Here is a 934,636-nt window from a genome sequence, read left to right as displayed (position 1 = left end):
TGTACCCCTGGGGATAAAAATATATGTTTATAAAAAATTAAAAAAAAAATTCTTCCACTATTCTAGTCCTCCAAACAAGATGATAAAGATGTGCTGTATTTTCTTTATTTGTATAGTTTTTAATAAAATGATTATCACATTGTTAAAAAAAAAAAAATAAAGATTCATGTCCCACAAAACCTAGTCCTGCCCGTGTTTAGAGGCCTGCACCCCCTTGCTCAGATGGTACACGAGGACACTTTCACTGTCTCCCACCCCCAGAAGCCGCTCGTGCCAGGACTGAGACCAGAAGGAGAATTCATGGTTTAACCTTTTTTTTTTTTAAGCTTCTGGGATATCTGGGTGACTCAGTTGGTTAAGCATCTGACTTGACTTTGACTCAGGTCATGATCTCAGGGTTGTGAAATTGAGCTCCTTGTCTGCCTCTGTGCCCATCATGGAACCTGCTTAAGATTCTCTCTCTCCCTTTGCACCCCCCATTAAAAAGAATTAGCTTTTTTTTTTCAGCTTCTCAGGCTAAGTTGAATTATTTCTTATTTATGCAATAGATGGTAAGCTATCTAAATTTTCTATTCTAGAACTTAAGGGTGATGGGAAGAAGAGATGAGGGAGAAAGAGTAATTGAATCTCTGTGAGTATAAGGTGACTGGGACACCAAAACAACAAAAAGTGTTTGCCAGTTACCATTGTCATATAATGAATCATCCCAAAATTCAGTGGCTTAGAATTACAACAGTCACTTTATCTTTCACAGCTGGAGTCAGAGAGAGGCTGGAGCTTGAGGAGGCAGGGGCAGGCCAGGTGTCTCTCCCTGTCCACACAGCCTCGTAGTCTCGGGGGCTCCCAGCATGGCTGCCTTCAAACCGTCAGCCTGCTTACGTGGCAGGTCAGGGTCTAGCATGGGTGTTCCAGCAAGCACGATGGAGGTTGTGTGGCCTTGTCTGACTTAGCCTCGGAAGACACAACTGCACTTCTGTCCCCTTCTGTTGATTACAAAGAAGATGTAAACTCACACAGCTTCAAGGGGTAGGTCAGGAGGCTCATCTCTTGATAAGGGGGTGACAAAGGTGGAACAAAGATTTTTATTAATTTATTTGACACACAGAGAGAGGGAATACAAGCAAGGAGAGGGGAAGAAAGAGAAGCAGGCTTCCAGCTAAGTAGGGAGCCTGATATGGGGCTCCATCCCAGGGGTCATGACCTCACCTAAAGGCAGATGCTTAACGACTGAGCCACCCAGGCACCCTATGGCACAGATATTTTTGTGGCCATCTTTGGAAAATACAGTTTGCCCCTGGATGGCTAGAAATGTTTATTACAAAAAGAGAATATTGGATCTGAAATCACTTGTTGCAGGCCTGTCCTACCTTAGTACTCAGCCCTGGATACTCTTTGGATGGATCCAACTGCAAACTTGGCTGGATTAAAACCAGGGAGTCCTTGACAGGAGCTCCTCTTCTAGGGCCAGCTTTGAAGTTCTCATCCTCATTTGGAAAATGGGCCCGATGGGTAAGACGCTGCCAAGAGTCAAATCACAAACCAGAAATCTCTGGAAATAGACACAGGGTGGTGCCATGTAAAAAGGCCCAGGGAAATTCTGGATCCTGGATTTTCTCTCTGATAAGTTTTAAAGCCATGATAATATGTTCAGAAACATCAGGTCAGACTTACCATTGTTTCCATTATTCTAAGACGTACATTTAAAAATCTCTGAAATCAGGACACTCTGACAGCTGATTCCAGGTAGTGGTCTTGACCTAGCTGTCATTTGCTGCACATGGCCTGAACATTTTTGGAAGGAATGTCCACAGTTGGGAGGAAACCCCAGAGATGACTGTAGGCAACTTTTTTTTTTTATTGTTTTCTCTATGTTTTTATTTTTTAATTTAATTTAATTTAATTTGTTTTTTTAAATAAACATATAATGTATTTTTATCCCCAGGGGTACAGGTCTTTGAATCGCCAGGTTTACACACTTCACAGCACTCACCATAGCACATACCCTCCCCAATGTCCATAACCCCACCCCCCTTCTCCCAAACCCCCTCCCCCCAGCAACCCTCAGTTTGTTTTGTGAGATTAAGAGTCACTTATGGTTTGTCTCCCTCCCAATCCCATCTTGCTTCATTTATTCTTCTCCTATCCCCTTAACCCCCCCATGTTGCATCATCATTTCCTCATATCAGGGAGATCATAGGATAGTTGTCTTTCTCCAATTGACTTATTTCGTAAGCATGATACCCTCTAGTTCCATCCACGTTGTCGCAAATGGCAAGATTTCATTTCTTTTGATGGCTGCATAGTATTCCATTGTGTATATGTACCACGTCTTCTTGATCCATTCATCTGTTGATGGACATCTAGGTTCTTTCCATAGTTTGGCTATTGTAGACATTGCTGCTATAAACATCTGGGTGCACATGCCCCTTCGGATCTCTAAGTTTGTATCTTTAGGGTAAATACAGTAGTGAAATTGCTGGGTCATAGGGTAGTTCTATTTTCAACATTTTGAGGAACCTCCATGCTGTTTTCCAGAGTGGTTGCACCAGCTTGCATTCCCACCAACAGTGTAGGAGGGTTCCCCTTTCTCCGCATCCTCGCCAGCATCTGTCATTTCCTGACTTGTTAATTTTAGCCATTCTGACTGGTGTGAGGTGATATCTCATTGTGGTTTTGATTTGTATTTCCCTGATGCTGAGTGATATGGAGCACTTTTTCATGTGTCTGTTGGCCATCTGGATGTCTTCTTTGCAGAAATGTCTGTTCATGTCTTCTGCCCATTTCTTGATTGGATTATTTGTTCTTTGGGTGTTGAGTTTGCTAAGTTCTTTACAGATTTTGGACACTAGTCCTTTATCTGATATGTCGTTTGCAAATATCTTCTCCCATTCTGTCAGTTGTCTTTTAATTTTGTTAACTGTTTCCTTTGCTGTGCAAAAGCTTTTGATCTTGATGAAATCCCAATAGTTCATTTTTGCCCTTGCTTCCCTTGCCTTTGGCAGTGTTCCTAGGAAGAAGTTGTTGCGGATGAGGTCAAAGAGGTTGCTGCCTGTGTTCTCCTCAAGGATTCTGATGGATTCCTTTCTCACACTGAGGTCCTTCATCCATTTTGAATCTATTTTCGTGTGTGGTGTAAGGAAATGGCCCAATTTCATTTTTCTGCATGTGGCTGTCCAATTTTCCCAACACGATTTATTGAAGAGGCTGTCTTTTTTCCATTGGACATTCTTTCCTGCTTTGTCGAAGATTAGTTGACCATAGAGTTGAGGGTCTATTTCTGGGCTCTCTATTCTGTTCCATTGATCTATGTGTCTGTTTTTGTGCCAGAACCGTGCTGTCTTGATGATGACAGCTTTGTAATAGAGCTTGAAGTGACTGTGGACAACTCTTAAGAAATGTTACAACACCATGGCTCTCGATGACACAGAAGTCAACGTTCCATAAAAAAACACAACCATCTAAGACCCCAAGTTGAAAAATGATTTAAAAGAGCTGGACACTGTGCAGAATTGTGAGAACTATTTGAATCAATTTATTTCAATGTTGTTTCCTTTCTGTGTATGCATAAGAGTAATCTATGATGAAAACTCATCTATAAAAATGTCCAAAAATTTTTAAAAAATAAAAATTAAAAATTAAATTGTCCAAAAAATATTTTTCAATATTTAGAACATTAAAAAAAAAGTTCTAAGGGATAAGAAAACATTGTGTTATGGCTTAATGACAGCCACTTTTTTCCTGAGAGGTACGGAAAATAGCACAGTGTCCTGCCATCAGTGAGCTCTTAGAGTGAGGGAAAGGCAGGGTGGGAGAAGCCTCACTCTCCACTTTGGAGTCATCTGAAGTCATACATGACTTCTAAGAAACAGCCTGTGGTGTGCAGGGGGTCTGAGAAACAAGGAGTCAGAAATGCCAGCAATGTGGGTTCTCTGGCTCATCCACTACCCGAGGCAGCAGACAGAGGCCTGGACAGGGCAGCAGTGAGCATGGGAATGAAGAGGAGGGCTGATGGAGACCAGACACTGTGTCTTGAAGCGGCTTTGGAGCCAGTGAGGGAGAATGCTGGGTGAGAAGTTCTGAGATAGCAGGCCGGGAGGGGGAGGGCCTTCTGACTGCCTGTGCTATCAGGGACCAGGCCAGCCCGAGGTATCCTGTAAACGGGACTCATGGGACCCAGCCAAGCAGGGCAGAAGATCCCAGGTAGACACGGAATGGTCTCAAGAACTGCCTGGCTGAGGCGGGCACGGGTGGAAGCCAAACCTTTGGGTCAGTTGCTGATGGAAGGAGTTACAGTTACATCCAGGGTTGCGGTTGGGACGGATGTTTTAGGTAGAATAAGTTACACTTGTCCTCTAAGATCCGTTCAAACAGTGGCTTCAGGACCCCATTTCCCAAAGTAGGATCTGTCGTCAGTTGAGGAAGCTCCAATTTTGGGGGACAGAAGAGCTGAATGCTTGAAATGGGACACGTGGTCTCCACTGGCATCAGGCACCTGCTCTCGGGCACTGCTGGGAAAATGCCAATCCTCTTTTTAGTAACATGGTAATTACATTAAACACTGTCCAATCCTGGCAGGTCCCCCTTGTGCCAAGCCTCTCCAAAGCCTGCTTCTCCTTCAAAGCTCATCACCCCTGCAGGGCAGCTTTCTCCCTTTAAGTCTGGATTGCTATGGCAACCAGAGCCTGCCGCCACAACAGCAACCATCCCACTGGCCAGGCTTCTTCCTTTAAATTGTTTTTGGCCTTACTGGAACACGCCTTTATTTCCCCAGCATCTGGTATGTTGCTAATAAAGTAGACTGGGCAAGCAGTCAGTAAAATGCTTATTGAATGCATGCTTCTTAAAAAGTCATTTCTCTTAGGGAAGTTAAATAAGACTGTGGAAGCCCATTTTGAATATTAATTCGTATTAATTCTTTTTCAACAAGTTTTTTCACATTGTGGCAAATAGCATTGGACTAGAATTCAAGCTTTTTTAGAAGTCCCGCGATTGTGTGACTCTGGGCCATCTCCCTAACTTCTCTGGGTTTTGGTTTTCCCATCTCCTGTGAAAATCTCAAGGGTGCCCTGTATCTTCCATTATTAACACAGTGCCTAGCATGTAGTATGTGCTCAACAAATATTTGAATAAATTAATCTGTAAAATGAGTGAAAGGATTGGATAAATGATCTCAAAGGGCCCCCTTTGACTTCCTAACAATGCAAAGAAATACCTCCCTTCACTCTTTCCAAACAAATCCAAATCAAAGTTAAAAATTCATCAATATGAATTTTTAACTCATACAATATAGTTTCACAAGGAGCTTACTTACAAAGCTGCTTGGAAGTATCCCAGCAACTTATTACCATGGCAACATCATACTTCCTGGTCATCAAATGATGGGCACAGTATAGATGAGCCTACCTAATATACGTATTAAGATTTATCAGCCTTACTATTATGTGATATTAGTGGTCCCTAGAGACATGCCTCAGATCCTCTTCCACTTGTTAGGTGGTAACTAAAATTCCGTCATTCATCTCCTTAGTGTGAAGGGCTCTATGTCCTTTACAGAACAACCATATCATGCCCCATATTACAGTAAATATCTTTATGTATTACCGGCATGTAACTTTTAAAAATAACCCTGGTGAGTTGAGAGGATCATATTGTTTCAGTTTCATAATATGTTAAGGGCATTAAATTCATAGATCATTGCTTCAAGTCTGCTAGCACCTGGTGGGGGAAGACTGGCTGGCTCAGTCTGGAGAGCCTGCAACTCTTGATCTCGGGGTCATGAGTCTGAGCCCCACACTGAGTGTAGAGATTAAGCAAATAATAAAAATTTAAAAAATACTGGTAGCCGTGGGTAGATTAGGCCTGCAAGTCTGTGTACATTATAGCTAATTATAATTACCTTAAGATGTAGACTATTGGGGTGCCTGGGTGGCTCAGTGGGTTCAGGCCTCTGCCTTCGGCTCAGGTCATGACCTCAGGGTCCTGGGATTGAGCCCCGCATCGGGCTCTCTGCTCAGCCAGAGAGCCTGCTTCCTCCTCTCTCTTTCTCTGCCTACCTCTCTGCTTACTTGTGATCTCTGCTAAATAAATAAATAAAATCTTAAAAAAAATGTAGATTATTTATAGCAAGTGTTATTTCCATACTTTTTCATGGAAAAACAAAGTCCATTGGGTGAATTGTGTATTTTCCAGGTATCATTAAATATGGCTGAAAATCTCCCAACTCAGCCTATAGTTTGCCACCTTGTCATTCTCAGGGCATTCTGGGTTTTCTAAGAACAGACCTTTAAAAGCCACTAGAATGATCCATGTGGCACCTGGGTGGCTCAGTGCGTTAAGTGTCTGCCTTTGGTTCAAGTCATGATCCCAGGGTCCTAGGATCAAGCCCCACTTTGGGCTCCCTGATCAGTGGGTATCCTGCTTCTTCCTCTCCCTCTGCTCCTGTATGTGCTCACTTTCTCACTCAGTCTTTCTCCCAAATAAATAAATAAAATTGTTAAAAAAAATAAAAGCTACCAGAATGATCCAACGGTCCCTGCCTTTATATTTATTTTAATTGAGATTTGGGCACCTATGTGGTTCTGAATGAATTTCTTACCAGGAGAACAAAATATACTTCATAGCTTTATTTGTAATTAAGTGCTGCTTACTAATTGTGTGAAACCAAACGAGATGTACAGGTAGAGAAGGTTAGGTAATTCACTGGTAAACTTCATCTTTTAACAAACCCCTCTACTGTTTGTTGACGACAATCAAGAAAGAGAAGCCTTCTCTGTAGAGGCTGGGCCCTGAACTGTCGGGGACCCATTCATGGGCTAACTGATGTTAAAGATGCTCTCCTGGTCTGCCTCATTGGTGTTGGATTCACCAGCAGGTACCCTGTCCAACTCTTGTTCTGCATGACTTTCTGAACCTTCACTACACCATCATTATTCACAGAGGGAGTCAGAAGGTGCAGTGCCCACGGACAAACAGGTCGCAAATTCCGGATTCAGATTCTACTTCAGATGTGAAGGAAAATCATTTTGCTTAAGCGAGATCACCCGCCTTGGTGAGGCACGCTACTGCGGGGAGGTGAGCAGAGCCCCCGTCATGAAATGCCCTAAGCCAGTGTGATTTTGGAAATGTAAACACATTTCCACATTCTGGTGGGCCTCTATTATTTATGACATTTTTTGTTGTGACTAACAGATTGTCCAACTTAAGACCTTTTAGCTTCTATACCTGGGAATCAGAGAAGTACGTTGATTTCAGGAATATTTGATCCAAAGGCGCATGACTTAGTTTTATTCTCTCACTATGCTCTATTGTAGAGTGAAGCTCCGTCTGGTGGTGTTTTCCTTATTTGCATCCAAGGGAGGAGTCTAGTTTTGCCATGATTGGGCCAGCGCTGGCCAGTCCCTGTGGCTAAAGGAAGGCCATGAGCTCATTGGCTTAGGTCTGAGAGAGATCTGAGTCGGTGACTCTGCCCCTGGCGATAGGATTGATTGAGAGTCCGTTCTATCCAGATTTCATAGCTGCTACTTAGTAAGAGAGGGAAGAAAACCACAACGTCCACACTGGCAATAATGGTGCCACAGAAGGCAGAACATTACCACTGAATTAAGTACATGATTATTTTTTATCAATCACGGTGTGAAGGGGGCACAAACGAAAAGTAATGTTCTGCCTGATTTCAAACAATTCCTTGTCATTGAGGGATTTGTGTAAAAGCACTGTCTCTCCCTGGCAGCTTGCCCACTCCCACCCCATATCCAAGAAGAGAATGAAATCAGAAACGGATTTTGTAGTTTATATACCACGTTAACTAGATACCGTGGCTAATCCTGCGTCCCTAGCTTTTGTCGTTGGGAACGCTTGGGCAGAGACAGTCAAAAGGCCTCTCCTGGAGCTGGCACAACCCTTCTGCCTCCGTCAGAGCTGGACATTCAAGCCTCAGCAGCAGCATCTCAAATCGCCAATTAAAAAAAAAAAAAATCACAAATTAGGCTGTTCTCCAAAGGGTTTTCGAAACATTTATTTGCTTAAGTGACTATAAAATTAGTAATATGGTTAGGACTCAAATTAATGGGCTGGTGTAGCCTTGTGAGTTTATTTCATAGGCTCTACTTAGCCAGAACATTCTGCATCAATTTTTGTCAACCTAAAAGCCAACGGGCTATCAAGCCTCTTACAAAAAAGCACCACATGACTTCCTCCTAAGGACCTGCAGGTTTGCTTTAAACACTGCCACCCTGGACTCCCTTGAGATTGTGTGAGTATGTGTGTGTGTGTGTGTGTGTGTGCACATATCTATCATATCCTCCTTTATAAACAGAATTGACTGTCTACTATGTACTAGCTACTTAACCTAAATCATTTTATTTAATCTGTGGTCATCTAATTAAATATGAACTCCATTGCACAGATAAGGAAAGAGGCTTGGAGACATGAAATGATTACCCAACAGTCACAAAGTAGACGGAGGCAAGCTTCAGCTGAACTCAGGTCTGCATGTGGTTACAGCTTATGATCTGACCCCCTGAGCTTCACTCCCTCGCTGCCTCTATGGGACTAGAATTAAGTTCTATTTTTCATTTTGCTTTCAGCTTTGCCTCCTTTCCTGTTTACCACTTCCCTGCCAAACTCTATACTCGTTGACTCAGGAAACGTTTTTTGAGCATCTCTTATATGCCAGACGTTTTAAATTCTAGAAACACAGCAGTGAGCAAAATAGGCAAAAATACGCCCTTAGTAGTTTACATTTTAGTTAAGACTAGTTCAGTTGTCTGTATCTTAATATCCTAGGTTTCCACCCTAAATATTCTTTTCAAGCATTTAATAAATTCAGCACCTTTTTCATAAATGCTCCTGGCCCTGAAATGTAACTCAACACCTCAAATTCATAAGAGCAGTAGGAATTTGCTTGTATTCTTCTGGTCCAAGACACCTTTTGTTACTCTGTTGTGTCAACTTCAGAGAATGTACAGGGGCCCTGGCCCCAGTACCGGCCCAAGCAGCCATGCTTGCCCAGTGTCACATGAGTATACAGGCATCAGGATGTCCCGTGGGTCAACAGAGGGTTGCTTGGACTTAAGGGTATCACAGGTCCAGCTTCCAGGGGAAGAGGTTTCTGAGCCAGAGATTTGCAGGCAAAAAGTTCATTGAGAAGAGCTCTCAGGCACCAAAGGGGCAGAGGGAAATGCTGAACTACTCTGCAGTCACAACAGAGGCCAGTCCTGCGGGGAGTTCTGGAGCTGGAATGGCCTTCAGAGCCATCTCTAGTTGGGGCAAGCTAACTAGGCCTTTGAACCCCCACACCAACCGGTCAAGGGAGGCGGCTGCCCCTAGGAAGACTATGAATTTGGGCGAGGCGTCTCTCTGCAGCCGTGGCAATTCCCAGATGGGGTTTCAGTTGAGTGGCACCTGCCAGCACCCCCAGAAGCCTGTAAGCACAGTCCAGCCTCCCCTGCAAGGAGCTGACTCACAGGTAAGCTGAGAGCGACTCTTTCTCCCTGATAGAACATTCCCTTGGACTCCTCACCTCCAGGTGTTGCTTCAACGAGGTTTTAGAGATACTCAAAGGCCTCACTAGCTTTAGACTCACCAAAAAGACACTGCAGGAAAATGCACAGGAAGCCTCAAAGGCAAAACTTTAAGTTTGAGCCACCGAACTTAAGTAAGGAAGCTACTTAACCCCAAACGAGGTTCCCCATTTTGGTGATACAAGAAACATTGATGTGACTGACTTCCTTCTGTTCTTAAGGACTATAATACAGTTTTGTTTGGTTGTGGTTGACATTTATTGGGCCAAATGAAGTACCGGACTTCAAGTTACATAGATTATCTCATTTAATCCTTAAAACAACCCAATGAGACAAGCATCACTCTGTCTCCACTTAACAAAGGGGCGTACTGAGGCACAATAAAGTTGGGGAACTTCCACGTCCTTGCACTACTAAGCGACAGAGCTGTTATCTGAAGCCAAGTCTACTTGACACTGGAACCCGAGCCCTTACCATGCCTTTGCCCCATTTACAGAATGGGCCTGATCTTCTTTAGGTTAGTGGTTAAGATTATACGCTTGGATCTTCTATGTATCATTAATTTAGTTATCAGATCATTCAACAAACATACCATATGCTGTGGTGTCCAAGGCCCTGGAGCTATGAGATATAAGACAGACACCTTTATGGCCCTCACAACTTCGCAGTGGTTAAGGGGCTTCAGAGAAACAAATAGGCATTTACAGGACAGAGGAATAAGTGTTAAGATATGGCAATCTCTGTGTACTACAGGTGCACATGGGGGAGGCTCCCTCCAGTCATTGGGGGTGGGACAGGATGGTCAGGGGAAGCTTCATGGAAGGGACATCTAAGCAGAAGCCTAAAGCAATTATCCAGGTAAGTGTGTGTGTGTGTGTGTGTGTGTGTGTGTGTGTGTAGGAGTGGAGCATGGGAGAACATTCCAAGAAGCAAAGGATGCAAATGCTTGGAGTGGACCCAAGAACTGGAAGAACTTCAGGATGACTGGGGTCCCTGTTTGAGAGGCTGGACATGATAAGGTTTGCACCAAGACTGAGCCAGGCATCCCATCGTCAAGCCTACCAAGCCAGCATTAGAGAGACTGGATTTCACCCAAAAAGAATGGGAAAACCACTGAAGCATTGGATAGGGCACATCATATTTGCTTTTTATTTCACCATTAAGTTTTTATTCAGTTTTCATTTTAATAGCTTCATTGAGACATAATTGGCAGGCAGTAAACTGCATGTATTTAAAGTAAACGTTCTTTCTCTCTTTTTTTTTTAAGATTTAATTTATTTGAGAGAGAGAGAGAGAAAGAGAGCATGAGCCGGGAGGAGGGACAGAGGGAGAAGCAGACTCCCCGCTGAGCAGGAAACCGGACGTGGGACTGGATCCCAGGACCTGGAGATCATGACCTCAGCCCAGGCAGACACTAACTGACTGAGCCACCCAGGGGCCCTTAAAGTACAGGTTTTGATAAGTTTCCATCTACGCGCTATGCTACTGACAACATAAACACTAACAAGAGAGATATCCCTCACCCCTAAATGTTTTCTCCTGCCCCTTTCCTGTCCTCCCATTCTCCTCAGCTGCTATCCCTGGGCAGCCACTAATCTGCTTCCCTTCAGTAGAGATGAACTTTCTCTATTCTAGAGCTTCATATAAATGGAATCATGATTTATATGTATGAATTATTTTAGCGAGATCATGGCAACTGCCTAGAGAGGAGTGGCTAAGACAGGGGAAAGACTGGAAGCATCTGTCAGTGAATTATCAGTGAGGAAGAGGGCTCGACGCGTCCCTTGCAGACGCACTTCGGCCCTACAGAGGCGGCAGTGTGCCTCTGACAAGCCCTTCTCTCTTAGGAGCCACAGGCAGCCCAGGACAAGCAAACGGGGTCAAGGACCAGAACTTTTAAAGGGAGAAGAAAAATATTACATTTTAGCCCTCTATTTTCTCCTCAAATTAAACCCCAGTTAAATCTTCTTTTAGGTAATGACTCAGAAAGTCTACAAAGGGTTTACTAAGAGCTCTTGATGATTCGTAGGAACGTTTGACTCTGGAGTTGCTTGTCTTTGAGGAATGTCGATGTGAAACTTTTGCTCCTGGGAAATACAGCGAAGGTCTCCATCCTTACCGCTTTGTGAAGTGGTTATGATAACAGTAATTAATAATTGTATTTCTCCGCGCTCTGCCAAGGCAGTTGCGCACGGCAAAAACACTTTAGAATAAAGCAATAAATAGATAAGTAGCTAAAGACTTTAATTAAGCTGCTTAAAGTACCATTTCATTTTTTGTTGTTGTTGTTTTTGCCCCCAGTGTCTACAAACTTTAAAAATGCAGTGTTTGAATTAATTGCTTGGGTAATACCGAAGATTATCATTTGCAGAAGTATATTATCAGATAGAAACAAAACTCCAAGATTCTGAAAAGCATTTGCTCGCAATGCTTCAGGCAAACACCCTTCCCAAATGATAGACCCTAGAAGGTCCTGAGTGCTAGGCCTGGCTTGCTCCCACCTAGTTGTGTGACCTGGGGGCAAGTCATGTCTTCTCCGGGCCTGTTTTCCCACCTGTTACATGAGGTCACTGGACTCAATCTCTTAAAACTCTTTGCTGCTCTGGGATTCATTAGCAGCTATGAATGCACAAGAAGGGTCCTTACCCTAAACACATAACTAATTTTATGAATGGCCCACACTACTAGGATTTTACTGATGTCTTCTCTATCATGCTGTTATAAAAACTTCGGGATATACAGAGAAGTTGGATGAACGGCACAGGGACCAGCCGCCTACATTCTGTACACCCACCACCTGGTTCTACCATTAATATACTTTTTTACCCGCTCTGCCACATTTTTATTCGTCTATCTGTTCCTTTGTCTGTCCCTCATTCCGTCACATTTTTTGACGTTACTTAAAGTAAGTGGCAGATGCCTGTGTACTTCTCCCCTGAGCATGTCAGCTTGCCTAGTATTAACTAGCATTTCAACATTTACGTATTTATCTTTACACGAAAGCTTATGTACTTGAGAAGAAATCATCTTAAATGGCAGATGCACACACCAGATAGAGGTGCAACCCAACCTCTATCAAGAGAAAGAACAGAACTGCGATGCCTGGGGGGCTCAGTCAGTTAAGCGTCTGCCTTTGGCTCAAGTCATGACCCCAGGGTCCTGGGACTGAGTCCCACATTGTGCTCCCTGCTCCATGGGGAGCCTGCTTCTCCCTCTGTCTGCTGCTCCCCCTGCTAGGCCTCTCTCTCTCCCTCCTTCTGACAAATAAATAAAATCTTTAAAAACAAAATAAAGAACAGGACCACCACCCCCAGAAAGTTGCTTTGTGTCCCTTCTAGCAAATCCCTACCCCCACTCCCCCACAGATACATTTTGGATGTTCTAAAATGTCACATATACATGAATGTATAAAACGTCATATAAATGCAATATCACAAGCATGTTCTCTTTCGTGTCTGGCTCTCACTCAGCATATTTTGAACTTTCATCCATGTGGCTGTGTGGAATCCATAGTCTTTCCTTCTTCGAAGTAAAATATACAGTCTGAATACACTGCAGTTTGTTCAGCCACTCCTCCGTGGATGCCGTTCTACTGCTCCGTCATCTCATGAGATCCACACTTTTCAACAGACCCATCCCAGGAAAACTGTGTGTGGAGAGCTTTGGTCTATCAGACCCAGTTTGCCTACTGGCTTCGGCCAGAGCTTGTCGCGGAGAGTTTCACACACGGGTGAGCCATAAATGGGATGCGGACGGTGGCCTTGTTGGTGCCTCATTCCTCAGGGCAGCGGGGCTAGGACTGGGGGAGCCGCAGCTGGAGCCGTTGGACCACCACCTCAGGATCCAAAATAACCTCATGTGCTGCACAGATACCATTTTCCTGAGTGCCTTGTTGTGAAAATCTCTGGGAATTCCCAAATTAATCTTGTAAAATAAGACCTACATCCTCCACCAAGAAAGAAATTGATATGCCATGGAATCCCACTCAAGGTCTCAGCAACACTTAAGACACGTGAGCCTACACCATACATCCGAAGAAAATCTTTCAAATGAAATGGAAATCAGCCTAAAACTGTATCATAGTAATAGAGAAAGAAAGCTTGAAAGAAGCCTAGCAGCTTTCACAGTGGGAAACAGCAGAAGCAACAAGAGCTTTCTTCCCCTTACTTCCAAGTGGGGCTATAACAGAATCAGCCAGCAAGTCCCAAAGGACTTATAGAAGCGGAGTCTGTCTTTTCCCACCTCATGGCAACTTTGCCTCTCCTGTTTACAAACAGCCTGGTCCATTTCAGGCTTTGGGATCTAGAGACTGAAGGTCTCCCCCTCAATCCTGCCAATAACCAACAGTGTCGCTTTCACAAATTATTTTAAAGAGAGGAACAAAAATGCCTATAAAAATGTTTACCCTGCCCATTTCCAAAAATTGACATTGAAGCAGTTTTGGATAAAACCCTTTTTTTCTCCCCCAACATAATCAGGAGAACTTCTTGATGTTCTTTGTTTTTAAATCAAGCCAGCCACAGAAATGACCAGAGAATGTGACATTTCACAGCTGCCAACCCCCAGACACCAATCTGACACTTTTATTTCACAGATATGAAAACCACCACGATCCAGACCAAAACAGATACCTCTGAAATTTGCAAAGCTACTTGGGGATAATGAGTCCAGAACACAGTTGTTCTTGGCAATTCTATGTTTGTTGCCCTCTCTCCCTGAGCTTGCCCTAATTTAAATAGCATCTGTCATGGATTTTCTGTCTTCGTGTTTGGCTGCCTAGCTCATGAAGTCCTTCTTACTTTAGGGGAGCCTCCTGTCTTATGGCCACCTGCCCGAGAGAAGCCAAGAGTGCCGAGCAGAAGACTTGCTTTCCCAGACTTCCTTGCAGCGATGGCCCATGTATGGGCTCTGGGCTCTTCCAGTCTCCTATACCTGGGTGGGACTTCCACTTGGGAACAGAATGAAACAATTGCTCCCGGACAACATATGTTGGCATCAGTAGCTTCTCTATCAGGACCAGTAGTGACACGTTATTTAGGGCCTTCTGTCTTAGCCTTCAACCTGGTCACCCACATATCTCAACATTTTTGTGAACCCATGAGTATCTAGTAGATTCCGTAGCCAGTGTTTTCTACCACCTACAGTGAAGACCCCTGACAAGTTCAACTGATAATACCAAACACTGCGTGCCAGGAACTGTCCTAAGTACTTTACATGGATAAACTTACTTAAGTTTCACAATAACCCCATGAGGCAGGTATCATGACCAATCCCATCCTACGGGCCAGGTGACTGAGATACAATGAAGAAAATAATTTGGGGTTAAGTAATGTGCCCCAAATTATTCGCAATGAGTAGCAAGGCTAGGATTTGAACCAGGTTGTCTGGATCTAAATCTGAGCTCCTAATCACTGCACATACTGCTTCTCTATGGGTCTTTGTTGGTTGGCTTCTTTGTTTACCGATTACATAAATAACTGTTCCTCATAGAAACATTCAAACATTACAGAAGAGTAGAAGAGAACAAATACAAATAAACTACTACTCTACCACTTATAGAAAATCATTGTCTGTAGCTTCACTATTTAAAATTAATTAAAATTTATGTGGAACATAAGGACCAGCATGGAGGACCACAGGGGAAGGGAGGGAAAACTGAATGGGAAGAAATCCGAGAGGGAGACAAACCATGAGAGACTCTGGACTCCGGGAACCAAACCGAGGGTTACAGAAGGGAAGGGGGTTGGAGTAACTGGGTATTAAGGAGGGCACGTGTGGTGATGAGCACTGGGTGTTATACACAACTGATCAATCATTGAACACTACATCAAAAACTAATGATGTACTGTATTCTGGCTAACTGAAGATAATAAAGAAAATTTTAAAGAATAAATTAAAAAAATAAATAAGATGAACGATTTCGTTTCTCAGTCACACTAACCACATTTCAAGGGCTCAATGGCCACATGCGTCTACTGGCTCCTATTTTGGATAGCCCAGGTATAAAACATTTCCATCATTGTCGGAGGTTCTAGTGGACAGTGCTAAGGAATTTGGGTGCCTACTTCCACAGTCTCCTGGGACAATGAACAAGAACATGCGATGTTATATAAGAAAATATTTTGCATGTTGCTTTTTATGGGGGCACTCTTCTGTTATTCCCTTACCTACAGCATACTTTTTCTTGCTCTGGCTCTTCACCTCTTTTCTCCTGATAAGTGAGAGGTGTGCGCATCCTTCTATGTCTTTCTCTTGGCTATTAGAATCATAACATTAAATAATCACGTGAGGACCGCCTTGTTGGTGGCGAACAATTTTGGCCTTCTTGCATTTTTCAGTTAATAAAACATCATGGAGACCTTTCTGAATCAACCAGTACAGACGAGCTTGTTAGTGGCCATGTGGACATTCCATGGTCTGGATAGGGGACAACATTTTGATGTGCATTCAGCCTCTTTCCATTTTTTTTTTCTTCCATCAACAATGCCCAACAAATGTTGCCACCCATAGCTCCTTATGAATTAGGACTTTGTTTTCCACAGAATTGATTCCTACAGAACTGATTCCTGGAGGTAGGATTATTGAATTGAAAGGTATATTTATGCTTAATTTTCATAACCATTAGCAGAGATCCCCATTTCCTCCAGCAATGTGTGAGTATATTCTGCTTCTGCTTCACCTTCTGTCTCCCTCCTACCTCCAGACACCCCAAAACCTGTCCGGCATTAGATACTGTCACACCTCTGGATTCTTTCAGAATTATGGTTGAAACCAACATCCCTCTACAGCAGCATAACAAGAGTAGAGGTGAGAGCAGTTGCCTAAGGTAAAGTGATTAAAAGGTTCCATTTTATGAAGATATAAAAATAATAAACTAAAAGTTAATTTTCTTTTTACTGTCACCACATACAGGTCATTCTAACAACACTGCTCCCCTCAAAAATCTTTTTTTTTTTTTTAAAGATTTTATTTATTTATTTGACAGACAGAGATCACAAGGAGGCAGAGAAGCAGGCAGATAGAGAGGAAGGGAAGCAGGCCCCCTGCTGAGCAGAGAGCCCGATGTGGGACTCGATCCCAGGACCCTGAGATCATGACCTGAGCCGAAGGCAGCGGCTTAACCCACTGAGCCACCCAGGCGCCCCTCAAAAATCTTTTATTGGCCAAAATTCTAAGCTGTTGCCATCCGTGACTGAGTCTTAATAATGTGTAAACTTCAAATCCCAGTTACATGACTGGCCTCAAATGGCCTCAGCCACACATTGGCTTCTAAAGTAAATTATAATGGTTCTCAGTAATTCTAGCTCACTTCAGATGCTGCTTGTGTCTCCAACCTCTGAGGTACACTCCTGTGCTTCCACGGGAAAGCCAGAATGAGCCAGGTTAGCTGGATGCAATTTTTCTTTTTTGAAATTAAAAAGACACCAACATCTTTTCAAACAGAATCAGCTTTGAACAATGTATTCTGAAGCACCAACCTTTAAAAAGGCTCCTTGTGGAGAAACACATGTACACGGTTAACAGCTACCAAAAATGTAAAGAAAAAGAATTCCACAGAAAATATAGTCAAATTTTGAAGAAGCATCCAGGAAAAATGACAAGAGTCGCTGCCAGAAGAAACTGAAGGACAATCTTTGATTCTAGAACAAATCCCATGTACTCTGAGCCTCAATTTTCTCATCCATAGAATAGGGACAATCGTACTTAACCCCCTGGGATTCATGTGGGGATTAAGTGAGTTAATGTTTAACATACAAGGCTTGAAGTTGCAAAATTAAGGCAGGGTTTGACCTATGGATCTTATTCCCCCCCTCCCCACCATTTTTAAATTTAAGTCTGAATTATTCCATCCAATAATAAAAGAAGTTTGAATTAGTTCTAATGTTTGAATGTTGAGAGGTCTCATGCTTAAAAAAAAAAATCCACATTTCTGCCATCTCTTAGAAAACCAGAAGCTTTAGCAATATTGTACCCACTCTGTCCTGCGCTAGCCAGGGGCTGGTCTGGAGAAGGATTGAACCCCAGGGGCCCCCAGTTGGCAGGTGCTCATTGTTCTTTGCTTCCGACGTTGCCTGGCAACAGCGTGGGCCGCTGGGAGTCCTCTGACCACAGGGCTCTGCTCCCTCACTTTACCTGCCGGCCCAGGTAGGCTTGCTCTGACATTTAGCTTCAACCTGGTTCTCCTTGGCTTCTCATTGGGGTCAGGTCTTGTCGCGTTATTCGCACAGTGGTGGGAAGGCTCCGTCTGGACTGAGGTGATGGCTATCTTTCTCCCGGAGATTCACCTTCTGATGGGATTTAGGGAAAGGCTTGTCCTAATCCTGTCACTCTGACTGTGAACAACCCCAGTAAGGAAGTGAGGACTTTTTTGCCATCTGGGCAAGGGATCAATCGTGAGTGGCAGAAGCTTTTCCCTCCAGACATTTCACAGTTCTGTTTCTCTCCCTCCCCATAGAGCAGCCCTCCTTCAGGCCACCACCATTGCCCAGATTCTCATGCGACCAGAAAAGGGAATTAAGACATACTTTGTCTTTCTTAATTTTCTCTCTTTTTAAAATTTTTACATCTAGTAATTTATTCCAATCACCCTTTTTTTTTAATTGAGGTATAAACTGCCTAACATTTTATCAGTTTCGTTATAGCATAATAACAGTTTCTATGGATAGTGTCTGTTTTTTTTTTTTTTAGATTTTATTTATTTATTTGACAGAGAGAGATCACAAATAGGCAGAGAGGCAGGCAGAAAGAGAGAGGAGGAAGCAGGTTCCCTGCTGAGCAGAGAGCCCGATGCGGGACTCGATCCCAGGACCCTGAGATCATGACCTGAGCCGAAGGCAGCAGCTTAACCCACTGAGCCACCCAGGCGTCCCGGATAGTGTCCGGTTTTTAATTAATTCTCCAAATTTTAATGGTAAGGAATTAACATTTTTTGGCTTTTTAACGTTTTCATTATTATTATCTATGAGAACATCTTTTCAAAAAACAGCTTTTATTATTTTCCAAGTTTGAATGATAAACCATCCCCTAAACCCACTGCTAAAGGAGTCTTATTATTTTTCTTCTAAGGCCATAGTCCCCCTAAAAGTACTTGATTAATTTAATAAATACAAAACATTTTGCAGTAAGATTTCATCATTTATATTTATTGATTGACTTCAAGTCTGCCCTTTCTCTCAAATACTTTTCTTCATAAATATTCAAACTTGGGGCTTTTTTGTGTGTGTGTGTGCTTTCATGGTTTTTTACTTATGACAATCGTTTTGGTTTACTTTTAATCCATCTTTCCTTCTTCTCTGAAAACTAGGAAGTGACCGGAGAGAACAAGAGCCATTAGTAATCTTGTGATTATTTCTTCCTCTTTTTGTTTCTCACTCTACATCAATAGTTTCTTCTTGCCTCTCCTCTGGTTTGGAGTTTTCAGTGTTGTAAACTTCTGTTTCTTAGTTTATATACTCTAAACTTCTGAAAGAAAAAAAAATGTTGCTATCCAACTGTATCTCCATCCATTTTCTACAGCTTAAGCTGTTATATTTAGCTGCTGAGTCATGTTCTGGATAGCAGGAGAATGGCTTCTTCTCATGGCCTTTTCTCTGGCCTAGGTAGGGGACGAATGCATTGCTAGTTATAGTAGCTCTGTTGAGAGTTCCATAGGATATTCAACAAAGACGATCACGTTTCATGCAAGTAAAATGACTTTCTTTTCTATTTGGATTCCTTTTATTTCCTTTGCTTCCCATATTGTACTGTCTTAGATCTCTTTAAGGAGTAGCGTTCAGACTTGCTGACAAAGCAAAATCCAGCCGCACATCTCATGAAGAGTCATGCAGTTCTGGAAGTATCTGGAAACCGAGATAAGGGTCCTAACATGGCTGGGTGCTGGTGAGGGCCATCCACTAGGTTGCATACTGCAGACTTCTCGTTGTATCCTCACATGGCAAAGAGCAGAGAGGGCCACAGTTGTTCCTTGTTGTCTCTGTGGGCTTTTTTCAGTAAAATTCAAGGGTCATGCAGACAAATGATCGTGTGGAAGATTAGGGGCTGAGGAGGCTGCTTTTAGGCAACAGGCCTGAAAATGGAAATTCAAATAAGGTAAAAGGGCCTACAGACCACCATGCTGAATGCAAAAAGGCTGATTAGGTGACCCACTTCAAAATACCCATATGCCCTAGCTAACCAGTGGGTTACTCAAATCTGGCACAGTTACACCCCACCCCCACCCCCCCGCCCCACCAAAAAATCCGCAAGTTCCTGTACTATCTCACTCCACCCTACACCTATAAACCCTCACTACCAGCTCCTGGCAGACAGTCTCTCCTTTGCGGTCCTGCCTGCTGATCCCTTGCAGTGTTTTAGATAAAATTGTAGCTCCTTTGTTCTGCCTTGAGTGAATTCTTTCACTACCAGCTGACCAGTGGCCTCTGCCTGGTTGGTTTACTCCACAGGGTTTAGGCTGAGCTACAGTGATAATGGTACACCAGTTAGCAAGCTGAAGACAAAATATCACAGGCAATGACTTCTTAGCACCAAGGAAGTTTGAGAAGCAACTCAGACAGAGATTGACCAGAGTTTGGAGCTGATGCTCTCCGAAGACTTGCCTTCCCCTCTGCTGGGCTTCCAGGATGAGCAGGGAATCATGAACATGCCATTTTATTTTGTTTTGTTTGAAAGATTTTATTTATTTATTGGACACAGACAGAGAGAGAGATCACAAGTAGGCAGAGTGGCAGGCAGAGGGAGAGGGGAAAGCAGGCTCCCCACTGAGCAGAAAGCCCGATGTGGTCTCGATCCCAGGACCCCAAGATCATGACCTGAGCCGAAGGTAGACGCTTAAAGACTGAGCCACCCGGGCACGCCGAACATGCCATTTTGAAATCTGACTACTGAAAAGCCAGTCCGGGGTCAGCCCCCAAGAATAAAAAAGAACAGTGCAAGGCCTGGCTGTCTCAGGGGCACATTACAGGGTTTCCCAGACTGACAGAGTTCCCTGTCTTCTGTCCATGCAAAATAGCACGTTCCTCTGTGCATTTTTGTTCTATTTTAATCAAACCATCTGGCCTTCATAAAACCCTACTGTTACCTTTCCTGAGACAAATTTCTGCAATGCCCAAGTCTTGTTAGTGTCATGGGATGCTTAGCAACCCTTTGAAGAATCAGAAAGTCCCAGTGCTCCTTTAAATAAGGGTTTGCGGACTATTTGCATGTGTCACCATCCTCTGGGGCTCTTGCTAATAACGCAGATTACCTTGGTCTCAACTCAAACCTCCTATATCAGAAACTTTAGGGTGGGTTCTAGGTACATGTATTTTAAAGCACTCTGATCTTGTACTCCCCACACTTAAATTCCTCCAATAATCACTGGAATCATTCCTTCTAGGAAAAAAACAAACTCTGTTTCCATGGCCTCTAAGGTCCTGCCTAGACTGGACCTTGCCTGCTTAGCTCCCATGAGGTGGTCCTTCCATCTCTTAGTCCATCCCCCAATAGCCCGATCCCCTCCTCTCACAGAACCACATGCTCTTCTCCTGCCAGGAATGATTGTCCCTCCTCCCACTTCACCCAGCTAACCACAACTCCTAATTTAGGTCTCCTACTGGATCACATTCCCTTATTGCTTGTTCTCATACTACTTGACCCCTTATTCACTTGCATGAATAATTGATTATTATCTGAATCCCTAACAGACCATATAGTTCTAAACACGGGGCCAGTATCTTGTGTTTTCTCCTACTAAATCTTCAAAGCTGCCTTAATGCCTGACACATAGTAGATGCTCAATACATACTTAATTGAAACGAACCATCCTTTTCCCAGTGTGATCGCATCTAGTCTCATGATTTTAAGCCCCATCTACGCTCTAGTGACCTCCAAATTCATACCCTTGACTATAATAGGCATCTCCAAGTTCAATTCTTTCCTCTCTCTCTCTCTCTCTCTCTCTCTCTCAGAGAGCATGGGTGCATGCACAAACAGGGGTGGGGTAGGGGGGCAGAGGGAAAGGGAGAGAGAATTTTTTTTTTAAGATTTTATTTATTTAATACAGAGATAGGACAAGTAGGCAGAGCAGAAGGCAGAGGGAGAGAGAGAGAAGCAGACTCTCCACCAAGCAGGGAGCCTGATACGGGGCTCAATCCCAGGACCCTGGGATCATGACCTGAGCCAAAGGCAGCTGCTTAACTGACTGAGCCATCCAGGTGCCCTGAGAGAGAGAATCTAAAGCAAGCTCCAGGCCCAGCACAGAGCCCTATATTGGGCTTGCTTGCACAACCCTGAAATCATAACCTGAGCCAAAATCAAGACTCAGACACTTAACCACTGAGCCACCCAGGCTTTCCCAAACTCAATACTTGATTCCCATCTTTGTCATCTCAGAGGCTGGTGTCATCATTCATCCTATTGCTTAGGGTCATCTTTAACCATCTTTGTCCTTCACGCATATTTGATCCATCATCACCATCCCAATGGCTTCCTTTCAAAATATTTTCAGAAACCTCCATTCACCTGCTCCAGTGCTACCACGTTAGCCCATGCCACCATCATTTCTTGATGAGACCAACTTCTGTAGTATCCTTCTGGGGGAGACCCCTGGGTTTGTGGAAATAACCAAAGACCACCTAAAGGAGAATGCTATTTACTCAGCATTTGTTGTAGCAGGGGAAACAGCCACCATTATGCATGTGTCAGAGGCCCAAAGACAGGCAGGGGAGTGGGAAAGATTTATAGTAAATTAAAGGCACTGAGTGTGTGTGATTGTTGGCTTTAGCTTGGGGAAGCAGGATGTGGCATAACTAGAAGCAGAGTATCTTACGTGATTGATCTGAGGACCATATCTGGCTTTCTTTGGTTGGTCCTGAGTTGGAAGTGGCTGCACTATTAGGGAAACTGGTAGTCACTGACCAAGTCCTGACCACGTGGGGCCAGTTGCTGCAGAGGGTGTGGTTTGAACCCTGCACTGGTTATTGCATGGCCTGTGGATCAGAGTTCTATTTCCACATAGTGTGGCCATTGTCTGCTGATATATTCAGTCTCTTGGGTAGATGTGGACTTCTGTGACCACTTGGGTATCTCTCTTCAATGGGCATCAGATGAGCTTTGCCATAAGTTTCAGGGCATAGAAGAGTGGACATGTAGGTCTGTACAGAAGCATCTGGGTATCCAGTAAGGCTGATAATGTAGTACCCTTTCGAATAGACAGTCTCAAGATACACATTCACCTGAATCTGGGGGATTGAGAGAGGTCAATAAAGCCCCACTCTGCCTGAGGCTGTCCAGCCTCCTGTGAGGAGTGTGGCTCCTGACTTGGCCCTGGGCACTTCAATTTGGCTTCCTCTTGGGAAGGGAGCTTCCTTGGGAAGGGAGGGCCCTGTCTACTTCTCAGGCTCTATCTCCATCAATCTCTGTGTGAGGGAGAGGAATCTGTGGTCATCTAAAGCATGTCTACAAATTCTTTGACACTCCTTCCTGTAAGAGGTGGGGTCTCATTTCTCACCCTTTTCAAATAGGCCTCCCTTAGCGACTCACTTCTAATAAAGAGAATGTGGTAAAAGTGATGTTTGTGATTTCCAAGTCTAGGTCATGAAATTAATAGAGCCTCCATCTGGATCTCTTTCAGGGACATACACCTTCGGCACCCCAAGCCTCCATGTGAGAAGTATGGCTGCCCTGAAGCCATTGTACCAGAGAGATGGACAGACAGAAAGGTATGTCTGAGGAGCCCAGCTGTTGAGTCTTCTCAGCCTAGGCACCAAGTCATATAGAAGAAGAAACTTTTGGGATGACTCCTGTCCCGGCTATTCTCTGAGTAAAAATGAATGAGAGACCCCAAAAAAGAACCACCCGACTGAGCCTTATCATCTCCCATAACTGTGAAATATTATAATATTAAATTGTGATCGCCCTTTACACCACTAAATCTGGGCTGGTTTGTTACACAGCAGTCGATAACAGTTACAGACCTCCTGAGTGTAGCTGAGATGGAGAGCAAGCCAGAGGAGCTGTGGGGAATGGCCGCCACCCATGTGGGACCTCACTGTCACGCTATCTGCCACCTTGCTGAAGGGCAGGTCACTCCCCAGGCCCTGGCCAGAGAAGGCCAGCCTGGGATTCTTCAAAGGTAAATGTCATCAAAACGTTGAACTCCCATAATGAATACAAATCGGCCCTGCTAACCACATACCCTGCCGTGGGAGAAATTCCCATGCCACTGGATCACGTGCTTAAAATTCTAATTCAGGCAGAAATGCTAGGTCTAGAGATGAGGTTATTTCCCCTCCCCTATGGAATCCGTTTTATCTTGCCCTCCCTTGAATATAAGATCCCTTTGCTAGTTAGAAAAGTAAGCCACGGCTAGCTACGCAAGATGTCCAGTCCAAATTCCATACTAAAGACAAGGAAACAGAGACTCAGAGAGCTGAGGGAATAACTCTCAGTTAACAGACGGCTGAGCAGAGTTTAAAGGTCAGGATTTTCGACTCCCAGTGTCCAGTGTGCTGCTCAAGGAACAAATGTTTAATTGAGATAATAAACCCTTATAAACCATTTATGGGCCAAGACTAAGTGCTACATAGCTATTAACATTAATTCTTATGATGGTTCTAGGGCTATTTTAACTGTCATTTTTCGGTGAAAAGAGACAACTGAGGCCCACAGAGCTTAGAGGTCCTTGCCCAGGTGCTGCTTTAGAGATCCCCACACTGGCCTTTTCTTGCCTTCTCCTCCTCTGTGAGCTGAGGAATCCATGGGTCCAAGGTGCTGTCTCCCTGGAGGTTCTGCCATATCCTCTAGACCACAGCCAGTTACCTGGAACTCCAGCATTCCCTGCCCAAACAGCCCTCAGGATGTTTCCAGGTCCCATGCAGGCTTTTCCCCAGGGCCATCCCACTGAGAGTGGACTTCCCCCAGCAATGTGCATACTTAGGGCGGAAGGGAGGCTGAAGAGCAGCCTTTATGGTTTGGGGGCTTGCGGGGAGCTTGAATGTCCAGGCTGGGGGGTCCTCACATGGAGTGGGGTGGATCTGGGGACAGAGTGGGAAGGGAAGACTGGTCAGGGCTGGCTCACCCCCTACTGCCACCCAACAGGGAACTCGGAAGAGCATCGGAATTCTAAATTTGAACCTAGATTTCCAGTCATCATGAAGGTCTGCCTGCAAGGGTTGGAGGTTAGAGCTATTCTATGTAACAGTGCATTAATGTGATTTATAATTTTTCAATGTTTGAACGTATCTGTATCTGCGTATATACTCTTACTCGGGTCCCATAACATTACCAGTGAGCAGTGGTTTGCTGGTGTTTAGGGCTGGATAGTGTGGAGGAAGCCCTGATTTGTAGCTGAACTTTTTCCACGCATGACTATGTCCACCACCATGGGTTCCTTGGGACGGGTGACAGGCTGCCACCCAGTGGGGAATGGGAAAGGCTGTGCACAGTGGGCTCTCCGGAGCCAGACAGCCTCCAGCCCATTGCTTGGGGCAGGACTGATGAGGTTACCCAGCTAGCAAGCAAGCCACAGAGACAGAGTTTTCATGGGGCAGTCTGGCTCCAGAAATCTTCCTAATTCCTCTGCTGCTCCCAGGCCTCTCTTTCCCAGGTTCATCCTCAGACCTTGCAAAGTGTGGAGGGTCATTGCGCCCAGCTTTGCTTTGGGTCCTGGGCCCCAGAGGGCTAAGTCTTACTTCAGAAGACATTGTTTTGACCGCAGGCGTAGAGAAGACTTTCTGGCTGAAGCGAGGTAGCCATGTCTCCCTCAGAGGCAAAACTTCGTGCCTATGTTGTAGCTTTCTTAACTTTCCAGTTTATTCCAGCTCTCAGAACTCCTAGAGCTTCCTGGCTCCTGCTTGCTTGCTTTGCCTTTCCTGTCTCAGCTTCGTGGCTTTTACTTACTTTTACTTTTACTTTTTCCCTGTGGCTCATCTGACCGCGGTCCACCAGGCAGACGTTCCTTGCTGTGGACACTGGGTGCTTGTGTGGTCTAAGGGGCCAGCTGTTTTCCTATTAAATGGATATTCCCATGGGGATGAGTGTGTATAAAATACTTTGACCTTATAAAGAGATTCTGTTCTTGAAAAATTTGGGAACTTCTTTTCTAGACATTTCAGCGTTTACAGACCATTTTAGGGGAAAAATTCTAGTGCCTAAAGCATCCAGTGTGTATAATAAATTAACTTCTTTTCTGTGCATCTACAATGGTACCATCCTTGGGAAAACCGAAGAAATAGTGTTTCTTATACTTCAGTGGGTGCATGGATCACCAAAAGATCTTGCCAAAACGGACCCTCTAAACCAGTAGTAGGTCGGGGATGCAGTGGTTCTCCGAGTGTGATGGTTGATCCAGCCATTTCAGCAGTGCCTGGAAACTTCCTAATGCTGTAAATTCACCCCAGACCTACTGAATCAGAGAGTCTAGAGGTGGGACCCAACAACTGTATTTTTAATAAACCTCCGGGTGATTTTGATGCAGCTAAAGTTTAAGAAACACCGTTCACAAGTATTACTGCAAATCTGAACGTGCTCTAAGAACCCAGGAACCCGGGGAGGTAAGGCACTTCCTGAAAATGGGAAGGAGAGGCAGAGAGATGTGGTAGTGGCCCGGCAGTGTGGTGAATAAGTTCACAAGTTACACCTCTCCAAGGATAATTACCCAAGCTGAACTGAGAGTCAGCCTTGTTCTGACTGTATCACATCCCAATGGTGGTTGTGTTTTGCCACCAATTAAAACTTCTCATGGCCCAATGGGTTCCCAAAGCTATGTTCCATTCCAGCCCCCATTCCAGAGATAACCAGATAGCTTCCCATGATTGCTTTTCTTTTCTTTTTTTTTTTTTTTAAAGATTTTATTTATTTATTTGACAGAGAGAGATCACAAGCAGGCAGAGAGGCAGGCAGAGAGAGAGGAGGAAGCAGGCTCCCCGCTGAGCAGAGAGCCCGATGCGGTGCTCGATCCCAGGACCCTGAGATCATGACCTGAGCCAAAGGCAGAGGCTTTCACCCACTGAGCCACCCAGGTGCCCCCCATGATTGCTTTTCAAGCGCCTCCCCCAGAGAGATAGGAACCTCCTGTTGGCCTTCCCCCTTTGTATGTAGAATATCTTTTTAAAAAGGATGATTCTGATTTCCAGTGCTTGGTCTCCCGGCTTCCCCTCTGCTTCCCCACACTGTGACCTGCATGCAAAACAGAGCCCAGAGGGAGCACATTAAATGCATGGAGAAGTAATGCCGCAAAGGTCAGCAGGATTCCCAGCCAATCTCATTACACAATCTTTTTTTAAAATTGAAGTATGATTGACACGCAATATCCTATTAGTTTCGGGTGTGATTCGATATTTTTACACCTTATGAAATGATCCCCATGATAAGTCTAGTTACCATCTGTCACCGTACCAAGTTATTACAATATTATTGACTATATTCCCTATGCTGCACTTTATATCCCCACCACTTATTTATTTTATACCTGGAAATTTGTACCTCTTAATCTCATTCACCTATTTTGCCTGCCCTTCCAACTTCCCCTACCTCCGGTTGCCAATAGTTTGTTTCTTGTATCTGTGAATCTGTTTCTGTTTTCTTTGTTCATTTTTTTTATTTTTTAGATTCTACACATAAGTGAAATCATATAGTATTTGTTTTTCTCTGTCTGACTTATTTCACTTACCATTATACCCTCTCTGTCCATCCATGCTTTCACAAAAAGCAAGATTCTGTTCTTTTTTTTTTAATGAATTAGTAATATTCCACTGTATTTAATGTGTAATATTCCACATCTTCTCTATCCATTCATGTAACAATGGACACTTGGGTTGCTTCCTAACTTAGCTGTTGTAAATAATGCTGCAATGTACATAAGGGTGCATATATCTCTTTGAATTAATGTTTTCATTTTGAGGGGATAAATACTCAAAAGAGAAATTGCTGGATTATATTATATGGTAGCTCTCTTTCTGATTTTTTAAGGACCCTCCATACCGTTTTCCATAGTGGCTGCACCAATTTACATTCCCACCAGAAGTGCACAAGAGTTCGTTTTTCCTACATATCCTCACCAATACTTACGAATTCTTGTCTTTTTTATACTGACCATTATGAGTGGGGTGAGGAAATAACTCACTGTGGTTTCAATTTGCATTTCTCTGATAATGAGTGGTGCAGAGCATCTTCTCATGGAGTTTGTCTTATAATCTGGAGGAAATGCCTGGAGTTAACTTGGCTGGAAGCTTCTCCAGTGCGGTAGCCCAGGCCTGAAGGCTGTGTATTGTGAAGATCTCTGGCTTTCTGGGTGAGGGGTTTTGTCTGGCTGGGAGAACATGCTTACACTGTCAAAAGATAAAGTCCCTAGAAGCAACACTCAGCCAATGACAGGTGGGCAACTAGAAGATAAATACCCTCTGTGTCCTCACTTCTTGGTTGGAACATCTCTGAGGAGGCTCCTGCTCTATCTCTAAGGCACCCCAGTAGAACTGCCTTCAGTCACCTACTGTGAGTCCTGGCTTCATAACACCCTTTATCACTTTCTTTCTCTAACCGGGCTACTTTCTTACTCCTTTGCTGGTGCTTTCTCAGATCACCTCTCAAATAAATAATTTGTGCTTGAATCTTTGTCTTGGAGTCTGCCTCTGGGAACAGCCAAACTAAGACAAGGATAAACAAATAGTTTAAGTGGAATGCCCAGTAAGGAAAAGGGAGAGCTTTCATTCTTAGCAACAAAAACAAAGCACTACCTTCAGGAAAGTAGTATCAGTGAGTTCATTCATCCATTTGTTACCATGCGTTACTGGGCACCTACTCTTTACCTGGAGCTCTAGGTAGGTCTGGAGAGGTTGGAGCATGATTGTAAAAGGCCTGGAATACAAATATATTGTACTTGAACCTTTCTGTATCCAGAGGAGCAAGGGGGTGATACCGTCAGAACTGGACAACGGGAAGCTAAATCTGGTTCTACAGAATGAACCGCAGGGTAAAACTGGGCTAAGGAGGCTCATTACAAAGTTTCTGGAACATGCTTAGTACATGTGCTGAAGAACACTTTCCCAAAGGTTAAATACAGGACCTACAAATATCAAACATGTCAAAGATTTTATTCCACTCACTGGGAATCATAATATGATAAAACTTGAATTCAAATGAGAATTTGAAGAATGGAATTTTACAACAGGCAGACCAAAAAAACCCTAAAAAGACAAAATGAATTAATTCATTCATGTGAAATTGGCTAATATCTTACAAGCAAAGATTTTGGGGATTATCACTTTTGCCAATGGAAATCCATTGTCACTATCAGATGAAATCTGCATTTGTCGGGCGTCATCTGCTCTGCTGCTAGTTTTTTACAAGTTGGCCTCTAGCCTCTGCAGGGCTGTAAAATAGTCTGGTCAATAGAAAACAAGGGGTGTCCGGGTGGCTTAGTCATTAAGTATCTGCCTTTGGCTCAAGTCATGATTTCTGGGTCCTGGGATCAAGCCCCACATTGGGCTCCCTGCTCAGTGGGGAGTCTGTATCTTTCTTTCTCTCCCTCTGCCCCTTCTCACCCCTTATTCTCTCTCTCTCAAATAAATAAATAAAATCTTAAAAAAAAAAAGAAAGAAATCAAAGTTGTCCTCCCAAGATATTCTGAAAGAATACCTAATAATCTCTCTCTTTTATTTGTTTGTTTGTTTGTTTACTTGCTGGAGAGAGAGAGTGGGATATGGAGCTTGATCCCAGGATCCTGGGATCATGACCTGAGATGAAGGCAGATGCTTAACTGACTGAGCCATCCGGGCACCTCCTCCTTCCCCAACCCCATACACTCTTGCTTATTTTCAAATTTAGGATGATTTTTCTAGACAGTCTCCCCCTTTGTGAGCATAAATAATCATGCAGATTATTCTCGATCACAGCAAGGCTTCTCTCATTAGGTTTGGCCTGATAATTTAGGGGCTGCAGTCAGACTGTTCAATAGCCACACAGGTTGCCTTGGGCTTGCTTTGCAAACCTGGAGCTGGGCGGTTTCGGTGACTATACTGAGTAGGAGTCGCAACTGGACTTTGAAAAGTATGATTTTCTTTCCTATCTTGAGGCTTGGGACCCACCCACCACATTTAACCCAGAGAACCCGTAACTTTGGTAAATTCTTTTCTTCTCGAGGTCCTCAATGGTTTCGACGCCTTGGCCTGCCCTGATGTGAGAGCTTCATTACCCCGGGAGCCTGGGGCCCCATCAACCAGGCAGCAGGCCAATCTTCCTAGGAGAACTTGGTGGGCGCTGGCTCATGTATAAAGACAGATTCTTGGCGGAAGGTCTGGGTATAGAAATGGATTCTAGGTATACTGATGTGATAATTCTTTCAGATTGTGCAGGAAAATGTGATATGCCTCGAAATCTTCCAGTTTTCAAAACTCAAGGGGCGCATTCAGCTTCAAGCAGCTCCTGTTTTCTCCTTTGTCTGCAATAATCCCCGAGGCGAGGAAACACTGAGGGTCCAGACACTGTTTACTGTAAGTGGGTGACATTTACATAAATTACATGGTACTGTAAGTCACGTCTTGGGTGGAGGGGAAGGGGGGACAAATCCAGTTAGTGTTGTACCGACCCAGCTGTTGCTCACACGAGACATTCTGTGTCATTGCTCTTCAGAGAGCCAGAGGAAGCACCAGGAACCCCAACGAAGTCTGGGATCAAGCCCCCATGTTGCTGAGTGCTTCCAGATGGCAACAGAAAGAGCAATGAAAAAGGAGCGTTCAAATGAGAGATCTGAGAACTGAGAATTGGAAGAGACAAGGCAAAGGTCTTCCACCATTTTCTAGCAACTTTGCACCCACCATGTTGAGAAGTCAGCATGACATTTGCAACCTGGTGTGTAGTAGGAAAAAAAAAATAGTAACTTGCCATCAGAGGATCTGTGGTTGGAATTCCCTCTGTACATTTATTTTCTTTATCCCAGCTGCACATGTACCCACCTTGCTGTGGAACTGGGTTTCAGAGAGAGGTGATAATTTTCAGTGTATTCTCAGCTCTTTACCAGTCAAATTATTATCATTTTAGCCTGAAAAGGGTTTCCCTTCTCACTGTGCCAGCAACTCTCAGAAATGGATTTTGCTGGAAGCCATCTATTTTCATCACTCTGATTGCTTTATTTGTGTTGCAGATCACTGATTTGGTGTTTGGGAAATGGCCATGTTTGGGCAGCAATGCTTTTACTTAATGGATTGATGGGTTTCAAACTTATTTATAAACTGTATTTTTTTTTTTAAAGATCCTTAGAGTTCCAAGTGGTTCAGGATAGCGATATATACAGGATAGTAATAAACAGTGACCTCTTTTATCATTTACTTCAACTCTTGGTGTTAAATTGAAACTGAAGACCATATTTAACTGATGGCCCCTCAGGAACATCTAGGTTCTTGCCTTAATAACCAAGCTGGATAAACCAGTCTTCTCTCTAGATCAAAATCTGAACACCTTCTTCCCTGAATACCTGATCTTCTTGAATGGGATGCAATGAGATAGAAATCAAAGTTGAGTGCTGATTTTGGTTCTGCCCTGACTTAGCTATAAACACCACATCCAGACCTTCTGTGGTTCCGTTACTTACCAATGGATAAAGAAGTCTGATTTGATGATGACTTTATAAACGTTCTTGTTTTCTGTTGTTTTATCTTAAGCCATAGAATTTTTCAAACGAAATTTTACTTGGAATTGTACTATGTGAAACAGTGTATTGGTTTTCTAGGGCTGTGTAACAGATCACCCTGAAACTTAGTGGCTTAAAGCAACAGTAATAACTTTATTGTTGAGAGAATTTGGAGGCAAATTGGCTAAGGGGTTCTGCTTTGGTTTACTGAAATCTTGACTGGGGCAGCAAGATACAAGGATTCCATCCTAAAGGGCCTTACTCCTGCCCCTGGTGGGGTGAGCTCGCTGCTGGCCAAGGGCCTCAGTTTTTGTTTTTGTTTATCCCCCACAACAGGAACATCTCCACAGGGCTGTTGGAGTGTTTACACAGCATGGCAGCTACATGCCGCCCAGGACTGTGTCAGCCCTACTACCTTCTTCCAGCCTTCCCCCAGATACAACTGGTCTCCCTGCCTCGCAGGCAGCAAGCTTGCAGGCCCACCCCCAGCTGGCTGAGGCAGGGGCCAGGGCTTGGGGATGGACAGCTGGGCTCCTTGTTGGGATCTCCCACATGTTTGCTGTTTTGTTTCAGGAAAGACCTCAGCCCCTGTTAGATTCTTTAGAGACATTTGCAAATATTTCTCTTCCTTGACATCATATCATGGGCCTCCTGTTTCCCTTTCTAGTTGACTTCCCACAAGAGCCTATTGTGGGGAAGGACTCTAGTTGACTTTCCTCTCAGATCAAATGGAAACTGCCATCTGCTGAGCACAGGCTCTGTCCCAAGCAAGCCCTACTCACAGTCTCCACCCCTCCCTTCTTTAGGACTTTCCTGTAAGTGCAGGGCTGCCGTCCTTGTCTTGCTGAGGAGGAAATGGGCCGCTGCTTCTTGCAGATGCCAGGGGCAGGCTTTGAATCCAAGGCTGTCTCGTCCTTCCACTCTAGCTTCTGCCTCAGACCCAGGGCACAGGGAGGGGGGGTTGGGGGGGTACAAGAATGCCTAGCTCCAAGGGCCCCCAACAGACCAGGTTCAACCACTCGCCGCTGACAAAATCCAAAGGCAGAGAAATGAGTGGCAGTGAAACAAGAAAGGAATTTATTTCAATAAAGCCCACACCAGGAAGACAGGGCCTAACATTCCAGAGACGGTCTCCAAGGTGCCTGGTGCCTTCCAGTTTCTAGAAGGAAAGGGTGGGGCAAGGCGGGTGGCTGCCTGCAGGTGGGCAGTGAAGGTCCAGTCGATCATTGTCTTGGAGTCAGTCATGGGTGAGTTGGGCTGCAGCAGGCTCAGGGCTATCTGTGCTGCTTGAGAGGGTAGTTTTGGTTCCCATGGGGGGGCGGTGCGTGCTTTATCCTCAGAGTCTTCTCTCTGAGCCAAGATAACAAACTAGAAAGTTGGAGGTCAAAATGGAGGCAAAGTCCTCTTCACGTCCTGCACCTTGGAAGACAACATTCAGATGGGGGACTAGGTTGGTGTTCGCTGGGAGAAGTGGGATGTGAACACACAGGAGGGACTCTGTGACAGCGGTGTTTCTTCCCTCTGGCTTCTGTCACCGTGCATTGGAAAGAGGCAGGGAGGGAGGAGTGCTGTTTGGATGGAAGGTGTCCCAAGGTGGTCAGACCCTCGCCACTGCCCTCTTGCCCTCGACGGCACAGAAAAACTAAGAAGTTTCACTTCCAGCCATAGGATGCAAGGCTCTCCCTGCCTGGCCAGCAAGGCCTTTGGGGGGAACATGGTCTTGCTGCTTGAGGGTTAATAAGTCCCCATGTTTTTCTCCCTCCAGGGGGCTGCTCTGCAGAGTTTTTCATTAGTATGCAAGGCCTGGTCCCATTAAGTATTGATGTCAGGAGCATTTATTTTTACTGTTGTTGTCTGAGGAGGGAAAAGGTTAGGTCCTTGCAGAGTCCATTCATATGCATGATTTCCCCCAGCAACCCCCCCCTCCGCGTTCCCTCCCCCCCATCCCCCACCACCACAGGGTGGGGGCAACCCACCCTGTGGTTCTCCCACCTCAGCTCTCCAAGGTCTTCAGCAGGGAGGAAAGTAGAAGCAGGCCCATTCCTGGAGGATTTTCCCTGCCCATGCTCAGAGGCACACAGACACACAGGCACACAGGCACATGAGCTCCCAGGTGACCTGGGGTGAGGGGGGGTCTCTCCCTCCTGGAGGATTCTTTAAGGGACTTGGTTGGAGGAGGCCCAGGCTCTGCTTGTCCTGGGTCCTGGCTCTCCTAGTGCAGGGACAGAGCACCGAGGGGGAGGCCACCAGCCACTTTCCAGTCAGGCTGAACCAGCATGGCCTGGAAGACTCAAGTCTTCCCAAATCCTGACTTCCTCCATACTTCGTGAGAATTTTCGATGCACGTGTTTCTCCTGGTTATCGCTTGCTGTGATTTTCTACTTCTGCTGATTTCTGGATCCCATTTGGGGTCTTGTGGCCATTGCCTTCTCTCTGCCTTGCCTATCCGCCCCAAACATCGGACCCGGCTTCCTCTCTCTGCTTTCCTCAGCACTATTCACTCACACTGGGTGAAATCTTGGCTACTAAAGATTTGCGGGTGACCACAAATCGGTTGGGGGACCCTTGGACCAGCATAGCAGGTCAGTTAATGCCAGATACTGGGCAGCCCTGTTCTTCAAAGTCCCTTCAGCCACATCTGTCCCCTCTCCCTTGCCTCTTACTGTCTTGTTTAGTTTCTGATCAGCTCGTCCAGTTTCTCTGGTTCTGTTCCCTTCCCTTCCTTCCACTGGGCCTCTCTCAGAAGCTCAAAGTCCTTCCAGCTTTACATGCAGAACAATATCATTCTTCAGTCGTGCCCTAGTTTGGTCTCGAGTATGTACTGAGGGTAATCTTTCCACAATGAAAACAAATTTTAAAATATATAAGTAAATATTTAAATCCATGTTCTCCCTGAGACCTCCTCATGCTAATATTAAACTGAAAATCATTACTTTAGCTCTTGCTGCTTTAAGAAGGGATTGAAGGCAGAGGAGGAGCCACAGGACAGAAGGTTGTGCCCCAGGGTAGTTAAACATCTGGCTTCCTGCCCAGGAGAAGCACAGGCCTGGGTCTGCCCTTTACGACTCACAGAGATCACTTGACTTTTAACACTTCTGGCCACCACACCTGGGAGGTTCCCCCCCGCACCAACCAATTCTCTGCAACACCTGCTGGGTGTCCTACAATTCAATTTCATCCTGAGACTAAGTGGAGTTAGTGCTGACCCCACAGGCTAAAGAACTCAGTCCCACGAGGCAGCCCTCATTTCAGGCGGGAGTAGCACGCAAGGAGTGGCTCCCAGGTTACCCACAATTCCTGTCTAACTTTCCTACATATTGGAAGTTCCCAGGATCCCCTTCTGGGATTCCATCATTTGGCAGAGCAGCTCACAAAACTCAGGGAAACATGTGTGCTAGTTTGTTATAGAATAAAAGATATGATGAAAGATACAGATGAACGGCCAGTTACGTAGGTGGAGGTCTGAAAGAGTCCTGAGAATAGGGGGGTGGCATTAAAGTTCCAAGCTTCTAATCACGGCTTGTGATAACACATCTTTCTGGTGACCAGCACCCTCATCCAGGAGCCCACCACAAGTCACTTCATTAGAATGAAAGATGCTCCTATCACCCGGGAAATTCTGAGCATTGTGTTGGGGATGGGGGTCAAAGACTAAATATTAGAACAAAAGATTTCCCTAGCACCCCTATTTATAAGGGCTTTAGGAGTCTGTGTCAGGAACCAAGGCAGAGACTAATACATATATCTCTTATTATGTCACACTTCTCGATACAGAGAAATCCAAATTTGCATCTTGGCTCCACTACTTGCTGTGTAACCTTGGGCAAGTTACTTAATCTGTCTGAGCCTCAACTTCCTCAGTTGTAACAAGAGATATTAATAATAACCACCTTGTAGGGTTCCCATGAAGATTAAAAGGGGTAAGGCACATAAATCCTACTGACTGCTGTTTAATGAACACTCAATATGTAACTCTATTATACGAATCACTGTGTGAAGCTGAATGGACAATGAGATTTTGCCAAAAGAAGTTATAATAATACCATTAGCATATGCCATTACAAATCTCAGACGCTTTCCATGCATTAGCTCACTGAATCCACACAGTGACTGTCCAAAGGAGAGACGGTTATCTGCCTCTCCGAAGATGTAAAAATTCAAGTAGTTTCCTAAATACCACACAGTGGGGAAGCAGGTGGATTCAGACTGTGAAGTGGTGTTTATCAGCTTAAGGTTGGCTAAAGCCGGATGGGATTGGGGAAGAAGGAGATCTGTCCTGTCTGACTGATAAAGCCACAGCCAGCCTGGTCCCCAGGAGCTCTGAAGCACGTATGACTCAGCAGGGTTGTTTCTGGGCAACAGATACTTTTTAGCAGAGCAATATTGAACCAATGTTACCCAAGATGGAGGTCAGTATTAAGAGAGTTGTATCAGTTAGGTACTGTATTCTCTAAGTATTGGAGATCACTCTTACCCACCCACCCCCAAATCAAATTAGAGTCTGGATTTTTCTCTCCCATGAAAGAGACCTGAAGATCAGGAGTATCTGTTTCTATGCTCTACTGCACAACTGAATCAAGATACTTTCCTCCTTCCTAGCTCCTGATCTCCAGCCTCAGAATCCCTTCAGGTTCTAAAATGGTTGCTGAAGCTCCAGACATTGCACCCATGTTTCAGAAAGGAAGTAAAGGTAGAAGAGAGGGGTTAAAAAAAAAGGTGTGTCCCCTACAGTTCCCCCCCCTTTTAAAAGATTTTATTTGACAGACAGGAATATCTCAAGCAGGCAGAGAAGCAGGCAGAGAGAGGGTGGCGGGGGGGGGAGCAGGCTCCCCGCTGAGCAGGGAGCCTGATGCGGGGCTTGATCCCAGGACCCTGAGATCATGACCTGGGGCGAAGGCAGAGGCTTAACCCACTGAGCCACCCAGCCCCCCCGCTACAGTCCCTCTTAAAGGGTTTTCTCAGGACTACCACCAGACAGTTCCTAAAAACATGAAACATACAATTATCATATGATCAAGCAATTCCACCTCTAGGTATATACCCAAAAGAACCAAAAGCAGGGACTTGAAGAGATATTTGTGCACCACTGTTCATAAGACCATATTCACGATGATTAAAAGGTGGAGTTAGTACAGACCCCATGAGGTAAGGGCTCAGGCCCACAAGACTGACCCCACCTCAGATGACACCTGAAGTCCTGGAAGGCCAGCTGTAGTTCTCACAGGCTGCATATCATGAGTTCCCACCTCCTCTTCAGACTCAATCATTTGCTAGAACTAACGTTTACTTACGTTTATCGTTTACTGGTTTCCGATAGCGAATACAACCCAGGAACAACCAAATGAGAGAGATGCATAAAGCAAGGTGTGGGGTTTCCATGTGCTCTCTGGGCCTCCCAGTACCTTGAGATGATTACCAGGATGGAAGCTCTTGGAATCTCCTTGTTCAAGAGTTTTTATGGAGCTCAGTCTCCATCCCCTTCCCGTTCTTGGAGGTGGGGCTGGAGCTGAGAGTCCCTGATCACTTGGTCATGCAGCTCACTCTATCCTCAGACCATCTAGGGACCTCCCCACTAAGTCCCTGTGTTCACAGGAACTCAGGTGTGACCCAAAGAGGCTCATTATGAACAACAAAGGACACTCCCATCTCTCAGAAAACTTCAGAGATTTCAGGAGCTCTGTTCCAGGAAGGACCACATACATGTTTTATTGTACCACACACAGTGTGTCCTGGTAGGGGATTGTCTGGTGTCACTTCTCTGTCGCTGAATAACTTTCTTTTGCTTGCCTGAGATTTTAAAAAGGTAGCACGGTTCTGACGCTAAAGAGAATGGATTCTGGAACCTGACAGCCGGGGTTTGAATCAGACTCCACCAGCATCTGTGGGGGTGGGGGGAGAAGCAATAGGCTCTTCCTGGTGAGGTAGATTAAGCAGTCCGTGGGGACACAGTCCCACCCTTAAGGTGTGCAAAAGGTGGGGGCAAATTAGGGAAAGAGCCTGTAAGGGCCTATTTAGCCAGAGCGATCCCATCCAGTTAAACAGTGATTTTGTTGTTTATGCAGTAAAACTTAAACTGACCGTGCCCCCATTCCCACCCTCCCAGGGGAACTTACTTAAAAGCAAGTCTGGGAAACCAGTCCCAGGTAACAGAGCCCAAATACAAGGGCAGGTCAGGCCAGGTGGAGACATCCAATCAGTGGGGCACACATACTGTCTCCCTAGCTACCAAGGAGTGTGGGCCCCGCCTTTTGGGCACCTTTTGGGTGCCAATTCTGACCAAGGTGATAGGCTAGTTCAAGTATCTACTATGGGGTAAATCGTAATTCAATTGGCCACCCGCCTGTGACCTAGCCTGACTGTGCAGCTTTCTCTCTGTGTTACAATCTCATTGGCCACCTGTGCGTGGCCAGGCCCAACCACATGGCCTTTGCCCTTTAAAAGTTAGTCTGTAAGGCAGGGAGGGGTCACCCTCTCTGTAAGAGGCGGCCCGGCCAGGACCGGTCGGTTTGGTTCTCCATACCTGGCGCAAAATAAAGCTTTGCTTGACCTTCGCTTTGTATCAGTCTCGTTCCTTTGACAATCGACCTAACAAGCTTTTTGCATTTCATTTGCTCTTTAAAGCAGCCAGAATTTAGTGTTCAAACGTGTGTATCTCTCTTTCTCAAAATATTTGCAATAGTATCTCAAATGTGTATATTTGGTGTGACACCAACCAAATAACATTTTCCTTCCTTGATTCTGCATGTTCATAAACAGCACTCTTTGAAGCGGAATGACATCATACGAATTCTTCTGTATATGAAAATTGTAAAAAAAGGAAAAAAAAGGAAAGAAAGAAAACAAAGCATAACGCTATTATTTATATTCTGTTGTTTCATGCCCATGACTGGTGGGTATACATAGAGACCGGGGACATATTGCTTCTATACAAAAAATTTTATATTATCAACCATGAGCTTTATAATTGCCTACCTTGTAGGTCCTCCCTCTGTGGAAGGACGGCCATGTCAGTGTGATGTGGAAGAGTATATAGTAATTTATTAAGTGATAATTTAATAATCTATTTAACAACTATCCTTGTAGCTATTTCATGGTACTATCAATAAAGATACCTTTATTTCTCTTTTCTTTTTAAGTGATCTCTACACCCAATGTGGGCCTTGAACCATAAGCCTGAGATCGAGATGCCGGCTTGACCAACTGAGCCAGCTAGGCACCTCAGTAAAGATCCCTGTAACTACCTCAAAAGAAAAAACAAACAAACAAAAAAGCCCCAGGTACTTTACATACATGGTCTTATTTAACCTTTGCAACGAGTGGAGGGAGAAGGTCTCCCCAGGATAAGGACGGCACAGAGGCACAGAGAAGTTAAGTTACTTACTCAGGATCTCACAGCAGGCAAGCAGGAAACTGGGATTGAAACGCAGGCCAATCCGATGGTCAAGCCCCATGTCCAGGCTACTCTACCACACCATTCCTGATTCCTTCCAGGCCTTGTCCTGCCTTCCTTGCCCTCACTCTGCCTCTGTGGCTTCTCTCAACATCCTTGATGTTGCCTTGGGTTTTATTTTTGACGTGGGTTGAGTATGAGGGACAGATGGAGAAGCATTATGGGTAGACAATGCTTGGAAACCAGGCTTTGATTTGTATTTTTCAGAGGAAACTGCGTATTAATTATATTTCCTATAGGTTCAACAACTTATAGGCAGAAGAAAAACAATTAAGATCCGACGGTTCAAAGAAAAGAGAATATACAGAATCTCCCCATCGTCCAATTAATGCATCGCACACATACATGTGACAGGCCCTCTTCTAGGTCCTGGGCACGGTCTGGGGGGTGGGTGTGGGACAGAGTCCCCAGGGAGCCAAAGGGAAGACCCTTTCAGTAGATAAGGAGGTGAGAATCACACGTGGACTTTTAGATAGCGAAGAAGGCGATGAGAAACATAAAAGCAGCAGGGCAAACTGACCAAGGTCAGGACAAGCCCTTGGGGGAGCTGGTGGTGCAGAGCTGTTTTGCTCTGACTGCAGCTTTCTGAAACCAAGGGAAAACCACATGAAGAAAGAAATACCCTGAAATCCTAACAATGGGTGGGTTCATAGAAGAGATTATGATTTATTTTACAAAGTTTTTATAAAATGCTTATGTATTTTAACTATGAAGAACGACTATTCAAAAGAGAAAGAACAGGGCATCTGGGTCGTTTAGTCGGTTAAATGTCTGCCTTCAGTTCAGATCATGATCCCAGAGGTCCTGAGATCAAGTCCTGCATCAGGCTCCCTGCTTGGCCAGGAGTCTGCTTCTCCCTCTGCCCCTCCCCTCTGCTTGTGCACTCACACTCTCTCTCTATCACAAATAAATAAATAAAATCTTTAAAAAAAAGAGAGGGAGAGAGAAAGAACAGTTGGTTGAAGGGATCCCAGACTCCTCCTGCGCACAGCATGGCTCACACGCTGGGAGGGACGTTTTTTGTTGTTCACACTGGGCCAGAGGATGGGGAAGGTCACAGAGGCATGAAGCGTTTTTGTTCTGTTGCAAGTTTTGGTTCCTGAACAGCTGACAACATTGAAGATAGGTGAACTCAGGGATTGTCTAAGAAAAGGAAAGGAGTTTTTGCAGAAGGCTTCAGGTCCCGGTGCTTCCAGCCCCTTCTAATATCTGCTTACCCTGGGCCAACCCCGGACAAGTTTTCCCCTGGGGCCTTCCTCTCCTGCCAGCCCCAGGCGCCATGTTTGCCTAACTGAACACTGGAAGTTTGCATAGGCCATAACATTTCAAGAAAGGTCAAGAAATGCCTTCCCTGAAGGCATTCCCTGAAAATGTCTTCTACTCCAAAAATGGTCCCCCCACCCCTGCCACGAAATGCTAGTTTGGAGCTGAGGGCTTCTGGGTTCATGTGAAGCCACGAACTTACTGGCTCCCATTTGGTAGGGACCCACGTCACCCCAGGACAGGCTAGAATCCTCCTGGCTGTTCCACACTCATTTGTCTTTCTGTGTCTCGCCCCCATTCATGTGCTCCCTGGTGGGCTGCTCACCACCTCCCTTAGCTCTGTGACCCAACAGGAAAGACGGAGGGAAGTCAGTTTCTTAACTCCACACTGTACTTCTGGTGGAAGCCACAGCCAGGGGAGAGAGGGTGCCCCCACCTTCTGCATCAGTGTCCCAGGGCTGCCATATCAAGATACCACCAACCTGGGGTGCATTCTTTCACAGTTGTGGGGCAACCCTCTGACTTGAGGTGATGGCAGGGCTATGCTCCCTCAGGAGGCTCTAGGGGAGAATCCGTTCCTTGCCTCTTCCAGATCCTGGTGGCTCTTGGTGTTCCTTGCCTTGTGGCTGCATCACTCGGTGGTCACACTCCTTCTCCTCCTCGGCCTCCCTCTTCCAGGTATGCACGTGATGCATTTAGGATTCACCCAGACAATTCAGGAGAATCCCCTCATCTTCAGATCCTCATTGTAATCACATCTGCAAAGCCCTTTTTGGCTATGTAAGGTAGATTAGGACCCTTGTATCTTTTTTTGTTTTGTTTTAAGGTTTCATTTATTTGAGAGAGAGAGAGAGAGAGAGGGAAGGGGTTAGGGGTAAGGGGAGAGGGAGAAGCAGACTTCTGACTGAGCAGGGAGCCAAACATGGGCTGGATCCTAGGACCCTGGGATCATGACCTGAGCTGAAGGCAGATGCCCAACTGACTGAGCAGGCCCCAGATCCCCAGCAGCCCTGTATCTTTGAGGTGCTGTTTTTTAGCCTACCACACTCCCCAAGAAAGAACGCCTCCCTGCTGCTGTGTGGGGGCATTACCACCAGCTGCTTTGAGGCTCTGCCTTGGGCAGAAAGTCTTCCTTTATAATGGGGTGCCTGGGTGGCTCAGTGGGTTAAAGCCTCTGCTTTCGGCTCAGGTCATGATCTCAGGGTCCTGGGATTGAGCCCCGCATCAGGCTCTCTCCTCAGCAAGGAGCCTGCTTCCCCCTCTCTCTCTGCCTACCTCTCTGCCTACTTGTGATCTCTCTCTGTCAAATAAATAAAATCTTTTAAAAAAGAAAAGAAAAGAAAAGAAATTCTTCCTTTATTAACACTGAAGGTGTATTTAGGGAAGAGGCAGATTCCATGCCTGCCCATGGTCTGGGCAACAGTGAGGCAGGCAGGACTCTGCAGAGACTAGGCCACTCTGAGACTCCCTCCCGTTTTGTGCAAACAGCAGCACTAAGCTAGTTAGTTGGTGGCACTGTAAGGTTTTACAGGCGAGATAAACACAACAACAGGAAGGGTAGGCACAGGGCAAGATTCATTAAAGGCACTCTCCGGCAAAGTTTCAGGGCTCAGGAGAAGGGGAGCCAGGAAAGTCACGCTGGGAGGAGGTGGGCACCCTCAGGCGCGGTTCTGCAACTCTGGAAAGGGGAGTTGGGGAAGTTGCGATGGGAGGGGGGTCGAGTGGGTCTTTAATCTGGGTTAAGAGAGGGAATAGGCTCACAGCCATATAAGGTATGGTATTCGGGGATTGGAGGGTTGGGGGAGTCCTGATGTTCTGGTTTCTTGCATAGGTATCAGGCTACTTGTAGAGACATGACCTGGGCATACATCCTTATGGCGGGAGAGTCAATGGTTAGGAAAGGGGGGGCCTGGAAGATGGCAGACCGGCGGTCATTTCTATTGTTTCTCCTGTATTCCTGGAGCCGCCAACCCAACAGGCACTTTTTTGTTAAATGAACCTCCTAAAATAAGATAAAAGGGCTTATAAACAGGATGACTCAGATCTTGGGGGATGGGTGATAAAGGTCATGCTCTCAATGGGAATTTGTTCCTTTCTGTTCCAGAGATATTCAAAATGCCACTTTCTTCCTCTAGAAGCCAGTGCTTCTGAAGATGACACCCCCATTCCTGATTCTCCTTTGCTCCTTGTTTTCTCCCTCAGACCTCTCAGTTCTACCTTAAACTCCTCTTCCGCTCCCTAGATTTTAGCATTGCTCAGTATCACCACCAGAAAGACCACGATCTATATCCCATCACCTGAAACCATGTGTGGGCAGTCCGCCATCATCCACGTTCATGAACTTCAGGGGAAGCAGTCAACCCAGTGCTGTGATTTCGTCCAGCAGTCTTCAGCTGCTGAGGCTGGGCCTGGAAGACATCTGCTTCAGCAAGATGGATGCCTCTGAAATAAGACATCTGTGCTAGAAGAGGAAGTCGTGGTCAGAGAGGAAGGGATCTGAAGTCAGGAATGTGGAAGTCTATATAACCATTATATCTTTTTTTTCTTTTTTTCAAGATTTATTTGACAGACAGAGATCACAAGTAGGCAGGGAGGCAGGCAGAGAGGTGGGGAAGCAGCCTCCCTACTGAGCTAGGAGCCAGATGTGGGGCTGTAACCCAGGACCTTGGGATCATGACCTGAGCTGAAGGCAGAGGCTTTAGCTCACTGAGCCACCCAGGTGCCCCTCAACCATTGTATCTTAAGAGGCTATTCCATGCTAGGAGGATTCTGTGATCCGGTGCCTTAATAAATCTTATCTGGAAGGAGGGAGGAAGAGACCAAGGTTAATGGTGGACTTGACAAAGAAGTTATGGTCACTCCTCTTAGTCAGGATTGTGGTCATCTTTGTGGTGCGGACGGTGTTCACGTGTTGTGTGTGTTCAGACACGTTTGTAGGGTGCCCTCATTTTTGTCTCTATCCCTCAAGTTTGCAGAGAGGTCCCGTCCTGCTGCAGAAGCTCTGGGCACGGATTATGTTCAGCAGGAGGGCACACCAAGCCAGCCTTTGGGGGTCAAGGACTGAGTTTCTCTCTTTCGCCCCACACAACTGACCAAATATTAAGAAAAAGAAAATTTCAGCTTTCAGTAAACTGGTTCTGTAATTCTGACATTCTGGAGAAGGGTTAACAAATTTCCCAAGCTCCCAGCAGCAGACATACGATGACTTTTAAAGACAAATTAAAATTTCATGTCAAAACCATTTAAATGCAAGAGCAGTAAAACATTTGAGTTTCACTTATTATAGGTACTGTCTAGAGACACGTAGTCCCAGAAGCTGACCTACTTTAAAACTGTGATAATCTTTGGGGGGATTATCTCCTGGATACTAAATAATTTACTTTTAAATTCTACTGCAGTTGCTGTTTTTTTTTTTTTTTTTAATTAACAACACATTTCCTATTCTCATAAGCTTGTCTATATAGTGACCTCCCAACATTGCAGTTATTTTAGCAAACGAATACATCTGGAATAAATATGTGATTCTCAAATTCATGCTATTTAGGGTAAAAGCAAATAATATAGTGTTGATGCCGAAGGAAGAGATTAGGGCCCTAATCACCAAGATCACCAGGCTAGAGTGGAACAGAAAACACAGGTCCTCGGTCTCCAAACTAAACTCCCAGCCCAGCCACCTGGGATACTTCCCTCCCAGTCTCTAGAAAGTCAGCTCTGGGTGGGCAGAGACATGTTCTGTCTGCCTCACCGCTGGATCCCCAGTGCCTAGCATGGTGCTTAATGAATTATATGTGCTCAATAAATGAATAAATAAATTACTTAAAAAGATAGAGAAACAAAGCACGTTTCTGGAACATCAGCAATAAGGGACTTTAGGCCTTGTTATTCAGAATATGGTCCTTGGAACAGCAACATCAGCATCTCCTGGGATCTGGTTAGAAATGCAGAATCTCAAATTCCACTGCAGATTACTGACTCAAAATCTGCATTTTAACAAGATTTCTCAGGAGATCAATTAACATGTTAAAGTTTGAAATGTGCTAACATTTCTCAATTTTGGCTGGCTATCACGGTGGGGAGATTTTAATGCATATGAATACTTGGGTCCCCGTGTCCAGAGGTTGTGATATACGGGTAGGACTGAAGATCAGTGATTATTGTTCTGTCATCTGTGTGACTTTGAATGAGTTATTTAGCCTCTCTGTGCCTCCGTTGTCTTATCTGTTAAACGGGCTTGCCAATGCCGGCTAGCTAGGACCATTAGGAATACAGTGTTGGGGAGTAAGTTTGATTTAGTGGATTGCAGCAAGGAGGGAATAGCCCTCTGCAAAGGGCCAGGAGGCCTCTCAGAAAGAAGGTATTAGGAGGGTGTCGTTGCTGGATTTGAATTCTGGTTAGGTGATTTGGGGGAGAATTCATAGAAGTGTGGGTTTTGCTGCTGCCTGTGGTTTGGTGGGAGAGAGAGCAGGAGACCATGGCTGGAGGCAAAGCTGGAAAGGACAAGGGCGATCCCAAGGCTAAGGTAGTGTTGCCGAGAGAGCTGGGCTGCAGGGTCCTGTGGGTCACACCCTGGCCACTGCCGCTGTATACCACATAGCCCAGATGGAGGGCTCCCTGCCCACCGGTCAGTGGATGGCTGATGCTTGCATCACATCAGAGTAAAGTCGGTCACCCCTGGTGATGAGGGCTCTGTCTCTTACTAAAGCCACCGTAGCTGGAGTGGTGTGAACCTTCCCAAATCTCTGATTGCAGAGAAGGGACAGCAGAAAACTTCTTCAAGAGTTGTTTTAACCAATCCTCTTCCTCCCAGTCATTGTACCATAACTGGGACAGAGGAAGTGATGGGGATATGTGAATTTTTTAAACAGTTAAATAGGAAAGCATCAACGGTTAGTTCAGACGTGATAAAAGGAACATTTGCAGGTTCTTGGACCTGAAGTTAGATGAAAGTAACTTCCTCTGTGGCAGCGGTGTTGTGCGTTGATTGGCTGGGTTTCTCTGCTATGTTTCATGCAAAAGGTGGAAGGGATAAACCATGTCTTTAAAAAAAAAAAAAAGTGTGGTTTGGTTCTATTGGGTGTTAGCTGAGAGCAGGAGTGATTCTATCATGCTTTATAATTTTTATCACTCAGACGGGAGAGGAACAAAAATTGGTAAAGCAGAAGTCACTTCTTTGAGTTGGACGAGGTGAACACTTGGTTATGTTTAGGTTTCTTTGTGCTCAGAGGCAGTTTCCAGTTTCCGAGTGATGTTCCATGATAGTTACAGAGTAGCCTTGTCTGTTGCAGGGCAGATGAAGTTGTCTGTGTCCAAAATGTAATACACATAAAAATTATTAATGATTGGCTTTTTTTTGACACTAAGTTTTAGAATTCCAGTGTGCATTTTATGTTTACACCACATCTTAATTCAGACCAGTCAATTTCAACCATTCAAGAGTCACATGGGGCTAGTAGCTCACATTTTGCAAAGTACAACATTTGAGAGTTGTTTTGAAGATTAAATTAGTTAACAAGGTAGTTAGTCCTTGGTGTGGCTCAGTAAGTTTTAGCCATTATTATTGTCATTGATGCAAGAAAGGCGGAAATGACAGGAGCCTCCTCTAGACTAGAGTTGGAATGAATTTCCTGGAAGAGAGCAAAATATTAATTAACACCAAGAGGAGTCCAGAAAAGGAGATTTGGGCTGTGGGAAAGTAATGAATCTATAAATGTTCATTAGATTAGACTTGTTCATTGTGTTGTTCAAATCTCCTATGTGCTTACTGATTTTTATTTGCTTCTATTAGTTTAACATATCTGATAGAAATATGCTCAAATTTTGTTCTTGTGTATTACAATCACAGATTTGTGATTTTTCCCTTGCAATTCTATTTGTATGCACTTTACATATTTTGAGTTAAATTGTGAGGAGCGTAACATGTCATGATGGAGCAATCCATTCTTATTTCCCTTCTGTCCGTTTTTATTTTGTTATTTTTTACTATGTTGAATAGAATATAAATTTTAGTCATCTCTTTGAGCATCCTAAGTGCATTAATTTTCATATTTTTGTTGTACTGTTTATAACTTTAATTTCACGTGGGAGGGATTCATTCTGCTCGTTGATTATATTGGCTTTTTCTTAGCATTTGATTTCTTCTTGTGTTTTTAGAATTTTGGTTTTGAAAGGGAGACATTTCATTCATTTCCTCTTAAAAAGGTGTTTTCTCTTTCTATTTTTACTTCATTGTGCATCTGTCCTCATCTGATGGCTTTGTAGTTGCTTCTACTTTACTTCTGGGCCCTTAGTCCAAAATGATTTCAGAAGATCCTAATCTCTGGTGCTAATGGAGATGTTGCAATCCAGGTGTATTTGGTGTATCTCTTGGTTATAAAACTCAGACTAGAATCTCTGACACAGCAAATGTCACAGACAATAATAGTTTTGTTTGTGTTTCTTTTCCCTTGTCCTGATTAGATGAGGATATTGGAATGGGAAAGCCCTTCCCCTGGCTCCACGTAAAAAGTTCACTTTGGTCTACCTTCTTGGGGCAAGCATTTTGATTCCTTTAACCTCACGCTCTCTTTTTCTTTCTTAATCATTTCTTAAGAGGTGTTTGCTTCAGCTCGTTTTCTGTTCTATGTTGTTGGTTCCCCTCACCCTGCCTTTTCTGGTTTATTTGTGGTGAACCCGGCTATACCGATTTACATATTTTGACTATCACTGCTGTGTTTTGGAGCAGAGGGAGTGAGAAAAATGTGATCTCATTTAACTCTGCAGATGCGAGGCCCCAACTTGCCCTTTGTAATATGCCTCTTTGTTATAAAAACTCTTCGAGGGCCCAGGCTGGGAGCCGCACACTTGGTGTCCCCAGACTTAGCCCTATTCTGAGGACATGGGGAGGCTCCTTCATGAATGTGGATTTAATGATGCACGCTAACCTGGGTAGTAGTGCTGGCCTTCCCTTGTAGCCCTTGATTCTTGAGACTCTGTCACCATAGTCTTTTTTAAAAACTTCTTCTCAGAGACGTAATAGATGCTCGTTGATTTCTTCATCCCATAGGTATGGCTTTCTTCAGTTCTGTATTCGTGCATTAAAAAAGAAGGCCAAACCAGTTTCAGATCAGTCTCACAGAGGTAAAATCTTACATAAGTGGTCAAACAAGGGAAATTAGGAAGACAGATACTGTACACTTTTCTCCCTCTCCAATTTCTACATTTCCAGCCAAACCTCGGTGCAAGTTCCCTGGAGATTTTCCTAAGCAACATCCCTGCCCATCCTTCTCCAACGGGAATTCCTTCAGCAGTGGTGGGTAAGTAACTTCATCCTGTTGCACATGGTTTTATGGTTCTCTAGGAGAGTTGTGTTGTTTCCTGTGTGAAAGTTCTGAGGCAGATTTTCAAGTAGGTATTTCCCGGTATCATGCCACCTTCTTCACCACACCCTTCACTTTCTATTCCTACCCTCTCATAAAGGTGACTTGCTCTCGAAGATTATTTGACCATAGAGTTGAGGTTCCATATCTGGGCTCTCTACTCTGTTCCACTGGTCTATGTGTCTGTTTTTATGCCAGTACCATGCTGTCTTGGTGATCACAGCTTTGTAATAAAGCTTGAAATCAGGTAACGTGATGCCCCCAGTTTTATTTTTGTTTTTCAACATTTCCTTAGCGATTCGGGGTCTCTTCTGATTCCATACAAATTTTTAGATTATTTGCTCCAGCTCTTTGAAAAATACCGGTGGAATTTTGATCGGAATGGCATTAAAAGTATAGATTGCTCTAGGCAGTATAGACATTTTAACAATGTTTATTCTTCCAATCCAAGAGCATGGAATGGTCTTCCATCTTTTTGTGTCTTCTTCAATTTCTTTCATGAGTGTTCTGTAGTTTCTCGAGTACAGATCCTTTACCTCTTTGGTTAGGTTTATTCCCAGGTATCTTATGGTTCTTGGTGCTATCGTAAATGGAATCGATTCTCTAATTTCCCTTTCTGTATTTTCATTGTTAGTGTATAAGAAAGCCACTGATTTCTGTACATTGACTTTGTATCCTGCCACGTTGCTGAATTGCTGTATGAGTTCTAGTAGTTTGGGGGTGGAGTCTTTTGGGTTTTCCATATAAAGAATCATGTCGTCTGCGAAGAGAGAGAGTTTGACTTCTTCATTGCCAATTTGGATACTTTCTTTTCTCTTTGTTGTCTGATTGCTGTTGCTAGGACTTCTAATACTATGTTGAACAAGAGTGGTGAGAGTGGGCATCCTTGTCGTGTTCCTGATCTCAACGGGAAGGCTGCAGGCTTTTTCCCATTGAGGATGATATTTGCTGTGGGTCTTTAATAGATAGATTTTATGACGTTCAGGAATGTTCCCTCTATCTTTATACTTTGAAGCATTTTAATCAGGAACAGATGCTGGATTTTGTCAAATGCTTCTTCTGCATCAATTGAGAGGACCATGTCGTTCTTCTCTCTTCTCTTATTAATTTCTCAAGCAGAGAGAGTCAATTATCAGATGGTTTCACTTATTTGTGGAGCATAACAAATAGCATGGAGGACAAGGGGAGATAGAGAGGAGAAGGGAGTTGAGGGAAATTGGAAGGGGAGGTGAACCATGAGAGATTATGGACTCTGAAAAACAATCTGAGGGCTTTGAAGGGGCGAGGGGTTGGAGGTTGGGGGAACAAGGTGGGGGGTATTGGAAAGGACACGGATTGCATAGAGCACTGGGTGTGGTGCAAAAACAATAAATACTGTTACGCTGAAAATAAATTACAAAAAAACTGGAAATGTGAACCTGACTTGACATGAATAATATACCAATTTTTAAGGCAAAAAAAAAATTGACTTGCTCTCAACTTCCCATTAAATTTTTTAAAATTTTAATTTATAATTGAAGCATAATGTGTATAAGTACACACATTTTCAGTCAACAACTCATGATATTCTTACATATAAACATAGGCTCTCACGTAGCCATTACTGAGCTCAAGCTGTGAGATGTTTCCAACACCACGGGTGGCTCCTGGGAGTTCCTCCCCTGTCGGTAGCCTCACCCCTTTCTGCAGAGGTAACCTCCAGTTACTATGCTGATCGTTTACTAGTTTCGCTTATTCTTGAACCTCACATAAAAGGAACCATACTGTGTGTACTCTTAAAAGAAACCTTTTTATTTGGAAATAATTTCAAACGTATGGGGGTAGTTAGAATAACATACAAAGAACATCCACATGCTTTTTTACCCAGATTCAGCTACTGCTAACTGTTTCCCCCCATTTGCTGTATCCATCGATCTATCTATCATCTCCTGTCTAGATGTCATCCAGCTGTCATCTCCTACATAAACATTTTCTCCTGGACCTTTTCCTGAACATTTGAGAGTAAGTTGTATACCTCATGGCTCTTTACCTTAAGATACTTCAGTGTGCATTTCCTAGAAACAAAGAAAAAAGAAGAGGGGGAAGAAAAGATGAGAAAGGATTAAAAAAAAAAAGAATTTCTCTTACATAACCACAGCAAGGTGATCGATTAGAGTAAGTCTGACATTGACATGGTACCTTAAAATTCATATTCCAGTTTTCCAGGCTCAGTATTTCTTCTCTCTGTTATAGGATCAGACTAGCAGCAGGTATTACATTTGTTTGTTGTGGTCTCTTAATCTCTTTTACTGTGATAGCTATACTAGTTGTTTTTTTTTTCCTTTTTCCTTTTATAAAATTAGACACTTTTTTGAAGAATTCAGTCCTTTTTTTCTTTTGGAGGCAACTGCCTGACATTCTTTAATGATTAGATTCAAGTTATGCCTTCTCAGCCGGGCTATTACACAAGTGACGTTGTGTCCTTCTCAGTGTCTTGGAGCTGGAGACACACGATGTTCACCTGTCCCTCACTGGGATGTTAATTTTGAGCAGCTGGCCATCACTCTGTAGTTGGTATTTCCCCTTTCAACTAATAAGCAATCTCTGGGGAGCCACTTTAAGGCCATGCGAATATCTTGCTCCCCATCAAAATCTATCCTCTTTTCTCTTGACTTAGTGTCTATTGATGATTCTTGTCTGAATCAGTCTCTATCCTGTTGGTTGTGAAATGACGATCTTCCACCTCTGGCAGCCCCGCCCCACTTACTGAATGTTGCCATTCGATTCTCTATTGCAAGTAACTGTTGCTCTTCTCTTACTTTCTGGTATTTATTATTGGTATGGACTCATAGATTCCTCTGTTTTTCAGATGGTTTAAAATTAAGAGGCTGACTTTCCAAAAATATCTTTCTATACTTGTTATAATTTTTAAAATCTGTTTATATCTTATGCCAAAATCATAAGAGCCTTGTTCAAACTTATTTCTCTAAAATCAATCAATCAATCTTTAAAAAAAAAAAGATTTATTTATTTATCTATTTGGCAGAGAGAGAGAGAGAGAGATTGAGATCACAAGTAGGCAAAGAGGCAGGCATAGAGAGAGGGAGAAGCAGGCTCCTCACTGAGCAGAGAGCCTGATGTGGGGTTTGATTCCAGGACCCTGAGATCATGACCTGAGCCAAAGGCAGAGGCTTAACCCACTGAGACACCCAGGTGGCCCTAAAATTTATTTTAGAGAGAAAGAGTGTGTGTGAGTGCTGGGGAAGAGGCAGAGGGAGAGAATCTTTCAAGCAGACTCCCCACTGGGCACAGAGCCTGATGCGGGGCTTGATCTCATGACCCCTGAGATCACAGCCTGAGCTGAATCTCAAGAGTCAGACACTTAACTTGACTGAGCCACCCAGGCACCTCAGGGCTTTGTCCATTCCTAAAGCAGTGTCTGTGGTTTAGAGTCTCAAAAGATAAATCTTTTTCCCATTATTCATTATGTAGATTTTTTTTTTATTTCCTCCAGTTTCTTACTCTAGATGAATTTTAGAGCCTTTCTTAAAAATTTTTACTCCCTGTGCATTTTCTCCTCACTGCTTTCCCTCAGCTCTGGTGGCCTTATGATGGAACTGTGTTGGACCTACAAACCAATTTAGAAATAACGGGCAATTTTGTGATATGAAGTTCTTTCATCATGAGCAACTCTGTTCTCCATTAATTCAAGTTTTAATCTGACCAACAATGTTTATCATGAACACATGTTTTATAAGCATGGGGTACATAGATGTGCTATTGCTTGTGTTTTCTCCAATGATTTCAGACTTTTACAGATATGTCATTTTGTCACTATGGTGCTATAGTCAAACGAGAAAAAAGAAAGAAGTAACCAAGGACATGTAAAGACAGACAGAGGGAGAGAGAGAGGGGAGACTCTGGACTCTTCAATATGCTAATTTTATTTGCTTACCAAATCAGCCTTCTGGAGGTTCTACTTGTCACTTGCCAGGCCCTGTGCTAGACATGGGTACCCCGAGGGGAAGCCAGACCAGAGAGAAGCACATAAAGTCAAATGGATAGAAGGAAAAACAAAGTCTTTGATATGCTCATTTCATTCCCTTTTTGTACGGGGCCTTTTGGAGGCCCCCATGTCACCTGTGAGATGCTGCCAGCCATGGGGACCCAGAAATGAACAAACCACAGGCCTTGCCTCGGGGAGTCCACAGGAGACTAAGGGGCGACAGGGCCGACTCCTACTGAAGTGGGGATGGAACGATCATGAACTTCTCTCGCAGACTTCAAAAACCTTGACTATACAGTGAGGCTTCCTAGTGCTCGAAGACAGCGGTCTTAGGCAGGTAATAGGAAATGCTGCGTAACACAGCGGGTGGTAAAGTGATGGCTGGGAATTATTAATGTAATCTGATGATGAGTTTCAGTGAAACGTAACATGACTAATTCATAGTGTGCTGGTCTGCAGCCTGGGCAGCTGCACATGTACCGAGTAAGAGCACCTGGGGCAGGAAAAAGCAAGAAGACTATGTATAGCTGACAGTTTTGGGGGGGTGGTTTTGGACATTTTCTTGAAAAATCTATAACTTAAAATCTGGAAACTTTCCCTGAAATCTTCAGTCTCTACATCCTGCCCCCAGGGACAAAACTGTCTGGGGAAGGGCAGGGATGTCCAGGGGCATTATCTGAAAGCACTCAGACCTCTGCTGTGCCAGCGACGCACAGCTAAGATCCTCGGAGACCACCACCGGCCGTTACAGTGAAGGGTCTGAAAGGTGATCAGCAAAATTCTTTAGGCTTAATTACCTCCTCAGCACCTTTTAGGAGGCTCTCAACACCTGGGCTGTGGCCTAGATCTTTTGTGACTCTGCCAGACTAGGCCTGAGTCTCTAGACGGAAGCATTATGCACTCGGTGGGGAGAAAGCACCCTGGGTCACCTTGCAGTGGTCCTTCTGGTTGTAGAAGCCATCTGTGGTTTAAAGTGATGTCCCCAGGCCATAACTGACTTCTCCCTCCTTCCTTTCTTCTTCTCTCCTCCTTCCTTCCAGTTCCCTCCCTCCTACAGGTATTTGGGAAACACACTAGTGTTTTCCTAACTCCTGCACTTAAGTCTTCAGTAAACAAGAACTTGATGAACATTTATTTTGTCCATCTAGGTCTGGATAAATGGAAGGGAGTAAATGCTTCCCCGTATATAAGTAAATCAGAATGGAACTTGAGACTCAGAGTTCAGTTTCAAATTAGCCTCTCAGGAAATCCTCCAGCTTAATTTTTCTTCTTTCCTTCCTTTGAAAACGTGGTATATGACTCACCCTAAGAGATATATACAGAGTAGGACTGTATAGACCTGGAAGTATCCACCTGAAATATTTGTTGCATACAACATGGCTACGAAGGAGGGGATACAGAGAAATAATTGTCCCAGAAATTGGGCCAAGAATAGTCAGTTCACTTTTACTATTTTGGGGGAGTCAAGGTAGAGGCACATGAAGGATAAAACCTTCCTTTACCCGATTCAAGGAATCATACTCGTTTGACAGGAGAGAAACAGATCTTTCTAACATTACTCCCTGATAGCACCTGGCACTGGGAGAGGAAAAGATAAAAGCAGCAGCCCTAGCTGGAACCAAGGGAGAAATATTAGGGCTCCTGCTTGAGGAGGTTGCCCTCATGTCAGGAAGTAAGGGACCCACCATTTTTGTCTTAAGTAAATAAAGGTTTTGAAAATATTTAACTTGGAACAATGTTTCTAAGGGGTGTGTCCTTTGAACCAGTGATTTTTGCTTCTAGTAATTTATTTAAGGAATTAATTAATGATGTCCACAAAGGTTTAGCTCTGAAGATGTCCATCATGAAATTGTTTCCAATTGTAAAAAAATAAAAAATAAAAAATAAAAAACAACAAAAAACCCCAAACTTTAATAACATGAAAAGATCCATTATGAACTAAAAAACAAAACACTTATGAAACAGCATGCACAGTATAATCCTATTTATAATACAAACATATACATATATAGGCTTGAAAGTTCTGAAAGAACTTAGTAACTGCAAGATGGGGTCATTAAATGTTTTTCTCATTTTCTAAATCCGCATAATAAGTAATACTTTTATAATGCAAAATAAACAGTTTGTTTCTAAGTTTTAAAAATCTTATTACTCATTTTCTTTGATGTCTTCATAGAATCAAACTAGGTAATTGATCCATAATGACCTTTCCCCAATCTTTATTTCTCATTCAGTGGGTTCTCTGAATGTCTCTTTATCATTTCAGTGGATACAGGAAACTAACCCCAGTTCAACATAGACTCAACAACCCAAGAGCCCAGGAAGTAACAAAGAGGACCCCTACCCTGGCCAAACAAATAATTCCACACAGACACCAGCAAAGAGGAAACAGTGCAATTTCCATGCTGGGTGGAGCACGGAGATCCTGAAAGTTCAGATGCTTTCCTGCCTACTGGTGAAAGAAAAAGATCACTAGAACATTTTTTTAAAATCTGCCAGATCCTCCACCTTCCGTGTTGGATAAATTAGGTCAACACAACTTACCAAATAAAAATGACTTCCACAGACATTCTTCCTATGCCTGCCCACCCATGAAGAGGGGTGCAAAGTCCCTTACCACCTGTGAGATGGAGAGAAAATTGGGATATGGTCCATAAAAAGCTGTTTCGGTTCTCTATGCAATTAAATTTTTTTTTTTTTTTAAATCAATGCTTCCGTTTTAAAAAGTTGGTTCAGCAGTTTTAGTTGGTATGACCACTTTGACATTCTGGAAACTCAGGATTTTTTTTTTTGTTTTTTTTTTAAGGTTTCATACAGTTTTGTTGCCTGAAGCTATTTGCAGATCTAATCAATATCAGTTAGTCAGGCTTAAGACCCTTGCTCAATTCAAAATAATCATTTTGGAGATGGCTGAGAGAGTAATAAGATTGTCTTGACCTGTGCTGGGAGTGAAAGGGCAGAAGCTCTCATGCCCCCAGCCCATCGACCCTCTCGCCCTCTGAGGATGGCGGAGATAGCCTGCCAGGAGAGCAGCTTCACCCGGTTGTAAGCAGGAGGGGCCTCCAGCGAAGGTCCCTGGTTTGGAGGGAAGAGACCCCACAGTCACTCCCCGTTCTTCCTCTCACACTGAATTCTACCCTACGTGGGAGAACCTACCCCTCAGGGAAGTTGTTCAACATGCCTACAGGTGCAGCGAGGAGGCACGGGGCTCCTTTCTCCTCACAGTGGAAGAGTGGGCGAACTCAGTGGTGTCCACCAGCGTGGTTAGGAAACTCAGGTGCCTGGAAGCTGGGCCTCTGCCCAGAACGCAGGACTTGGAGAGTCCAGAGGTGACCTTCAGTTCCTGTCCCAGCTCAGCCATTCCCTGGGTACTGGACGAGACAATGTACGTCATCTCTGGGTCTCGGTTTCCTCATATGTAAAGTAGAGGAGAGTACAAACACCTGCCAGGGTGGCTGAGACTGAACGAGAGGCTACATGTGATAATGTCTCACAGACTGCTAACCTTCAGGTCATAAGGAGGAGGGGCCCCGATGCAGCCTGAGGGGCAGGATTCCCTGAGCAATACCTCAACACTTAGGAATGGGCTGGCATAGCCTCCCCCTATGCCCAACGCCCTATCTCCACGTCAGCTTCTCCCGAGTTGTTCTAAAGCATTCAGCCACGAAAAGAAAAGAACAGTCTTGATCTATGCCAATTTGCAGAAAAAGAAACTAAGTTTGTGCATGTAATTCTCTCCGTTTTCAAGATTTCCTCTCAGTAATTTTTCCGGAACCTTGGAGGTACAGGACAAGGGAAATAAATGAAGTAGTGAACATTGACAACAATAACTAACTGAAACATTCAGACATGCTAGGTTGACAGCTTGTTTCACTTGTGATTTTTTTTTATCATTGAGGTGACATACTAAAGTAACACATTTCCAAAGCAAGCTGAAACAATTTTTAGTTTTCTAAGATTTTATTTGAGAGAGAGAGAGAGAGATCAGGAAGAGGGAGAGGTAAAGGGAGAAGCAGACTCCCTGCTGAGCAGGGAGCTGGATGTGGGGCTCGACCCCAGGATTGGGATCATGACCTGAACCGAAGGCAGATGCTTAACTGACTGAACCACCCAGGCGCCTGAAAAAATTTAATACATACTTGTGTATGAAGATAAATCACAGTTCATAATGGAGGAAACCAAACATTAATATTTTAGGTTCTCCTTAAAGACGGTCATGAATCTCAGCTGTGTAGAGAGATATGGGGAAATCAGGAGCCCTGATTTCAGTACCAGCTCTGCCAGTCACTTGCTTAATGAGGACCTATTCAAGTCCTAGATTTCCCATTCTGCTTGTTTTCTCATTATACGAGATTGATGGTATTTAACCTTTGTATTAAATTTTACAAGATGTTAAGCATTTTCCCAGGTCAGTACTCTCAGAAGAACATAGAAACACCTTAAAATATAAAGTGCTATACACATATAAAACATTACTATTATTACATTTTTATAAACATTTCTCCAACGTGAATGGCTTTAAGAAGGCTCCCCAATAAGGGGCCTGGGTACCACAAATGATTTGCCTGTCCACACACCATGTTGTTTTCGGCCAGTGGTTCTGAACCTTGATTGTGCATTGGTATCACCTGGGAGCTTTAAAAAATACTGATGTCTGGGGCCGAGCCCCAGAGATTCCAAGAGTACTGGACTGGGGTTCTCAAAGTCCCCTACGTGGTTTCCATGTGCAGCCAGGGTTGGGGAACACTGCGCTCGGCAAAGGTATGCCATGCTTTTGTAAACCACTGTGAGGATGACCTGTGCCTGAGGAGCTCCCTTTCAGGGTCCTGTGCTGTGGCTGGACCTCGTCACCACCCTGCACTCAAGGGCTCCCAGGCCACAGCACTTTGAGCCTCTTTATGGGAAACTGTGTCTAACAAAGGGCTTTGGATCATTAAAACACAACCTTCTCCTCAGGGCACAGGTGTAGCTGGGGAATGCGGCCCTGTAGGCGGGAAGAGATCCTCCCTGTTCTAATTTTACAGGTAGAAAAAGGTTTGAGTTTTTACAGATCTTTTCCTGTTTACTTGTTTTTTTTTTTTTTTTTAGATTTTTTATTTATTCATTCGCTGGAGAGTGAGAGAGAGAGCACAAGCAAGGGGAGGGGCACAGGAAGAGGAAGAAGTAGGCTCCCCGCTGAGCAAGGAGCCCTATATGGGGCTCTATCCCAGGACCTGGAGATGATGACCTGAGCTGAAGGCAGATGCTTAAGACTGAGCCACCCAGATGCCCCTGTTTACTTTCTTTTTATCAGTTTTTTTCCTTTGCTTATTTCATCCGCTTTATGTTTTCTCAAATATCCATTTTTCTCTGTGGATACTGTCGCCTTGGTTCTCATTCATAGATATTTTGGCAGCAGGCTGGCTGTTCCCAGCAGCTCGTGAAACTGAGGAGGGGAAGGGCGCCCTCTTTACAGGCACCAGTACTCCTGCGTGAGGGAAAGCATCGCTTCAGTGTTTCTGCAGTTGGCAGAGGAATATGGACTGTCAGCCAACAACACTACGGCCATCTTTGCTCCATCACTGAAACACATCATTGTAGATGAGGAAATTTATGCGGGATGCCTGAGAAAGCCATTTTTAAAAAATAATTTATTTTTATTTTTTTATAAACATATAATGTATTATTAGCCCCAAGGGTGCAGGTCTGTGAATCGCAGGTTTACCCACTTCACAGCACTCACCATAGCACATACCCTCCCCAATGTCCATAACCCAACCACCCTCTCCCGACCCCCTCCCCCCAGCAACCCTCAGTTTGTTTTGTGAGATTAAGAGTCTCTTACGGTTTGTCTCCCTCCCAATCCCATCTTATTTCATTTATTCTTTTCCTACCCTCCAAACCCCCCACATTGCATCTCCACTTTCTCATATGATCAGGGAGATCATATGATAGTTGTCTTTCTCTGATTGACTTATTTCGCTAAGCATAATACCCTCTAGTTCCATCCATGTCGGTTGCAAATGGCAAGATTTCATTTCTTTTGATGGCTGCATAGTATTCCATTGTGTATATATACCACATCTTCTTTATCCATTCATCTGTTGATGGACATCTAGGTTCTTTCCATAGTTTGGCTATTGTGGACATTGCTGCTATAAACATTCGGGTGCACGTGCCCCTTCGGATCACTACGTTTGTATCTTTAGGCTAAATACACAGTAGTGCTATTGCTGGGTCATAGGGTAGTTCTATTTTCAACTTTTTGAGGAACCTCCATGCTGTTTTCCAGAGTGGTTGCACCAGCGAGAAAGCCATTTTTTATGGTTCATTCTGACATAGTTCTTTTATACAGTCCTCCATATCTCTTTGTCACAATGTTTGTGATCAAGTATTTAATTAATTCCTTCTCAAATAAACCAAACTTTATGCACTGTCAGAACTTGATATCTTATCCTGTTTCTTTTAAAACAATGGACTTTTCTCCAACACATACCTGGTGAACTTATAAAGTCCTTTAGGAGGATCAAGGTCACAAATGTCCCTTTCACTCCTCACATCAAAGCCAGGAAAGCACAACAATGAGCCTCCCACCTCAAAAAGATGCTTTGGCCCTCAAGTTAGTCACTGATTTGCTTTTATGAGGTTACAGGTTGCATTCGTTGAGATTAACTTGGCTTGTCTAATTTGCATGGGCCACCTCGTTAGTCTAAAAAGAATGAAAAGCGAGGCATGAGGTGGACTCCTATAAATTCTACGGAACATTTAAAAGCAGAAAACCAAATGACAAAATGAAGGCTGGCAACCTGCACACTCAGGACTCTGGCTGTTTTTTGGAGGGGGTGAGGATACCCTAATCCGATCCTTTTCTTTCAGGGACTCCTAGGCAATTGCTGGAGGCAGGACCTGGATGGCAGGCACATTTGTCTTGTAAGGCATGCTCTAAGAGACTGTGACCATTTCCAGCTCCCACCTGGAACCAGGAATTATTACCAGAAGCTGGCAGATAAGGTCTTAAAGCAAACACAGCAGTAAAACTGGAAACTGGAGAAATATGTTGTTAGAGTCGACTTGATAGAAAATTCCTGAAATCCATCATTAGTCAAGTATATAATGCGGAGAACTGCTTCTTATGTACAAAACAGGTAGCCATGGAGGGACACATAGGATTCTAAAGCTCCTGAAGATGTTTGCCCAAGGTGGCCTCAGGGCATCGTGACCTACCTTTGACTGTATTTAAAAACATTAAAAAAAAAAAAAAAGATTTTATTTATTTATTTGACAGACAGTAGGCAGAGAGGCAGGCAGAGAGAGAGGGGGGAGCAGGCTCCCCGCTGAGCAGAGAGCCCGATGTGGGCCTCGATCCCAGGATCCTGGGATCATGACCTGAGCTAAAGGCAGAGGCTTTAACGCACTGAGCCACCCAGGTGCCCTCTCGGACTGTATTTAAATGCTCTTTTTTGATTCAGCAAAACTGAAATCAGCAAAATGCCCTTCCTCATCTCTAACGTGCTCCACTGCAGAACTAGTTAAAAAGACAAGGGTCGAAGTCCACTCTCCTGCCATGCTTCCTTCAAGAGTTGGTGAGAACTTCCAAAGTACTGGCCTCAGGCAACACGGGCTAGAACAGGCATTGTTAAGAGTACTAACAAGAGAAAGAAATCCACCATGGAAAAGCAAACAGCAAAATAGCTGATGCAGGCTAGACCGCGTTGCACGGTGGGACGGCCGGAGAAGCCATGGCAGGGTATTTCCACTGGGCTGGGAATGAGGAGTGAGGCAGACACACAAAGGCATTCGAGGGAGCATCTGTCCTGGAGAGCTGAACAGCAGATCCCGTGTCACTGGTCTGAATGCTGCTCTCCCCACAGGCCGATGGGACTTCCCCTGCAATAGCAGGAACCCTGAATAGCTACTTTAGCTAGTGTGTGTCGTAACACTTCACATTAAAAAAAAAAAAAAAAAAAAAAAACTTCCCCCAAACCCCAACCCCATAGTGCTGTACGTATCTCATCGTATCACCTCAGATGCACTCGGGTTCCATTCACAGATTTCTCTTCGGAAATAAGCTGTAAAATTCATCCTCATAGTCCATCCCTTGTGAAAAGCTGAAAAGCAGGTCTGTATTTCAGCATTAAAGGTTACAGATTGCACTATTTATTGACTTTGAGAAACTTCATCTCCTTGCAAATTATATCCTCACATCTGCAGGTGGGTAAGAAATGCCTTCATTGACATTTTAGTGTTTGTTAGTTAGTGTTTAGTGTTTAGTGTTTGTGGTCTGTCACTGTCCAGTTGTCCCCCCATGCCAGGGCCCACTGTGGAGAAAGGATTAAGCAGCATTAGCATCACAGCGACAGCTGCTCTAATGTTAGGGTCCTGGAAAGGAAGCAGGACAACCAAAACTTAGCGTAACTCTTAAAGCAGATGGGCCTTAACCAATGGGCCTTCCCGAGGCCCATACAAATTATACAAGGTTTAGCACTTGCCCATTTTAGAACTAATAGCTAGGACCAACTAAGGCTGGAACAAATGTCTAATTTAAATGTTTAGTTATAACAAGGTTCCCAATTCAAAACAAATGTGAATTAGTAAGTCAGGTTCCAGCCCAAATCAGGACTGGAATGGGCTCCAGCGCTGAGAATGAAACTGCCTCCACACCTGTGCAGTAGCCAGGAGTACTCAGGAGCAGGCCCTCATGGCCTGGACTCCACCGAGGGAGGTGAGCAGCCTATCCTATCCATAGTAGGCCGAGTTCTATTTTCCTCAAGCTGAACGTTGGACGACCGGCACTGTATTCACAAGGAGTGACCCACGGTTCTTAGCAAATCACCTGTCTTTCTTAGTGATGGACCAGGCAGACTCTGGCTTAACTGCCCCTAACTATTGAGGCTTCTTCCTTTTCCACTTGGGTCGGCAGAATACAATTCGGGTTACCTCTTCTGGGCTACTGAAGAAGTTTGCAGGAACGGGGCCCAAATTCTCTTCAATAGGTATTGGTACAGGGCCCCAGCAGTGGAGAGTAAGTGGATGAAAGAGGGGAGTGGAAGCAGATGCTTTGCTCCCCGACTTAGAAGACAGGGTTCCTGCTCATTATTCTAAATGATCAAAAATTTTCTCCTTAAAACTCAAATGCAGATTGAAAGACCACTTGAAGACTCTACAGACAAATGGTGATGGTTCTAGGGCCGGCTCTGCAGCGGAGAGGGTTCCCTGCCTTCTTCAAAACACTGCATGTCCTGGGCAAACAATTGCTGAACGGCTCCTTCCTCTCCCTGTATGTCATCTGGTTACCTTCAGGAGCTAGGATTCCTTTCTCTCCATCTCCACAAACACTTTATACCGAAACAAGATTTTATGTTCTCCCAGCAATGACTGTTCCATTTGCCTTGCAAGGGGACAGCTGTTTTGCTTTGGTTTATCAGCAAATGTCACACATTTCTAAGTTCATTAAAGCCTTTTGATCAGATGCAACTGAAGTAGTAGAATCAAGACATTCAGTATTCTGAATATCAAAGTTAAATAAAAGTGTAAGTCCCTGAGTGTAGTATGGGGCATACCAAACTAATGGTTATGTTTTGACTGCTCTTGAATTTTCACGTTCACATGCATTTTCAAGTCAGTTTGAACAGTCCAATTGAATGTCCTGTTGAGATTTTAAAAATAGGATTGACTTCTTTACAATATTAAGTCTCCCATTCATAATCATGATATTCTTCTCTACTATATTTTCTTTTATACCCTTCAATAAAATTTTATCTTCTACAATAAGACCCCAGCATGTTAAGCTTTTTTTCTAGGTAAAGTTTTAAAAAACTGGTATTGTGAATGATATCCATTCCCTCCCACCCCATAAAATTTTTCAATTCAATATTGCTGTTTATACATAAATCTGATTTTCAGTCACCTTTCTGAACTGCCTTCATTGGTTCTGAAGTCTTGTCAGTTGATTGTCTTTATCTTTATCTTCTCAGTAAGTATTTCTTACAAATATTGTTCTCACTTTGCACTATATCATTACTTTTTTCTTGTCTTAGTAATTGCACTGACAAGGACCACAAACCTTGCTGAATAGCAGTGGTAAAGGGTATAGTTGTTTGATCTCTGACAAGAATGTCAAATACCTTAAGCCTGGGGCACCTGGGTGGCTCAGTAAGCATTTGCCTTTGGTTCAGGTCATGATCCCAGGGTCCTGGGATTGAGCCCTACATTGGGCTCCCTGCTCAGTGGGAAGCCTGCTTCTCCCTCTCCCACTCCCATTGCTTGTGTTCCCTCTCTCACTGTCTCTCTGTCAAATAAATAAATAAAGTCTTTTTTTTTTGTAAGTTATTCTCGTTTTTAATAAAAAATGGTATAGTGACCAAGACTTAGTCCAGTTTAAAACAGTTCCTCTTGAGGAGCTCATGACTGAAGAGAAATATGCCAAAGATCAATGTTGTTCCACTTTGGTACCCAGGCAGCTCAGAGTCAAACTGAGTGTAACTTTGCATATCATAGTATGATCATCTATATCATCACTATTCTTTCCCAACTCCCCACCTATTTTTTTAAAAAGATTTATTTATTTTAGAGAGCACACCCAGAGCAAGTTGGTGAGGGGGCTGCTGGGCAAAGGGAGGGCAAGCAGACACTGCGCTGAGCAGAGAGCCCAGTGTGGGCTCCATCAATCTGACGAACCTGAGATCACCTCAGCCGAAACCAAGAGTCCGATACTCACCTGACTGAACCAATCAGGTGCTCCTTCCCACCTATTCTGATTTATATTATCCTTGGTGTTTCCTCTTTTTTATTGTATGGATTTCCTATCATTTGCAATAAATCTTAATGGAATTAGGTGAACAACAAATGAAAACTTAAAACAAGATGTGGCTGCATTTGGATTTGAAATCGAGAATGAGAGAAATGTAATCTAAGCAAAAAAAAAAAAATATATATATATATATACTATTGGATCCTTCAAGAACAAATCCATTAGTTATCATGAAATTATATGGAGATCTAACAGTATGATTAGTAAGTCTCTTGGGTGACCATATGAATCAAATCTCAGAAAACATCTGGAGTTAAGTTGGATGCTGTGAATCCTCAGGAATCTGGTACAAAGGAAATCCAGTTCAATGATGCCTGCTTATACTTGCATTGTTAAGCTTGATTATTTGGCTTAAAGTAACTATTAAGGAACAAATTTTTATTTCATATAGTGAAGGAAAACCCAGGGGCCATAGCATTTTCAGAAATAGGTGATTCACAAGTTTGTTGAATGTACAATCCCAGGCCATTTCAAATCCTCTGGGAAGGTATCAGGAAAAATGATTAAACCTATCTACAGCTGAGAGATCAAACTAAAAAACATTACTCCCAACAGAAGTATAAATAGGATCCAAAATTTATCATTTTATTGTTTTTCCTTCATTAGGCCTTTATGACATACATATTTCTGCAATTTAAATAACAATCTATTTTAAGGGCTCTGAAAGTGTAAGAATGATAACAATGAATTTTAGGAAATGGTTTCTTTTTCTGAACAGGATACACCATAACTTCCAAATGGTTTGCCACTGTTCCATAACCACTCCTTCACAAAGACAGACAAATCTTTAGTAAAACAAGTTTAATTTAGAGGTATCTTAAGATAACCTGAAATATGCAGTAAAAAAAAGAAAAGAAACGAACCTCACAAATCACAAAGATTTTGCTCATATGCAAACTGCCAATCCACTTAAATTTGGCGTATTCAATTACTTACTGATCTGTTTAACGTGGTAACTTTTTAAAACATAATTTAGTTTGGGGCGATGAATGATGATGTATTTATGCCCTTGACAAATATGACAAATTTGGTATTGTGAGAAAGGAAACCATATTTCCTGGTTATATTACTGTTCTGGCTCATTAAAACTCATAAAATATGTTAAGGTTCTGCCACATCCAATGAGGTTAGGTAAATGTAATAGAAGGTGCATTGGGCTGACACACATTTTCATCATACAAATCTTCTGGTAGTTCTTCCTCATCTCCATCAGGAAAATATGTAGGAAATGGTAGATTTTTACAGAAGTCCTTATATGCAGGCAGATTGGAATCTCTGATCTGTGGGGGAGGAGACAAAGATCTTATTATTACATATTATCAATTAAGTTAAAGATATTAAGGTAAAGGAAAAGGTCTGTTTAATTATTAAGAATTAGAGAATATCTGCTCCTACATTTTCTAATGTGAATAACACAACTGTTATATGAAGTAAAAGGAACTATTACATGAAGTTTGGATATAATTGATATCTAAGTAGTAATTATAAAATATAATTTATCCTGGGCAATTCTAGAGATTTAAAAGTTATGGATAAGATGTAAATTAATAATCAGTAATTTTATTATGAGTAGATGATTAACTTGAAGAAGGCTGTATTTCTGTCATTGGATTAATTAAATTTATTGGAATAAAAAGAATACATTTGAGTTCCTTTTACATGAGTAAGTTATTACTACCTATTTCTTGATTTTATTATCTACTCTTATTACATATTTTTATTTTTTAATTTTCTATCATAGATTCTTTGAGTCAAGGTTAAAAAATAACTTTTATCTAGTATTTTTGTTAGTCTTAAGTCAAAGGGCACATAACCAAAAATACCAAGTTTTATTAAGGAAATAAGTTTACATTTAACAAGCACCATAATCATTGACACGATAAGGACAAATTAGAATTTAGCAAAAACAATAAAAATTAATCCACAAGTCTTTATATTAACTCTTTATATTCTAAAAATATGCTAATTATATCTGTGAATTCACAAACCAAGCAACAGTTCAGATATTGATATGACCTGAAATGTTGGGCTTTATTTTTGGAAAACATTATTGGATTCTTTAAAGCTTCTGACTCATTCTACAGCTTTCATTCAGAGAGAAATAAAAAAAATTACATGTAATTAGACACAAGAGTAAAATAAGGTATAATCATTTTGGCAATAAGAAATGAATAATCTGGTTGAAATAAGTACACAGCTGCTAGGAACAGCTAAGTACAGAAAAACATCTATTTTAATCTCTCTCATTAAAATTGTTCCAAGAAATTTGCAGTAAGTTGCCCAGAAGAAAATAAACTCATTTAATTTTTTTTCCAATTCACTAATCTCGGGTTAAACTTTAACTTGAGGGGAAAAAAAGTCCTATTCTTTCACCAATTTAAACTTTTTTCCCAAAATCTAGGGATGCCTGGGTGGCTCAGTTGGTTAAACGGCTGCCACTGGCTCAAATCATGATCCCAAGGTCTTAGGACTGAGTCCCACATCTGGCTCCTTGCTCAGAGGGGAGCCTGCTTCTTCCTCTGTCTGCTGCTCCCCCTGCTTGTGTTCTCTGTGTCTCTCTGACAAATAAATAAATAAAATCTTAAAAAAATAAACTGTCTCAGAATTTAGAACGAAGATAAAACCCAAGCAAATGAACAAACAGCAAAACTGCGTGCTAATTTGAGAAATGTGAAAATTCAGTCATAAATGATCTATGTAGCAAATTCTCAGTTGCTTTTACATTTTGATAGACCTATCCTTCCTGAGAACACTTCGGATACAAGCACTGCTTATATATATTTTAATTGTAAAATGTTATAGTACTATACGTTCATTGATTTGAAATATATATGATGACATTTTATTTAAATCTCTTGTTTTGGTGCCTCTAAGGCTAAAAGCCAAAAGCTTGCAACCCATCTTTAACAAATGTGTAAGACTTGATAGTACGTATTTTTGTGCACTTAATCTAACCTCTGGCTTATTTCCCTGCCTTCACCAAAACTCCCTCAACTCTCCAGCTCATTTTTTAAAAAAATTATTTCTGTATATTGGCAAACCAGTTCAAATCATCTGAGGAAAGGTGAGGGGTACTACACACACACACACAAAAAAAAAACTCCAGAAAATCTGGAATAAACTTAAATTTTAAATTAGGGGATAGGAATAAGCATACACAAATAATAATAACATATACTATGTAATGTTGAAAACAAGTTCTTTAGGCTCTCCTAATATATTTGGTGAATCGAAACAACAAAAATGCTTACATTGATTAAACAGGTTGGTCATCCTTAAGACTGTCTTTACTAACTTCTAATAAAAAAAGGCATTGGTAGCCCCATACTCCGTGGGGTGGTGGGGGAGGGGTGCTAAAGCTCTTATGGGATGAGAGAATGTTAAAGACGCTGCCTGTCCACTAGGATATGCCTCAATCCCCATGGCCAAGGGGGCTTTTTTAATTGCTATAGAATCACCTAGAATAGAAAAGGTGGGGTAAATATTTTCAAAAAGTGCATCACACTTCTGACATTTAAAACACAAGCCTACAAAACATCCACCAAACCCATACCTTAATGTTTGGGACAGACATTTGTGTAAGGTTACAGAAGATACTTACTTAGACATTATATGTCAAAGATTTTTTTCAAAATGAGTTTTTTTTAAATCAAAATACGTTTCTTGCAAATACATTCATTAGTGGTTAACAGTTCAAAATGGACTAGACATTCTTTGATGCTAGTTTTTTTTTGTTTTTTTTTTTTTTTAAGATTTTATTTATTTGAGAGAGTGAGCAAGCACACGTCCACATGCACAAGGGTGCACAAGGAATGGGAGGGGAGAGAGAGAAGCAGGCACGCCGATGCGGGGCTCCATCCCTGGGTCCTGGGATCATTACCTGAGCTGAGGGCAGACGCTTAACCAACTGAGCTACCCAGGCGCCGCTATGCTAGCTTCTTGAAATATATTTGGACTCCTCTTATGGGATTGCCTTTTGATGTATCTTCTGAATGTCTTCAGTACTGGTAAGTCATCATCCTTTCAGAGAGCTGAGTTTTTGGAGGCAATTTTTGGTTGATGTAGGTGGAAGAGTACTAAATGTTGTTGACTATAAACTCTTTCTAACAAACCAGTCAGAATATCACTGCACATATTATGGTTTTTCAAGACAACTGACTAGCATCTATACTGGCATCCAAGAAAATGCTGAGGTGTATCTGAGAAGTCATAGTAGCAGTAAGGTGCAGCTGGAATGCCAGCCTGAAACGTGGTATGCGGTAAAATGGGGAGAGAAGGGAGACAGACCAACAACCTTTTGTCAAAATTTACAAACTGATCTGCTATACAGTATAATTTTATTATGGAAAGAATAATTTTCCTCTTTTTAATTAATTAGGTCATTAAATCTACATAACAATTTATTTACAATATATATTGTGTATATATACACTATACACACACACACACACACACATACACATACAATAAACCTGGAATGTGGAGGGATACATTTAATTGTAAAGCAAAAATGTTCTAAGTAGTATGATGACAACCTGCCAATCTTGACAACCTAACATTGTGTTTCTGACTATGTCACTTTGGAGACTGGAAACCTAATTAAATCTAAACACATGCAAAGTTTAAAAAAAAAAAAAAAAAAGCTGTAAGAATTCAAAAGAACTATTTTTTCCCTAAAAAGAATGAGAATAATCCAGTCAAAAAGTTAATTGCAGAAAGGGAATTTTAATTACTGTAAGATTAAAACAAGTATCATACTTTATGCTACTAATGGAATCTAATTTAAGAAATGAAAAGAATACATAAAGACCCAATCTAAAAATCCGAGGTTAAGTTTTAGCCTATTTTTGTTCTTGGTGTTGGAAAATTAATAAAGAATATATTTCTGGGACTAGCTGGCATCATTTCTACTATAAATTTATTTTCAGAATGGAAGATTCAAAATTCAAAAGTGATTTCTAATGTTGTATTATGTTGGCCATAATCCCAGGCAGAATATTTATTTATTTATTTATTTATTTTTTAATTTTCTATTCTGTTTGACAGATATATGTCTGTGAGAGTGCAAGAGCTTTTTCCTTCAAATTTTTCCTGTACATCTGTTTTCTTCTTTTACCTAATTTTGAACATAAAACATATATATTTTTAAAACACTAAAAAGTATAATCAGAGAAATGTTAGTTACAATAATAATAATAATAATACTGATAAATTTCTCCTTAAAATGTCTTTTACCACTTTCCTTTTAAAAAAAAAAAAGTTTCATTTTACATTTTCTTTTAGTAATCTCTATACCCAATGTGGGGCTCAATCTCAAAAATCAAGAGTCACCTACTCTTTCAACTGAGCCAGCCAGGTGCCTTTTATCATCTGTCTTGTTGACTCTCTCACTGAATTTCCATTTCATGTACATCCAGTGCTTGTGTCAAAGTATTTTGTAAAAAAGTAAAAGTTCTCTTTTGGAAGGATACTGATATTTTGACAACAGTTATCCTAATATCCTTTTTGTATTTCTAAAGAGCCTCTATTTATTGGTCCTACCCTTTGTGCAGGTTTGTGATTTTATAAACCTAGGTTTTGGCTATTTTGTACAATTTTTTCACTTAGGTGCTACTGAAAAGTGGAAAAAAAATTCAACTTAGCAGATAATGTGTTGAAACAGCCACCTATTTTCAAGCCATATTTATGGGTCAAAGGAGAATTTATGGCATACATTCATGTATCCAAACAATGAAAAATAAAGATGGTTTACATACATACCTTTACTAAGCAATTTTTATGTCCAGGTACAGAGCCATTTACATAGATTATATTGTGCTTTGTGTTTATTCTCCATACCTAAAGTAAGAAATGTAATAAAATTTTAAGAGTTAAAAACCTGAGAATATACTTGTATTAAAACAAGTGATATGCTACTAAAAGCCGAGGCTGTAAGTAGCCTATGAAGTAATCATTATACTAGCACTTCAAAATGTTGAATGTACAAAATATTGTAATATAGGATTATAACAGATATGTCTTATGGAAGTGGTAGCAAATACTCATTTTAAAGATTTATTTATTCGAGAGAGAGAGAATGAGAGAGAGAGCTGGCACAAGCAAGGAGAGGGAGAGGGAGAGAGAAATCTCAAGGAGACTCCATGCTGAGCACAGAGCTGGATGTGGGGCTTGACCCAGGATCCCGAGATCATGACCTGAGCTGAAATTAAGAGTCAGATGCTTAACTGCACCACCACCCTGGCACCCCACAAACTCTCATTTTAAATATAAATGTGACTGAACAATCAAGATTGCTTGGCTTTTTAAATGGACACTGCTGGCACCATTAACAAGTGGAAATTCCATTTTATTTTATTTTTATTTAATACTAGCTTGCTCCAACTTGAAAATGGGGAAGCCACAACCTTTCTAGGTCTAATTTTCAAAATAAGTCTGCTGAGCAGATGGCCCTCATTTGGGTGGCCTTTCATGTGAAGAAAAAGCTTATATAAATGGGGGAGAATGGTCAAGATATGGTAAAGAACTCATGTGGAGGGAAAATCAAGTCTGACCACGCTCACAGCTACTAATGGCTAAATGTTAAATACTATGGAAACTGAAATATTGCACATGTACGCACATAAAACACACACACATGCACAGAAAATACACACAAACAGATAAAATGGTGATCGCTCATGGATATATTTAGAAGGGAAAAAAAATCTTAGATTTAATTATGTAAAATTTTAAAAACCTTGCTGGTCAAAATTTATAAATAAAATGTATATAGAATATAGAATCTGGAAGAACATGCACCAAAATGTTAACTGTGTTTATCTTTGGGTATTGTTTTTATGAGAAGATATTTTCTTTGTACTTTTTATACTTTGAAACATATACGTGTATATATAAATATAAGTTGTCAAATTAGTAGGGACTGAATTTAACCCCCCCCCTTAAATATATATAGTTATTGTAGAAGATGGGTATATACTACAACCCTTCAGTACTACCTTTTCTCTCCTATTTTGATGGTCTCCCTCTCTTTCCCTCCTCCACATCTACTTCTATCCACCCACATTCGACATATAAAGCAAAATACTCTGGCATGGAATTCCACTTTTCTCTGTGCTTATATAACAGCACAGTAACATATACATGGAGGGAGCTTTTGTTCATTCTTTTATAAAAGGACAGTATTACACACAATGCTCTAAAATCCAACTTTTCTCACGCATCATCATCTTATGCAAATCTTCCAGATCAAACAGTAGATGACTAACTTTTTCAATGACCACACATTCCACAGCTTGGGTGTTAAATAAACACACTACCATGATTATGGGTACAAGACAGACACACAGACACACACACACCCTCTCTCAGGTATTAGAATGATCCTATGCAGAAAAAGACGTGGTACATCCTCTGGTGCCTTGACATTCAGGTATTGGAGTATTCCTACTGCAGAGCCACTTCAGAAACTTACTTTCAGTCCAAATGCTGTCCTATCTTTGTTTCCCATTTGTCCAGGCATTTTCGTTCCAGGCCATACTCTGGCAACATCCTACATAAGAAAACCAAAATTAGTACTTTTAAGTACTCTCAATTTCCAACAGCACTGATCAAACTGAAATGCAAAGTGAGAGAGGAATTATTAAAATGTTTTACTTTGTCCTCATTCTGCTAGGCCCCAGTAAGGAACTAAATGAGGACTTAGACACAATTACCCCAGAGGATTTCCTTTCTAAATTAGATTAGAGTAACAAAATAAATACAGGCTAAGAAATGGATGTAGGAGAAAAACTCAGTTAACAAAAGAGTAGCAACTTCACTAATACTGGTTGAGAAGTAGAAAAGAAAAATTACAGAACGTAAACACATGTCATGCCACCACTCAAAGAACAAACTTGACAGCCTGGTCTGTTTTCACTAATCTGCATTAACTGACTTAACTGACTCCATCTACACCCCTGCTGGTGGGACAGGCCTACTCTTCCACCCTTGCTTTTGTGGCTTTCCTTCCCCAGAATGATTAAAGGACAGTTAGTTATTAGAATATTAAGTCTGTTTGTTCAGCTCTGGTTGTCTCTGATTCACATAAATCGAACAGCTCCACATTGTCTCTCTGATTTTGGCTTTGATAATAGATAACACTGTATTTAAAGAAGCAAATTTGAATTACATCTACAATGGGAAAGCTTCTCATGATACATCAATTCCTGGAATATAAACCCTTCTTTATCACTGCTCTGATATCAACAGGCAAAACGCCCAATGCAAGTAGCTTGCCACAGTATGAGAGTTGTTAACCAACTCAGATTAAAAGACAGTTCTGTGTGTTATAGACTAAGTATCACTCTTACTCATTCCACAAATGCACTCTGGATTGGTACACCTTGCTTAACATTACATTACTAAAAAAGGACTCTGTCCTCCCCCATTAAATTTACATTCTCACTAACAGTACATCCTTGGGGTGCCTGAGTGGCTTAGTCCTATTCTGCCTTAGGCTCAGGTTGTGAACTCAGGGTCCTGGGACTGAGTCCCGCACTGGGCTCTCTGATCAGCAGGGAGCCTGCTTCTCATTTTAAATATAAATGTGACTGACCAACTAAGAGTGCTTGGCAATTTCAATGGGCTCTGCCGGCACTATTAACAAGTGGAAATTGAATTTTATTTTATTTTCATTTAATATTAGCTTGCTGCAACTGGAACCTGGGGAAGATTTGGATTTGGAACAGAAATTCCAAATCCATTAGTAGTCACTCCCTCCAAACCCCCAGCTCTGTGCAGCCACTCATCTACTTTCATCTTCACAGATTTGGCTAGGATGGCTAGCCATCCTGTATGTAAACGGAATCATACAATATATATTCTGTGACTGTTTTCAAGGTTCATCCATGTTGCAGCACATATCAATACTCCACTCTACTTTATTGCTAAATATTATTGTCTGAATTTGCCATATTTTAATTATCTATTCATCAGTTTATGAACATCTGGGTTGCTTCTATTTTTTTGGCAACTTTGAATAATACTGCTATGCATGCACAAGTGTTTTGTGCATGTTTTCACTTCTTCTGGGCATATACCTAGGAGTGGAATTGCTAACTGGTATGGTAACTTTACACGTAACATCTTTAGCAACTGTCAAACTTTTCCAAAGCAGCTGTTATTTCCACATTCCTATCAACAATGTATGAGGATTCCAATTTTTCCACATCCTTACAAACATGTTACTATCCATCTATCTTTTTATTTCTAACCATCCCAGTATGTGTTGAAGTGCTATCTTACTGTGGTTTTGATTTGCTTTTCCCTAATGGCTAAAGATGGTAAGCATTTCTTCATATGCTAATTGGCCATTTATATATCTTCTATGGAAAAACAACTATTCAAATCCTTTGGAATAAATTGGGTTATCTTTTTCTTTTTTTTTTTTTTTTAAAGATTTTATTTATTTATTTGACAGACAGAGATCACAAGCAGGCAGAGAGGCAGGCAGAGAGAGAGAGGAGGAAGCAGGCTCCCTGCTGAGCAGAGAGTCCGATGCGGGACTCGATCCCAGGACCCTGAGATCATGACCCGAGCCGAAGGCAGTGGCTCAACCCACTGAGCCACCCAGGTGCCCCTCTTTTTCTTTTTTTAAAGACTTATTTGAGAGAGAGATGAGAAAGAGGGGGAGAGCGCATATGCCTATGTGTAGGAGCAGGGGGAGGGGAAGGGAGAGAGAGAGAATCTTTAGCAGACTCTTCACTTGAGTGTGGAGGCCAATGTGGAGCTCAGTCTCAGGACCTTGAGATCATGACCTGAGCCAAAATCAAGAGTTGGTTGCTTAACCAACTCAGCCACCCAGGCGCCCTGAATTGGGTTATATTTTCATATTTTGGATTATAAATTTTAGCAGATATATGATTTACAAATATTTCCATCCTGTAAGCTGTCTTTTCATTTTCTTTTTTTAAAAGATTTTATTTATTTATTTGACAGACAGAGATCACAAGTAGGCAGAGAGGCAGGCAGAGAAAGACAGAGAAGCAGGCTCCCTGCTGAGCAGAGAGCCTGACGTGGGACTCCATCCCAGGACCTGGGATCATGACCTGAGAAGAAGGTAGAGGCTTTAACCCACTGAGCCACACAGGCACCCTGTCTTTTCATTTTCTTGATTGTACTGTTTGCAACAGAAAAGTTTAAATTTTGATGAAGCCTGAGCTATCTGTATTTTCTTTTGTTACTTGTATTTTTGGCGTCCTATCTCAGGCTATCATAGGTCATAGAGTTACTCCTGCATCTTCTTAAAAGACTTTTATAGTTTAGCTCTTAAATTTACATCTATGATCTAATTTTTATAACAATTTATTTTCATATAATTTATAACTGCATAATTTCACATTCATCAAGTTGTAAAATACAAAAAAACTCTCAAACTTTTTACCCAAACTCACCAAGTGTTTAAATCTTGCTCCGTTTGCTCTACCATTCCCTCTACTTCTTTGTATGCACACCCTCCCCTTATGATCTAAAGTCCGATGGCAGACATGATGCTCCTTTACCTGCAAGTATTTCAGTGTCTATTTCTTAAGAATAAGAAAATTCTCTCATATAATCACAGTGCAGTTATAAAACTAAAAAATAATTGTTATTTAATCTGTAGTCCACGTTCAAAATTTTACCCCAATAATGCTCCCAAGTCCAGGATCCACTTCAGAACTCTATCTACACTGTAATTTGTTGTCATGTCTGTTTAGTCTCCTCAAATCTGGAGCAGGTCCTCAGCCTTTGTCCTTCATGATCTTGACATTTCTGAAGCTGACTATTTTGTAGCCAATTACTTTATAGATTATCATTCACTTTGGGTCTAATGTTTTCCCATAATCTACTTCAGGTGATGCATTTCTGGCTGGAATCACCACAGAAATGATGATTTGTTCTTTTTTGTTCTTTTTGTATTCACTAGGTTAATCCACTCTAAGCCTTTTTCCTTTCCCCTTAGTAACTAATTGAGAGTTGTTTTAGGGACTCTGTAAATAACTTCTCTCCATCAAGTTTTCACCACTTGTTTCAGCATCCACTGATAATTCCTGGCTGAATCAATTATTCCTACAATGGCTGTCAAAAGTGAAATTCTAACTCCATCCTTCCTTCTACATTTATTTGTTAATACTATACTGCAAAGAAGAGCAGTCCCTTTTCTCCCATTTATTAACCTAACCATTCACTTTATTCATCTATACCAATGTGAGATCATCAATTCTAATTTTATTCCATTTTCCGTTATTTTTTACATTTTCAGATCAAACTGTTCCAAGCTTTTTAAGTGGGAGCTCATTTTAGATGACTGCTGTGTCCTTTTCATGTGCCATCATTTTTAAAGCAGTTCCTTTCTTTCTTCCTTATTATTTTAATTTCTAAAGGAAGTATTTTTTTTACTGAGGTCTGACTGATCTACAGCATTATATTAGGTTATGATGTACAAAGTAATGATTCAATATTTGCATATGTTGTGAAATGGTCACAGTAAGTCTAGTTAATGCCCAATATCGTACATACTTACAAAAAACCTTTCTTGTGATGAGAACTTTTAAGATCCACCCTCTTAGCAACCTTTAAATACATACTACAGCATTATTAACTATAATTACCAAGTTGTAAATCAGATTCCTCACCTTCTTGAACAAGCTATTTTGGGTTCATCTTATACTCCTGCCCCATACATGAAACTGGCCATTTCACCAATGAGTCCAAGTTCCTTTCGGTGGGCAATGATATTTAGAAACCAAGATCTAGGCTCTAGATGTGACTTGCTGCTATAGAATACTTTCGCTTTTAGGTTCTTTCAATAGGGTGAGCTAAGGAATAAATATATACACACGTACCTATCTATATCTATTTCTCTTTCTTTATATACACATACAGTAAATGTACATGGATACATTCAATCTGAATTCAACACTTTAGGGTTTCTTCTAATTTCCCTCCTTTTCATACCTGAATATCCTTTCCTAGTAGAGAGAAACTTGCCCCCATTATCAATATACTTACTTTTCTATTTTTTTTTTTTTTTGCGTGTGATCTATTAATGTTTTTTTTAAATTTTTTTATTTTTTATAAACATGTATTTTTATCCCCAGGGGTACAGGTCTGTGAATCACCAGGTTTACACACTTCACAGCACTCACCAAAGCACATACCCTCCCCAATGTCCATAACCCCACCCCCCTTCTCCCAACCCCCCTCCCCCCAGCAACCCTCAGTTTGTTTTGTGAGATTAAGAGTCACTTATGGTTTGTCTCCCTCCCAATCCCATCTTCTTTCATTGATTCATCTCCTACCCACTTAAGCCCCCATGTTGCATCACCACTTCCTCATATCAGGGAGATCATGATAGTTGTCTTTCTCCGCTTGACTTATTTTGCTGAGCATGATACGCTCTAGTTCCATCCATGTTGTCGCAAATGGCAAGATTTCATTTCTTTTGATGGCTGCATAGTATTCCATTGTGCATATATACCACATCTTCTTGATCCATTCATCTGTTGATGGACATCTAGGTTCTTTCCATAGTTTGGCTATTGTGGACATTGCTGCTATAAACATTCGGGTGCACGTGCCCCTTTGGATAACTACGTTTGTATCTTTAGGGTAAATTCCCAGTAGTGCAATTGCTGGGTCATAGGGCAGTTCTATTTTCAACATTTTGAGGAACCTCCATGCTGTTTTCCAGAGTGGTTGCACCAGCTTGCATTCCCACCAACAGTGTAGGAGGGTTCCCCTTTCTCCGCATCCTCGCCAGCATCTGTCATTTCCTCACCTGTTGATTTTAGCCATTCTGACTGGTGTGAGGTGATATCTCATTGTGGTTTTGATTTGTATTTCCCTGATGCCGAGTGATATGGAGCACTTTTTCATGTGTCTGTTGGCCATCTGGATGTCTTCTTTGCAGAAATGTCTGTTCATGTCTTCTGCCCATTTCTTGATTGGATTATTTGTTCTTTGGGTGTTGAGTTTGATGAGTTCTTTACAGATTTTGGACACTAGTCCTTTATCTGATATGTCGTTTGCAAATATCTTCTCCCATTCTGTCAGTTGTCTTTTAATTTTGTTAACTGTTTCCTTTGCTGTGCAAAAGCTTTTGATTTTGATGAAATCCCAAAAGTTCATTTTTGCCCTTGCTTCCCTTGCCTTTGGCGATGTTCCTAGGAAGATGTTGCTGCGGCTGAGGTCGAAGAGGTTGCTGCCTGTGTTCTCCTCAAGGATTTTGATGGATTCCTTTCTCACATTGAGCTCCTTCATCCATTTTGAGTCTATTTTCGTGTGTGGTGTAAGGAAATGGTCCAATTTCAATTTTCTGCATGTGGCTGTCCAATTTTCCCAACACGATTTATTGAAGAGGCTGTCTTTTTTCCATTGGACATTCTTTCCTGCTTTGTCGAAGATTAGTTGACCATAGAGTTGAGGGTCTATTTCTGGGCTCTCTATTCTGTTCCATTGATCTATGTGTCTGTTTTTGTGCCAATACCATGCTGTCTTGATGATGACAGCTTTGTAATAGAGCTTGAAGTCCGGAATTGTGATGCCACCAACTTTGGCTTTCTTTTTCAATATTCCTTTGGCTATTCGAGGTCTTTTCTGGATCCATATAAATTTCAGGATTATTTGTTCCATTTCTTTGAAAAAGATGGATGGTACTTTGATAGGAATTGCATTAAATGTGTAGATTGCTTTAGGTAGCATAGACATTTTCACAATATTTATTCTTCCTATCCAGAAGCATGGAACATTTTTCCATTTCTTTGTGTCTTCCTCAATTTCTTTCATGAGTACTTTATAGTTTTCTGAGTATAGATTCTTAGCCTCTTTGGTTAGGTTTATTCCTAGGTATCTTATGGTTTGGGGTGCAATTGTAAATGGGATAGACTCCTTAATTTCTCTTTCTTCTGTCTTGTTGTTGGTGTAGAGAAATGCAACTGATTTCTGTGCATTGATTTTATATCCTGACTCTTTACTGAATTCCTGTACAAGTTCTAGCAGTTTTGGAGTGGAGTCTTTTGGATTTTCCACATAGAGTATCATATCATCTGCGAAGAGTGATAGTTTGACTTCTTCTTTGCCGATTTGGATGCCTTTAATTTCCTTTTGTTGTCTGATTGCTGAGGCTAGGACTTCTAGTACTATGTTGAATAGCAGTGGTGATAATGGACATCCCTGCCGTGTTCCTCACCTTAGCAGAAAAGCTTTCAGTTTTTCTCCATTGAGAATGATATTTGCGGTGGGTTTTTCAGGGGTGGCTTTGATGATATTGAGGTATGCGCCCTCTATCCCTACACTTTGAAGAATTTTGATCAGGAAGGGATGCTGTACTTTGTCAAATGCTTTTTCAGCATCTATTGAGAGTATCATATGGTTCTTGTTCTTTCTTTTATTGATGTGTTGAATCACATTGACTGATTTGCGGATGTTGAACCAACCTTGCAGCCCTGGGATAAATCCCACTTGGTCGTGGTGAATAATCCTTTTAATGTACTGTTGAATCCTATTGGCTAGTATTTTGGTGAGAATTTTCGCATCTGTGTTCATCCAGGATATTGGTCTATAGCTCTCTTTTTTGATGGGATCCTTGTCTGGTTTTGGGATCAAGGTGATGTTGGCCTCTAAAATGAGTTTGGAAGTTTTCCTTCCATTTATATTCTTTGGAACAGTTTCAGGAGAATAGGAATTAGTTCTTCTTTAAATTTTGGTAGAATTCCCCCGGGAAGCCGTCTGGCCCTGGGCTTTTGTTTTGGAGATTTTTAATGACTGTTTCAATCTCTTTACTGGTTATGGGTCTGTTCAGGCTTTCTATTTCTTCCTGGTTCAGTTGTGGTAGTTTATATGTTTCTAGGAATGCATCCATTTCTTCCAAATTGTCAAATTTGTTGGCGTAGAGTTGCTCATAGTATGTTCTTATAATTGTTTGTATTTCTTTGGTGTTAGTTGTGATCTCTCCTCTTTCATTCATGATTTTATTTATTTGGGTCCTTTCTCTTTTCTTTTTGATAAGTCTGGCCAGGGGTTTATCAATTTTGTTAATTCTTTCAAAGAACCAGCTCCTAGTTTCGTTGATTTGTTCTATTGTTTTTTCGGTTTCTATTTCATTGATTTCTGCTCTGATCTTTATGATTTCTCTTCCCTTGCTAGGCTTAGGGTTTCTTTCTTGTTTTTTCTCCAGCTCCTTTAGGTGTAGGGTTAGGTTGTGTACCTGAGACCTTTCTTGTTTCTTGAGAAAGGCTTGTACCGCTCTGTATTTTCCTCTCAGGACTGCCTTTGTTGTGTCCCACAGATTTTGAACCGTTGTATTTTCATTATCATTTGTTTTCATGATTTTTTTCAATTCTTCTTTAATTTCCCGGTTGACCCATTCATTCTTTAGAAGGATGCTGTTTAGTCTCCATGTATTTGGGTTCTTTCCAAACTTCCACTTGTGGTTGAGTTCTAGCTTCAGAGCATTGTGGTCTGAAAATATGCAGGGAATGATCCCAATCTTTTGATACCGGTTGAGTCCTGATTTAGGACTGAGGATGTGATCTATTCTGGAGAATGTTCCATGTGCACTAGAGAAGAATGTATATTCTGTTGCTTTGGGATGAAATGTTCTGAATATATCTGTGATGTCCATCGGGTCCAGTGTGTCGTTTAAGGCCTTTATTTCCTTGTTGATCTTTTGCTTGGATGATCTGTCCATTTCAGTGAGGGGAGTGTTAAAGTCCCCTACTATTTATTGTTGATGTGTTTCTTTGATTTTGTTATTAATTGGTTTATATAGTTGGCTGCTCCCACGTTGGGGGCATAGATATTTAAAATTGTTAGATCTTCTTGTTGGACAGATCCTTTGAGTATGATATAGTGTCCTTCCTCATCTCTTATTATAGTCTTTGGCTTAAAATCTAATTGATCTGATATAAGGATTGCCACTCCTGCTTTCTTCTGATGTCCATTAGCATGGTAAATTCTTTTCCACCCCCTCACTTTAAATGTGGAGGTGTCTTCGGGCTTAAAATGAGTTTCTTGGAGGCAACATATAGATGGGTTTTGTTTTTTTATCCATTCTGATACCCTGTGTCTTTTGATTGGGGCATTTAGCCCATTAACATTCAGGGTAACTATTGAGAGATATGAATTTAGTGCCATTGTATTGCCTGTAAGGTGTCTGTTACTGTGTATTATTTCTGTTCCTTTCTGATCTACCACTTGTAGGCTCTCTCTTTGCTTGGAGGACCCCTTTCAATATTTCCTGTAGAGCTGGTTTGGTGTTTGCAAATTCTTTCAGTTTTTGTTTGTCCTGGAAGCTTTTAATCTCTCCTTCTATTTTCAATGATAGCCTAGCTGGATATAGTATTCTTGGCTGCATGTTTTTCTCGTTTAGTGCTCTGAAAATATCATGCCAGCTCTTTCTGGCCTGCCAGGTCTCTGTGGATAAGTCAGTTGCCAATCTAATATTTTTACCATTGTATGTTACAGACTTCTTTTCCCGGGCTGCTTTCAGGATTTTCTCTTTTGTCACTAAGACTTGTAAATTTTACTATTAGGTGACGGGGTGTGGGCCTATTCTTATAGATTTTGAGGGGCGTTCTCTGAACCTCCTGAATTTTGATGCTCGCTCCCTTTGCCATATTGGGGAAATTCTCCCCAATAATTCTCTCCAGTATACCTTCTGCTTCCCTCTCTCTTTCTTCTTCTTCTGGAATCCCAATTACTTTAATGTTGTTTCGTCTTATGGTGTCACTTATCTCTCGAATTCTGCCCTCATGGTCCAGTAGCTGTTTGTCCCTCTTTTGCTCAGCTTCTTTATTCTCTGTCATTTCTTTCTTCTGCCCATTTATCCTAGCAGTGAGAGCCTCCATTTTTGATTGCACCTCATTAATAGCTTTTTTGATTTCAACTTGGTTAGATTTTAGTTCTTTTATTTCTCCAGAAAGGGCTTTTATATCTCCCGAGAGGGTTTCTCTAGTATCTTCCATGCCTTTTTCGAGCCAGGCTAGAACCTTGAGAATTGTCATTCTGAATTCTAGATCTGACATATTACAAATGTCTGTATTGATTAGGTCCCTAGCCTTCGGTACTGCCTCTTGTTCTTTTTTTTTTTTTTGTGGTGAATATTTCCGCCTTGTCATTTTGTCCAGATAAGAGTATATGAAGGAGCAAGTAAAATACTAAAAGGGTGGCAACAACCCCAGGAAAATATGCTTTAACGAAATCAGAAGAGATCCCAAATCGTGAGGGGGGAGAAAGGGGATTTAAAAAAGGTTCAAAAAAAAGAAAGGGGAAAAAAAAAAGGAATTAAAAAAAGAAAATGAATGAAGAAAAGTATGAAAAAGAAAATATATATATATTAGATAAACTATTTAAAAAACGTTAAAAATGAAAGGGGTAAAAGTTAAAAAAAAATTTAAAAAAATTTTTTTAAAAATTAAAAAATTTAGCAAAAGAAGAGAAAAAAAATGAAAAAGAAAAAAAATTACTTTAACTGCAAGACTAAAAAATCACAGGGAGAAAACCATGAGTTCTGTGCTTTGCTTTCCCCTCCTCTGGAATTCTGCTGCTCTCCTTGGTATTGAAACCGCACTCCTTGGTAGGTGAACTTGCTCTTGGCTGGATTTCTTGTTGATCTTCTGGGGGAGTGGCCTGGTGTAGTGATTCTCAAGTGTCTTTGCCCCAGTGGAATTTCACCACCCTTACCAGGGGCCGGGCTGAATAATCTGCTCGGGTTGGCTTTCAGGAGCTTTTGTTCCCTGAGCGTTTTCCGTTTTCCGTAGAGTTCTGGAGGGCGGGAATACAAATGGTGGCCTCCTGGTCTCCGGCCCGGAGGAGCCAAGAGCCCGGGGCCCCACTCCTCAGTGCGCCCTCAGAGAACAGCCCCCAGTAACTCCCGTCTGCCTGACCTCCGGCCACGCTCCGAGCTCACTGAGCCTGAGACCGGTTCAAGGTAACCCTTGTACCATGATACTGTCCTTGACAATCCTTCCCAACTGTATTGACACATAAATGAATTTGTGAAAGAACTGGCATTCTAATCCCTGACTTCGAAGGGTAGGACGGGAGGCAGAGATGGAAGTGAGAAAGTATGCAGGAAAGTACTGGTTTTAAGTATGGGGGTTGTTACTAAATGATTCAAGTCTGGTTCTGGAAAGTAAGTGAGGCCAGGACCCATAAAAATGTGACAAGTACCATGACCCACCTGGAGTCAGATTAAAATAATGTTACCTGACCCCAAGGACAGACTAAAGCACTCTATGCATAGAAGCTGAATATTCAGCATTAAAAAGGGGAACACTAAGTTATACTTACACCAGTTGAAATAGCTCCAGGTCTCCTGTGAGTTTTTGTTTGACCATGAGTAGCAGGCTGTCCTTTAAATCCCCATCTTTTCATGACACCTTGAAAACCTTTACCAATGCTGAACAAGATAAACATTAGAATTTATATAATAAACAGAGTATAGAATATTCCTAATTGTGCATTTCCTTAATAGTACCTTAGAATTTTAACAATGCTGCTTATCTAAATACCTATGAAAAGCTATGCAAGAAAAACTGCAAATGAACATTTATCCATGCCCTAGTTTGTACCCCTTCCTGGAGCCTCACTCCATATAAGATGATTAATTCAAGACGATGAGACAAGAACAAGTTAAGCAAAGGGAGTTCTTTCTGAACAGGGAGTTTTAGCATCACAATCCTGTGAAACAACACAGTAAAAGTGGTAAATTTTCAGAAATTCCCAAGTACTCATAAGCTCTGGGGTAGGAAATCACTAAGAGCTCCATCTCCTGGTATTCATGCCCTTGTGTAATCACCTCTTGTGGAGTCTGCGTGGACCTAGGAACTCATGTCTAAGGAATAAACTATGGCAAATGATAAGACGTCACTTCTGACACTAGGTTAGAAAGAGACCATGGCTTCAAACTTGGCACAGCCTTCCTCGAGACTGTGAAGGAAGTCAGCTGTCATTTCCCACGGAGAGTCATTGGTAAAGAGGTCTCCAGTCAACGACTGTGGTCCTGAGGCTTGCCAAAGGCCACATTAGTGAGCTTGGAGTCAGTGCTCCCCAAGCTGAACCGGGATGACTGCAGCCTTGACTGATGGCCTGACTGTAACCCCTGTGGGAGACGAGGTGCCACAGGTACTCAGCTAAGTTGTACTGGGACTCCTGACCACGGAAAATAACCGTTCATTATTTTAAGCTGTTATGTTTTAGGGTCATGTGTTAAGTGGCAGTAAATAATATAACAATAAATAAAACAATAATAATGCCCTAATGCTGGACAAATTTTACTTTTACAGATAATAGAAACATCTTGGTCTCAAGGTTGGAATAGGAAGCTCACAGAGAAACAGAATCAGAGACCAGCAATTTCTTAAAGATCAATTTTTAAATGAAAAAACTCTATTTTCAAATTCCAGATTTGAAATCTGGAGAATTTGAAATTGCAGAGAATTGCAGATTTGAAATTGCAGAGAAGCATTCTGTGATGCAGGTAGAAAGCTGAAAATTTAAGTCAGGAATTATTAAAGTTTGTCTCTGTCAAATATATCAATATGAAGATACAACAAAATGACTAGAATGAATTGCAATACTATACCGGGACATATTTTCATACTCTTTAACACCTTCTTCACATTTCATTAGATAATATGTCAACCTATGTTTATTTCTTTAAGATTTTATTTATTTATCTGACAGAGAGAGACACTGAGAGAAGTAACACAAGCAGAGGGAGTGGAAAAGGGAGAAGCAGCCCCCCCAGCCCCCGAATAAGAGCTCGATGCAGGACTCATTTCCAGGATTCTGGGATCATGATCTGAGCAAAAGGCAAATGCTTCACAACTGAGCCACCCAGGTGCCCTGATGTCAACCTATATTTAATGTCATGTTCCCTAACTCTAACAAAGCTATTTTAAGACACTGCATGTGCAGGTCACTAGCAAAAAGGACCCAAAGCATAAAATAAAAACCATGTTATTTCCATAAGGACTTTGCTAAGCATTTAATAAATTACCAGACAGTAATGATTAAAGTAAGCCCACACAAATAACTGTTTTAAATAAATTAGGAATTCAGCATAAAAACAATGGAAACAGCAGATTACCAAACTGCATGTCAAAAGTAACTTATATATGGATAATTTAAACATAGTTTACATCATTTTCTTCACATTACTCAACTGAACTCATCACTTATGATGTGCACATAATTCTGCTTTGCCTCAAAAAATCAAAATAATGTTTATTCCTAGTCAAAGAGCTAAAACAGCACTTAAAATATATTAAATGAAAAACCCACTATAAAGTGTGCCAGGACATTAACATCTAAAAACAGAAACTATGATAACAAATATTTTACTGAAAGTTTGCTTTAGAAACTTAAATATTTCTAGTTAATGCTGAATTTTAGAACATATTTGAAAAATAAAAAGCTTGGCAATTTAAAAATAAAGAAGAAATACCTACAAAGTCATTTTAGCCTACAGATACTGTCTGGCAAATTAACACTTTAAAGATAGAAAGAGGGGACTGGTAACACTAACCTAAACTGACCATGTTTTTTAAAATACCATATTCTATCACTGGCCATTCTTGGTAGAAAGTTTGCGGGTACCTTCTGAGTTCTCAAACTGATTCATCGATTCACTTAAAAAGAAAGAGTGCTAGTATGAGCACCAATAAAACAAATGCCAGGTAAATTACAGAAGATATTTTAGCTCATTTTAAGAGTAAATGCTTGTAAGAAGAAAGTGGCATCCTGAAAGTGCTAATTATCTGAGCTAATTACAGACTGTTTTTCAATCGAGCTTTAGAATGCATCATGTTGTTATACTGTGTACAATGGGAACTTCTTCAATAAATAACATTTAAACGAAAGGATGAATGCAAATGACATGACAAATTACTGGCTTAATTCAGATTATGGAGAATAGAGTGCACCTGTTGATCCATGGGTGGTTCAGGTATCTATTCTACTAGTTCTCTCGGTTGTCACCCAACTTAAGAACAAAACAAAACAAAACAAAAGCCAAGAAGAGAACTGATCTATACTTAGCCTACCCAGGCACATTTCAAATACAAGGTTTCATAGGTCACATAAAAGAAAACCTTTGTAGAACAATGATACACAGCACGTAGCACACATGCTTTATTTCCTCTATCCCTTTTATGCTGCAGTTTTTAGTTAGCAGAAAAAAAATCAAATAAAGGAAAATTCAAGTCAGAAGGAACACAGTGTGAGAAGTTCCATATTTAGTGAGACAGATCAGAAAATTAAGAAAACACAGAAATATATTTAGAGCATTTATACTTGATAAACCAAAAATTCATTAAAAACTCAAAGATCCTATTTAAATTTAGGAGACTACTGTCCTTGTTTCTCAGTCCATTTTCCCTTAGTACACTTTAAGCTTAGAAAGGGTTTTTTGTTTAACCCTTGTGCCTAATCTAGAAAAGTCAGAGTTATTTTGTTATTGGCTATAGCTGTGTCTTAGGAAGAAAGATAATTAGTTTCCTTTATTTTGTCCTATAGTTTCAAATGTTGTGAATGGGCATGCCTTTTGTAAAGTTTAAGATGGTATTAAGAAAAGGGGAGGAGGGGCTCAGAGGTACGATAGTCCTAAGTATCTCACAGAAGAAAATGCATAATTTAATGTTTCCCACTGCATTCTAGAAATCTCTAGAAATTATTCCTATGTGAGTTTCATTCCCTTGGTATACTACGTCAAAAGCACAAATGTCTACCAGCAGATACACAGGTTTTAATACAAACCCATCATGTATTTCCCCACTTTGTGGGAAAGTGCCCTTGACTCCATGATTCTAGATGTACTTCTATAGAGCGTAAAACAAAATGTCCAAAGGTGAAGAGTGCTCTCAACTTGATTCATTCTGAGTTGTTGGAGCACTTCCCCCCAAATTCTCATCATTGAGGCTTTCCCTCAACATGGGCTTCTTTTATCTCCCTCTCTTTGGTATCCCTCTTTCTCCACTTTGGGAAGCAAACTGTACCCCTTAATTCCCAAATCCAAAGAGTTTTATTAAAATATTGTTTTATTATAGAAAATTTTAAAACATACTGAAAAGCAGAGAGACTAGTACAGTGAATCCCTATGTACCCCATTACCCAGGGTCAAACATTATCAACTCAAGGCCTATTCTGTTTCATCTATTCCCCTCCTCTGCAACTCCAATGGATTATTTTTTTTTTAAAGATTTTATTTATTTATTTGACAGAGAGAGATCACAAGTAGGCAGAGAGGCAGGGAGAGAGAAAGAGAAGGGAAGCAGGCTCCCCGCAGAGCAGAGAGCCCCATGTGGGGCTCGTTCCCAGGACCCTAAGACTATGACCTGAGCCGAAGGCGGAGGCTTAACCCACTGAGCCACCCAGGCGCCCCCCAATGGATTATTTTTTTTTTTTTTTAAGATTTTATTTATTTATTTGACAGAGAGAAATCACAAGTAGATGGAGAGGCAGGCAGAGAGAGAGAGAGAGAGAAGCAGGCTCCCTTCTGAGCAAAGAGCCCGATGCGGGACTTGATCCCAGGACCCTGAGATCATGACCTGAGCCGAAGGCAGCAGCTTAACCCACTGAGCCACCCAGGCGCCCCCAATGGATTATTTTTAAACAAATCCCAGATACAGCATTTCATTCAAAAATATTTTAACATAGATCTCTTTTAAGGATCCTTTTTATTTTTTTAAAGATTATTTATTTATTTATTTGACAGAGATCACAAGTAGGCAGAGAAGCAGGCAGAGAGAGAGGGGGAAGCAGGCTCCCTGCTGAGCAGAGAGCCCGACTCGGGGCTCGATCCCAGGACCCTGGGATCATGACCTGAGCCAAAGGCAGAGGCTTTAACCCACTGAGCCACCCAGGCGCCCCAAGGATCCTTTTTAAAAACAAAACCACAATACCATTATCATAATCTAAAAATAGTAATTTTTTAATATCAAACACCTAGTCAGTATTCAAATTTCTATGGCCTTTTTTAGAAGAGAAAGAGTAGTCCTCTATTCTCCCTGTTTACCACCCTCTCCCAATACTCTCAATCATCATTTCCTCCCTATTTTCCTGCTTCCCTAATGCTCCTTGAGACATTCCTTTCCCTTTGCTGTGACATGAAAAGATGGTTATAGAAACCTGTTGCTGACTCTCTTTTCAATAGGGTTTACATCAGGGGTTGACCTGCAGTGGCCACTTGTTTTGTAAATAAAAAGTTTTACTGGAACACAGACTTGTACTTTTATTACTTATTGTCTACAGCTGCTATGGAGCTATAATGGCAAAGCTGAGTAGTTTTAACAGAGAACATAATGCTTGTAACTCTAATATTTAATATCTGGCTCTTTGAAAAAAGTCAGCTGATTCTTGAGTCTATTACTAACAAGCCAGAGTTCAACAAATCTTGCCCTCTGGCAAGAATTCTGCTACTATCTCATTCGACAGATGTACTGATCAGATCCAACCAGAAGTACCCCAGCCATTCAATTTTAATGTTTCAGACACAGAAAGTTAACATCTCTCTCTCTTCAAGCTCTCCTCCTTCACAGTCACTAGAGTGACATTCCCAAGACAACAGTCTTTTCACATAAACTGTCCCCTGCTTTAAAAAGCAAAACAGCAACAAAAAATAAAAGCAAACTAAACCATAACCTTAAGTGGTTCACAGTAACTTCTTGAGCTTGGGGCATATAAGGCCTTTTATAACTGGGTCCAGTCAACCTTTCAGACACTGCTCATCACGAATCCTCATGGTAGCAGATTACTCTGTGAATTCTAAGTACATCACTCTCTTTCCTGTCTTGCTCATTCTGTTCCCTCAGCTTTACACGCCCATCTCACTGCACTGTCCTTCTACTTTTAACCATGAAAAGAGAGCCAAAAGTGTTTGTTATCAAGTGTCGCATGGGCTACAAAATACTTTATTTTCTTTATTAAAAGGAATCAAAACCCATACTGTAAGTAGAGGTTTTTATATCAGAACCACTTCTAAATTAAGCTTTCATGTTCTCTCTTTAGCTAATTTAAAGCTATAAAAAGTTTAACTCACTTGTACATAATCCCTCAGAGAACCGGTAACTGAATAGTACTAAATGGAAGAGAAGACTCTTGACTTCTCTAAGGATGCCCCAAGATCAGGCCATATTTTTATGGAGGTGAGGGTGGAAGATGAAGAAACCATTGGTTTAAAACCAGGTTCTCTATGGTTAAACATTACATACGAATACAGGGACATGGAGATTCATATCAGGTTGGTCAAAATCATTCATAACTGAGATGCTTCTTTATGGAGCTGAATGACCGAGAACTGATTAGAGTAAGATGGTATCTCTCCTTGTGAAAAAGTAATGTGGAATATAAAGGCATAAAGTACAAAAATCAATAATCAAAAGAATTTCTTATTGGATATAATTTAACATTACTTTGCTATGTTTTAGATTCAAACACCCAAAAGCTTCCAATTAAAAAATATTTTTTAGTAAACAAAAAAGGACAATTTTTACTAAAATAAATTACATGCATATAAAAGGCCCTATGAGCTAATTCACTATCTCCATCAGGATTAGCTTTTAATTTATGATAAACTACTAAGGCACAAACATTTTAATCTTTAATTACAGCTTCTCATTTCAACAAACTCATGGATAGAGATTATCTACCTACTTTCATCTCCACACATTCCAAGGATAAAGTATTTCTGAAGACCCCTGTAAACTCTGGGAGTCAATTTCTACCAATTCAGTGTGTCTAAACCTATTTAATAGTGATGTACGGCTCCTGAGCCCACAAGTAAGGCATGGGAAATTTTTCAGTTGCTTTGTGCTCTATCACATTTCGTTAAAATCTGGCATGAAATAGCTATATAGCTGTTGCTTTCTAGGGTGAGTTTGTGACAGCATGACCTGAAATGTACAATGCATTGTTTCTGTCTGAAAACCATAAACCTCCCATCAATATCTGGGAACATTTTTATCAACAAGTGAATGCTAAGAGTGCATTGCTTATAGCCTCCCAACTTCAAATCTAACTTATTTAACAGTACAAAGAGCCAAATGTGCAGTGATTCCTCTGAGTCCTCTTAAAAAAAGAAGCATTTCCTGGCTGTCCTAAATAAACCCAGAAAACCATACTTGATGTCCTAAGTTTAATGTGAATTTCTCAAAAAAAGAAATCTCAAATAACTAAATAATTTCATAACGGAAGGACGTAACAATCTTCTGCAGGTCATTAGCCATACTATTTTCTTCAATGACCAGAAGACCATATTGCTGTGTATTGTTGAATCTACTATTATGTCTTACTTCTTCATGAATATAGATAAGTTATACCACTTGGAAAACTGAGGGATAATTTTTCATAAATAATTTTTTGGAACAAAAGGAATCTTAGAAACCACATGCTCCCATGCATGTCCCATGGTAAAGACAATGAAATCTACACTCAGACATGTTAAGCCACTTACCCAAGGACAGATCCCTGGTAAATGGAAGCATCTGGCCATGCTTTCAACCCAGGTCATATTGCCTCTTCGGAAACAGAATAGAGCAACAATAGGAAAAACATCCAGCACATCGGAATGGCATGAAGCTATTTCAAAGGCATTCTTGTTACTCAGTAAATTCTAGATGTAGCAGGTAGTATGCAATCTTAAAATTACCTAGAGTGCTTGTAAAGCTACAACTTTGCTATACAAGTCAGTCTTAAGAACATTATAGCTAGACATATTAGAAAATCCCACAATATAATTCCTAATGACTTCATGTTTTTTCTTCATTTTAAAAGATATTTCCTATTACAAAAAGATTTTTCCTTTTAAAATCTGAAACAAATTAATAAGTAATAATATCAACAACAGTGATACTAGCTAATACTCCTGAGCATTTAATACATGCCAGGCCCTGACCTAATAGCTTTCTGTGCATCATCTCACTCAGTCCTTACAACATGGCTACGAGGTAGATGCTATAATTATTCTTATGTTAAAAATGAGACAATAGAGAGTTGATAAATCTACCTAGGTCACACAGCTATTGAGAAGCAAAACCCATGCTTTCAGCCATTCCCTGCCTCAAATTAGGCCTTAACTTTGCTGATTTTTAGGGAAAAAAAAAAAGTTATTTCCTAGAGTTAAAAGGCTATTATAAATGATTACTATACAAATCTTTAAAACAAAAAAACAACAAAATATAACCCTAAAACACCACCCTTCAAACTCTCCTTTATCTTGAAACAGACATTCACTTTTGACTGATTTGAAAAGGATTTTTTTTATAGAGATGATTTCCTTCTACAGTTTAGTCACTCATTTTAAAAACTGTTTCATTACTATGCTTAAAAAATGTACTGCTTTCAATAACAGTAAATAAAGTAACTTATTAAAAAAGACATAAAATTGGAATGTATAGGGCCAAACAGCAACTGTATCCTCAACGCTGCACATGCCTTGTTTTCCCCTCCTAGAGTTTGAGCAAACATCTGCTGCTAAACAGAATGAAAGTCGGCTAGTGGGGAAGGTTTCTGACAGAGTGAAGGACTGGGCACAGAGCTCAAAGAGTTTTTGCTCTTTAAAAATCCACCTGGTGTTTTAATCACTTTAAGACTTTTGATGGGGGCGCCTGGGTGGCTCACTGGGTTAAAGCCTTTGCCTTTGGCTCAGGTCATAATCCCAGGGTCCTGGGATCGAGCCCCGCATCGGGCTCTCTGCACTGTGGGGAGCCTGCTTCCTCTTCTCTCTCTCTCTCTGCCTGCCTCTCTGCCTGCTTGTGATCTCTGTCTGTCAAATAAATAAATAAAATCTTTAAAAAAAAAAAGAAACTTTGATGGGCAACCATATTTCTGTACATAATGTGGTATTTTAACGAAAGAACCCAAATTAACCAAATCTCAGTGAAAGTGCAAAGGTGCTCTACCAGTCATCTGATCTCCCTCGCTCCTTTCATTTCTACTACCAGGGATAACATTATCAAGGTAAGCACCTATTTTTCTATTTTGAGGCCAAAGGGCAGTAAGAATTGAAAGAGCACTGACAACTTTAACGTAGTAAGAGTACATCTGAAAATATATGGTTGTTCTTTCTTTTTTTTAAAAAGATTTTATTTATTTGACAGAGAGAGAGAGAGATAACAAGTAGGCAGAGCAGCAGGCAAAGAGAGGGGTAAACAGGCTCCCCGCTGAACAGAGAGCCCGACTCGGGGCTCAATCCCAGGACCCTGGGATCATGGCCTGAGCCAAAGGCAGAGGCTTATCCCACTGAGCCACCCAGGTGCCCCTATATGGGTTGTTCTAATTGGCCCAGACTTAGAGACAAGACTGTTAGATTATACTTTATCCAGAAAGGAAAGAATCTTTTGAAAATAGTTGAATGAACTTTTTCTGACTTCAATGTGGGCTTTAGAATTTAAATAAATAAGGGAGTAAAAAAAATAAATTCCAGACTTCCAGAAAAAAACACCCTTCAGGCATGCCACTGTCCCAACTCAAAGCTTAATAAAACACCTGGCAGGAAAGTGCACCACACATGCCCACTGTTATGGAGATATCACCACCATCAGTGTCCTTCAAGTCCTTTCAGACAAGAACCTAACTGTTTTCCCCTAATAAAGCAGAGTGCATTTTTACTGTTTTTTGTTTACTCTTTCTTTCATTCTTTCCTGACTTCTTTCCTTTTTTAAGAAAATCTACAAAAAGCACCATTAAGATCCACCACAAAACAATGGGCTATGTTGAGGACAGAATCAACAGTCACACCCCATCTCACACACTATTTACATATTATCCTTAGCTATTTCTTCCTCAAAACAAAGAGTGAAAGAAAGGGAGAATGTCAGACCCTGAACCATTATCTATTAGAAGTTGCTGGAACGTAAATTACAGAACAAGAATAGAAACTTTTAAAAGGTGCTAGGGCAGGGTGTGAGGGACACATCATGATACACACTAGTCTTAAAATCGTATTTAGAATGAATTACACAAAACTGTGATATTTCGAAGATAGGGCTTTATTAGCTGTTAACAGCATAAAGCAACTAAAAAGTTATTCTGCTAGAATGGTTTTATATATTAGACGTAAACATTTTCCCCATTAATCTAAATTGAGTTTAGATTCTCAAACACTGCACAAAAAACTATTTCCAAAATAAAAGTAAAAATTAGGGGCGCCTGGGTGGCTCAGTGTTGGTTAAGCCTCTGCCTTCCGCTCAGGTCATGATCTCAGGGTCCTGGGAACGAGCCCTGAATCAGGCTCTCTGCTCTGTGGGGAGCCTGCTTCCCCCACCCCCTCTGCCTGCCTCTCATCTCTCTCTGTCAAACAAATAAATAATTTAAAAATAAAATAAGATAAATGTAAAAATTAAAATGAACTCTGGTAAATATGTATTTACCTCACATTCCAAAGAAACACTGGTAAATACTTATTTGTGTAATGAATTATAACCAATGTGGAACAGGTAAATACAATGTATCTTTCAATGCAAGCAGATTTCCCAATGCAATTAATAACAGAGAAACATTTAAACATTTTAGGGAAGACCTCAAGAAGCTGCTACTGTTGGTCACTGGTGACTCTAAGAAAATGCAGGTAATTTCACCCTCAAAGCAGATATTCTATTAAGAGTTTATTTTCTTAAATTATACAGTATTTTTAAGTTTTCTTAGCTATTTCAAAAATATGTTTAGTTAAGCAATTAAAATTGAAGGTATAAGGTTAAAAAAAAAAAAAAACTTGAAATACCCCAAATAAAAGTGTAGATTTAACAAATATAATTATTACAGTATGAGGAAAAATGAAGATTTTCACTTAGAGATTTGAGATTTTTCTTTTCTAATGGAAAGATGATGATGAAGCCAACTGATTACTAAAGAGACCAATTTTCAGTTTTTATGCTAACTAAAATTTGAGTACTAAATAGGCCTACTTCTACTGACACTGTTATTTGAAACTGGGCTGATTAAATTTACTTGCTTTAAAACAGATGTTTCAATATAATAATTTGAGTACAGGTTTAGGGAAAGGACGGGATTAGGATTCCAAGCTGGGTAAAGGAGTAGGCAAGGAAAGGCGGTTCCACTGGTGAGCCCTTGACCAGGCCAGGGTTTCTCAAAGTGTGGTCCATGGACTAGCAGCATCTGCATCACCTAGGCACTTGTTAGAAATGCAAATTATCAGGTACTGCCCCTGATCTACTGGGGGAAAAAAAAAGATCTCTGTGTGTGTGCACATGTGTGTGCATGTGTGGCTGTGTGTGTGTGTGGGGGGTGGTTCAGAAAGATATTCAAGTGTGACAACCACTGCTCCTGCCTGTAAATCCATGTCCCTCATCATCTGACCTATCCATGTCACTGCACAACTTTTCCTAGCAGGATTAATAATCAAGAAGATGGGACTCATACATTTCAAAACATTTGAAACAGGGGCTGGAAATGGAGGACAAAGTAGTAAATCGTTGGCTGTAAGTGAGCCACAGTAAGGGACGGAGAGTGAGTACTTGGAATCTATTCCCAAAAGATGATGGTTCCATTTACAGTCAATAAGGAAAAGAACATTCTCACTGGCTGTGAAGAAGTTTAACTCTCTAAAATGGGAAGCATCAGGAAAAGGAGACAATTTAAAAAGAAAAAAAGAAAAGCAAGCAGGTACATATGTATGCTCCCCACAACCTGTCAGTGGCAAAGAGAAGAGGTAGCAGCAACTAGGACTGGATGGAACTGAAGAGCCAATGCTGCCCTGGGAAGGAATTCAAAACAGATCCTCATGAGGAGGACAAAGACTCCTACATATTTACAAACATGGACATCTTGAGGCCATAACACCATGTCAGCTATAAGAGTCACTGGAAACATTCATCTTTTAAAAAATCAAAGTCATCTGACCTCAGGCAATAACACATATAGGCACACCCAAAACAGTAAAGTGCAGCCATGTGTGGGTCAACTCTCTCCCCTGACTTCACACGGTGGAAGTCAAACAGAACACTATTGCAGCCCACACAACAGTGAGATATTCTCAAATGAAGGTCCTCCCTTCTCCAGAATTGAATGGCAACTTCTTTAAGTTCCAGAAGTTATTCTTCCAGCTCTTATCAGCTACCTAGTCCCGAGGCTGGCACCAGGCTTGACAGACTTGGTTTCTAGGTACACGATCTTAAAACAAAACTAAAAAACTTTCCTTTCCACTTTAAACTCTCAAGAAGAATGCTGAAGCTTTAAAAATAACTTTTAAGAAGCCAGAAACCCAATAGTAGTATCTGAAATGAAACATCTACTGAACACAGGCATCTGAAAAGCTTGGCTCTAATGCAAGCTGGTCACAAATCCCACCACAAAGCATCTGCTAACGAAGGTCTCTGACTTTGCAGGAATTCTCAGAATAGCTCATATAATCTGTAAAGTATGTAATGGAAGTCACACATGATTAACTCTGTAAATTAATGGAATTACTAAGGTACTTTACTATATGTAATGATCAATCCAGAAATTAAAAAGTAAAATCATCTGATTCACAACACTACACATCTCCCCGGCTAACCAAACCAAAGCTTTCCGGCTCTAATATTCTGAGTTCTTGCCAAGGGAAGGCAGAACAAGGAAAGTGACCAAGTGATTTTAGAGGCCCCGATCAGTAGGAATGAGTCTGCAACAATCAGGAAGCAGAAAAAAAAAGGGGGGGGGTGTGAAGTCCATAATCTCTCTCAAAGGAAGACACACTGTACTGTTAATCTATCTGACTCCATTTCTAAACAGCTAATCAAAGGTAAGGGCTGTTTGCAATAGCTCATATTGGAAAGCAGGCAATAATGGTGTGGAAATAAAGTACAGCTCACTGACTCCATTAAGGAAATGAATGCTGGCTCTGGTTTTCTTGGATAAAAGCTCTTTGGCTCAGTTACTGTGATTGGAAGACTATCGCAGAGCACATGTGGGCCACTGTCAGAATTACACAGGCCACAGACCCTGTCGAATGACAAAAAAGGAGGAAATCAAGGCACACAAGAGAAGTAAAATTATCATCTGTGTTGACAGAACCAGAAACAGGAATAGCCGATAGCTGATATTTAGAGTTTAGTTCAGCCTAGTCATGCAGATTCTACTAACATATACTGAGCAACTGCTACATAAACAAATGTAAGGGCTCGATTATTTCATTCTATAGTGAAGTAACCCTAACCAAATTTTGAAAAACTGCTTCTTCTCCCGGTCTGAATATGACTCAAAATCAGCACTTCTATTTGTGTGACAACTGTGTTGATTTCTCCCAAATTAAACCCTGTTTCAGGAGAAAAAATATTTTGTTTTTATGAAGTCTCACTGTCTCACTTGTCTAGTACTGAGACATAACACCATGCTACCAGAGGCTTAAGGTGTAACACTACTTCCTCCTGCTTCTCATAGGCATAACTCTTGACACAGTTAATAAAATGTTTTATAGTTACCCTAGGGGGACCTTAAAAACAACCATCACAAACAGTATGTTTCTAACTTAACTGTTTCCTAGAGTTGGAAAGAACCAGCATTTATAGATCACACAATCTCAAAAGAACGCCACAGCATTGTTCATTTTTATTTCACCATCAAACTGTACATAGCCTTTGGTCTTAAAAACAGAAGTGGGCCCAACCCACAAAGAACCTGAGTAATGTGACCTTTTTGTAGTCCCATTTCAAGAAGCATGCATCTCAGTTTCAAACCTGTAACTTGATGTTCACATACAACTAATTCAGTGCAATTTAAAATCTAGTAGAGTCAGTAACATTACAGAATTACAAAGGAGAATAATGGTTACTTAATCTTTAGTCACAGACTTGAAGGACTATACTTTCACTTACTCTTACGTTTTAATATATAAAGAAAACAAAAGGAAAAGAACCTGTTATGTGGACCTACGTTTTGGCTGTGACATCCACATACTGTCCCGGGCGAAAATGAGCAGCATAAAGAGGGGTGCCTTTATGAAAAGAAAACAATCAATATGAAATTTGTCAGCCTGGGAACAACTTCACTAAACATAAACTACATCTAGGAAGACTAAAAAATTTCAAAAAAAGTAGAAGATTCTCTTCACAATTACAATTATTATAAACATCAACAATAAAATAATAAAACTGTTCATCAATCATGCCTTAATCGTCTATACATGAGGTAGAGAACAATATGTCCCAGGACGAGGCACATGATGCAAGAGTCAGGCTAACAGACCACAGATGGCTGATGGGTTTGTGCCTGCACAGAGGCCAATGTGGTACTGGCTGAAATAGGCAATTCACATGACAAACACAATGTTCTTATGGTAAATAAACGAGTCTGATGATTCTTTATTATTTTGGTGAATAATAATATACTGACATTTAAGATACCTTTCCTTTTTTGTATAATGAAATAAAAACAAGAGTGACTCAAAAAATGCTGTGGCTGGATCAGATCTTTTTTAACCATTAGAGATAAGTTACCCAAAAATAGGAACTGTCTGAACCCAGGTCCACCGTACATTGGGCAGTAATTACCATATGGGTGATATCCATATAAAGCCCCTAAATATCAGATTTTTGGCAGATTGGTCACTGTACCAATAAAATATAGTTATTTCAGCACATGCTCAGATAATTTCGAATTCTGAAGAACTGTCATCATTGATACCCCAAGTTTTATATATTGACATTTCTAAAACTAGTTGTATGTAAACAGAATTTTAGTTAAAATGCACCAGAAAAAATGTTATTTAGAGGATTTTTTTAAGTGAAAGCCCTTCACAACATTGTTTGTATCAATTTGGAATTAACACTATGAGAATTATTTGACAATTAATCTGCAAATATTTCTAGGGCACTTGCCATATGTACTGTTAGAATTATAAAAGGGGTAAGACATGGCTCCTAACCTCAAGAATTTATTATCTAGGTGAAGAATCAACATTAACATCATCAAGTAAGAGGCTTTTATTAAAAAAAAAAAAAAAAAAAAAAAAAAAAAAAGCGATAGTCAATGTAGTAGAGAATGCAACTGAATGGTAATTATGGCTTGTTTTACAACAGGGAATAAGGTACAATGGGATTTCAGAAGGTAGTATCCTTTAATGTAGGACCTAACCTAGATTTGTACAGGCAAAGAAAAACCCTGAATTAAGAAAAAACAGGGGAGATTAAAACTGACTGAATTTCTAGGAGGCTGAATGACTTTTAACTGCTGATACCTGACCACTTTTCATCCACAAAAACAATTCCACATGGTTTGAGCTACAACAAAAGTTAACAGGGACTTAATTTTTACACTTGTTACCTTAATTCCATTCACTTTAGCTTCAAACAACAAAACCTGCACTTCAAAAAACACTTTTAATTCTAGCTTATATCAAGGCTGATTCTCCGTCACTCCTTAATAAGGCTTATTGTAATTATAATTTACTTTGTGAAATTCAGTTCAGATATTAAAATACCGAATCTTATAAAACCCTTCTACTATCTGTTAGAACTCAAGTTGAAGAGATCAGGAAACTTTTCTTAAGTTCAAAGATGTCAAAATGCTGTTAACTACATAAAATGATAAAACCATGCTGCCAATCGTACTTTTTGACATTTCAGGGAGTAGGTAAAATACTTCAGAATTTTTAAGATAGAACCTTTACATCAAGGTGCTATGGTTAGTCACTTTGCTGTTCCATGAAAATTCTACCTCGGTGAGAATCTAGCTAATCTTCACCTATTAAAATGACAGCCTACACAGAGTGAACTTCACATTTTAAAGGCCAGTATATTTTGAAAAATAAAAAAGTTAAAAAAAATGAAAGTTGGTCTATTTATCTGGAGTGGCTTTTCCAAATGTGAAACTCTCTGTACACTAAAAACAAAAGCGCTCCTCCCTCTTTAATGCAAACAAAGAGTTCTCTACAGTTCTTTCTAGTCAAAAAAGGAAAAAGACTTGTTTGTCCCTAGTGATTAAATCAGATACCACTTTGTATTTAAAAATAAACGTTTAGGACTTTGTACTGTGGATTCAACTTTACTGAAAGGCCTAATATTAAATAAATCACATACTTGGGTATTTTTGCCTCCCTCCCTTCCCCAGCCTCAGATTACCTGGCTTAATCACAGCATTATCTGTTACATGAAAGATTTTAACTTTCTGTTTTGGCGGCAATCCAAGTTCTTGGTAAAATTCCAATACAGATGTAGATTTCTAGAGGAAAAGCAGCACATATAAGTAACCCATGATACTGAAGGTGGAGTTCTGTGCAAAGAGATATAAACCAAGGCCTTAACAACCCAGAGAACAAATCATTAAGAGCATTCTGTTCCCCTAATGAACAAAAACCACCACATTCTATTTAAGGGAGGTGAGATTTTGATCTATAACCCAATACATCCAGGATCCAACCAGATGCATGGCGTAGCTCATATATATTATTACATGGTGAAAGACCTTTATCTGTAGGAAAAGAAACAGCATTGTGCTCATATTTGAATTCTGACTGGAGGCTGTAAGTATCAAGAACCCCAATCTGGGGAAATTCCACTCTGTCTACTCTGCACCTGCTCCAAGCAGCTGGAAGAAAATATACTAGTCACATTCAAATGTATGACCACAAACTTCAAAGTGAGTCCCAAATGTGGTCTGGCCAACCTACCTTTCCCTACTTAAATTCCTCTCACACTCTCCAAAGCCCCTTCCTTTTCACAACCCCTTTTAAAACCTCCAGTATGTTTCCCTCCTTCTCCCCTTTTTGAGCTAACCACGTTGCTTGAGATTTCACTAAAAAAAAAAAAAAAAAAAAAAACCAACCAAACAAACAAAAAAAAACAGAAAAACTGGAGCATTTCCCCAAAGTCTTATCACCCAACCAAATAGCCCACACAAGCACTTACCCTCCCATCCTCACACCCCATGCTAGATTGCACGAGATGCGCAGTTTTAGCAAATGCCAATGTTAAGGCCCTTCTGTTTGGAGACTGTCGTTTCACTGATCTAAGGTGTCATCCAGGTGTCAGTGCTTTTTAAGCACTCCCTATGATTCTGATGTGAAACTGGGGCTGGCAATCACTATGACAAGTGAACTGTCCATGCTCTTACTAGAAGTCAGATCCCTCCCTGTGTACTCATCCGACCCCTCTCTTACCTGTTCAACCACTTTATCTTGAAATTGTTCCCACTGCCTTCTGAATCACCAATTTCCCCCTTTCTACTGGAACTATCCTATCCAAAGATGTCACAGTAACTCACATTAAAACAACACTTACCCTTGACTACATTTTCCTTTCCATTACCCCTTAAGACAATGCTCCTTGAAAAAACTTCTGCTCAATCTACTTTCTATCTTCCCATTCTCTCAAACCCACTTTAATCAGGTGCCTGCAGCCCCTGAATACTCAATGCAAAGTGCTTATCAAGGTCACCAACCATCTCTATGTGGTCAAATACACTGGTCAATACTTATCTCACTGGCTCTGCCAGCAAAGCTTGGCACAGTGACCACTCATCCTTGAGACTTGCACGCTCTCAGTTCTTTCATATACTAACAATACCACATTTCTAACTTCAATTGCAAATTCTACTCTGAACTACAAATTCATTCGTACAACCACTAACTCAGTATTTCACTTTGGTATCATACAGCAACTCAAGTTTGATATGTCTAAAATTGAACTCAACTCCCCCCCCACACACCCCCACACCCCAGAAACCTGCTTTCCTCTGGTTTTCCAAACTTCAATAAATACCAACTCCATAACTCAGCTGCTTGGACCCAAAATCTTATGGATACCTTTGAATCTTTTCTTTGTCATATCCCATGTCTCACACACCAGCAGTTCCTACAGATTCTATTAAAAATAAAGCCCACATCAATTACTTCTCACCAGCCCTCAAACCACTGTCTTTTGCCTGGATTATATTAATAGCCTCCTAATTGGTTCCCAAATTTCCACACTGCTGACACCATTGTCTATTCTCCAGTCAAGGGCTGGCATGATCCTTTTGAAACTCAAGCTAAATCATGTCTCCACAATGGTGACCATCTTATGCAGAATCAATCCTAAATCCTTAACCTGGTCTACAAGGTTCTGTACAATCTGACCTCATCTATTACTCTCCTCCTGGCTCACCCTGCTTCAGGTACAATGCATTCCTCACATTTCAAGAAGACATTAGACAATAACCTTGGATCCTTTGCACATACTACTCCCCCTGCCTGGAATGCTTTTCAGATTTTTGCGGAACTTGTTCCCACGCTTTACTTGGGGCTCTATCTAAACATTAACTTACCTTTCCTGATTATTCTACCTAAAATAGCACCACTTTGTCACTTGCAAACCCCTCAGCCTTAGTCTACAAAGCACTTCTCTTTGTCATGATACACATTTTTTATTGTGTATCTTCTAAGCCATGGCCTCCCTTTATCATCCCCAATCTCACCAAAATCTAAGCTTCTTGAGAAAAGAAACTTTAGTTGTTGCTACATCCCCAGCTCCTGGTAGGTCCTGCCACCTGTTTTTCCCTCCACCATGCCCTTTTTTCTGTACTGTAAACACCCTTGAATAAAAAATATCTTTGAATATTTTTTGAATATTTTGAATATTCATAAAGAAAACTTTATGAATATCTCATTTCCTTAAAATAATGTCCAGGGGCTTTTTCCTTTTCTTAGTTCTTAAGGCTCTTGATACAGATTGCTAAAAAACTTGACAAAAAAGTTGTACCACTTTCTATTTCCTGATGGGAAGAGTGCCTTTTTCCTGGGACTATAACTAACACAGGTGTATCTATCTTCCTGATGCTCTTTCCCCCTCAACTTCTCCTCTCATCACAAGAGAAACACCTGCAGGTCAAGGAACCACAGTACTCTATGTATGCTTACCTGTGCCTGCCTAAGCCAGTCTCTTGGAGATAATTCTTCCCCAACCCTGTACCTCCAAAGCTCATTAAAAATTTGTTAAATGTATGTCCAGTCTCAGCGCCAGTAATATTTCCTGTCCTGATTCCTGAGTGGGCAGCCCTGCCAGAGCAGACTACTCCTTGGTCTATGCGATCTTTAGACCTTGCCTATATCTCAAATATTGTCCACATTACCTTACACTTATCAACTTACGTGAATATTTGCCTGCCTGCTGGAGCACCTGGATGGCAAGCTGTTTTATTCACCTATGTTTGTAACTTTAGAGCTAAGCACAGTTACAAGTCATATACTGCAGAAGTGAGCTAAATGAATGGTGAAGACACAAAAGATGGAGGACAGACATCCATCTGTGTGTGAAGTTCTGATTTGCCTCACCAAGTCACTCACCATGACATGCCTCACCATGTCCACTCTCGCTGCTGCATCAGTTCTTGGCACACAACATCACTGTGTTTACAATGTTATCTTCAAGTCTGGTTATTAAAAATTATAGGCCTTAAATAAAGATCATGACTTATTCTGAACATGAACAGATCTTTAAGAAACAAAACTACGAAACCAAACCAAGAGTAATTTGTAGTAAAAAAAAAAAAAAAAGGCAAGAACAGCAGCAACTGAAAGACCCGAAACAACTCAAGATGATGCCAATGATGTACTAAAAACCGAGCATCACTGTCCCCAATCCAATGGAGTATGTGCACAGCCAATCTTAATTACAGAATATATGAATATGCAGAAATCTTCAGTTACTTGATGATTTCAGTTTAAAATGTAAGCTGTTGGTGCCACTTTGTAACCTACTGAGAAAACTGCATTTGGTAGACATGAAATTGGGTGGCACTGGCCTGTAATGTTAATTTGTGATCAACCCACAAGCCCTAGGAAGTCCCTGGGGACCTCTAGTGGAACCATACAACAGACCCTGAGAAGCCCTGCTCTGGATGCCCACGAAAGGTTGTTTTGTACCTTACAGTATTCCCTCAAGAAGCTATCCTTTCCACCTTTCCTCCAAGAGTGATGACATAAGTTCATCCCAGTCATTCCCTATACATTTGCCTACCACATGCTGAAATCTAACACTGATATTCAACACCACCCTTATTAAGGCCCCTACTTTTCTTTTCTTTTTTAAAGATTTTATTTGTCAGAGGAGAGAGAGAGAGAGCACAAGAAGAGTGAGGGACAGAGGGAGAAGCAGACCCCACTGAGCAAGGAGGCCAACACAGGACTTGATCCCAGGACCCTGGGATCTTGATCTGAGGTGAAGGCAGATGCTTAACTGACTAAGTCATCCAGGAGTCTCTAGCTCCCTACTTTTTAACTCCAATCATGCACACTTCCTCCATATCAAAGCAAACACATAAATTCTCATTTAAAAATGAGATTACATTTGCAACTGCAAATTGCAATTATTTTCCTGATGTATCAGATTTAAATTCATTATATTGTAGAAAGGAGTTTAAATTTATTCTTGACATTCGCATATTCTATCTTATGATTTTTAAAAACATATTCTTTTATTAATATCAGTTTCTAAGTATGTGAGGAAGCTTCTAAGAAAAAAACTTCTACTTTTTCAGAAACACTAAATGGTAAGATAAACATCTTGACCTAAGTACCTACAGACTGAGACATAAAAGGTAATACATACTTCGTGATTATATCCCAATTTCATTAAAATTAAATAAAATTTTCTTTTAAAAATAAAAATATCATAAACCTAATTAGTTATCAGTTGTGAGAAAATCCAGAAGCTCAAGTTGAGTTGAAAGCAGCAGCAGTGTAACAGAAGTTTTTTTTTTTAACTTCCAAATAAATGATTTCAGAAGGCAATTTAAAAGACTGACAGCAGTGTCACACTTGGATAATCCCATCTACGAGGCTGCATTTTTTTCTCCCTCTTTCGAGTTCTCTGCAATTATCCTTCTCACAATGAAAATGCTTCTCTACTCCTAAGATAAATTGATTTAATCAACTTTTGAGGCTACTTAACTTCCTATGTTTTTATTTATAATAAGTTACGAAAATAGCAAAAGCAAAACAGTCTAATTTCTTGGAGGCCTAAGTTCTTTATAGAGTAAAAGACACAAAACAAAACAGATCTACCCCTATTATAAATAAAATTGATGCAGTCAATTCATTTTAGAATACTTAACTATTTGATATTTTATATTCATAGGTCTATGTTTTTAAAACCTTCTATAACCAATTTACTTGCAGTTTCTCTAAAGGTTACACTATACAAGAGAAAGCTCGTATATTTTTAGTTTTGAAAATCTTTTTACTTTCTGAACCAAAATTCTTATGAAGAATTCCAAAACTTCATTTTCACATCTTATTTGAAGAAAGGTCATTCAAAGACCAATCTTTTTCTTAATATTGTTAATACATGTCCTCTGGACCTAGAAAATTTATTATCTTCTTTTTTCCTTTTCTTCTTGAAGATTTATTTATTTTAGAAAGAGAAAGAAAGCATGCATGAGCAGGGGAGAGGGACAGGGAGAAGCTTAAACAGACTCCGCATGGAGAGCAGAGCCTGACGGGGGGCTTGGTCCCACAACCCTGAGATCATGACCTAGGCTGGAACCAAGAGTCAGTTGCTTAACCAACTGTGCCATCCAGATGCCCCTAGAAAATGTTTACCTTGGAAAACAAGAAAGACCCTTGTAGCACTTTCCATACAAGAGAACTAAATTAAAAAATCTGTGTAAGGTAAGTGGCTGGAAATCCACCACAACATAATCAAGCGTCCAAATCACCTAGCTGTGTGGTATATTCACTAAAGAGAATAAAGCTTAACATATGTAGACCACAGTCTCAGGTATGAAAGTACTATCATTTCTGCAATTTTTTTTTAAAGATTTATTTGATAGAGAGAGAGAGACGACGAGCACACAAGAGGGAGAAGCAGGCTCACCACTATGCAAGGAGCCAGAGTCAGGGCTACATCCCAGAACTCTGGGATCAGGGGCGCCTGGGTGGCTCAGATGCTAAGTGTCTGCCTTCGGCTCAGGTCATGATTCCAGGGTCCTGGGACTGAGCCATGATCAGGCTCCCTGCTTGGCAGGAAGCCTGCTTCTCCCTTTCCCACTCTGCAAGCTTGTGTTCCCTCTCTCGCTGTCTCTCTCTCTGTCAAATAAATAAAATCTTAAAAAAAACAAAAACCCAGGGATCATGACCTGAGCCAAAAGCAGACGCTTAAACAACTGAGCCACCCAGGCTCCCCATTTCTAAAATATTTTAATTATTAGTATTAATAAAATCTGTAGGACATCTTCCTAACTAAGTAATAAAATAGAATAAACTGAGCTGCCAAATACGTTTGGTGGGGGGGGGGCTTTTGTTTTCTCTTGTGAACTAAGACATTAGAGAACCAATGTAGACTTTTAGAACTAAAAGGATTTAGCAACCTTCAAGGCCAATTCCCTGTTTTCTTGTGTAAGAAAATACATACTCAATATAAGTGAAGTGAAGGGAGCTAATTGGAGGAGTCAGAATTAGAACTCAGCTCTTCTGACCCCACATCCACTTGTTTTTCCACTACCTCATAGTTCTGGAAATAATAATTACAGATCTGTTGGAGCAGAACGGATTATCCCAACATCTTGTTTGACTCACAAATATCAAGGCAATAAAGTCATGAATTTACAAAATTGGCAATGAAAATAGTGGTGCTAAAACATTAACAAAAACACAGAAGTACAATTAATGAGAAAACAGGCATCTATCAAAGCAAAGAATCATTTACATGAAGATTAGCATGTATTTACATATTTAAAAATTCAAACATCTGAAAAAACCTGACATTTTTAAAAAAGTTTTCATAAATACTTCACTGTGCTTTTCAATACTGTGAAACTACTTAAACTCCAAAATTATTAGCCAATAAACTGTCAAGAATTAATTGCAAACTAAAATATATATAAACTATACAATACCCTAATACGCAAAAGTAGTTAACTTCTCTAACACTTAGGAGATAGGCCTCAATGGCCTCTAGTCCTATCAAACTATAGGACTCCAACAATTTTAATCACCTTAAACTCACCGATCAGTATATCCCACTATTTATAGGACAACTCCTCCTGAATTTTCTATAAACACTTCACACACTTCTCTCCTCTTCCAAAACTTCCCTTTCCCTGTCACTATCCGAGGTTACAGAATCCGCACTGAACTAGGTACGTAGGAATTGCTCTAAGCCAGTGTCCCCTTACCACGTACTCAGCCAGTCTTGTACAATTCCCTGCCCTCTCCAAGCCCAATTCAACTACTTTGGGTCAAAAGCCTTTTAGCAACTCTCCCCAGTGCTTAAAACAACTTCCTAAATGTTCTCCCTATATCCAGATTCTTCTAATTTAATTAACTAAGACTATGATTTGACAATATCACTGCCCCAGTTGAAGAATTCAGAAAGCTCCTGGGAGTCTACACGATGAAGTCTAAACTCTTCAGCACTCTACCCTGACAGGTACATCTTTGCACCTTTACCATCTTCCCCCACTGGCCCGCACACTCACACACTTAAGAGTTCATATACCACACTTCTCTTTCCAAGCACACATACTCTCTTCCATGTGTCTCTGCAGAAGCTAACTGAAACTAGTAACTCCAAGCTGCAGTATTTGCCCATCTGCAAAATGGGGATAAAAATACTACTTACCTAAGAGGTTTGTTGCCAGGATGAAATGAGTTTTTTGAAATGTGTTAAATATGTTAAAACAGGTATTCCTGCTGACATGCCTTTTCTTTTCTGGTTTCCACTCTGTGAAACCTTCTGGGATTTTCCCAAGCAGAACTGATCGTCCCCCATTCCATGCTTCCTGCATGTGTAATCCTATACAGGGATGGCGGATTTATTTGCTCGTCTTTCCCATTAGCCTATAAGCACCCAGAGGGTGAATGTTAAGATACAATTAAGAAAGTAAGATCTGAAGTCTGACTGTCACCCTATCTTTTAACAATGGGTGGCCCTGAAGGAGTTCCTCAACCTCTTTAGCCTCAGATGCTAAGGAAATTAAATAACAGGCTTAATGGTTATGTATCCACATGTAATATGTGCTCAACAAAGTTAACTATGACAACCAAATAGGAGTTTGGTTGTCCAATACTTGCTAGTTTTCCTATTCACCATACAAGTTCATTTCATAAACAATTTACAGTGGAAAAAATGTTTATCTTAGGTATAAGCACAATGTTTTAGTAAACTTGAGGATGTTTCATTACTTACTAGTGAAAACCATCACCATTTCTAGAAATTCTCTGCTTTTAGTCATTCAACAGAGGATACTAACTGCACAGACTTCTCAAATATAAGTTATATGGGGCACCTGGGTGGCTCAGTGGGTTAAGCCGCTGCCTTCGGCTCAGGTCATGATCTCAGAGTCCTGGGATCGAGTCCCGCATCGGGCTCTCTGCTCAGCAGGGAGCCTGCTTCCCTCTCTCTCTCTCTGCCTGCCTCTCTGCCTACTTGTGATTTCTCTCTGTCAAATAAATAAATAAAATCTTAAAAAAAAAAATATATATATATATATATGTTATATACTTAGCGTTCTAATGGTATTCTACTTGGGGGAAAAATGCTTTATTTCTAAAAACCTGATGTAGGTTTTAATATAGCTCTATCCCAAGTATTGAAAGTTCCTTCTAGGGAGGGTCTAAACTGAGTGCTTCCTATGCTCTAGGGACTTAAAAATTTTTTTCAGATCTTAGGATTGTCACATCACCATTTCTACCCACATCGGAAATGTTATCGGTTCTCTTCACACTGCAGAGAATCATGCCTAGGGAGTATACATCATGGGATGGTTCTGGAGGCTTACAGACTCAAAACAATGCTGTTTGTATGTGATGCCAGTGCTGTTAAAGTTCTTGTTAACATGATGAATATAGTTTATTCATTCTCATGGATGCGACAAGAAAGGGCTGTGTTTTGCATCTTCTTAGGAAATACAGTGTTTGCGAAAGTATTTGAATTGGTATAAAGTTGTGGGGTTTTTAGTTTATGTGAAATCTGAATAGACTCTACCTTTTAGTTTTACATGTATGTTTTAAGAAAATTACAAATTTTGATGATGAAAGATACTTAGAGAAATATACACAGCAGTGAAAATAAAAACAATTTCTTGATTATATGATATATTGTACTGTATTCTCATATTGATGGTGACAATGTCAGATTAAAAAATGCACAAAAAAATGTTCCACAAATTAGTCCCCACATGTTGCTGGTGTCATGTATCAAAACTTAGAAAAAAATGAGAAATTAAACATAAATGACAAAATAGCTACTATCTATTGAGTATCTGTGACATGCTAAGAACATATGAGAAATCTCATTAATCCTGTTAACAAACCTCCTAAGTAAGTAGTATTTTTATCTCCATTGAGTAGATGGGCATATACTTCAGCTCAGAGGGTAAAGCTACTTGTTTCAAATACTGAGGAGAGATACTGGAACAAACTCAAATTCTCTCAGAATCCTGGGCTCCATGGCTTCACTAGCCCGCCTTCCCTCAAACCCACAATTTACTACATGGATAAACACAAATTTGACTATGGAATTGCCTCAAAACTTAAAGAATTCAGATCTGAAATTAATGAAATGTACTCTTCTAAAGAATGAAAACATATCCTTACATGGAAACGTGATACAGTTTTTCCTCCTACAGTTAGGGCCGCCCGTTTTCCATTATGGTTTTCCTTTGGTGTGTATTTTAGAACGTGACAGTCTTGTACCTAAGGAAACAAATATAAAAAACAAAACAAAACTAAGTATGTGCTAAGATACATTTTAGCATATCATACCAGCCACACTAAAAGCCATAGAACAATTAGGGATTCCCTAACGTTAATTTATCCATCATTCCTCTAACACCAACCACAATCTTAAAATACAGAAATAACTTTAGAAAAAAAAAAAAAATCAAGTACAGAGCACACAGACAACACATACAGAAGAGAGTCTAAAATACAACATAACATTCTACACAACAGAATGAGTATTTATGAAGAAAATACGATTTACCGCCACCCACGTCGAGTAGTAGAATCTACAACGCCTCTGTGTGTCTCTTCCTAGTAATCTCCCACCCCACCTTTTTTTTTTTTTTTTTAAACCCCTAGAGCAGTGGTTCTCAAAAGTGTGGTCCTCAAACAAGCATCATCAACATCACCTAGGAACCTGGTGAAAATGCTGGTCCTCATGCCCTAGCACAGACCAACTGAATCAGAATCTCCTTCTTTTATAACCCTTTTAGGTGATTAAGGCTCACTGAAGTTTGAGAAGCACTGCCCTGGAAATAAATACTATTCTTTTTTTTTTTTTTTTTTTAAAGATTTTATTTATTTATTTGACAGAGAGAGATTACAAGTAGGCAGAGAAGCAGGCAGAGAGAGAGAGAGGAGGAAGCAGGCCCCCTGCTGAGCAGAGAGCCCGATGCGGGACTCAATCCCAGGACCCTGAGATCATGACCTGAGCCGAAGGCAGCGGCTTAACCCACTGAGCCACCCAGGATACATGGTAATCATTTACTTACTTTTCCTTACAGTTGCTACCTTTGAAAGCATGTAGTTTATTGTTGCCTGCCTCAGACTTTGTAAAAACAGAATCAGGTTGTACTTTTCTATGTCTTACTTCTTTCATTTGTTTATATTACTAAGTTTCATCCACAATGCTGTGTGTAACTCTCTTCTGTTCATTTTCATTGCTATCCTGCATTCTGTTACATGAATACCATGACTTATTCCATTCTGCTACTGGACATTTAGGTTATTTCCAGTTTTGGAGTACTAAGAACAACACTGCTGTGAACATCGTTGTAAAGTAATAAAGTTCAAGTTTTCTACTAACACTCAGGATTGGAACTGCTATACTACAAGATTCACCTGTCTCAACTTTAACCACATAATTATGCTGTTTTCTGAAGTGGTTGTACCAATGTACAATTCCACCAGTCTTTCCTGAAAGCTCCCTAAGTTCCCTAGAGTTTTAGGAACTATAATCTTCCCTTTGATCAGTCAGAGTCAATAAAGCCATCCTAAGACTTGTAGGCCCTCTGGGCCTCTGTGCATGAGCTCTCATTTTAATCACCAACATCTGTCTAATCACTTGTCTAAGACAAGACCCCAAAGATGAACTCAGGTGTCCAAACTGATTTGGGGAATGATGGCCTCCTAACACAATCAGTAATTTCTCTAATAATAATCATAAAGACAACAGCAGCCAATGTATACTGGACATTTAACACTGTTTTAAGTGCTTGATATTTATTACCTTGTGCAACCCTCACAAAAACCTTTGAGGTAGGTAATAACTATTTCTTTTACCAAATACAATTATCTTTTGCAGAGGAGGCAGAATGTTCCAAGGAACATAGCCAGAAAGTGGCAGAAACAAGATCTAAAGTCAGATATTCGGGCACCTGAGTAACTCAGCGGGTTAAGCCTCTGCCTTCGGCTCAGGTCATGATCTCAGGGTCCTGGGATCAAGCCCCACAGCAGGCTCTCTGCTCGGCAGGGAGCCTGCCTCTCTGCCTACTTGTACTCTCTCTCTGTCAAATAAATAAATAAAGTTTAAAAAAATAAAAAAAATAAAGTCAGATATTCTGGTCTCAGGGACCACATTGTTAACCATTAGAGTTTGTTTTATCTCAGAGAACAAAATACTGCCTCTCCAGACAAGAATGTTACATTCTAAGTTAGCAAAGAGATCAAAATTTTAATTTCCAGTTGAAAGAATGAAAACAAGATGGGACTGAGCCATTTTTCCAATTATGAATTCAACCGGCATACCTGTGAGAAGCTAAGTTACAAACATTTTTTTTTTTATTCATGCTCGTAGTTAACCTTATGACAGCATTGAGAAAACCACCACTCAAGCAAGAGTGAAACATTCACTGAAACAGAAGTAAAGTTCTTTAATTGTATTTATGCCTGACATTAGCCCATTCTTCATCACACAGTCACATGTTTCAGGATACAAATACTTCTTTCAGGTTTGCACAAATAGATTTTGGCACACATACAGATCTGTTACATCCTCTCTTTCTTTCTCACCTGAAGTAATGTAACCACATGCTTTTGACCATCTTTGGTCCATAAAGGCATCATACCCAGCTTCAGTGCAATAAGGCCTACTCTAGAGGAACCTGGTAATTAAAAGCAAATCAGTGTTATTACAAACTTTTTCAACATTGACTAACATGAAGTAAATAGTATTTCCTACACCGTGATGTCAATACGAGCATCAGTTAAGAAACATGCTAACATATTCAAAGAGTAAAACACTCCTGTTCTTAGAAATGTAAGAGATTTCAACCATGGCTGGGTAGCAAACTGTTACTTAATAAATCTCTGTATAATGAATAAATATATGAGAACTGTGCTAAATAAGGAAAATAGGTAAACTGAGAGTCTGATTTTAAAAACAATGCTATTCATAGAGGACATGATAAATCCATCATTATGCTTTGCTTTTCTAGTATCAATTCATATCTAACCCCATTAACTAGAAAACATCTATTCAAATTCTAAGAACTTAGCTGGTGTTAAAGGATGACACAAGTGGTCAAGTTGCTAAAATATGTCAGCCTCCACCATGCCACTTAGATTTCTTGCCTAAGTTAGTAAAGTTGCTCCACTAAGAATTTTTTGAACATTTTATTTATTTGTGTGTGTGTGTGAGAGAGAGCATGCATGCACAAGCAGGGGGATGGCAGGCAGGGGGAGAAGCAGGCTCCCTGCAGAGCAAGGAGCTTGATACAGCACTAGTTTCCAGGACCCAGGGATCATGACCTGAGCTGAAGGCAGATGCTCAACCAACTGAGCCACCCAAGCATCCCTAGAACTTCTGATCACTACATAATCCAACTGTCACAATAAGCCCCAACCAAAGACCACACTCTCAACAGGACAGGTCTTATTCTTGGTATGGCTACAGATGGGGTTAGGACTCTACTATGAAAAACGAGCTGATTCTAGGGTTATGCTTCACAAACCTAGAGTGCTAGACCACTCCAACTGAAAACATCTGCATGACCCAGTGTAGTTTAGATCCTACTCCTCCAGATTTTCTTCCCTATTTATTTTATACACACACACACACACTCACACACACATACACACATATACATATATATTTATCTGAAGGAAATAAGAAAACACATGCAGAACAATTTTCCTTTCACCTACAAAACAGCTTCTTCAGGAAGTCTTGATTACCATCAGACATTTTACTAATAGTAGACCAGTATGCTAGAAATAATCTTGCAAACCAAACCACAATGAAATAGACACACTTAAGACACGAAAAGTAAATTCAAGAGATGATAAATTCATCCAGCAGTCACCATGATTTTGAATGCTCCAGCCACACAGTAACTAGGAAATGAGAAACCATCAAAAATAAAATAACTACCTGGTTCCCAGGGATGTAGGGGCCATGGTTCATCTTTCAAAGGGCACAGTTTACTTGCTAACTGGGCTTTATTTTCATCAGAGACCAACTGCTTAACAAATGGGACATTTTCTTCAGAGAGATGCTCATCCCACCAAGTACCACTCTTGCCATGGAGACTTCTAGCCAAAAGCCAGATGTCTGTTCTGTAAAAATAAAAATTAGAAAAGAAATCAAAATATAGAAAGCTCCCCCATTTAATGTGGGGAAAGGAAGCCATATGAGTTGTAAAGGTAGTCTGGGCCTTAGGAAAGGATTTGGAATCTGTGCAAGTTTTTTTTCCCCCTGACATTCATTATGATAGTAATGGGGCTTACACTTTAACTATTAATGATTACCCTAGTGTAAAAGGTCTTCATCTCCTCTGGTATAAACCAATTTCTAACAGAGCTGTCCTACCTAGACATTGGAGAAGCCACTGACCCATCTGTATGTGTACTTTAACAGTTTACATCCAATGAAGGTGGCAGACTGTGGGACGCTGGTCTCTGATGAGCTCACCTCTTTCCAGCAAGGGCAGGCCTAGGCTCAGAAGATCCATTAAAGACATTATCTCTGAGCACGTGAACACACCAAGGAAGGCCTTGTATCGGGAAGGAGGTGTGTAATTCTTGCACGGAGGCTCAGAAAAGAAGTAAGGCTTTCTGTCACCTATCCACCTTTCCTAGTTGGGTGCTAGACTCGAACTCCAGGTTAGAGTCCCAGTTTTGCACTAATTAGTTGAGTGATCTTGGGTAAGTTACTTCCCCAAGCTTCCGTTTTATCTGCAAACTGCAATCCTGAGAGTACGGAATAATGACAGTGTCTGTGAAACCAGTAACAATAGCAATCCTATCTCGGGAGGCACACACGCTAAGGCACCTAATATACCGAACAAAGCATTCAGTACACAGAAAACGCCCAGTAATTGGTAGATAATATTATTGCTGTTGGTAATAGTCTCCACTAGTCGCTGGCTCATAAACATTAAAAACAAACAAAAACAAATCACCCCTTTCGCTCCTTTAATGCACACTTCCTTGGAGTAAGGCTCCTTACTCCTCTGTGCCTGCGGTCTGGTAGAGACCCTCCCTCCCCCACCCAGGGCAGACCCCTCCGCACCGGGCCACGGCTCTGCTCCAGGTCTGTGCTTTGCAGGGACTAAACCCCACACCCTGTCTCTAGCCCACCCACCTGTTTGCCGAGGCCCGGGCAGCACCCAGGCCGCCCGCGCTGCAGCCCAGCACCTGGCCGCTGGCCTGAGCCAGCAGCCTCCAACCAGGCATGGAGTGGCCGGGGAGGGCTTGCCCCGTTCCTCTTCCCGGCTCCCCGCGGCTCTGCTTTCAAGGCGTCCCACGCTGCAGCCGCGAGCCCGGCCACAAGCCTCCCGGGAACGTCCCGCCCGGTGCCTGCCGCTTCCCTCCGTGATCGGAAAAGAGTTGCGGACTCACTTCCGGTCCGTTTCCCAATGCATTCCGGGCACCAGAGCCGTCCCTGGAACTAGAGTTCCGCCTTCGGATAGTCCTTCTTGGGATCCCGGTTAGGGTAGGACGGGCAGGGAGTGACTCTCCGCGGGTTGAAAAAAAGGGATGTTTGGAGTTCAAACTTGGCAAGAATGAGGCTAACTAGAGACAGGATCCTTGAGAAAGCGAAATCACTTCTAAGTAATGTGCATTGTGGAGCAGCTCATCGTACTAAGCTAACTTTGATATTGTTATACTGGTTTATGTTGAAAACAACCCCAAAAGGAAATTGTTATTTTTATATTATAAACGAGGGAACAGAGACTCGGAATTTTGGTGCTGGCCCAAAGTAGTACATCTGGCAGGTGGTCAGAGCTGGCACTGAAACCGGACGGGCGTCTATTAACTATAGAATACGGCCAAGGTGATGATGTGTGGCTTGCAGGGTGGATCATAGAGAGCATTGCTACTCCTGTCTTGGTCTCTTGGATTCCTCCTTATGAGGAAAGACAGTGGACATGTCCTGCAGGCATTTGAACAGCCGTGTAGAGAGACTCCTCACCAGCCAGAAGTGAGCCACGTAGAAGTGGATTCTCCAGTCCCAGGCAACCCTTTAGATGACCGCATCTCATGAAAGACCTTGATCCTGAATTGCCGAGCAGAGGAGTTCACAGGTTCCTGACCAGAAGAAATTGCCAAAGAAACTAAATGATGATTCTTATTTTGACTAAGTTTTAGAATGAGTTGCAATGCAGCAGTAAGGAGCTAATATACATTCTTTACAAGTAAACCCTTTTCCTGTGTTCCAGACCCAGACTAATCAGCATGTGTGTGCCTTGGACCATCATTCTACTTCTCCAAAGATCAATTTCCTTATTTTTTAAATGGGTGTTTACAGAAATTTGGAAATAAGAATTTAAGAATTTAGCTATTTCAACAGTCTTTTTTTATTAGTGATCTGGCTAGCCTGACTTAAAATCTCCAGGCAATGGTAAATTCTTGGTTACTATTCGGAATTCGGTAGGCTGGAAATCTTTGCTTTGTTTGCTCTTCCATTCAACCTGTTGCTATTGTGGTTACCTCGGACACTTCCAAATAATATTTTGGGCATTGGAGGAAAAATTACATCTTTTAATTCTAGACCAGCTACCTGGCGCCCCAGTTACATAAACAATTATCATATGATCTCTCTGATATGAGGAATCTGAGAGGCAGAGCAGAGGGTCATGGGGTGAAGGGAGGGAAAAATGAAACAAGGTGGGACCAGAGAGGGAGACAAACCATGAGACTCTTAATCTCAAGGAACAAACTGAGGCTTGCTGCAAGGGAGGGGGGGTGGGAAGGATGGGGTCACTGGGTGATGGACGTTGGGGAGGGTATGTGCCATGGTGAATGTTGTGAACTCTGTAAGACTGATGATTCACAGACCTGTACCTCTGAAACAGATAATACATTATGTGTTAATTTTAAAAAAAAGAAAGACTCTTCATTGAATAAGCATACCCTGAGGTGTGCTACATGGAAAAAGCTGGAAGAAAAAAGACTTTCTTATCACTGCCAATAGCTAGCATTTCTTGTGTACATGGTACATGCTCAGTGTTGTGGAAATCCATCAAAGACCACTGGGAGCACACCTAATCTCATAAAACGTTAAGTTTAATTAGCTTGTGACAACAAGAGAAAGCATACACAAGATGCTGTCTTGATGAGTTGGGAGGGACTTAAGCCAGGTGATTTTAAGTTGGCACCAGGGAAGCTGGGACTTATTTTGGAATGCTATCAAGAAGCAAGGACAGTTCAGTAATTGGGCATCTCGAAAATTTTATCCTGGAGGCAAGAAAAACAAAATGAGACCCGGGATGATGTTGGTATGAAGGCAGAATTCAGAAGATGGAACTGTTAGTCAGTTTGTAACAGTGGTGTGGCCTCAGGTATGGTCTGTTAGAAATCTTGTGTTGATGTTCCATTATAAACACTGTAGTTTGATTACTAACAGAATTCATTTTCACTCTTTCAGTTTCCCACTTAATCTTTCTAACAGCCCTATATGCTAATACTATAATTATCTCCATTTTACAGTCAAGAAAAAAAAAAAAACAAACCTCAGAGAGATTACATAACTTAAATAAGGTCACTCAGTAAGTGGTAGAGCCAAGATTTAAATCTCAGGAGTATGAGCACAATGCTTGAGCTCTGAACAATTTTATTTGGCTCTCTGTTGCAAATATTGCATTAGAAACTCTCTAGGGCTCTAAGGGAAAGTTAGTGAGTAAACATAGCATACACGGTGGTCTGAGGATTAAGGAGTCAGCCATTCAGTCTAGCTTTTGCCCCTGGTGCCAAGTCTCCCCAGGTCCATAGTAGAGACCTTGAGTCAATGAAACCCTTAGCAGGCACCACCACTTCACTGAATCTAAGGAAAACGTGCCTTGTCCCCTGTTACTCATGACCTGAATCCTGGCTGGGCCTGGAGATGGCATCATGTTTGATTCTGTCACGGTGGTAAGCTGCTCATCGACAATGACCAGGTCCAGTTCTCAAAGAAATCAGCCCGGACTCCTTTAGGGCACTCAAGCACTATGTTCAAGAGTCTTACACTTTCTGATGCCGTCCTTCAGATGCTGCCCCCTCTCGGACTTCACTTTGCCTCTCTGGGGGTTCAGTTCCTTGTTGGAACAAAGATAACCTTCACAATCTCTTTTTAGTACTACAATTAAAATTCAAAAAGCTGATTTAACAAATGTTCCCCTTTTTAAGTAAAACATGAAGTAGATTCGCTTCTGAATTTCTTTTTTTTTTTTTAAGATTTTATTTATTTATTTGTCAGAGAGAGAGATCACAAGTAGGCAGAGAGACAGGCAGAGAGAGGGAAGCAGGCTCCCCGCTGAGCAGAGAGCCCGAGGCAGGGCCCGATTCCAGGACCCTGAGATCATGACCTGAGCTGAAGGCAGAAGCTTTAACCCACTGAGCCACCCAGGTGCCCCTCACTTCTGAATTTCTAAAACCACATCTAACAAAAGAGAATCATCACAGATTATCTATTCTACATGTTTCTGCCTTTAGGCTCTTTAGTTAGTTCTTATAATGTTAGTGATATATCTTGTATGGTTGGCTTATTGCAGACTAACTAATTATTCATTGTTGGCTAATTTACATTTTATATTCATTTATGCTGTCTCTTAGTTCACAAACATGCCTTGTATTTGAAATTAAAAATCTTTTTGAGGTGGGTTTAGACTTTCCATTAAATTACCCTTGGCTTTCTTCCATTTTTCTATAAGTTGTGAGAATTTAGCATGTTCTAAAATCAAGAGAGATGTCATGAAGGTAATCTGAGCATTGGATGGAGGAATAGGTAAAATGAAGCTTTGAACTTTGAGATTCCATTGCTAGCTGAACAGAAAACTTAAAAGGCCATATTGCAAAATCCACAGATGCACATTCAGTAAGATGATGAATTCTGTTTCAGTGTCCTTCAGTAATGCCAAGTTAACAATTTCCAACTTTGATATAATGCTTTTGAAAACACAATTTTTATTTATAAATTCTTAAGTCAGCCCAGAGATTTTAGGGATCCAAGAGATGACCATACTGGAAAGTCCAAAAAGAAAAAAGAAGAAGAAGCCAGAGAAGGAGTAAGAGTATGAGCAGGAGAAGAGAAGAGGAGGAGAAGGAGGAAAAAGAGGAGTGTGGCTATGTAGTGATGTGAATTTGAAGTTTCTCAGCATCCTTCCTGCTTCTGTTGTATTCAGAATGGTTCTGAAACTTAATGTAATTAAACCCATCTATGTTGCTTTAAAATTCTTTGGTGACTGAACAGAAGTGTTAGCTATAGACAGTGCAGCGTCACATGCCTGGGGACCAAATGCTTTAAACCAAAGGAAGTTCCTTTTTCCTGGCCTTTCTCCTGATGCCAGTGTGGTTCTGATGGCTAGAGTGCAGTTCTAGACCAGCGAGTGTTCTTGTCACCTGGAACCATGGCCAGGGTGTCTCCTCTGAGCCCAGAAGATACAGAGTCTTGAGAAATTCCTAGAGACTGAGTTCATTTGGGATTTCGATTATTCTTGGAAGGGGTCCCAGAAGAATGAGAAAGAGCTAACACACCACTCTTGCCGAGTGGCAAGCACTGTTCTAAATGATTTACATATGTTAAGTCCCTACTCACCTATCATGTAGGTACTCATCCTCATTTGCAGATGTGGAAATTGAGGCAGAGAGAAAACCAGCAGCTCAGCCAAGATCACAGAGCTTAACTTTGTTAAGTAAGTAGGAGTTTTAGGAGTTGAGTCCAGGCAACATGACCCCAGAGTCCAAGGGTCTAACTGCTCTGTTGACTGCCTGTTTCCCAAGAGGTAAAGGCTGTACAGCATGATATTGGAATACTGAAGTTGGAATTCAGAGGTTGCCCCAGACAAACAAGGACTGGGGATGCTCGTGTTCAGTCTGCATCTTTAGAGATTTGATCAACCTGGGTCAAAATCAGTTGGGCTCAGGAGGAAGCGATGAGGCCCCACTGCTTGAGATACTTACCCATTGATCGTGTACAACTTTCTTGTCAGGAAAGAAACAGGAGGCTCTGTGATGTTCTAGATCAGTGCTTTTCAAAACTAAAGGTACTTAAAAATTACCAGGGATCTTGATAAAATGCAGACACTGATTTCATGGGTTTGAGATGGGACCTGAGAGTCTGCATTTCTAACAAGCTCAAGGTCACATAGCTGCTGGTGAGCAGACCAACTCTGAGTAGCAGAAAGAATGCTGAGACTTGGGATCCAACCTCAGCTCTAAATTGAACTAGCAGTGTGACCCCAAGTCACTTGCCTCTCTGTTTCTTACTCTGTGAGGTGGTAGAGGAGCAGAGTTTGTTCGGCTGAGGCTCCTTCCAGGTTTTTTTAAGTGAAATTCTTTGTAGGAGGCAGAATGATGGTCCCCAAAGTTATCCACATCTGAATCCCTGGAACCTGCGAATGTGTTCTGTTACATGGCAAATAGGATGTTGTAGATGTGATTACGGTTAAGGGCTTCAAGATGTAGAAATAATCCTGGGTTATCTAGGTGGGTCCTAAATTTAATCACATGAGTCTCTCAATTTCAATTTTGGGAGCCTTCCTGGCTGCAAGAATAAAATAATGTAAGACAGATGTAATTTGGAAAGGCTACAGCCTGCTTCTGCTGGTTTGGAAGGTGAAGAAAGGAGTCCACAAGGCAAGGAATGTGAGTGGCCTCTGGAAGTTAGAAAAGGCAAGGAGTGAGTGTTCCCATCCACAAATGAATGCAGTCTTGCCAACACCTTCAAGTTAGCTCGATAACACTTGTGTTGGACTTCTGACTTCTAAAACCGTAAGATGATAAATCTGTGTTATTTTATGCCACTATGTTTGTGGTAATTTTTTATGGCAGCAATAGAAAACAAATATAAACTTTTAAGCCCAAAGTCCTAAGTGCTGGTAATTCATGGAATAAACAGACCTTGATTTTGGACCACTTTGAGATGTGACAAAAAGATAAAAATCCCTGTTGTATTTTCAAGCTTACTTTTGAGTCTGAGAAAGAGAATTCTTGGTAAGAAGCCCTGTATCCATTGCCAATTACATTATTTTGTACATACATATGTTAGAAATACTTATTGAATCTCAACTATGAAATGTATAGTGCTTGGCACATAGTAGGTGCTCAGCAAATATTGGCTGAATGGTCAAATTCAATTTGAATCACCCTGCGCTTAATGCGGGGGGTAATAAAATAATAATGATAATACATGCTGTTTAGGGAGCATTTTACATGCCAAACACTGGGCTTGGAACAGATACCATCAAGATTGATCCTGACAAAAATGATAGATGTGGTTACCATTTTACACAGGTGATTGCATATGAGACTACTCCGAGAGTAGGTAACTTGCCCAATTAGTACGTAGTCCAGCTGGAATTCAAAACTTTGTTCTTTTTGACTCCAAAATCTCTGGTCACTCTACTCTTCAGCTTCTAATTCAAACAAGCAAAACAGAATAAGCTCAGTCCTTGAGGAGATGACAGTGCAGCAGACAAGGCAGAGGAGGGCAGGAGCCAAAATGGTAAGTGCCTGATGGGACCTGAAGTGCCTGAGGGGACCCTATGGACCATATACCATAAAGGTATATGGACAGAGTTCCCCAGGTAGGATACTCATAAGGGAGCTAATGTCTGAATTACTCCTTGAGGGGAGAATAAGAGCGCTCAGGGACAGAGTAGGGAAAGGACCTTCCGAGTAAAGGGGACATGGTTCCAGCTACTATGGCTGGGTAAAAGACCAGCTCAAAGTTTTTGGCTTAGAACTACCACCATTTTTTTTTTTTTTTTTATTAGTGTGGCTTCTGTTGGTTAGGAATTCAGAAAAGGCACAGAGGGAATGGTTTGTTTCTGCTTCCCAGTGTTTGGGAGCTCCGCTGGGGTGACTCAAAGACTGGAGGTGATGTCAGTTGAGGGACTGAAATTATTTGAAGGCTCATTCATTCCACGTCTGGTGCTCGACGCTGCCCTCAGTCAGGACCTCAACTAGATTGTTCTCCGGAACATCTCTATATGGTCTTTCCATGGGGCTGCTTGGGCTTCTCACAACATGGTGGCTGGGTTCCAAGAGCAAGCCTCTTGAGAGAGGCAGATGTAAGTTGTGCCACCTTTTATGACCTATCTTCATAAAGGATGTGGTATGACTTCACTTCAGATACAAGCCGGCTCAGACTCAGGGGGAGAGTACATCCACCCACCCCTCAGTGTGAGCACTGCACAATTGCCTTGGTAAGAAGAGCAGGTGGGATGGGAGTCATTGTGACAGCCTTTAGACAATATAATCTGCCACAAACACTGTGTGTATTTCCACATAAAAGAAAGGAAGGCATCTAGGTAGTTGCAGGAATTGACCACGGCTGACGCATTTACTATAATAGATTTACCCTGTAAGGAAGTTCCATAGTATGTCTGGCTCGTGTACAGGAGAGAAAATAAGATTTATTCCAGATTTTCCTCTGCTCCCTAGTACGGCTTCCAGGTAAGTGCCTAGTACATCCTCTGAGAGACAAAGGCCAGGATCGTAGGACAGTGTGTGCCCAAGAGGACTTGAGTACTACGCACGTGAAGAACACACTTTGGAGCAGGAGGGGAGACTGACCATGGAACAGGATGGGCCACGGACCCTGAGGGCCCTTGTAGCTGTGCCTGTGCCCCCTGGTGACAAGGACTGGACAGCGAGGTGCCTCCAAGGGGAGGAGCGGCAAACTGCGAGGGGAAGGGAGGGCAAGGCCAGACTTGCTCCAGAGTCAGGAAGGGACAGTGATTCCTCTATCCATGGTATTTAGACTCCAACCAGGCCTGGCAGGGTCGTCATGGCAACTCGGCTGTCTGCGCGGCTGAGCTGAGACAGGATTCCCTTAGTAACCGAGGAGCCCGGGAGATGATGCTTAAAATAATCTTTTATGCCCAGGCAGAAATGCCTTTGCAGTTTTATTAGCCACGAAGCATCACGGGGCATGGCTTTCACTCCCACTTTATTTCAAAATGGAACAAAATGGCTTTTTAAAGCAGGAATTTCCAACGCAGGGCCAAATGCTGTCTTCACTCCAGGGAGCACACATCCCGCTGCAAGCAATGAGCCTCACCGCTGAGTTTCTGAGAGGAGCTGCTGGTCACTATTATATAAATTACCTTCAAATAGACCAGGCGGTCTCTGGCTGAAATCACCGGGCTCCATCTAATCTCTTTTCTATTTCCTATTGAAGTCTCACCCAGTTTCTCAGGAGGGCAAATAGTTACGCTTGGTGAGACTTGAACGCAGGGGCCATTTAGCCTGACAGCCTTTACCTTCGCCACCCTTCCGGCTCATATCGCCTGTTCGATTTTCCCTCATCTGCAAGGTCTGCTTTCCGCCTGCCTCCTCCATGACGATCGCCTTGTAATGGCAGCCCCGGCTGTGAATTCCTCTCCTCTCGTAGCACTGACCCTAGGTCCACCTGTTCTTACATGGTCCTATTCTCCTTATTGTAAGGAGTGAGAAGCCTCAAGTTTAGAACCGCAGCCTTTGCGACAAGACTGCAAACTCTTTAAAGGCAGGGTAGTACCTAGTTCTTCAGGTACTTTCTCTCCCAGAAAGCCTGCATTTATAATAAGAGCTCCAGAAACAGTTGGAAATTCTAGTGGTGAACATTGCAAAACTATGTGACTATGCCAAAGGCCACTGAAGTGTACACTTTGAAAGGGAGAATTCTCTGGGATATGCATTATATCTCATTAACCAGAAAACGGAAACTCTGGAAATCTGGAAAAAAAAATGTGAAATCCTGGAAGTGGCCAGAATTCCCACACTAACCAGGGTACAGGCAACACCAGAGCCATTATTTTGTACATCGTGGGGTGTATACCTGGGTGAAAGGGCTTGAACTTGAGTCACCAAATGTCTAACGGAAGGAAAAAGGCCCTGTCCTGCCTACGGACATGTTCCTTCCTCCTCCTCCTCCTCTACCGGCAAGAGGAGAAGCAGAGGACTTGATACATCCACATAATGGCTAGCAGGAAGCAGTCTTTTTTTTTTTTTTTTTTTTTTTTTTAGAAGTGGGGAGGTCTGGGTTCAGATCTTATCACTGCTGTTATTTCCATGCACCCATGTGAATCGCTTAGTTTCTCTGAGGTTCTTCATTGGTTAAATACGATAAAAGAAAAAAAAGTGCCCCTTCCCCAGGCAACAGTGCAGATTAAACAAAATGATGCACGCAACGAACTTAACACAGTACTTGGCACATAATACCAACAAAACAAGTGCTGACTACTTTTATTGTTAAAAATATTTATATTCACTTTCTGCTAGATATTATGATGATCACAAAAAATCTCAACTCCTCTTTTTTTGGACTTTCCTATTAGTATTTTCTCCATGAACCATTTCATCTTGACACAATCATGCCAGATTCCTAACAAGATGTTAGAGGATCTCTGCATCATTCTTTAGCCTCAGTTTCCTTTATCTCCATGTCTGTGGATTGCCTCTTAAGACTACAGAGATGTAACATGTACAAGAATTTTGTTACATTATGTAAAGACACCATAGTCATCCTCGGGAATCAGGGCTCTTTTCTGGACAAGGTGTTCATGCCAAGCCCACTCCTCTCTCTTCCTTCCATCTCCTTCCATCCTTTTCTATCTCTTTGGAATTCACAATCCCCAGTCCAGGAGCACTACGGAGAATGCCGGATAAGGGTCTGCAAACTTTGCCTTAAAGGAAAACGCGCTTCTTGAAGGGAGTTGATCATGATGGGGATAGTCATTTGTTTGAGAGAGTATGTGTTCTCCAGAAACGAAACTACTGTTGTACCGTAACAGTAGTAATACTAGAAATGAAAATGCTTATAACAAACTTAATTGTAAGGCCATTTATTAGTGTCTGGTGTGACCTAAATGTTTTGCAAATATTATTTCATTTAATTCCCAGAGTACTCTGAGGAAAGCACTGTGGCCAGAGAGGTTAGGTAAATTGTCCAAGACCACATATCCAGTAAACATCCCTAATAAAGCCACAGACCTGTTTCAGTCTGGTTTAGAATCTGGGTCTCCCAATTCCCATTCCGTTTTTCCAGTCTACATGATGCCAGGCCTTTGGTTTGCTGTTTTGGATGAGTGAAAGGAGAAGTTTTTTTTGTCAAATGTCTCCTTGCTTAAGCTGTGGCCAGCAGGAGAGGGGAAAAATGATCTTTAAAGCAAAATATCAACAGATTGGAAGTGTCTAATGGAAAATGTCATTTTGAGTGTGCAAGTCCTTCTGCAAAAGGGAGTTTGGGACTTGGTCAGGCAACCAAATAGAATATATTAGAAATGGATTCCTGGAGGAGTTGATTTTGTCACCTAAACTTGGTGTAAAAGGGGGCACTCCTGGGCAGTGGGAAGGCTTCAAGCAGAATAGTTTCTGGTCATGTCAGATGCTCTCTTGGAATCAAAAGCAGAATGGCTTTTCTCAAGGAGAAAAAAGTCAAGGACAAGGAACCATTCTCCCTCAATGTTCCCTCAGTTTCTCCCACCTCAAACTTCCAGCAAATTTAGAGAACACCTTCATCACCATTTCCCTCCCACTTCTAAGAATGTGAGAGAGGTTTGATCTTAATCTCTCCATTGTTCCATGCGTATAAATCTGAGTACTCTTATTCCTTGTCGTGAAATGGAAGTACAGTGGCTCATGATCTAATGAGTGTCAAAGGGCAATCGTAAGAAGTGGTTAGATATAGAATAGCAGGAAGGGACACAGTGGGCCTCCCAGAAGTGGAGGAGAGGCGGATACTAAAACTTCCTGTCCTTTTGTCCTTTCCCTGCAGTGGCAACTCAAATAATTTTATCAATCCAGGAACAAATGATCTGAATCTCCTGTTTCTTCTCCATCTCAAGTAAGAAGAGAAGTAGAGGCTGGTTGAATATTCATTTCATTCAACAAATATCCAAGAACTTTCCTTGTTCCAAATCCTGTATTCCGTCTGCTATCTGTGTGCTAAATCCTACAGGGAAATCAAAGATGAACCTCTTCTCCAAGGCCTTAAGTCAGAATACTTACAATAAAATATTAATTGATAAGTAATATCATATTAATCTAGATACCTCTCTTCCCTACAAGAGTTCAGCGACCAGAAAGGCATCAAAGAACTGAGCTGTCTTTGTGGCTGGTAGGAATAGAAAACAACACCTGGGCAGCACTGCCTCACCTGTCTGCTGCCCTGCCATCTTCCCTGTCTGCCCAAGGTCAAGCTACATTAGAAATCTTTGGTTGCAAGCAACAGAAATCTCACCTCAAATGGACTAAATGAAAAGGAAATTTATGGGCTTTGGTGGTTGAAAATTCCGGCGACAAGGCGAGATTCAGGGGCTGACAGACGTCATCAAGTGGGGATCATACTTTTTGCTATTTTACCTCTTTAAATTTCCTCTGTTTTGGCCTCATTCCCACTCGGTGGGAGGATGCCTTCCTGCCCATGAAGCTTCCTATTTTCGAAGCGCAGCCACATCAAAGGAAAGTTACCCTATGCCGAGAACTCCAGCAAGTCCTGGGTTTGGATTTTTTCGCTGGGCTTGGGTTTCATGTTTATCCCTGAGCCTGTCACTATGATGAGGACTATTCAATGCTGCAGGGTTTTGCATTTTTTTAGGCTACCTTTATTATTATCATGATTATTAGTATTATCATGCCTTTGTCTTCTAGGCTACCCAGCTTTCCTGGTATGCTATAAATAATGACTTGGAGACCACTTTCTCGCACTATTGAACCCAACATTGTAAAGATATTATCTCCTTAAGTCCTCACAAGAACTCTAAAAGGTAGAGGGTATTGCTTCCATTTACAAGGGAGGAATCTGAGCCTCAGAGAAGGTAACTCAATTTAATATTCCCTGGGAAACCTATTTCTGCTTGACACCAAAGCTCTCGCTCATAACCAGCATGATTCTCCTTCATTAGAAGGGTCGGGCCAGCTTGTTAATTACCCTTGCTAGAATGGATCAACGTGCATCCTAGGATGGACTGAGACTTGCAGAATGGCAGCTCAGCTAAGCATGTTCTGATCCTGTGGATATTAAATAAGGAGACATAGAATGTGGTGGTAATTTCGGGGCTGTGGCTATATTTAATGATATTTTTAGTCACTTTCAATCCATTTGATTCCTATTAAACTCTAAATAAATTAGTTTCAATTATGAAATTATTTTCTCAGCCTAATCCAGTCTCTCTGGGTGTACGTATTTTTAATATCCCACACTCCGGTCCACCTGGGTTTGACATTTGGTGCTGATTGCTTTCCTTGATGCAAGGATTTCAGTCCCAGTGGATCCCGGCTTGTTGCCAAGGATTTACCTTTGGATTGTTAATGAATGCAGGAGGTACTTCCTTCAGTACGTGAGAAAGAAGAAAAGATCTTCCTTTTGAAAAACCCCATACCTTTTAATCATCTATGAAAGAACCTCCTTTCTTAGAAATCTCACCCCGGCCTTCAGGTTGGGAGCAACACAGGGGAAATTGTGTTTGTGCATTTTGGAGCGAGCCTGCCAACCTTGGATTCTGTTTTCAATTTTACAAAAGTGAAAATTAATGAATATATGTACACTTATGCATAAAGGGAAAGGGCACTCCGTAGAGATGAGAAATCAGTTTATGGCTGAAGCTATTTTTTTTCTTTCCGAAATTCTTGGGTAAGACTAGAGATATTATTCATCAGGCCAGAACTTGAAGTTGTATTTACTTTCTGGGGAAAAGTATTTTTGTGTTCTGTCAACAAGGCTGCAGTTTTTGGATCTTCTTATGCTCCCAGGAATCAGAAACACAGACAGGAGTAGAATGGCGGCCTGGTGCTCCTTTGTGAATCCACACTGGGCTTTTAAAATAGAAACCGCTGTAAGTTTAATCAAATAGGAAAGGCACACAAAACCGCAGTGTTCTTGGGTAAACTTCAGAGTTAGATTACTCACCCTGAAGACCCAAAAAGGTCAGGGTCCCAAGCAGAGTTACAAATCCCAACATTTCTTTGTGGGGCTCTGAGTAACTGCAAATGGCAGAAGAACCTTTAATGCCACAGTATGAAGAAGGCTTAGATGTACTCTGACACCAAAGAAGAAAGGAGAATAGGATTGTGGGGATAAATGCGTGTTATTGTTGGTGAATATGAAATTTCTGTAAATATTTAATGAAGTATTTCTTGTCCTCCAATGACTTTTTAAATTAATGATGCATTTTATAATCCATGAGTTCTCAGCACAAACAAGGTATCCGGTTTTTTGTTTTTTTTTTTTGGAAATTGCTCTCTTTTATTTTCCCCAGTTCAGTAAATAAGGTATCCAGTTTTAAGTATATCTTTTTCACATTAAAATTTCCTTTGTTCCGTTCAAGTGTTCAGGAACGCTTCCCTGAAGTAACTGGAATGTGTTCTTGGCTTGACTTCATGGGGTTCAGCATGGGAACTGTGTCTGTGGTGGGGCTGTGGGGAGTGGGGGGTGTGGTATGATTTAAAGAAAAATTCAGCAGCCCAGAAATGTGTTAATGAGATTCAAGTCACAGGAGGTGATTAGTAGAAGAACCCGGGGCCGGGTCCAAGGGGAGAAGTGAGGCTACGTTTTGGAGGGCAGACCTGGTGAGTGGCTGGACTGCAGGCTCATCTCCTCAGCTGGGGTATTAGAACGTTTGTTTTGTTTTGTTTTGCTTTACATTGAGGTGAAATGCACATAACGTAACATGTACGACAGAAAATCATTCATTCTAGACTAGAAAATTGAGGGACCTTCATGCATTCACTCTGTGGGGCACCACCGTCTCTAAGACATTTCCATCACCCTGTTCTATTGGGGGTTTTAATGAAAGGCTGGAGAGGTCTGGAAGACATCTGGATTATGTAACTGCATTATGTAAACCTTAAGGCACTGGCTACATTCTCTCGTGTGTTAAGTGTGTTGTCCTTAATGGTGTTTGCTTGAAAATCTGTGTTAAACTGAGGATCTCGCTGTAATGCAAGTTGACTCACCGGAATCGAATTTGTGCTCAGCAGCTGCCTCTCTCAGAGAACCGCAGTGAGGTTCCACCATATACCTTGTTGCTTCCCATCAGAACGTACCCCCTTTTCTGGTTTATCCCTGCACGTTCGTGTCATGAATTGAGCGTCCATAACAGGATGCCAGGAGTGCAAAGGTGTGTGAGACAAAGCTGGGCTCAGTGGGAGAGACTCAGTTCTAGTTGGAGAGAGAGGTTCTGAAGGAGGTATGTAGGGGCGAAAGGAGGGAAGGGGCAGGAGGAATACTTGGCCAAATCCCAGCGCTTTTGAGGGGAGCTGGTGCCTGAGCTGAGAGTTCAAAGTTGAGTAGAAATCAACTGAGTGAAGGATGGCGGGGGACGCTTCAGCAAATGCAATGAGAAGAGGTCGCCAGATCACAGTATGAGGTGGGGTGGCCGACGTGGACAAGGATCGGACAGCGGAAGGCAGATGCGTGCTCTGTTCGCAGATGCGTGCTCTGTTCACAGATGGGAAAACTGAGACCCGAGAGATTATCCAACTCTTTCGTAGCAAGGGCTGAACTTGGCTCCACTTACCATGGCTTGAAAACACTGGGTATTTCCACTGAACCACACTCAAGAGGAGGACGCAGAGTATAGAGATACTTAGAAAGTAGAATTGTTTAGGACCAGTTTGAAGGTCTATTTCATGTGTGGGGCAGAGCGGAGGATGACACTGCAAATGGCTGACTGGTTTGCTGTTTCTTTTCCCATGTGTCCCTACCTCTCCCCCTCTATTCTTCTACTTCTAGTGTTGAAGAACATCTTCATGAGGAAGTCTTTAGACACTGTAGGTCTTAAATGCTAAGGCATTAATATGTGCAATGAGATTCCAAAGTTCTAGAATCAGAAGGCAGCTCTAGGTTGTGAGCAGAGCGGATGGACACCATCTATTTTCCCTCATGGTTCTTTCAAGTCTGACCCCCGCCAAGCCCCACCCACTCATCATCCTCATCCTCAAGCTAAGGGCAGGGCTGGTATTTACCAAAGCTGGAAAGACCGAAAAAAGGAAGTATTCAAAGAGATTTAGAATGAGCTCTCTGAGGCAAAGATTTGGAATCAGCTAGTATTTTAACTACCACTCCTTGACCTCGTCTATATTCTCCTTCTGTCCCCGTGGCCAGCTCTCATTTACAGTTCTTGAACACACCCCATTTCCTTTTAGAATCATCTGGCAATATCCTGCATTCTCTCTGTGGCAGGCACAATGGCCTCTCAAACTCCTAATCCCTGGAACCTGTAAACATTGTCTATTTCATGACACCAGGGGCTTAGCAGATGTAACTAAAGGTACAGGTCTCAGGATAGTGAATCCTGGGTTACCCGGGTGGTCCCGTCTAATCGCATGAATGCTTAAAATCGGAGAACTTTCTCTGACTGGAGTCAGAGGGATGCCACAGAAGTCAGAGAGATTCAATGCTTGAAAGTTGCTTGGCGCACTGGTGCTGGAGGGGCCATATGGAAAGCGTGGGAGGGATGTGGAAAGCCTCTAGAGGTCAAAACCACTCCCCCTCCCCTAACTGACGGCCAGTAAGGAAATGGGATCTCAGTTCTACAATGGCACCCAACCTCCTGAATACACCTGGAAACAGATTCTCTCCCAGAGCATCCAGTACGATATACAACTCCGCGGACATCTTGATTTCAGCTTTATGAGGCCTTAGCAAAGGACTTAGCTATCTTCCTGGACTTTGACCTACAGAAACTTTGACCTAGAGATAATATATGTTATATATGTTGTTTTAAGCCACTAAATTCATGGTGATCCATAATGCAGGAATAACAAACAAATATACACTTTGTCAAGTGGTCTAGAGCAAGCAGTTCTCAAAGTGTCTTTCCCTGAGGTGTTTCCCTGAGACCCTTCCAGGGAGTCTGTAAGGTCAAAATGATTTTCATAATAATCCTAATATGTAATATGTCTTTTTCACTGGGCTGACATTTGCACCAATGGTGCAAAAACCATTGGCAGGCAAATTGTTGGAATCTTAGCTCCCATCAAGAAGATGGTACTACACTTGACCAGTGGCCATTTTATTTGTCGTTGTCACACCTTGCAGGAAAGAATGTATGATTTCATTTAAGGATGTTCTTGATGGAGCAGAAAAATTAGTAGTTTTATTGCGTCTTGACACTTGAGTCCATGTCTTCTTCATATGTGGGGTGACAAAAGGCAAAGTGTGCATATGGAAGAGCTATGGCAGTCCAGCCAAGACGGTTTCCTCAAACAAAGGCACATGTGCCTTCGTGTTGTGACCTGAACCTGCTGCTTCTTTTTTTTTTTTTCCCCCCACGGAACGCCATTTTTCCCTGGGGGGAAAGAAAAGACTGATATAAACTAGAGTTACTCAGATGTGGGCATTTGGGAGATCCTTTCTTGAAATTGAATGAAATGCATCTGTCACTTCAACAAAAACAACTGACAGTATTTGTTGCCAGTGAAAACATTTGAGCTTTCCAGCAAAAGATTAGAATTTTGGAAAACCCGAATCTGCCACTATAATTTGACAGATTCTCAATACTTAGTCTGTCTGATGAGACAGGCAGAGATATAATACAGCAAAACCATGTGAGTTTTTGGTATTGTAAACTATGTAAGCATTGAGAACATCTAAATAAGCGAGTGGATCAATATTTCCCAAGGGACTAATGCACACTGCTAAGAAGTCATGCATGGGTAAAAACATTAAAAATGCCAGGAAGGGTTTATTGATATGATTTCGTATTCCACATTGCAACTAACCTTTACGAAGCGTGTTGAGATTTGGTGCAGCGAAAAGAGCACTGTTATCTGAGAAGCCTGAAAATACTCTTCCCCTTACCAGCTACATAGCCATGCAAGACTAAATTTTCTTTGTTGTGCCTCAACCCAAACATCATTTCACAGCAGGGTGAATGCAGAAGGGGAGCTGGCTTTTATTAAGCAAGATGTACAATGTTGTTGGCCTCACTATTTTTGGTTGTTAAAATTTGTTTATTCTTTTATTCATTCATTCATTTTTTTTGTAATCTCTACACCCAACGTGACGTCGAACTCACAACCCTTGAGATCAAGAGTTGCATGCTCTTCTGACTGAGACGCCTGGGTGCCCCGGAAATACAGTTGTTGTTGTTGTTGTTGTTTTACTTTATTTTGAAATATAGCTTTTTAAATAAAAATATTGTATTTATGTTAGGGTATCATGGGTTTGTTATTGTTATGGAAATGAATTAATAAATATTTTGAAAATAGCAAATATCGATAGATATAAACCACAGAAATAAAATCTCTTTGGGGTCCCCAAGAATTTTAGAGTGTATGTTATCTACTGAGGCCCTGTGGAGGGCAGACCACACATGGGCATAGCTCAGTGATTGTGTATTTGCCCTCCAAGCCAATTTAAGCCCAGAGGGGTTTTTCCTTTGACTCCTACAGTTTGGCCCTTGTAATATTTAAAACAATTGTTGAATTCTGAATGAAGTTACCATATTTACAAATTGTGAGGTTTTATGTGAAATACCACATTTTCCAATTCTCTTGGGAAACTGATGGGCTGGTTGCATTTGGTCCATGGTTGTGCAGGAACAACACCCCCCACCCCGGCCCCGCCCCGCCCAGAGCTGGATCCTCTTTGGGACACATGTTTCCCAGTTTCTCTCCATCCTCACCACACTCTACTCTTGATGCCCCTTGTTTAAACCTGTTCCTCCTCAGTTGCTGACATTGGTTGCTCAGCTCCTGGGAGCATTTGTGTTTGTAATATCAGATCCACATGGTCTCCTTCATGGCAGGAAGTTGGGAAGACGTGGTTGAATCCTGGGTCTCCTCCACTGATTCCAGGGGTATGTTAGTTACATCACAACAGACCAAGAGCTCACATCAAGAAGCTAAGATCACCAGATGAGACAGAAATTTCTGAAATGGAGGCAAAGGTCATGTTTTAAGCCTCATTCTTGCAAATGTCCCAATTACGTACTGCTTAATAGGGCAAGTAGATAGGTATAGTACCTGGAGGGCAGCTGAAATTGGGATCAGGAAATGGGCTCAGGAGCCAGGGTGTCTGTGTTCAAATTCTGGCTCGGTCTTTTGATAGCTGTGTGACCTTGGGTTAGTTACCTAACCTCTGTAGGTCTGTTTTCTCATCAGCAAAATGAGACTGGTAACACCATCTACCTCATAGGGCTGGTGGGAGAATTAAATGAGATGGTATACAGGAACCACTTGGAACATTACCTAGCACCAGTAAGCCTTCAATAATTGTTAGTGGCTGTTCCTATTGTTCTTCTGAGAAGGGCTTCAGTCTGGCTGTGAAAAGGGAAGGAAGCTGCCAGACATTCTGGCCAAGCAAACTGGACTCTGTCCATGTCACCCTATCTCACAGGTCCAAGGAATCCTGACATGAATGTAATAGATCCCAACAGATAACTGAGAATGACACAGTGCATCATTTTGATTAACAGCCATAGCCACTTAATTCACCTGTTAAATCGACAATAGATTTGAGATCAATCATGAGGCACATTAACAAGTTCATTCATTCATTCACTCGATTAGTCATCTTTTTATTCATTAAATATCTACTGAGTGCTTATTATGTTCTAGGCCCATCAACATGGAAGCTCATGTCCTGGTTTGGGGTTGGAAACCACCATCAGATAATTCTGTACAATAGGGTCTACGTATTTTAGTCCCTTGTTGTTAAAAACAATATCCTTTTGTTTCTATGGGACTGTGAAAGAACTAGTCCTAATCTGAGGGCATGAAATAATCCACTGTTAGAGAATTGCTTTGAAAAGAGAAACAAGGGTGCCTGGGTGGCTCAGTGGGTTAAGCCGCTGCCTTCGGCTCAGGTCATGATCTCAGGGTACTGGGATCAAGTCCCGCATCGGGCTCTCTGCTCAGCAGAGAGCCTGCTTCCCTCTCTCTCTCTGCCTGCCTCTCTGTCTACTTGTGATCTCTCTCTGTAAAATAAGTAAGTAAAATCTTTTAAAAAAAAAGAAAAGAGAAATAAGACTATCACTCTCAGAAAAAATTCTGTAAGTACCCAATTTATTCATAAAACAATACAGTTTAAATATTTATAATTTTTTTTCAGTTGTACTTTTTTTTAACCATCATTCCCAAAATGTTGTGCATTTGGCTGACATGTATTTGCAAGGTTAAGATCTATAATTATAACACTTGAAATCATACAAGTCATTTGATTTGCTTATTAATATTTCCTCCCGCAACAAACAACAAACAGATCTATTTTGCCTTGTGATTTACTTCCCTATCTCTCTGACCAAAATTAAGTTCCTTCTTGTGCCTTTCGTACCTGCAAAACACTTGTCCATTTCTCCAAGAGAACAACACACAAGTGAAACATTCTTTCTTCTGGTTCAAGACTGGCCAGTTCATATTCACGCAAAACAATGACCCTAGGCATTTCCGCTGATAGATTTTGCTCTCAGGAGTGATAAAAAGAGGCAACAAGATGCCCCACACTAAACTTAAAGGTCAACTTGGTGGCCGGGTTTCTGGGGAGCCATACCGCACAGCCATTTGCCATGGACGAGTTTCCATGGTTGTGGTCCCACCAAAGACTCTTTGAAGTCATTCCTCGGGATTGACATAAAAAGGGAACCATTCCCTTTGGGATTGTGTGATGTCCCCTTTGAGAGGGGAGAGGCTGGCAAGGAGGAACACTCCCTAGTCTGTTTAAGGAAGAGTTGTGACTAGAAAGCAGTGAGACTGATGTGGGGTATGCAGCTTCTGGAGTCAGTCTCACTACTTTCTAGTCCCACCTCGGAGACAGGCGGGACTTTGTGCTACTGGCAGGGGAGAAGTGCCCTTCTCAAGCAGACTAGGTGCTTCCCTGTGTCAGATGGTCTCTGGGACAACACCATAGAGTCTAGAACCTCAGAACTCTTAAGTGTGGACTGCAATGGTTATCACTTGGGACCTTGTTAGAGATGCAGAATCTCGGGCCCACACACCCCTGTTGCACCAGTCTGATTTGTAACAAGATCCTCAGGTATCTGGGTGCACAGAAAAGTCTGAGAGGTGCTGGGCTTGGTGCCCCAGACCCACTTCTAGAAGACTATGTCTAGGTGAGTAAACCTCTTCTTCAATAAAGAGACCATTCATAGCAGGGAGGGATTATAGATAACAATTGCAAAAACAGTGTGTGTGTGTGTGTGTGTGTGTGTGTGTGTTTATTTTAAACATGCAAAATACAGTCCATGCATCTGCCATTTTGAAAAGTCTCTCATCCTATAGCAGATAAAACCAAATTATGTTTTGGCTATCGACTTTCCATAAATGTGTCAAAATGCTTTACAGTGTAAAGATAATAAGAAATTTAGCAAAATTTCAACAAACCTGTATAAAAAATGGATACAGATAACATTTTATTTCAAGGCGACATGCTGTAATGTAAAGAGTAAGTTGTAATTATTCGTGTTTCTTTGTAAAAAGTCTTTAACAATACAAGAGCTTAACAGATCCAGGCCTCAGGGCTACACATGCAAAAAAAATTGTCAGTTAGTTAAAAATCACCAAAACGTGCTATTTTTTAAATGTGTACGTGTGTGTGTGTGTCTTTTTAAATACAGTAGTAGAAGTATTAAATATTAGCAGGAATAGTATTTCAGAACTCTGTAAAAGTATGTGTAGTTCACGGCGCTAGCGTCCTGGAAGACTCATACATTTCCGATGAACATTTTGGCTTAATCCCTTTGCCATTGTAATAGTCCACAACTTGATTTGGGACTTCAGCCAACACGCTCTTTGCCAGGGCAGCTGGAGATGCCTGGAAGGAAGAAGAAAGCACCGTGACTTTGGCACCTGGCCCAAGGAATCTGATCCAGAATCAGCTTAAAGGCTGCAGTCTTACTCTGAGCAGCTAGTCTCTCTCTCTCTCTCTCTCTCATTCATTCATTCAGTTGGTACTTGTTGAGCATCTACTCCAAGCAAGAGTTGTTAGATTGTTGGAAAATGAACCTTTTATTTCCTAGTTATATTTTCCCATGCTTGTCTCAAAACACAAAACTATTCACATCTGAAGATGGGTGAAAGTTGGGCGGTGGAATGGATTCTTTTTGAGTTTAGTTTCCAATCTGCATTCAATTCCAGGCACTGTGCTAGAGTTTATGGGTCTGTGGTTCTTGCCATTAAGTGAGTTCTAAACATGAGAGGGGAGCCTGGTGTGGTCAAAATGAACACCGCCGTGAGACTGAACACAATACATGCTACAGACCAGCAGCATCACCTCACACAGGAGCTCAACAGAAATACACAACGCTAGACCCATCCCAGAGTTATTGAATCATAATCTGCATTTTAACTTCATGCCCTAGGGTGATTCCTATGCATACTGAAATTTGAGAAGCACTGCTCTAGAGTTACAAACACCCTGGGACCAGAGCGCAGACAAGGAAGATTAAGTCATCTTAGAGGAAATCACACCAAGCTTCCAAGGGGTGGTGGTGTTTCAGTTGGGCATGTTTTAATATGTAGAGAAGGGGAATGACATTTGATCATTCTAGGTACAGTGAGTCATCTGATGGGGCTAAAGAAAGTGTGTGTGTGTGTCTGTGTGTGTGTGCGCGCGCACGCTGGGCATGCAGGATTTTGGGGGTATTCAGCTGGACAATAGGCTTGAGCCCAGGTGACAGAGTGTTTTAAATACCACTAATTAATGTAGCCTTTATTCTATTAGCATTATGATCCCACTGCACGATTTGGGGCAGAGGAAGGTGGAGGCTGGTATTCTGCATGGACTCTGGAGTCAGGCAGAGCTGGATCTGACTTCTGGCTCTGGCCTCATTATTAGCTATTATTGAAGTTGAAAACTTGAAGCAGAAACACCAGTTAATGAGTGTTGGAGATTCCTCAGCAAAGGAAAGAAAGGGCTAGACAAAATGCCCAATGGCCTGGTTTCTTGCTCTTTCCTTCCTTTTGTGGCTTGCCACTCAGCCATTCGACTCGGTTAAGCCCCAGTGTTCTTAAAGACACAACAGCAAGAAATAGGGATTTGGTTTTATCCTGCCCAGCTTTTAGGAGTTTCAAAAGAGAGAAATTTGTCTTAAAAACAATCTGAAAACATGGTGAGGGGTTTTCCTAAAGTGACCCCTCACATTTTGAAGATGTCCTAGCATGTTGGGCACTCGGCATTCATGAACGCTCTTTTAGTTTATAAATGTCTGCTCAGAGTTTGGGTTAGATCGTGGTCCACACGTACACCGGGGTAGCTATGAAAGTACCATCTTCTCTCTGATCACATCTCATATAAAGGCTGGAAAGCCAAATACTTCACTTCCCAGCCTTCTTTGCACCTAGGGATGGCCATATGACCCATTTTCTTTCTTTCTTCTTTAAATTTTTATTTTTTTAATTTTTATTTATTTTTTAAAGATTTTATTTATTTATCATAGAGAGAGAGGGAGAGAGAGCGAGCACAGGCAGACAGAATGGCAGGCAGAGGCAGAGGGAGAAGCAGGCTCCCCGCTGAGCAAGGAGCCCGATGTGGGACTCCATCCCAGGACGCTGGGATCATGACCCGAGCCGAAGGCAGCTGCTTAGCCAACTGAGCCACCCAGGCGTCCCTAAATTTTTATTTTAAGAAGGCCCCACACTCAACATGGGGCTTGAACTCACAACTCTGAGACCAAGAGTCACTCACTCTACTGACAGAGCCAGCCAGGCATCCCAGTATGACCCAATTTCATCCTTTGAGACATAAGGATGCTTCTTGGAAAGCTTTTCTTTCTTGGTTAGAGGGGACAGACATGGTTGGTTCTGTTTGCCTTTCCTCTTCCTTTTTTACTTTGAACTAGAATGTAATTCCTGGAGCAACTGTTTTATCATCGGGGCAGACAGCAAAGGAATCACCACGTGCTTGCCCTGATACTATCAAATCACTGAAAAAAAGATGTGGGCAGCTACCAGTCCCTAGCTTCTAGTTACATAAGAACAACGTATTTGTCTTTATACAATCTAGGGTTTCTCAATTTTGGCACTATTGCCATTTTGGGCCAGATAATTCTTTGGGTGGGGAACTGTCCTGAACATCGTAGGATGTTTACCAGCACTCCTGGCCTCTACCCACTACATGCAAACAGCACTCCAAAGCTGTCACCATCATAAATGTCTCCAGATGTTGCCAAAGTTGTCCCTGGTTAAGAACCACCTGTGCAGGGGCCACCTGGTGGCTCGGTTGGTTAAGTGTCTGCCTTTGGCTCAGGTCATGACCCCTGGGTCCTGGGATCAAGTCCTGCATCAGGCTCTCTGCTCAGCGGGGAGCCTGCTTCTCCCTCTGCCTGCTGCTCTCCTGGCTTGTGCTCTCTCTCTCTCCCTCTTTGTGTCAAAAAAATTTAAATAAAATCTTAAAAAAGAACAACTTGTGCAATCCACTGTAGGACGGGTTTACTGTTATATGAAGCCAGTGATATCCCTAAACAGTGCTGTCAAACAAAACTTGGTCCAGTGATGGAAATATTTGATATCTGCCCTGTCCAATGTGGTAGTCACTAGACACTAGATTATTGAGCCCTGAAAAACTGAATTTTATTTTTTAAGATTTTAAAATTTAATCTTAAAAAATTATCTTAAAAATGAAAATCTTAAAAAATTTATTTATTTGACAGAGAGAGAGAGAGGGAGAGAGAAAGCACAAGCAGGGGGAGTAGCAGGCAGAGGGAGAAACAGGCTCCCAGCTTAGCATGGAGCCTGATGTGAGACTCGATTCCAGGACCCTGGGGTCATGACCTGAGCCAAAGGCAGACGCTTAAACAACTGAGCCACTGAGGTGGCCCTGAAAAACTGAATCTTAAATTTTGTTTCATTTTAGTGAATTTAATTTTAAATAGCCCTATCTAGCTATCTGTCACTGTATTTAGACAGTACAGTTTTTGAATGACTCTCCCACTCCTTTGCATATCTGGGCTGGTGGGTCTGGTAAGCAATGAAGGCTTGGGGGCATTATCTGGTTGGGAAAGGCCAAAAACATGAAAGCAGCTGGCACTAGCAGCTTATTTATTAGCCACCTGCGAGGACCAGGTGCTGTGCTAAGCCTTACATAGGCACCACTTTTACTCTTCCAACGTGTGTGTCATTTGCCTCATTTTAAAGATGAAAGTCTATGGCACAGACTTAAATAACCTGCCCAGAGCACACAGCTCGAAGTCTGTGCCCTGTCCACTTCAAAGTTGAGTTATCATGCAAAGGGAGGCAATTCATGCGTTACTGGCTTAATGGAAAGGATGTTAGCTCACCTTCCATTTTATTTACTGTGTATTGAATTCAGAGTAGATAAGTTCAGATAATATGGTTTTCAAACCTAAGCTGAAGTCCATGCAGGTAAGGGGTGTGACATGCTCCTGGTGTTGCTTTTATCACCCACAGAGCAGCTTGAGACTGTGTGGCAGACACAGGAGAGCGGGACCCCATTCCCTTGCCCTGGTCAGGGTGCTTCCCTTGTTGCTGAGCGCCCCACCCCAACTCCCTGCCCACCATCGGTCTGTCCTTCCTCTGGCCAGCGCAAGCCTTGAGGCTTTCCTCACCGCAGCTCCTCTCTGCTCTCAAGTGCTGTGGCAACAGTAGGTCCCCTTTCAACCCCCCACAGGTTGCTTTAGCATAGGAGTTTTCTGGCGACATCTACATCCCAACCATGTCATTCTCTGGTGTGTTCCTTGAGGCCCGGACCCATGGCTTTATAATCTCGCTGTGGTCCCAGGCTAGCATGTGCTGCACCCACGGCAGGCGGTCCAGGAGTGTTTGAGGAACAGGAGGAGGCTGTGGGGGAGAGGCAGGAATATGCATGGCACAGGTGAACAGAAAGATGGTGGTTTGGGGAAGTGCATGAATACCCTAGGGAGGGAGCTCTTTGACCCCTCTGCACTCATGCGGAGTTATGGGTGGTGGTCAGTGATGTGGCTACTCTTGCCTGGCTGGGAGGAAATGGGGCAGGACCTGAAAGTCTGGAAGAACTACCCCCTATCCCCACTTTGGGCATTATGCAAGTAAGTCACTTCACTGATGAGCACAAACTGTGGTAAATTTCACCCATTCTAGCCCATCCCTCCCCATACCCTTCCTTGCTGTCTACTTGCAAACAGCCAGAGGGCTTGGTGAGCCTCTTTTATTTAGCAAGTGGTTTCATTTGGTAACAGACCCCTTGTGCAGATTGAAGGGGGGCTATGGTAGCGCGGCTAAGCCCCTCACCCACGCTATTGCCCCTGTGCTTGCTGGGGGCTTGGGTGTTCTTGAACTCCCTTTGCATTCAACACTGTAGCCAGGGGTTGATTTCAGGCTTCTCTAACGATGCTCATGACGCATAGTCCTCCTTAGAAGGAGAATCGCAATTGTGCGGCAGTACCCTTAGGAGCAATGCCTTATTGTTCTGGGAGCCCTGGCGTGTCCAGGGATCTCGCTAAGCGGTCCCGGCAGGCCAACAGATGTAGGGGTCACTGGAGGCTTCTGGGCTCATTATTTAACTGAAAGTTTGCTTTAAGGCATGTCTCAAGAAGGTGGCAAACAACAGTTTATGAAAGGCATATGCCAAATATTCTGACGCCAGCACTGGGACTTGTCGATAATCAACAATGATCCAGCCATCTTCCCACTAGCCTTACCCACCGCGGCTGGTGTGCTGTTGTGAGCCCAAATTGGGATTCAGATATTTCTGGATATATCTGATAAAATGGCTAGGAGAACAAAAAGGATTCCTTTGAATGAGGGCTCTTGGCTTGAGGAGAAAGGCTTTTCCAGAAAATATCAGGAGGGGAAGCTCAGAGTGGATGTCACACCGCCTGTCCCTTCCTCACCCTGACTCTAAATAAGTGACTCAAGGCCTGAGCTCAGAGGGGCTGGAGAGGAAGCGAAGGACATTTGCGGCAGGGGTCCTGGAGGCATAGGGACGCAGACTTCACTGCATTAAGGGTCCAGATAACAGAAGGATCTCCAAAGGAGGGATACTTGTCCCTTCCCAGAGGACTGCAGGGTCTCTCAGGGCACCTAGAGCTCTGGGGATTCCCTCCCACTGGGGCAGTCCCAGTTCAGTTACCAGCCCTGGGAGCAGCCTCCCTGGCACCCCACGCAGAGCAGAGGTCCAAGCCTCGGTGGACAGAGTGGCTTCCATGAGGGGCACAGGACAGAAGAACACAGAGGACTGCCTGTGAGGACCTACATGACTCCCAGACACAGCTGGCGGAGGCTCTGAAGGTTCTTCAGGGCCTCTACCGGCACAGAGGGATCCCTTGTGAAAACCAGAGAAGGGGTTACCCTGGGCCATTGTAGCCCTACGGGTGCAGAGTTCTGTGTAAATTTTAAAGGTGCCTCTTCTTCTCTGGAGTTGACAATTATCCCAGATTCAGAAATGCTGAAAAATTGTGCCATGCTAGAGCATTGTCTCATGGGCCTGCTTCAGGGTCATCTGGGGACTGCGACACTGCTTGAGTTACTCTTCGTTACTGATGGGAACCCAAGACTGTAAAGCTCAATGTTACCTTGCAGAAAACTGATAAGATTTCTGCCCAGTAGAGAAGGTAATCTAAAGATGATGAGGATGATTTTATAACCCTTTTGGTCATTAACCAGTTTTGAAGCTGCCTTAAGAAACCTGTTCCCGTATTCTCCCCACCCCCACCATAATCTGCTATTTTATAACCTCCCTTGAACTAGCTTTGCCATCTTTCTGGTTCCCTCATTAGTCAGTTAAATCAATCTTTGATGCTGCCTATGGTATATTTGCAGAGGATTTAGATTACTATCATTTCAAGAATATATTTTTCCAAGGCAAACACAGGCTTCTCTCAGGGTACATGGCTTGACAAAAAGAAGCCATGCTGAAGTTCAGGTTCTCTTTGCTACTTCAGCCAGGCACCCTTGGGCAGCAAGCAACCTGGCCAACAGTACATGGCAGCCCTGCGTGCACTAGAGAGCCTAAATGACATGGAGGAGGGGAAGTGCCAGTGAAACGCTGGCTGCCACATTTAGCGTGACTCCTCAGCTATTACTTGAGTTACATGCCTTTCTCCAAATAGCGAAACTACATATCCTGGGTGTGAGACAGCGTGGCTGGGCAGGGATAGCTGACATTGCTTCACCCCAAACACTGGCAGGAAACTGTGGGAGCAAGCTTGCTTTGGTTCTCCTCTCCCATGGGAAGCCCCAGACATATGCGTACGTGTTTGAAGTTCCTGAAGGGCACGAACTGGACGATGTCTCGAAGGACAGGCTCTCCCTTGGGTGATCTCAGAATGCCGTCGTCCCCATCTAGCATCTGCATGTCACTGAAGTCCGCGTTGCCTACGCCGACGATGATGACCGACATGGGAAGGTGGGAGGCATGGACAATGGCCTCCCGGGTGTCAGCCATGTCCGTGATGACACCGTCGGTGAGGATCAGCAGGATGAAGTATTGCTGGGATTGACCGATGGCCAGGCGAGCATGGGGACGAGGAGGTGGGGGAGACAAGGACAACAACAGTTATGCACCCACCAGGGTGGCTTCTATGCATACTGACCACAGTGACAGTGCTGATAGTCTTTAATGAGTCCTGTGTTGGCAGCCCTAAAGACTTAAGGCTATGGTGAATGGAGCTTCACTGTAGGCAGAGTAATCATGGGGTAATTCTAAGAATCACGTCAGTGACAGTTACACGGCACAGTGTGGTGGACAGAACAGCAGGGGGAGTCAGGAAAGGCTGGCCTCAAAGCCTCTACTATCTGAGCTCCTGGGAAAATACCTCCCCTGGGTCTACGTCTCTTCATCTCCTGAGGAGTGGGACTAGACCATTTATCCTACCCTCTTCAGCTGGGGGAATTTTCAGAGTCCACAGCTTACTGCCCAGTACAATAGCCTCTAGCTCCTTGTGCCTCATGAGCCCTTGAGATGTGGCTAGAGTAACGGAGGCACTGAAATTCTAATTTTATTTCATTTTAATGAATTTAAATTTAACCTTCAAAACAGAGACTTGATTCATTTATTAGAAACCTTTTAAATACATTTGGAACAACTCAGGTATGTGACTAGTTTCTCAACTGTTAATACATAAAACCTAAATAAAGATCAAGCATTTGCAGTGATAATTTAGTATCCAAACTAAGGTGACTTAAGTACAAAATACACATGGGCTTTGAAGACTGAGTACAAAAGAAAGAATGCAAAATATTTTATTAATAATTTTTTTAGATGGAAGATAAGTTAAGATGAGAATATTTTGGTTATATTGGGTTAGATAAAATATATGATTAAAATTAACTCCCTTAATTCTTTTAGCTTTTAAACATGTGGCTACTAGAGAATTTACAATTGCACATACAACTCCATTATATTTCTAGTGGACAGCACTAGCCTAAAACCTTGCTAGCAGGGGGCAGGGGGTGTGGGTTGTTGCCTCTTCCTCTGAGGGCCACACACCAGGGTCTGGTCTAGTTTGAGTGTGCTTGTGGGTGCTGAGTTCCTGTGGCTTCTTGCTCCAAATCCCAACTGTCCCCTGCAGACTGCCTGGGCTCTTTCCACCTGGACAGGCTCTCAGGTGGCTCTGAGAGTGAGACTGGAAAAGACATTCTCTATCCATCAGCACAGGGGGTCTCAGGACTTGCTCTGGGGTCTAGAGGAGGGAAGGCATCAGAGACCATCACTGTTGTCAATGTTAAGTGACATCATGATGGCATCTACTGAGAGATTAGAGGGAAGCAGGGCACCGGGATGCCAGTTCATGCCAATCTAATGTAATTTTTGCAAAATGCCCAACATCTGTAGTAAATGTGGGATTTTTAAGGCATTTCAAGTTGCCATATTTCAAAGAGGAAAGGCTGGATAGAATAGCTACACTCTGAAAACACCTGGTTTTGAGAATTATACTTAAAAGGTTCCACACAAGCTGTTAATATTAAAGCCTCCCTCTTCTTTCTGTAAGTTGGAAAGATATTTGAAACAAAATAACATGTCAAAAGTACACCTGGAGGGAATAGAAATTCACACTATTATGAGACATCTGTATGTTCTAAATACTTTATAGTTTAACGTAAAGACTAATTTTGTTCCATGTCCCTAGCTGCCCAATCATAGTTCTAGCTAACCAGCCAATTTTCAAATGCATCTGAGTTGTACATTTACATCCATATCCATGCTTCGAGTCATATAGAGTCACAAAAAGGTGGCTTGGGAGTTTGGAGGAAGGTTTCAGTAGCATGACTTGATGGTACAGCTAGGAAGGAGAAGAGAAAAAGCGGAAGGAGGCAACTTGGTGGTTGGGAATAGAGGAAAGGAGTGTAGAATACACCAGAATCATACATCACTCTTCCAGGGTACACCTTGGATGCCTCACCTGGAGGAAAACCACTTCTGACCCATGAGCAGATGGAGTCCTTGCGTGAGTCACACTTCTATGTCCTCTCCCTCCTTTTTCCACATCCCCCAACTCCCATTTGATATGATCTTTGTGGTCTAAGGGGATGGATCACCCCTAACTGCTCAGTGCCTCTAGGAATAAAACACCTGATAGCCACACTACTACATCAAGAAACTTTAGAGTTGAAATGGTCTAGAGACAGTGTTGGGAAAATATTTTCTGTAAAGGACAATCATCAGTATTTTTGGCTTTGCAGGCCATAGTGATCTCTGTCCAACAACCTGACCTTGCTGGTGTAGTATGAGAATAGCTGTATTTATCACTTAATATGAATAGCAAGGCTGTGTTCTGATAAAAATTTATTGATGGACACTGAAGTTTGACTATCATGTGATTTCCACGTGGCATGAAACTATTACTCTTCTTTGGATTTTTTTCCCAACCATTTAAAAATGTAAAAGCTGTTCTCAGCCTACAAGCCATTGAAAAACACACTATAGAATGCAGTTTGTTGGTTTTTCATCTAGAGCAGGGATTTCATTTCATTTTATTTTTTAAAGATTTTATTTTTAAATAATCTCTACACCCAACAGGGGGCTCAAATTTACAACTCTGAGATCAAGAGGCACTTGCTCTACCAACTGAGCCAGCCAGGAGCCCCTAGAGCAGGGATTCTTGACCTGGGCTGGTGGACTACTGAAAGATTTCAGACAGTATGTGAACTTGGGGTAAATTACATTTTAGTTTCACTAACCTCTAACTAAAATTTATAATTTTTTTCAATTATAATCAACAAATAAAATTGGCTTTAACTGCGCTTGTGACTTAGTCACCAATAGAAATCACAGGTATTTTCCTGTTATAGTGACTGCAAATATCTTTCTATATCATTTATATCAACACTACTTAGAAATTACAGAATTGTTAGACTAGTTACTGGTTCTCATAATTTAATGTCACAAAAGAAGCGTTTTATGGCTCTTTTGTGACATACATGGTATCAACATATATGGTTTATTTATAGCATATATTTTATTTTGTGCATTTAAAAGCATTTCTGAGAAGGGGTCCATGGGCTTCACCAGTTATTAATGGTGTTCATGGAACAAGAAGTGTCCAAATCCTCTGATCTGAAGAGACTGTCAGGATTCTATAATCTGATTTTTCAAGGTTCAATCTAGCTAAAGGTAATATGCTGCAGACTGCTGGAATGACATCTTGATGGAAATTTCCAATAAAGTGAGCAGTAGTAGTTGTTTCTAAAGTCAGGCTAGGAAATGCTCACAGATGAAATACTACAGTCTTTGAATGAACTTGAGGTCCCATTTAGATAAGGGGGGGATTTTTGTTTTGTTTTTAATTTGTACACGAGTTCCACAAAAATTGAAAAGAAAATCTGACAGCCATAGACTCCTTGCACGCCCTACCAAGGAGGTTCAAGGTTAGGACCCTTAGCAATCAGTAATAACAAGGGTCCCTGGACCACACACTACTCAAAGAACAGGGAATACCTTGGGGAAAAACATCAGTGTTTCTGGCCTCTAGGGTAAATTATCTGGGGCTGTGTGGATTATATGCTTCCTCCACCAATTCCTGACCTGGCCTTTCAGAGCAGACCCACCTGACCTTGGCAGAGGGAGTCATGATCAAAAACTCAAGCTGGCTTATATCAGGCCAGGATCCAGACCTATGTCAGCCATGTTCTCTTTTTTATTCTTGTGGGTCCCAGTACTCTAGAAGGGCTGGGATCAATCAGTTTTCAAACTGGGTTCTGGGGATCGCTGGGGATACCTTGGATGCTCTTGGGGATAAAGGAGGTAAAAGAGAACAGCCAAGTTGGAGCCCTATCCCCTGTCCAGATTTAGCAAGAGAAGTCTATTTTCTTAAAATCTACTTTATATATTGGGTTTCTGAGTCAAGTTATCATTTGGAGAATTTGAATTTGATGTTCTGGTGATGAAAAAAAGTAAAATAAAATAAAATAAACTGAAATACTGATCTTGTCCAACCCTTATTTCTAAATCATGCATCTGTGAGGATTCAAATTTGCTCCATGGCCTCTGTGTGTTTGGCAAGATGGAGGTGCCACTGACTCTGAGAAGTATAATTTTCAGATAAATGTTGGGGAGGAAACTCTGACTGGTATGGGAGGATGGAGACAGTGAGGAAGACTTTCCTTGTGTTTTGAAGGAGAGTAAAGCAAGGGACAGTAGCTAAAGGGTAAAGTAGTATCAAGGGAGAGAGTTTAATTCAAATAGATATTATAGCCTGTTCCATTTGCTAATGGGAATGAGTCTTCAGTAGAAAGGGGAAACAGATGATAAGGAGAGAAGGGGAACATAACTGCTGGGTCAAGGTCCTTGGATAACTGAGAGGGGATGTGTCCCAGTACATAAGAGATTGATATCAGATATGAACTTGGTCCTCCATCCATTCTAATATGAGGATGGCTGAGAACCTGGTTACAGTGCAAATAGCTTGGACGAGTTCATGTCAGCAGATGAGGGAGAAGCAGATAATCTTCTTCATGCAAATAAAGTATCTTGGAACCCAGGATAAAAATTAGAGCAAGTTCCAGACATCACTAATATTCTCTTAAATCTGAAAAAAAAAATTAAGAAAGCTAGAAAAGAAACATACTGGTATCATTAAAGATGATATGTAGAAAAGTTATTATGGTAATATTTAATTCTAAAATTTTAAGGTTAAACAAACAAACAAACAAACTCTGTTTGGCCTTGCTGCCTTGGTTTGAATTTTTCTTAAGAAAACCATGAACAGAATGGGAAACAAGTCTTTGCCATGATGGATTGTGTTGTGCATTTGACCACAAGGGGACAGATGCACCCATTCTTTTAATTCAGTTTTGCTTTGCTTTCATCAGTAGTATGGATACATTGGAAAGGAAGCTGATTTTGGACAGTTCCCACCACCCCTGACCCCCGTAAGTTTGCAGACATTTGAGATGTGTCATCTCTAAGCCTCACAGTAACCCAGCAGTCTTAGGTAGGATTATCTCCATTTTTCAGATGAGGAGACTGAGGATAGGGGAAGGGTAAGGCATTTATCCAAACTCACACAGGTAGGAATGTTTGGATTTATTGTCAGAGTGGGTTGGGTGCTATGGCCCAAATCCAGGTAAATGCCTGTTAGCAGGAGGAACAGCCCTCTCCTTACCGATGCCTCCTTGGTGTTAGTCTCCTCTGATGCTGACTTGGCGACCTTCTGAATGATGGGGGCGATGTTGGTAGGACCGTAAAGCTGGAGCTTAGGAAGGCAGCTCTGATAGGCCTCCACAACTCCTTGAATTCCTAAGGTGAAATTAACAAAGATCAGTAGTACAGTAGTCCCCTCAAATATAAGTATAATCAAGCATACACAGAAATAAAGCATTCAGTTGCCTCCCAACAGTCCTTCTCAACATCACACTTATATCCTTAAGGCACAAAGAAAATACCACATCCCTGGTGTTGCCTATACTCCCGCTGATACTCTCTTTAAAAGTGCAAGTCAAAAGCAACCATTTCCACAAACTTTTCCCTAATGTCCCACTTTACACACATGATTTTGTTAGATCCTCGTAGCACAAAGAAATAGATGTTACACCCCTTTTATAGGTGAAGAAGCTGAGGCTCAGAGAGGTTAAATGATCTGCCTCAGGTCACACAGCCAGGGAGTTGAAATCTCAAGATTCAAGCCCAGGTCTTGTCTGGCTCTGTCTATCTAAAGGCTATGTTCTCAGCCATCCAGCAAGTCAGCTCTAATGTTTCTCTCATTTTCACACCACCTCCTGAGTCTGCTCTAGTAGGTACCACCCCAGGTCGCCCGTAGAAGTCACGTGTACATCGCTTCATCATCATTATTTAATGGAAACAATGTTGAGGAATTTCTACCTGGAAATAATGCAATACCGACCAAAGCCTTTGAGAAGGCTCTTCTTTCCGGCACAAAACCATGAAGCTACTTGTTTGACGTCATATCCTTTGCCAGCACACTGAAAGTGTCAAATGCTTTCCATGTTTCCCCCCTCCTTATTCCTTCATAGAGAGGAAGTTGTGATAAATGAATACCTAATGAAAACTTAGAAAGCAGTAAGAGGCATAGCTTATCACTGCCCATTGAGTAGTTTTTCTCCCTCAAGTTTTTCTGGTCAGAGAAACCCAGAATTGTTATCAATATTCTTGCTGTAAGCTCAAGACCTCTTCTGCATTATGCCTCTTCTAGCTATTTTTCTGCTCTGTTATTACAGCTTTCCATTGTCTTTGGAGTAGCATGGTTTCTCTGGATCCAGGAAGCCTGCATCAGAGCAGAGAGATTAAAATGGGAAAGGTACCTACAGAAGGGCTGTGAGCCCTCAGCTTGCTTTCATGTGTGATTTACCTGCACATTCTGGGTTGTCTTCATTAAAGTTGATTGCGAAGTCGTGAGAGACCTAGACACCAATTAAAATTTAAAAAAGGAAGAAAGGAGAATTATAACTTTAATCCAGTAAGGAGGCACTGGGGTTTAGAGTTTGCAAACAAATGCCCATTACATTCATTATGTGTTAAGCAGCAGGAACCATTTTAAGCCTTTACACAATCAATCTGAGATGGAGGGTGAATTCCAAGCTCCCTGTGGAGTTGAGGTGACAGGAAGACTTTCTAGAATCAGATAAATGCCGGCAGGAGAGAAGAATAAGGCAAATAAAAAAGAAATCGAAGAAAAATGTAACTTCAAATAGCTTCCAGATAGAACTGGCCACAGCCTGGAGGCTTAGATCTGGCCGAGCTCTATTTGGACGCAGTGATAAAAACAATGATCGCTCAATAACGCAAGCTGCCTGTCCAACATGGTGATGGTTATGAAGGTGCCAGCTAAGCCGCTGACATTTAAGAATCATTCTAACATGATATGTAGAAATATAGGACAGAAGGATTTTCCCATATACACAGGTTAAAATAAACTCTACTCTTGGAAAAGTAATAAATACAGTTTTTCCTCTTCCAACACAATTTCCTCTATCTGGCAGGAGCTATGCATAAGGTCAAAAAAGATATTGTTTACTTTTTGGTTTCTAAAACCTGATAAAACAAGAGGGATGTTTTTGGCATCTGGACATGTTTATTGGATTATTTGGAATTATACAGAGACTTCTTCCATTTCAAAGGCTATTTCCAAGCACTAACTTTTTTGGAGGCTAGAAGACAGGTCATTGCATTACAAGACCCCTCTTTTCTTAGTGTTGGTGCCCTACCCCACATTTCCTTGTCCTGAGCACTTCCAGGCAAGTCAGTTGACTTCCAATCATCTTACCTGCTTTATTTGCCTTAAGTTTTTCTCGGGCCTGCCTAGCTGAAAGTATTGGAAAACCAACATCCCTGGGGAGTTGTCGTTAATCACTCACTGGATGACAGGATATGGTGTATCAGTACCCTAGCTGTCTTATCTCTTGGGGTCTGTGCATGCTCTGCATTATCTCCCTGGGGGCCCCAGCAGAATTAAGTTCTAACTGCCCACAGAGGTGACTGACTTGTCAGTGTACCCTGTGTTGACTTGCCCCCATTTCTCCACTCTCTGTTGAGGTTTCCTCCACCTCTCAAATAAACAACTTGCCTCCAAATCCTTGCCTCAAGGTCTGTTCCCAAGAGAGTGCAAACTAAGACGGAGATGCTTGTGGCTCAGTTTCAAGGCAAACTCTGAGATTTCATCCTACAGAAGGCAATTGTGACAAACTCTCTGGGGGCACCTGACAGGATGAGACCATCAGTACCTGTCATGGTGTAGGGGAAATTAGGCGTGGGAAAAGGGGCATTTGCATGACTTTTTGAGAAGAGCAATGAGGATATGGGAGGAGGGATGTCTGTTAAGACAGAAGGAAGAATAAGTTAGCTGGCAGGTAGCATGGAGTCAAGGGATCAGGTGAGCATGAGGATTTCAGAAAATATCAAAAAGGATGAGTTACACCAGAAGGGGGCCAGGTAGATGTCATAGATGAGAAGAGGAGGGGCTGAAACAAGTGCACTGCACACCTCTGAGACCAGAAAACTACCTGGTGGGAATGTGGTGGAGAATGTTCTACCATCTCTGGGTAGTTGGACTGGTGGTTGCTTTTATGCTTTTTAAATTTTTTTAAAGATTTATTTATTTATTTGAGAGAGAGAGAGAGAGAGAGAGAGAGAGAGAGAGACAGGGGGAGGGGTGGGTAGAGGGAGAGGGAGAGACTCCCAAGCAGCCTCCCTGCTGAGTGCAGAGCCCAATACAGGGATCGATCTCATGACCTGAGCTGAAATCAAGAGGTAGATGCTTAACCAACTGAAACACCAGGTTCCCCATGGACCGGTGGTTTTTGATTGGTCGTTCTCAAAGCTCAGCAGCTCTGGGAAGAAGGCTGGCACCCATTTGTCCAGATTCTGGATTTGATACCTCATCTAAAGGTGACTGCATCTCCTCAGTTCTGGCTAATTCTTATATGTATATTCTTTGAATCTTAGTGTTGCCAGGTCTTCCAGTTTTTCTGGAGAAGCAAGAAATCTAACATTGTAAATGAAATTGCATAATTCTTTTAAAAAAGTTGTGTCAGATATAATACATTTGTGGTCTGAATAATGCCTACAGGCCACCAGTCAGCAGCTCCTGTTCTTGTTCTTCTGCATGTGCTCAATTTCCAACAAATGCTTCTAGAATTCTGTAGCCATGCCCGGGAGGGAAAACAGTGTGGGTTTTGAGGCCAACAAGAAAGAGGACAGGTCAGAGAGACACTCCAGTCCATCCACTGTTCACCCCAGTAGTAACAGGGATTTGGATTCCCTTTTTTCAAAAAGGACACAGGAGGGGAAGGCCATTGGTCTGAGAGGTCTGGTGTGGGAGCAAACGTCAGCATTTTTCTCCTGCTCGGCAACTCTATCAGTAAAAGAGAAACTGATGACTGAGCAGTATTGCTTCCACTTAGCATGTACCTCACAGGAATTGGTGAGTCTGGGGTAGGGACATTGCTTTCTCTCCAAGGCCCTTCTACCTGTGGGAGCAGAATTCTCTGTGGAGAGTGTCCCACAGGAACATCTGGTATACCACAGCATACTGTTTCAGCTCCCCTGCAGTGCAAATCTCTCTTCACAATCTTTGCCTTCCTTGTTCATGAGAAATCAGTACCAACTAGGATGCCAGTGTTTTCACAGAACCTTCCAGCTTCCCAGACTTGAAGCCAAAATGGTTCTCCTTCAGGACTTCACTGTTTCTCTCCCCCACATAGGCCAGCTCAGGGACTTGGAATGAGGGAGTCTATAGACATCCTTGTCATGATCTTTCACTGTTGGCATTGTCAGTAGGACCTTTCTCTGGGGCAGACCTAAATAGATAGGTTCTGAGCCAGTGGAGATCAGCTTCCTGAGTATTTTCTCAGTCTCTGATCATATCTATTAAAGAAACTCAACAGTGGAACCTTTCATTCGGACCTCTGAGAAGACCCATCTGGAATACAGGAGATTGGGTTTCATCAAAAGATAGGTACCAGTGAGCTAATCCCACAGGTTCTGAAGACCATTTCTGAGTTTTGGGGCTCTACTTACATAATTTTATCAGGGGCCAAAAGAGTGAACGCCTATGAAGGAATCCCAAGTCATCCTTAAGCAACAGCAAAGGATCTCTACTCACTTACCGTGTACTCTGGGGGTATTCTGGCACCAAACCCAAAGGCTGGGAACATTTTGTCACTGGAAAAAAAAGAAGTTGCTTCATTTGTTCATCTAATCAGGAAGAAAAACATGAACCTGCATTACCTCACAAGGACATGTTCCTATGCCAAATGCTGACTCATGCTTCTTGATTATCTGTGGTAATGGGATAGCAGTAGCATGGGTAATTAAAATCAAGAAGGAAACCCTAAAGTTCTTTATAGTCATTAGTCTGCAATTTCTTCCCATAATTTTTGCTAGATTTGATACTAAGGAACAAAATGGCCCAGGATTGCCTCCCCTCCCCTCCCCATTTTCTGTCTTTGAAAAGTGATCATGAATTAGGTAACCTCAGTGGTTGATAATTAGGGTTTTTCATATATGTTATCTTTTAAAATCTTTGTAGAGAGAGACCATTATTCCCATTTCCCAGGTGGCAAAATGCCTTGGGAGGTAAAGTGACTTATCCAAGATCAGGCTGCTAGTTAAAGCCAGGGTTCAAATCCAGACAAGTCTAAATCCAAAGAGATATTAAAAGTCAATGGGCAGTTTGGAAGGCTGGCTAACTGTCAGGGCTTGGTACCATTAACAGGACTCATTGTATCCATTACTTTAACTCATACAAACAATATAAACTGTTTACATATCTTTTCTTATCTCCTGAATGCAAAGGGATGCTGCTTTTTTTTTTTTGCATTAATAACTTTACATCTACACTGCCTCTCTGTCCCAAACTGCCCCTTGCCCCTCTCTTCAGCATACTTGCCATAGTGTATGTGCACAATAAATAATTTTTTTAAAAGATTTTATTTATTTATTTGACAGAGAGAAATCACAAGTAGATGGAGAGGCAGGCAGAGAGAGAGAGAGGGAAGCAGGCTCCCTGCTGAGCAGAGAGCCCGATGCGGGACTTGATCCCAGGACCCTGAGATCATGACCTGAGCTGAAGGCAGCGGCTTAACCCACTGAGCCACCCAGGCGCCCCCACGATAAATATTTAACAACTAGATAACCCATGAACTGAATCATGGCTTGGTTTCTCTTATGCATACTGAAATGTCTCTTAATTTATTCATTCACATATGTTATATTAACTCCAAGTTTACTGTACTATAGGTGAGATGATGGGGCAAAGAATTAAAATTAATTGGCACATACAATGTGCCAGGTATGATGCTATGCAATGTGCATTTTTATTTAATTCTCATGCAACCCTTGAAGTTCCACCTCTTTACTAGTCCTGTTTACAGATAAACTGAGTCTCAGAAAGGCTAAGAAGATGGCCAAAGGTGTTTACCAGGGAGGACCGTGTGATTCTAAAGCCCATGCCTTTCCTGTTGTCCCATTATAATTTAATGATTGTATATAGCATTACATGTGATTTCCTTCTGGAACGTGCAGTAACAGGGCCCCCTGACCAGACAAGTAAGACTCTCTTTAGGCAAACCTTTGTTGCAGTGGGGCTCTGGAATATTGTTCTTGGCAGAGGAATATCCTTTTCATGCCATCTACCTTTTACATTCTCTCCCATGAAAAATACAACTGAGATTTGTTCTTGGAACAATTCCTACATTTCTCAGCTCTTTGCAGAGTTAGTAAAGGAGGAAAGGAAATTCAGATTAGGGTTCACTGTCTCTGAATGGCTCTGTCAACCAAATGGGACCCCACCTCCCAAGGCTGACAGAGTAGTCAAAGTACCAAAGCCAGATTTTTACCCATCACTATCTGACAGATGTAGAGGTCATTAGTAGCCAAAGATGACTTTGATAACATGTCACTAAAATACGGCAAAGTCAAGCAAATTTGGTGTAGGGGTTGGGAGATACAAAGAAGCTAGCATTCTTTGGAATTAGTCAAATTCTCCAGAAAACCACCAGCTCTCCATTTTCCTCACTATTGGGCAGGAACAGACTTTGTGCTGCCTTGCATCTGGCATTTAGTAGAAAAGGTATTAATAGTGGTAAATAGAAAAACACAACATCTTATAAAAGATTAGTCACAGCTCTGAGAAAAAAAGATACTTCAGGTCTTTGGAATACTGAAATACATCGCCTCAGTAATTCCTCCTTAACCAAAACAAGGGCGAGCAGGTATGAAGAGGAATCTGTGAGGGAGAGTTCAGAGGTACTCTGGGGGCCAGGCTGGAAAAACATTTTCCAGGGTGGAGACTGGGTCCTGGCTCTTCCAACCTGGAGATGGCTCAGAAGTCCAAACAGGAACCTAGGGGGCTCCATACCTTTTATTTTTTAATTTGATGAGTCTAGGAAGGGTGAGATCTAATATTCCATCCATTGCTAATCACTAAACCAATGTTCCAGCCTTAATGATATTCTTTTTATACCTTCTAAGCCACCCTTGGGGATTTGAAGTTTGCTGAGCATGATGCACTGTTATGTAATTGAATTTCAAGAGCAGGGAGGTAGAGAAAATGCCTCACCCTACAAGAGGAATAATTAATGACCCAGGAGGGCATCAATTCTCTGAAGTTAGCCACCACAAGGTCTCTAACTAACAAACATACTGAAGAAAAAGTTTCAAGCCTAAGCACAATAGATTTAAACATCCATGCTTCCTGATTAAAAATAAAACTAGGCAGAGAGAAGTCGTACGCAAGAGGCAAGAGAAGGCAGGTTGAGCACACAAGGAAGCATTGGGAACACCAGCACATCAAAGAACTTGAGATTGAATCCACTCAGCCCCGAGAAAGGGGCCACTCGGCAGCTACTGGGAAAAGGATGGGTGGAACTTGCCCACTTGGAAAATTCAATGTTACCACACTGCTAAAGACAATCTTTTATTCTCACTATTGGAATAACATAGTAAAAAATACAGGAAAAGAGCCCATCATCTTCAACAGTAAATGAACATGCCGTTCTGAACTTGTTAGGGAATGACCTTGTTCTGATGATCTCCAGATGGAAGATTTATTTTCAAACACCATTTTTATCCTTCTGCTCAGGAAGACTTTGAGATGAAGAAAGAGGGCAATAAAAATAAAGACAACTTACTTCATCCATAAGGAAACAGAGGCTGACTCAGAGCAAAATGGCATTTCAGAACACCTAGACATTTAATTAAGACTGTTCTTTAAGACAATGGTTTTAGCACTGGGGTACATGGAAATAAATGCAAAGCCCTTCTGGGGACAGGAGAGCATTTTTTTTTTTTTTTAAAGGAAATCAGTATTCAGTTTCTCTACTTTCATAGCTATTCTCTGTTGAAATTGATCTTCTGGGAACACCTATAATAGAAAGACCAGCTCTCCATTCACACCTTCCCTTTCACAATTGCCCTTCTCTTTACCCATTCTGAATCTTAACCACAATGATGCATTGTTCCAGAGTGTATAAACTCTGCAGTAGAAAATAAGGGAACTAGGAAACAAATCCTTTTGCAAGTCAGGTAGTTGCCAATTTTTGCTTTAAAAAATTGTAGGAAGTGCTGATATCAGCTGGTAGATCATTAAAAATACATTTTGGTGATAAGCCATTATGTGATTTTTTTTGATATATAACAGAATGGAAATAGATAAGTAATACTGCTCATCAAACTCTTTTCATTACCATGTGCTTATTTATAAGGACAAGTTTTCTTAGTATTTATATTGATAAAAACAAAAAATTGGATTAGAATTGATCTTAGACTGTTCTAGTACTAGGTAGCATTCATCTATAGGTATGTAAACTACTTGGGAAAGAACCCCATTATTTGTTTCATTAAAAGTTTTTATTTTTTTTATAGGCAATAATTAGACATTGACATTTCCAATATATTTATGTTCTTTTGATCAATTATGCACTAATAATAATTGTAATAAAGGCTGCAACAGAAGATTTTAAAAAATATTTTGAATCTTTACAACAGAGAACATTTTAGGCATTAGAAATTTTAAAAATTTATATTCATATTTTTATTGTAGAAACTCAATAAAAGGATTTTGAATCCAAATCTTAAAGATACATTAGGATGAAATTCTTTGGGGGAGGGGAAATATAGTTTCATGGAAAAAAAGAAATAATTAAAATTCTCAACTCCAGTTAAAGAACTTGTTCATACATTTTTTAAATGGATGATGGTGAGTACCACAGAGCTATGGCATTTAGATCCTACTAAATGCATTCAAAAGAGTTATGTAAGAGTTTTATTTTTAAATGTTCCTATTTACAATACACCAGGATTTTTGGTCTTTGTCATTGTTTAACCTCATGATGGAAAACATTAGATTTCAATATAAAAATATGTGACATTACATTTTTATCAAATTCTTTTTTGGGGGGGGCGCCTGGGTGGCTCAGTGGGTTAAGCCTCTGTTTTCGGCTCAGGTCATGATCTCAGGGTCCTGGGTCCCCACATCGGGCTCTCTGCTCAGCAGGGAGCCTCCTTCCCCATCTCTCTGTCTCTGCCTGCCTCTCTGCCTACTTGTGATCTCTGCCTGTCAAATAAATAAAATCTTTAAAAAAAATTCTTTTTAGGGATATATGCTCAAAACCAAAAATTAAAGGTCATTGGTTCAAAATGTCCTTTAGATCTGACACTGTAATCCCTTTTTCCTATTGTGTTCAGTTTATTTTTAAGAGTATCGAAAATAATAGCCTCTATCATTTACTGAGTATCACAGGCAGAACATGTGCTAGCTAGCCACTTTCTAGCTTATCCTTACAACTGCTCTGCAAGGAAAGTTTGATAAATCTTCCATTTGAAATCAAGGACGCCAAGGCTCATGGAATGGAAGGAAACCTCAGAACAGAGGCAGCAGAGCGAGGGTCTGAACCCAGGTCTACCTGTCCATAGGACCCTGTGCTCTTTCCATCACCCCTGTTGACTCTGCCCTTTGTCGGAGGCTGGTCTGGTCTAAAGATTCAGAATAATGAAGAAAAGTCCATCCATGTTCTAATAACAACAAAGGATAGAATCAGCATTCCAAAGGATCAGAATTACCATTCTGAACATCCCAGAATTTGCTATTCACAGAAGGTCCTCCTTGACTGCCTTGGAAACTAACCTGGGAAACTTACTCCTTCTCTCTTGATGCAGTCCCCATCCTTACACAGGGCAAAGTCGCCCTGACTGTGCCGGGCTGTGATTTATTTACGTGCCTTTTTCTCTCTGAAACTGTGAAGTGGCTGGGGGAAATCATGCTCTATTAATTTATCTCTGTTTTTATGGTACCACGTGAGGTGCCCGGCAGCCAACAGGTGCTGCATAGCTCCTTAGCCATCGCATCTGACCCATCCAATCGATTTAACTCTGGAGCTCAACTTGCGATGCCCATTAGGAAAATGCCCATGAAAAATCCTGACTCCTCAGGATGTACACCGGACTAATTAAAGCAGGATCTGGGGTGGGGCCCAGGCATCACCATATTTTATGACATGCTGAATGATTCCAGTGTGCTGCCAAGGCTGAGAACCCCTGACTGGTGTTGGTGGAGTGGAAGGGGGGGCACTGTGTTACAAACCTATCTTCTGATTCTAAACCCAATACCCGTCAGAAGGGGCATCAGCCCTAACTTTGCCTCCTAACGCACCATGCAGGAAGACTCCTGCCTCAGCAGCTGAAACTTCTGTCTCCTTCTGGGGTGGCCACATCCATGACATGGCAGTCTATGCTTGCAAGCAATGTATTCAGTATTTATACTCTCTTGATAGCAGATAGACCAGCCTTTTGTTGGAGAACACAACAGGGGGTCAGAGACCTATATCTCTGCTGGGCCCAAGGCAGGGATGTCACCTTGATCTTGAGCAACCTGACCGGTATGTTCACAGGAGCCGGGCAAATGCTACAATGCAAATGGAATATATGTGCGCGCGCACATGTATGTGTGTGTGTGTGTGTGTGTGTGTGTGAGCAGATACGTGTGCAGGGTTGGGGAGTCCAAGGGGAAAGTATGGGCAGTGTTCTCTCTTTCCCAGGCATAGACCCAGAGAGACAGAGCAGGCAGACAGGACTGTCTTCTGGGCTTAGGACCAGATATTTGTGGAAAAGTTTCCCCTTCCAGGGCACCCCGAGAAGGGTCCAGCATCTCGCAAGCTGTTCTACTTCATGGATCACCTCGTACTGACCCCTCAGCAATGACTGTACAAGGCAAGAAGAAAAACCCCTGGTTGTCAGAGGCTGGGAGCAATTTCTAAGGCTCATGGGGATTAAAAACCTCTCTGTTGCTGCAGGAGGGGGAACGACGCCTTCTGTCAGTTTTTATTCAAGTGTTTCTTTTGAACATCAACCTCAGTGACTTTGATGTGAGAATAAATTAATTCCAAAGCCCCAACTTGAAATTTCCTGACTCTGCCTGTCTATTGTCTACCCACCCACGCAAAGGAGAAACTGCGGAACCTTGTCAGTTCTTAAGGCAGCAGCTTGCATTACACATTTTTCCAGGGAGTCTTTTAAAAGAACGCCTAGGCTTTTCAGTGCTTTTCCTCCTTTGGTATTTGCCCTTTTTAATGCTGAGCTGCCTTCTTTATACATATACGTATACGTATAATCAAGCTCCACTGAGCTGCAGAAGCCTGATTTTCCTGGACAGTTGGGCCAGTAATTTCCGTATTATAATATTAAAATGTTAAAAAGAATAATTTACAATAATTTTTCATGTAGCCCCTAAGGTATCCCATCTTAGTTTTATACTGAATCTGTATTTTCACATGAATACAAAATGCTCTCTGGGCTTTGCCTTTGCCTGGCTTTTATATTTTAAGGGGATAATAGCTCTAAAAGATATACGGGTCCCTGGGATCATAGTATCTGAATCTTGCATGTGAGGTAACCAGGAAATAGGAAGTTCAGCACCTTGTTCCAGATCATTCCATAAATCTGCTGCAGAACCACAGCCAAGGCTCTGGGCATTGGCAGCTTAGTTCCTGGTCAACCCACCAAACTTCCCTTTGGAATGCATGCGTACTCTGCCTTCTTTCCCGAAAAGAGCCAACATTATTGTTAAGCATCTATTTATTGTATTGTATGGAGCACTTTACCTACTCCTTTTCTTTCATGAGCATTTCAAGATTTAAAAGTTATTAAGAATCCTGTAGCTATCCACTCCCTCCTTCTTTCTGGCCCCTTATGTATACACTAGAACACTAAATCATTTCTGTGCAAGAGATGACTGCTTTGGTGTCTTGGGGATGGCTGGAGAAGTTTCTGGCAATGGAGATGCACTTTGTCAGTTTTTTCTTTCCTTGGTGGAACTCTCCATATGATATATACCCTCTCTAGGAATACTCCCTGTATTTGGGCCAAAACAAATCAGAGCTGAAATTCAAGATGTTTTCATAGTTAATATCTCAAGGTTAAGTATGAGAAGTATTACTTCAACAAGGTAATTTAAAATGCTATTGCCTTCTGTTCTAAATGTACAAGAGGGCAAACGTCAGCAAGCGCTTGAGTGTTTCAAGCTGTTTGATTTTACCCGACCTGTTTGTTCAGTCCCCAACTGCCCTCAAACCCAGTTGAGTTACTGGTAATGACCAAGTCAAATCCAGAAAATCACTGGCAGGAAGAATAATGACGAGACCCTCCTCTTCCCCTGTCCTGTTTGTTTCTCTGCACATTGTGATCACTAGATTGTCTCATTCCCTATGTGCCTGGGGCAACAGGTTTATAATATTACTACCACTAATTATGAGACTAGAAAGAACAGAAGTCATACTATCTGAAACTGGAAGACAGAGTCACTTATTGTCCTAATTTAAAGGGTTAGTTTGTTGCTTCTTATTACTAACTGGCCTTGTTTTATAATCATACTAAGGACACAACTGAGATTTACCTGTATTTATATTTATATCGGTTCTTCCTTAAAGAACCTTTTGAACATGTGAACAACTTCACCTCAACCTGGAAATACTGAAAAGGCAAAATGCATTCAGTTTCATGTAATTTATGTGAATTACAATTCTTTTGATGAGAAAGGTCAATATTTACCAGCGAGGGAAAATAAACATAATACCGATCTGATCCCCAAAATCAAGTTTTCTAGATACACACATATCGACACACACAAACACTCCCATGGGCACACACACATGCACATGGGCGGATGCACACCCTCTGCTGATGTTACCAGTAGCTCTGAAATCAGTGAAACACTGTGGTTATGAGCTTCAGTGGTGGAATGAATTAGATCTGTGTTCAAATCCTGCTTCAGGCTGAGTGAGTGCACAGATTGCTTAACCTCCCCACACAGTTCTCTCCTGCTAAATAGTGCCTCCTACACAAGACGGAATGTGACGGTTAGATGCAATAAAGCCCAATAAACTGGTGCTTCTCAAAGTCCGCCGTGCATGCAAATCATCTGGGAATCTTATTAATGTGCCAGTTGAACTTCAATAGGTCTAAAGTGGGGCTTGAGAGAATATTCTAAGTTTCTGGGTGGTGCTATGCTGTAGTCCGCAGACCAAGTTTTGAGTAGCAAGACACCTTCTGAAACTTCACAAAAAGGAAAGTGGTTTTGCAAGCCAAATAAGAAAGCTGAGAAAGGATTGTGGGGTGTGTGTGTGTGTGTGTGTGTGTGTGTATGTGTGTCTGTGTGTGACCAAGTTGAGCATGGCATGAGCTCAGTTTCTCTAGGTGTGGAGAGGATAAAAGGTTTGGGCAAGCTTTTATCCCGTTTCTTCATGAGCCTCAGTACGGGTAGCGGTTGGACCTGATTTCCACTTTTCTGCCCAGGATCAGTGAGGGACCATCAGAACCCACAGAAAGGTAAGGCGTGAGCCAACTGGGAGTCTTGTACCTGTCATAGTCTTGGCAGATCTCCCCCACAGCCACCAAGGCCTTCAGGTACTCGTTGGGTTGGTAAGGGTGGATGTAGTGCAGGGAACAGCTGTTCCTGGGGTCCCCATTTGAGGCTGTGAAATCTATAGCTACCTGGAAGAGAAAAAAGGAGAATGGGTAGATTAAAGTGAACGTATCTCACAGGCATTGTGATCAGCCGCACAAAGGACATGGCTCAAGATGGAAAAAGCAGCACATCACATATGCTGCCAAAAAGGAAAGTGAGAGGAGTTATTAATTTGGTTGAGACCATTTCTGTAGTCTTCGATTGTCCCCTCCCCCAGTGCCAAAACAGAACTTGAGATGGACATGTCGGTCAGAAAGCCCAGCCATTGCTGATCCCCGTTACCAGGCAGCATGAGTACAGGTAGAATATCTGGTCCCGTCTACGGCCATACCACCCTGAACGCGCCCGATCTCGTCTGATCTCGGAAGCTAAGCAGGGTCGGGCCTGGTTAGTACTTGGATGGGAGAATATCTGGTCCCCAGTTCCTGGTTCACTAAGAAAAGACTTCTCTGCTGTCCAGGCAGGACAATTTCATCTCAGAGGCAGAGGTAAATTACCTTAAAACTAAATTCTGTGTTTCTGGTGTGATCTATCTCAAAAGCCATACTCATATGTTCATGTGTGGTGAGTTGCAGAGACGTGTTGACATGGTTATAATAAATTTTCTGCAAGAAGCAGCTTCGAGTGAGGCATTAACTTTTGGTTTTCCCTCATGTGAGAGAGGTCCTGCCTGTAACAGAGAAGAAGCCTGGATGCTCTGGCACCGTGACTGGGAGGTAAAGAAGAAAAACCTCTGTCTTGCCACCAAGTAGATACTATCCTTGAACTTCTTAAAGTTTTTCTGACCCTTACCATCATTATCTAATTCAGAGTTGACTCACTTAACCCTCTTAACAACAGCAAACAACCACTAAAGGCTCAAGCCTGGAAGTGCTAAAATGGGAACGATCATTTCTTCTGATTTCCAACATCATTACCAATTAAATAAAAGTTAACCCAGCAAACACCTCTCAAAAAAGAAAAAACAAAAAAGCTTCAGCTTGGGAGTGGGGAGTATGGGGAGTGGTAGGGAAAAGATGGGGGCGATTAAAACAATTAAAACAAAAGGAGTTGTTTGAAAAGCAAGAAATGTTCGCGTTACATCTCTTTTTCTTCAGGGTCTGTCAGGATCCATTCACAAGCTTACTAATGACAGAAAGGCTTTATTTTCTCTTATGATCCTGTGAGTGTGAAATGTATATTATTTAACAAAATTCCATTATGACACATAATTGGAATGTCCCATTGGATTTACTTAGGGGGGAATGTCACTTCTGGAAGGACAGAGAAAAGGCGCTATGTCTTTCATTTCTGTTCCTGAAAGATGACCCCATAAGAGCAAGGATGATAGGTGAAAATAGCCCCCATGTCTTATATTGTAATGTTACAATAGAATCCAAGTGACTAGAAAAGAAAAAGCGATAGGCTAACAATTCACTTACAACCTTTCTTTTTTCTTTCATGTGAGGCTATTTCTTCATTACCAGTTTTGCGTCCCCTTTCTTTCTCACCCCTCCCCAGGACTGTGTTGAAAAGAAATTTAAGCAGGATTCAAAATCTATTTTCAGAACACCCTGATGTTTTCAACAAAGGGAGTACCAGCTGATAAAATGCTAGTACTAACAGTGTTTCAAAAGGAAAGGTCGGGTGGAGAAAAATCACACAGTACTTCCCCAACCCTGAGATGCCCTTGCTCAGATAACAAAGGGACGGAGAGAGGAGCAACCTTTGTTAAAACCCTACTCTGTGTCAGACACAGTACTATCTGCTTTCCAGGTTTTGCATTATTTCATTTTCATGAAAACACTCTGGGAGGCAGAGATTGCTATTCCTTTTTCTCGATGAAAATCCTCCCGATTCCCAGCCCAAAGGTGATGAAGTTTTCTGGGGGTAGAGCTGGGTTAAAACCTAAGTCTCAGGGCGCCTGGGTGGCTCAGTGGGTTAAAGCCTCTGCCTTCGGCTCGGGTCATGATCCCAGGGTTCTGGGATCGAGACCCGCATCGGGCTCTCTGCTCAGCGGGGAGCCTGCTTCCTCCTCTCTCTCTGCCTGCCTCTTTGCCTACTTGTGATCTCTGTCTAATAAATAAATAAAATCTTTAAAAAACAAAAAAATAAAAAAAAAAAAACCTGAGTCTCTATAGCTCTGAAGACTATAGAGACTTCTATATTCAGACTTCTTTATTCAGACTTCTCTGAATATGCCATTATACACCTAAGGGAACATATATGGTTGTGGCTAGCATGCCAAGATGGTACTTGGCTATGTTTATTCCTATAAAGAATGGAGGGGATTTAGCCTGGAAGTAAGGAGACAAGCTTAGCAGCAACTAGAGTAATTTAGGAGAGTCAAATGGCCTTGAATAAACAGCTGTTTGTAATCAGATCAGTTGTAAAAGGTAGGAAAAGAGTCAGTAAAGTGTGTGTGTGTGTGTGTGTGTGTGTGTATGTCTGTCTGTGCAATAAGGAGAATGTGTTATTGAGGATGGCTGGGGTGATTAAAGAGGACCAGCAAAATTCAGCATCTTCTGAGATAGATTCCAGCCAGAAGGTAGAAGTCAACCCACTGGAAAAAAAAGAGGAAGACAATAGGTGAAGGTCCTTTGAATCAAGGACTATGATGAAAAGTTCATGTGTTGGGGGCCTCCATGTATTTTGTGAATAAGAATGAGATGTAAAGCACTCCAGGACCCACCCATGGGGCCTCAAGCACACAGAGGTCCAAATATATGCAGATTATTTCTGGAAAACTTCTCTAAGAGGGAAACATGGGAGGTGCTGGAGAGACGGGGTCTGAAGAAACCACACACCTAGAGTCCTCCTGGTTTATGGATCGCAAGCACGCAGAGCCACCATGCTAAGTCTTTGGGTTCTGATGAGACACACTTAAGGGGTGCCAGTGCCTCCCACACATGTCCATGGCCTTTACAAGGTAAAAATTGTGCCAGGAAGGCTAGGTGGAAAGCCACCTCTTTCCTACTGAAGAAAACATTGTAGGACTCTAGAGAATTCTAGAGAATGTGCGAAAGTTGTTATGGAGATAACCTTGATTCTGTTCCAACTTATCTAAAATGCAAATCACTGGCAGGTGTCGAGATGTTGTTATTAATAACCAGCACCTACGGCTCACAACTGCTCTGTTTATGGTGCTCTTCATCATGGATCGTCACAATCCTCTGCCTGTGCTGCTTGATGCTGCAGTTTAAAATTGTCCCATGTGCTGATTACCTGAGGATCAAGGGTATTCCATGGTAACAAAAGCGTGCTGGCATCTTGATGTAAAACCGGAGGATGAAACCAGGTAGGAGAAAGACCAGAAGGGAAAAACCTCCATAAAGAAAAATGACAACCCAAGAGACCTAAATGTTCCTCTTCTCCTTCCTAGTCATGGGTAAGAGCCTCCAGGTACGCAGGCACCAAATGGCAGCATCCAAGACCAGGTGTCTCACCTGAATGAAGATGTTGTGTTACGGGGAGAGGAGTGTATAACGTCTGGATGAACACACGCAGATTCTGGCAACAGTAGATTTTAAAGTAGAGCACATATCAAAGGAGGCTGGGACTAGGGGAAGGCAAGAGGGATGACGAGGGCACACATTCAAGAAGGCTTTCATTCCCAGCTGACCCTACACTTGCATGATCTTGACAGTGAAGGCCTCCTTTTAAACCTAGGACCCTAGGTGCCTCTCTTGCTTTTGCCTCATTCCGGCCTTGTTGGTCATTTCATTTTCTAACAACTCTTTATCCTCAGGCTTGGAATAATTTCCTTATGCTTAACAAATTAGTTTGTGGCGGAGGTGACAGTGAGAAGGGGATTGTGACCAGAGAGGTTTAGGATAGAAAAGGAAGAGGATTTGGTGGCTGAGGGATGGCAATTAGGGAAAAGGAGTGGCCACATTTCTTTGGAAATGGAAGAGACGGCATCTTGAAGATAGTAGCAGCATCTGAAGATCAGCGTTAGAAGCTTGTCGTTGGGACACCTGCTCTTGGTAGTGTTGTGTATACATATGGAAGGCCTGAGGGAAGTTTTACTTTCTTTCTGCAGGCAGGCCCCTGGGGACTAAGGGGGTAGGTTTCCACTTCATTTTATCATTGACTAGACAACCATGGACAGTCTTAAGGGTCTTAAGACAGTCTTTTTCCTGGCAAGTGATGGTTTCTTAAATCTCCCTGATGAAGCTGGAGATAAAGAATCTATCTTCAGAAGGTGGCCTTCTACCAAGAATTCTCTGTGCTCTTTAAGTTAGCATTAGTGGAAAGAGAACAGAGCGAAAGGTTAGGTTTATTTTAAAAAGCAACAGGGAGGCAGTGAAAGACGGGATTAAGTTGAGAAATAAAAGCAAGAAAATGACTGAAAAGTGCCAGCTTGTGGAGGTGGCCACCGACGCCTGGCTTCCTGAATGCTGGTGGGCTCCCGGGGTGGCCACGTTTTCATTGTCGGATAGGAAGCATTTATGAAAGCCTGTGGTTCTGGTGTGTGCTCCAATCTTCTCAGCAGGCAGCCCGGGAACAGGCGCTGCCCGTGGCTCTCCCCTTCTGCCCAGGAGGCCTCGCTCATCATTAAGCAGAGCCGTGGAACAGCTTTGCAAAACCTTATAGAGTCAGAATGCGAAATGCTCCCTCCACTGCCACCAAGCCCTGGGTGCGGAGCCGCTTCGGGAAAGAGGCTGGAAGCCAAGGACAAGCATCTATCCTTGGATATGTTAAGCTTCTTCTGTGAAAGGAGACCACTTCTCAGATCCCCTTGTCTGTCTGTGACACACGAGTCATTTGAAACCTCCCCCGTATTTTCTAAGGCAAGCTGCTGGGAACCAAACTCTGGTTTGTGGCCTAATCTCTCTGTAATCAACCTGCAGCCAACCTTTCTCATATCATCTGCTGGGGCAGCTGTTTTCTTTGTTTGTTTGTTTTATATTTAAATACAGCTTGGACCCATACAATAAGCCTTGTAGGTGGAGACACTGTTCAGTCTGGACCATTTCTTAAAGGACAGGTTAAACTCTTGTGCTTTTCTATTTCCTCAAAACTCCACTGGGGAAGCAAAGAAATAGGAACTAGACTTGATGGGAGAGCCCCCCAAGATTGCCTGGTTAATTTCCCACAAACTGCAAAGCAGCTCTTCAACCCGGGGCTCCTTCTTATTTCTTGGAGGTCTACACCTCTACCACAGTCCACCAGTGTTTAGTCTGGGATATACTGTAAAGATTTAAAACTTGAACTGAGACACAGTGTAGATAAAGGATGTCCAGAACATGTTAGGTTCGGGAAGATTTCCTGAGAGAATTTGTCTTAGGTGGTCCTTTTCTTTAGGCTGGAAAGTTAGTCTGAGACGAGCCACATTCATATTAGAGTACCAAAATGTAGACTGTAAAATCAGAGATAAGGGAAATACCATTCTTAATGGTAGAAAATTACCAATACCATTACCAAAAATGGCCATCTGAAAATATGAAAAAAAAACCAAAAAAAACCCCAAAAAAACAACCAACCACTTGTTGGGGGTCTCTGGGACTACTTGAGAATCTGACACAAGATTTATATCCTCTTACCAGAAAATGCACACACTTAATTCTGCACACAATTTTGGGAGGTCAAGGCTGCCCTTGAGGTCAATTCTCATTCCTTAAGGATTTCACTAGCCTAACAGGTCATGTTTTCTTTTTCGTTTCTAGCTAGATTTTCTCTCTCCTCCTCTCTCTCATGTCTTAAGACAAATGTTTTACGTGGTTGTAATCATAGGGTAGCTCTGCTTTACATTCTGTTTTATTTCCTTTAACATTATGTCATAAACGTGTCCCATTATCATCAATCATTGTAATTCTCATTTAAAATGACTTTACCATAATCCACCTAAATGAGGTACTGTAATTTACATAGCCATTATCTTATTGTTGGACATTTAGGTTGCTTACAGCTTGTCTCTGAAAATCTGCTTTACAAAGAACATTTTTAAATATCTGGAAAAGCAGTAACTTTCAAAGGAAACAGTGAACTCTTCTACCATTTTCTTTCCAAATACCTTATGGTGTCTGTCTCTTTTATGCTGTCTATAATTTTGTGTTTTGTGTGTGAAATTCTAGTATCTATTTTATTTTTGGCTGCTGTGCCATGTGTCAAACACAGTGAACTCCATCTCCCCCTCTCTAGTCTGTTTCTCATCTGCCCACCTCCTCCCACCTCTTCCTAGACTGCCACGTGACAATTGCCCTCAAGTTCTTATGATTTGAGGATTCGAATGAGGAGATGGAATGTCCTCAGGGGCGCCCTTGACCTCCCGAAATTGCATACAGAATCAGGTGTGTGCATTTTCCAGTGAGAGGATATAGATTGTGTATCAGATTCTCAAGTGAGGCCATGGACCAAAAAAGAATCATTGACTAGGGCTCTTTTTAGCATCTTAATCTCTTTCCCTCCACTGGGGCTTCTCCTCTGTTCATGGTCAGATTCTAGCCTGAAACCTCCCCTCTTTTAATCTTCAAGTTGCTCTCCTCCTTTTCCCCTCTTGTCTCCTCTTCCCTGCCAGCTTTTCTTGAATGAATAGTTACACCTGCTGTGTTCACTTCCTTACTTCTGTCTACACCCTAACTCCTGGCTCTCCCCGTCTCACATTGCTGAAATTGCTCTTACATAAGATGATATGTGCCTCTTTATCACATGACACAGTGTTTTATTCTTCACCTTCTGACTTCTTTCTCGCATATGGGACTATTGCCCTTGATCTCTTAACATCTTCTTCCGGGTCATTTGAGGTACTGCCTTGTCCCGGACCTTCTCCTTGGCATTTCTTCTCCTACTGGTTGCCCCTCTTCCCCCTGCTGCCCAATGGAGGTCTTCTACTGTTGGAGGCAGGCCCCTAGCCAGGGCGGCCTCCGCCATTAAAAGATGGCGCCTGGCTAGTTGCCAGGTTAGGATTGCCTCGTGAGACTAAGCGGAATGCCCAAAGAGGAAGTAAACAGCATTGGTTGCTAGTGAAGTTGTTCGTTTAGGTGCACAGCCTGATTCACTCCCTCCTGTACCCTGCTCACTGATTGGTTATGTAAACGTATATAAGTGTGTAGACTTGCGGAAATAGAGGGAGAGAAGATACACCTGAACTGGGGCTTCTTGTCGTCCTTGCGGGTGGAGGGCGATATTCTACAATATCCGGAGACATCTTTTCTCTCTGTATTCTTCTCTCTGGACATCCCACCCAGACCCATTTACGTGCAGCTTCTACCTCTCTCCTGAAACCTAGGACTGTATTTATGAGTGCTGTTTTTACTGGGAGGCCTGGAAATACATCAATCAGGTCCAAAAGCAAATCATCATCTCATTGGCAGTTCCTTTGGATTTCCATGTTGCCTTGAATAGGATCGCCATGTGTTGTCAATCAGGCACAAAAGATCTGAGTCCTCTGGACTCCTCTTTCTCCCTGGTCTTCCATCTCCTCACTGGATCATGGGCCAAGGCTTATTGGACTCTCTTGCCACAGTGTTCCTTCCTACTGCTGCCCTGCTAGCTTAGTCTCTTCTTACTTGTCACCAGGACTATTAATCTCTTCTTGCTTTCCCTTCTGGGCTTCCCACCTTTGATGCCTACCACCAAACACTCCCAGTTTAGTTCCCTAAAGCATGTGCCCAATTGCTTTAATGTCCTGCTCAAGATTCTTCTGACCATTCACTTACCCACCACATTACTTCAAAATTAAAAGCCCTTCAAATTCTTAATCCAAACCACTTCTCTAACACTCCTCTGAATATATCCTATTTTGGCATACTGACCCAAATATGGTTTTGATATTTATCATTAGAATATATGAATGCATAAACATTTCAGTTCATAGGGATGCCTTTTTTTTTCTTTAGAGAGGTGGAGGTGGGAGGGTCAGAGTGAGAGGGAGAGAGAGAATTTTAAGAAGGCACCTGTCTAGCACAGAGCCTGATGTGGGGATCAATCTCACAATTCTGAGATCATGACCTGAGTCAGAATCAGGTGTTGGACTCTTAATGGACTGAGCCACCCAGGCACCCCTGTAGGAATGCTTTTAAAGGAAAAACCTAGTATCCTATTTATTCATCTCATTTCTTGTTTTTTCCTTGTTTTTACCTCTCCTTTAAGGTTGAGGGTTCAATCCATTATAATTCAATTAAAGTCCCTAATATACCTCAGCCTGGTACCTAAAAGGAAAGATGCTCCACTTCTGACATTCTTAAGGCTAAGTCAGAAGCACCACGTATCTGTGGAAAGTGTAAAAGCTTTCTCTGAGCTCCTGCTTGTAAAGTGTACTGGTCAGAGTCTTGACAGGAAACAAATGGTCCCCTCACAGGGGACGATCCAGGAGACCTTAATAAAAAGACTATTCAAAAAGTCTGAGGAGCACTAAGTCAATAAGGTGAGGGAGGAGGGGCTGGAACTGGGGAGGTGCTGGTGAAAGTCATTAAGATGGTGCCTCCCAGCTGGGGAGGATCATCAGGAGTGACGAAGGAGGGAAGGGCCATCCTTCTCTGTCAGGTAGGCCCATGGACGTGGAGCTGGGGACGCTCTAGGGTGAAATTTCTGGTGTGCATGGGGGCTGGTTCTTTGTGGCATAACTCCAAGGGCAGAGTAAGTCCCTGAAGGTTGAATAAAGCATTGTTTAAGAGCATGGAATCTATAAACTCTAAAGCAGATCCAAATCAATAGAGCTTTCCTTTGAAAACCTATAAATAGTTTCCTGAATGGCCCCTTTGCCCAAGATTGTGAGACACTATTTCCAGTAGCTCTCCTATATGACATTGCTGGCTTCTCTATTCCCATTTTTGTACATCCAACATGACAGGGAGCCCATAGGACAGCTAGTGTTAGATGTGGTGCTTACGATGAACATGTCTGCTACTCTCTGTGTGCACCCACATGCAGTGCACATGGAAGGGCTGGATAGGGGCATCTTCAGAGAGCCTTAGACTTCAAAGAAATGACCAAATTGTATAACTAACTTGTAACCATTGAGGAGTAGATGTACAATGCTCAAAGTCTAGGGGGGACAAATGCAGACCCATTTGAGATTAGAGTAGAGGACACGCTTCTAGTTAAGGAGAGGTTAGCCTATCAAACAACCCCTTAACTCATCCTCTTGGGACTTCCCTTTTAGTCCTTTGAATACCACCATCCAATTCCCAGAAATACAGTGGTCCTGTCTACCCTCTTGGGCTTAAACCTGGACAAAAAAATTAAACCATCTGCCTTGCTTTCTTCATATGACTGAGCCAGTTGAGGGAGCTAAACAGGGCTGAAATTCATTATTATACGTCTATAAGATGAGGAACAAAAGCTTTTCAGATTGTGTTTCTCTTGTTTGACATGTGGGTTTCCCATAGGTTTTAGCAGATCTATCTCTGGCCACCTGGGGATGTTCTTTCTGGAGGTCACATCAGCCCAAACCTAGGAGGGTTTCAAATATTAAGTAAGTTATTCTAGGGCAGATGTACTCATAAGCTTTGTCTACCAGGCATCTTAAAAAAACCCAGGCTACCCACCCAAATACACACTTGGAGTATATAAATCCCAGGTGCTCACAAGTTATATGTAGGAAATGATCCCCAGTCCACCCAGTGAGTCTAGATACTCCATTTCTCAACTCTGAAAGACTAGTTCTCCAATATTTTGGAATGTACCTCTTTCTTGTCTGACAAACCATTTGGATGGCTTCCTCTTGGCACTGACCATCTAGCGTTGGTGCTTGTGTTTGGGCTGCATCTGCCTTGGCTCAGTGAGACTTACCAGCATGGTGTACTTCTTTGCCATCCAGCTCATCAGATTATGGGATCTGGCAATATGCCTACTGGCCCATGCCTCAAATAGTTACTGGAAGAATGGGAAGCATAAGGAGTTCCCAAACCACTTGAGGATAAGTGGCATGAATTTCCTTATATGACTTCCTGACAACCATACTCACTGGAGAAAACAGAAGTATGATGTCACTTTAAAAACATGATACTGGGGGTGGCTGGGTGGTTCAGTCAGTTAAGTGTCTGCTTTTGGCTCAGGTCATGACCCCAGGGTCCTGTAATGGAGCCCCGTGTTGGATTCCCTGCTCAGTGGGGAGCCTACTTCTCCCTCTCTTCCCCACTCGCTCTTAACCTCTGTTGCTATCTCTCTCTCTCTATCTCTCTCTCAAATGAGTAAATAAAAAATCTTTAAAAACAACATCAACAACAACAGCAAAAGCAAAAACATGATACCATACTAGCAATGAGATCTGAACAAAGCTGACCCAGGGTTTAATAAACTTGTGTCTTCTCATGCCCCCATCCCAGTGCCATTCCCCACACCTTGGTCCCTGAATATGAACAAATATGGAAGCAACTTACTGTAAACTGGATTTGACAGCCACCCATAATGTAGTCCAAGAAAGAATGCATCTTGTGGATCTGTGTGGGAGGATGAAAGGAAACTGTTTTAGTAACAGCACGATCTATTTCCTTACCGAGTGGAAGCTTAGTCTTTGGGGTTAGGCTGATAACCTAGAAGAAAGAGTAGGAAGGGATCTGTGAGGAAAGGAGGGGTCCATTGATTTTGGTATTTTAAAGGAGAGAAAAAGCAATGGTTAATTCCAATAACCCTGTGAGGGCTGCAGCTACCTATGCCCCATGCCCCCCTTTCTTGGGTTATTGGAGCCTCTGGTGAGATACTACACTTGGCATCAATGTTGGTCCCCATGTCTAAGTCCCAGTCTTGGTAACATTCTTAATACCAAAAGTAATCTAGATTGGTGGCCACAGGTTTGGCAATGATCTGCGAAGGCCTTTACCGACAGTTTCCCATTCATTAGACTCCTGCCATGCCATGAACAATGAATTTATGAGCACTAACTCTAAGCCAGGGACTTCACATCCATAATTTCATTTAATTCTAAGAACCACCCTATGAAAATGGTATTATCATTATGACTGTGCCATTTTGTGGAAGAGGGAGCTAAGACTGAGATCACCTACCCAGTCGATGGTGGAGGTGGGACTCTAATGATGGCCATCTGGACTGGCATAGTCCATCTTCTGGACCTCTGTGCTGGAAGTCAGTATGCTCCCTGCTTTCTGCCCAGCCACAGTCATCTGTGTTCTTGTGTGTCTTACCGATTTCTGCTTCTTTCTGCTTCCTTATAATTCCGCTGCTTGACTCTGGGGGATGTTCATCCACTTATTTATTGAACAAGGATTTATGGAGCCCCCACCATGCACTAGATGCTAGGGATACGGTGATGAAAAACCAACACGGTCCCTGCAGTCCTGGAGTTGGCAGACTTGCCCCTTGTACTTGGGCAGGCAGTACCTGTGATTTTTGACCCTCAGTCCTTGGATTCCATCTGATGTTCTGGGCAGCTTCTGAGACTGACCCATGAAATCCCACGTTGGTATCTCTAGGTACCACCTCCAGGTGGCACATATCTCTTGGCAGACTTTTCTCAGGCCTGATGTTTACCTGGCCCCTGGAAAAATGCCTGTTCCTGCCTTTTTTTTTAATGCAAGTGAAAGTGAAAGCATGACCAGGGGGCGGGGGGGGGGAGGGTCAGAGGGAGATGGAAAAGCAGGCTTCCCACTGATCAGGGACCCCAATATGGGGCTCAATACCAGGACTCCAGGATCATGACCTGAGCTGAAGGCAGATCATTAACTGACCGAGCCACCCAGACACATGCTCCTGGTTTCCTCATGGCAATGCTTTGCTTGATGATTGGAACACCCTACTATTGTTTGTATATCAAGGAAATAAGAACTTGGGAATGAGCTGAAATAGCCCCTGAGCACTAAACTGTAAGATGAATCCATGGAGGATCAAAACAGACTTGCACACAGCCACCTAAAGGAGATAGACAACTACTGAAGTGGTTCATCTAGATCTTTTTTCCTGCTTCCCTGGGCACAAGGATGTTTTGAATGTAACTGGGATTTGATCTATGAGGTAAGATGACCAGAGACATCTGTCTTTGGAAGAAGAGTTTATTTATTTCTTTTTTAATATGGAATTTTTTTTCCTTTAAGATTTTATCTATTTATTTGTCAGAGAGAGAACGAGCACAAGCAGGGAGAGCAGCAGGCAGAGGGAGAAGCAGGCTTCCCACAGAGCAAGAAGTCTGATGCCAGGGCTCCATCCCAGCTTGAGCCAAAGGCAGACGCTTAACTGACTGAGCCACCCAGGTGTCCCCGGAAGAAGAGTTTATTACTCACAGCTCCCTGAAGGATAGGAGGTATGTCATGCCTCCCAAGGGTCACATGGGGAAGCACCAGTGTCAGTCAGAAGGCAGAAAGATCGAAAAGCAAGTGTTGGCTGAAGTCTTTATTGTGTTTGTGTGTGGGGGCCGGGTAAGGAATGAGTGGGGCAGGGAAAGCAGTTAAATTGGTTTAGGATTGGAGAGTGAATAATTTTGGTGGCTCTGGGCTATAGAGGCGGTCTCTAATTATCTGAAGCCTGGACCCAGGGTGCTATAGGGCCATAGGAATATTAGCTCCATATGTGAGTGCTCCATAAATGAGATGGTTGGGGGTACAGGCTCTGGATTGGTTGGTCTGCATATCAAAGGTAGGCTCACAAGCAAGCTCACAAGTTGTTTGCTATCTCCAGGAATTAGCTAACCCTGGGAGGCGCAGACCCTACACCCATCCACAAGGCTCCAAGATGTTAAAGTATCAAAAACTGTAGAAAATAAAATTAACAATTAATACAATGATCCCAATGGCTAATTCCAATACACTGTTCCCTACTCCCACTGACTGATTCAAGAGGTGGTCACATCCGTCTTTCCTTTCCTCTCACTCTTGCTATGAGAGGATATGCAGAGCCTGGCAGGAGAGAAGGAACCTGATATACATAGAGAGAAGCTAGATGGCATTTAAGTCTTGTATGGTGGAGTCAGACAGGCATAGGTTAAAATCTCAGCTCTTAAACTTACCATGTGTGTGACTAGTTACATGGTCTCAGTTGACAGCAGATATCTCAGGGTTCAGATACAAGTTAGACAGAATTCATCATTGTTACTCTCACATAGTAAATACTCAGCTGGAGCCAGGGTTATTCTCTCTCTCTCTCTCTCTCTCTCTCTCTCTTTTTTTTTTAGATTTTATTTATTTCTTTGACAGAGAGAGAGAGATCACAAGTAGGCAGAGAGACAGGCAGAGGGAGAGGGGGAATCAGGCTTCCTGCTGAGCAGAGAGCCCGATGTGGGGCTCGATCCCAGAACCCTGAGATCATGACCTGAGCCGAAGGCAGAGGCTTAACCCACTGAGCCACCCAGGCGCCCCAAGGGCCAGGTTATTCTCAAATGTGATTTCAGAGGTTTGATTATTAGCATGTAGAATTTTCTGTAAGCTAGAGCCCTTCTGGGAGGAGTTTCCAGGCCCCTATGATCCTTCACCACAGCTTTATGTTCATGGACCCTTGCATCATGGGTGAAGTGTCACTTAGAAAACACTGAACACTGTGATGAGCATAAGGTAGGGGCTTTGGAAATGCTGGTTTACCCTTGGGGGATCTCCCTCTGATGCTGTTCTGGATACAGAAGAGCCTGACATGTGACCAGGACTCCCCATCTTTGGGGGTATGACTGTCTTTGTGGAAGGGATGGTGGGCCACCACTTCTCCAAGACCACCTATGCCTACATTTCTCATTGCACATCCATTAATACATTGACTTTCTGATTTCTATTTTAAAAAACACACTTCCTTGATATTCTCTCCCACTGACCATACAACCTAAGCTCTTCCTCCCAGACAGCCCTAGCTTCACACTTCTTCTTTTTTCTTTTTTAAGATTTTATTTATTTATTTGAGAGAGAGACAGTGAGAGAGAGCATGAGCGAGGAGAAGGTCAGAGGGAGAAGCAGACTCCCCATGGAGCTGGGAGCCCAATGCGGGACTCCATCCCGGGACTCCAGGATCATGACCTGAGCTGAAGGCAGTCGTCCAACCAACTGAGCCACCCAGGCACCCCTAGCTTCACACTTCTTGAGAGAAACTACATACATACCTTGCACTGATTCAAAATCACAACGCCTGAGTTCTTATAATTCTTCTTCTTGGCTTTGTACTTGGGATTGATGCACTCCCACTGCACCTGCAACAGGAAGAAGGGGAGTCATTTGATTAGGCCAAGCTCCCAGATGCTGTAGCAGATGGGTCTGAAGGCTAATAAATGGTCTCTCTGTGATAACGTTTGCATCATGAGGGATGGTTCAGAGGCGTGGATGAGTGAGACTGATATTGGATGGCATGGTTTGAATCCTGGTCCCATCAATTTCCAGCCAGGCAACCCTTAGCCAATTACTTGATTCCTTTATGCCTTGGATATCTCCTCTGTAAAATGGAGCTGATAATTGTATCTCTCAGGATTATTGTGAAGCCTTAATAACTAATCCATGTAATACATTTAAAACAGTGCCTGGCACTTGGGAATGCTTTCTATTAATAGGGTTGAATCGAGCAACAGAGGGAAGGAGACATATGTAGACACATTCCTAACACGAGTATTGAGTCTTAGTGTCTAGGAATTGGCTTATAATGTCAGAACATTGAGAGACATTGAATGCTGGCTACAGGAAGTTAGTGGGAATAATGATGAGTTTGCCCAGAACCTCACTGAGAACTAAAATAATGGAGTGATACGTAACACAATGGTGACACAGTAGATCTCCAAAGGGGATAGTATCAGAGCTATAGGAGTGGCTGGGAACTGAGAAGGTAGCTGGGAAGTAGAGGAGTGTCTAGGGGAAGAGATATCAATCTTTCTGTCCTACAAGACTTCAAGTGACAAAATCAACTACAAGTCAAACATCCAAGAGTCACTGAATGCTCCTGCCCACCATTCCATGGGAGCTGGATCCCCAAATTTCCACTCAGGAGACAAATTTTCACTCTCTCTGACAATTAGGATTATCTGAAAATAAAGCAATTTATGAGGCAGATGTGAGTGGTGTAGACTGATACGGCTTTGACTTCCACTGATCCATTTCTCTCAGTGTTCATGCATTTGTGTAGGGGCCTCCCTCAATGACAGTGAGCTTAGTCATGTGACTTCTTTTGGCCAATGGGACATTAGCAAAAGTGAAGTGTGCACAGGATTAAAAATGCCTGTGCATTGGGGTTTGCCTTCTTCCTGCTGCTGGTGTGTTATTACCACCATGTAGAAAAGCTTAGGCTGATCTCCTGGAAAACAAAAGCGTACATGGAGAAATGTCCCAGCTGTCCCAGTTGCCAAGGCACAAATGCATGAGTGAGTTCAGTTGGCATCACGGAGAGAATAGAGAGGAGCTGCCCCAGGTGAACTCAGCCTAAATTGCCAACCCAAGGAACTGTGAGTGAATAACGATTGTTCTTTTTTTTTTTTTTCCAATTTATTTATTTTCAGAAAAACATTATTCATTATTTTTTCACCACACCCAGTGCTCCATGCAAGCCGTGCCCTCTATAATACCCACCACCTGGTACCCCAACCTCCCACCCCCCCCCCGCCACTTCAAACCCCTCAGATTGTTTTTCAGAGTCCATAGTCTCTCATGGTTCACCTCCCCTTCCAATTTACCCAAATTCCCTTCTCCTCTCTAACGCCCCTTGTCCTCCATGCTATTTGTTATGCTCCACAAATAAGTGAAACCATATGATAATTGACTCTTTTTGGCCAGGAACTTTTGGGGTAATTTGTTCCTCAGCAACAGATAACTGAAAACAGCAGTTTCTCAATACTAGGGAAGTTCCACTAGGGGCGGCAACCACCTAAGGTTTGGGAAGAAAGGAATCCTGTACTGGCCAAAGGTCCTCTAGAACTCTTTCTATAAGAGGAAGGAATGAAAAAGAGGAAGGAAGGAAGTTAGGAAGGGAGAAAGGGAGGAAAGGAAGGAGGAAAGGAATGTGGGAGGAGAGGACAGGAAGAAAGAAGAGTCAAATTGAATCTGAAATCAAGACATCTCAAACCCTGTTTGTTTGTTTGCTTGTTTTTTAAGGTCTCATCTTTCCATCGTGGTCATGGTTGTCTTTCTTCCCTCTCTTAGGTTCTCTTCTCATTTGCTCTCCAAGCTCTCATAGTGCTTGATAAACAAGAGTTCTAGCTTTTCTCAAAGTAGGTCTAGTATTTTCAGACAAAACTCTCCAAGTTCCTCTCAAATCCATCAAAACTGAAATTGCCTTTCCCCCAAAACTTCCTCTAATGTCACAGTATGAACAACAAATAGTGTAGGGATTTCCCTTACAATTGGAAAGAAAAGATCCAAAATTAGCTGTGATGATTCCTTTGTCATTTTCAATAATTTCTATTAACCTCAATTTCTTCAGTCAAGAAGGACATAACTGATGAAACTTTGAGTTAGATTTCAAGTTATCTTAAGAATTATAATGATAATTAATGGAAAGTCTACTCATTTCCATCTTAGGCTAAGGCAGACCTGTAGTGGAGGATGGGATGGTGCAGCCAGGCAAGGGCTCCAAGGAAGCTGAATCAGAACCTGCAGGTACTTGGGGGCTTTTACGGCTGTTGGGCAGGCAGGGGTGCTGATGAACCAGGTCTAAGTATTTTCTATCTGTCTTGGGATGAAGTTTTCATGTTATTATAAGCTATTTGCTTTACATCTACAATCACATTTAACTCTCCCACTACTCCCTCTTAGAGATGAAAGATAAGGCTCAAGTCTTATGGTGGCAACTGGTGGAGTTGGGATTCACCACAACAGTCTCACTCCAAGGCCTGGTCTATTAGCATAGTGCTTGCTCTAGAAAGTTCTTGGAGGGGCTCTCCTATTTGTTCTTGCAAATTTCCTTTTTGGCCACCTGAGAGTAAGGCTGTTCATGAAAGCCTCCTGAGAATTAACCCAAGTTAATCAAGAATTTATCCTACAGAACTATGACTCTCACAGGAAGGTGCTTAAAAGAGGACGGCTCCTCTTTTCATCTTTGTTTCTTCTTACAGAGGTTCCTCCATTCCAGCCTCTATCCTCTCTCTCTATCCTCCATTCTCTTGACATTAACTACTTGTTTGTTGATGGCTCCAAAATACATCTACAGGCAGGCCTCCCCTCCAGTTTTCCAAACCCCATTCTTGAACTTTCCTCACAAACTGGACCTCCCCAGAATAAGACTTCCTTACTCAGAAATGGCACCAATGTTTACTCATCTATCCCCCTCATATACAAACCCTCAACACATATTGTAGCTCCTGTCTCTAAAACCCATCTTAAAACACTCTATTTCTCTCCACCTCCATCATCACTTTTTGAGCCTAAATCATTATCACCTCTTGTCTTGCCTTCAGTAGCAGCCTCCTGACAGATCTGCTTTCACCGTCTTCTCTCTCTATAACAAATTATCTACACAGTGGCCAGAGTCATTTTTAAAAGTTAAAACCAGTCATGTCATTCTCTAGCTTGGACCTCTCTGGACCACTGTCCAGTAGAACTTTCTGCAATGATAGAAATATTCTACATCTGTACCAACCAAATTGAAGCCACAAGCCACATGAGTTTATGGAGTACTTAGAGTGTGGCTAGTGTGGCTGAGGAAATGAAATTGAAACTTAATTTTAATTAATTAAAAGTAAGACTAAAACACTCACATGTAGCTAGTGGTCCCTGTCCTGGTGAGCACAAAGCTGTATAGTTCTTACCACATTTAGAAGAAAATCCAAACTCCTTTGTCCAAGCTATTAGAATGTGCTTTTCCTTGCCCCTGCTTCTGTCTTGGATCACATCTCCTCCACCCTCTCTGCTCCAGATTGACTAGGCTCTTCCACATCCTTAATCACACCAAGTTCTTTCCTCACTCAGGACTTGGTAATGCTATTCCCTCAGCCTGCATGCTTTTCCCTTGCTTGTTACATGGCTGGCTTCTTTTTGTCTTTAAGGGGTTTCAACTTAAGTGCTACCGTTTCAGATTATCCTTCCAGTACCACACCTTTATACTGCATACACTTGTTCGGTTTTCTATAGCATTTGTCACAAACTACAATTACATTTTTGTTTTTTGTCTATTTGATTCATGTTTGTATTTTACTCTGATGTGCAGTCATGACACACGTAGAGCTTGGCATTAGTAGGTGTTCTGTAATAAGTACTAGTAGAATCAATACATAAGAGAATATTTCCTACAGTGCAAATGTGCCCAAATGGGGCTGAGTGATTGAACTAAATAAAATCTTTCTGGTATCTCGATGATATAGAAAAGTATATAGCATGTGATTAATTTACTCAATGGGACTTGAAGATTCATTTTTGCTTGTTTGGAAGGAGTAGACTTCGGTTTCTTCAACTATTATATATGCTATAATTTTACTTATTCTACCCTCTTAAGAACCTAAAGATGAAATGTTTCCTACATTTATTGATTTGGTTATTTTTACTTGTAGAAGAGAACAGACACAACTTCATGAAACTTTTTAGAACTCTAATACATAGTATTGATAATTCATTGATTTATTAGTTCAGTTGGGCCTGGCTCAACAGAGCAACAACTTCTCTGGCTATCTTGTTATCCTGGGTGTGACTTCATTTATAATTTAGTGTTGGTTTTTTGTTTTGTTTTTAAAAAGATTTTATTTATTTAGTTGAGAGAGAGAACAGAAGAGAGTGGCAGGGAGTCTGACTCAGGTCTCAATCCCAGGACCACGTGAGATGTGGTCAAATTCCTGGGATCATGACCTGAATGGAAGGCAGACACTTAACTGACAGAGATACCCAACCCCTCAATTTAGTGCTGGTTTTGACTGTGGCCCTGAACCTTTGCATGCCTGCTGGTGGCAAAGGTCTACATGTTTCAGAAGTTGCTTGGAATCCTGGATGTTAAACAGAGCATATACAACAGGTTTTGTGGGAGCTATGTGGAAAGTTGCCCTTGATTTTCTAGACCAAATGTAAGTACTTGACAAATGGTCTGGTTCAGATTAAGTTTTAAAGAATATTAATTTATTCCTATCCATTCTAGGTATATCTTTTAAAAAAAAATATTTTTATTTATTTATTTATTCATTTATTTCACAGAGAGAGAGAAAGAGATATCACAGGCAGAGAGGCAGGCGGGGGGCGGGTGGCAGAAGCAGGCCCCCTGCTGAGCAGAGAGCCCAATGTGGGGCTCGATCCCAGGACCCTGAGATCATTACCTGAGCTGAAGGCAGAGGCTTAACCCACTGAGCTACCGAGTTGTCCCCCCATTCTAGGTATATCTTGACCTTATATCTGAAAGAAGAGACATTGAAAATGAGTTGTGATATCCTCTATAATCAGCACTTCTGACCGGGCCGGGTATAGGATCTTATCTCTAAGGGAAAGACCTTTCCAAAGCCATTGAACACTCAGCTGTCACTCTTTTCTGTTCCATGGGGACAGTGGACCCCAGAGTAAGAAGGTCAGGTATTTTGGTTTTGAGATCCCCTGAGACAAGGAGTTAAGTGTAAGTAGTTCATTTGGGAAGTAATATCAGGAAGCACCAATTGAGGAGTAGGGAATTGAGAATCAGAGACTGCCAAAGAAGTCTGCAGTCAGTTACCACTGTGGGCAACCAGGGCCGATTCCTGCTGGGGAACTCTAGCAACTGCATAGAACACACACTCAGAGTTCTGTCCCCTGTGGGGCAAGACATCTGGGGTATTTAGACTCCATCCCCCCTCCCCCATTAGTTATGTGTTTAGGGCTGCTCCCTGGAAGGAGCTACACCTTCCCTCATACTTCACCTGGCTGTGGGCAGAGGCAGAATAGGGGCTCCAGTTACCAGAGAAATCCCACAGGCAAAGAGATACAGGTTTCATGACTAGGAATTGGGCAGATGAACAATGAATAGGTAAGAACAGCAGTTACCTGGTTAGGGTCCAGAGGACAACAAATGACTGATCAGTTTATAGATACATGAATGTATGTGTGCCTGAGAGAAATGAAGAAGACATTTAGGTTGCTGTGTGGCATGATGAAATCCCTATATGCCTCTGTTATGTGCTGGGGTTTGGGTCCATGTCTCAGTATCCAGTGTGTGAGTGAAATGGTGGAGCCAAAAGAAAATCCCGTGGCCGTAATGAATATCTGGAGGAATCTGATAATTTTTCCAAAGCAGTAAATATGTAATTAATGCCACCAAGTCATGGAAAGAAAATATTACCATAAACAGATATTTGGGAAGCACTAGCTACATGCTAGGCACGCCTCTCAGTGCATATCATGAATTATCTCATTTAATCTTCACAAAGTTCTATTAGGTAGGTACGCTAATCACCTTCATTTTTAAGTGAGAAAACTGAGGCACAGAGAGGTTAAGTCACTTGTCCAAGGCTACACAGCTAAAGGAAATCAGAGATATTCTCATCTGACCTCTCTGTTTTACTGATGGAGAAATTGTACCACACTGGGGCAGTGTCCTCTCCAAGCTCACACTAGTTGCTTTGGTTGGGTTAATAGTAGAATCTAGGTACGCAAATCCCATCATGCTTCCAACTTGTCACATTTAATCAAATATTGATATCTCTTCTCTAGGTATTCCATGTGTAGTGGTACTAAGGATATATCAAGAGAGAAGTGTCTGGGGGAAATACCATGTGTGATTTACCACCTACCTGTTTCCCTTCCATTGCTCCTCTCATCTCCTTGAATGTCGAGGTGAATTCTCCAATGAAGTCATGTTTGCCATTGGAGTCCCAGTCCCATACTATGCACTGCAAGAGGAGAGGAAGTATCTCTTAAAAAAAAAAAAAATCAAGAATGAACGCACAGTAGCTGAAGGCAGTGTGAGGAAGACCTGATGAGAGATGTGTAGTCTGGAACAAAAACCCAACACTCCAGAATTGTGGCATGTGGGATATATGATGCCTTTGGTTTCTATAGTTGCTTTTTTTTTAAATTAAGTTTTTAATTTAATTTTTAAAAAATTTATTTATTTATTGGAGAGAGAGAGTGAGAGAGCACAAGCATGAGCAGTGGGGAGGGGCAGAGGGAAAGGGAGAAGCAGACTCCCCATTAGGGAGTGAGCCCAACAGGGGTGGGGCTCGATCCCAGGACCCTGAGATCATGACCTGAGCCTAAGGCAGACACTTAATGAACTGAGCCACTCAGGTGCCTCTTTTTGATGGCATCTTTTTTATTTATTTATTTTTTTTTTATTTTTTCAGTGTTCCAACATTCGTTGCCTATGCACCACAGCCAGTGCTCCATGCAATACGTGCCCTCCTTAATACCCATCACCAGGCTCACCCATCTCCCCACAACCCCTCCCTTCCAAAACCCTTAGTTTGTTTCTCAGAGCCTATAGTCTCTCATGGTTCATCTCCCCCTTGGATTTATCCCAATTTACTTGAAGAAAAACAAATTTCTCAACTTTTGCTTTCTCTTCCAGTGTGAAGGTTATGGTAGATAATTATTCTTCTTGGAAAACATATTAATAAGCCCTTCGGTTATGAAGGAGATTGTATTAGAATAAATCAAAATAGAAGAGGTTAAGACAAAAGGAGCTCAACTGCTTTGCTGAATAAAATAATATCAAGCTGAGTTTTCCCTTTGCAACTACAGACATGAACATAGGACCCAGGAGTGTGAGTTGAGAAGTTTGGCAGGGATTCATCAGAGGGCTGAAGATGGGCCTGACGTTGGAGTAGGAGGAGGTAAGAGACAGGTAGGGAACTTCAGAAACTGTGAGGTCTAAATTTCAAGGTCAAGTCATTTAGATAGCTCTCCTCTCAGACGCTTTCTCTACTTCCTCCTTTCCTGTTATCCCTGTGACTCTAGTAAATCTGCCACCCATAACAACATTATGCTAGTGGTGACTTGGAGAATAAAGGCGAGGGGCTATGTCCATGCTTTGGGACAAAGAGACCAGAGAGCAGTGTGATACGGCCTGTAGGGATTGAAAACTGAGGGAGCAGGGTTGCGGAGGGAGAGCTAGACAGATGACTCCTAGGAGTGGGGAACCCCACAGAAACACTGGGGAGGGTGTCAACTTCTGCAGTACATGGACGTAGAACTCAAGATATCTTATTCAGATTTTGAAATGAATCTTTGACCCCAGGGAGTTGGAGAATTACAATTAACATTCAGTTGAAACCATTTAATGTACACTAACTTTTTGGTCACTACATATTGACTCAATTGGTAGATGCTACAAGGAAACTACTAATAGGATCTGTTATGTCAGTCTGATTCTCTAAGTGAGGGAGATGCACAGCAGAGTCTCCAGGTGACCCGGGATGGCCATTTGTATCTACAAGAAATAAATCACTGCTGTTCTCAGCCACTGAGATTGCGACCACATAACCCAGTCTGAGAACTATTTAAGTACTTAAATGTCTTAGGAAAAGGTATTTCAATTTACCTTGTCTGATTCCAAAAGCGGGAAAATAAATTTTGTGAGGAAGTTACAAAGAAATAACAACAACAAAAAAAAGTGTCTCTCGGAATTACACCTGTCTGGACATAAAGTTATCTGTTTGTGTAAGAGTGTGTGTTTCATTGCTAGAAATGTTTAAGAAGAAACGGCAGGACTATGCTCCAAAAATGTGGTAGAGAAAGTCAAGTAGAGAATGTTATGGAGGGTTTAGTGGGATGGTCTTTGAGTTTTCTCTAGCTCAGAGATGCTAAGATTAGTTGGAGTTGTATAGGTTGCAAAATAACATCAATGAAAGGCAAAGCTCTTTCTGGTTGAAATGCTAAGCATACCAATGTTTGGTAGGAGGGCTGAGAACCCCCTTCTTAATTCGAAGCTGGAAGAAGTTCTTCCTCATTTATTCCTTTGGATGGTGGAACCAATCAATGATTTAGCCATTTGGAAAAATGTCTTAGAATGTGCATTGTAAATATTATGTCGTTGAACACTATCCATTGATCTGCAGTCACTTACAACCAGGGGCTTTTCTCTTTCTTTGCCAGTCCCTCCTTACTGCCTCTCCCTCCTTGGACATGTATGACCTGGGCCAGGACACAGAAAGAAAGAAGGCTGGTTCTTGGGACTCTGTTTTTAAGGATCCTAACTTTGCCCAGTAATAAATACAGCCACGGCACACCTGAGACTGATGCTCAGGTACTCTTCTACCTTGAGGAGCAGATTAAAGAGACAAAGGGAGCAGAAGCACAGGAGAGAAAAGAAGTGGAAGCAGCCTTTTAAACACTCCTCTAGAGGCACGTGGGTGGCTCAGTGGGTGAAAGCCTCTGCCTTTGGCTCAGGTCATGATCTAAGGGTCCTGGGATCAAGCCCCACATCACGCTCTCTGCTCAGCAAGGAGCCTGCTTCCTCCTCTCTCTCTGCCTGCCTCTCCACCTACTGGTGATCTCTGCCTGTCAAATAAATAAATAAAATCTTTTAAAAAATAAAAAATAAACACTCTTCTGCATTGAGGAAGAGGTTGAATCTCCTTCCTCCTGTCTCCCTAGTCATAGCTGAATATAGAAAAAGAAAGAAGGGATGTACAGAATACTTCAGCTTGTAACAGAATCTTAGGCAAAAACCACCTGTCACTCCTTTTTTGCCCTCTGTTAGATGTCCTGTCATGCTTTAGTTACTTTCCCCCCTTCCATCTGGCATGCACAACATTCAGGACGTTTGTAATCCGCTATAACTCGGACAGAGAAGGAATGACCAATGACCCTCCACGGGCTGGAGGAGGAGTCAGGCTTGATGGGACTCTAGTCCTGGCCTCCCGGGGGCAGGCCCTGTCGCTTACATGGGCCCTGCTTCTTTGGTTGGCTAGCATTTCCCACTGCGGCAGATGCAGAATTCTGTTTTGACCTTTCTCAGAAGGGACCCTAAAGGATGGAAGACACAGTGAAGCAGAAAAACAAAAACATTCTTTCCGTCTCTCCCTGCCACGAAGCTGGTTTCTGACAGCTCTGATGCGGTTGAGAGAGGAACACATCTTGGTGAAAAGTAAACAGATCAGCTGCCCTGTAGAAAAACTGAGACTGAGGCAGGGTTCCTGGTGTGAATCAGTAAGGAAGACTTGACAGATCTGTGAGAGATTAGCAGCTGGAACTCTCTATGAGCCAGAAGTCTTCTCAAGTCCCTGCATTTCACAGTGGAGTTCAGTATGCAGTCTTGCCATGTCTGAGCTCCACAGAGGGTCCGATCAACTCCCTCATTTTACAGAGACGGACGTGATGGCAGAGAAGTGAAATGGCTTCTGTGACTTTACCCAATGCAGGGTTGGGACTCAAATCCAGGTTTCCCACCTCCCTGATTTCATAGCTCCCACACAGATAGCAAATCATCATAATTAAACAATATATATATTGCTTACTATGTACCAGACTTTTTCTGAGAACTTATTTTATATATATTTCATTTATATATGAAATATATATGTGTGTATATATACACACACATGCATATATATATATATATATAGACTCATTTAATCCCCAGAACAATTTATTGTTACACTTATTTTATGGATGAGGAAATGGAGGCACAAAGAAGTAAAGTAAGTTTCCCAAGACCACTCAGCTAACACTAGATAATCTTTGAACCAAAAGTAGTTCATAGTTTGTCTTAACTGATCATCTTTTATGAACCCATGCCACTTGGTTTATGGTCTTTAATCCTTTATGGGAACCTTGAAATGACAATACTATTATTACCATTCATAGGTAATTGCCAATCTCTCTTAGAGAGATTAAGTGACTTGACTGGACACCTAGAAAGTGACAAAGATGGATTTGAATGCAGGTGTTTGTTGCCATAGCTGAAATGTTTTCTAATATACCACATTGTCTCTTAATAGAAGAGATTCAGAATTGAGTTCTTCTAAATTTGCTTTGTGTAAAAAAATCCCGTTCTGTGATTGAAACTATAAAGTATTAGGATTTTCTGAAGCTCAATGAACACACCAAGCAACAGAGAGGACCTGTTCACTGTTCCCAAGCAATAGGCTGCATAGACAGTACGTGTATGGCCTTTGGGGTCTTAAGCATTGTCTATGAAATGCATGGATAGGTGCATCTTGAGGGTGCACTACTCCATCCTGTTTTTATTTTACATTTGCATGGAACCCATTATAAGAAAGATATGCCAACTTATTGTTCACTAGCCTTTTGTGATGGTCAGTTTTATGTGCCAACTTGGCTAAGTTATAGTCCCATTAGTTAATCAAACACTAATTTAGGTATTGCAGTGAAATTATTTTATAGACACAGTTGATCAGTTCATAATCAGTTGATGTTAAAATAAAGAAGATTTTGTGGTTCCATATGAATTTTAGGATTGTATTTCTATTTCTGTAAAAAAAAATTGCATTGGGATTTTGATGGAGATAACACTGAATCTGTAGGCCATTTGAAGGAGTATGGATATTTGGAATGACATTCCAGTATATGAACATGGAACATCTTTCCATTTACTTGTGTCTCCTTTAATTTCATCAATGTTTTGTAATTTCCAATGTGAAATCTTTCACCTCCTTGGTTAAGTTTATTCCTAAATATATTATTTTTGATGCTATTGTAAGTGGGACTGTTTTCTTAACTTCCTTTTTTGATGGTTCATTATTAGTGTATAGAAACACAACTGACTTTTGTATGTTGATTTTGTATCATGCAAGTTTACTAAATTTGTGTATTAGTTCCAACAGTTCCTTTTAACAGTTCCTTTTGGTGGAATCTATCGGGCTTTCTACATATAGGAATTATGTCACCTGCAAACAGAGAACTTTAATTCTTCTTTTCCTATTTCTTTTTCTTTTCTTTTCTTTTCTTTCCTAATTGTTCTAAGATTTTTCAGTACTGTGTTGAATAGAAGTGGCAAAAATGGGCATCCTTATCTTGTTCCTGATCTTAAAGGAAAAGCTTTCAATTTTTCACCATTGAATAGGATTTTAGTTGTGGGTTTGTCACATATGGCTTTTATCATTTTAGAGGTTACCTTCCTTTATATCTAGTTTATTGAGCATTTTATCATGAAACAGTGTTGAATTATGTCAACCCAGAATAGCCAAAGCAACCTTAAGAAAAAAGAACAAAGTGGTCCACACCTCACTTCTAATTACAAAATATATCACAAAGCTACAGTGATTAAAACAGCATGGCACTGGCATAAAGACAAACCTATAGGCCAAAGGGACAGAACAGAAAGACCAGAAATAAACTCACATATATATGGTCAACCGATTTTTGACAAAGATGTTGAGAATGCAAAATGAAGAATAGTCTTGTCAACAAGTGATGTTGGTGAAATCCCAACAGTTCATTTTTGCCTTTGCTTCCCTTGCCTTTGGCGATGTTCCTAGGACGATGTTGCTGCGGCTGAGGTCGAAGAGGTTGCTGCCTGTGTTCTCCTCAAGGATTTTGATGGATTCCTTTCTCACATAGAGGTCCTTAATCCATTTTGAGTCTATTTTTGTGTGTGGTGTAAGGAAATGGTCTGATTTCATTTTTCTGCACGTGGCTGTCCAATTTTCCCAACACCATTTATTAAAGAGGCTGTCTTTTTTCCATTGGACATTCTTTCCTGCTTTGTCGAAGATTAGTTGACCATAGAGTTGAGGGTCTATTTCTGGGCTCTCTATTCTGTTCCATTGATCTATGTGTCTGTTTTTGTGCCAATACCATGCTGTCTTGATGATGACTGCTTTGTAACAGAGCTTGAAGTCTGGAATTGTGATGCCACCAACTTTGGCTTTCTTTTTCAATATTCCATTGGCTATTCGAGGTCTTTTCTGGTTCCATATAAATTTTAGGATTATTTGTTCCATTTCTTTGAAAAAGATGGATGGTACTTTGATAGGAATTGCATTAAATGTGTAGATTGCTTTAGGTAGCATAGACATTTTCACAATATTTATTCTTCCAATCCAGGAGCATGGAACATTTTTCCATTTCTTTGTGTCTTCCTCAATTTCTTTCATGAGTACTTCATAGTTTTCTGAGTATAGATTCTTAGCCTCTTTGGTTACGTTTATTCCTGGGTATCTTATGGTTTGGGGTGCAATTGTAAATGGGATTGACTCCTTAATTTCTCTTTCTTCTGTCTTGTTGTTGGTGTAGAGAAATGCAACTGATTTCTGTGCATTGATCTTATATCCTGACACTTTACTGAATTCCTGTACAAGTTCTAGCAGTTTTGGAGTGGAGTCTTTTGGGTTTTCCACATAGAGTATCATATCATCTGCGAAGAGTGATAATTTGACTTCTTCTTTGCCGATTTGGATGCCTTTAATTTCCTTTTGTTGTCTGATCAAAAGCTTTTGCACAGCAAAGGAAACAGTTAACAAAATCAAAAGACAACTGACAGAATGGGAGAAGATATTTGCAAAAGACATATCAGATAAAGGACTAGTGTCCAAAATCTATAAAGAACTTAACAAACTCAACACCCAAAGAACAAATAATCCAATCAAGAAATGGGCAGAGGACATGAACAGATATTTCTGCAAAGAAGACATCCAGATGGCCAACAGACACATGAAAAAGTGCTCCATATCACTCGGCATCAGGGAAATACAAATCAAAACCACAATGAGATATCACCTCACACCAGTCAGAATGGCTAAAATTAACAAGTCAGGAAATGACAGATGCTGGCGAGGATGCGGAGAAAGGGGAACCCTCCTACACTGTTGGTGGGAATGCAAGCTGGTGCAACCACTCTGGAAAACAGCATGGAGGTTCCTCATAGTGCCCTATGACCCAGCAATTGCACTACTGGGTATTTACCCTAAAGATACAAACATAGTGATCCAAAGGGGCATGTGCACCCGAATGTTTATAGCAGCAATGTCCACAATAGCCAAACTATGGAAAGAACCTAGATGTCCATCAACAGATGAATGGATAAAGAAGATGTGGTATATATACACAATGGAATACTATGCAGCCATCAAAAGAAACAAAATCTTGCCATTTGCGACAACATGGATGGAACTAGAGTGTATCATGCTTAGCGAAATAAGTCAAGCGGAGAAAGACAACTATCATATGATCTCCCTGATATGAGGAAGTGGTGATGCAACATGGGGGCTTAAGTGGGTAGGAGAAGAATCCATGAAACAAGAGGGGATAGGGAGGGAGACAAACCATAAGTGACTCTTAATCTCACAAAACAAACTGTGGGTTGCTGGGGGGAGGGGGGTTGGGAGAAGGGGAGTAGGGTTATGGACATTGGGGAGGGTATGTGCTTTTGGGTAAATTGGAAGGGGAGGTGGACCATGAGAGACTATGGACTCTGAAAAACAATCTGAGGGGTTTGAAGTGGCGGGGGGGTGGGAGGTTGGGGTACCAGGTGGTGGGTATTATAGAGGGCACGGCTTGCATGGAGCACTGGGTGTGGTGAAAAAATAATGAATACTGTTTTTCTGAAAATAAATAAATTGGAAAAAAAAAGAGAGAAGCAAATTAAAAAAATAAATAAATAAAAATAAAATAAAATAAGAGGTGAGCATATTAAAAACAAAACAAAACAAGTGATGTTGGGAAAACTGGATATCCAAATACAAAGAAAGGAAGGAAGGAAGGAAGGAAGGAAGGAAGGAAGGAAAGAAGAGAGAGAGAGAAAGGAATTCAGTCCTACCTTTTCCATACACAAAAATCAACTCAAAATGGATTAAGGATTTCATCATAAGACCTGGAACTATTAAAACTGTTGTAAGAAAATATGGGAGAAAGCTACTTGACATTGGTCTTGGTAATGATTTCTTGGATATGTCACCAAAAGCATAGGCAATGAAACCAAAAGTAGGCAAGTGGGATTATGTCAAACTAAAAAGTTCCTATCCAGAAAAGGAATCAACAAAATGAAAGGTATCTTATGAAATGGGAAAAAATATTTGCAAACTGTTTATCTGATAAGGGGTCAACTTCCAAAATATAGAAGGAACTCCCACAATTCAAGAGCAAAAACCCCAATAGCCCAATTTTTAAAAAATGGGCAAACGTCTTGAATAGACCTTCCTCCAAAGAAGATATAAAAATGGTCAACAGGTATATGAAATCATGTTCAACATCATTAATTATTAGGGAAGTGCAAATCAGAACTATAACAAGATAGCACCTCACATCTGTTAGAATGGCTATTGTTAAAAAAAAAATAATAGTTGTTGCCAAAGATGTGAATAACTGGTAGCACTGTACACTGTTGGCTGGCATACCTTTCTTATAATAGGTTCCATGCAAATGTAAAGTAGGAACAGAATGGAGTATTGCAAACTCTCAAGACACACCTATCTATGCATTTCACAGACAGAGCTAAAGACCCCAGAAACCATGCACACACTGTTTTCTATGCAGCCTCTTGCTTGAGAACAGTGAAGAGGTTCTCTCTGTTGCTTATACTGTTTCCCATGTTACTCATTTAACCTTTACAGCAACCCTGCTAGTGGAGAGCGTTTGTAATTGTCTCCATTTTACAGATGAGGAAACTGAGAAATAGAGAGGTTAGTGACCTAGTATTCATATTGAATATTCAGTGTTTAAAGTATGGCTGACTTTGACATCAGAGTTCTCAGGGTCAGAATCTGATGCAGTTCCGGGTGGGGAGTAATGAACTCTCTAAACTGTGATCAGGAACTGTATAACTGCCACAAATCACTAAAGAATTCTCATAGATAAAGGAAATGTCTTCTTCTTCTGACCTCTCAAATTTTCATTTATTTATTTTTAATCACTGTACACTTGTCATTTGTTCAGGTGAAGCAGAATTTGCTGTCAAGTTTCTCTCGCTCCTTAGTCACATCATCACCTTAAACTTCCATTGAAATCTGTTTATATCCGCTCTAACGTCTCCACCTACGTGGTCATCACTGGCCCATATCCATGACTTGAAGGGAACCTCTGAGCACTCAGATTTTTATCAGGGTTTAGCACAATTCTTGGGCACAAGTAAGAACTCAGATAAATATCTGATAAGTGAATAAAAAAGGTCTCTCTTCCTGAGTCAAGTTGATGACAGTTCTCTGAGTGTTTGGTCTTATCTACACTGCAAAGGGAAAGGAAGATATTGCAATCATCTTGTTGATTTTTATTAAAGGAGACAGTTGAACCAGATAATAAGCTTTGGTGGTTGTAGACATGGGTGTAGGGAGGCAGAAATGGGATTATGGACATAATTTTATGATTATAGTCACAGGTGCTAGGGTCTGGGAAGCAGGAGAGCTAAGTTTTAGTCTGAGCTCTGCAGGTAGTGCCATGAGACCTCAGGAAGGCTTCATAAACTCTGTGCCTTGGTTTCCTTCTGTATAAATGGGTGTCTGGGGAAGGAGAATTGGAAGGAATGTTCTATGAGGTCCCTTTCCAATCCAGAATTCCCTAGTTACATGACACTACATCTTTATTCCTTTTTCAACCTTCTGTTCCAAAGTCTGAGACTTACATATTAAAGTAATTTAAGTAATACAGTTCTTAATTAACTATTAATACCTGGTAATGTAACAATACTCTCCTTGTTCTCTTTTGTTAGGTATGTACCTATACATACATATCTATACACCTTGGAGAGCTTAAAGTACATTGTTCATAGTCTCATGGTGATCCTCCCAAAAGCCACCCCACCCCCAGGAGAAAATGGGTCCATTTTTACAGATGATGATCCTAAAATATAATAAAGTCACTGAAGGTGACTTATTCCCAAGTGCAGAACTACCAAGAGCTGAATGAGGACCTGATCCTGGCTTCATCGCTCTACATCCAGGGCCCTTGTCCTTATACCACATAGCTTCGCAATAAACTTCCGCCAGGTGCCTTTCCAGTGGAAACCTTTTTCCCCTTCTTTTCTTTTTTAAATAATCAACTAATTCACAATATCTGACCTCTCTCAGGAAGAATACATTTATATACAATTTTAATGTTCTCTTTGATAATAAGAACTCTTCAGAATTGCCCAGAATGATTAATCCAGAAGGGGAGTCTTACTGAGTTCATTTAAAGGTAGAATTTTAAATTGAGAGCATCAAAATTAAATGCTAACAATGTAGGGACCAAACTGTGTTTCATATCACTCAATCTAGACCAGTTTTCTAATTGCAGCTTTTAGAAAATCAGGCAGTATTCTATCATTTTAGGGAGGTTTTAGGCAAATATATAGTCATACTTCAGAGCAGCCAAGATTAGGGATTTGCGAGAATTTCACCCATAACTTAGTATTTGGGATGACTTCTTTTTTGTAAAAATGCAATGAGAACCCTTAACACAAAATTGGCTTAGTGGCTTAAATAGCACTCGAAATATCTACAAAAAGAATATCAAATATATATATTTGTTTATTTGATGGTTGTGACTTGGGCCCTGTCAGACCTTGGCTGGGTATGTCCATGGGGAGAGGATCCAAGTTCCTTTGATTATCTTCTAATCACTTTATTGTGATTGCTCACTGCAGAGTCAGCAATGACTATTTAAATTGACCCAGCCCTTAGGGTAAGAGTGAAAAGCAGTTCCTCCATTGTGACATGAATACTCTGATTAGGCTTCTGAGTCTGGCAGGGCAGAGGGCTACGTGGAGTAAAACAGAGAGCTTCATAGTAGAGCAGAGACTGAAACTGGATCCAGTTAGATGGTTACAGGTAGGATGGGTAGGATAGATGGAGGGGGAAGTTTCTCAAATAAACATTATTGTAGGTACAGCTCCAGAGGTGGCAGGCAGGGCTGAGGCTTTGACTATGTCCATCTCCAGGAGCCACCTTTGCTGGAATGGTGAGCAGGACTAGTGGAAACTTGTCTGTATGAGAGTATCTTCTGAGGGACTCATTGGGAGATGAGGAAAGAGTAGGCTCACAAGATGGGTCCAGCAGCAGAGAACTGGACTTTACAGGAGTGGGGCAAGGCTGAGCAGAGTCTGGTGACAATCACCCAGGTTTTTCCATGAGCTTTGCCCCGGTGAATTCACGTTTGAGTTCTAGGGAGGAGGCTTTTAGCAAAAAGGCAACCTAAAACAGCACAAAATACCAGGGTCTTATGTACACCAAGAGAACAGAGAGAGTAGCTTTGATGCACTGAGAGCATCAGAATGTAGTCCCAGGGACTCAGGTGCATGGAGCATGCAGTGGAGGTGTTGCTTGGGAGCTGGGTAAGGAGGGAGGATGGGGATGGCAGCAGCAGCAGCAGGAATGTCTGGACGCCTTAGAGGGCACTGCGTTGGCATTCACATGCTAAGGCATCCACGCACCAAGTGGCAACAGCAGCAGCAGCAGCAGCAGGGAGAAAACGGTGTTAGAATCTTTGGGACCCATGGAATATGAGCTTTCTTGGCTTGGGGTTAGTCCTTCTGATACAATGGAAGTGGGGAAGGGCCCTTAGCTGGCCTCAGGGGTAGCAGAAGCGGGAGACAATGCACAAATTGAGGGTGGGGGACGTGGCCCATGCCAGAAGGTAGCTGAAATGACTTGTGGGTGAGTGTATGCAAAATCCTGCTTGCAATTTTCAAAGAAATAATTGAAGGGTGAACTTTAAAGGAGCGGAGAGAGGCCAGAGGTCTTGCCTTAGTTGCCGAAGCAAGATCTTATGAAATGTAGGTTCTATCACCAGTCTTTAAAATAAAACCTATATTAAATATTGGGAATGCCAGCATTTTAATTCCAGTGTGGACCCTGTAAATAAGGCTGTGCATAGTCATCCACCATCTGTTTTCCCTGCCCGGCCTGCCCTCACTCACTGATCCCCGCCTCAAGAGGAAACACAGAGCATCTGGGACAAGAAGTCTAGAGGCAGTGGGGGAGTGCTCTGTGTTCCTTTTCAGTACTGTATGTCCAGAATGATGCAGCTTCCTCTAATCCTGAAACTCATATCAGGTGCTTCGTGGGAGGAAGATCCCAAAGCACGAGTTCCCCTTGTAGACTCGGGTCAGTGCCATTTAACTCAATCTGCTTTTTTGGTCTCTCGCCGTCAACTGCTGTTTTTTCTTCCAAATTTGCTCTCAATTTACACTTTGCATTTGTCTCACCACATTTCTAGTAATCAGGCCAATCTGCCTTTTCCACAATTAGAGAGTTGGTGGAAGATGTAGTTACCTCCAGGAGAGGGATTATCTTGACCTTGGAGGTAACATGTTAGTGGTTTGATAAGGGGGAGAAATGGCAGCACTTTTGGAGTCATTCATAATTTGAATTAAATCTCTTCCCTTTCACTGGGAAACTGTGTAATCATCCCCAAATCACTTTGCCCTTTTCTACCCAGTTTATTAATCTGTAAGGTAGGGGTGGTAAGTCTTCTCTACTCACTAGGTTGTTGCAAGAATTTATTTGACACACATATATTATTTATTTATCATTTATCATGGACTAGAAATCGTGATGGCAATGGGTATAAAGAGATGAAAGCTGTATTTCCTGCCTTCAAGATGCTGACAGTTTAGTGCAGGAGATGCAGTTGCAAATAAATAGAATGGACATGGCAAAACTGGAGGGTTGTGCCAAAGGTAGTCACATGGACAGTCAGGAAGGCTTACAAGAGCAAAGAAAGAAAAGAGCACCTCCTAAGCGGCATGTGCAAATAAATACAAGAGCTCTTCAGTTTATTTGCACAGAAGGATAAATGGCTAAAACTGGATCCTTTTCTGAGCATATAGTAAGGACAGATAGAGCAGAAGAACACTCTGGGTGCCTGCAGGGACACCTGGAGGACACAGAGCTACTTTCTCCTTCCTCTTGCTTACCCTGGAGCCTGCATGGAACTGGAATGTAATCTGCCCAGTTAAGTCTCTTGTCTCCTGCTTGTTACATGCTCCAGAGACACTGAAAGCATCTCAGAGCACTTCCCTGTAGGAACCTGTGCTATGCAATGAGGAATGCTCCAGGGTTTGATGATGGAGATGTGGTGCTGAAAAAGGACAGATCTGGGAAGGCACAGGTGTGGGTCCTCACCTGGCCTCTGATGTTTACCAGCAATGAGACATTAAACAGGTCAATCCACCTCTCTGGGACTCAGTCCTCTTTTGTAAAATGACTGGCTTGAATTAAAGGAACAGTGATAAGACAATGTTATGCCTAGGGATTTAGTATGCCTAAGAGAGCTTGTTAAATTTCAGATTCCCAGGCCCTATCAGAGATTCTGATTCAGTTGTCTGGGAGGGTCCCAAGAATCTGCCTTCGAAACAAGAGTCTTGCCAGTTTGCATGCATGTGGCCTCTGGACACTTTGAGAAGCAATCGACAGAAAATCTAGGCGTCTGGGACAACAGTGGCAATAATTTATATTTACATCCTGTTTCACTCTGTCTTCTTCAATCCAGTAAGAAATCTGACCACAAACAGAAAACAACATTCAAGGGCCATCCTGAATCCTTACTGATTCATGCAATGCAGCACCGCTCTAAGCAGGCAAGCAACATCCTCAAAGGTTACACACATGAGAGTTGGACTAAGAGATTCCCGGAAGGGAAGGGTGATGTGATGTTGGTTTTATCTTGCAATTCACACATCTCTTCTTTCTGGACTGCAGCCAATCCCTGAGACATCCCATAACGAAGTATATCACTCTTTGAAGCTTTCGTTGGAGATTTATGGCTTTGGGAGGCTTGGTTAGTTCAGATAAGCTTCAGAGGCTCCCAAATGCTTGTCCAAACCTCTTTAACTTCACACCTCACTACTCTCTAGGAAGATTGAAACTCCTGTGGTTGTGTGGGCAGAGTGAAGAGGCAGGCTTTGACAGTGACTTTTGTCTCAAGCTTTCAACAAGAGCTCTCTATCTGCATGATCAAAGTCAGTCTGAATTGCTTCAACCTGTACCACTCTTTTCTACCAAATTCACAGGTATAAGATCTATCTGAGAAGCTGATATTCAATCAGGGGCTGATGGGTGTTGGACTCAGGAAACTTCCTTATGTGAATTGCAAATAAGAACACAATCTCCACCCAATGCACAGATGTTCAATAACTTAAGTCAGTCTAGCAGGCTGTTGGGGTATGATGCATACTATTTTTAACATGTAATGAAGTATGATTCCCCTTGAGGAGTTCTGAAATTAAAAGGACCTCTTCCATACCCTCGCGGCTCCCGGTCTCTCTCTTTTTTATATATTTACCTCCTCTATATTTCCTGAAACATATTGCAGATGGACATGATACATACAAAAATAGGAGATTGAAAAAGTGACTACAGATTTTGCTTTTCCTATTTTATTTTATTTTCTGATTCATTATCTCACCTTTGTTGAGTATCTACGCTGTCAGGAAATGAACTAGGTGCAGTAATACATATTATATCTTTAGTGGTAAAGATAGATGAATTAATTTTTACTCACATAAAGCTTACAGTCTAAAACAGACATTAACCCCATATAGAAAAGTGTAAAACTAAGGACTTAGTTAGTTGGGTAACTCAAACAAACATGTGAATGGCATCTTTCATACAAGAATCTTGGAGTACTTTTCACAAATGGTAAGTGACAATTCCCTTTTAATGTTTTGGAGGATCTTTAGGAACTTACATAGAATTTAGATTCTAGATTAGGAATATAATCTATTTCATTTAGAATTTGTATTAGTTATATAACTTGTAACTTCATAACTTTATAACCTCAGAGTTGTAAGACAGAACGGCCACTCCAGGGTTCAAGAGTCTGAGAGAGTGTATCCACAATATGTGCCATGAGAAGAAATAGAAGTCTATCTACATCTCATGTTGGAGAGAAACTAAGGAGAGAGGCACTTTGGAGGAGGGGGCAGATCTCAACATTTTGAATAAAGATTTGTCTTTCACTGAGTCACAAAAACAAATGCTCTGCACAGCATTCAGTGGGAGGAGTACTGGACAGAGTCAGGAGCTTTGGGCTCTTGGTCTCAGAATAGCCATTCCCTTTTTAGGCAGGATACTCTATTTCTCAGGGGCTCAAGGCTATCACCTGGAGAAAGAAAGGATTAGACTCGATGGTCCTTAAGTTCCTGTCCTTCTCTTAAAATGATTGAAAAATTAAGTGATTTCTTTCTCCTTCACGATGTCATTCCCACCCCTCAGTGGGATCATACTTGATCAGCTCTGCGAAGAATGATTAGTATCACACTTCCTGTGTCATTGCATCCATTCTAGATAGTAATGACTCACTGAAGTTGGAAGGCAAATTCTAAAATCTTCCATTTGGTTTTTACCTAATACAGATCTAACTCCAGCAGGTATTGATATTATCAAACTAAACTTTTAAAACTACAAAATCCTTATTTGACATTGGGGTATCCCCATGTTAAATTCCCTGTTAGATTCCCATGTTAGATTTTTGGAAAGTTTTAAAATTCTAGTTCAGTGATGAGCCCGGGGTAAATGTTCTTTGACTGACTGAACCGGGGAGAGATATGCAATGTAGGCTTTAAGTTCTGGAGGTCAGAGGTCACAAATCCTCAATTTTCCTTATAAAGTACCCTGTATAGGTGGTGCCTAATAGTTACATATTTTTGTTCTGTCAATTTACTTGTTTTTAATACAATTAGCATTTGAGTTAATTTTGTTTGCCAAGTACTCATTGACCAAGTTCTCTAAGCACATCTCACTTAATCCTCACAAGAAACTTGCTAGGTAGGTACTGATAACAACATTTTGAAAGAAATTGAAGCCAGGGATGTTAGGTGAATTTCCTGAGGTAACTCAGTTAAAAAGTGGTAAAGTGGGGATTTGAACCTTGGTCTCTTGGGGGAGTCTGTGCTTTCCTGTATACCATACTGCTTATTTACTCATCACTGAATGAGTATTTACTGAGTATCTACTATGTTTCATGTGCAGATACTCTGGGCACTGATAACATGACAGTTTGGACAGGATGTTATTTCACTGTTTTTATGAAGTCATTCTACCCCAGCATTTATCAAGTGGCAGAACATCTATAGAATTCCTTGGTTGGATTAGTCCTCTGCAGGCAATGTAGAGAGATCACTCTGGCTGCCAAGGGGAGAATGAACAAAAGGGAGAAACAGAAGTCCAATGTGTTTAGTGTGAAATTGGGAAGATTATGAAGATAGTAAAGAAATGGCAACTACAGGTCTCAATCTTTAAGTAGATGTTGAGGTTGAGGGAGAAGAAAAGGGGGAAAGAAAAAATTAGAACTGTCCCCAAGCTTTTGGCTTGCGTATTTTGGTTGACGATTCACCAGGCGAGAATCATAGAAAGAACAAGTTTGAGGGCCAAGGGACAGTTTAGTATTTGGCCATTTTGAATCCCACATTTTTGACTTCTAATAAACACCATGGTTCTCTGGACCTGTGGTAAGTAATCACTGTTTCTCCCAGCAAAATGCCTGTGTCTGTTTCTAAATGAGCCATGCTGCTTGTGGTTTATTGACTGCTATAATCTGATGCCTACAGACAACCTCCTGCTGGGTCCCTGAGGAGGAAAATTTGCTTGAAGACCAGAAAAGAACAGATGACTCCATTTGTGTGGCTTAATGGGTCTGGAAACCACAAGCTGGCAATGGCGGACTGACTGACAGCCAGGAGGAAGTCTTGGCATGGCCAGGCAACCTGATTACTGTGTATTCCCAACTTAAGTTCATTTACTTGCTACTCTTTATTTAATTACTGCCAATGCAACCATCATGGGTGTTCAAGACTTGGAAGTTTTAAAACAAGGGAACAAAACAGTTCCCAAAAGCATGCAGATATGAGCCACTCCTCATCAATCTCACGAAATGACCATCCGAAAACAGTTTTGCTGCTGACATGTCCAAACGAATTCTGGGTATTTAGATTGGATTTACCATCTATCCATAAGACAATAAAAAATAAATGCAGGCATTCCAGTCGGATACATAAAAATTGTTCTGGATTCTCTTGCCTCAACATTACCATTGATTTTGTCCTTGCTCTGTTCTATTGTTTGTAATGTTTCTTTGACTTGATTGGTTGTCTAGCTTATCCTTTGAATACAACCTTTGACGCTCAGGACTCTTGACTCTGTTGGGCAACCATCACATCTGACCCAGGTCTGGATCTTGGGTCATCACTTAGAAATTAGCTTCTGATTGGAGCCTTGTGTGGACATACACCAACCAAGTTTAGGTTAATTCAATACTTATATTTTTGAAATCTCATCTTTTGTGTGTATGTATGTTTGAAAAGGTCTCTACATCACTTAGACTTCCTACATAGACTTGTCCATTCATGGTCAATCTGTGCCTCACTGAGTTATGATGTTTACTTACATAGTGTGAAAAAAAAAGAGCTTGGAATTTCCTAGATAAATGAAAAAACCAAGAGTTTGGACTACGTTGTTTGCCTAAAATTGCTGCTGGTGAAACTCTATTTGTCAAAGAGACTCATTTCTCCTCTTGTAAACAATAATTATTATAGAGAGACTTTTGAATAGAACATTTTCCTGAGAGATAGAACTTGGTTGTATGAGTTTGCCAGGAAAACACCCTATTCTTTTCATCTGGATGGAGCCAGGCACATATTTGCAAGATGGAGAGCAGAGAACTGAGATTTTGACAGTGGTAAGCAGGGCCACTGACCTATCTTATCAGCCTTATTGCCCAAATAATTGAACCTTTCTTCTCATTTCATTTCTATCACTGGACAGAGCAATAGCTATATTTGTCTCTGGGAAGATGAAACAGAACTTCTTTACCTGGAGGTACAAACCCATCCATTCACTGATGGGAATGGCCCTTCCAGTAACAGCTTCATCAATAACTACTTTGGGAGACCAGAAAAAGTAGTGGAAACTAATTAGAAATTCTTCTGGCTAATCTAGCATTCATTATATTTTCAAAGGTAGTTTTTGATAAACAGTATTCAACTAAACAAGTATTCAACTAAATTCCACATGAAGGCAGGCTAACATTTGAAAGAGCAGAAATAAAAATTTATGAATTTATCTACATGGTAGCAAAGTGTTTTAAAAGTTTGTTTTCACAGAGAGACAGTTGCGTGGGAGGTTAATAGGTATAGTGAAAATTAAAAAAGGGCTGATCCTGAAATAAGTTTGGGTTACCCTGGGATAAAAGAAGTTAAACATCCTTCTTCTATCAGGACATTGGCACATGCTGCTCCCTCTAACCCAAATGTTTTTCTCTCCAACTTCTTCTAGACAAATCTGTTTAAAATTCAGGTGTCAGCTTAAATATTTGCTTGTCAGTCATTCAAACTAGATCTAGCTGGTTTTTTTTTTAATTTATTTATTTTCAGAAAAACATTATTCATTATTTTTTCACCACACCCAGTGCTCCATGCAATCCGTGCCCTCTATAATACCCACCACCTGGTACCCCAACCTCCCACCCCCCCGCCACTTCAAACCCCTCAGATTGTTTTTCAGAGTCCATAGTCTCTCATGGTTCACCTCCCCTTCCAATTTACCGAAATTCCCCACTCCTCTCTAATGCCCCTTGTCCTCCATGCTATTTGTTATGCTCCACAAATAAGTGAAACCATATGATAATTGACTCTCTCTGCTTGACTTATTTCACTCAGCATAATCTCTTCCAGTCCCGTCCATATTGCTACAAAAGTTGGGTATTCATCCTTTCTGATAGAGGCATAATACTCCATAGTGTATATGGACCACATCTTCCTTATCCATTCATCTGTTGAAGGGCATCTTGTTCTTTCCATAGTTTGGCGACTGTGGCCATTGCTGCTATAAACATTGGGGTACAGATGGCCCTTCTTTTCATGACATCTGTGTCTTTGGGGTAAATACCCAGGAGTGCAATTGCAGGGTCATAGGGAAGCTCTATTTTTAATTTCTTGAGGAATCTCCACACTGTTCTCCAAAGAGGCTGCTGGTTTTAAACTTTCTTCTGTCCCTGTACTTTTTCTTCACTGCACATTTGGGAGTACGTGTCTTTATGATTACCTGATTAATTCTATCTTTCCGATGAACTGTAAATTAGTTCCAGGGGCGGCAACCATTCCTGTTTTGTTTACGATTTTGTTCCCAACAGTGAACACAGAACTTTGCATACTTTAGGTGCTTAATAACTATTTATTGAATGACTGTGTGGCAGAGGAGGTTAGCTACACAGCCCAGTGTAGAGCCGTTGCTGGATGGGTTACATTTCCCAGCCAGTGACTGGTCACCAGCAAGGAGATGTGATGTGTTTCACCTCTGGGCTGAAGGTTAAGTAGGGGTGTGCTTTCTCACTTTCTGTTCTTTTCCACTGGCTAATAGAAAAGGACTTTAAGGTTTCAGAGGATGGTGAAACCACAAGGTGAATGGAACTTGGATCTCTGAATCACTGTATGAAGCTGCCCATGGAACACCAATTGATTTTCCTTGACTGAGAAATAAACTTCTGTCTTATTAAGTCAATAAATTTTAGAAGTCAGGTTTTAAAGAATACATGTAAATAATACATGGGAAAGAATGAATGAAAGCTTAAAAAGCAATCCAGATGTGATCAGAAAAAAGCTGGATCTCTGGTCCATATTACCTAAGGATTTCCAACATTTAGTGAAAAGGAGCTAGGAATTAATAGAAACCCTACTGTTGTCATATTTATGTTTGTTCAGATTGACTGTGTGGTAAAAGGACCACAGCCTGCATTTCAGAGCATTGATCTGATTATTTTCCCCTCATCCACTGAAGAGCCCCTCCAGGACTATTACAAATGAACTCCTGGCTGGATGGACAATATCTGACTTTTAGAACCAAGATTCTCATGCTCAGAATGCGTGAAGCTCCATCAGCACAACCCTTGTAAGAATGCTGTTTTACAAGATTTGTCTTTGCTTGTATGTGTGATACCTTATCCCAGGGTAATCCTTCCATTGAACCAACTTTGCTCCTGCCTTCCCTTTCTTCTCTCCTTTCACAAATATCATTTGTGAACTAACTGTGGGCCAGCTGCTGTGCTAGTCACTGGGGATAAAATGAGGAACAAGGCAGTCATGGCTTCTGCCATCACAGAGCTTACAAGCTAGCAGGTAAGACAGATAATTAACTGAACAGTTACTATGCAGCATGATACATGCTATCTTACAGAATGCACAGTGGGCTATGGAAACACTGCTCAAGGCCACTATAACAGACACTATCAGTGTGTTCTGCCCATGTCACATTGGATCCCTTTACCATTTGGGGGCACACCAACTCTTGAGATCCTTTCTCTCCTAACACCAGCACTTACGTCTTTGTTAGAGGATTGTCCTCAAGCTGCCAGACTGGTTTTCCTATTTGTGTAGTACTCAAAGTTCTCAGGGTAGCCCTTGACCAGTGACTGATACATGCAGAGATTTAAGTGCTATCCATGATTGAGACAACTCTATATTTCATTCATTCATTCATTCATTCCTGGCAGGATTGAGCCAAAACCCTCCTCTCCGAGACTTTGCTTAATATTTTATCCTTACTTTGCCTCCTTTCCTTCTCTGGTCCATTTGCCCACTACCAGCTAATCCTGGGAACACATTTACATGAACCCTTGTCTCAGAGTCAACTTCTAGATGCCCCAAACTATGATGGGCATCTAATCCAGTTCAGAAAGTCAGAGAGGACTTCTTGGATAATGTGCCACTTAAGATGCTCTCTGATGGATGCCTAGAGTCAACCATATATATGGGGAGTGGATGGAAAAGAAGGATGTTCTAGTCAGGGTGGACAGCACATTCAAGACTCCCCATGGAGAGGCTGTGTTTGTGTACAAATGGTTCCTCCTGAATCCGTCTGACTTCCCCATTTTGGCAAGTTTTATGGTGAGCTCACATTTCCCTAAGCTCTATGTCAGTGATACAAAGTCCCCGTTTCCTCACAATCAGTATTTATCAGGGTGTTTTTTTTTAAACCCCAAAAAACAAAATAATATTTGTTCCTCCTTTATTGATGGATTCATTGCTCGTATCAGTGTGAATAATGTCTCTGCAAAACTGGGAGTGGGTTAGCCCATTATGTTCAGTGATATAAATTATCCTTGATGGAGAAGGTCCTTGTTCATCCATACTGATGTGGCTGTGTCATCAATTTAATAGCTGAATGCTAAGGACCATTAAATCTAGCACAGTTTGCCATACCATTATTTATAATAGTGCCCCAGAGTAACATGTAATTAACTCCGTGACTGATTGACAAAGTAAATTGCAGGATAATCAATCATATTGCATAAACACTTGTCACTGGGCCACATATGGGATGTGAAGGTTGACTTGTGATGTTTTGGTGCTTCCCTGTCTAAATAGTTGTTCTGGGCTAGTGTGAGGTTTAATGCTGATAGGGACTTTTTTTTTTTCTCCCCCACCCCCAGATCCAGATTTAAAGCTGGTTACTGCACCTTTGTATTTAGTCCAATCCTGCTGCTTAGCTTGATTTTAACAGCTGCCTTCTGGAAGGGTAACCAGTATCGAGAATCCTTCAGTTCTTCTTTATCTGGAGTGGCTTTCTCTTTTTAGGTCTCTCCCATTCATGAGTTATTCCTTTCCCTTAGCTTTCCTTCTGCCATTTGCCTTTAAAAGAAGCAATTTATACTCTTCCTCAGTAGCCTCCCCTTATAAGGTCATTTAATAACTTGTTCTCTTTTTTGAGCTGACAAAGAATGAAAAATGTCTATTAAATTCACCATGAGCATGGGTAGATGAGACCAAGTCAGAGTTTTCCTCTCACTTATGGACCATTTTTAAAATTTTAGTTATTCGGAAGGGTCAGACTCTCTGCCTGTGATAGCTACTTGTAACTTCAGAAACTCCAGGTTCTGTGTGGCCAAAAGGAAACTGGAGACAACTGTTGAGATTCTTTCCAGAAAGAAAAATGGTAAATGGAGAAATATCTCCCGCATTAGTGTGAGTTTCTTCTATGTGAATATTGAGGCTAATTAGACCTTGTGGTTAGGGGCACCCAGGTGGTTCGGTGGGTTGGGCGTCTGCCTTCTGCTCAGTTCATGATCCTGGGGTCCTGGATGGAGCCCTATGTTGGACTCCCTGCTCAGCAAGGGGCCTGCTTCTCCCTCTCCTCCCCACTCATGCTTTCTCTTGCTATCTCTGTCTCTCTCTCTCTCAAAAAACAAAAAAAACAAAAAAACAAACAAAAAAAACCCCTCATGGTCAGGGGGTCTTCCCTGAAGTGGGAAGGCATTATTTCAAGTATCAGCCATGGAAGAAGAGTCAGGTCCTTAGAGCAGTCAAAGATAGAAAATTCTGTACCTGTCTCTTGGAATCACCCTCTTAGGTCTGCACCATGCTGGCAAATACCCAGCATAGGCATTATCATCCATCCCTCCCATAGTCCCTGCCTATCCTCTTATCCCCATCCATTGCAGATATCACCAGTCATTATACTTTCCTCATGAAATTGGGATAAAATCTTGGAACCCCCTCAATCCGGCATCCTAGATGGTCACTGTCCATAGAGCAGGAGTACAATATAGTCAAGATTCAAACCTATTTCCTATTGTTTTCAAGTCTGATGTGCAGGATACACATATCTCTAGTACATACTGATGGGTGGGTGCTAGGAGGGAAACAACTACCGGCCGATCATCACCGTATCCATTGGAGTAGGACTCTGAGCCCTGGAGAATGAGTCATATCTTGTAAACCAGATAATTTCCATGTAATAGTACGTCTCGGGTTTATTTTCTTTGTTTTCAACTTTCTTTCAGTGACAGTTGATTTGAATGGTGTGGCCTTGTCATAGCTGGGCCACCACCTCACCAAAAGAGAACCAGGTGTCCATGATAGGGTCAGCGTTAAATCAGAAGCTGGGTTATCTGGAGGCCAGAGCACATCTGAGACTACTAATCAGTGAATGCTCGTAGGAAGTGTAGGTTTTTAATTCAGCTGCTTTTCCTTAGCCTGAGATTCTCCCTCCTACTGACAGCCTTAGTGATTCTGAGTGTTGTTTTATTAAAAAAAGGTATCTTTATTAAAAAAAGGTATCTTTAAAAAAAGGTATCTTTTTTTTTTTTTTTGCCACCTTGAAAAGACTATCAGGATCTCACAATGAGATCACAAGAAATTACTTCATTCACAGAAATTATCATTCTCTCTCTCTTCCTCCCACCTATCCTTTTTAGAAAGCCATGTGTTTTCCCATGATAAGTCTTTCTAGTTTGGTATGTCTCTAAAGCCACATGATCAGGTAGCAAATATCAAAGTCTCCTGATGACTGAAGAGCCCAATACCCTATGGTTAAAATGATGAGGTTGATGATTTCCCCAGCATGAGTTTTTAAGAGAGCTACAGGAACCTTGCCTTCTTCTCATTCTGTCCTTACTTAGAAGCTTAGCTTTTAAGGGACTCTCTGGAGCTTTGATCTACGAAAAGGTGAACAAATTAGCAAACATGGACCTTCTAATATATTATTATTCAAATTTGCAAACAATCACCTTGGCAAGCAGGTATGTGCTTTATAGACCTAAATATTGCTTTGACATGTGAGTCAAAGAGAATTTGAAAGCAATAGACAGCTGCTCTTAGAGAACTCAGCTTGGCTTGTAATCTAGTTCTATTGAAAGATTTGGATACATAATCACTGCTAAACAGACCACTGCTCTCCTCTGTGTCTCTCTGGTCATGTACGAATCATTCATTTGGCAAGTTCTTTTGCAATTTTACTAACTAATGGCATCCAATTGGTCCTTCTGGCCCTGAGTCAGGATTCTACAACTTTTTTTTTTTTTTCAAAGCCCATCTGAAAGTAAGGGGAAAATAAGGCACAATATTTAAGATTTATTTTTAAACTTAATGAAGAGTTCTGTGGATTGGCATTTGACCTGGTAGTTGGCCTAACACTTGTTTAGATTTCTTTCCAGTCCAGTATAGAGAAACATGAACATACTTTTTTTCAAATGAGTTGCCATTAAGATTGTATTGGTTTTCTTTTTTTTAAAGATTCTATTCATTTATTTGACAGACAGAGATCACAAGTAGGCAGAGCAGCAGGCAGAGAGAGAGGGGGAAGCAGGCTCCCCCGCTGAGCAGAGAGCCCGATGCGGGGCTCGATCCCAGGACTCTGGGATCATGACCTGAGCCGAAGGCAGAGGCTTAACCCACTGAGCCACCCAGGCGCCCCAGGATTGTATTGGTTTTATATCCTAGGTTGGTGGGTAAGGATGGATCAAAGGGCAGAGGAAGAAAATACAGATAGAAACTTGCTATGAAATTATAGATTCCATTCTGTACTTATCTATTGTTTCATTCATAATCTTATTCATTCAACCCAATAGCATGCCTCCAACATGTACTCTGTAGGCTGCCAGGAAACATGCCGTACACAATGTGAGTTTAAAACATGGGTCACACAATGTGAGTTTAAAACATGGGTCACTGCCCTCCAGAAGCTTGCCATCTAGTAGGGAAGATCCACATACACTGAAAGTAACCTAAAACCAAAGTGAATTTGGGTGATGATTTCTTGATAAGAAAGGTCTGAGTAAAAGCAAAGGAGAAGAGCGATCTGTTGTGTGCTCTCCTGGCACATGAGAACAAGGATGGGGTCTTATTTGCCTTTGTAACTTGTTCCAGGAAAAAATTAAGTGCTAGATAAATACCTGATGAAAGTAACTAAGAGGGAATATGGAATTTGGAAGGAAATAATGGAGCTTGGGTTGACAGAAAGGAAGTAGGAGGAAATTCCATGCAGGAAATTGAAGGAGCTTAGAAACAGCAGGCAGCAGCAGCCTGCTGAAACAGAAGGGAACAGAGAATAGTTAAACAGGTCCAGTGTCCATTGATGGCATTCATTCTTACTTTGGGCTTCCTCTCAGATTTAACCCCCACTTAAGTAACTAGGAATATAATATAGCCTCTTGTTCCTAACCAAGTCATGAGGATACAGCATTATTCTCATGGGAAATGGAGTTCCTGGGGTTTCTGAAGCTCAAAGAAGTACTTTAGTTGGCACAAGAAGCTCCCAGAAGTCTTGTTAAAACAAATATTTCCGGGCATCATCTGCAAAGTTCCTGATTCAGTGGATTTGGAGTAAGGCTTCAGGGTTTGTACTTGTAACAAATTCTCTGTCCATGGCAGTGTGCTAGTTCTGTGACCATAGTTTGAAAACCACTGTCTGAGATAAATGTACAATTCCTTTTCCCTCATATTTACACCACTTCCTAAGACATGGAAAGAATAAAACTGTCATAAGATGGCTGTGATAAACAGAGCTCTTTTAAAAATATTTGCTGGGGTGCCTGGGTGGCTCAGTTGTTAAGCGTCTGCCTTCAGCCCAGGTCCTGATCCCAGGGTCCTGGGATCCAGCCCTTCATCAGACTCCCTGCTCTGCGGGAAGCCTGCTTCTCCTCCTCCCATGGCCTCTGCTTGTGTTCCCTCTCTCACTGTGTCTCTCTCTGTCAAATAAACAAGTAATATCTTTAGAAAAAGATATTTGCTGCAAGTGGCTGCTTCTAAGATTTCTGGAATAAAACTGCATTAATTTCCAATTTAGAAATGATTATACTCTGGGAGTTCCTACTATCAGTTGAATGTTTAGAACTCAGAACATTATTTTCCTGCAACAAAGATGTAAATAGTTGAGATCTCCAGCTCATCACAAAAGCCCAGGTCACCTGGAATAAATCTAATGCACTCTGCTCTGCAACAGTTAATCATAGAAAATAACACCATGGCAATACTTCTAGTTAAACATAACACAATCTTGAACATGTGTGTTTCATTTTGTTCAATTAATGATCCTTAGAATTTACATGACCACTAAATTTTGATAAATTAAAGTTGTATTTTAGCACATTAAGAACCTCACTAATTGAATGATCTTTAATCAAAGAAGAGAGTGGTATGGAATGAATTTTAAAATAATGAAATGGTACATAAAGGAATTCTCAAAATCTTTGCTTTTTAAATTGGAGTTTTTTTTAATATATAAATCATAGTTACTTCTAGGAAAGAAAATTTGGTTTATATAGGCATCTCAGCCTCTGTTACAGCACTTTGAACCCTTTACTGAACAGGCTAGCTTCAGAACATCTATTCCCATGTTCCTCTTCTGAGGTTTTGTCTTCATATAACTTGCCATAATGGTGCCTCATGCCCATCCTCCCCTGAAATGGGCACCTTGTCTAAAGATGGCCAGTCTGTAGGTTGGTTAGGTCTCTATGGATGACCTGGTTTGGAGTTTTTGCTTATCACGGACAAAGGGACAAACTGAGAACGTGAGACAGAACTTGAGACAGACGAAAAGAAAGAAGGAGTTGGTTTTGAGAATAGTAGCTGATGGGCACAGGAAGAATAGCTGAGTTACCATAATTGTAGTGCATAAGAATCAATATTTATGAATCCTTACTGCTTTGGAGATGGACCAGATGACCCAGTCACTAGTACTGCTCTCAATTCTGAATGATTTATTGAGTATTGAGCTACCTAATAAGCTCTGTGAGAAGTGGCAGTTCAGCTATTCCTGGAATCCTGGGTCTCTAGCAAAATAATAATAATAATAATAATAATAATCATCTTCCTTTATTAAGGTGAATTCTTACACAACTCACTTAAGCTAAAGGTCAACAAAATTTCTTTTAATAAAAATAGCCTAACCCACGTAACCTCCTATGGAAATCCTCTGGTGACAGATTTGGCACAGAGCTGATGCTTACTCTCCAATCTTGATTTTTGATCTCTGGGCTCAGGATTCCTATTTGCAGAATTGGGATAGCTTTCTCTCCTTTCCCTCCTGATTGCTCCCAACTGATGAATTAGTTAAGTTAAAATCTTCACAGCTTTGAATTAATCAGAGCTGAAGGCACATAAAAATGCAAGGAATTAAGGAACGGACAATACATAAAAGAGAAAGGAAGAGTGAGAGTCAGGGAAATCAGTCTTTAGCACAAAGGAAGGTGCACAGCCTTTGATGAGCTACATCTATAAATAATTAGCTCTATCAATCTCTGTAAGGTTTTGGCCAATTGGTCCAGGTCCCCTGGAGATAATAAGGACTAGGACATATTGCCAACAAGCTCAGCTGTAAGAGGACAGTGTGCTTCAGATACTCACCTTGCACTTCTGTGATGTAGATTTATAGGGTCAGAGCACTGTTTTGATGAGTGCTGGTATCATTAAATGGGAACTTATTCACCATGCCTTGACTCTAGTTGGTCATAGAAATCTTAGTATCTTAGATTCACTGGCAATTTGGGGATCATTTCACTCTGACTCTCTAATTTTAAGGATAAGAAAACAGGTTGTAGGAGGATGAATGGCACAAAATTTACTTACGGTAGTGTTGCTTTTAAAGCCTTGCTCTACTTGCTTTTAGCTCAGAGTCAGTAAAACTTTATCTTACCAACGTATTGAATCACTTATTTTGTGGGACTATTTATAATAGCCTTCCTGCTATCACATACAGAGTCTCATTTGAGCCTCCCAACAACCCTCTGAAATGGGCAGAGGTATCATTTTCATTTTACAGATGAAGAAGCTAAAACTCAGTGAGGCTAGACCTCTTTTTGGAAACCCAGATTCTCTGACTTCTAATACCTATGCCTTCTTCATAGATAATATACTTAACAACACAACTTGTAAATTAAAATTTGAAATAGAAATGCTGGTCTTTATTATAATCCTCACCTTTATCCCAACGCCACATTCCCTGGACAGTGTCTTCTTTGTATCTTTGGTTCTTTGTGCAACACTTTGCAATTGCAGGAATTATCCACAAATTAAGCCAGAATCTCTACTGGATTGTAAGCAGGATCTCTTTGAACAGTGGTAAATTTATTTGATTCCCAACAAACCATTCTGAGCCTTTGCTTAATCACTGTGACCATCTTCTTCAAAGGCTTCTGTGAGATACCAACATTAACCTACTACCACTGAAGCCATTCATTCATTCACTCATTCACTATTTCCTGGGCAACTACTATGTATCAGACACTCTGTTAAAGATTAAAGATACAAAGATAAAAAGGCATGGTACCTGTTTTCCCAGAGGCTTATAATTTAGTGTATGTAGGGAGTTGAGGTGTTAGGCAGAGGAGTGGTAAATAGGAAAGACAGGCAAATGCACCAACAGTTATGAAAGAATTGAGCACTTGCTATGATAAAGATGAGGACAGAGAGTAGTAGGGAATTTGGGTAAATTGGAAGGGGAGGTGAACCATGAGAGACTATGGACTCTGAAAAACAGTCTGAGGGGTTTGAAGTGGCGGGGGGGTGGGAGGTTGGGGTACCAGGTGGTGGGTATTATAGAGGGCACAGCTTGCATGGAGCACTGGGTGTGGTGAAAAAATAATGAATACTGTTTTTCTGAAAATAAATAAATTGGGAAAAAAAAAACGATTGGGAGAAATAAAGATAAAAAATGTAAAAAAAAAAAAAAAAAAAAAAGATGAGGACAGAATGCTGTGGAAACAGAGAAGGTTCTAAGTCAGAATGAGGAGTTAGAGAAGGCATTTTGGAAGGAAGGAAGGATGGGAGGAAGAAAGAAAGGGAGGGATGAGGAGAGAAAGAAGGAAAGAAAAGGTAAGAAAGGCCTATTCATTTTTATAACATAAGAAAGATTGACAAGGGAAATCCACTGAACATTTTATGGAGCCATTGATTTCTGCCTACGACGTCTATAAGACTAGTCTTTCCTTCTAAGTGGTGACAAAACTCTGGCCAGCAGGGACCATTGACTAAGGTCCACTCATAACCTCAGCCTGCTGAGAAGGAAATTTGTCATGCTTCTTTTTCCTGTAGAATAAAAGTCAAGCTTTTCCTGGAGGCACTTCCTACGACTATGGTTGACACAGCTGTGAGAAAGATTAACAATCTTTGTGCAGCTGGGTAAAGAAAGGGGAACCTTTGTGGACATTTTCCTCATAAATGAAGGAAGCCCTATGGCAGGGAGAGCTCTGAAAACCCATTTAATTAAATGATGAAGTTAATGACTGGGTGGTCAGGGGAGTGGAGGTCCTTGTAGAGAGATTAACCAAGTGTTGTTGGTTGTCATTCTATGACATTTGCAGAGTTAGTCAACATCCCCCAGCTGTGAAAACCAAAACACAGCAGGTACTGAAGGGAGAGGCATGAAATTCAAAGAAATAGGATAATTCACAATTATTGAACCCTGGGGCTCTGAATACAGTGAAATGCACACAAAATCCTATTCAATTCTCCAAACAACCTATGTACTCTTCATTGCACAGGTTCAGAGAAGCTAAGTATATTGCACAAGTTCACCAGCTTGAAAAGTATTCAAACAAAGGTGTGTTTGATTTCCAAGCCCAGCTTGTTTCATCATTTCATCATGTCAGTCTTGCCCATCCTTGTCTGAGAATAAAAATCACATCATGGCGGGACCGGGGGGCGGGGAGGGGGTGTTTGTTATACACGTAGATTCCAAGGCCTCTGCCAAGGCTTCAAATCAGAATTTCCAAGTGAGGTGCCAGGGAATCTGCATGTTTAATATGCACCTTAGGTGGTTGTTAGGATCAGATCATTTCAGGGGAATCTCTGCAGTGTATTGTGTTGCCTTGACAAGTGGCATGAGGTTGAAGGGGAAGGGGAAAGTGGAGAAAGATTAAGGAGGTAGTATTTACAGGACTTGACTGATTACAGGAAAGCAAAGTCTTCAATCCCAGAAGAATGTCCAATGTTCCGTGGGTTGTAAACTTCAGCCTCACAGTGAAATCCTCCTTCAAGTAGGGCAAAGGCAGCAAATGGCCATTCTGCTATGTTCCCTTGGGTGTGAGCATCCCAGGAGAGATCCAGCCAGAGCTCCAGTGTGAGCTCTGGCCAGTGCATAGCAGCATGCAGGTGCACTGCTCTGGCTGCATAATGTGTTGGAGATGATTTCATAATACTCATAGGTGAAAAGGAATATAAAAGGCTTTCTGGGAGAGCAGCCAACTATCTATTGTGCCCCTGTTTTCAGAACACAAAAATTACAGTAATTGGTTGATTTAAAAAATAATGATGATGCTATATTGCAACGAAATGATTTAAAGAGTTTCTTGGAGCAAGAAATTATGTTTGTAAAGAAGTTTGTAAAGGTTTTAAGTTGACAACATTGTGCTACTGTAAATCTTTTTTCTTTCTTTCTTTTTTTTTAAATTTTTATTTATTTATTTATTTTCAGAAAAACAGTATTCATTATTTTTTCACCACACCCAGTGCTCCATGCAAGCTGTGCCCTTTATAATACCCACCACCTGGTACCCCAACCTCCCACCCCCCCGCCACTTCAAACCCCTCAGATTGTTTTTCAGAGTCCATAGTCTCTCATGGTTCACCTCCCCTTCCAATTTACCCAAATTCCCTACTACTCTCTAACGCCCCTTGTCCTCCATGCTATTTGTTATGCTCCACAAATAAGTGAAACCATATGATAATTGACTCTCTCTGCTTGACTTATTTCACTCAGCATAATCTCTTCCAGTCCCGTCCATGTTGCTACAAAAGTTGGGTATTCATCCTTTCTGATGGAGGCATAATACTCCATAGTGTATATGGACCACATCTTCCTTATCCATTCATCCGTTGAAGGGCATCTTGGTTCTTCCCATAGTTGGCGACTGTGGCCATTGCTGCTATAAACATTGGGGTACAGATGGTCCTTCTTTTCATGACATCTGTGTCTTTGGGGTAAATACCCAGGAGTGCAATTGCAGGGTCATAGGGAAGCTCTATTTTTAATTTCTTTTTTTTTTTTAAAGCACAGTGGGTCATTTTTTTCCTGAGCCCCTTGTGTCCAGAGTTGCCTGCCACTTCTAGGCCACATAAATGCTATTTTTTTTTTTTTGGCCTTCACTAAAGATACTACCTATGGTAGGCAGAACAATCTTCTTCAAAGAGGTCCACATCCTAATTCCTATAACCTGTGAGTATGTTACTTTACATGGCAATAAGGACTTTGCAGATATGGTTAAATCTTGAGATAGGAAGATTAACCTGGATTATCAGGTGGAGCTGATGTAATCACAAAGGTCTTTATAAGAGGGAGGCAGATGTCAAAGAAGGAGATATGATGAGAGAGGCAGAGGTCAGAGTGAAAGAAAGGGGTCATAAGTTAAGGAATGCAGGCAGCCTATAGAAGCTGGAAAAGGCAAGGAAATTGATTCTCCCCCTCAGACCTCCAGAAGGAATGCAGCTCTGCTTATATTTTATTTTAGACTAAAGAGATTCATTTTGGAATTCTGACCTCCAGAACTGTAAGATAATAAATTGTGACATATTAAGCCATCAAGTTTGTGTTACTTCCATGTTGAGGAAGGTTTTTGTGGCCAAGTGGGATCCTTAGGAAAAGCCAGCATAGGGGTCAAGTTAAGACCCAAGTTCAAAGTCTATGGTATTGATGCTGGCTTAGAACTGTCAGGTGACAGAATAAGCCTTAATTCCCTCCTATGACTATGAGATCCTTGTAATTGCCAGTGACAGTGCTCCATCTCAATGCCTTTGCTAGGGGCATCTGCTCTCACCTCTGGTATTATCACCTCAGGCGTCCTGTTGGCCATTATCCTATAGAAACTGCAGCTCTCATGGCCAGCTTCAGAGAATCTTCCCCATTGACCCTTGTAGTCTATAAATCTCATTCTGAGGAAACTAGGATAATGTTTGCTAGAAATTTGGCCATTAAATGGCATGTGTCTGGGAGTCACATTTCAATGTGTTCTTTCCCCAGAGATAATCAACTGGCTTCCTAAGCCAAGCCCCATGCATTATGACTTTTTGTACCTCAGAGAAAGTTTCTTATTTGTAGGCATCAGCCCTAGGTCTGGTTGCTGTCTACTATCTGGTTTCACCCCTGTCAGGAACCTCTTGTAATTTCACTTTCTTACTCCCAAGTTTGGTCTCAGGGATTGCAGTTGATCTGCTCCTATGAAGGGAGTTTGACTTGCTATACTATAATAAGGAAGAGTGGCAGCTTGATTTTGCTCAGCTTGTCAATAAATTAGAGTAGCTGATCACCACCCATGGCCATAAGTTCACATCAATTCTTGTCCTAAAGCATGCCTCATTTAAAAGACTTGAAGGCCACCTCCTACTCCTTCAGACATGATATGAGAGATGATTCTTGAATATGCATCTCGATGCATCTTCAGTAACTTGTTTGATATACAGGTGCCAAATTCCAGGAATATATATGGCAGCACCTGCCTATGGGAAAAGGAATGTGGTGTCCTGTACACACACATTAGGAAACAGTTCTATAGCATAAGGAAAGGGGGCATAATTAGCAGGAAAAGTGGGCACTTGATAGGGCAGGTGAGGAATGACTCTTGTGCACAATGGTGAGGTGGAGATTATCTGAAAGGCCACAGTGAAGTCAGTACGTCTCCACAGGTTTGCCGCTGTCCATGGTGCTGACAGTGCTGGTGATGGTCCTCCAACACAATCTCCTCACCCTCAACTTGGGGTTGATTCTGCATCACTATCTTGGCCTGTTACTTGGTGGCTACACCTAGGGGCACCTAGAGGAGACGAAAGTATGCTCAAATCCACAAGTATGCTTTAAGTCCAGACCACATGCTACACAGAAGATAATAGGTACAAGGATAGAGGAAGGGCTGAGTAGTTAATGGAGACTATGATTTAATACGATAATTCTGTCTACGGAGTTCCCATTTCTATATTTTTGCCACATCATCAACTCTATTTTTATTCAGCTTTCTGTATCACTAAACTCTACTGTAGTAATATAGTCAAACTAAAAAAAAAAACCTTGAACTTTTATTTTTATGCATCAAGACAGATGGAGTGTGCTGAAATAAAGTCCATTATTGGGTAATGATTTTTATTCAGGTTATTAAAAATTATGACGGCTCTTATGGAAAACCATTTTACAAACTGCCAAATTACTATCATCCCCAAATCTGCATGTACAATTCTAGGCCATCACAGTTTTCTCCTGCTGGCCATGGGACTGTCAGCAGCTTCTGTCCTAGGAAAGTTGCCTAAATCACTCCTCTCAAGAACTGGCATTCTTGCCCAAACTTCACCTCCTTACTCCTAAAAGAGGTGTTCCTTATTTCTTCTTGCAGTCCTCCCTCTTGGAATTGATTTCTGCCTTAATCAAAAGCTGTTACAAGCTGCTGAGTCTGGGCCCTTGTTACTCAAATTGTGGTGTGAATCAGTGTATCTATGGATCGACAGCATTGTGATCACTAGTGTGTTAGAAATGCAAACCCTCAGCCCCCACCCGACACCTACTGAACCAAAACCTATGTTTAAGAAAGATCCTCTGGTGATTTATGTGCATATTAAAGCTTGAGAAGTGCTAGTTTAGGCTATCAGTTGGTTGAATTAGAAAGTCCAGTTTCTAGTATCCTAAATCTGTCTAACGGGCTTCCGCATTCATTCAATAGTTAATGGGCATCTACTAGGTATTAGACAGTGCCCTCAGTTTTGTGGATAAAAGACAAAGAGGGTATAACTCCTTTTCTTTCTATTTGTAATAACATTTGTTCACCACCTTGTCTTGCCCTTTAGTTCTGGCAGGACTGCCCCTTTCTCACCATCCTCTCTAATTTGGGGTGTCTGCCTTTGCTCTATTCTGTGTCTTTCTGAATTTTTCATGTCAGTTTGTTGTCTTCTGTGTCATCATGATCCATCTGGAATTTCTCATTTTTTCTTGAGACATATTTCTGGCCACTACTTTCCATCTGGTTTATCAAGTTTTCAGAGACTCTCTGCCCCATGACCATGTCCCATTGTTACATCTGACTTTGGAAGATAGCTCTCTCATTTTAACCATGGGGTACAATCCTAGTTGCTGCTGAGACCTGAGCCCAAATTTCTGGGAACTGTTGCTGCCCCTAGACATTTCCAAGGTCACACCTTGGAGAGAAGTATTTTGCTCTTGCATAGGAAAATAAAAGGTCTCCCTTCCTCTAGAACTTCTTGTCTCTTCCTCAGTTTAAGTGTAATAGTAGAGTAAGGAGACAAAACTGGAATAACAAATGGGTATATTTTTTAGAAAGTCTATTAACTTTACATATTCTTTCCATTCTCTTTTATCACCAAGAGAGCTTACTCTATTTTCAGTTCAACACCAAATCCAAGTAGATTCAATTAAGTTGAAAGATATACACTGGAATGTAGAGCTCTTAATTTGGGGTAATTTTTAGAAACTGGACATCATTTGTGCTTTCTTCTTTCTTCAATGGGATAATGTCTTGCCTTTGATTGGCCCTATTAAAAGAATATTCATCCCCCTACAGTCCTGTAACACTTTACTAGGTTCCTATTCTCTCACTTGATAACACAAAAACTCTTTGAGGTCAGAGAGTATATCATATCCTATTTTCAGGCAAGGACACTGCTTGACAGGTGAAGTGAATTCACCAAGGTGGTGAATCCTTGCCAGAACTGACTGAAACCCAAGGTTTCTCATCCAAAGCCAGGGTACTCTGTTTACAATGCCAAATACCCCTCTCATTTTTGTTGACCAATAATCCAGAGGCCAAAAATGGACTATGCACAATCCCAGCTTTATATCTTGGGTCCAATAGATTTATGGCTTTCCAGAAATTAACAGCTTTTATTTACATCTTCTGGATAAAATCTGTATGGATAAGATGAAAAGGGATATTTATAGTTATTTTCCTCTGTAATTTAAGTTTCAGTTTTGGGAAGACCTAACTCAATTTCTTCATTTCTGCCCCGCCCCACGATGATCTGAATATCCCAGTTCTTACAGTTCTTACTCTTCAATTGAAGTGATGTCCCACAAATACTATTACTAAAATGTTGCTAGAGCTGAACTCCACAAATTCAAGCAGAAATGATTGGTCATTTGCAGATTTCCAGAGGTGATCCAGATAAAGATCACCTTTATAACCCAAGTATCTTAGAGAGTCTCTGATTGTACTCAGAAACCAGCCTTTCCAGTTTCATCACCATGGGGCACAGTCACTCTTCTTAGCCCCTTCTTAGTCACTTAAAGATGCTCATGACTGGAGCTGTCATTGGTGTCCAGAATGACAGCTGCACTGAGGAAAGTGGCCTTTAAAGTTCTCAAAGCCACAAGACATAGGGTCCAGAGCAGGGATAAGTTTTGAAGAAGTAAAGAGAAGGATTTTCTGCTCATGTCCTGCATTGTTACTTGAACCTCAAAGCTGCACTAGCACGCAGAAGCTCATAAAAATGTTCATGAAACAGTGTCTTTAGCTTCTCATCTCACCTATACAACAGGGATCTAGCTCAGTTCAATAAGCCAGACCAAAGGAGATGCCATTCCATTCCTCTATGGCTTGCCACCTCTTTTCTGCCAGGACTCTGACCAATACACTAATTTCTTTCTCCCTGTACCCTACCAGGGTCTCATATGTATATTTCCTCTCCAATTCCTTTCTTCTTCCATTCAAACAAAATTGCATGTATTTAACCACCACCTCCTTGAAACCTTGAAACATCTAAGAGGTCATAGGACCATTATTTTAAAAAACACTCAAACTGTATGGCCCTATTTGGCTTTCCCTCCCTTCTCTCTCTTTAAACATTTATTAAACTTCTACTACCCATCAGAAATTACGTCACCACCATATCACTTGGCATCAGGGAAATACAAATCAAAACCACAATGAGATATCACCTCACACCAGTCAGAATGGCTAAAATCAACAAATCAGGAAAGGACAGATGCTGGTGAGGATGCGGAGAAAGGGGAACCCTCCTACACTGTTGGTGAGAATGCAATCTGGTGCAACCACTCTGGAAAACAGCATGGAGGTTCCTCAAAATGTTGAAAACAGAACTGCCCTATGACCCACCAATTGCACTACTGGGTATTTACCCTAAAGATACAAACGTAGTGATTCAAAGGGGCACATGCACCCAAATGTTTATAGCAGCAATGTCCACAATAGCCAAACTATGGAAAGAACCTAGATGTCCATCAACAGATGAATGGATAAAGAAGATGTGGTATATATACAAATGGAATACTATGCAGCCATCAAAAGAAACAAAATCTTGCCATTTGCGACAACATGGATGGAACTAGAGCGTATCATGCTTAGCGAAATAAGTCAAGCAGAGAAAGACAACTATCATATGATCTCCCTGATATGAGGAAGTGGTGATGCAACATGGGGGCTTAAGTGGGTAGGAGAAGAATCAATGAAACAAGATGGGATAGGGAGGGAGACAAACCATAAGTGACTCTTAATCTCACAAAACAAACTGAGGGTTGCTGGGGGGAGGGGGGTTGGGAGAAGAGGGGTGGGGTTATGGACATTGGGGAGGGTATGTGCTTTGGTGAGTGCTGTGAAGTGTGTAAACTTGGCGATTCGCAGACCTGTACCCCTGGGGATAAAAATATATGTTTATAAAAAATAAAAAAAAATTATTAAAAAAAAGAAATTACATCACCATATTTTATTGGCTCTAAGTTATTACTGATTGAAGGAAGCATAATTATTTTAGCTTTTTATATGAAAATAAAAAAAGTCAAGATGAAGAGTTTAATAGGAGACCTCTGTATAATGCTGGGACTCTCTAGGGTTACCCTTGAGGGTAAGAGCAAATGAGGGGAAAAAAAAAAAAACCCATCATGCAGAAATGGACAGGAGTAACATTCACATATCTCAGTCTTGCCGCTGGTTGAAAGGAAAACCTCTTCTGAGAAACTGAGCCAAAGTTGGTATTCACTCTGGTCTATAGTCTGACATCATACTACCAGAACATCCAAAAAAGCCTTAAGCAAATAATTCAATTTAAGGGAGTCTAAAGTTGGTCGTTCTTCAGGTGAGTGGAAAAAACAAACATAAATCCTTTCTGGAAGAATTCAACTTGTGCCTGTGTTGTCCAATGTGGTAGCACTAGCCACATATGGCTATGTAAATTTAGAACCGTGAAAATTAAATAAAAAGAAGTTCACTTATTTGGTTGTATGAGCCACATTTCAAGTGCACAAGAGCCATGTGGCTGGAGAATGCCTGTATTGGGCAGAACAGATACAGAATATTTCCATCATCATAAAGTATTCTTCTAAAAATTTTTTTAAACTTTAATTCCATTTAATTAACATATACTCTATTATTAGTTTCAGAAGTAGCACTTAGTGATTCGTCAGCTGCATGCAACTCCCAGTGCACATTACAACAAGTGTTCTCCTTAATGCCCATCACCCAGCTACCCCTTCTCCCCACCTATCTCCCCTCCAGCAATCTTCAGTTTGTTTTCTATAGTTAAGAGTCTTTTATGGTTTGTCTCCCTCTCTGTTTTCCTCTTATTTTATTTTTCCTTCCCTTCTCCTATGTTCATTTATTTTGTTTCTTAAATTCTACATATGAGTGAAATCATAGGGTGTTTATCTTTCTCTAACTTATTTCACTTAACAAATATCCTCTAGTTCCATCCACACTGTTGCAAATGGCAAGATTTCATTTTTTTGATGGCTGTGTAATATTCTGTTGTATATACATAACACATCTTTATCCATTCATCTGTTGATGGACATCTGGGCTCTTATATTTTGACTATATAAGACATTGGACATTGCTGCTATAAACATTGGGGTGCATGTGCCCCTTTGAATCACTATTTTGTATCATTAGGATAAATACCTAGTAATGCAATTGCTGGGTCATAGGGTAGCTTTATTTTTAACTTTTTAAAAAAAATTTATTTATTTATTTGAGAGAGAGAGAGAGCATGAGCTGGGGGAGGGATGGAGGAAGAATTGGGCTTCCTGCTGAGCAGGGAGCCCAATGTGGGGCTTGATCTCAGGACCTTGAGCCAAAGGCAGATGCTTAACTAACTGAGCCACCCAGACACCCCTATTTTTAACTTTTTGAGGAACCTCCAAACTGTTTTCCAGAGTGGCTGCACCAGTTTGCATTTCCACCAACAGTATAAGAGGGTTCCCCTTTCTCAGCATCCTTACCAACATCTGTTGTTTCCTGAGTTGTTAATTTTAGCTGTTCCAAACTGGACCACTGTCTTATACCATACAAAAAAATAAACTCAGAATGGATGAAAGACTTAAATGTGAGATAGGAATTCATCAAAATCCTAGAGGAGAACACAGGAATCAACCTCTGTGACCTTGGCCACAAGCAACTTCTTACTAGACATGTCTCCAAAGGGAAGGAAAACAAAAGCAAAAATGAACTATTGGGACTCCCTCAAGATAAAAAGATTTTGCACAGCAAAAGAAACAGTCAACAAAACTAGAAGGCAACCTCCCGAATGGGAGGAGATATTTGCAAATGTCTTATTAGGTAAAGGGCTAGTATCCAAAAATCTATAAGAACTTACCAAACTCAATGCCCACAGAACAAATAATCCAATCAAGAAATGGGCAGAAGAGGGATGCCTGGGTGGCTCAGTTGGTTAAGCAGCTGCTTTCGGCTCAGGTCATGATCCCAGCGCCCTGGGTTCGAGTCCCACATTGGGCTCCTTGCTCGGCAGGGAGCCTGCTTCTCCCTCTGCCTCTGCCTGCCATTCTGTCTGCCTGTGCTCACTCTCACTCTCTCTCTGACAAATAAATAAAATCTTAAAAAAAAAAAAAAAAGAAATGGGCAGAAGACATGATCAGACATTTCTCCAAAGAAGACATCCAGTGGCCAAGAGGCACAGGAAAAAATGCTCAACATCGGCCGGCATCAGGGAAAGATGAAACAAAGTATTCTTTTAGGTAGCACTGACCAATAGCTATAGCAACATGCCACTGACTGTATGATATGTGACCTGATCTCTGAGACATTAGAATTTAAGCAAAATGCATTTCTTAGACTCACTGAAATCCAGGAGATGCAGAGGTAGGGTAACAAATTAAACCCCTCTTTGAGGACTTGGCAGATGTGAGAATCGGGTTGCCTGAGAATCACTTGGGACTGAGTCAGGACATCTAGAAGTTCTATATCATGGAGAATTCCGCTTTGGCTTTCTGAACATTCAGAGCAATCAGGAGCCACTTGGACCAAGAGCTCGCTGTGTGTGACTAACTGAGCAATTAGTACAAAATCTCATTACTTGGATGAACTTCTACGACCCCTAGTTCTACGGAAATTAGAATTGAATGCAGAATGACATGTTTTCAGATAGCTTTTTTCCCACAATTTGGTTACCTTTGATCTTTTGAAATTAAATTCGTTTTTATAAAGTTACTATGCAATCATTAGGATAATATATAATCATTTTCCTGAGTCCCCAAAGAATATAGTATGAGTGGGAGATTCTAGAATAAAAGGTTTTAAAGAGTCAATTTCCACCTGTCTAGATTTCCAACCATCTCCATCCTTTGACATGTCTCTCTGAGGACTTTGGCTTTAACTGAGAGTTTGGAATATAACAATTTAATATGGGGAAAATATTCAGAACAGTAATAAACCTAGCAAACGGAGCTACTGTTTTAGATTTGTACCATTCTAAAACTGTAGAAAAACTTAATACATAATGCAACCTAATATATTTAACTTCATGAGAAATAATGATTCTGTATATTTTCAAATTGTTACTATTTCTCTCCCAGTTCAGTCTATCACCTAATCAGAAAAACTCAAATTATTAACACATTTTTTTTCAGTTCATAATAAGGGATAACTGAGATATGGTACCCAACATGAAGTGCGTTTTAACAAGAGAGTTGCCTCGTATACTACTAAATAGTACCTAGAGTATGATAAAGCATTGAAGCAGTAATTTTGTGTTTGGCAGGAGGGGTATAGGAGAAGAGAAGTTGGAAATGAATGGAACAGTTGTGGAAGGAGACCTTACATTATATGAGTGCCTACTATGTATCAGTTCTCTGCTAGGTGTTTTACACACATTATTTACATTATCTCATTCAACTCCATCAAGTAGATTATTATCTTCATCTTATGAGTGAAGAAACTAAACTCAGAGACACCGAGTGCCTTGCCGAAGACCACTCAGTGGCCTTTGCCAACACCACTCTGCTAAAACTGTTCTTGTCAGTGTGAGGGTCTTGACAATGACCCCACAAGGCAAATTCCAATGATTGAGTCCTATCTTTCTTGATCTATCAGCAGCATTTGGCATTAATTTTCTCCTCCTCCACAGATTTTCCATACTTGGCTTCTTAGTATATGATACTCTCTTGGTTTCCTTCCAGTATCACTAGACATACATCCTCAGATTCATTTGATTATTTCTCCTCATCTCCTGGAACACCTAGTAAAGAGTGCCCCAAGGCTAAGTCCTTGAGCACATTCTCTTCTCTAGCTATCCTGGTGTCCTAGGTCAAGTTTTATCAGTCTTAACACTACTGACATTTTAAACCAGGTAATTCTTTGTTGTGATGGGCCAATCTTGTGCATTAGAGGATGTTTAGCAGCATCTGTGCTCTCTACCTACTAGGTGCCAGTAGCATCTACTCCAGTCAGCCTGAGATAAGAACTATTGTTTTAGTGAGCTCATCAATTTTTTATGGCTTTAAAAACCACCAATAAGCCCCCAATTCCCAAGTTTAATCCCAAGTTTATGTCATCAGTTCAGACCTTTCCCCTGTTTGCTCTAACTCTACAATTGGGTGTCTAACACATATCTCCATTCCAGTCTCCTATCCCAAATTTGCTCCACCTGTGGTCCTCCCCCACTTAGTTAATGAAATCCCTCTCTTCCAATGACTCAGGCAATTCTTCTCTCACACTCCACATTCAATCCTTTAGGAAATCATGTGGTTTTACTTTAAAAATATATCCATAATCCAACTCGACCTCATTGCGTTCACAACTATCTCCCTGGCCCATGCCACCATCTCTTACCTAAACTAATAGCCTCCTAAATGGTGTCTTTGTTTTCACCCTTGCTCCTCTATAGTAATTCCATTCACCTCCCCACTGCCAACCTACTTAGGAAACACATTTTTCTTAGTGCATATGAAGTCTTAATGAAAACTGACCCGTAGCTAAGACTAGGTCCTAAACTGAGCCTCAGAAAAGTAAAAAAATCAGTATAAGAGAGATCATGTTCTATGACTACTACTAAGTTAAAAATTGATTTTTAAAAAACAACTACAGGAGCACTTTGGTGGTACAGTTTGTTAAGTGTCTGACTCTTGGTTTCAGTTCAGCTTGTGATCTCATGGGCCTGAGATTGAGCCCCGCATCAGGCTCTGCACTCAGCAGGGAGTCTGCTTGAGATTCTCTCTCCCTCTCCCTCTGCCCCTCTCACTCATGCTTTCTCTCTCTCAAATAAAGAAATACGTCTTTTAAAAAAAAAAACCTACATCTCCATATATCTAATTTTTAAAATTTCACTAGGGGCACCTGGGTGGCTCAGTCATTAAGCATCTTCCTTTGGCTCAGATTGTGATCCCAGGGTCCTGGGATTGAGCTCCACATTGGGATTCCTGCTCAGTGGGACGCCTGATTCTCCCTCTCCCACTGCCCCTGCTTGTGTTCCCTCTCTCAGTGTCTCTCACTCTGTCAAATAAATAAATAAATATTTAAAAAATTAGAAATTTCACTAATCTAAATCACTTATAAAAAGAGATAACAATAGGGGCGCCTGGGTGGCTCAGTGGGTTAAGCCACTGCCTTCGGCCCAGGTCATGATCCCAGGGTCCTGGGATCGAGCCCCGCGTCAGGCTCTCTGCTCAGCAGGGAGCCTGCTTCCCTCTCTCTCTCTCTGCCTGCCTCTCTGCCTACTTGTGATCTCTGTCTGTCAAATAAATAAAATATAAAAAAAAAGAGAGATAACAATAGAAATTGAACATAAGTTGGAACTAGATAACAATGAAGATACTAAATAACAGAATTTGTATGATGTAATTAAAATGGTCCTTCAATTAAGAGCTAAAGGTTTAAATGTTTATATTAGTAATGAAGAAATGCTAAAACTCTATGGACTTATTGTATCATTATATTGTATACCTGAAACTAATATAACATTGGATGTTAATTATACTTGAATTAAAAAAATAAAAAATTTAAAATCTGACAAGCCTAATGTTCAAATTTAATAATAATAATAATAAAAGATAGAATAAACCAAGAGAAAGTAGAAGGAAGGAAAAAAAATTGTAGATGATTTTGGTTCAGCCTTTACCCTTCCCTTTTCACCCCTTCACCATGCATACCCTTTCTAGGAACTCTATTTTGCAACATTATTTTTAAAGGGTGAAGAGGATTCCATTGCATATATTGTTATATTATTGTTCATATTGCCTTCATCTATGTTAAACATTTCACCTATAAATATAAAATACATGATGATTTATATATAATAACTTTTTTAAAAAATAGAACTGTAAGGCTAAAAAATGTGCACATGTTTAAGGTCTTAGATATATTTGGGGATTTTTATGGTTAGCCACACTGACCTCAATTAATATTGCAGATTATACCACAACTCTTGATAAATTTAATAACAATATACTCCTCCTATCCTTTTTTTTTTTAAAGATTTTATTTATTTATTTGACAGACAGAGATCACAAGTAGGCAGAGAAGCAGGCAGAGAGAGGGGAAGGGAAGCAGGCTCCCTGCTGAGCAGATAGCCGGATGCGGGGCTTGATCCCAGGACTCTAGAATCATAACCTGAGCCGAAGGCAGAGGCTTAACCCACTGAGCCACCCAGGCGCTCCTACTCCTCCTATTCTTTTTTTTTTTTAATTTATTTATTTGAGAAAGAGACAATGAGAGAGAGCACAAGTGAGGAGAAGGTCAGAGAGAGAAGCAGACTCCCTGTGGAGCTGGGAGCCAGATGCAGGACTCGATCCTGGGACTCCAGGATCATGACCCGAGCCGAAGGCAGTCGTCCAACCAACTGAGCCACCCAGGTGTCCCTACTCCTCCTATTCTTGATCTTGCTCTTTGAGGTATCACAGTGTATCCTCCCTATCAACAGGCATATTCATCCCTCAGATACTGGGAACACATTTAATAATCTCCTGACTTTGCATACACTGAGCATTCATTAACTGAATTAACAAGTTTAGAAGATATGAATGCTGTGATTGGCAAACATTTTGCCAAGGCTTTATCCATAGGAAATCCAGATTAGAAAGGATGCTTCACTTTGGATCATTTCCCTTGGTAGAGCTGTCAGAACCAATGGAGGAAGGAAGTAATCAAACTCACTTATCCCAAACAAATTTGGCTGAACTTCAGCTAGTAAAGCAATTCGAGGGATAATTAAACCTGGGTCTCTAGTTAAGGGGCTAGTAATATTCAATAATTTCATAGTCCTTATTTGCTTATCTCCATTCTTGAGGTGAATATATTAGATTGGGTAAATGTGATTACTTCTACCTTAAACCTACTCTGACCTTCGTTATTAGTCTTAAGCCTGACAATGCCTTATAACTGGAAGGGAGACTAAAGAATAGGAAGGTAATGCTGAATCATGCTATTCCTTATGTTCCACAAATAAGTGAAACCACCTGATAATTTTCTTTCTCTGCTTGACTTATTTCACTTAGGATAATCTCCTCCAATTCCATCCATGTTGATGCAAATGTTGGTTATTCATCCTTTCTGATGGCTGAGTAATATTCCACTGGACCACATCTTCTCTATTCATTTGTCTGTTGAAGGGCATCTTGGCTCCTTCCACCGTTTGGCTATTGTGGACATTGCTGCTATGAACATTGGGGTGCATGTGGCCCTTCTTTTCACTACATCTGTATCTTTGGGGTAAATACCCAGTAGTGCAATTGCTGGATCATAGGAAGTTCTATTTTTAACTTTTTGAGGAACCTCTGCACTGTTTCCCAAAGTGGCTGCACCAACTTGTATTCCCACCAACAGTGTAAGAGAGTTACCCTTTCTCCACAACCTCTCCAACATATGTTGTTTCTTATCTTGTTAATTTTTGCCATTCTAATTGGTGTAAGGAAGGGAAAAATGAAGGGGGGTTAGAATCTGAGGGGGAGATGAACCATGAAAGACTATGGACTCTAGGAATCAAACTGAGGGTTTTAAAGGGGAGGAGGATGGGAGGATGGGTAATGGTATTAAGGAGGTCATGGATTGCATGAAGCTCTGGGTGTTATATGTAAACAATGAATCATGGAACACTACATCAAAATCAAATGATGTACAGTATGGACTAACATAACATAATAAAAAATTATAAAGTTAAAAAAAGAAGATAACACTGTTCTTTCTGAATTCAAGTGAGAGTAAGGTTTTAAAAATTTCTAACTATGGTTTAAGAAAGACTACTCCTTGGTTTTGTATCATTACTTCATAAATTGAAATCATCCTAAGCAGAAAATCAAAGGAGTGGGTGTTGTTTCTCTTGGGAGAGGTAATTAGCAAACACTTAAAAGTCTCTGGAAACATGAACTTGACAATACATCAAATAGTATTCAAACACAGTCACATATGAACTTTTAAACTTCAAAATTTTAAAATGATATATAACTTTTGTAAAACATGATAATGATAGCTCTTTAATGGGTGACATTTCTCAGGATCAAAAATGAATTTAGATTTTTAAAACACTTTTGTATGATTTCTGTTGAAGAAATGTCATTTGCACATTCTATGATTTCTTTCAAACTTGAATCTGGCAACATTTTCCCATTTAAAATAGATTATCAAAGGACTGAATTTATAAAAATTCTCAGAAAACTTGGTGGTTCTTAAATAATTTAGTCCCTATCATGAATGAAAGGCTCCTAACTTTATCAAACTGTCTTAACAAATGATTTAGACATAATCACTTTTGAACTGACCCTAGAGTAGTCCACCAATTTTTATTTTTATTTTATTTTTAAAATTAAATTTAATTTAAATTTTTTATATGTGTTCCAAAATTCATTGTTTATGCACCACACCAGTGCTCCATATAATATGTGCCCTCCTTAATACCCACCACTAGGCTAACCCAACCCTCCACACCCCTCTTCCAAAACCTCTGTTTGTTTCTCAGAGTCTGCAGTCTCTCATGGTTTGTCTCCCCCTCTGATTTCCTCCAACTCACTTCTCTCCATCTCCCAATGTCCTTCGTGTTATTCCTTATGCTCCACAAGTAAGTGAAACCATATGATGACTGACTCTCTCTGCTTGACTTATTTCACTCAGCATAATCTCCTCCAGTTCTGTCCATGTTGATACAAAAGTTGGGTATTTATCCTTTCCGATGGAGGCATAATACTCCATAGTATATATGGACCATATCTTTATTATTTGTCTGCTGAAGTGCATCTTGATTCTTTCCAGTTTGGTGACTGTGGCCATTGCTACTATATGAACATTGGGGTGCATGTGACCCTTCTTTTCACTACATCTGTATCTTTGGGGTAAATACTCAGTAGTGCAATTGTAGGGTCCTAGGGCAGCTCCATTTTTATTTCTTAATCTCCCTGATGGTTAGTGATGATGAACATTTTTTCATGTGTCTGTTGGCCATTTATATGTCTTCTTTGGAGAAGTGTCTGATCATGTCTTGGGCCAACTTTTTAATGTGATTATCTGCTTTGTGTGTGTTGAGTTTGAGGAGTTCTTTATAGATCTTGGATATCAGCCCTTTGTCTGTAGTGTCATTTATAAACATATTCTCCCATTCCATGGGTTGCCTTTTTGTTTTGTTGACTGTTTCCTTTGCACCAATTTTTAAAAAGGGTATTGTAGATGATCAATTTGTAAGCTTTCTTTTTTTGTTGCTTTTTTTCCTTTCCATGTTTAAATTTATTTATTTATTTACATTTATTTTTAAATTTCTTAAATTTCTTTTCAGTGTTCCAGAATTCATTCTTTAGAAAGCATAGTGAAGCTTTCTAAATGGTCTTGAAAAGTATATAATCACTTTTCTATTTAATCAATTATTTTGTGTGATATTAGATTGACATATATAGACTTACACTGTCTAGTAGGTTAGCTACTAGTTACATGTGGTGATTTAAGTGTAAATTTTTAAAAAGATTTATTTATTTATTTGAGAGAGAAAGAGAGAGCATGAGTGGGAGGGGCAGAGGGAGAGGAAGAGAGAATCTCAAGCAGACTCTGTACTGAGCATGGAGCCCAACACAGGGCTTGATCCCAGGACCCTGACATCAATGACCTGAGCCCAAACTAGTAGTTGGAGGCTTAACTGACTCTGCCACTCAGGTGCTCCTAAGTATAAATTAATTACAATTCACTAAAATTAAAAAATTCAGTTCCTCTATTGCCCCAAATCACATTTTAAGTGCTTAATAGCTATACATGGCTAGTGGGTACTCTATTAGACAGCAGTGATATTGAACATTCTATTGAACTCAGAATAGAACATCACAGAAAGTTCTACTTGTCAGTGCTAGCTGACACATTTGTCTAATATCTTGCATACAAAGTAAATAAGGTTTGGTGGCAAATTCAAACATACATGAGGTACCAGCCCCTCCTATAAAGTATGTCAGAGACTAGGAAGGTAACATAGATCATTAAAGTAACATAATGTAAGACTAAAGAGAGATTTAATGTCTCTGTTGAATTGAACAGTACAGTGCATACGTTCCATCCAGAGTATCTCTCTGCCACCCTGAATCTTGCTTTTTTTTTTTTCAGGTAGGTTTGTGATCCCATAGGGCCCTGAGAACACTTCTGCTAGTTTCAACAGAATGTGTTAAACGTATTAGGTTACCTTGTCTTCCAGGTTAAATAGCGGACTTGACATCTGAACCTACTTGTGAAATCCAAACATGATTTCATGCATCAGTGGCTATTTCATGGCCATATGTGATCAAAGTATATGATTTTGGTATAGACTATACCATAGGTTCTCAAACTTGAGCACACATTAGAATCCCCTGTGGGACTTGAATTTCTGCTTCAGAAGGTCTTGGGTAAAGTCTGAGATATTGTCTTTCTAACAAGTTCCTGGTGCTACTGGAGCTACTGGTTAGAGGACCAAAGTTTGAGAACACTAGTTGAAGTACTTGCTAGTAGTTCTTTGCAGTTTGGGCCATTTTTCATGTCCACATGGAAATGTGAATCCCATTTCTGTTTATGGGGGAAGAGGCCATCTGCAGAGGAAGTGAAAATATCCCAAAATAAAGAGTCAGAAGACCTAGTTTCTTGTCTTAGCTCACCGCTTGAATATCTGCAGCCTCAAGCAAGTGATACCTCCCTCTGAGCCTTAGGAAAATGAGAAAGGTCCAAGGTTGCTAAGAACTCCAGATAAAATTAGCAGGAACATAGGAGGGGCATAATCAAGGAAAGTGAAGAAAAACTGGGCACAATTTAAAGTTTCAGTGGTTTTCCAGTAATGGACAGAAGCAAAGAAATAACAGGCAATCACTCTAGCTTTAGGTAATTCAGCAGCAGCTCAATAGCAAACAGTTTTCAGATAAGGAGGCAGAGACTGAGAGTGATGTTGTCCTAAGAAGAAGCCTCTGATGAACTGGGACCGGGAATCAATTGTCAAGAGAGATCGTGGGAGTACCAAACCATCACTGCCTAGAGGAGGAAACAGGAAAAAGCCAGAAGACTGAAACCGTGTTGGGGAGAAGTTCTCCAAACTTAATGGACATGGGATTGCTTAAATTACATTACTGTTATGGCCATCCATCCACTGTCCATCTGCAATGTCCACACTAACTTTGCGCCTCCCCTGAAATGAGACCAGGCCTTCAGCACCAAGAGCCAGATTTATTACAAATGCTAAAGGCCTCTTGGTTACTAATTAAAGTTAGAATCGCCACATCTGTCAGCTTTAGCCATTTTTTCTTGGAAACCCTGACACTCTTTATAGGAGTGGCTGGTACCTTGTGTACATTTAATTTTACTGGGTTCCTGGCCAATAAAACATCTGAATGAAAGATCTATCATAGCATCTAATACAGGTAACTTCGCGCATGCTTCTTGACCACTTATTCCATGCACTCCCTTCTTTAATTCTTACTGCAGAGCCGTGAGGCAGGTACTATTTTGTGCCAGAGGTCCAAAGAAGTATCTTACCCAGTAGTATAAATTAAACACGACCCAAACTTTCAAATATAGAGTCTTGATCAAGTAAGCAATAAGTGGATTTTTCCTTCTTTGAAGTCTCAACCTTCAGAGACTTTGAGGCATAATTCTGGTTGCCCTGTATGGCCCTGACAGCTAGGAAGGCATCTCTAAAAGAGCAGGTCCCTGAGAGCAACCCAAAGTGCTTTTCCGACTTCCTCACTGACACAAAATAATGTCACTGAGAAGTGAGTGGGGGCAGGCATTACCGTCTTTATTTTGTAGATAATGCAGTTTAAGTACAAGAAGGTTATTTATCCAAAGTCACAAAGAAGAATTTCAGAATTGTGAGTAGAACTCAGACCTTGACCTTGGAGAAAGACTCAGGAAGCCAAAGAACCTGCCCATTGAAAGCCTTTCTTTATAACAGCTGCAGAGTATCCAATTTCGAATGCAGGGGTTACTTTGTACGCCTCTGAAATCTCACTCTTTGTGAGTCACTAAGGACACAGACTTTGCTGAAAAAAGGTAACAAACTATACAAAAATAGAAGGAAAATAATAGAAAACTCTTCATTGCCCAATCAGGCAGGATACTGAAGGGTCCCGTTACATTTCTCTCAAAACATAAAATGCCTCAGGAATTGAGTCAGACCAAAGGGCTCCCTGACCCATATGTGTCTTGTTACAAAATGTAATTAAGAGGAAAATAAAATTTGCTTTGGGTAATTTTATTGGCTTAACTAGAAACCACCTATGCTATGAAAAAATTTTCCCCTACATATTATGACAGCAGCAAAACTCATGAAGTTAAATGATGTCCTCGGGAAACTTCCTTATAAAACCTCTCTTAATGTCTGCAGGGTTCAACAGCTGTCACAGGGCTAAATTCACAGAGTGAGTCCTGTTGAGGACAGTCACAGTGTATCCTGTGCTAGAAAACCATCTCAACTCTGGGCCATTAGATTCTTGAAAATTTTCTTTGGGAATGTGGAGCAGCAGTAGAGGGGGAAGTTGAAGAAAAAGAGATATGCAAGCACGTCAGGATGAGGAAAGGCCGGGAAGCCAGCAAGGGCAGGTGGGTAGCATCTCTGGGCTCTGCGGCTGCTGGAGAACATACCTCGAAATCACTGATAATGCAGAGCTTTCATCCACAGGTGGCATCGTTCTGTCATCTGAACCACCAGCTGAAGTTGGAGCAGTCTCAGAAAAGATAGGGAAAAAAGGGTTTTCTACTTTACCCCCAGCTGTCTCATAACTGTTGTGCAAATCCAGAGGAAACTCTGAGGGGGTAAAATAGCTCCCTCCCACTGTCTAGATACTGTCTTGGCCAGATAGAGAAGTTCTCCCCTGCCAATGACGGTGGAATGAAGGAGCTTGAGAACACTGGCAAACAAACAGCAAACTGGAGTTCCCAGACTCTCATCTCTTAGGCAATTCCCTTTGGAGCACATTTGATACCTCCCCAAACCTGGAAATGTCATGAGCAATCACAGCAAATCTGCCTGCCAGCAATCTCTGCAGGCACTGCCTGTGCTGATTCCTACAGACAGGACCACGTTACCTGGTGAAACCTCAGAACCATGCACCTGCTGGTGGAGAAGAACCATAGGAAAGGGAAGCTGATGCCAGAAGGAAGGGATGTCTGGTCATCCCTTTACCTGCCTTCCACCATCTCCAGTCCTGCCATGTCCCTTCTCGTCCCTTCTCCCATCTAGTGGTTCAGAGAGTGGGTTTTGGATCTAAGACAAGGGCCCTGTGGTCAGAACACATATGAAGATCCTGGAGGAGGCTTGGTTTATAATAGAAAATCATGGGCTTTTAGTCAGGCTGGCCTGGTTTTGAATCTTGGCTCAGACCTTACTCGATACTTGACCTTGAGGCTCGAGTGAAATACCTGAGTGAAATGGCAGTAACAATACATACTCTGCAAGGTTGATGAGAGGAATTAACAAGATAACTCAAGCTAGACATTGGAGAAGACTCTTAATTCCTCCATTTCCCTTCTCCCCTTCCCCAACACGTGTCTAGGCAGCCAGCAATTCCTGCCCAATTTGTTGCCTAAATGGGTCTCCAGATGACTCCTTTGCTCTCTTACCCTCAATATCACTGTACTTCAAGGCCTTATCATCTCTTGTCTGGACACCACAGTAGCACCCTAATTGCTTCTCTACTTCGTTCAAGACCATGGAGCCAGATTAACTATTAAAGTTAGTTAATCAAGTCTGTTAGTCAAGTTAGTTAGTCAAGTCTGATCATATCTTTCTTCTCTCATACCCCAGAATGGGTGCCCTATGAATTTTTCTTTCCTTAGTGTTTCTACACTTGAAAAAACATCTCTCTGCTTATGCATTGACCTCAGGCTCCCCTCTTACACTCTGAGTGTTCTGATGGTGGAAGATGTTCATTTTTGTGCCTCCAGAACCTAGAATGATGCTTCATAGAGAAAGATCTTAAATAGACATTTCTACATAACTGAATGAATGATTACACATTTAATGTAGTTAAGGGAGCTGCTTCTTAAAAGATATTCAGCAAATAGTTATCACTTGTAAGGGATAAGTGGTTTAAATAATTGAAATTGAGATGGTTCTGAAGGTTCTGGTTTTTCTCCTTGATGACATTTTCAGTGTGGATTCTTAAGGTGGTTTTGGCACATAGAAGGCAATTTAAGATTCGTTGAACGAAGGAGTGAATGAATAAATAAATGAATCAATTCTACGGAATCAGGGCAGGTACTAATCTCTTTCCTTGACTACTGAAAAAAGTGAAGCTCAGAGAGGTTGGAACTAAGCTCTGGGACATATCCAATGAGGTCCAATCACCTGTAAGCCAGTGGAAGAGCCAGAAGCAAGTGCTGGTTGTCTATCTGCCTTTCCAGTTTGCAGAAGTCCTTTCTCACTAGAATGAAATGACAACTAGCCAGCAAGCGTGGAAACCAAAAACTGTTGTACTTTACTCTATGCTCCTGGGTTTGATTGGTGATGGATTTGCAAGGCCTATAACTTGGAAACAAGGGACAACAGCTGATAGGACGGCTGTGCCCAGGGGAAAAGTTGATTTGTATAAAGCAGCAGTTTTCGGCATGCTGTTACAGTTTAGCACATCACAGTAGAATGAAAAGGGAGGTCATATCAGACGCCTCCCAGAACTCCAAGCGCAATCAATACTGAATCACTCAATGGTTTGAAGTCTCCCATCCAGTATCCTTATGGTCCTGGTAGATAGCTCTTATACAGACTCTTTTTCATGATTAAGAAAGAACCACACCCAGAACCCACTGTTGTCACAAAAGACACACACAGGCCATATGAAGCATCAGTGCTGAAGTAAGAGCATTCAAGAGACTATGAATGGCATGAATGGAAATCTAGTAGAACTGCCTACTGAAGAGCTGACTTCCTACTAGGAGAGGCACCAGCAGGAGGGCAAATACCTCAGGGTATTTACGACTGCTGCTTCCCTGCCACACTGAAGCTTTGGCTGTTACTTGTGTTCCTTCCACAGCCACAGCTCCTTTTGTGGGGGAGGGAAGGGAAGTGAGTTCTCTGGTAACCAATTCCCTCTCCTTGTCTTTTGGACCTGGAATGAAAAAAGCTTCCTGCTATTGTTAGTTGCTGGGCACTTTACCATCTCTTGTTTGACATCTGTGATAGTCCTTTACTAAATGCCCTGCCAGAATCCTGATTGATACAAAGGAGAAAATAATTTCTCAGCTTTTCTTCTGTGACATCCTGTGCAAATGACTTAATCTATGTCTTAGTTTCTTCATCTGCAAAATGGAAAAAATAATTCCTGCCCTGTTGACCTTCTAGACAAAGTTCTGAGGAGAAAATGTTGGAAAGCATTTGGAAATAGATGAAGTACATACAAAAGAGACAGAAAAGCAATAGAGAGTTTTTATCATCTCTGATTTTGAACAAGACAACTATTCATGCTACCATCTCCTTTCTGCCGACATGGGTCCTCCCAAGAGATATGAAGTATTATGGAACTCTCTGGATTTTATAACAAGCTTACAAAAATCCCTGAGGTTCTTGTTTCCTGACCGATGGGTGATAATAAGTCGTAGGAATGTCCTCGGCATTCTTCCTCTTCCCTCATCTTTTAGTCATGGGGAATGATGGATAAATAAATCTTCCATTTTGTTTTTCTTCTACCTTGAGAATAAGGATGGAACCTGATCCCCCCAGGGGATCATCATCACTTTGCCCAAACATCATGATAGTGAATCTCTGGAAAATAGTGTGACCTGAGGGCTTTAGGAAACCCTCAAACCTGGGTTTCAAGTTCTGTCCTTAGAAAGTCTGTGAATTTTTAGAAGCTTATTCAACTCATTGAGCTTCAGTTTCCTTCTTTGTTAATCTTACAATTTTGTTGTACGGATTACAGTAGATGGAATGTGGGAAAGTACCCAGCATAGCTCCCAGCACACAGTAGGTACCCAATATTGGCTTACTGTCTTATATTGTCTTATAATGTCTTATAAGTGTTGTAACTGAAGAATGAACAATGCAGAAATGCGATACATGATACTCATTTTAGAAAGCCAATAAAAGTATACAGAAGAACAGCAGCCTTCTCTGATTGTTTGACTTTGTCTCACAAAGTTATTGCTTTATTGACAGGTTATTTTACCCTTAGGAAGACACTGGACTTTAAGGGGAGATGAGCCAAATTGATCCATAATCTATTTCCTAATTTCATATCATGTTACTATACAAAATTAAGATGTGCTTGCCTGTCATCAGAAAAACCCTCTGGGACTTTGAAAAATAATTTTAATTCTGACTTTTAAAATAGAAACTATAAAGGCCTAAGTAAAAGCAGAAAATTGGTGTTGATGTTAGAAATTGTGTGTATTTATTTATTTATTTTTAAATTGTGTATTTTAAACTAGTGTTTTCTTTTTCCTTGTGGCAAAAGTAACACATGGCTTGAGGCAGAAAAATTTCAAAATCAGAATTAAAATTAAGAAAAAAAAAGAGCTTATTTATTTAGCCACTAAGAAATGTACACTATTAATAGTTATCATTTTGGTGTTTCCTTCTAATCACATATACATGTGCACTTGCATGTTCAAACACACACATGCATACACACACACACACACCATCCATTTATTGACAACTCTTACATTTATGCCCAGCCCAGCTCTCTCTTCTGAGAATCAGACTCTAAGAGGCAATTGCCATATTGTTCAACTGTCCTGGTCTGCTCAAGACTGATGGTTTCCTAGGACACAGAACTTCCAGTGCTAAAACTGACACAATCCTGGGCCAATAGCCCACTTGATGGCCTATATACACCTTAAACTTAGTAAGTACAAAAATGAACTCATCATTCCCACTCCAAAACTCCTGCTCCTTCAATGGTCTGATCTTAAGGAATAGTGACATTTTCTATCCATGTGGCCAAGAGAGGTATTAGGGATGAATTCTCGAGGCATTCCTCTTCTCTTTCTATCCAATAGCCACTCTGGTCCAAGTTCTGGTCATCTTAATTGGAGTACTCCTATGACTTCTCAACAGATCTTCTGCTTCTAGCCACACCCTCATTCAATCCAAATTCCACAAAAAAAGCAGAATACTAATCCGAAGAATTCAAACATGACCAAATCACTCTACTACATAGAACCCTCAAACCTCCTATTGCTCTCAGGATAAAAATCTAAACTCCTTAGCATGACCAACAAGGTGCTGTTTACTTCAGTAGCTTTGCCTCTCTCTTTTTAAAATTTTACTATGTTATGTTCGTCACCATACAGTACTTCATTAGTTTTTGGTGTCATGCTCCATGATTCGTTGTTTACGTATAATACCCAGTGCTCCATGCAATATGTGCCTCCTTAACATCCATCACTCGGTTACCCCACTCCCTATCCCCTTCCGTCTGAAACCCTCAGTTTGTTTCCCATAGTCTTTCATGGCTCATCTTCCCCTCTGATTCCTCCACCCTTCACTTTCCCTTTCCTTCTTCCAATGTCCTCCATGCTATTCCTTGTGTTCCACAAATAAGTGAAACCATATGGTAATTGTCTTTCTCTGCCTGACTTATTTGACTTAGCAGAATCCCCTCCAGTTCCATCCATGTTGATGCAAATGGTGGGTATTCATCCTTTCTAATGGCTGAGTCATATTCCACTGTATATATGAACCACATCTTCTTTATCCTGGTGTGCTCATCTGTTGAAGGGAATCTTGGCTCCTTCCACAGTTTGACTATTGTGGACATACTTTTACCATCTCTTATCCTGCCCTGGGGCCTCTGTCCCAACATGTTAAAATGTGGCAGCACTGAGTCTATTAATCACACACTCCTGGGCCTTCTTACATACCTTCAAGGTCTAGGATTAGATGCTATGTTCTCCCAGGAAGCCTACTCTGAAGCCTATAAATATTTTGTATTCTTTCTAGTAAATTTATATAATGCACATGTCAGCAGAATTTTGAAGACTAATTGGGTCTTAAGAAATTTGCTGGGAGTTCTTGCATCAGGCTGTTGTCTCCTTAGTACCCATCAGAGAAATCCAACAAGGGGCTCCATCTTCACAGTCTATTGAGTTGACCAGTGGCTCTCCACTGTGTGTGCACATTAGAATCATTCTGGCTGCCTATCAAAATTGCTGATGGCTTGGCCTCATGCCTAGAAATATTTAATCCATCTGAGCTAGGTCTAGGAATCAATAATTTTTAAAGCTCCCCAGGTGATTCCCGTGTGTGTCCAGGGTTGAGAACCCCTGCCATAGCTATGCTACTGCACCTGGCGCTGACACAGTTGTTTTCTGCCCATCTTAAGATTAACTGTGGGCTTCCTCAGCTATTGTTAGTCACAACTCAAACCTCACCCAGAGGAAGCATTTGTTGAATTCCATCTTTATTTCTCAACTGGACCAAACTCAGGAAGGGATGCCATGAATTTTCACTCTTAAACCCCAACAGAGAGAAAGTGATTAGGAATACATTTGATTGGAGTGGTTCTCCACTGCGGGCAATCTTGCCCCCAGGGGGAAATTTGGCAATATCGAGATAGTTTTGGTTGTCACAACTTGGATTTTTTAAAAAAGATTTTATTTATTTATTTGACACAGAGAGATCACAAGTAGCAGAGCAAGAGGGGGAAGCAGGCTCCCTGCTGAGCAGAGAGCATGACGTGGGGCTCAATCCCAGGACCCTGAGATCATGACCTGAGCTGAAGGCAGAGGCTTTAACCCACTGAGCCACCCAGGCGCCCTGGTTGTCACAACTTGGGGTATGGGTGTGTGTTACTGCCATCTAGTTAGTGCAGGCCAGGGATGCTGCTAAATATTCTCCAAAGCATGGGACAGCACCCTGAGGCAAAGAATGATCTGGCTCAAATGTCAGTAGTGTTGAAGCTGAGGAATCCTGACTGAGAGACTACAGGATCTCAACACTTCCTCCTGGCTTTGTATCAGTGACCACCTGTGGAAGAGCCTTTGAGTATTGCAAGGAACTAAAGTGTGCAGAGGAATAAGCCAGTTTTGGAAAGAAGGAAACAATGAATGCAGATATTGAGCAGTTTTTAAGGTGGAGATGGTGACTTGAGGATGGTGAGTTTGTCTCTTGACTATTTCTTCAATATTACTGATTCTCCACATGTGAACTCTGGACCGGCAGCATCAACACCCCGTAGGAAGTTGTGAGAAATGCAAATTCTCAGGACTTACCCCAGACCTACTGAAACAAAAACTCTGGGGTTGGGGCCCAGAATTCTGTTTTAACAAGCCCTCCATGAGATTCTGATGCATGCTTAAGTTTGACAACATTGTTCTAAATCATAGGTTGTCCTGTCATAATGTCTTCTGCAGTTTGATACATTGTATGCTTTCAAGAGTAGGTCTCATTACTGGGAGTGGCAGGGGTGAGTGATTTGCAAGAGTGCTTATGAAGAGGGCCAGCTAGTCTGCAGGGGAGATGAGCTGGAGGTAATGCTTCCTGACAAGTCCATTTAGTGATTTTACTTTCATGGGATAGCTGTCATAAAATGTTTTAAATACAGTGCAACCAGGCATGCAGGTGGTCAACAACAATAATATTTGGATAGATGTTTAATTGCCAGGGAAAAGGAAAGGAGAAGAAAAAAAGATAAGTAAATTACAGAAAAGGTTCTGAGAATTAGAACAGAGAATGGCCCTTTCTTTTCTCAGCCACTCCAGCACTTAATTGAATCCTGCTTGTCTCACTCATCCCACCATTCTCCCACCTCCCCTTCAAATCTCATGGCTTAAAGGTAAGCCAACATTCATCATTCCTAATATAAGACTCAGTCCCTGCTATTTCAGAGACGGTTTGAAGTAATGTACCTGACCATGAACTATGCCAGTGAAAAGAAAGAGACCTGGTTTTTGGAAAATCTACCAGGCTGCTTTCCTTCCCATTCCTTTTCTAAGAATTTAGGCTCCCTTATCCTCCAAGAGCTCCCTTATCCTCCAAGAAAGCCAGGTGAGACCAAGACACTGTTTCTTTTTTCTGTTACTTTCATTCCAGCCCCCCCCCTCCCCAAGTCTTTCCCTGTTGGTTTCCTCCTCATCCAGACTCTTCCCATCTTTTTTTTTTTTTTTTTTTTTTAAACTTTGCAACTCTAAGACTGGTAGAGGGAAAATGTGTTTACTTTGATAGAAAAACTTACGGGGGGGATATAATGATAAATGGATTGCATTTGGGGATTTTCTAAGACATTGACAATAAGGAAAGAAAGCTTCCACAATGACTTTTCCTAGAGCCTTTAAAAGGGCAGACCAAATAGCACAAACTTGGCAGAATGTCTTCCATAGTATCTAGTTAATATATATACAGGCATGTATATATACATGTACATCCATCCATGCTTCTGTCCCTTAAGCAGATATTTATTAAGCACCAACTGTACGCAAGCCCTCTTTTAGGGGCTGAGGAGATAGAGGTGAATTAGATAGGCCACTTCCTTTCCTTCAGACCTTGGTATCTGCACAACAGTAACCACATAAACATATAAACATGATTAGGATGATGGTAGGTGCCACTAGGAAGACTGATAAGGTGGATTAGAAGTGGAGGAATGCTTGCATGAACAGTGGAGCCTGGAAGGCTTCTCTGAGTGGTTGAGTTAGGAGTCAACACTTGAAGGTTAAGAATGCACCAGTCATTCGGAGGTGGAGAAGAGGCAAAGGGGAACACTTAGGGATTTCATGCATGTATCAGCTCTAGAAATGTGAACTCAGGGGCTATCTGAGCCTAAGAAAAAATATCCATAACCTATCCAAAAGTGTGACTGAGTCCTTTCGATGGCATGCTGAAACTTTAACAGGCCCACCCAAGGATGATTTATTTTCCTATATGAATATACCATTGCTTGATTTTCCTACTTATTACCTATGAACTAAGAGCTGAGACTCTGCGAAGTTATATATGGCAAACTTATATATGATACAGTGATTTCTGTCTGGTAGCAAAGATGACCCTGAAGTTTATGATTTATTGCTGTGAAGGACATTAACCAATTTTATCCCTAGAATTCTTAGTCTTGCTTAAAGAAAAAGACTATGTAAACCCGATTGTTCAAAATGCTCGTGGAGAACAGTTTGATCATCTTATTGGTTTCCTCATTAATGAATGAGGTGAATAAAATCTTTGACATCTGTTCATTTGATCATTGGATGAGAGTCATGCTTTTCAGTTTTCGAAAATTATACTTTGACAAGACTCACCATGGCTCAGTTCAGAGGTTTGGAGTCCAGAGATCAGCTTTAATGAATTCACATAGCCCTAGAATTGTATGCATTTTAAAAGCAAGAATCTTATTAACTTAATCAGACTCTCTAGAGGGTCTTTGTGTCAAACAGCTAACCAAAGTAGAATCTCTCAAGACTCCTTACACACCCTTGCCTTGATTTTTTCCATCTTTTCACCAAGCAACTTCTTGATTGATAATTTTGCCTCATAAGTGTTCAGATATCAGAGAAAGAGAAACTTGTGTGGAGCACAAGGATTATAGTTCTTGTTAAATTAATTTATTAAAATTGTATTGAGGGGCACCTGGGTGACTCAGTCGGTTAGACGTGTGCCTTTGGCTAGGGTCATGATCCCAGGGTCTTGGGATCGAGCCCCACATGGGTCTCCCTGCTCAGTGGGGAGCCTGCTTCTCCCTCTCCCTCTCCAGCTCCCCCTGCTCATGCTCACTCACTAGCTCTCTCTCCCTCAAATAAATAAGTAAAATCTTAAAAAAAATAAAATTGAATTGGAAGTTTTGTAATTTAATATATTGGCTTCTTGACTTATGCAGCTACCTCTATCATGACTCAATTTTACCAGGTCTCATCAAGTCAGAGTGATTGGACAAAGCTGAGTTCCTATACAAGCAAAGAAGCTGCAGACCACAACAGGTGAAATGGAACTCTGGCTGGAGCAGGCCAGCCTTAGCAGCCTCTGGAGGCATCATGAAGAGGTGTCTCCATCATGTTTCTTTCTAAGTCTATAGGATGGAGGAAGAATGAGATGATCATTCTAGCTTTCTTCTCCTTATTGGTGTGGCACAAGAGCATTCTCGTCCTTTCTGCAATGGGTCAAAGGACACAAGAAGAAAGGTAATTTATAAGCTCTCAGTGAATAAATAATTCATTTCTTATGAAGTCAGCCTACCTGTTGCCCCCTGATGTTAATTTTATGTACTCCCCACAGAAAAAACCTTGGTTTTCCCCAAGACTTTTCTGGAAATCCAAGCATTTTGCAGACAGCTGGGATCTCACAGACAACATCTCCATAAAGAGATGCTGATACCTCTTCCAGATCCTGAGAAAGAGGGACTGTGGCATCCTGGCAAGTACCTAAAAATGGGTCATTTCTTTTGGCCTCAAGGGCTCTCTCTTTATAAAAGCTATCCTTCCTAAGGGCTAGCTCTCTTACTGTTTTGTTCAGTAATTCTATTCAAAAGACTTACTGGAGAGAAATGCCCAGGATGGCTGCAGATTGCAATACTTTAAAAAAAATTTCTTGTTTAATATTTAAAATGTGGCAGAGTAGCTGAATGTCCCACAGAAACTGACTCAGTGCAATGGCCTCTTGGGATGTCAACTCCGTTTGTGGAAGCCTTCCTATCGACAAGGGTAGTTTTAAAAAAACATTTCCAAAAGTGCAAAAATAAAAATTGAGCTCTTAAGGCAAGTTTTTCAGCTTCAATTTTAACCAAGTGGTGCAATGAATGATGACGTGGTTCACATTAATAAACAAATAAGTAAACAAGTGAATACATGCAGCAACCAAGAATAAACTAGCAGAAATGAATGTCTGGGTCACTAGCACAGAGCGTCATTTGGACAGAACAGGGACCCCACCAATTTGAATTATGCCACAAAGTTGCATCAAGGGATTCTCAAACTTTCTGCTTAGAATATTCCTTCTGCTTCATCATTCAGGAACTTTGTCTAGCTTCCTAGTTTTATTCAAGCATCCTTCCAGTAGCTGGCTAGCTATCTTAAGTTTTAGTACAGAAGTGGACATAGATGGGTTAAATAATGTGGAGAAACCTCTTCCCCGCCACAGCAATTGTGACTTATTGAGATGGAAGTTCTCTGTAGCGGAGAACTGTCCACTTTGGACAACAACAGGGCTCCCTCTCACTTTAAACGATCTCACCAGGGCACTGATTTATTTGGTGCTCTTAGTTCAGAATGTCAAAGTGTCTTCCAAAGGTGATTTCTTCAAAAGCATATTTGGAGTTAGTCAATGACAGAGCAATTGTTGGGACAAATGTCCCAACAAAATAGTCTGACCAGGTTACGTCACCTCTTTTATGTTCTTTGTTCATAACGGTGGTGAAAGGAAGGAGCATCCCTCCCGCCTTAGAAGGGTTTCTGACACGGAGGGATCTGGGGGTGAGAGGGCTCTTAGAAGCTGTCATGCCCTCATCCCAGATTGCTGAGACAAGAGCCATCATCAGGTTAAGTATGCCCAGTATAGGCAGATGTCAAGCATTCCTAGTGCAATAATATCTAGTAGTTGTTTCAAAAGGGGAAGTTCGAAGTGATGGTAACAGGAAGAAGGTTCTTTAGGTAATAAATTGTTTTTATTCGGATAAAAGATATGTAACATAAAGTCGACCATGTTAATCATTTTAAGTATAGAGCTCTGCGGTACTAAGTGCGCTCAGATTGTTGTGCAACCATCACCACTGTCTGTCTCCAGCACTTTTCCATCTTCCCACTGAAACTCTATATCCATTAAACACTAACTCCCAAGATTCTTTAAAAAAAAATTTAAGACCAGATTGTATGGTTTCCTGGTTTAAAACAAACAAACAAACCCCAAACCCATAATATTTGTTTTAGCAAGGTGTGGTCTCTTCCCAGATATTAAGGAAATCAGACCTGATTCTCCCTGATGAAAAATTATCTCAGCACGGAAGAACCTACTGTTGACCCCGTTTGTAGGAGACCCATTCCTTCTGCTTTGGAATCATTAAAGCCTCGGCAGAAGAGGGCTCCCATTCACAGCAGAAGCCTGACACATGAAGAGGTAGAATTTTCTCCATGGATGGTGTTGATTGGAAAAAAAAAGGGGGGGGGTGTGGGATCCTAACATGAGGGGACCAAATAGAAAGAAGGCCCAAAGGAAAAGGGAGAAGAGAGGTTGGAGAGAATTGCTCTGGCTGTATGTGGATAGCGGCTACTTTTTTAGACAGCACAAATAAGGAATATTTCTATTATCAGGAAGATTTATTGAGCATTGCTGCTACAGAGTATAGTTTCTAGAGTTAGATGGACTTGATCCTGCCTATGTTGCATGTAAGTTCTGTGAATTTAAGCAAGTCATTTCATCTTTCTAAGCCTCAGTTTTCTCATCTGAAAAATGGGGACAGTAACAATATCTTCCAGTGGAAGAGCCAGCTAGTTGGGCACCAAATAATTGTTTTCTGTTCTATGACCCAATGAGATCACATTTCATAGCCTCCCTTGCAGTTCAGGGTGGTCATATGACCAAGTTCTAGTCACTAGAATATACGCAAGCAACGCCAAGTGCTCTTTTCTGCTAAAACTTCTGGAGATAGCCCTCTCCACATCTTTTCTCTTCTGTGTGCTAAACTCAAATAGCAATGAGGCCTTAAGTTCATGAATGCTATAGAAGATAGAAGCAACTGGGTTTTCAAATCACTGTATGAAGGAGAGACAACACTGATTAGGAAGATTTCTCTTTGACTGTTATGAGAGCTAAAAATAAATTTCTACTTCATGGGCGTTCTTAGTTACTGCAGTATCATTCCACCTAGGGTAAGTATAGGGTTGAATAAGATAATCTAAGCAAAGTGTCCAGTGTCGTACCGGGTGGCTGGTGAATGCTCAGTAAATGTTAGCTCTCTTTCTGTAGCAAAGAGCAAAGACCACAGAGCAAGAGAGACCTGGGTTTAAATGAGGCTACACTACTTAAGCAATGCTCAAACATAGTCTTGAATTCCCAGTCTGTTAAAAAAGGGGGAATATTAATGACAAATGAAAGAATTATTAAAGTTGAGAGAGTATGGGGCGCCTGGGTGGTTCAGTGGGCTAAAGCCTCTGCCTTCAGCTCAGGCCATGATCCCAGGGTCCTGGGATCGAGCCCCGCATTGGGCTCTCTGCTCAGTGGGGAACCTGCTTCCCTTCCTCTCTCTCTGCCTGCCTCTCTGCCTACCTGTGATCTGTCAAATAAATAAATAAATAAATAAAACAAAAACCAATACCAATTTGTTTAAAAAAAAGAAAAGTTGAGAGAGTATGTAGCTTTACTCTCATTTAGAAGCCCCTTTTATTCCTGCATGATTTCACACTGTTTAAGCTGGTTATTGCTTTCCCATGCTGCTGTATTGATTACAGATCTCAGTAGAGGCAGCCTGCTGAGTCCGGGATGCCATTTACTTAAGTGGAGTTAAGAATTCCTGTGCCATGGCTGATCCAATATAGAGACACCTAGATGAGTCTGAAATCCTCTGGTAATTGTGGGACATTTAGGCTGAGTAAACCATCCATAGGCACAAACCCAGAAGCCCTTGAGCCCAGACAAAACCCTTGAGCCCAGAAGGCCATTAAAAAAAGCACTTAAATTTTAACACATCTCAAGAGAACATAACAGGTCCATGGATCATTCAAGCTCTTTCCCCCCTTTTAGTTGTAAGGGAGATAGAGAGGGAAGTGAACTTGCTCTCAACTGCCTGAAACTGTCTTTATTGCAGGGGTTTCCAACAATGCCAAATAGAGTTACTGACGGACCCCTTAAATCCACCTTCTTGTGTTTATTTTTTTTTTAAGATTTTTAAAATTTATTTATTTGACAGACAGATCAAAAGTAGGCAGAAAGGCAGGCAGAGGGAGAGAGGAGGAAGCAGGCTCTCTGCTGAGCAGAGAGCCCGATGTGGGGCTCGATCCCAGGACCCTGGGATCATGACCTGAGCTGAAGGCAGAGGGTTTGACCCACTGAGCCACCCAGGTGTCCCCACCTTCTCGTGTTTTATTCCAAGAATCAGAAAATGTTGGTGCAATCTATGGGGTACCTTATAATCAAATCTTTGGGTTTCAGGGAATTATAGGGCTGAATTGGGGTCACTGTCAAGGACTGAGATGTGGGGGTTAGAACTCAGATTTTTGTTTTGTTTTGTTTTGTTATTTTCTTTTCAAGCAGTAAGAGTCAGAAGGTTTGTTAGAGAAAAACAGGATGAAGCAGAAAGACAAGTTGGGCAACTAAGCCTAAAGGATCTGAAGAAAAATAAGAGGCACTTAAGAATCCAGGAGTAGGGGGGACAAGATGGCGGGGTACTAGGAAGAGGCGTCTTTTCAGCTGGTACCCCAAAGTGAGCTGATTACCTACCAAAGAACTCTGATCACCCATGAAATCAGCCTGAGATCAGAATTATACACGTCTGGATCTCTACAGGGGCAGAAGACGCCAGTGAGCAGGTAAAGCGGAATGGGAACAGCGGACTGAGATCGGAAGATAAACAAAAGGGGGAGGGAGACACCAGAGGCGACCGGTGGGAAAGTAATACCCCGATACGAGCGAGAGTGCCCTGCGTCTGGGGACCAGCATTAACTCGGAGACTGGTTGAAAGCACTCCAAAAGAGCAAAGGATCGCGGGGGCAAACTGTGGGAATCGGGGCAGCTAGGGACAGGGGCTTGAGTCCCCGGTCCCAGACGGCCTCCCCGGCGCGGAGGCAGAGAGAGTGCGGCGGAGAAACCGGCTCCTGGTCCCTAAGCCGCCAGCGTGCCCCAGAGCGCGGGGTTCCGGCTCCTGTGAGGGGATGGGAGCCGGTCTGCAGAACGCGCGCTAGCCCTACCACAAAGCTTGAGATGCGTGTGAACGTCGCTCCAGCTCTCCTGGGTTTCTAAGGCCCTGGGGCGCTTCTAGACCCGGGCCATTGTTTCAAAGTCTAAGCCTCGCGCCCGCGAAACTCTTCCCCGGACAGAGGCGCGCAAAAGCCCAGCCTGAGGCTTACGGACCAGCGCCCCGTTCTCAGTGCCCCAGACGCGCGCCCGACCCACAGCCGCCTCTGAAAAGAGGTGCGCGCAAGCCGGGCACTCCCAGCCCCCGCCAGCGGCAAAATCTCAGTGTGCGATTGCTGCTTGGAACCTCTCTGGCGGTCAGGAGCTCCCAGACAGCCGTCACTGCCTTGGCTTTGGGGACGAGCAAAAGATCCTGCGCCCCCAGGGTCTTTAACTTGGAACCTGCACTGCCAGCATCCAAGGGGGAATTTATTCAGCTTCTGCACCCAGACTGAGGCTTCTGAGACGGAGATCAGGAAGTGTTCCAGGGTGCACCTTGACTGCACCAGAGTTGATACATCCAGCTACATCTGTTCAGTCTTCTCCCACCAAAATGACTAGGAGGAGGAATGCCCAACAGAAGAAAAATACAGAGGATGGACCTTCCGCAACAGAGCTAACGGCTATCAACATAGACAATATGTCGGAAAGAGAATTCAGGCTAACAATTATCCAGGCAATAGCTAGGTTGGAGAAAGCCATGGATGACCAAACAGAATTGATTAGAGCCGAACTGAAAGCGACCAGACAGGATGTTCACAATGTTAGGGCGGAGCTTAAAGCTACCAGGGAGGAGGTCCACAATGCTCTCAATGAGTTCCAATCCAATCTAAACTCTCTCAAAGCTAGGGTAACTGAGACAGAAGATAGAATTAGTGATCTGGAAGACAAACAGATAGAGAGAAAGGATCAGGAGGAAGCCTGGAACAAACAGCTTAGATCCCACGAAAGCAGAATTAGGGAAATAAGTGATGCCATGAAGCGTTCCAACGTCAGAATTATTGGAATTCCTGAAGGGGAGGAGAAAGAAAGAAGTCTAGAAGATGTCGTGGAACAAGTCCTTCATGAAAACTTTCCGAATCTCGCGAATGAAACCAGCGTTCATGTACTAGAGGCTGAACGGTCTCCACCCAAGATTATACACTCTAAAAAAACATCACGACACCTGATAGTCAAGTTGAGAAATTATAATTGTAGGTATAATCTCTTGAAAGCTGCCAGGGCAAAGAGGCTCCTTACTTACAGAGGGAAGCCCATCAGAATAACGTCAGACCTGTCCACAGAGACCTGGCAAGCCAGAAGAGGCTGGCAAGATATATTCAGGGCACTAAATGAGAAGAACATGCAGCCAAGAATACTTTATCCAGCAAGACTGACATTCAAAATGGATGGAGAGATAAAGAGTTTCCAAGACCGGCAAGACTTAAAAGACTATGCAACCACCAAGCCGATACTGCAGGAAATATTAAGGGGGGTTCTATAAAAGAGGAAAAATCCCAAGAATAGCATTGAACAGAAATATAGAGACAGTCTACAGAAAGAAAGACTTCAAAGGTAACTCGATGTCAATAAAAACGTATCTATCAATAATCACTCTCAATGTGAATGGCCTCAATGCACCCATAAAACGGCACAGGGTTGCAGATTGGATAAAACGACAGGACCCATCCATATGCTGTCTACAAGAGACCCATTTTGAACCTAAAGATACACGCAGACTGAAAGTGAAGGGGTGGAGAAGCATCTTTCATGCCAATGGGACTCAAAAGAAGGCTGGGGTAGCGATTCTCATATCAGATAAATTAGACTTCAAACTAAAGACTGTAGTCAGAGATACAGAAGGACACTACATAATCCTTAAAGGGACTATCCACCAAGATGATCTAACAATTGTAAATATCTATGCTCCCAATATGGGAGCAGCCAATTACTTAAGAAAACTGTTAATCAAGATAAAGAGTCATATTGATATGAATACACTAATCGTAGGTGATCTTAACACGCCTCTTTCAGAATTAGACAGATCATCGAAGCAGAAAATCAATAAAGAAACAAGAGCATTGAACGACACATTGGACCAGATGGACCTCATAGATATATACAGAACATTCCACCCTAAAACAGCAGAATACACATTCTTCTCAAGTGCACACGGAACCTTCTCCAGAATAGACCACATACTGGGTCACAAATCAGGACTCAGCCGATACCAAAAGACTGAGATTATTCCCTGCATATTCTCAGATCACAATGCTTTGAAACTGGAGCTCAATCACAAGGAAAAGTTCCGAAGGAACTCAAACACCTGGAAGCTAAAGACCACCTTGCTTAAGAATGCTTGGATCAACCAGGAGATCAAAGAAGAACTGAAACAATTCATGGAAACCAATGAGAATGAAGACACTTCGGTCCAAAACCTATGGGATACAGCAAAGGCGGTCCTAAGGGGAAAATATATAGCCATCCAAGCCTTGCTCAAAAAAATTGAAAAATCCAGAACACACCAGCTGTCTCTACACCTTAAAGAACTGGAGGATCAACAACAAATCAAACCAACTCCACACATAAGAAGGGAAATCATCAAGATTAGAGCTGAGATCAATGAGGGAGAAACCAGAGATACAGTAGAACGTATCAATGAAACTAGAAGCTGGTTTTTTGAAAGAATCAATAAGATCGATAAGCCACTGGCTACACTAATCCAAAAGAAAAGAGAGAAATCCCAAATTCATAAAATTATGAATGAAAGGGGAGAGATCACAACTAACACCAAGGAAGTAGAAACAATCATCAGAAGTTACTACGAACAGTTATATGCCAATAAGCTTAGCAACCTTGATGAAATGGATGCATTCCTGGAAAAATATAAACTACCAAAATTGAACCAGGAAGAAATCAACAACCTGAATAGACCGATATCTAATAACGAGATTGAAGCAGTGATCAAAAATCTCCCAAAAAACAAGAGCCCAGGACCTGACGGATTCCCTGGGGAATTCTACCAAACCTTCCAAGAAGAAATAACACCTATTCTCCTGAAGCTGTTTCAAAAAATTGAAGCAGAAGGAAAACTTCCAGACTCTTTCTATGAAGCCAGCATTACCCTGATCCCCAAACCAGGCAAGGACCATACCAAAAAGGAGAATTTCAGACCAATATCACTGATGAATATGGATGCTAAGATTCTCAACAAGATCCTAGCCAACAGGATCCAACAACACATTAAAAAGATTATCCACCATGATCAGGTGGGATTCATCCCTGGGCTACAAGGATGGTTCAACATTCGTAAATCAATCAATGTGATACAACAAATTAATAGGAGAAGAGAGAAGAACCACATGGTCCTCTCAATTGATGCAGAAAAAGCATTGGACAAAATCCAACATCCGTTCCTGATTAAAACGCTTCAAAGTATAGGGATAGAGGGAACATTCCTGAACCTCATCAAATCTATCTATGAAAGACCCACAGCAAATATCATCCTCAATGGGAAAAAGCTTGCAGCCTTCCCGTTGAGATCAGGAACAAGACAAGGATGCCCACTTTCACCACTCTTGTTCAACATAGTATTAGAAGTCCTAGCAACAGCAATCAGACAACAGAGAGAAATAAAAGGTATCCAAATTGGTAATGAAGAAGTCAAACTCTCTCTCTTCGCAGATGACATGATTCTTTATATGGAAAACCCAAAAGACTCCACCCCCAAACTACTAGAACTCATACAGCAATTCAGCAGCGTGGCAGGATACAAAGTCAATGTGCAGAAATCAGTGGCTTTCTTATACACTAACAAGGAAAATACAGAAAGGGAAATTAGAGAATCGATTCCATTTACTATAGCACCAAGAACCATAAGATACCTGGGAATAAACCTAACTAAAGAGGTAAAGGATCTATACTTGAGGAACTATAGAACACTCATGAAAGAAATTGAAGAAGACACAAAAAGATGGAAGACCATTCCATGCTCTTGGATCGGAAGAATAAACATCGTTAAAATGTCTATACTGCCTAGAGCAATCTATACTTTTAATGCCATTCCGATCAAAATTCCACCGGCATTCTTCAAAGAGCTGGAGCAAATAATCCAAAAATTTGTATGGAATCAGAAGAGACCCCGAATCGCTAAGGAAACGTTGAAAAACAAAAATAAAGCTGGCGGCATCACCTTACCTGATTTCAAGCTTTATTACAAAGCTGTGATCACCAAGACAGCATGGTACTGGCATAAAAACAGACACATAGACCAGTGGAACAGAGTAGAGAGCCCTGATATGGACCCTCAACTCTATGGTCAATTAATCTTCGACAAAACAGGAAAAAATATACAGTGGAAAAAAGACAGTCTCTTCAATAAATGGTGCTGGGAAAACTGGACAGCTATATGTAGAAGAATGAAACTCGACCATTCTCTTACACCGTACACAAAGATCAACTCAAAATGGATAAAAGACCTCAACGTGAGACAGGAATCTATCAGAATCTTAGAGGAGAACATAGGCAGTAATCTCTTCGATATCAGCCACAGCAACTTCTTTCAAGATACGTCTCCAAAGGCAAAGGAAACAAAAGCGAAAATAGACTTCTGGGACTTCATCAAAATCAAAAGCTTCTGCACAGCAAAGGAAACAGTCAAAAAAACAAAGAGGCAACCCACGGAATGGGAGAAGATATTTGCAAATGACAGTACAGACAAAAGGTTGATATCCAGGATCTATAATGAACTCCTCAAACTCAACCCACACGAAACAGACAAACACATCAAAAAATGGGCAGAAGATATGAACAGACACTTCTCCAATCAAGAAATACAAATGGCTATCAGACACATGAAAAAATGCTCATCATCATTAGCCCTCAGGGAGATTCAAATTAAAACCACATTGAGATATCACCTTACACCAGTTAGAATAGCCAAAATTAACAAAACAGGAAACAACATGTGTTGGAGAGGATGTGGAGAAAGGGGAACCCTCTTACACTGTTGGTGGGAATGCAAGTTGGTGCAGCCTCTTTGGAGAACAGTGTGGAGATTCCTCAAGAAATTAAAAATAGAGCTTCCCTACGACCCTGCAATTGCACTCCTGGGTATTTACCCCAAAGATACAGATGTCGTGAAAAGAAGGGCCATCTGTACCCCAATGTTTATAGCAGCAATGGCCACAGTCGCCAAACTATGGAAAGAACCAAGATGCCCTTCAACGGATGAATGGATAAGGAAGATGTGGTCCATATACACTGTGGAGTATTATGCCTCCATCAGAAAGGACGAATATCCAACTTTTGTAGCAACATGGACGGGACTGGAAGAGATTATGCTGAGTGAAATCAGTCAAGCAGAGAGAGTCAATTATCATATGGTTTCACTCATTTGTGGAGCATAACCAATAGCATGGAGGACAAGGGGCGTTAGAGAGTAGTAGGGAATTTGGGTAAATTGGAAGGGGAGGTGAACCATGAGAGACTATGGACTCTGAAAAACAGTCTGAGGGGTTTGAAGTGGCGGGGGGGTGGGAGGTTGGGGTACCAGGTGGTGGGTATTATAGAGGGCACAGCTTGCATGGAGCACTGGGTGTGGTGAAAAAATAATGAATACTGTTTTTCTGAAAATAAATAAATTGGGGAAAAAAAAAAAAAAAAAAAAAAAAAAAGAATCCAGGAGTAAGGAGTCACATGGTATTGGGAATAAAGGGGGAAGGTCCAAGGCAAACTCCAAAAGCAGACTCCTGGACTCAGTCAAGTCCATTTGGCACTTGAGTCAGTCTGGCTCAGAGAGTCCAAAGCAAAGACAATGAATTTGTGGTGAAAATACAATTTCAATTCAAGATGGCCTGGTCACACTTGAGGAGGAAGAGATACCATTAGTTCTCTGTAGCCAAAGGACAAATGGTAAGGATTTCATTCAGAAAGATGAGCAGAATGCATACATATATATACACTTAGCTTTGTGATAGAAATACTGACCGACCTAAGAGAAGTACCAGCAAGTCACCTAGGTTTGGAGAATCAGTAGGAAGACAGTGTTTCTCAATGTGTGCTTGGCAAATGGCTTGCACCAATATCATTTAGGAAAGCTGCTTAAATGAAGATTCCAGGACCACTGGGGTCTAGGATCCTGTTTCAGTAGAGTACCTTTCTGATTGGCTAGAAATCCAACTTTGGGGGCGTCACATGGGGGCTCATGAACATGGCTATTCTAAATCAATCATTCATGGCTACAGAAAAGAGAGGGCATAAAGGGTGAGTAAGATGAGTCATGGATGAAAATGTCATTTGTTGGTTGCTTTGGACTTTGGCCCTCCTCTCATGCTGTCATGGGGCCTTGAGTCCTATAACCTCTGCTTTGACTTTGGGGACCTTTTCTCCTTTTTTTTCTGTGACTTCCTTCTGTCTGGTTCTCTTGCTTGTGCCCAATGCACCATGACTTCAGTGAAAAACTGGGCCTCTCTCTTGCATAGGCATGGGGACAGGTTGATACAGAGATCACCCTAGATAACCTCTCCAAGGCAACCCTACTCAGAAAATACCTGATGAACTCTGCATGGAGAAAGTGTCCAAGTTACCTGTGTGGTTTGAGAATTAGAGAAGGACACTGGGCGTGGCGCATAAACAATGAATCTTGGAACACTGAAAAAAATAAAATAAAATAAAATTTAAAAAATTTAAAAGAGAAGGAGATAGGAAATGGCCTTGAGGTGCTTATATGGTGCCTTTCTTTCTTTTTCTTTCCTTTCTTTCCTTCCTTTCTTTCTCTCTCTCTTTCTCTCTCACTCTTTCTTTCTTTCCCTCATTCTTTCTTTCTTTTTAAGGATTTTATTTGTTTATTTGAGAGACAGACAGACAGAGAAAGAGCACGATGGGGGTGCAGAGAGAGAGAGGGGAACTGCAGACACCCCACTGAGCAGGGAGCCTGAGGCAGGGCTCAGGATCTCAGGACCCTGGGATCATGCATGACCTGAACTAAGGCAGACAGTTAACCTACTCAGCCACACAGGTGCCCCTATATGGTGGTTTTCCAGACTTTTATATCATGGCATCTTCCTATAGTCTGAAGTACAGTTAGGGTGTTAAGAATGTGTTAAGAATGCCTGCTGATAGTGCCTTCTCACCCTCTTCTCTAAGAGCCCTGTTTGGTAGAATCTATTCTGAATACTGGCATTGCCTTCTGAAGAATATATACTAGATATTAATAATGTATTTATGAAATCAAAAGAATTGATTAGTATCACATTTCATGGAATAGAACTTAATAAAAGCACAGTTTAAGAAAAGAAACAAAATTCAGAGGACCTGGGTGGCTCAATTGGTTAAGCATCTACCTTTGGCTCAGGTTTTGATCCTAGGGTCCTGGATTGGAGCCTGGCACTGGGCTCCCTGCTCAGTGGGGAGCCTGCTTCTCCCTCTCCCTCTGCCCCTCCCCTTGCTTATGCTCTCTCTCTCTCTTACTTACTTACGCTCTCTCAAATAAATAAAATCTTTTCAAAACAAACAAACAAAATTCAATAAACTTTATATTGACAAATGATAGTTAGAAGGCATAATGGAAGATTCCATTTATAAGAGTTAAAGAAACAAAAACTAGGCATAAATCGAAATATAAATGTTAGAAACCTGTAAGAGAAAAACATTAATCACCCCTACAGACATTATAGGAGACCTGAACAAATGGGAAGACATGCCATATTCTAGGATAGGAAGGTTCAATATTGAAGAGGTTTTCTTTACAATATAAATAAAAATACCATCACATTTTTTTCCCTTGGTACTAGCTCTTTGTAAAGCTAAATGGACAGGAAAAACAAACAAACAAAAACAAGCAAAATGTCCAGGAAAACCTTTAAAAAGACAAGGAATACAGAAGTGGGAAGATCTAGCTAGCTCTGCCAAGTATTAAAGTGTACTACAAAATGATTATCGGTAAGAGAAGTCGGTAAAAAGTGGTATAGAGAGGGGCACCTGGGTGGCTCAGTGGGTTAAAGCCTCTGCCTTCAGCTTGGGTCGTGATCCCAGGGTCCTGGGATCAAGCCCCGCATCTGCATCATCGCATCATCGCATCATCGCATCATCGCATCATCGGGCTCTCTGCTCCGCAGGGAGCCTGCTTCCTCCTCTCTCTGCCTGCCTCTCTGCCTACTTGTGATCTCTCTCTCTGTCAAATAAATAAGTAAAATCTTTTTAAAAAAAAGTGGTATAGAGACAGGAAAGGAAGCTACATTTTTCTGAATATACTTATTCTGTAGTTTTAACTTTAGGATCATGTAAACATTTTACAGAGTTATAGAGCAAAATTAAATTTGTAAAAAAAAAAATCCTAGAAACTAAAAGAAAAATTGAACAAACAAAATAAGAGATCTATGGGGTAGAGGTTTGGCTATGGAGAAAAACTATTTCAAAAGAGTTTTAAAAGTTCAAAATTCATGAATTTTAAAGTGTGTACCAGGAAGCAAGGAAACTATTACATACTATTAAGTTCATGTCAAAAGAACTCAAGAGTTAACTTAAAGCAGTTTTCATTGGTTAAGCGTGCAGCAATTCAAGATTTCAAAGGAATACTAGTAACTGAAATAGATAGAAACTCTCAGATATATTAAAAAATCTATAAATTCTTTTTTTTAAAAAAGATTGTATTTATTTGAGAGAGAGAGAGTATGAGAAAGAGAGAGAGCATGAGCAGTGGTGGAGAGAGAGAAGCACACTCCCTGCTGAGCAGGGAGCCCATCATGGGGCTTGATCCCATGACTCTGGGACCATGACCTGAGCTGAAAACAGGTACTTAACCAACTGAGCCACCCAGGTGCCCTCAAACTCATAATAATACTGGGGGCTTCACTAGCCACCTATGGAGGATACAAGAAAAATAGTTTGTTATTCTGAAAAGTGGTTTGAAAAGAAGGAAAGATAAAGCATTTTTCTTGTCTTTACCATATGAATCATTCCTCAGGAAATGAAATCGTTATTAAAGGAAAAGTTTTTCTTTACAGAAGACATTAAACAATAGTTAAGAAGCAATGCTAGAATTGGAAAGTTACCATTTTGGAAACCTTAACAAACTAAAGAATGTAGGCAGTGTTCCTCAATGACTGTTCACACCCTAAGAAAGACGCATCACTTATAAAGCATTCTTGCTAGAAAACAGATCCCAAATCTGATTAAGCCCAACTACTCAGTTATAGGGAACACAGAATATGAGAAATGTCACAGGATAAACCAGTATGGTTTCTTCAATAAGTAAATTGCAAGGAAAAAAAAAAAAAAAAGAAGGAACTAACAGGTTAAAGGAGATTTCAGAGTTATTTTGGTCTACGCAACGCTTGGACTTCATTTAGACCCCAATTCGGGGAAAAAAAAAAAAAAGGCAACTTTTTTAAAAAAATAAATGAGGCAGGCCATCAGTCAAACATGAACAGTGGCGGAATATTTGGTGATATTAAGGAGGCTTAGTTAATATTCTTAGACATATAGCATAATTAGATATTATATAATGGTTTTATGGTTATACTTATAGAATGATTCCTTACTTTTTAGAGACACATACTGAAGCATTTTGGGGTGAAATGATATCTGGAACAGGGCCACACCATGACCTTCATTGGCCCTCAGCATTTTTGCCTTCATGGGCCCCCTCCCACCATAGTAAATTTTCAGAATCTTAAAAATGTCAGTGCTTTCTGAGGTGAGAAAAAATTAAAACATTTTACTCAATCTTACAAGTTCATTTTTTCCTTTCTAATCTTAAAAGAAATGAAAACAGCTTCATGGACTCCTGAGAGTCTGCTGGGCCTTGGCACTGTTCTTAAAGGATGTGTTTTGCCCTAGTCTGGGATTTGCTTCAAAGCAATCCAGTGGGGAGAGGAAAGGGAAAATCGGTATTAGGGGTGTGTGTGTGAAGGAAAACTGGCCACGAGACAGTAATTGTCGAAGTTGTGTGCTGGGCGTGGGGAATTACCATATCAGCTTTTTACTTTTAGGTATGTTTGAACATTTCCATAATAAGTTAAAGCATCGGTTTCTGAAAAGGCTTCTTTGAATGCTTTTATTTTTTATACAAAGGAGCAGTACAGAATAAATAAAAAGCAAAAAATAAATAAAAAGCAAAATAAAAAGCTGGTTATTTGAACCTGGTGTTCATGTAGGTCCTGAATAAATGAGAATCAAAGATAACAAGCCTCATTTGAGACAAAGACCTAATTGTTTAAAATTTTGCTGAGATTTAAAATCTAACCCAACAGAGTGCTCTAAAAACTAAAAAAATTTTAATTCACTTTCTAATTTTTTTGGTGGTAAGAAAAATGACACCCATATGGACGGAAATGCTGCCTGCCAATATGGTACCATTTTATTTTGGGGCAAGCTGGCTAGGGACAGCATCATGAGAATTTCACAATGGCCTTTGTGACAAAGTAATGAATACAAATAAAGGGCAATACAGGAAGTCTCTCCCGCCTTTCAGAAAAGCTGCATTTGGAAACTGTGAGCAAGTGAGTGCAATATAGGTTTTGTGACCGAGTAAACAGTATACCAAATACTGGTGCGGGCAATTCTCCACCTCAACCCAACCCCTACCCCCAGTAAGGTTAGACACCCCTGCTGACCTCTCAGTACATCCCTCTCTCCTCTATCCCTTCACTCTGCAAAAAGGCACTGGGTATCTCCTCTGTGCCAAGCACTGTGCTCGACACCTGTACACACAGTGAACAAAACATGGTCCTCATCCTAAAGGAGCAAACTGGAAAGAACAAGTCAGCCACTGAGGAGACAGAGATGTAAATAGAAATTTTCAAAGCAAGTTGCGAGGTATTTTATTTTAAGATTTTTTTATTTGTCAGAGAGAGAGAGAGCACGCACATGAGAATAAGTGGGGGGCACAGGGAGGGGACAGGGAGAAGTAGGCTCCCTGCTAAGTAGGGAGCCTGATTTAAGACTTAATCCCAGGACCCTGGGATCATGACCTGAGCTGAAGGCAGACACTTAACTGACTGAATCACCCAGGCATCCCACAGCTTGAGAGGTATTTTAAAGGGGTAGGTAGAGAAGGCTGGAAGGCATCTCATAGAAGAGAAAGAGGAATGTTTTCTGGAAGTGGAGGGATATTTAAGAGACCCAAAGGGAAGTAGCATGTTTTGAGAAAAGCAGACTGAAAAAGGCATCCTGGGCAGAAGGTGTAGCAAAGCCAAGAAGCCTGGGATAGTGCAGATAGGTATGAATGCTGGGCAGAAAAGTGGTGGTAAAGCAGAGACTGGGTGCTGCAAAATGCTGTCAGAGACACTAAGTTATGGGAAAGTGGTCATGAAGAAGCAAATGTCAGGGCACCTGGGTGGCACAGTTGGTTGAATGTCCAACTCTTGGTTTCAGCTCAGGTCATGATCTCAGGGTCATGAGATCAAGCCCTATGTCAGGGTCCATGCTCAGTACAGAGTCTGCTAGAGAGTCTCTCTTCCCTTCTCTCTGTCCCTCTCACTCATGCTCTCCCTCTGTCTTTCTCTCTCTCAAAAACAGTAAAGTCTCAAAGACTTTAAATAAGTCTTTAAAAAAAAAAAAGAAAGAGAGAGAGAGAGAAGCAAATGTCTACATCAGGGTCCTTATTTAAAGTGTGGGCTGAAACCAGTAGCAGGATCACCCAGGAACTTTTTAGGATGTAAAAGTCTCAGGCCTACTGCAGACCTCCTGTATCAGAAATTCTGAGGAAAGTTTTCAGCAGTCTGCATTTCATCAAGTTTTCTACGTGATTTTGATGCATGCTAAGTTTGAAGCCATTGGTTCTCAATCGGGAGTAGTTTTGTCCTCCAGGAAACACTTAGCAATGTCTGAACAGACTTTTGGCTGTAAGACTGATGGGGGTGGAGTCTTGCTGGTGTTTAGTAGCCAGGGATGCTGCTAAACATCATAGAATGCATAGGACAAGCCTCCACAACAAAATCCAAAAGCCAACAATGCAGCTGTTGAGAAGCCCTATTCCTTCTCTCTTCCCTTACTCTCTCTACCTCTCCAACCCCCTACATCTTTCCTTCTCATCTATCACCCATCATCTATCTCTTTTATTTCCGTTTGTTCTTCTAAAGACCCCAGAATACAGAACACTCACAAGGCCATAAAGGGTTCCTTTTCTGCATTTTAATTTACACCATTGCAGACAACCCTCTCCTTTTATTTGATTAATAGTTCCTATGACAATGCTGATCTATGGCTAACGGACATATTATTTGATTTCTGCCCCACATAGGACCAGTTATCCTGCTGGGAATGGAATGGGGGCTTCTCAGAATACAGGCAACAATCACCACTCTAGGCCCGAAGCTGAAGCTCTTGGCATTCTGTATATGAGCTGACACATGAAGTCCCAAACAGCCAGGAGCCCTGACTTTGACATGAAAGACAGTCCCAATGGCAAGTGAGGCTTGAAATATCTTAGCCCTTATAAGAGACAAGGTGTTTGGGACAACTCAGCTATTCCTTGAGAGCATGGAGGCAAGTGTGTCTGCTGAGAGTTCAAGTACAAAGTCCACACAGAACAGCATGAAGCAAAGACACACAAGGTTACATTAAAGAAGCCAGGACTAACGGACTGGACAGCATTCTAACCCAACAACACTGTCAAATCAAAAGAATTCTATCTGAAGAATGTTTGTGGGACCAAAAGGGTGAAAACAATGTAAAGTTACAAAGATGAACATTGGCAATGTCCATCTAACAGTTTCCAGGGGATTGGGTGCCCTAAAAGAGCAACGTGAATGGTTAGTCTGCCTCATGGACCTATCTTCCCATAGTGGAGGTAGAGGCCCCAGGTTTCAGAGTCTGAAGCCATTCACCATCCCTGTTATCCAGCAAGGGTGGCTCTGCTCTTGGACTATTACAGTTGCCTTCTGATAGCTGCCTTTCCTACGGCTGGCCCACATAGAGAAAGGGCCCTGATTAAGCTGATGTGAATGCTGAGGTTGCCCAATGGGCATATTTCTCACTGAACATGAATTGATTGGCCTTTCAGTTTATAGGTACCAGTCTCTAGGTCTCTACTGAATTTACTCGGTTAGCCTGAATTGGTAGAATCAACTCTGGGGCATGGATAACATGGAGCTTCTGGACTCCTAAAGCAGAAGGAGGGTCAGAACTCAAACTGTAAAAAATGCTTCCTGGAATCTGCTCCTGGCATTCTACTTCTTGTTTTCCTTTGGCCATCCTCACAATGTGTCTTTTCTTTCAACGTATATATTCCCATGATTCCCAAAAAGCATTTGTGGTAGATTGAAAAAATTGGCCATCATACTTCGCAGCTCTTCTCACCAAGAGGCAGTCTATTTCCTCACTCCTTGCATCTGGGATAACCATATGACGTGCTCTGGCCGATAGAATATGGAGGAAATGACCTCATAGGAGTTCCATGACTAGACCTTAAGAGACTTTGTTTGCAGCTTCTGTTCTTGCTCTTTCATAACTCTAAGTTCACTGTGTATAAGTCTCCAAGCTAGCCTTCTGGATGAGGAAAGATACATGGCTCAAATACCCAGTCCTTGTAGATGATAGCCAGTCAACCCCAGAAGGAGAGTCACCTTGTAAGTACACAGGAGTCCAAGCAAGACCAAGAGAAGAACCCCCTAGATTAACTCAACTTGCTCTTGCATAGGCACATAGGCCAAATACATGGTTATTGTTTTAAGCTACCAAATTTTGGATTGTCTGTCATGAAACAGCAGATAATTGATATAGCAGTGTTTGTATTTTTAATACCTCCCAACTGCACCATGAGCTATTGCCACAGTTTGTCTCTGGGAAGCCATGGCATTTGCCTCTTTACAGAACACAATCAGGATTTATCTTGGACTATCTCCTAGCTCCAGAGTCTCCTGCAGAAGAAATAGCCCCTGCATCTTTCATCAAGGTACTAAGAGATTTGGGTAAGTGATACAGAAAATGTTGGGTTTGTCAACATTCTCATGAAGAGAAAGAGGACAGTTAAATACATAAACAATTGCATTTCTCAGACATAGATTCTGACCTTCAGCCGGCGGTCTGGATCTCCACTGCATAGAGAATTGACTGACACTTTGAATGATTTCCAGGCTGGACTTAAGTTATTCATAACAACCTGAGGAAAGAAAGAGAGGGAGTGGAGGGATGAGTTGGGGAGGAAATGCTTGACATTTTCACATTTCAACATAAAAACTGATTGAGAAGCATTGTAGTGCTTATGAAAAGGACAATTGCCTGGAATAGATGTCGGGGTGTCTGGGACCCCACAAGGCAGGCCGGACGGGATGGCGGCTGGCAATGAGCCAGTGCGGTCGGGCTTTAGAATGAACAAGCTTCATCCGAATGAGAAAGCAATCCTCATTGGACCGGGCGCCTGCATGCTCTCTGCGTGATCTCTGCATGCCCTGTATGCTTTAGTGCAGTGTCCACGTGCCTAACTCATGTACCCTGCTGTGATTGGCTGACCATGAACATATAACTGGGAGGGGCCGGGAGGACGTGTGTGTGTGTGTGTGTGTGTGCGCGCGCGCGCGTGTGTGTGCGTGTGAGCGGCGGCCGCAGCTGCAGCAGGACGGCGGGCGGCTCCGGCTCGGGGCCGCGTGCGGGGAACCTAGCCGGGCAGGTGGGCGCAGCACCCCCTGCCTGGCCGCCTGCTCCTGGGGGGAAGGCGGCCCACGCGCGACGGGACCAGCAGCATGAGCAGCGGCTACGGCAGCCTGGAGAAAGGAAAGCGCGAGGAGCCGCCGCCAGCGCCAACGTGCAGGAGCCGAGGGGACCCCGGCCGCCGCCTCGCCGTGCCTCCTGCTCGCCGCGCCTCCTGCTCGCCGCTGGCTCCCTGTCCTTGGAGAGCGCCCCAGGGCAAGCCCCGCGCCGGCCAGCAGGGAAGAAGCATCCTCCGGAGTGTAAGAAGCTAGCATGCATAAATAAAAGAGCTCTCCTTAACTACGTGTCGTGTCTCTCTGCGGGCGGAGTGAACGCGATAAATAGATGTCTTAATGAAAACTGGGAGTAGAAAAACTTTCAAGGGTTCCCATTAAGTGGGTCATTATGGGCAGAACTCCTGTAGTCACTGGCCTGGACTTTGTGTCATAAATAATGACAGTAATGCAGTCCAGCATGTGGATGCTGGGGATGACCCCTTCTACATCAATTGGAGCTAGGATTGAGGAGGCAGGCCTGCCTCTGGATCTCCAGTTCTATAGGACTGTCATTCCTATGACAGTGTAAGTAAAGACTATTGGTTGGTGTAGAGAGTGTTAGCAGATCATTTCTACTGTTAAAAAATTGAGTGGTTTTGATAACTCGTGACCTTGAGTCAGAGCAGATTGCAAGTCAGAGGAGAAGTTTCTAAAAGAAAAATCCCAGGAGCATACTTATACCAGCTATCCTAGGAAGATATAATAGTATAGATCTTCAGATCTTCAGTGTCACAAACTAAGTCTGTAATAGTGGAATCCTTTTGGAAGCAGCTTACAAGAATCCAAACAAGTCATCTTAGTCTGTCATCAATATGATTCAAATAAGTCAGCTGGGCTTCGAATGTATTGAAGTACTAATGTACTTGCTCTGTGCCTAGGATTGTACTGTATGCTTCAGGAAAGGGGTTCCAAAGTGTGGTCCTTAGAACAGCAGGAGAATCAGGGTCACCTAGGAACTTGTCAAAAGTGCAGATTTTTAGATTGCACCCAGACCTACTAACACAAAGTTTGGAGGAGGGCCCCTTTATGATTCTGATGCATGGAATTCGAGAACTACTGCTCTAGGGTACATACAAATGAAGTCAAATAGAATTCTGTCATATCGATTTTTCTTCCTATGAAATTTTTAGTTAGCAGAAGTCTTAGCATTATAAAAAAATTAATTCTCTATCCAAATAACATAATTATTTTATAAGTGATTTTCTCTTCTACTGGATTCCTTAATATACCTATGAATTATTTATTGTATCATGGACTCATTATTAAGTTTCTTTTAATGCATTAAAGTACAAAAATAATTTTCCTGTGGGTCTTTGTTTTGTACTCTGATACCCTGGGGATGATCAAAGTGATAGTGAGAAGAAAAGTTAGATAAAAGTGTTTGGGTTAATTTAAAGTTCTCTCCTTTATATAAAAACACTAAGAAGTGATGATATTTCATTGCAACAGTTTTGAAAAACTCAATAGCAGATCAAAGTTTCAACTAGAAATTTCCTATGAAATTAGAATCCGTGTGTGTGTGTGTGTGTGTGTATGTACTTGCCCCAAGAGAACGGTAGTGTCTAGTATTTATTTCATATCTATTAAATAAGAAAGAGGAAAAAAATCGATGTCATGTTGCTGACTCATTGGTAAACCTTACAATCACATTTCTTGTGAGACTTCAGAAACCCCTCAGCAATGAGGTATGGGTGTAGTTCTAGAGATTCTTGGGAATAGGAGAATTTACCAATACCAATAATGAGAAAAGGACTGCTGTCAGGAACAGAGGAGAGAGGAATCCTATGAGAGAAATCTAATAATTCAACCCCCATCTCCTTTCTGTTTGCACATTAAAGTCCTCACTCACTGCCTGGAGCAAAAGCACGAATGGACACACCACTTCTAATTCTCACCAAAGTTTATTTACTTTTCCTGGAAGAAGTCTGTCTCACCAAAGGAATCTGTATGTGTGAAAAAACCTCTGGTGGTAGCAATTAGGTGCCACTCAGGGAAACTACTGTACCTCAATCTACTCCCCAGAGATTGAATTCCAGATAATCACATTGTACTATAACATACAGTAGACATACTACCTATACTCAACTCCATTCATTATCCATTATTTTATTAATACATTTTATTAAATGCCAACTACCTACCAGATGATATCCACAGATGTTGCCCATTCAAGACTATTTAATTCTTGTTTATCTTAAATATGACACAAAAAGTTCCCCTAATGCTACTTGCAACTCTATTACTTCAGGAAAATGGAAATGGATTTCTAATGTGAGGTAGTGGGAACATGGCACCCCCACTATCACCCTATGAAAATCATGATGGTTTCTTCTTCCTTTACTCCACCATTGTGTGTGTGTATGTGTATGTGTGTATACACAACAGTCTTCTCTCAGCTCTGTCATTCATCACAATCACCCCACATCTCCTTACCAATGTGCTTCTCATGGACTCTCTTTGACTAACTTGTAAATAAAATAAGAAGTGGAGATTGGGGTTGGTTGTTGAATGGGTGTGTGGTACTGGGTGGTGGTGGGAGTAATAAGGAATAAAGTTTGGAGCACCAGGGAGAAAAAGGAAGGGGCTCGAGAAAGAGATGCAACTAGATCAAGTGGCAGCTGAGACAGGTCAGCTGTTCATTTGATAGGCCTGATATCAGCCTAGTGTACAAACTTTTACTGGGGAGGCAGATCGGCTTCCCAAATTATAGTGAAGCTCAGGACAAACAAACTCGGTTCAAACCTCTGCTCTACCCCCTGATAACTATAAGAACTTAGAAAGTCATTTGAGTTCCCAAAGGTTCAGTTAATCAACTATAAAATGGGAGTAATAATAAACATGTCAAGGAATTATTATGAGAAGTAAATAAAATAATATATATAAATCACTTAGCACAATGCTTGGTGCCTAATCACTCCCATTAAATGTTAGTTAACATTCATATTCTTATTATTAATTGCTGACTGTCTGTATTGAAGGTCAACAATGGAAAATTGGGGTGAGAAAGGGTGTTCTAATATCTAAATTGAGAATTAAAAAAGCTACAGGAGGCAGAGAGTCCTCTTAAAGACAGCGAAGACTTCAGGTCTGAGTGCATAGCTACAGACATCAAGAAATGTTAAGGGGCTTCTAAAAACAGGTCAATTTATTATCTTAGGACATGAGATGGCATAGCTGAAGATGACTCTTCTCACCTCAGTTCGATGTACAAGCTGCTGGGTTGCATCATCATTCATACGAAATATTTCCAGAAATGGGTCAGATTTACTGAAGAAATCCTAAAATAGATAAACAAAAATCAGTTATTCCCCACCTACACATATTTGATCTTGCCTTGAATCAAATGCCACTGAATTTGACCTTCCCTGCTTTGTTCTTGGCTAGAATGAGCTGCATCTGAAATTCAATTCTTGGAAAAGTACATTCTTGGTTAAGTAAAGTCTAAAGTATTCTGCAAAGATCAATTCCAATAATCTTGTTTGAAAAGCAACATATCTGTTGTCTTAAAATATTAATTATAGTTATTGTTAAAGGCTCTGTCTGATGATGGCAATATCTGGGTCACCTGTGGATCTGTTTTTATTTTGTTTCTTGGTTCTGCCCCTTGGTATACCAGACACTGTGTAAGAAAGATTATAGACACTTCAGATGAGTCTTTAGCTTCTGACAAGCCATTAGAAAGGGGGCAGTTACCTAAATTTGATTAAGATTGAGCTATTTCAAGATTGGTTTCTCCAAAAATCTTTAAAGTCACGATATGTTTTTGATTCATCTATTCTTTGAATATTGTCTTTACAGGGCTTTAACTGAAAGGCCTTGTGTTCCTAAGGGCTGTTGTTCCTTGACATGCTCTCAACCTTAATTTTTGTGAGACCCTCAAAGGCTTTGTTTATCTCCCTAATCTCTTGGCCCAGGTTTTTTGTTCAGTTTCTCTTTGTGCTGCTATTTGCTAATTAGTGATTGCCTCAGGAGGAAAAGACACTGAGACTGTTTTTCTGGTTCATGAATCTTGAACAATAGCTCTCTCGTATCCGTGAACTTCAGTTTTGCTTCTCTAGGCGCATGAAATGACAAAGGCCTCTTCTTGGTTTATTTCTTGGTAACTATTTTCTGCTAGGCTTCTTAGCCTCTCTACCCATGGTGTTCTATGAATCAGCCTTGAGGAATTTCCCTGAGTGTAAAATCTGGATAGAATGTCTGAATCACTTCAGTGGATTTCTCTCCTATTTTGGCCGCTCAAAACTTGACTGCCTTAGTACCCCTAAACAGATGTCTCTTGTACCTTACCCAGTGTTTCTAGCCACTTTAAGTGGAAGAATAATATAAAACAAGCAGGTACTTCATTACTGGAAATAATCATAACCATATCTTTCTTTAAACTTATTTTTTTATTCCAATGTATTATAAACTCTCAGAAAGGAGGAATTATGTCTGATTTTCTTTTATATCTCTACCATTTCCTCATCTTCCATAAGGTCTAGGCTTTAGTGGTACATAGTGTTTACTGAGTGTATGAAGGGGTACATTTCTAAATGAAAGAATGACATGAATACCTGGTATAGAATAGGAGGCTATCTGAATGGCAGCCTTCGTTACCACACTCTTATTATGTATTTCATCAGGTGATTTTTTTCTCCCCAGAATTCTAGCCTGCAGCTGAGCAAAATGAAGCCCATAGTCATCCTAGTCTTTAGCTCAACAAAATACTCTTAGGAAATATGCTGATCATAACAGTCTTGTGCTTGATGTTACTATATAAGGAAGGATAAAATTTGGTCTCAACCCTCCAAAGGTACCATCTGGTTTGGTGGTAAGACAAGTACACAAAAAAATATAACCCAAGGCTAAGAATGAATGAATGAATGAACAACAGACAAGAGAGAGAGATGGATTTGCACTGGAAAATATGGTTGTGAGGAGGGTATTTCTAGTAGGAAACACTGTGTGAAAGTGTGAAAGAGTAAACAGAGGGGCACCCGAGGCAGGTTAATTCCACTGCAACCTAAGGATGTGTAGGGGAGGGGTTTGAGACTGTTCTGGCAAAGTCAGCTCCATGATATGAAGGCCCTTATATGCTTAACCAAAGGCTTTGCACATGCCTTGGGAAGCAGCTGGCAACCAATGATGGATTTTGAGCAGAAAAAAATAAAACTGGCTCTCTATATAGAGTAAAGAATATCAGCCAGGGGTGCCTGACTGGCTTAGTCAGCAGAGCATGTGACTCCTGGGTGTAAAGATTACTTAAAAATAATATATTATATACATAAAAAAAGAATATCAGCCTAGAAACTTCGTAGGGTACCTTAGAAAGAAAAAAAGATGGGAGGTAGATCTATCTATCCCCCTCTGTGTTCCTTCCACCCTACCCAGAGCTAAACACCACGAGCCACAATACCCAGAGTCTGGAATACGTCTTTCCACTCTTATGTTTGAAGGTACCAAGTTACCACAGCCTTCATCTTGTCAAAAACCCACAGTGACTGCTTTTATCAATAAGTCTGTCCTGCAAACCTTGTCCATCCACCAAAAAGGCCCTTTTCCTTCCCAGACATAATGCTAGAGGATTCCTACCTCTAACATATTTACTCAAGGCATACACACCCACCCCCCCTTATTTCTGCTTCAACACTTGTCTTAAAAAATTGGAACCCCCCTCTTAGCTCCCTTTGTTAAAAGATTTGAGCCGCATTAGCTTACTCCTAGATGCCCTTGGACTCCTCCCCAGGTGCATCAGGCTTTGTTTCCTTAAATAGATGATTGCTCCCTTAGGGAACATGTTGGTGAATTGCACTTAAAATTGCTGACCACATTGGAGAAATCTACCATTATTTTTCTTTTTCCTTTCATTGATAATTTTGAACTTTTGTTATTATTTTTACTTAAAAATAGAATATATAGAAAAAGAGAAGGGAAAAAAAACAGCCCATATTCTTACCCATAATTCCACAACTATCAATATTATTCTGGTAGATACTTTTCTAGAATCGAGACATAATTTTCTTTTCTTTCTTTTTTTTTTTTTTTAAAGATTTTATTTATTTATTTGGCAAAGATCACAAGTAGGCACAGAGGAAGGCAGAGAGAAAGGGGGAAGCAGGCTCTCTGCTAAGCAGAGAGCCCGAGGTGGGGCTCGATCCCAGGACCCTGAGATCATGACCTGAACTGAAGGCAGAGGTTTTAACCCACTGAGGCACTCAGGTGCCCCATCTTTTCTTTCTTTTAAAAATATATTTGTAATCATACTTTACATACACTTTAATACTTTTTTTCCTCCTGGTAGTATGTTGTAGGGCTTCTTCTATTTTATTTTATATTCATTTTAAATACTAGTTAGGCTTAGCACAGAGATGTTGTCAGGAGGACATAAGAGGGAAGATCAGATACGAACTCTGCCCTCAAGTAACTGAAAATCTAACATGGGCACACTGCCTTTAGAACTGCTTTCAAATCCCGACTCTGTATGCAACCTGTATGATCTGGGGCAAGATATTTAATTTCTTCAAGTTTCAGTTTCCTGGTTGGTATTTGGAGAGAATGTCACCTTTTGCCTCCTGGCATTGTGGAAGAATTAAAGGAGGTGAGTCTAGTACCTGGCAATGATAAGCAACACTCAGAAAGTGTTGCTGCCACGATTATTATCAATAGAAGAGACAATGTATGAGGACGCTTTGTAAAGCTATCAGGGAAGATTATGACTAAGAAGGCATCTGATTGTTGGAAATAAAACAATTCATAAGCAGCTCAAAAATATCTTACATGTACACTCAGAAATTTGTAGTTTAAAAACACAACTCTGGTCTGATTGTATGGCTATGTGACACAAACTGGAATTTTTGGCTGTTTTTGGTTGACTCTCAGCATTAAGATGGCCCTTTGGACAGCTCAGTACCAGCAAGGTTAATGACACAGGCATTTTACTGAAGGTCTGCTATGGTGAAATTTTTAATCAGTTGGAGGCCGTATCATGATACGAAGGAAATTTAGTCATGCAAGAGGGCAATAAGGAATCAGCTGAGGTTTGGAATAGAAAAGGAAGCAGCGCATTTCTATGGCAGTGATCTTAAAAATGAAATACTGAATAAGAAAAGATTATCTGAAAGATTCGGGGTCCAAACCCTGTAGCTTCCTACTCTTGTGACTTTGGGCAAACTGTTTATTTAAACTTAATGATGCTTCATCTATAAAATGCAAATAATAATTTCCACCTTTGGGAATATGGTTTTGAATTTTGGGGATAATGCAGGTTAGACACCTGACACCTTGTACACTACAGATGTTCATTAATTGTAACTTGCTATCATCAACTCAGGTTAGATTAGTTTTTAGGCAGGCATACTTGAACATAGTAAAATCATAGCCTAGCAGGTAGGGATTTAATGTTGCTTTGGAACCGGGGTTGGAAACTATGGTGTGTGGCCTAAATCCTGCTCACTGCTTGTTTTTGTGAATAAAGTTTTATTGGAACACTGCCACACTCCATCATTTATGTATTGCCTATGGTTGTTTTCATGCTCCAAAGACAGAGCTGAGTAGCTGGGACAGAGACTATATGGCCTGCTAAGTCTAAAATATTTACCATTTGGCCATTTATAGAAAAAGTTTGCTGACCTCGGCTTTGGAGTCTTATTTGCTTGTTTATACAGCACCCCATCAATCTAGCATTGTGGGAACACTAAAAATGTACTTTATAATGATACTACTATACAGATGTGGTGACCACCAGTGTGAGAATCCCTCCAGCATACCAACATGAATACTTTCTCAGGAAAGAGAGGACAAAGAATACTCTGTTAGCTTGAATGTTCTAAAGTGATTACAGTCATATCTCTACTTACTTATTAGATTAATTGCCAACTAGCTGCTAATGTAACAAATGTGCTTTTAGGATTTAGAAAGTCCACCTCTCCACTAAGTGAATTGCGTTAACATTAGATAAGTAAGTTATTTCTTGCAAACCTAATCTATTTTATTTGTGCCTGCCACTGAAGTCCTTGAAGATTTCAAGGACTCTGGATTTCCATCTTAGGTGGAAGGCTGTTGGTCTGCTGACAACATTTTTACCTTTAAAAGTGACTATTTCTATCAAGAGAAAGGGGGTATTTCTCTCTCACTGTAGTTTTCAAGGTACTAAGTGCCCCCCGGTATAGCCTACCACAGTAGTTCTCAAACTCTTATGTCTTAAAACTCCTTTGTGCTCTTAAACATTATTGAGGAGAACAGGGAATTTTTTTTTTAAAAGATTTTATTTATTTATTTGACAGAGAGAGATCACAAGTAGGCAGAGAGACAGGCAGAGAGAGAGGAAGGGAAGCAGGCTCCCCGCTGAGCAGAGAGCCCAATGCGGGACTCGATCCCAAGACCCTGAGATCATGATCTGAGCCGAAGGCAGTGGCTTAACCCACTGAGCCACCCAGGCGCCTGGGAATTTTTGTTTATGTAGATTTTATCTATCAGTATTTACTCTATTATAAACTAAAAATGAAATTTAAAAAAACATTTGTTGGGGTGCCTGGGTGGCTCAGTGGGTTAAGCCGCTGCCTTCGGCTCAGGTCATGATCCCAGGGTCTTGGGATCGAGTGCTGCATCGGGCTCTCTGCCAAGCGGAGAGCCTGCTTTCCTCTCTCTCTCTCTGCCTGCCTCTCTGCCTACTTGTGATCTCTCTCTGTCAAATAAATAAAATCTTAAAAAACAAACAAACAAACACTTGTTATATCATTTAAAAAATATAAAAACAAACCCAGTACACATCATAATAAAAATAGCATTTTAATGGAAGACAACTGTCTTTTCCAAATTTAAAAAAGTGTTCAGAAAAATGACATTCCTTTACATTTTTGCAAATCAGTTTAATAACTTAATGGCTTAATAGAAGGCAACAGGATTCTCATATCTGCTTCTGCATTTAATCTGCTGTGATATTAGGCATCATGCCAGTTTCAGAAAACCATTTTACACATGTGAGAAAATGAGAGTGAAAAAAGAAAATAATATCTTGGTATTATTATGAAAAGACTTTTGACCTCATGTAGTCCCTTGAAAGGGTCTTGGGACCTTGGACAACTCTTGGAGGACTGCTACCTAGGGCCAACCTTTACCTCCTTCCTCCCTGGCTTCCTATTTCCCTGAAATCCATGGAAACATTACCAAGTCCTCAATATCTAGAGACCCATTCAACATGTATTCATTAACCCCTTGCCCTGAAGAAAAATCTAGATTTTGGTTAGGCAACCTGGTTAAGTCCCCTTCTGTCACTGATTGTGTGTGTGTGTGTGTGTGTGTGTCCTTGGGTAAGTCATTTCATATCTCTGAAGCTCAGTGTTCTCATCTGTTAAAGTAGGCAATTGCATTAGACCAGAGGCTTTCTACCTGACATATTTGGATATCTAAAGAATATCAGAATGATAACAAGGTGACTGGGGATCCTGATGTCCTATAACCATGGTCTGAACTGGATATGATGTATTTACACTGAAAGTTTTCCAATGTATACAGAAATTAATCTCATGACACTAATGAAAAAAAATTTTTTAAATTAAGACCTTTGTCTCAGTCACTTTTAGTCATGATATATTTTCTCAATTAATAGATATAAGTTCAATTGCTAACAAGTAGGTAGCTACAATATCATTGAATGCTCAAAGCTAAAAAGGGTCCTCTTACTAAACTATTTTTCCAGCTGTGACATGAAATAATTATACTATCTTATTCTGATTCTGCACCTATCACAAAAAAATATGGCAAATTGCATTTTCCAAAGATGGCCACCACCATGTCCACTGTCCACATGCTTTTCTAAAATATGACTTTGCCACTCCCCCATCAAAGTGTGGAATCTAACTCTTCTCTCCTTGACTCTGGGCTGGCCCTATGACTTAACATGTAACTAACACAATACAACAGAATTGATGCTCCGTGACTTCCAAGGCTAGGTCAGAAGAGGCCACACAGCTTCTCTTTTCTTTTGGGTTGCTTTCTCTGGGAAAATCCAGCCACTGTGTGGGAAATGGGACTAACCCAAGACCACTATGTAGGTACTCTGGTTGACCACCCCAGCTGACCCCAGCCTTTCAGCCATCCTATGTGCCAGGAATGTGAACAAAGCTAGACTGCACTCTCCAGACAAGGTCCTCCCTAGCTAAGTATCACTGATTGACTTCTGTCAACATCATAAGAAGCAGAAGAATTGCCCCATTGAAACTTGTTTCCATTTCTGACCCTCAAAAACATGACATGTAATAGAGTAAGTTAAGTCACTAGGTGTTGAGATGGTTTCCTGTGTAGCAATGGATAACCAGTACTATCTATTAACAAGTATTATCAGCAGTAGTAGTATCTGAGTAAATCATCAGACCTTGGTGAGCCTTGGTTTCCTCAAGACGTTGTTTGAGGTGATCTCCATGGTATCATTTTGCTCCTTAATGCTACTCTTCCCTTTTTTCACTTGAGACCAATTCACCTTTTGGTCCAAAGAGGAACAATAGCCTCTGCTTTGTGCTGAACAGGACCTGCTCTTCTCTGGATTACTAAGGAGATTGGGCAAGATGCCCACATTATGAATGACCTGTAGTCTACAGCTTTGGAGTGGGGATCTCAGCACTGACAAGGTCCTTGGATAATCTAGGTGGGAATGGCCACCTAGAACCATATTAAGTGCTGCATGATGCTTTTTCAGCTTTTTGAGCAAGTACTCATTGGAATGAAGGGAAATTGTTCAAACACATCAGAGCTAATGGGCCCTCTAACAAACCCCCAAGTCCTCTTGCACTGTAACAGAAGTCAGTTAGAGGGCGGATTAGAAGTGCTTAAGAGACTGTTAAGTAGAAAGAAGCCATTATAAGCCATTAGCTAAGCATCTTAAAACTGCCCCACACTGACCCAATGGCTTATAATGGCACCAGGAAAGATAATACAAAGGAGCTTTTTGAGTTATTCTAAAACTTGGAGGGATGATGGGGGAGAAAAACCATAGCAGCCATCAGGAAGTGAGGAGTAAAAGCTAACATCCGACTGACACAGTGCACACCACACTTCCCAGCACCTAGCTCACACTAATGTTCATGAAAGTTTCACATAATCTACTCAGGACACCAAAAAATCCAAACTCATTCATAAGGATAAAGTCTATCCTGATGTCCCCAGGCAGGATGAATTAACCTTCTCCAGACAGCAGTTATACACCAATTATCACATCCCATCATGGTTATAACATTGTATCTCTTATAGTTTAAATTTATATTTCATTTAATTAGGCAATGGATTACAGGTTGCAGCTGTGAGAATGGTTTAAAGCATGTCTTTACCCCACCACCTCATGCATAACAAGCATGCGACAAAGGTTTGGTAAATGAATGGTGGATGAAGAAAGAACGGACAAATTAATTAATGAACATAGAAATGATCTAAGTACTGTTCATAGGTGAAAATGAAGGTGATATGTCAGGCGATAAACAGCTGCCTAAAACTTTAGGGAACTGCCTGATACATTGCTTTACCTTTTTCAGCCTAATTCCTGTCTGCAATTTAAAAAGTGGTACCACCTCCCCAAATCCCAGGTTCTCTAGTTGTCCTCTAGGAAATGAGTTCTTTGTGAATACATTTATTAAAGTGATATGTTTTTGACTTAAGGATATGGTTGGAGGGAAATCGTAAATATATGGTGAGGTTGGAAAGGACACTCCTTCCCTTTTTTAATGGGTGGAGACTGAGGAACTTCTGTATAGGTAAGACTGACATGGCCTGTGATGGGTGGAAGTTGTCAGATATAAGAGAGAACACAGATGGGAGTCAGATTCCCCTGGAATGGACTTAGAAATGAATCCTCAGTTTTAACCACTTATTAGCAGGGTATGGTAGCCAAGAAAACTGCCTTAGAAACCTCCTACTACAGGGAGTATAACTGACCAAAGGCCTCAGCTGCTGTGCCCTGAAATACATCTCTTATTTTCCATACTTGCACTGAGGCCAGGCTTCTGGTGGGCTGCTTCCAGCAGGTGCCTGCATGTATAGGGGACATTAAGGCAGGCACGGGGGACGTGAAACTTCCCTGCTGGTCAGTATTGGCCCTAGGACTCTCTGATGGCCTTGTTTAAGCTTCCCTAGACTGGACATTCCAGGACACTGCCGCCCACCCCTTTTTCTCTCTCTTTCCTTTACTCATGGTCAGACTTGCATTGCAATCTGCAGATTTCCTCCCCATGTTTCTAACAAAATCCTTGCAGATTTCCTCCCCATGTTTCTAACAAAATCCTTGCATATTTAATCCTGTTTCTGGGATTATCTGGACTAACACATGGAGTGACCTTACACAAGTTACTTCATCTTTGAATTTGTTTCCTTACCTGCAAAACAAAGTTAATAATGCCTGCTACGTGGGAGTTATAAGAATGATTAAATGTGATAATGCATGAGAAGCTCTTAATCTTGTGCTTGGAAAATATAGGTGCTTCATAAATGTCACTTCTCCTCTCTTTCATGTCATCTGTTTTCTTATGAAATGCCCTAGCAATAGGGTTAAACTATATTTACCTGTGTACATTGACCTGGGCATATGGGAACAAATGAAGCCTTGGTGTAATAAAATTGTCTTCTTTTAATTATAGTCCCTCCCCCTTCTCATCAACTGGTTCTTAACTTGGGGAAAGTCTTACTTTGGAGACCTCTCTGAAATCTTTGATCTGTTTAATAATGTGGATTGAAAGGGAAAAAACAGCTGCAGGGTGAAATCTGATTAAACTTTGTTTGCAAGCTTTATTACTTCCTTCAGTAAGATTAATGCCAAACACTTTACCTTGTCATCCAATTTCCGTGCATTGAATGCAAGTTCAACGTAGTCATCATTGCCAGATAATTCTTCTGCAATCACCTAAAGGAAAAGATTTTCACATATTTTGAAGTGTTTTCCAGAAGATTTTGAAGTCATTTTCTGATCTAAGGACCCAAGATTAAGAGAAATATTTAAATATTTAAAATGAAGAAGGTGATTAAATTTTTCTGGGATATGTAGAGGAGCAAAATCTCCAAGATGTCTTAGAGGAAAGGTGACAAGATGACATATTGTTCTTCTGGGAAAGAACAAGGGCCAAAGGCAAATCTCAAACTGGGGTTCACCATCCCACAGCTTCTCTGGGTTTGTGTGCTTTGGGAGTAAGCCTGTGGATCCATGGCTTTTTAGAGCACCAACAGAGTCTTCAAAGACTCTTTGAACTATCTGTATGGACTGAACACGGAAGTAAAAAAACAAATAGCTTGATAGGAATGCATCATTTAAAATACCCAAGCAATAAACTCAGGTAAGTGCTTGTGAAAGTGGTCATAACTTACACCACAGGGATTCTTTTTGCATTTTTCCCTTAAAAATGACCTTAACTTAAAAAAAAAAAAAATCAGTCACTTTCAAGTTAAGAAGGAATGTTCAAAGGATCTCAGGAGGTTTGTTGCCCCCCCATCCCACCTAAGCAATTCAGATTTTCCTGGTATATTTTTCTACTTTTAAAAAAATTTTGTCTAGGCAATGATCAGACCACTTTCACTACCTTTCTCAAGGCTCTAAAACGAGATGCCAAAGTTTTAAATACTGGAGTTTTATTCAAAATTTTAAGGTTTTATTTAGAAATACTTTCAGTATTGTCCAACAACATTATGTGATGACAGAACTGTTCTGTAATCTGCACTGTCCAATACAGTGACTGCTAGCTACATGTAATTACTTTTTCATGAATTTTTAAAAAAAATTCCAGTTAGTGGAAATACCATACAGTATTGTATCAGTTTCAGGTATACAATATAGTAATACAACTCTATACATTACTAAGTGCTCATCATTGTTTAACTGTACTCCTTAATCTCCATGTGCCATTTCAGCACCCCCCCAACCCCCAACTAATCATCAGTTTGTTTCCTATAGTAAAGAGTCTATACTTGGTTTGTCTCTCACTCTACTTTTTAAAAATCTTTTCCTTAGTTTTGTTTCTTGAATTCCACATATGAGAGAGATCATATGGTATTTGTCTTTCTCTGACTGGCTTATTTTACTTAGCATAATACTTTGTAGCTCCATCCATGTCGTTGGCAAGATTTCATTGTTCTTTATAGCTGAATAATAGTCCAGGCATATATGTGTGTGTGTGTGTGTGTGTGTGTGTGTGTGTGTATAGTCACTTCTTCTTTATCTAGCCATGGACCCTTGGGCTACTTCCATAATTTTGCTATTGTATATAATGCTGCAATAAATATGGGGGTTCATGTATCCCTTCAAATTAGTGTTTTTGTATTCTTTGGGTAAATACCCGATAGTGCAATTACTGGATCATAGAGTAGTTCTATCTTTAACTTTTTGACGAACCTGCACATTGTTTTGCACAGTGGCTGCACTAGTTTGCATTTATACCAACAGCGTAACAGGGTTCCTTTTTCTCCACATCCTCTCCATCACTTGTTGTTTCATATGTTTTTGGGGTTAGCCATTCTGACAGGTGAGGTGATGTCTCATTGAAGCTTTGATTTGTATTTCCTTGATGAGTGACATTGAGCATCTTTTCCTATGTCTGTTGGCCATCTGGATGTCTTCTTCAGAGAAGTGTTTTCTGCCCATTTTTCATTGGATTATTTATTATTGGGATGTGGAGTTGTGTAAGTTCTTTATATATTTTGGACACCAACCCTTCATCAGAAATATCATTTGCAAATATCTTCCCCCATGCAGTAGGTATCTTTTAGTTTTGTTGATCATTTACTTTGCTGTGCAGAAACTTTTTATTTTGATGAAGCCCCCAGTTTATTTTTGCTTTTGTTCCCCTTGCCTCAGGAGACATATCTAGAAAAAAGTTGCTATTGTCCAATGCCAGAAATTTCTATGTTCCAATGCCAGAGCATACATCCTATGCTCTCTTCTAGGATTTTTATAGGTTTAGGTCTCACATTTAGGTTCTTAATCCATTTCGAGTTTATCTTTGTGCAGAGTGTAAGCCAGTGGTCCAGTTTCATTCTTTTACATTTAGCCATCCAGTTTTCCCAACACCGTTTGTTGGAGAGGCTGTCTTTTTCCCCCTTGCATATTCTTACCTCCTTTGTCAAATGAGTTGACCATATATATAAAAGTGGGTTTACTTCTGGGCTTTCTATTCTATTCCATTGATCTGTGTGTCTATTTTTGTGCCAGTCCCATACTGTTTTGATTATTACAACTTCATTGTACAAATTGAAATCTGGAATTGTGATACCTCCAGCTTTGTTTTTCTTTTTCAAGATTGATTTGGTTATTTGGAGTCCTCTGTAGTTCCATACAAATTTTAGGATTGTCTATTCTAGTTCTGTGAAAAATGTTATTGGTTTTTTTTTAAAAGATTTTATTTATCCATTTGACACAGATCACAGGTAGGCAGAGAGGCAGGCCGAGAGAGAGGAAAGGAAGCAGGTTCCCTGCTGAACAGAGAGCCCGATGCGGGGCTCGATCTCAGGACCCTGGGATCATGACCTGAGCTGAAGGCAGAAGCTCTAACCCACTGAGCCACCCAGGTGCCCCTGTTATTGGTATTTTGATAGGAAGTGTGTTGAATGTGCAGATTACTTTAGGTAGTATGGACACTTTCACAGTATTTGTTCTTCCAAACCATGAGCATGAAGTATCTTTCCACTTGTTTGTGTCATCTTTAATATCTTTCATGATTTTCAGAGTATAGGACTTTCACTTCCTTGGTTAAATTTTTCCTAGGTATTTAATTTTCTTTGGTGCAATAGTAAATGAGATTGCTTTCTTAATTTCTCTTTCTGTTGTTTCATTTTTAGTATATAAAAATGCCATGGATTTTTGTATGTTGATTTTGTATCTTGCAACCTTACTAAATTCATTTATCAGTTCTAGTAAGTTTTTTTTTTAAAGATTTTTATTTATGTATTTGACAGAGAGAGAGAGCACACATGCACAAGCAGGGGGAATGGCAGGTAGAGGCAGAGGGAGAAGCAGGCTCCCCAGTGAGCAAGAGCATGATGTGGAGCTCAATCCCAGCACTCTGGGATCATGACCTGAGCCAAACGCAGATGCTTTATTAACTGAGCCATTCAGGAGCTTCGGTTCTAGTATTTTTTTTGGTGGAGTGTTTAGGGTTTTCTTTATGTAAAAAAATCTGTCATCTGCAAATAGGGAAAGTTACTTCTTCCCTACCAATTTGGATGACTTTCTTTCATTCCTTTTGTTTGATGATATGGCTAGGAAGTCCAGCACTATGTCAAATAATAGTGGTGAGAATGGACATCTCCATCTTGTTCCTGATCTTAGAGAAAATGCTCTCAATTTTTCACCATTGAGTATAATGTTAGCTGTGGGTTTTTCATTTATTATGTGAAGTGTGTTTCCTCTGATACTATTTTTTGAGGGATTTTATCATGAATGGATTTATACTTTGTCAAGTGCTTTTTCGGCATCTATTAATATGATCATATGATTTTTATCACTTCTTTTATTGATGTGATATATCACATTGATTTGCAAATACTGACTCACGCTTGCATCTCAGGAATAAATCCCGCCTGATCATGGTGAATGATTCTTTAAATGTATTGTTAGATTCTGTTTGCTAGTATTTTGTTGAGGATTTTTGGTACCTACATTCATCAGAGAAACTGGCCTGTAGTTCTCTGTTTTTGCAGTGTCTTTATCTGGTTTTGGTATCAGTGTAATAATGGCTTTATAGAATGAATTAGGAAGTTTTCCTTCTATTTTTTGGAATAGTTTGAGAAGAATAGGTATTAACTCTTCTTTAAATATTTGGTAGAATTCACCTGTGAAGTCGTCTGGCCCTGGACTTTTGTTTGCTGGGAGTTCTTTCATTGCTGATTCAATTTCATTGCTGGTATTTGCTCTGTTCAAATTTTCTCTTTCTTCCTGATTCAATTTTGGGAGGTTATATGTTTCTAGGAATTTATCCATTTCTACTAGGTTTCCCAGTTTGCTGGATAGAATTTTTCATAATATTCTGTTACAATTGTGTATTTCTATAATCTCAGTTGTTATTTCTCCCCTTTCTTGTTTTATTTATAAGTCTAAAGTCTGGCTAAAATATTATCAGTTTTACTGATTTTACAAAGAACCAGCTCCTGGTTTCATTGATCTGTTCTTTTTTTTTTTTTTTTTTTTTAGTTTCTATCTTGTTTGTTTCTGCTCTAATCTTTAAGATTTCCTTCCTTTTACTGGTTTTGGGTTTTGTTTGTTATCATTTTTCTAGTTCCTTTAGCTATAAGGTAGGTTGTTTATTTGGGACTTTTCTTATTTCTTAAGGTGGGCCTGTATGGCTATAAACTTCCCTCTTAAAACAGCCTTTGCTGTATCCCACAAATTTTAGACCATTTTATTTTCAACTTCATTTATCTCCATGTATTTTTTAATTTTGTCTTTGATTTCTTGGTTGGCATATTCATTGTTTAGTAGCATATTATTTAACCTCTGTGTATTTGTGTGCTTTCCATGTTTTTCTTATGGTTGATTACTAGTTTCAGAAAAGATGGTATGATGCCCATCTTTTTGAACATGTTGAGACTTGTCTTGTGGCCTAATATGTCATCTATTCTGAAGTATGGTCTGTATGTACCTGACAGGAATGCATATTCTGCTATTTTAGGATGAAACATTCTGAATATGTCTGTTAAATCCATTTTGTCCAGTGTGTCATTCAAGCCACTGTTTCTTTAATTTTCTGTTTGGATGATCTATCCACTGAAGTAAGTAGGATGTTAAAATCCCCTACTATTATATTGTATTACTATTGATTAGTTCCTTTATGTTTGTTATTAACTGCTTTATGTATTTGGGTGTTCCCATGTTAGGTGCATACATATTTACAATTTTTATATCTTCCTGTTGGATTGTATTGTTTATGACTATATAGTGTCCTTCTTTGTCCCTTGTTACAGCCTTTGTTATAATGTCTGTTTTGCCCAATATAAGCACTGCAACTTTGGCTTTCATTTTACTTCCATTTGAATGATAGTTTCTCTATCCCTTCACTTTCAGTGTGTATGTGTCCTTAGATCTGAAATAAATTTCTTACAGTCAGCCTATTATGAATCTTTTTTTTTTTTTAATCTACTCCATCATCTTATGTGTTTTGACTGGAGCATTTAGTCCATTTACATTCAAAGTAAGTACTGATAAGTGTGTATTTATTGCCATTTTGTTACTTATTTTATGGTTGCTTTTGTAGTTCTTCTCTGTTCCTTTCTTTCCTTGTTTTCTCTCATAATTAGTTAACTTTCTTTAGTAAACTACTTGGATTCTTTATTCTTCATTTTATGCCCATCTATTACTGTTTTTTGATTTGTGGTTACCATTCAGTTTATATATATATTTTTTTAATTTTTTATTTTTTATAAACATATATTTTTATCCCCAGGGGTACAGGTCTGTGAATCGTCAGTTTTACACACTTCATAGCACTCACCAAAGCACATACCCTCCCTAATGTCCATAACCCCACCCCCTTCTCTCAACCCCCCCTCCCCCCAGCAACCCTCAGTTTGTTTTGTGAGATTAAGAGTCACTTATGGTTTGTCTCCCTCCCAGTCCCATCTTGCTTCATTTATTCTTCTCCTACCCATTTAAGCCCCCATGTTGCATTCAGTTTATATTTAATGTCTTCTGCTTATAGAGGTCTATGTTAAGTAGATGGTTACCTTAATTCTGAACTCATTCTTTACTCTTCTCCCCTTTATGTTTCAGATACTTGGTATCATATCTTACAGCCTTTTACTTCGTGCTTCTCTTGACTAATATTTATAGATAAACTTAATTTTGTTTGTTTTTGTGCTTCCTATTTTTCTTACTCTTACTTGTGGTATTTGTTTTCTACTCACAAGGTCCCCCTTAAGGTTCTTTATAAGGCTGGTTTAGTGGTCATGAATTCTTTTAATTTTTGTTTGTCTGGGAAACTCTTTGTTTTCCTATTCTGAAAGATAGCCTTACTGGAATAGAGTATTCTTGACTGTAAATTTTTCACTTTTAGCACTTTGAATGTTTTGTGCCACTCTCTACTGGCCTGCAAAGTTTCTGCTGGAAAATCAGCTGATAGCCTCCTGGAGTTTCCTTTGTAGGTAACTGCCCAGCTTTCTCTTGCAAACTTTAAAATTCTTTATCACTGTGTTTGCCATCTTAATCACAGGGTATCTTGGTGTGGACTTCAGTGGGTTGAGTTGTTGGGGGATTTCTGCACCTCCTGAATCTGATTCTGTTTCCCTCCCCACATTCATAGCCACATATAACTCCTGAACACTTGATATATGGCTAGTATAAGGTGTGGGTATTTTCTTTTATTTAATTTTGAATAATTTTATTTAAGTTTAAATAATCACATGTGGGTAGTGGCTATTAAATACAATGACATAACTCCAAACTAATATATTAAAGAGGAGACTTAAAATGCTAAGTTCTCTGGTCCTGAGGAAACAAACCTAACCTTGGACTAATTGCTATTAGAGCAGATTTTTAATTCTCAAAAAAATGAGAGGCAGGAATAGGTAGTTTGATTATTTGAAAATGCCAGAAAATTCCATATTCTTAATGTTCTCTACAACTCCATCTTTGCCCTCCACCAAAACCTACATATTAACTGCAGAAGTGCTTAGTAGAAGTGAGTGGCCTCGGGGCGCCTGGGTGGCTCAGTGGGTTAAAGCCTCTGCCTTTGGCTCAGGTCATGATCCCAGGGTCCTGGGATCAAGCCCCATATCGGGCTCTTTGCCGAGCAGGGAGCCTGCTTCCGCCCCCCACCCTCCCACCTCTGCCTGCCTCTCTGCCTACTTGCGATCTCTGTCAAATAAATAAAATCTTAAAAAAAAAAAAAAAAAGAAGTGAATGGCCTCACTTTCAAATAACTTTTCTATCTCTTTCTCCTAGGGATAGAAATGTCAAAATTGTATTGGCAAAAAGGAAAAAGAAGGAAAAAGGTACAAGAAGGAAAGGAATAATCTGGATAACTAAGCAGTTGTGGTGTCAACTCCCAATACTCAGAGAGTCTGCTTCCTACTGCCAGGTTTGGACCAGATGCTCCATCTGGGCACCTGAACAGAGGGCTGCTAAGGAAGGGCTTACCGTGATGGAGGATTTCCCTGCTGTGTTCCCATGCTTCAACAAGGATTTAGACAGTTTTCTCTGGGAAACAATCTGCACAAAAGGAAACAAAATGTAGAAATACTAGTTATATGATTGTAGGTCTACTTTTTAATTTTTTTCTTTACAAAATTCTGTATTTAGAATTCTACTTGAAATTATAACACTATGTCTGTTTATTTCTAGGCTTTTTTTCCATGAAACGCCTAAATACAGGTTATTCCCTTCTTTCTTTTTATAACATATTATGTAAGAGAGTAAGGGCATGAGAAATTATAGACAAGTCAGTCAACAGGAGGTGACTTAATCTGAAGCATTTACAACAAAATTAGATGGAAAATGTTGGATATGTATATTATGATAAAACAGAAAGTTTCAGAATGATCTCAAATTAGCACTAAAACCTCTGTATAAAGTAGGGTGGGCTACAGGGAGGAAAGAAAACCCAAGGTCTAAATATACACCTTCTGTATCTATAATCTCTAGAGTTCTGTTTTTAATATATTCATTAGGAAGCTATAAAGTCAGTCATTAGGATACTGATGCCCAGACAAGCGAAAAGGAGTAATTGGGGTCCTCTTCATGATTCAGTGCTAATGCACAACGTGCAATGACAACTAAAGTTGCTATTATATTGGGAGCTATTCTTAGCAGAACTTGCCCCACCTGCCTCTGCCTTCCCATTTTTGAAAGAAATGTATGAAGGATATATTAAGAGGCCCTGAAGGATATGCAATTCATGATTCTCAAAGGAGAAAAGACTTAAAACAATCAATGACAACTGTGCTCTTGCTGAGAGAGAACAAAGTCATACCTTGCAGTAGACAGCTTCTATCTAAGATGGCTCCCAATGGTCCTATTCATGCCATTGTGCAGTTCTCTCTCCTTGAGTGTAGGATGGATCTAATAACTGGCTTCTAATGAACAGAATACTACAAAAGTGGTGGAGTATCCCTTCTGAGATTAGGTCACAAAATGAATGTGACGTCCTTCTTGATCATCATCTTATTCTTCTCTCTCAGAGCCCTTGTGCTGAAGGAAGCAAGTTGCAATGCTGTGAGTAGCCCTATAGAACAGCTCAGGTGGCAGGGAATTGATGTCTCCAGCCAGCAGCCAGTGAGAACCAGAAGACTGTCAACAGATCCATGATGAGCTTGGAATCAGGTCCTCCTCCAAGCTAAGTCTTGAAATAACTGTACCTTCAGAGCAGCCTTGTGAGAGACCCTGATCCAGAGGACACAGCCACACTCTCCCCCAATTTGGTGAGATCATAAATGCTGTCTTTTTTTTTTTTTAAGATTTTATTTATTTATTTGACAGAGGGACAGTGACAGCAGAAACACAAGCAGGGGGAATTGGAGAGGGAAAAGCAGCCTCCCTGCTGAGAAGGGAGCCAGATGCAGGGCTTGATCGCAGTACCCTGGGATCACAACCTGAGCTGAAGGAAGATGCTTAATGACTGAGCCACTGAGGCACTCCATAAATGCTTTTTTTTTTTTAGCTGTCAAGTTTTAGAGTAATTTTTTATGTAGCAATAGGTAACAAGGTACATTTGATTTACAGAACAGGAAAGGACATCACTATGAAAAGCAGGGAGACAAACCCTTTTTCTGACATCCTTATCTTTTTGTCTCTGTGTTAGAGCAATGAAAATACCATGACTATGTTGTGTCAAATACAAAAAGTTCATAGAACCTTCCTAGTGCAAGCAGTTTTAAAGAACTTGATTCTCAACTGGCTACGATCTGAAGAGAAGAGTATTTTTGTAAGAAATCACCTGGTGATGGATGATGAAAATGATGACAATGAAGATGATGATGATAATGACAGCAATGGAATCTCCCATTTAGGAGTACACATTCCTAAAATATTACTTAGCCTTCATTATTCTAGCCTCATTGTTAGCCAGTAAGAATAGAGTGGTAAGCAAAGTCAGTTACAATATCTGACCTCATGGAACTTACATTCTGCAGCAGAGATAGGCATTAACCAAATGGTCAAATAAATCAAAATAACGCATCACAAAAGAGAGATACATTGGCTGTGGTGAGAACAATAAATGGATAAGTGGTGGGGTGGATGAGAGTAGACCACTTCAGAATCTTCTGCAACAGTCTCAGTAAGAGATGGTGGTGGTGCTGGAAATGGAGAGAAGAGGGAAGGATTTGGAAATGGACTAAAAATGAAGAGAGAGGGAGGTAAGATAAGTGGTAAATGCATTATTGAATTAGATGGTTGTGCGATTCACTGAGATAAGGGACACTGGAAGAGGACATTAATTTGGGAGAGCAAAGAACATGTATTCAGATTTGGGACAGAAAGCAAATTGGAGCAGATTGAAGAAGAGAGAAAGAGGGAAGGAAACCGAGCAAACACATGAAGACAATTATTTCAATAAGTTTGGCTATAAAATGAGGTAGAGAGAATAGAATCTGAAGGAAATGAGAAATGAAGTTGTTATTTTAGTGGTCATTTTATTTCTAATTTTATTTCCCCACAAATTTGGTATTGTTAATTTCCTTTTATAGACGATAAAAATAGGGCACAGAGGTTAAAAACTCTTCCAAAGCCACAAGGCTAAGAGGAAGTGGCATAGATTTGAACACGGGTCTGACCCCAGAAACTGATCTCTAGCTACATTTGACTGGTATGTGAACTCAAAAAAGAGATTCAGAAAATTTTCACTGCTGGATTTTCACTCTATGTGTTTGCTTTTAAACCCTGTGTTTAACCCTCAATATGTAAACATGAAGAAGACTGAAAAGAAATGATCATGTTAAACCTCAAGAATGGAGTAATCTGAAAACACTGGCTTTGGTTAAGGGCAGTGTAGCATAATGATTAAGAACATGGTTGTTTTGTTTTTGTTTTTTTCACAGCTGGTTATCAATAAAATGACAGGAAAAAATTTCAGATGGTAAAAGAATTAGCATTCTTTCCTATAGTTATGTCTGAATCTAAATTACTCATATTTCCTACAAATCAAAACTGCAGTGGGATACCACCAGTCAGTCACATCAGTCAGAATAGCTAAAATTAACAAGTCAGAAAATGACAGATGTTGGCAAGGATGTGGAGAAAGGGGAACCCTTCTACACTGTTGGTGGGATGCAAGCTGGTGCAGCCACTCTGGAAAACAGTATGGAGGTTCCTCAAAAAGTTGAAAATAGAGCTACCCTATAACCCAGGAATTGCAGTCTGGGTATTTACCCCAAAGATATAAATGTAGTGATTTAAAAGGGCATGTACACCCCAATGTCTATAGCAGCAACGTCCATAATAGCCTAACTATGGAAAGAGCCTAGATGTCCATTAACAGATGAATGGATAAAGAAGATGTGATGTGTGTGTACACACACACACACACACACACACAATGGAATACTATGCAGCCATCACCCCCCCCCCCCACCGAAATCTTGCCATTTGCAATGACATGGATAGAACTAGAGGGTATTATGCTAAGTGAAAGAAGTCAATCAGAGAAAGACAATTATCATATGATCTCACTGAAATGAGGAATTTGAGATGAGGATCATAGAGGAAGGGAGGGAAAAATGAAACAAGATGAAACCAGAGAGGGAGACAAACCGTAAGAGACTCTTAATGATTTTTTTTATAGATTTTTTATTTATATATTTGATAGAGAGAGATCACAAGTAGGCAGAGAGGCAGGCAGAGAGAGAGAAGGGGGAAGCAGGCTCCCTGCTGAGCAGAGAGCCTGACGTGGGGCTCGATCCCAGGACCCTGAGATCATGACCTGAGCTGAAGGCAGAGGCTTAAACCACTGAGCCACCCAGGCGCCCCCGTAAGAGACTCTTAAACTCAGTGAACAAACTGAGGGTTGCTGGAATGGAGTGAGGTGGGAGAGATAGGATGCCTGGGTGATGGACATTAGTGAGGGTATGTGCTATGGTGAGTGCTGTACCCCTGAAACAAATAATACATTATATGATAATAAAAAAATAAATTTCCAAATAAATAAATAAATAAGTTGCTTATATTTCCCACCCTACTCATTAAGAAGGTTCAAGTGGTTCTTCTTCTGTAGTCAGAATCATTATCCCCTCTCCCTCCGCATTCACAGATTATCAAAAGTTTTAGAAAAGCTACTATTTCCTAGAAAAATACAGACGTCATTCTTGAACTTGAGATGAACGAAAACATAGAGGAAATAAAGGAAACAGACAGCAAAGACATAAGGCAGATTTTATAGTTTCTCTCCAAGGCATTTTCAGCAAGGAGGAATAGGGAAAACACATGAATAAAAGACAAAACAAGGGTCACTGGTAAGCAGCATCCAGGCCAAAATCTAACTAAAGAAAAGCAACATATCTTGTTTCCCAAGTAAATCTGGCCTCAGAGATACTATTGTTCATTGTCATTGTTTCATCCACATTGGTGTCCTAACTCTATGGCTCCAAATGACCCCAACCATCCTCTCAGTGTTGTAAAAACCCACTCACTGGAATACCAGGTGTGGGTATGGGTACACTGTCTTTACAGACTGTGTCTTCCAACATCCACATATTCATTCTTCAAGCAAGACCAAGGGAGACTTAACTTACAAGATATTAATTTACAAGAATGGATGACATTCTCTTTCCTCACTTTTATATAGAAATGCCAACATTCACATTTGTGGGGTGTGAAGAGAATGCTATTATGTTTCAAGCTCCTGCCTTTTACTAATGCTAGGAAGATAAGCAATCTCCCCAGAAATAGTCCTGCTTAACTAGTGGGCATTTGGGTATACAAATGGCTAATCAAGCAGGCAATCAAACAAACTTATTCTACAGCCCTGCAGGTCTCCATCTCAGCTCCAAAGAGTGAGTAATAATTAGAGTTTGAAGTAACAATTAGAGTTTAATTGTAATAAAGATCAATAAACAATGATGTTGCCATTCTTAGGACTGTTGGGCAAAAGTGGCAGGGTTGGCCAGCAGGGTCAGTGATCTATAGAGAAAAGGCTATTTGCTGCAAATCTCACTTCTCATGTAGGCTTTCTTGGAGCTAAAGCAACTGTATCAGGCTCAAAAAGGCCTTATGTTTTGCCAGAGAACATTTGAGGGAAAAACAAAACAAAACAAAACCACCACCATAACCACCACCACCAACAACAAAAACTCAGTCAGCTCTATCTTGCAAGAGGATACACTTGTTAGAAGTCCTCTAACTTAAGTAATATGCCCAATAGAGAATTTAAAGCAATGATCATAAGGATTACTTGCTGGACTTGATAAAAGAGTGGAAGACATGAGTGAGATGCTTAACACAGAGGTAAGGAATAACATAGCAAAGATAAAGGGCTCAATAAAAGAAATGAGAAACATGCTTGATGGAATGAAGAGCAGGATGGAAGAATCAGAAGAATGAATTAGTGACCTAGAAGACAGAGTAATGGAAAGTAATCAGACTAAAGAAAAGAGAGAGAAAAGAATTATACAAAAGGAGAACAGATTTAGAGAACTCAGTGATTCCATCAAATGTAATCACATTCATATTCTAGGAGTCCCAGAAGGGGAAGATAGAGAAAAGGGGCCAGAAAATTTATTTGGAGAAACAATAGTTGAAAATGTCCCTAATCTGGGGAAGGAAACAGAAATCCAGATTCAAGAGGCACAGAGAACTCCTACCAAGAAATACAAAAACAAAAACAAAACAACAACAAAAACAAAAAAACAAAAGCATAACCCCACCAAGACATATTGTAATTAAATTTACAAAAGGTAGTGATAAAGAAAAAAATTTAAAAGCAGCAACACCAAAGCAATCCGTAACTTATAAGGAAAACCTATAGGGTTAGTGGGATATTTTTCAACAGAAACTTTGCAAGCCAGAAGAGAGTGGCATATTCAAAGTGCTGAATGGGAAAATCTGCAGCCAAGAATACTCTATCCAATAAAGACTGTCATTCAGAATAGAAGGAAAGATAGAGTTTCCCAGAAAAACAAAAACTAAAGAATTCATGAACACTAAATCAGCCCTGTAAGAAACACTGAAGGGGACACTTTGAGTGGAAAGGAGAAAAAAAAAAAACTGTCAGTATAAAGGTAGGAAACAAAAAAGCAGTAAAATGAATATTTCTGTAAAACGAATCAGTCAAGGAACTCACAAAAAAAGGACACAAAACATAATAACATGTATAAATAAACATAACATAAAATGTGGGAGGACAGGAGAAAGAATGGGTTCAAACTTAAATAACCATCAACCTAATATAGACTGCTATTTGCAGAAGAGATTAGACACAAACATAATGGTAGCCATATATCAAAAACCACTAATAAATATTCAAAGAACAAAGAAAGAAATTCAAGTATATCACTAAAGAAAATCAGCAAAACATGAAAGAGAGAAAGACAAGAAAGGATTAGAGTAAATCTTCAAACAACCACAAAACAAGTAATAAAATGGCAATAAGTACATATCTATCAATAATTACTTTGAATGTAAATGAACTAAAGACACCAGTCAAAAGACATATGGTGACAGAATGGATAAAAAACAAGACCCATCTATATGTCGCCTACCAGAGACTCATTTTAGACCATAAGATAGAAGTCCTCTAATTGGATTCTTTTCTATCCTATAGTGGGGTCATAACTGCAATCCTTACCATTCAAAAAATGGTGAAGTATAGGGGGAGGAAAAAAGAAGTTGAACCACTCTTTTTTAGCAAAGTTGGACCATAAGGACATCAACGCCATGCATGATCTGTATTTATAGATGGATCAGGGGAAGAAGCACTTCTTTCCTTTGAAGTGGATATTCTAACAGTATGGGTCCTCATCTATCAGGAAAGTCCACTGTTTCATTTGAATGAAGGCAAAGAAGTCAGGAGAATAAAAATTGTTTTGGCAAATATTTCAGCAAGTATACATTTAGCTAAACTTTCTTTCAAAGTCTTGCAAAACAGTTATTCTGGAGACCAGATAGTCATTTTTCGTGAGACTGCTTCACAGAAAATGTCTTCAGATTATTTTCTGAAATTTTGTAAGACTTTGTTGTAACAAAAACCATTGATTGAACAACTTCTCTGTGCTAGGCACTGTTCTGAGGCTATCGTGGTAAGCAGATGAGAAACTTCTTTACAATATTTGACAGTCACATCTCTGGTCTGAATCAGAATTGATTACCCCCAAAGCATGTATCAGAGAGTTTTTATTTCTTAAAAGGTAAATCCACAGTGCATGAAAAAAACCTGTGAAAATAAGTCTGGAAATCAAAGGATCAGAAAAAGTCTCATAGCTCAACGGCAGGACATCAACAGAGCTTTATTTGTGAGCTTCCCTGAGTACAACCATGTAAGAAGCATTCCTTACACTTGTTTGGCCCCAGAACCTTTTGTCAAGGAGCATCTCTAGTTTTGCAAACCAGCAATTACTGTGACCACCACTACAGAGAACAAACAAGGTTTCCTGATGGCTCACTGTAGCAGAGAAAGGAACACATGCCCAGATCTCCTCAGGCTTTACCACTGCAGAGCTGGCAGGGCTTGCAGTCATTGGCCTTGGCATCTCATTACCTAAAGATTTTTTTCTGGTATGCCTGCCTATTGTCTACAGGTGCAGCAGGCTGAAAGTGAGGATTAATACCCACGGCAGTGAACATCAACCAATGACAGATGGACTTTGGTACAGAAATCCCCCACTTTTTTGCCCCAGGGATGGGGGTGACTCTGTGGTATTTGGTCTACATAGGCACCCAAGTTTCCTCAGTGGGATGAAGCTCTAGTTGTTCTAGTGGTGATTTATTAGACAATGCACCCTTTACTTTATTGGCTACTTTCCTTTCACCATCTCCCTTCTCCACTCCCCTTTTGGTTTTTCCTTCATCTCTCAAATTCTCTACTTGCTCTCCAGGCTTTGCTTCTGGGAAAAACACCTAAACCTTTTCCTCTGCACCAGATAATGTGTTGAGTGCTTCACATAGCTCATTTCTTTGCTGTCATTTAATGATCAGCACTCTTTCTTCCCCCCAAGCAACTGGAATGAGAGAGTCAAGGCTTGGAGAAAATATGGAGTTTATCTAAGGTCACATAACATTATGGACTAAACTGTGTCCTCCCTAAATTCATATGTTCAAGCCCTACACCACAAAGTGCTTGTATTTGGAGGTAGGGACTTTACAGAGATAATTAAGGTTAAAGGAGGGTGGAGGCCCCCTTCATTTAGGGGGTTTGCCCCAATCCTATATCACTAGTGTCCTTATAAGTAGAGGAAGAAAAAAATCAGAGAGTTTTCTATCTCTGCGTATGTACTCAGAAGAAAGGCTATGTGAGGACATAGTGAGCACAGCTGTCCGCAAGTCAGCAAATCAGCAGAAGAGGCTTCACCACACACCAACCCGGCTGTCACCTTGATATTGGAATTCCAGTCCCCAGAATTATGATAAAATAAATATCTGTTGTTTAAGCCACCAGCCTGTGGTATTCTTTTATGGTAGCCCTAACAAGCTAATACACATACCTTATAAGAATTGGAGGCAGGATTCATTACTTCATTGAATACATATGTATTGAATATTATGTGCTGGGCATTGACAATACAGTGAAGACACAAGGCAGGCAGGGGCACTGCCCTCCCAGAAATTGCCACAATATACACATGCCAAATTCCAGCTCTGCAAGGAGAAGCAAAATCATGCCATGAAGGAAGACTGGCCTGGGCCAGGAGGTCAGGGAAGGCATTTCTGAAGAAACTGCTTCCAACCTAAAAGCTTTTGGAAGAGAACTGAATAGTCAAAGGGGGAGGGATAATCCTCAAAGGGGAGAGCACTATAGGTCAGAAGGACATAAATGAGTATGAGGAGCAGGGTGAGTATGAAGGCAGAAAGAAGATCTTTAATTTAGAGAGACTAGGCCCTTGGGGGGCTTTGCACTCTGACACTAGGTGCTTTGGCAATGTTGGCTTATGGTAGGCTAAAAAATGACCCCCCCCATAGATATTCATATCTTTTAAAAAAATATTATTTATTTATTTGAAAGAGAGAAGAGAATGAGAGCAAGCACAAGCAGGTAGAAGAGCAGAGGGAGAGGGAGAAGCAGACTCCCTGCTGAGCAGAGAGCCCAACGTGGGCTTGATCCCAGGACCCTGGGATCATGACCCGAGCTGAAGGCAGACACCTAAAACCGACTGAGCCACCCAGGCATCCCAAGATATTCATATCTTAATGCCTAAAACCTCTGTATATTGCCTTATATGGGAAAAAATGTCTTTGCAGTTGTAACTAAGTTAAAGATCTTTAAAATGAGGAGATTATCCTGGATTATTTGGATGAACCCTAAATGCAATCCCCGTGTCCTTATGAGAGAGAATCTGGGGGGTAGGGAATATGACAATACACACTCAGAAGAGAAGAAAACATGAAGATGGAGCAGAGCAATTTGAAGGCACTGGACAGTTGGAGTGATGTGGCCACAAGCTAAGAGATGCTGGCAGTCCCCAGAGGTTAAGAGAGGCAAAGGATGGATTTTCCCCTCCCTTCAGAAAGAGCATGGCCCTGCTGACACCTTGATTTCAGACTTCTGCCCCCTAAAACTGTGAGAGAATAAATATGTGTTATTTTAAGCTACAATGTTTGTGATAATTTGTAACTGTAAACACAGGGAACTAACAGACTGAATTAGACCATGATCAGGTTCAAAGTCCAGGAAAGGATGTAATGATGCCTCCGTGATAACTCATTTTAGGGAAATCCTTACCTTTCCGCTTCCCTCCCAGGACTTCTGGGCAATACTGCTACCCCTGGTAGAAATCAGACCTGCTCAAGATATAGATTATGCTAGAAGAGCTTTCTCTTGTTGCTTTCCCTCCACTTCCTCCATTTCCTTGTTGCCTCGCTCCCACTGCTGACCTAAAGGACCCACAATCTTGTCCGAACACAGAGTAACTCCTGAGATCTTTGGCCTCTCCTGTGCACTGAAAAATAAAGGGAAGCTTTAAAAATATTTTAAAGAGTATTTTAAAAATCACGCTTTAAGAAGTATGCTTTTCCTTACACTATTCCCTCTGCCCAGGATGACTCACACCTTCTCTCTCCAGTTGGCAAAATTTATTCACTTTTCAAGATCCACATTAGAAGTTTTCAATAATTGCTGTGTAGGAGGAAAGTGTTCACCTGTGGGACATAGAAGAACTTTTCTTTGCTCCTCAAGGGTGTCCTCCCTAAATTATCCTATCTGGCTCCCTCCAGCAGCACCAACAGCAGCATGGCCTGAGAACTTGTTAGAAATGCAGAATTTCAGGGCTCACCCAGGCCTACTGAATCAGAATCAGAATTTCAACAAGATCGTCATGTGATTTGCATGCACATTAAAGTTGAGAAGCACTGAGCTAGAAAGTGAGAATTGAATGTAGGCAATTATAGTACAATATGATCAGATTTTAACGATTTATGGATAAGGGCTTTTAAATTAATCTAAGTAAGTCTAAGTCTAATCCTGCTGATTAGACTTTCATTAATGGGTTAAGTTGTAGGAACTAAGAAAAGTATATGCTGAAGCTTTCTCAGCCTTTCAGGGGAGAGGACATGGGACATGTGTTTGTGCACACATTTTATGTAAATTCAGTACAGTCCTTGCTTCCCTGGTGGAGATCTACAAAAGGAGCCCTCTGGGGAGAATGATTCAGAATGACAGGAGCAATGGGCGATCTATCAGTCTGGGCTTCCTGTCTTTAAGCTTTCTATTAAGCAGGGTTCTAATTACTTCAAGTGTAATTATAGGCTTTATCCTTTCTCTGACTTCATTAGCAAGGGATGGATTGGAGAGTGTTTCAGAGAGGGATTTGACGACTGCTTGAGTATTAATTATCCACCTTTGCCTCTGATGACAGTGGTTAGGCCTCCTCCTCATCACAAATGACTTGGCTCAGAGGCCACCCCCCAGCCCCCAACCCCATAACATGGCAATCAGGAGAAAGAGGAAAAGCTGCCTTCTCCAAGCAGCCCAGTGCCCCGGGTAGAGCATTTTGTCAGGCCAAGGATACAAGGCACCTTTTCAACCACTACCTTTTGGCAGTCTGTGACTTCTCTTCTGTGAGGCTCATAATCAAATTAGTAGTTCATAGGACAGAGGAGGGTCAGAGAAATTCTTTGACCATTTCTAAGATAAAGAAGCAAACTCCAACTTTGAGGGTGATAGAGTATGTTTATTACCATTCAACAGGTGAAGGAACCAGAGGATCAAAGATAGCTAAGGTCACACAACCATTAAAGAGTCATAATAAATACTACTTCAAGAGTACTTAATATGTGTCAGCTACTGCTCTAAATTGCCTTACGTGTATTGACTTAATTCTCATGACAGCCTTATGAAGTATTATCATATGCCTACATATGCATGAGAACACTGAGTATAGAGAGTATTAGTTTGCTAGTGCTGCTATAACAAATTATCACAACCTTGGTGGTGAAAAACAACAAATGTATTATCTCCTGATTCTGGAGGGCAGAAGTTTGAAATCAAGCTGTCTACAGGGTCATACTCCCTCTGATGGCTGTAAGGGAGATTTCCAAAGCTTGTCTCCTCCAGCTTCTGGTACCTGCCATTGTTCCTTAACTTGTGGCTATAACACTCCATTCCTTCACATGGTGCTCTCCTTTGCCATCTACGTCTCTCCTTTGGAGATCTTTTATAAGGACACTTGTTATTGGATTTAGGGCCCACCTGGATAATCCGCAACGATCTCCTCACCTTGAGATCCTTCACTTAATTAGATCTGCAAAGACTCTTTGTCTAAATAAGGTCACACTCACAGGTTATGGCATTAGGATGTAGACAAATCTACATCCTACATTAGGGTGTAGACAGAGAGGCTAGGTAACTTGCTCAAGGTCCCAGAGCCAGGAAGCTGCAGAGCTAGAATTTGAATCTAGGCAGTCCAGTTCCATTACCTTAACTGCTGCACTTTTCTGCCTCCCATAAATGACAGAAGTAGGCCCTGTGCTAAACCTCACCAGATATGCAAAATGACTCATACTCACTTCTTACCCTCAAGGAGCTTACCATGGAGGGAATTTCCTTTCAACCACTGCGAAAGCCACTCAACTGTCCCCTACATATAATCACACATGAATCTCTGAATGTGTGGGGACCAGATATGTTAACCTCTCTGAGCCTCAGTTTCCCTTTCTGTAAAGTGGTGATATTGTCTACTCCACTGGTTTACCATGTACATCATGAGTATTAACAACCTGTCAGCATCATGCTAGTACTGATGCTTAGGAAATGTTTCTTCCTCCTCTTTTCTCTCCTATCCTATCAGTCCTCACATTGAGATAATTATTGTCATTGATTGGCTTAGACAGGGGTCCCAGCAAGAGACAGAAGAGAGTGGATAATAAAGATATTTAACACATTGAATTGATGGGGCTTTGTGATTGACTGATGGGAAGGCTGCGGGGCATAGAGAGTGAGTGGCACAAGGGAAGGCTTCCAGGTTTGGGGCCTCCCCATCTGGGAGATTGGATGTGCCATTCCCTGAGTGGAGCACAGTGGAGGAGGGGCAAGCAGAGGGGATAGGCAGGGAGAGCAGGAGGAGTTGGTGAGCTTGGTTGGAGCCGTGGAGTCTGAGACATTTGTGAGTCATCTGAGTGAAATTAGGATCTAGATATGGTTGAGTACGTGAGTCTGGGGCTCAGAGGAGACGCCTGAGCTGGGAGTCTTCTATGTGTGGATGAGAAATGGGAGGGCAGGAGCTGCTTGGGGATCTATGAAGGAGAGAAAGGATGTAGTCTGAGAGTGAGGCAACCTTCCCAGGCTGAGACTCAGGGCAATGTCTTCTTTCCTCACTCTACCTGTACTCTCTGGACAAACCCTGCAGGGGCCCCACCTCCAGGACGATGAGGGAGCTGAGGGGTCACACTGCTCTGTGTCCTCCTTGCAAGGGATGGGGCTATGAAGCCTCTACAGGGAGTGACATCCAGTTTAAGGCAGTGGCCTTCTTTTCCCTGTGCTGTTAGAAGCTTCAAAAGGAACAAGATTAAAAGTGGGAGGTGTTACAAAGGGTACAAGGAAAAGGAATACTTTTGTGGGCTATATGGGACAGCGGCAGTAGCTATCATGTTTCTACACACATAGGTGGTGGTTTGTATTAAGGACCTTAAAATGTGTGCCTGAATATTTCACTGTTATTAATTTATTCTTAAAAAAACAGTATCAGAGGGCATGAAGATATATATAAAACAATGCTCACTCAAGTGTTGTTTTTAATTGTAGAAAACCAGAAACAGTCTTAATGCTCACCATATGGGACACCTTACATGATTTTTGCTATCATAGAATACTGTGCAGCTCTTAAAATAGATAATGTAGAAGTACATACATTAACATGGAAAGATGTCCATGATATATTTTTATGAGGAAAGAAAAAGTAACAAAAGCAGGTATAAATGACCAAATGGTCATTTAAAAAAAGAACTGTATGTTTGTGCAGACATAGAAAAAAAATCTGGAAGAATATGCACCAGAATGTTTACTAGTTATCTTTGAATGTTGCAATGAAGGATGATTTTATTATTTTTGCATATTTCTGAATAGTTTTTAAAATGGCTTGTAATTCCTTAGGTATAATAAAGTCATTCCCTACAAACAATGGGTGGAGGATGAAAAATCTTGCTTTTTTAAAAAAATTTATTTATTTGGGAGAGAGAGAGATCATGAACAAGATGAAAGGATAGAAGGGAGAGGCCAATTCCCTGCTGAGCAGGGACCCTGATGCAGAACTTGAACCCAGAACCCTGGCATCATGACTTGAGCCAAAGGCAGACGCTTAACTGGCTGAACCACTCAGTCACCCCCTTACTTGGTTTACAAGGATATCGCATGGAAAAAGTTGTTGCATGTCTGGAGGAGGAGCCAGAGATGTGGACCCTGCAACAGAGCTGAGGGAGGGTCTTAGAAGCAAAAGCCTCTAGAAGTTGTCATAGTTCAATATCTGTGCTCCTGAGGACATAAATATTTAAACTCGTGTGGACCCATGGGTATCCTTAACTTGCTGGTTAGTAGTTTGCCAAACGCTCTCGGGTCTCCTCTGTAATCAGAACCATTACAAAGGACCAGAACCAGCCTGTTTCTCCCTCTCCGCTCCCCCTGCTTGTGTTCCCTCTCTCACTGTGTCTCTCTGTGTCAAATAAATAAATAAAGTCTTAAAAAAAAAAATCAGAGGGATGCCGCAGGCTTTGCAGGTGTTTCTTTTGGATCTGTCATTCTCTCAATCTTGCATTAAAAATGCAGACAAGGGCACCCAGGTGGCTCAGTCGGTTGAGTTCAACTCTTGGGCTCAGCTTAGGTCTCAATCTCAGGGTCATGAGTTCAAGCCCTGTGCTGGGCTCCTCACTGGGAATGGCGCCTACTAAAAAGAAAAAAAGTGCAGGCAAGTATTGCAGGCTGGCCAAGGCACACAACTGCTCAGCAGTTGCAGTGGATATGTTGTCTAGCTGTCAGGAAGCCTGGGTTCAACTTGTGGCTCCCGCACTTAAAGACGGTGTGCACTTGAGCAAGTTATTTCAAGCTTCAGGGCGTTCACAGAAAATGAGGAAATAATGACACTTCCCCCTCAGGGCTTTTTGAGGATTAAATGAGATAATGCGTGCAAAGTTGTCAGCATAAGGTCTGGGAGTACTATGTAAGAACAGTTGGTCAGCTCTCTGCCTGAAACAATTTTCTGGATTTCTTGACATGGCCTGCACCCAGCCATCATTCTGGTCTCTGCTCAGAAAGCACATTCTCTGACTCTCCTATCTAAATTAGCACTCACCCCCTTACTACCATTCTCTATTCCTTATCCTACTGGGTTTTCCTTCATAGCATTATCATTGTCTGTTATTATATTATGTAGGAATAGATAAGCTCCACAAGAATCGGGCTTTGTCCCCTTTGTTCACAAGTGATGCCCTAGTGTCTAGAAGAGTATCTGGCATGTCGTGAGTGCCCAGGAAATGAAAGAATAAATTCATACATAATTATTTGGATGAGGGAATAAGTGTGTATAAGCTTTTAAATGATCACTGCTAGTATTAAGTGCATTATTCATTGAATGAATAAATGAATGAATGAATGAATGGATGAACGAGCACATGAATGAATACAAACCATATATTTAAATCTGGTATATGAACAATAGGTCTATGCCATGGGAACAATGAGGCCTAAACACTACAAGTTGCTCAGACCCTTTGGTCCAGGAGTATTTCAGATAAATACTCATGAGTGCAGTATCTATTTGCAAATGGATGTCACAGGTCTTCCTGAGCTGGGAGAAAAAGATGGGTTGGAGTCAATTCATCTACCTGTGAAGAAGGATTCTTCCTTCTTGAACTTGGTTAGCTGTCTTATGGTGATAGCATTTAGGGAGAATTGCTACTCCACATTTTCCAATCTGCAAAGGGTTGTAGAAATTGAATGCAGTGTGTTAGGCAATGTAGTATAATGGGAAAGCAAGTACTAAATCAGATAAACTCAGGTGTGAATCTTAGCTCTACAACGTGCTGTCAGCATGATTCTGGATGAATTAGTTGAGCTCTTCTAGCCTTGTTCTTGATCTATCAAGTGGGGAAAATCCTGGCCTCACATAACATGATACCAGGGATATAACAAGGTCCCCAGAATATCAGTCTCCTCCTTGCAAACTGACCACTTATGAGAAAGCCAGCAAGAAGATACGGGAGATCTGTAAAGGGATATGGATCTTCTTCCTGAGTTTGCCAAATGGAAGCCCAGAGGAAGTGTAGCTTAGGGGTCTGGGAGAAACTGCTGAGCAGTCTGAATGTGAAACCAAATGCCTGTTGTTTGCATCTTGACTTTGCCTCTCAGGATGTGAAAGTAATCTTGGCCCGTGATGATAGCAGCACTGATGATGGCACTAATGTCAACAGCACCAAGCTTGGAAATGCCTGCCTCCATGATTGGCAGTTAGTAAATGTTAGCTACGAAAGTGATTTATTATCACAAAGGGATGAAAAACTCTATTGCCTAAACAGGCACACTTTTGAAAAATGAAAGGGGACAATGTTAATATTTAAATCATGACACTAGATTAAAAACTGGAATGGCCTGGGGCAAATGCAGTCATAGGTTACCCTATGGTTATCAGGATACCTAGACGGAAGGAGGCATTCCCTTCCTCCAAAGTAGTTAGGCAGAGGCTAGGAGCACGAGACTCAACACTAGGTTTGTTTTCCTCCCCATTTCACGCTTTTCTGATTCTACCTGAGTTCCGTCTGCAAATTTATTTTAATACTAGTTCGGTTTTTGTTTTGTTTTGTTTTGGTTTGGTTTGGTTTGATTCTCACTGGGAAGAGAGAGGTTTGGAGGAATTCTGCTCCCTTGTTTCTAATAACTGGTTTGGAATTTTGTGCTGACCTCAGCCTCCTGTGGGCAGACACCAAGGAAGGGTGGGTGAAGAAGCATAGGAATGCACACTCACAGCCTCACCTGCCCTGCCCTTGCATATGGAGAAGCCCAAAGGCTCATATTCCATCCAAAACAAAGTTAATGAATTCCTACCAGCCTCATTTTGTCCTTGAATCTGAAACCAAGACTCCTGGGAATGCTTCTGTATGGCAAGCAGTTACTGTTTCTTTTCCCCCTAAATTTTACCAGGTTAATTCAAAATAAAAATATTCTCTTTCCCAAATTAGACTTGAACTGGAGATTCTAGGCTTTGGCAGAGTCTCAGAACCTCTTGGCAGTTCCAAAGATGCATCCTTAGCTTACTCCTTATTAGTGCTCCAAGCCCTCCATGGTCTCTTCTATAATCAGAAATGGTATTACAAAACATCAGAATCAGATTACCTAAGCCAACCTTCCTCCCTGGGCAAAGGAGTGGGAGTGCGAACAAAGGTTTTACCTGCAGCATCTACAGGATGCTCTCTCAAAAACCTGACAGAGAGCACAGCCGTAGCAAATTCCTTGCCCCCAAACCTTGCCCTCATGCTTCCCGAAGTAGAATTCCTTATACATCCTAAAGTTCTTCAGAAGCCGATCTGTATTTTACTTATGGGTCATATTCCCCTACATGAAAGTGAGTCCTCTGGAGTCAGTAAATAGACCTTATTCTGATGTTTTTACTAACATTTATTGCAATTTTTTTTCTGTATAGAGGTGATATATATATTCCTTTTAGAAAATATAGAAAAATGTGAAGGTGACACTAAAAATCACTCATAATCCCATCTCCCTGTCATCATTACTGTCATTTAAAGATATATTTTCCTAGTGTTTTGGCCTGGGAGGAAATGGGTACTTTAAGAGCTAGTACCATATTTTTTCCTCACCTTTGGCAGAGAAGACAAGAGAGAATTTGGTCTTCTTAAGGTCACATTTGATATTCAGAAAAGTTTGTGATAACCAGTAACTAAATTTCATAAGCAGCTTAAGTGGGAAAAAAAAAAAGCAGAAATCCTCACAAGTTTTAAAATAATTGTAGCACACTTTATAACTACTTTAGGGCGCCTGGGTGGCTCAGCGGGTTGGGACTCTGTCTTCAGCTCAGGTCATGATCTCACGGTCTTGGGATTGAGTCCCGCATCAGGCTCTCTGCTTGGCAGGGAGCCTGCTTCCTATTCTCTCTCTGCCTGCCTCTCTGCCTACTTGTGCTCTCTGTCAAATAAATAAATAAAATCTTTAAAAAAAATAACTACTTTGAAGACCACAGTTTCAGTAAATAAAAATATTTACTGAAAAATTTGGGGGCTGTGTATTGTTCGGTGAATCAGATTTTTGGTAAGTTGACTTCAGCAAATTGGCTGTTTGGTGTATTGATGCAGTTCATGTGCTACAGTGTCTCATGCTTTAGGGCTGAGACAAGTACAGGACATTTTTATTTAAGGCACTTAAAGTGCTGGTAAGGAAGACAGTACAGCAAGATAACTTTTACAGGGGAAAGGCAGGGGCCAGGTGGTAGGGAAGAGCACTGTAAACACCATGGAGAGAGGGTTCAGCTTGGATTTTTTAGGTCAGTAGTTCTGAACTGGGAGCAAAAAGGACTGGAAAGAAAGCTGGCTGGAAACAAGCGAGAGAGGGTGCTGTGGTAGAGGCCCCAGGGGGCTGTCTTCAACAGGGAACGTGGCTCCCTATATGGGGAAACGGGCCCAGGGGAAACTGGTGGGGTGGGCTGGGGGCTGAGCACCTCACACTGACCTGGCTTAAAGAGTTGGGACCAGGACAAACACCTAGAATTGCTTCCAGCAGCGACACACCAGTTCTTAAAAACTCTCAGTCGGTTCCAGATCTCTTGTTCTTTCCCCCTTACTCATTTGGAGCCAGTAGAGTTATCAGATTACTGTCGATATGTGGAATAGGATTCATAAACACAGGACAACTTTAATTACCACTAGCTATATCTTTTAAAAAGTATCTCTGAAATTAAGTAGACATGAGGAGGTGCTTTCCTGCGGGGCACCTGGGTAAAAACACAATCTGTGGCTGAATGATATCTCTGATTTAGCATGAGGGGAACACTTCAGGCTAACAGATGATGTGAGAAGGGACTGGGGACAGGGAGGAAGGGGACAAAGACTCCTGAAGAGAGAGGAGAATGCAGGAAGGAATGGTTAGTTTCAGAGACAAGGGGAGGAAAGAGATGGATAAGAATCACTGACTGTTAGAACTGGAAGGAATTTAGAGATCAATCAATACAAAACCTTCCTTTTATAGATGAGGCCACTGCATCACCAAGAGGCTAAGCAATCTGCCCAATATGACACAAGGAGTTGGTGGCAGATCCAGGATGGAAAATTAAAGGTACAAAAGGAAGACTCCAGAAAAACCAGAAGGGTTTTCCTAGGATCTGAATTTAAGGAGATTACTTGCCTGACAAAGACAGCAATGAAAAACACAATAATTAATTTTATTTTCCTTGGAGAACTGAGGGCTTGCTCACCCACAATCACCCTATATGAATCCCACCTGCCTATGTAGAACAGACCACCAGCATTGAGAGACCACTTCCAGGGACTTCTCAGCCAGTCCATAGTAGCTGAAGTGATGGTATTTATTTATGACCTCATTTATCACTCATGGGGCTTCTGCTTGCAGTAATTCTGCAAAGTTAGGGAAAGCTTTTCATGTGAGAAGAAGAAGGGAAATGAGTTGCCTGCTGTAATGTGTAAATTTGACTTCCCTGGGCCATCAATTTTATGCCATGAGGATATTAGATGTTATGCAACTAAACAACAAACTGTGGAATCTCAATGTGAGCATTAAATTGAGTTTGGAGAGCGCCCTGGGCATTGTCATACCCCTAGTGTCAACCAATTGGGTTCAACCCACCTGAGACCAAATTACCATTGACCACTGACAGCTTGTGGTCTGCCAATCCTTTCAGGGGCCACTGTGGTTGATGTAATTCTAACATTCACCTGTGTCAGGAATGGACCCAACAACCTGGCTAATAAGTCCATTAAATTATACTCAGTGGAGGGGAGTCAAGATCTTCTTCATCAAGAATGTAAATTCCAAATTCCTATACACGGTCCTTTGTGGGACTGTAAATTTCATGAAGCAACTTTTTTTCCTGTTCTCTAGTTGTTTTCTTTGTCTTTAATTTCTCCAGACAACTGCCCCGAATGTTCTTTCATAATTAAAACTAGTGATTCAGTGCCCAAGACTTATTAGCATTCCTCCCCTGAGATTCTGGGGGAGTAGTTCTCAAACTGTGGCCCCAGACCAGCAGGATCCTCATCACCTGGGACCTTAGAAATGCAAATGATTAGGTCTTTTGCTAAATCCACTAAATCAGAAACTCTGCAGGGTCCAGCATGCTGGGTTTTAATAAGCCTCCAGAGATTTTGATTAGAGCTCAAGTTTGAGAATTGTTGCTCTGTGGGAAGGCAGTGCATGGTTCCTTTCTCATGAATGAGGTTGAGAGCCCCCCAGATAGCCTAGGCCTCCGTGAAGGGACCTCAGACTTCCCTGCCCCTCTCTTAATGACAGAAAGCAGGACGTTCTTGGTTTTAACGGATGACCTCTGAACTTTGGGGAAAGAACTAGACTGAAGTACAGCCACGTGGCAATTAAGAGAGAAGGGCAGTTATAACTGCATTCTTAGCTCTGGAGAAGAGGAAATGCCCACAAGGAAAGCAATGATGAGACCTAGGGGCAACAGCTGAATTTGGCTAATGGGGTGCTCAACACAGTTGAGGGTGAAAAGACCAGCAGGAGGTACCCTCTGGGTGCTGACTTATAAGGTTCTGGTTTTGGGAGGTTGAGACAGTGATACTATTTAAGAAACCATACTGTATTTAGGTAAATTCAGAACACAGACCTGGAGGAAAAATGACCAAGGTGGTTTTTCTTTTTTGCAAGAGTATTCTTAATCAATTTCATATAAGACAAACAAACTTAAAAATAACCCAAATAAAACAAAATCTTAGCAAGATCAACTCTGACTTGGCTTTGCATTAATAGATGCTACCTTCCAATTTATACTAGTTAGTGACAAGTTATCAGCGGCTTTGGAGCCAAACAGATCTGCATTTGAGGTCCAACTCCATCATTTACTAGCTGTGTGGCCTTAAATAAGTTCCCCAGTTTTTTACAGCATGTTTCCTCAAATGTAAATGAGGATAATGGTAGTGCTTACTTCCCAGGGATGTCCAGCTGATTAACATAAGTGTAATATGGCAAATGCCTAGCCCAGGGACTGGTAAATACAAGTGCCTAGAGAAAGTTAACTGGTTTTGGTTACATTTACTGTTCTCATTATTTCTGACGCAGCGTCCCCACTATATCTGGTGCACAAAGAAGTGGAAGGCTTCAAGGATGACTTGACTAGTTGGTAAGCAGTGAAAGAAAGCGAAGGCACCTCATTAAAGAAGGTCTGCTTGCTATTCTAGATAGTGAAGGATCCTCACAGCTCTCCTTGGCATGCCCTCTGTTGGGTGCAGCAGGAGAGGGGCTTAGCTTCTGGTCTCCTCTCTGCCAACAGAAATCCAAGGACGGTCTCCAGGCTCACCCAGAAGGAGTACACAGCCTTCTGGACACCCTGCATCTCCGTGATTTGCCCCCCTCATCCATCTGCTGAGAACACACAGTTCTGCCTGGAGTGCTCTTGGAGGACATCATCCTTCATTTGGCACTATTGCTCAGTGCTAAGTCACTGGCTGTGCTTATCCTCAACGTTATGGCCAATGCCAGCTTCTAGCATGCTGAGGGCTGCTAGTTCCCTATCCTAAAAGCCACGAGTCCTGCTGTTTCATGGGACTGAAACAGAGTGAGAACGTGGCCAACTCACATGGACAGGGCAAATACCTGCAGATGACCTTGAGGAGACAGCTCTGAATGTGTGACTTCCAGCATGGGTTTTGGGATGTCACTTTCTCTCTCCTTCTGGGCCTTAGTTGTGTTAAGACAGGAAGTGGAACACCTACCCCCGATTATTTCAGAATCTGAGTTGAAACCAATTTTATTTAAAAATAGTCTGAATAAAGTAAATATTACACACAAACACACATACATGCACTGACCCCTTTGACTAAGTTTTTCAATGAACTTGAGGCAAAGTCCTAAGTTCAGTTTTACTAATTGCCCAGAACATGTTCTGTTTCAATGTTTTCACCCTTTTAGCTTCCAACTTCACTCCTGAAACAAAGCTGGCCCCCTAGAGACGTTGATTCTTCCCCACCATTTCCTAGATTCTCACGTCCTGAATCATAGCTTCCATATCCTGAATGTTCTTTCTGCACTGGTGACACTGCTAAGCACCTTATATGTGTTTTCTCACTTGATCCCCACAATATTTCTTGAGGCTAGCTCTATTATTATCTCTACTTTGCATATGAAGAGGCTGAGGCTTAAGTGGCTGCAAGAATTTGCCTTCGGACATATAACTTGAGAGCGGCTGAGCTTGGATTTGACTGTAGACTAGGAGGCCCCACAGCAGGTACACTTAAGCATTATGAAACAGTGCTTCAGAACCTGAATGTGCCATTCCTCCAGCTGCTCAACAGCTCCTGGAGCCAGCCATGCCCTGCCGAGCTAAGCAGGACAAGGGAAAAGAAATCTTGAGCCACTGAAGGGATGAAGAAGGAAAGCACTGATTTTTTTTTTTTTTTGGTCTTTTTGTGTTTTGTGGTAGGTTTGTTTGTTTTTTTGCTGGATCATACTAGAGAGAACAATTTAGGAAAAAGGGAAAGCTCCCATTCATACCAAAATTTAACGTCGAGCTCATACTTTTTTCGGAATGTGGAGAGATGTTATCGCATACTCAACAGTTTTTTAAAAAAATCCCTTATGATTCATTAGTTGCATATAACACCTAGGGCTCATCACAACACATCCACTCCTTAATACCCATCACCCACTTACCCCGTCCTCCCACCCCCCTCCCTTCTGGAACCCTCAGTTTGGTTCCCAGAGTCCAGAGTGTCTCATGGTTTGTCTCTGTCTCTGATTTCTTCCCATTCAGTTTTCCCTTCCTTCCCCTATGGTCGTCTGCACTAATGATGTACTATATGTTGGCTAACTAAATATAATAATAAAAAAAAACCTTCAGGATTTGTTCATATATGAAATGTTCAATGGATTTCCTTCTAGAAATAAAAACAAAAGTGTCTTTTTGAAGGAATCTCACCCACTTTCAGGCTCTGGGTACCATAGGGAGTCCCCTCGCAAATCTGTATCTGTTCCAGATCCATGTGATCAGGTGCCAAATGGCAACCTCCTCTGGATTCTCCATAAACATCATGGGCTAAACATGCCAACACATTCTACTCCCCATTCAACTCCTCAATCTGATTCTCTTGAAAGATAGGCAAGTCACTCCTCCAGGGACCGGAGCCAGCTATCTGCAAGCTCCTCCTCCCTTTACCCATTTCCCAAGGCTTGCTGATACAGCTCTTGGCCAAACTCTTCCCCTAGCCTCCTCAACTTCCACCACCATTGCCTTCTCATCTCTTTCCTGTTATGGCATGAGCTTCCTAATTGGTTTCCCTGTCTCCACATCCACTCTCTCCCACCCAGATTCACAGGAACACTGAAGGGACATTTCTATTACACACATCCAATCGTGGTGTCTCCCTAGTCAAAACCCTTCAGGACCTCCAGGGAAGCACATCCAAGCTCTTCAATCTTTAGAGAAAGCACTTAAATCTTCCTAGTTAGGCTCCTCTTCTCCTGTCCAGCCTCCCCTATCCATTTTCTACCCCTACTTGACCATCTAGCCATGTTCAGTCACTTAGAGTTCTTTGCTATTTTTATGCTGCCATGCCTTTGTGTGTCCCGGTCATTTTCCCCAGAGAGTTCTTATTTCACTCCTCTGCTGGTGAATTCCTCCTCATCCTTTGAGATTCAGGTCCAGAGTCATCTTTCTCTCCCTCCTTCCTTCCCTCCTTCTTTCCTGCCTGTCTGACTGCCTTCCTTCCTTCCTTTCCTCCTTCTCTCCCTCCCTCCTTCTTTTCCTTTCCTTTCCTCCCCTTCCTTCCTTCCTTTATTTTTCTTCCTTCTTATTTATTTATTCGAGAGAGAGTGAGAGCTGGGTTGGGGGGGTGGACATAGAGGGAGAGGGAGAGAGAGAAGCAGTCTTTGCACTTAGCAGACCAATGTGGGGCTCGATTTCAGGACCCTGGGATCATGACCTGAGCTGAAGGCAAACACTTAAGTGACTGAGCCACCCAGGTGCCCCCAGAGTCATCTTTCTTATGAGACCTCCCTGATTCCCTCTAGGTAGAGGTAAGCCTTTCTCCTGTAGCCCCTGGAACACATTTCTGTTGTAGCAGAAAATTAATAGGCATTTTAATTATTTATTTACCAGTCTGTCTCCCAGCTAATGATAAGCTCTTCTGGGGCCAGACTTTTTTCTTTTTCATTTGTGTGTCTCTTGCACCTACCAGGGTATTTGGTATAACTGGGACACTTTCTTGATGAAACACAAATATGTGATTGAATAGAACTTACCATGTTAAAACGATCTAAAATACTGATCTAAATTTTTACTGATCTAAAATTTTCAAAATGAACTCCTCAACAAATGTGGCTTGAGCATGTGTGATATAAAAGCATGGTGTTGCGTTAGACATGAAAAAGTACTGATTATGGCCTCTGCCTTAAGAAACTTGTAATCTAGCCAGGGTCAGATGATATATATAAAAGTAAATGTTAATTAAGAGAGAAATTATATTAATGAACTGAGAAAAAGGAACTTCTCAAGGCATTTACTAAATGAGTGAAGTAGAGATGAGTTATAGGATCTTGGGAGTCTGAGGAGGTCACTATGGCCTAGAGAAGGGGTTCTACAGAATATGGCTTGATTAGTTGGAACTCCATGGTGCAAGTGGCAAAAAGAATTAGCCCATAATGATTTAAATATTAAAGGGAAACTATTGGCCAAAATTCCTAGGAATGACTGTCTTCATATTACTGGCATCTAGCGTGCAAGTAATATGACCTGATTTCTCTCTAGTTCTCTGTTCTTCCCTTTGAGGTGCCAGTCTCTTTCGTTTTCACCCACACTTTGTGATATTATCACTCTTCCCTTTCCTCTACCAGCAGTACCATGCTCTCCCCTTCAAGGGTATCATTTCCAGACCTCACAGCCTCACCCTATTTTTCTCAAAAGGCTCTAGCAAATATATATTTACATTTCACTATCTCAGATTGTTGTATACCATCACTGAACTAATAACTATGGCTATAAAAACTGGCTGATTCACAGACTGAAAGTGAAGGGATGGAGCAGCATCTTTCATGCCAATGGGCCTCAAAAGAAGGCTGGGGTAGCGATTCTCATATCAGATAAATTGGACTTCAAACTAAAGACTGTAGTCAGAGATACAGAAGGACACTACATAATCCTTAAAGGGACTATCCACCAAGATGATCTAACAATTGTAAATATCTATGCTCCCAATATGGGAGCAGCCAATTACTTAAGAAAACTGTTAATCAAGATAAAGAGTCATATTGATATGAATACACTAATCATAGGAGATCTTAACACGCCTCTTTCAGAATTAGACAGATCATCGAAGCAGAAAATCAATAAAGAAACAAGAGCATTGAATGACACATTGGACCAGATGGACCTCATAGATATATACAGAACATTCCACCCTAAAACAACAGAATACTCATTCTTCTCAAGTGCACACGGAACCTTCTCCAGAATAGACCACATACTGCATCACAAATCAGGACTCAACCGATACCAAAAGACTGAGATGATTCCCTGCATATTCTCAGATCACAATGCTTTGAAACTGGAGCTCAATCACAAGGAAAAGTTCAGAAGGAACTCAAACACCTGGAAGCTAAAGACCACCTTGCTTAAGAATGCTTGGATCAACCAGGAGATCAAAGAAGAACTGAAACAATTCATGGAAACCAATGAGAATGAAGACACTTCAGTCCAAAACCTATGGGGATACAGCAAAGGCGGTCCTAAGGGGAAAATACATAGCCATCCAAGCCTCCCTCAAAAAAATGGAAAAATCTAGAACACATCAGCTGTCTCTACACCTTAAAGAACTGGAGAATCAACAACAAATCAAACCAACTCCACACATAAGAAGGAAAATCATCAAGATTAGAGCTGAGATCAATGAGGTAGAAACCAGAGATACAGTAGAACGTATCAATGAAACTAGAAGCTGGTTTTTTGAAAGAATCAATAAGATCAATAAGCCACTGGCCACACTAATCCAAAAGAAAAGAGAGAAAGCCCAAATTCATAAAATTATGAATGAAAAGGGAGAGATCACAACTAACACCAAGGAAGTAGAAACAATCATCAGAAGTTATTATCAACAGTTATATGCCAATAAGCTTAGCAACCTAGACGAAATGGAAGCATTCCTGGAAAAATATAAACTACCAACATTGAGCCAGGAAGAAATCGACAACCTGAATAGACCGATATCTAATAACGAGATTGAATCAGTGATCAAAAACCTCCCAAAAAACAAGAGCCCAGGACCTGACGGATTCCCTGGGGAATTCTACCAAACCTTCAAAGAAGAAATAACACCTATTCTCCTGAAGCTGTTTCAAAAAATTGAAGCAGAAGGAAAACTTCCAGACTCTTTTTATGAAGCCAGCATTACCCTGATCCCCAAACCAGGCAAGGACCCTACCAAAAAGGAGAATTTTAGACCAATATCACTGATGAATATGGATGCTAAGATTCTCAACAAGATTCTAGCCAACAGGATCCAACAGCACATTAAAAAGATTATCCACCATGATCAGGTGGGATTCATCCCTGGGCTACAAGGATGGTTCAACATTCACAAATCAATCAATGTGATACAACAAATTAATATGAGAAGAGAGAAGAACCACATGGTCCTCTCAATTGATGCAGAAAAAGCATTGGACAAAACCAGCATCCGTTCCTGATTAAAACGCTTCAAAGTATAGGGATAGAGGGAACATTCCTGAACCTCATCAAATCTATCTATGAAAGACCCACAGCAAATATCATCCTCAATGGGAAAAAGCTTGCAGCCTTCCCATTGAGATCAGGAACAAGACAAGGATGCCCACTTTCACCATAGTATTAGAAGTCCTAGCAACAGCAATCAGACAACAGAGAGAAATAAAAGGTATCCAAATTGGTAATGAAGAAGTCAAACTCTCTCTCTTCGCAGATGACATGATTCTTTATATGGAAAACCCAAAAGACTCCACCCCCAAACTACTAGAACTCATACAGCAATTCAGCAACGTGGCAGGATACAAAGTCAATGTGCAGAAATCAGTGGCTTTCTTATACACTAACAATGAAAATACAGAAAGGGAAATTAGAGAATCGATTCCATTTACTATAGCACCAAGAACCATAAAATACCTGGGAATAAACCTAACCAAAGAGGTAAAGGATTTGTACTCAAGGAACTACAGAACACTCATGAAAGAAATTGAAGAAGACACAAATAGATGGAAGACCATTCCATGCTCTTGGATCGGAAGAATAAACATTGTTAAAATGTCTATACTGCCTAGAGAAATCTATACTTTTAATGCCATTCCGATCAAAATTCCACTGGCATTCTTCAAAGAGCTGGAGCAAATAATCCTAAAATTTGTATGGAATCAGAAGAGACCCCAAATCGCTAAGGAAATGTTGAAAAACAAAAATAAAGCTGGGGGCATCACGTTACCTGATTTCAAGCTTTATTACAAAGCTGTGATCACCAAGACAGCATGGTACTGGCATAAAAACAGACACATAGACCAGTGGAACAGAGTAGAGAGCCCAGATATGGACCCTGTATTCTATGGTCAATTAATCTTCGACAAAACAGGAAAAAATATACAGTGGAAAAAAAGACAGTCTCTTCAATAAATGGTGCTGGGAAAACTGGACAGCTATATGTAGAAGAATGAAACTCGACCATTCTCTTACACCGTACACAAAGATAAACTCAAAATGGATAAAAGACCTCCACGTGAGACAGGAATCCATCAGAATCCTAGAGGAGAACATAGGCAGTAATCTCTTCGATACCAGCCACAGCAACTTCTTTCAAGATACGTCTCCAAAGGCAAAGGAAACAAAAGCGAAAATAAACTTTTGGGACTTCATCAAAATCAAAAGCTTCTGCACAGCAAAGGAAACAGTCAAAAAAAACAAAGAGGCAACCCACAGAATGGGAGAAGATATTTGCAAATGACAGTACAGACAAAAGGTTGATATCCAGGATCTATAATGAACTCCTCAAACTCAACACCCACAAAACAGGCAAACACATTAAAAAATGGGCAGAAGATATGAACAGACACTTCTCCAATCAAGACATACAAATGGCTATCAGACATATGAAAAAATGTTCATCATCATTAGCCCTCAGGGAGATTCAAATTAAAACCACATTGAGATATCACCTTACACCAGTTACAATGGCCAAAATTAACAAAACAGGAAACAACATGTGTTGGAGAGGATGTGGAGAAAGGGGAACCCTCTTCCACTGTTGGTGGGAATGCAGGTTGGTGCAGCCTCTTTGGAGAACAGTGTGGAGATTCCTCAAGAAATTAAAAATAGAGCTTCCCTATGACCCTGCAATTGCACTCCTGGGTATTTACCCCAAAGACACAGATGTCGTGAAAAGAAGGGCCATCTGTACCCCAATGTTTAGCAGCAATGGCCACGGTCGCCAAACTATGGAAAGAACCAAGATGCCCTTCAACGGATGAATGGATAAGGAAGATGTGGTCCATATACACTATGGAGTATTATGCCTCCATCAGAAAGGATGAATACCCAACTTTTGTAGCAACATGGACGGGACTGGAAGAGATTATGCTGAGTGAAATAAGTCAAGCAGAGAGAGTCAATTATCATATGGTTTCACTTATTTGTGGAGCATAACAAATAGCATGGAGGACAAGGTACGTTAGAGAGGACAAGGGAATTTGGGTAAATTGGAAGGGGAGGTGAACCATGAGAGACTATGGACTCTGAAAAACAATCTGAGGGGTTTGAAGTGGCGGGGGGTGGGAGGTTGGGGTACCAGGTGGTGGGTATTATAGAGGGCATGGCTTGCATGGAGCACTGGGTGTGGTAAAAAAATAATGAATACTGTTTTTCTGAAAATAAATAAATTGGAAAAAAAAACTGGCTGATTGATTTCAGCCAATTAGTGCCCACCCTCAAAGTATGGAAAGGTCACTTATACCCATCACATGGCTTATAATGTAAAAGGGTGATTGCCCATGAATATACAAGATACCAGACAGGCCAGTGTGTCACCACCTGGAGTGGGAGGGAAAGCAGTGTGGCTTGGGAAACATGGCTTAGGACGACACTCCACAATTTTGACTTGCTGCTCATTTGCTTCATCTAAGCCAGATGTTAAAAGAGATCTCAGAACATGTGGCCTCTCCCCATAATCCTTCTTTAAATCATGGCAGAAGAAAGAATTTTGGATTAGGGACCAAAAGCTCTTGACTTCTGGTCTTCGCTCTGTCAGGACACTAAAGATCCTCAGTCTTCTCAGCTATAAAATGCAGATGATGACCCCTGTCTTCTCTGCATGTCAAGAGAATCAAATGAAATGGTCAGTTTGGAAGCTCTTTCAAAAGTATCAAGATACATTTAGAAAGTACAATTTGTAATCTTACCCTCAGTGCTCACTTCCATATATTCCTCCTCTTGAGGACTTAAAAAAAAAATCAAGCCAATGCACTCCCCAGCTTCCCTTTGTTTACCCACCTCCAGACAGTCTGTCAATATTTCATTGATATGCTTTCATTGGTATACTCTATATCAGTCACGGTACGTTTGGGCACCTGCGTGGCTCAGTCGATTAAGTGTCTGCCTTTGGTTCAGGTCATGATCCCAGGGTCCTGGGATGGAGCCCTGCATTGGGCTTTCTGCTCAGCAAGGAGCCTGCTTCTCCCTCTCCCTCTGTCCTGCCCCCCAATCATGTTCTCTCCTTCTCCGATAAATAAATAAAACCTTCAAAAAAAAAAAAATCATGGTGCTTTTAGCTCAAGGGACAGAAAACCGGAACCCAAGCAACTGTAACAATAGGACACTTTATTATCTCATGATAAGGAGTCCACAGATACGGCGGGACCCAGGGACAGTATGTCAGCCAGTGTCTCCACCTCCTGCAACTCTTCTGGCTCTGACTTCACCTTCGGGTTGCTCTCAATCTCACCCTTGCTACAAAGTGGCTACAGTGGTTCCAGGAATCACAAGCAGACAACATTTGTTTGTATGCCTCTCTCTCTCTCTCTCTCTCTGTCTTTTAAGCTAGAACAGCTTTCCAAGAAAAAACGTTCATGTCTTATTGATTAGAACTGGCCAAAGGCCACTCTTAAACCAATCTCTGGCAAAAGGGAACAGGATCCATATGATTGGCTGCAATTACTCAGGATTCACCCTTGAGCTGGAGACAGGGCTATTTTCTATACAGCCAGATGATGGAAAACGATCTGAAAATGATCAGGGCCTAACAGCTGAAAAATTGGAGTGATTGGCTATCGAGTAGGTAGCTGATAGCATCTGTGTCCCACATGCCATAAATGCCCTGCTCATCTCCAGGGGCTTATGACTTCATTGCAAACTACTGACTTCTGACCATTAGCACCTGTATTTCTTTGCTTGTAAGCAATTTGGTCTACTGGGAGCCTGTACTGCTGCCCACGCAATAAGCCAGAAATACTGGGGGATTGATATTCCCACCCTGGGAACAGCCCCCAATGACTGATGAACTATATTCCCCAAGCACATAAATACCCAAGTTCCCTCATCTCTGGGGTAAGATAACTCTGTGCTCTTTGCTCTGTTCTGGCTTCCAGAATTTCCCCAGCAAAATTAAACTCCTGTTGGCCACAGTGGTTGCTGGCATGACAACACTTTTACAGGCTGCCTTCCTTTTCCTGTCTTACCTTCTCATTCTGCTATGGCTTCTCCTTCACCTCCTTTGACTTCCTGTCTCAGAGTTAGATTTTTGGGAAACCCAAATGAAGATGCTATGTACCATATGCCAAACTTCTTCCTGAATTCAGAGTCTTTGTATATAATTTTCTCATCTGCATGGAAAATGTTTCCTCTTTCTTCTCACCTGATGCACTCATTCTCCCTTCCAGTCTGGGTGTAAATGTCACTTCTTTTCAGAATTCTTCTTTGTTCGCCTCTCCTCCTGACGCTACTCCCGCAATCTTTGCGCTCCTATTCCTTAACAATAATTACAATGGTTGTAATTTAACTTTTTGTGTAATTTGATTAATTATTTACTTCCCATCTTTCTCCACAACTAGACTGTGCATAGCTTGAGGGTAGGGATGAGGTTTTTGGCTCAACACTGCACCACTGGCCTCCAACACAATGTCTGGCACAAAGTAGAGGGTCAAGGACTTACTGGCTACTGGAAAGATGAGGGTTGTGAGAACTAAAGATGCAAATTTGAGAGTCATTCACATGGACAAAATGATCAAATCTTTCCATCAAATCTTTTCCATGAAAATGACCTTTGATTCACATGACTTCTACCTGAATCTACATTTGTTTCTTAGGGCAGAATATAACTTTTATACATGAGGAGATATCCACAACTACAAGAGTATCTTGGAGTGGCTCATTTATAAGAGATGCCACTCTGATCACCTTGTTTTATTTATATATGACAGATCTCTTTTTTTTTATGTATATTACAGATTTCTACCTAAAATCTACCATTCATTCATTCATTCATTCATTCATTTGTTGAATGCCTACTACTTATTAGGCATTGTACCTAGCAAGACCCTGGCACTATCTGGCTTCAACTGTTTTCAAAAGTCATGACAGAGATTATACTGGTGGAGATTCCTTCTCTGCCTTCCCTCACAGTCCTTCTACATTGAGCTTTTGGCTTTCATTAAAAGAACAAGGAACAATCTAATGAAAGTAATCACTATATCTGCTAAAAAAAAAAAGTATCTGAGGGCATTGTCTGTTGTGTCACTCAGTGCTCACATGGGAGAAGTTAGTGATAAGTGACATGAGGCACAGTAAAAGCAGACATGCATGCTTGTCATCTCTTTGCCAGGCAGCCTCTTTCTTAACTAATCCCTAAACCAGATCGTTGCCTTCGCATGTGACTGATGCAGGTTTTATGGGGCTTGAGGTTTATATAATTGGGAATCCTTTGAGAAAAAAGTGCAAGACTACGAATAAAAATGTCACATAGAGCCTTGGAAATAGTATACCCAAGTGAGGGGTTCTGAAGTTCAAGCTTCACTGGTTTTGCAGCAAATCAGCATCTGAACTTGATTCACTGAACCTGCTCTCCTCTACCCCTTACCCCTGCCATGGTCATGCTGACCTCTATGCCTTGTTTATATTGATTTCTTACTTGAAAGTTCCTCCTCCTCCTTCAATCTGTGGGCCATTTTTTTTTTCATAGTTGAAATCCCCAATGCCTTCTTTGATTCTACTTAGCAGAAAGCTCTCCCTTCCCAAAGGCCCACACCCTGTGAATATAGTCCAGGATATTTCGTCTCTTTTTGGCTTAAACTGCATCATAAATTGCTCTATTTAAGTACATATAGTGTGCCTTCTCCAATTAGTGTCCACTTTTTGGGGTATAGGGACTATTTCTTCACTTAGATCTCTCCTCAGTACCTACTAAAGTTCTGGGTACAGCAGTAAGGAAAAGAGAAAGGAAAGGTGTCATAAAGCAGAATTATGGGGTTTGGAGTGAAGCCAAATTAGTTTGAGTTCTAGTTCTGCCACTTATTGTTGTGGGGCTTTAGGCTTAACCACACTGAGTTCAGTTTTCTCACTGATAAATCAATATAATCATGATGTTTATTTCACATCACTGTGAGGATTAAATAAAAGCATTTATTCATTCACCAAATATCTATTTAGCCCTTCTCTTGGGTTATTTCTGGTACCAGAAACTTGAACACATGTAACTGAGCAATAGTCTCTGTATGGGGTTTCTCATAGTTGAGTTGGGAGATGGAAATTTATAATATAACAGAATAAAACTATAGCACACACAATCAGAGCATAGTAAGCGCTTAATAAACAATTGTGCAGTAACTGAGAGAATGAAGGAATTCAGAAGAGAAAATGGTTAATTTTGCAAAGTAAGTAGGTCTTCCCATATTTGCCACATCATCCCTATCTAAACACACCGTTAAGTATAATGGATATGACAGTGTATGGAAACTTATAAAATGCTACATGTAAAGGAAAAATAAAACCAGAGGACAAAGAATGCAAGGAGAGAGGGAAAAGGGGAGGAAGAGAGGCCTCAAGGAGGCAAGGGGTGGGGAGGGACCTCTGTGGACCCACCTGGCCGAGTGTGCACTCCATGCCTCCCAGGAAGTCGGCCTCCTTCAGCCCATTGTGGTTGCTGCTGATGTCATGGACTTCAAACCGCAGACGCTGCACCTCTTCAAAGTAAAAGTCCACAGTGAACAGTTTTGAATACACTGGGTTTATGCAGGTGCGAATCACCTCTGTTCTGTCAACCTGCAAGGAGAGAAGAAGAGAAAACACCACCATGGATTAGGGCTTTTTCTTACTACCCTATAGGTGAAATAATGTTATGGTGCTTCCCCTTCTTCCAAACCATAAATGCCCTCCATTGAGCCACCAGCATAAGCAGTTTGAAAGTCTATAAGGAAGCACCCTTAGAGAATGAGACACGTTTCAAGGAAGGAAATCTTATTAGACAGAATAATTTGAAGCTTCGTATTTAAAGACTTAGAGCATGTTGGATTGTTAAGGAATAGGGCAACAAGACGGATTAATGATTAGTGACTGCCTGAAGCCCTAGCATGAAAAAGAGTCTGACAGCACATCTGGGCTCAGGAGGAAAAAAGTCTACAATAGACTAGTGATGTCTGATGGGCACAGTAATGGCAAAAAAGACCATATAGCCACCCCATTTTAGCCAATCCTACTCTAACCTGAGTTTTGTAACTCCTAATTCCTAGCACAGTGAGGTGGAAAGGCCAAGAGAGTAGGAATGAAGATGACTGCCTTTGGTCTCAACTATGCCTTTTATTGAGTTTATAATGGTTGCTCAGTCATTTCAATTCCCTGAGCGCCAGTTTCCTCATCAACAAAATGAGAATTCGAGGATTGGAAGGTGAAAAGCCCCTTCCTGCTCTAAGAGTCCACGAGTTATGACTCCCTTTGCTTTCTATGATAATAACTCTCCATTAGCCTCTCTCTCTCAGATCCATATCTGCCACTCTCCATCCTACTCTTGCCTTTGGAGGCTGACTTCTATGGATGGAATTTCCTGGACTTCCTTGCCTCTAGGTTCTGGTTTGACTCAGCCAAAGGGAGGACTTAGCAGGAGATCAGACAGTGGGAAGGCAGAGAGGTGATGACAGCAGCACCATACCTCTGCACACATCGAGTCTGCTAGTAGACTCCATTCCACAGAGGGAGCTTTTGTGGGTTCTCGTAACACAATGCCCCCTCCCTCTCTTGATTCTTCAGACCACTACCATTATTATCCCTAGTGAGCCTCACCATCCTTTGTTGGCTTCCTTCTCCCTGCCCAGCCCCCCCAAACTGTCCCTCTATAAAGAGTTTAAACCTTTAGATGAAACTCTTTGGGTATGCCACCTCTTTTTGCTGGTACCACTAAGGTTCTTTTCTTCTGTGTCTTTCACATGTCAAAACACCATTTACAACACCACTGCTATCCTGGGAAACTAACCCAAGATGTTAATGACAGTTATTCCAAATTATAGCTAAACCATAATCTTATGGTATCTCTGAACTGGAGATATCCCTTACTCAAATTTTATGAATCAACTGGAGCCTACATGGACTTTTGGCTTTCAGATAGAAACATGGTCTCTTGGATACTTCCTGAGTGTTGTTCATTAGCACAAACTGGGAAAACCATTTCCTGTATTTTCATTAGAGTACAGAGAAACAGCTCTCAAAAGACTGAAGGGAAGACTGTCTTTAACCATATCATGTGCGTACAGGTTATCCAGCAAAGAAAGAATTCTTGCTATAGCATCCCCTACATTCTTGCGCTCAGTGTTTTGTCCCTGGCCCAACCATCCCTCTGAGCCCCGTGTGAGAGTGAGTTGTCCTGTAGGGAACGTCACCTGCTATTCCTGAGGGGATGGCCTATACATGTTGTGAGGAGAAGGAGAATATGATTCTGGTCATGTCCCTGTACAACAGACAGAAAACCAAGTCCCAAACTACTATTGACGAGCATTTTACAATAAGCAATTGTTCAGACCAATGGTTCTTTGATTCTGGGGCTTCTTCTGAAGGATCAGCTTCTATCTGAACTGAGTTTTCCATTTTGTAAATTGAAATTCAAGTTAGTTAACATATAGTGTAGTATTTGTTTTAGGAGTAGAATTTAATGATTTATCACTTACATAAAACACCCAGTGCTCATCCCCATATGTGCTTTCCTTAATGACCATTATTCATTTACCATTTACCAAAGACATTCATTCATTTACCATCATTCATGCCCTCCACCTGGCTCCACTCCAGCAACCCTCAATTTGTTCTCAATAGCTAAAAAAGTCTCTTATGGTCTGGGGTTCAGCCAGCTAAGCATCTGACTCTTAGTTTCAGCTCAGGGCATGATCTCAGGGTTCATGAGATCGAACCCCACAAAAGGTTCTGTGTTCAGCAGTGAGTCTGCTTGAGAGTCTCTCTCTCCCTCTCTCTCTTCCCCATCTGCCCCATGCTCACTCTCTCACTCTCTCAAAATAAATAAATAAATCCTTTTTTTCCCTAAAGTCTTTTATGGTTTGCCTAAATGTATATTTTATATAATATTCATTCAGTGGCATAGGACTGAATATGTCATTGGCTGTTTGTATAGGTGTAAGGATTTACTATATTGACATATTTATTTTCAGTCGTTAAAAGATCACAGTTTTGAATAATAGCATAAGTCAGAAATCACAAACCAGCAGTCTGCAAGTTCAAGCTCACCTGGAGATGTTTTATTGGCCCCATTTAAAAGTACTTTCCCCTTTAATTTCCCAACATAAAAGGCAACAATTAAAACAAAAAACAAAAAACAAACCAACCCAGGGCGCCTGAGTGGCTCAGTGGGTTAAAGCCTCTGCCTTCAGCTCAGGTCATGATCTCAGAATCCTGGGGTCGAGCCCCGCATCAGGCTCTCTGATCAGTGGGGAGCCTGCTTCCCCCCTCTGTCTGCCTGCCTCTGTCCCTACTTGTGATTTCTCTCTCTGTCAAATAAATAAATGAAATCTTAAAAAAAAAACACCCTTTTATAGGATTATTTTAAAATATTTTAAATATTTAAAAATATTTTTAAAAAATTTAAAAGGGACTATTTCTTTTTTTATTTTTTAAAGATTTTATTTATTTATTTGACAGACGAAGATCACAAGCAGGCAGAGAGGCAGGCAGAGAGAGAGGGGAGGGGAAGCAGGCTCCTGGCTGGGCAGAGAGCCTGACATGGGGCTCAATCCCAGGACCGTGGATCACAGCCTGAGCTGAAGACAGAGGCTTTAACCCACTGAGCCACCCTGGTGCCCCAAAAGGGACAATTTCTATTGTCCATCCCACCTTAGGAAAAAAAATCAGAATACCTAGCAATGTGAGGCCACACTAAAAAATGACAACAATTGGGGACTGCCCCATTCAGATGGGGCATTCACTCTTCAAGCTTTTCTTGGAATTCCAAGCTTGGAACTTCCCTGTCTGACCCCTAGAAGCATTTTTGCAACATCTGGTCCAAATTCACAGACTAATGAGCCATATAAGAAAATTATATTCATGCGGTGCCTTTTGATAGAGGATTTTGAAATAACCCCCAAGAACATAGAGATGGATTTGACATCCTCAAGACACAGAAAAGGAATCTTCTCTCCTTATGGGTAGAACAATAGAGTCCTAGGCAGGTTGAGACAAGAGATAGGAGGTGGAAATGCCATCAAATCCCAGTCTTTGTTCCTCTGCTTTAACCACCCCAGATGGCACAAGGGGCTGATGTGCATTGATCCTGCTGCTTTTCTTCTCAATTCTTGATTTTCTGATGACAATTCCACATAGATAGAAATTCATGTTGGCATCAAGACACACACCTCATACAGTCTATCCAAGGCAAGCTGCCAACATGCAACATGAAATGATTTGTTTTTGAGGGAAAAGACTGGTTGGAAAGAAATTAAGAAATACACATCTGCATTACCAAGATAGATAATTTCCAAAAATCATCTCAGAGTTAGTAAGAATCCTAAGAGCATAAAGGAGCTCAGAGAAAGAAGAACGTTCGTAGAGGAAGTGCTTGCAATACTAAATGCCTATTTAGAAGATATTTCAAAACTTTCTGCATTCCTAGCCATTACAGGAGATGCATTATCTTTTCTGGAGACTGAAGCCAGGTTTAATAGGAGCAATGGAGCCTAGGATAACTCGTGTTTCTCACTGAGAGGCATGAAAATCAAGGTGATTCTTTCCAAAAGACCATCCACTGACAGTGCTCCCAGCTGCATCAGAATTCATCAGGGAGCTTTTTTTTTTTTTTTTTGTAAAACAACAACAAGAAGAAGTCATTCCTCTTTTTTATCACCAGTGAGTCTGACTAAGCAAGTATAATGTAGGACCCAGAAGTCTGCTTTTTTAAAGAGTGTCCCAGTCAATTCTGATGTGGGAATATCAACATAAGGGAATTTTGGAGATGGAGGGTCTATCTCTTGCTCTTTTGTGAGGTGTGTTGGTCAAAGTTTATTTTAATCTTGGTGGTCTTCTGTTACTCAGTCTTCAAAAAGTCCACTTATCTCTTTTCCTCCCTAGTTGTAACAGCTGATATATTCATGTTGCTTTATAATTTGCAGAACATGCTTAGGTCCAGTTTTTTATTTGATTCTTATAGCAATTATGTGATGTGACTTTGTAGTATTCTGTATATGAGAGAAATCAAGGACAAATATCAGCACAAGGCCCAGGATGATAGAATAAGCACTTGAACTCAAGGCCTTGTGACCTCACAGCCTGGACTATTTTCCTTAATTCAAGTTTATTTGTAAGAATTCCTTGAAAGAAATGGAAAATGCAGCTAGGCATAGTATGATAGTGATATAATCCATTATTGAGTACTACTTTTGATGAGATGCCCCTTTAAAAATTTCATCTAAAACATTTTTGAGTATAATACTAAAGTGTATAATAGTCAATACATATAAAAAGCCTGCTCTGTCTTAGGCTCTTACTTTAAAAATGTGTTATCCAGGTATGATTGACATATAATAAATCACATCTACTTAAATTATGCAATTCAATAAGTTCTGACATATGTACATAACGTGTGAAACCACAACCACAATCAAGATAGTGAACATAGCCACTGCCCCTCCAAGTTTCTTCATGACCCTCTGTAACTCTTTCCTCTCACCCCTCTCTCCCCACCCCATTTCCAAGAAACCACTGATCCACTTTGTCATAATAGATCAGTCTGTATTCTCTACAAGTTTATAGCATACAGTATATAGTCTTTTTGTCTTTATTCTTTCATTCAGTAGAATTATTCTGATATTTATTCATTGTTATGTGCATCAGTGGTTCATCTTTTTCATTGCTCAGTAATATTCCATGGATGGCTTCCACTGCATTGTTTCCAGTTTGGCTATTATACACAAAACAGCCATAAGTACTCATGTACAAGCATTTGTATGGACACATATTTCTTCTTTTGGGTAAATACTTAAGATTGAAATACGTGTTATGTTTAACTTTCAATATTCGAATAGGTGGGTAGTGGTATCTCATTGTGATGTTAATTTGCATTTTCTTAATAACTAATGATGTTCAATATCTTTTTATATGCTTATCTGCCATCTCTATATCTTCTTTGATGATTTATTCATTCAAATAATTTGACAAGAATTCTCTTTTCATCCTTTTGACAACATTACAAAGTGAGTACTATTATTAGCCCCTCTTACCGGGAGGTAGAAAGACCCTATAACTTTCCTAATTTCACACAGCTTGCAAGAAAGAGGTAGATTTAAACTTAGGTAGTCAAGCACCTACGTTTGTGTATCACATTCATGCTATATATTCATGCAAATTTCAAGCTTTTCTACCTAAACTCTGTTGCTCAGAGTAATGTGTAAGCCAGATGACAAATGTAAATTGTAAAAGTGGGGGCAATCAGTGCGTGATATTGTGGTTGTGCCTTTGCAGATCTGGTTTGTCCACTGGGCGTATTAGAGATAGGAAAGGGCCCTGAACAACGACCACAGAGACTGGATTGTGCAGAGGACAAAGTCAGTATGTCATCAAGAAACAGCTCAAGGGGTCCTGGGCATGGAGCCTGCTTAAGATTCTTTCTCTCCCGTTGCCCCTCCTCCCTCTCCCTCTCTCTCTCTCTCTCTCTCTCTCTCTCTCTCTCAAATAAACAAATAAATCTTTAAAAATAAAACAGTTCAAGACTATGCACAGAATGGCTGCCTGTCTCCTTGGGCTTCCAAGGATTGGAAAAGAGGTGAGGGATGTGAAGATTAAACAATGTGATGTTATTCGTGGGGAAAGGTCAAGGCAGGAGCCCAAACAGATGCCAGTCACTGAGGGGTCTACAGTTTCTGGAGAAGTACAGGACCTTATCCCAAAGATAACATCTACTGGAGAAGAAAGACATCATGGGCCCAAGAGCGGTGCAAGGATTCCCCCCACCCTAACTTAACAAATAGAGAAAATTTTCTATCTGGTTCTCAGAACCATCCACATGAATGTACTTATTAGCCAACATAGGGATACAGAGTGGGGTCCTACAGAGAAACTCTGGAAGGTACTGCCTATTTGAACCAATCATAAAAATTTCTTGTAAGTAGCATACTTCATAAAAGCCATCTCCTTAGGGAATTCTTTTGACCCTGCCCAGTAAATTATCTCATCCCTTCTTAAAAGGGATGGCAAGTTGGGTAGTGACCAATGGTGATGACAACTTTTCTGCTCAGGCAAAGGGAGGGGTGTGAATAAGAGATGATGCACCTAATTGTACACCTTCTTACCTTTCCATAGGAGGCACTTTTTTGTCATCTTCAGTCTTTACCTCCACTGATTTTATTTTGTTTTTATTTTATTTTACTGAAAGAGAAAGAGAGGGGATGGAGAGGGGCAGAGGGAGAGAGAGAATCTTAAGGAGGCACCACACCCAGTTCTACCAGCACTGAGTCTGATGCAGGGCTCTATCTCATGACCCTGAGATCATGACCTCAGTCGTTATCACAAGTCAGACGTTTAACTGACTGAGCCACTCAGGAGACCCTACCTTCACTGATTTTTTAAATTAACATATAATGTATTATTTGTTTCGGGGTACAGGTCTAGTGAATCATCAGTCTTAACTAATAATCAGTCGCAATTCACAGTGCTCACCATAGCACATACCCTCCCCCATGCCCATCACTCAGTCACCCCATCCCTTCCACCCTCCTCCCCTCCAGCAGCCCTCAGTTTGTTTCCTGAGATTAAGAGCCTCTTAAGGTTTGTCTACCTCTCTGGTTTCACCTTGTTTAATTTTTCCCTCCCTTAACCTATGATCCTCTGTCTTGTTTCTCAAACCCCTCATATCAGTGAGATCATATGATAACTGTTTTTCTCTGATCGACGTATTTCACTTAGCATAATACCCTCTAGTTCTATTCACACTGCAAATGGCAAGATTTTTGTGTTTTTGAAGGCTGCATTATATTCATATATATATATATATCACATCTTCTTTATCCATTCATCTGTTAATGGACATCTAGGCTTGTTCCACAGTAGTTTGGCTATTGTGGGCATTGCTGTTATAAACATTGGGGTGCACGTATCCCTTAGATCACTACATTTGTATCTTTGGGGTAAATACCAGTAGTGCAATTGCTGGGTCATAGGGTAGCTCTATTTTCAACTTTTTGAGGAACCTCCATACTGTTTTCCAGAGTGGCCACACCAGCTTGCAGTCCCACCAACAATGTAGGAGGCTTCTGCTTTCTCCTCATCCTCACCAAAACCTGTCATTTCCTGACTTGTTATAAAATGTACTTTCATTTCACAATGTAATGTATTTAAACTTGGAATGCATGTTATAATTGATGATATGGCATTGTTTAATTGGAAGCATTTTTTCTCAATGGATGATACATGAAAGTACTTCATTTTACCACTGATTTATTACTTTACAAATGATTCTATTAAGTATATCATCCTCATTTTGCAGATAATAAAATCAAACTACATCAGAAAAGCAGTAGCAGAAGCAAAGCTCAAACCCAATCTGTCTGACTCCAAAATATATGTTCTTTCTACTACATAATTTGTTATTGATTGAATAATATCCCTCAAAATTCATATATTGAAGTCTTAATCCCCAGTACCTCAGAATGTGACTTTATTTGGAATAGAGTCGTTACAGAAGTAATTTGTTAAGTATGGATGAAGTCATACCAGAGTAGGGTCAACCCTGATCTAATATGACTGGTTGTTTATAAAAGAAGAAATCTGGACACAGGTACACATGCATGGAGATGCCATTTGAACACGAAGAAAGAGATGAGAGTGATGTGCTTACAATCGGTGGAACACCAACAGTTACCAGGAAATCACCAGCAGCCAGGAGATGGGCATGGAACAGAGTCTCCCTAGTGCCTTCCGGGGAACTAACTATGGCAACACTTTGATCTTGGACTTGTAGCCTCAGAGTCTTAGAGAATAAATTTCTGTTCTTTAATCCCGTTTGTGGGACTTTGTTACACCACTTCTTATAAACTAAGACATCATTCTACTCTCTCAAGAAACATCCAGCCTAGCTTCTCTCACAGATTAATCTCTGAAAAGGCACTCTTCACCCACCACAGTAAAACCTCCAAATGCTCTAGATGAAACCGAGTAAGTAGTTCAAGATTACAAATGTCTCTCTCACTACTGATTGAAGCCTCCTTCATCTTCCTGCTATACACTTAACCTGGCTCTCAAGTAACGAGCTCTTGTGTCAGCTAGGTTCTATTTGTGGTGCCCTGGAGATGAAACTACCTCCTTATACCACCTGACATGGCTCCAGGCTTGTGTCATTCAGAGTGGACAGTAAAAATCACATCACCTTGCCCAGGAGTATGGCTCAGAAATAAATAAGATGAGCATGACCTTAAAAGCACCTTCGGAGTGGTCTCAAGTGTCACAGTGATGGGTTCTGGGTCTTCCTCTTCCTGTGTTGCCCTCCCTGGTCCCTCTGGGCTGCCGGCTCCATCCAGACAGAGCCCGAGCCAACTGTGACTCAATGAGCGTACAGACGGGGGTCTCAAATATGTCTCCCTGTGCTGAACACCGCTTTGTCCTCCACACCTGTTCCTTTTCCCCAACGTGAGGACCCAGTTAGTGTGATGTAGTTTTCTGATTTCTACTGCACATCTCATTGCCTTGAGGCCCAGCCACTTAGCTTTGGGGTTTTGTCACGGTACCAGTGCTCTATAATAGAAATCTCCCTTGTGATGGGAGTGGTTTATATCTGCACTGCCCAGTATGGTAGCTACTAGCCAGATGTTGCTATTGGGTACTTGAAATGTGTAGTGGACCCAAGGAAGTAAATTTTTAATTCAATGAGAGTGAAGCCCTCGTGAAGAGGATTAGTGCCCTTATGAAAGAGATCCCGGAAAGCTCCCTTGCCCCTTCCACCACGTGAGGACACAGTGAGAAGCTGGCAGTCTATGAATCAGAAAGAGGAATCTCAGCAGGCAGTGAATTTGCCAGCGCCTTGATCTTAGACTTCCTAGCCTCCAGAACTATAAGAATAAATTTATACCCATTCCATGGTACTTCCCAGTAGTCGAAAAATCCCAGTAGTCAAAAAATCTTCCCAGTAGTCGAAAAAAGTTTGAAAACCAATAATATTATATGACCAACTGTTATGGCTCAGCTCCAAGGTACACAGAGACCAGGAAAAACAAACTAATAAACAAACATTGTGGGATTTACTCTGTATGTCACACCCCAGTCCCTGGATCGGATTTTGTGTACTGGTCCATTTCCACTTTTTTGGAGACTGCCATTTTGACTCTTGCTCATTTTTCTATAGGACATCAAGACTTAGTGAAATCACCACATTATGGGTTGGTTTATTTGGATGTCTTATCCAAATGAGCACTCCATTAATGGTGTGCTCCCCAATTTGTGAAACAAGAATTGGTGATGTGGTGCCTATTCCCCTTTGCAACTCCAGATCTCTCTGCTCTGCTCTGTGTCCCAAGAAACTGGTCTGCCTGCACTGCTTTGTTTGGGTTTTTCTGCTGGCTTGCCTCCTTTATCCAATGGGAAGCACCAGTAGGAGATCATAAGGTGGGAGGAATGAGAGGCTGGTATATTTTTCTTACCCCATGTTGCAATTTTGGCAGTGACTATGCCACTCCCACTACAGATCTCCTAGAATCCCTCCCTGCACGCTCTAGCTCTCCCTGGATTCTGATAACAGTTACCTCTGCTTGCCCAGTAACTCAGGTAGTTTTTACTACTGCTAGTCCCAGAGTATCTCATCATTCCTTGCTGATCCCTCCAACTTTGTCCATGCAACTATAAGCTGGTCCCTTTATTAACATCTCTTTTTTGGTCTGGAACTCTGATTCAGATATGCTCTTAAAAATGGGCCAAGAGGGGCGCCTGGGTGGCTCAGTGGGTTAAGCCGCTGCCTTCGGCTCAGGTCATGATCTCAGGGTCCTAGGATCGAGCCCCGCATCGGGCTCTCTGCTCAGCAGGGAGCCTGCTTCCCCCTCTCTCTCTCTCTGCCTGCCTCTCCATCTACTCGTGATTTCTCTCTGTCAAATAAATAAATAAAATCTTAAAAAAAAATGGGCCAAGACATTGCAAAAACATGGAAGAGCCTTCTGTATCCTAAGGGGAGATGAAACAGTGTCCAGGCTGGTGGCTCATGATGAGTGAATTCTATGATATTTTAGGACTTTGAAAAGTGATAATCCATATAGGATTCATGTGGTAACTTCCTCTTAGCCACAATATCCTATTCCCCAACTGTGTTCAAATAATTGGTCATAAGGAACAATTACTGAGTACTTAGTATGTACCAGGCATTGTCCTAACCACTTCACATATACTACTCCACCTAGTCACCCCAACAACCACAGATTACCACCACCACTATTTTACATATGAAGAAATTTAGGGTTAAAGAGGTTAACTTGCCCAAAGTCACCAGCTATTAAGTGATGGAGCCACTTGGGATTTCCCCAAACCTTTCTTGGGATCTCTCTTGAAGGGAACAAATCTATTTAGGTACCCTCTGACCACAGTGGTTTTAAGAAGTGCCCTTCCCAAACTCAATACTCCAAAAGCTCTTTGAGAGGAAAACAAGCTTTAACACCCTCAGCCGGGTGACAGACCCTAAAATCTTTTCAGTGTGACTGTTGAGTGTCCAGTGCACCTCTCCTAGTCTTCCAACTTTCTCTCTCTCTCCCCTTTTGTATCTTGCTCTTCAAATTTCCTCCATTTAGCCAGAAACCCTTTAGAATGGGTACGGAGAAATTTGGATGCTCTAAGCAAGAGGACATAAGAAGATTCTATAACATAAATGGTGTTTTTCAGTCCTAAATCAATTGCCTTCTACCTCCCACTCCAGCTGTAAGCTGGCACGTAAATATCAAGCAATCAGAAACTGCCTCACAAAATTCACGCCTGCCTGCTAAAAGCAGGCAGAGGCTGCCAGGATCGGGAGTGGGAAGGTGTTGGATTGCAGGTCACCCCAAGTTGCAGCTACTGTCAGATCCTCCTCATACAGGAGCTTGGAGGCTAATCCCACACAAGTGTAAAGCAATTTGCACTTCACTCAGATGTTGGTTATTAACAGGATGTTCCCACCATCTCATCTCTCTGTCGCAGCTGTGGAGTCCTCTGGAAAGGTCGTCCAAGACTGGAGAGCCTTAGTTTTCTTATTAATTGATGTCTGAAATAGTGAACTGAAACTCATCTGCAGGGTGTCGCTTACATATCCCAAGTCCAACACACTCACCAGCCCACACACTGTGCAGGTGGACTCACCGAGGCCTGCCTCCACCCTCCTCATAATAGGTGTCCATGTGCAGGGAAGAAGCGAGAAGAGGTGATCCCTAGCTTGGGGCCAGCCCCCTGGGTTCCAATTTCCTCCCCCGCCCAACTCCTTTAGAATTACCAATATCCATTCTGCTTGTAAGTCAATTTCCAAATGTCCAAGTTGTGAATCAGTCACATGATCCCAGTGACTCTTCTCCACTTGCCACTGGGTTGGGAAGAGCACATCAGCCTTCTGCCCCCGGCACTCCCTCCTTAATCCAGGGGTGCTTACCTCTCCTTGACACTTTTCTTTTCTCATGAAGTGTATGTTGCTGATAGCAAAAACCTCAGATCTCCGATCCTTAGTTAATCAAGTACGAAATGGCAGCTGCTTTCATCTTGCTCCCAGTTCAGAGTGATTGGTGGGAATGCGGTATTGCAAAGGTACCCGAGGCTACCTCTGTATTTAGTTAGAAGATTGATCACTTAGCAGTATCTGCCCTGGGTACAAGAGGAGGTAGGAGTGGCTAATGTGTCACATGTATGTCATTCCTCCTCCACTCCAGGGATTCAACATTTAGCAGAGGAAGCGGAGGCACATAGATATTAAAATGACATTCTTAGATTCATGAAGCTAAAGCTAGCAGTTGAGATATCGGTCTAGCTAGATTTTCTGACTCCTAGTGCAGTGCTGCATCTCACCACGTCAAACTTATTCCATGACTTCCTACGCAGCTATACAACTTCCAGGATCCAGGGCCCAGCGTTTTAGCAACAAAGTTTTTAACACACACAAAAAGAACTCGTATACATTCAGTCTTTGTTTATTTGTTTGTTTTTGGAGGCATTTTTGTGTGTTTGGGTAGGGGAGGTTGTGTTTTTTTGTCAGAGAGAGAGAGAGAGAGAGAGAAAGAGAGTGTGTGCACATATAGGGATGTGGGTGGGGTAGGGGAGGGGCAGAGGCAAAGGGAAAGAGAAAATCTTAAGCAGGCAGAGCCCAACATGGGGCTTGATCTCACAACCCTGAGATCATGACATGAGCTGAAATCATGAGTCATACACTTAAACGACAGCCTCCCAGGGGCCCCCAGCCTTTTTCGGGGGGCGGTGGTTTCATCAATGAGAACTAACCTCCCACAACATCTAAGACAAAATTCTAAAAAACAAATCCTCTGAGTGGGGGGGGGCAACCCTATCGAACTAGGCCACACCAAAAAATGGGCTAGCCCCTCCCTATACCAGCATCAGTCAAAGAGGTCCTTGAAACAAGCCAGACATGAGTGGTCAGCTAAGAGAATGGCACATGATCAGATATCACTCGATGTCTCTTGAATGAGAATACTTCAAAGCGGCTTTCCTGAAGCATGTGCTATAGTATGTCAGAAGCAGCTCCTGGAAATAAAGCATTCTGAAATCAAGTGAGTTTTGAAAGCCCTGTCTGCTATACCCTTTTCTTAGAAAGTCATCATGCAGGATTATATTACAGGCTCTTGAGTTCTGCAGCAAAGAAATGTGCTAAATTTCTAGTATTTCCAAACTTTAAAACCCTCCTTTTCTTCTCAGAAATACACATATTAGTATCCAACAAAACATATTTAAGGAATTTGCATTAAAGTTTTATGAAAATAGGTACAGTAGTAGAGAGAGATGAGTTTCTTCTCAACCTGGGGTAGATTCCAATATGTGCCCTGACCTTCTTTCCACCATCAATTTAGACCAAACAGCTTTCTTTAGCCCTATGTCACGGGTCCTGCTGGGTGACAAATCTGGGGTGTTGCCCAACTAAAGGTCAGTAGTTACACCCCTGGGTAACTCTTTCACTGCAACCCAACAGTCAGTACCCACTCCTTTTGCCCCATTTCTCTCTCTGTCTCTCGATAGATAGATAGATATAGATCAGTCTACAGATATCTCTACCTATATATCTATATTTATCTATCTCTATATATCATGTTTTGCTTCACTACTTTCCAAAAGATTTCTTCTTAAAGCCAAGGAATTTCCAACATTTTACGATATTGGTTATCTAAAAGTTGAAGCTGCTCACACAGGGTTGAGAGAAAGCATAGCAGGATAGACAGCCCGAATTTTGGAAGCACATTCTCTTTGTTTAATCCTGATCATCTGGGTCCTGAGTCTACCCTTCGGTAGGCGGAATACTAGAATGTTCTAGACAACTATAGACAATGACCACTCCCCCTTCACCCCAGAAGATTCAAGCTACATCGCATTCCACAAAGCTCTCCAAATGTATATCCCCCACGATTCCTCTTTTTTTCCTTGCAAACATCAGAGAGAAAGATTTTGATACATGAAAAGGATGGGTAATCAGAAAATCAATCTTAACGGATTTTCAATTCACTGCCAACCACTCAGATAGACTGATTCTGGATGGCAAGTATTCTAAGGCTGTCACAAGATAATGTCTTTATTAGAAGAGGAAAAAATCCTTCTCTTTCTTTTTTCTCCTTTCATTCCTTAACTTCCACTTCCCCTGTCTTTACACACACATGTACATACAGCACACAATGCTTTTTTTTCCAGATCATATGTCTCTTTTAGAAACTTCTTCCCCTGGTGCTACAGCATCACTCACACATTTGTCAGTAATTCTGTCACACAGAAGAGCCTACATTTTGGGGTGTTTCGCTAGGTACACGCGCTCTTAGTGAATGGAGCCAAGTCTGTAAGTGATGAACTTTCCCATCACACTGTCATCACCATCAGCATCATTAAAATGAGCACCAAAAATCAATATTTATTGCAGGTCTACATTTTACAAGCATGGGGTTGGGTACTCTCATGATCATAAAGAAGGAGCAAATCAATAATATCTGGAGTGTGCTGACAGCTTACCATGGGCTCTGTGCTAAGTTCCTGATGCTCAGTCTCTCCCTGAAGCTACACAGAAGCCCTCTGTAGGCTCTTTGCTCAACAGGTGAGAGGGCTCAGGAAATGTAATCCAAAATATTGCTTTCTTGAGCAACATCAGTGATTTCAGTGCCTAACCTCCGCCCCCTGGAGGACTGTGTTTTCATTTCAAACCTTTTCTTATGTCTTATGTATTCAACTAAAGTGAATTCTGCACAAATGCTTTTGATTAGCAATTTGTACTCATTTCCATGCATTCTTTTATTCACTGAGTGAAGATTTAATGAGTGCATGTCATTTTTTCCAGCACTGAGCTAGGTCCTAGGGATTCAGCCTTAAACTAGATACATTACCATTCAGCCCAAAGCATGGAGTCAAATTTATAATATAATGTCCTACTCAAGGTTCCATTTATTCTGTGGGAAGCCTTGAGTGCACAGAAGGACATTCTGCATAGTGGGGACTATCAGCAACACTGTAGTGCCCTGCAATGGAGCCATTCCTGCTCAGAGAAAGCAAGACGGAAAACAAATTCTCCTAAGCAACATCTTTAGATGTACAATATGTGTGGCAAATACAAGTGGCTCTTCATCAGTTCCAAAAGCCCATTATGCACATTTTATCTGATCCGGCAGCTGTTTTGCGAGCTGGGCTAAATGTTTTTTGTATTTGTACAACAAGACATCAGACTTTCAGGAATTAATAGGCTGAGGACAAAATGAAGCAGATTTTGGTTTCATACAGAGAAAACCTTCTTACAATCAGAAAAACCTGAAAAAGGAACAAGGTACAGTTTGGCAGGAATGAAGAAGAAGAGATTTAAATAAGAGATGCAGGGAGGGGTGAGGAATGGACTAATTCTTAAGGTTTCTTCTAACTCTGGGATTCCAATTCTGTGCCTGAATCCAAATATGGATTTTATTTTTTTAAGCTGGCTTTGATGGGAGTGCCTGGGTGGCTCAGTGGGTTAAGCCTCTGCCTTTGGCTCAGGTCATGATCTCAGTGTTCTGGGATAGAGCCCAGCATCAGGCTCTCTGCTCAGCAGGGAGCCTGCTTCCACCCCCGACTCCGCCTGCCTCTCTACCTAATTGTGATCTCTCTCTCTCTGTCGAATAAATAAACAAAGTCTTAAAAAAAAAAAAAACTGGCTTTGACGGCCAGAGAATGGATGGTTTTTAATTACCTGGAGAATAAGTTTAGTGCTTATGAATTATCCACGGTTCATTTCCAGCTCCCTGGTTTTACTTGACCCAATGTGAGGTCTATTTTCTTGGTCTAGTACATATATACAAACATAAACAAAACAGAATGAATGTATTAATCGTGACTTTTTATTTTCTATATTTTTTATGCTTTGACATCTTGGGGCCTTGTTGACTGTGGAGGGACTGTCCCTGTCAGGGCTGGCTAATTCTTAGAGATAGTAAAGAAGCCTGGATTGTGCCCTTCAAAAGCAAATCAGCCAATCCAGGGATCATACCCCCAGCAACCTCTTTTGTCCCGCTCTTACGCTCTGAGCCATGATTCCCCATCCCGATCAGCCCAGGGACAGGTCTTAGACAATTAGGATTAGCCCCTGTTCTCTGGAGCTCACTGAAATTATTTAAACTAGAGAATCCTAACCCTCTTTACCCTGTTTTGCCCATTCTTCTCCATGAAAAGCACAGTAAAGCCTCTAGCCCATGCTTCCCGTCATCCCCTCTGCCTCCTGACTGACCCTAGTACTTTCGCATGTGGCCTGGTATGGTACAAAGCATGTCTTCTGTTTCTAGGGAAATAGGAGTACATATCTCTTCCTTTGTGACAGTTACTTCTGTGTCTATGTGTCTCACCACGCCTGATTAAAATACATCCAGGTACCCTTGAAACAATGGGACTATAAGCAGGTAAACAGTTTGATAGAAAAGAAAGAACTAAAATGGAAATTTAGGGATAATTCTGTGGATTTATTTATTTTAAAAGATTTTATTTATTTATTTGAGAGAGAGAGCGAGCAAGAGAGCACAATCAGGGGGAGGGGCAGAGGGAGAGGAAGAAGCAGATTCCCCACTGAGCAGGGAGCCATATGTGGGTGGGGGTCCATTCCAGGACTCTGGGATCATGACTTGGGCAGAAGACAGATGCTTAACTGACTGAGCCACCCATGGACCTCTGTGGATTTAATAGCTTTTTCCTGGATTCTATGATTAGCAGAGGAAAGAAGCTGCCATTTTTTGAGCATCTACTTCATACAACTGTAATCACATTATATTACTTAAGTCTCAGAAAACACTAGCATTTCAAGGTAGATATAATCAAATGCCTTCACTCTAGAGGCCAGGACACTAAGCCTGAGGAAGTTAAATAACGTCCAAGGTCACACGTTCAGCTCCTGGCAGTGCTGAAGCTAAAGCCAGGCTTTCTGTTCCAGGTTTTATTAATTTTTTAAAAATAATATTTTAATTTTTTAAATAAACATATAATGTATTATTAGCCCCAGGGGTACAGATCTGTGAATCACTAGATTTACACACGTCACAGCACTCACCATAGCACATACCCTCCCCAATGTCCATATTGATTTTTTACACCACACCCCAGTTACCACTTTCTACACCAAATATGAATGTCAGAGCAGCCTGCTTTGATTCAGCTTCAAGGTGGCAAACAGAATGGGAATGGATTCTGTTCATTTCCTACCCGTAGAGCCAGTTGGATCCTTGAGACAACAGCATATGCTAAACTTGATGGATGAAAAAAGCATGTTTATAAGCAAGTAATATGGGTACGGGATGAGGCATATGAGGTACCGAAACTCAATCTGTCTAGTCTGGCTTCTGATGGGACTGGCCTGTGGCTGATGGAGCCAAGTGTTTCCTGGCCCTAGCCTCAGGCAGAGCTCTTCTAATCACAGCTAAATGCCTTAGCTCAGCTCTCTAGGTTGGGATGATCCAAGGCTTAATTCTTGGACTGCTTTTATTTTATCTCTACATTGGCTGCAATCCTACGGTTTTAAATAAAACTGATAGACCAATGACTTCCAAAGTAACATCCCAAGCCCAGATATCCACCCTGAACATCAGACACACAAATTAATCTGCACTGTCCCCACCCCAACCTTGGTGCAGTGACACAGAGCTTCTGCCCAAGGAGAGAAGAAAACCTTCAAGAGGAGTGCTCTGTCAAAGAGGGCTGGTTTTACTTTGAACAAAGCCTGGAGAAGTTCTCCTAAACACCTTGATGTTGAAAACCTCAGAGATTTTGGTGATGAGCAATGAAGAGAGGGCTAGAAAGCCCATGATCCTAGTAGCAACAAGCTACCTCGCAGACCAGCCAGAAACTTAACAGAGAGAACCAGGGAAAGGGAAAGCCAGGAAGAGTCCTTGGTGGAGAGGAGGTGCATGGGTTAGGAAGGCTGAGGCATGTTCTAAGTTGCCCCCATTCAGGAACAATCAAAGCAGAACATGGGGCAGGGCAGACACCAAAACATCTCCTAAACCATGCAGAGATCCATCAGCCAAAGATGGAGGCCTTATAAGCTCAAGGGGATTAAGCACAGATTCAGACCAACAGCAGATGAATAAGCTACTCTACTCAGAGATGACTCTTAGGAAGCCAGGTTTTAAAAGTAAGATCATACACATTCCTGATGGTCTGGGAGACTGCGCACATATTCAAGGTTCACCCTTTCAGGGAAAACTGGAGAAAGAACTCAGAACTACATTAAATAGGAGGCAAAATTGAAGCTCCTTGAACTCTAAAAACAGGCTCCAAGATCCCCACCCGTTCCCCCTGGTCTGATGCCCCACATGCAATAGTAAAGCATGAAAATATAACTGGACAAGGGGGTATAAGCACAGACTCAGCTGCCTGCTCTGTCCCTCCAGTTAACATTTCTCAGGTATCTCAAACTTGACATGCCAAAACAGAACTCCTGATAACCAGGCCTGATTTTTCCAAGGAAAATTAGAAGGAAAAAATTCCAAACTAATGAGGAGACAGGAATAGCAATTTTATAATTTGAGCAGAAGTAAGGAAAATGAACAAAAGAAAATAGCAATGTAAAATAAATAATAAACATAAAATATGATGGAAGAAACAAAATGAATAAAACAGGCAGTACATTGATGTAGAAGGACTGAATTCTCCCATTAAAATACAAAGACTGTCTTTATTGGCTTAAAAAACTGGTTAATACAGTTTATAAGAAGCCTAGTTAGAGAAAATAATAAAGATTAAACATAAAGGGATGAATTCAGTAAAATACAAATTTAACAGAGGCAGGACTGGTGATAGTGCTAATAAACAAGATGGAATTTGAGGTTAAAGTACTTACCAGAGTAAACAGAGGTGCCATGAATTTATAAGTTGCACAGTTTATGAAAAAGATATGTAAATCTGAATTCATGCATACATAAAGATCATCTGTACATATGTGAAACAAAACTTAGGCAAGAAAATGCTATAAACATACAATTACTATGGGAGATTTCAATACACCTGTCTCGAAATGGACAGATTTAATAAATAAACAATATAATATATAAATAAACAATAAGCAATAAATAATAAACAATAAATAAAAATTCCAGAGGAAGTGGCTAGTACAAAAAAAGTGTGTATACAAACACATAATATACATGCATATAACACATATGTGAATTAAAACACATATGCATACATGTATATACACACATGTATACTCACATATACACCTATCTTATTCTCATTAAATAGGAGACTTTCTTTTTATGTCTATGGAACAATTATGTAAATTGGCTTTATAATTAGCCATCAAGTTAAACTTAATACAGTTTAAACAGGAGAGGTTTTATATGACAATGAATCCAGTAAAAATAGAAATAAGAATTAAAAAGTGCCAAAACCCTTCTTTACTTATTTACTGTGAAATTTAAAAACAAAATTCATAGATAATCTTTGTGTTAAAGGGAGAGTAAAAAGAAATTTCAAACAACCTAGAAAGCAACTAATAAAACGCTTATCAAAACCTATGGGATAAAAGTATAGTCTTAAATGTTTTTATTAGTAAAGAATAAAAATATAAATATAGAAACTTGGTATTCATCTTAAGAAACTAGAAGAGCAATATAATAAATCATAAGAAACTAGGAGGAGGAACAAATACAGATAGAAACTTATCTTGGGGTGCCTGGATGGCTCTGTTGGTTAAGCATGTGGGACACTTCCTTGGTTTTGGCTCAGGTCATGTTCTCAGGGTTGTGAGATGGAGCCCTGCAGCAGACTCCATAAACAGACTCCACGCTGAGTATGGAGTCTGCTTGAGAGTCTTTCCCTCTCCCTCTGCCACTCCCCCCACTCAACCACTCATGCACCTGTTCTCTCTCTCTCTCTTTCTAAAATAAGTAGATAAAAAATCTTAAAAAAAAAAAAAACAACTTATTTCTACAAAACAGTAAACAAAGAATACAAATATTAGAAAGGATAAGTAAATTTGAGAGGTGATTCTTTGAAAATTAGTATAAAATAAAATAGACTAACACCTAGCAGTTGGAATATAGATAAAAGAAAAAGAACAATCACAGATGTAGAAAAGATTAAAAGAATGTTACATGCAAATTATTTCCCAAAAGGAAATGATTGCTTTGGCAAAATATAAATTACTCAAACCTCTTTAAGAAGTTGGGGCACCTGGGTGGCTCAGTGGGTTAAGGCCTCTGCCTTCGGCTCAGGTCATGATCCCAGGGTCCTGGGATCGAGCCCCACATCGGGCTCTCTGCTCGGCGGGGAACCTGTTTCCCTTCCTCTCTCTGCCTGTCTCTCTGTCTACTTGTAATCTCTGTCTGTCCAATAAATAAATAAAATCTTAAAAAAAAAATAAGTGGAGAAGTTGAACAGACCAACAACTGTAGACAAGCTGGAAGCTGGTGAAGGTGATTCTAGAACCATCATTGAAAAGGGCACTAGGACCATAGGGTTAACAGCTGAGATTTATCTAACCTTTATAAAATAGATAATTATCATGTTACTTCAACTATTGCAGGCCATAGAAAAAGCTAGACAGCTCCCTAATTAATTTTATGGAACAGCCATAAATTCATACCAAAATCTGATAAAGAGTAGTAGAAAAATAGAGAAGCATACCCAACCTCATTTAGGAATATAGATATGAAAATTCTAAATAAAATTGGCAAAAGAATCCAGCAGTGTATACAAAAATACAGCAAGACCAAATAGAGTTTACTCCAGTGATACAAATGGAATTAAGTATTAGGACACTTACCAAAATAATTATATCAATACATTAAAGGAAAGAAACCATGTGATCATATCTACAGATACAGAAAAACAATATTAAGTAAAATATAAATGGCTGGAAACTGCTTAAAAAACTAGAAGGAAACCAAATCTAAATAGAATAAATAAAATAATAAAATAATAATTTCACTTAAAATCAGTAATTAGACCAGAATTTCCATTATTATTATTTTTTAATATTGTTTGAAATTGTTTGGGGAAAAAAAATTAACTGGTAGATACATTGAAAATTATAGTTGAAATGACCTCTTTTTGGCCAATTCCATGATTGTATATCTACAAAGAATCAAGACACTCTAATAAAATCTACCATTATTAATATGAGAATTTGGTAATGTGCCTAAAGATAAAATATAAGAATGCAGAAGTTTGAAAAGCTATTGACTTTTCTCTACCTAACAGCAGTACGCAGAAATGGAACTAGAGGAAATAGTCCACTTACAACAGTGATAAAAGATTTTTTTTTTAAAAGAAAGGTGGGGGGTCAGTACAGAAGGAGAGGGAGAGAGAGAATCTCAAATAGACTCCTAGCTGAGTGTAAAGCCCGACCCAGAGCTCGATCCACAAATCTGAGATCATGACCTGAGCCGAAATCAAGAGTCGGATGCCCAACTATAAAGCCACTCAGGTGCCCCAACAGAGAGAAAAGATTTTTTTAAATCTTGCAACTAAATTTATTTTTATTTATTTTATTTTTTAAAAGACTTATTTATTTTAGAAAAAGAGAGAGACAAAGTGTGGGGGTAGGGGCAGAGAGAGAGAGAGAGAGGAGGAGAGAGAAGCAGATTCCTCAATGATCATGGAGCCCATGACCCTGAGATCATGACCTGTGCTGAAATCAAGAGTTAGATGCTCATTGACTGAGCTACCCAGGTGCCCTGGAACTAAATTTATTTTTAAATTAAACTTTTTTCTTAATTTGGAACTAACTGTAGTTTCATATGAAATTGTAAGATATAGTACAAGGAGTTCCTTTGTACCCTTTACTCAGTCCCCCGTCAATGGTAGCATCTTACAAAACTATAGTACAATATAACCAGGATATTGACATTGATACAATCAATATACAGAACATTTTTAAAAGATTTATTTATTTATTTGAGAGGGCGAGAGAGAGAGAGAGAGAAAGAGAAAGAGAGAGAGAGAGGAGGGGCAGAGGGACAGAGAGAGAGAGATTATCAAACAAACTTCACACTGAGCATGGATCCCCATGTGGGGCTCAATCTCACAACCCTGAGATTATGACCTGAGCCATTATCAAGAGTCAGATGCTTAATTGACTGAGCCACTCCGGAGTCCTAAGACCTAAAAAAAAAAAAAAAAACTTTTTTAGAAATTTTATTTATTTATTTGATAGAGATAGAGAGAGGACACATGCGGGTGGAAGGTAGAAGGGCAGAGCGAGGGAGAGAAGCAGAAGACTCTCTGCTGAGCAGGTAGCCTCGGATCTCTGGGATCACAACCTGAGCTGAAGGCAGATGCTTAACTGACTGAACCACCCAGGCACCCCTAAAAAATTTTTTTAAGTAGGTTCTATGCCCAGTATGAAGCCCAAAGCAGGGCTTGAACTTACGACCTGAGCTGAGATCAAGAGTTGGACACTTAATTGACTGAGCCACCCAAGTGCCCTGACAGAACATTTTCCATCACCATGGGGATCCCTCACATTGCCCTTTAAAGCCACATCTGCTTCCCTCACTGCTCCCCCTACCTAATCTGCTTTCCATTTCTAATACTGCATCAATTCAGGAATGTTATTTAAATGAACTCAAATGGTATGTAAACTTTGGGGATTGACTTCTTTCCCTTAACACAATCCTATGGAGGAAATCAATCCAAGTTGTTGTGTGTATCAGCAGTTTGCTCCCCTATATCGTTAAGTAGAATTCCACGGTATGGAGGCACACAGTTCAACTATTCCACTTACGAAGAAGCATCTAGGTTGTTTCTTGTTTTCAGCAATTACAGATAAAGCTGCTATAAACATCTGTGAAGAGACATTTTTGTGAACATAAATCTCAGTTTCTCTGAGCAAATGCCCAGGAGGGTGATTACTAGGTTGGGTTGCTAGTTGCATGTTGATTTCTAAAGAAATTAGAAATTGTTTTCCAGAATGTGGCATCTCTCATTCCCCTTAGCAGTGTATAAGTGATCCAGCTTTTCCAAATCCTCCACAGCATTTGCTGTCTTTATTTTTTATCTTAACCATTACGATAGGTATGTAGTGATATCTTACTGTGGTCTTAATTTGCAATTTCCTAATAGCCAGCGATGCCAAACATTTTTTTCATAGGCTTGTTTGCCATCTATATATCATCTTCAGTGAAATGTCTCTTTAAGTCTTTTAATTATTTTCTAATTGGATTTTGTGTTTTTTACTGTAGTGTTTTAAGATTTTTAAATATATTGAAGTATTAGTGCTTTGTTAGATATGTGGTTTGCAAATATTTTCTGACAGTCTGCAACTTGTCCTCTCATTCTCTTAAAAGAGTCTTTTGTACATCAAAGTTTTTAATTTTGATATTCAAGTGGGCATATTTCTATAAATACATTTCTAGGTTCTCTGTTCTGTTCCATGGGACTATGTGTCTACCCTACTGTCAATGCCATGCAGTCTTAATTTCTGTAGCTATAGAATAATTTTGAAATTGAGTAGATTTATTCCTCCCATTTTGGTCTTCTCTCTCTCTCTCTCTTTTTTTTTTTTTTCAAAAGAAAATTTTTTTTTTTATTCTAGTTCTTTTGCCATTAGAATAATCTTGTTTTGTATCTACAAAAAAATCTTGCTGGTGTTTTGACAGAAATTGTGTTAAGGTTATTTATTAGTTTGGGGGAAATTAATACCTTTACTATGTTGAATCTTCTAATCCATGAACATGGCATGTACCTTCATTTATTTAGATCTTTGGTTTTTTTTATTCACATTGTGTAGTTTTTAGCATACAAGTCCTATAGTATTTTGCTAGATTTACACCTAAGTATTTCAGGGTCTTTTTTTTTTTTTCTGAACAATTATAAGTGGTATTGTATTTTAAATTTTAGTTTCCCACCAAAATTGTCTGTAACAGAGAATTTACAGAATGATAATCTAAATGGCCAACTTATTTTAGAATGTTCAAATTCATTACCATTCAAGAAGATGTAAATTGGAATAACAATAAGATATCATTGAATTCCCATCAGCTGGCTAAAATTCAGGAGTGATAATACCTATTCTACTTGAGAGTATCACCTGCAAAATATAGATATAATATCTTTCAGTAAGTCTAAAACAACTAACTTTTCTTCCTATGTTGGAAAATATTCTGATTCTTTGTATGAGAGTGAGTTGAATTTGTTGATTTACATGTAAGGACCATGTTGGTGAAAAATATGTAACTTTGAATGCAAGAATAGTTTCTAGTGGCAAAATGGTAGAGTTGAATTTGTATAAGTTTGGTGCCTCTGTGACCTGAAACTACAAATCCTTGCTCTAATCTGAGCACCAAGGGACTCCAGGTCAGTGCAGTGAACTCATAGGTGACATGGATATGTTCAAGAGAAATACAGGGATATTTGATCTCTATCGCCTATCCTGCAACCTACTAACTCGAAGTAGTTTGCATTTCAACATTAGATCACACTACTACATTTCTTTCAATGTCATGATATCCTTATGAAACTAGATTTTTGGCAGTTGCTCAAATGTGGAACAGGAAATGAGAGTGGCGTGATCCACATATGATTTCGAGGTTTGAGAAGTTGTGCAGTGCCCAACAGGCATACACATTTCATCATCAATGGAATATATGATTATACTGGAATACAATGATTAAAGAGTAAAATTTAAAGGATTCATTTTTTAAAAATTTGTTTTATTAGTTTTTCAAAGGACTCATTCAGTTGTTTGGACCTAACCACTTAATAAACGGAATGGAAAGTTATTTCTTTTAGCCTAGATCCACTGTAAATTACTGAGCAACTAAAGTTGCTGTGAGTGCATCATTTGCTACAGGATGACACACACTAAGTTAAGGTTAAACTTGTGGGGAGGGAGGCAATGGTTGCAACTACTATGAAAATAGCTACATGGGCCTGTGACAGATGACCATCACAATAAACTCTTTCCTCCCTTTGTAAATTTGTAAAATAATTAAGAATAATTATAATTATTATAATTATAATAATCCCAAAAGTGCTACCACTGACTTTACTTTTATTTACCCCAAGGAGTTAACTAATATTCCATCCATTGCCTCCACTACAACCTGCAGGGATGAAAGAATACAAAGCAATTATAAATCAATTGCTGTTATACTGGGTTTTCAGGAGCCATAAATCTGAGAGCTGCCTTGCTAAGAGACACAATAAGTTTGACAAGTTTCTTAATATTCAGAAGCTGGGCATCAGATCTATTCAGAATTTGCAAGTTTTTAGTGTTGATTACTTCCTTTGTGTGTTTTATAATGAGATTTGTTAAATACAAAGGCCACATGTCTACTTTATTATATCATTATTAAATAAATCATATTAGGATCATTTGTCCCATCACATTAGGCATTCTTATTCTGGAGACTGTCAGGGTTGCTAGCATAGTAAAATATTTTCCAGAGAGACTCTCCAGCTGAATTTCAAAATGCAAAACTTCCCCGACACGTCCAAGAAAAATTCTTGATGGTATGCTTGCATAAAATTTCCATTCCCTCTTGAGAAATCGCCAATAAACTCATCTAAGTCTGCTTGATGCAATAATTATCGTACCATGAAGAGCAACGTGAGTGTTACACAGGGACTTTATGGGTGCTTATTACAGACAGTGGATTTAAAAAAATGTCAAAAACCTTTGATTTTTAAAACACTTTGGCATCTCTTTTGTCAAACACAAGAGACATTAATATTGTCTTGGTAATTAGTCCTTCCTCCAAGTATTCATTAGCACTAAAGCAAAAATGACCTCATAAAACTAAGAGTCATATATTTCACTTGCTTAGTCCTCCCATATCACATTCTGAGAAAAGGGTATGTTTTTCTTAATGTTTGTTCTTAGCTCAGGCTTCCATTTTCACCTCAATAATTCCTAAGCTTCAATGTCCACCATACTCACACTGGAGTCTACCTGGATGTAGTTCTCACTATTCACAGCCAGGATCTGGGCATACCATTATAAGGCAGAGTTTCACCTACTTTATTGCTACCACTTTGTTCCAAAGTACCTTCACCTAGAAAGGTAAATTCCATTATTATCCATCCATGCTCTCAGTTGGAATGGGAAGGATAAATGGAGGAAGGTGGCTGGTCAGCTTCAGTTTGGCCCAGAGGATGGCAGGAAAGAGTCACTGTAGTGGAGCTAGCAGACCCTTAAAAAGTCCCATTTGGGACAAGGTCATCAGTGACAATTCTTGGGGATTTAGCAATTCAATAGTGAGAGGCTAAATTGGAGGCCCAGACTGGGAGCTGAAGCACGCCTAACTCAAAGCAAGAATGAAGCAGTTTGGGATATCAGTGGAGGCTAGATAGTCCTACTTAGACAATGGGAATGGCAGAAAATGGAAGGAGCCAAGCAAGAAGGAAGGAACAAATCAGGAGTCATAGTCAGCAAAGGCTACTGGGCAGCAAGGAACAAGTCAGATGGATGCTAAAAATCCACTGAGCTTGGCAGGCAACAAATTGGTTTTGGAGCCACAGGTTAAAGATTCCATTTATAGATAGGGTAGGTTAATATCTCATGTTCCTCTGCCAAGGTAGGCTCTCATCAGAATCTTCACCAACAGCCTAGCCGACTTAAAAGAATTATCACTAGAAGTTAAGAAATTTGAGTTCTTGAAACCTTCTTCCATTCTCTTATTTATTGTGGCCTAGCAATAGTTACTGATTTCTTTTTCTCTGAAGCTCAACTTCGAGTTTATAAAGTGGGGGTCCTAATATTTAATGGTCGTACCAAATGACCTTCTCCCTGCCATTTAAATGAGCAAATGAACAAGGAACTATTGGACCAAGCAAAAAAGATGTTGGGTCAGATTCCAAATAAAAGTGAGGAATGGAACTACAATCAAAAATATGGAACTATATGAGGGCACGGCTTGCATGGAGCACTGGGTGTGGTGAAAAAATAATGAATACTGTTTTTCTGAAAATAAATAAATTGGAAAAAAAATATGGAACTACAATCAAGTACCAACACTGTTTTATTTATCACGCTAGGTCAACTGCTTCATCATTGCTAGGATAACAAATAGAAAATTGCATAAGGGCTTAAGGAAAATTTATAGATTCTTTAAAGCATATCTGCAGGGACAGTCTTTAAGGAAGTGACTAACATTAATGAGAAATGAGGAAACTTCGGCACCATTCCCCCTACAGACGTAAATCAATCTAGGAGGCACTTCACTAGCTATTCCAAAGACTGTACTCTAATGTACCTTAAGTGCTGTGGAGGGCAGAAGGCTGTCAATATTATGGCTTTATGGGGTGTCCATTTTACAGAATCAACCTTAGAAAATTTTACTTCTTCTGAAATAGTACTTCCTCTATTACAAAGAGAATGGCCTGGTCGTTGTGACCTGCTATGAAAGCCAAATAAGCATCTTACTAGCAACCCTGAGTCATCTTGGTCAGAGTGAAAGTAGTGTGGATTGAAGTAATTCCATCAATACTGTAACTTGCCACCACAGCTATTAATTCCAGAACAATCTTACAGAAATGAAATGCATGACAGTGAAGGCTGTCTAAGTTATAACTCTAGGATTTTACCTGATTTATGGGAGGAAATTATGAGACTGACATTTTTTGAGACCTTCTTATATGTTTATATATAACTTAATTCTCACAACATCCCTGTGAAGTGGGCAGCCTTCTTCCTATTTTGCTCTTGAGGGAAAAGAGGTTCAGGGGTTTATAACTGGCCTAAGGATGCTTAACTATTAAGTTGCAGATTTGGTATCCGAATCTGATGCTTTTCTTAAAGTAAACTCTTTGTAAAAACAAAACTTTCGGCAGTTCCTCATTCACTAATCAAACCAGGTTCCCATGCATGTGTCTAAAGCTTCACTTTAGGTGATCTAAATCTTAGTCCCACAGGTAGCAGAAAGCCTGGACCGTTCTCCACTTTTGCTCTCCAGATCACCTCAGTCACCTTCAAGGTGAAGGGTGCACGCCCATTTGTATATTTCATGGGATGGGATGAATAATTTTGCTCTTGAGTATGATTTGCCAGCCAAGATTTGGAAATTCTCATTTACACTCCATGAGCAACAGGATATTTCATTCTGAGGAAAACTTAAATACATGACAATTTTTATTTTCAAAAGGGCAGTTTGGAAGTTGGGGATAATAGCCTTTTTTCCTATAATGAGATTACCAGTTCTGTCCGTTCTCATGAGGTTGTGATTTCAGGTGATGATCGGCCCGAAGGGATGGTAAATCAGATGGGGGATATGAGCTTGGTCAAAGCAAGAGAAGGAGATTCAGGGAGTGTACAAGAACTCCCTAAAGGAAGAGACACATCTTCCTCAATGAGAAGATGCCTAGGTAAGTCCATTTGGGGGTAGAATCTGAGCTTTCAGGGCCTGAATGAGGACAGAACTCTCAAGCCTGAGACTTGCTTTTTTTCTCCAAAGAGGGAGGAAACAGGGAGAGGAAGACAGGGAAGAGTGTCTAGCAGAGGAAATGAGCAAAAGTCTCTTGACATATGGAGTGATTCCACTTCAAAACCACCCTTACTTCTAATCAGATTACCTAAGTCATGAAACACTTGAGAAAAATTGAATTTCTAAATAAAAATTCATGAACAGCCTGGGTATATTGTTTGAATAATGCAATGGTATAGGGAAAAGATTGGGAGTCTCAGAGGCAGCACTCCACAAGAAAGGAGGCCTCTGAGCACTTTTCTCAATTGGCAGTGGGCAGGGGGTTGCCCTAGAACCACAGGCCATGGAATGGTTTGGGTCAAGCCGAACCAGATACCTGAGGCAGCTGACACCTGCACTTGGGAACTTTGCAGTTCTGTGCTCTTGCTGTTTCTCTTTCCATTTGCCCCTCTTATGACCCCAGGACTTTTACTACCCACAGTGATGTCTTGGGCTAACTCTCAACAGCTCTGCAAAGAGGAAGAAACAAAGAGAGATATAGAAATGGAAGCAGGTAGGATATCTGGATGTTTCCTACAAAAAAAAAAAAAATTCACGGTTCTCCAGCTGAGAGGAGATGAAAATCTGCATTAGCATTGCTTTAATGCTCAAATGAACAAATTAGGAGGCCTTTTGAGAGGAAATAAATGACTGGATTACTATTTATAGTCAATCAATTAAGGAGCAAATGATAGCACTCAAATGAGGTTTCCCTGCTTGGTGAAATATAAATAGTGACCCCTCATGATGCTCATTTTTATTAAGGATCTTTCTAGCAACTTTGATGTTCACTTCAAAAGGAAACTCATTTTTAAAATAAATGACTCCTGCCCCTTGCATCAAATCTTCACTCTCCCTTTGTGGTTCAACTCAATTATCCTGGTGAGTGAAGCCTTCGTTTGTTTGAAGTTGTCCAGCTCATCCATATGTCAGAATGCTAAGGGGTACCCAGGAAGACAGTGTCTGAATCTATTTTATGATCTTTCTGAAACCCATTTAAGTGAACCTAGTGGTCACTCAAATTAATAGTTACTAAGTATTTGCCAGATTCTCTATTAAATATTTTATATAACTGATCTCATTCAATTCCCACAAGGAGCTTAGAATGAATGTAGTATTATTCTCATTTTGCAGATGAGAAAACTGAGGGCTTCACTTACTCTCACTTAACCCAGTTCTTCCTTTCTTCCTTCCCTCTGTCCTTCCTTTCAATAACTATTTATTGAGTGCCTACAATGTGTCACCCACTATTCTAATTGCTGAGGACACAGCAGTGAACAAAGCAGAAAAATAAGGCAAGATTAAGGATAGGAAACTTGAGGGGTGGGTTGGAGTTTTAAATAGGATTGATTGGGAAGACCTTATTGAATCATGCAACAGGTTAATGAGGGCTCAAGTTCTTTGCCACTTTTCCTATTAAAAAGGGGGGGGGGTCGATTTATACCTTTCCCCTAGAACTGGGCTATTTGGTGTACTCTAACCCTAACCCTAACCCACAGTGTTTGGCAGAGGCTATGCTATGCCTAGTTGTTGGCCTAGCTTCAAAAGGGCTGTCAGCTTCCACTTCAGCCTCCTGGAGCTGAGAAATGTCATGAAAGGATTTTTACTACTTTGAGGGTGCAGTGCTGAGAGGGAGCCAGAGCCACGTACCGGGAGAAGCATGCGAAGGGAGGGAAACGTCCAGCTATCCCCTCCCTGTTTCCATCTCCATCTACTCAAGTCATCCAGCGGGGCCCCAGACACTGGGGTGCGGAAATAAGCTTTCCTCTCCATACCATGGCTGAGGTCCTGATGCACAGAATCATAAGATACGACAATAACCAACTGTTGTTATTTAAGCTATTAATTTTGGAAACAGATTATTACATAGGAATAGAGAGCAAAAAGATGGTGACTTTTGAGTATAGATAGAAGGAGTTTTAGGGAGTGAGCTGTTTCAAGGAAGAGGATTCTAGGCAGAGAGAATGCCACTTTAAAAGGCCCTAAATGGGCCTGGAAGGCTCAACAAATGGGTGGGACATCGGTGTAGATGGAGCAGGCTGAGTGAGGGGAGGGTAGAATGTAGAGGAGGCTGGAGAGATAAAGAGGGAAGCAGATCATGAGCGACTTTGTGGGTCACTAGAATGATAATGCTTAACTATTATTCTTTAAGGATCTGTAAACCAACAGTGCCTATATACTGTTGAACAAAACCAATTAGACTCTGCCCTCGTTAAATTTAAAGAACCCAGCAGTTAAGGGACATAGTCAGATATGTGTTAGGGTTGCCTGTCCCAACCAAAAGTGATGCTTTTAATCACTGCCCCATGCCTGCTGAAATCACGGATTGATAAACCTCTCCAGGAAATCTTATTTCTCAACAAAGGTTCAGTATCTTGTGTTTTGATTTGGGGTTTTTTTATTTGTCCTTATTAGGACAAATAAGGAACTACTTGTTTTTGTTACTCAAGTTGAGAATTAATATTGAATAATATACAGGAAAAAAGAAAAAAAACTAGAAGAGAAAATATTTATCAGCTAGAGTTCAACTTTTTATTCCTTTCTTTTTTTTTTTTTTTTAACCACCTAGGAGGCTTCGTGTTAAACAAATGTTATGACTGCTGAAGGTGAAGATCTGTTCTGAGTGGGTTGAACTGAAAAAAGACAGCCTAGGGCTGAACACCAATTCTCTGTATGAGCTTGAAATAGTCATTAGCCTCTCTGTGTCTCCAATATCTCACTAGTACAATGAAGGGTATTTTTAAAACCCTTCATCTTACGAAACATTAATTGTTAAGATACTCTGTTAAAAAAAAATAAGTATGCCTGTTTGTATGTGTATTATATGCATGTGGAAGAGGCAGTGGGGACCTGTGCCAAATAAGCTGTGCAATTCTGTATATGATGTCCTCTTCTTGAAGAACCACAATGCTAATTAACAAATTAAAGACCCTGATAAGTTCTGTAACGTACTTGGTGACTGCTGAAGACTTAAACACCAATGGTCTTTGTTGACTTCAATGATGCAATTTCTGTCTGCCAAGCCAGGATATATATTATCTCACGGTTGTGAGGTGAGTTTAAGTCATTTATCATGTATTAGCATATTTAGTCTATAGTTGATGCTTAATGTATGGTCAGTTTCAGTGCCTTGTCTTCCCTTCTCTTCTTCTAGGTCTTTGTTTCTTGAATAATACATTAGAGTGAATAATACGCTGTAAATGACAGATGAACTTATTGTTGTGCTGCCACATTATAAACACTCACCTTCCCATCTGTGTGGTTTTGGGGAGGAAGAGTACCAGGGATAGAGGTTAGCCCATCACCTCATTTGGGCCAAGAGATTCAAACTCTGTTCTCAAACTTTCTTTCCAGAGCAACTTAAGAGAGTTAGTATGATCAGGAGGCTGAATGAGTTAGTATGAGTTAGTATGATGACACTCATATTCTAACTCTTTTTTCCTCAGGAATTAACACATTAGTAGTTGGGCACATGACCTGAAGCAGGTAACTGTAAAGGCTGGAAGCTGACATCTGAACAATATTAAACAAGAACTAGATAACCATTTCTTAAAATAAAAGCTTCGATAAGTATGGTTTCATTCCTTTCAGCGGGAAAGCTCAGGTAATAACAAAAATATCAACTTTTCCCCCTTTACTTTATTTCTTTTAAGGTTTTATTTATTTATTTGACAGACAGAGATCACAAGTAGGCAGAGAGGCAGGCAGAGAGAGAGGGGGAAGCAGGATCCCTGCTAAGCAGAGAGCCCGATTCAGGGCTTGATCCCAGAACCCTGAGATCATGACCTAAGCCTAAGGCAGAGGCCTAACCCACTGAGCCACCCAGGCGCCCCCCCACCTTTACTTTAGATATGCCTTATTTTTTTCCTTGACCAAGTGACAAGTCTTTTCAATATTACAATTAAACTTGTACCGGCCAAGGCAGGGAAAAAGGCACATACACATACACACACAGAAGTGACTAGATCAACCGCACTTAGACTCCTGTGGGGAAGGGAGGTGAGGCGGGAAAGAATATATACCACAAAATGGTTTCTTTTAGGAAATAAAACTTTTTTTCTAGCCAGGACATAACCATAGCATCTCCTCCAGATACAGTAATGTATGTTTCTCCAAGAAATCCATGTTGTTGCATGTGTCCTTAATTATGATAAAGAAGCCAGTATTGGACTCTCTTGCACAATGAAATTTTCCTCTTTCAATTGGACATGTAATAAAGCATCATGATAAATGTGGCTTAGCAATGGACTTAATAACTGAGATAACATGGACCACAGCTGCCACGTTCACACGGCCTTCTTTGGATGCAGCTGATCTCAAGCATACTCTTTTGAAGTACCTGTCATGATAAGCCTGTCCAGTGCTCATTGCATTCATGTGGAGTTATAATAAATTAGGTTGTTATTCCTCCAAACCTTCCATTTATTTCTGGGGATGTCTCATTGTAATTTAGCTCAAGTTAACGATAACCCCAAATGCAATATTACCAGTTATTATTTTTCACTTTAAAATAGTGCCTAAGTGGCTAATGTTCTCTGGCGTAGACAAAGTCCTGGGCCCACTAATGAGGACATTATGATGGACAGAACAAAGAGGCCACAGGAAATTGTGCCTCTGGCTCTCTGCTCAGATCATGTCTACTTCCCAGGCTTCACCTGCCTCAGGAAGGCAAAGAAGCTATAACAAATCAGTTGCTAACATCAAGGGAGTTGCCTCCTATAATGCTTATAGCATATGCTTTTTGGAGGAAAATTTTGCAGCATGTAACAAAAGCCTTAAATATGTATGTGTTCTTCAACCAAACAATTTAATACTTAGGAATATATCTCAAGAAATGTTCATCAAAACAGTTTTTATAACAGAAGTAAAAATGAAGCAACTGACATGTCTAATAATATGGGTTTAATTAATTATGGCACAGTTAGTATTATTTCCAGCAAATACTTCACATGGTATGCTAGACTCTTAAAGTATTACAAGTTTTCATTTATTTTGTCTCCAAAACAACCCTAGGAGGCAGTGTTATTATGATCGCTATTTTACAAATCAGTAAACTAAATCATAGGGATATAAATAACTTGCCCCAAGTCACATGGCTACTAACTGGCTTACCTGACATTTGAACCAAGCAGTTGGGCACCATAGTCCACATTCTTTTTCGTTTTGTTCTGATTAAAGTATAGTTGACACACAATGCTGCATTAGTTTTTCATGTATACTGTAGTGATTCAACATCTCTCTATGCTATGCTGGGCTCACCGCAGGTGTTGCTACCATCTGTCACCATGATATGTTATTACAGTATCATTCACTATACCCTCTATGCTGTACCTGTCATCCCCATGACTTATACTATTTATGCTGCCTTATAACAATGGACTAATGTTCTGTCAGCACAATGGTATTAGAAATAGATATTATTTCAGGGAAAATTTTTCAAAATATGCGGGTGTGTGACAAAAAGCAGGTTAAAAACTAGGTCAAACAATGTGACCCCATTTTTAGAGAAAAAAGGGAAGAATGTATTCATAGGCAGAAAGAAACCTAAAGATCTTTCAAGATATAGCCAACTATACAAGAAATGGTTATTTGGTGTTGGGCGGGGGCACCTCTAGTGCTTCCAAAATCTTGTTTTGGTTTATTTTTTAGTTCCAATCATTATTACAAAGATGTGACGAATGTTACAATGCTAAGCCTCCTCAGAAATCACAGAAACGTAAGTGTAAATATGAGAGATAACATTATAATTAGAGTATATAGGTTTTGAATCATGAAACCTAATGTTAGCCTCTCTGTGAGATGGCACACTCGTGCATTGCCGCAGGCAGTAAAAATGGTTACGACCCTCTACAGAAGGGAACCGGCACTATAAATCAGGTCAAGAGCCATGAAAACATTCATTTTCTGTTACTCTGTGTTTCTACTTTTAGAAATCATCCTATGCTCATGACTCAAAAGAAGAAAACTGCTTCACGCATTTAGGAAGAAATATGTAAGTGAAATCCTTAATTTGGGCATCCACGGGTAGAAGAAGCTGGGCCAGCTACCAGCATTCCTGTTTGTACATCTTCTTCTAAGGCTGGTTGGGAAGACGATGACCAGAAACACTGAAGAACTCTGAGGGTGTTTAGCAAAGGCCTCCTGTCAGCATCCTGGGTGTCACAGAAGCCAGGATGCATATGAAGAAAAAATATAAAAGAGACCTAAATCCAGAAACACCGGTGGCTATGGGAGGGCAGGCCTGTGCACACGGCTCTGTGCAGGCACCAGTGCTGTCTTCAAGGACTGGTTTCTGGCTTCTGCCCCAGGCCCTGTGAGAAATGGCCCCAGGCCTCGTCGTTGGCAACTTATAAGCATTGGTGCAGAAAGGGCCTCTTCCCTCTGAGAACTGAAAATATCACACTTTTCTCTTCTGTATAAACAATACTGGGAGCAAGCCCTTTTCCCCTCTGTGCTGCACATTACTGGGAAGAAACAAAAGTGATTTAGATAATCACTTTAGAGAATAGTTACACCGGGAAGATGAGACCATGACCCAACATAATCGCTTACTTATGAAGACTAATGGTTTGCTTATTAAGAGTTGCTTGAGGTGCCTCAGCTGACTGTGTCCACCAATCATAAGCTCACACAGTCGCCCCAACCCTAACCACTTTCCTGCCTTGAAAGACCTGCCTTAACTTACCCAGTCTGGACCCTAAAGTCTTTTAAATATCCTCAGAGACACTACCACGAAGACTCTGGGTGCCATTCTGTCTCACTGCAGTAAGGCGAATACAATTTGCTTTCTTGACCAAGAGGCTTTCTGGTGGTCTTTTGCACAGGGCACAGGTGACTGACTGCTCTCAGGCTTAGGAACAGGAGACATTAAAAGAGAGAGGGACTGAGGAGTTGACGGAAGTGACATTGTTGAGGGCGAGGCGAGCCCTGGACCCTGTGAAGGCTAGCCCCATCCCTAGGAAGGCCAGAAGACAAGGGGAACTGTGAGGAAGAAGTGCTGAAGACTCTGGGCACAGAGAAGCTACAGCAACTCACTGACGGTTGGAACCAAATGGTGCCCAGAGGGGAAGAGGCACCCTGAGCCGACCTGGCACCAGCAGCTTTGGGGCGGCCAGGCTTCAGGTGGCCAGGGAGGATATGTGACTCCTCCTGGGCTTGTGACAGGGAAGAGAGGGGATTGAAAGGCTAAAGTTTCAGAGAGTCCACGTGTCGGGGCTCCACGCTGGAGCTCGGGAATGCTGCTGACTGTACGGCGGTTCAGGGGATGACCTTTGGCACCAGACAGCCGCTATTCAGAACCTGGCCCTGCCACTCACTAGCTGTGTGATTTTTGGGAAGCCTCTCAAGAAGTGTTAGCCTTCACTTATTATCAATTCATCATCGTTGTTCCATTTGTGGGATTCTTCCACCTACCAGAAGGGGAAAAATTGGGGGAGGGGTGCTAGGTCAAAGAGACTCGTTATGGTATTAGGTAGATTGGTAAAAATGGTAGAAATAAGTAATAGGGTGCTGGTAAATTTGTGAGGTTTGCCAATTTCATGGGAGTAAAGACTCCCCCGGGGACAATTTTAAGCTATGAATTTGAACCCAGAATACAGAAGAGATGTGCACAAAGGGCTCCCACAAACTGGTACCAGCCAGCTCAAGCACACCCCTGGGAAGAGGCTTATATATGTGCCAAAGCACAACGGTCAGTAGAATGTCCCTTGATAATCTAATAGGATGCTATAAAAATTAGAATTATGAAGACTAGATATGCCCTAAAAAATGCTTATGATAATACAAAAAGCCAATATTCAAAATCATGTCTATAATGAGATGGTAACTCAAGGGTTTCCTTGATTCTCAGATGCAGTTTTCAGTTTTGCTGATTTTTTGTGCTCAGGATGCATTTAATGTTCTTTAAATTTTTCGTTCTGAAAAGTGGTTAATAAATCAATGACGCCCCTCATAAGCAATGCTTATTGCCTATGCTACTCTAGAATCAACACTAAATGCAGATAAATTGATGACAAAATCAGGCTGGGGACAGGAAGAGAATACAGCAAAGTGAGAACAGTTTGATTTGTTGTTGAAGCAATGCTGTAAGTGATTTTTTCCTTTCTTTTGGATATCTTTTAATGTTATACACACAATACATCATAACAAAACTTTAGAGTCTACGTATGTGTGCAAGGAAGAGAAAAAGGTTTTCTTTCCCTCTTCTTCCCTCCTCCCTATCTGCCTGACTTCCTTCCTCTCTCCCTATCTTCTTCATTTTCTTGTTTTCTTTCTTTTTTTCCTTCTCTTCTTTCTTTCCTTCCTTCCTTCTTCTTTCTTCTTGTTTCTCTCTCTCTTCCTTCCTTCCTTCCTTCCCTGCTGTGTCTTCAACAAAGGTAGCTTATGTATAATAACTGATTATGTGGTAGTAAAAGAACTTTGTGGAAAGTGCTCAGTGTGTGTGTGTGTGTGTGGTGTTCACATATATTTAGATATTTAATAAAAGACCTCCATCACTTCTCAGCTTGGTTTACTCTCTATCCAGCAATGATAAACCATACTGAGACATATATTTAGAGCTGGCCCTTTAAGGAAAGCTGGAGAAAAACAGTTCAGACTGGTTAAAAAGTAAGCAGGACTCTATAATGAAGGGCTACACCTGTCTGAATCCAGTGAGTGATTTTTTTTTCTCATACTAACAGCTCAGTTGGCTCCTTTCAGCATAGTTGTGGCACTGAAAGGGGGCTTGGGGAAACAACCATGAGCCCTTTCACCTTTAGGCAAGGAGAGAACATTGTTCATAATGTGTCAGAATTGAAAGGGAAAAAAATCAGTCACAATTTTTCCTTGCTTCCCGAGTGTATAACTGTAAACTAGAATTTCTTTCCAATTCACCAAATCCCCTCTCCCCAAACACCCACACTCAGATTTCACAAGTTTTTAGGAGAAACACATTTTGAGCGTCTGTTTCCAGAAAGTCAAGCACCGTTTTCAAATAGAGCTTACACCTTATTTTATTTGGAAAACCAAGTCTCCAATTTGTGGGTTGTTTGGGTTTTAGGATTTTTCTGCTCCCTTGTTTTGTTTCGTTTCTCAAGTCTGTGAAGGGAAAATAGGGAAAGAAAAGTAACTTACTGTAGGTATGCCCAGCATATCTGGAATCTCCAAGCTTGGTAAAAAAGGAGGCTAAGGCTTATGATTGTCATCAGGCTGAGGTCATTTTGCAAGTACTGGAAGTTTCCTGTTTTCCTGCTCCCATCAATTCTGCAGAAAAACAGGAGCTGGGTTTGAGGACCATTTGTACCCACTTATTCTAGGACCTAATTCTGATTTCTGCTGGCTTGTCCAGGTCACTAAGGATGCCAGGAAAGAGGGATTCTGTCAGAGTCCAGGAATGCCAATTTCTCACTTTGCAAGGAGAGGTGGAAATAAAAATGGACCACTAGACAGGCTAAACTGGATATGGGAGAGACTTGAAAAAAATCCTATCATAAATGTAATATCCTGAGCCCAGAATGAGTCTATCCATGGGGACAGAAATTGAATCAGAAATCCTCCTTTGTGTAAATGCCCTTCATGATGATCTTTTCTTTCCAGCCAGTGCTGTTTTGGTATCAAATAGAATCTCTCAATTTTAAGAAATTGTAGCACTTAAAAGACCTTGAACTAACTGAGACTCGGCCAACACTGCCGGCAAAAACGGCTTTAATCAGAATGGTCCAGAGGGATGTTTGCAGAACAGCTTCATCATAAGCAAGATGGGGAATGGCTCCCTCTGATCAGCTGAAGAAAGTCCTGGGAAAAACAGAATTGATTTCCTTCGGCTGTCGAGGATGATTTTGCCTTGTTTTTTATCTGCTGCACCATGAATTAATGCCATACTTTCCCACAGTGCAACCAGATTGTGCATGAATACTGAATGAGTCCCCTGGAAAGAAACTCAAGCCCCAAACTAGTCCAGTTAGAAAAAAAGGCTACCTCCATCCTTCTCAAGGCAATTTGCTTACACAAGGGAAATTCTAAGTTCTTTATATCTTACATAGGCAAGAAAAAGACATTCTGAATATTTCATAGCCCTAATGACTGGGCAGAGTAAATTGTTATGATAAGTTATATTTTTAAGGTCTACATTAGCATGTGTGTGTTGCTTTTGATCAAGTATCTATACTTGAGCTTGTATATATATTGAGCTTATATATATTGAGCTTGTCCAGGCTTGAGTTCATCCATTAGTGCTGTGAGAAATACCCACATCCTGTTGCCCATGGAATTTTCCAGTGCTTATGGATGCCCTAGTGAGTCCCTTCTTGAATATTTATCATCAGAAGGCAAGCTCAGGGACTGGGTTTGGGGACCTCTAAAATTAATTTGCTATACAAGTAAAAACAGAGAAACGCTATTTGTAGGTCTCTCTCTCTCAGAGTTATGGAAAGATATGAAGAAAACTCAACTGCCAGTTTCCCTTCATCTGACAAACCATGAGACAAGGCCATCTCTAAATGAGGGTATATGCTAGTGATGAACATAAGTGCATTCAATTTAATAGTTAAACTTTCGTAGACAAGATAGCTGATTGGTCTGCCCTGAAAAGGAAAATTAAGCTTTTTCTTATGATGAGTTTTTGAGGAGCCTTGATGTGAGTTATGCTCAGAAAGGAATGGTTACCAAACCACCATCATGATAACCTGTCTTGTCAAGGAGCAGAGGATAAAATCCTGCTGTCAGCAAGTGGTCACGTGATAGTGGGAAAGAAACACAGGGCACACAAGACTGTCCAAGGAGGCTCTTTCCATATTCTTACCTGTTCAGTTCCTCCCGTCCCGCCTTCCTGGATGACCTGTCTTGCTGATCTGAGAATTTACCTGGCAGCAGGGGCAGTCCATTTGGTTACTCCTAATGGGTGGTGAGGGGAGCAGATTCTTTCCATCCTCTCTTTTGAGTTGGACTGTGAATAATTATTTGTGTGTCCTATCTTTTAAACAGCACTCTGAAGTCAAATAATTAGAATTACATTATGAGATGAGCTTTGAGCTTTGCATATTTCCTCTTAGGTTTTTTTTTTTTTTTTTTTTTGCCAAATTGGGCCAGAGATAAACCTTCAATTTATTCTCAGAGCTAAACTACTCTTGGTCAGAGCCACAAAACACTTAAGATGAATTTGCATAGTTCATGATGCATTCACTCCAACAACAAAGCAGGGACCTTAAGCTTTGACCGACATTGACTTATTCAGTTTCTATATGTATATAATGTTTTGCTTATTTTCACAGCATAAAATGTTTTGTGTACTGATTGGCCACCATGTAGATTTACAAGTAATTTTTGTGTTCTATGATTGTGTTAGTGTATTACAAATGTGAAAGGAAAGGGACCTTTCCTGTTGCCTTGGAATTACCTCAAGCTGAGAATACACATACTAAGTACCCCATATTTTAAAGATAAGAGTAAACTGCGGCCAGACACCCAAATCCCTAACCAGCACTGCCTCTGACAGAAACTTAGAATTGGCAAAGAAGGAGGGGAATTTTGCAAAGCACTGGAGTTGCTCTGATTGGCTGATAGGGAAGGTTGTGACTTTCCTCTCCCCTCTGAAATGGATAAAGCTTCATTCTGTAAATTCAGTGAAGCAGAGTCACTGCAGGAGAGCTCTCCTGGAGACTGGTGGGGCTGGCAAGAAGAGACAGATACGATTGCTAGTTAGGCACTTGCTTGTGCAGTGGGCTTACTAATATTTCCTTGGTGTCCACTTGCACAGTAAAGGAAGAGAATTGAAGGGGAGAATGGGAGCATTACGGATGCTCACTATTTGGTGTGGCCAAGAGGGGGGACTTTGCTATTGGTCAAATGGCTATCCTGGAAGGCAGACAGCATTGAGCTATCTTGCATGTGTGCCATTCTTGAGAGATGACACCTGGAGGAGTCCCAGGAAAGTATGGAGTAGTTATCTAGTGGCAGGAATGAAGGTATAGCTTAAAGAGGGCGGGGGTCCTCTGCCCAGTGCTTTTGACCACCTGTTAGGATATAAGGCAAGAAGAGTAATTTCTAAAGCTGATATCCTGAGATTTCTGCCACCTTAGGACCAGCATAAGTTGTGTCTTTGCCATCAACAGTTCTCATCTTGGAAAACCTTCCTGACCTAGCTACCTAAGTTAAATATTATGAGCTGGAATCCTGAGTCTGAACTTCTGAACTGCTGAGGATTTCTCATCATTCACAAGTCACATACTTCAGTTGTCTGCCTGGGAGATCATGTATCTTTTCAGAAGTTAGATGTTCCATTTTATTGACCTAACCAGAACACATGAAAATTTATTTTTTCATTGGTTTTCTATTTTTTAAATATTTATTTATCTATTTGACAGAGAGAGTCACAGTGAGAGAGGGAACACAAGCAGGGGAAGTAGAAATGGGAGAAGCAGGCTCTCTATGGAGCAGGGAGCCCGATGTGGGGCTCGAACCCAGGACCCCGGGATCATGACCTGAACTGGAGGCAGACACTTAACTAACTGAGCCACCCAGACATCCCAAAAATTTATTTATGAAACTAATGGCTAAAAGTAATGGCTGGAACCATCATAGCCTTTATCTTGATTATAATTCCTTATTTCTATATGCTGATTTGTTAAAGTTTCGCCTCCACCAAGTTTTAATCTCCTTGAAAATAAGAAGCATATGCAACTTCTTCAGTGCTACAGCCTCATGGTCTAGCCCAGAGGGTGCCACATAATAGATACTCAGTAAGTATTTAGGAAACAACAAATCTTTAAAATGTCACATATGAACTTACGTGAATTCATTCCATATAAATGTATGGGATAAATTTTATAATTTATAAATTTTGTAATTTTTAATTGGTACTAACAAGAGTGAGATCTCAAGACTTGCCAACGTTAATGTGGTTGTAGCAACTCCACTGGACAGTGTCTGCAGAGTATGTGAGCTAAGAGTAGCATTACCATGGTATTTGGGGGCACAGAAATTCCACTTAGAGCTCTCAACAGCATCAGAATCACTGGATGTATCTCCTTCCCTTGTAGACTCATCAGAGAGTCATAAATGTAAGAAGCCATAATTTTTCCCTGAAATTGAAATTATTGATGTAAAGTTACCTGGTCCTTTCACACAGATTTGTGAAACACAGATGGCTTGGTAATACCCTGTCAATTAAAAGGAATGAGTGCAGTGGGAAGGGATGTTTATCTACCCCAGATCTTACTGGTATGATTTACTATTAGCACATTCCTTCCATTTTGTTCTTTTGAGAACTAATGATCTGTAGGTCTGTATCATGGATGTGCATGGGAAAAGCCTGAACTTTGAGCTGCCCAGTGAGCATTGCCTACTGACAGCTGAGCTGCCCGTGGCCTGATGTGCTGCCTATAAATACCATTAATAAAAGCTAGTGGTGTGTCTGGCAATGAGGTGCATTGGTTGATCTCTGAGAAATACATTTCAACAGCTTTAGGATATGCCCCCAAATTCTATCATAGGGTTCCTTAAGAACTAAAAAATGATCAATTATGCAAATATTTATTGGAACCTTTTTAGACTATACTGAATTTTTTGGACTGAACTAACTCATGGGTAAATTACAAAAGGATAAAGTTAGTTAATACCCTATTGGGTATCTAGTACTTATTAGGCACTGCAGAATGTCATAAAATCCAGTGTAAGCAAAATCACTTGCCACTCAATTTGGGACCTCACAGTCTGCTAAATGAGGCAGTCTGATGGAGGACGACTGGCTGTATGGTTTGTAAAGCCAGGATTTTAATCTGTAGGGAGAAATGTATAGAATCTTAGGGAAGATTCTCTAGCTAGCTTCAGCAAGGACACACTTATTCTTTCAATAAGTATATAAATTAATGTTCTTAAAATGATAAAATAATACATGATGATTGATGAAGGTTGGGAAAAGGCTGAAATGTAAAGGAAAAAACAATCCAATCCTGCACACACAGTCACTGTAGCATTTTGACATATTTCATGTCGTCTATCTTGTAAAATTCCCTATCAAAGAATCGTGTTTGGTTCTTGACTTTTAATAATTATAAAATCTGGCATTCTGTTTTTCTAATTCATGTTCTAGTGTTAACATTTTAACTTGTTATGAGAACTCCTGACAAATATTTTTAAATAGCTATGTAATATTCTATTAAGTGCCTAAATCAAAATGTACCTAACGATTTTCTATTGTTGGACATTTCAAGGACCTCCAAATGTCTGCCCTTAAAATAACAGGGCAATGAATAGATATGTAACCAACATTTCTCATATTTGGGGGTTATTTCATTGAAAATGATGTCCTGAAGCATAATTACAGGCTTATAAAAATATGGCCAAACTACTTCCCAAATAGTTGTATGGGTGAACACGTTTATATCTCAATGCGCAAAATGTGTGTCAAGTGTTTCAGCTTTCTATAGTTGCACAGAAAGTGAAAGCTTTCTCTAAGTATTAACTAGTTAAGCTACTGTGGATATTTTACACCCAAATATGTTTTCAGAAATTTCAATACTTTTAACTGAGATATCATGGGCGCGGGGTGGAATGGAGAAGGTAAAAAAAATCCTTGCTTTAAAAAAGATGGCATCCAGTAGGGCAACTACTCTACACATAATAATTTATCCTGAATATTTCTTGAACTTTTTTTTCAGTGACACGAGAAATATTGGTAGAATATGTAACACAATGTTACTGTGGCTTTGTATTTCTAACTTTTCAGGAAAATTCTTTGTTTTTTTTTTTTTTTTTCCTGTGGGGGGAGGGGCACAGGGAGAGGCAGAGAGAGAATCTTAAACAGGCTCCATGCATGGAGGCTGACATAGGGCTTCATCCATCTCACAACCCTGAGATCATAACCTGAATGAAAATCAAGAGTCAGATGCTTAACTGACTGAACCACCCAAGTGGCCCTTTTAAGGACAATCCTTATTGAATGGAACTTTTAGTTCTTTCAATGAAATTTTTCAAATTTTTAACTAAAGAGGACTAAAAAGCATTTCTAGGAGTGGTCCTATAAATTTAGGAAACTGAAAAACATAATGCCTCTCAAGATAAGTCTCTTAATGCATAACATCTGGAAGACGAACAGACAGATGAACAGACTGATCTTAAAATCAGAATATGTGGTTTAAAAGCAGCATTATGCACATGTCAGATGAAAATTACTTCTTCACGGGTTGAACTGTGTCCCTCAGAACAAGTAGGCCAACTTTCAGGGTTTTTGCTGAACAAGCAATTCACTATGGTTATAACTGAACTAGACTTAATACACTGGTTTCTTGGGAAGTCACACTTGAATCCATTATTTTGAAGAGATGGGTAAGAGGCTTCATTAGAGTTTTGATGGCAACATCTCCTGTATCTTACCAGAAGGAGACAACCAAATTCCATGTTGCAAAGACACAAGTCTTTAATCTTCCAGCCAATTCAGAACTTTACAAGGAAGATAACACCTAAATATCTTTTCTGAGTTTCTTGCTAGTTTCACCTTTTGTTGATCTTCATAACAATCTTGTCAAATATGTTTTGTTTTCCCTACTTGTCAGTTTTAAGGGAACAGGTTCAAGATCATCAGATACTCAATCGCCTGCCCAGTAGTCACTCATCCTTTCATGCTGGCTAAAAGAACTCCAGTTTTACCCAGTAGGCAGAGTCCTCATGGGAAGAAAAAGAGCTCCTTTTCTTTCTGTGGACACAGAAATGGGGGGAGGGGGATGTGTCCTGAGTTGCGGCCCCCATGTTACCAGAATGCAGAACCAGCCTGAATGTGAAAGCCAACATGCTTTGGATGGAGATGCAGAGGGATGAAAGAGCCTGGCTTTGGAGGAACATTAATAATAATAATTAATAAATAGTTGAGTGTTCTATTACTTTTCGTCAAAATGTTCTAGCTGGTAGGATGATTGAGATGAGATTTAATCCCAGGCCTGACTGACCACAAAGCCCACAATATTACCAAGGTGATGTGATCTGGCAGCCTCTGGGAATCCTCCTCTTTGGCTGCTACCACAAATGAGGGGAAGCTAAGCTAGAGAGACCCCATGGTGCCCCCCACCACCTACCCTATACTCCCCACCTCACTTCCTAACACACAGAGGCTCAGAGTTAGATATTGGTCTTAAAAATTTTTTCCTGACTATAATAAAAAGCCATAGCACCACACTATGCAGCCTCCTTCGAAGGTGGGTTTTTTCCTTCAAGCCAACACTTAAACTAGCAGTTGTCTCTTGCTTCTTAAGACGACCTTTCTTAAAACGTTGGCCTAAAGCTTGCTTCAGTTATTTTGGCTGATAAGGGATGAAGCAGAAAGGAAGAAAAGATGAAATCCAAAGGCAATTCAGAAACCATCCTTTAACTGAACTGGTCTAATTTCTTCTTTCTTATCTAGATCTCTTTTCCCTTGGGCGATTAAAAAGCTAAGTCAATTTGTTTTCAACTTAGCTTTTTTCTTCTTCTTTTTTTCTTTTTTCTTTTGTCTCTTTCATTTTTCAATTCTAGGGAAGATTCTGATGAGGAATGGCCACGCACCCTACTGAGGAGAAAGGGGTGGGGAGACACTGAGGGGTGGGGGCAGTAAAATCTGTACTGTGGCGAACAGTTCAGAGCAAAGTTCTTCAAAATCTTTGATTCTTCTCAAGACAGATTTCCATGATCATTTTCTTTTATTGTAGAAAAGTTAACCATCTTTGGTGGGGTAAAATTTTAGTTCACATATCATAGTGTCTAAAAGATGCTAGAGAAAAAGAATGGAGAGGAGGAAGTGGGGATCAGAGAGGAAGTATTCTAACTTCTTCTCCTGCAAGTTTAAATGTCACTGAATGCACACCTCTTTGGAAAGATCTAACCTGAGTTCTCTAGGTTTGTGGTACAGGATACAAGTAAAAAATGAGAAATGGGAACAGCCTGAGAGCCCTGAATCTTTGGGTTCTATTTTCTGTGGATCAGAGTTCCTCCTGTCAACTTGCACAGAGCCAGAGAATAAGTTAAGGAGGAAAAATGTGGAAATTTTCTAGCTGGATAAGAAAGAGATTTCAGGGCCCCTTGTTTCCCTTTTCTTCTTTATTTGTCTCAATCCATAGTCTCGGACTTCAGAACAAAAAGGTGAAGGAAACAGTGCAAATGTCATGGCTTCTCTGTGTCTGGGAGAAGATCAGAATAGGGTGATAGGAGAGCCCTTTATGAGCAAAGCACATCATGGAAACAAATACCCAGTACACGCACCAGCCTAAGGAGGCTGCAGTGCTCCCTAGGCTGTCTTGCACAAATGTGATCCAGAGGCAGGTAACTGGGAGGGGGCAGACAAATAGTTACCCACACTTGCAGGCTCAGGCCCTGATTTTTTCCTCCATAGTTGGGCATCCTTTTTTGATGCTTGCCTCTTCTCTCCCCTCTCTCTTAATCTGGGGCATCTTTTTGACCTGTCACTGCCTCACTCCATCACAATTTCTCACTAGTTTTCCAATAGACTTCCCCCAAACAACCATGCATCTTAGTTGTGTGATCACACATCAGCCTCTTCATGTATTTGTCATGGACCTGGTATCAGTGGAGGTGATCCTACCTCCTTCAAAAAAATTGTCTCCCTTCTCGTAGGTCAGGAAGCCAAGACCCAAACATTTTAAGGAGCATTTCTGAGTTTCACTCTTGGCATGTGGCAGACCAGGTTTCTAACTGCAGGAGTCTGTGTTCTTTCTACTGCCTTAGGACCTTCCAGAGCCCTGACTGGAGGCTTCAAGAAGCCAGAGACTGCAACCAGAGAGGAAGGAGGCTGAGGGCTTCTTGGCTGAACATTTGTCACTTTGGCATCCTATTGCCACCCACAAGGGATAAGGAGAGACTGTGATGATGGGAACTTTCTTTCAGACAAAACCATTCCAGTCAGCTTCAAATTGATGCACTAAAGCCAAGTGAGAGAGATACCCCTGGAGATAAAGCAGATGTCAATTTTGGAAAAGCGCTGCACAAAAGCACTTAGTCTGGAAGCAATCAGCATCTCTGAAAGCCAACGTATTTTACACAAACCACTGAAAATGGGGCCACTTCACCTAATACACTATCTCTATCACATCTTGTTGGACAATGACCTATTGCGCGTCAGGAGCTGACAACTGATTAAAGACCTTTCTTCAGGGAAAAAGCAACTCCCCTCCTCATCCTCCACCTGCCACACACATATTTAGGGAGATCTGTCAAACAGTAAGAAGTACACTGAAGCAAGCATATAGATCGAATTAAAGAGTGACAGCATATTTCATTGAGCTTTATTTATTTACTGCTACTCCTGTCCCCTAGTAGGGCAGAGAGGTACTAGAGGCAGCTGTACTTTCTTATTTTCTAACTGGACGTGCCATGTTCCTCTTATCCTCAGAGCACAACCATTGGACTATACCCTACCTACAGACTGTCTCATCTAACATATATTCTAAAACACACACATCAATCTTCTCGAAGCAGGGGTTCACTTTACAGTAAAGGTGCATCTTTAATGTGGAAGTCCTTTTTTCTCTTGCAAGGTTGTGTGGGGAGGTAATACTAGAATAATTCATGTGTCTTTACCCTACAAGAACTTCCTAACTTCTTCCAGAACTCACAAAGCAGGAAGAGCTTTCAACATACCCTGCCCACAGGTAGATCTATAACTGTAGAAACAAAGGAGAAATATGAAATGTCTTCAACTTTAAGTTTTTAAGTAAACTCTGGACCAGCAACAATAGCATGTGGGGGAAATTTTTTTCAATTTCAAGAGCCTAGCAATTTCAAATAACAAAAGCAAACCTTAATATAAACAGTAGAATTGGGGAGAATGAGCTAAAGAGCAAGAAGACCTCCCTGGAGGGTAGATAAGGGTTGTCCCACTGGGCGATGGATCACATTGGATATACAGGTTGAAAGGGACCTAGGAGCAGATTCAATGCCATTCTAGGGATCACTGTTCCTCAAGAGGTATGGCGGCTACCCTCCCTGAGAATGATGTCTTATCAAGAGCAGCTACTGAGACTCAATATGGACCCCAGGATTTGTGCAATTCCATTGGTTTCACTCTTTATGGGCAACATGCTTTCCACATTTCCAGGAGAATCCTGCACCCCCCAAGACCAAGAGTGGTCCCTAGGCACATAGAGGGATGATGAGGATGTGGAATGAAAAGCACCTGGCATGAGCCTTGGGTAAGAAACTACATGGAGAATTCCTGAGTAGGCCTTGGATGTGAAATACACCCCTTTACTGAAGCTGTTATTTAACAATGGTGTGTTTAGGGAATTTCATAGGTTTGTCTTCAGAAAGGGGATTCACAGCGATTCTGTATGATTCTGCAGATGCAGTAGTCAAAACGGAGTCCCACAACAGGACTGAGTGTTGTTCTCCAGTGGCTTTCCCCACCTTGCGTAAGGAGCCTGCCTTCATCTTGCCCTTGTCCCCTGGATTAGAATCTGGCTGACCTCCAACATCAGGACTGTTTCCTGCAGACCTATGATAGGTCCCTGACAGGCACCCTTGTCCACCAGAACTCCTCATGTCACCCACTCCTACCTTCTGCCTTTAGGTAGGTTGCATTGCTTTCACCAGCCCTCCTTAAGGCCAGCTTCTTGCATGATGTCCTTCATGCACACCTACTGCCCCACTCACCAGTGTGGGACCCTCAGAGAAATGCATTTTGAGTTCAGGTTTTGTGACACACAGCCTATTCTAGACAGAGTATGAATTTGGAGGAAGGTTCAAATCCTGGCACTTAAAATGACGTGGCATCAGGCAAGTCCTTTAACTTCCCTAAACCCAAGTTTCCCCATTTAGAAAATGGAGACTATAATCCCTATTAGACAGGAAGTACATGTAAAGTACAGTTCCTGACATAGAGTAGAATACATATAAATGGTAGATGTTATCTGCTCCCTCTACAGACAACCTTCTTGTTCCAATTGTATTGTGTGATAGATCAGAAAATCTGTTTCTTTTGTAGAGCACTGTAACACAGGAAGCTGGGGAAATTCCTAGGATATGTAGACACTATGGATAGCAAGCTATCTTTTCCCCTACTTGTCTTAACCTTCCACTCAGAACGGGGTGGAATGGGACAGCAGCCTATTTAGTTGAAGGTCATATAAAACCTGGGTTTTATATGGGTTTTATGGGTGGAATGGGACAGGAGCCTATTGAGTTGAAGGTCATATAAAATCAGTGCCCAGGGAGGAACACTGTTGGGCAAATGAAAGGAGTTAAACCTGTTTTAAGGTCCCAGGGGAGAAGTGTGGAACCAGGACTCCAAGGCACAGCCTGAGGTCAAATGGATTGATGAGAAGCCAGAGGAGGGTTGGAAAGGGTAGTAAGGACATGAACCTTGGCCATGGTGGAAACCAGTTTTCTCAGGGTCCTCAGAAAGTTGTATGAGTGAGCCTGGTGGGACGTTTGTCTAAGTTAAAGAGAAAGAAGGAGCACAATTCCTTCTGAGTCGGTTTATCCCTGCCTGCTGGTAAACCTAGGTATGGATAAAATGAAATGAAAAGAACATTTTCCCCAGTTTTTACATAAATTGCCTCAAAATGGCTAGAAAAGGATAACTTTCAGGAACAAATACGCTAAAAGAGGAGAAAACCTTTTGGAAGAGACATTTCTGTCCTGCCTTCCATAAGGAAGACAATGTCATAAATCTGTATCCCATCTTGGGTTTAGCAGAGTTAAAGTTTCAAAATTTACCCCAGTCATTTGAATATCTATAATGAAGAAACCAATGAATAATAGACATGCAAAGGCCATTCAGAATCTTAATGGAAGAGCAAAGTACACAGTGTTCTAAATAAAAGACCAAAAAATTAAATCTCAAGTGTTTGCAACTAAGTAGGATATGCAGAAGAGTCCAAACTCATGTTGAACTAAAAGGAAATCACTCACTGAGATGAGAACACATAAGTGAAAATTTTTGCATGTTCCTTCTAAAATTTCTCCTCTGGGTCATGTCTGGCTCAAAAACATTCTAGGTCCACATGCCAAATGAAACCCTCATTAAAAGCACTATTTTTAAAACAGCTGGGCTTTTCACATAAGCCAGGAGACATGGTCAAAATTTTAGCTCTTTCAAACACTGATGATTGTTCCCTTATAGAAATGACTTAATTTTAAGTCTCACTTTTCTTTGTTCAGAGCACACAGAAGGACCTTACCACCAATGTCATAACCCTGTTGCCAGAGTTTCTTGAGGCAGAGACAAGTTTTGGAAACCTCCACCTCCGAGAGCCTGCCAGGGATCCTGGCCCAGAGACGATGCCAGTAGTTGTCTGGTAAATGAGTGAGGGAGGATAGGAGATAACTGACATGGAAATACTTTGAAATGGTTAAAGGACTTTAAAACACCACTCTTTCTGCCATTTCATTTCTTCCCTTCAGTATGCTCTTAAGCATCTTCAAAATCTTAAGTAAATGAGTACTTCAAACAAAGGAAGTCATACTTTGTAGTATGTACGGGGGACTCCCGATTTGATCAATTCTGAAGATGACAGTTTCTAAAGTTCCTAATAAAATTACATAATATCTTAATGAAAAGATTATAATATACTATGACCATCTCCTCTTTACTCAAACAGATTAAGTATACACTGACACATCCTATCTTCCAAAAACCTTCTAATTATATAGAAACATTTAATGTTAGTCTATACCCTCCCAATATTCAGTGCACTTTGAACACATTTGAATAAATTCAATCTGGTTTATCTCATTTAGTTAAAATCTCTCTCTCTCTCTCTCACACACACACACACACACACACACAATTTCATTGCTCCTATTTTTTTTTTTTCTTTTCAGAGGGGAGGGGAAGGGCAGAGAGAGAGGGAGAGAGAGAATCCCAAGCAGATTCTCTGCTTAGCATGGAGCCCAAAGCAGGGCTCCAGCTCACAATCCCAAGATCATGACCTGAACCGAGTTTAAGAGCTGGACGCTTAACTCATTGAGCCACAAGGTGCCCCTGTTCCTAGTTATTTTGAAGGATTAATTTTATTCCAAAAAGGACATTCACGGTTTTGAGAATTAAGCAACTATATGTAAACAATTCCAAAAGGGAATATAATACACTATATAATACACTATGAAAGGGGTGGCAGCTGGAGAGCCAGAGATTCTAAGCCCCCTTGCTGGGGAGTGATAAATGGAAATACAGATCTCTCAGTACTGCGTGCACTGCTGAAGTTTCCTCTAGAATGAAAAGGTAATGGCTCTGTACTTTTTCTGGAGCCTTGGTAGCCCTTGGGGAAGGCAGCCTGGAGGTGTGGTGAATTATCGCCCCCGAGGATACCCCTACCATGAGAGTCAGGAAGTGATGGGTGAATGTCCTACCAGCCCCGTCTGTGTAAGGCCCATGCTGAGGTGCTCTGCACACAATTCCCCAGACATCTTCAGTAGGACTGGGCCCTGGGTGCCGACAGTACTAAGAATCTCTGCTGTCCTCCTCTTCCTCCCTGTCTCACTCTCCCATTCCTGCTTTTCTGCTTTCTGGCATTACCTCTCAAATAAAATACCTACCTTCAAATCTTTGCCTGAGGCTCTGGTTTGGGGGGGAACTCAAACTAAGAATCAACTGCTGATGTATGTGGTTCAGGGTAAGAAAAAAAATGAAACTACTGCTGTTAAGTACCTACTGTACACCCATCACTGTCCTTGGCCATTCCACATGAAGATGATGGAAAGAACTTGGGCTTTAGAGACAAACGGGGCTATGTTTAAACCCCAGCTGTACCTCTCACTGTCTTTGTGGTCAAGGTATTTGACTTCTTGAGGCTTCAGTGTTCTCATGTGTAAAATGGATATAACAAGACCTACCTCAGAAGCTTCCTGTGAGGATTCCACAGCAAACATAATGGATAATTCTATAAATATGTCTTTTTGATGAATTATTTAATCTTCCCAGCTCTGTGAAGTAGGTATTCCCCATTTTACAGCTGAGTAAACAGAGACTCGGGGAGATTAGATAACTTAACTCTCCCCCTTATTGCCTTCCAACTAAACTGGCCTCTTCACTGTCCTCAAACATGCCAGCCATGGTCCTGTCTCAAAGGACTTTCTTTGTTCTCAACACCCAGAACTCTCTTCTCTCTGATACCTGCTGGACTAACTCCCTCACTTCCTTTATTTCTAAGCTTGTTTTCACCTTCCCCAGGAGGCCTCCCTGATCTCCTTACTCATTACCATTCTTCTTCTCTTGACTTCCCCCAATCTCCAAAGCTTTTGTTTATATTCTTATGTTTACTTCATGACTTCCCTCCTTTTAGCTCCCTGCATATTTTTAAAATGCTTCTTTTAAAGTTTCTTTCAGACTGTGCTATGATCTCTGATTCTTTAGATTAAAAAAACAGCAGTTTGTTTTATCTGCAAACTCTCTCCCATGATAGCTTATTTCTCTATGCATTTTGTAATTTTTATTGTGAAGTAACCTTCAGCAGCAGTCATGTTCCTTGAGAGTCTGGGTACTCTGGGTTTAGTCATCCCTAAGGGGATAGGTTTTATGTTCGACTCTGCCAAGACCCTAAGAGAACCACAAGTTCTAGACTATCCAGTCTGTGCATTAGTTTCTCAACTGGGGTTTTTATATATTCAGATAGTATAAATCAGGACTATGCTAACTACTCCCAGGTGACTATTTCTATTTGTGCCTTCAGGTAAATGACCAGCTCCCTTGATGCTTCTTCATGTTTCTTTTTTAATTCTCTAATCAGAGTAACTCCCATGGCTATGTGGGAGCCTAGCTGTGACGCCCAAAGGCCTCTTCTCTTGTCCTGTATGGGAGTTTTAACACCAGCTCTCTAGGATTTGGATCCTGCAGCCTTATGAGCAGCCATCAACAGCTTTTGCCAAATACTCCAGGTTTGTCCCTCTTCTTCATTTTTGACAGCTGTGATTGCCTTGTCTTACTTTCAAGTCCAGCTTTGTATTTATTGAACACTATTGTAGGTTTCACCTAGACTTTCTTTGTGTTTGGAGAAGCACCAAGTTCTATGTCAGATTCATTTGCCAGGGTGACTAGAAGATTCTTATATATAATGAAGCATACTTCAAACACCGTGGAAATTCATGTTAGAAACCTAGAAAATAACAACACTGATAATAACAACTGACGTGTGAAGAGTTTTGTCTGTGGCAGATAAAATTTAGAGGCTTTATATTGTACTGTCTAATTTAGTCTTCCAAACAACTCTATGAGATGGGCACCAACCAGTGTGCCAGTTTTAGAGAAGTAGCTGAGGTTAAAGGAAATTTCCAAGGTCACGCCATTGGTTACTTGCCAACACACCCAGAATGAAGTAATATTTACACTGCTGAGGCACATATCCTGAGTTTACCACTTACCATATGTACAATTTTGGGCAAGTTACCTAAACTTTCTAAGGAAAACGGGGATGGAATTAATAATACAGATTAAGTAGGAATATCCTTCGAAAGTGCTTAACACAGTGCCTGGCACATAGTATACTCTGCAAATGTTATTATACAGCACCCATTTAGAAATCATATTTGTACTGTGCAGGGAAAACGAAATCCCTCTCTGGACAAGAAGGGATGATGCTATGCTTCTTTCTTCATATCCTCAGGAGTTAGCACCAGCACATACCCTGACTGCCAGGCGGTTCCCTTGTACACCTTCTGTGAACACATCAGTTATTACCAACTTGAACTTCTGCCTCTCTATTTGTAACTTCACACATTTAAAAATTCATATTACTTGCTAACTGATACACTCATCATGTTCAAACTCACTTCCTACTGTGCCAAAGTCGTTTGTATGATTTCCCCTAAGTCACCAAAATTACGTTTCTGTAGACACCTTCAAAGGACGGATTTGACCCCTCAGTTTAGTCTAATACATGGGAGAAAGAGAAGGAGGGTGTCTCAGGTTAGCTTCTCCAGAGGCAGATGTTGAAGTGGTTTTGCAGGTACAAGCTGTTTATGGGGATTAGCACCTGTGAGAGGAAAGGGAAGAAGCAGAGGGAGATGATAAACTGCAAAGCAGGGCTGATAAAGTCTTGGCAAACTCATGGGCACATACTGCTATCAGAATTATCCTGCATTAAAAACTGGACAACCACAGGCAGAAAAATGAAACTGGACCATTTTCTTACACCACACACAAAAATAGACTCAAAATGGATGAACGATCTCAATGTGAGATAGGAACCTATCAAAATCCTTGAGGAGAACACAGGCAGCAACTTCTTTGACCTCAGCTGCAGCAAATTCTTCCTAGAAACATCGCCAGAGGCAAGAGAAGCAAGAGCAAAAATGAACTACTGGGATTTCATCAAGATCAAAAGCTTTTGTACAGCAAAGGAAACAGTCAACAAAACCAAAAGACAACTGACAGAATGGGAGAAGATATTTGTAAATGACATATCAGATAAAGAGCTAGTATCCAAAATCTATAAAGAACATAACAAACTCAACACCCAAAGAACAAATAATCCAATCAAGAAACAGGGCTAAGACATGAACAGATATTTCTGCAAAGAAGACATCCAAATGGCTAACAGACACATGAAAAAGGTGCTCAACATCACTTGGCATCAGGGAAACAAATCAAAACCGCAGTGAGATACCACCTCACACCAGTCAGAATGGCTAAAATTAACAAGTCAGGAAACGACAGGAGTTGGCAAGGATGTGGAGAGAGGGGAACCCTCCTACACTGTTGGTGGGAATGCAAGCTTGTGCAACCACTCTGGAAAACGTATGGAGGTTCCTCAAAAAGTTAAAAATAGAGCTGCCCTATGACCCAACAATTGCACTACTGGGTATTTACCCCAAAGATACAAATGTAGTGATCTGAAGATGCACCTGTACACCAATGTTCATAGTAGCAGTGTCCACAATAGCCATGGAAAGAGCCTAGATGTTCATGGACAGGTGAATGGATAAAGAAGATGTGGTATATATGCACAATGGGATACTATGCAGCCATCAAAAAAACCCCAAATCTTGCCATCTGCAACCATGTAGATGGAACTAGAGGGAATTATGCTAAGTGAAATAAGTTAATCAGAGAAAGACAATTATATGATCTCTCTGATATGAGGAATTTGTGGGGCTTCATGGGGGGAAGGGAGGGTAAAATGAAAAAAGATGGGACTGGGGAGGGAGACAAACCATAAGAGACTCTTAATCTCAAGAAACAAACTGAGGGTTGCTGGAAGGGAGGGGGGTTGGAGGAATGGGGTGGCTGGGTGATGGACATTGGCAAGGGTATGTGCTATGGGGAGTGCTGTGAATTGTATAAGACTGATGAATCACAGACCTGTACACTTGAAACAAATAGTACTTTATATGTTAATAAAAAATGAAAATTAAAAAAAAATTAAAAATCAAAACAAAACAAAACATAACAAAAAACAAAGAATTACACTGCATTCAGCCCAAATAACTAGGTTTTTAAGCCCTGGCCTTGCTTAGTTACCAGATGCCCCTGAAAGGGTATGTCCTTGGGTGAAGTGTTCTTCTGCAACCCAGCAAGACCTCAAAGGGTCTACTAGCTGGGGGTTCTCTGTCAACTGTGGGACAGTGTGGAGGACCCCACTACTAGGTATCAACCTTCCTTGAAGTGGAATCTGGATGATGTATCTCTGCATATTCCCCAGGGGAGATTAAAACTAGATATGAGATTTCATTAACATTCTAATGGACCTTGAGGCGATCACCAAAATGACTCCTTCTTTCTTCCTTCCACCTTGTGTGAGAGTTCTTTGAGTAAGTTGACTTTCCTATACTTGGTTATAAGTTCCTGGAGGGAAATGTTCATAGCAGCATTATCTCCAATAGTCAAATTATGGAAACAGCCCAACTGTCCATCCACTGATGAATGGATAAAGAAGATGTGGTACATAATACAATGGAATATTACTTGGCCACAAAAAGGATGAAATCTTGCCATTTGTAACAACATGGATAGAACTAGAGAGTATAATGCTAAGTAAAACAAGTCAGAGAAAAATACCATATGATTTCACTCATATGAAGAATTTAAGAAATAAAACAAACAAACAAGGAAAAAAGAGAGAGAGGAGAGAGAGAGAGAGGCAAATCAAGAAACACTCTTAACTATAGAGAACAAACTGATGGTTACCAGGGGACAGATGGGTGGGGAGGATGGGTGAAGTAGATGATGGGGATTAAGAAGCGCATTTGTGGTGATGAGTACCAGGTGTTGTATGGAAGTGTTAAATCACTGTATTGTACACCTGAAAATCATATTACACTGTATGTTAACTAACTGGAATTTAAATAAAAACTGAGGGGAAAAAAAGTTCTGAAAGACAGAAGCTGGGAATTATGGATCTGAAGACATTTCACAATCCTTACCACATACCCTTTATAGAGGGTAGAGCAGATGTTTATTAAATAAAAAACTAGAAGAAAATTGTACCAAGGACTATAGGGGAAAGGATCATTCAATATATCACTCTTGAACAATTGTTTGTGAAAAATAGACTAATTAGCACCTACATTTTCTCATGGACCTAGATGAATGGCAAGTGTATTAAATCTTTAAAAAATATTTATTTATTTATTTGAGACAGAGCGAGCAAGAAAGAGAGAGAAAGCCTGGGAGCACAAGATGTGGGGAGAGGCAGAGGGAGAAGTAGACTCCCCACTGAGCAGGGAGCCCCACGTGGGGCTTGATCCCAGGATCCTGGCATCGTGACCCAAGCCAAAGGCAGACACTTAACTGACTGAGCCACACACACCTCCCTTAAAGTGTCTACAATAAAAATTGAAATCATCCATTCAGGTGCATATGCCCCTAATATGAGGAATTTGAGAGGCAGGACAGAGGCTCATGGAGGGAAGAAAGGGAAAAAATGAAACAAGTTGGGACCAGGGAGGGGGACAAACCATAAGAGACTCTTAATCTCAGGAAACAAACAGGGTGGCTGGGGGGTGAGATGAGAAGGATAGTGCAGCTGGGTGATGGACACTGGGGAGGGTATGTGCTATGGTGAGTGCTGTGAAGTGTGTAAGACTGATGATTCACAGACCTGTACCCCTGAGGCAAATAATATAGTAAATGTTAATAAAAAAATTGAAATCATAAGTCTAAGAAAACAGAGATTAATATGACTCTGATCTTAGATATTTGAACTTTGGAAGCAAGGAAGGGAACCACAAAATAAATTCATAGTTTACTCATATAATTTTTAAACTTCCTTATGTAGGGAAAAAAAAACAACATTTAAAGATAAATGAAAAATTTGGAAAATATTTGTAAGTGATTAAGTCACCTTTTCATAAATAAAGACATCAGAGATTTTAACTAAGGTAATAAAAAATGCCCTAATGGGAAAAAAGCAAATGATAGGAAACTACAATTCCAAAAAAGAAGAAATCCAACTGACCAAGAAATATATTGAAAAGGTCTTGCACTTTAAGAATCAGAAGACTACACTTTTAAAACAGATAAGACTGTTTTTTGTCTACCTACCTGACAACTTTGGAAAAGATAATACCATAAACAAAGATTGGGAAGATGAGATTTACGTATAGATTTGGTGGCAGAATAAATCTATATCATTTTTCTTGAGGATATATTCACCATTTGCATAAAGCGTCTATGATCCAGCTATTCTACTTTAAAGAGTTTTCTGTAAAGAAATTATCTGAGATAATAAATACTGATAAAGATCCAACAACAGAAAAGTTATAAACTATAAAATAAATTATCGTTTATCCGCTTACTGTGAAGCTATTAAAAAATCACATCATGCAAGAATATTTAATGAACCTGGAAAATGCTTAGGTTATAATGCTAAGTGGAAAAAAGTCACACACAGCAATGTTAAGTCTGAATTCACTTATAAATATATTTATACATACATATATAAACACACATACTAAATGAATAGAAATTTGTAATGATGATATCAGGAGGGTATAATGATGATAATTATGGCATTTCCTTATTTATTCTTTTTTGTTTTTAACCTTTTTACACTGTGCATATATGAATTTTATATTCAGAGAAATCAACCACACACACACACACACACACACACACACTTATTTATTTTTACATACTTACTGATTATTTCCTTAAATAATCTCTACACCTAATGTGGGACTGGAATCAGGACCCTGAGGTCAAGAGTCGAATGCTCTATGGATGGAGCCAGCTGGGTGCTCTGACAGAATTTTAAATAAGGGGCAAATAACAGAGAAAAGTTCGTCTGCTCCTGCCCTTCTACCAGCCACCCACCTTCTGCTACTCTCCTTGCATTCGTGAAGGATCCTTGAATCCTTCAGCTTCCTCAGTCAAATACTTGAGATGATTGCTGCAGTTCTGAGAGTGTGTAAATTGCTGTGAAGTGTGAATTCTGAGTTGCACATGTCTGAGTCTGAATCTTGGGCCATGCAGTGACTCACTGTGTGTCTTGGGCAGCCCCCTCGTATGCTTGGAGACTTACTTCCGCCTTTCTTTATTTCTTTGCAAAACAAGGTTCTAAGGTTAATAGTGTTGTGGCAAGAACAGTAGGGTACAACAATTCAAAGCAGACTTTAGTGTCCTTCTGCCCCAGTGAAGATCCCAGCCCCACTATCAACCGGCTGTGAGACCAAGGCCAAGTTATCTAACTCCAATGGGATGCTGCGACACCCTATATAATGGGAGATAATGATAGTGCCCATGCTACAGAAGCATAGGGTTCATAAGCACTTAGGACAGTCCTGAGTAGACACTATGCCAGTGTTTGTTATGATTATGCAAGGAGGTATCTAACATAAAACACCACTGCAGATATGCAATTCAGTTAATGAAGAATTTAGGGCCTACTATGTACCAAGTCCTTGTTAGGGATCCAGAATATTAAAATACAATTCCTCTGATTTTGAGAAAGTCATGACTTTGAGAAAGAGGTATGCACTTTTAGGAAAAAAAAAACAAAAACAAAAAACAAAAAACAACCCTAACAGAATAGAATAAACCAACTTGGAGTTCTGTACAGGGCACTGGAGGGGCACAGAGAAGGAGCCCCTCATAATGGAGTCCATGATCTCAACAGAGGAGAGGATACTGAGCTGAAGCTTAAAGCACACAGTACACACTCAATCCATGTACGTTTCCTTCCTCTGTTCCACGATCCTTCTACGAACCTCCCTTTGTCAAGTCCTTAAGGGGAGACTGGGTGACAAGAAATAGGAGAGGGAATAAGGGAGAATCATGCTCATTCTCCCAGTTCCACTTACCCACTCCCATTTCAGGCAGGCTGGCAGTGAAATACCAACTTGCACTCCATATATGACATACTTTTGACATTTCAAGGTCCTTTCTTCTGTTCCTGCCAGCCAGATATGGGAGTTATATACTTCTCCTCCATGGGTTGGTTTGACCTTTCATGAAAGGCTATGCTCACTCCTGCCTCACAAAGGAGTAAATACCCAGGCTTGCTGTCACAGAGTTTTAAGACCACAGGGACATTTGAAAATTAACTAAGCTGCTTAGCCAAAACCCACCCTCCCCAGGGGTGCTTCTTTGTTCTGCAGGCTAAATGGGACCTATCTGGATACCCCCCACCCCAACATAGCTGATTTGGTTTGCCAGTCACTCCGTGCCTGGCTCTAATTGGCACCTTCCTTAGGAGTCTAATTTAGAAGTTTAAATCTCTCCAGTACAGATCAAGAATGGGCCAAGCCTACTGAGGGCTATTTCGGAAGGCCAGTGGTGCCCTCTGGCTAGAAATCCTGCCTTTCTTTTCTTCACCTGGCTGACTCCTGCTTGTCTTCTGAGACTCAGCTGAGACATCACTCCTTCTGAAACTCTTTCTGTGACTCTGCCTCTTGGCTCAGTGAGGTACTTCTTAGCACCAGCACCAGCACTTACCCTACTGGTAACATTTAGAGTACTTCTCTTTTTTTTTTTTTTTTTTTAATTTTTTTTTTTTTAAGATTTTATTTATTTATTTGACAGAGAGAAATCACAAGTAGGCAGAGAGGCAGGCAGAGAGAGAGAGGGAAGCAGGCTCCCTGCTGAGCAGAAAGCCCGATGCGGGACTCGATCCCAGGACCCTGAGATCATGACCCGAGCCGAAGGCAGCGGCCTAACCCACTGAGCCACCCAGGCGCCTCTCTTTCCCACACTCAACCCTGAGGTTTTCTTTTTCTCTGGAAGTGGTTATTTAGGCGCTTGGGTGGCTCAGTCAGTTAAGCATCTGCCTTCAGCTCAGGTAATGATCCCAGGGTCCTGGGATCAAGCCGCATGTTGCGCCCCCCAGCTCCGTGGGGAATCTGCTTCTCCTTCTCCCTCACCCTCTCCCCCCACTTGTGCTCTGTCTCTCTCTCAAATGAATAAACGTCTTTAAAAAAGTGGTTATTTACCTTTTACTTGTAACCTAGTGCTAGCATGATGCAGTAGGTGTCCTTAATGTTTGATGAATGAATGACGGATGGGTAAATGAGCAAATGAACCTCTCAGACAGGTTAGGTATATAACTTCATGTAAACAGAACAGTGGAAATTCTAGATAGAAAAACGTCCTCACAGATTTCCTTCTAGACTGTGTCTCCCCGGGCTGCAAAGAGGGCCACCCTTAATCATTTAGAGCTGAACAGAGAGCTCACCTCCCTTAGTAAAAGGCATCCAAACTTCCCTTGTTTAATTTTTTGCTACATAAGGAATACAGGATTGTCACGGGTTTTTTCATGCAGATAAATAAAACAAAGAGCCCAACCACTGCTAACATTTTCTAAATCAAATTCTTTCCAAAGCCTGCATGCTAGGAGGTATTTCTCACATGGGACTTAAAATGGCAGCATAGAGTAAACAAAACTCTCTATCAAAGTTATGCAGAAAATACAGTAAAATTTCCATGTATCTGGTTTTCTCTTGGCAAAGATCCACCAGTTGCAACTTACTAATGATAAATATTTTAGGAACTAAGTAGTTTTTTTTTTAATAGATATTGCCATGGTAGTGATGGATGCACAACTTAAATGTACTTAATGCCAAAGAACAGCATACTTGAAAGTGGTTAAAATGATAAATTTCATGTTATGCATATTTTACATATATAATCCCCCCCCCCACAGTGGTCACTTTTGAAATTATCCTGAACTAAGACTGCAACAGAAAGGCTCAGTAGTCCGAGAGCGGTCCTTCAGAATTAAGATTTTTGTCCTTAGCCTAAGAAAAACCTCTGTGGCCCATAACAAGACCCACCACGTGCTCTGAGTGAGTCATCTTCCAGCTTCGTGGCTTATCTGCTCCCTAAAAAGAATTTTGAAAAGCTATGAATCCACTTAAACACTTGTAAGCTGGTACCCAAAATATTTCATCACAGGCATCAATAGCTGCAAAGAATATAATATGCAGCGTATTTTAATCCCGCCATCTTGCAACTGTTTGAAATCTAAAGAGGGGCAATGAGATGCCGTCATGATTAAAAGCTATCATCTATTGAAAAACTTACATGAACAAGCTCTTTTTAAACAAATTTTTTAAACTTTCTTTCTCCCTTCCAATTGTATTTCCATTGTATTTTCCTCATAAAGTTTTACCCTAATGAAATAGAATTTTATGCTTTAAATTACTTTGTTAATCAGTCTCCCCTACCTCTTTGTGACAAAAGTAAGTCCGTAAGTGTAAATCTTGACAGAAAGTTTTCTGTAACCCTAATTGTAAAGGACTTCAATCTGGATTGAGTTATCATTATAATTATGAGTAAAAAAAAAATGGATCAAAACAATAAGATGCTGTCTAATTCTGATAAAAAATTACTAAAGTTAAAATTATAATTCAAAATAGCTCTCTTAATGAGATGAATGGCCACTCCTTCTATAATTACTTCATGTATTCAGGGATAAATAAAAGCAATCACTAGAATAAATGGGATTCAGCCTTAACTGCTTTCCTATTTTTCATTTTTATAAATGCTTAGAACTGAGAAACTTCTACTCATAAATAAATAGACATGAATGGAAGTTTTCTAATAGTAGTGCCACTCTATTTTTGGTAACTCTTCCAAGTTTTATGACAATATCACATGGTCATTTATCATAAAAATTTATTGTTAATGATCCAGCACTGACAAGCCAATTAGGTCCACCTTCAGCTATGTAGAAAGCGAAGAGCTGGAAGACCTGATTTACAGAAAGATTTGTTGATTGCCGAGTCAGGAAGGCCACCCATTTTTTTCTTCTTTTTCTTCTTCTTCTTTTTCCTCTTCTTCTTCTTCTTCTTCTTCTTAATCATCATCATCTTCTTCTTCTTCTTAATCATCTTCTTCTTCTTCTTCTTTTTAAGATTTTATTTATTTAAAAGAGAGACAGAGAGAGCACAAGTGGAGAGAGGGGCAGAGGGACAAGCAGACTCCCCATTGAGTGAAGGGCCCTACCCTAGCAGGACTCAGGGCTCGATCCTAGGACCCTAAGATGCTTAGGGTCTGAGCAGAACTCAGATGCTTAACTGATAGAGCCACCCAGGTCCCCCATGGCTGTTGTCCATTCTCTCAGCACCTACATTAGTATTTCAAATGGCCTTTTGTCTAGCACATAGAAGGTTTTGCAAAACACAGAGCAATGTGTCATAAACATCACAGTGGCACCAAGTTTCTTTCCTTAGATAAAATAGAAGAGGGAGTTCCTAGGCAGCTCAATTTTAGGAAATAGTGCAGGTGATACTTGATCTGTGAATTAAGCCCTGTATACTCTTCAGAAAACCTTCCTGTCTTCCTAGAGCTGTGTCTTTCCAGGTCTGAAGAGTGCTGCCCTAAGTCAATGAATCAACTGACCATATAGAATTGGGGAAAGAAGCAAATGACTGGCATGTTTCTGGGATAGAGAAATCTATCAAACTTCCCTGGAAAAGTACCCATTTGGTGCCCTAGGGCCATCTTGGTGGCTGACTTCACCTCTCCTCAGCCATCTGCAGCCATGCCTGTGTCCACTATGACTTCAGTCATTCTCTATCAACACGACATTTTCACCATTAAGTCTGGCATTAGACATTTTCATCTTTAAGTCTGGTATTAAGACATCATAAAGTTATTTACCATATTGGATTGTAATTATTCAGTCACAAAGCTGGCAGTTTTCTGTTGTAACAGAATTAAAGGAAACCAGGACCTAAAAGTACCTACTTCTTTTCTGGCAGAGAGAACCAACCTGGGATGAGGAGCAGGATCAGAATAGATGTGCCTTTGGCTACCATAGTACAAAAGAATCTACACTACTATCACTGAAAAATTTATTCTTGCCCCCACCCTCATACCATCTCACACCTGTTTCTACCCAATTTCTTTCTCAAGAGAAAAATCAATCAACCATTTGTTATATATTAATTGTATAGAAATGTATATAACATATACATAAATTTACATAATATACACTATTGTATATATAACAATCTCTTTACTTCCTTTTTCTTCCACTTCCAACACTTTTTCTTCTTCAGGGAAAAGGTATTTTGATTCCAGTGTAAGGGTGTTTGCATAGAGACATTATTCCCTTTAATTCACCCAAAAAAACTCCCACTTACCTTAGATATCCCAGTAATTTGTCCACATTCAGTCTCAAGAAAGTCTCAAAATATGGCTTGAAATACCATCAATATACTATATAAACTGACAATTTTCTGTGCAAAGCCTTATCTCTCTTCTAAATTCCTATTGTGTATATCCAACTACCAACTAGATGTCTAAACTTGGAAAGCCAATATGTAGCCCCAAGATAACATGGCAAGACACTTTTTTTTTTTTTTATTCTACTCCCTTACCCTCCAAAAAACTTGCTTTCCCTCAGGGTCCTCTGTTTCTATAAGTAGCACCACAATATACCAAGTTGTTCTAGAGAAAAATCCATTGCTCATTCATCATTTCCCATTCCCCCAAATCCTAATCCATCAGCAAATAAACATTTTAGAAAATGTGAAGGACTCCACTTTCACGTTTCTCTTATCTCTCCACTTCTCTCTCTCTCCACTAGAGTAAGCTTCCATGAAGATGTGCCATGGTCTCCTAATAGTTTCCCTCATTTTTGCCCTTTTTTGCCCTTGCAATCAATTCTCTACACAAGACTAAGAATGACATTTTAAGCATAGAAATCATACCATGTCACTTTGCTGCTTAAAGTCCTTTGTGGTTTTCTATTCTTCTTTTTTTTTTTAAGATGTTTTTTTATTATTTATTTAATTTATTATCAGAGCAAGAGAGAGCACAAACAGGGGGAGCAGCAGGCAGAGGGAGATGCAGACTCCTCACTGAGCAAAGAGCACAATGCGGAACTCGATCCCAAGACCCTGGGATCATAACCTGAGCCAAAGGTAGCCACTTACCTGACCGAGCCACCGATGTGTCCCTGGTTTTCTATTGTTCTTAAAATAAGATTCAAACTTCTTTAAGAGTTTTTCTTAACTTAAACTTCTTTTAAGAGCCTTCTATAAGGCTTTATATCAGTACATTTTCACCTGCAATTAAAACTCCCTGGAGAACCTAAAATAACAACAAGAGTGGCAACAGCTACAACAAAAATCAAATACCAGCACCCCGTCCCAGATTACCTGAATCTAGGACACCTGCAGTTTTGATACATGGTGAGAGTTGATCACCGCTGCCCAACATGATATGACTTCTCTCCACTGTTATGTCCATTTCTCAAATCACTACTGCTCTCACTCACTAAAATCCCAAACACATCAATCCATTTCTTTTTTCAAACACACCACATTTGTGCCTGCCCCCAGGACCTTTGTATTAACCATTTCCTCTTTCTGGAATGCTTTACACCCAAATGGTCAAAGTGGCTGGCTCCCTTCATCATTGACTTCCCTGTGCAAATATCACTTCTTCAATGAGGAGAGAGTCTCACAGAATTGGGCAGCAGACTTGCAAACCTCCTTGTCTGTGTGCTTGAGATTAGACTCCTCCCGTTAGAAGTTCCCACCATGAATTCTCCAGTTACTCACAGATAATGTGTCCTCTTTCTATGAGCTTTTTGTCAGTGGCTGCCCTTCTGTTACTCTGCCTACAGTGTGCAGCCATCCTAAGAAGCGCGCTTGGCTAAGGGGGTGTGTGAGGGACAAAACCCAGCCCCTCACCCAGTAGGTCCCTGGCAGGGGCCAGTCTAGAGGAAAGGGTGTATTTCTCAAATTCAACCACCAGAGGGGGCATTTTTTCTCTTTTCTGCAAAGGTGCCACATGTGGTGGACCATAGCCCTGGCAATGCTATTATTTTTGTTTGTTGTACATTTATTGTCTTATTTTGCAGATGACAGCTCCATTATTCAGAGGTTAAGCACCCTATCCGAGTAGAAGCTATTTCCATGAGTCAAATATCTGCTAGTGAATTAATAAGATACCTAGAGCTCTTTCCATGATCAGTATTTTTTTTAATTAACATATAAAATATTATTAGCCCCAGGGGTACAGGTCTGTGAATCGCTAGATTTACACACTTCACAGCACTCACCATAGCACATACCCTCCCCAATGTCCATAACTCAACCACCCTATCCCTACCTGCTTCCCCCCAGCAACCCTCAGTTTGTTTTGTGAGATTAAGAGTCTCCTGTGGTTTGTCTCTAACCTCCCGATCCCCTCTTGTTTCATTTATTCTTTTCCTACCCCTCAAAACCCCCATGTTGCATCTCACTTCCTCATATCAGGGAGATCATATGATAGTTGTCTTTCTCCAATTGACACATTTCGCCTAGCATGATACCCTCTAGTTCCATCCATGTCGTCACAAATGGCAAGATTTCATTTCTTTTGATGGCTGCATAGTATTCCATTGTGTACATATACCACATCTTCTTTATCCATTCATCTGTTGATGGACATCTAGGTTCTTTCTATAGTTTGGCTATTGTGGACATTGCTGCTACAAACATTCGGGTGCACGTGCCCCTTCGGATCACTACGTTTGTCATGATCAGTATTCTTACTGTTACTTTGGGTTATCCCTGGTTTGTAACCAAGGCTTACAGGACAACAGCTGGCTGCAAGATTCCAGAGCAAGAGGCATAATCATTACAGCACAGAGAACTACATTAATGATAGCCTCCAATTCCATGGGAGTCATTTAAATTCTCAGGGTTCATTTTTCCTTCCTTGGAAATTGACAGGGTGGACTCAGCACCAATCCATCAACTTCAATAGAGGGATCTCATATCTTTGGCTTGAGATAGCAACAGAGCTTTTCATAAACAGAGAACTTTCTTCACTTTTTCATCACAGCTGGCCCAAGGTTACTTGAATCAAAACCATCCTTTGAGACAACTTCTGCCACATTAAGCTATTATGGAATTATCTTCAGCCTCATTAGCTACTTCAGGGGGTTAGTTTGGTTACTACCAACCTTCCTTTTCATCAAACTTGCTGTCGAATTGAATCCTTACCTTGGATGAGTCAGATGTCCTGTCTCCAGGAGCTTAATTACAGGCATGTTCATTTATTCTGGACCTGCCTCCTCAAGTCAAGAACACACAACCACCCTATAGCTTTCTGCTAAGGTTTTCCAAGCCTTGTCCTGCAGTCTTTGGAGGAAACGGTGAAGGTTGGAGGAAGGATGTGAACAAATACATTTTCTCTAAGTCAGTTCATTGCCAGGCATCCGTGTGCCCCTTCCTCTCACTGGCTCCTGCTTCCCCCTAGACTCTCCAACAGTAAATGGATTTAACCTCATTTGCTACTCTCAAGGGAGAATGCATTCAACCACAAGCTTCCCAAGGCAATTCCCTTCCTGGTACAAAAAGCTGAAAATGTCATCGCATTTGCAAATGAACAGAAACCTCCCACTCAAAGAGCATCAATGCCACTGTAGCTCACAGAAGCAAACGGCAGGAGCCTTCCTCTCACTGCCACTGCTTTGTTGTTAGAATAATACACGTATATTCTTTTCATCTAATGATGTTGGGCAAGTCTAACTTTCTTTGCAAAGGTAACAACTCTGCCTCCAAACAGAAGACTAAAGTCCTTCATTGGAAAAGGACAGAACGGCTCCAATTCACTCCAGATGGTATTAGTCACCTCCAGCCTCTAGACACGTATTTACTTAAGCTTTCCTCCATACTGTAGGTCACAGTGGCTTTGGTATTCTTAAGCTAAGGAAGTTGGAACTCTGGATTGAAATGCTGACCACATCAGGACCATCTTTCTTGACATTGTCAGTTTGTCAAAGAGAAATGAGCTGAAAGCAGAACACACCATACCCTCATAATCTGTAACGATCTTGGGCTTCCGTCTGTTTTCTTGGATTTAACATTTCCCAAGTAAGATCCCCAAACTGGCAAGGGGGCTGGTTCTGGATAAGATAGTACAGAATATATCCAATTTACTAGGCAGCTCTGTATGACTAAACCATGATGGTGACTGGCTTCAAGCCACTCACTAATCACGATGGACTGGTTTATCCTTTCACAGAGACCGCTACCAGAATGCAGACAAAGGGGACAAGATATTCCATTAGAAACTTTCAACTGGACTGTGTTACAAGCTTATGAAATGAACTTTCTAGCATGTTCCAACACTCAGGATACCTATTATATGTTTTTGTCCTCTTCTGCCTGAACCTGGGACATAGAAATGAGGGAGCTCTAGTTATAAACCTTGCTAATACTTTAGAGTCCATAGCTATAGAAAATGGCTTAAGCGTTATACTCCAGTTAGGAATGGCAAGGTGATTGGTCACTATTACTAAAACTGAAGTAAATGTTTTAAGATAGACTGATTGTCCTGCTCAGACATAACACATCAATGCCTTTTAATGAAGGAGCTGTGTTAAGGCCTACTAAGTGCACTGGGTGAATGAAATTGTCCAGTAAATGAACATGTGACCTTAGATGCTCTACCACTGAAACTCTGCCATAATCAGAAGAAGAACATTCCTCAAAGGCCTCAGTCATACACTTTGTCCAACCAAGATGATCTGTGGAAATACAGACAATAACTCATTCAATGACCGATTCTGTTCAACACCCCATGCAAGACAATGGGAAGATAAATAGGGCATGGTTTCCACCCTCAGGGATATTATAATACAGCAGTACCCTGCCCCCCCCATCCATGGGGAATGTGTTCCAAGACCTCCAGTGGATGCCTGAAACTGCAGATAGTACTGAACCCTATATGTACTATGTTTTTTCCTATGCATACATACCTAGGATAAATCTTAACTTATAAGCAAGGCATGGTAAGAGATTTAACAAAATAATAACAAAAGAGAACAATTACAATAATATACTATAATAAAAGTTGTGGGAATATAGTCTCACTCACTCTCTCTCAAAATATCTTCTTGTAGAATATTCAAACTTCTTCTTTTGTTGATGTGACATGATAAAATGGCCAATGATGAGATGACATGAGGTGAATGAGGTGGGCCCTGGGCTGGAGGAGGAGGCTACTACTGACCCTCCGGAAACATCAGAAGGAGAAGCGTCTGCTTCCAGACTGCCATGGACTGCAGGTAACTAAAACCACAAGATGTGAAACTGTGGGTGGGATGGGGTTGGGAGAGGGAACTACTGTACAAAAGAGACCCATAAACAGATACTCAGAAACACAAAAAAATAAAGTAGTCTGATGTTGAAGCTATGCATAGAGTGATACGAAAACTGACACCTAGGAACATCATCTAACCTAGCCTAGTAAGGGGTAATAAAAAAATACTTTCTGGGGCACCTGGGTGGCTTAGTTGGGTTTGGTCATGATCTCAGGGTCCTGAGATGGAGCGCTACATGACGGCTTCCTGCTGGGCAGGGAGTCTGCTTCTCCCTCTGCCTCTGTCTCTCCCTCTGCTTGTGCTCTCTCTCTCTCTTTCAAGTGAATAAATAAAATCTTTTTGTAAAAAAAAAAAAAAAAAAAGATACTTCCTGGAACAGGTGATTCTTCTTCTTCTTTTTTTTTTTAAAGATTTATTCATTTATTTTAGAGAGAGGGACAGCGAATGAGCCTGCTGTGGGGAGGGGCAGAGGGAGAGGGAGAGAGAGAGAATCTCAAGCAGACTCCAAGCTGTGTGCAGAGCTCAATCCTAAGACTGTAAGATCACGATCTGAGCTGAAACCAAGAGTTGGACACTTAACCAACTATGCCACCCAGGTCCCCCTAGACCAGGTGACTCTTAAATTGCGTGTGATGTGATAGTTTTAGGAGTAGTTGGGAGTTCAAGGAAACACTTTTGCAACCTTCCATGTTTCTTTCAACTATGCAAGAGTTTGTAAGAAAGAAAGTAGTTCTCTCTTATTCTCTTTTCAGCCTGACGACATAATTAGCTGAATCGGGACACTTAAATTGGCATTAGGTGATGTTTACATGGCATTAATTAGTTGGTGTTAATATGGCATGAATGTTACTGGCATCATAGCTTGATTTTCACAAAGAAAACTGATTGCTTGGAAGTTTTTCTTATTCCTTCTTCATTCTTTTAACTCAAACCCAAGAAGAAAATCAATAAGATAAAATTGTGGAAGGTTTAACTCCATTACACTTTGGAATTTAAATTGAACTTGTGTGCCCCGTAGTCAATTAAAAACACTTTTCTCCAAACTCTACTGACAAGATATTTCCAAAGAGCTTAAGATGTATTCATTCACTTTGTGGAATTTTGAAAACTGGCTCAGAAAGAAAAAAAAATGTCATGAATACTGCTGTGGATATGTTTTTAACTGGGTAAGTTATCCCATGAGAGACTAGATATAATTGAGTTAGAAAAGACAGGCAGCTGGGCCAGGACTTGCTCCTGAGGTAAAAATAAACTCATTAAAGGTTAAACTCTGTGCAGTGTCTTTAAGACCAAGGTAAGGAACAGAGCTGCAATACTAAATGGAACCATCATAATAATGTCATCCAAGAGACAGGACCCAAGGAGTCGGGTTAAGCTCAGAATTCTCCCATGTGAGCCTGCAAGGGTGTATTTAGTCCCAACTCACTGAATCTACCCTATAGAAAAGAGGGATTCATAGAATTATCATATATGCTGAAAAGAGATCATTATTTTTCACCTGCTTATTTTGTTTGCATTTTTGTTTTCTTATCTTTTGCTGTTACCCCAGTCCCCAAATTCAGTTATAAAATAAACTGAATTGTGAAAGAAGATTTTTCTTCCACAATCGTCTTCCTTTCTCCCTTCCCTCAGCTCCCATGAATCACTATCTATCACTATCCCCTCTATCACTACCATTAGGTCTACCTGCAATCTTGGTTTTCAATGGCACCCTGGACTCCCTTTACCTAGTGCAATCACTGGTCAAACATACCCGGAAGGATAACTCAGTGGCCTGCAGGTTATCTCAGGGTTAGTAAAGAAGTGGTTGGCATAAGCATCCAAAATTACTGCCTCCTTCCTATTGAGGAAGAACAAAAGCAAGTTCTGGAAGTGGAGCAGGCTTTAGTCTCTGAGAGCCCTAACCATCAGATCTCAATCTTCATGAGGACCGTTTATTGCTGGTGTGTGAGAATTTCATGTTTCCTCCCTGGAACCTTTCCTGACCACCCCAGGAAAGTCTGTACTCCCCACATAACCATTATAATTGATACACTGCAGCTCTCCTAACACAAAATGACAGCTCTGGGTGCAGGTCTCTACCACCAACACGTGGCAAGCTGCTTGAAGACAAGGCCTATTGATCTTAAAAACCTATATATTCTTCCTGACACTGCCTAGCATATAGTGGTTGCTCAAAACATACTTACTGATGACTGGAAGAGTGGATAAATGGTAGAACAGGTGTCGCATTGGGGTTGTAGCCTTGGGAAAGATGGCAGAAGAAATGGTTTTGCACAAATCTGACTACCTTGCTCATTTGGTCAGATTTTATCAATCTGCTACTGGCAAAAAAGGAAATAATACTCAGGATTTTGCCCCTAAATGTACTAATATTTCAATTTTATAGACACTTAAAATGTCAGAGAGAAAGCAGATCTGAGACATCACTTGCCAAAATAGTTGATGGGTGAGAAGAGTAGGGCCTCTTCCAATTCTGTTTAATGCAGTGAGCTTTTGGGAGCTATTAACACTGTGTGAGGCCCTCCTGCTGTGTCCAGCCCACTAATGCTGCCCATGTGCAGGCTGGGGAGGCCTGGCTGAAGATAATCTGAGAAAGAAACACTGGGGTCACAACTGGGGAGGCTCTGAATGTCAGCCTTAGGCTGTGGCCTTAATTTCATGATGAAGGTTTTCAAACACATGGGAGAGATGATTGGATCTATGCTTGGGATAAGCAACACAGTTTGATCTATTTTGGGGAAACCAGACTGGTAACAATGGGAGAGGGCCAAGGACAAAGGCAGATGGGTAGAGAGAAACAAAGATCTCAAAAAGGGTGAGAAGAAAAAAGAACTTGGGATTCAGGGCCATTTTAGGAGTGAACGCATCATATTGTCACAGAACGGCATCATCTAGAAAGATTTCCAAGAGATTCTGTGTGGGTTTAATTCTACTTTTGATTCTGTTTAGGGTCACAAGGCAACTTTGTGCCTTCATCTCATAGATTCAACTCTTCTGCATAGAGTTGAAGAAATAGAGATAAGAAAAGAAGAAAATAGAGATAAGAAAAAGGACCGGGTTCAAAATACCAGCAGGAGCTTACCCCAACTAGAGTAAGTATCCAGAGCCCTGTAATGGGGTCATGAACATACATTTCTTCAAATTGTGTTTGTAGGCAGCCTCCATCATTGATTCAAGGGGCCTGGGAGAAATGACCTGCCTCTGTTAGCAATGCCTACAGCAGGCCAATCAGTCACTATTCAGGTAGTGCCTGAAATTTTCTAAAAATCTCATGCTGCTTTCGTGATTGAAATGGGGTCAGGTTTATTTTTGCACTTGACTGCATTTCACAAGAGCTTCCTGTTTAATCACTCCAGACCACGTATACCGATGCAGAAGAGTTGAATCTATGAGATGAAGGCACAAAGTTACCTTGTGACCCTAAACAGAAACAGAAGTAGAATTAAACCCAGGTGTTCCATCTGCTCGGGTCTCTACCAAAGTTACATGTCAGCAGAAGAGAAACTGGGGAGTCTTGAAAGCTATGGGCCATTACTTCTTACCAAAGACAGGACTCAGCCCTGGGTTAACTCTTTCCAAAATGGTATCACAGTGTAAAAGAATTCTGGAATATAAAATGTAGTACAGTTTATTGCTATTTTCTCAGACTTGTGAATGTTGATACGTATTTAGTAAATTCTCTGTGTCAGAATTTAGAATGGGAAAATTGACTAGTGCCTTAAGCCTAAACCATGCTAGGATTCAAAGGAAACTAAGCCAGAAGCCAAAAGAAATGGAGAGAGAGAGAGAGAGAGCATAGCATCGCTAGGATCCCTAGATGAGATGGCAATAAACTGATGAGCCTATCTTCCACGCTGAGGAAACAGGGTGGGGGGAAGTTCAAGGAAAAGATAAAAGGAGGGTCATTTCCATACAAAATCAGGCTATGCGTCCAGAGTGAGAGAGGAAAAGAATAACCTAGAAAATGTCTCAGGACTGTGGGAAGAATCAGGATTGAGCCACCTGGCCAAAGCAGAGCACAAGGCTTCCCTTTCAATGGGTAACACAGACATCAGGTCCCCAAAGCAGAAAACACCAAGAATATTAAGGAATATCATTCAAATGCCTCAACCTCTGGTCTCAGGTGTAGAACAGTAGACTATTACAAACTTTTCTGGTTTGCACAGCAAAAAATACTGACAAATTACCCAGCTGCTCCCTCTGGGTTCCAAAACTGAGGAGGAGTAAGGTAGTCAGCAAATGGGGGCTATGCCTTGAATATAGTTGGGATGGGGCCAGGACAGTATGGACAGGCACTATTAAATGGAAAGACTTAAGTCACACTGCACTGATCTCACAACAAGTCTGTGGCTGTAAATGATGTCAATGAACAGATGTTGAAACAGAGCCCCTTAGCAGCATCCCCAACCACAAAGTGTTCATGGAGGGAAACCCTGGAATCCCCCCAAATCTGTTAATATATTTGGAAACTCAGAACTGAATCAAACAGTGAAAACAGAATACTCAGCTTTATAGATATAGAAAAAGATGCTGCTTTTCCCCTTTCTGCAAAGAGAGACCAGGTTATGATAACACAAAGCAAAAATTATAATCGAACAAGTCAGCAACCCACAAGGATAATTGTCTCTAAATGGGTACTTGGAGCCTGGGATTTTAACACCTTGGTCTCAGATTGAAAACTTTGATGAACAGAAGACTGGAATTAAAGTTTGGGGGTTGGCGTATTAGAGTATTTTCTAAGTTTTATATCCGATTTGGTTTCCAGGCAGGCAGTGAGAGGTAACAAAACAAAACAAAAATAAAACAAAACAAAAGCAAAACAAACTCCCCTAAAAAAACAGAAGTGTTTTGAAATTAGACAAACCTGAATTCAAATCCTGGCTCTACCATCAGCCAGCCGGTGCCCTTGGGATCTGGCAAGTTGTATATCTCCCAGCACTTGGCTATGGGCATGATTTCTGCCACATCTTGGGTGTTGTAAAGGTGACATGAGATCATGCAAACATCATGCCTAGCACAGGTCTTGGCACATAGCAGGTGATGAGATGAGCCCATTCTCTTCCTCTTCTCTGTACAGCCAGTCCCATTCCAGTTCAGTTCCTTATATCTTGCCAGAGAACAAAAGTAAAGAGTCTAGCTGATCATTGTCTCTGTCAAGTTTTTCACAGGGAAGAAAACAGTGCAAGTGACAAGTTTTTTGCCTTAAAGGAACTATTTGGGTAAGAACACTTTCAAAGGCATAGGCATCTGGGAATCTTCCCTAGAAAAGAATTTAAAACGTGGGGAGAGATACTGAAAAACATTGTTAGTCACCTGCTCTGTGCTAGGCACTGTGCTTGGCACCAGAGACATATAAGAGGGACAGCTCTCTGCCCTCCTGATGCTTATTTACAAGTTGGGGAGAACATATTCTGCTCAGAAATGTTTACTGCAGCACTGTTTGTAATGATGAGAAACAAGACACAATATAAATATTTAACAATGGGGAAACAGTTAAATAAATTATGTGCTTCTAATTGCTGGAACATCATGCAGTAGTCAAAATGATAGCTATAAAAAGAATGGACAACCATAAATAAAAACTAGCCTCTTACCAAATAAGAAATTATGGTTCTTATTAAGGTTGACTGCATTTCTGAACATCTGAGTTTGTTAGATATGGTTCCTGGCACAATGAATATTCTGTTTTCTTACCTTGTTTTATTTCGTATGCCTCACAGTACCTAGAAATAAATCTGTGTCTGTCTCTCTCTCTCTCACACACACAACATTGTTAATTAATCTATTCCATCAGAGCTGATGTGGTTGGTTGAAATTCCCTGCTAGCACCAGACGTCTGAGATTCTTTGATTCTATTACCAGGTAGAAATTATAAGAGTTGATATCCCTTTTGCCTCTCCAGTCCATTCACATTGGGTTTTATCAGTAGCAGCATTTATATCTCTGTGGAAGTCGGTTGTCAGCCTCAAAAAGAATCCACATGATTTAGGCAAAGCAAATCAGGGTACTGGGGAGGAAATGCTAGTATCAGGGAGTGGGCAAGTATTACAAAAATACAAATGGTGGGTGCCTGGGTGGCTCAGTGGGTTAAAGCCTCTGCCTTCGGCTCAGGTCATGATCCCAGGGACCTGGGATCAAGCCCCGCATAGGGCTCTCTGCTCCGCAGGAAGCCTGCTTCCCTTCCTCTCTCTGTCAGCCTCTCTGCCTACGGTCTGTCAAGTAAATAAATAAAATCTTTAAAAAAAAATACAAATGGTAAATATCTACAGAATATATGCTTACAAATGGAGGCATGTCTTCCAAGTACGATTTCTGCCTTGTGAATAAATGCCTGTATCTAGCTAGATTACCCTCCAGATCCAGATCCACAGAATTAGCAGAAAGGTTTGTACTACTGGTCAACCAAGACAAGTTATTGCTAGACTGGATTTTTTTTAACCTTTCCCTGTGCCAGCATCCTTTATAATGTGACTTTTCAACTCACCACATCAAAAGATATGATGTATTTCCCCATTCCTTACATTTGGGCACACCCTGCTTTAGCTAATGGAATGAGGTAGAAGCGACAGGTGTGCCAGGTCTAAGCCAAGGTTATCAGATGCTCGCATGCTTGTCCTTTCTCTTGGAAGGGTGCCACTGCCATGTGACTAATCCCAGGCTAACCTACCAGAGAACAAGGGACACATTGCCCAGTCATCCCCATTGCCATTGTCATTACCCAGGCCTCACTGAAGTGGAGCACAGACACCTGAGAAAGTTCATCTGAGACCAGAAGAATTGCTCAACTAAGCACAGCATAAGTTGCTGCCTACATGACAGTGAATTAAATACATGGTTGTTTTTTAAGCCACTACAGATGGGCTGCTTTGTTATTAAAGGGAAATAGTCAGTAACTGATTAGATTCTAAAATGAACGCTAATCTAAATCTAAATCTGACGACTGCCTGGATTCATCTGCCTGGAGTCTGGCCAGGAAAATTCTAGTTGCCCATTCTGTGAGTTTTCTATCCTCATCCCCATCTAGTCAGCTCATGACTCAATCACACCATACCTATAAAGCACAGAGGTGCGTTCTCCTGGGAAGGCCATTTCTTACTTTACTCAGTATCCTGAGGAGATACATTATTCTGGATAGCTAGTCTGAAGAATAATTTTGCAGAGCTGTATGTGACAGGAAGTTCTCATGCTTTCCAAGTATTTATGGCAAGATAGAGAGGTGGATGAAAAAAAATTAGCATCTGGAGCTACAGTAAAACCACAAGCAGGTGATTCCAACAACTTTGACACCTCCAGTTCAGGGCTGTTTTCATCCCTGTTCCGTTCCAGTTTTCTGTCTGTCTTTAAAAACCACCCTAAATTTAAACATATAAAAAAACACCCCAACCACCACTTATTATCTCCCACAGTTGTGGGCATGGAGTAGGCTCAACTACATGATTCTCATTCCAGGTCTCTCATGAAGTTGCAGCCAGACAGTTAGTGGAGTTAGAGTTATCTTGAAGACTTCCTTCCCCACTTCTCTGAGATTAATGCTGCCTGTCAGCTCAAACACTGCTCTCTTCACATGGCCCAGAATTCTTCAAAGCATGATGACTGTGTACCCCCCTACAAAAAAAAAAAAAAAAAAGCATTCCAAGAGAAAGCTAGGCAGAGGTTGTACCTCCTTCAGTGTCTCCGAAGTCACACAGTGTCACTTACATTGTAAAATAGATTGCACTGTCTATTCTACTCTGTTCAGTCGAAAGGTATGCCTAAACACAAGATAAGGGGAAACTAGCTCTCATACTCATGGGTATAGAAAGGTCCCATTGAAAGAAGAACATGTGGGGTGGAAGATACTAGCATAGGCTCCACTAGAAAATAAAATTCTCCAAATGTGTGTATAACAAGTGAGAAATGAGAAATTCTAGAGTCGCTTTACTTTTAGTAACATACAGCTAGAATCACACTAGCTAATGACTTAGACATTAACTACTGTATGGCCATAGTCAGCCAGGTCTTGGATATATTCAGAACTTGAAATTTTCCCTGAGTCTTCCTAAAAAGCATCTTTGATGTTAATGAGAATGTTTCTGTTGGCTGGATGCCATCTTTCCATATTCAGCTAAATGATATTTAATTTAAAATATACACTTCACCTTAAAATATTAATCAGAACATAGTAATTCTGCAGTTTTCAGCCTCTGCCAGGAGCAGAAACCCACAGCCAGCTGGTGGTCAGCTGATGTTAAGTCCTAGGTGCAGGGAAAAGGTGAATATTCACAAAAATCGCTGAGACACTTTTAGAAGCCATAAGCTACAACAAACCCATTCCCTTATTTTCTTGCTTTTGTTACCTATAGGTGGTCAACTCCGTATACCTTGCCTCTAAAGGAGGGTGTAGTACAGTTGAGGAAGAATGAATGGCTTGCAAGAAACAAGACATGCTTCCAAAAACCTAACATCCATTCAGGAAGATGGAGAAGGAAGGAGAAAGTTTGAAGCTTTCACAAAAATTCTTAAATTGAACCAGGAGGTTAAGAGGCTCTTCTTATTCACAACTATAGAGTTTTCCCAGTTAGGAAGAAGAAGAAATATGTGTAGGAAGAAATAGGCATAACTCTAGAGAAAGGGGATACATTCCTGCCATTCCATGGATTGCCAACAAATTCAGAGAGGTGTGGGGCAAATTAGAGACCTAGAACCAATGTTCTGAGTAGCCAGTGTGTTGAAGCCTTGGAGAAAAGGGGTCACAGCATATCTGTACAGAGAAATAGACATGGCAGGCATAGGCAGGGGGCAGATGACACCTTGAACAAAAATTTTCTTGCCCTAAGCCAGACACTGAAGCCTCATGAAGTCAGAAGCCTTCACAGCCATAAGGCAAAGGATTATCTTTGATCCTTTGGGATCAAAGGTATGTCAGGGATCATCTTTGTTGTCCTTGCCTAACTCTGATACCATCTAGACAGGAAACGAGGAGGGTCTGGAGAGCCACAAAAAAGACAGATGTTAAAGTTTCCTATTTTTTTTTTGTGGGAACAGAGTTGTTAATTTTAAATTGTATTACAGAAAATAGAGCAAGCTATATTTCTTATTCATGAAATTCATCACCTGTGCATTGTTTTCAGAGAAATGATATTTTGGTAGTCTTTATTTTCTTAAGTTCAATAAAATCAATTCCACAGTATTGGATAGAAAATTAAGGAAAAAAGGAGAAAATACCTTTCATCATAGCTTTGTGGAAAGAACATACTGAGACAGATTGTCTGGGGTTCAAATCTTGATAACATCATGGATTGGGTATGAAATTATAAAATTTTCATTTGTTCTCAGTATAGAACAAATTATGCTTATGTACAGGATTCTTGACTAGCATAAATATGACAACATATGTAAAACCTGCTGTAAAACAGTGGCCTTATAACTCCAGATATGTTAGTCTTCCTCTCTTATCCTCTGCATATTGTATGCAATTATGACTAGTCAATTTAAATATAATTAATTTGAAAGGAAAATAATGGAAAAAGCCAATTTTTATTTATTGAATATGTCATAAAAAGCTATAGAAGTCATTCTTATCATCTAATGTAGTCTCTCCATTGCTTTATTTAGTAATGTGACTAAACTACGATGGGTTGGAAAATAACCCTGTGATGGTCAGTCTCCAAAATAATTTCCAAACAGTTTCTGGTAACCTCTTTGCTGTGTACTTCCCTCACACACTGAATAGTTAGCCTGTTCAATGGACAAGGTGTTGTGGAAATGAAGAGGTGTGCCTTCAGAGCCTACATCATAAAAGATGGTGCAGATTGTGCCTTGCTCTCTCTCAGACCATTTACTCTAGAGGAAACCGGATGCCATGTGCTGGTGGCACTCACATATTCCTACAGGAAGGTCCACAGGATGAGGAACTGAGGACTCCCATCAACAGCCAACAGCAACTCACTATCCACGTAAGTTGGCCATCTAAGAAGCAAACCCTCCAACTTCAGTCAAGCTTTCAGATGACTACAACCCTGGCCAATATGACTATAATCTCATGAGAGACCTTGAGCCAGAATCACCCAGCATCACCTCTCAAATGCCTGACCCACAGAAATAGCATGAAACAAAAACCATTTTATTGTTTTAAGTCACTAAATTTCAGGGTAAGTTGTTACAGAGTACTAGATGTTATAAGGCTCCATGAAATCATTCGAAGACCTCAGAGCCAGGGTGCCTGGGTGGCTCAATGGGTTAAAGCCTCTGCCTTCAGCTCAGGTCATGATCTCAAGGTCCTGGGATCCAGCCCCCGCATTGGGCTCCCTGCTTGCCTCTCTGCCTACTTGTGATCTCTGTCTGTCAAAATCTTAACAAAAAAAAAAAAAAAAAAAAAAAAAAAAAGACCCCAGAGCCCATTTTACACTTTTCTCAGTCAGTCAGTTCTCTTTAGCTATAACATTCCCTGCTAGAACTTAAGTTGTCCTCATGTATTAGGGCTAAGTGGCACCTTTGCTCACTTGAATATTAAAAAGATTAGAAATACAAGCTCAAGTTTACTTTTGCTTTTGACTTTTTTTTTTTAAGATTTTATTTATTTATTTGACAGAGAGAGATCACAAATAGGTAGAGAGGCAGGCAGAGAGAGAGGGAAGCAGGCTCCCGCTGAGCAGAGAGACCAATGTGGGACTGGATCCCAGGACTCTGGGATCATGACCTGAGCCGAAGGCAGAGGCTTAACCCATTGAGCCACCCAGGAGGCTTTTGACTTTTACTAGTCTCATACAATGTCAGAGCTGCAAGAGACCTTCAAGTTAGCTCATGTAATTATCTACTTGCTCAACTCAAGAACATGCATGGTTATACAGTTTATTAGTGAATATCTGAGTAGTGGGTTTAAGAGAAAATGTTTCTCCTCCCCCAGCATTATTCAAATCTGTCTGTTATGTCTCTAAGTAGTTATTTCAACTATTCATCATTTAAAATTGTTTTCAGATCACAAACTATCTAAATTTCTGTTTAGTATGTTCTTCTATTTATCACTTATTTTTTGATATCTATCTTACTAACAAAATTTTGTAGACATTTGACATTGAGTGATTAAGAGAGAACACTTTCTCTCTCTCTCTCCCTGCACACATATATTTGTGCATAATTTCTTTTCCATTCATACGATGTTCTTGGCTTTTACTGATCTCACAGTTGACAAACTCCTGGGTTAAATTTCAGTTGAGTCAGGTCTCCTAATTCCCATATCCTTGCATATTTGATTCTTGGAACATAAGGGTGAGCCTTCATCTTCACTGCTAATCAATTTCATCTTATTGATTCCATCTCACTCTTGTGTTCTGAAGTGACCTGTTCTTGTGTTCTGAAGTGAAGTGTTCTGATTTTGGATTATATTAGTAATCCCTACCATTCTTCAAAGCCTTGGATCTTTTGAAATTCCAATGAAACTACCTTTACAATTACAATCAAATCATATTTCTCAGTTTTGTATTTTTTTCCAGATCTTTTCTAATGAAGAGACATGTACATATCTGTACCTATAGAAATAAAAAATTACAGTTTGGTGTTTTTATAAGCTATTTCTTAAAAGATATCAGGTTACATATACCATTTCACACCTTAAAAAAAAAAACAAAACATTTTGTCTTAGAATACTTAGGTCACTGCATATAGATTTACTCTGCTATATCCGTTGCATATCATTTCATAGTATGGACAAAGTAGAATATATTTTCCCATTTATAGATATTTATTTTCTTCCCTAATTTTCTTCTGAAACAATGTGACAATGAATGTTCTTGTAACAGTCTCTTTGTGAACATTTTCATGTATCACTTTGGGATGAAAAAAAGAGAAATTTCTGGGTCACAGAAGATGCATTTTTAAAACATATATTTTCAGTCTTGTCTTATTTCCTCTGAAGTGGGTATGGCAATGAATATCTTAATCTGCAAAATATGAAATAATTTGTTTCTATACATTCTCATTTATACATATATTGTTTTACAAATATGTCTTAAAATTTTTGATGCATTTTAGCAGCAAAGGAATGAGTAGAAACACTGCCTGCTGCAAATCATATATCTGATAAGAGGTTTATATCCAAAATATATAAAGAACTCATAAAACTCTGTAGCAAATAAATAAATAAATCTGATTTTAAAAAGTGCTCAGAGGATCTGAATATACATTTTTTCCAAAGAAGACATACAGATGGCTAACAGGTACATGAAAAAATGTTCAACATCACTAATCATCAGGAAAATTCAAATCAAAACCACAATGAGATTTCACTTCATACCTCTTAGAATGGCTATTATCAAAAACCAAAAAATAACAAGTATTTGTAAGGATGTGGATAAAAGGGAACCCTTGTGCACTGCTGGTGGGAATGTAAATTGGTACAATCACTATGGAAAACAGTTTAAAGTTTCCTCAAAAAATTAGATAACAGAACTAAAATATGATCTAGCAATTCAACTTCTGGATATTTTTCCAAAGAAAATAAAAGCATCAATTAAAAAATATATATGCACCCTCATGTTCAATGTGGCATTATTTATAATAGTCAAGATATGGAAATAATCTGAGCCCATCAAAGGATGAATGAATATAGAAGATGGGGCATGTGTGTGTGTGTGTGTGTGTGTGTGTGTGTGTTTATGATGGAATACTCTTCAGCCGTAAAAAAGAATAAAATCTTGCCATTTGTCACACCATGAATAAACCTTGAGGGCATTACATTATGTGATGTAAGCCACACAGAGAGACAAATACTGTATGGTCTTACTTACATGTGGAATCTAGAAACAAAACAGAACAAAACAAAACAAAAAAAGCTTTAAAATAGAGAAAACAGGTGGTTGCCAGAGATAGGGAGTAGGTGATGGGCAAAATGGGTGAAAAGGGTCAAAAGGTGGAAAATTTCAGTTATAAAATAAATCATGTAATGTACAGCATGGGGACTATAATTAATAATATTGTATTGTGGGGTGCCTGGGTATCACAGTCAGTTAAGCACCTGACTCTTAATTTTGGTTCAGTTCACAATCTCAAGGTTATGAGATCGAGTCCCACATCAGGCTCTCTGCTGGGCATGAAACCTGCTTAATATAACATTATATGTCATATATACTCCAATAAAGTAAATTTAGCTAAAATTTTTAATGAATTGCCAAAGCTAAGTGTGGACTTGGTCTAAAGTGAGTATATAGAACTCCACAAGCCACAGACACAGGGAGAGTTCATATCCATTTACAGATTTTTCTCCATGACCTCACTGGCCCCATGAGAACAACTAGATGCAGGCAGGATACTGGAGGAAGCTTCCTTCAGTGGTGCAAGCCTGGAGGGAAAGACTCACCACTGTGAGAAAAGCAAGGGTCTCCACCAGACACTTCTCACTTTAAGAAATAAAAGAATTAAATGTTTGAGGAAGGGTAGCAAACCCTGTCACCTCCAGGGCACAGGAAAAACCTTTAGAAAAAGGAAAAAAAATCCTCTATCTTTGAAAAAGCAACTGGAAAGTATCCTGAGACAGAACCATTAGCAGTCTCTTACCACTGAGGAAGAGGTATGATTAATGAGAAAATCCCAAACCTAAGAATCAGGAGTCGAGGATCTCCCTGAGACTGAGATTGGAGTTGGTCAATGAGAACACTCTCTCCCACAAACAGACTAGCAAACACTGAGTCATACAGAAAAGCAATCTTCTACTGGGAGAGGCAAGAGCATGAAGAGACCTTCTATAAATTATAAAAAGAAAACAAAAGCCTAAAGGTGGGAATAGAACAGACATTGAGAAAAACCCTCTGGCAAAACAACCCCCAAACTAAGCATGAGGTAATGCTACAGGAATTTTAAGCCAGTGGTGAACTAAAAGTAACCATAGCAATAACAACACTGAAAATGAGTTCAACTCCTGGCTAGTTTGATTCAACTTTCCAGACTAACAGCATAGCAATATATGAGGAGTGTTCATTCTCTGGCATAATTACTCCTTACCTCAGAGTTTGTTGTTCCACACACGAAATCCACCATTTGATCAGAAATCATGAAACACACAAAAAAAGTAAAAACAAAAAAAAGAAAGAAAAAAGAGAAAAAGAGACTAATCTACTATCAAGAGAAAAACTAATCAACATAACCAGACTGAGAGATGATCCAATGTTAGAACTATCAGAACAGAAAACCTAAGATAACAATGATTAACTGATATATAAAAACTAAAGTGGAAAGATGGACAATATGCAAGATAAAGTGGGAAATTTCAGTGGAGAGAAGGAAACTATTAAAAGGAGTCAAGCAGAAATGTTATAAATAAAAACCAGTTACAGAGATGAGGAATGACTTTGATAAGGCCATTAGTGGACTTGACACAGTGAACATGAATACAGACAGGTCAACACAAACTACTAAAACTGAAACAAAAAGAGAGAAAAAAATCTTAATTGAAGAATGGTCACTAAAATGTGGTAATAAGCTTAATTTACTATAAATAATTTGAACTTTAAAAATAAGAGCCCATTTGTATAATCTTTAAAATATTTTAAATAGAATTATTCCATATAGTATTTGTGAAATTGGAAAACTTAAAATAGTAAAGACAACTTCTGTGAGAAAATCTATTTAATAAATTTAGTTTTGAGATTCCTAACATCCAGAACAAAAAGGGAACATGACAGCTTTCCAGTTTCTATTCTGATATTGAAGAGAATAAACTTCTTTGCCAGTGTTTTCAGAAGAATATGTTGTAAGGGATTTTGTAAAAGGGGAACGAGGCACTGTAATAAAAGTAATTTTTTCCAGAATGAAGGCAATTCTCCCAAAAGTATGATCTCTATAGCTACCGAATGAACAGAACTTACATCTTTGGTAATAGTAGCCTGTGCTTTTCCCAATAATACAGGGCGCATACATGCATATGTGTGTGTGTGTGTGTGTGCATGTGTGTGTGTGTGTGTGTTTGTGTGCGTACATGCATTCTGTCTATATGTGTGTTTGTGAATGTGTGAACCTATTATGATAAAAGGGAACTAAGGTTGCAGATGGAATTTGGGTTGCTAACCTGCTGACCTTAAAATAGGCAGATTATTCTACATTTTTCTGGTGGACCCAATATAATCACAAGGGTCCTTAAAAGTAGAACTGGGAGGCCAAAGAGTAGATCAGAATAATTTGATATGAAAAGGACTCAACTTATCATTATGGTTTGAAGATGGAGGAAGGGGGCCCCAAGCCAAGGAATATAAGTGGCCTCAAAAAGAAAAGAAATGGATTCTCTCTTAGATATTACAGCTTTGTCAAAACTTTGATTTTAGTTTTTGAGACTCATGTTGTACTTATACAGAATGTAAGATAATAAATGTGTTGTTTCAAGCTATTATATTTGTGGTAATTTGTTACAACAGCAATAGAAAATGAATATACACTCTCCCCTCATCCACAAAGTTTCAGTGGATACTTGATAGTGAAAGAGCAGAATATGAGGGGTCAAACCCAACTGCATGGAATAAAAAAAACAGATAAGATTGGCAAAAAAATACATCAGGACTAATGAGAAATCAATAGAACATGTGCTAAAAGGAAATATAATTTGGACAAACAGATCACAAGCCACCATATTCACTTATAAGAGTGTAAACAGGTCATGATTGTCTGATAGATTAGTGTAGAACTTTGCAAATATAACACAAAAGGAAATAAATAATTGCAAGTAGACTATTAAAAGGCAGACAGTGTTTCTTAAGGGTCAAAAATTATTATCTTAGGTTAGTCTAATAGGTTACATTCCTGCATTGGCAAAAATCTTGTGAGACACACACCATACACAATTTTTTTTAAGTCAAATGAGGAGGAGGAAGAGTGGGAGAGGAAGAAGGAGGAAGAGGAGAAGAAAAGAACAGGAGAAGAAATAGAAGAGGAAGAAGAGGAGGATGAAGAAAAGAAGATAGGGATGTAAGAGACATCAATGTATAAAGAGGTTAATACCTAGAAATAAGCTAAATATGTTGGTTTGGAACACTAGGACATGGATAGAGAAATGACAGAAAGACAGTTCAGTGAATGGTTTTACAGCCAAGTGACACAGTCATCTGATAGAAACTGGTTTCTACTATATATTTAAAGCTTATCTTTCAAACCCTTCCATATTTTCCTTCTGTCCCAACCTAGCCTGTAATTCTTTCTCTGAGAACGTTATTCAGTTAGCCCTTACATAAAAGTTCTCAGTCTGCTGAGTGGCTCAGAGGGACGGTGTTCCCTAGATCTTCTCAAGTTAACAATCAGTATAGTGAACCAAGATGAGCTCAATCCAAAATAAAGATGATGTCAATACTTATGAATAGCACATGTCATGCCAGGCACCATATTAAGGGGTTTAAATATTAAATGCATCATCTCATTTAACTCTCTCTTCTTTATTTGGTAGCTATAATTATCTTGATCAGGAAACGGAGTCTGAAAGGGGTAAATAAAGTGCTTCCCAAGGTCACACAGCTAACAATTAGCAAAATTAGGAACGTGACTTGGGATTCAAGTATAGGAAAATCAGCTGTCCATAAGGCGGTGCTCAGAAGTCAGCAGTCCTTGCTAGGAATTCCAGTGTGCTCCCTGTCTGTGTCTTTAGGTCTATGAAAAACAAGTTAGACAATTTTGTTCCTAGGTCCTGATGGTCTAAATCACACAGAACCATAATTTGGTTCCAGTGTTTGTGGTTACCCAAGAGGGAAAAAAGAAGATGGAAATTATACTGGCCAAATTGGGAAAAAGAAAAACAACCCACAAAGTCTGGAAAGCACAATTTTACTCAAAGAATCAATAAAGCTGGAGACATTAAAATGAGAATCAAACAAAGAGATTTAGCTTGGTAAAGGGAGGAAAGGTGCAAAAAGAATGCTTAGGAAAGGGAAAAAGGCAAAGACAAATATTTAGCAGAGTATGAGGCAAAGCAAGGTGAAGGTCCAGTCAAGGTAGCAACTAGGCTCAGGGATAAAAACAAAGATATAGGAGCCTGCTGTTCTGTCATTAGCCCAAACACAATTCCCATTTATTTAAACAAAAACAAAAGAATCTGAGCTTCTCTGAACCTTGTCTTGCGACCAACAGCCCTGGCAATAAATATCAAACACATAGAAATGTTATATTCCTGAGAGTGTGTTCAACCTTTTATTTATTCCATTCCACAAACATCATGTTGAGCACTTACTGGGTCCCAAGCACTGTTGACAATACTGGTGATGTAGAGGAAAATAAAATACAGCCTCTGCCCTACAGCAGCTCAAAGGCCAGTGAAAGCAGAATGGTAGACCAAAATTTTCAAGATATATAGAACAGTTAGTGCTTTAAAATATGAACAGTGTTGAAGGGGGACCCTAGGAGTGTACTGGATGTCTTCCCAAATAGGGGACCATCTCAGCTGGATCTTAAAGTATACACAGGCGTTCACCAGAGAGGAATAAAGGGAAGAATAAACATTTTAGGGAATAATCCCATAGCTGGGAATGTACGCTAAGAAAACAGATTTCTAAATTAATGCATAAATATACATAAAAAAGGTTTATTTTGAGGTTCAAACCTGGAAACAATCAGCATATTGAACTACTGAAGAATAGGTTTAAAAAAATTGTTATGTTGACTCATAGTCTATTTGGCTATTTTCGACCTATAAATGGCACTTTCCCATCTTTTAACCCAGTGGAATTTCAATCTAATGAAAGTTACTCAGATGAAAATGAGAGAAAATCTGTGAAGACTATATAGAAATAGAGAAAGGAATTCATGAAATAATGGCAGGTAAAATACAAAGAACAAAAATTCCACATGTATTATAAATTCCAGTCTGCGAAATACTGATGAACATTAAAAATAAGACAGAAACAAGAGTTGTTTTAACAGAATAGCAGAAGCATGGGAATATTGGAAATCCATTCATGTTGTTGTAATACGTGTGTGTGTAACGAATGTCGGTAAACAAACACACATATATATAAATTAAAAGTGTGGTGAACTCAAGTGATATCAAACTCATTGGAATCTTATAAAAGCAGGTTAGTAGGTTACCTAAAATATTCCATTTTATCTACATATGAAAGAAACAAGTTAGCCTATTTCTTGGGGGTGGGGGGAGTTCACTGATTTTCATTCTTAAATAGAAATACCAAACAGCAACCAGCTGAAGAGGTAGTGATTTGCATGCTATGAAACAGTGGGTTCTAGGAGGGAAAGTCCCAGAACACATATTTATTCCTGTCACTGTCACAGTATCTGAATCCAAGACGTGATGTGCTTAATTACACCTGACACAGCTTTGAAATTTTTCTGTCAGAGATGTGGAGAATACTTAATTTTTCTGTATCCTGGGTCTTTGGCAAAAGGTTCCAAATGTGTCATCTCTTCTGGACCTGATTTCTGTACAACTGATAAATGACAAAAGTCTGGATGTAGGCATCATTAATATAGTATTGTATCCAAGAGAGGTTTGCTGTGTTCACATACTCAACAACTAAAACAGGCTGCTGGGTATAACATAGACACCTTAGACATGGGAGCCTCAAATGGTATCTGTTAGAGTTGTATTGGTCAGGATAGGCTGGATTATTCCACAGTAACAAACAGCTCTCTAATCTCAGAGGCTTAAAGCAACAAAACTATATTTTTTGTTCTTTTTACATGGACATCATAGCTTGGCAGAAGGGTTTCAGCTCATTATAGTAACTCAAGGAATCAGGCTAACAGAGCAGCCAATATCTTGAACACTGGCAGTCACTGTTGAGACAGAAAACAACACTCTGGAAGGTCTTTCACTGGTCTGGAAGTGACTCATTCCTCCCATTTTCACTTGCCAGAATTAGTCCCAAGTCTCTACCAATGATAAGAGCTCAGGAAGTGCAATCCCACTGTGTGTTCAGATAGCAGAGGACTGGAAACGCTTGACAAACATTGCCAAGGACAACCACAAGAATCCTTCTTTCTGCATTATTTTTAACAGACGAGGCACTGAGATGTGATGCTAGCAGCCTTCAAATACCATCTCAAAGTGACAGTCTGCAGGGATACAGGGCACCAACAATCAGGAGAAGGTCTAAAGAAGAGCAACACAATTTTAAGAAACTGGTGAGTCTGGTGGATAAGGAAGATTAGAAGAAATAAATATGTATAGTTTGGCTGAGCAAACCCAGTAGGGAGCAACAGTGGGTGGTAGAGGTGGACACAGTAGCAATCTAAAAATATTCATAAGATGTAGAGGATCAGAAGGGAGAATTATTTAGCATGAAAAACAGAAAAGTAGCACTAGATATTGTAGAGATAGATATGAGGAAATAGGCTCTGATATCACAAAATTAGACAAACTGCTGACAGTATAAAGTGAAAGAGCTAGAAGCATTATGGAATATTTTTTATTTGAGAAGATAGGAAAAAGAAAATTCAATAGATAAGAAATGGAGATGTCCAGGGATGCCTGGGTGGCTCAGGGGTTAAGCCACTGCCTTCGGCTCAGGTCATGACCCCAGAGTCCTGGGATGGAGTCCCGCATCAGGCTCCCTGTTCAGCAGGGAGCCTGCTTCTCTCTCTGCCTCTGCCTGCCACTCTGCCTGCTTGCCTGCTTGTGCTCTCTCTCTGACAAATAAATAAGTAAAATCATAAAAAAAAAAAAAAAAAGAAATGGAGATGTCCAGGGATAGAAATGAAGAGCATGTGGGGCAAACCTGACCTCCTTTATTCATGCTAGAGATTTCTGGTTGCTAGACAGATTCCAACCTCAGGGAACAGGGTAGAAGCAGTATATCCTCCTGATAACACTTCTGAGAACTGAAGTTTATTTTTCTTTTTTTTCTGTCTTTTTAAAATTATTATTGTGTTATGTTAGTCATCGTACAGTACATCTTAGTTTTGGATGCAGTGAGAACTGAAGTTGAACTAAACCATGGAACACTTCACAACAAGCCCTCCCTCTATTCCAGTATGGGAACATTCCAGAACCTAGCTATAAATAATACATGGATTACATTTGGGAAAAATTCCTAACATCCACTATAATATAGCTATTTAAGGTACATCTACAAAGATTTTAATATTTTTTCCAAGTCTGGAACCATAGGTTTTAATATGTCCAGGACTAACACTGATACTGAGATACTAATAGGTCTTCTCAAACTTTCCACGCTGTCATGGTTCAGAGATGGTGGTAGTGAAATTTAGATGTATGTCTTCCCTTCACTCCTTTGCATCCTCACATTAGACGTTTGCCTCTTTTATTTCAAAAAGTTTAAAAATGGAATTGGGGAAAGTGGGAGTGGACACCTTTAGGTGCCTGAGTATGCACATGGAGGAGCTTCTTAACTGGTTTCTCTTACTAGTCATTTCTGGTATTAATATGAGAAGAGATCAATTATTTACTTTTTTCTAGCTTGTTTTCAAACAGAAAGGATGGGGAGGGTTATTTGTTTGTTTCTGTTTTTGTTTTCTAGGTGAAAACTGCATGTCTTCAGAGTTAAGAGATTCTAATCCACACCTCCTCAAAGGAGTGAAACAGGGGTCAACTCACTTCAGAACAACACAAAACTCAACTGACCTGAAAATTTCTAATCTTTGGGTTTCTTTTTTTTAGGATTTTTATTTGTTTATCTGACAGAGATAGAGATCACAAGCAGGGGGAGCAGCTGGCAGAGGGAGAGGGAGAAGCAGACCCCTTGCAGAGCAGGAAGTCCAATGCAGGGCTAGATCCTGGGATCCTGGGATGGTGTCCTGAGTCTAAGGCAGAGACTTAAGCCACTGAGACACCCATGCACCTCTAATCTTTGGGTTTTTTAAGAGTAACTCTGCAAATAAGAAAAGAACCAGCAAGGACAACACAGATGTGTTAACACTAAGGAATTTCTTCTAGTTATTCAAAGCCTCAGTGATTTGCACAATATCAGTTTGTAATTTCTTCATCCATACAACTTAGGAAGAAGAAATTTATCTTCCTAAATGTCAACTTCTACTTCTACCCTATAATACCTGCCCACCTCATACCTACTCCATGTCCCGAGATGGACAATTATATCCCCTTTTCTAAAATCAACTTTATTGGGTGCCTGGGTGGCTCAGTTGGTTAAGCAACAGCCTTTGGCTCAGGTCATCGTCCCAGAGTCCTGGGATCAAGTCCTATATAGGGCTCCCAGCTCTATGGGGAGGCTGCTTCTCCCCTCTGACCTCCCCTCTCACTCTGTCTCTCTCTCTCTCTCAAAATAAATAAATAAAAATCTTTAAAAAAAAAATAAATAAATAAAATCAACTTTACTGAGGTATAATCCATATTTAGTAAACTATACCCATTTAAAGTGTATATTTTGATGAATTTGACAAGTGTGTATACCTGTGTAGCCACCAGCAAAATCAAGATAAATAAGTCTTGACTTTCCTTTATGAAACAAACTATTTCTGCTGTTTCTGAAGACTTAGTTTTGCCTAATGTGGGGAAAGGGAATTTTCAGTCCAAACGGTAATGTTCAGAGGGAGTGAGGAGGTAAGGAGTGATTCCTATAGCAACTGTAGTTCACTGCATAGGAAGAGAAGGTTATTAGCCCCATGGAAATATGAAAAAGTTAAGTTGGGGGAGGGGTCCGGAATGTGGGAGTGGGAGTGGCCTTGATTCACAATTTGTAGTATTAAAGAAGTAGTCTGGCTAGCCTCCCTTGAGAGGGTAAGACTTGGAAGGAAGGGAGTTAGCCAAGCTGCTCTCAGAGGGCAAAGAGTTCCAGACAAAGGGGACAGACGTTAAGTCCTAATGTAATGAAGTATCTGATATATTCAAGAAGAACCAAGAGACCAATGTGGTTGGAATGTGGTAAATGGGAAGCAAATAGTAAGATAGAAGGTCAGAGAGCTTCTGGAGGAACCAACTGATTTAGCCACTGGAGGACTTTGACTATTATTATTTAACCATTCATAAGGGAGCATGGAAGGAGAGCCTGGGGCCGGCAAGGTCATTAGCCAGGAAAAAGTGGCAGGTATGTATTAGCTGTGGTCCAAGATCTAAAAGGATGGAGCAGCAAAGGCTTGCTGAAGGTATGAATGATTAAAGAAGGCAGGCCAGGGTGCCTGGGTGGGTCAGTGGGTTAGGAGTTTGCCTTCAGCTCAGGTCATGATCCCAAGGTCCTGGGATGGAACTCTGGGTTCATCCCGGCTCCTTGCTCAGAGGAGAGTCTTTCTCCCTCTCCTTCTGCCCCTCCCCCCACTTCTGAGTGTGTGCTTTCTCTCTCTCTCTCTCTCAAATAAATAATTTTTTTTTTTTTTTTTTAAAGAGAGAGAAGAAGAAAGCAAGCCAGAAGAACACAGAAGTTCCAGGAAAGAAGCCAGGAGGCCCAGGAGACATGAAATTGTGTTGCTGATGCTCGTGGCGGAAGTTAAATAAGTACTCTCTTGATCCACTGATAAAGGAATGCTGAAAAGTCCTTTCCCAACCTTCTCAGAGAAGCAGCATTTTACCACCTCCCCTAAATGAAGAGTATAAATAAAAGAAACACCGCCTACCCACATCTGAAAAGTTGCCAAATCCTGTTTTGTAAGAATCCCAGGATCTTTTCAGCAAGGGGCTGCATTCTAATCTCAAAAGGCACCGTGCTGTTTTGCACAATTTCAACCATTTGGGTCCCCTAAGCTTTTTTTTTTTTTTTTTAAATTTTATTTATTTATTTGACAGAGAGAGATGACAAGCAGGCAGAGAGGCAGGCAGAGAGAGAGGAGGAAGCAGACTCCCCGCTGAGCAGAGAGCCCAATGCGGGGCTCGATCCCAGGACCTTGAGATCATGACCTGAGCCGAAGGCAGCGGTTTAACCCACTGAACCACCCAGGTGCCCCGGGTCCCCTAAGCTTTTGAACCACAATTCCATTTTCAAATGAACACCTCAAATTCAATTAAAAAAAAAAAGTCATCTAATAAGTCCATCAAAAAGAGTAAATTCCTCAATGTCTTACTGCCAGTGTAAAAAAAAAAAAAATTTGGTTTCTTGTCAGTAAAACAGAGAACTGTTTTATTAGTTGAATACATAAAAATGCCACAACATTTATGTTCTTTCTTCAGGACATGCCTGGGTAATTCCCATTAATGGCAAGACTTGCAACAGCGTCCATCAGAGAAAAACAGATGCTTCTCAGGGGTAAAGTAACAAGCAGCACAGATACCTAGTGGTCATCTTGTTGATTCTGAAAGATCTGCTTACCCATCTGGCTAATGGGTATGAATTTTGTGCTCTTCTGCCTAAAACAGATAGGATAATTAATGAACGGTTCCTACTAATAGCTACAAATGCATTGACCTCATACTATGAATACAGATTTATCTAAGTTCTTACTGCTCAAAATGTAGTTCATATGCCAACAGGATCTTCATCAATTAGGAGCCTATTAGATATGCAGAACCTTGGGCCAAATACCTAATCTGCATTTTAACAAGATCTCCATTTTGCACATTAAAGTCTGAGAAGCACAGTGCCAAGTTTGTTTCAAATCTAATTGAATCCAGGAGGTAGACAAAATCATCCCCATTTTCTTGCTGAAGGAGTTGAGGTTCATTCCTGACATGACTTGCTCCAAGTCAATTAAAAGGATTCAGACTCAGGTATGTATCTTGTTCCAAAAGATACATGCTATTTCAAACAATATTTTATCTTATGATACTAGTGGCCATGAGAACAAGACTGAGAGAGGAAATAAGGGGAAATCGTATTTTCCTCATCACTATATTTAAAATAAAAGGAAAAGGCCACCATGACCACGTAAAAAAAGCCGTTTGGGTGTGTAAGAGAAAAACATGATTATTAATATGGGCCAGACTTCGTAGGAGAAACTGTAATTAAGGAAGAAAGAGAAGTCTTGCAGAAGAAACCAAGACTCTTCCTCCATCCCATGTATCTTGTAGAGTAAAAAGACACACACACACACACACACACACACACACATACAGACACACAAGCACACACACTTTCCTTAAGAAAACCAAATCCTGCTCAGCATGAATATGTATAATTAGATGTTCCCTGGGAGTGAGAAGTAGTAATTAATTCAGTGTTAAACATCACAATCTATTACTTGAACTCCATAGCAACCGTGGTTGCCAATAGAGGGAAAACAAAATTTTGGAGCCTATTTTTAAAGGATTACATTGAAATTTTTGAAAATGTGTAAAAGCTGACACTTGCTATTTTTAGGCTAAAACAATAGCCATGAACTCAAGGAGTAAAGTAGGATGCTAATGAATAAAGGCAAAAGGAAGGGAATCTCTTCCGAATCAACCAAAACCGTTATGTGGACAGAATGATTCTGACCCTGTCCAAAGCATGAGACCAGCTGCTCACTCTGGGAGAGAAAATCGTTCTTTCAGGCCAAGAAGAGATAACATTAATAATTTCTTGAAACACAGTCTTTGTAATCAAACTGAGCTAGATTTGAATCTTAGCTCGTTATGCAATGTGTTTCCTTAGACAAGCTGCTTACTTCGCTGAGCTTTAATTCCTTCAACTGTTACGATGGGGAAAATAATAGGTATTTCATAAGGTCCCTCAAAGAATTCAGTGTAAAATGCCCAACACAGGGTGTTTTTAGGAGCCTATTAGATATGCAGCCTATTAGATTGGGTTTCCCTGGAAGCAGATTCTGAATTTAGTACTCAGCATATTTTATTAAAGAAGGTCGCTGGCATCAACATCTGTGGAAGGGAAGGGAAGAAAGCAAGAGAGGGACAAATGACGGCCCAACAACAGACTCGGCTGACCTCCACAGGAAGCTCTGGAGCTAACGTGACTTTACAGAGTTGATTGACGTGGACTGATATAGCCAGGACATTCATACTACCTCCATCAGTCAGTCAACTGACAGGCTGTGCAGGGAAGGCTGTGACCTTGGGTAAGGGGGTTTCTTTGAAGCTAAGTCAGTCCCTGAAGGGACGGCCAGCATTAACAGCAGCTAGACAACAAATCCTCCTAAGTGGGATCTGGGTGTCACATCTCTATATCCAAATACACATTACACAACTAATGTAGGTGTGACTTCCTTTGCATGTGTAATCCTTATGAACACCTCTTACTGATAGAGATGCTAGTGTCCAGAAGAACCCTCTCTGATGAACATTCTAAAAATTTCATTCTTAAAAATAACTTTTTAGTACTTTCTTATATCCTGAGCTCTGGGACTCCGAAACCCATACTTATTTAAACCTCTCAATAATTCTGTGAGGTAATGTTCATCTCAATTTTTACAGCTGAAGAAACAAGAGAAGAGAGTGAAGTACAAACAGCTCCAACAAGCAGTTGGCAATGAGAGGACACTATATTGAACGGGTCTGTAAAGGCGTTCCTTGCCATACCATTGCTGTGCCTGCTCAGTTTTAACTCGGTCCGTCAACAATTGAACAAAGTGTCAAGGGAGCTGTGCTCCCTTTCCTCCCATTTGTTGAGATAGGTGACTCATGTATCTTGCCAATTCACTTAACCTTTATGCTACAATGTTCCCACATTTCAAGCATAATCAACCTATGTCTCACCCCACATTCCCCCTAAGAACTGCAAAAGAAGAGGTGGTTAGATTAGAGGACCTCTAAAGCCCCTTTCAGTTTGAGAGTTCTCCACCCATAATCCCACCTATTAGTTGAGAGTTTATAATACAATTTGAGATGAGCCTAGGATAAAGGACTAGGTCAGTTACAGCTTCTAGGTTGCAAGCAATAGAAGCTAGCTTGGCTAATGCATAAAAAAAAGAACATTTGTTGGAGAACACTAGGATTTTAGGGAATTAGTGGAAGGCTGGAGGACCAAGCTTGGAAGCTGTCAGAACTACATAGCCTTGTGGGGCTAGCAACCCAGAAGCAAGCTGTCTCATTGTAAGAAGACTGGACAGATGCTGTCCATTCTGCTAGGGTAACCATGTGATGAATGACTCTCAAATACTCCTTCCACCCTCTGTCACTTACTCAAGATGAAAGTCTGGAGAGAAATCATTTGTTGGATGCCCCATGGCTATACCGGGTAGAGGACAGAGAGGGCATGATCGCTTTGGTTTCCACTATCAATGAAGGCACATGGAATATTTCTCCCACCAAGGCTACATAGACTGGGGGAGATTTCATTTCACAAAAGAAAACAGGTATATTTGGAAGGGGCATGTAGCTGTGCACTACAATGCAAACTCCCACTTACTACTGCAGCCTGCTCACTCAGTCTTATGTCCGCGAACTAAATTAACTTTTTCTTGGTATTCTTATGCTATTCAATTCCTTTCAGGATCCTGCTTCTCAGATCCCTAGGTTGCTCCAGGGGTTCTTATACCTCCCATTTATGGCTGATAGATTCCTTTGGAAAATAGCAAAACTTGATAATCAACCCTGAGCATTTCTTCAAGGGAATACCTATTCCCTCATTACTAAAAGAAATGTAATGTTAAATTACATTTTCAGAAAGTAAAGAGGACTTGGTAAATAGTCCCATAATCTGGGGAAATTGCTATTTTACACATACTCTTAATAACCAGGGCAGGAAAAGCTGATTAATTCTCAAACCCTAAAAAATCAGAGAAACTAGATTTACAAAACAAAGTAGAAGTTAATAGAGCTGATACATAAGTCAGTTATGCAAAATAGTCTTTTTTTTTTTTTTCAGGTTCTAAAGTAAACTACTTAGATTTTTAACCTCCATTCAGGTTAAAACACAATTATTTTCTCATGCCTCTATAGGAATCCTATCAGAGTTCTTTTACAGGATTTGGAATTTTGGGTTATGTGTCAAGAAACCCCAAAAACTATGGAAAGAACCTAGATGTCCATCAACAGATGAATGGATCAAGAAGATGTGGTATATATACACAATGGAATACTATGCAGCCATCAAAAGAAATGAAATCTTGCCATTTGCGACAACATGGATGGAACTAGAGCGTATCATGCTTAGCGAAATAAGTCAAGCGGAGAAAGACAACTATCATATGATCTCCCTGATATGAGGAAGTAGTGATGCAACATGGGGGCTTAAGTGGGTAGGAGAAGAATCCATGAAACAAGATGGGATAGGGAGGGAGACAAACCATAAGTGACTCTTAATCTCACGAAACAAACTGTGGGTTGCTGGGGGGAGGGGGGTTGGGAGAAGGGGGGTAAGGTTATGGACATTGGGGAGGGTATGTGCTTTTGGGTAAATTGGAAGGGGAGATGAACCATGAGAGACTATGGACTCTGAAAAACAATCTGAGGGGTTTGAAGTGGCGGGGGGTGGGAGGTTGGGGTACCAGGTGGTGGGTATTATAGAGGGCACAGCTTGCATGGAACACTGGGTGTGGTGAAAAAATAATGAATACTGTTTTTCTGAAAATAAATAAATTGGAAAAAAAAAAGAAAAAAAAAGTTTTTATTTATTTATTTGACACACAGAGAGAGAGCACATGCAGGGAAAGTGGCAGAGGGAGAAGTAGGCTCCCTGTTGAGCAAAGAGCCAAATGGTGGCTCTATCCTGGGACCCTGGGATCATGACCTGAGCCAAAGGCAGATGATTAACTGACCGAGCCATCCAGGCATCCTCGAAAGTGGGATTTTTATGTGTTCCCTATGCTGGTTGTCCTGATCTTTAGATCAGCACACACCAATGACTAAGTCTAGCCATAGCTCAAATGGATTATTTTCCAATGTGATAAATTAACAAGGGTTAGAAAATAATCAATTTATTCTTCTTCTCCTTGAATATCTATCCTATTCCCAATTTCCCACATAATTCAGAATTCACTAATTTAACAGGGTGGAGAGAATCTGACCTTGAGTTTGCTGTTCAGTTATCAAGGACAGTGTCTTTGTCTGCCTTGAGGACAGACTCTTGACTGGCTCTTCTCACAGCACAGAGAACCAAATTCATGCCCAGACACAATTTTAGAATAAGCAGGTACCTTGTTCGCATACATGTAACACACATCAAGGTCACTGCCTCACTTTTGCAGTTCCAGAAAAATCCAGCTACCTAAAAGATCATTTGGGAAGTATTGCTGTTTCATATGCTTAAACTTTTTATTTTCATCCAGTATTGGATCTCCAACATAATTTCCCCATTTCTCAGCAAGGAGGCAGTAATACGTGGCTACTTACACATCACAAGTTTCTTTATGCAGGAAAATAGAAGGAAACTAACATTTATTAAAAACCTACTATGTGCCAAACATCATGCTGGATACTCTGCATACCATTCCATCCTCATTGCAACCCTGCAGGATGCTGTGTTATTTTCACTGAATGGGTATTTTGAGATGTTAGTATTTCGTTCCAGATCCCACAGCCTATAATTGGCAGAGCTGTATTTGACCCGAACTCTGTCACTCTTGAGCCTTCCACTATAGCATAGCAAACAAACGACAAGTTTGACAGCACCACAGTTCAGAAATCGGCCTCTTGGAGACTGTCACATCAATACAAACACCACCACTGTGAGTTCTTGCGATTAAAATGGGGCATATGTTCTGAATACAGACAGGGTCAAGACTTTCATTTTCACTGAGCACATGGCAATTAAATACCTTCCTGAAAGCACATGATAAAGAATGAGCTTTGGCGCATCATTGAGGCACTTTCTAATGAATGCAAAAATGACTGGAGTTGTAAAATCGTGTTGCAATCACACCCTCTCTAAAAGTTAGGCATGAAGGCCAAGTTGCTTTCATCAGCCACATTGCAAAATATTTAAGGATAAGCACATGTTGCGGGGTTTCAATAAGACCAACATCAAAACTATATTCTGTTTCCAGTCTGGTATCACATGTAGCAAGCCAGATATTTCTTTTCTTTATTTATTTAAATGAAAAGAAAGAAAGAAAGAAAGAAATAGAGGCATTGAAGTGCACGTTGGAACTTGTAACTAGATTGTAAGGTCTGGATACAGGAGTTACGTCATGATTTTTTAGAGCTCTTTTATCAGCACAGAAAAGATATACAACCAATTCTTACTGAATGAATGAATGGATGAGATCCTGTTTCCATATTCAGAGGCCAGAGGACAGAATCCAACAGTGACTAAGAATCTTTAATTTGCTAAGCTCTCAGACTAAACATGAGTCTACAAGACAGAAAACCTGACTTCTACAGCTAACTAGCTGGGTAAATAATTTAAATTCTCTGGTCTTTTCTACTTTATCATATGAGAGATTTGAAAGGTCCCATTTAATACCATGACTCTGTGATTCTATGGAATAGAATCAGTTATTCAGACCATACTTACACTCTGATATCTTTCTTGTTATCCAATAACATAGGAGTTTGACAAAAATGTGGTTTAGAAAGAAATGCAGAACTCAAAGTTTAAAAAAATTAGAAAAAGAATCGGGGCACCTCAGTCAGTTAAGCGTCTGCCTCTTGGTTTTTGCTCAGGTCATGATCTCAGGGTCATGAGATGGAGCCCCATGTGGGGCTCCACACTCAGTGTGGAGTCTGCTTAAGATTCTTTCCGTCCCTCTGCACCCCCCACCCCCGACTCACACATGCATACACATGCTCCTTCTTTCTCTCACTCTTAAAAAAAAGGTAGGGGGCGAGGGCACTACCTAGCTCAAAAGACAGCATGAGGACTCTTGAGTAAGTGGACAAGGGATGGAAGTCAAACCTTTAGTGGCTACCAGTGACCTTTGCACCTGTGATGTGACCTGGGACCTAGTCTTATCCTTTAGTAGGTTATGGTGGGAAGGAGGGTAAAATTGCTGAAGTTAACTCCAGTCAGGGGTCTAATCAGGTCTTTTAACGTGTCTGGGTCTCAGTTTTATCCATATTTAAGTAGGTAAGTCCATGTAATTTTCTCTCACAGGAAAGAAAATAGTATGTTGTACAAGTGAAAGCAGATTAAGCATAGGAACATCTTCAGAAGAAAAGCTTTCCCCAGTTATTTGGTGTTTCCACTTCCTTCTTGTATGGGGGATTAGAGAAGAGAGAAAAACTAGAGAAGGACAGAGTATCCTTCCTCTCTTTTCTAGGGTACCTTGGATTTGAAGAGCATCTTTGGTTAAGGTTCTGGAGTAGACAGCAAATTAGGGAACAGGCAGTAAGATAGATCTGATATTCCTGCAAATTCTTCATAACAGTGAATTTCAAAGTCTTGGTGGGACCACTCAAGTGGAGCCTCTAGTCCTATTCTCATGGAATGTGACACTTGAACTTCTACAGTCAGTGGAGTATAAATGAACCAACTGGCTTCGCTGAAGCAGGACCTGGTGAGGGACTCAGGAGCTTCTGAGAACTGTGAGTAAGCTATGCTGAGACTCCTTCGTAGATTTTGGTGTCTTGGTAACAAATTATCCCAAATGTTATGCAGAATGAGAAATAGGGGCTGTGTGAGTGATTCTTACAGCATGTTCTTTTTTTTTTTTTAAGATTTTATTTATTTATTTGACAGAGATCACGAGCAGGTGGAGAGGTAGGCAGAGAGAGAGGAAGAAGCAGGCTTCCTGCTGAGCAGAGAGCCTGACGCGGGGCTCGATCCCAGGACCCCAGGATCATGACCTCAGCAGAAGGCAGAAGCTTTAACCCACTGAGCCACCCAGGCGCCCCCTTCCTTACAGCTTATTCTTAAAAATGATCCTCAGAAACGGCAGCTAAAAATTGGCAAAACCATTTTCACTGTTTTGAAGTCTGATCAACAAATAAAGTGGTAATTTCTGTGAGTAGTAATTTCTAAGGTAGAACTTAGTTGCAAGAAAAATGTGAGAACAAATAAATATGTAAGACATTCTTTTCCTACCAATGTCAGCTGCTTCTTGGTCATGTCCTGATTAGCCTTGAATACAGTAATTTGAGTAGCAGCACAAAGTTCAAGGCAGGCTAGGATGCCTCTATTCTGCGGAGGCTTATGTTGAAAGTGGTCATAAAATTCTTCCCCAGGCTGATGACTGTGATTCAGGTCATCAGAGATAGGCCCAGCCAAGGTCCTTGGGCTTCATAAAAGCTATAAAACACAATGAATGCTCAGTCATTTCAATAGATATTTCCCAGTCTACAATAGTAGACCCAAAGGCACAGGCCATCTGTTCTTAGCATTGCAGTTGATAACCAAAGCATGACCTAGAGCCCAGACCCTCTGCCCTGGGTCTTTGATGCATATTGTGTGAAGCTAAAAATAATTAAAAAAAAATGCAAGGGGACCAGAGAAGTTTATAAGAGCAGAGAATGCCATGCTGCAAAAGCTCTGGAGGAATCTATGTTTAAGTATTTTCACTGCTGAAGAAAACAAAATGCCTGAGCTAATATTCCTGTAGATGCTAGGAACAACCCAAATCCCCAGGATAGAGACAAGCACATAATAGGTGCTTAGTACAAGTTCTGGATTTGCATGAATAAATAAGTAAAATGAGTATTTTAGGGAGTTGAAGTAAGATAGAGAGGTGATCATGGGCCCTGGGGCCTAATTCTGACTCATACAAGCCATATCCTGGGTTAAGTTGCTCCATTTCCTCCCCTGAAACCCCCTGAAAATTGGGAAAATAATACCTATTTTATGGGGTTGTAGATTATGATGAAATAAAACTATGTGCCTGTGTGTGTATGTACGTGCACATATATGTGTCTAACAGAATGTTTACCTTACAGCAGATAGTCAAAAACTGTGTTTGTTTGGTTCTTCAGGGCCTAAGGGAGCTCTAGAGAATCTGGGATCTTTCAGTTAAGAGTAATACAAATGGGGGTGCCTGGGTGGCTCAGTGGGTTAGGCCGCTGCCTTCAGCTCAGGTCATGATCTCAGGGTCCTGGGATCGAGTCCCGCATCGGGCTCTCTGCTCAACAGGGAGCCTGCTTCCTCCTCTCTCTCTCTGCCTGCCTCTCTGCCCACTTGTAATCTCTCTGTCAAATAAATAAATAAAATCTTTAAAAAAAAAAGAGTAATACAAATGATTAAAGGATACCAACAGGTGATGGATATTAAGGAGGGCACGTGTGGTAAAGAGCGCTGTTGGTGTTATATACAACTAATGAATCATTGAATACTACATCAAAAACTAATGATGTACTATATGCTGACTAACTGGACATAATAAAAAATAATTAAATACATAAATAAATAAAAATAAATAAAGGATACAAACATGAAGACAGCTGGGTAGACTAGAAAAAAAGGTTTATGGATTATTTCAAAACTGAGAAAGGTTCAAGTCAGAGTCGCAGAAAGTCAGCGTGGGTTGAAAGGAAATTTAGAGAAGCCTTACTTGTGCTTTTATAGATTAAGGCTCAGGGGACAAAGATGTATTTGCCTACATGAGGCAGGACTAACCCCAGATCTTCTGCGTTCAGTTACTTCTACCACCAGGTTGCAACCCCATTTTAGAACTTTAAGTAGGCAACTTTTCATCCAGTCTCTTACATCATGAAGTTCAGAGTCAAGGGAAAACTACAAGATGAACCTGGGAGAAAACAATACTTTCTCAGGAAAAATTCTCAAGTAGCTTTTAGGTTCAATGTGTTCTTTGGTCTCCCTAGCTTCCCTGTGGAATGAGTCCCTTGTACCACTAACTCACTCAGAATTGAGAAAGTTGAAGCAAATGGAAGAAATTCATGTCACCTGTTCTTTAAGCTAACATCCTTCCCTAAACCTTATCCTAAACATTGTTTTTATTGAACAGGGCTATCCATTGAGATCTTAACATCCAACCCCACCCTGGAAATGTAAACACACACAGAGGTACTGAGTATTCCACCACATTAGGACTTCTGGGGTTCTCTTTCATAGACGTCAAAATCCGTTAAGCTCTGTGTCTCCACAAACAGCCCGAGATTTTTTCTTTCTTACTGTTCTTGGGTTTTGCTATTCTTTAAAGATTGTTCCATGCAATTTGAAGTTATAATATATGCTATATTTCACTTGGAAAGGAAATAATTTGATTATTTATAATTGCCAAGATATAGAATATGGAAGCAGCCTAAGTATTCATTGATACATGAATGGATAAAGAAGATGGGGTATATCCATATGTCGTGGCCTATCACTCAGCCATATAAAAGGAGGAGGACTTACCGTTTGTGACAAGGTGGGTGGACCTGAGGGTATTATGCTAAGTGAAATAGGTCAGAAAAAGACAAATAACATAAGATTTCACTTATATGTGGAATCTAAAAAACAAAACAAACAAACAAGAAGCATAAACAGACCCATAAATACAGAGAACAAACTGAAGATTGTCAGAGGGGAGGTAGTGGCAGGGTGGGAAAAAATGAGTGAAGGGCAATGGGAGGTATCTCAAGTCATGGAATGAATAAGTCATGGGGGGGGGCACAGCACAGGGAATATAGTCAGTGATACTGTCATAGCGATGTGTGGTGCCAGATGGTGACTACACTTGTGGCGAGCATAGCACAATGTATAGACTTGTTCAATTCCTATGTTGTACACCTAAATCTAATTTAACATGGTGTGCTAACTGTATTTCATTTTTTTAAAAGAAAATAAAGAATTTGAGTTATGTTGAGAATTCTCCTATGGGATTCAAAAAAGATACAGCTAAAACTTTAGTGTCAGAGATACATATTTGAAAGAAGAAGAACATGTCTCAGGATGACCACTTTAGAAAAAATACCATCAAGCCTGATCAGCCCAGTTCCTAACAGCTTTTGTGCCCAACCACAGACATTGAATTACCTAAAATGTATTCTAAGAAGAAACCAGACTTTGCATTATAAAAATGATCTATTTATTCCAAAGCTTTCTGGTTTTGCCAGAAGTGGAAACCTGCTTTACTACACATATGACTTTAATGTGCATATTATATGTGTGGGTTAATGTGCTTTATATATATAAAACAAGACACATTAAACCAAGTGGAAAAAACACTCAGTGGCTGTTATGACAGCCTCATGGGCTCATCTACAATAGCAGATTCTAGCCTTATTTCATTTGTATTTTTAGAAAACAGCAGCAATGGACAAATAGGATATAGCCAGTAGCAAAGCAAGACATAAAACATTTTATGATTTAAACACAGTAGCCATAATCCCCCCTCAAAAAGGCAAAATAGAGGAGTGAATCAAATCTAGTGAATTCCCATATTTTTGCCATAGTGACTATTATGTTTTAGAGTATTTAATTTTAGTTTTTAGACTTATTTCATGATCTCATAAGGAAGAATGTTGAGTTGGAACTGAAATGTTGAAAAGAGGTGGCTCTTCAAGTTGGATTTATAATGGAAACAACTGGGAAGTTAATAGGATAAAATAAGATTAAACAGGATGCTGGCCCTGATGGAGCATGGCTTAGCATACAGCCATCCCACAACAAATCTCCCAGGAGCCGGATGGTACTTTGATGGTTTTCTGAGGCCAGGGACACAGTAGACTGCAAGAAAATACTTCTTGATGTGCACCATGCTTTCAACCAAGATGAATTAGAAACTAATGAGCTCAATGAGGGAGAATGAAGTAGAACGAAGTAGAAGCAATGATTAAAAATGGCCCAATATAGTAAATCATATATATGGTGATAGCATCCTGATAAGGCTAGGGCAATCTGTATTGCTCAGATTCTAAATCTGCTTGCAATAATTTTCTGATTGCTTTGATCCTCAAATATTATCCCTTCCAACTCTTTTTTATTATTGAGGTATGATTTTTTTTATTGAGGTAAAATTTTATTGAGGTATAAAATGCACAGATTTTAAGAGTACTGTTCAATGAGTTTTGGCAAATGCATATACTAATATAACCAATACCATAACCAGATACAGAACATTTCTATAATCCAAGCAAGCTTCTCCCTGTACTGATTTCTATCACCCCAACTTAGATTTGCTTATTTTTATTTTATACAAATAGAACAGTACAGTATGTGCTTTTTTATATTTGGCTTCCTTCAGTAAAATGAAGTTTATGATTATTGTATACATTCATAGTTTGTTCTTATTGCTAAGTAGTGCTCCATTGCATGAATATACCAAAATTTACTTATTCTTACACTGAAGGATATTTGGATTGTTTGCAGTTTGGGCTATTATAAATCTGATAGGAACATTCTTGTGTAAGTCCTAGTGTGGATATATATTTTCTTCATGGATGAATATAAAGGAGGAAAACTGTTGAGGTCACACATTTTTTTCTTGAACTTTTGTTCTGATTAACCTCTTGGTCTTCTGGATCATATTTGAATGCTTTTTGCTGAAAAGTTTGATAGGTGATATGTTTCTCAGAAATGGTTTATTTCTTGAGGACTTAAACAAATATGTTTTTGTTTTTATGTACATATATAATACACTTTTGAATTCCATCTCCTCTCTTATCTACTATAATGTCATTGCTCTACATCAAGCCTTATCACCATTCACCTCAAATACTGTACCTTGAAGTATCTTGACAGTATCTCTTCATTATGACCTGCCTGGCACATGGCCAGAGGTTAGCTATTTTGGGTGAAGTGAAATGTGTGCTTCTGCTGAGTCACCCAAACTTATATTTCATTGGTATGTTTAGTTACTCCCTCTTATCCACAACCTAACCTCATCAATATAAGGTAAAAAGTTATGAACCAGAAATTAACATTCAAATCCCACATGGAGCTGATATGGCAACAACTTTAAAAAAAAAAAAAAAGAAAAAGGATGCCCAGAACATTAACTACACAATCCTATAAAATGATGCTGTAACTATACTATAAAAACAACAAATTAGGGAGGAAAGAGCCCAATAGGACACTGTTTGACAAATGTTGAAGATACTAAGCTAGAATAAATCATAAGTTACACCCCTTCACAAGAGGATGGGGAGAAATTGGTTGGATTTATGTGTCATCTGTTGTTGAAATAACTTCATACACATCACTGCCATTGGGACTGTTAAGCAGCAGAATGTGATGATGCATTTCAATGAAGCCCCAGATGATTGCTTTTAGAGGTTGAAATTAGCAGATACTATGTACATGCAAACACACACACTCCAAAATTCAACCCTATAGAAGATTCTCATAAGAAGTATTGGTCATCATTTAGATTTACTTCACTATACAGGCGAAAAAACAAGTATCTTTTAGGTCTTTTCTCTTGGATCAAGGATGTGTTTAGAGCTTAGAGTATTCCATTAAAATACGGCTACCTCAGGACCATATCCTTCTCTGGATTTACGTCTTTGCTACAGTGATTCCTTTCCAGGTATTTCATCCTATGCTGCCCTCTTGTTGACAAGTTTTTTACACTCTACATCCAGTTCATTAAGAAATCCATCTACCTTCAAAATATATCCCGTGCGAGAAATATTTGAATTTTCTCTACCTCTGCACTAGTGCAAGTTACCATCATCTCTCACCTGTATTACTCGAACACCCTTCCTTCAGGTGTCCCTGCTTTCATCCCTGTTCCTTTACAGCTTGTTCTCAACCTGGCTGACAGCATGATTCTTCTGAAAGATAAGCTAGATCACTCGTACTCTATTGTTGGGGACTGCCTGTGGCCAAGGAAGTTCCCACCATTGCAAGATGGTGCCTGGCCAGGTGCCAAAACAGACCTCCACGTAAACAAGTCAATATCAGCGGCAGCCCATGTGGGGGAGGAAAAGCAGACCCTGGATAGACTAACTAGGGGAAGCCTAGCAGCAGGTCTGTGATTGGATGTCTTGAGAATATCTGTCTTCTGATAGGGTGCCCTACTGCATATAAGCAAGTGTGGTATGAGAATAATAAAAAAAAGCAACATTAACAAGAGACCAGGCTACATGTCGTTCTTGCGGGTCGAGAGCGACACTCTATTTCTCACCAAACACTTTGCCTCCTACCATTTCACTTCTCTACACCCTCTGCTCCTGCAACTCAGGACTCCCGGATATTCCGTGAACATCCCAGGGATACTCCTGTATACCACTTTCAAGTCTTTTCTCAAACGTCATCTTTCCGATAAAGCCTGCTCAGACCACCTTAATCAAATCCCAGCACCAGCCTGCCCTCCCAATCCTCCTTCTATCACAGAGCGTATCACATTCTCTCTGTACTTATTTATGATAGATGTTATCTGTTGTCTCTCTTCCCTAGCCAGCTCCCTTGCCTCTTCCCAAAGGCCAGCTCCACAAATTCTCATCTATTTTATCCAAAGATGATACCCCCAAGTGTGCATGTATGAGGTACTCAATAAGCATTTGAGGAACAAATGAATAACCTTGCATTAGATACTTCTGAAAATGAAGGTCTCCCTTGAGGTTAACTTTGGCATGGGAAATTTAGAAAACATATTGAAAGATACTCTTGGAAGCACTGTTGTATGTCAAATTTTAAATTGTATGTAGAACTCTAGGTAAAAGTTATCTTACCTGGAAGTAGAGGACGGCTTTTAAAAGAAAAAAAATCGAGTTTTTCTAGCAGTTGCTCTAGTATATAACATTGTTAGAAATCCCTCAAAAGTGAGAATAAGTTTTTTTTTTTACCCTGCAAGAAAAATGTTATCATGTTCTCGCACTGATATTTCTCAAATTCAGTGGCCCATGCCACATGGGCTTAATGTTGTGAGCCCTAGAGGAAGGGATTATACATCATATTGTTCAAGCATTGACAATGTTCTAAGAACTTATAGCATCATATTTAAAACAAAATGAGTGCTTCCCACATATTCATCTTTTATATATTACTATTACTTGTGTCTAGAATATTATTTTTTCTTTAAATTGACATATTACAAAATTTAGTAAAAATTTTAGTAAAAAATTTAGTAAAAATTTTCAGGTTTCTAAAAACCTGAAGCTTAATATCACTATCACAAATGGGGAATTACTACCACTTGCCATAAATAGAAGAGACAAACATACATATAATGAAAATTTAAAAGTTGTCAGATTGCAGTTAGATGCTATTGCTGGGCCAATGCTTTGAGTTTGTTGTTGTTATTTTTTTTTTTAATCATTGTTGAAAATGGAGAACATAGAATGTTAAAAAGGACATGAAAATATGTAATACCAAAACAAAAGTTTATTTTTGACATTATCAGTAGAAAGAGAATTTTAAGATACATTTCGATGTATGATTCAGTATTACTCAAGAATGTGCCCAGATTTCCCCTTTAATATTCTTGGGTCCCTTGTGCCATATGGTGGTTGGTGAAGTGAAGTGAAACTTCCAGATTCAAATGCTGGCCCCATCATCTACCAACTCCACAGGCTTTGAGCTAGACACATAAACTCTCTAAATTTCATTTTCCCTCATCTGTGAAATGGGGCATATAGTGCCTGTTTTGCATGCGACTAATGTGTCAGTTACATGATAGAACATGTGAAACCTCCAGCCAGATGCTTTAAAGCATTAGTTCCCTTCTGGGTCAAACAAGATTCCTGGCCTTTAATTTCAAATCCTCCCTGTTCAGGGCACCATGAGTCCACATGGCCAAGGGTTCTAAGTTCTCTTTAATGGATTTATGGCTTATATTTTATAGTTGACATTTATATCAATTTGTCATTAAAGTTTGGGGGAGGGAGCACTTGTTACAGATATTCTTATACAGCAAGCCCAGCCAGTTTTGAATGGAGACTGGCAGTAAATGATAGGTCAATTGAGGTTGCTTTGGGAACAAGGATGATCTTTCAGCTAAAAATGCCATCTGTACCAGAGGAGGGCTGACCCAGTGTATCAAGATAAGAAATTCACTTGGGCTGACTAGCTAAAGAATAATTCATCAAAATTGGGGAAATTTGCAAAGGTCACCACTGACTCATCAAGAACATCCAACATTTCCAATTCTCTCCTTTACCCCACATTCCATCCCGATTCCTTCTTCCACTGTGAGAGTCTCAGACATTCCAGCAAGAGAAAATTAGCATTTGGTGTATATTTGCCCCATCTTTCCCAAAAGTAGGGGTAATTGGGGGCTGATGTATATCTTTAAATTTATATAGCTATTAAAATAGCCAATTAGAATTATTTGAATAATTCAAAGGATTTAAGCAGAAAAACAAGAAATATCTGCAAATCAAGAAAGATAAAATTATTTTATTTCTCATGAAACACTAAGTTTAATTCTACATTTTGGAGAGATAAGATGACAATAAATACTCATATGTTTTGTATTTTTTAACAGACAAGAGCTAGTAAGAAAAATGTAAACTATAGTTGATAGCCTGTGGTTTAAATTCCCTCTTTAGATTTTATAATAACCTTTACTTCTTGCATTTTCTCCATTTATTAGTATCATGGGACAGCTAGATTTCATTATCTCCTTTTAAATTATGTTTCTTATTTCTTTATTGGGCTCATTTACTTATTTATTCCTTTAGATGTGGATTGATGAGGGAGGGGTAGAAAATGAAGACAAAGAGAGTCTTTCTATGTCAGCTTTTATAAGAAAAGTTAGATTTTATTTTCTTATTTAGATTCCAAAAGAGGATTCATTAGGCTTGAAGGTGTGGGTAGCAAAGAAAATTTTCTTTGAAGAGAAAGGGACTTATTCATCCAATAATTTTATCTGTGAGTAGAAGAGGAAAGGATCACTAAATAAACAAAAATGCTGAAACAATTAACTATTTGGAGGAAAAAAAAAAAAGTAAAATCTCTTCTTACCATAGAATAAAAATAAATTCAAGAGGGACTACGATTTAAATGTGAAAAACAAATAAATGAAACCCTAGAAAATATAACTGATTGTTTATCTGACCAGAGGATATAAAAAGAAGAAATCACAATAGAAAAAAATAATTATAGATTTGTAAAAATAAAGATAAAAAACAAAAGGAGAACTTATGTGATAGCAAATAAAATTATTACAAACATGTAATACATATAAAGTGTTCCTATTAAATAATAAGAGAAATATTTAAATCTCCTTTGAAATTGGCCAGAGGACATAAACAAGAAAATTCAATGAGGAAATGAGAATAATGAATATAGAAAATAAATTGTATCTCACTAGTAATGAAAACAAAATGCTGGCTATGGTTCTGGTGAAGGTGGCTTAAGCAGGGTCCACCCTTCTTCTGCTGGGACTAATTACAAATAAACCCTGGACCCACACAGAGCAACTATCAGAAGACGCTGAAGGGTGGCAACAGGAAGATGGTTGGGCTACTAAAGGAAGAGTTGACGATGAGTTCTTGGGGTTTGTTTCTCATGTATGTCTTGGTCCGGGTGCTGACCTGCCTGCAACACAGAATCCCAAAGGGTATAGTAAAAAAATAATGTCCCAAGAAAAGTCCACTTGCTTTGTCCAGAGGACGGAAAAGAGAGAAGCCCTCCTAACCAAACAAAAGAAACAGTTGCCTTCTCAGCTGCACAGCTGTAACATACAGGCAGTATCCCTTTCTTTGCCTCACCCGGATGAGTTCATCCACTGGAGTCTTGGTACGGGGGCCCAATCAACTCACTCCTTATGCTGAGCAAAGGCCAGTAAGAGGTGATGACTCACCATACCCCCTGGTGTGACAGCTGCAGCTACGGTGGAGTGGAGCTCTACAAGGCTATCTACAGCCTTCACTAAGCAAATGTAAGCAGAGGCACCATCTCCTTCCTTCCTCGTCCCAATCAGAGACTGGGGAGAGGATGCTGAGAAGAGGAAGCTAGAAAGGAATCATTTATATCTGTGTGTCAAGTCCCAGGTTATCCTGAAGTGGCCCATGCATGAAACCAACCGGAATAAACACGGCAAATGCTCTGAGAACTGAATTATGGTATCAAATATCACCCAGGTTTCAAGTTGTCCTCCAGGTAGTGCGCTCAAGTGGGGCCGACCAGAATCGCACTTCCAGAATGGAGGTGGGTGGGGCATGGGAGAAATAGGTGAAGGGGATTGAGGAGTGCTCTTGTGTTGAGCTCTGGGTGTTATAGTGTCAAATCACTATATTATACACCTGAAACTAATACTACACTGTATGTTAACCAACTGGAATTTAAAACCTTAAAAAAAATAAAGGCTTTAAAATGAAATTAGCATTTGAACCACAGCCTTCAGGATCACAGATACAAAAACTTAACAAAACATTAGTAAATACATAAAAGAATAATGCACCATGACCAAGTGGGGTTTATTTCAGGATACAATGTTGGTTCAACGCTCAAAAATGAATTAATGCAACCTGCCTTATTTATAGTCTAAAAGAGAAAATCTATATGGTCATATTGAGTTAGGCAGAAAAAAAAATCTTATGAAATTTAACTCCCATTCCTACTTAAAACATTCAGCCAAATAAAAATTGAAAGAAACTTCCTCAACATGATAAAAAGCACCTACAGAACGATGTAGAGCTCACATCATTTCAATGTGACAGACTGCTTGCCCCCTAAGATCAAGAATAAGGCAAGTATGTGTACTTTCGCCATCCTTTTCAACATAAGGGTATTCTACTTTGTGTGATAGGGAAAACAAAATAAATACAGTTTGGAAAAAAGGAAATAAAAATTTTCCCTTAATGACTGGTGGCTAAGCAAAGAGTTTTTATTTATTTATTTATTTATTTATTTATTTATTTATTTAAGAGTTTTTAAATATAAGATCAAAAGGGTGATTCATAATAGAATTGATAAATTAGACTTTATCAAATGAAACACTTTTGTACTGCTGAAGGCACTGTTAAAAGAAAAGACAAGCTACAAATTGGGAGAAAATATTTGTAAATCAAAATGGAGGGGTTTTTTTTCCACAATGGAATTTCTAAGGTAGTCTTTAAAGATCATATATAGAGAGATAATATAATACCATGGGAAGATGCTTATTATATAAAATGAGTTTAAAAATCAGGGCACAAAATTATACACATACATGTATAACATAGGAGTATATTCATATTTTATTTAGTTTATCCAATTTAATGTATATTTCATTATTAAAATTTGACAAACATATTTATTTACGTTTACATATAAGTTATATATTCTCCTACATATTTTAACTTATATGTCAATATATTAAAAGTCTCTTTTAGACATTTATATATTTAAACATACCTACATTAGTATAATGTTGATAGTAATAATTCTGAGTAGTGGGTTTATAGGTTGCTTTTATTTTATGCTTTATATTGTTGTCATATCTGGGAGTATCTTCATGTGTAACATATGTAAACATGTAATAATATCATAATCAGAAAAATGCAAGAGACCTGGTGGCTAGTTGCTGTACTGACACTAACCAGGTAATTCTAGGCAAACTGTCAAAACCTCCTTCTCAGTTCCCTTACCTGTTAAAAGAGGAGTTACGTAACATTGCTTCAGGATTCCCAGCTCTGTTATTTTACAGTTCAATTAGCAAGCATGAATGAGGCACTATTCGAGGCAATATAAGATAGAAAAGATGGACCCTAATCTACAAGACCTGCATGTCTAGTCAGGAAGAAACAATGGTCTACACATATCAATACATCTAGCATGAGGCAGAATCTGGTTAGTGCCATGAGGGGTTAGTGGAGGAGAAGCCACATCTGGCAGGGTGAGCAGAAACATTTTCATGAAGGAGTTAACATAATCAGCCTTATCTCTTCCACTCCCAGTTCAGCTGATTTTCTCCTCTATAATTTTCTCAATTGGCTTCCAATTTTATTCCATTAGTCGTTTGGATCATTATTAGTTTTTATTTCAATTTCCTCTGCAGTGAGCCCTGTCAGCAGCCAAAGAGTGACATAAAACCACTGAACTGGAATCCAAAAGAACAAATCGTGGCTCAGTTAACAAATATGTTGGCTAAATGCCGGCCTCAGTAGGAAACAGTCAGCCAAAATATTTATCAACAGGATTTTAATTCTACAGTTTGATTTAAATTTCTGCTCAACTGAGTGTGGGGTATATCTAGCCGGTTAACTCCAGAATTCTAATCAAAGGACCTTCAAAGTAGCAAGACAAATATTTGCGTTAATATTTCGATTGCCAACCTTAGACGGTGTGGCTCGGCTCTTGAACGGCTTCAGACACCACCCTGAGTCCTCCGCAGCCCTTTAAGAAGTCCCACACATGTTTATTATCTAGCTTTTTGCATTATGCTATTTCAATGCCCTCACATCCTTCGAGTGGGCTTCTAGAACACAAATTCTGGCTTGTTAATGACCTGGGCTTGGTAGGAAATGCACTTGGAGCTGTTTTCCTAGTGTAATGATACAAATAGGCATTCATACTCTCTCAGGAGGGCCTCTGGTATAACCATTTATCTGGATATGGGGCCACTGATTGTGTCATCTCCTTGGGGAAACTTCTACTTCTCAAGATATAGGGTAGCCTCCTTTCAACCTTTTCTGCTGTCTCCCTCCTGCCTGCACCTGTATCTACATATCTTTAAAAGTGACATGAAACACATGATTCCACTAGACACACATCAGAAAAATGTTTCATGACGGGAAGAACAAGAGATGGTGCACAACATTTATGCATTGGGGAAATAAGGCATGTAAGAAAAAAGCACAGTTCAATGAGCTAAGTCCCACATGGTTGCTTTTTTTTTTTTTTTTAAATGCAGGGCTTGACCTCACAACCCTGTAATCAAGACCTGAGCTGAACCGAGTCAGACACTTTTTTTTTTTTTTAAGAGTCAGACACTTACCAAACTGAAACACCCAGGTGCCCCCCTCACACATGGTTGCTTGTAGTCCCAATCTCACCCCTTCTTCCAATATGCAACACTACCTTGGTCTGCCTTTAACCGTCGCTGCATCTCAATTTGCCAGCCAGTAAAAATAAGTAAAACCCAATAATATTAATCATAAAATATTTTAAAAACCGAAATGACAATAATTAGATTCAGAGAAAAACAAATCTTATCTCTACCACCCCTATCTCCATATATGATGCCCAATATGATTCTGGGACTAGGGGGGTTGGCAGTTGCTGACAGAAATCCAGAAAATCTGCAAATTATTTATGCAGAGACTGAGTGGGACAGGGCTGGCTTTTTGAATTATGCATGCTTCTGTTTTATCACATCTATTCCTCCCTACACATATTATAGGAGTTGTCATCTCTTATTTACACAGCACAGGCTACACTGCTCAAATAAAAAGGGCAAAGCGATATGGTGCACAGAAAAGAGTATTTACATTGAAAATATAAGTATTTATTAATCAATTCTACACACTTTAAATAAAATTTTTTAAAGATGATGTAATGTGTGTTGACAATCTCCACGTTTAAAAAAAAAAAAAAGTCATTTCCTCCCCCGCTATTCAGTAGGCTACTTAGACAAACAGCACATTATTTCTAAACCGTAGTTTCAAGTTTTACACTACTTTCAGTTTTTGATCATTCTGAGCCTCGTTTTTCTCCGGTGCAAAATGGGGATAACAAGACCTTCCTCGAAGATCACTGTGAAGATGAAATGATAGGCTGTACATACAGGAAATAGGGTGAGTCTAACGTGGTAAGGAACTTCGTCCCTTTATCCCTGAGTCACCAATGTGATCCCCTGCCCTGACTGCCCTAACCTTGTATTGTTAAAGGAGATGAGGGGGACTTATTGCCATGAAGCCTTTTAAATAGCATGGATTCTTTTTCCCTGACTTGGTCTGAGTATGGCCCCAAAACCACACCGATGAATATATTTTTTAAAGATTGTATTTATTTATTTGACAGGCAGAGATCACAAGTAGGCAGAGCAACAGGTGGGGTAGGTGGGGGGAAGCAGGCTCCCTGCTGAGCAGAGAGCCAGATGTGGGGCTCGATCGCAGGACCCTGATATCATGACCTGAGCCGAAGGCAGAGGCTTAACCCACTGAACCACCCAGGCGCCCCTTCCAATGAATATTTCTTAAACACAGCAGTATGAAGACATGGAAAATGACAGCAGTATGGAAACAACAAAAAGATGAAGGGGAAAAATTAATTAACAGAACATTTTTTCCCTCCATTTCCTTATCTTTGGTACCACCTCTGCACGCACACCTCCCATACCTATCCCCTGTGTTGGCCCCAGTCTGTGTTCTAATTACAGCATATACAAATGTCTGCTCATTCTCCAAGGTCTCTGTGACATTTTCTTTAAGTCCTCCAGAAAGACAAAAGCAACTTTTTCCTATAAATGATCCTAAGGATTTCTATGTTCTATATATAAGCCATGTTCTAACTTATTTCAAACTCATTCTATCCACCAAACTGTGGCTCCTTGAAATTGATATTGTAGCAAAACACAAAATAAAACAAAACAAAAAACTGTTAACATGTTATTACTGTTACTGTTAACTATATGCCAAGCAACGTCTTTTAATAGATACCTTATAAAATATTCACAAATCATTGTTTTAGATACTATTATCATCCTCTTTCTACAGATAAGTGGATGGTTGCTCAGAGAGGATAATGGACAAAAGATCAGAGATCCATGAAAGAAAAGAATAGGTATTTGGGTCCAGGTTGTCAGCTCAGTAGCCTAAGCATTAAGGAACCAGGCTGTGATGTCCCTACCTCATGGTTCTTTCCATACAAGAGTCCCTCATGAGGCTGGGAGAGTGTAGATACCCAATTCATGCCTGTTGTCTGATTTCAACCTTGGAAGTATGGAGAATATAAATCAAGGAAAATATAATCACTTTCTCATTTTTGATTTTTCAAGTGCAGTCCCAATATGTGTATGTATATATACATATATAATAGCATATATATATAATTTTATATATCCTATAAAACACATATAAATATTACATATTTACTGTATATTACATATACAATGTAACATTATATATGTTATATCTTTCCCAACCTCAGCTTTCCTCTTTTTCAAAGTGCTTCAGAATGGCTCCCACATGACACTGAAGCACATTCTGTACACTATACAAGTCAATACTCTTAGAAAAGTGCAATTACTATGAGCTATGAGTTCTATCCCATCTGCTACTTCTAGTTTATACATTCACTATTTAGTAATAATCACATTTCTTGCTAGTTCTTTAAGATAGTTCAACTTCAGGTGAGATGAAATGGGGAAATGTCTAACAGAAAAAAAGAAAAATAGACTCAATATTTTGATTTCACTTGTGTATTTTCACTGGATTTAAGACTTGCTGAGAAGTTTTAGCAAATTGATTTAAAATACTGACACCTACTGTATATGACTATAGCATCATCCCAACCACTACCATCATCACTACCTTACACATATTTATTCTATGCCTGGTACCATGCTAAACAATTTAAACATATTGCCCCATTTAATCTTCACCGCAACCCTATGACATAGGGTTAACTCCATTTTACGATGAAGAAACTGAACTAAAAGGGAAAAATTATCTTACCAAAGTCACATCCAAGTAGCTGACCCAAGACTTAAACCCAGTTCTCTGATATCATTTTTGCTCTTTACCACGTAGTTCTGCTTTCCAAAGTTTACACTGCCCACCCATTTAATTGTAGTCAAACCTGAAGGCTAAAGTTAACTGTAACATAATTCTATTAGTCTACCTAACTTCATCAGAAGAAAAATGTCATACTTTTAAGAACCCATTACAAGGTCTAGAAATACAGAGATGGAACATGGCTCCAAGGCACCAAAATATATCTGAGGATATTTTTCTGCTACTTTCATATACTTCCTTTAACATAATGGGCACTTAATAAGCATATTAATTGAATGAATGAACAAACAGTTGATGAAATTGCAACTTGACTAGGCATGAAACTATCTATCGGTCCATAACCCTTCTTACTCAAAGACTATGTATATAATTCAGTTTCCTCTGGCATTTAATGTGGCAGAAATTGGACACAAGGGTATTTTTAAAACACCTGGATCTTTACAGGCCTTGTATTTTTGCTTTGCATCAAAACTTTAGCTGCACCTAATTGAGGACTGAGTCTTTCTCAATGATTTTTTAAAAATACTTTATTTATTTATTTGACAGAGAGAGAAAGAGAGAGAGAGAGTACAAGCTGGGGGAGCAGAAGAGAGAGAGGGAGAAGCCCCTAGCATATATAGTACAATTTTCAGGATCCAAGAGACATAAATTTAGCACAGATGCTCTGGAATGAGCCAACAATGTCTTTTTGACAGAATCAATTGCAGAAATCACTATCTCCCCATCACATCCTGCTACATGCATTCTTCTTTTACCCTTCACTTACTGTGTTTTATTGTCAGAACTCTTTCTTTAAAAATCCTCTGCATTACCCCAGTTACCTGCACACAGCCTGCTTCCTCTTACTCTCATTGTTGACAGGGAAAAAAATGTGTCAGGATAGATGTAGTAAGAGAGGTACTAAGGGCTTAGCCTTATGCAGGAGGTAGATAAAAGTAGTGAATCAGCTGAGAATTTACTAGGAACATTTATAGAAGGCATGGCAAGGATGGAATAAGCTGACTGCTTCATGAACTCATATCCACACAGTAAAAGGATCTTCAGTTTTCTGCCTGGTTCAGACCCCAGTAGGGAAGTGAGAAAGTATTTCCTTACTTCTTTCACACTGATGAATGGCTTCAGATGGCAGGCTGCCTTCTGAGAGTCTCAATTCAGCTTCATGAGATTTAAAGTGTGTGAAAACTCCTCTAGACGGAGTCTTTCTCCATGTTTGGAGGAGTTGTGGATTTTCTTCTCCTGTGCTTTTGGTGACACAGCAGCATGGAATTACTACTAGCTAAATGCCACTTTTACATCAGTTGATTTGCTTTGTTTTTACCCTTCTTTTGCAAACAACTTGATTCTAGCCTTTGGGATCCACCTTTCTCTACACCAAATTCCCAGATTTTGATGATATATGTCCACATCTTCTCTACTCCAATTTCCATGCTGTGTACCAAACATCCCAAACTTAGTGGTGTAACCTGCTCATGGATTCCGTGAGTTCCTCACAGCATGATAGCTGAGTTTCAAAAGCAAATGTCCCTCCAGCCCAAACCAGGCAGAAGCTCTATTTCCATCTATGATCTAGCCTCAGAAGTCATAGAACATCACATTCACTATGGTCACAAGTCACAGCATGGGAAGGAGGGATCAAAGTCCTACGGTCAAAGTCCTATTATAGAAAGAGCATGAGGGATGGTCAGTTACTGTGGCCATCTTTGGAACATAGGGTCTGCTACACTCTCACTCAGACTCTAACTAACTGGGTCTCATGTTCTCTCTCAAGCATAATATCTCATCACGGGCTCCTCACAGGCTGTGTCCCTGCCATTCCTCTTCCAGATGCTGGTATCTTACAGCTTTCCTCTCATTTTCCTCCATGCCTCTGTCCTGGATCCAGGTGCCACCTGTGCCTCCTTTTGCTCATCACCACTGTTTCTCCTCACTGTCAGTTTTTTCTGATAAAACTTTTTTTACACATGCCCTTCACCTTACTGCCTCTTCACCAGTAAAGAAGCACATCCCATTCATTCCATCATTAGTCATAACTAGTATTCCTATTCCCAGAAACTAATGTTCTTAATGATTTATTTCCCTGCACTCCTGGGCATATATGATTAAGTATAACTGAATGCATTGCTGACCCTGTCTATTCAGAGAATAAATCTGGTTCTTTTCTGACTTGAGGCAAAACTGGAAAGAGAATCATGAATCAGTAGCAGTTGAATTCAAGGCTACTGCTAATCAGGTGTTAAGGTGTCAAAATAATAGGGTTTCCCTCAAATCCCACACACTGGGGTTTGTCCAGATGGGCACAACGAACATTAAGAACCAACTCAGGAACATGGAGATTACCATCTACTTTAGAAACCCAATTGTTTAAAAAAGAAATCCCACTATTTCAATATAGTACTAAAAAATTCAAATGAAGAGAGAAAATGGATACTAACTGCAGCAGATAGACTATTGTCAGATAAAGAAGAGAAAATGATGACCATGGATTTAAAAAAATAATTTAATTATTAAAGACTACCTGGTAACAACCACAATAAAGAAGAAAATTAAAGCATCCGATTTGCTCACAATACACAGATAAATAGTATATACATTTTAGTGAGACTTTTTTTCTGATAACTTTGTGTATATAATACCATATTTTTCATAATTTTAATAGAATGGGAAGTTACCCCTCCATTTAGATATCCTTTTTATATAGCTTTCATGACCTGTATCATTAAATATTGTTTGAAAATCTCATTTTTAATGACTGAACACTAGTGAATTGTAAGAACACAATTTATGTAATCATTTTCCTATTGTTGTACATGTAGGCTGTTTTCATATTTTCACTATTATAATAACATTGTGAGGAGTACCTTTCTTTGTACATAAAGTTTACATATTCATTAGATTCTATTTCCACCAGCAATCATAATGGGTTTAGAGCATCCCTCCCCCACACCCTCAATAATCCTGGATATTATCATTTTTAAAAAGCTAAGTAATTATGATGATTGAAAAATTGTACCTTATTTTAATCCACACTTATTTGATTATTAATAGAATGTTTTAATGTGATTGTTAGCCATTTAAAAGTCTGTTTTAGGAACTATCTGTCCATAGTCTGTGCCCATGTATCCACTGGGGTACGATAATATTTGTCAGAGTTCTTAATTGCAAGGGAAGAAAGAGAGTGAAGGAGGAGGGAGGGAGGAGAGAAGAAAGAGGGAGGAGGGAGAAAGAGAAAAAGAAAGAAAAAGAGAGTGAGGGAGAGAGAGTACTACATTTATAGGATTTGAGGTCCTTCACAGGAGTCTGTAGGAAGGCTTGAAAACCAGCCTCGAGGCTAAGCAGCAGGAAACATGACTAATGCTTCCCTTTTCAATTGTTTCTGGTCAAGAAACTACTGCCTCTATGGCAACAGCCACCACAAAGAAAGAACTCCTGTCCATTGTGTCTCCTTCCCCTGGCTTTGGAGTCAAGATCCAGCAACAGCATCGCCAAGTTACAATGCCTGAGATTTTAAGGGCAGAGGAGGTTTCTGTATCCAAACTCATAAGATGGAGATTTCCCAAATATAGAAATAGGTGTGGTGGCTGAACCCACTGGGAAGCACCTACTCTGCTTTGTAGTATAGACCTCTTTATCTCTTTGCCCTTGGCCTGACCCAAGGCCCCACAGCCCGTGGGCCAGTCTCAGTGAGTCAGCAATAACCCAGATTTGCACAGCCGGGAGCATACTTTCATGCACTTGACACAGCCATTTGTTCTTGCCATTTATTTTACCTAATGGGGCAGGAGAGCCCCTGGAAATAAAAACCTACTGCATAGACAATCCACCATACCGTTTTCTTGCTCCCTCTTCCTTCAGTTACCTCTAGCATGCAGAAGCCTCTCTGCTATTATGCCAATGGCTTTTCAGGCTTCTATCACCTTAAATTAAGCTTTTCATAACTCTGATATTAATTTAATTGACATTTCCTGGGCACCTACCATGCATATGTCCACTCAAGCTACTCTAAGGGTTTCAAAATCTAGGTTATTGCTGAACATGTTGCATTCTACCTAACATTTATGCTACATAGGTGCTCCAAATGCTTCCAACTAGAAAACTCAAAATTGAGTGCTTTCATTCTCCCCCGCTGATCCATTCTACTTTTTACCATCCTGCCCTCTGCTCCAAAGGCTGACCTTGCCCCATGACTTCTGGCTGGGTCTGGATGAGTGGAGTAGAGCAGGAAAGTGGAAGAAGAGGGAAGCTCCCTCCTGCATTTCTCCCGTCAAACAGCCCTCTCCACACATCTCCATCTCTGGTGCTAGTGAGTACTCTCTGCTCTTGCCCCATATTTGCCCAAGTGATGTTGGTGCCTCAGTGTCCCTGGGCGCAGGACCATTTCCATCTTAGTGAACGGTCCTCAAGTTGCCCAACTTGATATGCCCCTTTCCTGACATGACCTTCAGACGCATCAACTGATAATACAAGAGAATTTTGCTGCTAAAGAAATAATAATTTTGATCATTAAAAAATCTTATCACTATTGCATTGGAGCACTGGGTGTGGTGCATAAACAATGAATTCTGGAACACTGAAAAGAAATAAAATAAAATAAAATGAAAAAATCTTATTATTATGTCTGCAATGTACTTTGGAGTCCATTTTTTTTTAAGATGAATTGATGGATAGAAATGTGATAAAACAAATATAGTAAAATTTTAATGGTAGAATTTTGGTGGTGGGTATATAAAACCTTTTCAACATTTCTGTATGTTTGAAAAATTTCATGATAAAATGCTGGGGAAAATCTATCACCACAAATGTGGACGAGATTTAAGAAACCACAAAGCAATATGAAGTCTGATGAAATGGACTATTGGTGAAAAAACAGGAAGTAACAAAAGTGACACAAGAAAAAGCAGACAATCAGAATTGTCTAATAACCATTAAAGAAATTGGAAAAGTTCTCTAAGTATTGTACCCAAAAGCATGTTAAATTGTATAGTCTTACAGGTAAGTTATTTAAAGAATTGAAGGAATTAATAGACTTCATACTATGTAATCAGTATAATTTCTGTCTGCATTTTTCAGTTTTTCTTTAGGAAGTATCCCCCAAAGTGAAATGACAGGTTCAAAGAGGAGAAAAATGATTGTGCATCTTTGATCTATGACTGACTTAGAGTAGGAATAAGTAGCACTGTCTTATCCCTTGTACATCTTACCACTGTCCTGTGGACAATCTGATATTTATATCTTAGGTACCCTCTGGATTTGTAGGCAGCACCAATGACATCTCTTCTCAATGTGCTCTTGCAAAGCAAATCACCCTACGTTTGACATTAGTTGTGATATCCGTTGCTAATTTAAGAGTAAAGTAAACAGTAAATGAGGGTAACTCATGAAGAATTAGAGTGCGGATAGCAGTATGACCCTGCAAAGCAGGGTAGTAGTACAGAACCGCTTTGAAGATCTGCTTCCTGAAATAAACAGGTTATGAGAGACAGACGCACACACACATACACAGTCTCTAGATTTTTCTACTCCTCTTTAACATTTTTGATTTTATAGACTGAGTAAGCCGCATTTTCCAGTTCTTCCAGGTCTCCTCCCTCTAGGAGGCTTCCTAATAACTATACATAATATTTTACCCAATCATTGAATTCTCAGATTTTAATCCCGTGAGAGTTTCCCACAATAAAAGTGGGACAAGGAAAAGTATCTTCTGGGAATAAGTAACACAGTAAGAGGGAGTGTTCTACAGCTTTCATGTAATAGCAGGACCATCAGGCCATGCCATAATAAAGAGCAGCAACAGTCCAGAGGGGACTGGGAACTTTCAGCACTTAGAGAGAACACACTTGTACTAAATGTCACATGTTATCAAAGTTGGTATCTGCTAATAGGAAGGGGCACTGTGCCCACTGCCATTTCCCAGGATGTAAACAGGAGGCTTAAGTTCCTGTAATAATCAAAGGAGCTAGGCCACACTTTGGGTCTCTGGGGATGCTGTGCATGAACACTGGAACCCCTGTGCTGCTCCCCTACAATGGCTGAGGACCAGCAAGAAAGCCCAGTGATCCCACAGGAGTCAACCTATAGAGCACAGATGGCCGCAAAGAACAGACAGGCTGATTTCTCCATCAGCCTGGAGAGAAATAGTCACTAAGCCATTATTTGAAGAGAAAGCAAAGCAAAGCAAAATAGAAATGGAGGGCCAACAAGGAGGAGGAATGGAGAAGGGAAATGCATGCCATTACGCAGACTCTTAAAATGAAAATATAAATTTTGGGGACACTATCAAAAAAGAAAGTGAAAGCACATCAACTTTGGAGTTAAGTCTATATAAGAATCCCAGTGCTACTGCTTACTAGCCATGTCACACTGGCTAAGTTACTTGCAAGTAAGCCCTGAAATCCACCACCCAAATCACAGGCTTTTCTGTAAAAGCGATTTTGAATAATATGTTAAATATCAATATAATGCACATTAAAGATGCTCAAGTTCTTGAAACCTGCTGTCACCCAGATATCAGCTGGGGTCTCCATGCCCATCAAGTTTAAGGGTTCCAAGTTCATACACTATGGAACTCTAAAGACCCCTCTATATTTTTTATTCTCAGGAATATGTATGTGTGTGTGTGTTGGGGTGAATGGGCAAGGAGATTAAACTCAATAAATCAAATTACAAAAATGTAGTTTCTCTTATTTTCTATTAAATATCTCATCTTTTTCTCAATTTTTGAAGAAAACATGCATGTGCCAATTAAAAGTGACATTCCTCACATTAAAATATTCTTTCCAGTTATTTCCACCCCTTTGGGTAAATATTCTGTCAATTTGTCAAATTCCCCCATCAAGATTATTTTCCTCTTTTCTTAAAAGATCTCTCTGTAACTGTCCCTCAGAATAATATACTGCTCAAAATATAACTTTAACTAATGAGGAGTTGTATTGGGAAAAGTTGACCTTGAAAAAAACATGTACTAGAAGTAGGCCTCTGGTGGAGAGGATACGCGTCCTTGAAGCCGAGCAGCTGGGGCTGCCGGGCTCGCTCAGGGCAGGACACTGCCTGCTTCCCTTTTTTCGCTGTCTCTCCTTCCTCAGAGAAAGCCTCCTGTTAAGGTAATCCCTTTAAGTGCACTTGCTCAACTACAAGTCCCCGCTGCTGGACCAGACACCCCTTACTCCTCTTCTTGTTTACCTCCAAGACTTGTGACCAACATATGACTCACATTCCTTCTTGTTCACTTACTGGACCTATGGCTACTGTATAACCTTTTCTTCTCAGTTGCTATCTTGTATCTAATAAACACGGAACTGAGGAGTTTTTCGGGGTAACAGTCCTTCCAGCTGTCATCCCCTGCTCCTTCTCTCATAACAGCTGACCTGTTCATGCCTTCTTCTCCTATGCGTCATTAGAAAAGCGACATCTCTCCACCTCTCCATCTTTCTACAGGAAGTCTGGGAGCAGGGGGAAGAGATGTCTGTCTGGTCCTCTGTCATCCTTCCTTGTGGTCCCTGATGAACTCAAGGCTGAGTTCACCTCACCCAGGATTTAGGCAGTGGATCTCTCTCCTCAGTGCAACACTGCCCCACAGCTGGAGTCACCTGTGGTTGAGGCCTGGATTCTCCTTGCTGACTCTGCCATCAGCTTTTGTAGGCGCAGTTGATCTTCTGAGCTCTGACTGTGAATCCAACTGAAAAGTAGATTGGCCAGTCCTCCTTGAAGCCCTTAGTCCCAGGGTCATTTTGGCCAGACTGCCAAAGAATGCCCTTTCAGATATCTACATATTTTCACTAAACACTGAGGTAAAATGTGGTTCTTTCCTAATTATCCCCAGGCTGTGGGAACAGTGGGTGGGTGTTAGTGGGAAAATAATATCAAGTTCTTCATTCTACATTCTACAACGCCATTCAATCTTACTGTGGTCGCCACATGTTGCCATGAGGCAGCTCTGCCATGTCCCTTCCCAGAGTTTCAAACAGGAAGTCCTCTCTGCTTTTGGCTTCTTCCTCCACCTATCTAGGGTTTCTTCTCAGTTCCCTCCAGCTAAAGCCCATGGAATGGAGAAATTAACAGGGAAAATATATTAACATATTCTAAAACATTCTCATCAATAACAGCATCTCTTTGGTTGTTTCTTACCCCAATTTCCAATTCCAACAGGTCAGTTCAGGTCCTGAATCATGTTGCCTTGCTGTACCTGCTATCTCCATTATTTCCCTCCTAGACTCAGATGTGAAACTCAGATCATCCTGGGATTTACACACACATGCAGAAGGAGAAAGCAGACACCACCAGAAGCCTTTATGATATACAGAACAAATTTATTAAAGGGTAGGGGGGACACAGATGAGGGTTTGTATTTCTGGAAAGCAAACTGCCAAAGTTGATCGTTACACAATTTTGTTCTAAAGTCCACTGACCTGCCCATGACTGGTGATTTTTCACAGGCAGCTTCCCACTCCATAGCCCAAACCATCTCCTTCCTAATCTCCCTTTCTCCCCATCTTTACTCCTCCTTTCTCCATCCTAACTATTCTGAAGAAGTTCTTTTCCAGCTCCAGTGTACATGTGAATCATCTGGGGATCTTGCTACAATGTGGATTCTAATCTAACAGGTCTAGGTAGGGCCCAAGCTCTCAGCTGTTGCCCATGCTACTGGTCCAAAGACAATACTTAGAGAGGGCTCTTGGGAATTCCATATTTATCCTTTATGCAGATCAGTTCTGGTCTTCTAGGCCAAGCTACATTTCCAAACTCACCCTCTGGCCTTTCCAAACCCACTGTTCTGCTTAATAAATGGAACATGTATTTCACACAATCTACCTCCTTGGAAGGCAGCTTCACTTAAAAAAATCAAGTGTTGGGGCGCCTGGGTGGCTCAGTGGGTTAAGCCGCTGCCTTCGGCTCAGGTCATGATCTCAGGGTCCTGGGATCGAGGCCCACATCGGGCTCTCTGCTCAGCAGGGAGCCTGCTTCCCCCTCTCTCTCTGCCTGCCTCTCTGCCTACTTGTGATTTCTCTCTGTCAAATAAATAAATAAAATCTTTAAAAAAAAAAAATCAAGTGTTTTTGTTTTCTTTGCCTCAAGATCAGCAACTCTCAGTTATCTGTGCATCCCTAACAGAAGGCAGGTATTACCAGTGGCCGGTCTTGTTTTCTGACATCATTCCCCTACTCTTCTCTTCTCCCTACTTCATCTCATCCTCATCTCATGGTATGGCTCATTTAAGAGAGCATCCGTTTTAAGCTGACTTCCTTCAAACCTGCACCATATAAGCAAAAATGACAAATACATACGCAAAGACTTCTTGTTGTTAAAAATAAGAAAGGAAAGGGGAAAAAAATACCAACCCAATGAGCTGGAGTTTGCCAGGGAGGCTTCTAAATTTGTTCTGTTGTGAATTCAAACTGGGACACTGGGAGCTTCATATCTTCACTATTTTATTGGGTGATTAGTAATTAAAAATGTCTCAAAGAAAAAAAAAAGTATGGAAGAAGATTTGCACCCAACCCCTATTTTGGCTCATCTGAACACAGAAGCACTTGAGAGATGTAGAATTCTTTAATCACTCCAAATTGCCCAAGCACAAACCAGGCCAAGAGCGTCAATTGCTTCTAAAATAAGACACAGGTGTTCTGAAAATTCTAAAGCAGCCTGCTCATTTTAAATTACTCTTCACTCCATGTGCCCACAGGGGAGGGAGGACTGAAGAAGGCATTTTCCATCACAGCCTCACTAGTAAAATGACAGAGCTAATTCCAAGAAAGAGAAAAAACAGAAACAAAACAAACAAACAAACAAAAAAATAGAGACACCATCCATCTTCTCTTTCTGTTTTAGCCACCCAGTTGACGTTGGAGGAGCAGACAGACATACATCCTCAGAGGAATTCTCACTAAAATCCTAATGGTAGATTGCATCATTGGTCCCAGTTTTTTACCCTACCTGATTCCATGCCCTTTGCCAGTAGTTTTTCTTCACCCTAAGTGTACAGAGTGTATTTCTTCACACTTTGACTCTAGGTTTGTCCATGTTACTTTCTTTAACAATAGAATGAAGCAGAAGGGACAATGTGTTAGCTCTGAACTCAGGCCTTAAGATGCCTTGTGTGATGCTTCTTGCTTTTTGGGACTTTCACCAGTACCATGATAGAACATGTCCTGGATAGCCCTCTGGTCTGAGGAAAAGGCTTAGAAATTCAAGGAAAAGAGCTGTCCCAACCAAAAAGCACATGAAGGAGCCCAGCCTAAACCATCTGGACCTCAGCTAATCCACAGACACCTGAACCAGATAAAGTCTTATTTCTGGTGCCACTGAGTTTCTATGGTTATTTGTTCCACACCATCATTGCAGCAATAGCAAACTGATATAGTACTAACCCAGGCATTGAGAGCCAAGAGTAAGTACTCTGTCCTTGGTCTGTTGCTATAAACATATCTTTCAGGGTACAAATGCTATATTCCATTGTGTATAAAATTTGGAGTATTCTGATTAATTCTGATTAATTCTCCTTAATATTTGGAATATCAATTTGGTTGATTGATACACTCTGCACAATTCTTCACTTCTGTTTTTTGTTTTGTTTTTTTTTTTCTGAATTTTATGGTACTTTTTAATTTTTTGGCCTGCTTGGCCTCAGAAGACCTGGTTTCTATTCCTGGCCTCCCCTCACTGGGCTGCACCCTAGACACATGGAATTTTAAAGCTAGAAGAGTTCTTAAAGACCACAGACCCTTCTTACTCTATAGATGAGGAAATGGAGACACAGGCAAAAGTGGGTTGCTCAAGATCTCCTGGTAGCAGCACAGCCCAGACTAGCTTCCCATCCAGAATATTTTCCTGATTACTAGAGTCTCATGGAGGAGCCTCCATTCCTGAGAGAGAATGGAGCCATCGAGATACCTATCCACACCACGGGCAGCTGTAATGGCAGACAGCTATATAAAACACTCTAACCAATGCAGAGAAGATCTTAAGCCCAAGCTTCTTATTAAGCAAAGCCTACTCTGGGAAGAGACACAGGAAAACCAAAGCACATACATTTGTTTATTCATGAATTCTTCTGTTCTTAAAATAAAATAATTTCTATGTATTTATTGGACACCATGAGTATAATACAGTGATGAGTATTTTCAGAGATTAGAAATAAATTGCTTTCTCAAGAATTAAATCCAATGACAGAGTATGTGACTGTGTGACCCCTGAAATATTAGCTATATATAAGTCATGGATAAATAGCAAAAATATATAAGAAGGATAATACATCATGACCAAATGGGGTTCATCTCAGAAATAATACAAAGTTGGTTTAACATTTGAAAGCGAATCAATATAATTTATAACATAATTTAACATAATAAAGGAAGAAAAACAGATCATCATCACATGAGGTACAGAAAAAGTATTTGACAAAATTAAAAAACCTATTCATGTTAAAACCTCTCAGGATACTGGAAACAGAAGGGAGCTTCCTAAGTGCAATAAAGGACATCTATGACAGGCCCAAAGCTAACATATTTGATGGTGAAGCACTGAACACTTTTACCCAGTATCAGGAATGACGCAAAGATTTCCATTCTTACTACCTCTATTTAATAGTGTACTGGAAGTCCTAGACAGTGCAAGAGGGAGGAAAAAGAGTGGAAAGGAGAATTATCATTACTCATGCACAATGCCATTGTATAAGGTGAGAAAGTCCTGTGGAATATAAAAAATTGATAAAATTAATAAATGAATTGCAAAATCATAGGATACAATTTCTATATATAAAAATAAATTGTATTTCCATATACTAGTAATAAATTAGAAAGATATATTTAAAACAACATAAAAATAAAATACTTAGAAATAAATGTAGCAAAACATGTATAAACAGCAAAAACCATACAAAATCATTAAAATTTAAAAAAAAATTAAGAGACGTTGTAAGTTGTTAATTTTCCCCAAATTGATACAGATTCAAAACAATCCTAAAGTACTAGCAGAATTTTTAAAAATTGCCAAATTGATCATAAATTTTTGTCAAATGTACATGAGCCAGAATAATCAAAATGATCTTGAAAAATACGAATGAAGACTCACATCTGAATTCAAGATATACTATGAAGATATAGAAACAAGAAAATATGATACTGCTGTAAGGCTAAACAAGTAATGTTTAAAAAAAAAAAGATAAATGGAAGAGAATAGAGTCTACAAATAAACCTAAACAAACATTTTTAATTGCTTTTCAACAAAGGCACCAAAGCAATCTAATATGGAACAAAAAAAAGTTAAAACAAAATTTTTAACAAGTGGCACTGAAAAAACTAGATATCTGTGTAAAAAATAATTTCAAATCCTACCTCACTATAAAATTCATTTGACATCGATCATAAGCTGAAATATAAGATGTAACCTTTATAAAGCTTCTAGAAGAAAACAGGGAAGTATTTCTGTGGCTTTGGAAAAAGTATTTCTTAGAAAAGACACAAAACGCAATAGACATAAAAGAAAATATATATATATTGAATTTAATCAAAGTTTAAAACAACTTTTTTTTCTTCTAAATATACTACTAGGAAATAAAAATTCAGGCCATAGAGGATAATATTTGTAACGTGAACATTCAGAGTACACAAAAAACTCCTACAAATCAATTATAAGAATAGAAACAATCCAACTTAAAAAGATATGAGCAAAGATGTGAAAGACACTTCATAAGGAAGATAACAGTGGCCAATATGCCTATGAAAAGAATCACAGTCCACTAAATGGACTGATCTATCAGTCCACTAAAGCATCGTGTAAGACCCTTCATAGCAGCTTTATTCATAATCGCTGAAAACTGAAAGCAGTCCTAATGTCCACAAAGAGGGGAATCAATAAAAATATTTTGGCATATCCAAATAAGTGATAAACTACTGATACATAAACAATAGAGGGGAATCTCCAAAACATGATGGTGAAAGGGAGAAGCCAGACACAAAGGAATACATTTATATGAAGTTCAAGAATGTATAAGATGAACATATGGAAAAACATATCTGAATGGTGGTTTTCTTCTTGGAAGGCCAGAGATTGGAAGGAGGAGAAGAATGTGAGAGGATTTTTCTGGGGTCATGAAACCCTGCTACATACTGTTACAGTTGTTAAGTAAGTGTATTTGATTATCAAAATAATATGTATTGACATCAAACTGAATAGATCTGTGTATTTAATATGCAAATTTACTTCTATTTTTTAAAAAGGGTAAAAAATAGCTCTGAAAGTCTCAGTGAAGATTTTTACATTCCATTTCAAGATGAAGAACTAATCTTTGCATTCCCATCCATAGTAAAACATAAACATTTTCCATTCCAATACCAAAATAAGAAGTATTCAACATTATTAAGCAGGGACTGTGTTTCTTTTCTCTCACTTTCTTTCCTCTCCTCCCTATCTTGCTCTCTCTCTTTCTTCTTCTGCTTCTTTGGAAGACTCCTAGAAAGCTGGAAGAGCTTTATTTGAAGAATGCAATCCCACTCAAAGCAAAAATTTAAATTCTGTATGACCGAAGTGTAACAAACACATCCAAATGCTTATCTATCAAATTTTTCTCCTTGGGCCTAGACTATCCCACAGGCATTCCTATAGCTCCTTTTGATCAGCAATCCAATGAAAAGGTAGGGTTAGGAGAAACTAGCTAGCTTTGGTTTCATGTCAGTGCATTTCTTATTAGCCTCTTTCTGGGTTTTAGTTTCCAATATTTAAGAGGGTCTCAGTAGTTCCAATCTCAATTGATCTACTTCACAGTTGTTGGATTTTTCTTCTCTGGTCCCCAAGATACACACTGCTCTATTGATTAACAAGGTCTCATGATTTCCTAGTTGGACAAAGGTTGGCTTATGTGACAGCTAGGACGCTTGGTCCTGGAACTAGTTCTTTATCACCACAGCAGTACTAGGCTTGTGCCCACTGAGGTTGGATCCATTGAGCTAATATAGAAAGGACAAATACCTAAGACCGCCTATCTAGGCACCAGCACATATTTTTGGCCCTTAACTTGCCGATAACTGCACCATCTTTCACAGCACTCTGATCGTAAAGTTGACTCTGCCTTGGTTTCAAGAAGGTGCTAGAGGTGTTTGGAAAGGATGATTTCCCTCCTGTAGTTCGTCCTTCTTTTTCAAGACTTGGGTTGCTTTCAAAATCATTGTTTTTATTGTCCAGTTAATACTAGTTAGTTGCACAATTAGGTAAAGCAGGAGTTTCTGAATTTCTGTTTTGAATAGGCATTTATTTTCCCAGTTGTGCCTTGTGAGGGTGTGTGTGTGGCGGGGGGAGAGATAGAGAGAAGGAGGGAGGGAGGGAGAATATTGCAACCACTTAATCTTGAAGAATTTGTTTGGGCCTCTTTTGATGAGGCCTCTACTTCCAAACTCTGCTTAGTTAGATCTATCATCAAATATCTAGCAATATTTGTCATCATTATCCTTACAGTCAAGCCTGATCTTTTCTAATGAACAGATATTGAGTTCATATAAAATAAAATTTATTATGTTTCTTCCTACCCTTGGTCTCATATATTTGCTTTTCTCTGAATCCTCCTCTGACTGAAACTAGTAATATATTTGAGATTCGAGCCAATAGGTGATTTGTTTAGACTAGTCCCAATTTGCCAAGATATTATGCTTTCCTCCAACACAGGCCAGGAACTTTTGATAGCATAATCTGGTGCAGATAAAAGGAAAACAACCAACCATGTGGCTCTGTCTATAAAGTCTACTCAATTCAGCAAACATCTCTGGGGGTACCCAGAACATGCAGCATCTAAGACAGACATAAACATTTACATCATGTCTATATAATTGTTTTTCATAATGATCATGTACTCATTCCATCCAAGTTAAGATGTTTTATAAAAGACAAAGTATTCCAAAATACCAGGGTGAATGAGCCAGGAAGTCACAGACAATCAATATACATTCTAAATATTCTCTAGATTTCTTCTAGCTCAAACATTCTATGGTGGACAGCATATGATGACTCCAGGCAACAGCAAGATGGGACTGTAAGGGCCTATTCAGCCAGAGCGATTCCATCCGGTTAAATAGTGCTTTTGTTGTTTATACAGTAAAACTTAAACTGTCCCTGCCTCCCTTACCCCCAGGGGACTTACTTAAAAACAAGTCCTGGAAACCAGTCCCAGGTAACAAAGCCCAAATACAAGGGTGGGTCAGGCCAGGTGGAGGTATCCAATCAGTGGGGGCACATACTGTCTCCCTAGCTAGCAAGGAGTATGGGCCCCGTCTTTGGGTGCCTTTTGGGCGCCAATTTTGACCAAGGTGATAGGCTAGTTCAAATATCTACTACGGTAAGCTGTAATTCAATTGGCCACCCGTGTGTAACCTAGTATGACTGTGCAGCTTTCTCTGTGTGTTACAATCTCATTGGCCACCTGTGTGTGACCAGGCCCAGCCCAGCCCTGGCCGGTCAGTTTGATTCTCGATGCTTGGCACAAAATAAAGCTCTGCTTGACCTTCGCTTTGTATCAGTCTTGTTCCTTTGACCATGGACCCAACAGGGACCTTTACATGCTGTTTCTACACTAAGGTATTGGAAGGAGTGGGGAAACCCATAGACATGAATGAGAAACATAGGAGGTGAAAGAAAAATCTACTGAGAAATGATGGAACTCTGGAGAAGATGATCATACAAGGACTTTCTAGGCATTATCTTTCGTGGCTGATAGCAAACGTTAATATTTATCGAATGCTTGCATCTGCCACGTGCTGTTCTAAAGTTTTGTATATCTTAAAACATTACATCTTGGGCGCCTGGGTGGCTCAGTGGGTTAAGCCGCTGCCTTCGGCTCAGGTCATGATCTCGGGGTCCTGGGATCGAGTCCCGCATCGGGCTCTCTGCTCAGCAGGGAGCCTGCTTCCCTCTCTCTCTCTCTCTCTGCCTGCCTCTCCATCTACTTGTGATTTCTCTCTGTCAGATAAATAAATAAAATCTTTAAAAAAAAAAAAAAAAACATTACATCTTCCCATAAGTTGGTTGTTATTGTGCCCATTTTACAGATGAGCAAAATAAAGCACAGGAAACTTAATTTCACACAGTGAACATACAGCAAAGTTTGGATCTGAACTCAGTTTCCAGAGCCCATGCTCTTCCCCATGATGGTATATGATTTCTTCACTCAGAGGAATAAGGGGGAAGGGTTTTTGTCAATATTTCTGTTTATAAGACATGGTAGCTTCCCCTGATTTAGATCATGTGGATAGTCTATCTCAAGTCTATTGTCAAATCTGTGCCTGAAAGGATTACACAAGGAGAGAAACAAAGATCCTAATTTCATTCATGTGTTCTTTCCCCTACCCTTTTTTTTTTTAAAGATTTTATTTATTTATTTGACAGAGATCACAAGTAGGCAGAGAGGCAGGCAGAGAGAGAGAGGAGGAAGCAGGCTCCCCGCTGAGCAGAGAGCCCGACGCGGGACTCGATCCCAGGACCCTGAGATCATGACCTGAGCCGAAGGCAGTGGCTTAACCCACTGAGCCACCCAGGCGCCCCCTACTCTTTAAACAAGATATGAGAGATACTTTGTTCTAGTGCCAGGCCAGATTCTAGGGTTTCAAAGCTGTGTTCAGCAACTTACCCTTTGGGCCAAGGGGTTCTTTATATTTTTGGTAGCAAACTGATTGCGATTTCTTTCCCTACTCTAAAAATCTTATGTAGAACTCTGATACACAAATTAGGTAAAAGTGAAGAGTGGGTCTTCTTTTTTTTTTTTTATGATTTTATTTATTTATTTGACTGAGATCACAAGTAGGCAGAGAGGCAGGCAGAAAAAGAGGAAGGGGAAGCGGGCTCCCTGCTGAGCAGAGAGCCCTATTTGGGGCTCCATCCCAGGACCCTGGGATCATGACCTGAGCTGAAGGCAGAGGCTTTAACCCACTGAGCCACCCAGGCCCCAAGAGTGGGTCTTCTAATAGCAGCTCACTCACTCACTGACAAGAACACTTCCTTGTTCGGAGAATTCCCAAACAAGTCAGTGGAGCCCTGAAGTTGGTCAATACCCAGCTAGACAGTGTGATACAGTGAAAAGAACAATGAAGGAGGAACTAAAAAAAATTGAATTAGCTTGCTGTGGGAACATTTCCGGCATCCTGGGCCTTACTTTCTTCATTTTACAGAAAAGAGGTGTGGAAGACTAGACATTCTCTAATGCCTTAAATAGGACATCCCTCAATAGAATGTAATCAGTGCTGGTTGCTTTCAGTGCGGTATGTTCTTTTGGGTCCCTTCTTCCTGGGGAAGAGTCAATGCAAGAAATCTTGTGTGGCATGGCAAAGGGAAAACCTGTTATAGCCCTCACTCACTGCCTTTCCTTCTCTCAACCTCTCTGCTTCTCAGTTACACTCCTGGACTAATTATGTTGTAGAATCCACTGAGGAATCCAATACAACTCTAATTTCTCCTAACAACACAGCAATTTCAAGCAGGTGCTCGGTGGTTAAAAAAAAGAAAGAGCACAGAAACTCACACCAGATGTAGCCCATATAAATACTACCACACAGGTGTTGGGAGGGGAATAAGTTCTCCAAATTATGCAAATAAGTCTCTTTTCTTGACAACTCAACTTTTTAGAACAGCTATACACATTTCTTCAGGGATTTTTATTAATTTTAAAATATGAATTTGTCATGTGTGTGAGTTAATTCATGCAATTATATGGTCAAACTTTTCTTAAATTCTGAAAGCCAAGAGAATTAACGATTTGATCATGATTTGTTCTCTCAAAACATAGAATGAAAAAAGATGTCTGTATCACACAGACGATGTAAAACCACCACTTCAACCCCAGCTTCATATTCTCCTCCCATTCAATCCTATCACCACACCCATTAATGAAAATAACATTTGAGTCCAGTTTCTCCTTCTTTATGAGGTTCCCTTCTTTGATGGACTCTAATGAGCTTCGTCCCAAAGAACAAGCAGCCCCAGGGTAAGATATAAGAGAACAGAGAAGCACTGATTATTTACACAGAGCCTTGGACTTTTAAGTTTGGCTATTTGACAAAAAGGCAGTGGTTAATGTTTACTGAAAACACAAAGGGAGATGCTTTTCTTGTCCTCCGTGGAGAACCTTTCACACCTGGGCATCTGAGGGTAGTATTAGGGACTTCTAAGTTTTATCAAAGGGGTTTTAGACATTTTCTCCTTTGCATACCATCATATCAGTGAAGCATTTAAAAATAATACTGCCAAAGTGTTCACAAACCTATAGCACTTAAGGACAAGTCCCCAACCATCACATAATGTTTACATAATTCTAACAGCAAATGAATAAAGCACATCTAGGAATTGTGGCCATAAAACAAAACCAATTAGACAAACCACTGCAACCCACCTTTATAATACTGCCACTTGGCATGAGCCCTCCAAAGGAAATGCAAACATTTTGAGCTTGAGCAAACCCAGTGGCAACCACGGCAGCAAATTAGAATCACTTAGAAAACTTCAAAAGAATTTTCTGAGGATGGGGATCAAGTATTATCATTTGTTTTCAGAAGTTCTAGATGATGCTATTGTGCAGCTAAGGTTGAGAACCATTGTTTAAAGGGGCTGGTAAAGCTGTGGCTATGATACTATCAGAGACCAAAAACATTAACCGCTTTCTACTTAATAAAGGATATGTTTACACTACCCAAATGATCGTAGCATCAGAAATGATGAATGAGACTCATATTAATGTAACCATACATCCCAGTCTGTCCAAGATAATCTTGGTTAATGCCTATTGTTTCAGTGTAATTACTAACAGCACTCCTTTTCATTTTCAAAAATGTGTGATTTAGACAATAATTAGTGTATCAAGCTATCTATGAAATACTCCAAGAAAACTGGTCACAAAACCGAGTGTGGCTCCTGATTTTGGTTCCCCCTCACCTGCTGGCATCTCAGTAGTCCTCAAGATGTTCTTCTCTACCCAATACCCAAAATTGGAAACCACCAGCAGTTGACCTCCTTTTAGCTACTTTTGTAACTCAAGCCAGTCTTTGCTTTTGACCCTCTTCTATACTATCTTCCCCCAAATTTAGCATCTATCTCAGTGATTTTCAACCTTTATCAGAGTGGTTCTTAAGCTACACATTAGAAACTCCTGGCGGAGGGGTTAAATATTCAAACATCCAGGCCAGTAATAGTGGAGTCTCTGGGAGTAAAAGTCAGGCATCAGTACTTTTTAAAGGTGATTTGAGTGTATAGTCAAATTTGAGAACCAATACTGTTCATGTGATTCCAAAAAGCAGCTACTGTTGCCAACCACTGAACCCTATACAGTTTAGACTGCAGTCTATGAATCTGCTGATGTCCAAACCTCTTATGTTCTCAAGAACCTTACAATCAAAAGGCAAAAATTGTGTGAGATGCTGATGGGAAAAGATGCACAGAGAAGCACTGACACTGCCTAAAGAACTGTAATGATTTCAATCCAGTAGAACCTAGTCCAGAAACTAATTAAAACAGAAAACATCAATGTAAATCCACCCACAGAATGACCCATTATCCCCTAGTCTACCCTTCCTCACTCAGCCCTTATCTCCTTATTCCTTCCCTTTGTCTCAAGCAGGTAACCTTCTCCTGGATTCCATCATTCATGTACACAGAATTATGACATACACAAAGTCATCATTTAGACAAGTGAAGGCACTTGGGTCTTTAAATTCAGCCCTTCTGTGTCTATACAGCTATGTTTACATATCACATAACAAAGCATGGTATCAAATGCCTCAGAAGTTATGTCTGGGAAATAAAGATGGTCACAATAAAGAACCAATCCACTAGACTTCGCAGTTTCTAAGGCTACAGACTTACAAAAGTAAAAGAGTTACTAAGTAACAGTGATAATTTTTTAGAAACAGTTTAGATATTAACTGAGGATTCCAGAACCCAACAAGAAAAGGACCAAGATATAAAGAGTCAAAAACTAATTGAGCTAATTTTAATTATAGCTATAAAACAAAGAAATGGCAGGATCTGAAAAGGGAAACAGTTGAAATGAAGTCAGCATATTCCCCAGCATTTCCTATCCTAGGGATGGATGATACATTAAGAGAATTAAGGCAGCTGAAAATTGTATTTACTTCCCTTTATTGAAAGTTTGAGGGCCTGCACACATATTTAATTAAAGGTTTAATGGAAACAGTGTGGACATGTTTTGAAGAGTAAAGAACTTTTGACCTAAGTTTGAATCTGAGATCTAGGTTATGTAACTAAGTAATCAAACTCAGAGTCTTGATTTCTTCATTTGTAAATGGGAGTTATATTTCTTATGACACAGGAGATGCTGGAAAGATAACTCATATCTTCTGTGTGCCAAACAATGCAAAGCAGTAACAATAACAAATAAATGATAATGATTAGTCCACCCAAGAGGCTCACAAATGATGGTTGAGTATTTTTGAATGAATAACACCTGTTTTGTGAGTTTGCCTTAATACCTAAGGGGATAAAACCTTGTAGAATTTCTGGATATCAGTGCATGAAACTCTATTAAGCTATTAGTTTCAATATACAAATCCCATATTTGGTATGTTTTGCTGCCTCTGTCACCACTGACTTGAAGCATTTCTATTCACTGCTATGGAATGAATATGTGTCCCCTCAAATTCTTATGCTGAAATATAATCCCCAGTGTGATGGTGCTAGGAGATGTGGCTTTTTGGAGGTTTTTAGGTCATGAGCGTGGAGACCTCATGAATGGGATTAGTGCCTTTATAAAGGAGACATCAAAAACCCTTTCCCCCGGGCACCTGGGTGGCTCAGTGCGTTAAAGTCTCTGCCTTCAGCTCAGGTCATGATCCCAGGGTCCTGGGATTGAGCCCCACATCGGGCTCTCTGCTCAGTGGGGAGCCTGCTTCCTCCTCTCTCTCTGCCTAACCTCTCCAACTACTTGTGATCTCTTTCTCTCTCTCTGTCAAATAAATAAATAAAATCTTTAAAACAAACAAACAAAAACCCTTGCCCCTTCTGTCATTTGGGCACATAGCAATAAGACAGCTGTCTATGAACCACAAAGCAGGTCTTCACCAAAACCAAATCCACTGGCACCTTAATCTTAGACTTCCCAGCCTCATGACTGTGAGAAGTAAGTTTCTGTTATTTATAAGCCACCTAGCCTACAGTGTTCGTAAAAGCAGTCTGAATGTACTAGATTATACCATCTCACATAAAAGTGAGTTTGGGTTTCACTCTTGACTACAATCAGAACTATACGAACATTTACCTCAATTTCAGTATTTCTGAATCTAGATATTTTTGCCCATCTTTGCAGAAGACCCCACATTTGGAGTCAAGTAATGATTGTAAAGCATCACTAACTAGAGAGATTCTTATAGGCCTCGTTCAGATCCATTTGATTCAGTTTAACACAAAGTTATTAAGTGTTTACTCCTCACCAAATCTCTCAAAGACAAATAAAAGAGCTCTTGCTTTCAAATAATTTATAGAATAAGTGCTTCTATTGCAGAAAACTCTCCTGATTCAAGGGTTCAGGATTTATGGTGGCTTTCTGTGAAAGCCAGTCACATTCTTATGTCTGAGTTTGGGCCACCTTACCTTGTTAAACGGGAATCAAATGTTAGAACTGAGGAGAACCTAACTTCCCTTTTTAGTAGGATAGAGTTCAAGGGCACAGAAGATCGGCAAGCTTTGGCCAGTGAATACACAAAGGGGTAAAGCCTGGAGTTTTCTAGAATCCCCAAAGGGAAAGTTACAGTGCATGTTAATGAAGAAAGTAGGGACAGAAATATTTCGTCATTGTCACTCTGCTCAGGATTCAACAGTATTTATTTAAGTCCCACTAGACATGACAGCTGTTTCCCTGGGGGGCAGTCCTTTGCCACTTTTTTCTTACATTCTACATCCTCTCTTTGAACAATATCCCTCAAATGGATAGTTTCAAGGAACACAGACACCTCAGTGTATTAGAACCCTACATCTGCAGCCCAGAGGTGGCTCTGTGTGCTAGAAATTTATTTCAAGTTGTGCTCTAAATGTCTTTGATACCCCAAATCTCTCACCATTCTTATTCCAGCTCTTGAGAGCACCATGACCATATCTCATTAGCCAAAATTCTCAGTTGTCTTTGATTCCCTCCTCTTCCTTACCACTCACATCCATCTAGACTCTGAGCCCTGTTAACTCTCCCAGCAAAATTTCCTACATCCCATTCCATCCTCTCTGCACCCGCAATGCCTGCTCTAGTTCAGTCTGCCATCATAGGTTGTCTAGATACCTGGACCAGGCCCCTTCCTGGTTTGCTTCTCTCTGATTTCTCCCTACTTAACTTCCTGTTACATGGCCACTAATCAGTTTTTCATCAACTCTCAAATTTTCATATAACCATCACTCTGATTAAAAAAAAAAAAAAATACCAGTGGTTTCCCAAAGGTTTATGTGTTTTCCACAATCTGGCTTCAATTCACCTATCTCCCTTCCTTCCAGAAAATCATTTGTCTTTTTCCAACAAGTCCTGCCCTTTCAAGCTCTTACATTTTTCAACATAAACTCTTCCCTTTTTTATGCCCTTCACTTCCTACTCTTTATGGTAAACACCTCCACATTTGAGACTCCTCTAAAAGCTTACATTCTCTGTGAGGACTTCTCTGGCTCTCTCAGGCAATTTTTCAATCTGTCCCATATAATCACCACTAAAATCACACTCACCACATCAAATGAAAAGTTTAGTTTAACCTCTCTTAAGACTAGGGCTACTTCTAAATAAGGTCTGTGTTTTATTCAACTTTGTGCTGTCAACCTGTCCTCCACCCCGCCCCCCACACCAACCACCAATCAAGGCATGGCATAGAGCCTGGTACTGGCTAGCATATCAATACACATCTGTGGACTGGAAAACAACATAGCAGGTATCACAGGTTGGGATCTCTGAGCAATAGACCCAGACAGAGTCTAGTGCAGAGGTATGCTTTTAGAGAGTGCTCTTGGGACTCGAACCTGTGGGAGGGAAGGGAGGAAATCAGGGGTAGACAGAGGGACAGGTCAAGCTGCTATGTAGTTCAATGACAGCCACAGCCACTCCCACAACAGCTCTAAATGGCCCTCCAGAATTGTCCCAAGTTGGATCAACATGGCCAGGTCTTTATACATCCAACTGATGATTTATTGATGCGGGCTACTCCAGAAAGGGGAGTAACCTTGAGGGAAGAGGTTCTTTGAGACTAAGATAAATCCCAAAGGGGCCAGCAGCTGAGGATCACCTGCTGACAGCAAGGTCAATGACCAAGGCAATGAGTTCTTCCTTGTCTGGACCTAGTGGCACTTTGCAGTGTGCATCAGACAGACTCAACCCGTTTAGTTACAAATGAATCACTTAGGAACTGCAGTTAGCTAAAAGTAGCAGAGTTGCCCAGAGCAGTTATACACACCCATTAGCGGCTTTACTTTTCTCCATACAAGAATTCTGCAGGTTAGAGATTACCGATGTTAGTTCAGGGGCTCAGAGTACTAGGACATTCCTCTGGCCCTTGATCTCATGGTCACGGGAATGGCTGTGGCAGCTTTATGTATTGGGTCCACTTTCCAGTAAACAGAAATGAGAACGAACAAAGAAGAAAGAGCTGGTATGTATAAGGAAAGAAACTTTTGAGAAATCCTCAGCTCAGACTTCTATCTTATATCTCAGTGGTGGGAGCACTATCACGTAGCCACCCCTGGATAAAAGGGAGACTGGAAATCATAATTTTTCATCATAGTTACATTTACTAATCTTTATGAGTTTTTACTACTATATGGGTCATAGCACAGTGGTCATTATGTATAAGACATTATACTAAGATTAGAAATCTATACTACTAATTTATACTACTATTAGAAATTTATACATACTTCCATCCAGAGTTTAGAGTCTTGATAAGGAAACAAAACTCACACATAAAAATGACAATTTCAGAGCAACAGAAGTATGAACTAATCTAAGTTTTGTCTCTTATTGTGGTAAAAAATATGTAACATGGAAATTATAATTCTTATAGATGGGAGCAACTGTCCCTCTCACTACCCCCAAAGCAGAGTTCTGTTGGTGAAAGGGAAGAATGGCTATTAGGTGAGTGGGGATTTCTGCCATATGAATCCAGGTGTAAAAACCTATGTTTAAAGAGAAACAACAGGGTGCCTGGGTGGCTCAGTGGGTTAAAGCCCCTGCCCTCAGCTCAGGTCATGATCCAGGGTCCTGGGATAGAGCCCTGCGTCGGACTCTCTGCTCAGGCCACTCCCCCCCACCCCACCCCACCCCCCTCTCAGACTGCCTCTCTGCCTACTTGTGGTGATCTCTGTCAAATAAATAAAATCTTAAAAAAAAAAAAAAGGAGAAACAAGTGACATGTAATAAAGACTGGATAGCATAGAGACACGGTCATAAGGTAACTGCTGTTTTGTAAAGTGATGGTTTCCCACTTAACAGAGCAAAATTATATGAATTAATGAAGCTTGCCAGAGGAGATTAAGGAGAGAGAGAGAAAGGCATATAGTGCCTGACACGGCAGAAAACAAATTGCTGGGACAGAGAATCAAAGTCACCTTAAAGAGGACAAAAAAGAGAATAACAAAGAAATGGGCAAAACAGGAATAAGACACCACCGAGCATTAAAACGGAACTGCAAGCAGAGGACACAAAGCACAAGGATCTCAGCAGCTAGTCAGCAACCCTCCTTAGCAATTCAAGTGAGAAGTCAGAAAGGCAGCTGGTGCTGCTGGGAGTGTGTTAAGAGCTTGTTGCCAATGTTCATAAAAGAAGCTAAAGGTCACATTTTGAAGACAGAAATAGGTTTCTCTGATGCAAGGGAAGAGATGGAAAGGGGGTTGTGACACTCAGTAGGAACAGACTCCCACCTCCCTTGGGGCACAGCTGTTAATAGGAGTTACAGGAGTGGGTAAGAAAAGCTACCAGGGCAAAAAGCACCAGGAGCTGATAAACTAAGAATCCTTGAATTCAGAAGGCAGCACTGGGAGAAAAACTAAATGCTAACCAGATTTCAAGAATAAGATAAGAATGGAACCACAGTATAACCACAGGGCGTCCAATATCAACTGGTGACTGAGAAACAAAAGGACACAAACAACTTGAATGAGCCACTGTGAATTCTAACTCTAGTCTTAGGGAAAGCCTGGGGCTAAGGTCACCATAAAAGGTCAACTCATCCCAGCCATCTGTGTTAATACCCACTTTCTTCCACTTTCAGAAAATGCCAGCAACTTCTGTACAACTTCCTTTCATAGTTAAATCACTCTTCTTTTTCGTTTTTTTATTTTATTTTTTAAAAGATTTTATTTATTTATTTATTATTTATTTACTTATTTATTTATTGGAGAGAGAACACAAGTGAGGGTAGGGGCAGAAGGACAAGCAGAGTCCTTGCTGAGTGGGAAGCCCAACACGGAACTCATGAGATCATGACCTTATTAAGCCAAAGGTGGACATTTAACCAACTGAGCTACACAGGCTCCCCATCACCCTTCGTTTTACAGCTGATTTTCATTTTGCAGAGGTAAGGTTGTGCAAAGGACAGGATACTGAATATTCTACCAGGGACCTTGAGTTTTAATTCTGGCTCTGCTGCTAACTAGCTTTAGGATCTTGGAAAAATACCCCCTCTTTGAGCCTCATCTGCAAAATGAAAGAGATGGATCATCTTTCAGTTTCCTTCATCCTCTGCGTAGATGGATAATGAATGATAAGTGTTTTCCTCATAATAATCCTTCATAAAACAGAGCTCATCAGTAACTCTCCCCAAAATGAAACTTCACCTAACAATTGCCCTTTCAGAAAAGGACAACTCTAATTCCTTTGTCTTTATCTTCTGAATTCCCACCCATAAGAATAGTACTACTGTTATTTTAAAAATAAAATCTGTCAAGGATACAGATTGACAAGTTTATGAAACACCTTTGTATTGTTACAGGTGAGGGAAGGTGGCAGCAAATACTTAAAATGGTTCCCCAATACCATTCTTCTTCTCTGCAGAGGAATAGGCCCCTCATTTTTATTGTGGTCCATGACTATCTAAAATAAAGGCTGCCTTTCCAGCCTCCACCCATGCACCCCACGCTTCCCACCCTGTAGAAAGGCATAACACCTCTCCTAAGTTCTGGCCGAAACTACTGATATTTCTATCATGTGTCCTAAAAAAAAAAGGTGGTCATGCACTTCTTTTAACCATCCCCCTTCCTGTGGGCTCAAGGGCAAACTGACAGGCAGAGCTCAAGCAACATCTTGGACCATGGGGTAGCAACTCCATATGGAGGACGGCAACACAACAGGAAAGAGCGCCTTGATTCCTAATGAATCCATGAATTTCTGCCTTAGCAGGTTCTGGACATCTTTAATGTATGAGAAAAATAAGCTTCTGTTTTGTTTAAATAACTAATGTTTTTATTTGCCTCACTTGCAGCCCACATAAGTCCTGGCTGTTACACATATAGGAGTTATTAGTTTTATTTTACAGATTTAACAACTTGCTGAAGACTTAAATAGGGCTAACATTTGAATACAGGACAATTTTGATACATAGTCCGATGCACTCCCTACTGCTCTCCAAAGAGACAAAAGCAACCCATTGCTGGTGTAAGACAAACCCTCTGAGAGACTTCATTGGAGTCCAGAACATCTCTGAGGCAGCTCATGTTGCCCTCCACGTGGAAAAACATCCCTGTGACAAGTTAAAGGTGACAATCACCTCTGTAGAATCAAGCAGGGATATTAGACACCACCTTTACGAAGGACTCTTAACTCTTCTCAAAAGACCTAAGCAAAGACTAGGAAAAATGAAAACATGGTATCAGAAATATCAGGTAAATTAAAAACAAAAACAAAAACCCAAAACTTGCTAAGTTGCTGTGAGGTGCATTTCAAAAGCTTCGGAGAACTAAGCCAAGGCTTCAAAAGGAATTTTTCAGGAAAGACACAAAGAGGTCTTTACCTTTCCTCCCCACCTAGCCTCTCTACACCGTAGCCCCAGTCCTAAATCACTTGGATTAGTCTTATCAATTGCAGAAAGCCAAGGGGTGGGAAGGTCCTTTTTGCTTTTCCCTGTGCTCAGGGAGATCCAAATTCCACATTGTCTCCCTCACAGAACTGTTCTGTTCTCACTGCCCAGAGATGCTAAAGTATAAAGAATTAGGACCTATTATTCCGGAACAGATTATATTAGAACTATTAATTTCTTTTGTTGTTTTTATGTAGAACTGCTCAGCATTTCTCACAGTAAACACATACTCCTCTAAGAAGCAGACAGATGGCACCTATGATGCTCCAAACAGCTGGGATAGCCCCTTCCCAAAGTATAGCAGAGGCAGCCAAAGCCCATTAGTCAGCCCAGTTTTTCAATGAAAGGAAAGTTTGTGGGCCATGTATCTTCCACTTCTGCATATTTTATAGTAACAGAATATTTTTGGACAAAAGCATAAATAAAAGATGTTGCCAGATTTTTATACAATGCATTTTATTTGTTATATTTTATTTTTTCACAGCACAATCATCACTATATAGATGGTTATGGTTCTACCTTGGGGAAAGACAGGGAAAGAGAAAACTATTCTAAGACCCATAGGAAAAATTCTGTTTTTATTAATCATTCTTACATACTTGTATTTTTATTTACTGGGAATCTACAGTATACCAGGCATTCTGTTTGGCATTTGGGAATATAATGAAAGGAAGATATATATGGACCTTTCTCTTGTGAGGCCTACAATTCAAAGGTAAATATAGATAATAAGCAAACAGTAAAATATGGTATTTCCTGTGACATGAGAAGTATAAAGAAGCATATATAGGAGTCCTTAATTTGGTAAAGAAGGGAGAGCGAAGTTTGGTGGGAGTTAGGGAAGGTTTCTCAAGGAAATGACAGCTAAGCTAAGACTTATCTATGATGAGCAGAAGATGACCTGGAAGAATGTCTACAGCAGAATGAACAGCATGGGCAGTTGTCCAGGAACATCTCAGCGGGATCATGACAGGATATATCCTGGGTCCCACTTGGCTACCTTAGCCAAAATAGTCAAAATAACACTTCTTATTAATAATTTGTTCATTCAGTTATTAAATATTCACTGAGCACCAACTAGGCACTACATACTTTGCTATTATTAAAAAGAAAACCACAGGCCCAAGGTGGAGTCACTTGCAGCAAAACATGACCTAATTGCAGTTTCAACCTCTCCAGCAATGAAATCTTAAAACGAGCAATCTGGAATTTTCTGAGTGATACCAAATAATCTGAGTGATACCACTCCTGACCCTTCCCCTAAGGGAGAGTGACCTCGCCTGAAACAATTCTTTTTCTTTTCTAATTACTTCTTGTCCAACCATCCTTCCCACAAAAATCTTCCATTTTAGAGGACTCCTTGGAGCTCCCCTCTACTTGCTAGACGGGAAGCTGACCATATTGTGAATTGTTTAATAAAGCCAATTACATCTTCAAATTGACTAGGTTGAATTATTCTTTAACATTATAATTTGGAGCTTAAAGAGATAAAATAAGACACGGTCCTTACCCTCAAGGAGCAGCCAGATTTGCCAACAGAGGCAGTCCTCGAATAAACTGGTGGCATGAGCACTTCAGCAGCTGAGAGTCAGGCATGAACTGGACACAGTGTGGTCATTAAAAGACAACTAGTTATCATTCTGAGGGGAGAGGATTAGGAGGCAGTGGGTGAGAGATCAAGGGACAGCAATGGAAAGGCAAAAAGAAGAGAGAGAAGTTCGATAAACTGCCTGAACAGTTAATCAGCAAGGGCTGCATTTACTTATTATTGTTGAAGAAACCAACTTCCAAACTTCATTAGCTTTGTTGGGAGCACATTGTTCTCCCAACTAGCTTCTTTTAGATGTTCTGAGAAAGGATGCTAATTAACGATGGTGCTAGCAGAAGTTTTCTATTTAGAAATCATTTGACTCAGGACATCACACACAATGGCGTTGGAGGAAGCACAGGGAGCCACCCTCCAGGGAAGTGAGATCATTCAGCCTGAAGAAGAGAAGGTGGAAAGGTAATTCTGTAACCTCCTTCTAGGAAAATCCAGGCATTTGTTGAACATCCTCTGTGAAGAGGGCCTAGTGATATCTTAGGTCAAGTGCGGATGGGAAAAGGTAATAGTTTAGGAGATCAATCATTAAGTGACCTCAGGAAGAATGTTCTAAGAGTCTAAAGATGGGGCAAGGGAAACATAAAGGAATGAAAGAATTGCAAAGATAGAAACCGTTCCCTGGATAAAGTAGAGGGTATAGGTGAAAGAATCAGCAACATAAGTATGTATAAGTGGCACTTCTAAGGTGACAGTGGTCAACTTCTACACAACTTCAAGGAGTAAGAACAGAACAAGAAGATGTGTTCCCTTTGCTCTAGGAGGTAATCATAGTTAGAAAATAAGAAACAGTTGGGATTTTTCCTGATTAGAGTTAAGGGGATTGAAATAATATATACCAATGAAGGTTGAAGAATCTTCCTAGGGATCTTAAAAATAAGATTGTATTCATTGGTGTCAGCACTGAGGAAGTTTTTTCAGAAATCAGCAGGAACACAATCACCTTTACAGAAAAAAAATTTTTGATCACCTCCTACCCTAACTACAGGCTGAGTTAGATCCTGTGACAGATTACATTTTTTTTTTTCAGATTACATTTTCCAAAGACGGCTGCACCAACACATATCCTGTGCCACATCCTCTTGTATCATGACATTGACATTTCTCCATGAAGAGGTGAGATCTTTGTCCCCATACCTTGACCTGGGTAGATCTTTTAACTGGCTCAGACAATACATTGTGATAGAAGTGCATGATTTCTGACACTAGGTCATGAAAGGTGTTATGGCTTCTGTCTGGCTCTTTCTTGAGATAACTGCCTTAAGAAGCCAGCCACCATGTTGTGAGAAAGCTCAGACCATATGAAGAGGCCATATGCAGATGTCCTGACCTCCAGCCAAAACATCAAAACTCACTCATGTGAGTGAATGAGCCCTTGGATGATTTCAGCCCTTAGCCTTCAAAATTTCTAGCAAAGACCACAGACATTGTGCAGAGACAAACTAACCCAGATATGCCCTGTCTTAATCATCGACTCACAGAAAATGAGAGATAATGATTTTTGTTGCTTTAAGGTTTAAGGTAAAGTTTTGCACAGCAGTAGGAAATTAATAGAGATACCATCTTACATGGCCCTACAGTACCCATTTTAATGAAATCATAGCTTTTATCACACAAAGTAATTCATAGTATAATTCATTTACTTTATCTAACACAAGATCGGGAACTCTCAGATGGCTGAAACCACATCTTTTCACTTGTATGTCTCCAAGACCTAGCATAGAGCAATAATAAATATTTGTTGGCCAGATGAATTTTAGACCCATCTCATTTTGCTCTATCCATCTCTGACACTTCTGCCCTGTATGACCCAAGGTCAACATAAATCATAAGAAGTTATATTCATTGAGCCCCTACTAATACAAGCAGCTGCTCTAAGGGTTTTATGGATATAAATTTATTTAATATCCACACCAGCCCTAGCCCAATGAAGGGGGTTCTCTTACTGAAGAAACTGAAAGAACTGAGGCATAAAGAGGCAATGACTCTTGCCCAAATAGTACTAGAAAAGTTAAGATTCAAACTTTAGGCAAAATTCAAACTTCCACAACCTGGAATAGCTTGAAGCTTAACCACTTCTCAAGATTAAAGATCACAGGGTGAGAACTCAGACAAGAATGGAAAATCTACTCTCACCTACCCAGGTCGGCTGGTACAGAGGATGAAATCTAACTATTTAAGTATGAGCAATAGTAAATGTAGGAGCTTGGGTGTCTTGTGGAATAACTGAAGACAACTCATGCTCTGTGAATGACAGCTTTGGGAAGGTAGGGGGGTATACCAGTTATTAAATTCTCATCTCTCAATTTCTAACCTATATTTCTATGTGACTTTGTGAAGCTAGGGCTGGGAACTCTGAAACTGCTTTCTGCTTTGGCAACTGGATCCCTGCTAGGCTGTACCAAGAGGGGTCCCCAGAGCTAACCACAAGCCTGGAAAAGAAAGAAAAGACCTGCCCCTCCATGTTCCAGTTTTGCTTCTTGTCTCCATGATCATCAGCAACATTTCCCAAGCAAGGTTCTTCTCAGCCTGGCAATGTCACTCCATTCCCTTGGAAGCTGCTGAATCCACTCTGCAGTTTTTCCAACACTCAAAGAACCAGCCTTGTTGTCCCCTTCAGACACATGGCACAGGCTCCTCCTCCTTTAGTCAACTTTTTGACCTTGTTCTTCCAGCCCCAAGGGCAAAACTTACTTTCTGCAGTTGCTGTCATTTTGATACTTTCATGTCTCCTACTTGCCTTTCCACAGCTTTAATTCCTAGTAAACAATTCCTTATATTAAATTATATCTCTTAAAATAACTTGTAGTTTCCTTCTTTTGACTAGACCCTGACTGACACAGTGGGGGATGAAAATTATTACTCTGGCAAAGCCAGCTTCTGAGATTCAGCCAGAGAAACCTGCCTTTAGGAATCCTGTTAATGCTTTCTCCTCCTTTTGTAATATCCTGATCTTTTAGATCAAGCTCTACCTCCCTAGCTCTGGGAGTCAACCCTGAGACCACTCTGAGGCATCTGGTATGCATGGAACTTCACTTACAGAAGATACAAATCTTTTGCATGGGAAACATTTTGTTTAGTACATCAGTGTGCCCCATTCATGTTCACAAATACCTACTTAACACTGAATTTCAACACATCATGTTGTAAAACCCACATATAAAAAGTATATCAACTTCAATTTGTTAACCATACCTTAGTTAAACGTGGGGAGGGTGGGCTGGGAAACACCCATTTCCATGCTAAATGCTAGGAATTCAGCAATGGCAAATGCCCAGTCTCTGTCCTTAAGGAGCCCATACTCTAAAAGTGTGGATAACCAGAAATGAATCATGTCAGTTCAGTCCAATGAGAGCTATGGGCAAGGTGTACATTGCTCACTGGAGAGAGCTGGAAAAGCAGAAGTGACCTCTGTACTTTCTCTGACTCATTGGCTTCCTTCTATACTACCTGCCCCTTTTTCCCACACAGGCCACTCCTGAGGACACAGCTGGCCCACAGACTTGTAAAGACTGAGAGATTACTAGATGTTTCCCCCAATCACTTCTGTCTACCTAGGCTTTGACATCCACAGTAAAGTGACTGCCCAGTGTAGAATGAACCATCTGACCACTTAATCTCAGTATAAAACTACTTTAGTTTTAAAGCTGTTTATTCATCTGGTTGCTCATTTGTTAAGTGTTGGTTGAGCACCTACAGCACTCCAGGCACTGGGCCAAACACTGAGGATAAAACAGTCCCAGCCCTCAAGATGCTATGGTGCATTATAATGGATTATCTTGAGAAATTACCACTTTTTTCTTACTTTCTTAAACTCCTGAAGTGCTCCCAGGTTGCTGCAGAGTTGAAGGTAAGAAGACCCCCTTTTTGGTTTTGTGACTTTGCTTTCCTCAGTCACAAATAAAGCTAATACCAGTGATTTGGGAGAGTCATTTTAAATATTAAGTGAATTTATGTATATGAAGGCATTACATACATATTGGATTCAATCTAAAACAAAACGATGCTACTTCATTTTTCTTGTTATATTTAATATGGTCATTTCATTTATAAAGTTGTTTTATTGAACACTATTAATTTCAACTATATAGTAAAGAAATGAATTTATAATTTAACATCTGGAGTTCCTTGTAACAATGGGAGAGGTTGGAAAGATTCTGGCTTAAAGCTAAACAAGGCAGAAGAAAATTACATGTGAGTTATTGATGGGTATTTCTCAGACATCAATATTGATGGGTATATCTTACCTCCATTGTCAGACTCAAACATTCTCTCTTTTTTTTTTTCTTTAGGTTTTATTTGCTAATTTATTGGAGAGAGAGCAAGCACACAAGCAGGGGGAGCAGCAGGCAGAGGGAGAAACAGGCTCCCTGCTGAGCAAAGAACCTGATGCAAGACTTGAGCCCAGGACCACAGGACCACGACCAGAGCCCAAAGCAGATGCTCAACCCATTGAGCCATCCAGGTGTCCCAGACCCAGACTTTCTACAGAATAGAAGATCTTCAGACTGAGATCTAAGGCCTTTGCTGGTCTTGACTAAGGAGATGTGCCAACATCGTATTATTTGTCACAGCAAACCTATGAGATAGGTATTATTCCTATCATACAAACAAGGGAACTAAATAAAGGCTAAGACGCTGGCTAACTTGTTCAGGCTTATTCAACAAGTATGAAGATGATTTCGGATTCCATCTTTACACTGTTAACCTCTAAAAGTCATTGACTGACTTCGTAACACATGACTTTATGGAAGGCACTAAATAAATCCTGGATCTCTCTCTCTCTCTCTCTCTCACACACACACACACACACACACACACACAGGCTAAATACAACAAAGTGTCTCCATGGGTCCTGAAAAACATAAGCTAGTTAAGAAACCATTTTGTTTGAGTTCTCTTTTTTTTCCCCCCCTTGGGTAGTCTAGATAAAAGTTTATAAATTTTGTTTATTTTTTCAAAAAAACCAATCCTTGGTTTTGTTGATCTTTTCTATTGTCATTCTAGTCTCTATTTCACTTACTTCTGCTCTGTTCTTTATTTCCTCCACTCTGATAACTTTGGGCTTGGTTTGTTCTTTTCATAGTTCCTCGAGCCTTAAGGTTAGGTTGTTTTCCTTCTTTTAAAATGCAAGCACTAAAAGTTTCGGTATGTTGTGTTTCCTTTTTCATTTGTCTCATTTGTTTCATTTGTGTTTCCTTTTTCATTTGTCTCAGGATACTTTTGGACCTCCTTTTTTAAAAGATTAATTAATTAATTTTAGAGAGAGAGTTGTTTTATTGAACACTATTAATTTCAACTATATAGTAAAGAAATGAATTTATAATTTAACATCTGGAGTTCCTTGTAACAATGGGAGAGGTTGGAAAGATTCTGGCTTAAAGCTAAACAAGGCAGAAGAAAATTACATGTGAGTTATTGATGGGTATTTCTCAGACATCAATATTGATGGGTATATCTTACCTCCATTGTCAGACTCAAACATGAGTTGGGGAAATGGCAGAGGGAGGGACAATCAGACTTTCCACTGAGCAGGGAGCCTGACGCAGGGCTCTATCTATCCTAGGACCTGAGCTGAAGACAGACACTCAACCAACTGAGCCACAAGGACACCCCACTGATCTCTTTTTTTAAGTTTCTTCTTTGACCCCCTCGTTGTTCAGAGCATGTTGTTCACTTCTCACGTATTTGTGAATTTTCCAGTTTTCCTCCTGTTACTGATTTCTAGTTTCATATCACTGTGATTGGAAAATACACTTGATATGACTTCAATTTTGTGTTTCTATAACTAACAACAGACTGCCTAAGAAGGAAATTAAGAAAAAAAATCCCATTTACAATAACATCAACAAACAACAATAACAACAACAACTTGGAAATAAATTTAACCAAGGACTTAAGAGATCTATACATTGAAGACATTCATGAAAAACATTGAAGAAGATACAAATAAATGGAAAAATATTCTGTGTTCATAGATTGGAGGAATTAATGTTGTTTAAATAGATGCAATGCAATCCCTATCAAAACTCAAATGACATTTTTCACAAAAACAGAAAAGATAATCCTAAGTTTGTATGGAATCACAAAAGTCCCTGATTAACCAAACCTATTGTGAGAAAGCTATATTGTGAGAAAGAAGAACAAAGGTGGAGGCATTACATTTCCTGATATCAAACTATATCACAAACCTGTTATAATCAAAATGGTATGGTACTGGCATTAAAAACAGACACATAGATAAATGAAACAGAATAGAGAACCTAGAAATAGACACAACCACATGCAGCAAACTAATCTTCGATGTGTTCCAAGAATATACAAAGGGAAAGGATAGTCTTTTCAATGAATGATGTTGGGAAAACTACATATTCATAAGAGAAAAGAGAGAGAGAGAGAGGAAAAGAAAAAAATAAATAAATAAAAGAGAAGTAGGAAACCAGACTTAAATATAAGACCTGAAACCATAAAACTCCTAAAGAAAACATAAAGGTCCTTGACACTGGTCTTGGCAACCATTTTTTGGATATGACACCAAAAGCATAAGCAATAAAAGCAAAAATGAGTAAGTGGGACTACATTAAACTAAAAGCTTCTGCACAGCAAAGGAAACAAATAATGACACGAAAAGGCAACCTATGGAATGAGGGAAAATACTTGCAAACCATTTATCAGATAATAGATAAATATCTAAATTAATATCTAAATATCTAGAAAAAATTAATACAACTCAATAGTAAAACAATAATCCAATTTAAAAATGAGTAAAGAATCTGAATAAACATTTTTCCAAAGAAAACATGCAAATGGCCAACAAGTATATGAAAAAATGTTCAATGTCACTAATCATCAGTGTAATGCAAATCAAAACTACAATGAGATATCACTTCACACCTGTTAGGATGGCTGTCATCAAAAAGACAAGATAATGAGCATTGGCAAAGTGTAGGGAAAAGGGAATCATACCCACACTATTGATGGGAGTGTAAGCACAACCACTATAAAAAACAGTACGGAGGTTCCTCAAAATATTAAAAATAGAGCTACTAACATAGTCATGCAGTCCCACATTTAGGTATACATCCAAAGGAAATGAAATCATTATCTTGAAGAAATTTCTGTATTCCTGTGTTCACTGCAGCATTATTCACAACAACCACGATATGAAAACAACCCAACTGTATGTCAGTGGATGAATGGATACATAAAATGTAATTATGTGTATATTCATATAAATATATGTAAGAATACACAAATAAACACATACACACATACATAATTTGTTTGCAAATGCCTGACTTCAGGTGTGCTTGAAGAGACACCCACTTTAAGGATGGCTATCTTGAATGAATATATTGCCAGCCACGTGACTAGATAAAGAATCAGGCCACCCTCCTAACATTGAGGAGCTTTGCTTTTAGAGAACTCAGTTGATTTCAGTAACTATTTGGGCTACTTGTTTTCTTTCTCTTCCTGCACTTTAAGCTCCAACTCTTATGTTTTAAATTCACCAATATAGAGTGAGCCCATGAAGCCCTTGGCTCCTACCCTTGACCTCCAATAAAAGCAGAACCTAGGCCCTTGTGCCTCCTCTCCCTCTCCCCAAGACCTCCCTGTGTGGCTCCAGGTATGTCATTTGCTTCTCAGAATCTGTGAGTAATAAACTTTTTTTTTTCCCTTCAGATTTTCCTGATGGTTATTGCTAAAGGGCACCTTGCAGGCACCTTGAAGAACTGCCAGCGCTGGCCCAGCCACAACACTGGTTATCAATAGGCTGAGACTGGCACACCAAACATCCATAAGGGGGCACCTGGGTGGCTCAGTGGGTTAAACATCTGCCTTCAGCCCAGGTCCTAGTCCTGGAGTCCCAGGATTGAGCCCCACATCAGGGTCCCTGCTCAGTGGGAAGCCTGCTTCTCCCTCTGCCCCTCACACTGCTAGTACTCTCTCTTGCTCTCTCTTTCTCAAATAAATAAATAAAATCTAAGAAAGAAAGAAAGAAAGAAAGAAAGAATACCAGCCATAAGAAGAGGAAGAAATCATGCCATCTGTGACAACATGTATGAACCCAGAGGATACTAACTAAATGAAATAAGCCAGACACACAAAAATGAATACTGTATGACCTCACTTATGTATGGAAACTGAAAGAGTTGAAATCATAGAACTGGAGAGTAGAACAGTGGAGAATGGGGGGAATGGGCAGATGTTGGTCAAAGGGTAGACACTTTCAGTAATAAGATGTGTAATTTCTGGGAATCTAATGCACAACATAGTGACTATACTTAAAAATACTGTATTGTATAGTTGAAACTTCCTAAGAGAATAGATCTTAGATGCTCTTACCAGGAAAAAAAGGTAACTATGTGAGGTGACACTGTTAACTGATTGTAGTAATCATATCACAATGTGTATATGTATTTAATCATCACACTGTATATCCTTTTTTTAAAAAAGATTTTATTTATTTATTTGACAGACAGAGATCACAAGTAGGCAGAGAGGCAGGCAGAGAGAGAGAGGGAGAAGCAGGCTTCCCATCCAGCAGAGCGCCGATGCGGGGCTCGATCCCAGGATCCCGGGACCATGACCAGAGTCGAAGGCAGAGGCTTCAACCCATCGAGCCACCCAGGCACTCCCACACTATATATCTTAAAAAAACATGCTGTGGCGCCTGGGTGGCTCGGTGGGTTGAAGCCTCTGCCTTCGACTCTGGTCGTGATCCCGGGGTCCTGGGATCGAGCCCCGCATCGGGCTCTCTGCTCAGCGGGGAGCCTGTTTCCTCCTCTCTCTCTCTCTGCCTGCTTCTCTGCCTACTTGTGATCTCTGTCAAATAAATAAATAAAATCTTAAAACAACAACAACAGCAACATGCTGAACATTATAAATGTATACAATTTGTAAGTTGATAATCATTCTTTGGTAAATCTGGAATAAATGTTTTTTAATGTTTTATTTATTTATTTATTTGAGACAGCATGGGGGGGGTGAGGGGGAAGCAGGCTCCCCACTGAGCAGGAAGCCTGCCGTGGGGCTCAATCCCAGGACCCTGGGATCACGACCTGAGCCCAAGGCAGATGCTTAATGGACTGAGCCACACAGGAGCCCTGGATAAAATGTTTAAAAAGAAACCATTTTGCCTTTTGCCATTAAGTTTTCCTGGAATTTTGAAAACTTGAACAGGTTGTTTGGGTTTTTTGTTAGTTGGTATTTTCACTCTATTGCACTCTAAGTAGTGCAGTTAAAAAAAGAAATGAATTACTTTACTGGAGGCAAACAAGGTCCCATATTTATCAAAAAAAGCCAAAGCAAATAATATTTATCTATTTATACATAATTCTAACCATAACCAAACAGAAATCCTGCCCTTCATTGATTCTGAGAGCTATTTATTGCTATGAGACATTCTTTTCCCCCTTTTCATTGAGTGTGTGTGTGTATATATGTGTGTATTATCATCAATTTCAGTAAAGGTTAATCTGTGTGGTAACTGACAAAAGGTGGCAGAGCCTAATGAAGCATGTTTGTAGTATCACTAATCAGAAGCAACAGCTAGGGACAAGATGGCAAATGCTCCTTAAATCATACTCTAAGCACCAGGTCTAAGGTGCACTAGCATCAACAAAGGACATTTTCTATATTTCAAAAAGCCATCCTAGTGCTACTTTCTTCAATGCTAAAGAGGAGATGGTATTGTGCCACCTATGGCTTCTTTTCTTTAACAGTCCATAGCAGACCTTGTATGTTTGTTTCCTTGACACCAAACCTTTTTATGTCTGGTAGTTAATGGTATTTATGCTTTGCCATAAGCAGTTTTGCTGCAAGCACTTTTGTTGCATAACTAATTGGCCATAAGTCAATTTTGCCATAAGATAAAAACACAAAAAAATAAGAGAGATATATTTATTTTAAAAGACATAATAAAAAAAGAAAAATGAGTAACAAAGTTAGACTTTATTGCAAAATACAAAATATTTGAATAGATTTACAATGTGTATAGATTCATAGAAATACTGCACAAATAAATGATTCTATTTTGTGGGTTGTACCTAAGCACTTGTCTTCAAAGTCTATTGGTCATAGAATTATATTTTCTTTTTCTTTCTTTCTTTTTATTGCTGTTGATTCATCTCCTCATTTGGCATGACACTTCTTTTTTGCTAAAATATTTTTCTCCATAACAAAATGTGTCAGTTTTCAAATACCAGAATTCATATTTGTAACTGAGCTTTGTATTGCATTGTGAAAGCCTTCTATACCATTGCTTGTTTTTGGCATATCGTCATATGTCTGTTGATAGATGTTCCAAAGATCTATGGGAAATGTGGGTTCAAAACTCTGTACCACTCTCTAGACCATTATGAGGGCTAAGATTTATTTAACATAAAGACCGGAGTACTGAGATGCTTGGGTGGTTCAGTTGGTTAAGCATCTCTCATCAGCTCAAGTCATGATCCCAGGATCCTAGGATAGAGCCCCGCAACTGGGCTCCCTGCTTAGCAGGGAATCTGTTTATTCCTCTCCCTCTGCCCCTTCCCTCTGCTTATTTTCAATCAACCAACCAATAAAATCAATCTCTTTTTAAAAATGGGAGTACTGTCTCAACAGAGAAATGAAACCAAACTCTCAACCAGCTGGTAAACCCAACAAGCTGTCAAATCAAATTGTCAACCTGCCATTTTTTTAACTTTTATGGCAAAATTGCCTTATAGCCAATTAGTTATATGGCTAAAATGCTTGCCACAAAATTGCTTGCAACAAAAATGCTTACTGTGAAACCACCTAGAACAGATACAACACTCTCCTTCCTTGCCTTCTTCTGCTTTAGGAACTACAAAACCAACCACTTATTTCCTAGGGTCCCTTACAGCTAGTAGTAACCATTGACACAATCATCATTAAATAACCATTGAAATGGAGCACATCACGCTTCTAGGAACACAGGGCACATGGATGGCTCAGTAAGTAAAGCATCTACCTGAGACTCAGGTCATGATCCCAGGGACCAGGGATTGAGCCCCACACAGGGCTCCCTGTTCAGTGGGGAGTCTGCTTCTCCCTCTGCCCTTCCCCCTGCTCATGTTCTTGTGCTCTCTCTCTCAAATAAATAAGTTAAATCTTAAAAAAAAAAAAAAAAAGATTCTAGGGGTGGCGCCTACTGGCTCAGTGAGTTAAAGCCTCTGCCTTTTGCTCAGGTCATGATCTCAGGGTCCTGGGATCGAGTCTTGCATTGGGCTCTCTGCTCAGTGGGGAGCCTGCTTCCCCCTCTCTCTGCCTGACTCTCTGCCTACTTGTGATCTGTCTGTCAAATAAATAAATAAAATCTTAAAAAAAAAAAAGATTCTAAGAACAAAAATTGTCCATTAAAGAAGGGTTTCAGGCATGGGTAGCACAAGCTTCCTGCTCAACCTCATTTTTTCTGTCTAGAACATATATATTATATTTGGCAATTCAACAACCATCATGTGTCCAGGAGGCAACAACTACAGGGGGGAAAGCCAATAAACTTGCTAAGAATGGCACAAAGAAAATGCAAAAAGAATCTGAGCTCCAAATGGTTATCAGATGACCTCACACCAGAAACTTCTTATTATATGAGGAAATTAACCCCTATTTGTTTAAGACTCTCTAGCCTCATTCTGTCACAGGTGAAAGCATTCTTAGCTGGTACAGAGATTTACTATGGTTTATATATAAAGCCTCTGATATAATATGGATAATGATTATAACAATTGTGAGTCAAGAATAACATTTTGAGGGGTTCCTGGGTGGCTCAGTGGGTTAAAGCCTCTGCCTTCGGCTCAGGTCATGATCTCAGGGTCCTGGGATCAAGTCCCACGTCTGGCGCTCTGCACAGCAGGGAGCCTGCTTCCTTCTCTCTCTCTCTGCCTGCCTCTCTGCCTACTTGTGATCTCTGCCTGTCAAATAAATAAATTTAAAATAATAAAATTAAATTAAATTTTAAAAAATAACATTTTGAATTGAATGATATTAATAATATAAATATTAATCAGTAATAAAGGTAATTAAGAGTGTAAACTTCAACAATAGCAAAAAAAGAGTAAAGGCAAAAATGACTGTAATAGCTAAGAATTACCCTAGTGATTACTGTAATAACTATAGCAGGAGTGAATTAGGAAAAGGCTGAAAAGAAAGCAACTGTTGGGTTTGGGAACATATATGCAGAATAGAAATAACTAATTAAAATGTTTATCAGCAGAGGTATTTCACAAAATAGGATATCCAAATGCCCAACAAATATATGCAAGTCTTCCTATTTTTATTCATCAGGGATATGCAGATTAAAATGCCAGTGGGGATACTACCACATATCTACCACATGACTAAGGTGATAAATATAGACAATATCAAATATTGAAGAAGATGTGGCATAATCAGAACTCTCATACACTATTGATGGGAGTGTACTTTAGTAGAACCATCTTGGAAAACTTTTGGAAGTACCTACTAAAGCTAAATATATGCTCACTCTATGACCCAGCAATTGTACTCTTGCGTATTTATATAAAGCAAAATAAACATATGCTTACCAAAAATAATGTACAAGAATGTTCTTGGCAGCATTATTCATTGTGGGCCTAAACTGGAAATAACGTGAATGTTTTTCAGCAGATGAAAAGATAAATCAATGGTGGTATATCCATACAATGGAGTAGTATACAGCAATGAAAATGAATGAACAAGACCCTATGCGATCCCAGGAATCTCACAAATACAATAGTCAATAAAAGAAGCCCACCTCTAAAGAATACATAATGCATATTTTATTTCTATGAAATTTAAAAAGGCAAAACCAACCTATGCTGTTAGAAGTCAGTATGGTGGTTACTTCTGGCACATTTTGAGAAGTAGTGAACAGAAGGAGGCACAAAATGTGCATCAAGGTAAAACTGATGTTCTGTTTCTCAGTCTGCTTGCTGGGGTTATAGATAGGCTCATTTTCTGAAAATTTCTTGGGCTGTAACCTTATGATTTAAAAAATAAAAAGTTTACCTAAAATGATTATCAGAGGACATTCTTCCAAAGGCAGACTTGAACAGAATTTCACTCCAATTAAATTTTTTGGATAACAAGAAGACATATCCTTGACCCCCATTTGCCATCAAGAAATAAGATATTCCATTAAGAACAAGTGTGCTACAATGAAATAGCATGCACTCATCTCTACAGAAGAACTTCCAAATCACCAAATTCAGCACTGATAAAACACCAACAACCTCTATAAGCAGGAGAAAACCTCATTCATCTAAACTTTCAAGTATTTGTTTTGCACCTACCAAGTACCAGACACTGTCCTAGGTACTAGAGAGTCAAAGATGAGTAAGATAGATAGAAGTATTGCCCCTGTACCTTAGCAAAATATTTATAGATATGTCTCCTCAGGCAAGGAAAACTAAAGCCAAACTAAACTACTGGGAGTACATGAAAATAAAAAACTTTTCCACAACAAAGGAAACCATCAACAAAGCAAAAAAGCAACTCACTGAATGGGAGAAGATATTTGCAAATGATTTAGCTAATAAATCATTTTTAATGATTTTCACCTAATAAAGGTTTAATATCCAAATATCATATTTTTTCCAAAATATATATCCAAAATACATAAAGAACTTAAGCAACTCAACACCAAAAAATAACTATCTGATTAAAAATGAGTAGAGGACCTGAATAGACATTTTCCAAAACAGACATTGATTTCCAACAGATACATAAAAAGGTGTTAACATCACTAATCATCAGGGAAATACAAATCAAAACCATAGTGATATATCACTTTATACCTGTCAACACGGCTGGGTCAAAAAGATAATAGCAAGTGTTGGTGAGGAAGTGGAGAAAAGGGAGCCTTCATGCACCGTTGGCAGGAATGTAAATTGGTGCAACCACTGTGAAAAATAGTGTTGAGCTTCCTCAAAAAAATTAGAAATACCATATAATCTAGTAATTCCAGTACTGGGTATTTGTCAAACAAACAAACAAAAAACAGTAATTCAAAAAGGTACACGCACCACTATGTTTAGTGCAACATTATTTACAATAGCCAAAATACAGAAGCAATTTAAGTGTTCAATGATAAAGTGTCCAATGATACACAGACCCACATGTATACTGTACAGCCATAAAAAAGAATGAGCTCACACCATTTACAACAACATGGATGGACCTAGAAGGTATTAGGCTAAGTGAAACAGCTCAAACAGAAAAAGACAAATATCATATAACTTTAGTTACATGTGGAATTGAAAACACAAAACAAACAAAACCAGAAACTGACTCACAAATACAGAGAACAAACTCATGGTTACCAAAGTGGAAGGGGTTGGGAAGATAAAATGAAATAGATGAAGGGGATTAAGAGCTACAAAATTTCAGTTATAAAACAAGTAAGTCACAGGAATGAAAAGTACAGTCTAGGGAATACAGTCAATAACATGGCAATGACCCTTGTATGGTAACAGAGGGTAACTACAGTTACGGTGATAAGCACTAAGTACTGTATAGAATTGTCAAATCCCTATGTTGTACACCCGAAACCAATAAAACACTGTGTATCAGTCATACTTAAATAATAATTTTTTTACAATTCTTGCCCTTATAGATCTCATCTTGCCCCACCTCAAGCTCCTGAATAAAGAACACCTAGGAAATTCATTTGTTTATTCTGGAAGATTATATCAAAAGTATGATTGAGACTATCTCCTACTATTTAACTAATTCCTGTAATCAGTTTCATTTGGTAAGTCCACTAAGCAGAATTAACTACAAAGTGAATCTAAAAGTGTATAAAGGTGTGTGTTATTTGTAAAAACAGACAGCCTCAGACTATTTCCTAGAGTTTGTCAGTGAGGGCAGACCACACAGTGTGTGAGATTATTTAAGAGCCAAAAATATGATTACACGAAGTGAATGATGTGAGTGTGGAGCACTCTAGGAGTGTGTATGAGTAAGGGTGTGTGTAAGGCAGACGCCTTATGACTAACATAGACCTTTTCCCATTAATGAATCTTTCTTAAGCTTCCTCATCGTTCCCCAAGATCCTGTGATATGAAAGAAGTCTGTTGTTTCATGTGACATTACCAAAACCAGTCTCCTGTGGTATGTTCTCAGGAAAAGGCTGGCACAGAAGCAATCTAATTCAAGCTCAAGGCTGCATCAGAATTATTCTCTGTTCAAGGATTAAATCCTCAAAACTGGTCCTGATCCTTCCTGAAGCATCCCTTCCTCTCCGCACTGAGAACCACTGAACACCATCTGTGCCGGTAGGCTCTGTGACTCAAAACCCATCTACCTCCTAGGTTGACTGTGGACTCCTGTTCTCAAAGGGTCTTTAAAAATAGAAGAGATACTATTCTCTTCTGGGGGTATGGTTTAGGCAGAGCTCTAGTCAAAAAGATGGTGGTTCTTTTATAAGGTCCTACCAAGAACCATTTATCATCAGAATTATTGAGTTTGGAATTAGGAGGTGTTGTTGCCTCCTGTTAAAGTCCATCCTTTGCATATAGCATAATTTTCCCTTTTAAACAATGTTATTCCCTATCTTGTCTACCTGCCAGAACCAGCCTCTGAGATCTAGCTTAAATAGCATCTTCCCAGTCTAGAGTTGAATATACTTTCCTCCGACCCCTCCAAGCTTATAAAGCTCAGATATTTTTCTGTCCCTTAAGGAATATGAGGTTTTGAACACAGAGACCATAACCCCCCATCCTCATGTCCAGTGGCAAGGAGGGTGCATGGTGTGCAGTAGGGATTCAATAGCCATTTACTGAATAAATTCCAGGACCAGGTAATACTTACAAAATGGAAATTTGGGGAAATAATTTCCCCCCAAACACAACTTAGGAGCTGCCTTAATAAATGGGACCGAAATTAAGTCATCTACCTCATCTTAAAAAAAAAAAAAAAGGAAGAAAAGAAAAAGAAAAAGAAAAAAAAACGAAAAAACAAAACAAAAAACACCTCGCCCGTCCAGCTCTCTTGTGAAAACTAACTCATACCCTATGTGATAGACTGAGAGTATTTCTTTCTTTCTTTCTTTCTTTTTTTTTTTTTGACAGACAGAGATCACAAGTAAGCAGGGAGGCAGGCGGGGGGTGGGGGAGGCGGGGAGAGACAGGCTTCCTGCCAAAAAGAGAGCCCGATGCAGGGCCCGATCCCAGGACCCGATCCCAGGACCCTGGGATCATGACCTGAGCGGAAAGCAGAGGCTTAACCCACTGAGCCAGCCAGGCACCCCTAGACTGAGAGTATTTCTTAAAGAGCTTGCAATAGGAGAGATGAACAGGAACTTGAATTTCTTTACACACTCGGGAATCTTCCCTCCAATGGATCAGGGAGATAGAGAAAGAGTAGAAGGGAGACAGAGGGTTAAATTGAAGGAGAAAAAAATAACTTCAAGAATCCAGGTGCACTGAATATAATTACCATTCTTTGGATAATAAGGAGAGCTGAGAAATAAAAAGGTGATTTGTTTGGATTCAAGACTTGTTATGATTGATATTTTGCTTAGCGAACAAGTTGGTCCCTTATTAAGATGTTTTTGAAATAGAACAGCCTAACTTCGAGGTTTTGCTCTGAGCAAGAGGAAAGCAGCCCCACACATCTGGGAAATGGCTTGCTGGACTGACTTAGTGCCATCAGCTAGGCTCTGGTGTTGCCAGGAGCTGGCCTGGCACGCATAGCCAAGTTTTAGTGTTTCATTGAAAAAAACATATCTCACAGAACACCATTATAACACATGGCCACTATGTACCCATAACGGAGCAAGACAACAACTGGACTGCTTCATAATCACACTTTAAACCAGACAAAAACGTAAAGATTGTCCAAGCCACAAAAATGAGCCAACATCACCCATGCCAGTTAAAATGAGTGGCTGCTGCGTCTTTACCGATTATAGCTTCAGCTTTGGTCTATACTTCCCTCCAGAGAAGATCTGTTCATATACTCAGTTATAAGATTGCTCTGGCTCCCAGAAACCACCCAAACCAGGAAGCTGTCATTCCTTAAATTCTCCTGAAAACACCTAGCAAACACCCGAATTCTAGAAGTCCTTTCTTACACTGTCTTACTAAGATACCTCACAGCTCCCCAAGGAGAGTGTTCTCCCTTGTGGCAATAAGCAATAACAAACCAACTCGTTCAGCTACAGATGTCTTACTAGGGGTGGAGGTTATTTTTCCTTAACAGTATTTGTTCACTAAAGTACAAACTGACTTCTCCAGGACACCTGAGTTTAACACTAAGATATTAAACACTCATGACTAAATTTTACAATTCTATCATATTATTATCATAATTTATTGTTATTAATCCCACCTCAGTTAAATAGAGTATTTTAGAAACTGCCAGAAGAAATTATGATGGAATAAATTATTTTATTCCACAGAGAATGAACAACTGGAGTTTCTCTTTTCTTGTTCTCCTTGTATAAGAAAGAGAAACGGTCTTCTAGAACACAGAGTTCTGTGATACAGTGGTCAAATTTATTCCATGGAAGCCATGCATTTTTCCTAAGATCCTCAGCTTATCACCGTAATTTCTACTAGTTCTCTCTGCACAGAGATTTCTCCACAGAACTGTCACAATATTTTTCTTCCCACTTAGAATACCAGAGCATTTTCTCTTCCCAAGTTCTTCTTGTGTTGTATAATGTGACAGGCTATTAAATCAATTTCTCTTCCTCTCCTTAAATAAAGCACAGAATCAAATGTGGTGATCATTCAGAATTAAAGGTGACAACCTGGAGATGTTTGGATTCATTCTGCAGTTCCAATACCCACACCTATGCAATCCACATCTCTCTCATGCACCTTCCCACTCTCTTGCAAACTCACACATACACACTGTACAGTAATAAAAACAGGTTAGTAATGAGTTGTTTTAATTATGTTAGTGTTTTAGTATCATATCAGTCATGTTATATTATAGTAATAACTGCAATGCATATTAATATAAAGATAATTTTGGAAGGAGGACAGAAATGTGATTAGAATCACTTAAGTGAGCTCGAATGATGCCAAACCAAGGGAATACTCATTCTGTGACTGGGGCAAGAGAGGATGACAAAGGTCTGGGAAGTCTTTATATTAAATTTTAAATATTTAAAAAAAATTTTAAAGAATTGCCTCCTTTGCCTCTCTCAGTTTGCTGGTCAGGACACACTAGTATGATTATTCCAGATAAGCAGTCGGGCAAGCTTCAAATATGGGTAGATTCTTCGACCTATCACTTCCCCTAAGAAAACAATCATCAGTGTTCATGGAATTAAATTAATAACACTGACGGTTGACAGGAATTCTAAGTGCTAGGCACTACTGTGTGTTAAATCGCCAAACAACCCCACAAAGTGGGTGTTTTTACTGTTCCCATTATACAGATGGGAAAATGGAGGAAATTGATTTGTAGATGTTATAACTGGTAAATGGAGCTGGGATTAAAATACAGACAGTCTGTAACCAGGATCACACCATATCAGTACCAGTATACTACACTGTCTCCCACCGTTAGAAACATGTTCGTTGCAGAATTATTGACACAACCTGCTCATCCCCCAATGTTGTCCATCATAAGTGACCCAGTTGCTCAGACCTTTCGAGTAATTCTTGATTTCTCTTTTCTCATACCCTATATCCAATTCATCAGCAAATTTAGAGAGTCTACTTTTTAAACACATCTCATTTCCAATCACTTCTCATCTTCTCCATGGTTACCACCTGATCCAAATTATTACATCTCTCACTTGGACAAATACAGTAGCTCCTGAGTCGTCTCCAGCATCTGTTCTCATCTCTGTACACTGTCTGGCACAGCAAACAGTGTTATCTCTTAAGATGCAAATCATTTCCCCATTCCAAGCCTTCCAATTCTTCCCCCTTCACCACATTTGGAATAAAAATCCAGAATCCCTACCATGGCTTATCAGGCCCTACATATTCTGGTCCCTAGCTGCCTATCCCACATCATTCCCTCTCTCCTGTCTTCATAATCCCTCTGCTCTCTCCTTCTTGCTTCCCTGGCATTCCTTAAATAGGCCAAGAAATGTCTGTGTCATGGCCTCTGCTCATGTTTCTGTTAGAACAATCCTTCCCTACATCCAGATGGCTCACTCCTTTCCCTGTTCAAGTTTCTGTGCAATACTGCTTAGAGATAAGCCCTCTCTAACCATGATTTTTAAACTAGTACCCCCATCATTCCCTATTCTCATCCCTACTTCATTTTCCTTCACAGTAATTTCTACGACCCATCATAGATTATATGCCCATAGGATGAGCTTCTTTCTTGCCAGTAAATTATTATGGAAATGTGGGGCACCTAGGTGGCTCGGTCAGTTGAGTGTCTGCCTTCAGCCCGGGTAGTGATCTCGGGGTCCTGGGATCAAGCTCTTTGTCGAGTTCCCTACTCGGCAGAGAGCCTGCTTCTCCCTCTCCCTATGACCCTTCCTCTGCTTGTGCTCTCTCCCTCTCAAATCAATGAATGAAATCCTTAAAAAATTATTGTGGAAATATGTATTCATATTTGGAAAATGAGGTTGGGCAAATTTCAAGGTAGTAGGTAGTGAGCAGGCAAGAGAGGGATGGAGTAGTAAGAAGATGAAGGTGATTGTGTTTGGACTTTGGTGGCTCCCACAGCCATGGGTGGGTGCCCTGGCTTCTACAAATGGGGCAGGACTTGGAATAATAGGCACCAATGGGAGAGGGCTCATGGTACAACCAAAGGATTTGAAAATTTGAAGTCAGAGGATTTTAAAGGGCAGGTTACACACATACTGATCATATAATCTTGGAAACATTGATACGACATCCCTGACTTCCAGTTCACTCATCTGAAATTGGCAATAAAAATACTAGCCCTGAATTTAATAGACTGTTGCAAGGAATCAATGAAAGAAAACATGGAAGGGCTATGTAGATATCAGTGACTCTTGTGTGTTCTTCCTCTGTGTTACATCTAGTGGTGGTAGCATATATACATTATTCTTTAAATTGGTGTTCAAAATCAAGAGAGAGATTTCAACTTATACTTTCTCTCTGTTGTACTTGTTGAGGTTATGCATTTCCTAAGTTTAACACTCAGAATAAAAAGTTGTTCCTTTTACGATTCTGTATTTGCATCTTTCAGACTTCTAAGACAGTACCCTAAATGGGAATTAAGATTATAAATATGCCTATATTCCTTCTATCTACACCCGTTAGGGTAGTCATAGGACCATGTAATAATGAGATGGGGCTTCTTAGTTAATCAACATATCCAGATATAGATTTTTTTTTAACTGTGTGGCAAACATTCAACATAATTCCTATGAAAAGGATGGGTTTCTGTCCTTGGCCTGAGACTGCCTCTTCATGGAAGGCCACATGTAGATGCTCTAATCAGAAGTTCTAGCCTTTCTGAGAGTGAAGTCAGCTTCAGATGATTTGAAACCCCAGATTTAAATCACTGCCAGCCTTCCGGGCTTCCCTGCTGAGATTCTGAACTTTGTGGAACAGGAATAAGCCATCCTCACTGTGCCCGGTCTGGGGTCTCAACGCACAGAATACAGGATCTAAGGAAATCACTGTTTTAAGATATTAAATTTGGGGCTAATTGTTATGCAAGAATAGTCATTGGAACAAAATGGCTGAAGGAAATCTCCAATAGGGACAAGCTTAAAATAGATTCCTCTGCCATAAATCCATTTCTCAGAAGCGGTTTTGAAAATGGTAGAACTGACCAAAGGAAGATTAAAAAGTCATCAGAATTTCTTGCTTCAACACACAGTTCCAAAGCTGTAATCTTTCAACAAGAAGAACCAGTCTTCACATTCAAGAAGAAAATATCTAAGACTAAATTCTCAGATGAGCGGAAGCTCTTGAAATATCAAGTGTTTGAAAACAGACTAGCCAAGATAGAAAGTTGAACATTTCAGAGCTTGAATCAAGATAAAATATTTAATTAGCCTATAAACTGACCCTGAGAACATCTGGAGTTTCCAGAAGGGAACATTTTTCTTGTCACTTCTTCCCTGAGACGGCCAAAAAGCAGGGACTAGTGTTGGCACAGAAGTAAAGATGGAAAGGTAAGGTTATCAGCATGGCCCCTCTGATTCCCGTCCACAGATTAGAGAGCGTGGACAAGTGGAATGAGTCTATCCATCTTCTTTGAAATGCAGGAAATGCAGGGGATAAAGGAAGCTCAGATAATTCCTGACCAGGGGAGCCGAAAACCAATCGATCAAAGTGGCTAGTCAGAGATTTGGCAGAAACTTAAAGACCCCAGTGAACTTTTTCACTGAAAGTTCTCATATTTTATACAGACATAGGGGACCAAGAATTCTTGTTGGGCTGGATGGCAGGCGAAAAGCTTACCCCTGGCATTAAACACACCTTGAAGTAGGCATTACCTGATAATATCTTCCATAGACTGAGCACTAAGTGATGTGCTAACCACATTAGTTTTGCATAGATTATCTCCTTTAAACATTATGGCATTTAATATTTATTAAGTATTCACTATGACCCAGGTACTATGTTAAGCAATTCTTATGCATCATCTCATTTCATCCTTGTAATAAACCCACAGAATGGGGTTTTGTCGTTGCTGTCTCTGTGTCACAGATGTTGAAAACACAGGCCCAGGGGAGCAGAGGCATTTGCATAAGGTTACGTGGATAACCCAAGTGGTCTGATTTCAGGGTGGATAGAGTCAGCCACTTCACTGTCCTGCCAGCCAATTGTGTAATCCCGACAACAACCTTTTAGACAGACACAGGGCAGTAGGAGAGGCTCAGAGATGTTAGGTGACTTTCTAAGGTCACACAGTTAACCTGTGCTGGACCTCACAGTCCTGTTTCCAAACTGACTTCGGATCAAGCCTGGCTGCTATGGCAGCTTCCTAAGTTGTCAGCCATAGGGATTTCATGTTGATGGGAAGCCTGGTGAATCGCAGCATTAATAATTTAGTTTGATTCTGAGCTAAGCCAGCTTCGGGCCTATTTTTCTTCTTATAGGACCCTTTCTCTGACTTTTTAAATGCTTTTTAGTTATAGAACCATATTTTCCTCTTTCAGAAATCTAACATAGAACCCCAATATACTTAAAAGTTGTAAGTGATATTTTTATTTATATAATATTTTCTAAGTGGCCGTCTCTGTCACTTACTGCTGTGTCAGTCAGTTGGAACACAATCTGAGAGTTAGTGGTTGCTGATGTGTTGAAATTTAACTATGTTGTTTCCCTCATATATTTTGTTTTATTTTAAGATTTTATTTATTTATTTGAGAGAGAGAGTGAGTGAGAGAGAACATGAAAGGGAGGAGGGTGAGAGGGAGAAGCAGACTTCCCACTGAGTAGGGAACCTGAAGTGGGGCTCAGTTTCAGGACTCTGGGATCATGATCTGAGCCGAAGGCAGATGCTTAACTGACTGAGTCACCCAGGTGCTCCTTGTTATATATTTTAAATATTAACACATATTCTAGGAAACGTTCTATATCTTGATTGGGAAGGTGGTTTCCCAAGGGTGTATCTATTTGTCAAAACTCATCCAACTACACATCCAAAATGGATGCCTCTGGTTGCATTTTATACACAAATTGCCTCATCAAAGTTGAGAAGCAAAAAGTTACATTTATATTTATATTTCAAACAAATGTTTGCAGTACCTCCAAAATAGCGAGCCCCACCTCTCCTGAACATTATTTATAAGTCTTCAAAACAAACAGTGCAGTGACTCAGAAAGGGGAAGTTCAGAATTATTTGTGTCCTAAGGCTCAAATAAAGGTACTGAAGAACTTCAATCTCATTCCAGGAATTTCTATGGCTTTAAAAACAAACAAACAAACAAACAAACAAAACAAACATTTAGGGTGCCTGGGTGGCTCAGTCGTGAAGCATCTGCCTTTGGCTCAGGTCATGATCCCAGTGTCCTGGGATTGAGACCCACATCGGACTCTCTGCTCAGCGGGAAGCCTGCTTCTCCGTCTCTGGCTTCCCCTGCTTGTGTTCCCTCTCTTACTGTCTCTCGCTCTCTCTGTCAGATACATAAATAAAAACCTTAAAAAAAAAAATTAATCCCTGGAAGCCAACAAGAAAAACCTGCTACCTCATCTATACTCAGATTTTGAAGCACACAGAGAAGAAAACGAGATGGAAGGAAGCTGTGTTTTCACATAATTTACTGGTTCCCATATTGTTCAGGAGGAGGATAAATCTAGAGGGAGCCTGGAGTGGAGGAGAGAAGACAAAGGGAGACCCCCTTCTCCAACACTAATCACAAATACAGTTCTCCTTGGTCCTCTCCACTTCACTCTACTCAGAGGAAGAAAAGGGGAGAAGAGAAAAGAAGAGGAACAGAAAGAAGTTTACAACCAAAAAGATGTGAGGAAGGAAACAGATTAACAGAGCCTGGAAATAAACTACTCCATTGTCCTCATCCCTGAATGGCTGGAAATGTCCTTCAGGCATCATCTTAAGACTCCATTCAACACTGTCACAACACTGCCTGTACAGTTGACATACAAACACATAAAGAAAATGCTTTTAAATCAAACTTCTTTCCTCAGGCACCAATAATCCCACTTCCATGTGAAAAGAATAAGCCTAATGGTATAGGTGAGTTCTAACAAGCTGAGTTCTTACTCTCCTGAATAAGAACTCAATGGTCCTCAAAAATCCAAGGGTCTTTGGAGGTGAACATGGGGAAAAGGAGCATGGAAATGAAATCCCTCTATTTACTGAATGACAAGCATCTATTGTGTCAGAAATTGTGGTAGATACTAGGGATAAAAAATAATAAAGTGGTCGCAGCTTTTGTGTCCCAGTATTTACTTCTCCAGTGACCTCCAGATATGTCTCTACTGCTCTGCCTCTAGTCCCATTCTCTTTTAATTGCCTCAGTCCTCAGAAAATTTGAGGACCAAATAACACATCTTTATTTAGAAACTAATTCTCGAAAAATGACTAATGGTCCATAATCACAGCACTTATTGAGCACTAACTCTATTGCATCAGGTGCTATTGTAAGCATTCTATAAGCACTGAATCATGTAATCACTCTAATGGCAGATAGGTACCATTAGGATACCCATTTTATAGGTGAGGAAACTGAGGCACAAAATGGTTTGAGTAATTTGCCCTTGCCATAGCTAACGATGGCTGGACTAGGACTTCAATCTAGATAGTCTGGCTCAAGAGCCTGAGCTTAGGACCCCTATGCCATGCACCACTGGGAACCTTTAGGAAGTCAGGCTAAAATCATATAACTTGGGGGATGAGGAGGATGTTTCAAGTATTTACCAAAACAAACTTAATTTGTTTTTTTTAAAAAAAATGCAAACAGTTTTAAATGAATTATTGGATTCTCTGAGAAGAGGAAAACATGTTCATCTTATTTTTAAAAGATTTTATTTATTTATTTGTTTGTTTGTTCATTCATTCATTCATTTATTTAGAGTGCACATGAGTGGGGAGGAAGGGCCTAGGAAGAGGGAGAGGGAGAATCTCAAGCAGACTCCACACTGAGCAAGGAGCCTGAGGCAGGGTTCAATTTCTGGACTCTGAGACCATGACCTGAGCTGAAATCAAGAGTCACTCAACAGACTAAGCCACGAGGTGCCCCAAACATGTTCATTTTGAATGATCAGTAGCATTATATGGGGTTACTCCACCTCCATAGAGGCCAGGATGAGAGAGGCACAGAGTCATGGCATGGGCACTGGAGATACAAAGACCTAGGGTTCAAATCCTATCACCACTTCATCCTCTTCTTGTGAACTTGGACATATACTTTCCTACATGTCAGTTTCCTTACCTGTAAAATGGGTAAGCACAGCCTCCATCTTCTAACACTGTCATGAGGATTATATGAATATTCATGTAAAGACATGGCACATGGTAGACACTTGGAGAATGGTACTCATTCTCGGAAAAGGGTAGTGAAGGACAGTAGTGGCACAATTTCTGGAGTCAGTCAGTCTGGGTTCAATTTGTTATGGCTCTTCCACTTACCACTTGAGTGACCCAAATTACTTAATTCTTCTGTGCCTCTCTATAAAATACACATGGAGTCCAAACTGTAAGGTTGTCTTGGTAATTATATACAATGACACACATAAAGTCCTTCGGAGATTATGTGATACAGCATATAAATACTCTCAACATATTTTAAGGTATCATCATTAATAAACCACCATTACAGTTAAGAAAAAAGAGTAAATGGATTGAAATTACAAAGGAAATATGATTTTCTTAAGGAGACGATTATCAGCAGTGAGTCTAGTTAATCATTAAAATAGGAACCCAGGAACCATGTTGAAAACATCTCCTTGGAGATGCTGAAGGTGGTTTAAGCTAGAGGCAGAGGGCTCTAAATCAGAAATGTCTCCTGAAGCTCTTTCCTTGAACTGCAATTTCATCTTCCAAATACTTATCATGAGACTCAAGATACCTTATAAAAACCACGTTGACCAAAGTTCCATCTGAATGTCCAGAGTGTGGCTTACCACTTCCTCAAGCTAAGGAGGCAATGAAGCCCATGTCATGGCACTTTCCTCTCTTCGGGAGGCCAGTCATTATCCTTCCAGCTGATAAATCATCTCCAAACACTTAAAGGAATATAATAGTCAACATAAGATTTCAGTTCAAATTGTTCTTTCCTCATTGGCAGCCCCAATTTCCCATCTTATGCGATTCCACTCTCAGACATCATGGCATTGACAATTTTGAGATGTCACTGATAAGAAAGCCACTTAGCATCTTATGAAATGCAGTTTCCTTCTTTTGCTTTACTCAAGGGCATCACTTACAGAGCGCACGTCAGGCAACTGCAGTCTCTGGTCAAAGGGATGGGACCTTGGGTAGCAGGGGGGAAATATTTTTTGAGTCTACTGTTTCATTTTGTTTTCTATACAGTGCTTCAAGTAAGGTTCCTAATATCACCTTTTTAAAGGAAAAAAATTATTCTTATTAAGGACTTGTTAAGGGGGAGGTAGAAAGCAGCATCAAAGTTTTCCCAAATGGGAGTTTGATGCGAAACCACAGGGAAAACGTTGTGAACAACTGAAGAAAACTGTTGTTTTTTATCATCTGTCATGCTAGGTGTTAGCCACTGAAACGCTGCAAGTCAGCGAAGTGTGAACAGAAAATCTTTCGAGAAAGGAGGTTGTTTGTGATATCCAGAAGGAATGCTTTAATTGACTTAATTTTTCATTTCTCAGCTCTTGTCTGTGTCCATAGTTGAGCGGTTAAATATGTTTCAAAGACCAAGCCCAGGGAAGTGCAGGAGGCTCTAAATCAGAAATGTCTCCTGAAGCTCTTTCCTTGAACTGCAATTTCATCTTCCAAATACTTATCATGAGACTCAAGATACCTTATAAAAACCACGTTGACCAAAGTTCCATCTGAATGTCCAGAGTGTGGCCTAAACTCAAATACCCCCAGGGGCCACGCTAGTAGGCCAAGTGTGTGGGTCAGGCCAGTCAGCAGGAAGCACGAGGACAAACTCATGGTCTGGATACGGGTAGGGGCTACCCACGTCCAGCTCGCTGCTATACAAAGTGTAAAGATTCCATGTTGCCAGGTTTTCTGATTACTCACAGAAACCAGAAATCTGGAGTTTTATGAAAAAATATCCTGAGCTTTAGGTTTTGTCAAATGGTACCGACTTGCTTGAACACCATAAAGGCCAAACAAAATATGTATGGGTCTAGACAGAAGACTTCAGGTTCAAGTTTGTAACCTCTGGTAAGATGAAGAAAATATAGATTGATTCAACCAGATTCCAGCTTTACAATTTACTAGCTGTATGGCCTGGGGTGATTCATTAATTCTGCTCAGTCTCAGTTTCCTTACCTGGTTATTAAAGTCTCCCTTCCAGGGTGACTGTGAGGATTAGAAAGAATATATGTAAAATGGCACATTTCCTAGCTGGTATCAACATATATAAATGGCTACTTTATTTTGTCATCACCCAAATGTTTGTATTTGACCCATTTTCATAAAATTCTAGCATTCTGGAGCAATGGAAAATTGATCATCTCTCTTACAGGTTACAGGTAAAACTACTATTTGGGGCTTCATCTTCCTGGTTCCTACACAAAAGAGTGATGGCTCATTACTGTCCCAAGCATGAAAGAGACTTACTCCACAGAATTCTTCTGTGAGCCCTCCAGCCAAAAGTGAACTTCTAAAAAAGTTCACATCCCATTCATTTGGGAGTGGGCAAGCTCACCACCGTGGACTCATAGTTCCCCTTGTATGCTGTTAGCAGGGACGTCAGATCATATGACAACCATACCCAACATCTGGGTGGGCTGGGAGTGGGCAGAAAGGATGGAAAATAAGGAGAGATGAAAGAGCAATTTATTTTTACCCCCACTCCACATAAAAGTAGCCTATGCACCCTTGAGATGATCTGCTGTAAAATAAATCCTGATGGTTGTTTTGCTTTGCTTTGTTTTTGTTTTTTGGCAAAACAGGTGCCTGATTTAAGCTTCCATTGTTGAGGCTTTCAGAAAACTTTGTTTTTTAATGACACAGAGGGAGAGAGAGAGAGAAAGCAAAAGCAGGGGAAGCTACAGGCAGAGGGAGAGAGAGAAGCAGGCTTCCAACCAAACAGGGAGCCAGACATGGGCTCGATCTGGGGACCCTGGGATCATGACCTGAGTGGAAGGCAGACACTTAACTGGCTAAGACACCCAGGTGCCCCTTGTTGAGGCTTTCAAAGAGGCATCTATCTCAAAGAGGACTATCTCAAATACACACATAGCCAGCCACAGGACTTCATAAAAAGCCAGGCTACCTTCCTATACAGATGTTCTTTTGTTTCAGAAATTCTGAATTGATTTTGAAAACTGACCATTTGCGCCCTTGCTTTATCCTCCCTGCACTTTAAATTCCCGTTCTTACATTTTAAATTCATCAGTAAAAAGTGAGCCTACCAAACTCTAGGTCCCTACCCTCCACCCCAATAAAATCAGAAACCTAGGCCTATTTGCACACTCCCTCCCTTTCATTCTACCCAAGACCTCACTTTGTGGTCCCAGGTGTGCTAGTTAATTTCCAGGTCCTGTAAATAATAAACTTTTGTTTTTTCAAAGTTTGATGTTATTGCTAAAAGACATCTTACAGTCATCATAAGAACCGTTAAGTGTGGGTCCACACAAGATTGGTTATAGATAGGCTGAGATGCCATAAACCATCTGCCCACCACACGTCCAGGGAAAGGAAGAGTTAGTTCATTTCTTTTGAGCCCTCTTTCTCAAGGTCATATGACCATCTGAACCTGTAAGACAGACTGAGTTCCTCCACGAGACTCTGAGGTCTTTGAGGGTACAAACCATGTTCTTTCATGACACCCAATAAGTGTTGGAATTAATTTCAATGTCTGTAACACGTTTTCATGAAACTATTATAAGAAGCAAATGAAATAATATAGGTAGATGGCCTTTGTGAATACAAACATATGGCTATATTAGTGTAAGTAATAATAGATTGCATCAGAGTCCACTAATAACTCTCAGATATAACCACACTAATTACGACTACCAATTGCTATTATTACTAACAATCTACCAAAGCACATGAATCATATAACATGTTTTCATATGGAATTGATCCAATAGTAATTAGCTCTCAGAATTACTTAGAGCTTCCTATGGAGGAACTCAAGAACTGTGTATTAAAATTAAATGTAGTGAGTTTCCTTAACAAGGCTTTTAAGATAATAAGATTTCCATTATGGAGAATTGAAACAACAACAACAACAAAAACCCAAACCCTAAATGTAAAAATGGAATTAAAGGTGATTGGAGCAACATCTTAAGAGTGTGGGAATAATTCAGCTTTTTCCAATGAAGATAAGTACATGCCATTTATAGGATTTCTGCCAAGGGCCATGGCATTGTGGGCTTAGCTCTGCCTCATGGAGGACACCCAATGTACCCAGGGGATACAGCATATGCTCTAGGAAACTGAACAAAAGTCTTTAGTTCACAAGGGACCTTGTCTTTTGAATCCCTGAGAAGTGTTAATTTTTCCCACTTGGCTATGATGTTTAGTTCCAAAAGTTAATGAACACATCAGTATTCACCAGAAGGTAGGAGGAAATTATTTCCACTCTTCATTGGAAAATGAAATGTGGTCTATATGCCATTACACTCTGCTGTACCATATACTATTGCTGTCATGTGGCCAGGAGATGGTGTGGGGAGGATTTTTTTAAAAGGGGTATGATTCCAAATTAGGGAAATTAAATGTTAAGTCTGAAACTCTCAGTTTCTAATGCATTTCCAACCTACAAGTATCCTTTCCTTCCTTTCTGACAGTGAAAATCATGACCACTAAAGAAATACTGAAAGTTTCACCCAATGAGAACACCATCCCATCTCCATATTTTGGGAGGAGACAAAAGGATCCTCTCCATCTTCTCACTCATCAGATATTCATCTCAAACTCTGCTGGTCCGAGAAGAGCAACAGTCTCTTGTGCATTACAGACCAATTGATTTCCAATATGTCGAAAACATAGATTTATCCTCACTGGCGCTTAATACTACTAGGAACACAGAAAGTCAGAATTACAAATCTTTTTGAGTCTAAAAATCAGGTTTATAGTTTCATGCTCACTTTATAGAGGCCAATGTTCTCTTCCAGGGCTAACAGGCTAGAGCCAACTAAAAAGCCAACAGTCCTCTCCATATGAGAAGGCCATCTAAAGGCAGTTCTAACTAACCAGTAATAACCTGAGCTGTAAACCAGGGCAAAATGGGACCCTCTCCTTGCTGCAAGTCCATTACAAAAGCACAGGCCAGCAATCACAAGTAATAAAAAGGAAATGTCAATCGGTATTTACATCTCCCCAAAAACCATTTGAGTTGTAAAATTAAGAGCCTACTTAACATTTTTACAGATTACCTTTCTTCTTCTTTCCAACCCAGCCAAATTCTCTAGCACACTAGAGACTCTGGAACCAGGCTGGCTATTTACATTTCAATTAACTTCAACTAACTGAAATTAATTATCTTAAAAATTTTTGTTCCTCAGTTACACTAGCTCCCTTTCAGGGGTTAGTGACTACCTCCCTGGACAGCACAGATGAAGAACATTTCTATTATTCCAGGGTGTTCTATCGGACAGTGCTGATCTAGAGGCTCTTCGCCAAACTTTTAAAATTCCCTCTGAAAGATAAGCTCACCCTGCTTTTCCCTCTCACCTCGACATAGCACCCACCCCCGAACAATCTCTGCATTATCCAAATAGTTTCGTCTCGCTCTTTCTTTTTTCTTCACGTAGGCAATTACCAGATTTCCCCACCGAGAAGACATGGACAGAGCCAACATGAATTTTCTTCTGCAAGGCTTTCTCTCAATTCTGTAGCAGTGTACATAGGAATCTCTCTGTAAATCCAGACATGTTGTAAGGGGTAGATGCAGGAAAATGCATGCATCAATAAATGTCATGCCAGTGCACTGTCCATGTTTGCCAGCCTTCACTGAACATAGATAGTAGTAGCCACATGCTTTAAAAGACTGTCGGATGTTTTTAACTTGTGACACAGGTGTGTTTCTAACTCCTAGCACAAGATCACTTGATGAATTTGTATTGAAAAGAAGGTGTTAGCAGTAAATAAATATGCTTTACTTGCTGAGAGGGAGAATGATTATCCAAGCCACTGTGAGTTGTCAAAAGTTTCCGTGCTGGTCATTCGCTTCTTCGCTCTCAAGAGCATTTTATACTCTTTCCCTGCAAACCTTGTCAATGGACTTCCATCAAGGTTCGATCAGTGGAAGACACAAATGGGATACACGAGAGCAAGAGGCAGGCAGATGCTAGGGTATCCTCGCCTCCCTTTCAGGCAGCATTTCTAGGCCCATCCTCATCTCCATCTTTCACTCCTACCGGACAGGCATCCCCTTCCATGGATCCAGCTTGTGCTAGAGGGCTGTTTGGTTCTGGTACTACCGTCTCCTTCTTTGGCCCTTCTCACCCCGTGGTCTGTTGATACATATGTAACAGTGGCTTTGGGTGGGAGGTAAGCCCTGATTTGAAATGTCAGCCAATGTATGTGGTAGGGATACCCACATCAAAACTGCCTGCAGAGTCCATAGTCTCTCATGGTTCTCTGAAAAACAGTCTGAGGGGTTTGAAGTGGCGGGGGGGTGGGAGGTTGGGGTACCAGGTGGTGGGTATTATAGAGGGCACGGCTTGCATGGAGCACTGGGTGTGGTGAAAAAATAATGAATACTGTTTTTCTGAAAATAAATAAATTGGAAAAAAAAATAAAAAAAATAAAAATTAAAAAAAAAACAAAAAAACAAAAAACCTGCCTGCAAAGTTCCCGAATACTTAAGAGTCAGCTTTCCCAAGCCTATCCAAGCTGGCCTCAGCTCTCTACTACCACACTCGGAGCAAAGTAACAGACTCCTGTCATTGATGCCTGGGTTCCCACACGGTCGCTATTTAATCCCTCAGCATTTCCAACTCCTTCATTACTAATTCCCTGAATTAAATCCTTCATTAGCTACCTGACAGGGGCTGTGTTTCTCTAACTGTATCCTGAATATACATTGTTAAAAAAGAGTGTAAAGTATATTATGGAAGTGTTTCTCAAAATGCCAGATTATAAATCAGCCTATATCACTTCATATGTTGGACGTTTAACTTTTTTAAAGAGTAAGACTTTTTGAATGAAGGAAGCAGTGAATCAATTTACATCGGGGGCACCAGTTTCTTATCTGTGCACCGGTAACAAAGAGTTTATGAGCTGGTAGTTATACGCAAACCACACTTTGAGTAACACTTAATAGAGCACTCTCGAAAAACAACAAGACAATATGTACCAAAAGCCCCCAGAGCTTCCTATCCTTTGTATCTGTTCTTCTACTTTGACAATGTTTCCTAGGAACTCATTCAAATAGTAGGGAGAAGTCTTATGCACAAAGACGTCCACTGCAGTTTAAAATAGGGTATTTTTGGAAGCAACTTCCACTTGAAAAAGCAGGAAAATTATAAATAAATTCATGTGGTGGCATACTATGCAACTTTAAAAATTATAATCATGAATAGCACAGCAATATAGAAAAATGTACTACTAGGTCATAAAATGAGGGAATAAAATTTTATATGCATGATAAGAATCAGGTAAAAATATGAACTCCAGAAGGAAAAGACCTATATACAAATAATAGTTGACTTAGGTGAAGGGGGCATTAGGAGATGAATTCTAATTTCTTTCCTCTTATTTTCAAGGAGTGATTTTCTTCTAATGCGAGCTGCCTTTTCACTCTGATAAATAAAGAATAAAAAACAATAAAACACACCTCAACAAAGTCAGTGAGACTATTTGGAAGGAAAAAAATATATTACACATTAAGATACCTGTGAATGCTGTTTAATGTTTACAGTTTAAGCCCTAAATAAGTCTGAAGTTAAAGACCTATGATGACGCATTACCCCCATGCAAGTTGCCTCGACCTGAATTTCATCTACTCACCCACCAAACACACTGCCTCTCAGGCCTCTGGAGCCTCCTTTCTTCTATGGTATGGAAGAGTTGACCCCCTAGAACAGCATCTTCCAGCCATTTGCAAACAGGTGGGAGAAGTATTGAAGACTTGAGGAGTTTGCTGTCAGGGACGCAAAGCAGGTGGCTCTCTATTACTGCTCTGCTCAGCATGGCTTCAAATCCCTTCTCCAAATTCCAGTACCTCATTCCCTTTGAGATGATAATACTTCTCCGTCAGCTGCTCCTGCTCCTCCTAATCCCACCATCCACCTCAGAACAGAGCTTTGCTCACTCAGAGGAGATACCCAAAAGCAAACAAAAAACGAAAAAAACAAAAACAAAACAGAAAAAACCTAGTCCTCATCTGATCTGTTTTGACGTTTAAATCAATGTGCAAAAGCCAAGGGCAGAATTCAACCTGCAATATCTCCACACAAACCACCAAGAGCACACACAGTGGCACTCACGATAAGGATAAAATAGCAATTCAGAGTTCAAGCTCTGGAGCCCAAAAGCCTGTGCATAAATGTTAGGTTTTCCGTTCACAAGCTGAACGATCTTGGGCAAATCCTTTACCTTTCAGTGTTTCCTCATCTGTCTCTGTTCCTCAGAGGATTATCGTGAAGACCAACTTAGTTATTTTACATACAGTACTTAAAACGGTGCCAGACCCTTGGTGAGCCCCCAGGAGAATGTAGTTAATATTAAGTTTTCATTTCCAAAAATAAATGTTGTAAGATGTGGCCTCTATAAGGCAATCCTCATCACACCCTTCCCAGGGTTACTACACCCACAGTAAGCACACAGAGTAGGGGTAAATGTCAAAATACCCAGGGCTTTAAAACCACCGCATCCAAACATCACGAGACAAGCAGAAATGTGATCGTAATCATTTCAAGAATATTCTGTCTCATCAAAACATACCATATGAAGACAGGAAATGCAAAAACATTTCTGAATCGATGCCCCCAGCCATGCTTCTGTCCATTTCCTTGGACATGCCTACCTCAAACCACTGCCCATGGGACTGCATCTTGAGGATGACACAGGGGTCTGGTTTGGAAAGAGCATCTCTGTCAGAAATGCCTTTGCAGGCCACACGCAGCTCAACTTTGGTCAGGCAGGGGCTGTTAAAGATTCCCAGTGTATTGGCAGCAGACTCGTAAATGTTGCTCATCTTCTTCATTCTGTGTCAGGCAAGAAAGAGGAAAAAAGACACATCAGTCACCATGGTATTTGTCAAAGGAGAAAGCCTTCTGATCACCTTTCAGGATATTGTTCAACAAACAACTTCAAATCCTGAATTACTTATTATTTCACTTTCTACCCCAGTGGCACAGTTCCAGTGAAACAAATAAAACCAAAGAAACAAGGAGAAACCCCAACAGGTGCTGCTGTGCTTGGCTAAGAAGGCAATTTTTCTATACGACTTGCATACATTTGCATAGTAAAATTCTTAGTTTGTGAAATAAAACTAATCAATTAGCGCAAACTGTAATCCAGCTCTATATTAAGTGCATGACTTGTGTGAAATCTTACAGATTTGTTGGCTAGCCAATATAATCACATTCTAAGTTTCTAAGACTCCCTAAAAATCCAGTTCTCCTCTTCCTTTTCTCTGATGGCACAGAGAAGAATGTTGTCCTGCCTGAAGACATCTTCTCAGCTTCCCTTTATTTTTTATCTTTAAGATTTTATTTATTTATTTGACAGGCAGAGATCACAAGTAGGCAGAGAGGCAGGCAGAGAGAGAGAGAGGAAAAAGCAGGCTCCCCGCAGAGCAGAGAGCCCGATGTGGGGCTCAATCCCAGGACACTGGGATCATGACCTGAACCAAAGGCAGAGGCTTTAAGCCACTAAGCCACCCAGGTGCCTCCCAGCTTCCCTTTCTTAATCCTGGCCCACCATCTCAAGATGCCAACAGCCAGCAAGCTCCAGGAAAGAGGCCCAGAATCAGATTTTCTGCCCCAAGTGTGGAAGCCCATCCTCAGCTTTCCTCCCTCTTACCTGCCACATCAGGATTCAGAATCAAAAAGGGGAAAGAATGGGGGAGACTCTGTAGGAGGAAAGACACAGCCTCTGATTCTGAACTCTCGGAAACAGCAGTCACAATAAGCACTGCAGTCCCCCTTCCCATCTCCACATGATAATACTTTGAATCATGCCAGCCCCGGCTATGGGCATCCCCCTCAAGGCCACCGACACTCTTCTCCTTCTTTTAGGAGGACTGGACCTGTGAGAACACTGGAAGATTCTCCCAGGCGTGAAATTCAATATCCTTCTCATGGAAATCTGTTTCCTTGTAGATTTCTTAGAAAAATGGCAATGGCTTCCTCAACCTCACACAGCATCAGGGCTGTGGAATTTCTTCATCTATAAAGTGAGGGTAGTCCCTCTCCTCCTTCCCTTCTCCACAAATATTCAGTAGGTTTCCCCTTGGTACTCAGCACCATACTAGGGTCAAGCACACTTCTCTCACAAGGTGATGGATGTTCCTCAGCATTACACACCCACTCCCCAACTGGTCTCTCCAAACTTAGCTGCCAGCTCCAAGCCTTTTCCAATCTGACAATGCCCCTCACTCATGGCAGATGGCACCCAACCTTCTCTCCCAGTGGTCTTTCACAAAGCTCTCCACTCTTGCTCTGCATTTTTCTTCCACTTTCCTTCCTTCCTTCCTTCCTTCCTTCCTTATTTTCTCTCTCTTCTCCTCCCTTCCTCCCACTACTTCCTTTCCTTCCTCCCTCTTTCTTTTCCATTCCAACTCTCCAACATCTTATTTAATTATTGTGAACATAAGTTTTTCCCTATATATACTGAAGGGAAATTGCACTGACTGCCACAAAGTTATGTCCTTGAAGAGGAATGGATAAGCTAAGTCCTCTGTGCCATATCTGGCTCACCACTTATTTGGGTAAATAAAGTTTCATTGGAACACAATATTCATTCATTTATGTATTGTGTATGGTTGCTCTCACTGCAACTGTAGAACTGAAGAGTTGCAACAGAGACTGCATGACCTGCAAAGTCTAAAATATTTACCATCTGTCCCTCTTTAGAAAATGTTTTCCAAGCTCTTCTCTTAAATATCAGGTAACGGGGATTTGCAGTCAGGGAAGAGTTGTGATTCTATTTTAGTATCTGTTATGGAGTCAGTTTGAGGATGAGACTTGTTCTATGTTCAACCATACAGAACATTAACAGGGATTCGAGGACATTCTTTTCAACATATGAGAAAATTCAAGCTCAGAAAGAACAGATAATTTACCCATACCATAATTATTCTCATTGCAGAGCCGGGGCCAGAATGCCAGTTTTCAAGCCCCTAGCCCAAAGCTATTCTTATTATATGTAATACCTTTAGCCACAGAAGTGAGTGACTCTACCAAGGAACAAGAGATACAATATCCCTGATTTATTTCAACCTCCATACAGAATCATATTTTCCTTATATTTTAGAGTAAATTTTATTCACATATAGAAAATAGGCAAATTGTAAATACACAGCTTAACAAATGACTGTCCCTCTATTTTTACAGGTTGTGAGCAGACCAATTATTAGAGCAACACAGAAGGCAGAGCATGTATGAAATGCAATTTATAAGAACAGTGAACAGAGAAGGAATAGACTAGTGGAACAAAGCTTTGTGTTCAGGCAGTGTTGGAAATGTTGTCAACTTTTTGATAAAGATGGCTTATTCTTCAATCAATGTCTTCCTGAATTCTGCTTTTCCCAACACATTAACTGGCTCGTTGGAATCCACATTTCTCTTGTGCAGTTCTGAGTGGTCTCTCCTATCTCTAGAGGCATTATCTTTTCTAACTGCCCCATCCTTATAGACTCGTGCCTGAATCCATCTCCTTTCTTTTCCCTTTTTGTCTTAAAGAATCTATTTTTAGAACAATTGTGTATTCACAGAAAATTGAGAGGAAGATGCAGAGATTTCCCATATGCCCCCCTTTCCCCACACCTGTATATCCTCTCCATCATCAAAGTACCTCACCAGAGTACCTCTGTTATAACTGATGAACCTAAACTGTTCATCCAAACTCCAGAGTTTACATTGGGGTTCACTCTTGGTATACATTCTATGGTTTAGACGAATATATAATGGCAAGTATCTACCATTACAGTATCATACAGAGTAGTTTCATTGCCCTAAAAATCCTCTTTGCTCTGCCTATTCATCCCTCCTTCCCCATACGCCCTGGCAACCAGTGATCTTTTTGCTATCTCCATAGTTTTGGCTTTTCCCATAATGTCATATAGGAATTATGCAGTATATAGCCTTTTCAGATTGGCTCCTTTCACCTATCCACTTTCTTGACGCACTGACTCTTTCTAGAGAACACAGGGTTTTCTACAGAATGATACATTTCTCTAATGTCTAGTCTTAATTATGAGGCATAATGGAAGAAAGATTTCATTAAGGAGAACCTTCCAGGTTTAAATTCTGGCTTCTCCATTCGCTAAACGTGTGAGCATGAGCAGGGTACTTCACTTCTCTCATAGTTATACCTATTCCGAAGAGTTGCTATGGTAAATAGATGAAATAATATATGTAAAGTGATTAGCATAATGTCAGGTATATAGCAGGAGCTCCAAAAGTGGAGCTATTATTATTGTAATCTGATGGCTCAGTATTTAAAAATTCATTTTTCCCACTGCCCACTGGAACTCTTTTAAAAGTCCCACTAATACTTTAAGATCAAAGTTCTACTAGACCTCTTAAATGCCTTCCATCTTTGTAGCCCATACCTGCAATAAACAAATGAACTGGGACACATGTTCAGAGTTTTTTTTTTTAAACCAATGGGACAGATGGCCAGGAATTGTATGGATTATTCCTTTAGACAACGGGAAGCCCTTGGAGGATTTAAAAGTGGGAAGATGGATATGGTGAAATACACACTTGATAAAGATCAATCTGGTGTCAATATGATGGCTGGACTGAAGGAGAGAAAAAAGTCTGTGATTGTCTAAATGCTGCTATGCAGGTCATTATCCCTTCCCCATTGATTCTTCTCTATTCTTCTGTTTAGGGAGCTAAGAGGCTGACCTCTACTGACTGCCAGCTCATTGTTAGTTACTTTCCTGTTGTTATGGTCTGAACATTTGTGTCCCGCCCTAAATTCATTCATTGAAATCCTAACCCCCAAAGGTGACAGTGTTAGTCATGAGGGTGGAACTCTTATGAATGAGATTAGTTCTCTTATAAATAAGATTCCATGGAGCTCCCTAGGGGTTTCCATCATGTGAGGATACAATGAGAAGTCTGTGACCCAGATGCGGGCCCTCATCTGACCATGCTGATCTTGAAGGCCATCCTGATATTGAACTTCCAGATTCCAGAACTGTGAAAAATAAATTTCTATTGTTTTTCAGCCACTAAGTCTATGGTGCTTTGTTATAGCAGGTCAGACAGACGAAGACACCTGTTGTGTTGAAGTGATGCAGACCCAGGGAAGGGAGGAGAGAGAAAAGAGTATATTTCTTTCTAACTCCTACCCTGCTCCTTAGCAGTGGCAAGTGCCTACATGACCCTGGTCCTGTTAGGCAACTCTGTCTCCAAGGTTCTAACTATCACTGTGCTTTGGTGATACTGTTTCCTCCTGCAGGGCTCTCCAGCATGGATTTTACCATGGGTTTGTCCACCTTAAGGAATGAGTTCGGGCCTCTTACAAACCCATGTCAGTCAGTCATGCTAGGGTAGAGAAAGCATAAAGTCTTAGTTTTGTTCCCTACCCCCACTGACTGAGGGCAGTCAATTCTCCAGAAATGGGATAGCTACGAGCCATTAAAAACCAACACTCAACACTAAGTTGATAGAGGGGTCTAGGGCAGGGTGTCAACAGGGTCTATTTCACTGCAGTAGTTAATCGCTGGTTATATATATATGAACTCCTCTAGGTCAGAGCTTACCCTTATATTTCGTTGCATCCAAAATGTGTTCATCTTGATAGTATTTGCAGAGTGGTGATGAAACCAACATAAGCCTTCAGTTTGGATGGGGGTGGGGGATAGAGTATAGGAAAGAAATGTGGAAATAGTGAAGATAAATCTCCTAACTTTTCACAATTATTCCTAGGTCCTGGCTTACCTTCATGTGCATGCACAAATGAAAGCCCTGACCAGATACACTGGAGTTCATGAGTTCTTTGTGGGTGCGAAGAACAGTGGTCCTGACCTTGACTTTGGAGGTAGTACATAGGCCGGTGAAGTCACTGGCTTTGTTTGGATTTGGTCCAGCTGAAGCTCACCACTGAAAGGTGATCACAAAATATGGCTCTGTCAGCGAATGATCAGCTACCTCCAGCTGCAGATAAGTGAAGTAAACAACTAATTTCACACTCTGTTAGAGAACAGGATTAATATGACCAGATTATCAATACATTTTCCGAGGCCTATTTAAATCCTCTTTGTTGCCTTTCATACAATACCTGTTTTTACAGAGACTAATGTCTGCTGAGAATTATTTTGATGAAAGCTGACTTTTGGCCAATTTTAGAAGCAAATTATAATTGTCATTTCACTCAGGTAATTTAAGTTACATATTTAAAAAAAAAAAAACAAAAACAAAAAACTTCAACATATCCACACTCTCTTAACAGGAAAAACTGATCCTGAAACTTAATTAGGTTCTGAATGAGCTGCAAACAGCGCCAAGACAATAGAGAGCTCAAGAGAGAAGAGAATCAGTTTGAGTTCACAGGGGAACCAATTGAGCAGAGCTTGTCTTAAAACTGTGTTAAGAATAAGTGCATAATCACTGTTCTGCTTGCTTTGGCATTATTTGGCCTTTTTAAATGTCACAGCACATCCAGGGAAGGCTGGTGTGCTGGAGGTCTCTATCACACTATCACACAACATTTCCGTCTCAATTCTAGAACTATGTATGGAGTATCTGCCATGTGCCTTGCACTGTGCTGGAAGCTGGAGGTACGGAGCATTCATTCACTCCACTGAAGATAAACCAGCTGTTATTCCATGAGGACTCATCAATTTATTTCCTATTCAACATTCTGATTTACTGGATTTAGTGGAGAATAATACTCAGGGAGCTTGGCTGGCTCAGCCAGTAGAGTGTGAGACTCTTGATCTCAGGGTTTTAAGTTCAAGGTCCACTTTCAGTGTAGAGATTACTTAAAAATAAAATCTTAAAAAAAAAAAAAAAAGAAGAAGAAGTCTACTCTTGAGTGGCAAGCATTGTGCTGAGCACTGTAAAGGATGGAGACATAAATAAGACAGTCCATCTTCCCAAAGTTTCATACTCTAGAGCAGTGCTTTTCACTGTAGCTTCTGTTTCAAGGGTCTGGGGTGGGGCCTCAGATGCTGTTCCTTGGGTGTCCCTGTTGTAATGGCCTTTGACCACACTTTGGGTGGGTAGGTTGTTGCATATAAACTAAGCATTTATAAAATAAGAAAAACTGTTCCACAGGTTAACTTAAGATCAGGTACTCATGTAAGAGATGCAGAAAGGCATAGAGGGCAAGTGTGTAGATGAAGCATTAGAGTATTTGAGACTAACCCAAGTACTACCCACTTGCAGGACTATGGGCAAGTTACTTGAATCCTCTATGCCTCAGTGTCCTCATGTCTAAAATGAGATAATAAAAGTCCCTATCCTGTAAAGTCGTCTTCAGAATTAAATGAACTAATCCGCATAAACTCCTCAAAAGAATCCTGATCTATAGTGAGCATTCAACAAATGCAAAATGTTATTGTCCTTTTTAGAAATCGTACCAGTAAGCTCAGGTAACATTTATCCGGCTCTTCTGTATCTGCCAAGCACTCAACAGTTTGTCATCCAATCTTTAGAAGAATCCTTCACCTGATCCCCCAGGAGAATCCCATGTCAGGATGCCCCGTTCCCCGGAGAGGGACCAGAGCCTTGAGACATGAAATAGTTGTACATGGCTATCCAGGAACAGAGTAGGGAGGACAAGGATTTGAAGCCAGAGCCCCAGCTCCAGAATTTGGACCCTTACCCACTCTGCTACACTTCCCTCCCTGTGGGTCAGCTACTTAAGACTCTCAAGAAAGCATAGGACACTTCCCCAAATTTCTTGACCCCCCTGGTTCCCCTGAATATCAGACTGCAGCTGCCCCTCTCTCCTTTTTGTCTATCCCACAAAGCCCACAGCACCCTTCTCTCTTGTCTCCAAGGCTTTTAGATCCTTTATTATTTTTTTTCTTTCACAGCTAGTCTTTTATTTTGTAAATTAATCTGCCCTCTAGGTTTCTCTCCTCTCACAACTTTAATCATTACTTACCCTGTCAGCTCCTCCTTTGGCAGTACACACACTGAATCTTCCCCAGAGGGTGGGAAAGGGAGAAAAGCTGTGGATATTTATACTTTGTACCCTCATCAAGCATATCATTCTCTATAAATCTCTTTTTAAAGTAACTTGCTTTTCAAGGCACTAATGCTAACTACGCTGATAACCAACTACACATATAATATTTCATTTCATCCTTTAGACAATCTCTTGAGATAGGAATTATCAGCCTCATGCCACAGACATAAAAAATGAGGTTTATGGTGGTTAAGTAACCTGCCCCAAAGTCATAGCTGGTAAGTGAGAGAGAGAGGGATAAAGCCTGGGTCTAACGGACTCCCCGACCTGCATATTTGAACATTTCTTATAAAATGATTTACATTCTTAATTTGCTTAACAATTACTTTCTTCTAGGTGATGCAAAGGCAAACTTCAACCCTGTTCCAATCTTAACAAATCTCTAAGGTGCAGCACATGCATTAATGAGCTTGCACTTTAGCAGTCTTTAAAAAATCACTTTTCGGGAGGTTGGGGTACCAGGTGGTGGGTATTATAGAGGGCACGGCTTGCATGGAGCACTGGGTGTGGTGAAAAAATAATGAATAATGTTTTTCTGAAAATAAATAAATTGGAAAAAAAAATCACTTTTCCTCTTTCCCTTACTCTCAGGAGGTCCAAGTCATTTTTGCAATTCTGTGACAGTAGCCTAATCCTGCAAGCCGGGGAACTATGTCTGGGAACCCAGTGTCTGTTCTCTGACGTTTTCAAACATGGAGCATTTGCTGGGTTACAGATGTACCCAGCAAACTCAGAACTAAAACCATGAGAACCACAAAGGGACATGGTTCTAATGAATAAGATTCAAAATTGATAGTACGTGTACATGAATGTTTTTCTAGAATATACTATGCCAAATCACTAAAGTGCAGTAAATTATTACTTCAGTCATTTCCTGAGTTTCTAATTTGAGATAACAGAGGGAATGAAAGAAAAAATCAGCAGAGATGCTATTTCCTGAAAAACAGTTTTCCTGGGAAAATGTGCATAAGGAATCAGATATATTGATGCTCTAGGAACTTACAGGCTCACATTTTTTTCCTCTAACAGTGAGTCATAAAGATGAGATTTTTTCTAGAAAGCAATTATGTCCATTCCATCACATTTGTATTAATTTTATAGCACTCAAATGTCACCCACTTTTAGAAGAAGAACTGGATGTATAAAATTTACCTGGATAATTATAAAGGCTGATAGAAATTTTTAGACATAAAACTTGAATAAAATATCAAAAGAAATCGTATGAAGGACTATCTCTTCCATGTTACAGTCCTCCTTTTCCTATCATACCAACTCTAGCTCCTAAAGGAGAGAGAAAGAACAAATTCAGTGATGTTCTTTATATTTTGGCACTGAAATAATTTCCTCCTGTTTCTCAGGCAACTAAATTTACCCAGTAGAAACATCAAATCCCAGTCTTACTTTGTTTGGTTATTTTCACTTTCTAATATAATCATAGGTTTGAATCTTCCATTAATGTTATGTTAACAGGAAGTTGGGGACTCACAAAATGGATTTTGGGCTTCTGGTCTCATACATGGAGCTAAATTTAAAAGGAAGAAGAGGCAAGATCATTTTTATATTCAACAGGAAAAACTAAGACAGCATATGAAGCCAGAAGCCAATTTCCTCGAGAAAGCGTGATAACTGGTCACTTATGATCCCTTATCTGCTCCTACACCTTCTCGTTTAAGACTTGCTTCTGCTTTCAATGATAGCCTAGCATTTAACTGTTTTTGCTTCATTGGTAAAGGACGACATGATGTGTTTTGGAAAAGAAGAAGGGGTTGAGTAGATGACCAAGTGTAATAAGAAATACCTGTTAGGATACAGAATACAACCTGTAGTTCAGCCCTGCTCAACAGAAATATATGTGATTATAGAAATGTTATATATCTATGTTGTCCAATATGACATAACTACTGAGCACTTCAACTGTGGTTAGTGCAACTGAGGAAGTGAGTTTTTAATTTTATTTCAACTTAATTTAAATTTTAAAAGCCTCCTCTGGCTAGTCGCTATCATAACTGCATGATCTATACACACGGTATTAGATTACGGTTCATAGCTTTCTTTTCTTTTCTTTTTGTTCGTTTGTTTCTCCTAAAGACTAAAACTAAATGGGGTTCCTCAAGAACACTTCCCAGTATAAATGCAGTGTCTGGGACCTCACCTCAAAGTGATTCATTAAACAGGACTCTTTTACAAGAGAAATCTAGCTGCCCACTATTTGGTGGAGACTGGATGCAGAAGTGTTGAGAGGACTTAACAGGTCCAGTTTAGCTCAGAGGCTTTCTCCGCTGTGCCTCCTCCGCTGGCAGGGACTGCCTGTGATACTGCATGGAAAGAGTGCATGATTAATGATGGCAGCCGCCCACATGCATGGCAGGGGAAAGTGGCAGCCTGGTGGCTCTTCTGCTGGTACTAGGACAGACCTTAAGGAAAATACTGGGGGTGAGAATCTCTTTAGGACTTTTTGCTATCTTTTTGAGTCTTCATCAATTTCTTTCATGAGTGTTCTATAGTTTCTAGAGTATAGATCCTTTACCTCTTTGGTTAAATTTATTCCTAGGCATCTTATGGTTTTTGTTACTATTGTAAATGGAATCAATTCCTTAATTTCTCTTTCCACAGTTACATTGTTAGTGTATAGAAAAGCACCTGATTCCTGTGCATTGATTTTGTATCCTGCCACATTGCTGAATTGCTGTATGAGTTCTAGTAATTTGGGGTAGAGTCTTTCAGCTTTTCCACGTAAAGTATTATGTCATCTGCGAAGAGAGAGAGTTTGACTTCTTTGCCAACTTGAATGCCTTTTATTTCTTTTTGTTGTCTGACTACTGATGCTAAGGACTTTTGTCCTATGTTGAACAATAGTGGTGAGAGTGGGCATCCCTGTCGTGTTCCTCACTTTAATAGAAAAGCTCTCAGCTTTTCCCCATTGATAATGATATTCACTATGGGCTTTTCACAGATGGTCACTTATGAAAGAAATTGAGGAAGACACAAAAAGATGGAAAAACATCCTGTGCTTATAAATTAGAAGAATAAACATTGTTAAAATGTCTACACTGCCCAGAGCAATCTACGTTTTCAATGCCGTCCTTATTAAAATACCATTAGCATTTTTTAAGGAGTTGGAAGAAACAATCCTAAAATTTGTTTGGAACCAGTAAAGACCCTGAATCACCAAGGGAATGTTGAAAAAGAAAAACAAAGCCAGCGGCATCATGTTGCCTGATTTCAAGGTATACTACAAAGCTGTGATTACCAGGACAGCATGGTACTGGCACAAAAACAGACATATAGATCAATGAAACAGAATAGAGACTCCGGAAATGGACTCTCAATTTTATGGCCAACTAATCTTTGACAAATCAGTAAAAAATATCCAATGGAAGAAAAATCTCTTCAATAAGTGATGCTGGGAAAACAGGACAGCTACATATAAAAGAATAAAACTGGACCATTTTCTTACACCAGACAGAAAGATAAACTCAAAATGGATGAAAGACCTCAATATGGGACAGGAATCCAGCAAAATCCTGGAGAAGAACATAGGCAGTAACCTCTTTGACATTAGCCACAACAACTTCTTTCAAGACATGTCTCCAAAGGCAAGGAAACAAAAGCAAAAATAAAGTTTTGAGACTTCATCAAGATAAAAAGCTTCTGCACAGCAAAGGAAACAGTCAACAAAACTAAGAGACAACCCACAGAATGGGAGAAGGTATTTGTAAATAACCTTACAGATAAAGGGCTGGTACCCAAGATCTATAAAGAACTTATCAAACTCAACACTCAAAAAACAAATTAATCCAGTCAAAAAATGGGCAGAAGACATGAACAGACACTTCTCCAAAAAAGAAATACAAATGTCTAACAGACACATGAAAAAATGCTCAACATCACTAGCCATCAGGAAAATACAAATCAAAACCACAATGAGATACCAACTTATACCACAGAGAATGGCAAAAATTAACAAAACAGGAAATAATAAATGTTGGCTAGGATGTGGAAAAAGGGGAACCCTCTTACACTGTTGGTGGGAATGCAAGCTAGTACAGCCACTCTGGAAAACAGTATGGAGTTTCCTCAAGATGTTAAAAATAGAGCTATCGTACAACCCAGCAATTACACTACTATGTATTTTCCCCATGATACAGATTAAGTGAAAAGAAGGGGAACATACCCCCCAGTGTTCATAGCAGCAATGTCCATAATAGCCAAGCTGTGGAAGGAGCTGAGATGCCTTTTAACAGACAAATGGATAAAGAAGATGTAGTACATATATGAAATGAAATATTACTCAGCCATCAGAAAGGATGAATACCTACCATTTGCAATGACATGGATAGAACTGGAGGGGATTATGCTAAGTGAAATAAGTCAAGTAGAGAAAGATAATTATCATATGGCTTCATTCATAGGTGGAACATAAGTAATAGCACAGAGGACCGTATGAGAAAGGAGGGAAAACTGAAGGGGGAGAAATCAGAGAGGGAGATGAACCACAAGAGACTATGGACTCCAAGAAACAAACTGAGGGTTTCAAAGGGGAGCAGGGTGGGGGGATAGGGTAGCTGGGTGATGGGTATTAAGGAGGTCACATGTTGTGATAAGTACTAATGAGTGTTTTATGCAACTAATGAATCACTGAACACTGTATCAGAAACCAATGATGGCTAACGATTATTAATCGTGTTAACTGAACATAATAATAAGAAAAAAAGAAATTCTTTCTAATGTGGCATTACCTTTAAGTCTGATGTGTAATAATGTTTCTAGTAAACATTTCAAAATGGCAGAACATAAGCTTTGTGGCAAATGACCTTGTTAGTGTAGCTATGGATAAAAAAGGAGAGACAAGAGTTCAGATAGTAGTAGCATGTGAACTGGGTATGTTTTTTGGGAGTGGAGAAGAACTGCTTGACAGGGAGGACATTTTGAAAAATAGTATCATGTCTGTCTCAGAGATAGGTCATATGACCAGCCCTCAAGGACACATGGGTGTTACTTAGGGGAAGAGGAAAACCACAGCACATATGGAAGGAGTGGTATCTGTGTCAACATTCACACATGGAAACACACACACATATTCTCTTTCTCTCTGTTTCTCAAACTTCCAGAAGACCAGATGGCAAGGTGGGATAGCTTTTGTATAACGATATGAAAAATGTATATTCATTGGAATTATTTGAGAAGGAGAAAAATCTCCCTGCTAGCAGAGAAATTTTAGGGGACCTCTGGCAGCAGGAGGGGACAGTCAAATTGATCAAGTCTATGTACCTGGGCAAGGCTTTTGGGGAGACATTATTAGATGAGGAAGAAACTTGACAGATGCCATGTGTGTGGCTGCTGAGAGTTCTGTGGATTTCCAATTCTCACCAAATGTGAGAAGAATTTAGCACAGGAAAATCTGCAGGCTCCAGTGTGGGCAGAGACAGACCAGAGAAACAAGTGCCACACATAAAATAATAACAGCCACAGTGATACCAATTATAGCAACTGCTCTTGAATACTTATGTGTCCAGCACTGTGCTCAATGCTTCTAGTTACACTATCACATTTCAGGTTATTCAATTATGGTTTCAATGGTTATAAAAGGGAACTTGATATTATTTTTACAGTTGAAAAAACTTAGATTCAGAAAATCTAAGTAAATTGCTAGATCACATTACCAAAAAATGGAAGCAGGATTCAATCAGGTTTTTCAAATCCCAACTCCAAAGTTCAGCACTTTTCTTCTGTAATTGTTGTTCTGCCCCCTGTACACCTTAAGATCTTGGTTTAGATTCTAGTTCTATTTGTGTCCCTCCATGCTAGCAGTCCCAGAGTGTTATATCTCATTCATTCATTCATTCATAAAATATTTATTGAACACTTCAAGTATGTGCTGGAAACTGTGCTGGGTACTGGGAGATACAAAGATGAAAAGACGAGCTCACTACATTCAAGAATTTCACAGGTAAATAGGGAAATAGATAAGCAGAGATTTATAATGGATTATTTTGCCTGTTATGCCTTCTGCCACATTTCCATTAAGATAGCCATGGAGAAACTCAGAGGGTCACAATAGTGCTAGAAAGAAAAAAACATCCAGATGAAATTTCCTCTGGTTCTTTTCTACAGAGCACTATGTTATGGAAATATTGTTCTAACTTTATGAGGTAGTAAAAAAAAAATATTCACAAAAGAAGCAAATGGAAGATTTTATAACATAAAGCAAGTTTCATTACAGCAGTAAGTTTCAGTCATTAGTATGTGAATGTGCCCTGTGAATCTCCAAAAAGGATGTAGGTATGGTGTATAATATTCTAAACTTATTTAGTCCCAGAAAATTTTTCATGAAATACATTCAAAGATAAATTATTAGCAAAAAAGAAAAACAAAAAAACTTTGGAAAAATGAGGTTAAAGGGCAATATAGAGACATATTGCATTTAGTGATATTTTGTTTCCTATAGAAAGTACTATAATTGGGGGCTGAGAAAGGAAAGGAATCAGTGCAGTGTGGGAGGCACTGTCTTTCATGTACCACACTACACAGGAAAATGGCCACAGTCTGGCCAACCTATTCCAGATAAATACCAACTGAATTCACCAACTTAGGTCAGTACTAGATATCAAGGTGACCTTCAAATGACAGGTAGAAGTTGGCACTGACTGAATAGTAAGGAGGATTACAACACTCCACTTAGCCTGCCTACTAGTAAATGCCAGGATGGGAAGATTTTTTTTTTTTCCCCAACCAACCCTGAATGAGTAAATAGAAAATAAAATGTGACCTAAGAAAAGGGTGGGAATAACTAAACTGTGGTCCATTCATATGACAGAATGTCACTGTAGGGGCCAAGGGCAGAATGCCCCAAAAGGGCAAAAGAGGCTGTCCTGTTCTAAGTTGAAGGTAACTGACACTCTGCAGATGCAAGAGAAACTTTTGCTCCTTAACCACACGGAAGAATCTAAATTAGGGGTCTCTTCCAGAACAAAGGTTGTTAGCAGAGGCAACTTTAATCTGAATGACCCATCTGTATGGCAAGGCAAACATATGCTCCTCTTAGTGCCCCAAGAATTTCTTTCTACCCTCTGAAGTCCCACACCCCTAACCCTTCCCACACCCCTAACTCTTCCCTCCTTAGTTCAGGATGACATATATACCTCATTTGCCTGTCTTTGGAATTTCCCTGTCTGTATGGATTCCCTCTATGTACAAAGTTATTTTTTACTTTCTCCTGTTAATCTGTCTCATGTCAATTTGATCCTCAATCCAGCTAGAAGGACCCTTGAAGGGGACAGGAAATTCTTGCTCCCCAATACCACATAGTAACAAAAATAAAGGACCTCTTTTGATACATACCAGCATGGATGAATCTCCTAGAAACAATGTTGAAAAAAATGTGCCAGATACAAAAGAGTACATGCTGTCTGGTCCCAATTATATCAAGTTCAAAAACAGGCCCAAATTCATTGTAATGACTGAAATCAGAACAATGGTTACCTTTTGTGGGAGTCAATGATGAGAGGGATACAAAAGAAGCTTCTAGGGTACAGAAATATTCTATATCTTGATTTGGGAGTGTATGCTTTGTAGAAATTCATGGAGCTGTATACTTATGATGTGAACTCTCTTTATGCTTATTGCACTTGGATAAAATTTTACTTAAAAGATAATAGATGGTATACATAAGATTAACATATTTAATATGTTAGTAGTCATAAAGAAGTTAAATGACCCTTACTAAAGGACTGAGAGTCTTAGATTATCTCTAAAATCTAACTAGGTAGTACTTACAAAGCAAACTATACCAAGTAAATGTATAGATAAATAAGGGAATGAGTGAATGTATAGATAATGAAGAAAAATAGATAAACTCCAATTTTTAAAAAGTGGGGATATAACATGAGACAAAATAGGATCTCGTGAGTATTATGAAATAAAATAGAATCTAAGGAATCAAACCTTAAGTGAGACAAAAAGAATCATTTCTCTCCTCTCCCCTAATTTAGATTCATTATAATTTATTCCTCATTGCAATCAGCAACTACTAGGTTTTCAAGGGTGTTTGCCAAATTGTTCAACCCAAATTTGGTCACTCCTCTGCCCAAATTCCTTCTGTGGCATATAAATTCTGCAGGCCAAAGTCCACATTTCTCATCTTAGAATTACTAACTGACTTTTCCTACCTTTTCCAGTCAGGCATACTATTTACTCTCCAGGCACTTTTTTTTTTTTAATTTAAACTCAATTAGACAACATATAATGTATCATTAGTTTTCGATGTAATGTTCAGTGATTCGTTAATTGCATATAACACCAACTGTTCATCACATCACGTGCCCTCCTTAATGCCCATCACCCAGTTACCCCCATCCTCCCACCCACCTCCCTTTCCACAACCCTCAGTTTGTTTCCAGGAATCAAGAGTCTGTCATGGTTTGTTTCCCTCTCTGATTTCTTCCCATTCAGTTTTCCCTCCCTTCCCCTATTGTCCTCTGCAGTATTCCTTAAACTCCAGACACTTCTCCAAAGACATAAAAATGGCTAACAGACACATGAAAAATGCTCCAATATCACTTACCACTGGGGAAATACAAATCAAAACCACAATGAGATATCACCTCACACCAGTTAGAAAGGCTAAAATTAACAAGACAGGGAACAACAAATGTTGGCAAGGATGTGGAGAAAGGGGAACCTTCTTACACTGTTGGTGGGAATGCAAGCTAGTACAGCCACTCTGGAAAACAGCATGGAGGTTTCTACAGTCGCTTTAAACTACTCTAGTCTCACTACTCTTTATCACTCATTTAAGTCTTTTTGTCCCTTTACTGAAATGCCCATGGAATTATATTATTTTTATCACACCAAAAAGTCCTGCTCACTTAGGCCTCCTTCTTGGCCCCATTTTAATCCCCTGATAAAGTTTTCATGACTACCACCATACCCATTAGTTACTTCTTAATTTGTGTTCCTATCTTTCCCTCACATAAATTATCACACACACATTACAACTCTAAGCTGTCATGGTCCTGGTGGGTAGGGACCAAGGACTGTTCAACAAAAGTTGAAAGCAGGATCAATTGGGAGTGAAGTCTCCTACTCTGGCTGAAGACAGGCTGAAGTTCTTGGTTATTTAAAATGTGTGGCTCCACCAGCTGATAAAGGGATCACTAGAATCAGAAATAGAGATTGAGGTAGCCTGCCAGACCCTCAAAACAACAGGTGACTTAGAAGTGTAACAGGTATGATCTACTCTGTTATCTTAGAACCAAATATTACATCAACATGAGACTCCAAAGCATCCTATCCAAGAGGACACTTCACTTCCATTCTCCTTCTTTCTTTCTCTCTGCTTTAAGCTTCTCACTAACACTGCCTGAAACACAAATTTACACAGTACAAGGCTAAAAAAAAGAAGAGCATGGAGGGTCTGAAATGCATAGGTTCAGTCAGATTGGATAACTGTGAGTAACCCAACAGTCACGACAAAGGTTTCTTGCTCATGCCTGAGGTAGTGACATCCCTGTGCCCATGCAGTTGACACTCACGGGCAGCACCAAAGGGCAATAATTTCAATACTGACACTTTTGTTCTGCATCTCAGAAATCCAATTCTCTGAGAAGAAATGATGTTACTTCTGGGTAGAATTCAATTTATTCCTACCCAATTCATTTCTACTTCCACCACCAACTGGACTAGAACAATTGAACACATCCCTTAACCTTCAGATCTCTCAGGCTCTAGTCTTTGTGTCAGTCTTATATCACTGGAGCAAAAAGCCTAGGAAGCAAGCAAGGCAAATTCTTACGATCTTAGACCACTGGGAAGAGATGCTCATAATCAGAGGTACTCTCCTCTCACCCCCGAGATCCCTAAAATTCAATCTGACAAATAATTATTGTGCTTAATACTATATTACATTCTATGAGGGGCACTGAAATACTAAGATGTGGTCACTGCCTTTGAAGAACTGTCAGTGTGACTAAGTAGATGAAATATTTTCTCATGGAAGGCACTATAGCATATTTAAATACATACACTTTTTAGCCAGACAGCCTGGCCTGAATCCTGGATCCACAATTTACTAACTCTATAACTGTAGACAAGATGTGTTTTGGTTTCCTCATCTGCAAAATGGAACTAATAGGAGAATCTACCTTAGCATTGTCGTGAGGATTCAGGGAGTAATGATATAGATATGGAGCACAGATTAAGTGCTTAATGATTGTTATGGTACCAATGTTACTGTGAAAAATATTTCTGCAAGTACCATATGATGAATTGCTAAAGTAATTAACAAGGACAAAGACAAGTGATGATAAAACTCAGAAAAGATAGAGAGACATTTTGTTCCAAGGTACAGCAAAGAAAGATGAAAAGCAATATTTATCAAATAGCTTTCTTTATGCCAACATGCACTGAACCATCAATATCTCACTGATAAAATGGAAGAGACAAGTCTAAAGCTAAACCAAAAGCCTGGTCTGAATTCAGAGAGGCTTAGAAAAGAAGAAGGGAAATGCCAATTTATATGTCCAGTCATCAAAAAATGGCAAAAACAGGGGTGCCTGGGTGGCTCAGTGGGTTAAAGTCTCTGCCTTCGGCTCAGGTCATGATCCCAGAGTCCTGGGATTGAGCCCCGCATCAGGCTCTTTGCTTAGCAGGGAGTCTGCTTCCACCTCTCTCTCTCTCTCTGCCTGCCTCTCTGCCTACTTGTGATCTCTGTCTGTCAAATAAATAAATAAATAAATCTTTTTTTAAAAATGGCAAAAACACAAAAGTAGCATGCCGTGTCTGGAGGTCATGAGATGCTCAAACGGATCAGAATATCATCTGTGTGGTGCATGACAGAAGGGGAAATGTTAGGAACCCAAGGACTTGAATCTGTGTCTTGGCTCTGACATTTCCTAGTTGTGACAAAACTTTTCTGACCCTAGCATTCTTGTTCTAAGAAAGAATATAAATATAGCTACCTCCCAGGGCTATCATGAAGATAAGAGCAGATCATAGACATAAAAGAACCAAACATAATAACCAACACAGTAAACTCCATAAAAGTGTTGTTTCCGGTTCCATTTCTCTTGGTTCAGAATATAGCAAATATCCAAATGCTCTCCATACTCAGTGTCAGATCTTTGAAGAGAGCTATGATTTGAAAACCAATCATTATTATAAATCAAGACTCCAAACTAAAAGCTTCATGTTAAGTCATTCATACATTTTGGTTTGGGTCAAAAACTTGGAACAAACCAGTTCAATTGTAATTTACACTTGTTCATCAGACATGTGAAACTTTTTGGCAAGTTCTGTAAAATAATTAGCTTTAGGGGAGGGTTAAAATTAGCTAACTTCATTCTTTTTTTTTTTTTTAAGCTAACTTCATTCTTATTTGAAAGTCTAAGTTTAGCTTAATTAAAAGCTTGCGGAAGTAACCTTGCTATTTCGTAGCCCTCTTTCATGCTAAGTAAGAGTAGGACTAAAAAAAACAAACAAAGGTAAAAATGGTGTGTATGTGTGTGTGTGTGTGTGTGTGTGTTGGAGGGGGTGGTATAAAAATCTTCTCATCCAACATTCCATGTGTTCCTTTAGAACTATGGCAATTACGCAGAGCCATGTGACTAATTCTGAGTAGTACTGTGCTTTAGGAAGAAGTGTAGAAGAGTCAGGGCATGTCCTTTAGTTGTCCTGCTCCCTGCCCTATTGATCACAAAGCCTTTTAGTGAGATACTAGTGTGACAATATCAAAACATCTGGAGTCACTGACTCAACACTGTAAGAAAGTAGCCGTAGAGAAGTACCTGGACCTAAAAAGGACTTTATGTAAGTGAAAAACAAACCTTTGGTGTGTTAGGCATTGACATTTGGGCTTCTTACTGTAACATAAACCTAATCTATCCTGATCAATGAAATATCCATATCAATTTCTTTTCTTGACTCAAACAAAATTTATGTGTATAGTGGGGTAGAAATAAAAGAAAAAGAAAGAAAAAGAATATGAGAATGTGTGCACTATCAGAGAAAAGCATCACTCTGTAAGAATGTAAGACATGATTTACTGACTCTGATTGCCAGACCCATCTCCTAAACTCAGTTAAGGGTCTTCTGGAGTAAGTCATCTATAATGACAATCTATAATGACAACCAAACATTCTATCAGTGGCTATTCCTAGAATGGCTTTAAGGTAGAAGAGTCTCTTGAAATTCAATTCTTACTTTTCATTAATCCATCCCTCAAATTCCTCTTTCATCACTCATGGTTTTCTTTATAACTAGCCACTAAGTACCTGCCATTCTAGCATTTCAGGGACACTGTCCATTATTTATGACTTCTCCAGGAAGAATTAATTTTTTGTCCATGGGTTTTATCTCGTGTGCCTTACAAAAATTGTCAAACATTTCTTAAAATACAATTTACAGCTCTTCCTCGGCGCTGCCTGCGGAGGTGGCGGCCATTTGTTACTGGGCATCATGGCTACCCTCAGACCTTTGGTGAAGCCCAAGATCGTTAAAAAGAGGACCAAGAAGTTCATCCGGCACCAGTCAGACCGATATGTCAAAATTAAGCGCAACTGGCGGAAGCCGAGAGGCATTGACAATAGGGTGCACAGAAGATTCAAGGGCCAGATCTTGATGCCCAACATTGGTTACGGGAGCAACAAGAAGACAAAGCACATGTTGCCCAGTGGCTTCAGGAAGTTCCTAGTGCACAACGTCAAGGAGCTTGAAGTGCTGCTGATGTGCAACAAATCTTACTGTGCAGAGATTGCTCACAACGTCTCCTCCAAGAACCGCAAAGCTATTGTGGAAAGAGCAGCCCAGCTGGCAATCAGAGTCACCAATCCCAACGCCAGGCTGCGCAGCGAAGAAAATGAATAGACAGCTTGTTGTGCACGTCATATTTGTGTTAATAAAACCATAAAACTAAAAAAAAAAAATACAATTTACAGTTTTCTTTTATAAAACATTCTTCAGAAATTAAAGAAATACAAGTTCATGGTTTAAAAATGGGAACTACTAAGAAAACATAAAGAAACAAAACACATTCGTAATTTCACCACCCAGATTTTAAAAACTACTATTATTTTGGCATATTTTATTATCGGCTTTTTATGTTTATCAATTTTAAACAGAATCAGAATCTGTACTAGTTTTTGTACTGCTTTTTTAAAAATATAGTGATTCAGTAATTCCACATATCACGCTGTGCTCATCACAAGAAGTACCCTCCTTAATCCCCATCATCTATTTAGCCTATTCCCCCCATGCCCTCCCCTCTGGTAATTTTTTATACTGCTTTTTAACCTAAAGATACATTAAAGAGTATATCCTGCTGTCATAAGTTTTTATAAACTTTAGTTTTAAGAACTAATATTCCATTACACTGATGTGTTAAATTTATTTAAAAACTTCAGAACAAATAGGTTCAATTATAATTTAGACTGGTTCATTGGACATGTGGGATTTTGCTCCCAAAGTGTCATTCTTTAAAGGTACTCTAATAGACTTACATACATATATATGTAAGTCTATTAGATTATAGTCTATATATGTTTGTGTGTGTGTGTATATATATATATATGTGTGTGTGTATAGATATATATATATATATATATATTTATGTAAGTCTATTAGAGTAACTTTAAAGAGGTACTTAAAGAGTACCTTTAAAGAATGACACTTTGGGAGCAAAATCCCACATGTACAGAATTAGAAAGAAAATCTTGGAGAAAAATGAGAGTCATTTTCCTTAGGGCCTGAGGCTTTGGGACACAGATAGATATCTATAGATATAGATATCTATAGCTATAGATATCTATCTGTGTCCCAAAGCCTAGGTTTACTCCAGACATTAGCTTCATAAAATTATATGGTACCATTCCTTAAAGCAATCTGATACTTTTGCTTTTTGATCACCAAAGTGAAATCAGGGTCATCTGGCTTGTGAGAAACAGGGAAATGCAGACAGCCCATTAAGACCAGAGAGGGGTCTACTAAAAAGATGTCTTAAGTAGATAAGTGGCTTGTGCCAGCTAAGCCTCAGGCCCTAAGGAAAATGACTCTCATTTTTCTCCAAGATTTTCTTTCTAATTCTGTACACCAAGAGTAAGACCCAGAGGCAGAAGACAAAAGCACCAAGGGGCCAGATGGCTGCTTCTATTCTTCTCTCAATCTAAATAATAACCAAAGGGACCCTCCTGACTCTCACATGATCCAGCTCAATTCAACAGAGTAGGAGACTAGATAGAGATTTGGTCAATGGTCCACCTGGTGATAGGATTGATTTGCAATGTCCTCCACATATTACATGTTCCCTGGGGACTGGCCAAGTACACTGAAAAAACAAAGGTCCTGAACCCATCTCATCAGAGCACAATTAATAAAAATAGCCACATGACATGTCCTATTTCCCTTTCATCTGTTAAATCCTCATTTGTACTCCCCCTTGAATAGCCACTCATCTCCACCCTCCACTCCAACTTCCAATCACCCCCCCCCCATAACTTGGCAAATTCCTTTTACTTGGAATGTCCTCCCACTCTCCCAACACACACATCACAATTTCAGCTGAAAAATCACCAACTACAGGAAGTCAACCAGAGAGAGCACTAGGCTAAGTTGGTTGCCCCTCCTCACCACACCCATAATACCTTGGGTTCATCACTGCACCAGCAATTGGCTTGTTTGATCAAAGTCAGTGATTAATTTGCCTGCTTTCTGCACAAAACTATAAACTCCATGAGGACATAGACCTTCCATCTTTCCATCTGTGAATCCCCATCAATTGGCACATGACATTAAAAAAAAAATTTACTATTATACACAAAGAAGGTTCTGCTTGAGAATTTAAAAAAAAAAAAAAAAGTTTTTTTTACCCTTCTACTTGAATGGGAAAATACATCTTTAGGAATTGGGGATGGAGGAGAAAAAAATTCTTATAATGTGACTTCTTATAATTAAAAATTCTTATAATGTGCCCAATGCTATTCTAAAGTACATATATATGTAAGCGGGGCTCTTTTATCAACCATCTGAAAGATGTACCAAGACATTCTTAATGTACAGAATGTAAAGTGTCGGACTAGTTGGGCAATTTCCCCAGGGTTATACAACTAATGAGCACTTGAGCGAAAAGACAAGCTTAGGCATTCTGACTTTGGGTGATTAATCACCATGTTATCCTGCATTTTATTCATAATTTCAGGGAATCTAGGGACTTTTGACATGTTTTCTACCTGCCTGCTCAGGAAAGTAAGGAAGTCCGAAATAGGATTGATCCTTTTATATCTGCAGATGGAATGAAGACGGGACTAGTAGAAGTAATAGTCTCTAGATTGTGGGATATTTTATCTCTAAGTGGCATCCCAGTGCTAAGGAGATTTGCTCAGTTCTGATGGGTTTCAACAGCAAGTAAGCTACTTAATGAAAGAGAGAAAATAATTAGATATCATAGCAGTTAATGATTAGTAGAAAAAATTCTGTGATCTATCTAATTGAATTTTTAAAAATACACACACATTTACAACTTACTGTATTTAAATTAAAATTTTTGTATGCAATTTTTTAAAAGGGAAATAAGAAGATGGCTAACTAGCCTGAATTGTAGGTTGTCTCCACTAGAATCTAGAATCAGCCATGGAGAATCTATAGAAATAAGAGGCAGGTATGGATTAGAGGCATTAATTTTAAAAATTGCGAGAAACCCCAAGAGAGGTTGGAGGCAGGATGGAGAAAAATTACTAAGTGTTTTGTCTGTTTCTCCCCCAAGTTAGCATGTGACAATCACTGCAAAGAAAATTAGTTAATAAACATTTGTTGATTTGAAGCAGAACTACTAGAATAGGTGTACCAAGATTTTAAATGAGTAATAATGATACTCATAACAAACATATTTTAAAAGATATGAAAAATTATTTTTAAAAAGAATTATAATGAGAAGAAACAAGTGTGGTTTGTTGGAAGATAATAGAAAACAAAACCATGACTAAAACAGGAGAGGGTTTTTGAGGAGGGGTCTGAAGAGGAGAAGGAAGCTATTATTTCTGGGTCCCGGACCCAGGGACCTTCCCTTGGAAAAGCACACTCTGACTGTAGGTGTAGCTATTTTAAGTAAGAAAAACCTATTTTAAAGTTTGTATCTATAAATCTCACTAGACAAAATACCAGAGACTGTTAATCCCATTCCTTTAAACTCAGCCTCCCTATTTTGAATGGGCAATTGTCTATTTCTTTCCTGTTGTCTAAAATTCCTTTACTGCTTTAGAGAAGGATGATTACTTAAGTTAGGACTTGAAGGCTGTGCCTGAAATCACATGAGAAAGAAGAAAAGCACACCAGGAAAACGGAGCAGGTTGGGCAAAGGAGTGGAGGTCTGAGTTGAGATGGTAGGAAGCAAGGGTACAGCACTGAGTGATCCACGTGATTAGACGTGGTGGAGAGGAGAGCACGGCATCGAGAGGAGGCTGAACTGTAGGACCGGGCGAGCCTTGCAACTAACAAGATATAGGGTTATTTACTGAACATTTATTAGGTTTCAGCGATTTTGCCTTGCAATTTACTTTCTGCCTCATTTAAATCTTTTTTTTTCTCATTTAAACCTCACAACAACCATACAAGCAGTTATTATTATTATTTTAGAGATGGGGAAACCAAAGCTCAGAGAATCTTGTTTATTTGCTTGTTTGTTTTTAGTTGTTTTATTTACTTTGCTTCCAATTGTGTTCAAATACAAAATACAAAAGTGATCATTTAATTTCCCTTTCTATATTCCTTTAGTGGACTCCAGCACTTTCAGGATTAAGAGTAAGCTCCACAGAGTCCTTCTCCCACCATATCACCACAGTGCCTTTTCCTCCAATCACAGCAAATGAGTTGTTATTTACCATGTATTCGTGGGGCTCAATCAGAACTCAAGACATCTCACTGTCATTGTGAATTATTCATCTCATTCCCACCCCAGAGTGGGTGCACTCTGAGGTCAAGGGTGTGTTGTATTTATATTTTTATCCCATTGTCAAGTACAATGCCTAATTCAAAATGAGGGCTCAATCAATGTTTGTTGAATGGATGAATGAATGAATGAATCAATCAATCAATCAATCAAATCATCTTTGTGCTCCTCTATGCAAAGCAATCCTCCAAAAATATTCAGCAGGACAGTTTACCCTCTGATCTGGATATTAACCAGAGTTTCATTTTTTTCCACCTGTCCTCACTCCCCCAACATGTTTTCCTGACTTTGTCTTTGTAGCAGGAGGTAGAGGGAGGTAGGTAGGTTATATGTGAGAGAACACTCATTCAAGAACAACCTTGCAAACAGGCAAGAAAAGTAATTTCCTTTTCTTTTCTATTTGCATTCTTGACACCATTTAGCTTTATGTAAAAATATGTAACAACCACTCAAACACATATTAGACATATGCATAGGATAAAAGCCTGGAAGAAAATATACCACTATGTTAATATTAATTTCTTTCAGAGTCATGGGATTACAGGTAATCTTCAGTGTTGTGCATTTTGGAATTTTCTAAATTGTATATAACAAACATGCACATATTACTTTGGTAACAAAAGCACAATAAGGTTTATGTTTCAAAGCATTAAGCAAACTCTGTAGACAGGAGTTCCCATGGTATAATACTGATGTTCAAAAATCTACAATAAGCATGTATTAATTATACATACCATATGAATGAATTAAAACATAGATAATTTAAAACCTAGTCTGCTTTTGTAAAAAGAAAAAAAATCATTGCTTGCAGATAAAATATGGATTGTATTTAACACAAAAGTTCAGTGATTCATACTTTAAATATGAAACCTAAGGGCATTTCATCATGAAAGCAGTCCAAACCTATTCAAAGGAACAAGCCTTTCAAGCCAGTGACGTCCACAGCCCTGTTTCCTTTGCCATTCAACAATCCGAGTTGCCCATCTGTTACAGACAGGGTCTTAAAGGGCAACAGCATCTTAGCTGCGACTGTCCACAGCAAGCATTCCAAAGCCCACCTCAAGACCTGAAGCTGTGTCTGAGCAGGTGTGCCTGAGGTGTGATCACCAAGAGGACGCAAAAGCTGTGCCCTGTCCATGCCTACATTTGGCCATGCTTGTTAAGGCAAACATCCTGAAGTGATTACTTGGCTGTCCACACTCACTCCAGGCCAGATGGAAGAGCCAGAGGAAGCTGTCATTTGAGAAGCTTTTGTTTCCCTGACACCCATGTCAGGATGTGGAAAATGAAGAGAATGAGCAGCAGCTGGCTGCTCCAGCATCGAAGCCTGGCTTCGGGTATTGACAGTGAGTAATGAGGCTCTGGAAGCAGTCCAGTGGAGACAGCCAATCCTAACATTAGCTGAGGGAAAGCAGAGCTAGAGAGCCTTCCGAGTGATGGCTGCAAAGAAAGTCATTCTGATTTCTAGTGTCCATTAAACGAGACTTGAGGAGACAGAAGACTCCCCCGGCCTCCGGGATGGTTAAGATTTTTAAGTTCAGCCTGATTTATATATCATACATCTTGCCACCCTCTCATTTCTTTACAATCACCAAAACCCAACTTGTCCTCACACCCTATAAAAAGATTTGCTATGTTCTGGAAGACACCAGTGAGTTGATGGTTGCATTTACTCACTCTTCATTCATTTGTGCCTGATAAGAAACATAGATACCACCTTAGTACAAGCACCAGGGACCAGCAATCCTAGTACAGACAAAGATTTGAAGGACTTTTTGTACCATCTAGATCTCTGTATTCCTTTACATCATTGTTGCGTCAGTCCACAGGTGTTGACTGGGAATTAAGTAAAAGAGATAAATTCTCTGACCTCATGGAGTCTTAGAGCACTGACCTCAATTAGTAAAATAACTGATCTTGAGTCTGTTGTTCATTATCATTGGTCATCACCCACAGGAAGCCAACCCTGACAGAATTCCAAACCAACTTAAATTTCCCATCTCCCTTCTCCTCTCATCCTTCTCCATAGACAATGAACATGTTGGCTCTGTCCTTGATATAGCGCATGCTCTCTTGTACTGTAACTATCTGTTCACCAACCTGTCTCCTCCACTCTCAGGTAAACTCAGCCAGAGATTATGACTGTGCTCTATCAAAGATCCAACACCTCTTTCAGCAGTTTGCATGTTGTAGATACTCAAAATATACTTGTTTCATGGGTGAATGAATGACAAAGGGGACCCAAAAATGTGCTTCTGAGTTACACAATCTGGATCCGTTCCAGCAAAACTTGAGTGGGTAAGGTTTTTCTGGTAACCTCTCACCAACTGTTAATAATATTCCTTCTTTCTCTTTCTGCATACTAGCAACAATAACCACGAGGACTAACAAAGAGTGAGTCCTTAATGTGTGCCTGGACTTTACTTGAATTAATTTAATTCTCAGAGCACACCTTGAGGAATGTATCATCACCACCATCATCACTTTAATTATAGATGAAGCAAATGAAACTCAATCAGGTAATGCAATTTAGCCAAAGTCGCATGATTACTAAATATCAGAGTTGATATCAGAGCTTGTTCCTAACCACTGGCCTTCCTTTCATGGCCCTTTCTACTCCACTGCACAACACCTCTCTCCTTCTATTCCATCTAAGGTATTCCTAGTGAAACCAAGGCTGTGGGAGGGTGGGTCTTACAAAGCATCCAGTAGTTTCTTGGTAGCTCCTACCACAACCCTGGGCCTAATTTAAGGGGTAAACAACTAAAGAATGGGTGTGCCTCCTCCAAAAGCTTGCCAATCTCCTGTTCCTATGATCTCTTTCATGGAAATCCCTTCCGGTTTGTGGACTCATGATAATCTGTTTTGAATTTCTCTTCAGATGGAAAATAAATAGGGAATCAGAATGACTCTTTATGATGAGGTGGAAGGACTAAACTCTAAGCCAGAGAGATGCTTTGCCAGAAATCTACAATGACATCATCCAAGACCTGCAAGAGAAAAACCTATAAGGTAGGTAGGTATTTTAGCCTCACCCTATGTCCCATTTCTATCCCTTCTTGGTGTCCTCACATCTCCTGTTAGGTAGTGCCCTTGGCCTCCCAGAATTTCCTCACAGTACCAAACCACCCATATACACCTTGCCACCTTGGCAAAGCTCCAAAAGCTGTTCTACACATTCTCCCCCCTTTATCAAAACTGACCCTTTTTGTGTCCCATTCTCTTCTGCCTAGGTATCTTGTTGGAAAGTTCTTAAACTAATTAGCCAGTCTGTCAAAAATGTGTACTACTGATAGGATTTTTGTTATGTTTTAATCTTAAACTGAACTTCTAGAGATATTAAACCTTAGTGTTACTGAATGAATCTGCATTAATGGCACTGGCTACCTGACAAGCTCCTGGGAACAAAAAGACCCTTTTCATAGGAAGTACTATTCTAGTGTCTCTTAATCAACAATCACTTGAGTACCAGCAATAAGATGTTCATGCAGGGCAGGTTCTCTTGGCTATAAAGTGCTATTGTAAATGTGCTATGGAGATTTTGCACCACCTTGGATGTTCTTGCAAGTGACTCCACTTAATAGATAGTCATGTTAAAGTATTGGTACTTTTCAATGGGTATCAACAAGAGGCATTGGAAAGGACCTTAACTTTCCAGTTAGACTTATCTTGAAATCTAACCTGTATTAGCCAGGATCCCTACAAGAAACAACTGCACACTCAAATAAGGGACCCAGCCAGCCCAGAGAGACCTTGCGGGAAGGAACCAAGGAATGCATACCCTGACCTCCTTCTTTCTTCTGATCCCCTGCTGGGGCTCCCTTTAAAAAAAAAAAAAAAAAGAAGCCAAAGGATTTATTTATTGATGTGATTACTTACCAGGCAGCTGTAGTAATCGTGATAATAGACCTGAGGATATCTCATCACACAACTTTCGGTGGTTACAATTTATAGTGTGCAATGTGAATGGCGTCCCCTAGTATCAAGTAATATGGCAGCCCTATTGAACACAGTTCAATGCCTGGCAGGTACTAAGTACTCAACGAATATTAACTCCTTTATTGCTTTCCATTGAGACAAACTAAATTAAAGGTTACCCATTATATGTAGATCTCTTTCAGTCCTGACTTATCAGAACTTAAGGAGCAGAGCTGCCACCTTCAGTTCACCTCTTTCCTTTAGTTATCAAAGAACTTACTTTCAAACCTGTCTCCTGTAATCATAAAATTTTCAGAAACAGGTTTTCAAACTTCCTGCTTCCTCTCTTGTGCCTCTGCCTTTCTCACAAGGTGAGGTAAGACAGATGAACAGATGCGAGGTGAGAAAGAATGAGCTCACACACAGGAAACTAAGGGTGTTGATTAGAAATATTTCCAATCAACGCATAGGCCAATACTTCATACAGGAAATATCACTACCTGATATTTTAGCAAAGGCGACTTATACTTACTCATTCCTCATAAATTTCACAGCAGTTTCAGTTATGGCAGAAAGTATAGCCAATGAAACTTGCTCTACCAAACAGACTGATAGGATCTTTTGCGATATGCTCCTGAAACCCACACACCACTGAACAAAATCCTCAGCATATGAGTAGTGAAAAATTGTATCAGGAGAGGAAATGAAAATCATTTCAGTAAAGAAGAAATTTAAACGTCAGGGAGGAACTAAAGTTGCCTCCTGTAGAAGAGTAAACTTATCTTGACCAACAGCACTTTTTTGCAAAGGAAAAGGGGTCAGGGAGTCAGAGTTGCAGGGTCAGAGAGTATACTCTGTCCCTAATTACCTCGAGGTTGCATATTATACCCATGGGTATGATAGTTCCTTTGCAAAAGTAGTGATGGATGAGTAAGAATCAGCTAAGGAAAGAGTTGATAATGGAAGAGTCCAGTATATTCAAAGACTCCAAGCTTTGTATCTGAAGTTAGTCAATGTGACTGAGGCACTGACAACAGGAGGAAAATGACACTCAATCAAGGGTCAGAACACACCTTGTAGACCACAGTGAAGATTTGGAATTTGAAATGTAGTCATAAGTGACATGACCTATGTAATTTCATAAAGGATCACTCAGACGCAGTGTGAAGAATGGATTGGGGAAGAGCAAAAGTAGAAGTAACAATATAGCATGGAGGACAAGGGGCGTTAGAGAGGAGTAGGGAATTTGGGTAAATTGGAAGGGGAGGTGAACCATGAGAGACTATGGACTCTGAAAAACAGTCTGAGGGGTTTGAAGTGGTGGGGGGGTTGGGAGGTTGGGGTACCAGGTGGTGGGTATTATAGAGGGCACGGCTTGCATGGAGCACTGGGTGTGGTGAAAAAATAATGAATAATGTTTTTCTGAAAATAAATAAATTGAAAAAAAAAAAAAAGTAGAAGTAAGGGGAACAGCTAGATGATCATTATAGTTGTGAAGTCAGAAAATGCCAGAAGCTTGACCTGAAGCAGTGGCAGAGAAGGGGGAGAGATGACAGGTTTTAGAATTATCTTGGGAGAAAAACTGATACATCCTATGCAAACTGGAATATGTGAATAGAAGATTAAGAAGATTATGAAAAGACACCTGCCTATATTCATGGTATGACCAACAACATATTTGGAAGTACACATAGTTTCTGAAAAGGGAGACACCAGGAAAGGAAGAAATATGGAAACCAGAGATGGAAATCAAGAGTTATGTTTTGATAGAACTACGTTATTTTTTTTTCTTATTGAGGCAACATCTTTATTTATTTATAATTTTTTTTGTTTTTTTAAGCCTTTATTTTAATTCCAGTTAGTTAATATACAGTATTACATTAGCTTCAGGTGTACAATATGGTGATTCAGTAATTCCATACATCACCTAGTGCTCATCATAAGAAGTACACTCCTTAATATCCAGTGATAAATTAGGTTAAATGCTTCTATGAAGCCACTGAAGATAAGGACTAAAAGTGGCCATTTAGATTTAGGAAAACCACTGTTGACTTTAACAAGATCCGTGTAGGCAGAGTAACAGCGGCAAATCTAGATTGAGATAAATCAAAAAGTGGATGGGAAGTAAGGAAATGGAAGAAGCAGGATGTATACCAAGGTATTTTGGGAAGTCTGTTGTAAAATGTCATGGAGAGATATAATATTAAGGGAAAGTATTTTAAAGATAAAGTACACCAATGTCATGGATGCAGGCTTCTAAGGAAAACCCCGTTAGAGAATAGAGGTTAAAGAAGGGTTGATGCCTGGAGAATGGGCAGAAGCACCGGCTGCTGATTAGAAGAGGGATGCTTCTTCCCTTGAGCAGAAAGGAAGGAAATGCAGGTAGTCTGTGGACCTGATGGTAGGAAGAAGGAAAGTTCTCACTTGATGGATTCTATTCTGTGAACAGAAACATCATTTAGCAAAGGCTGGGGAGGAAGAAATTTAGAGATTTTAGGAGAATGAAAGAGATATGAAATAAGTTTAGTGATGAAGAAAAAGGTCAGTAAGTTAATCTAAGTAAGATATTTTGGCAATGTTAAGGACCCAGATGAGGGTGGATTCTCATGAACTGACATTAATACCATCCCTCCTCAATGTACAATTTTTTTCCAGAGGCCACCAGATAGCTCTTTGGATGGGAGCATATGGTTTGGTGCAGTTGGGCTGAGTTCAGTTGCAATGATGGAGAGCAGGACAAGGAAGTTGAAAGATGTCAAGTTTTCTAGGACAATAGCAGAAGTTATGGAGCTGAGGAAGACTGAGCCAGGTCTCCAATGGTTGAAAAGTATGACCAGGATTAAGGAAAGAAGACAGCATGGCTTGATAGTGTGCCTTTGAAAAATATACTCTGCTTGAGAAGGCTACAGGGAAAGTGGCAGCTTAGGGGTTCAACCCAATATCAACCTAGGTAAAATGAAGGATGAAATGTTTTCAATGGAAGTAAAAAGATTTAGAGAAGTGCATGGTTTGGAGAATTCCCGGAAACACCAACTGGAATGGGTTTTTGGAGGGAGGAAACAGTGTTTGAGGTCTGTGAGGAATATGCATGGATCAATGGAGGACTATGAATTTCCCTTTATGCATTAAGAAAACTCAGGAGTGATTTTAAGGCTGGGACAGTGAGTGCTCAGTCCATGAATGTGAGCCTCCTATTTTGTTTTGCTTTGTTTTATTTTGTTTTTGTTTTCTGTGTGTGTGTGTGTGTGCACGATTCTTTTGTTTTTGCACAAATTGCATTAGAACTTCTGATATGATAAGGGCTGCATAAGTCAGAACTTTTACTCTTTTCCAAATAAAAATCATATAAAAGTAATAAAAAGAATATAAAGAAAACTTTCAAATGCCATTTTTAGTGAGAACAAGAAACATATTTAATCCACAGAGCCTCAAAACACATAAAAGAGCTGCCAAAAGCATCTGAGCAGAAGAAGCTGCTGCCTTGGAGGGGAATATATGAATAAACAGATAAGAGAACTCAACACTGACAGATTCCAGAAAGGATCAGCAACACTCACTTAAAGGTAAGGGCTTTACCTGCAGTCCAAAAAGTGTATTTCTGTTTTGCCAAGATAGGCATGGGTTGGGTAAGCATGACTGGTAGCAGAAGCCCTGCTATACTAAGTCTCGTTCAGAGAAGATGAGAGCAGATTACACAAAAACAGTAGGTTGAATCTCGTGTGTGTAGCAGCAAAAAAAGAAGAGAATCTTTGGGCTAAGATGCTTTTAAGTTTACTCTAGACCCTTACCAACTGAGAGGGAAACTTACTACTACTATTAGATCCTAGTCCCTAGTTGAGGGAAATTCAACTTGCTCACTTAAGAGCAATAAAAGTGAATTGGCAAAGACCTGATACAAAGAAAATATAAGAAAAATGTGCAAAAGAGGAGGAAAAAACTTACATATAGACAAAAAACAGATATTAGAAAATTTCATGTGCACATGAAAACTGTGATAAAAAGATTTTACCACAAATTTTTAAAATTTAATGAAACAATTCCATCCATTAAGGCACACAATAGAGCAGTAATATAAGAACTTAGAAAAGAGAGAGAAAAATAACAGAAGAAGAAAGCAGAACCTAGGAAACAAGTGAAAAGAAAAAAATCAGGTAAAAACATGAAACTTCAAATAATATTAGAAGAGTAAACATCAAAGATAGTAAAATAAGGGACATGTAGACTACAAGTAAGAAAACAATAAACCAAAAACAGGCACATAAATGATTAGGGATTAGACAATGAAACATATGAGAAAAGCAGGGACCTGGATGCCTCAGTCACTTAAGCATCTGACCCTTGATTTTGGCTCAGTTTATGAACTCAGAGTCCTGAGATCAAGCCCTGTGTCATCAAACTTCATACTGGACCTGGAGCCCACTGGGGATTCTCTTTCTCCTTCTCCTTCTGCCTCTCCCTCTACCCCCACTCACTTGCGCACTCTCTCTTAAAAAACAAAAAGAAAAACATGAGAAAAGCAAAGATCCAACCTATGAATAATCAGAGTTCCCCTTAACAAAAACTATACAACAAAACAGAATAACTAATTAAACTATAATCAAGAAAATTTACCTGTAATAAAAGCTTTGAATTTATTTATTGAAAAGGTGCTATATGCACCAGGAAATTTATATAAAAATAGTCAATATAGAGATAGAGCCCAAATTAGCACATTTTATTTTTATTTGTTTTTTAGAATTCAATTTATTTAAACTAAAAAAAATAGTTCATCCCTTTCTCCCATCCCCCACTCTCCTGCCTCTAGCAACCACCAAACTGTTCTCTGTACTATGAGCTTGATTTTTATTTATTTTTGGATTACATATATAAAAGATATCACACACTGTTCAACTTTCTCTGACTTATTTCCCTTAGCATAATGCCCTTGAGGTCCACCCATTTTGTTGCAAACAATAAGACTTCATTTTTTTGTATGCCTCAATAAAATTCTATTGTATGTATATATTGCAATTTCTTTATTCATCTATCAATGGACACAATATTATTTCTATATCTCAGCTATTATACATAATGCTTCAATGAACAAGGGTTGCATTTATCTTTTCAAGTTAGTGTTTTTATTTTCTTTGGATAAATACCCAGAAGTATAATTGCTGGATGATATGGCAGTTTTATTTTTAATTTTTTGAGGAACATCCATACTGTTTCCATAGTGGCTGCACCAATTTACATTCCCAACAACAGTACATGAAGGTTCCCCTTTTCACATCCTTACCAACACTTGTTATTTCTTATCTTTTTGATAATGGCCATTCTAACAGGCCATTCTAAGGTCCTGGCTTCCCCAGCTGCTGTCTTAAGGTCAGGCTTCCAATTAGTGTGTACCACAAAGCTGAAGGGTCAGGCAATTAGCAGTCTTCTCAGAACCTGAACAGGCATATGATCATTCCCCATACCTCTGTGACACTGATCGTCTTGGCACACCATCATCTACTGGGAACCACTAAGACAAAGACAGCAACTTAGACCATTATAGACCATTATAAAGGTTTGTAAGGCAGCTCAGGCTGGGCTGATTGATTTGGTTCATGTCCTATAGAGGCCAGTTTGTAAGGCAGCCAGGAGCTCAGGCTGGGCTGATTGATTTGGTTCATGTCCTATAGAGGCCAGTTTATCAAGATTGTGAGAGACGGCTGTTTTATCTAATGAATAGAAACCAACTCAGAGAGTCAAAGAAAATGAAGAAACAAGGGAAAAAGTTCCAAATAAAAGAAGATAAATCTCCAAAAATCAACATTAATGAAACGGAGGTAAGGGATTTATTCAATAAAAAGTTGAAAATAAAGTCACAAAGAATCTCACTAAGTTCAGGAGAGCAACACATGAACAAAGCTGAAAATTTCAACAAACAGAGAAAAAATATTTAAAAGTATCAAACAGAAATCATAATGCTAAGGAGTACAATAACTGAACTGAAAATTCAATACAGGGGGATTCAACATCAGACATGATCCGGCAGAAGAAAGAATCAGAGAACTCAAAGACAGAGCAGTAGAAATCATCCAATCAGAGGAGCAAAAAGGGAAAGAAAAATAATGAAGATATTTTAAGGACTTGTGGGACATCATCAAAGGAAAGTGTATATAAATATATGCATTATATTCTTTTCCCAGAAGGGGATGAGAGACAGAAAGGGGCAGAAAGTTTATTCAAATAAATAATGGCTGAAAACTTCCCTAACCTAGAAAGACAGACATATCCAAAAAGTGTAGAGAAAATAATACCAAATAAAATGGAATCCAAAAAGACTACACTGAAACATATCATAATCAGGTTATCAAAAGTTAAAGACAAAGAGTCTTAAAAGCAGTAAGAGAAAAACAACTTGTTATGTATAAGGGAGCCCTTATAATACAATTGGGAGATTTTTCAGCAGAAATCTTACAAGACAAAAAGGAGTGGGATGATATAGTCCAAGTGCTGGGAGGAAAGAAACACAATAAAACCAACTACCAACCTAGAATACACTACCCAGCAAAACTTTCTTTCAGAATGAAAAGAGAGTTAAAAAATTTCCAAGACAAAAGCTGAGGAATTTCACCAGTAGGCTGGCCTTAGGAGAAACCTAAAGGGAGTTCTTCAAGCTGAAATGAAAGGACACTAATTAGTAACAGGAAAATGTATGAAAGTATAAAACTCACTAGTAAAGGTAAATGTATAGTTTATTTCATAATACTCTAATATGGCAATGGTAGTGGGTAAATCACTTATAACTAGTATTAAGGTTAAAAGACAAAAGTATTAAAAAATAATTACTACTACAATAATTTGTCAGTGGCTACAGAATAGAAAAAGATGTAAAACTGTGATATCAGAAACATAAAAGAGAAGGATTATAAAAATGTTGAGCTCTTGTATGTATTTGAAGTTAAGTTGTCATTAGCTTAAAATAGACTGTAAGCTTTTGTAAGCTTCAAGGTAACTAAAAACAGAAACCTATAGTAGATAAAATATAAAAAGAAAGAAATCAAATCATACCAACATAGAAAATCATCAATCATCAAAGGGAGAAAAAAAAAGGAACCGCAAAACAGCCAGAAAACAATTAACAAAATGGCAATAGTAGATCCATACCTATCAATAATTACTTGAAATATAAGTGGACTAAACTGCCCAATCAAAAGACACAGAATGGTTGAATGGATTAAAAAACAAACAAGCAAACAAACAAAAAACAAACCCTATATGCTGCCTACAAGTGACTTGCTTCAGCTTTAACAACACATATAGTCTATAAGTAAAGGGATGGAAAAACATATTCCAATATGAGTAGAAACCAAAAGAAAGTTGGGGCCAAGTAGACTTTAAGCCAAAAACCTATAATAAGAGACAAAGAAGGTAAGTATATGACAAGGGGTCAATTCACTAAGAGGATTTAATAATTCTACATATGTACACATCCAATACCAGGACAATTAAATATATAAAGCTAATATTAACAGATCTGAAGACAGAAAGACTATAATAGTGGTGGACTTCAATATCCTACTTTCATAATGGATAAATCACGCAGACAGAAAACTGATTTAAAAAATGAACTTAAAACTACATGCTAGACCAGATGGATTTAACAGACATTTATAGAACATTCCATCCAACAGCAGAAAAATATATTCTCATGCATACATGAAACAGTCTCAAGGATAGATCATATGTTAGGTCACAAGGCAAGCTTTAACAAAAGTAAGAAGATCGAAATAATATTAAGCATATATATTTTTTTAATCACAGTGGTATGAAACTAGAAATCAACTACAAGAGGAAAACTAGAAAATTCACAAACATGTGGAAATTAAGCAACATGATCTTGAACAAGCAATGGATCAAAAAGAGAAACCAAAAGGGAAATCAGATAACATCTTCAGACAATGAAAATGGAAACACAACATACCAAAACTTATGGGATGCAACAAAAGCAGTTCTAAGATAGAAGTTTACAGTGATTAATGCCTACACAGAGGAGAGGAAAACTAAACAAGTCTAAAGTTAGTAGGAGGAAGGAAGTAAAGATCACAGTGAAAATGAATCAAGTGAGAGAAGACTCAAGTAAATATAATCAGAAATGAAAAAGAAGACATTACAACCGATAACACAGACATACAAAGGATCATAAGAAACTATGATGACAATTATAAGCCAACAAATTAGATAACCTAGAAGAAATGGGTAAATTCCTGGAAATCTATAACTTATCAAGACTGAATCATGGAAAAAAAGAAAATAGAAAATCTTCACTGTTAAATTTTACCAAACATTTAAAGAAGACTTAAAAACAAACTCTTCTCCAACTCTTCCAAAAAACTAAAGAGGAATCACTTCCAAATTCATTTTATAAGGACAACATTACACTAACACCAAAATCAGACCAAAAAAAAATTACAGGCTAATATCCCTGATAAATATCGATGTAAAAATCCTCAACAAAATACAAGCAAACTGTGATAAACAATACATTAAAAGGAACATATACCATGATCAAGTAAGATTTATTCCTGGGATGCAAGGAAGGTTTGACATCTACAAATCAAAAAATGTGACATACTACATTAACAAAATTAAGGACAGAAATCAGATGATCATGTCAATAGATGCAGAAAGAGTACTTGACAAAAGTAAACATCCCTTCATGATAAAAATTCTCAACACCTTTGATGTAGAAGGAATGTACTTCAACATAATATAAATTGTGTACGAAAAGCCCACAGTTAGCATTATAAACAATTAAAAGCCGAAAACTTTTCCTCTAAGATCAGAAACAAGACAAGGATGCCCAATCTCACCACCTCTATTCCAGATAGTACTGGAATGCCTAGCCAGAGCAATTAGTCAAAAAGTAAAAATTAAAATTAAAAAATCAGACAGGAACATGTAAAATTATTTTTGTTTGCAGGTGACATGCTCTTACATATAGAAAGTCCTAAAGACTCTAGCAAAATACTTTTAGAACTAATAAACAAATTCAGTAAAGTTGCATGATATAAAATCAAAACACAAGAATCAGTTGTTTCTATATACTAAGAATGAGCAGTCAAAAAAGAAATTAAGAAAACCATCTACAATAGCATCAAAAAAGAAAATATCTGGGGAAAAAATTTAACCAAGAAAGTTAAAACCCTGTATACTGAAAACTGTAAGACAGTGATGAAAGAAACTGAACACACAAATAAAATGAAAAGTATTCAGTGTTCATGGGATGAAAAAAATAATTTTGTTAAAATGCTCATACTACTGAATGTACTCAACAGATCCAATGAGAGCCATATAAAAATTCTAATGACATTTTTCACAAAAATAGAAAAAAAAATTATTAAAATTGGCATGGTACCAGAAAAGACTGCAGAAAACCAAATCAATCTTGAGAAAGAAGAGCAAAACTAGAAGCATCATCCGTCCTGCTTTCAAATGATATAACGAAACTACTGTAATCAAAAAGTATGGTGTTGGTCTAAAGATAGACACAGAAACCAACGGAATGGAATAAAGAGGCCATATATAAACCCATGAATAAATGGTTGATTAATTTTCAACTAAGGTGCCAAGAATAAACAATTAGGTAAAAATAGTCTCTTCAATAAATGATGATGGGAAAACTGGATATTCACATGTAAAAGAGTAAAACTGGATGATTACCTTATACCATACACAAAAGTCAACTCAATATGGATTAAACACTTGAACCTAAGACTTAAAACCATACACTTCTAGAAAACATGTACTGGTCTTAGCAATGATTCTCTTGGAATTGACATTAATAGCAGAGGCAACAAATGAAAAAAATTAAAAAGTGAGACTATATCAAAGTAAGGAAAACATCAACAAAGTGAAAAAGCAACATATGGAATGGGAGAAAATATTTGCAAACCACATATCCAATAAAGTGTCTCATTCTTATCCTGGTTTAATCCTGGCAGGGCTGGGACAGTCAGTAATGAAAGTAACAGCAGCAATCTTTCATAGAGCACTTAACCATACCCTAAAAACTTTATCTCTAATATATAACAATATATAATATTCACCCAATAAAGAATGAGCTTATATGTGTTTATTTATATATACATAATATTAATATAAATTTATAATATATATATTTGTAAGGGTGAATTTACATGCATTCTATCATCATCTAATCTGGTTAACAGCCTTTCCAGACAGGTACTGACACCATTCTCATTATATATGTGATGAAACTTGAGGCCACAAAGAGTCGAAGTAACTTGCCCAGAGTTACACAGCCAGGCAATAATATAGGTGGAGTTTGTACCCAGATTTACCTGTGTGCAAAACTTGTGTGTGTGTGTGTGTGTGTGTGTGTGTGCGCACTTGTATGTATGTGTTCAAACCTCATCCCTGAAGCTTTATATAAGTAATAACATTGTTTGGAAGTAGAAAGTTTAATTCCTTATAACTCAATCATGAAATTAAGGCATTATGATAGTTTGCAGAGGAAAGGAAAACAGGTAAGTTTATGCTCTTGATGAAACTTTGTTTCCAACAATCCTCATCCATAATGTGTGAATATTCTAGATTCATCATGGCGTTTGGTATCCATGCTGAATACTAAGTTTCATATGTAGTATGATCCCAATTAGGTAATTCACACAAACAGGAAAAAATAAGAAATTCCCCAAGAAATAACAATAGCTCTAAGTTGCAGAATTGTGAGTAATTTTTTCATCTTTATATTTTCATGTTTTCTTATATTGAGTATGTTTTATCTATTATATATATTTTGAAAAGTGTAATCTATATATAAAGAAAAATATATAGGCTCTAATACACACAGACTTCTAATCATGTGGCTTATGGTCAAAGATAAATAAAATAAAATAAAATTTTAAATGAGTACATCAAAATTAATGAAGAGCATATTTTTCCAATATATGGAGGTAAACATCTCCCAGGACTCTCATTCAAAGCTGAATAAAGCCACAGGTTTAATTCTCTAATAAGATCACTCTTTTTGATTGGTTCTGGGGTAAAGGAAAATGAGTAACTATTGATCCAGGAAACAGGGGGCAGCGAATTCCAGACAGGCAGATTTTGTGAATAGGAACAAGCATTTACAGGGAGACATAAGAATGTCAATGCCTTTCTCCCTCATATCTAACCTCTCAGAGGACTGAGAAAAAGTGAATCGTGCTAAATTTTCCTAAATATTCTGAATAATGCATCAATCTAATTTGTCTTTAGAAATGGTATTAAAACTAGAGATGTTGTCAGAGACTCCAAAGAGGTAGATGGGGCTTAATAAAGCACAAAGTAAGAGAGGGGAAAATTAAGATTTATGGAGGACCTAAGATGTTTCAAGGCACAATTAGGCAGTTTTAAAATTAATGATTTCCTTTTAATCTTCCTAACACCTAGTGAGTGAGTGATATGCTGGAGCTGGCTTGCACTGGCTCCAAGAGCCAACTGTTAAATTTTCAGCAGTTTTGCATGCTGGTTGTTAAACACAGCCATTATTAAAAATTAAATTGTATCAACTTTAAATTATATTTACAACAAAGGTAATAGTCAAAACAAATTCCTTCCTAATTTTTTAAATATATTTCTATATTTTATAATTATCTATATTCTCAAGGTTATTTACATCTACTACATACGTAGTAAGGTAGGAAATATTGTATAATGATACTTTGATGATACCACAGTAGCTTGAAATCAGCAACAGTGGGAATATTCACAGCACAGAAGTTAGGAAACACTACAAATCGTATCTCTTCTTCCCCTTTTCTTCCTCCTTTTTTGAAGACTGTTTGTTAAATATTTGCCAGCATGTCACTAGTCAGACCTCTATAAAATAGCTTATAACTACATATAAGAAAACCAAAGAGGGGGTATATATGAAAAAAAATCATACAGTATACCTGATGCTATTTACTGTTCCCTTAAGGGAAAATATGATAAAGATGATTTGATGAAAGGTTAAATAAGGTTCAAACTTCTGGTTAGAAGATACATACTTTAAAACCCAAGATTAGGCCTGCCACTTCATTAGATTCCCCTGATAATCTTGGCACAAATCAGGTGCTAAATGAAAAAATTGTTTACTCTTAATATGTATAAATGTCGTAATAATATCTTTGACACAAGAAAGCTTTTGCTCTCTTACTAAAACCTAAATATTTATATTAGGTTATATAGGTTATATTAGGTTATATTTATATTAGGTTATAATATAAAAATAAATATAAATATAAATATTTAGGTTTTAGTAAGCTTTAAAAGACTGCCTAAATTCTCTAATGTTATTAGAAGTTCATTAAATTAAGTATTGTTTTTTGAGATTTATTTATTTGAGAGAGAGAGCACATGCACATATATATACAGGTGGTGGGGAGAGACAGAGGAAAAGGCACTTTAAGCTCCCTGCTGAGCTTGGAGCCTGACTTGGGGCTAGATCTCAAGACCCCTGAGATCATGACCTGAGTGGAAACCAAGAGTCAGTTGCTTAACCAGCTGAGCCATCCAGGCACTCCAAGTATTGCTTTATTTTTACAAACAATTCATTATAACCTAGAAATCTTTTAATTCCTTTTAAATTTGTTATTGCAATAAAATGGACCAGTATAGCTTTAAAACATCGAAAAACACTTAAAAACATGAAATAATCCCAAGTAGCTAATAAAAAATTCTACTTTTAAGTTTTCCAGTATTCATGGGCCATTAGCAAGTGGAATAAGAAAGTAATCTGTCAATTGAACACATGAAGTATTTACTGAAAGTAATACTTATTTACAAAGCACTTCCTGCTTTCTTGCTCCCAATATACATCATTTGTAACAAAAAAAAATTAAAAGCATATTTCTAATTATATAATTTAAATGTGACAATTGTGAAAAATCTGGAGAGCTTTAATTATCAAAACCAAACTCAAACATAATCTTGCCACCCAAAGTTTACCACTGTTAACATTTTGGCAGGGTTCTTCCAATTTGCTTGTGTTTATCCTGTGTGTGTATGTGCATGTGAGCATATGTGTGTGTGTGTGTACGTACATGCATGTGTACATGTGCACACCATCATTTTATTTTGGTGAATTAAAAAGTGAGGATCAGGACCTTATCCCAAGACCTTTCATCTGGAGCTCCACAACCTTAGGCAACTTTTATCTTTACCTGAGAAATCTTCCCAAACTAACAACTAACCTCTATCCCTAGGAACTTCCTCCATCATCCTAAGGGTTTTTTTGTTTTTTTGTTTTTTTTTTTCTGGCCAAAGGATTTAATTTGAGTAGCTTTGGTAAAGAAACACTTCCGCTCTTCCGATGCCTATAAAGCAAGGTATTATCATGCACAGAAGCTAGTTTATTTTTAATTTTTTTAAAGATTTATCCATTCATTTTAGAGGAAGAGAGAGTACCAGCAGGGGGAAGGGCAGAGAGAGGGAGACAAAGCAGACTCCCCACTGAGTGGGGAGCCCAACAAGGGGCTCGATCATAGGACCCTGAGATCATGACCTGAGCAGAAACCAAGAGTCGGATGCTTAACTGACTGGACCACTCAGGCCCCCTTCACAGAAGGTAGTTTAAAAGAAACACATCAGTTCCTCATCCATAAAATGTTCTCTAAGATCAAAAGTGAAAATGAACTTTTGGAACTTCATCACGATCAAAAGCTTCTGCAGAGCAAAGGAAACAGTCAACAAAACAAAGAGGCAACCCACAGAATGGGAGAAGATATTCGCAAATGACAGTACAGACAAAAGGCTGATATCCAGGATCTATAAAGAACTTCTCAAACTCAACACACACAAAACAGATAATCATATCAAAAAATGGGCAGAAGACATGAAGAGACACTTCTCCAATGAAGACATACAAATGGCTATCACACACATGAAAAAATGTTCATCATCACTAGCCATCAGGGAGATTCAAATTAAAACCACATTGAGATATCACCTTATACCAGTTAGAATGGCCAAAATTAACAAGACAGGAAACAACGTGTGTTGGAGAGGATGTGGCGAAAGGGAAACCCTCTTACACTGTTGGGGGGAATGCAAGTTGGTACAGCCACTTTGGAAAACAGTATGGAGATTACTTAGGAAATTAAAAATAGATGGGGCGCCTGGGTGGCTCAGTGGGTTAAGGCCTCTGCCTTCGGCTCAGGTCATGATCCCAGGGTCCTGGGATCGAGCCCCGCATCGGGCTCTCTGCTCGGCAGGGAGCCTGCTTTCCCCTCTCTCTCTGCCTGCCTCTCTGCTACTTGTAATCTCTGTCAAATAAATAAATAAAATCTTAAAAAAAAAAAAAATAGAGCTTCCCTATGACCCTGCAATTGCACTACTGGGTATTTACCCCAAAGATAGAGATGTAGTGAAAAGAAGAGCCATCTGTACCCTAATGTTCATAGCAGCAATGGCCATGGTTGCTAAACTGTGGAAAGAACCGAGATGCCCTTCAACGGACGAATGGATAAGGAAGATGTGGTCCATATACACTATGGAGTATTATGCCTCCATCAGAAAGGATGAATACCCAACTTTTGTAGCAACATGGACGGGACTGGGAGAGATTATGCTGAGTGAAATAAGTCAAGCAGAGAGAGTCAATTATCATACGGTTTCACTTATTTGTGGAGCATAAGGAGCAACACGGAGGACATGGGGAGATGGAGAAGAGAAGGGAGTTGAGGGAAATTGGAGGGAGAGATGAACCATGAGAGACTGTGGACTCTGAAAAACAAGCTGAGGGTTTTGAAGGGGTGGGGGGGTGGGAAGTTGAGCCAGCCTGGTGGTGGGTATTATGGAGGGCACGTACTGCATGGAGCACTGGGTGTGGTACATAAACAATGAATTCTAGTACACTGAAAAGTAATTTAAAAAAAAAAAAGATTTCTTTCTGTCCACCTAAGAAGACAGAAACAGAGTTCAGAGTGCAGACTCTGCACTCCAAAAAGGTTAGGTCTCCATCCCAACTCTGTCATTACCTAGTTGTATACTTTTGAACAAATTACTTCACCTCTCTGTGCCTCCATGTCCACAGCTGTAAGTGGTGACTATTGGTCCAAAATCCCTTATCTGAAATCCTTGGAGTCAGATGTGTTATGGAAATCAGTAAGCTTTGGAATTTACAAAGGTAATAAAGTGGATATCAAGTATAATTTGCAGTACCCACAGAGGGCATTACATCATCAACCGTATATTTGGTAACATCCCCAGAAAAGTGTAGGGCAGCACTCTGTAATCAAACACATTTATATTCCTGTGGCAGAACATGAGGCACATGTTCTAGGTAACATGTAAAACCTATATAGGTAACAAGTAAAACCTATATGTCGCCACTTACTATTTCATGTCAGACTTTTCCAAGTGAGTTCAAAAGTCTAGCCAAGTTTTACTGCCAATGAGTTTGGAAAAAATTTTTGTTTAGGACACTTTAGAAATTTTAGAATCATGGGTAAGAATTTGGAGCCCTTGAATAGCTCATAGCATTAGTGTAAATATAAAGAGGACTTACCTATCATGGGGCCCAGTGGAGATACAAGGACTCAAAAAATGTTACTACAGCAACAACTTATTCTCACCATTACTGTTATTATTTCTTACTCAAAAACTTTCATGTTTGCCCCCTTCTCTCCACTGCCACTCTCACTGGCATTAATTCTGATCTTCATCTTTTCTCACATGGACTCCTGTACCAGCTCCTGACTCTGTCTCCCACCCTCCAGTCTCTGCCCACACACCCATCTTCCCCTCTAAGCACAGGCTCATTCTAATGTGACACACATCTCCCCTACATACTAGACTCACTGGTGTCCTGTCACTGACTCCAGTAAGTCTAAGTCATTTAGTGTGACCTACCCCATCAATTCTTGCACTGGTTCCTGCTTCTTCTTTTACTACACCTGGTTGAGACTACACGAGTCTGAGGTTCTTCCTACCCAATCCTCCTACCTTTTTGCTCTCCCTTCGCAAGTATCAGACCTACATGGTGACCTGGAAGCTCCTCTCACCTACTCTGTTCTCTTTCTCCTTTATTCTTTTCAGTTAGTTACCTAAAATGAAGCTTTTACATGTCTAATTCCAGTTGGACATTTGCTTTTTGAAGGACGAAAACTGACACACATAGTGAATTTGGCCCACTGAGTCAGGTCCTGAGAAGGTTAAATAAGGACAGGAATGGGATACTGAAATAGGGGTTGTGAGAGTTCCCAAGACACTGCTGGCATGGAGGCCAACAGTTCACAGTCCTTGGTACAGATCTGAATCTCCTGGGCTATCTTTTCAAAATGGACATAATCAGTACCCATCTCAGAACTACTAGAAATTCTGGTGGTTGGTCATAAAATTATTTAAGTAATTTATTGGAGTGAAATTCCCATTACATAGAATTAACCATTCTAAGGAAAATAAGTCAGTGTCATTTAATATCTTCACACTATTCACCTCTATCTAGTTTTCAAACATTTCTATCACTTATAAGTAAAATCCATTATCCATGAAACATTTCTCCCTATTCCTCATTCCTCCTATCCCTAACAGTTGCTAACCTGAACTTTACCTCTATGGACTTCTAAATTTTGAATATTTCATATTAATGGAATCATACAAGATTTGTCATTTTCTGTCTGGCTGCTTGCACTTAGCATCATGTCTTGGAGATTTATCTATATTGTAGCATGTATCAAGACTTCATTCCTCCTTATGACTGAATGTTGTTCCATTCCAAAACTGGTTATCCATTCATCTGTTGATAGACATTAAGGCTGTTTCTGCCATATTACTACTATAAATAGTACAGTTGTGAACAAGTATGTACATGTACTTCTTTGAGTGACTATTTCAATTTTGGGGGTATTACTTAAGAATAGAAATGCACGGTCTTTACAATAATACAATGTTTAACTTTTTTAGGACTTGCCAAATTGTTTCTGTATACTGGATGAACCATTTTACATTCCTAACAACAATGCATAAGGGCTCCAATTTCTCCGTATCTTCAGTGTAGCCACTTTGGAAAACAGTATGGAGGGTCCTAAAAAGCTAAAAATAGAACTACCTATAATCCAGCAATTGTACTACCAGGTATTTATCCAAAGGATACAAAAACACTGATTCAAAGAGATACATGCACCCTGATGTTTACAGCAGTATTAACAACAGCCAATTACAGAAAGAGCCCAGATGTCCATTGACTGATGAATGCATGAAGAAGATGTGATACACACACACACACACACACACACACACACACACACACAGAGGAATATTACTCAGCCACAAAAAATTAAATCTTTTTGCATTTGCAACGATGCAAACAATGTGGATGCAATGATGTGGACGAACCTAGAGTATATTTTGCTAAGCAAAATAAGTCAGTCAGAGAAATACCATTTGATTTCACTCATGTGAAGAATTTAAGAAACAGATGAACATGGGGTGGGGGAGAGAAAGGCAACGATCAACAGACTCTTAACTATAGAGAACAAACTGAGGGCTGCTGGAGGGGAGGTGGGCAAGGCAACGGGTTAAACAGGTGATGGGTATTAAGGAGGACATTTGTTGTGATGAGCACTGGTTGTTGTATGGAAGTGATGGATCACTAAATTCTACTCCCGAAACCAATAGTACAATGTATGTTAACCAACTAGAATTTAAATAAATATTTGAAACTACAAAAAAGGTATTTTTTCTATATCCTCGCTGAAATTTATTATCCATTTTTTAAAAATTATAGCCATCTTAGTAGGTATGAAGTGGTACTTCATTGTAGATTTGATTTACATTTCCTTAACCACTAATAAGGTTGAGCATACCTACATGCACTTCTTGGCCATTTGCATATAATCTTTGGAGAAATGTCTATTCAAGTCCATTGTAAATGTTAAAATTTGGTGGTTTATCTTTGTCGTTGAGTTGTAAGAGTTCTTTAAATATTCTGACCTTTATCAGATAAATATTTGGCAAATATTTTCTCCTATTCTGCAGGCTTTTCCCACTTTTTTGTTAATGTCCTACGATAAAAGTTTTTGATTTTGATAAAGTCTAATTTTTTAAGTTGATCAGATTTTTGGTGTCATATCTACAAATTCATTGCCAAAATCATGAAGATTTATCTTTACATTTTCTCGTAAGAGTTTTATGGTTTTAGCTTTTATAATTAGGTTTTTGAGTAAATTTTTGTGTATGGTATAAGGTAAGGGTCCAACTTCATTCTTTTGCATATAAATATCCACTTGTCTTAGTACCATCTGTTTCCCCTATTGAAAAATCTTGGCACCTTTGTCAAAAATCAATTGGCCATAAATGTATGGGTTTATATCTGGACTCTCAGTTCTGTTCCACTGATCTATATTCATCCTTGTGCCAGTACCACACTGTTTTGATTAATGCAGCTTTGTAGTAAATTTTGAGATCAAGTAGTTGTTTATCTTTTTAAAGATTGCTTTGCCTATTTAGAGGACTTTGCAGTTCCATGTGAATTTGAGAATCAGCTTTTCCGTTTCTACCAAAAAAAAAAAAGAAAAATGACCATCGATAGGGTTGCAGTTGAATATGTAGTATTCTGTGGAGAGGACCGACATCTTAACAATATTAAGTCTTCCAGTCCATAAACACAGGATGTTTTTCCATTTATTTCTGTTTCTTTAATTTCTTTTGGCAATTTTAGTAGTTTTTCATGAAAAGTCTCATGCTTTTGGTTAAATTTATTCCTAGGCATTTTACTTTTTTGGATGCTATTGTAAATGGAATTGTTTTCTTCATTTCCTCAGAATGCTTATTATTAGCATATAAAAAACACAACTAATTTTCCTGTGTTGATCTTGTATGCTACAATTTTGCTGAGTTTTTCTATTAGCCCTATAATTTTTGTGTGTGTTCCTTGGTATTATCTATACATAGATCATGTCATCTGCGAATAGAAATAATTTTATTTCTTCCTTTACAATTTCAATGCCTTTTACTTTTCTTTTTTTTTCTTTTTTTTTCCAATTTATTTATTTTCAGAAAAACAGTATTCATTATTTTTTCACCACACCCAGTGCTCCATGCAAGCCGTGCCCTCTATAATTACTTTTCTTTTTCTCATTTAATTGCTCTAGCTAGAACTTCCAGTACAATGTTGAATATCACTGGCAAAAGTAGGTTGAATATCAGTGATAAAAGCAAGCATCCTTGCCTTGTTTCTGATTGTATGAGGAAAACTTTTTGATCTTTCATCACTGAATGTAAAGTTACTTGTGTTTTTTTCATAGATGTCTTTTATCATACTGAGTATCTCATATCTTCTTGTAAAGCACTGAAAACAACTGATGTAGGTTGGGAAGATAGTGATGGAGTAGGAGGGCCCTAGGTTTTCTTCATCCCATGAATACCAGGTAACTATCAAATCATCTTAAATACCCCAGAAATTGACCTAAAGAAGTTTGGCAGAACAAACTCCACAACTAAAGGCAGGGAAGAGACCATACAGAAGAGGGACTATATATTATCACAAGGGTTGGAGACAAGCTATGCTCCAAGCAAGCTAGAAAAAAAAAGGCCAAACCTTTAAAAGCAAACCCTGGAAACACGGTACATCAGAAACTTGGCAATGAATTAATGCAGTTTCTGAAACTGTAAATGAACTACACCTATTCTGTTAGAAATAGTCCAGGTTGCAGCTTCTGAAGGAAACTTATCCTCTCTAGCCATCATGAAATCTCTGTGAAGCGGATCAGAATCAGAAATTGGCAAGGATGGGGGCGCCTGGGTGTCTCAGTGGGTGAAAGCCTCTGCCTTCGGCTCAGGTCATGATTCCAGGGTCCTGGGATCGAGCCCCGCATCAGGCTCTCTGCTCAGCAGGGAGCCTGCTTCCCTTCCTCTCTCTCTCTCTCTGCCTGCCTCTCTGCCTACTTGTGATCTCTGTCTAATAAATAAATTAAAAAAAAGAAAGAAAGAAATTGGCAAGGATGATCTTTTTTCACTAGTTTCATTGAAATCAGAGTTGACTGCATTTCCAGCCTACAATGATTGTACTTGGTTGAGACCACGCAACTGGATTCTAATCATTGAAATATGAGAAAAATGTGTACTATTTTCATACCTAGCTCATGAAAACCTCCCTCTGGAGATCCAACATGTTTCTTTGCCCTTCTGGATAACTGGAATGGAAATAGATCCTAGGAACCTTGGACAACACATATTGCAGATAGCAGAACAACAAGATAGAAGGAAGGGGACTGAATCTTGAATCAGTGCTTGGAGAAAAAACATCTGACAATCAGGATCACCCATTTTGCAATTTATAAGAATAAGAAACAAACTCTATAAATGTTGGGTCATTAAAAAAAGAAAAAAGAACAAAACTGATGTAGGAGCTCACTAACTATTTTTATTAAACTCTATAAATGTTGGGTCATTAAAAAAAGAAAAAAGAACAAAACTGATGTAGGAGCTCACTAACTATTTTTATTAAATTGGAAACAGTACGTGGTTTCCCTTCCCCTACCTGCTGATATGTTTTGGCATATAGATGCTGAGTATAAAATGCAACATAAACAAAAGTAAACAAAAATAAATAGGTGGTTCCCAACACACTGATTGTGACCATGGGAACCAGTATCATTATGTGAAGAAAAGAACATGGGTTTTGGTGTCAGGCCAACTGGGTTGGAATGCCAGCTCTGCTCTGATTCAGGTTGTATAACATTGAGAGATTTGCATAACCTCTTTGAAATGGTTTTCTTTTCTGTAAAGTAAAGATGATAACAACCTTGCAGGGTTCTATTATGATTTCATGTAAATGACTACATTCTGTCCCTACAACATAACAGTTGCTGAACAAACACTAGCTAAGCCCATTCCTACCATATGCAAAGCTTAGGGCAACAGAACAACAACAACAACAACAATTCCTAGTTGCCAAATATCTGCTTATTTGAAAATTACAAATCAAAGTAAAAATAGTATTTCCTTCAATCTCTCAAATTAAAAAATTATTGAGCATTAATTCATGCCAGGTACAATGCTTTAAATTAAAATGTTAAAACTCTGTATAAGAATAAAAGAAAGCCAGGATATCTAAAATATTCCTTCTAATCTTCCAATTAAAAGACTCAATAAGACACACACAAAATGTAGAATTACTGGACAATAGCCAAAATCATCTTTAAAGATGAAACATCAGAGACATTCATTTTGTAAACATTTATCCATCATCTACTATTTGATTAAAATAAGAACATCTGCTATTATGATTACTATTTAATACATACTAGAAGCTCTACCTTATGAGTAGAAAGAGAAGATCAAATTATTATTATTTGCACATTTGCAGAAAGGCATTCCCTAGCCACCCTATTTAAAATTTCACACACTCCACACACGAAGACTTACTATCTACCGTTTCTTCCTAATTTTCCTCCATAGCATTTGCTACCTTTTAACAAAGTATATACTTTACATAGTTTTCTTTTTTATTCCATGTCTTTCCACTAAATGCTAGCACCACAAGTATTCCATCGTATGAATAAAACAATATATTCATCCATTCCTTGCATGAAACATTAGGATTGTACCTCCATTTTCACTATCATAAGCAAATAATATTCATATAGGTCTTCTTGTGCATGTGTGAGTTTCTCTATGATATACACAGTTGATTCTTATAACTTAGAGTAGCTGTGTTCTATAAAGTCATTGCAAACACTGAATTAGCAGATACTGAACCATTGCTCCTAGAGAAAATACAGAGTTAGGTCCGTGGAAGTCTCTGGTCACAACATTTTTGTTAACTTATCAGTAAATAACCTTGTTTAATGTTAGTTTTAAAACACCTTATTTAATATACATTGTTGATTAATTAACCATTAACTCACAGCCAATAGCACTTATTATAACTCATACCTGAATGAAGTTTACCTAATGCATGCTTTTTTTTGTAAAGCACATCACATCTTTCTTGAATTTAGGAACACCAGACAGCATTTCAGCACTATACTTGGGGGACATTTTAAGCAGTGAAATCACCAACAAAAAGCACAAAACTGCAAAAGACATGGCACTAAATAGACCAAGAAATGGACACCTGCTTGCAGTATGAGAACTAAAACAAGAAGGCATCATCTTGTTCAATCTTAGCTGGGTCTGTGCCCATTGTGACTCAAATTTTTTTGCTCTTCTGCAAAAAATAGGTCTGCAAATGACTATGAAAACACAGTACTGAATACTGATTTGAGGGTTACAAATAAATTTTAGCAAACAGACAAATTTGCAAGTATAGAATCTATGAGTAATGAAGACTGGCTAGAAGTGATATTCCTAGATATTAAAGTACAGCCATATTTATATTTATTAGATGTTGGCACATTCTTGCACAAAATATGTCTACTTATTTCATTTTATCCTATTTAACTTCATCCAAGTGTCCCCACATCATTTCTAAACCTTGGCATTTTTACTATTTTTAACTTTTGTCAATGCAAGGCACGTAAAATGATATCCTGTATTTGATTTTTTAAATTTGAATTTATCACAAAACTACAATGAGATATCAATTCACACCTGTCAGAATGGCTAAAATAAAAAACATAAGAAACAACCAGTATTGGATAGGATGTGGCGAAGAAAGAACCCTAATGCGCTGTTGGTGGGAATGCAAACTAGTGCAGTTACTATGGAAAACAGTATGGAGGTTCCTCAGAAAATTAAATATAGAATTACCATATGATCTAGTAATTGTACTACTGGGTATTTACCCAAAGAGTATAAAAACACTAATTCAAAAAGATATATGTACCCCCATGTTTATTGCAGCATTAATTACAATAGTCAAATTACGGAAGCAGCCCAAGTGTCCAGTGATAGGTGAATGGATAAAGAAGTGGCATAATTATACAATGGAATATTACTCAGCCATAAAAAGAATGACGTCTTGCCATTTGCAACAACATGGATGGACCTAGGGAGTATAACATTAAGTGAAATAAGTCAGTCAGAGAAAGATAAATACCATATGATTTCACCAATATGTGGATTTTGAGAAACAAACAAATGAACAAACAAAAACAAAGGAAAAATAGACAAATCAAAAAACAGACTTTTAACTATACAGAACAAACAGATGGTTACCAGAGGGGAAGGAAGGTAGGGAGATGGGTTAAATAGGTGGTGGGGATTAAGAGTACACTTATTTTGATGAAAACTGAATAATTTATAGAATTATTGATCACTATATTGTACACCTGAAACTAATATAACACTGTATGTTAATTATACCAAAATTAAAATAAAATAAAAAATAATTTGGATTTATCAGATTACTAGTAAGATTGAGAATATCTTTTATATGTTTAGTCCTTTATGAATTTCCTGTTAATGCTTTTTGCCCTCTTTTTTTTTTTTTTTTTAGATTTTATTTATTTATTTGACAGACAGAGATCCCAAGTAGGCAGAGAGGCAGGCAGAGAGAGAGAGGAAGGGAAGCAGGCTCCCTGCTCAGCAGAGAGTCCGATGCGGGGCCCAATCCCAGGACCCTGGGATCATGACCTGAGCCAAAGGCAGAGGCTTAACCCACTGAGCCACCCAGGTGCCCCACTCTTTGCCCACTTTCTATTCGTTGACTGGTTTGTCTTGGCTATCCTTAGACATCTATCTCAGCTATAAGTTTTATGATAAATTTCCCCAGTTTTATGGAATATATGTTGGGAAACTAGAACTGCATCAACTTTATAGGTTAATTTGAAGATAACTAACATTATTAAAAGATCTATTACTATCTTTTATGTATTTCAGAGATGGTTTGTGATTTTCTCTATATGAACACTGAACCTTTAGAGATTATATTTATTCTTAGGCATTATGAAGTTTGAATGTTATTATAATTTGTATCTTTACCCATAACATTTTCTAATTGATTACAGTAGGTATAGGGCTTACTACGGAAATTTATCCCGTCTATTGAGATAAAATTGACATAATCATTGTTTTAAGGTATGCAACATAATACTTTGATACATAGATATAAATATTATAAAATGATAACCACAATAAGTTTAGTTAAAATTACTACACACAGTTACAAATTCTTTTTTTCTTGTGATGAGAACTTTTAAGATCCATTCTCTTAGCACCGTCCAAATATACCATGCAATATTGTTAACTAGAGTCATCATGCTATATGTTGTATGCTCAGAACTTACTTATCTTACAATAGGAAGTCTGTACCTTTTGACCACCTTCATTCATTTTCCCTGCCCCCACACCCTGCCTCTGGCAACCACTAATCTGTTCTCTGTTTCTAGGAGTTTGGTTTGTTAAGATTCAATATACATGTAATAATAGAATATGATTCAGTCATAATAAAAAAGAAGGAAATCTGTATTTGTGACAAAATAATGGACCTTGAGGACATTATACCTAATGAAAATATAAATACATAGTAAATATATATATATATATATACATATATATCATTTTCTTCATCCTTTCATTTGTTGATAGACACTTTAGTTGTCTGCAAATAGTCTTGGCTATTATAAATAATGCCGCAATGAACATAGGGATCCAGATACCTCTTCAACACAGTGATTTCATTTTCTTTGGATATATACCCAGAAGTGAAATTGCTGAGTCATATGGTAGTTCTATTATATCATTTTTTGAGGAACCCTCATACTGTTTTCCATAGTGGCTGCACCAATTTACATTACCACCCTACTGAAATTTTTACATAGTGTTTTCTCTGGAAACACTACCTCTCATTAGCTTTAATTATTTTCTACAGATTCTGTTGCGGTTTTTGCATACACATGTGGCAGAAATTACTAACTATAGTCCAGCATCCATTCACCATATTTTCATTTTGGTAAAGAACCTACTTCCCAACACACATACCAGTTTTAGAAAAGCACATGGCCACCCACTAGAAGTTGTATATCTTACTCTCCCTTGTAATCATGTGGTTAATTTTTGAGGTTTTGTGGAGGTTTTGGGGGGGGCGGAGGATTATTTTTTTTTCAAGTGGTAAAGGCTAGGATTTCCAGTACAAGCTGAAATAGGTAGTAGTGAAAGTGGGCATCCTGTCTCATATGATTTAATAGAATTATCCTAAACTTTTATCAATATGAAAATTGCCATAGCTTTTAGATAGGTATAGTTGACTATGTTACATAATTTCCTTTTACTTTATAGGTAAAGGGCTTTTTTGTTGTATTTTTTTATCATAAATGTTACATCACATCTAATGCTTTTCCTTAATTGTATTGGACATAAGTTCTTTTGTATGCCTTTTATGTTTTCCTCAGCTGCCTCCTTCTTTTCTCTCTTGGTTGGCACACCAACCTGTTGACTCTCCTTTCTGCCTCCAGATTTGGATGAAATGCCACAAAACAGGGTTTAGAATCTGGCTCCTTTAGCAGCTGCTCTGTTGCCCAGTATATGGGAGTGCTAGGTTTCTATAGGAAGAAACTTGACCAATGGGAAACAAGAGTCAGGAGGAAACCAGACTGATAAATGTCCCCTCCTTTTGCTCCTCTCTGACTGCTCCATGGTGCACTTCCTTCTTGCAAACCTTTTGGAAAAGCTCCCATGAGCTGAGGAAATATGCCTTGATGTCTTTGCAAGGTGTTTGGCAACTGTGGCCAGTATAGAAAAACAATGGCTTCACATCTTTCCTTGCCTAACATTACCTATCTTCCTCACTGTCACTGGTGAAACTTGTACTTCCTGAAGTGTCAACCTTGTAATCTGTACCCTAGGCTCTGCTTTCCAGCAGATCTAGCCTAGGGTACTCAGGTAAAAACGTACTGCATATATTGAGCAATGTTAACATTTCTTTCTCTTAATTTCTTTCAGATATGAATATGGTGAAATATTGATATAAAAATTGATACAGATCCATCCTTTACTCCCAAAATAAATTATTCTTGGTTATGATGTACTTTAAAAATACTGGATTCTATATGCTAGTATTTTATTAGGAATTACTCATTTATGATCCTAATTGAAATTAGTCTATTCTTTTACTGTCTGTAGCTAATTTTAGTCTCAAAGTAATATTTACCTATAAAATGGGTTTGGTAGCTTTTTGTTGGTTTGTTTTTTTTTTTCTTTTTGTGTTCTCTGAATTATGCATATAGTGGAGATTAACAGTTTGTTGAGGTTTGATGAAACTTGTGTTCAATTTTTCCTGGCTTGATGTAGTTCTTAGAGTTGAGAGATATAGGATTGATGGGGCACATTTTTCATCACCAAGACTATTTTTTAGTGGATATTAGCTCACTGAGGATTTCTATGTCTATGTCTCTATCAGTCAATAGTATTAAAATGGTTTGCATAAAAAATGTAATTTGAAATTTCTGGAACAGCAAAGCAGGCCTATGCCCTATGATCCAGTAAAATTCCACTTTTATGTAGTTCTTTTGCTGAAATTATCAAAAATGTACATAAAATCTTTAATTAGGGATGGGAGTTCAATATAGCATTTATTATTACCAATAATTTTGGAAACAATACAAATGTCAAAAAAATTGAGAATGCTTTAAATAATGTGTTAAATCCACCCAATTGAATATCATATAGCTATTAAGTTAGATTCTTGAAGAGCATTTAGAGATTATGAAAAAACACTTCGAACTGACAAGTGAGAAAAAAGCTGTATGTTATTATTTAATTTTGTTTGCAAACTGTGAGAGAGAAAGCGAGACAGAGAGAAAGAGAATAAAAGATTAGTAGGCTATATCCCGAAGTTTAACCCTGCTGTGTATAGTCTTCCTTAAAATTTTAAATATTTTATTTATTATTTTATTTTATTTTTATATATTTTATATATTAATATATTTATATAATTTCATAAAATTTTATATATTTTATCATGACCATGATTACTCTTTTGCCATCAGGAAGAAAACATGTTATAAAATATTTTTAAAAGTCACTCTTCCTTCCTAGTCGCACTGATGCAGGATGGGATGTTCGATCATTCTGGATGTGAGGCATTCTCTTCCTAGCTCCATGCCATGTCCTACTTAGACTGAGTTGGGATGCAACATCACCCCACAACGGAACTCAGTGAGAAATTGCTGACATCTATAACGCCTATCAGAGCATGCGCCCACTAGAGCCTTACCCTTGTCAGAATACATCTAGGGCATCCTCAAACTAAAAAAGAATGCAATCCATACCAAGCAAAAATAATGTCTCCATGCCTGTCAGCCTGATCCTGCACAAATATAATAGCTTCTTGAAGTGAGTCATGGAGATTTTGAAAAAGACAAGTTTCCATAGTGTACACTAGCCCTCCCTGTGTTCCATTCAGCACCTAGAAACATCGAAGGAGACCCTTATTCTTAAACAAGCTGAAGAATGACACCCAGAGAGCTTTTGGTTATCAGCATTGTTATCAAAATGCTGAAAAAGAAATCAACTGACCTGAAGGGTATGCAGATGTAGCAGAAAAGATGTGTATTCCAAAAAACTTTTAATTCAAATTCAAGGCTTTCATTGAGGAAACAAAACCTGTATCAGGGAAGGAATCTGCCCCCGGTGACAAAATTCTTTCTAATTTCAGGCCTTCCAGCTCCCTCACTTAGTCACTCACGAGATATTTGTTAGGGTCCTGCTAACTGTGGGAGTCACTGCAGAGGATCAAAGATTTGTTGCACACAGTCCCTGTCTTCAAGGAGATTATTCTGGAAGGAGAGATCCGAAATTAAATGATTCTACTGCATCTTCGTGCCAGGAGGTAGAGGAAGCAGAGAAGAGCTGGAAATGAAGTTAGGTGGAAAAATTGCAAAGCCAGAGGGCTGCAAACTTTATCCTATCCACATGGATGTGGAAGCTAAAGGGAAAGATGTGAGCTAAAGGCAATACTTGTTGAAGGTGGAGACAAAGAATGCCTTGGAATTTGATAGAAAACAACATGGATGTGATAAACAAATAATGGGATTCAAAGACAAAACATATGATGTCTCAGAGCACAAGACTTACTAGCAGAGTCCTGGCAGTGTGATTTAGTAAGAATGAGAACAACAGGTAACCTTATAGAATGACTTCTGGATTCCAGATAATCTATGAAGATTTTGAAATGCTTTACTTCAGGTAATGCTCATTGCATGTCTATGAGGCAGGTACAGATGAACAATAAGTAACTGAGACCAAGTGATTTTCCCCAATTCTTGCCCTTAGTAATGGAGCCAGTATTTGAATACTAGCAGACTGACTCTAGAAATCCATTTCCAACCACTACACCAGTGGTTCTCAGTGCAGTCCTTGGACCAGCTGCAGCAGCATCACATGGGAACTTGCCAGAAATGCAAATTTCTAGGTCCCCTTCTCTAATCCTCTAATCCTCATCTGTACCAGACTCTTTGCAATCCGAGATTTGACGTGAAATTCCCACTCTCCTACAGACTAGCTGCGTGATCTTCTGCAATCTATGTGCTTTTCTAAGCTTCAGTTCTCCCATTTTTAAATTGGTGTTAGTAATAAGTACTTCTGCATTCTCCAATCCTGGAGAGTTTTACAATGAATAAAGTGAGATAAACACAAGCAAAGTGTTTAGAGCAATGAAGTCTCCATAAATGACACCTGCAGGTCAAATTCCTGGCTGCAAACTAGCCACAGGCTGTGAATCAGGCAAGAGTCCTCTAAACAAAACCAAAAGACCAATAAATTAGAAAAGAAGATTGGAGACTGGAAGTAATGAGCACAGAGGTCCAGAGGAACTGGCCATTACTGGGCAGTGAAAACATAAAAAAACATTGAATAATAGGGAAAAAAACCCAATGAAATATTGCAAGATCTAAGCAGCCAGGGGACTGGAAGGGCAGGAGAGAAAGGACAGGCTGTTTCTAATCAAAACCCATGAGACAAAAATCACAAACTCAAACACTGTTCTTTCAGAAGAAATTATTAATCTCTGAGACTGATATGCCTGAGCAAAACAGACTCTTAGAGGTGGCACCAGGGCACAGACACTAGCTTCCTGGACACTCATCCCAAGACCACTGCGTAACTGTTGAACACACCATCGGACTATAGAAAGGTGAACTGAAACACCCAATTAAAAAAAAAAAAATCTCCCTGACTCAGTCTAGCTTACTTCTATAACTGCCTTTAACACTGAAGCATGATGGTGTCCCTCTGAAAAATAACGGAAACTCGTGAAGAATGTTTTCTATTCCCAGGTGCAATTTAGGGTGATCTCATTTGCTCCCCTTTACCACACACTTCCACCCACTCACCTGCACAGCCACCTAAATTACACCCTCATATAGTGTCCTGAATTACAATGACAGTGACCTATGAATTTGAATGCCTAACAGAAGCTTCTTTCTTTTGAATGACTAACCCCATTATTTTAAGAAACATATCTTCTGAATATACTAAAGTCCAATAGCAAATTCAAGCAATATGTCATAGTATGTGCTTCTAAAGATTCGGGTCATTAAGATGACTCAAAAACAGCCTTGAAAAGAAAACAATTGTGAGCCTGACAATTCACTGTGTGAAGCATATGAGAGAGACACAGAGAGAGAGCCGTTCATGCTGAATAGCATAAGATATAATCATATTACTTCAGAAACCCTTATGGCTTTGAAAATGCTGATAATATCTTCTGACAGTATTTATTTTCATGTGATATTTGATTTGCCTTCCAACCTAGAGCTGATTTCAAACTGTTTAGTCTTATTACTATAATTTATATCAGAACAAGCAACATAGCTTATATCTAATCAAAACTTTAGGGATGATAAGACTACCACAGGAAACGGGTCCAGAACTGTTCAAGGTACCGCTCTAAGGCCACAGAGGTAGCTAGTTAGCAGCATAACTAGGACTAAAATCTTGATCACCGAAATCTCTGTCCAGGGTACTTTCTTCCATGCTTTTGTAGAGAGAGAATAACAACACAAAAACCTCTTAGGAATAACTATGACTCAGGGTGCCTGGGTGGCTCAGTCATTAAACCTCTGCCTTCGGCTCAGGTCATGATCCTGGGACCAAGTCCCAATTGGAGTTCCCTGCTCATTGGGAAGCCTGCTTCTCCCTCTTCCACTCTCCCTGCTTGTGTTCCCTCTCTTGCTGTGTCTCTCTGTCAAATAAATAAATAACATCTTAAAAAAAAAATTAACTATGCCTCATAGACTGATTTCTTTTTTTTTTCTTAAGCACTCATGTCAGAGCTTTGTATTAGAATTTAAACTTCCTTGCATCCTAAAGGATTGAGTTTCAGTATACTGTTCTGCGACCCAAAGCCAGTAACTTAATCACTCTGAGCCTCAGCTTTATCACTGGTTAAACAATGGGAATTCTAGTTAACTCTCAGTATTGCTCTGAGGAACAAACCTGTGTGGTACAGCCTGACATAAGAACCCACCCGAAGTAGTACAAATATGTATTATCCCAAGGCCAAAGGAAATGAAATCAGGCTACTTACACAGTGAGTATGCTAAAATATAGCCTTTTCAAAGACACAGCAGAAAGAAAACTGCCATTAAATTATGCATTTGGTATACTAACCTATTAAAAGCAAATGGGCCATGTTTCTCCAAAAGTATTCTCCTCTTTCCCTGTTGCCTATTTCTGATCTCAAGACTGAGACCTAGAAGACTAAAGACAGAATATATGAATTGAAGGGGGCTTATGGTCCCTTATTACTGTCCTTAAACCATGCCCTTAAAGAAAGACCATAAGGTCAAAGAGTAGAGGCCACGGGAACAACACCACCAAGAATCATACAAACTAGATAACATAAAGCAACTTCATTTCACTCTCGCTCTCTCCCTTCTGCCTGCGGAGACCCAGGCCCGCCACTGTATACACTTCACCAAGTCCTGCCCATTCCACTTCCAAAATGTTTTTCATTCATTAACTTATCTCCATTCCAGCTGGCCAAATCTAGATGTGTCATTCATTCATCATTCATTCATTCACCCAGCAAATTCATCTCCTACATTCTAGGCTTTGTAAGGAGTATTCATTGAAGAATATCCTTGGCCCCTGGGGAGATACTCACTTTGATTACTACCTAACAGGTCTCCTGGCTTCCTGTCTTTCTTTTTCTTTTTTTTTTTTAAGTTTGTTTGTTCATTTAATCTCTACAACCAATGTAGGGCTTGAACTCACGACCCCAAGATCAATAGTCAGATGCCAACCAGGCCATCTCATTTCTTATCACTATAATCCATCCTGTATGAAAGGCCATTATCATCTTCATAACCAATCCCCCAAAAGCACTGGATTCCTTGAACTTCTCAGAATTCCATGCATATACAAATGTCCATGCCTTTGCTGTCCCCTTTGATTAGACTCCCCTTTTAATCTGGCAAATTTCTTGTGACTTATGAATATGAATATATATATATTCATATATATTTCTCCACTTCCTGGCTCACACTTCTTAAAACCTTTGGAATTTTCCTAGTCTTGAGAGTGATAAGCGTGTCTTTTTTTATGTTAATGAAGTGACTTTCTGAAACCACCTAAGGATGGGGACTGGTTGCCAGTGGAGACAACCATGTGATTGGAGGGTTGAAACTTTCATTCCTACCCCTTGACCTGGGGGAGCGGACAGGGGCTGGAGATGGAGTTGATCACTAACGGTCAGCAATTTAATCGATTATGCCTATGTAATGAAGCCTCCATAAAGTCCAAAGGGACAGGGTTAGGAGAGCTTTCAGGCTGGTGAACACACGATCTGGGGAAGAGTGACATGCCTGAGTAGGGCATGGAATCTCTGTCCCATTCACCATACCTTGCCTTATACATCTTCATTTAGCTGTTCCTGAGTTATATCATTTTATAATTAACTGGTGATCTCTTAAGTAAAATGTTTCTCTGAGTTCTGTGAGCCACTTTAGCAAATTAATCAAACCCAAGGAAGGAGAAGGTCACAGAGGACCCCTGATTTATTTCATCAGAAATACAGATAATAACCTGGACTTTCAACTGGTGTCTGAGGTGGGAGAGTAGGCAGTCTTCTGGGACTGAGACCCAACCTGTGTAATCTGATGCTATCTCCGGGTAGATAGTGTCAGAGTTGAGTTGAATTCTCAGACATCCTACCTGAGAATGGCTTGTTGCTGTGGAGAAGCAGCCTGCCCTTTCCCCTAACCCTACACAAACGCATGTTAGAATTGAGCCCAGAAACACCCTTTACTTCTGGTCAGTGTTTAAGGCCCTGCCTTTTTTCTTAGCTCCTACAGCAAGCTGCTCATGCTTCCATAATGACTATTCTCAAAGTGCATTATGGGTGGCTGTTTCCTTCTGTTCGATCCATTAGACCAAGGTCTTCCCAAGATCAGAATTTTCTCTTTAATTTCTTTTTCCCTAGTATCCACCCAATAAGGGCTGGGTGCTTAACAGGTGCTCAGTCAAGGATGAATGATGAGACATCTTTCTCTTTCCCTTCAAATTTGTTACACGTTTCAACAACTACTCTGAGGGCCAACTCTGACAGTTATAATCAGTGCACTGCTTTATTTTCATCCAGTGTTCATCTCCTAGTTCCTCTGGGCCCAATTCTAGTGCTATGAACAACAACACTAAAAAAATGTGCTCAGATGCCCCAAAGCAAAATACAGACCATTCCTTTGAGTGATAGCCATAAAAAAAAAAACAAAAGAAAAAAAAAAAAAAAACACCCTACATATTATAGTCACATGTCAAAGCAAATGGATGGAGTCTTAAGCAAATGGATGAGTTTCTGGTAAGGAATTGCATCTATGGAGCCCCTAAAACTAAAAGAATTTTCAAATGTGTAAATACATTTTCCTAGGAGAGAGAATAGCTCTCAGCAGATACTCAAAAAAGTCCCTGATTCAAAAAATTTAAGAATCATTTTCTAAACTCTGCTTAGAACAACATACATTCATACCTGAACAAGTTCCAAGACTTTGCTATTTGTATATAAAAGGAACACTTATTCTTTTATAAAGTGCCCTGTTCAAGCTTCAAGAGATGCAGCATGTATTAATTTACAACTGGGCCCTTTTTAAATGTCCATAGCCTTTTTTAAAAGGATGTCTCTTTTTCCTGTAGTATAACGAACTCTGCAAGGATACTGGAGGTTCTGCCTTGATTTTTTTCATTTTCCTTGCAGACCAAGAACAGTACTCTGAACTCAGGACTTTGTAACTTGAAAACATAACTCTAAAAGGGAGCACAGTGCCTTATTACGATGAAAGTGGCCCCAAAATACAAATACAACTATTAAATTTTCCCCACTTCCCTTTGTCCTTTCTAGTTCTTAAATAATATGAATATGCATGAAAAGCATCATGTCAAGACAACAACAACAACAAAAAACATGACCTTTGGAAACAGATCTAAGGACCTGGGTTCCAGGCTCTCCTCTCCCACTACTAGCCAGGACCATGGGCAAGTTGTTTGACTTCCATATGCCTGTTTTCTACTTATAAAATAAAATTTTGTTAGAATTCAGTGAGACATGCCTAGTAAAGTATCTGCTTCATAACAGACACTGATGGACATAAATGTTGCTGATCACCAAGCGTTTCTGATTCTTCCTTTTTTCCCAGGCACACCTCCCTGCCCTCTTCAAGCTGAGTGGAGTCACGTGACTTCCTTTGGTCAGTGAAATGGGAATGAAAGTTACCTGTTGCACTCTGAACAAAGTTTTAAGAATCAGTGTGTGAGGGGCGCCAGGTGGCTCAGTGGGTTAAGCCTCTGCCTCTGGCTCAGGTCATGATCTCAGGGTCCTGGGATTGAGCCCTGCATTGGGCTCTCTGCTCAGTGGGGAGCCTACTCCCCCCCCACCCACTCTCTGCCCACCTCTCTGCCTACTTGTGCTCTCTCTCTCTGTCAAATAAATCAATAAAATCTTAAAAAAAAAAAAAAATCAGTGTGTGACTGTCAGTTCCCTTTCCAATGCTCTGGAGATGGTAAAAGCACAAGTTGAGATGATACCTTAGTTATCGTGTGTCCCTGAATAACAACATATTTTTATACCTGAACAAGTTCTAAGACTTTGCTATTTGTATATAAAAGGAATCCTTATTCTTTTATAAAATACCTTGTTCAAGGTTCAAGACATGCAGCATGCATTAATTTACAAGTGGGCCCTTTAAGTGTCCACAAACAATTTTTTAAAGGATATCTCTTTTCTAAGATTCCATGGCTTAGATAAAATATTCAGTTATAAATGTTTGAGTTCCTAGGTAGCACTTTCCAATATTAGGTGATCATTAAATGCTGTTGAGTGAGTGAATAGAGAGAAGGAAGGAATATTTGACATGTAGCTCTAAAACATAGTCTTTTTTTCTGTGGCTGTCATTCAGAAGGATGGTCTATATTTTGCTCTGGGGCATCTGAGCACATGTTTTTGTTGTGGTTCATAGCATGAATACAAGCACACACCAACCTGACTTGGACCAATAGTATGAGTAGGAAATAAACCTCTCTTATATAAAGTCACTGAGAGTTGGGCCGTGTTATGGTGGCATGATCCAGTATATTCTGACCAATATTGTGCTTCATAAATACTAGTTCTTTTCCCTGATTTTCATTAGCTGCACATTTCCCTGTTGCATTTTGTTCTTAGAAACTAGTCTAGAAGGAGTCCAAAATGGCAGAGGAGTAGGAGACCTTAGTTTTGTCTGGCCCCAGGAATTCAGCTAGATAGCTATTAAATTAATCTGAACACCTGTGAAGTCAACCGGAATTGTAAGAAAAGAGTAGCTGCCACTCTACAAATGGTAAAGCGACCACTTTCTGTAAGAAAAAGAGGACAGAAACCTTCAGCTCAGGTCATGATCTCAGGATCCTGGGATCGAGCCCCGCATCAGGCTCTCTGCTCAGCAAGAAGCCTGCTTCTCCCTCTCTCTCTGACTGCCTCTCTGTCTACTTGTGATCTCTCTCTCTGTAAAATAAATAAATAAAATATTTCTAAATAAATCAATAAACAAGAGAAGAAGAGGCAGTACTGACTGCCAGGGACCTAATCAGTATCGATATAAGTAAGATGTCAGAACTAGAGTTAGGAATAACAATTCCAAAGATAGTAGTTGGGCTTGAAAAAAGCACAGAAGACACTAAAGAATCCCTTTCTGGAGAAATAAATGAACCAAAATCTAATCAAGTAGAAATCAATAAAACTATTAATAAGATGCAGTAAAAAATGGAGGTTCTAACTTTAGGACAAATGAGACAGAAGAGAGAATTAGTGATACAGAAGACAAAATGTGTAATTTTGAGAAAAATTAATTCTGAGAAAGAGATGAGCAGCTACTGGATCATGAAGGGAGAATTCAAGAGAAAAACAATATTAGAATAATTGGGGTCCCATAAGAAGAAAGCGGGGGGTGGGCAGAAGGTATATTGGAGGAAACTGTGGTGCAAAACATCCCTAATCTGGGGAAGGAAACAAGCATCACAATTCAGGAGGCAGAAACCACCCCCTCAAAATTAATAAAAATAGGTCAACACCTTGACATACAATAGTGAAAGTTGCAAATCTCAGAGACAAAGAGAAAATCCTGGGACAAGGGACAAGAGGTCCATAACCTACAAGGGTGGAAGCATAAGATTGCTAGCAGATCTATCCACAGAGACTGGCAGGCCAGAAAGGACTGGCATGATATATTCAGAGTGCTAAGTGAGAAAAATATGCAGTCAAGAATACTTTAGCCAGCAGGGATGTCATTCAAAATAGAAGGAGAGATAAAAAGCTTCCAGGACAAACAGAAACTAAAAGAATTTGGACCAGCCCTATGAAAAATATTAAAGGGGATCCTTTAAGTGAAGTGAGAGCCCAAAAGTAACATAGACAGAAAAGAAAAGAGACAATATACAGTAACAGTCACTTTACAAGTAATACAATGGCATTAAATACATACCTTTTGATAGTTACTCTGAATGTAAATGGGCTAAATGCCCCCAACAAAAGACACACGGTATCAGATTGGATAAAAAAGCAAGACCTATTGATATACTGGCTGCGAGAGACTCATTTTATACCCAAAGACACATTTGGATTCAAAGTGAGTGGGTGGAAAACCACTTATCATGCTAATAGACATCAAAAGAAAGCTGGGGTGCTAAGCCTTATATCAGACAAATTATATTTTAAGCAAAAGACGGTAATAAAAGATAAGAAAGGACACTCTAGCATAATTAAAGGGTCTATCCAACAAAAAGATCTAATAACATGGGAGCAACCAATTATATAAGCCAATTAATAACCAAATTAAAGAAAAACACTCATAATAATACAATAATGGTAGGAGATTTTAACACCCCACACATTGTAATGGACAGATTATCTAAGAAGATCAACAAGGAAACAAGAGCTTTGAATGACACACTGGACTAGATGGGATGTCACAGACATATTCAGAGCATTCCATCCTAAAGCAACAGAATACATATTCTTCTTGAGTGCACATGGAACATTCTTCAGAATAGATCATATACGGGGTCACAAACCACTACCAACAGATTGGGATCATTCCCTGCATAGTTTCAGACAACAATGCTTTGAAACTTGAACTCAAACACAAGACGAAAGTTGGAAAGAACTCAAATACATGGAGGCTAAAGAGAATTCTACTACAGAATGAATGGGTCAACCTGGAAATTAAAGAAGAATTGAAAAAAAATCATGTAAACAAATGGAAATGAAAACACAATTGTCCAAAACCTTTGGGATGTAGCCAAGGTGGTCCTAAAAGGGAAGTATATAGTAATACAAGCCTTTCTCAAGAAATAAGAAAGATCTCAAATATACAACCTAAACTCGAACCTAAAGGAGTTGGAGAAAGAACAGGAGATAAAACCTAATCCCAGCAGGAGAAGAGAAATAATAAATATTAGAGCAGAAATCAATGAACTAGAAACCGAAAGAACAGTAACACAGATCAACAAAACTAGGAGCTGGCTCTTTGAGAATTAATAAAATTGATAAACCCCTGGCCAGACTTATCAAAAAGAAAAGAGAAACAAAGACAAAAAAGAACTATTGGGACTTCATCAAGATCAAAAGCTTCTGCACAGCAAAGGAAACAGTCAACAAAACCAAAAGGCAAATGACAGAATGGGAGACGATATTTGCAAATGTCGTGTCAGATAAAGGGCTAGCATCCAAAATCTATAAAGAACTTATCAAACTCAATACCGAAAGAACAAATAATCCAATCAGGAAATAGGCAGAAACTTGAACAGACATTTCTCCAAAGAACACATATAAATGGCCAACAGACACATGAAAAAATCCTCAACATCACTCAGCATCATGGAAATACAAATCAAAACTATAATGAGATGCCACCTCACACTGGTCAGAATGGCTAAAATTAACATGTCAGGAAACAACAGATGTTGGTGAGAATGTGGAGAAAGGGGAAACCTCTTACACTGTTGGTGGGAATGCAAGCTGGCCCAGCCTGTCTGAAAAACAGTATGAAGTTTCCTTGTAAAGTTGAAAATAGAGCAACCCTACAACCCAGCAATTGCACTATTGGATATCTATCCCCAAAGATACAAATGTAGTGATCTGAAAAGGCACCTGCACTGCAATGTTTATAGCAGCAATGTCTACAATAGCCAAAGTATGGAAAGAGTCTAGATGTCCATCAACAGATGAATGGATAAAGAAGATATGATATATATATATACAATGGACTAAGTCAACAACAACAAAACGAAATCTTGCCATTTGCATTGACACGGACGGAACTAGAAGATATTGTGCTAACCAAAATAAGTCAGCCAGAGAAAGACAATTATCATATGGTTTTACCCATATGTGGAATCTAAGAAACAAAACAGGATCATAGGGGAAAAGAGGGAAAAATAAAACAAGATGAAATCAGAGAGGGAGACAAACCATAAGAGACTCTTAATCATAGGAAACAAACTGAGGGTTGCTGAAGGGAAGTGTGAGTTGGGGGGATGGAATAACTGGGTGATAGGTATTAAGGAAGGCATGTGATGTAATGAGCATTGGGTATGATATAAGACTGAGGAATCACTGAACACTACATCTGAAACAAATAATACATTATATGTTAATTATTTGAATTTACACAAAAAATTAATTGATTTTTTAAAAAAAGATTGTGGGTAATGATCTCAGGGTTGTGAGATCAGGCCCTTTGTCAGGCTCTGGACTCAGCACCAAACCTGTTTGAGATTCTCTCCATTGTCTTCTGCCCTTCCCTACCACTCATGCACATTCTCTCTTTCAAATAAATAAACAATTTTTTTAAATTAGTCTAATGAAAAAGTTCCCTCTGACATGAATAAAATGTGTAAGTTTGTTTCCTCAATGGGACCTACAGGCAAGAAGCATATAATTTACTATGGTTTCTTAAAATTAAACTTCTATTTAAAGACAACTCAAGGTGATGAGAGTGATCACCTTTCCCATACTGCACTTTCTAGGATATCTAGTGGTGCCGCTCTTTACTGCTTTCTCCATTTCAGAAACGGAAATCTATCCAGAATTCAACAGCTTCACATTAGAATCAATGACCTTGCTAGACCTCTTATCACAGAACGATAAAGCTGTATGAGCTAGCATATGTGTGTATAGGAGTTAATAGAGGATGACTATTATCTCTCAATACTAATGTGAAATAGAATTAATTAAAATCATCAATTTGAGAGGTTTCCTGATTATCTTTACCCCAAAACTTAGAGGGTTAGAACAACAACTATTTTATTGTATCTCACAGGTTTTGTAGGTCAAGAATTTGGGAAGGGTTCTGCTGGGTGATTCTTCTGTTCCATGTGGTATAGATGAGGCCACTCTGTGGTGTTTATCTGGTGGTGAGGCGGGTCTAGAGAGTCCAAGATGGCTTCGCTCGAATACCTGGAACCTTGGTGGGATAACTACAAGGTAGAGGCTCATCTGGGTAGGTTAATGGGGGTGCCTGCTCCAAGATGGTAGACTCAAGTTAAATGCATTTCTTACATGGCAAATCCGGGTGTACAGAAAGTGTTTCAAGGCAGAATCTGCAAGGCTTCTTAGTATCTAGCCACCAGAAAAAACTTCTGCTGAAATATATTGGCCAAAAAAGACCAATTGGGCTATACGCAGCTCATAGGGAGGGGACTAGATTCCATCTCAGTGGGATGGCTAACAAAACATCTGTAAACATCTTTCTTATACAGTGAAAAAGAACCTCTTAACTGCTTCTCTGATTCCCTAAGAAATCTCTGATCCCAAAACCCCAGTGACTATAATAAACTTTAATGAGTAAAAAGTAATTCTCTTTCAAATTTAAATGTCTTCCTTTTGGCCCTAGAGGATTTACTTGGATTCATTTGCAAAAACTCTACTTTTCTAGATATTTTCTTGTTCCTCCACCAGATGCACTCTCCACCATTATTCCCTTGCTATATTCCCTAGAAATGTGACCTGCACTGGCCAAATCAGTGACTCCCTAACCCTCTAGTTTCTCATTGGATGCAGTTAATGGGAGGTGCTGGCAGGAGAGCATAGGGCAAAAGGAGAGTGAGCAAGGGCATTATTACCCAGCTTCCTCCCTTCTGGAGTATTTTGGTTGGTCATGTTCCTCTAGCTTGGCTGAGGTCATAGTTCCTATCAGGCATCACCTCCTAGAGATAGTTCTTTTCTCTGTTCTCAATAACCCTTCCCACTCCTGTCCCTTCAGGTCTAGGATAGCAGCTTTAGGAGAAAAAAAATAATAAAATGCATTCAAGTTTCATTAAAACATTTAAAAATTAAATCTATTTGAGGATCCTCTGAGAGCAGTGTTGAGTAACAAGTATAATCTTAGAATTTTGTGTGTGTTCATATAAAAATATTTCTTAATGTGAAACCAATGAGGAGATTACTATTGAATTCATTTCAGAAGCTGACCTTATGTCAAAAAGCAACAACAACAAACATATCTACAAAAAGTTGATCATCAACAGACTAAAAGATATAAAATAGTCTCTCAGACTACAGACCTGAAATACCTTACCAAATAATCTCCAAATTTCAATTTGACTACTTGATTCTCTTGAATTTTCCAAACATTTGTGAAACATTATCTGCTACTGAGCACACAATGGAACCACTTACTTACCTCTCTCCTGCTAACCTGTTGACTTTTCATGGTCCAGGGTGGGCTCTCGGTTGCCTTAGTGCCCATTCATTTAGCTCTGTGCATGGCACTTGGTAGACGTTTAATGAATGTTTGTAGAATGAATGGATAGATGAAGGATGAATGAGAGACTGCCAACACACATATACTTAAGAGAAGAAAATGCACAGGACAGCCAAAAGTCAGAACTGGGATTAATGAGACTTTATCATCCTATCCTAGAAAGAATAAAAGGAAAACACAAACCAAAATGAAATATCTATTGTCTCAGAAGGAAACAAACGCTATTCTCTCAGCATCTTTGAAGTCAATGAAAAGTCTGAGGGTTACATGTCAATACTCCCTTGACACACAAAGGTCTCACTGCCACCATTAAGTACACATTCCAGTATGACCCCCCCCCAAAAAAAAAGTTTATAGCTCTCTGACTCTCTGATGGGTGAATTCCCCAAGTTAAGTTGGCCAACTCCAAACCATATCATAGCATTTAAAATCAGAGTTTCCTTGTCTGAGGTAAAGTAAGTACACAGAACCAGAACAAATGCCAATCCCCAGTGACTTCTGGTTCCTTTTTAAATACATAGATGACATTACTGGTCATCAAGACCATTGCTGGTCTTTTCTGTCAGAACACCACAGGAGGAACACGATATCCCACAGGCAGCTTCTCGTGGGACAAAGGCTCTCATAGGACAAAGGCTGTCCCTCACCCTTGCAAAGAATCCTCTACTGTCAAAATATCATACCTATACCCCAGACTAGGACCTGGAAGAATATGACAATAGGGAGAAGGCCAAATGCTCCAAGAGAACTCAAACTGTGAATATCTTTACTTCTGAAAGTTAGCTCTAACTGAACCTTGGTTTTCATCCTATTCCTGTCCTCCCACCATCCAGGTTACTGTGAACAAGACACTCACATTTCTAGTCTTCTGCTTCTTCCTCCCATAAATGGTAGGGTTGGACAGGATGTTCCTAATGGACTTACCCCAGATCTACCATTCTAAGATTGCAGGTTTCAAGGAAAGCCTAGCAACAAAGGTCTAACATATAAAAAGAGAATTAAAGCATAACAAAGTCTGCAATTTATGTCGTGTCTCAACTTTTCCCCCATCATGTGTGCACACTCCTAACTCATCTCCTGGCTCCAAAACTCCAGCTGGCTGTAAAACCAGAGTGTGGTTTAGCACAAACTCCAAGTGCATCTGGTTACTTGGAGAAAAGTCATTTCATACAACTCATTAGTGGTATCAGAGCTACCTTAAAAGCTACCAAAACCTGAGTTTATGAGAAAGGTTGGAAATTTTCAAATGTGTTCAAAGAGATTTTCAGGTGATCTTGAAAGAATGCCTGTCATTTTAAGTTCTACCCAGCCTCTCTTCTATGGACTTTATTGTTTTCTTCATCTCCCTAGAGCGTAGTGTAGAATGGGGAAAAAAAATATGTCAGTTTTCCTCACCAAGAAATCAATGAAATAATAACAGATAAAAGTAATGAGGAGGAAGGGGTGGAGGAGGAAGAGATCTCACATTTATATAGCCCCTAGTATGGAACAGGCATGGATTCTAAGTGCTTCATATATAGTAATTTATTCTTGAGTACAAGCCTGAATGATAAAGAATATATCATCCCACTGGCAGACAAGAAAACTGAAGTTCAGAAAATTTAAGTAATTTTCTCAAGGTCTCCCACCTAGTAAGCAGCAGACCTGGGACTCAAACCCAGGCGACTTGATTCCAGATTCAATGCTTTCAACCCATTATATTGAACAACTTCTCCCCACATGGGAATCTATTCCAAAGAAATCTGGAAGGAGTGTTTTGAATAGTTACAATGGTGGAGAAGTAAGTGTGAATATTTATCTCTAAGTCAGCTTAATCTGTATATTTATTTAACAATTACTTGCAAAGAGTAAAGATGTCAAAGCACTTATCTTGTCAAAAGAAATTGGTTTACCAAGCATAGCATTGTTTTTTTTTACCCTAAAAATTCAGGACAGATTAGCAAGGTACCAACCCACAAAATGTGCATTGCATTCTTTATCCGGACTATTTGAAATATGTTATCCCAAACTACACGGCCAAACCAGTTGCTTTAAATCACCATAGCAACAAGAGTCAGTGGAGATGCCCCCATGTAAACAGAAAGGAGAAGGGCTGTCATTAAAATCCTGTTTGTGGTAGAAAGTGGGTATTTGGAGAGAATCTGTCCTGCAGGAGATCTTTCACTTTAGGAAGAAAAACACCCTTGCTTTTGTCAGAACTTCCTGTTCTCAGATTTTCTTAATATAGTTGTTTGTTCTTTTTCTCCCTGGAAGAGGTTTAAGAGAGATTCCCTTTTACTTCCCTTTGCAGCCATACATTGTAAAATCTATTGTGTGTGTGTATATATATGTGCCTATGCCCACATTTATACATAAATATATATATGTCCATGTATGTATGTATATACACATACAGTAAGTGTGCATTATATACACACATAATACGCACACTCATACGTATCCAACACCTACATACACACATATACTGACTTCCCAACTTGTCCTCACCATAGCACTCTCAGCTCATGATTCTGACAGATGACCTATTCACCTGGAAGCAGACTCAGCTGAGAAAGAACACCAAGCAGCATCTTCTCTCCCCTGCCTCTAATGAGAAAAGGGCCAAGGTGGATGTCATCTGACTCAGTAAGGTTGCCGCTGGCAGAAAAAAGTCTCTGTTTGCTTGCTCTTCCCCTCCTCCATGCTGTGTGAACAGCACCAGGCCTGTCTGGCCATGGTTTCCCCTGTCACCTCAGCCTGTTCAAAAGTGAAGAAAACCATCCTTTTTTTTTTTTCCCCAAGTTATATCATTAATGTCTAGCAGTAGTTTTGAAATCACCATCAACTTGAGATTGGGGCTCAGAGAAGTTGGCAAATGTCAAATTTTAACTAAGTCCTGGAGGTTGAATGAAATGGTGTCTAAATGCCCCTTTCAACTCTAAATTAAGTCAAGAGATCCCAGTCAAGGTCATGAGGAGAAATAAGAAAGAGCAGAAGACTCAGTCTGCAGGAAGTACAGGGACAAAAGTCCAGGATTCCTTATACTAGAAAAGCGCAGAGTGACAAGATAGGAGGCTCTGCTCCTCACCAGAGTAGGTGACTCAGGCACGATACTGACTTTCCCTAGATGCCCAGTCCCTTCAGCTTGAGAATGAGGGGCTGGATTTGATTTCCTTGTCATCTCTCCCATTGCTCTCAGCCTAGGCTTCTGAGTTATGACAAGCTTGGGTACTGCTGGCTCCAACCTCTTCAGCCTTGTTCATCTCCTGTCCAGGGAAATCTGTTCATGCTTCTTCTGCATGCCCTGATTGCCTACACTGCAGAAATAAACACCCTGACATCTACATCTATGGAGGAGGAATGCAGGGTGAGCCCAAAAAGAATGAGGTGGCTCTATACATGTTGACATGCCAAGGTACTGCATAAAGTAAGGAAATCAGGATGCAAACTCCAGGTTCTAAGTGTTTCTGTTTGTGTATAAAGTAGCTATAAACATATACTTGAATGCATAGACATTTTTGTCTAGTATGCATGTAATTTACTCAACAAATACATACATCAAATTATGAAGAAATGATGTACAAATAAATATAATCATTACAGCATAGCTTGTAACAGCTAAAATGAATGAATAAATGAATGAGTGAGTGAGTGAATGAATGAATGAATGGGATAATGGAAATGGCCACTGAAAAAACACAGGTAAAAGAGATTATAACTTTTCCGCATATGCAGCTGTGACAAAGAATGAAATAGAGTTGAGAATATTAATATAAAAAGACTTCTAAAGATATACTTTGTAGAAAGAAACCCTAATAAGCTGTCACTGGTGAGAATGCTCCCTCATCCTTACTCTTTCCCCTGTCTTTTCTCCTATATAACATTAAATACTTGGAATATAGAAATACTCTAATTTATAGCAGAAAAGCTCCTTAAAATTCAAAATATCCAGTAAATTCTTAGAATTCCAAAGTCTTCCACCAGACATTTACCCAGTTATAACTTAACCAGTAATTCAAAACCAATACCATATATACAAGTGAAACTGGATTTAGAAAGTGGGAGGTGGAGCGCCTGGGTGGCTCAGTGGGTTAAAGACTCTGCCTTCGGCTCAGGTCAGGATCCCAGGATCCTGGGATCGAGCCCCGCATCAGGCTCTCTGCTTAGCAGGGAGCCTGCTTCCTCCTCTCTCTATCTGCCTGCCTCTCTGCCTACTTGTGATCTCTCTCTGTCAAATAAATAAGATCTTTAAAAAAAAAAAAAAAAAAAAAAAAGAAAGAAAGAAAAGAAAAAGTGGGAGGCATTTGTGAAGGCAGAGACACTTTCTGGACCACCACATCTGACACCGTCGTTGTCTGGATGTAAGAAACAGGAGGAATTAAGTTATTCAGGCACTTGGCATGAATTATTTCCTTTCATGTCTGAGGAGACCAGGAAAAGTTCCAGAATCTCAGAGACACGGATCTCAACACCGTCTTCCAGGAGACACTCAGCAAGGCAGGTGCAGCCACACAGTCTACTGAAGACAAGAGCTGCTCGGAATCCTTAGAGCCACAGCTGATATACATCCATGTGTCTCACGTGCCTTGTGAGAATCACTGTGCCTTCAGGCCAAAAATTATCTTATTTAGAAAATTACTGAATTTGGAAAATTCGTGATTTGCAAAACAAAAATGATGAGGCAGTAAAAGATACTAGGAAGTAACTGTCTTATCATTTTCTCCTTTAAGAAGGTTTTGTTTGTTCAAATCAACATTATCTATCATTTCAGCAAGAGCACCTGGGAAAGATGACTGGGGTCAGAAGGCTGGGATGGGAGGGAGATTATCTTTATAAGGTTTAAAATCTTTTTATACTATGGCCATTGCTTACATTCCTAATCAAAAAAGCTTGGTTCATTTAAAAAAACAAAAACAAAAACAAAAAAACAAGCAAATAAGTGAAAACTCAATAATGAGAACAAAAAACTTTAATAAAGTTTGCCTAAGCTATTTTTCCTTTACAAGATCAGCCAGTGTGTGGCAATCTGGGTCTGCGATGCTGTAAGATAAAGGTTTATTGGTTGGGTTTTTAAAAATTTGTTTTTCTTTTTTGTTTTCTAAAGAAAGGGCCGGAGGAAAAGTAGGGTAGGAGAAGAAGAGAAGGAGTGAAGAGAAAAAAGTCTTCCCCTGACGTACGTAGTCTCTTAAAATGAATGTCAGAAAATTATATCTAGGGGCACCTGGGTGGCTCACTTGGTTAAGCTTCTGCCATAGGCTCAAGTCATGATCTCAAGGTCCTGGGAGGGAGCCCCATGTCAGGCTCTCCACTCAGTGAAGAAACTGCTTCTCCCTCTCCTCCTGCTCCTCCCCCTGCATATGTGTGCACTCTCCCTCTCTCAAATAAATAAATAAAATCTTTGAAGGGAAAGAAAGAAAGGAAGGAAGGAAGGAAGGAAGGAAGGAGAGGAGAGGAGAGGGAAGGTAATAAAATTACCTCTATCATTAAAATACCCAAGAGGAAAAATAATTAAAGGAGGGTGGTGGGGGTAGGGGATAGGAATCATACAAATGATCAAGGAAATTACTTCTGAGTTAGAGCCAAAGCAAATGATTTGTTTGTGGAATGGCTGGTGAAGGATTTGGTAACTAGATTCTAAATATCTGAAAGGAATAAACATCCAACATTAAAAAATGAGTGAGTGATAAAGGAAAAACAGTACCATTCTTGATAAACTCACTTTAAGTGAACCTACTTTACTCTTTTACCCAACAATCTTTGTAAAGGTGCAAATGAAGTATAACTAATTCTGTGCAGCACCAATGTTCAGGTATCCTGGAATTAAAGTGGTAAAGTGAAGGAGACACAGCAAGAGAGGGACAAAGACCAGTCTCCTGATACACACAAGAAACTGACAGCAGCAGAGACAGGTGAAAAGTGTGAGCTTTCCCCCACATTGCATTTCAATTGTTTAATATGTAAACCAAATCACTGGAAAAAAAATTTTTACTACATGGGTGATGATCAGTTCAAGCAAGATAGCATTTTGTTGTTACAGTAATAAACAAGATATAGTAATAATTAGCCATCACAACACCTTCTTTCATGGCTGTGAAAAGTAGCACAGGATAAGAAAAACTCACACTTCAACCAGGACCTGCAACTGAAGTGGCATCCTATGGAAGAAATCCAATAAATTCATATTAGGCAATAAATCACCTGAGGAAGAAACTGCCTCCCCCAAATCTGCCACATCTCTCTCTCTCTCTCTCTTTCTCTCTCTCTCTCTCTCTCACACACACACTACTGCTATGCTATTAGTTTTAGGCATCTCCTCCAAAATGATTCTTAAAAATGTCCATTGTATGATCACTGAAACCTCTAGAAACTTGTTACATCTATATCCCTTAGCTTCACTTACCAATGTAATCTACGAGATAAATTCTCTTACCACTAAGACTTTATCCATTCAGATCTCTTAACAGATGAACCATCTGAAGTGAGTGATAAGTCTTAAGTAGATAACGTTATTTAGCAAAAACAGCTGCAAAAACATCAGTAAATTTTCATGGAGATAAGTTAAAAAAAAAATACCAGAATTCCTAAGAGTCCATCAATCTGTAGTTATTTGTGGCACATGTATGCACACAGTGCAAACATATGCAGGTCCTTCAACTTGCAAAAACAAAGTGCTAGATTGAGAAACTGAAGTCACATAAAAGGAGTAACTGATTTTTCAGACATAATTATTATACTTCGATTTATTGTAAACAACCTATCCTTTTTACCATGATTAGAATTTATGGTTCAAGGAAGATCGTAACTTCCAGTTTATTTGTGTGTTCTATTGCCAGGATCGCTGATAGTATATGATTAGGTACATGCTTATAAGAGATTTAGAGATTTGTTTGTTTACATACTAAAAAATTCACACTGATAGAAAAAGGAGGCAAAGATTTATTTTCATATATATGTATGCATATATATGTAATATTCAGCAAACTTTGATGTGGCTTATAATGAAACTAACTAAAAATATTTTGTGCACATTATCTTTATGGATGCCCTAAAATTGATACTTATGTTGAAATGATAGATAGTACTGACTTCAGCAAACAAAAGCTTCTTAAAGGAGAAAAAGATGAGATAATTATTTGCTAGTAACTTTGTCTCATCATTTTTATTTTCCAAATCACTTCACCAAAATTTTTTCCAAAACTTGAAGTTAGAAAATACTAACTACACTAATATTGAATAATACTTTTGGTCAGTTTTAGATTTTCTGATTAAAAAACACTAATCTATAAATACTTAAATTTTCAGATACTTGAGATCAGGGTCTTAGGAATTCACTCTAGTCAACTCTTGTTAATTCCATAGTTGGCTAAATTTATTTTTTTAAAAGAGATATCTAGAGTTATTTTTCTCTAACACTAGGTTCATCTTCAAAATGTATATAATTTTGCACTGCAATTTAAAACACAGAAGCTGACAGGACTAATTTACATTTATATCATACTGAGATTGTTTAATTGCTAGAATGCCACATTGCATCTTTAAAATATGTACATATTATAAATTCCTGCTTCTGTGTGGAGCAGCAAGAAAAGACTTATATTGGATAACCTAATTTATAGAAAAAGAGCTCTTTAAAATTAAAATAATGCAATAAATTCTTAGACTTTCAAAGTCTTTCACCTAAATATTTACCCAGTTATAATTTGTTCAGTAATTCAAAAGCAATACCATATATACAAGTGGAAATGGATTTAGAAAGTGGGAGGCATTGGTGAGGGCAGAGACACCTTTCCAACCACCACATCTGACATGGTCATTTCCTGGATATGAAACAGGAGGATAGAAACAGGAGGAATGAAGTTATTCAGGCACTTGGCATGGATTCTTTTCCTTCATGTCTGAGAAGACCAGGAAAAGTTCCAGAATCTCAGAGACACTGATATCAACACTGTCTTCCAGGATACACTCAGCAAAGCAGGTGTAACCACATAGTCTACTAAAGACAAGAGTTGCTTGGAATCCCTGGAGCCACAGCCGATCCATGTGTCTTAATGTGCCTTGCGAAAGTCGCTATGTCTTTAAGACAAACATTACTGCAATGCTATGGATACAGGAGAAGCTTGAGGTAATCACCAAGCCCTAAAGGGAATTCAGGAGTCTTACCAAAAGCAATCAGAAGCACCTTGCTTTGGTGGCTGTTGGAAAACTTTTACATAGACCTACTCCTACATAGGCTACTTCTACATAGACCTTTGCATCTGAGACAACCCCTTTTTAAAGAACTATTCCACGGGCTCCTCACCAAAACAAATTGACAACACAGGTAATTTTTTCCCTTTCATGTAGACTTGGGGAGATTTTGCTCCTTTCAAAACCCACACAGATGGTAAGTGACTCAGCCAAGCTTCCACAAAGTTCTCCTAACTCCCCATTCTGTGGTCCTTCCACTGAGTCACATTGTCTCTAGGCAAATGTATGTTTTATCATAGTAGCATTAAAGGCTGCAACTGTACCATTCCTCATCACCATAGGATGAAAAGTAAAACCGCATAAGGGTGTGTGTGGTGTGTGTGTGTGTGTGTGTGTGTGTGGTTTTAATCCAATAGCAGTAATGTTTGTGCATACACAAAGAAACGTGCCATGAGACATTTGTGAAAATTGGAGATGCAACAAGCCTTAGGGGATGAACTAATGCTCCTTTGACCATACTATCCTGCCTCTCTCACAGTAATTGATCAGTAAGCAAACTTCTGGTATGAGAAAATCACCCATATATAGCAACTACTAATGAGTGTTTATGGAACTACCATAGAGGTAAGCACATGTGAGTCTCGCCCTTTTGACCCTGAACTATTTCTATGTGTGTCAGTGCAACTTCCAACTGCCACTATCTACATCTCTGCTTAAGGGCTTTCTCTGGTCCCTGGATCCTGCTCTGCTCATACACATGGCAGGAATTCAGAATCAACGAATGATGGGGAGTTAATGGAGTCATGCAACAACTTCCTCTATCATCAGAGTTCCCCAGTAAGATTAAATTCCAATTGCTCACCATGCAAATATGCTCAATAATGTATCCTTTATTCTCTTTCATCTCCTCCTGTTTCACTTCCCCAAGCCCCACCAGTATTTCCTGAGATCATCTTCCAAATCTGTCATGATCATTCCTTGGATTTGAGAACAATGAAGAATGAGTTTCACCGTATTGGGTTTGAATCTTAGTGCACTGTCTGCTTTATCTTAATTAATCCTCACAACAATCCAACAGAGTGTTTTTTTTTAATACTCTTCTTATAGGTGAGAAACATGAAACTTATACTAATTTGCCTAGGGTCACCCAGCTAGAGAAGAGCCACGATTCAAATGCAGATCTGTCTGATTCCAAAGTTTTGTTCTTGACCAAGAATCAACAGTCCTTTGTCATTGTAGCCCCACAGGCTGACATGCCAGAAGTCTGCAGGATATCTTGAATCACTTTATAATCAGTGGCACTCAATGATCAATGGAGATCAAATAAGTCATACAGCCATTAATTCCAAAAGAACAACAGATTCAATAGAACAAATCTTAAGGGGAGATGCAGTAATGAATGTTATCAATTTCTGCTATGTTGTCCATATATTGAGCAGAACAATGTGTATAATAACCTAAGTTAAGACCAGACCGTAGTGATTACTAGAAGCATGATTCCAAGGACTTCCAACCAAGCTGGATGGAAAAACCATAATACTCATGCTCATCTTTTTATATGTTCAAAGAAGTGGACACATTGCCAACATTACTTAATATAAACATATTAATTGCCAAACAATAAGTCAAGTTTGGCCAAAAGTGAAAGCTTGAGCAGACAACTGGAACAACCCCTTTACAACTACTTTAGCTAGATTAAGCCCACCTCCTTAGTAGTATTTAGCAATAGGGAAGTGTGTGGTAGCAAACCAGGTCTCCAGGAGATGGGCGAAGAACCAGAGCCTGATTGGTAGTGTTTACCGATTTCTGTGGTGTAAATACTCCCACCATGGCCAATTTCAAGCTACCAATGTGTTGTCATTGAATGCATAATTGGAAAGAGAAGCACAAAATCTGCCTTCACAAGCAGTGTGAGCCAGCTCCAGCATGCCCACCGCTCCCGTGGGATGATGATAACAGAAACCAAAGGCTTAAATATGTCTTCTTTAGGTTCTAGAAAAGATGGGGGAAGAGAAAAGCAGTAAACTGAGAAAGCAGGCAAAATCTGCTCTAGGCAAGTAGGCAAGCTCTGCTTCATTCTGAGAGGTAGTGACTGTTCTTTTCCAGCATAGATCAGAGAGACAGGAGGAGATGTGCAATATAGGCCTTAGAAGATACAGAACAGTGGTGTTCGACGTTGACTGCCTATCAGAATTCCCAGAGGTCCGTGTAAAAACCCTACTGCCTAGGTCTCCCCCAAGGCCAATTATGCTAGACCCCCTGGGAGCGGCACCAGCCATCAACAGTTAGTGATGACAGGCAGGGGTAAGCATGGCTGCTCCAGGACAACACTTCTCAAACTTGAATGTGCATAACACTCACCTGGGTATTTTGTGAAAACGCAAGTTCTGAAAACATTAAGTAAAAAATCATGGCTCTTTATACGTTCAGGAGCAGGAAAAGCCAACAAGCTAATTAATAGTGACAGAAGTAAGACTCTGAGAAAGCACTGACTTGAAAGAGAAAGAAGGAAACATTTTGGGAGCTGGTAATGTTCTACATTTGGTCTGAAAAGTGGAACTCAGGGAATGCATTAAATTGTACCCTTAAGTTGACTACATTTTATTGTATATATGGTATATCTCAACAATAAAAGAGTGGTGCTAAGGGGGGGGAGGAATGCAGAATCTGAGTTAGTAGGTCTGGATGGGTCCTGAGATTCTTGATTTTTAACAAGTTCCCAAGCAATGCTGATGCCATTGGTCTGACCACACTTTGAGTCTCAAGGCTCTAGACTAGAGTCAGGGGTTACTTAGAAGTCAACTTGCTGTAAATGTTTCCTGGTGCTACAATGTGCCAGGCACAGGGCTAGGCCCAGTTGGTGCAGAATATGAAGCCCATGAATAAACCTCAGGCACGTACCCTGAGGAAGTCCATCTGCTGAGGTCAAACAATTAGTGTAACAAATTCATTCACTGATTCAAAATATCTCTGTGAATCTCTGCTGTGTGCCAGAAGCAAGTGACATAGATGTACACCCATCAGGCAAGGTGCCTGTATCCCATCCTCCAGAGTTTGTAGATGACAGACCAGAAAGTACACAAATATTTACTCATCCCAATTGAGAAAAGTGCTATAAAAGCAGGGTGAAATTGAATTGCTGAAAGGAGGCCAGTGTGCTGAAAGGTGAGAAGAGATGGTAAGTGGTAAGCAGGGTTTGCTGATCCAGGCAGAGGCCAGAGAAAACAGGGCTTGAGGGTCACGTTAAGGATTCTGGTCTTTATTTAAGAGCAATGGGTGGGGGGGACACCTGGGTGTCTCAGTTGTTTAAGCCTCTGCCTTCAGCTCAGGTCATGATCTCGGGGTTCTGGGATCGAGTCCCGCATCGGACTCTCTGCTCGGCAGGGAGCCGGCTTCCTCCTCTCTCTCTCTCTCTCTGCTTGCCTCTCTGCCTACTTGTGATCTCTCTCTGTCAAATAAGTAAAATCTTAAAAAAAAAAAAAGGGGGGGGGAGGAGAAACCAAACCAAGAACTTCTAATGTCTAAAGTTAGCACTTTGGGAAAATAATTTAAAAAAAAAAAAAGCAATGGGAAGCCTTTGAAAGGTTTTGGGGGGGTGGGGCGTGGCGGTGGCATAATCAGATTTGCATTTTTAAAAAGATCACTCTAACTGCAGTGTGTAGGACCAACAAGAGGGGGCCAGAAAGAAAGCTGGTCCAGCAGACAGAAGGAGAGATGCTATTAGCTTGGACAAGGGTGATAGCTACACAGACAGAGTAGGACATGATTTCCAGAGACTTTTGGGGGAACATGGACAGGTCTTGATGATAACTTGACTATGGGGGGAGGGTATCAAAGGTGACTCTGAGTCTTCTCATTCACACAACTATAAAAATGGGGGGTGTCATTCACCAAATTGGGAAACACCATCCTTACTGTTTCCATATTTTCCAGGCTTACCAAAAATATCCCAGTTTCATCCAAGTTTATTCTTTCCCAGTTAACATAATTTACCAAATATAAGATTTTTCCTAGAAATAAATTCACAAATTAAAAAATTTTGCCAAGAAATGAATGAACCATGAGAGACTATGGACTCTGAAAAACAATCTGAGGGGTTTGAAGTGGCAGGGGGGGGTGGGAGGTTGGGGTACCAGGTGGTGGGTATTATAGAGGGCACAGCTTGCATGGAGCACTGGGTGTGGTGAAAAAATAATGAATACTGTTTTTCTGAAAATAAATAAATTGGAAAAAAAAATTTAAAACCAAAAAAAAAAAAAAAAGTTTGCCAAGAATGCGATCTCCTTTCCAAAATGGTCAGCATAGCCCTTTTCCTATGTGTGGTAGATTCACACAGCCATGGATTATTCTAATGCCAGGACCACTCAGGTTTCATTGTGAATATAAAGTCCCAAAACTCAAAAATTGCATTCAAATCATCTTTCTCTTCATGCTTCCCTTCCTTCTCCCCTTTACCACTCAAAGACTACTACATATGGAGACACACACTTAGGAAATTGTTTATAATTGTGTGTTCTGCTGGCTTGCAGTGAGCTGAATTTACTTCCAGGGTAATGTATTTTTTGGCATGTGAAACAGTGGGGCTTTTCTCCAGCCGCACTGGAGGTGTACTTAACAAATACAAACTATATTTATATAAGCATATGACATACATTTTATTTTTTTATTTTATTTCTTTTCAGTGTTTCAGAATTCATTGTTTAAGTACCACACCTAGTGTTCCATGCAATCCGTGCCCTCCATAATACTCACCACCAGGCTTACCCATCCCCCCATGCCCTTCCCCTCCAAAGCCCTCAGTTTGTTTCTCAGAGTCCACAGTCTAAAAGTACATTCAGAGCCTGCGTGCCTAAATGACTGCGGATGTCTCACAAAGGGTGGTAGATGATAAACACGACTTCGAGGAGACAAGCTGCACACTTAGATGCATTACTGTATATCTAGAGGAAATGAAACCTTTTGGTGGCTATCGAGATTAGATTCAACACCAATACATGGGGGTTTGGAGTTGGCTGTGGTCTCTGTAGGTTAACTAAATGCCCCTAAAAGCACTCAGGCTTGTCTCAGGCATAACATGCTGCTCTGGAACATAAAATATTAAGTTTTTGACTATCACTGTGGGTGGGTCACCAGAGGCTTTTGCTACAAATGCACTTATTTTTAAAAAATACATCTTGAGGGGATCCCACGTGACTCAGTCGCTTAAGAATCCAATTCTTGGTTTCAGCTCAGGTTATGATTTTGCAGTCATGGGACTGAGCCCGTGTCAGGCTCCATGCTGAGCACAGAGTCTACTTCCGATTCTCTCTCTCCCTTCCTCTCTCTCAAATAAATGAAAAAATAAAATCTTTTAAAAAAATACATCTTGAGCATTAACAATGGTCAAAAAAGAATATGAGTTTAGGGACCCATCAGCCAAGAGTTCTACCCTCCTGGAACTGTAATCTACCAGGGAGACAGAGCAAAAGAAAATCCAAATAGAATGAAATTGGTGCCAAGGAGAAAGAGATGCAATTTTTGTGAAAGACAGAGGAACAATATATTTTCTCTTACTGGGAAGACAGGAAAGGCATTATATAGACAATCAAATTTAAGGTGGTGCTGCCTGGGAAAAAAATAAAATTTCAACAGATGGAAAAAGCCTGCCCAGCCCAAGACAACTCAGCCTTCAAACCAAGATATTTTGGGGGGAGGAAAAAAGCCCTATATTGTGTCCAAAACATCAAGAAGAAAAATTGCATTTGAATTTTAGAATACAGCAGTCTGGTGTGAAGTTCAGGCTTTGGAGTAGGTGGGATTGGAAATGAGCATGGTGGTGGTTGGGGGGGCACAGAATCCCATGCTAAAGAGGCTGAAATGGGAAGCCATTGAAGGTTATGGAGTAGAAGGGTTGTAGGATGATGAGAATAAAGCAAATATCCAAGTATTATTAACTTTTAGTCAAAGGTCATATTTTCGCCTGTTGAATTGTGATGCTCAAGGTCTCACTGACAACTTTGTACATCAAAGAGACATTTAAAATTGCTTATCTTCATTGTTTACTTTATGTTTATTATTTAAGTCTCTGTAGATCTATATGATCACACCTCCAAGAGAGAAAGATTTATCTATATTCAAGTTTCTTTAAGAAAACAAACAAACAAATAAAACATAGCCAGTAAGGGGTGGGGACAGTTTCTGAAAGAATAATTGCACTGTCTAAATTCTGATTGTGCGTGTAGTAGAAGTTTTTTCCCCCCTGAAAATGTCTTAGATTGAAGACTGAGCTGAGCTTTGAGTTTTAACTAATTTTTTAGTGACTAAGTCCAAATGGCCATTGTTGAACAATGGTAGAATTAGTGTCTTGCATGTGGGATAAATGTTGTTTTAAGTTCTTTTTCTCTTTAACATTCCCCAGCAAACACAAAGCAAATGTACAAAGCTTTCCAAGGACGTAGTCAGTAAAATATATAACAGAAATATTACTTGACTCTAGAACAGCATGTTACAAATATAGAATGAAATATGGGAAGATGTGGGCTTCCTTAATTTCTTTGATCTTTTACAGTAAAATAGATGCCAAACCCCCATGTATTGGTGTTGAATCTAATCTCGAAATATATACTTCAAAATGAATTAAAATACTCATAGGTATCCCTTTCTCTTTCTGTTACAGTGTGGTTTATTTGTCCAGGATCTCCACAGAAAATGACAGAAAAAGAGGATAATGGAAGTTGAAAAGGTTATGGAGGAAAGTTCTTCACATGGCAGAGCTGGGAGAGGTCCCTTGGCAAAGGACCTAGAGAGGTATAAGGAACTGTAATAAGCAGGCAGATCCAGAACAAAACTGTTCTGTTCTCTTTCACCTCACTGACATGAAAGAATCACGGATGGTGTTATAAAGTACTAAAGGAAGAACACTTCTGCTGTTTCCTTTGCTGTGTGAAGCTACATTTATTGGTAACTGCTACCCAGGTCTGGGACCTTTCTTGAAGGGCACAGATAACTTGGGATTTTTATGTCATGCTCAATATCCTTTTGAAAAAGCAAACATGGTCATAAAGAAATACTGTTAGTGATGGCTATTCACATGTGAGCTGCCTGAGCAGAAAACACTCCTGCTTTGTACATAGGAATGGCAGGAGATAGCATTACTTAGACTGTGGTAAACTCAAGTTCTGGGAATCACAAGCATTCTGAGATTGACTTGAGTGGTAAGTTCAAGTTCAGGGAGTCATTAGTCATGACTTTGCAAAGTGGGACTGTCTAGGTCAACTCCAACATCCTAAAGTGAAGCAGAAGTAGAAACAAAACCCTTGGATAGAGGATGAGCTTAAGAGAGGTTTCTAACCCACAGAGAAGATTCTCTCTTTGCAGCAAAGTAACTATGACAAAAAATGCCCGAACGTATGTTAATAGGCAATGGGTTCTCAGCTTAAGACTCCATACTTGTTACTTGAAATAATATTCCTAGCTTTGAAAGAATCACTAAAATACTCCTATTCAAAATCACTCTAAAGATCTTTGTTAGTGCAAAAATATAAGAAAAAAAAAGGAGCATGCATGTTAGAAAGGAAAGATCATACTGTCTCTATTCTCAGACACAATGATATGTACCTAGAAAATTCCAGGAGTCTACAAAAAAGCTATTAGAACTAAAGCGGGTTTAGCAAAGTTGCAGGATACAAAGACAATATTCAAAAATCAAAGCAGACCAATATACTGGCCATAGAAAGAAAAATTAACATTTTTTATTAAATTTTTTTATTTTTTATATTTTTTATAAACATATATTTTTATCCCCAGGGGTACAGGTCTGTGAATCGCCAGGTTTACACACTTCACAGCACTCGAAAAATTAACATTTTTTAAAAGTACTCTTCACATGCAACATGGGGGCTTAAGTGGGTAGGAGAAGAATCCATGAAACAAGATGGGATAGGGAGGGAGACAAACCATAAGTGACTCTTAATCTCACGAAACAAACTGTGGGTTGCTGGGGGGAGGGGGGTTGGGAGAAGGGGGGAAGGTTATGGACATTGGGGAGGATATGTGCTTTTGGGTAAATTGGAAGGGGAGATGAACCATGAGAGACTATGGACTCTGAAAAACAATCTGAGGGGTTTGAAGTGGCGGGGGGTGGGAGGTTGGGGTACCAGGTGGTGGGTATTATAGAGGGCACAGCTTGCATGGAGCACTGGGTGTGGTGAAAAAAAAAATGAATACTGTTTTTCTGAAAATAAATAAATTGGAAAAAAGAAAAAAATAATAAAAAATAAAAAATTACAAAAAAAAAAAAAAAGTACTCTTCACAGTGGCACCAAAAACATGAAATCTAAATCTAGATGAGATCTAAATTTAGATGAAGATCTAAATGTAGCAAGATAGGACTGAGATCTATATGCTGAGAATTATCAAATATTAAAGAGCAAACTCAAAGAAGTAAATAAATGGCAATGTCTATGTCCCTTTGGTGAATTGGAAGATCGTATATCATTGTGTAGATTCAACTGGGTACCAATCAAAATACCAGTAAGGTGAGTTTTGTGGTTATGTTTCGTAAAATATATTATCTTATTTAAGAAAAAGTTGACGAGAACTCCAAGCTTCGAGTGTGATGGAATTACAGTTTGAAATGCCAGCTCAGTTGCTTCTCAAAGCATGGCTCCTGCCCCAGCAGGAGCAGCTGCACCATCTGGCAGCCGCTACTCCAGAACTGTTGAACCAGAATCTGCATTTTGAACAAGATTCCCAGGCAACTCCATTTGTATGCATGTTCCAGTCTGAGAAGTTGGTGTGATTTTCACCTCCAGCCCTTCCCCCAAACAAATCACTCTTCTCCAGAGACTCTTCCCTTATTTAGGCAGCAAAGTGCAGGTAAAGGAAATTATTAAATTCTTTCAAAGGTTTGTTTCTTTGGGAAAGCCTTCTATGCTGAGCCCCTAAAACTATCTCTGAGGCCTGAAGGAGTTAAAGCAGCTAGTTAGCTTTTTAACACCTACTGCTCCCTCAGGACCTAAACTTCTAGAGTAGCATATATACTTCACGGCAGACACACCATTGAAAAAAAAATTTTTTTTCTGTAACAAAACTGATATTTGTAGAGAAAAGCAGTTATTCAATGTTAAAAGAGAAGGATTTTAACCAAAATCATGATGCCAAATAATTTTTAAACAGAAACATAGGTGCAGTGCCCTCCTTACTGTTCAAACTTTTAAGATGCCATTCTTCATTCCTACCTCACAGAATAATTTCTTCTGATGTGGCTTTTATTTTATCTGTTCTTGAAGCAGAATTCTCTCTCTCTCTCTCTCTCTCTCTCTCTCTCACACACACACACACACAGACACACACATTCTTTTAAGGGAGCTGCAACACTCAGCTATTTTAGGCCCAGACCTTTCCTCATGGGTCTCCGAACGCTACACTCCCCTCAGGATTCTGTAGAGGACTTTTGCCTCTACAGGACCATATAAAGGTCCTGGAGTTGAACAGGCTTCTTTGCTTTCCTTCAGAATGGACATTCACAGAGCAGAACAGGCTCTGGCCTCTTGGATCTTGATACCTACACTTTCCTGGCCTTGACATAAGCAAGATGTCTCAGGGTGAGAGAAGATACCATAAAAATGAGACTGTTCTGGAAAGAAACTGGCCAGTATTTGGAGAGCCTGAGAAGAACTCAGAAATGGCCCAAGAGCCCAGCGTCATGGGAATCTTCCCAACCTCGCTCATGGCCTAACCATTCCCAAAACATTATCTACACAACGCATGATGACTGCTTTCTGATGCCTTATAATTAAATAGTTCCATATACCCATCACCTCAACATGGTCTCTAAGAGAATCCCAATTCCCTGCTTCACCAGATTATTTCTAGGGGCACCTGGGTGGCTCAGTCAGTTAAGCATCTGCCTTCGGCCCAGGTCATGATCCCAGGGTCCTCAGATTGAGCCCTGCATTGGGCTCCCTGCTCAGTGGAAAGCCTGCTTCTCCCTCTCCCACTCCCCCTGCTTGCATTCCCTCCCTCCCTGTCTCTCTCACTGTCTGTCAAATAAAGAAACAAAATCTTTTAAAGAAAAAAAAAAAACAGATTATTTCTAACCAGTGAATTGCTATTGTGGCACATTCAGCAAGTAGCAACTCAGATTTGTGGTATTTGATGATGTAAAAGAAACATTACAGAGAAACATTATGTAGAAACCACTGGTCAGGAAACTGTCAGCAACATATGTGTTACAGCAAGGACCCCACAGACCTCATGCTGCTGAATTTGGGAGAAGTGGAGTTCCTGTCCAATACCTGATGTTCATCAGCATGCTCCATTTTTTGTAATATGCTGTTGATCAAGCTAAACCTCAGCCTTTTCCCTTCTTGAAGTAATTGGCTGTGAGTCATCCATTTGCAGAGGATACCACGAAATGCTCTCTGTGTTTGGAAGAAATTAAGTGCCTGACTTAATCCACGTGTCTTCCTTTGGAGTTTTAATTATTCATTTCTCCATGAGAGCAAAAGGTTGGATGGTTTGGGTTATTTATAGCTGGGGGATTGTGGAAGAACACAGAGAGTAGGAGGAGAGAGAAGAGAACCAAAGGAGAAATTCCATTAAAAATAAAGTGAACTCAGGCAGGAAGGCAGAGAGGCTGGAGATGAAAAAGTCAACAAGTAGGAGGGGAAGGAATCCGTGCACATGGTGAAGACAGAGAAAGTTGAGCCATAGAAGGAGAAACTCAATAATGTCAGAGTGTGATGGAAAAAGTCGTAAAGGAAGGAAGGAGAGAGATCCCAGAGATGGACACATAAGAAAATTCTCACACCTGGAATGAGGGTTTTTATTACAGTCTGGTACTTTGATCATTGTCTCTCAACCCTGCTATTGTCAACCTGCAGTGCCCAGATGTGATCTGATCAGATTGGACTGATGGTCCTGTATGACAGTAGAACTCCATGGTTTGGAATTACCATGGAATCCCAAGCTTCCTGGGAATTCACTGTCACAGCTCTATAAGCCATGACCTGTTGGGTTTTTTTGTTTGTTTGTTTGTTTTTAATTTAAGTTAGGAGGAGATAATTAAGGCATGGCCACATCACTTTGGAAAAGCATCTTCTTGTCCAGAAATAAAGCAACCCAAATTTCAGGAGGTCTGGAAAGTTTGTACCAGCATTTTTGAAACATTCCAAAATGTCCAAAGCATCTGCTCAAAAAACCACAGGACCCTACTGCTGATGATGAGAATGGCTGGGTCACACCAAATACTATTACATGGAAATAATAACACAGGGATAGGTCTAGGGTGAAGGTGTTGTCATAAGTGCTGACATTAATATTATTACTGCAAATGCCTGAAGATTCCCTCCTTCCACCATGGTTGGATGTAACTAACCTATTTTCATATAAGGTCTTTGGATTTCTAACATCCCCTCAACTGTCTGATTCACTTGCCTGAAAAAATATTTCCCAGGATATGAAAAGTCTGTTTTTAACCAACAGTGGAAAGGGCAGACCACTCGGGAATGAAATTTTCAGACATTGCAACAGCTACTGTTATCCTAAACATGGAAACAAATTTGGCAGATCAGATTCTGCCCAAACAGTCCTCCTCCTCCCTGCTGCACAGACGGGTCCTCAGAGCTGAATATGCTACAAGCAGCAACAGGCAAAGGGGCTCCTGAGAAATGGTCTATTTGAAGATGCAGCATCTAAAATCCATTTAATTTTCCTCAGTCTGGAAGCAACATGACCTCGATAAAGTCTCTAAAATTCTCTGTCTTATTTTTCTTTATTTTTATGAATATAATGAAAGGACTTACCTAGAAGAGAGAAAAGATACATATTTTATAGATGAGAAGACCGGCTCTTCAAGGACCCATAGCTAATGTTAGTGGAACCAACACACAGCCCAATATCTTTGATTTCAAGCACAGAGCTGGAGTTTCTTTTATTATGTACAATATGGAGAACGTTTTTATAGGTAGAGGGAAGCCATTTTAGATGGAATGTCCGGTACACTGACAGGTATGACTATTTTAAAAATTAGGTTAATGACAATAAAATGGTCAGATTTGATAGGCACTTAAATGTGAGGTCACAGTGTTAGCAAACAAGATCTTGCAAGCAGCAGGAAAAGAAGGTTTTTGAGGAGGAAACTGGCATAATGAGAGTGCTGTTTCATGAAAAGCAATTTGCGTTTCCGGAGGAATGGTGACATCAGTGACAGAAATAGGGACATCCAGAAAATAGCCAGTTTGGAAATAATAAGGTGAGTTTGATTTGCTGCCTGTTGAGTTTGAAAAGTGAGTACACCATACAAAGAGAAATATTTCTTAGGAAACTTGAGATATTGAAAGCAGAGGAAAAGATTACGCCTACAAATATCAATTTAGTAATCACACGAGAATATGTCATTATTGAAACTAAGAGACTAGTTAGTCTTTTAATTATCCAGGATCCTTCAGTTATAAGCAACAGAAACCCACTCAAGACCACTTAACAAAGACACGTATTGGAAGGTTATGAAGAAAATCACAGAAATAAAATGATTTCCTCCCTTCGACATGACCGAAAGAATTGTTAGACTGGAAATAAGATCTAGATTCTTATCTTGGTTTTTCCACTCATTACCTGTGAAATTTTGATTGACTTACTTAATATTCCTTAGTTTCCTGGTCTTTACAAAGAAAGAGGTAGAATCAGGTAATACAGAAGATTCGTCTTAAGTCTGGTGCTCTCAAATATTTCTGTTTTCAAGAACTATTTTCTGAGATACTAGGAAAGGGTTTTCCTAAGAAGAAAGAGTGAGATTTGGGAAAAAATGGAATTAAAGGACTTTTCCTGTAATGCAGGAGATTATCTGTGGTAGTGCCTACTAGTCTTCTGAGTTCTGTCTCACTAAACCAATTGGCATTTCTAAGTCACACAGTCAAACTAAAAATAATCTCTTTTCAGAAAGTTCAACATTAGACATAAAAATCCAAACTCTCCACAGATGTTATTTCTACCATGCCCTCGCTTCTAGAGTTGTAAATGATAAGTCTGATGCCAATCTGATTCTCTTTTTCTCTTGCCATTAACTTCTGCATAATTGGAAGCTTTTCATAGTTTTGTCTAGATTTAGGGGAAAGCCAGGAGCTCTAAAAGCATAAGCTAAATGAATGTCCTTTTTATTTATTTTTTTAATTAAGACTGCTCAGAACTCAGTTAAGGACCTTCAATTTATAGACTCAAGTTCTTCTTCAAACTAAGGAAATTTTCCTTTATTATTTTTTTAAATTAATTTATTTTTTTTAAGATTTTATTTATTTATTTGACAGAGAGAGAGAGATCACAAGTAGCCAGACAGGCAGGCAGAGACAAGGGGGGAAGCAGGCTCCCTGCTGAGCAGAAAGCCCAATGCGTGACTTGATCCCAGGACCCTGAGATCATGACCTGAGCCGAAGGCAGCAACTTAACTGACTGAGCCACCCAGGCGCCCCCTTTATTATTTTTTTAGATAACTGCCTTTCTTCCATCTGCTCTTTTGTAGACCTCCTGGAATGCCTATGTTGAAGTCCTCAGACCATCCTCTGGGTCTTTTAGTATTCCTCATTATTTTAGTATTTTTGTACCCTTGCTTTGTGCTTTGAAATATTTCTTCCCATTCAACTTCCAAGCCACTCTTTTAGCTCTTAATAGCAATTATTTTCACTTACAGTTGAACTGTCACATTTTCAACATAAAAAATAATTTTAAAATTCCAATAACTCTTTTTTATGCTATAAATAAATCTTCCTAAATACTCTTTATCACTGGTCATCTTGCATCCCTAAAGCTCAATTTCCCTAGGCAACATCAGTCTAGATACTCCACTGGGCCCTCTTCCCTAGGGCTATAAAATAATTTCCTTTGATCAGTTATAACTGAAAATCTTCCCTATTCCTCCTACCCTCCAGCAAACAGGGGAATATGTAGCAGTCACTGTAAGCCAGTGAAGCACTGGTTAGTAACTGCTCATCTTTTATTCACTCTCCTAAGGGAAGCTTCTCTACACCCAGACCTTCTGAATCATAAGAGTTAGTGGTCTCCTGGACTCAAGGATTTAAAGGATTTCATCATGTCCCCTTAACTTCCTGGAAGTCACTCGGGGTCCAGGAAGATCCATTAGGCTAATCAAAAACCACACTTGAACTCCTTGTTTAAGAAGGTCCTTTCAACTCTCCTATATCAACATAGTCATTCTTTGCCTATTTTGGCTGGGTGTTTTTTTTGTTGTTGTTGTTGTTGTTTTTAATTTTTTTGTGTTCTTTGCCCTTGGCCTCCCTGCATTCAGATTTCCTAGACCTTATGTGGCCGAAAGGGCACTAATGTCCTGACTTTACTCTCTTATCCAGAAGTTCCATGGAAAGTAGCCTCAATTATAATTGACCTCTGATTTCTGCCAGTTTGCTGATCCCAGATGCCACTTGACTCAGTAGAAGTAAATGGGAGTTGAGAGGAAATGATATGAAGGATACACATTCAGGCTACCATCTTCCATAATCCCTTATCTTAACATGGCCCTTAAACTCAAAAATTTTTTAAATACAATCGAATAGGAGCACCTGAGCGGCATAGTCAGTTGAGCATCCAAGTCTTGGTTTAGGATCAGATCATGAGAGCAAGGTCCCCCTTGGGCTCCGTGCTAAGCATGGAGTCTGCTTGAAATTCTCTCTCCCTCTTTCCCTACCTCTCCCACTTGTGTGCACACACACACACACACACTCTCGCTCTCTCAAATAAATAAATCTTAAAATAAAATAAAATACAATTGAACAGATAAAAGTCTAAGTTTCTAAAAGATATAAAGTGGGGTGATTATTCACATTACAGGATAAACTCTGCTTCACAAAGTATTGCAGTACAGATTAGCGGGCACCTCATTTGAATTACAATAGCCTGATTAAAAACAACAAACAAAAATCCTCCACAGGTGCCTGGTTTTTCATGGTATGTCTATTGCAGAAAGAGAAATCCAGGTAAGTTTCCCCTCATCCCTCATCAAGCTACTCTAGATTGTCTTAATACTATAAATTTATCTTTTCCTCAAACCAAGGACTTTACCAGACATGATTGGATTCAAATTATGCACTAAGCAATTCCTATTGAGAGAGGAGCACCAAGTGTTGAGTTATTTAATAGTGAAAGGCACAATGGAAGATGGCTACTTGAGTTAGGTCTCCAAATAAATGGATTCTCCGCTGGGCACTGTAGCATCAGACTAGGACTGATGGCGGTAGCATTGGTTTGAGGGATATGTACAAATTCAGTTATAACTTGCTTCTTTTCATATCTCTGTTTATAATATCCAGGACACTTACCTACCTGGGGCCAATGCAAAGAGAAGCTTTCTAGCTTCTATTCTATTCTATTCTATTCTATTCTATTGGAAGATTCTATTCCAATGTCCTCATTGGTTGTCCATTTCTTCCGTGGAGTATATGGAGTATACGTTTAGGGATTCTCTTCTCAATTAATATGATGAACAGATCCGGTTCAGTTCTCTGCTCCTACATAATACAAGGTCAGCTAGATTGAGAAAGGGAAGACTTGGAGATAGGTATCATCAGGCATTCTTTCTCTCTTGTCCTTCTCTGCCACTCCAGGAACTCCAAGAGCATAGAACTACTGATTTCTCCTGTCTTTGAACTTCAAAGATCCCCTGTTGCTGTGGCTATAGGCATCCTAGATAATAATCCATAAGCAAGACAAGAAAACCATGTCCAATTGCTAACCCCACTGTGTGTAGTAATTACCCTCTACGGTAAGTGCTTCTTTCTTCACCCTTACCCCCTTAATTAGGATGACTACAAAGAACTATATTGGGAGAAATATATTTTAGCACTACTAAACATTAGATTAATGACCCAGTGTGGTCATATGACAGCTTACCAGTGTGTTTTCCCATTTGCTACCAACAATTTCTCCCTAGACATCAAGGCACATAGGGCAGATGCCTCATATTACCAGCTGTGACCCATTTTTATTCAGGTTTTGAATATGTTAAGAAATTGAATTAACTGCCTTCATCTGACAATGGCAGGAAAGAAGAAATCTTCTGGAGTGGCATTTTCTTGAGAGTTTCTGATCCACTAAGAAACGATTCCCATCTATTCATTCATCATATACACAGTGTGCACTTGCTATGCATTGGGTACTGAGGATAACACAGTGAGTAAGATGGATGGAGTTATAGCCATTTGGAATTTAATTATTCTTTCCTGTATTCACTTCTTCATCAAATGTTTACTGAGTGCCTATGATATATCATGCCAATGTTGACCACAATGGTCAACTAATTTAGATTATGGAATGAGAATAGTAGAACAGATAGTCCCCATCCCTAGTTTATGTTATAAGGGAGGAAAAAGAAAATTACCAAATTATAAGAAATGCTATGCATATTTAGAGCGTGATGCTCTAAAGATAGACTATGGTTATATAGGAGGGGTGGTCAGGGAAGGCTATGATCTGAGTGATACCAAAGAGGCAGTTACATGATGATAAGGGACAAAGGCATTTTATACACAGAGAAGAGCATTCCAGACAAAGGAAAGAACTAGTGTAGAGGCTTTACAGCAGGAAAAAACCTCAGTGTGTTTGAGGACCAATAAGAAAAACAATGTACTCTGTAACCCAGAAATCTCAATTCTAGATACTTATCTAGGGTGAAAAAGATAGCTTTGTACATAAATGTACATAAACAGCAGCCTTATGGTTAACATGCAGCAACTGGTACAAGGACAAAATGTGTACAGCCATGAAGCAGAATATTACTCAGCAACTAAAAAGAATGAGCTTGTAAGGACATGGATAAATCTCAGGAACACTGTGTTTAGTGAATGAGTCTCATGTAAAAGACAGTACATATGGCATATCTCTATTTATATGAAGCTCCAGAGAGCAAAAAGAAATCTATGATAGAAAATCTCAGAATGGTGGTTGCAACATTGGATTCTAGTTGATAAAATTAGAAGAAAATGTACTGATGTCTACAGTTTACTATGAAATGCACCAAAATACAAGATGGATTAATAGAAGAGTAAACAAAGGGATAGATATGTTATCTATTCAACTAAAATTGTTAACAGTAGAACCTAACTCATAAGTACATGGGTGTTTACTGTAAAATACTTCTAAATTTTCTGATATTTCCATTTTTTCATAATAAAAGTTGGGGAAAGAAAAGAAGGTCAGTACAACTAGAGCACCCTAAAGTGATGGCAACAAGTATTAACTGACTCATCCACACAAGGAAAAGTATTTCACTATTGTGTTTTTGGTCAAAAATAATACTTTTTTTCTTCCATTCAATGGGTTTCATGGTTTCTAGTTCATAAATTATAAATTCTGTAGTCATATAGCATTTCCTCAATGCTGACTGATAGAGCAACAATGTTCAGTGAATACTGAACCCTCTGCGCTGGCACTGTGCTAAAAGAACTAGGGAAAAAAATAGGTGTTATTTACTTCTGCTAACAAGAAGCTTGAAAAAGTAGTTGGGAAGATTGGGCCAACTTGTATATAATCTTCAGAGAACAACCTGGGAGAGATAAAGCAATAATGCTACCATGAAAAATGGGATTTAAAGAAAAAAGCAATTGGCAAAGAGGAAACTGGAGTGGACCCACAAAGACAGATAACCTGGATTTATCTACAGAATTTAAATAATAAGTGGATAGAAGGCAGTGTGAAGTCTTCCAGTCACAACGTGATGTTTATAACAACTTATTATGTGTTGACCTGTGCTAAGAACATTATATTAATTTAATTTAATAAATACTTATCTTATCCCCAAGTGCTAGGGAAAAAACGGGGCACCATTTTTGTTTTGTTGTTGTTGTTGTTGTTTTATTTAATGGACCTTACATTCTAATTGGTCTAGGGGCAGAGTGGCAGTCAATAAACAAGATAAATAAAATATCCACATTAGTAGACAGTGATAAGAGCCAAAACAAAGAATGGAGCAGGGAAGGAGGATATAAAATGTTAAGGTAATACGACCCTGCAATTGCACTGCTAGGTATTTATCCAAAGGATACAAACATAGTGATTCAAAGGGATACATGTACCCCAACATTTAGAACAGCAATGTCCACAAGAGCCAAACTGTGGAAAGAGCCCAGATGTTCTTGGACAGATGACTGGATAAAGAGGATGTGGTATATATACATACATATATAAGTGTACATATATGTGTGTGTATGTGTGTGTGTATGGTATATATTATGAAATATATATATACATGATGGAACATATATATGATGGAATATATAATGGAATATTACTCAGCTGTCAAAAAGAATGGAAAATGGAATCTTGCCATTTGCAACAATCTGGATGGAACTAGAGCATATTACGCTAAGCAAAATAAGTCAATTAGACAAAGAAATACCATATGATTTCACTCATGTGGAATTTAAGAAACAAAACAGATAAACATAGGGGAAGGGAAAAAAAATCAAATAAGATGAAAACAGAGAAGGAGGCAAATCATAAGAGACTCTTAACCATATGAAACAAACTGAGGGTTTCTGGAGGGGAGGGGAGGGGGATAGGGTAACTGGGTGATAGACATTAGGAGGACACGTGATGTAATGAGCACTGGGTACAACTGATGAATCACAAAATTCAACTGATGAATCACTAAATTCTACAGCTGAAACTTAAAACAAAATGTTAAGGTGAAGGTAAACATTTTAGATAAGGGAAATCTCATTGAGAAGAGAATTCTTGAGTAAAAACATAAAGGAATAGAGAGCCAATGATACGGGTTTCAGAGGAAGACATTTCAGGCAGCCAGAACAAATCACAAGTGCAAATGTCCAGGCAGGAATATTGCAAATATGTTAAACATCAAAAAAACGGAAGGGTGCTTCGGTGGCTCAGTTGGTTAAGGTGCCACTCTTGGCTTGGCTCGGGTTATGATCTCAGGGTCATGAGATCCAGCCCCATGTAGGGGTCTGCACTCAGCATAGAATCTGCTTTTTCCTCTCCCTCCCCTTCTTCCCATTATCTGCCTCTCTAAAAACAAACAAACAACAACAACAACAACAAAAAAAAAAACCTTTTTTCTTTTTTTAAGATTGTATTTGTGTATTTGAGAGAGAGAGAATGAGCGAGAGAGAACACGAGCAGGGGCGGGGAGAGGGAGAAGCAGGCTCCCCACTGAGCAGAGAGCCCAACATGTGGCTCGATCCCAGGACCCTGGGATCACGACCGGAGCAGAAGACAGACGCTTAACCAACTAAGCCAGCCAGGTGCCCCGAAAATAAATAAAATCTTTTTTTTAAAAAGTGGAGAAGACATTATCTCATGTAATCCCACAGCTGTCAGTCCTATGAGCTGTGTCCTATTATCATCCACATTTTACAGATGAGAAAACTAAGGCATGGAAATGTTAACATAGCCTCAAAACTCAGAACAAAAGCTCAGTGACATTAGTCATGACCATGTCAGAACAAAGTTGCTTTAACATATAAATATAGTCTCTCTAATCTTCGCTTTGCACCATAAGCGTTACCAAGAGAGAAAAGTCTAAGTGCCTATTAAAACCTGAGCAAGAAAGCAAAGCAAATTCAACTAAATCCTGATTACTAAATGATTTACTCGGCTGGCTAGAGAACAAGAAGGTCAACTAGGTTGACCGAAAGATGATTTGATTAATCTTACTGTCCAAGAACCAAAATAAAATGCTTTCCTAAAGGGACAGAGGGAAAATCTTATCCAAGTGTGATGAGTAGATAATGTCAGGAATGTGGTTGCTTTAATCAATACACCACAGATGAAATGATAAAGGCAATCTGTCTGCAAATGAAAACTGTAAGTACATCACAAACATGATGTAGCAAATGTTACAAACAGAAACCCAAAGCCTCCTGACCTGGTCCAGAGGAAATAGCTGGAGTCATGCAGTTCTCAGCATTTAAAAAGAAAAAAGAGAAAAAAAAAATCCGTGCTTACTGAGTACGTGACTCCAAGCAACAGTTCTTAAAAACAGCTCCATGTCTGTATGAAGAGATGGAACATGGGCCTTAAGCCTTTCTCCTTCCACGCATTCCACGAATGAAAGAAATATCCAGACATTCAAGGGATGAATCCAGGCTAAAACCCACACCTATAGGCCACACCGCTGAGTCTCTCGAAATTATAGAAGGTTATTTATGGCTTGCCCAGTGCAAGAAATCATTGGATGTTAATTCTGGTAACCCATATGCAACTAAGCTCATTTTTCTAACTTCCCTAGATCAGCAGCTGCTGAATAAGATTTTTTTCCCATTTGTGATCCTTTCCAAACACTTCTATTTTCCTTAACCAGGTTATGCTGTTCCCAGGGAGTCCTGGGCTCCTTTCAGAGAGATGGTATCACCGCAGTCACAGCAGCGCCAGCTAATAAAAATCAGTTAGGCTGCCCATCTTGTCGTCACCTCTGGCACCCACATCCACTGTGGCAACATCTTCCCACGGCTGCTTTGTTGACTTCTCTTATTTGCCCCATCAGTCATCTCAATAGCACACCATGGCGTTCAGAATAGAATCTCAGAAGGCCCAAGACCAACTGCTGCAGAGATGGATATTAAATTAAACCCATGCCTTGGCAGAAAGCCTCAGAGGGACCCAAGAAGAAAAGGCAAGTGACACAGATCAAAGTTCTCATTAATGTGTAGCTGACTTGTCGCTTTTATGGGAGTCTGTGTAAGGAGCTGAACAGGAATTGATTTAAACAGGAATACAAGGCAATGGTGTTCCAGAGAAATTTAATTTTTCTTGCCACTGTTAACCCAAATACCTAAGCCTTTAAAATTATTTTTATTTTTGGCCAAGTTAGATTACATTCGAAAAATGTGAAATATGACATGAAAGTCTTTATGAAGCATCTTTCTGCATGAGGCACTGGCCCTTGTTTTCCAGAAGCTTACAGTTTAGGAAATGAGGGATGCAGGTTTGAGGTGAGGAAGCGTGCCTCTGTCAGGCCTGCAAAAACACAATTAGCCAATGATGCCCATTTAGCAACTTAAAAAAAGAAAAAAACCTAATTATGAATCAATCTCTTTAAGAGTTATTTGTATCTCAGAGTCCACATTAAAACAATCATCTTGGGGGTACCTTCATGCCACAGTCCATTAAGCGACTCTTGCTCTCAGCTCTGGTCATGATCTCAGGGTCCTGAGATGGAGCCCACAGCAGTCTCTGCACTCAGCATGGAGTCTGCTGGAAATTCTCTCTCCCTCTCCCTCTGCCCCTCCCACTCATGCTCTCTGTCTCAAATAAATAATTTTTTAAAATCACTGTTTATAATAAATAAAAATTTAATTAGAGGAACGCACCAAGCAATGTCCATCTGATAGGCTAATGATCCCCATGAAGACAACAGTGGTCCATTCATTAAACCCTCATTACTCAGTCTGGTTCTGCAATCAGTAGTCTCAGCACCTCCTAGAAACTAGTTAGAATGCAGATGCTCAGGCCCACTCCAGATCTACTGATGCAGAATGTGCATCAGTTGCTGGGACTCAGGACGCACTGAGTTCAATGACTGAGTTGTGGGTCCTGAATGGAACTCATGGTCACGGACACACTCTGCTCATTTACTCATCGTTGGCAGCTGCATACCATGAATGTACATGCTACACTGTAGGGATGTGGGCCACACGGATGACTTCATGGCCGCTCATGAGGGACTCTGCAGAGGTATGTCAGGGAACAGTGGGGCCATCTATCAAGATGGCAACTTCTCCATCTATTTTGGGTAATTCTCTCTAGTCAGGAGGTTTTGAGCTAATACTCTGATGAGCTTCTTCACAAACCCCCTGCCTGTCAGCTCCCACTTTGCAGACCCTAATACCTTGCCCTCCTAATTTGTTCCTGGGGAACAGGCAAGTGGAGCTGATTCTCCTCCTCTCTTGACTAGGATAACAGGCATACGATGACCTCAAAATCTGCAGGACCATCTCTCCTACTTCCAAAGGAAGCCATCCTCACATCCTGCTTCTGGGTGGTCGGCCTTAGGGTCACCTTGAGGGCTCCATATGGGGTGATGTGTCAGTGGGGACGGTATCCTGGCATGGTATGAAGCATCCTAATGGTATCTTTTTAGCACATATCCTGAGAGGCAAGTGATTAAATTAAAATTCAACTAATATCTCTCTTCTCCATCCAAGTTTATTGGGATCTAGGAAAATAAGAAGTTACTTGATGGAAGAGAGTCATACAGGTCCTGATTAAAAAGGCAAAGCTGCTGACAGTGAAGGGCCACAGAAACTGAGCTGCTGAAACTTGCCAGCCCAGCATTTTAATTGCAAGATGACATTCATCAGAAGATACCAAATTAACTAACCTGGAAGAGCAAAAGGGGACAGTGATGTGGGGACAGGCTGACCCTAATTAAATTGGATTTTTTGATGGGAAGGATGGTCCCATCATCTCTGAATGGCATCTCTCTTCCTTCCTGCTCTCTGTGTACTTCTCAACACCATCTATAAGTTGTAAATGCCTTCAGAAAGGAAACAGAGCAAGGAAATGATCTATAATGAGCACATCTTAATTCCACTCTGTGAGACAGGATTACAAAAATACATACATCTAAATAATCATTCTATATCTGTATCTAAAAATGTATGTCTTTTGCACATTATGTATCTAAACAAAACAACTAATGTTAATTGTTAGAAATTGAATTTCAATATAAAACTTTTGGTAAAATTCAGAAAAGTTTAGGAAACAAAATAACCATTAAGTTCAGAGATTATAGCTATTACTATTTTGATATACTGATTTTCAGTATGGGGGGGGAAGTGTGTGTGGAGAAAGAGACAGACACAGACAGCAATTGTCAGAGAGACAAAAACAGAGAAATTTGGGATCATAATGCATATAGTTTTATAGTTTCTATTAATGCATACACACTATATTCTATTAAGTTCCCTTAGCAACATTTTATGAAGGATTTTAACAATCTGATAGAAAATATTTTTACACTGACATTAAAGAAAAAAATCTCCCTTGAGTTGTAATTAAGAAAATAAAACAATTTCTCAAAACAGCACATTCTTGATGGTTTAGAAGAAATATCCTTTTTTAAAAATTGCACCTACTGGTATAGCCAACATATAGAAACTTCAAATAGCCGAATCAGATCTTGAGTCACTGTGGTTGAGCACATGGAGTTAAAATTAACATCACATGCCTGATGGAAGTGCAAGTCCATGAAACTATTCTGAAGAAGTATCTTGGTATTATAACTGTTACCTTTAATTGTTTCCATGAGTCAGTAGTAGAAAAAAAAATAAAGAACCAATACCACTAAGGTAGAGTCTTCTGAGGCTCACTTATATCTACATTTCCTCTCCTTCTGAGCTCAAGGGAAAATTCCTCTGCTCTACCTTCTTAGCAAATTGAGAGCATATGACCAATTTCAGCAAACAGAATGTGACCCGAAGCAATGTGTGTTTCTTCAGTGACCACTGCAAGACAGTGCCAACACCAGCTGCCCTGCTGTGGTGACTATGAAGGAGGCCTTGTACTGAAATGGCAGAGAAAGAGATCAAGGGCAGTGCCTTGGATCACTGCTAATGGGGAACAACTGCCCTAGAGAGCTTCTCAGTAGCACGAAGCCATTGGGGTTATTTGTTAAGTTAGCTTAACCTATCTTATACTAATATAGTCACCAAAAGAAAGAAAAAAAAAGAATGTTCTATTCTGATCATATGTCCTATCACATACGCAGGATAGCTGTAGTCTTTACAGAAGATAAGGCAGGCAACAATCTGTTAAGGCACTCTTCTTCCCCATCTGTCCACCTGATAAAACAAGGTTGGTCAGAGTGTGTGAAGGGACCAAAAGCACGGATCTGGGAGAGCAGATCTCAGGGTCAGTTGACACTGACCTTCTATGTCTAGTAGGCATCTACTATGTCTAGTCTAGTCTAGTCTAGTGGGACCTACTATGAGAAAAACTGCTTTGTGGGGCTTCTAGGAATAAAGAAGTTAATCAGGGATAGTCCCTGCCTTCTAGAAATGTAAATTCTAACACAGAAGAAAACCATAGGAGTACAAAGATAGGGTGCTTCTAACAGCTGTGTGACTTTGGGGAGGTCACTTATCTTGCTGAGCCTCAGGTTCACCATCTGTCAAACAGGGATTAAAAACAGTACCTTCCTCACTGAAGTGCTATGAGAATAAAACATCTAGCACGATGCCTAGCACAGAGTGATAACTCATTAAACACCTACTACTGTTGTTTTTTATTTATTTTTTAGTTATCTGGAATATTATTATTAACACAGAATTGTTTCTCCCTCTATTCAAGGAAAGTAGTCCCTTCCTCCCTCCTGAGTGTTAAAATATACAATACATACAATACTACAGAAAAAGCACGGAATATGCAGCAGACAATCCAGATATGAAAAACTGGAACCCATACCCTGGGTCATGTGACTTTTGAAGACTTCAGTTCTATCAATAAAACTGAGATAATAATATCATCATTTCAGGACTCTTGAAAGGTATTATGGAAATCAAGTGCGTAAGTCAGAAATACCAATTTCTTCCTCACTCCTCACCTTCTTCAAGAAAGATAACCAGAACAAAAGATGTAAAGTATCTTTACAACAGTAAGGACATTATTCCTAAGTATCCTACTGCAAAGCTGTATATACTGCAATTCCCTTTCCAAATTCCTATAAATCACAACCTTCCATTTCCTGAAACTTTGAAATTGTATTCATTGTTACTCACATTTTTTTAACCAGACACAAATTTTTCTTTTACCTTTGTAGTTCTATGGGTTGAGCTATTGTATTAAAAAAATTGATTGAGAAATAAACTGTCTTTACCAGCAACAAGCAATCAGGAGCCACCAACCCCACCTCCTACGGATTTCTGTTATCACAGAGGGGCATGGAGCACTAGGACTTCAGGGGGACAGCACGGGGAAGGACTTGTTATATCACAATCATCAAGTCTTGAGAAGACACCAACGTGACCGGTTTACTGCTAACTCAGGGATGGAGATATTAAAAGTTAGTTATAGAAGAAACAGGATAACTGGAACTGGGTAAATCTTCCTGCCAGAGAAGCTGAACCTATGTTTCAACAGCTCCTACTCTAACAGCTTCTCACATCAGCTGATCTAGATCTGTTCTTTTTTACTTTTTGTCAATAATACAAATGGTATGCCCACCATCTCTACCAGGTGGGTTGTTCTCAGATGTTTGATCCAAGCTTCTCTCACAAAGAGGAGGAAAAAGAGCCAAGAGCGTGATGTGAACAGGTAGGAGAAAACAGTGAGGGTCTTACAGAGTTTGCAATTTGAAGCCCAGGACCTGCAAAAGTAATCATTTCAGTATATTCACTTCTCCATTTTGACCTTAAAGACCTAAATATTTGGTTCAAAGACAGGATCAGACCCAAGCCATCAAGTTGAATTTCAAGAAGGTCTTTTCTCCTATTTCCCAAGCAGGAACTCTAGAATCAGAGGAGTCTGCATTCTAACTGGGAATCCCTCCCTCCACCCTACCATGTCACTGACTCAATTTGTGAACCTGAGCAAGTAACAACCTCCTTGAGTCCCAAATTCTGTGCCTGCAAAATGGGGAAACACAACTTACAGAATGGAGTGTTAGGAAGATTAAATGAGATTGTATATGTGAAGTGCTTGGCAGAACCACTGTATATGACCACGCAAGTTGAACACTATCTCCACACTTTGAATGGCATGTCTTAAAGTTGTGCAGTGTAAAACCTATACAACCACATACGGCAGCCCTTTTCCTTCATTCAACAGTACCATTCATTCAAACATTCACAAACTATGTTCCAGGCACTATTTCTTCTCTCAACCTCCCTTAATAAGCCTTAATGAATTATTCTTCTATAAATTTATTCTAAATAAATTCTTGGATTGCCATGACACCTGTCATGATTTTATATTTTCTGTCTCACAATCAATTGAGTAATTGTTAATTACTCAACATACCCACCATATTGCCATATCCTAGTATTTCTGTTCATCGCTACATCCTGCTTCCCTAAGACCCAGCACAGAACATGGCACAAAGTCTGTTCACAATGGATACTTCTGATTATGAATGACATATGTCTTTCCTAATAGCATGGCTGAAGCCAACTTGGCTTGAAAACTACCAGCAAAAAAAGAGTCATTGTCTCTGCTTTCATTTTGAACCCCCAACCTCTAGATCACTCTCTGATACTTAATAAGTATTTAATAAATATTTACAGAATTAATGAAAAGCTTGAGACCTTGGAAATGTTAATTAGAAAGATGACTTACCAAATAAAGATTAAAAGAAATTTATTTTGGAATGGAAACCACCTACATTGAGTTCCAAGTGTGACATGGACTATCAGGTATAACAGCCTAATAATTGAAGAGTAGTCCAAGAAAATCAGCTCTGTCCCAGACTTGGTATCTGTTCTTCTTAATGGTTCATAAATTGATATTGTGATAATAATATTACTAATACTATTTATCAAGTGCCTTCTATGCTTTGCAATTTCAAATACATTATAACCAACCTTCACAACCATGCCATAATATATATACCAATGTATATAGACAGACATATGTATGTTATACATATGTACACACATGTATACACATGTACACACATACATGCATATGTACATACATACATACATACATATTTCTGTATATATACATACATATTGGCTACCCCTAACTGGACAAGGTTTAAATTACATAAGATGATAAGAATGTATTTAGCGCCATGTCAACACACAGCTACAAATTCCTGAGTGATAATTGTTAAGGCTCAAAAAAATGAGGGCAAAACAGAATCCTCCGAGGTTTTAAGAGAAATTTACCAATAATATACATACATTCCTTTTTTAAGGGCAAGGAAACAGGCTCAGAGATGTTAAGTAACTCATCCATGCCTTCTGTGCAGGAAATGATTGAACTGGAATTTAAAAGAGGCTCATCTGATCTCTCCATATGGAGAAATCAATCCATGTGCACATGTGTGCACAGGGACATGAAGGTACAAGCTTGTGTACACCTCACACTATTGCTACAGTTCAGGATATGCTCATAAACCCTTTCATGAGGAAGAGTTCACTGAAGTGAATTTCTAGAGATTTTTGTAGTAACTTTATTTAGCTCCAAACCATATATGTTCTTAAAATTTTACCCATTTAAGAAGCCTATTATCAATCCCCATGACAACATTACTGGGGAGAGAGACATCTCACTCTACACATGATTATGAAAATTCACAAGCAGTCCACTTTTCTGGCAAACTATGTCAATGACCTCCCTCACCTCCTGCATCCTGGGATTATTAAACTGGGATGCTGAACAGTTCAGATGCTACTCTGTGAGCCATACCCCAGGCTTTTTATTGACCTGAAACTCTCTGGAGGTTCTGCACTCAGAAAACAGTGGGTCACTGCTGAGCTGCCCACGTCCTCTTACCTAATAGAAGACAGAGCTCAACAGGATACCTGATTGGAGCCAAAGGTAAGTAAGGGCTGGCACTGGGCCACACGGCTGCTCTAGGTCTTTCTCTGTGGCAGAGGTCAAGGTCTGCAGGGTGTTTTATTAAAGGAACAAAATGCAACACCTTTGAGACACCAGCCCTCTTCTCCATAAAGCTTGGCCTGTGTGGAGTCAAGATCCCCCAAGAAACCCCAACTCAGCTGCTCCTGGGGGTAGGGGTGGAGTCTGTTCCATAAGCTTCCAGGGCTCAACACAGCCTGTCCTCTTCCCTCCATGCTTGTTAGACACCCAGCGTGGTTTTCAGAGGCCATGTTGATGCCATATGTTCATGCCACTGAAACGTTTTACTGCCTGAGCAGAGGCACTTAGCACAAGGAGGAGCACATTGTTTTCATAGCTGGTTGGCTCTTAATACTTCCCCAGGAGAATCTGGGCTCAAAGAGAGGGTGTCTGGGGAGTTTGGGAAGAGGCCAACAAGGTAAAGGTTAGTAAGGACACAGTTCAGAATGTCCATCAGGCAGAGAGAAAGGCAGAATTTTGGAGCAAAAGAAAAAAAAATTAAGGAAGACAATAAAGAAATTATATATGCAGAGTTTTTTTTTTTCTTCAATGGCAAATTAATATTACTTTATGTCAGTGATTCTCACTTGACCAGGGTTAATTTTCTCTCCCAGGGGATACTGAGCAAAGTGTGGAGATTTTTTGGGTTGTCACAGTTGGGCAGAAATGAGAGTGCTACTGGCACCTAGTGGGTAGGGACCAGGGATAAGCCTCAGCATCCCACAGTGCACAGGACAGTCCCCAACAACGGGATTCTCTGGCCACAAATGTCAATAGTGCTGAGGTTGAGAAACACTGGGGTAATTAACACTGAGCAGATAAGAAAGCTCCCTTGTCCCCTGCAACATCACTGAGAATAAATTGGTCGCATCCAGGGTCGTGTAGGGAAGCATCAGGGCGTAGTATTTAAAAGCAGTATCATCTGAGTGTAAGATCTAGATTTAAATTTTAGGTGCAGAACTTTCTAGCTCTGCAGGCTTGGACAGGTATCTAACTTCGGTGAGCTTCAGTTTCCTCTTCTGCCAACACAGACCGAACTGGCTACCCCTAACTGGACAAAGTTTAAATTACATGAGATGATAAGACTGTGTTTAGCGCCACGTCAACACACAGCTACAAATTCCTGAGTGATAATTATTAAGGCTCAAAAAAGTGAAGGCAAAACAGAACAAAACGGGGTTTTAAGAGAAATTCACCAAGCACCTTGGTAATTTGAGGAAATTGGGATTTAAGTTAGAAAGATCTCAAGGATGCTCAGATCTGCTGCCTCTTTCCTTAAAGGGTTCTTTGGCTCCAGGGAGTCCCACCACTGTGTACTAACCCCCAACAGGCCACCTTGTTGGCTATCCTGGACTATGACCGTCCCACTGCTCAGCCCAGGTCGTTCTTATGTCCAGATCTCTATTGCCACAGGCCAAGCCTAACCCCAGTGATGATCTGGTCGCACAGTGAAGACTATCAATACCTGATACTCAGGCACGAGTTTCCCTTCTGCACGGAGCCGGAGGAGCTCTGGTCTTTCTGTGACATTCCAGTACTGAGCAGAATCAGGCCAGACTTAGCCACACCTGCCTTTGGTCTGACACCCGTCTGACATCTCATAGCCAACATTTGCCTCAATGCTGTTACCTCCAGTCTTCAGAGCCCTGTCCTCAGAGCAACCCTGGAGCTTTCCTCTCTTCAAGCCCCATTTCCTGGCGCGTGGTTTTCCCTGCTGGCTTCAAAGGCACCCCAGGCAGGGGAGCACCACAGAGCATGAAGAGAAGTGCTTAGCCAGCCACACAGGCTGCCTCAAAAGGCTTTCAAATCAAAGAGATCAGAGATACCTTGGAAACCATCTAGCATCGTTTCCCCTTGCTGTTAAAACTGAAGCTCAGAAAGAAGGGACCAGGAACTGCCACTAGCCCATCAGGTCCCTTTGTGAAAATTAGAAATGGCACCCATCTGGATGAGGGCAGTCCTGAGCCAAGGTGAATTCACAGCTGACAAGTTCAAGTGGCCCAGATCTTAGGTCAAGACAGGTCTCACTGTGCACAGAACAATCCTCTGCAAAAGCTCTGGGAAGGAGTTTGCCCAAAATCACAAAAATGAACTGTTACAAAGCTGAGATCAGATGAACAACTTCTTAGTAGAGTCAGTTATATATGGAAAATGAGCAGCTCCTGAACTCTCCGCTGTCCTTGCAAAACAAGATTTATTGGTCAGAAAGTGGATTTCACAACCCAACTACCTTGTGACCCCTTTAATGACAGAAAGGGGGAAAGGCTGACAACCTGCCATGATGTGGGCTCCTTTAGGATAATTTATACATAGCTGGTGGCCCAGAAAAACTCAACACATTCTAAAGGAGTAAAGGGGCTCAGGAGCTGGGGAACTCAACTACCCAGTTCAGAGTCAAGACTTAAATATGCAAGGTCAATTCTCAAAGGATGGTCTTGTTTTGAAATTGTAATGACCAGCATGGCATAGCTATGAAAACGGGAAATCACTTCAGAGAAGCCCATTAACTTTCCCACCATCTGAATATTACATATTATTTTTGTGATGAGAAAAACATGGCATATTATTAGGGGCACCTTCAATTGGAATTAGATGGGTTATTATATACTAGAGCTTAAACAACATCAGTTTTCCTGAATGGGAACCAGTTGATGATGTCAACTCCCTTATATTGCCTTGGGACAAAAACATCCCCCTCTTCCTCTATCTAATCTATAGGTCAAGGGTCAGCAGACTTTTGGTAGAAAGGGCCAGATAGCACATTCTTAGGCTCCGTAGGCCATATGGTCTCTGTCACAACTACTCAGCTCTGCCATTGTAGCACAAAGGCAGCCACAGATAATATGCAAATTCATGATTGTGGCTGTGTTCCAATAAAGCTTTATTTCTAAAAAATTGGAGATTAGCTAGATTGGACTCACTGGTCACTGCCTGCTGTCCCCTACTGAGCATAAAGTGGGCAGAACCTTAGCCCCTGCTCATTGACAGGTTTGGAAAGCCACAAAGATGGGATGCTCCTGGACAAACAGAAATGAGAACGCAACATGGCAAAGGTGGGAAATCCTTTTTCTGATTCTACCCTTGATTATTACAGAGTTGGGAAGAAGATTAAAAAGAGAAGGCTGGTATCAAGCAGTAAGAGAAGGAACTTATGTGGAGCACAGATGCTTCATTCTAAGATAGGCCCCAAATGCTAGTTCCCATGGCATCTGTCTGGGCATCATCAGGTTAACAAATCAGTGTAAGATTCTGAAAACCATACTGGTCTCTCCACTACATTTTCCCAAGATACCAAAGGGATACATACACCAAAAAGAAGGCCTCGATAGCAGGAGCATATTTAAGAATTCATGTATATTGTATTTCTTTAGCCCACTATATGGCTGTATCAACAACCTAAACAGGATTTCTTAGAGGCCTAAGATCTGGAAGCCGTTAACATGACTAGAGGCTTTACCTTTTGTTGGGAAACAGGGAGTCTCTGCTCAGGCTTGCCAGACCGTGAGGAGGAAGTGTAGTGTACATCCCCAGGCATAACAACACATCCTTTACTAGAGAGCAGAACACAACCCCAACTCCTTCTTCATGAGTAAAAAATATTGTTTTCCAGATTATACCACAATCCCTCCAGGACAGGGACTGTATTTTGTACTTCTCCATATTATTATACCCTTGCCCAGTGTCCCCACAGTTTAAAATAGTAATTGTTAACCTCTGAGCAGCAATTCTTCAATGCCAGGCCTTATTTAGAGTGCTTTAAGGCCCTTCTCATTTAATAACCTCGCAACAACCTATGACTCAGGGCCCACTATTTTTATTATTCCAAACTGACAAATAACGGAACTAGGACACAAAGAGATTGAGTCATTTCCCCGAGATCATGCAGCTGCAAGTGAGGGAGCTCAGATTTGAACCCTGCTATCCCAGCTCCACAGCCAGTACTCTTAACTTCTAATAATGCAACCAATATAGGTGATCAATAAATGTTCGGGGCCAATGACAGTAGTGACTCAGAGATAAGAAACAAAAAACAAGGTCCAAACTGAAGCTAAGCCAAACTGTGCATGATTGCCAGTAGACTCATTCCCAGCCACTCTCTCCTGAGGTGGACAATACGATACTGTCTCGTCCCCTCTCAAAGGGAAGTCGGGTCCTACGAGTGGTGGATATCATTGAAAGAGCTATAAGGAGACAGGTCTGCAGCTCTGTAAAGAAAGCCCTTTTTCAATAGCATCAGACTGGAATGCCCTGGAAATAAGCCAACAGCTGGAAATGATGCTCTCTCTAGGCATTCTCAGAACCTCCCATTGCCACTTCCCCATCTCTCCAAGATCCTGCTTCTGGGGAGTACAGGGGTCAAGCCCTCTGAATTTCCCAGTGACTGGGACGAAGACTAGGGGCAGCTGAGGAGAAAGAGGAGGCAGAGGCGCTACCTAGCAGGGGCTAGAAAGGATGGTCTTGTTCATTAGACCATTTGGGTTTTCCTTCCTCAATATCCAGATTATTTTGGCTTTTCTTTTCTTTTCTTTCTTTCCTTAAAATGTTTTTGATTCAGAAGCTATTTTAATCTGTTTTTCTTGTCTAACATTGGCATTTGGGAGTAGGAAATGTAGTCTAATTACAGTTTTGATTACACCCCATGGTATATAGGGAGGGTCACACTTCTGCTGGTTTCTAATATATTGTGTTCTTGGCTTCCGTCTTTCACAAAACAGTTATTTAATAGTTTTGAGCAATTGGGTAGCTTTTAATTAGCTCGTATTCTATACCTCCAAAGTCATTATATCACGTTATGAGACAGAGTGCAATAATCTGATTGCTTTTTTTAACTGAGAATATTTCTCAAACAGACCTTATCTTTTTTTGTGAAAAACCTCTAGAGTCTTGAAAAACAGTTCATCCTCCATTTTCAAACTCTTTCTTCAAAATTCTGTTAATCACTCCTAATGAAATGTGAAATAAAACTATTTGTTCTGCTGAGCAAATATTTAATTTTTTATCATTGCTTTCTTTGTCTAATGTATTTTGGTAATAGGGTACAAAAATTCTGTGTATTAAATGATTTCCTAGGTCAGAGTATCTTTATTCAGATCCTGATTTTTCTTTAATCTGTTAAAGATCTGGTCCAAATCACTTTGGCCCAAATCACTACATTCCTCTGTACATACATTTCCCCCCACATACAACATGGAATTGAATAAGACACTTCAAAATTGGGCACTGGGGTAGCTCAGTTGGTTAAGTGTCTGCCTTTGGCTTAGGTCATGGTCCCGGAGTCCTGGGATGGAGCCCAGTGTCAGGCCCCCTGCTCAGTGGGAGTCTGCTTCGTCCTCTCCTCCTGCTTGTGCGCTCTCTCTCTGTCCCTCTCTGTCAAGTAAATAAATAAAACCTTTTTGAAAAAATATCAAAATTGCTTTTGGACAATACCAGTCTAGGATAGCTTAGAGTAAGGCTTCCATTTACCACCAGGACCATCTTGCCTCTTCCTTTCTGCTACAAGATAACCCATCTAACCAGATTTCATCTGATGAAGGAAGGAGGAAAAAAATCAAATAGATGCTAAGCATCACCACACTGTCCTTGGAAGGAAAAGGGATTCTTTGTTCTAACTCCCAGACACACACACACACACACACACACACACCCCTGACACTTGAATGTGAAATTTTTAATAATCAGTTGTAAGGTACTAATGAGAAAATACCTTTTTTGAGCAGCCAGAAAATATTTGACAAGGGGATTATTTCCTTTACTCAAGGGCAAAATCAAAAGGCCACAAGGCGAGGGGATTCGAACCACCCTGGATCTCCTAAAGAATGCTGCTGCTGAGGGTTAGCTGTTAAATGCATTGCATGAAACAATCACAGAGAAATGCCAGCCCCAGCATGAACAAATTTAGAATATTGAACTTCCATGGCTAGACTGTCACCATACTGTATCAGTCAGATTTCATTCAAGTCACTGCCAGGAAAGACCCAGACATCAGGCTAGGATCAGGGCTCATCAGGCACCTGAAAATAAAATACTCCTTCATGGATTGCAGATATAGAAAATAAATAGTATGAATTGGTTTCAACTCCTAAGACATACATTTACTATGGAAACACCCAAAAACATAGGTTAAATGTACATATCAACAAGCAAGAAAAACAGGAGACTTTCCTGACTTACAAGATTGAACTGTGTAAAAGTCAAGATGATCTCTAAACTCCTTTCGACCCTGAGCTGCTGTAATAAAAAGCAAACAAAAATCTAACAACACGCCAAGCACTGAATCCTGGGTTGGATTCTACCATATTGGATCAGCCACACCAGGAATTCCATGAGATCTTTGACTTCCTGGCTCTCTGAGATTCCCAACACGTCAGACATTTGTCCTAAGATCGGCATTTTGGCTCACCCAACAGCTGCCAAAAACTAAAGACTGGTATTTCAACCATGACTGGGAAATACGTTTCAAATGCCCTCTCCTCAGTTCCGACTTGCATTCCAAGTGGCTCTTCACATGCAACATAAACTGCCCAAGCTACTAATCAAGGTTGGGTCTGAGATAAACTGAAAGATTCCCATGAGCCCACTGCCAGCTGAAGAGAAGTGGCACCCGGGATGAAGAAAAAGGAAAAAAAAAAAAAAAAAGAAAAAAGAAACTGGAGAGGAGAAGGCAGTGTGCTCAGGAGAAGAGAAGCTAAAGGAGTCGTAAGAGAGGAAAGCAGATTCCCCTGGAACTTTCCTTTGGAAAATGAAGGCAAGGGGGGTTGGGGTTGGGGGTGCTGCTGAGCTTTACCCACATCAGTCCCCCTTCCTGAACTGAAATTCTCTCATCTCCAAATATTAAAGTCCTATATGGAATCCCAGTTTACATTACTTCTCTATAAGACTTCCCCAAACCCAGCCTCCCCCCAAAAAGTGCTCCATTCCCTGAACTCAAAACATCTCTCCTTCTATCCATCTAGCAACGATGCTCACACTGTCTTGCATCATCTCACATTCTTGTTTTGTGACATCGTATAACTGTTATTACACTATAATCTGGCTTCTCACATACACAAGCCTTGATTCCTGAGTTTGAGCTTAACTCTTTTGAAAGGGAAGTCCATAATTATTTTAGCTTTCTTCTCTAAGGCAGTAAACTGCACATGGTAGGTGTTCAATATATGCTAGTGATTAAGGAAGACGAAAAAGGAAGGAAAGAGTAGGGGAAAGGTAACATGGACCAAAAATGCCCCACGGTAGCATGAGGGTGGACCTGTTGTACCAGGGAGGGAATCAGAATTCCATGCAAGCTAAGAACCAACAGCACCCAAGAGACACCTAGATACATGTATTGATTTAATGGAAGGATGTAAGGAAAGGAAGATGGATGGAAGAAAATGATGAAAAATGGGAAGAAAGAGGGGAAAGAGAGAGGGAAGGATGGAGAAGAGCAGAACAGAAGAAAGGAATGATGAAAAGAAAAATGGAAAAACAAGACAGGGTGGGAGAAAGGAAGGTAGAATAAAAGAAAAAGAAGGGGCAGAGGCCAAATCTTACCCTTGTACTTCTGGATCTTCCATTTTTATACTATTCTCTTTCTTTTTCCAAAATATGTCTTAGTGCCTTACAGGGTGCCCAGCACCTAGACCCAGGCTTGCCAGTGCTCCTGCATAAAACTCCAACCTCTGATTTGCTTCACTGGCCAGCACCCGCCATCTCCTGCAGGTACAGTGCCATTGATCTGGGGAAGTCAGCCCCAGGAAGGCTGCATTTCATGACCCAGAGCTGAGAGCTCTGGAGGACATCCGGGCAGAAGGCTGAGGCACCACTGGCCAGCCACCAGGAGTTGCAGTAGGAGGTCTTCTCCTCTTATTTGTGCCAAGGTGTCACATGACTCACTCAGTCCACTGGCTCCCTGGGCCGCCCATCAGGGAATCAGGGCTCAGAGGCTCCACAGGGTAGGGGCAGGGGAATGCCTCTCATTGGCATCCAGCCATGCCCCCCTCACTGCCAACCCCCCGAGGCGCTGCCTTTGCGCCTCCTCCATCCACCCCTGAAGACCCAGACACTCAATCTGGACTGTGCCCTGGACAACACAGGAAGGCTGGAGTCTAACTCTTGACAAAGGCACAGCTCTTTGTGGTAACCCCAAAAAAAGATCCCAGGCAGCTCCGGGCTTCCCAAGAAGTCTCCAGCTCTAGTGTTCCCCTTTCCCTCTAACAGAAATGCCACATCGTTATAAGTGTTACTGTACATACTTTTCTAAAAGGAAATTTGCCATGAAAAACACATCCACTGAGGAGACAATGAAGGGGTGATTGATGGGAAAAGAAGAAGATCTACATCCATAAACCCCTGAAAATAGAAGCAGACTTGAGTACAAAAAGATGTGTTTGCTCTTCAGGTGAGAATGTCCATGGCTTTTAGTAGGTTCTCCAAGGGAACAGTGACCCACAAAGACTAAAACTACCACCCTGGGGACGCCTGGGTGGCTCAGTTGGTTGGACGACTGCCTCCGGCTCAGGGCGTGATCCTGGAGTCCCGGGATCGAGTCCCGCATCAGGCTCCCAGCTCCATGGGGAGTCTGCTTTGCTCTCTGACCTTCTCCTCGCTCATGCTCTCTCTCACTGTCTCTCTCTCAAATAAATAAATAAAATCTTTAAAAAAAAAAAAAAATTACCACCCTGTATAAGGCAAGTTGCTGGGGGCTCATCAATCAGGAAAAGCATGCCCTGTTAGCTTCCCAAACACAACTGAATTTCATGAAAATGCATTTCCTGGAATCAACCTATTTCACTAAAATGACAAGGGAATTTTAACATAAGAGCCTTCTTCCCCTTCTACCCCACATCTCAGAAGTGAACAGTCTCTGTGCCCGTCCGTACCTACCAGCCCTGCAGCCTGCATCTGACGGCGATGGCAGGGGAAGGCCATTTAAACTCGTGACACCTCATTAAGCCCATGCCCACTGCCATCACAACTCTAAATTAAAGTAAACCAATTCCAAATGAGCAAGCCTTGAAACGCTTTCCCTCCTGTCCACCCAAACGCATTCTACAGAAATAAAACAAGTGGCTTTAAAAGAGGTTATAGCTGTAATATACCACATCATCTCGAAACTTAAAATATCACTGGAAGAATAACCAGGGATGTATGTGACATATTTCACTAAGCCCTAATATAGCACTGCAGGGACATGAAGGGTGATTCGATTGCTACACAATAAAATGAAGACGAGAAAAATCAGGGCGACGCACTTGAGCAAGCACCGAAACACGAAATAATGGGAAAATCTGCTTTATCACTTTATTTTTAAAAAGCCGTTAGCAGACTCTGCAGCTGTTAATCACTGCTCACATATGGCATGGCTGTCACCTTTATGAATCATGTTTTATCTTGAAAAGATTGTCCTTTATTACCTTTCCTTTTGCACGTTCCTAACGAGATGTGAAACAAGAAAATAGGAAAAGCTCTGAGGTTCTCCGTGCCAGGATCAACATTTACAAATAAGGCAAGTGGAGAAGCATGTTAAAGTTTTAAATTATGTCCAATTTTGTGAAGCTGAATATTAGCATCTTCGTTTCCAAGCTGCTGGAACAGTGCCATCTCTAACCCAAAGGAACTTCTAACTCTAAGACTTTGCCTTGATAGCACATGAAATCGAAGCCCTAGGTAGCGAGTAGCAGAAATACTCAGATAGCTCTTGTTTTAGACGAAAGATTTAAATGAATTTGTTTCAAAGTAAAAGACACGGTATTGCCTCAGTCTGTAACCATACATCTGAAAAATAAATCTGATGAATGAAGGTAAATATACAGTAACTGGGACCTATGAAGACACACATACAAAGGAATAAGGAATGTTTACAATCATATGCATATGACTGTCCACTTAATTTTTTTAAAGATTGTATTTATATTTTTGAGAGAGAGAGCATGAGATGGGGGAGGGTCAGACAGGAGAAGCAGCCTCCCCACAGAGCAGGGAGCCCAATTCTGGACTCCATCCCAGGACTCCAGGACCTGAAGGCAGACACTTAACCAACCGAGACACCCAGGTGCTCCTGTGTCCTTACTTTAAAAACAGAATGAGTCAACCAGTATGAAAATCGGGGCTCACGAAAATGTGCCTCAATGCTCTCGCCTGACCCAGCCTTGCCATTACTGAACTGCGACATTAGCAGTTCTTAGTACTTCAGCAGACCAAAAAACAGTCACTCTGCACCCAGTCCTGAGACTCCTGGCTCTCCGAAGTTCTAAGAATTAGGAGCTCTCGGAAACTAACATCCTAAGAAGGAACAAATTCTGTTCCTCGGCCAGAAGGACCGGGCAGTCTTTCCATGCAACATACCCTCACCCATGGAGCTTCGGTGTACCAGAGTCAGAACAGGGCACAAATCGCGGGGTGCTAGTGTCAGCCCTGTCCGGCCCTCCTCCCCTCCTCTTTCTGAACAGGAAGCAGTCTGGGTCCTGCAGGTCAAAGCCGAGAGCTTGTGAGTGGGTTTTCCTCTCCTCAAGGGCTGCTCAGGATGCTGCTTGCTCTCAGCTGTCCGACCTGCCCGTGAGTAAGGCACTTACCATGAGGGAAGGCAGGCAGGGCTGCTCCGTCTGTGCCCAGGGCTCTGGATGCTGGGGTGCCTGAAAGGAAACTCGGGTGCAGCCTGGGATGTGGATATGGAGGCTGAAGCTCTTCCTGCCTCTCAGCAAAGGCAGCATGTCACCCTTCCAAATGAATGAATTAATAAATAACTTCTCGGCAAATCTGTGGATTTTCCATAGCACATGGAAACCCTGGCTATTTCCTCAGGAAAGAGGACAGTGGGAACTCCGGTGCCTGAGAGGGACACAATTATGCTTTGAAGCAGGAGTTGGCTACCCAGATCACACCACAGAGCATGACCCCCTTCTCCCAGGTGATGCAACTCTCATTCCCCTCCCGCCAGAGCTGGAGGACCAGTAAGAGCCAGGAGATTACCATCACCTGTGCCTCCTCTATCCCCCCCCCCACCACGTAGGCAATCAATAGCTTTCCACCCACTTGTATGAGATTTCCCCCTGAGTTTGTTGCATGAGCAGAGGGACATCAGGCACATCTGGTATGTGCCCAAGATTATACCAAGAGCTGCTGAGCGTGAACAATAAACATGTTCTTTAAACCCATCTCCATAATCCGACTCAGAAAAAGCCTTTGGCATGATTTTGATGCTCTCATCTGTTAAATCCCCATGCCTCTCTCCACATAGGACACCCGATAACACTGTGACAGGGGACTGTCATGCCTTTTGACCCTGCGTAATAATTCCAGCTGATGCTAAGTGAGTATGACTGATGGTGATTCAAGAGGCTGTGGCTGTCACTTTGGCAGACTGGGGTGCAAGGTGCCGAGGGTGCCTTGCCTCCTCTCTCTCTCATACGTAAAATACTCCTGCAAGAAGGACCCTTAGAGATCAAATCAGATACTTTGGTTTTATAAATGGGGAAATGGAATACAGACCATAAACCATTCATCTAGAAACTCACAATCATTCATCCAGCAAACACCTACTGTGTACAAGATCTTTGCAATGCATAGCAACAAAATTCTATCATTTAGATATTTGGTCTATGGCCCAAATTTCAGAATACTCCTCCCTTGGATGTTTTTAAGTTTATGCATGTTTCCCATCTAGAGATGACCAAATAGCAATATATCCCAAGCACAGGAACTGGCAAACTTTTCTACAAAGAGCAAGACAGCAGACTGTGTGGGCCACAGGGTGTGTCACAACTACCCGGTTCTGACCCTGTAGTATGCAAGTCACTATCAGCAATAACAGGTGTGATCGTGTTCCAATAAAACTTTATTTACAGAAAAAAAAAGTCTGCCTGCTAGATTTGGCCCACAGGCTATATTTTGCTGACACCTGCCCTTAGAAAATCTCATTTGACAATGACCTTTTTGGGCTGTAGATCTTAAGTTTGCCCTAATCCGATCATATTTAATCGCAAACCTCCCTTAGATTCATAGAAGCTAAGAAGTATATATAAAGGAAAAATCACCGAACAAGGAGTTTAGAGAATGAACCTATAACCAGCTAATTACAACTACCCATAAAGCAGAGGGAAGGAATAGGAGTGATAAATAGAACTGTTCCTGGCCATCCAACCAAAGAGGGATGGAAATTTTCATCTACATAACCAAATGCTGAGCCTCCCTAATTGGGTATCATCTCTTCTCCCCAGTTCAGGAAAGATAATGTCCCTAGGATATCAGGCAGATTCCCATCATTTTGTCCCTATAGGCAATAACTCCCATCCATTCTTGCTGGAGGCCAAGTCTAAGCTGGGCTGCTTAGCTTGGTTGACAGGGCAGACTTGGGGCACTCGAAGGATCAATAAGAAGATCTGATCTTCCCTGAGCCCATTCCCTGGGCATGGTGGAGGGGGATGGGTTGAGGAGCAGTGGGGTCTGCATCCTTCCCTGTTTGTGTCTGCTTTAGAGAAAGCGGATCTCAAAAGTGGCCCCAGCCAGCTGCAAAACCAATAGGGTTCATCACTTGAGAGAGTGTTGCTCAGCAAAGCCCATTGAGTCTGAATCTGAGAATTTGGGGCAAAAAGCTCACAACTTAAAAATAGCATCAAAAACTTGGCCGAAAGGGTTCCCAGGTGACCCTCACGGATCATATCACACAGACTCCTGTTTGATGTGAGTCAAAAGAAGATGCGACTGGCAGGTATGCCCAATTATGCCCCAGGCCCTCCTCCAACTGCCTGCCCCTTTACAGAAAGGGAACTCCTTTACAAAGTTATAATCGCCTAGCAAAATGTGCCCTTTACACAAAAATGCCCCGTCAAGGAATCCGCCCCGTCAAGGAATCCACGCCGTCAAGGAATCCACGCCCCGTCAAGGAATCCACTCACAGAAGTGCTTCGTGTCAAATTTCGGCTTTGAAGGAAGATGACAAGTGAGTTCCTCGCATCATATTTCTCTATTTGTTTGTTTTGGATGTGGGATGGGCCTCCGTGACACCAAACATCTGGATAAACATTTTTAAAGTGTCTCTGAACCAGTGATCCAAGTGTTTATTTTCAAAAAGACAAAAGAATCAAAGGGCTGGAAGATTTACTCTCTTTCCAGCTTCTCATCCAAGGCTCTTGTACAACCCAGTCACCGCCCTAACCCCGTTGCCGCATCGCACTTGGTTCATTGGTTTCTATGAAAATAAAGAGATTTGAACTCATTCATTGATCACCAGTTGAGAACTACATTGAGCGGTGTCAGCCCTGATTTGGTTGATTTTACTCAGTAAAATTTAACCATGCCATAAAGCATTAAGAGCCAGCCAAAGCATCAGAGTCTGAGCAACCACGGACCATTACACACCAAAGGAAAGTATCTACTAGGACTTCTCATTCCTGCTAGATAATGAATAAAAATGATGGAAAAGGGCAGTATTTCGGTCATTAGCCCACAATCAAACACAATTTGGCTGCCAACAGGACACAACGCCACAGCTCTGGAGTTTGATCGTTCATCTCTTCCTCCCACCGTAACGAGGCAGCAGGAGTGAGCCCTCAGCTGCTTCCCTGGGCTTCCCTTTTGCAGGCACGTGCCCTGGGGAACCCTGAAGGCAACACACATCACAAATGTGCATGAACTGTGTCTTCATAAATGCCCTCAGCTGGGACAGAGATCCTCCAATGAATAATAAAGTCACCATATCTCAGTTTGGTCTGGGACAGTTTAACTGTTGCTTTTCTTTATCGTAAGTGTGCATACACATACATACTTACACACGCAAAAATGTAAGAAAGCAATTCCAAAGCAGGTCAGTCTTTTCTTTAGGAAGCTGTCTTCACTAGAAATATAGGCTAAGGCTTCAGAGAGGCTGTCGTATTTAAAACACACACACACGCACACGTACATGTACACACACACAAAACGTTTAGGAGGCGAGGAGACATGTCTCATCTTTGCTGGCTACAAAGGTCATCGAAACAAATTAGGGTTGAGAATCTAAGAAAAATGGTACTATTTGCATTGTGGTTTAGTACAACAATTACCAAAAGGTGACCCATTTTAATTTCTAATACAGTAAATGTGGACAGATTTAATCTAAACAAACAAAAGCTCTTTGGGGGTCTTTAATAATTTTTGAGAGTGGAAAGGCGCCTTAAGACCAAAAAGTCTAAGAATTCCTGATTTAGTGGAAGGAGTACACATTTTGGAGTAAGATGGTTTTCAGATTTGTTTTGTCTCCTCTGTCTCCCATTAGCTGTGTAACCTTAGCCGAGTTATTCAGCTTCTCTGGGCTTCCATTTTCTATGGATCAGACTAATTACCCTTATAATTTTCTGCTCAAGCAAGTTTCCTTGCTGAAACATGATATCCAGAAGGTCGGGGCTATGTCTGTGTGTTCCTGCCAGATCCCCTGAGCCTAGCACAGCACATGGTATGATACATGATAGGGTCTCAATAAATAATTATGAATTGATAGACTGGATAGTTCTGAGAATTAAATAAGATAATATGCATAAGGTGACCAGTGAGGTGCCTGGCATCTAGCCAATGTCACAGTGGTTCGGTAAATATCAGAGCCCTTTCTTTACCACTAATGCTGTTCTCAGTTGTATCACACAGGAGAGCAAATGCACAGCTTGTTTATAGGAAGTGAGCATTTAAGACTTGGTTCTCAAAGGGTGGTCCCCAAACCAGCAGCAGCCAAACTGGGGAAACTGTCAGCACATGACTTGGTTCCAGTGCCTGACCGACCGAATCCGAACCTGGCAGGGGCTAGAAGATGTCTATTTGTGTTGTAACAAGTTTTCCAGGAGAGTCTGACTTCGTCCTGAAGTGTGAGAACCACACCTTTGAGACATGCATTGGGTCTCTCTGAAAAGAGTATTTTATGCAGGTAGCATTTTAGACTTTGATAGCAGAGAGTACCTAATATGTCTGCTGCTGGCTGCCTGGAATCTTTTCTTGAGCAAAGGTAGAAGATACATAGAGTCAACTGTAATAAATGTCTGTTGCTAGGCCTTGCAGGGCAGTGTGATTGATTTTGCATTCTGGCTGAGTATCTGGGGGCCAGCGCTAAGCATACTTTGCATCTGAAATAAAGCTGGAACCAGCAGGGACAGAGGAAGTTTTATCTTAGTGAAACCCCAGCATAACCCTTGAGTCATCTTTGTGGCTAGGCATAAAATCTGTGAGTAGGAACAGAGAGAGGGGAGGGGAGAAAGGTAAATTGTTGTCGGTGGCTGGGGGAAGCACACATTTTATTGCTGATTTCTTTTTTTTTTAAGATTTTATTTATTTATTTGACAGAGAGAGAGAGGGAGAGAGAGAGAGAGAGACTTCAAGAGAGGAACACAAGCAGGCAGAGTGGGAGAGGGAGAAGCAGGCTTCCGGCGAAGCAGGGAGCCTGATGTGGGGCTTGATCCCAGGACCCTGGGATCATGACCTGAGCGGAAGGCAGATGCTTAAGGACTGAGCCACTCAGGCGCCCCATTATTGCTGATTTCTATCAGACCTTTGTAAACACACTCCTAGTCTTCACAACTCCCTTATAGTATAGCAAACGACTACCATTTGGGTAATCACTCGTAAGCTCTGAATTTTGAGGGATGTCACCAGTCAATACCAGTGACAATGTGAGTAATTTCCACATGCCTGCAATCCGATGGGCACTTGGGGCACTATGGATATACACCATATCCTTCGAGGGTCCTCGCTAACCTAGGGTACAGGCACTACCATTACTCATTTTACATGTATGGAAATTGAACTTCGAGGATGTAGCAGAGCTGGGATTCAAACTCACAAATGCCTGACTAAAGGTTTATGCTTTTCACTAAAAGTTCTACCTACCTATATACAGCACAGAGTACAGCCTTGTAAATATAATGGAGCACATTTTGGGTAGAAGCTATGATTCAAGGAATGAAGTAAAACTCACACAGAGTCAAAATAATCCCCCCCCCCAAATTCCATAAATTGTTCATCAAGTACAACATATACTGTATTACATATACAATGTCTACAGTAAGAGATCTGTACCACTTCAAACATTTAGATTATACAATGTAGAATAATCAAAATATAGTGAGAGTATTTTTAATAAATGAGAGAGGGTATAGAGTTGATTTTGAGTCAGTTCAATGTACACTGTGGCCACTCACAAACCTGACTTCATGCAAGATACATGCTAAGGGAGTGGACATGCACACAGGGTGACAGAGAATTATGTATGTTCCAGAAGGTTCTAGGCACTCTGGAGTTATCACAAGAAGTGCACTATACAGCTGTTTCCCAGAAAAGCTTGTGAAAAGCCAGGGGAGTGGGCACAGCCATGCGTGGTGACATTACAGGGCAGGGGCTAGAGTCCAGCCAGGCCATAAGATAACTTGGAAAAGGGGATCTGAGCCTTCATGAGAGAAGCAGCTATAGAAGGACAGAGAAGAAAAAAAGATCACACGAAACAGGGATTTGAACAAAACACCCAGCTCTGGAATTGGCGTGGGGGCAGCCTAGATTTGAGTCCTCCCCTGTTGCTACTGCTTTGGCATTGGCCCAATTATTCATAATGTAGGACTAATGATATCTAACCCACAAAATATGTATTTGTAGTGATTATATACGTGTTTATGTTTATACAGTGGAGTATAATTTTATTTTTTATGCAAGATAAATGTGCATTATCTCAAATAAATTAAAATCACTTTGGAAAAGGTACTATATCCTCCTTTAAATCTTTTCTGAGAAGAATGGAGAGGAGGAGTGGGAGGCTAAGAAATAAGTAACACTTAGTGCACACCTATGACGCAGGTCCTCTATCCCCGTTTTTACAAACAAAGGAATAAGGCTCAGAGAGACTTGGTAATTTTCCCAAAGCCAAACAGCTGTCGAGTGGCAAAGCCAAAATTTGAACAGGTTCTGTCTACCTTCAAACTGAAGCCACTTCCTAACAAAGCTCAGCAAATGTTTGTCTTTACCAAATTGCATTGCAACCTAGTGATTTTCTGGCACACTCCTAAATAAGAGTGAGGAAGGAGGAAGCCAAATTGTTCACACAGTCAACCAAAGCTTGCTGAGCAACGGCTGGATGCCTGGCCATTTGAGGTCCAGCAGTGAATAAGACAGGGACAGACCTGCTCCCATGAAGTGGGGAGGAAGATTCGTGCAGCACGGGGCAGAGACAAAGGGTACAGAATCCTCTGTCTTGCCCTAACTCAGACACCAAACAGCTTGCGTGAGTGAGTTCACCCTGCTGGAACTCAGTTTCCTTATCTGAAGAATGGGAAAGGGGTGTACCTAATTTGATAGGATTGTCCAGCTCTCACATTCTCTGATTTCATAAGAAGCTTTTACTTTCCTGTCTCTATAAAATTCAGTCGGGCCATGAGCTGTGATGAACGTTATTCACTGGCCCCTCCCGGACCAAACCAACTATTTCTACCCTTTTCCTCTTATCAGGACTTTCCTCCAACACGATAGACAATCGGTCAAGTCACAGAATTGCAACTACAGACTCTAGGAGTTCTGCAATCTACGTAATCAGGGGAAATTAACACATGAAGCCCAAGGTGCCCAGCCCCTGGTGTCACAACCACAAGTTCTCACAGACAAAACTCTCAGGCTTCTCCATTTGGTCACTGGAATTTCTGTCTCTAAGTTACTTGTTGAAACAACTGTACAAAACCTAACAAAGACATCAGATCAGGAAGCCTGTGCCCCCAGGGTCTCCAAGTAAGTTAAAAGCTTTTTCCGTCACTTGAAAAATAATGATAAAACATTTCTTTTAGCCATTCTACTATGACCCTTATTATTTTTCATTTTTATTGATATTTCTATTGAATACACCTTTCAGTATTTTAAAAAACAGAATCCTTATTTAGATTATTCCAGGCCCACCCCTCAGTGATGCGTTCCTTGTTGTGTTGTTATACTTCTTTCATGTTTCCTCTAAAAGTCACTTTCCTGCTTAAATGGATTAAGTCAGTTATATGGGCACTTATGATATAGATGAAGCTAAAATCCACAGGGTGGTGGTAGGAGCTGACTGGATTTGAGGGCCTCCATCAGCATGGCCAAACAGACACTCAAACCTAAGTGCACACTGAGTGAGATTTCCCCCACCCCACTCCTTCCTCTGCCTCAGAATCACCCTCCCCAGACCAGGTTCCTTGATATCCAGGGAGAAGCAAAAACACCCGAGTATAAGGGGCTTGAGGGACCATTCCCCAGGTTCTCTGACACAAAGCAAATGATTCCCAGATCTCTCAACCTACAAAAAGCTTGCTCATCTCGCTCCTCGCACTTAACCTCCATGAGTTTCAATATCTGTTCTCACGTACCCGTCTGCCCGCAAGCCTGCCACTTCCAAAGATACGAATGCCATGTGTATCCCCAGTGCCTAATACAGGTTTTGTGATCAATTATTACTCAACAGATGGATAAATGAGATCTTTCTGCTGAGGGAGTTGGGGCATGGATAGGAGAGAAAGAAGCTCATGTGTTAAGGATGAAGTTTTGAGGGAACTGTTAAGAGAAGGACACAGGAGCTAACATTTGCCTGCCCACTAAAATACTGGACCCTGTTAAACAGTCCACATTCACAAGTACGACCAGCCCCATTTTCCGGATGCTAACACTCATGCAGGTGCAGTAATTTATTCTGTCTGCAGCATGAGAACTGTAAGCCCCAAATTCAAACCAGGTATTTCTAAATCCAGAGTTCTTCCACTGGTAAGAGGCCCCGGTGTGAGGAAACAGAGGGTGGCCAAACTCAGGACAGCGCATCACAGTGAATCCGAAGAGCAGGTAAGCTGTCCAGTTCCTGGGCAACCCAAGCGCCCCACCGGATTCCGAAGGCAACATCTTTTGTCTTCTCTCTGAGGCAATTTGGACTGGAGAGTAAACGGCGCTGGGAAAACCAATACTTCATATCTGAGGACAGCTTTGGGGTTCAGTTAAACCCCATCGCTGAGCCTAGAAGTCGGGTTCATGGTCCCAGGAGGTGGGCTCTGCCGGTGCTCCGGCGCCCTCTAGCGACCGTCTCCTCTAAAGCCAACTTTCTCCAGCCCTTCCCCCTTGCTTCAACAGCTACCAGGGGCGGGCCCTTCCTTCCCCTTGGACCCCTGCTCGCTTATTTTTGTTCCTCCTCTCCCTCAAAGCGCGAAGAATTGTCCTGCAGAGGTTTCGATAAGAAAGGTCTTTTAGTCAAGATACCTTAAACCTGAGACGGTTTCTAGGCTTAACCTGAAATACTGTATTTTTCCCCTGATGTTTCCAAGGAGAAATGTTTCTCGTTTTTTAAGTAAAAAGAAATACAAAGTTAGAAATATTATGTTTTGAGCCAAAGATGGAAAAACAACGTTTTAGAGTGTGTTCTTTCTGAATGGACCTTTAATTGAAAACAGAATAAAAGATTCCCCTGTGAGTTCCTGGAAGTGTATCCGCTCATAAACTCTCTTTGTTTATTTTATTGATTCAATTATGACATTTAAAATAGAAAACTAAGACTGTGCATGAACAATTCTTCACAAAACATGCACATTAACTGAGATGGCTGCAGACAATGATTTTCCACAAATTTAATCACATCTACTGGGTAAATATTGCATTGGCTCCAAGAGAGAAGAAAGTTGTAAGTCCCAAGGCTGCTCCCCAAAACACTCCATAAGAGGCAGGAGCCACCCACCCCACTATACTCAGCTCAGTAAAAATTATCAGTGTCCGTGGCACCAGAGACTGGCACCACCACAATAATTATCTCCAGGGAACTTGTGTCTCTCTACAGAGAAAGGAGTCATCGGGGGGTTGTGGAGTGAGTCCCTGATTTTGACCAAGTCACCTCTCTGAAGTTTAGTTTCCACATCTGTCAGATTAAATAGCTAGAGTCAAGAGATGATCCCCAAGCTCTCTTCCAGTTTGGAGAGTCACAGATACAAAGCGATAAAGTTGTTGCTCACAGTTTAGAAATAAGCCCACCACGGGCCAACTCTAAGTTGGCTCCCCCACACCCAGGAGTGTACTAAAACCAGAGAACTGGAATAAACCTTTCCAAATAAGGCATCCTTACCACTCTCTTCCACTTTTCAAAACTGGCTTTCAAGCCTCCAATATTTACTCACCTAAAAGCTAGTGGTTGTCAAGAGTCTTTCCAAAGAATACAAGAGCCAGAGAAAGGACTTTCTGGGCTTTGCCTACTTAGGGAAAACATATACTATATCATATATATATTTAGTAATTCATAGACAAAACAGAAAGCTCCCACATAAATGAGATTCCTAGCACAGAAAAGATGGGAAGTATATGCAGGCACTGCGATGTCTTTATTATGCAGTCCCACGTGTTAGCAGGCATCCACTCAGTGAATTTAGTGCTAATCGAGGCCTTACTATCTATCATCTACTTCCAATATCATACAAAAGGCAGCACACCATGCCTGATCCAATTATTGAGCTTGATTTTGGACTTTCACCAACTTCCACATAAACACCTTATTCAAAGAATGGATTTGTAACTCCAACCCACTTATTTACATAACATACTTCCCTCAAAAGGAAAACCATTATAGAACTTTTAGGATATCCTAAAAAAGAATTAAAGTTCTATAATCTGTTCTTTATCACCTACATTCATTTCAGAGAAAGGGAGAGTGAAATGGAATTCTATTATTGTAGGCTGGAAGGTCAGTTCTGATGCACTATAGAAGGGTCTTGAACCATGTGACTTTTTTTTAATTATTTATTTATTTGACAGAGAGAGATCACAAGTAGGCAGAGAGGCAGGCAGAGAGAGAGAGGAGGAAGCAGGCTCCCTGCTGAGCAGAGAGCCCGATGCGGGACTCGATCCCAGGACCCTGAGATCATGACCTGAGCCGAAGGCAGCGGCTTAACCCACTGAGCCACCAAGGCGCCCAACCATGTGACATTTTTATTTTAAATGCATTTTAAATGTCCTGTTTGGGTATTTTGTGATTCTGGGTTACTGGCTACTGTTGCCAAGGCAATATGACTTTGAGTGACCATACCATCCAAAGGGGTTTTTGTTTTGTTTTAAAATATTAACAAAACAAAAATGGAAAGATCATAGAGAACAAATTTAGCCTTTTTCTTCTTCAAAATGAATGAAATACAGATCTTCTGGCCATATCTCTAGCTAAAAAATACAAAAACTCATGAAGTGACTTTCCCTATTAGTGTAGAGCCTTTTTCCCAGTCTGTCAGGTTGATGCCATCAAAGTGCCCTTCTCACTCTTTGTTCTGGATTCAAATCCTCCTGAAAGTGTGGGCATTAATGACACATAACATCAACTGTTCACCTCCAACACATTTGCCTCCAAATGGAAAAATCCTTTATATGAATAAAGGTGGTCATAATGATCCAGAGTACTATGTTTCAAGGTACATAAAAAAGGCTTGCTGCAAACCATATGAAAACATTCAGTTGGATTCCAAAAGATTCAAACACAGATGAGAATAAAGATTCCACTATTGACCCACTTTTTTTTCCTCTGTGGTTATTTTTTATAGTCACTAAAATCTTAAGGTTTTTAGTCATGGTGGACTCAAATCATCTGGTGATAGGAAGAATCAAATCTTCCATTTTTTGGAATACTACATAAAACTTCTTTGGAAATAGGTTAACACCTTTTTTCCTACTAACTGGAATGAGGTATGTTTTAATCAGAAATCCACATGCAGATTAAGAAACACTTTAATACAAGAGACTTTTTAATTAAAACCTCTAAAAGCAGGATTACCCTAAGAAAAAAAAAAATCAATGATTCAAGCAAAATGCCATGTTGCTACCAGAGACCTAGAGATAAACAGGAAGTCTTTTAAGTACAATTTAAAAACAATCACAAACCTCAGAGCTACTGTTTTGAAAGAAATACTTAGAAACTCTAGTGAAGTGGTTGTCTCATGCTGGGAAACTCGCTGGACCCCATCTGTGCCTGCTTCCAAAAAATTATACTAGGAGTGTGTCTGGAAGGATAAAAATGAGGCTGACCACTCACTCACAGGAAAGGTAAAGTTTGACGGCCAAGAGAGTTTTCACATGGTAACACATGAATAGACCTTTGGTTCCATTACAGGCAAGCTCTCCTCACCCAACCATTCAAAACTGCCCGGGATTCAACATCAACTCCTGCTATGGACTGATACTTCCTTTTATGTAATGCCCAGGGAACATCACCTGGTTTTGATGTGATTTGAGTTTGTTCTTGTAAAGCTGTCATAATCTTTCCATCAGAGATAAATGAGGAGACTCTGGTCTTCATTAGTATGCACTTAACACAGGTGTCCTATCTGTATTTGCCAGCCCTTCTATTTTGATCCACTTACCTACATGTGAATAGCTTTGACCTACTCTGAGCTCAGACCCCTGATCTGCAAGAGTAACTCTGTCAGTCTCTCTTTAAAAATAGACAAGTCCATAAAATGAATTTAACCTAGAAATGGCAGCTTAGTAAGGGAAATGAAAACATCAGAAGTTATTTAATCACAGCAATAGCCATCCTGAGCTCTGTCTTATCTGCTGAGTAATAAAAAGAAGTGGGACCTTCCTAAACTTGAAGGGCATCAAATAAGTAAAATTCTTGTTTGTCTCTGGCTCTTGAGGGGAGGGGGGATGTGCTAATGCAGGTTAACCAGTGTATACTAACTAAATACATTGTCAAGGATTCAAAACATCTATGCTCTAGGAAAGTTGGTTTTTCTGGGGAGAGAGGTTTTTTTGATGTAAAGCCAAAAAAAAAAAAAAAAGAAAAGAAAAGAAAACCACCACACAAGCATCTTTGAGAATAGGGGTTGTTAAGAGGGCAATCGAAGGAACAAGGAGAAAACAATATTTCATTTGAAGTTAAGATGATTTTTCATTAAGACTACTAGGCTTTAGTCTCAGTTTAAGGACACTTTAAATACCTTGGACAGCTCAAAAATGCTGTTTAGGAAAATGAAAACCACGTGAGCCAAAACAATCAGAGCAGTGCTTTAAAAATCCCTGGCAAAGCAACAAGAGGAAACAAGGGAATGAGGGTTGGTTTTGCATAGTTTTGAACACAGATGCAGAAGAATGAGGCATCTCCTCCCAAAAGACGCTGAAATCCTATAGCATCAGTGGGTCAATAAGTATGATGGGGGAGAGGGGTGGGGAAGGGTTGTTCTCTCCAGGTATTTCTCTTACAAAGTTTCCCAGGACACTCAGCCCTCCCTAACTTATCCACCACCACTTCTCTGCCCATCTTTCCTCCCTCCACCTCGGGAACCCCCACAGCCCGAATTTCCTAAGGTTGAACCCCTGGGATCACCACTGCAGTCTGTGATACTTCCTGGAGACTCCCAAGTTCTGGGACTGGAAGCCAGTCTTGCAAGGACGCCTGGGGGGTGCAGTGGGATCTGGAGGGCAGGATGGGAACTGGAGCCTTAAAGCCCACCCTCTTCTTTAAAAGGAAAAGAGTGCATCTTCCTAAGAGTATTTCAGCCAGCTCCCCACTGGATAGTCATCAACACTGAGACTTAGTATGGATCACCTCCAAATTGTCTCCCTGGATTCTGCCCTAACAATACACGGGCTTCTCTTATCCTACAAGGGGTTCTGATCTCTTTAGTTGGCTATGGCTAGCTGTTTGGTGGTCCCTCCAGTCCCACCCCTGGCCCCATTCCCTCATGGCTACTTTAACAGAAGAAGGAGCGCTGAGGGACTTGGTTGAATCAAGGGACTTGCAAGCCTACTGATTAGTTTTAAGCCCGAGAGGCCCGGCCACAATTACATACTATTGGGACCTAGTGTAAGGCGGGTGGAGGAAGGAAGCTGAGAGGCTAAATCCAACAGCAGCTAGATCAAGGACTGGCCACCGCTACAATTTCCCAAAGCTTTCTCACTGTCAGAGGGAGAGGCTGCAACTTCAGCCAGGACTCTCCTCCCTTCCCCCTCCCCGATTTCTAAAACGGCAATGCCCCACTCCCCCCGCCACCGCTTGCAGGACCGGATCCCCGGCGGGTGTGCTGCGGTCCCCTCCGCGGGCTTGCTCCCCACCCCGCGCGCCCCACCCCACCGAGGCGAGTTGAGCGGACAGCAGAAGACGAGATGCATGGGATGAAAGTTCCCTCGGATTAAAGACTGTGCTCGTAGCTGCTTCTTAAAACAGCAGCAGCTGTGATAAACAAGCAAATCTGAGCGGAACCAGCGCATCTCAAAAGTTGGTCTTGCTACGCAGCAGCCCCGAAGGACTTTGCCATCGCAACGACCCAAAGAACACAGGAAGGCAGAGTTGGCATCTACTTACCTGGAGGTACCAACCTCGAAGAGTAGGAAGAGAATCGAGCCTGGGACGAGGTCTGTCCTACCCCGAGGATGCAGAATCCGGCTCTGGAGTGGAGGTGGTTGGTGGTGTAGTTGGTGATGGTGTGAGGCGGGGGTCGGACGCCCTCCCCCCTCGTCCTCTCAGGCCAGTTTAGCAACAGCGGACGGGAAAGATGCTGAGAGGGGAGTTTGGTCTCTCCGTTAACACGGACTCCATCCTTGGAGGTGGGGGCTGGGGAAAGGGTGAAAATGTTGGAGGTGGAGGCTGGGCTCTCAGTAAACTCAGAGAGTGAGTGGAAGGTACGGGGAGGAAGCCAGAGGGAACAGAGAGGAGACGGGAGGAAGGAAGGGAGGAAGAGACGGGGACGCGAGGGTGGTGGGGAGATGGCAGCTTCTCAGAGAGGTTTCCACCTTCTGACGAAACCCATGCGCCCGGCAACCGGCGAGATACTAGTTGGGAAACCTCAGCGCGAGCGCCCCCTGGGGGGTTCCGGCGGAGGCGAGCCCTGCCCCGGGAACGCGAGTCCGCGGCCCCGCCCAGCGCGGGCACTGGATGCGGGGGCGTGCTGCCCGCCGGGCTCGGTCGCTCACGCCGGGCGCCTGGGGACCGTGAGGAGACGTAATTTGGAGACGGAGTTCTCCAAATGCTTAGACCTCATCTCCACTTCAGAATAAAGCGGTCATATCTGGGAGGGCGTGCGAGCGATACTTCTTGCACACATTCAAGGAAACTTCTTGAATGGATGTTCAACTGCTACCAAAAATGAAGATCTGATATTGCCCACTTCTGTATCTTTGGGGTCGCACAAAAGTGCCTGACATATGGTAGGAGCCGAATATTTATTTTTTTTTAGTACATAAATGCATGAATAATTGAATGGAGGAGGATTTTCTTCATCACACGTGTTCCTGAATACATCCATCTCACAAATAAGTATAAGATAAAGAAATTAACTTAGAGAGTACTATGTTTTAAAATATACAGAAACATGTTGTCTTATGTAAGGGGTAACCACTGCCACATGTCATGAAGCACTTTAGGAAGCAAGTAGGTTTTCCTGTTCCAAAACTTATTCAAAGTCAAATTCAGATAAACGAGCAACAGAAAGACTTACTGTGCATCATGTCTTGTTGTTTCTGCAACAGCAAATAAACTAGACAACTACTCTGTCAGCATATTGCCACACTGTATCTCTCAGGTATCGTCAGAATCACATATTGGGCTTCAGAATCCTTAAGGGTTAGAAAAAAGGCTGTCTCTGACACCGGGTTGACATGGAGATGTTACAATATAGTATAGACAGGAATGCAGGGAGAGAGGCGGCTCTTCCTCCCCCTCCTCTTAACAAGTCTGCTCTTCATGTGAAGAGGTTATCAGCCAAGAATTTTTCACCAACCAGAATTCTCAATTTCAAAGGGCAGAGATGGAGAAATAATGCAATAAGGAGCAGGTGCCCCACTAATGGTTCTATCAAGGCAATTAGGAAGATGTTTGAGATGTGGGAGAAGAGTCTTCAGAAGGAAAAAAACAATAATATATTTCTTCCCTCAGCTCACCTCTCAAGACCTTCTGAAGTAGGATAACACTAAACATTGACCCTAGGATCTTAGGGAGCTTGCCTATATACCAAAGCTCCTTTGATTCACTTTGATTTGAAAAACTTGGGTCATGTGGCTAAACATAAGCCAATCGATGCACCCCAGGATATGGGATCGCACTGAAGCACCAGGGTCCTGTGTCTGGGAGCATTCCGTGGGCTCTGTCCCACTCCTGGAGCCAGAGTGGACCACCACCTGATCCACATTAACTCAGAGTGAAACATAGGGATAGTTCTCCATTATAGTTTCAAGATCTTCCCACCGGGAATAGGGGGATCGATGCTGAGCATATAAAATCTGCCTATGTTTACAAATATGAAAATATTAAGTCAGAAAGTATTTCAGGTTTAATTAAGAAGTAGTCTTGGTGGGGCACATGAGTGGCTCCGTGGATTAAGCTTCTGCCTTCGCTCAGATCATGATCTCAGGGTCCTGGGATCCAGCCCCGCATTGGGCTCTCTGCTGAGCAGAGAGCAGAGAGAGCCTGCTTCCCCCTCTCTCTCTCTCTGCCCACTTGTGATCTCTGTCTGTCAAGTAAATAAATAAAATCTTTAAAAAAAAAAAAAAAGAAGAAGTAGCAGCCTCGGTAATGAACTTGAATTAAAGTTTGAGCTGGATTGTACTTGCAAAGATGAAGGGAAATAAAAGGAAAGTGATTTATTTGCCTGTTGATTTTGTTCCCTTAAATTTAAGTCCTGTGAAGCAAAGATCTGTTCTGTTGTCTTGTTTGTGATTGTGACCCCAATGCTGAGTTCGACATCTGTCCTTAGCAGTCAATAAACATTAATTAAATTAGATTTTTAAAACTACCTTAAAGATAATTTAACACAAACCTCTTATTTTTGAGGCGTGCTGAGCATGTACTATTTCCAGGCAATCTATTAGGCACTCTGTTGACTATCCCATCTAATTTTCTCAACAATCTGCCCAGGTAGGTTTCATGATTTCTATAACAAACCTGGGGTTTGAGTGGTCAGAAAGCCCAGACTGGGGAACACAACTAGTTAATGAGAGTATTAATGGAAGTATTAATGGAAGGGAGTATCAATGGAGTATTAATGGAAGTAATCAATGGAAGTATTATAATTAATGTTTAATACAATTAATATGATTATTAATGGAAGTATTAATGGAAGCAGGCTCTGAAGGGACAAGGCAGATTGGCTGAACACATGAACCATGGAAAAGAATGAAGAATACAGTCAGAACCCATAGGGAAGAACCCAATAAAATCATCTCTGGCCCCCATGTTAAAAGCACAGACACACAAACTAAATGCAATGCCACAACTTATGACAAATATGGTTTCCCCTGCCAGCCGGCTTCAGCTCCCTAATTAGAAACAGTTGCCTGCAAGTCAGTGTGCAGAACACACATGCAGTTTTTTCCAGAAACTTGGAATTGTTTTTTTTTTTTCAAGGCATGACACTGAAGGTAAATTCAAAGAGGCTCTTCTCAGGGCACATAAATGAGAATTTACTCCCACCTCTCATATGAAATCAACAGCTTATCTCTGTAAATGAAGATCTATAACCCACTAATGAACTATGGTTGCAGTTACTGCCCCCACAGCAAGTTGCTTACCAGCCAGAGTCCCTTCAACAATTGTGACATGACATCCCGTTATCTGTATCACTCACCTCCTTCCAGTTCTCCTTTTCATGGATTCTGAGCTGCTGGGTTCTACAGCCATCATCAAAATTGTCTAAATCCAAGCCACAAAGTCACGGTGCCACTGGTGTTCCCAAGACGCAAAGGAGGCTCGGCTCTGAGTAGATCCCCTCACTGGGTCTTTGTTGGTTAACATAAGGGGAGACATCCGCTCACTGTCCTGTGCCAATATGAAAGGCACCCCACCCATCAGTGTGACAAGGGAAATGCTGGAATGGAGCCAGGGAACAAAAGGAAAGAAATGCGAATTCTTACCAATGCAGTTGATACCATTTTTTAAGGGAAGCAGATGATGAGGGGAAAAACAGGCAGAGTCAATGCCCTGCATTAAAAACCCTGGATCCTTCCTTGAGTGAGTCAGGGTGAGCATTTTGTTTTGAAATTGAATTTGTTTTCTTTTTTCCTTTCAAGCTGTAGGATGGTTACATCCTCAACGAGTCAAAGGGATGGCTGTAAATAACAGGATTTATTTTCAAAGCTTTGATTCAAATAAAAACCTTGCATTTCCCCCCAGGGTTATTTATAGCTCAAAAAACTGTGTTCTTTTTTTCTTTTTCATGTGATTTTGAGAACTGACTGATAGGTCTTCCTCAGCATTTCTGTAAATGCCTGAGAAATGTTGTATTACTGGAAAGCAGAAAGGAAAGCTCTAAGAAAGACGTTCCAGGATGCTAAGAGTCAGGAGAGGAGTGATACACTTGTTCCAAGCTGACACAGGGATCAGACCTTCCCCTGTGCTGCTTCTAGATGGCACCCTGTTTGACCTCTGGGACCTCGCCCATCAGTAACAAGCTATGCTATGAAGGGGTGCCTTATACTTTTGTCTACCAATAGATGGCATCAAAATCCCTCTAGCTTTTCTTCATTACATTTAAAAAAAAAAAAAAGGCAGAGAGCATTTTCTGAAAGTTTGCATGATACCACAGGTGATGTTTGAAAGGATGCTAAATCATCTCTTATTTCAGAGCAGGTTATCCCATTTGTCTCTTTTTTTTTTAAGATTTTATTTATTTATTTGACAGACAGATCACAAGTAGGCAGAGAGACAGGCAGAGAGAGAGATGGGAAAGCAGGCTCCCTGCTGAGCAGAGAGCCCAGCACGGGGCTCGGCTCAATCCCAGGACCTTGGGATCATGACCTGAGCCGAAGGCAGAGGCTTAACCCACTGAGCCACCCAGGCGCCCCTATCCCATTTGTCTCTTAATTAAGAATCTCAGTCACCCCACTAAGCCTCAGTCTCCTTATGATGAAAAGAAGGCATTTGACCCAAACTCTAGCTCTGGGATTCTGCTTTTTAGCTACATAATGTCTGCCTAGCCACACCACTCCTCACATTTGTGATAAACCCATTAAGACTCCATTCTTCCAGTTTAATGAGTGTTAGTATGTATCTATCACTCTGTTGCAGAGACTGCTATCTGCCTAGACTATAATCATCTTTTTTTAATTTTATTTATTTATTTGACAGACAGAGATCACAAGTAGGCAGAGAGGCAGGCAGAGAGAGAGGAGGAAGCAGGCTCCCTGCTGAGCAGAGAGCCCGATGCGGATGCGGGGCTCAGTACCAGAACCCTGAGATCATAACCTGAGCAGAAGGCAGAGGCTTAACCCACTGAACCACACAGGTGCCCCAGACTGTAATCATTTTTGTTTGTTTGTTTTTCCCTATGAAGAAAAGCACAATGTCACAGGCCAGGGAAATGTGCTCAGCCCCAAACTGTCATTACTCAGCCTTTCTTGCAGATAAGATCGCCATGTGACAAAGGTGCAGCCCTGCACTAATATGGTAGCCACCAGACACATGTAACTAAACTTAAATTTATTAAAATTCACTCAAATAAAATAAAACTAAAAATTCATTTCCTCAGTCATCCTTGTCACATGTTTAAAATTTTTTACTTTTGGCTTGAAAAACAAATTTATTTTCTCAGTTCTGTGGGATGGCTGTCTCCAACTGATGTCCAGCAGGGTCAGTTTCTTTCTTTGTCTTTTTTTTTTCTTTTTTTTTTTTTTCATTTAAGTAGAGTTGACACACAATGTTACATTAGTTTCAGGTGTACAGCATAGCAATTCAACATCTCTATACACTATGCTATGCCCATCACAAGTGTACCGACCACCTGTCATTATATGTTATCATAATATCACTGATTATATTCCCTATGCTGTGCCTTTTACTGCCATGATGTATTCACTCAATAATTAGAAACCTGTATCTACATCTCCTCTTCACCCCTTATCCCCATGCCCATACCCCCCTTTCCTCTGGCAACCATCAGTTTCTTCTGTGTATGTATACATCTGATTCTGCTTTATTGTTTACTTGTTTTGTTTTTTAGATTCATATGAGTGAAATCCTATGATATTTTTCTGTTTGACTTATTTCATTTAGCATAGTACCCTCTAGGTCCATTCGTCACCAGATCTCATCCTTTTTTATGGCTGTGTAATACCTCTCTGTGTGTAACATCCTCCTTATCCATCCTTTATTGATGGACATGTACGCTGCTTCCATATCTTGGCTATTATAAACAATGCTGCAGTGAACATAGGGGTACATGTATCTTTTCAAATTAATGCTTTTGTTTTGTTTAGGTAAATACCCAGTAGTAGAATCATTGGACCATATGATATTTCTATTTTTTATCTTTCAAGGATACTTCACACTGTTTTCCACAGTAGCTGCCCCAATTTACATTCCTCCCACTAGTGCATGAGAATCTCTTTTCCTCCATATTCTTGCCAACACTCATTATTTCTTGTCTTTTTCATTTTAGCCATTCTGGCACGTGTAAAGTAATATCTTACCATGGTTTTGATTTACATTTCCCTGATGATTAGTGACGTTGATCATCTTTTCATGTGTCTATTGGCCATCTATATGTCTTTGAAAAAATGTCTATTTGTGTCCTTTCCCCACTTTTTAATCAGATTGGTTTTTTGTAGGGTTTTTTTATTGAGTTATATAAGTTACTTATATATTTTGGATATCTCATTTGCAAATATCTTCTCCCATACAGTACGTTGCCTTTTTTCTTTAAAAAAAAATTTTTTTTCCTCAGAGAGAGAGTGTGTGCAAACGAGAGGTAGAGAGAGAATCTTAAGTAGGCACCATGCCCAGAGCAGAGTCCAGGGTAGGACTGGATCTCACAACCCTGAGATCATAAACTGAATTGAAATCAAGAGTCAGATGCTTAACCAATTGAGCCACTGAGGCACCCTCTGTAGGTTCTCTTTTTGTTTTGTTGATGGCTCCCTTCACTGTCATACCAGCCACATTTTAAATGCTAATAGTCACAAATGGCTAACCATCTCAGGTCAGAGATAGAACATTTCCATCATCACAGAAATTTTTGCTATGCAACACCAGTCTAGCTACTGAGATGGCAGTGGAAGTTATAGGACAGTTTCTATGACAGTCTTAAAAGGGAAGAACATACTGACTCAGTTGACATGTACCTTTATTTTCTTACCTGCTTACCCCACCCTTCTTCTTGCCTGAAGGTGACAGTAGATCAGCCATCATGTGACTATGAAGCAGCAATATTTGCCAAGGAAGCCTAAGCAGAAAGATAAAAGAACCCTGGGTCTTTGGGGACATGAAGTCGACCACATTATCACCAATTTTATTATAAGAAAAATAAAACTACCAATTGGTATGAGCCACTGCTTTCAGCTTTTTGTAACAGCCAAGTATTATTTCTAACTGATATGCCCTCGGAAACTCACCTGAACAATTTTCTACTAGTGGCTGGATAAACAGTTTTCTTTCCATTTTCCTTTACTTTGGACAGAGTACAGGACAAGATCTTGGCTGAAAGAAACAAAAAATGTATGTACCCACAATGAGATAATTATTAATCATTCATTTCAATATGTCAAGTGGGCCAAAAGAGAGGAAATGGGACATTAATGGTACCCAAAATAATTATCCCATATTTTATAGTTTGGCTGAAGAACAGCTTTGCTCTTCATTTTTCTGAAGAAGAGGTTGATAAATGTCTATAGGAAAAGAAAATAATATGTGAACCTGTTCTATGTGTCAGCAACTTGGCTTAATGATTTAACATTATCATATTTAAGTCTCATGGCAACTTAACAAGGTGCATATCACATCTTTTTTGTTTTGTCTTGTTTGTTAATGCTGAGACTGAGTCCCTTGTCAAAATCTGCATAGCTAGTTAGTTAGAGAGAGGAGTTTCAAGTCCAGGCTACTTGGCTCTGGCCACAACTGCATAATGAAATTCTCCTGGTGAGTGTCACCAGATTCTGTCCATACATGCTTATGTCAAGGCTCTCATTCCATTCTCTGTATCACTTTTCTCATGGTTTTGATTTTTTTTCCACCACAGAAAAGACTAATAGTATTTATGTTCATAACCTATAGAAATTGACTAGGCAGGTATAGAGCAAAAAGCTAAGGAAACAACACAAATGTTCCAAGTCAAAAGCAGGCATGGCCTGGTCAAGGAACCTGAGATAACTGAGTACTCTGCTACATCTGGGGCAAAAAGCGGGACAAAGGAGCAAAGACTGAAGCAAACAAGCAAGTTGGGCCTATACAAAGGGCCATGCAAGACTTACTTACAGAGATTTGATTTTATTGCATGAGTCATTTACTCCCAAACCTTGAATTTCCAACATTTTCCTTAATCCACAGTGAAAGGAGAAAAAGTTTTTTGAACAGCTAATTTTTGAGATGGTCTCTTCATTTCTTTTTTCATTTAAATCTCAGTCACTATAGTCTTATCATCAATTGTTCGTGAGGTCTTAACCATTTTTCCCCCCTCAGGTAGGCTCCACAACCAGCATGGAGCCCAACACAGGGCCTGAACTCCCAAGCCTGAGATCAAGGCCTGAGCTGAGATCAAGAGTCAGACACTTAACCAACTGAGCCACCCAGGTGCCCTGGCTTGTCATTTTTTAAAATGTCTTTACCTGGTAAAATATAGGTATTTATGAGCCAAGGACAAACCAAGAAATGTGTTTTATGGTATGTTCTATGAAATCAATACATTTAGAAATCAGCCAGAAGACACTGAAGAATGTTAAACAGGGAGTGGTGACCAGATATTAGTGTTAAATTGAGGCAGATTAGAGAGGGAATATGCTAGAGTTGGGGACCTCCTAGAGCAAGTGTCTTTTCATAGAATTCATTCACTGGATATTTATTGAGCATTATTGTAAAGTTAGGGATACAATGATGGACTGGACTGGAAAGGTCTCTGCCCTCCTGGAGTTGTCAGTCAAGTTGGGAAGACAGGAAATGAAAAAGAGAAAATGAGATTGAGAGTCAGGGAGAGAGGAGAGTGAGAGAGAAAAGTAGAAAAGGAAGAACAACTATAGATTATAATAAGCCTTGTGAAAGAAAGAAAAAGGGTGATGAGACAGGAGTAACTGGAAAATATTAAATGGGGTTGCCAAAAAGTTCCCCTACAGAGAGAACATTTGATCTGAACACTAAAAAGGAAGACATGAGCAGCATATAGACCAGGAGGAAGGGGGGAAAGCAAGTACAAAGGCCCAGAGGTAGAAAATTATTTATATTCTTAATGGTCAGTTTTAAGAGTTTGGTCAAGAGAGGCAGTTACACCACACCAAACTCCTTAAAAGGAGAAAGAGAAAGGAAGGATGAAAGGGGTGTGAGGAGGCTTCAATAGGACAGAGGACTTATCTTATTACTTTTATTAATTTAACAGATTTTGAGCATCTAGTCTGTGCCAAACACCATCCTACGTCCTGGAGTTGACAAACACATTGATTACCCTCATTCTTCAGGATCATATAATCCAGGGCAAAGCACAGAACAGAAAATGAACACCACAAGGATAATCCACAGAAACCCCCTGAATGGGAGTTTACTTCCATCTCATAGACTAAAGACAAGATCTGCTCCCATTAATGTCAGTGATAAAAAAGACTTCTGGGCAGTAAGCTCAGGAAATCACCAGAGGGTTATTTCTGGAAGAATGAATCCAAATGTCCACAAAGGAGATTTAAAGGAAGAACAGGATTAGCCTCAGCGGAATCCCTTTCCTTAAGACCTACTCTTCCTGTTGCTTCTGTTTTCTTAATAATTCTTCAGGGTTGACCAACATGGGTCAAATATTTTCAAACATGTTCTCTCTGTGTGCTACCTTGTCTACTCCTTGCAATAATTCTAGGAGACATCACTAATTCCATTGTGTATATCGTACCTTTGAAAAACATGTACTCCTTCTCCTGGGATATAACTTTCTGATGTGCACAGTTGCCTCAGGAAGGCCACCAGCTTCCGGAGTCACAGTGTGGACCCTGTATGGCAGTGGACACCAGCTCCTATGGGAGGAAGGTACACTGCTATAACAGGAGTGGGCCCATCCATAAGGCCCTCAAGGCCAGATTCTAGAATGGAAGTGTCTTTCTTATAGGCCTCTTGTGGGGCCATATGCAGAGTTTCCAAACCATGTATACATAAAGATATTTTTAATTATGAAATTCAATCTTACTATATATCCTGCTTTGCTTTTCATATAGGTAGTATCTAAGAATAATGGAGTGCCTGGGTGGTTCAGCTGGTTAAATGTCTGCCTTTGGCTCAGGTCATGATCCCAGGGTCCTGGGATCCAGCCCCATATCAGGCTCCCTGCTCAGCAGGAAGTCCACTTCTCCCTCTTCCTCCACAGCTCCTCCAGCCTGGAGCTCTCTCTATCAAATAAATAAATAAAATCATAAAATTAAAAAATTAAAATATTAACATACATCATAATTTATAATGGCTATGAGGCTAGCCTTGTGATTCAAGAGGGTGGAGAAACAGCCCCCCTACTTGATGGGAAAAGGGAAGAACATACTGACTCAGTTGACATGTACCTTTATTTTCTTACCTGCTTACCCCACCCTTCTTCTTGCCTGAAGGTGACAGTAGATCAGCCATCATGTGACTATGAAGCAGCAATATTTGCCAAGGAAGCCTAAGCAGAAAGATATATATGGTTGTAACAAAATGTGCTAAACTAATATATGGTTGTAACAAAATGTGCTAAACTAATCCTCTTGGGGCATTTATTTCCAATTTCCCACTATTCTATATAATGCTTCAATGAGCATTTATATCATGTACCCTGATGTAATATGACAAGAATACCAAGAAGTGCACCTCTGTGGTATTCTTCCCAAAAATCCGTAATCTCAGTCTAGTCATAAGAAAAATACCAAACACAAATTGAGGGACTTTTTAAAAAATTTTGAGAGAGAGAGAGAGAGAGAATGAGTTGTGGGGAGAGGCAGAGGGAGAGAGAGAATCTCAAGCAGACTCCCTAGTAACCTTGGGGCCCAATACAGGGCTTGATCTCAGGACCCCGAGATCATGACCCAAGCATAAAACAAGAGTCAGACACTTAACTGACTGAACCAGCCAGGTGCTCCAAATTGAGGGCCATTCTATAAAATACTCCACCAGTCTTTCTCAAATCTGTCAACATCTAAAAAAAAAGAAAGAAAGAAAGAAAGAAAGACCAAGAAACTATCATAGGCTGGAGGATATTGAAACATGATAATAAATGGAATGTGGTGCCCTAGATAGGATCCTAGCACAGAGAGAGTATTAAGGGGAAAACTGGTGAAATCTAAATGAAGTTTAGAGTTGACTTAATAGTAATATACCAGTGCTGGTATGTGACAAATGTTCCATGGTAATATAATATGTTAACACTAGGAAAAAATGGGTGAGAAGATATGGAAATTCTCTGTACTATCTTCACAACTTTTCTGTAAATCTAAAATTATCCCAAATTAAAGACTTATTTTAAACACACACACCACACACACACACAAGTTTCTCACTTGTTCTCTTAAGATAAAGTTAGACTAGTTGAGGTGAAAACTGTATAATTTTCAGGTTTTTGATACATTTTGTGATGTTACCAGAATGATAATTTAACTTAATCCATCATTTTGGTCTATTTTGTAAGTAAAAACCTTATTTTATCTGCTTGTCATCTTTAGGTCAAATGTCTTCTCTGCAAATTCTACAGGAAGCCCACCTTTCCCTAGCCTGGCTGCTGGTTCTCAACTGGTAAAGGAATGAAGAAGTGACAAAAAAAAAAAAAAAAAGACACAAAACTCCAAAACCTTCTGGGAAACAAAGACAGAAAGTCAGAACATGCCATTTTTTACATAGTCATTTTTCTGATTGTAACTCCACTCTCTGCGTTTTTCCAGTAGCGCTGCCTTTAAAGTGAATCACCGGTGATCAAAGGCAAACCAAAATAACGCATTGTTCCTCTAGAGAAGAGAAGGTGAAGTCCTATCATTCTGAGGGTATTCTTGGGGAAAAAAGAAAGAAGAGCAAGAGAGAGACCACATTGCCTACTTTTTCTAAAAGCAAGGCCTATAATTTTGCTCTTTTGAAAATCTTTTTTAAAAACACTTGCCGCTTGGGAAAGGCAGAGATAATGCTGAGGCTTAGATTAAAAAGTTTATCTGCTCTGTTTCTATCACCTCCCCCTGTAGCAGCATGCTGTGGGGGATCTGCATCGTGTCCAATCTTGCTGTTGTCTTTGTAGGAAGGGAGACATTACCAGGTGCTGAGCATATGGGTACCAGACACTATACTAGCCCTTACAGTATGTTCTCCTTAATTTCTCCCACCTGTGCAGAGTAACCACGTGGGAGAGTCCAAAAATGATCACTGTTCCTTCCCTCCCTTGATCCCCACCCCTTGCAAAGTGCCTCTGCAGCTTTTCCCATCAAGTAGGGGGGCTGTTTCTCCACCCTCTTGAATCACAAGGATAGCCTTATAACTTGCTTAGGCCAAGAGAAAGCAGCAGAAGTGACGTGGAGCCAGATCTGAGCCTAGAATGTTAAGGGGTATGGCACATTCCACCCAGCCTCCATGAGAACAAGCACAGGCTGTCTTGTTGGAGGACGAGTGAGAGATGGGTTAGTGCTGAGCCATTACAGCTGAAGCCCAGGCATGTGGAACAGCTCAGGCAAGATCAGCAAAGCAGCTCCCACCCAACCCTCAGATGGCATAAACACATAAATGAGCGACACGCAAAACAGCTGACCCTGGGGGACAACTGTGAGCTAATAAATGCTTGTTATTTTAAACCACTGAGTTTTGGAGGTGGTTTGTGATGTATCAATAGCAAATTGATACAAGAATAGTCGTTTAAAAATAGCATGAGGACAAGGGGAGATGGAGAGGAGAAGGGAGTTGAGGGCAATTGGAAGGGGAGATGAACCATGAGAGATTATGGACTCTGAAAAACAATCCGAGGGTTTTGAAGGGGCAGGGGGTGGGAGGTTGGGGGAACCAGGTGGTGGGTATTAGAGAGGGCACAGATTGCATGGAGCACTGGATGTGGAACAAAAACAATGAATACTGTTATGCTGAAAAGAAATTTAAAAAAAGAAAAAGATACCATATATCTCTATCAGGATCTGGGGTGAGGAGGAGGGAATCCACACTCTTAATTCCATCCTGAGTGGAGTTTCTGTTAATCTGAGCCCCAACAGGGTGGGGCTAGGGGGGTGGAGGGTAGCTATCATGATTGAAATCTAGACTCGCTGTTCTGAGTTTTACTAAATTTTCTTGAATAAATGTTTCTTTATTTGATGTCATCTCTTAAAAAAAGAAAAAGAAAGAAAGAAAGAAAGAAAGAAACCTGCATGACAGAATCTGGCTTGGAGTTGGCTGTACGGCAAACAGAATTAACAATACTATTCATACTCATTGGAAACTAATATGATGTTTTATGTTAATTGTGCCTCAAAAAAAAAGCCACTCAGATAAACTGTAGAGATCTACCAATCAAAACAAAAGCTGTATTGTCAAAATGTAAAAATAAATGCATATGCAGGAAAAAATATACAGTGGAGAAAAGACAGTCTTTTCAATAAATGGTGCTGAAAAAAACTGGATAGCTATATAGAGGAATGAAACTCGACCATTCTCTTATACCATACACAAAGATAAACTCAAAATGGATAAAAGACCTCAACATGAGACAGGAATCCTTCAGAATCCTAGAGGAGAACATAAGCAGTAATCTCTTTGATATCAACCACAGCAACTTCTTTCAAGATATGTATCCAAAGGCAAAGGAAACAAAAGCAAAAATAAACTTTTGGGACTTCATCAAAATCAAAAGCTTCTGCACAGCAAAGGAAACAGTCAACAAAACAAAGAGGCAACCCACGGAATGGGAGAAGATATTTGCAAATGACAGTACAGACAAAAGGTTGATATCCAGGATCTATAAAGAACTCCTCAAACTCAGCACACACAAAACAGATAATCATATCAAAAAATGGGCAGAATATATGAACAGACACTTCTCCAATGAAGACATACAAATGGCTATCAGACAAATGAAAAAATGTTCATCATCACTAGCCATCAGGGAGATTCAAATTAAAACCACATTGAGATATCACCTGACACCAGTTAGAATGGCCAAAATTAGCAAGACAGAAAACAACATGTGTTGGAGAGGTTGTGGAGAAAGGGGAGCCCTCTTACATTGTTGGTGGGAATGCAAGTTAGTGCAGCCACTTTGGAGAACAGTGTAAAGATGACTCAAGAAATTAAAAATAGAGCTTCCTTATGACCCTCAATTGCACTACTGGGTATTTACCCCAAAGATACAGATGGAGTGAAGAGAAGGGCCATCTGTACCCCAATGTTTATAGCAGCAATGGCCACAGTCGCCAAACTGTGGAAAGAACTAAGATGCCCTTCAACGGATGAATGGATAAGGAAGATGTGGTCCATATACACTATGGAGTATTAGGCCTCCATCAGAAAGGATGAATACCCAACTTTTGTAGCAACATGAACGGGACTGGAAGAGATTATGCTGAGTGAAATAAGTCAAGCAGAGAGAGTCAATTATCACATGGTTCACTTATTTGTGGAGCATAACAAATAGCATGGAGGACATGGGGAGTTAGAGAGGAGAAGGGAGATGGGGGAAATTGGAAGGGGAGGTGAACCATGAGAGACTATGGACTCTGAAAAACAATCTGAGGGTTTTGAAAGAGTGGGGGGTTGGAGGTTGAGGTACCAGGTGGTGGGTATTATAGAGGGCACGGATTGCATCGAGCACTGGGTGTGGTGCAAAAACAATGAATACTGTTACACTGAAAAATTTTTTAAAAATCAATTAAAAAAAAGAATAGTCGTTTAAGATATAAGAAAACGGAGACATGAAGAGATTAATTTTCCCAATGCTGCACAGCCAGTAAGTGGGGATAGTCAAAATTCAGTCCAAGGACTGAATAAATCTAAGGTCTCCAGTCCTTCTACTATATCCCTTGCCCAGAGAATGGAAACAAGAAGAAAAACCTACACAAACCAATGTCATAACTATTTAAATGTGATAAAACTAAAGTGGCTTTCTCAGCTATCTTCTAGATAATGTGCAATGCATGTAGATAGGTATACATTTGTAAAGAATTATCTATTCACTGTAGAGAATGACCTAGGTGAAGAAAACTATTTTTTGACTTGAGCAACAGTTTAAATCAAATGCATTCATCATGGTGTGAATCTGTAATTGCATCACAGTGACAACTGGCTTGCATTGGACAAACTGACCTGCTTCTCTCCAAAAGCAAGGTGACTCCAGGGATAAGCATTCAGCACTCTGCTTCTCCCACCCTGTGTGGCTCTTCCCGGCACTTCCATCCCTCCTTTGTGTGTCTCTATCCAAACCTCTTCCCTTTTACTCCTGGGCTCACTCTCCAACTTCCTCTGTCAAATCTGTACAATATTACTTTACCCCTAATAGCCGCATTTCCCTAACTGCTGCATTTTTTATAATTGCCTCCACTGGTCTTGAATTTGTCACCCCATGAGTTTGTTACTTCCAGGTTGTCTTTCTTGGGTCAACAAGATGGTGAATTAGATCATGTCATTCCTCTGCATCATACCCTTCGATACCTTCTTAGGGCTCCCAGGATGGTCTCAACTCTTTAACATGGGCAGTTCTTTATCCACTCCTTTCTACCTTTCTTGCTTGGTCTCACACTACAACCCTCTCCAGCTCTCCATATCTGTGCTTTAACAAGACTGAATTTCTTTCAGGTCCTTTGACTCCTATTTCTGAGTTTTTCTACATGCTATTTGTTTCCTGTGCTGGGAATTCCCTCAATGAGCACGTGTATGCATGCAGATATACACATGTTGATTTTTATATTCTTACAAGAAATTTCCCTTCTGCTGAAAAGCCTGCCCTGCATCTCCTAAACAAGATAATATGATCTCATTATATGCCCATAAGTAGCCCATACCTACTGTTAGCACTCCATGTTGTATTTGCTAGTTTAATATCTGTATTACCATCTATCTCATTGGCCATGGTATACCAGAGGCTAGAATGGAGCTTGGTACGTAATAGACTCTCAATAAATACTTATTGAATGAATGAATCATATGTTGGTTTTCTTCCTTACATATGCTTTACTCTCAAAAGAATTTTCACAATTTTTAATACCCAATATATAAAACAGCCATGTTGGAATATTTGGGGTAGTAAGTAAATGAAAAATGAACATGAACTAGCTTAAACAATCATAAACTGATGGACTTGTGTATTTGGAAGACTTGAGAGACAATATAATAATCAGGTGGTTTTATCCCTAACTCTGACTCTGTCTTATTCCTCTTGAACTCAAATCATGAGATAGTTTTAACTTCTCAGATCACACATTCACGGGTACAGAGGATGAGAGAAAATGCTTTTGTCCAGAAATCCTATGCAAATTTTAGAAGGTTTGCTCTGTTTTGATCACTTAGACCATATGACCAGCAAAGACCCAATGCTGGGGCCAAGAGAATGTAACTTGCTGATGACTTAAGCTTCCCATTCTCCAAATAAATGGTTTGTGTGGGGAAATACTGGTCAATTAAATGAAAATTGGGGTACCATTAAGAAAAGAGTCACAGGTGCTGGCTGTAGCTAATAATGACCTTGCATTTGTCACCACACAATTTTCCATGGAGGAATTCATAATAATTTATAGGCTATATCCTCTGTATGAGGTCTGCTTTGGATATGCAAAATTCACAGATTATACACGTTCTGATGAGCCTCTTCTCAATATCATTCTGTGATGAAAGAGTCCTCCTAGCAGGGCTGCTTTAACACAACTGGTAGAAAGTTTCCAGCCCCTTGATGAATAATCAAAGTTATAATTTTAAAGGCAGAGCCTTCATCAACTATTTCTAAGAGTAGTTTCAACTTTCACTGCTGATTGCTCCTTGTCTCGGGCATGGCTTCTCCTTCTTTGGCCTTATTTTCCATCTCTGTATTTCTCTCATTGAAAGCCTCTGTATTTCACCTCCTCTGCTTCAGTGGAAAAGCATCTGACGTTCTCCTCTTTGCAGACAGAAAGAGTAGCTTTCAGATTAAGCCCAAACTAAAAATACATCTCTGCCTTGAGCAGAAAGAGGATTCTTTCTTCATGAACCACAAAACATTCTTTCTGACTCTAGCATGTCAGAGATTTTACTATTTAGCCCCTTGTCTACCAATATTAACCAGTTTGACAAGTAAAAGCAGTACAAATAGGATAAAGAATGATGTCAGGTCATTTAAGGGGATGGTTCGAGCCACCAAGTTCATAGAAAATAATTCTACACATCATAATATCATTTTTTTAAGATAGCAAATCAACTGGACTTCAAGAGCCCTCTTTATTTGATATTTTCCCATCCATAGCAAAGCAAGGACCAGGATGACACAGATACTATATTCCACAGCTTCTTATTAGAGTTGACACAAGTAGCAAGTCAATTTATTTGTAATTCATTTCTTCTTCCTGAACACTTCCTTCAGGGAATATAAAGCAAGTGTTGACCAATTATTTATTCATTCATTCAAAGAGTATTTACTGATCGCCTGCTATGTGCCAGGTATTCTGCTAGTCACTGGAGATACAAGGAAAAAATGGATTGATATTTCCATGGGTTAATTGTCATGCAACAGAGAAGCCTAATAAAGCATGGTGAGTTTATGACAGAAAATGTGCAGGTGCTGTGGCAACACAAAAGTGGGAGAGTTAACCAGCTCCAGGGAAATGGAAAGGCTTCCTAGGCTCAGAATAAAGAGTCTGTATTAGTTAGTTGTCCAAGAAGATGGGGGTGAGGGAAAGAGAAAAGGCAAAGAAAGGACTGTGTGCCTAGAAGTCCAGAAGCAAAAGTGAGGAGAGAGGTAGAAGAGAAAGGTAGGGGGAGGATGGAGATGGGGCTGGAGATGGGAAAACAAGACTGGCTGATTCTGTGACATACAGTTCCACAAGAATTATGAGGGGGCAAGGGCCTGAAAGGAGGCAGATCATGGATCATATTATAATACCATTAAACAGTAGAATTTAAGGAGTATTTGAAAAAAATTTGAAAGGGGACTGGCATGATTTTATTTCCATCTAGAAAGCTCCTTCTAGCAGCTGGATGGAACATTGATTGAAGGTGGGCAAGACAGGAAGCAGAGAGACTATTTAAGATGGTAGCATTGATCTGGTGAAAAGATGATGGTGCTCTAAACCCAAATGCTGACAGTGAGGATGGAAGAGCTGGATAATTTCAGAGATAAGATAAAAACTCATGTGACCTGGGTTCATTTAGCATGGATTTAAAATACCTGAATAGTTCAAAAGTGTGGCATCAATATACCATGGGTTTTACTTCTAGCAGATGTTCTTGGGATTCTGCTTCCCCATCCCTTGCCAAGCCTCCTCCATCCAAATCTGAGGTCACCTGCAGACAACTGTCATACAAAATGGAGGGCTGCCAGCATTTGAGTCTGGGGGCATTCTCTGGGCACTGGCATGGTAAAGGCCAGAAAACAAGCAAGTCAATGCTCCCAACAGTGACCTTCAGCCAAAGAGGGAAGGAAACTGGTAGACAAATATCCTAACTTGCTCATCCTTTCATGGGATGACGCTAAGGCTTATTCTATAAAGTGTCTCAGGAAGGATTCATTGAAACAGAGCCTTACTTGCCTGCAGTGGTAACCAGTCATGAATTATCTTTATTGGCTTTCCGACCTTCCATGCCTACTACCCTGTCCACTCAATTCTGTTCCCTGACTTAACTTCCCAAATAAACCTTCTTGCACCAAAATTCTTGTCTCAGGGTTAACTTTGGGGGAAATGCAAATTATGCATTATATAACTCAAAGAGAATTTTTTTGAAGTTCATCATTCCTTTTTTTTAATTCAAATTTTTTATTTTTTTAATTACTTTTCAGTGTATTAGAATTCATTGTTTATGCACCACACCCAGTGCTCCATGCAATACGTGCCCTCCACAATACCCACCACCAGGCTGGCCCAACTTCCCATCCCCTGCCCCTTCAAAACCCTCAGCTTGTTTTTCAGAGTCCATAGTCTCTCATAGTTCATCTCCCCCTCCAATTTCGCTCAACTCCCTTTTCCTCTCCATCTCCCTTTTTGAACATTTCAGTCTATCTCTCTCACTAAGCAAAGGCAATCAGGGCCAGATCCCACCAGCTCCACTTCTCCAGAGGGCGGACACGTGTTCTGTTCTAATCAAGTCACACCCTCACTCTCCTTGCCAGGGCCTATGTCTGTTCAGTTCTCTGCTGAGATTCCCTTTTCCTCACTGATAATTAGGGGCAAGCAGAAGAGGTTATGCCTATCGTAAATCATCTAAAAATCAAATACCTCAGTCTTTTGTAACTATATTTTATCAATATGTATTAATTCTTGCCGGGACCTTGTCAAGAGCCCTCCTTGGGGAAAAATTAGTTTAGTATATAAATCATTTTTAAAGACTACCTGGGTTTTACACAAATTGAATTTTTTTTTAAGATTTTCTTTATTTATTTGACAGACGAAGATCACAAGTAGGCAGAGAGGCAGGCAGAGAGAGAGGAGGAAGCAGGTTCCCTGCTGAGCAGAGAACCTGATGCGGGGCTCGATTCCAGGACCCTGGGCTCATGACCTGAGCCAAAGGCAGAGGCTTTAACCCACTGAGCCACCCAGGCGCCCCCACACAAATTGAATTTTTCTTTAAGATTTTATTTATTTATTTGACAGAGAGAGATCACAAGTAGGCAGAGAGGCAGGCAGAGAGAGGAAGGGAAGCAGGCTCCCTGCTGAGCAGAGAGCATGATGCAGGGCTCGATCCCAGGACCCTGGGATCATGACCTGGGCTGAAGGCAGAGACCTCAACCCACTGAGCCACCCAGGCGCCCCACCAATTGAATTTTAAAGGAAAGCATAACCCATTTTCTAGGGATAGATCAGAAAGCAAATTCTTTACCACCCTTACCACTTGATACACCTCACAGGAGAAGATGATATAAGGTGAGAAAAGTAAGTGTATGCCAGTTTCCCACACTCATTTCCTCACTAAGCAAAAAGGTCTCTACCCAGCTAGCTTAGATCAGATGGCCATGTCTACAGATCAGAACGGAGCATAGGAGAAGGGAGGAGAGAAATGAGGAGAGGCAGGAAATACCACTTCCCAACACCTAAACAGTGTCAGGTGATAGACCCAATCCTTTGAATACACCCTGTCATTGACTTCTCCCCCACAAAGGTACACAACAAGGGATATTGTTCCCATTTAAGGTGAGGAATCTAAAGCTTTAGATGGTTAAAGAATGTGACCAACATCACACATGTGTGGGTGGTAGAGACTGAATTTAACTGAGGCCTCTTTGACTCCAAAACTCATTCATTGTCCACTTCACCATTTGATTTCAAGCCATGTCTATTTTCATGTGGCTCTTTTCCAAAAGCAGAGAAAGCTTTTCCTGGTGGAACTTTCAGTAAGAGCATTTCCAAGTCTCTGGGCAACCCCACAGAGGCCTGCATCAAGAACACTTGTGTTAACTCCCCTTACTTTTTCCAAACTCAAACTTATCAACATATCAGTAAACTATCACCAGTCCTGCAAATATCTAGCCAGGAACACATCTAAATTCTCTAAATTTAGTAAAAACAACAGTAACAACTTAGTAATTCATAAGAAGATAAATGCTCTGGCAGGTAAAGACAACAGATCATAGACTCTCCTTTTCCTGAATAGATAACAATAACAACAACTATATTATTTAAAAAGTGAAAAGAACTACCACAACCAACATTAAGATATGAACTATAAAAATGGCAGCTGAGCCAGGGAAGTAAAAAAAGATTCTGGGGCAGCTTATTTAGCAGGATCAGTGCTGGGCAAAGAAAATTAATAAACAAACTTGAGAATAATCACAAACAGCCCACAAACAGTGAGGAGATTGGGAAAGGTAATAAAGACTCTTCCAACCCCTGTGCCTATCACTACTGGAACTCCAAGTGATAAGAGTAATTCCTAGCACTCCATCTGAGCATTGTTCCGCTGAGAGAAAGAATGAAGAAAGGCAAAATGTTAGGACTACCTAGATTTTTCTCCAACAATAGGGACTTAAATGAATAAGACAAAAAACTGTGCTTTTAGGGTGTATGTGTATGGAGGGGGTGGTATATGGGGAACCCCAGATGAAGACTCTGGTCTCCACTTGGAGCTTTGAATAAGGAGTCAAATCTCTAGATGCTGGTTTTTGTTTTTGTTTTTTCTATTGGCAAGAATAGAAACAGACATTGGGAAATGACAGGTGAATGGGAACAGAATAAAAAATAACCAGGATGACCTCTCTGATGTAAGTATAGTCCACAATGACTTAGAGGACAGATCCAAAGAAAGATGCTATCCTCGTCCTCTCTCCCTTCCACAAGAATAGAAAACAGTCCTAACCAGGTGCAATGAGTCCTGACAAGGGACATTTGACAAAGCTTCAGAAGAAAAAGAAGTCCCAGGTCCTTCAAAGATCATACATAACCCAAGTGAAGCTCTCTCCCAGTGATCCAAGATATTTTGTTAAATAAGTAGAACTCAAAATACTCCAATCAAAATACATATGGTAACAGATGGATTAAAAAAAAAAAAGACCCAGCTACATGCTGCATATAAGAGAATCATTTTAGACCTAATGACACTTGCAGATTGAAAGTGAGGGGATGGAGAAATATCTATCATGCAAATGGATGTCAAAAAAAGCTGGAATAGCAATACTTATATCAGACAAAATAGACTTTAAAGCAAATACTGTAACATGAGACTAAGGACACTATAGTAATAAAGGGGACAATCCAACAAGAAGGTAAAACAATTATAAATATTGATACACCCAATACAAGAGCACACAAATACATAAAATAGTTAATAATAAACATAAAGGAACTAACCAATAGAAACACAGTAAAGTAGGGGACTTTAACACCTTCAATGTACAGACAATCTAAACAGAAAATCAACAAGGGAACAGTGGCTTTATATGACACAATGGAACAGTTGGTTTTAACAGATATATTCAGAACATTTCATTCTAAAACACAAAATACATGCTCTTTACAGAAAAATACCCACAGAACATTTTCCAGAATAGATCACATATTAGCACACAAAACAAGCCTCAACAAATTCAAGAAGATCAGTCATATCGTGCATGTTCTCTGACCATAATGCTATGAAACTAGAATTCAACCACAAGAAAAAAAAAAAACTGGAAAGACCATAAATACAGGGAGGTTAAATAGAATGCTATTAAACGATGACTAGATCAACCAGGAAATAAAAGAATAAATTTAAAGTACATGGAAACTAATGAAAATGAAAACACAACAGTTCAAGACCTTTGGGATGAAGCAAAAGCAGTTCTAAGAGGGAAAATGATAGGAATACTTGAGAAATAAGAAAGATCTCAAATAAACAACCTAACATTACACCTAAAGGAGCTACAAAAAGAACAAACCTAAAACCAGCAGAAGGAGAGAAATAATAAAGATTAGAGCAGAAATAAATGAAAATTGAAGAAAACAATAGTACAGATCAATGGAACCAGGAGCTGGTTCTCTAAAAAAAAAAGAAAGAAAGAAAGATCAGTAAAATTGATAAACTTCTAGCCAGACTTGTCAAGAAAAAAAAAGAGAGAAAGGACCCAAGTAAATGAAACAAATAAAATCACAAATGAGAGAGGAGAAATAACAACTGACACCATTGAAACACAATTATAATTATATTATAAAAAACTATATGCCAATCTAGAAGAAATGGATAAATATCTAGAAACGTATTAACTACCAAAACTAAAGGAGGAAGAAAAAGAAAATATGAACAGACCAATTTCTGGCAAAGAAACTGAATCAGTAATCAAAAACTCCCAGCAAACAAATGTCCAGGACCAGACACCTTCACCGGAAAATTCTACCAAACTTTTAAAGAAGAGTTAATACCTACTCTTCTCAAACTATTCCAAAAAAATAGAAAAAGAAAGAAAACTTCCAAATGTATTCAATGAGGCCAGCATTACCCTGATACCAAAACCAGATGAAAACACCACAAAAAAAAAGAAAGAAAGAAAGAAAGAAAGAAAGAAAAACTAGAGGCCCATATCTCTGATGAGCATAGATGCAAATATCCTCAACAAAATCCTAGCAAACTGAATTCAATAATACATTTTTAAAAATCACTCACTGCTGTGCCTGGGTGGCTCTGCCTTCGGCTCAGGTCATGATCAGGGTCGTAGGATGGAGCCCCACATCAGGCTCTCTGCTCAGTAAGGAGCCTGCTTCCCCCCCTCTCTGCCGGCTTCTCTGCCTACCTGTGATCTCTCTCTCTCTCTCTGTCAAATAAATAAATAAAATCTTCAAAAAAAAAATCATTCATCACAATCAAGTGGGCTTGATTGAGCTGCAAGAGTGGTTCAGTATTTGCATATCAGTCAACATGATTCACCTCAATAAGAGGAAAGTTAAGAAATATATGATCATTTCAATAGATGTAGAAAAAGCATTTGACAAAGTACAACATTCATTCATAATAAAAACCTTCAAAAAAGTAGGTTTAAAGGGAATATATCTCAACATAATAAAGGCCAAATATGAAAGACCCACAGTTGAACTCATCCTCAATGAGAAAAAAATGAAAGCTTTTCCCTTAAGGAAAAGAACAAGACAAGAATGTCCACTCTCACCACTTTTATTAACATAGTACTGGAAGTCCTAGCCACAATCATTAGACAACAAAAAGAAATAAAAGACATCCAAATGGTAAGGAAGAAATAAAACTTTCTTTATTTGCAGATGACATGAATATTATATATAGCAAACCCTAAAGCCTCCACCAAAAAACTGCTAAACTGATAAATGAATTTGTAGGATAAAAAAATCAATGTACAAAAATCTGTTGCATTTCTATGCACCAATAATGAACCAACAAAAGAAATTAAGATAACAATCCCATTTACAATTATACCAAAAATAATAAGATACCTAGGAATAAACCTAACCAAAGAGATAAAAGACCTGTCTTATGACAGCTATAAAACATTGATGGAAGAAATTGAAGAACAGAAGAAACAAGTGTTGATGAAGATGTAGAGAAAAAGAACCCTCATATACTGTTGGTGGGAATTCCAACTGGTGCAGCCACTATGGAAATGAGTATGGAGCGTCCTCCGAAAGTTAAAAATAGATCAACGCTATGATTCAGCAATGGTACTATTGGTACTTACCCAAACAATATAAAAACACTAACTCAAAGGGATACATGCACCTATGTTTATAGCAGCATTATTTACAACAGACAAAATATGGAAGCAGCCCAAATGTCCATCAATAGATGAATGATATTCATCTATTGAATTGCATCTTTTTAATCCATTTTATCAAATATATATGAATATTACTCAACCATGAAAAAGAGTGAACTCTTGCCATTTGCAATCCATCCATTTTATCATATATATATATGTATATTTTTATGAATATTACTCAACCATGAAGAAGAGTGAACTCTTGCCATTTGCAATGACATGGATATGAAGCTAGAGAGTATAATGTTTGGTGAAGTAAGTCTGTCAGAGAAAGACAAATACCATATGATTTCACTCACATGTGGCATTTAAGAAACCAAAAAAAAGAAGCAAAGGGAAAAAGATAAACCAAGAAACAAACTCTTAATTATGGAAAAATGATGGTTTCCAGAGGGAAACAGTTTGGGTGTTTGGATTAAAAAAGTGACAGGGATTAAAAGGAGAACTTATGGTGATGAATGGAACTGTTGAATCACTATATTATACACCTGAAACTAATATAATGCTATATGTTAATTAACTGAAATTAAAATTTTTTTAAAGATTTTATTTATTTATTTGACAAACAGAGATCACAAGTAGGCAGAGAGGCAGGCAGAGAGAGAGGAGGACGCAGGCTCCCTGCTGAGCAGAGAGCCCGATGTGGGGCTCCATCCCAGGACCCTGAGATCATGACCTGAGCTGAAGGCAGAGGCTTTAACCCACTGAGCCACACAGGCACCCCTGAAATTAAAATTTTTAAAAAACAGAATTCAAAATATTCACATGACAAAGTAGATCGAAGGGAGACAAAGAAGTTACTCATAGTAATGGAGGAGAATCTGTCCATATTATTAGAACAAATAAAACTCTGGGTAGAGGGCACCTGAGTGGCTCAGTGGGTTAAGCCTCTGCCTTTAGTCAGGTCATGATCCCAGCATCCTGGGATCAAGTCCCGAATTGGACTCTCTGCTCAGCAGGGAGCCTGCTTCCATGCCCACCCCCGCCACCCCCATCTGTCTCTCTGCCTACTTGTGATCTCTCTCTCTCTCTGTCAAATACATAAATAAAATCTTAAAAAAAAAAACCCTCTGGGTAGAGTTGTCCATATCAAGTAATGATAAGATGAAAAGAAACAGTGTGGCATCAAGAGAACATATCATAGCTAAATGAGGGAGGAGGGTAGATAGAATATGCCAAAACCTGTTTGAAAACCTAACATGGAAGAAAATTCTCTGACAGCATTTCATACTATAATCTTTCTATGAGATTTTGTAGCAAATGAAATAAGACCACAAACCAAAGACAATAAAACAACAGAATGACATGAAAACTGAGATTCCAAGGATAAAGAAACAAGCCAAAGACCAAGACAGACCTATCATGGAACAAGGAATATAATAGACACAGCTGAAAACAATAAGCAATATAAGGAAGACTTAATCACGGTACAGGTAGAAGGGAAAAAACAAAGAGCCTAAAACATAAGAAAATAGAAAGAAAAAAAAAACGGTCCAACATAAGACACATTATTGTTCCAGAAATCAAAAATTCAATAAATGAAACAGAAATTATATTAAGAGTTATAGAAAAATTGCTGGGCAGCCACATGCAGATGAAACTGGACCACTTATTTGCACCTGCACAAAAATCAACTCAACATGGATTAAGGACCTAAATGTAAGACCTAATGGGACTCCTGGGTGGCTCAGTCAGTTGAGCGTCTGACTCTTGTTTTCAGCTCAGATCATAACCTTGGGGTCCTAGGATCAAGTCCCTTGTCAGGTTTCATGCTCAGTGGAGAGTCTGCTTGAGGATTCTCTATCTCCCTCTTCATCTGCCCCTCCCTCCACTCACATGTGCTCTCTCTCTAAATAAGTAAATAAATCTTTAAAAAGAAAAAAAAAAAAAAGGACCTAAATGTTAGACCTGTAACCATAAAACTCCCAGAGGAAAACATAGGCAGTAATTTGATATCAGCGGTAGAAAAAATTTTTTAAATGTTTCTCAGGCAAAGGAAACAAAAGCAGAATTAAACTATTGGGACTACACCAAATAAAGAGCTTTTGCACAGCAAGGAAGCCATCAACAAAACAAAAAGGCAACTTATTGAATGGGAGAAGAGATTTGTAAGTGATATGTCCAATAAAGGGTTAATATCCAAACTATATCAAGAACTTATATAACTCAACACCCCAAAAAATGAGCAATCTGATTAAAAAATGGGCAGAGGACATGAACAGACATTTCCCCCAAAGACCTACAGATTTCCAACAGAATGCTCAACATCACTCATCATCAGGAGAATGCAGATAAAACCACAGTGAAATATCACCTCACACCTGTCAAATGGCTAAAATTAAAAAGACAAGAAATAAGGTGTAGGCAAGATGTGGGGAAAAAAGGGGACCTTCATGGGTTGTTGGTGGGAATACAACTGTTGCAGCTACAGTGGGAAACAGTAGGAAGTTTCCTCAAAATAGAAAAATAGAAATACCATATGATCCAGTAATTCTACTACTGGATATTTACCCAAAGAACACAAAAACAGTAATTTGAAAAAATATATGCACCCCTATGATTATTACAGCATTATTTACAATAGCCGAGATATAGAAGCAAACCCAGGTGTCCAATGATGAATGGATAAAGATGTGGTATGTATACACAATGGTATATTACTCATCCATAAAAAAGAATAAAATCTTGCCACTTGCAACAACAGGGACCTAAAGGATATAATGCTAAGTGAAATAAGTCAATCAGAGAAAGAGGAATACTGTATGATGTGGAATTTAAGAAATAAAACAAAGGAATAGAGAGATTAAAAAAAACAGACTTTTAAATAGAGAACAAACTGATGATTACCAGAGGGGAGGAAAGTGGGGGATGGGTAAAATAAGTGAAAGAGTTTAAGAGTACACTTATCATGCTGACTGCTGAGTAAGGTATAGAATTGTTGAATCACTGTATTTTACCCCTAAAACTAATATAACACTGTATACTTCAGTAAAAACTTTATGTATAGTTCAATAAAAAAATAAAAGTTATGCAAGAGCTGTTCCTTGAAGTAAAGAAAAACTACAAACTGAAAGGATACAGAAAGTTCCAGTAAAAGTTAATAATTCTAAAAGAATTATTGAAATCATAGTAAAGTTACTGGACTCTGAGCTGACAGAAAATTCTTCAGGTATTTAGTAGACAAAAAAAGCAAGTCATAAGGAAAAAATTAGTGTGGCTCCCCAGTAGAGTTTAATGACAGAGTTAGTGACCAATACCTACAAAGTTGCGAGTTCAAGAAACTCTGACCCAAGACTATCTTACAAAATTAAGATGTCTTTCAAGTACAGAGGAAAAAAACCATTGCTTTCACCATGGAAGAGCTAAGGAATAACACTTGAAATGCCTTCACACACACACACACACACACACACACACACACACACACACACCCCTCCCCAATCAAGCCAATAAACCATTAAATCAAAATACAGAATTCAAGAATAAGAGAGCTGTAGTTAAAAGGACTAACTCCTTTTTAAATAAAATCAGGGTTAATGGGAATTATGATACAAAATAGAAGTAAATGTTTTAAATCTGGATGCCCTACAAATAAAATACAGCTAAAGGAAATCAGAAAGTGAGGGAAAGAAAAATAGAAAAAAAATGTAAATGTCCTTTTTCCTTACTCATAGTAGAAAAATGATTGATATCATATAAACATGGAACACAATTAAAAACCAGATTGACTCCTACCTGTCAATGTTTCTATCACATATTTTCTTATAGAGAGAAAATGGGTCTCAAATTTTAGTGTCCACACAATATCCTGGAGGACTTGTTAACAACACAGATTGCTGGGCCCCAGTGCAGAATTTCTGGTTCAGTAGGTGTGAGCTGATGCCTGAGAACTAGCATTTCTTTTTTTTTTTTTTAAGATTTTTAAATTTATTTATTTGAGAGAGAGAGAGCGAGAGCGAGCAAGCGAGCTCAGGAAGGAAAGACCGAGAGGGACAAGCAAGCTCTGTGCTGATCACAGAGCCCATCATGGGACTCAGTCCCAGGACTCTGAGACCACCACCCCAACTGAAACAAAAGCTGGATGCTTAACTGACTGAGCCACCCAGATGCCTGCTGAACTTGCATTTCTTTATTTATTTGACAGGGAGAGGGATCATAAGTAGGCAGAGTGGCAGGCAGGTGGGTGGGAAGTAGGCTCCCCACTGAGCCGAGAGCCCAATGTGGGGCTCAATCCCAGGACACTGAGACTATGACCTGAGCCGAAGGCAGAAATTTAACCCACTGAGCCACCCAAGCACCCCGAGCTCGCATTTCTAACAAGTTCTCACGTGATTGTTGATACTTCTGGTCCAAGGACAATGAGCTTTTAGGAAATATATTCTCTTGGAAATCATTGTTTTGGTTAAAATTTAAGATCATTTAATGATTTTTATTTAAAATGACATATATAGTATGATCTCTTAATTTAATCATCATTTCCATCCCTAGTTTTCTATTTTGTATGGTAAAGGGAAGGGAGAGAAATGTTTAGAATAATATTCACTTAATGATGGTTTATTCCCAGATGGTGAGATTTGAAGATCTTATTGGTACTTTTTTAGATCCTTTAAATCTCTTAGAATGAGCTCCTGAGACATTTTTACAAAACAGAAAAGTCATTAATATCAATAAACTACAAGATCAGAAATATAACTTATTCAATCCAGATTTCAGTTTCTCAGAGTGACCCCAACACATTTGTTTGGAAGATGATGGTAGTCTCCAATGAGGTCAGCGATTCAAATCGCTCACTTTAGCTCTACTACCTTTTGTTACAAATCAAATGCTTCCTGTCCACTGCATGAAACCATGCCTTTCTTTAGTGATCCTAGAAGTGGCTCTTCCAGTTTCTTGGGGGTTTGGTGAACATGTTCATATTAAGATTTTCCAATATATGACACAGGGAATATAATCAGTATTGTAATAACTTTGTACAGTGACACATGGTAACTAGATTTATCATGGGGATCATTTCATAATGTGTAAAAAATCCCTATGACATACAATGAAAACTAATAAGATATTGTATATCAATTATACTTTGATAAAAAATTAAAAAGTAAAAGAAAATGGATAATATATTTAAAAAAGAAGACTCTCCATATCCTTTCAGATTTTACCCCCACCCCATGCTCATACTGCTTCAGTCTTACAAAAGATGCTTCTCACTCCTTGTCCTGACACCCCCAATTTCTTCTGATTCACTTTAATTACCCTTCTTTGGGTATGTTTTGCAACATTGCTACCATATAATGCTGGGTACATTTAGCTGTTGAATAAAGAAAAGCCTTCTCCCATAGGGTTGATGAGTATATCTGACCCTTGAACAACACAGGTTTGAACTGCAAGTGCCAGTAATATGCAGATTTGGGGGGACAAATACAGTACAGTATCATAAATGTATTTTCTCTTCCTTACCATTTTCTCAATGACATCTTTTCTCTGGCTTATTTTATTATAAGAATATATAATACTATTATATACAATATGTGTGTTAATCGCTTGTTTATTTTATTGGTAAGGCTTCTATTCAACAGTACACTCTTAGCGGTGAAGTTTTTGGGGAATCAAAAGTTGTACACAAATTTTCAACTGTGTGGGTGGAGGGGGTTAGCACCCCTAACCTCTGCATTGGTCAAGAGTTTAGTGTACTTTATACTTGGTTCAAGAGCCGGAAATAGCAAAAACAAAAAAGCAATTATGAGCTGCCAAATTATATGGCAACTTCAGAACAACTTCTCATCATTGAAGGAAATACAGATGACATAATCACTACTGAAATAAGAGTACAGAAAATCACCAATAGCAGTTAATCACTATGGCCCAACGTCAGTGGGTGGAAGCTTGCAACAGAACCTAACAACTAAATTGGAACTCCTTTGTGTGGTGGTGGGGTCAGGGAGAGCATATGGGAGAGAAATGACTAAATGAATAGATAAGCCACTATGGCTATTAAATAAGGACCAGCAAAGCCAATGCTCCATCAGAACAACCTAAAAAAAAAAAAAAAAAGGTAGGACTTATGATCTGATCTTGGTTTCCAGTTTGACCCCTGATGTGTGAATGGGGGTTGAGTGTGACCCTATCATCAACATCCATTACTCTTTAACTCTTATTTTTTGTGGATCATTACAAATATGATTTTTGAGTCTGATTCTATGTACCTCTTTATCCTTGAAAACCAGGGTATTGGAGGACATTCTCTGCTAGGAGCTGTGGTTCTTCTTGGCTGCATTCATCATCTGGCCACCTGCTAGCAATCCTCACCTGAAAGATTTCAAACTTCTCTTACCTGGTATTGGCTCCCAGCAAGGAGGAGGACCAGACAGCGATCTCTGAGGGAGCAGGCAGTTTCTGTAGGACATTTTGCTGAAGGCTGACACAGTGTTTCTGATATCCACTTTTCTCCTGGCACTGGACTTTCTGAACTTTATAAGGCAGCCAATCTTCCACATTTATCTTGATCTGTTCCCTATTTTACTCTGCGAAAGGAGAGTTGTCCTTGTTCTTCACACATATCTCTAACATCTCAGCCTTGCTCACCCTATTTTGCTTTGATTCTAGAAGTTTCACTATGCCTTTTCCTAACCGATCCATTTATCAATACTCTGGTCAAGTCTGGTCTGCTATCCCCAGACAGACTACAGATGGAGGCCTGGGTAAATATATGCTGTAGCCACCCCCCAACACCAACTCTCTTTTTTGACATCGTGAGAATGCTACCATTTCCCTAGCCTTTTTTCCTCCCAAGGTCATTTTCTACCAAGTCTGCCAAACTTGCTGAACCAAAGGAGGTATAAAGAATGTTTTCATATGCTATACCAAAGTGTTTTAAGTCACAGCAGCAAGATACACAGTTTGGTAATTGGAAGACCTGGATGCTGATACTGTTTTCCATCACTAACTAGTTCTATAACCTTAGATATCCAGGTACAGCCGAGTATAACCAAAACTCTTTGGGCTTCATCTTCCACATCTGTTAAAAGCAAACAAGAACACTCAAGCTGTGCTCTCACAGGACAGTGGGGAAGTTGAAGCAGGACAATGAATGAAGAGGTATTACAGTATTGAAAATTCCTCTGGAAATGAAAGATTATAATATAGTAGCAGACTGAAGAACAGCTTTTGAGAATAACTCTATTATCCCTCTGTGTCCTTAGTCTCTTTTATGTTAAAAGAAGGAATTTGGGGGAGAAAGAAGTGAGGTGAAAGGCTTTGCAACTTGACCTCGGGTAACAGGAATTTATTGACTCAACATTAATTAAGCATCTCTTGTATTTATGCTTATGATACATCTATCATATGTATTGCTCAGTATAGTAGATTCATATTTGATTAAGATTTTGATCCTCACTCAAAAAGCTGAAAATTTAAGGGGCACAGATGGGGAAATAGATAATTTCAATATAGTGTGATAAGCACAGAAATACGTAAGAGATAAGCTAAAAAAGACTTCTCAGAGGTGTTAACCTGAGGCAAGTCTTGAAGAACCCAAATTTGAATGTTAAAGTCCATATTTCTGTTTGATCTTCCAGCTCAGGCAGAGTAGAAAGTTGGCAAGGATGACAGGCAGTTGTAGGTTCTGAAGGATATGAGCTTACCTGAAGGATATTATGACATGGGGAATGAGAAGCAAGAATGAAGCATTCACTGTCAGGCTGGAAATGAGCTCAATATGACTCAGGCCATGCCTGAGGGATGGAGAAATAGATTGGGGTGGAGGGACAAAGGTAGAGAGAGCTCCTTTACAGAGTCTTATTTTCATGGATAACAACATTAACACTCAGAGGAAGATGAATGAAATTCATGTGAGTTAAGTGGAAGACACAGCTTTACAGAGTTTCAATACAGTTGAATCATCAAATATTAGACCTGAGAGGGACCTAAAAAATGCATTAATCTAGTCCAATCCTTTATTTAATAGATGAGAAAACAAAATCCACACTTGAAGTGACCTGCCTAAAGTCTCCATTTGGTAAGTAGCAGAACTGGGACAACCCACAAATAAAGCCACCATTTTGATTGAGCTTTCACTCTGTTGGATACGTCATCTCTGATCTCCACAGGTCAGAGGAATCAGACATTTTACCGTGGCTCACAGAACCAGTTAATCATGGGTCAGAGATTTCAATACTGGTCTGCCTCCTAAGAAAATCTGAATTGATTTTGCCACACTGTGCTATTCTAGGTCTCTCCCAAGGGCTAGAGAAATGCGGAGATCCACACAGCCCCAAAATGTCCAACTCAGGATTTGAATCAAGGCCAATGCCTTTTCAGTACTCTAAATTTACTTACACGGACTTGTTTTTTAGCCCTTCTGAGCTACTGTAGCCTTGGACAGACTTCATTCTGTAGAACATGTGTGCCATGACACCAGCATTAAAAGCTCCTCACCACATTGCACTGTTCCAATAGCTGAGATATGGCGCTGTTTGACACAATTTCAAGCTTTTTCAGTGATAAGGACATGAAGACAAAGCTTTGGACAAATGTTCTTTTACCAGCATATTGCGATTACATGTTGTCATGTAAATTGTCTTTCATTGGATTTTTTTCTTTTCTGTCCATATAGAAATTGGATTAATTAAAATAATAAAACACTCCATCATTTGCATAATCTCACTAGTTCATATCACTTTCTCAAGACAATAGGGAAAACAACTTTTATAACTACCAATGAGAGGGCACCTGGGTGGCTCAGTTGGTTAAGTGACTGCCTTCAGCTCAGGTTATGATCCTGGAGTCTGGGGATCGAGTCCCACATTGGGCTCCCTGCTCAGCAGGGAGTCTGCTTCTCCTTCTGACCCTCCCCCACTTGTGCTCTCTCTCATTCTCTCTCAGATGAATAAATAAAATCTTAAAAAAAAAAAAAAGAAGTACCAGTGAGGAAGTAATATTGGCAATTCTTTAATATTCTTCTACTACTTTGGATTAGAAGAGAAATAGGGTTCTTGGTTTAGTGGACATAGTGAGTCAATATGTATTGAACTGAGGTCACTGCATTGGCAGAGGAGGCAGAAGAATTAAAGACAGTCTCTAGACACCTCTGGAGAGTTAGCCCCTGGGAGGGAGATAGAACTCAGAGATAAAACCACTGTCAATTACAAAACAAAGCAATTGATTAGTGGGTTAAAAAATGTATACATAATGTGGTACAGTACAGATGAAATTAGGTAGGCTTCTAAGGGATCAAACAAATGCACGTCGATATTCCTATTCATACATTCACTCATTCATTCCTCAAATGGGGTGATGCCTAGGTCAGTTATCACTGTGGTGCTGGGAAAAATCATGTAGTAGAAAAAACAGAAGCAAAAAGTAAAAACTAGACTCATGGAGGTCTTATGATTAGAAATGAGGAAGTGTATATACACATTGTGTATATATGTCAGGTGACAGTAAATGATATAGGGAAACAAAGCAAGGGAGAAGCATGGGGAAAATATCAGAGGGCCCTGGATTAAACAGGTTGTCAGAGATGGTGTTATTTGAACAAGGCCTAAAGTTTCTAAAAAACGAAGCCATGTCGTTATCTAGGGATAGAATGTTCCAGGCAGAGGATAAAACATGTTCAAAACTCCTGAGGCACAGAGGTTTAAGGACAATTAGGAGACTGATGTGGCTGAAATGGAGTAAGCAAGGGAGAAAGTAGTAAGAAACAAGGCCGGAGAGATAAGGAGAGAGCAGATACCAGTACCTTCAATAGAAATTTTCATGATGATAAAAATGTTCTATATCTATGCTGTCCAGTATGGTAGGCACTAGCCACATTGGGGCTACCGAGCTCTTTAAATAGGACTAATATGAATTCTTCTTTGTATTTAATTTTAATACGCTTAAATTCAAATAGACACATATAGCTACCATAATGGATAGTGAAGAGCCTTGTAGGCCGTTGTCAAGATTTTGGCTTTTACTCAGAATAAGATGGGAAGAAACTGCAAGAGAACACAGGAGTAACATGATCTGACTTGGGTTTTAAAAGGATCACTACACTCCAATGAAAACGGGCTACAGGGTCAAGAGTAGACTCAGGGAAGCCTGACTTAATCCCGGTGCGATATGATGATACGACATGCTGGATGATAACTCAGACGGGGCGGGGTGGAGGACAGTGGGGGTGATGGTAAGAAGCGGTCAAATTCTGGAAATAATCTGAAGATAAAGCCCATAGGACTTGCTGCTAGATTGGATGTGGGATGCGAGAGACAGAGAGAAGTTATGAATGGCTCATGGGTTGTTGTCAGAGCATTCCACAGAGCACTGAGAGCAAAAAGATTCTGAGAACCACCAGCCTGGAAGCATCATTTCTTCTGTCACTGGTAGCCTAGAAAATTTTAGATAAACTGGAGATTATGCTTATGTTGCAAGGTCATTTGAGATTAAGTGAGGTCATATATGCAAGGTGTCTAGCATGAAGTTCAGCACATAGTAGGTCCAAACATGCTAGTTTTATTCCCCAGGAAGCCAGGGACTATTTCAACAAGAATTCTATTAACTAGCAAGGGTCAACACTTCTCCTGTAAAGAACCTGATAGCAAGTATTTTGGCTTTGCATGCCACACGGTCTAGGTCACAACTGTTCAAGTCTATTGTAACAAAGGCAGCCAGAGACACAAAACATAAATAAATAGGCATGGCTATGTTATAATAAAACTTTATAAGAACAGATGGCTGGCTATATTTAGTCTGTGAGCCACAGTTTGCTAACCCTTGGTTTGGAGGATATATTCATTTGCCCAAAGGGCCACTTCAGAGAGGCATATAGGGTGACCCACTTAATCATGACAGTTCTAGTATATATCCACAGCTCCAGCATAATTATTAATACAGCCTCCCATCAATAGCAAGAGTGTCCCAGTTTAAACAATAAACTATGTGGTCGTGGGTGTGGATCTCCTTGTTCTACACAGAGAGAAAATGGGTAGGGTGGTAATTCCAGAGCTCTGTTGGCAGTTATGCATTGCATTTTAATTTATGAAATAAAACCAAGTTTTATTGAGTGCCTATTCTGTTCAATGCTCTAAAAAGGACCTAAAGCAGGACCAAATGATACACGGCCTACCCCCTCTTCCATACCCATAGCAGGCTTCACTAATAGATTGTGACAGACCATTCCTGAGCCAACTCAAATACAGCCCCACCACTTATTTTAGACACATTACTCCTGGCAACCATGACCAACAGTACCAAGATGAAATCCCTGCCATCCCAGCCTCAGAATACAAAGCACCGCTCCTTTTCACCAATCCTCACACTCCAGCTGGAAAGATCAAGTAGCAATATATGTCACTGTAAAGTAAGTCTATGATAAGTCGTGCAAACAGTAGATATGATAAGCGTTCTTAGTGAAAACTTTCATTTTCTGAGCCTCCCATGAAATAATGGTTTTATTTCCTTTAAGAAAAGCACAAGAACTTGCCAACGTTGTGTTATATTTCATGGTCTCTTTTTTTAGAAGTTGAAGAGATTGAAAAATGTTACCTCAAAGAGGACCAAAGTGGCTACGTTCAATTTTTCTGCTGTTTAAAATGGTAATTTTTCTTCCTGACATGCAAAAAAATAGAAATACAGGAATTTGCTTCATGATTAATATGGTATTCTTCCATTCTCTACACATTAAGATCTAGGGAATGTCCAGAAAGAGAAGCATTGAAAAAATTCTATAGTCCAATGGACCGGTTCCAGATATACCTGAGTTTAAAGGTTTGGTCAGTCAATAAGAATATTCTGAAGGCACATCACACAAAGAACACTGAAGTAGGAGCTGCAAAAGACACAAAAGAAGTAAAATAACAAGCATGATGCACAACTCCCTACCCTAACCAGGTGCCTTTTTATAGCACATAAAACCCAAGTCACCATAGCAGCCCTGCAAAGACAAAGGAATCTACAGCACAGCTGTAAAATGAAAAGCAGAATGTAACAGATCCTCTTTTTAGAAAGGTAAGTCCATCTACAAAATTTACTTCTGGCCTGACATTATCTCTATTGCTCACCTAGACTGGCTCCGATGTGCCAACATAGGATAGATTATTGTCAGGAACCACATATGATCTAGGAACCAGAACCACACAACAGGCCTCACTTTTCAGCCCTAAACTCATACCTTGTAGCTCTCTCAATCGTGAAGTGGTGTGTATGCGAAAGGTATCAACATTATTAATTGCTTCACCTGAGGAGTCTCCCCTCCAGCTATGTACACACACACACACACACACACACACACACACATACATAAAACACATACACACAAATCAGCTGCCTCTGGAGGACTCACAGCTTCAAGTTTTCTGGGGGGTCATCTGTCCTTTAATTTTCAAACAGAACTACTAGGGCCTCTACCTTACTTTCTATGGAAAATTCACCACCTACATTCTTCCTCTTCTCCCTGCCCTCTACAGTGTTTCTGAGCATTCCCATAGACCTTAAACTGTCCCTTGCTCATTCCATCTTTTGATCCAATTTCCTGCTTTTTTGGAGTCTTCCATCTTCGCTTTGTATTCCTCTTTCTGCACCTGTTCTGTCTCTTTTGCACATTACCAACCCCTTGGGAATCCACCCTGGTCCTTCCTTCCACACAAAGTACTATTGACCTAGGGCAGGTCTGTATAACCAAGCATCACCCAACGTTTGAAGCAATGGAATGGGGACTACAATAATTTAAGACATCTTAAAGTTGAGAAATAAGACATTTTGTTCTAGCTGTGTTTCTTCCTTTGTGCACTGCCTTCCTGCCAATTGAGGGGTCTCTGGTTCTCTGTGGCTCTCCTTCATCTGTCTCCCTTCTCCTAGTTCCCTTGGCTCTTACATACACTATCCACTCCTGAGTGGCCCCTAGAAATTCAAAATTCCCCTAGACTTACAAGGTTTATTAAGCACAGCAATCCTACAATCTCCCATCTACCCTCCTCTCCTTTGACATGATGCTCTGGGAGGGGTGGCACTCAAGTTTCACTGTCAAAGAAGCTATCACACACCAGATCACTAGTAGATCACTAATGCTTCACCTCCTTTGATGTAAAATAAAACACTCCCCATCCTGAAAAAGTGGTTACATTCAATTTTCTGCTGTTTAAAATGATAATTTTTCTTCTGACCATGAGAGGAAGGAAGGAAGGATTGGGGAGGGAGAAAGGGAAGGAAGGAAGGGAAGAAGGAAGGAAGGAAAGAAGGAAGGAAGGAAGGGAGGAAAAGAGGAAGGGAGGAAGGAGGGGTAGAGGAATTTGTTTCACAATTAATGCAGCATCCTTCCATTCTCTGGACATTAAGATTAATATTTAGGGAGTGCCCAGAAAGAGAAGCATTGAAAAATTTCTGTAGTCCAACGAACCAGTTCTAGATAAGCCTGAGCATAGATACATGTTTCTGATGATACAAATACGCATTTCTGGGTAGGGTTTTTTTTTTTTTCACCTTTACCAGTGCTGTTACATATTATTTTCTTAAAATTACAAAAAAGAAAATAAAAACTGAGTCCCAATAATATTAGTAACTAAAGACAGCAGAGTAGGAGGAATTGGCACCAAGAAGCTGTAATTTGCAACTGGGTGCTGTCCTTAGATTGCTGTAGGTGTGCTGGGGGAGGTATATTTGTCTTTACATTGTGATCTGAAGCTAGAACCAGAAAAAGATAAAATTAGGAAGTGTTTCCCTCTTTGTAAAATGGAGGATTTCCAGATCCTGCCATCTCACCCCCACTGTCTAAGCCCAGAAAACAGAGAAACCCTTACACAGAATTTTCAGGAACATTTCACAATCTATCCTTTGGGAATGGTCGCAATGAATGCCACTGCAACAAGCCAAAAAATGGAAGTATGTAGGAAAAATAGAACAAAGACAAGATTCTATTTGACTTGAAATTTTTCTGTAGTATCAGGTCACCCAGAACGGGGACAATATTTTGATGTGTGTGTGTATTTTTTGAGGACCTCTTGTATATTTTGAAGACCTCTTGATTCAAACTCAGGATTACTAAATTGTGGAGATGACACCAAGGATGGGGCAGATTTGGAGCTTAAGGACTCTTTTCCTTTCTTCCTCACTCAATAGAGGGATAATAAATTTAGCTAACCTGTATCTGCCTACTATTGCCAAGCTCTGTGCTGTCTATTTATAACATATCCTCTACAATGAACCCATGAGATAAGTACTATTAGGTCTTATTATTATCTCCATTAAGTTGAAAACAACTGGACAAATAACCCAGCGAGTTTTAAAACAATCTAAATCTAAACAACAATTGTAGATGGAATGAGTCATCCAAGGAAAACCCGACAGAGGGAGGCTGAAGTAGCAAAGGGACTGCCAGAAGAACGAACATTTGTGAGTACCTACTCCTCGTTGGGCCGTAGGACATGTTTTCTCTATTTGCTCTACAAGAGCACAAAGGGCTATTATTATCTACATTTTACAAATAAACTGACTGCAGAGATCAACCATCTTATCCATGACTTCAGAACTAGTTGGTAGGATTTGAAACCAACATCTAACTCCATTGTACTAAATATCTGAGAACACAGCTGAAAACAGCAGTAATTCAACAGCTAGATTTTCTAAGTCTTATTTTAGACAAAGACCCAAGATTTGCCTGATGAAAAGTCAGAGAATTATGCAGCTATTCTTAGATGCAGACACCAGGTTTAAAACACATAGGTTCAGCATAACCATTGTATATCCCAGTAATGACCTAGCAGCTCAGAGAAACCGAATTCCAATTTCCTCAATCACCAGAGAGCATGCTGAGTCTATTCTGCAGCTCTGCTCCTACCTCTATTGAACTAAATAGAACATTCAAAGGGCTCAGTGGGTGGGACCTCACTCTCTTCTCAATCATCCCCATGATAACAGCATAAAGTCCCAGAGGTGAGAACAAAGCTAAGGGACCAGTGCCCCAACCAAATGACAACACAACCTTCACATTTTGACTCCTAACCTTGATTTCTGGTCCCAAGATGATGCTTTCCATGGAACTGTCCTGTTTCTCCTCCCCGCCTCCCTTCTGACTTCATGATCACTATGAACTCCCAAATCAGTATGTGGGCACCAGCACATAAGGTACCAATGGTGCTTTCCCAGGTGGCATTATGAAAAGCTGTGGAAGAAAAAACATCATAATTTGTTCAACACAGGATTTAAAAAAATCATAGCTCTGAGATTTGGGGGGAAGGGATGTCTATATGTGTGCTTGTGTGTATCTATTTGCATGCATGTGTGTGTATGTGTGCTCTGGTCCCTTAAATTTCTGTTCTAACAGATCTCAGGATTCATTTAGCAGATGGTCTGCCAAGAGCCTGATAGAGTCTAACCTCCCACGTTAAATGTTTATGGAACTGTTGATCAGAGGTGGGAGTGGGGTAATGAGGAAAACTCAGAATATCCCAGGAAACAATCAAACCCTCTTTATTTAAAATATCAATCAGAACTATTTGTAGCATTTTATAGCTTACATTGCATTTTATGCCTTCATTGCATTTGACCTTCTCGACCGCCCTTCAATGTATACATTTATTTCAATTTTATACATAAGGCAAATGAGGCTCAGGAGAAAGGCTGGGTCCAAGGCCACAGTTACTAAGTGGGAAAGAGAGGGTCTCTCCATGTCATGATACTCAACTTAAGTTTCATGTCCTTTTCCATCGAACCACACTGCCTATTCCTATCCCAAGAGGCACAATGTGCATAACAAAATGGGCACATAGTCATTCTAGATAGGACTCCTCATCCTCCAAAGCTTTCAATACCCACTTAAAAAATTAGAATCAGATGATGTTCTTCCCATGTAACATTTTTTTACCCTCTTAAAATGATTCTTAAATACCAAGGACACCTATAATAGAACAAATCCATAGAGGCAGAACAGTGCATGAGAATAGACTCATTTGTCAAAGATTTTGGGAAGGCCATCTCTCCTCAACCAGAGTAGAGGAGGAAGTTAACTATTTGTGGATGAGAAGCTCCAAGACAACTCTTCTGCCAATGCGTTAAACTTGACTCCGACACTTGCATATGATTAGTGATGATAAGGAGACAGATTGTGGATGTGTACCATGTTTTAAGTTTATAGCTATCTGCAAACTATAGTTGTATAATTCTTCTCAATCCATGTAACGAAAGAAGGGTGGAGACAGGAACTTCTGAATCAACCAGAGGGCCCAGGAAATGTAGTAACCATTCTGAGAAAGGAGAATCTGTAAAAGGGTCATATGCTCAGTAGACCCAAATAGGAACCAGGTCTATCAGGATCCTACAAGATGGTAGATTAGGTAGCAGTCTCAAGAGAAGGGCTGCTTCAAAGATTCTGAGGGACTCTACAAATCCCAATGCTAATGAGGCCTAATGAGGTAATACTAAACTGAACATCCAGTTATCAGGACTTCATAGATATGGTACTGGGCAGTAAAAGATGTTGAGGAGAAGTCATATGTGGAGAAAGGACTGAGGAAAGAAGGAATCACTTGGATTGGATGATAAAGACACAAGAGTTCCTGTTGTGTTTTTGAGTCATGAACAGGCTACAATTATATTAGTACCCAGGAGAACATACACTACACTCTCCGGAGAGAATAATGAGCCAGTAATTCCTTTTTAAAAAAATTTTTTTAAATGTATAGGTGATAACATAAAAGGTCAGATTGTCAAATCAGACTAACATGAAATCAGAGATATTACACAGTTATCAAGATTTTCTAATAATTTCAAAGTATGGATAATCATAAGGCACAGACAAAGCAAGGAGAGGCTTGGAGACTTCTGACACTGAATCCCCAAGTCCTTTCTTGCCACATTAGGTCACACGCCAGGCTCACATTAACCTATGACTCTCTAAGCAATGTGTGCAATTGACATCACTTACACGATAGGTCATCTTGTGTTCAGTTAGTAACCTACCTTACCTGCCATTTTCCAAGGACCATGACCTAAAAATCCATAGATTCAGGTTTGTTTAGGACAAGACTTCTAGAATCCTAACAACATTCTGTAAATAAGGACTAAGCTTATTTTCCAAGGAGTCTGCCATTAGCATGTTTACTAGGAGATCTGACCAGGTTTCTTGCCTTCTTTCTTTTCCAGGAGTAGAGCTCCAATAAAGAGACTTATTTGACTTATTTCACTCAAGCAGAGAGAGTCAGTTATCATATGGTTTCACTTACTTATGGAGCATAAGGAATAGCACGAAGACATTGGGAGAAGGAGAGGAGAAATGAGTTGGGGGACATCAGAGGGAGAGACAAACCATGAGAGACCGTGGACTCTGAGAAACAAACTGAGGGTTTTGGAGGGGCAGGGGTGGGGGGTTGGGTGAGCCTGGTGGTGGGTATTATGGAGGGCACGTATTGCATGGAGCACTGGGTGTGGTGCATAAACAATGAATTTTGGAACACTGAAAAAAAATTAAATTAAATTTAAAAAAAGATACAAGAACAACAAAGTATCTCAAATAAAGGAACAAAATAAAACTTTAAATATTCATTTAAAAAAAGAGAGAGATTGAATTGTGGGCCTTTCCTACTAACCCTTCCCTTCCTAGCATATGACTACACATGAGATAGTGTGAATAATGCTGCATGTTGGTCTTGACTTAGTTCTAATGATTTGGTATGTTTAAAACACTGCCCTGTTTGTCTCCAGATTCTGGCTACTGTTAGAATTGGAGGTAGATGATCAGCTAGAGGACAGATGATTCATTATTTTAATTGTTATTTTTAGTCAGTAGCCATACTTTTTATTTGCTTTTATGTACTTTTCACTATACAGAGCATGTCCACTTGCATTATTCCAACTGATACACTTCACAATCCTAGAAGTCAGGCAATAAAGATATTGGTTTAGAAATAAGGAACCCAAGGATCAGTTTCAATTAATAAGTGGGACTGGGACTCAACCCTAGGTGTGTTTAGCCTCCAAGTCCCTGATCTGCCCATTGCACAACATGATAGGTGCTTTGAAGGGCCGACTGATGGTTTGACCAAGATGCAGAGAAAATTAACAGTCTCCATGCTCCATACTCTTAACCTCAGAGCATAGAGACTGTTATTTTCCTCTTTACCTCTTAACTTCAAAGCATTTTCCCCCAAACTCTCCTTGCACAAAACTTTCCTAACTCTGCTATGTTTTTGGTAAGGGCTAAGAGTGCTGTGACGGAGGATTGCACCGGCATCATGAATCGCTTTCAAGGAACATACTCCTGGAGACAGATGGATGGGCTCTCCCTGCAGTCCTTCTCTACCTCCTGACAGCACACTGGAAAGGGGGTTGGGTGCATTTTCCTTCTCAGGTCCCTCTCTCCATCCTCTTCAACAGGACATTGATGATTAGCTCCTGGCAGACAAATAAGCAAAGGGAAAATAAGAGGGATGGATGAAAAATTGTCTTCATAATCAATCTCTGCATTCAAAAGACAGGATACCACGCTGATACCAAACAGAAACAAAAGCATGAAGTACATTAGCCATGCTGTGCTCCCGGTCTAAAGTCAGGCCCACCTGGCTTCCACCAAACACAGCTGCTTCACCCTACATCAACATCTTTCTGACCCCTCAGTTGCCAGCCTGTCCTAGTACCAAGCCAGGTCTGAACCAGGAGGTTATTTAAAGCTCTTGTTTAATATTTTTGACCCAGTTTTGTCACCCTAGATTGTAAGGTAGCTCTGGCCTTTTTTAAATCAAGTGACACCCGCATGCCCTAATCTGTTTTTCTGCCCTTTTGCCTGCCTAGATCCCAGGCTCTGTAGGGGCCTCAACCATCTTACCCTTTCCAGGTAGGCAGGAACTAGAGCCCAGGTCCTATATTAATAACATCTGGACACATACAATCTTATGAAAGCATTCACTGAAGTGCTGACCACCCTCGCAGTATCATGCAGCCATCTATTCTTACATTGTGTTGCACCTACCTATTAAGGCGTCTCCATTATTTCCTGTTGAAACCCACTTTTTATATCACCCATTATTATGAGACATAATATTGGGATGGATATTGGAATGAAATTCCGATATTAGAATGAACTTTGGAATGAAAGCCACTTCTTGTATCACCCATTAGTGATACCACGTTATACACTTAGACTGCACTTTATTTCCAGCTCCCACAGTTAGTTCTGTTCCCTAACTGTGAGTTCATCCCAGTAAGCAGGTAATCCTAGCACTGGCGTCATCCCAGTGAACATTACCACACTGTTCTCAACTGTATAAAGACATCTAACATAGAAGAAGGTCCTTTGCCATTAAGGTAATATTTGTCAATCCTCAGGGAGCTGAGAAACTCTATTTTATTGGTTTGGTTTTATGATACTCCCTTCTCCTAAAAAGGTTTTTCAAACTAATTTTATATTTATACAGATATACAATTTTTATATCTATTTTTATATACATAATATAATTTCATATATTTTATGTATTTATATTTATATCAAAATATTTATATTTTAAAATTATATTTAGGCACAATTTGACAATAATTCTGTGGCAACTCAGGGAAAAAAAATGAAGACATCTGGTGGTATGACAAAGTAAGAGAGAGTAGGACTCTGTCCTTGAAGTTACTTTTAAGTCAGGGTCAAAATATCATACCCCCAAGTACACTCTGACTTCTTTATCAGCCAGAAGGAGAAGAGAGAAATCATCATATCACCAAGACAAGTGTTCTGAGGGTGTGAGGGTGAAAAAGAACATGAATCATTTGTAATGTCTCTTGGCAGCAAGATGAAGGCACATCGGAGGAGGCAGAAAGTAAAGAAGGCTTTCTGGACACTGATTCGCTCTCTTCATCCTCCTCAGGGAAAGAGTCAGAAAAGAGGAGTAAACATGCAGATACAACAATGAATTCTTTTTTAGATTCAATAGTAGAAGAATTTTAAAGTAACACACAATATTGGAGAGAGGGTACTTTTTCCATCACTTGCATACATTGCTGATGGGGTACATTTTAGAACTTTCAGTCTTGGGAATAAATATACTCTACATAGTATGGATCAAGAGCCTTTATAAGTTAAAAATCCCTAAATCAGTACTTCTAAGAATCTATCTAAAAGAATAATCAGAGATGTAGACAAAGGATGTTCATAAAAGCACTATTTATAATGAAAAAAACAAAAATGGCTAAATAAAGACACACCCAAGTAATGAAATGTATGTAGCCATTATAATTTTATTCTAAAAATATTTAATGATGTGGGAAAAGCCAAATACAAATAGTTTAAACACTATAATCTTCTTTGTACACAAGATTTTGTCTGGAAGTTTAGATCACAGATAATATAAAATTCTTCATTACACTTTTCTGTATGTTCTGAATACAGAGAGTGTCTCAGATACTGGCAAAGCCAAGGAGCAAGAAGCAAGACCTGCCCTGTGGCTTTCTATGTTTTCTGCAGGGACATCCTTCCATGTGGACTCTAAAGGAGTCTGACTTCTTGCACAAGATTTCACATTGCACCATGCAGCTGGCTGTTGGACGAAAAAGAGCAAATCTAATTGTTCTGGTAATTTCTCAGCTACCAGCACAGTTTGAAAAATGGGGCCTTCCTGTTCATAGCCTTGGCCTCACATCTGGTCAGTTTACAATGCTTTTTTTTAGAAATATGAAGGCTGAAGAAGTTCATGGAAGCAGAAAAGACTTGTTGGTAGACCCCATTCAGGTAGGTATGTAATGTTTGATAAACAAGAGACTGAATGACTAAACCAAGCAATCAGTCAATATATCAGTGATACTGGATTCTTACCATACACCTAAATTATTTAGGGAACCAGGATAAACCTCTAATCTGCCAGATTTCTCTCCTGTATCCCACTGAGGTCTCCAGTGACAGGTAAGAATTCACTAGCCATCAAGAACCTCAGGATCCTGACTTATTTCAAGTCTGTACTCTGCCTTCTATACCAGTCCTTTTCAGACATGGACTCACATACTGACTGCTCTATTTAGCAGCTAAATTCCACTAGGGCAGGTGTTGAAAAATGTACTTTGGAAGGACACCTAAATGCCCTCCTTGCTCTTGCAAGGGACTACAAATGGCCCAGCTGTTGCCAAGGGGCCTTCAGGCATCATGACAAACAGCAAGGCGTATTACAGAAAATTTGGAAGGTGAAAAGCAAGGTTTACATTGATCAAAGGTGAGGTCAAGTTCATGATGATGGAAACAAGTGATCAGAGGATGAAGGTCAGAAACTAAAGATCAGGAAAAGGCAGACTGTTAAGAGGCAGAGGTGGGGAGAAACTCCACAGCCACACACACAATTGTTTTGTTTTGTTTAAATATTTAGCCAAATTGCCCTGGTATAAAGTGCAAGAAGCGAAGTAGACAATAAACAATAGGGGAGGAAGAGCTGATCAGATACTAATAACTCTCTGCTTTATATAGCTCCATGGTATTACAAAGCTCACCATCGATTATTCTCACTGTCCAGGCACAGCCTGGACATAAGGAATCAGCTATGGAGAAGTGAGCAAATATGCAGATGGAAACCCTAAGAGAAAGCTCAATTTTATTCCTTCCACCCATAAGGCCCATGATCCCTTATCTATATGCAGTGTCTGATTCTCAGTCAGCACTTAGGAGAGGCGTGCTGGGGAGAGTGTGTGTGTGTGTGTGTGTGTGTGTGTAATTATGATGCTAACTGGGACCTCAGAAGAACCGCCCACATGATTTCATCTTTGAACAAGTGTACACAGGGATGGAGTTTGGGTGGGATACACTTGACTTGGAGCTACAGAATTATTAACACTTCAGGCAGCTGTGGAGATGAGATACACTCTCCCCAATTCTCTTATGAACTGTATTCCTTCTAGCTCCCCCCTCCACCAAACACCTTCTATTTCCTGATTTCCAAGAGCAAGGATTGGTTGTGTCCAACTCATCTTTGGAGCCAAGGCCATGTGGCAAGCCTATGGATCCACTAATACTTAGTAGCAACTAATACTTACCTTGTAGAACAGTTTTAAGAATTTAAACAAATAAAATGTGTAAATGTACCTAGCATATGTTGGGCATACAGAAACGTAAAATTTTGTTTTGATTTCCCTTTTCTTCCTTCTATAGTCAGCCAATTTAATTTTAAGTCTTTGTATTTTCCTAGTTCCCAGCTATTTAGTGAGGTTAGTAATTTCCTATGTCTCCCATCCCACTCTCTGGGTGAAACGGCTCTTCCAAAACCCCATGATGCCTCCCTCCCCATTTTCATAGGTGTTCAGAACACGATAGGTACAAGTTTCTTTTATGGGCAAGGAAATGTAGGCACAGAGAGGTTAAGTGAAGTTTACCACACAGTCAAAAAGTGGTAGAGCTGGGATCCAACTAAGACAAGACCTATTCTATTTTAATTGCATCATGGAAAAAAAAAATGTCTTGAATGGTGGTAATATTACAGAGAGAAAACTATCATCTACCCTGGCACAACAGAACCAAACCAAAATAACCAGAACCCTTAGTTAATGGATATTAAAACTTGTATCCAGGGATAGCTTCTGACAAGACGACTGCTGATTAATGGAGAGTCTCCAGGAGAAAGTTTTTGCCTGAAGCAGACGAAGAAAAAATATAATTACAAAGTGTGATATCTGAGTCCCAAATCCATGGCAAGTTGTTAAATTACACCTACTACAGCTTCTGGAATTCCAAAGTTTATAAAACACTCTTTTTTTTTTCCCCAAGGCAAAGTACTTTAGAGAAAGGATGAAATAAAAGAATATTATTCAATTTATCAGGGTTCAAATATACTATTCTACCTATTATATTATGAATTCACACAAAGCTTTATAAACAATGCCTTTTCAATCATTGCCTCTTACTTGTTCCATCAAATCAATATGTCACAGATAAGTATCAATTCAATTTCTTTCTTTTTGAGGTTGTTTCCTCAATTGGGGAAAACTGACACACTAATTTTGGACTATCTGTAATCTTCTCTAAGTGAGAAGTAAGCTGATCACTGTGGCTGGGGGAGGGAAAAAAAAATAGCCCCTGTGTTCCAGTAGACATTTAGATAGGTCCAGAGGAAGAAATGCTCAGTGTGCCAATGGCCTTTGAGTCGTATCCATTGGCCAAGTCTTCAGAGCTTCAGCAAAGATGATGCAAATGACAGCTGCTGGGACACAGCAACTGCTGTGGGCCCAGACCTGCTGTGACACAGATTGAATTTATAGGAAATTCAAGAAGACAAGAAAGGACCCCTGTCAATCAGAAGATAGACAGAGATAGCAAGTGCCTAGTATATCTGCTGATGCTCTAGAGAGTAGAGTTCATTGCTAGCAAATAGAACATTACCCTAGCCAAGTGACTCAAGAGAAAATCCTGGCCATTATTATTTTTATCTATTCATAGTTTAATATTTGATCTTGAAGGAATCAGAAACCCATGCATTTTTATCATATTGAAGCAATGATTAAGAAGAAAGCCATAATAGACCTAAATAAAGAATATAGTTTGTGGTGGGGGTGGGGATGACCACTCATTGAGGTCTTCTGGGTATTACATACCATATGAGAGGATTTACAGCAGAGTTTCTTAACCTCAGAACTATTTATTGATATTTGGTCTGGATCATTCTTTGTTGTAGGGAACTATCCCATACACTGTACCATGTTTTTAGTAGGATTCCTCACCCCAAACCAATGGATGCCAGTAGCACTGCTCCCTTTTCCCAACTGAAACAGTCAAAATGTCTCTAGACATTGCCAAATTGCCACTGGTTGATAGTCACTATTTTAACAATAATAATAACTAATATTTCCTGAGGGTGTACTACGTATCTAGCAGTGGTTTAAGCCCTTTTATTTTTTATAATTTTTAGAGCCAAATAATTATCCATACCCAGTACACAAAAATGTATAACTTAATAACTTACAAAATAAGGAATACCAAAAAAATAAAAAAGAACATCGTCATTTTTGGACCCCCTCTTAATCTCTACCCACTCCTTGTCCACCCAGGTAACCATTATCCTAAACTTCCTTGTTCTACTGTATAGCTGTACTAACTAAACATGTACCTCTAAAGCTAAGTAGTCTGCCTTTCTCAGGCATTTATTGGTGAATGTGAGTGCTATCAAAAAGAGAAGTGTAAGTTAAGAGGGAAAAGATTTGGGTTCAGGAAACAGGGGAAGTAACAACAGAATCCCCAGTCTGGGAAGGGTAATCCCAGAATAGCAGCTGGCATTCAGGAGAGAAAATAATCAGTCCACATTGGAGCAAGTAAGGCAGGTTAAGGACAGATTTGTCAAGAAATTGAAATCAATATAATGCCAGATGTATCTGAATATATGGAGAGGTGAACTGGACAGCTGGTAAAAACTGGGGGCTTACTTTAGGGAAAGGAATGTAGAAAACTACATAAGCAAACAAAGGACAATTTCACTGTGAAAAATAAAAAACAGTGCAAAATAGTTATTCTTGTATTGTACATGACTCCATTGTAAATTATATGCATTGTCCATGTAAACCCTGAGTATTAATCTAACAGATTATGGTTTAACTATAGTAGGATAGGAGAGTGGGAAGTATAGTGGTAGGAGAATGAGGTTTGAAAGGGAATTACATCCTCTCAAGTTAGGAAGTCAATAGATAATGCCTAACAGAAGAACCTTATTTAAAAATATGGTGGTAGGGGCGCCTGGGTGGCTCAGCGGGTTAAAGCCTCTGTCTTCGGCTCAGGTCATGATCTCAGAGTCCTGGGATCGAGCCCCGCATTGGGCTCTCTGCTCAGCAGGGAGCCTGCTTCCTCCCCTCTCTCTGCCTGTTTCTCTGCCTGCTTGTAATCTCTGTCTGTCACATAAATAAATAAAATCTTAAAAAAATATATATGGTGGTAAATACCAAAAGAATCCACTAAAAGACCAGGGTGCCTAGGTGGCTCAGTCAGTTAAGCACCTGACTCTTGGTTTTAGCTCAGGTCATGATCTCATGGGTTGTGAAATTGAACTCCATGTCGGGCTCCTTGCTCAGTAAGGAGTCTGCTTGAAGATTCTCTCCCTCTGCCCCTTCCCCCATACACATGCACTGTCTCAAATAAATAAATCTTTTTAAAAAATCCACTAAAAGAGATGAAAATGGTGATTCATTAGAAGGGAAGGGAAAAAAAAACTGGAGCAAGGGCTACTGTCTTTCATATCAAATCTTGTACCACAGTTTGACTCTTTAACTCCTTTACATGCAAACATTCAATGAAAATGAATGCTTTAAAAACAGATTTAAAGGGCACCTAGGTGGCTCAGTTGTTAAGCGTCTCCCTTCAGCTCAGGTCATGATCCCAGGGTCCTGGGATTGAACTCTGCATGGGGCTCCCTGCTTGGCAGGAAGCCTGCTTTTCCCTCTCCCTCTCCCCCTGTTCCCTCTATTGCTGTCTCTTTCTCTGTCAAATAAATAAATCTTAAAAAAAAAACTATTTAAAAAGAGTTACTTAAGGCCACCTGGGTGGCTCAATCAGTTAAGTGACTGCGTTCAGCTCAGGTCATGATTCCTGAGTCCTGGGATCATGTCCCATATCGGGCTCCTAGCTCCGTGGAAAGTCTGCTTCTCCCTCTGACTTCCTCCCCTGTCATGCTCTCTCTCATTCACTCTCTCTCTCTCAAATAAATGAATAAAATCTTTTTTAAAAAGTTTTTTAAAAAGTTACTTTTGATGATGTTGATTCCATAAGCAGTGCTTGAAGGAAAATATCTAGGAAATAGGTTGGTATGTCCATAAACCCAGATTTAACAGTGTTCCTGAATAACCATTTACAAATAGTTAACAAGGTGGTTTAAGATAACCCTGCAATGAAATGGCAGTCAACTCATTTTGTTCCAAACGAATAAAAACCTTAAGAGGAGTGTCTTAAAAGATCTAGAAAACCAAAGTATAAGGAAATTAAAATGCTCAGGAAGAAAAGTCTTCTTTCTAGTGAAATCTTCACTCACTTTCTATATTTTAATATAACTCTTGCCTTCTAGGTCAGACCAATCAGAGGGAGAATCATGAAGAACTTGGTAACTATTTCCATTACCTCAACCCTGAGAATTCCTGGCACCCCAAACCTCCAAATTCTTTATTTTTCCAAAGTGGGATCTGAGATTCCTCCGTGAACAATAAAAGTTTCCTACAGAGGACACAGAATGCAAAAGAAGGAGCACAGGCTTTTAGGTCAGACCTATTTTGGTCAGAATCCCAGTTCTGCTCTTAATAGATGCATGATCTTGGTAAAATTACTTAATCTTTCTTAATCACAGTTTCAGTGTCTAAAAAAATAAGGATAATAATTCCCACCTTGCTCAATGATTCTCAAGATCACAGAGCTCATTTTTTAAAGCCTGTGGCTCATAGCTTATTCTCTAGTAACTTTAGCTAATGATAAAATTATTACTGTTGTAATAATAATGACCATCATTGGGGAACCTGGGTGGCTCAGTGGATTAAAGCCTCTCCCTTCAGCTCTGGTCATGGTCCCAGGGTCCTGGGATCAAGCCCCACATCGGGCTCTCTGCTCAGCAGGGACCCTGCTCCCCACGCCCACCTCCCGCCTGCCTCTCTGCCTACTTGCGATTTCTATCAAATAAATAAATAAAATCTTTTTTAAAATAATGATAATAATAACCATCATTATTACTACTACTGTTGCCAACAGTATCATATCCAACCCCCTGCACAGTGACTTTACATAGCAGCTGCTGCTGCTTTTGAGGACACTGGTGTTATCTGTGCCATTTCTGCCAATTGGAGTTAGGGTCATTCTCACCACTGTCACCAGCAGCTTTATAAGGCTTCATACAAGCTCACGTGTTTTTTAGTTTTCCTAGTCCCCCATCTTAATGAACCTAAAACAACCATTCCTGAGGGTTGGGTGACACCGGTCATTTATATACTAAACATTCACTGAATTACTATGAATCCAACATAGGAGTATTAGACCATTCAAAGAGGTTCTCTGGGGAAGCCTAGGTGGCTCAGTTAAACATCTGCCTTCAGCTCAGGTCATGATCCTGAAGTACTGGGATAGAGCCTGCACTGGGCTTCCTGCTCAGCAGGGAGTCTGCTTCTCCCTCTGACCCTCCCCTCTTTCATGTCTCGCTCTCTCTCATTCTCTCTCAAATAAATAAATAAAATCTTAAACAACAACAACAACAACAGACAGATTCTTTGTCACAGCACCCTCTTATTTCTAATCCTTCTTGTCTGCTTTCAGATGCTTGCCTCTCCCTGTCACAGCTGATCCTTTTTTGCCTACTTTTTAACTTCAGGTTTGTGACTTTCCATCTAACAAGTGGAAAACCCCACTCTTTCTATGGTGGAGCCTGTTGGCTTGTCAGGAAGCCAGCCCCTATGCCCACCATGAAACCATCTCCTTTCAAGTTCTTCCCCAAGAATACTCTTTGGGTCCTACATTTTGTGGTCCTGTCAACCTCCATCCCTTTCCCAGTTGAGACAATCTCTTTCTTTCAGGGCCCTCAAGGAAATTCTCTCTCTTTCTCCTTTCTCCTGAGACATTGAACATTATAACTTAAAGAAGTTTGGACTTTCACAGAGATAGGAATATGGGTCATCATATAGGTCTCCAAAAACTTCAGTGCTCTACAGAACCCCACCTTACAAGGAATTACAAAGATTCTGGTTACTTTCTTGAAGTGGAAATGGGAAAGACCAAAATAAAACTAATATCTCAATCATTTTGCCAAGTGTATTTTTGTTAACATCTATATGTATAAGTTCTCTTGGCATTTGAAGAAAATATGACCACTATTTCTAGGATGCGGTGTGAAATTTCCTTAAAGGCTTCTTTTGACAAACTGCAAATCTATCTTAAGATGAGATGGTGTGTGTCTTAGGTAGGCTTTTCCTAAGGTCTTCCAACAAGAAGATTCTGAGATGAGGATTTATAATGAAGTATTTTTAGGAAAAATCATCTGGGTTGTGGGGAACTGAGAATTGCAAAAAGTCAAATTTAACCTATAATTTAACATATTTTCTCTTAGCTCTTCAGTAAAGTATGGCAGCCACACAATCTTGAGTGGTGTAAGTTGAATATAGTGTCATCAGCAAGGGGAAGAGGGAATAGGGGATATGTTATTTATACCACATCCACTCTTCTGATGCACCCATAGTGAAAGATACTTTCCCCTTCAAGGGGACTGTCCCAGTGGGTTTCACAAGGGACCATTTTCAAAGCAAGAAGGACTCACATCAAATAGAGTTGGAAGAGCTGTTAGTCATGTGGAGGAATGCATACTTAAACACAGTACAGACTGAACAGTAAATACAACTATAAAGCATTTCATGATTTGCTGTCAAATGGAATGATGATACTATGGCATCATCTCTATTATAGATATGACCATAACTCATTAAAAAATGATTCTCCCTAGAAATATAACCACTTTCTAGTAGAACCTCTAAAATGCATTTCTAATTAGAACTATATATCTTGCTTCAGTCTGCCTTAAGTATCTTGATCAAGCTTAGGTCCCTCTCATTGGACATAGGTTAACATACTAAGGGAAGAGACAAGGGAGAGGCCAAAATAATAAAAACAAGAGTCAAAGTGATGTACTGGGAGACTAAAACCCACCAAAACCCATACTTATTTTAAATAACCCTCAGAATTTTGAGAAAGGAGAAAAGCTATTTAGAATGGAATGTCTACCATTACATTTCCTATGGGGGTTTCCCACTTGTAATTAAACCAATCTGTAAATTCTATAGTGCTCTGTCTTAGGTCCCTATGAATAAAAAACAAGTCCAATCCATATTGCATGCTCCAAACTTCTATCAGATATTGAGTCCTGTTGGTCCTTGAAAAAGAAATGTTGACCAATATTTCTTAGCTGATTCAAATGGTTAACTGCCTTGGCTTGGATATATTCTGAAAACACTACATTATTAAAAAAAAAAAAAGTTTTTAATCTAGTTCTAAGAAACAACCCAAGTCCAATTTCTGGTCAACTGACTTATGAGAGCAGCCTCCTGAAATAATGAAATTTGAGAGCCTAAGTGTGGGAGTGAGGCAAACTCAGTTTCACTGCTGGATTTTGGATTTGTCCTCTCCTACAGAAGCTCTCAGCCAGCATTCTAACTTTCTGCTTCTAGCCATCCATAATTGCCTGTCAGGAACAGCTCTGAAGACTGTGGGATGGGCCTGATGCCTGGCTAATTAACTCATGATAACAACATGGAACAAGGATGACTCCCCAAAGAAAAATATTTGTCTCTCCACCTACAGATACCCAGTGCTTGATGCATTGTAGATAACGTAAGAGAAAGTTGGACTCATGTAAGACAGAAAGGAAAGAAGGACAGAACAGAGAACTTTCCTAGTCTGTTAAATTTCCTTACTGAAGTTCCTCAAGTACAAATCCTTTACCTCTTTGGTTAGGTTTATTCCCAGGTATCTTATGGTTCTTGGTGCTATATAGTAAATGGAATCGATTCTCTAATTTCTCTTTCTATATTTTCATTTTTAGTGTATTAGAAATCAACTGATTTCTGTACAGTGACTTTGTATCCTGCCGTATTACTGAATACTGAATGGGTGGAGTCTTTTGGGTTTTCCACATAAAATATTATGTCATCTGTGAAGAGAGTTTGATTTCTTCCCTGCCAGTTTGAATACCTTTTATTTCTTTTTGTTGTCTGATTGCTGTTGCTAGGACTTCTAGTACTATGTTGAACAGTGGCGAGAGAGGACATCCTTGTCATGTTCCTGATCTCAGAGGGAAGGCTGTCAGCTTTTCCCCATTGAGAATGATATTCACTGTGGATTTTTCATAGATAGATTTTATGAAGTTGAGGAATGTTCCCTCTATCCCTATACTTTGAAACATTTTAATCAGGAACAGATGCTGTATCTTGTCAAATGCTTTTTCTGCATCAATTGAGAGGACCATGTGGTCTTGTCTCTTCTCTTATTGATTTGTTCTATCACATTGATTTGTGAATGTTGAACCACCCTTGCATCCCATGGATAAATCCCACCTGGTCATGGTGGATAATCTTTTTAATGTACTGTTGGATCCTATTTTCTAGAATCTTGTTGAGAATCTTGGCATCCATATTCATCAAGAATATTGGTCTGAAATTCTCCTTTTTGGGTAAGGTCTTTGACTGGTTTAGGGATCAAGATAATGCTGGCTTCATAGAAAGAGTCTGGAAGTTTTCCTTCTGTTTCTATTTTTTGAAACAGCTTCAGAAGAATAGGTATTATTTCTTCTTTGAATGTTTGGTAGAATTTTCCAGGGACTCCATCAGGTCCTGGGTTCTTGTTTTTTTTGGAGGTTTTTGATCACTGCTTCAATCTCGTTACTAGATATCAGTCTATTCAGGTTGTCAATTTCTTTCTGATTCCATTTTGGAAGTTTATAGGTTTCTGGGAATACATCCATTTTGTCACTACAGAACACTCGTGAAAGAAATTGAAGAAGACACAAAAGGATGGAAAAGCATTCCATGCTCATGGATTGGAAGAATAAACATTGTTAAAATGTCCATAACGCCTAGAGCAATCTATAATTTCAATGCCATCCCGATTAAAATTCCACTGGCATTTTTCAAAGAGCTGGAACAAACAATCCTAAAATTTGTATGGAACCAGAAAAGACACCGAATTGCTAAGGAAATTTTGAAAAAGAAAAACAAAACTAGGGGCATCATGTTGCCTGATTTCAAGCTTTACTACAAAGCTCTGATCATCAAGACAGCATAGTACTGGCACAAAAACAGACACATAGACCAGGAGAACAGAGTAGAGAGCCCAGATATAGACCTGCAACTCTATGGTCAACTAATCTTTGACAAAGCAGGAAAAAATACACTGTGGAAAAAAGACAGTCTCTTCAATAAATGGTGCTGGGAAAGTTTACAGCTATGTATAGAAAATGAAACTCAACCATTCTTCTATACCATACAAAGATAAACTCAAAAAGATAAAAGACCTCAGCATGAGGGAGCAAATCTATCAAAACCCTAGAGGAGGACATATGCAGTAACCTCTTCGACATCAGCCACAGCAACGTCTTTCAAGACATGTCTCCAAAGGCAGAGGAAACAAAAGTGAAAATGAAATTTTGGGACTTCATCAAGATCAAAAGCTTCTGCACCGCAAAGGAAGCAGTCAACAAAAATAAGACACAACCCACAGAATGAGAAGATATTTGCAAATGCCAGTACAGACAAAGGGTCTCACCACCCTTCTCAAACCTGAACTATCACTGCTTCAACATGAACCACATCACAGAAATCATGTGGTTTGGTAAACCAGACCAAAGCATCAAGAATCAGGGAATGTATATTTTTCAACCAAAGACAAGGAAACATATACTTTTCCCAAGACCAAGTAGCTCATTCACAAAAGAACCACTAAGCCGACCCAGAAAAGACCATGTTCCTAAAAGCTCATCAAGGGTCAAGTTTCCCATGGACAACCAAGATACAGTTAATGCATCTTCTTATAACATCTGACCACTGACTCTCAGAGGTAAACTGGTCCTTCTGCCTGAAATATCTTCCACCTACTTCTCCACCTAGAAAACTCCTACTCATACTTCCAGACCCAAATAAAATGTCCTCTATGGAAACTTACCCAATCCTTCCTCAGCCTAAATATACCCAAATACCCACACACTCTGCCCCAAATAAATCACTGTCTTCTCTTAAGAATATACTTATCTTGACAAGCACTGAGAAATGTATAGAATTGCTGAATCATTATATTATACACCTGAAACTAACATAACACCGTGTGTTAATTATACTTGAATAAAAATAAAATAAACCATGTCTTCTCTATAATATCTCCTTTGTTCATAATTTGGTTAGTCCACAAACCCCTTGAAAAAATAGGCCTATACCAAAAGACTTAATTGTGACTTCTTATCTCATTAATTGGATTCATATTATATACTTTAATGCTATTATCCAGTGAACTATAAGAAAAATAAAAAACACTTTCAGAGCAAACAATAGTTACATATACATATGACCATTTTTCTTTGCTTCTCAAAATTAGCAATTCTCATCTGCTTTTCTATAAGGATTTTCAATCCTTTCACAGGAAACAACTAAAGAAAAAAAAATGCCAAGCAGTGTAGGGGCACCTGGGTGGCTGTCAGTTGAGCATCTGTCTTTAGCTCAGGTCATGATCGTGGGGTCCTGGGATTGAGCCCTGTGTTGTTGGGCTCCCTGCTCAGTGGAGAGTCTGCTTCTCCCTCTCACTCTGTCCCAACCTCCCCAACCCCACTCATGCTCTCTCTCTCTCAAATAGATACACAAATTCTTTAAAAAAAAAAAATGGCAAACAGTATAATATAAGGAGACACAACTTCACAGTTGTTCTCCCTACTTTACTTGATGAAAGTTACTTTGCTGTTTAACAGTTTTCAACTTTACTTTAAACAGAAGCTGTCCACACTTGCCAGGAATATAGATACCAGAGCTAAAGGTAACAACCACATCAATGTTGAATTTTTATTCAAAGTCAGTTTTCAAGCTCTAAATCTCATCTTATGTCACTGCCATTTTGAAGACTGGAGAGAAGAAAAGTGCAGGAATGCTCAGTCCAGCTGGCTGGGGGATAATGAGACAGCTAGTTCCTGCAGTAAATTGACATTTGGTGGAGATCTATCAATAGACCTTCATTAGACACTGGGTTCAGCCTACGCAGAAGTGAATTTTCTCTAGTCTGGTCTTCACAGAAGGTAGATCAGTCTCTTCTCAGGAAAGATACTTCTAAGGAGAAGAGGACTTAGACCATGAATGGAAACCAGACGTCAGTCCATAGAAATATACAAAATCCAGTTAGGAAGTGTTCCTCCAAGCTAGGGATTGGCAAACTTTTCTACAAAGGGCTATAATAAGTATTTTCAGTTCTGCAACACATAAGGTCTCTGTAGCAACTACTCAACTCTGCCATTGTAGCATGAAAGCAGACCGTACAAAACCGAATGGACCTTTGTTCTAATAAAACTTCATTTTGGGGGCACCTGGGTGGCTTCAGTGGGTTAATGTCTCTGCCTTCAGCTCAGGTCATGATCCCAGGGTCCTGGGATCAAGCCCTACATCGGGCTCTCTGCTCAGCAGGAAGCCTGCTTCCCTTCCTCTCTCTGCCTGCCTCTCTGTCTACTTGTAATCTCTGTCTGTCAAATAAATAAATAAAATCTTTAAAAAAAAACAAAACTTCATTTTCACCAAAAGGTAACCAGCCAAAGTTTATTGATTTTTGCTCAGTATTTTCCAAAGCATCGTAAACATACCAGCATAGGTACATAGGTATACTGGGTGAATTTGAGTAGCTCACAAAGAAATATTTCAAATTTTAAGTTATATTTGTGATTTAATATTTATTAGATACAAATATATGATCACCTTATCAAACTCAATTTCATGGATGTTATTGCTTAGGATAAGACTAAATTTATTTTTTAAATAAAAAAACAAGTTGACTTAAAGAAAGATGGTAAGTAAGTAACAGAGAAAAATTGATATTACAAAAATCTTGTAGGTGATGTATGAGTAGCCAAAACCTGGAGACACTGCTCTAAGCTACATTTATATCTTCCTCACTAGCACAATGATATGACCTCACTTCATCTTTATGGCCACTGTTATCACTATACTGGGCCAAGAGAAAGGCCACTCTGAGGCCACTTCAGAACTATGGGCTGGATTTTCCCACTGGGAAATGTCTAGTGCTCACAGATTGGTTCACAAGCGTGAATTATGGCTTGTCTTGAAGTCTTTCAAGGATCATATGACTGTATCCATAATTTCATTTGGAATAAATATTTTATGTTTTTTAAAGTTAAAGAAAAACAGACATTTCTTTTTTATTGTAACTTAAAAAGGATAAAGTCGTTCACTTTATTAAGTCAGAGAATGTTTGTTGAAAGGGAAATCAAAGATCATTACATAAAGAGGCAGTGAAGGGTTTGCTTGCAGTGGGAGTGGAGGATAATAGCTTTTTGTTTAGATTTTTAGCTCACACTATGACACTTAAGAAAATCATGTTTTAGGACATACTATATCTCAAACCACAGAGAACCACAAAAAAAAAGTTCAGGAAAATGAAATCTTTCTCACTCTTACCTCTTATTCTGGATATTTGATTGACAATTTTACCCTCAAGGTCCCCTCTGACTTCTGGGAGAGGCTCAATTCCTAGATAAGACAAGTTGCCTTTTTCTTAAAAGAAAAGATCAGCTCAGCACAAGTGTGTATCAATCTCACTGTGTATCCTCATTGGCCTTTATTATTTGGACTTCTAGAATCAGCAGTCTGAATAAACAGGGTAGACGTTTAGACTCAGGACCAAGACACTGCTGGATTCAAACTCTGGTTTGGCCATTGTTGGTCCTACTTCATAAAACTGTGATAACTAGTCAAGGAAAACTATGTAAATTTCCTAACATGGTTTTTGACTAGGGCTGCTACATTTAGCAAATAAAGGCAAGCTGCATTTATCTGAAAATTTTAATCTGGCACAGTGTATCCTTGGGATAAATTTTTAAAATTATTATCTTTGTTAAAAACACAGGACCTGGGACACCTGGGTAACTCAGTCAACTAAGCACCTGCCTTTGCCTCAGGTCATGATCCCAAAGTCCTAGGAGCAAGTCCTAAGTTGGGCTCCTTTCTCATCAGGGAGTCTGCTTTCCCTCTGCCTGGCACTCCCCTTGCTTGTATATCTCTCTTTCTCTCTCTCGCCCTCTGACAAATAAATAAATAAAATCTTTAACACACACACACACACACACACAACCTTTCTGTCTGTTCATACTGTTAGTTTCAGGAAAAATAAGAATATGTCTTGCAATGAGCATGTAATCAGTTACCTTATTTCTTTTCTCATGAACAAAAACTTGGTTATAGACTTATAAAGAAAAGGGAAGGAAAGACCAACTTTGTGTTAAAAAAAAACAGATTTGGAAAAGTGCACACAAATTAAGGAAAACAGTCATGCTTACTTAGAAAAGTGATCTCTGCAAAGGTAATGTAGTAACTACATCCCCCAACTACAACTTCCTCACAATTTTGCACTGAATCCACATCTGAATCCATTTCTTAATAGCCCTCAGTGGCTTATTAAAGATGAGGCAGACCTATTATAGTTAAAGAGGGAGGAGATTAAAGTTCAGGAGACATATGAAACACTCCACCCATTTTTCCCAGTGTAAAGAAGAGAACCTAGGCTTTCCAGCCAATACCCACATTCACCTCTCATAGAAGCTGTGACCATAGAAGCCATTATTGTTTCTAGCTAGGGGACAGTATGTGCTGATGAAGTTGGTTGTTTAATAGTATGTTTTCTTTTTTCCTAAGATGACTGAGTAAAAAGAAGTTAATGTTCTCCACCCCAAGGGTGCATAGAGAACAAATGATGTTCTGCAATTGGCTTGTTTTCTGGATGTTTCTTCTCACAGACTTTCTGAAGATGAATGGCTGATGGTGTGTCTACACCCACTCTGTCAATACAAGATGGCTATGAAAAACAGGAAAAGAAAGACTTCTCTCAAACTTAATTTGATTATGATCCTGAAATAGTGAATTATTTTTCTTAACTATACAAAAAATATTCAGGTGAGACTTACAACACCATTTCCAGGCACTGGAAGAAAGATTTAATATGAAAAGAAAAAAGAATCCATAGTATGGCTAATACATATTCTGAAAAGCACATTCATTAAAATATAAGTAGATCCTGAATAAATAACAAAAATCAATCTTTACAAAGTATTGCTGAGCTCACAAGACAGTAAGGCATAACACCAAATACATCATGTTAGGTGGAAAGAGGGGGAGGAAGAGTGAGTAAGATATAACCAGAAAGAAGAGCAATGAGGAAGATCAAAAACCCACGTTTCCTTGAGGGAAAATGTCAAAACCAGCATTAGAAAAGGAGGACTAAACTTAAGGCAAGGTGGGAACCTAAGTTAAGTCCTCTGTATTAGGCTTATATTCTCAAAAGAAATTAAAGCGCTCCAGATCAGTACCCCCACTCACTCTCAGTAGAAACACATACACAAGTCCTATCTGGTGACAGCAACTCCAATTGAGGCTGTCAGCAATCTCACAGAAGGTGGTCATTAGATATGATCTCACAGCCCAAAACTACTAATACACAGGGAAACAAATCACCATACCAAAATACTATATTGTCAGATACAAAATATAAAAATATAAATGAAATGTTTGAAGAAATAAAGATAAACCAAAAAAAGACCTTTACATCAAGCAGAACTGCTGGAATTTTTAAAAATCAACAAATTATTTCTTAAATTCCACATATGAAGGAAATCATATGGTATTTGTCTTTCTCTGACTGACTTACTTCATTTAGCATAATACTCTCTAGTTCTATCCATATTGTTGCAAATGGCAAAATTTCATTCTTTTTATGACTGGGTAATATTCCATTATGTATACCACGTCTTTATCCATTTGTCAGTCCATAGGCATTTGGGCTGTTCTCATAATTCAGCTTTTGTAGATAATGCTATTCAACTTTTTGAAAGACACCATTAAAGGAATAAAAAGATAAGCCACACGTTGTAAAAAAAATTTGCAACTTACATGTCTCTGATATAGGACTTGTATTCCAAATATATAAAAACTACCCGCAAAATTCAAAAAGAAAACAAACAACCCCCCCAAAATAGGCATAACTTTGCCAGAAAATATATATAAATAAGACATTAGACATCAGTATTCAAAATTATTGACCTTTAGAAAGTAGAAAATTAGAACTATAATGACATACTGCTTCACACACAATAAAATGGAAAAATGAAAAATAATGACAATACCAACTGTAAAATGACCATACAGAGCAATGGGAAGACACATATATTGCTTGTGGAAACTCAATAGGCTACAACCATTTTAGAAAACTATCTATCAATGTCTTACAAAGTTAAGCATACATTTAACATATGACCCAACAATCCCACTCCTAGGTATTAGCCTAAACGAAATGAAATTTTATGTTCACATAAAAACCTACACATGATTATTTATACAACATTTATAACCACCAAAAATAATCCAAATCTGCTTCAACTGATAAATGGATAAGTAAAATGTGGCATATCCACTCAATGAAATAATTATCAGTAATAAAAAAAGAATAACTGTTGAAATGCACAACATGGATGAATTCCAAATGCATTCAGCACCATTTGTTCAAACAACTATCCTTTCTCCACTGAATTAATACTGCACCTTTGTCAAAGATAAGTTGGCCAACCATCCAGAGAGAAAGCCATAAGGAAACACCAGACATAAACTACACGTTAGACTAAATGAACCTAAAGTACACTTACAGAATATTCCATCCAACAACAGCAGAATACACATTCTTCTCAAGCACACACACAACATTCTCCAGGATGGATCATACGATAGGCTGAAAAGCAAGCTTTAATAGGGGCCCCTGGGTGGCTCAGTGGGTTAGGCCGCTGCCTTCGGCTCAGGTCATGATCTCAGAGTCCTGGGATCGAGTCCCACATCGGGCTCTCTGCTCAGCAGGGAGCCTGCTTCCCTCTCTCTCTCTCTGCCTGCCTCTCTGCCTACTTGTGATTTCTCTCTGTCAAATAAATAAATAAAATCTTTAAAAAAAAAAAAAAAAGCAAGCTTTAATAAATTTCAGAAGATTAAAATCATATCAAGCATCTTTTGTGACCACAGTGGTATGAAACTAGAAATAAATTACAAGAAGAAAACTGGAAAATTCACAAATAAGTGATGATGAAACAACATTCTGCTGAACAACAATGGGTCAGAGAAGAAATCAGAAGAGAAATGAAAAAATATCTTGAGACTAAATTAAATGGAAACCCAACATACCAAAACTTATGAGATACAATAAAAACAGTTCTAAGAGACAAGTTAATAGCAGTAAACACCTATATAAAGAAAAAAAGAAAGATCACAAGCAACCTAACTTTATACCTCAAGGAAGTAGAAAAACAAGAAAGAATCAAACTCAGAGGTAGCAGAAGGAAGGAAATAACAAAGATCTGAGTGAAACAAATGAAAGAGACAATGAAAGACAATAGAAAGTACACCAGTATGGGGAGGGAGAGAGGGAGAGAATCTTCATGCAAACTTCCTGTGAAGTGCAAAGCTCCACTAGGGGCTCCATCCTGCCACCCATGAGATCATGACCTAATCCGAAACCAAGAGTCAGATGCTTGACTGACTGTGCCACCCAAGTGTTCCCAAAATAAGAGCTTTTTAAAATGATAAAATAGACATTTAGCTAGATTAACCAAGACAAAAGAGAGAAGACTCAAATAAAATTAGAAATAAAAAATATCACAACCGATAGAAATGCAAAGGATCATAAGAGATCTCTAATACCAACAATTTAGAAACCTAGAAGAAATGGATAAATTCCTGGAAATATATTACCTACCAAGACTGAATCATGAAAAAAAAAATAGAAAAACTGAGCAAACCAATAATTAGTAAGTAGATTGAATCAGTAATGAAAAACCTCCCAACATAGAAAAGTTCAGGACTCAACGGCTTCATTGGTGAATTCTATCAAACATTTAAAGAATTAATACCAATCCTTCACAAACTCTTCCAAAAATAGAAGAGGAGGAAAACTTCCAAATTCATTTTTTGAGGCCAGGATTACCTTAATACCAAAACCAGAAGGGGACACTACAAGAAAAGAAAATTACAAGCCAGTATTCTTGGTGAACATAGATGTAAAAATCCTTAGCAAAATATTAGCAAACCAAATTCAATAGTACGTTAAATGGATCATACTTATGATCAAGTGGGATCACATCCAGTGATGTAAGCATGGTTCAACAACTGTAAATCAATGTGATACACAACATCAACAAAACGAACGATAAAAAATCATACATTTATCTCAATAAATGCCAAAAAATACCTTAATAAATTTTGGTGTTCTTTCATGATAAAAACTCTCAACAAACTGGGAATACAGGGAACATATAGCAACATAATAGAGGCCATGTATGACAAGCCCACGGCTAACATCATATTCAGTGGTGAAAAGCTGAAAGCTTTCCCTCCAAGATCAGGAATGACTCTCATCACAATGACTCAACACAGTACTGGAATTCCTAGCCACAACAATTAGACAAGAAAAACACACAATCTTCCAAATCAAAAAGGAAGTAATACTGTCTCTATTTGCAGATGACATAACAAAACATAACATAGCAGAAAATATACAGAATTTATATATAGAAAATAAAGAACCAAAAAAATGTTAGAATAAACAAATATAGTAAAGTTGCAGGCTACAAAAATCAATATACAAAGTCAGTTGTGTTTTTATACACTAAACATGAACTATCGGAAAAACAAATTGAGAATATAATTCCATTTACAACTGCATCTAAAAGAATTAAATACCAAGGAATAAATTTAACCAAAGAAGTGAAAAGTCCATACACTGAAAATTATAGCACATCAATGTTAGAAATTGAAGAAGACACAAATCAAGGGAAAGATATTCTGTGTAATATGTTAATATTTTTATTTAAAATATTTTTTAAAAGGAAAGGAATGCCATGTTACAAAAGATTGCAAAGTGACACAAGTTCAAAATATGAAAAGGTAACAACAATTTATTTCATCCAGATAGTTTTCCTTTTATTGGAGACTTTTTAACTTCACCTCCCAGCATGGGGAGTAATTGTAGGAGATCTAATCACTAAAGCCAAATCTGAAATCCTCATCATCTGAGTCTAGCCTTGCTTCTCAACCTCCTGAACCACAGTGATTTTAACCAGCTTGCCTTTTCAGAGAACTTTCAGGAAGCATTGAAGCTGAGGGAGAAACCTAGCAGCCTGTGGCAGAACCAGCCAGCACATTCTATCTTACATACGTAGTGATACCTTGCATGGTATTAAATTAATTTAACATGAAAAATTATTTTCACATTAAAAAACCTTCTTTTCCCACTTCTCTTCAAAATCATTAAAATACAGCCACAAAGAGCCTACATTCTCCCATGATGGAAATCTGCTCCAGCATGTAACCGCTGCCCTTGCAAACAGGACAGGAGTTTTTATTTGTTCACAGTCCTTATCCTTCCTTTTATCTCCTTTATCATGAGACTGAGCAACAGTTTCCTTTCATCACCACACTTGTGCCGCCATTTTCATTAAAGAGTTAAAAGTGAGATTGTTTTTTCTCCACATCTCTAAAATAAGTTGAAAGATTAAAAAAGGGGGCAGCATATGTTTGAAAACAATAAGAGGGAGCTTATTTCCTTGTTGGAATGTGTTAGAAGGTGGAAGACAGTAAGGCATCCTCCACACTTAGAAGTCACCTTGAGACCAAAAAACAACCCAAGCCACCCCATACCCCACTTACAGTCTTATTCAGGGTAACTAACTGACAAGGGAAAATCAGGGAGACAATGATCCAGGTGGTACACAACTATTTGCCACTAACATCCTTATTCTCTTGAAAGTCTGGTCTTTAACCCACAGCTTTTATATAGTGAGGGGCATTGTGGTGAGGTCAAAGGGCAACTATCTAAAGTGCACTAGTCAGCTCTACCAGTTAGCTAAAGTGGAGCCTTCTGTGTGTCAGAACAAGCCTTCCCACATTCTGGTCAGGGCATACACTAACCTCCGTGAGGTCTGGAGCACATCACCCCAAGGGAGGCTACTGCATGGGCATAAACAAGATAGTGTCCCAAGATGGAGTCGCTGTTGTCACAACTCCCATAGACTGGTTTCTTTCCATATGGGTTCAATATAAAAAATTAAATAATAAAAGTGAATCTGAGTGAAATGTAATTTAAAGTAATTTAAAATAAATCATAACTGTCTCATACCTGAACAACTTTAGATATTTGAGTTTGTGACTCTGAATTGAAGGAATCTTTGAACACTTCCCCTTAATAATAATATCTGTAATAGTTCCCAACTTTCCTAATGATTTCTGTATTTATCTAATCCAGAAGTCCTTGCTGTCTCACCCCCATGACTTGTTACATGACCGGGCCGGGAGAACAGGTCATTTTTCCAATAATAGTAACCAAATATTCTTAGTCACCCACTCAGACACATAATCCCTACATGTTTAAGTTAAGAAGAAATGGAAAGGAATGACAATTACCAATTTTCTCAAGATTTTATGCTTCATTTTAGTCCTGGTCTGATTGTCTTGGGATTCTGGTTGTATAACAGAGGCTAATGTATCAGCCAAATGCACTTTCACTGAAAAATATTTGAGAGATTTCAATGGGAAGATTCCTATAAAATACTTCCTTGAGTGTTCCAAGAAGTTTTTATTAAACTCGCTAAAATTATGTCCTTCCAGGAGGCTGTTAGAACAGGAGTTACTTGGGCGCCTGGGTGGTTCAGGGGGTTAAGCCGCTGCCTTTGGCTCAGGTCATGATCTCAGGGTCCTGGGATCGAGTCCCGCATCGGGCTCTCTGCTCCGCAGGGAGCCTGCTTCCTCCTCTCTCTCTCTGCCTGCCTCTCTGCCCACTTGTAATCTCTCTCTGTCAAATAAATAAATAAAATCTTTAAAAAAAAAAAAAGAACAGGAGTTACTTTCCCTCAATTCTGCTTGTGAGATGATTATGGTCACTATCTATAAGATAATCCATGATTTGACTATTTTCCCAAAAGATTTCAAATGGAGGTGGAAAAGAACAAGGAAGAGGAAATGAATTTTGGCAACATACCAGAGACTAGTAGACAGCAAAAGTTAAATCTCACAGCAACCACAGAAAATACAGTATTTTTGTCCTGGCTGTGGGTGAGGAAACCAAGCTTTACACTGAGGAAATAACTTGCCCAAAGTCACACAAACAGTAAATGACAAGAGTCAGAATTTGAGCTCATGCCTGTGTGTCAGACGTCGGCTCATTTCACTTCCAGGTTCCGGAAGTGCAAGTGCGCCCTGCACTTTCAGCATCAGCGTGACCAGTTCGTTATGAATGCAAATTCTCAGGCCTCACCCCAGACCTTCTGAAAAAACAAAAGTAACAGGGGCACCTGGGTGGCTCAGTGGGCTAAAGCTTCTGCCTTCAACTCAGGTCATGATCCCAGGGATGGAGCCCGCATCAGGCTCTCTGCTCAGGAGGGGCCGCTTCCCGCCTGCCCACCCCCCTCCTGCCGCCTCTCTGCCTACTTGTGATCTCTGTCAAATAGATAAAATCTAAAAGAAAAGAAAAGAAACAAAATGTCGGGTGGAGAGCCCAGGAATCTATTGTTTTAATAGGCTCCCAGGTGATTCTATTGCACAGTCAAATTCGAGAACCAGACCAATTCACAAAAAAGGGAGAACACGGGCCTAGTGTTTAAAAGAGAAAGGGGTTAAACAGGCAGACTCTTCATAAAAAGAGTGCACACACTGGATAGCCTGTAGCTTAGAACCCGGGATCAGCCTGGGAAAATGATTGCTACTTACAAATACATTTTGAGAATAAGACTTACAGAATAATACTGAGGCACAGCTGATGCCCTAAAGAAAGACGGAAACCTTTCGCTGCTCCCTTTGTCGGAGTTTAAAGCTGGAGAGAGACTGAGAGCTAGCCCAATTGCGAGACTCAGAAAGGTACACTAATTGGTTCCCAGTCACACAGAGGTTACCCAAATCTAGTTCGTGCATCTTCTATCGTGCATCTTCCAATTCTTTTGCCCTACTTCACATTTACCATTAGATACAACGTGGCATTTTTCTCTTCCAAGGCACAACGTGCCACCTGAGATGGTTTTCACTTTGAAATTCAGAAAAAGGATTCCAATTTTTTATTTAGCCTTTCTCTTCCTGGCTCTGGGCCAAAGAAGCTGGCCACCTGTTCTTAACTCATTGTTATCCGTCAGAGAATAACTTAGAGATGCCAGTAGTAACCGCTTCCAGAAATGGGGCATAGGGGCCCCTGCTAAGGAAGCGGTCCACAGGGAAATCGTGGCAACAGCTGGCAGGCAGAGATGGAATCAAGAATGTAGATACAATGAGGGCCTGCTGTCATCCGTAATTGTTCCCTTCCGAGGTTTTCCACCTCATCACAATACAGTTTTTTTTGGAAGAGGCAAAATAGAGATACTAAAAATTAGAGACACCGGACTGGGAACGTTGTTGCCAGTGACAAGAGCCCAGAGGACAGGGATAGAAAATAGGTAGCCCGCAAATATTAACTAAAACATTCATCAGCCAGGGCCCTGGCAGTGAAGGGGGAGAAGAGAACTCAAGTGGCTACACAAGTGTTCCAGATGGGAAAGGGATGGAGAACAGGGAACACCAAGCGCGTAAACCTTAGGAACCTCTAGGTGGATCTTAAAGGGGAGAAAGCTATTGGTGGGACTGCAGAGAAAAAGCAAGAGCCCGAATCTGACTTCCTGACATGGGATTGGGAGAAATGCTGTAGGGGACCAGGAATGAGCTGAATGTAAGAGGTGATTCCAGCCTGGGAAGTTTGTCTTTGTTCCGGATAATTAGAAGTTTGGAGGGATGGAGTATTCTGGTTATGGTTTCATTCCAAACAGGATTGCATTGTGCTTTGCAAGATGGCAGAAGGAAGAAGAGGCGAGTTGGCACAAAGGAGACAGAATGACTTGTTCCCCATGACAAGTGGCCCAGAGTGCCCTGGGGTGAGGTGCCATGGGCAGGCGAGGCTCGCCGAGAGCAAGAAGTCCAACCGGGCACATCAAACCGACAGCTATGTTGGAACCTAGGTACGAGAGAGAGAGATGAAAACGGTCCCAAATATGGTCAAATTAAGAAGATATGCAAAGCCAAAAATCGGGATTCAGGGATAAAAGATAATAAAGCAGGAAGTGGGCATCCAATCACCAAAAATGTCAGTCAGCATTTGTGGCTTTTGAAACTACACAACAAATGAATTCCTGTCATGGACCCTGTTAACTGTCTACCCCGGGGCCATTCCTCCCCCTCCCAAGCACATACCCCTCCCCCTTGCACCCCACTCACATACATACATCTTCCTTACTAACCTGATTTGTTCAGGGTAGCAATATAGTCATTTAAAAATATGTGACTTCTCAACCTTCTTTATACACCATGGTGGTCCCATAGCATATGTCTGATTGATGAAATATGGCCGAAAGACCCTAAGGCAATTTGAAAAGTCCCCGGATAAGAGTTAAGCCTGGCCAAAAAGACCTTCCTCCCCCATTTACCTTTCTTCTTGCCATCATGAGGTCTAGAAATCTAGCTGTGGAGCCACCTCTGACCATGAGTTGACAAATACGAAGCTAAAGCCTGACCCAATAAGGATGGAGAATAGGAAAATAGGCTGAGTGCCCAGGGACCTCTCTGGGCAGCGGCAACAGCCCACCTCTCTGCTTTTCATTGAGTGAGAAAAGTAAGCCCCTTGTTGAAACTTCTCTCCGTCGGCCTTTCTTTTATTTTCAACTCAACATATTCCTAATTGACAAAAGAAGCTATCTAAGGGATATTGGGACTTACCAGCCATATCAGTTCATGGGAGCCCTTTACTGGGAAGACAGTGAAGACAAGTAAAAATGATAAGGAGATTCTGGAGAGATGACACAGAGGGACTGATGTTTACCGATGCATCATCATTCTGACATAAGTAGAAGAGGCTAATGGCATTTTAAAGGCAGCAAATCGTGAACATGACTCTTGCTGGGCTGCTCAGTCTATTACCCTATGAATATTTACTGAGCTTGGCGCTGCACCCAGTGTCCTCTCCCTCCTCCTTCTGTCAATAATCATTCTTTGGAACTCCAAGCTTATTCATTGGCAAAAAGAAGAAGGAGCTCACCTCCAAGGATCTTAAAGTGCTTCCACAATACGTGTAGAGAGAAATGTCATACACTTATTTACTGAGAACCCTAAGTTACCCACTCACTTAGCAACGGAGGTAGAAATCGGTACCCACATCTGTTTTACGTTTTACTGAAGCTTCTACTGATTGTCATCCTATGTGGACAACAAATTTTGAAAATCGTGCAAGAAACAAGCTGGGTTTCTAGCCCTCATAAAATATCCCATGGAATGCTAACCATGTTCATGTTATGCTGCTTGATAATTATACTTAAGTGATAACTAGTATATATGAATGATGGTAGATATTTGTGAACAAACAAGCCCCTTTTTCAGTCTTTCTCCTCACTTTGTTGGTTTTCTAACATCGAGACTTAGCAGCAAAGCCTGTGGAATTGTTAGGTTAGTGTCATGATTTGTGCCCCCACATGTGCTCTCAGAAAAATCCAGTATGCATCCCTGAACCCTCTCCCAGCAAAGAAGCGTGCTTCTGGCTTCTGGCTGGAGCCCCACGGCCCTGCCTGTCGCTGACCTCTGGGCTGATGTTATCTCTCCTCCACTCACACACCAGCATCCGGGCAAGTCCTATCCTGCATCTTTGCCTCAAAGTTACTGAAACATCAGAGTAATACGTCCCAGACACTAAAGAGCTTAAAAAGGCAAGATCTCCAGACCCCTGGACTATAGAAATAAGAGCATCTCCTCCATGTTCCAATGTGTCCAGCACCTTCTGAGTGACTTACATGTAGTCATTTGATCCTCCCAAAACAGCCCCATGAGACAGAATACTATTTTCAAGTTCATGTTGTAGAAGAGGCATGGAGGCACTGGGTAAGTAACTGGTTACACAGATGCCAAGCGGCAGAGGCACAGTCTGAACCTGGGCACTTTGGCTCCAGAAGCTGGAGTCCTAGGGGTTATTCTCTACACTCTCCATCCTGGAGCATTCTAGGGACCTGCTGTTCATTCTCTGTCTCCTCCTCAAGCCCCAGCCCCACTTCTCACCCTACTCTGCCCTCTTTGAGACCTGCTGATAATAAGCTCAGTTCTTTCACATAGGTTAATGGGTTAGAGACAAAGAGAGACTCTTTAATCCAAGGAATAAGGGGACCAATATGTCAGGAAGATAAAACAATTGTAAGTGTATATACACCTAATAATAAAAATTCAAAGTATATGAGACAAAAATTGACAGAACTAAAGAGAGAGAGAGAAATCCACCACCATTCTAATTGGAGATTTTAACGTATCTCTCTCAGAAACAATAGAATAACTAGGTAGAAAAATCAGTCAAAATGTAGAAAATCTGAACAATGGCACCCACCTGCACATGGCTGCCCACAAAATCTATACCAGGGGACATATCTCCCACTGGTATTCAGAGACAAAATATTTTAAATGCCAGCACACTGGTGTTACTATCAATCAAAATGCCAATGAACTATAAATACCCTTAACCAGGAAGAGGTGAAAAGTAGAGGCTCTTGTGACAGAAGGTAACTAGACCTAACAAGGCAATCATTTCATGATATATTAAAAACTTTGAACCACCATGGATACCTGAAACTAACATAATATTGTATGTCAATTATAATTCAGTATTTTTATAAACAAACAAACAAATAAATAAACTTGGAAAGCCATGTGAAGAGACATATCAAGGGAGGCTGGAGACTCAAAAGACAGAATCTGGTCTATAATTCAATCCATTTATATAAAGTTCTAAATCTCATCAATAGCATTACAAATTGAGACAGTGGCTTCTCTTGAGGGATAATGACTGAAAGAGGGCATAAAGTGGACTCCAAGGACACTGGTTATATTTGTCAGTTGATCTAGGTACTGATTACACCATTGGGTTCAGTTTGTAAAAGCTCCTTAAGCTATATCCTCACGATCTGTGCACTTCTTGGAATATATGTTACTCTTCAGCAAAACATTTTAAGACAAACTCTGTGAACTTCTCATTAATGTTAACTGGAACAGAGATATAACACATGCAAAGATATTTCATATCCCACTGTGGTTGGCATGTGTACATTTGAGGGAAACATTAGCCATTAATCCAGTATCACAAACCGCAAAAGTGACTTGAAAAGTAAATAAGTAGGAATTACACTTAATAAAACAGAATTTTCCTAAATTCAGGTCTCCCTATTAATTCCTATCCAGGATTACTGGCTCTAATCCTTCACCCTTCCCTGTATCTAAGAACCACGTGGGGAGCCCTTGGAAAAAGAAATTTCCTCCTGCCTCTACTGATGGGGTAGAGTTCCCTAATCCTTGCCTTTGGGCTTAATTATGTGACTTCCTTTAGCCCATTATAAGTGGGCAGGAGCGCCAGTTCCAAGCCTAGGCCTTTAATGGCCTCATGTATTTCTATTTACCCTTTTGTGCCTCTGCCATTGCCTTCAGAAGAATTTTCTCCAGGCAATTTCTGTCCCATTATCCTGAACCTCAGAATGAACCCACGGAGCTTATCTGAGCCAGCCAGACCCTCAGCTTGAAGCAGAGACCCCCAATGAACCAGCAGGTATATGAGCTAAGTAAATGCTTAATTGTAAATAACTGAGATGTTTGTAGTTGTTACATGGCAATAGCTAACCACCACACTAGCCAATACATGATTTAAGCAAGTTGTACAATTCTGCCTGATTCCTTTAAACCATTAAGACCTACTTATACACAATATAGCCTGAATCAGATTTTTTATTAATATTAATAGTAATATTATTATTCTAAGCTTCTGATATTCATACCTCATTCACAGTTTTAGAGTAGCTAAGGGCAATGCCTAGGTCAAAGCTAGAAATGAGAGGCTAGATGTCTGGTAAGAGATGCAAAGGAAATATGTAAGTAGACTCCAGAGTCCCTGAGTGTCCTAGCCTCTGGTTTTGCAGTCTCTGTACAAATGTTTCCCTTCTGCAGTCCTGAGTGAGTAAAGACTTCTACTGTGCAGCAAAGTCTTATGTACTGTATTCCCCGAAACAGGCCCTGTCTTCCTCTTCTTCACTGCTGAACTGTGCTCTTGCTCTGGATGTCTGGCCTGGCAAATGGACTGCCAGCAAATTGAGCAGAAGAGACCCATCACTACCCAGAGTAGTAACACCTCACCAGCGAGAGAGTACCGACACCATCCCTATTGAAAGGGTTAACCCTGTCCTCTCCCCCTGCTTCCTGATTCATTCTCCTCCCTCAAAATTGTGTGCTCTGATCCCACGACCTTAGAACCCTAGCTTAGGTCAACATCTCAGAGGCTGTGAGTGAGTCCCTCGACCTCTCACTGGTCCGTTCCTCCAGTCATTTTTCTCAAGCAGTAGTGAGAATGAGGGAGTCCTGCTGTGGCACACCCTTGAAGGATTTTCATTTAAAAAATTTCAAAGTTCCTCCTGAAAGCTTGAGCCACAGTGGCAAAAGAGAATGCAACAGTAGTCTCTAGGAGAAATGCTGTCTTCCTAATATTCAGCAGCTCTCATGGGAAGGCTTCATTTGCATACGCAATCCTGTCACAGAGTGAGCTTTGTAAACCAGAGTCTAGCATCTGTCAAAATAAGAATGCACTTTAGAGTACCTGATAGGAATCTGAGAAGAATGTCCAATTTGGAATCAGACACCAGCACACGTGGCTGTCAACTCACAGAGCAATCTAATTTTTCTTATGGATGAGTGAATCGGAAAGGAAATAAAATTTCCTAAAAATCTACAATATGCCTGGCAAAGGGCTCAAGATTTTCATGTATCATCTCATTTAATCCTTATAACAGCCCAGCAAAGGTATCTTTGTAGGCTCAAATAGATGAAATGACTTGCTCAAGGTCACGTGGCTATAAAAATGAGAAGGCAAATTTGAACCTGGATCTATTCCATTGCGTTCTTGGAACCCAAAAGATGAATGTAACCACAGAAGCACTTAGATATAAGAGAACTATCAATGACAGGTAGTTTCCAAAATGACTACTTTATCAGGATGGTAAAGGCAGGGTACAAATCAGTCCCTAGAATCCTTGCTGGATCCTTCATTTTCCATTAGCCATAGGTGCCACCATCAGGGAATGTTATACTGGGAGGACTTAACTTCAGGCAGAAACAGAGAGCTTTCTGGAAACTCTCAGATCACTCCATAATCACCCTAAGTTAGTACTGTTGTTAGCCCCACAGAGAGATGGCACTGCCAGATTACTTAGAGTGGAAACAGGATTAACCTGCCTCCATCACAGAAAAAGGAGGCAACTGCGGAGTCTCACTCAGACACAAGTAAACATTAAGAACAAAATTTCGTGATACTCAAGTGCATTATACCTTTCTACATTCTAGAACCTAGACAAGGGCCTCTCTATGAAGCTCATTATGATTTTTAAACAAATTTAGATTCCAGTGGAAGTAATATTTGAAAGTATTAATTATGTGTCTGTCATTGGGCTATGACTTTGTCTTATGTTGTCTTGTTTACTTTCCTTGACAATTCTGTGAGTGAAGAATCATTATTACCTAAGAGAACTGAGATTCAGGGATTAAATATCTTCACAATGGCACCCACATATGGTAAAGCTGTACCTTAATTGGCTCTCTTGAAACTTGGCTCATTCAGAATTCCTAGCTCCAAACTGTGGTGGCCTAGGTTAGAATCACTTGTATTTTTTGTAACTACAAAATGTGAAATATTTTGAACAAGTATTTTGAACAAGTGCAACATCATTGGAAGAAATGCTACTTCCAAAGGTGGGAATTGGAATGATGCTTAGACTTTACATGAGAATTCACAACTGATTCTTCTTAATAAATATTCTTAAATAAATGCTTTTTAAAAGAAAAACAAAGAAGGGTACATACATCTAATTCTGATGGGGTCACTTACTTTATATAGCAATTTATAAGGCCTTTCCCTTATATAGTAGTAGCACTTCATTGATTGGTCAGATGGTCAGCTCTAAAGATCCCTAAGTCCAGGAAAAAAATACTGTAGGTTTTAGGAAGATTTTGTTCAATGATAACCAGATGGATTCCTATGAGGTAGATTCCCAGGAGTTCTGAGGTGTGCCATCAACGTTGTTCTAACCTCAGATATCTAAGAAGGCTAATGGGAACACTATGCTTACTAGGATCTGGCCATATAGACCAACAGATATGCCAGACCATTTTAGCTGGCATTATATCAACTCAGTGATTAGAAGGGCTGATGGGAAGCCATGGTCAGCAGATGAAAAGATAGGTAGAGATACAGGCACACTAAAATAGGATAACTGATTCATCATTACTTATCAATTATACATTTTCCCCCACAAAATACAAAAGTTTGACAGAGAAGATAAAAACACCAATAAAAACAAATGTTGAGCAATATATATAGATAGATAGATAGATAAATCACAAAAGGAAACACCCCAAAACTAACATTACTAATAGAGATTTAAATGCAAGTAAAAAGAAAATGCCACTTTTTGCTCATCGCATTAGTAAGAAAATCAGATGATACCAAGTATTAGCAAGAATGTACAGAAAAGTGAAGCTTCATGTGGTGCTACTGGAATTCTGAGCCTATTTGACCATTTTGGAAATAAATCTAGTTGAAGATAATGAAGATAAATGTGTGCGTTCTTGAAATCTCAACACCTCCCTCCTTTAGGAGAGGTGATTCCCTAAAGATGTTCAAAAATAATCAAAGATGTTCATCAGAATTCTGTTCATGGAAATAGGAATTTGAAGGAAGGCCGAGATTAGAAAAACAGAGACCTAAAATGTAGACCCAGAGTGTGGAATATTCTGCTGGATTAGAAGCAATGAACTAGATGTTCAACATGACAAAACATGACTGAATCTCAAAAAGCACTGAATGAAAAAAAATCAAAATAAAAGCTATAGCACAAAACCCTGTATGCCAACTTAAAAAATATACACCCACACTATATTTTCTAAAAATCTACACATAGCCAAGGATGTGTATCTGATACATTTCAGAGGGTACCTAGGGAGGTATCTAGTCATGGATAAAGAGTAAGTAAGGCTAAGGCATAAATGAAAATAAAACGAGAGGGAACTGTGTCAACAATGTGCCATGGACTGAGAATGCCAGTATTAACTCTATATACCTGAGGTCCAAATAAATAAAGTATGACTTGCATGAAGTGAGGAGAAAAGGCATGACAAAAGGGGTAATAGAAAACTACTATGATTTGTAGTGATGGTCAGTCTCTCTCAGTAAGGATTTCACCATTATCAATGGATGAAACCCTGAGGATCTTGGGAAGCACTGATAGTTGTGTCATTCAGTCCCAATTTCTCCTCTGTGACTGTGAGGAAGAGCTCCAAGATCCACAAGCTATCCAGGGAGAAACTACTCCCCTTCCCAGCTTCCAAGAGAAAAGATCACTAATTCAAATAATTATTACAGCTACATCTGAACTTGCACCCCAATTCAGTATAACATAAATTGCTTTGTCATAGACAGGAAAAACGGAAACAGTGGCACGTCCTGTGGAGGAAAACACAGCATCTCTCATTGGCCACCAGTGCTGACCAAGTGTTCTATCTTTGCCATCATAGCTGAAATCTGGTTAGCAATGGCTCTGTTGTGGCCTCCCAGTTATCCCCAGAGCAAGTTAAGGAATTCCAGGAAATACCAAGTCAAGAAGAGACACAGTTTCTTGGAAAGATAATTGGGGCTAATTAACTTCCTTAGTCACCATCCAGACTGCAGGCTCTCCCCTTGCTCCAATAAACAAGAAAATAAGCAAACAAAGAAATCAGAAGCAGTTACATTGCTGCTAGGGAGCAAAAAGTGATCTATATTTTCTAGAGCACAAGACAAAACAACAATGCAAGGAACTTTGTGGGGGTGTGCAAATAGCTGTTTAAATATCAATCAGCTGAAGAGCACATCATATAAAATATAGAAGGTATAAGGGGATTAAGATGTATACCATAACAAGAACATCAAAGGTTAAATAATTACTAGCATCCAAATTCATATTTATAATAAAGCTCCAGACATTCACTTAGTTAATACATACAGTCCTAGGGTAGCCAAAAGAAAATCAAATTGCTATGGATAGAACAAATGTCACTTAAGAAAGTCATTTTTCAGACAAAATATTATATATTTTTAAATATTTTCTTAAAGTGAGAACTGGAATTACACAAAATTGGATCAAAGGAAAATTCGGGGCCAATGCTTAAAGCTATTAACACATTTTAAACATTTCTAGGAAAATTTCAAAATTTCAAAACTGGCGAAGACAAACAACTAATTGATATAGAAGTTCAGGGAATCCTATACTATATATGTGAGTTGTTTTTTTTTTAAAAAGATCTTTATTTATTTATTTGATAGACAGAGAGAGATCACAAGTAGGCAGAGAGGCAGGCCGAGAGAGAGGGGGAAGCAGGCTCCCTGCTAAGCAAGAGCCCGATGTGGGGCTCGATCCCAGGACCCTGAGATCATGACCCGAGCTGAAGGCAGAGGCTTAAACCACTGAGCCACCCAGGCACCCCTATATGTGAGTTTTTAAAGTACTTTTTTATAACTGGAAATCTTTTTTCTGAACAATTATCCCCAAACCCCAGCAACACACCACCTCATATTTGTCCCATTTAACTACATCAAAAACTCAGATATTGGGCACCTGGGTAGCTCAGATGGTTAAGCCTGCCTTCAGCTCAGGCCATGATCCCAGGGTCCTGAGGTCAAGCCCCACATTGGGCTTCCTGCTCCTTGGGGAGCCAGTTTCTCCCTTTGCCTCTGCCTCTCTCTCTCTCTCTCTCTGTCTCTCATGAATAAATAAATGAAATCTTTTAAAAATATGTATTTTACATTCTTTTCTGACAGGTTTTTATCCATTAGACTATAATAATTGCTAACATTCTGTAATCAATCTTCTCTAGCTCCCTATTTAAAAATTTTGAATAAGATGTAGAATAAGATATAGCATTTTATCTTTTCAACCCTCTAAGTGAACTGGAGTAGAAATGGAATCCACATGAATTCTTTAGTACTGAAAGGAGGGAAAAAAATTCCTGTAACTTAGAACATAGTGGGGAAAATATTGAGCTGGAAGAACAATACCATGGAGAGAGAGAAAAAATATGGTAGCAGTAATTATAGGATTATATGAGGGAATATAATCCTGAAGGGCGTGCTGGCAGAGCCAAAACCAGATATAGGCAAAGAAAGAACAATATACACTGAGCCATCTCAATTTTTTGTAGCCAAATATTTCAACAACCTATGAATTTAAGATCAACATGGAATATAAGTGAAACATTTTAACAATGGACCAAGAATTTGAACATGCTAATGTTGTATGTATATTGACTAATACCAGGAGGACTCCATGTAGTTTATTTCATAGCCCATAAGGGAATGTCATATGGACCATTACTGATGTTTAGGACCACATTTCTGGAAATCTCACCCTCTCTGGTTTGCTCTAAGAAGCCATAATGGATCCCTGCACCCTGAATCGACATCCTTGTCTCTCCTCTAGAATCTAAAAAAGATAGCCTGGGCACTCAATAGAAACTACAGTATTTTCTTTACCCATATTTTTAGACAGAACTTTATTGCATGGAAAGAAGTAAAATGGGATAGAAATACTTAACAACTGGGTTGTGGTGCTAATTGCACCATTCTATAAATTTAGTAAAACTATTGCATTTACCATTACAATGGGTGGGTTTTTAAGGTATGTAAAGTATAACTCAATAAAACACACTTAAATATTGAGCTTTTTAAATGTTTCTCTCAATGCATTTTTCATGCATTTCTCTGTAAAGTATTTCTTTTACAGGGGCATCAGCCTTCCCTCTGCATCCTGGTTCCCACCCCATCCAGCTCTATGACCTCAGCAAGCAGCCACCTCTCAGTCTATGGGCTTTGGTGGGTTTTTTTGTGTTTTTTTTTGGTTTTTGTTTTTGTTTTTGTTTTCTTTTTTGGGGGTTTTTTTTGTTTGTCTGTTTTTGTTTTTGTTTCTGTTTTGAGAGAGCAAGAGAGAGAGAGCATGCGTACTAGCGGGGTGGAGGTGCAGAGGGAGAAGGAGAGAATCCCAAGCAGGCTCCATGCTCAGCACAGACCCTGACACAGGACTCTATCCCACAAATCTAAGATCACGACCTGAGCCGAAATCAAGAGTTGGACACTCAACCGAGCCACCCAGGTGCCCCAATAAAATGGGCTTTAATATTATTTATACATCTAACTCATATGGCATGTTGGGGAATAAATGAGAAAGTGTAAGATCAGTGCCAAGTGGGGTCCCAATAATTAATAGAAGCTTGACAAAAGTTAGTTTCTTCCTTCCTTCTCTTTCTTAAAGTATAACATGTGATAAACAATTTGCACATTGCAACAATATTACAAAATTGCACATTACAACAATAGCACCCCTTGTACCAAGGGATCTGTATGCTGTTTTAGCAGCCATTAGTATTCTACAACAGTTACTTACTCCCAACTGTCTTGGCAGAATGCATCCCTCCAGCTCTCTGCTTGATAACCTGCCTACCCTGTGGCTCCCGGTGGCTCCTGGCCCTCCAAGAAGTGCCAGGTAATCCCTGCTTTCCCTCCCTGCCTGTGGCCTTCTGAAACTGATATCACATTGCTTTGCACCTCTCATTTAAGGTTCTAAACCTTGTTCCAAGCAACAGCAGGCTTTCAAAAGTGCTTCAGGATTTTTAATAGCAGAGGTCAGGAAAGAGAGAGAATTGCCACCCAGAAAAGAAAGAATCAGCTAGCATGTTTCTCCCCTTGGTGGCAGCCAGAGTTCACCAACAACCTCGGGCTGTGTAGTTAATGCCTCACCCAGAGAACAAGGGGGAATTAAGATGTCTTGAATGAGAAGCAGCTGAGAAGGGGGAGCCTTGATCCTGACGCCAGTTGTGGCTTAGACCTGCCATGACAGTGCTTGCTTCTCTTCTCCCATGACTCATCTTGGGCAAATGCTAACAAGGACAAGCCACTCTCTCAACAGCCAAGACCAATGGTACCGCAGCTTTCAGCCATGCAAGTGGCTCAAAGCAATCCTTTTGAGGGGATTAAATTAAGGCAAAGTCACTGCATGAAAGTTGAATCTTTGGTTATTTCCTCTCTTAACTTCTAGGTCCAACCTCTCCCCCCGCCCACACACACACACCCGCCATCTTGCCCTCTGGGTCTGCTAAGTTCCTTCCCGAGACTTTGGAAAAACCTGGGATGTGGAAGGGAAAGTAGAACTTTCCAGAAGAACTGATGTTTTGTATCATTTCTTCCCTCTCACCAACCAGCTGGCCCATATCTGGAATTCCACTAGAAGATTTTCATTTCTTTAGCCTGATCCTTTATTCTCAAAATATAACTCTCCACATGTAATAATACATGTTAATAGACTTTCAAAATGTTTACATCCTTCAATTGATCAACACTGGTATAGGAATTTAGTCTGAAAAAACAGATACACAACAAGGCTTCTGCACCAGGATGTTTATCACAGGATTACTTAATATATTAAAAAAGTAGAACGGATATAAATGCCCCAAAATAAAAGTATGTAATAAATTTAGCATGACATTTTAAATATTAAAACTCACATTTGCAACTCATATGCTAATACTCATATGTTAATAAAAAGAACAGGACAAAAATTATTTAACAGGTCTGATCAAAACAATGCATACATATGTGCATGTACACACACACCCCATACAAGATTTCACACGGAGAAAATTCTGGTAGAGATGTTCAAAATATTGACAGTGTTTTTCTTCAGATGGAGTAAATATGAGCAACTTTTTTTTTTTTTTTTAGATTTTATTTATTTATTGGACAGAGGGAGAGCACAAGCAGGGAGAGCTGCAGAGGGAGAGGGAAAAGGGCTCCCTGCTAGTCAGGGAGGCCGACATGGGGGACTCAATCCCAGAACCCTGGGATCATGACCTGATACTTAACCAACTAAGCCACCCAGGCATCCATATGGGTGACTTCAAAAAAAAAAAAAAAAATTCTACCACGCTGTTTGTCATTTAGTGAACATATGTAACTTTTCTAATGAATATAAAATACTTCAAAAAATAGGAACACCTGGATGACTCTATTGGTTAAGTGTCTGCCTTCAGCTGAGGTCACGGTCCCAGGGTCCTGGGATCGAGCCCCCCACATGCAACAGGCTCCCTGCTCAGTGGACAGTCTGCTTCTCCCTCTCCCTCTGCACGTCCCCCTGCTTGTGCGCTCTCTCTCAAATACATAAATAAAATCTTTTTTAAAAAGGACTTCAAAAAATAAGCTGATGAAAATTCCACAGTCCTCTAGAAAAGGTGAGATTTGTTATCTTGTTCTTGCAAAGGACCTTTGGGAGAGTCACCCATCATTTATATCCAAAGCATGTCAGTTCCCAATCTTCTAGAGGAGTAGGTTCTGATAGGGAAGACTCAGCACTCAGTACTGAGTATTAAGAGTAAATAGGGGACGTGTGGTGTTGGTGGCCCAAGAGTGAGACCGGAGGCAAGCTCATAACATACCATCATCACCCTGACTCATACAGCCCCTTCTCTGAAACCTGTAAAACTTGACAGAGTACTGAGAAAACTGCATGCATATAGGTGGGTGGTGGAGCGGAGTGAGAAGAACACTGGATTAGCCGTGCCAGCATCCTTCAAAAAGAAAAAAGCAGCCGCTGACAGTTTCACATGTTAGCTGACTGGCACTCAGGTAGACCTTAGTATTCTCTAGCTAACAATTTCACAGAACATTAACATCAGATAAGATCACTTTTGGAGAGCCTGGGGGGATCAGTTGGTTAGGCATCCAACTCTTGATCTCAGCTCAGGTCTTGATCTCAGGGTTGTAAGTTCAAGCCCCATGCTTGGCTCCACACTGCACTGGGAGCCTACTTAAAAAAAAAAAAAAAAATCACTCTTGTCAAAGACAAGATCTCTGAAGAATAGTGTGCAAACCACAAGAATATCTTCCTTAGTGGCTAAAATGGGTAGCCACTCTCTCAATTATAGCTTTATCTCAGCTCTATTTCTTAGACTTCCTAAGTAAAAGTTACTAAGATACCCAACTGTAGAATTGTCCTATTTCCTAATAGTGCTCAATCCAGAATAAAGCCCTACACCCAAATCTCCAAGCTCAATCCTATTACAAGCTTCTCCTACAGAAATGCCCCCATGGTTCCCTGTGGCATTTGTCCTCCCTTGTCAAAACAAATACCAATGAGCCCAACTTGTTCAACTACAGGTATGTTTCTACTGGTCTTTGGCTAGCAAATGCAAGCATCTTATTTCCTCTCCTTATGTTGTCACTTACTGGATGTGTTCTTAGGCAAGTCAACTGTCTTTACCAAGCTTCTTTTTCCTTATTCTTAAAATGGTTACAATAAATTCTATCCCTCTTATCTGTCAGAGATTTTTGCATTTCATTCCTAAGAACAGCTACCAATAATGCAAAAATGCCAACTCCTGGCTGCAAGCAAATTCAAAAGCTATGAACACTGTAATGTAGTTTGGAAAGACCTAAACATCCTGGCTCCTCCACTTCCTTGCTATGTGATGACGGGCTAATCAATTAACCTCTCTGAATGTTATTTATAGGAAAATGATAATAATAATAATAATAATACACTCACCTCTTGGGGTTTTTGTGAAGCCTAAACAAGAGAATTGCACAAGAAATATAGTTCAATACCTGGGACATAGTAGACACAATAAATATGACTATAGGGAGAGAGTATGGGTCTTAAATTTATTCATCTTGGTTTTCCAATGCCTGACACTTAGTAGACATCAGAAAATATTTCTAAATTGGTATATGTGAGTGGATTACATTTGGAATTATTTTATTCACTGAACAGAAAATGATGAGTACATTCTACATGACATGCTATGTGTTATAATCTGTGGGTGCAGTGATAAACCAGTTACCATCTCTTTCAATCTAGTAAGGGAGATAGACATTAAACAAACACATAAAATGAATTGTATTTCCACTTTGTAATAGATGGTAGAGCAGTTCCCCAACCTTGGCACAACCGACACTTAGAAATGTAGAATTCTTTGTCTGGGGAGCCCTCCTGTGTACTGTAGGATGTCTAGCAGCATCCCTGGCCTCTGCCCGCTACATGCCAGTGGCAACCCCTCTCTGCAAGTTGTGACAACCAAAAATGTCACTACCTGTTGCCAAATGTGCTTTAGGCGGAAGGCAGAAACTCCCCCTCCCCCCCTCTACATTCAAAACCATTGTTGTAAAGGGAAAAAAGAAGAGGATTCCCTGAGACAGCTGAATAAAGGGACCACGTTTAGGTTATGAGTGAAGAGAGTCTGTTTGAGGAGAGAACCCTGAAACTGACAGGTGAGCAGGATCTAGCTTAGTGATAGAGAAGGACAGGTATTTAGATGGGGTTCTGTGTGTTGACCTGAAGGCCTAAGTTCGTAGCTCCGGAGGAGTCAGAATTCCAGTGTGGCTGGGTTCCACTGGGAGATTAGATGGAAGAAGAAAGGCCATTCACATGATCTGTGACATAGGACCATTAGGATACCTGGGTCTTGCTGTCCCCATGGGAAAATAACCTTTCTCATCTTCACTTGGTGTCTATGTTTCACCATCTCTTCAGTGAGGAGTCATGGAAGGTGAAACAAGTCATGGAAGGTGAAACTAAAGGGGCAGTGGGACCAAGGTTGCAAGTTGTGCATCCAAATCTAAATTCTCCTTTTTCAGTACCCAACTTTTGCATCAACATGGATGGGACTGGAGGAGATTACCCTGAGTGAAATAAGTCAGGCAGAGAAAGTCAATTATCATATGGTTTCACTTACTTGTGGAGCATAAGGAATAACATGGAGGACATTAGGAGAAGGAAAGGAAAGGTGAATTGAAGGAAATCAGAAAGGGAGATGAAGCATCAGATACTGTGGACTCTGAGAAACAAACTGAGGGTTTTGTGGGGGGAAGGGGGAGGGAGTTTGGTGAGCCTGGTGGTGAGTATTAAGGAGGGCATGTATTGCATGTAGCACTGGTTGTGGTGCATAAATAAAGAATCTTGGGGGGCGCCTGAGTGGCTCAGTGGGTTAAAGCCTCTGCCTTCAACTCAGATCATGATCCCAGGGTCCTGGGATCGAGCCCCGCATCGGGCTCTCTGCTCAGCGGGGAGCATGCTTCTCCTCTCTCTCTCTGCCTACTTGTGATCTCTGTTGTCGAATAAATAAACAATTTTTAAAAATCTTTAAAAAAAAAAAAAAGAAGAATCTTGGAATACTGGGAAAATAAAATATTAAATAAATAAATAAATAAATTCTCCTCTTTTCCCTGAGCACACAGCCAAACTAAGTGTTCCGGGGTCCATTCAGGCCACCATAGCAAAATAAACAAAATACCATAAACTGGATGACTTATAAACCATAGGGATTTATTTCTTACAGTTCTAAAAACTGGAAAGTCCAAGGTCAAAGTGCCAGGGGATATGGTGTCTGGTGAGAGCCCTGAATCTGATTCAAAATCTGTGCCTTATTGCTGTGTCCTCACATGGTGTAAGGGACAAGGGAGCTCCCTGGGGCCTCTTTCACAAGGGTGCTAATTCCATTCATGAGGACCCTAACTGATCACCTCCAAAAGACTCTACCTTCTAATACATTTCTTTGGGGATTAGGATTTCAACAGAGCAAACATTCAGATGTTAGCCACCAGCCTCTCCTACATTAGGTAAGCCCATACACCTGAGTTCTGGCCGATGGAAGGTGAGCAGAAGTGCTGTGTACAGCTTCCAAGCCCAGCTTATGAGATAGTACCAGGCATGATCTTCCTTGTTCTTAACTCTCCTCTGGCTACATGTTAGTGTCCAGGATAACTATGAACAGAATGTATGGAAGATGGCAGCTCCTCTATTAGTCTGGGTCCTTCACTGACTACATAGACTGACTCCCAGAGCCAGCTTTCATTCATCCACCCCCTGATCAGGAGTAGCCCCACTGGATTGTTATCTATGACAAAAGTAAACTTCTATTGAGTAAAGCCCTGAAAGCTGGAGGTTTGTTGCTGAAATTTACACTATCCTGACAAATACAAGCAACATGTGAGGAAATAGCTCTCTCTGGATGGAAGATACACAATCTCTTGACTACTTAACTGTAGAAAAGTAAAACATCTCCAGCCTTATTAAGCAGCTGGTGGAACATCTAGGGAACAGTAAACTAAAAAACAACTCAGAACCATGAAAAAGATAGTCTTGGCCTTAAACTTCACATATGAAGAATATACTGAAAATGTGCAGGAAAGTCCTCACTCCTTTTCCAAATAGCATGAGGAGAATTTCTTTTGCAAATACTTTAACCCTGTAACCAGTCAAAGGACAAAGTCCCTGAACAATAAAAAGTTCTGAAACCCAAAATGATATAGCTAATAAACTCCAATATCTTCTGGAAAACTAGTGCTACTACTGCTAAAGTAAAAATCAATTAATTACAAATCAATTAAAAGGTATAACATATAATTTTAAAAAGCACATAAAATTGCCTGTATTTCTACCCTAAAGGTCTTTCATGTCATGCACAGCTTCTCTTTTCTTACCAGACCTTTCCATCTCAAGTTACAAAACCAAATGTCAATAACTAGAGATGACTTCCACTTTTCAGCAATCATGCACTTAGCAATCAAGCAAGCAAAATGAACAAGCTTCTTATGTTTATCAAATATTCAACTCCAAATCTGTGCATAATATAAGGAGTGAAACATAGAGAGGTTTTTCCAGGGAAGAACTATAAAATCCTAGGTCAGAACAGACATGCTTTCAACTACATGTAACAGAAAACTCAGCTTTCAATGAGTCAAAGATATAGAAGAGGATATTTTTGTCATTTAATAAGGAATCTGGTATTAAGGGATCAGAGACATACTTAACATTGCAACACAGTATATGTGGATAATGTGTGTATATCTGTGTATATGCACACGAATGCGGTTGTGTGTATTAATACGGAATTAAAAGTTTAATGGAACAAAACAGACTACACGTAATGTACTTTGATATTTCCTACCCTGTTTTATTTTGTTTCATTTTTAAAAGCTATCAGTGACAAATAACCTAATTCGAAAATGGGCAAAGTTTTTGAACAGACATTTCCCAACAGAAGACATACAAATGACCGATAAACACCTGAAAAGAGACTCATAAAAAGATTCTCATCAGAGTAAATAAAGATACTTATCAGGGAGATGCAAATAAAATCCATGACAAGATATTGCTAACACACACTAACATGGCTAAAATTTAAGACTGTCAGTGCTAAATGTTTCAGAGAAGGTGGAAAAATTGGGACTCATCATCATGTTACTTATGAAGACATAAGGCGGTACAGATACTTTGGAAAACAGTTTTGCATGTTTTTATTAGGTTAAATATACACTTACCATAAGATCAGGCAATTCATAGCATACACTCAGGAGAAATAAAAACACATATTCTCAAAGCCTTGTGTATGAATATTCATAGCAACTCTAGTCATTATTCCCCCAAAACGGAAACAACCATCACCAGTCCCCAACAAATGAATGGATAAACAAATTGTGATGTATCCCAACAGAGGAATATCACTCCAACAAAAAGGAACAGAGACACATAGTATCAATGAATCTCACAGATTACACTGAGCAAAAGAAGCCAGATGCAAAGAGTACTTTTTGTATAGTTGCACTTGTATAAAATCCTGCATAAATTTGTTCTTAATATACATATATATATATATATATATATGGAGGGGACAAATATATATAATGACATATATATATACATACTACTGTATATATAGTGTGTGTATATATATGTGTGTGTGTGTATATGTATATACACACTTAATGACATATATATATCCACATATATGGAGGGGACAAATAAATATAATAACAAAAATATAATGACAAATATATATAAAAATGACAGATGACATATATATATAAAACGGAGGGGAGCACTTAGTAAAAATAGGTACAAGAGAATTTGGGGGGGTAATGGAAATATTCTATATTATGATTACAACAGTGGTTACATGGGTGTCTACATTTGTCAAAATTCATGAAACTGTAAATTTTAAATGAGTGAATTAATTTTGGCTCTACTAACAGGTAATGACTTACCATTTGAAAAACACAACTTTATCACTCAAATTATTTAGACTCAAATAATATCAAAAGGCTTCCTGGAATCAAAACGATTGGTATAAGATTCTAGTAGTCTGTCATGTTGCTCGTGATGAGATTAAACATGCTGGGACTATTAAACTTGATAGCCAATAACTCCAATCAGCATAGGCCACCGCAAGTCTGTTTTCACCCTTATTTAGACTAGGACTAGTAAAGTGCTTTAGTAAAAATCACTTTACTGTTTGCAGAGAACTGCCAGTTGCATTTTATCTGCCCTGAGCAACCGTCCAGTAAGGCACACATTTTTATTTTTCTTTTACAGCTGAGGAGCTGAGGTTTAGAGTCACAGAGCTGGTAAACACAAGAGGGACTGAAATCCACTCGCATCAGAGTCTACCTTTTTCCCATTACATCACAGATGGCTTGAAGAGCACTGAGTCATGGGTTCTTGACTTTCGGTTTTAATTTCCTTGTTATTAGGACACCCAAGCACCAGAAGACATATTTGGTACCTCTTATTTGCTTTCAAAAAATAGAGTTTAGTTCTATTGCTATCATTCCAACCCACAGATCTATACTTCACGGGTTCTAGAAGATCAAATGGAAGTCACCTAAAAATGCAGCTTTAAAAAAAGATGTCCTTTACCTAAACATTTCCATTTTTCTTCTTCCAAAGAGTAGAATGCTCTTTCCTCAACAGATTTGGCTAGATTATCAAAAAGAAGAACCCATCCAAAAAGGGGAATCTATGACCTCTTTGTCAAGGGAAGTAAAATAATTCAATGCCAAGAAGAGCTATTTTTACTTTCATCTGATGATCTGCAGGAATTTTTAAAGGTCAACCCCCATGGAAGGGAAAGGAGAAACTGTTTAAGAAGTGTTTCCGCAAATCCCTCTCCTCTCAATCTCCTCAAGCCAGACCATGTGTTATCTGCTACCTGGGGTAGTTAGAGCACGATTATATAATGGGGACAAAGGACTAGTTCTATCCCTGGGAAGGTCACTGAAGTAACTTTGATGTACTCTGGAGCTACCTAAACCACCACTGAATCTGGCAGTTACAATAGAGTTCAGAAAGCGTGGGTTGGTCTTCCTTAACTCATGCTGCTACTAGAAACACTGGTCAGAAGCATCCTTTGGGCAGCTAATGGGAGGTAGGGTATTTGATTACTCACTTATCCTTAGAGCATGACTATGAGGACCCAGTCCCTGGAGATAAGAAGGATGGGTCACGTCTAGTCTGCATAATACAATTGTCCGAAGTTGCAGCAAAGGAAATCTTGCAAAAGTCACTCATTAACTCTGTGATTCTAGGCACACTGTTTTGTTTCTCTGAGCCTTGGCTGCTTCTTCCACAAATGAGAACAGTCATTTCCTACCTCGCCAAGTTGTTGTGAAGTTTAAATGAGCCAAATGTGGAAATGCTGAGGGAACTGTGAAAAGCAGTATAAGCATTCACAGTCACCCTATTCTTTATCAGAATCTACTTTTTCTTAGAGGATATTAATTTTTGCTCAAGGTCTTTGTTGACTCATTTAATAAAGGTTTGTTGAGTGCCTGTTACATGTCAGACGATGCACTGTGTGTTGGAAACACAAAAGAAATATAATGAAATCCTGACCCTCAAACACTATCTAGTCTGTGGGATGAGGTATGAAGTATGGTGTTGGGAAGGGTGATAAGAAAGGGAAGTTAAGGGTAGTATATGCTGTGATGTGGCACTGCGATATCCCCCTTTCGAGTCAAAAGACTTATTCCCCTTACTGCAGGAAATAGCATTAGCCCCTTAGAAGGAATACCTGGATGAGAAGAATCACCTTGCCCAAGGTCATGCCCACTTCCTGAGGAAGTCATATCCAATAACCAATAAACTTAGTATACAAAGGCACAGTCTCCTTGCTCCAAACCAGGGCACTTGCGAAGGGTCATTCCTCTTGGGAACACCTCATAGGGCTGGCTGACATTGACAATGCATTGCTGCTTACCTTCTTCCTCTGACAGATCCTGCTTCCTTTCCTTCCTTTCCACAAGTATTGATCCCAGAGAGCTCCTTAATAAAACTCCTGCACACTGATTCCTTCTCAGAGTCTACTTCTGTGGTAATCAATTGTATGTATCAATTTGTCTAGGCTATCGTACCCAGTTTTTGGTCAAACACCAGCCTAGATGTTGCCATGAAGGTATGTCTTTACCATTTACCATATGGATGTCTTTACCATTTAAATCAGTACCCTTTGAGTAAGCAGATTATCTCCATAATGCAGGAGGGCCTCATCCAATCAGTTGAAGGCTTTAAGACAAAGGAAGGAATTCTGCCTCCAGACTGCCTTTAAACTCACATTACAACACCAGCTTTTCCTTGGGTCCCCAGCAGATGATAGATAGATAGATAGACAGACAGACAGACACTGGTTCTGTTTCTCTGGAGAACCCTAATACAACTTCCCAGAACTGAACTATAGTCTCAGACATTTATGATATAGTGACTAATAACCTATGTTAGCACAAGGGCTGGCTTCCTGGACATGCAACCCGTGCAGTCACATAGGGCCCCAAACTCAGTAGGACTGGGTTGGATGTTCCACTGTCACCATTTTAAAGTCTTGGTAATTTTAGCTTCAAGCTTGTATTTTGTAAGTGAAGTCCTATGGAACAATGGAGAATTTGTGAGTGGAAGAAGCTACATGTAATATGCATGTTCCCTGCTCCTCACCACCCCATTCCTGGACAGCATTTGTGATGCTCTGTGACATACAAATTCCAGCAGACTGACAATGCATGGGAGTTCAGTGAGACTCGAAGTGAGTACAAAGTGAGACAAGATGGTTAGTGGTACAACTGAGTGAGTAGAGGAAGGGGGCCAGCTGACAACTCCAAGAAACCACACTTCTGTACATTCTAAACAAAATTTGCATCAAACACAGAAAGAAGACAACGGCATTCTAACAAACATGTATGACCATGAAACAGTTACATATTATTTTCTTCATGTTACCTCCCTGTATTAGCCAACCACTTATGCTAAAAATGATGATAGAGAAGGAAGGAAAATATCCAGGAACCTGCAGATCTTTTGGCTTTCAGTCCTTCCTTATTCATCACTAAGCTGAAGGTAGGAGTGTTGGTAGAATGTATGCTTATCAGGAAGTAAAGCTCGAAGTATTGAGTTTTGTGCATATTTCTTCTGTCTGGTAAGAACAAACTACATCTGGCATGTACAATCTCTGAATTGTGAATTCTGTGATTTTGGTGACACTACATATGAAGTAGATGTTCTTATATAAAACTGGCCTTACACAATATAGAACCAAATGGCAAAATTCATGACAATAATTTAAAATTTGAATTTTCTTTACTTAGAATGACATTAAATAGCACATAAATAACCAATAGCAAACAAATAGACAAGAGAGAGACTACGGAAGAAAAGAAAAACCTTTATATTATAGTACCTTTAATGGCAGTTTTTCTCCTAGTTTTTGAACAAAAGGCCCACGTTTTTATTTTCCACAAGGCTCTGAAAATTCTGTAAACCCTCCCCCTCCACCTCCCATCCCCCTACGCCTCCTCACCGCTCCCCTCCCCCCATCAATTAGCAACTTGTTTTGCAGACACATAGAGTTGGGTTTGAGGAAAGTTCAAAAGCTGAGTCCTAAGAGACTGTCAGAAATAGCTGGGAAAGGGGAATTGAGGGGAAATGGAGGAGGGGGTTCCGGGCAGAGGAAACAGGATGTACTAAGTCTTACAGTCTAGAGATAGTGTGCCTCCCACAGAAAATTAGAAAGCGTTTGGTTTAGCTGGATCTTGAGTTGGAACAGTAGGATTGGGGGATTTGGCAAAAGAGGATTCTGAACAATACAAGACAGGTCAGATCACGAAGGTGCTGGTAGGCACTCTGCAGGAAATGGGAAGACAGTGGAAGGTTTTAGAGTGTGATTAAGAGAAGACGCACTGTAGAAAGATCTTCAGTACCAGATTTGATTTTAAGGGTCTCACATACAGACCTCTGTGCTGCTCTAGGGCCCTGGGACCCCTATACGTCTAACCTCCTGACCATTGACTTTCCTTTCACCCAGATGTCATAGTCCTAGTTGCCACGCAGAGGATGCTGCGCCAGTTCAGCCCCAAGGGAGCAGAATGGCCGGGCACCGGTGGCCATTCTCAGGTGAGGACTCCAAACACCTCTGCCTACTGCACCTTGATATCCTAATTGCCAGAGAAAATACAACACAGTCAAGCCCTGGACAGAACAGCGCTGTACATACACAAAGAAGAGACAGAGCAAGATCAGACTCAATAGCAGACATCCGTCCCCACGGCCAGTGGGTTTCTCCCAGCAGCCCATGCAGGGCAATTTGCCTATGTGTACCCCTCCTGTGCTCCAGGGGAAGGAAACCTACCTCTCTTTTCAGAGGACAGACATAACCAAGGGGTAGGCCAAGTGCCATGGGAAGCACACACTTTGAGCAGAGAGAAGAATACTTATGGCGCTTGAAACAGGACAAATCTTCCCACCCAGGGTGATAAGCCCAGCACAAATGTGTGAGCTCTTTGTCTCTTGGTGAGGTCTGAGAGCCAACCTTCTGCAGGTGAGGGGAGCTAGAAGACAGCTAGCACAAGGCTGCCTTTTCCAAAACCACTTATCCTTCAAAACCCAGGTCAGAGGCCATCACCTCCTTGACTCGCCCAGAATCATTCTAAAAAACCTAAAGGCAACTCACTGAAGAATGATCCATGAAAGAAATAATGGATAAATTAGATTTTACTAAAATTTAAAATGTTCATTCTTCAAAAGCCACTGTTAAAAGAATGAAAAGACAAGCCACAGACTGGGAGAAATATTTTCAAAGTACATATCTGATAAAGAACTTGAATTCAAATATATTTTTTTAAACTATAAAAAACAAAGATCAAGGGGAAAAAACCCAACTTTTTAAAAATGACAGAAGATCTGAATATACAATTCATCAAGGAAGCCATAGGGTTGTCAAGTACACTCAAAGATGCTCAATGTAATTATACTTTCAATTATAAAATTGAAAATAAAACCTCAACTAGGTATCACTACTCCTCCAGTAGCATGGCTAAAATTTTAAAAACTGAACATATCAAATGCTGGCAAGGATATGGAGGAAATAGAACACTCATAACCTACTGGTGGGAATGTCAAATGATACAGCTACCTTGGGAGACAGTTGGGCAGTTTCTTAACAAGTTAAACATACAACTAACATATGATCCAGTCATTCCACTCCAGACTTACCAAGAAGAAGAAAAGTATACATCCCTACAAAGGCATGTACATAACTGTCCATAGCAGCTTTATTTGTAATAGCCCAAAGCTGGAACCAAGGCTAGTGTTTGCCAGCAGGTGACTCGATAAACAAATTTTGTTATATCCATACAATGGGATACTACTCATCAATAAAAAGAGGGATGAATCATTGATACATACAACTACACAGACGACTCTCAAAATAATGAAGCTGAGTGAAAGAAATCAGACATTAAAAGGACTCCGTTTATATAAACCTCTGGAAAATATAAGCTAATTTATAGTGACAGAGTGCAGAGGGTGGTTGCCTGCAGACAGGGGCCAGGGAGGTGGAGGGGAGATCATGGGGAGTTGCCACAGGCAGAGATTACAAAGAAGCAGGAGGAACCTGGGAAGGTGTAAAAAATATATTCATTATTGTGCTTATGTTGATAGATTCACAACTGATGTTGTGTATGTGCATGTGAAAACTTTGCAAATTGTATCCTCTAACTATATGCAAGTTATTGTACATCAATTATATCTCAATAAAGTTTAAAAATATATATGTTGCCTTGGGATCCCTTTCTCTGTTCTGTCCCCTTTTATGTGTTTAAAATAGTCCAGAATAAAAGGTTGAAAAGAAACACCTCTGTCTTTCTGGTACAACATAATTAGAGTCATGGAACTAGAGGTGGCCTTGAGGTGACATCATATCGATTCCCATCCTCCCCTGAGAAGGTCAACAAGTGCTCCCCATGCTTATGTACGTTATAACCTAAGTGTAGTTGCTAGACTTTGCAGGAGTATGCTGGGCTTACACAAATTTAATTTGACCCCCAAAGTGACCCTCATTTATTTTCCTCTACACCTACTGCTCCCCACGTTGGGACAATAACCAAATGTCTGTCACTGCCAGCACTAAAGATTTCTCTATAGCGTCTGATGCCCATGAGAGCAAACAGAGGGGGAGAGAAAAGCAATGCAGAATATATATGTGATTGCTCAATCAGCTGCTGTCTTTCTCCCAGATGGCTCCAGCTGATTTAAAGTCAAGCAGGGCTAAAATGACAATCAGACCTGATTCTTCATCCCACCTCCACTGTTAACTAATCTACAACCTTGGGCAAGTCACTTCCCCTCTCTGTTCTCAGTTCCCTTCTCTATAATATGAGGGGCTGCTGTCTAGACGGCCTCCAAGGTCTCCTCAAGGACTGATATTCACCACTTTTCTATGTCCTTGCAGAATAAAAACAAAACAAAAGAAAAACACTGCAGGGTGAGATGTATCGGGATGTTACAGTAAGAGCACTAGTCTGTGACTGCTGAGAGCCAGGAGTGTTCTGAGATGGATGGGTATCATCTGAGCTATCGTGTCAAGTTCATTACTCTGAAGCTGGAATATGCATCCTGGTCAGGCGTAGTTTATTGAGAAGAATAGAATACAGTTTGTACTTCTCAAGCAAATGGGGAATTTTCTAGAAAGGGCAGGGCTTTCTTAGAACAGAAATGGATGAAACACAGCTAGCTCTTACAAGAGGCTGAAATCAGGGACCATAAGTCATGAACAGTGTTACTCACCCCCATTCCCTTGTTCTTGTGCTCTCACTCATCAATGTCCCTCCTCCCCCCACCTCTGGCTCTGTCTCCTCAAAAGCCTTACTCTGTGCTTCGGTGGCATATGGTGGGAAAGAGCTCAAACACTCAACATGACCTCCCACTCCAACACCCGGCACCACCTAGTTAGTCTTCCATTTGGAACTCCAGAGTCCCAAGAGAGGAACTCTTGTATTAGCAGCTTAGGTCAGGTGTTTCCCTAGTAGGAATAGCCATCCTGGAACCAAGTGGGGTTGTGGGTCATCTAATACATGGAGCTGCTCTCTCTGGGGCCAGCACAAAGGAGGTTCTTTTAGAAGGAGGCATGAGTGATTAGTACAGAGGCCGCCTCTGATGTTTGGAAATCCAACTTAGTGCCCACAGAGAAAATCTCTTTCCCTAATAACTTAAGAACTAAGTTCTTAGCTTCTTAGACCTCCCAGACTTTATAGATGAGGGTCTGAGGACAAGCTAGTTGTTCCAGAGCTGGATCTGGAGTTCTGGCCACTTGATTTCTAGCCCAGGGTGCTCTTTTAGGATGAGCTCTGCCAGAGACTCTCCTTATGTCCAGGATGGGAGTGCAGAAAGAGTCTTGTGCCAGGAAGGATGTCGGTTATGATGAATACCATTAAATCTTAAAACAGGCATCAGCATTTGCAACAGATTGCATTTTTAAGATGGCAGCAACATCATTCCTATCCCACATGCTCTTCTTACACTGTACCTTGCTGTTCCTCCAGTGAGTGAGGAGCTCTATGTCCCCTCCACTTGAAACCCGACAGACCTTTGTGGGCTCCTCAACCAAAAGAATAGGAGTCATGCTACACAGTTTCTGAGGCTGAAACATTAAAATGCCATGTTCTCCTGAGACATTTGCTCTTGAAATCCAGCCACCATAGCAGGAGGAAACCCAAACTAGACCACACAGAGAGGCCACATGCAGGTGATCAAGCTGAGAGCCCAGCTGTGGGCTGGGCCAACAGCCAAATCAACTGATGTGCAAGTAAAGAAGCCTCCAGATGATTCCAGTCCCCCAAGCCATGGGGAAACTCCCTGAGTTTGAATCTGAGTCCCCAGATACCAAGAAGCCATCTTGCTGGGCCCTGCCTGGAATCCTGTGAGTATGATAAGGTATATTATGCCACTATGAATCTGTGAGTGTAATAAGAATCTGTGAGTACAATAAGATAGTCACTTTACATCACTGATTTGGGGGCTGGTTTGTTACAAACAATAAATGGACCTGCACTGGTAAATCAACCACTTGCAAAACTTTGGGATCTTAGAGACAAATTTTTATCCTAACCTAACCGTCATTTCAAGACAGCGTTCAATCGCACTACTACTAGGTGGTTGATTTAATAAAAAAAGAAAAGAAAAGAAAAGAAAAAAAATACTTTTGCATTAAATCCAAACTCCTATCACTGTGGACTTATTTCATCACCTATTACGGTAACTGCTTAGTGCCCAATGTCTGTCATTTTGTGATAAGGCAGGATGCCTTCGTGACCCACAGAAGCCACCTGAAGACTGTCTCAATTCCCTGTACTTCATTCCATTCTTTTCCATTATTACTGACTACTCCCCCAAGTTGTGCCAAAGCTAGAAGACATCAGGTGTTTCCCTCTCTCAGTCCATGAGAAATGCTTCAGTATTTGATTCTAGCAACTCAGAGAACATCAGTATCCAATGCCACTGAGTGAAGAAAGCTGGTCTCCATTAGTTTTCCTCTTCACCCCATGCCTAGTAGCCATGGAACTTCTGGCTTTGGCCACCGTTTATATTTTCCCATGGCCCCCACCGTACCTCACTCCACATCACTTCAGTTATTAATTACATACTAATTACATGTTAACAGAGCCCTCATGTCATTCCTTGTGGGAAAATACATGATTATATCTCCAACGTGAATGTTCGTCGTGTGTCAGGCACTGTGCTAAGCAGGGGGAGACAAAGGTGAAAGACGCACAGTGGGTGTTCAAGAAGCTCACAACCATCATCACAGATCTTGGAACACCTGCTCCATCAGCTACCCTCAAGACTGCTGCTGATCCCACTCTGTTCCTCACCTTCCAGTCGCTGACCCTCAAGGATAAACACACAACAGCCAAGCTACGGCTAACTGTGAGACTTGGGCGCATTTCTTAGTATTGCTGAGCCTCCATTTCCCCAGACGCACAGTGGGGCTAGTACTGCCTGGCGCACAGGTCAGGGGAGAGGTGAGACACGGCAAAAGATGTAGATGCAAAGCTTAGTGTCTCGGGGAAACTCAATAAATACAACTCATCTGCCCTGCTCTCCCTAACTCCATGCTGCTGTCCCCAACCTACTCTGTTTTATCATTTGAGTGCCTTTTCGACCCTATTCCTCTGGCTGCCCCCTTCTCGGATGGGAGAGGAATTTCTGTGAAAAGGGGAAATGGCAGAGTGAATCAAAAAGACTATAAATTTGAAGTTCAACATACACCATCCTGATGGTATCTTAAGGGCCACCCAGTCCCACCCCCTTAATCTCCTTCCTTCCTTTTATTTATTTGTCCCTGGTCCTCCTTAGACACACAGTAAATTCAGCCCCTACGTCTCTTTTTTTATGAAGTCAGAGAATCTGTCTTCTCTGAATCCTCTCCACGTTCTAAGCCTTCTTCGGCCGGTGGATGGTTATTTTGCGTTATTTATCTGTTTCTGACTATTTATCTGTTACCAACTGGTAGAGGCGCACGGCGTGTGAAGGGAGGGAGGGGACAGGAGACAGAGAAGTTATAAATAGAGGGAGGAAGCAGATATAGTAGAGAATATTTTTAATTTTATAATAAAAGACCATATTTTGAAAACAAATTTTTGAGGTATTTCCACTTGTTTTAAACCTTTGGTAAGGTTTTTTGCATAAATAGCCACAGTTCTTCCTGTTTCCCTATATCTGCACCTATTACAATGTGACTTTGCAGGGTCTTCCATCAAGGGGTGGGTTTTATTTTCTCACACCCTGGATCTGACTTGTTTGCATGGTTCTCCAGCCCCAAGCCTAGATCTCAAATGGCTTGCACCCGTCTGCTCATTCTCTTAGAACCCTGTCAGCACCACATGAACAAGACTGGACCAGTCTGCTGGAGCACAGGGGCCCACACAGAGCAGAGCTCAACTATTCTAGATGAGGTCAGCCTAGACCAGCCTACAACAGGTGACACTCAAATATGTGAGCAAACCCACCTGCCGTCACCCAGCCCACAGCTGAGACCAGAATACACCCCCATGGACTGGGGAGCAAACCTATATGCTGATTTAGGGGTTATTCATCTGTTTCCAACTGACACCAAAACTATAGAAAAATAAAACTGAACAGAATCTTCTTAGTTGATGGAGGGTCTCAAAGCAGTGGATGAAGTAAGCATCAGCATCACTGCAAGTTGGAAAAGGTTTTGATATTCTTTTTTTTCCCCCAAAGCAAACACCAACTGCTCTTACTGATAAAGCCTCAAGTGGCCCAAAAACTGTTTAAAGGGCCTGATTAAAACTGAATGTTCATTCACCTTTAAACTGAACGTCTGTCTGCTGTTGGAAACAATTAGAAAACAAAGCTGAGACCAGAGAAAAGGCAGGGAGAGGGGGCAGTCCTTGCTTGAGATTTAAAAAAAAAATAAAAAAAACAACTAGACCCAAGAGGAAATGTGTTCCTCTTGGCAGAAGCAGAATGGTGAGTGCGAGGCAGACACATTTTCCAGCACTATCAAAAAACCCAACATAGCAAGAGTAGAAATAAGGAGCAGTGACCATCTTCGGAGCATCTGAGTTTCTGGTGTCAGTCATTTCTGGCCTTCCCACAGTAGGAGCCCTAAAATCCCCTTTTCTCCTAAGCAGGTTCAAGCCACTTTTAAACACTTACAACCAAGGGTCTAATGACAATATCAACAGGAGAGAACACCTTGCTCTTGCAAGGCAGCTTTGAAGAAAATTTGGAGGAGAAAAAACTGGACAAAGATAAGTTACATGCGGCAAACACAGAAAAGCACAACTCAGATCCTCCTTCAAGAAAGAACTCTGAAGAAAGACCAGCTGGAAGGAATGTGGTTGACTGAGCTGTCTCTACTTCCAGGCCAAGGGCATGCTCTTCTAGCAACCTGAAAGTCAAGGGCTGACTAAAGCAGTGTAGCTGAGGTCCTGCTATCCTGGCAGCAGCCTCCAGCTAATAATTAAGCAAAATATGTGGTGCAAGAATCACTCATTTCCACCCAGGGCAGGACTCCTCTAGTGGACCATCAGCCTCCCACCTCCAAATCCCCCACTGGACTAGTAGAGGCTTTGCTGGTGCAGCATCACAGTCCAGACTCCCTGCCCAATTCTGCTCCTTCCTTTTTCCTTTCAAAGGTGTTACTCTTCCATAAGCTTTTGAATTTCTAACTTCACATCCAACATTTTAGGAAGGCCTAAATTTAACACTTAATGGCTTTCTTCCAGCAAATTTATGATCATACAAGATCATGAATATTTTCTATAGACCTCTTATCTAGGATAGGCAGAAGGGGGGGGAAAGGCCCTTTCTCAGAGCCATGAGTAGGTAGAAATGACCAATACCTTCTTCTGCCCCTTTTATCCCAAACTCTGGTTTCCCTGGCTTTGGTTCTTACCTCTTCCTACCATTCCAGGGGCCACACTGCAATGTGTCGTGAAATCAAGGCCACGAATGAGAAAAACTGTCCTGATCCATCTGTTATACTTGTGGTATCAATGAACTTGCCTCCTGCCCTCCTCTTCCAACACAACTCCTTCACCTGCCTCACCTCCTACCCCATCTCCGGAGCAGGAGATTAATTGATGAACTATCACTTTGAATGATGCAGACCTTGTACACGTCTAAGACATTCATTTTTAATATTTCCCAAGATATCTACCCTTGAAGCACCCACATACATGATGGATAGCTAGAAATGAGCCTGAACTTGATTCTTCATCTGATTTTCTACTGGTATATTTAGGAAGTGTTAGAATGGGAAGAAATTACAGCTTGTTCACACCTTGACTTATATAGTCACTGGTAGGATGACTGACCTTCAAGCTCAGAGAATTCCTAGCAGAACTTCATGTTTCTCCAACTTGATGAGCACAGAGCACATTCCACTTCATAATCAAGAATCAAACACTCTTAGCAACACTTGCTTATTGGAAGTTACGCAAATACCATTTCTTCAACTTTGTTTAAACCCAAAGACACAAATGCTGTTCTGATAATACACAGTAACTGTGTAAATAGTCTCTAAAAATTGCTGCCAACAATTTTTAGGTCCTTTGCTCTTGCACCTGAGCTGGCCTGTAAGTGTTTTGGCCAATATCAGGGAGAATGATGTTCTAGGACTTCAGAGCCCAGGCCTTAAAACAACTCAAGGGAGTTCCCCAGGAATCCAGCTGCTTTTCTTTTCAGATTGATTGATTGATTGATTGGTTGGTTGATTTTCTTTTTTTTAAAGATTTTATTTATTTATTTGACAGACAGAGATCATAAGTAGGCAGAGAGCAGATGGGGGTGGGGGGTGGCAAGCAGGCTCCCTGCTGAGCAGAGAGCCTGATATGGGGCTTGATCCCAGGACCCTGGGATCATGACCTGAGCCAAAGGCAGAGGCTTTAACCCACTGAGCCACCCAGGTGTCCCCCAGCTGCTTTTCTATAGGAAGTCTACACCACACAGAGCGAACGCAGAAGCAGACACAAAAATGAGCCATCTCAGACATTCCCATGCTGTTGAATCCCTCATATAATGGTCGACTTTGCCTCTATCACAAGCAGCAGAATTGCCTAACTAAGCCCAGTGAAGTTATAGAATCATGAGAAATGATAAAATGGTGGTTGTTTCAGGCCACTACGTTTTCAGGTGGTTTGTTACACAGCAATAGGTAAATTAAACATTGGCTTTTAGATATTCTTACTTAAGTAATATGAAGATAATGAAGGTAATAGAGAAGGGGCACTCTCATATACTGCTAGTAGGAGTATAAATTCAATGTATACTGAATACAAAACATATGTGTGTGTGTGTGTATATATATATATAAATCATTTATTTGGATGGCAATTTGGCAGTGTCTATTCACATTGATATTCATATGCCCTATAACTTAGCAATTCCATTGCTCAGTATCTGTTCTAAAAAATCACCCACCTGTATAACAAGGAGCATGTATAAATATGCTTATTTTATTATTGTTTGAAAGAGAAAATGAAAGAGCAAGAAATAGAATATCTATCAGTAAAGAATGGCTGCATGCTTAACATGAATCCTTTACATCTGCAGAAAGAATAAGAGATTTCTATGAACCAACATAAAACGTGTCTCTGATATACTGAGTGAAAATAATAAACTAAAGTACAATATATCCAGTAACAGGTCATTTATGGAAGACTGCACAAGGCAATACTATATATTTATCATTGTCTATGTATCTAAATGCACAGAAAGTCTGAAGGAGTTAACTGTATTCTTAGAATTGGAAAGGCTATTCCTTGATAATAACTCCAAGCCTGCAAGAGCTTAACACAATAAAAATTCATTCCATCCTCACCAAAAGTGTGATGTGGGACAGGTGGCCCTCCTCTAGGGAGCAAATGGCAACTTAGAGATCTGGGTTCTTCCACCATGTAGTCAGACAAGCTGGTGTGTGTGGCCTTCGCGGTCTCTGCATCAGGGGAGGGGAAGGTGGGAAGGCGCTTGTTGGCTTTAAGCTGTCACAGCCTGGAACTGACAGCCTGTCGTTGTAGCTACCAGGTCATTGGCTGGAACTAGTCCTATGGTCCCAACATTATGGCAGTTGCATCTTTGAGACACTTGGATTTATTTCAAGTATTTTCCACCATTATAGATAATACTCTATTGCATGTACACGTGATAATCTGACATCTCTTTGCATTAATAATTAATAATTAGTTTTGAATACATTTTACACCCATTATCTCATATAAAAACCTCATGTGGTAAGCAACCGATTTCTAATTCTCTTCTTTTTTACAATAGAAAAATTGAGGCCTCAAAAATCTCCACCAAGGCCTTGTGGCTACATAAGGGCTGGGACTCAAAATGAACTCTGCGTTGCTCTGAATCCAGTTCTCTTCATTAGACACATGCCAATCAGCTTCCTGCCCTACATCCTATCTTCTTTTTTTTTTTTTTAAGATTTCATTTATTTATTTAACACAGTGAGAGAAACAGAGAGAGATCACAAGTAGGCAGAGAGGCAGGCAGAGAGAGAGGGGGAAGCAGGCTTCCTGCTGAGCAGAGAGCCCGATGCGGGGCTTGATCCCAGGGCCCTGAGATCATAACCTGAGCTGAAGGCAGAGGCTTAACCCATTGAGCCATCCAGACGCCCCTACATCCTATCTTCTAATAGGGCCTCAGTATGTGAGAATAAAAGGAATTGAGGCAGAGAATAGATAAGGATTTTAAGGAAATGAAAGAAATCACTGTTTTAGGAATCTGGGTCGGAGTGGTTTTGAAAAATGTTTCCATGTCTGTCTCCTTGATCAGAGCCTGACTTTCTAAGGGGGATTGGGCCATATTCACCTCTACAATCCCAGGTCTTGATCCATGATGAGCCCTCGGTGTTTATTGAATGAATAAATAAATGGATGGTGACAGAGATATACCTTCTATGTCCCCTACCATAACATAACATCATAGCACTTTCAACCTTGGAGAAATCTAGAGCCTTGCTACTCAAATGTAGTCCCTCAAGCAGCAACATCGAGATCACTGGGAAGTTGTTAGAAATGAAGACTCTCAGACCTCACACCATCCATAACTGAATCAGAATCTTCATTTTCAAGATGAATCATAAGCACTTTATAGTCTGGTAAATACGAAAAATAAATAGAAGTTGAGTGACTCCAATGCGCTGGCCTTGAGTAAACTGTTCTGTTGTGTAGAGAGAGAGCTCTACAGATAGATACAGCTCTACAGATACCTCAACCTCGTATATTCGCCAGGCTGGAAGCATGGTCCCTCCTCTCGGAATTTACTGATCCAATACTTCTTTTTTTTTTCCAGTATTTTATGTATTTATTTGAGAGAGAGTGACACCGAGAAAGTTCACAGAGGGAGAGGGAGAAGCCAACTTGCCGCTAAGCAGGGAGCCCAACATGGGGCTGGATCCCAGGACCCTGAGATCATGCCCTGAGTCGAAGGCAGGTGCTTAACTGACTGAGCCACCGAGCTGCCCTGATCAGTTATTTGTTCACACTATACCTCCTTCTTAATATAAAAGAAATGCACAATAAGTGGACTTTGTTTAAATTCAATACATTTAGTGTCTGTGCCGGGTTGGAAGAGGTAAGGAGGGTTTTAATGATGTGTTATTGACACCATTTCTGATATGTGGGGTTTTTTTATATCACACCACGCAATTCTCTGACACCAGCTGGCTGTCTTAAAATTCAAGTCCATTTTGACACTATCTACCCTGAGATAGCCTCAGACACTACAGGCTAAAGACTCAGTCCCACAAGACTGCCCCCACTTCCGATGCCAATCCCAAGCCCAGATTGCCGTGTGGTTCTGACCAACTGAGATTCCCATGACCTCCTGCTTGGGCTCAATTAACTTGCTGGGGTGGCTCACAGAACTCAGAAATTAGTTTACTCATTAGATTACCAGTTTATGACAGAGGATATTAAAGGGTATGAATCAATAACCAGATGAAGAGATACAGTGCACACGAGGTCCCAAATAAAGGAGCTGCTCTCCCCACGGAGTTTGGGACTTGGTGCAGCAGCATGTGGGTGGGTGTGGGGTTCCAGGACCCGGAAGTTCTCTGAATCTCATTCTTTGGGGTTTCTGGGGAGGCCTCATTACATAGTTGTAATTGATTAAATCACTGGCTATTGATGACTGAACTCCACCTATAGCTCCTCTCTCCTGGAGGTCAGGATTGGTGGAGGAAGACAAAACTAAAAGTTTAAACCCTCTGATCATACAACTGGCTCCCATGGCAACCAGCCCCCATCTTTGAGGAGCTTTCCAGACGTCACCTCATTAGCATAACAGAAGACACTTTGCCACCCTCCTGGCAGGAAATTCCAAGGGTGGAAGGCAGCTCTGTGCCCGTAATGGACAAAAACAAAATATAAAATATATATTTATTATAAATCATGATATCACAAATGATAGAACTAGTACACTATACCTGGAGAAAATTTATAAAACAGAGGAGATTGAGGGGAATGCAGGAAGCAGCACCCCAGCATGACAGGTGATATTGCTTTTCTCACTAGCTCTAACATCCCAGTTCATTCTCCAGTCCTCCTTCCTAAGGATGGCCATAGCTCTCATGCCTTACCATCATTGCAGGCAGTCCTGGGGCAGAGTATACATACTAAGGACAGTCCAGGAGTGTACCCCACAGGAGAAGACACTGATACGACTCTGCTAGACATTCTCACAAAAAACGATCTCCATGAATCCGTATACTACCCAATAAAGCTGATACTGCATGCATTTCACAAATAGGAAAACTAAGCTCAAAGGAAATATGTAGCTTGCTTAAATCACTATATAAATGCAGACTCTTTGGCCACAAAGTCTCAGATGGCCTGAGATCAACCCTCTAGGCTGTCTTGGGTAGGGGATAGTAAGTGAGGCCAGCAATCTCCATTCTCCAAATCTGGGATGATTCAGGTGGGGGCAAATGTACACTGGCTTTAGGATGACAGCGTCTGTGCTTCTTTGAAAATACTGAAAGGAATGACTGGCGAACTTCCCAATTCTAAGACTCCTGGCTATATTCCAGCCAAGTTCAGAGCCCTGAAACCCCAAAGTCTGCTCTGAACTCAAGGCTACAGATAGCCCTTTCCCTACATGGAGATGTGGCTGCTCTCCACAAAGTCAGCTCAGATGACTATCCAAAGCATCTCCACTGGTTCAACATTATCAACACAAGGTGGGAAGGTTGCTAGGAAGCTAGGAACCTCTATATATGCTCCATGATGCTAGCTGCATGCAGATCAAATGAGATTTCCAAACACTGGATTCCCAACACTTCTGCTCCTTTATCCACAAATCTGGAAAATGGTTTCAAGTGAGAACACATGAAGATCAAGGAGCTTTGTTCATCCATGTAGAAGTGACTCATGATTAGATAAGAAATAATGACTTAGTAACTAATCACTGGTTAAATTGGAGGCTAAAAAATCATAGATTTTTAAGATTTCCAACATCAGGAAATAGAGGACCAAAGATGTAAACAGACCAACGTTGCAAGGCTAGAATATGGATCTAATTCATACTTCTCCCATTCTGTGAGAAGATTTTATACACACACACACACACACACACACACACACCCCTATTCGGTAGCCCTCTCTTTTTTTCTATCAATATGATTATTTTCTTAGGTGATCTCTTCCACCCCCATGGCTATGAAAACTGCCTATATGCCATGGACACTAAAATTCGTATTTCTAATTCTGCTATCACTCCAATCTTTTTTTTTTTAAAGATTTTATTTATTTATTTGACAGAGAGAGATTACAAGTAGGCAGAGAGGCAGGCAGAGAGAGAGAGAGAGGAGGAAGCAGGCTCCCTGCAGAGCAGAGAGCCTGATGCGGGACCCGATCCCAGGACCCTGAGATCATGACCTGAGCCGAAGGCAGCGGCTTAACCCACTGAGCCACCCAGGCGCCCTATCACTCCAATCTTGATATCACATCAAAAGTACATGTCTAGGGGCGCCTGGATGGCTCAGTGGATTGGGCCTCTGCCTTCGGCTCAGGTCATGCTCTCAGGGTCTTGGGCTTGAGTCCTACATCGGGCTCTCTGCTTGGCAGGGAGCCTGCTTCCTCTTCTCTCCCTCTGCCTGTCTCTCTGCCTACTTGTGATCTCTCTCTGTCAAATAAATAAATAAAATCTTTAAAAAAAAATTACATGTCTAAAAGCTTTTCTGACATCTCTACTTGGATATCCAACAGGCAACTCAAACTTAATTTTCCCCAAACAAAATTCTTTATCCACATCTCTACCCAAATCTGTTCTACCCTCAGTCCAATCCACATAGATAAATACATCATGTGGTTACTCCATCCAAAACCTAAACTCACTCTCAATAATCTTTTTCCCTCACACCCCACATTCAGTCTATCAGCCTCTTCCATCGGCCACAACTCCAGAAGGTGTCCTGGATCTATTCACTTCTCGTCACCATAACTGGTTCCATCCTCTGTCACTTATACTTCTCCTGATCAGTCTCCTTCTTTCACCCTTGCCCCACTCCAGTCCATTTCCTGACACCCAGAATGATCTGTGAAAGTGCATATCAGTTCATGTCACTACCCTGTTGCAAACCATCCAAAGGCTTCCCAGTGTGGGAGGAAACAGTGTAAAGCCCCATTGATCCAGCCTCTGACCACCTGTTTGACTTCATCTCTGTCATTCTTCCTCTTGCTGTGTCCACCCCAAAGTAACCAACCTTTCTCTGAAACTTTGCCATGCCAACCTAATTCCAGACTTTGCTGGTGGTCTTCCCTCATTCAAGGGCTCTTCCCCAGATCTCCTTAAGTATGCCCTCTCCCTATACTCAGATAGATCTGTTCACATGTAAGTCCTTCCAGAAGGCCTCCCCTCACCATACCATCTCAAATAACTCCTCTGTCCCCCATCCACTCTGGAATATATCACTTGGCTGCTTTATTTGCTTTATAGCACTTAGCAGTATACATATATATATATATATATATATATATATATATATATGTGTGTATATATATATATATTTTTTAAACTTATTTATGGTCTCTTGCACGCTAGCATCACATCTCCTCCCAAAACTGTTAATTCATTAGGATCATAGACCACTGTATCATTACAGACAAAAAGTCTTTCTATAAAGGGCTTTGCAAGTCAAACAGTCTCTGCTGCAACTACTCAGCCCCCATCACTGTAGCATGAAAGCCGCCATAGATGATATGTAAATGTGTGAGCATGGCTGTGTTCTATTAAATCTTTATTAACAAAAATAAGTGGTGGGCTGGATTCCACCCATGAACAGTAGTTTGTTGACCTGTTACCTAGATGAGGACTTGGCACGTAGGAGAAGCCTTGTAAATATTTATCAAATGTATAAATAAATGAGAGATCTAAACAGAGCATTCTCTGGGAGGAAATGCTGAAAAATAAGAGAAGGGAAAAGGGAAAATAAATACTCAGCAAAATGACTCTTGTATATATCTGGCAATAGTTTATTATTTAAAAAGCCTTACTATCTCTTATGTGCATAACACTTAAATTTAATATTTCTACCCTGTTGAGACTTAGCAAAGAGCTAAGACTATACTTTGTACTAAGATCAGACTTATCAGCTGTACCCTATGGTCTTAGGAGACTGAAACCCAACCTAAGGACCTCATGGCTGCTTAGACTAAACAGGGCCTGAATAGAGGGCCTGAATAGAGAATGAACAATGTGTCCCATCAGCTGATAAAATGACCCTTTCTAAAAGATTTGGTGAATTACCTACCATCAAAGTTTTCCTCTGACTCTGTTATCCCCTGAACTGCATTTTCAGTCCTTTTGTACTTCAATGTTTCCCACTTATTCTTTATAATGTGTAAACATTGTGATTAAAATTCTGTTACTTATTGTGGGGCTCCCTTTGCCAAAGATGGGATTACTCAACTACTGAAAGAAGGTATAAACACAATTGGAGACGAGACGTGATTTTGAGGGAAAGCATTTTCTGCTTTGAGAACAGCGGATTCCCAAAGCCCTGCACAGAGAGGAAGCTCAGAACTGTGCCTGGATGGTAACTGCCCATTTAAGGATAACAGAGCATAAAGGCTCATGAGCTCTCCATCTATTACACAGGATAATAAATTAGCAAGTTACAGGTCCCAGGAAAACTATGTCAGACCCTGCAGCTCCACGGAGAGAAGAGGAGTTCAGAATTCATTTTCCATAGAAACAATGATATACACAATGCCTACACTTCATTGAAATAGTGTGGAGACTCTAAACTTCAAGCACAGCAGGAGCCAAGAAGGCATGAATGGGGGCCTTACCACCATTTCTAAAAACACCTGTTTCAAGAAGAAGGTAAGTTTGAGTTCTAAGCAACTGACATCCAAATAAAAACCTCTGGGGGACAATGTGTTCAGAGAGGGGGGAGGGGTATATTCGGATCCTCTAAATGGGGGAAAAAAACCAAATTGGGGGCTAGATGGAGAAGAATCATTCTCTGACAGTTCTTTTTTTTCCCTCCGAGCTGGGTACTAAAGTTACCAAACTTCCAAAAACTAAAGAAAGTAACTTTATAAACTAAGGGAAAGCAACCTTCTTTCCTTCAAATTCTCATTTCTGAAAGAATGGACGGTGAATCAGAAATGAGCAAAAATGTATCTTTTACAAAACTCCAGTCTTCCAAAAGGCTATAATCTCAAAATCTTTTTGCAGTACTTTTGTAATCAGCTCAAAGCATGGCTTTTTCAGAAAGTTGCTGATGAGCGCCATCTACTGGGATTTACCCAAACTCTGTCAGGAAATTTCAAAGCACGTAGCAATGAAATTCAGGACTCTTTGCACAATGGCCTCTTGGCACAGAAAAGGAAACTCCTGGGAACCCAGGCAAAACCTGTTGGGTTCACCTGAAAAATCTTGCCTTGGTCCTTTGCATAAGTACTGGGATAGAATTAGGGTATTTCATTTCCAGGGGAAAAGATTTAAAATGAGCCGTCAGGAAATCAAGTTTCCAGAACATCTCTTTAAGAGGTCTAGGGTTTAGGAGTAGAATCTAATGGGGAGGGGGTACTGTCCAAGCAACCTCTCCTCTCAGTGCCTTCAGGTAACTAGAAAGAAAGATTCAATCAACTGAATATCAGATTGTCTTCGAAATTCTTTTCTCCTCTGTGAACAAAACAAGTCATGAATATTTAGTCTGAATTAGATCCTCCACTTGACAATGATGGTCACAGTCCGGTTAATAAAATAAATACACATGCGTATGTGAAATTACAAGGACTGATCTCTCGAATTCTTAACAAATTGTATTCTGGTTGGATCCACTAACTAAAAATGCCACACAGCTCTGTAAGGTACACAAAATCTTCATCTCTGGATTTCCCCGCCTCAGAGCTACGACATCCTCTGTCCCTGTGGGACCCTGTTTTCCTCATAACTCCTTTATAATGTCATTGGTCCCTGCAGAAGTAGACTCACCCTACCATGGAGAGAGGATGATAGAGAATGAAGTTTCACTTAGAATGGACAATACTATGGAAGCAAGAACATGGATTTGAATTCCAGCCCTGCCACTTACCAGCAGGATGATATTAAGTCTTAATGTCTTCATCATCATGTCTCACTCTGTAAAATGGGTATTATTGCCTCATAGGTTTATTATGAGAATTAAAATGGGATCTTGTTTTCTAAGTCACCTGGCATATATTAAGTATCAAACCATTTTTCTTTCTCATTGTGTTTTTTATGGGGCTCTGATAGATCATAGATGAGCAAGCTCTTCCCAGGCTGTCTCATCAGAATTCAGAGCAGTTACCTTTCCGTTCATTCCAGGAATGTCTGCAGTGTATTTTTGCAGAGTCAGCTCATAAAGTATGCACGAAGTCTCTCTAAAGTGGTGTTCTTAACCAAGAAATAAACCACTTCCTTGTAGGTGCCTATAAATAAAAAGAGATTTCCAATCACATTTTTGCATGTGCCAAGAGTAAACATCTGAATCTCTCAAGGGAACTGCTGAAAGAGTATTAAGAGGAAAACTCACCTATGCAGATAAGTCAAAATTCCCCAAATGCCACCCTACTGAAATCGATTTATAATAAATTGGCAAAAGTTTAAGAAGAACTCTTTCCCCCCCCCCCTACACAGCTTTCCTCTCCTTGATCCATGAACTGAAGCTCCAAAGAACTTTATCTCAAAATAGCAAACACACAAAAAAATGTTGTGGTCATATAGATTGGTAGTTTGGTTAGATAAATGTTTGCAAATAACCTTAGCTTTTAATATCAACATGTTGAAACTGCAAATGCCATGAAATACTTTCTGTGGTTCATTCATTTATTAATTGATAAAACATTTATTAAACAGCAAGCTGGACCCAGGCAGTGTTCCAGGTGTTGGAAATAAAACAGTGAACCAGACAGGCAAAGCATTCTTGCATCCATGGAGTTTAACATTCTAGTGAGAGGAAACTGATAGTAAGCATGGAAACAAGTAATATTTCATTTCAGAGGATAATAAATACTATGAGAAAATATAATGCAGTACTCTAGGAGTCAGCACTCTTGGACTCTCTGAGGGAATATTGTTTGAGCCAAAATCTGAATGACAAAACAGAGCCATGAAAGAAATTGAGGGACAGAGCAGTCAGAAGAAGGGAACAACAAGTGCAAAGGTCCTGAGGTAGGAGCCAGGTAATCGTGTTTATGTGGCTGGGCAATAACAAAGAGGTTGTAGGCTAGCTTCTCAAACTTGAATGTGAATACAGATCGCCTGGGAATGTTGTTAAAATGCAGAGTCTGATTCAATGGTCTAGGTTGGGTCCTGTTTTTCATAAACTACCAGATGAGGCTGATAACTGTTGTTCCTTGAAACCCACTGTGACTAGCAAGAATATAGGACCTTGTAAGCCATGGGACAATGTTTGGATTTCCTGCAATTTCAGTGGAAAGCCACATATCTCTAGAGCCTTTCTCAGTTACACAAAGATTTCATACCTCTTTGTTATTTTCCCCCTACCCAGCACAAAGCCCAGTACTTGGCGCACTGTAAATGTTTGTGTTAAATGATAAGGTTGATTATCTTGACCCTTCTTTGTGGTTTGCCTGGTGCTAGGAAAGAGTAACAAAAATAGGCTGACACAAAGTTAGATTATAGACAGACTTTGGAGCATGTATTGGTGGGTTTAAATCTTATAGGGACAGCTGAAAGATCTTGGGCAAAATGTTCTACCTCTAGAGCCTTGCTTCTCTCATAAATAATAATAGAAAAAATAATAGAAAAAATGGAAATATTATCTCCTTCATTAGAGACACATGAAAATTACATGCAATCATGAATTGTAAGTGCCTTGCATAGAAGGCGCTCAATAAACATCCATTCTCTCTCTCCTCCTTCCCCAGCTCCACCTCACTGTCAGCCTCCTGGTATTTGTATCAAAAGCATCATCATCTGTAAATCTTTCAGTGTAAAGCTAATTTTCCAATTAAGAATTCAAGGCCATTTCCATGTAAAGTAACTGGTTATGGCCCCTTAACGTTTGTTTATTGCTGCTTTAAAGACAATCACGTCAAGTTCCAGCCCTATCTCAATGGTGAACTTGCCTGACCATCTTTGATAAGTCCCCTGACCATCTGTGGGTCTTGAAAAATAGATGGTCATGCCCAACTCTGGGATTACCAAACTACGATCACCCTGGTTAAGAGTTCTGAGAGAGTGGACTTATCTCCCAGGAAACATGGCAGAAGCCCAGTAGCCACGATGGCTGGGTGATGAGATCCAAATTCATTAAGAACAAAGGTGAAACCCTTGTCCACTAACCTTGGCTGACAAGCAGCCTCATTCCTTCCTCTCTGATTCCATTATTCTAGGAACTAGAATGCCAGAAATATTATCTCATCCTCCTTGGATCTTCAATATTTTTAAAAGCAACTGGCATCAGAGAGAAAAACAGAGAACAAGGCATAATGGAATCAATGTACCCGCTTCTCTGGGGTTTTTTGTCACTTGGTTGTTGTTGTTGTCTATTTGTTGTCACACAAGGTTATAACCTTTTATTTCCAAATCTACCTTGGAGATGCAAAGAAATCTATAAAGCGCTAATGTTTCAAACACTTGAACGTATTTCAGGAGGATGTTTAAGTGTTGGTATCTCTTCTGGTCTTGACCACCTCCACCCTTCCTCACCCCAGCTTGGGATGTTTGCTGGATTTTATTTGTTTGCTTGTTTCTGTCATTGTTGCTGTGACAATGAAAAAATAAAAATGAAAACAAGGGGTCGCCATCTTCCAACCCCCCCACCACTTCCTTAACCCTTGACTCTCCAGCCAAAAGGAAGTATGCCCAGTCACATCTCCATAGGTAACCCGATACCTATGCAGGAAACAGGAGTGTCAGGACACCCCCTCCATACCCTCTGATCACCAAATACCTTACCATGTACGGATGTGAACCCATGCAATGCCTTGGCCCAATAAAAGACCCACCGACTCCCTCCCAGCAGACTTCCTCCACTCCCCCTTCCCAAGTCGTGGGACCTTGCAGGAGAGTGCAGACCTCCTCCCGGCGTGACTTTCCTGACTCCCCTTCTCCTGAACCCTGAAACTTCCCCGGAGAGCGCCTTTAATAAATCTTGCCTTGAGCCTACTTCGCCTACCTTGCCTACCTCGCCTGGTGTGTTTACCTCACCTGCAAAACTTTACACCTCTGACACTAAAGAATTACAAGGGTGGAGAGAGACAGGCCGAAAAGGGAACTTAGTCTTCTTGTCTGAAGATGTATATTTCAGGGAAATGGTTTTTCAGGGAAGACTCTTAAGGAGCAGAGGCTATTTCTGAAAAGGTCAGTTGCTTCATCCCAGCACAATGTTTTCCCACTTCCTCCAGAGGAGACCGATTATTTCCAGATATGTAAACAAAGGTACCTGGAAATTCAGGACCCAGCCAAAACAAAGACCCTCTTTGTAACCTCTTTAGCCTCTGCTTTAGGCCTTTTGTTGTTTGTCTTCTTGATCCTGCTGTTCTGAAGGCCATTAATGTTGGGGGAAAAAAATGGAATAAAGATCCAAGAACCAGGTAATGGTGACACCTGGTGTGACCTCAGAGAGCTCCTGGCAGTCATGGTCACACCGTGTTTAAGAGATTCAATTCCCATACTAAAGGTATGACACCCTAAATCCTCCGAATTACGTGTGTTTCCCAGATCCACGGGCCTGTAAAGCAGGCAAAGGAGCAGGTGCTGCTTACCCAAAACATTGGCTCCCTTAATATCATCTCTGCTCTTTCCTGGCCAAGGGCACCAGTAATTACCTCCCGTAAACTGAACACGCAAGCCCACCACCCTCCTCACGCACCCGCTGCCGAAAATTGTATTGGCAATTAATTTGTCAGGAAAATGCTAGGGGATGTGAACACTGGTAATTTTATACCATAGATATTCAAATTAAAGCTCAAGGCTGAGGGTTTGCAGTGTCAAATTTTAGAATAGTTGCAGAAGAAGAGAGAAACACAACCTCCTGCTAGCTCCTGACGAGGGGCAAAAAAGAATGTTCCAAGTGGTTGTAATAACCTTGGCTCCATCTGTAGACTTGACTTGGGAACATTAAGAACAAAAACACACTAATTATGGGTGATGCTCCTTGTGTTCCTCTCCAAATGGAAGGGGATGGGGCTGTTGTTTGTTCTGTACGATTCCTTGAGTGCCGAGAATCTTTTTAATGAAGAAAAATAATGTCAGACGCTGGTAACTTTGCAGGAGCCCACTCTCATTCTGTGCCTTGTCTTAACTCAGCTTTGTGTCTTTTGTGGAATTCAAACTCAAGTCTTCCCAGACCCTTCCCTATTCCCAGTGATTCCAATTTCTACCCTTCGGGCAGGATGGGAAAGACATGATTTGGCTGATGGAATTCCTTCCTAGGGTTTCCCAGTCCACTGTGCATAGATTAAATAAACAGTATTTTTCACACACGTATACACCAATACTTTCGATTTTGCATTGATGCTATTGATGAACTATAAATGTCTTTAAGGTGTTAATTAGCAAATAGTATTTTCTCATGATTGTGTATGTTTCCCAGCAGTAGATGCCGGAAGTTCAATATTATCACATGGATATATGAATATTTTGTCATTAGGGGGTTTTCAGACTCAAAAATCACTGCTATTCTCTAAGTAGCTTCTTCAATTTATTCTTTAAGATGTGATAAAAACTGAATATCACAGAATTAAATTACGGCACCATGAGGTTCACTTATGTGAAAAATGGAAGCCATCGATGTCCAGTTTTAAGCTCAGGAAAGAACTACTTCACTATACATTGATAACTATTTTACAGATTATGATCTAAGGACCCTCCGGGACTTGATAACAAATCATATTTCTGAGTACTACCTCACATTTATTAAGTCAGACTTTCCAGAGACAGGGCCTAAGAAATTGCATTTTTTTGGTAGGCTCCCTAGGATGTCCTATTACCCATAAAGTCTGAGAATCACTAGTGGAAACTAATAGCATAAAGTAAATTATGGCCCAACTATACAATACTGGATCTAAATAAGACTCTAGGGATTAACTTAAAAGTCTATAGAATGTAAAAGCTTGAACACATGGTTCTCGTCTCTGGGGAACATAGACTATGGGCTATACTGTCCATCAGTTTACACCAAGAAAAGAAAAAGCCTTCAGTTTTCAAATCAGTAACACAGAATTGCTAACACGTTATTAACAAAAGGGACTAGCCAAAGGGACTTTCCCCCCTATTCTGAGATGTGAGGATGCTTTGCCAAACTAAATTTGGAATCTTTTTTAATTCTCTATCTCTCCTACTTAATATAGCACAAATCAAATGTCATTCCTTAATATTGACACAGCCTCTGTCTTTACTGCCGCTGATTTCATTTGCTTTCACATTTAGACACCCTTTCTTCCATGTAGGCCACAAGTAGGGAATGGGAGTTTATCCTAGTGAGTCTGTTAAGATGCCTGTCATGATGAACAACTAACTAGCTTTAGGAGCTGCTAGGAAAATGGAAACTCAGTGCCGTGAGAGACGTAGAACCTTGAACTCTCAGGCTGGAACAGCAAGAAGATTCCATCTTGAACCTCCCAGATTCATAACTGGTAAGGGCCCCCTGGGACATTGTGTTGAAAAGGATTCTGAAACCACACTCGGGCTCAATAGGAAAGACTAGTGGGATTATTTATGGGCAGTGTGGCAGCAAAGTGCCAGACATTTCGTATTCTTGCTTTGGAGGTTCAGTATTTGCATTGCAAATGCCTGCCAAGTTATATGGCACCCAAAATCAGAGAGTTCTAGAAACTTCCCCTCTTTCAAATCTTGCATTTTTAATGTAAGAAGAGCAATATCCAAAAAGGATGTTTCCCAAAGCTACATAATTACTTGAAAATGCAGGATCAATGCTAGAACTCAGTTTTCTCCCAATCCAGTTCCATTAGGTATCCCCAGTGATGTCTCAGAATGAAAAATTTTCCTCTTAATCTTAGGCATATCTGTTACACTGTTTCTGGAAAAAAAAGTTGAGCGAATCTTCACTGTGTCAGGTCAGTGAGCACTTTGATAGGTGGTGGGTGGGGACCTCTTACCCTCGCTATCAAGTTGGCTCACAGACCACCAAGAAATAATCTGGAATATTCCAAGGCATAGTCCAACCTTAGAAGAACCAAACAAGAGAATGACTGGTTCTGCTCTCCTAAGCAGAAATATATTTTCAGGAAAATTGGAGGACAAGGAGACTCTGGGGGGGTCGGCTCTGAAACAAGACAGAACTGAGGGAATGCTGCTTGTTGTTACATGCTCTTCCTCAGGACCTACTGGCCTGAGGTGATGGGGTTTAGCCCTAATGGAGTTTAGTTTAGGGCTATGGTTATAGATTCTCCTTCCCAAATGTGGCTCCGAAATGTGGCATGATAAAGTCCATAATCATTAGGTTGCCTTCCTCCCAATGGACTCACACATGGAGATGCTCACAGCTGTATAAATCACTCACAGTTAAATATGATTCCACCAGTCCAGACAATTAGGACTAAAAGGAAAATTAGTATCACAAGCATTTTAGCACCTTTCTTCTCTTGGAACCACTAAATAGTTCCTTTTTGTTTCTTTGTCCTTTCATTTCAATGGTCTGAAATGGCTTTCTCTTTAAATTAAAAAAAAAAAAAATCCTGCATAGAATATTATTCCAAGTCTCCAAGACCGTGGCTCCAATCTCCAGGGTCATGCTCCATTGGTGCCCATAAAGGAACTAGAGTGCCATCCAAGAACCTTAAGCAGACTCATGATATAGTATGGGTGTTACCTACAGACCAATTACAGAAAACAAGGGAATGAGAGCAGAGATCAAGGAATGAGGCAAAGCTTAGCGGTCATCCATGTGACAGTACCCCCTGATGCTGGCAACAGGACATAGATATAGAGAAAGGTGTCTCGTCCCCCTAAGCATGAGGCTTTCTTATTTAGCATGGCTTCTCTATACCTGGCCCAGTAAGACGAACTAGAAGGTTAAGGGTAAGAGGAGAGGAGCAAGAAACTACAACTAGACTCTCCTGCTAGGTTTGCAGACACACACTGCTGGCAGCTCAGATACTAGTGGATTTGGGGGTTTTGTGCAAAACAGGAAAAGGTACCCCTTGCTCAAAACAATTAATAGACATCTGTTGGAATGTTGTCAAAATAACTCTTCATATCTAGGGTGATTGCAAGTGGATGCTGCCCCCTAGAGGTGTCCCCTGTCCTTGTACAACCCAAACAATTAAACTGAGGTCAACTCAAGAGGAAATCTAGTCTGGTAGGCAGAAGAAGAAATCCTAAGACTATGCAAGCACGGTGATAGACTGAAAACAGTCTACACCAGGAGACCACAACCATGTAAAAATCAAAGTAAAGCATTATCCAAGATGAAGCATTCCAGAGGGAGGCCGGACTCAGAAAGCCAGTGGGGCCATTGCCTCTAGTCATCCAGCCAGTTATTGAGGAAGGCAGAGGGAGCCTGAAAAGCCCAAGACAAGCCCAGCACCAGCCAGACTGATGGCGGAGGGCACACTCCAGCTCAGAAAATCTGACACAGGCCTTCAGAAGGTGAGGGACAAGCTGAGGCTGCCTATAACACCAGCTATCTTCAGCTCTAAGGGCATAATGGCTGCAAAGCCTGGGGTTGTGGTGGGGGTCCATAGTCACTCAACAAACACTTATGAAGTGCCTGAGCATTATGTTAAGTGAAGAGGGTACAGAGATGGACAAGTCATGATTCCTACCCTCAAGGAACTCTTATTCTGATAAATTTTCCCAAAACAACAATTTTGGTGAGTTTTACAATTCATGAAAGAAAGCAGTACATATTTAAAATGCTACAATATGCCTGGCCCTTTACTAAGCACAGGACATATGACAGTGAACTAGAAGCACTCCTCACCTGTAAGGAACCCATGGACAAGTAAACAAGTAATTGCAATATGGGGTGTTCACGTACCACTGGATGAGTCAGGCCAGAGGACTATAGGAGCCCGTAAAAAGGTCCGTAAGCCAGGACTGGAGAATGTGGGAAGGGTTCCAGGAAGAAGCAATAACTAAAGGGAGAACTGCAGAGAACACAGTTCCTTCCCGCAAGGGCTTGAGAGCATTGGCCTGAGCTATCCAAGAGAGTAGTCACATAAGGCAACTGAGCACTTGAAATGTGGCCAGTTCAATAAATTAATTTTAATTCATTTAAATTTTCCAACTAAAGCAATGCCAAATTTTTTTTCCATTAAACACACTTTATTGTTTTGGGAGAATAACATTTCACTCTAACCACTGCATGGCATAAGATATTATTGTTAATGTTTTAATAAGCATGTACTTTTTCTTTTTAGAAGATTTGAAATTACGTCTGAAGCTCTCATTATATTTCTGCTGGATAGCTCTGGTCTAGACCAAAGAGAGAGTTATACAATCAAAACAGTAAAGCAAAGTATTCATTATAATTGCCACGATAGGAGTTGGTTCACCTACTACCTACTGTTGCCTGGAAATATTAAGACAAATGCTGAGAAGAACTTAGACGGCAGAGAAAAGAACACAGATTAAATGCAAATTAATGCAAGCTGAACTTACAAAGAAATGGGTAGCTCATGCATTACCAGAGGAAAAAAAGTCAATATTATTTCTGAGTGGGAGCTCATAATCTGGGCATAGACGGATCTGGGCACTGGGTAGAGTCCTGACTGCTAGAGTGGAAGACGGACCACTCTCCCTGTCCTAGATCCATCCCTGTCAACAAAGGACTACAGTGATAACAAATCTAATGGACAGCAGCTCAAACTTTAAGGACATTTCTGGTTTACTTAACAAACCAAGAGGTAGGAGTCTATGGCTGGTTTAGCAGCTCAAATATGTCCTCAAGTATCTAGCAATTGCTATCTTTCCCTCCACGGCTCTTTTACCTTAGCCTTGTCATCTCAATGCTCTAACGCAAGAAGCAAGGGAAATAGGAGTAGTCAAGTTAGAGAACCTACCCTTGGATCACTGACACTCAAAGTTCTACCCCTAGCTTCCAGAGAGGCAGAGAAAGGAATTAGCCAGCAAAGGAGAGCCAAAAAGCCATGATATAGTTAAACTCATCATTAAGTGTACTGTTGAGGCTGGATATATGATTGCTGGGAATTCATTTGGGGTTCTCTTGGCAAGGACGAAGAGGAAGACCTCGTGATGTCTACCACAAATACCGACGCTGATACTCGCTTCATGATTTAAGTCTAATTCTTAGCAGGTAGTTGTCTAAAAGATACTCCCTTCACTGAAAACAAAGGAAACGTTTCTAACTATAGATGAAGGAAGAGAAATCAGAAAACTCCAGCCAAAACAAAGCACAGAAACCCAGTGGCAACTTGCCCATAATTCTCTTATTGTCATTTAGGAAAAGTAGTATCGTCTCCGACCATTATCTTCAATGAGAAGGACAAAGTGTGGGATTCACAATGACAGAGAAATTGTTCTTCCTGAGAAAATAAATTGTCTTTAGCGTTGTTATAAAGAGATGAGAAAACTGCACAATGTCCAGCATTCTTGAGCCAAAAACAAGTCATTTTTCAAATTTCTCCAAGTGTTAAGGGCTGTAAATGGGACCCTGTACACAGTAATTGTTAAGACAAATTTTACAGAAAAACATGCTAATAGGAGCTATCAACCAAAGACTAAAGAGTGGGAAGTAACAATAAATACCAAGAATCTTGGCCATTGAAGAGGAGGACTCTCATTCTGACAATTAAAATGTGCCTTCGTGATCTATTGGAATGCTGTTCAATCCCTCACACGGAATGCCTCACCACATGGAGAGGCCAGACAACTCATTCTCTGCAAGGATGTGTCAGTCCTCAGAAAGGAATGACACATTCATAAATCAAATGAAATTGAATTATGTTTAACCATTAGAAGTACAAGATGGGATAGGGAGGGAGACAAACCATAAGTGACTCTTAATCTCACGAAACAAACTGTGGGTTGCTGGGGGGAGGGGGGTTGGGAGAAGGGGGGTAGGGTTATGGACATTGGGGAGGGTATGTGCTTTGGGGTAAATTGGAAGGGGAGATGAACCATGAGAGACTATGGACTCTGAAAAACAATCTGAGGGGTTTGAAGTGGTGGGGGGTGGGAGGTTGGGGTACCAGGTGGTGGGTATTATAGAGGGCACAGCTTGCATGGAGCACTGGGTGTGGTGAAAAAATAATGAATACTGTTTTTCTGAAAATAAATAAATTGGAAAAAAAAAAAAAAAAAAAAAGAAGTACATGTGGGCCTTTCACTTCAAAAGGCATTTATTAGGTTTCTGCCTGCTTCTGGACACTGACGTGGGTCCTGGAAAAACGGAAGCAAAGAGCACCAGGCCCTGCCTTTAATCTGTTCACACCATAGTAGAGAGTGTCAGACAGGAAAATAGATAACTGCTTTTCACAAGACCAAAAGGTCTTTTCTTTTTTTTTTTTTCTTTTAAAGATTTTATTTATTTATTTGACAGAGAGAGATCACAAGCAGGCAGAGAGACAAGCAGAGAGAGAGAGAAGGAAGCAGGCTCCCTGCTGAGCAGAGAGCCCGATGCGGGGCTCAATCCCTGGACCCTGCGATCATGACCCGAGCCGAAGGCAGCGGCCTAACCCACTGAACCACCCAGGTGCCCCCGAAAGGTCTTTTCTAATAAAGAAGAGAGGCTCTAAGAAAATCTCACAGAGGAGGTAATGCTTCACCTGGGTCCAGGGAGGCAAAGAACTAAAGGAGATTCCTGAATGAAACAAAAAGCAGCAAACTGAGAAACAGAATGGTGTTTGGAGAAGAGCAAACAGTTCAACAGGAATGTCACGGGACAGATGGGGATGGCTCAGGAAGACTAGCAAGAGAAGAGGCTGGAAAAATACGCAGGGACTTGTGTTGTGATATAGCAGGGCAGCAAGCACAGAGAGCTTGGAGGTTGAAGTCACCCAGTTTGGAGTCCCAGCCTCTTCACTACCAGCTACGTGATTTTAAAGAAGACATTTACATTTCCTGAGACTCCATGCTCCTCTTCATCTGGAAAATAGGGACATTAAGTATTTCCCAGGCTTGGTGTGTGGATGCAACATGGTAATGATTATAGCTGCAAAGCATTATTATTCTTGTCATCATATACATATTATCGTTAAGCAGCTGGAATAGGACAATCTGCATTTATGTTGCCATTGGGGTTGGGGGGATGGTGCTACTGTTTCCCAGCAACGTGGTGGAGGCAGAGGTGTGAAAACTCACCTGACAGCCAAAGCAAGGCTCCTTAGTTTAACTGCACTGTGACTACAGAGGCAGAGAGATGTTAAAGACAGAGGGCTTAATCAAAGAGCGCTCCCAATGCTTAGTAGATGGGCCTACAATGTCATTCAGTGGTAAGTTTACAGGAACCTTTACTGAAACTGTTTCATTTCCCTCGGAAACCCGTCAGCTCCTTTCCCCGGGGAACAGTAAGACAGCCGTGTTCCTGGAAGTAGTGGTGAAGCACGCTGACTACAGCCGCCCACACTGCACCAGCACAGTTGTGTCAAGTTACCTTGGAACCTGGTCACCATGGCACCTGTTTACCAGCTCTCCAAAAGGACCTTTCTAAGGCATTCTCCTTGGGGATATAAGGTGGTGACCAAAGCCAGGGCTGGCTCAGATAACTATATTTGAGCTCTAGCTTCAGTGATGTCATCAAACACTCAATATTCCTAAATATTGAAAAGTGACCTTGGCTTAGGAGGCTCTGATTGCTCCTTACATGGAGAAAGTATGTTACTCCGCTCTATCTCACCCTTGTAAAGCTGTGGAAGCTTTCTCCATTTAATTTTCTCCATATTAAATTGAATATAGTTCAATTTAAAAAAAACTTGTATCTTTGTGAATAGATGGCAATATCTTTGTAACATTTCTCAAAGAAGGAACCTGGCTTTCAAAGTTGTCTCATAGACTTTCCAGGGAGCTCTGGTGCAGGAACTCAGGCAACCAAGGCCCCAGGGGGCTAATACGTCAATATCCATGAAGACCACATCATGTATGGGTGCACCTAAGTGGGGAAAAGATGAAGTCTGCATAGGAAGGCCTAGTTTTAAAGTTCCAGTTCTTTCATTTATCACATGTATAACCTTGGATAAACCACTTAGTTTCTTATTTATTATCACAATACATGAAAATATGAAGACTTTCTCTCAAAGCTGTTGTGAAACTCAAATAAGATACAATATACGTAAAAATTATTTTTTTAAAGAGCTGTATGTTGTTATTTTCTCAGTTACCAACACTTCCTCCAATTCTGTAATGGTAGCACAACCAATACCAAGTTGATATGTGAAGAACAGGACTCATTAGGTAGCCAGAACCAGGGAAGAGGTGGAAGGAAATAAAAGTAACCACTCTGGAAAAAAAGAAAAAAAGAATTATGATTGGTATTTGGGCCAGGGAAAAGGGGCATGCTGTCTTCAAACTCCTGAAAGCAGGACCAGACTGTAGAATATAGAATTAACTGATTGCAAAACAGTATAGCAACATGGCTAGTAGCTTAGGCTTTGGAATTACACTGAATTTGAGTCCGAGCCCAGCTCTGCCATTCTTTCTGGATGACCTTTGGCAGGTAACTTAACTTCTCTAAGCCTTAGCTCTTTCATTTTACGATGGAGTTAGTACTACCTGCCTCACAGGGTAGTTGTGAGAGTTAAATAAGATGAGCGGTGGGGCGCCTTGGAGGCTCAGTTGTTAAGCATCTGCCTTCAGCTCAGGTCATGATTCCAGGGTCCTGGGATTGAGCCCCATATGGGGCTCCCTGCTTGGCGAAAAGCCTGCTTCTCCCTCTCCCACTCCCCTGCTTGTGTTCCCTCTCTTGCTGTTTCTCTCTCTGTCAAATAAATAAAAAAAAATTTTATTAATAGATAAGATAAGTGGTGTGAAAGGCTTAACAGAGTCAATGGCTCCTGGAATTTTTCTATAAATATTAGCTATTTCTATTAAATGATGAAGAGAAGGAGGAAGAGGTAAAGCAAGATGGACTAATTGGTGAAAGTTTCCAGGAGACAGATTCAGTTGCATAAGAGGGAGGCTTTCTCCACAGATGGATGCCATCTGACAATGAGAGGGTACACTACTCCCATCCCAGGTCCCCTGTTGAGCCAGGACGAGCTCTGAGTAACACCTCAAACCAACGGTCTTTACCCACAAAGCCTGGTCTGAGGGTGAGGCTATGCCCTTCTTTTATCTGGGAGTTGGGATATGTGAAGCTGAGGGAGCCACTAAGTGGGCAGTAGTGCTTTGGGAGAGAATGAATACAAAATCCCAAGAGACCATGCAAATACATCACCAAACCAATGGAAGCTAGACAAAGAGGAAGATCCCAGAAGGAGGCCAAGAGCAGAGCCAAGAGGGAAGAGGGAGAGACCTAGAACCTGGAGTTATTCCTCACCTCAAAGACACAGCAGTTGGGATATGTGGACGCACACGTGCGCACATGTGTGTGCATGTGGGCACACATGTGCACAGGTACCCAAGTATGCAGTAATGATTGGTGGAGCAAAGGAAGGCCCAGCCAGGGGCACATGCCCTTTTGAGGCACGTGTTTCCGATCACTAAACACTTTCCTCCAGAGACAGGATGCCACAGGTTGGGACAAATAAAGATGGCATTCCATCACTGGCAGACTACTTGGTCTACACACAGGACTTCTACAATCCCTTCCAACTCTCTAATGGTTATACACCTCTATCCATTACAAGACCCCATGTAATTATTCCCTATATAGCTACATCTTCTTCCATACATGCAGTCTACACATATTTACTGAAGTACACGGCAGAGAAAGCAAATTGTTTAGAAATATCTATATAGACTGACAGAAGAAAGCAGCCCTGCCTTGAAGGGATAGCAATGGTATACTGGTTATTCAATAACTGATTAAGAAGGGGTAGATAATATTTGATAATTTCCGTGATGAGTTCATTGAAATTTGGGGCCAAATAGGAATGACATCTTCTTCTGGTACCATGAAATTGTTCTGCAAGTGCCAGTGAAATGAACTTCCCTCTCCTAGGAAGGTGACCACAAAAGATCAGAGCCATCAAACAGAATGTGGCCTAATGGTCAGGACCGGAATTCTAATCCTAGAAGTTGAACTACCTCAAGAGAGTCCCAACACTTTTGTTCTTCTGTGAAATGGAGGTTTCAGTGATCACTGTGAATCCACAAAAGGATAAAATGTGCAAAGAAGTCTTTCAAGGACCCCTACAAATTTAAAGTTTTATTATTGATTTTTGCAAGCTTCAGTCAATGAGTTTTTATTTCTAATTCTAGCTTCCGTACTAAGTCAGGAGAGACTCTTACTAAGGAAAGGAAGGCAGATGGCCACTTAAGGGCCCTAAGGAAGATCCAGACTGTCATGTTCCTACTGGAAAGATGAGGATTGACAGTCACCGCTGAAGTGGCCCAGTCTCCAAAACAGGCTCCAGCTGCCCAGGAAAAATCACCTCCTGGAGAGATCAGTGAGGTTTGGTATCTACATCAATTTCTACATGTCTCTACAGCTCTGATTATTAATGAAAAGGGGGGAGGGGATGGTTTACTCACGGTTCTATAATTATCACAAAGTAATGCAGCTTCCCAAATAAATATCGTCCACTAATTGTCATCAGTCCTACTTCCCAGAAGCCCCAGCTGTGATTAATGGGCATTTCCATCAAGTCTTCTCACCCAGTGGACCTGGAACAGATGGTTCCAAGTGATCGGCAGAGCCAGGTGAAATGGGGACAAATATTAATAAGTACCACTATTTATCAAGTGTTTCCTTGGGCTGCCTTCAGCCACAAAGCCTGGTCTATTCTGAGCTGCCTTTCGTAGTGCCTTTCAGCACCAAGGATGATGGTGATGCTCGAAACCTGAGCCAGGCAGAAGTCCTCCAGTGGGCATCTCCTCACAAGCCAAATGGAGCAGCCTCATGAGAACCCCCATACCCCAGAGTTGAGTTCTAGGAGATTTTGCTTTTCCTTGTCATGATGTAAGAACTCTGTAATTCAGGATTATTGTTGATTTTCTGACATGGATGTGTCAACCACCAACCGACATGGACAGACAACCACCAAGATGTCTGGTAAAATGTCCAAAGCAGAAAGCCACATGGTGCCAGGATCTCCAAAGAAGAGGTAGAAGGGATAGGATGGCCTGATAAAATGTAAGATGCCCAGGCAACATGCGGGAATACTTACATTAACAAAGTATTGGTTGTTTCTCAGAAATGTAAATTTAACTCGGTGTCCTGTATTTTTCTTTGCTTCATCTGGCCACCCTAAGAGTGCCTCCAAGAGAGAAGGTGCAACAGTTAGTTAATGTGACCCACCTCAACTAGTGATACCCTCCTCCCATCCTTTGCACTAGGAAAAGAGATGCCTTGTAATCAATATTCATTTCAAGCCAAAATTTTACACTTTGAGGCAGGCTTGAGATATGTCAATTTCTGTCTTTCCTTTGACCTCACAAAAATAATAAAAACTCTCCCTTGTTACCATAGGCCAAAAGGGTCTTTGTCTTCTTTCAAAGTTATTTGAAGACCCCAAGGGCCATTATCACTGAAGCTTGGTATTGACACTATAATGTCCAATATGGGTCATATTCTCTCTTAAACACTTTACATATACCAGTGCTCACTACCAGCTCATAAAAAAGTTATCTTTTATCTCCATTATATAGATGAACAAATCAAATTTCACAGAACTCAAGCACCTTGCCCAGGTCACACAGCTACTTAAATGGCAGAGATAGGATTCAAACCCAGGTGTGACTCCAGAACCTATGCTGGGATGCACCTGGTATAAAATCAACCCAGAGCGGGGGGGGGGGGGGGGGACACCTGGGTGGTTCAGTGGGTTAAATCCTCTGCCTTCAGCTCGGGTCATGATCCCAGGGTCCTGGGATCGAGCCCCAAATCTGGCTCTCTGCTCCGCGGAGAGCCTGCTTCCTCCTCTCTCTCTGTCTGCCTCTCTGCCTACTTGTGATCTCTGTCTGTCAGATAAATAAATAAAATCTTTAAAAAAAAAAAATCAACCCCGGGAGGCACTTTGAGAGGCTTTCTATGAGGGAATCGTAAGGATCTTCTGGAAATAGGAATTACATCACCTCCTTTGTAAGGTACTTCCTTTTTCAAAAAGAATAGATCTGCTTTATTTTAAAAATTAATTGCCAATTGGACTTCATTAATAATAACAGGAGTCTGGAAATGGTCCCCAGTTGCACTGGCCTGGGGCTGTGGGCTGCTGGGTCAAGGAAAGAGAGGCCAGGATGAGGAGGCGTCAGGCTCAAGGGCAGGGACCCAGGCTCTGAGGGGTGGAGGTATCTGTGAGAAGGACATGTCATTTCCCCTCAGAGTGTTCCCTAGCCTCTGTAGACTCAAGCTGGAATCATGGGGAAATAGGGCTGCAATAAGCAAGTGGGTAATTATAGGTGGTTTGATATGATCTTCTTGGACCATTAAGGGGGCATTAGTAGCAGCAGGTTCTGTGGTGATGGTACACACTAGGTTAGTGTCAGTGGCTTTGGACAAGGACTGACACTACTGAGACAGCAACAGTGCCATCAGGAGTGGCAGGACAGGTCTAGGAGGAAGTCACCAGAGCAGATCAGTGCGTGAGAGGAAAAGATGAAAAGCAGACTGGGTAACAGCTCATGTGAGACCTGCTCCAGGAACTTCCAGAACCCTGAAGAGGAAACCAAGGACCCACCACTCAGGATGGGGGGCAGAGATAAGAGAGAACAAACTGATTTGTAGTTATTTTTATAAAATATTCTTAGCCCCTGGCTGACTCTTTCTGGAGTAATTAGGGTACATTAAAAACAATGGGAACCTCACTCTTTTTACATAGAAGCTTTCAAGTTCAAAAATAGTCTTCTCCTTCAATTCTAACAAGATAATGAGAAAGAAAATGTAAGGAATAATTAGTGTGAATTGTCTCAAAATGTACATCCTAGAATTCTATCAAATATAATAAATCTACGCTTAGTTTTAAGTCAAAAGGTTAGGTTTAGGCATAAGAAAAACATGTTAAGTTTTTCTTATGTCATTAAAAATTAGTAATTCTATAGCAGATCAAATGATAGGTTTGCTAAAGGAACTTATTGTTTAACCCTGCTAAGCATTTCATAACCTTTTGTAGGGATCAATTAGTCAAAAACTTTTAGGGGCACCTGGGTGGCTCATTGGGTTAAAGCCTCTGCCTTCGGCTAAAGTCATGATCCCAGGGTCCGGGGATCGGGCCCCACATCGGGCTCTCTGCTCAGCAGGGAGCCTGCTTCCCCCTCTATCTCTCTGCCTACTTGTGATCCATCTGTCAAATAAATAAATAAAATCTTTAAAAAAAAAAAACTTTTATACATGACTACTATCTTTTTTTCTCTTGCTTCTTTGAAAATCATGGATGCTGCTATTACCAGGAAATTCTTCTGCTGCCTTTGTTTTGTGCCTTGTAGATTACCCAGAGCCCACAGGATTATTTCTTTCTTGATTTCATATACACTCTGTGGGATACACAGGATAGCATGAGTTGGCAGGAGTGATAAATTATCATTTATTGAGTCTCCATTAAGAGTCAGACAATGGACTCTGAAAAACAATCTGAGGGGTTTGAAGTGGCGGGGGGGTGGGAGGTTGGGGTACCAGGTGGTGGGTATTATAGAGGGCACAGCTTGCATGGAGCACTGGGTGTGGTGAAAAAATAATGAATACTGTTTTTCTGAAAATAAATAAAGTGGAAAAAAATAAATAAAATCTTAAAAAAAAAAAAAAAAAGTCAGACACCATGAAAGTGGTGAACCATAAATGGTTAACATTTGCTGAAGGTTGTTTATATCCCAGACACTGTTATAAGCCATGCCTATGAATCAATTTATTCTAAGAAGCTTCTGATATAGACCATAAAGCCAGACATAGCCATCGAATTGTCCTGCTTATTGGAGTCAAAAGCCTCTTAAAGATGGTTCATTTTCCTGGAAAAAAACCCTCTCTTGAACTGTTGCTACCAGACAGATCCTAACTGGAAGCTGATCCAGATTCAGTTGGCATGTGCTCTGAGGGAGTCTATATGTCTGTTCATTGGCTTAAATACAGCCAGATGCATGATGAGTAGTGTCTAGCCTTCGTGTCTTGTGGGTGGCTAAACCATTTCTTAGCCAAGGGAAGTAACAGAGATAACATCTCAGCTGTACAGGGTCTGGTCCTCTGAGGCCCAAGCCAAGAGACAGGAATAGACCCAGTATCTTGGGCTTCATGTCATCAGGATTTTCCAAAGGGCCAGTTCACACTTAGGGATCACACACAGGGATGCCAAGGCCAAACTGAAGAGTTAAGTAGTAAACTCAGCTCATGCAAGCAATGAGTTGTAAACCATGGACTGAAATCGTAGAGTTGGGACCCAAAGAAGCAAACTGTATTAATCATGTTCCCTCCTCTTCTATTTTTTGGAAGAGTTTGTGGAAAGCTGGTATTAATTCTTATGTAAATATTTCATAGAATTCACCAATAAAGCCATGTGGGCCTGACATTTTCTTTGTGGGTATTTTTTCTATTAATTCAATCTCTTTACTTATTATAGGCCTATTCAGACATTCTACTTCTCAATTTCGTTTTGGTAGTTTGTGTCTTTCTAGAAATTTGGTCATTTTATCTAAGCTATCCAATTTATTGGCATATAGCTGTTCATAATATTCCTTTGACATTTTTTTTTTAATTTCTGTAAGGTTACTGTTAAAGAATGAATGTTTGAGTCCCCACCAAATTCATATGTTGAAATCCAATCCCCAAGGTGATACTATTTGGAGGTAGGAGCTTTGGTAATTAGATGATGGGAGTAGAGCCCTCATGAATGGTGTTAGTGCACTTAAAAGAAGAGGCCAGAGAGCTAGCTAGAACCCACTCCTTCTGCCATGTGAGACTACAATAAGTCAGCCATCTACCAGTTGGAAGAAAAATCTCACTGGAACCCAACCATGCTGGCACTCTGAGATCAGACTTCCCAGCCTCTAAACTTTGGTTTTTAATAAGCTCCCCAGTGTATGGTATTTTGTTAGAGCAGCCCCAGCTGGGTAGGCCAATAATATTGTCCTTTCTTCATTGCTAAGACTAATAATTTGTCTCTTCCCTTTTTGTTCTTAGTCAATCTAGTGAAAAGTTTGTCAATTTTGTTGATCTTTTAAAAAAACACACAACTTTCAAGTTTTGTTGATTTTCTCTATTGTTTCTCATTTCTCCACTTCTTTAATTTCGATCCTCATCCTTATTATTCCCTTTCTTCTGCTTAAGTTTGGTTTTTTCTTTTTCTTTTCTAGTGCCTTAAAATGAAAGATTAAGTTATGGATTTTAGATCTTTATTCTTTTCTAGTGGGCATTTTATAGCTATAAATTTACCTCCAAGCACTACTTTAGCTGCATCCCATAATATTTGGTATATCTTCATTTTCATTCACCTCAAAGTACTTTTTAGTGTCCCTTACAATTTCCTCTTTGACCCATTGATTAGTTAAGAGCATTGTTCAATTTCGACATGTTGGTGAGTTTCCCAAACTACTTTCTTTCTATTATTAATTTCTAACTTAATTCTATTGCAATCAAAAACATACTTTACACAAAATTAATTTTAAAAATACTTTTCAAAAGTCAACAATGAACAATTGGAATTTGAAATTAAAAACACAATATTATTTACATTGACATCTCAAAAACTAGACATAAATTTTTTTTCCAATTTATTTATTTTCAGAAAAACAGTATTCATTATTTTTTCACCACACCCAGTGCTCCATGCAAGCTGTGCCCTCTATAATACCCACCACCTGGTACCCCCAACCTCCCACCCCCCCGCCACTTCAAACCCCTCAGATTGTTTTTCAGAGTCCATAGTCTCTCATGGTTCATCTCCCCTTCCAATTTACCCAAAAGCACATACCCTCCCCAATATCCATAAGCCTACCCCCCTTCTCCCAACCCCCCTCCCCCCAGCAACCCACAGTTTGTTTCGTGAGATTAAGAGTCACTTATGGTTTGTCTCCCTCCCTATCCCATCTTGTTTCATGGATTCTTCTCCTCCCACTTAAGCCCCCATGTTGCATCACCACTCCCTCATATCAGGGAGATCATATGATAGTTGTCTTTCTCTGCTTGACTTATTTCGCTAAGCATGATACGCTCTAGTTCCATCCATGTTGTCGCAAATGGCAAGATTTCGTTTCTTTTGATGGCTGCATAGTATTCCATTGTGTATATATACCACATCTTCTTGATCCATTCATCTGTTGATGGACATCTAGGTTCTTTCCATAGTTTGGCTATTGTGGACATTGCTGCTATAAACATTCGGGTGCACGTGCCCCTTTGGATCACTACGTTTGTATCTTTAGGGTAAATTCCCAGTAGTGCAATTGCTGGGTCATAGGGCAGTTCTATTTTCAACATTTTGAGGAACCTCCATGCTGCTTTCCTGAGTGGTTGCACCAGCTTGCATTCCCACCAACAGTGTAGGAGGGTTCCCCTTTCTCCGCATCCTCGCCAGCATCTGTCATTTCCTGACTTGTTGATTTTAGCCATTCTGACTGGTGTGAGGTGATATCTCATTGTGGTTTTGATTTGTATTTCCCTGATGCTGAGTGATATGGAGCACTTTTTCATGTGTCTGTTGGCCATCTGGATGTCTTCTTTGCAGAAACGTCTGTTCATGTCCTCTGCCCATTTCTTCATTGGATTATTTGTTCTTTGGGTGTTGAGTTTGTTAAGTTCTTTATAGATTTTGGACACTAGTCCTTTATCTGATATGTCGTTTGCAAATATCTTCTCCCATTCTGTCAGTTGTCTTTTGGTTTTGTTAACTGTTTCCTTTGCTGTGCAAAAGCTTTTGATTTTGATGAAATCCCAAAAGTTCATTTTTGCCCTTACTTCCCTTGCCTTTGGCGATGTTCCTAGGAAGATGTTGCTGCGGCTGAGGTCGAAGAGGTTGCTGCCTGTGTTCTCCTCAAGGATTTTGATGGATTCCTTTCTCACACTGAGGTCCTTAATCCATTTTGAATCTATTTTTGTGTGTGGTGTAAGGAAATGGTCCAATTTCATTTTTCTGCACGTGGCTGTCCAATTTTCCCAACACCATTTATTGAAGAGGCTGTCTTTTTTCCATTGGACATTCTTTCCTGCTTTGTCGAAGATTAGTTGACCATAGAGTTGAGGGTCTATTTCTGGGCTCTCTATTCTGTTCCATTGGTCTATGTGTCTGTTTTTGTGCCAGTACCATGCTGTCTTGATGATGACAGCTTTGTAATAGAGCTTGAAGTCCGGAATTGTGATGCCACCAACTTTGGCTTTGTTTTTCAATATCCCTTTGGTTATTCGAGGTCTTTTCTGGTTCCATATAAATTTTAAAATTATTTGTTCCATTTCTTTGAAAAAGATGGGTGGTACTTTGATAGGAATTGCATTAAATGTGTAGATTGCTTTAGGTAGCATAGACATTTTCACAATATTTATTCTTCCAATCCAGGAGCATGGAACATTTTTCCATTTCTTTGTGTCTTCCTCAATTTCTTTCATGAGTACTTTATAGTTTTCTGAGTATAGATTCTTAGCCTCTTTGGTTAGGTTTATTCCTAGGTATCTTATGGTTTGGGGTGCAATTGTAAATGGGATTGACTCCTTAATTTCTCTTTCTTCTGTCTTGTTGTTGGTGTAGAGAAATGCAACTGATTTCTGTGCATTGATCTTATATCCTGACATTTTACTGAATTCCTGTATAAGTTCTAGCAGTTTTGGAGTGGAGTCTTTTGGGTTTTCCACATAGAGTATCATATCATCTGCGAAGAGTGATAATTTGACTTCTTCTTTGCCGATTTGGATGCCTTTAATTTCCTTTTGTTGTCTGATTGCTGAGGCTAGGACTTCTAGTACTATGTTGAATAGCAGTGGCGATAATGGACATCCCTGCCGTGTTCCTGACCTTAGTGGAAAAGCTTTCAGTTTTTCTCCATTGAGAATGATATTTGCAGTGGGTTTTTCATAGATGGCTTTGATGATATTGAGGTATGTGCCCTCTATCCCTACACTTTGAAGGGTTTTGATCAGGAAGGGATGCTGTACTTTGTCAAATGCTTTTTCAGCATCTATTGAGAGTATCATATGGTTCTTGTTCTTTCTTTTATTGATGTGTTGTATCACATTGACTGATTTGCGGATGTTGAACCAACCTTGCAGCCCTGGGATAAATCCCACTTGGTCGTGGTGAATAATCCTTTTAATGTACTGTTGAATCCTATTGGCTAGTATTTTGGTGAGAATTTTTGCATCTGTGTTCATCAAGGATATTGGTCTATAGCTCTCTTTTTTGATGGGATCCTTGTCTGGTTTTGGGATCAAGGTGATGCTGGCCTCATAAAATGAGTTTGGGAGTTTTCCTTCTATTTCTATTTTTTGGAACAGTTTCAGGAGAATAGGAATTAGTTCTTCTTTAAATGTTTGGTAGAATTCCCCCGGGAAGCCGTCTGGCCCTGGGCTTTTGTTTGTTTGGAGATTTTTAATGACTGTTTCAATCTCCTTACTGGTTATGGGTCTGTTCAGGCTTTCTATTTGTTCCTGGTTCAATTTTGGTAGTTTATATGTTTCTAGGAATGCATCCATTTCTTCCAGATTGTCAAATTTGTTGGCGTAGAGTTGCTCATAGTATGTTCTTATAATAGTTTGTATTTCTTTGGTGTTAGTTGTGATCTCTCCTCTTTCATTCATGATTTTATTTATTTGGGTCCTTTCTCTTTTCTTTTTGATAAGTCTGGCCAAGGGTTTATCAATTTTATTAATTCTTTCAAAGAACCAGCTCCTAGTTTGGTTGATTTGTTCTATTGTTTTTTTGGTTTCTATTTCATTGATTTCTGCTCTGATCTTTATGATTTCTCTTCTCCTGCTGGGCTTAGGGTTTCTTTCTTGTTCTTTCTCCAGCTCCTTTAGGTGTAGGGTTAGGTTGTGTACCTGAGACCTTTCTTGTTTCTTGAGAAAAGCTTGTACCGCTATATATTTTCCTCTCAGGACTGCCTTTGTTGTGTCCCACAGATTTTGAACCGTTGTATTTTCATTATCATTTGTTTCCATGATTTTTTTCAATTCTTCTTTAATTTCCCGGTTGACCCATTCATTCTTTAGAAGGATGCTGTTTAGTCTCCATGTATTTGTGTTCTTTCCAAACTTCCTCTTGTGGTTGAGTTCTAGCTTCAGAGCATTGTGGTCTGAAAATATGCAGGGAATGATCCCAATCTTTTGATAACATTTGAGTCCTGATTTAGGACCGAGGATGTGATCTATTCTGGAGAATGTTCCATGTGCACTAGAGAAGAATGTGTATTCTGTTGCTTTGGGATGAAATGTTCTGAATATATCTGTGATGTCCATCTCATCCAGTGTATCATTTAAGGCCTTTATTTCCCTGTTGATCTTTTGCTTGGATGATCTGTCCATTTCAGTGAGGGGAGTGTTAAAGTCCCCTACTATTATTGTATTGTTGTTGATGTGTTTCTTTGATTTTGTTATTAATTGGTTTATATAGTTTGCTGCGCCCACGTTGGGGGCATAGATATTTAAAATTGTTAGATCTTCTTGTTGGACAGACCCTTTGAGTATGATATAGTGTCCTTCCTCATCTCTTATTATAGTCTTTGGCTTAAAATCTAATTGATCTGATATAAGGATTGCCACTCCTGCTTTTTTCTGATGTCCATTAGCATGGTAAATTCTTTTCCACCCCCTCACTTTAAGTCTGGAGGTGTCTTCGGGTTTAAAATGAGTTTCTTGGAGGCAACATATAGATGGGTTTTGTTTTTTTATCCATTCTGATACCCTGTGTCTTTTGATTGGGGCATTTAGCCCATTAACATTCAGGGTAACTATTGAGAGATATGATTTTAGTGCCATTGTATTGCCTGTAAGGTGACTGTTACTATATATTGTCTCTGTTCCTTTCTGATCTACCACTTGTAGGTTCTCTCTTTGCTTAGAGGACCCCTTTCAGTATTTCCTGTAGAGCTGGTTTGGTGTTTGCAAATTCTTTCAGTTTTTGTTTGTCCTGGAAGCTTTTAATCTCTCCTTCTATTTTCAATGATAGCCTAGCTGGATATAGTATTCTTGGCTGCATGTTTTTCTCGTTTAGTGCTCTGAAAATGTCATGCCAGCTCTTTCTGGCCTGCCAGGTCTCTGTGGATAAGTCAGCTGCCAGTCTAATACTTTTACCATTGTATGTTACAGACTTCTTTTCCCGGGCTGCTTTCAGGATTTTCTCTTTGTCACTAAGGCTTGTAAATTTTACTATTAGGTGACGGGGTGTGGGCCTATTCTTATTGATTTTGAGGGGCGTTCTCTGAACCTCCTGAATTTTGATGCTCGTTCCCTTTGCCATATTGGGGAAATTCTCCCCAATAATTCTCTCCAGTATACCTTCTGCTCCCCTCTCTCTTTCTTCTTCTTCTGGAATCCCAATTATTCTAATGTTGTTTTGTCTTATGGTGTCACTTATCTCTCGAATTCTCCCCTCATGGTCCAGTAGCTGTTTGTCCCTCTTTTGCTCAGCTTCTTTATTCTCTGTCATTTGGTCTTCTATATCGCTAATTCTTTCTTCTGCCTCATTTATCCTAGCAGTGAGAGCCTCCATTTTTGATTGAACTTCATTAATAGCTTTTTTTGATTTCAACTTGGTTAGATTTTAGTTCTTTTATTTCTCCAGAAAGGGCTTTTATATCTCTGGAGAGGGTTTCTCTAATATCTTCCATGACTTTTTCAAGCCCGGCTATAACCTTGAGAATTGTCATTTTGAACTCTAGATCTGACATATTACCAATGTCTGTATTGATTAGGTCCCTAGCCTTCGGTACTGCCTCTTGTTCTTTTTTTTGTTGTGAATTTTTCCGCCTTGTCATTTTGTCCAGCTAAGAGTATATGAAGGAGCAAGTAAAATACTAAAAGGGTGGCAACAATCCCAGGAAAATATGCTTTAACCAAATCAGAAGAGATCCCAAATCATGAGGGGGGATTTCTCCCCCCTCACGATTGGGTGAGGGATCTCCTCTGATTGGGATCTCCTTTGATTGGGATCTCCCAATCTCTTCTGATTGGGATCTCTTCTGATTTGGGGGTAAAAAGAGGTTCAAAAAGAAAGAAAGAAAAAAAAGAAAAAAAGAATTAAAAAAAAGATTGAATTAAAAATTCAATCAAGAATTTAAAAAAGAATTAAGAAAAATAAAGATCGAAGAGATTAGGATCTCTTCTGATTTGGGGATAAAAAGAGGTTCAAAAAGAAAGAAAGAAAAAAAAGAAAAAAAGAATTAAAAAAAAGAGATTGAATTAAAAATTCAATCAAGAATTTAAAAAAGAATTAAGAAAAAAAAAGATCGAAGAGATTAGGATCTCTTCTGATTTGGGGATAAAAAGAGGTTCAAAAAGAAAGAAAAAAAAAAGAATTAAAAAAAAGAAAATGAATAAAGAAAAGTATAAAAAAGAAAAAAATATATATATTAGATAATCTAGTTAAAAAACGTTAAAAAAGAAAAGGGTAAAAGTTACAAAAAATTTTAGCAGAAGAAGAGAAAAAAATGAAAAAGAAAAAAAAAATAAAATTAACTGCAAGACTAAAAAATCACAGGCAAAAAGCCATGAGTTCCGTGGTTTGTTTTCTCCTCCTCTGGAATTCTGCTGCTCTCCTTGGTATTGAAACTGCACTCCTTGGTGGGTGAACTTGGTCTTGGCTGGATTTCTTGTTGATCTTCTGGGGGAGGGGCCTGGTGTAGTGATTCTCAAGTGTCTTTGCCCCAGGCGGAATTACACCGCCCTTACCAGGGGCTGGGCTGAGTGATCCGCTTGGCTTTGCTTTCAGGAGCTTTTGTTCCCTGAGCGCTTTCCAAGAGTTCCGGAGGATGGGAATACAAATGGCGGCCTCCTGGTCTCCGGCCCAGAGGAGCCGAGAGCCCGGGGCCCCGCTCCCCAGTGCGCCCTCAGCGAACAGCTCCTAGTAACTCGTGTCTGCCTAACCTCCGGCCGCGCTCCGAGCTCACCGAGCCTGCGACGGGTTCAAGGCAACACCTGAAGAGACCCCTCTTCCCTTCCCCCTACTTGGACAATCCTCCCTTATCTCAGCACAGCCCTGGAGCTAGGAGGGGCAACGGCATGTTGCGGGGGAGATAGGTACGCTTGCCTTGCCGCGCGCGGCTTGTACCGCGCAGATAGTCACGTGGGCAAGGGGGGTCGCCTAAGTATGTGGACCTAGTCACGTAGGCAGGATGTTTCTCTGCTAAGTAATAAGGTCCACTCCCCCTCCTCACTCCCCCTCCCCACCTTTCTCTTCGCGCGCCGGGGTCCTTCAAAGCCAATCTACAAACACCGAGTATGCCTTACATTCAAACCAGCCAATAAGAACCTTGTAACTATGTTTCTGCTTCTGTACGTATGCTTTCGCTTCCCCAAACCCCATAAAAAGGCCCTGAACAAAGGGCTGGCGAGCGAGTCTTCCTAAGACTTGATCGCCCGCAGGTACCTGTGTCAACTCAATAAACCTCGTGCTGTTTGCATCTGATCAGTGGACTCGGCTTGGTTTTTGGGTCCAGGGGTCTCCTCCTGAGAAGGGGTCCATTCCGGGGTGCTTGGAGCCCCGGGGGGATCTTTCACACCGAGCTGCGAGCTTACTGTCGGCTCTGTCTCTGCAGCCGGCTTTCCCGTTCCAATATCCGCAAGCTCTGCGACACTCAGACACCCCCGATCCTTCTGTGACCCCGCGGGACCTGAGGTCACGCCGACCCCGTGTGGGCTTCGCCCCGGTTTAGCCTCCGGAGCGATGTCCCTCAGCGGAACAGACTTTTAAAAGTCCTGATTTTGTGCTCCGTTGCTCCGCCGCTTGCCGGGAGCCGGCCCCTCCCCCCGGGGTCTATCTTCCCGATGCTTTGGATTCACTTCTCCGCCAGTCCTACCTTTCAGAAAGTGGTTGTTTTTCTGTTTCTAGAATTGCTGTTCTTCTTCTCTTCGATCTGCCGATGGATTTGCAGGTGTTTGCAATCTTTAGATAAGCTCTCTAGCTGATCTCCTGCTAGCTGAGGTAGTCTCAGCCTGCTACTTCTCCGCCATCTTGACTCCGCCCCTCTAAACTAGACATAAATTTAACAAGACATGTGCAAGCTCTATTTGAGAAAAACTATAAAATGGATAAACTAAATCAAAGAAAAACTAAATAAATGAAGACATTTTATGTTCATGGACAGAAAGACTCAATATGATCAAGATGTCAGTTCTTCCCACCTTGATCTATAGATTCAATGCAGTTCTGATCAAAATCCCAGCAAGTGATTTTATGGACACAGACAAAATGATTCTAAAATCTATATGGAGACAAAAGACCTCAAATAGCAAAACAATATTAAAGAACAAAATTGGAGAACTGACACTACCCAACTTCCAAACTTACTGTAAGTCTGTAGTAATCAAGAGAGGGCAGTACTGGCAAAAGAACACACAAATAGATTGATGGAACAAAAGAGAGAGCCCAGAAATAGACTCCCATAAATATAGTCAACTGATCTTTCACAAAGGAACAAAAAGAATACAAAAGAGCAAAGACAGTCCCTTTAACAAATCGCGCTGGAACAACTGGACATCCACATACAAAAAATGAATCTAGAGGGCACCAGGGTGGCTTAGTGGGTTAAGCCTCTGCCTTTGGCTCAGGTCATGATCTCAAGGTCCTGGGATAGAGCCCCACATCAGGCTCTCTGCTCAGCAGGGAGCCTGCTTCCTCCTCTCTCTCTCTCTCTCTCTCTCTCTGCCTGCCTCTCTGCCTACTTGTGATCTCTCTCTATCAAATAAATAAATAAATTCTTTTTTTAAAAAAGATGACTCTAGACCCAAATCTTATACCTTCCATAAAAATTAACTCAAACTGGATCTTATACTTAAATGTAAAATGCAAAACTATAAAACTTCCAGAAGATCATGCCAAGATGACCTTGGGCATGGTGATGTCTTTTTAGATATCACACCAAAGACACAGTCCATGAAAGAAATAATTGATAAGCTGGACTTGATTAAAGTAAAAAAAACTTCTGCCCTGTGAAAGATAATATCAATAGAATTGGAAGACAAACCACAGATTGAGAGAAAATATTTGCAAAGAACACATCTGATAGTGGACTTACCTAAAATATACAAAGAATTCTTAAAATCAGCAATAAGAAAACAAACAACCTGACTTAAAAATGAAAGATGCTCCCTTTCAAATGTCATCTAGGGAAATGCAAATTCAAGGAACATCTAAATACCTCTATACTATTAGAATGGCCAAAATCCAGATGAACAGCTGGAGCTCAGAGGACTTTTAGGACAGTGAAAATATTCTATATGATATTATAATGATAGATGTACATCATTATACATTTGTCCAAACCCATACAATATACAACACCGAGAGTAACTCTAAGGTAACCTACAGACTCTGAGTGATTATTATGTGTCAATGTAAGTTCATCCTTTGTATAAAATATACCACTCCAGTGAGGGAGGTTGATAATGGGGGAGGCTAGACATGTGTGGGGGTAGGGGTATTTAAGAAATCTCTGTACCTCCCTCTCAATTTTGTTGCAAATCTTAAACTTCACTAAACAAAGTATTAAAATTAATATCTTCACTGAAATTGGTAGAACATAAAATATATTTTTAGGGTTTTTTAAAAATTTTTATTTATTTATGAAGAAAGAGATAGCGAGAGAGGGAACACAAGCAAATGGGAGCTTGAGAGGGAGAAGCAGATTCCCCGCTGAGCAGGAAGTCTGACATGGGACTCCATCCCAGGACACTGAGAACACGACCTGAGCTGAAGACAGATGCTTAAAGATGGAGCCACCAGGTGCCTCTAGATTTTTAGTTTTAAAATAAAACCCAAAATGTATCAAAATGACTCTGTACTTTGGAAAGGTGGAATTTTTTTTTTTTTTTTACTTGAAACTGGACCATTTCCATAAGTGTTTCCCTGAGTTGTACTACAGGTAACAATCTGGACTTGTGATTAGCTTCTGAACTGGTGGGAGGATCTGCTATTAGATACTAACTTGTGGGATCTGATACTGACTCCAGGTAGACAGCATTAGAATTGAACTGAATTCCTGGACACCTAGCTTGTGTCCAGGAGTTGGTGGGTGTGGAAAGAGCCCACACATTTTGTGCCAGAAGTGTTGTGAGTGTGGGGGTTGCTGGCTGGCTCAGTCAGTGGAGCATGCAACTTTCTGATCTTGGGGTTGTACTTTTGAGATCCATGTTGAGGAAAAGGTTACTTAAAAATAAAATCTTTTTTAAAAAAAGTGTGGTGAGAGAAATAGCATAAGAATTTTTTCTGATACATGTGTCTAATTACTTTGAAGTACATTCCTGTCTATGGAGGCTTCCTCCATACTCTCTAAGACATTTTAAGGGGAAATTATCTTACAACAGGGTCTGACCCCATAATCAAATCTCAACATACAGACAGAATTACATCTGCTTCTTTGAATGGGTGTGTTTGCCTGTTTACTTTGTGCTTTCATAACTCAACTCCTACCAAACTTCATAAAGAGCAATGCTGAGTTGTATCAAACACAAGAGAAAGATAAAGTGGGGAACCTCAAAATATTGTCCAAACAACTTATCCAGCTGAACGCCCATCCTTCCCATAATGCCGTAAGAGGAAGCACATGGAATTTTAGAATCATACCCCAGTCATCTTTCCTCAGTCATACGACCCTGAATCCCATCAACTCCTTGGCTTTCATGACCCTCAGCTGTGAAACTGAGATACAAACAGCTTCCTTACAGGCTTGTTGTAAGTACTAAGTGAGATATGGGTATAAAGAAGCTGACTATAGTGCGCTAAGTGAATGTCAGTAGATGCTGTCTTATGCCTCAGAGAGCCACTACCTTGACCTGAGCCAACAAGAAGAGGATGCACTCCATAAGACCCAGGAGAACTAAACAATAATTCACAAAAGGTGAGATACAAGGAGTTTCCAATGAACTCTACTTCTACAGTGGTGGTGGGGGGGGGGGGAGATACATCAAACCTGTCCTGAGCTTCCAGCCTTTTATTAGGCCTAGAAAATGAGAAGTATGCTTCAAAGCACACCCTTCCCATTTCAGAGTGAATCATGTTGCTAATCACCAATAGTAAAATCAAGCTCAAAGGGAGGAATGCTTGGTTGTTGTGGGGTTTTTTTTTCCACATTTCAAAGATGAAGCACTTAATTATGCATTCTGTAATTAGTTTGTAATTCTCACAAAAGGCGTGAGAGGAATGTTAATGGCGGTTGCATGCCCTGTGGAGAAGGAGCAGCATATTTGATATTCAAGGACCATCCCTTGGAAGGGGTTCACTGAGTGCTTTGGGATCAGCACCAGCTTTGTTCAGCTACAGAGCAGTCCGAAAAGCAGTTCCTTGTAGCACAGTGATGGTGAAGAAGGAAGGCGACAGTCTTTACATACTTAGGTTAGCCAACATAATCACATAGGGAGTTTACTACTTAATGACATCAAGTTCATGGTGCTATTGGTTATCTCCTGAGAAGACCAGGGAGTGTGTCAAAATGACATTTTTGTGTTGGATGTTCCCGGAAGTCACATGACTCAACTGCCTCTTTGTATTGTTCATTTCTGCTACCATTATACATTCCTCCCAGAACTGGGTCCCTTGGGTGGCAAGCCATTACTAAAAGCATTTCAAGGTCAAAGGACTACAGAGCATGTTGGAAGTAATCAGGACCAAGAAGCCTATTCTCTGGGCCTAAGACAAGGCAGTGGAGATGTAGTAACTGTGTTGCCATCAATTCATTCAGTGGGTACCTGAGCAAACCTCACCCTTGGGAAACAGAAGTTGATTTTCTATGCAGACAATGAAGTATGACTTACATGCCAATATGGTAGGCTTCTCCTGCTCATGGAAGCAGAAGGATGATTGCAGAAGGATGTAGACTATTTGCAAAAGTGGCCCCAATTATTCCTGTTTGCAGTGTGATTTTTCAGTTTTCCCATCAAACATCCATTTCCTAATCCTCTGAGTCTCAGCTGACCTCATCACTTGTTTTGGCCAAACACATATCAGAGCCGGCTCTGTAGTCCCAGCCGCTGTAACAAGATGTGGCCTGCCCACCTGAGTGAGTTTAAACACTGGCCTCTGGTGTTGCTCTGCACCTCTGGAAAGAGCCCCAACTCCATTCTAATCCACTGACCCCTATGCTCAATTTCCCTGTTTCTTCAGCCAAGTTTTGCTCCCTGCCTCAGGTGCCACTATTTATCTGATGCCATTTATCTTGATCATCTAATTGAGTTCAGCTCCTCCCTCAACTCCTCTTCACTCTCCTGCCTTCTGGTTTCTGTCCAGACCGCTGGACAAGACTGCTCACCCTGGGGGTCACGAATGGCCTCTGAGGTCCCATGTTCAATGGCTGTGTCTCCATTTTCCTTTTATTCAACATCTCTGCGGTACTTAATCTTGTTCTCCACGACCTCCTTGTAGGGAAGCTTCCTTAGAAGAGTTTCAAAAAAACTCTAAAAGAATCCTTTCACTCCAGAAAGTCTCGTGGCTTGAATGTGATTACAGTGAGAGACTTGCATAGTCAGAATCATTTCCAAGTAATAGCAGGATTTCTGACTTCAAAGAGACGGTGAGGGCATTAAAATAAAGATGGTAAAAATATGTTGAGTGTCATTCTTCATGTTCCAAGCCAAGTCTACTTTCTTAAAGAAAGGGCATCATTCCATTTAAAAAGATAGAAGGTGGGCTCAAAAGAACCCTGGACTAGAAGATTCAGGAGTTCAAAATGGAGTCCCGGTTCTGCCACTTGGTGGCAGCCCACCCCTGCAAGCTGCCTGACATCTGAACCATGGTATGTCATCTGCGAAATGGCCGCAATTGTCAGACTGCATTCCTTGAGGGTAGGCATTCTTTTTATACTTCCTGGTACTCACCAAGCCTAGCACAATGCCTGCAACATAGCAGGTGGTCAATCAATATTTAAATGTTTGTTGACTGAATTTAGCAAGAATGAATGACAGATCTGCAGTTTGTCCACATAAAATTGTAAACCCTAATGGCATCACCACCACACGCCTAAATGCCAAACCCATCAAAATACAAGTCCCTCACTGGAATTTTATCCCCCCAACAAATGTGTTCTTGCTAATCATATAAATACATTTCCACTGGCTATGGTAAACAGATAGCAAGGGAGGAAAAGGTGAGCCAAAATGTTCTTCAAACTTGTGTGCATCAGAATCACCTGAAGACCTTGTTTTTAGAAAGTTCAGATTCTGGGGTTCCACGCTCATAGAATCTGATTTGGAAAGATCAAGTTGGGATTCAGGAGTCTTTTTGTAAGATCAAGCTCTCCAAGTGATCCTGCCTTAGATGGTCTTTTGTCATGACTTACAAAACCCTGTCCTCACCCTTTAAAACTGTCCTTTCATCCTGGGGAACCTCTTCCTGCCCAGCTGATGGGCTCGTGGGTGTCATCCACATTCTGAGTGTCTTGCATTTTTAACTGTCTCAGCCCAGACTCAAGACTTCAAATGCATCTCACCTCACTGTTGCAGAGACAAATGGGTTTCAGGTCTCCACAGGCACCTGGGTTCTGCCCCAAAATAGTAATGCAGAGCTCACAGAGACAACGTAGTAAGACGGGCTCAGTCCCCTAGGAAGTTATGAGTCAGAACATCTTTTTCAGCCTTGAAAGTGATTAGCAAAGCAGAACAGTCTTTGAAACATTGTTTTCCTCCATAACAAAGAGATGAGCATGCATCTATTTAAGTTAGGACCGTTGTTATAGAAACTACCTATTTTAAGTGAATGATAGAGAAGCACCACATTGAAATGAACACTGAACATGGAAATGAACAAGCTCTTCCTAAAGCTTGGGCAGTCTCATTTGTTCTAAATGTACATCTTGGCCAATGGACATTCCAATGTATTTGTCTCCAACCATGCAATCTTTGAGCAATGGCTCTTTTGGAGCTCTCCTTTCCCTCTACATGGGCCTAAGAGCTCCTGAATAAGCCAGACCCTTTTAAATCCCAGACCCTGTTTAAACACAAGACTGAGTTGGCCACCCTCTCTCGCTATAACAAATGAATTTAAAAAGGCTCTCATGAATTACATCACCTTTGTAAAAACAATCATGGACCTCCTTCTTTGACCCAATCCTATAAAAGAAGGAGAAAACCCTGAGTCAGGCTACAGAGCAGCTCGTTGAGACCTGTAGAAGTTACCTTCTTATACCTAAATGGTTCAAGGCAAATTTTTTAATGAGGCCTCCTGCCTGAGCCAGAATGTTCCTCCTTACACTCACCTTCCCCCTCCTTCTACCTGCTTCCTGCTACCCTAGTATTTGGAAAGTGTCACAAGATACTTGGAGAAGTCACTTTGGATTGCTCTACTCCTTCCTCAGGTGTCTACAGCAAACTTTTTCTTTGAGGGCCAGATAGAAAATACTCTAGACACAGTCAGCTCTGCCATTGTGGAAGGAAAGCAGCCACAGACGAGGTAGAAGTGAATGACCATGACTGTGTTCCAATAAAATCTTATTTACTCAAACATGTGGCAGGTTACATTGGTCTCTTGGGCCCCAGTTTACCAAACCTCACTGTAGTAGCTGCTGTTGAGAGCCCCTGCATTGCCTCTCCAGGACGAAAGTACTCACACTTCCAGTGTGGGTGCTGGGAGCTATGGAGGCTGAAAGCTCTCAGCTGAAACCCCCTGTTCTCAGTCGAAGAGAACCCCCCCCCCCAACCTACGGTGTACTGTCTTCTCCGGAGCAGTCCACATCCAGAGACTGGGGTGGAAAATATAAAGGCCTACTCTACTTGGCCCAATCCAGGGCAACTCTGAAAGACCATCCCAACTGCAAAACACCCTGTAGGACTGACTGATGGAGGTCTTTCGTTGTTCAACTTCGCTCTCTTCCCAGTCTTGTTTCCTTCACTCCCTCTCACCCCAGGGCCTGATCCTGAAAGCAAAGCCCAACAAACTTCCCGCATCCCAATTTCCAATGCAGAGAGAACCCAGCCAGAAACAAGCACTGTCCCTCTCCCTCCACCCCCACTCTCCTTTAACCCTGGCCCACACTCATGGGCCTACTTCACTCCTGGCTGGCCGGCCCCATGATGCTGTGGGGGCTGTTGCACACATGGCAGTCAATAGGGAATGCTGGGGACTGTGGCACATTCTCTCCAAGAAGACATGAAACTCACATCCAACAGTTGTAAAATGTGAAAACGGGGAACCACTGTTGCCGGATCATCTCATTTTTTAAATAGTAGTCTAAAACTAGATACTTGTGACATAATACCCATAGGTTTTTTAAAGATTTTATTTATTTATGTATTTGACAGATCACAAGTAGGCAGAGAGGCAGGCAGAGAGAGAGAGAGGAGGAAGCAGGTCCCTGCTGAGCCGAGGACCCGATGCAGGGTCATGACCTGAGCCGAAGGCAGAGGCTTTAGTCCACTGAGCCACCCAGGCACCCCCACAGGTTTTTTAAATATTGGCTCATATTTTTTCTTAAGTCTGTAAATTCAATTAGGCCCTCAGTATTAGCTAAAGTCTTCTGGGAGTAGCAAATAGGGTAATTGCTCTATTTGTGAAAAAGACAAAGAAACATTCCAGATTTCCCGAGGAGCATTGTCGGTGGAATCCCAAGGGCCATCTGAGCAAGAAAACACCACACGTATCCTTTGAGGAGGCAGAAAGGACCGGCAATACAGGTTTATAAGGAGAACCAGAGTTCAAACTGCATATAGAATCCTAGCAAGAGAGTTCATTGAGGTGGGGCAGGGCAGTGTGAGTGGAGGTAAGATTATATCAGCAGCTCTGGGGAGGGTCAAAGACACTAGCCAACATAGAGAAGGTACCTGAGCAGAGACTGACAACAGGAGAGAAAAGATGGGGGCTCAGTTCTCAAGTCTAGGAACTTGGTCTCGTGAGTGGGAGTGAAGTCAAGTTACCTGACGCCAGAGGGTAGGTGGCACCCACTTTTGAGGTAACAAAGGCCAGAGCAGGCCTATCACATAGCCATAGAGAATGTCACAGTTTCAACTCAGACTATTACAGGAACTCTTATTTTTGTTTTTTGGTTTGTTTGTTTGTTTGTTTAGTTGGCAAGTCAGTTGTGACTTTATTTTAGAAGACAGAAATAAGAATGGACATCAGAGCTGTCATATTTGAATGAGAATAAATAGAAAAGTTTAAGCAACTTTCTGGAATGCATCCCATCTCCAAAGGATAGATATAGTTCTTAATCTAATGGCAGGAAAGAGACCCAGATGCTACACATACTTCAACCCCTAGCAGACGATGTAACCCGGCACCAAGTCAGTGTCCCACCTCCCTGATTTATTCCCTCTAAAGGTGTTGGAGTGGATCATCCCTCAGGATCCTTCCAGCATGAACAGTGGTGATCTGGATCTGAATATTTACCCCTCATTTGCTTATAAATAACAAAATACAACCCAAAGGGGCTGAAGCAAGAAAAGAATGTATTAACTTGTCTCATTGGAAAATCCATGGGGAAATCAGATGTGAACTGATTAGTGACCCAAAGCCTTTCTTCCTCTTTATTTCTTTGCTCTTCCCTGTAGAAGTTGAACCCATGCCTTGCACTCACATGACAGCAACATGGCTAAAGCTATACAAAGAGCTACAGTGTGTTTTATTCAAATCCAGCAGAAAGAGCACTTGTTTCTATCCTGTATGTCTCAGGGATAGTTGAAATATCTTACTGGCTTAACAATGAACCTATGACCCAATTAAAACTCATGTTGGTGGCTAGAAGGTAGCAATGATTTGACTGGCTTAGGTGACACGGAGTTGGGTGAATCTGGTTTTGGAAAGTAGAATTTTAAACAACAAAAGGGGGAAAGCGGGTCCTCCAAATCATTGGTAGGAAAAGTGAGATGGACAGACACTGGTTGCCAAAACAAAGGCAAACAAAATCTGACCTTCATCAGACATGATATGTGATATTCACATACTGTGTTTTAAAACATATCTGTTCTAATAGGCCCATTAGGTTGCACAAGGTAGTAAATATACAATAAAATAAATGCAATAAAATAAATGTGATAGAAAAAGCAATTATACAGTCTACTTTGTGCTGGTGTTTGGGTTCCTTCCAAAGCCTCAAACACACTGGACGTAATACACCTTGATTTTTCAGGACAAGGGTGGGGAGTGTTGTTTTATTTTAACAGAAAGCCTCCCCGCTTAGGTATTGAAAGCAAGAACGAATCCAAAGCAAATGTTACCCAGGCTACTCCTTTGGGTTCTATTAGAAGAAAGTTACACACATTCTGCACTTTGGAACTATTGCCTGCGATTTTTTTTTTTTCACTCTGGAAATGGTTCCACAGATCTCAGGAAGACCATCCAATAAGCATGAACCCAGTCCCACTCCTTAGGCATCAAATGAAAAGATACAAAACACACACAAGGTTTGGCGAGAAAATCAGACAGAATTGTCTAATTTGATTTCACAGAGTTCAGGAGAACCAATAGGATAGAATTTAAGATAGAGATTTATAAATTAGCTGCCAGAATTCTCTGCTTGCCTTCTTTGTACTCCCACCGTGTCTAGAGAAACTGCTTGCTGTGGAACGAAGGCATGGAGGTGCCTAAGACCTTGGCAAGCCAGAAAATGAATCCACTGGTATCCAAAGGCAGAAAAATGCAGCCACATGCTGGCACCATCAAATCTGTCCCCTTGATTGTGGCTGTGTCTCTTTAGAAAAGTTTTGGGGTTACTGACGGGTGATCTAGCAAAGCTGGTAATTAAAGTGGATCACGAACAGCAGGAATGACTTCTTGTGTCACTCATTTCAGCTTGCTTAAATGCATGACCTGCTGTTATCCTATGAGAAATAGTGGTGGCATGAAACTTAGGAGATTCATAAAAGGGAAGAAATCTGGGCCATGTTTTGAGATAATATCATTAAAGTCTCAAATGCGCAGAAAGGCAAGAAGGCTATTGTGCAGATGGTGTGGGTCTCATTACTGTGAAATTGCATTCAGAGTTATGCCTACTCACCTACACTAAATAGGCTGCCTGCCCGTCTACTGCCCAAGCGATACACCAGGGTCTCATGTCTCACAATGGTTATTGCAAAGTTAACCTACCTTTTCACAATTAACCGAACTGTAGTATTTCATTTCCTACAATTTATTCTGCTATTAGAATTTTCCCCCATATGTCTTTTATGGAAGATTCGAAAGTAAATGTCAAGCACCTGCAAAAGAGAAGCAAAATGACAATGGATACAGCTCACCTCACAAGAATATTATAAATTATGCTTTTGTCCTGTCTGTGAAAAAAGAAAGAGGAAAAATGACATAGACCCAGGACTCTCCAACCTAATACTTCATGCCACAGATTCATGAGCAAGATGTGCAGGAAGAAACCTCAGGAAAATGTGTTTTCTGGACAACGGGCTTTGGTTGACTTAAAGCACAGTGATGCGTTCGCTGTTAAGAAATCACTTCTTGGGGCGCCAGGATGGCTCAATGGATTAAGCCTCTGCCTTCAGCTCGGGTCATGATCTCAGGGTCCTGGGATCTGCTCAGCAGGGAGCCTGTTTCTCCCCTCTGTCTGCCGCTCTGACTACTTAAGATCTCTCTCTCTCTCTGTCAAATAAATAAATAAAATCTTAAAAAAAAAGAAAAAAAATCATTTCTCGAAGGGGAATGCTCCTACACTGTTGGTGGGAATGCAAACTAGTGCAGCCATTCTTGAAAACAGTATGGAGATTCCTCATAAAGTGAAATAGAGCTACCCTAAGACCCAGCAATTGCACTACTGGGTATTTACCCTAAAGATACAAATGTAGTGATCCAAAGGGGCACAAGCACCTGAATACTTATAGCAACATCCACAATAGCCTAACTATGGAAAGAGCCTAGAGATGTCCATGGACAGATGAATGGATAAAGAAAATGTGGTATATATATACAATGGAGAATTATGCAGCCATCAAAAAAATATGAAATCTTGCCATTTGCAATGACATGGATGGAGCTAGAGGGTATTATGCTAAGCAAAATAAATCAATCAGAGAAAGACAATTACCATATGATCTCACTGATATGAGGAATTTGAGAAAAATGACAGAGGATCATAGGGGAAGGGAGGGAAAAATGAAACAAGATGAAACCAGAGAGGGAGACAAACCATAAGAAACTCTTAATCTCCGGAAATAAACTGAGGGTTGCTGGAATTGTGTAAGACTGATGAATCACAGACCTGTACCCCTAAAACAAATAATATATTATAGGTTAATTTTTAAAATAAATAAATAAATAAAAAATCATTTCTCAAAGCAGAGATCAGCAAACTATGGCCACAGGCCAAATTCATCCTGCCACCTATCTTTGTAAGTAAGCTTTCTTGGAATCCAACCACTTTCCTTCATTGATAGACTATCTGTGGCTGCCTTCATGCTATACCCACAGAGATGAGTGGTTGTGATGGAGATTGCGTGGCCTGCGAAGTCTAAAATATTTACCTTGTGGCTCTTGACAAACAGAGTTTTTCCAACCCCTATCCCAAAGGGTAGAAGTAAATGGCCTCCTTGGTGTCCTTGCCTTAGCTTTGGGTTTTATCACTCCAGTGTCGAGAGCAGGCAAGGAAAGTACATTTCTATCCAGGAGAAACACGGCACATTTCTCCTGAAGACTGACCTCTAGCAGAGTGGTTTGGAGCCCTCCCACCCCAACCCAAGGCTTGCTCCATGTGGGAGTCTCCTGCCATGAGGGTGCAGCTCCAGTCAGTTCTCATAAGAGAAAAGGATGCACAAGGAAAACTTAGGAAGGAAACATATCCCCAGTGAACCAGCAGCTGTGGTAATTAGCTGGATTACCTTACTGCCACCCTTCCTAGTTCCATTCTTAATTCCTCACAGGTGGGTAGCTCCCTTACCTCAGACAGTATGTATTTTCTTCATTTTATGCAATGTTATCAGAAAGAATCTGAAATTGCAAGACTAGCCTCACACAGCATATGAACAATTTTCCTAAACTATACCAAGAAACAACACAGAACCCGTACAGATGATGTGTCCTCTTTGGGGGTTTGCAAAGCCACGTCTTGTCTCTTGCAGCTGTCGTCAAGGGGTCCACGCTGACTCATCAGAGTTGGTTTACTTCAGTCATTGTGCAGCTCTCCTCTGGAGCAGCAAGAGTCTCAGGAACCTGGCCTGGGAGCTGAGCTAGGGTTGTGAGAAGGAGAGGTGAGCTTTTCTATCATCTCTCTTTTCAGTGCTCAATTCCAAGATCTCAGAGATGACATCTGAAGTGAAAGTGAATTGAGAGGCAAGTCAACAGTTGATGGTGTCAACCGAACTGGCTGATTATGGAGGCAGAAAACAAGGTCTAGATGTAAAAAGACATTTCTGCAGCTGCCAGGTTCCCTTCCCAGAGCGCAAGGGAAGAAGAGGGAGGGAGCCCTGTGGATCTTTGACCTTGATGGTGAGTGAAAGGAATCTGGGTCAGTCTAGACCACTTATGAGCTACCAGGTTGCACTTGGGAACACCACAATTTAGGCTTGGCAATCATTGCTTGTTTAATATAAGGGGGTTATTTTAGATTGGAATATTCTTTCTTGGGACACGTGGGGGGCTCAGTCAGTTAAGCATCTGCCTTCAGCTCATGATCCCAGGACCGTTTCTGGGATTGAGCCCCACATCAGGCTCCCTGCTCAGCAGAGAGCCTGCTTCTCCCTCTTCCTCTGTTGCTTCCTCCTACTTGTGTTCTCTCTCTCTGATAAAGGAACAAATAAAATCTTTTTTTTTTTAAGAATATTCTTAATTTTTTTAAGATTTTATTTATTTGAGCAAGAGAGAGCATGGGGGGAGAGGGGCAAAGGGAGAGGAAGAAGCAGGCTCCCCACTGAGCAGGGAGTCCATGCAGGGCTAATGCCAGGACCCTGAGACCATGACCTGAGCCAAACTGAGCCAACTGAGCCACCCAGGCGCCCCAGATTAGAATATTCTAAAGGATGTTCTAGAGAACACAGGTTTTGGGGTTTTCTATGGATTACATGAAACAGTGTTCCACAGGCAAATGAGTTGTAGAAAACCCTGTTAGATGAGGTTAGAGGGATTTCCTGTCAGGACTTTGCAGCACCTTTATAATAATAATGTTTATTATAAGTCTCCAAGAGTGAGATATAGTTTATAGCATTTTGCAAACTGATTATGAAACCCACCATTTTTTATTTTTGTTTTTGTTTTTGTTTTTTTAAAAGTAGGCTCCACACCCAGCATAGAGCCCAACGCTGGGCTCAAACTCACAGTGGTGAGATCAAGACCTGAGCTGAGATCAAAAGTTGGACACCTAACTAAGCTATCCAGGCACCCCTGAAACCCACTTTTTCGGGCATTTTGGCAAAACACACTTTTAGGAAGCATGGATATAGTGACACAAGTGTCAAAAGTGACAAAAGCTTTCTACTTTTAAATTGTCTAGTACCCGATTCTTTACAAAAGGATTTAAGTATAACAAATTATATTGTCACTCACTGAACTGTTTTACTTACTTCATCTCTCATTATTTTCTTCTCTTTTTTTCCAAACTCTTTAAGGGATAATATTTTAATAAGATTTAATAGTATTTTCTCATACAGAATATCCCACAGTCTCTCAGAAACATCTATTTCCCCTTAGAAGGTTAATGATTTATTAAAGCAAGAGTGCAAAAAGAAAAACTGTTAATATTCAGCAACTTAATGGTTTATAAGAGCAAGGTTTTTCAAGAGAAAAAGAATTTCCTAAACCTATTTATTTCCCATTAACTTGCTCAGGGCTAAGCCTAAGTGAGCAAGATCATACATACAGTTTCTTCTACAACTGTGCTTCTCAAACCTGAATGTGCACATAAGTCACCAAGGGATCTGGTTAAAAATGCAGCTTCTGGTCCACAGGATCCACACAGGACCTGAGATTCTGCATTTTAATAAGCTCCCAGGCAACGCTGATGCTGCCGGTCCATGGACCACATGTAGGGTGGGGCTGCACTGGAGGGAGGTCACTCCATGCACATTTGATGACTCACTAGGACGCCTGCGGCCCTAGGGTGGAAAGAAGGTAAGATGGAGAACAAATGGGAAGCCCGAAGTTTTTCCTTTCCAACTTGAGGGATGGCAGAAGGATGAAAGGAAGCAGAGGAAGGTAAGATGTACCTCAGTCTCCCTTACTTGGACTTGAGTCTCAAGAGAACAGAGACATATTAGGAAGGGGTTGAGGGAATTTACAAAAAGGAAAAGACTTCTGTCCGGCTCGTGGTTTCTGGCACTGGAATGAAAAACACTGGTGTGAGCATCCCTGAGGAAAGGTCTCCGTTAACTCGCCAAAGCTGCCTTCTGGTCCCGTAGTTGGTACCCAAAACCCCAAAACCCCTGAAAGTCAGCCTGGAGTTTCACAGAAGCAATCACAACAGGGAGTCCCTGCCAACCTTCAGGGGTACCCACAGCACAGTAAGAACCAAGGCAGGGCTAAGGTAACAAGGAAACCCAGCTTGATGAGAGAGGCCAAATCATTGGGGTTCAGCAGGGGATATCAGCTGCACACCCCTCTGGAGGAGCTAGTTGACCTTGGAGTTCTCCAAGCCAGGGAGCAGCCCAGCCCAGCCCCTCTGCCACAGAGATGGAAGCAGTTCCAGAATAGCAGTTCCAGTACAGTCCAAGAATTCCATCCCCACCCACCAGCCAAGGTCATATACACACCAATACCTAATGGACCCTCCATCACTTTAAAGAGGCACAATGGGTGTGGACACAAAGAGTGTTTATGCAAAGAAAATAAGCATAAATTCATATCATTTAAATTCCTGAGTTGGACTAAGATTATTCCATTGGACTAAATATTAGGATCCGGAAGTGTGGATCAGATAGTTAATGAGGAAATAAACTACCTATTCTCTGATGTAAAACATAGTCTCGTCTGCAGACATGAGCAGCCCTCATCTAGTGGAATATGGCCTGGACTTACTAACGCAGCACACAACTGTGATTTCAGATTTGACAATTTCTTCCTACAACTCTCAGCCATTTAGATGTAGGAAATACCTCCAATGGTTAATTTCCTCTCATCTAACTTATCCTTCCTACGTGGAGCCTCGAACCACTGACCCTAACCTTAGCTCTTTTTTCTTCCTCAAATAATTGTTTGTGGGTGCCCTGATACCCTGAGGAATGTCCTCAAGGGAAATGCTTTCTTGAAAGAATGCATATCCCAATAGTGGGCATTAAATGGTTAAATAGGACTATCCAGGAGCTCCCTCCAAACTGACCTGCCAGGAAGAAACGAAGAGGTATTCTCCAAGAAGGGCTTTTGCGACTTCCCATGAGGAACATGCCCTCTCTTGGATCCCAAACTGGAAGTGATTGTGAATTCACTTTTCGTGAATCCCAACCAAAGGGATTCACCAAAAGGAACACCTTTGCAAACCAACAGCAGATAGAGAACACTGATTCTTGCATGCACATACACACACACACACACACGCACTGGATCCTGAAGAGATAGCAATGCCTCTTAGCTAAAAGCATTGCAGGGCTTAGAGGGGATTTCTTGGGATCTCTGTGATGTTTCCCCTGGTGATGGGGGATATGTCCTACTTCACTCTCAGCCCCTTTTCCGTTCCCATGAGAATCACTGCCACCAGGAGCCACTGTTACTGATGGGAAGTGTTTTTTCTTTCAAGTTACTCAGACTCAAAAATAAATGCACAAATTAATGAATGAATACATGAATAAATAAATACAGAAATAAATAACATTCAGAGACACTGTATCAGAGAAACAAGAGCTGCTGTGTCAAGAACCAAATACAGGCTAACACTTTCCAGAATGTATGGGGGAACGTGAGACACTATAAAGATTAAACAGAAGATAGTGTTATCTCTTCCTTAAAGAGGAGATAGTGTTTTTAACTAGTGTATATGCAAAGTCAAAAAGACCTAGGGGTGATTAATAATAAAAAGCACGAAGCTAACATCCCAGGAGAGATGGGATATACAAAGTCTGCCCAGATACATCGCAATTACTCTCTGGGCAACAGCTGCAAGGACTGATCACCAGCCCATTCGTGGGTGAAGACGGTGTCTCGTGAGATGGATCTCTGTGTGAGTGCATAGTTAACCTGATTTCAGAAATTTCGATAAAACTTTTTATCATCTTCAGAATATTTGGGTATCATCTTTATAGATCCAGACATGCACTGAGCAGATGCTGTCTACTGGCAAGAGTTAAGATTACAGTGCCCTAAGTGGAAGGAATCAGACAGCCTCTCCCCGCCCACAGATTCGCTTGCTGCGAGCTCTCTGCATCAGGGGCAATTGGCATCAATGTGGATTTCCTCTGAGTGAATGATGCACTCCTATTGCATAAGAAGCTGGGCCCTCTTCCTTCAAAATGGGTCAGAAACCATCAAACAAAGGTCGAACAAGTGTCTTTATGCCCCAGCCCACGAACACTCCAGGCCCCCTTGATACACGCAGGCGTTCTCCTCACAGGCCTGCAAACAGACGGAAATCTTTCTTCCTTGACTCATTGAGTGTCCTCCTTTGCCTTTCTAAATCATTCTCGCTGGCTAAGGCTAGATCATATTTCACTTCCTTAAAAAAAAAACCTTCCTTGGCCACTCAAACCTTCATTGATCTCCCCCTTCGCTGAAGCTTCTTGAGCAAGTATTGATTGTACCTTAATTGCAGTATTTAATCACGCACTGCCTTGTTTTCCTCAAGGTTTTGTTGGTTTTTTTTTTTTAATACTAGGGCATTTTCCAAAAAAGAATTTGAAGATGGCTCTATGAAAGGGCTTGTCAAATAAAGGATTAAGTTCCAGGTTTCTTAATAATCTAGTTATGAAATGTTCTCCATGAGGAACCCCACTGTTGCCTGATCTCATCAGGAAAGTGCCCCTAAAAGGCTATAAATCGGGGTAAGCACCTCAGAAGAAGCTTGTGCTCCCTGACAGTCCCTTAGCTTCCTGATGCGTCCACCACCCCACTGTGGCACACCCACCACTTACCCTTGCTCCTGACTCATTCAGTTTGCCATTCTGACTCAGGCTCTTCTCTTCCACTCACTAGTCTAGGCATTGCCTTTTTTCACTAAGAAAAGCCTCAGCTTTAGACCCAGATCTCTTCTTTTAGGGTTAAGCTTCAGACTGCCCAGGTTAGACGTGTCTGGAGCAGACACTACTGGGATAGCCAGCTTTTGGCTGCTGTTCTAACATCCTCCTAATTGATAACCTTGGTTCAGCGAGCTTCTATGGGCCATTCGGCAGCTCTCTGCTGCCCCCTCCTGGCAATTTGTGGCATTATGTCAGCTCGTTCCGGGAACACCGCTGGTTGCCTTAACTCTTTAAATTCTAGTAAAGTCTTCTGGATTTGGCATGCCTGACGACAAATGGTCACTTAGTATCTATCACATGAGAGAATTTTTGCATTGCACTACTGTTTCTTTTGCATTTACTTGCCTATCTCACACGTAGCCACACAATCAGCTAGCACTGCCTTTATTAGATGCTCTTAGATCCAAAAAAAAAAAAAAAAGAGAGAGAGAGATGCTGATAGATCCAAAAGGATCTCCGAAAAAGCCAACGATCTGTATGAGACTTTTCTTTATATATGTAATATCAAAGAAAGCTGGAAATGTTACTCTATGTGGGGCACTGAAATTTTAGGCAAGTCATTATAACTGCTCTCTTTTTCTGATTCATCATCCACTCCAATAACAGAGTTAAATCTGAGGCATACAACGGTAATTCTCAAAGATTCATTTGTGTAAGAATCTGCAGGTAAGCCAGTTAAAAAGTAAAATTTCTGGACCTTGCCCTTCACTCTCATTTTCCAGGTGGGGCCCAAAGATCTATACATTTAACTGGCACCAAGCAATTCTAATGCAAATGACCCATGAGAAGCACTGGTCTACTAGCCCGATTCTATTTCTATTTATTCTATTCCTTGATTCAGCCAAAACCACGCACTCTAAGGCTTAGAAATAGAATACCAGCCTAACAAGGACCTAGGATAAAAGCAAACTTCTGTGAGTAGGCATCTTTTATAAGCACAGTAATCACGATTCTCTACTTGCTGTGTGATGATTGCAGTGCCCAAAATATGCCTAACACCAGCATCTGATGTAAGAGAGACTGTTGTAATTTAATAACTCTCTTCCATAATTTATCACCCTGGACCCTGCAGCACACAGAGATGATGAATAACCGAGTCAGCAAACATTTCTCACCCAGGAGACAAGCAAGTGCTATTTAGAGGGCATTGTGATGTACTTCCTTAGGCCTGGAGACATGAACTCAAGAAGGTTGTTGTTGTTGTTGTTGTTTTAATTATTGTTATTTACTTACGCAGATGAAGACATCCTAGGATAACTGGGCTTCCTAATATTATTAAAGCAAACACCAAAGAGCAAGGTGGCTTCCTCAGCTGCTGGAAAGATCCTTTCAGGGCATTTCCCAAGGAAGGCTTGGGGGCAGGGATTCTCTAAGAGATTCCTGCATTAGAATCACGGGGGCTCCTGTGAAAATGCAGAATCTGACTCAGCAAGTTGAGGGCAAAACCGGAGAGTCTGCATTTTTGCAGAGATTGACAGATTGAGTTCCTGAGGGATTCCAGTGCTGCTAGTCTACATACTGAGTAGGAAGGCTTTCTGTGGGGCTCTGCTCTGGGGACAGGTTGCCTTCCGTGGCCTCCTGGTGTTACCACTTCACCAAGTGAATCTGGAAAGCTGATGAGCCTTAGTTTTGTCACGTGTAACAGCACTTCCCTGAAAGGGTAACTGTGAGAACGGAAAAGCACTGGTCCGTGGAGACCTTCCAGTCCACATTGCTTATCGCTGCTGCGTGACCGCATGGCTTTGTGGAGCCCCGGCGGCCACTGTCAGCACAGTTCCTAGACATTGTTCCCATCCTTTCTGGGTCACCTTCTACCCTGCCTCTACATTCTTCACTGCCCCGTACTGTCTTGCACTTCTGGGGCAACAGAAGGTGAGGTGAGGGGATGGAAGGAAGATTTGAAGATGGAGGAAGGCACCAGGAACCCAGGAATGCAGCTCGAGAAGCCAAAATAGGTAAGAGACAGATTCTCCCTCAAAAGCCTCCAGAGAGAGTGCAGTCCCACCAGCACCATGCCGTTAGCCCAGCGAAGCTGACTTTGGATTTCCAGCCTCCAGAACTGTGAGGGAATAATACAAGTTATTATTTAGCTGGCTCCTCTCTGTATTTTTCCTAGTTCCTCAGGGCCCCACCAGGAATGTTCCCTTCTTTCTTACCCTACTAGAATGCAATTTCCCTAAAGATGGTGATCCTGACTAACTGTATCTCCAGCAGCTGAACAGTGCCTGGCACACAGTAGGTGCTCAATACACACTGAGTGAATGAACGACCTCTGGCTCTCTCCTCATCCTTCCCTCTCTTCAGGAGCCAGAGTACACGCCCCTGAGTTCAACAGCACTTCTGTTGACCCAAAACTCCACACTATATACGCCACTGACTAAGCACTACCCAGGAAGGGTGAGCTGCTGCTTTTGTGGAAATGGCTAACATTTCTGGACATGAGAGACTCCACTGGAAGCTCTGTTCTCCTTTCTAACCAAAACTCCTGAACTGGGCCAAAAGTGGCAAGTGGTTTACAAGCAGTTGCTCACAGAATTTCAACAGAGTGACTGGCTCATTTGGAACATACATGGACAGGAAAGGTAACTAGTGCATAACAGGGACAGTTTTGTTTGATAACACCAATAAAATAATCAAAAGGATAGTAATCAGAAGCTTCTCAACCGGTCAGCACCAGATTAGCAGGGGTTGTTCTTGTTTTGTTTTTTTCCTCTTCTCCTCTTTATCTAAATTGTGGAATTATACCTTCCCTCTTTTCATAAAAACCTCTTGATTTCCTCACATGAGCAGGACACATTTCTGGTTACTCCAGAATCTGCGTGCCCCAAATTACAGTTCTGAGGCCCCAAATAAAGGTCTTTGTTTCTTTTCAGTTTTGCCTCTTCTTCTCCATTGACATTCTTAAAAGCACCACGTCATCATTGGAAAGGGAGAAGGAATGACCATCTGTTGACCACAGATGAGGAAACTAAATCTGAGAGGTTAAGTAACCTGCCCACAGTCCCAGAACAAGGTTTCTTCTTCAGGGCTGCATAAGCAGAAAATTGTTACTATCCCCACGTTCGAAGGTTGTGCTCCCCAGACCGCCCGACTCCACTCCAGTCCTATGGGAACAGAACCTCTAGGGCTGGGCTCCAGGTTTGTGTTTTTTTGTTTGTTTGTTTGTTTTTAAAGATTTTATTTATTTATTTATTTGACAGACAGAGATCACAAGCAGGCAGAGAGAGAGAGAGAGAGAGAGAGGGGAGGAAGCAGGCTCCCTGCTGAGCAGAGACCTACACAGGGCTCTATCCCAGGACCCTGGGATCATGACCCGAGCGGAAGGCAGTGGCTTTAACCCACTGAGCCACCCAGGCGCCCCCTCCCCCGGGTCTGTGTTTTAACAAGTTCTCAGGGGACCCTGTGTGCCCCAAAGTGTGAGAGCCCCAGTCCTCTGTCCGTCATGATGCTTGAAGTATCTTCAAACCTACTCCTGGGAATATTTAAAGGTTCAATCAGAGGATCCCCTAGTTACTCTAAAAAAGTAAAAACTTGCATGATGCATAAAGCTAGGAATAAAGAGAGAAAAGATGAGTACTTGTCACAGGAAGGAAGTTTGAGAGGAAGTAAAAAAATGATAATTCCCACCCCTTCTCCCACCCACCGTGGTCCATGGAGCCCTCAGCACAATGGAGACCATATCCCTGAGGCCTGAACAGGCCACAAGAGTGAGGCAAAGTCTTGAACGATAGTGATACTCTGAGGAGGAAAGTGAAGCAAGATCATCTCATGAAGGAAGAGAGACATTATTTTGTATTAACTATTTTATATGAAAGGAAACGAAGGTGAAAAGTAGAATTTTGGCAATATTAAACAGATCAGATATATACTTGAGGACAGGAGAGGGAACATAAAATTTAAAAAGAAACATTGTATCAGAGGGTGATGTGAAGTTTAGGAATTTCTTTAAAATACTACTACAAAATAAAAGGGGGTGGCGGGAAGCAGGCCAAGGTCAGCAAAATGTTGACAACTCTTCAAATAGAATAACTGAAGTTCACTGAAATTCTCTGCTCTTTTGTGTGTATTTTAAAATTTCCCACAATAAAACATATTTTTTTAACAAAGAGAATACATTCACAGTGCTCAGACAGAAAGAGTAAGGGAACATTTCAGCCCGCTAAAGGCATCTGCTGAAACAGGCAAGAGGTTGGAAGTTTCAGGAGCTTACAGGACAACTACTCCATGGTTTTGAGCCCAAGATAGGAGCTGGAGTCAGTCTCACTCATAGGTTCTGGGAATGTTAGCAAGGAAACCCATTGACCTTCCAAAAGAAAATCCCCATATTCTTATATTTAAAGATGGCCTGACCATCTTTAAGTGGGACATATTTATACTAAAAAATTATTTTTTATGTAAAATCCAAATTCAGCTTGGTGTCTTGTATTTCTATTTGTTAACTCTGACAACCCTACCAGTATTCTATTATCTAACCAAATTAGACACTATCATCTATCTCAATTCGCGTCGCCTTCCTCTCTTTACTGCTCTTCTTCTCTCTATTCTCCCTTCCTTTCCAATACACTTTGATGCATTCTTTTCTTTCCTGGTGTCCTTATCGTATGGTTAATTTCCTCCATGGTCAAGCTGCTTTACTCCCACAAATCAAAGGAACATTTTCTCCAAATGATACCAATTGCGGATAAACCCAGATTCAAAACAAAGTCAACATCTCAACAGTGTTGGCATTGTCTGAATAATTGCATTTCTTTCCAGGACTGGAAACCCCAAAGTCAAGAATTTAGGAAAATCCAGGGAGAAAAGTGAGAGAACAGAAAAGAGAAAGCCAGTTTGGCTCCTAACCCCACCCCCTACCACAGAAAGAAATATTTTTCCTGGAGCTGTTTACATTTTAAGAAGAGAATCAAGGGAGCCTGGGTGGCTCAGTCATTAAGTGTCTGCCTTTGGCTCAGGTCATGATCCCAGGGTCCTGGGATCAAGCCCTACATCAGGCTCCCTGCTCATTGGGGAGCCTGCTTCTCCCTCACCTCCTCCTCCTCATGTTCCCTCTCTAGCTGTCTCATGCTCTGCGAAATAAATAAACAAAAGAAAAAGAAAAAAGAAATGAATCTAGATAATTGGTCATATTTTAAAAGAAAAGACAAATTGTATTTTGCAGAAGTTTTGTTGTTTTTTTGTTTTTAAGGGCAAGAGAATCAAGAGTAAGAGATAATACATAGATCTCTTTTGCTGACATTTTGTAAAAACAAACAATTTCACAAGTGTTCTAATTAGTCCTCAACCTCTGTAGGTGGTGGGTGGCATGACTTATTATCATACATTTACAAAGAGAGAAACAGACGCAGAAGGGTGAGGAGAGGCTAACTGGGATTCTGGAGATAAGCCTGGAGATGTGAGAAGCCAGGCTTTGGGTCTGAAGAGGAACATGCAGGCCCTAGTGGACCTCTGTAATCACTGGAGCAGCATGGTGTCAGGAGGCATTGCTGAGGAATCTTTTGTTTGTGGGTGATAGAAAACAAGACAGACAGTGAATTTTCTGGATCTCAAGACTGAAATGCCCAGGAGTGGTCTAGCAAGTCAGGCATGACTTCTCCAGGGTCTAAAACTACCTTATCAGGTCTTGGCCTTTTTCTATCCATTTTTAGCTTTCACTTTGTCTATACTAGCAGCTCCTCAGAGCTGATAATGCCTTAAGGTTTCAAGCAGGCAAAAAAATCTTAAGCTTTTGCATACTTCCACATTCAAGGCCTGCAAGAAGTAAACAAACAGAAAAGGAGCCCTTTCCTAAGAACCAGAAATGTTCCCTTTGAGAAGCATTGGCTGTTCTTGGGTTGTGACTCCATTTCCTAACCAATTTCTGTAGACCAAGAAATGCAACTGACGGACTAGCCTAGAACACTAGCCAAGAATGGGCCACCCTGAAACACCTGGCCCCAAATAGGATAAATTGCTCAAGTGACTGTTTCCTGTCTTGTGATCAAATCTCTGGATTCTGACAGGCAGTACAACCAACTAGCAATTCTTAGACCATCCTCTCCTAGACCTTTCTCAGGTAGGTCCACCTGCCTCCTATGAATGAGAAGAAGGCTCTCTGGGATCCCTTCAGAAGAGTCTGTGCTCATGGACATCAGCTCCTGCTCCTCAGAAAAAGACTCAGAAGTGAGACAGCGTGAGAACAAGAAAGGAAAAGTCAGTGACACTGAGGACTGATACATCCAAAACAGACCATGAGTATTCTTCAAACCCAGGCTACAGTGTATACTACAGGGAGCCCTGAGCAAGAGCTAGATGGAAAACAGAATAGGAGAGAAAATCCACAGGCAACTGTGAATCCAGTGAATAGATGTAATAGCTATGTATTGTTTTTAATCCATCCAAGATCTATTTCTACTTTTTCTTTCTGGAAAAATCATCTTTTTTTTTTTTTTTTTTAAATAGACAACCTTCCACTCTCAACCTTAGTGTGATTTGAATGGGGATAGAACCAACTCCCCACCTCTAGAGACAGTCAAATCAGAGAATTTCATGCCATTGCCACATGGATGGTTCAAAAGAGGCCCATAAGACTTAACCACAGGACTGGAAATACTAGAAAACTTCCTCTTGACCTGGGGTGGCTAAGAGAGGAAGTAAATCAGGTCAACTTGCCACCATTTAGAGAATCTTTCTGAGAATAATGTTAACATCAAGAAAGGCAGATCCAAGAAAAGGAGAGAAATAGATTCCTGGTTACATGTCTTGGGTACTTAGATCCAGCCATGTTTGAAAACAACTATGAAAGCTAGATTTTTTTTTTTTCATTTAAATTCCTGTTTTGCTAAAAACCAGTTTGAGTTGGTTTCTGTTGTGCGCAACAAGAAGACATCCAACCAGGGCCACTGCCAGCTCGCACACACAGATGTGAAAATTAGCCCTGAGGGCTTCATGCTGAGCCGACCAATGGCACACCTGTGCACCTGGAAAAAGTCTCCCTTTCCTCTAGGCACATAGAGTCCAAATTAACTCAACTGGTGGAGTGTGGGCCAGATTTCAGCCACTTCTCACCCACTCAGCTGAATAGCTTCACATTCTGTTCTAACTGCATATATTCATATGGCAGTTCTGGTTAACATACAAAAAGTTGGAACTTACAGACTCAGTTTAATCTCTTAGTGACAAAGGCTTTGGTTGGTTGTGTTAGGACATGTGACTTACCAAGTAAGACACAGGCAATTAGGGCATAACCAATGTACCAGTTACCAATTCACACAGTAAGTGCTGAATAAGCAACTGAACCTCATCATTATAAAGAGATTAGATCCCTTGGATATTGATATCAACCTGGATTGAGTATTGGAAATAGACGGAAAGGGCTCTCTGTCTAGTGGCTGGTTTAGGACCCCCGGTCAAAGATAAAAGTGAGCATCTAGAATCTGCCAGAATGGGCCAGCAGAGCAGCTCATCTTAAGAACCGGTTGGTATGAGGGCACCTGGGTAGTTCAGTGGTTCAGCATCCTTCTCTTGATTTTGGCTCAGGCCGTGATCTCAGGGTTGTGAGATCGTCCCCTGAGTTGGGATCCATGCTGGGCATGGAGTTTGCTTAAGATTCTCTCTCTCTCTTTCCATTTCTCTCTTTCTCTGCTCTTCTTACTCCCTCCCCTGTGCTTGCATGCTCTCTCCCTCTCTAAAAACAAAAATAAGAAAAAGAAGAAGACGGAGGAGGAGGAGGAGCGGAGGAAGAAGAAGAAGAAAAAAAGATTTGAGTAGTATGTGGAAAGAAGCTTTCCCCAAAGACTGACTTTGTGGTTATAAATCATGCCTTCACCTCCCTTCAGAAAGTAAAGCCTAATTCCCCTCCCCTTGAATATGAACTACTCTTAGTGATTTGTTTCTAACAAATAAAATGTGACAAATGATGGTTTATGACTTCAGGGACTCGATCTTAAAAAGCATGCCTGTCTCTTGGAGCCTGGGGCAACATTGAGACTGAAAGTTGGACTAGTAAAGGGCCAATTCTCCTATAGGGGCCAAAACCTGCTAGAAATATCACTCCTCATTACACCCCAGGGAGACTGAGGTCCAGGAGCTAAACTGCACCAGGGTAAGTGGTCTGGAGCTGCCTGACACAGGGACAAAGGGAGAGGTGGAAATCACACCCGATGGCAGATCTAAGGTCTTAGTATAATCCAAAAGATGAGAGATGAAAATCAGAGCTGGAAACGTGTGTATAATTGACACAAAGCAAGCAATAATATTTCAGGGTGAAGGCTTGAAGGGGAGGAAGCTGAATCAGGCAGCACCCCCTCAGCTGGCCATGGGAGGAGGAGACAATGGCCAGGTCTAATCTGGACAAGACAGATTAGAAGCTCAAAGTAGACTGGGGATTTTCAAACCTGGAGGCACAAGAGAAGCTTTCTAAAACATAAATTTACCAGGGTCCCTGGGTGACTCAGTTGGCTAGGTGTCTGCCTTTGGTCATGGTCAGGTAATAAGCCCAAGGGGTCCTGGGTTCCAGCCCACATTGGTCTCCTTGCTCAGTGGGGAGCCTGCTTCTCCCTCTTCCTGCTGCTCCCCCAGCTTGTGCTCTCTCTGGCAAAGAAATTTTTTTTTTAAGAATAAAGATTTTTTAAAAATGTAAATTATTGGGCCCCACCTCCAGAGATCCTGATTCTAATGTCCAAAGAGGAACCTGACAATCTGCATTTCTACTTAGTTCCTTAGGCATTTCAGACACTCCTGGTGTCCTTTGAAAAGGGCTATGCCAGGCAGATGGGCTGGAATTATGCAGGGCTTTGAGTCCAACTCTGGCACAGCAGGAAGAACATGTAGAGGAGATGCCTTTGAGCAGACAGGCATTCGTGTTCCCTGAATCTAGATATCTGCCTATCCCACCGCTATGTCCCTTGGATAATTTCTTAAGCCCCATCCTCTGTTCTATGCCACCACTTTCACCGAAAAAAAAAAAAAAAAAAAAAAAGCAATGACTGTGAAGTGGCTGCTATCATTTACTGAGCAGCCACTACAGATTCATCGACAGTATACAATTCTGACATCAAACTCAGTAAGGGGAGCACTCTTATTACCTCCAATGTACAAATGAGAACCCAGAACTGACAGAGTTTGGTTAACTGGCCCCAAATCATTCAGGGGATTGGAATAAAACTTTAGCCATCATCCTAACTGTCTAACAGTGAGAGAGGTCTGTCCCTTAGGAAGCAGAAAACCCATTTTGCCCCCACAGTAAAACAAAATCCATCATGCAGCAAAATACCACATAATGAGCTTTCGCAGTCATTATTTTTCAAAGAGAAATGAGATGAGATGATACCTTGTTTAATGAAAGCTTGGATGCAATTCATTTCCTTTTAAAGCAGAACATAATCGAGATGCTTTTGATATTTCTCTAAGAACCCCTGCTACAGGGCAACCTTCAAAAAACATCAAATAGAAGTCAGGGGAAATCTCTGTGTTGGCTATTTCTTTCCCATCATGTGCACAAATGACTGATCTGTAGCTTATTTATTTGCAATTCTGACCCCCAGTGACAAAGCCTATTCAGCTCTGTTTGGTGCTGGGTTTCTTACAGCTGGATAGGAAAGTTGGAAACTGAAATGTCCAACACATTCTTTCTACAACCTGTATGATAAATATCAGGCAGCATTTAAACTCTTCTATTTTAAATAAATTTTAGAATATTGAACATCAGGTATGGGATATGTTAATAAATGAAAAAGATCAGTTTACAACAATCTTTTAAATTATGTCTTAGGCTGATGTCTTGGCTTGGGTTCCCATAGCAGCAGACTCTAAGTCCAGAACCCAAATTCAAGGAGCGTCTTCTGGAGGTGACCACAGGATACACTGATGGAGGAGAGGGGAAGTGAGACAGGAGAAGGAAGCAGCCAACAAAGGACACTCTGTCATGCAAGTTAACACCGTGGGCAGCCCCACCCCCCCACCAATGCCATTGGGAACTCTGGAGCCTGGTTGGATGGCACCTTGGCTGAGTTAGTCCACGGGGCTGGGGGTAAGGAATCTGAGTTATTTAAACAGCAATCTCTGTCAGTTGTTATTTGAAGGCTGCTCCCAGGGGCCATGAATTCTCTGGCACAGCCAGCTTGCCACAGACAGTTGTAGAAGGGGCTCTGGCTGCCAAAACAGGAGGGGGAAAAAAACAAAAATGAAAAAAATTGAGGGAAGAGATGCAGATCCTGGCAATTGGATCCAGGCAGGGATGATACCTTGTTTAATGAGTGTTTGGATGCAATTCATTTCTATCGCATGGTGGTGAAGTCCAAGGGAGAATTGGCAAGAGTATCCTGACTGTCTGCAGCTCCTAGGTACCCCAGAGTCTAAAGCTCAAGGCAAAAGCATAGGTGTTACTAGATTTTCACCAAGTGTGATCCCAGGGAGGAGTGAGGTAAAAGGGAGTAAGGCAGAGAAAGGCTAAGTCAGTGCAAGGAGACATTTCCAAGCTCGCTGTCACTTGTTAACAAGTGCACGTGATTGCTCCATCTCATAAAGCTATCTCTTCAGAGGGTGTATGACCTACTGCATTGCAGGACAGTCTGTCCCGAGGAAGGGAGGAGGAGACTTAGCCCTCAGCTTCTGTATCTTGCTGGTGAAAGGTTTTCCCCATGACGCATTAACTCCTGAACACCCCCAAATTCTGCATGTGAGGACATCAAGTGGGTCTCTTTACCCTTTATAACTCAAAAGCAAGAAGAAAGCCAAGAGTAGGAGGTGAGAGGCACCCAGCAGAGGCAGGAGAGGTACTGCAGAGTGGACCTGGGGGATGTGGGTAGAGTCCATACATCCCCAGCTAATGCGGTGGCAGTCAGGAAAGAAAAGCTGGCCAAAGACCTCAGAAACAGGGAAGGACAAAAGGATCTGAGATGTTGCCCGAGATATACCTGATGCATATTTGTTATGTTTATGTGTACATGCATAAAACATACACTCACATGTACAAACACCATCACATTTAACAGACAATATTTACCAAAAGATGGTGGTAAAGATCCAACCAAATTTTATTCCATCCTATGTTCTTTAATACATGCTGCAAGTTTTGTATAAGAAAGGTATTTTGACTTTTTTAATGGGTAAGGGTCATGTGGATAATTTTAGAAAGGGAGACAGAGTAGCAACTGTTTATTTCTTAAAGAAAAACAAAGCAGCAAAAAAAAAAAAAAAAAAAATCAGTATTCTATGTTTTACTTCATAGGCACAGCCCAAGCTGTCTTCTTCAACAAAAGTCTGAATCTTTTAAGAGACTGTTTAGAAAGCAGTAATAAGTCATTTTTTTCAGTGTGAGAGTTATAATTCTTGTCTTATGATAAAATCAGTTTTCAAATAATTTAAGAATATACCTTGTTTATATATCTTGCTTCATTAGCCAATAGGTATTATTGACCAAATACTTTCTAAGCCCTGACAATGGGCAAGGTATCTACCAGTCATTGGCGATAGCAAGAAAAATCAAAAAGAATTGTTACCAGCTAGGTGTGCACACTGGAGTAGGCAGGATCAGCTACGGCAGTGAAAAATCAGAACCCAGTAAGTATCCAAACACTTTCTGACCATTTCCAGCCTCCCTTGCAAAGAAGTGAGGACCATGTGACTATTTCTGTCCAATGAGCTGTGAGCTGGGGCGTGGCTCCGACTCTCGCTACCCCTGGAGCGATGACCACGGAGGCCACGTTTTGCTCGATGACCTAGCTACACTAGGGTAAAGGACCGATGGACCCACTTCAGGTCTTGCACGGATAAGCTATAAATCTTGGCTCTTAAGCTCTTGAGGTTTCAGGGTTATCGCCACACTGTTGCCAAGGTCAGCCTGACTAATACATAGACATGTAAGCGATTACAGTGTGCAGGTGAATTCACTGCGCTGTTGAAACAAAAGAAAGGAGAATTAACCAAGCTGAAGCTGCCACTTAGGTTCGGGATACGAAGTCTTAACAGCCACGTGGAGGAGCAGCTTTCCCCACAGCCCGGACTGAGTGTAGAACTTTTCTTGTTCCAGGATCCACAAAGAAAACCTGACAGCCTTATGGGTCGTTGTTATCCAGTGGATCTACCAGAGAAGAATATCCGGATACACTGACACCAAAGTACACAGAGACCCACCAAGTGACGGGAGTCATTCTGTGGGGTACCTCACTTTAGAACGTATATCCTGACAAACTTCCGACATCGTACTTTTTTATTTTTTTTTTAAGATTTTATGTATTTATTTGACAGGCAGAGATCACAAGTAGTCAGAGAGGCAGGCAGAGGGGTGGGGGGGGAAGCAGGCTCCCCGCTGAGCAGAGAGCCAGATGCAGGGCTGGATCCCAGGACCCTGAGATCATGACCAGAGCGGAAGACAGAGGCTCAACCCACTGAGCCACCCAGGCGCCCCCGACATCGTACTTTTAAAATTTTACAATGTAGCAGACTCCTAAATTTTTGCAGTGCTTTACATCTACCCCTAATAAGACAGAACAACAAGGGCAAATGGCTTTTTGATATTTTTCCCCATAATCTATCACTTTGGTCTAATCATGAGAAAACACCAGACAAAGCCGAAGTGAGGGCCATTCTGCAAAATTTTTCAAAAATGTTAAGATTATAAAAACAAACAAACAACAACATAAGAAAAGACTGAGCATGTGTCAGAGATTGAAGGAAACTAAGGAGCCATTATAACTCAAGGTAATATGGTATTTTGGATTGAATCCTGGAGGATTCAATATCTAACTAAAGTCTAAATTTAGGTATTGGATATCTAAATTCTATATCTAAACTAATATCTAAAAAGGTGTTAGTGGAAGAATTGGTGACATCTGAATGTCATCTAAGGTTTGGTTAATAATGTTGCACCAATGTTTATTTCATAGTTTTGATGACTGTGCTGTGGTTATGCAAGGTGTTAGCATTAGGGGAAGCTGAGAGAAGGGTATACCGGACCTCTGTATACTAGCTTTATTGCTCTTCTGTAAATCCACCAAGTTTGGAGAAAGGAAGATAGAAAGGGTCTGATTAATAAGATTGAATATACAGAAAGGAAAAACCAAGGTATCCGTGAGAAAGTCCGTGTGTGTGTGTGTGTGTGTGTATGTGTGTGTGTGTGTGTTGGTGAGTCTGTGTGATGTTGCGTGAGTCTGGGTGTGTGTATGTGGTCGGGGGCCATCTGGTGCGTGAGGTGTGTGTGTATATATGTCTCTGGGTGGATGACTGTTTATGTGTGTATATTTTGGAAGAGGGGTGAATTTACATGCACACGGCTCTACTGGGAGGGCTCTACTTGCATGAGAGTGAGCACGGCCTTAAATTTTGAGCCCTAGGCACCTAGGGTGCTTGCCTCACCCTAGACCTAGTTTAAAGAGGCTGCCAAGAAGAGCAAAAGATCACAGAGGGGGCACCTGGATTTGAACCAGGGACCTCTTGATCTGCAGTCAAATGCTCTACCACTGAGCTATACCCCCTGATGGCAATGAGCTTCACATAAACACTTATTTCCCTTTTATGAGTTACATCATCCTTCATAAATACCTTTTACAGCTGAGATTCTTCTTGGGTTTAAATTCATCCTCAATTCCCTTCCAGCCACACACCAGCTCCCAGAACACGTATGCTCGTTCTCTTCCCAGCACCTAAAGCTCAGTGTCATTCTCAGTATAATTTTCCGGTTTTTAAAATACACTACCAACTGCCCAGAAATCTCTGGGCACATCTATTAATTAGTGTTTTTCCCCACACCCACGTCAATGAATGTTTTAAGTATCATGAGTCACTAACGAGTATTGATTGGACAGGGAGGGAACCTTAACTGTGTATCCAGAAACTTCAGAGGTTCCGGCAAAACTCTGAAATTGTAGGCAGATGTGTGTATGTGCACGTATTGGATATTGTGTATGTTTTTATCACATTTTCGAAGGGCAATTCAGGGTAATCTGTCACAGTTTACAGTCAAACAATGACAACAACGAGGTATTCCCAAGTCCAAAATTCATCTTTAATACCTCTAATGCCCATTCCCTTCAATTCCAGCCTGAGGATTTTTAATCTTGTGTATCTTTGAGACGGAGATGAAAGGTCAAGGGAATCTCTGCCATTGCAACAAATCCTCCCAGAGCAGGCCTGTCACCTCCATGAAGCTGGGGAGGGAACAGAGCTGGAGCCTCAGCTCACCAGCCCTCAGAGAACCCAGATATTCCTTCCCAGCCACTCCCCTCTGAGGCCCTACAAGAACCTCAGATTTCATATCCGGTGTGCCCCAAAACAAATGTGCCACCTTCCGGCCCAAACCTGCACCTCTTCCTAATTCTGCTTTGTTGTCATAATAACAGCTCATATTTACCAGACACCTGCCAATCATAGTACTAAAGGGTCTGCCCATAACTTCCCAGGAGATCATTACAGAAATGCCATAAAACAGGTATTAATATGCACATATGGATCTTACAGGGAGGGAAACTGAAGCACAGAGCGGTCACACAGATAGGAGGTACCAAGCCTGGGGTTCTGGTGCAGCCTTGGGGCTCAGCGCCAGGCCTGCCTCCCTAACCACACCATCAGCCTCCTCCCCATCTTGGTTGCTGACACCACCGTGTACTCAGTCATTTGGTCAAAACACGGACAGCCGTGGGCTTCTCTCACCTTCTCTTCTCCAGCTCTAGCTAATCTCTGGGTATGGCTGATTTTAGCGCTGACGTCACTTAGGTCCATCCCCGCCCCTACACTGGCAATGCCACCACCCCCTAAATGGCCCTCCAGCCTACACCGCTCACAGCTGCCCCCCTGCGGCTCCCACAGCAACCTGTTTAAAATGGAGTCTATCTAGGTCACGGCCCTTTAAATGCCTTCTCTAGAAACTCCGAGTCACTTGGCACCAGGGACAGGTTTCTTTTCACGTGGATACTATCTGCCTCTTCAACTTCATCTGCTGACACTCCCGTATCTTGCTGTGAGCTCCAGCTGCCCCCACCGGCCTTGGCCCAGGCAGCCTAGTCCACAAGGCCCTTCCTCCGCTCCCTTTCAGTCCTATGAAATATCATTCAGCTTTGAAACTGGGACTTGCCATTAGCAACTCAAGGAAGCCTCCCTTAACCTCCCCTCCTCTGGATGGAAGGCAAGGTTGCCTCCTCTGCGTGCCCCACATTGGCACAGCTCCCTGCATGTCCTGTCCCTCTGATTGTGTACGTGCGGGCCTGCTTCCTGGTGGAGAGTGCACTGACGCCAGGGGCCGTGCCTTAGTCACCTTTGGGTTCCCGCTTTGCACAGTCCTGGCTCACAGTTGGTGCATTGTGCTATTCAGGCTCTTCTAGAGATGCAGCGTGGCCTGGGCTGCGGCAGGGGTTGGACTCAGACAATAGTCTGACCTCTGGCCTGCACCTGGGTTCTGAGTAAAGGTACCCGCAGTGGGAGTGTGAGGCTGAAGGAGAGGATTGAGAGGTAGAAAGGTAATAGAGATTCCCAGAGCTTTAGAGCAGGGAAAGAGTACAGCTCCCTAAATTTCGGGTCCATTCATGCTCACCCCAGCAGTGTTTTGTGAATGAAGACTTACTTTCCTAGGGTGCTGCCACAGTGTAGGCACAGTCACTAAATCGCTGGGTTGACCCTGCAGCCCAAAATTTCTAAAACTAGATGGACAGTCCTGGCACCTTGGGAGAATCGCCAAGTGGAATTTTGTCACAAAACTTTTAACACTAGAATGGTACGAGTAACATCATGAAGTCACTGAGAATGTGTGTTCTGAGTCCAAATCCTAGACCTTCTCTTTGTATATTTTCAACCATTAGCCAGTTACCAAGAGTCTCCAAGTCTTTCTATCTCCTCATGTAAAATGAAGATACTGATGGTATGGTATGTATCTTGTAAAATTTTGGAGAGAAATGGAGGACAGAACTGATGTAAAGAATTCAGACTGGTGCCTGGCATATACACAAAGGACAATAGTTATCATTCTGCCATGAGTTATGGAAAATAACAGAGCCAAAGTTAATTTATATTCTCCTGAAGCAAAAACTTAAATGTACAGGGGGCACCTGGATTTGAACCAGGGACCTCTTGATCTGCAGTCAAATGCTCTACCCCTGAGCTATACCCCCAGTGATATAAGCTTGTTTTTATAGTCTATCTCTCTCTCAACTCGCTGGTTCTGAAACCTCCAATGAATGACTCAGGGGAGCTATAATTAGAGAGAATGCTGCCTGGAAGGCGTCTGGGCATTACAAGCGTTAGAAGAAGTTTATTATGAAAAAAGACAGGAGTCCCGAGAATGAAGCTCTTGGAGCCCAGAAACTCTTCTTAGACTTCCCAATACCCAGACTGCCCACCCTATCTCCCATAAAGCGAATCTCAGTGCCAGGTAAAAATCATCAGGGTTTCCACAAATGGCAACATCAATATAATGCTGATGACTGGATTCTTGTCACACTTCCTTTAGAGCCGGGGCTCCTAGCAACTGAGATTCTTATTCCTCTTCATGACTTCACAGAACTAAGCTCATAACAAGCCCTCAATAGGTATTTGTTACATTAAATTGATTCTGGAAAAAAATATGCATAAATAATATAATGGGTGTGATTTAGCTTTTCCAAGCCACGACTGTAAGATGATTTTAATCTTACAAAAACAGATGGTCAGTGAGTTACATTCTTATGTAACATAACTTGCCTGGAACTTGGAATATTGTCAACTCCAAAAGGTCATTTGATGAAGAGAAAAAAGGCTCCAAACAAGAGCCTTTAATCAACTAAGTAAATTATTTATCGTGGTCCTACCTACCACCAAAGTTTCCTTTTCAACTTCCAAACACAACCTCAATTAAAGTCACGTATATTTTGTGGCTTTATATGAAGCCATCTCTCATCCTAATAAACTGTTCAAGTCCATCTTATGGGAATCTTGCGTGTTTAAACCTATTGAGAAGTCTCTCTTCTGCTGATTTCTCAGACCACATACTTTTTTCAGGTCTTTTCAAAGGATCTTAAGTTTGGGCTGACTATTTTGTGTAAGGGTTGTGGTTGGTTGGGAGTTCAGAAAGGGGAGAAACTCCATTCTATTCTTTTTCTCCTCTGCCCCAGGTTGGATTTGAGAGCCCAGAAAGGAATCACAATGCACGATTTGCTCATTGTTCTTTTCTCACCTAGAACATCAGTAGAGTTGAGATTTTAGCAGCAATAGATGTAATGTGTGCTTCATATCTAAGAACCAACACTGAAAAGGATTTGGAAATCATTTATCCCTACCACTTCTTTTGCAGACCAAGACACAGATGGAGGAAAACTAAAGACCCTTGTTTGTTTAAAGTCACAGACATATCTGAGTGGTTCATTTGTTTAAGTGTCCCACTCTTGATTTCAGCTCAGGTCATGATGATCTTAGAGTCCTGGAATCAAGCCCTGCATTGGGCTCTGAGCTCAGCAAGGAGTCTGCTGGAGATTGTCTCTCTCTTCCCCTCTGTCCTACCCTGGCTCGCTCTCTCTCTTTCTTAAATAAATGGATGAATCTTCAAATAAATAAACAAACAAACAAAGTCACAGACATACCAAAGCAAGATCAGAACCAAGGTTCCACCTACTACCAGCTCCTTGGAGAACCCCGAGCCAGATATAATGTGTGACTGTTTGTGGGATAAATATCAAATTTACTGTCAACTGAAAAAAAGAGGGGAAAATGAAAAAGAACAAAGGCCTTTATTTGGAGTATCAGAGTTGCAATTAGGGGCTCACAGATTCCAGATCGAGTAGTCAGAAAAGGGTCCTGCTCCTGTGGGGAAAGTACAGGATTTTGTGAGAAAGGAGCAGGGGGTAATCACATGATTTAGACAAAGAAGAGAAGAAAAGAAACTGCTCACTTGGTGCTGACCAACTGAGCTGCTTTCTATCTTATTGATTCCTTTATTGAAACTGTCAAACAAAACTGTCTCTCATATGTACCAACCAACTTCACTGTCCTCCTATGATCCAAATGCCAGGGGCTCTGTCGAAATTTTATGAGCATCTACTTGTAAACCAATTGCTGCTTCTAGCCCAGCTCAAGAGTTCATTAGTTGAGGGGTGCCTGGGTGGCTCAGTGGGTTAGGGCCTCTGCCTTTGGCTCGGGTCATGGTCCAGGGGTCCTGGGATCAAGCCCCACATCGGGCTTTCTGTTCAGTGGGGAGCCTGCTTCCCCTCTCTCTGCCTACCTCTCCGCCTACCCCTTGGCCTACTTGTGAGCTCTCTCTGTCAAATAAATAAATAAAATCTTAAAAAAAAAAAAAAAAAGAGTTCATTAGTTGGAAAGAAAAATGGGGTTTCAAATGGTCTCTAATTTCCAGAAATGTTATCCAATTCCACATTACATGTAAGTAGACTAAATATCCTGTTTTGCTGTGGATTCTCCTGGTTTCAGCACTGAGGGTCTCATGTTCCATGAACTCCCCCAGCAAACCGGCTTTCATTGGTTACCCTACATATTATCTTATTTTTTCTCATCTACAGTATTTCCCAAACTGAATCATTCACTTTCCCCTATCACAAGGTCTACCATACTGGTATTTACTTACTATTTGTCTTGAAATCAACCTACCTCTTTTTTTTTTAATTTTCCCTCATCCTATGCAAAAATATCCTTGAAATCATGCCAATTGTACTTCCTTCTACTACACATCAAAATAAATACAAAGCTATTGAAATGTGTTAAAATTGTATTAAACACATATTGCACTTTATAATTTGCCATGCATGGTTCTAAGCACTTTACAAATATTAATTCACTTAATCCTTAAAACAACTCAGTGAGAGGAGAACTGTTACCACTTTTACAATGAGGAAATTGAGGCACAGTCAAGTTCAATACCTTACCCAAAGTCACACAGCTGGTAAGTATGTCCATGTGTCCCCAAAGTCATCTTAGAAACCCTCAGAGGTAGCCACAGTGTGATGGTTTTAGAGTGCCCAGACATTTGACCAAACATTGTTCTTGGTGTGTCTGTATAAGATTAACATTTTGAATCAGAGATCAAATAAAGCAGATGGATTCTCCCTTTTTGGATGGGCCTCATCCAATCCACTGAAGGCCTGAAGAGAAGAAAAAGTAACAGGGACCTCCTCCTGCCTGACCTCCTTGAGCTAGGGCATTAGTCTAGTCCTGCCTTCAGAATCAAATAAAAATATCAGCTCCTGGGTCTTGAGCTTGCTGTCTTTCTGCCTGGTACTCCCACCATTTTGTCTCAGGTCTTTGGACTCAGACTGAAACTACCTATCTGCTCTTCTGGGTCTTCTGCTTGGTGACCATGGATCTTGGGACTTTTCAGCTTCTGTAATAAATCTATTTATATAGCTGTTGGTTCTGTTTCTCAGGAGAACCCTAGTATACACAGCAGACTCTGGGAAGAATAGTTGGGCCTGCACTGGCCTTGAGGATACTGGCCATATTTGTTGAGCTTTCATATACCTCAAGAGGCAAAGAACACCACCACCTGCTCTACCTACAAGCTAGGGGATCAGGAAAGATGGTTGAATTGACCTAACTTCTCTTCCCTTTATCATCATGTCAAACATGTGAACTGGTTCTCATTGTCAAAACATAAGGAAAAGTTAATATGTGTTTTAGTCAAAAGGTATACAAGCCAAACAATCTCACCTGAGCTCCAAAGCCCATCAAAGATTTACATCAAAGCTACAGGAGAGGAGGAGATGACAGCACAAGACATCTTGCAGAAACCCCGGGTAAACTGTGGCAATGATTCAAAATATGTTCAACCACAGAGTTTTAGAAACTGAGCCTTCCTCATATTTCCAGATCCCATAGGACTATCTCATAAGGGGAATGAATTAGAATTTAAGTTTCAGTAATCAGACGGCTCTTTCCCCTTATATTAAGGATTTCTCCTCCTTATATTCCTTCTTAGTTGCATTTTTTTTCGCTTTTTCATCCTCAGGTTTCTTGACTCAAAAATGGGGATGTCACCATTAGAAGATCTCCTTAATCTTTTCCAATCCCAACAATGTGTGACTCACAAATTCAAAATTTAACTTCTAGTCAAAAATATGAGGATGGTCCAAAGGTGGCAGAAAAAAGTGATTAAAAAGAAAGGGAAGGGGCGCCTGGGTGGCTCAGTGGGTTAGGCCTCTGCCTTCAGCTCGGGTCATGATCCCAGTGTCCTGGGATAGGGTCCCATGTCGGGCTCTCTGCTAGGTGGGGCGCTGCTTCCCCCTCTCTCTCTCTCTCTCTCTGCCTGCTTCTCTGCCTACTTGTGATCTGTCTGTCAGATAAATAAATAAAATCTTTAAAAACTATAAAATAAAATAAAAAGAAAGGGAATATGTTACTGTGGGCACAAGATTTCTCATCAGCCTTATTACCCTAATTTTTCCTCATTTCATTCCACACAACATTTTTTTTCTTATAGATACCTATGTTCTAGCAAAAGACGCTCAATGTCACTAATCATAAGAGAAATGCAAACCAAAACCATAATGAGATATCACTTTACACCCCTTAAGATGGCTACTATGAAAAGAATAGAGAATAACAAGTGTTAATGAGATTGAAGAGAAATTGGAACTCTCCTGCAGTGTTGATGGGAATGTAAAATGGTGCAGCCTCTATGGAAAGCAGTATGGTGGTTTCTAAAAAAAATTAAAAATAGAACTACCATATGATCCAGCAATACTACTTCTCATACATATTCCAAAAGGATTCAAAGAAGAATATCAAAGAGATATTTGCACACCCATGTTCCCTGCTGCATTATTCACAGTAGCCAAGAGGTGGAAGCAACCCAACTGTTAATCAATAGATGAATGGATAAAGAAAAAATATATATATAAATATATATGTAAATAAATATGCAATGGAATATTATTCAGCCTTGAAAAAGAAGGATATCCTACCATTTGTGACAAGATGGATCTGCCTGGAGGAGTTTATGCTAAGTGATATAAGGCAGACACAGAATGACAAACAATGCATGATCCTACTTTTACAAGGAAGGTAAAACAGCCAAACTCATGGAACTGTAGAGTACATAAAATAGTGGTTACCAGGATCTGAGTGGAGGCAGAAATACAGAAATGCCAGTGAGAGGATAGTTTTAGTTTCAGTTAGGCCATAAGAGTAAGTTCTGGAGATATACAGTACAACATAGGGCCAAGAGCTGACAATATTATATTGTATACTTAAAAATTTTCTCAGACAGTGGGTCTTATGTTAAGCGCTCTTACCACAAAAGGAAAAAGTCTATTAAGATAGATAGATAGATAGATAGACAGACAGATAAAATTTTAGAAATAAAGGGGGTGAGAGGAAACTTGGAGGTAAGGTGAGGAATGCTTATAACCTTGAATGTGGTGATAGTTTCATGAGGTTGTACTTATTTCCAAATTCATCAAGTTGTATACATTATACATGATACCTTTTTTATGTCAATCATACTCAATAAAGTGGTTTAGGAAAAGAAAGAAAAAAATAGTTGTCAAGGGCTGGGGGAAGAAAGGAATTAATGTTTCAGTTTTGCAAAATAAGGAATTTTTAGAGATCTATTGACCAACAATGTGAACATACTTAGCACTAATGAACTGTACCCTTAAGAATGATTAAAATGGTAAATTTAATGTTATGTGTTTTAAAAAAAACTGTGCCCCAATATTACAAAGAAATTGAGTAATGAAACAAGCCACATCAAAAACAAACAAACAAACAAACCACCAACACACACCTACTGTAGAAATGGCAGGCAACATAAGCACTTACATCTCTTGATGGGAAGCTACTCCACAACCTCCAGCTTTAGTGAACAGATTTTGCCCGATTCATGGACTAAGACAAATTCTTCCTCTAACTCAACAGCAAACCCAAATGTCTCTGTCTGCTCCCAGCAGGGCCTGCCACCACCTGGCATTCTTTATTCCCCAGATGGTCACTGCATCATTTATTTTAGCCCCTTTTCATTATTCAATTAACAAAAAACCAAAATGAAGCTAATATTATAGCCTATTTTCTGTTCTTGGAAAAGCAGCCTCGGGATTTAGCCCCACAGTCAAACCTGCAAATCCACCTGACCTGTGCTCAGGATTGCTACTCTGTCCATAACCCATGTAGGGAAGTCATCCAAGTTTGTGTTGAGCCTTCAGCCAGGTGAAAGTAAGTTGGGAGCTGGGGCATGTTAGTTTCACTTAAATTGTGGGGTGGGGGGATGTCCCAGTCAAAGGACACCAACTTGGATTGTCATGGGGAAAATCAGCCAAATGATATTTTTAGTAACTGCTTTGCAGTTGACATCTCCAGAGCTTTCAAGGGAAAACCACCTGTTCTGCTATAGTCTTAGGTCACAGAAAAGGTTGTTTTTTACTTTCAAACTCACTTTCAAAATCATTGACTCCTTCTCCCCTTCTCTCTTCCCTTCTTTCTTTCTCCCTCTCAAAGCAATCTAGATTCACTCTCTCAGGGTTCAATTTATTCTCTAAATGAAACAATGGCCTTTTTACAAGGTCCATTCAAGTTACTCAGATTACAGTGTTACATGCAGAAGTTAAAATTGCACATACAAATGTGCCTTATTTATTTGAAAGTTTGTTCCCTACAAGTTACTGTGTGACATAGTCCTGTGTCCTTCTATGAACACTTTCGCTAATTTGCTTCATGAAATATTGTTTTGCTATCATATATTGCCCTCTCTACATTTCCCAAAAGTCGTCCAAAAATAGCCAACCTGATCGTAATCTCTTTGACATCAGTCTTGGTAATATTTTTCTAGATATTTCTCTGCAGGCAAGTAAAAGTAAACTATTGGGACTGCACCAAAATAGTTTTTGGACAGTGAAGGAAACCATCAAAAAAAAAAAAGACAATCTACTGACTGAGAAAAGATATTTGTAAATGATACATCCAATAAGTGGTTAATATCTCAAATATGTAAAGAACTTCTACACGTCAACGCCAACAAACAAACAAACAAATAATTTGATTTTAAAATGGGTGGAGAACCTGAATAGACATTTCTCCAAAGAAGACATCCAGACGGCCAACAGACACATGAAAAGATGCTCAAGATCACTCATCATCAGGGAAATGCAAATCAAACTACAATGATATATCGCCTCACACCTGTCAGTCTGGCTAGAATCAAAAAGACAAGAAACAACAAGTCTTACTGAGAATGTGGAGAAAAAGGAACCCTCATGAACAGTTGGTGGGAATGCAAACTAGTACACCCATTGTGGAAAACAATATGAAGTTTCCTCAAAAAATTAAAAATAGACATGCCATACTATCAATAATTCCACTACCAGGGCTGCCTGGGTGGCTCAGCCAGTTAAGTATTCAACTCTTGGTTTTGGCTCAGGTCATGATCTCATGGGTGGTGGGATCCAGCCCCACATCAGGCTCTATGCTCAACAGGGAGCCGGCTTGAAGATTTGTTCCCTCTGCCATTTCACTCCCTCTCCCATGCTCTCTCCCTCTCTCTCTCAAATAAATAAATAAATCCTTAAATAATAATAATAATAATTCCACTACTGGGTATTCACAAAGAAAACAAAAACACTAATTCGAAAAGATATATGCAACCCTATGTTTATTGCAGCATTATTTACAATAGTCAAGATATGGAAGCAACCTAAGTGACCATTGATAGATGATAGAGATATATATGTATATATATATACATATATATGTAATGAAATAATACTTAGCCATAAAAAGAATTAGATCTTGTCATTTGTGACAACATGTGTGAAACTAGAGAGTTAAGTGAAATAAGTCAGAAAAAGATAACTATTATATGATTCACTTATATGTGGCATCTAAAAAAACAAAACAAAAGAACAAAAAAAGCAGGAACAAACTCGTTAATAAGAGAACAAACCATCAGTTGCCAAAGGGAACAGGGTAAGAGAATGGACAAATGGGTAAAGGGGAAAGGAAACACAGGCTTCCAGTTTCTGGAATGAAGAAGTCATGGGGATGAAAGCCACTGCATAAGGAATAGAGTCAGTGGTATCGTAATAGCATCGCATGGGGACAGATGGCAGTCACACTTGTGGTGAGCACAGCATAACATACTGAGTTGTGGAGTCACTATGTTATACACCTAAAACTAATGTAACATTGTGTATCAACTATGCCTCAATAAAAAAATTTAATTAAATAAACTTAGCCAACCTGCCAATTGTTTGGATGGCGCACTGAATATATGGTTATTGAGAGGATAAAGACAATAATTTAATTCATAGATGTGGTGGCTTGAGTGAAATCAACTGAGCTAAGCTGGAACTGCAACTCCCAGAATTCCTTTCTCTGCACGGTTCTGGGCTAGGGTTGCTGCCCCACCTACCCCGCCCCCAAGAGAGTGCAGGAGATACAAAGGTGGAGGGAAGTGTTCACATTGAGATAGAGGGAGCTAGGGCAGGTGCTGTTGTGGTTCACTCATATTTACTGGTTTCTGGGCCCATTTTATTGGTTTTGGGCAGTCCAGGCCCACGGTTCTGTCCACTTCCTGCCGGACCTCCTCCTCAGCTTCTCTGAATCCTGGGCCACATTTATGAACAGCTTTGGGGTGAAACGTGCCAGCAGCTCACCCACATCATTGAATATGGAAGTCTGGAGACACGGAGAGACTGATAGGGGTTCCAGTTTGTCCTTTCTCTTTCCCACTTCATGTCTGTCTTCACTCTCAAACTGCTCGCCTCAGGCCCAGCACCAGATCCAGGATACCTGACCAATGTATATTGCTCAAGTAGCTCCCACAACTGCATAAGGTCCTCTATAATAAATCCTTTATATCACATATATGGTTCTGATTCAATCCTAATTACTGGAGAAATAACTCAGCAAACACCACATGGAAGCTGAAATTCTTAGCTCTGACCAAATCGTTCTTTATAATAGCATTCTCCCTTACCATTACCTGTTCATGCCTGTTTAGGGTCACTTTATATCTGAAATCAGCCCTGTGTATATATCAAATCATAATTTCTTGCTCTAAATATATAGGGTTTTTTTTTTTCCTTTCTCATTAAAGCTTTATCTAGCGGTAACTGAAAACTACAATCTAAGCATCTCCCCTTTATGCTATGGAGAAGAACACTGGCTAGCTGTCAACTCCGGCTCCATTCAATCAGACCTGTGGGCAAGCCCCTGAATCTCTTTAATCCTCCAACCTTTATCTGCAGAGAGAAAGAACTAGAACTGATCTCTCAAGACCCCTCCAACTTCAAACATTCCATTCAAAATATATCTTTTAACTAACACTCCATATACACTAAGGGAAGCATCAACTTTAAAGGAGCTGGAAGTAAATATTCCTAGAAGCAAATATTTAGACTTTTGTACATTTTCAAAGATATGTCAAGCCATAGACACAGCTATATAAGTATATTTTAGAATGAAATTCAAAGTCGATTTAATATTCAGTCACTGGAATTAAATTAATTCTAGTTCTTAGCATATTTATTCACATGGGTTTTAGCATATTTATTCACATGGTAGTCTTGTTTATTTTCTTTTGATAGTCTTGTTTTTCAAATGTATACTGCCTCAATCCTATTTGGAAGTGTGTGAAATAAGAGTTGCATGGAAGTGTATGAAATATAAACTGTAAGGAAATAACTAAAATATTCCAGTAGCTCTGAAGGAAAACTACTATAGGTTAAAACTCCTTGATTATGTCCCCAGGGAACAGCAAGTTAATGCATTATTTAAGATTGCTGGGAAGAATACAGTTCTCAAAGGGCCTTGATTAACTTCTGGGAAGTTAATTCGGCTTGGGAAAAAAAAAACAAGCAATATAGTTTTTTCTGACTTGCCCAACTTCACATGGACTGAAAGAGCTTTAGTCTTTGTTTTTCAGGAAAACTGCCTCCTCTACCTGGGTCCTCCAAGCTTCCTGAGCTAATGCATACCTATACCCAGGACCCTACTTCGTGTAAGGGACATCAGACACTAACAGAATTTCTAGTCCTTCCCACCCCAAGGACAGAGAGCTATATATCTCATTTTATCACCAGTCTCTGCCCACTGGTGGTCAGGTGCCTGCCCCAGAACCAAACCCAGGGGCCAGAGCTCTGCCCACTATGGATGGGTGGCCCAGGTACGTGGCTATCTCCCTTCCCTTCTCTCCTGGCCTTACCTATGAGTCCATTTCTTGTTGCTGAGCAAAGGTAACCCAGAAGGCAAAACTAAGAGCCCAGAAGGCAAAGTCAAGATGGATAAATAACCATGACAGTAGCCCTGAGCCCCTAACAGAGAATTAGTCACATGTGCCTTGCTAGATTTTAGAATTGCTGTGGACCAGGGGCTGTTGTGGGCCTCCTGTTTCCCCTCTTTTCTGAATGGGAGCCTATTGTGGTTATCCTGTGCCTGTCCCATCATAGTGGGATGCATGAGCAATCTCTTCAGTTCACAGGTTTTCAGAGTGAAAAAAGATGGTTCCCAAGAAGAAGGATTTGAGGAGTCACACCTAAGGGGTCTCGTTTGCACCTGTACCTTGAGGCTGAGCTTGATTTCATAAAGGGATGAGACTTTGTAGGGACTTGGGAGAAGTGAATATATTTTGCACGCGGGAAGGATGTAAACAATTGTGGTCGGTAGATTGTTAGTGTTTTAAAACACATTTTAAAACATGACCCCGAAATTCTTCACCATTTCTCCCCTTAAAAAGCAGTTCCCTCCACTTGATTCTGACCAGGCACTTGGGACTTCTACGACCCACAAAGGATGGCAGAAGCAATGTGCTAGGACTTCTGAGACTGGGTCAGAAAGAGACATGCAGCTTCCGCCTATTTTTCTTGGGATTCTAGCTCTTGGATCCCGGCTACCATGCTGGGAAGAATGCCAAGCTGCCACCTGGAAAGATCACATGCGGGTATTCAGCCCAACAGTCCCAGCTTCAGTCCAGCAACAAGATATGTGAGCGAACGGGTCTTTAGATCACTCCAGTCCTGGCTGGGAAGACATCCCCAGACTTCAAGTCTTCCCAACTGAGGCCCCAGATGATGCAAAGCAGAGACAAACCATCTTCATCATGCCCCTTCTCAATTTCTGACACATAAGTGTAATAAATAGCTGTTGCTGGGTGCCTGGGTGGCTCGATGGTTTAAGCCGCTGCCTTCGGTTCAGGTCATGATCTCAGGGTCCTGGGATCGAGTCCCATATCGGGCTCTCTGCTCAGCAGAGAGCCTGCTTCCCTCTCTCTCTCTCTGCCTGCCTCTCTGCCTACTTGTGATCTCTCTCTGTCAAATAAATAAATAAAATATTTAATTAAATAAATAGCCGTTGTTTTGCACATTAACTTCAGAATGGTTTATCACATAGCAGTACATGTGTGGAGCTACCTGCCTGTATCCCCTGTTCTTGCTATAGCTGATGGGGCATTCCACTACTCTATGCCTCAACCAGGATTGGAGACTGCAAAGCCCTTGGGTCCTGTTTCTTTTCTACCCCATTGACTTTCCCCGGCCAGTGTCACCATCTAAGAGGCCCAGATCCAGACCCTGTCCTTCCTCCCCTGCTCTGATTTGCAGGGTCACTGCCTTATGGATGAAACCCAAGACAGTACAGACATAATGGTGAGTAACATGATTATGACTAGACAATAAACAAGGAAAATGAAATCAAAGTCTAATAGTTGAATTTTGGTCTGGCGAGCAAAGCCCATCATGCCTGAATGTTCTGTTTGTTCTTCTCTGTCCTGGTACCTCCATCCAGAACGTTGCCTTATATCTCCAGTCTCCCATTGATCTAGGATGAGGACCAATGATCAGTGATTGATAAGTTTCTGGCAAATCTCCAGCTTCACTTGGCAGAGCTCCAGGCTAGGTACCAATCCTCAGACCCCTGTCTAGGCAAGCCAGGATGCCCAATGAGGGACAGCGAGCAGCCAGCAGCACTTTCCCACACAGTCAGATCTCCTGCTCAGCGCCTACCTATCCTCCCACACACCCAGTTCCAGTTTCCTCTGGGTCTGAGATCTCGAGGCTTCAAGGAAGTGAGACGTTCTCCTTCTCCCAAAATGGCATCTGGCACACAGCCCCAGTGTCTCTGTTCCCTGCCTCATTCTGCCAGCCAATGTCATCAGCTTTCCTCTTACTGAAAAGCCATGTGTTACTTATGGACTACAGTAGTCCCCCAAATAATGACAGTAATACCAACAACAAGGCCTGCCTCAGGGGAAGGGGTCGCGGGATTCAGTGAACTAACCACCGGATTCACTGGACTGCCCACTGTTAAGGGATGTGGCAGCAGCTCCTCCCCACTGGCCTGAGATCTGGGATGTCATAGCCTAAAACCAGGTGACAAGGCATCTGTGGAGGGCAATGCAGCAAACCGGCAGTGGGTGGTGAAGATTAGGAACAAAAAATGGAAATTGACAGATGGCAGATTCTGCAGCCAAGAACGGATTCTTCAGTTTGACATGGTTGGCATACAGATTTTAAATAGAACTTGGTAGAGATCAGGGTTTTTGCCACAGAAGAAGCCCCTGGCTCCCATAAGGTCTCAAGTTTGCTTTGCTTTGCTTTCACTAATGTTTCTCTACTTTCCAGGAACTTCAGAAGGTTCGGAAATGGGGGGATGGGGGAGGGGATGTGTGTGCTGGGGGAAAGGGAGTGGCAGATCAAGGAGAATTTAAGTCCTAGATCTAGACTTTGAAATCCTAAAATGTTTCAGTTATAAAAAGACGTCCCAATTTCAGAAACCAGTTCTGTAAACAGTTTTCAGAAGTCAGGAGACTCGTAGAGATCTGGCTGACAAAATTTTCATTTGCCTCTTCCATATTTCATAGTGCCACTCTCTATGGTTTTCAGTCTCTAAACTCCTAAATTAACATGGACATCTGCTTCAAACAAATATAGTCAGAGCTGTCCTGCCACCACCAGTTTGCTATCACAAAACCAAAGAAAGAAAAAGAAGTGAAAAAGAACAACTTGGCGCAGCTTCCTGGAGCGAGGATCTTTCCCAGCTCGCCCCCTCCTTCAGTACCCCCTCCCGTCTCCCATCACATTTCAATCTAATGTCATAACTCAGCTGCCAAACGCACAGAATAGCAAACATCAGCCCTGACTCTATTTTTCTGCAATCATTCAAAAATCACCAAGCTGTCATCAGACTGGAAAATGAAAACTTTGTGAAGACATACTACATTCAAGGACTGGGAACACCCCAACCAACTCAGCCACCGTATGCTTGTAATGAGGAGACGCTAATTCCCGGGCAGGCTGGCATCTGCCTCACAGCCTCATGGCCATTAGGTCTCCCTGACTTGGCTTCCGCTCCAAGCCAGCAAGGTCCACTGGACATGGAATGGAGACCTCAAGTGGGAGCTACATACATAATTTTTTATTATTGAAATATAGTTGACATATAATGTTATGTTAGCTTCAGGTGCACAACACAGTGACTCAGCAATTCCATAGGTTACTTAGTTCTCGCCACAGTGGGTGTAGTTAGCATCTGTCACCATACAACACTGTTACAATGTTATTGACTACATTCTATACTGTACTTACTTGTTTGGGAACTGAAAGTTTGTACCTCTTAATCCCCTTCACCTGTTTCGAACATCTCCCCGACCCCTTCCTCTCTGGAAACCATTCTGTTCTTTATATTTATTAGTCTGTTTCTGCTTTTCTTGTTTGTTCATATATTTTATTTTTTAGATTTCACATATAAGTGAAATCATATTTGTCTTTCTCTGACTTATTTCACCTAGGATAATACCCTCTAGGTGCATCCATGTTGTTGCAAATAGCAAGATTTTATTCTTTTTATGGCTGAGTAATATTCCACTGTCTGTATATTCCACATCTTCTCTATCCATTCATTTACGGATGGACACATGCATTGCTTCCATGTCTTCCATGTCTTGGCTATTGTAAACAAGGCTTTAATAAATTTAGATGTGCACATATCTTTTCAATTTAGAATTTTTATTTCCATTGGGTAAATACCCAGTAATGAAAATGCTGGATCATATGGTATTTCTATCTTTAATTTTTCGAGGAAATTCCATACCACTTTCTATAGTGGTGTACCATTTTACATTCCCTCCAAGTGTCGGTGAGGAAGTGGAGAAAAGTAGACTCTCATGCACCATTGCTGGAAATGTAAAAATTGGTACATATATAATTTTTAATTTTCTAGTAACCACATTTAAAAGTAAAAATAAACAGGTGAAATTAACCTTCAAAATACATTTTAAACTCATATGTTAAATTATTATCATTTTAAAAGTAATCGAAATGTAAAAAATTGTTGAGAATATAAGATACAAAAATGCTATATTCCTTTTTCATCCTTAGCCTTCAAAATTGGGTACACACCGTTCAAACTATCCCCATTTCAGGTCCTCAATAGTAGTATGTGGCCAGTGGCTCTTTTATTACCCTGCACAGCTGTGTATAAGTAGCCTGTCCTTATTTTTACAACTAAATATATTCTTTTCTGAAAGAACGTACCTCTCCTGAATTAGGCAACTGAAGTAGGAATCCCTGTTCCCTGCAAGTAAGCTTACAAAATAAAACTCAATATAACTTTGAATTTCAGATAAACAACAAATAAATTTTTTAGTATACATGTTTGGCAAGTATTGCATGGAAATACTTACACTAAAATAACTGTTCATTGTTTATCTGAAATTCAAATTTAACTGGACTTCCTGTAATTTTTTTTGGTAATCTAGCAACCCTACCTAAAAGGCATTCGTAGAATTGAGTCTTCAGCTCCAGGAAAGTACATAGGTGGTATGTGAACACAGCTTTGTCCCATGAGGACCACTATGAAGGTAATGAATGGGGCATATGTCCTCAGATAGTTAGCAGGGGCAGGAAGGGACAAGGGGTATTCTGCCTTGGTCTAGATATAGACAGGAGCGTACTGGCAATCCTACCAAAAGAAAGAAGTGGGAAATGGAGGGAGAGGGAGAAAATAGGGCAAGGAGTGAGCCAAAGCAGAAGATGCTGGTACACCAGGAAGTCAGAGACAGAGCTGCTGGAGGAAGAGCCACTGTGTTCAGGGTGAAAACCACCATCATTAAGGGTGAGAAATGAAGGCACCTGCCAAAATGTACACAGGCTGAGCAGCAGATGGTGTGGACTCTCCAGAGCCTACACCTCTCCGCCCTGTTTTCTTCTTCCCCTTCCATGAATTTTATAAAGATATCTGTACATCTCATAAGAATATACACTTTGCAAGACATTGATCTTAATGTCATATCCGCAGCTTTCCAATTTGCTATGGACTTTCTTTGTTGATAAAATTGTCTTCTATATTTATTTTACATATTAAGAGCTCTGGCACTTGGTTAGGAAAGAAAAGCATTGAGTTTTTTCAATTTATTGGTTATTCCTTTGTGTGCTCCAAGGGAGAGGAGTGAAATGTGTCCCCCCAAATTCTTAAAATTCCCCCCAAACTCTAAAACAGTAAACCAATTAAATCAAAGGAGTAGGGCGGGTTGGGAGGGGGATGTGTTTTTCAGACTGGCTAAGTGTTGAGTACTTTAAGACACAGAGATGAGATCCTGAGTGTCTGAGTCAGAGATCAGAGGTGAGGGCTTGAGAATTTACATTTCTAACCATTTCCCAGATGTTGCTAATACTGCTGGTCCATGGTCCCCACTTTGAGAACCAATGCCTTAGATTATGAGAGAGTTTCTGTGGGGATATAAATAGCAACCATTGAGACTTTTTGTTCTGTTCTACAGTTACTGTCTCCTTAAACTGGAAACCCCTAGAATAGAGTGGTCCTACAGGGCTAGTGGTCTCAGCTGTTGCTATGGGTCATGAGTTGTGTGACGTGGCCTTTCATATCATGAGTCAGATGGTTTATTTGGAGCTCTGGGATTTAAAGAAGAAAGTGTCTCAAAAGTGATCTTTTGAGAACAGATATCCCAAGGCAGAGTCTTCTCACTGCCTGGTCATTTCTGCCCCTTCCCCTCCTCCATCCTCCACTGCACTTCCTTTCAATGAGCACTGTGGTGCCAGGCTGTCCTAGTCTGTCCTTAGCCTCCAGTCAACCCTAGCCTGGGTTACAGGAGGGTTACCTTCCCTAATCTATCATAACCCAATCCTCAAGTCTATCATCACCTGCAAAGATCACTCTGGATACAGAAAACCTTTCATACTCTTCTTGAGCATGGTGGTAAGAAGAGCCACTTAGTAGCATGAGTTTAGTTTCCTGGGCTGACTATGTAGTTCCTTCCTGTCTGGAGAAAAGAGCCTCACACATATCAGTCCCAGGCAAATAAGATGGAACTCCACCTAAAGGTAGAAACAGTGGGACTTAATGAGATTTTTAGCACTTACAGAAGGCACTTCCATTTCCTAATCTCTCCTGAGGTTATACCTTTATCTCCAACAGCCCATCCACCTTCTTCCAGCTGGCTGCTGGGAGGCCAACCTGTTCTGGATTCCTCTTCTGGAATGTTATCCTTTTAGAGCCCTCTCCAAGACTTCCTGTCTACCCAGGTTGCACTTGAACTTGTCATCCACTCAATAAGGAATAAACACTATTCATTTAAGGACTTAATAACCAAAGTAAATGGAGTAATAAGGGATGTACAAGATCAAACATAAGGAAGCCACAGAGGTTCAGAACACCTCATGACATTCTCCTCACCTTTGTCCTTGTTCCATTCCAAGAGCCCAGGTACCCTCTTGGCTCTCTTTTATCCCCAGGGATACAGAACATTAAACCACACTAGTCACCTGTACCCTTCTCTCATCTAGAGGAGCCACTCTGCTGTGAAGATCCCCTGATGCAGAGCCCTTCATTTTGGCCAGAAAGGAAGTTTAGGGAAAATCAATAATGGTGAACTAGCAGGACATTGAGCTGCCTCCTTATCTCAAGTGGGAAACAGTCCTCAGGGGAACTTGGAAAGAACTTTGAAAGAATCTTTGAGAACTGATAGAGAGGCAGTGCACTGGCTTCAGCAAAGACTTTGATTTCCACTCAGTCTCTATTTAGCATTTTGCCTATTAGCTAGATGAGCCTGACCCTTGTGCCCAATTATAGAACAAAACACATTATTGCTAATAAATGTATGCTGTAAATTAAATAAATCTTAGAGTGCAACCGATTATTTCCCTCTTAGTTTTCTTAGTGAGGTCAGCCCATTTCCACATGTAATAACTAATTTCTGGGATGTTGGAAATCAAAACTAATAATCACTTTGCATATTCTTTTTCCTCTTTTGAAAAGGATATAATCAGGAAACCTTCCAGAAGCCTGAACATTTGATTGGTCTGATAAACTAGTATTTCTTAAACTGCAGACAGTAGGACCATCTTCATCAGAAATAAGTGGGATATTTATTAAAAATAAAAATTCTTGAGGTCCCATGGATGGCTCAGTCGATTAAGTGTCTGCCTTTGGCTCAGGTCATGATCCCAGGGTCCTGGAATGGAGCCCCATGTTGGGCTCGCTCCTCAGCGGGGAGCCTGCTTCTCACTCTCCTTCTGCCCCTGGCCCCTGCTTGCGCTTGCTTGCTCTCTGTCAAATAAATAAATAAAATATTTTTTTAAAAAATAGGATAAAAAAATAAAAATTCTTGGCCTCCTTGCAAACCCACTGGGGCAAGGTGGGGAGGGGGTGTTTATTCCTAACGAGCTCCTTGAGAGACTCTCATGCTCACTACATTTTGAGATCCACCAAAGAAGAGTTTATATTTATCCTTCAAGTGTTTCATAATCACCAATGTACTTAGAAAGCAGTTAGGAGTTTGACAAAACTACACCCCTTCTGTGACACCGTTCCTCTGCTGTGTAATTATGCTGCCATAATTATGGCAAAAAGCTCTAGCTTTATTCTAGATAGAATTCAACATTGGATCAAAGATGGCTGCATTGCTTTTTCCTAAGATGCTTTGCCCTTTATAATATGCTCCTTCCCCACTTTCCTACATTAGCATGCCATTATCCCCTATTCATTCAGCACCTCTTCACTCTTTCATGCCTAGAATCAATAATCATGTTACCATGCTCTTATCAAACTTACATCTTTTCTAAACATTGGTTTTCCCCAAAATACACAGATTCTGTGACATTAACTCCATTGCCATTCCTAATCCCACCAATCAAACTCATCTTCCAATTTAGCAGTAGTAGTATCTGAAGTACTTAGGGACACAGCTCACCATCTTTCCTGAAGACCAATAACCATTTTGTTTATCCCTTTTTACAACAGCATGGGCTGAATTGATCCTTGTGAATAAATCATCCTGGATCTTCATTTCTCCAATTAAATTAACATACTGCCCTTTCCCTCACTTACTTCAAATAGCAACTTCCTCCCACCTTCAAGGTAGAGATAGTTGATTAAACCTTCCTTTGCACTGACTCCAGACTTCAAGCACAATTCAGTTATTACACATATCATGCTACAATATCATATTTGTTTATCCACATGTTTCCTGTACTAGACAATGATCTCCTAGGCAGGAATCTGATTAATTACTTTGTTATCTACAGTACTTAATAGAGTTCTGGCACACAGTTCACATTTAGTAATATCTATATGGAACAGAACTTTACTCAAACTTTTATGGGTAGAGCCGTATCTCATTTAATGCTGTTCCATAAAATGGTGATTTGCTATGTCACTGTTTATTTCAGAGATATTAATATATATAATACATAATACTTTTTATTAATAATTAATTTAATAATAGCATAATATATAATATGTATAATAAGCAGTACTAAATATAATAAATAGCATTATATATAATAATGTTATATAGAAATAGTGTGCAATTAATAGATATTTTCATAAGGTCAGAGAGTTAGTAGAGTCTAGAGCAACACTAACAGAACTTTTTCTTTTTTTTTTTTAAGATTTTATTTGTTTATTTGACAGAGAGGGATAGCACAAGCAGGGGGAGTGGAAGAGGGAGAAACAGGTTTCCCGTTGAGCAGGGAGCCCAATGCAGGGCTGGATCCCAGGACCGTGGGATCATAACCTGAACCGAAGGCAGATGCTTAACCCACTGAGCCACCCAGGCACACCTAATAGCACTTTTTCTAATGATAGAAATACTTTATGTGTATGCTGTTCAAAAAAGTAGCCTCCAGCTATGTGGAGCTACTGATGAACTCTTGAAATGTGGCTGGTGAGTCAGACTGAGGAAATTAATACTTAATATTATTTTTCATTGATTTAAATGTAAATAGTCACATGTGGCTGTAGCTACCTTATTGGACAACGCAGGTCTGCTCTCTGCTATTTTAATGCTGTCATCCAGAAGGCACAAATGCTGCTAACTGCTTCCATCGCTGTGGAAAATGCCTGGCAATCTGGGGTTTGCTGAGCAGTGGTGATCCAAGTAGGGTATGGGTGAGAGTGGTCAGCTGCAGCACAGAGAAGTGTTTTATCACTGACATGGTTTAGAGTAGCGGGGCATGGCGGTCATAAAGATCAGACCAACTTTTAGTTGTATTACTATTTTTAAATGATTTACAGACAATGCCTCCACTTACAGCCAGCACGGAACCGTTCCCACCCTTGCCCCTGTTATAGTACTATCTTCTGTCGTCACGTTTCTTCTTGTCCTCACATCACATTCCAGTGAATATTTTTGACACGTGATAGAAAACAAAATTTTGCAAGTGATTGTGCCGAAAATGAGTCAAAACTGGCAAGGAAGGGGGTGCCTGGGTGGCTCAGTGGGTTAAGCGCCTGCCTTTGGCTCAGGTCACGATCCCAGAGTCCTGGGATGCAGCCCCACACCAGGATCCCTGCTCAGCAGGCAGTCTGCTTCTCTTTCTGCCTGCCCCTTCCTCTGCTTGTGTACTCTCTCTCTCCCTCTCTCTCAGATAAATAAAATCTTTAAAAAACAGTGGCAAGCAAGGTATCACATTAAGTTTAAAATACAAGTTGCAAAATAAATTATTAATGAACTAATTAATTAAAATAAAACGCAAGTTGTGCAGGGGAAAAGTTCCTTGACACTGGGTCGTGGCAATGATTTTTTGGGTATGACATCAAAAGAACAAGCAACAAAACAAAAATCAACAAGCAGGAGTACAACAAGCTAAAAATCTTCTGCACAGCAGAAGAAACCATCAACAAAATGAAAAGGCAACCTGTGCAATGAAAGAAAATATTTGCAAACTCTATATCATATAAGGGGATAATATCCAAGATATATTTTTAAAACTCATGCAACTCAATAATAAAAAATAAGTAATCTGATTTTAAAATGACCAGTGGCTCAGTGGGTTAAGCCGCTGCCTTCGGCTCAAGTCATGATCTCAGGGTCCTGGGATCAAGTCCCACATCGGTCTCTCTGCTCAGCAGGGAGCCTGCTTCCCTCTCTCTCTCTGCCTGCCTCTCCATCTGCTTGTGATTTCTCTCTGTCAAATAAATACATAAAATCTTAAAAAAATAAATAAATAAATAATAAAATAAACAGAGAAAATGAATAAACAATTTCTCAAAGAAAACATACAGATGAACAATAGTACCTGAAAAGATGTTCAACATCATTCTTCATCACGGAAATGCAAATGGAGACCACTATGCAGTATCACCTCACACCTGTTCAAAGAGCAACAATCAAAAAGACAAGAAAGAACCCATTGTCAGTGACAATGTGGAGAAAACAAAACCACTATCCACTGTTGGTGTACATTGGTGCAGCCACTATGGAAAATCAAATTTGAGTTTTTCTCAAACCAAATTTGAGGTTCCTCAAAAAATGAAAAATTGAATTACCATAGGATACCACTTTTAGATAATCCTAAGGCAACGAAATCACTGTCTTACAGAGATATCTGCATTCTTGTGTTCATTGTAGCATTATTCACAATAGCCAGAAGAGCGGATGAAGATGTGGTATACATACACAACAGCACATTATTCACCCATGAGAAAGAAGGAGCTCCTGCCAACATGAGTGAACCTTGAGGTGACAGTCAAGCTGCTTGTGAATTGGCCTTGGGAATAAAACATTTTTTAATGTATACATCCATTTTTTGCCATGGAAATAAGCTCATTAGATGTTAAAGGGAAAAAAGAGTTTATGCAACACCATAAGTGATATAATCCAGATTATACACTGGTTGTATGTGTATATATGCATATGATTGCCACTAGCTACGTAGTGGTGAGTATGTGTGTGTGTGCGTACACATGGTACCTGTGTGTAAATATGTGTATGCCTATACACATTTAGAGATGAAGAAATAAAGAGAATGGTAGAGGATGCAATTAAAATGTAGCAGTAATTAGGAGTGCGTGGGTGGATCGGCCAGTTGAGCGTGGACCCTTGGTTTAGGCTCAGGTCATAATCTCAGGCTCGTGAGATCCAGCCCTACTGGGCTCTTTGCTCAGTGCAAATTCTGCTTGAGATTCTCTCTCTCCCTATCTCCACTCTCTGTCTCAAATACATAAATACAATCTTTAAAAAAAAATAGCAGTGATTATGTTCATATAGTAAAATTACAATTCTATTTCTCCAGATATATAAAGAATTTAAGCAAATAAGATTTCCACAAAAAGCATACAGCAAAGAAGAAAAAAATCATTACTTTTAAATGTTAGCATATATTCAAAGACTTCAGTTATTGGGTACATCTTGCAGCTCTTAAATTCTTTGAGTTAGGTACTGGCTCTTCATTTGTTTGACTTGGTTTAATTTGATTTGTAAAATCCACTCTTTTATCTGCTATGTTGAGTTCTAAGTGGTTTTCCATGGCCAGTATAGGGATTCATGCTCATTTTTCTCCTGAAGACCTTTGGTCATTAAACACTGGTTTAATGCATGGGTTGGGTGCAATTTTTCTTTACATAACTACTCTTGAATCTTCCCTTTTTATTTAGAATGATCTGAAACCATGGTTCTCATACAAAGGTAAAGTCTCCATGGACACCTGCTTCACCTGTTTTTGCTTATCTATTAGAAACTGGATGTTTGGCATTGCTTTCAACTAAACACCAATATGAGGAAAGGGTTTTTTTTTTTTTAATTATATATAAAATTGGATTATTATTTCAGGCACCGAGTGAAAACATAGATACTATTATAAAACTAAATGGAATACAGAGCTGCCTAAAATAGGTGGCTTCGTGAGCCTCAGCTTCACTGAAACGCTAGAGAAAATGGTGATCCTCCGGAGAGATGGATGGTGAAACCAGATGCATCCTACATTGTAAATTGAGACCTAATGTAAATAAAAACAGACCTTTGGAGTTTAAATTAGATGTCAAGTGGTTTCTCCATATAAGTAATTCTTAAGGAATGAGAAGTCAATGCTGCCTGATCAGATAGTTAGACTTGCTAAACCAAATAACTTAGACAGACCAGAGCTCTGAATGAGGCAATTCTTGAGGTGCCAGGTCCCCAGCTGATATGTTGCTTTGCCTCAGGCAAAGTAGTTGAATTCTTTGTCACTTACCTTCCTTTTTTTTTTTTTTTAAGATTTTATTTATTTGAGAGAAAGAGTACACACACAAGCAGGGAGAGAAATAGGCAGAGAGAGAAACAGGCTCCCCGCTGAGCAGAGAGCCCAATGTAGGGCTCGATCCCAGGACCTGGGATCACGTCCTGAGCTAAAGGCAGATGCTTAACTGACTGAGCCACCCAGACGTCCCTGGGACTTAGCTGCCATGAAAAATGCTGGTCTTACTACCTACCTGCCAGACTTGTTGTAAAAATGAAACAAGTATGTATGAGAGTAGAAATATAAGGTATTTTTATGCTCCATTTTTTTTTTTAATTTCTCCATTCATTCTGCTGGGGTTTGGGAATGGAGGACAGGGAAAGAGGCATTCTTGGTCAGCCATCTTGAACAGAAAGTTTCAATATTAATATTGAGAGGTCTGAAAAAAATTCCTATACCAAGAAGACAGCAAAGGATCCCCTTTGCTGGGGATCCCCTAAGAAGTAAATTACCACTTGGAAGGCAGCAGACTTTTGAATCACCTGCTGATTCACCACTGCTCATCACTCAAAGGGGGCCTTCAAACTTTATTGAGGGACTGACTCCAGATATCTTCCTGGAGAAACAGGTCAGAGGAAGATGGAGCGATAAGAGGAGCAGATGAAGGGAGATGAAGATTGTTTAACAACTAATGTGCAGGAGAAAAGGAGAAAACAAGAAGGCTCAGGGCTCCTCAAGAGGCAGTTGAGAAAAGCCATGGGACCACAGACTAGGGAAATCAGGACAAGAACTCACTATTCCCCACTTTTACTATTTGTGTTATCCCGTATCAAACTACCTGGGGAGATGAGCAGTTAGAAACCTAAAAATCTTTTATTACTGAAATAAGTGTAACTGAATTTAAAAATTATAAATTAAAAAAAAACCTTCATTAAATACCAAAATAAAACAACAACAACAGTCTTCATTCTCAGAGACAAGATCAGGTAAGCTGAGAGAATGATGTCCAGCTTACCGAGGAGGTCGGAGGTGGGAGAAGTGTTTGCGAGCACGAAGAGAAACCAGCATGCAGTATGGGAGAAAGAAGAATGTGCAAATAATCGAATTTCAAATACAGACTGTGCTGCTTCTGAGTTATCTTTGGGGGATATGGAAATTCTCCAAGTCTTGGCTTCATCACTAGCAAAAAATGGAATGATAATAACACTAGTAGGGGCTTAGTTGTGTCCCCTCCCTCACACACACCATTCATGTGTTGAAATCCTAACTCCAGTTCCTTAGAATGTGACTGTGTTTGAAGATAGATTCTCTTCCTTTTTTTTTTTAATTGAAGTATAATTAACAGACAATGTTATATTAGTTTCGGGTACACGGAGATACAGTCTTTAAAAGATAATTAGGGTTAAATGAGGTCATTGGAATGGGCCCTAATCCAATAAAACTGTTGTCCCTATTAAGAGGAAGATACACATGCAGGGAGAAATAGCTGTGAGGACACAGTAAGCGGGGGCCGTATGCAAGCCAAGGAGAGAGGCCCCTGAAGAAATGAACCCCACAGACACCTTGATCTTGGGCTTTGAGCTTCCAGAGCTCTAAGGAAATTAATGTCTGTTGTTTAAGCCAAGTATTTTTTCTGGAAGTCCTAGCAAACAAAGATAAATACAATAAATACAATGTGAGATAGTGTTTGTGAAAATTAAACTAGAAAAGGAAGAGAGGCAGAGGGACATAGACACCGAAATGCATGTCTCCCCATCCCTTTCTTCCTGAAAATGGTGCTTCACCTGGAATTGGCTATATTTGGGTAGAAAAGTGTCAACTCAGTAAGAGGGCAGGATACAATGGAAGTCCAACCCCTGAGCCACTCAGCTACTGTTACAGATTCCAAATAACCCAAGAAAGATTAAGAAACATTAGTGCACTGGGTGTGGTGCATAAACAATGAATTCTGGTACACTGAAAAGAAATTTTTAAAAAATAAAAAATTAAATAAATTTTAAAAATGTAAAAAAAAAGAAAAGAAAATGGTCTCGTGTAGAGACCATTTCAGAAAAATTATTTTCCAGTGTCAAAAGTTATTTATAATAGGGGCACCTGGCCCAGTGGGTTAAGCCTCTGCCTTCCGCTCGCTCGGGTCGTGATCCCAGAGTCCTGGAATCGAGACCTGCATTGGGCTCTCTGCTCAGCTGGGAGCCTGCTTCCCCTCTCACCCCTGCCCCGCCTGCCTCTCTGCCTACTTGTGATCTCTTTCAAATAAGTAAATATTTTTTAAAAGTTATTTATAATAGAATATACTTGACCCTCCAAACTATTTGTCGATTTGTTAAGATCTCTCCAGAAAAAGAGGAAAAGAAAAGAAAAAGTGCATATATTCCATTTGTTTCTATAGATGAAGAAATCATAACATTTGAACTATTCTAGCTGATATGGCTGAATCATCCACACCTTGGGACCCAGACCCCACGAATTTTGCAACATGACCCATTCCACTTCTGCAAACATTGTTTTGTTGTCCAGGGAATCATACCTATATTAATTAGCATTCAGTGACTACTAGCAACTGACCTAGTCTTATGCTAACCTCTGAGCCTATGAATTCGACATGCAAAGACATAGAAAGTCGGTATTCATATTATTCCCAAATCTCTGGCTCCTAAAGCAGTAGGGGGCCCATCAGCTGTCTACTGTTTAGTCCCTCCCAGTAACTGAAGAGCCAGGTGTTCGACTTCCTAGTTATTCTGCAACAGGCTCTTGGCCTTGCAGGTTTTCCGCCCTTAAAGGACAGTTTCCATGAATGACCCATAGATGGCACCAGTTGGCTATAATGAAATAGTTTCTTTAAAAAAATAAACTTTTTACTATGAACATTTTCAAACATATGTAGAGACGATACTGGAATAAACCGCCATGTCCCTGTCACCCAATGTCAACAATTATCGAGTGGCCAACCTTGATGACCTACTCTATCCACTTCCCTACCTACTAGACTATTTTGAAATCTCAGACATCGTAACATTTCACCTGTATATTTTCCTATGTATCAATAAGAGGTAAAGTTATGATGAGCAGCTTTACCAGTTTGTAATCTGTCTGGGATTTTATTTTTGTTTCTCTTTTTTTTTTTAAGCCGCTAAAATTTAATCCACAAAGAAATTTTTCAAACGAGGCCATTATGACTACTGCTCCATTTCACAGGCTCTTAGCTCTTTGCTTTCTCTTTCTCCCCACATGCCCCCCTCCCTGCTTGTTCCTCTCACCTCTACACTTATATTTGCTCTCTGGCCCCTCAAGTGATAATAAAGTTAAAAAGGATGGATTTTGCATAGACTTTTGTTCCAGTTTTATTACATCAAGTTTGCTTGTTATTTAAAGAGAAGCATTAAGAAGGTCAGTGAAAGAGTCGTACTTCAAACTAAAACTATAAACTTTAGGGGCACCTGGGTGGCTTACGCCATTAAACGTCTGCCTTCAGCTCAGCTCAAGATCTCGGGGTCCTGGGATTGAGCCCTGTATCAGGCTCTCTGCTCAGCAAGGAGGTTGCTTCTCCCTCTCCCTCTGTGCTCTCCCTCCCTCTTGCTCTTGCTCAAATAAATAAATGAAATATTTTTTAAAAAAAAAACTATAAATTTTATTTGTTGTTTAAAAACAACAAATAATAGGGGAGCCTGGGTAGCTCACTCCGTGAAGCAGCCAACTCTTGATTTCAGCTCAGGTCATGACCTCAGGGTCATGAAATCGACCCCTTTCTCAGACACCGCACTGGGTATGAAGCCTGCTGAAGATGCTCTCTCCCTCTGCCCCTGCCCACCCCGTTTGTTCAAGCCATCTCTCTCTCTCTCTCTCTCTCTCAAAAAACATTACATTTAATTTAAAAAAATAGCAATAACTTTCCTTCCTAAGAGTTTTATGGTGTACTCTCTGTAACTACTTGGGTTCCAACTCAAACCCTGACCATATAGCTTCAGGCTTAAGGAAGAAGCAGGACGGGAAAACAGCATGGCAGTGGGAAGAAACCAGACTTGGAGACTATGTGGAACCCAACCTCATCACTATGGAATTTGTCATGCAACCTCTCTGTGACTCAGTTTCCTCTTCTGCAACAGGGGAGTACTTGTACCTCCTTACCCCCTCTCACATAATCGTAGCAGAGATGGAGGGAGTTCCATGGGAACCTGCATTTGCATTCACAAAGTGTCACCTACACGGTGTGAAGTTAGGTGTTGAGAACAGGAGCTCAGGTGTCAGATCTGGATGTGAGATTCAGCTATGTTTGACCTTGGGCAAGTGGCTTTGCCTTCCTGATCCTCTGCTCCAATGTCTACAAAATAAAGACAGTTATAGAACCCCCATCATAGGGTGATTCTGCAGATTAAAGAACTGAGTGTATAAAGCACTGAGCAAGAGTACTTGACACACGTAAGCAAGCAATCTAGAGCAGTTGTTACTACTTTTACTACTTCATTTCTAAGCTGAAGGGCCCTAGAATTACATAAAGGTCAAAAGGACTATAGAGAATGCTTCCCAAGAGAACCCTTCAGAATTGCTCATTCAAGTTGTTCACAGCTCTGGTTTCTGGATCAAATTCACCCCAGAGCCTCCCTAATCTTGGATCCTGGCCTTGCCAGCGTCCTTCCACTGAGCCCCCAAGGCTGAAGGTCGGGGAACTCATGTTCCTCCCACAGCCTTCTTAATATCCCATACATGATCTTGGGCAGTCCTGTCCAGGGGTTGCTGGTCTGTCACAGACAGTGATGAGTAAGCACGTGAAAATGCAGTGATTCACTTGCTCCCTAATCTCACTCACCTAAATGTTGACCTATCCATTTCTAGAGAGGCTGGAGCTGCAGGACTGGGGGTTTTCCCAAGCAAATTTCCTCTTCACTCTTAAGTGGGAGGATGTGGGAAGGAGCAGATGCTTTAGAAAAAGCCTGCTCTTGGTTCTCACAAAAAAAAACCTGTGCAGTTAGCTGCAAGGGAATGAACAACAGACCTGATCTCATTTTCTCATCAGTTGTTTAAATTCAACCTCCCACCACGGGATGATACTTTACACTGTAGATGCTCTTAAAACTGGGATCTTCACCAAGAAAAGCTTGTCACGGATGCGTGACTACTGCTCACATCATCGCTGGGGCACTTAGAGACCCAGAAAAGAGCTTATGTTTGGCTTGTGGAGCTTCTAAGAGCAATGGAATGAAGGAAGTGTTCTTTACAAATCTCCTGTAAGGCTCCTTGTAAACAAAATATCACCAAGAAATACAACTGTCTACTCCCTTTTTAAACAGCAACCAAAACTATTAACCTCGGCCAGAGCCTTTGCCATTTATCGAAAAACTAAATGGGACAGACCTAAGCACTGATGAAGTAGAAACAGGAAAAGAGACAGAGGTAATTGCTCCATTAAAAGGAGAAAAAAGACAAAAAGGAAGACACCAGGGTGGCAGCTCTCTCCCACCCATAGAGGCAACCCCAGACCAGCATTTCCCAAACCCATCTGATCAAATGATACAGTATACTGGTAAACTATTATATAAAAATGAGAGTGTTCCTTGGTAAAAATAAGTTCAAGAAATACTGAATTCAATAAAATTAATCAGGTCACATTACTGCTAGATTTCTCAGAAACTTTACTATGTCACTGTGCCTTTATAACACTCCAAGAAGGTGATGGGGGTGAAGTATTTCTTAAACATGTTCTGCCCTAAAAATCTTTAATTCACTGATTAGAAAATTGGGGAAAACTCCCCTAGACTAATATATCATTTTTTTCAATCCCGTGTGTTCAAAGTTTACATTATCCCACAAGAGAAAAGTAAACATCCAAATATAGAAAAAAGCAAACCTCTTATAAGTTAAAAAGTTTATGTTCTGGATCTACCACTGGCTGGTTGGGTGCCTCCCCTGATTCTGTTCCTTGAAAACATACCCCCACCCCCACCATTTGCATACATAACATCAGGAATTTGCCCTCCCTCTCAGCTTCAACCTCCAGTGGCCAGTAAAGGAAGTAGCTTATAAACATGTGTTAATTATGGGTTGAATTGTGTCCCTCCAAAATTCACATGCTGAATCTTAATATCCAGTCCCTCAGAATGTGACCTTATTTGGAAATCGGGTCTTTCCAGAGGAAATCAAGTTAAAATGAGATTATTAGGACAGGACCTATATGACTGAGGTCCCTATAACAAAAAGAAATTGGGACATAGATATTGGCATAGGAAAGATAATGGGAAGAGACAAAAGGAGGAAAGGGCCAACCATAAGCCAAGAAAAGAGGCCTGAAACAGATCCCTCCCTCCACAGCTCATACCTTGATTTTGTACTTCTAACCTCCAGAACACTGAGACAGTATATTTCTGTTGTTTAGCCACCCCATCTGTGGTACTTTCTTATGGCAGATCTAATAAACTAATACACTGCCTTTATGAGCAACTTTCGCGTCATTTATTTATTTATTCATCAAATACTTACTGAGAACTTATTAATTTCCAAGACTGTTTTAGGTTCCAGAGACACAACGGTGAACAACTGCAAACCTTTTCCCTGCCATTATAGATCTTACAGCCTCTGGAGGGACTCAGATATGAAATCAAATAATTACTTTGAAATGAAAAATTACACACTATGAAAATCACCAAAAAGAGAGAACAAAGATGCTAAATCATCCACAGAGACAGGAGCTGGACTTATTCTGAGGTGTCAAGAAAGCTTCCCTGAGACCTCTGACTTCAAGGATTAGCAAGAAACCATAAGGACAAGAAGGATGTGAGAACAGTATGCTCCCTGGAGGGAGAAACAGGGGCAAATCACTTTTTACACAAAAAATAATAATTTTGTAATTATTTTGTAAAGCACATTTTGTAAAGAGTTGAATTCTCTAGGAAGAAATGACTCCAAAGTCTGTCTTTCTAATAAAATGTTTTTCAATTATATTAATAAAAATTGAAAGTAAAAGAGAAATGGAAAGAATCCCCCATCATAATGACAGATTTTAATACACTGCTCTCAGTCATTGACAAATTAAGAAGACAAACAACACTAAGGACCTAAAAGATCTGAATAAACAATAAAGACACTTGATCTAATAGGGACAAATAGACATATATAGACTACTACTAACAGACACTCGAAATACACAAGGTTTCCAAGCACACTGAGAACAATATGCACTAGGCCAGAAAACAAGCACTGACACACTTTCAAGAATTAGTGTCAAACATCCTAGTCTCAGATCAATGCAATTACATTGCAACTTAATACCAAAACAAAAACCACAAAAAAACATCTGTTTGCAAATAGATATATACACAAATTAAAGAAGAATCTTACCAGAATCTACAAAATACTTAGAAATGAGCAATAATGAATATACCTCACTTTACAATTTATGAGTTGCAGCTAAAACAGTACTTAGAGGGAAATATATAGCCTTAAATACACAGATTAGCAAGGGCAGGGAGGGACTAAACAAATGATCAAAGCCTCTCTGCTAATTACTTTCTGACAACTATCAGTTGCCCTTCTTTTGTTCTATGCCCCCAAGAATCTCACCTCCAAGGGCCTTATTATCCTAGGCACCTTCCAGCTGGCTTCTGATTGGGTTTACCTAATGGGTGACAGTGGCAGACATCAGCGGGTAGAAAGAGAAACAGGGTTATTTATTCCCTACCCCCTCCTCATTGAGCCATGGAGTTGGCAGAGGCAACATTGTTCTGTCTAAGGTCATAGCTCTTTGGGGGCAGCTCCTCTGTGTGGGGGGGTGGGTGCTTCTGAAACCACTGCACCTTCCCTCACAACCTCAGACTAAGGAGTAATAATGGCTTCCTATTGTTGTGAATTCTGGGTGCTTTACTTCTTGTTGCTTTCTTTAACCCGTTCACATCCGTATAAATACTCTCCTCATTAAACTACCTTCAGTTAATCCTTTCTTGAGTCTGCATCTATTTCGTGGATCTGTCAGAACCCTTATTGACAGAGCATCTAACTTAAGAAGTTAAGAAAAAAAAAACACCACCACCAACAAAAAACTAATAGACTAAAGCCAAAGAAAGTGAATGGAAGAAAAATACAGTAAATAGAAATTAATACAATATAAAACATACAGTAGAGAGGAAGGACAATAACAAAAATAAACCATTAGCATGATTGGTCAAGGTAAAAGAGCCCCCCAAGATAATACTAAGAATGAAAAGACATAGTTTGGAGCCTGCTTAAGATCCTCTCCCTTTCCCTCTGCCCCTCCCCCCTCAGCTCGTGCATGCACACTTGCACGTGTGCACTCTCTCTTTCTCAAAAATGTGTCCTAGAGCCACCTCACATTGGAATCCAGGGCCAATTGTTAAGGAATTTGGTGAGCCAGTTGTTAGCTGTTGAAACCTTGTTGTTAGTCATAATAAGAGTATATAAACTATAGAAACCAGTGAACACTATAACCAGTATAGAATTAAGTTATTAATTAAAAATCTACCAAAATTAAAACCATGATCTCCAATAATTTAACCTTCAAGCTCTGTCAACTATTTATGAAATGAATAATTCCAGTCTTATACAAACTCTTTTGGGAAAAGGTAAATAGAGAATCATTTCATTAATTTAGCATAACTTTGATGTTCAGACTGATAAAGTGTGACTGAGAAACACAGCAGGACAATCTCATTCATTAATACAAATAACCAAAAACAGTAAACAGGCTACTTGCAAAGCAAATCCAATAATGTGTAAAAGAAAAATGACTACACTTGTCCTGGTGAGCACTGAGTAACATATAGATTTGTTGAGCCACTATGTTGTAGATCTCAAACTAACACCAACATTGTATGTCAACTCTACTTCAATTTAAAAATGATAATGTAAAAAAAAAAAAAAAGATAGTGTAAAGAAAATTTATTTTACTCAGAAATGCAAAAATTAGAAAACCCTCTAATTTTAAGGTGATTCCCCATCTTCAGAAACTTAATGAGAAAAGTATGTCATCATCTCAACAGGTAAAAAAGAACCTTGATGAACATCAATAATATTCATAATTTTTTAAAAAAATTTTTCCTAAGATCAAGAATAGAGGAAATTTCTTTAGCTTAATAAAGACTAGCCCCCTCCCCTCCAGAAATGAAAGCGAACATGCTAACACATTAAAATCATTTTTTTATAAGGACACCTGGGTGGCTCAGTCAGTTAAGTCACTGCCTTTGGCTCAGGTCATGATCCCGGGTCCTGGGATCAAGTCCTACACTGGGCTCCTTGCTCAGCAGGGAGCCTGCTTCTCCCTCTGCCTGCTGATCCCCCTACTTGTGTGCTCTTTCTCTCTCTTTCTGACAAATAAATAAGTAAATAAATAACATCCTCTTTGAAAATTAAAAAAATAAAAAATATACTTGAAATTATTTTTTATAAAATCCGAAACAACTCAAGGACAGTCAGACTCTTTTACCACTTCTACGCAGCATTGTACTGGTGATTCTAGCTAGCATCTTAAGGCATGGGAAAGAAATAGTGTGTATGAAATAACCAGGCTTGTTGCAGTATAAATAGAGCGTGGGAGAAGGTAGCTGGCACCACTCTCATGGAGGAAATTTAAAGCCAATATCATATCACGACAAGACTTGAAGGTGTAGGAGCCAAAGGCAGGCCACCCCAAAATGTACCACTTTTGCATATTGAATATTTTAAATATGTTACATAAGAAACAGCTGGTGTGAGAATGCTCAGACCCTCCTCTGTCCCCCTGAAAGCAGGAAATAAATCTTGCATATGAAAGTTCTCTCCTGGCACTAAGTAAGAAGACATCCTCACTAGCAGAGAGGAAATTTGAAGCCAAGAAATGTATAGAAACAAATCTTATTATTTTTTTTTCTTAATCTACTACGCCTCAGCCCAAAGTCCATTTAGACTTCTTAACTAATTAAAGTTTCCAAACGTCTGTTTTCTTTAACCTGTCAATTCCTCACAAATATACTGTCTGTATGTCTAAAAAGTATAAAATCTGCCTGCCTTGGTCATTTCTTTAGGTCTCAATTTCATGTTTAGGCCTCCATGCGCACATAATAAAGCTTGGGCGGCGGTGTGGGGGGGGGGTTCTCCTGTTAATCCATCTCAAGAATTTAATTCTTAGTCCAGCTGGAAGAGCTTGAAGGGTAGAGGAAGAATTTTTCCCTCCCCACAAAGTCAAGGAAAGAAGAGTTAAGGGAAAGACCCAAGAAGCTAGGAAAACAATTCCTTCTTTGTTCTTCCATAATGATTCAGCTGACTGATAAAGCCCCCACTACCAGGCAATTATTAGAGTTCCCTGGGATATCCTCCTCCTACCAGGGACCACACGCTCTGAAGCACAATGAGTAGGGAAGCCCCACTCCATCTCAGCCCACTCCTGCCTCCGGCCAACACAAACCCAGGATGAAGCAATGACTCCTTCCCTCCCAGGACACTGAATTTCCACTCACTTCCCACCCTGTATGGCTACATGGGCTTCCAGATCCCAGCATCCTCCAGTGAAAATTTTTAAACAAAACAAACAGAAAAACCTGATCTTTCATCTGGAGTACTTTTAAAATTCTTACTGTCCAGACCACAACCTATATTTATTAAATGAGTTTTATGAGTGGCACTAGACACCAGTTAAAAAAAAAAAAAAAAAGAAAAGCCCAAGTTATTCTGGTGTGTATGCTAGTTGAAGCCTTTCTCCTCAAAGTGTGTCTATGAACCAATAGCTTTGACATTGTGACATGAGTAAGGAAGTCTCCTTTAAAAGGGAGTTAGCTATGGATACAGAGAACAAATGGATGGTTGCCAGAGGGGTCGAGGAATGGGCAAAATGGGTGAAGGAGAGATGGGGATCCAAGGTTCCAGTTATGGAATGAACAAGTCACAGGAATAAAGGTATAGCACAGGGAATGTAGTCAATAATATTGTAACAGCCTTGTATAATATTGTAACAGGTGGTAGCTGGACTTGTGGTGAGCACAGCATAAAGTATACAGTTGAATCGCTATGTTGTACACCTGAAACTAATGTAACATTTTGTGTCAACTATCCTCAAATTTAAAAAAAATTTTTTTTTTAATTTTTTTTTTAATGGAGTCAGGAAGCCCTGAAGAGGGAGCTGTCATGCAGGTACCCCTCATTGCAGCCTGCATAAGGAGCACGAAGAAGGAAGATCCTTCTGGAAGGAAGGAAGGAGAGAAGGAAAGAAGGGAGGGAGGGAGGGAGGGAGAGAGGAGGGGGTAGGGCCGGGAAGGTGGGTGAAGGAAAATCTCTCCCTGCCCAGAGACAACGCACTAACCACTGATTGCCCCCACCTTCCACAACCTCAAACTCTTGTTCTTCAATAAACTTTTGCTCAAAACCATACTCCCCAGTTTCCTCCTATTATCTATTAAAAGCAGACCTTCCTGGGTGGCTCAGTGGGTTAAGCGTCTGCCTTCAGCTCAGGTCATGATCCCAGGGTCCTGGGATGGAGTCTCGCATTGGGTTCCCTGCTCAATGGGAAGTTTGCTTCTCCCTCTGCCCCTCCCTCCTACCTATACTCTCGTGCTCCCGCTCGCTCTCTCTCTCTCTCACACACAATAAATAAATAAATAAAATCCTTAAAAAATAGAATGAAAGCTGACCTTCCTTTTGTGTTTTCGCACTTGCCTATGGTTCATCATAGTTTGCCTGTCACAAATTGTAGTTGCTCTGTTATTCCTGAATAAACTTTTTGCTGAGTAAAATAACTAGCTCTTTTTAAGGCAGACAGCACTACTGGGGAGCTCTTGAGAACAGCAGAAACTTGGACCACACTCAGACATACCAACTTGTGTGTCTATTCGCATCTAAAAAGGTTAAATTTAGGGAAATAGACCAAGGGTAGGGATCTCTGTGGAGGCTGCAGGGCTGGGGTGGGGAGGCAGCAAATTCTCTGGAGAAGCAGTTTGAGCTAGGTATTAATCACCCTGTTCCCATCCATCTTGCCCACTGCTGCCAAAGCAATCTTCCCTAAACTTAAATCCTATACTGCTCTCCTATGGCCTACACTGTTAACGTCCAACTCCCTAATCATGGGGCTTACTCACCACTCCTCTCACCCATCCCCAACATTTGGTCTCTTCCCCATCTGCCAACCCCTCCACACACACTCCGTCCACACACACACACTCCTGACACACTCATGCCTCTGTTAATTCTACTCCTTTTGCATAGAATTCTCCCCAGTCCCAGCCCAGTTAGTTTCCCCCTCTTCTTCCCCTTAAAAACTCCTCTCCCTGCTTCCAAATCAGCTCAATGGTCTCTCCTCTCAGAAACCTGGAAAAATCAGGCATTTCCTCCTCCAGTTTTCCACAGTGGCTCCTGCAATAGCTAGAACATAGCTGTGATTGCTCAGTGGGAATTATTTGTTTTTCAAGTCTGTCTTGCTCATGGCTTTGTGCTCTTACGAGCAAGAGCGGTGCTCTCTTGCCCACTATTTGCCTCTGACCTCTCACATACCCTCTGTAGCTAAAAGCATCGTGAATTTTGCAAGGACCATTAGTCAGGGGTCTAACTAGACCCCCTATTCCTCCTCATAGTTCCTTCAACAGCTCATGGCATTAGTCCTTTAAGACTCACATTCAGTTAACCATATACAGGAAACATTGAGTAAATGCTGCCTTGGGAATACAAAGATGAAGACAAGCACATATTGGGGGGTGGAGACAAATGTTCCTCTACCTTTCACAGGTTCTTCTGGCTGGTTGAAGAATTAAATTGACGTGAGACAGATTCACAGGAGAGCATCAAATTTAATTTTGTACATTTGAGAATTGCACATGTGTGAGCAGTTCAAAGGCAGAAAGGTAAACTAAGGCTTATATGCCATCCTGAGCCAAGGAAAGGCATAGGGGCCGGGGCTTCAGAGGGGAGGACGCCGATTCACTGGGCAGTAAAAAGATCTGGTGTATGGTAATCAGATGTTTGCACTGCCATGCAGATGGGTCACTCAGAAAAAATGTATCTCTGATATTCACTCTTATTCTGGGAAGTTAACCAATTTAGATTCTTCTAGGTAGTTACAGGAGGAGCAAAACTTTCTCCTGAACAAAAAGGGTTTCCATTGCCTTCAGCTCAAAACAGTCTACATGCCAAGGTGGCACATTTTGAGGAGACTTGTTCTGAACTCCTTCACACACTGTCTTTTCAGAAAATATCTTTGCAACATGTAACTATGAATCATCCTCTATTGCCATCCAGCAAGGACTTTGAAGTTGGCAACCCAATGGGAAGGGAGGGTGATGGCACAATTTACATTTTCAGCAAAGCTATGAAGAGTAAAGAATTAGATTAAAACATTTATAAACCATACCCCTGGAATGATGTTTCACATACGGTCTATTACTATTCATAGCGGCTGTGTTGTATACATTCACCACACACGCTGGGTTAGTGAATATACCTAACCATGGCTTCTAGGGAAAATACAAGGGCAGGTTCCCAAAAGCTTCTGATTGCAAGATCTTCATCACGTGGTGAATATGTAACCTTGTTTTATGTATGTTTCTGTTTAAAGACACCTTACCTAATAGATATTGTTGATTCACTAACATTAAACTCAACGGCCAACAGCACTAGAACTCGCACCTGAACGAAGCTCATCAGAAGCCCCTCAAGGTCTTCTGTGTCACAAGCACCAAGCAGCACTTCCACACGACGCTGGGGGAGCCATTTTAAACAGTGGAGTCACCACCAAAAAGCACAGAAATGAGGGAGAAAACATGCCACTGATTAAACCTTGAAAAGGACAGTTGCAACAGGAACATCATTTGGGAACATTATTTTGTTCCACATCAGCTGGGAATGTACCCGTAGAGTGAGTCTCCTATTTCACTACTCGGCTCATGTCCACTAATGACCACAAAAGCACTGTATCGGCTTGGGGTTACAAATGGATTTTAGCGAGAAAGCGCATTCTCAGATGTAGACTCGACACCTAGCAAGGACCAGCTCTATCTAACAGGTGGTAGGGCAGGAGCACCAACAAAGCAGAAAAGATGCAAACCACATTATTTAAGGCCCTGGAGGCTCCTGATATGGCAAGAAAGGATACTCTGAGTGTTGTTGGGCACTGGGTCATGGGGAACTCTAGGGAGATTCCACAGAAAGAGCTGGGTAGCCAGGGGTGGTATGGAAACAAGAGCTAATTACTGATCTATTATAGAATTACATGAAATTATTAATCAGATTGATTCTATTGGCCCTTCCCAATGTCAACGTAATGACAGGCTAAGGAACGCCCAGTTTTTCCCATTACTCATTATTTTGTCAGTCGGCTTGACTCACTTATGTTGGATATTGTATCACCCTTGCCTCAGACCAAAAAAAAAAAAAAAAAAATGTAATTGTATCTCAAGAAAGAGGAAATCCCCTGACATAATTTTAATAGCAATCTATTGGTTACTGGCAAACCCATGATCTTTCAAGAGGCACCGCCCTCCACCTTGGCTTTCTCTGCAAGAAACCTTGGGGCCATCTAAGCTTTCAAAATGCCAGTTCACAATAGCCTCACACCAGTGCGGAGGGGAGTAGAGTGGAGCAGCCTGTGGGTGTGCTTCAGGGAAAAGATGACTGAGATGGGAGGAGACCTAGCCTGGCCCTGGCTCAAAGCCCTTCAGTGTCCAACCTGGTCTTGAGCAACGCTTCACAGTTGTGAGGTACGTACAAATCACTGAGAATCCTGTGAAAGTGCACGTACTGATTCAGCCGGTCTGAAGTGGGACCCAACACGGTACCTTTCTAACAAGCTCCTGAGGGATGTTGATGCTATGGGTCTATGGTCCACACACTGGGAATATTAAGGGTCTAGACTGGAGCGGTGGTTCTCAGTCACACCCGAGCACGCATCAAAATCAGAGAGTCTGCTAAAGCACAGAGTGCTGCCCGACTCAGTGGCCCCTATGAATTTGCCTTTTTAGAAAATTCCCAAGTGACAATAACGTAGCTGGTCTGGGGATCACTCTTTGAGAAGTAACACTCTAATCGAAGCAAGTCAAACTCTTACAACATTGTTTCCTCCAGCTTACTTAAACATATAATAATGCTAGTTTTTCATCATGGTGGCAAGAACTTAAGGTTCCTATAAAAGGTGTCACTCTAGTGATGAAGTGCCCAAGGTCGGGGGCCACATCTTATACTCACTTCATGCGAAATCAGTGTACTAAGGACAAATTAATACAATCTGAATTTGTGACAATTAATGAATTTTACTATCTGATGGGAACTTTTACCCTTCTAAGTGCTTTCTATTTCAACTGGCACAAAACTAATCACCAGCTACCAACTCTTACTCTCAATTCAGTATTATAAATAACAAATTCCAAGTTTTACAAATATCTTCTTTCTCTTTTTGCAAATGAAAAGCCCTAGAAAGAAAACAGCTAGAAAGTGGGGGCTATGGCTCCTTCACTGGGTATCTCCTATGCCTAAAACAAGCCCTGTGAAAATATAAGAGTTCAATAAATATTTGAGGAAGAGGAAGGAAGGGAGGGAGGGAGGGAGGGAGGAAATGCATACCCTTAGTTTAATCCTTAGTTGAATGTACAGTCGGCAATTAGCAGGTCTTCCAAATGACTAAACTGAAACCCTTTCTAACAGCAGAATTTTATGTTTACCTTTAGTTGTGTCTTTATTCCAGATGAAGTCTTTCTGGCAATAAAAATTCAAATTATTTCTTATTCATAATAATGGTAATAAGTACTAAGAACCACTGTGTTACAATACCATTCGTTTATACAAAGCAATTGGCAGCCAGGTCACTGGGAGGGCATAACTATGACCTGTTCATCCAACGAAAACATTTTCCTTCTTCTAACCAAGCTGACTGCTCAGCAGAGTGTTCTGTCTTACACAAAGACAGCAGCCACCAGCCAGAGAAAATCACGGTCTTTTCAAACAGCTGAACAGCTAAGGCCAGGTGTTTGCCACAGCAAGTCAAGTGTCCCTTCACTGCAGTGTTCCAAAAGCTGATGAAGCCTGTCAGCCTTCCTAGAAATGAGACTCATGTTTGCAGACATTTGCCAGGTGCCTACCACGTGGAGATGACTCTTGAGAGTCTAGAGGAAATGAAAGGAGAGTCAGGAGCCATCTGTACCTGGAGTAGGTCCCCCGTTGATCTGGAGGGAAGAGCAGGTAAATAAGTGACTGTGTTGTCATAGCAAAGGCTGTGGGACAGAGCAGGGAGTGGCAATCCAACTCCTTGAGGGAATCAGAAAAGACTGTGAGAAAATAGCAGTGACACAGACTCTTAAAGGAGGTGAAAATGTGGACAGGAGCTGAAGGCAGGACACTGCTTCTCAGTGGAGAACAGCATGCGCAGATGTCACTGGAAGTGTACCCTTAGAGAGAAACAGGTGTTATTAAACCGGGGGGTGGGGGGGTTGTAAGGGAGTGTTTATCTGGTCTCCCAGCTTTGAGCACCTGCCACCTGGGTCCACCCAAGTCGACTAAATAGCTACTTATAACACCTGTGGGTACTCTTCAGTTCAGGGCTTGAAGACAACAGCAAACAATTTGTTAAGAAATAACTGAGCCCACTCTGCTGGGTGGGCTTCTTCTCCCTTCTTCTCCCTCTCCCTCTGCTCCTCGCCTCCTCCCCCGCTCAAGCTCATGAGCTCTCTCTCACGCACGGGCGTGCTCTCCCTCTCAAATAGATAAAATCTTTAAAAAAAAAAAAAAGGAATGACTGAGCCCAACTATGGAATGAGCAGTACATACTGTTTACTACAGAGCTCCAGTAGCAAGAGCGAGAAAGGTCTGGTGTTGACTTCCAATTTCTTATCACAACGAACATGGTAAATGTCCTTAGCCACTGGGGCTCTGTTACTCCAGACTTCTTTTCTTCTCTCATTGTTTGAGATGCTGACCCACTTTTTTGGCATCTCATGCGGTTTCTTCCCAGCAGCACCGACACTGTTTTCTCAGATGCAAAGTTGTATTCTCAGTGTTTCCCTTGGCACAGAGTCAAGGTGCGTTTTCATAACAGAGATCTGACAGCAGCTCTGCCTGGAGAATTCACCTGCTTGCTGGGTGAGTTATTGGTCCATAAATGGCTTCTGTCTTTGGCAACAGGGCCACGAACCAAGAAATGCAGACAGTCCCAAGGAATGGAAAAGCAAGACAAACGCAGCTTGTGGAACCTCCAGAAGGAGCACACCACCACCAGCACTTGGGTTATAGCCAGTAGGTGAGACCTATTTCAGACTTCTGACCTCTAGAACTGTGATAACTGTAGATAAATTTGTGTCATTTTAAGTTATCAAAGGAAAAGCTTTTGTAATTTGTCACAGAAGACATAGGAAACTGGGGCATCTGGTGGCTCAACCGGTTGAGCACCTGTTTTTGGCTCAGGTCGTGATCCCAGGGTCCTGGGATCAAATCCCCAAATCTTGGGCTCCCTGCCCAGCTGGAAGTCTGCTTCTCCTTCTGCCACTCCCCCGGTTCATGCTCGCACTCTCTCTCTCTCTATCTCTGTCAAATAAATAAATAAAATCTTGAAAAAAAAAAAGTAAACATAGGAAATACAGTATCATTTAAGAAGATAAAATGTAAACACAGAGAAATTCACTAATTTGCTAATAAGTGGCTAGCTGGAGTCCAAACCCTAGATTCACATTAACTACATTAGAGTGAGATTCTAGATTTAAGACATAATATTTGGCAGGATATGTCAACTATTTTATATGCAAGGATTTAGGAGGTGAAGAAATCCAGGGTAACAGTTTAACCCACGATACGTAAGGGACCTCTTTCACTGATGGAATTTTAAGAATCAAATGAGCAATCGTGGGAGAGGACTGGAAACTATCTGTATTTAATCTGCATACTCAAATCCAGATTCTGCCAATCTGGAAGCTAAACTATGGTATTTCCTCCTAAGGAATAACATCATAATAGGATCTTCTCCGTGGCTCCTCGTTCAAATGCAAGGGTTGCAGAGTGGGATGGAGAAATAAAAAAGCAGCATGAAAGAGATTTGCCAAACAGGGTAAATCTCTATCTTTCAAAAGAGGACCTCTCTGTCGTGTGAGAATTATTACTGGATTGGCACCTCTCTTCAGTGTCATGAACTTCCCTCAAAATCAATTCATAAACCAGCTACCTATCAAACATTCCTAATTCACAATCAATTTTTCAATCCGAAATACAATAGGAAGATTTGAGGAAGCTCCTTTGGGAGAAGTTATTTAATGTTCAGAAGAAAATGTCCTACTGGTTAACCTGAGGGAAAGTCCCTGCCTGAGGGAAGCAATATTGTGAAAGTGGAAATCCACAGACTTTGGAATCACAGTGACCTGGGTTTTAAATGCTGGTTCTACCACTTACTAGCTGTGTGATCTTGGGCAAATTACTTAACCTCCGTGAGCCTTCTTTCCTCATTTGAAAAATGAGGATATAAATCCTACCTATTGGGATTATTAGGTGGATTAAATGAGACACATATACAAAGTGCCTTGAAAGGCACTTAACATTTCCTTTAGCTTTTAAAATCAGAAAGACTTATGGTTAAAAAAAAAAAAAAAGGAAAAATTTATTTTTAAACTATGTCATTACTTATTGTGGAGGATCGCTTTTACACGGTACATTTTTATCACCTCTAAGATGTGGCCCAGCCTTGGCAACTATTCTGCCAAGTAAAATGGAGATGTTTGTCATTACCACACAGCTCAGCTGATTTATTATACAGATTCCAATTCTGGGCTCCAAGCTCTGAATTTGCTGCAGTGAATGACAGCTACTCTTACACAGGAGAGCAGAGATCAAATTTCTGCTCTTCTTCTAGGGTCACTCAATCCAATCCACAAGTATAATCCATGCCAAACAGGCTCCCATGAGGCCCATGGGTCCATGGGTCTAATTCCATAGTTGTACTCAAAGAAATGAAGTTCAACAGGAAACATAAAATGGAAAAAATCAAATCTTTCTTCTCTTCTCTGGATCGTCTCCCTTCCTTGACTGCTTATGAGCTACACTCTTTCTCAGAAGACCATGTTTCACTCTCATACTCTATTCAGGTCTCTGCTCAAGTGTCACCTATTCAAAGAGCTCTCCCCAATGTCTTTATCTAATAGCATTCTCTGTTTCTTTCCCTTTATCCTGCTCAATTTCTTTTTCACAGAACTTATTACTATCTGAAATTATATCATAGATTTATATTTATTTGAGTATGATCTGTTTCTTCCACTCTCATGTAAGCTCTAGGGAGAAAAGGGTCTTTCTCTGTTTTGTTATGTTGCTATTCACTGCTGTATTACCAGCACTTAAAACTGGCCTGGGCACACATAGCAAGTGCTCAGTAAATTTTTAACTGAATGTTAAGAGATCAGTTGTCAAGAGATCAGACTTCTAGGATAATAATACATATTGTTTATATTATTTATTGAGTTAGACCCCCAGGAATTCTATGAGTTAAGCACTATTATTATCATCCCATTTTATAGGTGAGGAAACTGAGATATCATGAGCTCAAGGAACTTGCCCAGAGACACACAGATTGTATGTGGTGGGATCAGCCATCAAACCTACCCCTGTGCCCTGAATCCCTACACCACAACCCTGTCTGCAGAGTTGGAGCAGACAAGTAATTAGATTAATGGGCCTTTAGAAGGCCCATGGAACTTAGAAGTCTGGGGTGATGAGAAGACACTCTGAAGACTCAGAAGACTGTATAATGTTGCAAAAAAAGTGAAACACTATAACTGTTAGGAAGTAAGTTGACCAGATCCTCCCAGAAGCCTCGGCAGGAAGTATGTAACTCAAGCAGAGGGACAGGGAGCAAAGTTGTTCTAAAAGAGGCAGCATTATCTTTCAACTTGACCATTAGAGCCTGCATAGGTTGACCTTATAAAGATCCATCTGTGGGGGAGCCCTGGGTGGCTCGGTTCGTTGGGCACCTGCATTTGGCTCAGATCATGATCCCAGCATCCTGGAATAGAGCTCTGCCCCATCCTCCAACCCCCACCCTCGCCTGGTTCGCAGGTCCCTGTTCAGTGGGGAGTCTGCTTGTCCCTCTCTCTCTGCCCGTCTCCTTGCTCATGTGCCTGAGCTCTCTCTCCCTCTCCCCCAAATAAATAAATAAAATCTTAAAAAAAAAAAAATTCCATCTGGGAACACAAAAAACATCCTCCACTCCAAACATGTTTTGTTCCTGTCCAAAGACACACAGCAGATTTATTTCTCAGAAAGGTGAGTTCATATTGAGAGCCGAAGGTATGAAGAGAAAACAACAGTTACGCGAAGATAAGAGGCAAGTAGCTGGGACCATGCAAAGAAGAATGTAATTCTGTGCTCACTTTAGCAGCACATACCCTAAAAGAAGGTAACTCCAAGTTCTAGGGTAGGTTTGCTTAAGTGTCACCTGGGTTTTCAGAGAATAAAGGAAGAATGTCTCACACACACACACAACCAATTCCTCTTTTTTGAATAGAGCCCACTAGATGTTAGGAAATTTTTAGTTTACCTGATTTCACTTGCCTCGCTCTTAAATACTTCCTAAAAGTGAACACTTATCTCTGCAACACCAGCATCTACCAACCACGGGGCTCAAAATTCAGATTCCAGTAAATATTTGTTAAATAAATGCACAATAGAAAACAAAGTTGATTTTTGCTCATTTAAAGACCTAGATAATACTTCTAAAATTTGTCATTTAAACTTGAAACATCTGTCTCATATATACCTTTTAGCAGAAACAAAGAATGATTAAAAATACTAGTTTTGTATTCAGGAAATCCTGGATTTCACTCTGGACCTTAATAGATGGCATTCTGAGAAAATCTGTTCACCTCCAAACTCTTTCTTCATCTGGGCATAGGCAATCACAGCTACCTTTCTGTCTGATGTCATGGAAGGGGAGTGACCACTGGATGACCTGGGAACTGGCCACCAGCTGCAGAGGCTCCTTACCCCCTCCTCTGTCCTTGGAACCTGCAGAGTTCTTCCCACCATCCTCACAGTGGGGGCCATGTCCAAGGATGAAACCTTGAGAGAGGGTATTGTTATGACCATCTGGACTTACGGTGACTGAGCCCGTTAAGGCCTCTGCATGAGCTTTGAAGATTCTGGTGTCCCGTGAGGAAATCACCCCAGGGAGATTCCCCACATTGCAATCCAGCACTTTCAAGGGTGTCATGGGGATGGTGGAAAGCCCTTGGCACAGGGTCTAACAATAGAAAGCTTCCGGAAAATGCTTTGCATTGCCCTTTAAAAAGCGTTTTCATTTACTTGTCTGACGTTAGCCTCCTTCCAGTGAGCTTTGTTGGAGCTCTGGGAGAAAATTGGCTAATCATTTTCCAAGGTTTAAAAAGTTGAAAGAAAAAAATAGATATAATAAACTATGTAAGAATTTAATGCATTAGCATGTCAAAAAATCAACAAAATTTAACCAAATAGCAAACTAGGAAAATATTTGGAATAAATAAAATAAAGATTTAATATTTAAAGAGAGCAAGACAAAAATGAACACTATTTAAAGAGGTAAACAATATTAATAAAAAAATTCATCAAAAACAAATTTGTGGCGGGTGGGGGGGCGGCGCCTGGGTGGCTCAGTCGGTTAAGCCTCTGTCTTTGGCTCAGGTCATGATCCCAGGGTCCTGGGATTGAGTCCTGCCTGGGGAAGACCATGTAGGGAGCCTCCCAGTAGGGAGCCTGCTTCTCCCTCCCTCTCTGCCTCTCCCCCTGCTTGTGCTCTTTATCTCTGTCAAATAAACAAATAAAATCTGGAAGGAAGGAAGGAAGGAAGGTTGTTTGATTTAAATAGCTTTAAAAAAAAACCCAGAAACTTAAAATAAAGCTTTTGTGCTTACCAGTAATCGAAAGACTACCTAATGAAACATTGAAATGCTATTTTTGCATCTCTGAAAGTATACACAAGAAAGTGTTGATATTCACTGATTCCAGGAAAGCAAAATAGTGGATAAGGGACAGGAGTACCAAGAAATACATTTTCAGGTGTTTGGGATATGGACACTGGGGAGGGTATGTGCTATGGTGAGTGCTGTGAAGTGTGTAAACCTGAGGATTCACAGACCTGTACCCCTGGGGCTAATAACACATTATACATTAATAAAAAAGCAAGGAAAACAAAACAAAACAAAAAAAGTTAACATTAAGCTTAAGGTATTAAAAAATTCAAAAAGAGGTTAAAGTGTACTTAGTATAACATACAAAAAATATACATTTTCACACCTATTGAATTTTGTTTCATCATGAGCCAAAAAATTTTGGTGTATTTTTAATGTTAAATTCAAGAAACAAAGGGAAACAATCAAGAGAGTGTGTATTGAATGCACAATACATAATCTGGACAGTGCTGGGTATTACCTAGGCCGTAAGATAAATCAGGCTTGGAATATCTCTTGTCCTGAAGTAACTAAGAGTCCTTCTGGATTTTTCTTCCTCCATATTCCTTAAATGTCAGTGTTCTAAAGGTTCTGAGCCTAGCAGCAATGTCCACAATAGCCAAACTATGGAAAGAACCTAGATGTCCATCAACAGATGAATGGATAAAGACGATGTGGTGTATATATATATATATATATATATGGTATATATGGTGAATATATATATATGTACATATATATATAATGCAGTAATAAAAAAATGAAAGTATTTGGAAAATACTTAAACTAATGCTCAGGAAAAAAATAATGGAAATACAAAACATGTTTTTTAGAATTTGAAAGGTTTTCATGGAATTTTGTGATTCCAGTTATATACATATGTATGTGCATATATATATTATATTTTATGGATTACAAGGTATATATTCTCATATTCCAAAATTAGGAACCATCTCAAACCATCTGTTTTAGATTCTGTAAAATAGTATGGATTTACAATACTATTTTCTCTTATCCACTTGTTGATGATACTATGGGCAACTTTTATTTTCTTCTTTATAGTTTATCATTTTCATAAATCCATAATGAATTGATTTTACTGTTCTAATAATATTTGCAAGTAAATAATAGTAAAGAAGTGACTGCCTGATCAACCACAGTAGAAAAGAAGTGCTAACACATAAGTAAAAAAAACAAAGGAAGGAAGAAGAGGAGGGAGGTATAGAGCAGCACTAGTAGTAAGAACAGATAGAAGCAATGGTTATGCTGTCGGAAAGAGAGGGAAGAGAGGGAATATGGATTGCATTATGTCTCCCCAAAACATGTTGGAATCCTAACCCCCAGTACCTGTGAATGTGACCTTATTTGCAAATAGGATCTTGCAAAATGACCTAATGAGGTCATTAGGGTGCCCCTAATAAGTATGACTTATAAAAATGTAGACATATAGACACTCACAGGGAAAATGCCTTGGGAGATCAAGGCAAAGATTGGAGTAGTTCATCTACAAGCCAAGAGACACCAAAAATTACCAGGAAACCACCAGAAACTAGGGAAGAGGCATGGAAGAGATCCTCCCTCACAGCCCCAGGAGGAACCAATCTTACTTAATTAAGCAACCTTAATCTTGGACTTCCAACCTCCAGAACTGTGAGAACAAATTTCTGTTTAAGCCACATAGTCTGTGGTGCTTTGTCACAGTGGCCCTAGAAAACTAATATAAGGGGCAAGAAGCTGAAGAGGGAGAGAAGAAAAGACAGTAACTCTAGTCAGTCTGGTAAACTGAGCTCTGAGGGGCGGGGGAGGAAAATGTCTACAAAAACCTAATTTGTTATGTTAAAATAGTCAATATAACCACAAGTTTCCTAAAAATAGTTAATACATGTTACCTATATAGTGTTTCATTCCTGAGGAGATAATGGATCAGTGCAGACTGTCTAGAAGACATTGTGTTTCCTTCCTCTGCATGAGAAATAGACTTCAGGGGCACCCGAGTGGCTTGGTCATTAAGCGTCTGCCTTTGGCTCAGAGCATGATCCCGAAGTACCCGGATTGAGTCCCATGCCTCCCACATGGGGCTCCTTGCTCAGTGGGGAGTCTGCTTCTCCCTCTGCCCCTCTCCCCACTCATGCTCTCACTCTCGCTCTCTCAAATACATAAATTAAATCTTACGGGACGCCTGGGTGGCGCAGTTGGTTGGACGACTGCCTCCGGCTCAGGGCGTGATCCTGGAGTCCGGGGATCGAGTCCCACATCAGGCTCCCAGCTCCATGGGGAGTCTGCTTCGCTCTCTGACCTTCTCCTCGCTCATTCTCTCTCTCACTGTCTCTCTCTCTCAAATAAATAAAATAAAAATAAAAAAATCTTCAAATACATAAATTAAATCTTTAAAGAAATAGATCTCAACAGTAAGATTCGGGAACAGGTAAGTGTGATCTCAGAGGTAAACTGAGAAAAGAGAAAGAACGCTAAACATTCTCAGAAGGCAAGAGATCTGGGATCAAAACTGATTAGCAGTAACATTTCTCCTTCAACTCCATGCAGGGATCTCCTGTGAGGCTGCGGAACCCATGGGGAAAGGATCCAGGGATATAGCTCATGCTCCCTTGGAGGCCTGCTGTTCAAAGTGGGCACACTTAGCTTAGAGCAAAGGATTTTCATGCTTCTTCAGGATTTCCGTGTTTATTTTTTGGTCAGGGTCCTTCCCTAAGCTAGTGTTTTTTTATTTTTTTTAAAGATTTTATTTATTTATTTGACAGCAGAGATCACAAGTAGACAGAGAGGCAGGCAGAGAGAGGGGGAAGCAGGCTCCCTGCTGAGGAGAGAGCCCAATGCAGGGCTTGATCCCAGGGCCCAGAGATCATGACCTGAGCTGAAGGCAGTCTTAATCCACTAAGCCACCCAGGAGCCCCTAAGCCAGTGTTTTTTAAAACACTGACATACCACACTCAGCAACATCCCTTGGAAAACTTATTTGAAATTCCAATTTCTTCCCCCACCCACCCTCCAAATTTGGAGATTCAGGACCTCCGGGAGCAGAATCCAGGATTCTGCAATTTTTCCCCAGCATCCCCAGGGGATTCTTTCAGAATAACTCTAGGGCCTAGCCACCTTTAGGTCCCTGGATCCTTCTGTTGCCCAAGTAACAAGTTCTGTATGTTTGATTGGTTGTTTAGTTGTATAGGGAATATATTCCTCACATTCTACATTTTGCTTTAGGCAAAGAAAGGATCTAGAGATATCTGGCATCCTAACCATATAATTGAAGCTATGGATCCAAACATAAAAATCACAAATTCATGTGGCTATTTATTATGATATGTAGGTTGTTTTGCTGATAGGCTCGAAATGGGAGAAAGTTTAGAATATACATTGTGATATGAAGGAAAGGCCCAGCCTTGTAATAATTGGGGGAAGTTTGCCACTTACAGAGAAAAAAAAAAATAAAGTTGGCCCTTATATCAAAATAATGGTACAGTCCACAAAGAGGATCTAATTATAATAAATTTTTATATAGCAAATATCATAGCATATAAATCCATAAGGCAACACTTTGAAAAAATGTAGAGAAGTGAGCAGAAACACAGTTACAGTAGGAGACTTTAGCTTACTTCTAAAAACTAATAAAAATGAACAAAGTGCTCTGTCATCAAAAAAATTTTGTAACTCCCACCTTGGTCAAATGAAACAACATGAAAGAAAGACAAAAGCAGAAACCAATGAATTAAAAGGAAAAGAAAAAAGAGAGGCGGAGCTAATAAATAACCCAAGAATTGAATCTTGAAACAGTAACAGTGAAATACCTCACTGGCCAAGACACTTTTTAAATATGAAGTGTACAAATAGATGCATGTATAAGGGGAATTTTAAAATATGGTGAGAAAGCTGGATGAAATGGATTATTTTAATATGTTATCAAATTTATATAATACCAGTAATACATTAATATAAATAACACAGACAGCAAAAGGGATGGGGAAAAAAGGAAATCAATACCACAAACAGAAGACTGACAAATAACCACCCTTTAAGATCCCCTGAATCCAGACAATTTCACAGGGAACTTCAATCTCCTCCTGTCAAACTTAAAAGGAGCAAAGATTTCCAATGCTATTAAAATAGTTCTAAAGCATAAGAGAAAAGGGGGATATCCAAACAGTATTTACAAAGCCATATAACTTTGGCACCAAAACCTGAAAACACTTGTGAAACAGCTAGTGAAAACAGCCGCAGACCAATATTTTATGACTATTATTTAAAAATCCAAAATAAAATCACAGAAATGGAACTCTGTTGTGTGTTAAAAGAAAAATGCACCATGACCAAAAGGGATTGACTGCAAGAATTTAAAATTAAAATTCAACATATTAAAAGATCAAAGGAGCAAATGTAGATCATTCTTTCCATGGATGTTAAAGAGGAATTTGTAAAGTACCCACTACCTGTTCAATGTGCTTCTCAATTTTTGGAGACTCTTTATAAAGCAGGAATAGAAAAATATTTTTAAGTCTACAAATTTGAGGTGGGGGTGGGGAATGTGTGTTCATATCTCTGCATGTGTGTGTTAAATAAAAAGTCAGGGCGCATAGGGGAGCCTGGGTGGTTCAGTGGGTTAAAGCCTCTGCCTTCAGCTCAAGACACGATCCCAGGGTCCTGGGATTGAGCCCCACATCAGGCTCTCTGCTCAGCAGGGAGCCTGCCTCCTCCTCTCTCTCTGCCTACTTCTCTGCCTACTTGTGATCTCTCTCTCTGTCAAATAAATAAATAAAATCTTTAAAAAAAGAAAAAAAGTCGGGGCACCTGGGTGGCTCAGTGCATTAAGGCCTCTGACTGTACTTGCATCTCCCCCACTCCATGGACTCTTCATCATCAAAGTCAAAGTGACCACATCTTACCAAATCCAGTGGTCGCTGCTTCTGTCCTCATCTTTCTTCTGCAAACACTCTGTGTTTTCGAAACACTCAACCACTACCTCTGTGAAATTCTCTCTCTGCCCAGCGTCTGTCATTACACCTCCCTATTCCGTTCCAAGTCCTCCTCACACCTTTCCAGGCTGCTCCTCTGTTTGCATTCTAAGTGTTGCTGTGCCACAGGGCTCTGTTCTTCTTTTCTTAGCAACATCAGTGAGGTATAATTGGATACCTCATGGATATCCATAATTGGATATCCATGGATAAAATGGATAAAATTCATCCATTTTAAGTGTATCAGTCAATGATTTCTAGTAAATTTAGAGAGTTGGGAAACCATCACCACTATCCAGTTTTAGAACATTTTTCTTGCCCCAATAAGATTCCTCTTGCTCATTTATAGCTACTTCTGTTTCCCCCATCCAGCCTAAGCAGCTACAAATCAACTTGCTTTATAGATAGATTCACTTTTCCCTTTTTCTTTTGACACATTCTCTGTAGGTAATTTCATATACACCTGTGGCTTTATACCCCATCTTTTTGTCCAGGATAACCAGATTTATGTCAAGAGCCCCAGTTTCTCTGCCAAACTCCAGATTCACATATTCAACAAGCATTCAACATCTCTACTTGGATTTTATTTTTTTTTAGATTTTATTTATTTGACAGAGAGATCACAAGTAGGTAGAGAGGCAGGTGGCAGGGAGTGAGGGAAGCAGGCTCCTTGCTGAGCAGAGAGCCCAATGCGGAGATTGATCCCAGGACCCTGAGATCATGACTTGAGCCAAAGGCAGAGGCTTTAACCCGCTGAGCCACCCAGGCACCCCTCTACTTGGGATTTTTAAGAGACATTTCAAACACTTCTAAATAGGATTGTTGCTTATTTATTCTACATGATATAGTGGCTTAAAGTGTGTCTGCAGCCAGACATCCAGGGTTTGAATCTTGGCTTGTCACTTATTAGTTGTTTGGCATTAATCAAGTAACTTAATCTCCCTATGCCTTAATCCCTCATCTATAGAATGGTGTTTAACAATAGCACCTATCTCATTGGACTGTTAAGAGAATTAAACAGATTATCTTCCACAAAGCATTTTAGGAAGAATCCTCAGGGGGCACCTAGGTGGCTCAGTGGGTTAAGCCTCTGCCTTCGCTCAGGTCATGATCTCAGAGTCCTGGGATCCAGCCCTACATCGGGCTCTCTGCTCAGTAGGGGAGCCTGCTTTCCCCTTCTCTCTCTGCCTGCCTCTCTGCCTATTTGTGCTCTCTGTCTGTCAAATAAATAAATGAAATCTTTTTAAAAACTTTTTCAAAAAGAAGAATCCTCAGTATAGTAAATCAGTGGTTCTCAAATTTTCTAGCACATTAGAATCTCTTGGGGTAGCTTTTAAAATTCCAAATGCCCAGACTACTACACCCCATACCAATTAAGTTAGAATTTCTGGAGGTGACACCCAGACATAAGTATTTCTTAATTCTCAAGTAATTTCAATGTGAGGTTCAATGTGAGAACCAGGGCCATAAGAGCTCACAAAGTTTGTATTAAATAGGTAAGATAAAACTATCTTTCTCTCGGGGCACCTGGGTGGCTCAGTTCAGTGTCCGACTCTTGATTTCAGTTCAGGTCATGATACCAGGATTGTGAGATCAAGTGTCCCATCAGGCTCCACACTTGGGATTCTCTACCTCTGCCACTCCCCACCACTCCCCCAACCACCACTCCAGTCATGCTCTCTCCCTCCCTGTCTCTCTCTCAATAAAATAAAATAAGAAATTAAAAAAAAACTCTCTTTCAAGCTTAACTTCCTGCTCTTCCTCCATCCACGAAAGAGATCTGACACTTTCCTTGCTTACCCACAGCATCCATCCAATTTTTTGCTTGCTAAAGGAATGCAGATCTTGTTCAGGTACGAGACAGCCAGGTGTTTCATGGGACAAGGCGTCTTCCCAGGTCCATGGAATAACTCATGGTTGGTCTATGTCAATCATAGTGATCCTACCCCCTACTAGTGATTGCTTTAGGGGTGGTGGCATTGGTGTGATTTTAGTCAATAAAACATGAGGTTTTCTTCACTGCTTAAGTGAACCATAATGAATGAACCACCCATCCTTTTTCTGTACCTGGCTGTTTCCACCTTCATGTTAGAGTATCATAGCTATATGATAGGATAGCAGCTATGCCTACAATGGTGGCAGCCACCTTGAGACCATGAAAAAAGCTAATCTAAAAGAGAAAAAAAAAAAAAAGGTGAGATAGACCTGGGCTCTTGAAGATATCCTTGAGCCCCTAAATTAACTAACCCTGGCATATTCTACCTCTGTATTACTTGTTATATGAAAATTGAGATGACTCTTCAGCAACTCATGTCCCAAAGCTTCCTGATATGTGACCCCAGGAACAACAGAACCATTCATCCAATCTCTCAAACCCAAGGCCTAGGAGTGCCCCTTGATTTCCCCACACTTGACGTCTTATATTCAAGACTAGTCAGCCCATCCTTACAGATATGTATTTTTCCATCCATCCACTTCTTCCCACCTCCCTTATGTCTACAGCTATCTGAGCGATCTGTCACCTAGACCGGTGCCACAGCCTCTGGGCTCTTCTCTTTGCTCCCCCTTTTGCTCCTCTATACTCCATTCTTGACAAGCAGCCATGGTGATTTGTAACACTTATCACTCCCTTGATTAGATTCCTCATTCACCTTGTCATTGCATTCAGAATGACTCCAAACTCTTCACCACAGCAAACAAGATCCTGTGTGGTTGGGAACCTCTCACCTCTCTGACCTTGTCCCCTTCAGCTCTTCTCCATGTTCACTAATCTCCAGCCACACTGACCTTCTTTTCTTCCCTCTAATACAGCAACTTCATTCCTGTCTCAGGGCACATGGGTCTCCACCTGCCATTCGCTTTGCCCCATCCACTTTGCTCCAGAGAGCTGGAGCTCACACCCTCACTTCATTCACCTCACCTCAGGTGTGACCTCAGGGAAACCCTCCCTGGCCACCCATCTTAACTTACCACCCCCCCCCGCACCCACAGGATTGCTCACTGTCATATCACCTCATTTTATTGTACTTACAGTAATTATTACTATCTGAAATCACCCTGTGCATGCCTTCCTTTATTTGCTTATCTGTCTATCCTGCTAAAATAAAAGTTTCATTGAAGCAGGAACTCACCTCTTCACTCTTTTGTTTTGTTTTATTTTTGTTCACTCCAGCTTTCCAAGGACCTAGAACAGTGCCTGACACATGTAGATACTCAATAAATATTTGTTTGATTGAATGTGGAATGGGCATGTAACCAAAACCAAGCCAACTAGAGTTTCCCCCAGGAGGTTTGAACTGGAGTTGGAGAAGAGTTCTTTCTTCTTGAATGAAGCAATGAGTAGTCTTGGTTCCAGTTTCAGGTTGGGAGGATGTATGGTCTGAGAAATTGAAGCCACATGAAGAGAGGAGAAAAGAAGAATGAATTAGATGAACCCTAGTGACATTTTTTTTTAATTTTATTTATTTATTTATTTATTTATTTGAGAGAAAGCAAGAGCACATTTGAGGGAGTGGAGGCAGAGGGAGAGAGAACCTCAAGCAGACTCTGTACTGAGCATGAAACCCAACACAGGGCTTGATCTCATGACCCTGAAATCATGACCTGAGCCGAAACCAAGAGTCAGACGCACAATCGACTGAGTCACCCAGGCGCCCGCCTCAGTGACATTTTTGTTCCAAGTCCCCATTGATCTTTACCCTTCCCTTTGTTCAGTTACATGAAGCAAAAATTCTCTTTCTTGCCTGAGATGAACAAATATGTCGCCTACCACCAAAAGAATCTTGAGTATGAAGATGGGTTGCAGACTTCAGAGAGAGCTCTGAGCGCCCTCCCAAAGGAAGTTCCAACATCAACCATTCAAGGTGGGGGGACAGTTAAGAGTCAGGTACCTTGACTGAGGCCCCACACTCCCTCTCATCAGGATGAAGCCGATGAGAACAGCCCTTCATTATCTGGAAAAGTAGTAGTAATAAATTTTCTGAGCTTACATGATGGTGCGATGCTCAGATCTGCTTTCAAGAGCAAACTTAACAGAAATTCCAAGGAGCCTCCAGTTGCACTACTTTTGGGATCCACTGTAGCTTTTGAACTGAAGCCACATCCTCCTCAGGCAACTCCCAGACAATGCCTAAGCATGGTGGGGTACTGAATTTTGGCCCAGTTCATGATTCCCCTATTGCACTGGAGTTCCCATTTTGCAATCTGAGTGTTTGCAGTCTGAGCCACAGTTTGAGGCTCTTTCTACCTATTCCTTCCATGCATCACTCCTTGTCTCAAGTACTGGACCTGCATCACAGTCTGAAGTCCTTCCCTGCCGGCTCTTCTCCCTTTCCCCTCTAATAGGCATTATCCGCAAAAAAGAGCTTATGCTTCTAACTCTGTCTTGGCCTCTACTTTCTGGAGGACCTAACCAATACATTAGCAAGTGCAAGCAAGGCTAGCACCCCTTATGCTCTCTGAGGGCCAATATATGGAAGAAAGCATGGGCCACAGGCAGGATGGACAGAGAGGAGACTCCTGGCAGATCCATGCCTTCGTAGTTGCAGGGCAAGAAGCTGCTTGTGTTTGGCAGGCAGCTGAGAGCCTCTGTTAAAGGAAGGACAGAGACAGGAGGTGTAGAAAACCATCAATAGCAGCAGCAGGGGTGGAAATAAAGCAGAACTCAGCACCATCTCCTTGGGATCTTTCCCTCCTCCTCCCTTGTTGGGGCTGTGTATGGATTGCCATGATTCAGATGTTTTTAACTCTGGGTTCTTGCATTTTGCCTATAACACATTAACTATCACACTGATTCTCATGCTGCTGGCACTATGTGCCCAGAGCTCTTGGCATTTCTTGCAAAAGAAGAGAAGAAGTTTCCTTTGTCACAAGGCTGTTCTGTCTTTTGGAGACCAAAGACATTCCCCTAGGAAGCTTCCTGGTCCAGCAGCCCTAACCTTTCCAGGCCCAGCCCCTTGAGGTCTTCTTTTCATACAGATGCCTCCCTGGCCTCAGGATCTGTCTGCTTACTTTCTGCTTCCAGTCATCCCTAGTCCACCATCTTGTAAATTTTCTGTCCTTTCCTTATGAAATGAAAAGCGTAGGGATTTTGAAGTTAGACAGACCTCCATTCACATTCTTACACTGTAGTCTTTGGCTATCTGCCTTTCAAGTATATTGGAGGATTTCGATGAGATAAGAGGTGTGATGTGACTGGCAGAGTTCACAGCATACAGTAGGCACTCCATAAATGTTAATACCCTCGCTTCCTCTCTTTCTTGTCTAAGGGGCACTTCTATTTCCAACATCTAGTGTTCACTCTCTGACCTTGACTTTATAATTACCATTCTTTACCCTTCTGTTTGAGCTCTTGCACAATTTTCCTGACCCACCCACACTTCCCCGCAACTACACCCATAACTGTAGTTTTATAGTCTCCCACCTGTCTCTCAGTCAGCCTGTCCCATATTCCTCCCCCTCCAAAATGAGGAAACTGTGGTGATGCCATACTGAACAACATAGCAACAATGCAATGGCGGACCCTGGGATGTGCTGGAACGAGCTTCCACTGGCTGGTGAGAGCCAAGTGTTGACTTTCCAGGAATTTTGTGAACTGGTTGCTAAACCCAGCCCTAAGTAAAAATTAAAGCTACATAAACTTAAAATTAAGTAAGTTATATTAAAAACAAAGTTCATACATACTCAAAATTCATCACTTCCAAACTATTTTACTATGCTGTGTTATTATCCATTCTCTTGAAGTTATTTATATTCATGGTAAGTGTACTATGATGGAAATACTACGCGCTGCTGTGCTTAGCTCTTTCCAGCTGCATATTCAATGGCAGCATGTTGATAGCTTGAAATAGGTTGTGGTGGGAATATTTATGCCGTGGAAATTGGCAAATGCTACAGATAAGATTTTTTTTTTCCAGATCCAGTAGTTAAATATTTACAACATACCATTCAATGGACCACTTCTAACATAATCCAGCAATAATCACCAAATAAACCAAAGTAACTAAAGACATAAGGTAAGTTTTTTATATTTTTAATTAATTATTTTTATTAACATATAATGTATTATTTGCCCCAGGGGTATAGGTCTGTGAATCGTCAGGCTAACATACTTCACACCACTCACCATAGTACATCCAGTATCCATCACCCAACCATACTCCCCAGTATCCATCACCCAACCACCCTCTCCATATCCCACCCCCCCAACCCTCAGTTTGTTTTTGTGAGATTAAGAGCCTTTTATGGTTTGTCTCCCTCCCAGTTCCCATCTTGTTTCATTGTTCCTTCCCAACACCCAAACCCCCTACCCTGCCTCTCAAATTCCTCACATCAGGGAGATCGTATGATAATAAGATATAAGTAAGTTTTTTTCTTTAATATTTTATTTATGTATGTGACAGACAGAGATCACAAGTAGGCAGAGAGGCAGGCAGAAAGAGAGGAAGGGAAGCAGGCTCCCCACTGAGCAGAAAGCCCGATGTGGGGCTTGATCCCAGAACCCTGGGATCATGACCTGAGCTGAAGGCAGAGGCTTTAACCCACTGAGCTACCCAGGCACCCCTACATAAGGTAAGTTTTAAAAGATGTTTATACCCTCAAGATATCCCAGTCCAACTACTTGCAGTTCCCCAGAATGCATCCTGTTCTCTGATTCCTTCATATCTTTTCTACTGACCTAAATACTAGGTAAATAATTGCTTAAGTCAATGTTCCTCTTCTTAGCAACCATGACATTCTGTGCGTGTTTCACTGGCTTCATCACATTACAATTGTTTGTCCTCCTCCACAAGATAGTATGCTCCCTGAGGGTTGGGTTGTGTCTGCCCAAACTTGGTCTTCCCTTATCTGTTCATAACAGATACTCAACAGATTCTTTGATCATTAGCTTGCCAGTAGCAACAATTCTCAAACATTTGGCCTCGGGACCCCTTTATGCTCTTAAAAATAACTGAAGGTGCTTAAGAGCTTTTGTTTGTGTCGTTTGTATCTATTGATATTAAATCTATTCAAAATTAAAACTGAGGACATTTTAAAACACAAGAATACACAAGCACACATTCAACTTTCCTTCAGAGCAATGATGTCATTACATGTCATGTAGACTTTGGAAAATTCCAATGAGTACCCATGAAAGAAAGACAATCAAAAAGAAAATAATATTTTAGCATTGCTATAAAAATAGGTTTGATGCCATGGATCCTCAGAATAGATCTCCGAAATCTTCTGGAATCTTCGCAGGGACATCCTGAGCATCTCAGAGTTCCCAGCCCACATTTTGAGGACTACAGCCTTCTGGTATATCTTCACCTGAACAGATTGATTAAAAAAAAAAAACTACTCTGTCCCGGATTGAGTAGTGTGGATTTGACAGAAGGGATGATAATTTAGGATGGAGCATAGCAGCTATGTCCTATGGCTTCTTTGAGAAGATGTGGAATTGGCAACCATTTGATGTGAATCACTGTTTTGTGGATTAAAAGATGGAATTCTGTAAAGCCATAGAAGGTATTAAACATATCAATAAAATGTATGTTTTGATAGAAATTCTCTAAGCTTCTTTTTTCTTACTATTTGTATTTTTGAGCAGCTGATACGTTAGGAGGTACTTTTTGACTCTACACTGCTTTTCCATAATGCTAGTAGCAGCACTAACTTTAAAACCCTTCAGCTACAAGGACCCTATTCTTCTGTTAGGCTTTTTGACACCAAAGAGAAGGGATGCATAAATAGAGACTCTTGTGGCTTTCCTTTGAAATATAAGACTCTTCTGCCTGAAACAACCATGTAGCCTTATAATCTGGTCCAATCCGCTAATATTTATACATTAGGGCAGTAATTTCCTTTAAGAATTTACCTTGCCATCCAAAATTGGGACTATGAAAATATTTGTGTTTCCTTTATCTACATGATATCCAAAATTATATTATAATTACATTGACTTTTTCTCATGTTATGAGTAATATTTCTGTCTTCAACATTATTTCTAAGGAACAGTGTCAAGTAAAGAGTATGAACTCTAGGTTACTCAATTTTATTTGGACCAATGTAGCCTAATAAATTTTTGAGAAGTGAAGAAGGATGAAATGGAGTAAAGTGGGCATATTTACAATGTTTTAGGAAGCCTACCCTCAGCCTCACTGTGATATAACAGGGGCCATTTTACTGCCTGCCACAAAGCTTCCCCATCAAGCATTACAGAGAATCCTCATGTTTTCTTGCATTAATACCCCTTTAAAGATTATTATTACTTCCAGATGGAGGTATATTTATCCTGGGACATGGATTCATGTGTGTGTGTGTGTGTGTGTGTGTGTGTGTGTGTATGACAGGACTGGAGAGGGAAATATCATCATGGAGTGTGTGTCCCATGATAATTAATTTATTTTTTTCTTTTCTTCACCCATCCTCCCACCTGCCTCCTCTCTGGTAGCCATCAGTTTGTTCTCTAGAGTTAAGAGTCTGTTTCTTGGTTTGTCTCTCTCTCTCTCTCTCTTGCTCTCTCTTTCTTTTCCCCTTACTTATTTGTTTTGTTTCTTAAGTTCCACATATGAGTGAGATCATATGGTATTTGTCCTTTTCTGATTGATTTATGTCACTTAACATTGTACTCTCTAGCTCCATCCATGTCATTGCAAATGGCCAGATTCCATTCTTTTTATGGCTGAATAATATTCCATTGTGTATACATACCACATCTTTATCCATTCATCTATTGATGGACACTTGGGTTGCTTCCATAGTTTCGCTATTGTAAATATGCTATAGTAGACATAGGGGTGCATATATCCCTTTGAATTAGTGTGTTTGTATTTTTTGCATAAATACCCAGTAGCACAATTCCTGTATCATAGGTTAGTTCAATTTTTAACTTTTTGAAGTGATAAATAATTTTAAATATTATTTTTATTAAAATAAAACTCAAACATTATCACACGAAGTGAAGAAGTTTTATTAATTTTTCACATCAAATATGGAATTCAAAAATATGTCTCCTTCATTTGACTTTTTCCCCCAAATACATCCCATTTGACAGAAATTAGCAGAGAGTCTCAAGTCAGCAGTCAAATACTAGAGAATAGGACTTAGAAAATCACAAAGCTTTGAAAGTCTCAGTATCAAGAGATAAAGATTGACTGACAGGACTTTAGTCATCCAAAGAAAAATCCTTCTGGTAATGGAATAAACAGAAAACCAGTATATAAAAATTATAAGAAAGTTTTGAGAAATTATAAGAAAGAAAGTTAGGAGGGTTTTTTGTTGTTGTTGTTGTTTTGGTTTGGTTTCTTTTGTTTTTAGATAAAGGAACTGATCCTACAGTAAGGATTCATTCATTCATTCAACACATATTCACTAAACCCCTACCATGTGGGACACCTGAGTCATTCAGTCATTAAGCATCTGCCATCAGCTCAAGTCATGACTCCAGGGTCCTGGGATCGACCCCCGCATCAGGCTCCCTGCTCAGCGGGAAACCTGTTTCTCCCCTCCCACTCCCCCTGCTTATGTTCCCTCTATCATTGCGTCCCTCTCTGTCAAAGAAATAAAGAAATAAAATAGTTAAATTAATTAACTTAATTAATTAATTAATTAATTAACCTCTACTACGTTCCAGGTCTTGTTCTATCCAAGGAGGACCCAGCAGTAAACTCTTCTACTCTCATGGAGTTTACATTCTAATGGAGGAGACAGACAATAAATGAACAAATAAGTAAATATGTAGCATAGTGTCAGGTATGAAAAAGGCCACAGCAGAAATAAAGCAGGGCAGCATGAAAGAGGCTGCCAGGAAGCTGCTACATTAACCGGGGCCATCAGGGAAGGCCTGTGTAAAGAAGCAAAGTGAGACCGTCGCCTCAGCTGAGGGAAGAGTGTACCAGAGACAGGGCACTGTAAAATGCAAGGTGTGTGAAGTGGAAACTTTCATGGGTGTAAGCAAGGGAAGAGCGAGAACAGATACGTTGAAGAGATAGCAGGCTTCTTGCATGTCATGGAGGGATTTGGGATTTTATTCTAAGTGTGGTGGGAAGCCATGGAGGATTTTGAATGGGTCATTGACATGATGCGATTCTGGGACTTCTTAAGGACAAGCTGAGGTCTGAATGGGTTTTGCATTGTCCTGGGATTTTCATGATACTACAGGAAATTGTCAGATCTATTTAATACAGGATACATCAAAAGATACAGGAGAGGGACAGAATAGAAATTAGGACAGGAGGAAGATGTTTTTCTCTCTTTGCCAGTTTAGGAATTGGTCCTATAATAGGAATAGTCAGATGAACTATGTCATACACTCAGTGACCTTCGAGACCCACCTTCCACAATGCGGAAGATACCTGGTAATCAAGTGAGAAAGAGCCCAGAATTCATATTAGACATCTTAAAATTTCTATTCTGATTTTAATAAAAATATCTGCTCATTGTGAGAAATTTGTAAAGTGGAGAAAAGCAGAAGGAAGAAAGTAAAACCACTCACAATCAGGTCACCCTGAAAAAAAAGCACCATCAAAATGTGCATGTTTCTTCGACACACGTTACACAAAATGAGACAGGGTCATATTTTTATAAGTGGTGAGTTCTTTCCCTTCCATATTAAATAGAGTAGAACCAATACAATGGTCTGTCTGGATGGCTGTTTGAGAGTTGAAACAGTGGTAGGACAATATTTGCCTTGTTATCCCAGTGACCAGAGCCTTGGAATGACTCACAAGATGGACGATGACACAACAGTCTCTCCTGTCAGTGCCTGAACAACTGAGCCTTGTTCCAGGGTGACCACGTCAGACCCCAACCCTGTTCTCAGTTACGAGTCACTGTCGCCTCTTCTCTCAGGTGAGTTAGTTCTGACTGTGAGGAAAGCAGTGTTACCACAGGGGCAAAGGAGTAGGGCAGAGGCCAGAGGCCTATGCAAGTAAATACAGTCTGAGGAGCAGCTGAAGGTTACCTTTGTTCAGTCTAACAGATAAAAGTCCTCTGTTCCTGATGTCCTTATCCTGCCCAAGCCTTCAGTTCCTTGGAGACAGAACAGGAGGAAGTCAGATTATTTCATCTCAAAAGAAAAAAGAAGTTGTTCTCTCCCATGTTCCAATTCATAGAGTCATGTCTGGGAACTAGGGTGAGGAGAGCGAGGCATCGACCTTGGGCTTGTAACATAGAGGGATGCCAGAAACCTCCTAATAATGAGCAACAGCAATCAGACAACAAAAAAGAAATAAAAGATATTCAAATTGGCAAAGAAGAAGTCAAACTCTCTCTCTTCACAAATGACATGATACTTTATACAGAAAAACCAAAAGACTCCACCCCCAAACTACTAGAACTCATACAGCAATTCATTAATGTGGCAGCATACAAAATCAATGTACAGAAATCAGTTGCTTTCTTCTACACGAACAACAACAATATAGAAAGGGAAATTAGAGAATTAATTCCATTTACTATAGCACCAAGAACCATAAGATACCTGGGAATAAACCTAACCAAAGAGGTAAAGGATCTGTACTCAGGGAACTACAGAACACTCACGAAAGAAACTGAAGAGGACACAAAAAGATGGAAGAGCATTCCATGCTCATGGATCAGAAGAATAAACATTGTTAAAATGTCTATACTGCCTAGAGCCATCTATACTTTCAATGCCATCCCGATCAAAATTCCGCTGGCATTTTTCAAAGTGTTGGAACAAACAATTCTAAAATTTGTATGGAACCAGAAAGAGACCCCGAATTGCTAAGGAAATGTTGAAAAAGAAAAACAAAACTGGGGACATCCAAATCCCTGATTTCAAGCTTTCCTACAAAGCTGTGATCAATAATATTTTAGCACAGTATTTTGAAAAACAAAAATTAATGTAAAACAATCTATCATTTAAAAAGATGTCAAGGGATGCCTGGGTGACTCAGTCGGTTAAGTGTCTATCTTTGGCTCAGGTCGTGATCTCAGGGTCCTGGGATCAAGCTCTGCATCAGGCTCCTTGCTCAGTGGGGAGCCTGCTTCTCCCTCTGCCAGCCACTCCCCCTGCATGTGCTCATTCTCTCTTTCTCTCTGACAAATAAATAAGTAAAATCTTTAAAAAAAAAAAATAAAAATAGCAGTGGTGATAATGGACATCCCTGCCGTGTTCCTGACCTTAGCAGAAAAGCTTTCAGTTTTTCTCCATTGAGAATAATATTTGCGGTGGGTTTTTCATAGATGGCTTTGATGATATTGAGGTATGTGCCCTCTATCCCTACACTTTGAATAGTTTTGATCAGGAAGGGATGCTGTACTTTGTCAAATGCTTTTTCAGCATCTATTGAGAGTATCATATGGTTCTTGTTCTTTCTTTTATTGATGTGTTGTATCACATTGACTGATTTGCGGATGTTGAACCAACCTTGCAGCCCTGGAATAAATCCCACTTGGTCGTGGTGAATAATCCTTTTAATGTACTGTTGAATCCTATTGGCTAGTATTTTGGTGAGAATTTTCGCATCTGTGTTCATCCAGGATATTGGTCTATAGCTCTCTTTTTTGATGGGATCCTTATCTGGTTTTGAGATCAAGGTGATGCTGGTCTCATAAAATGAGTTTGGAAGTTTTCCTTCCATTTCCATTTTTTGGAACAGTTTCAGGAGAATAGGAACTAGTTCTTTAAATGTTTGGTAGAATTCCCCCGGGAAGCCGTCTAGCCCTGGGCTTTTGTTTGTTTGGAGATTTTTAATGACTGTTTCAATCTCCTTACTGGTTATGGGTCTGTTCAGGCTTTCTATTTCTTCCCGGTTCAGTTGTGGTAGTTTATATGTTTCTAGGAATGCATCCATTTCTTCCAGATTATCAAATTTGTTGGCGTAGAGTTGCTCATAGTATGTTCTTATAATAGTTTGTATTTCTTTGGTGTTAGTTGTGATCTCTCCTCTTTCATTCATGATTTTATTTATTTGGGTCCTTTCTCTTTCTTTTTGATAAGTCTGGCCAGGGGTTTAATGGAAAAAAGACAGCCTCTTCAATAAATGGTGTTGGGAAAATTGGACAGCCACATGCAGAAAAATGAAATTGGACCATTTCCTTACACCACACACAAAAATAGACTCAAAATGAATGAAGGACCTCAATGTGAGAAAGGAATCCATCAAAATCCTTGAGGAGAACACAGGCAGCAACCTCTTCGACCTCAGCCGCAGCAACATCTTCCTAGGAACATCGCCAAAGAAAAGGGAAGCAAGGGCAAAAATGAACTATTGGGATTTCATTAAGATCAAAAGCTTTTGCACAGCAAAGGAAACAGTTAACAAAATCAAAAGACAACTGACAGAATGGGAGAAGATATTTGCAAATGACATATCAGATAAAGGACTGGACTAGTGTCCAAAATCTATAAAGAACTTAGCAAACTCAACACCCAAAGAACAAATAATCCAATCAAGAAATGGGCAGAGGACATGAACAGACATTTCTGCAAAGAAGACATCCAGATGGCCAACAGACACATGAAAAAGTGCTCCATATCACTCGGCATCAGGGAAATACAAATCAAATGATTTGAGATATCACCTCACACCAGTCAGAATGGCTAAAATTAACAAGTCAGGAAATGACAGATGCTGGCGAGGATGCGGAGAAAGGGGAACCCTCCTACACTGTTGGTGGGAATGCAAGCTGGTGCAACCACTCAGGAAAGCAGCATGGAGGTTCCTCAAAATGTTGAAAATAGAACTGCCCTATGACCCAGCAATTGTACTACTGGGTATTTACCCTAAAGATACAAACGTAGTGATCCGAAGGGACACATGCACCCGAATGTTTATAGCAGCAATGTCCACAATAGCCAAACTATGGAAAGAACCTAGATGTCCATCAACAGATGAATGGATCAAGAAGATGTGGTATATATACACAATGGAATACTGTGCAGCCATCAAAAGAAATGAAATCTTGCCATTTGCATCAACGTGGATGGAGCTAGAGCGTATCATGCTTAGCGAAATAAGTCAAGTGGAGAAAGATAACTATCATATGATCTCCCTAATATGAGGAAGTGGTGATGCAACATGGGGGCTTAAGTGGGTAGGAGAAGAATCAATGAAACAAGATGGGATTGGGAGGGAGACAAACCATAAGTGACTCTTAATCTCACAAAACAAACTGAGGGTTGCTGGGGGAAGAGGGCTTGGGAGAAGGGGGGTGGGGTTATGGACATTCGGGAGGGTATGTGCTTTGGTGAGTGCTGTGAAGTGTGTAAACCTGGCGATTCACAGACCTGTACCCCTGGGGATAAAAATATATGTTTATAAAAAATAAAAAATTTAAAATAAATAAATAATAAAAATAAATAAAAAGATGTCAAAGTTTAAAATAAAAACGGGTCAGCATTATCGATTTTTTTAAAAAGATTGTATATATACCTGACAGACATAGATACAGCAAGAGAGGGAACACAAGAAGGGGGACTGGGAGAAGGAGAAGCAGACTCCCCGCTGAGCAGAGAACCCGATATGGGGCCTGATTCCTGGACCCTGGGATCATGACTCTAGCGAAGGCAGATGCGCAATGACTGAGCCACCCAGGCACCCTATTGATTTTCCATTTGTCTCAGGCTCCCATCAAGTTTGGCAGGACAGTCAGTGACCTTACATCACTCCTCACCACCACACCACCAATGACATTAACATTGGATGTTTACCTAAATATTAAAAATAATTAAATAAATAAATAAACATACCAAGGGCAAACAGACTTACAGACAGACACTAAACACCCAAAATGATCAGTAAAGGAGAAAAAAAACTTCTATTCTAAGCCCCTCTTCCATTGGTCTCAGAGCAGCTAACACTGTAACCAAGTTCTGGTGCAACAGTTTGCCCTGACAGTGACTGTTGATTAATCGTTACTATTTAGTGCCCAGTAGTTTGCAAGCCACTGAGAGTCAAATAATATAACTGCGAAGGTGTAACAAGTGAGGAGTTTAAACACAGCCTTCTTCCTTGGTGAACAACCAACATATCTATTGATGGATCTTAACTCCAAGACAGACTCTTGCTATCAGAGGCACGCTTAGTGCTTTCACAGCCTTTGATCTACCCAAGAGCATGAATTCTTTTCCTATGAATAATTGTTCATGGCCATGGATTCTGTGTTGTACCACACAAATCTCCCTTCATGAGCTGAAGGATTAATTTCCTCCAGCTCTTGGGATTTTATTCTTTGACATTACTCAGCTGTCAATTCCTTTCAGAACTGTCCTGGTGGAAGAAAGCCACCTTACCCACCGCCACACTCCCTGCTGGGAGCAGCCTGCATCCAATGACTGGCTGAGGCAGGAGTAAAAAAAAAAAATGCCCAGCTCCCTCTCCCCAGGTCAGGACAACTTCAAAGGCTATCCCAGCTTCGGCACTCCTAGCAGGGTCAGCTGAGGTCTTCTCCCTCGGCCCAAGCCTGCTTATTTTTCTTACCCCTTCTGTTGTTGTTCCTGAGAACATTCCTAAATAAATTTCCTGCATGCAAATCTTCATCTGGGAGCTGGCTTTCCAATGAACCCAACCTGCTCCACTTACGGGACTTCCTAATATTGTGTTGTGTTAGTTACATAGAGCTATATGAAGAAACAAAAGTGATTCAGACAGTAAGTTCTGCTAATCATTGACATAAAAATTACTGGCACCCTTTCTTGGGACACCCAATTTTTTTTTAAGTCTCACCTTTTTTTCTTTTTTTTTTTTTAAGATTTTATTTATTTATTTTTGAGAGAGAGCACAAGCAGGGGGAGCAGAAGAAGGAGAAGGGGACTCTCCACTGAGCAAGGGGGACTCAACCCCAGGACCCTGGGATCATGACCTGAGCTGAAAGCAGAGGCTTAACTGACTGAGCCACCCAGGCACCCTGAAGTCTCACCTTTAAAGCTACCATATCCGCATATGTATTCCAGATGACTCTTTAAGCCTTCACAAAGGCCTTATGAATTCAAGGTTCAAGAGACCAAAGAAGATTCTTAAGTGAATTTAATCTGAGTATTCAGATCTATATCTATAATCTTCTTCTTCTTATCCTCTTCTATCTTCTTATCCTCCCCTTATAATTTAATAATCAAAGTAGAAGTTAGGGTGATGACTACGGTAGAGAATAGAAGTATAAACTATCCACTTATTCCAAACTGAACCAGTGTAGGTTGAGATGTATTCAATGTAATTATCGTTTTTTGGTTTCTCTCTCTAAGAATTGTTTGCCGCCGCTGCTGCTACTATTGTTGCTACTTGGAGGGCTACAAGATCCCAGAGGAGGTGATGCAGAGAGAGTAGGATCTGGATCAGAAGAGGGTTTTATCCAACCCAACACAACAAGGCATAGGTGGGTTAGAGAACCAGAGACATTACCAGGAAGCACTAAGCCTATAGCCAGACATCAAGCCAGAGGTAGATAAGGAAGAAGACAGGACAACAAGGACAACAACCTGATCCTTGAAAAAACATTGAACAGGATGATGTATCTGGTACAATTTAAGGCATGTGAGTCAAAGCCAAGTGAAAGGTAAACGGGAGCTGGATCTTCCTTGGTCAGGTTGCCGGGTGCATACAGCAGGGACCATCAGCGTAGCAATTTCAAATCTGCCCTGGACCAGCTCTCAACCTCCATCCCCTTATCCCTGAATGCATCTCCTCAAAATGTCACCCACTGAAAACGACAATGGGGACTGGCAGGTGAAGAATGTGATAGCAAACACAGGATCCCAAACCCCCTGAAATGTCTAACACTACCACACGCTCTTCCATACCAAAAGAAGCACCCACTTCCCCACACACCACACTCTAGGGCATTCTGTGATCCCTTCACCACAGAACCCTCTTGCCACAGGTACAATGTACCACAGACCACCTTGTGAGACCAACCATTGATCTCCCTCTGCTGAGGGGGTAGGTTCAGCCTACAATGGGGCTGATGGGTTGAGGGGGAAAATGGAAAGCTAAATTCCCTCAGTCCAGATTATCCTCTTTTGTAGCGTCCCTGATGAGATCAGGGCTGGAGAGGCAAGGCTGTGACTCACCCAGAATGCAGAATGCAGGGCTCAGGACCCAAGACGGTGACTGACAGCATAGAGTTATAGGTCAGTTTGTTGTTGCTGTCATCGTTTTTCAATTGTGTCAGGTTAGGAAAGGTACTTCTAATCCTAATTTTGAGACACCATAGATAAACCCCAAATATCTGAAGGTGTCACTAAAAGTTTTCACAATAAGATTTCTCTTACTTTTCTTCAATTCAAAAACACCTTTCGAAAATTTTAAAACAAGTAATAAAATAACAAAAACACCTCTCTAGGCTACATGAGAGTTTTACAAAAGGGAGCCAAGTTCGGCCTGGGGAATAGACCTAAAATACGCCAGTACTCGCAGTCCCGTCCATATTTCTGTGCCTATATTTCTGAATTTCCAAATTCCCAGTTAGGAATAACAGGCCTAAGGTTTCTAAAGTCGAGGCAGATCCCTTTCCCAAGTGACAGCCACAAAGAAACATTGTATCACACCTTATCTAAAGAAAAGGGAATGGTAAACTTTAGGGGGAAAAAAGTGTCCTAACATGCTCCCTGACCTTGAGCAACAGCTTTCCCCTCTCTGGGTCTCAGCACCCTACCTTCAGTCCAGAAGACTGGGATCTCTCACTCCCAGTCCTCAAATTACCCAACCCGACACTTGCCAAACCCCGCCCCAAACTACCTGGTGATCTTACTATTTCTGCGTCTGGCTCCGCCCAGGGACTCCTTCCCTTCCAACCCCTTTGTTAAATAGCTTGCCCTCTAATGACTTTTGCTCTGGAAACAGCACCTCGGAACTCCAGCCCGAGAAAGCACTCCCCAGTATGAGGGCTGCCCTGCTCCCTGTGGCCAGGGCAGCAAGCCTTGGCCTTAGCTTCTGGCTTCTGCTCTCCTGGGTAGACCGAGGTGTGGTCGCCAAGGAGCTCAAGTTTGTGACTTTGGTGAGTAGACTTTTCTCCTTGCTTTTCCCTTAAAACTGTGACCAGCTGGGGCTGATACCCAGGTGTAAGGTTTCACTTTACCCCCTACTGTGGTCTCCCAGAGTCCTAACTCAGAAAGTGCATAATCAAGTTTCGCAAGCTCCTCCTAACGAATACTTAACGTGTCCTGACAAAAAGAGTTTGCTTTGGCTGTTTGTGCCTTTGCCGCTGTTATTTATTTATTCACGTATTTCACAGCTGCCCTGAGTGTGTGGTTCCTCCTGACAGCCATAGATGCTGTGCGGGAAGCCCCAGCTGGCCACGTTAGCCCCAGGAGCTAACCAGGCTTCCCTCAGGGTGATGATTATTTGCTTGCAAACCAAAGAACAGCCATCTTCTGCATGAAGGAGCCCCTTCCCCTTTTCTTTATCAGGAAATTGGAAACTCTATCTGCCAACCGTCTTTGAAGCATAAAAGTGAAACTAAATTCGAGAAATTTCAGGGAGGACTTCCTGATCTGTAGATTTGATTGGTCATTAAAATAATGTTTTTCTCCACCTCCGTATGTGTGACAAGTTGTGGGGAAAGAGGGGTGGCTGATGTGTGATGGGAAGGAAAGAAAATACACTGTGGACGTTTTCTTAAAAGTAGGTAGGAAGGGGGTTTGCAAAGTGAAGGGGATTTATCACTTGCCTGGGAGTCCTGGGGTTAATCCCTGTGTGTCCCTGGGTTTCCTTGTTTGTGATTTTCTCTGTATCTCTACTTCTCTTCACCTGTTGCACTCACTGTCTCCACCCCCTCCCGCCCTGCCTCTTTCTTTGTCTTTCACACCTGCTCTCTCAATCTCTCTCTTCCTCGCCTTTTTTATTTGATAGATGGAAAATATGCCGGTAAATAAGTAAATTTTCTTCCTGTGAGAATACTCAAAATTTATTTCTATAATTTTCAGGGAGGTCATCCTTTACCTAAAAAAATCAAACATAAAATTCTTGTTTTCTCAGCTGAGTGTTTTCAGAACTCCTTTCTTTCCCTTCCACAGAACAAATTTCATAACCATATGATTATGCAAATTATGATTATTAGTGCAATAAATCTTTACTAGGTCATGAGTCAACAAACGAGAGAGAATCAGAGAAACATATCATCAATTTATTTACAAGTGATTTACCAGCTGTCAGACTTCTGTGCTGAAATAAGAACCGTGTGTCATACCATGTACCTTCTGTAAAGAAATCCACGCAAGTGGGACTTTTACTTATATTCATGGGTTTCTTGCCAACACATACATTAAGCAAGTGTGGGGGACACAGCAGAAACTGCACTCTCAACACTGTAGGCCCGTGGCAAGTTGGCTGAGAGGTAATCGTCTGTGAGGTATTATAGTGAACTTGGAGTTAACCACATGTGGTCAATTCTGTATCTGTTTTACTCCATCCAGCACAGGCTCACTCCCCTTGACTACCAAACGGTCGAGGGCTTCCTTTCTCCCTCTTCACTCTCAGTTAACAGGTGTTCAGGAACTACAACTTAATTCTACCCTAAGAAAAACCTGACAGACACACCTGGGTGGCTCAGTTAAGCAAGCATCTGCTATCACCTCAGGTCATGATCTCAGGGTCCTGGGGATGGAATCCCACTTTAGACTCCCTGCTCAATGGGGCGTCTGCTTCTCCCTTTGCCTGCTGCTCCCTTGCTTGTGTTCTCTTTCTCTGACAAATGAATAAATAAAATTTTTAAAAAAGATTTTATTTATTCATTTGTCAGAGAGTGAGCACAGGCAGACAGAGTGGCAGGCAGAGGCAGAGGGAGAAGCAGACTCCCTGCTGAGCAAGGAGCCCGATGCGGAACTTGATTCCAGGACGCTGGGATCATGACCTGAGCCGAAGGCAGCCACTTAACCAACTGAGCCACCCAGGTGTCCCTGAATAAATAAAATCTTAAAAAAAAAAAAAGAAAGAAAGAAAGAAAGAAACGACAAGAAAACCTTACAAAGATAGCTCTTTTGGAGCTATAAAGATTAACATTTATCACACAAGGCTAATGTTAATGATTTTGCCCAGCAAGGCTTTCTTCCATTAATGGTAGATGAAAAGCAACTTGATACAACTTCTTGGCCCTTACCAAAGAATGTCTAAGGACTTCCGCGATGAGATACTACTTTTTTTTTATTGATTATGGAGAATATTTGACCAAAAATGGTTAAATTATATACCCAGGCAAATCCTTAGAAAATTATTAGAACCAGAATAAAAGAAAGGTGCCTCTAATTAAAGTGGTAACATTTTTAACAATAACCAATCATCACTCGATGTTATTCTATGCCGGGCACTGTTCTGAGAGTACGATATGGAAAATGTCCCATTATCCTTCCAACAACCCCGTGAAGTAGGGTTCCTAGGAAAACACAGGATACCCAGTTAAGTTTGAATTTCAGATAAACAGCAAATAATTTTATAGCATAAACTATGTTTCGTGCAATATTTGGGCATCCTGCAGTTTGGTTTGCTCCATCTGGCAACTGCTCTTTAAAATTTTACAGAAACTTTACTATCTCTATTTTATAGATAAAGATATTGAGACGCAAAGAGGCTAAGCAACTTGTCCATAGTTACGTGGTAGCCGTGGTTTGTCAGGATGTGAATCCAGGCTGTGTGACGGAGGCTCTGACCCTGATCCCTACACGGAGTCCATTCCTGCTGAAATGGAGCCAGCACATGGAGCTGAGAGCTCCCCCTGGAGGTTAGGTGCGCAGACAGCTCATAATCAGTAGGTAGTCTCCTCGCTGTTCCTCCGCGATCCAGGGAAAATAAATCTTTCCCACTTCTGAGACGCCGTCCTTGGCAGAAAGAGCAGGAAAGTGTCCTTGGCTCTTGTTCTGTCTCATGAACAGAGTTATCACACAATCTTTTAAAACAGGTTTATCAACGTGTGTCCCATGGAATGCTAGTTTGACGAGTTGTTAACAGGAGTTGCTTGGAAGAAAAAATGGGTTTCAGTAGTCAAATCAGTTTTGGGGAACAAAACAAGAGTCACATTGTATTTCAGGTCTCTAAAGGGCAGGACTCCTCAGTCTTTAATAGTCTAACATCTCTGGGCACCTGAGTGGCTCAGTCGGTTAAACATCTGCCTTTGGCTCAGGTCAGGATCCCAGCCAGGGTCCCGGTATCTGGCTTCCTGCTCAGTGGGGAGTCTGCTTCTCCCTCTCCCTCTGTCCTTCTGCTCATGCTCTCTTTCTCTCCCTCTCTTGCTTTATCTCAAATAAACAAATAAAATCTTTAAAAATAATAATAATAATATTTTAATATGTGCTGTGGCTGTAAAAGAAAGGAGCTAGTAGGAAACTATATTTCCTAAAATTTGACCACAGAATCCACCTCCTCTTTTCCCAGAGCGTCCCATAGAAAACCCTTAGAGAATCATTATTTTTAACTTTTTAGAGAAAGAGTAATAAGTATGGTGAGCATGGGAGGTCAAAAGAGACCTCTCTTGGTTGCCTTTTTCAGAAGGGACCTGGATTCAATGACCACCAGGATTAGAAGTAGGAGGAGGACATTCCAGGCCGATGGAACTTCACCGCCCTGAGGCTGGAACAATGTATTGGATGCAACAGCAGGGGCTCTGTGGCTAAGCATGTTTAACAAAAGTGTAAGATACATCAAGGTCGGCAGGGCCAGATCAGGCAGGATGATGTAATAAGGCAAACCCACTCAGCAGACTGGATAGAGAAGGATCATTCTTGGGAGAAACAGACCATGGTTCTGTTTTTTTAAAAAGTCACCTGTGATCTAAAAAGATAAAGTGAACGTGATGTGGGGGAGAAAACAGTGGGTAGCATTCATGAAAACCAAGGGATCTGGATGGTTCGTTCCGTCTCTTTGAACCTAAGTTTCCTTTTTGGTTCAGGACAGCAATAGGGCCAGCCTGGCCTTGCAGGAGTTCTGAGAATTGAAAGAGAGAGCAGGGAAAAGACTGTACAAAACCCTGGAGGGTTACACGGACATAAGGGGTTGTTATCCTGGATGTCTTCCTATTGCAGTTACCGCTGGGGCTGCAGAATAGTCCTGGGGCTGACCCTATATGTTTAGGTTTCTGAAGGATTTCATACAGTATGATTGCTGGACTGAGAACAGCAGTTACAAATTTGGCAGAGCAGCTGTTAAGAAGTTTGCCTTACCACAGGCTTAAAAGCACTGAGGCACAGTCTAAAGGCTCCAGCTGAAACTCCAGGAGCTCAAGAATGGCATGTGTGTACTCGAGGGCGCTCACTGATATGCACACCGACACATGCACACTGACACACACACACACACATACTGATTTCCAGCGTCTGGGGATGCGGAGCGGGATGGTTTATTAATTGTCTCTGGGGGACACCCCTTTTGAAGAGCTCACAGCTTGTTTGAGCCACTATCTCAAAAATCCTTAAACCTTACTGCAGTATAGGGAGGTACAATTATTCCTGACCTGTAAGGACAGAGTAAGAAAGCTTGTTCAAGCCTGTGATTATGTTCCAGGGCTCTGCTGTTTAAATAACCCTCCTCTAAGGGCACCATGCTTATTTTTCTCCCTAGGCTACACTGTCATTTAGATGCATAATCTCAGTTCTATTTTTTAAGTAGTATTTGGGATTGTTGCTTACATCAGAGTTTTCCTGTAGTGCAACACCACCCCCTCCCCTGCAACACAGAGAGCTTCTGATCTTAGAGGAAAAGTTCATAACGAAGCCCCAGATCCTGGATAGCCCACTGAAGGGATGCGAGGGTGTGTTTTAGCAGAGAAATGAGCCTCTTTTTTTTTTTTTAAAGATTTTATTTATTTATTTGACAGGCAGAGATCACAAGTAGGCTGAGAGGCAGGCAGAGAGAGAGAGAAGGAGGAAGCAGGCTCCCTGCTGAGCAGAGAGCCCGATGCGGAGCTCCATCTCAGGACCCTGGGATCACAACCTGAGCTGAAGGCAGAGGCTTTAACCCACTGAGCCACCCAGGCGCCCTGAGAAATGAGCCTCTTAACACGGGTTAAGAATGCTGGCATTGCAGGCACACCGTCTATGCTTGGATCTCTACTGTGTCATTTACATGCTGTGTGACCTTGGGAAGGTCACTTAACTAAGACTGATTTCGTTGTTTGTGAAATGAAGATAATATTCATAAATGCTTTGTAGAACTGATGAATGGATTAAATTATGAGAAGCACTTAGCACAGTTTCTAGGACATATCAAGCATTCAAAAAACCTTGAGGGACGCCTAAGTGGCTCAGTTGGTTGAGTGTCTGCCTTCAGCTCAGTTCATGACCCTGGGGTCCTGGAATCAAGTCTCCTTCTCCCTCTGCCCTTCACCCTACTTGTGCTCGCACACTCTCTCTCTCTCAAATAAATAAATAAATAAAATCTTAAAAACAAAACAAAAACCTTGAGCTGTTGTGGTTAAAGGCTGGTAAGAAGCATTGTAAATTATTTTACTACAATGTCTCTCATCTAACTTCCCTTTGGCCAACTTAGACATTCCCAACCAGAGATGATTTTGCCCCCTACAGCACATTTGGCAATGTCTGGAGAACTTTTTGATAGTCACAATTAGGGACTGCTACTGCACTCTAGTGTGCAAAGGCCAGACACGCCGCTAAACATTCTACAGAGAATAGGATAGTCCCTCACAAGGAATTATCCAGCCCAAAATGTCAACAGTGCTGAGGTTGAGATGCCCTGGAAACTAAACGTTGTAGGATTTATAATCAACTGAAACCACATAACAATTTTAGTTACTCAGATCTAAGGAAGTATTTTGCACAATTACCTGGGATCTAAAAAGTCCAAAATATGTTTAGATTATAGAAAGAGAACTAATGAGGGCTCCTGGGTGGCTCAGTCATTAAGCATCTGCCTTCAGCTCAGGTCATGATCCCAGGGTCCTGGAATCAAGCCCCACATCAGGCTCCCTGCTCAGCGGGGAACCTGCTTCTCCCTCTCCTGCTCCCCCTGCTTGTGTTCCCTTCTCACTTTCTCTCTCTATCAAATAAAATCTTTTTTAAAAAATTAAAGAAAGAAAGAAAGATAGATAGATAGATAGATAGATGATAGATCACTACACCATGGTCTTTGTTTACAATGGCCTGTTCTGCTGCAATTTTTATTTCTCACCAGTTTAGGGGACCAAAAGGTAAGTTTTCTTTAGACACCAGAGACACAACCCAGGTCCTACAAGCCTCCCTGGAATTCCTTCCTGGAATCCCATTTGAAAGATGGCTAAAATTGACAACTCTTCCTTACTCTGTGTCTCCTGGAGCATCTTAGCCAGGTAGTGTAAATGACAAGCACAGGAAATCTCAGATAATGCAAGGTATCCTGTGGCCCTCCTCTGTATTAAAAATGTTTGCTGGCATCAGTATAGACTTCATCTTGGACTTCTGGAATATTTTTCATGTCTTATCTTTTGCTGATAAAACAGCTTTGTATTTAGTTTGGTATTTTATTCAGAAAGCGTATTGGACTCAGAAAATACCAACATTTTGAAAGTCCTGACTACTCTCTCCAAAGAGGAAAATGTGCAATCAAAATAGCATGACATGCATACAAATCCTAAGGTATTAAAAATTAGCTTTTCTAATCTCCCTTTCCATAAGTCCTTTATGTGTAATCTCCTAAAAATTAATAAATCATTGGCTCAAGATGGTCACAAATTGTATGTGACATTTAAAAGCGACTGGTTTTATCATATGTAAAATTTTTTACACCGTAATTAAGAAAGAATACTTCTCATCAGAGCCTGTCTGCAATAAAGTGATCTTGCAGAGCACCTGGGTGGCTCAGTGGGTTAAGCCTTTGCCTTTGGGCTCAGGTCATGATCTCAGAGCCCGAATCGGGCTCTCTCCTCCGTAGGGAGACTGCTTTCCCTCTCTCTTGCCTCTCTGCCTACTTGTGATTTCTCTCTCTGTCAAATAAATAAATAAAATCTTTTAGAAAGTAAAAAATAAAGTGATCATGCTAAACTTTGTGTTCCTCCTCGCCCCAATATACAAACCAGTCTCCGTGTATGGCTCGTCTGCTTCCTAATCATTGACTGTCTCCTCACTTACATTACCTGAAACATGGGAAAGTGTTAGTGAGATGCAAACAGTGGTTCTTAACCTGAGATTTACCTGGGAGGCCTTTTTTTTTTTTTAAGATTTATTTACTTATTTATTTGAGAGAGAGAGAGAGCCAGCAGGGAGGACAGGGAGAAGCAGACTTCCCCCACTGAGCAGGGAACCAGATGCAGGACTTGATCCAACAACCCTGAGATCATGACCTGAGTTGAAGGCAGACACTTAACCCACTGAGCCACCCAGGCACCCCTTAAATGAGGAGGTCTTAAAAATCCTGATGCTCCGAATCACTTCTCGGCCTTTTAACTAAGATCAAGTGTAAAATCCTGATGCCCTGGCCACATCCCAATGTTGAGAACCAGTGGTTTAGAAGAAAATCTATGAGGATGAGCTGAGCTAAAACACCTAAGTGAAATTTGTAACGTTACTGTCTTGATCTCTTTTCAGGTATTTAGGCATGGAGACCGAAGTCCCATTGAAACCTTCCCTAATGACCCCATTAAGGAATCCTCATGGCCCCAAGGATTTGGCCAACTCACTCAGGTTCGTTGGATTTTCAGCTAAAAGGTTGCTGATGAGTCTTAAGGGAAACTGTGGAGTTTGTAATACATTGAAACCAAATAACCACTTAAGTTACTCAGATCTGGGAGAATATTTTGCATAATTACCTAGGAACTAAAAAGTCTAAAGTGTGTTTTGATCATGAAAGGTGAGGCAGTAATGGTTAACTTTGATAATTTCTGATCATGACCAAGTCACCCCTAGTGACTAGTAACTGTAGGAAAATTATATAAAATTGCCCGTTTTGATCTTTTTTTTTTTTTCCCTGTTTGGCTTTATTAAAGCATAAAAGCTGTGCATGGCAACAGATGAACACATGAGCTTAAAGATGCTGAGGAGAGCCAAGAGATCCTTGGAAGCCAGCCCCTGAGTTGCTCAGCCTCCCTCCAAGGAAGCAGAAAATAATCTTGTAATTGATAAACTGAATCAGCAGGTTTGGGAAGACAGGATTCCTTTGGAAGTGCTGATGCCAAATTTGATTTTTTTATCAGCTAGATATACTGGGATTGGGCCTTCTTATAAGCGGTCTTAAACACAGGGAGCCCTACTTCCTAAAGAATACTAAAGGAGAAGGTGAAGTGGGGGTGGGGGGACAAAGGAACTGTAGTCCCTGCTCCAGAGCACCACTCCCTTCTCTTGGAACAGAGGGTGGCTCTTCTGTTCGGAGCCGGAGGCCCCATGTGTTGCTTCTGCCCTGATCAAAGCACTGTTTAAATACATTAAGAAAATGTCATAGACTGTTTAGAATAGAATATCCCTAAACTTCTAACTAAGCATTTAAACCAATGGGTCTCAGTCTTGGCTAAATACTGAAATTATTTGGAGAGCTTTAAAAAAATGTCGATGTCTGTCTGCCTCCCAGACAGAGGTTCTTACTTCATTCATCTAGGGTATAGCCTGGACATTGGGATTTTTAGAATCCCTCAGCTGATCAGTTGACTCTAATGTGCAGCCAAGTCTGAGAACCACTTCCCTAATTCAACCACAATGTTTCATAAAGGAGAAACCCCACAGAGGCTGTTTGAGGTCAGCAATTTTGGGCTCCCCGATCACAGCTCCTCCCACCATACCTTACTCCTCCCCAGCTTTCAGCTCCTTAAAGGGATGGTAAGGGCATGGTAATAAAAATTCAGGGCTACTTCTTAATACCTGTGGCTGTGGGAAGACTCCTCTTCCCTTGTTCAGCTTTTCTAGTAAGACTATAAGATTCTTTCAGGCTGTGAGATCTGGATTCTCCTTCTGGAAGTCTCTTGACTAGCCATCACATTTCCTAAAGCAGTGTTTCTCAAGCTTCCTAGAATGAATGTATCATTTGGGGATCTTGTTAAAATGCAGGTTCTAATAGTCAAAGGAAATGAAAACACTAATTCAAAAAGATATATGCACCCCTGTGTTCATTGCAGCGTTATTTACAGTAGCCGGGATATAGAAACAACCTAAATGCCCATCAACAAATGGATGAATAAAGAAGTTGTGGTATAGATAGATAGATATTATAATGGAACATTATTTAGCCATTAAAATGATAAAATCCTGCTGTCTATGACAACATGGGTAAAACTTGAGGACATTATGCTAGATAATAAAAGCCAGACAAAGACAAATACTATATGATCTCGTTTATATGTGGAATCTAAAAAAATTTTAAGAACCAAACTCATTGAAAAAGGAATCAGATTTGTGGTTAACCAGAGGCAGGGGTTTTGGGGGGGAGAAAACAGGGGAAAAGGTGGTCAAAAGGTAAATAAGTAGTAGGGATTTAATGTACAGTGTAACAACTATGGATAAAACAGCTCTATTAACACATGTGAAAGTTGTTAAGAGGGTAAATCCCAAGAGTTCTCATCACAAGGAAAAAGTTTCTTTGCTTTCTCTTTTTATTGTATCTCTATGAAATGACAGATGCTAACTAAATTTATAACAGTGATCATTTCCCAATATATGTAAACCAAATTGTATACTGTATATCTTAAACTTATACAGTGATATATGTCAATTCTATCGCAATAAAACTTAGGGGGAAAAATGCAGATTTTAATTTAGCATGTCTGACATGGACTTAAGAGTCTTTATTTCTAACATACCCAAGGTGAAGCCAGTGATGCTGGTACATGGTCTCTCTTGAAGTCACAAAGTTCTAGAGCTCAAATTCCTGCCCTTGGCCAGGTACTTGCAATCTACATCATGACAAGGTGATGGCCTTCCAGGTCAGTGGTTCTCAAAGTGTGGTCCCTGGACGAGCAACATCACCATTACTTGGAAACATGTCAAAAATGTAGATTGTCTGGCCCTCCCCACTGAACCAGAAACTCGGGGCTTCAGTTCTTGGAACCTTGTTTCAGTGACTCCTCCAGGTGATTCTGTGCACGCTGACATTTGAAAACCACTGCTCTATAGAAAATGACTCTGGTCAAAATGCAGCTGTCAGTTAGTACAACAAATTAGGCCCAAAGTACCTGCTTCTTTACCTACCCGTGTCATCTAGGAAACTAGCAAAACTCAAAGCACGCATTACTCTTTTCCCATCTCCTTCCCCATCCTAGGGGTCAGTGATGATCATGGCAGCTAGGACCACAAGCAAAGGCACGAGTGGGACCAAGCAGAGGCTATAAGGACCACAGGCTTTCTAACTCCTGAAGCTCTAATAAAACTCGGGATTAAAGACAGACTTGAAGGCAGTGTTTCTCAAAGCATGGCACTCTACTGCATGGATCTGAATCACTTGGGGTGCTTATTAAAATGCAGATTCCAGGGCCACCCTGAGATCTAACAAGCAGGAAATCTCTGAGGACAATGCTCAGGCATCTGCATTTCAACAAGCATCACTAGATAATTTTGCTGCTGATGCACAGTAATGCTTGAGGATCACTGAACTAAGTCAGCATTTCTTAATGATTACTGGCCACCAGAATCTTAGGAAGCTTGTTAAAAAAAAGGCGTTCCTGCGCTCCACCCCCTCAGTAGATCAAGATGGGGCCTAAGAATCTGGTTTCTAACATATTCCCAAGTGATGCTAATCCTGCTGATCCCCAGACCACACTTGGAGTAACAGGCTCTAGTTTTTCATGAACCAGGCATAAATAAACTGTGCAGATAATAAATCATTACACCCAGAGGTTGAAAGCGATCTTCAGATTCATCAAGCCCGGCTTCTTATCAGGTGGTTGAATTTCTTCCACAAAAACTCCACTGGTTAACCAACTGGTTAACCTGCTCTCTTGAATGTTCTAACAACAAAGATGAGCCAGTGATGTTCTACCACACCAGAGATGAACCATTTACTTAGATCAGTCACCAGCTATTACCTGTGCAAGGCTCTATGTGTAGTGCTAACGAAGGTTACGTGAATTTTCTCAAGTAGTCATGGCTGAAGAGCACAACTCTCTTTTCTTGTTTTTATTTAAAAATATGTAAATATGTCTGTATTTCATTTACATAAAATATGTAAATGTGTTTATATTTCATTTCATTTAAAAATATGTAAATATGTTGAATTACTAAATTACACCATGGTTTGCTCTACACATTGAATAAGGAAAGATGAGACTCGTACATGAAATGCACAGAATTTACTTCTACTGATTTTTGCTTTTATTTGTTCCCATAGCTGGGCATGGAGCAGCATTATGAACTTGGACAATATATAAGGAAAAGATATAGAAAATTTTTGAATGAGTCCTACAAACCTGAACAGGCAAGTTGGGGAGCCAGGCGTGGGAACCTATTACCATGAAAGAATTTAACATAATGTTGCATTTGCAAAAGTGCTTTTCCTGTTTCCGAAGAACTTACACAAGTCAGAGATCTTATTTAAAAATGCACTCTTCTTTTTTTTTAAGATTGTGTTTATTCATGAGAGAATGAGAGCATGAGTGGGGGAAGGGGCCGAGGGAGAGGAAGAAGCAGACTCCCCACCAAGCAGGGAGCCTGATGTGGGGCTCAATCCAAGGACTCTGGGATCATGATCTGAGCTGAAGACAGTCATTTAACTGACTGAGCCACCCAGGCGCCCCAAATGTACTACTTTTTATACAAATACTTTGTTCCTTGGGACGCCTGGGTGGCTCAGTTGGTTGGACGGCTGCCTTCTGCTCAGGTCATGGTCTCGGAGTCCTGGGATCGAGTCCCACATCAGGCTCCCAGCTCCATGGGGAGTCTGCTTCTCCCTCTGACCTTCTCCTCGCTCATGCTCTCTCACTGTCTCTCTCTCAAATAAATAAATAAAATATTTTAAAAAATATACTTTGTTCCTAAAAAATGTATGAATATGACTTAAGTTCAAAATTTTATGGACACCTATGGCAAATACTTTGGCTCGGCAGGTAGTTACCACTTAATTGGTCTCTTTGTCAATTCAATTATTGACATAGCAGGAGGTATTCTCCTAATACTGTCTCTTCCATAGTAGACATTATGATCATGATGCTACCACAATGTTTGCTAATGTTTTCCTGTGAGGGTCCTGGCCTCTCTCAGATGTACTCCTTGCTCCACAGGGAAAAATGCACAGTTCTGATCAGTTGGAATCTCCTTTGATTTTCCCACTCTAGGTTTATATTCAAAGTACGGACATTGATCGGACTTTGATGAGTGCTATGACAAACCTTGCAGGCCTGTTTCCTCCAGAGGGTGTCAGTATCTGGAATCCCAGCCTACCCTGGCAGCCCATCCCGGTGCACACGGTCTCTCTTTCTGAAGATCGAGTGAGTATTCTGGAAAAACCACCTGTTTGGCCTAGGAGGAGGAAAGCAGGTTGCCTGGTACTTGTGGGTTGGGAGGTCTGGACACTGCTCAGTCTGTGCAATCTTAATCCTTTTCTGTAAAGGTGCACAGGACATAGTAGGATATAGGAAGCCCCAGGCAAGAGAGAGTAGGAACAGATTAATAGAATTTCAGTTTCGACCTTCATCATTATTGTTTTGCCACTCCTTCAACAAATGGCAATATGGGGGCGCCTGGGTGGGGCAGTCAATTAAGTGGCCAACTCTTGGTTTCAGCTCTGGTCATGATCTCCCGGTCATGCGATTAAGCCCCACATTGGGCTCTGTGTTCCACACTCAGCGCCAAGCGTGCCTGAGTTTCTCTCTCCCTGTCCCTCTGCCCCTCCCCACCACGTGCTCACTCTCTCTAAAATAAATAAATCTTTTTTTTTTTAAATGGCAGTTTGCCCCTCTCCTTCTTCACATGTACACATACATACAAACACACACACATAGTTCCCCTCGTTCTACCTTCAATTCCCGGGTTTTTGGTGTGCCACATAGGGTTCTCCTGCCTCCAGAATCTTCTAAGACTTCTCTACCTACAAAATACTTTTCTCCACATGAAAACCCCCATTCTGAGGCAGGGGGAAAGAAAATTTGAGGGCATAGTCAGTGACCAGCACTTTGATATGTGTCATCATAGTTACCTTTCATAAACAACCTTGAAAGGACACTATTACTGTTCTCCTTTTATAGCCAGGGAAATATGTGCTCAGAAAGAAAAACAAAATAGGCCCAGGGCCACAAAGCTGGTAATCATCACCACTGGGACAAGAGCTAGGCTTATCTCATTCCAGTACCTGAAAAAAAGTGTTTAAATCCTGGCACCTGGGGAACTCTCTATAACAAATCAGGATCCCTGGGGGTAGGACAGAGACATCAGTACTTTTAAAATATTCTCCCTAGATGATTCTAGTGGACAGCCAAGTGTGAGAACCAGTACCATAAACCAAGCTGCCTGAATGAGGCTATCTGAAGGAAACTCTCAAATTTATTTGTGCTGGGTGGGATGCACCAAAAGCTCTTTAACATTTTCAGAGGAATTGCTTTTGGTTTTAAATAGCATTAAATAACTCTAATCTCCCAGATGTGGAATTTAAGACTATATGTAGGAGGGGCACCTGGGTGACTCCATCAGTTGGGCGTCTGACCTGATTTTGGCTTGGATCATGATCTCAGGGTTGTGAGATTGAGTCCTGCTTTGGGCTTTGTGCTGGGCATGGAGCCTGCTTTAGTTTCTCTCTCTCCTTCTCCCTCTGTCTCTCCCCCTTCTAAAAAGTAAAAACGGGATGCCTGGGTGGCTCAGTGGATTAAGCCTCTGCCTTCAGCTCAGGTCATGATCTCAGGGTCCTAGGATGGAGCCCCGCATTGAGCTCTCTGCTCAGCAGGGAGCCTGCTTCCCTCTCTCTCTGCCTGCCTCTCCTTGTGATATCTCTCTCTCTGTCAAATAAATAAATAAAATCTTTAAAAATAATAAAATGTAAAAATTGAAGAAAAAAAAAGATTATATGAAGGGACAAGGAATCCATCCTGATTCCCCTGCAGCCACTGTCTGCATGACCGTGTGCTCTCTCGGTAGCGGAGGCTTAGCATGACTTCTGCACTCGGACTGTTGCCCAGGAGCCCCCGGGGTAGGCTTCCATCCTCTTTGCCCTGCCAGTACTCCTAGACACTTGACTTAACTGTTGTATCTGATGACATAAGAATCTTTCCCAAATGCTTTGTAGAAAACAGCCTAACCCTGTCAACCTCACTCTAGGTAAATCTGCTCCAACCACTTTTTCTGATGTTTCCTGAAAAGCAGGATTATTCATTTGTACCTCTTTCCTTCACAGAATCAAGAGAGAAGTATTATGATGATCTGTATTTATAGGAGTTTGTGAATATTTTCTTCCAAAAGGAAAAAAAAAATCACTTTGGCCTTTTCTGCATAGACAGACACTAGACAGCAGCACCAAATTCAGCAATAAAATCTTGGGAGAAAAAAAAGGGAAAAGAGAAAAAGGAGAGTGAGGAAGAGAGAAGCAAGATTATCCACTCAGGGCTTCCAGCTGTGTCCTCACTAAGGTAAAACCGTTCTGACATCAACCAAGAAACCGGACAAACATTCATCAGTCAACACACAGTTATTCCCAGAGCTGTACTAAGTGCTGTAGAGAAATATGAGGCCAGGTTTTTCCCCTCTTTGTCATCCATTTGATGAAAACAGATTTGCATGGTTGACACGTGTAGACCACGATACAAAGTGGTGGGCAGTGAAGCAAGGACAAGCTGCACCTGCTAGAGGAACTCACAGAACGACGCCCCCATGGCGCTAACACAGGACAACCATTCGGATCTTCACTGAGAGAGTGAGAGCTTGAACCAGACCTCGGAGGGGAAGGAAAGGAGAAGAAGAAAGCCCCCAAAGCATGGCAGTGAGTGACTATACAGAGGGCTTGCCCTTCTGTGTCCAGAGTTCTTATTTAGAAGGAATGAAAATGTCTGACTCTGTTGGGCACAGACAGGAGAATCTGAATACTTCAGGACGATTCATGAAAACCCGGTTAAGAAACGGAAGAGCTTTTGTGAATTGCAGAATGCTGGTCAGATATTTAGGTGTTTAATCCCACTTATTTTCAACCTCTTTCAATATTCGGGATGAGAAAATGAAAGTTTAGGAAGGTTGAGTAATTCACTAAAACCTAGACCTTTAAATGAAGAGTCCTGTGCCTTTTCCCTCCGCAGTACCATTCCTTCTGTGGGAAAATCGGAAAACCATGCAGGGAGATCGAGCTGCAAAGCAGCGGGCATAAAAAGAACCCATGCACATTTGTTTTTCATTACTGTGCACACATGATGGGCAGTGCTCCAAGGCATCTGTCTGACCACAGTTTGGAAGGAAAGGATACTGGAGCCTCACAGAATAAATGTGGAAGCCATTGAGGAATGAGGAAATGGAGGTCTGAAATTAGATGGTAAATACTGAGAGGAAGGAAAGCAAAGTAAGGCAAATGTCACTGAATCAGGAAGCAACTTATTTATTTATTGAGATTTTATTTAAGAAAGAGAGCGTGAGCACAGGAGCATGGGGGAGGGGCAGAGGGAGAGAAGAATCAGACACCCCGCTGAGCAGGGAGCCAGATTCGGGACCCCAAGATCCCAGGACCCCAACCAGGATCACAACCTGAGCTGAAATCAAACGCTTAGATGACTGAGCCACCCAGATGCCCCAGGAAGAAGCTTATTTTTAAAAGGTTTTCTGAGCAGCTACAAATAGGCCAGACTCTGTTCTAGGCATTGACAACACAGCAATGGACAAGACAGACAAGATCCTGGCTGTCCTTGAGTTGATATTTTATAAGAAATAGATGATAAAGTAAAAAGTAGTAATAATCTGAAATGGCGATGAGTTCCCCAAAGGAAGTAAAGCAAGGTGACATGATCGTGGCTGGGCTGAGTTAGAAGAGCCTGGTGGGAGTATCTGGGGGCAAGGTCTCAGGCAGGGAACAGTCCCCTAAGCCTGTGGGTTCAGGGACCACAACGAGGCCCAGGTGTTGCTGGAGAAAAATAAGAGGACAGTAGCAGGAAAGCAGCACAGTGATCTCTAGAGTTAACTTAGTTTGAATTTTATTCCAAGTAAGATGAAAGCCAGTGAAGGTTACAAACTACAGAATGGCATGATCTAATTATTGCCTTAGAAAGATTGGTGTTTATAAAAAAAAATAAAACGAAAAGGATTAGCATAGCTGTGGACGTGGAGAATGAACTATAGAATGGAAAGAGTAGATGGATGCCTACTGACCAAATACAAGGCTCCGACATCAGTCAAATCACAGGTTACGATGGTTTGGACTGGGAGGGAACAATGAATTTGATGAAGAGAAGTCTATTTTGGATGTATTTTGAAGGTAAACAAGCAAAACTGATTAGTCTATGAATCAGGATGATAAATTTTACCATTGGCCAAAGATGATTACCAAGGCGAAATGGTTAAAAATGAAGTTGACTTCAGTTTTGTACGTGTTAAACTTGAAGAAAAAGAGCAGCATCCGAGTAGTGGTGTCCACTAAGGGCTGGAAATACAGGGCCAGCCACAAATGAAAAGTCAGAGCAACAAAATTAGCTGAGGGCCACCAACCTATAGATTATAGTCAAGACTAGAGAAGATTGTCAAACTTAAGCTCATCCCTTTGTCCTCATAATGGGTTTTAAAATACATTTTTCTATGTATTTAGCATATGCCTTTATTTTGACCAGAACTTAAGTTAATGAGGGGTTAATCAGTCTCTTAAGATTCTTCCCAGAACCTCTTATTCATTTCTCTGTACTTTGGGGGGGGGGCAGTGTTGCAGGATGCCCTTGCACACACATGTGTATCTTGTGCTAGAAATGTAAGAGGTCCAGCAGGAAGTGAGATAATAGTTATATCAACATGGAAAACCAGAAAGTGTGAGTATTTACCAACAATGCAGTCCTATTTAGGCAAGCTCATGAAAGAAAAAAAAAAAAAAAGCTTTTTGGTTCTGGGTGTATATCCTACTATTTAAGACCTCAGATCATTTATCTCTTTTTCCTCAATTTTAGAATTTCCATTCAGCTCAAAACACATTTGAATCTTTTATTCAGGTCACTTTGTACCTAATGAGGCTTAAAATATGGCTGCAGTTTCTTTAGCAAAGTTCTTCCGACTAATAAAGAATTCATGATCTTTCTTTTGTCCTCAGTTGCTATATCTGCCTTTCCGGGACTGCCCGCGTTTTAAAGAACTTAAGGAGGAGACTCTCAAATCAACAGAATTCCAGGAGAGGCTGCATCCTTATAAGGTTAGAAAACGTGTCATTTTGTGGGGTACAGGAAGGTGAGGAGGGCCAAGACAAAGGATGAAGTCCCAGGTTCTTACAAGTGTGGGAGGAATGTGTCTGCCAATGGCCATTTATAGCAGTGGGTTAAAACATTTAATGAGTGTCAGTCATAACTATCTGGTCCTCTTCCCTACGCAGGGCCACAAGCCAGTAAAGAAGCCAATCCCTTTCTGATCCTATCCCCATGTGCCAGAAGGAACTAGATGAAAGTACATGGCTGGGTCAGAATAAATGCAAGTCTAAAATGATCTGCCTTAATGAGGCTGAGGGGCTGGGGCATTGATTTCACATACAAAGGATAGTCTTTTTTATTTTATGTTTCTACTTTGCAAAATACCCCTTTTTAAGACTATGCAAAAGGTAGATATAATGCTTTGTGTATTTAAAAATAAAATTTTAAATCTCTAATACATTTACATGGTTCACAAATTTTAAAAATATAAAAAGGAATACAGTGGAAAGTCTCTTAATGACCCCACAGGTAACTGGTGGCACCATTTTCTTAGATAGTCTTGCAGTTTCTTTATGCATATACAAATAAATATGAATATATTCTGGTAGTTTCCCCTTTGCTACACAAAAGGAGTATACTATATTCACGGAGATGGACACCTTGGATTTTTTTCATTTAACAATATACCTTAGAAATATCACTATCTGTACATAAAGAGTTTCCTCATTTATTATAACTGCATTTGGATTTGTGGATGTACCATACTTTTTTAACCAGTTCATACTGACGAACAAGTGAGTCGTTTCTAATCATTTACAGTCTATAGGAGTATCATGTGCATCTGAATAATTTCACAAGAATATCTGTGGAATGCTATCCCAGAAGTAGAAATTCTGGGGAAATTTGAAATATTATCAAATTGCCCTCCAAAGAAGTTATACTAATATCTGCCCCAGTCAACAAAGCATAGGATTGCCTGTTCCTCTACAGCCTTGCCAACAATGTATAGACAACTTCGGGTATGTTTGCCAATCTGTAGGTAAAAAATGGTATCACTAGAAGCCTTTCCTCTAAAATCAGCAACAAGGCAAGGAAGCCCAGTATCATCACCATAATAAAGCATTGTGCAGTAGTCTTTTTCTCTTAGGATGAGTGAGTTTAGGATATCTTTATCTAGTTAAATGTCTTTTAAATTTTCAGTTGTCTTCATATTCCTTGGTCATTTAGCTTCTGGATTCTTGATTTTCTGTTTTCTATATATTTTAGGAGCTTTCTCCATGTATTTTGATTTTTTTTTCCTGTGACATAAATGGCATGGTTTCTATTGTCTGCCTGTTGATATTGGTTATAGTATTTTCGCCATGTAGTAGTCTTAAGTGTGCTGATGTATTGATACATGGTTTGTATATTTATAGTCATATTTAGGGAAGTTTTCCCCATTCCTAGGTTTCAAAGGAAGTCTGTAATGTTTTCTTCTAATTCCACTATATCTTCATTTTTGTGTGGATCCATTTATACTGGGGTTAGGTACAAAATTTGTATCCTGATTAAGTTTACCCATATTAACTAATCGCCCAATCACTGCTGAATAGTCTCTTCCCTTTAAATATATTACAATTCCCCCATTTATGTGGTCTGTTGCTGGAATTTTTATTCTATTCAAATATTCTTTCATTTTACTAGCCAAAACTACATTGTTGTACTTAGTAAGACTTTATACCTGCTTTAATATCTAAAAGGCTTGTACCCCTCATTCTCAACTTCTCTGAGTTTTCATGGCTCTGTTTTTATTTTCTTTGTGAATTTTAGAATCAGCCTGTTTCAGTTCCAAAAACATTTTCTTTTTACTTCCTAGTGTTTTTATTGGGATCATATTGAATTTATAAATTAACTTGGAGAATTTGCAACTCTATGACATTGAAGTTTCCTTTCTAAGAACATGGTACATTTTCCTATTTGTTCTTCAAGAATTTTTTAAGGTTTTCTTCACATAGGTCTTTACATTTATCTTTAAGTTTGTTCTAAAATTATAATATCTACAAATAACCTTGACTTACCTCTACTTTTCCAATATTCCTCTGATTTCTTTTTTTTTTAAATATTTTATTTATTTATTTGACAGAGAGAGAGACCACAAGTAGGCAGAGAGGCAGGCACAGAAAGAGGAAGGGAAGCAGGCTCCCTGCTGAGCAGAGAACCTAATGTGAGGCTCGATCCCAGGACCCTGAGATCATAACCTGAGCCAAAGGCAGAGGCTTTAGCCCACTGAGCCACCCAGGTGCCCCTGATTTCTTCTTCTCTTTTTAAAAAAGATTTTTATTTTTTGACAGGGAGAGAGTAAGAGCACAAGTAGGGGGAGTGGCAGAAGGAGAGGGAAAAGCAGGCTCCCCACTGAGCAGAGAGCCTGATGTGGGGTTCCATCCCAGGATCCTGAGATCATGACCTGAGCCAAAGGCAGATGCTTAACCAACTGAGCGACCCAGGTGCCCCCTACCTCTGATTTCTTTTGTGTCATTGCACTGGCCAGCACTTAGAGTACAGTAGGACATAAGGGCATTGACTGTGAGCATTCTCATCTTATTTTTTATTTTAGAAGTGTTTTTCTATTAAGCATGCTGGCTTTAGGACCAAATAGAGATATTTGTACCAAATTAAGGAACTAACCATCCTTCCTATTTTATTGATTGTTTTGACCAATACTTGTGTTTAACTTTTCGAAAAATCTTTTTAGCATTATTTAAATATAATCAAGGAGTGCCTGGGCAGCTTAGTTGGTTAAGTGTCTGACTCTTGACTTCAGCTCAGGTCATGATCGAAGGTCCTGGGATCAAACCCCACAAACGGCTCCATGCTCAGCAGGGAGTGTCCTTCTCTCTCCCTCTCCCTCTGCCCCCTCCGAACCATCCCCCCACCATGCCCATGAACGGTCTCCCTCTCTCTCAAATAAATAAATAAATCGTGTGTGTGTGTGTGTGTGTGTGTGTGTGTTATCAAGTTATTTTTCTCCTTGGATCAATTACTAAGATGAATTAGATTCTTAGATTTGCTCTAATGAGCCATCTTTACATGTCTAGGCTCAAGCCCCTTTCTTCGGATATCAAATTATCTGTCAATATTTTACTCAGAGCTTTTGCATTCAAATTCAAAGTACCATTGGACTACAGGTTTTTTCCCTGGCCAGTCTTTTTGTCAGTGTCAGTGTTGCACTTAGTTCTTAAAAATGTTTTGGAAGTTTTCTTTTTTTTTCCTTTCTTTACATTCTATAACAGTTAAAATAGCACTGGAATAATTTGCTCCTGAAAGTCTTGGTAGAATTTCTTTATAAAGTCATCTGGCCCTGGAGTTTTTGTTTCATTTGGCTTGGCTTGGGGATTGGGGTGGGGGAGATCTTTAATATATTTATTTCATGGATATCTGTTTGGGTTAATATTGGCAAATTATATTTTCTTAGCAAATTTATCCATCAAATAATACCTCCCACAAGGATTCCTAGAAATTGCTGCCAAATTCATCAGGCAGATAGCTGAGTAGTGGGTCTCATGACCATGACAATCCAAGAATAATACAGAAGCTAGAGAAATGTTTACATCCCACCCAAATTTCAAATTTATAGCCAGATAGCGGGTCCAGTTTCTGTGGTATATTCCTGAGGTGCTCCGGCTTGAGAAATGTTTTCCCTTCTCACCTTGACTTGTCATTTTTATGTGAGTTCTACTTCACCTACTTCCCCCAAAATTTTGAGGGAGTACACTTGGCCTGATTCCAGGACAACCCAGGAACAGGCGGCAGTAAGCCAGCATGCACCCATACTTTTGATGTAATCATGAGATGCTCAATTAGTATTTATGAAATTGTTTGGGTTCATATTACCACAGCTAATGTTCCTGGTGCACATTTCAATGGGGGGCAGATTTGCCCCACAGGGAACCCTGGCAATATTTGGAGACACTTCCGGTTGTCACAACTGAGGGATTACGGCTGATGGTAAGCATCTTGTTGGCAAGAGGCCACGCAGACAGCCAAACACCCTACAAAGCCAGGGCACCCTCCACAACAGCCAAATAGCAGTAATGCGGAGACTGACTGACTCTAATGCAGAAATGTTTTCTCTGTCCATGTGTGTTTCAGGATTTTATAGAAACCCTGCCAACATTTACAGGATACCATACCCAGGACCTTTTTGGAATGTGGACTAAAGTTTACGACCCTTTATTTTGTGAGGTAAAAGAAAAAAATATCAAAGATTAACTTGCAATCTGATTTTTTTACTTATGCCTACTTTGAAACAGATAAATACACTTTCTTACCCTTTTTGGCAGATATATTATGCTTCCTTTGACATTGAAACATAATTCGAGACTTCTTTACATTAAATTGAAAACTCTAACTTTTTCTCTCCATTATTTGTTTTCACCTTTTAGAAAATTGTGGGCAAAATTGCTTTTCTTTTGTCTTGCCATTTACTTATTTTTCAGTCCCTCGGGAATGCTGGGCTCCCGTCATGGATTTTTTTTTTTTTTTAAGATTTTATTTATTTATTTGAGAGAGAGAGACAGTGAGAGAGAGCATGAGCGAGGAGAAGGTCAGAGAGCGAAGCAGACTCCCCATGGAGCTGGGAGCCCGATGTGGGACTCGATCCCGGGACTCCAGGATCACGCCCTGAGCCGAAGGCAGTCGTCCAACCTACTGAGCCACCCAGGCGTCCCTCCCGTCATGGATTTTAATGAAAAAAGCATTATTATAAGACAGAGAAAAAAAAAAGTACCTGATTTCTGGATATACAAATAAGCAAGACAACTTTAAGCCAGGCTATTGAAATTGGTTTGTTGGGAATCTCTTCCTTGCTGTACGTGCATATGAAATACTACATCAGTTACCCTTGGGGTTTTCAGGGCTACTTGGTATTTTTCACTCACTCAGCACCATCTACTGGCCTAAAGGAGTACTCCATAATCCTGTTTTTCCCACGGGGTTTACTGAATCCTGGGGCAAAATTCTGACCACCCACAGGACTGATAACCACCTGTGATCTTGAGATCATCTTGAGGTCCCGGGAACCAGCAACTACCTTCATGGTTCCGTGTCAGTAACCAATGACACAGTTTGCCCCCTCCACAACAGAGTTTATTGACCTTCACATGACCTTCCTGATAGTTTCACTAGATCATTAGCATCTGTTTCTAGGAACGTTTATTAGCCTTATAAAAGATTCTTCAGGGGCACCTCAGTGGCTAGTCAGTTAAGCATTTGATGCTTGGTTTAGGCTCAGGTCATGATCTCAGGGTCATGAGATGGAGCTCCATGTCTGGCTCTGTCCTGGGTGTAGAGCCTGCTTAGGATTCTCTCTCTTCCTCTACCTCTGCCCCTCCCCACCCCAAATGAATAAATAAATCTTAAAAAAAAAAAAAAGACCTTCAGTGGACACAAGAGCCCACATTTTGGCTTAAGTCTTGATTTTTTTTTTTTTCTTCCTTACGATGGGTTGATCTGAGCTGTTCTGTGATGTGGCCATGGTGCTTGATTTCCTCACTTCTCTCCCACTTATTTCCTCCCTAGAGACTCCACTTGGATCTCTTTCAAGTACTCTCTCTCTCTCTCAATCCTACCTTTGAATGTGGGGGATTCTTAATGAACTTTTCATAGCAAGTAATAAATATTGGCAGGAAGTCTACACCAGCTCTGCTATCCAGAGCCTACAGTGTGTATGGTTCACGTTACCCAGGAGCGAGTAAACTGAAAGCTGATGGGAGTAGAGGGTCTGGTACTGAAGCTCCAGAAATACACTGCCTCTCCCAGCTGTCCTCTCAGGTTGACAGAAATATCATCTAACCCTGTCAGTGTTACCTTCCCCACAGGTTCATAGATTTCTAAACCTTTCATAAAGGAATGAGGTATTTTCTTGCCCTACCTTACTCTTACTCTGCAAAACAGAAATCCTCCTTTGGACCCAGAGTTTAGCCAAAAACTATGGAATTCCTAGGAGGGAGCAAATCTGTGAATGTCCCTTCTGAAAATCAATACCCACTACATACGACAAAGTCAAGTTTTCCTCGAAAGAAATGGCTGGATAAGAAAGGCTAGACCCAGCAGTTCTTACGGGGCAAAGAGGACAAAAGAGTCAACAAATAAAAATACACATTTTCTTCCCTTTTTCTTTGCTCCAGAGTATTCACAATTTCACTCTACCCTCGTGGGCCACAGAGGACACCATGATTAAGTTGAAAGAATTATCCGAATTATCTATCCTGTCCATCTATGGAATTCACAAGCAGAAAGAGAAATCTAGACTGCAGGGGGGTAAGTATATAAAAAAGTGAAAGGGCTATACTAGATCTGTGGTTGAGTGATTGGGGTCTGAGTCGTCCTACCAGTAATCTGCTATGTGACCTTGGACTAGTCACTTTATCACTCCTGCACTAGTTTCCGTTCTGCAAAATGGGGATAATAATGATACCTCCTCACAGGCAGTAAGGATTAAAATAAATGTTCATTTTAAATATTCAAAAAGTTTGGGACAAACAGTACCTGGTACTTAATACACTGTCAATAAACACTGTGTGTTTTTATAGTCCTTAATATTGCCCAATCTGAGTCTTGGTTTTCCCATCTGGAAATGAAAGCTTTGCCCTAAAGCTAAATGATACCTTCATGCTTTCCAAATTAAACACTGAAGGATTTTGTATCTAAGCCCATGAAAAGCAATTGTGTCTGGTGGCCTATGGGATGAATTTTTCAAGTGGGAAGTATGATAAAAAGGGGTCTGTTTTCCTGAGGTCCTTGATGGTAGCCATTGTTAAAGTTAATAAAACCTATTTTCCAGACTAATTATGTTACATAGATTCATACATATTGCAATTGACAATTAATGACACAGCTTAAATTTTTCCATTGACGTTGAAAGTGATGCCTCCTTTCAGCTGTATTTGGCCTTTCCTAGCATAGGGCATCCTATCAGAATGAAAGTAGACCTAGGCAAAAGGCTGCCAAGCCTTTATAATCAGGATAGCTGTGTGGAAGAAAGACGGTAGAGCCAGGACAGCAAGAGTTGCTGATGCCTCTGAGCTTGGTTGGGCAGCAGGCCAAGACACCAAAGGGGGTGTCAGACATAGGTGTTAACTAGACCTTAAAAGTGAGGAGGGAGAGCAAGAGAAGGTCCATTATGTCAGGTTAACAGTGAAGAAATTCTAAGCCACAGGAGGTGTTCCAAGTCATAGACTCTAGACAGTTTGGGAAAAACAGAGCAATCTCATCAAGACTCCAACCATCGCCAGATCCTATTCACTGTGGGGCCACATCCAGTTCAGCAGGGCCCCAGGAGAAGGCTTAGAGTCAAGGCATCCTGGCTGTTGGACCGACTGGGCAGATGTTCAGTCATGGCTGTGTGTAGGGACCTGGCCCAGGCAGCAGCCCTGTCTGATGCACAAACAAGGAAGGAGGCAAAGGGTGGACGTTGGGCCCCATTGGCTACATATACACTGGGTCTTACTCCTGAGCCCCCAGTACCACACCCGGTACCACCCAATCCCAAGTCACATCAATGGTGGAGTTAGGGCTCTTGATTGAGTTCCCCCAACTAGTCACAATGGGCTGAGGTCTTCAGCCCCTCACTACTTGACGTGCAGGCCAGGGAGCAGCAGCAGCAGCAACTGCATCAGCAAGCCGCTGGTTGGAAATGCAGAATCTCGGGCTCCACCCCAGACCGGCTGGATCAGAATCTGCCTTCTCCTGAAATCCCTAGGCACCTCACGAAACACAAAAATTCAGAAGCACTTCTCTCGATGCAAGAAATGCTGAAGACGTGGGCAGGGGAAGCCAGACAGAAACCGAGAATAGTCTAATAATAGATGCAGGCTTCTGTATAGGGAGAAAAACTGGGCGTTTTCCTCAGAGTTTGTTCACGTTTCTTTTTGTTTTCCTTTGACTACTACACATGGCATTTCAGGAAGGTCACTTTCCGGCTCAATCCGGATTTCCCCTCTGATGAGTGTATTAAACTAGATCCTGTCTGTTTAGAGTCCTTCCCTCAGGTGTTCCTTTTGGTTTCGGACTTCAAAGGCGGGTATTGGTGTGAACACACCTGTCCTGTTCTCTGGAGAAGTCCAGGCTATTGACTGGCCAGGAAATCCTTTCCTGAGTGATTCCTGCCAAAACCCAAGTTCAGCCTGTTGTTTGGATCTGGCTAGGCAAGGGAGATTTGTCAGCTGCATGCTTGTTGGATGATGAGGCGGCTAAACACAATCCTACAGAGAAAACATGTATTGTGTGGGTGACACAGAGTCACACAGGAACATCAGGACTTTGACTGGCATCTTCCATCTTTGCCGAAACTTTTGTTCCATCAGTTGGTTTTAGGGATGCCACAATTTGGTACTCTGTACTCCTCCACCCACCTCCTTCTACACACACACACACACACACACACACACACACAAACATACCACAAAAATTCCTATGATTTGTGTAGGAATTTTGGATATATGGCTGGTCGTATCTGTATTAAGACCAACATCTCCTTGCTCTGTGCTGCAGGTTGGTGTAAGCTAGAGCCTGCAAGCCAAATCCAGCCTTTGCCTATTTTTTATAAGTAAAATGTGACTGAAACTCAGCCATACTCATTAGGTAGTACTATGGCTGTTTGGGGCCTTCCCCCTGAAAGGGAACAGTTATGGCCAACCGTAGGGTCCCAGAACCTAAAACATTGACTGTGTGGTCCTTCACAGAAAGTGTGCCAGCCCCTGCTATAGCTCAAGAGTGTGGGAAGGGAAGTTTGTGTCTTCTACTTGGTGATACTTCATCGAGTGTAGCAGTCACCAGATGATGCAACAGGGAACTCAGAAGCTAGCCTGTGCTACTTAATCCTTAGGGTAGCCTAAGGATTCAGAGATGCTGGGTTCAGAGAAATTCATCCCCTCTATGCACATGGTATGGAATCTTGAACAAGTTGCTGAATGTCTCAGAACTTCAGTGTCCCCTCCCATGAACACAATCATTGGCATGCCAGAGTCTGGGGGAAACTGTGGTGGTTACCCCCGGGTTCTTCTGGGGTGAGGTGGACCATCACCCCAGATCCAAGAGCTGGTATCATATCCCATCATCGACACCGAAGCCTGCTGCAGAGGCACTTGTGGAAGTCAGGTTGCTGGTAGGTGATGGTATTGTCCCTAAAGGATGCTGAGAAAGCCACCTTCTCTGAAGCAGAGTGATACAGACTTGTTGGAGATGTGGCTTCCTGCTTCTTCCATTCCTAGTCGGGGGTGTCCAGAATACAGAAAGAGCAGACTGCCTCCCTTCCTAATTAGCCCTTTATGGTGCCTCTTAGTAGACAGATGAATAAACAGTCTCTTTGTACTATTTTATGAGCTTTTTAAGGGCAGGCGTCTGATTCACCTAGCATAGTATCTGACCTGTGGTAGCTGCTCAGTGTGTTGGCTGAGTGGACCACAGAGTCTGGAATGACAGTCTGTTAACATCAACGCCCTACTCTTTACAGAAACAAACTCGTCATTCCGGAGCCAGGAGAGTACACATGTAGTAAAGAAACCACCCAGGGTGGGGGAGGGGTGGCACAGTGGGTTGAGTACAGCTCTTGGTTTTGGCTTGTGATCTCCGGGTCATGGGATTGAGCCCCACATCCGGCTCCACATTCAGGGTGGAGTCTGTTTCAGTCTCTCTCTCTCTCCCTCTTCCTCTGCCACTCCTTCTTGTGCTCGCTCTCGCTCTCTCTCTTAAATAAATTAATAAATCTTTAAAAAAACACCAGAGATATAAGGAGTCTTCTGGTGATGGTTGTGGAAATCCCTGGGGCACCATGTCCTCAAGCCAGGACCTAGCACCCCAAGATACCCCTCAGCCTTCAGCGTCTGCCAAGAGGATGGAGACTCAGAGTGGTGTTCCTGGTGAGGAACAACAAATATGAGGGCGAGAGCTCTCCTCTAGGGAGCCCTCAGATGGAAGATGCTGGCTGCCCTCTAATAGTGATCCCCGGGGTCACCTGGAGAAATGGTCCACAGAAGATATCCCATGACCTGTACAGACATCCAGAAAGCTGCTTCTCCCATGGCCTCCCACAGGTTTGACTACCTCAGAGTAGTCAAAGAGGGATGCCAGGTGCACAGAGTTGTGCAAGAGGGATGAAGAAAAAGTAGATAGATTGTCTATAAAGTAAATGCCAGGCTGTCATTTCAGGGCTTCCCTAGAGAAAAGCTCCAGGTAGCAACTGTCTGAAAAATGCCATTTGTAATTCCTTCCAAGTTCCTCAACCTCCTCTCTCACGTTTGGACAAAATCTGGGGATAGTAAGGTCCTTGTGTGCCAATCCAACTCTCCTTGCCCAGCCTGTATATGAGTCACTATATGTGGCTAGGCCTCAGCTTTCTCACTATAAATGGGGAGCAGAAGTCAGAATTCAGTAAAATAACATAAAGCACACAGTAGGTGCTCAACCAGAGTTCTTTCTTTTCCTCTCTTAAGTCCTGAGACTCAGGGCAGGGAGAATCGCAAAGTAGGAATTAACAAAATGTTTAAGCCCATGTTTGGTTCAGCTCCTTTGTTGTTCTGTCTTTTTGAAGGTGTCCTGGTCCGTGAGATCCTCAAACACATGAAGAGTGCAACTCAGCCATTGAACCACAGAAAACTCGTCATGTATTCCGCAGTAAGTGTTTTCACCTCCACTCAACAGCCATCCGTTCAGGCAGTGATCTCTTTAAGGAGGGAGCCTCATTTTCTTCATCATCACCTCCCTTTTGCCCAATAGATGGTAAACATTTTAGATACTGATTCTTCAGCTGTCCTAAATATGTGTCTATATGAACACTGTGTGGTTGGCATTTTTTAATTTTTTTAATTTTAATTTTAAAATTTGATACATAATTCTGGCCCTTGAGGAGTTTATGATCTAGGACTCACAAAAAGACATAAACACCCTACAAAGCAGTATAGAAATGCAGCACAAGCAGGTCTTTGGTGGCACGGAGAAGGGAAGCATCCCTTCTGTTCCAAACTAAAAGCAGAGCAGGAACGGGATGCGGTGATGAATGGGATGTGGGTGGGGAGTAAGGATGTGGAGGGAAAACCACAGGTGAAGGCTATGTTTCAAGCCTCCAGGACTGGAAGGAGGGTGGAGCCATTAACAGAGGTGCTCTTGGGCTGGGAAGATGTAGCAATTTAGACAGCTGGGTTTGAAATGCCAGGGGGCACCCAAATAGAAATTCCAAGAGACAAAGGGACTAGAAGAGAGAAGGGGGGAAGAGAACTGCAACGTGAAGTTAGAGCTGCTTTGGATGCAGGAAGAAGACTTCAATCTTAGGAGCAGGATCCAGGGAAAGAGGCACTGTTCAGGGAGTTGGGGGAGGTGGGATTCAAGGGGTGCACATGGAGTCTGCAATGAGTCCTGCAATCAGGACACACAGTATGGGAACTCGGCTTCCCACCCACTTCTTTATGATGGAGCATTTCTCAGATGTGATTTGGCTGGTGAAAGCCACGTTTTCATTCTACAGGAAGATGGAAGAAGTAACCCCAGATACAGAGAAGTCTGTTTATCATCAAAGGTTCTGAGTGGTGTAAGACAAAAAAGCTCATGGATGGAACAGAATGTCGTCCTTCTGGAGAGGGGCTTCCCGAAACCAGTCCATTCTCCAGTTTTTTTAGTTTCTCATCTGGTTTCCTGTTCTAATTAGTGTGACTTCTTGCAAGTTATAATTCCGTAACTAGTTCCTTGTCCAGGAAATCAGTTCTAAGCCCTTTTTAATATGTGTACATGCCATATAGTTTAGGCACCCAAACGTTTTGCCCATTTTGTAGATACAGATGCTGAGGACTTTCAAAGATTATCAAGTTAATTAGTGGCAAAACTGGGACTGAAAACCAGCCCCCTGTACGCTCCAGCCACTCGGGGATAAACAACTAACAATTACTTTTGAGCTATGCTCTCTATTTCCTTACATTTTGACCTCTCTAACATTTATAACCTTATATATTCTTCCCCAGCTTTACTTTTTAAAGATATTTTTTATTCATTTATTTGAGAGAGAGAGAGCACAAGCAGGGGGAGAGGCTGAGAGAGAAGCAGATTCCCCACTGAGCAGGGAGCCTGACATGGGATTCAATCCCAGGACCCTGGGGTCATGACCTGAGCTAAAGGCAGACACTTAAACAACTGAGCCACCCAGGCATCCCTCTTCTCCACTTTAAAATCAGATTGTTCTAATCTGTAGAAGAAATATACTCTAGCATTAATATGTTCCAAAATGTTTTAAAATTTAATGAAACAAGCTAGAACAGAGATGTTCCACTGGGGAAAAGCATGGTACAAAACCTGAACACCAGACTCAAATTTACTTTCTTCCATTTTGGGGTTATATGACATCAAGCAAGTTATTTAACTTATCTGGGCCTGTTTGTTCTTTTTTTTTTTTTTTTAAGATTTCATTTATTTATTTTATAGAGAAAGGGATAGAGAAGGGGGAACAGGGGGAGTGGTGGAGAGAGAAGCAGGCCTCCTGCTGAGCAGGGAGCCTGATGTGGGGCTCTGATCCCAGGACCCTGGGATCATGACCTGGGCCCAAGGCAGACACTAATGACTGAGCCACCCAGGTGCCCCCTGTTTGTTCATCTTTTTAATGGGAATGTACTGCCTAGCACACAACAGATGCTCCACCAAAATTAGCCCTTCCCCCTCTCTACCAGGGGGGTATGACAAATTTAAGTGATTCAGAAACCATCATGGTTCTCTACAAGTGCTTAGTACCACCTGTGGAATGTACATCTGAACCAAAGGTAAAGATGGAAAATGATTTGTTTCAAATTCCCACAGCATGACACTACCGTGAGTGGCCTACAGATGGCACTAGATGTTTACAATGGAATCCTTCCTCCCTATGCTTCGTGCCACATAATGGAATTGTATCTTGAGAAGGGGTAAGTATCTAAGAGGTGCTTTTCACACTTAATACTGGACCCCAGGGTTTTTTACTATTATTATTATATATTATTATTGTATTGTATTAAATATTTCTTAAAATATTAATTTTCAATTAATTACATAAAAATATAAGTACCTAAAATAAAATACTATGCAAAATAATTCCCTGTTATAAATATTGCTATTTTTTTACACTTTCAAATTTCATGAAACAATTTTATCCAAACTCTTTGTATGCATCTTAACTTGTGTCTTCATCAGTAGAGCCACTTTTGAGTCCCCTAAAACTGTTTTACAGATATATTAACAGGGGCACGTGGGTGGTTCAGTCCATCAAGTGTCTGCCTTAGGCTCAGGTCATGATCCCAGGGTCCTAGAATTGACCCCCACAACTGGCTCTTGCTCAGCAGGAAACTGCTTCTCCCTCTCCTCCCCGCTGTGCTCTGTCTCTTGCTATCTGTGTCACTGTCTCTTTCTCTCTCTCTCAAATAAATAAAATCTTTTTTAAAAAACAGATATATTAACTCATAAGGGTAATTTTGGCTACTGTACAAATGAACCTCAGATTCTCAGAGGCTTATCCCAATGGACACTTCTTTTTCATTCATCTAATACTCCAACAGTGATGTCTGTGGTTGGTTGCAGCACCTGGGGGGCTCAGTCGGTTAAGTGTCAACTCTTGATTTTGGCTGAGGTCATGATCTCAGGGTCATGATCTTAGAGTCATGAGATCGAGCCACACCTCAAACTCAGCACTGGGCATGGAGACTGCTTAAGATTCTCTCTTTTCCTTTCCTCCTTCCCCCCCTCCCCCTAAAAAAAGAAAGAGAGAGAGAGATGACCCAACCCATTAGGAGGTGATTCAATCATACTGTGATTTGGGGACACAGGGTTCTATAGGAAGTTATGTACCTCCACCCTACAGTCAGAGGCCATCAGCACTGAGGCAAGACCCTCTACCAGCAAAAAGATTACAACTCGCTGCAAGCTCAGATGATGGTTAGCATTTTTTTAGCAATAAAGTATTCTTAATTAACTTAGACACATTTTTTAGGTGTAATGCTATTGCACATTTAATACACTTCAGTGTAGTATAAACAACTTCCTATAGAAGGCTGTAACTCCCATAGGTACACTAGTGATTCCTCTTTGATGGATTTGGGCAAAGTAAATTGAAAGGATTCACCATTTTAAATGCCATTAAGAACATTCATGATTCAGGAGAAGATGTCAAAATATCAACATTAACAGAAGTTTGGAGGAAGTTGATTCCAAAGCCCTCATAGATGACTTAGAGGGATTTAAGACTTCAGCGCAGATGTGGTAGAAATAGCAAGAGAACTAGAATTAGAAGCAGAGCCTGAAGATGGGACTGGGCTGTGACAACCTCATGACCAAACTAACGGGTGAGGAGTTGCTTCTTATGGATGGGCAAAGAAGGTGGTTTCTCGAGATGGAAACTACGCCTGGTGAAGATGCTGGGAACATTGCTGAAATGACAAAGGATTGAGAATATCACATAAACTCAGTTGATGAAGTAGCAGCAGGGTTTGAGGGCACTGACTCTAATTTTTTTTTTAAAAGATTTTATTTATTTATTTGACAGAGAGAGATCACAAGTAGGCAGAGAGGCAGGCAGAGAGAGAGAGAGGAGGAAGCAGGCTCCCCGCTGAGCAGAGAGCCCGATTCAGGGCTCGATCTGAGGATCCTGAGATCATGACCTGAGCCGAAGGCAGCAGCTTAACCCACTGAGCCACCCAGGTGCCCTTGACTCTAATTTTGAAAGAAGTTCTACTGTGGGTAAAATGCTCACAAACAGCATCACATGCTGCAGAGAGATGGTTGGTGAAAGGAAGGGTCAATCAATGTGGCAGACTTCAAGGTTGCCTTATTTTAATAAATTGCCACAGTCACTCCAGCCTTCGGCAACCACCACCCTACAGTCAGAGGCCATCAGCACTGAGGCAAGACCTTCTACCAGCAAAAAGATTACAACTCGCTGCAAGCTCAGATGATGGTTAGCATTTTTTTTAGCAATAAAGTATTCTTAATTAACTTACACACATTTTTTAGGTGTAATGCTATTGCACATTTAATACACTACGGTGTAGTATAAACATAACTTCTGTATGCACTGGGAAACCAGATAATTGATTTGATTCACTGTATTATAATATTTGCTTTATTGTGGTGGTCTGAAACCAAACCCACAGTATCTCCAAGGAATGCGTCTAGTTGCTTGGTCTTACCTACATGCAAGGGAGTCTGGGAAATGTAGTCCCTTCTCAGCCATAACTCTAGTATGTGGAAAGAGAATCATGAATTTGGATCAGTTATTAGTCATCTTTGCCATATTATCTTGAGAAAAAAGATGCTGTCACTGGGAAAATCATTCCAGGGTATAAGTAGTCATTCACATAATATTGGGAAGTTTTGAAAAAACATATCTCTAGGGATGCCTGGGTGGCTCAGTCTGTTAAAAGGCTGCCTTTGGCTCAGTTCATGATCCCAGGGTCTTGGGACTGAGTCCCACATCAGGCTTCTTGCTTGGCAGTGGGGAGCCTGCTTCTCCCTCTGCCTGTGCTCCCCCTGTTCATGCTCCCTCCCTCCCTCTCTCTCTCTGACAAATAAGTAGATAAATCCTAATACACACACACACACACGTACATACATACATACATATACTTGTGGTTACTACTGGTTATGTGGCTTTTAAAAGTGAAATTTTTTTAATGATTGATTTATTCATTTTAGAGACAGAGAGAGCACAAGCAGGAGAGGCAGAGGGAGAGAGAGAGAATCTCAAGCAGACTTCACATCTAGCAAAGAGCCCGACTCGGGCCTCAATCCCCTGACCATGAGATCATGACCTGAGCCAAAACCAAGAGTCAGGTGCTTAAAAACAACTGTACCACCCAGGCACCCCTGAAAGTGCTATTTTAAAAGGCTTACCTATAAAAATACCCAATGGTTGCAGTTGTGAGGTTTCTACCCCAAGAATGATCACTAAATCCTACCTGAGCTTCTTTCCTGCCTCTTTGGCAAATGACTCCATAGGCTCTCAAACTAATTTTATAAGGCTGGCATACACCTTGTTTTTTCAAATAAAGTATCGAATATGAGGGAATATAGGGACTTAGGTATACACCCACACCTTTTCTCTGAGGTATAATTTTTACAAAGTCTGGATGTATACTTTATTAAGCAGGTATGTTAAATATTGCTCAGTTCCATGTTTCTTGCCTGAATAAGGAGAGCAGAGATACCTTCGTTCAGAGGAAAACCTAAAAGAAATCCTGAGAGAAGAAGAGAGAAAATGAAGTAAATGAGAATCATGAAGGGGAGAGAATAAGAGAAGGAAAACCCAATATCCCACCTGCTCCCCACTTCTTACTCAAAGTCTCTTCACATCACCCCAATTCCCCCAACCATCTCCTTTCAGCTCCCTCTCCAATTAAGCCTTCTGGTCCCCACCTCTTTTGCCCCTGGTTACCTAACAAACCAGCCCTCCCATTTCCACCCTCTGGATCTGGCCCACCTGTACCAATCTACCCATTCTCCCACCTCAGTTAGCTAATATTCACTCATTCCTGTAAATTCTTCACCTCTTAACCTGTGTCTTCTTAACTTTTTTTTTTTTCAAGATCTTTTTTATTTGAGAGAAAGAGCACATGGTGGGGAGGGGCAGAGGGAGAAGCAGACTCCCCGCTGAGCAGGGAGCCCAATGCAGGACTTGATCCCAGAACCCTGGGATCATGACCCAAGCCGAAAGCCGATGCTTAATCGACTAAGCCACCCAGAAGCCCCTAACTTCTTAACTTCTTAACTACAGCTGACATATTATGGGCCAGGTGGAAAATAACTCAATGGCAATTCAACAACACAGAGCTAACAGCTCTGTCTTCTACCTTCCTCCACCAGGGAGTACTTTGTAGAGATGTACTACCGGAATGAGACACAGCACGAGCCATATCCCCTCACGCTGCCAGGCTGCCTTCCCAGCTGTCCTCTGATGGAGTTTGCTAAGCTGGTTGCTCCTGTGATCCCCCAAGACTGGTCCACGGAGTGTACGACCACAAGCAATGACCAAGGTACCGGGGATGTTTGAGTTAGTGTGTCTGCAGAGCTCTGCAGAAAAGGCAGAATACCCTTTCTCCAGGCAGATGTGGCTTTGAGAATATGACTTGGCCATCACCCCCAGATTTGAGGGAAATGGGTTCGGGGTGATAATTGTTTGTTTCAGGGGCCCCCAACTTCAGTCAACTCCTACCTCTCTCCCTGCCCCTTGCCTAAACCTTGACTTGGTTTTTCTAGTGTTAATAGAAAAGGGTATCATGTCAAAATAGAATCAGAGATTAAACTTAGATCAAAGTTCATGGGCCTGCCCATGATTGGCCACACAGTTTGGGGGTCTTTTTTTAAGAACTCTCAGCTATCACTTGAGTGGGATTAAATGAGGTTGTTCTTTAAGTGTCTGAAGTGAAACAGATTTCAAACAAAATCCATAATCTAGAGTGAGAGCAAGGAAAGGAAAAAGTTGATCCTAGGCAGATGGGCAAAGGACCAGCTTACCTACTGGTTCTGGCCTTCTTGCAAGGAAAGGCAGAAAAATGAATACAGTGGAACCATCTACAGAAATCGTCTACACTGGGAAGCTGGTCCTATCTTTTTCTATTTATGTTAAAACATATGGGGTAGAAAAGCTGAAAAGTAAACACCTCTTTGTATCCTTTAGCCCTGGAAATTATACGTTACTTTTGAAGAAACCAAAAGCAAACTTTGCCGGAAAACTTTGTTGTATATAATATATATGGCAGCTCTTGGAGCACAGACATCCTAGCAAATAAGTAATATTATTTAAGCACACAACACACCAGAGATGAGAACCCTGCATGGGTGGTTTCCCTTGAAGCTGGTAAGAGATGCCGACTCTGGAGTTGGTTTTAAGAGAGAAAGTACGATGACATGTATCAAACTGGAATAAAATTATAAATGTAAGAATGTTCTAAGTGCCTCCAAGATCAAAACTTACTGGAATGTTGAAAGTATGGCTGTGTGATGGCTGTCCTGAGCACAAGAGGGATGTGTAAGGCTTTGGATCCTGGGATCTTCAGAAAACCTAAGCAAGCTCACAGGTCCTGCGGAAATGACTCACTGTGCAAGAAGAACTCATGTGCCAATGACACCCTTTAGACTCGTGTAGATTTCCCGGGTGGCAGGTGCAGCACATCTAGAGAACACCGTGCCACGTGACCATGACAGATAAAGATGAAACGGTTTCTAGAGATGGTATCTGCTGGATGTCAGAGTCCAGAGCAAAGCTATTCCCTCGCCTAGTGAGGGAATGACTCACTATGCAATGACTGACATTTGACATTGGTATATTTATTTGTATTACTTTTTCCCAAGTAAATATTCGTCCCCAGCAGTACCATCTAGTTACCCTTCCCTCCCTGTGCATGTAACTTCCCTCCAGCAGTAAGCCAAATGTAAAACAGTGAATAAAGTCACTAGTAGGGAGTTCAGAACGTTACTGTTACGATGAATTGTGAAAAGTGTGTATGTGTTAAATTAGAATGAAATCCAAGAAGGACCGATTTAAGGGGCTCTATTTTTGTTTGGGGATTTTATCTTAATGTAACTGGAAGGAAAATATTAATGGAAAGTAAAAATGATTTTTACTCACTTGGATGAATATCTTACATTGAAAATGTACTAAGTTCGGACTTCACTGCTTCAGAAAAAGGCTAAGCTGATGGACGGCTCTGCTTCATCTGTTAAGGGGGAACTTGCAAGAAAACACCCTGGAAAATGTATAATGTAGCGGGGAAGCAAAAAGATACATATTATCTGGGAAGCAAAAAGATACATATTACACAAGGGTTGTATCTTACGACTACAAAGGCTGCTAGGGAACTAGAGTTAACTGGATTCAGAGGGATGGAAGCAGTCAGGAATGGCAGCCAAGGCAACCTGTAGGAGGTAACAGCTGCACCATATGAAATCAGTTTGGATGGAGGTTTCTAATGGTGTGGCACAAGGTACTAGAAAGCCATTTATCAAATGTCTTAGTGGCTCGAACCTGGAAAGGGTAGGAGAGTTATTCAGCAGAAGATTCTGGGTCTAAGGAGATTCCCACAGGTAATCAAGGGGCCAATTCTAATAAGATAAAATATCACCTCCACAAGAGCAAGGATCTTTATCTGTTGTGTTCTCTCTTAGATCTGTCCTCAGAAATACCTGTGCCTGACATGGATTAGCACTCAATAAATATTTGCTCCAGGAATGTATAAATTACTTATCGTTCCTCCTTGAACCTACTCTCTCTATCTTGATTTGCAGCAATACCCAGTAACCTGGGAGTGAACTTTTGATCCCAACCTCTCCTTTATTCTCCATAGCTGATCTGTCCCCTCTTCTTACCAAACCTACCTGTAGAGTGTTTATAAAACTCTTTTCCTCAAGACACCAGTGTCAGGGCCCCTGGGTGGCTCAGGTGCATCTGCCTTTAGCTCAGGTCATGATCACAGGGTCCTGGGATCGAGCCCCATGTCAGGCTCCCGGCTCAGCAGGAACCTGCTTCTCCCTCTGCCCCATCACCCTCATGCTCTCTCTCACACACTGGGATCAGCAACTTAATATTCAAATAGAGTGAAACTAATTACAAAATATGTTAATAAAGAGAAAACTTAGGGATTGTTGTGCTGGAGCCAATACCTACCAACCTCAAGAGTCCCAACTCTGAACTCAGAGACTTGACTTTGGCAATGTGAAATGGGTCATGGTGTCCTAGCAGGAGCATCTTCACCACAGAAATCAGCATATCAGCACAAGTTTTGTTTCTTGTGGTTTTGATGCAGTTTATTAGCACGCCACTGGCGTTAGCTCATAGAGAGTTTGTTAAGAGTCTATAACATAAGGTGGTTTCCAACAAGATGAATTCAAAATCTGAACTCCTTTAAGGAAAAACATTTAGATTTGTTCCATGTGGTCTCAAAGAGTGATGGTTGGGGCAGCAGGTGAAAATTTCAGAAAACAGACTGTGATCAGCGTGGGGAAATTCCTGGAACGGAAAGTCCTATTTGCCTTGACAGAGACACCATTAAGCAGGCCAAAGTATAAGAGGTTATAGGTATTGAATGATTTCTTAGTAGGGCCACAGAATTTAGCTAATAAAAGTACAGGGTGCCCAGATACATTTGAATAATAGCTTTAACTACTGGATTTTTATATTATATTGGGGGGGAAATAAAGATGACTACAGAATATTTAGGGTATCCTGAGAAAGCCAGTACAGAAAGCAGGACAGGGGTGCCTGGGTGGCTCAGTGGCTTAAAGCCTCTGCCTTTGGCTCAGGGCATGATCCCAGGGTCCTGAGATGAAGCCTCACATCGGGCTCTCTGCTCAGCGGGGAGCCTGCTTCCCTTTCTCTCTCTGCTGTCTCTCTGCCTACTTGTGATCTCTGTCTGGCAAATAAATAAATAAAATCTTTTTAAAAAAGAAAAGAAAGCAGGACAAACCATTAAATAAAGTACACGCAGAATGCCTGACAATCCCACCACCCATGAAATCCTACCCTCACCTATGAGCAGTGTTATTTACTTGTGCTAGTAGACCCAATCAGTTTCATTCTCATATCAACTAAGTTAAGCAGAATCTTTGCTGGGAAATTCATAAGTCTAAGTTCCATGCTATGTTACTTGAAAATGATAAAATTCTTGCTTCCCTCTCTCTCTCTCTCTCTCTGCCTGCCTCTCTGCCTACTTGTGATCTCTCTCTGTCAAATAAATAAATAAAATCTTTAAAAAAAAAAAGAAAGAAAGAAAGAAAAAAAAGGGCGCCTGGGTGGCTCAGTGGGTTAAGCCGCTGCCTTCAGCTCAGGTCATGATCTCAGGGTCCTGGGATCGAGTCCTGCATGGGGCTCTCTGCTCAGCAGGGAGCCTGCTTCCCTCTCTCTCTCTCTCTGCCCGCCTCTCTGCCTACTTCTGATCTCTCTCTGTCAAATAAATAAATAAAATCTTTTAAAAAAATGATAAAATTCCTTTTTAGAAAATACTTTCTTTTTTTTTTTTTTTAATTTTATTTATTTGAGAGAGAGAGACAGTGAGAGAGAGAATGAGCGAGGAGAAGGTCAGAGAGCGAAGCAGACTCCCCATGGAGCTGGGAGCCCGATGTGGGACTCGATCCCGGGACTCCAGGATCACGCCCTGAGCCGGAGGCAGTCGTTTAACCAACTGCGCCACCCAGGCGTCCCAGAAAATACTTTCTTAATTGCAGAATTTTACTGACACTGTCAGACTTTCTTTGCTAACAATCTTCCAAACCCTTTCTCAGTCTCCAATACCACATATTTCATGGGAAGGAGAATTAGTGTTGGGAAGTTCTAGTTCCCCCCCTTATAGTCTTTGTCAACCTGAGACTTCACAGTAAATATCCACATGCCCAAGGCAAGATCCAGACCTTTATACACCTTGAATCTTCAGACAATGCCTAGAACCTGGTACCTTCTGTCAAAATTTACTAAGTGAATAAATGTTCAGCCCTGTGGTGTCTGGGTGGCTCAGTCAGTTAAGCATCCCACTCTTGATTTTGGCTCTGGTTGTGATCTCAGGATTGTGAGATGGAACCCTGAGCTACACTCCCCACTCAGCTGGGTGTCTGCTTAAGATTCTCTCTCTCCGGGTGCCTGGGTGACTCAGTGGGTTAAAGCCTCTGCCTTCCGCTCAGGTCCTGATTCCAGGGTCCTGGGATCAAGCCCCACATCAGGCTCTCTGCTCAGCAGGAAGCCTGCTTCCTCATCTCTCTGCCTGCTTCTCTGCCTAGTTGTGATCTTTGTCTGTCAAATGAATAAATAAAATCTTAAAAAAAAAAAATTCTCTCTCTCCTTCTGCCCTGCCCGCCTCTCTCTCTGTCTCTCTCAAAATAAATAAATAAACCTTAAACATAAATCAACAGGGGCGCCAGGGTGGCTCAGTCATTAAGCGTCTACCTGAATTCAGCTGAGGTCATGATCCCAGGGTCCTGGAATCCAGTCCCGCATGGGGCTCCCTGCGCAGCGGGAAGCCTGCTTCTCCCTCTACCACTCCCCCTGCTTATGTTCCCTCTCTCGCTCTCTCTCTGTCAAATGAATAAATAAAATCTAAATAAATAAATGCATATTCAGCCCTTCATACTTAGCCTGACTTCTTCGAGCTGGGCCCAGATATCAGAAGCCTAGAACTCAAGTGTTCAATAAATAGGGGAGAGAAGCTACAAATGAGCCTCAAATGTGACTACACTATAAAGGCCCAGTCACTAACTACAAATGCATATGTATATGCCAATATGTCTGTGATGTTTGGTCTGTTTTCATCACAGTCACCTTGGCATTCTCTTGTGCCCCCATCGCTATTTAGAGCCCCTTCCAGCACCACCCCTCCCTCAGAGAGAAGGCCAATGACAGCACCCATTTCTCATTCTTGTTGCCACTGTCATCAGTTTCCCAGGACATGGGTCATCCTTCATTAAATGACATTGGGAACTTGCTTTGGTATACACCAACTCACTCCTCAGTCCCACACCTGTCCTCCATTTAGGCAAGTCTGACAACACTATAGTGGCCCATCCCATATACGCTGCCCACCACAGCAATATCCAACCCTAGATTAAGCCAACCACACAGCTTCTACATTCTGACTGGCTGAGTGGAACAGAAACCTATGGTTACCACTGTAGATTATGAACGTTGAAATTTCTATTCCACCCCAGCTGGATCTTTCAGCACTTCTTGGCAAACACATTCACCCTTACTGGACTCTTCTCCTGTATTCTACAGGAAAGACTTGTTATTTTCCCCAAACTTTGAATTCCATCTTGGCTTCTTTAATTCTTATGAGATGTCCTAAGAAGAGCAAGACGGTCCATTGAAAAGTCTTTTAGGTTCTCCTGTCACTACCTCAAAATATGTTAGTAGCCTTAACCTGCCGTTACTGCTGCCCCTCAGGAAAACGTGTTCCTCCCTGAGTAACCTAACTCCTTTTCTCATGTATAGGATCCCACCGCTCATCTCCGAGGACCTTGACGAATCTTACTTAGCTTCATTTTCTTCTCTGCTCTGGCTTCCTTCTACTAGGAACATTCCCAAATCTCTCATCAAAGAGTAGCTTCAAGCGCCTGCTCTCAGTCTCTTCAATCCCAATTTTCTTGAACTAATTAATCATTTACATTCTGTATTTCCTCATCTCTCTCACTCCTGAGCTATTCAAAAAAAATGATGGTCTTCCTACTATCCCTCTTTGGAAACATCCCTTTTGAAAGTCATCAGTGCCTAATCCAGCAATCTGTCTTTATTTTCCTGCCAATACCACACATCCCCATTTTACAGAGAAGAAAACTGAGCCTCAGAAAATACCATGCCTCAAGTGGTAGGGTCAGGATTCAAGCCTCACACTCTCCAACACCATATTTCTACTGTATCATCTTCCCTTTCTATCCCACACCAGCTTCTTGACTATCGCCCTGGGTCAGATTCCCAAAAATTAAATTAGTGGATCAAAGTATGTGAATATTCAATAAACAGTAGCTTTTTTTTTTTAGTACGTATTATGTACCTAATCAGTGTCTGTTGAGGAGGCATTAAGTCGGCTGAGGAAATAGCAGCAAGACAAGAAAATTGCCCCCATGTGACCCAGACCCCTTGGCAGAGGCGTGGGGAGGCAGGCGGGGAGGACAGGGAGATAAAGAATTAAAGAAGCCCTGAAGGTTAAGGATGGTAAACACTATAATAAAAGACAGATGGGAAAGGCAATTAGCTTAAGTCTAAGCGGTCAGAGAAGGCTTTTCAAAGGGGGTGATGTTTAAACCAAAGTCTAAAGGAGAGAAAGAATTAACTGAGAGAGTAGAGGTGAGGAAAGAGGGGAAAGTTACCAGAAAAAAAGAGAGAAAATGTGTAGAAGCCCAAAGGCTAGACACAGCATGCAGTGTTTTAGGAATTAGAAGAACTATGTCTCACGAAGATGCTGAGGAGGTGGGCATCAAGTGTCTTAGGACAAGCTGAGTAGTAGCTCTGGCCATTAAAAGGTTTTAAGCAGATGGCACCCGGATGGATCAGAAAGACCTCTGCGCTCCTTGGGGAGAGCAGATTGGAGAGCAGTGGGACTGAAGGCAGGGAGCAGGGCTGGGAGGCTGTTGCAGTAATCCAAGGATGCGGATGAGGGCACACTTACTCAAAGGGGAAAGAGGACAAGCAGATGGGACTTGGAGGTAGGGGCTTTTAATCCTTATTGCCAAAATAGTTTCCAGCACAGTAATGCTGATTCACACTGCCTTCAGCGGCTTTCATGTGTTTCACGTGTCCCCGTGTGGTAAGAGGGCTTTCAGTCATTTCCAGCACTGTCTCTTCGCAAGAGATACAACTGATCACGGCCTCTTTTTCTCAGATTCTAGAACATGACTCTGTCAAACTCACAAAATCCTTCACAGTACCAGGGAGTGTATAATTTAAAAAATTAGGGCAAGAAAGAGAGAGACTGTCTCCTGAGTCTTTTCTGTGTTCTCAGACTCATCCCTTCTTCCAGCCCCTAAATGTTCACATCCTGTGTGTCGTCCTTGGTGCCCTCACTCTACCCTCCCCATGAGCCAGTATCACCCAGACCTCCATCTTCTACAATCCTTATTTCCATGTCTCCATGTAGCATTCTAGACCTGTTTTCTCCAGCCGCCTAATGAGCGTTTCTACGAGGATAATAAGCCATCTCAATCCTACATCTGAAATGAAAATTATTATGTCCTCCACTCCAAACTGATCCTTTTTAATGTGCTTCCGGTTTCAGTTCATAGCCTGATCATCTCCTTTACCCAAACGAGAACCCATGGGTCCCCGGGATTCCACTTCTCCTTTACCAGTACATTTAGTCCCCAGCAGGGCCACTTCGGGGTCTGCTAGAATTCCCTCGTCCTCGTCCTCACTGTCAGGACCACACTTCCAGTGCTGAGCCCTCAGTATCTTGTCAGAGACATTTCTGCAGTTATCAGGCCTGGAACATCTCCACCATCCTATCTTTCTTTGCAGTGGTTTTCTTGTTTTAAGCACAAACGGAGCCCGGTCACTTCCATGTGTCCTACTTGCTAATGATTTCCATGTGCCCAAGGCAAACCAGACCTTCTAAGACCTAGGCCCCAACCTCCCTCTCTGAACCTGTACTCCACCAGAAGCTATACTGCAGCGACTGCTCATCATTTCCCAAACACACTCGTGTGCAACTCATTCTGTCTCATGGCAAAGTCTTATTTACTTCAAAGGTCAGCTCAATTCTTAGCATCTCTCAAAAGGCTTTCCAACCTCTTTCTCTTCTAAATAGAAAGCTTTGTGTTAATCTCAGCTTTTTCTCTACTCCAGTGGCAAGTCTTTTACACTTTTATTTTACTGTTGATCACCTGACCTCATAATGGTCTATCGGGTTCTCCCACTAGATGTTGATGATCCCAAAAACAAGGGTCATGGAAATCCAGAATCCAGTACTGGGTTAGGCCAATAACTGGCCTACCATATGGTGTGTTCCCACTGCATGTCTAGGAAAGAAGGAAGGAAGGAAGGAAAAAGATTGAGAAAGCATACTCCATGGGACTACTATGACAACATAGCCAATAAAAATAATTGTAAATAAATTTTCAGATATGGTCATCCAAGGACATTAATTTTAAAGAATCATTAGTCTCTGCCTTCTTTGCTGATTTCCATTTAGTCCTTTCCTTCCTTCTTCAAGTCTATTCATTTCCCTCTACCTTTATATTAACTGCATTCACAGTGGTAATGGCACCTGTCCACTAGGATCTAACTTTATTAATATTCACCTTCTCATGATGCTAAGAGGCATCCTGACATCAGGAGAAGACCACTGAGTTCTAGATCATTAGTTCTTTCCACAAATATTTATCGAGCACCTTCTATGTGCCAGGTACTATTGTAAGTGCCTGGATTACGTTCATGAACAAAAAAGACAAAGATTTCTGCCTTCATGAAGCTTATGGGCAAGAGGGATGGATAATAAATAATAAATATAATAAACACTGTGGAAGGTGAGGATTATAAGTGCCAAGCTGGGGGTGGGCATGGGTAAAGGGCATATTGGGTTGTCCCTTTAAATGGAAAGCCCTTGGGGCGCCTGGGTGGCTTAGTGGGTTAAGGCCTCTGCCTTTGGCTCAGGTCATGTGAGGATTGAGCCCCACATCCGGCTCTCTGCTCATCGGGGAGCCTGCTTCCCCCTCTCTCTCTGCCTGCTTGTAATCTCTCTCTGTGTCAGATAAATAAATAAAATCTTAATAAAAAATAAATATAATAAAATAGATAATAAGATAATAAAAAATAAATAGAAAGCCCTCACTGAGACATGAGATTTGAGGGGAGATTGGGGGGCTCAGTTGGTTAGGCATCAGAGTCTGGATTTCAGCTCAGGTCTTGACCTCAGGGTTGTAGGATCAAGGCCCAAATATGGCTCCAGGTTCAGGGGGGAGTTTGCTTCAGATTCTTTCCTTCTTCCCTTCCCTCTGCTCACTTTCTCTCCTTGAAATAAATACATACATCTGAAAAATATATTTATATGAGATATGAGCAAAGAAGGTGATGGAGTTACCTAATGCAGAGATTCATGAGAAGAGCGTCTAGGGGAGGGTAGCAACTATAGCAAAGGCAGTAGATGGGGGTGTTTCTGGGATGTCTAAGAACAAAAGGAAGGCCTGTGTGGCCAAAAGAGAGTAAGTGAAAGGAGAGTGGGAGGAGAGGAACGCCAAGAGGTTAATCAAGCCAAGTTGCCATTATGACTTTGGCTTTTATTCTGAGTGAGATAAACATTCACTGCCAACTTTGTTTTAAGTAGAAGAGTGTCATGATTTGACTTTAAGTCATTTGGCTGTTGTGCTGGAAATAGACTGTAGGGGAGAAAGGACAGAAAATAGGGAACAAGTCAGGAGGATGTTGTAGTGATTCTGGCAAAAGTTGATTGTGGTTCAAAACAGGGTGGTGGCAGAGAAGGGGAGAAATCATTGGTTTCTGGATATTGTTTTTGGTAGAACCAATAGGATTTCCTGAAAGATTGATTACAAAATGTGAGAGAAAGAGGAAGTTTCCAAGACTTTGGGGCTGGGGCACTAGAAGTAAGTTTCCATCAACTGAAATGGGAAGCGTGACAGGAAGAACAGAGTTTGAGGCAGGGGAGAGCACAGGGAATTGAGAGCTTAGTTTTGGACTTGTTGAGATTGAAATGCCTATTAGATGTCCAAGGGACTATGTCAAATATGCAGTTAAATATATGAGCCTATGAATATATTTGGGGCAGATTTAAATATGGGAGTCATTAATGAATAGATAGTTTGTAAAATCATGAGACTGATAAACCCACATTTCTAACCCAAATACAATTATCTGCTATCCTTGCCCAAATTACCTAATCCCTCTTCTTTTTTTTTCCTTCATCTCTGCAATGATAAGGTTAGGTTAAATAAGTGATTTTCAGCTGTGTTCAGTGGAGCACTTGGGCTTCCATAGACAGAGCTGCCATAGTCAGAAAGATGTTTGCTCTCCCACTGCCTAAGCCAACAAGCAATCCTTTATTTTTACAGTGAGGATCCAAAATACCTTTAGAGATGGTACAAATTGATATTTATTTTTTATACAGTATCATGGACTAGTGTGTGTGTGTGTGTGTGTGTGTGTGTGTGTAGAGGGTAACTTTCCAGATGAAATAATGAATAGCATCTCATAAAAAAATGACCCCGTGTATTTCCCCACAACTGGTCAGCTACCAAAGGGATATGTATAAATAAAGGTACAGATTAGCAATAGTACACAGTTATCCTAAAAATGCTTGTCATTGTTAACATGTGCTCAAGGTTTCCTCTCTGAAAGATACTTACTGAAAATCATATTTAGAAACTAAAAGATGTTATTCCATTTCTTTTAGACCCAATTAATGATAGTATTTCCTTTGCCCTGAAACTATTAGCAATTGATCATTATAACTATATTATAATGCGTAAAGTTAATGCTGGGAAAGGACCTTAGAAATACTTCAGTCAAAAAAAAGAAAAAAAGGAGAGGGAAGGCAGCTGGGGTGGGTCAATCAGATAAGCATCTGACTTTGCTCAGATCATGATCTTAGGGTCCTAGGATCCCATCCCATAACAGGTTGCCCTTCCATCCCCCATCCCACCCTCCCCCTCTTGTGGTCTCTTTGCCTATCTCCCTCTATCAAATAAATAAATAAATCTTTTATTTACTTAATGCATTTTTTTTTTAAGTTTCATTCATTTATCTGAGAGAAAGAGAGAGCATAAGTGGAGGGGAAGAGGAAGAGGGAAAAGCAGACTCCCTGGGGAGCAGGGAGCCCTATGCAGGACTTGATCCTGGGACGCTGGGATCATGACCTGAGCTTAAGGCAGACACTTAACTGACTGCCACCCAGGCACCCCTACATAAATAAATCTTAAAAAACAAAAAAAGAGAAAGAAAGAAAGAAAGAACGAACAAAATACTTCAATTACCCTCCCTTTATAATGGAGCTTAGGCCCAGAGGTCAAAGGTCATACCAGAACTGGACCCTAGGTCATCATCTCCTGACTCCTGGTCTAGTGTTCTTATCAACACACTATGCTGATTTCAAGGTTGCCTCAGAAATGTCACTGAGGTTTACCCTTAAGGCACTGATGTATGATCTTCCTATTTTTTTCATCTATTAATTTTACAATCTTTATATTTTCCCAATCCATTAATGTTACATTATTGCTTTTCCAATTTTTCCACAGTTCTAAGGGTCGTCCTTGCTGTTGCCTTTTGCCTGGTGTCTGGTGTCCTGGTGGTGCTGCTGTTTACCCTCCTCCGCCATGGGCCCTGCTGGCACAGAGACCCCTATCGGAACATCTGAGCAGATGGCTGGATAAGGACGGACCCACCAGACCAGACTCCTGGGGTGCCTGATCTCTCAGTGATGCCTCATTCAAAGGACAGGCTTTCATGTGGCCATCATCCTGCCCACACCCTTCCCTTCGAAACTGTCTAGAACAGGGTCCAAACTCCAAGAGACCCAAGGACTAGAGAATGAACCCACAAGTTACTTGGTTAGGTCTCCTGATGGTTGCCCTCCTCATAGCAGTGTGGGCTTCTTATTCAGCTAGGAGGTCTTCTGCAAAGGATGGTAGTCCTCTAGATCTAGCATGGATGTCCAGAAAGAAAGAAAAAATCGAACTCCAATCAGCCTTTTGCCTGCAAAGAGCAAAAGGTTGCAATGTGTGACAAAGACGTATATTAAAGAAGACTGGATAATGAGGACAATTAAACTAGAAGTAGTATATGTAGGATGATTCTTAAGAAGTAAGACCCAATTAGAAGGTATAAATGAATCATTTCTTCAGTTGTTAAGTAGATTTAATACAAATATGTACACACCCCTGAAAAGAAACTCCCGCCCAGTGTTTAGTAGCTAACAGATTTCTGTGTGTGTATATGTGCTAACACACATAACATACACGTAGCTGTATTGAAACTGCCTTCGGGAGAGGTATTTCATTTTCCGAACCCGTAATATCAACAACTGTAATGGTAGCACAGGTCATTTCCCCCACAACTTCTATAATGTGAAAAAAGTTAGAAAATCCAGGCAGCCATGTTTTTTTTGTTGTTTGTTTGTTTGTTTGTTTTTACCTCTACTGTCATCAGACCTCGATATTTTTATAGTTCCAATTTCTTTGTTTCATCTCAAACTAAGAGATTTACTTTGATGAGAACTCTTCATGGCCATGATGAAATACTAATGTATTTAATCATCACAAATAGATCTGAATTTCTCAAGTGGCATGGCAGAAAGAAAAGTGAGCTGAAGTTTGATGACACCCTGGCACATCTCCGTACTGGCTTCGGGCCAACAACTTGGAACAAGTTCTTTTAAGTCTTAAAACTTGGCTTCATAATCTAAAAAATGAAGAGTCTAGACTAGATGAATGAACATAGAAGTAACATCTAGTTCTCATGTTCTGTGAACAATTTGTTTTTCATTTCATGCTGGGGATTCGTCATTGTCCAAGCAAGCACTTTCATGATTGATACCATTGCATTTAGCCTGAAATGGATTCTAAGCCATCTTATCCCATGCTGACACTTTAACCATCTAGTTGGTGGGAAATTCAGTGTCATTCATTGGTAGGACTCTTCACCTTCTCAGGTATTACTAAAGGTCCCAGAATGTAATTGGTGGGAAGAGTTGGATAAGAATCCTCTAGGCTACTGTCCACACTGGTCTCCAGTAAACACACTGTCCATTCCCACATGGTCTCCTGAAGGTAGGCAGAGGACATCTGTGCATGGCCTCCAAGGCCATACACTTGGACTTTGCCATCCTGGCATTGTCCAGTCCCCTCCCTGGGATGATACCTATAAACCAGAAACTCTCCTAGAACCCTGCCCCATCTCTTAGTCTAGGAATCTTCCCCTCCTCTTGGATTCCACAGCTTTCTCCTGTAAACTTCAAGCGCTTACCTCTATCACTTTCTACATAATTCCTACTGAGCCAAGACTATTAGTGGGGGGGGGAGCCTGAGAAGGAGGGAGTTGTATTCTCTTGCCTGGCAACTGCTGCTTCCTCCTGCAACACAAAAGGCATGTAGGCAAAGAAATGCAAGATCCAGCTTCATCCTCAACCTGGGAAGGGGAAAAACATCTATAGGTGCAAGAACAAAGGACAAATTACCATCTCTGTAAAGTAGCCTGCCATTTAGTAATGAGACCATAACATCTTATGCTAATACGTAATGAGATTTGAAAATAGAAGTAGAACATAGAACCATAAGTCATGGATTTTTTTCACTTATTTAACAAACATTGATAGAGGACCTATTTGCTAATCACTGGCTTAAATGCTAAATTGTCCATCCTTAATCTGACTGCCAAGGTGTTTGCTGCAACAACAGCCTTATATAGGGTTGATAGAATATAAAAGTAAAAGTTTTCACCACCTTTCCCTAATATCATCTTTTAATACTGTCAGTGGCTAAAAGGACCCCTACTTTCTATTGTTTCTGGATTCTTTTTTAATATCCCTCATTTTTCTTCTTTTACCATCTCTTGATTATTGTAAAGAAAGCTTTCACGCCTGGCTTGGTTATTTCTTTTACCTTCCACAGAGCTGCTCTGTTGATAAACACTGTCATTGTTTTTCATAGTTAATGGCAGAGTGAAAAACACAAATGACAAATGATCTATAGTGACAAAGCTGGCAACACAAATCCACTGTACCATTCCTCAGGAAATAAGCTAATTATCTGTCTTTAACAGAAAAATATTCAAATTCCCTCTATCGATAAAAGTAACCTTTTCAGATGGATCAGAGAAGCTCAGTAGACATAAGGATAATATTGTTTGAAAGATAACTGCTAGGATTGAGATAACTTCTGCTCTGAAATGTGTTGCCCACTTTGAATGGGAAATTTGAATTGGTATAGAGGTCTTGGAACAGGATGAGAGTAATGTAATCATTACCACATCACTTGAGGGAAATGTCCTAAAAAAATAAAATTCTAAGTAAGATGTACACAGAGAATTCCTAGCTAGAATGGCATTATGTAAAGAAGTATTAAGAGAATATGATTATATAAAAAGAATAATTTATGGTATTAGAAGAGTACAACCCTTAGAGGCAAACATTTTATTGGAAGTCATTCAACCAACAGAATTTTTTATATCAGGACTCGCATTGCTTCTCCCTGAATTCAATCGTGTTCCCTATTCTCCCAGCTTCCTGTTCTCGAGCCATCTTGTCCTAATATTACTAGCATTGATCCTTTCTTCATTGCCAGGGGAGTTTCTTGGCAAGTGAAAGCCAAAATGAGTTTTCTCCTTCAGAACTCTCTTTATACAAACCCCATTGAGTAGTAATGAACATGTGCTACATTTTGGTGCTTTAGACCAGGGCTGTCTAACAGAAACATAATACAAGCCACAAATAAGGACCCCATATGGGATTTAAAATTTTCTAATAGCTACATTATAAAAAGGTAAAAATCAATATAAGATTTATTCTAATAAAATTTAACCCAGTGTTTCGCAAAAAATCACTTCAACATGTCATTAATGTTTTTAAAATTATTAATGAGATATTTTTCAGGGGTTTTTTTTAGAGTAAGTATTTGAAGTCTGATGTGTATTTTACCCTTAAAGCATATCTCAATTTGAACTAGGTACATGTCAAGTTTCAACAGCCGTATGTGGCTGGTATAATTGGACAATTATACTTTAGACAAGATGATGAACAATTTTGAAGGAGAAAGAATGTTTTGGGTTGTTTTGTTTTAATTTGCAAGATTCACTTTCAGGTGATTGTGAAGAAGTGAAAGTCATCTTTCGTACACGTCTACATCTTCCTGTTTTTTATGTGTGCTGAATTGATCAAGGATTTTTCTGAAATGTTTTACTTGCAAACCTGTCTTAACAGCAGTACCTTAGACTTTTTCCAAAACCATCCTATGCTAAATGAACTATTCCTCTTCTTACAAAATTTCTAAAGAAGGAATCTGACAACACACTTGGACTATAAGTATTGCTAGATTGGGGGAGGGGTGCCTTTTAAATTTTTTATTAAATTTGTTGTTACAAGTAACTGTTTAAAACAAAAATAAATTCAGATAATACAGAAGGGTCTAAAATACAAGGTAAAAGTTCTTTCTACCCACTTCCACTCATCAGAGGCAAACTTGTCAACAATATTTGGTTTTAGTTCTTCTAGTGACTAGCATGAATTTTATGAACTAACTTACACTTAGATTTTTCTGAAATTTTGCATCTTTCATTGCTCTTATAATGCAAGATGTCCTCTTTCTTGTACTGGTTTTTTTTTTTCATTTTCTTGAAGTAATTTTTTAAAGGCTACTTGAGCACTAAGCTTTCTGATTCTGACATGTCCAAATATGTGTGTATTTGCCCTTCCACTTACCTATCAGTCAGCAATGTTTACATTTTCAGGTTGAAAATCAGTTTGCCCCAGAATGTGAATGCAGTATTCTGTTGTCTTCTAACATACAGGACTGCTGATGAGAAGTCTGATTGGTATCGTTCTTATCCAATGTAAGTAATCTGGTGCTGTTTCTTTACTTTTCTTTTTCTGAAACTTTTTAAGTATTCTTTTTATCCATGGAGTTCTGAAATTTCTCTAGAATGCATGTAGGCAGTGTACCTGTTTCCTGTTTAATTATATCTGGCTTACACTTGTCTTTGATTCCAGAAAATTATATCCTTAAACTTGTATTTCCTGGATTTATCCTCCATGCTTCAACTTTTCTCACATGTTTTCCAGCTTTTTATTTTATTTCTCTACATTCTAGGAGATTTTATTTTCCAAAACACTAATTTAGTCTCCAGCAAATCCAGTCTTTTTCTATTTCTAAGAATACTTTCCTATTCATTGATTGTTCCTTTTTCATGATAGCCGCTTCTTATTTTATGAATGCAATCTATTCTTGAATCTTTAAGAATCCTACTTGAGGGGTGCTTGGGGGGTTTAGTTGGTTGGGCATCTGCCTTTGGCTCAGATCATGATCTCCTGAGAGACTGAGCCCCAAGTCCGGGTCCCTCCTTAGCAAGAAGCCTGCTTCTCCCTCTCCCTCTGTCCACCCTGCCCCCACCCCAATCACGCACACACACTAGCTCTCTCTCTTTCAAATAAATAAATAAAAGCTTTAAAAAAAAAAAAAGAATCTACTTGGAATTTTTTTCAAGTTCTCCTCTGTTCCCTAAATTACCTCTGTTTTTCTGGGCTCAATTGTTTGAATTTATTAATCTTGGTCTTTCTCTTCCATGCTCTGGATTTTTCTCAAATATTCATGAATCATAATCCACAAATGAAGAATTCTGTGGATTCGTAGGGATGGCTAGTCTTGATTTCCCTTTTAGTCATGTATATCTGTTTTCCCAACAATATGTTCTTGAATAACTTCATTAAAATTCTTGTTAGCTTGGTATATTATTTACTGTGTGATGAGAGAAGCTCTAACCTTCTCTTTGGCTCTTTCCGAAAGAACCGTGTTCATCTCTTGTGGGTCTGACTACAATTTCCCCATTTTGACTTCTTCATCAGTTCAGTCTTACTTGTTTATCTTAGAAGAATTTCTCCAAATATCTGCTCTGCCACCGTCCCTCTCTGTAGCACTGTTATGATTTCATTCTTATTTTTAACATCTTTTATTTTACTGCAGGAAAACACTGGGAGGAAGGGAAGTTAAGTGCAATGGGTCTTTTTTTCCCTAAACAGGAAACCTAAGTTTGTTTTTCTAGCAAAGGGGTCTATAATTGCATCCGTCAAAGTTTAAAAATTTATGCTATTCAGTGAAGGAAAAAGAAAAAAGATATAATGCTATGTACACAATTTAATTTAATCTCACCAACATTTGCTAAGTGCCTGCTCTTAGAATGAAGTAGGGCCCATAGTTTCTCTCATATTTTTCTTCTTTTTTTTTTTTAAGATTTTATTTATTTGTCAGAGAGAACACAAGCAGGGGAACCAGCAGACAGAGGGAGAAGCAGGCTTCCTGCTGAGCAAGAAGCCTGAGGTCAGACTCAATCCTGGACGACCTGAGCCAAAGGCAGATGCTTAACTGACTAGGCCACCCAGGCATCCCTCTCTCATATTTTTCAAAGAAAATCTTAGCTCAAGGAAAGGTTAAATACCATTGTGCCATTGTTTGATGTAAGGAATACAGTACTGAATTATTTATAGACCCTGCCTTCATAAGGCTCACAGATAACATTAATTTCTTTAACTGGGTTTTTCTGTTTTTACTAGCTTATACTATTTTTCCTTCATAGTGCCTCAAGGACTTGGCCCTTCCTTTGTAGTGCCGCCACCCAATTTTGCCCTTCAGTACCGAGTCTGGTTTTAAACCACGTGGCCTCCTTGTCCTTCTGGCTAATTTTGCACATGTACATATTCTCCCCGAAGGTAGCTATAGACGTCTGGACTGTCTTGGCAAGAAGGGGCCTGCTTGGCTGCCAGGGTGTCATCCAATATGAGAAACCTGGGAGCCTTTATGACTGGTGAACCCAGGACTCCATAGGCAACTGCTCCAAACGGGGACTGATGCCACCAGCTTAAAGCTGCTGCCTCAGAAGGAGTTTTGGGAGGTGGGTTCCCTCCACCCGCTGGGGGTTATACAGGTGGTTCAGGACAAAATGAAACTCTGCAGGCCTGGAGGCAGCTGACCAGATAGGTTCCCATGGAGCCAGGGTCTTAGAACTGGGCAGCTACAGGGAGAGGCAGGGTCACAGAAAGGGATTCTTGGGAGTATGTGCATCTGCCTAACCCAAGCCATAGCTGAAGCAAATGCGTCTATTCTCCCTGTAGAATCCAGACTGCCTTGCCTAGGTCGGGGTGCACAAGATGTTCTCCAATACGAGACGTTCGCTGGAGAAACCAATACCCCATCAAGCCCCTAGTTCAAATTGGGGCTGACTGTTGCCTGCTGAAAGCTGCAGACTCAGAAAGCTTTGGGGGAGTGACCCCCCCTCTTCCCTGTAGGCTCATTCTGGAGCTCCCACACCTGGAGTGCCCCCACAGGCTGAGGCTGGCCCACAAGGTGTGGTTTGCACCTGCACACATACACAGTTCAGGATGGCCAGGGAACCCGAACAGGGCAGGTGGAGGGGGAGGCTGGGTCAAAAGAGACTGCTGTTTCAGGTGTCTGGCATCCTCCTAATTCTAATCTCAACCTACACAAGATTTCAGACACAGCAGGAGCCAAATCCTCAAATAATGACATTGTGACTCAGTCTCTATCTCTGGGCTCCGATGATCTCTGTCTTCATTCTCAGGCAAGTTCTCTCCGTGTGATGGCTGCGGGCAGCTAGAAGCTTACGGCCCCCACTGTAACAACAACATGTGAAAAGGGCTCCATTTCCCTTCTAATTCCAATAAAGCTCTATAATTGACCTCATAAAAAAAAAAAAAAAAAAAAAGGAGCTGGAACTCCATCCAAGCAGGGACTCGCGTTAGTTCAAGTCCAACCTGTGGTGGTGCTGGGTCGCGCTTAGTTCAGTCTACTGGGAAGAATCTGAAAATTAACATGTAAACAATTTCAGCCTCGAGAATGACAAGATGTCAGACAGCTCCCTGAAGGAATCTGCGATCCAGTAAGAAGGGCGAGATGAACACGGGATTATAGGGCAAGTAGGAAATAAATGGAATGAAAACAAGGGATCCACGGGCAGTGAACAAACCCATCCAGCTTGGAGAGAAGAGAAAGGTCAGGGGAGTCTTCCTGAAGTCGATGGCATTCAAGATGACAGAAATCCAAGCAAAACTTGTTTAAACAGAAAAGAAACTTTATAGATTTCCATAACAGGAAACTCTGGGAATATGTCAGATTTCAGACACAGCAGGAGCCAAATCCTCAAATAATGACATTGTGACTCAGTCTCTATCTCTGGGCTCCGATGATCTCTGTCTTCATTCTCAGGCAAGTTGCCCATATTCTCCCTGAAGTTAAAGTCGGAGGAATCTGGACAGCTTTGCCAGAATAGGGCCTGGAGGGCAGCCGGGGAATCCTTCACTAAGAGACACCAGGGAGCCTCAATTATTGGTACAGACCTATCAGACAGCCAGTCCAGACGGGGACTGATGGGGCCATCTAAATTGCTTCCTCAGAAAAGAATTTTGGATGGTGTGCTCCCTCCACCCTAGAGGCCATGCAGAGGATTCCAAACTGGCTGGAGTCCACAGGCCCTCTGGGTTCCCAAGGCAGGCTGAAGACGTGTGTGCAGTACCAAGGGCCAGACTTGGGAGAGGGCAAGTGTCTGGAGAAGCCAAGTCTCATGGGAGAGGGCTGTTGGGGATCCAAGGCATCTGCCTAATTCCAAATCTTAACCAGCACATATTCATATGTAGGCATACCTCAGAAATACTGGAGTTCAGGGACACCTGGGTGGCTCAGTGGGTTAAAGCCTCTGCCTTCGGCTCAGGTCATGATCTCAGGGTCCTGGGATCAAGCCCCACATCAGGCTCTCCGCTCAAGCAGGGAGCCTGCTTCCTCCTCTCTCTCTCTGCCCACCTCTCTGCCTACTTGTGATCTCTGTCTGTCGAATAAATAAATAAAAATCTTAAAAAAAAAAAAAAAGAAAGAAAGAAATACTTGGGTTCAGTCCCGGCTACTATAATAAAGCAAATATTTCATTAAAATGAGTCAACTGAAAAAAAAAAAAAAATGAGTCAACTGAAATTTTTGGTTTCCCGGTATATATAAAAGTGATATTTGGGAACCCTGGGTGGCTCAATTGGTTGAGCATCTGACTATTGATTTCAGCTTAGTCATGATCTCTGGGTTGTGAGATCGAGCCCCTCGTGGGGCTCAGACCATTGGGCATGGAGCCTACTTAAAATGCTCTCTCTCCCTCTGCCCCTCCCTGCTCACGTGCTCATTCTCTTTCTCTCCCTCTCTCTCTCTCTAAAATAAGGGAAAGGGTATATTTACACTATATTGTAGCCTATTAAATGTGCAATAGCACTGATGAGGGAACAGAAGGCCAGCTGAGGGCAAAGCATAAACTGACGCCCTGGAACCTCCCCGCAGACCTCACCCCTGCTTGGCACAAATGTGACATTTTTCTAGGAATCTCCTAACTATCTTAATGTTAATGCCTTACTAGGGAGGTAAATAACCTTAACTTGACAATGGAAAGGCCTCCATTATCTCTTAGGTCCTCTCTAGGATATGAAAATTCTTTCGAAACCTTCCTTTTCATTACTTTTCCAATTCCCAAGTATACAGTCACCACTCCTGAAGCCCACTCCATCCACCCCACCTGCTCTGTGCAGCTGCTCTTTCTGCCCACTAGTCCTGTCCCTGTGCTTTTCTTTCTTTTTTTTTTTTTAAGAATTTTTATTTATTTGACAGAGAGACATAAGCAGGCAGAGTAGCATGTAGAGGGAGAGGGAGAAGCAGGCTCCCCACTGAGCAAGGAGCCAGATGTGAAACTCGATTCCAGGACCCGGGGATCATGACCTGAGCGAAAGGCAGTCGCTTAACCAACTAAGCCACCCAGGTGCCCCCGCCCCTGTGCTTTAATAAACCACCATTTTGCACCAAAGACGTCTCAAGAATTCTTTCTTGGTTGTCAGCTCCGGACCTCACCCCACTGAACCTCCCAGTATTCCAAAACCACATCAGCATTAGCTCATTAAAAAAAAAAAAAAAAAAAAAAGTACATACCTTAAAGAATACTTGATTGCTAAAAATGCTAACCATCATCTGAGCTTTCAGTAAGTCATAACCACTGATCACAGATCACCATAACAAAGATAATAAAGTTCAAAATACCGCAAGAACTACCAAAATGTGACAGAAACACGAAGTAAGCAAATGATGTTAGAAAGATGGCACCAATAGGTTTGTTTAATGCAGGGTTGCCACAGACTTTCAATTTTTAAAAAACACAGTATCTACGAAGCACAAAAAAGTGAGATACGCCTGTATTCTTAAGATTTCTTTCAGCCCCTTGTTCAAGAATATACATTGGTTTGATTCAAACCACATTCTCTATAAATACTTGATTTACACAACCAGTAGTACTGTTGGTGCCGCATCACCTTTGGGTCAGTTTCAAGCTGGAGGAGTTCCATGAAGCCCCACCTTAAATTAATTAATTAGAGACATTGCCGAAGCATAACAAAACCAGCGGTTTGTGCCTAAGAATCCACAAGGATGTGAGGCACCTGGGTGGCTCAGTTGATTAAATGGCTGCCTTTGTCCTGGGCTGAAGCTGGAGAGCTAGGTTTTTGTCTCAGGGAGTTGAAGAATGAACCCCGTGGACAACAGAGTGAGTAAAGCTATAGCAGTTTCTTTCTTTCCTTTCTTTCTTTCTTTTGAATTTTATTTTATTTTTCAGTGTTCCAAAATTCATTGTTTATGCACCACACCCAGTGATCCATGCAATATGTGCCCTCCTTAATAACCACCACCAGGCTCACCCAACCCCCACACCCCCTTCAAAACCCTCAGTTTGTTTCTCAGAGTCCACAGTCTCTCATTGTCTCCCCCTCCAATTTCCCCCAACTTACTTCTCTCCCAGTGTCCTCCGTGTTATTCCGTATGCTCCACAAATAAGTGAAACCATATGATTGACTTATTTCACTCAGCATAATCTCCTCCAGTCCCATCCATGTTGATACAAAAGTTGGGTACTCATCCTTTCTGATGGAGGCATAATACTCCATTGTATATATGGACCACATCTTCTTTATCCATTCGTCCGTTGAAGGACATTTTGGTTCTTTCCACAGTTTGGCGACTGTGGCCATTGCTGCTATGAACACTGGGGTACAGATGGCCCTTCTTTTTCTTAAGTGAAGATACACAAACAGCTCTCAAGAGTGAGAAGGGTTCTAACAGGGTTGCCAATGAAAACCTTTAGGGTTGGTCTTTTATAGAAAGCTAACCAGGGAGCTTAAATCCTTTTAACATCTCTATTGATAACCTTCAATGGCTTACTTCCTTTTTAGCATTGCTTATTCTTTGTTGGTCACAAGTAATTATCATAAAGACACCCACCCCACACACTTAGAGCACACTTAGTGCTCCTATTTGTGCCCTTATCTCTTGTTTCCCCACACCTTCACATTTTGGGGATTTCTGCGAGCCTCATCACAAAGCCCCCTATCTATCTCTCCCTACATAGCCCTGCCTCTCCCTCACTCAGGGTCATGATCTCAGAATCCCAGAATGAGCCCCACATTGGGTGTCCCTGCTCAGTGGGGAGTCTGCTCCTCCTTCTCCCTCTGCCCCTCCCACCTGTTCATGGTTGAGCCCCCACACTCTCTCTCAAATGAATAAATAAAAAATCTTTTTAAAAATCTTTTTTAAAAACAGATTCTACAAGGATGCTTGTTAAAGATTCAGATTCCCAGTCCTCAATCCCCCAAATTCCGATTTAATAAGCCTAGAAGTCTGCCTTGTTAGCAGGCACCACACCTGACTCTGCCATAGGCAGTTCCAGACCTGTTTGGAGAAGCCCTGCTCTAAACTAGGCAGAAGTCCTCAGGCTGAGCCGAACACTCACCTGCTACTTCAGGTTTGTCAACTTAGTCAAGTCTGTAAGGAACTCAGAGATCTCAAATTGCCTTAATTAAGTAGACATTGAAAATGTATTTTCAAAAAAAGAATCATAGAAGTTGGAAACAGGCACACATTTTGAAATGTAGTTTTAGTAGGTCTCATCTGAAGAAAAGAGGAAATTAAAGAAGTAAGGCCTATGAAAATTGTGGTTTTTGAGAACAAAGAGTGATGGCTCCTCAAAAGGTCGGCCATTCACAATTTGTGGTTTCCAAAATAACAAATTTCATTAGCAAATGAATAGAAATACACTTACAGTGATCATATTTTCCAGGCCCAAACATGGGAAACATAAACTTACAATGCAACAAAATGTTTGAAACAATAATTTCTCTGAAAAAACTGAAAAAACTATTTACTGACAAATAGTAACTTTACCGAAGATAAGTAAGTAACATACCAAAGAAAATTTATTATTTATTTATTTATTTATTTTTAATTTTTTAAAAAAGATTTTATTTGTTTCTCTCAGAGCGAGCACAAGCAGGAGGGCGGAAGGGAGGAGGAGGGGAGGAATGAGGGGTGAGGGGTAGAAGCAGACTTCCTGCCAAGTAGGGAGCCTGACAGGAGGCTGCATTCCAGGACCCTGACCTCCTGACCTGAGTCAAAGGCAGATGCTTAACTGAGTCAGCCAAATGCCAAACTTTAATACATAACTCTTTGTTGCTATATCTTCTAAAACTACATGTTAGTACCACCTTTTCCTATCTACCATCCCCCTTACATGTGTTGTACAAAGTAAATCATACTTGAAATGAGTAAGATAGGTGGGGGAAATAAAACATGTATGTCTCTCCTTCAATCTTTAGAAGTGTCTTTTTTTCCTTTTTCCCCCTTTTTTTGGCAGTGTCTTTTCACATATATGTCTGATCTACATGTAATGAAATTATTTTAAAATTTTATACAAGACGAGCTAAGTCTTTTAAGCCAAATTTTTGTCAAGTGCTTATGTGTTAGAAGTTACTATTCTTGGGGCTCCCTTGGTGGCTCAGTTGGTTGGGCAGCCAACTCTTGATTTTGGCTGAGGTCATGATCTCAGGAGGGTTCTGACATTGAGCCTGGCATCAGGTTCTGCACTGGATGTGGAAGCTGCTTAAGATTCTCTCTCTCTCCTCGGCAGGGAGCCTGCTTTCTCCTCTCTCTCTGCCTGCCTCTCTCTCTGTCTACTTGTGATCTCTATCTGTCAAATAAATAAATAAAATCTAAAAATAATAATAAAAAATTAATAATGAAAACAGTTACTATTTTCAGTAAAGTGACTCAAGGAAAATTTTATTCAACACCATTTTCAAACATGGGGAACAAAAGAGAATAGGTAGTAAAGCCAAATTTCATGGGTCTAAATCTGTGCCTGCCACTTGCTAGCCATATGATCCTGGGAAAGTTATTTAACATTCCCATGCCTCAGTTTCCTCATCTGTAAATGGGAATAATTATAGTACCTGCCTCAGAGGATTGTTATAGGAATAAACAGGTTAACATTTATAAAGTGCCAGGAAGAGTGCCTGGAACATAATAAACACCATATAAGGGTTTGTTAATAAAATATTGAATGAAAAGATAAGACTTTATCATTCTCAGCTAAAAACATTATGATTTTGAGTTTTATAAAGTTAGAAGAAGTAACCATAAGATGTCATTTTTCATTAGCTCTCTGTATAATCTTGAAAGCAAGGTTTTTTCCCCCAATCTTCTTATACCACATTTTGAAATGACAACTATTATTAAAATGATGAAAAGTTTCATTTGGTGGAAGAATAAGAAAACTTGAGATCTTATTAAAAATATTACTTTGGGGGTGCCTGGGTGGCTCAAAGGGTTAAGCCTTTGCCTTCGGCTCAGGTTGTGATCTCACGGTCCTGGGATCGAGCCCCACATCGGGCTCTCTGCTCAGCGAGGAGCCTGCTTCTCCCTCTCTCTCTGTCTGCCTCTCTGCCTACTTGTAATCTGTCAAATAAGTAAGTAAAGTCTTTAAAAAAATATATTACTTTGGCTGGGGATTTATTTCTGAGAGAGGATTCTTAATGTTCTCTGGAAAAATCAAAGCAACTAGATTTTAGCACAAGGTCAACTGTAATAGAATGCTTAGAAAATAAAATTCATTAAAACAGGAAGAAAGATTTCACAGTGAGGCCGGCTTAAGTTATTACCAATTCAGTGGAAAGGTAGATACTGCAAACAAATGAACCAAAAACAAGCAAATGAGTGGTTTTTAAAGATGTTATCTTGTTAATGATAAAATAATTTCAAGTAGACTAATATTGAATATAGGTAGTAGATATCTCTCTTTCTTTGATCTCTTGCTACAGCGTAACTTCTTTCTTATAATTATAGATATAAATTACCTCCTCTGTGCCCAGGTTTCAATGACCTCAATGAAGCAGACATGGCAATGTCTCCAAAATTGAACAGCTGCTGGTGAACGGGAGCCCTTCAGTAATTAGGTGATTCCAAGCAGGGTCTAGTGATCCCCATGGTCAGATGATGAAGCGGCTTTTCCAGGCAGTGTTTGCATTCTCTCTCTAGTACGTCCATAGAAAATCATGAATGATCATTTCTAACAGCTTGGAAATCCTGAATAGAGTAGACTACCAAGTTATTAAAACAGTTGTTCATCTTCTTTTTCCTTGCTACGCAGATCACCTTCCTGGCCTCTTAAGGGTGACATTCAGTTCATATCATTCATCATGTACAAAATTACTTCTCTTGGTTTTCCGAAAGACTGACAGGGACAAATGGAGATGAGAAAAGCATTTACAATGCTTTTAAAGCAATGACGTTTCCAAACATAAGACCTTAATAAATTATGTTATTTTCATAATTTAAACATTTTACACACACACACACACACACATATATATATGCAATTCCTAAGAAGTTACTCTTTGTTAAAATGTGGAAAAGTACCCATATGAATGGGATTGTGTGAACCTGGAACACCCTAGTTTCACTAAAGCAATTGATGACACATTCCTGTGGTCAACAAAGAAATTTTGTACATTCATTTAACAAACATTTATATGGCACTTACTATGTGCTAGTCCTGTGAGGTAGGTACAAATAGTAATATCATGTCCATTTTATAGGTGGAGAGACAGAGGCTAAGTGATCTGCCTACAGTCTCAGAACTGGAATGTGACAAAGATGTGATCTGAGCCCAAGATGTGCTCTTCTAGACAACATCCTTTTAAACTGCAAAACCATACTACCTTCCTTTGAGGAAAAGTACTCAGGTAAGATTCTCAGAAAATCACATCACATTCTTATTTTATTTTGTTGTGTTTTTTCTATCCAAAATGTCTCACTGGTGTGATGTTAATACCTGAAGAAAATGACTGCTAAGATGATATGTGATTCCCATTCAAGTAGAATGTCCTTTTATTTTGGCAATTTCAAGATTAATGTCTCTTAGTGAAATTGAGTTGAGTGTTTTTTTAAATTTTTTAGCTTTATTTAGGATAATAATATTTTTAATCTGACCATTTCAAAATCCCTGAAAGACTTAGGAAGCGACTCTATATTCACAAAATATATTATTCTCCCGATTAACTCTGATCTGCCACAATTACATAGACATGACCTTAAAGTGGTTTTTATGTAGATGCAATAGAATATGAAGATAAGATCTGATAGTCTCACATTTCATGAATGACATTTTGGGGCTAAGATATTCAAGTTAGCAATCTAATATGTTGATGAAATAACCAGATATGTGTTAATAATTCAGCTCTCCCTTAGCTCCACTTAACAAAAAATTAGTGCTGAGAACTCTGAGTTGTCAGATCATCCCTTCATTTTAGTGCATCAAGATCACTGCCAAACCATATCATCACATCTGAACAGCTGATTAGTATTGCAAGTCCACTATGAGCCCCTCAAAGAGGGCTAAACCTTGACCCCTAATTAATTAATTAATCAATAAAGACAAGTTTCCAGAAACCAGAGCACATGAACCAGAGCACATAACCATAAAATTAGTCAACCTAAATTTTAAAATAAATTTACTAACCTAAAGTTAGTAAATTTGAATCTACTTTTACCAAATTAACACAGTAACTTTATATACCAGTGTTTTGTAGACCATAATTAATGATCCTTTTCAGGAAAACATGCTGAAATGAAAATATTACTGCTTGCCCCATGAAAGATACATTGTCCTGTTGGAAGGCAGATATAGATTCTAAATAGTGTTGTCCATTTTAGATCAGTCAAACATAAAATAAAATAATGCAAAGAATTGCTGGCATTATATGCTGGTCAAGTGACTATGAATAAGTGACTCTGTTTCTTCTTCTTTTTTTCTTTTCTTGTTTTTTTTTTTTGTTTTTTTTTTTTTAGAAAGGGAGGGTGGGAAGGGACTGAGGGAGAAGGAGGAAGATCTTAAGGATACTCCACATGTCCAGCTCAGATACTGACACGGGGCTCGATCTCATGACCCTTAGATCATGACCTGAGCCAAAAATCAAGAGTCAGAAGCCTAACCCAGTGAGCTATCCAGGTGCCCCTAAATGATTTCATTTCTGTATTCCTCTCTCCTTTGTTGGATTTGCAACACCTACATGCCAATTTCAAGCATTTTAGCTTCATCTTCACCATTTGGGCCATAACTATAGCATTTATGGCCTAGTGTATCTTATAATTGACCCCTTTTAAAATATACTATCTCATGTGTGAACCCAGAAATGCTAGTTGTACATATTCTAATATACATTAAGTTAAATTTGAACTACTATAATCATAAAAAGTTGATATGCACACTATCTGAAAGCACATGTGGCACATATATATTTTAGGAACCACTTCAATAATTCAGGAGTCACTGAAAGTATTTCAAGAGAGATCCATTTGGGGGCACCTGGGTGGCTCAGTCGGTCAAGCCACAACTCTTGATTTCGGCTCAGACCCTGATCTAAGAGTTCTGGGATTAAGCAGAACTCTTGAGTCTGGCTGATTGATTCTGAACTGATTGAGTCTGGCTCTGTGCTCAGCATGGAGTCTGGTTGAGATTCATTCTCTCTGTCTCTCTCCCTCTGCCCCTCCCCTTCCTCAAATAATAAATAAATCTTTGGTGGGGGGAGCTCATCTGGGGAAAAAAAGGATCTATTTGGTCCTCAGAGGGACTATGTGGGCCAAATAATGTTTCAAATGTGTTAACTCATCTAAATCTCATTATACTTCTATGAGGGGATGGAGGATCCTATTTTATTCCTAGTTTACAGATATGTAAATTGAGGCATAGACAGATTAAGTCCCATGCCCAAATCAATAGCAGGCCCTATGGTGACACCAGATTTCAGTCACAACAGGTTGACCTCAGAGCCCATACTAACAGCCATGACGGGATAGTGCTCCTCTGAGTCTGGAGAGTTCCTATGTTCATGTCCATATGTACAGAGATTGCTTCCAGCACAATGACACCATTTTAACTTGCATTTCCATTATCCTCTCTCAAATCCTCTCATACTCTGCCTTGGAGAAAGTGTAACCTCTGAAAATCTTCGGGAGCCAAACCAGGAGTCAGCATTTGGGAAGGATCCTAGGGCGAAGCTGAGATCTTAAAAACAAGGCTGGGTACCTTAAGAATCATAGGCCAGGGGTGCCTGGGAGGCTCAGTCAGTTAAGCATCTGATTCTTGGTTTCCACGGAGGTTGTGATGCCATGGGTCCCGAGATCAAGTCCTGTGGTGGGCTCCTCTCTGAGAGGAGACTGCTTGAAGATTCTCTCTCTCTGCACCTCCCCCCACTCATGTGCTCGCATGCTCTCTCCCTCTTTCTTTCTAAAGTAAATAAGTAATTATATTTTTTAAAGATTTTATTTGTTTTTTCACAGCAAGAGAGAGCATGAGCTGAGGCGAGGGATAGAGGGAGAGGGAGAAACAGACTCCCCAGCCGAGCAGCAAGCCTGACACGGGACTCTATCCCAGGAACCCAAGATCATGACCTGAGCCAAAGGAAGATGTTCAATTGACTGAACCACCGAGGCACCCTAATAAATAAATCTTGTTTAAAAAAAATCATAGGGCATTTATTGGACAATATATTTTGATTCTATCCTGTTACTCCCCGTAGTTCTTTAATGTCAACAAAATGCTATGCAAACCTCAATATGTCAAGAATTCCAGAGTTCCCTTTTTCTGCCTGTTAATTTGCTAATTAATGTGAAGGATACAAAAGACATGTGGAACATGGATGGTCAAGGTCCTCTGTTCTGTCTGTTACTCTCTAATGACCTGCCGCAAATTTCAGTGGCTTGAAACAGGCATTTTATTTTGCCCACAATTTTATAGGTCAGGGATTCTGGAACAGCTCAGGGGAGTAACTCACCTCTAATCCACGTGGCATCTCATAGGATGGGTAAGATTGAAGAATCCACTTCCAGTATGGCTTCTCTACCCAAGTGTCTAGTACTTCAGTGTTCCTTGGTTGCCTTTTCTCTCCATATGACATTTCATCCTCCAGGTCTCCTTCAGAGGAATTAGTTAGGTTTTTTACAGCGTGGTGGTCCAGGTTCATTGGGCTTCTAACATGGTGTCTTGCTTCTATGTGGAATAAAGTAGAAGCTGACAGGTCTGTTAAAGCGCCCATGCTCAGGCTGGTCTGGCATCCCTTCTAACATATTCGGTTGGTCAGAGCTGTCACTGGCAGGTTCGAGGGAGTGGAAAAAGAGTCTACCTCTTGATGGGGGAATGCCAAGGTCATATACTGAAGGAGCAAACATATGCAGGAACACTGTTGCCACCTTCTCAGGAACACACCGTCTGCCACACCTCAAAGAGCTTCTACTCTAGGGCAGGGATCATAAACAAGAGTCTCTGCATAAAATTCAAGAGGTCTTTGAACTTAGAAAGGGAAAATTCTGCTTTCAGTTTCCCTAGTCTCTATGCTTTAGCATTTTTCGTCCGTTTTGAATACAAGCACAAATTATAATACTTAGAGCGACACCTGTGACTTTGTTACCAGTAAAAATTGCATATATTTTTACAGCACATTTTGTTGTTTTAAGTGCATCAAAATATCATTTATACTCATCACTATTTTGAAATTATAATGACAATAAAATCCTCCACTAGATCTTATGTGAAGTGTTAATAAAGAAGCAATATAGAGGGCGCCTGGGTGGCTCAGTGGGTTAAGCCGCTGCCTTCGGCTCAGGTCATGATCTCAGGGTCCTGGGATTGAGGCCCGCATCGGGCTCTCTGCTCAGCAGGGAGCCTGCTTCCTCCCCTCTCTCTCTGCCTGCCTCTCTGCCTGCTTGTGATTTCTCTCTGTCAAATAAATAAATAAAATCTTTTAACAAAAAATAAAAAATAAATTTAAAAAAAGGCACTATAGAGCTGCCTGGGTGACTCAGTCTGTTAAGCGTGCAACTCCTGATTTCTGCTCAGGTCGTGATAACAGGTTGTGAGATCAAGCCCTGTGTTGGGCTCAGCACTGGGTGCGGAGCCTGCTTAAGATTGTTCCTCTCCCTCTGCCCCTCCTCTCTCTAAAAAAAAAGAAAAAAGAAAAAAAACAAAAGCAAAAACAAAAAAACAATGTATTACTCTGTTACAATTTTGGTTTTTAGCATTTTGATACCTATATTTCAATTTAGATGGTCTCTCTTATAATCTTATATATTTTACTTTAAACATTTGAAAGCATTACTCCAGAAAGGGGTCTACAGACTGCATCAGAAAGCCAGAGGGTTTCATGGCTCAAAAGAAAGTTTAAGAATTCCTACCTTGGAGGAAGATCAAAGCATTAAACATATAAATATAAAATAATTAGAGAAGCCCTACATAATGGTAAAATCTAATGTTGAATGTTGTAGCACAGGCTTTAAGTACTATAGGATTTCTTCCTCCTGGTGCTATTATTTGATTCAAGATACCATGTTCTTTTATGATTTTTGACAGTTGTATATTCTCATGTAATTATGATCACGAGAGGAATTAAAACAAAATGAAATCAACCTAAGCAGTTCAGATCTTCAAGAAATTTCTTAACTGGGGTGACTGGGTGGTTCAGTTGATTAAGTGTTGGCTTTCAGCTCAAGTCACAATCCCAGAGTCCTGGGATCAAGTTCCCCATCATGCTCGCTCCTCAGAGGGGAGTCTGCTTCTCCCTCTCCCTCTGCCCCTCTTTCTGCTTGTGCTCTCTCTCTCTCTCAAATAAATAAATAATATCTTTTAAAAAATTTCTTAACTCCTAGCATCTAAAGAGTATCCTAAGATTCCAGAGAGGGAAAAACATGGCCTACAAGGGAATAAGAATATGATTTCATCTTAGACTCCCTTAGGACTCTCTGAGAAAAATAATTATGAACTTAAGATTTTATACCTAGTAAACATGTCAATCAAGTGAGAAGGAAAAATAAAGTCACTTTCAGACATGTAAGAACTCTGAAGTTTTATTTCTTACACACCCTTCTAAGAAAATTACCTGAAGATATTCTCAGCCATAACAAGAATAAAATCCAAGAAAGATAAAAATTTGAGATCTAAGAACACTGGCTTCAACCCAAGACAAGGGAAAAAGGAAATCAGGATGACAGGCTGGCATCCAGCCCAGAGCGCTCTCTGGTCCAGATTGGAATAAGAAGGCAGAAGTTTCTGGAAAATATATCTTCAATAATTATATTGCATCTCTTACCGTGGATGGAATATGTTTAGGAAGATAGATGATCTTAGTGACTTGATAAAGACATATGACAAAAAAAGTAAAATAAAATAGAGACACTTTGTAATCCTAGAATAATGAACAATATTAACACAATCACAATAATGGAAATACTGTGTGTTGGTATTACCGATTTTAGATTCAACCAACAGACAAAGCATGCAAGATTAATTATGATTACAGAAAAGAAAATGAAAGTTCTCAAATTTGAAGATTACAGATAGAAAAGTAGAAAAGGAGGCAGAGGGAAGAATAGGAGTCCTAACTTACTCATACTATTAATAATAGCTAATACTGAGTAGTTACCATATGCTCATCCTGAGAGATAATATGAATTAATTCATCCAATTTCCCACAGTGAGGACACTGAAGCACAAGGAAGTACCTAACTTTCTATCATTCGTTGCTTCTTACTCCATGAAAAGTCTAAAAGGTACAAGAGACACTTTATGATAGATCAAGAAAATAGGAGATTTATATCTATTATTTCTAGAAACTATAATGTATGTACCAAATGCATAATGGCACAAAAATGGGTACGTAGATGGCAATGTGATTTTTATAACTCCATAGGAACTGAATCAGCTTTGTACAGGTTCATGAATAGACAACCCAAAGAGAGGGAAAAGAATATAAATTCCAGAAATATGCACAAATGATATAAACTAATATACAGCACAGGTGATATTTCAGTGAAGAAAAGAGAGGGCTAAGCAACTGGCTAACTATTTAGAAAGAATATAAGAAAAAGTTTTCAGATGAACTACACATTTATATATATTATGTATATTTTATATATATATATATATATGGTTTTATTTATTTATTTTAGAGAGAGGTTGAGAGAGACAGAGCATAGAGGGAGAAGCAGACTCCCTGCTGAGGAGTCCAATGCAGGGCTTGATCCCAGGACCCTGAGATCATGACCTGAGCTGAAGGCAGACATTTACCTGATTGAGCCACCCAGGCACCCCCATATTTATATTTTTAAATGAAATCATATATAGTATACCAAGAAAACTTGTAAGATTATACAGATATAATATATACATATAATTTGGGGAGTAGGAAAAATTTTTCTTAAAGGCTTTCACTCAGAAGTGATGATCTATGAGATTAATAAATAAAACCACAGGGCACCTGGGTGGCTCAGCGGGTTAAAGCCTCTGCCTTTGGCTCAGGTCATGATCCCAGGGTCCTGGGATGGAACCCCATGTCAGGCTCTCTCTTTAGCAGGGAGCCTGCTTCTCCCTCTGCCCCTCCCCCACCTCATGCGCTTGCTCGCTCTCTCTCTCTCTCTCTCTTTTTCTCAAAAAAATAAATAAAAATCTTTAAAAATAAATAAATAATAAAAATAAAAATTAGAGCATGGAACAAAATAGCATAAGCAAAGTTAACAAACAACAAATAAACCTGGGACGAAAATGGCAACATGAATGATAGCAGGCTTTTTTCTTTCCCGTGCAGGTAAGGAGTTCTTAGAAATTAATAAGAGGAAGGCCAACAATCCAATAAAAAAAAAAAAACCTGACAAATGACAATACATGAAAAAGAAAATGCAAGTCACTTTCAAAGGGAAAACTTACTGAATGATATGCAGTTTGAAATGCAGCAAACTATCCAGGGATTTATGAAATTTTGTTTATATTAGATTCCACAGTTGAACCAACATTAACAACCCTCCTGAGAGCACTTCTGGTAATTTAGCAGGACAAAGAACAAATTAGTGGGATGGTGAAATAATGGAGCATAAAGAAATAAAAGTGAAAAATGTAAAGAGGAAAAAGGGAGGGAACTGGACAAGACTGGAGGTTGCTAGGTCAAGTGAAGAAACAATCAGCCCAAAAAACATTTCAAGCCTTAAAAAAGAGAGGCTGGATTAAGAAAGTCCAGGGTTAGTTGTGAATTTCAAGCTGGACAAGGAAAGAGAAGTGGGAAGAAGGTGGAGCCAACAACCTTCCAACCAAAGGGAAGTTGGAGAGACGGAGGGGATCTGAGGTTTTTATGAGGCTAAATGGAGTGCAGGCATGAAAGAGCTAGAAGGATATAAGTTTTGGTCAGTAACTGGGATTTTAGACTCATTTCTGAGATGGCTCAAACTTCCACATGCAAAATGTGACCCACTTAGTGGGTAACTGAACTGGAGAGAAAGTAGCCATTGCAGTTGAATTTGGGCAAGATTAATATTTTAGATGGACCATCTATAACACCTAACATTTGTAACACTACTGAGACCCAAGAGTGGACATCGTCAGAATGGCCAACAGATGATGTAGGGGAAGCAGCTGTTAGCAGGCATCCTGAAGGAGTACTTGTGGGAGAAGAGCAGGAGTGAGGACCCTGGGCTCTGCAAGGTCATAGTGTCGTGAACACTACAGAGCTGGAAATGAACTGAAGAATTGCAAATTTCCGGTAATTAACAGATCTACTTATGATATCTATTTCAGGGTACCTGGGTGGCTCAATTGTTTAGGTGACTGCCTTCAGCTTGGGTCATGGCCCTGGCGTCCTGGGATGGAGTCCCACATTAGGCTGAGCCTGCTTCTCCCCCTCCCTCTGCCTGCCACTCCCCCTGCTTCTGCTCTCTCTGTGTTAAATAAATTTTTAAAAATCTTAAAATAATAATAATAATAATATCTATTTCATAAAGCTGTTGTGACAATCCAATGACATAACATATGTAAATAGCCTGGTGCAGTGGTAGCCAGCATTATAATCAGCATAATTAGCCCTATTATGTATTCCTGGGAGCAAAGAGGAAATACATGTAATTAATCACATTTCACATTTTCATTTTGGAATACTGGAAAGTAGACTAAGGGATGTTCTACGTCATGCCACAATTTTGGAACTGGTTCCTTATTCCCAACACTGAATTAGTTCTTTCTTGGGGGTGGGGACAGAGAAAGGGAGGTGCTGGGAGGGTGGGGGTGGAAAGCTGCATTCTTCAAAAACTCTCTAAATGCGTGTGGGCAAACAGAAATCTTCTTTCAGTTTCACATGGGCAACAGAAAATACTGTAACAACTTCGATGAATAAAGTAAAATGAGTCCTTGCATAATTTTAGGGAAATATAGTATACTACTATAAAAAAGGAAAATATAGCTCAAAATTGTTTTTTTGGTCAGTTTAACATCTTGATCTAAAATACACTAATGGAGGGGTACCTGGGTGGCTCAGTGGGTTAAGCCTCTGCCTTAGGCTCAGCTCGGGCCCTGATCTCAGGGTCCTGGGCTTGAGCCCCGCATCAGGCTTACTGGTCAGCAGGGAGCCTGCTTCCCCTCTCTCTCTGCCTACTTGTGATCTCTCTCTGTCAAATTCATAAATAAAATCTTTAAAAAAGAATGCACTAATGGACACTTAAAAAGAGCATGCTTTTGAATTTTAATGAATTTCAGTGAAATGTAGTTACAATTTGTAGTTACATAGATAAATAGATTGGTGGAATAAAGGTCTATATACTCATATATGTCCATTAATGAAACTGTTTATTATTAACTTGTTAGTTTGACAAATTGCAATTATATTTTTGTGTGATCGAACTAGTTCATGGTCCCAGTTGTATATGATACAGATAAATAGCAGTTGATAGCTCAACAACAATCATTTATTTTTTAAAGCATAAAACTCTTTTCAACCATATGTCCATAAAAGACTTTTCTCTTAGGCTCACTCAATAGCTGTGGTTTTGGTGAAACAAGATCGAAAACTGAGCAAATGTTGATGGTTCTGATTGAGGGGTTAGAATTTGGCTCCAACCTCCTTCTTTTCTTCAAGGGCTCTTTAAAGATTTTATTTATATATTTGAGAGAAAAAGAGCACAAGCCGAAGTGGTGGGGAGGGCAGGGGACGGAAGCGCGTGGGTGGGTAGAGGATGGCAAGCAGGGGGGGGGGAAGCAGACTCCCTGCTGAGCAGGGAACCTGACCTGGGGCTCAGGGCTCGATCCCAGGACTCCAGGATCATGACCTGAGCCAAAGGCAAATGCTTAACTGACTTAGCCACCTAGGCGCTCCCTTCAAGCACTTTTTAAAAGAAAGGGACATTTAAAATTTTTTTTTTCTTTTTAAATTTTATTTTCAGTAAAATTGCCCTTTGTCTTTTGATGTACAGTTGTATGTATTTTAATACATGTCTAGATCCATGTATCCACCTCCATATTCAGGGTACAAAACAGTTTCTTCACTCCCAAATATCCCTTGAGTGATCTCTTAATGGTCACCCCCCCTACTCTTAATTCCTGTGAATTTCTTTATTTTTTTCTTTTTAAAAATGTTATTTATTTATTTGACAGAGAGAAACACAGTGAGAGAGGCAGCATAGCAAGGGGAGTGGGAGAGGGAGAAGCAGGTTCCCCGTAGAGCAGGGAGTCCCGCTCCATCCCAGAACCCTGGGATCATGACCCAAGCTGAAAGCAAATGCTTAGCAACTAAGCCACCCAGATGCCCCAATCCCCATGGCTTTCTAATCTGGTTTTCTTCTTTGTAGTTTAGCCTTTTGGAGACAGTCATCTCAATGAGATCACCCAGCATGTAACCGCTGGAGAGTAACTTCTTGCACTCAGCATGCTTTTAAGATTCGTCCAACTTGTTTCCTGTATTAGGAGTCCGTTACTTTTTACTGCTGAAGAGTACTCCTTAGTATGGATTTACTACACTTGATTTACTATTCACCCACTGAAGGAAATTTGTGTTGTTTCCAAATGTAGGAATTACAAATACAGCTATGATAAACACGTCTGGGGTGCCTGGGTGGCTCAGTCGTTAAGCGTCTGCTTTTGGCTTGGGTCATGATCCTGGGGTCCTGGGGTCCTGGGATCGAGTTCCATGGCTGGCTCCCTGCTCCCCCTGCTTGTGTTCCCTCTCTCACTGTGTCTCTTTCTGTCAAATAAATAAAATCTAAAAAATAAAAATAAATAAAATAAAACATTTGTGGTCAGATTTTTGTGTGGATATGTTTTCATTTCTTAAAGCAGTTACCAGGAGTGGAATTTTTGGGTCACAGCAGTAAGTTTATAAGAAACTATCAGTTTTCCAGAGTGGCTCTACCATTTTGCATTCCCACCAGTGGTACCTGGTGTGTTAGTAATTCCTATTTTAGCCACTCAGAAATGTAATGCTATCTCACTGATTACTGGAGTTACCCCACTAGCTAATGATATTGAACATTTTTATTTCATGTGCCTCTTTGTCATCCATTTGATCTCTGTGGTGAAACATCCACTCATTTCTTTGGTGGATTTTTAATTGAGTGTTTGTTTACTTATTGTTGACTCTTGAGACACCTTCATCTGATCTAGATTAAAGTCCTTTATCAATATGTGATTTGCAAACATTTCCTTCCCTCCCAGTCTGCAGCTTATATTTTCATTCTCCTAACAGTGTCTTCTGCAGAGCAAAAGGGTTTTTTTTTTATTGTGACAAAACTCAATTTATTAATTTTATTATTTTTTTTTAAGGAGAATACTTTTGGTGCCATAAGTAAGAATTCTTCACCAAATCTTAAGTCTTCTATGCTTTTTTCTAAAAACTGTACAGATTTATATTTTATATTTAGGTCTCTGGTCTATTTTGAAATGATTTTTGTGTATTGCATAAGGTTCTGATTGAAGTGCTTCTCTCTCTTTTTTAACCCAGGGATGTGCAATTGTTCCAACACCATTTGTAGAAAGACTGTTTTTATTTATTTATTAGTTTGTTTGTTTTCAGTAATATCTATGTCCAATGTGGGGCGTGAGCTCATGACTCCAAGGTCAAGAGTGGGGTGTTTGTGTGCCTGGGTGGTTCAGTGGGTTAAGCCTCTGCCTTCAGCTCAGGTCACGATCTCAGGGTTCTGGGATCAAGGCCCGCATTGGGCTCACTGCTAGACGAGGAGCCTGCTTCCACCTCTCTCTCTGCCTGTCTCTCTGCCTACTTGTGATTTCTGTCTGTCAAATAAATAAATAAGATGTTAAAAAAAAAAAAAGTTGGGTGTTCTACCAACTGAGCCAGCCAGATACTCCCAGACTTTTTTTTAATACTCTAAGTGGCTTTTGCATCTCTGTCAAAATTATAAATTATATGTGTATCTATTTCTGGACTCTCTATCCTGTGCCACTGATCTCTGTGTCTATCCCGTCAACAACACCACACTGTCTTGATAAGTGTAGCTTCCTACTTCCTAGTGATTTTGGAAATCAAGTAGTGTGGTTTGTTAAAACAATTTTCTGAAAAAGATAAAAGCATAACTCAAACATTAAATGAACACATGTTAACTATTTTACTTTACTTGCCGCTAAGGGAACTGAGCTGATATTATAAATCATTCAAAAGAAAGGTCAAAAGACACACATTTGTTCAGAGTAAAGGAATATTGAAATGAATTGCACGTGGAGAAGAAACTGGTTTTTCCAGATTGTGAGGGAATACATTTGAACCTCTACCAAATGAAACAGAATGCCTATCTATCTTACAGTTATAAAACAGCTCCTGTAGAATCAGAATCTGATAAAGTAAAAAAGTACGCTTATAGAAAACGCATAGTTTTCCACTGAAGTACAAAATGTTCTTTCTATAGATTGCTCCAAATTTATTCTTCCTTTAAAAAGTTGTTTGACCTCTTCTACTTCCTTTGCTTTTTCATATAAATGTTAGTATCAGCTTGTCTATATCTACCAAAACTCCTGCTTTTCTTGGATTGGTACTGTATTAAGTCTATTGTTAATTTGGGGAGAAAATGATATCTTTGCTTTGCTGAGTCTTCCTATTCAAGAATATAGTATATTTTTTAATTAATGTCTTCTTTGATTTATCAGCATTTTGTAGTTTTAGCATACAGATTCTGTACATATTTTATTAGATCTAGACCAAAGTAGTGAATTGTTTGACCTATTATAAGTTATATTTTTAAATATTTGCTTTCTAGTTCTACATTGTTCATGTATAACTGATTTTTGAGCATTGACTGTGTGTTATAACCCTGCTAAAGTTGTTAGTTCCAGGAGCTCTTCTGGGATAGCTTGAGATTTTCTACTTACAGAATCACTTTATCTGAGAATAGGAACTTTTTTGTTTTTTTCTTTCAATTTGTATGTTGGGGATTTTTGTTTTTTGTTTTTCTTTCTTCATTGCTCTGGGTTAAAATTTTCAATACAATGATGTATAAGAGCAGTAAAAGTGGACATTCTTAACTTATTCCCGACTTTTTGTTCAGGATGATCTTTCTTTGTCTACTTCTGGTATCAGAATAATGCTAGTTTCATAAAATGACCTGGGATATGTTCCATTTTTTTCTATTTCATGGAGGTTATTGTGTAGAATTGTTGCATTTCTCCTTTAGATGTTCCAAGAATTCATCTCTGGAACCATTAGGGCTGGGCAATTTCTTTTTAGAAGGCTTTTAACTACAAATTTAATTTCTTTAATAGTTATATGACAATTCATGTTATAGATTTTTCTTGGTTGAGCTGAAAATGGTCCATTTCATCTAAGGTATTGAATTTGTGTGCATAGGGTTATTCATAATATTCTCTTGTTAACCTTTTAGTGATTACAGAGTCTGAACTTATCTCTACATTTTTAGTCTGATATTGGTAACTTGCATCTTCTCTCTGTTTTTCTTTTTCAGTTTTGCTTGAAGTTATTCAGTTTTATTGCACTCAGAAACCCGCCTTTAGATTAACTGATTTTCTCTATTTTCTGTATTAAGTTTTGTTAATTTATAGTCTCATCTCATTTTCCTTTGTTATCCTTGATTTGGGTTTAGTTTGCTTTTCTTTTTTCTCGTTTCTTAAGGTAAACATAAGTAATTGATTTGATTATTTTTTTCTTTTCTAATATAAGCATTTTAATGCTATAAATTTTCCTCTAAGCACTCCCTTAGCTGCATCCCACATATTTTGATATTACATTATTTTCATTTCATTCAAAATATTCATAATCTACTGTAGAACTTCCTTTCCAGCCATGGATTATTTGGAAGTGTATTGATTAGCTTCAAGTGCTTAAGGATTTATCTGTTATATTTCTCTTACTGATTTGTAGTTTGATTTCATTATGGTTTGAGGATATACTTTGTATATTTTGAATTTTTAAAAATTTGTTAAGGTTTGTTTAAAGATTTAGGATACAGTCTGTCTTGGTGAATGTTCCATGTACACTGAAGAAAATATTTTCTTCTGTTGTTAGGTGGAATTTTTTCAAATATCTGTTGGTTGCTGGCTTTGTTTAATCACTCTATATCCTTGATATTCTATTAGCTCTATTACTGAGAAAGGAGTGTTGATGTCTCCAACTCTAATTATGGATTTGCCCCTCTCCTTCCAATTCTGTTAGTTTTTGCTTCATTTATTTTGAAATTCTGTTGTTAAATACACATTTAGGGTTGTTACGGTTTCTCGATTAGCTAACCCTTTCTATCACCAGTAATTTTCTTTTCTCTGAAGTCAGGTCTGACATCAATATAGCCACCTCAGCTCTCTTGAGTAGTGTCTGCATGGAAAATTTTCTTCCATCCTTTTACTTTAATCTATGTGTATCATGACATTTAAACTAAGTTTCTTGGGGCGCCTGGGTAGCTCAGTTGGTTAAGCAAATGCCTTCAGCTCAGGTCATGATCCTGGAGTCCCAGGATCAATTCCCACCTCGTGCTCCCTGCTCGGCAGGGAGTCTGCTTCTCCTGCTGACCTCTCCCCTCTCATGCTCTCTCTCTCTCTCTCTCTCATTCTCTATCTCTCAAAACAAACAAACTAACTAACTAACTAAAAATAAATGAAGTTTCTTATAGATGGCACTGAGATGGGTCATGTTTCTTAATCCATTCCAAGAACTGTTGTTACTAAACTGGAATGTTCAGATCATTTACATTAACCTTATTATTTATATGTTTGGATTTTGACTGATAGTATTCCAAATTCTGGTGTTCTCCTCTAATCTGCTATTTGCTTTCCAGAGTCTTCAAGTATTGTTCCATGCATTCTGCCCAGGTTTTGTAGTTATAGTCAATGAAAGACAAGATATAAACTGTGCTTACTTCAGCTTATTTATAACTGGAACTCTGGGAATAATTATTTTTAGAGCTCCCCTTAATCTGGGGATTAGATTCCAAGTTTCTGACTGTCATTTCCAAGTTCCTATCTGATCCCAGGATCTCAAATTTGCCATGAATCCAACATACTTACATAAATACTTTCCTTCAGCGGTTAAAAAATAAAACAAGATTCTCAGGATTCCTAGAGAGAGCTGCTAGAAATATACCCAGCTGACTCAGAAGTTCCCCTTAGGACAGAGAGGCTTGGGGTGAGGACCCACAGTGTTCTAGACTTTTCTAAGGCCAAACCAAACAGAATCTCTAGGTTGGCAGATGGCTGATGTCTCAAAATCATGCCATGTAGAGAAGGGTCATTTTTGAAGGTTTCACTGCCTTTCCCTCACATATTGCTTAAGTATACTACACATTATTTTTCAACTAGACACTGCTAAAGACTTCAACGACCCCCACTCCACTCACCTTCTTTTAAAATTCCTAATTTAAGACAAGTTTCAGTGTCTGTTAGCTCCATGTATGATAGCTTAGAACCTATAGGACTAAGACTGGGATGTTTCTGTCGCTAAAATATTCTTTCTCTGGGCCCAGAGCATCTGAGATGTCTATTTACTGTGAGGAGGTACTTTCAGTGGTACCAGGACACAGAAAGTTCTTATTATTCCAGCATTTGTAGATATCCTTCATATGTACCTTTTGAATGGTCTAATCTTTGTGACTCAAGAAGCTGGAGCCAGTTCTTTTCCCAAATATTTGAGGTTGCAGAAGGCTCAACTACTAGTTTGTGGGTGCCACCTACTGTCCAAAAATAGTATTTGCATGCTTGCTTTCATAGTTTAAAAACATGATTCAAAATACAAATTAGGTTTCAGTGTTTCTTACGAATGAATGAGAGAGCAAATCTGGATTTTTTTTTTAAATCCACAGTCTAATGATCTGCCTCCTCCATTCTAAACAATGTATCTCTATTCCCTTAATATTGGACCAGAACCTGGGCTTTCATTAATCTGCAGATAAAATATTATTAAGGGAGTGGGTTATATCAATCAAATTCTAGGGTGTTTTATTGCCCATGCATAGTTTGAGGTTTGATTAAGGTCTCCAGTTACTTCGAGGGAAAAAAAACTTTTCTTCATCTGGATTTATATTCTGTGGTCAGAAATAAAGAAGAGGTAGAAAAAGGATAGACTAGACTTTGGCGATTTCATTTCTCTTCCCCTGGAAACTTCTGCCCCTACATCTTCCCAGGATTCCCTCCATATCAACATTCAGATAGCAACTCAATTCCTTCCTAGTGAGACTTTCCAGACCTCCTGAGTAAAGTAACCACTCTGCCACCCCTCCCCACCCCAGTCACTCTGTTACCCATTACCCTATTTTTATTTCTTCCCAACACTTAGCAATAACTGAAACTATTTGATTCATTTATTTATCAATGTGTCTATTGTCTTTCGTCCTTCCCTACCCCCATACCCACTAGAGGTAAGGGTCATTTTCTTGTTGACTGCTACATCCCAAACACTCAGAACAGGATCTGATCCACAGTATTTGTTGAAAAAAACTAATAGATACAGTTATTTTGTGATATCAGCCATCTGCTTTGTACATTGTTTCCTACTGAATGTAGCCACAGGAGCTGGACAGAATGCATGGAATAACTCTGTGGAAGACTCTGGACAGTAAATAACAATGGGCAGGTTGGGGGGTGATGGGACACCAGAATTTGGAGTACCATCGATCTACATCCAAAAATCCTGTCAAAAACAAGACAACAAGCCCAAAATGAAATCATTTGTACTAAGTGCCATGTCATCAAACTTAGATTTAACTTAATTACAGTTTCATCTCTCCCAGAAATGAAATCTTAAACAGCCAATCACTACTAGTTAGGTAATCTTCCTGGTAGACCCCTTCCCTAAGGAAAAGTTCCTTTGCAATAACCAACTTACTTTTTCACCTAGTGTAACTTTCTTGTTCCCACTCTCGTCTGGCTATCGTGGTCTTTAATTTTATAGGTCTTTAGCGCTCCTTTCTATCTGCGAGATTGGATGTTGCCCCTTATTCAAATTAGTTTTTGCTCAAATAAGCTCTTAAAATTTTTAATGTTTCAGTTTCTCTTTTAACAGTATCAATAATGACATAAGTGTAAATGACCTAAGGATACTTACTTAAACACAGGAAGTGTCAGGATGGATTAAATGACATGACCCAACTCTATGCCATCTGTAAGAAGCTCAGTTCAAATATGATACACATGGATCAAAAGTAAAATGTTGGAAAAGATATACATAATCCCAATAGGGGAGCAAATACCCCATTTCAAGCAAGTGTCACATCATTCATTTGTGCATTCAGTCAGCAAATATTTATCAAAAATATACTGGGCTTAAGACATTACATAGCACAATTTTAGGTATTACCGGGTAATCTTAAGAGCCATAGTTAAGGAATACCTGGATGACTCAGTTGGTTAAGTGTCCAAATCTTGATTTTGGCTCAGATCATGATCTCAGGGTCATGAAATCGAGCCCCAGGGCAGGCTCCACACTCAGTGAGGTGTCTGCTTGGGGTTCTCTCTTCCCCTACCTCTGACCTTCCCTCTGGCTCACTCTCACTCTCTCTCTCTCAAATAAATAAATTTAAAAAAAAAAAAAAGCCAGCAGCCAAGTTGATTAAGGGTCTGCCTTCGGCTTAGGTCATGATCCTGGAGTCCTGGGATTGAGTCTCGTATCTGGCTTCCTGCTCAGTGGGGAGCCTGCTTCCCCCTCTTCCTATGCCTGCTTGTGCTCTCTCTCATGCTCTCTCTCTCTCTCTCTCAAATAAATAAATAAAATCTCAAAAAAAAAAAAAAAGAGCCACAGTTAGGAGTGAATTGCATTAGTTAGGCCACTGGGTCAATGTGGGATAGGTAAAAATGGGCAAACAAAAAACCTGCAACTCAATACCTGAGATGGCTTTTGATCAATGAAGATAAGTTTTCTATCTGTTCATGGGGATTTCCAGGAAAAGTGGTTAAGTGAAAATAAAATGGAAACAGCAAAATCAACTGATAGAATTAATCCTTTATTGGGTTGTACATCCTCTTTTTCAACAAAGCGTGTTTATTGAAACTAAAGTAGAGGGGCACCTGGGTGGCTCAGTTGTTTGGCATCTGCCTTCAGCTTGGGTCATGATTCCAGGGTCAGGGGATCGATCCCCATGTGGAGCCCCATGTGGAGCCCCATGTCAGGCTCCCTGCTCAATGGGGAGCCTGCTTCTCCCTTTCCCTCTGCCTCATCCCTCTACTTGTGCTCACGATCTCTTAAATAAATAAATAAATCTTTAGGAAAAAAAAAACGCTAAAGTAGAATTACACTAACCAGTCCTCCTTGTCACCTAAATAATAGTTTTACAGTTAGGAAGAAAGTTGAGACAAAGTTAGGAATCCTCACTAATGGATTTTCCATTCTATAGTTTTGTTAAACAGATACTCTTTTCTTTAATGTAGGGGTTTCATTTTGCTCTGTTTTATCATTTTTACCATCCCATCATTTTCCAGGGACCATCTTGTGGTCTGCTGATGAATAACGCACTCTTAGACGTGTCTCTTAAGATTATGAATTAGTGCCTAAAAATATGCAGAACATAAATTCATGCCTTAAACTTAGGCATTTAAACTTAAACTTAAATGTCAATATTTGATGAATGAATGCATAAATGAATATGATATTTGTTTGATGTGAGGTATTTGTTTGCTCCTTTACTGGAATTTATAGATTCCAGCAATATTAAGTAGGATATTGCTACAATTTTAGAAAAATAATAGCAGGCAACACTTTCCAACTGCTTATCATGTGCCATATACTGTTTTAAGTGCTTCACAAATATTAACTGGTTTATAGTCTCAACAAACTTGAAAAAATATTCTTACCATCCTTATTTTTCAAAAGAGGAAACTGAGACATAGAGAGATTTAATATCTGGCCTAAATTCACCTTTCTTTTTTTTTTTTTTTAAAGATTTTATTTATTTATTTATTTGATAGAGAGAGATCACAAGTAGGCAGAGAGGCAGGCAGAGAGAAAGGGGGAAGCAGGCTCCCCGCTGAGCAGAGAGCCCGATGCGGGGCTCGATCCCAGGACCCTGAGATCATGACCTGAGCCAAAGGCAGAGGCTTAAACCACTGAGCCACCCAGGCGCCCCTAAATTCACCTTTCTTAAGGAGGTAGTAAATGATAGAAATGGGATTCCCATCCATGTGGTCTGGCTCCAAAGTTCATGCTCTAAGCTACAACCAGGTTGTAGTCTAGGAATTCTAAAAGTTGAGTGTCCTGCAGAACCACCAGGAAGGCTCGTTATGACAGATTGCTGGCCCCACCCACAGAGACCTAATTCTGTAGAACCAAGGTAAGATCCTAGAATTTGCCTCTTGTTAAGTTCTCAGTTCATTTAAGAGGGAGACAAGTTGCACCTGTGGACATTCCTACTCTGATTAAAGAGGTCCCTGACCTTGAGGGACACTGCTCCAATTTCTCATGCAAATTGTGAGAGCCTAGTGAATTTGAGTAAACTAAACTATAATGTAGTATTCCCGCTCCCTGCTAGTTGATCCTATGAAGTATTATCTTCTTTGTGGTGGTAACAAAGTCAATCCCAGACTCTAGCACTTAGCCCCAAATGAAATGATGGTGTTGGTTGATCACCATTGCAACTTTCTGTTGATTTCTCCCTCATTACCTGTTCCCTTCAATTTTACCTGAGCTATGCAGCCACTAAGAAAGGATACTATTCTGAAAAAATATTTCTTACAGTTTTATTTTGCTCAAGATCAAAAATTTTGAAACTGTAGAAAAAGCACAGAAGTTAAAAACATTTCTTATGTACCACTACCAAATGTTAACCGATTTTAATGTATTTGCTTCTAGTCACTTTTCCATTCCTATCTTTTTTTAAAATAAAAAACTGGTATACCCTTATTAGAAGATCTCAGCAAATAGTGCTTGAAAAGACACACTGGAAATCAGGTTGAGCTGACTGGAGGCTGCCCCAGGCTGGCCTCAGATCTTTACAAATTTCATCCTTGAGGATACATCTGAGCAAAGAGGCGTGTTCCTAGAATATACTGATCTAACTCCTATCAGCAAAAGCCCAAGTTGCCTTAATAAGACTTTATAAATGTCCTCCTTGTTAAGAGGGCAAGAATTATGCTGATTTTATCTAGTTACGCTTTCAGCCACAAAGAATTTCTCCTGTTCTCAGTGCTCAAATTACAAGCCACTAAAATCTGATCAAAAACTGAAACAAAGAACATTTAACCAAGACATGCAGGTTCCTATTAAGGCATGTCTAATACCTCGGTTATTTTATTATTCTGAGCATATAGTCTTATATTACCTAATTTAGCTACCTATAGTGATTAAATTCATGGTCAAATTTCCATTTCATTTCATAGCGATAAGTAAAAAGCAAGAATTCTTCTGACCCACTCGCTCAGAACCATGTTCTTCAAAGCTTTTCTACTGTTCTTGGAGTAGTTACAAAAATTACTTTCAACCTGTCTTGACTTGGACAAGCTCTCTAATCTCAGTTTCTTTATCTTTAAAATGTGAATGATAACATTATCTATTTCATAGAATTTGTTGAGGATTTACTGAGTTGATGCCTGCAAAGCACCGATCAGTGACACATGGAGAACACAAGAAAGTAACAACTCCTATCTATTCTTAACAAGGATTGCATAATAGAAGTCCTGACTTGTTTTCAGAAAATTTTGGAGAAGCAACGCTTAAGTTCATACTCTTGTGATGAGTTCAGTAATGGGTAAAAGCAGATATAATGGCTACTTTAGTGGAGAAATGTGATAGGATATTAAATGGAAGTGCTGTGGTGAGAAATGAATTAAATGTTCATGAAGAAATATGCTTTGTTAAGGACATGAAGGCAAGCAGAATCATAGATCACTTCCCTTTTTAGAGTATTGTCTCTAAGCCTGGGTTCAACACCTTAAAATGGCCTGGAATAACAAAGAAGAAACAGAGATAATATATAACAATTTGTGTTTAATACATATAAACCATATCTATTATATGTGAATAATACATAAAAATTATATGCAAACAATAGCATTGACTTAAGACATAATTTTTGTCACTTTGCCATACAACTGAGCAATTCCACACCGAGGTATCTATCCAAGAAAAATGAGAACATGTCCAACTAAAGGTTTGTACAAGAATGTTTGCAGCAGCATTATTTGTATTCACCAAACACTGGAAACAATCCAAATGTCTGTCAGCTAGTAAAAGAACACATTGTGGTACATTCCTACGATGGAACGCTTCCAGGAAATAAAAAGGAATTAACTGCTGACACATGCAACAGCATGGATAAACTTTGTAGACATGCTAGCGAAGCCAGACACAAAAGACTGTATGTTATATGATTCTATTTATATGATGTTCTAGAAAAGGCAAATCCACAGAGACAGAAGGCAAATCAGAGTTAGCTTGAGGCTAAAAGTGGGAACAGAGAATTACTGTAAACGAAAATGAAAAAGCTATCTGGAGTGATTGAAATGTTCCAGAACTGGATTGTGGTGATGGTCACATAACTGTATGAGTTTACTCAAATACATTGAACTGTGCACTTAAAAATGGTAAATTTCACTATATGTAAATTGTCCATTAATAAAGCTGTTAAAAAGCTAGCAGGGGAAGAAACATTTTGTGGGTTGGAAAATAAAAACTAATGAAGACTGACAGTACTGGAATTGTTAAGATTAGATGCAACAAGGCTGAGACTCAGCTAAGTAATTACTGTCCAATATTGGTCCCCAAAGCATAAAGTACCCAATTGACTCCAATGACAAATTTAAATGCAGAAGAAAACAAATCCCATATATAAGAACTTGTGATAATATCAAATGAAAGTTACGTTTTACCTTTGTTTCAGCTTATACCTTTAAACAATGGTGAGAATCCTGAAAAGCAACAGATAATTCAAATATGCTTAAATGGAAATGAATTTTTGTATAACAAAGTAGAAGCACTCACTGCATATGAATAGATTGGAAAAATTCAATCAAATAGGACAGTGCAAAGTGTTAACTTACTAAAAGCATACCTTGTATGGTGCTGTAAACAACAGGAGAACTACATTTATCCATCACCTGACTGTGCAGCTGACCTATTTGCTTGCAGGAGGACCAATTTTTAGTAAGCAATTTAGGCCAATTTCTTTAAAATTTCATATGTGTAATTTTTTTTAAATATAAAAAACAAGAAAGCATATGACAGCATTGACTGGAATGGCAGGAACCTGGGAAAAAACTAAATATCCATTAATAAGGGAATTTAGAATAACGTGGAGCTCTCAAAATTACAGAGTTGGAGTTACATGCATTGAGATGGAGGAATGTCCCTGATATGCTGGAGAAAAAGCAAGATTTGTGGGCAGGTATAGAGTATCATCCCACTTTTGTAAAAAAATAAAACTGTATTGGTCCAGATGTATGTAGGTGTTGGTAAATGTACAGAGAAAGGCTTGAAAGGATAAACTCCAGCAGAATGTAAATAACCTCAAGTAGCTGGATTTAGAGAGAGGTGGGTGATAGATTTCTGTATCGATTTTGTTTTGCTCTATCTCTCTGTTGTTAGACTGGTTACAATGAACAAAAAATTAGTTTGCAATTTCAAAAGTCAAATAAAAAAGTTGCTTTTGAATGTTTGTTTCCTCATTCCTCATTGTATTCTCAAGACAGCAGAGTTAATCCAGAGAAACTGAGGGGTGTTTGTACTGTTTGAGAAAATTGAAATGACCGTATCATAGGAAAATTGTGCTCCTAGGACTCGATCGACTTTAGTCCCTCCTCCTTCCCCTGTCCACACTCAGCCAAATTCTTCATGTTGATATAGTAGACTTGGAATGAAATAAAATGGCAGAGCTGATTTCTTTCCTAAACGTGGACACAAAGGATAGCCATACCTGATCTCCTCCATGAACTTGGCTACTGCTGTGTATGGTTCAGCTGCCTTTTGCAGATGATTTACTGCCGAATCTCAATGTCAGTTGTTGATTTTTCCTGTTACTGCATTCCACATTGTTCAGATAAATTGTTTTTGGTGAACCAATTAAGCATATAAACCTATCTTGGAAGAAATTGATAGATGATACTTCAAAAATAAGCAAAATGGAAGCATGGCAATCTAAGTTTATTCAGTAACATAGGGTTTCCTCAATCTCAGTAGACTCTCAGTAGAATCACAGTAATTAGAAATCAGTTTAAACAACGTGTGTTTCAACTTATTATTATTCTTTACCAGCCCTGTTCGTTGAGTTCAGAAACAGCTGCATTCAAAATAAAAGAAATAAGGAAGTGTTAAAAAAAAAAAAAAGAAAGAAAGAAAGAAAGCAATCAAGTAGTCAATTGGAGTTGAAATGAAACTTTTTAAAAAACATATTTTCTGGGGTGCCTGGCTGGCTCAGTGGGTTAAGCCTCGTGCCTTCGGCTCAGGTGATGATCTCAGGGTCCTGGGATCAAGCCCCACATCAGGCTCTCTGCTCAGCGGGGAACCTGCTTCCCCTCCCCCCCCTGCCTATTTGTGATCTCTCTCCCTGTCAAGTAAATAAATAAAATCTTTTTTTTTAAAGTATTTTCTTTATAAAGTGAAATGGTTAAAAGTGTAAGAACTGAATACTAGGATAATTTTTCTTATCTCTAAAGTAAGAACTAATAATTCCATGTCTCTCATAAGGTTTTGAAGGATTAAATAAGATAATGCATGTATAGTGTCATTAGCACAGTGTCTGAAAGAGGAAGTATTCAATAAACATCAGCTGCTGTTTATTATTATTTGGGACTGTTCTATGATTAGCTATGAAACTGAGTCTTAGCAATACCCATCATGAACTTAATGTTCTTGAACTTACTGATACTTCTCAACCTGTATCAAGCTCTTTTATAATGCAGTTGAATATAATCCTTTTTCCTATGGGAGTTTAGATTTACATTTTCAACATTGATTATTTATATTGAATTCTACAAGATTGCTTTACTGCTGTTGGTAATTCCTTTGTCTTGAAAATGTTTAGAACTTCCTTGCTTTTAGAGATAGCTAAAAGATGAAAACAATAAAATATAGAATATGAGAGATGATCAGGGGATAGATGAGTCCAACTCCAAGAAGATCTAGGATAAAACATGACTGGAGGCTGTAGCCATTAAAGGGATAGGACACTTAGATCACAGGATTGAAACATAAAAGAATCAATATCAGAATTGGGAGCGGTTGTTTTCAGGAAATCTTTGCAGACATTACCTGAGCAGTTGTTTTCAGGAAATCTTTGCAGACATTACCCCTGTGTTCATGTACTTTATTTTTGCAACATGCTTGGCATTTGTAATATATAATAACATATTACATGTGTTAAAATGTTAGGTATGCATATTACAAAAGTAAGATAACTGTAGAAATATTCTAAGCCACAGGAAGACTACAATTTATTGCAGAATGAGAAAGAATTGTACCAAACTGGGGCACCTGGGTGGCTCAGCAGGTTAAAGCCACTGCCTTCGGCTCAGGTCATGATCCCAGGATCCTGGGATCGAGCCCCACATTGGGCTCTTTGCTCAGCAGGGAGCCTGCTTCTCCCTCTCTCTCTCTGCCTGCCTCTCTGCCTACTTGTGATCTCTCTCTGTCAAATAAGTAAAATAAAGTCTTAAAAAAAAAAGAATTGTACCAAACTGGATAATAAAAAAGTCAAAAGATATCCTTACACATTTTTTAAAAGATTTTATTTATTTATTTGACCTAGAGAGACAGAGCAAGAGAGGGAACACAAGCAAGGGGAGTGGGAGAGGGAGAAACAGGCTTCCTGCTGAGCAGGGAGCCTGATGCAGGGCTCTATTCCAGAACCCTGGGATCATGACCTGAGCCGTAGGCAGATGCTTAACAACTGAGCCACCCAGGCACTCCTCCTTGTACATTTTTTAAAATGACCTACGTCCAGTGATGTTCGTTCCAGCCTTGTTCGTAAAAGCAAAAGATTAGAAACAACCGAAAAGTTCATCAATAGGGAGAAGTTGAATTATGGTTCATTTGTACAATGGAATAATTTCCAACCTTCACAAAGAATGAGACAAATGAAACCAATTTTGAAGATATGTCATTAATCAAAAATATTAGATATCGAACTGTGGGTATGGTTTGCTACCATTGTGTCAAAATTAACTGTATATACACACATGTATACATACATATACACACATGTCTATCCATTATACATGTATACATCTGTTTATTTATGGGTGTAAGATACTCAGGATCATAGAATGGTTTTGATGCTCTCTAGTTCTCATTCTTTGTTTGTTTTTTAAGATTTTATCTATTCATATTTGCGAGAGAGCAAGCAAGCATGAGTAGGAGAGAGGGAGGGGCAGAGGGAGAAGCAGACTCCCCACCAAATGGGGAGCCTGATGTAGGACTCCATCCCAGGACTCTAGGATCATGACCTGAGCTGAAAGCAGCTGCTTAACTGACTGAGCCACCCAGGCAGCCCCCTACGACTCACTCTTGTTATATCCTAGAATAGCTGGGATTAAAAAACACAGAAAAATTGAAATGCTATCAAATTTGTTTTTTTAATATTCTACCCATTTATTTGACAGAGAGAGAGAGACAGAACAAGTAGGGGGAACAGCAGGCAGAGGGAGAGGGAGAAGCAGACTCCCAGACGTGGGACTCGATCCCAGGACCCTTGGATCATGACCCGAGGTAAAGGCAGATGCTTAACCAACTGAGCCACTCAGGTGCTCCAAAATGCTATCAGATTTTTAAGTGATATCTTTTTAGGGACCTGAGTTTAGTCTTCTAGGTACCTCAATGAAACAAATTATCATTGCAGCTGTAGTCCTAATAGTAATGACAGCACTATCGACTGCTCTTGCTATGTTACAGGTACTTTTCCATGCACTTTAGACATGCATAGAATTCTTCACTGTAACTCTATGAGGTGTATGTTCTTTTTACGCGTTTTAAGGTGACGAAATGGAGGCAGAAAGACTGGAGTAGCTTGCCTAACTCTCTCCCTCTTAAAGTGAAGTGGGAACTGCGACTGTGGTCTTCATTCATCAAGGAGGGACAGCCAGTATCATTCTTATCATCAAAGTTCTTCTCTGATTTCAGCAAGACCCCTGCCAAGATGAATTCCTGGGTTGCTTTGAGCATAGCGCTCAAAATGCCTGCCTCACCCCACCCCAGAGAGCTTTAATGTGCACCAAGAGATGAACATGGGTGAGATGGGTTAACATCTTTGAGAAGAATGACATACATTCTATTAATTCCCAAACACTTAAGCTAGAACAAGGTTTTTATAATCTCAATTCAGGTAACATTACCATTTACCTAGCTGGTCATTTCTATAAGAAAAGTCCCTTTGTTCTCTGGATCTCATGTATTTTAGGAAAGCTATTCTCTTTTTAAATAAGTCTAAAAAAACTTCCAACTGAAGAAAATTGTGGCAGAAATCTCCACACGAGGGCACTGGGGACAACAGACAATAAGGAGCAACTGAAGAAAGAGAAGGAGATGACAAAGGAAACTGCTGACAGCTCCTACTGGCAAGCGGTAAGAAAAAAATCTATCTGCTCCAAGCTCTTTCCTAGCCTTCCACCTCTAGTAAGGACAGAGCTGGCTCAGAACAGGCATAATTCTGAAAATTATGAAATACATTAATGCTGGTACTGTGTTTTTTATGGGAGATTATCAAAACATTTTCCCCAAAGAGAGCAAGTTGACGACCTCTTTATTGTCCAGAGCAAATCTTTTACCCAGGATACGGAGGTTTAACCAGAGCTGATACAAAAGCAGATGGAGACTCCTGCCCTTTGTTTCTGGGCTCAAATTCCCTCCCTTCTAGAACACTGGGCTCGTGAATGCACAGCATTGACACTTCAGCCAAACGGCAGCAAGAAAATTGTTGACCATCTAGTGAGAGGGCGTCGTGCCTGGATCGCGGAAAGCCTTTTCTCAGCGACGTCAGCTCTGAACTAGAAGCCAAAACATGGCTTATGGCAGCAGGAAGTTGACAAAGCAGTAACATCTTTCCTCTCTAAGGAGTCTGGCTTATGAAGAGAATACTGGTGTTGAGCCGGTAACATACAATACAGTAGGAAGTGGCGAGAGTCTGGAGCAAAACAGGGTCAGAAGTGAAGAACTGGGAGAAAAAACAATCATCGATTTTACTTATTTATTTTTATGAATTTCATTTTTAAGCTTTGATATCAGAGAATGGAGCTGAGTCTGGTGCTGGCTGCCGTGGAGTTCCCAAAGCCAGAAGAGGGTGGAAAGGGGAGAAAACAACTCCCTTTTTTGCTTTAGAAAGAGAAGTGTCAGCAAAAGGTATTGGTTTGGGTTTTTTTGTTCTTTTTATCAGCAAAGCCAGTGTGCTGCTGTTGTTTGCTGGCCTAACAAAAATGAAATCAAGGCTTTCACCGAACAGCCTTCTATTCTTCTGCCAAATGCTGAATCAACAGCCCAGCTTCTGCAACAGCTTGCTTTAATGATCCTAGACAGTTTCTGTTCATGTCATGCACTGGGTCACAAAGAGGAAAGAGGGAGAACAGAAAGCAGAGTGGGACAAAGACGAGTGCTTTGAAGGCTCTTTGGACTGATATCAAACCAGTTCCTCAGAGTGCGTAACCGGAATTATTTATTAGCTTCCTACTAGAGATGTTTTGTAGTTATTTCATGTAATGTGGTAAAAATTAATGTTTTGTGAAATCTCCATCCTTCCCAGTCAGTGGTGTACATTGAACTGTTCTTAACGAATCCTGTTGTGACCTTCCAAACTTCTCTGGGAATTTTGTTTTTATGGGTTCTTAAAACTGTGTTGACACTATCTGACCGGCAGAATCAAGCTTCTATGTCAAATGAGATAAGCAAGGGTGCCTGGGTGACTCAGTGGGTTAAGCCTCTGCCTTTGGCTTGGGACTTGATCTCAGGGTCCTGGGATAGAGCCCTTAATTGGGCTCTCTGCTCAGCAGGGAGTCTGCTTCCCCTCTCTCTCTCTGCCTGCCTCTCTGCCTACTTGTGATTTCTCTGTGTCAAATAAATAAAATCTTTTCTAAAATAAATTAAAAAATAAAATGAGATAAGCAGCCTCCACGCAGAGGCTTGTTAGGGTCTGGAAGGGCTGCATGGTTCACTCTGGTCCCTCCCCTGTCAGGGCTCCAGTCCAGATCGGCTCTCGCAGTCCAAATTGCCTGAGAGTTGAGTGAGCCCCCAGGGCTGTGTGTTCACAGGGATGACTTGTAGTAACAGTGTTGGCGTTCTGAGCCAGAGGAAGTCGGGCCTTCTTTTCAGATGCTCAAGCCGCCACTCCCTCCTGTCTGGATTTGCCATCATCCAGGACCCCTGCTGCAGGAAAGATGTTCAAGACCACAGTCATGGAGGGACAGCAGGAAGGAGTGATTTATTGCCTCTTTCAATGAGAAACACTCTAATAATCTGAAATTGTACAATTAAATACCACCTAAGTCAATGCAGCATCTTAACAAGCAAGGTTTATCAGGGTGTTTTTATAGTGAATGTTGCCTGAGTAATGGACTATGTAGGAGGCCTCTTCAGCTCCATTGATGGGTTAATGGCCAAAGAACTGTCGGTGATTTTTTATGTTAAAGTCCCCGTGAGTGAAGTTGAGGGAGGAAGTGATTAAAAAGTGAAGTAAAAAGGAAAAAAAAAATACAGCTGGAGAAAGAGAGAGAAGAAATAAAAAGAGGTCAATTAAACATGTTTGAAGAGAAAACCAGCTTTCCTTGCTCATCCTTTAGGGGGCTGTCACCACCATTAAGGGCTGTGGTAACACATTCATCTGCCTACTTCTTTTTCTTT

The 934,636-nt window shown here is 40.5% G+C and overlaps 4 protein-coding genes and 2 non-coding genes across 9 annotated transcripts; 2 read left to right on the top strand and 4 right to left on the bottom strand.

Annotated features, from left to right (window-relative positions):
• Window positions 1–62,528: 62,528 nt before the first annotated feature.
• Window positions 62,529–110,723, bottom strand: MRPL3 (mitochondrial ribosomal protein L3). Of its 2 annotated transcripts, XM_044252379.1 has the most exons (10): window positions 110,480–110,722; window positions 109,268–109,452; window positions 107,908–107,999; window positions 105,490–105,588; window positions 96,038–96,137; window positions 93,852–93,912; window positions 80,274–80,382; window positions 69,436–69,513; window positions 67,725–67,802; window positions 62,529–63,244 (listed from the first exon to the last, which is right to left on the bottom strand). In XM_044252379.1, the coding sequence occupies exons 1-10, from the start codon at window positions 110,569–110,571 to the stop codon at window positions 63,092–63,094; spliced, it is 1,047 nt and encodes a 348-aa protein (XP_044108314.1). In that variant the 5' UTR covers window positions 110,572–110,722; the 3' UTR covers window positions 62,529–63,091. The 2 variants fall into 2 exon arrangements, with proteins under 2 accessions (XP_044108314.1, XP_044108315.1); XM_044252380.1 differs by lacking the exon at window positions 67,725–67,802 and having other exon boundaries at window positions 110,480–110,723.
• An 18,572-nt stretch (window positions 110,724–129,295) lies between these two features.
• CPNE4 (copine 4) lies at window positions 129,296–615,062 on the bottom strand. Of its 2 annotated transcripts, none has more exons than XM_044252375.1 (16): window positions 615,030–615,062; window positions 483,503–483,683; window positions 307,343–307,522; window positions 274,587–274,658; window positions 267,300–267,374; window positions 257,707–257,790; window positions 253,840–253,929; window positions 176,596–176,694; window positions 170,047–170,133; window positions 166,397–166,456; window positions 155,985–156,118; window positions 147,241–147,295; window positions 143,985–144,036; window positions 142,782–142,915; window positions 137,432–137,668; window positions 129,296–131,056 (listed from the first exon to the last, which is right to left on the bottom strand). In XM_044252375.1, exons 1-16 carry the CDS (start codon window positions 615,050–615,052, stop codon window positions 130,922–130,924), a joined length of 1,698 nt encoding a protein of 565 aa, XP_044108310.1. In that variant the 5' UTR covers window positions 615,053–615,062; the 3' UTR covers window positions 129,296–130,921. The 2 variants fall into 2 exon arrangements, with proteins under 2 accessions (XP_044108310.1, XP_044108311.1); XM_044252376.1 differs by lacking the exon at window positions 615,030–615,062 and adding an exon at window positions 611,774–612,254.
• LOC122908944 (60S ribosomal protein L32-like) lies at window positions 503,299–503,774 on the top strand. The gene has a single exon (XM_044252378.1). The coding sequence runs from the start codon at window positions 503,308–503,310 to the stop codon at window positions 503,713–503,715; it is 408 nt and encodes a 135-aa protein (XP_044108313.1). The 5' UTR covers window positions 503,299–503,307; the 3' UTR covers window positions 503,716–503,774.
• A 161,120-nt stretch (window positions 615,063–776,182) lies between the features above and the next one.
• TRNAC-GCA lies at window positions 776,183–776,254 on the bottom strand. The gene has a single exon. It is a non-coding gene; the product is annotated as a tRNA-Cys (tRNA).
• A 2,553-nt stretch (window positions 776,255–778,807) lies between these two features.
• Window positions 778,808–778,879, bottom strand: TRNAC-GCA. Its single transcript has one exon. It is a non-coding gene; the product is annotated as a tRNA-Cys (tRNA).
• Window positions 778,880–845,702: 66,823 nt separating this feature from the next.
• ACP3 (acid phosphatase 3) lies at window positions 845,703–895,052 on the top strand. Of its 2 annotated transcripts, none has more exons than XM_044252373.1 (11): window positions 845,703–845,876; window positions 853,384–853,479; window positions 857,105–857,191; window positions 858,048–858,200; window positions 862,967–863,065; window positions 867,186–867,278; window positions 869,222–869,354; window positions 873,625–873,707; window positions 875,871–875,974; window positions 879,900–880,069; window positions 891,756–895,052. In XM_044252373.1, the coding sequence occupies exons 1-11, from the start codon at window positions 845,760–845,762 to the stop codon at window positions 891,872–891,874; spliced, it is 1,254 nt and encodes a 417-aa protein (XP_044108308.1). In that variant the 5' UTR covers window positions 845,703–845,759; the 3' UTR covers window positions 891,875–895,052. The 2 variants fall into 2 exon arrangements, with proteins under 2 accessions (XP_044108308.1, XP_044108309.1); XM_044252374.1 differs by lacking the exon at window positions 891,756–895,052 and adding an exon at window positions 880,714–881,663.
• Window positions 895,053–934,636: the final 39,584 nt, after the last annotated feature.

The sequence above is a fragment of the Neovison vison genome, chromosome 6 (genome assembly GCF_020171115.1).
Source record: "Neovison vison isolate M4711 chromosome 6, ASM_NN_V1, whole genome shotgun sequence".
Lineage (NCBI taxonomy): Eukaryota > Metazoa > Chordata > Mammalia > Carnivora > Mustelidae > Neogale > Neogale vison.
Note: the sequence above shows the minus strand (reverse complement) of the source record. Positions and strands in the feature narration are given on the sequence as shown.

Excerpts from the sequence above, each read along its gene's own strand:
- ACP3 (XM_044252373.1), top strand. The coding sequence starts at position 845,760 with ATGAGGGCTGCCCTGCTCCCTGTGGCCAGGGCAGCAAGCCTTGGCCTT. Across the intron at positions 875,975-879,899 it reads GAATTGTATCTTGAGAAGGG|GGAGTACTTTGTAGAGATGT; the intron begins GTAAGTATCTAA and ends TTCCTCCACCAG. Across the intron at positions 880,070-891,755 it reads GACCACAAGCAATGACCAAG|TTCTAAGGGTCGTCCTTGCT; the intron begins GTACCGGGGATG and ends ATTTTTCCACAG.
- MRPL3 (XM_044252379.1), bottom strand. The coding sequence starts at position 110,571 with ATGCCTGGTTGGAGGCTGCTGGCTCAGGCCAGCGGCCAGGTGCTGGGC. Across the intron at positions 109,453-110,479 it reads GCCCGGGCCTCGGCAAACAG|AACAGACATCTGGCTTTTGG; the intron begins GTGGGTGGGCTA and ends TTATTTTTACAG. Across the intron at positions 63,245-67,724 it reads ATAAAAATTGCTTAGTAAAG|ATCAGAGATTCCAATCTGCC; the intron begins GTATGTATGTAA and ends CCTCCCCCACAG.
- LOC122908944 (XM_044252378.1), top strand. The coding sequence starts at position 503,308 with ATGGCTACCCTCAGACCTTTGGTGAAGCCCAAGATCGTTAAAAAGAGG.
- CPNE4 (XM_044252375.1), bottom strand. The coding sequence starts at position 615,052 with ATGAAAAGGAGAACTGGAAGGAG. Across the intron at positions 267,375-274,586 it reads CAGGGAAATCCTCCATCACG|GTGATTGCAGAAGAATTATC; the intron begins GTAAGCCCTTCC and ends CTTTTCCTTTAG. Across the intron at positions 176,695-253,839 it reads ATCCAGACCGCCGGCTGAAG|TGCATAGTATGGGACTGGGA; the intron begins GTCAGAATCTAT and ends CTCCTCTTGCAG.